General features: G+C 39.7%; 8 protein-coding genes, 1 long non-coding RNA gene and 1 pseudogene across 10 annotated transcripts; 5 read left to right on the top strand and 5 right to left on the bottom strand.

The window, feature by feature from the left end:
• Window positions 1–28191: 28191 nt before the first annotated feature.
• Window positions 28192–55470, bottom strand: LOC134210409 (small ribosomal subunit protein uS12-like; annotated as a pseudogene).
• A 5711-nt stretch (window positions 55471–61181) lies between these two features.
• LOC134210408 (uncharacterized) lies at window positions 61182–62456 on the bottom strand. The gene has a single exon (XM_062686458.1). The coding sequence runs from the start codon at window positions 62454–62456 to the stop codon at window positions 61182–61184; it is 1275 nt and encodes a 424-aa protein (XP_062542442.1).
• A 44450-nt stretch (window positions 62457–106906) lies between these two features.
• LOC134213681 (CUGBP Elav-like family member 1) lies at window positions 106907–602397 on the top strand. 2 transcript variants are annotated; one of them, XM_062692950.1, is made up of 9 exons: window positions 106907–107473; window positions 136675–137102; window positions 194860–194942; window positions 222289–222337; window positions 522566–522744; window positions 531501–531804; window positions 557267–557434; window positions 582843–582992; window positions 583137–602397. In XM_062692950.1, the coding sequence occupies exons 1-9, from the start codon at window positions 107373–107375 to the stop codon at window positions 583406–583408; spliced, it is 1734 nt and encodes a 577-aa protein (XP_062548934.1). In that variant the 5' UTR covers window positions 106907–107372; the 3' UTR covers window positions 583409–602397. The 2 variants fall into 2 exon arrangements, with proteins under 2 accessions (XP_062548934.1, XP_062548935.1); XM_062692951.1 differs by lacking the exons at window positions 106907–107473; window positions 136675–137102; window positions 194860–194942; window positions 222289–222337 and adding an exon at window positions 365466–365602.
• An 11377-nt stretch (window positions 602398–613774) lies between these two features.
• Window positions 613775–614929, bottom strand: LOC134210407 (uncharacterized). The gene has a single exon (XM_062686457.1). The coding sequence runs from the start codon at window positions 614927–614929 to the stop codon at window positions 613775–613777; it is 1155 nt and encodes a 384-aa protein (XP_062542441.1).
• Window positions 614930–615024: 95 nt separating this feature from the next.
• On the bottom strand, window positions 615025–618278 carry LOC134210406 (uncharacterized). Its single transcript, XM_062686456.1, has 2 exons — window positions 616613–618278; window positions 615025–616535 (listed from the first exon to the last, which is right to left on the bottom strand). Exons 1-2 carry the CDS (start codon window positions 618276–618278, stop codon window positions 615025–615027), a joined length of 3177 nt encoding a protein of 1058 aa, XP_062542440.1.
• A 64828-nt stretch (window positions 618279–683106) lies between these two features.
• LOC134218119 (cullin-1-like) lies at window positions 683107–685551 on the top strand. The gene has a single exon (XM_062696985.1). The coding sequence runs from the start codon at window positions 683181–683183 to the stop codon at window positions 685461–685463; it is 2283 nt and encodes a 760-aa protein (XP_062552969.1). The 5' UTR covers window positions 683107–683180; the 3' UTR covers window positions 685464–685551.
• Window positions 685552–695979: 10428 nt separating this feature from the next.
• Window positions 695980–699975, top strand: LOC134210405 (putative uncharacterized protein DDB_G0290521). The gene is made up of 3 exons (XM_062686455.1): window positions 695980–696006; window positions 696201–696575; window positions 699562–699975. The coding sequence occupies exons 1-3, from the start codon at window positions 695980–695982 to the stop codon at window positions 699973–699975; spliced, it is 816 nt and encodes a 271-aa protein (XP_062542439.1).
• Window positions 699976–716948: 16973 nt separating this feature from the next.
• On the bottom strand, window positions 716949–717500 carry LOC134210404 (uncharacterized). The gene has a single exon (XM_062686454.1). The coding sequence runs from the start codon at window positions 717498–717500 to the stop codon at window positions 716949–716951; it is 552 nt and encodes a 183-aa protein (XP_062542438.1).
• Window positions 717501–832819: 115319 nt separating this feature from the next.
• Window positions 832820–833373, top strand: LOC134218117 (uncharacterized). The gene is made up of 3 exons (XR_009981260.1): window positions 832820–833030; window positions 833116–833228; window positions 833290–833373. It is a non-coding gene; the product is annotated as an uncharacterized LOC134218117 (long non-coding RNA).
• Window positions 833374–883092: 49719 nt separating this feature from the next.
• Window positions 883093–886479, top strand: LOC134210403 (uncharacterized). Its single transcript, XM_062686452.1, has one exon. The coding sequence runs from the start codon at window positions 883093–883095 to the stop codon at window positions 886477–886479; it is 3387 nt and encodes a 1128-aa protein (XP_062542436.1).
• The last annotated feature ends 4109 nt before the right edge of the window (window positions 886480–890588 follow it).

The raw sequence follows: 890588 nt of genomic DNA, 5'->3' as shown, positions 1-890588 counted from the left end.
AAATTGATGAAGCTCGTTCTCGTGCACTTTGGATTTGGCCGGCGAGGAAAGCGGCGACGGTGAGGAAACATCATTTCGAGTACAGTAGCAATTGCTTTCCGTTGGCTTGGAACTGATGGGAATTTTGGGTCAGTGATGGTTTGTGATTTTCTCGTTTTCTCTCGTCGTCTCGTCGCCCAATCTCGTTCAACCCGTTTGGCATGAAATCGGGACGGCGGGGGACGTTTATTCAGTTTTATTCAAATGATCCTTTTCAGCTTCTTTTTTTTCGGAAGTCCTTTTTTTCGTCGTCCGATTCTCGCAACAGCGACAACCGAGCTGAGAACAAAAGGATTAAACTTTTGTGATGGACCGTCTGGGTATCGGGACAAGGGAACGAACCTAAAAATAGCCTCCATGAAAAGTCAGCCAGAGCAGAATGACCACACAGTAATTACAGAGTGCTTTTATTGAAAATTGGAACAATAAAGATAAGCAAACAATGAGGACGGGTCCGATGAGAAATCTAGATTGGAGAGGAGATTGTTTTTTTTTTTGTTTCTCGAATGATCCGAAAATTGGTAAAGTGATTTGAATAACGACAGGAAATGGTGGGTTAATGGGAAAATTGAATAATTGACCACGGGACGGTTTTGTTCTTCAAGCAAGAGTAATTTCCGTTATTTCGTTTTTTAGCTCCAACTGGAACAAGGCCATCAGAATGTTGGATTTTTCATAGGAAGTTTCAGTAGGTCTCGCTCCAATAGGCCTGGGTTCAATTCCTGTCGGTTCCGATGGCTTTTTCCAAAGCCAATAATGGCTGGTCACTCGATCCCTTTAATAGCAAATGAAAGCAATGACATATCGTATCCATGATAAATTCTCTGAAAATGATAGCTGGTCAACTATTGTAAGAGGATCCGTACTTACATTATCGAAACTATGTTGGTCTTTTCGTTACGGCCATTCGGCATAATGGTCACCAATCACCAATTTTGTAACTCGTGCAAAATATTTGCAATTCTTCTTAATTATTGTCGCTTTTACATCAGATATGTTGCTATTTAAAAAGTTGTGTGTTTGAAGAGTCTAGTTAAAATTTTGCCCGGATTGTGACAATGGTGGATGTGATAACTTCTTTAAAAGTAGGCGTTTGCCCGCAATAAGGCAAAGTTGGATTGGATCTCTTTTCAAAAGTAAAAGTGATTCCTTTTATGGAAATAGAAGTTTGTCCAGAATACGGCAAAAGTAGATGTGATAGATGTGTAGGCGTTTTCCTGGAATAAGGTGCTGAATTTAATCCCGGGCGTTACCCCGGGGTAAGGCAGTGGTGGATTCAATTCCTTCTTTGAAAGTAGGCGTTTGTTCGGATTGGAACAATCTTAGATTTAATCCAATTTTCAAAAGTAGGTGCTTGTCTGTAATCAAGCAAGGGGAATCAAGATTATTTTCTGGATGTAGGCGTTTTTCTGGAATAAGTCAATGACTGATATGTTCCCTTTCTCGGAAGTAGTTCTGCCGCTTCGTTTGTTCGAAAAATGTCTATCATCAGTCTTAATCTATAAGAACATATCCTTTGTTCTTTATACATATTTGTTCTTGATATTTAAAATATATTTCGGTGCAAATTTTTGATATTGTTGCTTGTTATTTTATCTAGGAACCCATTTGTTTATATCAATCAAGTTCATATCATGTTTTTTTATTCTGTTCATGGCTTCTGTCCGGGAATATACCCACTTCTTGCAGTTGCGGTAAAAAATTATGGCAAATGTCCGTTATGCTAAATGACCGTTATACCAAATGGCCTCGTTTGCCTTCTTCCAGGAAAATGCATCCCTCAATAAATAGATCATATCTCGCGTGATTTTCGAAAACGTCGTAAGTCCAAAAGAGAGGCTCCCTTTGTTTACTTTCTCTTTCGATTATTACAAAACCATACTAACATTTACATTGGATTTTCAAGCACCGATCTGAAGAAAATAGCTTTGTCTAGTGTGCTGAGGTGAAAATATTGCAACAAATTTTAAACTAGCCTAGATATTAGCAAAAAAAGCGTAATGAAAGAGAGTCTCTCATTTGGACTTACGACGTTTTCAAAAATCACGCGAGATATCTTCTCTTGCCATAAACCAAGCACATGCCTTGATCGAAAGGAGGGGTCATATTGTCTCGGGTCATATTGCGGGAAAATACATCCCTTAAAGAAGGGATCTTATCTCACCTTGCCTTAAATCAAGTAAATGTCTTAATCGTAAGAAGGAGTCATATCTTTTTGGCTTTCTGACGGGTAAATGTATTCTTTTAAAAAAGGAATCACACATTCCTTTGCCTTAAATCGAGCAAATGCTTGAATTGAAAGAAGGAGGCATATTTTTTCTTGCCTTTTGCCGGGAAAATGCCAGTGTTGGGAAATTCAAATTCTCAAATCTCATCCACGATTCAAATCAAGCGCGAGGCAAACCTCACCCGACTCATGGCTCCGGGAACCGTTCATGATTCAACTCGCGATTCGCATCATTGGGTGATTCTTGCTTCTTTGTTAAATTCATCGGAATAACTTTTTTGCTTAAAACAATGGATCATAAATCCATACGTAAACATAAAATACGCTTCGATTGGGTTATGACACTTTTTGGAGCGAAATCATTTTTCGGTGTATGAGCGAAACGATGCGGTTCTGCGTGAAAAACTCATGCTCGATGCTCTCCATGCAAAATCGGAAGCGAGTCAGCTCGCGCATGAGTCTTCGGTGAGTGAGATTTGATCATGATTCTACCAACACTGACCTACCCTTGCCTTGAAGCGAGCTGTCAACGCAGAAATCGGCAAGTTGGCAACCCTGTCAATCGCCCCAATAGAAGCAGTACCGCAAAATGTCGAAGCGGCGCGATCAGAATGACAGCTGCATCGAACGGAAATACACACGGAAGAAATAAACTACCCAAAAGTGAGTTCAATTCACTCAACCTCGAACATCCGTACGGGAAGCCAAAATTGAGTAAATGGGGTCGAAGAAGTTTGCCTTTACTCTCATGTTAAAATAGTACCCAACGGAAAATTTATTTACCCAAATGGAGGTTTATTTCACTCAATTTCGACCTCAGGTAATAAAACTCAAAATTAGCTTCCCGTATTGAACTGGCGTCGTTGGATTGTTTCGCTCTTTTGTTTTTAACAACAGAAGAAAGAGTGGATGAAAGAGAAAAGAAAAAATAACTCAAAAGTAAGTTTAAAAAAACTCAACGCTGGGTACTTTTATTCTTCCGTGCAATGTCAACTCAGATGACAGAAGGGCAAACGTGTAACAAATTTCGGTTTGATCGTATGATCAGTGCTCATGTGTTACGGTTCGCAGTGCAGCACAGTAAAGTGTAAGAAAAGTTTAGTAGATAGTTGAAGGAAAGAATTTGTGAACAAGTCAGGATAGGATTAAAATATTGAAATAAAATAAAGAAAGAAAAAAGGTTGCGTGATGAATAGTGCGTTTGGCACCTGAATCTAGGGTGAGTGCCAATTTGAGGTTAGCTAGGTGTTAGTATCTAACGTTGTTTTACACAGATCCGCATCCAGTTTGTCCGTTGATTCCCTCTGAACCTGTGAAAAGAAACCTGAAAAAGAGAAGGGTAAATTATTAAACAAATTACTTAACTAAAATTATTAAAAATTTGCATTGCTAGGTTAATAGTTACCTGACAGAAATATAGAACTGCGATTGAGATTAGGGCATTTGAAGGGTGAATGAACTACAGTCACACCGAAATTTAAGTGCTATTGATCTAAATCCAAGTGTTTGAACTAATAAAAACCCAGATTAATCCACCTAGCGGCGATTCTATCATTTTGCATGTTTTTGCATTAATTGCTATGCATTACCACCATCCTTGAAAAATTTTTTTTTTCGATTTTCATTTTTTTTTCCCAGGGTCCCCAATGACAATGATTTTTCAATAATTCCGAAATGGATTGTCCGATCAGGCCAATTTTCAATAGCAAACAATGGGACCGCATTCCCCGTTGAATGCAACTTGTTGCGAGTAAATCGGGTAATGCCAAGTTCCAAAAAATGTGTCTACAAAATTTGTACACATACACACACACACACATATATATATACATACACACAAACAGACATCACCTCAATTCGCCGAGCTGAGTCGATTGATATATAACACTATGGGTCTCCGAGCCTCCGAGGACTTCCCTGGTAAACCGGCGGAATAGTCAAATTGTGCGGCTTGCCAGCGATCAGATCACGCAGAGGACATGGTCCAGTGCGACCGATGTGATGAATGGATGCACTATACGTGCGGCGGAGTAAACGAAAGCATCGTCGATCGACCGTGGGCGTGTGGCAAGTGTAATGCTCGACAAGGCGAAGACACAGTTTCGATAAGTAGCGGATTAAGTCGTGCCAGTTCTTCATCCGAGTTCTCCATTTGTTTGAAGCAGTTGGAGGAGCGGCAACAATTGGAACGCACTCGGTTGGATCTGGAGCTGCAACGTCGGCACATCGATGAGCGCCAGAAGCTCGTCGACAGCGCACTCGGTGGAGAGGAGTCAAAAATCCAAAACAGGGACGGTTCATCCAGCAATCCGATCAACCCGAAAGCATCGTCCTCATCGAACAGACGATCCACAACAAAGCCGCCTTGCGACGCTATGTCAGCGCCGACCGTTTATCAATCAACATCGTCCACCAACACACTTACGCCTGCGGGACCTGTTATGGTCTCTATCCCTCTCGCAGCACTAGAACCGGACACAGTTAAAGCGTTGCGCGGAAAGAAGGACTCACAAGCAGCTCTTCTGGAGCTCAGAAACCGGGTTGAGCTGTGCGAAAACCAGCGCGCCAGCCCAACATCTGAACAGCTGACTTTCCTACAAAACCAACTTGAATTGTGCCGGAAGCTACTGGAAGACTTTCAGACTGACGCCGGGTCAGCGCCGAAACCTTTTTCGCGCAATCCAGCGATGTTACAGCCACCAAGTATATCGAATAGTATGCCCCGCATGGAGCTGCCGACAGTGCACTTCGAAGACGAACGGAACCAGATTTACTGTGAAGGTGGAGCAGTGGGAGGCACTATCCAACCGAAGCCCAAAGGGTCGTGGAAAAACTCGGTAAGCCAAGCTGGCTGGCCTTTGGTAAGTGAAGCAATTCCATCGTCAGAGATGCGACCGAATCACACTGAACCCCCAGGTAAGCGTCAAGCCTTAAACAAATTCGTAGGATATACAAATGACATCTCCTCCTACAACCGCCCCACGACCAATAATCAAACTACCCGAGAGCAGCTGCGTTCGAACGCGCGCCCGGGAGAATCTTGTATGCCTCCTTTAATGTCCCACGAGCAGCAGCGAGATTCACTCGCTCGAACGAACTCCAACCGAAATTAAAACGGGTAACCCCTCTTCCTGTTCATATGAAGAATCTCTGCCCCATCGTCAATCAGTCAGTATTGCGCAAAACCAATCTATTTCCCAGTCATATCCAATGCGCCCCACACAGCAACAGCTTGCAGCAAGACAGTCCCTGGCTAAGGAGCTTCCACGGTTCACCGGCGATCCAGCTGAATGGCCAATCTTCATTGCGAACTACCGCTATACAACCGAAGCCTGTGGTTTTTCCGATGGAGAGAATATGCTTCGACTACAACGCTGTCTCACAGGACCTGCGCTAGAGACGGTGCGTAGTCGACTGGTTTTACCAGCGGCAGTGCCGCAGGTGATTGAAACTCTGCGAATGAGATTTGGACGTCCAGAACTTCTGATAAATGCTTTGCTACGTAAGGTGCGAGATGTCCCGGCTCCAAAGTCCGACCGACTAGATCAACTGATCGATTTCGGGATGGCAGTACAAGCTCTATGTGACCACATTGAAGCTGCGAATGAACGCGCTCATCTTGCCAATCCGGCGCTGCTGCAAGAACTTGTCGCGAAACTCCCTGCTGATCAGCGAATGATGTGGGCCGGTTACAAGCGAGGATTCCAACACGTCGATTTGAAGATCTTCGGAGACTACATGGCATCGGTGGTACGAGATGCAACCAGCGTGGTAACCTTTGAACCAGAATCTAAACGAATCAACGCCCGTGACCGTCCGAAGAGCAAAGGATTCATCAACTCCCATGCGGGAGAAACTAGCCACGATTCATCGCGCGATCCGAAGGAGCATGCGAAGCAATTTGAATGCAGCCACTGTACCAAGAGTGGACATCGCATCCGCGATTGCAACGCGTTCAAACAGCTGAAAGTTGACGACCGCTGGAGACGAATTCGTTCGTTGAGTCTTTGCCAGAACTGTTTATTCAGTCATGGACGTCGTGCGTGTCGAATTAGAAAAATCTGCGACGTTACACACTTCGAGGCCGGGGCCTTCCGTGCAGATGGCAGAAAACCACCCCCATCGTCATTTGACTTCTTCGGCGTTCTTTCGAATTATTCCAGTGACTTTGCACGGAGCAAACGTTTCGATAAATACATTCGCCTTTCTCGACGAGGGCTCAGACTTGACGTTGGTAGAAAGTGATCTGGCATCTTCACTCGGTGTGAAGGGTACACCTCTTCCCCTATGCCTCCGATGGACTGGCAATACGTCACGCGTAGAGAAGGGTTCGAACCAGATCACGATCGAAATTACCGGGATGGACCAGGAGAAGCGGTATAAGCTGATAAATGCAAGAACCGTCAGCAATCTCGGACTGCCTAGTCAGAGTTTCGAGGTAGAAGAAGCGATAAAAACGTTCTCACACTTGAGAGGCCTTCCGATCACTAGCTACAAGAATGCAGTTCTTGCTACGAAACACTTCATCAGTCAGTAAAAGACTTCTTCGCAATCGAAGCGATAGGTACCGCACCGGTGGAACTACCACGGACCCTCGAGGATGAACGAGCGCTTTCCATAATGGAAGCTACAACTTGTCGGAAGGAAAATCGCTTTGAAACAGGGCTAATTTGGAAGGCGGATGATATTGAATTCCCAGACAGCTACTTCATGGCGGTGCGTCGGCTAGAGTGCCTAGAACGCCGAATGGATCGTGACCCGACACTAAAGGAAAATCTTCACCGACAAATTACCGAATACGAAACGCAAGCAGAGATGGAAGCTGCCGACCCTAGAAGAGTGTGGTACCTACCAGTTGGTGCAGTGATTAACCACAAGAAACCGGGAAAGATTCGCATAATCTGGGATGCCGCGGCAAAAGTCGACGGAGTATCGCTGAACAGCGCGCTCCTTAAAGGGCCAGACCAACTCACATCGCTTCCGGCAATTCTCTTTCGTTTTCGTCGATATGCGGTGGCGATTAGCTCGGATATCCAGGAGATGTTCCATCAGATTCAGATTCGTGATGAAGATAAAAATTCACAGCGTTTCCTGTGGCGCGCCCAGACATCCGAGGAGCCAACGATCTACTTGATGGATGTAGCTACCTTCGGAAGTACCTGCTCGCCAGCATCAGCGCAATTCGTCAAGAACAGAAATGCTGAACAGCATCACGATCTCTATCCAGAAGCAGCATCGGCGATCATCCAGGATCACTACGTGGACGATTACCTAGCGAGTTTCGGCTCGGAGGAAGAGGCAGCGAAAGTGGCGAGCGAGATACGCCACGTACACGACAACGGAGGATTCAAGCTACATAACTGGCGATCAAACAGTAGCAAGGTACTGGAGCAGCTGGGGGAAGTACAGCATGAATCAGATAAGCAATTATGCGTAGTCGACGGAGAGAGTTCCGAGAGGGTTCTTGGGATGTTGTGGAGTCCCACAACCGACGAGCTGAGATTTTCTACACAAATGAGCGATGAGGTGCAAGGGTTGATTCGCACAGCCACCCGACCCACAAAGCGACAAGTATTACGGTGCGTCATGACTCTTTTTGACCCCTTGGGTCTGCTCTCACCGTTTATTATCCATGGGAAGGTTCTTATACAAGACCTATGGCGGGTAGGCACTGCGTGGGATGAACAAATTAGTGACGTCGTATACTTAAAGTGGCAACGGTGGATCCAAATGATCGAGTACATTTCGACCGTGCGGATTCCCAGATGCTACTTTCCTCAAGCCAATAAGGAGACCTACAAGAGATCCGAATACCATGTCTTTGTCGACGCTAGCGAAGTTGCCTACTCTTGTGCGATATACTTACGTACGGTGGACAAAGACAGAGACCCTAAATGCTGTCTGATCGCCGCTAAATCTAAGGTTGCCCCGCTAAAACCATGGTCGATCCCCAGACTGGAACTGCAAGCGTGCGTGTTAGGTACACGGTGGTCGGAGTTCATCAAAGAAAATCATGGGATCCCGATTTCTAGGGTAGTTTTCTGGACGGACTCCAGAACGGCATTGTCGTGGATCAATCATTTAGAGTGAACGAGATATTAGAATACACTGCGGCCAGTGACTGGCGGTGGGTACCGTCAAAGGGCAATCCAGCGGATGAGGCAACGAAATGGGGAAGCGGCCCATACTTCAACCACGAGAGCAAGTGGTTTCAGGGTTCAAGATTTCTATGGCTACCAGAAAGCGAATGGCCACATCCAGCAGATTCAACAACGGCTACTACCGAAGAGATGCGTGCTTCAGTCTTGCACCACTGCTCTTATACGCTAACAATCGACTTCGATCGGTTCTCCTCTTGGAATCGGTTGCAAAGAGCAACAGCGTACGCTTTGCGGTTCATACACAATACGGCTAAGAAGCAGCCGAGATATGTCGGACAGCTACAACAGCCCGAACTCCACGCAGCGGAAATAGCGATCTTCAAACCGTTCATCTGAAGGAGAAGTAGAAAGACGAATGAAGAATGAAGAAGGAAAAATAAATAATGAATAAGGAAGAAGGAAACACGAAGAAGCAAGAAAGAAGAAGGAAAGACAAAAATAAAATATTGTAATCAGAAAGGAGACGTATCAATGTTGATTGATTTTGATTTAAAAATATGAATTTAATTCCAACAACATTATTTTGTGGAAGCGTTCGATTATGTTCTACATTCGTCAAGATCAATCGTGCCCTGTTTCCTGACAGCATTTAATCCTCGCTGAAATGGCACATAAAAAAGTAATACTTTTCCAAAGCCCCAATTTCTTTCATCCTTTTGGCGGCTTCAAGCTTCATTAAAAAGTAAGCAACATCAATTTTGATGTGTGTCTTTCCCGTTTTCTTTGTCTTAGAAGGAAGGAAGAAACATCATCGCCATCATCGTCAGCTGTTGCGTGTGACATTGCTCTGCGGTAAAACAGTGCATCAAAATATTGTATGCACGGCAAAGCGGCCGTGAAGTTCCTCCGCGTTCCTTTTTCCTATGATGGTCATTTCCGTGTTTGTTTATTATCAAAAATAGGTTTCAAATTTATTTGCAAAGCGTATTCAATGATGATGCTATTAGCTTACAAATTATAATTTGTATTATCTCTATTGGGAAAAAAAATTGCCCTTTTTCTACTGAAATTGTACGCAAACAAATTGGATACACTGTCTCGTGTGTGCCCGCAAGTCGCAACATCAAGCGCGTCATTTTCGATGACAATCATCCTTCATGCCGGGTGCTTGCCGTCGTCAAACGAGGTTCACTGCATCACATATTCATCTGACGTGACCCAATTCGCGCTCCCATTCGGGAACAGAATTCAAAGCCCCCATGCATGCGCCGAGAGTCACATGCGGAAGAAATGGAACTAGGTACAGCGATAACGAAAGGCTTTTTCCGCTTCCTTTCAACTGTTGCTGCACATTAGATATCTCTTTTCAATTTTCCTCAAACCACATTTCGTTTTTCCAGTAACGACGACAGCACGGCGCTTATCGCGATTTTCCTTCAATTCAGTCGTCTGTCGCTTCTTGATACGAATATGTGTAGATGTTTATACCACAATTATCGTAGGAAGGAAGGCATTTGCAGAAGTAGGACCTTAAATTATCAAATTGATGATGATAGAGCCTACGCCATCTAATAAATTTAAATCCTTCTTGAACCTATTGTCGGCATATTTGTAACATTTGCAATTATGTTGATTATGTGTTCAGTTCATCATTCGTCACCACAAAATTTACTACCTCCAGTTTACCATCGATTAGTAGAATAAAATTTCAAATTTCGCCTGCGTTAAGTAAACGCTAAGTATTTTAACCATAGAACATTTATAGACTGCAATGAAAATCATCAAGCATGCAAACGTTTTAAGTATCGCATGGTGGAAGTATCATGACAATTTTTTAGATACCACTTCGTAATATGCCTGGACTGAATTCCCAAGTATGGACCAGTCTTGATCTGATATCCGAAGCCTTTCAAAAAAATATAAATTCAGGTACCTAGTAATATTCTTTTCTAGAAAACATTCCAAATAATGAAAAGGGAGAATTTACTGAAGCTCGTTTCGCTTTACTTCGACTCACCGAGACGGAACGAGCGATATACTTCAACGAAATAAAAAGCACACAGGAACTGCACAGTTTACGATACACATCTACGCCTATAAACCGGATGAAAGAAAAACATTTTCAACGGCATAAATAAGAGCAAACACAGTCGCTTTGCGATGATTCGTTCCATGACATTTGTTGCTGCTTACCAGAGAGCAAGAGCAAGAGCCTTCAATGAGATTCCGCCGCAGATTAGTTTGAAGTCATTTTCCCCATGCGAGGCGGCGTCTGAACAGGAAAAACTGGGAGACCCGGGAATTCAACGGGGATTAAAAGCAGAGGAGAGTTGATTTCTTGTTGATTCCGTCGTTTTTCTTGTCCCAATTCAAGTGATAAACCATCGAAGTATTTTAAACTTTATTTTCACTTACAAGAGATCAAACCATTTCGTACAAATACAACAAAATATGTAAGTCAAACTTTAGTTTAGTATTCCAACTTATTGTCAAAATTTTGCTTTCATTATTACCGAACAAGTGGATACATATTTGACAATAAATCGGGATATTAAACTAAAGATGCCAATCAAGTTTTCTGTACACGAACTACTGCATCGTAGTCATCGGCTATTAAAGGCACGGTCGAACCAACAAGGAATAATTCATCTTCTCTGTTACAATTTTAAGGTTCCCCCAAACACAGCGATTCTGTCGCCGTTAGTATGGAAGCGTAAATAGAACATTGCCTGTAGCGACCCAACGATAGGATCGCGGCGACTAGTTGTCGCCGTCGCGGCGATGTAATCGCTTATGTCTGGGGGAGCCTTTAAACCACCAGAATTTTCGTGCAATTCCCTGTGGGCTCAAATAGAACAAAATCCAGATAGCCACACTATCGAGATTCGATATAAATCAATTACTAAGTGGCTGAATCTCTCACTTGCCACATCTACCAAGCTGGACGCAAAAACAACGAACGACAACGACCGTCGTCGTTGATTGCTCTTCAATAGATGGGCACTGGGGGACGCACACACAACACAAGTGGATCGGTTTTCACGCGCGATACTCTTCCACGGCCGTCGTCGTCGTCGTGGTGCATGTGCGGATCTGTGGAGAGGATCTACACTGAAACGAAAAACTCACCACATGGAAGTCGATCCGCAACTGGATTTGAATTCCCAAGCATTCTCCTCGGAGGCAATAAATTTCACTATTGTTTGGACCGGCCGGCCGCCAACGTCGGTCGTCGTCGTCATTGTCTTTTTCTCACAAAACAATATTGGAGCTCTCCAACACAGAAGTTAGTGGTCAACAGATTACAGAACGGATCCGTTCGGGTTTCTGTCCAACGGACGGATCAAATGATAGGGATTTAGAGTCACACTTTTGAGCCTAATTGGAATTAAATGATGGATTGCGTTCATGGGAGTGTGGTGGGAGATTTATGGGCAGACTTTGGGAGTATGTGTGAAGTTTTGACATAGAATAGTATAGTCGAACAGAGTAGAGTAAAGCAGTGTTATAGTTGATTCTGTGTCTCTTTTAAGACATTCATCACAAGAAATTGAAATTGGTCACCTGCATCGACCAGGATTAAAGTAGGCATTGCGTTGCATTGAAAGTGATTTATTCACTTAGAACTACACAAAGTTATCATTTACCTAGGTAGGGGGAAAGACGGCTTTGGCAGGTTTTGTTCTATTATTGGCAGGGGGGTTTTTGTCGACCAAATTTTATGAAATTTGGCCACAATATTCTTTGATATGCAAAGAATGTTCAGGCCAAATTTGAGCCTAGACAGTCATAAAAAACCCCCCTGTCAATAATAGAACAAAACCTGCCAAAGCCGTCATTCCCCCTATGTAATTTTATTTGTAAATATGATTTCAATTAAACTAAATAATTTCACAGCTTAGGTCAGTGGTGTTTAAGAAACTGAGCACTGAGGGCCAAATTAAAATGTCAAGTCGCCCACAAATGTGGCACTATTCCAGTTTCGGAAAAGGGACTAGTTATAATAATTTCTTTATTTCATAAATCAGAGAATATGAAAAGACTAAATTTGAGTTATTCAATCTTTTGTTTACAGGCGGCACCAGTGATCTGGTAATGGTGGAGCACCAGTATTTTTGGCGTAATTGATTCATTTATAATTTGGCGTCAGTAGTAAGAACTAAGAACTAAAGACTTGAGCCTTATAAATCTGCAGGACCGGATGGAATAATTCCAGCAATGCTTCAAAACGGCGAAGCAGTGCTGATTCCGCCGTTAATTGAGATTTTCAAGGCAAGTCTAATACTCAATTATATTCAATCTTCATGGAGGCAAGTAAAAGTTAACTATATACCGAGATAAGACGCATCTTCTGTTGAAAACTATGGAAAAGGTGTTGAGTGATTATATTAACTCAAATGACATGATTAAACATCCACTGTCTAAGTTCCACTTTGGTTACCAGTCCGGTAAGTCAACAATTACTGCACTTCATACAGTGGTATAAAAGTGGAAAAAGCACTTTGTTCTTTCTTGGATATTGAAGGAGCTTTCGATAACGCTTCTTATTCGTCGATGGATCGTGCCTTGAAGAAAAGAAACTTCGACACGAATATTATCAAATGGATTCACACCATGCTTGCAAAAAGATAAATCTCTTCAGAGCTGGGAAGTTCGTCTCTTACAGTATGGGCAACAAAAGGTTGCCCTCAAGGAGGGGTCCTCTCACCACTAATGTGGTCCTTAGTTGTAGACGATCTTCTAGGAAGCTTAGAAGAAAAAGGTTTCGATGTTGTAGGCTTTGCTGATGATATTGTCATCATAGTGAGGGGGAAATTCGACAATATCATTTCTGAAAGAATGCCATGGGCTCTAAATTTTACCCAATCATGGTGTATTCAGGAAGGCCTTAGCATTAATCCGTCAAAAATTGTAATTGTAACATTCACTAGAAAAAGGAAACTTGATCTTAAAGCTCTAAAGCTTGGAGGACTAGAAATTCAGCTTAGTGAACAGGTCAAATACCTGGGAGCCATTCTGGATTCTAAACTAAACTGGAATACTCATATTGAGTGTGCGATCGGAAAGGCAGCTAGTGCCTTCTGGATATGCTCTAAAACATTTGGAAGAAAATGGGGCTTAAGACCAAAAATGATAAAGTGGATCTATACTTCCATTATTCGTCCAAAACTGACATATGCTGCTCTTGTCTGGTGACCAAAAACAAAAGAGGCTACTGCACAGAAGAAGCTGACAAAACTGCAAAGGTTAGTGTCCATTGCTATAACGGGCGATGCGTAGCACCCCTTCAAAATCTTTAGATGCAATTCCTAATCTGCTACCATTGTATGAGTTCGTGCAGTTAGAAGCGGAAAAGAATATGCAAAACCTTAAACGATTGAAGTTATTCAAGTCAGGCGATTTAGTGGCCCACTTGAGTATTTCACAAAATTTTCAATATGGGCCAGTGATGAATATGAATGAAGACTGGATGAAACCTGTGGAGAACTATGACATTCCTTACAACATATATGAACCATCACGTATGGTTTGGGATGTCGGAGGTCCCACTGTTCGAGACGGTTCCATAAAATTCTACACAGATGGCTCAAAAATAGGAACAAAAACGGGTGCATGAATCTTCGGCCCTGGGATAGCGATCTCAGTGGCAATGGGAAACTATCTAACGGAGCTCCAAGCGGAGATTTTTGCTATAATGAAATGTGCTAATATCTGTGTAGAAAGGAAATATAGATATGCAAATATTTGCCGCTCAAAGCGCACAAGCCCAAGTCCTGGTGTTAGGTGGGACGCCAAACAGCCCTGACACGACGGCCCTCCGACGAGACAGGAGGTTTGCGCAGGCCCAATAAGCCGCCTTTAAAAACAACTATTACGAACGACATAGAAGATAATACGACTCGATACAATCGGCAACGACCTAGGCGACGAATAAAGGATCACGATTGGAAGCTTGGAACATGGAACTGCAAGTCGCTAGGCTTCGCAGGTTGCGATAGGATAATCTACGATGAATTACATCCCCGCAACTTCGACGTCGTGGCGCTGCAGGAAATCTGCTGGACAGGACAGAAAGTGTGGAAAAGCGGGCATCGAGCGGCTACCTTCTACCAAAGCTGTGGCACCACCAACGAGCTGGGAACCGGCTTCATAGTGCTGGGAAAGATGCGCCAACGCGTGATTGGATGGTAGCCAATCAACGCAAGGATGTAGAAGCTGTGGATAAATACCGTTTCTTCAACTATAGCATCATCAACGTGCACTGCCCACACGAAGGGAGATCCGACGACGAGAAAGAAGCGTTCTATGCGCAGCTGGAGCAGACATACGATGGATGCCCACTGCGGGACGTCAAAATCGTCATCGGTGACATGAACGCTCAGGTAGGAAGGGAGGAAATGTATAGACCGCTCATCGGACCGGATAGTCTGCATACCGTATCGAACGACAACGGCCAACGATGCATAAACTTCGCAGCCTCCCGCGGAATGGTAGTCCGAAGCACTTTCTTCCCCCGTAAGAATATCCACAAGGCCACATGGAAATCACCTAATCAAGTAACGGAAAACCAAATCGACCACGTTCTAATCGACGGTAAATTCTTCTCCGACATCACGAACGTACGCACTTACCGCAGTGCGAATATTGAATCCGACCACTACCTCGTCGCAGTATGTCTGTGCTCAAAACTCTCGGCGGTGATCAACACGCGTAGGATTCGTCCGCCGCGGCTAAACATTGGGCGGCTACAAGACGGTAGACTAGCCCAAGACTACGCGCAGCAGCTGGAAGTGGCACTCCCAACGGAAGATCAGCTAGGCGCAGCATCTCTTGAAGATGGCTGGAGAGATATTCGATCCGCCATTGGAAGCACCGCAACCGCTGCACTAGGCACGGTGGCTCCGGATCAGAGAAACGACTGGTATGACGGCGAATGCGAGCAGTTAGGGGCGCGGAACAGACAAAACTCGATTTTCCGGAGGAAAAAGCGCCAGCAGGAAGATAGAGACCGTGAAGAGACGGAGGAACTGTACCGCTCTAATAACGCTAATAAGTTGAATCGTTCACGTAAGGGCCACGTGCCACAGCCCGATATGTGTAAGGACATAAACGGAAATCTTCCTACGTATGAGCGTGATCGAAAGGTGGCAGCAGCACTACGAAGAACACCTGAATGGCGATGTGGTAGACTACGTTGGCGGTATGGTAACGCACCTGGGAGAATGCGCGCAGGACATACGACTTCTGGTTCCGAATCTCCAAGAAATCCGGAAGGAGATCGGCTGAAAAACAACAAAGCCCCTGCAATTGACCAACTACCAGGAGAGCTGTTAATCACGGTGGGAAGCACTGGCTAGATCGCTGCACTGGGTGATTACCAAGATTTGGGAGGATGAGGTTCTGCCGCAGGAGTGGATGGAAGGTGTCGTGTGTCCCATCTACAAAAAGGGCGATAAGCTGGATTGTAGCAACTACCGCGCAATCACATTGCTGAACGCCGCCTACAAGGTACTCTCCCAAATTTTATGCCGTCGACTAACACCAATTGCAAGAGAGTTCGTGGGGCAGTACCAGGCGGGATTTATGGGTGAACGCTCTACCACAGACCAGGTGTTCGCCATACGTCAGGTATTGCAGAAATGCCGCGAATACAACGTGCCCACACATAATCTATTTATCGACTTCAAAGCCGCATATGATACAATCGATCGGGACCAGCTATAGCAGCTAATGCACGAAAACGGATTTCCGAATAAACTGATACGGTTGATCAAGGCGACGATGGATCGGGTGATGTGCGTAGTTCGAGTTTCAGGGGCATTCTCGAGTCCCTTCGAAACCCGTAGAGGGTTACGGCAAGGTGATGGTCTTTCGTGTCTGCTATTCAACATCGCTTTGGAGGGAGTAATACGAAGGGCAGGGATTGACACGAGTGGTACGATTTTCACGAAGTCCGTCCAGTTACACGAGACACGAGACGAGACCTGGACGATGCTCGTGGAGGACCAACGCGCACAGGGAGTTTTCGAAAGGAAAGTGTTGCGTACCATCTATGGTGCGTTGCAGATGGCGGACGGTACGTGGAGGAGGCGAATAAACCACGAGTTGCATTAGCTGTTGGGAGAACCATCCATCGTTCACACCGCGAAAATCGGAAGACTGCGGTGGACCTGGCACGTTGCCAGAATGTCGGACAGTAATCCGGTGAAAATGGTTCTCTACAACGATCCAGCGGGAACAAGAAGGCGAGGTGCACAGCGGGCAAGGTGGATCGATCAGGTGGAGGACGACTTGCGGACCCTCCGCAGACTGCGTGGTTGGCGAAGTGCAGCCATGAACCGAGCTGAATGGAGAAGTCTTTTATGTGCAGCACAGGCCACTCCGGCCTTAGTCTGATGATAAATAAAATATTTGTATTTTCACAGAAGCGGCACTCAAAGCGTTGAGTAGCTTTAAATGTACGTCAAAACTTGTCTGGGACTGCATTCTTTCATTGCGAAAGGTGTGCCAAGAGAACTCCGTAAATCTGTACTGGGTTCCAGGACACTGTGGCATTGGAGGTAATGAAAAGGCAAACGAGCTTGCGAAACGAGGTTTAAATACACAGTTTATTGGCCCAGAACCTTTCTGCGGTATATCATACTGTACCATAAAAATGGAATTAAAATCCTGGGAAGCACAAAAGTGTGCTCAATCAAAGAGATTATAATTCCCAATGTTAAAGTTACCGAAAAGCTCTTAGCGCTCAGCAAGAGAGCTCTATACACCTTTACTGGCCTAATAACCGGATACTGTCCGAGCAGATATCACTTAAAAAATAATTAAATCTCCGGATGAATTTTGAATTGTTTTATTGAAAGCAAGAGGAAGTTCGGAAGGAATATCCGGATGAATTTTCAAAGGCCTCTTCGGGGGATTTTCCGAAGGAATCCTAGAGGAAAGACAGAAGGAGTTAATGGCGTAATTTTCTAAATTATTCCTGGAGGGATTACCAGGAGTCGAAAACAAATTCTGAAGAATTTTGTAAATAAATTATTGAAGAAATTTCAGAATGAATTCTCAAAATTTCCAAAACAAAACCTTAAAGATTTTGCAAACAGCATTTCAAAAGAAATTCCAAGATTTATCCAAAAATTCTTTCTGAAATAACCTTAACAAATTTTAAGAAATTTTTTTTTTCAGGGCATGGAAAATATTCGATTTGGATGGTCACGTGCCCATCGTGCCGTTTAGCTCCGTCAGTACATTTGTTTATAAAACTACAAGGCCAATTTTTCATTATTCTCAGTTTTTCATCCGACTAAATGGCAAGATATTTATATTTCAAAAATTGTTATATTTCTTGGCCATTTAAATAAAACTGCCCATGGTCGCATAAAGCCTGTCCACGTTAAATTTCGGACACTTGGACAATGTCTATGTGATTTGTCACCGTTTCATCAATTTGAACTAGAGCTAAAACATGCCAAAAGCGTCACATGCAGTGTAAAGATTTATCTATTATTAAAATGGATCGTGATAGTGGTTAGTGATTTTTTTTTAAATTCCCTTTAGAAGATTGGTGTCTACACACCAAAAATATGAATACTACAGGTGACGCATTTCAATAAAAAAGACACAAAACCACTTGACATAAACTGAATCGTATATTTTTCAATGTCAGATTATTTAAAATTACATGCCACGGAAGCTAAACACAGCAACCGGTGCAACGCACCTAACCGCACAAGCAGTCGATGATTTGATGCAGTGAATTACTTGTTCAGTTCCAATCCTGGAACCTGTTTTACTAGGTTTTACTTCGATCACCCCTCCTTCAAGGAACTGAAATAGCTGAATGGTACCCGAGCAGCACAAATCAAACGTAACTGGTCACAGCAACCTTATTGTGACTGAATCTGGTCATATAAAAGTTACAGTAATTTATGTGGAACATGTGTGCTGCTAGGGTAGCGTGTTGGGCTCTCACTCAATTCTCGTTCTAATCCATTTTTTTTGTCAATAAATTAAAATACCACCTAATTTTACGTCAAAAGTGACGCTCGTATATGTCAGTGTCACAGCACCTAAAATTACATGATTATTTTTAGGTGTGTAAGATTTAACGTGGACAAGCTTTAGTAGTGCCTTTCTCGTGCATTAGATTGGCTAAAAAAGCGAACCATTTCGTAAACGCCGGACCGGGTATCAGATGTTCCAATGCAAAAGGCCGCAATCAGTAAAATAATGGATGAGCACGTTTCATGCTAAATTTTCCATAAGAATTTTCCATTTCTCAGAAACTGCAGTTCCCGGAAAATGTAAGTATCGCAATTTTGAGCTGTGGAATGCTCGTATTTGATGAAAATACAGTCGACTCTCTACATCTAGATAAACTCCCTATCTCGATATCTCACTATCTCGATATCTTCTGGTCATATTTTGTTCAGGACTCTCTCTCCCTATGTCGATATATTCAAATTTCTAGGCTACTAGACCACCTTGCGACAATAACAAACACATTTGAAACAAGAAATGACATTTGTGTTGTTGTCGTTTTTCATAGCAACTAGCTTTTTATCGATCTAGTACTCATATCAACTTTCCATCCATCCCTCGATCTCTCCTTATCTCGATGGTCCCTCCAATATCGAGATGTGGAAAGGCGACTGTATACGGAAGAAATAAACTACCCAATAGTGAGTTTAATTCACCCAACCTCGAACATCCGTACGGGAAGCCAAAATTGAGTAAGTAGGGCCGAAGTAGTTTGCCTTTACTCCCATGTTAAAAAAGTACCCAACGGAAAATTTATTGACCCAAATTTAAGTTTAATTCACTCAATTTCGACCTCAGGTAATAAAACTCAAAATTGGCTTCCCGTATTGAACTGGCGTCGTTGGATTGTTTGGCTCTTTTGTTTTTGACAACAAAAGAAAGAGTGGATGAAAGAGAAGAGAAAAAATAACTCAAAAGTAAGTTTAAAAATACTCATTTTTGGGTACTTTTTTTCTCCCGTGTAGGTACTTCGAATTGTCCGAGCTCCGAGATGTAAATTTTCCGAGCTGCGTGGTTCAAATTGTTCGGTTTCTAAGAAAATTCACATTGCATTCTGTTACGAATTATAATTCTACGTGTTTCCAGAAAATCGCGACCCACATAGAAATTGTTGAATAAATTGTCCGTGTTCCGATTAGGAATTCGATGCGTTCCGACAAGAAAAAATCATGAAATTCATGAATATTCATGAAATTAAAACCTTTCGTTACGATTTGCGAAAATTCTTTTGGAATTTTTGGAATCTATCTCTCTTGACACTTGAGGAGCTCCAGTTTTCTATTTGTCTGAAATGGCTGTTGTTCTACTGTGGAAGCACAAATGCTATAAAATTGTGAAGCTCACAGAGCTCCGTGATTTCGATGAAGGCAATTTATTGTACCACCCATAAAAAAATCTACTCTCCCGCTTATTTATTTGGCCGCAACGTAAAATAAGCGCCAGATAGTCGCCCAAGAAAAAGCATACCAGCCGGAAAAAATCAACTTTGATGAAACCGTCTAAGACGAATTAAGTACTGTCCATTTAATTCCACCAGTTAATCAGATTAACTGGTGGAATTAAATGGACAGTACTTAATTCGTCTTAGACGGTTTAATACATTCCACTAAACGAGCTTAATATATTTTCCCCAACTTTGATGTTTTTGAAAACTCAGTGTCAAGTCGAGTCAAGTACGAGACACTGAAGACGACCTTACTGTTGAGGTCGAAATACGTATCTGTCAAGGTACAATTCAGTGGTGGAATTAAATGGGATTGTACAAACTCGTCTTATGACAAGTGAAGACATTCCACTAAAAAGCTCAAAATAATTTTCTTAACAAAAAAAAATATTTATGTGCTTCTTTTTTATTTTATATCAAGTTCAACACACCCAATCGTATAATATTCTATAAAATAGAGGTTACTTTATTCTTAATACTATTTTTAAATGTCTCTTGTTTTATTAATAGCTCCGTTTGACGCGGTAATGACTCTTTCTCTGCTCAATTAAACCCACCTGTACCAGTTCCTCCAAACAACCTGCAATAAATCGCAAGACCGAGTAGGGCAATCATTGTAATTATTACAAATCCTTCTCGGTGTTTACCTCTTTCTATGCGCTTCGTGATAGCCATAAACAATGAAATTGCTTCATCCAGCGGCTGCTTCCTCAATCATCCTCAATCGACAGGACGGTGTAGGTGCAAGCCCCCATTTCCCGAGTCCGGCCAGCCAGGCCCTTTGTGTCACGCTAAACATCTTCCACCAGCAGCCCCAAACAGCAGCCAGAGCGGTGTCACCCGATTCGATGCACAAATGTCTAAAAGACCGAACCGCCGCCCGGGAAGGGCGGAAATGGATTTTCCATTCCATTCGGAGCGGTTTCCACTGCATTTCATCTCGGGCACACCGCACTGTGACAGCGCACCCAAACGAGCACAGTCGGAGAAAAATCATTTACAACTTAATTGCACTTGTAAATTATGCATATTTTATTATTCAAGGTAGGTACGAGCGATGCTTTCGCATCTCGCTTTCACCTTTGCTTGCTTGGTTAGTTGTTGGTTGGTTGTCGGTTGGGGAAGATTCCGGGAACGAGCCAAAAGGTTTCCCTCGGTAATGACTAGGTCTTGGTCCATTATTTATCTGTTGCCAGGCGCAACAAATCCCCCATCCAACGTCGTATTTTTACATGCAACGCTGTGAATGAAAAATATCCATAAGAGGTTCATAATTTTCTTGCAATGTTTTCACACAAATTTTTACTATAAAAAAGCTACATTGAAAAATTATTCAAAAATAGTTCAATCAAACGCATCAAGAATCAATACATCTTATCATTACAGACACTTTTTTGTCATTTTTCAACTCTGAAAAATTATTTTTCATCACAGTTGAGAACCCTTGCTTAAAGGTAAAATACTCACCAAAGCAAGTGCTAGACGGTGGACGCTGCTGCTGCCTCGCTGGCTGGATCTCCCCTATTAGAATGCAACAGGACACAAATTGCGATATGAAAGAGCTCATAATTACCTTGGTCCAGAAGGGGAGACCAATGAAATGCGACCATGCACTTCGCCCGCCCTGAATGCAAATGAGAGGATTCGCCTTTCAATAGGTTTCCGGATACTTTTTCCTCACTTATGCTTCTTTTTTACATTTGCTATTTAAAAGGAAAATCTGCACAAAAATCATACGTTTTTCCACCAGCAGAGCGGAAATGATAAGAACAAAAAGCAGCTCCCCGAGCTGAAACGGGGCTCAATTTCCGGTGCAAAGCGTTCGCCGGTTTATTACAGTCCCCGTTTGCTCGACCGTCAACAGCCACGGATTGCTCCCCTCCCGGTGTGTGAGCTGACACAACGCCAATTGAAGCCAATGGCCCTGAACGTGCCCCGATTCCCGAGCCAACTCGGGAAAGCAATCCATCTTTCAAGCGTCTTGGTTTACGTTTGCATAATTTTCAATTATTGTCGCGTTCGAAACGCCTGTTCTGTTGCACCGCCCGCCACCGTGATGCTAACGAGGACTTGGCTCGCTCGATCCCGTTATGGAGGAATTTCTGGAATGGGCATGGAAGAATGTCATAAAATGTAGGGAGGGTGATCCTTATGGGAGCATATTTCATTTCATAAATCCCGTAAACGTAATGGAGCGGAAAGATTTAATTTTTTTTGCTCAGTATGCTTTAAATTTAAAACTGTAGCACGTTTATACAGATTTTGCAAATTCTTATACAGAATTGGGAAAATATCTGGTATTCGATGGTTAGGTGTAGGTATAGAAAATAAAAATCAAAACCCTGCAGAAACATAAATTCTTGAAATAGAGATAATCATCACGTCCGGATCATATTTCCTGTCGTGGCGTGGTGAAAAAACCAAAGCCACTTGATGACTTTAACCATCCACACACAGCTAGAGGCGTGCGCCGCTGCAACATAAAAAGCAATAGTTAATTTTTCTAGCCGTAGAAATTCCCTGTGATCAGCATGGAATAGAGGTAAAAACAATTACGTTGAATTATAAATTAATTTTCTGTGTTATTTAGAAGACGTTTCAGTTCATCACCTTGTAGCTTAACAGATACGTGAGGTTGAAATCTGTAGTATGATCGTCTTCAAAGTCTCGTACTTGGCTAGACTTTGACTTCGAGAAGGCCACCGCCAACAATTTCTGTACCGGTGCCCACTTTTACGACTATAAGTACCACGGGCAGGAGTAACCCATAAAACAGTCAAACGGCGCACATATCTCGTGAATCAAGTCGAAAATCAATTACCTGCCTTGTAAATCGGACAGCTCTCGATGGTCAAGTACCCGCCTTTGAAATAAGGACTAACGCAGCGAAGTCTTTTCCAACAAACTGTGTTCTGTACCATCATCGCCTCACATCGTTGGTCTTCGAGGTGATTACCCAGGCCGGGGCTGTCAGCAGTGTGCCTAATTAGAAATTGAAATTCATTTCACCACATTCTTGGCCAACACGGACCGGGTGGTTCGGGTCGGAAAACGGAATTGGAATAACTACCAGTCAGTGGTCACAGTCAGTGGAAGAAATGGTCAATTGGTTGAATGGAGAGCAAGAAAGTGAGTGCAACCGTAGTTAGACAAACAGCGCACGTAGGAATCGTAGGCCCATAAGTCTATGACTTTCACTTTGGCACCTCATTGGGAAAATACATGATCCGAGAAGGATGATAGGCTGCTCGTACCTAACGATTTCAAAGGAAAATAAATGTCGAAAACCGGACGAATAGCCCAAAAACAAAAGGTGTGCAAGTATTTCGTGAAAAGTGGAATGTTTTTTCATCTTGCCATTAATATTTATTTCATTTAGGGGTTGCGTTCCGTTTGAGGGCAGTGGCGATGATTGGCTAATTAATTGTAAACGATTTATTACTGAGGTAGCTTTCTGAATTCTGATAAACACAATTTTGTTTTGATTGAATGTTTGCGTAAAATACATATTACCGACATCTTCCTTGAAAAGTTCAGATGAGCTGAATTATGACTTTTTGCATCCATGATAAACCGGATATTTACTGATACGGCTTCAAAAGAAGGTTCCCGCTAGATGCTCGCTTCTCAACACTTTCTGCTCTGCCAAAGAAAACTACAAAATCAAGCCTTTTCTCGAAGGACGGATGATCGATTTACATTTGGTGAGATCAAACCAGTATTACTTCATTTTCTTTTTCGTTATCCTTTCAATTGCAGCTGTATATGTCTTATTCTGGTTTTACACAAAATCATATATGCAATATCTGTCTAGATTCTCCCCTACTCCCTTTGACTTCATTACATATTTCATTCTTATATTTTCATTTAATATATCTAGAAATGTGTTCACTATAATTGCTATATCTTTCATATTAATTGCATCTAATATATAACTGGAAACAACTCCAAGACCCAACGAACTTCGTCTTGCCTAAAAGTGATTTATTCTTTGATGTATTTTACATTTGCAATTTTCTTGCCATACACCAAATTCTCGAGTTATGAAGAAATTTGCATTTAATTTGTATGGGAGCCCTTCTTTCCAAAGGAGAGAGGGGTCTCGAACCATTTACGAACCTAACCCGGCCCCAAACACTCTAAATACAATTTTTTACGCCGATCGGTTCAGTAGTTTCCGAGTCTATAAGGGTATATATATATATTTGCCACTTCATGATTATTTGGCTGTGATTCGAAATCGACCTCATTGATTATATACCACATTACCGTAAAAGAGTTACGAGATCTTGCTAAATCGGAAACATGAGCCCTTACTTCTGTGGCTTACTGAAATCTACCGGTGATTTATTTTTCAATTTACGAGAAGTTTTTAAACGGATACTGAGCTTGTTCATTTATATACATTTTAATTAAGATGGTACTTCAGATGGTAAAGGTGTCTTGAAAAAAGTATATTTCGATGTCAAAAAGTATATTTCGATGCAGGGTTCGTACTTTTCCGTTTGATGAGACGAAATCATGCAATTTTCTGGTCGATGGACAATGTTCCGTAGTTTGTGGTGAAAAACATCTTTGACTATCTCCTCTTTTCTTTAGAATGAACGTGGGAGATAGACGATAATCAGCTTTCTTGATGATATTTTTTTCTTTTTTTAATTTTTACTCCTCACTCACTTTTCGCGAAAATTTTTGGTAAGCAATTTCAATAAATTGTGTTTTGACGGGAGTAGTTAAAAAAAACGATTTCAAGGATGGGAAACATGGAGATGCTGTAAGTAAAAATATGGTATAATTTTATCGTCAATGAGTTTTCGCTTGATTTTCATCGCTTTTGTTTCTTTTTCTCGTTCCAGAGAGCGAGTAATGGCGCTTAAGCCTAGGCCTATATGTACACTGATGTACATAAGTATTCGTCATGTTTTCATAGTAATCTATCTTAATTTATGCGAATACTTTTGCCCATCAATGTATAAGCCAGGGCACTAGACTAAAAACTGTGTCCCATCCCAAGACGTCGAGGACCCAAGGAGTGTACATTAATCTTCTTAGCAAAGTCACTCCCAACGATTCGTCAATCATATTTCCCCCTGAATGTGAAACGGTTGGTACGGCTGTCCCCGTTTCTTCCTTTCGTAAATTCAAAACTCTTCGTTGATCATGTTATTTATTACTAAATAATCTGATTGCCGGAGAGTTATGGATTGTCTCCCAAATTCAAGCCTGCATGGTGGGCCTGGCCGTTTCAATACTTGTGTCATATTTGTGATATGCTGCAAATATTGATGCAGACAAGAAAATGCTCGGAAATACAACCGACATTTCCAGGATGCTTTTCAATACTGGCTGTGCATGTGCTAAGACAAGACAAGATGAGCTGAATTATGACTTTTTGAACTAAAAATTCTCGACAGATGAGGCAAACTAACTGACTGCCACTCATAACTGGTCACAAGTCATCAACGGTCTTCACCGCTGCTAGTGGTTAAAATGTAATTCCAGCTTGAGCAACTTCCCCGTCCTCGCTTCTTCGAATTAAAGTAAAACTGCACCGCCTGAAACATGCCATAAAGGGTCACCGGTGCAGTTATTATCCGTCAGTCCGAAACACAAACCCTTGATTGTCAGCCATCAGCCGGAACGACTTCTGCCGGAAGACCTGACTTTTATCCGTCACTTCTTCAGACTTACTACAAGTCAATGAGTGTGTGGGCGGAAGGCGGCGGTGTGCCCCGGGTTGAGCAAAAGAGGTAAAACTTTCTGACCGACAACGATGACGACGGCGGCGGCCGTCGGAGGAGGAAACGTTCCTTCGGGAAAGCTGGAAGCCAAAATAACCGGCTATGGGGCAAGGCACATACACACATACACATATTCATTCAACATCTCCGACAGGAGAAGAACACGGAACAAGTTTTCCATTTAATGTAAGCTATAAACGAATAATTGCATTTTGCGGTGATCCACTAAGAACACAACACCGATCTTGGCTTCCATGGGATGAACCGGAATGCAGTTGATACACTTCAATTCGTATTTGAACATGCTGGGAAGTGGGAATGCTGCTTCATCATTTTCCTTTCGGATTCCGGAGAAGGAAGGAACGAGCAATTTATGGTTTGCGTTCTGATTATGATATGAATAGTGGGCGTCAATAGCAATCTAAATTTCCATGAGACATGATGAGTTTTGTTGATAGACAAAACACATATTGGGGTATAGGCATAGAAACTCATATAAAATTCAAAGGTAACCTAATGGAAATCTTCAGTCGCTATTCCAAAAACAATATTATTGAAATTATCTCAACATTTACTCAATCTTATCGGTATTGTCCTCTATTGCATTTGATTGATAAATATTTTTGCAAAATGGTGAAATTAAATGGATCAGTACATGACAAATGATCCTTTATCATTATAGGCCTCAAGACTTCACATAAAATGTTTCGAATGAACTAAGATTACTACATGGGACCAAAACCTAGCTCGTTGCGCTTTGCGCTCTATCTCCGTTTGTCTAACCATTCTGCTTACAAACTAACATTTTGCGTAGGGGGCTGGGGGTAATATGGACACCTTAAGGAATCACGAATCTTAATTTTAAAGCACTAGGATGTCTATTTAGTGTAAAACAATCGGATTTTGTGATTTTTATGACAATAAAATCAGGATGAAAAATCCCAGTTCAAAAGTATGCGGTTGAAATGGACATAATTAGGGGCTGTGCATATACCACGTGGAAAGTTTCGGGGAAGGCGGGTATGGCAAATGTCACGGTCCATAATTTTTTTTGAAAATTTATATGAACGAATGTCCACGAATGGTATCAAAACTGACCAAAACCTGTCTACGTGGTATATGGACAGCCCTTTGTTTAGTTCAGCGGTACTCAACCTTTTTCTGGGAAGGTACCCTTCGAACTTTTGCATTTATTGAACCCCCTATTTTTTCAATGTAAATACAAAAACGAACCGGAGAGTTAGTCTGAAATTTTCAGATCTTTTTCATTTTCTCTTCAGACTTTGTGGACTTTTGGAGCCTTCCGAGAGCCTTTTTGAAATGAGGCTTCTGAGGAGGCTTTCTAGCCTCATGAAAGGAAGCTTCCGAGTCTTTTAAAAGGAGGCTTCTGAGCGTCTTGAAAGGACGCATTTCAGCCTCTTGAAATGATGTTTCTTAGCATGTGGGGGCTCCTGAGCCTTTTGAAACGATCTCCCGAGTCTCTTGAAACGAAGCTTCCGAGCGTTTTTAAAGGGGCTTTCCTGGAAAGGAGACTTCCGAGCCTTTTTTCAAAAAGGCTCCCGAACGTCCTAAATGTAGGCCTCTTTTTGCCTCTTGAAAGAACGCCTCTCAGCCTCTTGAAAGACGAATTCCAAGCCTTTTGGAGGGAGGCTTTTGATCCTCTTAAGAGTAGGCTTCCGAGCCTCGTGTGAGAAGGCCTCCGAGCTTTGTGTAAGGAGCGTCTTAGAAAGACGCATTTCGGCCTCTTGAATGATGCTTCTCAGCCTCTTGAAATATAAATTCCGAGCTTCTTAAAGGGAGGCTTCCGATCCTCTTAGGGATTGTTGTGCTCAGTACTGGAATAAGTCGTGATCGTCATAAGACAGAGAGCAAAATGCCATTTTCTATTTCAGGCGACCAAATGAAAGAATCGTGGGTTCTTTGATCAATTTCGCATGAAAGGTAGTCATGAAAGGATGTTGTGCTTTATTTTAAAATTAAAATTTCTAAATTATTTTAATCTTTACTAATATTAGCTGATTGTCCACATTCCCGTTATATCTTCTTTTTGGCGTTATGGTGTCATGGTAGTAAGGAAAAAGAGTTCAAAATGTAACGGTAAATGCTTCAAATCAAGATACGATTTTCAAACGATTCTTAATCGCTGGCGAATTTTTATCACTTGATTATTTAAAAGTAAGATCGCGGGTGAGATTGATCATCCTCGATGTTTTGAAAATTTGATTTTCCCATCCCTGCTCTTATGAGGAGGATTCCAAGCCTCTTAAGATTCTGAGCGTCTTGAAAAAACGTGTTTCAGGCTCTTTGAACGAGTTCTCGAGCCTCTTAAAAGAAGGCTTTTGAGCGTCTTAAAAGGACGCTTTTCAGCCTTTTGAGCCTACGGAGCCTCATTAAAAGGAGCTTCGCAGCCTTTTGAAAAAAGGCTCTTGGAAGATGGCTTTGAAATCTCTTATTTCCGTTGGTTCTAATCATCACATAAAAGAGTGTATGGATTTTTCTTAACTTTTTTACAGTTACACATTACTTAAAACACTATATTTTAAAGTAATATAATCCACAGCGCATCCGAGAGTACCTCCAACGGATTTGTTTTTTCCTCTTTTACGATCGTGAACGTTCCTTCTTCTCCTTGCACTGAGCCAACAGCGAAACGTTGGCCACCTACTTTACCTTGAAGCGAACTCTGGGAATGTCACCGATGGGCGGCGAGGTACGAAGGCGGTGATTTTATTGTCGTTCTTGATGACCTGCAGTCGGACACACTTACTGATGGATAAGTTCGGCTGCTTGCCTTCGACGCCAACCTTTCCGAGCACGATTCCCTTGGCGTGAAAGGCTCTGGCGAACGAGTATGACTTCCAGCGAATGCCTATATAAGCCTTCGTGTAGTCCTTGTCGGAACATCGCTGGTCTCGGCGGTAACGGATGTGCTTCCGAGCGGTACGGATTCCACGTGGTTTACCGATACTGTGTAAAGGCGTCTGAACCGAACGAACACTTGAATAGAAAAAAGTCCTCTTGGAAGGAGGCTTACGAGCTACTTAGAAGAAGGCTTCCGAGACACATAGAATGAGCATTTCAAGACTCTTGCAGTGAAGCTACCAAACTTCTCGGAAATAGGCTTTATATCTCTCAAATTTTCTTTGGAATTGTAATGCATCCGCCATTACGCATTCTTGTCCGAGGTACCCCCTGGGGCCAGCAAAGGTACCTCTAGGGGTACATGTACCCCAGGTTGAGAACCGCTGGTTTAGTTGATGAATTGCTTCAATAATTATCCAACATTTTCTTGATAATTTTATAATTGATATACTTACAATGATTTCAATAAAAAAGCACGTTACATTAATAAAAATCACTTAAAAATGCCATTGACCTAAACAAAACTCGGAAGTTCGAATTTACTAATAAATGCTTGGCGTTTTCGGAGGTAAACAATACAAAATTTCCATAATAAAATTTCTTAGCTCAGCTCAACTTTTTCGGTGAAAAAATGTATGTACCGTCATCTGGGGGGAAGATGATCATTTTTAAGACAAAACATGCAATAACAATGTGTGTTTACATTTTGAATCGAAACAAATATTTTCAAATCATGTACTGCTATACGTTGCAAAAATAAACAACTTTAGTTTTCTGAAATGCGTTCGCATTTATCGCATTATCACACATCTTTTGAGTAATCTAGTTTGGGGTGAAGTTTATCAAGACTGCTCTACTAAAATCATTATGACCTAGCCGTCAAAATACACTAGGTTATTTGTATGAATGTAGAATTTACTACGTAAAGAAGTCTACGAAGTCAATATTTGAAAAGAAAATAGTGTCATTTATGACTATCTCTCTCTTTCTTCCACGAAATACACTTTCATGATTATAATCGAAAAACTCGGATTTTCTACCTAGCGGTAACATTACATGAACGAATAATATTGTTGACTACCGTTTCATAAAAAATAGGCACTTTGACTGACATATCAAATGATCATCTTCGCCTTAATGATCATCTTCCCCCCATATGACGTTACTTCATATGGTCCATATTACCCACACCAGAACGTTTCCAATTTCTCAAAAAATCCTCAAAAATCGAATTTTTAGATAAATCATCAATTCAATTCGTACACACTAAGTTTGAGATTCTCGAGGATCATGCAGATTAGTTTCGCCAATTTCTATTTTGAAATACTGCACATCAAAAATTATATCACCATGCCATTTCCTCACGAATCTTCTTTTTAAGTGCACCCTCCCGCGCAACACATATGCGTTGTGTAGGCCTCTGCGGCTTATATGCAACTGAATTCGGTTACACTTTTAAGTTGTAGCAACCAAATCGGCCCGAATTGTGCTGCTGATGGGGTTGGCCTACCAACTTTCTGACGGCTCACATGTCGCCTAGGTTACGCACCACGTGCCAACTACCATGCCATCGCGCAACGCACACGATGAACGTCCTCTGCTCGATGGGATCCCTCCTAGCTACTAGTTTCCCTTGTCGAGGTTCCCGCGCACCTTTTGTCACTAAAACTATCATTTAAACTATTTCGCAAAATTATGCTTCAACAAGCTTCAATTGGCCATAATTTATGCATTATGTTGTAGTGGATGTTTGATTTCATCATCAACATCATTTTGACACTTGTAGTACCGGTACTTTGGTTGCCAGGTCGAAGTAACCTAGATGTTAGTCACGCGAACAGGAACGACATTACGACAATCTTAAACTTTTGGATCAACTGTGTAATCTGAATAGGGCACTGCACGGACTGCTTTGTCTCTTTCTCGCTGCAAAGAAATTAGAAAACAACAATGCCAGTAAACGTCAAAAGTTATGAGGAATGAAAGAGAAAGAGATTTTTCCGTGCAGTGCCCTATAACTTGGCCGTTTGACACTTATAGTACCGGTACCTTGGCTGCTAGATCAGTAGATGCATAAGTATTAGATTGCTAATGTCGTTCCTGTTCGCGTGACTAACATCTAGGTCACTTTGATCTGGCAGCCAAAGTACCGGTACTACAAGTGTCAAGCCAATGTTGATGATGAAACAAAACATGTACTACAGCATGATGCATAATAAACGGCCAAGTTAGGCTTGTGGAAGCATATTTTGGCAAAATGCTTTTAATGACTACAGCGCCACTAGCGTTCTAGTACTTATGCTTCTACTGATAGATCCAAGCAAACTAGATGTTGGTCACGTGTACAGGTATAAGGACGTTAGGCATGAGTATGTTAGGCATAAAGGATGTTGAGCATAAAATGCCCCAAAAATAGCCCACGACATAAAGAAGGTATTATGCCTAACGTCCTTGTGCCTAACGTCATGAATCCATCAATCTCATATTTTTGCATCAACACATTTCTTGAAGGAGTTTTCATAAGAAGTTCTGAAGGATTTCCTGAAGAAATTCCCAAACATATTTCCGGAACATTTCCCTAAGAAGTTTTCTTGAGTTACTTTAAAACAGGTGAAATAAAATTCTAAGAAATTTCCGGAAGAATTCTTAACCAATTTTCCAAATAAATTCCTAAAAAAAAATTCAGAAGAATATCTGAAGAAATCTGCAATGTATTTTATAAAGGTATTTCCGAGAGATTTTCACAAGACATTTTCGAACAAACACATAAAGGAATTCCCAAAAAAAAATATAAAGGAATCGCCAACTACATCTCTAAAGGAATTTCCGGAACAATTCCTTGAGATGTTTTCTAAAATTTTGGCAAAGAAATTAAACCCTGGAGGAAGTTCTGAAGCAATTCTTGAAATCCGGAGGATTTTCAGATGGAATCTATGGAGAAATTTTCAAAGGAGGAATTTAGATTTAATGGCTGAAGCAATTTCTGGGTAAACTTGCGATGCAATTCCTGGAGGTATTTCTTAAGTAATTTACAACATTGTTTTTGTGAAGCCTCCAAAACATTCTTTAATAAAATATTTTTCGCAATATTTACTTTTTTGGTTTGATTATTTTGCTGCTAAAATATATTGTATAGCACGTTTGTTTTTTCCTGGAAATTAATGTAAAACACTTGGAAAAAACCTGGAAAAATCAGGAAATTTTGTTTTTACAGATGATTAGACACCCTGTTTAAAGTATTGAGCAAATTCTTCGAATCTAGCCGTGCTAACGAACCAACTTGAACACATTTTTCGTGAAAGCTTCTTTTATGTCCAATCCTGATTGAACGGTGGCCGGAGTAATCAATTGGCCAGTCATCTCGCTCAGCTGCATCGAAGAAAAAACTATTTACTAATCAGTAATCGGCTTTCCTTTATGGGCTTACCGATGCGCGAGCCTCTCTTCCGGTGAGTCTTTATCCGGGACTTGTCCGTCAAAAAGTTCGTTCTGCGGCAGATCGTGTTCGCACTGTAATACCGGGACGATACCACACGGTCCGTTTGGGCTGTTTAGCAGAAAACACATTTGGCCACAGGGGACACTTTTTAGCATGGCTCCTTTGTTCTTACCCAATCTGTTTCTGTTTCCTCAACGAGTGGGCCCGGCTGGCATTTGGAATGCATCTTTTGCTAGTCCCGTCCCCGTGGGTTAACTTCATGCACTTCGATGTGCCGCTTGTGCCAATTTAAGGTGGCAATAATTCGATGGCTATAGTGAGATTTATTCGGCGAATAATACAATCGATGGAGAAGCACTATTGTTGGCTGCGAGTTTTTGCGGGTGAAACATCAGGTATCAGGTATCAGAACGTCGGCTCTGGCGGCACGTTCCCCTACCATGGGAGATTTGTGCCTCGCCTCTAACAGCCTTCATCATCATTTACCCGCAAGATCATGATAGAAAAAGAACTGATAAGAACTGAAAATATTGCAATTATGTTACACTCAAACTTGTTAAAGATTATTCAACGTGATAACGTCTATTTTGATAAAATTCAATCAATGCATGGGCTATATTAGACATGCTTCTATTCCATATTGGTTCCATAGAGGTTCTGCAAGGAGTATTGTGTAAAATAAAATAGATCAATTGTAAGTTTTGTATTTAGTTTCATTTAATTCAACATTGATGATTACATCAGTTTGGAGTATATAACTTTTGTTATATCTTTTTGGGTAAATTTTTATATAAACTTTAGATAATGAATAATGTATCTTATTTTTTGTTTTTCAATTATTTCGACCGACTTTCCGTCGATGGACAAAACAACAGCTTGCTTACCATTTTCGGGTGGGAGGATGCGTGCAACCTTCCAATACTTTGTGTTCAAGTTAGGATTTAATCTAGATATCATATTCAAAATTGTTGCGTGAGCGTTTTTGTTCAATCTAGGAACTAATGGTAAAGATAGAATAGCTCTTCGTGATACCGGTAAAGTTGTGAAAGGTACAATTTCAAAGAATGGAACAGATTTCTTTGCTTTGATAGAACTTAGAGACGATCTCAGCCATCGTATGCTGAAGTCGTTCACAGCAGCAAACCAGCCTATGCCTTGAACATGGCCAAAGCCCGAAAAGACCGGTTGGTTGCTCTCCTGTGGGATGTTTTGTTGGAGAGATACTAATTCCAAGGACAACTGTTCAAAAAACTGATCATCTACATCACCATCTGGGCGCTTTATCATAAGTTTCAACGAATCGACTGTATTCAGCTTTGCTCTTTTCTCGTTGTTCGATGCAGGAGAAATGGCGGTCCTCTTTATTGACTCTTCTAACGAGGTAGTGGATAGACCTTCCGAGCGTTTCTCATCTTGAGAAAATAGCAGTAAAACTTCATCCATCTTCTATATAAGTTAAAAAAAAATTATATATATATATATATCGAGTAATTAAATTTATTTGAAAGTTGGCATGAAAATGCAACGAAATTCAACTTACGTGATAATATTCGACGAATATATCGTCCGATTCACTTAGGGAACTTGTGGTGCGTAAGAACGGTAAGCTAGAACTGTTTCAGTATTGCAGATATTTACTATTTATTGATTACAGTCATACGATTTGACTGTGAAGTATGTTCGGAATACACATGTGTATGATATAAAATACACTACAGTTACATTACACTACTACTGAAATCTTATAGATTCACACATACGAAGCATACATTTTAAGAAGATATGCATGTATTACAGAAATTACATTTCTAAAGACCTTCATGATGACACTTTTTAATCCAGAAAAAAATGACCATGCGCCAGAATTAAACTCCTTCGTTAAACCTATGTGACGAATAGATCGAAAAGATTATTTTTCATCCATTATACACATCACTTTAACGAAACAATTTAATATATAGCACAAAAGAGTCATATCTGAATTTACGATCAAATCCAACAACGCCCTTCTTAAATACATCTATAATTTTAACTACCCGAGTTAAAATAGTATATAACTAGGAGACCCATATCAAATGATTAATTTATGAATAATTTGTTCAGACTAGATTTGCACTAAAAAAACTCTGAAACAATTTTATAGAAAACAAATTTTGTGACAATCTGGAAACCATGTTATTATTTGGTAATCGTTTTCACCATAATACACAAAATGTGAATAATGGATCACATTTCGCGCATTTAGTGCATACGTATTGAATTTGATTCGAACCGGGTTGGCAACAGAATCTGGTAGAAGAGCATACATGAAAGATTGTTCATGCACACTATTTAAAATACCTCAGGTTAAAACTTCACAGTTTGTGCGCTTGCTATAAAAGCCACAGTATATTATGCCTGGTAGTGATTTTATTTCAAATCACAGAACAGAAGTATGTGTTGTTCAAGACATATGAAAAGCGATATGCAATAGTGACGACACATCATAAACACAAATCAATTGTTATAACTGAAAAGTATGGCGACGATTGGTAATAAACCAACCATCAATAATATGATATTTTACGTTATAGATCCATTATTTGGTAGTTTTTAGCTTCTTTAATATATTTTATAAGGTACTTATCTTTCCTGTATGGATCGAGTCTCTGCTTTCCATTATGTACATTCGTAACTGCACCAACGTTCGGTTTATTTATCAGTACATGCATTCATACATGATTCTCTTTATGAAACACTCAGAATTTAACACTTTATACACATTATTTCTTAATAAAACACAAGAAGCGCATTATCGAACATCACAAGGAGTAAATAGCAATCCAATGACTGTGAATTTAACAATTTTTGAAATCTTAGAACACCGCAAATAAACAATAATTCAAGACAAAATTTTCAAAACGACTTATCTGCTTTTGTAAACAAAGATTCAAACGACGATTTGACGATTCTGATAGCTCTCCCACGCAAACCACCACCATCAATAGGTAGGGGAAGGATTCCGCTACCTGTTGATGGTGTTGGTTTGCGTGGGAGGGCTATCAGATTCGTCAAATCGCCGTTTGAATCTTTGTTTACAAAAGCAGATAAGTCGTTTTGAAAATTTTGTCTTGAATTGTAGTCACGATTTTACACACGTCTTGCCAAATTGGTACCACAGTGGTCGATGTGCCGCTTGTGCCAATTTAAGGTGGCAATAATTCGATGGCTATAGTGAGATTTATTCGGCGAATAATACAATCGATGGAGAAGCACTATCGTTGGCTGCGAGTTTTTGCGGGTGAAACATACTCACGAGATGTATTTTTGACGTTTGGACACGTTTTGCCTGACCGAATGGAAGAGAAGACTGCGTACGTCGTGTAAAGGTAATGGAAAGGCGGATGTTTACGATCGCTGTACCGTTTCCTCTCATCAACCAGTGGGCAAACTTTACAATAGTTGATCTAAACTCCTCCTTCTGACCAACCTAAGTGCTTAAATCTCCTTGGATGATTTTTACGTCGCGGCCTGGGCAGTTGTTGTGAAGCGATCAAATGTTGCCCAAACCTCCTAAAACGTCAGCCAAGGTCAGCCGTCGACAATAGGAAAACGTGTACCGCTCCGCGTATACCGTTATTTACCAACCAAAACGAGAGAGTTGGTTAGGCACGAATGAACTCTAGTCGTATTTTTGATGATGCCGTCGTATTTTTTAGCTTAGCTTAGCTGTGACCAAGATGAATACAGTACTAGGTGCTTCAATCTGCCAAGTTTGTGGAATAGATGAAGACGGGGGTGAAAAATTCATTTTCAGTGCAAAACGGCTGGCTCTCCCATACTAAAATCCAAGATGGCTGAATCGTGAATTTGGTAGATTGGAACAGCTAGTGGTGTATGTATTCATCTTGGCTGTGACTGACGACACATATCTATGGTTGCTACTCTGCGATTGAACAGAATCAGTGAATCATAATCATTCTCAGTGTGCAAGTTTCAGTGACTCAAATTTTCAAAAATGATCAATAACCGCGTCGGACACGTCCTTGTAGTCAGCTAGGAAGAGTCAAGGAATATTAGTAGGTGATTGTTGCTTTTGAAGACCGTGTTTACCTCTGCGTCTCCACAAAAACCACAAGAAGGATTATCAGTTAATCGATAGGTGTCGTTGGATCTGGATTCACTTTGATAAGCAATACGACCGTGCAATTCTTGTTACACAATGATTTTAACTAACCATGATTCAGCTGTACAAAGTCGAACAAACTAACTACCTAACTACCGAGCAGGAAAACGATCAAGCGCATATCGATTGATATACTTCTCGACCGCACAAAGTGCAACGATAACAGATCCTTCAACTATGAACCGAGCATGGACACCAATGACCATGGATGCCCGGTAGCATATGCAAACTGTGGGGGATCGCGTTTTGGACGTCCGAACCGACGCGTAGCATTCTGTTCATACTTTCCCGATGGCTACTACAAGCTATAGAAGATCGCACTTGTTTCGACCGGAGCAAAGCGCAATACAAGCGCATGATCCACACAGTATAAAAATGTTACAGCATATATGACGTTTTTTTTTTTTTTTTTTTTTATTGTCTTTATTAATGAGGTTTTCGGATATATGATGTAACAAAAAGGCTCCGTCCGATTCGACTCATTTTTCCATCACTTTTTAAAATTACAGGTCGTCGCTACTATGGAGCTTGTATTCCATATTGCATACAAGAAAAGTTGGATGTAAAATTAGACGCTATTGAACACAAAAATGAGCGTTTAAATATTTCCATATCGTGTAATTTTCAGAATTTTTAACTGTGCACTGATTATGAAGTAAATGTTTGATAAGTAAATAAACACACACACTGTACTTACCATCTCGATGGATACTCTGTTTGACGCCGTCGTAATTTTTGTATAGTAAGTGAGTATCATATTATCGTTTAACTAAAGCGGGTTGAGATCCGAGAATCAGAATTTGGTTCATATCTCACACTGAAAATGAAATCATACGAACCAATAGGGACAAAATATTCAGAATTGTATTGGAAATTGCGCGTCGAATGCGTCATTATTATCATCAGTGCTTCCGGAGTGTTGGCGATGGACGTTGATAATGCTATAACTATAATAAAGTTGTAGAAGCGGCTTTGATCCATAACCTGTACATAGTGCACATTCTCTTATCGATCGACCACCAACCGATCGCACCTCTCTGCATATTGCCCATCATTGCCCAATAAATGCTTTTCGTGTGGGTTGTCTTAGCTCTGGTAGATGGTATGATTACTTAATGCGAAACCGAATTCGCGGTCCTTCAGCACATCGGCGACTATGCGTGTGCTCCCGATGAAGTTGAGAGATTTGCAGTTCCACGAGCCAAGTTTCCAGTCGCTTATTCCGTTTCGCTGAGGTCTTTGTCGATACTTGCGGACCGTATTCTCAAGTTGATTGATCGTTGATGGGTTTTTTAAAGGCTGGCTTGCGGGCCTAACACCAACCCTCTGAATTTTCAGAGGAACGTATATTTTTTGCATTTAAACTTCTAGAGGTTTCAGTTTATAGTAAACCAAGTTGCACATAGCGTATAACACAAAGGATGCTGAAGAATTTTGCTGAAGAAGGTACGTTTCTGGAACGTCCACAATAAAAGTTATAACGTTTCAAAGATTGATTGTTCTAACCATATGCTAAACAAAATCGCTTATTCTGCCAGCACTGCCGAAATACGTAGACCAATAATTTAACTAATTGCTATTTCAAAATTATTGATCTTATAGGGCTTTGCAGCTAATGAGAGTTATTCGGAATCATTTTACAAAGCAAAAATTCCGACAAGAAGGAAGATGGAGTTTGCTCTCTGACAACCATAGGTTGTCCGGGTAGAGCTGGAATAAACATTGATTTCTTACACATGGTTTGAACAATCAATTTTCAAAGCGTAGTAACGTCAGTAGCAGTCACGACAGAATATCATCACCATCGGTGATCGCCTTCAGTGAGAGTTCTATCTTAACGATTGTACGGGAAAACTTACTGCATGGGTCCTACGATTGGGTCCTTTTCAGGTACATTGTATATGTACTAGCCTACGTCGGTTGACGAAATAAAAGAAGGAATCGTCGGAGGGAAACGCTACAAAAATGTACTCGCATAGGTGGCAAACTTTGGCGTCAGGCAATTATAATCTTATCTCCAGATTTTGTTGTAAATATTGAAAAGGCGCATTATTGAAAATAAATCGGCTCTTTCAGACTTACAATTTTAATCAAGAGAAGGCTTAACGAGAGGAATGTTCTTCAAAGTGCGAACCATAATCGCTTTGCGGCGGTAGAAAATTGCCGTCGGCAGCAGACTAACATGTGAAAACAAAAACCATCCATTACCGCCGCCTTTGCGTACAACCTGACTGGGCTGCACCTTTGAGATTTTGATACTCATATGACTATGACTAAATGGTAGAGGTTCTGCCAAGCCGCACCAAGCGTCTTTTCGAGTGACTTATGATATTTTGTTCGCAAAAGGAAAACGCAAATGATTCCTTGTTAATTAATACGTACATTATTGTTGTACAATATCCTCAATTATGGCGTTGAGGGGTATACTCCGTTAGGCATAAGTACGTTAGGCATAATGAACGTTAGACATAACGGACGTTACGCATAATGGACGTTAGGCATAAAATGACCCAAAGAACAGAATATGACATAAAGAAGGCAGAATTATGCAAATCTCCACTCGCATGATCCAAACAACCTACCAAGTTATCATAACCGCTGCAAGCTATATCCAGGGCTTTATTTATTTCCGACCTTCTACAATCAAGAATTGATTCCTCCTATTTGCTCTCTCTTTTGAACCTAAATGCGCCCCGTCGACAGCTTAGGTTCAGTTCTTTTTTGTTCCTCCAGGGTGCTCGTACAAATTATGGACATAACGAGACATTCACTGGTATGAGCCTTATCTTCAATCGATGTGCTACTGAATTTGACTTTCACCTCTCTCGTCCCAATCTTCAGAAAAAGTTTTGCCGCATACTTTCCGCTTCTAACACAAACACCCTTTGATAGATAGTTAGTGAGGATAGAAATTAAGTATTCTTTAATTGTAAAATTGCAATAGTCTTAAGAAATATTGTATCTGTTGGAATTGTAATTTATGTTCATATAAAAGAAGAGGGGGTTTTGCGCCCGCTTGAGGGAGGGGTTTTGCTCTACTCAAGCGGGCTTTTCCCTGCTCCAAATAAAGAATAAATAATAAAAATCGTCCATTATGCCAATCGTCCATTAAGCCTAACGTACGTATGCCTAACGACCTTATGCTTGACGTATTTATGCCTAACGTCGCGGACCCGGCATTGAGCGATGTACTATGCAAAAAGTTTGGAAATTTTTCGATTTGGCAGAATCTCGGCCAAATTTGGTCATAAATGAGTTACTGAAACCAATTCAAAGTAGAGTAATTTCTTTGAAAAACGGCCAACCTCCACACATGGGTCTTAACTTAATGCACCAGAAACAACAAACCGTCTGTTTGGTGTGGCGTTGTAAAAGCGAATTCGACTGTATCTGATTCTTCTTACACTGTTCGTGCCATCGATATGAATGACTTGCGACTATTCAGTAAATGAAATCCTTTTTTATGAGTTGTTGATAGTTTTGTTTCTTGTAAACCCGAGCGGTATACAAAAATTGCAGCAATTCCGATTCAGTTTCGCTTTGGATATTATATCGTGTTTTCAAAGTTCCATCCATTAATCTGTAGCATTATCGTTGCTCTTTTCTTCTGGCCACCTTTCTTCCAGAAATCAGTTAAGGATTCCGGGGCATTATGTACAGTGAACTTCAGTGAACTGTTTCTTTTTAATGGTACATTCATACCCATCCATCTTCAGGTTCTCCCAATTACATTCGAGTATTTCGACAAAACTGTTTTCATATTGACTGGGCCCATAACCAGATTCAAATCAGAACGTGAATAAAAACAAAGTTTTCCATTAGCAGAATGCGGTCTTCTCGTCATCAATGCTTACACCCAACCGGTGATTGTTAGATTTTCTAACAATTCTGTATAAGAACATACCAAAACATGTATAATAGGGTGGTTCAAAAAATCGATTTTGCTCCACAGTGCTCATCTGATTCTTTATCATGTTCTGAGTGTCCTCTGAAAATTTGAGCTCATTTGGATTAAAACTGATTTAGCACAAGCGATTTCAAGTTTGCATGCAAATTAGTATGGGGAAATTTATTTTTTCATTATACTGTTGATGACGCTTCCCCATTAAGCGCAGGTGAAAAGAAAACCTACATAGCTAAAAAGAATATTCAACATCTTTCACTCAGTGAAAACTGCATCTTAATTGATCGTTCCAATAATTAGTAATCGAATTTAATCTATACCATAGTTTTCTGGAGCTAATTGCATAACTCCTCAACAGGCAACATTGCTGCTCGTGGCGCGAAAGATAGCACACACAAATTCAGGCTACTATGTTGCACTGCACATTTCAGTGATGCCCTCAAAGAAGTTTAACGATCATGACTAAAGATTCGCAACCTGTATTAAAATCGATTATTAATTACTGGGGCGATCAATCAACATGCGGTTTTCGTTGGGTGAAAGCTGTTGAGTATTCCTTTTAGCTATGTAGGTTTTCTTTTAACCTGCGCTTAATGCGGAAGCGTCATTTACAGTATACGGACAAAATAAATATCCCCATACCAATTTGCATGCAAACTTGAAATCGCTTGTGCTAAATCAGTTTTAATCCAAATGAGCTCAAATTTTCAGAGGACACTCATAACATGGTAAAGAATCAGATGAGCACTGTGGAGCAAAATCGATTTTTTGAACCACCCTAATGTATAAGAACTGGGCATATTCGAAAATGCTAGATTCTTATATAAATATTGTATTAGACCTTACAGTTTTGCAAGCTTACAAGTTTGTGAACTTACATTTTTGTATAAGAATCTAACTATTTCGCATATGTCCAGTTTTTATAGAGGTTTCGGAAGGTTCCCGAGCGAAGCTTGAGAGCAAATCGATAACTTGTTTTGGTGTTGTAAAATCGCCGAGTATGATTGCTCTATTTAATATCTTTTTGGTCGTTTTAACAGTTAAAATAACAAAACGTATAGCAAAAAAATCTTACAGTGACATCGAATCGAAAGCTAATCCTGCTATCGATGAGAGCAAATCGAAAACTAATTTTGATATTGGTTCCGATAACAAAATAAATACACAGTTTGATGTCAGATCATACAATTTAGAAATCAACAGCAAAATGAGATCAAAATATGTAATCAGTTATGATGAATTATATTTGCAAAACAAATTATCATTTCAATTTGATATCAATATCAAAACATGTTTTGTATGTGCTCTCATTATGTTTTCAGACTTTGCTCGGGTTTTTATACAGAATTGTGAGAAAATCTAAAATCTAAGTAATACCACAATTTGTAAAATGATGCAAAAGTTGCTATTTTTCGTTAACAGTTGTTCGGTTCAATTATTTTGAAGGCATAATTTCATCGGTCAAATTATAACTTTACTGTCAGTATTTTTTTACCAACTGAGAAATAATAGTTTGTGGAACAAGTTGCAAAAAGATGAATTTTTTAGCACGAGTCGTACGTTTATCGAACGAGGTTTGCCGAGTTGAATAAATACTACGAGTGCTAAAAATCGAGTCTTGCAACGAGTTGCACACGTTTTTTTTTTGCAATGACGAAAAATGGACTTTAATATGAAAAATGTGTGCCAATGTGGGGCCCTCCTGCGGTAAGACGCGCGGCTACAAAGCAAGACCATGCTGAGGGTGGCTGGGTTCGATTCCCGGTGACGCTCTAGGCAATTTTCGGATTGGAAATTGTTTCGACTTCCCTGGGCATAAAAGTATCATCGTGTTAGCCTCATGATATACGAATGCAAAAATGGTAACCTGGCTTAGAAACCTCGCAGTTAATAACTGTGGAAGTGCTTAATGAACACTAAGCTGCGAGGCGGCTCTGTCCCAGTGTGGGGCTGGGGATGTAATGCCAATAAGAAGAAGAAGAAGAAGAAGAAGTGTACCAAATACTTGTCTAATGTACTTGTCTAATTTCTTCCAGAATTTACTCCACATGATCATTCTTGCCAATAAATTATGTTGCTGCAGAGATTCCATGTTGCCGTGCCACATTGCATAGTTCAATAAACCGTGAAGCAATAGATGTACTTGCTTTTGAAAATGTTTGATGTCAGGTCCTGGTGGATGTGGGAATTTGCAATGTTGGTTAAATTCAATTCCAGCAATCGGCATTCGCAAAAATTATGGAAGTCTTGTGTTTAAATTTAATTGTAAAGAATCTTTGGTATATCCTAAACAGTCGTCATCTGCTATTAGCAGTCAAGCAGTCTGCCTGATAAGCAAATTCCGATTGAATATGAGAATTATTTCAAGGAAAATGCCCTGATAAATCATAATGAATGTTGCCATATTTGCAAAAAAAATGTACGTGTCACATGTCCCACTCCCGAAAACATATTCCCAGTTCCTGCTGGAAATAATCAATCTCCAGCTTTTCGCTACTTGTATGGCCGCACCGAAGACGTGCATCATCACTCAAACGCCGATTACAATTATTCACCATTCGTACGATTGCATAAATTACACCTATTCAAATAAATGTATGAATTATGCTTCCAACCGCTTACACATGCCACTCTGCTATTCAAACGGAGTACAACCACGTTTCACTTGGTTCTGAGCAAAGGGAAAAAACGTCTTCCACATACATCCATATGCTCCTCGGTACCAGCAACAGCGTATTACACATCGCGCATCAAAAAGGTGAAATATGTTGAACGTGATGTATTATCAAGAGTAGAGCGGGAAACGGTGGTAGGCTGCTGTAGAGTGGATGACCAATTTGTTGCGGTAGCAAGTACTAGATTTCTTGATTATTTGCGAAATGAAATGTAAATATCAACAAAGGCAGTTTTTTAATGAAATGATTAATCACACACTCTATTCAACTTATTATCTAAAAATAATGCAAAGGTGCCACTGTTACATTCTATTTAATTTTCAATTTAATTCATGTACAAATTCCATTATTTTTGAACTAATGTAACACGTCGAACACATACCCAATTAAGACTTCTACCCTACATAGTTCCGGCGTGCTTCCTCCTCAACCACATTGGAAGCGTGCGAAGTCGGTTCAACGCACGATTTCGCTATAATATTTAATGAACTCGGAGACGATGGTGACAAAGATGAATTCGAACCGAACCGAACCGGAAGACGCTTGCCGGAACCGAGGAAAGCGGACGGTTTTCCGGGACTATAGGTACTCTGTGTTGTGTGTGCCCACGCGGAACCGAGCATCACACACCGCACCGGTATGGATCAGCGAAACGGGTAATAAAACTTGCCATATATTACTGTCGTAAAATTGATTTATCGGAATCGGAGCATTAAAATCGCATTCCCGGTGTAGCGACGGTCTTTGGATGTTTATTAAAATATCGCTTTTCGAACGGTGATGGATAGGATAAATTGACACCCTTCTCGGATGCTTATCTCCCGGGCGAAGATTTATGGATGTTTCTGTTGCACTAACCTTGAATTCGGGGGGCAGGAAATTGGATTTCGCTTGCGGCAAGATCCGCCTGCAAAGACAATCCCCTGTTCCGGAAATTCGAAAAACTCGTTAACCATCCGATTACAGGCTGTTAGATTTTATCAATCCAAAGCCGGTGAAATTTTCCATCCGTACTGCCGTCTGGGATGCGTCTATTACGTGACAAGAATCTCAGTTGCCGCCCATACCTTCCGGGAGGACACACGACAGCCATTCACAACGCTGAACGCCCTTCGCAAAAAAAGGGTCTTCCATGGCTTGGTTATTTCTGCCAACTAATCCTTTTTAAACGACCCCGAAAACCCCGGAAGCGATTATCCCACCCGACTATTACTGCCATACGTGACATTTCTGACGGGGAAACGCATCGCCGGATGCCCCGGAGCTACTCGTGTGTTGGGACTGGGTGTCGTCGTCCTTCGCCCTTTTGTTTCGAATTTTTGTCGCCCGAAATCATAAGTGTCCGAGTGCTACGTACCTACCTACATAAATGCCATACGCCAAGCCGATCCGGTTTGCTTCAATGCGACAGAACCTTAATTCCAGCTGAAACTTTTTTTTTTCTGTAGCCGGTCGTGGTATTAATCATAATTCGACACAGGTTTTCGGGATTACGATCACGTTCCGTTCTATCTTTTCGCCGGTATCGCATTCTTTTCCGAGAAGAGGACGGCAAAACTCCTCCCTACCGTAATCGATAGATGAAATACATCACCAAGGTGGAATTCGATTAAACAGGCTGTCGCTATTGTGACGTGATCAAATCTTACTTTTGACGTTTTAAAATGCGCAATAAATATATTGGCAAATTCAAGCTGCACTTAATAAGATTTATGTGTCCTTGTTTTACTATTCTGCAAGAGCTCACATAACAACACGGAGAGGTAGTTTTATGTATTTTACGACCAGGCTGGCTTAGCTCTTCTGGAAAGCTGATTAGAACACGATTTTTTCGGAGTTGTTTGATGTTTGCTAATGTATGAAATAAATGATTCGCTTTGGTACTCCGTTCGAATTGACACTTTTGATACTGAGCGTTAACTAAATAATTTCAAATTGCGTTTAACGTTTAAATACCACTCATGGAACTAAACTACCATGTGTCTCCATTGATTAATGGTGACTTTAACATAGTCATATTATCTACACTTATTTCAATTTCCGATTCTAGCCTACCAGTTTCTCAAACATAGAGGCCGTGGACTAATTACGTCAGCAATTTTTCTGGGTTTTTCGACCCCCCGATTTTTTTCATACAAATGATTTTTTAATTATATGGTGCGTAAAAGAGACAGACCTGCCTCTCCCCATGAGTACTTACAAAATATGTGATGTTCATAATGGATCAATCGCCGCGAAATGTCTGGTGGGGATTCTCATCGATTTGTTTTCGGCGAAAAATGACAAAACAAAACTTTGCCAGACTATCCGGACGTTTCGGTCGATTTACTGGCCTTCGACCATCTTCTGCGGACAAATCTTCCAGTCACTTATTTTCTAACAGACAGCCATTACTACTGTCCCCACCATTACGTAATATGTGTACAGCCCCTTGTAGTGCTGTTAGGTATCATGAATTGTCATACACTGATAGTAATCTCGTGGTAAATGAACCAATAGATAGCTTTACCATGCCATAAAGTAGTAATGTTGATACCAAGATATTCTTAAGACCACTATGTTTCAGTCGACCATGCTATCATGAAGACAATCGGACAACTATACCATCAACCATAGTAGGGTCAACCACAAACTATGTCAAGTCATTTTATAGTTAAAACAACCTCCGCAGAAAATCAACATAGAAAGCAGTTCACTTCAAGCACTTCGTTGCAATTGTAAATCATTCGGTAAGTGGCTTCTTATTAAAAGATTATTATTTTTGGTTTGAGCATATTCCGCTATGCAAGAACCGTTCGAAAACGTAGTGTTTGATATTTTAAATAATGTCCTAATACAGGATTTGGCGACGCTGCTGGTCCCGATGTTTGTTACTGATAAAGCTACCGGACTCTGGAGAACCGAAACAAATCTGCAAAAATGTAATGCCTAAGTATACTTCTGTAGGACCAAGACCTCATCTATAGTCAATACAAAATCGATAACATAATCCCTTCAATCGACTTTTTTTTTTGCCAGAAACATCAAAAAACGAGCACGTAGCAATTGAAAAGTATCCCCATTTGGAGCCGGAACAAACCGATGCATACCAACATGTGGAATAAACAAGCACACAAACCGATGCATACCAACATGTGGAATAAACAAGCACAAGCATTGTTTCTTTCAGTGTAGGAACTTGCAGAATTGTGGATAAAGATGCATAGGGTACCAAATAGAGTATAAGGAAATTAGCTTTAGGAGATTCATTTTTCACGACATATTATGGGGAAAAACTTTGATATGACGGATTCCACGCAGAATGACACATCAACCAAACATGATGGTAGTTTATTTGATTGAAATTTGTCATACATTTTCGGTGTAGTAGATAGACCATTTTCCACTATTTTAAAAAAATCGAACCTCGAGTCATTTATCAAAAGGCCGTATGTGTTTTCGAGCAAATTAATTTAAAAAATTATAACTCGGCAACCGTTCATTGTACGAAAAAACTGTCTGAGAATGAATTGTAGAGGGCTTAAAGGAATTTATGGAGAACATATTATACTAGTAAAAAAATTATTTTATCTTTAAAAAATCGATAATTAATGTGTCGATGTGTGTTAATGTGTCGTTAATTAATGAGTTGAACTTAATTTATAAATAAAAAAAAACACAATTGTAAAGAAAAAGAAAGATAATGTAAAAATAGAAATATCTCGAAATCCCACATTTATTTTTTCACCAAACTTTTACCGCAAAAACTTGACTTCAAAACAATATTTTAACTACACCAGATCGATGGAGAAGTTAAAAATAAAAACCCTTAATAATCCACCAAGCGGTAATGGTGCATTTCTGATGGTTACAAGAAAAGCACATAAGAGAGGTCAAAATTGCAGTTTAGGCAGATATATTCAGTTTGCGTTCATTTGAATGCATTGCAGCAGGTTTTGAAAAAAAAAATCGATTTTGAATTTTTTTTCAAGGACCCTTGGGAAAAATGGGCCAATACCGTGGGGCATCGAAATACGTACACTTAAGCACCTTAGTATATGAAAAAGTCATTAGAAAATAGGAATCGAATGTAAATAAAACATTTGTCATCAACACAGGAGCATGAAGGCTTCTACTTTTGAACTGTTTCACATTTACTCATTAAAAACTACGAAAAACATGATAAAATAATGAATTAAATCAACTACTCCTGACTCGAAATCCGTCCACCGTTGACGGATTTCGAATCAAAGGATCAAAATCCGTACAGCTATTTTTTAACTAACTAAATTGAAACAGTCTGATTGACTTAACTACCACTGTAAATAGTTCGATACGCACCTTGAGAAGCGATCCCTTCGATTTGTATTCCGCTGATCTTATGTAATGATTCGCAATAAGCAATAAAAACACAGTTACTTTTGGTGCAATTATGCTCTACCCGAAAACAAAATGGCGGCACAAACTCCGCGTTTGGTGGGTGGAGATTTGTTTTTGATTTTTGTAGTTTTAATTTTAAAGCCTTCTTTCCAATTCTGTGTCTTAAAAGCTTACTGCCAAGAATCTGAACAGGATAAGATTAATTATTTCTACATTTATTACCTTTAACCCCCTTTAATTTATTGATATCTCATGAGATGGACGGATTTCGGTGCTGTACGGATTTCGGTCCCGCACGGTATTCATTAGCAAAAAAATAGGAAAAAAAATTGTCACCGAATTTCAAAACAACGACATTGCTCACAAGTTTCATTATCCCAAAATATGACCCAATGCAAAGTCTGAGCTTAATTGGACATGATTTAGCGGTGTCTAAAATTCATCAAAGTTTTGAAATTTTTATCCATGAAAATTTTCCCAAGGGACCAAAGGAAAAGTCGAAAATCGAATTTTTGGTTTTGATGCCAAATGACTTAAGGTGGTTAAACAACAAAGCCGCAAATCGGCCATCTTGGAAACCACGTGCTTTTTCTAGTGATTTTTCAAGAACACGAATTGAGAGAACCACAACGCCCATGGGGATGAAACATCCGTAGATCGCTTGCTTACTCATGCTAAAAAATCGACTTTAATTTCAGCATTGTACGAAAATTATTACGCTACATTTGAACTTTTGATAATAGGAGTAGAAAATTTGAAATTCACCACATGGCTTGATTGTATAATCACCTTAAAAATGCATGAAACGTCGAGATCTGATGCTATTTCAGCAAATTTTTTTTTTTTAAATCGGTTTTTACTCTTAGAACATTTTTGAGACTTTCAATTCAAAATTTTGAAAGCAAGATTTTGAACACCCCTAAATCATGTCTGATGGAGCTCAGATTTTGAATAAGGGCATATTTTAGGGCTTAGAAAATGTTTACGTAACGTCCGGTTTCTAAATTCGATGAAAAATTGTTTTCACCATAAGATATTTTTTCAAAGTCCAAAAACAGTCGATTTTTTTCAAAAAAATATTCTCAAAATTTCATGCATTTTGAGTCCTTTGGCATCAAAAAACAAAAACAAAATTTAACCCTTGTGAGAAAAAAAAAGTTTTGATTAATTTTGAGCACCCCTAAATCATGTTCGATTTAGCTCAACTTTTGCAAAGGGGAATACTCTTGGCTACGAAAACCTTTGCGTATCGTCCGATGTTAAAGTTCGATGAAAAAAAATCCCAAAAAAGTTCCAAAAATGTCCTAAGTAGGGTTTGCAGAAATCGCTCTCAATAGATAACGAACAACGATAAAAGAGAGGCAAAAACTGTTCCGAATCATAACAAGCCATGATAACAAATTTATCAAACCTGTATATAAGTGCGAAAAAACAGAATCGAATAGGAAGCCCCCACGGAAAAATGGTGATTCTCGCTTTGTTTTCGCTTATTTCGTGTTGGTTACTGCACTGTAGCTGTAGCTGTGTAGAACAAGTTGAAATGCATCATCAGAGCCAGTGCTCCCCGCATTTGGAGCTTTCTAAAAGAAATTTATCATGAGGTATAGCCTCCCGAATCATTTCTCTATCATGACAGCTTGCCAAAAAAAAAAATTTCTCGCGGTATGCTATATATTGTATATGTATACAAAGATGATAAGTGAGAATTATTGAATCATTCTCTTTAGGATTCAATCTCTGGTCCTAACAGAAAAATTCGATTTTTTTCATTTTTTTTTAAATTACATCAGATCTCGAAGTTTCATGCATTTCTAAGTCATTTGGCATCAAAAACAAAAAATCGATTTTCGACTTTTCCTTGGGAAAATTTTCATGGGTAGAAATTTCAAAACTTTGATGAATTTTAGGCACCCCTAAATCATGTCCGATTGAGCTCAAATTTTGCATGGGGTCATATTTTGGGGTAATGAAACTTGTGAGCAATGTCGTTTTTTGAAATTCGAAAATGTTATTTTCATTGGCACCCTACTATATACGCGGCTTATTTCGTCACTGTTATAGAAATCACGCAAAAGTGACAAAGTTTCTTCGGCTAAAGACGGCCTGTCTAGATTTCTTCCTGGTGTTGTCATTATGCCCTTAACCTCCTGTAGTTTGTTTTGGCCCGATCGAATTATGAAGTAATATTTGATATGTTGACCAACTTCTAGATAAAGTTGTGAGAATGTGATACTTTTCATTATTATCATGAGTTTCCAGAAACTTTTCTTTGAACTTCTAAATGATTTCATTGTCGTTTGAAGTAGGCCGTGCTTCTTATCAATTCCACACTGGGTGCTTCAACAGACTGCAATGACTCTCAAAATTAATAAAAATATTTCTGAAACTCGATTTATGCATATGCACAACATGTCACAGATTTAGATCGAAAAATGCATTGGAGAGTAACCACTCCCTTCGGTGGGTATGATCCCACGAAACCAGTACGCTGTATAGGTGCTTCCCCTACTAAGCTACGAAGGAGTTACATTTTCATTTTCAAGAGACCAAATGAAAATGTAACGGGCTCCCGGTCACCTGTCACATTACAAGCACTCATGATGGGAATGTTGCTTTGTTTTGAATTCCAAATGCAAATAAAGATGACTAGTCGATAAAATGATTATAATGCTCCTAATTTTTGCGTTAGAAGTACCATTAATGAAGAAGAAACAGCTTGTTTATCATGAAATAAAAGTCCGTGAAAATTTTGCGGAATTCCTCTCATTGTTTATATTTTCTATGAAATTGGGTGAGAGTAAAATGTAAATATCGCGTAACCTCACTCAATGAAAATGAAAATCTAAGTACTGCTCACAAGTATTATTTGTACAATGCTAACCAAGTAGGATGAGTATTTAGTATTGTCTGGGTCTACACACTTGCTTCATCAGCAGCTGCGCTTGATGAAGTAGGGACGACCAACTGACAAAACCTCACACAACCCTACATGGAATCGCTGATCTATATAAATGTTTCAATTTTTTTTTCTATTTTCTACAATTTCGTAGTTTTTTGGATTTTTTTTTTCATACTGAAGAGCAAATCGCTCACTTTTCATTTTAAGGAGCTATATCAGTTTGCTCTTTCGAGACAACATGTTTTTTTTTTGATTGGCTCATCTAAGACAATGATTTTTCGAAGCCCAATCGAAGAATTTCGAATTTCAATGAAGAATTAGAAATTTTCCATAAAAATGAAATTGCCAATAAAGAAATCAGGGTATAAGCAATGAATAAATATAAAATTCCCACAAATAATGCAAAGGTTTCATAAACTATTTAAAATTTTCCATAAAACAAAAAATTGCAGAAATTGCAATTGTAAAAGAAGAATTTTCCATAACAAAATCGAAATAATTCACAGAAAAAAAAAATGAATGTTACTCAAGGACAAGCATCTTGGAATTCAAAACAAAATTCACTCGCGTTTTCACTCAATATGAAAGCATCGCACAACTCTAATTTTTTCTTATTCCACGCATACTGCGACGCAGCGAAAATGAAATAATAAAAACAAAAGTTGTCCGCTGCCTCCGTATTGAGTGGTGTGCCCTTGAAAACGAGAGTAGTTTAATTTTGGATTCTGTTATGCTTGTCTTTAAATAAAATAATATAAGCAATAAATTAATTGTAATCGACAAAACTTTCCACAAAATATTTTTTTTTCATGAAAAATTCAAAATTTTCCACAAAATAACCAATCTATAAAAAATATAAAAAAGTAAATTTGATGAAATTTTCCATGAACTTGAAACGCTTTTGAAGAAAGGGTCATCTATGGAAAAATGCCTTATTTACTACTTTTTATATTGCGTTATAGAAATTTTCTTTTTTTTTATTGCTCTCTATTGATTTTTTCGTGTAAAGTTTTTTTTTTGTGGGAAAAAATTGTTTTGTGTATAAATTTGTAATTGTTTTTTGCTCAATGATTTATTTATTAAATTTTTTCAATAAATTTTTTCGTGAAACATTTTGATTTTTTATAGAAAATTTTTCTTTTATAATTGCAATTTTTGCAATTGTGCTAATTTACTTTTGTTTTGTGGAAAAAAATTTATTGTTTATGGAAATTTTGATTTATTTGGGCTGAACCGACAAAAGTTTTTATCTCTATATATAAAAATGAATTTACATTACCTTTGAGGCATATTAATAACGAACGGATGAACCGATTTGCAAGATTTACTTATTAATCGATTCGTCTTAGGATCAGCTGTGTATAAATACAAAGAAAAGATAAAGCATATCGCTGTGAAAGTAGAACAAATGTGAAAATACTACGTTTCCATGAGTTTTGAACAAAACTATCCAGCTCGAACTTAAATCAATCTAGAGGGCGACGCTGCAATTTAGTTAATTGACTGTTATGTCAAAAAAAATAACCCAGGCAAGATCGGGCAGTTTTGACTAGCTCGAAATATTTCTAGATTCATTGAAAAAGTTTTATACCTATAAATCCGAAACTGGATGTAAAGACAAATTCGGTTTTGCTGCTTTTACAATCTACCAAGGCCGAAAGAAATTCCTAAAAAAAATGTAATACTAATTTTTTGCTCATACCAATATTTCTTCATTGGCGATTTCCCCGAATTTTTTACTGAAAATTTATTTTTTTTTAAGGGAGTTTATAGTTGAGTCATTGAAGAAATGTAAAACGAATAAAATAAAAAAGATAAACAAACAAATAGTGATCAAGGAGGGACGAACTGTGCACCTCTATGACTTTGTTTACTTGGGAGACAGAAAGTTGGTGTTTTCGACAAAATTGAAATTGATATTGGAATCAGAGCATAAAATATTCATCTTCATGAAGCAACTTCGGTCCGAATTTTGACAAACATCGCATGAATATTCAAAACATAGAATGACATAGTCAGACGACTACTCCACAAACTCATTAATTCGACTGTCACTGAGTGTGCTTACTATGTGCAGAAAAAACATAATTATCATTGTTTATGTTGATGTTTACCGTTGAAAGTGTCTCGCGGATGAAAATCGGACTCAGTTCTATGTGATACATTACTTTACTCATTTGAACCGTGTTTAGATTTCAGATAATTTATCAATTTGTAAAATGTGCATAAATATTCAATGACTAATATTCAACTGAATATTGACAGTCCAGAGCCGACTATGAATGTGTCTGGAAGTGAGCAAGTGAAGAAAGGTGGAGTTCACCAAAAAAATTCGATTGTTTTACACTCTGATTGGAATACAAATATTTTTAAAAATGTGACACCAAACCCCTCCCCATTGGATTGTTTTGCACGAAAATAACAACTTGAGAGAGGCAACAATAAAATTTTAGAAAAGTTTTGTAAATTTTCAATAAAATCGTTACCAAATTCAAAGAGTTTTATTAGATTCAATTTATTTCAATATTTATTTTTTTCTTCAACTTTTCTAAGACCGATAGATCATATTTTTATTTAAATACTAACTCTATGAACCCGGGTTGAAAAGTAAATTATGCAATGCAAATGTTTTATTGCAGCACCAAGCATTGAGGTAGCACTACCTATATGGCCGGTTTGGCGAATTGGAGTGCTTATTGGTTTCTTGTGGTGTGTACACTGTGATCGGTTTCTCAAAAGGGTGATTTCTCAATGTATTCCAAATTTGTTGAAAATCGATTAAAAGGCTCCAATTTCAAAATGTTCCTGCTATCTGCCTTCGTTCCTAATCCTTTTTAATCGTTTACTAAGGATAAATAATATGTGTTCCAAATTTGGTTGAAATCATTCCAGGTGTGTAGAAGCTACACTGAATTATTCGTACTTATAGCCATCCCAACAGAATAAGAGCATGTTTGTACGGAATTGGGTTGAAATCGGCCCAGAGGTTCAGAAGTTACGCAGATTTTATAATTTTCTTTGTAATACCCCTACCTATACACCCTCTCCCTTTCCAAAATTATCCTCCCATATAATTGTCTTCTCATAGTTGATATGTGTACTTTTTTTTCTGTCGACCTTTTATCTCTTCGATCTTTCGTCCTTTCGACCTTTTGACCTAGTTATTTTTTTCCAACCATCTTTTCCGTCAACCTTCTGTCATTCCATATGACCTTTTGTCCTTCGATCTTTAGTCCTTCGACCTTTTGACCTTCGACCTATTGACCTTTGACTTTTTAACATAGATTCACTGAAACAGAAACGTGGCTGAACTAAAGCCTGTCCATGATAAATCTCGGGCACCCATCTGATATGCGATTTTTTTAAACAATCCCTTCTGAATGTTTACAGTACAAAACTCTTGAGCGGATTTGGATAAAAGAACTTACAGATACGCAAATGTGATTCATTCGGCCATCGTAATAACGTTTTTCGACATTATAAAAATATGAAAGTCATACACACTCAGTTTTTATTTCAGCAACTCAGTAAGAATTCGCACAGCCGAGTACTCAGCAAAACAATCTGATATCCCGGCAAAATAATTTGCTGATTTTCAGAAAATTTGACAGAAATCTCAGGGAAAAACAAGTTTGCTGGGACTCAGCTGTGCGATTCTCGGTAAAAGATTAACAATTTGCTGAGATCCCGGTAAAAAAAAATGAGTGTGTACCTTCACTCACGTGGTCACTTGACCGATCGTTTTACTGACTAACGTTTTCTGGTTAACTTATGCGTTCTTCAATTTCCACGATGTAGATAAGGTGGTATGTCGAGGCGAAGAAAAACCACGGATTAAAAAAGCTACTCTATATTCAACTTGCAGTTTGATTAGAAAATTATTTAAAGCTTTTTAAGTCGATAACAAAACACTGAAAAACGAAAAGAAACGAAAAACGAAACAAAACTAGAGAACGAAAAACGTATCTGTTGATACAAAGTTAATATAGTGGAAGTAAATGGAATAGTGAAGTATTTTAATCTTGTAAAGTTCTTTATTGGAATGCTTCAGGTTATAAACACGGTACTTAAATCGCAGTATAAAATATCTAATAAACTTCCCTAAAAATAATTTCTATTCCGCCAATTCAGTAATTATTTCAAATAGGTAGAAGAAAAAGCCTATCTTGGTGGTATGCCCTTATATTGCGATTAACTCTCCAAATAATAACTTGCATATGCACTGCACACGTTTGCGAATGCACAAATTGATATGCAATTTGCGAAAAAGAATCCACGTGTCTTGGAGGGACTCGACCAACTCCAAGATACAGTCAAGATATTTACCACAAAAAAACTATTATGGCCGAGTTGCCGAAAATATGCAATTAATTGCCTCCAAATAAACTACTGAAATGCCTTTGATTAGACGAAATTACTTACTTAAATTAATAATGATTAATGCTTCCCTTGAGCCTCTTTTGCTGTAGTTCTAACTTATGGTTACTGATACTTTTCTCAAAGTTGGTTTCTTCTACAAAGTCATCTGTAATTATGTGAGAAAACATCTCATGCTAATACAACTTTTCGTCTATTCTTAATATAAAACAATACCTTTGCTAATTACAAACTACTTCAAAAATTCCAGAATCCATCAACTTCTTAGGGAATCTCAGTCCTCTCCCCGGTCTTGTCAAAATCAGTTCACCTAAAAGACCACTCGACAAATTGCCTTTCCTCCTCCCACCCAATCATTCATCCCTCAGCTGGGTCGTAATACTCACTTCGGTCCGCAGCCGCAGCACAACCGTAACTGGATCCGAGTATCCGAGTTCCTTCCCCCCATCTCCAAACCACTGCAAATCAACTGCCCAGGTGGAGTAGCTTTAAAACAATTTCCGCTTCGCATTTTCCACTTGCTTCAAATTGAATTTCCCCACCCGTAGTCTTCTGCATCCTTCAATCAAAACCAACAAGAAGGGTACGGCAATAGGCATAGAAGGCACTCCTTCGTCGTCAAGCGTGCTTCCGCAGGTTCGCGAACTTGTCTTTCAGATTCAACAACGTCGGGTAATCTAAAGCCGCGCGAGCTCTCCATTCCTTTTGTGTGTTTCTACTGCTGCTGTTGTTGTTGCTAGTGCTGAAGGACAGCCCGCACGCTCAAAGCTCGCTCGTCCTTGTTGCCGACCTGGAAAAGGATCCACTCGAGAAATTGTTTCTCAAGACGCACAGCATCAGCCTGCCGGCTGCTCCCCTTTCGAGAACTCTCGCCTCGCTCTCAGCAGCTGAGTCGCGGCGACGGCCCAGTCAATCAGTTTGTGTCGGTTTACCTACCGGAGGAGGAAATGAGATACTGATTGCTTTCATGTTCTTGGATTATCTCACTGTCGGTCTGAGGATGCGGTACAAGTTGGCCTTGTTACCAAACATTCATATGTACGTGTTACATGCTGCGATGGTTTAGGTTGTGGAGGATGCGGTCGTGCACGTGACATGAATACCGATGAAGAAGCGGAGAGGTCCTCGACGGCATTGTGTACGTACGTTCGATGGCGAAACGTGAAGGAAACCCTTCAGGATGCTGTCAGTTGTCGTCATTGTCATCATCGTGATCGTTGACGATTCATGGAATACGAATGCGAGTCCACAGCTTCCGGCATACGCCCGGCAGGCAGCAACAATTCTGGACAGAATTTACGATTGACATGTCGATCTCGGCCGATGACGGCCGATCTCCTTTCCCAGTTTCCAATCAAGGTGGCGACGTGCGACAGAAGAGGAGTCTCCTCCGAACGAACGAACTGAATCCACTTTCCATCCCCTGTCGGAAAGTGCGGGATCATAAACGCTGGAAAACGGCGATGTAAGGGAAAAATCGATTTTTATTGAATATAAAACGCCAATCCACCAACGGCCAATATTCGAGGGAGCGAAGAGGTGCCTCCTTCATCAGTGGCGCGCGATGCATGATTTCTTACGGTTTGCAATTTTACTTCCTTGGCCTTGTCGACGGTTGAATGGTTCGTTGGATAAAAGCTCTGAAAAAGATTCTTTCCTTTTCTCTGTGATTCTGTTGCTGTTGAAAAAAAAAGTTCGCGGCTATCTTTCCAAGGAAAAAAAAATGGTATTGAAGATGGTTACAGTCTCAGACTACGATGATGAGTCAATATTCTGTTCCTGAATGGAGAGACTCAGAAAATTGAACTTCGTGGGAAGAAGTTAGTTGGTACGTTAACATTTCATGCATATTCATTGGTCGGGATTCTATTATTTCCATTTGTTTCCGATTTCTGTCTAACTTGTTGATTCAAGAAGTTAAGTTAGTTCATGTTTAGAAAAATTATGATAAACATTTTTTTCATTCATTGTGTTTTTGTGTTGTGCTTTCTAAGAACAATAATATTAGCGATATCAAAATTTTTTTTCTATCATCTTTAAGTTTTTTAAGAGCAAACATTCTTAAACCCTAACTCAAAAATTAGCAGTTGTCGTCACGTAAAAGTGTAATTTATCTTCCAAAACAAAACAAATGTTAATGCAACTTCTATAGAAGATTCAAAGTGCCACTCTATTCCACCCTCTTTGTATCCTGAAAATTCTCACAATCCGGATATTCTCTTCCCTTGTTACTTCAGCGTGATTCGCAGCATTGCGCCCGGTATCGGAAGGTATGAACCGGAAGGCTTTCATTAAAAAATGAGATAATTCAATAAGTTTATCGTTTCTGTTATCTGAACCAAGTCGCACCATAGAACCCGATCCCCATTCCGTAATCCATGGGAGGGGGTGTGTGTATGTGTGGCCGTTCAAGTGGTTCGATTTCATTCAATTTGCTCCGGCAGGCTGTCGCTCCGTCATCATCGTCTTTCGATGGGGGTCGGTATTTTACAGGAAGCTTGGAATCAGTTTCCGTTCACTTCGGTGCTTCTTTCTTTGCCCTTTTCGTCACGAAAGGAGGCTTTTAGCCGATTCCGGATTCCACCGTTGTCGGATCCCGACCAATCCATTCGGTTGGAGATTTTAATACTTTCCGCTTGAGTGTTGAATCTTTTACGAGCCTCTCGGGCTGTCGATGTCGTTCGCCTTTTGGTGAAGATTGCATCTCACCATGGAAGAGCACCAATGGCTTTTCTCTGTCCGTGGTTCGAGGAGGAGAGGAGACTGAAAAATGGCAGCATAAAGCCATCGTAAATAATTCCGTAATAAAAGTCAATTAAAGTAAGCTATTAATTATTGTCGGACAACAGCTGAGGCTTCGGATGGGACATCCGACCAACGACCGATGGATTTGGTGGCTGGGAAGCTCTTTAGTGGGAGCAACCAGAACGATGATGGGGACACTGGCGGGGCCTGGGGAGGTGAATGAACGACGACCATCAATCTGTCTGCTCCAGTCAGGAAAACCGGATCAAAGTCCCCATGGGGCTTGAGCTATGTTCCTTTAGGAGGGTTGTAATGCGGAGCTGTTGGCTGTGATATGGGATTCTGGTTTTATGATCAAAGTTTAATGACGAACTCTTCAGTAAAATTTAGTTTCTTTATCATGAAATCTAACAATGTCGTTTTTCTTGTTCTCTATTTTCAGGTACGTGTTCTATTTCAATGTGGTGGAATGACAGCGTATAGCTTGTAAGTTTTGATGTAAAGAGCAGGCATTGAAAACGTGAGTGAAGCGGACGAGCATTGATCTAATTCAATCATAGCATCCTACGCCAGTGAGTGAACAGCCTCAGCCTCAGATGGATATCAACCAACGATTATGAGCGATCGTTACTGCGTAAACAACGAGCATCAGAGTTCGCCAAGCCAAACTTGGTATGGTATCCAGGGAATCTACGACTGCATTTGTGTTACGCTTTCTCTACTAGAATAAAACCAAAACACATCAGGAGTTCTGCTTTATTCACTCTGCTTTCAAGTTGCTGGGATGGAGGAGAGAAAGTATCAAAGCCTCCCATGCAGTGTGTCAGAGTTTCATTCTCATAGCGGACTTAATTTTCCTAATATCTGAAAACATTTTTCTAGCAGCGTGTGGTAACAACACTCATTTTTAGGATACCAAGTGATTTGCCTCGCTCAGTTGTCTCCCATTGGTGAGCGATGAAGATCTTTAAACATCGAATCAACGAACGCCAAATTTCAACGATCTACAAATCATCAGCGATTAGGCCGCAGTAGAGCATAAAGTTGGCATGAATTTAGCCGATTTTTACTCACGATCTGATTTTTTTCAATGCCTGGTAAAGAGTGACATTTTCCATTAAGAAAGGGTGAAAGAGCAAACCACAAAATGACCACCATGGGTACGGTTTCCAGAGCACAAAAACTTATCAAAAACTAACAGCAATTGAATCCAGAATCATCGAAACATAATTAAGGGTTGCAGAACTACATCAAAAAGAATATACAGACGCATAATATTCTCACAATCATGACATGTGTTATAAATAATCATATTTCAACTTGAAAAAGGACGATCAAAACATGATACTAGAAATGACCCTCACCAAGAACTCTAAACCAGTTAACAAGATGACGCTTAACTTTGGAGTCTCACTTACACCGAAAATAACAAAAATGCTGCGATATCCTATTCAGCTCTACTCGCTCAGGAAGTACCTAATACATTGCTTTAGTTCATTTCTCGCTCAGGAAACTTGAGACAAAATGTAAACAAAAAAATCCTATGAGACATGTTTGCTCCGGAAACAATGAAAACCCTAAGGGAACATTCAATCATAATAAAAAAACCTTGGAGTCCTCAAATACCTCAGAGTACATCTCGACATTTACTTAACATTTTCATTCAAAATCGCCAAACCATTTCATTGAAAATTTCAAACTAACTAATTGAATAAAGAATCTTTATGAATTTCAAAAACTTCAAATGCGTTTTTTTAAATTTCAACAGAAAAAAATCGAACTGTAAAAAGTCACCAGAAAAAAAAAATCAAATGAAAATCTGCGAAATTTTATGAAAACTCATCAGAAATATTTCATCAATATGTGCATTGTTTTTAGACTAAAATCTTCGTAAAAATTCCAAAAACTTTCTCGAGGATGAAAACGATGTTATCAAATATCAATAAAATAATGAAAAAAACACAGCACACATTTTCTATCAAAAATTGGATATATTTCTTTGTTTCTTGATTGTGTCTATACGGATATGAGCAAGGCATTTGATGTTGTTGGAATTCTTCTTCTTATTGGCATTACATCCCCACACTGGGACAGAGCCGCCTCGCAGCTTATTGTTCATTAAGCACTTCCACAGTTATAAACTGCGAGGTTTCTAAGCCGGGTTACCATTTTTGCATTCGTATATCATGAGGCTAGCACGATGATACTTTTATGCCCAGGGAAGTCGAGACAATTTCCAATCCGAAAATTGCCTAGACCGGCACCGGGAATCGAACCCAGCCACCCTCAGCATGGTCTTGCTTTGTAGTCGCGCGTCTCACCGCACGGCTAAGGAGGGCCTACGTAGGGATACATAGCATAATGCGTGTAATAGTCGATTTTGATATCAGAGGAATTGTGTTCGAATGGATCAAAACATATCTGTTGAGCAGAATTCAATATGTAAAAGTGTTCAACAATACATCGTCTCCCTACAATGTTAATTCAGGAGACCCATAAGGTAGTACCGTGCTGTGCCCTTATTCCAATCAGCGCCTAATTCCGTTCACGCAAGACAAAATGATAAATAATAAAGAATTTTCGTCTAAAAACAACAGAAAAATATTCTTGTATTTGTTTATGGTTATGCATGCATGAAATGAAATAAAAACCAGCGTCATTTTTAACGATTAATAGTGAAAAATTAAACAAAATTTGTTGGTCGTCACTACGAGCGCCATTTTTTATTACCCCCTTGCTAAGAACGTCTGTTATAATATTTAAGCATTTTTAAGTGAACATTTGCCATGGATTTCAAACACAGCAGCATAACAAGACAAAACAGGTAACATTATAACATATTACCAATTTGTTGCCTGCGTTTTCCCGATAGAAAATGCTAAAAAGTGAAAAATATCTTGACCGGAATAAGGGTACATCTAAATTTACTCGTTCCTTATTCCGTTCATTGGGGTTGGAGGATGTACACCGAAAATTCTGTGTTTGGGAATATAATCTATGAGCAAGAAAAGGTACATCGTACATGAAGCCATATGAATGGTGAGCATTTGAAATTCTATCCCGCAAGCAGGCATACCGAAAGGAATTCCGTGAACGACTCTACTCGAAAAATAATATGGGACCTTCTTCAACTCGAAAATACAGTTTTTTCAGTTAATGATTTAATGATGATTTATAAAATGAATCTTGGACAATGTTAAGAAAGGGTTTCCGGAGAATACGGACAGTTTTAAACAGCACAATCCATAATTGCGGCGTTCTTGTTTAAAAGCTTTATCCGGAAATTTCTTGGCGACTTTCTATAAAAAAAAACACTGCCCTCTCTGAGCTGCAAATAAGGTTATGTTTTACCGAAATCCGTGAATACTTCGTAGAAGTAGGGTTATCCGGTACTTTAAAGAACCGGAACTTTAAAGAATATTCAATTTGAACGAAACAGTGGTACAAACAATTCCAAACAAACAGAGACATTGTTTTGGAAGGTTCAGATCAGAATTAAAGGCCAGGCTCTAGTCAAAATTACGTTGAGGATAAGGTGTCTGCATCTGTCCTTTTCTGTGGTACCTAATGCAACTGGGCAGCTAGCATCAATATCCATGTTGAATATATCTCGAATGGTAAGTGAAACAAACGAAAAAAAACAGTCAACTTGGCTATACTAAGGAAATATCATTCATTGTATTTTAAATTTGGAAGGAAATTAAATTTTAAGGAGATTGCGACTGGTAGAATGGATATTTTGACGTTGGCTTTCTCAGTCTAATTTAATTAAGACGGCTAGTTTGGCATAGCCCGACGTTTCGGTCCCGTGTATTGGACCTTTTTCAAGGGATAACTAGAAACATTAAACATTTTATAACATGGAAACATTAACATGAACATTTGTTTAAACATACGCTGTCGGCCGACTCTCGTTACATACGGAATGAATGTCTTAACTGGGTAGTTGGAGCTTCTTGTAGTTGCCTAATATTACATTTTTAAAATTGACGATCATCAGAACATTACTTAGCATTATACAAACATGTGAAGAAACTTACATTACACATTTGATATTAAAAATTAATTAAAAGACAATATTCACTGCACATAGACACAACGCATACACAACTTGACGGTACTAAACGGTAGGTTTAAAAAATTGAAGACAGATGGAGTTATATCCATCATGGCGATTGTTGGGTTTGGCCGATGGTATCAGTGATAGTATTACGGGTAGTATGGCGGGATTGTTTTCTACACATAAGTGTTGTCTTCACTGTGTGTAGAATACCAGCGTATGTGGTGTTGAGATTGTCAACGTCTGTACGATAATTTACCGTATGTGGCGTGTTTTGGATGTGGCACATCTCTAACACTGGCAAGGCAGTTGGTCGTAATGTGCGATCAACTGTTTTGGTGGCTTCTAGATCAAACGTGTGTTCTGTGTCTATCATGTGTTGTACAAGGGCTGTGTTTGCTTGTATTACATCAAGATTGAGTGTGTTCGTTTGTGTCTCTACTAGTTTGTTTACATTTGACCTATGCCCACTCAGCCTCTTTTTTAATTGATTCGTGGTCATGCCTATATACACATTATCGCAATCTATGCATGGTATGCTGTATATTACGTTATGCTGGTCTAACGGCGAAACCGGGTCTTTTACCGGCTTTAAGAGTGTTTTGATGTTCTGTGTTGTTCTCGTTGCTATTTTTATGAGTGGAAAATCTCTTCTAAGGATGGCTATAATCGATGGTGTTAGAATTTGGATATTGGGTATTGATCTGTATGTTAATGTTGAGGGTGCATTCTGTGCTGGAGATTCACGGATCGGGTGGATCGGCGGTGTTGTTGTTTGGATTGTCGATGACGGTGCTGTGGCTGGTGGTGGTACTTGCAGTGGTGGCGGTTGGTCTTGAGGTTCAGTTGGTGTTGGCGCTGGCAGTGGTGGTGATGATGTTGGCAGTGGGTGGTGACCATGATGTTGTTGTCCTGTGATGAGTTCTGTTTTGATTCTGTTCATCAGTCTGTTGATTAGTGCGGATGGGTAGTCGTTGCGTCGTAGGTTTTGGAAAATCACATGCTTCTGTTGTTCTATAGGTGTATCTGTTGTTAGTTGCATTACTCGTTTGATGAAATTGGAAGCAACATTCAATTTCATGTTGGTCGGATGGAAGGAGTTGTAGTTGAGCAAGCGTCCAGATGATATTGGTTTCGAATACCAAACAGTTCGGAGGGTGTGATCTTCTTTGCGGATGATTAGTGTGTCGAGGAACGGAAGTTTTCCGTCTTTTTCGATTTCCATCGTGAACTGTAGGTGTTGGTTGAATTGGTTGAAGATATTCAAAGTATGTTCTACTAGTGGTTTTGGTAGAACGAGGAATAAATCGTCTACGTATTTCTTCAACACCGGAATTGTGAAGTTCAGTTTTGTGATCACCGTATCTAGCAGGTCCTCCATAACGTAGTCGGCTAGAATAGGTGACAGTGGACTTCCATGGCAGTCCCAAAAGTCTGTTGATAGTACTTGTCTCTAAACATGAAGTAGCTGTTATTTAGACATAGTTCAACCATTTCCAAAAACAGATCTAGGTTTATATCTGTTGCCTTTTGATGTCTGTCCATCGGAAGATTATGTTGCGTATCACAAGTTCCTTCGGTATGTTAGTGAATAAAGACACTACATCGAAGGAAACTAGGACATGCTCGGGTGGGATAGTGATTGTGGTGATTTTAAACCTACCGTTTAGTACCGTCATGTTGTGTATGCGTTGTGTCTATGTGCAGTGAATATTGTCTTTTAATTAATATTTAATATCAAATGTTTAATGTAAGTTTCTTCACATGTTTGTATAATGCTAAGTAATGTTCTGATGATCGTCAATTTTAAAAATGTAATATTAGGCAACTACAAGAAGCTCCAACTACCCAGTTAAGACATTCATTCCGTATGTAACGAGAGTCGGCCGACAGCGTATGTTTAAACAAATGTTCATGTTAATGTTTCCATGTTATAAAATGTTTAATGTTTCTAGTTATCCCTTGAAAAAGGTCCAATACACGGGACCGAAACGTCGGGCTATGCCAAACTAGCCGTCTTAATTAAATTAGACTGAGAAAGCCAACGTCAAAATATTAAATTTTAAGCTTTTTATTTGCAATATTATAATAAATAAAAAGGCGGAATTAGTAACGATGCCATTTCAGATGATTGGAATTAGGACCACATAATTGGTCAATTTTGTTTTCACTAGTAGACTCCACTAGTAGAATGCATCCCAACATATTTTATTTACAATTGTATAAAGAAAATGACACTATGTAGCGAAGCTGCAGCTTCAAAATACTAAACGACTTTTTTCTAGAGCTTTTAGACATAGCGCATTGTCTTAGGTGAACGGATTAAGGTCACAGCACGGTATTTGAGCTAAACTATCGTCATGTTATGATCAACGCGATAGTGCTGATTTATGCCGACGACGTGAAAATGTTTATGTATGTGAAAATCCTCACTGTCGTCCGATTTTCGCGGTGTGAACGATGGATGGTTCTCCAGCAGCTCATGCAACTCGTGGTTCATTCGCCTCTTCCACGTACCGTCCGCCATTTGTACCCCACCATAGATGGTACGCAGCACTTTCCTTTCGAAAACTCCAAGTGCGCGTTGGTCCTCCACGAGCATCGTCCAGGTCTCGTGTCCGTAGAGGACTACTGGTCTAATGAGCGTTTTGTAGATCGTCAGTTTGGTACGGCGGCGAACTCTATTCGATCGGAGCGTCTTGCGGAGTCCAAAGTACGTACGATTTCCAGCCACTATGCGTCTCCGAATTTCTCTGCTGGTATCATTTTCGGCAGTCACCAGTGAGCCCAAGTACACAAATTCTTCAACCACCTCGCTTTCGTCACAAACTCGCGGTGGGTGCTTCACATTGTCTTCTCTTGAACCTCTTCCTATCATGTACTTCGTCTTGAACGTATTGATGACTAGTCCGATCCGCTTGGCTTCTCTCTTCAGTCTGATGTAGGCTTCCTCCATCTTCTCAAAGTTACGTGCCATAATATCTATGTCGTCGGCGAAGCCAAATAGCTGGACGGACTTATTGAAAATTGTACCACTCGTGTTAATCCTTGCTCTTCGTATTACCCCTTCCAAAGCGATGTTGAATAGCAGACACGAAAGACCAACACCTTGCCGTAACCCTCTGCGGGTTTCGAAGGGACTCGAGAATGCCCCTGAAACTCGAACTACGCACATCACCCGATCCATCGTCGCTTTGATCAACCGTGTCAGTTTATCCGGAAATCTGTGTTCGTGTATTAGCTGCCATAGCTGGTCCCGATCGATTGTATCATATGCGGCTTTGAAGTCGATGAATAGATGATGTGTGGGCACGTTGTATTCGCGGCATTTCTGCAGTACTTGGCGAATGGCGAACACCTGGTCCGTGGTGGAGCGTTCGCCCATAAAACCCGCCTGGTACTGCCCCCCGAACTCTCTTGCAATTGGTGCTAGTCGACGTCATAAAATTTGAGAGAGTACCTTGTAGGCGGCGTTCAGCAATGTGATTGCGCGGTAGTTGCTACGATGCAGCTTATCGCCCTTTTTATAGATGGGACACACGACACCTTGCATCCACTCCTGCGGCAAAAATTCCTTCTCCCAAATCTTGGTAATGACCCAGTGCAGCGCTCTAGCCAGTGTCTCACCACCGTGTTTAAATAGCTCTCCTGGTAGTTTGGTCAACCCCAGGGCCTTTGTTGTTCTTCAGCCGGCCAATCTCCTCCTGGATTTCCTGAAGTTCCGGAGCCGGTAAAATTATGTCCTGCACGCGTTCTCCCAGGTCCATCACCATACCGCCATCTTCGTCTGCCACATCGCCATTCAGGTGTTCTTCGTAGTGCTGCCGCCACCTTTGGATCACCTCACGCTCGTTCGTGAGAAGGCTCCCGTTTATGTCCTTACACATATCAGGTTGCGGCACGTGGCCCTTACGTGAACGGTCAACTTCTCAAAGAACTTTCGTGTAATATTAGCGGAGTACAGTTGCTCCGTCTCTTCACGGTCTCGATCTTCCTGCTGACACTTTTTCCTCCGGAAAATCGAGTTTTGTCTGTTCCGCGCCCGTTTATATCGTGCCTCGTTCGCCCTCGTGCGGTGTTGCAGCAATATCGCCCATGCTGCATTCTTCTCTTCCACTAACTGCTAACATTCGCCGTCATACCAACCGTTTCTCTGATCCAGGGGCACCGTGCCAAGTGCAATGGTTGCGGTGCCAACAATGGCGGATCGGATATCTCTCCAGCTATCTTCAAGAGACACTGCGCCTAGCTGCTCTTCAGTTGGGAGTGCCACTTCCAGCTGCTGCGCGTATTCTTGGGCTAGTCTACCGTCTTGTAGCCGCCCAACCTCGTCTCCTGTCTCGTCGGAGGGCCGTCGTGTCAGGGCTGTTTAGCGTCCCACCTAACACCAGGACTTGGGCTTGAGCGCTTTGAGCGGCACACAGTCGCTTTGGTGGAGCCTACTTGCGGATACATGCAGCTTTTTATAGGAATTTAACAGGGCCCACTGTCAAACCCCACCACATGTTAGGCAAGCCCTACAACTCACAGATGGCCTGGAGAGGGATCGTCAAGCCCTTGGACATAGTCCCTGCTGCCCTTAACCCTTTTCCCCTACATATGTTACATACATGACTTGTCTAAGCTCATGATCCCTTTCTCAATGAAGTGCTAGACGGCACACTACTTGCCTTTTCCCGATCAAGAACCTGTTCAGAACATCCACTCAGGGGGTGTGTTCTCCTTTAGAATTAAAAAAAAAATTGTGCTGATTTAAGTTTTTTTTTTATAAGATGATGTATCAATCTAAAATGAGGTAGACTTGGGGAAGATTCAACACAGGAGTCTAATGGAGAGTACTATCTCAGACAATACTTCAGGATGAACAAAAATGCTACTACAATAACAATAACAAAAAAATTCGTGGAAGCAAGCTTGGGTTCTTTCTTGCCAAAGAACGCCCAACCCAAATTTTAAAAATTTAATATAATAAAAAGGGCAAGGAGTTCTGCTCGCTACACAAATATTAAAATGTCCTTATCGCTCTGAATGTTGCTGACCAAACAAATTAGCCTTTTCCACTTCGGAGAAAAAATTATAATAAAATAATTATAAAATTAAATAAAATTAATTAATTGTCTCAACGAAAATTACGCGCCTGATAGTCGTTTAAGAAAAGCATACCTCTAGAAAAAAAAGTCATATAAAGATATCCCGAGCAGCAGGGATGCCAGACATACAGACTAAAACTATATTTGACCCCGGGAGTTCTGCTACGTTCCAGAAGGGGACGTGTTTAAGCCCCAAGCTGCTGCCAACGGCAGCTTCCGGGGTGGGCACACATAACCTCTTTTCTCCCGGGTCCCAGGGCGTTGTTTGCGGTGAGTTTTCGGTGGGGTGGTCCTTATAAACATTAAGTTGATTTATACCTTTTAAACTTTTTATTCGGTGGCTGCGGGTGACGGTGACGGCGTTCAAAAACTTCGCTGGCGCAATACTAGCGGGGAGGTGGCAACGGTGGGCAACCAATGAACGCACAGCTGAGCGGTGGTCGGGCAGTGGCCTGCTGACGGCGGGAACGTTGAAGCAGCGACGGCGATGGGCTGAGCTTTGCAATGAATTATAGGCAGTGGCTGATTTTCTACCCGCCGCTGTCACATCCAGGCGCTATATTATATGCGCAAAATAGCCAGCATGAGTTAACCGCCAGAAATTTGTATGGCGAAAGACACCTAATGCGGGTTTTCTCAAAATTATGAACTTTTCATGAAAAACTATTTGGTACCGGTTATGAAGGATGGTGTTCGCTACTACGCCTACCAAATATTTTTTCGATTAAGTTGCTTAATTTTGAGAAATCGAACCTTAGATGCCTTTCGCCATACTGATTTCAGAAAGTTAACTCCTAGTGTACCGCTGTAAGCACGCTCAAAGCAGGCGATTCATTGTTGAATGGCGGCTGGATGACGCTAGACTGGTGGTCGGTCGAAAATCTGTGCTAGCGAAGAATGGCTTCAATCGAGGATGGCGTCAATCGAAGCGAGCTTTGCACTAGTGCACCGTTGTTGGCCGGACGAAAGTCGCTGGCGGCGTAGAATGGCTTCCGGGAAGCAAACGGCGGCTTGAGGCCTAACGATGGGGTTGATCCTACGGGCGAACGACTTAGGTAAGGAAGAGGTGTCGTAGCGCAGCGGGGTGGTGTGACGTTTCACCACGTTTCACGCAACGAGCTTGACAGCGACTGTAGGGCGGCCGATAGTTGGGCCAAGGACCGCGGAGGCAATAAATGGCTTGGAGGGCGGTTCGTTAGCAACCGGCTGGTGGTTTACCGATGAACAACGACGGTGTGAGGTGGCTTGGTTGGCGGCGAATGTCGAGGGACGATGGCGTACTAAGGCTTGGACGATGTATTTTGGCGGGAGTCGATCAACGGCGACTTTAAAAGCGTCCTAACGGTCGCCTTGAAAATAATTTCCACTGCACGGTACAGGTGTGTACTGTCACGGTTGCAAATTTCGGAATACGGTTGCACATTTCGTAAATTTTCCGGATATATCCACGAGGAATCGACGTTGCTTCCCACAAATACACGACCGCACCATCGTTCGATCGTCACCGCAGCCAAACGAGCGAATTTTGAAATGCCCGTTGATTCCTATCTGAACAAAATTATACCGTACAACCCAACACAAATTAACAAAATAGTTTCCATTCGGTAACAAGACATTTGGTCTTGCATACAGACATTATACAGACTTTTGATTGACGTTACAGCCTGTAACAGACATTCATTTTTTCAAAACTTTGGGCTTTCACACAGTTGGGCTATCCAATTAAACCATTTTGGGTTTTCAAACAAAATAGCTATGGGAATTTCATACGGAATTCTATAAGGTTCTATAAGTCCATTTTGGATTTCCAAGCTTCTGAACAAGATTCGTTTTGGGTTCCAAATAGAATCCTTTTAGAATTCCAAACGGAGAGATTCTTTGATTCCTTTCGGACACCTAAAAAGATTCCGTTCAGAAGCCCAAAGTTAATCCACTCGGAAGCCTAAAATATTTCCATTGGGGTGCCCAGAAATATCCTTCGTAAGGATTTCCATACAGAATTATGTGAACTTCCAAACATAATGCTTTTGGGTTTACTATTGTCAGATTTTCTGGATGTGTTACACTGCGCGGCTTTTGTAATGTTCCCAAATAGATACTTGCACAAATGAACCGTTTGTTTGAGAAACTGCATATGTAACATTTTTGGCCAAAATGAGATTTTTATATATTCTGAATCCTTGTCCAAAAATACGTATTCTGGCAAAAAACACAAAAAAAAAATTTGTTCAGGATTGTATGAAATTTTTTCCGTTTGTTTGAGAAAATACATATGTCCACGTACTTTGAAGAGCAATTGTGGAGTACTGCTTACATTTTTTGCACTGAAAGTGCCCCAGGGTGTTAAGTTTTGCCAAAAACTATTGATCTGTATCGAAGAAATCGAAAGATTCGGTGCAAATTTGTTCAAAAACAGTTTTCTGTTGTTTTCTCGGAATAGTGTAAAATGGACTTATGCAGTTTCTCAAACAAATGATTCAAATATTCACGCAGCAAATCTCTGTCGAAAGATACGGCCGGACTAAACGATACACCGCAATTTTAATCACCCATAAAAATCAAGTAAACAGGGTGCAAAAAGCGCGGGGGTACCTTCCTGAAGGGTACGCCGCGTGCAATTATGAGAAAAACAGACAATAACGGAATCCCTTCGAGGTTCTGTGCGAAATTAGTTTTCGAAAGGCTTTCGAAAGGAACAACTCTGGGCTTCCCAAAGAAATCCTTTTGGACTTTCTAACGGAATTCTGAATTCCGAATGAAATACTTTTGGTCTTCCTTTTGGATCTTCGAAAAAAAAAATACTACGATTGGAGCGTTCTGGGTTTCTGAACTGAATCTTTTTCTGCTTCTCGACAAGGAATCGATTAGAATACTTATGGGATCTCCTACCGTAGCCCTAAAAGGATTTTGTTCGGAAGCGCAAAGGCATCGATTCGAAAACTCAGAAGAGCTCCTTCCAAAGCCAAAAAAATCGTTCAGAAAACCAAAATAATTCGGTTCGTAAAGCCTAATATGCCCTTTCTCTGGGTTTCCGAACGAAACTCTTTTGGATTCTGGAATGCATTCTATTATATTTCTGAACGAAATTATTTTTTGCTTCCAGAATAGAATTCTTATGGGTTTCTGAAAGTAACCTTTTTGAGCTTCTGAATGAAATTATTTTGCCTAAAAAAATTTCGAAAGACCAAAGGATCTCCGTTTGTAAACCCAAAAGATGTCCGTTCCGTTCTTTAGCTTTCCAAACGGATTTATTCCTTTTGTGCCCCTCCTCCGAACCAAACTCTTTTGGACCTCCTTACGGGTTTTTGTTTAGAAAATTGCGTAAATACAGTCGCCTCTCCACATCTCGATATTGAAGGGACCATCGAGATAGGGAGAGATCGAGGAATGGAATGAAAATTGAAATGGGTACTAGATCCAAAAAAGCTCGTTGCTATGAAAAACGACAACAAAACAAATGTCGTTTCCTGTTGTTGATGTGTTTGTTATTGTCCAAAGATGGTCTAGTAGCCTTAAAAGCTGACCATATCGACATGAGGAGAGTAAATCCTAAACAAAATATGATCAGAACCCGTCGGGATAGAGAGATATCGAGATAGGGAGGTTATCGAGATGTAGAAAGCCCAAATGTATGTAGATTGAAGGGACTTTGGAAAACATCGCCATAGGGAGAGATATCGAGATATAGAACATCGAGATGTGGAGAGTCGACTGTATTATCAATTTATGCTAAATGTAACAACATTCAACATACATTATGATTAGAACATTATTCAGAGCTTTTTTTATTGGAGTATATTCACTTATCATAAGACTTGCTTGCCATTTTCCAATAGCTTTAAGAATATGTATTTCGACCTCAAGAGCAATTTTACTTGTCTTCAGTATCTCGTACTTGACTTGACTAGGCCTTACACCGACTATTTGATTATTGAAATCTCGATATTCTACGTTGTAAATAAAGTGCATGTTTTATGCATAATTTTCTAATTCCTGTACCCTACTCCATACAGACAAATAGAGACATTTTTAGACTTATAAAAATTGTATATGGCATCCCTGACGAGCACGAGAAATTAACTCATTAATGCCTTATTCTGTTATTGATACCATACCCTGTTTGATTTGCACTAGCCTTGCATAAGAGGTAAAATACCAAAAATTAATATGCACAATACTTCAGGCATAACATACTCTGTTTTACAATACCAGCCCTGGTAGCGGGTCATTTTTTAGTGACTTGGTCACTTTTTTCGAGCAAGTCACTAAAACGTCTCTTTTTTCGACTTCAAATCACTAAAGTCACTTTTTCTCGCAAAAAGTCACTATTTTCTACTATTTTGAAACTATTGACTAATATTTTTGAATGAAGCTTTATGTATCCATCGGATGATTTTTGGCGGATTTTCATGGCGGAAATGAAATTACGGATCTTGGGAAAATGATTGCTCTGAAACTTCGTCAGCCATTTTACTCGCTCTTATTGGCATTTCACCAGTAGCTAATTGAAGGTGTTTTACGTTAGAATTTATAAATTGGTATATGGTCATGCAAGCAGAAGACCTACCTATTTGGACTTTTTTAACTATCAGGCCTTTCACAGTAAGGGAAGGTTTGGAGACTTGATTCCTTGAGAGACTTGACCCCTTGGGAGACTTGGCGGTATTTTCTAATAAATCCTCTAGACAAATGATCGTTATATGGCGAGTTGTTTTTTGGATTGACAATCTTGTTTACTCTATTACTTAATGTGTTTTGTCCCTCCTGAAGATTTTTTTAGTGGCCACAAAGAATTTGAACAACTCCTCCCAACAATGACCAAATGCTATCATTTTTTACAGCACAAAGCCATAAGTATGCTAAATTGTCTGCACTGATAAAAATTCCTGCATTCCATTACAGTTTAAAGATATTTGGATTTTTAGTTGTTGTCCCAATATGAGGAGACTTGATCTCTCATTAGTCACACATAAAATTGGCGAGAAAATTCAAGAAAATATAAATTGTGCTAAAGCAGATAATTTTTTTGTAGATATAGATGTAATGAAGGGTTTGCTCGAAAAAAATATTTATTGAGTAGATATCATTTAAAGGGGATTTGAAGATTGATGCGCTGTCGAATTTTGAAGATTGCATGCGCTGTCGAATTCCATAGCAAAAATCATTCATGAATACGCACAGCAAGTCGAAAAGTCTGCGTTTTTATATTATTTAAATATTTGAAAGTTCAGAGTGCACTTTTCTACTTTCATTAAAGCAAGTTCTTAGAGAAGGAACAATACCCTTAGAATATTTTCAAATTCGACTTTTGACAGCACTCCAAAAGATTAATTATGTATCAATAACAACAACAGTTACAGACTATCATACACCCGTGAAGTTAAATTATACATTTCATGGAGAATAACAGAAAAATCTTTCATCACAAACCTTGTGCTTAGAATCATAGGGCCGTACTGCATTAATTCGTTGCTCTTCGTCGATGTTATCTTTTTATCAATGTAGCTAATTGCGGTAGTTTGCCCAAGATTGTATGGTTTGGTGTGATAAAGGATGATTGTATCTTGCACCAGACGCAACAAACACGGTTGTAACTTTGGAAACAGTTGAGTTATTAACGAAACAAATCGATTAAGAGAAAACGATTAACATCCAGATGGTTCTCAGCGCGTGATATTTTGGTAAAATAAAGATATTTATTTTTAAATCGAAATAATGATATTTGCATCTATGATTATACTGCAATCGAATTGAGGGGAGGTGCATTAAATATGTAAGGGATTCCCAAAGTAATTTTGCTGCAAGAACATGAGAAAATAAAAGCCGTTTTTTCTTCCCAACATCCACTTCGATGAATATTTTAGAATTCTCCAAAATATATTATGATGATAATTTATACATTTTAATTGGCATAAATGTAAAAGATTTTTTTTGATCTTGTTATATTTGTTAGCTATTGTTAACTTTTGAATCTGAAGTCGAGCCCGATGGTCCTGCATTATAAGCAGGAGGTCGAGCGTTTAATCCCAGGCTCGTTGTTTCGTTTTAATTTCGTTTTCTACCAAAACGATCCGTACTGTCTTTCGCACTTTCGTCTAGCAGGACTACTCATAATTTTGAGTAATCCTGCTTTTAGTAAAGTTCCCGTGGGATAAAAAAAGAGCGGCCAATACTATTTTACTTAGTAACCAGTGTTGGTAAAATCATTCATAAAACTCAATCATTGAGCGCTCCTGCAAGAATTAACTCTTTTGCGATTTTAAAATAATGCATCACGTCTGAGTTTTTCATGCTAAAACGGATCATTTCACTCATTTCCCAAAAAAAATCATTCTGCTCTAAAAAGTATTTATAATCAATTTGGGGGCAATTTATTGCTTACACGCGCAAGAGTATCCATTGTTCTATGTGCTGAACGTTAATTTACTGTTATTTTACCAAGGAGAACAAAAGAAAACCTACGATGATTGAAATGGATGATTCAACTCAGCCATGATTTTTAGGTGCTGAGTTGGGTGCGTTTCAACTCGCGAGTGATTTGAATCGTTTATGAGTTTTGAGATTTTGAGTTTTTCCCAACACTGTTAGTAACTGAGTAGATAAAAGTTAAGCCCTCAGTACACTGTTTGTCATGATGAAAAATATTTGTCAAGTTTATCCGGATATCTGTCAGACTGACCAGAAATCTACATGGATACCAGGCTGACTTGACAAATATTTGTCATTATGACAAACAGTGTACTGATAGCTTTAGCTTGCACGATTTTCATTTCTCTTCTGGATTCGTTATGAGAGAGTGGTGAGTGAAAGATGTTCTCCGCCACAAATTACGAAAAAAACATTCTTCTTCAACCCCAAAAACACTTGAATTCGTCTCATCGAACTTGAAACTGAAACTAAAAGTCACTATTTGGTCACTTTTTCTGCAACTGAAAGTCACTATTTGGTCCCTTTTTTCGTCAGCTTTGGTCACTAAAGTCACTATTTTGAGTGGCATTGGTCGCTACCAGCCCTGCAATACCAATCGTATCACAAATTATTATTTGTTTGGTTGTTTGGTATTGAAATACCTAAGCATGTTATGTCTATAGTATTTTGCATATTAAATTTTGGTATTATTTTTTACCTTTTATGAAAGGCTAGTTCATACCAATTTCTGTTATGGAGGTCGTCACTCCTGCTCGGGATATAAAGCTTTGATATTTTTGAAAAATTAGCAGCCACGTAGTGGATTCTGGCGGTGAATGCTTGGATAGCACGTTCTATGTGTACTGTGAATAAATTTTACACATCTATCAGAGCCTTAGAAAATGATCACGGAAGTTGTCATTTGCTGCAAGGAACAATGTTATGAAGAAAAATAAAATAATTATTATTGTCTTTGTCTCTGGACAGCCCTCGGCTGCATCGTCTCTGACGTTGAAGTTCTTACTGCAAAGTATTTCTCGCTCCGGTTTCGTCTATCAAAATTTGAATGAAAAAACCTTTGGTGTCCTTCTCGTTACGAAGAAAAATGTTGCGAATTCAGTATTTCAGAATTCGTGATGTACAATAGTTTGAGTGGAGTACTTCTGCATCACTAGAATTATTTGTTTCCCTGAAGATAGCTTCATTTCGTCTGCGTTTTTGAGTATTTTCTTAAGAATGTAAAAAATGCCATTTATGCACAGAACAAGCAGAAGTGGGCAAAGTGAGAGCTCTGAGACACACCAGATGGGACAGAATCATTTATTTTCCATGAGATATATATGTGTCGAGCCAAATCCAAAGTGTAGATTCTATTGCTATTTTTTGAAATTTGGAGATTGGCAGTGTGTGTGAAAACTGTCGTTGTTTATTGCATTGAAAATAAATGATACAAATACTAGACAATAGAAGTTTTTGAAAAGTGTTTTAAAAAGCTGTGCAATTTTCTTGTAATTTTAACTTGCTGACAGATTTTGGTCTTCGATTCAAAATTTTAATATGTATGATAAAATAGTATCATTCGGGTTCTCAAAATTATTCGCTAAAACCCTGACCAAGTTAGAACTTATTTGGATAATTCTGGATTGAATTTTATATTTTTTTTGAGGATAAGTTATTTCTTAAGAGTATTCTAGCTCCACAAGCTGTACGTTTTAGAGGTATTTAATAATAAAAATACGATTTATGTTTCTGATTTTTCTTTTTTTTATCAACGAAATGTGCAGTCCAATGCTGACTCATCTAGAGCTTCTGGTTACATGCTCCACTTAAATTATTCAAATAGTGCAATGAAAAGAATAATAAAATACTAAATTGAATGAGATATTCGATTATCATTTTACTCACTTCAAGTCCTATCTCAACAGGTTCGGATAGCATCAACGGCTTTTCATTTTATGTACCTTCTTTCGGTAGTGCCACTAATAATGCATTTCTTTTCTCAGTAAAAAAAAAGAATAAACTACACATCATTCTATTCGTTCCACCTATTCCAAGCCAAGATGAAAGATTTCAACCGAAGCAAATCACTAGCGCTATACTCTTGTCTGCTTGCCTGGCGAATGTCAGCAGAGATAGTACATCTTCATTCTGGTCAATCTAGTCGAAAAGCTTCTCTTACAGATCGCCAAAAATGAACCGAACAACTTCAGCGAGTCAGGCGTCTTCAGGATGAAGCTCTCTTGGGAAAATCGCCACCAGCAAAAAAAACGGCATCTTTCTTGCATCGCCCAGGATGGATGACAAGCCGGAGAAGATCGGAGTGTTGTGCTTTGACTTTGCCCCGTTCGTTCGCCAGCCAGCGTCGCCGTCAGGGTGGCAAAAGGTCGATTCACTGATGGGTCGACCTCGTGTGGCTGGTTTTGGTGCCGCATGACTTGCTCGGTGGGGTTTTGTTCTCCTAATTTGGCCATTTCTATGCTTGCTTCTTCCATACTGCGAAACTGGTGGACTCTGTTTTCTCACAAATTGAGACAGAACCATCATCAAGTGAAGTCTACTGCGAAGAAAACATTCCACCGTTTTGCTTCCGCTCGGAACGGAAAAGTGCTTCTCGAAGCAGCCCTCGATGATGTTTTTATTCGATGCTGTTCTGACGAAAGTAGGTATTCCGTTGGGCGTGTGGTTACTTTGGGGAGGAAACTACTCTTCAGAATGTACTCAAACTAAAGTTGATGTAGGAAAAGTTCATAGAAATTTATTCATACTGTAAGTTCTCATCGTGACTCAATTGCAAATAAATTGAAATAAACATACACAGCTTGTTCTGGAAATAAGCGCTTGCATCCGAGAATCCACTATAATAATGGTTGCTTGTCACTAATTTTTATGCCATTTCCATGTACGAAACCCTCTAATGCCATTGTCTTTTCGGGATGTGCTCTGCCAATGCCGCCAGTAGTGTGGAAGGACACAGACGAGCGCACATACATACACACAGTTGCGCGATAGTTCAGTACCAGCTGTCGCCGGATTATGATTTATGTAGGCTACTAGTGTCTGGTCAACAGCCCCATCTCTTCGTGTATAATTTCACTTTTTCGGAGTGCTGGTCTCCCATGGGCAGCTCTAGTCGGGGGACAAAATAGCTTCACCCCGAATTCTACGAATTCTAGAAATTTCAATATTCGATTACATAGTTTCCACTTCTCAGAGAATTGTTATCCAAAGTCTGATAAGGCAGAAACGTTTATTTTAACCACAATTGTAAGAGTATCATACTGCCGTTCTACGCATAATTGTCCCATGTACATAGGAAATACCAGCAAACATGGGACAAATATACGTATGACGGCAGCATACTTTACGGTAGAAAACAGAGATGTTCTATACAACATATTAAGCAATGTTTATTGAGTCGTCAAAATATACAGCAAATTTTTTTTTAATTTCAAACTCTCCCTCCCCCCATATCATTTGATCTAGGCACAACCGCGGTTGTTTTTCTCCAGGATACTGACTGGTAAGTAGCAATCGTTTGGTTTATGCATTTTCCGTCGTCGACCGACCCAGCGACGACGGTCTGTGTTCTGGCTGGTCCAATAGCCGAGACGTGCGTCTGCTGGTGTTGGCCCTGTACTGATCCAAAAATTCCAGACCCAAATCTGCCCACCGGGCTCGGTCGGTGTGGGGGCATAGATAGATAGTGGCGGCAAAAACGCCGGCCAGCAGTAAACCGACCGAGCTTGGAAAAATTTGCGGAAATCGTGTCTGGAGCGGATGCTGGCTGCTGGCTGCTGGTCGGATGCCCGCCTGCTACCAGGAAAACTGATGGCGATAACCGCAGGCGACCTTTCTCCGTGCTGCGACATCAGTTGGGCCCTCCCGTTTCGTACACGGAGAACGGAGCGGAAACGAAAATAGTTCATTGTACTTGATTCTACTAGTGCTGGGCCCTTGAGGCTGAGGCAACAACGGAATGGGTAGGAAGGATTAATGTTCTACAAATGGGGCTAAAACGATCGCTATCCGGGGCTGTGGTCTGTGTCCATTTTGAGGGTTATCAGAATTAGAAAGAGACATTGCAAAGCAAGTGATTATTCGATAATTCTTTCATGCAATTTGATGGATATTGTTGCACACGTTCAATAAAATCGAGATTAGCTTTGATGAATAATAAAAAATCTTAAAATTTAAACATTATAGATAAATTGAATAAATTGAACAAAATTGAAAAAATCGAATTGAATAAAAATAACAAACTCAACAAATTGGACAAATTGGGAAAAATAGACAAATTTGACACTAATTGAAGAAAAATTAGAAACAAATTTAAAATAAATTGAAAACAGAATGTCTTCGTTGGAGAAAAATTTCAGAAAAAATGACAATGTGAAATAAAGACGAATTTGGAGACAAATTGGAGACAAATTGGGAACAAATTTGTTAACAAATTGAATACAAATTGGAGACACGTTGAAAGGCAAATTTGAAACAAATTTAAGAAAAATTGGAGACAAATTTGAGAAACATTAGAGACAGATTGGAAACATTTTGGAGACAAATTAAAAACAAATTGGGAACAAATTGGAGACAAATTGGAGACAAAATTGAGATAAAATGGAGACAAATTGGAAATAAATTGGAGAAAAATTTGGAGACAAAATTGAGACAAATTGGAAACAATTCGGTGACAAATTTGAAGGCAAATTTGAGACAAATTGGAAGCGAATTGGAGACAAATTTGAGAAAAATCGTAGATATAATAGAGGCAGATTAGAGACGGATTGGAAACAATTTGGAGTCAAATTTAAGACAAATTAGATACAAATTTGAATCAAATTGGAGACCAATTTGAGAAAAAATTAAGACAGATAAGAGACAAAATGGATACAAATCTAGGATTTATTGGACAAATATTCGAATAATTGGAGACAAATTAAAGACAAATTGGAGGCAAATTGGAGAGGAATTAGAAGACAAATTTGAGAAAAATGGGAGATTTTGCCTCTATAAAGAATTTGTTTCCAAAAATTAGAAACAGATCTAAGACAAATTAGAGACAAATTGGAGACAAAACTGAGACATATTTGAGATAAATTTGAGACAGTTTGGAGACAAATTGGAAACAAATATTGGAAAAAAAATTAAACAAATTGGAGACAAGTTTGAATCAAATTTGAAACAAATCGGGGACAAATTGCAGATAAATTGGAGAAAAATTAAGAATGAACTAGAGACAAATAGGAGACAAAATGGAGATAAATTACAATTTGGAAACAAATTGCAGATGAAAACAAGTTCGAGACAAATTGGAAAAAAATTGGAGACAAAATTGAGACAAATTGGATACAAATCGGTGACAAATTTTGAGACAAGTTTGAGACAAATTGGAAGCAAATTGGAGACAAATTTGTGAAAAATCGGAGACATATTAGAGGCAGATTAGAGACGGCTTGGAAACAATTTGGAGTCAAATTTGAGACAAATCTTGGACTTATTGGAGACAAATCTTCGAATAGTTGGAGACAATTTGAGGACAACTAGGAGACTAATTTGGAGACAAATTTGAGAAAAATTGGAGATATTTTCTCTAAAAAGCTTTGATGAAAAATAAGAAAAATCTTACAATTTAATCATTTGAGAAAAATTGCATAAATTGAACAAATTGAGACAAATTGGAAATAAATTGGAGACAAATATTTGGTATAATTGGACAAATATGAGACAAATTGAAGACGAGATCGAAGTAAGCTTTGCGCGCGGTTGGTTGTATTTGATTTTCTGACAGCGAATTTTTGTTTTTGATTTCGTAAAGTTTTTATTTCGGCTGGTGATTTTTCCGATTTAAGGTTTCTTGATCTTCCGGATAGGTATACCGCAACGTGCGCGAGTGTTTTGATGATAAAAGTGCGGATCTCTGATTTATTCTAAAAAATATACGTGCAAAAAAGTGTATAATGTGGAAAATTATCCCATGAAGAGTCATTTCCAATTATTTCGAAATGGTTTGATTTGGAAAGATTGTTTCATTATGTTTCAAGAGCTGCAATGCTAGCACTTTCTAACTCCCGGATTAAATCTGACGGTAAAAATATTTCTTTCATAACATCACTGACAGCCAGTGGGGTTAGTTTGTACACGCACGCAATATGAGACAAAATGAAGGCAAATTGAAGACAATTTGGAGACAAATTAAAGATAAAATGGAGACAAATTGAAGAAAAATTTGAGACAAATAGAAGACAAAACGGAGACAAATTGGAGACAAATTTGAAACAAAATGGAGACAAAGAGGAGACAAAGGGGAGACAAGATGAAATCAAATTTTGGACAAATTGGAGAATTAATGGACACATATTAAAGGCACATTGGAGACAAATTGCAGAAAATTGAAGACCAACTGGAGACAAATTTGGGACAAAACAGATTGAAGACAAATTGGAAACAAATTTTAAGAAAAATGATTGGAAACAGTTTGGAAACAGTTTGGAGACAAATTGGGGACGAATTGCAAACAAATTGGAGATAAATTGAAGACAAATTGATGGCAAATTTTAAACATTTGGGAGCAAATTGAAGATTAATTGAAGAAAAAATGTAGAAAATTGAGAACAAATTGGAGATTAGTTGAACAAATTAGGCAAATTTTACAAACTGGATACAAATTAAGCAAATAGGAAAATTTTAAGACAAATTGAAAATAATTTGGGGACAAATTGAAGACAAAATAGAGTCAAGGACGGCCTTACAATTGAGGATATAAATTGGGTGCAAATCGGAGATGAATTCGGAGACAAATTGGAGACAAATTAGAGACAAATTGAAGACAAATTTGAGAAAAATTGTCGACAGAATGGAGACAGACTGGAAACTTTTTGGAGAAAAATATATTAAGCTCTTTCAGTAGAATGTATTCAACCGTCTAAGTCGAGTCAAGTACGAGACACTGAAGACGAACACACAGTTGTGGTCGAAATACGCATCTGCAAAGATATCGAAAATAATTGGTGGAATTAAATGGAGAGTACTTAATTCGTCTTAGACGGTTGAACTTTTTGGAGACAAATAAAAAGACATTAGAGACAGATTGTTGAGAGGCTGGAGACAAAATGAAGACAAATTAGAGACAAAATTGAGAGAAAAGGAAGACAAATTTCAGACAGATTCGAGACCAATTGGAAACAAATTGGAGTAAAATTGAAAACAAATGGAAGATAAATTGAAGACAAATTGGAGACAAATTGGAGACAAAATGGAGACAATTTTTTTAAAAATCGGAGACAAATTTGGAGACAATTTGAAGACAAGTTAGAGACAAAACGGAAGCAAATATGAGACAAATTTGAGAAAATCGGAGACAAATTAGAAACAGATAGTAAACAAATCGGAGTCGCGTTTGAGACATATTGGAGACAAGTTAGAGACAAATTAGAGACAAATTTGAAAGTTTAAGACTAATTTGAGCAAGAATGGAGACAGATTAGAAACAAAATGGAGACCAATCTTGAACTAATTGGAGACAAAATGGAGATAAATTATGGAAGAATTTGAAGACAAATTAGAGACAAATTGGAAACAGATTTAAGACAAATTGGAGAGATATTGGAGACAAATTGGAGAAAAATTGAAGACGATTGGAGACAAAATGGAGAAAATATGGAGACAAGTTGGAGACAAATTGTAGAAAACATTATTACAAAATAAAAACTAATTTGGAGGCAAATTGAAGGCAAATTGGAGACAAATTCAGAAACAAATTGATGACAAATTTTAGACAAAATTACAGATACATTGGAGACAAATAGGAGACAAATTTGAGTCAAATTGGAGACAGATTGGAAACATTTTGGAGACAAATTTAAAAACAAATTGTAGACAGATTGGAGACAGACTGGAGACAAACTGGAGACAAATTGGAAACAAAGTGGAGACAAAATTGAGACAAAATGGAGACAATTTGGAAATAAATTGGAGTAAAATCGGAGACAAATTGGAAGCAAATTTGAGACAAATTGGATACAAATTTGAGACAAATTTGTGAAAAATGGGAGACAGATTAAAGACCGATTGGAAACAAATTGGAGTAAAATTGAAAAAAAAATGGAAATATACACATTGGAGACAAATTCAGGACAAATTTGTGTCAAATTGGAGACAGATTGGAAACATTTTGGAGACAAATTAAAAACAAATTGGAGACAGATTGGAGACAGACTGAAGACAAATTGAAGACAAATTAGAGACAAATTGGAGACAAATTGGAAACAAATTGAAGACAAATTGGAGACAAAATTGAGACAAAATGGAGACAAATTGGAGACAAATTGGAGACAAATTGGAGACAAATTGGAGACAAATTGGAGACAAAATGGAGACAAATTGGAAATAAATTGGAGTAAAATCGGAGACAAATTGGAAGCAAATTTGAGTCAAATTGGAGACAAATTTGTTAAAAATGGGAGAAAGATTAAAAACCGATTGGAAAATAAATTGGAGTAAAATTGAAAACAAATTGGAAACAATTTGGAGGCAGATTGAAAACAAATTAGGGACAGATTGGAGACAAATTGAAGATAAATTGAAGGCAATTGGAAGCAAATTTGAGACAAATTTAAGAAAAATCGGAGACAGATAAGAGACAGATCGGAAACAAATTGTAGCAAATTTTAGATAAAAATGAGAAAAATGTAGACTGATAAGAAATAAAATAAAGACAAATCTTAGACTAATTGGATACATATTATACAAAAGATAATAAGATACCATACAAAATGGAGACAAATCTTTGGACAAATTTGAGGCAAATTAGAAACGAATTGGAAACAAAATTGAGACATATTTGAAACATATTTGAGATAAATTAGAGACAAATTGAAAACAAATTGTAGATAAATTTGTATCAAATATGGAACATATTGGAGACAAATTGGAATTAAATATTGGAGAAAAATGAAGCCAAATTGAAGACAAATTTGAGTCAAATTGGTTATAAATTGTCAATAAATTGGAAACAAGAATCAAATAAAATACAAATTGGAGACTAATCGGGGATCAATTGACAAAATCCAGACAAGTTGGAGACAAATTGGAAACTAATTGGAAATGAATTGTAGACTAATTCAAGACAAATTAAAGAAAAAAAATATGCATTTGAAGACATTGGAGGCAAATTGTTGACAAATTTGAGACACATTGAAGATAAATTTAAAAAAATTGGAAACAAATTGGAGATAAATTGAAGACATCAGCCATCAGACAAGCCATCAGAACCCGAGTACCAACCTCCACCGCGGTTAGCTCTTTGTTGCAAATCGAATATTTTTCGAATGCTTGATTCGCCCACTTTTTTTTTTTATTTCATTATCGTAGTTTTTTATCGATTATAAGTTCATTTTTTTTTTCTTCTTTATTAAAAAGGGTTTCAGCCCTTGGCTGGTTCACTTCTGCCATTATAAGATCGACGCTTCATCACAATTAAATCGCGATATGCATTTTTTTTGCCGTGAAGCGTTACGGAGCCGAAATCAAGTTTAACAATTCATTTCTTAAATCTTAAACATAATGTTAGTTTTGGGGAACCGAAAAACTCGCGGTTTGGTCGAGGTTAGGGAATACAATAATATAGTAGGAAAGGAAAGGAATTTAGGGTACTTAAGTAATAAGGTTGTTGATGTTCACATAGTTGTCAATCTTGGCGATGTTTCACATCTGTAACGGGACAAACATTTTTTGGGAGACAACAATGAGAGGCAGACAATCGAAAGGGGTTAACGACAGACATTGAAATGGATAACAAGAGGAAGACATTCGATATGGGGTTAGACAGACAAGGAGTAATTCTCGCTGAAACCGGGCCACTATTTGCACGAGGTTCTTAAAAATGCCTAATTTTATATTCATTCGAAAGCTATCGGCGAGTATATTAAGGATCCGAGTTAAATCCTTCCGAAAGATGAATCAATCGTTAGTTATACACGAAATCATATTAATGGACTCCTCGATTTTTGTCAATTCTTAACACATCAAAACTGTCATAACACCAACATTTCTCAACCAATAATAGACATCAACATATCGTTGAAAAAGAGGTAAAGTGTATCCTCAATTTTCATTAATAAAAATATAATCAGCCATATTTAATTTGGTCACCATCTTGAATTTCTTTTTAAAAACTATTTTTCCGCCAGGTTCGCAACCACCGATTTTGAATATTAATACATCGATGGGAAGCTTAGCTTATATTGTGCATTGTGTCTAAAAATCTCAGATGTATGTTTTTTCTATCAAAAGTTATGTACGATTCATCAAATTATTTTTTGTCCAACGAACATTATTTTTATGGTTCATATGATACTACTACGCCAGTTTCTTGATTTCATTCACTATTCTAAGTCAAAAATGTTTCGAAAATAAAAACCATATCTACAACAGTATTTTATTTGAAGCATTCAAAAGTTTTGAGCATAACGGAGCCGTATTCAAGTTATTGTATTAAATAATTCAAGAATTTTGGTATTGGTAAATCGTACATAACTTTTGATAGAAAAAACATACACCTAAGATTTTCGGACACAATACACAATATAAGCTAAGCTTTCCATCGATGTATTAATATTCTAAATTGGTGGTTGCAAACCTGGCGGAAAAATAGTTTTCAAAAAGAAATCCAAGATGGCGGCCAAATTTAATAGGACTGCTTATGTTTTCATTATCGCAAATTGAGGATACTTTCTTCCTCTTTCCAAAGATATGCTGATCTCTATGATCGGTTCAGAAATGTTGGAGTTATGACAGTTTTGGTGAGTCAAGAATTCACAAAAATCAAGGTCCATTAAAATGATTTCGTGTATAACTAATGAGGGGTTCAACTTTCTGAAGAATTTAACTCAGATCCTTTATATACTCGCCAAAAGCTTTCGAAAGTATATAAATTTAGGCATTTTAAGAACCTCGTACAAATAGTGGCCCGGTTTCAGCGAGAATTACTCCAAAGGGATGGGCAGACTAAGATCACAAGGGACATGTATTCGAGATCAAGGCCCGCCAACACTTCCCTAATAGGCTTTGGTTCACTTGTCATAAGACGAGTTTGTACAATCCCATTGAATTCCACCACTTAATTGTATCTTGACAGATACGTATTTCAACCTCAACAATAAAGCCGTCTTCAGTGTCTCGTACTTCTTGACTCGACTCAAGTACGTGACACTGAAGACGGCCTTACTGATGAGGTCGACATATGTATCTGTCCAGATACAATTAAGTGGTGGAATTCAATGGGGTTGTACAAACTCGTCTTATGACAATTGAATACATTCCACTAAAAAGCTCAAAATAATTTTCTTAAGGCTTTGGTTGTTTTCCTCGGACCCGGAGATGTTCAGTTAATGCAGATCTGGGGCCGCGATTCTCCTCGCACGCCCATACGAGAGATTGCTTTCCGAGAGTCCCACTCTGAAAAGATGTGCGTTTAAAGTGTAGTGATTGGACATTAGACGACACATGGTTCGAATGAAGTCTCGTCCTATATTCATTGTTTTGAACCATGGACGCTTCGACACCTGCGGGCGAATTGAGTACAGTCATCTACCCAGCTCCCTTCGCGATTTGCATTATAGCATAGTTTTTTACGTTTATTTCTTTGTTCACTTCTGTCCCAAATGACCTATTCGACCAAACGACTTTTTCTGCCATTTTCAGCCAAATGGCATTTTTGGTTAAATAACCTGTTCGGCCAAATGGCACTTTCAGCCAAACCAGTTGGCACTTTCAGCTGATAATCATTTCAACCAATTGTTCCGTTCGGCCAAATGGAGCACTGTTATATGGGTTTCGGCCTAACGCGTTATCCGCCCAAATAGCATTCAGCCAATAAACTTTCGGGTGGATCTTTTTCGACCAAACCCAACAAATGATGCACGATTATGATCACAACAAGCCAGGAAATATTGAGTATAATTGAATATGAAAACCATTCGATTTTTTCAACATGAGAATACCGCACGTCCTGCCAAAATCGAATCAAGAGCTTGGCCCTATACAACCCAAATTTTTGTTTTCGCTCAAAATCGATATTTTGCTTCCGAGCAATTAAAATTTTTCATTAATTTCAACTTTTTATTTTTTGAGTTTTTCATCCAATGAATTAATTTTTTGAATCCATTTTAATGAAATATGTTTATTTCGAGTTTGAAAATTCTCATTCAATGCTGACTTATTTTTTTTTTTAGGGTTATTTTTTTATTTTTTGTGTGAGAAGTTGGAAAAATATTTTAGAGTGTGTCATTCACTACTTCAAGCCTTCTATTGAATAAGGTTAGTTGTGGAAAAATGCTGTTGAGGCCGTAGCCGTGCTGAATTATCGGTTTTGAAGGAGGTTTCTTCGCCACTGTGTGGTATTCAAAAGCGGATAGTGATGGCACACTTATTTTCAGGAAACTTTTTATTCCAGCCTTTCACCCTTTGCACTAGTCCTTTAGAGTAACATTCGATCTGAATTCACTTTGGTCACAAAGTGTAGTTAGAGATAACACGGAGTTTATACGGAAGATTGCTTCAACAACGCCCTCGAGATTTGGTTTACGTAGAGGGTATCGACTTTAGGAGAGAACAGACCATACTAAATTCGACTTGTACAGCAACACAATCGATGACTTTTCTGAACAGTCTCAACCCACACATATTGATCTCTAGAATAGATAATACAACTCTCTCCCGTTAACCCGTTATCAACTACAGTAATAATGATGTTTGCCGTGAGCGTAGCCAAATTTACATACTAACGAAGAGCTATCAATGTATACTACTCCTACAAATATTTTACTCTTCAAAGAAAGAACAAAATATTACTCAATTTTCATTATTTTTTATAAGTGTATAGGATTTTGATAGTTAACTTTATACTACACTTAAAAATGCATTCCAGTTTATATTATTGATCGACTTCAAAAACTTTTCAAAATCTGAACAGCTGAAAATTACAAAAAATATTCGAAATACCCGTTCAAAGGCGGTCTAATGCTATAGAGGGTTAAAGAAAACAGGCTTTAATAAAATTTTGAGTTCTATAAGGACTTAATATGAAATAATACTCACGACTTTACTAGATTTCTTACAATTTTTTTAAAGAACTCTTAAGAACAATCAAAGACAATCACAGCCTTTCGGGAAATCGTACTGTCTTTCTGCAATTCCTATCTTTGCCAAGAAGATTAATATATGGGATGGTTTGCCATGCCTGAAAGAATATTCGTACGCATTTTCCAATCAAGTAGAGCAAGCATACGCAAATATAAGCATAAACAATAGTGTCGGGTGAACGTGCAAATTCAATTAATAATCAATAATGCTCTGTTGTGCTCGTTTCCCATATTTGATTATTATTATTACAGGTGCAAAAAACATAATCTCTTTAATAAAGAAGAGGTAATCAAATTAGCGAATCACATGCAGCAAGACCACTTATAACCAGCTATCACAGTCTTGAACGAAGTAGGTCAGCCCGACTGCTGCAATTCATCTCTCCGAAAGCCCGAGGCAAACGGCTTGAATCGTTTTGTTAAATGCATCATCTCAAAAACCCGGAACCGGAAGAAGCTCATTTCCAGGTTTCTTTCCCATCGGCACAGTTTCCATTCGCCGCCTATCTTCATCGCCCAGCATCGCCGAAGCACATTGACAGTCGTCTAGCGGTGCTACCCCCGTGACATAAAAACCCAGAGTGCAAATGTGAAGAGCGAGGAACGAGCGTTCGTTTGGCATCTCCTTTTCGCCGGGATTTCCCATCTGCGAAGGCCCGCTGGAAAAATAAAATAATTGAAACGAAAAACTATATCTCATTTCCGGCTCCGTTGTCGTCGTTTCCCGGAACGATCGACTCAACCGGCGGCGGCGGCGGCGAGTGGTTGTGTGAAAAAGTGAAAAGTGCCAACTCGGTATGGAACCGGCAAGCTACCTTCCCCCCGTTGGTGATGCCAAAAGGTTAAAAACACAATCCAAGAGGGCAAACAATGACATATGATACATTTCTTTGCACGCAGTTCTCCGGATAAGATGATGCACCGAGAAAAGGGAGGGGAAGTGGGGGATCAGGCCGAAGATTACGGACCCGGAAGAGAAGCAAATTCCGGAATAGTGTTCAGTTGTTCTCATCCTTTTCTCTATAACCTGCACTGTGGGCCGTAGGACGAAGTTTTGAGATCAACAATCGAAGGTCATTTAATTCCATTGATCTTGGACATAAAAGGCGGGGTTGGTTTTCATTCAGGATAAGCGCGTCCAAGTCTGATTCTAAAATTTTCTCATCAATTCAAGTAAGGGCGTCATTGTTTTGTCCGCTTTGGCAGTTCGTACCAATCTCGACTGAAATCACAACTATTAGTCATCAAGTAATTTTCAATCCCGACCCACAGTGCACACCCTGTGTCGTCATGGAGGAATAGTGCGATGTGGCGAACTACCAGCGTCTATTGCTTGCTGGTGGTGCGGTGGTGAAGATAAAAAATCCTTTTTATACGTTTTCCAGCTCATAACTGTCAGAAAATTGCTTACCCTCTTGAAACGAAATACCGGATCCGGTTGTTGGTTGTTGTTGGTTGAAGGAAAGCAGCGCGGCGGCGGCAGTGGTGGTGGCGGATGTGTGAGCGAGCAATTCTGTTCGCGCGCCAGGCCAGATCCTTTATTTCCCCCGAAAGGATGTTTATCGCACCCTTTAGCTTCTGTATTCAGCGCGCGAGGATTGCGAAGAAAGTTGCTCGGCGACGGATGCCTGCCGTCTTGGAACTGGGAGCAGCAGCGTAAGATAAGATATGGGATGAAAGGGAGTAGACAAAAGTTTCACATTTCATCTCGGGGTTCATCACATCACAGCTCTCGGTAGAAAATATCTTCCGTATTATTGTTGGCATCGTTTGATGTTATAGGTTTATATTTTTCGTGTTGAGATGAGTCAAAGTTGATACAGATGCTGGGATGTAGAAAAAGTTGCGTCATGCAAATTGTATCTTGAGTACATCTGAAAGAAGATTTTGGATTTTGTGATGTAATTACACGCAAAAGTATCTCCTGGGTGAAGTTATTAATTCATATAAATTGTATTATGGCATAGACCACACAAAAAGTCTTTAGAACGATATTCCACATTACGAAAGAGTCTATTGGATGGGTAACACAATCCCTTTTAAAAGCCATACTGGAAATGTTTAATATAAGCGAACTGTTCGACTCTTCATCTCAATAGTTCCCATGTTTATTCTATCAAAAACAAAGCAATAAGAAGAAATTTGATTGGTTTCTTATATTTGTGATTTTTTTAGCTGTAAGCATGCATGTTAGCAGATTGGTGCTGTATTTCTTTGGTTTCCGATGACATATTTACAAAATATTTACAAATAATTTCTCTGGGGTTTTTTTTCCAAGGTGCTCACAAAAAAAAATAAAACATCATAATTTTCGATAGTTGTAACATGTAATAAAACAAATCCTCAGAAGCTTCTCTAGGTTTTATTGAAAAAGTTTAATTTCCAATCTTTTTTTTAAAATACTTATTCATTTCATTAGATTTTGTCATATGAACTTCATGCTGTGCTTAGCGAAAAAATTAAGTGTTTTTATCAGTTATCAAATGCAGATTAGGTACATCACCGTGATATGAGCAAATATTGTTTAATTTAAACTGAATAAATAATCGACCGTGTTATTGCTACTAGCAATAGCCTACTGCTCATTTGAGAGCAATAATGAAATTTAAATACTTCCAATTATAACAATTAATTGTTACACAAGCCTCCTGGAGCTGGAATACAAAACTAAATGCACTAGCATTTTCAAGGGCACCCTTTCAATACGAAAGCAACGCAGCATGCGTGAAATAATAAAAAAAAATGACAGTTGTTCGTTGCTTCCGTTTTGAGTGGGGTGCCCTTGAAAACGCGAGTGCATTTGATTTTGGATTCTGGGAGGTTTGCTGTTAAGGTCACTCCTGATGGAGTCCAGTTTTTAAGTTGCTCGCGTTTTTAAGGGCACACCATTCGATACGGAAGCAACGCACAGCTGTCATTTTTGTTTTTCAGCTTTGCTGCGTCGCAGCATGCGTGAAAAAATAAAAGTGACAGTTGTGCGTTGCTTCCGTATCGAATGGTGTGCCCTTGAGGACGCGAGTAGTTTGAAGATTGGATTCCATCAGGAGTGACCTTAAGGTAACCTGATTAATCCTGTCGAAGTAGCTTCAAGTTGTTTGGTGTCGTCCATTCAACCATTCTAACCCACACATTTCGAATCTGTTTGTCAACCTACTTCGAGTCGTTCGCAACAGATTGGAAGTTGAAAAAGCTGTTAGTTTGAGAGGAAACATAAAAACATTATGGTCCAAAGAACAGAATCTGCACTTGAAAAGGCTCGAAGTAACTTGTCAGCTCTTTGTTAACAATAAAACTCGAGCAAGTTGGAGTGACTTTAAGTTACTGCAAGCGAAGTCATTAGAGAGCACTATTGTGTAATGCAACTGTGTTCTGTTTCAAACTTTTTACTCACACGCACGTCTGCAATCACAATATAGAAACACTTTTTCAACCATTTGTCGACACTAACCGCACATCATACATTCATACACTTCGCATCATCGGGCTAAATGATTCCCTCTTGTTCGCCGGTAGTAGTAGGTCATACGATTCCCCGTCCGGTCGTCGGATCAATCCGAGAAAAACGAAACGAACAAATCCCCTTCTTCCGAGCGAAAGGAAGACGAACGGACGGCCTTCTGGAAGTGCACCACATTCCAGCAAACACTGTCAATTGTCAATGAATAATGCATAGTTTTCCCCCATTTCCTCCTCCCGGGGAGCAGTGCGGGCGTTAGGAGGAAAATTTCAAAGAATCTTCCGACGGGATTGAATTTCAAAAACCCGTCAGCATTGTAGTGAGTGGCTGACGAGCGAGCGCACCGAACGAGCCAACAAGCTGGGGGGATCCGCAAGCTATAAAAGCGATAAAAATTTATAGATTCTTATACAGCGACACTTATCGTCATCCACATACCGATTGGAGAGAGAGAGTGGGTCAAATGGCGAACAAGCTCTTACAGCATTTTATGGGTGTCTGTGTCGATGGCCACACTTATATCGACCCTTAACTGTGTGGTTCTTTGGCAAAAACATCACGGTTCGAGACTTTTATGCTGGTTCTTATTCGAAAAATATTCCGTTTTCATTCCGTACAATCAAATCTGTAACTTAGTATTTATTACCTCATAACTGTTACTATTCTTGTAAAGTAGATGTAGTCTATAGAGTCACGTTGTTTACGAAGTTAGTATTAGATGTGCTTATATTTAGTTTTAATTTTTTACTCATCTCCAAACAATATCAATAAAAAGTCATATCTTTTAAGCCACTGTCCCGGGTTAGAAACCAATAAATTATCTTTTATTTCAACTCAACGCATAACAAGTGAAATAAATCTATTGATAGTAAAACTTGAGAATCAAATGTAGTTTTTAATTTGTAGTTTTATGGACGCAAGATGATACTTTTAAAAGAATGCCAATCAATTTTCTCATAAAAAATCAATGCATCATTTTAATCCTTTGGGAACTTTTTTCCAATTTTTGCAAAATTCAATCCAACTTAATGGAGATGGAGGCGCATGGTATTCGAAATGCGCAGTAAGGAATTATTTGAAATCAAGAAAACTAATGTAAAAATATCAGTCAACTTCCTTTACAACAGGATTGCAAAGTCTCAAATTGCTTCAAGTCTTTCGATAAATCTTCACATTTGAATATAAATAAACCAGCAATGAACTATGAAAGTTATTGCATTAAATGAAACTTAGATAAACTTTTTTGGTTTTTATTTGACGGGAAATCCTTATTGCAAGTGATAATAATGAAACTCGAATACATTTTGTAATTTAAAAAAAAACTAGAAATTTAATAGCAATCAATCGCTACCTAAGGTTTATCGACCCCTCAGCGTCCTCCAACAAAAACCCGTAAACAAAATAGTGAAACCCCCTCCAACGGTCGTAAAACATCGAAGCAATGCAGAAATAACGACCACGGCTAGCCCTAAAAATTATGACCTCGGACCGCATACTTCCGCCGCGGGATACTCGCGCTAACGCTCTACTCTACTGGTGCATTTCCCTATCTGCTTGCAAATATACATACAGCATCCGTAACTGGGCGCTTTTCCGTCTGCTGCGCGCTGCAATGACTAAACAACCCAGGAAGCCGTTTGCTTCATGCGCCAGGAGGGTGGATGCACATTTAATGGATACAAAAAATATCAAAATCTTGCAAACTTTTACCAATATGTTAAAATTTTATACAGTTTCTGTAGGTTTCTGTAGCTGTACAGCTTGGCAGCCCTTACTTTGCACCGTTAAATGTGCAAAAACGATTCATAAAAAAATGAAAAACGATCCGTAAATAACATCTGAATGTTCCATAAATCCATAAATCCATAAAATAGTTCGGGAGATTCCATAAAGAATAATTTTATGATCCATAAATCTTTGAAAAATTATCCATAAAAACTATATTTTGATCCATAAAATTTCAAATTTGCGCAATTTTTATCCTGATGATGATCCATAATTTCAGTAAGGTGATCCATAATTTTATCCATAGTATTAATTGATCCACACATTTTTTTAAATCATTAATTTATGGATCATATCACCAAAACTATGGATCATTTGAACAAAGTTATGGATCGAATAACCAGAATTATGGATCATATGACTAAAATTATGGATCATCATCACGATAAAAAATGCGCAAATTTGAAGTTTTATGGATCAAAATATAGTTTTTTATGGATCATTTGTCATACGTTCATGGGAAAATAGCAAGAATTCTATTGTTTTTCTTGACCATGTTAATGGAACTTATTCCTCTATTAATTGCTAAATTTTAGCTTATTTATGGATCGAAAAATTATTCTTTATGGAATCTCCTGAACTATTTTATGGAATCATAGTAGCGTTTTATGGAACATTCAGATGCTATTTATGGATCGTTTTCCATTTTTATGGGTCCGTCTTTATTGTTTATACACAGAGAAACAGACGTCTCACTTAGAACAAAATGCAATCAAAATCATCGTCACAAAAACATTGTCGCCCAATGCTAAAATCACGATGAGTGGCCAAGCGGCAAGCAGATGGCGGTAGTGCGTAAACGTTAAACACAAGCAAAATCGATGGAAGCGCCATCGGTGGCCGATTGACCACCTACAAAAAATTAAATCAACCGTTAAAAAGGTAAACGATGGAACATGTATTGAGTGAGACGTCTGTTTATCTGTGGTTTATATGCAAAAGTATGTTTTGCCGTACCGCTTTATTTCAATGATCTTTTCTTGGTACCGTTTCGATTCGAAACCCGAATAGACTTCTCTTGCAGTTATATGAAATATTTCATTGAAATGTTTCAAACTTTTTTTTTTAACTATTGACCGAAGAAAAAGTCAGTATGTTTTGATAGTTTCAATCAGGAAATAAAAACTACCATATACTCTCCATTTAATTCCACCAATTATTTTCGATATCTTTGCAGATACGTATTTCGACCACAACTGTGTGGTCGTCTTCAGTAAAAAAATACGTGTCTGCAAAGATATCGAAAATAATTGGTGGAATTAAATGGAGAGTACTTAATTCGTCTTAGACGGTTGAATACATTCCACTAAAAGAGCTTAATATATATTTTTCTGACTACCATGTACATTATCTCTCAGATCTTCATTTTAAGTTTCGAACGGAGCCAATGAATCCCTTGAACTACTTATTAATTACATATTATTCAGCAATCCACATTCATATACACAGTCAAGATATAGGACAAAAACACTCAAAATAGTGTAATTTATGTGCTTTAAAAAGCTTTGTAGTCATCATAATGTATCTTTGGTCAGAAACCAACTGTTGGAAACTCATTTTTTCTAGGCTTGGATAATAGTTTACCAAGATATGTAGAAATTTTGGCTATCTGGCTATCTTAATACCATTAAACGATTAGCGTTTTACTCTGCCCGACGTTTCGTAGTTTATAGTAGTTTACCAAGATAATTTTGCTGAGATCCCGGTAATTAATTGTTCAAGTTTTGCACTAAAATGGTAAGAATCACATACCAAGTTATCATATTATCTATCTTCTTCTCTTATATATAAAAATGAAATGGTCTGTGTTCGTATCCGCATAACTCGAAAACGGTTGGATGGATTTTTTTCATTTTTTCAGCAGAAACATTCGTTATAGTTTCCGACGGGTTTATATGATATTTCTTAATGCGAAAATTACGAGTAAAGTTGAGCAAATCGTGAAAAACTAAAATTGTGATTCCTATGCAAACTTTGCATGGGCAGTTCGGAATGCACATTCTCGCCTACTATGCAGGACAACGTCTGCCGGGTCAACTAGTCTATATAATAAAAATGAAATGGTCTGTGTTCGTATCCGCATAACTCGAAAACGGCTCGATGGATTTTCTTCATTTCTTCAGCAAAAATGTTCGTTATCGTTTCCGACGGGTTTATATAATATTTCCTCATGTGAAAATCACAAGTAAAGTTGAGTAGATTGTAAAAAACTAAAGTAAAGATTCGTATGGGATTTTCGCATATGCAGTTCACAACGCGCATTTTCGCCTACTATGCAGGACAACGTCTGCCGGGTCGACTAGTTGTTCAATAAAAATGACATTCCATTCTGAAAGATGGGGGTATGTAAAAAATAGAATGATGGTGATGGTTTGGTGATGGTTTGCGTGGGAATGCTATTAGATTGGACGAATCGACGTTTGAATCTTTGTTTACAAAATCACATACGTCCTTTTGAATAAGTACCCGAGATATGGTTGAATGTTGAATGTGCTGTTGCTGAAGCTCCAGTCGACCCGGAACAACCAAGTGAATTAGTAACCCACAACGCCACCAGAGGCAATCACCAGTGAGAAGGATACGATGAGATTCGGGCTGTGGATCCCATATCCAAGTGAAGCTTTGGGAAATACTGGTGTATAAATGTATGCGAGCTTCTATGAATCATGACCTGAATGTCAAGCGTGGACCTAATTATCGGCCGCCGATGGCTGTTGGAATAAGAAGTTGCATATCATTAAGTATAATTTTAATCTTAAGTCTATTTTCCTTCATTATATTTGGTCTTATCATGATACGCGCATATGCAATCGGTCGTTAGAGAGACCATCCTTATTGTTGTGTTGATTTTGGTACTAGAATCACATATTGTTACTGACGCCTATCGGGCTTTAGTCTCATTCATTCTAAAAGTGATTTTTGCATATTAATAATTAGCTCTTCCATCATATGGTCAAGAAATATAATTCAACTCCATTCACCTCATACATTGGACCTATATAAATTGAACTTTCAAAATTGATCCTTAAAACTAGGGATTGAACTTATTATATGGAATTCCGAAAAGTATTGTATGGCGGACTTCTAGCTCTTTGACTCTACAACTTTGTCTAAGGGTACATTGCTTTGTGTCTAATGTTTGCAGGGCGAAGCGCTGGTATCGCGTAATATACTAAATGATAATAAGTGTTATTACGGTACCGTTCAGACATAACTTTGTTGTCACATATTTCATGTGTATCTTTTGGTGAGAAAATTCCATTATATATTTTTGCCAAATTTTATTGAAACTATATGATCATAAACTATAAAAAAAACACCATCAGGGCACCCGATTGAAGCGATTTGGATAGGAAGAGTGGAATCGCCAACTTCCTATTGTTAACATCTCGTGGATAAAGGCCATCTATTGGGTCAATCTGGGAAACGAGGGCTAGATTATATTGTTGTATGTACGAACTTTCTTCTGGAAGGAGATTCTCAATTCATCCCGTGGATTCGCATAAGTGTCTCTGCTTATGGAACCACCTCACCCATTTTTGGCCCTTCATACAGGAGTTTGATGAAATATAAACAATAATATAATCATGATCAAATCGTTTGTCAGATATGTCCAGTGCTATCGGCAGGTGCCTTGCTACAATAGATAGTAGTATCATCATCATCATCATCATGTAAAAAATAGAATGAATTATAAAATAAAGTGTGGCGAATTACGCTTCTAGGTTCAACTTAATTCGAGTCAAGTACGAGACACTGAACACAGCCTCACAGACGAAGTCGAAATACGTATCTGTAAAGATAAAAAACGCAGTGAAATTAAATGGAAAGTAGTATACTCATCTTAGACAGTTAAATACATTCCACCAAAAGAGCTTGAAGTATTTTTTCTGAAGAATATTTGGCTGACTCCTGACAAAAACAAAGCTACAGGATAAACTTTCACTTCTCGGTAATCTGGATCGATTAGTGCAGAAGGAAAAGGAGACTATAGTAATGAAATATAACGCACATACGTTCAAGCATGTTTGACAAACGGCTTTGGAATATTTCGTCGATTTTTTCCTCTTCATCAATGTGAGTTTCGACTTTTATAGTCGTTTCGTCGAATGATAACCTAAAACAAAAGATATTTTAGTACTAGATAAAGATTGTCGCTGTCGTCGCTGTCCGGAACATCTTTTGCTGGCGAGGATAGGGGAGCTAAATGTCAAAGAAGGAAAATCCATACGATTTGACAGCTTGCTACCCAACATGTTCCGGACAGCAGAACAAAGGGAACCGAAGCGACAATCTTTATCTAGTAACTAAAATATCTTTTCCTAAAACCTACATGAAAATAGCGAGGTGAGGTGGCTATAGTGAGCGCATCCTATTATATTTAATATTCTGGATTCGAATCCCGCTTTGGTCATACCATTTTTATAATTGTTCTGCAATAATTCTTGATTCGATGAGTGAGAGGGAAAAGTGATGAAACGAAAAAGGAATTTCATCTAATAGACACGATTTTCGTTTATTTTCCGAAGCTAGCTCCACAGAAAATATTGGTGGATAAATGATGATCTTCATTATAAACAACGAAACCAGATTCTCACTTGTCATGAAAAACGCTTGCTTTGGCTCCATAGAAACGAAAAGTCGAAACTTTGGTTATGGTTTGGTTTGGTAATGGAGCCTCAGCTCTACAAAATTTGCATGACGTTGCATGGAAAACTCGCACTTGAAGTTATGATGGTTACCATTACACAGCTCGCCAGTGACGTCGGAACTTCCAGAGCAGTGATAGCAAATATATTCGCTTAGGCGCTTTGCTTCGCTTCTTACCAGGTTGGCAGAATTTGTCCTCACGTGGAATAGACATTTTGATGACTCTTCGCAGCACTCGAGAAAGACACAACGCTTCTTGAGGACGTAGATGGTATTGTCTTTTGTGGGATGGTTGCTTCTCACTCTTTTCGAGTATCCTTGCCCAGGACTCCAAACGCGAGGTTGTTAACGAATCTAACATAGATTCCATCCAGCTCATCTTCGAGCAAAACCAACGCATATCATCGATAATTTCTCGCACATCGGATTTTCTCGGCTCATCCATTAGAACTCCAGCAGCCTTTGTATATGAAATGAATATCCACGATGATCCTTTTATTCCCGAATCGATCATCGTGAATTTTTCATGCGTGCATGTGCATAGGAAAAAACGAGATACTTGGACAATTCCTTCGACAAGAAGACACGCCTCGTTGTAGTGGATTTCGGGGAAAGGGTTGTTTGGCTGAATGTCACTTGGCCGAACAAACCATTAGGCCGAAAACCCATATTGACATTTTCCGAATAGGAAATTTTGCCGAATAGGTTATTTGGCCGAACAGATCATTTGGCTGAATAGATCATTTGATCGAACATGTCATTTAGCCGAACAGGTCAGTCGAAAAGTGAGGAATGAGGTGTGAAAAGTGAGACATCTTACTTCTCACTACTTATTTCCCACTTCTCACTGTGAAAAGTGAGTATTGCGAAGTGAGACGTTCACTTTTAACTTCTCACTTAGGTCGGTCGACCAAATGTGTCATTTGACGTCTCACATCTCACTTCTCGCTGTGAAAAGTGAGAAATGGGAAGTTAGAAGCGATGAGTGAGAAGAAAGGTGTCTCCCTTCTCATTTTGCTCTTCTCATTTTACGCAGTGAGAAGTGATAAGTCAGAAATAAGAAATGAGAAGCGAGACGTCTCACTTCTCACTCTTCATCTCATACTTCTCACTGTAAAAAGTGAGTAGTGCGAAGTGAGTAGTGCGCCGTTCGACTTCTTCCCAGTGGGTCACAAGGTGTCTCCCTTCTCATTTTGCTCTTCTTATATTACGCAGTGAGAAGTGATAAGTGAGAAATAAGGAGTGAGAAGTGTGAAGTGAGAAGTGAGACGCCTCAGTTCCCAGTTCGCATTACTAACTTTTTACTTTTTACTTTTCACCTCTAATTTCTCACTTATCACCTCTCACTGCGTAAAGTGAGAAAAGCAAAATGAGGATGGAGATGCTACTCATCTCATTCATCACTTTTAGCTTCCTATTTCTCACTTTCACAGTGAAAAGTGAGATGTTAGACGTCAAATGACATATTCGGCTGAATGACCTGTTCGGCCAAAAGAACTATTCGGCCAAATGGCTTATTCGCCCAAATGACCTTTGGCTTAATGGTCTGTTCGGCCAAACAACTTTCGACCTAGTGGCCTTCGGCCGGTGACGTGGCTGTCATGCACCAAACACAATACACATTTGCGCTTGGAATTGAAATGTTTCAGAAGGGATTGAAATTATGGGATTGGAATTTGACAAATGATTTATATCCAGTTTTGTAATATTGGCTATTAAAGTGAGCTTAGGCAGAGAACCACACGGGGAGTCTCAAAATAATAATCGAAGCAGTCATCGCAGACTGAAAAGATATTACATTGAGTACTTTCCTCAAGGAATCCAGACCCAGAAGAGCTCGCGTTTTCAAGGGCACGTCATTTAATACGGAAGCAACGCATAGCTGCCATTTTTATTATTTCTACTTTGCTGCGTCGCAGCATGCGAGTACTTTTAATTTTGGATTCCGTGAGGAGTGCCCTTAACGTAAAACAGTCCTGAATCCAAATAAATTATACCTCGCACCAATCTCGATAAATAAACAACGAATAACTGTCATATTTTTATTTTGCCTTTGCTGCGTCGCAACAAGCGCAGGATAAAAACATGAGAGCTGCTCGTTTCTTCAATATCAATAGTGGTGCCCTTGAAAACGCGAGGTGAGACAAAATTGTATTCCATAAAGTTGCATTGCATTGCGATGCGTTGTAGCTAGGGTGGTCTAACCAGTTATATCGAAACCGGTATTGCCGGCCAATTTTGAGTACCAAAAATACCGGTTTTAGAGAAGGAAAATAACGGTATTTTCGGTATTTCAAACTTTGCTATTGGTATAAAAAATCTCGAATAGTTTTCAGTTAAGCTAAAGATTCACCGAGCCACAAGCACTTACAAAAATTGAATGCGCGCATGAATAACATTTGCACAAGTAAGCATCATTGACAACGTTCAGGCTACCGCAAAATTCGATCATCATCGTCATTAATCATACGTGTTGCTCCATTCTTTCAGCCATATGTCAAATTTTTCTTCTATGAAATTGTTAAAACGGTAAGTGCCGTAGTAGTTTTCTACCGGAGATCACTTATCCGGGCGAAAAATAATTTTTTTTTTTTGTATTGCGTTTATTTGTAAGGCTCATTCGCCATTGGGCATAACGGAGCCGAAATTATTTTTTTACATTTTTACCATTTTAATCTGAGTCTTTAAAACTAGGCTAGGTTGGGAAACCGATATACTCGCGGTTGAGTTAAGGTTAGGGACTACATTTTTTTTCAATAGGATGGAAAGGGAGTCGTGAGAATTTATGGTGGTGTTGTTGTAGAGAAAGGATAAGGATAAGGATTTTTTTGGAAATGATACTACGACGAGATTTTGATAGTTGAATAGGAGATACAATGGACGTGGTGTGAGCTATAATCAAACTCTAACATCAATGCGCTTCAAGTACAAATAAATAAGTTGCATGTAATCGATATCAAGGCATGCCAGCACCTCTCTAATGGGCTTCTGCCGTCTTCCTCGGACTCGGAGAGTGTCAGTCAGCTCAGATCTTACTTCACGATGTTCGTCACATTCCCACACGACATGGTCAATATCCTGATAGCCGTTGCCACAAACACATAGATTGCTTTCTGAAAGCCCAATACGGAAAGTGTGCGCGTTTAGTACATAATGATTGGACATCAGGCGACACATGACGCGAATGAAATCGCGACCCATGTTCAACCCTTTGAACCACGGTTTCTTCGATACCTGTGGGAAAATTGAATGTAGCCATCTACCCATCTGCCCATTCCTCCATTTTTTTTTGCCAACTTGTCAAGGTCTCTTGGCGTGCCAATGCGAAAAATTCATAAAAGGCGATTTGTCGCTCGTAAATATCGCCTCGTAGAGCACCAGTCTTAGCCAAGAAGTCCGCTTTCTCATTACCCAAAATTGAGCAATGCGAAGGGACCCAGGCCAATGTGATGGTGTAGGAGCGTTTCGATAAAGCTCTCAAGCCTTCCCTAATCCTAGTCAGGAGATACGCTGAGTGCTTAGTTGGCTTCACAGACTGAATGGCTTCCAGAGAGCTTAGACTGTCAGTGAAGATAAAGTAGTGGTCGGGTGAAAGAGAGGCAATATACTCTATTGTATAGTGTATGGCAGCAAGCTCTGCGATGTATACAGAACAAGGTTCCTGGAGCTTGAATGAGGCGCTATGAAATGTGTTATGAACTCCGAAACCAGTGGAACCATTCATTTTAGATCCGTCTGTGAAAAATCTTCTATCTTCGTTAGAGTACCCATACTTGCTTGAAAACAAAGAAGGTATCAACAACGCCCGATGGTACTCAGGTATACCATGGAGCTCTTGCTTCATGGATTTATCAAAAACTACATCAGAACCGACGAAGTTCGAGAAGTTATCGCGATTTGTAACTACCGTAGATGGGCGCACATCCAGCGTCATGTACCAGTAGTAAATACTCATGAAACGGGTTTGAGGATTTTGTTCTAACAGCTTCTCGAAATTTTCAATGATCAATGAGTTGCGATTTTCACATCGAATGAGGAACCGGAGCGAAAGTTCCGCGAAACGATCTGTCAAAGGAAGTACTCCTGCAAGTACCTCTAGACTCATCGTGTGAGTCGAGTTCATACAACCTAATACGATGCGAAGACACCGGTACTGAATACGTTGAATTTTCAACATGTGAGTCTTTGCCGCGGATTGAAAACAAAAACTACCGTATTCTAAAACTGACAGGATGGTTGACCGGTACAACCGAAGCAAATCTTCCGGATGGGCTCCCCACCATGTACCTGTTATTGTTCGCATAAAGTTGATTCGCTGCTGACATTTTTGTGTCAGATATACAATGTGTTTTCCAAATGTACATTTTGAATCGAACCACACCCCAAGATATTTGGAAGACATGCTATGAGAGATCGTTTTACCCATCAGCTGAAGCGGAAACTTTGCTGGCTTATGCTTTTTTGAAAAGACGACCATCTCAGTTTTCTCTGGAGAGAAATCGATACCAAGTGTCAAAGCCCAGTTCGACAAATTATCCATAGTATTTTGTAACGGCTCTTGCAGTTCAGATGCGGTTGATCCCGAAACGGAAACAACGCAATCATCCGCAAGCTGTTTTAAAGTGCAATTTTCCATGAGACATGCATCAATGTCTCTGACGTAAAAATTATAAAGTAGGGGGCTCAAACATGAGCCCTGCGGGAGACCCATGTAGCTAATTCGTAAGGTTGTCAAGTCACCAAGAGAGAAATTCATATGCTTCTCTGACAACAAATTGTACAAGAAGTTGTTTAAAGTCGGCGAAAGTCCACACGCGTGTAGCTTGTCAGATAAGACGTCAACACAAACTGAGTCAAAAGCACCCTTAATATCCAAAAATACAGAACCCATCTGCTTTTTATGGGCGAAGGTAAGTTGAATCTCCGAAGAAAGCAGCGCAAGGCAGTCGTTCGTTCCTTTCCCCCTACGAAAACCAAACTGTGTATCTGACAATAGATTATTTGATTCAACCCAGCTATCCAACCGTAAAAGAATCATCTTCTCGAAAAGCTTACGTAGACACGACAGCATTGCGATAGGACGGTACGAGTTATAATCGGACGCAGGTTTACCCGGCTTTTGGATGGCTATCACTCTCACTTGCCTCCAATCATCCGGAACAATATTATCCTCCAGGAATCGATTGTACATGTTCAAAACGCGCCTCTTCGCGCCGTCTGGGAGGTTTTTAAGCAAATTGAACTTAATTCTATCCATCCCTGGGGCGGAATTGTTGCATGATAATAGAGCAATTGAGAATTCGGCCATCAAAAAGGGTCGGTCCATATCGTCTCTGTGAGCTAAAGTATCACGACAGGTTTGCTTAACTGGTACCGAATCCGGACAAACTTTCTTAGCAAAATCAAAGATCCACCGCGGAGAATTTTCACGATCTTCGTTAACCGACGATGGGTTACGCATCCTCCTGCCAACATTCCATAGGGTTCTCATTGAAGTTTCTCGCGACAATCCTTCGACAAAGCTGCGCCAATAATCGCGTTTTTTCGACTTAACCAGCTTTTTAAACTGGGATTCAAAATCAATATACCGTTTAAAAAGATCGACCAAACCTTGCTTTCGAAAGTCCTTGAACGCGATGGATTTCTTGCGATACAGAATTGTACACTCATTATCCCACCACGGACTGGGAGGTTTTTTACGAACCGAACTGCCAGGCACTGGGAAACGTTGTGCCTGAAGCGCGCTGTTAAGAATTAGTTCTGATAGAAATTGGTATTCTTCACGCGGTGGAAGCACCTTGACATGTTGTTCACCATCACAAATCGCCTCCGCATATTTGCTCCAGTCGATGTGTTTCGTAAGGTCATATGCAATGTTGACTAGGGGATTCTGGTATGTTCCATTGGACATTGAAATTTCGATTGGCAAATGATCACTGCCATGGGGATCTTGGATCACCTTCCATGTACAGTCCAACGATAATGAACTCGAACAAATTGAAAGATCTAAGCGACTATCTTTGGCTGGAGGTGCCACTCTTGTAACTTCTCCGGTATTTAAAATAGTCATATTGAAGTCATCACAGATGTCATATATCATGGATGAGCGGTTATCGTCGTAAAGTTCTCCCCAGCCTGTTCCATGGGAGTTGAAATCACCCAACAGCAACCGTGGCTCGGGCATAACCGAGCAAATATTCGAAAGATCTCTATGAGGTATCGCAGTTTTTGGTGGGAGATATACAGAGGCTATACTAAATTCTTTTCCTCGAACAGTCATTTGACATGCGACAGCTTCGATGCCTGACATTGGCGCAAGATCGATTCGGTAAAACGAGTGGTGCTTCCTTATTCCTAAAAGTACTCCTCCATAATGGTTTGCACGATCCCGGCGGATGATGTTAAAATCAGGGAAAAGAAGGTTCACGTCAGAAGTTAGCCATGTTTCGCTTAACGCAAATACATCACATTGTAATTTATTGACTAAAAATTTGAAAATATCTAGCTTTGGAAGAAGACTTCGACAGTTCCATTGTAGAACCGAAATCGTATTAGCTTTGTTGACTGAATCAGCCATCGAAGGATACGATTGTTTCGAGGATGGGCATTTTAGAAGCCAGCTGCTTCAAAAGCGGAAGGGAGGGAGGATTGAATTGACTAAGTTTTTCATTGAATCTGAGGGCTAAAAAAGTTGAGAATGAAATCAACGATGCCAGAAAATGTGAACATTGGAGCGCTCTGTGCTTGCTCAGGACGTTCTGGGTGCTCATTTTCTGGCTGCCATATCGGGAAAACTGCAGTATCCGGGATTTTATTTACATTCCGAAGAGGCGGAAAGTCTCTAGTCTCGCGGAGGTTGAACCCCGGAGATGAACGTTTTGAGGCATTTGCTCCTGTTTCAGAATTGGGCATGTTGTGTTGGGGATTATTCCGAGGCAGCTTTCAGGCTTTTTGACGGTTTCTGGCTTTGCTTCACCCGCTTCCTCGTCGAACCTTTGAAAGTAAATGGAATCCCTTCGTCAACGTCAGAATCAGAGCCCTGATCGTCGATTGGTAGATTAGAGAAGATGTTAGATGACTCGATAGAAGAAGCGGCCTTCTTCAACATTTCGGCATAACTACGCCGAGAACGCTGTTGCAAAGATCGCTTATGGGTTTCTCGTCGCTGTATATACGTTGGACATGCGTCGAGCGCATGCGGGGAGTCTCCGTTGCAGTATACACATTTCGGCGGTGTTTTGCACGCGCCGTCAGAATGTCTTTCGCCACACGATGAGCAACGTGGTTTGTTGCAGCAGTATTGAGCCGTATGACCCAACTGCTTGCAATTGGTGCAATTCATCATCTTCGGTACATACAACCGAATTGGTAGTCGAAGTTTCCCAATGACAACGAAATCCGGAAGCGCTGATCCAGAGAAAGTCACACAAAATGAGTCGGAAAGTGAAAAAACCTTTTTCTCCCCCTCTCGCAGCACTGAATGCATCTGCCTGCAGTCCAGTATCTGTACAGGAGGAAGAGAGGGATTCTTGAAGCATCCGAAGCCCTGCTTGATTTCATCACAGGTCAGACTCCCTTCGGTGACTACTCCCGAGATTTCGACCTCATTTGAGGGTAAATAAACGCGATACTCAAGTGTGAAGAGCTCACAGGTGACAATCTCATTTGCTTGTTTACGGTCTGAAACAGTAACCCGAAGCTTACTTGTACCAACCGTGTCAATACGGATCAGCGACGAAAATCGCTTCGCCAGATCCTTGCTGATCTGACTTGTATTCAATTTTTTCCCTTCAGGTCGAAAAAGACAACAAAAGGCCCGCCAGAGTTCGGCAGGTAAGCCTTCGGGCGGGGGGTCGTAGATGAAGATTTCGTTTGTGATGTATTATGAGAGGTCACCGGAGGGGTGAGGGAAAAGTTGCTCACGTCCATTGATTGTTCATTTGAATTACCCAACAATAAATACTCAGATAGGGAGCGCGACGGGCCCCCGCCGAAATTATCGTCACTCATTGCCGGTGGTAGCACACCACAACGGCACACCAGGAAGAAACGTTTAAAATGGGAGAGGAGAGTAACTAAAACTAGCAAAAATTTACTACCTATTCAACTATTAACTTTAGTGATGTGGGAAGCGGTACAAGGAGGGAAACAAGGAAGGGTGTATTTTATATTTATTCTTATCTTCTGTAGTCTTTGCTGTGTCTGCAACCGGTCGACTCAATCTGTGTACGCGCAGGAAACCAACACCAATGCCGCACACTTCACTGTATGATTGCGTTCACGTTCGGTTCGATCTAATGCCGATAGTTGATGCGGAGCGCACGCATTTGGCCCGGTGGCGCGGGGCGCGGGGCGCGTGATATGATGCCGATGGATCACGTGGCTGTTTCGGTAACGATGTAGCAGAAATTCGTTTGATGGAAACTAATTGACTTCGTCAAATAGAACCACTTCCAGGGAGCCTGGGTTTATAGCACTTCACTTCGGAAAACCTCACTAGGAAAAAAAACGATTCAAACCCGGAGCGCAAGACAAAACCGACCGTCTCGCGCGGTAGCTCGACAAGGAATGAGAAAAATAATTGATCAGACATGATTTTGGCATTTTCTTCAAGACATCCATCTTTGATTAAGCTAGTGGACGAGATCATGAAGCGTCTAATCATTCGTGCATCAGAGCAGAATGCATAGGCATCGACCACACCTGACAACCGGTGCATAGAAGATACCTCTATGGACGATTTATCTGGTTTATCGGTAAAAAAAACATCTAGTAAAGAGACTGCGATTACGTTGACGCCAAGATCCTTGCAAGCAATTCATAAAGGATTCTACTACTATGAATCTAAAGGGATTAAGAGCAAGTACTTGAGACTTCGATTGAACCACAGAGAGCATTCTCTGCAGCTGGCAACATTGTCAACAAAATCCGATGCGGATTGAGAGATGAATTGCTCAGTATGTTATGTCAACTTAAATTTTACTTTGCCCGGCTTAACAACTAATGGTTTTTACATTTGAAGTTTATCAATAAATATTGTTTTTCACTCAAAAGTTCAAACCAAAGGTTTTTTATTTCTGAAATTTTCACAAATACCGGTTTTTTACCGGTATTGACTCCACTAAATACCGAATACCGGTATTTGTCAAAAATGCCCAATACCGACCACCCTAGTTGTAACGGAGTATTTCGTAGATTGCATACTGATAAACTGTCATGTATATTGTATATCCTTTTACTTTCTTACCCCAATGGCTTATGGGTTATAGGATTCCGTAAAGTTCGTTCTTAAAATATTAAAATCACATCATTTACCTACCATTTTTACCGCTTTATTTGTGTGATTTTTTATTTAGTAATAAGTTCTTCACTTACCTACTCATTAACAAATGTTGCTTCCTCTGAGATGTGTCCAGACCGTGGACTCCACGGTCTGTCACCCAACCAGCGCGCGGATGGCAGATTTTAACACAGTTCAAATCAGTAACACAGTAAAATCTGCAGAATCTGTATACAATTTTGGCAAATACAGTTTCGAAAGAGCAGTGAGAAAGACTAAATAATCCCATTTATTATTATAGTAGTGAAGTAAATCGTTTTATGACAAGTAAACACATTTCAATAAAATATCTCTGAATAATTTTGAATTCTTAGTAAATTTTTCAATTGATTCTTTGTGCAGATAAACCGGAAAAGATAAGAAAATTCAACAAGTTGTAAAATGCAAGAACATTATTTAGCTCTTTTTTAGTGAAATGTTTTTACTGTAATAAGACGAGTTTAGCACTATTCCATTTAATTGTAGTGGTGCAATTAAATGGATTGTGCTAAACTCGTCTTATGACAGTGTAAAATGCAGCTATTCCCAACAAGCAAATGAACCTATGATTTTCAATAAGTCGAGTTCAACAAGCTAGCACAGATGATGAAATAGCAGTACATTCAATTAAATGTTTTGTGTATTTTCATACTGCCGATGGGTGCATGAAATGAAGAACGATTTACAAAATATTTTTGAACATAATCAACGTTTATCTTTTCTACATTTTCCTTCAAAGTCTTCTCCACTATTGTTACGCCAACCCTAGCCAAATAGTAGATGCTGCACCCCTCGGAGCAAAAAATGCAACAACTTCAACCTACATAAAATATTAAACTGACCACTTTTATGGCCTACTGTGGGGCTCTTGCCAACATCGGCACCAGCCAACTGTTAGCGTCCGGCAAACTAAAACGGCGTGGTTTATCAGAGAGCTCTTTGTTTTTATTATTCGACACTTTCGGTGGCTGCCACCGGCGGCCGCCACGCAACGTGTTATATGTATGTGGATATGCATTCTTTTCTTGTAGTTCGCAGAAAATCCATAAAGCTTACCCTTCAAGGGTCGATATCGACTTATGGAGGAAAAATAATGCCATGTTACAATATTTTCCAGGTAACCATGGTGTTTCAACGGATTACCAAAGTGCTTTCTTTCAGCTCTCAATATGTTCATGAGCCAATATCAAATAATGTACGAAAACCGTAGTCCATGTGTATTTTTTCGGAGAGTAAGCGTAATTAAAATTTAAGGCCATTTTCTTTCCAACCAATTTATTTTGAGACTTTCATAGCTCGCAGACAGGTTCTTACAATTGATATCAAAATTCGATTATCTGTCAAGAAGCTAACCAAAATGATAAAATTAACAGCAATAATTCAAACTGGGGTTTCTCACCTGTAAAGGCATTATAAGGCTCGAATTGCATCTCTCGAATTGAATATCTGTACGCCAGAGATTATTTTTTGTAAGCCAAAAATAAACATGAATTTATCATCATCGCATATGTATCTGGCTTAGTAATTGAATGTATTACTGGAGAACAAAATTTTACTGGGTCAGTTTTGTTTACGAAATTGAAGAACACCAAATTTTATGGACTGTTAAAAACGTTCCTCCGATTTAACCATACCGAATTACCTTAGAAACCACATGGGAATAGCACACGGATGTAAATCCAATCAAACATCAACTTAATATAAAAAGTCCCACGTCCTTCCATATGCCATCTTCGCTACCTTCGTTTTTGATGTGAAACTTTAATGCGATATCGTCTGAAATGACCGTCAGGTAGGTACCCAAACGGGACAATACTGCTCGAAAACCTGCCGCCGACCTTGACATCAGATTCCGAGTATCGCAGATAATAAAACAAATAGGGGATCAAATCCAATAACAACTGACCACACACTGGCGCACCTTCTTCGGTTTGTGGCTGTATTGTTTCCTACCCAATCTAAGCCCCATTGTCCCGCCGGTCGATCTCATTTCGTTTTTATCGGTTGTTCGAGACAGTAACCCTTGTTTTACCATCCGTTTTTTCTATCTTCGACCCTCGTGTTCGCTGTGTATCCACCCTCGCGTCGCGTTCGAAAAGTGATTGCATCTCTCCATTGTGTGAATTCCAGTTTTTCTTTTTTTTTTATTTCTGGGCGTTACTATTATACAGTTTTCTTGAAGTATATTACTTCTTTCGATAGTTTCCTTTGATTCTAAGGAAACGCCAGTGTTTGAAAGTGTGACGCGGAATTTCGACCGTCGGTTTATTGCTAATCGCACGTGATTCGGTTTGAGAAGTGTTAAGTTTTTTTTCTCGGCATTTTTACGGGTTTTTCTACGGTTGAAAAACGAAAATTTTATTCTATTGTGCCCGAAAGTTTTGTGATTTGAATTCCAAGAAAGTTTTACGCCCTTCCCCCCGCCCAAGGCCACCCCACCGCAGTTGAGATGAAGTTGCTTTCAACGTACCAGAACAACCGTCACCGGTTCTTCAACCCTTTTAGCCAGCAGCAACAGCACACCGCAATCGATGCCGAGCTAAACGAAATGTGAGTAACCGACGCCATTTTGTTTTGAATAGAAAAAAAAGCCACTGTGACAGCCCTGTGGAATGTGGTGGCATAAAAATTAAATTAGGGGGAGACGTCACAAAGGGCACTCATGGCCAATGTTTTTACTTGAATCGAAATTGAAATTGACCTTACACATGCGGTTGTAATACTCTTATTTGTCAATATTCGCTGTTTTCAAAGAATAATTATTGAAAACTATTGATCGAACTCCAAACATTAATTCAGATGTTGGAGTTTTAATACTAACATATTGCATATACCTTCTCTTATTTGAAATTGCGCGCGCTACTTGACACAGCTCGACGCTAATGGGATAATTTTCGAGGTCAGGAAGCAAACTGCAGGAGTCGCAGTTATGCAAACTAACTGTTGGCCACGGCGACGCGACGAGTGAATTGTTTTTAAGCGTAGTTATAATACAACACCACAAACAAGGGAGAATGTATTTCACACCAACAAGTAGGATGGAAGTGAACCCAAATTTGTGATTCGGTATGATAGGAAGAGAGTTTATGAATTAGATCTTCTTGGGCAGTCAGCTACTGTTACGGAGTCCAGCTTTCATTACTCAGTGGTATTCGAACCAACTAACTTAAGTTTTTCTACCACGCAACAAATCTTCAGATACTAACCATGTATTGAAAATCGAATAAGATAGTTGGAATACAACTGAGTAATTACCAATACAAAACATGTTCAAATAGTAAAATACAATCATTAATCTGGGTAAAAGAATCCTATAATCGAACAAATGTTAGTGAAAACACATGAATCTAGAAATACACATAATCTATGTATAAAATAAAGTGACCTGATATCCCGGATCATGCGGGACAGTCCTGAATTCAACCTTCTTGTTGCGCAACGTCCCGCATTCCATGTTGAATCTGTAGTCTGGATGCCTAGAAAAATTGTTACAGCTCCGATTATAATTAGAATATGAAAAGGAGCTGAAATCTTACGAATCAGAATCATTTGAAAAAAGGAATAAGTGTAGAGAATGTGGAAATATTTAAGATCTGTATGAATCAAAATATCGGAATATATTCTGAAAAGTTTATCGACCAAAATCAGAAGGAAATGTTTGGTTTGTTTTCAAACCTAAATTTCTAAAAAATCATTTTAATAGATTTGATCAAACAATGATGACTAGTCGATAAATGATTGTTTTATTTTCAAGTTCGTTTATTTGGTAGGCTCAGGCGTACTTAAAATGATTGTTCTTGATTTTCAAATTGAAAGTAGTTATAAGCAGAGACAGCGTATTTACAATAGTTTGTCACACTTTCATGACATAAAAATCTCTGGAAATATGGTGATAATTCCTTTCATTGTTTATGTTTTCCCAGATAGTGAAAGGGAGCTTTATGGAAATATTGCGTGATTTCTCCCAATAAAAAATAAATTTTCAGCACTGATATGGATTATTTTCTATACACCTAACTATCGAAGTGCCCTCTCTAGGGGCGAAAGAACATGGTTTTCCACCTCTCTGATTAATGCAATCTTTTCTACTTCAATAAATTTTTCAAACAAAAACGAACATATAATTTTTCAAATTTTATTCGAGAGGCTCAGGCGTGTATAACACTTTACGGAGCCACGATATAGATATGTCAATTTCGACACACACAATCTGTCACAAATATGTTTTTCCTTCAATTATTTTTGGAAATCTGCAATAACTCTCTTCGTATTTCAAATCCTAGTCTTTGGGAAACGATTTCACCAGTGGGCTTATTTTTTTAGCGAATTTCGCTAAATGACGACATTCAAAATAAATCTTAATTTTTTACCGTTTATTGTCCGAAGATGACTGATATTTGTGAGTTTGATGATGACTGAAAATTGTTATTCGATAAACGATGGCTCATGTGTGTATGTGTATTACATGATACTAGACACGTAATCCGGCATCAGGTGTGGAAGATTGTATTAAGTTTTATGAAAATAAATGGTATGTAGATTAGACCTCTTCATGTTATCAAGAAATATCAAAAATTCAACCGGTCAGTCCAGAATCTCAATTCTTATGCTAAAGTTAGCTTCCCGTAAAATTTTCAGGTAATGCGGATAAAATTTCGGGTGGCTCAAGTCGATTTAGTGTTTTTGGGCCATTTTCAATTTTGAAAAAAATCTAACCAGAGATATAAAAGTGATTTTCAAGCTTTTAAGTGCATAGAAACACTGTTTCCCCTAAAAGTCGTTGTTCTACAAAATTCTTGAGTGTATTACAAATCATTGCTAATTTATAATATTATTATTCCTCTGTTTTCCCTGGACATTTGAGTAATATAATTGCCAATGTGCGATTTACCGTTAAAATCTTAAAAATCAGAAGCTGAACATTTGTCATAAATTTACACGTTAGGATTTCGTCAAACAAGTTGTTCGAACAAAAAAGCTTTGATTTCACTTGTTACTATGACGCACTCGATGGTAAAAGCATAAAGACATATGGTGCAATGAACTAAATTTGGAAGTCGTTTGTTATAAGCAGCAAATATCATCAAAAACCAATGCGTCTTTGTTCGAATAACTTGTTTGAAGAAATCCTAACGTGTAAATTTATGACAAATGTTCAGCTTCTGTTTGTTAAGAATTTAACGGTGAATCGCACGTTGGCAATATTACCTAAATGTCCACGGTAAAAAGAGGAATAATAATATTATAAATTATCAATGATTTGTAATACACTCAAGAATTTTGTAGAACAACGACTTTTAGGGGAAACAGTGTTTCTATGCACTTAAAAGCTTGAAAATCACTTTTACATGGTCAAAACGTAAACGGAACGAATCGCAATGTTCACAAGACTTGTAGAGCACACCAAAAGCTTCCGTTTAGAGGTTGTTGCGATGATTTTTAGCATTTATATCTCTGGTTAGATTTTTTTCAACATTGAAAATGGCCCAAAAACACTAAATCGACTTGAGCCACCTCGAAATTTTACCCGAATTAGCTGAAAATTTGACAGAAGGCTTATTTTAGCATAAGAATTGTAATTCTGTGCTGACCGGTTGAATTTTTGAAACTTTTTGAAAACATTTAATGTAGATATTTTTATTTCAATTTGATATCAATTGCAAGTGTTTCACCAAAAAAAATACGCATATTCTTTTCTAATAATGTCTGCTTTTTGACAACAACCCACGTGATCTTCATTAGAGAGATTTGCAGCCAGATATTTCATTAAACTCCTGTATGAAGGGCCAAAATGGGTGGGGTGGTTCCATAAGCAAAGACACTTATGCGAATCCACGGGAGGAATAGAGAATCTTCTTCCAGAAGAAAGTTCGTACACACAATAATATAATCTAACCCTCGTTTCCCTTGAGAATTCATTGTTGTCATGGGCAGATAACAAAGCAATAAATTAGCGTTGATAACGGAATATAAGGAAAGACAAAAGCGGTTTAATCTAAAAAAGTTAAAAATGGTCTCCATTAGCAGCAGCGCTAAAACGCACGTAAACCATTTTTTCTCGAATTTGAGCAAAAAAAGATTTGGACTCATTTTTTTTAAAGCGAAATGCAAAAGCAGATTATTTGTTGCTTCAATATGATAAAAATCGGCTTTCAGAGTGTAATCTCTATATTATAGAAAGCAATTTATGATGCACAGAATATATAATATAATAATAATAACTTTCTGTTCCTAATTGTGTGCGCGGAATGGATAATTGGTTGCTTCAGACAGAATTGGAACAAAAACAGTGGCCTGTATTTCAGTTATTTATTATTGAATTCAAGATCTTTTTTTATACAAATGTAGCGTTTTCTTCATGCTTTTAAGAAAAAAGACGGATGAAATTGTTCGTCACGGTTTCGAAGAAGTTCTCAAATTTTTCCTGTAACACGGCTAATTAGGCGGCGCACACCTTCTTCGTCCATCGTTTTAGCTATCTTATTCCAACAGGTCTTCATCTGATTGATGTCTTTGACAACCTTTCCCTTTGCCTTGAGTCTCCTCTTCATGATTGCCCAGTATTTCTCAATAGGGCGAAACTAGGGGCAATTGGGTGGGTTAAGGTTTTTTGGAACAACCTGGACCCTTTTCTCTGCATACCATTCTTGAACGACTTTGCTGTAATGACAGCTTGCCAAATCTGGCCAAAATATTACGAGATGGTCGTGGGATCGAATGAACGGCAAAATTCGTTTTGACGACACTCTTTTGGTATAGTTCCGACGTCATTGTCTTATTTGTAACGAAAACTTTCGTTTTTTGCCACAGCTGCAAATGTCCTGCCAAATCATGAATTTTCGTGCAAATTTGTCGGCAAAAACAAATTTAAATTTGGCTGGAACATCCCCCCGAGCCGTTGCCAAGTAAAATTTTTGACCTGGGATTTGCCCGAAGTCAGCCTTGACTTAGGTTTCATCGTCCATCAGAAGACACTTGTCGAACTGGGTCAGCACCTGGTCGTATAGCTTCCGAGCACGGATTTTGGACACACTATTCTTCACCTGTCATAAGACGAGTTTGAACAGTCCCATTGAATTCCACCACTTAATTGTATCCTGACAGATACGTATTTCGACCTCAACAGTAAGGCCGTCTTCAGTGTCTTGTACTTGACTCGACTATTCGACTATTCGACACTATTCTTTTTTATGGTCCGATTTGGCTGTTTGCTCGATACGACTTGATTCCTTCCCGGAGTCGAGTTCTCCTCACGGTACTATGGGCAGCACCGAAATTTCCGACAGATTGGGATTCCTCTTAATCGTCTTCAAAATCTTACCACGCAGTTTCCGGTCGACAGTTCCACTCCGACGATTGGCTTGAGGCTTCCGAATCGTCGTCAATGTTTCCTTATACCGTTTGATAACGCGCCATACGGTATTTCTGGGCAATTTCAGCTGTTTGATGCAGACCACAATGGATTTTCCAAATGATTGTGCACAATTTTTCCCCTTTTTTTGGCTTCCCTGTTGATTGTTTACAAAGTACAGTCGATTTGCGGAATGTCAAAAATACATACGTGAAGCTGACAAAATTCCCGACACGTGGGCGCCAAGAACTTCCAAATCCGTCCACCAGGAGCGCCACAATATGAGCAAAAGTTTGTTCCAATTCTAAATGAAGCAAGCTTTAGGTACAATAATAAGTTTGTCAATCGAAGCTGGACGTAGCAACTGTTTTGGCAAGGAAACATATTTCAAACTGCTGAAATAAAACAATAAGAACAAAAAAAAATGCGAAGATAAATTATCCGGAGAGAGACAAGGGATATCTGCTACTTGGCCACTGAACAGCTCCAGTGAGCGTTTTTTAATACTTCGAGGTAACTAATCTAAATGTGTATATCACGTGACTAGCACGAAAAATTTTCCCTGAAAAATCGACATAATTCCCGAATCGGAGATTTCCTAGGTTGGACTGGCATTTCCACATTTGAGAAAATAGAACTTTGGGCAATATTAGCATTTATGTAGGACTGGTCTTATTATTCGTGTTTGATTACATGTATTTTCATTCCGTATAAATATCCGATTGGTCGGAATAAAAAATTGCCTTTTCATCAATGGCGAACTTTAGTAAACATGGCAAAACAGTGACTTGACCATTGACATAAACACAATAACCGATCTGGAAAGTTGTCTCAACGGGAAAATAGATAGTCGAAATCAACTTGTGGTGATAGCGAGAAATCAGATAATGGACTTCAAAATTTAATAAGACCTTTATACACATACATCATGCACACATACACGTACGTACAGGCATCATCTAAATTCATCGTAGCTGAGTCAATTGAGTTTGAGCGTTTGGGTCTAATTCACCAGGTCTTATATTAAAGTTCGTTTTGGAGCAGACGTTTTTTCGTATACTTAGCGGATACTTAGAACGGTAAAACGTTGAAGACAGATACACTTTAGGGAACATAAATAATACTAAAAACGTACAAAAGTAGTGAAATATTTGTATAAATTTCCAGAACATTTTCATGAGACAAAAAATTACCCAAACTGAGTTTTTATTATTGTGCGCAGAATTAGGAACATTGTGCGCAGAATATGGAACATTTCAAAATATGTGCCCAGAATTAGGAACCATATGGCAATTTACAAATCGATTAATAATATATGTTCTTGGTCAATTTAATGAAAATTTTCATGATTCATAGTTACACATCTACTACATAAAGATATTAATAATTCATATTGTTTTCTCGATAACAATGATTTTTTTTTTCAAAATTTCCTTAAATGCGCAGAATATCGTACCTCCACGGTACGTAATTTAAATCCTTTCGAATTTTCATGTAAAATTGTTCTGAATTAGCATTGGAAATTCTCCCAAAATTTCCATAGGAAGGAAAGTTTCTTCTGAAACTGATCGGGAGATTCTTCTGAAATTGGAAATTGTTCTGACATTTTTAAGTTTGGAATTAGCGGCTTTTCAGTCTCTTTATGCTTTATGCGCTTAGCCAGAGACGCTGCATGTTTAAATCCCTGAGGAAGGCCAAGACCAAGGGCCGAAACGTAGGAAATTAAACCATTTTTGTGAGACTGAAAAGCCACTAATTCCAAAGTTATCAGATGACACAGTCGTTTTTCAAGTTAGACGTCTTTTTTGTTCATTTCTTTTTTCCCATTGTCTTTCTTCCCTTTTCCTGTTATCTTATTTCTTCTCCATTTTTCTTTTCTTTTTCTTATTTTTCCTTTCCACTTTTTACTATTTTTTCTCCTTTATCGTTTTCCTTTCCTCTTTCCTTTGAATTTTTCTGTCTACCTTTTCCTACGGTCAAACCTTTATGTCCTACGACTCGATATCGATTCATGGAAGCCATTTATGCCAATATAAAAACATATTTTCTCGGTTAATATGATGGTCCCTTCATAAAACTTGCTGTGGATTTTTTTTATTCCACATCTCTTTTTTTCCACGAGCCATAAGTTTTCCGTTTTTCCTGTTTTTTTTTTCCTAATTTTCCTTCTTTCTTCCTCCTTCATATTCTCTTTTTCCTGCTTCCTTTTCTCTTTTTTTCTTTTATATTCATCTCCCTTTCCTGCTTCCCTTTTCTTCTCTTTCCTTTTCCTTCTTCTCTTCCCCTTTTTCTTGTTTTTCCATTTTCCCGTTTGGGAAGATCCATTAATTACGTAACGCAAAAATTTGGCATTTTAAACCCCCCTCCCCCCCATGTGGCACTTTTTTATAAACTTCTGAAAACTTGGTATGGTATCGACAAACTTTTTCCAACCCCCCTCCCACCTCTAACCGTTACGTAATTTAAGGGCGCTCCATTTTCTGTTTTTCTCTTTCTCCGTTTTCCTTTTACTATTTCCATTTTCCCTTTCCCTTTTACCTTTTTTCATTTTACTTTTTACTTTTTGTTTCCTATTGCTTTTTCATTTCTTTATTCTTTCTTTTTTTTCTCATTTTTACTCTTCTATTCATTCTTCCTTTTCTTTTTTGTTTTTTCCTTTTCCTCCTTCTTACTTTTTCTCGATACACTTTTCCTTTTTCTATTTTCCTTTTTCTTTGTACTTCAACTTTTTTCCTCTTTATTTTTCCTTTTTCCTTCTTCTTTTTTTGTATCTTCCTTCTTCTGTTTTAACCTCTTTTAATACTTTCATACTTCTTTTTTCTTCATTCTTCATCTGTCTTTAACTGTTCTTTAACTTCATCCTGTTTTTACTCACTTTTTTTCCTTTCTTTTTTCCTCTTTTTTCTTATTTTATGCTCGTTCTCTATTGGTCCTCAATCATTTTTTCTACATTTTCATTTCCCTACTCTAGCTCTATTCTTCATTCTGCTTTCCTTCTAATTCTTTATACAGTAATATCCCCATTTTATCACCCCTGGTGAATTTTGGGGTGATAAAATAGGAAATGTGACAAAATCGGATTTATTTTGTTTTTAATTCAGTGCTCAGAAATGATTAATAATAAACCAGTTATATTTTCTTTTCTTCTTTAGAAAGTTATATTTTCTTTTCTTCTTTCAGCTTTCAGAACAATAAACATCCCATATCCGACTTCATACCTCTCACTTCTCACTTCTCATTTTTCAATGTACACTTCTCACTTTCCATTACTCACTTTCCACCTCTCATATGTCGCCTTTCATTTCTCTCTTCTCATATCTCATTTATCTTTTTGCTCTGCCCACTGCTGACTTCTAACTTCTCACACACCAATGCCTATTTCACATAGGGACTCGACCACTTATTACGAGAACACTTTTGGGGAGAAGGAAGTCTGCCGTTTTCATACGCAGCATATGAATAAAGAATCAATTTTATGAAAGAAATCTTACATGGGGAAGGGGGGTTAAAAACCCAGAAGAATCTCTCACGTAGAGCGTCTTATTTCTTCTCATTTATCACTTCTCACTCACTATGAGAAGGATAGGGTGGAGAAGAGAAAGGCAAATGGATAGTGAGGGGATTTTTTTTATTGTTTAGCCTAAACGCCTTACGACATCTGTTGTTATTGTTTATTACGACTTGCAACATTCAAAATATAGAAAGCAACACGGGAAATCAATCAAAGGCAAAATTTAATTTAATGTTAAAATGTCTTCGAATATTGAAAGATAGTTGAAATAGTAAATGCTTAAAAATATTGTCAAAATAGAAGGAGCCCGTATCATGAGACCTCTTCGTCCCAACAAGGTCAGCTGACGATTTTTCCTCCTAAACTCCATACCCTTTGTCACCAACTGGTATACGAAAATTATCATTCTTCGACGCTCAATGAGCGATCTGAAAAAAAAATCCATTGACACTTTGATCAGTTCTCCACTTTGAAAAAAAAAACATGAAAATCTTCGATCTGGAATGTCTTTATGTCTATATGTATGTCCCTTTTTTAGTCGGTTATGAAACGATATTATTCACCAAGTTTTGGGTCCGACTGGCTGGTAACAAAAAAGCATTCACGAATTTGTGAAATGTGGTGTATTTTGAGTCACGTTTTGGAAGCAAAATTCACATTTTCTGGAATGTTCTGCAAAACGTGACGGGTGTTCTCGAATCTGTGACTTTAATAACGGTGTATTTTTGCTGGTTCATAAATTCAGGAACGTTTTTTTTGCGTTTCATAATTGGGTAATCGAATTTTGACTACTATAACTGGCCACCTGGCCTAAGCCCCGCATAAAGGACTTCAACGTGGATAACTATTCTTCCTATCGTACCTGATGTTCTCCATTCTACCTCACTTTAGACCAATTTTCATTACCCGACAAAATTTAAAGATTATTTCATTGTGTTATATTTGGTATTAGGTATTTGTATTTTTGTCTGCGGAGATCCCTTGATTGGACCTGCTATCAGCTCCTCTCTCTGCCAGTGGCTTCTTAGCACTGGCATTATCATTGACTAGTGAAGAGCTGAAACCATTGTTTTTGACCAACGTTCTTCACAGTAAATAAAGTAATCTTCTTTATATACATAAAAATGAATTCATGTCTGTCTGGCCGGGGAAGGGTCTTACGATGGTTCGAGACCCCTCCTCCTTTTTGAAAGGGGGGCTTTCATACAAATTGACCATTAATTTCTTCATAACTCAAAAATTAATCAAGCAAATGAAAAAAAAATCTTGCATGTGGGGGTTTTGGAAATGAAGATATATTTCTGTGGTGGTGCGAAACTCCTCCCCGTTCTGGAAAGGAGGTCTTCTTTACAAATGGAACAGAAATTTCTGCATAACTCGAGAACTAATCAGAGAATAAATCAATTTTAGACGAAACGAAGTTTGTCAGGTCTACTAGCTAGGTTTACTAGCAGTAAAATATAAAAATTTAATTCTAAATCTAAAGGATTGTTCTGTTCTCGAGACTTTTGTACCCTGAGAAATGTATATCGTGGTCTTTTTTCTCAAAGACCTTCTATTCTCACCAGTCCTAGAAATCTGAATCTGCATTCGTGCAAACACCTCAACTATGAAGATGTTCTGAGGCTTCACCTTCCCTTTTATAGAAATGACAAATGTCCGGATCCGATATGCAGAATGATGGTAAAGGAATCGTCTATCTGGCGTGCGTCGGGGGTCGTTAGTCATGAAGATAAAGCATTTCATACAATGAGCAACCTAATATGGAACACTAAACTGATTGGATATTTTTTTCAATCTATCAAACCGATCTACGATAAATAAGTCATTACACGGTGATTTTTTTTGCTTTATTATTTCACGGTGATTAGAAATACAAGGAATTACTCATCCAACTGGAGTTGTAACAAAAAACGATTGCCTTAGACTGGGATTCGAAAAAAAAGTTCCGCCTCTTAAGAACCCATCCAAATTCCTCCATTCACTGTGCCGAAAATCTCATTTTGCTCAGTTTCAGGTTCCATAACTAAGTTGTTCTCTTTCGGTCGGTACAGCTTTTTCAGGAAGGAGTCAAAAAAAAAGTTCCTTTTACAACTTTTTTTCTCCTCCTGTTTTTCTGCTCCGTTTCTCGCCTCTACTCCCGAAGTCCCGAGTCCTATTCAACCAACCGACCTATTATCGTGACCGCTCTGTTGCACATTTCTGGACTTCACCGTCTTTCCCGGGTCCCGTCTCTTCCCGACAGCAGCCAGCGCTCGGATTCAACTGCGAGAACGTGCAGAGAAATGAAACCTTTCATCCGGCATTTTAATCTCATCCCCTGTTTCGTAACTCAACGAGCGAAATATAGAGGACGAGGTAAAAAAAAATTATAACAGAAACTTAAACCCACGCGTCCGAACTTTAAGCCAAGGATATGCACTCTGGTGGAAAACTGCTTTTTCTCTGCGGTGAATATAGCGAGAGCCGGCGCGCACGGGAGCTATGTCAGAAGTTTACACAAAGTTTACGTTTTTTTTTTCTTTCCTGCCAGCTGGCTGGCTGACTGACTGGCGGCCGCACTTCCTGTTCTACTTACCTCGACACTTGAGCCGCTTGCTCTTGGTTTTCTTCCGAGGGCTAACCAACTTCTTGACAGTAACGCTCTCGAGGACTCGACTTCTCCACTGAACGGGAAGGGCGGGTGGCATTGCATCAGCAGTGACAGGGCTGGCGGGTTCTGTTTGACCGATACTGAGGTAACTGAGGAGGAAAATAGTGCTAGAATGTTTGTTCATTCCGATCCCGACGATTTAATCCGGTGCCTTTCAGCTGGGTTTATGGGGTTACCTGTTTCGAGGTGAAGATAGACCGCTTTTCTGGTGAAGTGCGGTTTTATTGAATAGTGAAGAAAGTATTGAAATTGGATCCTTTAACATTATTGAGGCACATCGCATGACAGATGAATTTGAAGCTTTTATCACTCCAGCACACTTTTAAATAATAATGCCCTAATTTTTCATTGGTTTCCTACAATGCGTTGAAAAGCATCGTAGCTGCAATAGCTCGCTTCGTATCTCTCTTTCTATCCAACCCACCGTGACCTACACAACATCACAATTGCATTAGATATAGAGCAGCTTATTTTGTGTCCGATGAAAACATCCTACTTCCTATTTCCGTTTCCTGCAAGAGAAGAGGTTGTCTTTTCCCTTGAAATGTTATTAATTAGTTTCATTTCTGCTCGCAGAATCATCTCGACAGATTGCGGAACGGTTTGCGGATTCACCCCCAGAGGCATATTTTCTTCTGCGGCGATATCGTTTTTGTTATCGCAAGACTTGTTGGTTGTGAAGAAATATAACCGACATCATAACTGTCAGACAGGGATTGCAATCACGCGAGAAAATGATCTACAGTCATAGTTTTTTTTTTGTGGCCAGCTAGTCCAGTCGAAGTTTCGTAAATGAATCCAATTAGAAGGACCATTCATATCTACAAAAATAATTCCCTCAATCTTGGAGAATTTCTGGAAAAAAATCGGAAAAATAGTCAAAATAGTAATTTGCATTACTTTGGGATTAAGATTCAAACAAAATTAAAAAGTAATTATTAGAAGATTTCTTCAAGCTCCTTTGTTGCCTTTCCTTCTTTTGTTTGCATTGCATCCTTTATAAAGCACTTACTCAGTGGTTAACTCCGAAATTCCTAAGCCGAGATTATTATTGATATTATTTAAATATATTTTTTGGAATATCCATATAAACTCTTTGGACAATCCACGGGAAGCTCTTTCGAAACGCCACAGAAAATTCTTTGTTCTTTTTTTCAGAAATCCAGAGGAACATTCTTTAGAGTTTTCGAATGGAAATTCTTTGGAATTTCCGGAAGCAAATTCTTTGAAACTTCCGGAGGAAATTTTTTCGGAATTACTGGAGAAATTTTTTTCGGAAATTCCGAAGGGTCATTTTGTGAAATTTCGGAAGGAAATTTTTCGGAATTTGCGCAGGGAAATTCTCCAGAAGGGAAATTCTTCGGAACTTCCGCAGGGAAACTCTAACTTCCGCAGGGAAATTCTTCGAAACTTCCGCATGGAAATTTTTCAGAATTTCCGCAAGGAAATTCTTCGGAATTTCCGCAGGGAAATTCTTCGGAATTTTCGCAGGGAAATTCTTCGGAACTTCGCAGGGAAATTCTTCGAAATTTCCGAAGGGAAATTCTTTGGAATGTGCACAGGAAAATTCTTCGCGATTTCCGCAGGGAAATTCTTCGGAATTTCCGCAACGCAATTCTTCGGAATTTCCGTAGGGAAATTCTTCGGATTTTCCGTATGGAAATTCTTCGGATTTTCTGTAGGGAAATTCTTCGGAATTTCCATAGGGAAATTCTTCGGAATTTTCGCAGGGAAATTCTTCGGAATTTCCGCAGGGAAATTCTTCGGAATTTCCGCAGGGAAATTCTTCGGAATTTCCGCAGGGAAATTCTTCGGAATTTCCGCAGGGAAATTCTTCGGAATTTCCGCAGGGAAATTCTTCGGAATTTCCGCAGGGAAATTCTTCGGAATTTCCACAGGGAAATTCTTCGGAATTTCCGTGGTGAAATTCTTTGAAATTGCGCAGGGAAATTCTTCGGAATTCTTCGCAATTTCCGCAGGGTAATTCTTCGGAATTTCCGCAGAGAAATTCTTCGCAATTTCCGCATGGAAATTCTTCGTAATTTCCGCAGGAAAATTCTACGGAATTTCCGCATGGTAATTCTTCGGAATTTCCACAGGGAAATTCTTCGGAATTTCCACAGGGAAATTCTTCGGAATTTCCACAGGGAAATTCTTCGGAATTTCCGAAGGGAAATTCTTCGGAATTTCCGTAGGGTAATTCTTCGGAATTTCCGTAGAGAAATTCTTCGGAATTTCCGTAGAGAAATTCTTCGGAATTTTTGTAGGGAAATTCTTAGGAATTTCCGTAGGGAAATTCCTCGGAGTTTCCGTAGGGAAATTCTTCGGAATTTCCATAGCGAAATTCTTCGGAATTTCCGTAGGGAAATTCTTCGGAATTTACGTAGGGAAATTCTTCGGAATTTCGGAATTTCCGATGGGAAATTCTTGGAATTTCAGCAGGAACATTTTTCGGAATTTAAGCAGGGAAACTCTTTGAAATTTCCTCAGGAAAATTCTTCGGAATTTCCGCAGGGAAATTCTTCGGAATTTCCGCAGGGAAATTATTCGGAATTTCCGCAGGGAAATTCTTCGGAATTTCCGCAGGGAAATTCTTTGGAATTTCCGTAGTGAAATTTTTCAGAATTTCTGCAAGGAAATTCTTCGGTATTTCGGAATTTCCGATGGGAAATTCTTGGAATTTCAGCAGGAAAATTGTTCGGAATTTCAGCAGGGAAACTCTGAAATTTCCGCAGGGAAATTCTTCGGAATTTCCGCAGGGAAATTCTTCGAAATTTCCGCAGGAAAATTCTTCGGAATTTCCGCAGGAAATTCTTCGGATTTTCCGCAGGAAATTCTTCGAATTTCCGCAGGGAAATTCTTCGAATTTCCGCAGGAAATTCTTCGAATTTCCGCAGGAAATTCTTCGGAATTTCGCAGGAAATTCTTCGGAATTTCCACAGGAAATTCTTCGAATTTCCGCAGGAAATTCTTCGGAATTTCCGCAGGAAATTCTTCGGAATTTCCGCAGGAAATTCTTCGGAATTTCCGCAGGAAATTCTTCGAATTTCCGCAGGAAATTCTTCGGAATTTCCGCAGGAAATTCTTCAAATTGCAGATTTCCGCAGGGAAATTCTTCGAATTTCCGCAGGGAAATTCTTCGGAATTTCCGCAGGAAATTGTCGGAATTTCCGCAGGGAAATTGTCGGAATTTCCGCAGGAAATTCTTTGAATTTCCGCAGGAAATTCTTCGGAATTTCCGCAGGGAAATTCTTCGGAATTTCCGCAGGAAATTCTTCGGAATTTCCGCAGGAAATTCTTCGAATTCCGCAGGAAATTCTTCGAATTTCCGCAGGGAAATTCTTCGAATTTCCGCAGGAAATTCTTCGAATTTCCGCAGGAAATTCTTCGAATTTCCGCAGGAAATTCTTCGAATTTCCGCAGGAAATTCTTCGGAATTTCCGCAGGAAATTCTTCGAATTTCCGCAGGAAATTCTTCGAATTTCCGCAGGAAATTCTTCGGAATTCCGCAGGAAATTCTTCGGAATTTCCGCAGGAAATTCTTCGAATTTCCGCAGGAAATTCTTCGGAATTTCCGCAGGGAAATTCTTCGAATTTCCGCAGGAAATTCTTCGAATTTCCGCAGGAAACTCTTCGGAATTTCAGGAAATTCTTCGGAATTCTCGCAGGGAAATTCTTCGGAATTCTTCGCAATTTTCGCAGGGAAATTCTTCGGAATTTCCGCAGGGAAATTCTTCGAAATTTCCGCAGGGAAATTCTTCGGAATTTCCGCAGGGAAATTCTTCGGAATTTCCGCAGGGAAATTCTTCGGAATTTTCGCAGGGAAATTATTCGGAATTTTCGCAGGGAAATTCTTCGAATTTCCGAAAGGGAAATTTTTCGGAATTTCCGAAAGGGAAATTCTTCAGAATTCCCGAAAGGGAATTTCTTCGGAATTTCCGCAGGAAATTCTTCGGAATTCCGCAGGAAATTCTTCGAATTTCCGCAGGAAATTCTTCGGAATTTCCGCAGGAAATTCTTCGGAATTTCCGCAGGGAAATTCTTCGAATTTCCGCAGGAAATTCTTCGGAATTTCCGCAGGAAATTCTTCGGAATTTCCGCAGGAAATTCTTCGAATTCCGCAGGAAATTCTTCGAATTTCCGCAGGAAATTCTTCGAATTTCCGCAGGAAATTCTTCGGAATTTCCGCAGGAAATTCTTCGGAATTTCCGCAGGAAATTCTTCGGAATTTCCGCAGGAAATTCTTCGGAATTTCCGCAGGAAATTCTTCGAATTTCCGCAGGAAATTCTTCGAATTTCCGCAGGAAATTCTTCGGAATTTCCGCAGGAAATTCTTCGGAATTTCCGCAGGAAATTCTTCGAATTTCCGCAGGAAATTCTTCGAATTTCCGCAGGAAATTCTTCGGAATTTACGCAAGGAGATTCTTCATAATTTCCGCAGGGAAATTCTTCAGAATTTCTGCAGGGAAATTCTTCGGAATTTCCGCAGGAAATTTCTTCGGAATTTCCGAAGGGAACTTCGGAATTTCCGCAGGGAAATTCTTCGGAATTTCCGCAGAGAAATTCTTCGGAATTTCCGCAGGGAAATTCTTCGGAATTTCCGCAGGGAAATTCTTCGGAATTTCCGCAGGGAAATTCTTCGGAATGTTCGCAGGGAAATTCTTCGGAATTATCAATTTCTCACTACTGACAACCACCTACGTCAAAAGATGACTTCCAATATTTGATTGATGACTCAATCAACATTTTAAGGTGAGTTAAAAAAAAGAAGGCTAAGACTTGAATGGAGAGCAATTAAGCTTCAGCAATATGTCATTTCAAAGATATGATGTAAGTACTCACAAAAAATGCTTCAAATAAAATTTGAAATCGAGTTTTGAAAGACCGTAACACGTAAATTTTCTCATTACAACAGACAATTTTTTTTCTTTTTTTTTTTTTTGCTGCAAATCCCAAATAAATTTCCAAGATTTCAACTGATCAAAACACTACCAAGACACGTTTCCAATTAGCACAGCGAGCAAATGGAAACATTCCTTGAATTCACTTGGCCACCCAATCCAGTTTTATTTTTTTCGGTGAATTCAGTAAAGCCTAAAAGTAGGAAAAGCTCCAGAGAAACTTTTTGCATTTCTATTTGTTGTTTCAGTGAAATTTCAGCTTTTTTTTTCTTTTTTCCATGATCCCCTTCCGTCATCGGCATCGTCGTCGTCGCAGCCGTCGTCAAAAAGCAAGCAATGAGAAAAGTTTATAATTAGCCGTGTGCGCGCAAATTTGCACAACATGAATAGTAATTAATCGATGATGGGTGCCGATGAGGGAAAACTTTCGGATCCCAGTTTCGAGCGGTTAGAGGTGCAATTAGCGTGTATTTACTTGGGGAGAACTAACTGCTTGTGCGGAGTGCAGCTTAGAGCCGGTTTTATCGAATAGGAAAAGCTTCCACACGTGCAAAGTCAGGATTGTCATCTAATTCTAGTATTAATGATTGATTGATACAGATACAGATAACACAATTTTGTCGTCAATTTTGTTAATTAAGCTAAAACTTAAAGAAAATACTTATTTAAGAACGCAAATTTGCTCTTCACTTCTTTCCCCATTAGTTTCCAATCGATCAACTTCCCTGCACTAGTTTTCCAGCAGGGAAAACTCCGTCATGCACCGTAATAATCATAACGCTTCAATAGATACATCGAACCGCCTAAATAATGCCGCACATAAAGGCAAGCACTCCATCCGTCCAGGCCGGAACCCATTCAGCGCCAGAGCAAATCAGAGCAGTCTGCTTCCCTCCAATAATCGAAAAGGAGGAACAAAAACCCTCCGGGAGCAGAAAAATTAGATTCAATTATTTCCGATATTGCATTTAGGTGCACCGATCCGTGGTGAATTTAATGAACTCTCAGCGACGACGGAGGCCAAGAAGTCGAGAAAACGGCCTCGAATTTTCCCCGGCTGGTGGCCGCTCGTCTCATCTCGCTCGCTCGTTGTTGTTAGTCGCCCGAGCAGAGGATGGCGACAAAAGGGAAACTTGTTTTGTCATTTGGTTACAATCGTTATTGTTTCACGGATATCCAAACCACGATGCTACTGTGTTCTTCATGATAACTAGAAAATAGATAATAAAGGTTTTTTTTAAATAATTGATCGTACGGAAACACGGAAAAACTTGCAAGAAATAATCAAAAAGAAATTCAGCATAAGAATTCGTCCTAAATACGCTTTCAATTATATAATTTTGACAGCTTACCCCTTTCGGGTATCTTACCGTTAGTTGCCCGGCATCAGGCATCGTCCCGCGTGAAAGTAGTGAAGAACAGCAGCAGTAAACATAATCAGAAGGATTCCTTCTCGCAACCCACTCGCTCTTTTACCCGCCCATTCATCCATTCGTTGACGGTGTCGTCGGCGTTGGCTTCTCGCTCGCCCCTCCGGGGGAAACACAGGACTTGTGTACAATCTCGTTAGAGCGCATCGAATTCGAGTGCGATGTTATCGAAATAATGATATAGAAAAATCAACCTTCCCATCCGGCCTGGCAGCCAGCATCGTCGGAGTCGGCACGGCGACGACGGGGAACGACGATTCTCATTTTCCACCTTGAGGCAATGCCCTCAACAGCAAAAATCAAATCAAATCTTGTGCAACGCCATTACGCGTGGCGCAACCCTGGAACAAGTGGAACGTGTAGTGTTTTACGAGGGGATCGATACTTGAGGCAAACGACAACACTAGGCGATTCTCAGATTTACGCTTATTGGATTGCTTTGCCAAAGTGGAGCGGATTTGTCAGTAATCAGGGAAATGTTTCGGAATTTTGTTGATTAGAGCAGATTTTTCTAGTTTATGACATGTCAGGGAAAATCTAAATATTTTGATTTTTTTTTTCTTCGAATATCTACGCAGGAGAAAACCAATACTACACTATTCTGGACGTACATGGATCTTTTCCAACAAGTTCGCCCTAAATGTATAGCATCATTTCACTAAATCAGATGAACATGACATAATGCAGTACAATTTGAATACATTCAAGCTATAATATCAATTGAATTTACTAGCTGTTTTTGGAATCCTTCAAGTGCATTAGGGTAAAATGCCCAATAGTGGACCCCCTAGTAGCGGAATTTAGCTCTTTCTGTCATAAGGAGAAGAAATTTTCAACATATCAATTCTGTTTGATATCTAATAACAAGTTCTGCATCTCCTCTTCACGATACATACACTCAAATACACGACGTTATTAGTTAAAATTAACATTTTAATTTCTGACCGAATTCGCCTATGATTAGTCTCCTATGATTACATGCATTGGAAATGCTATGGAAAGTAAAATTAGATGATATTTTAAAATTCTGTAAAAAATAAACACGAGAGTGTCCACTATAGGAATATTTTGGGGGGTCCATAATAGGGAAGCAGAACGTCCCGAGAAGGAACATGAAAATCAAATGAAGTGTCGACTATAGGGAACCTATTTCCTATTATGGACCCCCAGGGGGTCTACTATAGGGCGAATTCAGTCAGACTTTAAAATGTTAATTTCAACGAATAACGTCGTGTATTTGAGTGTTTTATGTATGTATCGTGAAGAGGAGATGTAGAACTTGTTATTAGTTATCAAGCAGAATTGATATGTTGAAAATTTTTACTCCTTATGACAGGAAGAGCTAAATTCCGCTACTAGGGGGTCCACTATTGGGCATTTTACCCTATGTGTATTCAATATTTACCGAAAATTTTGGTAGCAAATTTACAAAAACTTGGCATGTACAACTCTGTGAAGTTTTAATACAACAAATGTAAGCTATTATACAGATACTCTTTAAAAATAATACAAAATTGTGAGATTTAAATACAACGATTGTATTAAAATCTTCCAAAATTGTATATGCCAAATTATTATACCGTTTCTATAAGGATCATATGCAGAACTATATTAAAATCTGCCCTCCGTTGGGTGGATGTAGCTATCGCTTCCATTGGCATAATAATTTGCCCAATTAAATTGGCTTAATTTGTTTTCATTTGGCTTTCCCATTTTCTCAACTTCAGCCTAATTACCCAATCTAGCCCGATTAACCAATCTAACGGATTTTCTTGACCAATTTCACTTATTTGTAAGGGTTTTCCCAATTTGTCAATTTTCAGAATTCCCTGCCTGCCAATTTGAGCCAATTTGCCTCTCTATTTGCCAAATTTGTGCTTTTTATCCAATTCACTCGTTTTGCCCATTTTGTCAAATTCGTCCAACTTGTCCAATTATCAATAATGCCGGATTTTTCTAACCAGCCCGATGATCACCAAAAATTTCCATTCGAGACCAAAGTGGTTATTTGCTCAAAGGAAAGCCATCCCGGTTCCTAAAAAATCAGAATTTCCCCAATTCACTTAATTTAACGTATTTGTTCGAAGCTCCCATTTCATCAATTACGGTCACACGTTTAAGCTGAATAATTTTGCCAGATTTTCCTGACCATCTGTTGGGTTCGTCCGATCTAACAAATCTAAGTATTCGGTATTCCCAATTCGATTTTGACGATTTTGCATCGCTTGTTTTAAATGTTTTTGCTAATTTCCATGCAATTTGACCTATGAGTAATGTGCAGTTGTTCTTGAACGTTGAAAATTTTTCACGGCGGTCTCTTCATTGGGCAAAAACTAATAGAAGGTAAATAAATAACACTAAAACTGGCAGAACAATCACGCATCGATTTAAAAAAAGTCATATTGCCGTTTCTACTCAAATGAAGGCTGATGAAATGAAAATAAATATTGAAAATTCGTGTTCTTGGTGTAAGGTACCCCGGGGCAAATGAAAATCTGGGTTAAGTGGGTACTATGGCTGCCGATGAATCGATAAACGTTTTTGATGGTAACAGTTTTCTAGAAAGATGAAGCAGAACTATCAACGAATTCATCTGACACAAAAGTATTTGTAATCAAAAACATTTGACGCACCGTACTAATGATATTGCTTGATCATGGCTTCAAACTACCAGGGAAATTTTGTTAAGAAAATTATTTTGAGCTTTTTAGTGGAATGTCTTCACTTGTCATAAGACGAGTTTGTGCAATCCCATTGAATTCCACCACTTAATTGTATCTTGACAGATACGTATTTCGACCTCAACAGTGAGGCCGTCTTCCGTGTCTCGTACTTGACTTTTTTTAACAGTTTACATTTTAAACGTGATTCATTGACTATAAAAATATTTTTTAAATTTTAATCCACTATATGACCGTCCTCAACAGACGTAGGGTGGAGGAAGAATCGTTCATTCTGTACCTGCTCAGTCCACCTCGGTCGCTGCGCTCGACGCCGTTTTGTACCTGCTAGACTGAAAGCGAACACCATCTGTGCTGAGGTGCTGACCAGCATTCTCGCTACATGACCTGCCCATCGTACCCTTCTGGCTTTATCTACCTTCTGGATGCTGGGTTAGCCGTAGAGCTGGTCGAGCTCGTTATTAATATTTCGCCGCCACACACCATCTTCTTGGCGCCACCAAAGATGGTCTTAAGCGCCCGCCTCTCGAATACTCCGAGTGCTTGCAAGTTCTTTTCGAGCATGGTCCAAGTTTCATGTCCTTAGAGGTCTACCGATCCTATAAGCGTTTTGTATATGACACATTTGGTGCGGTCGTAAAGTTTTTTTGACGCATTTTGACGACTTCCATAGATAATGCACCTTCGTATTTCACGACTAACATTATTTAGCAAGGATCCAAGGTAGACGAATTCATCGACCACCTCGAAAATATCCCCGTCTATCGTAACAACCCAGGTAGCACCTGTCACGTTCTGTTTCGCCCACAAGCATGCACTTTGTCTTCGATGCATTCACTACCATACCAACTTTTGTTGCTTCACGTTTGCAAATGTTCGGCCGACAATGTTCATGTCATCCGCGAAACAAATAAATTGGCTAGATATGTTGAAAATCGTACCCCGGCTGTTACACCCGCCTCTCTGCATGACACCTTCTAGCGCATTATTCGACAACAGGCGCGATTCGAATGAACTAGAGTTTTTGGTCGAAATCCATTTTAGCATTCGTATGTCATGAGGCTAACACGATGATACTTTTGTACCAAAAAGTCGAGTTAATTTTGAATAAGCCATTGATCCAGTGCTGCAGAACGTTACATCGATGTACGACTAGCTTCTTGAGCCATTAAACCATATTAACACTCTTATTTTTTTCGTCGAGATCTCAGCACTTTTTGTTTATTTTCCCGAGGTGTGCACCGCCGAGTTTCAGCAAAAATGATTTTTGCCGAGATCTCAGTAAAAGTGACGTTTCGATTGCTGAGATACAGTAAATATTTTGCTTAGAATCAGTACAGTAATAAACGAAATTTCCGGCCGAAGTTCAGGTCTGAAATAGAATACCGACCGCAAGTCCATTATAACACCACGTTGGACCTATCTGACCACATCCACCCACCCACCCCCATCCCCCAGTGGCCCCAGTTATGTGTTACGTATCGGATAGCAAGGCTACATTGGTTCCACGGATAACAAACCTATATTGATTCCACGACCTACTACTGCAGCAGCTGTTGGGCTGCCTCACAGTCATTTAAGTTCAACTGTGTTACTTGCAAGCTTGAGCCCGTCCAACGGCCGGACTAGCTTGCCCACCGATGGTTTTTTTTTGCTTACGCCATCGACGCAGATCAAGAACCACGGGCGGCATGACAATTATGGGCTTTGTGGCCTTCGGCACCACACCTCCGATAGAGCCTACTACGGTCGAATCCCTTGCAAGTATATGACTAATGAACGTAGTAGACCAGAAGTCGTTGGTGTGTGATCACCTTACATACCATCAATCCTACCTTCAACATGGTCTTATTCAGCAACTTCTTGGCTGCCGCCAAACGTATCTGGCGGGCACACAGAAATGCTCATTACCTGCGTGCCCGCATAACTTTTTCTTAAACCAATAGCTGTGTTCTGGATCTCAACTCCTCACTAATCTTTCAATGTATCGACCAGATCTTCATCCAAACCCTTACATTGGATGACTTCAACTGGGAATAGGGCTCCCACATGAATCACATCAACCAGCCCCTTTACAGTAAAGTTTTTAAACGCAGAGCTCTTCTGAACAGGATCCCGAAAATCATCTTGCCCTTCTGCATTCTATGGATGCAGTTGACATCTTCTACTTGACCAGGTAGTATTTGCTCTCCTCCATGGCCTCCTTTGCCGTCTGTTTTACGGCTCTCTTTGTTTTCCTTTTCGCCTATTTAGGGATAACATTTCTCAGTTTCTCACCAGGGACGGTTGTTCTCCCGATGAACTTTAGTCGGGGGGACTGCTACCTTAACGTTTTTGGGGCGGCAACCTGCAACCAAATCGAACAATAATAATCAAATCAATAAGGAGGCATATCTCACGTTCAGCCTCCTTACTAGACATTAGCAGAGCCACTGCAACTAGGTCGCAGAGAATTAGCACGGCGAGTTTGAGATTCTTGCTGAAGGTCTGCCGGCCTCCCATAAACGACATGATTATGTCCGTAGTTTCCGTAACCAAGTCAATATTTGAGTGCTCCCCCTCTCTGCATGGCTGGCCAGCATGTTTTTATGAGCTCAATCAGAGTGGCACCTCCTCTGACCTACCATTTTCTTCTCGGTAGACTCGAGGCAGACTTTGCTAGCACATTTTTTCTAAGGGACATCTTACTATGATTGTGAAGAAGATCAAATTAAAAGATCTTTCCGGTCGCCAAAACGTGGGAGATAATTCCAACTGACTCGATCCGTAAATTTTACAATATTCTGTACAATGCTCTAGAAATCGAGAATGAGGATGATGTACCACTGTCAGTCGTAAGAAGCACGCTGAGAAGCATTGATGGGAAGGTAGCATACCGACACTATGCCAGTGACAACACAAAGCAGTCAATATCAACGTAGGAAGAAGCATCACAATCTGCGAATTTTGGAAGTGTAAACAAATATGTAAACATGTCAGAACAACCAGCCCTCAATGGGTTTGTTATGGTAATCTGCCTAATTAGTTCTCGCTGCGTCACATGCGTACTAATATCATGGACATCGTAATTAACAAACAGCAGTAAAATGGCTTCAGTGCAGAAAAAATGTTTGTGAATTGGTTTGTGAATTGGTTTGTGAATTGTTATGAGCTTGAGTTCTACTTTCATGAATAAAGAACGGTAATCTGGTATAAGCTGATATTAAATTTCGGTTTATATCTATTTATACATCATCAAAAGAATACTGATTACAGTAATATTCTAAGATTAAAAACAGATAAGAAAAAAATGAAGAACATGAAAAAAAAGGAAACAGATAAGCAAACAAAGAACCGAACATAAGAAAACCAATTTGAAAAAAAATAGTGAGAAAGGTTGGAACACCCTGTTGGATGAATAACATTGATTTAAGATTAAAATTCTTTTATAAAAAAGATTGAAAATTGGAAACAATCGGGGAAAAGAATTTGCTTCGATATAACGTAACGAAAATAAAAATTGAGTTACGTTATATCGAGGTATGACTGTACTGGTTTATGTTATAATTTGTGTCCTAAACAGAGCTATATTCATTCGGAAAGTGAATAAAGATTTGCTTATCCTTTCCACCTAAAACATTTGGTAGAAAAATGAGTTAATGGAATGCAATAACACTCAATCGGCTGTTTCCTTGTTTTCATATCTTCTAACATTTTAATCCTTTTCTTGTGGCAAAGACAAAAGTCCAACAAGCAACTAACCTCCATCCATGATCTGAAAACACTGCGACTCAGAAATAATATGAAAATTATACCTATATGAACATTATACCTATCTTCAAATTAGTTGCGTTCGACAGTGTGAAGCGTAATAGGTCCCACTTGCCCCGTTTGAAGGGGTAAGTGGGTCCTACAGGTAAATTTATTTCTGTCACTACCAATATTTTTTGTAATTAAATAAATGGCTTCCAACACGTCTACACTTCAACAATGGAAGCATATAATGATGTATCCGTGGTTAGAGTTCTAAATACCCTGATTTCTAAGTATCAATTTTGCCGAACTAGCGTGTTTTAGGTCCCACTTGCCCCGGGGTACCTAATAAAAAGCGAGCCAACGGATAAAATTCAATTTTTTTTTATATCAGTGTCGAATCAGAATGAGAAGTGAGAAATGTGAAAGTTGGAAATAAAAAGTGAGAGATAATGGGTTGAGATATGAGAAGAGGGAAGTGTGAAGCGGAAATCACTTCTTCTCACTCCGGTTTAGTTATATACCATTTTCCACTTCCCAGCTTTCGTTTCTCATATGCCACATGGAAAAGGGCAGAAGGCTACTTGGCTGAAAGCTGTTTGACCGAATATGTTATTAGGCGGAGCAATCCGTTATGCAGGAACAAAAATTGCAGATTTCGCTCGGTAAACGTAAGGCATAAAAATTACAACAAACCATGAAAACAAGTATGTATATCGTGACCTGATATAAGCACGTGAAAGCAAAATCTGTGAAGCAGCCCCTACCGGCAAGCTGCGATAAAACGCTTCGTTCTTGCTCAAATGCCATTGTGGACCATATTTGTTTCGCCCAATTGTGTAAAAACAAGTTAAAACTTTTTCTTTAAATTTTGACCACATTTCAGGAGTTCACACAGAGAGGATAATTATGAGAGTTTCTCATTGCTCTCTGGATTCAACCGGTAGAATTCGGTAAAAAATGTCGTTTGGTTTAACAGATCATATGACTGAAAGCGTTATTTGGCTGGGCAGATAAATGTTGTCAGGAGATGAGGACAATGTGAAGTGATTAATGATAATGAGAAATGAGTGAGAAATGAGAAGAGAAACGTCTCACATTCCACTTTTTATTTCTTACTCCTTATTTCATACTTTTCACTTTTCATAGTGAGAAGTAAAAAATGAGAAGTGAGATGTGTCATTTCTCACTTCTCACATAGCATTCATTTGTTTTTCAAATTCAATTTTTAAATTTAATTTTTACTTCTCTTATCACTCATTTTTCACTGTGAGAAATGAAAGATAAGGAGTAAAATGTGAGAGCTCTCACTATTTCTCATTTCTCACTGGTTACTAGTCACGTCTAACAATTGAGGAATGAAAAGTGAGATTTTTCATTTCGCACTTCTCAATTTCTATTTCTCACTTCTCACAGACTATAGAACTGAGAAGTGAGAAATAAGAAGTAGGAAATGAAATTTGAGAAGTGAGATGTGAGACATTTTACTTCAATATTATTATTCTCGTTCTCACGACCCCGTAGCGCTGGGTAGACACCTTTCCGTGGTGTGTTACGGTGTAAGATCTACCTCGGTCACATTGTCAGCTACAGGCAAATCCTGACCCAACGAATACCTTCCCCAATACCCTACTCCGTGATACTTATGAGGGTGTCGCTGAGTCGGTGGCCTCTCGTTAAGTAAGTACCACACCAACACTTCCTTCCCCTCCCAAGTTACGGTGAAGATGGGCGTGGCCAGGAGTAGTAATCCTCATGCTTTTGAGATTTTTATCCTAGATTGAAATCAAAGGCCACACCCACCTTGATTTCTGATAGCAATCTGAATAAGGATTTCAAAAGAAAAACATGAGTATCATTAGTGCCCAATCTATGAAGTACACCGTAACTATGCTATGCTATGCTATTATTATTTCTCGTTCTCACGCCTGGATTTTTCACTTCTCGTTTCACTCTTCTCACTTTACATTTTCCGTTTTTCCCAATGAGAATTGAAAAATAAAGAGTAAAAAGCAACACGTCTCATTTCTTAATTCTTACTCCTCGTTTCTCACTTCTCACTCCTCGTTTCTCACTTTTCACTCCTCGTTTTTAACCTCTCACTTTTCATTTCTCCCTTTTCGCTTTTCATGGCAACAAGTGAAAAGTGAGAAATGAGGAATAAGAAGTGAGAATTTAGATGTCTCACTTTTTACTTTTTATTTCTTATTTCTCCTTTCTCATTTATCACTTCTCTTTCATCTACTTCTTGCTTCACACTTCACATTTATCATTAATCACTTCACTTTTTTCGCATCACTATTGTTTGTCCAAACGACATTTACGGCCGTATGACCTGTTCAGAAAACGACATTTACGGTCGTATGATCCGTTTGGCCAAATAACCCTTTCCGCCAAACGCCTTTTTCAGCCAAACGCCATGTTCGACCAAATGAGCTGTTCGGCCGAAAGACTTATTCGACCAAATGACCAGCTCGGCCGTACGACATTTTCGACCGGTTGTCCCTTCCAGCTTTATAACCATTTCTACCAAACTTCAATACGGCCAGATTGAATTCGACTAGAAAACTTTCAACCAAACTACCCTTTTCTGTCACTTCATGCTTTTCATATCGAATCTTATGTCAATTGCATCTTATTCCTTTTTATTTTTTCTTTGTTTTTTTTCTCACTTCCAATACTTACATTTCAAATCTTACTTAGGACTCACTATTTCTCAATTTTCACATTTAGCTTCTTGCGCCTTCCTTCTCGATTCATGTTACATTTTTTTTTACTTCTAGCCTTTTTCTTTTTTCTTTACTCCTCACGTTCCATTCTCAATTCTCACTTATCATTCACTATTTTTTAAGCCTTTGTTTCTGTTTTTTAACTTCTCATTTTTTTATTTTGTTATCTCATCTAACATGTTGCTTCCCACTTCTCACTTTTCCAATTTACTTTTAACCTTTCATATCTCCCTTCTTAATTTATAATTTACACTTCTCATCTTTTCGTTCCCACTTTACTCATATAATATTTGTTTTCTCATTTTTTACATACCATTCCCCATTCTAACTCGCCATTTAACCCTCTAACACCCAAGACCGCCTTTAGACGGGGTATTTTGATTTTTTTTTGTTGTTTTCCAATTGTTCAGATATAGTTTATGATGTCGATGAATAATGTAAACTTCAATACATGTTTAAGGCTCAAGCACTCTAAATGATTTACCATCGGAGGTGTGTCGTCTATCGCTTTCCGTCCTTCGAAATTGGGATAGTACAACACCAGGCAATATCACAAACACTAATTCAGAAACTACGGATTTATAAAGGAGTTTCTTCCTTCTTAAACATGAATTAAAGGTAATTTTCAAAATTCTAAACACACCCAGGTTTTTTTTACACGGTTTGGTTTTAGTCGTTTAAGACCTTCAGCATTAATGAAACAATGAGTTAACCCCACGAAAAAATTCAGAAAAAATCAAAGAAAATTCAGGGGGTATTTAGAAAGCTGTGAAAATTCATGTTACCCGAGAAATTAATGAATTCCAACCGTGTAAAAAAAACCTGGGTGCATTTATAAAAATATTGAAAATTGAGTAATATTTTGTTCCTCCGTGTTTTCGCTCTTATACCTTTGAACAGTTAAAGATTTGTTGTTTAGTATTTTTCCATAACTAATCTTGTTCAATAGGGATATCTATTCGCTTTTCTCCGGTCGAGACAAGTGCGATCTTCCATAGTTCGCAGTAGCCATCGGGCAAGTAAGTACAGAGTGCTGCGCTGCGGGTAGTTTTGGTTGCTCAAAACGTGGTCCTCCACAGTTTGCATATGCACGGTTTGCATGCACGGTGAGGAGTGTTCATGCTCGGTTCATAGACACTTCGAACGAACTGGTAACGTTGTGCTTTGTGTGATCGAGAAGTAAATCAGTTGATACGCGTTTGATCGTGTTCCTGCTCGGTGAGCAGGTAGTTAGATTCCTCTGCTTTGTGCAGCCGAATCATAGTTAGTTGACATTGTGTAAAAAAAAATGGCAGGGTCACATCGCTGACCAGAGGGACTCAAAGATGCCAACCAACTAACTGATAATCATTCCTGTGGTTTTTGTGGAGACGCAGAGGTAAACACGGTGTTAAAATAGCAAAAATCACCTACTACAGTCAACTATATTCATCTCGATATAAAAGGAGCCATCGGGATAGAGAGAGATCGAAGAATGGAAGTAGAATTGAAATGGCTACTAGATTGAAAAATGCTCGTTGCTATGAAAAACCTGAGATGAGATAAGACATCTCACTGTCCTTTTTTGAAACCATCTGCCTGTCAGAAAGACCAATTGGGCGATTTGACAGACGCCGGCAAGCGAAGCGTTACTTTATTTTGCATGTGGGTACTTTGTTATTGATAGTCGGGGATTTTTCAACTTCAGATTAGAAAGGAAGAAGTCAACATGAACACACTTTTCCATTGCTCATTTGAACGCGAGATGGAATTAAAAAATTGTTTTCATTATTCTGACTATGCAACAATTGAGGAATACAGCTCAACTGCCCAAAATTATAATGATGTATTATTCCCTAATTTTACGATTAGCAACAGTCGTCAATCGGTCTTTGATTGTAAGCCTTAATCACCAGTTATTGAGGTCCAGACTTATTTGAAGTTAATGCATCAATGTGAACAAAACCAATGTAAACTGTAAAACGCCATGTACTTCAGCATATGTTCTTGCTGTAACTCATACAATGACAAGCAAACTACACAATGCAATAAAAAGACTTAATTTACTTTCGTTCTGTCTAAGACACTAATAGCTTCGTCTCCCTTCGGAGCAGGGCCCAGACAAATTCCGACGAAAGTAATTTGAATAATTTCTTTCTCCGTATCATCATCCACCTACAGTACGGTGGATGTTGGAACGGCACTAACTGGCAGATATAAGTGTAACTGTGACCGGTTTCCATGGGATGCCATGGTTTCTCTCTCCTTGGAGGGACGTCTTCGTTTCTATCGTTCCTCAAAAGGTAGACGCTTAATTGAATCCAGGGAAATTTAATTTCAAAGAAGGTTTCCTTTCCCCCCATTTCATTAGATAGTGCGTTTCTCGTTTTACCTACCGACACGGAGCTGAGAAGGGACCATAATTACGCAATGGTGCGCTGTAATCCCTTCCCGTTGACATGGTTTTCACACGGAGTAATTGACGCTGGAGGATGTTGTATTGTATCCAGTTTATCTTTCAAGGAGATTTATCGGTAATTGGATTGATTGACTTGAGTTCTATTTCTAATGTAGGATAATTGACGCTGAGTATCGGATTTCATTTGAGCAAAACAAGAGTTCGGATTCTAATGTCGTTTATTTTCCGATTGGTTCAATCAAGTTGAGTCTTGTGCTTGTGAACCTAATTGGTTGACGATCTATGGATGGAATAATGGATGATACTTAACAGTTTTGATTTTACTCGGAATTAACCATTTTCATTTTCTTGCCTCTACTCCGCAGTGCCCTCATGAATATGAACAATAACAACAGCAGCACCGCCAACAACAACCTCAGCCCCGCCAGCAACAATAACAATCATACCACGCTGAACAACAACAACCCCAATGTGATAAACCAGAACAACCCGAGCATCATCAGCGGCAGCCTCAGCAGTAGTAACAGTAGCGTCAACCAGATCCTGGACGGCAGCTTGCAGCAGCTGATAGCGTCCCCCCGGAAGTCCCCGCCCGGCTACGGTGTCGTGAGCGGCGACGAGGACGGCGGGGACGAGATCATCCGGGATCAGCCGGATCCGGACTATATCAAGATGTTCGTCGGGCAGGTCCCGCGTTCGATGGACGAACAGCAGCTGAAGGAGATGTTCGAGGAGTTCGGCCGGGTGCACCAGATCAACGTTCTGCGGGACAAAACGTCCGGGCTGAGTAAAGGTGAGTGCCATTGACGTTTTTTTCGATTCCGGGCGATGAAACGGGAAAAATGTACTGTTTCGAGTGCAAGTGGTATGGAAAACGACGAGGAAAAACAATTGAGCCGGCGACGTCAACAGTAACGCTTTCAATAAATTTAATTGACCAGAAAGAACGAGTTCGATCCGTTGGCTGTCGTTCATTGTCGTTCCGTCGGAGGTCAAGAGTCCATTTGAAATCGTGGTGGGAATGAGCACCACGATTTTAGCTATTCATGGCCATGAGCTTTGTTGGTGTTTGGAAACGTCGTCATCGTTGCCGCGCGCGTCAACGGTGATGACGATGTGGGACCATTCTTTTTCACTTTGGGCGAACTCTTCAAAATAATGCTCTACCGCCGGATAGACGACACGAATGCACTCAAGTTGTTGAACAACGACAATGGAATGGTGCCATGTGTGGTCTATTGCTTGTTGGTCTCTGCAATCTATGCATGGTGATGAAGGCGGTGAAGAGATAGACGATAGACAGATGATGATGTATGACGGTTTCGATCAATTTCAGCCACATCTTGCTCAATGGTTTCTGAATGAATCTGTTTTCCAAATTATCGTTTTAAGATTTTAAAGACTTATATTGATTAATGGGATTAAATGATTAAATGATCAATGGGATTTTAAAATCAAATCAATCAATAATTTTAATTGTCCTTCTCTTTTTGTCGCATGGAAAATCTACCCAGTATCAGATAAAATGAATGTTTACCCATTTTTGGGTAAACACCCTTTTTGTTTAACACTGGGTAAAATTTCCATGCGACGAAAGATTTCTTAGCTTGATTGAATGTAGACTTCGTAGTTTCTAGTCGTGATTGGCCGAGAAACAACGAAGCACAGTCTGAAATTAGAATTAGAGCAGATAGAAAACATATTTTGATTTTGACATCAAATTGAATTCAAAATAATGTCATGATAAATTGTTTTTTTTTTTTCTTGACAATGTGTTGAGGAAAAAAAGTTTATCAAAAAATTGATCAGTTTTTGGCGTGAAAAAGTAATTGGTTCTTCCCATCATCACATAACATATGCTCCATCCAAGCCAAACCCTCAGTTTCGTTTCTCATAATCTAACTTTTTAACTTCTTAACGATGTCCGTATTGAGAGACATGTGGTTGGCATATTCAACCTCAATTTGAGGTATAATGTGGTGGTAGCACAAAAAGTGCTCTGATCCATCAACCTTCCACAACTGCAAGGGTCTTACTATTGGAGTTATCAGTTGATTCGTCAATAAAAATTGAAAAATCATAGCGCTCCATTTGCTCCACCATCGTTCTGCGTCGAGGCAATCACCGAGTCAATCATTGACGCGGTTTTTTCATGTCTTTAAGAGACTTGCAGTCCTTGGCTGGCACTCGTGTCTGGTACTCGACGCGATTTTCGTTCTCCCCAATGACAATTTTTCAAGCTACTTGGGTTCGACGGCTAGGCTTTGCAGCACTTAGGCAAGTTCATCAACTGCTGCAAACGCAACGTTGTGTTTCAACGCCCATGTGCAAAATTTAAGCTCAGCCTTACTGGCCTTATCTAGGGAAGGACTCTAACCGGTTTTTGGACTTTGATTCCAGTGGCATATCAAATTTTTAAGAGCCTTCCGGTGCCGCTTGTGATGAGTGGTAAAATGGAAAGGACTTTTCTCTAGGCAAATTTTGCAATATGCAAAATACGGGTCGCTTTTGTATGTCTCGAAACATTATCGGATCAACGCGCTTTGATGAAAAATGTATGTTCTGTCTCGACCCGACCAGTGGATAGTAACAGCTTTATATCAGAACCTGTTATTCTGTTACAGCAGTTTTTTATAACTGAGGTTGTTATAAAACATGTACCATTAGTAGTTAAAATAACAAAAATTGTAACAAAATCTCTTCTAGTTTTAACAAAAATATTACTAAATATGTTATTAATTAAACAAAAATATAACTCAATGTGTTACATGAAAAGGGGTGAAAATAGCTTATACTATAACAAATTATGTTATTGAAAAGATTATGAATATCCATAATGTAGGCAATTAACATTGTCCAGATGGTTCAACTTTGAATGTAAGTTCAAGTTATACTGAAGCTGGTACCTTCGTTTTTTTTCAATTCCTATCTACCAGAAATGTAGGCAATTTTTTTTTCGGTGAAAATGAACATAACACATTATGTTATAATCATGTTATGACGATCATGAAATTTTCTTTCCGCCATCTTTGACAGAGAATTTAAAACAAAATTATTGCAAGTTTTGTTATTTGTAACACATATTGATATATTTGTGATACAATTTTGTTATGACTAACTTGTCGGGGATTCTCCTTGGGTTTTCCAAATGGAAACACAGTCATCGAGGTGTCCATTTTACTTTTTTCTCTAAAACAGTAATACAGAATTATAAATCAATATAGTGAGCCTACATTACCGTCAGCTTGTGTTGCTATTGTGTTGCTTCAGACGAAACGCTCACGTTCCTGGCTGTGGACTTTGACGGAACAGCAAACACTTTTTCACCCTTGAAGAAGTACCGTGGAGGACTGAAATCCGTACAGCACCGGAATCCGTCCATTCTTGAGATATCAATGAATTAAAGGGAAGATAATAAGAAACTATTTATCTTATCCTGTTCAGATACTTGATAGGAAGCATTGATAGGGCATTGAAATGGAAAGCAGGCTTTAAAATTAAACCAATAAAAATCAAAAAGAAATCGTCACCTACCAAACGCGGAGGTTTTGCCGCCATTTTTTGCGGGTAGAGCATAATTGTGCCAAAGGTAACTATGTCTCAATTTCTAATTGCGAATCATTACATAAGATAAGCGAATTCCAGCTTTCCACGCTCACCATAATGGCGGATGCTATCAAATTTTGACAAGAACTGCTTCTCGACACTGAACTAGAATTCCCATAAAAGCAAACGTTCGCACCGTTGAATAAAAAAAAATGTCAATAGTGATTTTGTCCTTCCTTCGCGGATCCTTTTGGCAAAAAGTGCGCACCTTAGAGCATACTTTAAACTCATTTTGCTGACTTCCTATTTTATTGATTAATTGGAGCCTCCGAAAAATAGTGTCTGAAATAAGATAAAAATTGATAAATGTTTCAATGATTTAAAAAGATATTTAAAATTTTTGCTCAAAACCTTTTGTTGATAAGAAAATAAACAAACCAATGTATGACATTGGTAAAGGGGATATGAACGTTTGCTTTGAAGGGAATTTCAGTTCAGTGTCGGGAAGCTATTATTGTCAAAAAATTTATAGTATCCGCCATTATGGTGAGCGTGGAAGCTGAATACAAATCGAAAGGGATTGTTTCTGGTGCGTATTGAATTATCTACAGTGGTATTTTAGTCAATCAGACTGCTTCAATTTAAATATTTAGTTGGAAAATAGCTGCACGGATTTTGATCCTTTGATTCGAAATACAGTCGACTCTCTACATCTCGATGTTCTATATCTCGATAGCTCTCCCGATGTCGATGGTTTCCTCAGTCCCTTCAATCTACATACATTTGGGCTTTCTACATCTCTTTTCACTCTCCCTATGTCGATATGTTCAAATTTTTAGGCTACTAGACCATCTTTGGACAATAACAAACACGTCAAGAACAGGAAACGACAGTTGTTTTGTTGCCGTTTTTCATAGCAACGAGCTTTTTTTTGGATCTAGTACCCAATTCAACTTTCCTTCCATTACTCGATCTCTCTCCCTGCATAGAAAAATATCAAACATGAATTTTTCCACTAATCGTTTTTCGATTATACATTTTATGATTGGATTATTTATGGTATCGAAGTAAAATATACACCAATTGTACCATGAATAATTTTGATGATAGCCTTTACAATTTATGGAATTTGGATGATACGCTGAACGGGTCGTTAAGTATCGTTACCATTCAAAAACGACCTTTTTTGCGAACACTAAATTGCTGTAATCATTGAATAATCATATAATTTTATCATGCATTTAATGATTCTATGAATAATAATCGTATGATCGAAATTTGATTATGAATAGTTAGACATTTTTAATCTGTATCATAAAATCATAAAAGCGCTATTACTTGAAGAATTATCATTCCATGAATAGAAACTAAATAATATTACCGATTCCATGAATGGTTCATTTCTATTCGGGCTTATCTTGATGATCCCTTGAATATCGAGATGTGGAGAGGCGACTGTAGTTGATTTAATTCATTATTCTATCATGTTTTTCGTATTTTTTAATATGTAAAAGTGAAACACTTCAAAAGCAGAAGCCTTCATGCTCCCATGTCATTTACAAACGTATTATTTGCATTCGATTCCTATTTTCTAGTGACTTTTTCATAAACTAAGGTGCTTAAGTGTACGGATTTTGATGCCCCACGGTACGCTTCTGGCGTGCTTTTATCCATTTTCAAGTCAAGTTTTCGACCGAGAAGTTTAAAAAAAAATATGGCGTTCAATCATAGATGCTGGTGACATGACAGTAGTCTGTTTTGGTTACAATTTTTAACACAATTGTCAAGGTACATTTAACGGATGAAGGTATGTAAAGATAAATTAACTTAAGATGTGAGTTCAATATACTTTATACTGATGTGAACACCACATCAAAATTTACTCAAAATTTGGGCTTTGGAAAATAGCTTTCTGAATTTTTTTTTAATTTAAAAGGGTTCGAAAAAAAAATTCTAAGAATTTTTACGTGAATTTTGAAATCTAAGCGTTTACCCTGAACATTTATTACGCGATTTTTCCACATTTTTTTATATCGGTTTCGGGATCTAACCAGTTTCCCATGAGAATTTTGATATTTGTTCGTTTTCTTTGAAAAAAAAATACGCGATTTCTTTTTCTCATCGGCTAAGGGCTCTAATGTGTTTATGTTGAGGATCATCTTTTACCCATCAATTTATTTTCTATAGAATAAGCCTTGGAAGATAAACGAAAATCTTGTCTATTAGATGAAATTCCTTTTCGTTTGATCACTTTTCGATAAAATAATCGCAGAACAATTACAAAATTGTGTGGTCGCGCCGGGTATCGAACCCAGAATAGTAACAATAATATCCGTAGGGATACGCATACTCTAGCCACACCACCACGCTATCTATATGAAAGCATTAGTGCTGTCCAATGAGCAGCTCGAAGTAGCTCGAAGTTGTTCCCGTCCTGCTCGTTCTTGTTTGTCAACAAATGGGCATGAGCAGGACAGGGAGAAACTTCGAGCTACTTCAAGCTCTCATTGGACAGCACTATTAAGTTAGTTGCTTCACATAACCTACTACCATTTGCGATTTCTCCACGAAAATTTTCGTGAGGGAGCATCTTGTGCTCCTGAGATTGAGTGAGCATTACGAACCCTGTGTATGATATTAAAAACGAAGAGAGCTGCATCGTGTGATGCTTCGTGGAAAAAGCCATCAGAGTTTTTTTTTTCATCATAGTCATCATTATCTCGAGTGAGTGAAAATAACATAAATTTAAGTTGGAGAAATTTAGTCGTGGGTTGAAAATTAACACGGCAGTAAAGGCAAAGTAACTCACTGATTTTTTTTGCCTTTTACATACTTTTGTCTTCTTCTACGCAATGACGGATTTGAGTGAAAGGAACCCAAAAGTGACTTGTTTTGCGGTTCCGAGTGGATTCATACATCTCGTAATTGTTTTAAAATCTAAGATATCTTAAAAATCTGTGTTTTGGACAAAACTCTGTTATTCTCTACATGCAAAGTCTTGGTTATACATTGACCGCGCGAAACCAGGCCCGTGCTAGTCTGTCATTTTTAACGTAGCCAACACCAACACAATATAACGTACGTCAAAATTGGTAAATTTCTACAGGGAAATCTTCCTAAAAGAAATTCTGAGAAATTCCATAAAGAATCCGGTGAAACTTTAATCAAAGACTCAGTAGAGAATTCAGAGGAAACTTGTTACACTCTCTCGTTGAATTCTTCCTTGAATTCCTTTGGTAATTCTTCTAGAAATATCTTTTGACATTCTATTGAATAATATATTTGGACATTTCTAGATTGCTTTGAGAATAGGTCGTATGTGCAAAAGAGAGATTCGCTTTGTTCACGCTCTCTTTCGTTAATAGATCGGCAAGTTTAGCATTTTCTACTACATTTTCACTTTAGCACGCTAGACAAAGTTATTGTCTTTAGATATCTGCCAAAAAATCCAACATAAATTTGTGTATAGCTTTGTAATAATCGAAAGAGAATGTAACCGAAGAGAGGCTCTCTTTTGCACATACGACCTATTCTCAAAGCACTCTAGATTTGGGATTTTCTCTATGAGTTTCTCCAAAAAATCGTTCTGTAATCCTTTCTGAAATTCCTCCTGAAGTTCCTCCAGGAGTTGGAGTGCGGTATTTTCAGCGATTTCTTCGGAAAATCCTCCAGGAATCCTACGAATTCCTCTAGCAGTTCTTCCAGGAATATTTCCGGAAGTTCCCCCAGAATTTCCTCCGGAAGCTCCTCCAGAGTTCCCCCCGGAATTTCGCCCATGAATTCCTTCGCAAGTTTCTCCAGGAATCCCTCTGAGATATTCTCTAAGAATGCCTCTGGGAGTATAGTCTAAAATTTTACTGGTATTTCATCCAGGTTTTCTTTCAGAAATTTCTGCATTGCCTAAAAATTACCTAAAAAATTTCCTCCAAGAATTCATCCAGAACATCTTTAAGAATTCCTCCAGAAATTTCTTCAGGAATTCCACCAGTAATTCCTCAGGAATATGCTTCAGAAATTCATCAGGAAAGTCCCTCTGGAATTCATCCTGAAGTTTCTACAGGAATTCCTTCTTAAGTTCCTCCAGGAATTCCTCCTAAAATTTCTCCAGAAGTTCCTTCAGAAATTTGTTCGAACGTCTCTTCAGTAAATCCTTTGGATGTTCCAACAGGAAATACTCCGAAAATTCCTTCAGGAGTCTGTCAGCAGTTTCTTCAGGAATTGCTCTGAAAGTTCCACCCGGAATTCATTCGGAAGCTGCTCCAGAAATTCCTCCAGAAGTTCCTTCAGAAACTCTATATGAATAAACTCAAGTATTTTATGGTAAATTTTGAATCCCAACAGGGAATTCTTCTAAAAAAAATTCGGAAGAATCCCACGTGGAAATTTAGTTTAAAAAAAAACAGGTGAAATTATTTCATAATTTTAATATTGAAGTCATTTGAAAACGTTTTTACTCGACTGTGAAGACATTTGAGAATATCACCTGGCATCTCTGCACGGTGCCCAGGACATGATGGCTATTTCCAAGTTAAGGGAGTTAGAATGGGATGTCTATTGACGGAAAATAAAGTGAGGTTAAGAACGAAGGATCATCATTCGATAAATCTATGATTAACACGTCCTCTGCAATTTTTCTTTTGAAACAAATGAAAGAAAATGCTATAACATGAAAATCCCATTTAGATTCATGCAGTTTATGTGATAAAAGAGCGTAAATATTGATTCCCGTTTTGAAATTTATTGAAACCTAACCTCACTTATTGCACAATAGCCCGCACAAAACGGAACTAAACACGCGGATCCGCGTCCGATACGAAACACGTTCAATTACGAACTCGATGTATATGCGTGTAGACTGTAGAGGCTTTAAAAAAAATGTGCACGGTTAGAAAAAAAGTACCTAATATTAGGTACTTTTCACTCAAATCGGGGGTTCAGTGTGAGAACCCAAAATTAAGTAATTTTCTGTTGAAATTAAGTAAAATTCACTTAATATTAGGTAAAATATACTTAATCTATATACATAAAAATGAATTTCTGTCTGTCTGAACCTTATAGACTCCGAAACTACTGAACCGATCGGCGTGAAAATTTGTATGCAGAGGTTTTTGGGGCCGGGGAAGGTTCTTAAGATGGTTCGAGACCCCTCCCTCCTTTGGAAAGAGGGGCCCCCATACAAATGAAATAGAAATTTCTGCATAACTTGAGAACTAATCAGAGAATAAATCAATTTTAGGCAAAACGAAGTTTGTCGGGTCTGCTAGTTTTAAATAAAAACCAGCCAAAAGTTAGGTAAATTACACTCAACGTTTGTAAACATGAGATTACTCAACGTTGGGTTCCCACACTTTAATGCCCTTGTTGAGTGGTTTTGCTCTTCATTTTATGACAACAAAGGGAAGAGGGAGGGAGATGCAAGAGAAAAAAAGTACCTAAAATTAGGTACTCTTTTCTAACCGTGTGGATTCGTTGGGAAATTGACCTAAAACAAATGAAAAAAATAGTCAAACATTTGAATTTCATTATAGCAGGTGTGTTTATATCTCGAAGACACCGGAACGTAAGCTCCGCGAGTTCGTTGCACTTGCCATCTCTTTACGAGGTGCCGGAGAAAATGATTTTTATTTAATTTATATTGCCTTCGGGTTGTTGGAAAAAGTTATACCCGAGCGAGCGAGATGGAATGGAAAGCAACCAGAAGAAGATTCAAAGAAGCTTGCCCTTCGTCTGCCGGCCTTCTGTGGTGTTGGTGGACCGGAAGTGGCTCCGGCTCGGGCAGAACAGCCGGAAGGGAAATCATTTTTACTGTTTTTACTCGCCTCGGTTACAACAATGTGTCCGAAAAAGATTGTTTGAACTTGTGCCTTCCCTTTTTCACACCTTGCACCGGCACCCAAGGGCAACTTGGCTGGGAGTTGTTAGGACGGTCCGGACCACGAGACAAACTTTGTTCTTTTGTGTTCGTTGGACTGAAGGAAAATCTCTTTAAAATTATAACGTTCTAATATAAAGGGAAAATTTCCAAATTAAAGTGTCACTCCACAGAAGAAGCATTCTGCACGTTCCTTCCAACGTGGTGATGTTGAACGTTGAAGACTGCGCGCGGTCAACGGACGGGATGGGGTCACAAAAATGACACAATGTTTATTCTGGCAGTGAGGCGCCGCCGATGCGTTCATCCTATAGTTAGGAGCGAACCGAACAGAAGGACCGCATACAAATGAAAGTCCAACACGTTTTAAAATTGATGATGATGATGGCCGGCCACATCAGAGACCGCCCAATCCGGGGCCATCGAATCGAAATGGTGTCGCAGCTGAGAACGGTTCAACGCGCACGACAGAGCGAATATTCACAATCTTTTGCCTCTAGGGATTCCCTAGTTGGGACACGTCGTCGTCGACAATGACGACGACGACGACGGCGACGTGTACGGTCCAGAAAAATGAGTAATGGATTGGAAATCAACGGTCATCCAAGCAAAGCGCATTCATTGGATTGGCATTGGCCATAACGGAACGAAAGCTGCTGGCTGCCACGTTTTTGTGGATGGAAAACGGCGTGTGGGTGCGCAGTGGATCATCGCGCGTAGATTCACTTTTCATCGAAAACTGCCGCCGCCGCTGTCGTTGAATACAGAGAGGACGTGTGCTCTCCCGCTGTCGATATGTTGCATAACCAAAGGCGAGAAATAGATGCAGAATGAAGGGAAAAAATGGAAACGTTTTCCACAGAATGATATTGCGTTAGGGCATACACATCGACACATTTCGATTATTCTGATTTGGAAAAGCGTTGTGTGCCTTCAGCTGATCCGAATGATAGTTATTGATGCCAGCAGTTGAAACGCTTCACCATTGTCGGGATGACACAGTTATTAAAGTTTTATTTCTAATTTCAAATTGACAAAAACAATTTACATTTCTTCTATAATGTCAAAAATGGACTAGCAAAAAAACGAATTTGCGACATTGTATTAACACTTGATCAACAGATATTTTTTTCATTGTCATTAACTTGACTTCAAATAGGAGAACTACTCACATTTGTTTATTTTAAGATCAAGCAGTTTGTCTTTGTGTCAGAAAATTAATATAAGTTATGAATGGTTATTGGTTATGGAAGTGATTTCATACTTCCATATCAAATTCACCTTTATTCTGTTTCCTGGAAGGCAAACTAATTATAAAACCTACTTTTATTCAATGGAGTAAACAAAACGCTAAGCTGTAAGCTACTTTGGAACCCACTCCAGCAATCCCTTCTAGCTTTCTAATTAGCTACCCTTGAAACTGTGTACGTAAATCCCAATGACTTATTTTTAGGCCTATATCTTTACGTCAACATCAGTTCAAATGAAATTATGATTATGGAGCGTACACCCCTCCGACCTCGAGGTTTCCACTTGACTTTTGACTGCCCCCCGCTATCGCATTTTTAATCTCACCAGACATGAATCGTATTTGATTGAGCTCGAATCATCACAACCTTCCAAATCTATTCCTTCATCTGTTGAAAAACGCTACCCCGCCTGGGAGCAAAGAAAATGTATTCAAATCAGAAATTAAATCAATCTAAGCCCATCGTAAATCTCACGGTTCCTTTCCATGCTTTTTCTTTTCTCTCTGGAGCTAGCTGCAAGGGATTTCCACCTCGGCCCGCATCCACCCCCACCCGACCACTCGTCGACACTCATCCGCAAGGATTTAGCAAACAAACCGAGGAAAAGCGGAATCATCCTAATCACGACTTACGGCGGTGGGACGGCGGGCGCCCAAATCCACGCTGCCGGAAGATTACAGCGAAGGATTACCAATTGGTTCCACTTTTACTGTTTTTGCTTCGTTCTGCTCTCCACATTTAGACAGTCGAAAGGACAGAGCATTGAACATTGAACAAACGGCGGCGGTGGTGGGAAACGCGAAAATTTGAAGTTCAAAGAAAATCGATGGATGTCGTTTTGATGATGAGACACTTTTACAACTCGTTGCCCCACTCAATTTGGATGTCATGCAAACAGAACGGAAAATTAGAGTGTGCCAATCGAATCGTTTTTCCGAAGCATGTTTACAACGACATAGGATACAAATTTTATTCGGATTCCTAGTGAAAGTTTTTACAAATTATAGAAATGTATTGCGATTCCATTGCAAAGAACTCCTGAGCCCTGTGTGAGGGAGAAAATATTTAGTTTTTAGCAGTGGGTTTAAGACTGTTTAATGATTTAAGACTGTTTTAGTGTTCATTCAGAAACGACATTCTTGCTAAGTGCCCGTCTCACAATTAGACCTGTGCGCCGGTCGTATAATCGGCGGCGGCGGCGTGGACTTTTGCCCCGGCGGCGGGCCGTTGGCTTTTATCGGCGGCGGCGGCGGCGGCGTGAACCGGCGTGGATGAAAAAACCAATGGCTGAACAAATCGATTTCAATGCGGATTTTTTTATTCACAAGGTACACATTACCCGTATACAAAATCGACTTCTATTAAAATTGCAATTTTATACGCTTTCCGATCCGATCATCAAACAGCACATTCAATAGTGCTGATGACACACATTCAAGTTTTTTTTTAGGATTTTTTTTTAGTAAAATCATACAACATTCCTGCTGGAATTCATTCGGAAATTTATTGCGGAATGGAATAGTTTCCGATGATATTCCTAAAAGAATTTCCGAAAGAATTCCTTGAAGAATTTTCGAAGGGATTCCTCAAAGACTTTCCGAAAAATTTCCTGAAGTAATGTACGAAATTGTTTTTCAAGGCATTTCTAGCAAATTTCCAAATTTATGGAGCCGAAGGAATTTCCGAAGAAAAATCAGAAGAAACCTAATAAGGAAATTTCGAAGAAATCCCTACAGACATTTTCAAAAGAATTCCTAAAAGAATTTCCGAATGCATCCCAATGGCAATTTTTGAAGCAGTTTTCAAATAGAAATCTAAAGGAGTTTTGAATGAATTTCTTCTGCCTGAGCCTACCAAATAAACGAACTTGAAAAAAAAAAATTCTGAAGAGATCCCCGAATAAAGTTAAAATAAATTCAGAATGTTGTTAAGGAATTCCAGAGAGAAAGGGCCAACAAAAAATGCCTAAAGTTACCGAACATCTAAGGATTACCCTAAGAATTTCTAAAGGAAATGCTTAAAGTAGTTCTGGAAGAATTCCTATGGAAATTTCTGAAAAAATATCAAGAAGCTTGCTAAGGAACCCCTAGAGGAAATTCTAATACATTTCCGAAGTAATTTATATAAGAAATCCGATGGAATGCCTAAAAGAATCTTCCAAAGGTATTCCTAAATTAATTTCCGATGAAATTTCTGAGCAAATTTCCAAAGCCTATAGAAATTTCTAAAGAAACTCGTAAATTAATTCCAGAAGGAATTTTTGGAGGAATTATATAACAATTTTTTAAGGAACTTCTAAAACATTTTCTGTAGTTATTTCAAAAGAAATTTGCGAAGTATTTTCGGACAGTATATCTGAAGGAAATTTCAAAAAAAATCTGAAGGATTTTACGAAGCAATTCCTGATGAAATTTGCTAAGGAATTCCTGAAGCAATTCCAAAGGAAACTCATAAAGAATTCTTGTAGGAGGTTTTTAAAAAATTCCTGAGGGAAGTTTTGGAATAGTTCTTAGAAACCCTTCTTTGTATTTAATTTTTGAAGGAATATTTTGAGAAATTCCGACATTTATTTAATCTCTTGATTGATTTTCAGATTTTCCGAAGAAATCTGTAAAGGAGCTTCTGAACGAAGTCTCGACGGAATGTCCAAAAGAATTTTTGGAGAATTCTAAGATTGTCGGAAGTAACTTCAGGAATTGTTTTGAAAATTCGGATAAGCTTTCAGGAACTTGTTCAGGAATTCTTAAGGAATTTCCTAGAATTTCGTCCTATAACTTTGCAAGGAATTCCAAAAGAGTTCTCAGAAAAAAAATTGTAGGTATTTTATCAAGAATAACGAATTTCCCAATGTTTTCCTATACAAATTTTTAAAGGAATTCGTGGAGGAAATTCCGAACTAATTCCTAAGGGAAATTAAAAAAAAAAACCCGAAAGAATTTCCGAAAGACTTTCTAGGATAGTTTTTGTAGAGCTCCTTGAGGCAATTTCCGAGGGAATTACCGGACGAATCTTCAAAAGAATTTCTGGGGAAAATTGCGGATAGATTAATGGAAAAAATCCGAAGGAATTTCTGGAGAAATCTAGGAATTACATCAGAAATGCCAGTAGGTGTTTCCTCTGAAGCTGTATTGGGAATTTCTTCGTAAATGATTTTGAGAATTCCTCCCTAAATTTCTTCAGAAATTGTTTTATGGATTCCTCTGAAAATTCCTTGGCTGTTTCTTTTGGAAAGTCTTTTAGAAATACCTTCAAACTTTTTGAGCAGTTCTTTTTTATCTAGGGGGGTCTACAGAAGCCTTGCTTTAAAAAGAATTGTTGAAAAAAAAAACCGAATGTATTGTTGAAAGATTTTCGGAATGAACTCATAAAGGCATTTACGAATGAATTTCTGTAGGAAGTTCTGAAAGAATTCCCGGAGAATGTTTTAAGAGAATTGGTGAGAGAAGCTCCGTAGAAATTCTTTGGGGTAAATTTTAAAGGAATTCCTTTCGCAATATCTTGAAATTTTTTTCACGGGGTTCATATAATAATTGCCAAAGAAATTTCAAAAGGTTGTATTTCAGAAGAATTTCTTAAAGAAATTTCCAAAGGTATTGCTTTAAAAAATTTCCTAAACAATTTTTGGAGAATCTACCAACGGAATTCCTTAAGAAATTCTTTAAGGAGTCTCCGAAGGAATTCCCAACGAAATTTCCGTAGGAACTCCTGCAAACATTTTCGTATGCATTCCTTAAAAAAATTCGAATAAAATTTGTAAAGGATTTTCTAAAGAAATCGGTAATGAAAATTCTGAAGGAATCTTGGGAGAAATTTCGTTAGAAATTTTCAAAGAAATACATAAAGAAATTTCCGAAAAAATTCCTGAAGCAATTTTCTAAGGTTTTTTGAAGGAAGCTTTTCGGAACTAAATAAGTTACTAAATACTAAGCGGCGAGGCGACAACATCCCAGCTCTGGGTTACAGTAGCAGTTGATAAGAAAAGAAGTGGTTTTGTCAATCATAATCAAAAATTGATTTCCAAATTAAAATTAGTTACTCGTGAAAAAACTGGAAAAACATTCACAGAAAAGATTTAATAACTTTGCTGAGTTTTGCCAATTAAGTCATCTGTCATATTAGCCCAAATCTAAAAACAAATTAAACTGGCGTGATTGATTTCAATAAATAAAAAAGTAAATACTGTCAAGATAATGACTGTGCTACTAAACTTGATATTCCTGAACTGCAATGATTTGCCTACACCAATGCTATGAAAATTGTTTAGGTGCCTGACTGAATGAGGTCCTGGCTTCCCTAGTAGCACACATGTTATAGGTTACATCAACTCATATGTGACCAGATTTGGTCACAATCAAGTTGCTGCAACCATTTTTGTCTGACTTGTGTTACTCGGGTTAGATGAATCCCAACAATCAGTTAAACAATTTCATTATAAATTCATCGGACTTTCCACAAAAAAAAGCTTCGGAACTTGGGAAATATTTTTGAAGCTCCTAATGAAAATATTTACGCAACATTTCACCGATTTTTCACGCAAATTGCGTGGCATTTCCAAAGGACATTCAATGTCATCTTAACGGAATTTCTACATGAATTTATGCTTAATTTCATTTCCTTAACGCATGAGTCGGGAATGTTGCGGGACTGATTTGTGTATAAGATGCCAAACGTATTTCTCGGCAAAACTGACCCACTGAACTATTGTAATAGTCACTCATGGTCTCAAATTCTATTTCCAACTAAAAAAAGAAGACTGATTTCAATGAGATTGAGAATGAGTAAGTACAAGTATTCCTAGTACAGAAGTACACAAGTCGCAAGTGGCTGCACAGCACGGAAATTTTGTTGACGGATTTTGTTCTTATGCGTTTTCAAAAGGTTGGTGCTTACAGGACTTCAAAACGGGAAAACACAAATTCCGTACTCTAGATACATGAGAGATACAAAACCTCCCAGACGTCGCGAAGAGGCGCTTATAGAACCTATTCAATAAATTCTTGGAAATGAATATTGTTCCAGATGATTGGAGGGAGGTGCGAGTCAAAGCCATTCAAAAGCCTGGAAAGCCCGCGCCCGATTGTAATTCGTATCGTCCTATCGCGATGCTATCGTGTCTTCGGAAGTTGTTGGAGAAGATGCTTCTCCGTCGGCTCGATGAATGGGTTGAGACAAAAGATATTTTAGTTACTAGATAAAGATTGTCGCTGTCGTCGCTGTCCGGAACATCTTTTGCTGGCGAGGATATGGGAGCTAAATGTCAAAGAAGGAAAATTCATACGATTTGACAGCTTGGTACCCAACATGTTCCGGACAGCAGAACAAAGGGAACCGAAGCGACAATCTTTATCTAGTAACTAAAATATCTTTTGTTGAGACAAATGGTTTGTTGTCAGATACACAGTGTGGTTTCCGTAGAGGCAAAAGAACCATCGACTGTCTTGCGTTTGCTTATTCCAGAAATCCAACTTACCTTCTCTCAAAAAGAGCAAATAAGTATTTTTTGGACATTAAGGGAGATTTTGAATCAGTTTCTCCACTTGTCATAAGACGAGTTTGTAGAATCCCATTTAATTCCACCATTTAATTGTACTTTGACAGATACGTATTTCGACCTCAACAGTAAGCTCGTCTTCAGTGTCTCGTACTTGACTTGACTTTGAATCAGTTTACGATTCATGGAATATCTGATTCCCATTGTTCGATTGTGATACCTAGAATATTATTATAACAAGTATGGGCATGTCAACGTGGACACTGGTTTCGGTGTATACAACAATTTTCATAGCACCTGAGTTCAGTGCGTGTTGGCTCTTGTTTCGGACGGCAGAACGATCGCGCGATTTTCCGAAATTTTGTGTTTTGCATTGCGCGGCCGGTAATAACGTTAATTAGTTCAGTGCGTGTTGGCTCTTGTTTCGGAGGGCAGAACGATCGCGCGATTTGCCCAAATTTTGTGTTTTGTTTTTCTCTTAGGACGGTTCGTAAGTAAATTGATGAATATATTTTATTATTTTTACAGCATATACTGTTATTGACAAACGCTCTATATTGTCGAATAGAGCTCCCTATTATTCACCTTTCCCACTAACACAAATCTCCTTCCCGAGACATCTATGAAGGTAGTATGGGTTCCCTGCATCTTCACTAGTAGATGTTGAACTAACATTCCTTCCCTTCCTTCCGTGATTGTAAGGACGTGGCCAGGTATACAACTGCTACTGTATAGGAAAAGGTACTAATCCCAAGTACCAATTTGCGACAATATACAGTAGATTGCTCAATTCAAGCTCTGTCTGGTAGGGGGGCGGGTGTCGCGGGAGGGGGTTCTCTTCGTCGACTTTCCCTCATTTGAATGGAGGTGACAGGCGGGGGGTTTCTTTGCGGTTTATCACCTCAGAATGCAAGTTCGCATTGTTTTCTTTCGTTCTGAGGTGATAAACCGCAGAGAGATCTGCTGCTTGTCACTTTTGTTTAGGGGAGGGGAAGTCGACGGGGAGAGTCCTCTCTTGCGACATTCGCCCTTATTCCGGGTGGAGCTTGAATTGAGCATTGTATAGCCACCCACGATTTGTACAATCACATATGCTATGCTATGCTATGCTGCTATGCTACAACAATTTTCATAGCACCTCCTTTAAATTACAGAAGCCATATTCAGTATACATTGCTGAATTAGCAGCTATATACTAAGCATTGGGGCCCTCCTTAGCCGTGCGGTAAGATACGCGACTGACTACAAAGCAAGACCATGCTGAGGGTGGCTGGGTTCGATTCCCGGTGCCGGTCTAGACAATTTTCGGATTGGAAATTGTCTCGACTTCCCTGGGCATAAAAGTATCATCGTGTTAGCCTCATGATATACGAATGCAGAAATGGTAACTTGGCTTAGAAACCTCGCAGTTAATAACTGTGGAAGTGCTTAATGAACACTAAGCTGCGAGGCGGCAATGTCCCAGTGGGGGATGTAATGCCAATGAAGAAGAAGAAGAAGAAGAAGAAGAAGATACTAAGCATTGGAGTATATTGCAACACTTCCTGCCGAGCACTTCTTCATCTTCACCGACAGTTTAAGTTTTCTGGAGGCTGTTCGGTCGATGAAGCACTCAGCATATCTCCTAAGGGGGATACGGAAAGCATTTAGTGCTTTATCGAAACGCTCCTACACCATCACCATGGCATGGGTCCCTTCTCATTGCTCAATTCTGGGCAATGAGAAAGCGGACTCCCTGGCTAAGGTGGGCGCTATGGAAGGCAATATTTACGAGCGACAAATTGCCTTTGATGAATTTTTCGCAATAGTTCGTCACGAGACTTTAATCAGTTGGCAACGAAAATGGAAAAATGGAGATATGGGTAGATGGCAGCATTCTAATCTCCCGTATGTATCGAAGAGACCATGGTTCAAAGGTTTGAACGTGGGACGTGATTTCATTCGAACCATGTGTCGCCTAATGTCTAATCACTACTTGCTGAATTCACATACGCTTCGGATAGGGCTTGCGGAAAGCAATCTCTGTGTCTGCGACGACTATCAGGATATTTAGCACGTCGTGTGGGGGTGCGTCGAGCATCGTGGAACTAGGTCTGAGGCTGCAACTCTTCGGGTCCGAGAAAAACAGATAAAACCCGTTGGGGAAGTGTTGGTGGGTCTCGAGTCAGCCGCGTGTACGTCGGTTACCTAAACTAACTTTAGTTATAAGAAGATTAGCAGAAATTGTAAAATGGATTGTACAAAACAAATCCGGCTCCGTAACATCAAAAGGCAAATGAGCCTTCCAAATGAACGCAAGATTTAAAAAAAAAGGTACATGGGAGCTGAAAACTGGCTATAAATTTTCTGGTACTGATCTCAGGATTTGGTCGCAACATTGGATTCCATAAGAAACCGACATGTATTCCCAACGGACTGTTGAGCTTCTCTGCTTCTCTGAAACGGAATTTCTGTCGTGCTTCAATTGGCTACATTGTATATTATTCTGATTGGAATGGAATAGAATAATATTTCAATCCTTGGTCGAATTCACTTGGCCGAACAAACCATTAGGCCGAAACCCATCTAGACGAAAGTCATTTGGCCGAATACGAAAATTAGACTATATTTAACTACTGTAAAAAGTGAGAAGTGAGAAATGAGAAGTGAGAAATGAGGAGTGAAAAGTGACACGTTCATCTTCTCTCTCCTCATTTCTCACTGAAACAAGTAAGAAGCGCGAAATCAGTAGTAAGACTTCTCACTACTCACTTCGCGCTTCTCACTTTTTACAGTGAGAAATGAGAAATGATGAGTGTGAAGTAAGACATCTCACTTCTCACTGTGAGACGTCTCACTTCTCACTTCACACTTCTCACTTTTTACAGTTAGAAATGAGAAATGGGGTTTGAAAAGTGAGACGTCTCGCTACTCACTCCGCGCTTCTCACTCTTTACAGTGAGACGTCTCACTTCTCACTCCTCATTTCTCACTTCTCACAGTAACAAATGAGAAGTGAGAAGTTAGTAGTGAGACGTCTCATTTCCCATTTCGCACTACTCTCGTTTCACAGTGAGAAGTTGGAAATAAGCAGAGAGAAGTGAGACGTCTCACTTTTCAAACCCCATTTCTCACTTTTTAAGTGACCTATTTGGTCAAATGTCCTATTCGGCCAAATGTCCTATTATGTTTCCTATTCGGTCAAATGTCCTTTTCGGCCAAATGTCCTATTTTGCCAACTGTCCTATTCGGCCAAATTAACTATTTGGCAAAATATATTTCGGCCTGATGGTCGGTTCGGCCAAATAATATTCTGCAAGGAAAGCCAGGAAACTGCAAAGGAGAACATAAAATTCTACAGAGAAACGATTGCGCTAAGTACAAAAGTAGTCAATCTGGGTCTGCTTCTGGATTGTAATCTCAAATTAAAAGAACAAGTCAATCGGTTCACCATGAATGTGCACAAAACCTTGCGCACTTTCAGCCGCTTTGGATCTTTTCTGACCCAACCAGTCCGACTCAAGCTAGTGCAAGCGATCATAATCCCTAAGTTCACATATTGTGACAAAGTGTATCACCCTGGACTTACCGCCGCCTCAAAGGAGCAGCTATACAGGTGTTTAAGTCGTCCATCCGATTTCTATTTAAGACGAGGAGATTCGAAAAACCGGCGCAGGTCCGGAACGCGATTCTGAGACATGATGCACCGGATAACTACAGACAGCGGATGTGCTGTTTCCTCTATAAAGCCTGGAACAAGAGAGCCCCGGAGTACAACCTTGAGCAGCTGCAGCGGGGTCAGATGGAGTGGTCCAGAACATATCTGATGCCGCGAAATACGACGAGTACGAGACGAAGTGTTCTGGTCCATGGAGTCCTCCTCGTCTGGAATCATAAGAAAAACCTAATGACCATCGAGGTGCTCTAGAAAAAGCTCAAATTAAATTGAATTAAATCGTCATCGAGACGAGCCAGCCTTGGGCTGAAAGTCTCTTTAATAAAGATAAGTATATATAAGTATGGGGCCCTCCTTAGCCGTGCGGTAAGATGCGCGGCTATAAAGCAAGACCATGCTGAGGGTGGCTGGGTTCGATTCCCGGTGCCGGTCTAGACAATTTTCGGATTGGAAATTGTCTCGACTTCCCTGGGCATAAAAGTATCATCGTGTTAGCCTCATGATATACGAATGCAGAAATGGTAACTTGGCTTAGAAACCTCGCAGTTAATAACTGTGGAAGTGCTGAATGAACACTAAGCTGCGAGGCGGCAATGTCCCAGTGGGGGATGTAATGCCAATGAAGAAGAAGAAGATATAAAAAAAATTAAGTCAGATGTTATTAGATTAACTTTTCCTTTGTTTTGCATTATTAAATTGTCTTTCTTGACCCGATATAAAGGTAGATGAAAGGTCCACAATTAGTTAATAAATTACAATTACAATTACAAGAAACATTTTGAAAATTGGCCTAGGAATGCAATGGCTGAGATATTCACGTTCAAAGTCTATCATATTTTCGTAACTCCGATTTTCGCAATCGTAAAGGTATAGATAATACAATAAAATCTAACGAGTAACAGGGTTGAATCAATCAAGAGGTACTATTCAAAGCATAGAGTAGAGTGGGGCAAGAGTACGCACTTAGTTTTCAATCGATCATGTGGCCCTTATGAAGCAAGCTTCTGCATATCAAATCAATGTTGATGATTCATATACTCTTCCTATATGTTGCTCAGGGAAAAAAATATTGAAATTATTGAGATTCGTTTTAGTAGAACCCTTATTGCAAGACAAGTGAAAAACGCACTCTTACCCCACCGGTGGGGTAAGAGTGCGCATTTATCCAATCATGTGCTTTAAGTATATACAAATAAGAGTTAATAACATTTAATTACTGTTTAATGAACATATATTAGGGAATATTTAAAGATTACGCAACTCTTAAAAGTGGAGGGGGTCCTAGAAATGTACACTTTCATACGAAAATCCATTTTTTTATATACTAAAAACTACAGAGGTAAAAATATAGAAGGTTTCGCGTGGCGTAAACAAAGGGATTTTCCTCAAAGAAAGTCCACCAATCACGTAACGTAAAATTTGGTTACTTCCTCCCCCCTCTTACACTTTTTGAATGAGTGAATGTATGTATAAAAAATTATATGGATCGTCATACATATCGTTCCTGCGTACTTTTACCCCACAGTCCCAAAATTTATTCAAGTAATGGTTTTGACTTCTTGGAAAACCAACCGGATTGGTGTTCTGCACCATTAAGTACTCCATACAATAGGTTATCGAAATGGTATAATGTTCACCTGATTGAACGTATATATGGTAATGAAATACTAGTTGCAAAAACACAATTATTTTTAGCAAAATGACCAAAAAATTATCTAACTCCATATCTCCTTTGTTGTTTATTGAAATCGTTCACAATTACACATCATAATAGTTGGTCAGAATACCTGTCAAACTGATGCAGTGCTGCTAGTTTATCTTTTTTTATTACTTCAAAAAATCGAAAACGTACTCTTACCCCACGCGCACTCTTTCCCCACTCTACTCTAATAGCACCGTCACGTGAACAAATCAATATGTATTCTACTAATAGAGTCGCTTACCAAAGTGACACCAATAGATTACCATTCCAAATAATCTATTTTTTTTACTTTGGCGCTCAATTTCTCGTAGTAGTGGTTGTCGAAAAATTGCTTTCCTAACCCCAAATTAATTTATCATTTTATTGACTTTGAATTAATCTTTCCGTCCCTGACAGAGGGGCGACAACGGATTTTTTTCATATGGAGTTTGGCAAGTATGACAGTACCCTCTTATTTGGCGCATAAATTTATACTCCAATGTCAAATTGCTCATATACTATCATAAATGATGGTGGTATTTGTAAAAAAATGTATTGTTTACCTTTTTTACAAGAGAGAGTGGTGTCGAAAGCACATACTAAATTAAAGTAAAAAATGTAGTGTTTACACTTTATTCCTTACGCGAAATATGCAGATAAATAATTATGATGGTAGAAGAAACACTGTGCTGAGCAGAAACAGTTGTTTCTTGCATTATCCAAACTTTGTGCGTTTAAGAACATTCTCACTCACTGAAGTGTTTATTTTTCATAGACTACGGCGTAGTGTTAGTGCCGCCGGCATTCGCTCGATTGGAGGCAACAAATATTGTCAGTGTAGCACCAAGTTAGAACTCGAAAGTCGGGACTTCCGAACCGAACTTTCTTCCGAAGTTTTATCTGTTAAACTAATTGATGCTTTGTTTAGCGCATCTTTAGGCGAATCTAACGCACTGCTTCCGAAGTTGGGAAAGTTGCTGTATCTGGAGAAAAATTCGACTTCGACTAAAAAGCGTTCTAACTTTTTTCCGGATAGACAATATTTGACAGCTTAGCACCCGCCTGGTCCCTGGCGTCTGTTTTTAAGTGCAACCAAACATTAAAACAGCTGTAGAAACCATTCCTTCGCAACAAGTTGCATTTTATCCGGATGAAACCTTATTTTGGGTTTTAACGTAAACTACGTCCAAGGGGAAGACTCGGATACAGGGTTTAAAACAAAAATTTTCAAACTCGAGACCGTCACGAAATTAGGAGAGATTTCAAACGATAATAGCGTCTTTATCTTTCGATGGGTTTTGGAATTTTTCTCATCAATCGATTCCGAAATTCTTCAGCCACTTGCCAGTTCCATCGATACTATTGATAATCAACGTTAGACTATCGAAGATGTTATTTCTTCCCAAAACCGGTAAAAAAATCAGAATTAAACAGTTCTGTTTTTTTGTAATTGTCCTGTTCATACATTCCCAAAACGGGTATGGTAACATATAAGTTACGGGCCTATTGGTCTACTACTTCAATTTCCCTGTGTATAAAAAGACCCGTGTTTCGTGTGCGCGCGTCATTTTCATTCAGGATTCAACCGAGAGCGGACCAGGGCGTCCAGAAGCGGTCCCAGCGACAACGGCTATGGCAGCAGTGATGGTGTGCCGCAGAAAAAAAAATCGCTACGATCCTTCACGTCCGTGTACCAATCAGCATCGGAGGTGATCGTCGGCGGATCTGACAATCGACGGCGTCTGTAGCGGTGAACCATCGAATGGCGGTCGCGCGGTCGAATGGTTGCTGTTAGTGAGGCACATAATTTAAAATAAATCGGTTCTTTTCAGGACCATCATTATATTTGGAAAGAAGGTAAAGTTGAGATGATTTTTCCAAAGTGCAAACGCTAGTGACTTGCAAATTCTCCAGTGAAATTTTTTCGCGTGATTCTGTGTTCGGTTATGTGCTGTCAGTGATTCAAAATGCGCATTGTTGAGAAGAGTAACAAGTGAAAGTTGATTCTAAAGAAACTTTCTGGCGTCAGTGTCGGTCTGAGCAGCGGCCGTTGGTGGGTGCTTGCTGCAGTGATTGGAAATGAAATCGGTTCCGAAATGAATCAATAAATGAGTAAAACAACGTATTCCATATTTATTTCATGTGTAAAATTACATTCAGACGCTTTTCCACTGTCGCTAGGTGCTTTTCCACAACTACTGCGGGGGAGCTACTTCATCCGGTAACACTTCAAAAGAATAAAAATGCTATCATATTCATTGGCTAACCTGTCGGCTAATGGTTGAACGTTTCCAAATACCGTTTCAATATTCCGGTAAATCCTCGGCTCAGTTTAATCCACATCAGCACCATTAAATATTAATGCAAGACAAAATCTTAAAATATCTGCAACAAATAAACTTTATGTTATTATCAACTTCTTCAAGCTTTACCAGTACTTAACTTCGGTACTTTTCCGACACTTGTTTTGGCACGAACAAATTAAATTTAAGGTTTAAGACGAGGTTTAAAGATTAGTTTTTTTGTGACCTGCACAAATCACAAGCCAACTGGTAAGAAAAAATGGCTGCGTTTCTATAAACACCCAAGAATACTATTCACCCCTTATTGTTACTGGACAAGGTTTTCAAAATGGGGTAATTAAACTCTTTTTGTAATTGAAAAAATGCCCATATATACCATATATACCCGTTCGGCCGAAACTTATTCAATCAAAAACCATTTGTCCAAAGGCCACTTGGTTGAATATCGCGTTTGGGCGAAAACGGTTTGGCCGAAAATGTCATTTGGCCAAAGAGAATATACGGCCGAAAGGGAAACATTTTCGACCAAATGACCTTTTGACTCGACTCGAGTCAAGTACGAGACACTGAAGACGACCTTACTGTTGAGGTCGAAATACGTATCTGTTAAGGTACAATTAAGTGGTGCAATTAAATGGGATTGCACAAACTCGTCTTACGACAAGTGAATAATATCCATTTGAAACCACTATACAGTACATAATCAAACTCAGAATCTAGCTACAAAATTTCACTGGCCACACATTTGATAAGTCACAGTACAGTCTTTTCGATTATAATGGTGGTCCTGTAAAGAACCGATTAATTTTCAATGATATCACCAACCACTCAATAGGTTGAATCCTTTGAGCCAAATATGATCTGAGAGCTGCTTCCCGACCAGTCACTCCTGCAAACATCATCGATTCGAACAAATTTCACGAGTGCTGGTACCTGCCCGACCGCTGATGATTCGCAGCTCTATCATCAATAACCGCCAATAAAGCCACTACCATGACATTGCCACGCCGAATTTTCTGTAGCAACCGCGCCGACGATCACTGTATCGATGATTTACCGTTAAACGGCAAGCAAGACTTCCGGAACGGTACCCACGCCGATGGAACCAATGACAAAATGACGCGCGCGCTTTCTTGTATTAACCATAAGCCCCGCCCCTTTGGTGAGTAACCATAAGCCCCCCCCCCCCCCCTTTGGCAAACGATATGGGTGCACATTTTGATTACGCATTTCCACATTCGCTGTTAGGGCGGGGCTAACAACCGACCGGTTTCTTTTTCTTGATGCATTTCACGCGCGCGCTTCATTTCGTTCGAGATTTCAAGAAGGTCGGTCGACGGCATTCGGTAGCGGTTCTAACCGCAGCAGATAACAGCGACATTACTGGTAGTCATGGATGGTGGAGCCTCGAATTTTCGGATAGCGATCGAGCCAGTGCTTCTCAATGGAAGCAGCTCCAGAATCAATCGCAAGGTTAAAATTATTAGGAGGTTGCTTATAGTGATTAAGGAAGCACATTAAGGAGAGTAAATAAGTTCTTGACACAACCAACATTATACTCGGAAGAAAGTAAAATACATTGTACTGTGACTTTAGCAAATTCGTGGCCAGTAATACTTGCAAGATTCTGAGTTTTCGATCCTTTTCATAATCCGAACGAACTTTTCAAAGTACAAACAATAATCACTTGGCGCGCATAGGAGCGAGGCGCTACAATACATTTATTCGCATGGTAAAGAACTGAAGAAAATATAATGGCGCTAGTATCGGTTCGAGCGGCGGCCATAAGCAAGGGTTGACAAGGGTTGGCTGTCGTCCGCAAAAAGTGCAATTGGCCCGCAAGATTCTGACTTTGGTTTGGTTGCTCTTAGTAATTGGATATGCATATTATTCAAAATAAATTGTTTCTTTTCAGAAGCACAATTTTATATATGAGAAAGTCGAAAGTGACTTTTGAAAGTGAATTTTCGTCAAAGTACCAAACATAATCACTAGGTGACGCTAGAAAATTTGCGTTGTTTATTCGTATGAATAGTGTCTGTAGCGTTTAACAACCTAATATTTACATGAAGCTAGAATTATCATTGCACCAAAAGGATTTGCGTAGTTTACGTCGGGCGGTCGTGTCTTGTACACAACCCTTCTGAATTTTGGTAATTAAGAAATGGCCATTCTGTAGGGCTCCCAGATGGTGGCTGATGTGGCCCGTTTGAGCCCGATTTGCCCAGGAACCCTAAAACTATCATTCCCATTATTGTTTTGTTAAATAATAAAGTTTAAGATGCACACGACCTGTTTTGACTTAAATTTGTAATTCTGAAATGATTCTGGAACCGTACTGAGAATTAACTCGGAACCAATATAAATCGAAAATTGGGATACATCCGGATGGAATGCAAGATGTTGTGAAGAAATCGGTAATTGTTCTTTACTGAAGAAAACAGACGTCAGGGACGAAAAGGTTGAGGAAACTCCAAATAATATTCAGTGAGAATCGGCTTGAAGTTCGAAGAACACTGTTTATTGCTTGAATCCAACTTTTATAATGTACGAATGCATGTATGGAAATTTGGCTCAGCTACCATGCGGCTCCATTTGTTGCATACGACATGAGAAAGTACGTTTCAATAAAAATAAATTTGACAGAACTCACTTGGTCCACCCTAATTCTGGCAGCCTATAGGAGTTTGATCATTTTCCGCGTTTTTTTAATGAACCGAATCGTTGCTTTGTGGGGTTCGAGCATCCTTCAAGGTTCAATGCAAAAATCGATGACTTGGTTTGTTTTCCTCCTCCTAAGCTCTAAAGTTAGTACACTTTCCAAGGCCCAAAGCGATATTCCATCAAGGCAACGTGGAAGACACCACCACCTACCACGCCTTCATTGATTGTGTGATCAAACCAAAGTATACGGAGCGGATTGCAGGTTCCTCCGTCACTCGGTTTTGAAAAAGGGGGCCACCACCGAGCAAGGGAACGTTGATCAAAGTAACTAGCATTGGTGGAACATCGAATGGGGAAGAATCAACTGTAGTAAAACGCTGAGTAGGCCAAAAGAAAAGCGAACCATCTTGATTCAATTTTCCCAGCTGGAAATTTAAAATTGCAGACATCCACTCCTACCAACAAGTAGGCGGGGGAGGGGAACTTAAAATGGAGGAAGATCCAAAGGTGCACCATCACGATGACAGAGTAGGCTTTTGTGCTCCCTTTTTGTTATTTTTCCCGCTGTTCGCATATCCGCATTAGGGTCATGCGGCTGAGTCTTCGGATAAGATGGGATTAAATGATGAAAAAGAGCCTTTTATTTGGGAACGCAGCAACAGGAACATATGGTCCTCCGTCCGCATAAGATGAAGCGATTACGGTTGAAAGAAGATTTCCAGGAAGATTTTTAACGGCCATGTTTAGATTTTGAGAAAAGTAAAACAATCTGACTCAGTGAGGAGGGCCTACAATCGGGTCCCATCTGTGCCAACTCTGCAGTTGAGGTAGGTAAAGATATTTGCCAACCCAGGTTTAAATGTAATTAAAATTCACTTTGCGATGCAGAAACTTCTTATCAACCAACTGGAACCAGAAAGTGGCCGACATTAGAGAGCCATAACGTTTGCCATTATTAGTGTGCTATAGGGCCAGGGCATGTGCTGCCACACAGAGTGGGAGAATATTCTAAACTTTCTTCATTTTGCAGCATCAGCCACGTACCCAGCTACCGACGGTGCTGCACAAAATACGGACACACTTCTTCTGGGCAAGTCCGAAAAATTTATGGTCCCTCCTCAGGTGTAAAGAATAAATTTTATTACTCTGACACAATCGTTGCCATCGTTCTACGGAGTGGAAGGTTTGTTGGGCTTCATTTCTTTCGTGGCAGCGTAAAAGGGCATTTGGCTTCTAGAGCAGGTTCCCCAGATGCACCAAAAACTTTTGAAAATATGCTAAAGCCTGTCCACGTTCAGTTTTAGAATAGGTACTTAGTTGGTGTTCAACTAATTGAATGATTGATTTTAAGACACGTGACCGCTATTATAAAACGTAAGAAACTGAATAAAACTTCACGAAATAAAGTGAAGGTAATCAGCCGTCATACATGGAACTTACCATAAAGCTAAAATACGTATCTTTAAAGTTAGAAAGTGAGAAAATGGAAAGTACCAACTTGCCTTGTCAAGGTATTCTAATAAAAATAGTTTTTCTTTCAACGATTCATGACAAATGGCCCAACGAGAAACGCCAAATATTTAAAAACTTATTCCCTCATAACTCACTCTGTGATATCAAGAGCAAGATAGCTCTATTAACGTATGTATTTTCATCATATTTTAAACACTTCACCCAGAGCTGGGACGCATCTATTTCCAGCAACATCGTAGCACCAAACCAAGCCTTCCCACAGAGATCTGGCCGGCCAAAGTCAAACCTCGAGAGCAAGCACACATGACAAAGTGGAAAAGATTATCATTGTCACACAGAAGCTCACCTTTTGCGTTCCTTCCCGTTCTGTTCAGTCCCAGTGGCTCGTATTCTTGCGAACTGGTTCCGGATCCAGTTCCACTTTCCACCTTGGCGTGCGTGGCACCAGCCGAGCAGGAGGGATTAAATTAAATGCTCAACCGTACTATCTTATCTCATGCCGCCGTTGTTGCTTGCTCGATTCAGTTCGTAACCGCACCGCATCCGACTATGGCCCACCAGGGAAATGCTTGCCTCCTTTCGCTTCAAACTTCCCAGACAACGACGGAAGTTAACACTGCCATTCCGATACGTTCCATTTGAATTTTTTCCAACCACCCAAACCAGGTACATAACTACAAGAATTCGTACTACAACTAACTAATCTACCCCAATTTTCCTCTAATGCCCCATGAATATCACTTGCTCAAATCCTCACTGGCTTGGCAGGCGTTCGAATCGGCCTAATCCACTTGTGTGCGTGTTCAGGTTCTAAATTTGTTCCGAATCAATAGAGAGGGCCGAATTCAAGGAAGTGGATTATAGTGACCATTTTATTTGTAAATTCCAGAATGAGGAACCTAATCCAATGTTTAAACTGTTAACATTACAGAGGATCTCCTTGAAATGGTTTTCTAAGATTCTCTCGCCGGTTAAAATTCGACCCTGCAAATAAGCCCGCTGGATTCAGCCCCCGGCAAACTGTCCCCGAGGGAAATTTTACTTTCGCACCTTGTTCTTCAGCCCGGTTGTTGTGCCCATTCCGCCGCCGCCGCCCATATCCGTCCGTCGCACTCCGATTGTCGCTCCGTGCATAAATTTGCAGCGAATATGAATATTAAACAGTCCAGCTTTGCGGGGCACCTGGCGAGGCAGTTCCCGCCTGGAACATTTATTGGAACTACCATCCGGGCAAACTACGCACACTTAACACACTCACACCGTATCACTATTATTAATTATACAAATTGTATTGACCGTTGTGCAAATAATATAATTAATTTCGTACCAGATCCCAGCACAGTGCCAACCGCCAAATGCTGCTCGCTCCCAGTTTGGATGCGCGAAAACGATAGCCCTTCCAATTATGGGCGTTCGGTTGGTTCGGTCCATGGGATAGAATCGGAGGCAGATGAGTAATATTCAAATTATGTTTAAATTCCAATTGACAATGCCAAAATTTATGGTAATTGCTTTATTATGCTTGCTATCACAGTTACAGAATAGCTTTGAACTTCGGCTCGACTTGGTGAGTGAGGTCCGGGTCAGCTTCCGTTCCGTTTTCGGTGGTGCGGTTCCGGCTGGAATTCGGAGAAAGGTTAGCGGTTAGAGGTGGAGCAAGATGTCACAAGTGCGTGCGAATGGGTGTCATGGGATTGTAATTGCACAATATGAGGTGTTAGTGACGGTAATAGACGGAGGATTATGGAAATTTCAGGACTGGATTAAAGTACTTGTAGAGCACTTAAAGTTGTTTAATGTTTTCTACACCTTGCTTCGCTAGATAGATTAGAGTTGAATACTGTTATGGTTCTTCATCTCATAGCTCCCATATTCATAGTGAAGCAATTTCATTTGTTGTCACAAATTATGATTTTTTTCAGCATGTTAGAAAAAATTATCGACAAAAAGGATGTATTATATCTATTTTTGAAGATGACGTAGAACTTCAAGAATTTACATAACTTCTCCTTCTCCACATTTCCAAAATTCACGACCAAACCAAACCAGCCAAACCGCACCAAGCAGTTTTTTGACTGACTTGTGATATTTTGTTTGTAAATAGAAAACGAAAATCATTTCTTTTCATATTGTTTGTCGAATAATTGTTTGTCAAATGAATTTCCGCTAGAAAAACGAATGAATTTCCGCTGAAAATTCGAATGAATTTCCGCTGGAAATTCGAATGAATTTCCGCTGGAAATTCGAATGAATTTCCTCTGGAAATTCGAATGAATTTCCTCTGGAAATTCGAATGAATTTCCTCTGGAAATTCGAATGAATTTCCTCTGGAAATTCGAATGAATTTCCTCTGGAAATTCGAATGAATTTCCTCTGGAAATTCGAATGAATTTCCTCTGGAAATTCGAATGAATTTCCTCTGGAAATTTGAATGGATTTCCCCTGGAAATTCGAATGAATTTCCCCTGGAAATTCGAATGAATTTCCCCTGGACATTCGAATGAATTTCTTGAATTTATACTTTTTTGAACGCGTAATAACATGCCATAAACACAGAGTAAAATTTGGACGAAAACTTCCAGCATTACCTTCAAAATGTATAGCCTTGCTTCGACCATTTACGCTCTAAAAAGTCCCGACAAATGTAAGTACGTGAAAGGTCCCAGATGGCCAAAACCATGATGAAACCCAATGAACACGTTCATAGTTTGTCATTTTCGTCTGGCTGTCTGACTGGCATGCCTCTGCATTTTACCTTACGTACCGTCTCCTGAGTCCTGATGGCTTCGCTCCTGCACACATTCCCAGTCTGCTAAATGGATAAACTTTTCCTTCTGACCTGCCCCCATCCCGCTCAATGGCAACGCCTTCGAGCGTATTTCTGCACCTCCCCAGTCTGTAGGATGTAGCAATCGAACCCCAAGCCATGCCATTCCCTGCAGATACCAACACCGTGGCGCGTTGGGGTCGGGCGCAAAGATATTGGAACATCACTTTTATTTGTGCTGACTCCAACATCGTCATCATCATCATCAGCATCAGGAAAAGTCAACCCGAACGAAAAACCGTCGTCACTGTCATTGTCATCCTTTGCCGGTGGTATAGTCGTTCGAACAGCTGCAGCATCCTGCGGGAACACACGACCGACGGATGGATGCATCGTCATCAGACTTCAGTCTTCGGTACTGCCGCCGCCGACTGCGGGACGGAACATCGAACCTCATCCTCCTACGCGTTGATATAAATGTACCCAGCCGCAGTTGAAGTTCTATCGTTTATTGTTAAAGGAATAAAAACGGATTTTCATCAGCGTTCGTCACTTTGCGCGCTGCTGCTTTGTTAGGTTGAAAATTGAGTGAGATTTGCTCTGCCAGAAGTACGGTGCGGACTGACACAGACCCGGTTCCATGATGAAGGACAACTTTTATAACTATAACTGGAGAGCTGGTGTAGTGATCATGACAGTCAACTTCAGTTTCACTTTTACTTTTTAACTTATTGTAGCATTGATATTGACTTTTCGGAAAAGTTAACTCACTTCGGTGCAGTCAGGGATACGTTTATCGGGAGGACTGACAGTTTGATTTTCACAATCTGTTAGAGACTTGATGAACTGTACTACTCTGTTGTATAAAGATTATTTCAATTTCGAACTTTTCTTACAAATCGATAGTTGCCATGTTATCGATTAATAGAACAAAAACAGTTTTTTAACAAATTTCCAGAGGAAATCTTTCGATTTCGATACAGATCCATAGTTCATTCAATTTCAGAGGAAATTCATTCAATTTCAGTGAAATTCATTCAGTTTCCAAATTCATTCAATTTCCTGAGGAAATTCATTCAATTCAAACGAAATTTTTTCATACAATTCCAGAGGAAATTCATTCGTATTTTTGCCAGAATATTTTTGGACAATTCAGAATATCCAGAGAAACTCATTCGAGGAAAATTCATTCGTTTCTCAAACAAACGGTTCATTTCAATTTCGAACTTTTCTTACAAATCGATAGTTGCCATTCAATTATCAGATTCAATTTCAGAGGAAATTCATTCAATTTCCAGAGAAATTCATTCCAATTTCCAGAGGAAATTCATTCAATTTCCAGAGGAAATTCATTCGAATTTCCAGAGGAAATTCATTCGAATTTCAGAGGAAATTCATTCGAATTTCCAGAGGAAATTCATTCGAATTTCCAGAGGAAATTCATTCAATTTCCAGAGGAAATTCATTCGAATTTCCAGAGGAAATTCATTCGAATTTCCAGAGGAAATTCATTCGAATTTCCAGAGGAAATTCATTCGAATTTCCAGAGGAAATTCATTCAAATTTCCAGAGGAAATTCATTCAAATTTCCAGAGGAAATTCATTCGAATTTCCAGAGGAAATTCATTCGAATTTCCAGAGGAAATTCATTCGAATTTCCAGAAATTCATTCGAATTTCCAGAGGAAATTCATTCGAATTTCCAGAGGAAATTCATTCGAATTTCCAGAGGAAATTCATTCGAATTTCCCAGAGGAAATTCATTCGAATTTCCAGAGGAAATTCATTCGAATTTCCAGAGGAAATTCATTCAAATTTCCAGAGGAAATTCATTCGAATTCCAGAGGAAATTCATCTGATTTCCAGAGGAAATTCATTCGAATTTCCAGAGGAAATTCATTCGAATTTCCAGAGGAAATTCATTCAAATTTCCAGAGGAAATTCATTCAAATTTCCAGAGGAAATTCATTCAAATTTCCAGAGGAAATTCATTCGAACATTCAGAGGAAATTCATTCGAATTTCCAGAGGAAATTCATTCGAATTTCCAGAGGAAATTCATTCGAATTTCCAGAGGAAATTCATTCGAATTTCCAGAGGAAATTCATTCGAATTTCCAGAGGAAATTCATTCGAATTTCCAGAGGAAAAATTCAATACCAGAGGAAATTCATTCGAATTTCCAGAGGAAATTCATTCGAATTTCCAGAGGAAATTCATTCGAATTTCCAGAGGAAATTCATTCAAATTTCCAGAGGAAATTCATTCGAATTTCCAGAGGAAATTCATTCGAATTTCCAGAGGAAATTCATTCGAATTTCCAGAGGAAATTCATTCGAATTTCCAGAGGAAATTCATTCGAATTTCCAGAGGAAATTAATTCGAATTTCCAGAGGAAATTCATTCGAATTTCCAGAGGAAATTCATTCGAATTTCCAGAGGAAATTCATTCGAATTTCCAGAGGAAATTCATTCGAATTTCCAGAGGAAATTCATTCGAATTTCCAGAGGAAATTCATTCGAATTTCCAGAGGAAATTCATTCGAATTTCCAGAGGAAATTCATTCGAATTTCCAGAGGAAATTCATTCGAATTTCCAGAGGAAATTCATTCGAATTTCCAGAGGAAATTCATTAAAATTCCAGAGGAAATTCATTCGAATTTCCAGAGGAAATTCATTCGAATTTCCAGAGGAAATTCATTCGAATTTCCAGAGGAAATTCATCTGAATTTCCAGAGGAAATTCATTCGAATTTCCAGAGAAATTCATTCGAATTTCCAGAGGAAATTCATTCAATTTCCAGAGGAAATTCATTCGAATTTCCAGAGGAAATTCATTCCAATTTCCAGAGGAAATTCATTCGAATTTCCAGAGGAAATTCATTCGAATTCAGAGGAAATTCATTCGAATTTCCAGAGGAAATTCATTCAATTTCCAGAGGAAATTCATTCGAATTTCCAGAGGAAATTCATTCGAATTTCCAGAGGAAATTCATCTGAATTTCCAGAGGAAATTCATTCGAATTTCCAGAGGAAATTCATTCTGAATTTCCAGAGGAAATTCATTCAATTTCCAGAGGAAATTCATTCGAATTTCCAGAGGAAATTCATTCAATTTCCAGAGGAAATTCATTCGAATTCCAGAGGAAATTCATCCGAATTTCCAGAGGAAATTCATCCGAATTTTCAGAGGAAATTCATCCGAATTTCCAGAGGAAATTCATCCGAATTTCCAGAGGAAATTCATCCAAATTTCCAGAGGAAATTCATCTGAATTTCCAGAGGAAATTCATTCGAATTTCCAGAGGAAATTCATTCGAATTTCCAGAGGAAATTCATTCGAATTTCCAGAGGAAATTCATTCGAATTTCCAGAGGAAATTCATTCGAATTTCCAGAGGAAATTCATTCGAATTTCCAGAGGAAATTCATTCGAATTTCCAGAGGAAATTCATTCGAATTTCCAGAGGAAATTCATTCGAATTTCCAGAGGAAATTCATTCGAATTTCCAGAGGAAATTCATTCGAATTTCCAGAGGAAATTCATCTGAATTTCCAGAGGAAATTCATCCGAATTTCCAGAGGAAATTCATCCGAATTTCCAGAGGAAATTCATCCGAATTTCCAGAGGAAAATCATTCGCATTTCCAGAGGAAACTAATTCTAATTTCAGAGGAAATTCATTCGAATTTCCAGAGGAAATTCATTCGAATTTCCAGAGGAAATTCATTCGAATTTCCAGAGGAAATTCATTCAATTCAGAAATTCATTCCAATTTCAGAGGAAATTCATTCAATTTCAGAGGAAATTCATTCGAATTTCAGAGGAAATTCATTCGAATTTCCAGAGGAAATTCATTCAATTTCCAGAGGAAATTCATCTGAATTTCCAGAGGAAATTCATTCGAATTCAGAGGAAATTCATTCATCAATTCAGAAATTCATTCAATTTCAAGAAATTCATGAATTTCAGAGGAAATTCATTCCAATTTCAGAGAAATTCATTCAATTTCCAGAGGAAATTCATTCGAATTTCAGAGGAAATTCATTCAATTTCCAGAGGAAATTCATTCGAATTCAGAGGAAATTCATTCGAATTTCCAGAGGAAATTCATTCGAATTTCCAGAGGAAATTCATTCGAATTTCCAGAGGAAATTCATTCGAATTTCCAGAGGAAATTCATTCAATTTCAGAAATTCATCTGAATTTCCAGAGGAAATTAATTAATTTCTGAGGAAATTCATTGAATTTCAGAGGAAATTCATTCCAATTTCAGAGGAAATTCATTCGAATTTCCAGAGGAAATTCATTCGAATTTCCAGAGAAATTCATTCGAATTTCAGAGGAAATTCATTCAATTTCCAGAGGAAATTCATTCGAATTTCCAGAGGAAATTCATTCGAATTTCCAGAGGAAATTCATTCGAATTTCCAGAGGAAATTCATTCGAATTTCCAGAGGGAATTCATTCGAATTTCCAGAGGAAATTCATTCGAATTTCCAGAGGAAATTCATTTGATCTCAGAGAACATTCCTCATTCGAATCCAGATGAAAATCTTTCGAATTTACAGAGGAAGTTCCTTCGAATTTCCAGAGGAAATTCCTTAGAATTTCCAGAGGAAATTCCTTCGAATTTCCAGAGGAAATTCATTCGAATTTCCAGAGGAAATTCATCGAATTTCCAGAGGAAATTCATTCGAATTTCCAGAGGAAATTCATTCGATTCGAATTTCCAGAGGAAAATTCAGAAATTCCAATTTCAGAGGAAATTCATCTGAATTTCCAGAGGAAATTCATTCCAATTCAGAGGAAATTCATTCGAATTTCCAGAGGAAATTCATTCGAATTTCCAGAGAATTCATTCAATTTCAGAGGAAATTCATTCGAATTTCCAGAGGAAATTCATTCCAATTTCCAGAGGAAATTCATTGAATTTCCAGAGGAAATTCATCTGAATTTCCAGAGGAAATTCATCTGAATTTCCAGAGGAAATTCATTCGAATTTCCAGAGGAAATTCATTCGAATTTCCAGAGGAAATTCATTTCCAATTTCCAGAGGAAATTCATTCGAAATTTCCAGAGAAATTTCCTCTGAAATCAATTTCCAGAGGAAATTCATTCGAATTTCCAGAGGAATGAATTCTCTGGAATTCTCCAGAGTGAAATTATCTGAATTCATCCAGAGAAATTCCTCTGGAATTCAGAGGAAATTCATTCGAATTTCCAGAGGAAATTCATTCTGAATTTCCAGAGGAAATTCATTCGAATTTCCAGAGGATAATTTCCTCTGGAATTTTCAGAGAAATTCATCTGAAATTTCCAGAGGATTCATTCGAATTTCCAGAGGAAATTCATCTGAAATTCTAGGAATGAATTCCTCTGAAATTGAATGAATTCCCAGGGAAATTCATTCGAATTTCCTCTGGAAATTCATTCGAATTTCCTCTGGAAATTCATCTGAATTTAGGAAATTCATTCGAATTTCCCAGGGAAATTCATTCGAATTCCCAGGGAAATTCATTCAAATTTCAGAGGAATTCGAATGAATTTCAGAGGAAATTGAATGAATTTCCAGAGGAAATTCATTCGAATTTCCAGAGGAAATTCATTCGAATTTCGAGGAAGTTCATTCTGAATTCCCAGGAAATTCATTCGAATTCTAGGAAATTCATTCGAATTCCAGGGATATTCATTCGAATTTCCAGGAAATTCATTTGAATTTCCAGGGGAAATTCATCCGAATTTCCAGGGGAAATTCATTCGAATTTCCAGGGGAAATTCATTCGAATTTCCAGGGGAAATTCATTCGAATTTCCAGGGGAAATTCATTCGAATTTCCAGGGGAAATTCATTCGAATTTCCAGGTGAAATTCATTCGAATTTCCAGGGGAAATTCATTCGATTTTCAAGAGGAAATTCTTTTGATTTTCCAGAAGAAATGATTTTATTTTCCAAAAGAAATTCATTTATTTTCTTAAACGAGTTTCATGTGGAGGAAGCAAAGACTAATTAGTCTTTAAAGGAAGTTCACCCTAAGAAATTTCTTTCGGATTTCCAGAAGAATTTATTTTAAATTTTTAATGGAAATTTATTCTAAGAAATTATTTCCATATCATCAGAAAAGAATCAATAGATAAAAATAAAAGTTCACTTAATATGCCCAATTTTCAACAGACATAAGCAGATTTGCTAAATATTTTATATATTATTTTATAAAATTTTAGACGTAAAAATTAATTATGGAAGAAGCATTTTTAATAAAGAAATTTTTCTTTGAATATATAACTAGCGAAAGTAACCCAGCTTTGCCCGGGTGTTGCAAATGTCACAATGAATTATTGGCAGCAACGCACTCTAGATCAATTTTTAGCTTTTGTTTTGTTTTTCTCAACAGCTGACCCAAAATTGTGTTCTAATGAATTTTTTTACATTTCCCCGATAAATTCACCAAACCTTGCGAATCTCAAAACGAATCGATTAGGGGAAAAATCTTGCAATTCGGTCAACCCGTTTGCGAGTTAAATCGTCAGGAAGGAAATCTCAACTCATTTTTATTATATAGAAGATTTCAAAAAATTTTCCACTGTATGAATATGTTTTTCCACTTTCCACAAAAAAAAACATCTAATAGCAATTAGAAATGAGGCAATTTGAAAAAAAAAACAATAAATTTGTTTAATTTTTCCATGAACAATGAACGCATATGAAGAATGCAATCTATCGAAAAATTGCCCAGTTTTATTCCTTTTTTTATATTTTTCCATGGAAATTTCCATATTTTTTTATTTCTCTTCATTGTATTCGATTTTAAAAGAGAAATTATTTTGTATTTCATGCAGAAAATCATTCCCAATTTCATGCAAAAATTCATTTAATTTTTTTTTCATTTTACATAGAGCAATCTTTTAACTAATGGTCTGAATGTTTTGCAAGTCTAAACCACATTTTGATTTTTTTTAATTCCACGGTTTTTTTTTTTCAAAATATCACAGGAAACCTTAACAAACCTTGAACATCATTATGATTTTCCATTTGACATGCCAGTTATTATCCACATACAGCTCTTTGGAGGTTTTGTGTTTATGTCCATGCTTTGTATAACTCTATTTTTATTATTTTTTTATTCAAAAAGTTTATTTGACGTGAATCTCCATAACTTATTTTCGGGCAAATGAAATGTAATATTATGGAAGGTCAATTCAAATTTAAGACAGTAAACAGTATCGTAACAACTGCTCTTTTGATGGTATGTTTTATACTCATCCGGCCAGTTTAAAAAAAGAAGTGATCACTTCCCCGCACACCATCTTTTCCATTCAAATGTTCTATTAAAGATGGCAGCAACAAAAACATTAAAAATTCCCCTTAACTAACATGACTCCGGGCGATTTAATTCGAATCTAATGAAATTTATATTTTATTGTCGAGCGTGTCGGACATGGCCTCTGCCACACCACCGCACCCCGCCGCCAGTCGATTATCAGCACGAAACGTTGTGAACGACCGAAGGGGGTCGGGGCTGGAGGATTGCAAGAATTGTCTGCACAATAGTTTTGCGTTTGTTCCGTTTAAGTAAATGGCGTGGCGTTCCCGGGGATATACGTTCAATTTATTAGTGTGGCCATAAAATTCAATTCCGAACCTGAAATGGCATGTGCTTTGCGTCCGAACGGATCTTCCCCTCTGCATAAACCCACATGCTCACAAGCTCAAATGGCAGTAAAATTTTAGTGCGCTTTTGGTGCAAAAGTTGTTTCCCGAAGGTGGATTGGTTAGTTTTCCTTCTATTCTGGAACACGGGGAGAGTTTTGAGCGGAAGTTGGAGGGCAAGTTTTGCATCTTTTTACGATTGAGAAAGTTTAAAGTAGTGTCATAGAGGAAGCGGTAGCGTGGCTTCATTTCTGGTGGGTAAAATTGTTCTCAGTTGAACCATTTATTGCGAGAGGGAGGGAAAAGTATCTGGATAAGTTTAAAACTGGAGAACTATATGATTGCATTAGTTTGTGACACCATAGAAAATTGAGACCTTCTAGTCGGATTTCTTAAAAGTGTAGTTTATTTTTTCATCATATTCAAAAATCTAAAAAATAAATTGATGCTTTCATTAAGGTGTTTTAGACTTTAAGGAACAATAAAAAATCACCCGCTCAAGATGTTGTTTGCATCTAAAATTTCGAAATCGTTTTACACATGTGAAATATTAAACTGATTTCGCTATCAACATTGCATGTTCAAGAAAACTAATTTTCATCCTCTATTCACGTCTTCTATCTCTGTAACCCACCCAAACTAAACGCAACAGCTTTCCCGGGCACGGCCGTTTATCGAATCTCCGCCGTTCGTTAAATCAACACTTCATCATTTAAATTATTACATCACGATTGGAGCGCAATCAAATTAGGAAAGAACGTGCACGTGCTCGGCATAACTTTCCGGTAGCTTCCCCGGAATTCCATTCCGCCGAACCTGTCTGCCGGGGAAACACGCACCATCCATTCTGCTCCCATTCCGACCATCACCTACCGCTATGAAGCGTGCATAAATCATTTCCGTCGATTCCGGGAGCCCATCAGCAGCGCCAAGTCGATACAAAGATGATGAAGCATTCCTCTTGAACGGCATATTTCAGTTTTTGATTAGCCCTCAGAGAATTTCAATAAAGACTTCCCCTCCCACACGGGCGTTGCGCTATTTCACTAACGATTTTAGCAATGTGGAGGCGTTTCACGGATGGTCCATTCCAAGCGTTTCGGCATTAGCCAATGATTTGGAAATTCCTATCCCCACTAAATCACCGCCAACGCCAATAATCGAGTTGAAGCCCTACTAAGTATAATTACATTTTCCATGAGCGAGAATAGCCAACCTTTATCTTAATCACGATTCGACTCGCTCTGCCTGCGAAAGGGTCCTGAACCTGACCCGAGATCAGATCACCAGAAGGACTAATTGAAAAATGTAGCAAAATTAATTTACTCCTCTCGAGCTCCAAAGGCTATCAGGATAATGGCCACATCGGCATTCGCTTGGTTCGCGTGTCCGCTACACATTTGCTCAGGTCAGTGGATGCCCGTGATGAGCTGTGCCACAGTGCTCTAAAGCAAATAATTAAAAAAAAACCTTGGGCCATTTCTGCAGCTCCTATCTACCGACGAGTATCGAGGAGGAACTCTCGGTAGCCAGTGAACCAGGAAATAAAAATGGCGCCCATCAGAAGGCTCACAACCATCCATCGAACTGACCACATACCTGCCCTGGATTTCGATTCACTGGCTGCACGTTCCCAATGAATGTGGCTTTCGTTATTTGTTTATCTTTCTGAGTCTCTCTACCCCCAATTGGCGTGGGAGCGGGTCTGTGTACAATGTGCAAAGTGGCGATGGCAAACGCCACCACCATCGATCCAGGTATAGGAAAATAGCAATCTACACACTACCAGGCGTTATGAAAAACTTACGACGGAACGGTCAGTATCAGTACACAAGAGTAAAAAAAGCAATATTAATCCCCCTTGTGGGACAATTCAGTAGAGTTATTTACCGAATGGAAATGATGTGATAAATTTATGACTTTATAAAAAATCACAATAATAAAGTAAAAAAAAAACGAATGGAAGTGAAATCAACGGTGATACGTCACACCGTTCACGACGTCGATAATACCGGGATGAGCAGCTGAAATACCTTAAACCTATATCTTAACCCGGTTCGTCATGAAATAAAGTAATTTCCTAACTTTCGTTGGAAATTCGAATGATCTTTGGTTGGAAGTTCTAATGAATTTCCGTTATAAACATTAATGAATTTCCGCTGGAAATTCCAATGAATCGGGATCGAACCGCTGCCTTCTGCGTGCAAAACAAATGCTCTACCAGCTGAGCTATACCCCCAGGTAATTATTGCTTAAAGCATAAATCACTCAGGCTGAAATGCACGAATGAATTTCCGTAGAAAATTCGAATGAGTTTCCGTTAGAAAATCGAATGAATTACCAATGGTAAATTGAATGAACTTCCGTTAGAAATTTGAATAAATTCCCGTTGGAAATTTCAAATAAATTTCCGTTGGAAATGCGAATGAATTTCCATTGGATATTTGAATGAATTTCCGTTGGATATTTGAATGAAGTTCCGTTGGACATTCGAATTCATTTCCGTTGCAAATTCGAATGAATTTCCGTTAGAAATTCGAACGAATTTCCATTTGAAATTCAAATGAATATACGTTGGAAATCCGAATGGAAACTAGAATGAATTCTCGTTAGAAATTCGAATGAATCTCTGTTGGAAATTCGAATGACACTCCGTTGCAAATTCGAATGAATTTCCGTTGGAAATTCAACTTAATATCTGTTGGAAATTCGAATGAATTTCCGATAGAAGTTCAAATGAATTTCCAAAGGAAATTCGAATGAATTTCCGTTGGAAATTCGAATGAAATTCCGTTGGAAATTCGAATGAATTTCCGTTGGAAATTCGAATGAATTTCCGTTGGAAATCCGAATGAATTTCCGTTGGAAATTCGAATGAATTTCCGTTGGAAATTCGAATAAGTTCCATTTGAATTTCTTCGAAATTTCGAATGAATTTCCGTTGGAAATTTGAAAGAGTTTCCGTTGGAAATTCGAATGAATTTCCGTTGGAATTGCGAATGAATTTCCGTTGGAAATTCGAATGAATATTCGTTGGAAATTCGAATGAGTTTCCGTTTCAATTTCTTTGAAATTTCGAATAAATTTCCGTTGGGAATTCGAATGAATTTCCGTTGGAAATTCGAATGAATCTCAGTTGGAAACTAAAAATGAATTTCCGTTGGAAATTCGAATGATTTTCCGTTGGAAATTCGAATGATTTTTCGTTGAAAATTCGAATGATTTTCCGTTGGAAGTTCGAATGAATTTCCGTTGGAAATTCGGATGAATTTCCGTTGGAAATTCGAATGAATCTCCTTTGGAAATTCGAATGAATTTTTTTTTGGAAATTCGAATGAATTTCCGTTGAAAATTCGAATGAATTTCCGTTTGAAATTCGAAAGTTCGAAAGATTTTTCGTTGGAAATTCAGATGAATTTCCGTTGGAAATTTGGATGAACTTCCGTTGGAAATTCGAATGAATTTATGTTGGAAATTCGAATGAATTTCCGTTGGAAATTCGAATGAATTTCTCTTGGAAATTCGAATGAATTTCCGATGGAAATTCGAATGAATTTCCGATGGAAGTTCGAATGAATTTCCGATGAAAATTTGAATGAATTTCCGATGGAAATTCGAATGAATTTCCGATGCAAATTTGAATGAACTTCCTATGGAAATTATTCCAATGAATTTCCGATAAAAATTCGAATGAATTTCCCTTGAAAATTCGAATAAATTTTTGTTGGAAACTCGAATGAACTTCCTTTAGAAATTCGAATGAACTTCCTTTAGAAATTCGAATGAATTTCCGTTGGAAATTCGAATTAATTTCCGTTGGAAATTCGAATGAATTTCCGTTGGAAATTCGAATGAATTTCCGTTGGAAATTCGAATATATTTCCGTTGGAAATTCGAATATATTTCCGTTGGAAATTCGAATGAATTTCCGTTGGAAATTCGAATGAATTTTCGTTGGAAAATCGAATGAATTTCCGTTGGAAATTCGAATGAATTTCCGTTGGAAATTCGAATGAATTTCCGTTGGAAATTCGAATGAATTTCCGTTGGAAATTCGAATTAATTTCCGTTGGAAATTCGAATGAATATTCGTTGGAAATTCGAATGAATTTCTCTTGGAAATTCGATTGAATATTCGTTGGAAATTCGAATGAATTTCCCTTGGAAATTCATATCAATTTCCCTTGGTAATTCAAATGATTTTCCCTTGGAAATTCGAATGACTTTCCTTTGGAAATGCGAATGAATTTTCGTTGAAAATGCGAATGATTTTCCGTTGGATATTCAAAAGAATTTCCTTTGGCAAATCAAATGAATTTCCCTTGAAAATTCGAATGAATTTCCGTTGGAAATTCGAACGAATTTCCGTTGGAAGTTCGAACGACTTTCCGTTGGAAATGCGAATGAATTTTCGATGAAAATGCGGATGAATTTCCGTTGGATATGCAAAAGAATTTCCTTTGGCAAATCAAATGAATTTCCTTTGGAAATTCGAATTAATTTCCGTTGGAAATTTGAATGAATTTCCGTTGGAAATTCGAATGAATTTTTGTTGTCAATGCGAATAAATTTCTGTTGGTATTTCCAATGACTTTTCGTTGGAAATTCAAAAGAATTTTGAAATTTGAATAAATTTCTGTTCCGAATCTGAATGAATTTCCGTTGGAAATTCGAATTAATTTCATTTGGATTTTCGAATAAATTTCCGTTGGAAATTCGAATGAATTTCCGTTGGAAATGCGAATGCCATTGAATTTCTGTTGCAAATTCAAAAGAATTTCCTTTTGCAATTCAAATGAATTTCCTTTGGAAATTTTAATGATTTTTATGGAACTTCGAATGATTTTGTATGGAAATTCGAATGATTTTGTAGGGAAATTCGAATGCATTTCCGTTGGAAATTCAAATGAATTTCCGTTGGAAATTCAAATGAATTTCCGTTGGAAATTTGAATGAATTTCCGTTGGAAATTCGAATGAATTTCCGTTGGAAATTCGAATGAATTTCCGTTAGAAATTCGAATGAAATTCCGTTGGAAATTCGAATGAATTTCCGTTGGAAATTCGAATGAATTTCCGTTGGAAATTCGAATGAATTTCCGTTGGAAAATCGAAAGAATTTCCGTAGGAAATTCAAATGAAATTCCGTTGGAAATTAGAATGAATTTCCGTTGGAAATTCGAATAAATCTGCGTTGGAAATTCGAATGAATCTGCGTTGGAAATTCGAATGAATTTGCGTTGGAAATTCGAATGAATTTCCGTTGGAAATTCGAATGAATTTCCTTTGAATTGAATGAATTTCCGTTGGAAATTGAATGATTTTGTATGGAAATTGAATGAATTTCGTTGAAATTCAAATGAATTTCCGTCGGAAATTGAATGAATTTCCGTTGGAAATTTGAATGAATTTCCGTTGGAAATTCGAATGAATTTCCGTTGGAAATTGAATGAATTTCCGTTGAAATTGAATGAATTTCCGTTGAAATTGAATGAATTTCCATTGAAATTGAATGAATTTCGTTGAAATTCGAATGAATTTCCGTTGAAATTGAATGAATTTCCGTTGGAAATTGAATGAATTTCCGTTGAAATTGAATGAATTTCCGTTGGAAATTGAATGAATTTCCGTTGAAATTGAATGAATTTCCGTTGAAATTGAATGAATTTCCGTTGGAAATTGAATGAATTTCGTTGGAAATTGAATGAATTTCCGTTGGAAATTGAATGAATTTCCGTTGGAAATTGAATGAATTTCCGTTGGAAATTCGAATGAATTTCCGTTGGAAATTGAATGAATTTCCGTTGGAAATTGAATGAATTTCCGTTGAAATTCGAATGAATTTCCGTTGGAAATTGAAATGAATTTCCGTTGAAATTCGAATGAATTTCCGTTGGAAATTCGAATGAATTTCCGTTAGAAATTTGAATGAATTTCCGTTGAAATTGAATGAATTTCCGTTGAAATTGAATGAATTTCCGTTGAAATTTGAATGAATTTCCGTTGGAAATTGAATGAATTTCCGTTGAAATTCGAATGAATTTCCGTTGAAATTGAATGAATTTCCGTTGAAATTCGAATGAATTTCCGTTGAAATTCGAATGAATTTCCGTTGGAATTCGAATGAATTTCCGTTGAAATTCGAATGAATTTCCGTTGGAAATTGAATGAATTTCCGTTGAAATTGAATGAATTTCCGTTGAAATTCGAATGAATTTCTGTTGAAATTGAATGAATTTCCGTTGAAATTCGAATGAATTTCCGTTGAAATTGAATGAATTTCCTTTGAAATTGAATGAATTTCCGTTGAAATTGAAATGAATTTCCGTTGAAATTGAATGAATTTCCGTTGGAAATTGAATGAATTTCCGTTGAAATTGAATGAATTTCCGTTGAAATTGTGATGAATTTCCGTTGGAAATTCGAATGAACATCCGTTGGAAATTCGAATGAATTTCCGTTGGAAATTCGAATGAATTTCCGTTGGAAATTCGAATGAATTTCCGTAGGATATTCGATTGCTAAGGTGATTATTCCTCCAACAATAAAACTATTGGAAATGGCAAAAGGACCATCAGCCGGATCTAAGGTAATGTCAGGAACGCAATACTGCTGCTGTTGGTTGCATCGGTAGGTTACGAATAATGGAAAGCCGAACTGCAGTCAACTCGGTGAAAAGATGTATGAGGAAAATCGATGTGATGGCCTCAAAATATGTTTTCTATCGGCTGCGATTGGGAGGGGACACAAACCGGACAGCAGAGGGACGAAGGATACAGAGCCCAGTTGTGCTTTGTAACGACTGTTTGACGAGTTTTCCACTTGCTTGTCGGGTCAATTATCTGCGCTAAAAAATGTATACCCTGTTCCGGACCTTTTCGTTGCAGACTATGTAGTTCATGATGACAGGGCTTAGTAAATTGCCATTTGAAACTCGTTAGTAATTTCCTTTGTAAAGGTATGACCTTTTTCTGCATTAAACTTTCAAAGTAACCGGTCATGTAGCTGGAGTTCAAATTCCAATTAGAGTGTCACTTATGCAAAAACATTACACTTGGCTTACCAGCGCGCCACTTTCGTCTGCATGTTCTTCGAACAAAATCAATTATTAAAGTTGGTTATAGCCTCAAAGGTAAGAATGAATGGAATTGTTGCCATCGCCATCAGGGATATCGTTGCTGTCCCTTCCAAAAGGACTCGTAGTGTTTCCTTCCACAAGTTCAGTTTTCCGGAGCGAGTGATGGATTCAATAATTACGTGATGAAATCGACTTACCCCGCTGCTTTACCTTCGTCAAGCATCGAATAACCGGATATTGCTGTACGTGTACCCATGAGCCGCCCGTCTTGCTTGCGTGATTTAATACGGCTACGGGCGGCGTAGCATTCGTTCTGAGATTTTAATAGCAATCCACGAGGATCCACTTGATGTTGGTACTTAGAAACCGAGATGTATTCTCCACTTAACATCGTCCGATACCAATGCCGTTGTAGAAGGGAGAAATATCATATCGATTATGATGTTGTTACCGAGTGCAGTCTGAACCTTGCCTCAAAACTCCGAACAAGAATCATAATCCGCATACCTTTTCTTAAAAATGTCTAGTGAAATGAATGAATTCCATATTACGTTTTATGAATCTCGGTCTCGAACGTGGACGTATAATCAGAAAGTCGTTAATGAGTCAAAGAACTCTCTCAGATGATTTTGGATGCATCACAGTAACAGCATGTAACCTCCACTTAAAGTATGTTTCAAACATTATCGTACCAAATTTTAAATAATCAAATTTGAAAATAAATGTTCCAACATCATCAACAACAAATCCCATTTACCTGAAAATGGAAATCTCCCTGAATATCGATCCCGATAACTCCCAAAACTCAGTCTGTTATCAAATCCCACTCAACCACCAGCCACCCGAAAAACCCATGAACCGAAAAGCAATCTCAACGAACGAGGATTACGCAGACGGTCAACGGAATATACCGTCCCGTGTCGAAGTAAGAATTAATCCTTCGTCGAACAGATTAGTCGCTTAATTAGCCACAAAGCATCGGGCACCAGGACGCTGACATTTGGCTCCGACCGAACGGAGGGCCGTCCCGTTTGCGCCCGTTCAGCACGAAGAAGTCCATATTTGTAGTCGGTGCAAACCGTATACGAAGCAACAACCCCTGCCTGGTTGTTCGAGTCCATCCGGTGAGGTACCTACTTGCGATAAGAGACAAGAAAATTGTAACGGACAGTCCGGTAGCTCATCCACATCCTTTCTCTCTGCATGTGGATGCTTTTGTTTTCACCATCGCTTGGTTACACAAAGTACACAACAGAGCCAGCAGGTTTACGACATACCACAACACACCCTGCTATTGGAAATGTATATCCTTTCGGTTTTCCCGACAGCACGACGCATTCTCGTCTGATCAAAAAGGAATAAAGGTTTCTCTGTATCAGTTCGATTGGGCTATATACAGCAACAACGTGAGGAACTCTTTCGTTCGACCGTATAGAGAGGAATCAAGGGATTTGGCTTGTCTTTTCGCATCAGTCTGCTGGGGTGTGAAGTTCCGAGGGTTTCCACCCAAGCCGAAGAAGGAGTCGTCCAAAGTGAAAAGACAATAGTTTCACTACGATAATGCTCCGAGATTCCAAAGTGGATTTCGAGCCTCGAAATCCATCTCGGGCTCAGAATCGGCAGCAGGGATTGGTTCGGATGGATCTAATTGAGCCACTATCGTTCTCCTGGACATGATGGTGATGGCTCTGCTGGTTCGACGTCGATATTTGTCACATGCAGAGACCATTGTTTGTCTCTGCTGGGGCGGTCGAAAGAAAAATAAATATGATGATGTTGATTCTGATTGGGAAAATAAATGACTTTCGAATGATAATAATTGCAGGGACGGGGATCGACAGTCCGTATGTGCACACACTCCGAATCCAGAACAACGCACACACATTCATTGAGTGAGATAAATTGGATGGAAAATGGATTGCTAACGATATCATTAAAAGTTTCAGTCCGTTTTTCTGAACGAAATGTGATGAGCTTTTGATCTGTGGCTTCATCATGTGGTGAAAAATGGACTGATCCGAGGACAAACGAGGGAACCATTGAGATTATCTTCCTCATGGGGTTGAGTGGTTTCGGACTGGGGATTTGGTTAATGCCATCTGGGTATCGCATTTGAATGGACTGTTAGCCACGTGGGACTTCCGGTGTCCTTTTCGAAGGTAAGGGACCATAATGTGCCATTCTCCACGCTCGGTTAGTTTTTACGGCTACCGAGAAAACTGGTTTCGAAAGAATCCATTCAATATTTGATACCGGAACACCTTGACAGAAAAACTATAACGAACGACAAAACTTTTCCTGAAACCGAACGAGAGACCGCAGGGTTACCTTTGGGAATCATTTATAATTACCTTCTTGGAAGCTAGTGCTGCTTTGGGCATCAATTATTTACCTCAAGCCTCAATTATTCTCTTCAGTCACGGATGTGGTGCAGTGTTCTTTGTCATGGTTTCCGAAGCTGCCAAACGGCTGATGGCCACCACAGCCACCAGGACGCCCGGGGCATATTCGTTCATGCTTGTGGTTGAATAATTCAAACTTATTGACGTGCACCGTTCCGGATGTTCCGTTCTAATGGCAAACAACGTCGAAATTATTTTTCGAGAGAATGCCCGGGAAGACGTTGCGGTGGAGGCAAGTTCCTACGAAAAGACAGCAATTTTCTTCCGCAGGTTCATCGCACGGCATGGTTGCACCGACGAAGGAAAGTTCGATTTCATGTGTTCTGCAGCGGGGTTTATAAGTTATTCATAGGTTGGCAGTTGCATTGTCTGTCATTTTTCCTTAGAACGTTGAAAGGGCAATTTCCTACCTCTTGGGGAAGTTCAAATCATCACTAACGATCGTATATGAAAGAGAAATACCTTGCTACTGTAGGAAATTATATTTTGGAACCGAGCATGTTTTTTTTTATTATGTACACTAAACATTTAAGCGATATGCACATTCCACACAAACTTTTATCTGAGAAAAAAAAACTGAAAATGCAGCCGCACATAAAATACAGAAAAGCTTTCAAGTTTGATGTTTGATGTTTTTCCTCTATCATTGATACTCGGTGTAGAAAGCATTTAAACTCAAATTATTTTCATTTAAGTCCTCCAAAGAATTTCTAATAGAAATTTTAATAAATAACAAGTCCTTTAAAGTAACACATGCGGTGCCTATCCCTATCTTGATATTAACAGGATAAGCAGATATTGGGGAATGGGAATTGGGGAACCATTTCGAAAAAAGTTCGTTGCTAAGAAAATGTTTGACGTGATCGTTATTGTCCAAAGATGGTATCATAGCTTTTAAATTTGAACACATCAACAAAGAAAAACAGCATCCTGAACAAAATAATGCTGTTACAGAAAAAATAAATTTTTATCTTTTATAGAAAATTTCACGAAACAATTTCCGTTTGACATACAAATCAATATCCGTTGGAAATGAAAATGATCTTCCGTTGGAAATTCAAATTATACTCCGTTGGAATTGCGAATGAATTTTCGTAAAAAAATCGATTTTTTTTTTTGTAATTCAGATAATTCTTCGTTGGAAGCTCGAATGAATTTCCGTTGGGAATTGGAATGAAATTCGATTGGAAATTAAAAAAATGAATTTCGGTTGTAAATTTGGATAAATTTTCGATAAAAATTTGAATGAACTACAGTTAAAAATTCGAAAAAATTACTACCCTGAAAATTCGAATAAACTTTCGTGGAAAATTCGAATAAGTTTTCTTTGGAAATTTAAATGATTTTCCGTCGGAAATTTGAACGAAATTCTGTTGAAAATTTAGATGAATTCGTTAAAAATTCGAATGAACTCCTATTGGTGAATCGGACTAATTTACGTTGGAACATCTAATGGATTTTCGCTGAAAGCTGCAATGAATTTCAATTGGAAACTCAGATGAATTTCCGTTGGAAATTCGAATTCCTTTCCGTCAAAAATTTTAATGAATTTTATTTGGAAATTCGAATGATTCTCCGTTGGTAATTCGAATGAGTTTCAGTTGTAAAGTCGATTGAATTTTGGTTGTAAATTCGAATGAACGTCCTATGGAAATTCGAATGAATTTCCGTTGGAAATTCGAATGAATTTCCGTTGGAAATTCGAATAAATTTCCGTTGGAAATTAAAAAGGATTTCCGTTGGAAATTCGAATGAATTTCAGTTGGAAATTCGAATGAGTTTCAGTTGGAAATTCGAATGAGTTTCAGTTGGAAATTCGAATGAATTTCCGTTGGAAATTCGAATGAATTTCCGTTGAGAATTCGAATGAATTTCCGTTGGAAGTTCGAATGAATTTCCGTTGGAAATTCGAATGAACTTCCTTTGGAAATTCGAATGAATTTCCGTTGGAGATTCGAATGAATTTCCGTTGGAAATTCGAATGATTTTCCGTTGGAAATTCGAATGAATTTCCGTTGGAAATTCGAATGAATTTCCGTTGGAAATTCGAATGAATTCCGTTGGAAATTCGAATGAATTTCCGTTGGAAATTCGAATGAGTTTCCGTTGGAAATTCGAATGAATTTCCGTTGGAAATTCGAATGAATTTCCGTTGGAAATTCGAATGAATTTCCGTAGGAAATTCAAATGAATTTTCGTTGGAAATTCAAATGAATTTCCGTTGGAAATTCAAATGAATTTCCGTTGGAAATTCAAGTGAATTTCCGTTGGAAATTCAGGTGGATTTCCGTTGGAAATTCAAATGAATTTCCGTTGGAAATTCAAATGAATTTCCGTTGAAATTCGAATGAATTTCCGTTGAAATTCGAATGAATTTCCGTTGGAAATTCGAATGATTTTCCGTTGGAAATTCGAATGAATTTTGGTTGTAAATTCGAATGAACGTCCTTTGGAAATTCCAATGAATTCCCTTTGGAAATTCGAATGAATTTTCGTTGGAAATTCGAATGAATTCCCATTGGAAATTCGAATGAATTTTCGTTGGAAATTCGAATGAATTTCCGTGGAAAACTGAATGAGTTTCCGTTGGAAATTTGAATAAACTTCCGTTGGAAATTCGAATGAATTTCCGTTGGGATATCAAATGAATTTCCGTTGGAAATTCGAATGAATTTGCATTGGAAATTCGAATGAATTTTCGTTGGAAATTCTAATGAATTTCCGTTGGAAATTAAAATGAATTTCCGTTTGAACTTCGAATGAATTTCCGTTGGAAATTCGAATGAATTTCCGTTGGAAATTCGAATGAATTTCCGTTAGAAATTCGAATGAATTTCCGTTGGAAATTCGAATGAATTTCCGTTAGAAATTCGAATGAATTTCCGTTGGAAATTCGAATGAATTTCCGTTGGAAATTCGAATGAATTTCCGTTAGAAATTGGAATGAATTTCCGTTGGAAATTCGAATGAATTTCCGTTGGAAATTCGAATGAATTTCCTTTGGAAATTCGATTGAATTTCCGTTGGAAATTCGAATGAATTTCCGTTGAAATTCGAATGAATTTCCGTTGAAATTCGAATGAATTTCCGTTGGAAATTCGAATGATTTTCCGTTGGAAATTCGAATGAATTTTGGTTGTAAATTCGAATGAATTTTGGTTGTAAATTCGAATGAACGTCCCTTGGAAATTCCAATGAATTCCCTTTTAAATTCGAATGAATTTTCGTTGGAAATTCGAATGAATTCCCATTGGAAATTCGAATGAATTTTCGTTGGAAATTCGAATGAATTTCCGTGGAAAACTGAATGAGTTTCCGTTGGAAATTTGAATAAACTTCCGTTGGAAATTCGAATGAATTTCCGTTGGGATATCAAATGAATTTCCGTTGGAAATTCGAATGAATTTGCATTGGAAATTCGAATGAATTTTCGTTGGAAATTCTAATGAATTTCCGTTGGAAATTAAAATGAATTTCCGTTTGAACTTCGAATGAATTTCCGTTGGAAATTCGGATGAATTTCCGTTGGAAATTCTAATGAATTTCCGTTGGAAATTCGAATGAATTTCCGTTGGAAATTCGAATGAATTTCCGTTGGAAAATCGAATGAATTTCCGTTGGAAATTCGAATGAATTTCCGTTAGAAATTCGAATGAATTTCCGTTAGAAATTGGAATGAATTTCCGTTGGAAATTCAAATGAATTTCCGTTGGAAATTCGAATGAATTTCCGTTGGAAATTCGAATGAATTTCCGTTGGAAATTCGAATGAATTTCCGTTGGAAATTCGAATGAATTTCCGTTGGAAATTCGAATGAATTTTCGTTTGGAAATTGAATGAATTTCCGTTGGAAATTGAATGAATTTCCGTTGAAATTGAATGAATTTCCGTTGGAAATTCGAATGAATTTCCGTTGGAAATTCGAATGAATTTCCGTTGGAAATTCGAATGAATTTCCGTTGGAAATTAGAATGAATTTCCGTTGGAAATTCGAATGAATTTCCCGTGGAAATTCGAATGAATTTCCCGTGGAAATTCGAATGAATTTCCGTTGGAAATTCGAATGTATTTCCGTTGGAAATTCGAATTGATTTCCGTTGGAAATTCGAATGAATTTCCGTTGGAATTTCGAATGAATTTCCGTTGAGAATTCGAATGATTTTCCGTTGGGAAATCGAATGAATTTCCGTTGGAAATTCGAATGATTTTCCGTTGGGAATTCGAATGAATTTCCGTTGGAAATTCGAATGAATTTCCGTTGAAAATTCGAATGAATTTCCTTTGGAAATTCGTTTGATTTTCCGTTGGAAATTCGAATGAATTTCCGTTGGAAATTCGAATGAATTTCCGTTGGAAATTCGAATGAATTTCCGTTGGAAATTCGAATGAATTTCCGTTGGAAATTCGAATGAATTTCCGTTGAAATTGAATGAATTTCCGTTGGAAATTCGAATGAATTTCCGTTGGAAATTCGAATGAATTTCCGTTGGAAATTCGAATGAATTTCCGTTGGAAATTCGAATGAATATCCGTTGGAAATTCGAATGAATTTCCGTTGGAAATTTGAATGAATTTCCGTTGGAAATTCGAATGAATTCCCGTTGGAAATTCGAATGAATTTCCGTTGGAATTTCGAATGAATTTCCGTTGGAAATTCGAATGAATTTCCGTTGGAAACTCGAATGAATTTCTTTTGGAAATTCGAATGAATTTCCGTTGGAAATTCGAATGAGTTTTCGTTGGAAATTCGAAAGAATTTCCGTTGAATATTCGAACGAATTTCCGTTGGAAATTTGAATGAATTTCCGTTGGAAATTTAAATGAATTTCCGTTGGAAATTCGAATGAATTTCCGTTGGAAATTCGAATGAATTTCTGTTGGAAATTCGAATTAATTTCCGTGGAAATTCGAATTAATTTCCGTTGGATAATATGAATTTTCTTTGGAAATTCGAATGAATTTTCGTTGGAAATTCGAATGAATTTCCGTTGGAAATTCGAATGAATTTCCGTTGGAAATTCGAATGAATTTCCGTTGGAAATTCGAATGAATTTCCGTTGAAAATTCTAATGAATTTTCGTTGGAAATTCGAATGAATTTCCGTTGGAAATTCGAATTGATTTCCGTTGGAATTTCAAATGAATTTCCGTTGGAATTTTGAATGAATTTTCTTTGGAAATTCGAATGAATTTCCGTTGGAAATTCGAATGAATTTCCGTTGGAAATTCGAATGAATTTCCGTTGGAAATTCGAATGAATTTCCGTTGGAAATTCAAATGAATTTCCGTTGGAAATTCGAATGAATTTCCGTTGGAAATTCGAATGAATTTCCGTTGGAAATTCGAATGAATTTCCGTTGGAAATTCGAATGAATATCCGTTGGAAATTCGAATGAATTTCCGTTGGAAATTTGAATGAATTTCCTTTGGAAATTCGAATGAATTCCCGTTGGAAATTCGAATGAATTTCCGTTGGAATTTCGAATGAATTTCCGTTGGAAATTCGAATGAATTTCCGTTGGAAACTCTAATGAATTTCTGTTGGAAATTCGAATGAATTTCCGTTGGAAATTCGAATGAGTTTTCGTTGGAAATTCGAAAGAATTTCCGTTGAATATTCGAACGAATTTCCGTTGGAAATTTGAATGAATTTCCGTTGGAAATTTGAATGAATTTCCGTTGGAAATTCGAATGAATTTCCGTTGGAAATTCGAATGAATTTCCGTTGGAAATTCGAATGAATTTCCGTTGGAAATTCGAATTAATTTCCGTGGAAATTCGAATGAATTTCCGTTGGAAATTCGAATGAATTTTCTTTGGAAATTCGAATGAATTTTCGTTGGAAATTCGAATGAATTTCCGTTGGAAATTCGAATGAATTTCCGTTGGAAATTCGAATGAATTTCCGTTGAAAATTCTAATGAATTTTCGTTGGAAATTCGAATGAATTTCCGTTGGAAATTCGAATTGATTTCCGTTGGAATTTCAAATGAATTTCCGTTGGAATTTCGAATGAATTTCCGTTGGAATTTTGAATGAATTTTCTTTGGAAATTCGAATGAATTTCCGTTGGAAATTCGAATGAATTTCCGTTGGAAATTCGAATGAATTTTCGTTGGAAATTCGAATTGATTTTAGTTGGAAATTCAAATGAATTTCCGTTGGAAATTCGAATGAATTTCCGTTGGAATTTCGAATGAATTTCCGTTGGAATTTCGAATGAATTTCCGTTGGAATTTCAAATGAATTTCCGTTGCACTTTCGAATGAATTTCCGTTCGAATTCGGAGTAAATTTCTGTTGGTAATTCCAATGAATTTGCGTTGGAAATTCAAATGAATTTCCGTTTGAAATTCAAATGAATTTCCTCTGGAAATCCGAAAGAACTTCAGTTGTAAATTCCGTTGGTAATTCGAATGAATTTCCGTAGGTAATTCAAATGAATTTCCGTTGGAAACTCGAATGAATTTCTGTTGGAAATTCGAATGAATTTCTGTTGGAAATTCGAATGAATTTCTGTTGGAAATTCGAATGAATTTCCGTTGGAATTTCGAATATATTTCTGTTCGAATTTCGTATGAATTTCCGTTGAACTTTCGAATGAATTTTTGTTGGAATTCGGAGTGAATTTCCGTTGGTAATTCCAATGAATTTGCGTTGGAGATTCTTTCGAATTTCAGTTGGAAATTCGAATGATTTTCGGTTGGAAATTCTAATGAATTTCCTTTCGAAATTCGAATGAATTTCCTTTCGAAGTTCGAATGAATTTCCTTTCGAAATTCGAATGAACTTTCGCTGGAAAGTGTAATTATTTTCCGTTGGAAATTCGATTGAATTTCAAATTGGAATGAATTTCGGTTGGAAATTCGAATGAATTTCCGTTGGGAATTCAAATGATTTTTTTTTGGGAATTCAAGTGAATTTCTGTTGACTAGTCGATTGCATTCCGGTTAGAAATTCAAAAGAATTTCCGTAGGGGGCCATCCACAAAGTACGTCACGCTCTTAGGGGGGAGGGGGGGTTCCGAGAAACGTGACGACTCATACAAAAATTTGAGAGGTTTAATACAAAAAGTGTGACGAGGGGGGGAGGGGGGGTTGAAAATCGTCATTTTTTGCGTGACGTACTTTATGGATCTTCCCTAGGAAATTAGAATCAATTTTTGTTGGAAAATCGAATGAATTTTGGTTGGAAATTAGAATGAATTTTGTTCGGGATTTCAAATGATTTTCCTTGCGAAATTTAAATTAATTTTCGGTGGAAATTTGAATAAATTTCCATTAAATATTCGAATAAATTTTCCTTCTATACGATAAAAAATCTTTGATATAGGGGCCGTACACTAATTACGTAAGCAACTTTTCTGGGTTTTATAAAATTCCCTCCCCCCATGTAAGATTTTTCCCATACAAATCATTTTTTATTCAGAAAAATATATTAAGCTCGTTTAGTGGAATGTATTAAACCGTCTAAGACGAATTAAGTACTGTCCATTTAATTCCACCAGTTAATTGTCGTTATCTTTGCAGATATATCATAACTGTGGTCAAATTAGATGTCTTGTAATTGACTCGACTAAGTCGAGTCAAGTACAAGACACTGAAGACGACCACACAGTTGTGGTCGAAATACGTATCTGCAAAGATAACGACAATTAACTGGTGGAATTAAATGGACAGTACTTAATTCGTCTTAGACGGTTCATTTTTTATTTATATGGAATCTAAGAAAATGTTAAGCACCATCCCCCCTAAGTGCCTACGTAATTAGTGCGGCCCCATGGGAAAAACAAATGTAGAAATTTGATTCCACGTGAGTTGGAAATTGATAATTCAAGTGAAATATTCAAATATTCGTCGCAAATCGAGACAAATTTATGAAAAATGAATTCTGTCATTAAAAGAAAAAGTAGAATCATGAAAAAAATTTCAAAGCGAGGTATGGAATGCAGCTTTCAAAATAATTTTCAAAATTTCAAAATAAAATTTATTTATAAATAATTTATAGCATGAGGTTAGAATTTTGATTATCTACATTATACATATATTAATTTGGTTGTTAGTGACAATGAAGTTTTTTCTTGAAATGATTCCGGAGATGGTACTACTTTTAATCTTAATTGAATTTCTAATCCCGCCCAATAAATCATTTTCATAAAAATATCTGTTTGTAATTTTTAAAATTATTTTCAATTCCATTGGCTATACCTTGCCGTGTTAAATTTCAGTGATTCTACTTTTCCTCTGATGACAGCGTTCATCCACTTCTCCTCGCGTATGATTGGAACTATTTGAACGCCTTTACATTATGCTTGCGATAATTACCAAACAAAATGTCCCAATTATCTTGCACAACACTGAATAATAATCAGCCGTTTAATTCACTCCTGATTAGTCCAATACAATAGAAAATAAAATTGGGATTGCCAACTATTGTTTTTCGTCTAGACATCACTGCGCCGGTGTGAATCGTTTCACTTTTACGAAACACCTACCTGGGAATCGTAATGTTTCTTGATACTATTCTTGATCGATACTATTGTTCAGCACAAAATGCTCGAACAACATAACTAAATAACTAAATAAATACTACCTCTCTACACAATAATGTCTAGCCACATCGTGCTGCCTACATTTAAGTTCCTTTTTCAATTTGTAAATAATTCGTAATCGATAGGAAAAACGTTTAATGCGTTGGCGTTATCATGTTATTTATAATTCTCCTAATTCTAAAAAGCGATACTGATAATTTTTGAAAGTCTGCAGAAGTAAAGTAACTAATTAATCTGTCTATACATTGTCGTAGCACGTTTATAATTTTATTTACGTCGCATTGTTTAGCGTTCAGAGAGAATGAGAATGAGGAATGAGAAATTAAAATAAATGAGAGATTGGAAGAAATATTCTTTATGCCGGAGTGACTTGTAGTTTACCGAAAAAGCAATCGCTGTGACTGTTATTAGTGCTGAACCTCGTTAATGTTAACCCATATAAAGCCTTTTAAAACGTTATAGAGCAGAGATAACTTTTGTTAAACAGAAGTAAACCCTCAATGAAAAATTACAAAGCCCACAAAATTCAGGGAAAGTTGCTTCCAGTAATAAATATCAATTATTCAATGCGTTTATACGCATGTTAAGTCGAAAATGATGTAAGAAACCAAAAAAAAGGTTATAAACTACATACAAAGATTGTCGCTTCGGTTCCCTTCGTTCTGCTGTCTGAAACATGGGGTACAGAGCAGTCAAATCGTATGAATTTTTTTCTTCCTCCCTATCGACAGCGACAATCATTCTCTGAAGTAAAATTATTTAATTTTTTTATGAAAATCCAGATAAAATCCTTGTGAGGAATCAAATGATAATTTTTCTCGTCAAGTCGAGTAAAGTACGAGACACTGAAGACGACCTTACTGTTGAGGTCGAAATATGTATCTGTCAAGGTACAATTAAGTGGTGGAATTAAATGGGATGGTACAAACTCGTCGTATGACAAGTGAATATTTCTCCGTCAATATCATTTTTCCAAAGCAATATAATTTTATCGCATCTATTCACGTTCAAATCAAAAACAAAAAATCAAATTTGTTTCGCAGTATGAACCAGAATAGAAATCGGCCCATTTTCAGCAATGAATCCATTTACAAACTGTCATCAGCCAGGAGGGACCGGCAATAAAACCTGAATTCTAAGTCGAACAAACCAATAATCATACGGTCTCAATCCGGTGAAGCCCCGCGGCGGACTTCCTGCTGTCAAGATAAAATCTTTGTAATTTCCGGTCCGTCCCGATTCGAGTTCTTTACGACAAAACCTACATCCCTCGTCAATCACGGCAGCTTCATCAACATCATCGCTTTCCGTGCTGTCCACTACAGAGGGGGGTGCCATTCAACATTGCCGTAGTCCTTATTGAAAAATGACAAAACAGTTCCGTTACTGTTTGCCAAGGCAGAATATGCTATGATGTCACGCTGAGCTCTGTGTGGACAAAAGGGATCCCAACCATGTTGACAGGAAGTGCATGCTGGGGACACACTTCACTCGGCTCACCTCCTACCTGGGGTCCGGTGCTTTACCTGCGGAATTCGCAGAAAATGTATTAAAAAATAGATAGTAATTCACTCACCGGAAGCAGGAATATAGCACTGCCATGTCCAGATATCCACGTGCTCTCTCGTGTAAGTGTGCACTTGTCACTATTTGAAGACATCATAATCCATCATCTGTCCGCACTGGTCACGTTCCACTATGTGGGTCGCACACAACTCCGGGGGGAAAAGTGTAAGGATTAGCCTCGCCGGCAGACACAAAGGATCGATTTTTTCCCATCTATCATTACTCTTCTAAATGTAGATGTTGGTTTGTATCTGGGCCGCAATATTGTCGCCTGATGGGCAGTAATGAGTGTTCTTGTTCTATTATTTGTACAGCGACGACGATAATAATGATGATGAGCCCTGAGCTGGAAAACAACAATTCGCTCAATTATTCATTGTTGGATTTGTGTCCCTTTTTTTCTGCGTTCTAATGTTTCCCTCCTTTGTCGTTAGTCCTAATGTGAAAACTTTGTTGTGCTCTTCTTCGCGGATATCATCGGAATCGAATCAATGTGCAATCGAGGGATACAAACCCACACTATCGAACGAAACATTTATTATCCGTTGTGTGTCGTGTGTGCAATGCTTTATCGTGCTTTTTCTTCTTTGTTTTCGTCTTCTTTGCAGGGTGCTGTTTTGTGACGTTTTACACGAGAAAAGCGGCCCTCAAGGCCCAGGATGCGCTGCACAACATCAAGACGCTTGTGGGGGTAAGTTTTTCTGTCCTGGGGGTGTGTTTGAGTCTCTTTACTTTGTATGAGTTTACGTTTAGATGTTGATACTAATAGAATTTATTCAAAGTTATTTTTAATTCAAAAATTTCTTGACTACTGTCAAAGAAAATTTTATAACGACATAAAAACAAACAAAATTTTCCTGAACAGACCAGTTGTTAATAATTAAATATCCATACTCATACAACAATTTCTTTTTAAATTGTATTTCGCCCTCCCTCTGGTTTTATAAATAAAAAATGTCAACTTGAAATTTATAATAAAATTATTTAACTTGAAATCTGAAACTCTGTTTATTCTTTTATTGAAATACTTTTTACCGGTATTAATTGTTGTTCATTCGAGTTTCCCGAGAAAATTCATTCGAATTTCCCGAGGAAATTCATTCGAATTTCTCGAGGAAATTCATTCGAAATTCCTGAGGAAATTCATTCGAAATTCCCGAGGAAATTCATTCGAATTTCCCGAGAAAATTCATTAGAATTTCCCGAGGAAATTCATTCAAATTACCCGAGGAAATTCATTCGAATTTCCCGTGGAAATTCATTCGAATTTCCCATGGAAATTCATTCGAATTTCCAGTGGAAATTCATTCGAATTTTCCGTGGAAATTCATTCGAATTTTCCGTGGAAATTCATTCGAATTTCCCGTGGAAATTCATTTGAATTTCCCGAGGAAATTCATTTGAATTTCCCGAGGAAATTCATTCGAATTTAATGAGGAAATTCATTCGAAATTCCCGAGGAAATTCATTCGAATTTCCCGTGGAAATTCATTCGAATTTCCCAAGGAAATTCATTAAAATTTCCCGTGGAAATTCATTCAAATTTCCCGTGGAAATTCATTTGAATTCCCCAAGGAAATTCATTCGAATTTCCCAAGGAAATTCATTCGAATTTCCCAAGGAAATTCATTCGAATTTCCCAAGGAAATTCATTCGAATTTCCCAAGAAATTCATTCATTTCAAGGAAATTCATTCGAATTTCATGGAAATTCATTCCGAATTTCCCTGAAATTCATTCAATTTCCCAGGAAATTCATTCAATTTCCCAAGGAAATTCATTCGAATTTCCCAAGGAAATTCATTCGAATTTCCCAAGGAAATTCATTCCCAAGGAAATCCGTTCGAATATCCCAAGGAAATTCATTCGAATTTGCCAAGGAAATTCATTCGAATTTCCCAAGGAAATTCATTCGAATTTCAAGGAAATTCATTCGAATATCCCCAGGAAATTATTCGAATTTCCCAAGGAAATTCATTCGAATTTCCCAAGGAAATTCATTCGAATTTCCCAAGGAAATTCATTCGAATTTCCCAAGGAAATTCATTCGAATTTCCCAAGGAAATTCATTCGAATTTCCCAAGGAAATTCATTCGAATTTCCCAAGGAAATTCATTCGAATTTCCCAAGGAAATTCATTCGAATATCCTAAGGAAATTTATTCGAATTTCCCAAGGAAATTCATTCGAATTTCCCAAGAAAATTCATTCGAATTTTCCAAGGAAATTCATTCGAATTTCCCGAGGAAATTCATTCGAGTTTCCCGAAGAAATTCATTCGAATTTCCCGAAGAAATTCATTCGAATCTCCTGAGAAAATTCATTCGAATTTTGAATGAATTTCCTCAGGAAATTCGAATGAATTTCCTCAGGAAATTCGAATGAATTTCCTCTGGAAATTCGAATGAATTTCCTCGGGAAATTCGAATGAATTTCCTCGGGAAATTCGAATGAATTTCCTCGGGAAATTCGAATGAATTTCCTCGGGAAATTCGAATGAATTTCCTTGAGAAATTCGAATGAATTTCCTTGAAATTGAATGAATTTCCTTGGGAAATTCGAATGAATTTCCTCGAGAATTCGAATGAATTTCCTCGGGGAATTGAAATGAATTTCCTCGAAATTCGAATGAATTTCCTCGGAATTCGAATGAATTTCCTCGAATTGAATGAATTTCCTCGAAATTCGAATGAATTTCCTCGAAATTCGAATGAATTTCTCAGGAAATTCGAATGAATTTCCTCGAAATTGGAATGAATTTCCTGGGAAATTCAGAATGAATTTCCTCGAAATTGGAATGAATTTCCTCGAAATTCAGATGAATTTCCTCGAAATTCGAATGAATTTCCTCGAGGAAATTCGAATGAAATTCCTCAGGAAATTCGAATGAATTTCCTCTGAGAATTCAGATGAATTTCCTCTGAAATTGAATGAATTTCCTCTGAAATTGAATGAATTTCCTCGGGAAATTGAATGAATTTCCTCGAAATTCGAATGAATTTCCTCAGGAAATTCGAATGAATTTCCTCGAATTGAAAGAATTTCCTCGAAAGAGAATTCGGAAATTGAAAGAATTTCCTCGAAATTCGAATGAATTTCCTCGAAATTGAATGAATTTCCTCGGGAAATTCGAATGAATTTCCTCGAAAATTCGAATGAATTTCTCAGGAAATTCGAATGAATTTCCTCGGGAAATTCGAATGAATTTCCTCGAAATTGAATGAATTTCTCGGGAAATTCGATTGAATTTCCTCGGGAAATTCGAATGAATTTCCTCGAAATTCGAATGAATTTCCTCGGAAATTGAATGAATTTCCTACAGGAAATTCGAATGAATTTCCTCAGGAAATTCGAATGAATTTCCTCAGGAAATTCGAATGAATTTCCTCGGGAAATTGAATGAATTTCCTCGGGAAATTCGAATGAATTTCCTCGAAATTCGAATGAATTTCCTGGGAAATTGGAATGAATTTCTCGGAAATTCGAATGAATTTCCTCAGGAAATTCGAATGAATTTCCTCGAAATTCGAATGAATTTCCTCGAAATTCGAATGAATTTCTCGAAATTCGGAATGAATTTCTCGGAAATTCGAATGAATTTCCTCGAAATTCGAATGAATTTCCTCAGGAAATTGAATGAATTTCTCGGAAATTGAATGAATTTCCTCGAAATTGAATGAATTTCCTCGAAATTGGAATGAATTTCGAATGAATGAATTCCTCGAAATTGAATGAATTTCCTCGAAATTGGAATGAATTCCTCGAAATTGGAATGAATTTCCTCGAAATTGAATGAATTTCTCGAAATTCGAATGAATTTCCTCGGGAAATTCGAATGAATTTCTCGAAATTGAATGAATTTCTCGGAAATTGAATGAATTCGAATTCAGGAATGAATTTCGAAATTGAATGAATTTCCTCGGGAAATTGGAATGAATTTCTCAGGAAATTGAATGAATTTCCTCGGAAATTCGAATGAATTTCCTCGAAATTTGAATGAATTCCTCAGGAAATTCGAATGAATTTCCTCGAAATTCGAATGAATTTCTCGAAATTGGAATGAATTTCTCGAAATTCGAATGAATTTCCTCGAAATTGGAATGAATTTCCTCAGGAAATTCGAATGAATTTCCTCGAAATTCGAATGAATTTCCTCAGGAAATTCGAATGAATTTCCTCAGGAAATTCGAATGAATTTCTCAGAAATTCGAATGAATTTCCTCAGGAAATTGAATGAATTTCCTCAGGAAATTCGAATGAATTTCCTCGGGAAATTCGAATGAATTTCCTCGAAATTCGAATGAATTTCTCAGGAAATTCGAATGAATTTCCTCAGGAAATTGAATGAATTTCTCGGGAAATTGGAATGAATTTCCTCGGGAAATTGAATGAATTTCCTCGGAAATTCGAATGAATTTCCTCGGAAATTCGAATGAATTTCCTCAGGAAATTCGAATGAATTTCCTCAGGAAATTGAATGAATTTCCTCAGGAAATTCGAATGAATTTCTCAGGAAATTCGAATGAATTTCCTTGGGAAATTCGAATGAATTTCTGGAAATTCAGATGAATTTCCTTGGGAAATTCGAATGAATTTCCTTGGGAAATTGAATGAATTTCCTGGGAAATTCGAATGAATTTCCTTGGAAATTCGAATGAATTTCCTTGGGAAATTCGAATGAATTTCCTTGGGAAATTCGAATGAATTTCCTTGGGAAATTCGAATGAATTTCTCAGGAAATTGAGATGAATTTCCTTGGAAATTGAATGAATTTCCTCGGAAATTCGAATGAATTTCTCAGGAAATTCGAATGAATTTCCTCAGGAAATTCGAATGAATTTCCTCGAAATTCGAATGAATTTCCTCAGGAAATTGAATGAATTTCCTCGAAATTGAATGAATTTCCTCGGAAATTCGAATGAATTTCCTCGAAATTCGAATGAATTTCCTCGAAATTGGAATGAATTCTCGAAATTCGAATGAATTTCCTCAGGAAATTGAATGAATTTCCTCAGGAAATTCGAATGAATTTCCTCGAAATTCGAATGAATTTCCTCGAAATTGAATGAATTTCCTCGGGAAATTGAATGAATTTCTCGAAATTCGAATGAATTTCCTCGAAATTCAGATGAATTTCGAAATTGAGATGAATTTCTCGAAATTCGAATGAATTTCCTCGAAATTCGAATGAATTTCCTCGAAATTCGAATGAATTTCCTCGGGAAATTCAGATGAATTTCTCGAAATTCGAATGAATTTCCTCAGGAAATTCGAATGAATTTCCTCAGGAAATTCGAATGAATTTCCTCAGGAAATTCGAATGAATTTCCTCAGGAAATTGGAATGAATTTCCCCGTGAAATTCGAATGAATTTCTTCGGGAAATTCAAATGATTTTCCTTTGGCAATTCGAATGAATTGCTTCGGGAAATTCGAGTGAACTTTCTCGGGAAATGCGAATGAATTTCCTCGGGAAATTCGAGTTACCTTCCTCGGAAAATTCGAGTGAATTTCTTCGGGAAATTCGAGCGAACTTCTTCGGGAAATTCGAGTGAATTCACTTGGAAAATTCGAATAAATTTTCTCGGGAAATTCGAATGAATTTCCTTGGGAAATTTGAATGAATTTCCTTGAGAAATTCGAATGAATTTCCTTGGGAAATTCGAATGAATTTCCTTGGGAAATTCGAATGAATTTCCTCGGGAAATTCGAATGAATTTCCTCGGGAAATTCGAATGAATTTCCTCGGGAAATTCGAATGAATTTCCTCTGGAAATTCGAATGAAATTCCTCGGGAAATTCGAATGAATTTCATCGGGAAATTCGAATGAACTTCTTCGGGAAATTCGAATGAATTTCCTCGGGAAATTCGAATAAATTTACTCTGGAAATTCGAATGAAATTCCTCGGGAAATTCGAATGAATTTCCTCGGGAAATACGAATGAACTTCCTCAGGAAATTCGAATGAATTTCCTCGGGAAATTCGTATGAATTTCCTCGGGAAATTCGAATGAATTTCTTTGGGAAGTTCGAATGAATTTCTACGGGAGGTTCGAATGAATTTCCTCGGGAAATTCGAATGAATTTCCTCGGGAAATTCGAATAAATTTTTCGGGGAAATTCGAATGAAGGAGGACATCCATTCAGGTTTCCGAGGAAATTCATTTGAAATTCTCGAGCAAATTTATTTAAATTTCCCAAGGAAGTTCATTCGAATTTCCCGAGGAAAATTATTCGAACTTTCCTAAGAAATCCACTCTAATTTCACGATGGAAATTATTCAAATTTTTCGATAAATTCATTTGAATTTCCTGAGCAAGGTCGGTTACGTTCAACAAGTTACGAATAAATTTTCTCGGGAAATACCAATGAGAAAGAAAATTCGATAGAATTCCCTTGGAAGATTCGATTGAATTTCCTCTAGAAATAGGAATGGAAACCTTCAGAAAATTCTAATGAATTTAGTAAAAAAAAATCACGAATGATTTTTCGAATTTGGATTTTTTTTTTTCGAGCTGTTCCTTTAGATATTTGAATGGATGTACTCCAGAAATCGAAAAGAATTTGAAAATCTTGAGTAATTTAAATTTCTACGGGATTTTTTCCGAATGTGCCCTAAAGTTAAGAAGAAGAATTTATAAAGTCCAACGACGTAAAATAAAGGCGTATTCGTTTCAGTTTCGCAAACATCTGTCTTGCATGCGCTTATTTAATTTGCTCGCCAAATCAGAACATAGATACTTCTTTGTGTCGCTCGACATCGTTCCCCGATTGATTGGAAGAAGCATTCAATAATTCAAGATTATCGATTTTTATATCATCACTCAATAAATATTGTAGCCGTTCGTTAATTTTTTACATCGCCGACGCTGATGGGACAACCTAATATGCAGCCCAACTCTTTCGCGGGGAGCTCACTTGATTATCTTTTGTACATTCTTACCCAACTCTTGCTTAACGATCGGTTCTAAAATGACAACTTTGTTGCCGTCGGAGAGCCTCACTGCTACTGGTGCTAAAAGCACTCCGTGTCCGTATCTGCAAAAGCAACCCATAACCGGTGAGAAGAAAGCTCGTCGAAATGGTTTCTAAGTGTGCAACAAAAGGGCCAACAACGACCGTTGGAACATCACGCGACTTGATCCGTTTTTTTTTTTCATTTTGCTGCGAGGTACCATCGCGTCGTTCTTTCGGCCCAGGTGCGCGCCCAACCGAAGCTGAGGTGTAGTTGAACCTTGCGCGGTTGACGGGGCATAAAGAAACATATTTCATGTCATTATTAAACAGCAAATATTGAAAAGTTTTCCTCCTGCCACCGTCACCACACTGGATGCCGCCCAACTTCTTCTGCCTTGGTATCAGAAGTAAAAATATCAAACATTTCCTGTGGTGGTGGGGAGGAGATTGTTTACTCTTGTTTTTCCCGCTTCACTTTGATATTTTCTCCGGCTCAACGCTTCCAACACGAGAGCGACTCGATGTATTGATCCTTTTCGACAAATATCATTCCCCTTCTCTGTCAGTCAGTCCCGTTTTCAATCTAGTCGTTTACTGGAGCCTGGCGGATAGAAAACTGTCCTATTTGGTGATATGACTTTTTAAAACAACCTCAAAACTGTTGCATTTTTTAATTTTGTAAACTTTTAAAAAGTTCTCTTCTAGCATGTGGTCGTTTTGGACGTCCCATCATTATATCCGCCAGACTATAGTTAGGCGACTAAAGTTTTTCACATCTCGCGAGCTTTTCCACAGTGCGGATATGACTCTGCGCGTTGTCTGCTATTTTCCAAACGCTGCTGCCAGCTCCAGATCAATCGAAATGTATGTCCTATAGGAAGACAGACAGCGACTACAACTCAAACATCACAGAGCCTGCCACTGCTCCACACAGTTCACTTTGTTTCATCAGGCAGCCCAGAGTGTATGTATTCTATATTAAAAATTTCTCGTTCGTCCTCGTCCTTTGTCGCTCCCGGTGATGGAGGCTCGTTTTGGTCCTAATGAATATGATCTTCAACATGTGTTACAGCCGCAGTAGAGGCAGTGCTTGTCGTGAAGAGAATTGAGGGAAAATGGATATTAAAGTTATCAATGTTCATAGAGGATCTTGCCCTTTCTTAAAATTAAGCTTCTATAAGTAGGAGGGCGTGGTGACGTAAAATATACGATGTTCGAAAAGTTCTGGTGCGTCATGCTCAGATGATAGGGAATCTATCTGTGTTGAGCTCAGTTTATAATTAAAAAAACACACTAATTAAGTTAAAATGATAGGGAATGGCATTGGAGCATTTCCATAGAACAATGAAACTTTCTGAAAAATATTTAGAGGTTCCGACCGATCACTATTCGAAAAATTAGCATATTAGACTATTTTGAAACCCTTCTTGAAGCTCAAAGAGGGAAATAAAATTTTATTAACAAATGGCGAAAAGGCTCAAAAACTTACTCAGCAGTTCGAGAGTGCTCATAATTTTAGTCTAGGTCTCACTAGTCCAATTGAGGATCAGGTTACACGGAGCTTTGAAGACATTCTCAATCAAGAGAATGTTTTTGACCCTTCGTTGGGAACTAATTTGGATGAAGTGAGATCTATTACCAGAAAATTAAAAAATATGAAAGCCCCGGGTGATTATGGTATTTTCATACATACTTATCGAAAAAGTTTCTGAGAGCTCTTTATTCATTTTGGTTAATTTATTCAACAAATGTTTTCAATTGGTATACTTCCCAGATAAATGGAAAAACGCCAAAGTTGTTCCAATTTTGAAGCCGGCCAAAAATCCAGCTAAGGCTTCTAGTTATCGCCCAATCAGTTTGCTTTCTTCAATAAGCAAACTGTTTGAAACGATTATTTAAAATAGAATGATGGTTCATATTAATGACAATTCTATTTTTGCTGATGAGCAATTTGGTTTTCGCCATGGGCATTCAACCACCCATCAGTTATTAAGAGTTAACAATTCAATTCGGCTCAACAAATCTGAAGGTTATTCGACTGGAGTTGCTCTTCTTGATATAGAGAAAGCATTTGACAGTAATTGGCATGAAGGTTTGATTGTAAAATTGATGAATTTTAATTTTCCTATGTACATCATTAAACTGATGTAAACTATCAGAATTCCAAATCCGATTGATTACCTGTAACGGCTGGTGTCCCCCAAGGCAGCATACTGGGGCCCATATTGTATAACATTTTTACTTCTGACTTACCTGATTTACCACCTGGGTGTCAAAAATCTTTGTTTGCAGATGACACGGGCCTTTCAGCCAAAGGGCGAAGCCTTCGTGTCATCTGTAGTAGATTGCAAAAAAGTTTGGATATTTTCTCCACTTACTTGCGAAAATAGAAAATTTCCCAGAATGCTTTCAAAACTCAGCTTATAATTTTCCCACATAATATTCCTATTACTATATATTGTGCAGAAAATTTGATTCGAAAAATACGTTTATGTAGTATTAGTCTGTCGTAAAAATACGTCAGTAGTATTAGTTTGTCGTAAAGCACGGTGAAGAGTAAGACTAGAACTCTTACAGAAGACTTGAAAACTACATTACGTGAAAAAATCTGCTTCCGATTCTACCTGCTCACAATCGATGAAAATACTGAATGTAAAAAATCAAGTTTACCTACGCGAGAAAACTTAACCACCACTCAAATTATGTTGACAGAAATGAAATCAGAATACGGAGATTTGCTGTGTTATTGCGCAGTTGTTGAGAGATTTTTTTCTCTTTGCAAAGCCAATGCCCAATATGCTTGTTCCTGAATGGGTGAGTGGCATAGACTTCATAGTAGATGTCACAAAATATCTCAACGACTTGAACATAAAGTTGTAAATCAGGGATTAACACGTCGAACTTTTATTATCCAACATGCAAACTACTGAGACAAAATTGATACAATTTGACACAATCGATTGTCGAGAACTAATACATTTATCTAATCGAAAAAAGTCAAAGCCTTTCATTGCAATGAATTATTGGCAGTGGCTGATTTTCTACCCGCCGCAGCCACATCCAGGCACTATAGTATATGCACAAAATAGCCAGCAAGAGTTAGCCGCCAGAAATTTGTATGGCGAAACGCGGGTTTTCTCAAAATAAGGAACTTTTCATGAAAAACTATTTGGTACCGGTTATGTAGGATGGTGTCCGCTACTATTATTATTTATTCAGACTAAGGCCGAAGTGGCCTGTGCGGTATATAAGAGTCTTCTCCATTCGGCTCGGTCCATGGCTACACGTCGCCAACCACGCAGTTTACGGAGGGTCCGCAAGTCATCTTCCACCTGATCGATCCACCTTGCCCGCTGCGCACCTCGCCTTCTTGTGCCCGTCAGATCGTTGTCGAGAACCATTTTCACCGGGTTACTGTCCGACATTCTGGCTACGTGCCCGGCCCATCGCAGTCGTCCGATTTTCGCGGTGTGAACGATGGATGGTTCTCCCAACAGCTGATGCAATTCGTGGTTCATTCGCCTCCTCCACGTACCGTCCGCCATCTGCACCCCACCATAGATGGTACGCAGCACTTTCCTTTCGAAAACTCCAAGTGCGCGTTGGTCCTCCACGAGCATCGTCCAGGTCTCGTGTCCGTAGAGGACTACCGGTCTAATTAGCGTTTTGTAGATTGTCAGTTTGGTACGGCGGCGAACTCTATTCGATCGGAGCGTCTTGCGGAGTCCAAAGTACGTACGATTTCCAGCCACTATGCGTCTCCGAATATCTCTGCTGGTGTCATTTTCGGCAGTCACCAGTGAGCCCAAGTACACAAATTCTTCTACCACCTCGATTTCGTCACCACCGATGCAAACTCGCGGTGGGTGGCTCACATTGTCTTCTCTTGAACCTCTGCCTATCATGTACTTCGTCTTCGACGTGTTGATGACTAGTCCGATCCGCTTAGCTTCCCTCTTCAGTCTGATGTAGGCTTCCTCCATCTTCTCAAAGTTACGTGCCATAATATCTATGTCGTCGGCGAAACCAAATAGCTGGACGGACTTATTGAAAATTGTACCACTCGTGTTAATCCCTGCTCTTCGAATTACCCCTTCCAAAGCGATGTTGAATAGCAAACACGAAAGATCATCACCTTGCCGTAACCCTCTGCGGGTTTCGAAGGGACTCGAGAATGCCCCTGAAACTCGAACTACGCACATCACCCGATCCATCGTCGCTTTGATCAACCGTGTCAGTTTATCCGGAAAACCGTGTTCGTGCATTAGCTGCCATAGCTGGTCCCGATCGATTGTATCATATGCGGCTTTGAAGTCGATGAATAGATGATGTGTGGGCACGTTGTATTCGCGGCATTTCTGCAGTACTTGGCGAATGGCGAACACCTGGTCCGTGGTGGAGCGTTCTCCCATAAAACCCGCCTGGTACTGCCCCACGAACTCCCTTGCAGTTGGTGCTAGTCGACGGCATATAATTTGGGAGAGTACCTTGTAGGCGGCATTCAGCAATGTGATTGCGCGGTAGTTGCTACAATCCAGCTTATCGTCCTTTTTGTAGATGGGACACACGACACCTTCCATCCACTCCTGCGGCAAAACTTCCTCCTCCAAAATCTTGGTAATGACCCAGTGCAGCGCTCTAGCCAGTGCCTCACCACCGTGTTTAAATAGCTCTCCTGGTAGTTGGTCAACCCCAGGGGCTTTGTTGTTCTTCAGCCGGCCAATCTCCTCCTGGATTTCCTGGAGATCCGGAGCCGGTAGAATTATGTCCTGCGCGCGTTCTCCCAGGTCCATCACCATACCGCCATCTTCGTCTGCCACATCGCCATTCAGGTGTTCTTCGTAGTGCTGCCGCCACCTTTGGATCACCTCACGCTCGTTCGTAAGAAGGTTCCCGTTTATGTCCTTACACATATCAGGCTGTGGCATGTGGCCCTTACGTGAACGGTTCAACTTCTCATAGAACTTTCGTGTGTTATTAGCGCGGTACAGTTGCTCCGTTTCTTCACGGTCTCGATCTTCCTGTGTCCGCTACTACGCCTACCAAATATTTTTTCGATTAAAGTGCTTAATTTGGAGAAATCGGACCTTAGATGCCTTTCGCCATACTGATTTCAGAAAGTTAACTCCTAGTGTGCCGCTGTAAGCACGCTCAAAGCAGTCGATTCATTAATGAATGAAAAACAAAACCACCCGCCGCCGCTGCCAGCATGACGATGCCAACGAATGAATTATTGGCAGTGGCTGATTTTCTACCTGCCGCTGCCACATCCAGGCGCTATAGTATATGCGCAAAATAGCCAGCATGAGTTAATCGCCAGAAATTTGTATGGCGAAAGACATCTAACGCGGTTTTTCACAAAATTAGAAACTTTTCATGAAAAACTATTTGGTACCGGTTATGAAGAATGGTGTCCGCTACTACGCCTACCAAATATGTTTTCGATTAAGGTGCTTAATTTTGTGCAATCGAACCTTAGATGCCTTTCGTCATACTGATTTCAGAAAGTTAACTCCTAGTGTGCCGCTGTAAGCACGCTCAAAGCAGGCGATTCATTGAGATTCTCACGTCCGAATGTGTGAGTGGCGATAAAAGGAAAACAAACACTCCAAGATGGTGCAACTCAGCAAAGATTGGGTAAAAATGAGTATATTTCCATATATTTTTTGACTCTTTTGAAATCATTGTGATGACCCGATCATTTTTGAGGTTATAAGCAGAAGGAAAACAAACATGTTTTTACACATGACGAATTGAACATTAGTGTGCGAGCGTTAAACGTCACTCATCTCTATATGCGCAAACATGCAACATGCAACAATGGATCGCTTTCATATTCATTAATTATTGTAGATCCAGTTGAAAACCGAACTGAGCTCTCGCGACAATCGCATTTTCTCCCATTTCCAAATGTCGCAACTGGCGCACGACTATGGCGAAGATGCGCACTACTCGCGATTCAGTTGCGACATCCGGAAACGGGAGAAATGCGATTGTCGCGAGAGCTCAGTTCGGTTTTCAACTGGATCTACAATATTGAGGCCAATGCACTATCCGGCAATGTAAGTGTGAAATTAGAGAAAAGTTGTCGGTTATAAACAGGTGACAATTCCTGTTAACGTAATGCTAATGTCCTGTTAGTATTCTCAGACAGTGTATGTGAGAGAGAGAGAGAGAGAGAGAGAGAGAGAGAGAGAGAGAGAGAGAGAGAGAGAGAGAGAGAGAGAGAGAGAGAGAGAGAGAGAGAGAGAAAGAGAGAAAGAGAAAGAGAGAGAGAAAGAGAGAGAGAGAAAGAGAGAGAGAGAGAGAGAGAGAGAGAGAGAGAGAGAGAGAGAGAGAGAGAGAGAGAAAGAGAGAGAGAGAGAGAGAGAGAGAGAGAGAGAGAGAGAGAGAGAGAGAGAGAGAGAGAGAGAGAGAGAGAGAGAGAGAGAGAGAGAGATAGAGAGAGAGACGATTAATTTGTTTACTAATATTTGCTACTAATTGCAGTACCAAGCTCTGACAAATGATAATTTTCGTAAAAAACGCTTATAACATGCTTGAAAATGAAGCTAGCAACCATATTATAAAACCAAAAGACGCGCAATTCAAAGACCGTGAATCGATGCTTTGACAGTTTTTGAAAAAGTAGAAGCTGGAAGATTAATTAAAAAAATACATTTCACGAAATTAGTCACAATGATAACTAACACCAAAAATAGATCTTTTCTTGTAGATACTTTCGCCTGATGACGCAAAAACCTTAGCGAGTTATCGAATTATGTCGTGAAATTTGACGAATCCGACCATTGTGCGCTGTCGCCACCGACGATTTTTGGACCCGCGCTCACTTCTACTGCCGTTTTACGCATAATTGTCCCATGCAGTCTAGGACAATTGTGATTTAAATACAGTAATATCCCGATTTTTTCACCCCCCTGGTGAATTTTGGGGTGATAAAACAGGGTTTGTTAAAAAAATGGAAAAAAAATCAACTTTTTAGTTCATTCCATAAATATGACACAAATATGACAAAACAAACAAACAAACAAGCATCATCAGATCCGGTGCCCCCCGCAATTGGGGCCTATTAAAAGAAATTTATCATGGGTTGTAGCCCCCCGAATCAGTTCATTATCGTAACAGCTACCGAAAAACGTCTCTCACAGTATGCTACCTATCGAGATAAGTGAGTGATAAGTGACATGATAAGTGAGAGATTTTTTCATTCTCCTTTGGATTTAAACCCTGACAGAAATTCTCGCTTAACTTTTCAAAAGGACCTAAGTAACATTTTTTTCATGAATTAATTTGAATAGCGCAATCAACATAACAACATGAAAGCTATTGATTGCGCTATTCAAATTAATTCATGAAAAAAATGTTACTTAGGTCCTCTTGAAAAGTTAAGCGAAAATTCATCAAGTCTGTTCGCTATTTTTTGAGAACAAAGTTCCTCAAAAACGTTTACTGATGTGAATAATAGATAGTTGACCTCCAATGCAAAAAAGAACTGACATCTAAATTTCAGAAAGACACATCTTTCGTAAGCTACATATCTGTGTGAACAATTTGTATCAACTTTTGGCCAAAATGAGATTTTTATTTGCACTGGAAGTACCCCAGGGTGTTGAGTTTTGACAAAAATTATTGATCTGTTTCAAAGAAATCGAAAAATTCGGAGTAAAATTGTTCTTTTTAGTTTTTTGTTGTTTTCTCGAAATTGTGCAAAATGGATAGGCTAGGTGTACCAGTTGTGGCTATAGCACCAGTTGTCGCACTAATGCTTTATATACCAAATGGCCAATCAAATCACCGCAAACCAAGTTCATATCGATAAAGCATATTCATATGATACGATAAAACCTTTGATCTCCTCCAAAACAAGCAAAGCATAATTGTAAAAATTGATTTTGCTTAATTTTTGACGTCCTTTGCACCAGTTGTCGCACTAGTGGTCCCTATTTGACCAGTCCCATAAGAAAACAATGGGATTGGCCAAATAAGGAACCAAAATTAAGAATAGTGCCACAACTGGTGCATACGCTTCTATTATGGATTAATCAATTTTGATGATTATAACAAATTTTATTGTGGTTTTCACAGCTGTTCTAAGGAGCAGGAACTAAAACCTTTCGCTTGATATATAAAGTACACCCACATGTCTTTTACTTATTTTTTAAAAAATAGTTGTTCTTATGTATGGCGTCAATTGGTACACCGACCCTATATCTAGGAACTTTTTTCAAATGGGCCTAATTGATTCTGACTTTCATTTTTGGAACAGCGATTGTGCTCTAAATTCAAACTATTTTGGTCCACTAATGCACCCAACATAAATAATAGATTGCGATCTATCTGGTAGTAACGTCAGTTGAACGAAATATGCTGACAGAAAACTAATAGACAGAATATGAGTCGTTTCAAATTTCAAGGTCAAATACAGTTACGCCTATTTGAAAAAAGTTCCTAGATATAGAGTTTATCAAACAAATGATTTAATTCTAATCAAAAATCATTAAAAAAGTTTTAATAATTGTGTATTTTTAATTGCAAAACCTTGTCTCTTTCTTAATATGCGAAGCGATAAGTAAACTAAAGCCTCCACAACAATATGTATTAAGGGCTGCGGAACAAAAGATAAAACGGACAAAACGTCGAATGAACAAATTAAAAAAAAACTTCAATGCAGTCTTCCTGATCCAAACAAACTGATGAATAATATGTTAAGAATATGCTTCTGAACTAAAATCTAGGATCTAAAGGTTCGGAAGCCTCTGTTTAAGAGGCATGGAAGTTTTTTTTCAGACAAACCTCGGTTGCTTCGTTGCAAGAGGATTGAAAGCATCCTTCCACGCTTCTTGGAAGTCTTCTTTCAAAAAGTTCGGAAGGCTCCTTTCAAGAGACTCGGAAAGTTTTTTGTTCAAAAAGCTCGGAAAGCTCCTTTCGAGAGGCTCGGAAGGTTAATTTCAAAAGGCTCAGAAAGCTTCTTCCAAGAGGCTCGGAAGCCTTTTCCAACAGGCTCGGAAGTCTGCTTTCAAAAGGCTTGGAAGCCTCCTTTCAAGAGGCTCGGAAGCCTTCTTTCAAGAGACTCGGAAGATGCCTTTTAAAAAGCTCGGAAAGCTCCTATCAAGAGGCTCGGATGGCTTCTTCCAAGAGGCTTGTAAGCCTCTTTTTAGAAGGCTCATAAGTCTCATTTCAACTAGTTCGAAATCCTCGTTTCAAGAAGCTCGGATTTCTTCTTTCAACAGGCTTGGAAGCATTTTTTTCTAGAGTCTCAGTTTCTCGAAAGCTGCCATTCAAGAGGCTCAGAAGCTTCTTATTATGAAAAGCGGAAGCTTACTTTTAAGATGGGGTACCTCGATTGATGCAAAAGTTCGAAGGGGTACGAAAGGGTTGAGAACCATTGTTCTAACGCAATTAAATCATGTTTAGTTTTTTTTAAGAAAATTATTTTGAGCTTTTTAGTGGAATTTCTTCACTTGTCATAAGACGAGTTTGTACAAGTACAAGTCGAGTCAATAACGAAACACTGAAGACGGCTTACTGTTGAGATCGAAATACGTATCTGTCAAGATACAATTAAGTGGTGGATTTCAATAGGTTTCGTTTTTATTTAAAACAGTTTTAGCCATTCTGTATGACATTCTGAGAAAAAATATATTTTACTTTGGTTAATTTGAAAATGTATAAATAAAATATTGTCAAATTGAACAAAGTGGTGATATTTGCAAACCAATGGAAGCCTATAGGCATAAGCTAATAACTTGTTTAGAAATTTAATTTATTTCATCTTTCAGAAAATAAAAAAAATTGTTGGGTGTTGATTTTATGCCGTTTATAAAAAAGTGGTTGGTTGTCGGCACCCAAAAAAAAAAACATTTCAAACGGAACAATATTAACTAATGGCGTTAATAAGTTTTGGTTTTTAACATCAAATTTGGGGTATTAGATTGTGAAAAAATATGTCAGAAAAATGTGTTCTATCGAATGAATAAAAAAGATCAACATGTACTTAAAAATTAAAAACCCCATTAAGCTTTCGAAAATTGTGATTTTTGCTCACAACGCACATAGGAGTACGCAGTGTAAAATCGTGACCAAAACTATGTTAATCACTTTGTCGTCTGTAAATGTATTCAATTAATAGCAAAGCGTATTCATTTTTGTTTTTGTGCTCTTTGTATTGATCTCTTAGTGAAGTATGACCACTGACGGCGTCAGTTATTGTTATTTGATAGAGCACCACTTGGCACAAGAACGCTTCCTTTAAGAACTACAGCGTGCTTGCGATAAGTGGTGCCAACTATAGGCACCATAGATTTCATAGACGAGCTGAGGCGAAGGCGAGTGTAGCCAAACGAGCATGACGTCACAAATCCAATCCAAACGGTTAGAAAAAAGTACCTAATATTAGGTACTTTTCACTCAAATCGGAAGTTCAGTGTGAGAGCCCAAAATTAAGTAATTTTTTCTTGAAATTAAGTTGAATTCACTTAATATTAAATAAAATATACTTAATGTTAGATAGAAATTAACCAAAAGTTAGGTAAATTTCACTCAACTTTTGTAAACATGAGATTACTTAACGTTGGGTTCCCACACTTTAATGCCCTTGTTGAGTGGTTTTGCTCTTCATTTTATGACAACAAAGGGAAGAGGGAGGGAGATGCAAGAGAACAAAAAGTACCTAAAATTAGGTACTTTTTTCTAACCGTGCAAGCAATGGAGCATGTGACGTCAAATTCGCGTAGTACACTGTGAAAAAACGGAAAAACACACTAAATCGAAATGACTCAACCGTGCCTCCGCTCGTCTATGGAACCTATAGTGTCTATAGTGCCAACCTCTGACCCCGCCAATGAGTATGATTTTTATGTAAATATTTTGTATTTAATTATTGCTTACTAAATTTTGAGAAATATGTACTTTGTTCGTTCACTTCGACTAAATAAATTTGTCATCGGATAATGTTAAAATCCCTGGATAATGCATTTATATTACATCAATGGAGCAGTTTAAATAAATACTAGGTGCTTTACTTCTTAACAACCTTTTACTTGTAAGTCTATAATTTCCATTTATGTGAACTTTGTCGTTCAATATCATAAATTTTTTTTTCGGTCTACCAAACTTAGCAAACTTCACTTATTTAAAAATAAAACCAATCACGATTGCGTCAGGATGCGTGAAATGTTTTTCATGGAGCTTATTAAGGAAACTCCAATCTTTCCAGCGCTGACATATTTGTTGTTTGATCGGGTATGGAACCTAATCAAAAGTTTTATTTTGTAAAACATATTGTTGTTGAAAAGGTTAAAAAGAAGCTAGCAATTAATATCATCATTATGGATCACCTGAAAACAATTTCAGATCGAATCACGCTTGAAAACTCATTATTGGTACCTATATTGATATTCATCTTAGAAATCATTAAAAATCCAGAAAAACACGATGAAACGTAAACATTTTTTCATAGACCATTGCAATAAAACTGGCATGTAAATTAAGGTGAGGTTTTGGCAGTCAGCATTGCGTACAAGTAATCAATATAGTTTCAAAAATCCCATGGCAAATTAGTATTATTGTTTGAAAGTACAAAAGCGAAAAATAATATGGAAATATAGGAAAATTTTGTTTTTGATTTTTGGCCAGGATTTGGGCTGAAATACTCCTCAGTTCGTGCTTATACAGCGCATACATGACATATGTCAAAATGTCCATATCTGTTATCTGTCAAAATTTATGTCGGGGTGCGGACACCCGACCAGTGCCGGCAACTGACCACCTTCCCCTATCGAATATTTTCTGGCCCACCAACAAGTGCTCATTCATTTTGTCGAATACCATTTGAACGATAGAATCATTTGGCCGAATGCCGTTTGGCCGAATTGTTAAAATTTGTTTCCTTATTAAGTAAAGTGAGAAGTGAGTTGTTCGAAGTGAAAAATGATAATTGTGAAGTAAGAAATGAGATATTCGAAGTGAGCAGTGAGGACTGAGGAGAGTAGTGGGAATTGAGAAAAAAGAAGTGAGATGTGATAGTAGCGAAGTGAGAAGTAGGAAGTGAGTAATGAGGGAAACAAAAGCAAGAGGGGAGAAGTGAGGGACGATAATTAGGAAGTGAGAAGTGAGATGTTAAGTCACTTCACACTTCTCACCTCAATTTGTAAATTCACTTCCTACTTCTCACGTCCCATTTCTAATGAGATGTGTGGCATGTTTTATTCTTCACTCCTCGCGGTCACTACTTACTTCTTATTACAAACTTTTCATTAATCGACTATTCGGCCAAATGGCTTTTAGCTTGACATCGTGTATATCGTGCATGTGAACTGATTCTGACAACATCGAGTTAGCGAGGTGAAAATGCATTAGAAAATTACTTCGACTTAGAGAATATTGAGTAAGGGAGGTTTCGACTTACGGAGGAGTCGCAGTATTTTAGATTCAAGGGACTTTGAATTTCGTCGAGTAAAGAAAAATATCGAGTTACAGAACATTGCATTGAGTACAGAACAGTTGTCGATTACTAATTATTTGGGCGATAAATCAACATGCGGTTTCGCTGGGTGAAAGCTGTTGAGTATTCCTTTCAGCTATGTAGGTTTTCTTTTAACCTGCACTGAATGGGGAAGCGTCATTGACAGTATAATGAAAAAAATAATTTCCCCATAGGGGCCGTCCAGAAACCACGTGGTCATATATGGGGGGAGGAGGGGTTTGGAAAAAAACCACGATAAATCACATGGGGGGAGGGGGGGTGTTGCTCTCGAACCACGTGGTTTTTTTTACACGAAAAACTTTTGGTGAATAACAATAAAAAATACAAATCATTAAAATTCAATGATTTAATCATTAAACGCAAAGCGCATCTAAGGGCCGATGCCCACGTAGCGTCTTTTCAACTCAGCGTTAAAAAGACGTAGGTGTGCATCGAGAAAAATCGATAACGCAACGTCGGTCGCAACGCCGATGCATATTTGCATTATTTGACCATCTTAGCCTAAGATCCTATTTCCATACAAAAATAAACGAAAAAACAGGTTGCGATTCAGTCTCAATTTCCACAAAAAAAAATTGAAAGGAAAAATGGAAAAATATTTTTAAAAAATCCGCCGCAAATGGTTTTTGGCATCACGCCGCCGACACTTTTGCATCAGCGGACTGCAGCTACAATTTTGAAAAATGTTTATGTTTTTACAATAATCCAAGAAAAAGTCGTAAGAAGAAAAATTCAAAAGAATTTCTTATGGATATCCAGAAAAAATCAAGTAAAAAAAATTCCTGTAAAAACTTTGACATTACTTCATATAATCCTGATAAAGTGCTGGCATTCAGAATTTTTTTGAACAATTCTCTCTGAAAAATTTTGCTTGGAAATTTCGCTACAAATTGATAATGAAAAAAAAATAAAAATACAAACAAAACATCTCCAGCGTAGATTCCGAATAAATTTCCTTAAAACTCCGAAAACAATTCCATGTGAATTCTGTCTGAAAATTAAAAACAGTCCCGTGGAAGTTACATATCATTTCTGGTGGAAAAACATTCTAATGTATTTCTTCGACAAGTTCTTCCAAAATGCTAATAGAATATACTAAGTTGAAAAGCAAACTAACTTCCAGTTGGAATATGGTGCCAATGCCACATGAAACACTTTGATATTTTCGTTGATTTTTTTTTTTTCAGTTTTGGAATTTAGAAATAATTTTTTTTTTCGGAATACTTTTTTACGCTCTTTGTGAATTCTATCACTTTTTTTTAACTTTCCAAGAATTTTTTTATTCGAGGCATTATTTAGAATTTCCACGGAAATTCTTTGGAATTCTCAAGGTTCATGTATTTTTAATTTTAACCAGAAATCATTTCAAAATTTCTTCGGGAATTCATTCATCTTCGGGATGTCATTTTGATTTCTTTGTAGGTTCAGCTAACCATTGCTTTAATTCTTTACCATGCAAAGATGTACAGGAAATGTTTTAGAAAATTTAAGGATTTTTCACATCAGAAAATCTTTAAAATTTTGATTTAATTTTTTAAGGAATTCCTACTGGAAATGCTTCAAAAGTACAACCTTTACAAGTACTACAAAAGTACATTTTTTTCGTTAGTTCCACTTGTAAAAACATCGGAATTTCCTCGGGAAATTCATTCTTGCCTACGCAATGCGGTCGGGTCTGAGCTTGACGACCGACTAGCAAATAGCTTACACAACCTCACTTGATCAGTACCGTTGCTGATGAAGAATGTGTATAGCCGCCAGACATTCTAAATACTCACGCTCCTCTAATGTGGACGTGTACAATACACATGTGGAAGTATTGGCTTGATAAATGGATTGCGAGTGATTTGACTATGCGTCCAACTTGGGAATCTCGAGCTCGTTCAGTAGCCGCTAGGTTGCGAAGGCCGACGGAGGTCCTTCGTAGCTTAGTTGATTAAAGCACCAGTCTAGCGTACTGTAGGGTCATGGGTTCGAGTCCCATCGAAGGGAAAGTGGTTACCTCCAATACATTTTCCAAATCAATATCTTCCACATAACGTACATATTCACATATGAGTTTTCATAACATTGTAAATTAACGTCCAAGTCGGGTGGTTTAATCCCCGGAAATAGGTAATTACCTTTGATTGAACCCCCTCATTATTGGTGTTTCAGATGAAAAAATAGAAATTTTCCATAATAAAATAGGAAATTGCCAATAAAGAACAATAATACACACAATAATAATAAATTAGCACTTGTTAAAGCAAAAATTGCAATTATGAAATAAGAATTTTCCATAAAGAAATCAGAAAGAAAAAGAAAAAAATAATAATTAAAAATCATAGGGATATTTTGGAAAATTTCTAAATCATTATAAATTTTTCTCGAAATTTTTATAAGATATTCGCGAGTCTACATTTTTTTGTATCCTCCTAATGCATTGAAGGTGTGCGAGTTCTAGATATACTAATAGGGGGATGGCTTTGGCAGGTTTTGTTCTATTATTGGCAGGAAGGTTTTTTATGACTGATTGTCCTCAAATTTGGCCTAAACATTCTTTGCGTATCAAAGAATATTGTGGCTAAATTTCATAAAATTTGGTCGACAAAAACCTCCCTGACAATAAATAATAGAACAAAACCTGCCAAAGCCGTCTTTTCCCCTACCTGATACACATTACAACATGATAACATCATCAAAATTTTCGACTTCATGAAAATTTATAATTTCCATGCTGGGTTTAGTTTTATTTTTAATCAATTAAAATTGTCCATCTTCAAAATTGATCGGATTAACCATATGTTTTAATTACATAAGGTTTTTTTTTAAATTTTTGTGCTTAAAAAAAACCACGTGGTCATGGGGGGGGGGAGGTGGGGTCTGCCAAATGACCACGATAAGCCACATGGGGGGAGGGGGGGGTTGAAAATCTTCAAAAATATGACCACGTGGTTTCTGGATGGCCCCATACTAATTTGCATGCAAATTTGAAACGGCTTGTGCTAAATCAGCTTTAATCCAAATGAGCTAAAATTTATTTTCAGAGGACACTCAGAACATGATAAAGAACCAGATGAACACTGTGGAGCAAAATCGATTTTTTGAACCACCCTAATGTGCATTGTGTAGCCTAGCTTGAAGAGAGCTTCATTGGCGAACTTAATAGTACTTATTGCAAATAACAATTGCAATTGGCATACATGCATTTTTATGAATATTAGTTTCAACTGATATTTGATGAAAATCCCATCCTAATGGTTTGTTACTCATTTTTTAATAAGAGCAGGAGGGGAATGTGAGGGTAACATCTAAGTTGCGAAATGAGTAAGTTACCATTAGTGTCTGTTTGGTTGGCAGATACCATAATCTCCCGTATAACGAATGATTTCATGAGCATCAGATCAGCCAACAGTAGGCCATGACTCAGGCTCTTTCTTTTCTCAAGCAGTCAACGGGTGCGGATGTTAATAAGCCCATACAAATGAACTCTTGACCGCACAAACCTGAATATATATTCCGATACTTTTTGGCAACACCCTTTAATTACTTGTGGTTGTCCTCAGTCCCTGTAACACAAAATCTTCTCTATGTATAAAAATGAGTTTGCTCTTCCTGTGAGGCAATATAACTCACTAACGGATGGACCGATTTGGAAGATTTCCTCACTAATCGAATCCAACTGTGTTTATAAATATGAAAAGATAGAACTTTTTGCAAAAAAGTTAACAAATGTGAAAATACTTACGTTTTAATGAGTTCTTGAAAACTATCGAACTCGTACTGAAATCGATCTAGCTAGAGGGCGACGCTGCAATCAACTAAAGGATTGACAGTTAGGTCCGGGCAGGTTTGTCTAGTAATATTGTGCCTTGCAACAAAATGACAACTTTACCACCACGTGGCGGCTAAATCTTCAAAAATATCAAAGTAGCTTTTTTCTTCAGGGAATATTGTTCTTAGGCTTCTTATTTTTCCTTGGAATTGAGCGGAGGAGTAGATTTTTTTTATGCGCGGTAAAATATATTCTTTACAAATAAGCATGTTAGTCCGTCTAACTCAACTGCACCAGCAATATCATCCCGGGCTCGTGCTGAAAACCGGTTAAGCGATTCTAAGTACTAACTAACTTTCTCTCTTACAAAGACGGAAACGGAAATCCTACTTTTCACTGCATTGGTTCACCGTCCGTGTGCTTCCTGGCTTCCTTCCTTACCTTTAAGACTGTATGATTCGCTCATTAACCATCCGCCACGTTATGCAACTTGAGGCTATGCTCCACTCACTGCAACGCGCTCTTTTCCTGATTCCATTTGCTCGTATGCATAAAGTTTCCCGTGTGGGTGTGCTTGTGTTCCTCTATTGTGTTAATATTTTGCCACACACGTACACACACGAGGCAAAGGCACACTTTAAACTATTAATTAAAGTTTCAAACACACTTAGTGGGCTGACTGAAGCCCGTCGAGCTAACCGGGTCTGTCGGGGGACTTGGGAGCTGTTGACTTCCACAGCCAGCAGCACGACCAAGATGGTGCCGCTCACAATCGATTATTCCCTTCACGAAATAATAGCCCTGTGTGTGTGAGTAAACGGTGGTCCACATCCGGGTGGGAGGGTCGGTTATGCAGCGACACAGAACGCCCGACGGGCCGGATCAGGTGTACGGTTGGAAAATTTTATGTGAAAGTTGACACATTAAGCCCGGGCGTACTGAGCGGCAGCAGTAAATATAAATGACTGCAATTTAAAAACCGACAGCCTCACGAGGTTCATTATTGCACATAGGAACGTCGACATCAACAGCACAGCCAGCCAGCCAGCTATCCTGGCCGAAGGGAGCCCGCAAGGATGAGGACAATTTCGCTTCATTCTTGGACACATACCTGATGCATGGCATCGACGATGATGACGATGCTCCGGCAGCAAGCGAGCTTGAAAATGGTTTAAACGTACCTTTGGGTGTAATGAAGTGCTGTTTCCCCCATACAGTAGCTGCCAGTTCGGATCTTCCAGTTGTGGTGAGACGATAATAATGATGATGGCGACGATGTCATTGATGTTAAGTCGTCTATCGAGATGAGAATCCCATTTTGTGCCTGTGGTACCGATGGCAAATCGGTTATGGCAGATTACTTAATCTACGTTCAGCAGAGCCGGCAGAGCAAAGTTCAAATGTAGTGAACCGATAGGACAATGTTCATAATGGAGGGCAACCACCGATTCCATTAGTTGAACCATCCTTAAATTGAAAACTTCCCTTGAATGAGTAAATTATAGTGCTTGGGAAATTCGAGACAGAATGACAAAGTCGCGCACGAGTCCAGCATGCTCCATCGCCGATAACGACGTCATGCGGTCAAATGCAATTCCATAAACATTTTTCCTGCCATCGCGAACGGCTCGCATACACTCGAGGGCATGGATAGACGCCCAACTGCGCTTGTTGGGGGTTTGATATGTGTCAAGGCATAACTATCGATTCGAAGGTGAAACGCTCAATTGCAATATCACCATCACAGTCCATTGTCCCTATATGTCCGACTTTGACACCACATGCTGACTACGCCCGTCGCATTCCTCGTTTCTGGATCACCATCACGAAGTCTCCGCCATGCGTCTGCGAGTTGCTTTGTGTTTGCTCATCCTGCTCATGTCGGAAGCTACATGACCATCAGCCATCGGAGACCAATCCCGACGTGGAGAATTGCGAGGAAACCTTTACATTCCGCCTGTTAATAGTACATAATAAACACATTATTATTAAATAATTGAGTTTGCGATGCGAGCATGTGCGATATTCACGCAGTTTCGCGCCTTGCATACCAACATTGGCGAATCGTAACGTGTCGAAGTCTATACGTTCAGTCTCGCGTTTCTTGTCCCTATGGAGCCTTGGAGCTCGGGCATGTAATATTCAACATATTTGATATGCTTTCAACCTTTCGACCAAGCATCCATTCAATAAATATGTAAACCCTGTGCCCGCAACTGGTAACCGATCATTGATTCCGCAGCTTAAATCGCATTTTTAAATGCCAATATTACACGGACTCATCAGGAGATACATTTTCCTCGTGAGATTCGATTACAACCCAATAATCAAGGAACGTGCTTCAATACCGCAAAACGGTCACGTCTTCCGTGCAGCGATATGTAACTGTCAACTGTCTGTTGGTTCCTTTCGCCGATTCCATTCCACGGGGATTCATTTCCCGGTAAGCCGAACCAATGACCAAACACATACACATATTGGCACACGGTTTTCTCTGTTCAACCGGAAAATCGCTACCGTCCTGTCGATTGGCAATACGCAATAGCCCTTTCAAATTGTGCGGTCCCTCCGTGAAGGCCAGTTCCATTGACCGGGAAATCTGGAACGTTTGTGCCTCTACTATTGCAGCCCTTTGATTGCGACGTGCAAGCATGGGCTCATGAATGTTTGCCAGGTCCACACACGCACGCACAACTCCTGCCAGGTGGGCAGCGTGAGACAACAATCGGAATGAGTAAATTCAATAACAACCAGGAGAAATGATTGCTTCCGTGTGAAAATCTAACAATCTCCAGTGGGCATCCAGCGCTACCGAGAAAACCGATCGAGGAATTGGGAAGCTTTAATTAAAAGAAATATTTGCTGCTGTGCACTCCCAAATTTGTTTCAGTATGAAGGTGCAGAGTTTGCAAATGGAACGAATATTCGATTAACGCCAAACTATGACAAAAGACAAACCGATTGTCATTTTATATTTATATTTTTTTCCCGAAAATTTTCGCGCGCAAAAACTATTTTTAATTCATTATTTTTGATTAACCTGTATCCTTGAATAATCTTATTAATAAATTTATCTAACAAGATAAAATTCCGGACGTGAGAGCAAAATTAGCAAAATAGGGACACCAACTTGATTTGGACCCCTCCACATTTTGGACCCTCCTGGCGACATTTTCTTAATATCCTAAATAAAATCAATGCCGCTACAAATTCCCTAAACTATTTAATGAAATCAGTTTGCTCAAGAAGCCAAACGTTACAATGCGTTACGCTTCATAGCATACATCACTTCAAATCTCAGAGGGTACCAATGCAAACTCTAACTTAACCTCACTTATTTTGACAGTTCACAGAGCTTGTTTACAAGGTGTTAGAAGAAAAATCGATGAAGGGAAGATTAAAATTCATATTTTTAGTTTAAAATTGCTGTGATCCGAATATTTTATTCTTTACATTCAGCATGAAATCAATCGCAAAGAACATCTACATGCGAAAAAATTACGAAACAATTTGACATTTGTGGAGGTCAACTACACCCACCGTCGAGCATTTTGATCAATGTGGTATATAAAAGGGCTTGAATTCACTTAATCAGCACCTTATTTTATGCCACGTAGGTCAGAATGCTCGGAGCGGTGGGTGCAGTTGACCTCCAGAAATGTAAAATCAAAGACTAACCCGCAGGCAAGGCGGCCATTACCGCTCGCGGGAAACTGGATACAATTACAATTGTAGTTATTGTTGATATTGCGAATTTAGAACGCGGCAAACTGCTCATTGATGCATGCCATTCGAAAGAAAAGATTTTGCTTCGGCTTATATCCAGTTTTCCACGAGCGGTAATGGCCGCCGGCCTGCCTACGGGTTAGTCTTTGATTTGACATTTGTGGAGGGGGGACCTCCTTAGCCGTGCGGTAAGGCGCGCGGCTACAAAGCAAGACCATGCTGAGGGTGGCTGGGTTCGATTCCCAGTGCCGGTCTAGGCAATTTTCGGATTGGAAATTGTCTCGACTTCCCTAGGCATAAAAGTATCATCATGTTACCATCATGATATACAAATGCACAAATGGTAACCTGGCTTAGAAACCTCGCAGTTAATAACTGTGGAAGTGCTTAATGAACACTAAGCTGCGAGGCGGCTCTGTCCCAGTGTGGGGATGTAATGCCAATAAGAAGAAGAAGGAGGTAAACTGCACCCACCACCGCTCCGAGCATTTTGACCAATGCGGAATATAAGAAGGTGCTGATTAAGTAAATTCAAGACTAACCCGCAGGCAGGCTGGTGGCCAATACCGCTCGTGGAAAACTGGATTGACTAAATTGGGGGTGTCCAAAATGTGTTACACTGTCCAACGCGAAGAATATTTTCATTTCAGAAAGTTGCAATTCTCAGCGATTTATAAACATTTGACTCAATTGATTTGAGATTCATGTCAAATTTCTATTTCATGAATAAGGCTTCCATCTATAAAAAGGTGTGATTTTCGTTTTTATCAAACTTGTCATTTGGTATAAGATATAAACATATAATGCGGTAAAAATTTCCTCTAGGGGTCTAAAATTGGAAAATGTTCCCAAAAATTTAGTCAAATGACGTGGAAGATGTTTTCTAACTCTACATTAGAATAGTTAACATTTGAAACCATTGAAAACAAAAACATCAAAGCATAACAGCTGTTTGTTTGTGGTATTACTGCGCAATGGTTTCTTCATTTTCTGATGGGAAATTTTTACTTTTGAAACGCCTAGTCAACTGAATATTCAAGCTCAAACGGCAAGAGCCTCCCACATATCTATAAAGCTCTAATTTAGTAATTGTTTGTTGTTTCAATCTTTTCCAGATGCACCATCCGATCCAGATGAAACCTGCCGATAGTGAAAACAGAAACGGTAAGTGTTTGCTGTATGTAATATTTATTCGATAATTTCGATTGAAGACTAAGTACACAACTACAACATATAGGCATCTCAATGACTGAAACACAATCCGAAAATTAAAATATATTTAAAATAACACAAAGAATTAAAATATGTTCGAATCCAATTTTCAAGATATTTATTTTGCTTACACGGTAAAAAATATACACGTCCATGCGAACTGTTCTGCATTTGAATATGCACTACTTTGGAATCAAATCAATATCAATAGCTGAGCTTGTCGCATTCAAAGACCACCACTTCCATTTGACGTGCACAATGTTTTGAATTTAAAACAACAAAATAAAAAAATAAAATTACCTCAGCTCAGATTTGAATAGCATACCTTTGCTTGAAAGTCCTCCGTCTTACCATGACTCCATCTCACACTTCGAAATACCTCTTGAAATAAGCAGAACAGATGAAAGAACTGTCATCTATTTTTAGAACAACACCAATATCGCTCCACTCTTAAATCAATAGCCTTGAACCTGTGAATTCAATAGCATAGCACTTTCAATTCTAGTGGAGACATTATTGGTGCTGATCGAAGTGCTAATCATTTCAACATCCAGTGAGTAGCACTTTGATCAACAGTGTTGATGTTATGGAATTGTCTGCATTCAACACACTCGTGAAAGGTGTGACACCACTTCAAAATCAAAGGAATATCATTTTCAATAATAGTGATTTTAAAGTTGATCATTCAATAGATGGAACAGTTAAATTGAGCGTGTTGATTTTTTACCGTGTAGAACCAAGAAAAATTTCACTCAGCGTTCAATTAGGGTCTTGCCGACATTTCTCACCAACACGAACGCACGGTTCATGGTTGCAAACAAACTGAATAAAAATGTGAGTGAAATGTGCGTGTGCGTACACGTAGAGGTGTGCGCCGCCGCGCCACGTCGCCGCCGCCGACAGTTTTTGGCACGCCGCCGCCGCCGACATTTTTGCATCGGCGCGCCGCCGTTTAAAATTTGTCACGCCGGTGATGGGTGATGGTTCGATGGTTATTTCCCCATCGTGGTTAAAATTTTACCTTGAAGCCGACCCATTTGAGTTTTGACAGATTGGTAGCTATTTGAAACAAAATAGATTTGGCGCCAATTTTCTCGCTAACAAAGTTTAACTATCGAATTATCAAATCTATACTTCGGAACAGAATTAGTTTTAATCACGTAAAAATAACCATTGAACTGTAAAATTTTAACTAAAAGTTGAACGAATCGGTGGAATGGTTCACAGCCTTAGAAATCTACTGCAAAATGGGATCTAATTATGCACGGTAAAAAATATACACGTCCATGCGAACTGTTCTGCATTTGAATATGCACTACTTTGGAAACAAATCAATATCAATAGCTGAGCTTGTCGCATTCAAAGACCACCACTTCCATTTGACGTGCACAATGTTTTGAATTTAAAACAACAAAATAAAAAATAAAATTACCTCAGCTCAGATTTGAATAGCATACCTTTGCTTGAAAGTCCTCCGTCTTACCATGACTCCATCTCACACTTCGAAATACCTCTTGAAATAAGCAGAACAGATGAAAGAACTGTCATCTATTTTTAGAACAACACCAATATCGCTCCACTCTTAAATCAATAGCCTTGAACCTGTGAATTCAATAGCATAGCACTTTCAATTCTAGTGGAGACATTATTGGTGCTGATCGAAGTGCTAATCATTTCAACATCCAGTGAGTAGCACTTTGATCAACAGTGTTGATGTTATGGAATTGTCTGTATTCAACACACTCGTGAAAGGTGTGACACCACTTCAAAATCAAAGGAATATCATTTTCAATAATAGTGATTTTAAAGTTGATCATTCAATAGATGGAACAGTTAAATTGAGCGTGTTGATTTTTTACCGTGTGGGATCAATCATGATGATTCATATTCGAAAACAAATTATGTATAGAGATGTCGCAAATTAATCGATTACTTCGATTAATCGATTCATCGTTGTGATAATCGATTAATTTTGAATCGATTATTACCCAACGATTAATCGATTCAATAATCGAGAGGAATCGTGAGTAATCGATTAGTTACTAATCGATTAATCAGAATTTTACGACATCATAAGGATGTCGAAAATTAATTGATTATTTCGATTAATCGATTCATCGTTGTGATAATCGATTAATTTTGAATCGATTACTATACAATGATTAATCGATTCAATAATCGGAAAGAATCAAGAGTAATCGATTAGTAACTAATCGATTAATCGGGATTTTACGACATCTCTAATTATGTATCAATTTGATGTCAAAATCAAAATATGCTATTTGGCCGGGAATGTCATTTGGTCGAATAGTTCCTTTGGCTGAAAAAATCGGCTGGCCCAATAGCTTTATAGCCGAATATGCTCTTTGGTCGAAAGTGTTGTTCGGCTGAATTAATCATTTTGGATATTTTCAAAACATTAACGGGAGAATATTTTGTTCTTCGCCTCAAAAAGATGAATGTATTCCCGAATAAAAAATACAGCAGAATAACAATACAATTTATTGTAACACTACTATTAATAACATTAAATTGGCAATAGATTATATTGTAAATGAAATCATAGAAATACATTAGAATGCATTGTTATGAACCATTTATTCAAATGTAAATGAAGTTTTCGCAATATAATGTACGGGTTGTTAAGCATCGTAACTATACAAAATCTGAGATTTTTCCATACATTTTTTTTCGTCACACGATAGAGTGTATGGTTAATATATTGTTGAAATATCCGAACAAAACTGTTCAAAATACAATGGATTGTATTGTATTTGTATAGTAAGACAATACGATTTTTAATTTCTCAGTTGTGACAACTTTACTGTTTAACAATGCAATTCAAAGGGAAAAAATGCATATTTGGCGCTATGAGGCACATATTGTTATATAGTCTATACGCAATGTAAAGAAACGTTTCAAAAGTTATCAATGTATGAATCTAATGTACGAAAATGTTTAAAAACAATTGCAAGTATTGTTATATTAGAGAAATATGTTGATTTATTGTATCCTCAGTGTTGATACAATCTGTGCAACTATCAAGAAACAATGTATCCTATTGTACACCGTACATTGTATTGTAATTCAATTGTTTACACTATTGAACCAATAGTACATTTTTATCCGGGCTACCACGGGCTCCAGAAGAAACTGCGGTGAAAACCCGGCTCTCCGCATGACACCTTCTAGCGCAATGTTGAACAACAGGCTCGAAAGTCCATCACCTTGTCTTAGTTCTCGGCGCGATTCGAACGAACTGGAGTGTTCGCCCGAAATCTTCACACAGTTTTGCACACCATCCACCGTTGCTTTGATCAGTCTGGTAAGCTTCCCAGGGAAGCTGTTCTCGTCCATAATTTTCCATAGCTCTACGCGGTCTATACTGTCGTATGCCGCCTTGAAATCAACGAACAGATGGTGCGTTGGGACCTGGTATTCACGGCATTTTTGAAGGATTTGCCGTACAGTAAAGATCTGGTCCGTTGTCGAGCGGCCGTCAACGAAGCCGGCTTGATAACTTCCCACGAACTCGTTTCCTAATGGTGACAGACGACAGAAGATGATCTGGGATATCACTTTGTAGGCGGCATTAAGGATGGTGATCGCTCGAAAGTTCTCACACTCCAGATTGTCGCCTTTCTTGTAGATGGGGCATATAACCCCTTCCTTCCACTCCTCCGGCAGCTGTTCGGTTTCCCAGATTCTGACTATCAGTTTGTGCAGGCAAGTGGCCAGCTTTTCCAGGGCCATCTTGATGAGCTCAGCTCCGATACCATCCTTACCAGCTGCTTTATTGGTCTTTAGCTGTTGGATGGCATCCTTAACTTCCCTCAAGGTGGGGGTTGGTTGGCTTCCATTGTCCGCTGAACTGACGTAGTCATCTCCTCCGCTGCCTTGACTTTCACTGCCTGTACTCTCAGTGCCATTCAAATGTTCCTCGTAGTGCTGCTTCCACCTTTCGATCACCACACGTTCGACCGTCAAGATGCTCCCATCCTTATCCCGGCACATTTCGGCTCGCGGCACGAAGCCTTTGCGGGATGCGTTGAGCTTCTGATAGAACTTGCGTGTATCTTGAGAACGGCACAGCTGTTCCATCTCCTCGCACTCCGCTTATTCTCAACGGCGTTTCTTCTCCTGAAAAAGACGGGTCTGCTGTCTCCACTTCCGTCTATAACGTTCCACGTTCTGCCGGGTACCTTGCTGCAGCGCGACCGCCCGCGCTGCGTCCTTCTCCTCCAGAATCTGTCTGCACTCTTCGTCGAACCAATCGTTCCTTCGACTTCGACCCATATACCCGACGTTGTTCTCCGCTGCGTCGTTAATGGCTGCGTTGACTGTATTCCAGCAGTCCTCAAGAGGGGCCCCATCGATCTTACCCTCTTCCGGCAACACTGCCTCGAGATGCTGCACGTATGCAGTGGCGACATCAGGTTGCTTGTGTCATGTACAAGACGCTAATAAGACCGGTTGTCCTCTACGGACATGAAACATGGACAATGCTCGAAGAGGGCTCGCAAGCACTCGGAGTATTCGAAAGACGGGTGCTTAGGACCATCTTTGGCGGTGTGCAAGAAGACGGTGTGTGGCGGCGAAGAATGCTCGCCCAGTATCCAAAAGGTAGCTAAAGCCGGAAGGGTACGATGGGCAGGGCATGTTGCCTGAATGCCGAACAGCAACCCTGCAAAGATGGTGTTCGCTTCCGATCCGGCAGGTACGAGACGACGTGAAGCTCAGCGAGCGAGGTGGGCAGACCAGGTACAAAACGACTTGGCGAACGTGGGGCGTATTCGAGGATGAAGAGATGCGGCCTCGAACCGTGTATTGTGGCGTCAAATTGTTGATTCAGTGTTATCTGTTTAGATGTAGACTAAATAAATGAAAAAAATAAATTGTACTCAAATCTAGGTAAATAGGATTTTACCATTTTCGGATCTGACAAAGGGAAAAAATGCATATTTGGCGCTATGAGGCACATATTGTTATATAGTCTATACGCAATGTAAAGAAACGTTTCAAAAGTTATCAATGTATGAATCTAATGTACGAAAACGTTTAAAAAACAATTGCAAGTATTGTTATATTAGAGAAATATGTTGATTTATTGTATCCTCAGTGTTGATACAATCTGTGCAACTATCAAGAAACAATGTATCCTATTGTACACCGTACATTGTATTGTAATTCAATTGTTTACACTATTGAACCAATAGTACATTTTTATCCGGGTTTTCTTAGAAAATTCTTCAAGTTTTTCCAGAATATTCATTTGGATTTTTTTTTATTTTCCACGGGAAATACTTTCAAGTTTCGAGAACTCTTTGGAATTTGGTACCAAGAGTAGCTCTTAGGATAAACCAAGGAAAATTGTTTGGAATTTACATAGAATCTCTTCAGAGTTGTTTAAAATTCCCACAGGAATATAAAATATTCGGAATATCCACCGAAAATTCTTTTTTAATTTTCTGTTCAGTATTCTTTAGAAAATTGTGACTGGTAAAAGGGACGCTTTAACGTTGACTTTGTCAATCTAGATTATTCAAGACGGTTAGTTTTTTTTATCCTTTTAAAGAGTGACATTTTTGCAGGGAGAAGTTCATCACTAGACGGCTAGTTTGGCATAGCCAACTTTAAAACAACGGGAAAATGCTCGTATTTTTTGAGGATTTTTTTGGGTTTCTTCAGAAAATTCTTTTTATTTTCGATAAGAAATTCTTGGGAAATTCCATTGACCGAGAGCGACAGACGTCCGAACTGGTAATTTGGCCGAAAGAGTCGTCTGGCCGAAACCATCGTTGGCCAAAAATGTCGTTTAGCCGAAATGGGTTTTTTGACAGAATGGTATTTTTTGACAGAATACGGCCAAATATCAATGACTGAACCTCGGACTGGACGGGTATATGGTCAGAAATTGCCAATCGTTTGACAAAACAGACTTTTTGTCAATTGACCATTGAACAAAATTCCGTAGCCTCTCTATTTTCAAGTCGATACTGGCCCTTAGGCCAAAAGATATCTAGCCAAATAGCAAAGTTAAACGTTTATTGGAAACTGTTATTAGGTCAAAACTGGTTTGACCAAAAATGTAGATTGGCTGAAAGCAAAAGGAAAATTTGGCCGGACTTGTAAAAAGTTGTTTGCCCTAGCAGGTCATTTGGCTAAAAATGCCGTTCGGCTGAAAAAATCGTTTGACCAAATATGGATCATTTGACTAAAAATGCCGTTTGGTAAGAATTGTCATTTGGTAGAAAAAGCCGTCTGGCCCAAAAATGTCCTTTCTGCAACCTTCTTTGAAAAGTGTCGTTCGGCGCAATTGACCATTTTCCCAAAAAGACGATCAAACGAATAGGTTATTTGACAGATAATTCCGTTTGGCCGGAAGGGTTGTTTTGAAAAAAAGACATTTTCAGGTCAAATGACTATTCCTACCAAACGGCATTTTCGGTTAAATGATCTATTCGATTAAATGATTTTTTCGGCCAAATTAACAGTTCGGCTGAATGTCTGTTTTTGTTGTATATCGCTTTCGGTCAAAGTACATTTTTGGTCAAAGCATTTTCGACCTGATAACAGTTTCGGATAAACGCTCAGTTCGGCTTAATGGGATTTGGGTAGATGACTTTTGACTTAAAGGTCAGTATCGACTTGAAAAGTAGAGGTTACGAAATTTCGTTCAACGGTCGTTTGACGAAAAGGCCTTTTCAACGTAAATGTCATTAGGCCGAACGGATGGATATTTTTGACTAAATTACCCGTTCATTTTTGTGAGATTTTTCGGCTATGCAGTCTGATTCATTAGATCAAATTTAAAAATTTTGTCCAACGTTTCGACATCGGTGTCTTCTTCAGAGGAACAATTTTGATTGCTCTTTGTTAAGTATGATGGGTGTTCAACTTGAAATTTCCCGTTCAGTTATTGATATTTGGCCGTATGACCTGTTGGCCCAAACAATATTTTCGGCCAAATGACCCATGCTGTCAACCGACCATTTCGGCCAAACGGTATTTTCGGGCTGATGAGCTATTCGACCAAACGACTTTTTTAAGCAATTTAGCAAAGCGACAGACGTCAGACGATGTCAGATGCAATAGAAGTGCACCTGATTGTGCAGCGCAATGCAGATCATCGATATTGACATCATTTTGAAGTTTAGCTGTCCGATAACTGCAAAACTGATGTAACTATCGAATTGCAGTTAAAAGCATTGCAGTTGAATGACTTTCAGTTATCGAACGTCTACTATACAAAGAATTTTCGGTAGAAATCTAATAATTTTGAACAATTTGCCGTTGAAATCCAAAGATTTTTTTATTGAAATCTACATTTGGAACAATCCTCCGCGGGAATTCTTAAGAAGTCTCCGTTAAACTTACGGAGAACTTCTCGTGAAAATTCCAGAGAATTTTCCTTGAAAACTCCTTACAGCCTCCCGCGGAAATTCTAAGGAATTTAATGCTTTATCGTTGGCCATGCCAAACTAGCCGTCTTAATTATTCTAGACTGAGAAAGTCAACGTTACAACAGTCATTCTACCAGCCGTACTTTCTTGCAATTGTGAATATAAGTTTGGAAGAATACTCAACAGAAACTTTCCGTGAATTTCCAAAGATTTTCCTGTAGAAGTGAAGAACAATTTTTCGAGAAAATTCTGAAGTTTCTCATGTAAACTGCGATGAATTTTCTTATGATATTCCAAACAATCTTATTTGGGAATTCCAAAGATTTCTCGGAACTTCAAAGTACTTCCCGTGGAAAATTCAAAAATAATTTCCAAATTTTGAAAAAACCTATAGAATTAGTTCATTTCATTTTTCAAGCGAAATTCAAAAGATTCTTCCTTTAATGTGTAATAAGCGTAATAAGCGTAATAAGAAAATCGCCACGCCGATTTACGCCGCCGCCGCCGCTGGCTAAAATGGCTTTCGGCGTGACGTCGAAAACGCCGCCGCCGCCGACCAAAATTCTGACAAACGCCGCCGCCGACGAATATCGGACCGGCGCACACCTCTACGTACACGCTCGCAGAAAGCCTAATGTACACTAGACTGATTCAAATTTTGACTTTTTTGCTCCCCTATGCTTAAACGATGGCATTTGCCATTTTAATAATCGTCCTAATTTTTTAGCTAATTTTTTGCTCATTTTAGTAATTTGACTGAGCACAAGCAGTTTGAAGCTTGTATGAAAATTACTATGAAAACATTAACTTTAGTGAAAAACCGTACCCCATCATTGCCCAGTTCTAAAAATGTATGAATACGTTAGCAACATAGAAAACAAGGGAAAATATCGTCGTTGTTGCTAAACGATTTGATGCTGGCACCAAAAGTTTTTAGGGAAATATTTCATATGCACTAGCGCCGCCAACCAGTTGAAATCCAAACTAAACTGACCTCCATCACAATGGTTTTGATGATGAGTACCCGAACAATTTTTCAGCAGACGGCAGATTTTTTATTTATGGGTTACTTTATATTTCCTTGCGATGGTTTGGCAACGGTTGGAGCGGGTCGCCAAATTTGACAACTCGCTATTCACCGAAGGTTGCGTTTACATTTCCCAAACCCGTTTACCAACGAGCGGTGCGAGTTCGCGTCATGATAGAGGTTGCTATTTTGGCTTTATTTACGCACTGGTGGGGATCGTCTAACTGGAAGTAAATAGTCCATCAAAGTGTTGCTATTTGCATTGAAACTTTTCGTTTAGTCTTTGAAAACATTGACAGCGACTGGTTCCCCGATAGACTATCTGTACATGTTATTCATTCATACATAAATAATATTGTCAAAACTTGTATTTCGACACTGTTGTTTCGTAAGGGCGAATGTCGCAAACGTAAAAAATGCCTTTTCCTGCTGATTCCTTAACAACTAGGAACGCTCGAAGCTATCAACCACTTGGAACTGGTGGGGCTCCGCGCATTCTACCGAACGGAAGCGGAAAATACCGCCAGAAGTCTCTAATCTTCTTGAAATCAGCAGAAGAAGTCAATGTTTACGTTTGCGACTTTCGCCCTTATAAAACAACAATGTCGATTTGACAATAAAAAAATCTTCTAAAAGCTCTATTTTTTGACTCACACAACAAATCGGTATACTAATATTCGAAGACTCTCCCCTTGTCGCCGATTCTGGTGCTGAATGCTCGGCGCGGAAACCCAAAGATGGGTACAGTAGCCGTTCGATAACTGCAAAATGTTTATTTTTCAGTTGACGAATGCCGTTCGATAACTGCAACGCATTCTAGACGTCAAACGGTTGACAATTGACGTCAGATGCAATAAAAGTGCATCTAAATGTGCCACGCAATGCAGCTGTCGATGAGTCTGACATCAGTTTGAATTTTAGCGGTCCGATAACTACAAAACTGTTGCAACTATCGATTTGCAGTTAAAAAGCATTGCAGTTAAATGACTTGCAGTTATCGAACGTCTACTGTACAATTTTGGGATTTTTGCGCTATGGGTCTGTTCAAATATTATGTAACGCGAAAAACGTTGTTTTTAAGAACTCCCCACCCCCTCGTAACAATCTGTAACCAAATCTAGAACTACCCCCACCCCTACGCGTAACGCGTATCAAACACATTTTTTTAAATCTTGTTTTTGGTAGAATTTGAAACACGATACAATAATTTTTTTTTGTATATTTTATGTTATTTTGACAACAACTATTTTTTGAAAAATTTAAATATTTTTTCTCAATTGTTACGCGTAACAATTTCTCGAAGGACCCTCACCTCACGTAACAAATCGTAACAAAAATAAAACAACCTCCCATCCCCTATTGCGTTACGTAATATTTCAACAGACCCTATACACTCGGTATCTCACTGAGCGAGTCCGACAGTATTTTTAAGCAGACCCCACACGACGGAAAATGTTTGACAAACTCTTGATTATTGAAGAAAAAGATTGATGGTGTGAGTGCGAACCCAAAATATTGAAGTAAATATTGAGGGAAATCAGAAAAGTTTGATCAAGATTTTTTTATGTACAGGTTTTCCGACTTCGTCAGTAGATGGGAATAAACAGCGCGGGGGGGAAACATACATTTTCAGTGCAAAACGTAAACAAACGAGCATAAATTGCATACAAAAATCCAAGATGGCTGAGTTGGGGATATTGACAAGTCGGATAACCTGCACGGTTAGAAAAAAGTACCTAATTTTAGGTACTTTTTTTCTCTTGCATCTCCCTCACTCTTCCTTTTGTTGTCATAAAATGAAGAACAAAACCAGTCAACAAGGGCATTAAAGTGTGGGAACCCAACGTTAAGTAATCTCATGTTTACAAAATTTGAGTGAAATTTACCTAACTTTTGGTTAGTTTCTATTTAAAATTAAGTATATTTTACTTAATATTAAGTGAATTTTATTTAATTTTGAAAAAAAATTACTTAATTTTGGGTTCCCACACTGAACCCCCGATTTGAGTGAAAAGTACCTAATATTAAGTACTTTTTTCTAACCGTGTGTACATAAAAAAATCTTGAGTTTGATATTTCTTTCAATATTTCCCCTCATCTCCCCCCGCAGTTTGCCCACAGGAGTCGATGACGGTTGAGTGTGTGCGTGTTTTGTGCGTTATACCGCTATTTCATTCGTATTAGTTCAAGAAAAAATAGAGTTTTTCTTCAGCTACGGCCATGCCGGAAGAATATTGTAGAAAAGTTTGATGAAAAGTTTGACGAAAAAAGTATTCGGTTTGACGAAGCCGCGCTGCTGCCATCTAGTAGAGACGGACGTGTGCGTGAAATCACTGTATTTCAACATGGTGAAGATAGGAAATATATTTTAAAATGCTTATAAAATGTTTTAAAAACTAATTTACTAAAAGATTTTAAATACGTAGTATTAGAATTTTGGAAAACTACATGTTTGGCTACTTATCAATACATGTTTTTTTAATCAAAATAATTCGGCTTTAATATTGCTAATCTGAAAGTAAATTAAATTTCTAACTCGAAAAAAAATCTAACTATTTCCGGCTAAAATGCGTTTTAATGGTTTAACAAGAGTTTTAAAATTCACGTCCTGTATGCCTTGCCGGGTGAAATAAAAAAGCATCACCCAACCCCCATTTTGTTTTCTCACTGCCGTCAAGGCGAATTGTCAATATATGCCTCGTGTGGGGTCTGCTTTACACGGCGGGTAGCCTTGAAATATTTCATCTCAAGCCTGCATGCATGCTTTTGTCATTCGGTGAAAGAGTCCAAACCCCTTGCTGAAAATTATGTTGTCAAACAAAAAAATAACCGCCATCCAGTTTGTGATGCCGATGCGTGTCTTCCGTTTCTGCGTTTTTCGTTGTGATTTGTGAAAAATTAGGAAAAGTTTGTGCTTGATCTTGATCACATTTGTTTTGTCAGATTGTAAAAACGATTGTGGAGTAAAATTTAAAACAGTGTTGTGCTCGGTTTGTTAATATTAAGGTGGAAAAATGTGCGACTTCGGATTCACCGTCGATGCGATCATCCGGCGCTCTCGCCGCTATTATCTCAACGCAGGTGGGTGGTCCATTTCCGGAATCCGGATTCCTAACAATTTCTCCAACACTTCCGATATAATATGTATGCCATTGTTCCAGGTGAGTGGTAAATTGAATGGGACACTAATCCAAAGCGAAAGGAACATAAATTCCAAGTCGGACAGTGCTGAATCCGAGCGTGACGTGTAATAAGCAACAGAAGTCATGAATCGAAGGGTGGCCTCGGCTGGCAATTAGAAAAATGCTTCTTCTGTTTTCCAACCGGATAAGATAGTCCTCGAAAACGCGTTCAAAACAGATGCTCATGCTCCGTTAGTCTATCCTTACACTTGACGGCAAACGATGAAGCGAAGCTCCCGACGAGGATTAGAGGCGTGTCCGCCGATAAGACCCGTCAGTTCGCATAAATTTAGATGCTTTCCTGTTCCCGTCTTGCTATCGTTACACTACGAGGGTGACCGTTTGAGGTGGGATTTCGACGGTCAAAGCGCCAGTAGGAAACTGGAACAATCTCAAAATGCCCCTTAATGAGATTAGCTGGGACTTGTGTCAGTGTTGGGTTCGCGTCTGTTATTTCTTTTCCTTTGGTACGACCTTTGACTGAGCCGGCGGAGAAGACGCCAGGGGTTTGGCGTAGCCTGGACAGTTTTATTTGATTTCAAATGAATTAACGCCGGGTAAATTTGGGTTTATGTGGCCCGGGATTCGAGAGGCGACTACTTTTAGATAAGCCTCGTGGACTGGTTTGACCTATTTTTGTACATTTTTTTTCGGGTGGCCGATAATCGCAAAATACCACCGTGAGGGACGTTCGATGACACATTTATCACGCTTTTGACATGTCCTCTCGGTGTTGTATCATGAGAACGATAAAGTGCACAAAATCCGACATGGGATATTTCTAAACAAAAAATTGTTCTCCCCGTACGCGGGATCCCGCTATGGAAATCGACATTGGTCGGTTGCGGTTCCGCTGCACAAATATCTTGCCGGAGAGGTGGTGGGGTATTCCAGGAGGGAGCTCGTTCGAGCGCACAATGGCATAAAATTGAAAATATGTATCGTTCCGCTTCCGTCCGTTGCCGGCTTCTTGTCCGGTTGGATGGTGACTCCTGCTGGCTAAAAACCAACTAACGTTGGGCAGGAAAAGCGGTGTGGGACTGTGGTTGCGAGAAATCCTATCAAAATATGACATATTTTCCGAAGCAAATTCCAGTTTTTTCTTCCTGTTTGCGAAATATGATGCTTTTAGTTGATGGTGTCGGTCCTCAACAACACTCCGTCATAAACGATGGACGACGACATGAGTTTCTATTTTCTAATATAAAAAACGACATTATTCACTGCGATGCGATGCGATCGGCTCGTAGTATGTTGGATGTCTGTTGAGTGGGAAACGGAACTCGGAAGCATGGAGTGTTTTCTAAGAAGGCACAACATCACTTGTTGTAAATGATGGTTGGAAATCGTTGGCGTGGTGTTTATGATTGTAAATTGATTCGGTTACTTCATTTTGCACCATAATATCAAATCATTGGGCTTAGCAAAAAATAAATTTCCTCGAAATTTATCTGAAATTCATTTTAACTTTAATTGGATTTAGATTTGAAGTCGAGCAGTGTTTCAAGAGCATCATTCTATTCTCAGATTTAACACAGCATGCATTGAGTTCATCCTTATTTTTGGGATTTTTACAAATCTCAATTTTTATAAATCTTAGCATGCAAGATTGATTCTGGGATTTAATCATAGTGATTCAATCTCTGCGTTTGTGCATGTACCTGTCAATCTAAGAAAAGGAACAGGTACATGGGGAAACAGCGTGCTCCTGTGTGTGTGTGTGTGTGTGTACAAACTAACCCCCACTGTCTGGCAGTGATGTTATGGAAGAAAGCTGTCTGTTAAAACAGTCAGATTTAATCCGGGAGTTAGAAAGTGCTAGCTCTACTGCAGCTCCAGTGACCCATTTCAGAGTGCCTGGTATTTCATGTCCACTCCGAGGTCACTATCACTAACAGTAAGCCCCGCATAAATACATTCAGATATCAAATGGATATATGCAATATATTTACACTTCCGAGATCAAGATTTAGGGTAAAGTGCCCAATAGTGGACCCCCAACCAATAGTGGACCCTCCAGACATTTTTTCATTATTACAGCACAATGGAAATATTTTGCTATGAAATTCCATCGGGAGAACCTACCTTACAGTCCTATGATTTGATTACGTGCATTGAAAATGCTCTGGAAAGTAAAATTAGTTGATTTTTTACAATTCTATAAAAAATAAACACGAGAGTGTCCATTATAGGAATATTTTGGGGGGTCCATAATAGGGAAGAAGAACGTCCCGAAACGAAACATGAAAATCAAATGAAGTGTCGACTATAGGAAAGCAATTTCCTATTATGGACCCCCAGGGGGTCTACTATAGGGCAAATTTAGTCCAACTTTAGAATGTTAATTTCAAAGAATAACGTCGAGTATTTGAGTGTTTTATGTATGTATCGTGAAGAGGAGATGCAGAGCTTGATGTTAGATATGACGCAAAATTAATATTTTGACAATTTCCACTTCTTATGCCAGGAAGAGCAAAATTTCGCTACTAGGGGGTCCACTATTGGGCATTTTACCCTATATCCATGATACATCATAAATATACATCGTTGAACTCAGACCGTATTTAGTGAAATCAGTTTTTATATATATATTTATAAGTATGGAACGGACTCACCATATTTGAAACTTTCCAATCCATCGTTTGTGCCTGACCTTTTTGATCCAACCATAATCATTCTCTATAATCTTGAAGACTAAATCGTCTCAAATATATATTAGTTATGTTATGTGCATGAGTTATGAGTATGTTTTTATTTAGATTTTTTTTTAATATTATTCCCTCAATGGAGTCCATTAATGCATTTGTAATGAATTAATGGGGAAACAGCGTGCTCCTCAACCTTTAATCTCTAGATAAAATTTGATAATGCCTGATCAACAACAAAGAGCTTTCATTAGCTTGTTCTAATCAACAATCCAATAATAGTTTCGAAAATGCCACGTTGAATTTGGTTATATTTATACATCAACAGAAATTCACCAATGTAAGGTTTCATCTTACAACATTTGAATAGGTATCATAATTTATGTGGATCTTACAATACATTGGAAAATATAGATTCAACATATCGATATAGAAGATTTTGATATCGATGAACCTAAACGGATCTTACGAAGGGTCCAACCAATAGTTAAACCTGCTTTTCTTTTTATGGCCGTACAGTCTTACATAAGGTATAGAATAAATGTCAAACCGACTTGAAGTATCTTCGTTTGTTTCCAACCAGATAATAAAGATATTATTTAGGTATTTTGATAAATTTAATTTATTTCATAATAAAGAAATCATGAGGAATAGCAATTGGGAGTTCGACACAATTTCAGAGTATTTTAAAAAATGGTGTCCTTTTGATGATGCTGACAGCTGTTTTTGATGCAGGGGTATGTTGCCAAACTGTTCAACGACATTGCTGTTTTCAGAACCGCACTCGCTCAAGGGCTTTAGTTTTTTGATTGGCTGGAGATTAGAGATTCTTCTATATAAAGCTCAAACCAACAGCCGTCGAATTTGGCCTATAAATTCTACAGCACGAATTGAGTTATAACACTGTAAGTGGATGCGGCTTGTGCCTATTTTGAAAAGGAAAAAATAATTTATAAAAAATGAAGATTAGATGAAGTGGAAGAAACGTATCAAACTTACAACTCGACAAGGCCATAGGTAGAACAACAATGACATTCAAATCACACAGAAGACTAGATTTCTCACAGATAAGGCCAGCAGGCCTGGTAGCGAGTCACTTTTTAGTGACTTGGTCACTTTTTTCGGGTCGGTCACTAAAAAGTATCTTTTTTCGATCTCAAGTCACTAAAGTCACTTTTTCTCGGAAAAAGTCACTATTTTTAACTATTTTGAAACTTTTGACTATGTGTCGTTAGGATCATCGTCGTGGAATGCGAAAAAATATTAAAAATTTTGAAACTTCATCGGAGGATGATTTGTTTATGCCGGATATGAAATGACGGATTTAGAAAAAAATATCACTCAGTACTTTTTGACCCGAAAGCTGTTCGGAACTTCTTCGTGACTTCGTGACTTGAGATTCGCTGTGAATCTCGGTGTACTACAAAACCCCTTCATTTTGTATCACAGTTTATGATTGGGTACATATAGTAATGCAAGCAAGATGGGCACAGCAGACTGAGAATCTAAATATATTCACAAAGCCAATAGCAGACTATGCTGTTTTTGAAATCTCTTTTAAAAACTATTGAACTCTACACTTTATAAATTGAACTGTTGAATATTAAGATTCAACTTTCTATTTTTGATACACTGCCGTGAATAGCATATTTGTCCCATATGAATAGGAAACCCAGCAAAGATGGGACAGATATGCGATTCACGGCAGTACATTTCCTGTTGTTTCGGAAAACTATTAGTTAGCGTGGGCTTCCTCTTATGCTCATTAAAATATTAATTTTTTAATCAAAATGGAGGAATTGCCATCTCTGCTTGATACTGCAATGGACTTTTGGATGGCATCTTCTACGTACACAGTTAATTTTTTTACTGGAATCTTTGCAATTTGTTAAATTTTTATCTAGATTCGCACAGCCGAGCCCCAGCAAGAGCTGCAAAAAATAAAAATAAGTGTGTAAGGGATCCCCCATAGAAAGATTATTTTTCATAATGTTTCGTAAGAAGCGAAATAAACGGTCTCTCGACATCTGATCCGATAAATTCTTAAGAATTTTGCAAAATATATCCCGATGACAACTTAGACATTTGAAGCTGCATAATGTTTGGATAATCCATCCAGAAAAATAGTGAATGTGTTGGTTCGTAGCTCAAACTTCTTATTTAGGCTTTTTAAAGTCCCAATCCTTTTTTAAAGGTTTCAAAATTATTTTTGTGTTTCAACTTTATGAACTTTGTGTTTCGAAATAAATCTATGTCTTAAAATTCATTAAATAAATTTCTATCATGAAAAAGTGCAATTTTCACACACAAGCAAAGATTTTACGAATAAGTTTGAATTCATATTAAATATTATTGCATATTATTCTATATGACTTGCCTATAAGTAGAGCTATCCCAGTAATAAAAAGAATAAAATAAAACAAACTCGATAAGAAAATTATTTTGAGCTTTTTAGTGGAATGTTTTCACCTTTCATAAGACGAGTTTAAACAATCCCATTGAATTCCACCACTTAATTGTATCCTGACAGATACGTATTTCGACCTCAACAGTAAGGCCGTCTTCAGTGTCTCGTACTTGAGTCGAGTCAAGTACGAGACACTGAAGACGGCCTTACTGTTGAGGTCGAAATACGTATCTGTCAGGATACAATTAAGTGGTGGAATTCAATGGGATTGTTTAAACTCGTCTTATGAAAGGTGAAAACAAACTCATCAGATTTCACTTGTTATAAGACGAATTATTCCATTCCATCACTTTGAAATTTTTGATCAGTGTCTCATACTTGAATCGACTTTAGAAACTAAAGACGTCTTTACCAGTGAGGCGTTCCCATAATAGTGAATCCCATAAGAAACCAATGCACTATGGTCCAGGATACAGATTTACGCGGAAAGATGAATTTTACGCCAAAAAATGTTGTTCTACAAAATTGTTCGAAATAGTAAGGCCATCATTATGATTCTACCAAAAAATAGGGTGGCCCATCATATAAAAAAAATAGGAAATATTTTTTTTATTTCTCAGAATATTGACATGTTATGTTCTACAAAGTTGTAGCGCAGCTTATTCCAATCAATTTTGCTAAAAAACTTTTTCTGTAGCTTTTGAGTTGGTTGATTTAGAGCAATTTTACCTAATTGGATTAGGGTGTACCTCAAAAAACAGTATTTTTGCCTTTCTCGTATACAAAGTATACGTAAAGGCTATATGTTCGCTCCAAAAACGAACTTTTTATAGGAGTCCCGGAGACCCATAGTGTTATATACCGATCGACTCAACTCGACGAATTGAAGTGATGTCTGTGTGTATGTGTGTGTGTATGTGTGTGTGTATGTGTGTGTGTATGTGTGTGCGCAAAATAATCTCACTCATTTTTCAGCCACTTATCATTAACCGATTTGCTCGCAACAAGTTGCATTCGACGCGGAATCTTGTCCCATTGTTTCGTATTGAAAATTGGCCGAATCGGACTATGGGCTTCGGAGTTATGGCCAAAATATATTTTTTTACAACAAAAATTCTCACTCACTTTTTAGACACTTACTCTTAGCTGATTTACTCGCAACATTCATTCAACAGCATTCAACGCAGAATCATGTCCCATTGTTTCGTATTAAAAATTGGACAGATCGGACTATGGGTTTCGAAGTTATGGCCAAAATCCACTTTTTCACATGAGAAACACGTACAAAATTCTCACTCATTTTTTAGGCACTTATGCTTAACCGATTTGCTCGCAACAAGTTGCATTCGAGGCGGAATCTTGTCCCATTGTTTCGTATTGAAAATTGGCCCAATCGGACTATGGGATTCTGAATTATGGCCAAAATATATTTTTTTTATAAGAAAAATTCTCACTCACTAGGCACTCACTCTTAGCTGATTTACTCGCATCGGAGTAACTTTACAATCGGACTATGGGTTTCGAAGTTATGGCCAAAATTCATTTTTGCCTTTCTCGTATACAAAGTATACGTAAAGGCTATATGTTCGCTCCAAAAATGAACTTTTTATAGGAGGCCCGGAGACCCATAGTGTTATATACCAATCGACTCAGTTCGACGAATTGAGGTGATGTCTGTGTGTTTATGTGTGTGTATGTGGGTGTGTGTCTGTTCACAAAAAATGTCACTCATTTTTCAGGCACTTATCCTTAACCGATTTTCCGCAACAGATTGCATTCGACGCACAATCCTATCCCATTGTTTCCTGTTGAAAATTGGCCAGATCGGACTATGGGCTCGGAAGTTATGGTCAAAATACATTTTTCAATAGAAAAATCGCGAAAAAATGTCACTCATTTTTAGGCACTTATCCTAACCGATTTGCTCGCAACAAGTTGCATTTGACGCGGAATCGTGTACCATTGTTTCGTATTGAAAATTGGCTCAATCGGTCTATGGGCTTCCAAATTATGGCCAAAATACATTTTTTTACAAGAAAAGTTCTCACTCACTTTTTACACAGATAACAGACATCCAGGCTAGAACAAATTTTACTCAAAAAGCTGTGTAAATCAAAGTACATTAGAATACTGACTGTGGCAATACGTCGTTTGGTGGCGCTAGGTGTCATTCATGGCGTCATGCGTACTAGCTGTCATATTTCATCAAACAAACATTGCGCGCCAAAATGATACCAAACATGCCTCTTCCAGCAGTTGATGTTTATTTTTCATGCACTATGGAACCAACAAGGTGAAAAAACAAACTCTGCAAAACGCATTTTCGTACCTTCAAACAACCTTATTCAATTGCCAAGTAAAGTTTCTGCTACTAATGCCACTTCTCATATTGTTTAATAAATAAATGCTTTTAATAGTATTTTCAGACTGCGATTAGTTAAAATTGTTAACTACTGTCAAAGAGAGATAGTGTTCCAAATAATTGTTTACTGCCGGAAATGCTAATTATATTCTTACTTATACACAACCTGAATTGAATAACTAAACGGGACATGAAAAATTGAAGAATCATGAATATACTTGAGTACAAAGTATGGCCTTTTCATCCTTTTAGTGCTTCGCAGCTGGCTGTTACGATGACTGTGGCCTAATGGAAAGGATGGTAAAGATTCAGAAGAAGTAACAACAATGAAAATACAAACAAAGGCGGTAGCTGCTGTTCACAAAGTTTGGCAAAGTTTAACGAAACATCTCAGGGAACATCTATAAATTTCATAACGCTTAGAGGGGTGGCCTGAAGTGTGAAAATTTATACAAAAATTCTAGATACCTAATTCATATACAAAATGTAACATAGAGAGAGGAGGTGTCATACATGATCGTTTTGGCGTTACGTAATTAATGGACCTTCCCTCATCACAAAACGAACTATGCGCTCCATGATGGCAGAGAAATCGCTTGCGTAGTGTGAGAAAGAAACACCACATATGGAATTGAAAACAGAGTGAGGAGGAGGATCTGTTATTTATGTCTATGGTCTATTTTGACAGCTTCTTGACGAGAGAAATTATGCGATGCCAGCGCCTCCACGTGATTGCCACTTGTGTTGCGTTTCAAAATGTCCGTTAAATTCCTTACATACGATTGAGAACGGACTTGTATGTCTGTTCTCTGTGCTTTTTAGGCTCTTACTCTTAGCCGAAACACATACAAAATTCTCACTCATTTTTCAAGCACTTCTCTTTAACGGATTTACTCGTAGCAAGTTGCATTCATTCGGAATCTTGTTCCATTGTTTCGAATTGAAAATTTGCGGAATCGGACTATGGGATTTGGAATTATGTCCAAATTACATTTTTTTTTACAAAAAAAATCTCACTCATTTTTAGGAACTAACCTTTAGCCGATTTACTCGCAACAAGCTGCATTCGACGCAGATTTCGGTCCCATTGTTTTCTATCTAAAATTGACCGGATCGGACTATGGGCTCAGAAGTTATGGCCAAAATACTTTTTTTTTCATGCAAAAGTGCTTAGAAATTACTCACTTGAAAAAAAACGAGAAAGGCACCATCACCGCTAGGTGGATTAATCTGGGTTTTTTATTATAGATTTTTCGAAAAAATCGTCTTCAGGTGACTTTTAGAGCTCAAAAAAATGCAACTTTTTATTGATCAATATTAGGGCTTCCATTCCCGGAAACGATTTCCCGGGAAATCATATTTCCCGGGATTCCCGATTCCCGGGATTTATCCCAGTCAACACAAAATCGTATATGATGCAATATAAGATGCTAAAGTGGAGGCGATATACATACATAATGTATGGGGAAGTACGTATATCGCCTCCACTTTAGCATCTTATACGACATCATATACGATCTTGTGTTGACTGGGATGTATCAGTTTCCCGAATTTCCCGGGAAATGAACAACATACTAAAATATTTTGTAATAATTGTCTTATTTTTTTTTAATTTAATGATAACGGATTTTGGGGTATCAATTACATTTTTTTTACTAGCATCATCTCACTATTTATTTCACTTTTGAAGTTTAAGAAGTTTAAGTTACAACTGAAAATGTTACAGAATCATACGGTGCATTCCAACACGTGTTGAAGAGAGGCGAGACAAAGAACCAGTTTGTATCTATCGTTCGTTTATTCAGTAGGTTCAAACGTCGGTAAGCGTTGGGAAGTCGAATTGAAAATTTAGTGTCTGTGGTGAAACAACAGATCTATCAATGTTCGCAAATACTGAGGCAATAGCAGTGACCGCTTCGGCAAGTTTGTCCTATTATTGTAAAAGGTTTTTTAAGACCTTCAATCCTTTTTGATTCAATTCTCAAACAGACTCATACACTGGTGGAAATAAGTATAAAGACAAGCTCGGTTTCCATACAAAATGGCCATATTGGGAAGTCAATATCTCGATTCTTAGCGATTCGATTGAGCTGATTTTTTGCCAACAAGCCTAAAATGACTTGAATTTTTATTCAATGATAGTTACATTTATGCATATATTCTGGTTATACGCGATTCTGTTGGAAATAATTATAAAGACAGTTCCGTTGTATGGAGCTCCATATAAAAAAGTGGTGTCTTTATAATTATTTCCAGATTTTGAGGTCAAAATCAACAGAGATGTGTAAAATTTACTCAAAGATCGAAAGTTCAAGTTAAAAACAGGTGCCTAGTAAAATTTCAGCCAAATCGAATCGCTACGAATCGACATATCGATCCTCAATCATGATGAAAATGTATGAAAATCATGCTTGTCTTTATACTTATTTCCGGGTATATTCCGCAAAATCGTTTGTATTTTGAGATATTTCTGAAATATTTCATTTGAATATTTTATAATATTGGTGAGCTAATAGATCTTGATGGAAAAACAGATTTTATGTCTTTAGTATGCGATCATTACAACTGTCTTACAACAAATACTCGCTAAACTTTTGCAATTTGATGCGTTTTAGATGCTGTTCGGCATTTCAAGCAAAGTTTGACTGAAAAAAATGTTATAGTCAGGATTATTAATGTACGACAATTAAACACTCGCCTGACAGCTCTTTTTTATTTCCAATGGAAGAATTCTCATTTCAAATATTTCATCTGCTTTAAATACAAAACGTGTTCAAGTGGACGTTAATGAATGAAAATGGTTTATCCTTCAAAGTTGACCAGAAGATTCTATGCACTAAAAAAGTCGTCGAGTATAAGAATAGTTCATGTTAGGAATATTTTATATTTTATATATAAAAAAGCGGATACAACCTGAAAAAGTTTTTTTTTTAATATGGAGAAGTAGCACATAGTGGAGCTCATAAGGACACTGCAGATCTTACTCTTGATCCAGAGCAGATGCTGATACTTATGACATGGCGAACGTTTTGTAGAAGGAGTAAACGCTTTTTGAACTGAACAAAATCTTTCTCAGGCTTTCAACAACTCTTTTATCATTTGAGGACAAAATAGCAAGCCTCCCTGATGTCGAATGTATATTTTCAAAACCATATTTTACGACAAAATTTAAACTACGATTTTATAAAAGACAGGAAACTACGATTTTGATTTAGTTTCGAGAGTTTTTTTTATTTCCCGGGATCCCGGGAAATCCCGGGAAATTATTATTTCATTTCCCGTTTCCCGGGAAGTTGATTCCCGGGAAAAATGGAAGCCCTAGTCAATATCTTTTTCCGATAAAAAGTTATAATCGTTTTTCTGTCAAAATTACATTTTTTTCATAAGTTGATATCTCCGGTTAGGGCAGACAAAAAAATATATTTACACTGAATTTGAAAGAGAAATTAATATGCTTTATTATGTCAAAAAATTGGAGATATGTTATTTTTTTATCTCAAGTTTCATCAATTTTACTAAAATCATGTTTTTTCAAATAAATTATTATAACTCGACAACGGAAGAAGATACAGACGATATTCTTATAGCAAAACACGCGTTTTAAAAAGCTTCAAAAGTCTTCAGAAGGTGACATACGTGAAAAATAAAAAATGAAATGAGCAGATCATAAATATTGTTTTTTAAGGGACACCCTAATCCTGGTAAGTAAAACTACTCTAAACAAGTGAGCTTGAGAGCTACATAAAAAGTTCATATAGCAAAGTTGATTGGAAAAAGCTGCGCTTCAACTTCGTATAACATTTTATGTCAATGTTCCGCAAAATAAAAAAAATAAAAATTTCACATTTTTATAAAATGGCCCTCCCTATTTTTCGGTAACTCTATAATAAGGGCCCAAGTATCCAGAACAACTTTGTAGAACAAACTTTGTTTCTTAAAAGTATGCTTCAGACCGAAAATGAATATTTTCTCGTAAATCTTGCAATACGATGATAATGATAAAACTTATAAAAAGTGTTAAAGCTGTAGATTTTTTAGTTTTCATTTATCACGAATGTCATGTTCTAAAGACTTCTGGGGCTTTTCAAGACGCGTGTTTTGCTAAAAGAATATCGTCTGTATCTTCTTCCGTTGTCGAGTTATAATAATTTATTTGATAAAACATGATTTTAGTAAAATTGATAAAACTTGAGATAAAAAATAACATATCCCCAATTTTTTGACATAATAAAGAATATTAATTTCTCTTTCAAATGTCGTGTAAATAAATTTTTTTGGTCTGCCCTAACCGGAGATATCAACTTATGAAAAAAATGTAATTTTGACAGAAAAACGATTATAACTTTTGATCGGAAAAAGATATTGAGCATATTTACCCATCAAAAGTTGCATTTTTTTTTAGCTCTAAAAGTCACCTGAAGACGACTTTTTCGAAAAATCTAAAATAAAAAAAGTAGATCAAAAATACTGTTTTTTTAAGGTACACCCTAATCCAATTAGGTAAAATTGCTCTAAATCAGCCAACTTAAGAGCCACAGAAAATTTTTTTTTTAGCGAAATTGATTGGAATAAGCTACGTTACAACTTTGTAGAACATAACATGTCAATATTCCGAGAAATAAAAAAAAAATTTCTATTTTTTTGTTATATGATGGGCCACTCTATTTTTCGGTAGAACCATTATGATGGCCTTACTATTTCGAACAATTTTGTAGAACAACAGTTTTCTCTAAAAAATATAGTTTTGGAGTAAAATGCATCTTTCCGCGTAAATCTGTATCCTGGACCATAGTGCAATGGGATTCACTATTATAGGAACAGAAGTTTGCTAGTACCACTACTACTTGTCCATGTACCAGTTAATGGAGAAAGCGATTTTGAAACGAAAAGAATATTTTGAAGTACCGTCAACTGGGGGGAAGATGATCATTGAGGTGAAGATGATCATTTGATGTGTCAGTCAAAAGTGCCAATTTTTTTTATGAAACGGTAGTCAACAATATTCTCCGTTCAAGTAATGTTACCGCTAGGTAGAAATCCGAGTTTTTCGATTATAATCATGAAAATGTATTTTGTGGAAGAAAGAGAGAGAGATAGTCATAAATGACGCTATTTTCGTTTCAAATATTGACTTCGTAGACTTCTTTACGTAGTAAATTCAAGATTCATACAAATAACCTAGTGTATTTTGACTACTAGGTCATAATGATTTTAGTAGAGCTGTCTTGATCAACTTCACCCCAAACCAGATTACTAAAAAAATGTGTGATAATTTAATTTATTTTAATAAATGCGAACGCATTTCAGAAAACTAAAGTTGTTGATTATTGCAACGTATAGCAGTACATGTTTTGAAAATATTTGTTTCGATTTAAAATGTAAACACACATTGCTATTGCATGTTTTATCTTAAAAATGATCATCTTCCCCCCAGTTGACGGTATCACAATATTTTCCAGTAAAGTAGAGAAGAGCAGCTTTCTGCCAATATATTTACATCACAGGAAATATATTCCTATCAATTGTTATGAATTAAACAATTTAGACCTGTAACTATTACCGGTGCACCGACCCTACATATTCACATCTCAGTTTTCAGAACATAGTAAATTAATGTTCAAGTCGGGTGGTTTAATACCCGGAACATAGGCAATTAACTTTTATTGAACTTCATATAAAAGTCACTGCAAAAGAAATTGAAAGTCACTATTTGGTCACTTTTTCTGCAGCTGAAAGTCACTATTTGGTCACTTTTTTGAGTGGCATTGATCGCTACCAGCCCTGGGCCAGAGGACAAGGATTTAATCCCTGGATTCAATCATCCCTTGGTATTTTATAGAAAACCAATGCTTGCCAGGATTGAGATCAATTGCGGGAGTAAGATTGGTTTCGATTTCATTTTTTAAATCCCAGCAGCTCCTAGAGTGGGATTTTTTGAAGACTGAAGTCGAGTTAAAATTCAATCCAAGTCTAACCAAATTCTGTTAGTTTTTACTTATTTACCATACTAACTTGAAAGATATCGAATCCAATCAAAATAGCAATGTAAGGCCGATACAAATATTTAAAATCCATTTTGTCTCCCCCTCTCGGATTTTTTCCAAAAAAGTAATATTTTCAGGGGGCAACAAAATAAAATTCGGATAATTTTCAAAACATTCTTCAACAAATCCGAGGAGTTTTTTGATTTATTTCACAGACACAGATGAAGTCAAAATCCCCTGTTATGCGATCATTATTAATATAGGAGCATGTTGTTGACGGAAGACGACATGCTCAATAGTGAATCGTTAATTGCGTTAATTGTTAAACAAATATCAAACTACGAGACGAGCCAGCCTTGGGCTGAAAGTCTCGATAATAAAGACAATATGTATATGACAATATATATATATTAGGGTGGCTCAAAAAACACTTTTTCAAATTTTTTGATGGGCCGCCCTCTTATTCGGTTCTATTTGATGCCCTGATGCTCTGGACAAAATTTCAGCCAAATCGGTCAACGTTTGGGCGGTGCTAAACTCGTTGGAAGTTTATATGAAAAAATGTATGCAGAAATATCCAAAAACAGTGATTTGCAGTTAGACGGTACAATTTACGATCAAGAACCATGATACTTATTCAGTTCCTGTAGAATTAAATACAGAATGTTATGCTGAAAACCGCGAGAAGATTAGAGTTTTTTGGGCAAAGATATAAGCATTTTACTGGAGTGTTGTAGGGGTGAATTTATTTCTTTTCAAAGGTAAAAGAAACGAAATTTGCTCAAACCCCACTTCATAGGAATGCTAATAACTTAGCCGGGCAAACTCTAATCTTCTCACGGTTTTCTGCATAGCATTCTGTATTAAATTTTTCAAGATCTGAGTGAGTATCATAGTTCTTCATCGTAAGTTGTGCCGTCCAACTGCAATTCACTGTTTTGGGATGTTTCTGCATACATTTTTGCATATAAACTTCCAACGAGTTTAGCACTGCCCAAATGTTGACCGATTTGGCTGAAATTTTGTCCAGAGCATCAGGGCATCAAATAGAATCGAATAAGAGGGCGGCCCATCAAAAAAATTGAAAAAAGTTTTTCCCATACTAATTTGAGCCACCCTAATATATATATATACATCCAACCGGATTACACTTTTTGTCGACATTGATATAATCATCCTTATTTGGGACATCGCAGTTTAATATATCCAACAGATTTCGAAACCCTATAAAAATAATTACATAAATGAAGTGTTAACGGCTGTTTGAAAGTCATTGTTTGAAACATGAATCAAAACGGTATTACAATTTCAGTTATCGTTTCCTTGTCCGTTGAAATGCAAAATACTTATCAGAGTTGTAATCAATTATTCTTCTGTCGGTAAATTTATATCAGTGCCATATTGTTTCTGCATACTTAGATCAATGATCGCATTTTCCTGTAAAATTTTTAAAACATGGTTGGCAGCGTCGATACATCTTTGCCTGGCGTATTGCTGAGCTCCATAATTGTCGGTCTTGGGCCCAGCTTTTCCAAGTCTTTTTGAATGGAAAACGTTGAGAATAATTTTATGGATGTGGGAATGATCGTTTTGCACAGTACCAAACTCCATAGGTATTGCCGGCATGGGATCGATGAGTAGAAGCCTTCAGGAATTCCTCCGGAAGTTCTTTCAGGAATTCCTTCGGAAGTTCTTTCAGGAATTCCTCCGGAAGTTCTTTCAGGAATTCCTCCGGAAGTTCTTTCAGGAATTCCTCCGGAAGTTCCTCTGGAAGTTCCTCCAGGAATTCCTCCGGAAGTTCCTCCAGGAATTCCTCCGGAAGTTCCTCCAGGAATTCCTCCGGAAGTTCCTCCAGGAATTCCTCCGGAAGTTCCTCCAGGAATTCCTCCGGAAGTTCCTCCAGGAATTCCTCCGGAAGTTCCTCCAGGAATTCCTCCGGAAGTTCCTCCAGGAATTCCTCCGGAAGTTCCTCCAGGAATTCCTCCGGAAGTTCCTCCAGGAATTCCTCCGGAAGTTCCTCCAGGAATTCCTCCGGAAGTTCCTCCAGGAATTCCTCCGGAAGTTCCTCCAGGAATTCCTCCGGAAGTTCCTCCGGAAGTTCCTCCAGGAATTCCTCCGGAAGTTCCTCCAGGAATACCTCCGGAAGTTCCTCCAGGAATTCCTCCGGAAGTTCCTCCAGGAATTCCTCCGGAAGTTCCTCCAGGAATTCCTCCGGAAGTTCCTCCAGGAATTCCTCCGGAAGTTCCTCCAGGAATTCCTCCGGAAGTTCCTCCAAGAATTCTTCCGAAAGTTCTGTCAAGAATTCCTCCGGAAGTTCCTCCAGGAATTTCTCCTGAAGTTCTTCCAGGAATTCCTCCGGAAGTTCCTTCAGGAAATTCTCCTCAGTTTCTTAAGAAACTCCTCCAAAAATGCATTCGAAAATTATTCGAGGATTTTTTCCGGAAGCTCTGAACTCAAGAATGAATTGGAGTACCACAAGAACTCTGGGAATGTAGTGATTTATATATAGTGGAAAAATCATGTCCTATGGGGATTCTACAACTAACACACAAGCTCAGGAACCTATGAATCACTCTGTTGGTGTTGTAAACCTCTAAGTTCTGAACTCCTGAATTTTGGGAATGTGGATTTTTTTTATATACTGTTGTAATGATGTTCCATGGGGCTTCTCCAACTAACACACAAGCTTGGGAACCAATCAATCATTCTGTTGATCTTGTAGACCTCCGAAATCTAAACTAAGAATGGTTTGGAGTACCGTTGATGTTCTGATAACACTGTGATTTGCAGAACTGTTGCAACAGTTTTTGTACTAATAGTATTTGTGAACACATCTCTTATATAATAAACACTTACACATTATTGCCCAAACATACCCCCCCCCCAAACGAACAGTTTTATCTATGGTCAATAAATATTGTACTCGTTAGTTAAAAGACAGATACAAAATTCATCATAATCAATCAAATTTGCGCCGAATATAACTTTTGCTTTGCATTATCGTAAAGGTTCATCATTGAATAGGACGCACTGTGAAAACGACAACTACGCAGACGTTTCAGTAAACACACTTGCCATTTATTTATAGGCTGCGCGGTTAGGTACATTGTCCTGTTAGAGATCCGGCGATCCTCTGCTCGCATAGAGCTGTGCGCCGCCGCCGCCACCATTTTTGACCGGCGCGCCGCTGCCATTTTTTTTACCGCGCCGTCGGTGAGTTTTGGGCGCGCCGTTGAAAAAAATTAAGTGCCGTAGCCTGGGGATAGTTTTGGGAGTTCATCCCCCTCACCCAATTTGTTAGAAGAAAAATTCCGTTCAAACCCTTATACATTTGAAAAATTTCGGCTGCGCCGCTGAAAATATCATGCACACTCAAACCTTATTTTTTATGTAACTTTGAGAATGCGAAAAGAATTTCTGTTATGATTTCTTGTTTTTCTTTTAATGATCGTAGAATTCTTTTCAATATGTTACATAGCAATCCAAAGACCCTAATTAAATTAATTAATTAAATATGTTATTGCCAGGTTCGTTTCAAGTCTTCCAATAATTTCCTGGAGTTAAGGCTTTCAGATCTCGACGAGTAAACTAATATTTTACGGTTTATATATCAATACTCCTAGCGATTCATGAATCAAATTGAACGTTCAATATTCAACATGTTACAGGTAACCCAGAATCCCGCGACCTTAAGGTCTATACGGGTAATGAAAGATCTATTAGCTCCTTTTTGAAATAAAACATGCTCTGTTTGCTCCTTCTGGAAATGAACATACTGCAAGTGACGTTTTGGATCAAATAGCATTTGACTTCTTGTTTAAGGCTTATCCAATTTGGTTATATGGATCATATAGAGCAAGATCCAATTTTGGAACGATCTAACAGCCAATAGGGCGTATAGTCAAGGGAATTCTCGGAAGACCTGGAGTAGAATAATGTTTGAGGGTATATCCAATTTGGTTCTATTGAATACAAAGCGCATTATCCATTTTGAAAAAGAGATAACAGCCGTTTGGATAGGCGTGCAGACCTTCATGCCTAAACTCCAGTGAATTTTTGGATGAACTGTAATGGAAAAGTTGTTGAACTTGTTTATGTGAAATTTACTCAAAGCAATAGACTTTTTCTATTTAAATTATGGAATTTCATTTTGATTTTTTTGTGGAAAGTCCAATTCAATTCTATGGACCACAGTCAGCATAAACGCACAAAAAAAAGCTCTCAAGAAGCTCAAAGCCTATACTTCAGGCAATTCTGGGATGCATATTTTTTCTATATCGGTAAGGATGAGTCTTTTCTAATTATTATAAAAATTGGAAAACGATCCGTTGCCCTTAATAGTTGACTTGCTCAAGAGTAGCTTAGAAAATGAAAAGATTCTGGATCATTGCATTTGAACGATGTGGGACACAAAGTCAAGGAGAAACATAATTTTGAGTTGCTTAATCGAACTCAATACAGAAGTCCCTCCCCTCTCCATCAACAAAATTTTCTCGCTATGCCACTAATTTGCCAGATGTGCTATCATATTTAAAGAAATATAATTTTGAAACTGATGACAGACACGATGTAATGTGCTATCAAATGGTTCATTCAATTCTAGATTTGGCATTCGTTTTTTGATTATTCAAAACATAGAATGCCCTACTAAGTTTTCTTTTTCATAGACTCACTCATTTTATAACCACTGACTATGATAACTGCGTACCAAAAAACATAATAAGTCTTGATTGTACTGATATTTTCCGCTAAAAGTGCCTCTCAGTTGATCGTTGGTATTATGTCTACGTGTGCTTTTATTTAAATCATCAAAAATATGTTCAGCTTTACGGTTATTTTATAATTGGGAAAATGTAAATAAAAACTTACAGACCCATATTCATTCGATAATTGACAGCGCAGAGCCGAATATGAATATGTTTAGAAGTGAAGTGACAAAGAAGACCGATAGGCTTCAGGAAAAATAGGGTAAATGACCCAATAGTGGAGGAACTAAGCACTTCCCCTCACTGTTTTAGCTCTTAAAACTGATACATATTTTGTTTCGCTTACCTTGTGAGTGTATTCAAAAGCTTTTGGACTTACTTTTTTTGCAGTCGGGAAACCATCGCAACAATATTTCTAATTGTGCTCTAAAATTAAACCACCAATTATTGGTACAGTGTTCCAATAGTTGCGGTATTTTTTTAATTTGTGTTCCTATAGTTGCGAATCCCATTGTAGACTACTGCGATAATTTCGTAGATTTGACATAACATGGACTACCGCAACTATTGGTACACCCACAACCATCGGATCAATTACTCTAATCGATTATTTAAAGCTCTGATCAGCATAGGATTTCTGGCAATGACAAAACCATCATTAAGCCATTTCACACATAGCTAGACATATTTCTGAGCATCTTTTTACATAACTGGTATCAAACCAGGAAATCCCCCAGGCACATGAAAAAGTTTTTCTTCCAAAACTCTGGAAAATTCATTTATTTATTTATTTATTTATATCCTCCGTTAAGAATTTTGGACTCCTTAATTCTGAGAAAATCTCCTCCCAGAAATTATGCAAACTTCATTCTTCAGCAATTCTGGGAAACTCGTATTTCAAGAATACAGGGTTATACTTTCTCTAGAATTTCTTGAGAATTCTTACCCTGATCATTTATCATACTCTACAACGACTTTTTGTAGCATACTTTCGAGGCACAAATTAACAGAAAAACTGGAGATTGATATGTTCTGTTCAATTTTATTGATGTGTTACTTATGAGCATATTTTATCCCATGTTTGTCCGTATAATAATTAGATTGAGGTTACATTGTTATTCTTATAGTCATTGAGACATCAGAAATTAAAAAGAAGTAATAATTTTTTTCCCTAAGAATTTCTTCTTCAGAAATTCTCGTAAATACTCATTTAGGAATTTTGCCCCTCCAAAGGTCAGGGCATTTCATCTCGCACGAATTTCGAGGAATCCCTCTTCCAGAAATTAAGATGAATTCACCCTTAAGGAATTTGTAGGAATTTATCCTCCGAGGATCCAGGCGAATTATTCATCCCATCCCAAAAAAATCTAGATTATTCTCTCTCTAATAACTCTGGGAATTTCTCCCTCACGAATTATGAGGAAATCTTTTCCTATGAATTATAGGAAATTTCTTCTCCTTGTATTCTGGGGAATTCTATAAATAGGACTTCTAAAAAGTTCCTTCTGCTAGAATTCCAGTGAAATTGTAAGAGAAGAGATGTTTATACTCCCAGTTTTTTAAATTCCCTCCAAAGATTTATATGAATCTATGAATCTTAGGGTTTTCCTTGTCCAGAATCTCTGAGGAATGAATAATACGTGTCCCAGAATTTCTGTACGGGAAACTCCTGGAAAATTTCCATCATCTGATCTGTTTTGTTGGCATTACATCCCCCATTTGAAAATTTCCGTATCACAGCTTGGTGTTCATCAAGCACTTCTACAATTTTTATCTGCTAGGTTTCTAAGAAGATTCACTATTTCTGCATTTCTGTGCCATAACACCAACACGATGATGCTCATATGTATAGGGAAAAACTTACACTGTACCATGAAATGGATCCAGTCACCTTCTACATGGCCTAGCTTTGTGGCCGGCAGACTAAGGAAGGCATCATTCAGGATTTTTGATAGTATTTTCACTAGGAATTAAGAAAGAACCCTTCCAGACGAACTATTAAATAAATTCATAAAGAAATTTCAAGAAGAATTCCTGAAGAGAAAGTTAAGAAATTCCTAAAGTAATTTTCAAAGGAATCATGGATGTATTTTCTTATTGTATTCCTGAAGGATTATTTAACAGCGTTAGCATTGAGCATTGCATTAGCATTGATCAGTTCGCACAAATTCGTAGGTGGTACAAGCCAAGACTATTGTATGAGAGTAGCATCACTTCCATCCGTTACCACAGATATTTATTTGGAACTAATTATTATCTCTTATATGGAAGCAATGCACTCTCCAATAGTCGAGATATGTCCTGGCCACGTCCTTGCGACTGCTGAGGAAAGGGAAGGGTGGTTTGTTGGACACCTACTTAAGAAAGATGCAGAGAACTCTACGACCTCTCATAGATGCCACGGGAGGATTTGGGTTTCTGTGGAAAGTTATAACAGTAGGAATCGTTTTGATAGAACGTGAAACACAGAAAGAACCAAGATAAAAATACAAAGTAGGAAAGGGACGAGCCTGGAATTGAACCCATGACCTCCTGTTTATAAGGCAGAAGCGGTAAACATTAGACCACAGAGCTCCTCTGAAGAATTATTTAACAGCGTTCAATATAAATTATGCTTATTGCCAATAATGCACGAGACATGAAAATAATATTCCAAAAAAAGTATTGCTCGTCAACACCGTAGAAATGATAATTTTGAATCGCGCCGATCCAAGCCACCGCCGCCGCCGCCGCCGCCGAGAAAGACCGCGGCGTGGCGCCGGCTAAGCCGCCGCCGCCGTAAGAATATTGCGTTCACGCCGCCGCCGGTTCAAAGTGGATCGGCGCACAGGTCTATAGCTCGCAATAGATGGGTGGTCAATAGACGACGCAATCCTTCTGACTGGGTACTTGTACGGTCATGGGGAGCAGAATCGCGCATCTCCTGTGTTCCCCTCGGCTCCAATATGAACTGTGCAGTGATAACTTCATTCTTCACTTCGTGGACAATTATTGATATATTGATATTGACAATTTGTTAAACTATCCGCAGACCTTAATGTCATTTTTATTCGCCACTGCATCTATTTATCAAGGAGTTCTTCAAACTGTTTTGGGTAGGATTCTAGGAGCTCTCTCGAGAATCAGTTTGGCAAAAGCGAGTTCTTAAGGATTCTAGTCCTCTGGGTTTCTAAATAGTTAACGCAATTTAAGTTTTTGCCTTTCAAGATTATCATTAATGAAATTGTGATTTACGTGTGACTCGCGGTTTTGTTTTTGAAGTCGCGGATTTCATTTTATTGATCGTGGATTTCGCGGAACTTTAAATTAAGATTGAGGCCCCGTTAAACGCTTTGTTGTTTATGTATATCATCAAGATCTGAACTCAAGGAAAGTTATCAAAATCTCACAAAAAAAAATCCTCCATATGTATACTTTTTCATGGTTTGCATCCGTTTTTAAAGCAGTATGTTTTAAATGTATGTTGAAACACGACGAAAAAAAATGTATTGAAACGATTAACATCCAAGTCTCCTCATACAGACATTAGGATTCAACCATTTCTTTTTCACGCTTTTAAATTGTTGTGAGTACTTTCAATAATTTTTGTCAGTTATATCCCCTCCCCATCATTTTTCGGTTAAAATTTTCAATTAGTAGAACATTAAAAAACATTCAGGAAACATTTCATGATTTACTAATACATTCTTCAGCAAAACCAATATGTTTTGCCTTTCTCGTATACTAAGTATACGGTAAAGGCTATATGATCGCTCCAAAAACAAACTTTTTATAGAAGGCCCGGAGACCCATAGTGTTATATACCGATCGACTCAGCTCGACGAATTGAGGTGATGTCTGTGTGTATGTGTGTGTGTGTGTGTGTGTGTGTGTGTGTGTATGTGTGTGTGTCTGTGCGCACCCCACCCAAAAAAAAATGTCACTCATGTTTCAGGTACTTATCCTTAACCGATTTACTCGCAACTCTACCATTGTTTCCTATTGAAAATTGGTCAGATCGGACTATGGGCTCGGAAGTTATGGCCAAAATACCATTTTTTTTTATTAAAAAAATGAGTAAAAAAATGTCACTCATTTTTCAGGCACTTATGCTTAACCGATTTACTCGCAACATGTTGCACTCGACGCAGAATACTCTCCCATTGTTTCCTATTGAAAATTGGCCAGATCAGACTATGGGCTCAAAAGTAATGGCCAAAATACTATTTTTATAATGCACGAGAAAGGTACCATCACCGCTAGGTGGATTAATCAGGGTTTTTTATGAAAAAATCGCTAAAAAAATGTCACTCATTTTTCAGGCACTTTTCCTCAACCGATTTGCTCGCATTTGCATTCGACGCAGAATGTCTCATATTTTCTTATTGAAAATTAGCCAGATCAGACTATGGGTTTAGATGTTATGGTCAAATTACTATTCATTGTGAAAAAGAGTTCAAAAAAGTCTAGCTCACTTTCTTAGCACTTATACTTCATCTATTCCCCAAGCAACACAATTTCAACAAATCTGGTTGCAGTCACCATATTGTGACTGAATCCGGTCATATATGAGTTACTGTGATTGATGTGCAATATGTGTGCTTCTCAGGTCGCTCGCAACAGATTACATTCGACGCAGAATCTTGTCCCATTGTTTCCTATAGAAACTTGGCCGGATCGTACAATTGGGTCAAAAGTTATGGCGAAAATACTAATTTGACAACTACTAAATAAAATGCCATTTTTTGCTCTTATGCTCATCCGATTTGTTTGCAACAAATTGCGTTCGGCGAGATTTTTTTTTATGCATATAAACAAATATGAAAAATAAGACCAATCCACATATTGGTGTTATTTGAGATTTTTCCAAACCTTTTGAACGAACGAGAAAGGCACCATCACCGCTAGGTGGATTAATCTGGGTTTTTTTTTATATTTTTGATATTTATTTTCTATTTTCCACCCCCTTCAACACTCGAAGCATTACGACATAATTTTTATCAAATGTTTGTAACAGTCTAAAACAGATTTGTTGGAAGCTTCGACATAGACATAGGGAACTGCACGGACGAGCTTTATCTCTTTCTCTTTGCATAGAAATTAGAGAACAACAAGGCCACTAAATATCAAAATTGACATGGCCTTATTGTTTTCTTACTTTCATTGAGAAAAAAGTGAACGAAATTCGTTAGTGCACTGCTCTATAGGCACTAAAACACTACCTTCGTGAATTGCCAAAGACAAACTATGTACATGTTTTTATGGGCGGACACTTTTCTCGATACAAAATCTCTTTCGAGTAGGCGTGGCTTGGTTTTCATTCGCTTAAAAATAGAACTAATCTACCATCCCGCCTATGTATTGACATTTAAACTGATCTAACTCAACAAACGCCGATTCCCCCATTGAAACTGACAACGAATTCCGAGAATTTGTAAATATCTAAGCAAAACGACAATCGACAAATCAAGCTCTAACTGGAATAAGGACGTTGTTCGCAACACAGTTTATTTTCTTATTTTTTCTCTTGAGATAATGTGATTTTGTATAGATTTTGTTTGCGTGTAACCATATTTGTCACTTTCTTGAAAATAAAGAGAATCGACCGGAGGAAGTGTCTCCTGTGACTTACGCCTTAATTCTTGCTAAAGCTTGGAATTTTCGCCAAACAACTAAATCAAGACGAAAATAAACACTCTGTCACCGGATTATTTTGTCTCTTTATTGCCTTCAGTAATAGCTTATTGTCGGCTTATTCTTCATGACACTACGCCTCTGCTGAATCACAGATTGTCTCTCAAACTGCCACGGTTTGATCGACATCTACATAAATTTACGTGCAGATAATTGGGATGATCCTCCACCACCCGCCAGAACGTCATTCTCGCATTTTTCACTTTGCTGAGCAGACTTGCCGGCCATCAACCCTCTTATTGTATTCAACTGTACTGTACTGAATATTTAGTAGGTCGTCAGTGCCGCACATTCGCGCCAAATCTCTCTCCGAGGGTAATAAATTATTCGCTACTTAAGATTTTTGAATGATTGCCGCCGCATATTCCTCGAAATCCAATGCAGCACCGCAATCCCGCGACGACAGCCGTCTAAAAGCGGCTGACAATTAAAGTTATCTTTAATTTCCGTCGGTGCAATTTAGGATGTAAACGTCGGTATTAATTGTCACTTCGTGCGACACATGGGGGGTTAACGCGGGGACGACCTTGGGTCTGTACGGACGAAGGAAAAGTTGAAACTCTCTCGTTCCCCGCCGCAGCATCCATCTACTAGCAGATGTGACAGATTTATCGAGTGTGAAATTTTCCCATTTTCGGCGGTACGAACCGCAGTTCCTTCGTTTGTTAGAGCGGCACGGTGGCCTTGCGCCCCAACAAGAGACGAACTGCAGGCGATTCACTCGAAAGCCGCCATTGTTCGTTGTGTTCGGTTCGAATGAGATGCAGTTTTCCTTGAGACGAGAATTTTCCCAGTTGCAATCGAATGGCTGTCGGTCGGTCGGTTGGTTGTGGCTCGAAAAAGGAAAAAATAAAAGGGAAAATACGACGTTCATGGCGAGAGCTGGTTCGCTCGCATCGAGAATGCAGTCGCTTCAGCCTTACTTCGGAACTGTCATCGACGCTTTCGGCGAAGATTTAATTTTGCATGACGCTTTAAATAGATGCGATTGCAAGTGAGATTTGTGCCGCTGCTGTTGCTACTGCTCTGTACCTACTCGTTCCAATAGTAAATGCCATCCTGTGCCCGTCTCAAGCATGGTGTCGATGGGTTATGTGGTTGGAACGATGGCAGGGTGGATGAATGAAGCAGGTCTAGCGTGAAGGAAAGTGTCGTTTTGCATCTTCATTTGCAGCTGCTCTTAGGACTGGGGAAGATACGAGAGCCGAATGGAAATGAATGACACATGAATCAGATCAGAACTTAATTTTGCATTGAATATTCTTAGACTAAATGGAAGCAAAATTCAATCCGAATGCAACTTGTAATAGTCATTTAAGAAATAATAAACAAACAATACTTGAATCCAAAATCAATCGCAACTCAATCATAATATAAAACACTGTCAAATGAAAATGCAATCCAAATTCAATCCTAATCCAATCCAAACCCAACTCCTATTCAAACAATCCAATCCAATTTATTCCAAATTGAATCCTATCCAGCTTTAATCCAAATATAATCCTAACCCAATTTAAAACCAATTGAACTACAACGCAAATCCAAATACAATTCCAATCAAATTGCAATCCCAATTCCAATCCAAATCCAATCCAAACCCAATTCAAATCCAATCCAAATCCAATGCAAATCTAATCCAAATCCAATTCAGATACATTCCAATTCCAATCCAAATCCAATTCAAATCCAATCCAATTCCAATCCAATTCAAATCCAATCCAAATCCAATCCAAATCAAATCCAAATCCAATCCAAATCCAATGCAAATCCAATCCAAATCCAATCCAAATCCAATTTAAATCCAATCCAAATCCAATGCAATTCCAATGCAATTCCAATCCAAATCCAAATCCAATCCAATTCCAATCCAAATCCATTCCAAATCCAATCCAAATATAATCCAAATCCAATCCAAATCCAATTCAAACCAACCAAACCAATCCAAACCAACCAAACCAATCCAAATCCAATCCAAACCAATTCAAACCAATCCAAATACAATTCCAATCCAATTCCAACCAATTCCAACCAAACCAATCCAAATACAATCCAAATACAACCAAACCAATCCAAATCCAATGCAAACCAATCCAAACCAATCCAAACCAATTCAAACCAATCCAATTCCAATCCAAATTCAAATCAAATCCAATTCAAATCCAATCCAATTCCAATCCAAATCCAATCCAAATCCAATCCAAATTCAATCCAAATCCAATCCAAATCCAATCCAAATCCAAATCCAATTCAAATCCAATCCAAATCCAAATCTAATCCAAATCCAATTCAAATCCAATCCAAATCAAAATCCAATCCAATTCCAATCCAAATCCAATCCGATTCCAATCCAAATCCAATCAAAATCCAATCCAAATCCAATTCAAATTCAATTCAAATCCAATCCAAATCCAATTCCAATCCAAATCCAATCCAAATACAATCCAAATCCAATCCAAATCAAATCCAAATCCAATCCAAATCCAATTCTAATCCTGTTCCAATCCAAATCCAATCCAATTCCAATCTATTTCCAATCCAATTCCAATCCAATTCCAATCCAATTCCAATCCAATTCCAATCCAATTCCAATCCAAATCCAATCCAAATCCAATCCAAATCCAATCCAATCCAAATCCAATCCAACCAACCAAACCAATCCAAACCAATCCAAACCAATCCAAACCAATCCAAACCAATCCAAACCAATCCAAACCAATCCAAACCAATCCAAACCCAAGCCAAAGTCAATCCAAATCCAATCCAAATCCAATCCAAATCCAATCCAAATCCAATCCAAATCCAATCCAAATCCAATCCAAATCCAATTCCAATCCATTTCCAATCCAATTCCAATCCAATTCCAATCCAAATCCAATCCAAATCCAAATCCAATTCAAATCCAATCCAATTCCTATCCAATTCCAATCCAAATCCAATCCAAATCCAATCCAAATCCAATCCAAATTCAATCCAAATCCAATCCAAATCCAAATCTAATCCTAATCTAATCCAAATCCAATCCAAATCCAATTCAAATCCAATCCAAATCATAATTCAATCGAACTCCAATCCGATTCCAATCCAAATCCAATCCAAATCCAATCCAAATCCAATACAAATCCAATACAAATCCAATCCTAATCCAATCCAAATCCAATCCAAATTCAATCCAAATCCAATCCAAATCCAATCCAAATCCAATCCAAATCCAATCCAATCCAAATCCAATCCAAATACAATTCAAATTCCAATTCAAATCCAATTCAAATTCCAATTCAAATCCTAATCCAATTAAAATCCAAATCCAATTCGAATCCAATCCAAATCCAATCCAAATCCGATCCAAATCCAATCCAAATCCAATCCAAATCCAATGCAACCAATCCAAACCAATGAAAACCAATGAAAACCAACGCAAACCAATCCAAACCAATCCAAACCAATCCAAACCAATCCAAACCAATCTAAACCAATCCAAACCAATCCAAACCAATCCAAACCAATCCAAACCAATCCAAACCAATCCAAACCAATCCAAACCAATCCAAACCAATCCAAACCAATCCAAACCAATCCAAACCAATCCAACCAATCCAAACCAATCCAAACCAATTCCAACCATTTCCAACCAATTCCAACCAATTCCAATCCAAACCAATCCAACCAAACCAATTCAAACCAATCCAATTCCTCATCCAATTCCAACCAAACCAATCCAACCAATCCAAATTCAATCCAACCAATCCAAACCAAATCTAATCCTAATCTAATCCAAACCAATCCAAACCAATTCAAACCAATCCAAATCAAAATTCAATCCAACCCAATCCGATTCCAATCCAAACCAATCAAATCCAATCCAAATCGAATTCAAACCAACCAAACCAATCCAACCAATCTAAACCAATTCCAATCGAATTCCAACCAAATACAATCCAAACCAATCCAAATACAATCCAAACCAATCCAAACCAATCCAAATCGAACCAAACCAATTCCAACCAATTCCCCATCCAATTCCAACCAAACCAATTCAAACCAATCCAAATACAATCCAAACCAATCCAAACCAATCCAATCCAAATCCAACCAAATTCCAACCAAACCAAACACAACCAAACCAATCCAACCAGTCCCCAATCCAACCAAACCAATCCAAACCAATCCAAACCAAACCGAATTCAATCCAAACCAACCAAACCAATCCAAACCAATCCAAACCAATCCAAACCAAACCAATTCAAACCAATCCAATCCAAACCAATTCAAACCAATCCAAATCCAACCAAACCTAATCCAATTAAAACCAAACCAATTCGAACCAATCCAAACCAATCCAAACCAATCCAAACCAATGCAAACCAATCCAAACCAAACCAACCAAACCAATCCAAATCCAATCCAAATCCAATCCAAATCCAATCCAAATCCAATCCAAATCCAATCCAAATCCAATCCAAATCCAATCCAAATGCAAACCAAATCCAATCCTAATCCAATCAAAATTCAATCCAATTCCAGTCCAATTCCAATCCAAATCCAATTCCAATCCAATTCCAATCCAATTCCTATCCAATTCCAATCCAAATCGAATCCAAATTCAATCCAAATCCAATCCAAATCCAAATCTAATCCAAATCCAATTCAAATCCAATCCAAATCCAATTCAAATCCAATCCCAATCAAAATTCAATCCAATTCCAATCCGATTCCAATCCAAATCCAATCAAAATCCAATCCAAATCGAATTCAAATTCAATTCAAATCCAATCCAAATCCAATCTAAATCCAATTCCAATCGAATTCCAATCCAAATACAATCCAAATCCAATTCAAATACAATCCAAATACAATCCAAATCAAATCCAAAAACAATCCAGATCCAATCCAAATCCAATCCAAATCGAATCCAAATCCAATTCCAATCCAATTCCAATCCAATTCCTATCCAATTCCAATCCAAATCCAATTCAAATCCAATCCAAATCCAATCCAAATCCAATCCAAATCCAATCCAAATCCAATCCAAATCCAATCCAAACCAATCCAAACCAATCCAAACCAATCCAAACCAATCCAAACCAATCCAAACCAATCCAAACCAATCCAAACCAATCCAAATCCAATCCAAATCCAATCCAAATCCAATCCAAATCCAATCCAAATCCAATCCAAATCCAATCCAAATCCAATCCAAATCCAATCCAAATCCAATCCAATCCAAATCCAATTCAAATTCCAATTCAAATCCAAATACAATCCAAATCCAATCCAAATCCAGTCTCAATCCAATTCAAATCCAATCCAAAACCAATCCAAATCCGAATTCAATCCAAATCCAATCCAAATCCAAATCCAATCCAAATCCAATTCAAATCCAATCCCAAACCAATCCAAATCCAAATCCGAATTCAATCCAAATCCAATCCAAAGCCAATCCAAATCCAATCCAAATCCAAATCCAATCCAAATCCAATTCAAATCCAATCCAAATCCAATCCAAATTCAATCCAAATCCAATCCAAATCCAATCTCAATCCAGTTCAAATCCAATTCAAATCCAATCCAAATCCAATTCCAATCCAATTCCAATCCAAATCCAATCCAAATCCAATTCAAATTCAATCTTCTTCTTCTTCTTCATTGGTATTACATCCCCACACTGGGACATTGCCGCCTCGCAGCTTAGTGTTCATTAAGCACTTACACAGTTATTAACTGCGAGGTTTCTAAGCCAGGATACCATTTCTGCATTCGTATATCATGAGGCTAACACGATGATACTTTTATGCCCAGGGTAGTCGAGACAATTTTCAATCCGAAAAGTGCCTAGACCGGCACTGAATCGAACCAGTTATTTCAGCATGGTCTTGCTTTGTAGCCGCAAGACCATGCTGAGGGTGGCTGGGTTAGATTCCCGATTCGGATCCAAATCCAATCCAAATCCAATCTCAATCCAGCCCAAATCCAATTCAAATCCAATCCAAATCCAAAATCAATCCAATTCCAATCCGATTCCAATCCAAATCCAATCAAAATCCAATCCAAATCGAATTCAAATTCAATTCAAATCCAATCTAAATCCAATTCCAATCGAATTCCAATCCAAATACAATCCAAATCCAATTCAAATACAATCCAAATCCAATCCAAATACAATCCAAATCAAATCCAAAAACAATCCAGATCCAATCCAAATTCAATCCAAATCGAATCCAAATCCAATTCCAATCCAATTCCTATCCAATTCCAATCCAAATCCAATTCAAATCCAATCCAAATCCAATCCAAATACAATCCAAATCCAATCCAAATCCAATCCAAATCCAATCCAAATCCAATCCAAATCCAATCCAAATCCAATCCAAATCCAATCCAAAACAATCCAATCCAAACCAATCCAAATCCAACTCAAATTCCAATTCAAATCCAAATATAATCCAAATACAATCCAAATCCAATCCAAATCCAATCCAAATCCAAATCCGAATTCAATCCAAATCCAATCCAAATCCAATCCAAATCCGAATTCAATCCAAATCCAATCCAAATCCAATCCAAATCCAAATCCAATCCAAATCCTATCCAAATCCAATCCAAATCCAATCCAAATCCAAATCCAATACAAATCCAAATCCAATCCAAATCCAATCCAAATCCAAATACAATCCAAATCCAATCCAAATCCAATCCAAATTCAATCCAAATCCAATCCAAATCCAAATCTAATCCTAATCTAATCCAAATCCAATCCAAATCCAATTCAAATCCAATCCAAATCAAAATTCAATCCAATTCCAATCCGATTCCAATCCAAATCCAATCAAAATCCAATCCAAATCGAATTCAAATTCAATTCAAATCCAATCCAAATCCAATCTAAATCCAATTCCAATCGAATTCCAATCCAAATACAATCCAAATCCAATTCAAATACAATCCAAATCCAATCCAAATACAATCCAAATCAAATCCAAAAACAATCCAGATCCAATCCAAATCCAATCCAAATCGAATCCAAATCCAATTCCAATCCAATTCCTATCCAATTCCAATCCAAATCCAATTCAAATCCAATTCAAATCCAATTCAAATACAATCCAAATCCAATCCAAATACAATCCAAATCAAATCCAAAAACAATCCAGATCCAATCCAAATCCAATCCAAATCGAATCCAAATCCAATTCCAATCCAATTCCCATCCAATTCCAATCCAAATCCAATTCAAATCCAATCCAAATCCAATCCAAATCCAATCCAAATACAATCCAAATCCAATCCAAATCCAATCCAAATCCAATCCAAATCCAATCCAAATCCAAATACAATCCAAATCCAATCCAAATCCAGTCTCAATCCAAGTCAAATCCAATCCAAATCCAATCCAAATCCAAATCCGAATTCAATCCAAATCCAATCCAAATCCAATCCAAATCCAATCCAAATCCAATCCAAATCCAAATCCAATTCAAATCCAATCCAATCCAAATCCAATTCAAATCCAATTCAAATTCCAATTCAAATCCTAATCCAATTAAAATCCAAATCCAATTCGAATCCAATCCAAATCCAATTCAAATCCAATCCAAATCCAATGCAAATCCAATCCAAATCCAAATCCAATCCAAATCCAATCCAAATCCAATCCAAATCCAATCCAATTCCAATCCAATTCCAGTCCAAATCCTATCCAAATCTGTTCCAAATGCAATCCAAATCAAATCCAAATCCAATTCAAATCCAATTCAAATCCAATCCAAATCCAATCCAATTCCAATCCAATTCCAATCCAATTCCAATCCAAATCCAATCCAAATCCTATCCAAATCCAATCCAAATCCAATTCAAATCCAATCAAGATCCAGTCCAAATCCAATCCAAATCCAATTCAAATCCAATCCAAATCCAGTCCAAATCCAATTCAAATCCAATTCAAATCCAATCCAAATCCAATCCAATTCCAATCCAATTCCAATCCAAATCCAATCCAATTCCAATCCAATTCTAATCCAAATCCTATACAAATCCAATCCAAATCCAATTCAAATCCAATCCAAATCCAATTCAAATCCAATCCAATTCCAATCCAAATCCAATCCAATTCCATTCCAAATTGAATCCAATTCCAATCGAAATTGAATCCAAATCCAATACAAATCTAATCCAAATCCAATTCAAATCCAATCCAATTCCAATCAAAATCCAATCCAAATCCAATCCAAATCCAACCCAAATCCAATCCAATTCCAATCCAATTCCAATCCAATTCCAGTCCAAATCCAATCCAAATCCAATCCAAATCCAATTCAAATCCAATCCAATTCCAATCCAATTCCAATCCAATTCCAATCCAAATCCAATCCAATTCCAATCCAAATTCAATCCAAATCCAATCCAAATCGTATTCAAGTCATATTTATATTTAATCCAATTCAGTTTTATTCCAAATCTAAAACAAATCCACTCCAAATCAAATCCACTGTTAATCCAATCCTTATGCAAATGCAATCCATTCTTGTTCCAATTTTAATGCAATATAAAACTTATTCATACTCAATCCAAATTCAATCCGATTCAGCTTTAATTCATATCAATATCTTATTGAAATTTCATTCAAATTAATTGCAATCAAACTTATTTTCGTTTCTAAGAATTTTTCTTTTGACCGGGTACTTCAACTCGGTAACTGCATAATCTTTACTTTGGCACTCTACTAGAACGGGGATCTGTGCGGCCAATGAATTGAAATCGATGCCATTTCATGGTTCGCTTTAATCAATTTAAATTCGTCCCATTCCTCGCGCCCACTTGTACCGATATTCATGAAATGGTACGCTGCTTTGTCTTTCCCAACGCATTTTTTCTACTTTCGGGAGAGCTCCGTCGAGTGGCGACAATCAACACAGATTCCTTCCACCAGAAGTGGTGCTGATCGAGAAATGAATAATTTTAACGGCACTTTAACGCACCACCGGTCGTTGTTCGTCGCAAGTGCGTATCTTTTCGGTTTATGTTGTTTTGGCATTCCTACGTACCCCCGTATCTACAGTTGGATGGAATGAAAACCGTTGTGATAATGGTCTCAAACTTCCTACCTTTCGCCATTCAGCAGGTCACTGGATGCGGTTCCGGTGCGATATTGACCGACGATGGCCAGCGGAAATGTGTGTCGCCTTTGTTTGCTCATGTACTTTCTATTTAGAGGGCGAAGAACGTTCGTTTGCTTCTTCCCTTTTTCGGTGTGGTCGTTGTCGTCGTCGCATTTTGGAATTGTTTACGTTTGTCCAGCAAGTGTTCCGCGCTGCCAGTACGGCACGGAACGAACTTCATGGCCATAATGTTGCTTTGCTGCGCGGTTGCGTGTCCCGTAACTCATAACGACAAAGACCACCGACCGTCCTCGCTGGAGCTAGGAGTAGACAAACAAACATGATAATAATTTGTTGTCCAACCGCTAATTCATTTCGTCGAAACATAAAAAAGTGGACACCGGTGCGGCACTGGCGCGTTCCGGAGTTATCGCTTTTGGTATTTGCTTCGGTGACTCAGCTATGAAACATCTATAAACTGGAAGAGAGAAGTTAATATCCGCTCGACATTTCAATATTTCATACACTGGTTCTATAAGCTATGATCCCTGGACGGTCCGAGTAGTACAGACTACAGAGAGACCGAAACTGAATTTGAAATTTTAATTTCTTATTCTTTATGAGTGCATTTTACAGCAGCAAAAAATGATGAAGGTACCGCACGGACGAAGCTGACTTCAATCTGCACTCATAAACAAATGTCCCAGGCGCTTTCCGTCCAGCGGGTCCAGCGAACCCTGGCGAATTTGCCTTCCTCCAGCAGCAGCAGCAGGTTCCGAAATGGCACACCGCGGCGGCACGAGGCAAAGAGAAAGTGTAATGGCGTTGACAACTTGCAACCCGAGGGCAACATTTTTATGGCACCGTCTGTCCGCTGCTTTCGTCCGACATCGTCGTCGTGGCGTTGGAGTTGTGCGCGCTTTTAGCGGTTGATTCCTTTGTAACCCCGGCGGCCAAACATCGCGCACCGGCAAGTGGTTCTCCGTTATGACAAAGGACGACGCGTGACCATCGTCGCTGATCCCGACGCCCATCAGCCAGCCACCAGACAGCTAGCAACTATGGCATGACCAGCAGCAGTAGCGGCAGCTGCGGAACCAGTTTGTGGCGTATGTTGGGGCTTTTTCTGGCGCGGACAATGGTAGCGGTAAAAGCAAAAATTGTTTATATTCCGTTCACGTTCATAAATTGTCTCTGCGTGGCACGGCACTTGTTCCGGTGTAGGCGGCGACAGGAGAATGGGAAGTGCCATGTCCCGGTTTTACTATGCTGGTGGAGTAGAAACTGAAAAATGTAGCAGACAGTAACTTCCACGCCCTTTGATGCCTGGGTTGGTTTAGTAGAATTAAATTACTGGATTCGCGTATGTTTTACAGCTGAATTGGATATGTAAACAGATAACACATGCAGAGTAGATCAATTATTCAACCTTATCAAAAAACACAATTGGCAAAAAGTAAACAGCTAAATTTGTCACTTAATTTCAAATTGGCTACCTGAAATAGTAGCATTATTTTATAAATTTATTAACATGTTAAAAATGAGAATTTAAAATAATATGATTTTCAACAATTTAATAAATTATGACTTTAACTTTTGAGGAGATTTCGAGTATTTCCTAGAGTAATTCATTGAAGAAATTATAAAATTTAAAAAAATGGTCAGATTTTGTCAAAATCATAAACATTGTTGAATTTTTCAGGAATTACATAAGAATTATTCAGGAAAAAAATTGTATCTTTTCAAAAAAAGTTCTGTCATTTATTTCTTAATGTTTAATACCTGATATATCATCTTCAAGACTAATCTAATGAAAATGACGATCATAATTGAAGGTTAAGTGCAAACTGTTAAACTGTACTACACTCGACAAACTTTATAATTAGCAGATAAACAACTTCCATCCAGTTCACGCGGAAATGAGTTATACTAAGCGGCTGTCGTCAACCAGAACATCGACGTCAATGAGTTGTGAAAGACGCCCAGTGCGGGAGCAAAATGAATCGTGTTGGAAAACTACTCCGAACTTGATACCGCTGAAGTAGTATCGCGTACATACTTGCCGTCCGTGCTTCCGCCAATTAACCCCACTGTCAACCGACAGCACCGCAGCACCGATCTCTCCCGAGTCCCGCAGAGATGAACTTCGAGAGTAACCCAATGATTAAATTTCACTTTCCGTTTCTAATTAACCGCGTCAACTATGACAACGACGACGACGACCAAGACGAGTGCTGTTACACATGAGAATCTTCCGGGCAACCAACCAAGATTATGTCACCGTTGATCGAGCCGAAAAACCACATCTGAAGTTTAGAAGAGCGTTTCTACACAGGCATCTCGAGTGGGTTCTATTTTAATTCTTGAAATTTGAAAATGTTGGAGAATTAAAATGGAATCAAGTTAAGATATCGGTGTTGCTCGGAAGCGTAGAATCACTTAATTATTTCGAAAAAAAAGTTGATAAATATTCTTCTTCACTTCAGATCTCGTTATACAGCAGTTTCGCAGCCGGATACGTTAATGTGGTTTTCTAATACAGCGTTGCTTCTATGAACGATTTTGAAAATCGACATTGCTGGCTCCAAAACGGATTATCAGACGCATTTTTGCTATGCTTAATTGAATCTCAACAGACTACAAATAAACTCCATAAAGATAGGCAATATTCATGACTGGAGTAGTTCTCGGAATGATGTGATGATACATAAATCTCAATACTAGTGATCGGGGACACCAAGAAGTGGGAATCTCCCTGCAATAAACAAACGAGAAACGGCACATCATCGCGAAACGCAAACTATACACATAGTGGCGAGGATGATGACGAGAGAACACTACCGACCGGGAGACGACGGAATGAATGTTTACTTTGCAATTTTTAAATGGATAAACAGAACTACCAGCCACTTAGTCGGCTACCAGTCAGCCGTATCGAGTCGTCGCAGTTCGGTGGATTTTTTTTTTCTTCTGTCGCTTTCATCCGAGAAGGAGCGATACTTCGATGAGCAGTCAGTCAGTGGCTGCATGATTCGGAATGTGCTAAATATTGACTGACGAAGCGATGATGGAGTCGTTCAGACTTGGACTTGAAGGAGTGAATTAATGTTGATTTGTTCTGAATGTGGAATTTTAAAACGATTTGGTTTTGGTTGGACGGATTATTTTCCTTTGGTAGCATCCCTAGGATCACCCTTGACCTCCATTACTTGGCTCAAATCCATGCCATCTTATTTAAGTTATTTAATGATGGTCGAGTCATTGCTACTGGGTTAGTCACTATCGTGGGGGCATGGCATTCCTTTTCTTTACAAAAACCCCGTATATGACATTTATTTTTATCAGATGCTAGTCAAAAAAACCCTGATTAATCCACCTAGCGGTGATGGTGCCTTTCTCGTGTATTATAAAAATAGTATTTTGGCCATTACTTTTGAGCCCATAGTCCGATCTGGCCAATTTTCAATAGGAAACAATGGGAGAGTATTCTGCGTCGAGTGCAACATGTTGCGAGTAAATCGGTTAAGGATAAGTGCCTGAAAAATGAGTGACGTTTTTTACTCATTTTTTTAATAAAAAAAAGTGGTATTTTGGCCATAACTTCCGAGCCCATAGTCCGATCAGACCAATTTTCAATAGGAAACAATGGTAGACTATCCTGCGTCGAATGCAACTTGTTGCGAGTAAATCGGTTAAGGATAAGTACCTGAAAAATGAGTGACATTTTTTTTTGGGTGGGGTGCGCACAGACACACACACACACACACACACACACACACACACACACACACACACACACACACACACACACACACACACACACACACACACACACACACACACACACACACACACACACACACACACACACACACACACACACATACACACAGACATCACCTCAATTCGTCGAGCTGAGTCGATCGGTATATAACACTATGGGTCTCCGGGCCTTCTATAAAAAGTTTGTTTTTTGAGCGATCATATAGCCTTTACCGTATACTTAGTATACGAGAAAGGCAAAAAGTATTTTGGCCATAACTTCCGATCCCATAGTCCGATCTGGCCAATTTTCAATAGGAAACAATGAGACACAATTCTGCGTTGAATGCAACTTGTTGCGAGGAAATCGGTTGAGGATAAGTGCCCGAAAAATGAGTGACACTTTTTTACGCGATTATTTCGTAAAAAAAGTATTTTGGCCATAATTTCCGATCCCATAGTCCGATCTGGCCAATTTTCAATAGGAAACAATGGGACACAATTCTGCGTTGAATGCAACTTGTTGCGAGGAAATCGGTTGAGGATAAGTGCCCGAAAAATGAGTGACACTTTTGCTACATTTTGGTACGTGGGTGCGCACAGACGCACACACATACACACACACACACACACATACACACAGACATCACCTCATTTCGTCGAACTGAGTCGATCGGTATATAACACTATGGGTCTCCGGGTCTCCTATAAAAAGTTTGTTTTTGGAGTGATCATATAGCCTTTACCGTATACTTAGTATACGAGAAAGGCAAAAAACATTTCATGGTTATCGGTACATACTAGCAGATAACAATTCTTTATATTGTAATCGTACAAAATATCCACTCAAACAATCAAATCTAATCTAATTTAATTTTTGTGTTCTGTTCAAAGATTTTCAAAAAAATGTTGTTTTTTGAATATTTGAGTGGATTCTTTTCTTATTCGTTTTTGTTTTCAAAATATTTTGGACTTCCAAAATGGTCGCAATTTGAATATGACTTCCAGATCTTTTCAAATTTTTATTGTTTTTTTTATCCGAGAAGTCTCAGGAGCTTATAAACCTTTAAGAGAGAATCGATTTGCAGCATATTCTTAAAAGCAAACAACATTTTCTCTGGAATCTAAGATATTCTGTGGATTGTATTGGAAACTAAATTTTAAAACATCTTTATAGTTCAGTAATTCTTTTATTATAAATTCTCCTGGAAAACCTAAAATCCGGTCAAAATCCAAAATTAGAATTAGTTCAGCGTTTCCTAACTCTTTAAAGTTCTAACTACCTATCTATCTATGATTATCATACACATCGTACTGTCTGGATCAAAACCATATTCATGGAGTCATATTCCAGTTTGGTCGTCCTTGGGCCGCCAATGACCAGTCTCGTTGATTCTGTTTAACAGCCTGCCGACGTCTACATTTTTGTATACTTGGTACAACTCGTGATGCATGTGTCTGCGCCATTCACCATTTTCCACTACTCCGCCAAGTATTGATCGCAGTATTTTCCACTCCGAGAATTCGATAGTCTGCATTTATTAACGTTCATGCTCTATACAGGACCACTGGACGAATAAACGATATGTACAAAGCTAGTTTTGTCAGTGCCTGTATTGCAGCTTACAGACACGGTCAAAACTAGGTTTTAGCTTTATGTTGAAAAGCAGATTTCAGAGCGCATCGCTCTGCTTCAATCCATCTAACGTCACAAACGAATCGAGTGTCTCACCAGATATTCTCTTGCTTGATTCGAAAACATGTAGCATCGCACGAATCAGCCTAATAAGCTTTGCTGGAAAGCATTGTTCTAGTATTATATGTCACAGTTCGTTCCGTATCATTAAGTTGTCGCTGCCTTGAAATCTACAAAAAGATGATGAGTCCTAGTGGATTACGACTGTGAAATTTGTAACTTAATTTTCGGATTGGCTTTCAGTCACGGGTAATAGCGTTGACAGTTTTACTTCATCGCCGACGTTTCGATCCGGGATGGGATCTTCTTCAGGGCTCGATGGCAGTCAATTTGTTAATTACCGCTACTTTCTTACGGAGATTTGTCCTGTTCGGTCTCATGAATAATGTTTCTGGCCTCATTGAAAAAAATATAGATCACTTTTCGAATTTGTTCACTATCTTTTGTCACACAATATAGTGGGTGTTTTGCAGCCGGAGGATGGGCGATTAATCCGGGCTTCCGAGCCTCTTAAAGGGAGGCTTCCGAGCCTCTTGAAAGGAGGCTTCCGAGCCTCTTGAAAGGAGGCTTCCGAGCCTCTTGAAAGGAGGCTTCCGAGCCTCTTGAAAGGAGGCTTCCGAGCCTCTTGAAAGGAGGCTTCCGAGCCTCTTGAAAGGAGGCTTCTGAGCCTCTTGAAAGGAGGCTTCTGAGCCTCTTGAAAGAGGCTTCCGAGCTCTTGAAAGGAGGCTCTGAGCCTCTTGAAAGGAGGCTTCTGAGCCTCTTGAAAGGAGGCTTCTGAGCCTCTTGAAAGGAGGCCTGAGCCTCTTGAAAGGAGGCTTCTGAGCCTCTTGAAAGGAGGCTTCTGAGCCTCTTGAAAGGAGGCTCTGAGCCTCTTGAAAGGAGGCTTCTGAGCCTCTTGAAAGGAGGCTTCTGAGCCTCTTGAAAGGAGGCTCTGAGCCTCTTGAAAGGAGGCTCTGAGCCTCTTGAAAGGAGGCTCTGAGCCTCTTGAAAGGAGGCTCTGAGCCTCTTGAAAGGAGGCTTCTGAGCCTCTTGAAAGGAGGCTTCTGAGCCTCTTGAAAGGAGGCTCTGAGCCTCTTGAAAGGAGGCTTCTGAGTCTCTTGAAAGGAGGCCTGAGTCTCTTGAAAGGAGGCTTCCTGAGTCTCTTGAAAGGAGGCTTCTGAGTCTCTTGAAAGGAGGCTTCTGAGTCTCTTGAAAGGAGGCTTCTGAGCCTCTTGAAAGGAGGCTTCTGAGCCTCTTGAAAGGAGGCTCTGAGCCTCTTGAAAGGAGGCTTCTGAGCCTCTTGAAAGGAGGCTTCTGAGCCTCTTGAAAGGAGGCCTGAGCCTCTTGAAAGGAGGCTCTGAGCCTCTTGAAAGGAGGCTTCTGAGCCTCTTGAAAGGAGGCTTCTGAGCCTCTTGAAAGGAGGCTTCTGAGCCTCTTGAAAGGAGGCTCTGAGCCTCTTGAAAGGAGGCTTCTGAGCCTCTTGAAAGGAGGCTCTGAGCCTCTTGAAAGGAGGCTTCTGAGCCTCTTGAAAGGAGGCTCTGAGCCTCTTGAAAGGAGGCCTGAGCCTCTTGAAAGGAGGCTTCTGAGCCTCTTGAAAGGAGGCCTGAGCCTCTTGAAAGGAGGCTTCCTGAGCCTCTTGAAAGGAGGCTTGAGCCTCTTGAAAGGAGGCTTCTGAGCCTCTTGAAAGGAGGCTTCTGAGCCTCTTGAAAGGAGGCTTCTGAGCCTCTTGAAAGGAGGCTCTGAGCCTCTTGAAAGGAGGCTTCTGAGCCTCTTGAAAGGAGGCTTCCTGAGCCTCTTGAAAGGAGGCTCTGAGCCTCTTGAAAGGAGGCCTGAGCCTCTTGAAAGGAGGCTTCTGAGCCTCTTGAAAGAAGGCCTGAGCCTCTTGAAAGAAGGCTCTGAGCCTCTTGAAAGGAGGCTTCTGAGCCTCTTGAAAGGAGGCTCTGGAGCCTCTTGAAAGGAGGCTTCCTGAGCCTCTTGAAAGGAGGCTTTGAGCCTCTTGAAAGGAGGCCTGAGCCTCTGAAAGGAGGCTCTGAGCCTCTTGAAGGAGGCTCTGAGCCTCTTGAAAGGAGGCTTCTGAGCCTCTTGAAAGGAGGCTTCTGAGCCTCTTGAAAGGAGGCTTCTGAGCCTCTTGAAAGGAGGCTTGAGCCTCTTGAAAGGAGGCTTCTGAGCCTCTTGAAAGGAGGCTTCTGAGCCTCTTGAAAGGAGGCTCTGAGCCTCTTGAAAGGAGGCTTCTGAGCCTCTTGAAAGGAGGCTTCTGAGCCTCTTGAAAGGAGGCTTCTGAGCCTCTTGAAAGGAGGCTTCTGAGCCTCTTGAAAGGAGGCTTCTGAGCCTCTTGAAAGGAGGCTGGAGCCTCTTGAAAGGAGGCTCTGAGCCTCTTGAAAGGAGGCTTCCTGAGCCTCTTGAAAGGAGGCTTCTGAGCCTCTTGAAAGGAGGCTTCTGAGCCTCTTGAAAGGAGGCCTGAGCCTCTTGAAAGGAGGCTTCTGAGCCTCTTGAAAGGAGGCTTCCTGAGCCTCTTGAAAGGAGGCCTGAGCCTCTTGAAAGGAGGCTTCTGAGCCTCTTGAAAGGAGGCTCTGAGCCTCTTGAAAGGAGGCTTCTGAGCCTCTTGAAAGGAGGCTTCCTGAGCCTCTTGAAAGGAGGAGGCTTCTGAGTCTCTTGAAAGGAGGCTTCTGAGCCTCTTGAAAGGAGGCTTCTGAGTCTCTTGAAAGGAGGCTTCTGAGCTCTTGAAAGGAGGCTTCTGAGCCTCTTGAAAGGAGGCTTCTGAGCCTCTTGAAAGGAGGCTTCTGAGCCTCTTGAAAGGAGGCTTGAGCCTCTTGAAAGGAGGCTCTGAGCCTCTTGAAAGGAGGCTTCTGAGCCTCTTGAAAGGAGGCTTCTGAGCCTCTTGAAAGGAGGCCTGAGCCTCTTGAAAGGAGGCTTCTGAGCCTCTTGAAAGGAGGCTTCTGAGCCTCTTGAAAGGAGGCTCTGAGCCTCTTGAAAGGAGGCTTCTGAGCCTCTTGAAAGGAGGCTTCTGAGCCTCTTGAAAGGAGGCTTCTGAGCCTCTTGAAAGGAGGCTCTGAGCCTCTTGAAAGGAGGCTTCCTGAGCCTCTTGAAAGGAGGCCTGAGCCTCTTGAAAGGAGGCTTCTGAGCCTCTTGAAAGGAGGCCTGAGCCTCTTGAAAGGAGGCCTGAGCCTCTTGAAAGGAGGCTTCTGAGCCTCTTGAAAGGAGGCTTCCTGAGCCTCTTGAAAGGAGGCTCTGAGCCTCTTGAAAGGAGGCCTGAGCCTCTTGAAAGGAGGCTTCCTGAGCCTCTTGAAAGGAGGCTTCTGAGCCTCTTGAAAGGAGGCTTCTGAGCCTCTTGAAAGGAGGCCCTGAGCCTCTTGAAAGGAGGCCTGAGCCTCTTGAAAGGAGGCTTCCTGAGCCTCTTGAAAGGAGGCTCTGAGCCTCTTGAAAGGAGGCCTGAGCCTCTTGAAAGGAGGCTTCTGAGCCTCTTGAAAGGAGGCTTCTGAGCCTCTTGAAAGGAGGCTCTGAGCCTCTTGAAAGGAGGCCTGAGCCTCTTGAAAGGAGGCCTGAGCCTCTTGAAAGGAGGCTCTGAGAGCCTCTTGAAAGGAGGCCTGAGCCTCTTGAAAGGAGGCTCTGAGCCTCTTGAAAGGAGGCTCTGAGGCCTCTTGAAAGGGAGGCTTCTGAGCCTCTTGAAAGGAGGCTGGAGCCTCTTGAAAGGAGGCTCTGAGCCTCTTGAAAGGAGGCTTCCTGAGCCTCTTGAAAGGAGGCCTGAGCCTCTTGAAAGGAGGCCTGGAGCCTCTTGAAAGGAGGCTTCTGAGCCTCTTGAAAGGAGGCCTGAGCCTCTTGAAAGGAGGCTCTGAGCCTCTTGAAAGGAGGCTTCCTGAGCTCTTGAAAGGAGGCTTCCTGAGCCTCTTGAAAGGAGGCTTCCTGAGCCTCTTGAAAGGAGGCCTGAGCCTCTTGAAAGGAGGCTGAGGCCTCTTGAAGGAGGCTTCCAGGCCTCTTGAAAGGAGGCCTGAGCCTCTTGAAGGAGGCTTCTGAGCCTCTTGAAAGGAGGCTTGAGCTCTCTTGAAAGGAGGCTTCTGAGCCTCTTGAAAGGAGGCTCTGAGCCTCTTGAAAGGAGGCTTCCTGAGCCTCTTGAAAGGAGGCTTCTGAGCCTCTTGAAAGGAGGCTCGAGCCTCTTGAAAGGAGGCCTGAGCCTCTTGAAAGGAGGCTTCTGAGCCTCTTGAAAGGAGGCTCTGAGCCTCTTGAAAGGAGGCTTCTGAGCCTCTTGAAAGGAGGCTCTGAGCCTCTTGAAAGGAGGCTCTGAGCCTCTTGAAAGGAGGCTTCTGAGCCTCTTGAAAGGAGGCTTCTGAGCCTCTTGAAAGGAGGCTTCTGAGCCTCTTGAAAGGAGGCTCTGAGCCTCTTGAAAGGAGGCTTGAGCCTCTTGAAGGAGGCCTGAGCCTCTTGAAAGGAGGCTTCTGAGCCTCTTGAAAGGAGGCTCTGAGCCCTCTTGAAAGGAGGCTTCTGAGCCTCTTGAAAGGAGGCTTCCTGAGCCTCTTGAAAGGAGGCTTCTGAGCTCTTGAAAGGAGGCTCTGAGCCTCTTGAAAGGAGGCCTGAGCCTCTTGAAAGGAGGCTTCCTGAGCCTCTTGAAAGGAGGCCTGAGCCTCTTGAAAGGAGGCTTCCGAGCCTCTTGAAAGGAGGCTTCCGAGCCTCTTGAAAGGAGGCTTCCGAGCCTCTTGAAAGGAGGCTTCCGAGCCTCTTGAAAGGAGGCTTCCGAGCCTCTTGAAAGGAGGCTTCCGAGTCTCTTGAAACGAGGCTTCCGAGTCTCTTGAAACGAGGCTGCCGAACCTCTTGAAGGAGGCTTCCAATCCTCCAGCCTCTTGAAAGAAGGCACCCAAGCATCTTGAAAAGAGGCATTCAAGCCTCTTGAAAGGAGGCATCCAAGCCTCTTGAAAGGAATAATCCAAGCCTCTTGAAAGGAGGCATCCAAGCCTCTTGAAAGGAGGCATCCAAGCCCCTTGAAAGAAGGCATCCAAGCTTCCGAGCCTCTTGAAAGGAGGCTTCCGAGCCTCTCGAAAGGAGGTTTCCGAGCCTCTTGAAAGGAGGCTTCCGAGCCTCTTGAAGGAGGCTTCCGAGTCTCTTGAAACGAGGCTGCCGAGCCTCTTGAAAGGAGGCTTCCAATCCTCCAATCCTCCAGCCTCTTGAAAGGAGGCATCCAAGCCTCTTGAAAGGAGGCATCCAAGCCTCTTGAAAGGAGGCATCCAAGCCTCTTGAAAAGAGGCATCCAAGCCTCTTGAAAGGAGGCATCCAAGCCTCTTGAAAGGAAGCATCCAAGCCTCTTAAAAGGAGGCATCCAAGCCTCTTGAAAGGAGGCTTCCAATTCTCTTGAAAGGAGGCTTCCAAGCCTCTTGAAAGGAGGCTTCCAAGCCTCTTGAAAGGAGGCTCCCAAGCATCTTGAATTGAGACTTCCGAGCCTCTTGAAAGGAGGCTTCCGAGTCTCTTGAAACGGGGCTTCCGAGTCTCTTGAAACGAGGGTTCCAATCCTCTTAAAAGGAGGCTTTCAAGCCTCTTGAAAGGATGCTTCCGAGCCTCTTGAAACGAGGCTTTCGAGTCTCTTGTAAGGACGCTGCCAAGCCTATTGAAAGGAGGCTTCTGAGCCTTTTGAAAGGAGGCTTACGAGCCTCTTGAAAGCAGACTTCCGTGGCTCTTGTAAGGAGGCTTCCGAGCCTCTTGTAAGGACGCTTCCGAGCCTCTTGAAAGGAGGCTTCCGAGCCTCTTGAAAGGAGGTTTCCGAGCTTCTTGAAAGGAGACTTCCGATTTAACGATTGTCTTGCATATTATGTACAATACAAAATTTTGTAATAAAAAATGACACAATTATCAAAACTTTATAGATTAGTTTTAATTGGAATGGTAATACATTCGCCATTGTGCATTTTTATCCGACGTGCCCCCTGAGGCCAGCGAAGGTACCCCCAGGGGTACATGTACATGAGAACCGCTGTCTTATATCAATCAAGTCCACATCATGTGTTGTTATTCTGTTCATGGCTTCTGCCCGGGAAGCAACATGTCACCTACGCTTCGGAAGGTTTCTAAGGCCATGACATTTCGGCATTTTGGCATTTCGTTGCTTCTGTATTCATAAATAAAATGCTCGATCGATATTCCTTTGTAAGCTACTCGTCTGGAGACTTTTGAACCGTTTGTAGATTTGTGAAATGATTTCGCACAAGATAGATTGTAAGAAAGGCAATCTTTAAATCGCCAATAAGCATGTTCCCTTGACGTAGGCAAACGGGCATTTATTGAGTAGCCAACCTTTTCAGGGTCGAGGCCATTTGTTTTCCGGATAAGGTCGGAGAGGGAAAGCAGCACTTTCGTGCCAGATTGTTCATGTACCAAAAAGGTCACGATCGTACACGAAGGGGGGATTTCCAGCAGACTTCCAGGGGGAACTTCCAGATGAGAAAGATTGGTTTGGCTTCCTTCAGAAAGATTGGTTGGCAACCCTCCACACTCCAGAGGGATACTTGAAGGAAATATTCTAGGATCCCTTGGAGGAATCTCCGGATGAACTTCTGGAGGAACTCCTAGAGGAATTACCGAAGAAACTTCTGGTTGAATTTTCAGAGGAACTTCGGACTTCTACAGAGATTCCTGTAAAAAATTTAAAGGAACTCCTGAGGTAATCTCTAAATGGGGTGAACCTTCGGAGCGATAACTAGATGAAGCTCTGAAGAAATCCGGAGGAATCTCCACTGGTATATCTGCGGTAATTCTTGAAGGAATACCTGGATAAACAACCGGGCGAACTTTTAGGTGAGTCTCTGTAGGTACTTTCGGAAAAATTGCTGGTGGAACACCCGAGGGATGCCCGTAGGAAATCCTGGAAGAACTTTTGGAAATATTATTTCTGGGTAAGCTCCAGATGAACTCCTGGAAGAATTTTCTTAAGGAATCCAACACCCAATCCATCGTTATTACGGTTCGTGGAACCGTCATGTCCCCCTTACAAAGATTTTGGATACATTTGTTGCCGCACGAAGCCCTACTACCCGTTCCCCATGCAATGCTTTATCTGCTGGGGCCATACGAGTAGCAGGTGCCAGGTTAAACAGTCAATTTGCGGCAAATGTTCTAGGACGCATACCAAGACTGAGGACTACAGTTGTCAACAGGAAAAATTCTGCTACAAATGTTAAAGTAGTGTACATGTACTATCTGATCAATCGTGCCTTTTATACAAGGTGGAATTCGAAATCCAGCACATTAAAATTGATCAAGGATTGTGATATCTAACGGCGGAACGAGCCCTCGAAGCCCGAACTTACCCTACAGCATACGTCAACGTGACTCAGGCCATGCTACAATAATTTGTGTTACATGACCGTCATACATGCAACACGTGACCATCAACAGATTTACAGTTCAAGACAGTACATTTTAATCCACTGGAGGCTTCCAAGCCTTATTATTATAATCTTTATTAAAGAGGTTTTTAGCCCAAGGCTAGTTCACCTCCGAAAAAACTTCCAAGCCTCTTTAAAGAAGGCATCCAAGCATCTTGAAAGGAGGCATCCAAGCACCTTGAAAGGAGGCATCCAAGCTTCCGAGCCTCTTGAAAGGAGGCTTCCGAGTCTCTCGAAAGGAGGTTTCCCTGCCTCTTGAAAGGAGGTTTCCGAGCCTCTTGAAAGGAGGCTTCCGAGTCTCTTGAAACGAGGCTGTCGAGCCACTTGAAAGGAGGCTTCGAATCCTCCAATTCTCCAGCCTGTTGAAAGGAAGCTTCCAAGCCTCTGAAAGTAGGCATCCAAGCTTCCGAGCATCTTGAAAGGAGGCTTCCGAGGCTCTCGAAAGGAGGTTTCCGAACCTCTTGAAAGGCGGCTTCCAATCTTCTCGAAGCCCGAACTTACCCTACAGCATACGTCAACGTGACTCAGGCCGAAAATGAGGAGAAATTCATTCAGTTGAATAGCCGAATTTATCAACTGAAAGCCCAACTTGAAGAAAAGGACAGGATTATTGACGAATTTCGTGAGGATCTTTTGAATCAAAACCACCTTCTTTAAATAGAACCAGCGATACTACATTGTCTAAGGAACTTCGTACATTAGTCGATACGCTATCTGCCCAAATCGTAGCTTTGACCCAATATGATTAGCTGACTCTAGCGAAACCTTACCGGACTCAAGCCCCAACAAGAACATCATTCTCACATCACGGTTCGTTAGAAAACGGCAAAGTAGCGCGCAATGTCTTGGATCCGATTCTCCATCTCCTGTTGAGACACCCGCCTTGAAACCTCCAAAGCGCCAGAATAGTCATATTACTGGTAACGACTCAAATCAAGTTCAAAAAAGGTCATCCTGCTTCCCGTTATCATCGTCATCGTTTGACCCTAACGTTGTTGCCTGAGTAGCCTGCCTGCCAGTCTGGACTGGACCGATACTTATGACCGATTCTCCACCATGAATTTGCCATCATCGCTAGTAGTTAAGCTTAGCTTAGACTGACTGTACATATCAATGGTTGCTACTCCTAGTAGCTAGTAGTTAAGGATAATTACTTATTGCCGCTTTATGTAAGAAATCAGACTTGAACAAAATGTTAAACCATTACACTAACATCAATCCCTTTACTATCGTTCCTTTTTCTTTTTTTTCTTTCTAATGTTTACCTAACACAATATGATAGGGAAGAGGACAAACAAACGAAGAGAAGAGAGAGAAAGAAAAAATATATCTGTCTTGTGGAATACATAATTTTAAAATGAGTATTTTCGGTTCAGTAGATCGTTCATACGCTCCTCTAGCAGATAGTAGCGAAATTCATTATCCAACAAGGTTGCCCATAGATTTAAAATAGACTTGCGCCAAACAAAAAAAGCTTCAATGCCCAATGTAGCTATGTTCATGTTTTTAGTTAGCAATGTTTTCAAGTGTTAAAATAGAATATAATCAATGTGAAATTGCGTGACCCCTTCGGTTGGGCACGAAAGGAAGATTCAATTAACATCCTTTTTCTCTCTATGGAAATTAATGATACTTTACCAATTTCTAGTAATTCCGAAGATGGTTTCTGTCAAATTATGTTATGCTATCCGTGCTGATCTACGCTAGCGAAACATGGTGTGTATCAGTGGAGAACACCCAACAGAACAGAAATCCTGGAAAAAAACAGTAAAATCGAAAATTTTATGGAAAAAAACAGAATTTTGTATTGTTTGCGATACATAACCACTAGAGTGGGGCGTCATGGTCATTTTTTCAAATCAATGGTTTTTTTAAGCCATTCTGGGTCCTGAACAACTGTGCAGAATTTGGGACCGATTGGTTGCTTCCTCGCTTTCCGCATCGCGTTTGAAGTTTGTATGGAAATTAGTATGGGAGAACGCATATTTTTGCATTTCTACTACTAGAGGTTTCAGTTCATCGCAAACCATGTGGCACATTACGTTAAAGTATAACCCAAAGGATGCCGAAAAACTTTGCTGAAGAAGGCACGTTGCTGGAACGTCCACGAAAAAAGATATAACGCTTCGAAGATTGAGTGTTCAAACCATATGCAAAAAATCATTTATTCTGCCAGCACTGCCGAACTACATGGAGCAATAATTTAACTGTGTGTTATTTCAAAATTATTGATTTTATAGGACTTTGGAGCTAATGGGAGATATTTAGAATGATTTCACAAAGTAAAAATTCCGACTAGAAGGAAAATGGGGCTTGCCCTCTGACAATTACAGGGTGTCCGGTAGTGCTGGCAGAAACATTGATTTCTTGCATATGGTTTTAACAATCAATTTTCGAAACGTAATAACATTTTTTGTAGGCCTTCCAGCTGCGTACCTTCTTCGGCAAAGTCTTTCGGCATTTTCCAGGCTATATGCTAACGTATTGAGTCACGTGATTGATGATAAATTGAAGCCGCTAAGAGCAAAAATGTAAAAAAGTACGTTTTCCCATACTAATTTCTATGTAAAATTAAAACGCGATGCGGCACGCGAGGCTGCAACCAATCGAGCCCATATTTTGCACAGTTGATTGGGGTCCCAAAACGATTCAGGAAAACCTTGATCTCACTTGATCGGACGAAGTTTGCGTTTTTCCATACAACTGCGCCCCACTCTAATAACCACTCTTATAATCTATTGCGAAAACTTTAATTACAATTCGTTGCAGTTCTGCTGTTATGTTGACATTATAATTTATTCTGATCTTATTGTTTTCAATAATGTTACATTACGATATATTGTATTTTATTCATATGTTTTATTCGTCTTTCCATTGGTGTTAATATTACTGCATAATGAAGAAAAGATAGCTATACAAGCAACTAGGCCCACAAACGGAGACACTCCCTTATATTATAGGCATAGCGCTATAACAAAAAAATCGTGAGTGAAGTTCACATTATAAGCACCTTTCAGCAAAATCTTGTAATATAGCTGTATCACAATTAGCTATATATTTAGCTGCAAATGCATAACAATGTACCAGCTAGTGAATAATTCACCATCAGCTATTCCAGAGAACTCCCAATAACAAGATTACTGCTGAGCTACTCACTTTAATGTCGCGCTGCTTGGTATGTAGACAGTGTTTGTGAAATTTAGTAACCCTCGTCGTGACATCCAGTGTGAGTGAATGAGTTCGGGTGCTCCACACCTCTTCATTTCCCAACAAGCTCTGCTCGCAGCTGAACCTGAACGCTGCTCGGTGACACATTTGAGGCACACAATCACAGTCAGTCAGTCGGTTGGTCGGTGGCTGAATCTGAACCACCACCAGCAGTGACTGTCACGTAGCGAGCGCGCGGATTCCTCTCTGCTGCTGCTGCTGCTGGCTGGGCGCAATAAGTAGGTTTATGAACGCAAAAGCCGCCTAATCCAGTTGGTATTCGTTTTTGAAGCGACTGCGATTGTGCCGGCAACAACAACAAACAGCAGCAGCGACGTTGTTGATTCCTGCCCGTTTGCTGTTTGGTTGGTTTGTTTTGCATAATGTGCCCCGGCACTGGGTTAACGCATGTATGAGAGCGTGAGGCGGAGTCGCCAGGGTATGTGCGTGCGTACGAGTAAAAGTACATTTTGTATGTGATTCTTGTGCAAGATCGGTTTGTTGACGGGAACTCGTGAACGTTATTGACACGTGCCTGCTGTAAAAGCTGGGATGACAGTTTGCTGATTGAATTTTAGTCAGTCAGCTTCTTGGAAACTCGAAAAGGAAAAGGTCGCCGCAACTCTAAATAACAGTTTGAATATGAGAGCTTCTGAGAAATATCATGTCATCAATTTTCTTCAGATTTCCAGTCTGTTCAAATGAGTCACAACTTCTTACCTCTATCTGTCCACGCCAGAGCCGGTGCTAATTGGTTCAGTTGAAACCGTTACTCGCTCGATCTGTCAACTTTGACGGTCCACCGTCGACGCCGAAGGGCCAACAGGCGGGAGAAAATGTGTTAACACATGCTGATGAAAAATCACTTAGCACAATTTCTCTGCTAGCACCGTCCTCGGCGTCGCCGTCATTTAGGTCGGTCAAGCAACTAAAAGGCGATCGAGCGACGACCTTACAGACTAATCCGCCCGTCAGGTGTACAAACAAATCCGCACTTCTACTAGTAGAAAGATGTAACCAAATCTCTTCGCTTCTTGATTACTTGAGCTTAGGTACTTACACTATACATATCTGTGCCAGCGAAGCAGAAATTAACCATTCAGCCAGACCCATCAATCATTTCGCTTATTTTCCCGGTGCCGTGTGTCTTAAGTAGCTTCGGTTGGGTTTGCCGTTCGCCACCAAGTTGCACAGATTCCTGCGCCCGGATTTGCACAGCTGCTCTCGGGAGCGCCATGTGTCCCCGTGACGCAGAACATGTAAAACATTCACGGCGACAGTTTGTTTGGGTTCCTGAGGTGCGGGGCGGCGGAGGTGAGGACTCCTCTGGAACCGTGCCAACCGCGGCGGTGCCAGAGAAACGGCGGCGGTTTTAAACGGTTTGGCATCATAAAATATGGCAAGATTCGTCTATCCGCGTGCGTATGTTTGTCTGAGAGAGGGAATAGATGTACGAACTTCTGCATAGGGCGGGAGGTTGGACCAGATTCTCATCGTTGTCGTCATAGGTTTTAGAGGTTGTGTTGATCATAAATCTTTTTAGGGTTCCGAATGTGTTTTTATGACCGTGAAATGAGACTCAACTCGTTGGAGTAATTTATGATGAACTAATTTATTGGGGAGTGGAGATGCTGTTATGTTGGTTATCTGTTCAATTATCAAATGCCATATCATGATCATTAGCTTCTTTATAATATTTATTAGGGAACACATATATGATTCTGGGCCCTCTTTAGCCGTGCGGTACGACGCGCGGCTACAAAGCAAGACCATGCTGAGGGTGGCTGGGTTCGATTCCCGGTGCCGGTCTAGGCAATTTTCGGATTGGAAATTGTCTCGACTTCCCTGGGCATAAAAGTATCATCGTGCTAGCCTCATGATATACGAATGCAACAATGGTAACCTGGCTTAGAAACCTCGCAGTTAATAACTGTGGAAGTGCTTAATGAACACTAAGCTGCGAGGCGGCTCTGTCCCAGTGTGGGGATGTAATGCCAATAAGAAGAAGAAGAAGAAGAAGAAGATATATGATTCTAGTTCAAATGTTTGTGTTTTTTGGTGTTTGATTACATGACAAAAATAAGAGACAAAGCATTTCGGACTTCATTCCTTTATTCTCGAGTATTTTCTTGTTCAATGAGTTACAACACAATAAACTAATGATTTCTTATTTTTTTATATTTTCATTACAGGTATGTACATTTTCGTGTGATGCAAAACCAATGGGCTGAACTGATCGAATTTAGTAAGTGTCTGAGCGAAAGATCATGTCAATAGGACAATACCACAGTTATCACTAATGTTCTGACAGATTAAAGATCTAATCTACTTCTAGTCAGTTTTTAAAATTACTTTCCTTGCAATTATTTCGATTTTGTTTGAATACTATGATCTCAATAGATGTCGTTTGAATAAGTTTTATTATAACATTGTTCTGGGAGTTTTTGTCTGAATGTATTTTATTATGAGGTTTTTTGTAAGCTAAAAAATTCTATGCATTTATAAATTTAATGATTGAAAATTCTCTATTTTCATTAAAAAAAATATAGCCTCTACTCGTAGTTAGAGTACAAGAAAGACAAAAAGTTAGGAAGCTGAGCTTAGACGTTCTGAAAATCGTAGCACTTATTTTGAAAATCACTTTTCAATTTTTAACAATTTAACATGAATTTCATTAATTATTGTATATTATTCGGCAACTCGACCGAACGAAAATCATTTTTTGTTGTTAAATATCTTGGCTGTGTATATGCAAAGCACATGTTTCGAGATGGACAAATTGATATGAAATTTGCGAAAAAGAATCCACGTGTCTTGTAGGGACTGGAATCCTGGAATTTTAGACTCGATTATCCGGAGTAATTTTTTCTTCGATTTTTTTTACTTTTATTTTTTTTTATTTCAATATTATAATATACAATAAGATTATTTTAACAATATGGGCCGTATCTAGGTTGTAGAAGGGGGGTTGAAAAAGGGGTTGTTTTGTATATTGAAATTTGACTGTAGGCTTGTATATCAAATTCATGAATTCAAATGAATATAAAACAGTTATATTCATACAAAATATGATTAGGGTAGAGAACCATTTGGGCAGCACCCCCTATTCCCGTCAGCAACGTTCATTACTCGAGTGCATTACAACCGAATTACTTGTTTTTTAGTACATGGTTAGTTTCTGTTGATATCTAATGATGTACAAAAAATCAAGCCAATTGGTTGGAACGCGGTCGAGTTATTAACGTTGCGGACGGGAATAGGGGGTGCTGCCCAAATGGTCCCGCTCCCTATTTGAAGAAACATAAAAGTAGCTGGAATGGGATAGACTGAAGTAGGGGTGTTCTATGTATTTAATCTTAATTCCATGAATCAATTATTTTCTCTAGAACATGTCGCTTCAAGAAGTTTTCCATTGTTCCATGCAATTACTGGATCGATTGTCAATAAAGCTGTGGTGACATTTTTTTTTCAGATTTGCCATTTATATCAATCCAATGTGGTTCCAAACCTGATTAAGCAGTCGCTCATTCGACAGATGAGAACGTAACCTTGCAACCAAAGAACGATGTTTTTGGTTCCATAACAAGGATTGCAGAATTCGCTCTTAATTGATAATTAACGACAATAGACGAGAATCATAAGACTTCTTCGATCATGACAAAACAAATTGCTCGTCACCTGATACAAATGCGAAAAAGTGGCAGAGACGTTGAGATACGTCTACGTTTACAAATGGAGGTTATCTAAAGAAATTTAACTTGCTGAATTTCCATCATTTTCGTAACGCAAAAATCGATAATTTTCAACCCCCTTCCCCCATCCCACCCGTCACACTTTTCATATCAATCATCTTAAAATTGTGTATGGATTGTCACACTTATGTAATTTATGGACGTTCCATTTAGGTAAGCAGAGTTTAGGTTTAGTTAACTGTTATCAACATCAGCAAAACCAAACTCTCTTCTGCTACCAGAAGAAATCTTCCAAATTTTCTTGAATTTTTTAACATTAATTAACAATTTCCATTGGAAGATCATCCCATTTTCCAGGGAAAATTCCTCTTATTTCATATGCAGAAATTCTTGTAAATATTTTGTATGAATTTCCACTGGCATGGCAGTGTACTGGAGTGTGGGACTCTCACCCACTAAACCCTCCTTTCCCTCCGGATTTCTATTAGTATTAGTCAAACGACATATTAGGCCAAATAACTTTCATCCTTAGTCAAACGACATATTAGGCCAAATAACTTTCATCTTTACCAACTAACAATTTTAGCTTTATAAGCTATAGAGGACTATTTTTGGTCATAAAAGCATTTTATTCACCTCCAATGTTTTTTGGGTTGTGACCTTCGGCGAAATGGCTTTCTATCAAAAGACTCCATTCCATTCAAAAATTCTATTTCTACGCTTTTTTTTCTATTGTTTTGAGAAATTGTTTTGAATTATGAAGGAATTGGCATTCGCCGAAGTTCTATCTAATTCTGTACTGCGGACTGGTGCGAAGTGAGATGAGAGTATTGAGGAGTGAGAAATGTGAAGTGAAAGGTGCAGAAGAAGTAACAAGTAAGACGGTTGTGTGAGTGGTGATAACTGGGAAATGAGACTTGAGAAGAAAGTGAGAATTGAGAAGTGATAAGTTAGACTTGAGTTGAGAAGTGAGACAGAAGAAATAATGAAGAAAAAAAAGGACGAATAAGAAGGAAAAGGAAGGAATGAAGAAAGAAGAAGGAGAAAGTAAGAAAAATGAAGGAATAAGTAGGAACAATGATGAATGCCAATTTTTTCCAAGTAATCTACTATTTTATGGTTACATGTGGCACAAAATTTTATTCACTTTCATATAGCATCGAGTATTCGAGAATGTTTCGAATATTTATCAAGTTTTATGAATTTTTACTTCCTGTTGTTCTGAGGATTTTGCACAACATGTTTTTTATCTATTTCTCAAAAAATTTCATAAATATTTCTACATAATCCATACGATCTGTTTTTAGCACTAATTTAAAAGGTATTATGGATTAAAAAAAATGCGATCGGACGAGAATTGGAACAATTTCAAATTAACAGCGTCTAGCCTCAAAAATCATTAAAAATTATTTCGAGCTCTCGTTTTGACTAATGCAACCAGTTTTTTACTTTTTGGAGCAATGTGATCTGTGTCATTAGTGTCCAGATCAAATTCCAAGCTATACCGTATCTGGAAATCGTCTGATTCTAAAGCCATATTCGTACTCATGAAGATTATTTCATTTTCGAAATAATTTTTGAGGTTTTTATGAAGTTTGCAGGTCATTGAAACCGTTTTTAACCAGATCTTGTCGTTAATGCGACAAGACAGACATTTTTATGTAGTTGTATTGACAATTATATTGATTTAACAGTTAAAAGTTTTTTTCTAGGTAATTTACCAAAAAACACGTTCCAAAAATAACTCATTTTGTGCAAAATATATTTTTTGGTCAAAAATCAAACCGCTATTTTTTTTTTAATTTTCAGCGAAAAATTTGGAACTAATATATCACGCGAAAGAGTAGGAGTAATCAATTAGAGGGATTAACATTTTCATGAAATATCAAACGCTATTCCAATTGCCGACTATTTCTTAGTGTATTTATAATTATCCGAACGGTCTATAAGGATTGATCATTTCTTATTCCTTACTTCTCATTTCTCAGTTTTCATTTACTACTACTCGCTTCTCACTTCTCATTTCCCACAACTTACTTTTTATTTCTGATTTATAATTTCTCACTTCTCACATACTTACACATACTCACACAACTTTTACTTACAACTCACATGTTACTTTTCACATCTCGCTTCTCATCTCTAACTTCTTACTTACGAATCTCATTTTATTTTCACATATAGCTTCTTATCTCTAACTTATAACTTCTCACATACTCACTAGTTACTTCTCATTTTTCACTTCTTACTTTTCACCTCACACTTTTCCCTTCACACTGTTTACTTCTCACCTCTTATTTGTCACAATTTCTCACTTCTTATTGCTTATGTGAAGCAATAAATTAGACATGTCTCATTTCTCACTTTTCACTTCACACTTCGCGTAGTTAGAAACTTATTCCTCATTTCTAACTTTCCACTGCTGACAGTCTGAGAGAAATGTTTTCAACTACAGTGTCGATCCGATTTTGTCTACCCCCGATTTTGTTTATCCCGATTTGATCAGGTGTCGATGTTGTCACGTTTTTTAACCGATTTTGGCACCCCAAGAAATTTTTATTTTTGTAAACAATACCGCTAACAATGCCAGGAGTAGTAATCCTCATGCTTTTGTTATTTTTGTTTAAGACTGGAATCAAGGACCACTCCCCTTCTTGATTTCTGATAGCATTCTAGATAAGGATCTCAAAAGTAAAACATGAGTATCACTAGTGTCCAATCTACGAATTACACCGTAACAATGCTAATGCTAATGCTAACAATACCGCTAACAATGATTTTCATGAAATAACTTTCACCGCATGTGGTTTAAAATAAATAACTAGCGAAAGAAACCCAGCTTTGCCCGGATGTTACAAATGCCACAATGAACTATTTGTTGCACCGCATTCTAGGTCATTTTCCGTGCGTTTGTTTTGTATTCCTCAACAGCTGATCGAAAACCGTATTTTAATTATTTTTTACATTTCCCCGTAAAATTCACCTACTTTTTGTATATACAAACCTTACTGATCCCAAAACGAATCGATTAGGGAGGAAATTTTGCAAATCGGTCAACCTGTTCGTGAGTTGAATCGTCAGGAAGGAAACCTAAACTCATTTTTATTTATATGGATTTCTGAGTACCTCAAAGCATTTTTTAAGCCTTTCCGACAAGAAATAACAGGTACCGTTCACGAATTTTACCTTTCCAAGACATAAAGTAAAAATTTTTCGATTTTTTCACATTCCCTATTTTATTAATATATTTATTATATTAATTCACTAAGGGGCGATAAATTCAGAATATAGTCTGACACCCTTTAAAACACTTCTCTTCATTGATGCAAGACGGTTCTCTATGAAACCATAAGAAAATTCATTACTGCGTGGTGTGTTACGGTGTAAGATCTATCACGGTCACATTGTCAACTACAGGCAAATCCTAACCCAACGAATATCTTTCCAATATCCAACTCCGTGGTACTTATGAGGGTGTCGCTGAGTCGTAGGCTTCTCATTAACCCTTATGTTACCTTTTTCGTTTTCAAGTGATTTTTTTTAGGGTTCTAAACATCGCAGGAAATTGAAACTCCGTGACAGCTTCAAACTCGGCAAAATTTAGGTTTGGGTGGTATTAAAATGAAAATCCAGTAGGGGGGGGGGCTTGGAGAGGGGATTCTGAATATTTTTACTCCGTAACGTACCGACAGGGTACTGTTCTGGGAGCATGCTTTTATAAGCTGATGAGCCTTCAAGAAGGTTTGCCATCGAAACGGTAGACCAGCAAAATTGATTAAAAATAGTTGGGCAGGTAGATTTTACCTCTCTTACTCGATATCTTCAATATCGAATAAGGACGAGCCCGCATTGAGCTAAGCTTCCACGAAAATCTGTTTCGTTCTTGTGGGAAAAAACATGTTTCTGAAACAATTGCTTGGATTATTTAAATCTATGTTGCCAGGGTCCCTAGTTATCCTTGTAGGATTACCAATCCACAGATGCCATATTCGATTCTCGATCGATTGGGATGCTTTCGATTGGGAAATGTGCTCAACTCTCTGGGCATAGTATATCCACATAGTTAAGCATTTTATCGGCCCAGAAAAGCTTTCAATTGATTTACTGTGGATATACTAATAGAATTGTTGAAAAGTAGGTTCCAATTGTCATGTAAATGCATTGGAGAAAAAGAAGATAGCCAAGGTTTCTTCTAAATGAGGGCCTAACGGAAACCTGTTATAAATGACCGGTTCGTTGTCAAACCATCGAATGTCCTAATTCCACATAAGATCATGCTTCCGAAACAATTCCATGAATTTTGATACCCATATTGCCAGGCTTTCTTCAGAAAGAGTTTGTGGCCACTTAAGGCCCCACAAGAACCTGTTTTCGGAATAACCGTTCAGGGATTAAATAATAATAATAAATTTCCAACAAAGTTCATCAGTAGGCACAAGAAATCTTTATTTGGTTGACTATTTATACAAACTTTGGTACTTGGCCCAGTAAATCCGGAATTCCGATAACTAGGCAATACGAATCAGTTTTATGTAACATGTATCGAATAGCTGGTAAGCTCCTGAATCCGTAGCAAGCAAAATCGTCAAAATCGGTGAAAAAGTGACAATGTTATGATCATTTTAAGTCCATGGGTACCCGGGTACCCTGTCGATAACGTAAGTACTACATCAACACCTCCCAAGTTACGGTGAAGATGGGCGTGACCAGGAGTTGTAATCCTCATGATTTTGTGATTTTTGTCCTAGATTGAAATCAAGGATCACACCCACTTTGATTTCTGATTACTATCAGAATGGAGATTTGAAAAGAAAAACGTACATCGTAAAAAAAAAGTACATCGTAACTATGCTATGCTACTTAGGAAATTCACTTTAAAATCCGCCTAAAAGTTCTATATATTTGAGAAAAGTTATCTTTCAACCGACAATGTTATAAAGGTCCCATGTGGCTTTGAACACTTGTGCACATGCTAGCTGCACAAATCTTAATATTAACTTTTTAAAAAGCATTTACAATCTCGTTGAGTTTGATCATAAAATCTAAGAAAAACGTTAGTATATATATTTTTTATACATTTAAAACTTAGTATAAGAGATCGACTATGATGATGATTCTTTGGGGTAATGGCTTTCTATCTATTTATGCTTTAAACGGGTTTTACGTTTTTATTCTACCTTTATCAGGGTTTGCAAAAATCGCTTTTAATAGATAACGAACAACGATAAAAGAGAGGCAAAAACTGTTCCGAATCATAACAAGCCATGATAATAAATTTTTTGCAATTCCTGATCATAATAATTGGTTTACAGTTGTCATTTGAGTGATAAAACGGCCTACTTTTCCATACCAACAGAATGGGTGCTTTAATAATCATTATGCAACTCAAATGGGTTGCATAATATTCATTATAGCACTCATTTGGGTGCTATAATGAAAAACCTACATTGGGACAGTAGTTACATGACTACATTTAACTGAATTAGTTTGGGTGAGTGTTAAAATAGTGTTCTCTAAGCGTCTCGTAATAAATGAAATGGTTTGTTAGACATAACATCACAATTTTTCAAAGGCAATTGCATCCATCGCTTCATAGTTTTTCAAGCTATGCAATTTGGCACGATAAGATGGAATCTTATTGTTCTCTGCCGCAACATAATTTATTGGCATGAATGATCATGTGGAGTAAATTCGATTGTACAATTTTGGTATAGATTTATCATATTAAAGCCCATTTTTCGTCATTGCAAAAAATAGCGTGTGCAACTCGTTGCAAAATTCGATTTTTTCAGCACTCGTAGTATTTATTCAACTCGGCAAGCCTCGTTGGATAAACGTACAACTCGTGCTGAAAAAATCATCTTTTTGCAACTAGTTGCACAAACTACTATATCAAACTTGTCTACAAGTGCGAAAAAACAAAATCGGACAGGCAGCCCCCACAGAAAAATGGTGATTCTCGCTTTGTTTTCGCTCATTTCATGTTGGTTACTGCACAGCTGTGTAGAACAAGTTGAAAATGCATAATCAGAGCTCCCCGTATTTGGAGCTTTCTAAAATACATTTATCATTGGGTATAGCCTCCCGAATCAGTTCTCTATCACGACAGCTTGCGAAAAAAGTCTCTCGCGGTATGTGTATACAGAGATGATAAGGGGCTGTCCACAAACCACGTAGACTGAAATTTCACTTTTTCAAACCCCCCCCTCCCCCCTAGTAGACTTTCGTAGACTTTTCCGAAACCCCTCCCCCACCCCCTTAAAGTCTACGTAGACTTTTTCCAAATTTTACAAAATATCATATGTGATTGGACAATCGAAATTAAATTTAACTGCTCCTGAAACCAAACCTCCTAGTCAATTAATTCAATTTCTGTTGAATTCAATTCCTCCTTTTCCAACACTTTTGCATCGGTACGCCACTGCTTAAAATCTGTCACACATCTGACCTACAATTCTTCACGCCGGTTCAAATTTATATAAAACCGAAGAATTTTCAGAATTTCCGTGAAAAGTTAACATTATTTTCCGAGATAATTTTAAGTTTAAATGGACATTCCGAAATATTTCCCGTGGAATTTTGGAATGGTTTCCTACGTTCTTGCTTGCAGATTTGGAGCAATTTCCTGAGGATTTTTTTTAAATCCGATGGACATTCAAAGACTTTTCCGAATAATTTGCGGTGGAAATTATAGAGAATTTTCAGTTGAAATTTTGGTGAATTTCTCGTAAAAATTTCGAATAATTTTTCATGAAAATTACAAAAGCTTTCTTACAAAAATGGCAAACATTTTTTTTACGGAAACTCAAAGAGTTTTTGGTGGGATATTCAAATAATTTCTCGTGAAAATTTTCCATCGATCATTCCAAAGAATTCGCATTAGTACTCCCGAAGAAATTGCCCTTAAATATACGAAGAAGTTCCCATGGAAATTTCGAAGAATTTCGCTTATATATCTGAAGAATTCCTCGCGAATATTCCGAAGAATTTCCGAAATTAAAAACAAATTCCCGGGAACCTCCCAGAAAATCTTCAGTGAAGGGTTTCTCGCGGAAATTTCGAAAATTATAAAGAATCACGACGAAAATTTAAAAAAAATTAGCAATAAAATCCAAATGGAAATTTTGAAATTTTCTCGAAAGTTTTTATAGAATACTCCGTAGAATTTTCCTGCTCAGCACAGAAGAATTTTCATAGAAATATCCATACAGTTTTAAGCCGTAGTTCAGACTATTACTTCAGTGAAATTCATTAGATTATTTCGATAAAGTCTTGCAATTTTTTTGGGAAAATCCTAAAAAAATCGAACAAGTGAACTTTGCACATAGCTTCTGCATAAATTGTTTTCCAAAAAATAAATAAAAAAGTCTACGTAGACTTTTGGTATATCCCCCCGTCCCCCTTCGTAGACCAACGTAGACTTTTTCGAAACCCCTCCCTCCCCCTCAAGAGTCCACGTGATTTATGGACAGCCCCTAAGTGAGAGACTTGTTCATTAGGGTGGCTCAAATTAGTATGGAAAAAACTTTTTTCAATTATTTTGATGGGCCGCCCTCTTATTCGGTTCTATTTGATGCCCTGATGCTCTGGACAAAATTTCAGCCAAATTAGTTAACGTTTGGGCGGTGCTAAACTCGTTGGAAGTATATTGAGGCCCCATATTATGTACGTTTGTCCAGATATCAACTTAGAATTAGTTAATTAACTATTTGATAAAGTTCAGGGATTGAATCCTAAAGAGAATGAACAGATGTTTCATGTTGAATGTTTTGTTATGAATGTTTTTAGATGTTTCTGCATACATTTTTGCATATAAACTTCCAACGAGTTTAGCACCGCCCTAACGTTGACCGATTTGGCTGAAATTTTGTCCAGAGCATCAGGGAATCAAATAGAACCGAATAAGATGGCGGCCCATCAAAAAATTTGAAAAAGTGTTTTTTGAGCCACCCTAATTGTTCATTCTCTTTAGGATTCAATCCCTGAACTTTATCAAATAGTTAATTAACTAATTCTAAGTTGATATCTGGACAAACGTACATAATATGGGGCCTCAACGTCGATATAAAACGTAAAACTGGATTTTGGGCATGAGTAGACTGAAAGCCAATGCCTCGAAAAGTTATTAAAACAAGAAACAACATTAGGGCACCAGTAAAAGTTTCACGGAAAAGTTCTATACTAGGTCAACATATAGACGAGGAACCGAAAAGAATAAATTTGGGCTGTCACGCCCTTTTCAAAAATTGGTCAAGAATACTGTTGAGTTTCGTTCATCGTGCTTAACCCATTCTAGCTATAACTGCTTCCGAAAAATAGTGTAACAGGACATTTAGAATGAGTATAAACCATTTCATGAAAGGGTATGGATAGATCTTTTTGAAGGGTTATTCCATATATGGAAATCGACGTACCTCCGTTCAATTTTTCTATTTTATCACAACACCCAACCAGCGACTGTTAGATTTTCTAACAATTATTCTTTATAAGAACCTACCAAAACCTGCAATATAACTGGGCATATGCGCAATTGTTAGATTCTCATTCAAAAAAACTGAACAATTTCGATGCTGAAGCTTTGTTGAGATTCTCAAAAAAAATGCGAAACGAGTGAAGTGTGTTGTGTTTTCACTTTGTGAATAACTATATTTTCGTTTTATTTTAAAAGTTGAAAACGTCGCATAAAATCAAACTCAACTTCTTGGTTCCAACCGTCTTAATCCATCATGGGTATTTAAGATTTTCATAATTTATTTCATTGGTACTTTCACAGATTAATTTAAATTTAAATAAAAACGGGAATGTACTATTCTCGTTTGATCTGCAACTTGTGAAGCTACCCTACGCTCCTGACATGGTACACTACAAAGAGACTACATAAATCACGACGTTCGTGACTGACGGCTGCCTGGCCTGCTGAATGCGATCTTGACTGCACCCACTCCTACGACGCTACATTGTCCGACGATCGCGCTCACTCTCGCTCAGCTCGTTGAGTTACCGACAGTCTGTGGCAGTCTCTGCTGGCTGACTGTGCTGCGCACGTTGTACACTTGAAGAAATGTTGACACAAAATGCGAATTAGCTCAAAATGTTAGTAAACGGTATTTATTCAATTGTTTCCGACAATACATTTTGATAATTATATAAAGACTTCGCGACTTCATTTCAAATATTTATTTATGCAAAGCGCAATATTCTATGCTTAGTCAAGTTTGCGTGTTGCATAAAACAGTGGTCGGCAAAACAAAGCTTTAAACATTGCCCGTGTTGCATTTCTGACAAAAAGTTATACAGTGATAAATGATAATCGTCATTTTGCGCTTCTTCTACGTTGGATTTAATAATAAGCATGTTTGTGTCGACTTCTACCACAAATTCATGTCAACAAAGATAAAACTTGAGCCAATACCGTTCCACAAGCCACTCACGGCTGTTCAACCACGTATCAATGGTTTGGGTTTTGTCGCGCTACACCACCACCAATACATCGCTCGATCACTAACCTACAGCAGTGTAGTTGTAAGTTTTAAAAACTGCATTGCAAATAGCAAAACACAACCTGAGCTAATGCAATTAAACTGCCTGGTGCAGTATACAGCGCCGACGATTCACTGTGATTAGGCGATAAGTGGCTCACCACCACCAATAGTTGGGGATGGATCGCCTCTGATGTTCAAGATCTAATGCGTCACTCTCGAACCAATTATATACGAGCAGATTCTCGTGTGGTCAACTGAATCGCCTCCATACACAAGTGTCAAGCAAATTAAGCATGCAAATCAGCCAGGGTACTGTTACAACTCTGGAAATGCACAATCACACGTTGCTTACGTCATTTGTTTAGCTTTTTTTCCTCACTATAATTTCTCATATTGACTTCCCCACGCAACATTATGCAAATCACTTATTCGCTGCTTGTGCGAGCATACATGGGGCTGGAAGCTCAATTTTTTTCCAGCTGTATTCCAGCATATACTGACTGTTTAGTTATTCACAACTATATGACGGGGGTTTTCTTCTTTTTGCTACACCACACCCATCTTCAGTCAGTCAGTCAGGCTGGGAAGTTACCACAATATCCGCGTTTGTGCTTCGAGTCATCGGTGTCGGCCGAAGGAGACACATCCGAATATCTATCACCTTATGATGAAAAGCGCGTTTTTCGATCCCCTTGAGGTGCGGTATTGACAATCTTATGATTCGTTGAAAGGTTTTTTTTGGATTTGTAGTGATAAGCGAGATTTTTAAATTTCAGTTTTGGTTAGACTACTCAACAAGTAACAAAAATCATAAGGACGTAGATCTGTCCGATCAATTTATTTGATAAAAGTAGCATACGCAATAATCAATTCGTTGATTTAAGAAAAGAAAGGTAAACCAAGTCAAAAAGAAATACAAATCGCTCTAATCTACCAATCCGATTCTTCCTCCACGAACGCCCGAATTGTCCCGCGTGTATGCGAGTCGCTTGAATAGTTTCGCTTCTCCTTCGGATACTCATCCGTCACTGGATTTCCTCCGGTAACCATTATTCTGGAAAGATTCTCGCATAAAAAGCCTTAGCCTTTGGTCGTCAACGCGTTTGTCACCGTTGGCTGTTGTCACTATCGAGCGGCGGCAGTTCATCATATCGCACGCTGAGGCGCTGTTATGTAGTCAGCGCGGAGCAGGGATCGAAGGTGAGGTGTTTCAGCGACGACGACGACGCATTTCATGGAATGTCGATGCACCAATACCAGCATAGATCACCTGAATTGTTGATTGTTCTCTGACTGAGGTTGGGAATCTCAATGGGTTGGTTCTATCTTGAACCGATGCGTGAATCACTCCGGTCATGTCACGTTTTGTCATGCGTCGTTGTTGGTTTGTATAATTCCGGCTACTGTCCTCCCAGTCAGTATTAGGTTGTTGGTATCGGAGATCTGCTGCTTTGGTGAACACGAGTGTTACGATCATAGCCGAGATCAGTCCAACGAGATTAGATGTGATTTGAATTTCAATCCGTTTAAGAAAGCAATGCGATCGAAAGGAGAATCGGTGTTTTGTGTAGAAGTATGGTTGAATTTTGGATAGTAATAAAATTTAAGGTCAGGGACTTGATGTAACCTACGTCTTGGAATTTAATGCAATAGTTGATTTCGATCTTGAATTTTAAGTTTGGCGTTGTTTTAAGACCGTTTCGTTGAACGGGTTCATAAACCATTCCAACAAAAGAAGTTGGTAAAGGAGAAATTTTACGATTAGCGCAAATTCTATATGTTCCGCACTGAAACTCAAAGTGTCACTGGAGATATATAAGCTTCCACACTGATATTCTTCCCTCCCCCTTCATGCGGGAGTTTTTTTTTCTTTGTCTGTCATATAGAGCTCGGACCTAGTTGATCCATCTCGCAAATTCATGCGGGAGTTTGGCAGAAGGAAAGTCATGAGATTTATACCATCACAATTATTGCCCTCCGCTCGCTTTCAAATCGACTTCAATAAAAAACATTCTTCATGCCTGCCGTATCCCAACGGAACTATCAAATCTCGCGTGATTTTTGAAAACGAAAAAGTCCAAAAGAGAGGCTTTCTTTGTTTACTTCCTCTTTTGATTATTACGAAGCCATACTAACATTTACATCGATTTTTTTCACATAGATCTGAATAAAATAGCGTTGCTTGGCGTGTTGAGGTGGAAATATTGCAATAAGTGCATAACTAGCTTTGATATTAGTGAAAGAGAGCGTAATGAAAGAGAGTTTCTCATTTGGACATACGACGTTTTCAAAAATGATGCTAGAAATCTATACTTTCGCCTCTAATTCTATCATTAACATGTACGTCTAAGTTTTGCAGATGATACACCCGATTCTTTTTTTTACACGGGGGATGCGTTCCGTGTAAAAAAAGTTTTCAGTTCAAAATTCGAAAAACCGTGTAAAAAAAGTTTTATGATTTATAGACGAATCATGCAAAATGGAACAACTTTGCAAACATTTTGTATGAGATTTTTTTACACGGCCGTGTAAAAACAGAATCGGGTGTATAAGGAAAAGGAAATGTAAGGAAGGATGAAAGAATATAGGAGGGATGAAAAAATAAGTAGGAAGAAAGAAGAAAACATAAAAAGGAAAATAGAAAAGATACAAAGAAGGATGAAGAAAAAAAAATGGATAAAAAAGAAAGTAAAAAGAAAAAGAATTAAGAATAATTTATAAGAAAATAAAAAAAATTACGTATAAAAGAGGAAAAAAGATATAGGAGGTAGGAAATGAAAAACCCAGATTAATCCACCTAGCGGTGATGGCGCCTTTCTCGCGCAAAAAGGTAATAAATGTAGCCTTTACGCTTACACCTCGATGATGTACAAGAAAGGCAAAACAGTTACACCGTCTAATGTTATGATAGAAAATTCACACTAGTAGACGACAGATGGCGCTGCCAAAAGTTTCTCGAATTTCCTGTGTTCGAATTTTGACTTTCGGACAATTTCATAGTACTATGAAACTGAACGAAGAGCATACTTACGCCTAAATGCGTGCAATACGAGTATCTTTATAGTACGATGAAACTCTTAATGGGAGCAAGCCACGGATAAACTTCAAAAATATTCATAGATGCAAGGCATTTTTCATAACACATTATTGTTCTATGCGACTATGTCTCATCACTATTTTAATATTATCTTTTTTATACGATTTGCAATTATTATGAAATTCAATAGTGATCAACAGCGTTTTAGTCTCTGTCGGATGCAACTTGTTGCAAGAAAATCGGTTAAGAGTTACTATGTGAAAAATTGGCTAATGTTTTTTATAGCATTTTGTGCACACACATACACACACACATACACACACGGACAGACAGACATTTGTTCAGCTCGTCGAGCTGAATCGATTGGTATATAATACTATGGGTCTCTGGAGCTCTTATCAAAAGTTCGTTTTCGGAGTGAAATGATAGCCTTTCGGTACAACTTTGTTGTACGAGAAAGGCAAAAAGAAATTTGGAAGAAGGAACACAGGCAACGAAAAAGCAAGATGGATTAACTTATTATTTTCAATGTTCATTTCCCTCTTCTTACTGAGGACTACTACTCACTACTCATTTCTCACTCTTTATATAGCCAGGGTTCAGCCAAACCGAACTAAGAGACTTTTTGACTGACTTGTCTTGTTTTGTTTGCAAAAAGAAAACGAACATCGGAAATGAATCGGCGCGCCGCCGTATGAAAATTCACCACGCCGCCGAATATTTTTTACCACCCCGATGTCTATGAAATGCAGTAGGTTAAGGCTGAATATAATTTTTACTGCCAAGTTTTTCAGCCAAGTTCATATAACAATTATTTATTCAAAATTTTGCAGCATTTATTCTCATTTCCGATAAAGTCTATAAACCGAAATAATTGGATGGCGACCTACTCACAAATGCTACTATCATGAAGCTAAAAAAGTGCGAAAAAAAGGGAGAAAATATCTATATCCCTTGCTGATGAACATACCGTTAAAACTTATACTTTGAGCACTTAAATACTTTCTGAGACAAATGAACGATACACACGCCATTATCAATGGATGTGGATATCCATATCCATTCAAATACAATTTAATTCGGAACGTTGCGGCACGATTCCCGGGTGATATTCTTTCTTCTTGAAAAAGGATAGTCGATATTGAAGAGACGAGGTAACTCCTGAAGAATTCTTGAAGTCATTTATGAAGATTTCTCAGCATATGTTTCTAGCAAAATTTCTTCTGGAAACACTGGTGGATATTTTGGAAAAGCAGACGTGAAAATTTCTGAAGGAATTCCCAAGTGAATTTTTGAAGGAATTTCCGTGGGATATTCTTGAAGAATTTTCGAGATGTTTTCTCAAAAATTCTTGAAGTAATTCTTGAAGAAAGTTCGAAAGGAATACTTTAAGAGGAATTCACGAGGAATTTTCTAGAGTAATTCCTACTAGTAAAATTTCTGGATTCATGAGAATTTTTTAATAGAATTTCGGAGAATTTTTCGGAAGAATGCCTTGAAAAACTTCCGAATTTATTTCTGGAGGAACTTTAGAAGAAATTCCCAGAGGAACTCCCCGAAACTTTCGCAGGAATTCTTTGAGGAACTTTCGGTGGACTTCATGGAGAAACTTTCGGAGGACTTACTGGATTTACTTCCTGAGGATTTCATGAAAGAACGTTTTCCTTCCTCCTGAAGAAGACATTTTTGGAGGAATTTCCAAAGAAATTACTAGAAGAATTGCCGGAGGAATTACTGGAGAAACTTTCGAGTCAAGTACGACACACTGAAGACGACCTTACTGTTGAGGTCGAAATACGTATCTATCAAGGTACAATCAAGTGGTGGAGTTATATGGGAAGGTACAAGTGAAGACATTCCACTTAAAAGCTCAAAATAATTTTCCTTACAATACTGGAAGAACTTTTGAGGAAATTTTCTGTGGAATTCCTGAAGAAGTTTTCGAAAATGTATCATGCATATATCAAGAAAAATGGTTCACGCTGATCTACGCTGCCGCCGCGGATTACCGCCAGCCGCCGCTGGCTGAAAATGATTTATCACGCCTCAACCGTTGCACAGGCGTGATAACCGTTGCCACAGCCTGATATGTGCAAGGACATAAACGGGAACCTTCTTACGAACGAGCGTGAGGTGATCCAAAGGTGGCAGCAGCACTACGAAGAGCACCTGAATGGCGATGTGGCAGACGAAGATGGTGGTATGGTGATGGACCTAGGGGAACGCGCGCAGGACATAATTCTACCGGCCCCGGATCTCCAGGAAATCCAGGAGGAGATTGGCCGGCTGAAGAACAACAAAGCCCCTGGGGTTCACCAACTACCAGGAGAGCTATTTAAACACGGTGGTGAGGCACTGAGCGCTGCACTGGGTCATTACCAAGATTTGGGAGGAGGAAGTTTTGCCGCAGGAGTGGATGGAAGGTGTCGTGTGTCCCATCTACAAAAAGGGCGATAAGCTGGATTGTAGCAACTACCGCGCAATCACATTGCTGAACGCCGCCTACAAGGTACTCTCCCAAATTTTATGCCGTCGACTAGCACCAATTGCAAGGGAGTTCGTGGGGCAGTACCAGGCGGGTTCTATGGGCGAACGCTCCACCACGGACCAGGTGTTCGCCATTCGCCAAGTACTGCAGAAGTGCCGCGAATACAACGTGCTCACACATCATCTATTCATCGACTTCAAAGCCGCATATGATACATTATCTTAACCGATTCAATACGGATGACCCAAGACGAAAATCTGCTGTCAAAAATCAGTTTTAAGAGATAGAGGCTTGCTTTCTTCAGCAAAAATATTCAAAATTAACTGTTCCATCCAGGAAAAGTATTGCACAGGTCAAGTTACGGGCACTACGATGATCTAGAGCATCTAAACTATCCTTGAATTGTTATTTTTATGTTCTTAAGAATCAACGCCATACTTTACCATATTCTTGTTAAATAATTGAAATTGAAACGCTTAATGATAAAATCCTGCGCCTGCCCAGTGGTATAACAGATCTTTTTTCAATATCTACGATACTTCAAACCATCCTTGAATTATTGAAATCATCGAATTTCAAATCGATCAACAAGAAGATTTACGATGTCCTCACTATTTTTATGAGTTGTAATAGCTCCACAGTACCTCGTTACACCATTACAGACACATTACATACTTCACTCGACATCTACGACACTCCAAACTATACTTGAGTATAAATCTTAATATTCAAATCGATTAACAAGAAGATCTTTGATGTCACCATTATTTTTATGAATTGGAAGAGCTCCACGGTTCCTCGTAACACAATCCAAGATATACTACATACTTCGCTCGACATCTACGACTCTCTAAACTATCCTTGAGTACAGATCTCAATATTCAAATCGATCAAGATGAAGATCTTTGATGTCCCTACTAGTTTTATGAGTTGGAATAGCTCCACGGGACTTCGTTACACCATTAAAGACAAACCATAGAATTCGTTCGACAACTACGACACCCCAAACTATCTTTGAGTACTAGACCTAAATATTCAAATCGTTCAACATGAAGATCATTGATGTCCTCACTGAGTTAAAATTGCTCCACGGTACCTCGTAACACCATTTTAGACACATTATAGAATTCGTTGAATTTCTACGACACTCCAAACTGTCTTTGAGCTAAGATCCTAATATTCAAATGGATCAACAAGAAGATCTTTGATGTTCCTACTATTTTTATGAGTTGGAATAGCTCCATGGTGCGTCGTTACACCATTACAGACACACTACATACTTTGCTCGACAACTACGACTTTCCAAACTATCCTTGAGTACAGATCTTAATATTCAAATCGACCTACATGAAGATCCTCGATGTCCCTACTAGTTTTATGAGTTGGAATAACTCCACGGGACTTCAATACAGTAATACCGACAAACTACAGAATTTGTTAAATATCTACAAAACTGTCCTTGAGTACAGATCCTAATATTCAAAACTAAGAATGTTGCGATTTGTGTATACTGGTGTAATGATGTACCATGTTCCGTGGGGTTGCTTCAACTATCACACAAGCTCATTACCCTATGAATCTCTCTGTTGGTAAAAAGACTATTATTCGTCAGACTATTATAACTGGTTAATAGTGGAAGTAAATGGAAGAATAATAGTCTTTTAACCTTGTAGCATTGCCCCTAAGACGCTCTAAAATAATTAATCACTCTCTGTTGGTGTTGTAAACCTCCAATATCTGAACTCAAGAATAGTTGGGAGTATCATAGCTATTCTGGGAATGCTGAGCGGGCTTGGTAGTCATATGGCTACTGCTTCTGCCTCATACGCAGGAGGTCGTGGGTTCAATCCCAGGTCCGTTCCATTCTCCTACTTTGTATCTTTCTCTTTATTTCTCAAGTTCTAGCAATCTCTATAACTGGAAATGGACTTCCATACCGTTTCCATTACTATTCCTATACATTCAACTTGAGTATTCTAACAGTAATCTGCTAGAATTGGAAATGAACTATAGAGCTCGTTTCCTACATCCAATTAGAAATTCCATCAGTTACCTTCTCCTATCTATCACATTGGCAGCTCGTTAACCAAGACGGACCTCTGCCTCTCCAACCTAACCCAGAAATTCCAACAAATTTCGCATGAACTCGAATGAACTCGTGGCAAGTGCAGAGGTATATTCGGCTTGCAGTGGGCGAGTGATTGCATCATCATTTCCTCCCCCTTCCCTACATTGACTTGCATTCTGACGTGGCAGGCGCCAGTATGACCTAAAAAATGAGATCACCAGTACTTGTACATTGGAGATGTGTGCTAGTCCCAAGCAAACATCTGTTGGTTCCCTGTGCAAGAACAGCTGATCTGGTCATAATGGAGTAGCGACTACGAGCAGTTAATCAAGCTCAAGCTCATAGCTATTCTGGGAATGCTGATTTTTTATATACTGATGCAATGATGTCCCATGGGGCTTCTCCAACTAACACACAAGCTCGGGAACCTATGAATTACTCTGTTGATCTTGTAGAACTCCAAGATCTGAACTCAAGAATAATTTGGAGTACCGTTGATGTTCTGGTAACACTACGATTTGATAAAAATAGTTTAATTATGTCTAAAGTACCATTGCTAACTTCATATTAGGATTGATGTCCCGTAAAACGCATTGTTGTTTATGTAGATCATCAAGATCTGAACTCAAGAAAGGTTGGGAAACCCTAAAAGATTAAAAAAAAAAAATTTCCCCCCATATTTCTACTTTTTTATGGTTTGCATCCGTTTTTGAGGCAGTATGTCCAAAATTTAGGTTGAAACGAGACGAAAAAAAAAAATCCGTATTGAATCGGTAATATCGAGTAAGAGCTCATTATATTTTGCTCAAGTAGCATGACAAATCATGATAACTTCGATCATAACATACTCTTATTGAAAGATAAAATAACCAGCAACACTGTATGCAAGATCTTTTGCAAGTTTGCATTTTTTAATTGTCAACTTTCTGCTTCTTCTCCTACATGCACCATCAGATCACCAATTGGCAACTTGATCTTGCATAAAGAAAAGGAAACATAGAGGACATTGAAAAAAAGCACGGTGAAATAAACGAATTTTTGAAGTTCTTAAAAAAATCTAAAAGCAATTTATTTTTTAAGGACTTTTTTTTATACTGTTTACATGTAACGCGTAAGTAAGCCTTGCGAATAGCGAATTCATGTCTCGAAAATAATAATACTTCAACTACCCTGTATAGACTAACGATGGCATTTTGATTATCTGAATGTATTATAGACTTTTAAATATATTTTAGTTATGTTGTTGCATAAAGCATTTTATAAAATGTGATTATGAATAATGCTAACATAATATTATGTGTTAAAAATATTTTCCGATGTTCAAAATACATCATTTACCTTAAGTAGCCCTACCTCAACGGTGATTTATCAACAGTCGAAGGTGTACAAACAAAACATTCCAAACTAATCAAAATAATCTCTCGTTCGCTCACTCTCTCAGGTTTTTTTTTCGCGTCGCTCAGTCTAATGATTGAATGCGCGCCCGCACCTTTGAGTGACTGGCTCATCTGCATCAGCCTGCCGCACCGCCGCCGTATGCTGTAGATAGTTGCACATGTCGCGCAACATCCGATCGTCGCGCGCGCGGTTTAGATTGACGCTCGCTCGCTGGGCGCTCCACGCGACTCTATGTGCCGCGATTTGCGACTGAGGGGTTCGTCATTGTTCATTACGTCTATGAAATATTAGTTGTGCTGTGTTTTGTTTCAAACGAGGATCGGATCGGTCGAACGCGCGCACGCCTTTCTGTGTACTCTCTCCCGTGCTGTGTGCTGTGCGGTCGCCGCGGGTTTTTGTTGTGTTCTGTTTCTTCGTGTCGCGCGTGCACCATCGCCGTCGCCGTTGTCCATCCGCGCACCTCCACGACGACGACGACGTCCATCAGTAGTAGCTGTTTTAGTTTCGTGATCCGTGTCCTCGTTGTAGTCGTCGTTGTTGAATAAAAAAAAGTTCTGTTTGTTGTGCAGTTTTTGTTTTTTTTTCTGCTCGCTGTCGGTGAAGGAAAAAACTTTGACGTGACGTTGGAAAATTATGAATCGAGCGTCGTCGGCGTCGTCGTGTTTCGAAGAAGTTCAGCACTTCAAGTCGGAGCCCGGAGCTGACAGTTGTATTCTATCGTCGATACCGTTGCCGTCGTCGTCGTCTGTAACCGCGTCGTCGTTGACGTTACGGCCGTTGTCGTCACCTGTCTTGCACCAAGTGGCCAAGTGAGTGATCATTCCGAGCTCTGGAGCCTGGAGCGATTATATAAAGATGCTGGTGGGGATCCAGCTCTGGGATCATCTGGCGCGGGCTTTTGAGCATGTCGCGCAATTGAAGGGAAAACGAAGTGAACCTCGCCGAGGTGCTTTTTGATGTGTAGTGCTGCAGCACGCTGATAGGCGTTCGATAACAACAAAGTGTTTAGCACCACCCCTTTGTTGTACCGGTCGGTGTTTCGAAAGAAGCTCTCCTACGAGTGTGAAGTGATTGGTCACGTTTTCTTACGGTTGGCGACGATTGGGATTCGAGTGTGCTAGTTTTGCTGCGCCCAGTGCTACGATCGATACTGTGAAATGGATGTCCCCCCGATGGGAACGAATGTGAAAATATGTTCGAGGAATGAAAAATTAGCGAAAACGGACATAACTGTCCATTGAAGTGGCGGACGTGGGCATTAATCTTGCTGCGTAGCGGCGTGTTCGAATGTGGCTCGAGAAAAACTCAACGGCGGAGGTCGTCGCGATTCCGGCGATGTCCACTGGGGTAGATTTTTGTTTTCCATTCCCGTAGTGTTTTGGATATGCATTTTGGAGATTAGATTTTTTGAGCTATTGGAGCTCTAAACGGACCATAATTTTCAAACCTGATTCCTACAATAACAAAATTATTTGAATTTTAATGTCGGTCAACCTTAAAATCATCTGAAGTTCAAACAAATAGTGTTGAAACTTTTACAGTTTTATTGAAACATACATTCTTCATTCATCCACTACTGTTTGTAAAAAAATCATAATTCATTTGAAGTTGAACATTCGGATGCATAGATATCAGCGAGCCAGAAAGCATTTTCCAAACCCACGATGTTTTGTTCAACGAAAACATGTGTCTGCTCCAGTGTGCCGCTACGCAGCCTATTCCAAAGTGTTTCGAGAAAAACTCTGTGAAGGACGACGCGAACTCGACGCCGAACTGAAAAGTGGAAAATCCATCGGAAAAATAAGCCACTTGACGACGACGGGGCAAAGCAAAAAAAAATCTGTTCGTCCGCTGCCGGCGACCGAGCGAGCGGAATGTGTTCTTCGTTCATTTGGCGTCATTGTGCGGGAAGAAAATTTACGATGATGGATTCAGTGAACCCGTTGTCGTTGTCGTCGTCGGCGGCAGCGGACGGTTTGAACCTTCTACAGAAGCAGAAACAGATGTCGTCATCTTTAAATCCGCAATCCGGAGTGGATCGGCACACAATTTCACGCATCATTTCCACGATTATGGTCGCCGTTGTTTTCCATCGGTTTCCCACTTGAATGTGAAAAAGAAGAGACAACTAGAACTTGTGATATACGAACAGGACGCGTGCACACATAATCTGAAATGGATGGATATGGTTGAACTAATGCGGCAATGCTCTCGCCGCACGATGAGATATTACAGAATTCAGCCCTTACCCATGGCAGAGGAAAGCCAAACCAAGATGTAATGTCAATGCTCCATAACTTCCCTCTTACTCTGTTTACTCTTCCTGTATTATTAAAACCTGTAGATCGCTTCCGAAAAAGAAACATCTATGTTGTGGCTAATCCCAGTGCGGCAAAGACGTCATTTCCCCCAAAACAAACGAACCAAAAAACTTGCCCAGATTCCTAAATCTTGTTGTATAACTCTTGTCTCTAATTTGTCATCTTTTTTCCGCTTCATCTCACGCCGTCGTACAACATGCAACATCCGCCTCCCGACTGTTTGACCTGTTTCCCAAGATAGGAAAATCCTTTACTACACCACTTTGTTTTTCCACTCATCAGTTTTCTTTCGTGTTTTTTTTTCACTCTACTTCGTTGTCGTCGTTGACTCTTGTTGTCAATATCATCATCACCATTTCGAAAGCAGTAGCAACGGCCCAAGTCAGATGTGGAAGGTCGCCCCGTCTAGTTATCCCGGAGACTACTGCTCATAGGAGACTAATTTGTTGCTCGACCTAACCTCGATTTGCTTCGCACCGGGGTCCAGGGGCATGGCACGACCAACATCTCTAGACGGTCGGGCCATCTCTCCCGGGGAATACTTTTGTACTCTTGTTGAATAAGAGATATCGGTGCGATGATTGATCCTTCCAGTCCCAACCAAGGTACCTCTACGTTCAACAGGAGAGACAGACAGTGTGTATGCGGTTCGGGCAATGGGTTGTGGGAAATGAATTTTATGCTTCTTGTAGGGGCTTTTTGTTTTCCGTTGCGTCGTGGAGATGCACCACTTGATGGAAGATGTGAATGGGAGGCCATCTATCATTCCTAGCGGACGCAGAGGATTTCTTTATGATGGGTACTGAGATTGGAAGTTGTTGAACGAACCGATGGTGTTGGCTGGAATAGCACATGCGTTTTTACTGGAATAAGAAATGACAATAGATAATAGGAATTTAATGCATGATATTATGAAAAAGACATCATTGGGACCCAAATGTTTTGCCTTTCTCGTACAACTAAGTTGTACCGAAAGGCTATCATTTCACTCCGAAAACGAACTTTTTATAGAAGCCTCTGAGACCCATAGTTTCATATACCAATCGACTCAGCTCGACGATCTGAGCACATGTCTGTCTGTCCGTGTGTATGTATGTGTGTATGTGTGTGTATGTGTGTGCACAAAAGCTATTAAAAACATTAGACAACTTTTCGTATAGTAATCCTTAACCGATTTTCTCGCAACAAGTTTCATTCGACAGGGGACAAAGCCTTGTTGATCACTATTGAATTTCATAACGTTGTGAAGAAAATGGTACATCGAGCGATATAAATCCCATATAAGGTTGGTGTCTTAACTAAATGCGAGAAAGGCGCCACCAACGCTAGGTGGATTAATCTGAGTTCTTATATGAAATCTCGTTATTTGGCCATTGATTATTCAAGTATTGTGGATTCTACCATGGAATACCATATGATATGTTAGTTATTTATTGAAAATGGTATTCTTACATCTTTAGTTTTATTATTCAGTTTCTCCGAATTCCTATTTTAAATCCCTGGTTTTTAATTTAGATTAGCTGTTTTCTATTTCGGAATATTTGAAATTCATTTTATAGTCTACGGATTTCAATCTGGAATGAACTATTTTGGAATCTTTGGATTCCATTTGAGAATCTTTGGATTCCATTTGGGAATCTTTGGATTCCATTTTGGAATCTTTGCATTCCACTTTGGAGTCTTTGGATTACACCACTTTAGAGTCTTTGGATTACACCACTTTGGAGTCTTTGAATTACACCACTTTGGAATCTTTGGATTCCATTTTGGAATCTTTGGATTCCATTTTGGAATCTTTGGATTCCATTTTGGAATCTTTGGATTCCATTTTGGAATCTTTGGATTCCATTTTGGAATCTTTGGATTCCATTTTGGAATCTTTGGATTCCATTTTGGAATCTTTGGGTTCCATTTTGGAATCTGTGGGTTCTATTTTGGAAGCTTTGGATTCCATTTTGGGAACTTTGGATTCATTTGGAATCTGTGTTCCATTTTGGAATCTTTGGATTCCATTTTGGAATCTTTGGATTCCATTTTGGAATCTTTGGATTCCATTTTAGAATGGAATTCCAATTTTGGAATTCCATTTTGGAATCCTTGGATTCCATTTTGAAATGGAATTCCAATTTTGGAATTCCATTTTGGAATCCTTGGATTCCATTTTGGAATCCTTTGATTCCATTTTGGAATCCTTTGATTCCATTTTGGAATCCTTTGATTCCATTTTGGAATTCTTGGATTCCATTTTGGAATCCTTGGATTCCATTTTGGAATCCTTGGATTCCATTTTGGAATCCTTGGATTCCATTTTGGAATCCTTGGATTCCATTTTGGAATCCTTGGATTCCATTTTGGAATCCTTGGATTCCATTTTGGAATCCTTGGATTCCATTTTGGAATCCTTGGATTCCATTTTGGAATCCTTGGATTCCATTTTGGAATCCTTGGATTCCATTTTGGAATCCTTGGATTCCATTTTGGAATCCTTGGATTCCATTTTGGAATCCTTGGATTCCATTTTGGAATCCTTGGATTCCATTTTGGAATCCTTGGATTCCGTTTTGGAATCCTTGGATTCCATTTTGGAATCCTTGGATTCCATTTTGGAATAGTTGGATTCCATTTTGGAATTCTTGGATTCCATTTTAGAATCTATGGATTCCATTTTGCAAGCTTTGGATTCTATTTTGGAATCTTTGGATTCTATTTTGGAATCTTTGGATTCCATTGTGGAATCTTTGGATTCCATTGTGGAATCTTTGGATTCCATTCTGGAATTTTTGGATTCCATTCTGGAATCTTTGGTTTCCATTCTGGAATCTTTGGATTCCATTCTGGAATCTTTGGATTCCATTCTGGAATCTTTGGATTCCATTCTGGAATCTTTGGATTCCATTCTGGAATCTTTGGATTCCATTCTGGAATCTTTGGATTCCATTCTGGAATCTTTGGATTCCATTCTGGAATCTTTGGATTCCATTCTGGAATCTTTGGATTCCATTCTGGAATCTTTGGATTCCATTCTGGAATATTTGGATTCCATTTTGGAATCTTTGGATTCCATTTTGGAATCTTTGGATTCCATTTTGGAATCTTTGGATTCCATTTTGGAATCTTCGGTTTCCATTTTGGAATCTTTGGATTCCATTTTGAAATCTTTGGATTTCATTTTTCCATTTTGAAATCATTGGATTTGATTTTGAAATCTTTGGATTCCATTTTGGAACCTTTGGAATCCTTTGATTCAATTTTGGAATCTTTGGATTCCATTTCGGAATCTTTGGATTCCATTTCGGAATCTTTGGATTCCATCGCGGGATCTTTGGATTCCATCGCGGAATCTTTGGATTCCATTTCGGAATCTTTGGATTCCATATCGGAATCTTTGGATTCCATTTCGGAATCTTTGGATTCCATTTCGGAATCTTTGGATTCCATTTCGGAATCTTTGGATTCCATTTCGGAATCTTTGGATTCCATTTCGGAATCTTTGGATTCCATTTCGGAATCTTTGGATTCCATTTCGGAATCTTTGGATTCCATTTCGGAATCTTTGGATTCCATTTCGGAATCTTTGGATTCCATTTCGGAATCTTTGGATTCCATTTTGGAATCTTTCCATTCCGAATCTCCGGATTCCATTTTGGAATCTCCGGATTCCATTTTGGAATCTTCTGTTCCCATTTTGGAATCTTCGGATTTAATTTGGAATCTTCGAATTCCGTTTTGAATCTCCGGATTCCATTTTGGAACCTCCGGAGTCCAGATACCGTTTTGGAATATGCGGATTCTATTTTGGAATATTCGGATTCCATTTAGAAATAGGATTATATTTTGGAATCTGCGAATTCTATTTTGGTTCTTTTTTGGAACCTCCGGATTTCAAATGGGATTTTTTGGAATTATTTTCAAAATCTTCGGATTGCAATTTATAGTCCCCGAACATCCATATTTTGAGGTCATTAGGCCGAAAAAAGCGAGAAATGAGAAATAAAGAATGAGAAAAATAAAAAATAAAGAAATTTCATACTTCCTTTCTTTCTTTTCTTTACTGTCTTCTGCCTTCCTTCTTCCTTAATACTTCTTTTTTCCTTCTTCCTATTTTCTATTTCTTTCTAACTCATATCTTCTTTCTCTATTCTATCTTTTTTCCTATTTCCTACCTTTTTATTTCTTTTTTTATAGCTTCTTCCTTCTTCTTTCTTTTTACAGTCGCGATTCGCTGGTTGGGCCACGACCTCGGCCCAACTAACGAATTCGGTTTTTTAGTTGGACCAACTGACAGCCATTTGAACACGTGTATTTCGACTTGAACATCACAAATGATGTTCAGTGACGCCCAATCCCGTTTTCCGTATTTACATTGATTTTTGACGTACGGTTGCTTTTTAGTTGGGCCATGGCCCAACCAGCGGAGGCCCAACTAAAAAGTGACCCAAGTATTAAGATCCCAACCAGCGAATCCCGACTGTATTCATTTTTTTTTCATTTTTGCTTTTTCTTTTTTCTTATCTTAATTCAGTTTTATTCTTTCTTTTTTTCTCTTTCTGCCTTCTTTTTTTCAATCCGTCATTTTCTTTCTTCCTATTTTATTATTTGTTCTTTTTTTTCCTTCCTTTATTTTTTTCTTTCTTTATTTTCCGTTTTTTTTTTGTTTTTTCGTCTTTTTATGCTTTCTTCATTTTTCTTCTTCTTTTTTCTTTGTTGCTATTTTCTTACTTTTCATTTCCCACTTCTTATTTCTCACTTATCTTTCAACTTGATGACCATTTGGTCTATTGATCATTCTTGTATGGAGCATTAAAAAATGTAAGCATGAGCATAAAAAAAAGCTGATTTTTCAGAAAAAAAATTTCACTCCGCCTAAATTTCTCTACTGAAAAATCCTTTATTTTTTATAAAATTTTATAACATTTGAAACTCGCCTGTTCTTCATTTCTACTTTCTCATGTCCATTACTTCATTCTATCAATGATTTAAAGTTGTGCTTCGAAGCGCAGATCCACAAAACATTCCCCATCAATCTAACAGAACATCGGTCCTCCTGTTTTTGCCTACAGATCCGCGAAATTATGTCCCCATATAAATCGTCACAAGATCACGCGTCATAACATTCATTCAACAAGTCACCGCCGTCGGTGACTGCGGAGTTGTGTTTGCTGATCGCAGCTGGACGATGCCGCCTCGCCCCAAATCCAATCCATCATTCGAGCCGGGAGGGGGCGCTTAGGAATCTGAAAATCACACTCAAAAGAGTCGAGCCGCGTCCGCCGCTATTAAGCTAAGCCACGGCCGACATCGGGCTTTGGCGCAGCATAAAAATCAAAACATAAGTTTTACGTCTGTTTTATCGCTCTTCCGTGTGTTTGTTGTGCGGCTTGATTCAACTCACTCGAGACTGTCTTTCGCCCGTTATTAGGTTATGTGCGACTGACGATGCATTGCCCTCCCCCCTGCAGCCCTTCGATTAACCGCGCCCACGCTGACGCGCCGAAGACGCCGCCACCGTCGCCTCTGTTCACCACTTCGGCCGGCACGGGTCTCATATTTATTCCCTGCTAAGCCACTCTTCGTGATAGCGCATTCATTTGATGCAAAGTTTTGACAATCGCGTATGAATGCCGTTGACATCGCCCAGTGGCGTCCGTTGTACGAAATTGTGGCATAATCTCGAGATTTCATTACATTTTTTCACATGATGAATTTTGAGAAAATAGAATATTCCGATTGAAGTTTTATTGTCTATTACAAAACACTTGACACTCGATATTAACGTCGAAGAAACAGTGGTCTGGCGCCACTGTGCATCGTACTCGTTGCCTTCGTCAGCAAGAGATATTATATCATCCAAATCACGGACCAACCACGAACTGAATTGCGCCGCGCCATACTGCCGGGCATCTGCCGGCGGCAGCAGTTACATTCCAACAAATTAGATTATCGAGCTTCAAATATTCTGCTTGAAAAGGCACGCTTTTCTCTCTTGTCGTCGTTGGACAGAAAAATTGAGGCAACTTTTGCGCTTCCGAAATGGGTATATTATGGAGGCGAATAGTAGCTGCGGCAGTGGCGACGTCGATGACGACCACGATGAGCCTGACGTGCCATGTTTTAGTGCAAAGTGAGGGAAGCTTATCTTTGTTCAAGTAATACGAACAGGTATGCCAGTCAGTAGATTACTTTAGTCACTAGAGTAGTTGGCAAACAATTGAGCTCAGTGTTTGGCAACTAAAGAGTAGTATTTCGATCTTGTGCTATTAAATCATAGCCATAGCATTTCAAACTTCTTTTTTCTTTGTTCTAACTTTCTTTAAAATGCTTTTAAAACTATTTTTGTTGTAAAAACTGGTGAGATCGTTCTATTTAATTTTAGACTTTTATTTTGCATGTAATGAGCAAAATATGTTTTGTTTTTGATCGAGTATCGGTTATAGTTTTTGTTTTCAATATAGCTGCATACTATTTCTTAACTAAAACTAAAAGCCGAGAACCACTGATCATCGAACAAAAGGAAAAGTGAGTGCGATACGGGACGTAAAATTTGCTGCACCAGTACGCAGCGTTGCTATTTTCCCCGACTAGATAAAGGTACCCCCACAATAGGCCTGGAAATTGTGTGTGAAATTTCCATTCAAAGTAACCCCGGCAAATAATGGAACACTGGGTCACCGTGATTGCGACAGAGGTCATAATTGCTTACGATTGCGTAGCCGTCACCGCCGACGGCAACGACGTTCGATGCGCGTAACTCAAGCGAGCCCTTTTTTGCCGAAGAGATTTGTAAAATCTCTCGGTTCGACAGCGACGACGATGACGACGACAACGACTCTATTCAATGCAATTCGTGTTGGCACCACCAGAGCGACGCCGCCGCCGGTCCAGCCCCGCATCTTGGCGTACGTATGTATGTAAATTGTTTTGAGGCGGAATGAAATGCTAAGCCAACTTACCAACTCTAAACGCAGGGCAGGGCACGTTTTCACTTTTTATGTCGTCTTTTTCGCGTGCGTCCTCGCCGACCCTTCTTCAGCGAGACCCCCAAAAGCAACGCAACGACGACGATTGCCCCAACCGGCGACAATTTCAATTGTTTGGCGTTTTAGAGAAGCGTTACGAAGAGCGAGCACTGAATTCGGTTGCTTCAGTGTGATGACAACTTTGACAACGGGCGAGCAGATGATGATGGAACACGTCGTATCACCAGAAGAAAACGAAGAAAATGACGACCGAATTTAAGTGAGCATATTTTACTTCTTAGACAAGGGTGCGATATGATAAAATAGATTTTTGTTTTCCACCAATTTGGGGAAGTTGATTTCTTCACAATTGTTGGTTTGGTTCCTGTGATCCTCATGTAGGTATTGATTTATCAAAATTCTTAAGCCTGAATTTTGCATTTTCATAAATCTAAAACAGATTCTAACATTTGCGTTCCTCCTCTAATTTTGGACGAACCATAGACATTCTAAAAATGATTCCACCCTATTGAACAAAGCTCACACGCAGTACCCGGTCGAGATTTGTTTGGTTGGGGGTGGCGTCGTCGTCGTCGCTATCGGATTTGCCGTTTTCTAAATGGATCTTGATTTTTGAAGCGAGCGCAAACTGCTGAAATAAGGAGACGGATGGAATGGCAGAAACGTGATCCGTTTTAGCAATAATCGGTCTAATTTTGTGGCCTTGGCCAGCGAACGCCCCGGGCAAATGCTATGCTAATGCGCCCCGCACTCGCTCTGCTGTTGGCTTTTCTAATTTTTCGATTGGGAATGTGGTGAGGGGGAGCACAAAAAAAAAACAAAGTCAACGATGGTACCCGCATTTGCTTTCCTTTTTGACACGTTGTGGGATGTGAATGGGTGGGGGAAATTGGTGCTGAACAATTTTTTTTTGGAATAAATCTTTATGTCCGATAGAGTGATAAGTCTGAGTACAAAAATACAAACCAATGATTTGGTTTTTACCTAGGATGTTTTTAATACCTTTGACTATTGAAAGTTGTCTACGATCAATTTTTTTGATCGACTTTTTTTTACAAAATTAAACAGTTTTGGGATAATTCTTGCTATGCTTAAAAAGTATTTTACGCTGTAGGAACGTTTCAACCATTTGCCCCCACGGTAAGAGCACGCTAATGCTAATATTGCTGCCGTATTTGCAATTTTCCGAAAAGCAGCTTTGCGTACAAAGTACACGACGATGACGGTGATTTTATGAATGCACGATTCGAACGGAATGTATAATATTTACAAAAGCATGCGAAGAAGTGGGTTGATTAATTGAGAAAACTCAACAAGGATGATTCGAATGTTGTTTGGGTAGCTTCTCTTCCGAAAGAAAATCAACTTGTGCGAACGTGATCCATAGGATTTGGTGAACTCTAGATGACTTATGATTTTTTCTTGTTTTAATACATTGGGACTTTTCTTTTGCAATTTTTGTGGAGTTTGTATTTTACTGTTTTATTATTTTATTTTATTTTTTATTTTATTTTTTTTCAGAATGCTGAAGTTTTTTTTAAGAATGTTTCGCGATAGATTTATCTCAATTTAAGAAGACGAAAATCTACTTGACAAAGACAATTTTTAAAATCATTACGTAACGCATACTTGTGGTGAATTATGGCTCCAGAAAAAAATGAACTTATCGCTGAAGACAGCGTTATCCTCATTGAAATAAAGAACAATTCGTAAAAAATGTTTGTTATCGCGGCGGAATTTGGGAGACCGTTCTAGTGATAGGGTTCGTTCTTGCACTGCACTGATTTATTAGACACGGATTTAAGTTAGCTTACTACGAAACGAGGCAAAGTTTATTTGACGAGAGAAATACAGCGATGTTCACTGTCCGATAATTTATTGTTCACTAGTTTGTTTCTGGTTTGCATATAGCAATATATGGGAATTCAGTATAAAGGGTATGTACATAATCGAGATCGTTTTCTTCTTGCTAGCAGACGGCTAGTGACAAGGGAGACAGATTGATTACTGCACTGTGGCAAAACGAGACCAATAGAACTATTAGTAATTCGATACAAAGGGGAATATGGTACAAGAAGTTATTTCTGTGCTTAACTCTAGTGTGGCTCCAACATATGCCGGCCCCTGTTGAAAGATCGATCCTTTCAACCGCAATATTGCACACTACCGATAATGCTGAGATTGTCGATAGAGAAGTAACCGTTGGCACTCGCTGATTCACTGCTTCACGAAACCGCTGGTTAACCGGGTCGCTCAGGACAGTCCGTCATGGCGATGACATCCTTCACTGCAGGAAATAACGTCGTCGAAGTTTTCGTTGCGGCCCACTCGAACGTCGATCAGGTTGTGTAGAGGTTCACCTCGAAGTCATCAGGTTGGGCATACTCAATGGTAACCCATCGTAGCAGCCGTCGAAGCGCCGCACATGCCGGAGTACAAACATTCCATTATTTTTTTGAAAATTCATTATACATTAATACTTACAGGGTTCGGAGGCACTAGGGCCTCCGAATGTTGCGCAGTACTTAGAGTACTGCGATGGAAGAACCAACCGGGTTGTGGCTAGGTCTGCTCGGATAATGGTTGGCTTACTGGGAGTACGCAAATCTTGGTGATTGCGCGCCGATATTCTCCGCCTGCTGTTCGGACGTCTACGACCCGGATGTTGCCATCGTCTCCGCGAACTATGTTCGAGATCCTTCCGTACTTCCACTTAAGCGGCGGAAGACCATCTTCCTTTAGAAGCACCATCGTTCCAATGTTAACGTTGTCCCGAATGCGTGTCCACTTGGTTCGTGGATGGAGGCCAGACAGGTAATCTGCTGCCCACCGTTTCCAGATTCGCCGGAGAAGTTCTTGATTCTGCTGGTAGCGATCCAATCGATTTCGTGGGACATCCGAGAGGTCTGGTTCGGGGAAGCAAGTGAGCGGACGGTGAACGAGGAAGTGTCCCGGAGTGAGAACTTCTAGGTCGTTCGGGTCGGAAGAGAGTGGCGTCAGCGGCCGCGAGTTTAAGCAGGCTTCGATGCGTGCTAGCAGAGTGACGAATTCGTCCTGAGAGAGGACCGAGTTCCCGACGGTTCGACGGAAGTGATTCTTAAAGGACTTAACTGCCGCCTCCCACAGACCACCGAAGTTTGGACTGCGGGGCGGTATGAACTTGAAGTTTATGCCTTCGTCCGCACATTGATGGACTATTCCATCCTGGTGCTGTTGCGAACGAAACTGTTTGCCCAATTCCTTTAATTCCTTTGCGGCTCCTCGGAAGTTTGTTGCGTTATCACACTCTATGAGACTTGGCTTTCCTCTTCGAGCGATGAACCGATGCAACGCTGCCTTGAACGCCGAAGTGGAGAGGTCATAGACCAGCTCCATATGTACTGCCTTGGTGACAAGGCAGATGAAAATGGCTACGAAACATTTTATTGGAGGTGCCTTCTTAGCCTTGCGGTACTGAAAAGGTCCACAGAGATCTACTCCTGTGTTGAGGAACGGCAATGACGGTGTTACTCTTTCAAGAGGCAAGTCCCCCATCAGCTGATCTAGATTACGAGGACGGCAGCGAAAGCAGCTTACGCAGGAGTGCACAACACTTCGTGCCAAATCCCGAAGACGAAGAGGCCAAAATTTTTCCCGGACGCATGCCGCAAGAAGTTGAGGTCCAGCGTGCAGGTTCTTCAGATGGTAGTACGAAACAATAGAAATCGTTAGAGGGTGTCGAGCTGGCAGAATAATTGGGTGTTTCCTGTCGTTGGAGATAGCCGCATGTCTCAGGCGGCCTTGAAGTCGTAGAATCCCATCAACGAGAATCGGGGCGAGGTTCCGTAGTTTCGAGTTCGTTTCAACTTGACCGTGTGTAGCTACTGCAGCGATGTCTTTAGCGAAAACTTCGTTTTGTGCTAGTCGAACCAGGTTGTTGGAAGCTTCCATGAGCTCCAACGTTTGAAGAAAACCTGACCGTCGATCTGTGCGGTTACTTGGCTTGCTGTTGTGACTGAAGCGACGAAGTAGAGCAACGATACGAACGAGTGCCGGAAATGACGATCGAATCGTGAAGATTTCGCTTGGTTGGTGCACCTGTACCGGCAGTGATACTGTTCTCTCTTCAAGTAGTTCGTGCGGCAAGTCGAATGAGGTTTGTGGAGTTAGAGGTGGCCAAAAGCGCGATGGTTGACTAAGCCATGGTGGGCCATTCCACCACGATGTGCTCTCTTGAAGCTGATCTGGATACATGCCGCGAGAAATGATATCTGCAGGATTTTCAACTCCTGGGACATGCGCCCAAACACCGTCGGCGGTGAGATGTTGCACCTCGGAGACTCGATTTGCGATGAAAGTTTTCCACCGCGATGGAGTCGAACGAAGCCAGTGGAGGGTGATCATTGAATCTGTCCAAAAAATGGCCTTGACTTTCAACGCTGTACTTGTTTGAACCTTGTAGTACAAATGGCTCAGGAGAAGGGCTGATGAGAGCTCAAGACGTGGTAAACAGATGCGCTTCTGCCTTTTGGAATCGCCGATAGGGGCCACCTTGGATTTGGCAGCCAGCAATCGAACGGCGATCATTCCGTCTGTCGAAACTGTGCGTATATAGATGCAGGCTCCATACGCCTTCTCCGAGGCATCGCAGAAACCATGCACTTCAGTGGACACGAGAACTGATGCAGGCATCGCCCATCTAGGAATGCTAATCGCCGATAGCCCATCTAAACTGTTACGGAACTCCAACCAGTGATGTTGTCCGGCTTCGTCTAACGGGTCGTCCCAATTCCTCATAGCTCGCCAGAGAGCCTGAACGAAAAGTTTAGCGAGCACCACAACTGGGCCGATGAGACCGAGAGGATCGTAGAGACGAGCCGTATCCGATAGAACGATTCGTCGAGAAATTGGCCCTTCATTGGACCATTTGGGAACAGAGTATCGAAACACGTCGTCCACCGGTTGCCATTGGAGCCCCAATGTTTTGATTGGAGCGGAAGACGAGTCCAGCGAAAATGTAGTTCGTTCATCGCGTAGCTCTGCTGGTATGTGGGCGGTAATTGCTGGAGAATTCGATGTCCATTTACGCAAGCTCATGCCGGCCGACTGCATCAATTGTAGAAGCTGCTGGCAGAGTTCTACACCTTCGTCCACATCGTCGACACCGGTCAACATGTCGTCCATGTAAAAATCCTTTGCTAAGGTGAACGCAGCGAGGGGATATTCTTCCGACCCATCCTTGGACAACTGCTGGAGGCACTTGGTTGCCAAATATGGGGCAGAAGCGGTGCCGTACGTGACTGTTGTCAGCTCAAAGGTACGAAGAGGCTGGTCCGGCGAGCTACGCCAGAGAATCCGCTGTAGTGGATAATCAGCAGAGTGGACTCGAATTTGCCGAAACATTTTCTCGATGTCAGCAATAATAACGAAGCGATGCATCCGAAACCGCAGAATGATTGCTAACAGGTCATCTTGAATGACTGGACCTACCATTAGTACTTGGTTCAGCGAGATCCCACTATCAGTAGAACACGAAGCGTCAAAGACTACTCGAAGCTTCGTGGTTGTACTGTCTGCTTTCTCCACGCCGTGATGCGGGAGATAGTATGAAATACCACTAGCAGAAATTTCTTCATCGACAACTTCTCGCATATGGTTCAATTTATGATATTCTTCGATAAAAGCCGAGTATGCTTCCATCAGTTTGGGGTTGGCTTGCAGGCGACGTTCGAGAGCGAGAAATCTTCGAGTAGCAATCTCCTTTGAACTTCCCAATAGGTTTAGCATCGACGAACGTTTGGGAAGAGTGACTACGAAGCGACCTGATTCATCACGAGAGACGTTACTGGAGAAATGTTCTTCGCATGCGGTTTCCTCCAACGAAAAGGTACCTTTGTTCCAGCAAGATTCAATTTCCCAAAAGCGAGCAAGCTGGGCGTCGAGAGATTCAGCACTGGTTACATGAGCAAGTTTCGGAGTGTGCTCAGTTGTACGGTTGGAGCCTGCCCTACCGGAGGCCACCCATCCAAGCACGGTGTTTTGCAGGACAGGTTTTTCTGGTCCGAGTTTCAAGAATCCTTCGAGAAGCAGGTCATAGTACATTTCCATACCGATGAGGAGATCGATGGGTCCAGGCTTGTGGAACTGAGGGTCAGCTAAAGCGATATTCGATGGGATGTTCCACGCTGACGTGTCGATGCACCTGGCTGGCAACTCACGTGTAATTTTCTTTAGGATGTGACATTGTACATCAGTGACGAAATCCGAGCAACGCGAACCCATACGAATAGGAACAGCATGGTACGAAACTACGAGGGAGTTACCTACGCCACCGATCTCTTGGCGATCAGAATAGCGGCGTAACTGGAGTTTCTGGACAAGATTTTCCGTAACCAAGCTTAGCTGTGAAGCGGGATCGAGTAATGCTCGGGCACAATGCGTGTCCGTGTGAATCGAAGATCTTGACGATGGCGGTTTGTAGCAGTACAGTAGCTGGAACAGTTCGAAAACTTCCGACGAGGGTGGTGGAAATGAGGCTTGTGGCATTGGCTGATGGCGATTGGGATTCTGCTGTCGATGATTGACGAGGCTGTGTTGGTTGCATTGACGAATTCGATGCCGAAGGTTGCGAAACAACAGTAGAATTGATTGGCTTTAATAGAGTGGACGAACGGTCTTGCGACTGATGTAGCATTGTGTGATGTTTCTGGCCGCATACTCTGCAAGCACCGGATGTGCAATTTCTTACTAGGTGGGAGGAGGAGAAGCAGTTGATACACAAACCTTTCTTTTTCACCTGCTCGAAACGTTGGACGACCGAAAGTTTCTGGAATGCTTCACACTTGAATGGAGAATGAGGAGACGTAGAGCAGAACGGGCAAGAACTTGGCGATGAGCTAGTAGTAGTAACTGTGTGGACTGTATTTATTTTCGACTTCTGTGACCGGTACGACTCCGGTTTGGGTGTATCTAACAAGCGTGGTTTCGACGGAGTCAGCGATTGGAGCACCGTTAGATGGGTACGAAGAAACTTGGTGACGTCTTCCTATTTAGGAACCTCTGTCGATTTGTGGTACGTTTCCCACAAACCATGTGCGCCAGCAACACGCTCCAGTCTTTCGATGGAACGCCCATCTTGTCGATCATACACAGGTTCCGTTCATAATCATCGACAAGATGCATAAGCGACTCATAACACTCCCTTTTGAGGGGCTCAATCGAAAATAGAGCATCAATCAACGTTCTGACGACTAACTTTTTGTTGTCGAATCGCTTCTCTAGTAGGTTCCAGGCGACTGGATAATTTGCAGCAGTGTGCTCGACGGATTCGACCACCTTCCTAGCATCTTTGGAAAGGGAAGCAACGAGATACGACAATTTATCGATAGGCGAAAGTTGGGGATTGGAGTCAATTAGGGACTTAAACGTGTCACGAAACGTTATCCACTCCGATACGCACCCAGAAAACGTGGGAAGTTTTACTTCAGGGAGCTTTATACGAGAATAAGGGTGATTGAATAGGTTTCCTGCATCACTGGTAGTAGCAGGAACTATCGATTGTGGTGTGGTAGATTTACGATATTCACTAGTGAGAAAACTATGAACCCGTACAAAATCATTTTCGAACCCCTGACGAATTAGACGATTAGCTTCTTCTGCAATCTTTGCATCCTCTTCATCCGTATCTTTCTTATCGGTATCTTCGCCGAACAATTCGATCTGTAAACGATTTGCCTGAAAATCGGCATATAATACTTCCGCTCGTTGCTTCCATCCCTCAAGCTGTCCTACATCGCGCTCGACATTAAAATTCTCTACGAAACGCTTTATGTTGGTCATGGTGTCCAAATGAAACCGCTCTTGGCGGGAAAGTGTCCTCAAACTAGGCGACATTTTCCACACACGCAGCCAAAAATTTATCAATATTAGCTCGACTCAACTCCTCACCAGCTTGCTACAGAGAAAAACTCGATCAGGATGAAAGCAAGCGAAGCCCTTTTGATGCTATGAATAATCTTCCAACGGGACCAATTCAATTCAATTGTACCATCGAGGTACCAGAAAGCATCTACTCACAATTGTTTTCTGCTGACCTTTTTTGACCGTCGTCCTATTGTACCTTTAGGCAGCACAAAGCAACCCAAGCCAAGCCAAACCAGCGTGCCTAGCTCTCACGATGAGGACGGCGCTATTGTACATGTACCTACGATCCACAGGAACAGCAGCAGCTTTGATCACTAACGAGATCGAAATATCAAACGATCTTTCGCGCACTGTTTGCTCTAAGCAGAATATTGTTGCAATTGCACCCTCAGTCCATGCGTTTGATCACTTATCACTGTTCAACGTCACGGCAGTGTACGGGTAGTTTGTCACTTTATGCACTTGTAGTCCCAGTCCGTAAATCACTAGTTGCGTCATTTAACCCTGTGACGAATGTTCACTTTTCGACATACACCAAACCGCGAATAGAATTGTCCGAACAATCACCGTTTCTTTATTCACTAAACGGTTGATCCGGTCGACCAGGACCAAAATGTTATCGCGGCGGAATTTGGGAGACCGTTCTAGTGATAGGGTTCGTTCTTTCACTGCACTGATTTATTAGACACGGATTTAAGTTAGCTTACTACGAAACGAGGCAAAGTTTATTTGACGAGAGAAATACAGCGATGTTCACTGTCCGATAATTTATTGTTCACTAGTTTGTTTCTGGTTTGCATATAGCAATATATGGGAATTCAGTATAAAGGGTATGTACATAATCGAGATCGTTTTCTTCTTGCTAGCAGACGGCTAGTGACAAGGGAGACAGATTGATTACTGCACTGTGGCAAAACGAGACCAATAGAACTATTAGTAATTCGATACAAAGGGGAATATGGTACAAGAAGTTATTTCTGTGCTTAACTCTAGTGTGGCTCCAACAATGTTTTTTAAAGGAATGTTCTCCTAATACTTTATCCTTTACAAACGGATATGGATATTTCCATTAAGTTCGTCACAAGGGTGGGGGGAGTCGGTCTTGAAAAACGCAATGATTCATACTTTAAGAACTCAATAGTGCAGCAGAATAGGATTTTGTAGGATTATTTGTGCATGTAGTGGATATTTTTTGTAACTTTAGTTTGTTTGCCTTTGGTACATTGATATTTCACTCTTAAGAAAATCTCAGTATTGCGAACGAATTTTCTTCCGCAACCGATGCAACGATGTAATTAATGACGAAATATTGATCAAAATGAGGATAACAAAGTTGCATTAATTTGTTTTCTATGCTTGCGATGCACGTATGGAATTGGGTGATATACCAAAAAAGGTTGCCAAACTTTTAAAATTTGCAATTGTAAATAATTAAAAAACAATATTTTGATATGGATATGAAGCGTTGACTCTTCCTTGATCGAATGGTCCAAGAAAATTTAAAATCTATCGAGAAATGGCTGAGATATGAATGTTCAAAGTCTATCATATTTTGGCGATGTTTTTTTTTAATTTTTTTTTATTTTATTATTTGCTGTAACAATGCTGAGGTAGTGAGAAGGCTGGAAGAATGCAATACCTGTTGGAGCAAAAAGTTGGATTTTTTTTTTATATTTTTATTAAGGAGACTTTCAGCCCTTGGCTGGCTCGTCTCCGACAAGCAAAAAGGTACCTTTGTTGTACCTCGGACGAAAATGCGTAATGGCGGATGTATTACAATTACAATGAAAACTTATTGATACATCTTTGATAATTGTGTAATTTTTTATTCCAAAATATTGTATTTTACATTGATGATTTTACTTGATGACGATCGGTATATCAAGGCCTTTTGAATCCTGCACACCACAACAGTGTTTGAGAGACTGTGGGACAAAAGATCAGGCTCGAAAGCCTCCTTTCAAGAGGCTCGAAAGCCTCCTTTCAAGAGGCTCGAAAGCCTCCTTTCAAGAGGCTCGAAAGCCTCCTTTCAAGAGGCTCGAAAGCCTCCTTTCAAGAGGCTCGAAAGCCTCCTTTCAAGAGGCTCGGAAGCCTCCTTTCAAGAGGCTCGAAAGCCTCCTTTCAAGAGGCTCGAAAGCCTCCTTTCAAGAGGCTCGTAAGCCTCCTTTCAAGAGACTCGTAAGCCTCCTTTCAAGAGGCTCGTAAGCCTCCTTTCAAGAGGCTCGAAAGCCTTCTTTCAAGAGGCTCGAAAGCCTCCTTTCAAGAGACTCGAAAGCCTCCTTTCAAGAGACTCGAAAGCCTCCTTTCAAAAGGCTTGGAAGCCTCCTATCAAGAGGCTTGGAAGCCTCCTATCAAGAGGCTCGAAAGCCTCCTTTCAAGAGGCTCGAAAGCCTCCTTTCAAGAGGCTCGAAAGCCTCCTTTCAAAAGGGCTAGGAAGCCTCCTTTCAAGAGGGCTAGGAAGCCTCCTTTCAAAAGGCTCGAAAGCTTCCTTTCAAGCCTTCGAAAGCCTACTTTCAAGAGGCTCGAAAGCCTCCTTTCAAGAGGCTCGAAAGCCTCCTTTCGAGAGGCTCGAAAGCCTCCTTTCAAGAGGCTCGAAAGCCTCCTTTCAAGTGGCTTGAAAGCCTCCTTTCAAGAGGCTCGAAAGCTTCCTTTCAAGAGGCTCGAAAGCTTCCTTTCAAGAGGCTCGAAAGCTTCCTTTCAAGAGGCTCGAAAGTCTCCTTTCAAGAGGCTCGAAAGCCTCCTTTCAAGAGGCTCGAAAGCCTCCTTTCAAGAGGCTCGAAAGCCTCCTTTCAAGAGGCTCGAAAGCCTCCTTTCAAGAGGCTCGAAAGCCTCCTTTCAAGAGGCTCGAAAGCCTCCTTTCAAGAGGCTCGAAAGCCTCCTTTCAAGAGGCTCGAATGCCTCCTTTTAAGAGGCTCGAATGCCTCCTTTCAAGAGGCTCGAAAACCTCCTTTCAAGAGTCTCGAAAGTCTCCTTTCAAGAGGCTCGAAAGCCTCCTTTCAAGAGGCTCGAAAGCCTCCTTTCAAGAGGCTCGAAAGCCTCCTTTCAAGAGGCTATTAAGCCTGCTTTCAAGAGGGCCAGGAAATTTCCTTTCAAGAGGGCTAGGAAGCCTACTTTCAAGAGGCTCAAAAGCCTCCTTTCAAGAGGGCTAGGAAGCCTACTTTCAAGAGGCTCAAAAGCCTCCTTTCAAGAGGCTAGGAAGCCTCCTTCCACTTGTCAATTCTTCTCAGTTCTCATTTCGCACTTTACTCACCAAGTTATGAGGGAAGATCCATAAAGCATGCCACGCAAAAATTTGGCCATTCTCAATACCCTCCCCCTCGTCAACATTTTTTTTGTTTTAAACCTCCAAAATTTTTGTTTTGAACGTCACGCTTTTTGGAAGCCCTTCCCCCCTAAAAGCATGACGTACCTTGTGGTTAGCACCTTAGTTAGGCACCTAACTATTCGGCCAAATGATTCTTCAGGCCTATTTTCATTAAGCATTCAAAGCTCCGACATTTACCCGAAAAAATAGCTGTTTGGGATTTTTTTTCGTGTTTTAGCAATTGTTTTCTATCAAGCACGTACTGATCTGGCCCGTGCTTCTTCACGTACATTATACATTTTCAATTGCAAACCAACTTAATTTGATTTATTGAATATCCATCAACACATGCGCGTGTACAGACCTCGATCAGCTTATGGTATTCGTCGGAAGGTTTGTCTATCTAAAAGCGCCATCACCGAGCACGCGGTTCACACCACACCGACCAAAGAAACCATACGTCTTCCCATATATCCAAACACGTGTCCGAAGCTCTCCTAATCACGAGATAACTACCCACATAATCTGACACCGGGCTCGGAGCAAACGGAGCGCAGCGCAGCACATTGCTATTGCTTCCTGTCCGGCCAAACCACGCGCGTTCCACTACCCGGAGTGGACGTTGATTGATTGATTTCTTCGAGTCAAGCTTCCTTGCGAAGAAGACCTACAAAGGGTCTCGCACACTCGGCGGAAGAAAATGACTTTCCTACATTTGTCACCCGGCTGCTGCACCTCGTGGGATCGCAGCATCACACTATACTGGTGCAGCCACCGTGCTTAGACGTATGGAGTTGCTGTTGGTTGGTGGCGAGATTTCGAAGGCTCGAGTGCAATTTTCCAGCTATCTCAGTTTCACAGACAATTCTCCAGGAGCTTCCTCGAACCTCGTCGATTTGCGGCTTTAAATACAGCAGTCAGTGTGGGTTGGTGTGTTGGTACACGGAACGTAATGTTTGTGTGCCGGTATTAAGTGCCTCCACGAGTAAGTGCGCTCGGTTTGTGTTGTCATCATTGTAAGCAACTAATTACGGCGCTCCAAGTTCGCCCTCCTCCTCCATCGTCGTCATCATCGTTGTCAGCTCTTCGTGCATCGTGTCGCATTTACAAGGCGCAACGAACGAGGCTTAACCCATTCGTCTCATTTTATTACCGTCAGCTTTGCGAGTGAAATTACGCGATTAGACGATGACTCTCCTTGGCCGTGTAGTCGCTCGTTTGCGCGATGTCTATGGGTTTGTGTCTCGTTTTCAACCCTTCTTTTATCCAACGACGGTGCAAACCGAGCAACAGATAATGTTTCTATAGCGCCGTCGTTGTCAGAGATGAAAGTACCTTCGAAACCAAAAGCCGAAAGAGTAAATTGCGGTCAGCAGTTGAACCGGACGGGAAAAAGTGCAACAAACATACACCAAACTGCAAAAAGCAAAAGAAAATCACGACAGGCAAGATAAGAGTTGGCGGGTGGTCGCAGGAGGTGGCGTGCAGCGAAGGGGATGCCACCCGTGTCACCTTATCTTACGGTGTGCAGTCGGATAGGACAGCCTTTCTCAAACTCGAAATAATATTCATTTAACTTTTTTGTTATTGGCAGAAACTTAACAATATTTACACCAACGTTATTCAGGTAATTCAGACCTTAAAAAATTAGGGCAAATTTTTTCTAGTTCATAAAATATTTAGATTAGCTTAACTGTTTAAAAAATCGGTTGCACATCCCTGACATGTTTGCAGTTGACTAGCAAACAGCACAGAGAGTGAAGCCAAGATTGTGGAAGCGCAGCGATTCTTTATGGTCAACAGATTGGTCTACCTGTTGCCAAAACAAACTTCTGCTGGGGAGATATTATCAGTATCCTCGTTGAACAACATCATCGTTTCAAGTGGTACGTGTCTCTATTCTGTGTGAATTATGGCTCTGGGTTGCCGGCGGGCGCAATTGATTATGCAAAACTCGCTGCCGCAGTGCATTCGTTCATCTCAATCAGCCACAATTAAGCACGGAACTAAATACCCGTCGCGATAACGTGCGCAACGTCCGCATCTCCAAGCAGATTCCAGCTCCGACATTAAGGTCAACTATTCTAAATCGTTTCACCGCCTTGTCCGACCTCAGCATAGCTAATTAGCTGCAGGGTAGGCTGAAATCGAACCACTAATTAAGTCATAATTCATATCGGGATATATTCGTCGGCGATTTCCCACTTGCGACACCTGCCAAGTGCATCACCGTGTGCGATGTGGAAAACTGCAACACATCCGAAGTGCGGCCGCCAGCATCTACCGAGTGCCAACATATTGGCGGCCGCGTTTCCAAATCTATTATCTCGAAAGCGAAACGAACTGGAAAGCAATAAAGTGCGATTAGTGCCCCGATTGTGACGATGGAGAACAATGGCCTCCGAAGGGCTCAACCGAGTTGTACTAAACCCCATTATCCCCCCATCTTTGCGGCTCGTCAACACCTTCTTTTAACGTCGTGAGACGAGCTGATCGGATCATAAATTTTCCGATATTGCAGCAAGTGCCTCGCGAGAGATACAATGCGCCTCTGTTCCTCCCACCGACTGTTCTCCGCTTTAGGGGGGTAGGAGGGTGACATCGAAACCGATAATTATATCCTTTGCCAGCTGGCACGGCACAACTACTCGATAAATAGTTGCCAGAACGCGTCATCACATCATTAGGCAGCGGAGTTTATGGCGAAACTATCGGAACGTGATTTCGCCAGAGCACAGTTAAATGTTCCTTTGTTCGCGAGAGAATCCGCAGTTCCGAAACCGAGCGGGGCTATAATCTATGCTGCCGGATCTACTGACGGGACCGAGTTGCTCGGTGTCGGTCAATGAGGTATTCAACTAACGGGGAAGTGGTTGCAAATATGGAAGTGTCGTCATTTTTTTTTGGGGTTTCATCGACCATTGTGCCTTTTGTTTGCGAACGGATAGTTGGAAACAGTTATGTAACAAGTTTTCAAACGTTATTACGGGTCATGTTTGCTATCTTTATATGCAAAGTGGACATATTCTACAAATTCATTTACACGAATGTCGGTTTATTTTCGCGAGTGTGAAACAATAAGTTTAATCAAGAAACAAAATCATACAATTTGTTGATATTGCGTTTCATTGGAATCATTTCCTTTAGAAATTTGAAAGGATGTGTCGTGAATATCCCGAATGTTTTGTCGTGATTATTCGGATGAATTTTCCATGAATAGAAAAAAATCCTTTCACTTCGGGAGAATTTGCTGTTTGAATGTCGATAAATTTAGCTTGGAAATTCAGATTTACCTTTACCTTTTATTTTAATTTACCTTTTAACTCGTAAAAACTTGGAAAAAAATAAGGAGAAATTAAAATTCAGAGAATTTTTTTTCCAAATTCGTTAAATTTTTCTGTAAAATTATGGAGAACTTTCCTCGGAAATTCGGAAGACTTACTTCGGAAAATTCTGCAAAATTTATCTTGAGCAGGGATTGAATCCTAAAGAGAAAGAACAAGTCTCTCACTTATCATCTTTGTATACATATACGATATGTAGCATACCGCGAGAGACTTTTTTTGCAAGCTGTCATGATAGAGAACTGATTCGGGATGCTATACCCCATGATAAATTTCTTTTAGAAAGCTCCAAATGCGGGGAGCACTGGCTCTGATGATGCATTTCAACTTGTTCTATACAGCTGTGCAGTAACCAACACGAAAGGAGCGAAAACAAAGCGAGAATCACCATTTTTCTGTGGGGGCTGCCTATCCGATTCTGTTTTTTCGCACTTGTATACAAGTTTGATAAATTTGTTATCATGGCTTGTTATGATTCGGAACAGTTTTTGCCTCTCTTTTATCGTTGTTCGTTATCTATTGAGAGCGATTTCTGCAAACCCTGATTCGTGGATTTTTTTATCTATGCAAACATAATGTTTTTAAGGTCACTCCTGACGGAATCCAAGTTTCAAAGTGCTCGCGTTTTCGGGGGCACACCACTCGATAACATTTGTTTTTCATTAATTAATTTGCATAGCGCAATCAACAGAACAACATGAAAGCTATTGATTGTTGTAGTCAAATTAATTCATGACAAAAATGTTACTTAGGTCCTTTTTTTCTCTTTCAATTCGGAGAAAAAATACTTTTTATCCTTGAGAAATTCGAATCTGTAGATTTTTTTTTTCAATGCGGAAATATGTTTCCTTCTCAATTCTGGAAAATTTCCATTTTTCGAAAGAACTTCATATTTCAATTAACAAACAATCCTTTTTCCTTAACAGAACCCGCGCGATTCTGCAACATATCGCTAGCGATGTTTTTTTTTTGTATTGTTAAAAATACAACAGCGCGTGTGCTCGACTGTTATGAATTTCCTTTTTCATTTTGGGAGAATTCTCTTCCAATTCGAAGAATTTTCTTTTAAATTCGAATGAATTTCCCTTTTGGTTATGTTTTGGAAAGAAATCCTTTTCGATTCAGTAGAATTTTTCTTGACAATTCGTAAGAATTTCTTCCTTAAAAATCGGGAAAATTTTCAAATTTGATTCTGAAGAATTTTCTTTTTCAAATCAGTAAAAACTCTTAATATAATAATCTCTATTAACAAGATATTCGGCCCTTCTTGGCCGGTTCATCGCGTAGTAAAAACTCTTTTAAATCACTTGTCTTTTAAATCCTTAAGACATTTCGAAATTGAAAGTAGGGGGAATGACGGCTTTGCCAGGATTTGTTCTATTATTGTCAGGGTTTTTTTTCATGACTACTCAAATTTGTCCTAAACATTCTTTGCATATCAAAGAATATTGTGGCCAAATTTCATAAAATTCGGTGGACAAAAACCCCCCTGCCAAAATAGAACAAAACCTGCCAAAGCCGTCTTTTTCCCTATTTACATTTGAAATTTGAACCAATTTTCTATTTCGATGTAGGGTATCTGTTCCTATATCAATAACAATAAGGCAATGCGCATATGAAATGCATTGATTTCTCACCCAATAACCAAGAAACATGAGAATAATTATGCTCAGCTCATGTAATTTATAATTGAAAACAATTTGGTAACTTCAAAAATAAAATTTTCATCACATTATAGAAGTATTTTACTAAAAAACATCATCACCGCCACGCACCTATTTCAATAACATTCAAAAACAGTTAATCCTATGCCTGTACCTATATCAATAATGCTGTTTCTAACATAAAATACGCACACTATTATGTGTGTGTGTATACGTAACGATATGATTGCAGTGATGCCGAATCCTTCGATAATTTGTATTTGAGTTGAAATATAATTACAAAATTGCTGTTTTTGTTGCAGTTTTCCTTCTTATCAGTTCAATTTTGTGTTTGTCATAATTTATCTTTTCGATATAATTTATTTTACAAATATAAGAGTTGAATTTCACAGTGAAAGTTCATTCAAGCGCTTTGAAATAATAATCTAGGTCGGCTACCCTTGAGAGTACTGCAAGCTATGTAAACAATTTGGAATACGGACAAGGATAATTTAGGCGTTGTTCGAAATAAACCTATATCAAACTATAGGAAATCGCGTTGGTTTTCAAAATATAATTACATTCATAGTGAAAATGTGATGTGCTTTATGGGCTGTGAAGCTTGTTTTAGCTTGAAATTGAGTGGAAAACAACAGCGTCAAAACAGATAAATCTGCTAGTAGCAATCGAGCAGTGCATCAAACCATCAGTTCAGAGGTAGGAAAATGAAAATAAAAGTGCTTTATAATTTTATCTTTTAATAATTTGATTCTTGTGAATTGAAACATTACTTAAACAAAATATTGAATTATATTCCAAACATTCAAGAATGTGTTCCATCCATTATTATGTACATGCGATGTGAGAAATTGTAAATAAATTGATTTTTTATTTGGTTTATCGACGGTTGGGATTAATATACGGGCTGTTATTAATATGGGAACAGATACCCTAGTAAAATTTCTTTTTCCAATGCAGAAGAATTTTCCTTTTCAAATGCGGAAAAAAAAATCCCTTTTCAATTCGGAACACTTTCCCTTTATCGTAAGCATTTCATTTTACAATCAGCAACCGCGTAGTCCTGCAACGTATCGCGATTGATATTTTTTCGTTGTTGTTGTAAAAAATACAATAGCGTGCGTGCCCGACTGTTAAAAACTTCCTGTTTAAATATGGAAGAATTCCCTTTTTTAATTTGGAAAATTTTCCCTTGAAAATCTTTTTTCAATTCTGAAGAATTTTTCTTTTTAATTGAGAATGATTCCGCTTTTTAATTCTGAAGAATTTCTCTTTTTTACTCGGGAGATTTTCCCTTTTTTCAATTCGAAAGAATTTTTTTTTTCAATTCTGAATTTTTTCCCTTTTAAATTACAATCAATTTTTTCAATTCAAAAGAATTTGCTACTTCAGTTTTGATAATATTCGCTTTTATAGAATTTGTGGACGAATATTGCTTTCAGATTCAGTGGATTTTTTATTTTCAATTCGGAAGTATTTCCATTTCAAATTATAAAGACATTTTTTTTTTCAATCAATAAAAAATTCCTTCCAAATGTGCGTAGTCCGTAAGGCAAGCGATATTTTGTTTGTTTGGACTGGTTCCAAAAGAATTACCCTTTTCAACTCGAAAGACTTTTTTTTCCATTCTGAAGATTTTGCCTTTTTTCAAATTCGGAAGAATTTCCCCTTTTAAATTCGGAACAATTTTCCTTTTAAATTTGGAAGAATTTCTCTTTTCAAATCGATTTTTTTTTTCAATTCAAATGAAATTCACTGTTATAGAAATTCTGGTAAAAAATTTCTTTCAGATACGGTAGAATTGTTTTTTATATTCGCAAAAAAATCCTCTTTGAAATCTGGGAAATTTTTTGAATCTAATACGGTAAAACCCCTTTTGAATCCTAAAGAAATTATATTTGCAATTTGGAAGAACTTCCCTTTTCAATTCAGAAGAGATTTCCTTTTCAATTCGAATGTTTTTTTGGAAAAATTCCTTTTACAACTCGGAAGAATTTCCTCTTTTGAATTTGGGAAAATTTCCTTTTTTAATTCTGAAAAATTTCTTTTTTCAATTCGGAAAAAACCCCTTTTAAATTTTCAAGAAATTCGCTTTTCAGAAAAAAAAAACCTTTTCAATTAGGAAGAATTTCCCTCTTAAATCGGAAAAATTTTGCATAATAATTTTCCTTTTCAAAATTTTGTCTTTTCAATTCAAAATAATTTGCTTTTTCAATTAGGAAGAATTTCTCTTTTGATTTCGGATGAATTTATCTTTTCAATTCGGATGGGGTGAAAATGAGCTTTTAAAATGCATATTTCAGGCGTTCCTCAACTGACTTGTATTTTTTTTTAGAAGACCCGGATATGCTCCTAGATTATGACTAATGACGGAGTGGGCGAATTTTATGTCGCTGAGTCGGGGGCCTCTCGTTAAGTAAGTACTACATCAACACTTCCTTCCCCTCCCAAGTTACGGTGAAGATGGGCGTGGCCAGGAGTAGTAATCCTCATGCTTTTGTGATTTTTATCCTAGATTGGAATCAAGGACTACACCCACCTTGATTTCTGATAGCAATCTGAATAAGGATTTCAAAAGAAAAACATGAGTATCACTAGTGTCCAATCTACGAAGTACACCGTAACTATGCTATGCTAATGACGGAGTGGGCGAATTTTATGTTTCAAGAATTTTCCGAATTTCTTCGGAAGCTCTTCCAAAAACACCTGCGAAAGTTCCTCCATGAATTTCTCCGGAGCTGCTACAGGAATTCCTCCGGAAGTTCCTCCAAGAATTCCTCCAGAAGTTCCTTCATGAATTCTTTTGGAAGCTCCTTCATGAAATCCTCCGAAAGTTGCTCTGGAAACACATCCAGAAATACTATAGAAGCTGTTCCATGGATCCTTCCGGAAGCTCCTTGATTAATTCCTTCGATAGTTTCTCCAGGAGTTCCTCTGGAATTTCTTTTGGAATTTCCCCCAGGAATTCCATCGAATGTTTCTCCAATAATTCCTCCAGAAGCTCCTACAAGAATGGAGGCTTCACAAAAAATCTTCCGGAAGTTCCTTGAAAAATTTCTACGGAAATTCCTACAGAAATTCTTTCGGAAATTTCTACAGGAATTCCTCCGGATGTTCCTACAGGAATTCCTCCGTAAGTTCCTTCAAAAATTCCTCCGAAAGTTCCTACAGGAATTCCTCCGGAAGTTCCTACAAGGATTCCTCTGGAAGTTCTTACAGGGATTCCTCCGGAAATTCCTACAGGGATTCCTCCGGAAGTTCCTACAGGGATTCCCCCCGGAAGCTTGTATAAGAATTCCCCCCGGAAGTTCCTACAGGAATTGCTCCGAAAATTCATACAGGAATTCCTTCGGAAGTTTGTATAGGAATTCCTCTGGAGTTTCCTACAGGAATTCCTCCGGAAGTTCCCTCAGGACTTCCTCCGAAAGTTTCTATAAGAATTCTTCCGGAAGTTTTTACAGGTATTTCTCCGGATGTTTCTAAGAGGATTCCTCCGGAAATTCCTACAAGGATTCCTCCGGAAGTTCCTACAGGAATTACTACGGAAGTTCCCACTGGAATTTCTCTAGATGTTCTCAAGAGGATTCCCCCGGAAGTTCCTACAGGGATTTCTCCGGATGTTTCTAGGAGGATTCCTCCGAAAATTCCTACAAGGATTCCTCCGGAAGTTCCTACAGGAATTACTCCGGAAGTTCCCACTGGGATTTCTCCGGAATTTCCTACAGGTATTCCTCCGGAAGTTTCTATAGGAATTCATCTGAAAGTTCCTACAGGAATTCCTCCGAAAGTTCCCCCAGGAATTCCTCCGGAAGTTTCTATAAGAATTCCTCTGGAAATTCCTACAGGAATTCCTCTGGAAGTTCCTACAGGAATTCCTCTGGAATTTTCTGTAGGAATTCCTCTGGAAGTTCCTACAGGAATTTCTCTGGAAGTTCCTACAGGAATTCCTCCGGAAGTTTCTACAGGAATTCCTCTGGGAGTTCCTACACGAATTCCTCCGTGAGTTTTTCCAGGAGTTCCTCCGAAAGATTCTACTGGAATTCCTCCGAAAGCTCCTTTGGAAATTCCTACAGAATTCCCCCGAAAGTTACTACCGGAATTCCTACGGAAGTTTCTCCAGATTTTTTTCCTACGGAAGTTTCTCCAGATGTAGTTTTATCAACTTATAAAAAAGGGTCAACGATAAAAAGGAATATTAATATAGAACTGATGGTGATGGAGCCTATCAATTAATTGAAAATAAAACAATCGTTCAGAAATTCCTCAAAATTCACCACACACCCAGCCCTCGAGAGTTTTTAGATTTCATTAGGAAATTTCTGGTGGAGTTTTCGAAGAAAATCAATAAGCAATATCTGGTTTGAATCCCTGGTTAATTTTTTGGATAAATTCTTGAATGGATGTTTGATGTAGTATATGAATTACCCAATGGAGGAGTTCTCCAAAACAAAAATCATGAAAAGTTGTTGAAAAAAATCAAGAGTTTAAAGTATTTCCAAAGGAAGTTCATGAGAAGCTTCTAAAATCTCGTTGAATTTCAAAACGAATTTTATAAACAAGTCTAAAATAATTGTAGATTGCATAGCAATATTAAAGGATTCCTAGTAGAAAATTCCGAAGGTGTTCTTGAAGAAATTTCTTGAATTCCTGTAGAACAATTACTAAAATAAACTAATTAATGATTTTGTGTGTGTTACTTCTACGTGAAGTTAAACGATTTACAATGATATGGAAATGCTAATATCATCTTCCAAACTTCCTTCCAAAGGGCAAATATTGCCCTCCGCTCGCTTTCAAATCGACTTCTATAAAAAACATTCTTTCATGCCTGCCGTATCCTAACGACGGAACTATCAATTCTATACTTTCGCCTCTAATTCTATCATGAACATGTACGTCTAAGTTTGGAAGATGATATTAGTATTTCCATATAACACAAATAAAGATAAAAAAAAAAATCGGTTGAAAGACGGCAGAGTTATTAGCTCATACTTCCTGACCACTTTTCGTGACGGTCTCAGACTTGAATCTATAGGATGGACGTAATCCTACGTCAAAAAACTTTTGTGTATTTTCGGCAAAAACTAAACACAGTTAAAAAAATGTGAGAAACCCTACTGCTTCAATAGTCTTTTAATAGCCATCGGCGTGGTAAAAATTAATCGGCGACGTGGTCAATTATCATATGGCTGCTCGCCGATTCATTTTGACGGCAGTGGCGCACAGGTCTGTTGATTATTACCAACTGCATCTCAAGCCTGTGCTGTTAAAATTCTCAATTTTTGTGATTGGTCAATTCTGGGATGTATATCGAACATTCTAACGAGTCTGGGGATTATCCACCCTTCTGGAACGGGCTATAAGAGAGAATATCTTGGCTAAATTGATGATGGCTAAATTGCAACAAAAATGCGACACATCATATGTCCAGTGTTGGGAAAAACTCAAAAATTTTAAACTTATGAACGATTCGAATCAAACGTGAGTGGAAACTCAGCACTTAAAAACTTTAAAAGCGAATAATCGTAGGCTTGCGATACATCATATGTCATTGTTTCGCGACCACAAGTTTCAAAGAAACATCTGTATCATTATATTTTACTGAACTGTGTGGACTAACCCATGGCATAGCTCATGGAAACGCCGTGCAAAGAAGAAAAAAACTTTCGATTTCATTGCTGAAGTGACTGTACAGCCGAAAAATCCCCAGTGCCCAGTGGCGGGAAATAGAAAATAACTTCCGGGAATTTAAGTGACCTAAGCTGGCCATCATCGCATGATCTTAAGGCTACCGGAATCTTTTCGGTCGAACAGTTTTGCAAAATAAAAACAAATATTGCTTGCGTCAATTATCCTGCATATGTTGCCCATTTCCATACATCGAAATAACTCGTGAGGTTTCTGTTATCGCTTGTTTTGCATGCGCATTGGTAAACTTTTGATGCATTTATCACACTCTAATCGATTATTTATTCAAGCCATTGCGAACCATCAGTCACTTATTCCTCGTTTCGATGGACAAACATCTTTCTACAGTGATTCATTACTTGAATTTGCATTTCACCTTGTTTTGGCAGTGGGGCTTTATCCGTTCAAGTGGATGCAACAGACTATTGGGTAAATAAACCCCAAACCCGCTTCCGAAATGACGATTTCATCTTCAACAAACTGCCAAACCGCCACAACGGAAATGGGTTAACTATATGCGCGCTTCGGAATTTTTCTTTCGCTCACCGACGGGACAGTAACTAACACTAACCGGAAGATGATGAACAAACCAGCTCCCTCAAACTCCCGCACCTCTGGGCAAACATTACTCAGCACTCAGCAGTTAGTTGGTTGCGAAACCTGGGGGCTCCGACGACAATGCTATCGGAAAGGAGTTAATTACCCGATGGAATGACATCAATAAAACCAATCATCGTTGTACGAACGACGACAATGATGACGATGTTCGATGGGCCCACCCACCCGTCAGCCGAACCACGACGGATTGGTAATGAAGCAAACACGAAAATGCTTCCTCCGCCCGGGTCCCATTGCCAAAACCGCACCGCGCGCTCTAAGCCGACCACAATCGAGCAAGCACTCTTCTGCGCCCGTACTCTGTGGGTTGACATAAATCATCGAATGGTGAAACGATGATCGTTTTACCAAAAGGCAAGAATCGTGCGCATCATCGTCAGCCAGTAGTTAGATGGTTGCATCTACTATGCATGCACCCATTCTAGTTTATGATCGATGCATTATCCGCCAGAATCGGTCCGGGTGGCAACGACGACAGTTGATGCGATTGTACTGTGTCGGCTGTGTACGATTCATAAAATTTATGAGCCGTGCACTGCCATAGTTCGAGATGCGGATGATCCAATTCTTTGCACCTTGAAAGATAGTGTCCATCGTTGTAATTGGAGTGGGTTTTCTTTTAGTGCGTCACGTATTTGAAAAGTGTTATTTTTTTTTCATTGTGCCATTTGATATTTAGACGAAAAAATGCAAAGCCCGCAATACAGCACTCTAAAACATGCAGCTACAGACAGCAGAATGTAGACATTTTTTTGTACTGCGCAGATACAGGTCATCGATTCTGCAAGGAATTTTTAAATAATTACACAAATTAGGTATCATTTTTATTGAAAAATATCAACTTTTTAATAAGTCATAAGCTTGATGAAATATTTGACAATGTGGATTGACCTTAGAAATGAATTCGTGATTTCTATCCCCGAAAATTGCACAAGCCGTCTAATTTGGGTGCACCATGGGACCGCATGTCGTCGATGGGGTTGTGGATGTAAACGAATTAGTGACTGTCTTGGTTTTGCCATTTGCCAATCCAGCGCGGTTGTCATTGTCGGTCTCGTCCCGCCATCACGTCGGTGTCGTCGTCTGCTGGATGTCACCCCGTAATGCAACGTCGATTTGCATTTAGTGGCCACTTCCGTTCGTTCGGTCACCATCCGTCCCGGTCGTCTGTCATCCAGCCGGATAGTGCGGTTCCGGGCTTACCCGAGTCCCGCTGACAGTTATGAATTATGGACGATAGGCTGGGGAAGTGGAAGCCCATAACTATTCCAGCCTGGCAGTGAAAAGCGGAGTTAGTCCAGATGAGAGATTAGCGTAATAGTTGTAAATATATGACGGGCTTCGATATGACTTTGTCTCACTACAACTGAACTGGCGATGGCACTTACTGGTTTTGTCAATGTCGTTTGCCTTTAGTGGGTTAATTACACCGCTCCGATTTAGTTTTCCACCGGCTCATCTCGTTCTGAATATAGGCCACAGATAAATGACTAATGTTTGCAAAAAACGGTGCGGTGGTGGAATCAGGAAGATTACGACAAAACCACCAGCATCAACATCCGAGTACCAACGAAATTGACACCTGTTTCCGCTGCTGCTGCTGGTTGCTGGCAGTAAAGCAAAACGAGATGCGTATGGCGACCGGTGGATCGTTTTCACTATTCCGCATTTGTTTATTACCCTCCTTGACTCTGCGTGAATTTCACTTTTTCGAATAGCACAAACTCGTTCTGCGTCGTCCCGCATACGCACCCGCCGCCGCGGATGCGACTCATCTACGACCGATTGTACATATGGCCCCGGACGGTTCGTAAGTAGCATGATCTCGGTGAATACCGGTTGTAGGATAGCGTAATAGACGCCAACGGACGACGCTACTGGCTGCTGTCTTCTATGTACTTATCGCGCGCTGTTTTTACTCCCTTTCAAAGCTGAGTAGGAAGCCGTGCGTGGTTTCCTCTTTTAATGGAATACAGCAGACGACCCGGGCAATGATGATTGCGTTTGGAGAGTGTATGGAGATGATGCTGCCGGTGAATGCGGTAAAAAGTGGCCCTCTTCAGCGTACATATTTACCACTTCGGCAAGGGAAGCACCTGCCTACATTTCCTCATGTGTGTATGGGTGTGCGTTGTCATCACGGTTGAGACCCCTTTTGGTGATTAATATGGAATACCGTTTGAAGAGGAAAGGTAATTTCGGTGTATTGATCTAACACCAGGTGCCAACGGAGCTCATTATTGGAATGCGGTATTGCGCTGTGATTCCTAAGCCTATGATCAGTGGTGTTCGAAGATGAAGTTTCATTACCTTTATGTGTTAGCTTTCTTATTTGATCATAAGCCTTCACGGAAACTCAGTTCAAAATATGATTGTCGCGCGTCGTTATATGAGTTTTTGCTTAGTATTAATTTTCATTAGGATAGGGATCTCATTACTGGAACAAACTCAGAAATCAATTATAGCAACAATTATAGCCTGCGAGGAGTAGCTATCCCATTACAAATGCGATGACCGTGGAGCTATTTTTGTTTTAGAATAGAAGGAAATTTAACGTTTGTGATTTCGAATATGATTCTTTTTTATGTGGATTTTCTATATACACGCGAACGATTGGTTTTATTGTTATACTGTAATAACTTTTCATAGGAGAAGGTCGCCTAAATTAACAAAGGGATTTTGTTTACATTCTCATGCGAAATTTGAAGGTTTTCTTTTGTTGCTTATTCCAACTTATCAGGTATCATAATGTCGACTCTAAGGGCACGTTCCCTCAAAAGTTTGGGAAAGGGGCACTTGAAGAGGGCATACAACACATAACCGAACAAGAGCTTATAGCTTCTTACCACAGCTGGTTATGAACATCAGATTTAGAGATGAGCAAAACTTCGGTCACTTATTTAATGAAACAAATCTGAATCATTAGAGTAGTAAAAAAAAACAAAATTACTAAGGATTTTTCAAACCAATTCCTGGAGGATCTTCCGAAGAAATGTCTGGATCAATTTTCAAAGGATTTTCAAAAGGAATTACTAAAGGAGTGTCCATAAGAATTATTAGCGTAATTTTCAAAATTATTCCTGGAGGTAGAGGTGTGCGCCGCCGCGCCACGCCGCCGCCGCCGACAGTTTTTGGCACGCCGCCGCCGCCGACATTTTTGCATCGGCGCGCCGCCGTTTAAAATTTGTCACGCCGCTGATCTATAATTTTCCACGCCGATTAAAATTTTCAGTGGAAACTCCTAAGATTCATTGGATTTTCCGTATAAGCTCACCGTAAAAACTAAGCGTGAAAATTGCGAAGGAGTTCCCGTTGAAATAAAAAAAAATCTGTTTGAAATTGAATATTTGAACAGGAAAGAGTTGTTCGGCAGAAAGTCACAAGGCCGAAAGTTGTTAGGCCGAATCGTTTAACCGAAAAGACCCGAGCAAAGCTTAAGATCAAATCGATAACTTGTTTTAATGTTGGAAAATCATCAATTCTTCATCTTCTTATTGGCATTACATCCCCACACTGGGACAGAGCCGCCTCGCAGCTTAGTGTTCATTAAGCACTTCCACAGTTATTAACTGCGAGGTTTCTAAGCCAAGTTACCATTTTTGCATTCGTATATCATGAGGCTAACACGTATATCATGAGCATACTTTTATGCCCAGGGAAGTCGAGACAAATTTCCAATCCGAAAATTGTCTAGACCGGCACCGGGAATCGAACCCAGCCACTCTCAGCATGGTCTTGCTTTGTAGCCGCACGACAGGGCCCGAAACAAATACGTCAATTATCTTTACTTAATTTGATACCTTTTTGGTTGTTCTAACGGTTCATCTTACTATCTTACTGTGCAATGACATCAGACCAATAACCAATTTCTGCTGTCGATGAGAGCAAATCGAAAACTAAATTTGATATTGGTTTCCGATAGTAAAATAAGTACACAGTTTGATGTGTACTGATGAAAATGCCCTCTTCGGGTGAAAAAGTCGTTTGACCGAATATACCTCATCATCATTTGACAAAAAATGCTGTTTGGTAAAAAAATGCCATTTGGCCCTTAGATGTCCTTTCTGCAACCTTCTTTGAAAAGTGTCGTTCGGCTGAATTGATCATTTTGCCAAAAAAAAACGTTTATCCGAATAGGTCATTTGACAGATAATGCCGTTCGGCCAGAAGGGTTGTTTTGCAGAAAGGACATGTTCGGGCCAAATTACCATTCCTACCAAACGACATTTTCGGTCAAATGATCTATTCAGTTAAACGATTTTTTCGGCCAAATTACCAGTTCGGCTGTATGTCCATTTCGGCTGTATGTCGTTTTCGATAGAAAAAATAGGGTTAAGTGCCCAATAGTGGACCCCAACCAAAAGTGGACCCTTCAGCCATTTTTGCATTATAATAGCACAATGTAAACATTTTTCTATGAAATTCCATCGGGAGAACCTACCTTACAATCCTATGATTTGAATACATGCATTGGAAATGCTACGTAAAATAAAATTAAATGTTTTTTTTACAATTCTATAAAAAATAAACACGAGAGTGTCCATTATAGGAATATTTTGGGGGATCCATAATAGGGAAGAAGAACGTCCCGAAACGAAACATGAAAATCAAATGAAGTGTCGACTATATAGGAAAGAAATTTCCTATTATTGACCCCTACTATATGGCGAATTCAGTCAGACTTTAAAATGTTAATTTCAAAAAATAAACGTCGTGTATTTGAGTGTTTTATGTATATATCGTGAAGATAAAATGCAGAACTTGTTATTAGATATCAAGCAGAATTAATATGTTGAAAATTTCTACTCCTTATGACAGGAAGAGCAAAATTCCGCTACTAGGGGGTATTTTACCCTACATTTTTGGTCAAACCATTTTTGACCTGATAACAGTTTCGAAAAAACGTTCAATTCGGCTTACTGGGATTTGGTTAGCTGACTTTTGGCTTAAATGCCAGTATCGACTTCAAAGTAGAGAGGTTACAAAATTCCGTTCAACAGTCGTTTGACAAAAGGCATTTTCAACGTAAATGTCATTAGGCCAAACGGATGGATATTTTAGACTTAATTACCCATTCAGTTATTGACATTTGACCGTATGACCTGTTGGCCTAAACGATATTTTTGGACAAATTACCCATTCTGTCAAACGACCATATCGGCCAGTTCGGACATACGGCTTTCAGCCAATGGAGTTTCCCAAGAATTTCTTACGGACAATACACTAGTCGTTCGATAACTGCAACATGACGCATTCTAGACGTCAAACAATTGTTAGACGTCGTCAAAATAGAAGTGCATCTGATTGTTCACCGCTATGCAGCTATCATCGACTTTGATATAGTTTTGAAGTTCAACTGTTCGATAACTGCAAAACTGATGTAACTTTCGAAATGCAGTTAAAAGCATTGCAGTTATATGACTTTCAACTATCGAACTGTACAAAGAATTTCCCGTAGAATTCCAATAAGTTCGAACATTTTTTCGTTGAATTATATTGAACAATTCTCCGCGGAAATTCTAAAGAAGTTTCCGTTAAACTTACGAAGAATTTCTCTTGAATGTTCCAGAGATTTCTCGAAAACTCCTTAGAGTCTCCCGCGGAAATTTTTAAGGATTGACTGTTTTATCGTTGGCCATGCCAAACTTGCCGTCTTTATTATTATAGACTGAGAAAGGTGACGGTAAAACACCCATTCAACCAGCCCCACTCTACTACAATTATCAATAATGTTCTGTGCAAATTTGGAAGAATACTCAACAGAAACTCAACAAGAACTTTTCATAAATTTCCGCAGTTTTTCCTGTAGAAGAACATTTTTTTGTGAAAATTTTGAAGTTTCTCATGTAAATTGCGGCAAATTTTCTGCTGAAATTCCAAACAAGTTTATTTGGGAATTCAAGAGAGCCTCTCCTGGTAATTCCAAACATTTCTCGAAACTACAAACAATCCTAAAATATTTTCCAAATTTTGGTTTTTCTCCAGATTTTTCTTGAGAAGTTCATTAGATTTTTCATGCGAAAATCAAAACATTCTTCTTTTAATGTCTTGGAAATATTCCGAATAAATGCAAAAAAACATCTTCGAAAAACGTAATGGAAAGTCGCCACGCCGATTCACGCCGCCGCCGCCGCCGGGTAAAATGGCTTTCGGCGTGACGCCGAAAACGCCGCCGCCGCCGACCAAAATTCTGACAAACGCCGCCGCCGACGAATATTGGATCGGCGCACACCTCTACCTGGAGGATTTTCAAAAGGAATTTCAGGAGAATAAACTGAAAGATTTTTGAAAAAAAAAATCTAAAGGAATTTGTGAAGGATTTCGGCAAAAGAGATTTTCGAAGGAATTTCGAATGGATTTTTCAAAGGTATTCTCGAGAAAAAAATCTAAAAGAATTTCTCAGAGGGATTCCAAAATAAATTTCTGATAGATTTCTATGGAAATAGAAAAAAAACTTCCAAAGGATCAAAGGAATTTCTTGAAGATTTGCTAAAATAAATTGTCTAGGAGTTTCCGAAGAAGTTACTGGTTGAATTTCCAATAAAATACCTAGAACAATTTCCTTAAAGAATTCCAGAAATAATTTCCGAATAAATTCCTAAAGTTATTTATTAAACTTTCCAAAGCAATTCCTATACGAATTTCCCAAGGAATCTAAAGAAAATTTTCGAATGAGTTCCTGAAAAATAATCCAAGACAATTTTGGAAGAATTGACTGACGACTCATATCCGTGATGGACCAGACTCAGTGAAATTGCAAGTGAATCAACTGAATGATTGAATTGCATTCATATATTCATATGATCAATAAAGGCGCTCGTGGCGCTATAACCATAAAACAATATTTTGCCAAAATATGCTTCTAAAAGCTTAGCTTTTAGGTCGTTATTGTCCATCATATTGTAGGTATCATCACCAAGATTGATTTGACACTACCGGTACCGGTACTTTGGTCCTCACAAACTGAACGTTGGCCACGACATTAGCTCATACTTTTGCATCAACTGTATTTCCGATCGAATTTCTAAAGGAATTTTCAAGGAGTTTCCAAAGAAATTTCTTAAAACATTTCCGAGGGAATAGTTAAAGGGATTTCTAAAAGATTTTATGAAGGAATTCCCAAATGATTTTCTGGAGGAATTTTCGTAAGAAATTCTAAAGTGATTCCCAAATAGATTTTCGGAACAATTCCTCAAGAAGTTTTCTAAAGTTTCGTTAAAGAAATTACTGAATTAAAATCCAAAGGAATTCCTAAAGATTTTTTTTTGAATTCCTAAAATAAATTTCCGAAGAAAACTCCAAAGTATTTACGGAGATATTTCCGACAGATTTTCTCAGGAAATTGTTGAGGGAGCCCCCAAAGGAATTTCCAAAGAAATTCGTAAAGGAATTGCCAATGGCATCTCTAAAGGAATTTTCATTCCCGCAGGTATTCCGTGAAATGTTTTCTAAAGTTTTTGTAAAGATATTTCCGAATGAAATTCTGAAGGAAGTTCCGAAGGAATTCCTGAAGGAAATACCGAAGTAATTTTCAGAATTCCCCTTTTTAGAAAAAAATCTGAATTTTCGAAGGAAATTCTGAAGAAATTTTTGATTGAATGGCTGAAGCAATTTCGGGATGAACTTGCGAAGGAATTCCTAGAGAAATTTCTTAAGTAATTTACGCGAAAAAATAATGTGAGGCCAGCAATAATTTCTTTTGTAAAACGTGTTTATTTTGCTGCAAAAATCTATATATGGCACGTTTGTTTTTAGCTGGAAATTTATGTAAAGCTTATTTACTTGATGGGCTACAGCTCTTCGATGAACCTACGCCAAATGGAGTATCCTTCTCCACTGGGCTCGATCCTGGGCCAATCGCTTCCAGTCGCCCTGAACATTGAGCGCCCTCAGGTCCTCTTCAACTGCAAAAAGCCATCGTGTACGCGGCCTTCCACGAAGCCTGCGGCCTCTTCCGGGTTCTCTACTAAATATTATCTTCGCTTGACGTTCTTCCGACATACGAACAACGTGACCAGCCCACCGTAGTCTGCCGTGTTGTATAAACTTAATAATATCTAGCCCTTTAAACACCTGGTACAGTTCGTGATTCATGCGACGCCGCCAGATACCGTTCTCCTGTTTACCGCCGAGTATTGTCCGTAGCACCTTACACTCAAACACTCCGAGGGCTCTCCGATCAGCCTCTTTTAACGTCCATGTCTCATGGCCGTATAAAGCCACCGGAAGAGATTGACTTAGGATAGGATATTGGTTTAGTTACAAAGGATAATTTATCTGGATTCACTTCGGGTAATGCAATCTATGATCGCGACAAAATTCAATCTTGAACAAGCTTCTTTTGACCTCGGTCAGAAAATTTCACAAGTAACAAATTTAAGTGAACTATGTGTTCTAACTTCAGATGTAATCATAAATAGTTCGCAAAAGATTAGACTTAAACAAAAACACTCGCGTAAAGTGCCATGGGTAGATGATTATGTTCTCGAGCAAATTCGCATAAGAGAACAGCTTTATCGAAGAACTTTAGAGTGGCCCAATAATGCTCAAATTAAAGCAAACTATTGTAGACAGAAAAATTATGTTACCAAGGTAACAAGATATAAACAAAAAACAATGCTATAGAATATTAATAGAAAATAATCGTGAAAATATTAGAAAAGTATGGAACATTATGAACGAAATAGTATTTAATAAAAAAACAAATGTCAAAAGTTCACTTACGAAAATCATAATCGGAGACACCACTGTAACAGATACGACTAAAATATGCAATGTATTTAATGAATATTTTATAAACATACCATGTCAACTACAAAATGCGCTATTATGTGAATATAATAACCGACCACGAGTTTGTACTTTATCCAGTAGTTCATCCAGATCGATTATGATGCTGCCAGCCTCGAACAACGAAATAGGGAATTATGTACAAGAAATCAAAACATCAAGTTCCGCTGGCATAGATATGATTCCCACAAAATTTTTGAAACAAAATATTGATGTTATTCTTCCGATGCTAACTACCTTTATCAACCGCTCAATAGTAGAAGGAGCGTTCCCAGACCAATTGAAAAGGGCACGAGTAACACCAATTCACAAAAAAGGATGCAAATCTAGTGTTGAAAACTATAGACCTATTTCTATACTCTCTAATATGTCTAAGCCGTTTGAAAAACTGATTCATAAGAGACTGCTTGATTTCTTCACTCATAATAATGTGATCAATAGCAATCAATTCGGTTTTCAGCCTCGTTCTAACACCACAAGTGCGGTAGTCAGCTTAGTTAATGAGATCCAAACGAACATAGATAGAAGAAAAATTTGTTCAGCAATTTTCATTGATGTATCGAAGGCTTTTGATTGTGTCCCGCATGATATGCTGTTGTTAAAACTGAACAGATACGGAATAAGAGGAAATGCATATAACCTGATCGAATCATACATGAAAAACAGAACACAAATAGTTCAGTTAGAAGGCGTTACTAGTTCGGAAAACAGAATATGTCATGGAGTACCTCAAGGCTGCATATTAGGTCCGCTTTTGTTTATTATCTATATTAACGATATGTTTCGTGTTCCATTAAAAGGTTCGCTTAAAATGTACGCAGATGATTCTGTTCTTGTCTATAATGCAGAGAGTTTAGATCGATTATTTGATGATATGCAGCATGACCTGAATCTTTTGAAGATTTGGTTTTACAATAACGGGCTTACTACGAACGCTGCAAAATCAAAGTACATGATCTCTTCAAGCACGGATCGTTTTAGTACTATAAATTACAATCTGTTCCTAGGAACTAATGAAGTAGAAAGAATTCTTGTTCACACTTATTTAGGATTAATATTGCAGCAAAATTTGAAATGGAATAGCCATGTTGAAAGCATTAATTCTAAAATAGTTAAATTTCTTGGAATGTTGCGTAGAACTAGCTACATGTTACCATCAAAAGAAAGAAAATCATTGTATTTCGCACATGTTCACTCGCAGATAACGTACATGAGTATCATCTGGCAAAATGCTCCTACTTATGTTATTAACAGAATAATTGTAACTCTAAACAAATTTATGCGAGTAATTTTTTGGGAGCAATACAACAATCCCGATACAAGAACAATTGATCTTTACATCAATAATAACATGATGAACTACAAACAAATTAAGTTATATGAAGCAATATTGTTTGTTTATAAAGTAAAAAAAAATCTAATTAAAAATAATTTGAATTTGCAACGTAGCCGTGACTACTACAGCTATCAAACGCGTTCGATTGATAATCTACGCATATTGGCGCCAAGAACCAACTATCTACGTTTAGGATGTATGCACAGCGCGATTTCAAACTACAACAACTTACCTACAAATATTTCCAAGGTCACACCACTCTTTAGATTTAAAATGCTCTTAAAGTGTATATTTTTGAGCACATAGTATAAAAACCGCCGTTGGCTTTGAATGCAAAAAATCCGTCAATGAAAGGCCTCAATATCAGTCACTTCTGACTGTCGGAGGTCTGTTGTATTTGTATATGCATAGTAATTGGGAATTCGTGAATTGCAAAAATGAAATTATGTTAAGTTAAGAAATAATATTGTACTGATTGTTTCATGGGGTTTTTATGCCTTGGCTTTTCCCCTTCCCAAAAAATATTAAAATAAATAAATAAATAAATAAATAATAAATATGATCTCACTGCAACGTTTTCCATCTCACTGAAAATATATTCATCCCATCGCAAAAAAAAAAAAGCACAAATCGAGTCGCTTCCTTTAGCTAACAAACGTGTTCACTGGTGAAAAAATCACAAAAATAAGAAACAAAACAAATTCCTTTCATTGCTTTGTTTTTGATGGGATGGAAATAGGAGCTATGGGATGAAGTGCCGAGCCGTTCCCCTACGTTCCTCTCTGTCGAACCGGTGTACTAACCTCAAATACGACCAAATGGAAGCGGACAATTCTTTCCAAGAAAAAATCTTCGGAATTTCCGTACAAAATTCCTTGGAATTCGCACGGAACGAGCTCGGTAGTCTAGTGGCTACTGCTTCTGCCTTATAAGCAGGAGGTTTTGGATTCAATTCCAGGCTTGTCCATTTCCGAATTTGTATTTCTATCTTAGATCTTTCTGTGTTTCACGTTCTACCAAAGGGATTCCTACTGTTATAACCTTCCACACAATCCCAAAACCTCCCGTAGCACCTATTAAAGGTCGTAGAGTTCTCTGCATATTTCTTAAGTAGGTGTCCAACAAACCATCTTTCCCCTTCCTCAGCATTCGCAAAGACGTGGCCAGGACAGATCTCGACTATTGGAGAGTGCATTACTTCCATCTAAGAGATTGTGGTTAGTCCCAAATCAATATCTGTGGTAACGAATGAAAAGTGATGCTACTTTCTTACAATAGTCTTGGCTCGTACCACCTACGAATTTGTGAGAATTGCTCAATGATAATACTATTGCTAAAATTCCTTGGAATTTGCACGGGATTTATTTTTTAATTCTTTGGAATTTTCACTAAACTCCTTCAGAATTTCTTCGTATTAAGTTTTCATAGAAACTGTTCGGTATTTAAACAGATTTTTTTCAGGGACTTTGAAAGATTTCTTTCAGATTTGTCTGGGAAATTCTTTGTATGTCCATGAGAAATTCTTCGGAAGTTCAACGAGCAATTGTCAAAAAAGGAAAGAGTCGATTGGTCGAAAGTAATTCTGAGAAAAGCCATTTGATCGATTGCAACTTGATTGATCAAAAAAGGCGCCGGCTTGGTCCTTGAAGTCAGTTAGGAAGATGAAAGGAATATTAGTAGGTGGTTTTTGCTATTTGAAGACCGTGTTTACCTCTGCGTCTCCACAAAAACCACAGGAAGGATTTTTAGTTAGTCGGTAGTCATCTTTAGATTTGGATTCACTCTGATAAGTGATGCGATCGTGCCATTTTTTACACAATGATTTTAACTAACTATGATTCGGCCGCACAAAGCAGAACTAACTAACTACCTGCACATCGAGCAGGAAAGCGATCAAACGTATATCAATTGATATACTTCTCGACCGCACAAAGCCCGATCGAAACAACGCGCAGCTATGGAAGTTCACACTTGTCTCGAGCAAAGCGCAATACAAGCGCATGATCCACCGAATATAAAATAGATATTTTGTGTTCTCTTTACGCCGATGGTTACTGCTAACTATTCTGCCCGAACGAGTCATACAACAATTTCGGCAATATGAACTATTCGGCCAAATAATTTTATTTAGATGTCATATATTTCGGCCAAATGATTCTTGTTACCAAACGACCCTTTCGGCCAAACGACTAAAAATAGTTTGTCCCAACACATAATTTGGTCGAAAATGTCATATGCCTTAATAGTTACCGAAATGATCATTTGTCAGAAATGGCCATTTAGTCGTAAATGTCCTTTCTATCAAACGACCATTTTATCCAAACTGCATTTTCGTCCAAATGACCTATTCTACCAAATGGCTTTTTCGGCAAAATTACCAGTTCGGCCGAACGACATTTGACCGTTTTTCCTTTTTTCCAAATAACATGTTCGGCCAAATGGCCCTTTCTGCCAAACCACCATTTCGCACAAACGACTTTTTTTAGCCAAATGACCTGTTCGGCCGAACGACATTTATCCATTTCTATCTGTGTTTGTGTTCATTATCGTCAAACATTTGTAGACCGTCTTAGCTAATTTGCAATAGTATTTATTATCTAATTTTAATAATAACTTTTTACCGTTTATGTGAGAAAAAATGTTTATTAAGCATAGATTTGGCCATTGTTACATCAATTATGCCGCAATAAGAGTTATAGCACAGACAAACAGACGTAAAAGCCTGAATATTTTTCTGAAAAATCATTCGTTCAACTCTACCACCATCTTGCGAGCATGTTACATTAAATAATGTTTCGTATGACATTGTCACCAGAAGGCGCTGGAGTTAAAAGTCAAACTCGAAGGAATACGACGGTAGCGCCACTAGTTTATTAGAGAGATTTGCAGCCCTAGGCTGGCTCATCTCTTGTAGCTTAAAGTTTTGAAAATACATTTCATTTTATAATTTTGTTCTATTTATTCATCGGACCAGAGCGGTACCGTGTTCAATTTGTTACTAGGAGGTTATAAGCGGCCCAGAGGGGTGCCGCGGCAATTTTTTATTCTAAGAGATAGAAAAACTTTCAGGTTTTAAACGAAATGTTGGAGTTTCCAAGGCAGGAGTCGAGGTGTATTGCAGGGTCGGTTGTTCTGTTGGGGGTTCCGTTTGTGTTCCGTGATTCAGAGAGTACTCAGTGTTCATTGCAGGGGTCTTCATGGTGTTGTTGGCTTCAGATCTTATTAAAAAGTCGGCAGTCTTTCAGGAAGTTGATGAGCAACTGTTCGCTAACTCGGTCGTTTTGCAGGGCAGTTGCAGCATTAGCAATGTCGTATGTTCTTCGCGGCTCGTAGTAGAGTGGGCAGGCGTTGAGGATGTGGCAGACTGTGTTTCTGCAATTGCAGATCGTGCAATGTTGGTGGAAATCACCGGGCCCGAAGTTATGCGTAATTTTTGTGTGACCGGTACGCATCCGAGAGAGTACCACCTGCTCACGCGGGTTTGGTACATCCTCACCGGGGAGGGTGGATTCTTTGACCATTCTACAGAGGTTGCGCTGGTTTTTCCACTCACCTGCCCATGCTGAGGCAATTTGCCGCCTGATCCATTGCTTGGCGTCAGCGGCTGGTACGCATCGGACGAGGAAGGGGCTGCTTCGTCCAGTGTTGGCCAGAATGTCGGCATTCTCGTTGCCTTGTATACCCGAGTGACCGGGTACCCATATCAGAGTAATGTTGGTACCTAGGATCTCTTGGATGGCCTGAACATATGGATGGCGGTTGGTGTCCGAATTAAGCGCAGAGAGTACGCTCGCTGAGTCAGTGACGACGAGGGTGGGCCTGTCAGTAGATAGGGCAGCAGCACGAAAGATCGCAGCAGCCTCCGCCGAGAAAACGGAGCTTATATCCGGCAGACGGTGTGATTCAGATGTACCATCGCTGGACTCGATACCTAGACCGACCTTACCTGCGGCTTTTGATCCGTCGGTGTACCGGATTGTGGATTCCCTAGCAGCATACAAGTTCCACATAGGTTACCGCAACTCATGTGTGACCAAATTCAGTCACAATTAAGTTGCTGCAACATTTTTTGTCTGATTTGTGTTTCTCGGGTTCCGAGTACTTCTCGTTGATCCGCTGCTTGAAGAGGCCTTGTGCAAGTTGTTTGTTGGGTCCTTTGCGTAGCTGCACCTTCAGGGAGAGGTCGATTTTCGGCTTGGCTGTGTCCCAGCTTCTAGCTCCGAGACGATGCAGGCCGGCGATTTTCGGTATTGGTAATTGGCACGTTGTTTGGAAGATTTCGTTGGCGCGGTCGAGGATACTGCAATGTTCGTCTGGTTTGGAAGGTCTGGTTTTTTCGAGGAAACTTACCGCTTTGGTGCATAGTGCTGATGTGGCCATAAAACGGAAAGGCATCACGCCAGCTTCAGCACATGCTGTGTCCGCTGGAGTCGACGGTAGAAGTCCAGAAACTAGTCTTATTGATCGGTTGTATACCGGAGCAAGGGACTTGATGAGTTCTGGGAAGTTCCAGGATGTCAGTTCTATGCCGTAGGTGAGACGGCTGTTGATGACCGCGTTGGCGACGCGAGATTAGGTTGATCATGTTGATCCGGGCTTTGCAGGCATTGCGGGTGTTTTCAAAGTGCTTTTTAAAAGTGAGCCGGCGGTCGACCGTGACTCCGAGTAGCTTCCCGCAATTACGCGTCGGGACAATGCTTCCTTCGAGGATGATGGGTTGGTTCGGGAGCCGATGATTGGTCTCGCAAATATGGACCCTTACACATTTGTTGGCGGCCATTTGGTAGCCGGCTGTGCGGGCCCATTTCGCCACTTTGCTGACGGCCGCCTGGGCCTTCCTCCTTACGAGTTTCGGGTGCTTACCTGTGGCGATCAGCAGGATATCGTCTGCGTAAACGAGTATGTAAATTCCTTCGGGCAGGTCGGAGAAGACCTCTTCCATGGCCACTAAGAACAGGGTTACGGCGATGACGGAGCCTTGGGGGACCCCGGTCTCCTCCTTGCCACTAGTTGTGAATCGCGCAAGCAATCATTCAAATTGATCCGTAATTTCGGTAATTTCTCTAGTGTTACGTATGTTTGTCTGTGGTTTTAGCAAGACATCATTTTGTTCAGAATGCCATTTTTGGCATAATCTGTTCTATGATAATGTATGTGAAATCATTTTTTGAAGAGGATGATCTGGTATGTAGAAATTAAGGTTTTCTAGTATTTACGGAAAAAAGAGTGCAGAGGGCAGGGCTAGATGTGTCCAGCCTAACTTTTAACAATAAAAATTGTTCTTGAACCTGATTGCATCTTTCAATTGGTTTCAGGTTAAAAGTCGACGTTCTGTATGCTAATCTGTGTTTTCTTGCAAATAAAATGGAATTGCACTTTTAAATATTCAGATCTAATAAATTTTCGGCACAACACGTGGAAAAACTGATGACTTCCTGTTAAAGTACATATTAGTAGTTGTCAGGGATTGAATCCTAAAGAGAAAGAGCAAGTCTCTCACTTATCATCTCTGTATACATATACGATATGTAGCATACCGCGAGAAACTTTTTTCGCAAGCTGTCATGATAGCGAACTGATTCGGGATGTTATACCCCATGATAAATTTTTCTTAGAAAGCTCCTAATGTGGGGAGCACTGGCTCTAATGACGCATTTCAACTTGTTCTACACAGCTGTGCAGTAACCAACACGAAAGGAGCGAAAATCACCATTTTTCTGTGGGGGCTGCCTATCCGACTCTGTTTTTTCGCACTTGTATACAAGTTTGATACATTTGTTATCATGGCTTGTTATGATTCGGAACAGTTTTTGCCTCTCTTTTATCGTTGTTCGTTATCCATTGAGAGCGATTTCTGCAAACCCTGGTAGTAGTTGATCTCCTTTTCTCAAAACCGTGTTGATGATTTGTAATAAAGTTTTTAATCTGTGAGAATACATTGTCTTTTATTTATTGACTTGAAACGCTTAGGTATGCTTGATAGTATGGCTACACCGTGGTAATTATTTATATTGGCCATTCGACATTTTCGGCTAAATAAATTTCAGGTCAAACAACTTTTTGCCTTGTAACCTCCTGTAATGGATATCTGTTGAATGGCCCTTCTCAGTTTATTTTCCAATGTTTCTCGAAGTAGCTCGAAATTCGTATATTTTTTTTTCAATTTTTATGGAAGAAATTTCCATGGAAGAATTTCCTCAGGCAATTCTCCGATATGGACACTTAAATTCTTTGGAATTCTCTTTGGATTTAAACGTACAATTCTTCGGAACTTTCATCCACAATAACAATTTTTATTTATATTAAATTTTGACTCAATGTTCGATTGGCCCAAGATGGCTGCTTTTGCATATCTCAATATAAGATCTCAATAAGAAGTGTTGACGGAAAGGAGTCTCAGCGGGATGTTTGGGTGGATATCACTCGGGAAGTTGCGCCGATGCCGGAATATTCCAAAGCTTCCACGATGTGCAACGTTGTAGTATCAACGGCTTCATCCAAGTCGAATATAGTTTCCATGAATGGTAGATATCTACCAAGAACTACCAACTACCAAGAAATTTTGTTGATCGAAACTCTGTATAAAGTCTCCAAATGGTTGAAAAAGGATTTCCAAAAACGCAAGATCTGCGAATTCGCCATTTCTCGTGACTGATTCTGTTGGAGTAGAGAGTCATGTCTAACAACTCTGCTCTAGCAGATGGTTAAGTAAACCAAGATCGGTACTACTTAATCCGCGGATCCTCTCAGTTTGATATCCAGTTATAGCTCATACATCTCTGGTTGTTAGTTCAGAGATAATTGTGGCAACGATAGCGTTGTTAACAAGTACACATGCACGTGGCATTGGTCAAGAGTATGCCATTCCACTACTGAAAGCAGCAAAAACCACTAGATTACCTAGGTAGAAGTTTCTCTGCGAAAATAGGGGCCCTGTACCAAATCCACCAGGTTTTTATTATTTTGCATAAGTCTACAAAGATTAATTGGTTCTGTTCTTTTATACTGAAGATTGATTTGAGCTATCCTAACTGTAACCATTGCGAATTAGATTGATACAGTCCGTAATGTCAGCACTAATAGGAACAGCAACGATTAAATCAAACCGGTATCGTATTAAGAACGTCAAAGACGAAACACAGAGTACACTCATTTGACTTAAAATTAACTTCCTACTTACTGATTAATGAAACCTGTTAAGAAAATTATTTTGACTTTTTTAGTGGAATGTCTTCACTTGTCATAAGACGAGTTTGTATCATCCCATTTTTTAAGTCGAGTCAAGTACGAGACACTGAAGACGACCTTACTGTTAAGGTAGAAATACGTATCTGTCAAGGTACAATAAGTGGTGGAATTAAATGGGATGGTACAAATTGGTCTTATGACAAGTAATGAAACCTGAGTTTCCGATGTGTAACTCTCGAGTAACTCACAGGAAACTCTTTAGTTAAGAGATATGCAAACATAAAAAATAGCAGTAGTGAATCCTCGCAGTTGGTAATTGTGGAACCTGCTAGGCGGAAATACCCCAGTTGTGGAATGCGACGTCAGGATTTTATTTAATTGTGTAGATTTTGATGTATAAAAGCTGCAAATCCGTAAATCTCTCGATTATTCCGATTTGACCTTTGCATAAAGCTTCTACAAACAAACATCAACTTGTTTTGCACTTATATCCAACACAAGACGAATTGTTCGATAGCTACCATCATTTACCGAGCGGGATTATAAACTATGGGTCACAATGACCTTTAACTAATAACCATCATGCTGCAACATATGACCCCCAAGCTGCATGGAAAAAACACTGCATCTTCCTTTGAAGGCAGCATATGAACAAATTTTCCCTCCCACTCTGTTGGTGGTGGTTCCCATGACGAACGATCGATCCGATACCATCCCACCCGGACTGCCGCCGCTCCTCGTATAAAACATGCAAACAAAGGTGAATTTCGCAACGGCAAAAGGGAGAAGATGAACTATCTGAAGCTTCTGGCCCGAAGGCTGTGTTATGTTGTCTACTAGCTCCGATCTGTTTTCCTCGCATCTTCCCTCCTGCAGCGATCGAGCAGGAGGAAAGACGGCCGGGGAGTCACGGTAGAAAAATGTGTACAGATAAATAAAAATAAATGAAATCGCAATCAATGCTGCTCGTTTGCTTTTCAGACCCGACGGAAGACCATGGCGAGGACGACGACGACGATGTCGTCGTCTGATGCCGGAGACCGGTGAAAAATTATACAAAAATTGATTGAATTTTTGCTCGATGCTGCTGCTACTGAATTTCCGGGACAAATGAAAAAACAATCTGTGGAAGTCTATTGGAGCGATTGACTGGTATGGGGGAGGGGAGGCGGAAGGCGGAAGGCGGACCAAACAGATCAGCCTAGGGAGACACCAGGAAGCACGGCTGGAGCGATTATAAAAGTTATGTCAAGAATAATAAATAACAAACATAAGCTCAAAGGAGAGAAAGCAAGCAAAGGAATTTGAAGATCCACATCCAAGCTGTGGCACTGGCTGCTCCGTTGATGATGATGCCGTTCTGGTGATGTACCAACTATACTGCTTGAATCACTCACAGATGCTTTCCCTGTGCATATGATGGAGATTTGCACAGCGGGTTTGGGTCTTAATTTCGCCATTTTTCCGTATATAAAATAATATCATGGTTGGAACCATCAATTCTGGGAATATTTGAAAATGATCAAGTAAAATTATTATTAGTGGCACTGACTCAAATTATTTTGAGCAAAGTTATTGCCAAAGCGATTACCCACAGTACCATTCTACAGCATAGACTCATCACCAGCATCGTCAGAAGCAAGTTTGGAAAAACTATAGAAATACATCACATATGATGGTGATGCATCTTTCATGCACTTTCCCTCTTTTGCTCTTTCGCCTCTCGCGCCCGTCGGTTTTCTATCCCCATTATTGGTGCATCACGTCTGTATGTCGGTGTATTTAGCATTGGCACGACAGAGCTACTAGGGAAAACAGCTTTGAAAGAGTGCTTCTACTTGCTGCTGCCGACTTGTATTGTACGCTTGGGATAGAGCTCTTGCTCTGTAGGTACTTTGAACCGGTTTTTCCCTCGCTGACGAAGAGACGAACGGCGACGAGCTACAAACAGGGCGGAAGGCCCCCCTCCCGGTCAGAAGAAGTCGGCTAAAGAGAGTGAAAATGCAACAAGTTTTCGTCTTTTCTCGGTGCCGTCTATTTGACACAGATATTCTACTGATGGGACGAAGATGGCTGGGAAAATTGCATTGGGGAGGCTGCAAGCAGCTGGGTTAAAGCGTCGAGCGACAGAAGAGGTGAACGTGTTTGCCGTGCGACAAATGTCGCTTGTCGCGTAAGGGATGTTGCATGTCGATCGACACTGCAGACTCTGATGTTGTTCGACTATAAACGAGCGCGCGCGGGTGGCACAAACGGATGTTAAGAAATCCTAGGCAAGCGTGTGACTAAGTCTGGTTAGATACGATTAAAATATATTTAAGTTACTAGATAAAGATTGTCGCTTCGGTTCCCTTTTTTCTGCTGTCCGGAACATGTTGGGTACCAAGCTGTCAAATCGTATGGATTTTCCTTCTTTGACATTTAGCACCCCTATCCTCGCCAGCAAAAGATATTGCGGACAGCGACGACAGCGACAATCTTTATCTAGTAACTAAAATATCTTTTATACGATTATTCTACAAGTCCGCAAGATTATAATTTATATGTTTGTAAGCGAGAACGAGCTTGTAAGAACAATTAGGTTCCGAATCGACTCTGCAATATGGACAAACGGACGATCTCTGGCTTGATATAACCATGTCCCACACTCAAGTATTTCAGTGTCAAGAGATTTTGAAAAGGAGGGGTTTCTTCTAATGAAATTAAATCTTTGAATATCGAAACATTTCATCTGAGCCTTTATCAATCCAATCCAAGTTGTAGAAGATGATGAAACTTTCGTAGTAAAGAAGAAAGTCGTTATTAACGGCCATTGCGACAAAGGGGGTACAGATAAACATCAATGATATGTGGCATGTCCCTGACCTGAGAGACAATCTGATGTCCTTAGAACTATTGTCGTGTGCTTGGATTTGGCAATCAATTTATTGTACCAACACATATAAAGAGCAGTTTGTGCGAAATAATTCTTAGCGTGGATCTTCTAGCAGTACTGTAGGTTCTTCCAAATTCCCACGGAAATTTCTACAAAAATTCTGCTGGATTTTGGCTTAGTTTAACTTAGATTGACTATATATTATACAGGTTGTTACTCCGTGATTCATCAGAACTAGTGTAAATTGCTCTGCGATCCAAGTGATGATTCAAGGATTCACAACGTATTCTTTGAGTGCACATTTCAGCAGTACTCGAAAAGTTCTTACAGTCAATTAGGAAAGGAATTCAATGTTGGTTTATTGTATATTTATTGGAGAAATATTATTTTTCAAAAATCAGTACCTTTGAAACACCTGCCACACGAAAGTATATGGTCTCCTCTTTCATATCGTGGGATCTAGAACAATTTAAATTTTTTCACTATTTTTGGTGCAAACTCCATAAAAATCTCAAATGATTGAATGAAATGATCTCAAATCGATTTCCACCAAATGTATGAAAAAATGACCCCCGATAGAACATCTACGTGAAAGAGGAAAGCCTATACTATCATGTTGTGGATGTTTAAGAGATACTGATTTTTTTTTGTAAATAACCCTCTTCGGACAAAGACACCGTGATCGATTTTCAAAGACGAGTCTTACACTCGTAGGCAAAATAAAGTGTCCATCTCATTTTTTTTTTAAATATCTCTCATTTATTTGGTACAAATTGAAGTAAACACAATGCAATCTTGTCTTCTATATTGATTTAAGGTTTCATTTACAGAATACTAATGAAATAGAAAAACAAAAAAAAACAAAAGGTTCCTCTTCAAAAATCGATGTTTTCGTTGTTTCCATCGGAGAGCCCCTCAATTGTTTATGTTTTGATATTTTGACATGTTTTGAAGTCAATGGCTTGACCCGTTGCATTGATCGAAATTTTCAATCTCACCGAGTTTTCGCTAGGCAGCACAATCTAAACAAGCAGCGATTGGGAAAATTCTTGAAAAGTACTTTAGAGTAGAACTTTAAAATCAGTGTTAGATCGTCATGGTAAAGGCAGGAAGCGCAAAACGGATGCACAAACTTACGCCAAGATCATGCGTGAAGAAATCGTAACCGCGAGATCCAGGAAACCCTTCAACTACAAGTTTCTTGTCGAACTGATCATCGCCGTCGCGTGGCACACAGAGGATTCTAACATCAACATCCTGCGGGGGTACTTGATACAGATGGGCCATGAAAATAAAGTTACAATTCAACAGGATGAAGACCCGAAGCATACTGTCAAGAAGAGCAAGTTTTATTTGCAGTTTTATCAGATCAAAAATGTCAATTGGCCATCACAAAGAATTTTTGGGCGATTCTCGATGGTTGATAAAACTGATGTTACCGATAAAATATATTGTTTTGCCCTGGAACGTTGGTTTGGGAAATGGATTGTGAGTGCTTCGACTATGCGTCCGATATGGGAATCTCGGGCTCATTCAGTAGCCGCTAAGTTGCGAAGGCCGACATAGGTCCTCGTAGCTTATTTGGTTTAAAAGCACCAGTCTAGCGTACTGAGGGTCGTGGGTTCGAATCCCATCGAAGGAAAGTGTTTACATCCAATACATTCTTCAAATCTAAATCTTCCACATATTGTACATATTCATATCGGAGTTTTTCAGAACATTGTAAATTCTTCGGGAAATTTATCCGAAATTCCTTTGAATTTCCTCAAGAAAATTTCCGAATTTCCTCACAAAGTTCTTCCGAATCTCCTTGGGGAATTCTTTTCCCCTGGATTTTTTTTTTAAATTTTCCTCTGTAAATCATTTCGAATTTCCTTAGAATTTTTTTTTCGATTTTCCTCGGAATTTGTTTTAGAATTATCTCAGAAAATCTTTCTAAATCCCTTCGAATTTACTCAGGAAATTTTTCTGAATTTTCTCGAGAATTTCTTTTGAATTTTCTTGGGAAATTCTTTAAAAAAATTCTTGGATAGTTTTGCTGAATTTCCTCGACATTTTTTTTATAATTTTCTTCGAGATTTTTTTTTTTGGTTTTCCTCGGAAAATTATTTTGAATTTGCTTACAAAACTCTTATGAATTATTCGAGAATTTTTTCTCAAGAAATTCCTTCAAAGCTCCTTTTTCCCATGAATTTATTCGGGAAATTCTTTCAAATTCATCAAACAAATCTTTTAAATTTTTTCGTAAAACTTCTGAACTTCCTCGGAAAACTCTTTCCAATTTTCTTGGAAAATTCATCCAAATTTCCTCAGGATTTTTTTTTAATTTTTTTTTGACAATTTTTCTGAAAATTTCGTAAATTTTGAAAATTTCTGGAAATTTCTCAAAATTTACTTTACCATTAATTACGTAACATTACGTAAAATTGGCCATTTTCAACCCCCTCCCCCCTATGTCACACTTTTGTATGAATCATTTACAAATTTTGTATGGATTGTCACATTTCAAGCAACCTTCGCCCCCCCTCTAAGCGTTACGTAATTTATGGAAATTCCTCTGATTTTTTAAGGGGATTTCTTTCGATTTTTTTCGGGATTTTTTTTATTTGCTCAGAAAATTCTTCATTTTCTCAAGAATTTCTTTTCCAAGTTCGTTTATTTGGTAGGCTCAGGCGTGTATAACACTTTACGGAGCCATGGTTCTTTGTGATATATGTATACAAATAATATCATCTTACTTTTTAGTTAGTAATAGAGAATTCATCTTAACATCTTAAGTCATTTCTTTCATTTTCCTCGGTAAATTTTCTCGAAAAATTCTTTCGAATTTTATTCGAAAAATTCTATTGAATTTTTTCGGGAAGTTTTTCCGAATTTCTTCGGGATTTTTTTTTCAATTTTCCCCGCAATTTTTTTTTTTTTTTTGAATTTCCATCAAAAATTGTTTTTTAATCATTTAAGAAATTTTACTGAATTTCTTTGAAAAAATTTCACAAACTTTCTTGGCAAATTCTTTCTAATTTTCTCGAGAAGTTCTATCTAATTTCTTCGGGAAATTCTTCAGAACTTCTCAAGTAAAGTCCTCCACACTTCCTCGGAAAATTTCTTCGAATTTGTCGAGATTTTTTTCCAAATTTGCACTGGGAATTCTTTCTTTTTTTTTTGGGATTGCTTTTAGATTGGACAAACCAAGCATCCGAAAGATATTCAATTTGCAAAACAGAGCCAACCGCGGTGGAGGTTGGTACTCGGATTCTGATGGCTTTTCCGCAAACGTGACCTTTAAGTGGTCTTGTTGTGTAGGGGTTATCACGCCTATCTAAAGAGTAGGAGGTTGAGGGTTCAAGTCCCTCCAAATTCTTTTGAATTTCATCAAGAAATTGATTGGATTTGTTTTTGGAAATTCTTTTGAAAAATTTGATAATTCTTCCGAATTTTCTCGGTAAATCCTTAAAATAGGCAAAAAAAAAATCTTTGGGAAATTCTACCGATTTTATTTCTCGAAAATCTCGAGAAATTCTTCCCTATTTCTTCAAGAAATTCTTTTGAATTTTGCTCGTGAAATTATTCTGAACTTCCACGGAAATCTTTTCAATTTTTCTTGGAAAATTCTTTCGAATTTCTTCTGGAAAGTGTTCCAAATTTCCACGAAATTTTCATTACTTTCTTCGGTATTTCTTTCTATTTTATTCAGGAAATTCTACTAATCTTCTTCGGGAAGTTCTTTCGAAATTTCTCGGAAAATTCCTTCGAACTTACTCGGGCAATTCCTTCGAATTTCTTCAGAAAACTTCTTCAAATTTTCTGGGAATCATTTTTTAAAAATTTCATTGAGATTTCCAATTTTCCTCAAGAATAATTTCCAGCTTTCCTCAGAACTTTTTTCGTATTTTTCTCTGACAATTATTCCGAATTTTCTCGTGAAGCTCTCCCAAATTTCTCCGTGTAGTTTTTCCGTATTTCCTCGGGAAGCTATCCCAATTTTTTCGAGAAATTCTTATGATTTTCTTGGGAAAATTTTCTTCCAAGTTTTCTTGGAAAATTATTTTTAATTTTGGATTTTTTTCCAGAATTTCTTATGGAAATTCCTTCCAAATTCCTCTGGAAATTTAACCGTTGACATTTTTCTAATGTACGTGAGATTTTTTTTGTATTTTATTCGTAAATTTCCATGGGAATTCTTCCGAATTTCTTCAAGAGATTCTTTTGAATACAATTTAGAGAAATTCTTCTAAATTTTCTTGGGAATTTCCAATAGAAATTTCTTCAAGAAATTTTCTCCGAAACTCGCCGGGTATCTCTTTCAAATTTTTTCGGGAATTTTTCCTGAATTTCTATAATTTTGTTTTCCAAATTTCCTCGGACAATTCCATCGAATTTCCTCCGAATTTTGTTTTAATTTTTCTGGGAAGTGTTCTCGGAAAATTGTTCTGAATTTCCTAGGAAAATTCATTCCATTTTCCCTGTTTTTCCTCCTTTCTTCTGAATTTCTCGGAATTTTTTATGCTTTTCCTTGGGATTTTTTTTACGATTTTACGCTGCCAATTCTTCCGAATTTCCTCAAAAATTCTGTCGAACTTTCCCGTGAAATTCCTCGGATTTTCGAATGATTTTTTTTTAGAATTTTTCTCAGTAAATTCTTCCGATTTTTTTCAAGAAGATCTTTCAAAATACTCTTTTCAATTTTCCTCGAGAAATTCGTCCGGTTTTCTTCGGAAATTCATTTGAATTTTTTTTCAACTTTTCTTCGGAAGATTCTTTTAATGTTTTCCCGTGATGTTCTTCTGATTTTCCTCGGGAGATTTTTTTCGAATTTTGCACGTAAAATTATTCCGAATTTCCACGATAAAAACTATTGAATTTCCTCCGAATATCTTTGGGGAATTCTTCCGGTCTTTAATCTTTTTGCCTTTCTCGTACACCAAGGTGTAACGAAAAGGCTATATACTCAGTTCCAAGACGATTTTGTGATATAAGGTTCGGAGACGCACAGTGTTATATACCAATCGACTAAGCTCGATGAATTGAGATGATGTCTGTCTGTGTGTATGTGTGTGCGTGTGTGTATGTATGTGCGCAAAATAAAACTCACTCATATTTTAGGCACTTATCTTGATCCGATTTATTTGCAATAATTTGCATTCGACGGGGAATCCTGTCTCATTGTCATTAAAAATTGGTCAGATCGGACTATGGGATTAAAAGTTATGGCCAAAATACGATTTATATACAAAAAAAAAACACGCTAAAAAATTTTTACTCAATTTTTTTTAGTATATCTAATGTACGAGAAAGACACAGACATAGCTAATTGGATGAATCAAGGTGTTTTAAATAGATGTTCATTTCCGATACACTTAGTTCAATGCCGATACTCATAGTAGGGTGAAAGAAACATAAAACAAAGTTGCAAAAGGAATAGATAAATACCGGAAATTGGCTTATAAATACCCATTGGTATTAGCTTCTAATGGATCAGCTTCTCGCAAGAGCGAATATCGTTAAATTAAAAATACATCTGTGTACTAAATGGAATGGTGTGGGCTCAAGTCCTCAATTCGATTTTTTTTTTCGAACTGAACCAGGCAATGCAGCGTGTAGGAGAGTATTCAATCGAACGCTTATCGACCATCAGCGCAATACTTATCACGATCATTTATCGATGATGGCAGGAGTGTATATTTTGATCCAAAATCCGATGACGAACCTCTACGGATCAACCCCAGATTAACTATTCAAGAGGTGGAATTATCAAGTCGTAATCTGCCTTAGACACGGAAACACTTGAATAAATAATTTTGTGGATTTTGTAATAAAATTTATTGCTCTATTTGCTTCCGATAAGATTATTCATATCAGATTAATTTGAAAACACACTATAATAATAAGAAAGAAGGGGGCTTGAGCCTTTAGAAATACATTTGTGACGTTATATAAACACCATATAAACGTTATATAAACACAAATTACCAGTATGTCTAAGAATCATGACTATGAGCCTATCCCGCTCATGTGCCGATCGTACATTTGAAGATCAACAGCTCAAGGATCTTTCCAACCTTTTTTAAATAAGGTTCACAGCGTTTTTTGACTTTTGAATGTCATAGCATAAGCATTGCTGCTGAACAGCCATCTTCCCGTCTAAAAATATCTCTCACAGGAATTCCATCAAGTGCCTTCAACAACTCGGTTCTCGTCTTCGATTCGCCAAGAATTTCGGACGACTGCTCTCGACAACAACAACATTTCCAATGCGCCATCGCACCCAGGCTTATAATTAGCATCCTCGCGATCGATTGTAGTCTGCAAATCAATTCTTCTTCTCTCGACTGTTTTTTTTTTTCAAGACATCACCGTTTCACACTTCCTCCACTCATCCCAGCATCAGTGTTTCTACTTTTAGTGTGTATGCGCTATATTGGTTCATGTTCATGTGTTTCTATTTGTTTAAAATAGTTGCTAAATGATCTTTTTGCCTAACATGTCGTATGCTCTGAACACTCTCAAATGTGCTAACCAAAACTCCGTCGTCGTCACTGAATCATGTGTCGTAAGATCCACCCTTTTCCGCTACCACCATTCCACACCAAACACGGTGTTTCCTGATGACGAAATTCATGATCGAAATTGTTTGTACCCCTGAGATTTTTATTCAGTGTCCTTTCACACTGCAAATCATAATTGTTTATATTTTGATTTCGAGACTATGCTATTTATTGCAACAACGCGTTCTACTGCAGACCTACCAAGGCTTCAGTTAAACCAAATTTCCTCTAATAATACCTTAGGTCAAAATTAAACTTGTATTCCAACAATTTCGATCACAAATTTGTTCCTCCGGAAGCAGTGTGGCCCCCACCAGCCAGATCGATCGATCAACAGCTCGGACTCGACCAATCAGCGCCCGTTCACATTTAGGCTATAATTAGGTGCCAATCGGCTACCAGCCAGTAGGTAACGGCGCTGATCCTTCGATTATCGAGCAGATATCGCCGAGAGATCTTCATATCGATTGCCGTTCGTCCGCCGTGCGAGCTTTACCCATCATCCATCCATTTCGGTACTCATTATGTGTTGCACTGTTGTCCGTGTCGTGTAATTCGTTTGTTTCGTGGCCAAAACTCACCGCAAACTTCCTTCTTCTGGCTGTGTCCTCTCTTGTGTGTGTGTTGCCTAGGATTTTACAGTTTCGTGTGCATTGCTACTAAACTCTGATTTATGTGTGTTTCCCAGGCAGGAAAAAGTGCAATAATCGTTAATGCGATAATCGTTAATCTGTTGGCATATCTATCACTATTAGAGCGTATGTGTTTGTGTAATTATTTATGTGTACGTGCTTGCATTGTTGTATTGTTGATCCTAAAACAATTTTCCCGGGCGAGAAGAGCTATTGAAACGACACGAGGAAATTCGCTGTTCACTGACCGCGTGTCCTTTTTCATCCCCACTATTCTATAGGCAGCCTCGGTAGAACGCAGCAGAGTGTGGGGGTCTCCCGATTGCGCCCGTGTGCCTGCCCCCTGCACGATATGCAATGAGAGCTTAAAGATAGCAATCGGTGTGTGATATTGAAAATTGATTCACGTAATGTAAATTTAAATAGCGTTGTGATAATTTATGAAACGCACAGTCCAAGCGGCAGCAGCAGTAGCAGACGGGGGTGCAACATAAATTGAAACAATTTGTATCTGTTGTCTCTCTGTATGTGTGTTGAAAATTGATCTGAAGGTGCACGAGGGGCGAGAGAAGATCAAACAAAGGCAGCCCTGTGCGGTTCGGTTTTAATAATACGCTGTTAATTAACAAAAATTTCCAATGGTGCATATAATTATAATGGCATAAATCAATGTGCGGTGTTATTCTGTATCTGTGTTGTGTTTCTACGTAAACGGAAAAGTGGCAAGGAAATTTAATCGCGTACTGCATAAATTTCCAACCGCAAATCATCCGGAAAGGAGCGAAATCAACGGCTGGCAAAAGCAGGAAAGAAGCCAAGCGCTGTGATATTCTCGAATCAGAAATAAAATCATTTGATGATTAATGAGTATATGTTTATCGGAGGCTGGCGAGATTTATGCTGATCTACATGTGCTATTAGTGTCTGTGTAATTTTATCCGTTCGTTACATAATTAAATTCTCTTCCTCCTTCCTGCGTAAAATCTGAATCGAAACAAAAAAAAATATGTTCCATGTTTGATTATTGAATCGAATGCGCATCGAACAATCATCGCCGGAAAACCAAATAATTAACCAACCGACACAACAACCGAACGTCGTGGTGCAACGTTCCATCATAAATATTTCGCCAATTAAATCCTTCCGCTTCTGCCTTCTGTTGGCCCAAACGATGAAAAGCCGTACCAAGTCGCCGGGAAGTCCGGGATCGAATGGCTCGACGGGCCTTTCCAGTCCGGGTCCGATATGTCCCCTGCGGGGTCTTGGTGGCTCCGGCGGTGGTGGCGGCGGGGCAGCCAACAGCGAGGACTCCAAGGCGTACCCGTCGATCAGTGCGGCCTACTGGCTGCCGGCCCCGACACCGACACCCTACCATGTGCCAGGTTAGTTCTGTTCTTTTTTTTTTGTTTTCTCACTAGAATCTGTTAACTTTTCAAAGGACCTAAGTAACATTTTTTATGAATTAATTTGAATAGCGCAACCAACAGAACAACATGAAAGCTATTGATTGCAGTATTCAAATTATTTCATGAAAAAAATGTTACTTAGGTCCTTTTGAAAAGTTAAGCGAGAAATGTTTGCAGGATGTAATTTATTTTATCAAAAAGTTTGAATGTTAGGGATTAGAATATTCGACATAAATGGGATAATGCTGAATAAGAAAGGATAAACTTGTTTCAGTTTTATAAATTTTTCAAATAAATGATATTTTTCTTATAAAAATAAGCTGTAGCTACAAGGCAACTTGTAATTTTCCTTACATTTTTAAAGCGCACAAAGATGCAGTTTAAAAACACGGGGTATCAAAGAATACAGCGTTACACCACGCGACTACCAAATTAAAAACCCAATTTAATTCACCTAGTAGTGATATTGCCTTTCTCGCATTTAGCCAAGACATCAACCGTATATGGAACTAATATTGTTCGATGTACCATTTTCTTAATAACTTCTAAACGCAATGGTCGATCGTTACCAAATTAAATAATGATCAACTAGATACTAGAACTTGACCTGCCCTCTGTCGAATGCAATATTTCGAGAAAATCGGTTAAAGATTACTATATGAAAAAAATTGTTGAATGTTTTTCTTAGCTTTTGTGCACACACATACACACAGACAGACAGAAATGTGCTCAGCTCGTCGAGCTGAGTCGATTGGTATATAACACTATGGGTCTCCGAGACTAATATAAAAAGTGCGTATTCGGACTGAAATGATCGTTCGGTACAATTTGTTGTACGAGAAAAGCAAAAAAAACTAAATGGGTGACTATCTCGCCGTTATCTTTACTTGCGATTCATTGTAAACGATCGAGTTGATTCTTAAATACAGTATACCAATACTGTATTTAAGAATCAACTCGATCGTTTACATAAATTTTTTACATAAACAAAATGAATAATTACACTTGTCATAAGACGAGCTTGTACAATCCCATTGAATTCCACCACTTAATTGTATCTTGACAGATACGTATATCGACTTCAACAGTAAGGCCGTCTTCAGTGTCTCGTACTTGACTCGACTTAGTCGTCGTCGAGTCAAGTACGAGACACTGAAGACGGCCTTACTTACATATCTGTCAAGGTACAATTAAGTGGTGGAACTAAATGGGATGATACGAACTCGTCTTATGACAAATCAACTACTTGTATTGGTAGGGTGGCTGTGCCAGTAATAGTGGTGTACCAGTAATAGTGAAAACTCGATTTTCACTGAATTTAGTGCATTTTGATTTCTAAAAATTACTTCATAGCATAGCGCTTGCTGAAAATAGGTGAATGTGTGCGAAAAAGATTTCAAATTTTCCGGGGAAATATCGAAAAACATAATTTTTCCTTAAATTTTTGGCTCCCTTGCACCAATAATAGTGAGGCGTTCCTATAATAGTGAATCCCGTAAGAAACCAATGAGATTCACTATTATAGGAACAGAAGTTAGCTAGTACCACTATTACTTGTCCATGTACCTAATAATGGAGGAAGCGATTTTGAAAAGAAAACAGTATTTTGAAGTATCAACAATATTTTTCCTGAAAACTAGAGGAGAGCAGCTTTCTGCCAATATATTTACATCACAGGAAATATATTCCTATCATTTGTTATGATTTAAACAATTTAGACCTGTCACTAATACCACTATTACCGGTACACCGACCCTATGTATTTGTTATGTCCCATAAATGCTATTTTCGTTGGCATTAGAAAAACGGGCTTGGTGGCCATGTGACTATGACCCCACCCAAGTCTGAAAACATAATGAGTGCATGTGGAAAACATATTTTGATTGTGACAGCAAATTGAAATCATAATTTGTTATCAAGTATGAAGTATCATGATTGATTACACATTTTGATCTCATTTTGCTGTAAATTTTCGATTTGATGTCACAGTCAGATTTTTCTGCTATACATTTTGTTATTTTAACCGACCAAAAAGATATCAAATTAAGTAATCATATTCGGCGATTTCACAACATCAAAACGGGCAAGTAACCAAAAGTTCCTTTAAGAGTACGTTTTTCGCTTAATCAGCTTCACTGAGCTGCTTAAGCGAAAAACGTACTCTTAAAGGAACTTTTGGTTACTTGGGACTACTGGCTCATATGCAGAAGGTCGTAGGTTCAATTCCAGGCCGGTTCCATTCCTCCTACTTTGTTTCTTATATATGTCTCATGTTCTTGCAATCGCTAGAAATGTGGAAACGGATTTCATACCGTTTTCATATTCTATCCTATTGCCCACGACTAGACATTTCTAGCAGTAACTGTTAGAATTAAGAATGAGCGAAAAGACTCGTTGCCGGCATCTAATTACCTTATAGTAGGGTAATACCGGTATTACCGACCAATTTGGGGTACCGAAAATACCGGTATTAGAGACGGGAAATACCGGTATTTTCGGTATTTCAAATTTTGCTGACAGTATTAAAAATCTCGAATATTCATTGTGCAAAAACAATAACTTATACGTGTTGATTCATTCTCTTAGCCATCTGCCAAATTGCAAATGATTTTTTTCTTTGATGAAAACTGTTTACATCGTCGAGAATTTTACCGCAATATATGAAATTGTGGAAAAGGTGCGTGACGTAGTAGTTCTTTTCCGGAGATCACCTGTAAAAAACGATTTTCTGCAAAAATATGTCCGTTCTGAATTCGAAAAAGAATTTGAATTAGTGGCTGATGCCAATGCACGCTGGAATAGAATGTTATCTATGCTCAAACGGATTTATGAGTTGAAACTTTAATTCAAATTCATCTTCAGTTATGATTGTTGGCGATTGGTGAAATAATTTAAGTCTTTGAACCTCTGCTGTGGAACTACTCTGCTGTGAGTTCTGTACTCTATGTGAAGCCGACGTAGCGCTCCAATTTATGTTGGAATAATTATCAAATCAAGCCACAGAAACTTCCGCTACTTATTCGATGCTTTTAAGGAATGAATCCAAGAAAGAAGATCAGAATACGCCGATCTTTTTGCTTTTTTGAATAATTCTGCCGTGAAGCAATTGATCAGAAACGATTTTGACACTGATTTTCGACGGTTTTGATAAGATTCGTCCTACTTCGGTTAACCCATAGACGGCATTCTCAGCAGTTTGCAACATTGCCAATAAAATCCAATACATACTGGGAGATGAATCGTTTAGTATGTAATGTCTAATAAAGTTTCGCTTTGCCCAGCTCAACAAGCAATGATTTTAACATTTAAAGTTTGTCAACAAATATTGTTTTTCATCCAAAAGTCCCAATCAAAAATTTTTCTTTCAATACCTGAAATTTTCACAAAACCCGGTATTATACCGGTATTACCGGTATTGACGCCACCAAATACCGAATACCGGTATTTGTCAAAAATGGCCAATACCGACCACCCTACCTTATAGCAATCATTCATTACTAACACATTGGCAACCTGTTATCCAAACCTCTGCCATAGAACCTAACCCCCAGGTTCCAAAAAAATTCTTCAGGAACTCGTGGCGCGTGCAGAGTTGTTCTTGGTTTGCAGTGGGCGTGCGAATGCATCATTAATTCCTTCTCATCCCCGATTTACCGCGAGGACGTAGCCAGTGCCGTTATTGACCATTTTAAATACTAGAGCTTTCGGATCCAAATCAAATCGCATGCATCCATCCATTGGTTCTCGGTGCAATTTCGGTTGTTTTGGTTAATCGCAACGTAGTGACTACGAAATGTACGGTCATTATGCCCATGTTCATGTAAATGCTACTTTCGTTGACATTGGGAAGGCATGAAAATGATAGAAAAAGTGAGAAAACGAGCAAATTAAACTCTATTTGGAATAAGGGCGAATGTCGCAAAAAAGCGTAATGTCTATTGGTTTCTCCTTTTACAAAAAAAGTGACAAGCAAAGGATCTGCTTGCATTGTAAAAAGAAAGGGTTGTTTTATGTATTTTGTTACGTGGATAAAGTAGGTCGAGGATATGTTCTGATAAATTTAGGCTGATGGTGAACATTTTTTCGGAAGGGCGGACAAACCAAACGGCACAACTAGTTCCGAAGAAGTAATGACATCCACCGATGCCTGATGCCGGAAAACACCTAATTTTTTAAGAAAGGATCAAACTCACCATTGCCTTGATCCGGGAAAACTTTCAAGGAATGGATCACATCCACAATTGTCTTACCCCGACAAACGCCTACTTTCAAAGAAGGAATCACATATCCATTTTTCTTAGTTCGGGAAAGTGTCTTCTTTTAAAGAAGGGATCACATGTACTATTGCCTTATTTCTGGCAAACACCTGCTTTTATAGAAAGAATCACATCCCTCATTGCCTTATTCCGGGAAAAAGCCTAGTTTTAAAAAATGGATCAGAATCACCATTGCCTTATTCCAGGGAAACGCCTTCAGCCAAATAACGAATCTCGTCTACCATTGTCTTATACCGGGTGAACTCTTTCTTCCAAAAAAGGAATTACATTTACCTTTACCTTATTCCTACGCCTACTTTTATGGAAGGGATCCAACCCATCATTGCCTTAATCAGAGAAAATGCTCAAGTTCAAAGAAGGGATCATAGCCACCAATGACGGGCAAACGATTACTTAAAAAGAAAGGATCACATAGGGGGAATGACGGCTATGGCAGGTTTTGTTCTATTATTGTCAGGGGGGGTTTTCTATAACTAATTATGCTCAAATTTGGCCTAAACATGCTTTACATATCAAATTTGGTCAAAAAAAAACCCGCCTGACAATAATAGAACAAAACCTGCCAAAGCCGTCATTTCCCCAACCGCATTCCACGCAAACGCCTATTTTTTAACCCTCAAACTTCCGGGACAAATCTTGACAACTTAAAACAGCTCGTTCTCGGTTAATTTTCAACTAAATTGCAAACGGTTTCAACTGTGATCCAGAGGAATAGTAGTTCCAGAAAGCAGTTGGGTATAATACTTAGGATGGCCCTCCCTTTTTTAGAGGGGAGAGTTTTGGAGTGTGGCATAAGCCATTTTGCCACATTTTGCCATTTTGAGCCATTTTGAGCAAATTTTCAGTATTTTGAATTTTTTTACGTCATAACAGATATTACAGTATAAGGTCAATGTGAATGGTTGACAACAATAGCCAAATAGACATAAATTGGCCTCCGGACGACCACCGAACAGGTTTCGGAAACCCGAAATACCGGTATGAAAGGTCAACCTAGAATCACGGAATATATCGGTCTTCAGACATCTCAAACTTCTCAGAATCTCACAAGTAGCTTCGAAAACGCCATAGTTTATTGCTATGGCCATTCAATGGCCATGGAACAGGTTCCGAAAACCCGGAATTTCCGGTGAAAAAGGCCAACATAAAATTAGGCTTCTGACGCCTTATAGTTCTCAGAATCTCATGTGTAAGTTAGAAAACGACTTAGATTCTTAGTAGGGTAAAACTGGCCTTTCAACTGGCCCGAATTTTTTGGTACAAAAGGCCAACTTGAATTACAAACAAATCAGTCTTACGATACCTCAAAATTCTCAAAATTTCATGAGTAACTAAGAAAATGACATAGTTTCTTGGTAGGGTAAAACTGGCTGTGGGAAGACCACGGAAAAGGTTTCGGAAACCCGGAATCTCCGGTACAAAAGGCCAACATAAAAATACAATACAAATTAGTCTTCCGACACCTTAAACTTCACAGAGTATTATAAGTAATTTAGAAAACGTCTTAGTTCCTTGGTAGAGTAAAACTGGCCATGTGATCACCACGGAATAGGTTCCAGAAGCCCGTAATATGCAGTACAAAAGGCCATCATTGAACCACGAAATTAAGCGGTCTTCTGACACTTCAAACATCTCAGAATCTCATGAGTAATTTTGAAAACGTCATCATTTCTTGGTAGGTTAGACTATCGGAATGGGACTCCGGATCTTGTTCCGTGGCAATAAAACTGCCAGTATTTCTCTAAAAGAGCACTTAGGCATTTTCTTGATTACTCAGGAAATTCTCAGAAGTTCAAGGTGTCGGAAGACTGATATTTACTGATATTCTATGTAGGTCTTTTTCACTGGAAATACTGGCTTTCCGGAACCTGTTCCGTGGCCATCGCATGTCCATTTCTACCCTACAAATAATTAACGATTTTTTTTTCTAGAATAACGGTCTTGGTGGACATATGGCTACCGCTTCTGCCTCATACGCAGGAGGTCGTGGGTTCAATCCCAGGCCCGTTCCATTCTTCCTACTTTGTATCTTTTCATATATTTCTCATGTTATAGCAATCGCTAGAACTGGAATTGGGCTTTCATACCGTTTCCATCTTCTATCCCTATACCTACAACTTGATTAGTTCTAGCAGGTTACTGTTAGAATTCGAAATGAGCGAAAAAGTTCGTTTCGGCATCCAATTAGAATACTACACCACCCTTTCTTAACTATCACATTGGCAACCCGTTAACCAAGACGAACCTCTGCCATAAAACCTTAACTCCAAGATTCCAATAAAATTCCACAGGAACTCGTGGCTTGCAGTGGACGAGTGACTGCATCATCATCAATTCCTTCCCATCCCCGATGACCGTGAGGACGTGGCCAGCGCCGTTATCGACTATCCAAAATACTAGAGCTTTCGGACTGTGCACATTGAGGTTGGAGAGCAAATCCCATGCTTCCATCCATTGGTTCCCTGTGCAATTGCGATTGTTCTGGTCGATCACGGAGTAGCAACTACGAAATGCACGGTCATCATAAAAAAAAAAAAAAAATACTCATTAAATTATGAAAAGTTTGAGGGGTCGATTGATTGATTTATTTTGTAGTTCTATGTAGACCTTTTCCTGTAACGTTGGATAGATCACTTTTACCAAGTGTCTTACGGGGAAAGATCTACCAAACCGAGTCCCCTAGCAGCACACAAATTACTAATAGGTTACTGCAACTCATATGTGACTGGATTCAGTCACAATCAAGTTGCTGCAACCATTTTCGTCTGACTTGTGCTGCTCGGGTCCTAGCATAATCCATTTTTCGAGCTAGGGCTGTAAGTTGTAGTTAAGGATTACGCTACCTATAACTTATCTGAAGTATAACTAACTTAACTTAACCTTGCACATGATGGAAATTCTTATTGCTTGACAAAGTTTTTGCCTTTCTCGTACAACAAAAATGAACTTTTGATAGAAGGCCCGGAGACCCATAGTGTTATGTACCGATCGACTCAGTTCGACGAACCGAGGTGATGTCTGTATGTGCGTATGCATGTGTGTGTGTATGTGTACAAATTTTGTAGACCCACTTTTTAGAACTTAGCATTACCCTTAGCTTTTTAGAACTTAGCAACAAGTTGCATTGACGGGAAATGCGGTCCCATTATTTGTTATTGAAAATTGGCCCGATCGGACATTGCATTTTGGAATTATTGAAAAATCATTGTTTTTTCCCAATGGTCCCCCAATGGTGGAAAAAAAATTCAAAATCGAAAAAAAAATCAAGGATGGTGGCAATGCATAGTTATTAGTGCAAAAACATGCATGTTTTAATATCTGTCATATCTATAATATGCTGCAAATATGATTGTTGACAAGAAAATGCTCGGAAATATAACCGAAATACAATATAAACATTTCCAGGATGCTTTTTAATACTGGCTGTGCATGTGCTAAGATAAGACAACAAACCTAATTTAATAAAAGTTTATGATGATGAAAGATATACTCTAAGATTATTTTTAACTTGTTACATATGTTCCAAAACTTTGAAAATTCCAACGGGTAACTTTCATTTTCAAATTCAATATTTTTTTTTGATGAATAGAACACTGAAAAAAGAAAATAATATCCTAGAAATCTAACATGTAAAATTGAATCAATTGTGCATCGTATGTTCTGATTGCCCAGAATGTGCTTAAATCTATTTTCGAAAACAAAATAATGTGAACATTATGCTCTAAGAAGACAGAACCACACTAGACTAGCATACAATGCACTTTGGGTCTGTCAGAAACTTACGCAAGCATTTCAATAAAGAGAAAAATTACGAAAATTTTGCAATTAAGAAAAAATTAAATTGTTATTAGGTGCTAATGTAGTATTAGTACATTGATCAAGTGCCAGTTGACACTAATTACATATCAACGAAGCGCACAATTTCAGTGTGACTGTTGATCAAAGCATTTCACATAACATATTGTTGGTAATTTAATATATTTACTTCAAAGTTTCGTTACAAATTATCAGTTGACTGACTTTCGATATAAAAATTGCTGGTCAGAACACACCGAATTAAAGTTCAAAAACTATTTTTTCCACGTAAAATAAAAACCGGGAAAATTTGACAAAATTTATCGGGAAAAGCGGGAAAAACCGGGAATTTGAAAATCGAATTTCAGTGGCCACCCTGAGTACATATGTATTGCTAAATCCCAGGTGTGGTGCTCTACTGGTGATATTGTAGAAGCGGCTAGGTCTCCGATACTTGGTTAAATAACAGTATTACTGTTATGTTTCCTCAAGAAAGGATTGATTTCTTATTTATAAGGGGGCGCCTTCAATGAGATTGCTCTCTGTGAAGGGTCCAGATAGGTTATCATGATCCTCTTGATAGAACAAAACAAGAACTGTACCGAAACCGATACTGCATTGCTTATCAATAGTATTGGATATACATATCTAACAGCTGGTCAAAGCGGTACACCCGAAAAAAAAATTATCGTTTTCTAGATTACTCTTGAGATTCTGAAAAGTTTAAAGTGTTTGATTTTTTTGTAGTTCTTCGTTGGTCTTAAGTACCAGAGCAGTAAGGTGTAAGGTTAGGTAAAGTAAGGTAAGGTGTGTCGGAAGACTGACCTGTTTTATAGCTCTATATGTTGGCCTTTTGTATCGTGAATTCTGGGTTACGTGGTCATCACAGGCCCAGTTTTACCCTATCAAGAAACTAAGTTTTCTAAATTACTCATGAAATTCTGAATTGACTTAAATATCGGAAGCCTGATTTGTTTTGTAGTTTTATGTTGGCCTTTTGTACCGGGAATTCCGGATTTCCGGAACCAGTTCCGTGGCCATCGAATTTCCAGTTTTACCCTACCAAGAAACTATGGCGTTTTCTAAGTTACTGATTCTGAGAAGTTTGAGTGTGTATACTTGAACATGATTTAATTCAACGATTATCTCTAAAAATCCTATTTCTTAAAAATACCAATCTCGAACTCTAAATTCTCTAATAAAGAATGTCTTTTCATGACAATTTAACACAATTACATACGCGTCTAAGAACACTAATATATTAATAATTCTATCAGAATTATTTCCTGTTTCCATGAGGACTAAGGACTAGAAACTGCATATGTAAATTTTTTGGCCAAAATGAGATTTTTATATACATGTGCCCCAGTGCCCCAGGGTGTTGAGTTTCGCAAAAAAAAACTATAGGTCTGTATCGAAGGAATTGAATGATTCGGTGTCAATTTGTTCAGAAACTATCTGCATGAATTGATCACCATCCATGAAATTTCAAAAATATTTCATTTTTGGTAGTTTTCAAACCGTTTATAAAGAAAAATTTGAAGACGAGTTTAAAAACTCAAAAAAGATACCCTTTTAAAGTATCCAATCAAAGCTACTATCACGAATCCTTTTGATCTGTAATTTTTGTTCTTGTTACTACTCATTTTTTCTGAAACATATCTCTTCTGGTAGACTTTGGGTCGACGCATGACATTACTAAACGCTACACAAAAATAGAGTCTCTCACTAGTACTAGATAATAAAGCAATCATTATATCATCTTTGTACAAATTTCTTTGACCCCCTCAATCACGGCCGCATTCCCTCGGCCAGCATAAAGACGGAACCATTCCACTACAGAACAGAAAAAAACAACCACAGCTGGCAGGCGCACGGGAATACGGAAAATGAACCCATCATCGTCGTCATCGCAAGCAGCCGAGCAGCGGCGAACGAACGGATAAGAGTGAAATGAAGATGATCAAGTCCCCAGCCACCCCCCTCAGAGCCCTGTCCGGCCAACCAGCCAGTTTTGTCTTCTTTCTGCTGGTCCCTAGGAGCTAAATTGAATTATGAAATTGAGAACGAGATAAAAGATTTATGGATGATGATTCGATTGGGTTCTTGACCGCAAGACAGACGGTCGTCGTCGTTCTGAGTCGTTGCCGCGTCGAACAGTGGCACCAAAGGTGACGAAATTTTTTTCAAAAATCGACGATCACTCATTTCTTAGTTGTTTTCATTGGGTCAGACATTTGAGCTGTGGATACAAATTTGTCAGAAAATCAAACTTGTGTTGAATATTTTCAAATTTAAAGACCACTTTGCGTCGCCATGTGGCTCGCGGTTGATATACATTCTGTAATATTTGAAGCAGTTGTGAAGAATGATGAACAATCTTGTGGGTTCGCTGTTTTTGTTTCCATCCCGTAAAGTGGAACGCTGCCCGCCCATTTAAGATGGAACCTGCTCAACCCTAAACTAATTTTAAAAGAGCATTACAAAACGAATGAAATTAACTGCACACTAAACAGCTTTACAATTTAAGTTTTGACTATTAAAAAAGTTAGTCTCCTCTCTCTCCCTTCGCAGTTGGTGGAAGATTTTTCTTGTTACCCTTTTGCTATCCGAGAGATGCTTCCAAGTGCATAGAGGTGGAAAAAGAAGCTGCATTCCTTTGGGAGTACCTTCCACTTTTTTTTTGTTGCTCTACCTTCCATGTTTAGCGAAGTGCGGCGAACCTCTTGCTGGTGGAAATGTGGCAGAAAGTCATAAAACCAGCTTCTTCCTGTTTCCCAACCAGAATGGAATGGTTTTGTCAGTTGGCGCTAGAGTAACCATTTCCCAGGGTTAGTTTTCTGCCTTGCTTCGTATTGGGCTGGACACCCTAACTCAGGTTTAGTTCAGATGCACTCGCAAAGTTTGAGCAGAAGTTCATCTTGCGCAAACAAACTGTTTATGGTTGCAGGAACTGCAGGAGCGCGTGTTCTGCATCCGAGTTCACCAAGAAATCGCAAGTCTACTTTGTCCAGGATCTCTATATATTTTGTTAATTCTTTCTTTCCTTCCGCTTTACTAGAGGACAATCTTAGCTCTGCAGCAGTGATATCCCCAAGAAGCTGTTGTTGACATTGCTTGGGAAAGTTCTCTTTACTTCTTCCTTTCTCGGAAGCATCTTCCCGCTTACATATGCAAAGTCGTTTCCGGCTTTTGTCACGCGATTCCATATCTCCATGCAGCGTAGAGACCAAAATTAAACTCCCGGGCTAAGGTTTATGCTCATAGTTATCACACATAGGACGTTGTGGGCTGCAGATTGGAGCGACACCGTCGGTTCGAAGTGCAAGTATAGGAATGTACGGGACCCGGAACCCCCACAGGGAGGGCACCGAATTAGGTGCCTCTCGTTTCCATGCTCGTGGCAAGCACTGCACTGGAAGACGCCGAGCATATTATTCGCATAAAGTTTGATACTCCGGAGGTGTCTGTGTGGATGTGTGCTCTATGTGTAGCCAAGACAGTCCGATAGTTGGGTAAGATCCGATATTGGCTTACGCGAATGGGATTGTTGCGCCGGCTTCGTCTTCATCGTCTTTACGGGCGCGGGAAACGTTCCAGTACGAGCGTCCCTCCCGGGTGTGGTGGAGTAGAATTCGGTAGAAAAATGTTCATTGTTGTGGGTAAAAGTTTTCTTCATCGAGTTGACATTTGGTCACATGTAAACCATTCTTGTGTCCTGTGACAACGTTGGACGGCGCTATTACTGTTGACAGAGATAGTTGGATATATGAACTTTTAGCCAAACAGACATTCTTTGGCAAACTACCCGCTGCTGTTTGTTGGCTGTTGGCGATAGGAAGCAGTTGACTTCAATGAGGTCAGAAGAATTATTGTAGTTTGTGAAGAATAAACAGCGAGTTGTTGCGATGTGAGGAAATTGTTAGGAAATTCCCGTTTTTTGTTGTTGTTAGATGTGGTGGTTTGCCAACCTTGTTGGAAGTGGGCGACTGGATGTATATTTATGGGCGGGAAGAAACTTTTAACCCAAATGCAGAGCGGAATTTTAGAATTACTGGCACTCTGGTGATGTACACAGAAATTGTTTGTGTTTGGGAAAATTGATCTCTCAAGCTCGTCTTATCTTTATCTCGTCGATGAACAACATGCGATGGGATTCTGCCACAATGAAGATTTATGTGGATAACACAATTATTTCATTTGAATTTAAGAACGAGAAATTCCTATTTTTTCTATCATTTGATCTATTTGAAGAAGTAATCGCGGATGAAATGTAATTTTACCAAACGATTCAATAATCAAACATATTCCAATATTTGAATGTTGTGTCTAAATATAAAAATATCATTTTGAATTCATGATTAACAACCATTATATTATTCAGTTACTTTTATTTGCAAATTGCTTTTTAAATGATGGAAATGTAGAATACATTACGCACATGATCAAACATTCCATTCGGTTTATTTTAAAACTTTCTCCACTAGACTGGAATCATCGAACGGCGCAAACAAATTCCTGCAATCTTCCCTCAGGCTACCAACCAACATTTCCAATGAATACAAAGGTCAACCATCCATGCAGTGCACAAACCACAATAAATGATATGATTCTTTTACAACGAGGAAAATGAAAATGCTCTTTTCTCCCACTCCTGCCATGAAGGACCACTACTGACAATCATAGGAAAGCAAGGCTCATCTTCCATCCAGCAGCTAAAAAAAACAACATCACTGAATGCAGTTGAAGCCTTGTTGCACCACACGTCCACCGATTGCCATCCCTCCCCCCTTTTACCAGCGGTGCGTCGTCATCCGCCATTATCATTATCATAACAATGGAGAAAAATTCTTACGCTAATGGCTGATGTTTCCTCCGCAGCAGCCGAGCATAGCTTCATCTTCTTGTGCGGCTGTGTCACAACCAGCAGCACTTTCCTTCAAGGGTCTTACTGTAATGAAAACTAAGAAGCCTCCCCCTGGCGTTCCATCCAACCGTCGCCATCGTTCGTGGTAGTGCAGTGCAGTGGTGGGAGTGCGAGTGGGGTCGCTCGCAACCAATTGACATCTCTTCATTGTCTCCCGTCGGCCAGGGTGCGGCAGCAGCCGAGTAGAAGCAAAGTTTGTGCTGTGGCTTCACTCCTTTGTCCCTGCTGCTGAACTCCGACCGGCAGCCAGGAGAAGTAATGGAAATTCAATTTCATTCCATTACCAGTAGCCACAACCCACAGAATAACACCGAGTCTGCCTGCTACCACTCCCTGTTAGATTTCCTCTGGGGAGCAACCACTCATCGAAGTGACTATCGATTTCGTTACACTGGTTGGCTTCTGTAGTTGCACTGTTTTGCCCCTAATTAGTATGCTTTACTTGCCCAGAATGACACTTTTTGCTGCAGCGAGATTTTTTTTTTCTGTTAGGAACGTCGCGTCGTTCGCCCGCATCGCTCCCTTTTGGGAGTGACACTTTAATCAAGAGTTGCATCTTTCATAGTTTGCCTCGCTGGTGACAGGCTGCGCAGTTTAATACTTACACTTTTACAGCAGCAGCAGCAGCAGCAGCAGCTCAAGTAGCAGTCGTCTTTGTTCTGCGAGCGAAGGAAATGCAAAAAGATGCGGTGCGGCGGGAAACCTTTCAACGGAATGACCCTTAACTACAGTTTAATGAAAATGATTTTTCCTCCTGCTCCTCCTGCAATTGTTTTATTTGCACTCGGTGTGGGATGGGATGGTTATTGCTGAGAAGGGAAAAAATCCCTCATCTTTTCATTTCTGCGGAACGGAACGACCGATGTGGTAGGAAGGGCACGGTGTGGCGCGTAGTATGAATACCGAATTAATTTTTCATCCTCGCAACAAGTGGGGCGTGAGGCAAAACTATGAACAATCAGCGAATCAACTAACCAACTGAGACAGAGAGCAAAAAAAGGCGAAACACTTGAAGTGCGATTGCAATGTTTCGCAGGGTTGCTCAAACTTCGAATCCGACAGATCTCAGTTGAAAACATGTCAAATTCAATGCGTTTCAAATTGTCTCCGAGAAATGCTGGGCCTAAATTGATGATTAGCCGGTAAAGGCTAACGAGCTATGAGGATGAATCCACATAGTTTATTTACCAAAATTTATTGAGCTATTGTCGTCTGCTCGGGTATAAATAATCAATTCATTCCTAACACATTGTCAACCTGTTAACCAAGACGAACCTCTGTCATAGATCCGTATCCCCACATTCCAGTAAAATTCCGCAGGAACTCGTAGCAAGTGCAGATGTATACTTGGCTTGCAGTGGATGAGTGTCTGCATCATCATTTCCTCCCCATCCTCGATTACTGTGAGGATGAGGCCGGCGCCGTAATTGACAATTGAAAAGTATAGAGTTCTCGGACAATGTTGACTCCTATGCTACATCCATTTCTCTGTGCAATTAAGATTGTCCTGGTCAATCACGGAGTAGCAGCTACGAAATGTGCGGTCATCAAGCTCAAGCTCTTTGCTGTGTTTCTCGAGATATACATTCAGCGACCTATCGACTAACGAAATTCATAACTGGCACCTTATTCTTCGACTGATTATTTCTCCAATAGTGTTTCTTTTACGCAGTTACCTTTCCCAGTATTCAAGCTTCGATGGGTGTTTGGTCTACATACCGGCCTTCCGATCCTAACATCCATAGTTGGAACCCAGTCTGTCGCACTTTACTTTTTTTTTAATTGAAATTTATTATTCAGAAGGCATTCCGATTCCTTGTGGCAAATTTCCATAACGCGTTTGATTGAAAATTATTTTACTCAGTGTTGTTTGGCAACTGCAAGTTTATACAAAATAAGTCTACAACTTTTTTTGCTATGAAGTACAGTCCAGTGTAAGAAGTAATAAAGTTATGAATTCAAGTAAATAACAGGCGGATAGATCCACCTTTGTAGAAAAAAATATCGGTCGTGTTCAATGTTTGCCTAAACACATTTCCTCAAGAATCTGTCGAACAGTTGTGGGCTAGAAATTACTTTGTAGGGAAATTTTACTCGAATTTCGGAATTTCGAAGAAGCGAATCCAAAACTTTCGCCACTTTCATATGATTGGCAGTTCAAAATGAAACACGAATAGACTACTTCTAATTTCTGCTGTAAAAAAGGTAAACTATTTTTTTGCAATTGGGCAGACGTCATTTTGTTTTCATGACAATCCACTTTGTGGTGTTGTGTCTCACAGAGCGGCAATAAAACTGAACGTTCAATTGATAAACATAAATTATACAATTAATTAACATAAATTGATAAAACAAGTATCAAAAACTCCTCATTAAAGTCTGGTCAAAGTCTCATCAAACGTTCTGGGACATGCATTCAATACCGTTGAATGCATTTCTAAAAAAAACATTCAATGAATTTTTCGTGAGTTTTGAAATTAAAATTATTGTTTTTATATGAGTGATCATTTGCACCAAATTGGATATGAACTGAATGCATGTTCTATTCCAGACCTTAAGATCGATAACGAAAAATCTGTTGGCTCTTTAGAAATGAAACATGCTCTAAGAGATCATTTGAATCAAACAGGAATTGGTTTTTTTTATGCTTATCCAATTAGGTTCTTGATCACAAAGGGCTTGATCAAACAGGAAAGATCAAATTACCATTAAGGCGAATAGTCCAAAAAATTGTTAGAAAACCTAGGATTTCCAAAACCTAGGGCATATCCAATTTGATTCTTTGGATTATTAACATTAATTCTTTGAGGCTAACAGCTCTTGCGGAGCTTATGGAATATACTTCATGGAATTTTTGGAACAATTGTTGTAGACATATCTATAGTGAACTCTCTCTCTCTTACTCGGTATCGAAGGGACCATTGAATTAGGTATCGGGAGGTATCGAGATAGGAAACACATTTATATTTGGACGAGTATTTAAACGTTTCATTATTAAGTGAAGTGAGAAGTTAGATGTTCGAAATGAATAGTGAATAGCAAGAACCGAGAAGTGAGTATTGAGTGGTGCGATGCAGTAGCATGTAAGTTGTAGAAAGTGAGAAGTGATAGTTGTGTGACAGGTAGGATTTGAGTATAGTGACATAAACGTAGTGCGAAATGAGAAAAAGTAATTGGGAAGTGAGAAGCGAGAAGTTGAGTAGTGTAAAATGAGTGGAGAGATAAAAGAAAGACGACGGAAGAAGAAAAAAGGAAAGAGAAAGAATCTCGCATTTTATTTCTCGTCACTTCTCACTTCTTTTTAATGCCAGCTACTCACATCTCACTCCTTACTTCTCAATACACACTTCTCATTTTTTTTTCACGCATCTCGCTTCTTACCTCCCTCTTCCCACTACTCTAATTTCATTCCATACTTCTCACTTCTCACTATTAATTTCTTATTTCGCACTTCTCATTTCTCATTTCGCACTTCTTATTTCTCATTTCTTATTTTTCACTTTTCAGTTTTCCCTTGTCGATTTTAACTTTTTATACCTCACTTCTGACTTTTTATTTCTCACTTATCACATTTCACTTTTAACTTCTAACTTTTCACTTCTCATTCACTTCTCTACTTCGCACGTCGAATTTCTCACTTCTAACTTCTCATTTCTTACTTCCCACTTACTTTACTACTTTTCACATCTACAGGCCTGGTAGCGGGTCACTTTTTAGTGACTTGGTCAGTTTTTAGGGTCAGTCACTAAAAAGTCTCTTTTTTCGAGCCCAAGTCAATAAAAAATGGAGTAAAAAGTCACTATTTTCAACTATTTAGACCCTAAATCCAGGGAATTGTTTTGGACATCATCGTAGAATGGAAAATACACAATAAAAAAAATAAAACTTTAAGTAGCAGTCGAATAATATTTTGCTCAAATTAAACGGCCTTTGTAGCCTAAATGTTGCTCTTAACGTCTTCGTGGCTCCAAAGGTCTACTGACACTTGGCCGACACTCTGCCTCGATGTTCTTATTAGCTTTAAACAGTGATTAACTGAAAGGGTTGTCTATCACTGTTCATGGTTTTGTACATTTGTGATATAAGTACACAGGATTCTGTTTTTACACGTTTCACATTTTATATCTTGAATTAAATGATGTGATGATAAAATTCTATTTAAAAAATAAGATGTGTGAACTTTGATATCAAAATACCCAGCTTGGCAAAACTCCTCGAACTTGCTATAGTTAAATAAAATTATAAATGATTAAGCTTGTAGCCTGATTAGGCTATTAAGGTTTAACACAGTAGAATTTCGTTATCGTACAAAACTCTTGGAATCTATAAAGAAAATAATTTTATTACATATTATCCTTAAAACGTATTTCCAAGTGTCTGATACAGCAGTCATTCGCGATTTGAGTTTAATTTTATTTTAGACGCATTTTAGTAGAGTGTTCGGCTAATTGGTGGACATCTGCATCGAGTTTTCAAACACTAAAATTGACGCTTGTCAGAACGTCGCTATTAGCGAATGGCATTTGCTAGTTAGGATAAGGTTTTTTATTTATTTAACAGCTGAGAGAAAATCCAAGAAATTACCTCATGAGTTACCTCAGAACTCCAAGAAGTAGTCCATTATATAAAGAATTTCAGTTTCATTAATAATGAATATTTGGCGACCTAATTTATTCTTTTAACAATTTATTTTAGGGTCTCAAGTTTATTTTAGGGTCTCAAGCATTTTCATAAAAGCGATGGTTTCGTGCAATATTGGCAAAAATTTCTATTTTTTGAGAGATCGCTGCAATGCATTCAAATGAATGCAAACAAACGTGAATTGATGGATATAATGGAATCTATTTTCCGGAAGTTTAGACCTCTCTTATTTGTTTTTCATATAATGCGCGAGAAAGACATCAACATCGCTAGGTAGATTAATCTTTTTTTACGCAAGTGATTGGTGTTCCTCGTTAGAAAATCGCAGAAATAAAGTAGAATTTAATCTGCGTGTATAAACGACTCTGCCGAGAATTTTAGGTAATGTGACCAGACCGGACGCTGCATTTTTCAACTTCGTTTTATAAATTTATTACAATTCATACAGCCTTACAAATATTTTTCCAATTTTTTTGGGCCAAAATCTATGCGAAATGCACTTTCGGAGGATTCATTTTCAAGCCAGTGACATAATCCAGATAGGCGTCCCGCGTTTCGCAGGACGCTTGCTGGTCACATTAATTTTAGGAAACATTGAAGCTTGCGAAAAAAAACTGACTACAGTGTAATTAAGAACTTTTTTTTCAAAAGGTATAAATTTAAAAAATGACAAATTCTTATAAAGAGGGCTAAACTTCTCAATAGTTTTGTTACTTTTTCGTGAAGTAAAAGTCACTTTTTGGTCACTTTTTCTGCAATTCAAAGTCACTATTTGGTCTCTTTTGTCGTCAGCGTTGGTCACTAAAGTCACTATTTTTATCGGCATTGATCGATTCCAGCCCTGTGATCATCTAACTTCTCACTTCCCATTTCACAATTCACACTTCAAATTTATCACTTCTCACTTTTCACTTTTCACTTCTCTCTATGTATTCCTCACTTATGATTTTTGACTTTTCGCTTCTAACTTCTCACTTATTATTTCTTATATCTCTCTTCTGATTGCTCATTTCTCACTTATCAATTTCCACTTCTAACTTCTAACTTTTCACTTCTTATTTTTCACTTTTCACTTATGAGTTTTCACTTCTCATTACTCACTCGAAGTGCGAACGATTTTTTCGCTTCTAACGTCTCATTTCTCACTTCCCACTACTCGCTTCTCACTTCCCACTACTCGCTTCTCACTTCTTACTTCGCACTTTTCATTTCTTATATCTCATTTCTCACTTTTCACTTCTCACTGTTACTTCGCACTTCTCATTTCTCACTTCCCACCAGGTTTGACAAAACTTCTCAAATTCGCTAGATTTAAATAAAATTATCATCAGCAAAATGCTGCTTTCGCATCATCACGAATGAGGGGAAGCGTTAATGAAGCAGAGGCCTAATCAAACAGAATGAGAAAGACCGAAGCAAAAACACAAGCGAGTGTGGCGTTGCTCGGGTGGAAGAGCATTCATTAAGCCTCCGGAGCGAGCGACGGTATGTGGCGAAAATCGTTGAGGCTGTTTCACGTGTGAGTGACGCACCACAATAAAAAGATGAAAGTTCGGGTTAGATGATGCTCATTTTTGTAAGCTTTGATGCTAAGATCTGCTCCTCAAAAAAAACTCTGACTCTTGCTCATTTTCCACTCTGCGAGGAGTTTATGGCAAGCTTGCTTCCCACCACTCACTTCGCACTTCTCACTTCTTACTTAACACTTACTTTAACAACTTTTTACTTCACTCTTCGAATTTCTCACTTCTCATTTCCACTTTTCATTTTGAATTTCTCATTTCCCCTTTTCATTTCGCACCTCTCACTTTAAACTTCTTACATCTCACATCTGACTTCTCATGTCTCACTTATCACTTTTCACTTCTAACTTCTGACTTTTCACTTCTCATTACTCACTTCGCACTTCAAATTTTGCACCACTTATTTCTTACTTCCCACTTTTCATTTCTCATTTCTTACTTCGTACTTCTCATCTCTCACTTTTAACTTTTCACTTCTCACGTCTAACTTTTCATTTCTCACTTCTCATTTCTAATATCAAGTAAGGAAGATATCGACTTACGGAGGGAACGCAGTATGCTTGATTCAAGGAATTTTTGAATTTCATCTAGTAGATAAAAATATCGAGTTACAGAACATCGAGTTATGGGGAGTATTCTTTTTTCTTTGGATCACAAAGGCATCAATATTTGGTTTAAAGTTATTAGAGGCCTACGATTATGCATGTAAACCTTAAGTCATGCGCTCCAGGTTTATACCCCATGTAATTTTTGGTTGGCCTACAATGGAACAGTTGGTTATAAGAATTAAACAAAGCATGGACCATTTTTGGATAAAGAAAATAGACCTTCAGCTACGCATGTAAACCCAAGGTCTATCCTTCAAAAAAATTTTCGATGATGTGGTAAAAGGTACAGCTATTGGATGCGTATCAAACTTTGATTAATAGATCAAATAGGGATATACTCCAGGGAGTTCTTGGATACGGAGCAGTTATTGAAGGCGTATCCAAATTTGTTCTATGGATAATAAAGAACATGAACCATTTTTGGAAATAGATAACAGCCCTTTGGTTACGCATGTAGACCTCAAGGCCAATACTTCATGACCTAACCTAACGATTTACAAATGTTTTCACATTATTGATTACACGTTATTAGAGACAGATTGGTTAAAAACAGAATGGTGTCTCAAATAAACAAATACTTTATTTCAAAATCTCAATTACACCGGTTTAAAAAAATATATCTTCGAATGACTGCTGCCGCTTGAAGGATAATAATATGAAGTCTTCGTGCTTCGTTGCCGTCATGACAATTTGGTACTTATCGTAAACACGATCAAACCGCGCACTAAGTTTCTTTCCGGTTCCCTCAAGAATATGAACAAATTTCGATTAGCTACTGAACCACCTCATACGACATATAAAAATGCATTAACTTGAAAGACAAGTCCAGCGGAATCATTCAAGTTGTGGTAAGGGCAAGAAGCGATAGTTAAATAATTGGTATGAGCCCGTATTACGACCGATTCACATAAAACTTTCCGGAATGGGATGTCATCGTGTTGATGCTGTGGAATTTCAGAACAAAACTCGTTCATAATTATCTACACGAAGTCGGAAATTCTACATATTTTAGGGAAAATTATCCAAATAATCCAAAGCAAGTTCTTGGAGAGGAATCAATTCCCTCCGAATATTTAAAAATTTGATTTTTGATAACACCTCGGAAAATCGATTGTGCTTAGCTCAGTTTAGCTTGATTGACTGTACATATCGTAGAGAAACAAAAAATATGCACAGCTCATCAATTGAATAGTCTTATTGGGACTTGAAAGTTATTCTCTCTATAGGTACATGCTTCGGAGTTTCTTTAATTCATGACCAATAACGATGCCGGCCACGTACTCACAGTCAATTAGGATAACGGGAGGAAAATAAGTTCGACACTCATTGCTACAAGAGACCGGAGAATCCTCTGCATCTCCATGAGCGCACTGGGAAGGAATAATTATTTCTTTCGAACGACGTCATATTCATGATGGTACAAAGACGAAAACGCAATGTGTGTCTAACATATTTCAATGATTCGGTATCTTAACCATTTCGCGACGACAAAAACACGCACTTTACTGACTTGCTTATTATGAACCTCAAAGTTACGACTTTCAGAATTAATCCAGGGTCTTGGGGCAATTATTAGTGCAAAATTGACGAATCTTCCTCGAATTTCCTACTCCTAATAGTTTGTTTTCTTTTTCACGCAAATTACTAAACCGTCTAAGACGAATTAAGTACTGTCCATTTAATTCCACCAGTTAATTCTCGTTATCTTTGCAGATACGTATTTCGACCACAACTGTGTGGTCGTCTTCAGTGTCTCGTACTTGACTCGACTTAGTACGAGACACTGAAGACGACCACACAGTTGTGGTCGAAATACGTATCTGCAAAGATAACGAAAATTAACTGGTGGAATTAAATGGACAGTACTTAATTCGTCTTAGACGGTTTAATACATTCCACTAAAAGAGCTTAATATATTTTTCTGCAAATTACTATTTTTATCATTATTTTGCAAATTTTTATCATCTTTGAATTGAGACCATCATCATTTAGAGTTGTTTCCCCGATCAAGAATGCATAACAAAATTATAACAAGGGGAGTTATTTATTTCAGAAAAATAATGTAACAAAATGTGTTATAAAATTGGCTGGTTAGTTGTTAAAATAACAAAAATTTTATCAAAATTCCCTCTAGCCGTAACATAATTATATCAGGGGTTGTTACCTTCATTTCAACATTATAACAACCGTTGATATGATTATGAGGTGCATAAATCTACTTTCATGGTAATTGCCTACATCACGTATAAAAATGTGGCACGCTACAACGCCGGATTTCCATCCATAATGTAGGCAATTAATTTTGTACTAGCTATTAACATCGAATATTGATTCAAGTTATACTGGAGGTGATTACCTCCGCTTTTTTCCAATATCAAAAAATGTAGGCAATTATTTTGTGTAAATATACATAACTAATGTTGTTATAATTTTGATATGAAATAAAACTGGCCGAAGACACATTTTTATCGAATTATCTAATTATAACATACGTTGTTTTAAATAACAACCATTGATAGAATTGAGTTATAATTTTGTTATGTATACCTGATCGGGTCTGTGGGTTATTTGTTGCACCAAAACTCATTTCTTTTCTCGAAGCATCTGGCATAAAACTTTGATGCGAATGATTCAAATATTCGATTGTATTATGAAATTCTTCGAAATTTTGGAATGCATGTATTTATCAATATTTATCCAGTGAAGTTTTCGTGAGACTTTCGTTTCGTAACTAGGTAACGTTTCCCTTAATTGGATTGGTACTCAATGTTTTGACATGGTTCTACCACCAGTACCATATATTGAGATCTCCAAGCAGTAAATACAATTCGATCCTATAAATCCGAATTTTGATTTTCGTTACAACATTTCATAGATTTTTTTTCTCAGAATTTCCACAATTTGAGAACATCTGTATCGCAGATAAATGAGAACAAAATGCAGTCCTTTGTTCCGCTACTCTTTTTCTTCGACGCCGACATGGAACGGAATAAATTCCCAGATCTTTATGGTTGCTCAGTAGCTTGAATGAAGACACGACGAAGGTACCAGCAGCTGTGATGAATGATCTACTTTGTAAAGCTTATCCTATCACAACAGGAGCTGTGTGTTTGCAGAAATTGTTTATGTGGCATCTCGATTTGTTATGAACTGAATCAAAAGAACACGCAAAACTAATTGCACTTATTTATCTACAATTTTCAAGATAAACATGAATATTGCTCCGTCTCCGCTCGTAAAGAGTTGTTCAAACAGGTAAACAACCCTTAACCCTCCCCAGAACTATAAACATACACAACCTTGTACTAAACTGGAGACGATTGCCCAAAGTCACGCAGTAGACGCTTCCGAGGAAAACACGCTATTGCTCCTAATTCTAATTGATGCGTGTTTTCCCCCTACTCCAAGTCTTCTTTCCCACCCCCCCACTCACTCATCGGCTTTAGCACACTTAACTGCTCGAGGATGCCTTTGCCACCTACCGCATGTTGCCTTTATCAACGACCTGACCTGTCTGTGTGTGTCGTGTAGAAGACCAACCGCGTTGACTCGGCGAGAGAGCAACTGACTGACTTCCCTATGCCCGGTGTTCTGCGTACAAACACTCTAAGCTAATAGCCATACAAATTGAGTGGGCAGGTACCTCAAAACAAACAATTCCGGCTCTATAGGGCTCGGCTTCGGCTTACGCCGAAAATGTGATGACAGATCTGATATCTCCATGCTAAGACGCACTGATGAGGGGTTAGCCGCCGAACGAGACCGATAATGAAGATATTAGTTCTTGAATCAAATGTGTGCCAGGTGGGAACTATTCAACGAAGAAAGCTTCTGATTAGGGAACAATACTGCCGGTGAAAGTTGCACAGCGCATTCATCTAGGAAATGATGTGGCATGGGCTCTCGTTTCATTCTGTGTGTCTTGAAAGGGCAAGGAGATGATTCATCATCTTCGTTAGTTGTCAAGGTTAACCGTGTCGGTTTTGTTGTCATCATCCTCACCGGTGATGTTGGTCTCATTTTACCCCGTAGAGTGAATCGATGGTTCTGTATGGCAGGTGCAGCGAAAACTAACGATGCAGTTTAGTTGCACTCTGGCACGTGACTAATGGATTCTGTTCGGTTGAGTTGAAACTGATATGAGAAATGTCGTGGCTGTTTCAAAGTGTCGACATCGTTGAATTTGAGAGTGTTAAAATATATTCATTGAGATCTCAAACAGAGCAAACTTGTATTTTGACTAAACTTTTTCAACAAATCCGAAGATTGGTAGAAAAATCTCTTTCAGTTTTTTATTCTCCTAAAGAACGTGTTTTTTTTCTATTCCTGGAGTTATCTGCCTCTAATGTTATTTACAAACATTATCACTATCCTTGTATATTGCTATATACCAGCTAAGAATCATAAAATATTGAAGGTATCAGTCTTAGCTTTCTACTGTAATCCGTAAAATATGTTCTAAATTTGATTTGCTCGAATGAATTATTTTCTGGGGAAATTAGAGAATCCCTGGAAATCTGAAGACAAAATGCAAAAGAACCGCCAAGGCATCCTAAATTTTCATAAAATTTCTTGTGGAATCTGAACTAAATAGTCCGTCATTTTTTACAAGATTCATCAGAAACAAATTCTTTCACAAATCTGCTTTTTATTGAACTTGAATTAGGTTTCTCCTAATTTTGAAGAAGAATTCACAAAAAATGTGAAACAAACTTCTACTATAATTTAATATCGGATTCGTTTTCCTCAAGATGTACAAGAAACGATTTCACCGAGAATCTGGATAAACTTCTTTAAATTATCCACGTATTAATCACAATTGATGACTGATCCATAAACTCTTGGCAAATAACTCAAAGGAATGTTATCGACAATTGAGCTTCAATCGTGCACCCACAAACAAGCACCTACTCCAACCATCTAACCTTCAAATCATCACAATCCGGCGGTGATCATTTGCCGGTGTTCTAAGGCCGCTGCAAGTCATCATCGCCGGCGAACGTGTCTCCAATTCAAACAGGCTGCTACGTGACATGTTTATTAGCAGTCCGCCAATATATCATCTCATCTGGCTGGCGCTGGAAACGGTGTAAATTAGTGCTACCTTGGCGGCGTAGTTGATGACGACGTCGTCATTCGTCGAAGTCATCGTCGTCGTCGTCGTCGTTACTTGACCGTTTCGAATCGCTCTGCCCCGGTTCGGATTCCGATAAACTGGTAGCAGCATGTAAGGGTTTTGTATACTGCAACCGATTCAGCACGCTTCAACGGGGACCAAACAACGATTCAAAGGGAACGCTTAATCTTGATAACCGGTGGGAGGGGCTTTTTTGTTGGCTAACTTCCGTTTTGCCTCCAGCAACGAATTGGGTCGAACATTTTTCTCCGGCTTTCCTATTCCGGTCACGTTCGTTGCAGTGCCCAAAAGGCTTCAAGTGTCGCTCAATTTTGTCCATCGGAAAACAGGCTGTAAATGTTGGTCGGCTTAGGTACCTACACGGGTTGAGAGCCTATTAGCAAACGCTATTTGCCGGAGTCGTTATCACTTCTTCGCCAAAGTTTCGTAAGCGATTTCTGTTCAAACGAGCAACAACCTAACATGTGAGCGAAATATGATTGCCTTACAACGCGACTCATGGGGCGCAATTGTTGTTTGGTTCAGCTCTCTATCGGAATGGGAATGGGATCGTTCGTCAAGCTGATTTTCCACATCTAGTTACTACAAACATGTGTACTGCAGTGTTTTATCGGGGCAGGGGTTCGTACATTCGAACAAAAGCTAAATATATCAATTTCACACCTTATTAATAATTGTTTTTCTCTGTGTTTCCGTCTTTTTTTTACAGGTAAGTGAGACTGGACTTTTTCATCGTCGAACGAAACGTGAACGAGCGGATGACAGCGGGTGACGAGTTGATTGGTTTGTTAGAATTGTGCTTTTTTAGCAGACGGTCGTTTGGACATCGGGTAATGATGTAATTGTGAGTTATAAAAATGATAAATAAGCATTTCTCATGTGGATTTGAGAACTTAGATTTCTAGCTATTTCTACAATCGTTAGAGGGTTTTGGAAGACCCTTCTTTATAACAAACGAGTAATCGCCAGACAATAATAGAAATAAAGGCTGGAACAAGGTTAAATTCACTCCGCAATCGTCGTTTGAAGCTGTTATGTTCTCAGTAGATAAATTGATACATTTGATAACATTGAAAGTGTATTTAGTCGAATGTTTGCGAAAGATGAAGCCAAAAATAAGATTTTCGTAATTCTGACAACCGATTTTGGTTTCCTTATATTATTTTTCGCAAAAAATTACCATTGATGACTGTTTTCTAACCTGATACTGTCAGACTTAATACTGTCTTAGACTCTCGAAAATGCATAGTCATTTTTGGAAGAATTACGATTGTCTGCAGAGCGTTGTCTGTAGTTTGCTAGTAGCAGTTTCTAAAACAGTTACGAGAAGCGAATGCAAACCCAAAAAAAAATTGAGATGCAATTTTTCAAGGATTTTTTTTAAGGGGATTTGAAGAATATACATAAGGAAAATCGGATGAAATTAAAGAAGAAAATTTGGACGATTTTCCCAAAAAGATTGGGATAAATTGGTCCAGAAATTTGAGACAATTTTTTGCATTTTTCGATGGAATTCGGACAATTCTTCCAAACAAAATCGAATGAATTTGGATTATTTTCCCCAGGAGATTGGAAAAAGTTCTCGAGTAAATTTTTATGAACTTCATATAAATTAGGATGAACTTCTCTAAGAAATTCAAATGAATTTCTTGTGTAAATTCGTATGATTTTCCCGAACAAATGTGAATAAATTCCGCAAAGTAATTCGCATGAATTTCCTGAGCAGTTAGGATGAATTCCGAGGAAATTTGGATGAGTTCACGGAAATTTGTTCGGTTCGGATGAATTTTTCAAAGAAGTTCGAATGATTTTTTTAAGGAAATTCGTATCAATTTCCCAAAAGAAATTCGAATATTTTCAAGGATTTTGAAATGAATTTTCAGGGTAAATTCAAAAATTTTCCCATAGAAATTCGATGAATTCCAATCCGAAGAAATTCGGATTAATTTCCGACAAAAATTTAGAAATGAATTTCCTGCAAAATCCATAATAATTTTCCTGCAAAAATTCTGAATGAGTTTCCAAAGAAAATTCGAATAAATTTTCTAAGGATATTCGGATGAATTTCCCAAGGAAATTCAGATGTATTTCCCAAGCAAATTCTAATGAATTTCCCAAGCAAATTCTTATGAATTTCCCAAGGAAATTCGAATGAATTTTCCAAGGAAATTCGGATGAATTTCCCAAGGAAATTTGGATGAATTTCCCAAGCAAATTGAATGAATTTCCCAAGGAAATTGGAATGAATTTCCCAAGAAATTGGAATGAATTTCAAGGAAATTCGAATGAATTTCCAAGGAAATTCGAATGAATTTCCCAAGGAATTCGAATGAATTTCCCAAGGAAATTCGAATGAATTTCCCAAGGAAATTCGAATGAATTTCCCAAGGAAATTCGAATGAATTTCCCAAGGAAATTCGAATGAATTTCCCAAGGAAATTCGAATGAATTTCCCAAGGAAATTCGAATGAATTTCCCAAGGAAATTCGAATGAATTTCCTAAGAAAATTCGAATGAATTTCCCAAGGAAATTCGAATGAATTTCCCAAGGAAATTCGGATGAATTTCCCAAGGAAATTCGAATGAATTTCCCAAGGAAATTCGAATGAATTTCCCAAGGAAATTGGAATGAATTTCCCAAGGAAATTCGAATGAATTTCCCAAGGAAATTCGGATGAATTTCAAAAGGAAATTCGGATGAATTTGCCAAGGAAATTCGGATGAATTTGCCAAGGAAATTCGGATGAATTTGCCAAGGAAATTCGGATGAATTTCCCAAGAAAATTCGGATGAATTTCCCAAGGAAATTCGGATAAATTTCCCAAGGAAATTCGGATGAATTTCCCAAGGAAATTCGGATGAATTTCCCAAGGAAATTCGGATGAATTTCCCAAGGAAATTCGGATAAATTTCCCAAGGAAATTCGGATGATTTTCCCAAGGAAATTCGGATGAATTTCCCAAGGAAATTCGGATGAATTTCCCAAGGAAATTCGGATAAATTTCCCAAGGAAATTCGGTTGAATTTCTCAAGGAAATTCGGATGAGTTTCCCAAGGAAATTTGGATGAATTTCCTAAGGAAATTTGGATGAATTTTCTAAGGAAATTTGGTTGAATTTTCTAAGGAAATTTGGATGAATTTTCTAAGGAAATTTGGATGAATTTCCCAAGGAAATTCGAATAAATTTCAAGGAAATTCAATGAATTTCCCAAGGAAATTGAATGAATTTCCCAAGGAAATTGAATGAATTTCCCAAGGTAATTTGAATGAATTTTCCAAGGAAATTGAATGAATTTCCCAAGGAAATTCGAATGAATTTCCCAAGAAAAATTTGGATGAATTTCCCAAGGAAATTCGAATGAATTTCCCAAGGAAATTCGAATGAATTTCCCAAGGAAATTGAATGAATTTCCCAAGGAAATTGAAATGAATTTCAAGGAAATTCGAATGAATTTCCCAAGGAAATTCGAATGAATTTCCCAAGGAAATTGAATGAATTTCCCAAGGAAATTCGAATGAATTTCCCAAGGAAATTCGAATGAATTTCCCAAGGAAATTGAATGAATTTCCCAAGGAAATTGAATGAATTTCCCAAGGAAATTGAATGAATTTCCCAAGGAAATTGAATGAATTTCCAAGGAAATTCGAATGAATTTCCCAAGGAAATTGAATGAATTTCCCAAGGAAATTCGAATGAATTTCCCAAGGAAATTGAATGAATTTCCCAAGGACATTCGAAATGAATTTCCCAAGGACATTCGAATGAATTTCCAAGGAAATTCGAATGAATTTCCCAAGGAAATTCGAATGAATTTCCCAAGGAAATTGAATGAATTTCCAAGGAAATTGAATGAATTTCCAAGGAAATTCGAATGAATTTCCCAAGGAAATTCGAATGAATTTCCCAAGGAAATTGAATGAATTTCCCAAGGAAATTCGAATGAATTTCCCAAGGAAATTCGAATGAATTTCCCAAGGAAATTCGAATGAATTTCCCAAGGAAATTCGAATGAATTTCCAAGGATATTCGAATGAATTTCCCAAGGAATTCGAATGAATTTCCCAAGGAAATTAAATGAATTTCCAAGGAAATTGAATGAATTTCCCAAGGAAATTCGAATGAATTTCCCAAGGAAATTGAAATGAATTTCCCAAGGAAATTCGAATGAATTTCCCAAGGAAATTGAATGAATTTCCCAGGAAATTCGAATGAATTTCCCAAGGAAATTCGAATGAATTTCCAAGGAAATTGAATGAATTTCCTGAGGAAATTCGAATGAATTTCCCAAGGAAATTCGAAGGAATTTCCCAAGAAAATTCAAAGGAATTTTCTAAGGAAATTTGAATGAATTTCCCAAAGAAATTCGAATGAATTTTCCAAGGAAATTCGAATGAATTTCCCAAGGAAATTCGAATGAATTTCCCAAGGAAATTCGAATGAATTTCCCAAGGAAATTCGAATGAATTTCCCAAGGAAATTCGAATGATTTTCCCAAGGAAATTCGAATGAATTTGGATTATTTTCCCCAGGAGGTTGGAAGAAGTTCACGAGTAAATTTTTATGAACTTCATATAAATTAGGATGAACTTCCCTAAGAAATTCAAATGAATTTCTTGTGTAAATTCGTATGATTTTCCCGAACAAATGTGAATAAATTCCACAAAGTAATTCGCATGAATTTCCTGAGCAGTTAGGATGAATTCCGAGGAAATTTGGATGAGTTCACGGAAATTTGTTCGGTTCGGATGAATTTTTCAAAGAAGTTCGAATGATTTTTTTAAGGAAATTCGTATCAATTTCCCAAAGAAATTCGAATATTTTTCGCAAGGATTTTGAAATGAATTTTCAGGGTAAATTCAAAAATTTTCCCATAGAAATTCGATGAATTCCAATCCGAAGAAATTCGGATTAATTTCCGACAAAAATTTAGAATGAATTTCCCCGCAAAAATCCATAATAATTTTCCTGCAAAAATTCTGAATGAGTTTCCAAAGAAAATTCGAATAAATTTTCTAAGGATATTCGGATGAATTTCCCAAGGAAATTCGGATGAATTTCCCAAGCAAATTCTAACGAATTTCCCAAGGAAACTCTTATGAATTTCCCAAGGAAACTCTTATGAATTTCCCAAGGAAATTCGGATGAATTTCCCAAGGAAATTCGGATGAATTTCCCAAGGAAATTCGAATGAATTTCCCAAGGAAATTCGAATGAATTTCCCAAGGAAATTGGAATGAATTTCCCAAGGAAATTGGAATGAATTTCCCAAGGAAATTCGAATGAATTTCCCAAGGAAATTCGAATGAATTTCCCAAGGAAATTCGAATGAATTTCCCAAGGAAATTCGAATGAATTTCCCAAGGAAATTGGAATGAATTTCCCAAGGAAATTGGAATGAATTTCCCAAGGAAATTCGAATGAATTTCCCAAGGAAATTGAATGAATTTCCCAAGGAAATTCGAATGAATTTCCTAAGAAAATTGAATGAATTTCCCAAGGAAATTCGAATGAATTTCCCAAGGAAATTCGGATGAATTTCCCAAGGAAATTGAATGAATTTCCCAAGGAAATTGGAATGAATTTCCCAAGGAATTGGAATGAATTTCCCAAGGAAATACGAATGAATTTCCCAAGGAAATTGAAAGAATTTCCCAAGGAAATTCGGATGAATTTCAAAAGGAAATTCGGATGAATTTGCCAAGGAAATTCGGATGAATTTGCCAAGGAAATTCGGATGAATTTGCCAAGGAAATTCGGATGAATTTGCCAAGGAAATTCGGATGAATTTCCCAAGAAAATTCGGATGAATTTCCCAAGGAAATTCGGATAAATTTCCCAAGGAAATTCGGATGAATTTCCCAAGGAAATTCGGATGAATTTCCCAAGGAAATTCGGATGAATTTCCCAAGGAAATTCGGATAAATTTCCCAAGGAAATTCGGATGATTTTCCCAAGGAAATTCGGATGAATTTCCCAAGGAAATTCGGATGAATTTCCCAAGGAAATTCGGATGAATTTCCCAAGGAAATTCGGATAAATTTCCCAAGGAAATTCGGTTGAATTTCTCAAGGAAATTCTGATGAGTTTCCCAAGGAAATTTGGATGAATTTCCTAAGGAAATTTGGATGAATTTTCTAAGGAAATTTGGTTGAATTTTCTAAGGAAATTTGGATGAATTTTCTAAGGAAATTTGGATGAATTTCCCAAGGAAATTCGAATAAATTTCTCAAGGAAATTCGAATGAATTTCCCAAGGAAATTCGAATGAATTTCCCAAGGAAATTCGAATGAATTTCCCAAGGTAATTTGAATGAATTTTCCAAGGAAATTCTAATGAATTTCCCAAGAAAAATCGAATGAATTTCCCAAGGAAATTCGAATGAATTTCCCAAGGAAATTCGAATGAATTTCCCAAGGAAATTCGAATGAATTTTCCAAGGAAATTCGAATGAATTTCCCAAGGAAATTCGAATGAATTTCCCAAGAAAATTCGAATGAATTTCCCAAGGAAATTCGAATGAATTTCCCAAGGAAATTCGAATGAATTTCCCAAGGAAATTAGAATGAATTTCCAAGGAAATTGAATGAATTTCCCAAGGAAATTCGAATGAATTTCCCAAGGAAATTCGAATGAATTTCCCAAGGAAATTCGAATGAATTTCCCAAGGAAATTCGAATGAATTTCCAAGGAAATTCGAATGAATTTCCCAAGGAAATTCGAATGAATTTCAAGGAAATTGAATGAATTTCCCAAGGAAATTGGAATGAATTTCCCAAGGAAATTCGAATGAATTTCCCAAGGAAATTGAATGAATTTCCAAGGAAATTCGAATGAATTTCCCAAGAAATTCGAATGAATTTCCCAAGGAATTCGAATGAATTTCCAAGGAAATTCGAATGAATTTCCCAAGGAAATTCGAATGAATTTCCCAAGGAAATTGAAATGAATTTCCCAAGGAAATTGAATGAATTTCCCAAGGAAATTGAATGAATTTCCCAAGGAAATTCGAATGAATTTCCTGTTGAAATTCGAATGAATTTCCCAAGGAAATTCGAATGAATCTCCCAAGGAAATCCGAATGAATTTCCCGAGGAAATTGAATGAATTTCCAAGGAATTGAATGAATTTCCCAAGGAAATTCGAATGAATTTCCCAAGGAAATTCGAATGAATTTCCCAAGGAAATTCGAATGACTTTCCCAAAGAAATTCGAATGAATTTCCCAAAGAAATTCGAATGAATTTCCCAAGGAAATTCGAATGAATTTCCAAAGAAAGTCGAATGAATTTCCAAGGAAATTCGAATGAATTTCCTCAAGAAATTCGAATAAATTTCCCAAAAAAATGAATGAATTTCCCAAGGAAATTGAATGAATTTCCAAGGAAATTGAATGAATTTCCCAAAGAAATTGACTGAATTTCCCAAGGAAATTCAAATGAATTTCCCAAGGAAATTCAAATGAATTTCCGTAGAAAATTCGGATGAATATTCCAAGGAAATTTTAATCAATTTCCCAAGGAAATTCGAATGAATTTCCCAAGGAAATTCGAATGAATTTCCCAAGGAAATTCGAATGAATTTCCCAAGGAAATACGAATGAATTTCCCAAGGAAATTCGAATGAATTTCCTCTGGAAATTCGAATGAATTTCCTCTGGAAATTTGAATAAATTTCCCCTGGAAATTCGAATGAATTTCCCAAGGAAATTTAGATGAATTTCCCAAGGAAATTTGAATGAATTTCCCAAGGAAGTTAGAATGAATTTCCCAAGGAAATTCGAATGAATTTCCCAAGGAAATTCGAATGAATTTCCCAAGGAAATTCGAATGAATTTCCCCTGGAAATTCGAATGAATTTCCCCTGGAAATTCGAATGAATTTCCCCTGGAAATTCGAATGAATTTCCCCTGGAAATTCGAATGAATTTCCCAGGAAATTCAAATGAATTTCCCAGAAATTCGAATGAATTTCCCAGGAAATTCGAATGAATTACCCCAGGAAATTCGAATGAATTTCCCAGGAAATTGAATGAATTTCCCCAGGAAATTCGAATGAATTTCCCAGGAAATTGAATGAATTTCCCAGGAAATTGAATGAATTTCCCACGAAATTCGAATGAATTTCCCCAGGAAAATCGAATGAATTTCCCCAGGAAATTCGAATGAATTTCCCCAGGAAATTCGAATGAATTTCCCCAGGAAGTTCAAATGAATTTCCCATGGACATTCGAATGAATTTCCCATGGACATTCGAATGAATTTTCCAAGAAAATTCGAATGAATTTCCCATGGAAATTCGAATGAATTTCCCATGGAAATTCAAAAGAATTTCTCAAGGAAATTCGAATGAATTTCCCAAGAAAATTCGATTGAATTTCCCAAGGAAATTCGAATGAATTTCCCAAGGAAATTCGAATGAATTTTCCAAGGAAATTCGAATGAATTTCCCAAGGAAATTCGAATGAATTTCCCCAGGAAATTCGAATGAATTTCCCCAGGAAATTCGAATGAATTTCCCCAGGAAATTCGAATGAATTTCCCCAGGAAATTCGAATGAATTTCCCCAGGAGATTCGAATGAATTTCCCCAGGAAACTCGAATGAATTTCCCCAGGAGATTCGAATGAATTTCCCCAGGAAATTCGAATGAATTTCCCCAGGAAATTCGAATGAATTTCCCCAGGAAATTCGAATGAATTTTCCAGGAAATTCGAATGAATTTCTCAGGAAATTCGAATGAATTTCCCAGGAAATTCGAATGAATTTCCCCAGAAAATTCGAATGAATTTCCCCAGGAAATTCGAATGAATTTCCCCAGGAAATTCGAATGAATTTCCCCAGGAAATTCGAATGAATTTCCCCAGGAAGTTCGAATGAATTTCCCCAGGAAGTTCAAATGAATTTCCCATGGACATTCGAATGAATTTCCCATGGACATTCGAATGAATTTCCCAAGAAAATTCGAATGAATTTCCCATGGAAATTCTAATGAATTTCCCATGGAAATTCGAATGAATTTCCCATGGAAATTCAAAAGAATTTCTCAAGGAAATTCGAATGAATTTCCCAAGAAAATTCGAATGAATTTCCCAAGGAAATTCGAATGAATTTCCCAAGGAAATTCGAATGAATTTTCCAAGGAAATTCGAATGAATTTTCCAAGGAAATTCGAATGAATTTTCCAAGGAAATTCGAATGAATTTCCCAAGGAAATTCGAATGAATTTCCCCAGGAAATTCGAATGAATTTCCCCAGGAAATTCGAATGAATTTCCCCAGGAAATTCGAATGAATTTCAGGAAATTGGAAATGAATTTCCCCAGGAAATTCGAATGAATTTCCCAGGAATTGGAATGAATTTCCCCAGGAAATTGAAATGAATTTCCCAGGAAATTGAATGAATTTCCCAGGAAATTCAAATGAATTTCCCCAAGAAATTTGAATGAATTCCCCCAGGAAATTTGAATGAATTTCCCCAGGAAATTTTAATGAATTTCCCCAGGAAATTTGAATGAATTTCCCCAGGAAATTCGAATGAATTTCCCCAGGAAATTCGAATGAATTTCCCCAGGAAATTCGAATGAATTTCCCCAGGAAATTCGAATGAATTTCCCCAGGAAATTCGAATGAATTTTCCAAGGAAATTCGAATGAATTTTCCAAGGAAATTCGAATGAATTTCCCAAGGAAATTCGAATGAATTTCCCCAGGAAATTCGAATGAAATTTCCCTGGAAATTCAAATGAATTTCCCCTGGAAATTCGAGTGAATTTCCTCTGGAAATTCGAATGAATTTCCCAAGGAAATTCGAATAAATTTCCCCTGGAAATTCGAATAAATTTCCCCTGGAAATTCGAATGGATTTTCCCTTGGAAATTCGAATGAATTTCCTTCGGAAATTCGAATGATTTTCCCCTAGAGATTCGATTGATTTTCCCCTGGAAATTCGAATGAATTTCCCCTGGAAATACGAATGAATTTTCCAAGCAAATTGGGATGAATTTCCCAAGGGAATTCAATTGAATTTCCCAAAGAAATTTGAATGAATTTCCCATGGAAGTGCGAATGAATTTCCCAAGGAAATTCGAATGAATTTCCCAAGGAAACTCGGACTGAATTTCCCAAGGAAACTTTTGATGAATTTCCCAAAGAAATTCAGATGAGTTTCCCATAGAAATTCGGATGAATTTCCCGAAAATATATGAATGAATTTCAAGAAAATTCGAATTTCAAATAAATTCGGATGAATTTTTCAAGAAAATTCAGATGAATTTTCCAGGGGAATCCGGATGAATTTCCCAAGGTTTTGAATCGGATGGATTTCTCAAATATATTCGGATAAATTTTCTAATTCTAATTTCGAATTCCCCAAGAAAATTGAGATGAATAATCCAAGGAAACTTTAGACTGAATTTCCCAAAGAAACTTCGGATGAATTTCCCAAAGAAATTCAGATGAGTTTCCCATAGAAATTCGGATGAATTTCCCAAGGAAATTCAGATGAATTTCCCGAAAATGTTTGAATGAATTTCAAGAAAATTCGGATGAATTTTTCAGGAAAATTCAAATGAATTTTCCTGGGGAATTCGAATGAATTTCTCAAGGAAATTCGGATGAATTTCCAAAAGAAATTCGGATGAATTTCCCAAGATAATTGGGCTGAATTTGTTAAGAAAATCCGGATAAATTTCCCATTTCGCGTGGTAATAAGAATGAATTTTCCATTTCGCGTGGTAATAAGAATGAATTTCTCGATGGAATTCGATTTTCCCAGAAAATCAGTTTTATTATGTCGGGAAAATTTGGATGGGAATGATAATTATATTCACGACCCTCTTGAAAAGCTCACTGGACGTCGTCGACAGTTGACTCCCACAGCAGTTTCAGTCTTAACAGTTTTTCAAATACTGCTCGATTCTTCTCTTGCAGATTATGTATAGTGTTCACTCAATGTTTTTTCAATCTGGGTTCACGACATTACGTAGACGTAGACTCCGCTTAAGCACATTAGTCACGCTTATAATATCGTTCCGTTTAAAGCAGTAATAAACCTGATATCAACACCATGCAAACATAATACAAAGGAAGTGTCGTGTCGTGACTCACAGAACAGATCACTACTGTGCATGTTTTGCGAAATCATTTAATATAAAACCCACATGAAAATCCAAATTGGGTACTCTACGGTGGACTCGAGTGTTCGGAATACCACAACGTGACGACCAACAGCACCTAAGAACGTCTTTTTGTATAACTTTATTACAAGTTTTGAAATATGACGCGTGACAAGATGAGTTTTAAAAAGTAATTCAGTGTGGTGTCCCAGCTCAAAATAATAAAATAAAATAAAGCTACCTCCGCGTATTTCCTGGAACCATGGGGCCCATTTCGATTCTGATGAATCAGGAGGTGAATCATTGAAATCATTTAAAATATTTTGCCAAACTGAATTTATGTTTTGAATTCAGTACTGTTTTGTTTTAAAGATTACGCAACAGATGATTCCTTCAGAGCTAGATTGTCATTTCAACACTAATCCAATCTGATCTTCTTCGATGCTATGTTTGTCAATCGAGCAACCGCACGAGTCGAATGGAAAGTCAACAAAAGTTGATCCCAACTCACGGTGGTGTGGTGAACCGCGGCGACCTTCTTCGCGGCGCATCGCCTAATCAAACTAACCTTCCGCAATTTCTGACGTCTCCGTCAGACAGATCACACGGCGAGACACGGTGCATGCACCCTCCACCCATTCATATTCAGCTTCAGCAAACACACTTTGAGTTGGTATTTCACAAACAGCTCTAGCCGAGCGCCGTCGAAGTTCGCGACTCTCCTCCACACGAGCGAAGCGAACTTTGATTAATTAAAAGCAAATAAGTTACAAGCAACGTCACGTAAACATCGGATAGCACCAAAAGGATGCCCCAACTTGAGAAGTTACATTCCGAATAGATGGCGGCAGTGAACCATCATTCATTGCTTCTGCTAGTCGCAACTCCTTAGTGTTAAAGACTTTGCTTCGCATCGGTTCTCGGCAGTCGAGTTCAGAGAACCGAATTTAGATTGTGGTTTTAATTATAAAACTGACTGGAAGCAGCAGGCGTGTACAGAATTCACGGAATTCGGGGAAAACCTCAAAATTGTTATAACATTTTCTTTAACTGGAGCGAATCGAGTGTCTTGCGCTGGGAAGTATGATGAGGGGAAAGACGAGCGGAACTAGCAGTAGATTCCTGGTTAAATGTTTACAATCAGATTACGCGGTATGCCGGCTCGCGCCATTCGATAGTGGAAGCTCTCGTCATGTCCCGGGAGGGACGTGCTGGTTGTTGTACATGTGCTGCATTTGTTTGTTCTTCTCGTTAGAGAAAGAGAAAGCTTTTCGCGGCGACGAGCCGGGACTCGGATTGTGGGGCGTCAAGCGGAGGGGTTTGAAATACCAAAGGCAAATATTTTCAAAGTTTATTTGAAACAAAAATTTGCGCCTTGTTGCGCTGCAGTCGGTGTTTCTGAATTACAGCATTAGCATAGCGAGCCGGGTTGGTTTCCATTTGGTGAGTAAGTAACTGTGCAAATATGCGGTGCTTGAGTTAGTTTCTCAAGTTGTAATCTTCGCTATCGGTGGGGTTTGGTTGAATGTATGGCGAAGGAGTTGGGTGAAGGAAGTTAAAGTTAAGAGAAATTAGACGTGAGTACTATTGATAATGTTTTCCTTTGGAGAGAATGAAAAAAAAACTTTTGTTTTCTTTTATCTTTATTATAGAGATTTGCAGCCCTATGCTGGTTCATCTCTGGGACAAAAATAAAATTAAAAAATACACAAATAGACCCAATCTACAAAATATTGCATTAAAATGAATTTCATGACGTTCATATTCGTTTAGAGTTTGTACACTTGAGCTTTAACTATACATATCACATGCAGAAAGACATTTACCCATGGATGGTATAAGATATTTTTGATTGTCCATGCTTTTCAGTAAACCTTTGTTGTGGAAAAGGGAAGTCCGTAAATTTCTCCCCTAAAACGAAATCACCATAACTTATCTCCAGTATTACGCATTGCTGTGGTCGTAAATAAATTCTCCTAATCTGTTTATGGTTAGGAAGTAATGGAGTTGGTCTTAATCCAGAGCACAAAATTTAAAATTAAATCTAATTTTGAGGCGACCTACATAAGACATTGATATAGAGACTATAGAGTTCCGACACCAGCTACACTTCCGACACTCTAAAACAGATGCTCTTGTGGTTTTTCCACATTCAGCACATTCCAACCGGAAGCAGTTGTTCACATGGTCGAAATCCCCGCCTTGCATTCTTCAACCGACACTATCCCATACCGGTCCCGCTTCCACAATCATTAGCATTTTATAATTGAATTAAAACTATTTATGGCACAAACCACTCGACACTTCCGGACGCGATGGCCACTCCAACAACTGTAGGCCGACACGAGGACGCCGCCGGGACGAGAAATTTATACGAAACAATTTTTAATCATCCCTCCCTGTCCTCCACTCAAAACCTCTTCCCCGGCAAAGGTACCCTCACTTGGCCAAAGTACAATTTCCGTAAATTTGCCATCGGTCAGCAGAACCTAATGAGATGAAAAGCAAACCGTGTAGGTACCACACCTTTGTACATCACTTCCATGCTACTATGCGGGCTACTCTTTCACTCCGAGGGGGTGGCAACGTGCGAAACGCTTTGCACCCCGGAAATGAATTGTTTAATTTCCATGATTCGGAAAACCACAACCTCAATCGTTGCTGCCGTCGTCGTCGACGAATTTGACCGCTGGCGCTGTTGCGGCCCTTTCCCAGGCCGTCCATCACCTACTCGCAATGGCCGTCGGTGATGAGCGTTCCGTGCTCATGTGTACCGGTCCGAGCGAGCGGCCCCCGGGTCATCATCCGTGGAGAAAATAATCGGAATCGACGGCCCAGGTTTCGAGCTTTGACCTGGCCTTCGCGCCACCATAGAGACTGCTCGTCATTATTATTCATCCCTCATAAAACCCCATTTACCCACATATGACGACACCCGGCCGAGGGCGACTTGGTGGGAAGAGGTGGACTGGGCGTTTGCGTTACGGCAGCAGGCTCATCTGAATCTACGGGCACGCACTCATAGAAGGTAATAATTTAAAAAAGTTTCGAAAAACAACGGAACTCGCAAAATTTGTCTGTACACAGTGTTCCATTGCGGATGAGTTTCTGTACATTTTTTTATATGTTGCAGCACTTAAACAGTTTATTTGCTTAGGATTGTAGCCCTGACTGCGCCCATGGTCAAAGAGATGAAAGCACCGTGATTTTTGCATCCCGAATTGAACGAAATTTAAGCGAACACGTAAAAAAAATCCCGTCCACATATGCTACCCCATCTTTGGAGTCGAAACCGTGAAACATCAAAATGGGGCTTGGATCTGTCAGAAACAGTTCGTCGTTCGTCGTCGGGAGGAAAAGCACGCCTGCCGAAAGGTATGCAACGAGCTGTGCGGTATGGGTACATATTTGCGGAGGATTATGCTCTGCGAATTTCAAACGAACGCGAGCGCTTAAGTAGACGCGGAACGGATTTGGATTTGTGCGCGTGGGTCCGTTTGTGTGGGAAAAGGTTTAATTTCTGGTAATCGGCGGATTCTCAGCGATTTGTTAATTGTGCTGTGATCTGGGAAGAGGGAAACTTTGCTGATTGTGGTTTTGGTGCTTTTGAATGCGCTACGTACATTGTGGGAACGTTCACATATTCAGTTAGCTTACATTTGCGTTGAATAAATATGGTAGGGATTATAAGTAAACTTTATGAATGTGGTATTTGGTTCAGACAAAGCCTTTCTACAGTTTGCGTCTACCAAACATTATCAAATTATTAGGCCTAAAATAAATGAGTCACGATTGATTAAATGGATGAAATATTTTCAAAAGGTTTAAGATTTGTGCCAAGACTATTTAAAATGCGAAAACCTTTAAAGTTTATCTGTCCCCTCATCCAAGAACAATTTCACGATCATCGGTGAATATGTCGAATCGCTTGGCTTATATCAAACGTGGTCTCCTGCTTTTCTGGTTGGCAGCTACAATCAAGGTCCACATCAAAGGCCCTTTTCATACAAGGGTACAACTGTTCGTTGACTCACTGGTAGTAGAGGTGTGCACCGCCGCTCCACGCTACTAACATCGACAGTTTTTTAGTTCGCCGCCGCCGAAGTGTTTGCAGAAAGGTCATTTTCGGATCAAATGCCAAACAACCAGTCGAGTCAAGTACGAGACACTGAAGAGGACCTTACTGTTGAGGTCAAAATACGTATCTGTCAAAGGTATAACAAATTAATCGAATTGTACAAACTCGTCTTATGACAAGTAACGATTTCTACCAAACGACATTTTCGGCTAAATGATTTATTCGGCAAAACCATATTTTTTTGTTCGATCATTTCAGCCGAACGACAGTTTCGGCTTAAAGGCCTACTAGGGCAAACATCTTTCTTTGCCAAATTATGAGCTCGGCCGAATGCCACTTTCGGCTGTATGGCCGCTGTTGACCAAATTATATTTTCGGACAAAAGTTCAATTCCGGCAAATGGAATTCGACTTAACGTGTTTTTCGGCTCAGCGGCGTTTCGCTGCATGATTTTCGGTCAGACATCAGGATGGCCCATTTGGCCGAATAAACCATTAGACCAAAACCAATCTGTCCGAAAATGTCATTTAGTCGAAAAGGACATACGGCCCCAAATGTCGTTCAGACGAACTGATCATTTGGCCGAAAAAGTCGTTCAACTGAAACGGCCGTCTGGCTGAAAAGCCATTTGGTCGTATGATCCATTCGGTTAAATGGCCCTTTCTGTCTGAAGACCATAACGATCAAACGGCGATTTCGGCCTGATGACTTATTCGGTCAAACGACCTTTTTTTTCCGTCCGGCTTTCCGTCGAATAATTTTCGGCCAAACGACCTTTTCGTATTGTTTTGTTTTAGTAATTTTCCTCCGAATTTTCAAAGAATTTCCTATGGGAAAAACAAAGAATTTCCCCTAGATTTTCAACAAATCCGTTAAAAATTGACAAATTGAATGTTAAAGTTTCGAATAAGTTCAGTGGAAATTTCGTGAAATTCCTCGTAGAAATTTTGAACAGATTTTCATACACGCAAAGGAATCTTGTACGATCGAAACAATTATTTGCCTTTTTGCCTTTCTCGTACAACAAAGTTGTACCGAAAGGCTATCATTTCACTCTGAAAACGAACTTTTCACAGGAACAACTGATAGTAAAGTTTCTTATACCATTCAACTCAGTTTGATGAATCGAGGTGATGTCTGTGTGTGTGTATGTATGTGTGTGTGTATGTTTGTGTGTCTGTATGGTCACTTTTTCTACCTCAAAAACTAACACGATTTTCATGCACTTCGCCTAAACTGATTTTATCGCAACAAGTTGCATTTCGCAGAGCCACTCTTCTTATTACATGCTATTTAATTTGATCAAGATTCATCAATGCATTCGCAGCTGACAAGGAAAATGGTTTAGGCAGTTTTCCATTTTTCCCCATATAATCGGGACTACGAGCATTGAGCAGCTACCATGCTATAATATAAATTACGTTCGCTCGATGGGTTAGAATCCTCGCTACGGCAATATCGATAACGCTAACGCAACGAGCAAAGATTTTCAAAGCTTGCAATGTGGAACGTGTTGAACACGAAAACGACGAACAACGTACGCGTTTTTAAGTGTAGAGCCGACTCGATGATGTTTATTGCCATTATACTTTATCGGAGCATTCGCACCAACACAGTTGTAAGTTTCATCGCTGGCAACAGAAATTGCACTCGATAACGACACGATTAGCTGCTGGTTCGTACGTTCGTGGCCATGGTGGTGTTTGCGTGTGTTTTGTGTCATACATTGGAAGGGGGTTTCATTGATGCTTCAACATGCTGTTTGGTTTGGGTGGTGTGTGGTAGGATGGGTGATATGGTATGGTGAAGTTTGGGTGATTTCAAGGGCAAATTTGAATATAGTTTTCGTTTTATACATCTCCTTATTTCCATATTATATTATGTATGCGGTTTTGTTTGTCTTTTATTTATATTTAGTAATCGTTCAAATATGGCATCGGGGCCTTGGCGAAGGGGGGTGGGGGTGTCGATCGTTATAACTTGATTATAACATAATGTATTATGCTTATTTTACAGAAAAACAAAATTGCCAACATTTTTGGTAGATAGGAATTGGAAAAAAACGAAGTTACCACCTTCAGTATATCTTGATTTAATCGAGAAAGGCATCGTCACCGCTAGGTGGATTAATTTGAGTTTTTGCATCAAACAACGAGGACATTGTTGTTTCAATCTTCGAATTCGTTGTTTCAACACTGATTCACTGCTTCATTCAAACGAACTTTAGTGTTGTTTCCATTCTGCAGCGTATGAACAATAATTTTATCGACATCCACTTCCTAATACGAGAGAAAATGTATGACAGTAATATCCCGAGTTTATCACCCCCCCTGGTGAATTTTGGGGGGTGATAAAACAGGGTATGTGACAAAATCGGAAAAAAAAATTATTTCCAACTTTTTAATTCAATCCACAAATAAGAATAATTGTATGCCTTGGAAAGGAAAAATAAGTGAACGGTATCCGTCATTTCTTGTCGAAATTGCTTACAGAATCCTTCCCAGGTACTCAGAAGTCATTTATAATAAACTGCAGGCGCTGAGAGTTGAAATGAAAATGAAAATGAAAATGAAATGAAATGAAAATGAAAATCAATGTTGTTTGCGGTATTATTTACGGAAATGAAAAGAATGACTAAAATTTTAAAAAAATTTTGATGTGACAAAATCGGGTCGAAAAACACTGTCTGAATACATTTTAATGCTTTTTGCCTTTATCGTATACTAAGTATACGTAAAGGCTATATGATCACTCCAAACACAAACTTGTGATAGAAGGCTCGGAGACCTATAGTGTTGTATACGAATCTGTGTCAAAAGGCCATATCCAGATAAGTCTGACTTGCGGTTAGCGGCAGAAAAGGTCGAAAGGACAAAAGGTCGAATGTAAAAAAGGTCGAATGTACAAAAGGTCGAATATGTGTCATAACATCGAATGACAAAAGGTCGAAAAGACAAAAACACAAAAAATGAGTAGTGAAAAGTAAGAAGTGAGAATTACTCCCTTCCCTGAGCATAGATAAATGAGAAAAGGAAAGTGAGAAGTGGGAAGTGAGAATTGATAAGTGAGAAATGAGAAGTGAGTAGTTAGTAGTGAGAAATGAGAAATAAAAAGTAACATGTGAGAAGTAAAGAAGGGAGAAATAAGAAATGAGATAAAGATGACAACTGAAAAGGTAGAAAGAAGAAGGAAGATGGAAGAAAGAAAAATTAAAGGAAAACAAAGGAAGAAAGAAGAAAAAAGGGAAAAAGAAGAAAGAAGGAAGAAGCAAGTAACAGAAGAAAGATGGAAGAAGTAAGGAATAATAAAGAAAGAAAGAAATAAGAAAGAAGGAAAAAAGAAAAAAGAGAAAGGAAGTTAGAAAAAAAGAAGGAAGAAAGAAAGAGAGGAGAAAGAAAGAAGGAAAACAGAAGGAAGAACGAAAGAAGAAAAAAGGAAAAGTGAAGCAAAGAAGGCAAAAAGAAGGAAGAAAGATAAAAAGAAGGCAGAAAAAACAGGAAGGAAAAAGGAAGAAAGAAGAAAGAGAGAGGAAAGAATTAAGAAAAGCGGAAACAGGAAGGAAAAAAGAAGAAAGAAGGAAGAAAGTAGGAAGAATGAAGGAAAAAGGATGGAAGAAAAATAAAAAAGTAAACAAATAAGGAAGAAAGAAGGTGAAAAGAAAAAAAATAAAGGGAGAAAGAAGAAATAAATGATGAAGAAATAACGAAAGAAATTAGAAGGAAAGCAGAAGAATAAATGAAGAAGAAGGAGATAAGACACAATGAAGAAATCATCTAGAAAGACGGAGGAAAGTGTGTCGGAGGAAACAAAAACAAAGATAGTAAGAAGAAGCAAGCAACAGGGAATGAAGAAAGAAAAATAGAGGAAATAAATAACAAAGAAGTTAGAAATAAGGAAAAAAGGAAGGAAGAAGAAAGAAGGGAGGAAAAAATAAAGAAGAAGGAAAGACGGAAGAAAGAAGGAATAAAGACGGAGGAAAGAAAGAAGGAAGAAGACACAAGGAAACAAAACAAAGATAGAAAGAAGATGCAAGTAAAAGGGAAGGAAGAAAGATAGATAAAGGAAATAAAGAACAAAGAAGGAAGAAATAAGAAAAAAAGAAGGAAAAAGGAAGGAAGATGAAAGAAGAGAGGAAAAAAGATAAAAGGAGGAAAGATGGAAGAAAGAAAGAAGAAAGACGTAAGAAAGAAAGAAGGAAGAAAAACAGGAAATAAGAAGTAAGAAAGAAAGAAGGTAGAAAGAAGAAAAAAATAGAGAAGAAAGAAGGAAAAAAGGAAGAAAGAAAACAGAAAGAAGGAAGAAAACCAGGTAACAAGAAAGAAAAGAAACAGGAAACGAGGCGAAAAAGGAAAAAAAAGAAGAAAGAAGGAAAAAAGTATGCAAAAAGAAGGAAAAAGAAGGAAGAAAGACGTAAGAAAGGCGGAAGAAAGAATTGAGGATGTAAGAAGGTGGAAAAAAGGAAGAAAGAAGAAGGAAAAAGGAAAAAAAATAGAAGAAAGAAGGAAGAAAGAAGTTAGAAAAAAGACAGTAAAATATGGAAGGAAAAAGGAAGAAAAAAGCAAGAAATAAGAAAGAAGCAAGGATAATGGAAGGAAGTAAACATATGAATTAAGAAGGAAGAACGAGGAAGGAAAATAAAGAAGAAAGGTAATAGAATTTAAGAGGGAGAAAAAATAAGAACGAAGCACCTTTCTTCCTTTCGACCTTTTGACGCTGTTTTTTGTTTCGACCTTTTGTCCCTTCGACCTTTTGACCCTTCGACCTTTTGTCCTTTCGAGCTTTTGACCTTCGACCTTTTGTCCTACAGCCCTCTCTTTTACTCGATATTGAAGGTACCATCGAGTTCAGGAGGTATCGAGATAGAAAGCACATTTATATTTGGCCGAATGCAGTTTGACCGAATAGATCAAATTTGTTTCCGTATTAAGTGAAGTGAGAAGTTAGGTATTTGACCTGAGTACAGAGTGGTGAGAAATGAGTACTTCGAAACGGAAGTGAGTATTGAATAGTGAGGTGAGTGCAGTAACACGTGAGTAGTAGAAAGTGAGAAATGAGTTATGAGAAGTGAGATGTGACAGTTGCGAAGTGAGAAGAAGGATGTGGGCAGCGTTATGGAAATATCGGAACATCGTGCCACTCAGGTGCACCAATTGCAGTCAGACAACGTGGACGACCCAAACTGCTAGATCAGCAGTTTGTACATTATAAAAACTCATGAACGCGTGGCGCGTTCTCTTTCCTTTGGCGGCTTTGGACAATCACCGGTGGTGCTGTATTGTGTTAGTATTATTAATAAAAGTGTTTTAGAGTTACTGAGTCTTTTTTAAAAAGTGAATCCATATCACGATTCCCATAAGTCAGAATTAAATAGAAGTAAGGGATGAGCAGTGAAAGGTGATAATTGGGTAATGGGAAGCGAGATGTTGAGTAGTAAGAAATGAGTGAAGAGATATTGGACAGAAACACAGAAGAAAGACAATAGAAGAAAGAGGAAAACCCAGAATAATCTACCTAGCGGGGATGGTGCCTTTCTCGTGTATTAGAAAACAAGAAATCACATAAAGACTAAAGAGTAACTAGAAAAGCCATAAGAGAGGTCAAAATTACACTTTACGAAGATAGATTCAGTTATTTCCATCAATTCACATATTTTTGCGTTCATTTTAATGCATTGCAGTAGTTTAAAAAATCGATTTTGAAGAACAAAAATTCCAATGGGGGACCCTTGGGAAAAATGAAGAAAAAACAATGTTGGGCCAATTTTCAATAGCGAAAAATTAGGAAAGATTTTGCGTCAAATGCAATGCAAGCAAATAGGATAAGGCTATGTACAAAAAAGGGTAACTCACATTTTTTGTGCACACACATACATACATACACACATACAGACATCACCTTACTTCGTCGAGCTGAGTCGATTGGTATATAACACAATGGGTCTACGAGCCTTCTATCCAAAGTTAGGTTTTGGGGTGATCCTATAGGCTTTACGTATACTTAGTATACGCGAAAGGCAAAAAGAAATAAAGAGAAAGAATATTGTTTCTTACTTCTCGTTGCTCGGTTCTCACTTCTCACTTTTTACTACTCTTTTCTCAAAACTTCCTTCTTACTCCACATTTCTCACTACTTACTTCATACTTCTCTCTTCTCACCTCCCTCTTCCCACTATTCACTTTTCACTTCGCACTTCTCATTTCTCACTATTCATTTGACACTTATCACTATGCACATCTCACTTCTCATTTCTCACTTTTCATTTTTCACTTCTCATTTATAACTTCTTATATCTCACTTGGCATCACTTATTACCTTTCACTTCTCAGTACTACTTCGCACTACAAATTTCTCTCTTCTTACTTCTCACTTCTCATTTCTCAGTTCCCACTACTCACATCCAAATTCAAATTTTTCATTGCTCACTTTTGACTTTTCATTTCTCGCTTCTCACTATTTATTTCTCACTTCTCGCTTATCACTTTCCACTTCTAACTTCTTACTATATTGTGCATGTAATTGTTTCAGACAACATCGAGTTAGCGAGGTAGGAATGCGTTGGAAAATTACTTATCGAGTAAGGTGGATATCGACTTACGGAGGGAACGCAGTATGCTCAGGTCCGTGGCACGACGCCATCTTTTTGTAGCCAACATCTCAGTATAAAATACATGATAGTATGTGTTTTGTTTACAAACATCACATTTGATTTTCATTAGGATACAGAACTGTCAGTATGATATGGTCGCGCAATGTTGGCTGCAAAACAAACCTATTGTGTGAGATAGGGGTGCCACCGGGCTGAGTATGCTAGATTCAATGGACTTTGAAATTTCATCGAGTAAGGAAAAATATAAAGATACAGAATATCGAGTAAGTGGGAGTTCACTGTATCCATTGCCTATTTTAAATTATTTCTGGAAATTTTGTATTTTTTTTATTGAGCAATTGAGGTTTTCAGAAAAAAAATCATTTTTTGAATTTAAATTTTGGTTGTTGGTAAAATTTGTTATGTTTATAGAACTTATGAATTATTTATGGAAATTTGATAATTATTTATTGCTTCTTTTTCCGTAAAAGCGACATTGTTACTTGTGTTGTGACTGGCTTTCAGTTTTTGAAAAGGTAATGAATGTAAAACAATTCAGTTATATTAACTTATTGTAAATGTAAATATGCTGAACTAGCACACAAGGGGGGTTCATAATAGGCACAAGGCACATGTGGGAATGGAACATGTAAATCAAATGGGGGACCTACAGGGGCTAACTAGGGAGTGAGTGCTAGTAATGGACCCCTTAAGGACGGAAATGCGTTTCGTACATAAAACATGCTAAAACATTTATTTTTACTACTAAAATAAGTATTTTAAAATAATGTATCCAGATTGCCTATTATGGCCACCCCGGGACTATAATACGCAACATAGAGTTTGTTTACATACGTATTATGGTCCCCCATTTGATTTACATGTTCCATTTCCACATTTCCTGTTGCCTATTATGGACCCCCCATTGTGTGCTAGTAATGGACCCTCTAACGTATTTACTTTTACAAATTAGTTAATACAACCTAATTTTAATATCCCAAGCCAAAATAATTGCATGGAAGAGCTACCCTGATATTTGAAGCAACTTTATCCAATAGAAATTTGCAGGAAATCGTTGATTCCAGCCTTAACTTTTGGTTTTTGTTAAGGGGGTCCATTATACGCACGGGGTCCATTACAAGAACTCACTCCCTACTTCATTATAGAATGCTGCTTTAGTGGTAAAAATGAATGTTGTTTTTTGGCTAGCTCTATGTACGAAACACGCTGCTGATACCTGTTACTTGTCATCTGGTGCAGCAGAATTACAATTTGTCAAGAGGCTCGCTCTAGAGGAACGACTGAAGTAAATTTTAATCGTTAAGGGGTCCGTTACTAGCACTTTCTCCCTACTTGTTTTCAAGATAGTTAAAATTAAAAGTGAAGTTGTTCTATATTATTCTTCATCGTAGCAGATAATGCTGCAAAACCAATCGAAGGCTCAACTACCTATCAAGCTGTTTGAACTTGACACATTTTCCACCTGCACCAAACAGCATGATCGCCGCCTAGGCAAGTGAGTGGCTTACCCACGCGCACACACAGATGGTGGACTACTAAGATGATGATTCCCTGCAAACTCTTCAATAACTGAGTAGCCTAACAAACCTCGTCAACGATGCAAATGTGTAAAGTAGCTTGGAAGCGCTGTTCTATTGATGCTGCTTCTCCGGCACAGAAGGGTAGTCCCACTAGATATGGCAAAGGCCGGACAAGCCAGATGAGCGTGATTTTTATTTCCAATTAGCTCCGTACCAACCCCCTTCAATTGGACCGGACCGGACCAGTAGGCATGCCCCGTTAAGTGTTTAGTCTGGGCGGGATGTGGGGGTTTTATTGTTGTGATTTGCGGCGCTGGGCTCGGGGGAATGAATCGCAATACACACCATCACCATCACCACAGCGCATGCTGGTCTCGCGCAACGTAACCGATGCTGAGCTGAGTTGCTGGAATCGAATTCGATGATTGTTGTTCGATTCCATAAAAATGCACTTATGTTCGTCGATTGCTCGCGATTGCACAGTTTCGTTTGAACAACTCAGCACGGGCTCTCGGTTGGAATTTAGGGTAAGGTTGACTGAAACAAGTTCTGATTCTAAAAATATTCGAAAATAATTTTTACAAACTAGGACTCAGAATTCTCACTCGGTTGATTAATAGTAATTTTAAAAAAAAAAAATCTTTTATTTAACTAGCTCCCTAAAGCGCCCTACACCGCCCTGTAGAGGACAGGAATGATATAATAACAGTGCTAACGTGACCGACCGCCTTCCCCCCATCGATATCGGAGGCCTGGAGTCTAACAATTTGAACTTCGCCGCACTGTGCAATTGATTTGAGATGACCGGTGCCTCGTGGTAAATATTTGTGGCTGGTATTTTTTCCTCCCTACTTAACCGAGTTCAGCAATGGGGCGATGCTAGAGTTTGTTTTGTTCAACCAACAACGTAAAGAATTGAAATCGGTCGGTGGGCGCGCACGCAGGACCAACCTTGGCCATGCTGCTTGAGTGAGGTTTTACAGCGTGCTCTTTTTTGTATGCACTCGACTGAGTTGCAAATGCACTTGGGCGAAGGCTGTGAATTGCGAAACTTTTTGCCCATACCGCTGACTGCACGATACTCATTTGAGCGGTGATCGATCGATCGACTATCATTGGTCAGCAATTATTTGCTGCATTTAATGGTTCTGAAGTGGTTTGTGTGCTCATGAATTGTTCTGTTCATTAAAGGTTCGAAACGTGAGAACAGGTTGATCGGCATTGTGTGTATGACGTTTTGCTATGAGGCTACAAACGTGTTGATTGCATTTATGAATGGTACTAATTTCAAGCTTTCTTTGTAGTAATCAGCAGTCTATGATTTGCTGTTATCATGTGAAGTTAACATTTTGGCCCATTAGAATTAGATTTTATTATTAAATTTATGCATCTATCATTTTTTTCCCCAATTTCATCATTTGGAAAACATGTTTGAATTAAGTTTGAACGGTGGCAAAAAAAATGAAAAATTTATGTCATCATCCCGAGATTTCCATCGGATTCGTAAACAAACATCATTCAAGGCATCCGCCGAAAGAGTCAACAAATTATTGCATCAAAGTATAAACGAAAACAGATGGGCGCAGTCATACGACGACGGACGGTTGGCCTGTGGTCTGGTCTGGCATGGCGCTGGACAGCAGCACTTGATTTTTTATTGACGGACGCAAACCCATTGCCGATGCGCCGCGTGCCACCGGGCAGCCGGCTGGCTGTTTCGCCCTTAGGCCCCCGGCTAAGCACTGCCGCACGAGAGGTTATAAAAATGCGTTAGTCTCACTCGCAAACTTCAAAACCAGCCCAATAAAGTGCACTACTACTCCCCCGATCCCGGGTTCGTCTGCCGTTCGCGCTTCTGCTGATGCAATCGGTTTCAACGCAGAGCACAAAGTACACATATTTGTTTTTCGCTGAACAAATAAATTGGAAAATGTTGCTTGCCAATCTGCTTGCTTCCAGTTGGTCGATTACGATACACTCAAAGGAATTGACGTATGAAAATAGTATAAAGTGTTACAGCGACATTTCTATGACGATGAATTTCACATTTTGCTTTTATGACATCATCGAAAAAAGAATTAGGTATATTTTATAGGGCGAATCCGCACTAAAATCGTTAAGATCGCTTACGTGTGTCTAATTTTCCATAATTCATAAGCATCACCTCTGAAACCCATGCGAAACCCATTGCCAGTGTGTTGAGAAACACAGAGCGTGAGAGGAAAAGGCATATCGAATTAAGCTTGAACCGATGACGGTGACGAAAAAATGCTGCGTGAGCTTGCGTGGCTACTTGCGAGTGTGCTGATTGCATATTTACGGGAGTGCAACCATGAGGAGAGGCAGGGAAAAAGTCTAATCGAAAAAAAAATACTGCACTCGAACCGTGTGTCGAATCACATAACTATTTAGAACTAGCAATTATTAAATTATTCCATTGCTGTGTCGTTCATTTTTTTTTTGCTACGCCTGAAATGGTCGAGTATCGGTCTAATGGCCTGGAATAGCTGAATGGAATGCTCGTATATGAGGGTGGTTGGTTGTGCGTAGTGACATGCGAAAGAGACCTGAAATCGGTTCTGTTGGCTTATGTGGGTCATATAGGCAAACTGATAGATAGTGCGGATCGTTTAGTTGAATTTGCAAAGTGGATTTTTCGAGTATGGAAATAGAATGTGAAAATATGGTTGTCGCATAAAGCACATGAACTGTAAGCTATAACCAATTGATAAAGATAATTAAAGGAATGCAGCAATTCAACTAGCATACGTTAAGTAATTCCAATTTTCGAGCTATTTTATAATCTTTATCTTATCTTTCAAAACGATAGCTCACCATTATTTCCTTCCACATACAGTTCCATCAAATGTAATTAGTAACGGAAAGTTTTACTTTCGATCCAGTCTAAGATCTTTTTGAGTGCGATTAATCTCGACTCTCTAATTGAAATAGTCATCCCAAATCAGCCCCGTTCTTGCAATAGGATATCGATATAGAATATCGATATTGGAGTTCGATTATAATGACAAACATCTGAACATTTTTGCCAGCACTAAAACAGAATAAATTTTTGCATTATTTCGTTGGCGTGAATCGACGTAGCGATTTCAATTGCAGTCGTTTCTTAAAGATTTTTTTTCGGGATATTTTCAAGACATTAACGAGAGAACTTCCTCAGGAAATTTGTCTAAATTTTCCCAAAATATTCATTTGGTTTTTTTTTCGGGAACGGTAAATTCTTTGGAATTTCCAAGAGAAGCTTGGAAGGAAGGTAGTTCGGAAGTTACAAAGAAAATTCTATTAAATTACCAGAGGAAAATTATTTGTATTGTTCATAAGATTTTTTTAAATTTCTCGGTAAATTGTTCAACAAGGGGGAGAGGTTTGTTTGGCCGAAAATCATTCTAATCTAATCTAATCAAACACTAACGCAGCCAGTACAAGCCAGTACAGCCAGTTTGTTTGGCCGAAAATCATTCGACATAAAACCATTTGGCGAAATGCCACTTGGTCGAATAGCAGGGTAATCCAAAAGCCACTCAACCGAATTCCATTTGGCCAAATTGAACGTTTAACTGAAACGGTTATTAGATCAAAAACATACAAAAGTGACATAGGGGAACTGTTCCGTTTTCCATCTCACATCGCGAAACAAAGAAATATGGCACCAGTTTCGTTGCTTCTTTTTGCTAACATGCGTGCTCACTGCTGAAAAAATCACAAAAATATGAAACAAATCAAATTCTTTTTCATTGCTTCGTTTTCCGATGAAAATTTGAGCTATGAGATGAAGTCCAGGATCAGTAACCCTACGTTCGAAAGGGGCATACGGCCGATCTGGCCGAGAAATGTGTTTGACTCAACATATGGTCGTTTGGCAGAAAGGGACATTTCGGCCAAATTACATTTTTAGTCAAACGGTGCTTTCTGCCAAACGACAATTTCGTCTAAACGGCATTTTTGGCCAAAAAACCTGTTCGGCCGTATAACATTTTTGTCCAGATGGGCTTCGTTTGGCCTAATGGTTTGTTCTACTTAATTAATGACATATTCGGCAAAACAATTTTCTGTCAATCTGCCTTTCCCGTCGTTTGGCCGAAAAATTAATCGCCCCAAGTCTAACAGGTCATTTGGTCGAAATGGCCGTTTGGCCAAATGGCCATTTAGCCGACAAAGTCGTCGAAAGGGTCATGTCCGCATAGTTGAGACTTGTTTCCTTGTGAAATGACGAATTCGTTTTTAAAAAGTTCCAACCTATTTGCTGTCAAAACATTATATTTAATTATCTCAGGTTGGAACTAGTTCCGTACTAGCTGTCGGGTTGTTTCATAGTTTACCAATACACCAATACAACTGAACTTCAACTGTCAAGTGCATATGGGCGGTACTGGGTATAATCTGAGAGGTGGAATAAACAAGCAGGGTAAAAACAAAACTGTCAATGTGGGTATTTTTTGTTTAGTTTTAAATAAATCAAACCGGTGCTGCCGTCTATAATTAGTACAGAAATACCTTCAAAATTTGTTTGGGAAGTCCTTCAGAATTTAATTCAGGATTTTCCCCACGGATTTTATCCAAAATTAAGTCCATCTGGGGTTACTGCTCCTGAACTTCATCTCATAGCTCCGATATTAAATCAAAAATCGCTTCTGAAACCCGAACATAAAATCCTTTTAAATACTGTCAGAAAAGTATTTTTGAGGAATGACGTAGCATTGTTTTTCCTGGAATGGTATCCAGAATTTCTCATGAAATCAATCTTCTGTATTTTTCAGGAATTCCTTCCAGTATAGAATTCCACCTGAAATGTGGACGGAAAATTATCGGCCTTCGAGAATTAATTTGGAATTTGTTCGAAAATTCTCCCATTGATTGGTTGAGGAGCTCTTTCAATAATTCTTTTGAGAGTTCTACCAAAAAAAATCATACAAGAATTCTTCAAAAAAAATCTTCGTGATTTTTTTCAGGATAACCTCCGGAAAATTGGAGATATTTTTATCAAAATCTCGTAGGGTAACGATGGTATTTTGGACATCTGAATATATTTTGGACTTTTGGCTATATTTTGTTTATTTTGTTACATAAATGTGGTTATAAATGTGATTATGAAAGAGGCCAAAGAGACACATGATTCCTATTTATTTAAAGAAAGCTAAGTCGAAAAACACGCAAAATATAACCAAAAGTCCAAAATATATTCAGATGTCCAAAATACATCATTTACCCTATGCATTCCTTGGCGAATTTTTCCAGTGATTCCTTCGTGAAAACTTTCAGGCATGCCTTTATAAATTCCTCCAGGAATGCATTTGGGAATTCTACCATTAATTTCGGGGAATTGCTGTCGGTATTCTTCTAGATATAGCTTTGGTCACTCTTCCAGTACTCCCTGCAGAAATTTCTTCAAAAATTCCTTAAGAAATATCTTTGGAAAATCCTTCAATAATTTCTCCAGAAGTTTCTCCAGCAAACATTCAAGAAATTCCTTCAAAAATACCTCTGGAAATTCTTCCTGCGTTTTTATATCAATTCCTCTTGGAATTCATTTATCCGGGCTTGGTAGTCATATGGCTACTGCTTCTGCCTTATATGCAGGAGGTCGTGGGTTCAATCCCAGGTTCGTTCCATTATCCTACTTTGTATCTTTCTCTATATTTCTCATGTTCTAGCAATCGCTAGAACTGGAAATGGACTTCCATACCGTTTCCATTACTATTCATATACCTTCAACTTGAGTATTCTAGCAGTAATCTGCTAGAATTGAAAATGAACTATAAAAAAAAGCGTTTCCTACATCTAATCAGTTGCTTTCTCCTATCTATCACATTGGCAGCTCGTTAACCAAGACGGACCTCTGCCTCTTGAACCTAACCCAAAAATTCCAACAAATTCCGCATGAACTCGTGGCAAGTGCAGAGGTATATTCGGCTTGCAATGGGCGAATAATTGCATCAACATTTCCTCCCTCTTCCCCGCATTGACTTACATTCTTGGCAGGCGCCAGTATGACTTAACAAATGAGATCACCAGTACTTGTACATTGAAGATGTGTGCACCCAACCAGGAGATGGCAGATTTTAATACAGTTCTGCATAAGAACCTTACAGAAACTGTATAATAATTGGGCATATACAATTCTGTAAGCTTTTTATACAAATATTGTAATAAAATAATACAGATTTGTATTATTTTAATACAATATTTGTATAAAAAGCTTACAGAATTGTATATGCCCAGATTTTATACAATAATTGTCAGATTTGTTTTTGGGTGTGCTAGTCCCAAGCAAACATCTGTTGGTTCCCTGTGCAAGAACAGCTGATCTGGTCATAATGGAGTAGCAACTACGAGCAGTCAATCAAGGTCAAGCTCAAGCAATTCCTCTTGGAATTTATCCAGTGATTTCGCCATGAATTCCTCCGAAAATTGCTCTGAGGATTGCTTCGAGATGATTTTTCTCAGTTTTAAAAATGAATTCTACGTAAGTTTGTGTATTTAAAATTGAGAAGTTAGGGTCTATCCACAAAGTACGTCACGCCTCTAGGAAGGAGGGGGGTTCTGAGCAGCTTGGCAGCTTGGTTGAAAATCGTCATTTTTTACGTGTCGTATTTTATCAAACAGTAAGAAGTAAGAAGCGAGAAGTGATAAATAAGAAGTGAGTGCGTGGAAAATGAGGAGTGGAAAGTGAGTAGTAAGAGGTGAGTAGTGAAAAAAAGAAAAGTGCGATATGTGAAATAAAAAGTTAACAGTTATAAATGAGGAGTAAGGGACAGGGTTGAAATATGTAAATGTCAATGCAATGAAAAATATGGATCTCAGCATATTCTCCGGTCAAACTCATCGCCACCGTCGTGAGTGCGACTGTAGGGCAGCCAAAAAATCATTCCAGCACCAACCATTCAATTCCAACACAAGTCGCTCTGACTGGCTGTTCAGTTCGTGCGTTACCGCTTGAATGGGAGTGGCCCATTTAAATTTATTTCATGTTCGTGGTGCACTGGGTGATGTGAGTTCTGTTGTTTACTCCTCTCCCTCTTCGGGAATGTGAGATCGATTTCAAGGAAGGAAGAAAATAAAAAAAATAAATAAAACGGATTCACCTTCATCCAGTGCTGCCGAATATTTGCAAGCATGTTAAGGGATGAAAATTGATATGAGATAGGAGGGAATTGAGAATTATGAGGTGGGAGCTAAGATGTAATCAGTTGATAGTGAGAAATAAAAAGCGAGAGGTGAGACCCGAGATATGATAATTGGGAAGTGACAAACGAGAATCATGGATTAAAATGGGAGACAGATCGAAAAAAGATGGAGAAAAAATAAAAAAATAAGAAAATTTTGGCATCCGTCTTCACGTACAGATTACTACGATCCTAAATGACAAAGGAAGAAGAAATAATGAAGAAAAAACCCAGATTAATCCACCTAGCAGTGATGATGCCTTTCTCGTGCATTATAAAATATATTGAAAAAATCACATTAGAAAGGTCAAAAAAGCTCTTTGGGGGAATAGATCACATTTTTTCGATCATTTTTAATATTTTTGCCTTGCCACCATTCAAAAAAAATTGTTCTTTGAATTTTCAAGGGGGACCTTTGGGGAAAAACAATGATTTTTCAATAATTTCGAAAAGCAATGATCGGGCCCATTTCCAATAGCAAACAATTCCCCGTCGAATGCAACTTGTTGCGAGTAAATCGGATAATTCTAAGTTCTAAAAAGTGTGCCTACAAAATTTGTACACATACACAAAAAAACAGACGTCACCTCAGTTTGTCGAGCTGAGTCGATCGGTATATAACACTATGGGTCTCCGGGCCTTCTATCAAGTTTTTTTTTTAGCAATCGTATAGCCTTTCGGTACAACTTTGTTGTACGAGAAAGGAAAAAATGCATATGTTACAAATATGCGATCGTGCGATAGTACAATGATTAGCGATAGTAAAAACAATGATTAGCGCAACGGCGCGTTTTGAAAAATACATATGGATTAAAATTCGATATGTTTCCAACTTTCCTGATTCCCACGTAGTGTTTTTTCACCAATGTAATATTAAAGTTCAATAATACTAGTTGTATGTCATACATTGATTTTGCATCCCTTTGTGTAATAATTGTACAAGTACATTTGTGAAAATGAAACCAACAATTCACATAAATATAAATGAAAAAAGCCGCATAATATGGAAATAAGGAGGTGTATGAAATCACCCATATGCCCAAACTACATCATCATTCCACCCAAACCAACCAAACCACCCAAACCAAAAAGCAGTGGCTAACTGCACGCCTCTTCTTTCCTTCCAAAGCATGAAACAAAATGGCAGCAAACGTAACGAGCGCACGAGAAAGCATGTACGTAGGTATGCGATTTTATTTCCAACGATGAAACTTTTACAGCTGTGTTGATGCGAGCGGATGAAGTCATCGGCTTCGGGTCTCTAGCGCGTGTGTGTTCGTCCATTAGTTTTCGTGTTCCACATTTGAAGCTTTGGAAAACTTTGCTTGAGAGGTTAGCATCATCAATAAAGCACGAAAGAAGCAACACAAACATTCATGCTGTCAGTTATATACACGGTGCGAAATTCATTCACCGCAAGCAGAAATGCTACACCCTTAATTTGTTTTACTTAATATTGTGCGGTTACTTGCTAAGTTTTTTTTTAAACTTTATTAAAGTGTTATTTTAATCTCCAGATTATGTTCAACACCGTACTTGCTAAATGGACACGGTCGGTTAAAGTAGCTGTTCCTTAAATAGTTCGTTAAAGTAGTCGCTAGATTATTCGCTGTGGGTTTGAGCGAGACAGAGTATATGTAAAAAAAAATTAACCAGCAATCTGCGGTGTATTGTTCGAAATGAACGTTTATCAGCAATGGACTTTCTGCTTAATCGATTTAAAAAAATTAAAAGTCGATTTGCAAAAAAACGCCCTTTTCGATTTGGACGAAATTTTGTCTCAAGATAGGTGATTATGTTCCCTACCAACCGTCCATACATCGCAAGCTGGGCACTTTGAAGGGAAAAAAAATGTCTTCACTTGTCAGACGAGTTTGTACCTTCCCATTTAATTCCACCACTTGTCCAGATATCCAGATCAACGCGCCGCAATTGTTTCCCAAGCGATTTCAATCCCGATTCGGTTCATTTCCATCTAGTCAACCGAATGACCCTTAAAATTCTAAAATATTTACTAATGCGCATCCCGCTTTCCCGAACGAAACATTCGGCTGGATCGCTTCACTTCAGGAGAACCGCCCCGGTCGGTGTGTAGAGGCCGATGGTGGTGTAACTTCATTATCGTAATTTACATGGCAATAACAATAACATTATCTATTAGCATGGATTTGAATTTTCATTTGTGGATAAATAAACAAACAAGTTCCTGGAAACTATCGCCGCCACTATTGTTTCGCTTCTGCTACCCAATCGTCCTGGATTGACGATTAAGTGAGTGAGTGCGTGCGGATCCGAAACACGGTCGGTGTGCGGTGGGTGGGATGGCTCGCTGTTTGCCTTTCGGCTTGATGCTTGACTGACTGACTGACAAACTCTCTGCAGGAAGTGCCGCGTCGCTCCTGCAGTGCTATCCAAATGAATGTATGCTCACTCGCACATGGGGAGTGATTGTGGATGGTGCCAAAACATCTATTATAGAACATCGCATAGTTATGGGGAGTGTGCAGGTACGTATGTAAATCGAGATGACGACCATGACGACGGCGACGGCGGTAGTGATGATGATGATTGTAGATATCCGGATGCTCTTTTCGGTGGGGCGAATGATATGCCTGCTGTTGTTACATGTATTCAGTTTTGGAAACAATGCGTATGGGAATGAACCATGGCAAGTGTATGTTGTGTTGTTTTTTTCACCACTTGGAAAGGGGTGAAATTACAGAATGAGATCCTTTCTATGCGGTTTAGTTGGAAGGGAGGGAGGGTGGAGAATGATTTCACAGTCTGCTGAATTTGTTTGGAAGGTGGTATATGAAGTGTTATTTATGGGAGTGGATATTGTTTATTGCTGTTTCGCGATGGTTGTTGTAAGCATAGTTGAAATGTTTGTTTCAAAAATATTGCGATTTGAAGCCACAAATGAGCATCCTCTCATATAATAAATTAACAATTAAAATACCCTCAAATACCAAATGCAAATTTTCTGCACACTATTCTTCGCTCATGTACACGTGGATAATAAAAGCTTTTGTAAAATCCTGATTGGTCAGTTTATTTGGTTTGGTTAATAAAACCGAAGCGGTAATATTGTAGTTTGGACAGATTTCGAAACTCATCTATCTATCTAGCATTGTTTGTTCGTGAGTGTACTTTTTCTATGCTCTGCCATGATTTTGAAATTCTATTGCTCTACCGATTGGCATTCCAACGTCTTTCCTCGGAAGATAACTACTGACTTACATCAAAATGATTGAAAATAAATGTTTCTTATTCTCTTGTTAACTATCTGCTTAGTCTTTCCTTTATGGCCTTATTTATGGAGGCTCACCACCTTGCATATTCCATCGTTTTTTTCTCAGTTGACCTATAATATGTGACAGAAACATGCAATTCCTTTATGTTTGTCATGTAACTAATGACCGTTTCCACATTCGCTTTCCGATTATAATCATGCCACCTAACAAACAATTTCCTATTGAATCTAAATTAATTTCCAGCCTAATTCGCAATAACAATATGCCAGCGATTCTGAAGCGCACAACTGCCGGCTCCCGTACCCGGTGCTTCATCCTAATGGCACTTACCTCTCGCTTCGATTCGCTTTCCAACCTGCAGAATCTAAACCTCGCTAAATGTGTGCGCTAGAACTGGTGAAACGTGACGTAATCGAAACCCGATTCGCCTATATTTGAGTGCTCATTTATATTTATTTATTTTATATCACTATGAGCTGCCTCGTTTGTCGCATACCCTAACCCAGGCCAGATTAGAACAACCGTTTCCAATTCACCCATGCATCGCTTGGGCCTAGACGTCGCGTCGGAACGCGAAATGCGTTTTGTTCTGGAGCCCACTTGAACTAGGGTGTTGCGAAAAATCTTAACGTCGTGGCGTTTGATGCTTGACGTACAAATAATTCTCAGATTCCGTTTGCACCTCTGCGAAACAAAGCGTTCATGATTATCTTCGGACCATTTCATGCCATCGTGCGGTTCGCATTGTTGAAAATCGGTTCCCCCAAATTGCACCGGGTGTGATAATTCGCTTTTTCCAGGAACGTGCCTCTGTTTTTCGTACACCCTAACCGTCTCCTACCTTACTCAGCATTCCACCGGCACCGATACCATCGACCGGCGACGTTTCATGGATTAAGCAAACAGCGCTGCTCGCTGCGCGACAAACAACTATTTAGCCCCCGCCGCATCCCCCTGCGGTGTGGTGCCCCCCAACTGGAAGCAATTGTGCGAAACACAGTTCTCAGCCGATTGAAAATCGCAGTTTAAATGATCGGGAGCTCTGACGATTATTGGGTTTCGGAGTAACCGATCACATCACCACATACATTTGCACAATGTGGGAATAAACGCGCTGCCCGCTCATATTCTATAGTCAAACGAGCGCGCACTATCGATCGTTGCATAAATGTCGTCACCTGGGAGATGAACGGTTCGAATGAAGGAAAAAAATGATTATTTTCGCTTCACTTTTATGGTCATCCAGTATAAGCGGGGCAGTTTGACAATTTTATTAGGTTATAAAAAATCCAATCGAACTTCTATGGGTTACTCCCTCGCAGCATTCGCAGTGCAGTGTAGAATCCAGAGACAACATAAAAATAAAAATAAACATGGGTTTGGGAGGCAGTATGTCACCGATTTTCGATTAAAGTCTACAGCAGAAGCGTTGCTTTATGGGTCAAATGGCGTAGCTGTTTACAGGTTTTTTTTTTTTTGCAGTATGCATAGCTCTATTTAGTCAATTGATACTCAGTAGTAGATTTTTATTTGAATTTTTCTCAACGTAAAATAAGTCGCATATCGTATTCAGAGTTTTAAGTATTGTATATTACTAATAATTTGCTTGTAATGAACGGTGTTGAACTTAGTCTGTAGATTAAAAAAACGCCTTAATAAAGATAAAAAAAACTTGTAATGCATTTATGTCAAGCGGTTTAGAATTGAAAATGTTTTCTTATTTTGCTACGGATGTAATCAGCATGCCATCGGACAATTACATTCCACTACTCCAATTCAAAACTTTAATAAATTATTGTTTTAACCGGAGTCATCTTTTCTATACAACAAACGTGGATTTTCGCGTTTATGGCGAATTTCACGGATTTGTCGCCGATTTGCTCTTCAGGTCACGAAAATCGCGATTCCTTTAAATGTTGTCGCGAAAATCTTGGATATATGTTTACACTTGCTCGAAAATAGCGATTTTAGAATTTTCTAAAACTGATTGGGTTAATTCAAAATGCCAATGTTTTGCCTTTCTCGTACACCAAGGTCTAACGAAAAGGTTATATATTCACTTCCAAGACGATTTTGTGATAGAAGGTCCGGAGACCCATAGTGTTATACAGTGAACTCTCCCTTACTCGATATTGAAGGGACCATCGAGTTAGGGAGCTATCGAGATAGGGAACATATTTATATTTGGCCGAATGCCTTTTAGCCGAACAGTTAAAATGTTTTTTTTTTATTAAATGAAGTGAGAAGAGAAATGTTCGAAGTGAATGTTGAACAGCCGGAACTGAGAAGTGAGAAATGAGATTTTTTAAATGAGCACAGAGTATTGAGAAGTGAGTACTGAGAAACGGAAGTAAGTATTGAGTAGTGAGATGTGTGCAGTAACATGTGAGTAGTGGAAAGTGAAAAATGAGAAGTGAGAAGAAAGTGATGAGAAGTGAGTTGCGATAGTTGCGATGTGACAAGAGGAATGTGAGTAGTGAGAAAAAACAGAAGAAATTGAAGAGAAGGAGAGAGGATTATTATGAGGTGAGAAGCGAGATGTTAAGTAGTGAGAAGTGAGTGGAAAAATATAATACAGGAGAAGGAAGACAGAAGAAGGAAGAGAAAAAAAGAAAGAAGGAAACAGAAAGAATATCGTTTTTCACTTCTTATTACTCCCTTCTCACAACATAGTTCTCACTCCTAATTTATCACTTTTCACTTCTCGCTACTTACTTCTTACTTCTCTCTTCGCACATTTTGCTTCTCATCTCCCTTTTCTCACTACTCACGTCTCACTTTGCACTTCTCACTATTAATTTCTCACCTCTCACTTCGCACATCTAATTTCTCACAACTCATTTTTCACTTCTTACTTCTCACTAATAACTTCTTATATCTCACTTCTGACTCATTTCTCACTCATCACTTTTCACTTCTAACTTATCAGGTCTCACTTTTCCCTTCTTACTTTTCACTTCTCACTATTCGCTTCGATCTTCGTACTTTTAACTTCTCACTTCTCACTTCTCATTTCTCACTTCCCACTACTCACCTCTCACTTCTTACTTCTGACTTCTCACTTTACTCTTCCGCTTCGAATTTCTCACTTCTCACTTTTAACTTTTCATTTCTCACTTCTCACATCTAACTTCTTACTTCGCACATATAACTTCTCATTTTTTACTTTTCCCTTCTCACATATAACTTCTTATATCTCACTTCTGACTTTCCATTTCTCACTTCTCGCTTCATTCATACTTTTCACTTCTCATAACTCTCCCCGCTCCAAATTTCTCACTTCTCACTTTGTATTTTTCACTTCCCATTACTTATTTCTCACTTCTTACTTCAAACTTCTCACTTCTCATTTCTCACTTCTCATTTCTCACTTCTCATTTCTCAATTCTCATTTCTCCACATCTCATTTCTCACTTCCCACTTTCCATCTCTCACTTCTAACATTTCCTCTCTCACTTCTCATATATCACGTCTCATATCTCACTTCTTATTCTTCACTTCTATCTTCACTCTTATTTCTCATATCTCATTTCTCACTTCTCGCTTATCACTTTTCACTCCTAACTACGTCGTGCATGTATTGTTTCTGACAACATCGAGTTAGCGAGGTGAAAATGCTTTGGAAAATTACTTCGACTTAGGGAATATTGAGTAAGGGAGATATCGACTTACGGAGGGAGCGCAATATGCTAGATTCAAGGGACTTTGAATTTCATAGAGTTAGAGAAAATATCGAGATACAGAATATCGAGTTAGGGAGAGTTCACTGTATACCAATCGACTCAGTTCGACGAATCGAGATGATGTCTGTCTGTCTGTATGTATGTGCGTGTGTGTATGTATGCGTGCAAAATAAAACTCACTCATCTTTTAGGCACTTATCATGATCGGATTTGTTAGCAATAAGTTGAATTCGACGGGGAATATTGTCCCATTGTTTCCTATTGAAAATTGGCCAGATCGGAAAAATGTTCCTCACCATAACCAAAAAAATGCTCGCTTAATATTTCTAAAATACCTCAGTAAAAATTTAGAAAAAGTCAAGTTTTCTACTACAATCAACTGCTGTTTGGAAAGTTTTACAGATTCAATAAATCTTCATGAATTTGGTTGGAAAATTGCCTGGAGACTTTATTCAAGATGTTGATTGATGGATGGGTGGCCTATGTCCTATGTCCTCAATTTAATCGCTAGAAATCGAGATTTTTGTCCTCAAACATGGCCATTTTGTATGAAAATCAGCGAATGCCTTATAATTATTTCTGGGGTTGTATATTCATTTTATCGATTGGTCATCATTATTTGCACAGACCTATTTTTTTCCTGTTCGGATGGACCACTGCGACCAGTTTTTAGATCTATTGTAGCGTTACCCGTATCCTTAGTGTATGAGTGCATGTCGAATTACTCTATTACTATTGAGTAGCAATGCAGTATCGGTTTCGATACAGTTCTTGTGTTGAAACAAAAAATCCCTCTGTTTTGGCTTTTCTGGTCATAGAATTTATAAAGCGGAGTGATTCTACAACATCCGACGTTTCGACCCTTGGTTTGGGCCTTCTTCAGGGTTCTTTTTCTGTTTTGTTTTCTCAAGAGCATAATGACAAGGTACCACTTAGACCCTTCTCAGAGAGCAATCCCATTGAAGGCGCGCCCCTTGGCAATAGGAAATCAATCCTTGCACAGACCTATTGAAACTATTTAGAAATTTAGATTTCAAAACAAAGTAACATTGCTATCATGAGTGCTTGTAATGTGACAGCTGACCGGGGGCGGCAAAACTGCATCCGTTTTTCTTATTTTTATCGGTAAAAAAAAATCGCCGTAAAGTATCAAATTTGACGGTGACCAAAACCCATTGAAAAAAACATAACAATTTCTGTAACAAAGAGTTCAAATAGAAAACTTATAAATTGTGTAAATTAGTCTCGAATCTCGAGCTCGTTCGGTAGCGACTAGGTTGCGAAGGCCGACGGAGGTCCTTCGTAGCTTAGTTGGTTAAAGCACCAGTCTAGCGTACTGTAGGGTCATGGGTTCGAGTCCCGTCGAAGGGAAAGTGGTTACCTCCAATACATTTTCCAAATCAATATCTTCCATATAACGTACATATTCACATATGAGTTTCATAACATTGTAAATTAACGTCCAAGTCGGGTGGTTTAATCCCCGGAAATAGGCAATTAACTTTGATTGAACGGAAGATTTATGTCAGAAACTGGACAAATGAGAAATGTTGCGTGCGCCAGATATATTTTCAAACATATCGGCGGACAGATTGGATTTTCCTTCTAAAGAATTAGCCACCGAATGTATCTCTAAGCGACATATCAGCGGAATATCGCTTCGATCACATTCGTTTTAGATAGCTTCTTGTGAACGAAGGTTGTTATGGTTTTCTAACGTACGAGCTCGAAAATAAAGTAACGAGACTTGCGAACAATATTACGAATAAACATCTCCCACTACTATTCTCTTTCTAACGAACCTGGTTGATGCAATTCATTTTCATGCCGCACTCTTTTCTTGCGGGGAATTTCGGTGAGCTATTACAAAACTTGTAGCGGAGTTTGGGGCAAGTGTGCCATAGGGGCAAGTGAGCCACCCGGCATTTATTCAATAAAATATGTATTAAACGACCCAGCCGGTACACAGCTAGATTCGATCGTATTACCAGACATAGGTGTGGAATTTTGAATAGAATTGTCAAATCTCCACTTTTTTATGATCAATTTTATAATGAGCATCAAAATTGCGTGCAATTTTATAATATTCCAGCCAATTCAAATAAGTTGTCAGATTACATACAAACAAAATATCGAGAAAGTGTATATTGCAGTGTGGAATTGAATGAAAGAGTATTTGTTTCTAGCGATGACTTAGTCAAAAAAAAAAAAATTTTTTTTCCGGAAAAAAAAGTTAATTTATGAAAATTGTTTATGTTGGGGCAAGAGTGCCACCTACTATGTTCGTTATTTTTCTCGAGAGTTAAGCTGTCAAAAACGTAAACGTAGTTGTTGTGTTCACAGTAAAGCAGGATGGTGCGTAAATACCAGCGAATTTCGTCCCGAAAAAGTTGGCCAGCGGCCAGAATGGAAGCGAAAGTGCGGTCCGTGACCGAAAACGGTAGTTCGGTGAAATGAGCTGCTGAAGAACACAAAGCTCCAAGGAAGACTCTTGCCAAGTACCTGAAGCTCAACGAGAACACTCCCGGCGCCAGCTTGGAGATGAGTTTGGGTTGTTTCGAGCATGTTTTCAATGCGCGGCAGGAGGAGGAATTTGAGCTAGCGGAGCGCAGCAACGCCAGCAACATAAACCATCCGTTCAACCGAGACACCGAACCGGTTGAACACTGGCCGGTTGGGATTAGTTTTATGGCTTCCGAACCAGGCACCAGGAACTTTCTCTCAGGATTGTAGAACCCACGTCAGCTGCTCGCCTTCAAGGATTCAATCGAGTTGCTGTTGAAATTTTTTTCGGTCTCCTTAAGAAAACAAAAAGCCCACAAAAGTTCCAAGCAGAATATTCAATGTGGACGAAACATCAATTTGCACGGTAAGAATAAAAACACGGTTGATTATATATTTTTACTTAATTTATGCTTCTATGAACCACAAACCAAGAAATCACGGGTTCTGGCGCTGCGAGGAAAAAAGAAAGTTGGCGGAATAACATCAGCGGAACACGGAATCATGGCAACGGCCTGCTTGACCATGTCAGCGAGCGGAATTTTCGTCCCACCGATGCTACTTTTTGCAAGAGCTCGAATGACGGAAGGCTTGAAGAAGGGCGCCCCATCGGAAACATTATTCCATTGCAACAAAAGTGGATGGATGACGGGTTTTGACTTCGACAAATATTTCGATCACTTCCTAAAATATACTCGACCAACTGAATCGTGCCCGATATTGTTGCTGCTTGATGGTCACAGCTCACATACCAAAAACATTGTGTTTTTGGAAAAGCCAAGTCGGAACCACGTGACTGTTATCAGCTTCCCGCCGCACTGTAGTCACCGGATGCAACCCGTTGGACGTAACCTTTATGGGGCCATTAAAGACACATCTCTCCAGGGCAATCGACGAATACCTTAAGGAAAATCCAGGCAAGGTCGTTGCCGTAAATGAGCTGAGTGAACTTTTTGGAAAGACTTACATTAAAACATGCAACGCAACAATCGCAATTAACGGATTTGCCAAGACGGGATTGGTTTCCCGGAACAGGCAAGTGTTCAGTGACGATCTTTTTGCACCTGCTGATGTTACCGACATCGACCTTTCATGCAGCAACCCGATTAACGTCAACGGCACATCAACTGGAGATGGCGTCGAAGCTTGCGGATCGCCTGACAAAGAAAACGACGAAAACCTGATGGAACTCAGCAGTTATGAACCTGTGGATTCGGTTGCTGCAGTTGATGATAAAGAAAACTGTCCGCCTGGAACCTCGAGTGCTTCATACGAAGGATTTGCAGTTTCTCCAGAGGCCATACATCCGCTACCCAAGACACGAACCCGGAAGGTGACCCGAAAGAGGAAAGAAAAGGCAACAGTGCTCACATCAAGCCCGTACCGTACGGCTTTGAAGGAGTCCCAGGCATCGAAGGATATAGAAACTATCAAGAAAGCCTACAACAGACATCAGAAACCCAATACAAAGCAATCTACGAAGCGCAAACGTGTAGTTGATGACGACTCACTTGAAGATTTCTTATGTGATCTGTGCGGCAAATGTTTCCTTCTATCTGAGCATGGTAAGGGGTGGAACAAGTGTGGTGCAGGTGCATGCCATGCTTGGTTTCACGAATGTTACAAAGATGAATGTCCAACGTGTACCCACTAATCGGCAATGATCCGAAGGTGACTTGACTTTTCTTTAAAACTAGTATGAACTTTGTAGTCATGAAATGATTGTTTTGTTATCGTTGAAGTTGCTTTTGTTTTGTTTTGCTTTTTTGAATAAAAAGACGAAATCAAGAAAACCATTAATTATATTTCAATCTCATGACACGCTATTCACTACATAATGATTCTCCATTTGAAAGGTGGACAATTTTTCCATGCAGAAACCAGAATCGTAAACTTACAGGGTTCACAGATTCAACCGCTGAACGTTGTAAAATGAAGGAAATTGTCAATTCTCCCTGCCATGTCACACTTTTTGTATGAGAGCTCAAAAAACAGTGGTATTGACCATCACGTTTCCTCGCTCCTTATGCGTGACATGATTTATGGACGATCCCAAACGACCATTTTTTACGTTGCTCAATATTTGAATGACACTTTTGTAATGTAACGAAAATAGTTGTATCAAAAATATTTATTGCAAAATTTGGTACGTACAATAAATCCTTTTTTCCAAAGTCACACCCAATAACGGTTAACTTAAAAATGTATGAAAATGCTTCCTTTTGGATACCTCTAGCATGTACCAGTGCCATACCTGCTAAAATATTAATTTTTCCTTTAAATTCTTTGATATTATCTAGGTGGCCGTCTTGCTCCATATGGGTGGCACTCTTGCCCCGTAGCCCAAAAAACTCGTTATTTATAACCATTTTTAAAACCATTTTTCAGAAATAGCTTTTTTGCATTTTTTTTTCTGGGACTCAATCATTAGTGAAAATATAAGTGTAAATTGGTATTGAAACCATATCCAAGTTTTAACAAAGAGTTTTTCAAAAGTTACTGAACAAAGTGCTTAAGGCGGCACACTTGCCCCAAATTCCGCTATGCCAGCAACAAGATTCGAACCGAGAACATCAATAAAAATGGCGTAAGAATACTTTCACTCTAGTCACACCATCGCATCTATTACTTCTATGGGTTAGTTTGTTTCTTTTATAAAGACTCCTACTCTCGTTATGGCATTGTTGAATGTTGAAGGCACGAAAATGATGAAAAACCAAGCAAATCAACTGCTTACGGCTCGTGAAGTTAAGCTAAACATTTACTAAACGAAAATCTACATAAGTGAGCATCAATTGCGCGTGTGATTGAGTGAGAATCACAAATTCTGCTCAAGGCGTATTCTCAAGTTCCACAATAATTAATCAACACTACATACACTCCCGGCCAAAAGTTTAGGTTCACCCTTGAGAAATATAGGCAAAAGCTTTTGGCCGTATTTTCGCCATCTTACATCCACTTTCGGGTATTGTTAGCTCAATACAAAGAATATGAGTAGATCTTACATCGTAGGTAATTTAAAGTAACAACTTTCATTTTAGATACAGATACAGATACACATTTTTCTTAAATTTATGTCGTAAAAATATGTTGATTTTTCTCAAAATTGAGCCCAAAAAATTTCGAAATAAAAAGTGGAACGGAATTCAATTTAATTTGCATGGTATGCAATATGCATCGGCCGGATGGCGAAAATACGGCCAAAAACTTTTGCCTATATTTTTCGAGGGTGAACCCAAACTTTTGGCCGGGGGTGTATAACGTTTTTGGCCCACAGATGGCATTATCAGTGGAAATATAGAGAACCCTCAATAATGCCATTTCATAGTTTGAATTATCACGCGAAATCGTTAAAACTCGAGGTAAAAGAATTAGGTATAAAATATGCTTGATAACTTAACGCTTGACTTTTTTAAAGAAGCAGTTATAAATCTATCTCTACAAAACGATGTATTATTGATGAAGTATTGATTAATTTGCGTCATAATCCAATGTTACATTACATCCTGGGCTAACATTACCTCCCGTGACCCTACTTGCAAGTTTCTTGAGAGATTTCAAAAGCAACTCACGCGTCACCTGTGGGACACCCTTCGCAATGTTACTTTTATGTTATTTTGACCCTCATGCGTCAAAGCATGATAAAACCCGTATCAACATTTTTATTACGTAAGCATTTTTTTTTGGGTAAGATTTTTTTCATGTAAGATTTATTCCATACAATCTATTTTTTTTTTGTTTATATGGAATGTAAGAAAATGGCAGATTCCCTCCGCCCATAAGTGCTTACGTAATAAGTGTACGGCCCGGTATTGTAAATAACAATGATTAAATTGAATCTTAATTGTCCAGTATTGCCGCTCTCAATTGAACACCTTTCATAAATCCATATTGAAGGGAAGGAAACATTTAGATATGTATCAAAAATTCCTTAGAATGCTTTTCAAAGCGATGTTTTTAATTATGGCAGATTTTTCATGATCCAGTGTCGCGTCATAAAACTCATGACGGTTTCACTGTATAGGCAAATATTTTTATGTTTATACGATAGTGAAAAATCTTTCTCAAACCCTAATTGGTCTTAATCTGAGACTAAACTTGCAAAATTAGATTTCTTTTTTCTTTTGTTTTGACTCTTGTTTTTCTCTTCATTTCAGTTGGCGTTAGTTTTTCAATCTGAGAGAGTGCTTCCAACATCTATTCGAGTTGGTGCGAAATGCGTCATAACACTCGTCTTAGCAAACTTCTTTGGTCTATGCCTACATCTTTTTGTTCACACCGTTTGATTTTTTTGTCGGAGTCTGATCCGGATTCTGTTGGTGTAGACTAGATAAACGCACCACAGTTTCGTTTTGAAATATGGCAAAAATATCTTCACCTTGTGTTAGGGAAATGAAGCGTTTATTGTTTCCCCGTTTGATGATGACGATTTGAAAAGTCGTTTTCTTTCCAAACACACACGCTATTTTTATCCCCCCCACATCCCTCATAACTCCAGATTATTTCGCAATTACAGGCAAATATTTCAACAGCAAACTGAAACGCTCTGAGTCAGCATCAGCCTTATGCACAAAACCAATCAAACAAAGCTTCTTATTGAGGCAGCAAATTTTATAGGAAAATAGTTTTCCGGTTGCATCTCTTTCAGACTCGTGTCGTCTGCAGAATGACATAATTCATCCCTTCTGTGCTCTTTTGGCATCCAATGTTTTTTCTTCTCTTTCTTCAATGAAAACTCCATTCTTTGATTCCCATCTGTGCTGCTTTTGTGGTGCAGCGCAAAGAATAGATCGTTGTTGAATGGTGCGAGCATTTGTTTGAGCAAGGAAAAACAAGCAAGCACTTTCCCTTCGGTGCTGTACGAAATCCATGTGAAGAAAATTGCTGCGCTTTTCATCTGCGACAGAACTCATTTTTTGTACGGCAATGCTTTTCTGTGATCCGTGAATAGATGAAAATGAAGAGGATCGCGGGAGAGGACCGGTCCGGGAGGCACTTTTAATTTGCAGCAAAAAGCAACGGGTTATGACTCCTCTTGAAATGGGATTGATTTTCCTCCCAACATCGCATCGGATTGGAAAAAGATGCTCAGCAGCTACCGGCAAGTAACGTGTAAAACCAGAGAGCACAGAAGAATAAATCATTTGTCCTAGTAGCGAGGTTGCAGCAGCGACTGACCGCAGCAGCTTCCAACCTTCATCATCATCCGCGGCGGAATCTGATTTCAGAACATCTGTTGGCATCACTTTTTCATCTCTTTCCTCCCTCATGCTGTTTCCTGTTAGAGCTGGCGCTAGCCCCCGAGGGTCAGTTTGCTCATCTTTCACTTGCCCGGCTGGCTTCCAGCACACACACACTGCTCGTCGCTGTAGTGCACTGACTGGTGGAGATCGTAAAAGTGCATCATCGTGGGTTGTAAAACAACCACTTGAACACATCATTCGTACGTCCGGGCTCTGGCTAGCCAGCGGCAGCAGCAGCGGCGGTGATGCATCGCGCAGTCAAGTGGGAAAAAGGGAAAAGCATAAATAACTAAATGCTTTCCTTCGTCTTCGGATGGGACCGTCGGTTCCGTAGTCGGATGTAGGAGATATCACTGAGGAAGGAAAACGTAAATAAATGATTGCCTTGATTGTTGTTGGGCAGAGTTTTCCAATGCTCGAATGGAGAAGTTATTGAGAAATTAAATATTTAATTATAGATTAAAGAACTCCGGTTTTAAGTGAATATTATTCTTCTAAGATTCTAAACAGATGTTTTTACGATTATTCAACACTCTTCGAAGAGTGTTCTATTTGAGCAAATCCAACAGAAATCCAATTCAAAACATATTCAAACCCAATCCAAATTCTATTAAAATCCAATCAAAGTTCAATCGTAACTCAGTTCAAATCCAATCTAAATTAAATCCGAATGCAGTTCAAATGCAATTAAAATTTATACTAAATCACTCTGAATTCTGAATCTACCCTATTTTTATCCTAAAAAAAAATCCAATTCAAATATAATCTAAACGAAATTCTACTTTTTCTTCTTCCGTGGCTTCTGTGGCTACATGCGAATTGGAACTTGGCCTGCTTTTCAACTTAGTTATTAATTGAAAGCTTTTCTATGCCTGCCATTGCATGAGCATGTATCTTATGTGGTATACAATGGATACACTATGCCCAGGGAGTCGAGAATGTTTCCCACCCGGAAACATTCTAGACCGGACCGAGAATCGAACTCGCCATCTCCGGATTGGCAATCTTACGCAAGACTCACTGGAGATCAAAAATCAAATTCTAATCCAAATCCGAACCATATCCAATCCAAATCGAAGCAAGCAAACACGATCCTGTTCCGATTCTAATCCAATTAAAATTCAATCCAAACTCGAACCCAAATCCAACTCCATTCCACTCCAAATCGAACCTAAATTCATTCCTAATCAAATCCAGTCTAATTTTAACCCAAACCCAATTGAATTTATTTTTGAATCAATTGTTGCCTTCAATAATTTTGTAACTTAAAAACTAGAAGCAAAGTGCAAAATAACTATTTTTTGACATGGTCGGCTGGAAATGTTGTAGGGTGACAGCTGACAGCCAATCCCCTTTTGAATCATTTATATATTTTCTGAGCAATTTCGCTGGATATTGTTCGTCACAAAGAAGGATAGTGTGTGGACAGCATGATGAGCTAAGCGCCAGCAACTAATTTAATAGCGACATGGCGTGCCATCAATTGGAAGTCCTCGGCTTGACAAATTGGAGCCTATCGTCAAGAAACCGAAAACGATTAGTTCTGCGATGAAACACTCATCAACTCGTTTTCCTAGACAGTTGTTAATAGAGCTTTAGCCAGTAGAGCGTAAACTGAAGTTTCCCACGAATTCGCGTGTTTCGACTAAATTATGCACTCCGATAGCTACCTCCGAGCATACTAATTATTTATTTACAATCTCAAAGTCGATCAGTATTCTGCCCTTGATTGCTTCCGAAGTGCATCCGGATGTTCTGATTTCGTTGCTGCACGCAAACTGCTTCACTAATCAATCAATTTGCTCAGCTGTCTAAGCGCTGCTCCCGGAACAAAGAGAACCAGCGCAGCACAAATTCGCTAAGTATGCGATAAAAGTCTTTCCTAAACTAAACTCCCGGAAAACTTTTCGTCTTCTCGAGCGGGATTCATCCCGACACCATCCAGAGCCAACGCAACGCCATCAGACAAAAGAAATAGTTTCTCGCCTGGAATAAACCAACCAGCAAACTTGTTTTGTTTAACTAAAGGATCAAGGGGGCTCTGTTGTTTCGGATTTCCCACTATTCCAGCAAGGATTGGAAGTGCGGGAAGTCTGCGTTGCGGTGGTGCGGGTAATCCCATTTCCCCAAACTGCAAACAAACAAATACATTTAGTTAATTCATTCCATCATCGTATCAGCAAACACTTGCCACTCCGGTCGATGCAGCAAGGTTCAAGATGCCTCTCCTCTTAATGATGATGATGATGATACGGCAATCGAAATACCTTCGAGTGCTCCAAACAAGCAGCCCAACCATCCGAACATCATCTTCATCATCGATATCAATCTCGAGTGCGTAGTTAAAGTGTGTGCATGTACGAACGAGCGTGCGGCCTTGTGATGAGATTCCCTCAATTGCATTACAGCTGCTGCAGTCCCCTCTGGCAGCACTTCATTCACAGTCGCAGTCAATTTAATGATCTATCTTAAACCGGGATAACGCATTGAAATGTTCGACGTAATCCACTGTCCGCCACTAAGCACTAACCAAGCTGACTGATACGTTGCGTTGGTTGATTGTGAACTGGCTTATGAGCACCCAACCCCTGCGATGGCGAGTCCTCCGAATAGATGACGGTTGGGGTTGAACCGCCGACACATGAGATGCATTTTAGTTTCATTTGTCGGTTCGAATAGATTTCCATCAACATCAGTTGCCCTTGCCATTGCCGCCGCACACACGAGCAGCGCAGATACGCTGCACCCTTTTCGAAGTCGCACTTGTCGGCCCACAGACTGACTGCTGCTGGGGCTGATTAATTGGATAAAGTGCTTTGTTTAGGCCGATGTGTGTATTACCGCTCATGATGATGGTAATTATGTTGAGTGGAGTTTTCTGGTAATTTATTGTGATTTCTGGTGAATTGAAGTCATTTTGTATCAAAATTATTCTTGCAATAAAATGACAAGAACTTTTCGGTCCCGAAGGGTGGAGTCCCGAAATCCTTACTCAATTTTTTATCTTGTTTTAGTCCCGATTATAATTTTCCTTGAATTTACAATTTTATTCAACATAATTCTACTAAATGTCAATTCCTTTCCAACTCAATGCAGATGTTCTATTTCAAATCCATTATAATTCCCTTTGTATACATTTTATATCAATTCCATTTCCACTACAATTCGTTTCCATTTCCAGTCCACGTAAACGTTAATCGAAATTCGAAAAAAAATCTATAATCACAATTCTATTTTTGGAATTGGAATGGAATTGGAATGGAATTGGAATGGAATTGGAATGGAATTGGAATGGAATTGGAATGGAATTGGAATGGAATTGGAATGGAATTGGAATGGAATTGGAATGGAATTGGAATGGAATTGGAATGGAATTGGAATGGAATTGGAATGGAATTGGAATGGAATTGGAATGGAATTGGAATGGAATTGGAATGGAATTGGAATGGAATTGGAATGGAATTGGAATGGAATTGGAATGGAATTGGAATGGAATTGGAATGGAATTGGAATGGAATTGGAATGGAATTGGAATGGAATTGGAATGGAATTGGAATGGAATTGGAATGGAATTGGAATGGAATTGGAATGGAATTGGAATGGAATTGGAATGGAATTGGAATGGAATTGGAATGGAATTGGAATGGAATTGGAATGGAATTGGAATGGAATTGGAATGGAATTGGAATGGAATTGGAATGGAATTGGAATGGAATTGGAATGGAATTGGAATGGAATTGGAATGGAATTGGAATGGAATTGGAATGGAATTGGAATGGAATTGGAATGGAATTGGAATGGAATTGGAATGGAATTGGAATGGAATTCGAATGGAATTCGAATGGAATTCGAATGGAATTGGAATGGAAATGGAATGGAGTTGGAATGGAATTGGAATGGAATTGGAACGGATTTGGAATGGAATTGGAATTCCTCCGAAAGGTCATCCAGGAATTGCTCCGGAAGTTCCCCCGTAATTCCTGCGGAAGTTTCTCCAGGAATTTCTCTGGAAGTTCCTCCAGGAATTTTTCTGGAAGTTCCTCCAGGGATTCATGCGGAAAATCCTCCAGGAATTCCTTCCGAAGTTCTTTCAGGAATTCATCCGAAAGTTCCTTCACGAATTTCTCCGGAAAATCCTCCAGGGATTCCTCCGGTAGTTCCTCCAGAAATTCCTCCGGAAATTTCTCCAAATATTCCTCCGAAAATTCCTCCAGAAATTTCTCCGGAAGTTCCTACAGGAATTCCTCCGGAAATTTCTCCAGAAATTCCTTCGAAAGTTCCTCCAGGAATTGCTCCGGAAATTCCTCCAGGAATTCCTCCGAGTGTTTCTCCAGGAGTTTCTTACGAAGTTGCTATAGAAGTTTCTCCAGGAACTCCTCCGAAAGTTCTCCCAGGAATTCCCCCGAATATCCTCCAAGAATTCCTCCAGAAGTTCCTCCAGGAATTCCTCTGGAAGTTCCTCCACGAATTTCTCCGGAAGTTCCTCCAGGATTTTTTCCGGAAGTTCCTCCAGGAATTTCTCCGGAAGTTCCTCCAGGAATTCCTCCGGAAGTCCTCCAGGAATTCCTCCGGAAGTTCCTCCAGGAATTCCCTCAGAAGTTCCTCCAGGAATTCCTCCGAGTGATCCTCCAGGAGTTCCTCACGTAGTTCATCCAGGAGTTCCTTACGAAGTTGCTCCGGATTTTTCTGTAGGAACTCTTCCGGAAGTTCTTCCAGGAATTCCCCCGAAGATCCTTCAAGAATTCCTCCGAAAGTTCTTCCAGGAATTCCTCCGGAAGTTCCTCTAAGCAATAAATCCAGAAGTTCCTCCAGGAATTTTTCTGAAAGTTCCTCCAACAATTCTTCTGAAAGTTCCTCCACGTCCAGGAATTCTTCCGGAAGTTCCTCCAGGAATTCTTCCGTAAGGTCCTCCAGGAATTCCTCCGAAAATTCCCACAGAATTCCTCCTGAAGTTCCTCCAGAAATTCCTCCGTAAGTTCCTCCAGATCACTCAAACGTCAACTGTAAACCAGGTATTATAAGCAGGAATTGCAAAAAATAAAATAAGTGCAAAACTTTACCATAGGAGTACGCTGCCGTATGAAGGAAAAGATCCTTGGCTCAGAAGCTTCCCATTCCGCGAATCTTCGGGCAAACCAGATTTCGGGAAATTGGAGGATACTGCCAACGATTCCTACAGAAAATGAAGAGACGAACAGTCATGCGGCGGATTTCTGCGTTTGAAATGCAAATGAACATCTGATGAAACAAACAGCCCTCTTATAGGAACCATCTCAAACTAGACGACCTGCTGTTCCCCATTACCGCACTGCTTCAATATCGGATGTAGTCCAGGGCATATTCGGCAACAAGTCATCTATTCAAGTAAGATCCATCCAATTTATTATCTAGAATTCATTATCTCCGCTAATCGGAGATAATAATTGCTTTTCGATTATTATTCTTCATATTTATTGCTCTTTTTGTGTATAAGCGCTGTTAACTGAAGGTTCATGTATGTGACAGTGTGTAAATAATAGATTCGATGTCCATATTGCTGTTGCCTTAAAAACTGACAAACTGAATCGGTTACCGATGCACATACAGTCTGCGTCTTGACTTCACAACTGTATATTATTTGTCAGAATATACCTGGAACATCGCCACGTTTAATCGCAATTGAAAACGTTTGCCCTGAAGATGTTCGAAACCTATTTGTAATTAGGTTTTGTCATTTTGTGGCTTATTAAAATCTCCTCTCGATTTTTTTCAACGCTGTTTTAGAACGGATACCAAACTTCTTTTATATACATATTTGTTAAGATGGTAAAATTGTCTCAAGTACAATGATATATCCCAAAAAGTATATTTCTTTGCAGTGTTCGTACAAGACTAGAATGTGCTAAGACAAGACTAGACAAGACAACGAAATATCACTACTTTTTTGAAAAGTGAATATTATCAATATGATTGAGATTTTTGACAATTGTAATATGGCATCAGCTAGGAGATCGTAGTGTGCTGTGCGCGAAGATAGACGTCTTTTTTTCTAAGTCATTTTTTTCGCATTGCAACCATATCAGCCATTTGTATACTTACTAACTAACATTTGGTAGCTAAAGCAAACCAGAAGAAGATTTATTATAAATTCAATAGTGTTTCATTGGAAGTGTGGTGTTTGTGAACGAATGATCATGGAGAATAAGTGAACACCCTTATTCGCGGAAGTATTTTTTTATATAAAAATGTAGTTTGGTTTACTTTATATTAGTGCATTAATTTGTATAATGTTCTGGAAGCATGTGAATTGTATTGAACCTCTAGTTTTTATCTGTAATAGCGTGGCATAATTTATAATTTTTTCTCTTAATTGTTATACCATTTGCTGTTTGCCTCTCCCATAACAAAGAACTGTTTCACTTCAAAAATGTTTTTTTTGGCGACGCGGCTCAAGATGTTTGCACGGGGAATAGGTGATACGTTTGGTTCCCTGCAATTAGAAACTCAGAAGATATTCGCATTTGGAAAACTAGAATTTTTTTAATGAAAAGTTGCATTCTACAAGAAACAGTACGCGGTTGACAACTTTTGAACTTAATTAAGTTCAACCATTTCATTAGCAAGTTACAGTTACAGTTCCATTGGTTGACCGAATAGCAAACGTTGATGTCTTGCCCGATATAAAAAAAGTGGTATGAATTTCGATCATTCAACTTTTTGTCTTTCGAAGTATGGGCTAAGCGAATACTCATACTCATTTCCTAAACTGATATTTCTTTATAATTAGTAGTACAGTGATCAATTCTTTCTAAATAATCAACAGTAGATTTTCGAAAATTGTGGCATATCGTATCGGTTATTCATAAGCCTACCAAAAGAGTGCTTTATGTGCAAATGTATTAACATTATTTCCGCAATCCCTTTTTCTCAAGTTCGTTTATTTGGTAGGCTCAGGGGTTTATAACACTTTACGGAGCCACGTTTCTTTGTGATATGTATAATCATTATTAATTAAGCGAGAGAGGGATAGAAGCGGGCGTACTCGTGGTGACTCGAGGTTAGACTAACATTTTTTATTTCTTTGATGAATGGGGCTTGGGATTTGGGATAAGAGAATTACAACAGCTCATCCGGGCATTTGGCGTCAGGGACGGTGTGGTGTGTTACACAATCCCTGAGTCCAACATCAACAATTCTTTCTCACATGAGGGTAAGGGGATGACGGACATACCCAAATAAAGTGCGGTGTAGAGTTAGTTTTTCTTTATTATCATTTTCTGATCGTTTTTATCTTAGATTTAAATCATAGATAACATGAAATTTTGGTGTCACTAGTGTTCAGCCCGCGTAGTATTGCATGAAAAGGCTAATGACAATAACAAAGGCAAACATACGCAACTGTGATGAATTTAGCGTTTAAGATTCATTCCATAATTTCTTTGACATTTCACACTAGCACTTTCTTCCGACATTGTTGTATTAAACTTTATTATGTGCAGCATATGAATACGTAGAGTAATTGTTCGATGGATTTTTAAGAAAAATTTTTTACCTGTTACGTCTGTTTCTCTGTGATAATAATTTCTGTATATATTTAACATAAATTGACAGTTCGCCACAATTATCGATACACAGTTTTTACAACAAACTTTCAAAACAAGTATCAAAACCTCCAGTAAAGATACTAATACTAACAATGAATCAAAATCTGCTCATTTTTGATACATTTCGCATTTAAAACCATTGAACAGTTTGTCAATTATGGTGACGGCGATTATTAGGTATTAAATATCTGATTTATTTCATTAAGGTTGCATGGATCGCATCACTTACCAAGGTGAATCCAGAGCCATGCAATTATTTACCTCGACCCACTTATGAAAATCCCTCCTGTGACAACTGTGGAGATGCAGAGGTGTTCTCGGTCTCTAGTAGCAACAGATGTCACACCAATAATCCTTCCTTTCCCAGATGACCGTAAGGACGTGGCCGGCGCCGTTATTGATCCTATAATGTCTTGAGCTCTCAATCTGTGCACATTGAGGTTGGATAGCTAATCCCAAGCCCCAACTATTGGTTCCCTGTGCAATTTTGATTGTTCTGATCAATCACGGAGTAGCAACTACGAATTGTACGGTCATCAAGCTCAAGCTCAAGCTCAAATTCCTCCGTAAGTTCCTCCAGGCATTCCTCCGGAAGTTCTTCCATTCCTGAAGTCCTCCGGAAGTTCCTCCAGGAATTCCTCCGGAAGTTCCTCCAGGAATTCCTCCGGAAGTTCCTCCAGGAATTCCTCCGGAAGTTCCTCCAGGAATTACTCCGGAAGTTCCTACAGGAATTCCTCCGGAAGTTCCTCCAGGAATTCCTCCGGAAGTTCCTCCAGGAATTCCTCCGGAAGTTCCTCCAGGAATTCCTCCGGAAGTTCCTCCAGGAATTCCTCCGGAAGTTCCTCCAGGAATTCCTCCGGAAGTTCCTCCAGGAATTCCTCCGGAAGTTCCTCCAGGAATTCCTCCGGAAGTTCCTCCAGGAATTCCTCCGGAAGTTCCTCCAGGAATTCCTCCGGAAGTTCCTCCAGGAATTCCTCCGGAAGTTCCTCCAGGAATTCCTCCGGAAGTTCCTCCAGGAATTCCTCCGGAAGTTCCTCCAGGAATTCCTCCGGAAGTTCCTCCAGGAATTCCTCCGAAAGTTCCTCCAGGAATTCCTTCGGAAGTTCCTCCAGGAATTCCCCCGGAAGTTCCTCCAGGAATTCCTCCGGAAGTTCCTCCAGGAATTCCTCCGGAAGTTCCTCCAGGAATTCCTCCGGAAGTTCCTCCAGGAATTGCTCCGGAAGTTCCTCCAGGAATTGCTCCGGAAGTTCCTCCAGGAATTGCTCCGGAAGTTCCTCCAGGAATTGCTCCGGAAGTTCCTCCAGGAATTCCTCCGACGGCCTTACTGTTGAGGTCGAAATACGTATCTGTCAAGATACAATTAAGTGGTGGAATTCAATGGGATTGTTTAAACTCGTCTTATGACAGGGGATTCCTCCGGAAGTTCCTCCAGGAATTCCCCCGGAAGTTTCCTCCAGAAATTCCTCCGGAAGTTCCTCCAGGAATTCCTCCGGAAGTTCCTCCAGGAATTCCCTCGGAAGTTTCTCCAGGTATTCCCCCGGAAGTTCCTCCAGGAATTCCCCCGGAAGTTCCTCCAGGAATTCCCCCGGAAGTTCCTCCAGGAATGATTTTTTTTTCGGAAGTTCCTCCAGGAATTCCTCTAGAAGTTCCTCCAGGAATTCCTCTGGAAGCTCCTCCAGGAAATCCTCCGGAAGTTCCTCCAGGAATTCCTCCGGAAGTTCTTCCAGGAATTCCTTCGGAGTTCTTTAAGGAATTCCTTCGGAAGAAATTGGAGTGGAATTAGAAAAGAATTAGAATTAAATTGGAATAGAATGGAATTGGTATGGAGTAGGAATGCGATTGGACGGAATTGGAATTGAATTAGAATTGAATTGGAAAGAAATTGAAATAGAATTGGAATGGAACTGGTATGGAATTTAAGTGGAATTAGAATGTAATTGAAATGGAGTTGAAATAGGATTGTAATTGAATTGGATTGGAATTAGTTAGAATGGAGTTTGGATATAAATTGGAATGGAATAAAAATGTAATTAGAAGGTATTTATCTTGGGATTGGAATGCATTTTCAATTTCATTTAAATTCTTTTGCAGGCCTAGTAATTGTGTATTTTGGGCTGATGTAAAATAAACAATGTTGTTTGCTCATTATTGCACTCGCAGGAGTCTTGTTGTGTTTCCACTACAGTTATTTGTTCATACGTTTCCAACCAATATTTCACAAACTCATTACATCCAGTGCCATCTCTGTGAGCCTTTTGCAAACATAATTTTCTCGCACTTCGCTAATTTTGCATTTCAGCCTCGCGAAGTTGTTACACGTTGTTACGCCGACTTCAAATCCATCCATCAACCGACATGTATTGAAGTACCCACTCCTCCTGGTAAACATTTTACAACCGAGCAGCAGCTTGCTTGTTGTTCGCAAGCAGCGCGAGCTTAGTACATACTTTGTTTGCGAAAACAGAACGCGCTTACGTGATGTATTACCGTTGGGCTAGTGGTTCTTCCTTTTCTGTTTCCAGTGGAATTTGGCCTTCCTCTCAACTTTGCATTCTTCTGAGTATGCTCATTGTTCACAAATTGAAAGCTTAAGTTTGAATATCTTGAGGAAATTCCCTAGCTCTGAAGATTCTTCTTGTTACTTGATAAGATTCAGTGTGCACACACTCGGCCAACTGTAAGCCCAAGTTAGGATTGGCAAATGGTACAGGACGGTGGCTCCATCGACGAAGGTACTCGCCTCTTAGCAAACAAGTATTAATTATACAACACTGATTTTCCATTAGAATTCCACCATCATCTCGGGCGCGAACGCTGATGGATTGCGTACGCCGTGAAACAAATTTGACATTCCTGGAGTAGGGAAATCTAATTCCTTAAATTTTTCGCACGCTGCTGCCACTGTTTTCATTCCACTTCAGCGCAGCTATACAAAGTAAACACTAATTGACGTGACATTCGCCTCCTCCCCAGCAGCACGCGCTCTCGTAGACCGTAAATCTCTTGATTTTAGAGCCGTAGCACCGGTCGACCCGAAACGGCAGACGTAAATTTAATTTGTTTATAATTTAGGCGGCATTTTACGATATACCTGGCGCGTCAATTTTCCAGTATGGAGGCCAGCTCACGTAACGCCACTCACCGGGCGGTGTGCTTCGGCACCTTGAATCATAAAAATGCTCACAAATTTATGTTGACAAGTTCTGATATCGGAAACACCTAGCGCTGCAGTAAATTGTGCGATTCAATGTTCGCCAAACGCACCAGGTTTATGTTTCATTAATTTCCCTTGGAAGAATTCAGATGATTTTTATATACCAGAGACGGTTCACAGGAAACTGATAAAACGGAGCCAATGTAGCTGCAAACGACTTCCATTGCTGTGACAGTCGACATCCTTGGTATTTTTAATTATACGAAATAACATCTAAACCTGAACCATGACCAAGGATTCTTTCTTCCTTTTGGGAAAACCGATTCTGAAATGTAACCAAAATATCCCGACAGTAAGAAAACAAGCGTTTACGGGAAGATATGAAGTTCGCCATCGGGTGACCTCCTTTGTCAGCAGAAGGGAAAATGCACAAATGTTGACATACACCGAATTCCCCCTCTTTTTATTTTGCTGTTACAAAGGAAAGTCATTCCGTGGCACATAGAGAATAAAGATGCTAGTGAAAAGTCCACACTATTCGTTTTTTGTTTGCTTTCCAGTGGCTTGTGATATGGAATTTCGCTTAGTCATATCATTTGCAAAATGGAGCAGAATCGATTGTTCACGTAGCCATTGAAGCAAATAATGCTGCAAATGCATTGTTTGTGCTATTCTTTTCTGTTTCACCTATTGTGCAAAAATCTAATAATTTATTTCTTTTCTCTTTCATTGCAGGTAAGCATAATGCAGTCAGCATAAAATCCACGTATGTAAAAGTTGAGATTCAGCCTCAAAAAGTTCAAGGTCGAGTTGCTATTTTCCATATCAACCATGAAAACACAAACCGTGACCCCATTCTCCATAATTTCCACAAAAAATAATCCTAGCCCAGTCAAAAATTATGAATCTCGAAATGGAATTGAAATCCAGAAAAAAAAACTCATTTCTGGTAATTACAAACTTTTTCCTCTGCCAGATGAGTTCGAATTGCAACATTTCTGATGCATGATTATGATTCCAGCAGCAGCAGTAGCAGCTGGTCATAACGACAACGAGTGCACCACCGTGCACCGAAATCACGTAATTTCGAATCCCGGCCTCATCGTCGTCGACATCGTTCGAATTTGTGGCAGAAAGTTGCACGCAACAACTCCAATGCGGAAATATCCTCCCAAACCGCCTCCGGTGCACTGACGACGAAATCCGACCAGCAAGGGTTGGGAAGTTGTACTTTGTACATGTATGAAATAATATTTTTAATGTCACACTGACTGTGTGACTGCGCTTGGCTTTTTTTCCTGATGGTTCAACTTTAAGCAAAATGTGTGTTTCACAACGAAACACGCTTGGCCTCTTCTTGCATACCACCTGATGATGGAAGGGAAATCGGAAATGCTAGTCAGGTAAAGTTGTTCTTTGCCCTATGGATTTCGAATGTTAAAATAGAGTCGGTCATCAAACTTTTTTTCGAGTTTCCATCGAAGTATTGACGATTGTTATGAAGAAATGCTATTTTTTTTCTTATGAAAACATCAACATAAATTAGTTGTGTTTTAGAATAAAAGGGAACTATTCTAAACAAAACTTTTCCATTCTTAAATTGGAAATAAAATTCTCAACAACTACTTACTTTTCTCACCCGCACAGAAAAAAATCATAATAAAATCTGTCGTCATTCCACAACTTTGTCACGATATAGGCAGCATTTTCAATCAAGGCCCACACGACCACATGTGGCTCACCATTTTTCGCTCTTTTTCCGCCATCGCCGACTGAAAGTTGAGAAATTATTTTCCAGCGTAACTCTGCCATCGACGATAGGTTTGTTTTTCGGCGAATTTGCTTCCAGAGTAGTGAAAAGGAGGGGCGGGAGTAGTAGTAGAGCGAAAGAAAAAAAAATCCCCATTCAACCAGATTTGACGAGCGACAAAAACTGCGAACTGCCATCGGCTTTGAAAAGTGCAGTCATAACGTCGATTTGAACGAAACGAACTTTTAGTGTCGCCCAGTGCGCGCGCTTTTCGGGCTCCAGAAGGTGGAACACATGACAAAACTACATGATGGTGTGGTGCTTTGCTATCGGTACTTTGTATGTTGGTTGCATTTGCGGATTACTTTTCGGCAGCAGCATCCAAATGGGACATGGGATGCGATGTGGCTCGGCTATACGTTTTGTTGATTGAAGTTTAAACGATGTTATTTTTTTATTTTTGATGAAATAAGTATTATTGAATTTAAATTCAATGGATCGAAGGTTTCGTCTTCTTTGTAACAGTTGGTTTACTTTTGGGCTCAAGTTTAGTTTGTCGTTACAGAGCCGAAACCACTTTTTCTTTATTATGTTTATTAGGCTTAGCGGTTTCAATAAAACTCAACAAATAAACAAACTATTTTTCGGGTGTGTTGTTGCACCAGAAGTTTAGCCGGAGTCCGCTGCTTCGCTGGCGGATAAGTCGTAGCATCCTTAATTGCTATCGCCACCCCCTTCAATGAACTTCGATGAAGTCCGAGGTTTCAGGCGATAACTGCTTGTTTTCGTTGCCAGAGACAACGCCGTATCATGTACACTGTATTTACTTTTCTGGCTTCTTCCGCTTTGGCTGAGGACAAGAACCCCTCCGTTAGTATGATGCTTTTCTACTGTCCAGTGACGGCCGTCAACTCAAGTTCATGATAAAACTTCCGGAAGAAATTCCAAAGAAACATTTGGTGAAAAATCTTAAAGAAACTTCCGGGAAACTCACGAAGGAATTCCTGTAGGAACTTCCGGAGATATGTTCTGAGAAAGTTCCGGAGGAATTCTTGGAGGAACTTACGGAGGAATTCCTCTAGGAAATCTCTTGAAAATTTCTGAAAGGACTACCGGAGAAATTTCTGAATAAACTTCTGGAGGAATTCTTGAATTCCTTCAGCAATTCAAGAATTCCTCCAGAAGTTAATTCAGAAATTTCAGAAACTTCCGGAAGAATTCATGGAGAAGCTTCCGGAAGAATTCCTGAGAAATTCCTGGAGGAACTTACGGACGAATTGCTGGAGGAATTTACGAAGAAATTGCTGGAGGAACTTCCGGAAGAATTTCTGGAGGAACTCTTGGAGAAATTCATAGCTTAAATTTTGGAACAATTCCTGGAAGAAATTCATAGATAAACTTTCGGAGCAATTCCTGGAGGAAATTCTAGAAGAATTCTTGGAGGAAATTCTAGAAGAATTTCTAGAGGAATTGCTGGAGGAACTTCCGGAGGAATTCCTGGAGGAACTTCCGGAGGAATTCCTGGTGGAACTCCCGGAGGAATTCCTTGAGGAACTTTCGGAGGAACTTCCGGAGGAATTCCTGATGGAACTTCCGGAGGAATTCCTTGAGGAACTTCCGGAGGAATTTCTGGAGGAGCTTCCGGAAGAATTCCTGGAGGAACTTCCGGAAGAATTCTTGGAAGAACTTCCAGAAGAATTCCTGGAGGAACTTCCGGAGGAACTCCTGGAGGAACTTCCGGAGGAATTCCTGGAGGAGCTTCCATAGGAATTCCTGGAGGAACTTCCGGAAGAATTCCTGGAGGAACTTCCGGAAGAATTCCTTGAGAAACTTCCGGAGGAATTCCTGGAGGAATTTCCGGAGGAGTTTCTGGAGGAACGTCCGAGGAACTTCCGGAGGAATTCCTGTAGCAATTTCCGGAGAATTCCTGGAGGAACTTCCAGAAGAATTCCTGGAGGAACTTCCGGAAGAATTCCTGGAGGAACTTCCAGAAGAATTCCTGGAGGAACTTCCGGAGGAATTCTTGGAGGAACTTCCGGAGGAATTCCTGGAGGAACTTCCGGAACAATTCCTGGAGGAACTTCCGGAACAATTCCTGGAAGAACTTCCAGAGGAGTTTCTGGAGGAACGTCCGGAGGAGTTTCTGGAGGAATGTCTGGAGAAGTTCTTGGAAGAAATTCCGGGGGAATTCCTGACGGAATTTTAACTTCCAGAGGAATTCCTGACGGAATTTTAACTTCCGGAGGAATTCCTGACGGAACTTCCGGAGGAATTCCTGACGGAACTTCCGGAGGAATTCCTGACGGAACTTCCGGAGGAATTCCTGAAGGAACTTCCGGAGGAATTCCTGAAGGAACTTCCGGAGGAATTCCTGAAGGAACTTCCGGAGGAATTCCTGAAGGAACTTCCGGAGGAATTCCTGAAGGAACTTCCGGAGGAATTCCTGAAGGAACTTCCGAAGGAATTCCTGAAGGAACTTCCGAAGGAATTCCTGAAGGAACTTCCGAAGGAATTCCTGACGGAACTTCCGGAGGAATTCCTGATGGAACTTCCGAAGGAATTCCTGATGGAACTTCCGAAGGAATTCCTGACGGAACTTCCGAAGGAATTCCTGACGGAACTTCCGAAGGAATTCCTGACGGAACTTCCGAAGGAATACCTGACGGATCTTCCGAAGGAATTCCTGACGGAACTTCCGAAGGAATTCCCGACGGAACTTCTGGAGAAATTCCTAACGGAGCTTCCGGAGGAATTCCTGCCGGAACTTCCGGAGGAATTCCTGACGGAACTTCCGGAGGAATTCCTGACGGAACTTCCGGAGGAATTCCTGACGGAACTTCCGGAGGAATTCCTGACGGAACTTCCTGAGGAATTCCTGACGGAACTTCCGGAGGAATTCCTGACGGAACTTCCGGAGGAATTCCTGACGGAACTTCCGGAGGAATTCCTGACGGAACTTCCGGAGGAATTCCTGACGGAACTTCCGGAGGAATTCCTGACGGAACTTCCGGAGGAATTCCTGACGGAACTTCCGGAGGAATTCCTGACGGAACTTCCGGAGGAATTCCTGACGGAACTTCCGGAGGAATTCCTGACGGAACTTCCGGAGGAATTCCTGACGGAACTTCCGGAGGAATTCCTGACGGAACTTCCGGAGGAATTCCTGACGGAACTTCCGGAGGAATTCCTGACGGAACTTCCGGAGGAATTCCTGACGGAACTTCCGGAGGAATTCCTGACGGAACTTCCGGAGGAATTCCTGACGGAACTTCCGGAGGAATTCCTGACGGAACTTATGGAGGAATTCCTGATGGAACTTACGGAGGAATTCCTGATGGAACTTCCGAAGGAATTCGTGACGGAACTTCCGGAGAATTTCTTGACGGAACTTCCGGAGGACATCCTGACGGAACTTCCGGAGGAATTCCTGACGGAACTTCCGGAGGAATTCCTGATGGAACTTTCGGAGGAATTCCTGACGGAATTTTCGGAGGAATTCCTGACGGAACTTTCGGAGGAATTCCTGACGAAACATACGGGGAACTCCTGACGGAACTTACGGGGTAACTCCTGACGGAACTTACCGATGAATTCCTGACGGAACTTATGGAGGAATTCCTGAAGGAACTTACGGAGGAACTCCTGACGGAACTTATCGATGAATTCCTGACGGAACTTATGGAGGAATTCCTGACGCAACTCACTGGAACTTAACTCCTGGAGGAACTTCCGAATGATTTCTGGAGGAACTTCCGTAGGAATTCCTGGAGGATCTTGCGATGCGATTCCTGAAGAAACTTCCGGAAGAAATTTTTGAGGATCATCCGGTGGAATTTCTGGAGGATCCTCCGGAGTAATTTTTTGTGGAACTAATTTTTTGTGGAGTAATTTTTTGCCGACCCACTAAGTGTGTGAAGTGAGAAATGGATAATGAAAAATGAGAAGTGACAAATGATATGTTCGAAGTGGGTAAACAGAAGTGAGAAGCAGTAACCAGTGAAAGGGAGAAGTGAATAGTGACAAGTTAGAAGTGAGCGATGATGTAGGTAGGTGGAAGATGAAAAGTAAGCAGTCAGTAGTGAGAATTGAGAGATTACAATTGAGAAGTGAGAAGTGAGTGATGAGGAAAAAGGAAGAATGGAGAAATTATAAGGAGGAAATAAGACGGAAGAGGAAGACGAAATAAGAAAAAAAATAGGAATGAAGAATTAAGAAGAAGGGTAAAAGGTTGAAAGAAGAAAAGATAATTGGAGAATGAAATAGGAAGAAGGAAGTAGGAAGGTAAAATAAAGAATATAGAATATGAATGATGAATTAGAATAGGGAATAAGTAAGAATGAGGAAGGAAGTAGGAGACAGCAAAATAACATTTCCATGAAGAATTAGAAATTGATGAATATTTGTTTTGTGGAAAATTTTGTAATTGTTTATTGCTAATATTGAATGATTAATGGAAATTTTGTATTTTTTTCCGGATGCGAGGTGAACCGTCCCAGAGCCGAAAACCACATTAATAAAGATAATAATAATAATATTTTTTTCAATAAAAAAATTGATTTCTTTATGGAAAATTCTTCTCTTATAATTGCAATTTTTGCCTTTGAAAGCGCTAATTTATTTTTGTTTTGCGGTAAGTTTTAAATTGTTTATGGATATTTTGCATTATTTGTGGAAAGTTTATGTTTCTATTTCTTGCTCATACACTGATTTCTTTTTATTGGCAATTTTCTAATTCCTTCCCCAATTTTAGGGGAAATTTTTATCTTAGTTGAAGTAGGAAGATAGATGTAGTAATAAGAAATAACGAAAAACGAAGAAGGAAAAAAAGAAAGAAGAGCAAAAAAAGGATGAAGGAAGGAATAAGTATTAATTTCTTAATTTTTATATCTCCCATTTTACATCGCATATCTCACTTCTCACATTTCACTAATTATTTCTGATTTCTCATTTTCAACTTTTCACTCCTCCCTTCTTTGAACTAAATTATCTACCCGGTGTAAAGCAAAGGGGAAAGATAATGCCTTCTTTAAAATAACGCGTCTGCCCGATATGAGGCGAAATAGGGGGTAATGCCTTCATCAAATGAACACGTGAAAGAGGTTAATAAAGGTTTAAACAACAAAGCGTCTGCCCGTAACAAAGCAAGACTGGACACTGAAGGTGGCTGGGTTCGATTCCGGTCTAGGATTTTTTTTTCGACTTCCCTGGGCATAAACGTTTTTATCGGGTTGATCTCATGACATACAAATGCCAAAGACAACATGGCTCAGAAACCTCACAGTAAATTGTGCACAGTAAAAGTGCAAAATAAATAATAGGCTGTGATTCGGCAATATCCCAGTGGAGTATGACATGTCAATAGGAAGAAGAAGAAGCCGATATTCTGAATCATGCTAATCTGAGAAAATTTCAATGTGATCTATTTTACACCATGCTTATCTGAAAAAACGCCAATTTGCTGAATGCAACATTCTACATTCTGCATTCTGCGAAAAGGTACAATCCACTAAATATTATCCCGCGAAATGTTCAACCGCGAAATTGATTTCGGCGCAATGGTTTTCGGTGAAAAGTTATACAATCAAAGGGAAAAATGTCATATTTCTCACTTGTCGCTTCGCAATTCATACTACTCACTTACTTGTCACACTTGCAACCTGTTTTTTCAGATATTCGATCAAACGGCCAAACACTAAAAATTTATTCCAAACAAAATTTTGATCCCTTTTTTTTTACACCCTTTGAAGATGAGACGATTATCGCCACCTTATTTGTGATCCACAAATTACAAATTTATGACACTTAATATTTTTAGAAAAAGGATGAACTCCACCATCAAACAACCTTTTTGTCGGAAGGAATGCAAATGTATGCAAAGTACTAGTCATTAAAAACTCCCAACCCACTTCAATTCTGAATTGGATAGCGCGTTCGGAGAAATTCGCGAAAGTCATTGCATTGGAGACAGAGTAAATTGTCTCAACCACTCATCCAAATCTGCAACACAATTTACGTCGATTGTCCTCTTAGTACCTACCTACACAAAACCTGAGCACGACAACGACGATGAATGACGATTCCCTCTTCCTCGCTCGCTCTGACGACGAGACACGGTGTGCGCGCTGCCGACTAACTTTCAATTAACCCGGCAGCTGTTAATCCTCCATTATTAAACAATCATCATAATCAGATTATTGTTGTCACAGCTGCGCACTCTCTCTCCCTCTCACTGCCAGTCAGGGCCTTGGCCTGCTGATGCGGCATCTTCGCCGGCTTGTATATTGCTGCTGCTGCTGCCGCCGCTCATGGATGGTGTAGTGGTGGAAGCTTCAGCGAACTGACTTTGCCGATGTCCTTCCGGCCCGGTTGGTATTCTCTCTGACTAGGCTAGGCAGGATGAGATACAACCGTCCAAACGACAGCGACGCCGACCAAGGCAAAATGCCAGTGTAGAAGAAATAATTGAATGAGGTAGACATAACTTCAACATTCTGGTGCTCCTTTTGCACTCTTGTTTCTATCTTGGTCCTTGCATTGCTCTCTCCGTATAGTCGCTATCGTAGATCATATCGGCGGACATCGTCACCATCATCATCATCGTCAGCGTAATTTGCTATTTCTATCTACTGCCGTTATCGGTTGGGGATCAGCGCGTCGACAATTTCCCACCACCTAACGAATTGAATCTCTGGTGTCGAATTCTAGGGCAAGCAAACTATAGATGAGCAAACGAATCAGCAAAAGTACACTTCTAAATTATTGGACGACTGGGCCAGCTGCCCCCTTTCTAGCCATTTTCCGCACTCTCTGAATCCGATTCTATGTGATTTTCGTTTTCAAGGGTGCTCTTTCTGATTTGGATTTTCCTCTTTTAGGGATTTGCGTCAAGTGGTTTTGTTCGGATTGGTGGGAAAACGCCCACCCCCAAGAACGGCAACAACAACAACAGCTTGCGCTGCATAATTTAACCATTATGAAATTTATTTGATTTTCCCCTCGGGGACTTGCGAAGCTCCTTTTATGTTGTCATCGTCACGCGATTCTAATCTCTCTCCGACTGTGCAAACCTTTTTTTTCCTCCGCCTTTATCTATTGCCGAAATGTACCCAAGGCGACTGTTTTCGAGAAGAGAGATCAGAGGGCAAAAATGAAGAGTCTGTAGTACTGCTTCAATTTACATATGAAAGCCGCAGAGTTGTGCCGAGTGTCGAGTGGAAAATGGAGTCATTGTGTGCTCGCAATATGCGAAAACGAGGAAGAAGAGATGATGACGATGACGCATAAATAGCTGATATTTTCCGTGAGTGGATTTTTCGCATGACATGCAAAAAAAGGAATGGAGACACTCATCGGAAGTGAGAATTTTTGGGCATGTATTGTGGAAGTATCAGTACGCAAGGGATGGAAATTTGTGACTATCCTCCCACTTGAATCAAGCATAATTAGTGGTCGAAATAAGGTTGCCAGTTTCATCAAAATAATATTTTTTTTCCAATAGTTCGATAATCGAGATAAAGCTAAAAAACATTACAAAAGAATACTAATCATAGTCACTTTATGATATAGCATATCAAATCCATATTTTGTAAAAAATGGGACAAACAAACATATCTGTAAATTTGTAAATCAAGGTAAAATTTTGAAAAAAGAAAATTAATTCCACAGGCATAATCAATATTTATGAATCTTCTGTCTCTGATATCTTCAGATAATTTTGTTTAAATTTGTAGACATCTTTGAGTGTCCCATTTCTATCAAATACACAATGAAAATGAAAATGTGTCAAATACCCGGTAGAAACCATGAACCATAAGACATCTATATGGATAATGCGAAGGACACAAGAGTCCAGCCGCAACCCGACTCAATCAAACAGCACAAACATCACACACTAGTATTGTGCTCTGCCGTTGTTCATCACCATGAATTACCTCAGAAAACAACAAACCAAAACGGAGATGGTTGCAACGAACCGGACAAGAATGGAAATGGAAAATCCATTCTCTCCGTCCGAACCAGACTGCAACAACGACGAGGTGTGTGTGCAATACAAAGTGCTCTGTGGTGTTACTTCAGCCACAGTCAGAAGCACTCCGGCAGATCCCAGATCCATTTCAAGCTTTGATTGTTGTTTCCTTCGGGCTGTGCCCTCACCGTTTGCCAGTTTCATCAAGGCAAAGTACATTTTCCAACCCCCCTCAAACGTCATCATTCATCGTACATTTATTCAGCATGCAATGCAATTGTCTCAGAACGCATCCACATCTTGCTGCCGTCATCATTCGTTTTCCATGTGTCTCGACTACGGTCCGTATTAGGAGAAGAAAACTTGCCGCCTCTTTGGCCTTTGGGAAGTGAAACGAATCACAAAGGGAATGATGCGAAATTGATTATATTAAATATGAAAAGGCAAACTGAGCGCAACAGGTTAGCACTCCATGAGTCTGGTTATCAGATGCAGGCGAATGGGGTGGAGAGGTTCGGTTTATCCTGGGTGTTTTCTTTCAATTATGCTTGCCTGGTTACACTTATAGATCCTGAAGAAGGGGACATTATGATCGTACGGACACCTTCTATAAGCTGACACGCAACATTTCGTTCGGACATGCACTTTCTGTCCAATTCTTCTTCATGGAATAGCACTTATCCTGGATCATGGCGCATCTTCAACATAGTGTTTTGAACACTTTCAGTAAAGTTTAATTGACATGAAAAGCGAACTCTAAATCGGCCTTACTACATTTTCTGCTCCCTTACTCACTTGTGGCTTCAACAATGACATTGTTTGAATTAATTGTCGAGTTTAAAATAAAACTTGAGTAGTAGCAACAGAAACGTAAATAATATCTTTTCTCTGGAAAGAGACTGTAAATGTTGTGTAGTGTGTTGTTGCTGGCATGTACGCATTATTAAATAATCAAGACAACAATAGAATTGTTAAGGATCATGAGCAGTAAAAGTGTGTCAAAAGGATTACTCACCATTATTGCGTCAGAGACAGAGTCTGAGGAATGTAATGAATGTAGGGGAAACTGGGGTAATATGCACCCCCGGGGCAAAATGACCCTTTGACGTTTTTGAGGACATTTTCAGCAATTTTTCGAGAGTATTTGATACAGTACATGTAGTTCGGATCTCGAACTACCAGTCCAGCTGTAAACATTCTTGAAAATATGTCTGAAACATTGCCAAAAATGCCAAAAGGTCGTTTTGCCCCGGGGGTGCATTTTACCCCAGTTTACCCTCAATTTTATTTCTGTATTGGTACCTTCTTCTAGTAATGTTATGTACAGTGATTGAGTAAAATAACAGCAAGGAGGTTTTTCCAATAATTAACTTCCTTTTGCGATTTGCAAATTCTTCAAAAATTAAAAAAAAATATCAATAATCGACATCCATCTCTTCCACCACCTTAGTGATAAACTTTGTGTAAACATAAAAATCACGTTAATAAAGAATAAAAAAAAATCTTCCACCACCTTCGGAGATTATTCCAAAACTCCATCATTCTGATCGATTGCACCTGGAGACTCTTTTTAAAATTTTTAAATTGATTAATTCTTTTTGAGTTCTTCGTTTAGATTTCCTTCAAGAAATTCGATCGAATGTCGTTTGGGATCCAGTCTTAATCCGGTTTTGTCACTCCCCGTGTTCGACCCGATTTTGTAACCCATTTTTTTTTAAATTTCGGTCGTTTTTTTGTTGTAAATACCGCAAACAACAATGATTTTCATGAAATAACTTTCACCACCTGTGGGTTATTATGAAATATTTCTGTGTACCTGTCAAGAATTTTGTAAGACTCTTCCACAAAAAATTACGGGTTCCGGTTACGTATTTTGCCTTTTCAAGGCATATTTGTCAAACAAATGAAAAAATTGAAAATAAAACAAAACCAATTTTGTCACATTTTCTAATTCGACACCCCAAAATTCACTGTATATTACTGTATACGTTAAAATTTCATTTGGGATGTTTGTTCGATTTTCTAGGAGAATTCGCTCGAATTTCTTTATGAAACGCGTGAGAATTGCCATTCAAACTTCCTCGAAAAAGTCGAACAGATTGAAAGGAATGAACTTGAGCGATGCAACCAACAGCGGCCTTAGCGCCACTCTCTGACAGAAGAGACCACTGAGGCTTGTTAAATTTCCCGGCTGAGACCCTATCTAAGGGCGGTTAATAGAAAGCTCAAACACACACGCGATCAATAACACCATCCCAAACGTAGTTAAATCCTCAAGAGTTCTTCATCAATGAACCCGAACCTTCAATGAGAGAGCAAGGATAGAATTTGTGGAGTGTTTAAATAGACGACTAAATAAAAAACCTCAAATGACGATCGGGTTTCGTTATCAAACAAAGCCAATAGGAACTTTCAGTATGGTACATTCTACGTGTATTCAATTTTGCTTTCTACGTTAGGCCTAAGCTTTTATTCATAAAAGTCCCTATGGTGACGTCACTCCTATCGGTTTAGATCTTATAGACTAGACAATATTTTTAAAAAATAACGGTCTGACCTTGTTTCTGGTACCAGTAGATTTCTGCGGAGGGTCGGGATTCCGCGATTCCGCAGATGCAGCTCGGTGGCGACGATGGATCGAAATTTATGCGCTGAATACTCGGTCGTTACCCCTATTGCAACGCTTCACCTGTTGCGGTCATTCGACCCCTTCGGTGGTTTTCAACACAAGGTGGCAGCACGTGTCTTTCGATGACGTAGAATGCGACTAGGGTCGGTGTAATGAGGCGATTCGCAGAGGTGGCGAACGGTTGATGATGACGCAGTTGTTGGTAACTAGATGACGCGATGCCACACCGCACGGTTGCGACGTTTCGTCTGCACGATTTTTCCAATGGCGGTCTTACTGGGCGGATGCAACGTCACGCTAGCCGCTCGAGCACTAGAGTGTGCCAAAAAAGGTTTTCCGCTCACTACTGCACACAAGATTGGGTGGTCGCCGATTTTCTGAACCAAAGAAAAAACCCACGTTGAAAGGCGGGTTTTGTGTACCTGTTCAACGATTGATTAGTCTCTAATCATGCTTTGTCCAATACGACTACTATTCTTACCTGTTCTGGTTCTACTATCGGGCGCGAACCGAGAATAGTAAGCGTAATAACCGACTTAAAATTTGCCCTAAAGTAAGCAAAGCTATTAGGATCTATTTAACAATTGGCTATTCGAAAACCAACCATATGCGGCAATATTTCCTTCGCAATAATCCGCTATTTAGCTTGCCGTAGGAAATAGCTCTTAATTTTCACTTTTTAGGGCACAATGTCTAGCTTTAGGTCACAAGGCATTGTTTCACCCGATTTTCCAACACAATTACCTTCAAACACAACTTTTTGAAGAACGCATTTTCTCATCCTTGCCATTTCACTTCGCACATAAGGTTCTTCTATGTTGTCTCTTTCTGCCTATATTAAAAATTTCCAATAGAAACTTATTATAGTGGAGGACAGTTTTTAACATTTTTGGAGCTAGAGTTATGAGATCCGAAGCATGGAGCTCAAAACGATACTCAATTAGAAGCGCCCATTGATTCCTCTATCCCATCCGCCGCCAGATGGTACCAAAACCGTTTTGGAAGCTTTTTACTCGTGATGTTCAGATATTTGGTCAAAATGCACCAACGAGGAAGATAAAATCGTTACAGGATTACTTTGGGAAATTCGTTTATAATTCCCGTTCCTTCTTGCAGATTTCCTCATTTCAATCTCTTTGGGCGATTCTTTCAAATTTCCCTGAGAATTCCGTTCAAAAGTTCGTTCGTTTTTCCTTTGCGAAATTTGTTCGCATTTCCTTCGCGAATTTCGTTCGAATTTTCTTTGGAAGATTCGTTAGAACTTGTTTGAGATGCTCGAAACTTTTTAATTGCAAAATTCGTTACTCGATCGAATTTCAATTGAGAATTTTTGGAAAATTCTTAAAAATTTACTTTGGGAAATTTGTTCTGTTTTTTTTTTCTGGGAAATTCGTTCGTACATTCTTTGGTAAATTCATTCGAATTTCGTTTGAGATATTCATTTTTTTATTGGGAAATTCGTTTGATTTTTTTTATGACATTTTTTATGAATTACAGAATATCGAGTTAGCTAGAGTTCACTGTATTCCTTCGAGAATGATGTACAAGACACCGAGGCGGCCTTACTGGTAAGGTCAAAATATTTCAAATTTTCTTTGTAAAATTTGCTATTTTCCCTTCTGAAATTCAATCAAACATCCCATTGTGATTTTTTTTTAAATTCGTTCCAGCTTCCTTGGAAAGTTCGATTGAATTTTTTGGAACATTCGTTCAAATTAATTTGGAAAATTGGTTAAAATTTTCTTTGGAGAATTCGTTCATGTGTTCCTCGGAAATTTTTTCGATATTCGTTCGTTCGAATTTCGTTTGAGATATTCGTTCGATTTTTTTAATAATAAGTTTATTATTCCTTGGGAAATCCGTTTATACAAGTTCCTCAGGAATTTCGTTTGAATTTTTAAGAGAAATTCGTTCAAATTTCTTTGCAAATTTATTTTGGGATATTCGTTCAAAGTTCGCTCGAGCTTGATTGGAAGATGTGTTCAAGTTTCTTAGAGGAATTCGCTCGATTTTTTATAATTCACTCAAACTACTTTTGGGAAATATGTACGATTTATTTGGTCGAATTTCCTTGGGAAATTCTTTTCAACTTGTGAAATCAGTTTGATTTTTGTTTGGAAAATTTGTTCGAATTTTCTCTACGCAATGCTTGATTCTTTTTCAGAAATCCTTTCTAATTTTCTTTGGAAATTCCTTCAAATTTCCTTAAGCTATTCTTTCATATTTATTTAGGAAAATCGTTTGAAATTCCTTTGGGAAATGCGTTCGAATATTTTTGGGAAATCTGTTCATAATACATTTGAAAATCTGTTTAAAATTTACTTGGGTTATTCGTTAGAACTTTTTTGGGAAATTTGATCAAATATCCTTTGTCGAATTCGTTCGAATTTCCTTTGGGAAATGCGCTCGACTTTGTTTTGGGAAATTTGTTCTAAACTCTCAAAATCTTTGGGACATTCATATCAATTTCTTTGGGAAATTTGTTCGTATTTCTTTTGAGTTTTTTTATTAGCTGTTTCATCATAAATCCGTTCAAATTTCTTACTCTTTCTAACGTCTTTTGTACTTAAGATTTTTTTAAAGATTTTGTTAGAATTTCTCTCGAATTTCCTAAATTTTGTTGGGATTTTTTTTTCGAATTTCGTTTGAAACTTTCATTTACAATTTTTTCCTCTTATCTTCAGAAATTATTCGAGTTCCGTTGGTAAACTCTTTCTTCGGAAAATTCGTTCTAATTTTCTAGTCTTTCTACCGTCTTTTGTACTTCTTTGGATTTTTTAAAGTTTTTGTTAGAATTTTCCTCGAATTTTGTTGTGAATTTTCCTAAATTTTGTTGAGATTTTTTTTTATTTCGTTCGAACTTTCATTTTAAATTTTTTTTCCGCTTTTCTTGAGAAATTCTTTCGAGTTTCGTTGGTAAACTCTTTCGGATAGCTTTAATTCTCTCGGATTTCTTTGGAAATTTGTTCTGAAGTATCGTTTCGTTCGAGTTTTCTTTGGGAAATTGTTTCGAACTTCTATTGTGAAATTGGTTCCAATTTCCTCCAAAAAAATTCTTTGAAAAATTCTTTAAAATTTTCTTCGGAAACTTGATTAATTTTCTTGGTAAATCCGTTAGAATCTTTTGGGAATGGATTCAAATTTCTTTGGCAAATTTATTTAAATTTTCTTGGTAATTTTTTTCTTTCTTCGTTCTTTTTTCTTGGGAAGATCATTCAAATTTCTTTTGGGAAGTTGTTAAAAATTCATTGGATGTATTTTGTTATCGTACATTTTCCTCTTGGTTCATTACGTGAAAGATTGTAGCCGATAGCTTTTAAGATGAATCGCGTTTGAATCCAATTTCAAAACTACATATGCTCACAAGCCAAACGACAGGCAACAGTGCAAGGCAGTTTTTCATCTTTGATCAGTGTCAGCATACACGAAAAAATGATTTCCAGATGTACTGATTGCCTAAAACTTGATATATCGGGACTGATTTGCGATTTGGGCGTAACCATAGTCTTGAACATGGAAACGAGAAGCAAGATATGTCAGAAGAAATACTGGCTTAGGGCAGATTATACGGCGTTTTGACGGTGCGTTAAAAACAGGCTATGCAAAAGTGAGTTGTGTACCAACCGCAAGAGTGCGTGGAGAAAAACGCTTAACTTAACATCTTTACAAAGGAAATAATAAGAAATCGACACTGCGCCGCTCATTTTTGCCAAATAGTTTTGAAATAAAATTCAGAAATATCACATTTTTATTTTAAACAAATTCGTCACTGGAACTTTTTTTCACAAGTTATCTACAATTGTCGGGTACTTATTAGAAAGACGTATGTGATTTTGTAAACAAACATTCAAACGCCAATTTGTCCAATTTGTCGCAAACCATCACTACAGACAGTTAGGGGAAGCCTTCGGCTCCCATTTGTTTTTTTTTGTTTGCGTAGTAGTGCCATCAGATTGGATAAATCGAAGTTTGCATCTTTGTTTACAAAATTTCTCTAAAGCTGATATTGGCGACACGATAACTGAATTAGTGTAGATAATGGAATATGTATAATACGTGCTTAGTTTTTCGAATGTAATGTCTTAAGTCGGAGCCTAAGAAGAACAAAATTTGTTATTGAATATGACATGCCCCCAATTTTTATCTCTAATGTTCTAGTTTTAACCACTGATCACGGAAGACTCATATTTTTCATGATGTTTTAATGTCTAAGAATCGTCCCCTGTATCAATAATCACATACTACTTGTTCAGGTGAGCCAAAATGAGAAATATCAACGAAAGTGCCCGGCTTCCGAAACGTCCGGGAATTCGATACAAAACGGTACTTATGAGAGTGTCGCTTAGTCAGTGTCCGCTTGCTAAGTTCCATCTTCTCCCTAGTTACAGTACGAATCTTGGCGTGCCGTGGCCAGTAGTAGCAATCATCATGACTTTGTTATTTTTGTCATGATTTTCATGATTTCTGAAAACATTCTAGATAATAATTTTAAAAGGAAAACATGAGGACCATTAGCTTCCAATCTACGTACTACTGTGGCTTACTTACTGATTATGCACTTCATACAAAAGTCACTGTTTGGTCACTTTTATTGCAAGTGAAAGTCACAATTTGGTCACTTTTTTCGTCATCATTGGTCACTAGAGTCACTATTTTGAACGGCATTCATCGCTATGTTTAGTTTTGTATTTGTTCACTTCAGTCACAGTTGATTGTCTATTTTCCGGATATAAACAACCCGGACCTTAACTCGCTGAATAGGTGCTTTGTTGGCAAATGAATAGGTACATCGGCCTTCGCAGTTCATCCGATACTGATGAATCCAAAAAAACAACCCAACCCATGGTGTAAAATATGTTCTTTCCTGGCGATGTTTAAGTAAATAAATGTTAATGGAAAATTTGTCCAATCTAAGCTAATCTGATTATATTTATAACCCTTAAGCTTTATAAGCTTCTACGTTAAATCGAGTGCTCAGAGGAACAACATGTGTAATGCCCTGAAAATCTCCTCAATAACTCGAAAGATACACTGCTATGGAACATTACAATCCTAATTTAAATCTGCTGTCTCCTGAATTGTACAAAATTAATGCCGACATTTTAAATCCCATTTCCATAATGAAAAGCTCGTTTCCCGAGACATTAGACTACATCACCGACCGTCATCATCATAGTTCCCATCATCATCAACTTCGCCGCCGTAGTCACCGTCGCTCACATACAATCACTGATCTAGCCGTCTCATTCAACCATTCATTCAGGACTCCCCCCGTCAAAACTGTGCACTTGTTGGATAATAGTATCAGGACTCTGGCAGCACTCTTTCGCCTGGAGTAACCGCGATAACGAAGTGCATGATGCACATATAAAACGATGCATTACACACACGCTCTGCATGCTGCTGGAGGGGGGCCTGACTGCGCTTACCTCACGATGAGGAACAGGGAACCCGGTTATGGTGTGGCGGCTCGGTGACTGCACCCGACCGAGCATATTGTATATGCTAATGGGAAAAACAATAATGTAGGTAAAATTGAAAAATTTGTTCGTTGCCTTCCAAATGCATGAGCTGAGAGCATCATCACGGGACGACCATCCAGGATCCAACACAGCGCACAGCAACAAGGAGAGAGCGGAGGACTGAAAGGCTGGAGCAAGGTTGATTTGAAAGTCAATTTTGCCACCGCGTTTTAATTTTTCATATTGCAACTGCAACTTCCCGTGCTGGGCTTCCTGCCAGGGCAGTGGACAAGTTATGTGGGGAATTATGCCACCACCGGAGAAAAACTTGAAGCCAGCAGGTCGAAACACTTCATGAAGGCGAAGCCGGCTGGAACCCAGCTCCATATTAGTGCAGCAGTTGTCGCTCTATATACAGGGAGCCAACAGGAACTATTCAACTTGGCAGCTGTTGTAAATATTGTGAGGATGAACAAAAAATCTTAAATTTATTAAAGTATGGCGAAAGTGACCTTATTTGCCCAATATTTCTTAAAACGAGGGGAAGCTTTTACGGACACAAGAGCTGAACAAGGGCCTTGTTTTGTCATAGACCTATTATTATGATGTACGAACAAAATTGAATTATCAAAAAATGGCATCGGATTCCTCGTATTGTGTAAAATTTCAAACTTGGAGTTGGTTGGACAGACCGCTTGAATACTGCATACAAATACGGTGTTTACAAAATGAATTGATTAGTGAAATACAGACAAAGATGATTTTCATAGGTTGTCAGTGATTATTCCCGATAGTTGAGTGAGGAACATTTCTACGTATGCACTATTCAATCTAAGGCTGCGTAATTTTCCCAATCATCTATTAAAAAGCAAGTCCTTCGCTACATTAATTGAAACAATGAAATGAACAGATCAACCGATTTCATTGAAGCAGAAAACCATTAAATAAGTGTCACCTTCAAAATTCAAATCACCGTCATAATTCAATGCGCCATACCATTTTCGATCCGACCAACTTGGGAAGACTAAAAGCGAAGACGGCAGCAATTAAAAACGTGCAGCTATTCAAACTGTTGTAGTGGTGACAATTAATCAACAGGTCGTTAATTTCGTACCACTCTGCAAGACGGTGGCAGTAACTGTTTAATGTTTTTCAAATGATAATGAGCGAAAAAGATGTAATATTTTAATCATTGATTTCCAATATTCTTCTTCAAATTTGAAAGATTTATAATCATTTTCATTGTTTTTTTAACGCCGAAACATGTCCGCAGGAACGATGAAATTCAAATTTTTAATACAATTGATTTGAGAGGAATAACTCCAATTGCCGGTGCTGTCTCCATTATCATTATTATTGCTGTTATTGTCGCACCGAAAGTACAAACTGTCGACAAACCAAAAAATAAAAAATTACACATTTGCAAATAATAACGTTAAAATGTGCCACGATAAGATCGTTTGCGACGCGCGGTGTTTGTGCAATGCACGCGTGCTTCTTCGGATTGGAGTCCCCTCCACCGACCGTCATCAGCAGGACGAGGCAAGGGAAGGATTGGCCAGCTCGAGGCAAGAGGCGCTGCAGCGCGCGCTGGTGCATTATGACAATTTGGCGCTGCTGACTGGAGGGCTTTTCCATCGGTAATACTCACAACGACGACCGACGACGACGGTGCGAATGTTTGATGAATCGCTGCCGTCGAAATTCCGATCACGTTTCACCTGTCAATGTCCGTTCGTTCCTTTCTTACGGTTCCCTGCTGTAACCGCACTAAGTACCTCTGCACTGCATCAAGAAAAAATAAACTGTGGAAATCTAGTTGGTCAAAAAAATTGCTATTCAACCCATTTTTAACTTCAATTCCACAATACAAATTTGACAGGGGTATTAGGGTAAAGTGCCCAATAGTGGACCTCCAACCAATAGTGGACCTTCCAGCCATTTTTGCATTATTGCAGCACAATGTCAACATGTTGTTATGAAATTCTATCGGGAGAACCTACCTTATAGTCCTATGATTTGATTACATGCATTGGATATCCTATGGAAAGTAAAATTAGATGATTTTTTACAATTCTATAAATAATAAACACTAGAGCGTCCATTATAGGAATATTTTGCGGGGTCCATAATAGGGAAGAAGAACGTCCCGAAACGGGACATGAAAATCAAATGAAGTTGTCGACTATAGGGAAGCAATTTCCTATTATGGACCCCCAGCGGGTCTACTATAGGGCGAATTCAGTTAGACTTAAAAATGTTGATTTCAACGAATAACGTCGTGTATTTGGGTGTTTTATGCATGTATTGTGAAGAGGGGATGCAGAGCTTGTTGTTAGATATCAAGCAGAATTAATATGTTGAAAATTTCTACTCCTTATGACAAGAAGAGCAAAATTTTGCTACTAGGGGGTCCAGTATTGGGCATTTTACCCTAAATAGAAAAGAACAAATTTGTTCTTCAGACTTGTGTATTCGCCAAAAACCTCATCTAGAATACCGGGTTCAAATAGCAAAGATTGAAAACATATCCATTGACTAACGAAATTGTCTTCCTTAGAGGATTATTCAACCATGAAAATAAATATGACCATCTTCTTGTAGAAACATTTCCAATAGTGACACCTTGGGACGCAATAATAATGATAATACGTACTGCAACTCTTGTACTGATGCGCTGCATCAGCTTTTTCAAGCAAGACAAAAGACTGGCATCGCGCGTCCGGGTGGTGGTGGTGGTGGTGCTGTCAAAAATTTGTATCCCCGCCCCCAAGTGGAATCAATGATGGATCTGTCGCCATTCAAGTGGAAGTGACAATTGTCGTTCGTTCCAAATGTGACGGTCCCGCGGACAAATGCAGTGTGGAGGGAAGTTGATCGTCTGGAATTTTGGGATGCGCATCATCCTCGGTAACGGGAAACGGCAGTATTGGCACCCTCGGGGATCCGTCGGAGGCGACCTATTATTCAGTTGTGATGTGGCAATGCGAGGGAAACGGGAAGCGCGCGGTCCGTGCTTTTGCATAAAAATTTGCATCATTATTATGCCCTTACGTGTGTCCTGCACTGAAAGATGGTAATATGAATAAGAATGTCGTGCCATATTTGCAGTTGAGTATACCACCCAACTAGTGCACACTTTTCTTTCCTATTCGTTATCTATGTCAGAGGAGACGACGATGACAAGGCGTTCCGGAACAGCAGGACAACTGTTCCCTGGAAACGGCCATGGCTGTGCTGCCCCAACTGTAAGAAAGCATTTCATTCTCCCAAGGATCCAAGGAGGTCATCCCAGCGACAACCCAGCGTCCTGCTGTAACTTTGCAAAATAGCACATAAGTGTGGAATTACATGCGCTTTGTCGCGACGAGAATGCAGATATGCAGTTAATGCATCTAAGGTACTCGTGTCGTTTGGCACCGAGCGATCGTCCGTCGTCGGCATGGCATGTGTCACCTCGAGCGGGTGTCGGAGCGATGCGAATAATGACGATGGAAGGATAATAATAGTAACGTCTCGATTTACCTGCAACACAATGCATCATTGCTGGGAATTGCAGGTTGGAAGGACGACGGTGCGATAATGGGATTGTGTTGGAAAAGGTGAAAATTGAGACGATAGAGATGATATGGTATAGTGTGTCAATTAGGGAACGCTGTAAAAAACACTCAATTGTCTTAAGATAGTCTTGTCCTAAGCTAACAGTAAAAAAACCCTGGTTAATCCACCTAGCAGTAATGGTGTGTTTGTCGTGTATTACAAATAAATTGTATTTTCGCGATCCAGCCAATTTTCAAGAGGAAACTATGGGACAGGATTCCCCGTCGATTGCAACTTGTTTTGGGCCAAAAAATGAGTTTTTCCGCGCTCATCACATAGACAGACATGACCACAATTCACAGAGTTGATATGAAAGTCGTCCTATCGGATTCGAGGCGACCTTTGTACAATTTTGTATCATTCATTTATTTTGATTTTGTTTTGCGTGTCTTTTCATAGTTGCTAGCTTTAATTAACGAGCGACATAATTAACCAAAACTTTTTTGGACAATACTGGGGGCACCCGTAGCCAAATGGTGGCATGCGCTTTCGATTTGCAGCACTACGTTAGTATAGGTGAAACTCTAAAATCAAAACATTCTCACCAATAACCCGTACTGGAGAAAATAACCGAAAGCAGCAGATAGAATATCCGATGCTTGCGATTAGGTTGCTAAATTTTTTTGTAAAAACAGGTTAATCCACTCAGCGGTTAAGTTTAATTCGCAAATTACATAACGCCAAACTCAACCCACACCAAGCCTCTAGTAATGCTTCATGTATGGTAGGGTCCTGAAATTTATAAAGTCCTTAACGCTCAGACAAGTACTTTCCCGCAACCTAAAACGTCATGTAGTTTGTAAATGGGCCCTCATGATGCTTTTCTCGAATCACGATATAATCGCTTTCATTCGCAGAACATACCAAAAATAATTGCCTACCTTACGGCCTCCAAACACGATTCAAGCAAAAGCGATTCAAGCATCAACCTTTCGTGGTTCGATACACCATTTTCTTCATAATTTCGCAAATAAATTATTCAATTAGTGTAAGAATATTTAGTTTTATCATCTTTCGCACGAATCAATTTCTCATTTAATAATGGAAAGATACAATGGATCGTATGTTTCATTAGATAAACTTTCAACGTCATTTCATGGGAATAATTTCAAGTCAAATTACTTGACAAATACCTTCATCATAATTTAGATTTATTATTGTTTGCAAAAAGTATTTTGATCTGTAAAATGATACCGAAAAAGCATTTTCTCAACTTGGGAAGTTGAAACACGTGAGAGTTTTGAGAGGATTCACAACAGCTGATCGATATAGAGAGGAGTGGAATCAAACGCACGTACCAATCATGAAACTTCAATGCAGGCAGAGTTAAAAACAAGCATCCAATAATTGTATTTATGAATAATTGTGTAATAATATCAGGCAGGGACACGGCAGATATTTCCGTCCATCGTCGTAGGGGCTAAAACCAACGAAAGCAACGTACATTTGCTAGAACTCCACTATAGCACACTGAGGAAAATGGACGTACGATTTTCAATAAAACGCCTTATGAAAATTTGCCACAAGGAATCGGTATGAATTTCAACATGTCGCCTTATGAATGATGATTTTCATTTAAAAAAAAGTGAAGTGCGGTAGACTGGGTTCGAACCAAGGACGTCGGGATCGGGAGGCCAGTATGTATACCACACGCCCATCGACGCTTGGGTATTCGAGGAGGTAACTGCGTATAAGAAGCACTGTTGATGGAATAATCAGTCGAATATTCATAAGGCGCCAGTTATGAATTTCGATAGTTCAGTTCGCTGGGTGCAGAACGTTTCTCCTGAGCTTACGATTTGGTACGTATGAGTTTTACAAAAAAAGCGTCTCTTTTATTGGTTTTCGAGACTATGACGAACAGACGAAAATACCTGCCGTGTCCCTAGTTGGCACGGTTATAACTGTTTATGCACAGTACAATGCAAGGAATTGCCTTGAATAAGTTTTACAATTGGCTTTCTTCAGTAGTGCGTTATGCATCATCCCCACCTAAAGCATTGTTTACGTTTTGGAAAAAAAAATCTTTGAGAGTATCGCGAGAGCGAGAGCAACAGAACTGCCATGGTTTCACCTAGCAGTAAATCTCAAAGTTATGCGGCAGCCAATAATTAACGTATGAAATTTGTTTGAAGGCACAACATGAGGGCTAGAACATGTAGCCTTTTTGCAATTGCAGTTTTTAGTACAGTTTTCATTTTTCTAAACTTCTTCACTTGCAAATATGGTGAATATTTGGGAAATAAATGATTCATATAATAGTATTTTCGGTAGCATGTCCTTGGTAAGCGTGCTATTGGGAGAATCTGAAACGCACTCTGACAATCAATGTGGTAGTATTTTACATGCAACCAATTATAATTCACGCTCAATAAGATGATTTAATTTTCTCTGTTTGTTTGCATGCTGCCTTTATTCAACGCAAGCAAAATGACTGGTACTATAAACAGCAACCCATCTTTATCTCTCGTATGTTCGAAATCAACAATCACTCATCCCAAGTGGGCTGAAAAATTATCCACTTGATAGGGACAAGGATGCCGACATTTTCTCTCGAGACTTTCGCTGGTTTTAATGAGATATTCATCGGACATTCATCGTCGTTTTTTGCTATTGGGCGTCAAAACCAAATATAAGCAAGCCGGCTGGTGGAATAATTCTGGTTGGAAATGCAATATATGAAGATTTATAACGATAAATGTGCTCAACCGTAGCATAATGGGCCAAGGTTTGAGCCGTTACCCCTATAAGCGTTTTTTTCATTTAAGGTTGTTAGACAATAAAGCCACAAATCGGCCATCTTGGAAACCACGTGCTTTTTCTACTGATTTTTCAAGAACACGAATTGAGAAAACCACAACGCCCATGAAGATGAAACATCAGTAGATCGTTTGATTACTTATGCTAAGCAATCGACTTTAATTTCAGCATTGTATGAACATTGTTACGTTAGATTCGAACTTTTGATAATCGGAGTAGAAAACCGTGTGGTGAATTTAAAACTCACCACATGGCTTGATTGTATAATCACCTTAAATATTTTTTTCCTTGAGCATTCTACTGCAGTTAGTTGCAAATATTAGCAAAAACTTTCAATCGTATGATAAAACAATCGATTCAGGCCCCTCTAATCCATGATAGCCCATTTGTCCACTTTTATTCACTTTTGTTTGACGATCATTTTAGTTTTAGTAATTTAGCAATTCCATGCTAAACACAAATTCCAGCACTCGGATTTTCGCTATATTTAATAGAATATTGTTCCGTTTCGTAAATAAATAAACGCACACGCTAACTTTCACCTACTTAGTGACGGATTGAATTACCCTCTCTTTCTTTCCCACGGAAATTTTACTCAATTTCTGTCAAAAGCAGGACTAATCAAAACTATGAGTAATCCTGCTTTTGGCGGAAATTAAGTAACATTTCCGTGAAAAAAAGAGACAGTTTCCAAACGAGCCGTCCATACGCCATACGGCTTGATAAGGATTCCAAACAACTGAAGCAAATTCCAAATGATACCGCACTAACGAGCAGTAAAGTGATTTGAAACACAAAGGATCTTGAAATTCAGTGGAAATTTTGAACATGAATCCGAGCTGACGATTCGCTTTATCAATAGTACCTAGTAGATTAGTGACGGCTGTAGGTAAAACTATCATCCAACATAATACCGAGATCTCTGATGTGGTCGACACGTTGCACAGTGGTGCGTTTGGCTAAAATCGTGAACTTTTTATTTTACCACTTCAGGGTGTTATTTTTTGGCATCGGTGTCTTTGGGAATAAATTTTAGAAAAATATGGCGCATCGAATGACGAAAAGTTGTAGTTCCAATTTTTGCCACAGGTGGCGCTGCAAAATGTAACTTCTTTAATAAACGATTTTTAAATATGGTGTCTTTGGCAAAGTTGAAGTGTAATTTATTATGAATTTTATTGCTGAAGACACCGAGTGTCCATCTATCATCGTTTTTGAAATACGGGCGTTTTTTATGGACAGACCCTAAAAAAAACAGTATTTAAAGATATTTTCGAAACTAACAGTTTCAGGTCAATACAATGTTCTACAAAAATGTATATATAATCAGAATAGACCACTTTCTGGAAGAAACCATGGATGTTTTTTGCAAACATGACTTGTTATAGGCGATTTAGGTTCGAAAATAGTGATATTTGAAGACTTCATATGCAACAGAGGGGCAAATTGGGGCAAGGAAATCCCCACAGGATTTAAAATATCTGGTCTGTAGTTTCATATGGATATAATTATGTCTGTCTCCACGTGTATCCAAACAAGTATTTATAAATTTCATAAATCGACATTTTCAACTGATATTTATATAATAATTGAGATTTCACCACACTGCATACCACGCTGTTGAATGTTAATGTAAAAAGAAGTGCAGCGTGAAGCTGGTTTTCTGTTCTCTTCATCCAATCATTTCACAAAATGCAAATCTGACGTCATACGCTCCTAGAGATGTCGTAAAATCCCGAATAATCGATTAGTAACTAATCGATTACTCTTTATTCTTATTGAATCGATTCATCGCTGGGTAATAATCGATTTAAAATTAATCGATTATCACAACGATGAATCGATTAATCGAAGTAATCGAATAATTTGCTTCATCTCTATAACGCTAAGCGAGAGAATGAATGGGTTGACACCTTAACATTATACACTTAACAATGAATCCCAAGCAGTTTCGGTTTTCTACACACCAACTGCCAGCATTCAGGTGCTATCATATATATACATTTCAATTAATCGATTATTCGTTGAGATAACATAATTATTTTGAATCGATTACTTACCAACGGTTAATCGATTCAATAATCGACAAGAATCGAGAATAATTGATGAGTTACTAATAGATTAATCGGGAATTAACGACATCTCTAAGAAGTCGCAAATTAATCGATTAATCGATTCATCGTTGTGATAATTGATTAATTTTAAATCGCTTACTACCCAACGATGGATCGATTCAATAATCGACAAGAATAAAGAGTAATCGATTAGTTACTAATCGATTATTCGGGATTTTACGACATCTCTAGGAGCGTATGACGTCAGATTTGCATTTTGTGAAATGATTGGATGAAGAGAACAGAAAACCAGCTTCACGCTGCACTTCTTTTTACATTAACATTCAACAGCGTGGTGTGCAGTGTGGTGAAATCTCAATTATTATATAAATATAAGTTGAAAATGTCGATTTATGAAATTTATAAATACTTGTTTGGATACACGTGGAGACAGACATAATTATATGCATATGAAACTACAGACCAGATATTTTAAATCCTGTGGGATTTCTTGCCCTAATTTGCCCCTCTGTTGCATATGAAGTCTTCAAATATCACTATTTTCGAACCTAAATCGCCGATAACAAGTCATGTTTGCAAAAAACATCCCTGGTTTCTTCCAGAAAGTGGTCTATTCTGATTATATATACATTTTTGTAGAACATTGTATTGACCTGAAACTGTTAGTTTCGAAAATATCTTTAAATACTGTTTTTTTTAGGGTCTGTCCATAAAAAACGCCCGTATTTCAAAAACGATGATAGATGGACACTCGGTGTCTTCAGCAATAAAATTCATAATAAATTACACTTCAACTTTGCCAAAGACACCATATTTAAAAATCGTTTATTAAAGAAGTTACATTTTGCAGCGCCACCTGTGGCAAAAATTGGAACTACAACTTTTCGTCATTCGATGCGCCATATTTTTCTAAAATTTATTCCCAAAGACACCGATGCCAAAAAATAACACCCTGAAGTGGTAAAATAAAAAGTTCACGATTTTAGCCAAACGCACCACTGTGCGTTGTAGAGTAGTTCCTGCAATATTATAATCGAAGATCATGGTACATATCTACAGTGCGACGGAAGCTTATTACGTTGCATTTATTTATTTTATTTATTTGTCCACCGTCATTAACATATAATTGTTGCACAGAATGTAACTTAAAGTAGTAACCTTAACCTATTTTTGAAAGTAGTCTTACTAATATTAAAATCGAATCTGCCGCTCACGTCATTAAAATGTCTGCAGCAACTAAGCAGTGGTGATGGCAAGAACCATCGTGTTTCAATCTTTGAAGACATCCAAAAGTGTTATTCTAGGCAGTCCGCCAGGTTTCGAACAACGAGGTATATTTTAAGTTGGTCCGAAAACAACAACAGCCAAAATAAGGAGTATTCGTTTCATGAATATTTAAAGACCAAAAATATAATAAAATAGACATTTTTTTTTTCCTCGTTTGTCGGATGAAGATCACTGCGTCCAGATTTTAGGACTATTGTGATATACCCTTTTACTGTGAAATACGCAAGTTATCTCAGTAACATGTTTGTCACTGAGATACCTTGGTATCGACTGAACTCAAGACCATCTATTATTGATGAATGGAGATCCTGAGTTACAGTATGTGACTCCCCCATTCTGGCGAGACTAGCTTTATGAAGCCAACCACGTCCTTGGGGGATAAGATCCATATGTCAGCAGGCCCTAAAAGGGCTTGCTGAGAACTTTGAACCTACGTTGGGTGAGTGCACTGCAATAGCAGAGGATGTGTTCTGATGTTTCTCTCTCCTCGTCACAGAAGCGGCAATTTGAGGTTTGGATTGCTCTGATCTTTTGTAGATGGTATCTGCAGGGGCAGTGTCCAGTTATTAGACCGGTGTAGATGTTGAGATCCCTTTGTTGAGACCTAATAGTTGTTGGGTTTTCTTGGGGTTAATCGTTACGAGCCTTTTGGATTGGCTCGTATGGGGAAGTGCATTCCAGTTTGATGTGATTTGATTGACCATATATTTGTTCAGTTCCATTTTTACAGAGCAGTCTGAGATCCCGCAGAAGGGCTCAGGGCCAATGAACCTTTCATTAGATCCATTCCTGGCTAGCTCATCAGCAATCTCGTTTCCTCTAGACCCGTATGTCCTGGGATCCAATATAGGTAGACTCGATTGCGTATGGATAAGTTTTTCAAAGCCAGAATGCATTCCCACACTAGCTTTGAGTTACAAGTGTAGTTATTAAGCGACTTATGTTGCTTGGCTGTCAGAGAAAATACATATTTTTGCAAATCTATACTTTCTCCTCAGGCATAATAACACGCATTCTAATATTGCATATATTTCCGCCTGAAATACTGTGGGCCAATGTCCTAAGTGGACAGAAATTTTGTTGTAGGGCCATAGATTCCGGATCCTGTCAGATTATTCATTTTCGAACCATCTGTGAAGAAATTTATAGAGCCTGTTGGAACGTTGGGTCCACCTCCTTCCCACTCCTGGCGGGAAGGAATGAACACATCGTAAGGTAAGTCATAATTGACTACCGTTTCCATCCAGTCACTACAAATTCCTATTGCGGGATTTATGGCAAATTCATTTAATATGCTGAGGTGACCCGTAAGGTCTCCTGACAGCAGTGTTTTGTTCTCTTTAACCTTAGAGCACTTTTTCCGCTTCCAGCTTTATGAATTGATCTAACTGGGGCAGGTGAAGCATTGCGTCTAGGGCCAAAGTGGGTGTACTACGAACTGCACCAGTGATGGCTATGCAAGCGGTGCGTTGGATTTTGTTGAGCTTAGCCCTTGCAGCAGCCTCATTAGTTTTAGGCCACCAGACAAGGGAAGCGTAAGTTGTCCTGGGACGGACAATGGTTTTATATATCCACATGATCATACTTGGTTTTAGGCCCCATCTTTTACCAAGGGTTTTTGAACAAACCCAAAGCGTATTGAGACCTTTCTGCACAACTGATTGGAGATGAGAGTTCCAATTAAGCTTTGCGTCGAGTATGACACCTAGATATTTTACTTCACTTGAATAAACTAATTGTGTTTGATTCAAGAAAAGGGGTTTCAGTTGTACCTTTCTCCGTTTGGTGAAAGGGATAATGGAAGTTTTTGTAGGATTTATGCCTAGTTGATACTTTTGACACCAGGAAAAAGTGTGATTTAGGGCAGATTGCATTCTTTCCACGATAACACTTTCGAATTTGCCTCGTACAATAATGACAACGTCATCAGCATATCCAACCACTTCGAAGCCTCTTCTCTCTAAGCTGGCTAGAAGCTCATCCACCACCAGTGACCACAACAAAGGAGAAAGCACTCCGCCTTGCGGACATCCCCTTGTTGCTTTAACAGTGATGTATGAACCGCTAAGCTCAGAGGAGATTTTCCGATTAGCTAGCATAGCATGTACCCAGGTAACAATGCATGGGTCGAATTTTCTCCTCAACATTGCTGACCCTATAGACGAATAAGAAGCGTTATCGAATGCGCCCTCAATATCAAGAAATGCTACAAGAGCAATTTCTTTTGCATTAAGTGTTTTTTCGATTTTTTGAACTACCGTATGTAGTGCCGAGATCGTAGATTTTCCACTTTGATAAGCGAATTGGTTTTTTGACAAAGGCATTGCTTTCATAAATTTGTGATTTATGTACTCGCATAGTACCTTTTCCATAATTTTGAGCATTACAGAGGATAAACTTATCGGCCTGAATGCCGATTTTGTTGGTTTGTTGGTTTTATCTCTCTTGCCTGCCTTCGGAATGAAGACAGCCCGGATTTGACGCCAATCGTTAGGTATGTGCCCCAAAATCAGACTCGCCTTAAAAATCTCAACCAAGGGTGGAACCAGTGTTTTCTCCTCTTTTTGGATCAACGCTGGAAATATTCCATCCATGCCAGGAGATTTAAATGGCTCGAAAGATCTCACAGCCCTCTCAACCCTGGCCCGAGTGAAAGCTTCCTTTGCAACCTTTATTGCGTCTTTTTTAGACCCAGAAACCCATGATTGGATCTCTTGTGGATCTGAGACAGCAATTCCAGTGCCTTGGTCGCCGATGCTCGACTCAGGGATTGAATCAGTGAAGTTGATCTTTAACAATTCGCTCAGTGTATCGCTAGGCTCTACAGTGAGCGAACCATCCGTCTTTCGGAGGCTACCCACACCATTGGAGTGGTCTTTTGAAAGAGTTTTTGGAGTCTGGCCACTACGGGTGTATTCTCTATGCTTTCACACATTAGAATCCACGATTTCCGTTTGGCTGACCTTATTTCTTTGTTGTAGTTCGTCAGGGCCTTTCTGTATAGGCTCCAATCGCCGGTTCGCTTAGCACGGTTGAACTCCCTACGCGCAGTTTTCCTAAGCTTCTCAAGAGTTTTATTCCACCATGGAACGTCTCTACTCGAACTAGTTGATTTAGTTGGACAGCTCTCTTGGTAGGCGTTAAGGATTTTGTTTTTAATGGATTTGGACGCATCTTCCAATAAGGCAAAGACAAAGGTGCTGTTTGAACGAGATGGCGCCAAAACATTTAAAGTAAAATAAATTTCCTTGTATGGACAAATCATCCGTTCTCATTAACTACGCATCGCATCAATATGAAACCTAGGTCAAAAAGCAACAAATAATTTTTAGATTTTTTGTTCCCACGACTTGTTTTACAGTTCTAAACAATTAAAGAGATTTCATTGTACCTCCATACTAAATTCTAGCTGTATACTTTCAATTTTTTCAAGACTGTTCTCAACCTCGTGTGTGTGGAAGCAACATTGAAAGCTTACGATATCGAACAGCAGATGTCACTAGTGTATATGCAATATTACATTGACACAAACACACAGCAACACCACCTGTCGCCTGATAATGGAAATATTGCAATTATACCATCAGGTGTAGTGGCTGTTGTTAAAATATTTAGGAAGGGCCTCAAGCGGATTTTTTGCTAGAATGCAACTGACGATCTCCTATTGTGTTATGGACTTGATGTGACTTTCTATGATGTACTCTTCGGATCGTAGGATAGCTGAGTAGGATTCCCAATCAGTTTTCTTAGGATCTTTAAACGTTTTTTCCATCGTTAGACCCCCTTCCCATTCGAAGATGATGTGTTTATGGTCTGACATTGATATTTCTTCAGAAACATGCCAGTTTTTTATTTTATCAGAGATAGACCGACTACATAGAGTCAAGTCCAAGACTTCCTGACGAATGGAGTTTTCAAACGTGGGCTTGTCACCAACATTACAAATGTCAATGTTCTTGGAAGAGAGAAACTGTAACAGGTACTCACCTCTGGTGTTTATATTGGTACTTCCCCATACGGTGTGATGTGCATTTGCGTCGCACCCTATGACGAAGGGATGTTGTGTCGGTGGCTGTAGGCTACGAGCGCAGCTATTTCTGGAGGAGGGATTTCGTCCACGTCACCTGGGAAGTATGCCGAGACCACCAAGATCTCTCTACTCCCTCTGGCGGAAGGTACCTCCATCCTGACCGCTACGATGTCCCTTTTATGAATTCTGAAATTGGAAAGTATTTACAGTTGTTATGTAATAAAATAGCCGCTCTAGGAGAAAGCTGGCTGTCATCATATACCAACTTACATGAGTGTTGTGGAATACCTTGTATTCTGGATTTATTGACCCATGGCTCTTGAATGAGGGCCACGGTTAAATTCTCTTTGGTGAACCTCCGACAGAGCACACCCGTGGCGCTCTCAGCATGGTGGAGGTTCACTTGCAGAACTTTAGTCGCCATTTCCGGGGTTCCGCTTTTTCCGGACGACGACTGTCCGGCTTTGGATGTTGCGGATCATCAGGATGTCGTTTGGTATTACAGTCTGGGTTTTCTCTTCCCTGTAGCAACCTGGCTCACAGTTTCGCCTCTGTGGTCAAACTGTCGCTTTTTGCACCCCTTTGCCCTGTTTAGATATCTTTGGTTTGGTACCACTAGAGCAGGGGGTCGCATGTAAGCTTCGAGCTTTTCCTTTAGAGGCGGACAGACTAGCCTTTATGGTGCTTTTGGGGTGAGATTTACTAACCTCGCCTGAACCGGAGGCTTCCTCAGATTTCTCTTGGGTCGGCCTTCCAGTTAGCTGAACCTCGCTCGAACAGGAGGCCTCCTCAGATTGCTCTTGGGTCGGCCTTCCAGTCGGATTGGCGGTAGCGGCAGTCGGTTGATCTGTAATCTTCCTTAGTTGGATTTCACCAAATCGGTAGTTGAGGGTGTATTTGGACTTCTTCAACTTTTCCATCGACGCACCCTCTACTGTGAAGATCCATTCAACATGAATATCTTTCAGAATGGATCGTTTCACAATACGCCAATTAGTTGTTGTGATGTCATTTTGGCTTTCTATGAGAGCCTTTATTCGGTCGTCATCATAGCTGGAGCTTTGTGGGAAGAATGCTCGGATCATCTCTGGACGTGGAATCGCCACTTCGTCCATTGCCATCAGCTCTGCACCTTCCCAGGGTTTCATGGATGGGGATATTCTCTTTAACCACTCAGCAGTCTCTTGATCCTTACAGATTAGAACCATGTAACCGGACTTGTAGATGAGGTTGTTGAATTTGGGTTTTATTGGCTCGTTTCGCTGTTGAACTACTCTGAGCAGGAGTGCTTCTTGTAGAAGGTCTAGCTGGGCTGTAGTGAGTTGGACGGTGGGAAAGTCTTTGGGTATTATCCCGACCTTCACGCTTTTGGCCATATCACTGTAGCTGATACCAGCTGTTTTCCTCATGGGTGGGTTTTGTTGTCCAGACACATTTTTCTGAGGCGCGCGGTTTGAGGACTGTTGGGCGCGCTCTCTCGGATCCAGATGGTGCTTCACCCTTTTTTGTTTGGGGTCCTCTGTGGCGGATTTGTCCAGGTCGTTTCTCGAGCGTTTTGAGGAAGTGGGCTCGCTCTCCTTATTCAGGATTATGGACAAGGCCTCATTCCGGTCTTTTCCCTTCTCCTGGAGAGTTCTAAGCTGCTTCCTCTGCGAGCGTGTGAGTGTGGGGATTTTCTTTCTCGGAGCATCCTTGGCTTCCGTAGAACCCTTGTTATCTTCGGATCCTTTGCTACTTGCTAAAGATTTTGGGGGTTGATGATGATCCTTATACCATCATCTTCGTTATCTTCCATGTCCAACAGGTTGGAGTCGGTCGATGAGGGGTTGTAGATCTGGATCAGCTTTGTCGAAACATGTGCTGCTCCGGGAGATAGGCGTTGAGGGCAGGATATTTCCATCTTCTCCTGCGAACTACTGAGTAGCTGGTCTTCGGTAAGGCCAAGCTGACTCAGAGTATTCTCCACTTCGCTCTCACACGACTGAGAGAGGCAGTCGTCACCTTGAGGGTTGTTTGTAGAATTTGTACTCATTTTGGTCCCACGAGTAGCTAGGAAATAAATGTCCGCTGCACCAGTGCCCCGCCGTAGTGCAGTAAGGGCTGCTTACTGGGGTGTTCGCCCTGGTGCACCCCAGGCTCCGTTCGCGGTTGAGCATGTTTAGAACCCCCTCAACCATTCAGCCCTCGGCACGGGTCGCATGACACCTTGGCATTGGGGTTTATCCATTTTTGCTTTACACGATGGCCATGAATAACAGCCATCGCAACCTTCCTCCTTTACCAGGGCTTAGGACCTGTAGCTCAAGTTCTCAATAGTTTCACAATCTTTCGGACATGCAACTACAGCGAACCATCATTGCTAGCGGAGTAGTCATTACTATATACTCTTTCGACATCCGGCTGACAAGAGTTGCATAAATTATAAACACATAAACAACATATGCAATGGGTTGTCAGCTTGAGGCAAACGTCCATGACCTACCAAACTCGACCCAACCACCAACTCCGTAGATCTTATGAGATCTCTCGCGAAGTAAATTCTGCATCAACATTTCCTTCCCTATTCCTAGTTACGGTAAAGATGGCCGTGACCTGGCGTAGTAATCCTCATGCTTTTGCCATTTTAATCTTAGATTGAAATCAAGGATTACTCCCCATCTTGATTTCTGATATCAATCTGGATAATGATTTCAAAAAAAAAACTGGAGTATCACTAATATCCAATCTGCAAAGCAGAGTTGCTGTAGTAGTAGACGAAGTGATAGGTTGAATAGTGTGCACAAAACCAAAGCCAAAACATTGGAGCATTTTTTCAACACGGCCGCAGGAATTTCGCTCGGGCCAACAGAGAATGAAGGTTTGAATTATTAATAGCCGAAACAACCATATAAGTCTTAACGTTAAAAACGTCGATGCCGATGGTGCCGTCAGGTACATCACTTATTGCACGTAAAATGTCAGCTTGAGTCGGTGAAGCAGTAGAGAAAACGGACGAAAAGTGCTCAGAAAAAAGGTTGCTTTTGCCTTCAGCATTCAATGCAACGTCGTTGTCCAGGAATAGTCTTGCAGTGAGAAATGAAAATCGAGAAGAAGAAAGTTAGAAGTTAGAAATAAGATGTGAGAAATAAGAAGTGAGTAGTGAGAATTTCGAAAAGAGATATGAGAAGTGCAAAGTGATAAATGAGTAGTTAGCAGTAAGAAGTGAGATGAGAGAATTGAAAATGGTGAATTTCCTTAAATCTTCTTTTTTCTCCCTTTTCCCCTTCTATCGTTCTCCTTTGCCTATTTCCTTCTTTCCTCTTCCTTATTCCCTTTTCCTTCTACTTTTTCCCTTCCTTTTCCTTTATCCTTTTCCTTATTTCTTCTTCTTTCTTCCCCCTTCCTTCTACTCTTTTCTGTTATCATCTTTCTTTCTCCTTCTATCTTCCTTATCCCTTCTTTCTCTTTTCTTTTTTCGGTTTTTTCTTCGTCCATTTTCCTTCTTATTTCTTCCTACTTTATTCGTGTTTTTGTTCCTTCTTGCTTCTTCCCCTTTCCTTCTTCTTTCTTCTTTCTGTCTTATATCTCACAACTCACTTAACAGCATCTCGCTCCTCACATCTATCATTCCTAACCGGTTCTCACCGGTTGCTTCTGTTTCCCACACTACTAATTTCTTACTTTTCACTTCGCAAGTATCGCATCTCACTTCTTACTCCTCATTTCTCACTTACTACTACTCACTTCTCATTTGCTACTGCACACAACTCTCTACTAAGCACTCACTTCGATTTTTCAGTACTCACTTCACACTACCTCACTTAGAACATCTATTTTCTCACTTCTCAGTTTTATCACTTCAAACAATCAAACGGCATTCAGCCAAATTGAGTTCGGCCAAATTACACTTTCTTCCAAAAATTAACCTTTCGCCAAAATTGCATTCGGCCAAATGATCTTAAATCATATTTCTACATGCTATGAAAAGTATTTCATATTTTGGGAAAAAATATAAATGCCTTCACTATCTCGATACCTTCCTAACTCGACAGTCCTTCCAAACTCTGCACTGCACAAGCAAATGATAGAAAATTCGACGTTGATATTAGGTGTGAATTTTTAAAGAAATTTTTGTCACTCCGTTATCCTGGCTGATGAATTTCCTCGAATGGGGCGAAGGTATACTAGACTTGCCTTGTCTTACAGCCTAGCTTTAAGCGTCTTTGCTTGCTCTCTGAAACGAAATGCTCTCAACAATTGTAGCATCTAGCTACAAAAACTTTGTATGACAGGACTTATACTAGCATACCATAAGAACAATTTGAATACTTGTCGTAAGACGAGTTTGCACAATTCCATTTAATTCCACCACTTAATTGTACCTTCAACAGATGCGTATTTCGACCTCAACAAAAAGGCCGTCTTCGGTGTCTCGTACTTGACTCGACTTACACTATTTATTCTAGGCGTTGGTACTAAAAGTTGTTGAAATTTACACGAAAATAATGCATTAAGGGAATGCCCAAAAGAGCGTGAATTTAAACGATATCAGGGATCGTAATTCTCACTCATTCTCACGAGCTTATTTTCGCCGAAAAATCGGTTTGCGGTGTTGCGAGATAACCATTTCTTCCTCACAGCCAGTGCCAGTTCTTTCTTCCTTTTCGTGCCATCACCAATTGCAAAAAAGAGTAGCCTTCATGGAACAAACAACCTAATCCCTGCATGCAGTCGATGTGGTGGTTGGATATAGTGACCGCCATGCTATTTTTGTTGATGTTCTAGGTTCGAATTCCGTTGCGGTCATAAAATTTTTGTAATTGCTTAACGAAAAAATTCGCGAAAAGTGAGTGAAAAAAGGAATTCATCAAGTATGCACGATTTTTGCTTATCTTCTAGGTTCGCTCTAGAGAAAAGACGGGTGAGAGATCTTTTTCACTACAAACTCCGAAAAAAATGCTCCTCCGACCCGAAATTCGCGAAAAATACGAACCCTGAACGATATTATCACCTGAATGTATGCAATTTATATTGCATTATGTCACTCTTTATACGAATAAGTGTCATAATGCTATAGAAATTGCATACAGTTAGGGCGAATTTGTTGGAAAAGTTTCATGTACGCTGAGAAGAGTGTAATTTTATTTTTTACGCGCTGATTACCCTAATAAAAAAAAACCCAAAAGAATTACAATATTACAATACTCGATTTTCCGATCGAGCATATGGCTCATAGGAACCGATTTACGTTCAGATTTTATCATGTCCTGAAATAAAATTTTCTCACCATACTTCCGAATCGCATTACAAGCTCCTCCGATGCACTTATCTTCCATTTTTGCCATACCATTCGTGCAAGGTCTGTTAGCGCTTTTCAGAAAACCCGTGACCCGAGGATTATGGAGGTTGTCTGGTTGTTTTTGGAATACTGAAGGGCCAGTCTGCTAATGTATGCGTCGAATCTGAATCTAAAAAAAAAATCTGGCTGTCTCTACCAATTTTGGTTCAGAAATAATAACTACCAAACAATATAAAAACTTTGAGCATGTTTGGGTTAAATCTAACATTTCAGGAGAAACCCATGTTTACTCTCAGTGTATTTTCCACCGGAACATGCGCAAACAACATCTTATGAAAGCTTTTCCAAAACTTCAGAAGAAATTTTATCGGAACTTCCATCTCAAGTCAAAGTACATATTTACGGAGATTTTAATCAACTGACTTTATTCCAGATTTAGAGAACGATAAAATTCTACTTCCAGTCGCTGGTGAAATTGAAACACTTATGTTTATATTTGATTGAACTGCTAGATAGAACTGTTACCTCGATCTCCTACTAACGAATATTCAAGAAGATTTCTGTATGTCTGAATCAATGAATCCCTTATGGAAAAACGAAACATTCCACACGGCAAAGGAATACTCTTTGTTCGTTCATGAGTATCAAAAACCCAGCGAACTATGACAAAACAACATAAGACATAAGCTAAGTAGATTTAACTGGAAGAAAATTTTAGAGAATGAAAGTAATATTAAAACTTTTCCCGTAACACGGTAGATCACTTTGACGTAGTGTGTTGCGGTGTAAGATCTACTAAACAGAGCCCTAGCCTAATCCATTTTTCTAGCTAGGGCAATAAGTTGTGGTAATTAAGGATTCATCGTATTTAGTCCTCGCTACCAACAGCAGTCTCAGAAATAAAACATAATTAATGTTACCTTGCAGACAGTTGAAAGACTCGAATTCCTCTTGTTTGAGGCTAAATTGTATGCAGCGGAAACAACTTTTCAAGCAATTAGTTAAAAAACCTCGGTACCCGGTCCTAGGCTGAACTGACTGCTGGAAAAATCGTGTTAGGGTTTAAATACGTACTAACTCTTCTTGAAGTGGTGAACAATGGTAGTGAGAGGAACACACGGAAGTTCTCATTACTGAACAAATTCTCTTGCTTGAAATGGTCTTGTAGACAGAGCTAAATCCTGGTTTTCATTGTTTCACTGGTGATATTCTAGAAGCAAGACAAGGATGTGGCTAGGGCTCCGATGCATGGCCAAAAACAGTATTACTGTTCTGTTTTCTCAAGACAGGATTGATTTCATATTGATAAGGGGCGCGCCTTCAATGGGATTGCTCTCTATGAAGGGTCTAAATAGCGGGACCTTGTCATGGTGGTCTTGAGAAAACAAAACAACAACTGTATCGAAACCGATACTGCATTGCTTCTCAATAGCACTGGAGTAATTCGACATGCACTTAAACATTAAGGATACGGGTAACGCTACAATAGATCTAATAATTGGTCGCAGTGGCACACCCGAACAGGAAAAAAAAAAATATTAAAACTTCCGTGATGTCTTCTATAACATCACTTTTGATATTATTCGAGGTATTATACGAGGTTCCAAAAAAGAAGAAAACAACGGAGTGGAAATTCAAGATATCCAATTTGGTACAATAGGCAGAGAAAAAAAATTAAAGAATCGCAAGCAATTACACAAAACTTACAAACTAGACAATACGAATGAAAATTTGGAAAAATATTTAGACATCTGCGATCAATTAAAACTAGCAATTGATGCAGCGTTTAAAGAGCACAACACTTAAACAGAAAACGAAATATAGTCATGCCCACAGAACTTCTTCAATTACGTAAAATCAAAATTAAAAACAATTTTCCGTCATTCTTGTATTTAGATGAACGCGTCGGTAATTGCTCGGAAGAGATCTGTAATTTTTTTTGGAGATTTCTTCCCAGAAATATACACCACCTTTTCGGTACAAGATCACGATCTTGATTTTTTTGCGCCTATCGCAGAATTCGCTAAGGATATCGGTGTTAATCAGATCATGGTAAACGATAATCTAATCGCTTTAAAAAAATTAGATGCATCTAAAGGCCCTAGTCCTGACGGTATTCCAAAGATATTTATGAAGTCTGTCTAAATAGCTGATGGCATCTTTGTTTTGGCTCTTCAGAGTGTTATTGGAATCCGGAAATTGTCCCAGGGTATGGAAAAGCTCCTATCTTGTGCCCATCTTCAAATCAAGCAAACTTTTTGAACCTATTATCAATGAAAAATGTTTTAAACAACTTAAAAACAGAATTACGAATAAGCAGCATGGATCATGGTCGCTCTACCGCTAAAAAATTAATATGACTATTTTTTTTTTTCTTTTCTTACTGACTATTTTTTTTTCTTTTCTCTTGTCAGTAATTTTAATATAAACGCAAATATTCAACCAAAACAATATAAACAACAACCAAAAATTTCCATACTTCATAAGTATGTACATATTTAGATTGGAGAACATTAAAGCTATCCGCTGCTTATTTCTAGACACGTAAATCAATGTTAAAGCATTGATTTTTCTTTCCTCTCCTGGATTTTGTTCTCATAGTGGGAAGAACAGACTCCCAAATATCATAAAAGCTAATGCATATGAATTACGGCGCATTGCGAAAAAGAAATCTTGCGTTCCTATCGTGCGGATGGCAAATAAAAACTAACGCGTACTTTCGTTCATTTCTCCACTTCGACTCCACCAACATAACAGCGCCATCGACTTTTCCGCTTTATCCTCCTGCTAGTGTGTAGTGTTCCGCAGAGGAGACACCGCATCTCCTCTCATGCTTTGGCATAATTTTGCCATAAATTTCAATATCGAGTCCCGCTCTTTCGTTCGCCCTGTAGAAGCACTTTGCCTACGAGCGAGGTGCGGATCGGCCGTCATGCGAGAAGGGGACCCTCTAAATACGTTTCGTTGTTGTCATAGACACATGGTTCAGATCGTCCTGTACGCTGAGTGGTTTCAGGAAGCCATCATCGTCGGAATGCTGCCGCGGATGTGTTCATCTACGAACGTGTCTATCGGGCCTAATAACTCACTTTTTCAATAATTTGGGCAAAATATCATACATTTTTGGATACGTGAGCTACTCGATGATATTCAATAACCTTTTAACTCGCTTTAAAAAAAATCATGGCCAGTATTTCGATTCTGAACCAACATTTGATACTTCCACCTTTCCCAAGCCTAAGAACAACACCACGAAGATAAATATGAAATGGATCCTCCCGCTTTTCCCCTTAGCAGTAAAGCAAATACTCCAATCCAGAATGATGAACGCCACCTCATTGTGGCAACAAAAAGGACGACCATTGTTGGGGAGAAAGCTGCCAACATAAAAAATAGACCTCAGTCGCGCGGTGACGTCTACGTCCTCCAGCCAGCCAGCCAGCCAGCAGCCGTAGGTTGTTAGCACGCGCGGGTGGGATGTTTGTTGTCGCGGGATGAATTTATCGCCTCGCTTTCTGGAACGGGACGTAATGTTTTGGTGTTGCTTTTCCACAAAAGAACCAGAAATATCTGCATTTTGTAGGAAGCTGGTGTGGCGCGGAAGAGGTCGTCGAGAATCCAAAAAAGAGGATCTCCAGCGTTTAATTTATGATTCGGGAAGAATGTTGATAATTTAGAACCAGACTGTCAACTGACGAGTTACCGATAGAAATTTCGAACCGTTCCCATTAGTTAAATATGTATTTGTTTAATGCAAAAAATGAAAAGCTGACAAAGATTTCATAAATGTACTGTGAAACATCACTTAAATATCCTTCTTTACTTTGAAAAACGAATAAAATGGAGCAAATTTCTAAAATTTAAAACAAAAAAAAATGGCGAAGTCCATTTTACATGCAGAACGGCTGATGTAATTATTCCAAACAGTCAGTATTATTGTAACGAAAGCACTTCCTTTTTCCCGATTATGAACTGTTCTCACCTTACGTACTTTGCGATTGCTTCTCAAACAGATTCAGCGTGTCGGCGCTGATGCTTTCTTCGGTAAGCAAGCGCGTGGCTTGCTGGTAGTCATAAAAGGAAAATGACTTTTTAATTGGCACAATTCGTGCGGAAGAAGGACAACCCCCCGAAAGAGCTGTGCCTGTTTTGCGAACAAGTTCAGTCTGCCAAGTTCAAGCCTATGGATCCGACGGAGCTACTGGGTTGAACAAATTCGATTGAACAAAATCCACATCTGAATCTGACGGAGCGTACAGCGTGCTGTAAAAGGTTAAGTGGATGATGCTAATTAAATTCGAGCATTTCGCATGTCGTTTCCATTATGAAAATTTTCCTTTTTTTCTGTTCGAGAGTTGTTTTCGTTGAATTCTAGCTGCAACTTTTTGTTAATGTAGGATAATTAAGTCTCTCATATGTATTCGCTATTGGAAGGGTACCGAGTTAAAGAGGAAATATTTTGAAATTAGTTTTATAAAAAACGGATAACACATGATTTTCATTGAGTTGGAGAACACATCGAGCATGGTGTGGAGAGTGATATAGTTTTGCATATATTTCGAATCATGCTTTTTAGTGCTTGAAATTATAATAAAAACGATTTAATCTAACGCTCCTATTTTCATTTTATCTCGAGTCGAACGATGCAAAAAGTGGATAACCATGCGCATCCATAATCTGCTGTTACGATGTGTAGATTGATATCGCTCCTAGTCCCAGTTTGGTTTTGACGATCAAAGTTCCTGTGAGTTGTGGCCCACTGAATGCCCAGTTCAAATTTGAGGAATGTATTGTTTAGAAAACTTCTTTGTCAATAAATGAAAACTATGTTTGTGATTGATGTGGTCTGTGCCTAAATTCGTCTTTATGATTTACCTAAAGACGTATTTGTGTTTCCCGATAAAAGTCAATATCAAAGAACGCTTTCAATTTAGATCTCTCTATCTGATAACTAATTCAAACAGAAAACCATATAACTATGTGACCTACATTACAAGAAACCAATTCAATCCAAACTCAATTATTCAAATTGATATTCATCCAATTTGTTTTCTCTATCCTTTTCAGGTAAGCTGCAACCATCCATACATACATTCAAGGGTGAACCCGTGAGTGAGTAGACCCTCCTCATCGATTGATTTTCCACTCATGCAGTTAAAATACTTGGAATCCGTCCAAAAGCACAACAGTTTAACTTCATCGTCGCCAATATCATCCACTCATCAGCTAAATGGTCTCTGTCCGTAGTCCGTACCAGAGTAGATTTTAGAAGCAGCACCAACGAGAGGAAAAAAAAGATACCAGATCAAATGGAGCAAAAACTCCATCACTCAACGTTAGTGCCCCATTTATTGCTGCCGCCGGTCCGGACAAATCACCCGGTCTTCCCCGGAATTGCATTCGAGAATCATCGGGATGGCTATGCAATATTCCTATTTGGGAACCCGCACAAGTTTTCTACTCGGGAGCACATACGTGCAGCACCCAATTGCTAACGAAAAGCATGAAAACTTCACCAACACTGCAGACCATGTCGTCCCTACTACTAGAATCGTCGTGGTTCGGGGGGGTTAGAGATGACGACCAGTGATTAGCATTTGGTGCGCGCATCTGCCCGGTGCCTCACTCGGGAAGCGTAAACGTGACCCCCCGAATCGACGCGACGACGTATACGGAGCGGTTGGTTCAAGAGTCGGAAAACGAATTGCTGCACAAAACTCGTTTCATTAATGATGATGATTTGTTTTGGCACTTTTTCGTCCATTTGACTCGAATCCAGTTGGGATTGTGTTCTGCAAGGGATCGGCCTGGCACCGGGAATGTTGCTAACTAGCTTGCTGCAGCACCGGGCACACCCGGTGCGCGCTAATTTTCTGCAATTGCTGTTTAAATGTTATTGCAATGAGGTGATGCTTTTTCTCCCGTCCAATCGTCCGTGGGTACGGATGTGATGCTATTGGCTTTCAGAGCATAGCCAAGGGCTGGTTGCGGATTTTTTATACGAATTTGATACATTATTTTTTTTTTTTTTTTTGAATAAAATATTGGGCTTTTGCAGTGCAACTTGTTCCCCAGTTATGAGACAATTTAGTATTATCTTTTATTTCAACCACATAGTAATGCTTACAGACACGTATTTCGACCTCAACAGTGATTCCGTTTTCAATGTCTGGTATTTTACTTAACCTAAGGAACTTCCTGTCAAAATTTGGAAGAAATTCAAAATAATTTCCCGTGTAAGTCTGAACCTCTTGGAATTTAAAGCAATGTCTCATCGAATCAATTTCTCATGTTTAAAATTTTTCCGTTTTTCAAGATTTGAAAAAATAGCGGAGCAGTTTTCCGTGAAGATTCGAAGAAATTTCTGTACAAATTTAAAACGATTTCCAATGAAAGTTGGAAATCACTTTTGTGGGAAATTCGATACAATTTTTTGTGGAAATTTGAAGAACTTTCTAATGGAAAGATTTATGAAAAAAAAATTCCGTGGTTCTCTCGTAGAAGTTCAAAGCAACTTCCCGTTGAAACTCGAAGCAATTTCTTTTGGAAAGTCGATGCAATTTCCAGTAGAAATTAGAAAAAAAATCCCGTAAAGTTCGAAGTAATTTCTCGTGGAAACTAGAAACAATTTCACTTCTAAACTCAAAGCAATTTTTGTGGAATTTCGAAGCAATTATCCGTGGCTTAGCATTTTCCCGTGGATATTTGAAGCAACTTCCTGTGAAAATTCTATGCAATTCCCGTGGATTTTACAGCAATTTTTGTGCAAATTTGACAAGTTAGGAACAAAAGGTCGAAAGGACAAAAGGTAGAAATAGAAATAGACATGAAGCCGAAAGGGAGAGAATCAATCTCGCATACTACAAGTTTTATTAATGTCTTAAATCAACAATATATACAGAACTATTTATACATTCATTGTATTGTTTCATAGTAATTATTCCTTCTTTGGTAATTGCTCATTCTTTAAACACAGACAGAAAGACATCACACATTGAACATTTACTCATGAAATTCGTCATGGGACACACCCTTACGACATCTGATGTTTTTATCAAATTGGGCATCCCAAGTAACAAATTTATTGCCGCTGGGTTTTATTTGAATTTTAATAAGGTTTTATTGTGGGACTAATTGAAGCCTTTTGTTTTATGATGGTCATACACAATGCTGACGAAGAAAGGTTTTATATCACTCTTGAGTTATCTATAAAACCCTAATAAACCCTGTTTTAAAACTGACCCAACAAATAATTTAACTTATCATAAGTCGAGTCAAGTACGGGACACTGAAGACGGCCTTACTGTTGAGGTCGAAATACGTATCTGTCAAGGTACAATTAAGTGGTGGAATTAAATGGGATGGTACAAAACTCGTCTTAGGGCCCATCCACAAAGTACGTCACGCTCCTAGGGGGGGGGCTCCTAAAAAACTCAAAATAATTTTCTTAACCAAATAATTTAAGCTGAATAAGCTTTCAAATGCGCCTCAAAACCAATTTTGCTCACTGCTTTACAACTATACCCAAACGCGACTGGATCATTTTCCCATGTTGAATTTGGAATACAGTGTTGCTGTATAACTTTATGTGTGAAATATGCAATAAGACGCTTAAAGAGTTGTCATATTTTAAGCGACGTAATGAGCTGAGTTTCTGATGTAATAAAGCTGCTTCTCATTTCCCGAACCAAAACTAAATTAAGCCTAAAAGCGACAGCTCAAAAATAAAAAAAATCTCCCGGTCATAAAAATCGCCGGTGCTTTCGAATAAGACCAACAAGACGTTTGTCATAAATAATTCGATGTGTGTCAAAAGTATTCATGTTCACATTTAAGTTTAATTTGATTTCAAATTGGGAATGAGACGCAATTGATTTGATTGTGTCTTTTTATGAAAATATTTCGAAGTGATGCGATGAAGATCCGTGAAAATATATGCACGAGGATTTCGGGTTTCTATGAGAAGTAAAGAAGGGAAGATTTTTTTCCTTTTTTTTCACTTGCACATTTCACATTATTGGGGCACATGACCCCGTAGATGAATCGAAAGCTTCCATTTCCATAGATTTGACATAACTGTCAGTAGGAAGAAAAAGTGTTTCTCGTCTCAGCCACTAGGCTGCATATTATAGCACCGAAAGCCATCTTTTGCCGGGTAATAATGACAAAGTTTTATAACAAGTTTAAAACGGTCATGAAGTAACCAAGGTGAGTTATTGAGAGTTATTATCAATAACGATTGAATAGATTATTTATTAGTGGAAATTAATCATTTCTGGAGTATTTTCTCAGAAGCATGCTTACTTCATTCCATATTAGAGACAAAATTGGGAAATTATTTAATTTTCCGTTTTTAGGTAAATATTTGATAATTTAGTAGCGCGTTGATTTTTAGCTTCTACAAACCCAATATGAACGATAAATCTGATTGGGGGTTGCTTTTTTATTACATAAACTACTTAAAAAATACTAAATTTTCATTATCTCACAGGTGCAATAAGAAGCATTATTTTCCCCACATCAGTCATGCAGAACTGTTTGCTATCTATCGATATTATGGAAACAAAGAGGATGGAACGACAATAACAATAATAGAAAATATGGAATTAAAACTGTTTAATTGTTACTCTTATGATGGTCACGATAACCTCCTATAGAGTATTAACAAATTATATACAATGTTTTATAGCAGTTTCATCACTACTCTTATTATGGTTTTATTAACTTCTTCTAGAGTGGTCCATTTAGCCGGAAGGCTATCTTACACTGAGGAAAATGGACGTACGATTTTCTATAAAACGCCTTATGGAAATTTGCCACAAGGAATCGGTATGAATTTCAATATGTTGCCTTATGAATGATGATTTTCTTAACAAAAAAAGTGAAGTGCAGCAGACTGGGTTCGAACCATGGATCGGGATGCCGGTATGTATACCAGACGCCCATCGACGCTTGGGTATTCGAGGAGGTAACTGCGTATAAGAAGCACTGTTGATGGAATAATCAGTCGAATATTCATAAGGCGCCAGTTATGAATTTCGATAGTTCAGTTCGCTGAGTGTAAAGATGTTATGAAGAGGTTTTGGTGAAGCTCTTAGTTTTATTAGTCATGAACTGGTCATGAAAACCTCTTATAGAGCTTAATAAATCTTAAAATGTTACTTGGGATACCATGAACCAGATGGCGGTAGTAAGCAAACGTCAAACTCGAACAAATTCGATGCGCGTGCCACGAGTGATAGATTGCTGAACTAAAGATATTTTCAATTGACCAGTAAATCAGTGAACGATGTGAATTTCACAAATGTTATGTCGATTAATCTGTGCTTCAACTTTGATTGATGAGAAAGTTAAATGCAGTTCACAAATTCCGTTGGAATACACCCAACTTATTATCAATTTGTTTTAGATCGACGTTTTTGTCTCTTTCGACCTTCTGCACCTTTCGACCTTTTGTCATAGATTCAAATTCGAAGAAATTTCCCGTGGAAATAGATGCATTTTCGTGGCACATTCAAAGTAATTTTTCGGGGAAATTCCATGCAATGCAATAAAGTTTTTGCTAAAATTTGCTTCCCGTGGAAATTTAGTTGTCAGGCCTTTTCGACGATTGTGCCGATTCGAATAAAACTATCACTTCAGATTTCGAGTAGTGACACGTGAGAACTAAGTAGTGAGAAGTGTGAAATGGTAAGTGAGAGATGATAGTTGAGAAGTGAGAAGTTAAAAGTGAAAAGTGAGAAGTGAAAAAAGAGAAGTGGGAAGGGAGAAATGAGAAGTGATCGGAGAACTTAAAACTTAGAACTGGAAACTGAGAATAGAGAACTGAGAACCGAGAACTAGATGAGCTGAGAACTGAGAAATAAGAAGTGGGAACCGAAATGTGAAGTAAGAGAAAAGTGAGGAAATAATTCTTATTCCTTCTTTCTTCTTTTTTCTTCGTTCGGCCATGTTCTATCTTTTTCGTTATTCCTTCTTTCTTTATGGTTATTCTTATTCTTTTCTTCCTTTTCATTTTCTTATTTTGTACCTTCGCTCCTCTTTCTTCTTCTTTCTTCCTTCTTTTTTTCTTTCTTCTACCTACATCCTTCTTTTTTTTCTTTCTACCTTTCTCCCTTCTTTCTTCTTCCTTATTCCTCATTCCTCATTCTTCGTTCTTTTTATCTTTCTTCTTCCTAATTAATTATTCCTTCTTTCTTTTTCTTTTTCTTCTTTCCTTTTATTATTTTTCCTACTTAATTCTTTCTTTATTCCTCCTTCGTTCTTCTTTTATATTTTTTCTTTTATCTTTTCTTTTCCTTCGATTTTCTTTTCGCCTTTTTCGTACAGCAAAGTTGTACCGAAAGGATATCATTTCACTCCAAAATCGAACTTTTTATAGAAGTCTCGGAGACCCATCAGAGATGCATCTGAACACGAGAACGCGTGTTCGTGTTCAAAACGTTCTGAACACTGCACACTGTTCAAGAGCACTGACCTAACTTAGCAACTTGTATCCTAGGAAAACAAATTCAAACGACGGCATGCAACACATTTTTCGGCTAGTAACGGAACACGTGGGAATCTAACGGATAGAAATCAAGCATGCTCGTATGTTTTTGCATAGTTTCAAATCTAAGGAATCTTAGTTACCATGATCGTTTTGCTTGCGTACCAACCCAGTGCACACTGAACTGTGTTCAGAGTTCAAAACTAAGAACACCAAGGCACGCTCTTGGCTCATGTTCTGTTCAGGATGCATCTCTGAGACCCATGATGTTGTATACCAATCGACTCGGCTCGTCGAGCTGAACAAATGTCTGTATGTCCGTGTGTATGTGTGTGTGCACACGAAAACCGAAAAACATTAGCCACTGTTTCATATAGTAATTCTTAACCGATTTTCTCGCAACAAGTTGCATTCGACAGGGGACAAAGCCTTGTTGATCACTATTGAATTTGATAACGATCGACCATTGCGTTTAAAAGTTATTAAAAAATGGAATCGAAGGTTGGTGTCTTGGCTAAATGTGAGAAAGGCAGTATAACCACTTGGTGAATTAAGTTGGTTTTTCTTTCCTCCTTTTACCACCTCTTCCATCTCCCTCCTTCCTTCCTTCTTCTTTGTTATTCATTCTTTCTTTCTACTTTCTCCTTACTTTTTCTTGTTCCTTCTTTTTTATCTTCGATCTCACTTATTTTTCTTTGTTTATCCTTTATTCCCACCTCTCCCGTCGTATGTATGTCTTACCATTTATCACTTCTCACCTATCACATTTCACCAATAACTTCATACTTCTCATTCTTCTTTGCTAACTTGTCAATTCTTACGTCTTACTTCTCACTACTTCAAACATCTCGTATTTCATTTCTCACTTTTTACTTCGATCATCTCGTTTCTCACTTCTCATTTTGTACATGACACTTCTCACTTCACACACTTGATAAGGAAACATATTTTAACTATTCGACCAAGCGGCATTCGGCCAAATGACCCTAAAACGGAACTTAAATATAAGAAATAAGAAATTTAAAGCAATTTCCCGTGAAAATGCAAAGCAGTTTCCCGTGGAAATTTCCGACAATTTTTCGTGGAAAATCTAAGTAATTTTACGTGTAAATTTTAAGGAATCTCTTGAGAAAACTCAATTTTTGTAGAAATTCGAAGCAATTATTGTGGATATTCAAAGCAATTTCTTGTAAAAATTCTAAACAGTTTCTCATGTGCTTTTGAAGCAATTTCCGGGGGTAATGCGCTACAATCTCCCGTGAATATTTAACGAAATTTCCCGAACAAACTCATGACATTTTTTTTTGTCTGGAAATTTGAAGCAATTTCCCGAGAGAAGGTGAAGTAATTTGCTATCAAAATTCGATAGTTTTTACGAAGATTCTCGACAGTTTTGGTAAAATTTCAAATCTCATCAGCGAATCAAATCAAATTCCATAAAAATTAGATAATCGCTGATGATTCGATTTGCAACATTGCATGATTTTTACGTGTTATTAATTGGCGAATGCATTGAATAACCTTTTCTCGCCTAAAACAATGGATAATAAATCCATATGTTGACAAAAGAAACCACGATCGTATTTGACACTTTTTGGATCCATAGAAAAGCACTGTACACAATTTGTTGGTAGAAGATGGAAATTTAAGGGATTTTGGCCTTTGGTGGGGGTCAATGAATGGTGAGGGCCGGGTGAAATAATAAGACAGCCTGACACTTTGGGATTTGGGACCCCAAAGGCCAAAATCTCTTAAATTTCCAACTTCTACCAAGAAAATGTGTATAGTGCCATTCTATGGATCTATAAGAAAGAGGAGACACAACAATATTTGAAACATAAAAAGACGAAAAATATAAAAATTATGTATTGTTATAGATATTGGGGCAAAACAAGCTCAATAACTACATACAGAAGTGTCCCATGTCTATTAAACATCACTCACTGAATTCCTTGGAAAAATCCTTTTCGAATAAGTCCTTAATCTCTTATGTGAGTCGTCCGTGAAAAAGTTATCCTATTTTGTATAAAAAAGTATATTTAATGAACCTTTTGGTTTTGGCCCCAAAATCCCCTATAATTCAATATTTTTAATGAAGTACATAAATATTCGTTATTTTAATAGTATCATAGGCAAATATCAATTTAATTAATATAACTACATCATTCCCTTGATCAGAATCATAGAGTTAAATTATTTCATAGGGGAATTTGGGCAAAAAGGTAGAAAAAAGAGTATCTCCCATTACCTCCTATCTATGATCACATTAAGACTCATATAATATGCCTATTCTGGTCTAGCTGTGGTGTCCGGTACAGTTTGGAAATGCTTGGCATCGGTGCTATTCGAATGTTTTGAAAAATCGTTTTTCACTCAATAAATAACCAAATAAAACATTTGCGAAATTATTTACTTCATTAGTTTTTATTCGGCAAACATTTATCAGTATCTGTTCAACACTTTGGGACAATAATAATAACAATTATCTGTAAATATTATCATTTTTTTTACAGAATACTAAAAATTTCACATAAAATGCACTTCGGTGCTTATTTGACCCCGAAATTCCTTAAATTTCCTGATTTTTCTAGCAAAATACACTTAGTGCCCTTCTGTGGTTCCACAGTGAAGAGATAAACACAATTTTAGAACAATGTCTTAAAGATAAAATGACAAACAATATAAAAACTCATGATATGTGGGACATTGGGGCAAAAGGAGCTCAATAACTGCATACAGAATTGCTCCACGTCCATGAAATAGCACTAACTGAATTCGTTGGAAAATTCTTTTTTGAATAAGCCCTTGATCTTTTCTGTAGGTTGTTCGTAACGGAAGTTATCAATTTTTTCCACCTTTGACATCGGATTTCCCCAGTGTGCAATGGTAGGTGTGATCCGTTCTTAAAAAAAATAGGCGTTTGTCCGAAATAAGGTTTCAGTGGATGTTTTTGCTTCTTAAGAAATATATGTTTGCCCGGAATAAGGTTATTGTGGATTTTGATCCCATCTTCTCTTCTAAATTAGTCATTGCTTCCAAATGTGAAATCTGCCTTGGTTTAATAAAATGATGAAGTATCAATGAGAAAACACAATTACCCTGTTGATCAATTGGTTTTATCATTTTTCGATTGTAATGCAATTTGGCGTAGTACGTTAAGGATTGATAATTTTTGAAAAAAGTATTGAATTTTGCTGATTTACACGTTCCTAGTGTTTTGCTATTTAGCCAAAATCATTTTTGGAGCGCGTTATCCAGCTTTCCATGATCGGTGATGGCGCCTTGTGAGTGTGGTAAATCGTCCACTGTACTTCTCGACAAATCTGGCAGTTGTCTTAATTCTGTTGCTGGGCGAGGGGAAGGGAAGAAAGCCCTTTTCGACAATGCCAAGCGAGAAGATAATGCCTTCTTTAAATGATTGTGTCTCCCAGCCCAGGTATAAGGCGAAGGTAGAAGATACTTTCTTTGAATGAACTCATCTGCGGGTATAGTGAATACAACTCCTTCTATCAAAGAAAGAATTTGCCGTCATAAGTTTAAAGAATATAGGGTGCGGGACCCTTTGGGGTACACTGGACATCACTAGATATCGACAGAAAAATCCATGTACAAAAAATCAAGCCATTTGGTTGGAACGCGGTCGAGTTATCAAGGTTGCGGACGGGAATAGGGGTGCTGCCCAAATGGTTCTCTACCCTATAATTCATTCCATTCAGTTTGTTTTTACTGAAAAGTAGCTAATTTCTTCTTAAGTAGAACGTATTTGTCCAGAATTATAATTACACAAGATTCAATTTGCCACCGAAGTCTTTGCAACATGTTTCAAAAAATCCTAAATAATTCAAAGAAAAATCACATGCTAATTAATATTCGTTAAACATTTAGGATGAATGCGAAATTGAGAAAATGTTAATCGTATAAAAACATAAACCAGTGTACCTGAAAGTAGGAGTTAGTCTTGCGAGCAACGCCGTAGGATTGCTAATTCGGAAATGGTGAGTTCGATTCTCGGTTCGGTTTAGGATGTTTTCGGGTGGGATTGAAACATTTCAATCCTCTCCTTTTCCTCAAATTGGGTAAATGTAATAAGCGTACATTTTTTTATATCTGGATTGCGGGTTCTTGTTATAGAATCGGATATTTAACAGCATTTTCCCAGGAAAGAATGTGGAATTTCAAGAGGAAATGGAGAAATGTCACGCAAAAAAATTAAAACATATGGATTCTGGATTACACTGCTAGCATGATGTTGTTCTTCGTTTGAAATCTATCTGAGGCTCCGTTGGTCTCTGCCAGCCCTGCCGACCGGTGAAAAAGCTTGCCCGTTCGTTAGCGAACTTTGCGAATTGCATACGATTAGGGGTAGCGTACTGGCAGCAAATAGCATTCAATTAACGGAATTAATAGGCACCGTTCGTTTGTTTTTATTTTTTTTGTCTACGGAATGTGACTGATCGGTTCGTTAGGGTTTCAAATGGAATTCTCCGACATGTTGACACGGATCCGCACCCCGATCCAATACACACCGGGACCGACACCCTAATCTGCTTCTGATGGGATCATATCATCTCTCGTTAGTTAATTCACATAATTACAAACGATACTGGAAAAGCACAAACATAGGATCCAACTCGACTCTCCCGACAGACAGGCAGCACTCATAACTCGAAAAATAAATATTTTCCTACAATGTTAGTATTTGTCAGGATTCCACTGCTGCTGCTGCTACTGGAACCGTTCTTTCGCTCTTGTTCCCTTCCCCGCAAACAACGGGTCCCAAATTGTAACCCAGCAAACGGCACACATATCATTTTGCCATTGTTTGTGTACCTTGTGCCGCTGTATCCCACCCACACACTGCTCCCCGCAAACCCCCACGGTCAATACTGTGTGGAAGGAAGTTCCTGTGTGGGTTCGGTGCGGGATGCAATCGTGGAGAGTGAATGTGGGAGCAGCGACGACACAAGGCACTGCACACTCGAGTTTGCCTTTCCCGTGTTCTGTGCATTGTTCGGGCGAGAACGCCACGAGATACGCTACTGGTTGTGCTGCATGTTACTATTCTGTTGTTGTGTGAAAAATATGTTTACGCGTTTTGGCGTTTTGTTGCCAAACACTCGGTGGATGCTGCAGTCAGGCTTGGCGGAACGATTCTAGCGCGTAAACGTATAGCCTAGGTGTTCAACTAGCTGCTTCAGAATATGTGTGTAGATATTGCAGACCGAGTCATTCAACCGGAGGGAATATGTTCAACTTGTGTTTGTTTGACATGAGAGGGGTTTATCCGCTTTTCTTCCCGTCGGGGACTGGTGGGACGTGGTTGTATTGCGAGGGGATCGTGGATGCGAACGAATACCATTCCAAGTTTCACCTAAAAATTCTTATAGTATGTCAAGTTACAATTAAAATCGTCGTTCGACAATCATCGTAACGATAAATATTTTCCATTTTAAAAATTATTCAATAATTCTGCTGCTTATGATCGAATGCGATGTTCTTCTAAAATCCATAGAACGACCCCCCGCCGCCGGATAAACCCGCGTTCCTTTCGACCTCCACCGTTGTTATATATTTGATGTGTTGTTTGCCCATTCATTGCACCATTGTGTCAAATGATTCTCTGCCTTCGGGCGTACCGGAACACAAACATACGCACAAAGCACCTACTTCTTTATCCGCACTCAAATACCGCACTGCTCGTCGTCGAATTGATGCAGTAACAGCTGCACAGTGGAGTAGATCCAATAGAGGAAAAACGGATACCAATCCTTCAGGCTCCTGTTCGAGTTGAAACATTATGTCATTTTTACGGTTTTCCCGGAAACATATACTCATTGGAAATGGATGGTATAGAGTTGGTTGTGGTGTCGCAATGTTTTAACGAATCATTATCGTTATGATGGCAAATCGGGATGGAAGCATAAAATGTGCAACCATAGACAGGCAGATACTACAAGCGTGGTTACAATATCCAATTTCTCATTATCGGTGATATTCATTTCAATATTTTTTTTATAAAAAAAACATTGCGAAATTTTTAAAGCCAAACGGAGTGTTGGCTTACAATTTTGTTTAGAATTTATTATTCCGAAAATCTCTATTCAACGAGATACGTATTGTTTCATTTTTTGGCATGGGTGTTCATAAAGTAAACTTCAATTAATCAAGTCAAATTGTCACATATCCATACCAATTGTTGTTTTAATTTTTCATTTGACTTGACACGTTTCATACCAGGTTTTTTTTCAAATGGAAGTATCAATTTGTTTGCACCCTGACAAAAGACAATCGAACAGCACATCATTCGATCACGTTGCAAACAAGCAAAAACACGCGACAATGATTTCCACGGTTAGACAGACAAGCAGAATTATTATCCCAGTCCCGGTCCCAGGGCCATGCATACTCTATCGTACCCAATTTGCCAGGATTCGATAATTGATAGCTGGCTGTCGAACCCCTTTTGTGAAGATATGCAGCAGCATAAAATGTGCTTCTCAAATGTGAATTTTGCCAGTCGGTCGGTATCATATCGGTTGCAGAACTGGTAGTGGCTCATTATCGCCTGCTCCGGAACCGTAAACCTCGCTCATTATTTGCAGAATAATAGTGCGTTCGTTACCTGCGTGGCGTTGTATGTATTGTTCGCTTTACACACGTTGCACAATTCTATCAGTTCCGGGTGGGCCCTTTCCTTTCTCTCCTCTCGAATGATGGTTCGGTTTTGATTTCAACAATTCCTGGAGGCTAACCGTTGTTGTAATGCACCATGCAGAGAACAATGAGACACACTAACTACACACGGGCTTTGTTCTGCAAGTTGCGTTGGTGATGAGTGGCGTCTCCATGGTTCCTTTTAAGAGTAGATCAACCATGGCTGGATTTGTAGTCGGATGAAGTATTACAACCAATAGAAGTCAGCCAGTGGCTAACAACTAATCCTTTTCATTGTTGCATGTACATACGTATGTAATTACGTTCATGTTAAGATAGTTTGAAGGGATCTGGTTCGTTATATTCGAAACAGGAAAGGGTTTTGTTTGGGTTTCCACCAAATTGGGATTCAGTTAATTCTGGGAAATGATAAAACATGCTCTGTCCATTCATTATTATTTAGACATACATATTTCGCCTAGGAGGAAACACAAACTCTAATTTGACCTATTAGTTTGTCGATTACAATTTCTCAAGTTTATGTCCTTTTGTTCTCAAAGGATTGCAATTTTTTGAACGAATTTGTTTTGGTAATGAAACGGGATAAAAAATCATACCATTTTATTTTCAACCCTTAATTCCCATACATATTTAGGAATCTCTCGAATAGTATCCCTTATTCTGATTCTGTCACTTTCACTCAAAACCTTAAAAAGATTTATACCCCTAGATGTCAGGGCAATTTGAGAACGAATTCAAGTGTTGTTTTTCTTATCATCTCGGTTTCATTGTCGTGCCTTTAAAATAGCTCAGATGATAAGTTGATCTTAAAGAAGTAGACACCGCAAGACCGTAAACAGTGGACCGCAGATCAAAAAAGTTGGCTAGGAACTTTTTCAGAATCTCAATTTTTCTTAACGTAAACTAACATTCATCTTGGCAAAACGGAGTATTCGAATGTCCTCTTTGGGTTTCCACTCGAACTGGTTCGAGGTTGGCCACCTAAAGGTGACCATATTCACTTGGAATTAGTTACTCTGCATGAGTTCTAGTCTAGAGATGGTCGGGTTTCACATTTTGTAAACCCGAACCCGACCCGAACCCGATTTAGAAATTCCTTCCAAACCCGGACCCGACCCGAACCCGGAATGAAAAATCTTATCAAACCCGAACCCGATCCGTACCCGACATTTTTTGCAGTCTTAAACCCGAGCTGGACCCGAACTAATTTTTAGGCGTAAAACGGATATTTATATTTCTCGGATTTTATATTTCTCTTTACACCCAAAAGGGTATATAGGCCCAAACAACGAGCAAGCCTTAAAATTACCAGAAACGAATAAAAAAATATTCAGTACTTTATTTCTCAAACTCGTACCCGACATTTTATCATCTCACAAACCCGTACCCGACCCGAACCCGACATTGTTCTAATTTTTCAAACCCGAACCCGTCGGAACCGGCCCCATGTTGGCCACCTGAAGTTGATCAAACACACTTAAAAGTATACGACATGAGCTTCTTTTGCTTTTTTAAGTGATTTCAAGACATTTGGGCATTCAAACGGCTCCAATATATATCTATTTTAGAAGAGTCCACTTCAGGTCTCTACCGGAACCGATATCAAGCAGCCATGTACCCGAATCCAACTGCTGGGTCCTAGAAATCTCAAATATAACATATGTTTGCATTTAGATTCACCATTCATAGCTCACAAGTTCCAATACTCACGCTTCCACGGGTCTTCCGATGACAATTGACCGCCAGCTAAGGGTTGCGTACTTAGCTGGTAGTGCAGCCTGGGCACTGTTGTCCTTCTGACATCAGCTAGAGTGAGAGGGTGCGTCCTGTGGGGTCTGCCTAGGATGTGGTGGGGTTCGACAGTGGGCTCTGTTGAACTTCTATAAAAAGCTGCATGTGTCCCAAGCAGGCCCTATCAAAGCGACCGTGTGCCGCTCAAAGCGCACTAGCCTAGTCCTGGTGTTGGGTGGGACTTTAAACAAATTTGAGCGTCTGTCCACCAAGGAGGTGCGGCTCCAACAGCGTCTGTTCTGGCATCCAGCGGCTGAGTATGAAATGCTATTCCCCGGAAGCTATACCTAAGATGGCAGCCCCATCCCGGTGGATAGGGAACCTTGGGCCAACAACCTACTGTTCCTGAAACATCAATTTGTTCGAGAATCCGATAATGAAAGAATACGGACTGATTTTACGGCGACGACTCTTAGCGCGAAACAACGGACACGAATAGGAACATGGAACGTTTTAACCCTAGCCCAGCAGGGTAAATTGGCACAACTTGCCAATGAGGCACGCCGCATGAAGCTTGAGATCCTGGGACTGAGTGAAGTCCGTTGGCCAAACTTTGGAGAACACAGAACGCCGTCGGGACAAGTTCTGCTATACTCTGGTTTACGAGGTGAACACGCTCCCCGGCAACGCGGAGTTGGCATCCTACTAAGCGCTCAGGCACACTCTGCGCTTATGAAGTGGGAACCTATAAGTGAAAGGATAATCGTTGCCAGATTTAGAACACGGGTCCGAAACCTTACTATAATCCAATGTTATGCGCCAACCGATGCTGCCGATCTGCAAGACAAAGAGAACTTTTACAGTCAACTCAATGCCGTCGTAGATAGAATTCCGAAGGGTGATATCAAGATCTGTTTGGGCGACTTCAATGCGAAGATCTGATCCGACAACTCGAACCATGAGCGCATTATGGGACGCCATGGTCTCGGAGAAATGAGCGAAAACGGAGAGCTGTTCGCAGAATATTGTGGTAATAACGACATGGTGATCGGGGGATCGCTCTTCCCTCATCGACCGGTTCACAAGGTCACGTGGGTCTCCGTGACGGCTTTACAGAAATTCAAATCGACCACATCTGCATCAGCCGAAAATGGAAACGGAGCCTTCTTGATGTACGGAATAAACGTAGTGCCGATATCGCGTCTGATCATCACCTCCTCATCGGCGAAATACGCCTGCGCATTGCCCGGATTCGTCGGCAGGAGGAAAAAATTGGACGACGATTCAACACACGCCGACTGGAAGATGCCACGGTGAAACGGTCCTTCGTTGAAGAACTGGAGACGCGTGCTGCAGATATTCCGGAAGGTGGCAGCGTGGAAGACCAATGGACCGCCATCAAGAATGCCTTCATCGCCACCAGCGAGAACAATCTGGGCGAACTACGCACCCAGAGAAAACAATGGATCACCGATGAGACCTGGAGGAAAATAGAGGAGCGAAGAGAAGCCAAAGTCGCGATAGAGCGATCAAAAACCAGAGGAGCCAAAGTTCTAGCCCGCCAACGATACGCGGCTCTTGAGAAGGATGTAAAACGCTCATGTCGACGGGACAAGCGAGCGTGGGCAGACTCTCTGGCCGACGAAGGAGAGAGAGCCGCCGCAACCGGGGACATTCGCCTCCTCTACGATATCTCACGACGCTTAAGCGGGGCGAAGATGAATGCAACGATGCCTGTGAAAGACGCGAATGATCAGTTATTGACCGACCCAACTGACCAGCTGAAACGCTGGTTCGAGCACTTCGAACAACTTTTTCAAGTGCCAGCCAGGCCATCACCACCTCGGCATGATCTGCCCAGGATCCGACGTATAACACGCGTCAATACCGAAGCTCCATCACTGCTAGAGATTCAAACAGCCATCCAAAGCATGAAATCGAATAAAGCCCCAGGGGTCGACCGCTTATCAGCCGAGATGCTCAAAGCTGACCCCATGACATCCGCTCAACTACTGCATCGTTTATTTCATAATATCTGGGACACCGCAACTTTCCCGGTCGACTGGATGCAAGGTATCTTAGTAATGGTGCCCAAAAAGGGTGACCTGACTGTATGCGATAACTGGCGAGGCATTATGTTGCTGTGTACCGTTCTCAAAGTTCTGTGCAAAATTATCCTAGCCCGGATTCAGGAGAAGATCGATGCGACTCTCCGGCGGCAGCAAGCCGGATTCCGTGCCGGAAGATCCTGTGTGGACCATATTGTCACGCTCCGCATCATTCTGGAGCAGGTCAACGAATTCCAAGAGTCCCTTTACTTGGTATTCATTGACTACGAAAAAGCTTTCGACCGTCTCAATCACGAGAATATGTGGGGCGCCCTGAGACGCAAGGGAGTTCCTGAGAAAATCATCGGCCTCATCGAGGCCTTTTCGTGTAGAGTGCTGCACAATGGGGTCCTGTCCGACCCTATCCGGGTCGTAGCTGGTGTGAGGCAAGGATGTATCCTATCACCGTTACTGTTCCTCATCGTAATCGATGAGATTCTGGTAGGTGCGATTGACCGTGAACCAAACCGCGGGCTGTTATGGCAGCCTATAACCATGGAGCATCTAAACGACTTCGAATTGGCTGATGACGTTGCACTCCTCGCGCAACGGCGCTCTGATATGCAGAGTAAGCTCAACGACCTTGCCGAGCGCTCCTCTTCGGCAGGTTTAGTCATCAACGTCAACAAAACCAAATCGTTGGATGTAAACACGGCGACTCCTTCCAGTTTCACAGTAGCCGGGCAACCAGTGGAGAATGTTGAAAGCTTCCAATATCTTGGTAGCCAAATGGCGTCGGACGGCGGTACCAAGATCGACATAGGCGCACGGATCAAGAAAGCAAGGGCTGCCTTTGCGAGTTTAAGAAATATCTGGAAAAACAGGCAGATAAGTGTACGCACCAAAATACGAATTTTCAACTCTAACGTGAAATCTGTGCTGTTATACGCTAGCGAAACATGGTGTGTATCAGTGGAGAACACTCAACGGCTGCAGGTGTTCATTAACAGATGCCTGCGGTATATAATTCGGGCCTGGTGGCCTCACAACTGGATCTCAAACAATGAGCTCCATCGTCGTTGTCACCAGAGGCCGATAGCAACAGAAATTCGGGATCGGAAGTGGGGCTGGGTCGGCCACACTCTACGTAGGGGCAGAAACGAAATCTGTAAACAAGCATTAGACTGGAACCCAGCGGGACATCGCAGCAGAGGCAGACCCAGAGGCTCATGGCGGCGAAGCCTCAATAAAGAAATAAAAGAAGTCGACCGAAATCTAACCTGGTAACAGGTTAAAGCGATAGCCGGGCAACGCTCAGGATGGAGATCTTTCAAGTCGGCCCTTTGCACCACCGGAGGTGTACAGGATCCGTAAGTAATTCATAGATTTTCCATGAGCAAAATCATTTCGTCCTCAAACCTTTTTCCTGAAAATATGTTAAATTAGGGGAAGTGCACCGGTTTTGGCCAACTTAGTGCCTAATTTGGCCAACCCTGAAAAATACATATTTTTCCAAAATAATCGATCAGTTAAAAGCAGTGTTGAAGGATGAGGGATATGTCTCTTGTTGGAACTAATAAAAACCTTGCGAATTGGTTTATGTTTGGAGTTATTCGCAAAATTGGCCAAATTAGGAACATGGTCAAAACCGGTACAGTTCCCTATATTAAAAATATATAAAATCGGTTGATCATTGACGAAATGAGAGCAAATTGAAAAATAAATTTCAGTCGTTTTCGTCTGCTGGTATCGTGAAGGTTAAAATACGTTTTTCTAGCATTCTGCAAGGTCCGTTCTATGTAATTCAAGCTTTGCTCTATAAATCAGAAGCATAGATTCATTTTTTCAAAGCACGCAAACCAATTTTCCATGAAAATACTTACTTTCAAAAATTTAACATTTCACAATCGTATTTAGACAGTAAAGGCTTTATTCTAAAAAAAATAGCTGACAATCTAAATTCCCTAGAAAATACGTACTTTGGTAAATGGAACCCCGTTCTGAACCGTACGTGCTACAATAAGTATGAAAACATATCTATATTCAGCCAAAACAAATCTATTGAGTAGGGTAAAGGATGTATTTTGGATCACCCTTACGGGGGCTCTTATTTTGCACCAAGAGCAATTTGCACTCAGTGGTCCAAAATATGAGCCGCCGAACTGGTGGTCCAAAATACCTCCCTTACCCTACGTTGAAAATGTTTTATGAGAGTAAAACACTGTCGATTAGTATAATGATATGATATTATTTTTAGATGTAAGACAGATGTTAGTTCATACGCTAGATGAAAATCACATGACCAACTAAATTGATCATAATAAAAAGGAATCAAATCTTGAAATACCCTGATAAAAAAAATCCTAACTTGCATTGTTCGTAATTCAAGCTTATGATAGAAGAATGTACAAATATTTATACGTAAGTTATTTATAGATATTAGGCCGTTACAAATATTTAATTACCATTTTGTCCTACTGGTCTCCGAAAGGTCAAGGAAGGGGGGGGGGGGAGATAATAAAACATAAATATTAAAATAAAAAAATCAAAAAAACTCCTCGGATTTGTTGAAGAATGTTTTGAAAATCCTCAAAATTATCCGAATTTTATTTTGTTGCCCCCTCAAAATAAAATTTTTTGGCAAAAAAATCAGAGGGGGGGGGGGGTAGACAAAATAGTTTTTAAATATTTGTATCGGCCTTATTTGAGCAATGAAAATTTAAGTTTCCATCCACACCTTTTTCTAGGACATCTCTTTGATGCGCGTTTTGCATTAAACCAAATATGTAAAAACTGCTCGAAATCATTCGCAAATGAACAGCATCGACGTTGATTTCAGTTTCAAAACAATGGTTATCAAATTAATTTCAAATGACTAGACCTATCGGTCGATTTATAATAGCACGTTCAGATTGTATTAGTCGTATCCAGAAACGGACGATACTGATGTTTCGCCTTATTATAGTCGTGAGAATGCAACTCTAAAACAAATCACGTTAAAATGAAGCATTTTGAACGTTCAGTTTTTGTTTTAGAATATGACTAAAATGTACACCAAAAATCCAATTTCTAACCCAGGAAAACACATCGCAGTCATTTTTTACGCGGGGATACCTATCGTGTTAACTAAACCAGCGTAAAAAAACGCGTAAAAAACGACTTAATCAATAATCGATTTGCTCGTGGTGTTCCCGTGTTGAAGACTTTTTGAAGAACTCGCGTTTTAATTCAAGTTTTTCCTTTACAGTAGGCCGGACGGGTTTTTATCTTATTCCGTCCACACATTCCTTCATTATATGAAGAGGTCTTCCTCATCATTGCTTTATTGTGGGCAAATGTCTACTTCTAAAGAAGGAATGACATTCACTTTTTCTTCTCCCATGGTTCTACATTCCAACTAGAACTTGGTCTGCTTTTCAACTTATTGTTCTATTCGTTGGATACTTTTTAACATGGGAGTAAAGGCAAACTACTTCGACCTCATTTATTCAAATTTGGCTTCCCGTACAGAAGTTCGAAATTAGGTGGATTGAACTCACTTTTGCGTAGTTTAGTTTTCTCGTATACGCCTTTGCTTCGAAGGAAACCTGGAGACTCCTGACTTACTAGACGAACTGACATTCAACGACTAATTTCCAGCCAACTACTGTTTGTAAACAAGGGACCGCATATAGCATTTCCGTATTCCGTGAAAGGAGGTGTCATATCGGCAGCAAAATAAAATTTCCACAAAGAATAAGAAATTTAAGAAAAAAAAATATAGGAAGTTACCAATAACATTATTTACCTTACATTATTTCTAATGGTAAGAGCAGTTAATAAATATAAAATTTTCACAAATAATGCAAAAATTGTATAAACAATTGAGAATTTTCCACAAAACAAAAATAAATTAGCATTTCTAAAAGCAAAAACTGCCATTGAAAAAGAAGAATTTTTCATAAAGAAATTAAAATGTTTCACGGAAAAAAATACTAAATTTCCATAAAAAACAGCAATAAACAATAAAATTTTCCACAAAATAAAATTGTTTTCCCCCAAAATAATCAATAAAGAAAAAATAAAAAATTCAGACCCGATTCGATTTTGGCAACATTCGGCTTTGGCAACAACCATTCGATTTTGGCAACACATTCGTTTTTTTATTTTTTTATATTGCTTATAAACCACGTAAATATCGTAATCCTCGTAAAAAAATTGGTTAGAGCCCTAAACCGACGAAGAAAAATGTAAATATACCACGTATTTTTTTTTCATGATAAACGCCTAAATATTGAAATTTTCGTAAAAGAAATTGGTTAGAATTTTTTTTTAAACCGCTCAAAATTTTTATTAGTGTAAACGTTTGTATTTCAAAATTCGCGTAAAAAAGGGTCACAGTGTGTCTAGCGTCACAAAAGGTGAAAAAATGTTGAAGTATCATGAGAAAACAAAAACCATTCGATATTGGCAACGTTCGATTTTTGCAACATAAATGTTCCGCACGTGTTGCCAAAGTCGAATGGGGTCTGTATGAAAATTTCCATTAAAAAATTCAAAAAAGCTATAAAATTGATACAATATTCCATGAACTTTAAACGCTTTTAAAGAAAGAGTCATCTATGGAAAAATGCGCAGTTTTATTGCTTTTTAATATTTCTTCATGGAAATTTTCATATTTTTGCTTGCTCTTTATTGCTTTTGGTGGAAAGTTTTTAATTCTTTGTGGAAAAAATATATTCATTTAGTAGAAAATTTTGTAATTGTTGATTGCTGATTTTTTTAATGGAAATTTTGTAACACATTTTGATTTCTGTATGGAAAATTCTTCTTCTCTAATTGCAATTTTTGCTTTTAAAAGCGCTAATTTATTTTTGTTTTGTGAAAAACTCACAATTGTTTATGGAAATTTTGCATTATTTGTGGAAATTGTATAGTTATTTATAGCTCATAACCTGATTTCTTTATGGACAATTTCCTATTTTTATAGAAAATTTCTAATTTTTTAGGGTGCGTTTTTATTTTAGTCGCGTCATATCCCTCATAAGCTTATTCCATCTCTTTTGGCAAGGGCCTATTTAAAAAAAATCAATCGTGGCATTATTACGAGAAGATGCACTCTATAAAAACCCAACCTAGCGTTGGTGGCGCTTTTCTCGCGCATTAATAAAATGAGAAAAACATATAAGAGGGGTCAAATTTGCACTTTAGGGGATAGGTTTAACTTTTTCCTTCAATTTAGTCTACCTATTTGCGGTCATTTGAGTGCATTAAAGCGGTTTCTGTAGAATTTTTTTTTTTCGATTTTAACATTTTTTTCCAAGGGGGGGGACCCTTGGCAAAAGATTGTTTTTTTTTTAATAACTCTGAAACGCAATCGCCGATCGAACCAATTTTCAATAGGAAACAACTAGACCGCAATCCGCGTCGATTGCAACTTGTTTCGAGCAAATTGGATAATGCTAAGTACCAAAAAGTATGTCTCACATTTTTGTACACACACATACAGACATCATTCGTCGAACTGAGTCGATTGGTATATAACACTATGGGTCTCTTAGCCTTCTATCAAAAGTTCTGTTTTGGAGTGATCCTACAAAAAGGCGTGATTTACTAAAAGGCAAAAAGGAATCACATTCATCGTTTCCTTATTCCGGGAAAACTCCTACTTCTAAAGAAACGTTATGAACTTATTAAAAAATCACGATAATAAAGTCTTAAAAAAATCTTCCAAATAATCAAACGTCTGCTTCTCAAAAAAGGGGTAGACCCTAATCAGGGCAGCTGATTGATTTTGAAGATAGAATGATATTCATATTGCTCCAGGCTGAAGCATTAGCTTTCTTGAAACCTAAAGAAACTGCAGAAAGTGCTTTTGTTGTTTGCAGTTCTGCTTCAAAAGATATGCAACCGTTTTCTATTGCTTTGAAGGAGAAAATTCGATCTCTTTATTTTAGTGTTGAACTTAATTAATGTACAATTAAAGAAAACATGTTAATAAAGTGATAATAAAAAAGATCTCTTTATTATTTGGATTACAATACATGATCTTTTTAGAACTTGCAGTGCTTTCGATGGCTACCATAACAAAAACAACACCGTGTGGTGAAATTATTTCGAAAGGAGAAACAGGCATCTTGAGCGAGCCGATTATATTCGGAATCTCCACAGAAACACTTAAAGGATGGAAGGCTGATAAGTTTTTGCTGAAACCGGAGAAACTTAAAGGTGCCGTTATTTCATCAAATTAGTCTTCGAATGAGTTAAATTCTAGGAAATTGCATTCAAGGATACTGAATTAGTGAAATGTTATATTATTCCATTCGATGAATTTGCATTTAGGGAAACTACATTCGGATAACTGGGTTTTGGAAGATTATCGTACAATCGTTCTTTGGTGTATTTTATGCCTAACGTCCATTATGTCTATCTTCCATTTTGCCTAAGTATTTGTGGTTGGCGTACTTTTGTATACAATTCTGAAAAGTCTTAATAATAAATTCAAGCTTGTTAAAAAAAATAATACAAATTTGTAAGATCTCAATACAATGATTGTACTAAAATCTAAAAATGCAGAAACAAAACAAACAAAAAGTAGGGAAGACCAATTTTCTCATTTAAATTCTTAAAATAAAACAAATAACAAACTCTAGAGATTTATTAAATTAGAAAAAAAATAGAAACAATCACCGCCTCGGCTTAGCAGTTCTAAGCATTGTATAGTTACTTCATAGTCCTTTTTTTGTTTGCCAGTAATCAGTATTCGGATTAAAACAAGTTTCTCAACTGCTGGTCGCACACGACGGTAAAATCAATGTTTCGTGATCCCAGATTAAAACCAAATCTCCTAAATCATTGATAACCAAACCGAACGAAGCCCAAAGAAGTGCATGATATCCGGATAGATTACTACAGTAGTTTTTGATATCGTAATGACTTCGACGTTCGTACATATAGCTCGGTCCCATCTAACAAGCTCGTCTTTTGCCTTGTGTCCGTACATCATATGTCTGCTCTGCCCCGTAACCTGCCGGAATTATAACCATCCTAATCTACCCGGGGCCTGCTCTATCAGCAGTTGCCTCTATCGGCAACCGGAAGTTACTTGCCTAACTCGGTCAGCCGCCACCCATCCATCCTTCCATCCACCACCGGTCGAGCCCACCCATTTATTGGCGTTGGCCGTTGCGTTGTAAACATCTATAAATAAAGTATCGCATAACATTGGGCTTGGCTCCGCAAAACCCACACCGGATTATCAGTAAACGAGCGTATGCATTGCATACCATTTCTGGCCGGACGATGATGGTCCTGAGTCCCGAATGCATCTCTCCGAAAGGAAAACATCCCAACGGGCGGGCGGACACCCTCGCTCGACTCGACGCCCCCACACATGCGGAAGGAACTGCGTCCCGGGACCATACTTAGGGTCGGTGGTTGCTTTCCTCGTGGCGTTGATGCATGATTTAGTTCAGCAGAGATAGTTGAAAATGTGGTCCGGGGCCGGGGTGGTGGTTCTTAGCAAAGCACTCCACCGAGTAGGTACATATTTTGTTGCACTTTTGATATGTGCATTGCCGTTGGTTGGGGTGCATTCGATATCGGATCAGGAAGCTATGGGGCCACAAAACCGCATCATAGCCTTGCAGTTTGTTTTCTCTCGGTAAGTAGCTTTCAGTTCGGTTCGGGTTGTTCTTTGTGTGCGAGTCTGACTGCTGCTGATGGTAATTTGCCATGCCATGTGTGCTTTACAAAAGCGAGGGGGAAGCCAGGATTATATCGGAATTACGCATCGGGAAATTTCCGTTGCTAACTGAGTGGTACTCGATGTATGCAATGCTTCGCAAAACACTTAGTTTGGCAGAGTTTTCAGTAGCACAAACCTCGAACTGCACCACATTTGCAACTATTCCATTATTCAATTGCTTCCACCGAGTACAACGTATGTATGATTCGCGTTTTCTAAAATAAAACTCTTCCTGCCACCACTCACTCAACTATCATCAACCTCAACAGCTTTTTCCAGCTCGCTAATTGCCAATTAGTAGCGCATTAAAAGTTTACTTCCCATTTGCCTTTTTCGATGTCGGCGGCTGCTCGACTTCTGTTGCAAAACTCACACTCTGTTGCCGCTATTTTGATGTAGTGTTCCAGTGGCATTCCAAAATTGTGCACTTGCCTCCTTGTTACTTACCTCTGCTGCCATTCATTACTCCACATATCTAAACAGTAGCGTTAATTCCTCTTGCCACACATCCGCATCCTGAATGACAGGAAAACGAGAAGAACCATTTATGCTGTGTAAGAGTGCAAGAATGAATGCTACTTCGGCGTTGAAGGCGAAGACCAGACCTACGGCTCAGAGTCAGTCATTTTCTAATGCTCCGGCCCTGACTCCGACACAAACAGATCTCGTCATGTTGGGGCACTACACAATAGAAAGAGAGCCAAAATGATTGCGGTCCACATGGGTGGCTCCAGAGATCAGGAAAATGAGGGAAATCGAAAAATTGTTTGTCATATAAAAATTAAAAGCATAGTGGAGAATGATTCTAAAACATTTTGAAAATGTAAACCAAACACCAGGAATTTATTCACCCCAATATGCTAACGCCCATGTGAAATGGTAAAAATTGCACCTGAACCTGTGTGTGACGTCGTGTAGTTTTATTCTTTGTGGTCGCTGCAGCAGCCGCAGCAACTGCAACTCTTCTTTCAAGATTCCATTTAGCCGGTACTCCACGGCTCGGGTGTGGGATGACGGCTAAATGTGAATGGGTGCTTTACCCATCCGTACTGTAGGTTCCATCTTCTCCCAATTTCGCCGGGTTTGTGTGTAACGTCTAACGACGAGAAGATGGGATTAAAAGGCATCGCACATGAATGCATCCTCAGAATGTGTCGGGGAAAATGTGGAGACGGAGGTCCATGCCTGTGAGGTGGTGAGGAAATTTGACGGTAGAATCCCCGGATGCATTCCGGCTCCTTGAGCTGTTTTGCAACGAGAGCGGTACGGAATCCGTCGCCCTCCTATCGGGATGAGTGCTGGTAAATGCGAAGCGGTAAGTAGTTAAATGTCGTCATATTTGCTGCTCTCTGAGTTGAGTCCCAGAGATAGGATGGAAGCCACGAAAATGGGTTTCTTCCTGTGCGATTATGTCTCTTGTGTCATTGACAATCTGCTGCTGTTTTTGATGGTACCCATGGTTATGAAGATCGTTCATACACTGGTTACTATTCTGTGTTTGGTGTTTACCCCTATAGTAGGATGCTAACCGTCACTCAACAAAAATCACTCAAGGCTTCTCAATTTAACTAATTACTCATTTCGGTTAATTTATAATTGTTGCGAGTGAACAAATTCCAGTTTCATTATTTTTTTCGTTACGGAGAGGAGAGAAAGTAACATTCGCAACGTTGAATAATCCGGAGTGGCATAAAGAAATATTCTAAATTTATTAGTAACACAGATAAAAAGACACGTTTTTATAACTTCTTGCAAGAGAACTTTCAAATACTTCAAGAATGACGCTAGTAGGGATCGTAGGTGATCATGAGTATACTCGAGACTTTACGTTACGCTGGTATCTTGCGTCTGAAAAGTAATTCTACATGCAGCCGAGATAAAAGTTTGAACGTGAACATGTGTCTTAGTATTCCACCACATCCCCAGAATTTTCTCCGCAGCGATCTCTCAGTCCTCTCAGCAGTCCAAGTTCCTTCCACGCTTTTCAGAATTCGACAACCAATCTACGTAGTGCTGTTCCTTGATATAACGAACTGCTCGCGAAAACTTGTCTTGGAGCCTGTCTGCATTGGCGTTCTTCACAAACTGCACGCAGCTGGGAGAACAGGTTGCTCTCTTGCATCTCGTACATGTCAGCTTGACGACGGCGATCGCCATCTCTCCACTCCACAGGATCTTCTGACTATGTTGACCTTCCTACCTAACCAACATTTCACAAATGTCCGCCACGACAGCAATCTTGTGCTGGCGATATCCGTAAAGCACCGCCAGCAATGATGTCAACTAATCAGGTCCGGGAACAAAAACGAATTTAACGATACTCCCCCTACAATCGCTGCAGCAGTTTAGACGATTCTAATCTCTCCGGATTTGTTGGGATTAGTTACCGAGAATATTGGCAGATATCAATCTCGTGGATGCTTTATTGTTGCTTCAACAGGATTTAGCTTTCTCAAATATCGTTTCTGCAAATATTCCTTTATCTTGACCCGTAACGTGTCTGCCAGCTGTAGATCACGATCCATTATCTTCTCCAAATTTACCAATCGCCGTGCCACTACTGTCGGGTAACGTTGCGTTATCGAACCGCCACAGTACTGTTCAATGAATGAACTGAGTGAAAATTGTCGACCCCAATCAAGATCCTAGAAGAAACTTCTTCGTATGAGTCGTCTTCGTCGGCAGGTCGTCTTAGTAAGGGTAATGCGGTAATGCGAAGAGAGTTAAGACATTGCGGTTGTCTGTGGTAGAAGGGTCAAGCTCTGAACGGTGTAAACCTTTATCGCTGGCTCGTTCCATGTTCCACACCGGCAATCATTGATACAATCATCGACTTCTCCTCGTAACACTGTTCCTTCGGTGTTTATTCATCCAGCAGACTCTGTTCCATAAACAAAGAAGAAGAGCCGCCATCCAGGAAGGTGCATGTTTTCAATTATACTCCCCGGTCATACACAGTAACAAGAACGTATCTTAATAACACTTGGCTGTTTGTGGCGATGCATATAGTAGCTTTGCCTTGTTGTCTCGATGTTGCCGATCTCTGCCGAATGTGTGAGAACAGTGCAGAGAGAACATATGCATTTATCATGCAACAATTGATTATGCATATAGCTACATTAATTTTTACAGCATTGCGTCCAAACCTGACAAACTCCGAAATGCTTCCGAAGACACTACCTGCCTTGCTTCATTCTCTAATCACTGAGCAACGACCAATTTGTAACCTTGCTTACAAACAACACATTCTCAAACTGCATAGATCTTGAATCTGGCTTTGACATCATTCCCGATTCCGATTCTGCCGTTTCACTGTGTACATTTATAAACTCATTACTCCGACTTTGTTGCTTGGCCCTTGAAACTGCGTTGATCGATAGTAGTGTTACCAAGCTAGCCGCTTCTACTAACTGCCCACAGCCAGTCTCCAAAATATGACAGCGTTACCTTCAACAGCGCCTGCCGCTCCTTCACCCATTAAAGTTTTACTGATACCGGTAGCCTGTCTACCAGTTCCTGCAACAACGATACGTTGTAGAGATATACTTCAAGACCATTAGCTACGATCGTAGCACAGATGTTTTGCACCGCTAATCCGTAGTCCAGTGGTTCTGAACCTTTTTTTTAGAGGTACTTCTTCAAACTTTTGTACTTTTTGAGGTACCCCCTATTTTTTCGCTGAAAATAAATATAAATAAACGTAACTCATAAGATATATGAAAAACGGACCCGAAAACAAGCGGCTCTCTAAAACGGTTGTTCTGTGAAAGAACTTTTGGAGGCTTGCGAGAGCCTCTTGAAATGATGCTTCTGAGCCTCTTAAAAGGAGGCTTCTGAGCATCTAGAAAGGACGCCCTCTTGAAACTGAGCTTCCGAGCCTTTTGGAAGATGGCTTCCGAGTTTCCCGATCCTCTTGAAAGGATGCTTCAAGCCTTTTGAAACGAGCTCCCGAGCCTTTTGAAATGAAGGTTCCGAGCTCCTTGGCAAGAAGGTTCCGAACCTTTTAAAAGGATGCTCCCAAGCCTGTTAAAAGAAGGCTTCTGAGCGTCTTGAAAGAACGCTTTTCAGCGAATTCCGGGAGGAAGGAAGTCTTCCGATCCTCTTAAGAGGAGACTTTCGAGCCTCTTGAAATGAGTCTTCCGAGCCTATTAAAAAAAAACTTTGAAGTCTCTTGGAGGGAGGCTTCCGAACCTCTTACAAGGAGGCTTTCGGGTCTTTTAAAAGTAGTCTTCTGAGCGTATTAAAAAGACGCTTCTCAGCCTCTTGAAAGGATGCTTCTCAGCCTCTTGAAAGAAGGCTTTCAAGCTTCTTGAAACATGGCTCCTGAGACAGGAGATTTCGGAGCCTCTTGGAAAAAGGCTTACGAGCTACTTAGAGGGAGGCATCCGAAACATAGTGATGAACTTTATTTATAATTTAAAAATCACTTTAAATAAAGAAATAAAAAAAACATCCGAAACACTTGGAAGGAGCCTTTCAAGCCTTTCGCAACGAAGCGACTGAGCTTTTCGGAAGAGGCCTTCATAACGAGTAGATTACATTGAAGATTTTCAAACTTTATTCATAGACGTTTTTCTTTTTGGTTTTTTGTCCCACAGCCCTTATACACTGGGCTGGTTGGGTGTCAGGCCATTTGGCCGAATGTGTGAGAAATGAGAAGTGAGTAATGAGAAGTAGGAGGTTCCTTTTTCCTACATTATTCTTCCTCCTTCTTCATTTCTTCTTCTTTATCTTCCTCTTTTTTTCTTCTTCCTTCATTCTTCCTCCTTCGTTTTCTTTATTTCTTTTCCTTATTCCTTGATTCTTTTCTTCTTCCTCCTTCTTTCTTCTTTATTTATCCTTCATTCAGAAATGATCTTGCTTCGTATTGCTTGCTATCGCTATCTCACTTATCTCTTCTCACTTATGATACAGTGAACTCTCCCTTACTCTATATTGAAGGGACCATCGAGTTAGGGAGGTTAGGGAACACATTTATATTTGGCCGAATGCCGTTTAGCCGAACAGTAAAATTTTTTTTATTAATTGAAGTGAGAAGAGAGATGTTTGAAGTGAATGTTGAACAGCTAGAAACGAGATTTTTTAAATGAGTACAGAGTAGTGGTAGTGAGAACTGAGAAAAGGAAATGAGTATTGAGTAGTGAGATATGTGCAGTTACATGTGAGTGGTAAAAAGTGAGAAATGAGAAGTGAGAAGCAAGTGGTGAGAAGTGAGTTATGATAGTTGCGAAGTGACAAGAAGAATGTGAGCAGTGAGAAAAACAGAAGCAATGGGTGAGAAGGAGAGAGGATAATTATAAGGTGAGAAGCGAGATGTTAAGTAGTTAGAAGTGGAGAGATATAAGACAGGAGAAGGAAGGGAAAAAAGGAAGAAGGAAACAGAAAGAATATCGTTTTTCACTTCTTGTTCCTCGGTCCTCACTTCTCACTTCTTAAAGGGTGTACGGAATCAAATTGCACCACTTTCAAAAGTCGATAACATTTCACCTACTGGGCTGATTACAACGAAATTTTGTGAAAGACGGCTTCAGCATGTGTTACTCACACTGCGTGAATTTCAGTAAGAAACTTTCGAAAATACAGCCGAAGGAACAGGACGTGTGAAAATAAATCTTGCGCATACACCTCCATATTCCACATCTTATAAAAAGATGTTAGTAATCCAATTTTTTGCCTTTGACCCCGATATCACCAGAATTGCGGCAGATTGAAAGATACTGGTCTGGAATGAAAACACGAGCTTCGGAAGCCTCCAAAATTGATTATTACGGAACATAAAATGTTAATTTGGCCTTTCGCGTCAACATTTCGTATTGGTTTCTAACTCCAACGTTAACATTTTCGTTTATCCGACTAATTGTCGCTTCTATAGTAAACAACCAAAATCAAAAAAATAAGAAAAGCGCTGAAATCTAATTTTGGACTGATATTTGTCAGATTTTGAGAGAGCATTAATCTCATTGTTCAGGCCGGTTCACACTGCAGCACTTTTTTTATTTTTTGTTTTCTTTTTTTGTAATAGTTAGAAGCGTAAAAAAATATGGTTTCTTTGGGAAAGTTGACTTTAATTAAGTTAAATAATCGACTGCGACAATAAAATTAGTTAATTTTTTTGTTGGGATAGATTGCAGGATGAAAAATGTTAGTCAGGGACATGTACAAAATCTTATGAGTTCATTTAAGAAAAAAGTTTCAGTATTTGGATGTATTTAAGAATTACAGTGAAACAGTGATACATAGTCAAAGCTTCTATATTGTATTTCAGTCCCTAAAAATTGCATGACAATCGGTTGATAGACTAATTTTTGGCGAGTAGTTCAAAGTGGTGCAATTTGATTCCTTACACCCTTTATTACTCCCTTTTCACAACTTACTTCTCACTCCTAATTCTCACTTTTCACTTCTCACTACCTACTTCTTACTTCTCTATTCGCACATTTCGCTTCTCATCTTCCTTTTACCACTACTCACGTCTCACTTCTTACTTCTCACTTATAACTTCTTATATCTTACTTCTGACTTCTCATTTCTCATTCATCACTTATCACTTCTCACTTTTTCTTTCTTACTTTTCGCTTCTCACTATTCGCTTCGATCTTCATACTTTTAACTTCTCACTTCTCACTTCCCACTACTCACCTCTCACTTCTTACTTCTCATTTCTCACTCTACACTTCTCGCTTCGAATTTCTTTACTGCTCGCTTTTAATTCTTCATTTCTCACTATTAATTTCTCACTTCTCACTTCGCACATCTCACTTCTGACTTCGCACATATAACTTCTCATTTTTTACTTTTCACTTCTCACATATAACTTCTTATATCTCACTTCTGACTTTCCATTTCTCACTTATCATATGATTCACTTCTAACTTTTCACTTCTCACTTCTCCCTTCATACTTTTCACTTCTCATAACTCTTTTCGCACTCCAAATTTCTTACTTCTCACTTTGTATTTTTTACTTCCCACTACTTATTTTACAATCCTTACTTCAAACTTCTCACTTCTCACTTTCCATCTCTTACTTTTAATTTCTCACTTCTAACTTTTCTTCTCTCACTTCTCATATATCACTTCTTATTCTTCACTTCTAACTTCTTATTTCTCATATCTCAATTCTCACTTCTCGCTTATCATTTTTCACTTCTAACAACGTCGTGCATGTACTGTTTCGGACAACATCGAGTTAGCGAGGTGGACATGTTTGGGAAAATTACTTCGACTTAGGGAATATTGAGTAAGGGAGATATCGACTTACGGAGAGAGCGCAATATGCTAGATTCAAGGTATATTGAATTTCATCGAGTTAGAGAAAATATCGAGTTAGGGAGAGTTCAATGTATCTCAGTTCTTACCAATAACTTCACACTACTCATTTCTCATATGTCACTTCTCCCTTATCCTGCCTTGATACCTTTCAGGCATCAGAAAATGATTTAAAAGAAATCATAACTTCTTCAATCCATGACCTAGTTTGCTGATTCAGACATCAAACGAACCGGTTAGGTTCTTAGTTTTTATATGTGGGATATCATTCTGCAAGCCTTGAAACTCATCCTAGGGCATATCAAACTTCATGATGTTACAAATCATGAACAATGGAATATACTCCTCGGCATGTAGGGAACTTGTTTTTTTCCGGAGAAGTGACCACTTTTATCGGATTTCCAAAACCCATCTTTTGACGTATCAAACTTCATGATTCCGCAAAAGATGTTCAATAGATTATATTTGAAGGTTCTTTGGTGGTTATGGACAAGCTCCGTGGCATGACTGGAGCCTAGTTTTATGGCAGTATTTTTTTTCTTCTGGAATGCCCATTTCCTTGAATTATTTGGCATTTATATACTGATCTTTTAGGAAAATTGGATTTAAACAGGTCAAAAGGTGGGCTTCGAAATATAAATAAGAAGAAATGATTCTTGTACAACGAAATAGTGATAAATTTTCCAAAGGATCAGGCTTTCAGTCGGAAAATGTTTAATTAAAGATGTATTCCCATGCGTTGCACGATGTGTTGTGGAGGAACTCAGAAGTATTTCAATTTAAGCTTCATCGGCGTTTTGACAGTATTTTGCAAAATTATGATGATTGATACGTTATTGCAAAAATACATCACAAAGTGGATACTATCTAGAGAAAACCAGCTTCCCAAAATGACCCAATTACTTCAAATCATGCTCTATTGAAGATGTTTTAAAAAATCATGAAGTTTTAAACGTCGTAAGATTCTGGTAAACTAAAAAGTGGCCACTTTACCAAAAGATCAGATTCTCAGCATGCTGCAAGTGCCTTCAGTTATGCATTATTGATCATGCTTTGAAAAACGTCACAAGATCGGTTTCGGAACACATCAACAAGTGGCCACTTCCCCGGAGGAACCAGGTTTCCGGCATGCCGCTGAGCATGTCCATACCCATGCAAGTTCCTTCAAATATACTCTATTGTTCATGATTTGTGAAATCATGAAGTTTGATATGTCGCAAGACGGGTTTCAGGACCCATCAAAAAGTGACCACTTCCCCGATGTACCCAGGCTCCCAGCATGCCACGGAGCATGACCAACCCATCCCAATGCTTCCAGAGAAACTCTAATAGTCATGATTTGTGAAATCATGAAGTTTGATATGCCCCAGAACGAGTTTCAAGGCTTGAAGAATCTGTTCCTTCATCCAAAAAAAGATACTCCACTAGACCCCGGGATTATTCCGGAACCATGTGGGCAATATCATTTTTCCTCCCAGATATAAAAACTAGGAACCTAACTGGTTTGTTTAATGGCTTTATTAGAAAACTCGGTCAAGAATTGAAAAAATATGATTTAAACAAATGCCAACTATATGTACGGTCAAACGGCATTCGGCCAAATGACCCCAAATCGCTCTGGTTGGGGTCGGTAGGTTTCAGTCTTCGATTTACTGGTCGCCATGCATATTATGTAGAATGCAAAGTTTTCGAATAAAAGATTATCAGCACTTTATCAGTAAGTTTTCATCCGCCATTACGAATTTTTGTCCGTGGTACTCCTGAGGCCAGGCCTGACACACACTGTAATCAAGCTGAAGACATCGTCTCGAACTGTCAAAGTCCCTTAGGATCGCCATAATGTCGACCGTCTATAAAATGCATCGCAACAAATAATACCTTTTCGGAGGTTTTTTCTCTTGTTTCGATGGTGAAAGAACAAAAATTTGCGAACATAATCCTAATCATCATAATCATTTACAATGCACACTACAGGATCCTACGTCTGAAATATTTTGACACAAGCTATAAAAGTTTTTACTGTGCCCTGCCTGCTACATAAATTGCACTCCTTTCCAGTCGCAAAATTACTCAACTTTCTCGAATTCACTAATATTACCTCACCCCGCGTAAATCCGTTTTTCTGTCCGCCCACCGCACTGTGAATCCGATTCGGGATGTGCAACATTGAGGCTGCAGCGAAAGTTACAGAAAAATAAGGGCTCATTCAAGAATTGCGTTGGTGTGTTATTCTGGAAATTCTAACACGTAATATCTGGACCATCCCTGATGTAATCCTTGTTTTCGACCCGACCAGGTTGGCAGCTCCACTGCATCCCGGCTGCTGCAGCCCAATCCAGGGGGAACAAGGGGAGCTACAAGTGTTTACAGGGATTCCTGGTCGGTGTGTGCCAATGGCAGCCGGTCGGTGCATGCATGTATCGTCGTCGGATTACCAGGATAGCTTCGCTTCGTTATCACTCGTCTTCCTCTTCGTCAGTAGTGCCTCCACTACTGTCCCTCCAACGAAATGGCGAGGAGGAGGTGGTAGTGGCTGAAACCAACGACCATCACAGGAGCGAGGGCGAAAAATGTGATCTCTCAAGAGCTTTAGAAGCTTTTCACTGTAGAAGTCGGTCCTTGAGCTGAACGAGGCTGGTGATAGTCTCCAGTTGCATGGAAAGGGTTTCCTGATTTTAGCAGAAGCAAACACGGCTCCCGGCATGGGTTTCGATTCTTAATAAGAATCTAATCCGGTGGATGCGGAGCGAGGCGCGAACGGAGGATGGGTGCGGAACGGCTCTCTATACAATGGTAATCCCGAGGCTTCCTCTTTCAAATCCAGTGTGGAGTGTATGTTGTTAATGAAAATCGGAATATGTTGGCAGTGGATCGAAAGGAACTTTTGCTTCTGGTGAGGTCATGTCGTTTGTTGCTCCGAACACAATACAACAATATTCTCCCGTGTGGTGGTAGAAATAAGATGGGTGACACAGAGCGGTAAAAGACTTCCACAATTCCAATATAGAAAATGCTGCCATGCCAGTTTTACGTCCATCTGGTTGTAAAGGCATGGAGATGGTTTGTAATACTTTGCATGAGCATAGAGACGGGCTAAATGGAACAAATCGATGGGCATTTTTGGATTTGAACTTTTACTTGCAGGAAATCGGCTTTCGTTCGAGAATATTTTACTTCTGCCGAGACTGTAAAGTGAAATAGAGGAGGGAAGTTTGAAAAGAACAATAAGCTCTCAACCAATTAGGAAGAATCGGGCTTTGGTAGTTTAACAAGCACAACAGTCCATGCAAACTGATCTCCTCTAATGTTGGATTGTTTTGTTTTCTATTCTCTCCTTTCCAGAACGAAAACTGTTTGTGGGAATGCTTAGTAAAAAGTACAACGAGAACGATGTGAGGCATCTGTTCTCCGGCCATGGTTCGATCGAGGAGTGTACGGTGCTGCGAGATCCATCCGGACAGAGCAAAGGCTGCGCTTTCGTCACGTTCAACAGCAAACAGGCGGCCATCGGGGCTATAAAGGTAAGTTAATTCACCGGACATCGGATATATATAATTTAGGACAAAAGCAATGACATATCTGCGGCCAAAGTGAACATTTACGAACTTTGATTTCTAAAAAACTTCATATAGTAAATCCGTTCAGCTACCATCATCAGTCTCCACCTAATTGTAACTCAAGCGTAGCTGTTGACAACCAAATTACAATAATTCATGAAGGAATAGAATTAGCAAGCAAGCGAATTGACTACGATTAGCACCTCTAAGCAATCCATTGGATTTGCGATTCAAATCAGCTCAATTTGGATCGAATTTTACGAGCCCAGTCAACGAAACGCCCCATAAACAATTTCCCATCCCACCACCATAGTTCCAGGAGCAGACTAATAAATAATTTCCCAATTCGATACACAAAGCTCTGGCTAAGCACCCCGACCAGCCGGTCAGTTCTAATTAGTGGCAGTCAGTGAGTGGTCAGATTTCCGACTATCCTTCCCCACGCTGATTCATTGGATGGAAACGGAAGAGATTACTGTTAATTGACTCAAGTACCCGTCCGACTTCCGCTTGTTTGATCATTTACCTTCGCCGTCCCGCCATGCCACTTCATAATTTCATCTAATAAAATATCCCCATAACTATAGAGAAAAGTGCAACCCCTGGCAAGGCAATAGTTTCAGCTCCCCTTTTACCATGATTCTCCATTCTTTGGTCTGGCTGAGGTCCTCTCCACCCAGGGCAGGAGGTTCGCGCGTACAACCAGCGAACAGCGCGCGAAAAAAAAAGAACCAAATGAAAGCCAGAGCTGTCGACTTGATTTATGGTCGTCGGGCTCTTTCCCTCGCTATCCACGCGAATCGAAAGTGTGTTTGTGCGTCGTTGTTCGAACCCTAACACGTGCACATGGTTTGTTTTATTGGGGGAGGAAAAATAATATTTATTTATCGTTTTTCCTCCTCACGCCCTCTCGTGCTTCGCTCAGTTTGGTAGCTACCAAGCGCTGTTGTCCTATCTCCGATTCAGCGGGTCTCGTGCTGGGTGCTAAATTGTGCTTGCTGGAAGCATCGTGGTTACCATTTTAGTTTTCAGCGCTTTTCGGTTTGTAATGATGATTTAGTGGGAAAACAAGACACTGGACTACGAATATGTTTTTGACTGGCAATAGATTTTTTTTTCTTGGAATGCTTTCGAGCACATGAAGAATGAATGAATTTGTTAACAGCGAATTAGCAGCTTTTACTACAGTATCGAGCCGATTCTGCCACCCCAAAAATATATTTTAGCCGTTCATTTTATTTTTATTAATACCGCAATCAACTGCGGTTTATTATTAATCATTTCTGAGTACCTGTCAAGAATTTTGTAAGCCTTTTGGACAAGAAATAATTTAGCTTTCCCAAGGCATAAACTTATTCATATTTGTGAAACAAATAAAAAAATGGACATAATTTTTTTTTCGATTTTGTCACATTTTCTGATATACTAAATGTCTAAATGCTGAACCTGTAGATCAGCGGTTCTCAACCTTTTTCTTAAGAGCTACCCCTTCAAACTTTTACATTCATTAAGGTACCCCTTATTTTTTTCACTGTGAATGAAAATAAGCATGATTCATGGCTCTCCAAAAGCTTGTGTGAAATGTTACTATTCCGTGATACTTTCCAATTCAAATTTAGTATATACTGGATTCCTATAGGACTTTGAAGACTTTTGGAAGCTTCGAGCCTTTTGAAAGTAAATCCACGCCTCTTGAAAGGCGCCTTCCGAGCCTCTTGAAAAAAAGCTTCCGTGCCTTATAACTAAGCATGAGCATTTTAAAAGGACATTTCTTAGCTCCTTGAAAACTTGAAAGGAGGCTTCCGAGCCTCTTGAAAGGAGGCTTCCGAGCCTCTTGAAAGGAGGCTTCCGAGCCTCTTGAAAGGAGGCTTCCGAGCCTCTTGAAAGGAGGCTACCGAGCCTCTTGAAAGGAGGCTTCCGAGCCTCTTGAAAGGAGGCTTGGAGGCCTCTTGAAAGGAGGCTTCTGAGCCTCTTGAAAGGGAGGCTTCTGAGCTCTTGAAAGGAGGCTTCTGAGCTCTCTTGAAAGGAGGCTTCTGAGCCTCTTGAAAGGAGGCTTCTGAGCCTCTTGAAAGGAGGCTGAGCCTCTTGAAAGGAGGCTTCTGAGCCTCTTGAAAGGAGGCTTCTGAGCCTCTTGAAAGGAGGCTTGAGCCTCTTGAAAGGAGGCTTCTGAGCTCTCTTGAAAGGAGGCTTCTGAGCCTCTTGAAAGGAGGCTTCTGAGCCTCTTGAAAGGAGGCCTGAGCCTCTTGAAAGGAGGCTCTGAGCCTCTTGAAAGGAGGCTTCTGAGCCTTTTGAAAGGAGGCTTCTGAGCCTCTTGAAAGGAGGCTTGAGCCTCTTGAAAGGAGGCTTCTGAGCCTCTTGAAAGGAGGCTTCTGAGCCTCTTGAAAGGAGGCTCTGAGCCTCTTGAAAGGAGACTCTGAGGCCTCTTGAAAGGAGACTCTGAGCCTCTTGAAAGGAGACTCTGAGCCTCTTGAAAGGAGGCTTCTGAGGCCTCTTGAAAGGAGGCTTCTGAGCCTCTTGAAAGGAGGCTCTGAGCCTCTTGAAAGGAGGCTTCTGAGCCTCTTGAAAGGAGGCTTCTGAGCCTCTTGAAAGGAGGCTTCTGAGCTTTGAAAGGAGGCTTCTGAGCCTCTTGAAAGGAGGCTCTGAGGCCTCTTGAAAGGAGGCTTCCTGAGCCTCTTGAAAGGAGGCTTCTGAGCCTCTTGAAAGGAGGCTTCTGAGCCTCTTGAAAGGAGGCTTCTGAGCCTCTTGAAAGGAGGCTTCTGAGCCTCTTGAAAGGAGGCTTGAGCCTCTTGAAAGGAGGCTTCTGAGCCTCTTGAAAGGAGGCTCTGAGCTCTTGAAAGGAGGCTTCCTGAGCCTCTTGAAAGGAGGCTTCTGAGCCTCTTGAAAGGAGGCTTGAGCCTCTTGAAAGGAGGCTTCTGAGCCTCTTGAAAGGAGGCTTCTGAGCCTCTTGAAAGGAGGCTTCTGAGCCTCTTGAAAGGAGGCTTCTGAGCCTCTTGAAAGGAGGCCTGAGCCTCTTGAAAGGAGGCTTCTGAACCTCTTGAAAGGAGGCTTCTGAGCCTCTTGAAAGGAGGCTTCTGAGCCTTTTGAAAGGAGGCTTCTGAGCCTCTTGAAAGGAGGCTCTGAGCCTCTTGAAAGGAGACTTCCGAGCCTCTTGAAAGGAGACTCTGAGCCTCTTGAAAGGAGACTTCTGAGCCTCTTGAAAGGAGGCTTCTGAGCCTCTTGAAAGGAGGCCTGAGCCTCTTGAAAGGAGGCTTCTGAGCCTCTTGAAAGGAGGCTTCCTGAGCCTCTTGAAAGGAGGCTTCTGAGCCTCTTGAAAGGAGGCTTCTGAGCCTCTTGAAAGGAGGCTGGAGCCTCTTGAAAGGAGGCTCTGAGCCTCTTGAAAGGAGGCTTCTGAGCCTCTTGAAAGGAGGCCTGAGCCTCTTGAAAGGAGGCTTCTGAGCCTCTTGAAAGGAGGCTGGAGCCTCTTGAAAGGAGGCTTCTGAGCCTCTTGAAAGGAGGCTTCTGAGCCTCTTGAAAGGAGGCCTGAGCCTCTTGAAAGGAGGCTTCCTGAGCCTCTTGAAAGGAGGCCTGAGCCTCTTGAAAGGAGGCTTCTGAGCCTCTTGAAAGGAGGCCTGAGCCTCTTGAAAGGAGGCTTCCTGAGCCTTTTGAAAGGAGGCTTCTGAGCCTCTTGAAAGGAGGCTTCCGAGCCTCTTGAAAGGAGGCTTCCGAGCCTCTTGAAAGGAGGCTTCCGAGCCTCTTGAAAGGAGGCTTCCGAGCCTCTTGAAAGGAGGCTTCCGAGCCTCTTGAATGGAGGCTTCCGAGCCTCTTGAAAGGAGGCTTCCGAACCACTTGAAAAGAGTCTCTTGGCGTTCTTCACCTTTTATATTTTGTCCCACAGTCCTGGTGGTGTAATTTGCAGAATTCAACGGGCATTGATATATTGATCACCATGTCAAAAATCATACAATTATCAAAACTTTATTAAAATGTTTTTATTGGAATTGTAATACATCAGCCATTACGCATTTTTGCCTAAAGTACCCCCAGGGGTACATGTACCCCAGGTTGAGAATCGCTGCTGGAGATAACTACAACTGAGTACATAGTTCAATATCTTGCACTTGATGCAGTGTAGTATGTTTTTCGTTTTCTTAGTTTCAATATTTGTTCAGCTTTCACTGCGATGTTTGCAAAGAAGGATGAAACCCATGGAATTAATTAGGAAAATACAAATCAAAACGAATTCTTTTTAAATCCAATCAAAATCCACTTCGAATACAATGCAGCCTATCCAATCATTTTTCTAATCTATTCATACTTCAAACCGTTCCAAGCAAAAAGTGATGTGAATCTTAATAAATCCTAATTAAATCTAAAACCAAAACTAAAAAACTAATTAAAATTAAAAAATCAAACTCAATTTCATTTCCATTCCAAATAAAATGCAATCCAAATCCAATCCATGCCAAAACCAATCCATATCAAATCTAATCCAAATCCAATCTAAATGCAATCCAAATCAAATCTAAATGCCCAAATCCAATCCATCTAAATCCAAATTTATTCAATTCCAACCCAATCCAAATGCAATCCAGATCCAATCCAAATCCAATTTAAATCCAACCCAAATCCAATGAATTCCAATCCAAATACAATCCAAATCTATTTCAAATCCATTCCAATACCAAACAAATCGATTCCAAATTCAATTCAATTTAAATCCAAATGTAGTCCTAATTTAATTCAAATCAAGCCAAATTTAATCCTATACAAATACCAATCCGTCAGTAATCCAATTTAAATCGAAATCCAATCCAGGTATAACTTAATTTAATTCAAAACCAATCCAAATCCAATTGAAATCCGTTCAAAATCCAATACAGATCTTATCCGAATTCAATCAAAATCCAATCCAAGCTCAATCCAAATTTAATCCAAATCCTATCCAATTGCAATCCAATTTTAATCCACATTCAATTCAAATCCAATCCAACCCAATCCAATTCGAATTCAGTTCTATCCTAATACTAATCCAAAAGTGATCCAATTCTTCTTTCTCTATAAATTCCAGCTGGAACTTGGCCTGCTTTTTAACTTAGTATTCTATTAGCATTTCCTTATTTATTAATTGAAAGCTGTTCTATGCTTTTTTCCAAATCCAAAGGAATTCTAATCAAATTCGATTTCAATGCAATTTAAATCCACCCCAAATAGCGTAATTCGCCAAATGTTTAACGGCTAATTTTCTCGTCTATTGTTGAACGCACGTGCCTGCCTTATGGGTGTTCAACATAAGGCCGTTCAACATTGGGTGATTTCCTTTAATCCTAATCCTTTTCGAATATTTTTTTTTATTCCAAATATAATACAAATTATTTCTTGTATTCCAAATTCAGTAAACATTCATGCAAAATCTATTACGTGGCAATCCCATTCCAATTCAGATCCTTCAAAATTCATAATCAAATTTTTTTTAATAGCTTATCATATCCAATCAAATAGCAATCCAATTGAACTATATTTTTTATTGAATTCAGAATTGCCAAATCATATGATTTGATTGACATAAATGCTGATAAACTGTACGCATTGCACGTCTTTTATTCATTTTATTTCTATTTTAGGGACATTCATAAATGAAAAACTCAAAGGGTTTGGTTCAGCGGTCACCATTTATCCTTCCAACTGCTTGCAACGCACTGCACAAACCCTTTCTGGTTAATATTTCCGCACCAGCCGAAGCGTGGCAATTTAGACGCCCATTGTTATTGTAGTTGAGTTCATAAATTTTATTGCTACCTCGAATGAATATAAAAATGTTTCTACCGACGACGACTGTCACTACGGACTCGGGGAAAACTGAGTGCAGATGGCGGGAAAACTGCCGACGAGACGGCGTCCCTCCAGCACCCCTCCCCCGCCGCGCGCAACATCATTGTGCAATTTTGGGAAAATTGATTTCACTAATTGAAAAAGAGTGCTGCTGCCTATCGTCGTTGTCGTCGTCGGTCGTTGTAGTCCGCGCGCCGCTCGCTTCCTCGTTCGGAGGAAGCGTTTAATTTCGAGACGGGGCAAATTAAGAGTAAATTGAAAATGGCTGATCCGCCGGTACAGTTACTGCTGCCTGCCTGCCGCCACACCCAAATGGTTCCGTTCGGCTGGCGGGTTTTTGTTAGAGCCGACAGGCAGAGGCTAGTCGAGTGATACGAAGAGGGCTGTTGTTATTGTTGTGGGATGATATCAATTTTAATTGATATGTTTGCATATTTTTTCCTACTGGCAGCGAAGGGCGAAAATTCACGCCCCGTGAGTAATTAAATGATAATCTGGGTGCTTAAATTAAGGATATTGAAAATCCGTGCCCTGGGCGACTTTTGGGCATGTCCTTTTTGTCGAGGGTTGTGTGTAAGCCGAGGGTTATGACAGCGTTTATAATTATTGCAATGTTTCGTGATGCATTGCTGCCATGGTAGCCGGCGGTAATGCAGGACGGACTCGATTATTTCTTATCCGATTATTAATAGAAAACGACCCGATTATTTTGAATGAAAATTATATATCTTGTTTGAATCTTCTACTTCAAATGGCATATGATATTGACTAATTTCGTAAAATTTTTCTAAAATTTTTTTTTTTTCGGTTTATTGTCTTAATAAACACCTCAAAAAGAGATCTGGCGAAACACCACTCATATGTATAGTTATTTGTTCTAAACAAACATATCAGATTTTTTAGCTAATCATCTTTTAAATTGTTAATGAGTGGATGAAGGTTATGAGCGGGTTCAAAACGAACGTTAGAAGAGCTTGAACGAAAAATTATAGTTCGAATTGGTCAGATAAAAGTCAATTTTAATTTGGATTGGATTCAATGACATCCAACTGTGAATTCCGACAATCAAACATGAAAGACTCCTCGAGCGCACACTTCTGCATAATCTTTCATCTTCAAAGCAATTTGTAACCTCGTGTTAATGATTACATTTCCATAAAAATAAAAATTACATTTCCTCGAATCGACTGTGAATATATTTGCGATCCTTGGCAACTACTTGACTCTCTCACTTCATGGAAGAAAACGGCAATAACGAATAATCATAATAAACGATACCGCCCTTGGCAACCTCTACAATAGCAAACAGCAAACACCAATAAAAAATAATAACAATCATTCCTCCACTTCACATGGACTGGATGGCGGCGACAACGTGTCGAGTTTTCCTCCCGTGGATGTCCTCAAAGTCGTCGTGCGCATCGATTTGGCGGGTGTAAATCGACACTTTTCTTCGTGTTTAGACTTTTCGAGCTCCACTGCATTCGTGCTTACACCATTATCGCAAACCGCTGCAAACAACAACCCACCGGTACCGATTTGGTTACCAACCACCCAACCGAACCCAAAAGCCATAAACGATTTTCATTGTTATTGATGTTTTGCATATCGTTATGGGGAAATGGTTTCCCTCTCCTGATGCTGTGGAGTGGGAGTGAAATTCGATTTAAATATGCTACCGAACGAATTCGGATATGCTTTCAGAGAAGTCTCCCGGGCGACCACCGTCGACGGACTGTTTCTTTTTGTAGCCATTGCTGGACCAACACAGTCGTCAACAATCGAAAGAATAAAAATCTTCAGAATCGCTGAAATAATGAGTCTGGTGATTATTTTTCTGTTGCTCGACATCATCATTGGGACGACAATGGGATTCAAAAGTGGTGCCGTGAAGTCGCTCGTTATGGCTGTTTCAATGGGATTTGGCTATTTCGTAAATGAGCTTTTCTCCGATAAATGTTTACTAATACCACAATATGGTGTCGAATGAATTTATAATGATTTTATCACAAGTTTTATTCAATTTATCAAAGCCGTTCATGAAAATAAAAAAAAACAACTCAAAATATTTTCAAACACTTCAATTAGATGGAGTTACATACGTTATCAAAACTTCCAAAATGACAAAATCAAGATTCGGTAATTCTGAAAACTAATTTAGAATTCGAAATTCTTCTAAACTTCACCTTATTTAAACTTCTTTAGATATCTCTTTTCAACTTATTTATGCTAATTTTAAAATCAATATCAAACACCAGAAAACTCTGAAGACTACTTTCCGGTTCAAATATCACTTCCACCCCATCGCACCATCTATCGATGGAGTGTTTCACTGTTGGGTTTATTGTCCGCGGCAACCTAACTAAATGGTGATCGTTCGTGGTCTCATCGGCGGTTGCGGTGGAAGTGATAACAGCCAAGCCATCTTCACGTGGTGAAAAGTTTCCATCGGCAAAGTGCCACCCAAGGGAGTGCTTTTTTCGTAGCTTTGAGCTACCACCTCCTTTTAGCGCCAGACGACAAGAAAAATAAACACCCGGCCTCGCCTAACCAACCGGAGCCATCGCTAACGGCAGCGACGATTATAAGGAACTCCGGCGGTAACAGCCATTATCATTACCGAACCGACCGCGTCTGAGCGTGAAATTAACACGTAGTCGCTTGTTTTGTGCCTAAGTAAAGAGCAAACCCAAATCGTCGGGTGATGTCATGGGTGTTTTGCCTCCCGGATAGTGACAAAACTTGGCCAATAACGGTTACGTTCCCTACTTTCGTGGAAGGTGCGTTCGTTATGTTTCATAGGGTTGTTAAAATAGAACGAAAAATTAAAATTGTTTCAATTGTTTAGATTGCCATCAGTTGATAGATGCACTTATCAGATGTTTAATCTCGCCTTTTTAATTCTATTTCAGGCGCTACACCAAATTAAAACCATGGAGGGGTGCTCTGCCCCGCTGGTGGTTAAGTTTGCCGACACGCAAAAGGACAAGGACGCCAAACGGATGCAGCAGATGCAGTCGAACCTGTGGAACATTGCCGGCATCAACCAGCCGATCACGCAATCGGTGACGCCTCTGACCGCGCCGGCCACCGGTCACCATCCGAACCCACCGCAGCAGCAGACGCCATTCCTGGCGGCGGATGCCATCTCGCCGGCGTCGCTGACGTTGCTGCAGCAGCTCCAAGCGGTGGCCCAGCAGCAGCAGTTTTTGCAGGGTAAGTTTGTTGGGATTGTAACTTAGATATCCCCCCGGAGGAACTGCACACTGAAAAACTTCCACAGATTTTGCGACTGAAGGACAGAAAACTGAAATGAAGACTGGTTGGGTGAATAGTGTTTTAACAAGTTTCCAAGCTACCGCAATGGCAATGTGAGACTCCTCCAGCCGTGACTGGCCTTACCCACTGAACTATCCTTTGGCTCCAATTCCCTCTGGTTCTAACTTCAAGTACTAGCATGATCCGAATAATTATTACTTCCGGGAGATATGCTGTACTTAATGCACTCTTTTCAACATAACCCGCTTAACAATACCTCTCTTCCAGGTTCTTCTTTCCTTTTTTTCCTTTCGAGTCTTGTGGCTCGTTCGTCCGCAAATCGTCTTCCACCTGATCGATCCAACTTGCTCGCTGCGCACATCGCCTTCTTGTTTCCGTCGGATCGTTGTCGAGAACCATTTTCACCGGTCGTTCGATTTTCGCGACGTGAACGATGGATGGCTCTCCTTACAACTGATTCGCGTCCTCCATGTACCGTCCGCCATCTGTACCCCACCATAGATGGTACGCAGCACTTTGTTTTCGAAAAGGACCAAGTGCGCGTTGGTCCTCCACGAGCATCGTCCAGGTCTCGTGTCCGTAGAGGACTACCGGTCTAATGAGCGTTTTGTAGATAGTCAGTTTGGTACGACAGCGAGCTCTAAACGATCCAAAGTACGTACGATTTCCTGCCACGATGCGTCTACGAATTTGTCGCCTAGGTCCTTGCCTTGTGGCTTATTGGGCCTGCGCAAAGCTTCTGTCTCGTGGGAGGGCCGTCGTGTCAGCTCCTAACACTAGGACTTGGGCTTCTGCGCTTGTCGCATGCAACAAATACAATACTTAAATTAAGTAGCTGAGCAATTTAAAACTAAATAATTTAAAATACATTTAAAAGTGGATAGTGATAGACTTTAAAATGCTATAAAGTAAAAAAAAGTTAAAAAAAAATTGCTCTGAAAGTAAAAGCTAGCCGAAATAACACATGACAAAAACCATCAATTACGGTAAGAGGTTAATCGTGTCTTCCACGGTGAGGAATCCCAAAATCCCAAACTTAGCGCTGTTACCCAATACGATAACAATAAATATCGACATTGCTTGAATCGCTCTTATCCTGTGAGACTCCGCATGAAGTACCCATAAGGCGGACTACCAAGGTAAATAGTCATCTATTTGGGTATTCCGTCTTCATTCATCACTAACGCGACGTTTCAACCCAACCCAATATCAGAGAGCCAGTGGAAGTGCACGAGCTCGAGCGGTTAGTTTCTGGCAAAACAGTCATCACAATTTGAAAAATAAAACACTTGAACAGTTCTGATATGACTTGCTTACTCCAAGTCCAAAATCCAACTCTCTTCTTTATTTACAAAAACGTTATTTATAATTACTGGCTATTGTTTACAATTTTTCTCTCATTTTCAATAATGTTGCAGAATGTTGCATGCTACCTACATTTACTCTCATGTGACATTCTGCTCCGAGAGCATTCGTACTCTCTAAATAAACAATTATTTAACAATTGAGTCAGCTACTATTTCTAGGCCAGCTTATTCGCCAAGTTTTGCTTATACTTAAATATCCGTTGTTTATTTTCAACAGCGGTTGCTATTTGATAAACATAAATGGACAGGTTCCAACCTGTCCAATCTTTCCTTTTGTTCGTTTATATGACATACTTTAAATATAGAAGAAAAATGATGATTGTTGCATGGCGTTTAGGGTCGCTACATCTCTTCCAACCCACTGAGCTTGAAATTAGAATTGTAAATTATCATTTCAAGTGGATAGTTGATGGTTTCGTTTCAAAACTTTACGGTTCTCCTGAAGCTATAGTTCAAACATATTCATGAAATATTCAAAAGTTGTCCTCTGATCATTAAAAAATACAAATTTTCAAGCAGTGTATTTCTTTGAAATTCCTTGATACTATTTTCGTGCAATTTTCTGATTCCTCAAATTAATTTTGCTATAACTTTTTTTTAAAATATTTTCGCTTAATCCCTCTACACATATACTTCCTCGAGAGTGTCTTACCTGATGATGCCCTCTTAACTCGCCTAGCGTCTGCTTGCTGATGCTCGTTTCTTCATTATATCTCGTGTAGATCACTTGGTCGGTTTCAGATTCCGAGTGCAGGGTATACTCCTGGTATGTTGCTTGGTTGTTTGAACTTGTAACGTAATATTGGATCTCCGTGGTGAAGTTTTTGATATATGATGTCTATCGTTTGCTGGGTGCGTAAAATTTGATCGTACCGTTCACTAGTAATAATTTGACGTGCCATCTCCGAATGTATATGTTGCTTTCCTCTGGTTGTAGTTCATGAATTTACTGCTTGCCTTATAGCAAAATGTGTAGCTATTATAGTGTATCTCCAATAGTTTTCAGTTGATTCTCCGTTGATACGTAAGTTGTGGTGAATTGCCGTGTATACGCTGCTCAGTTTTGTTGTGAGACATTCGCATCTTTTGTTGTGTGATGCAAATTAGTTGTTATTGATAAAATTTTGCTCGTTTGATAATTCGCCTTGGGTTGATCCTCTTCATAACTTGTCTTCTATCGTGGGAGTTTAGTCTTCATGGTTTTTCTGTTTCTGCTTATCTCGGAGTTATTGTGTTATTTCGCCTGGTTAAATCTTCTTTCATATCGCCTTGTATAATTCACCTTTTCCTAATGTTCCTCCGAAAATTTCTACTCCTGATGTTCCTCCAACGATTTTGTCCAGTTGAATCTGTCTTGATACCCTCACACTTTTTATCTTCAACTTTCCGTATGACCTGTCGTTCTGGTGATACCAATTAACTCTGGTATGTATTTCTCGATACACGATGTCTTCCTTCGTTCGATTCTCGATGTCTTCCTTCGCCATCGGATGTTGTCTGTTCGTCTTCGCTGGATGTTCTTTCGCCCGTTTGCCTCTCGAGTAAGTTATTGTGCACATTTACATTTGGAAAATAATTGTGAACTATTTTACTGTCTTTTACTACTCTACACTGTTTTTGGTTTTTTTTTTTGATTACCGGATAATGATTACATCTTCAGTGCTATGTTACTATTTTTATGAATTTGATTCTACTTATTGGGCCTTGCCTCCTTTTGAATTTATCGTTCGATAATAAAAAAAATAATTGATTGTATTACTTCATCTGATTATGTTATTCTCGCTGAATTATCCCCCGTGAAAAAAAATTGAGTTGAAGCAAAGAATGTATTCTGCAGGTTTTTGTACAGATATATCTAAAGATAATATAATTTTCTGCGAAATACTTTCTGCCACATATTCCATATTATACCTTATTGGTTTTTTGTTTAGGTTGGCCTTGATGGTTAATTGCTGCAACTGCTCCCCTCCACCGTTTCTGGCTTTTGGCGTGTTTCTGAAATGAGACTTAGACCTCGTGTTTAGTTTATATTTCATATTTAGGCGATAATTTAACATAAAGCATATTTGAACAAAAAGCAAAATTCTCAGATTATTATTTTTGGTTAATTTAACAGTAACTCAGCTTGTTTGTAATACCTCGATACTTATAATAATATCAACCATTTCCAAATTCTCTTTCTTTTCACGAGTCTTACTATAGTAATTTAAAAAATGTTATTTAGTATAACCATGATTACCTTTTCATTTATTTGTTTTACCTTTTTTTTTTAATTTCAATTCTCAAATTTTTCAATTGTCTAATGCCCTTTTTTTTAAATTCAATTTGATATTGATTTTCCCTAGATTTCACTTAGATTCGCTCCACTTTGAATTTTTTCATCCCCATTTTATCCACATTGTCTCTTCTCACATATTTCATGATTTTCGTTTTGTTCATTTTCTCAGTCACTATTTGTTACATATTCAATCAATCATTCATACAACAAGTGCCATATTCACACATTCCGAGGACGTCTCCTCTTGTCCATTCAAATAACTGTTCACCTTCATACTATCAAGCACTCAAACAAAATTTTTCATTTGTTGTCATACTCTGTCACATATTCCTTCTTAATGATATGTTTAATACAAGAGATTCCATCGCGCAAATCTCTCTCGGTACCCAAAACTAGTTTCTCATACTCATATTAATTAGTTTTAAAAAAATCACTTTCATATATCGTTCTTCTAGAATCATATTTTTACATTTCCGTTATACTTACAAACTTTATGAATTTCCATCGATTATAATTTATTCGGCTTCTTCCATATTACATATATATTTTTTTTTTAACTTTACTTGTTGTCTTCTCATACCTGTATTCAACTTCTAGTTCCTCATAATTCTTTTTTTTTTTTAGCATATGTCTACCATATAATAATTTTGATATTTATATTACCTGATTTATCTTCAAGTTGATCTCATATTCTTACATATATTATTATCTGTTTCATTCTGGATGGCCATCCATTATCTTTTTAAAATGCTTTCTCACTTATCATCAGTTGTAAATACGTTTGTAATAAATCATTCTGTTTAAATTACTGTTTTATCTTTGCATTTTAATTTTTCTCGCAACGAATCAATTAAACTTTTCATAGAAATTCTTTTCCCATACCATTTTATATTTCAGCTGTTCAACAATATATATTTTATATCCCATTACATGTTACCTTTTTATTTTTCCTTATTATCCCTCTTTCATATTTTCCCATAGTTGTTCTGTTTTAGACCCCAGCAGGTTACCCATTTTCATCCGTATTGGATTTATCATTATTTTTTTTGTGTTCTCCCATAATGCCCCTGTTTTAGACCCCAGCGGGTGTCCCATTTATATTCTCGTTCGTGTTAATGTTTTGTATTTTCCCATAATTTTCCCCATAGATTTTACAAGCTTTAATAGAAGTAATAGTTGATTCGTGTTACACAGCTTTCAAGAAATGCTGTTGTTATACTTGTAAATTTAGGTTCGTTAAATTTAAATAATAATGCGTTGACTATACTGTTTATGCTAGTTACCTTCTTCATCCGTACATATAATATACGCCTTAAAAATGAAAACGTATAAATCATTTCATTCTTTGTACTTATTTCAGTTGAATTTATTGACTATTTTGTATACTATTTGAATGAATGTTTTTTTTTCATCATGCTTGCTAATATTTTAGTTTGTCTATAATTATAATAGTTATGCGCTTAACTAGATTTCATATTGTTTTAAATTTATTATATTTATATAATTTCATTAATTCACTTGTTCTAATATTTCCGTGCAATTGTTCATGAAAGTTGTTTTCTACAAGGCTGCAATCCAGTTTTTGATCTAAATTTTCGAACCCATAAATTTCCTCGGATGGTTCATCTACCATAGCCTTTGATGTAAAAACTTCTGCCATTTTTCTGTTAAGTTTGGCAAGGTCGTCATTCACAATAGTATTCGCAAAGTATTCTTCTTCGTCTGTGTATATATCATCTGGATCTGGTTTCTCTGGTTCTTCTTCATCTTCATCAACATGTTTCTTTAAACTGTCTTGGTCTTCAATATCCCTTAAGACGTAGTCTACTATGTTCCATCGTATTCGATTATTTTCCATATATGGCTTCTTAGCCTCTGCATTAGTTTTGAAAATTCCAATTTTAAAATTATCTTCGATGGCATGAACGTGTTTTTTTGATAAAATTCGCTCCAATTATTGCTGGGACGGTTAGATTTTTAACCACATAAAATTTTGTGGGAAATATTTTTCTCTCCAATCTTCAAATGTATCCAAATAGATCCTATTGATAAAATCGAATTTTTAGTCACTCCTTGAACTGTCATTTGATCTTTCGTATTAATGGATTTTGCCCCTACTCTGATTGCTCTTTTGGCGCTGATTATATTCATTTGAGCCCCAGTGTCTAAAAGATATTTTGTTAATTCGTTTGGATTTTCAAGTGTGGCAAGCTCCAAACAGAATCGATGATCGTAGGTAAATTCTATGGGGTGTCTAATACCTTCATTTTTCATTTCGTCTAATTCCTGGTTTTCTTGAACCTTAAGCGAATAATTGTCTTCGAGTTGGTTGATTTGTTCCTGTTTGTCATAATTATTTTCTGCAAAACAATTTAAATCCGTATGTTGTTTCATATAAGTATCCTTAGAAAAATGATCTGTATCAATAGTTTGATTATTTGTTCGACATCTTTTGTCAATAATATGTTCAGCTTCTTTAAATGCAAAATCTTCGTTATCTGTTGTCTCTGTTTGACAAGCCATGTCACTAAATAATACGTGATTCCGATGACTTGTGTTTCCTTCACTGATTTTTCCAGCTAATGAGTTGACGCCATTTATTCTCCTTTTTGATTTATTTTTAGTAGTGTTCACAATAATATCTGGTTTGCGCAAAATGATATACGCAAATTGCTGATCAATATATAATGTATGTTGCTTAAGAAATTCTGCTCCTATAATTCCCGGTACACATAATTCTTTTATTAAATGGAATTTAATTTTATATTGCGAATTCCCCATTATCACGTTTATTTCTACTGATCCTAATGTTAACGTTTGCGTTGAATTGAATCCAGTCATATTCAATTTGTCGGACAAATTTACTTCAGTTTGCCCCATATTAGCAGCTACGTCCCATCTCATTAAGTTACAACAAGCACCAGTATCTATCAAAAACTTCATTTTACGATTGGGATTGCCCATTGCTTTGAGGGCCAATAAAAATTGATTATCGCTCGTACGTATAATTGGCACCCTTTCATGTGCCGGAATACAAATATTAAGCTTGTGCATACCTGTAGAGGAGTTTTCTTCCATCTTATTTGAATGTGCATTATTGGAATTTTCCCTATAAACTTTAAATTTATTGTTATTATTATCCACATTATTATATTTAGCAATATTAGTGTTATAGCGTCTAATTGGTTTATTATCTATTTGTCGGAGTGTTCGGACGCGATATTCGAAACCCCCATTGATCAGTTTTTTTGTTTCGTGTTAGATGTAGTCCTTTGAACATATGCGTGTGAAAAATCATTTTGACATTCTTCACCATTCAAGTTTTTTCTATGTCCCTCGTTAGAGATTTGATTGAGATTGTCTTCCATAGCCTTGTTCAATATTTCCACTCTTACGTTGATCTCTTCAATTTCATTTCTATCATCCCACTCGTTTTTTAACCAGATAAGTAAATCTGGAAATGATTTTTCTCTCTGGAATATTCCTGCATGGGCAAGATCCTTGTTTCGAAGTCCCCCTAAGAAGTGTTTTCGCAAAGATGATAACCCAAACGGCCCTTCATTTTCTATCCATTTATACAATTCTTCTCCTCTCGCTTTATATTCATCAAACGTTTCGTTTGGTTTCTGTAAAAGTGTTTCAATATCTTTCATGAGAGCACTAATGCTTTTCTGAAACTTAAATTCTCGTTGTAAATTAGCTTTCACTTCTGTCCAAGTAGGGGCAATTAAATTCGAAATTTTTCGAAGAGCCTTACCTTTCAATTTCATCCATATAACATTCAATAGCGGAGTTTGATCGTGTCCTTCTAATTGAGATGCAAATAATTCCAATTGTAAAATGAATGGTTCCAGCTCTTCTGGATTTCCATCATATACGGGTATACATTGAGGTGCTGTTATTTGTGAAAACTCCATTTTTCCTTCCGTTTTGTACCGAACTTTCACCAAAGTATTTAATCAAGAATCAATTAATTGTGACATTGAGGTGTTAAATTGAATAAACTTGTTTATAAGAACACAAATCCTGCGAACGCATATTGCTGGCAATTACTGTACTGCTGTTGCATACATTATTTCATTCAAATCAAAAGCTCCCGTACGTAGACGTGTAATCATATCCAATGCATTGCATTGGAAACGCGCCCATTACCGTGCGCCTATCTGCTCGTCCGCGGTTTGGACGACTAATTGCCGACGCATCAAAATGTACTCAGTCCGTTCGCGGGTCGTTCGTTCAGTTCGTTCGCGGGTCGTATTGAAAAAAGTGCCGAGAGAGTTACCGAAAAAAGTGTGTCATCCAGTGTCCAGTGTAGAACATCGTCGTGGAAGGTAAATATATAGTGATAATTAATTTATTGTAGGTGAACATATGTGAATGCCATGGGTATCTTAATTTTAGTTTTCACCGGAAAATCCATCAAGACGTCTTCGAGTTATGCGAAAACGAACAGAGACCGTTTAATCGTGGACAAATTCTAGTGCTTTACCGCAGTGTTTCCTGTTGTGCGGTAACCAAGTATCGGTGATAGGTGAGTATAACACCTCTGTATCGTGTAAATAATTTCACCTTTCAATTTTAGTCCTGGACTTAATACCAACTTTAATTCGGATACTCGGATACTTAGTAGTAAATAATTTGTTGAGGATACTTGTATTATGGTATTTATAAATAAAAATGTTTTATTATTACATGTAAATGCTTCGAAAAGCCCGAAATTCATGTACTCACTTATACCACATTTTTTTACTGCTCCGATGCTCCAGGGAAGTTAATTAATTTGTCCGAGTTTTTTGTTCATTATGGCTGATTTTTTTTGTCCTTTTTCGCACATTTAAAGTTTTTATTCTGATGTGCACAATCATAGTTTTTTTTCACTTTTTACACATTCTGGATGTGAATTTAATTTCACTAAGTGTCTTTTGAACTTTTTCACTTTGAAATTCAACCATTCTGTCTTCTCGATTTTTTTATAACTACTAGACAGTTCGAAACGGCGTTTCCATTGCCAAATTTTAGCGGTTACCGCTGTCACCATTTGCACGAACTCGAGCGGTTAGTTTCTGGCAAAACAGTCATCACAATTTGAAAAATAAAACACTTGAACAGTTCTGATATGACTTGCTTACTCCAAGTCCAAAATCCAACTCTCTTCTTTATTTACAAAAACGTTATTTATAATTACTGGCTATTGTTTACAATTTTTCTCTCATTTTCAATAATGTTGCAGAATGTTGCATGCTACCTACATTTACTCTCATGTGACATTCTGCTCCGAGAGCATTCGTACTCTCTAAATAAACAATTATTTAACAATTGAGTCAGCTACTATTTCTAGGCCAGCTTATTCGCCAAGTTTTGCTTATACTTAAATATCCGTTGTTTATTTTCAACAGCGGTTGCTATTTGATAAACATAAATGGACAGGTTCCAACCTGTCCAATCTTTCCTTTTGTTCGTTTATATGACATACTTTAAATATAGAAGAAAAATGATGATTGTTGCATGGCGTTTAGGGTCGCTACAGAAGATCCGGGGCGAAAGCGAAAAGAGAGAGAAGGAAAGTATGGGAAAACGGAGAGGACAAAAAACAGGGAAGCTCGTTGGTGGACGTTGAAAAGGACGGACACAGCAGATCGCGAAGGGTGTAAATGCGGAGAAAGTGAACCCCCCCACCCTTTCCTAGCTGGGAAAATCGAGAAGCATCCGACCAAACCTGGACGATTACCCTCCATCCGTCCACGACCAAGGAAGGGAGATATTGTGCAATCCAGGCTGTGTTCGCGTGTGCTTCGTACTGTGTAATCAAGCCACCTCTAGCTGATTTCCCAACGTGTCATCCTGTTCACGAGCCTGCCAGGGAATTCAGCTCTTCCCACAAGCGTATTCACCGGCTATAGTAACGGTCGGAGATTTCGGCACCACCTAGCGAATCACCTTGATAGCGGTGAACCCAGTAACCCCTCGCCCATTACAAGGTCCATTCCGGCTACAGCAGCCCGTTTATCGTTTCCGGCCATGGAATCCATCTGCCGATACATCGTTCCCGGCATGGGACCAAGTCAAGCTCCTGCCGACCCTTCAAACTATCCCAAATTCGAACCCCACCCGAAACGGACACCGAAAGTCTTGTCACCAGACCACTCGCCCGTCGAATTTCCGGAAGCAGAAATCGGCCGCAACAATACTAATCATCAAACCTTGAACTAACCACTAAATCAAAACAAAAATACACTTTTTAAAATAAATAAGTAAAATGAACTTCGTTCGTAAATTAATTACACGTTTTCCCTGGCATGCAATTGCGTCGATAACCTTGTTGTATTGTCCACCCTTGGTCGTCGAACCCTGAGCATCTCAAGCAGTTAGCGCTCAACTTCCGTACAGAGCAGTCGCGTCTGTTTAGTGGAAGCCACACGCAGGCTATTTCGATATTTTTTCTTCAAGTTTACGGTGCTTTTAGTTTCTCGCTTTTCTCGCTACACCGCGATTAGCAGTGCGGGTGCCTCCGCGATGAGTGTACGTCGCGAAAACACGTTCCGTATCGATTACGCGATTACGAAAAAGTCATCTTTCGAAGAACTACACGATTTCGTAGCATCCACATTAGGGCTCCATTATGAGCAGGTGGTCCGTCTTCAGCCAAGCAGAGCACTCGGGTGTGCTTTCGTGAAGGTTACCGACTTTGAGCTGGCTCGTAGCATTGTGTCAGAACACGACAACAAACACGAGACCGAGGTAGAGGGGAAAATCTACAAGCTTCGGATTACACTTGAAGATGGTGCAGTCGAGGTGAAGCTCACCGATCTCTCCGAAGACATAAACAACAATCAAATCACTGAGTTCCTGAGCGCATACGGAGAAGTTCTCTGATCACCGAACAAGTTTGGGATAGCAAGTATCGCTTCGCAGGCCTTCCGACTGGTGCTCGGATAGTGCGAATGGTGGTAAAGCGTAACATTACCATCGATGGTCAGACCACAAATGTGTCCTATTTTGGGCAACTTCAAACTTGTCGTTACTGCTCCGAGTTCATTCATAATGGAATTTCTTGTGTGCAGAACAAGAAGCTGCTTGTGCAAAAAACGTATGCCAATGTGACGAAGGAAACAGAAACCGAGCAAATCAACCCAAGACCCAAATTGACGAAACAGAGGCCAACTTTCGCAAAACGGCCCGAAGCCCAGTGAGGCAAGTCAGCAGAGAGGAAACCAGACCGCAAAGAAACCGGTAAACACGATCGCTATAACGAAACCGCCCGCAGTGAGTGCTACCGATCCACTGTCGGTTGCTATCACACCTATGAAAACAAACCATCTCGAACAGAGCATCACTCACGGTGCCTTGGCTAAAATGTGAAAATACAGTGCGCATCTTAGGAGTTACCTTTTCCAATTCCATACGTCTCATGAACAAACTGAACTGGGATGCTCTTGTCGGGAAATTTACCTCCATTCCTTCCGCACACTCACACTGCACCAAAAGGTGGTCCTATTAAACGTGTTCATCACATCCAAAATTTGGTATCTGGCGTCATTGCTTGCTCCAGCAGCCGTGCATGTGGCAAAAATTACTGCGACGACGGGAACGTCCATCTGGAGAGGCATCACAGCAAGAGTGCCAATGATTCAACTGGCGCGTAAAATTGAATCTGGTGGCTTAAATATCCAATTGCCACTACTCAAATGCCGCTCTCTACTGATTAGCCGTCACATTCGTGAAATCGATTCCATCCCTTTCTATAAAACTTACGTTACCCAAGCAAATCATAATCCACCCGCAGACTGCCCTTGTCTGAAGCTGATTCTCACGCTGTTTTGTTTGTTCCCTCCGCAAATTCAGCAAAACCCATCCGTCGATGCTATCCACAATTTTTTTATCAGCCAAACAGAAGTACCAAAAATTATGCGTGAACATCCAACAGCAAACTGGACACAAATTTGGAAGAACATAGCAAGCAGACAGTTAACTCCAGCTCAACGAAATACCCTGTATCTATTAATTAACGGAAAGCTGGAACATCCAAAGTTGATGTACCGAATGAATAGAGCCGACGGACAAAACTGCCAGAACTGCAATGATCCGTGTGAAACACTGGAGCATAAACTTTGCGCTTGCGTACGCGTCGAGGCTGCGTGGAGGTTACTACAACAGAAGACTGCCCATTTGAACCGAGACCGACTGCAAGCAGAAGATTTGTTTAAACCGGAGCTACAACGAATAGAGCAAAGGAATAGAATTAAAATTTTGAAAATGTTTGCCAATTATGTCACCTTTATTATTAAAAGTAATATTGTTATCGACATTGCTACACTAGATTTTGAAATTGATATTGATGTTTAAATAATTATGCTGTATAATTACTGTTTTAAAACATCGAGGAAATAAACTAATTTTACAAAAAAAAGCTTGGAGAGCTAATTTGGGACATGCGGACGTCCACAGCACAGGCGTATAGACAATGGCAGTTTCAGCGCATAACATCGATCCATAAAACTGTCCAAAAAGGGAAATTTTTCAGAGTGGAGGATTTCTCTGTTCGGAGCTGAGGATTTCCGCAATAAACTGATGAACTAAACTGCAATGACAATAATAAAATCGCAGTCAAACAGAGGAATACAGATGCCAGCACGTATCGTATCCCTACTACATAGGAGCTGGTCAATTGGTATTAAAATAAGGAAACGTTGTTAGCGCAGTCGAGGAGAAAACCCGGTACTGACTTTGTTGAGATTAGAGTTGAGAAAGATCAGGGAGGTTCGCACTCCTCCTTGAGCGGGACTTACAGTCAGGTTGGGATGCTCGGAAGGTCCAAGCTGGTATCTACCCTTTTTTTTCTTGGGTGCCCCCTGGTTTACAGGTGCCCTTACTGCACTCGTTGGTTTTGTTCAAGACGCCACCACCGCTGCAGATTCAACATAATCTGTTGAGATGCTGTGTTCACCGCATTCCATATAGCTTCCACCCGGCACATCCTCTCGACGCTCGACACTAACAAGCAGCATGGCATTGCGTTCTACCTCGAATCGCCGACTTTACCTCACCTACACATTCAGAACACTCCGCAGAATCTGCGAAGCCAAACCTGTGTAGGAATTTTTTAAAGCAACCATGTTCAGACAACACCTGTGTTAGGTGGAAGTTGACTTGACCATGCTTCCTATCAACCCAGTTGGGCACATCCGGAATTAGTCTGTGGGTCCAACGACCTTTGACTGCGGTGTCCCATGCTCTCTGCCATTTGAGCAACGAAGCTGCTCTCTTGACCCGTCGCACTTGCACCGAGTTCCTTTCGTTGTAGCACTCCACATCTTCCTCTAGGAGTATGTCAATCGGCATCATCCCAGCTATAACGCACACCGCCTCATATGATATGGTGCGATATGCGCTCGCGACACGTAGGCACATCAGCCGGTGTACTCTGATCAGTTTCTTTACATTGTACTCGGCCTTTAGTGCTACGGCCCATGCCGGCACGCCATAACGGATGATAGACAATGCTACGCCAGCTATCAGCCTACGCACTTGACTATGCACCGCCGATCTGTTGGACATCATTCGTGATAAGGATTTTATCGCCAATGAAGCCCGCTGACATGCATAATCGACGTGGCTCGTAAAATTGAACTTATCGTCGATCATCACGCCCAGATGCTTAAGAGACCTCACAGAGTTAACTGTGCAGGTCCCTACTCTTATCCTCGCTTGCTGCAGCCCATGGCGGTTATGCACCATCACGACTTCCGTCTTGTGGTGTGCAAGGGACAACCGCCTCGAGTTGAGCCATTCCTCCCCTCTGCCAATCGCGTATGAAGCCTTCAGTCTGACTTCGTCGGGAGTGTCTCCTGTTACCTCTAGCATTACGTCATCCGCGAAGCCTTCAATCTTCACACCGGCCGGGAGACTTAAGCGTAATACTCCATCGTACATAATATTCCACAGAACCGCTCCGAGGATCTATCCCTGTGAAACACCCGCAGACACTACGATCGACTTTTTTCCGTGTTGTATATCAGCACCCTGTTCTGAAAATAACTTTTCAGTATCCTGCAGAGGTAATCCGGAACTCTCAATCGGTGCAGGGAGTCAGCAATTGCTGCTCAGCTAGCATTATTATTAAACGCGTTTTTTACATCAAGTGTAATCAATGCGCAATACCTAATACCTCTTCTGTTTAAACCTCTCGCTATCTTGGCCGTATCCGTTACCGATCGAATTGCTTCGATGGTAGAACGGCCCTTACGGAAACCATACTGGTTGCTGGATAAGCCACCAGCACACTCTGTATATGCCGACAATCTATTCAGGATGACCCTCTCTAGCAGCTTCCCAGCTGTGTCGAGTAGGCAAATTGGTCTGTATGCCGAAGGGTCCCCCGGCTGTTTGCCAGGGTTCGGTAATAGCATCAATTTCTGCCGTTTCCATCGATCTGGGAAGTTTCCTTCGTCCATGCACCTTTGGAGACAGCTCCTGAACATATCTGGATTGGGAGTGACTTTAACTAAATAGCGATCGTTAGAGGTGTTATTTTGGTAGTGGTTCGGTGTTGGATGTCTCTGGTTGCGGAGAAAAGAAAACGTCCTTACATGGGGATATCTTGGACATGCTGGCGTTTTCATGTTGCGCGATCTGGGAAGCGCGTAGAACGATGGAAGATTTGCCGCAGGTGGCATCGACAGCTGTCCCGTTGCCTCGTTCTGATGGTCGGTCGGTCGGACGAAACGTTCTGGATCCTTAGGGTTTGGACTTCGAGCCATAGGGACTCCAGCTCCGAGCAAGATTTTTTTATGTACAGGTTATCCGACTTCGTCAGTAGATGGGAATAACCAGCGCGGGGGGGAAACATACATTTTCAGTGCAAAACGTAAACAAACGAGCATAAATTCCATACAAAAATCCAAGATGGCTGAGTTGGGGATATTGACAAGTCGGATAACTTGTACATAAAAAAATCTTGGCTCCGAGCGCATGGCTCTCATAACAGAGTAGAAACATCGTCTGCTACGAGTGTCGACAGAATCGCTGGGGCTGATACAAATTGACTGAATGCTAAATATTCAAAACTGAAATACCAAGAAGATTACAAGACCGATACACTTGAAGATCTGAAAAAAGAATGGTAAAGGGCTGGAAGGTAGAAACATGCTGAACACGGAAGAAATGTAATATTCGTTCGCCTGTATAGAAATCTAATTTTGGTTCTAAATTTTTCATCAATTCTAAACGCACTTTTCCGCTTGTAAACCAATAACCTTCAATAACGGCCGAGGAAAAAATATCATCGACCCGCTCTCTGTGTGTTCACGTGATATAACTAATTCCCTTTCGCTCGCTACTCTAACTCTGTTTTCCTGTTTTTATCATTCTTGGAAGCATTATACCAAAAATTTTCCGATACCACTTTCGGCTGATTGTGTCGTCCCGTTCGTGAACCTTTTTTCCCTGTTTTTTTCATCCGCGCTCTCCGCTATCACGTTGGCTCGCCAAAACGGAATATACCCACCGGGTCGACCGACCCACGCACACGACGACGGTGCACGGTATTTTCGGCGGTTGCTGGTTGATGGCAGAAGGACACGCTTTAATGGGCGAATCGTGCTTGGACATTGAGCCCCACTCGGTTCCTCGCCCGCCCAAGCGCGCCGCTTGTTTGTTTGGGTTAGTTAAGTCCGCTCGCTCGCAGGGGGTACGCGACACCGTTTTACTCACTCTCGGAGGGCTTTCTGGCTGGAAGGTAGCCTTCTAATTGAATCACGAAAAAGTGATTAGACTTTTAGATAACGAAGAAACCATTACTGCGCTCTCGTGTTGGCTCCGTTACTTTGTGGCGGGGGCTAACAGGACAATTTGATAAAGAAAGCATAATTTCAAATGTATCCGTTTTTCCCGTGATAACGTATCGCAGAATTCTTGTAATTCTTTTAATTGAAAGTATGTTTCCATTAACAATTTTGCAATGGTGGGTCATTAACATTTTAAATGAACTCACATATGAAAACGGATTTTGCATCTTATAAACACAGTCTGTACTTAAAAAGGTTAGTTAACAAGTTGCAATATATAAAACAAGCCATCTTGAATATAATTAATTTCTAAACGAATGAGGTCTTAAGGATTATGGATGGCAACCTCGTACGTGTTTAGTTGTTAGATGGAGTTGGCAAGAAGTCGCGTATCACTCCACCACCTCTCAAAGCAATCTTATCGTAAAGTAACCTCCGTTTCGTTTATCGAAAGGCACCAAGGGCCAAATTAATTAGTTGAAATTACGGTCGGACGTCATTTCCGAATCCCAGGTTTGAGTTTGGTGGTTTTACAGTACGGTCGTTTTCAACGAATCTTAAAACGCATTTCACTCGCGGAAATTAGGAATGAAGCAACAATTAAGTGCACTCCGTTTTCGGTTGAACGTGGGTTGCTTTCATTAGCGGCGTTGATTCAATTTTCGTGTAATTTCGGTAATGCTAATGGGATTCCCCCGTGCGGGTCGTTACTTCCCGAGAAAAGTGTGGCTTAATGGTAGTGATTTTTCAATTAGATTGAAAAGCAAAGATCTGTATACACTGACCTGAATAAAGGCATCCCTTTTTGTTTTTTTCCATAGCATTTTTTTTATAAATTGATTTGGCAGAAGCTCTAATAACGGTAAATTATTCAAACCTATTTACCTCAAAAGCTAAACAAAAAATTGGAAGTACATAAACGAATTTAATTTAACATATGCAAGCAATAGTAGCATTACTTTCTTCATTGGAATATGGATTTCGCCCTGTAACATTGTTGAACTTGTTTAATCCGTATTACTAGTTTACTAATTGAATATGAATTAAGTATTACCACTGTTCCACTTCTTTCTTGATGAAAGCGCATGTCCCTTCACATATGCGGGTGTCAATTATTTCGGTCCGGTCAATTATTTCGAATATCGGCGCAGCGAAAAGCGGTGGGTGGCTTTGTTGACTTCTTTCACTACAAGGGCAGTTCATTGAGAGGTTGTTGGAAGTCTTTTTACGGCGGTCCTGTCTATTGACATTTCGAAGATTTGTGTTTCGACGAGGGAATGCGCTGCAAACAATGGCACCAACTTCGTTGGAGTTGCAGAACATTGGAGAAGAATGCAATGAAAACTTCACGAACGCGAGAACGAGATGGAATTTCAATACTAACGCAGGTTCACGCATGGGAGACTGTGGCAAAGATTGGTGCGGTCGGTGAAAGAAACTTTGAACGACTCCACTTTCGGATGAGGTTCTGGAGATAGTGTGGGGTGAAGCAGAAGGAGATAATAATTCAAGACCATTAACATTCGTGTCGAAGGAAAGCACGGACCCGGAAGCATTGACTCCGACAATTTTCTGCCTGGGTATCCATTGCGTGAAAGATACGAGAGAGTTCCCCCTTGGGAATGAAGCAGCAGCGTTAGGGAACCAATATGAGAGGTCGAAATTCCTTGCTGACAAGCTATGGAAATGCTGGGTGAAGGAGTGTTTGCCATCAATGACCTCAAGAGCTATGTGGAGAGAAGAGCAAGGTAGAGTGCACGTAGGTGCTCAGGTGCACATGCGGATAAGGCGACTAGAAGAAATTGGATCCGGGAAGTACTAGAGAAAGTTTTCAAGGAAGCGTCAATTGGAGGGTCAAGCTGGCGGCAAATTGTACAGGCCGTGTCCAAAATCGCGGTGTCTGAGATAGGAGACGGAATATCTGCTTACGATTTAGAGAATTGCCAAGGGGCCGTACACTAATTACGTAAGATTTTTCTCATACAAATCAATTTTTATTTATATGGAGCGTAAGAAAACAGGTGACCCCCTCCCCCCATAAGTGCTAATTAGTGTGCCACCCCCAAGTTAAATCGTAAGACATCGGTTTGTCGATATTCAGGAGGAGATTTCTGCGTCAGACGGCCGGTAGTCGGCCGAAGACGAGCACATCATCAACGAAGATGGCAAATGCAGTTGGTCGAAGCAGCGGCCCGAACCTGAAAATCCAGAACGCCCACGGGATCATGAGGGTTCCGAGGAGGAGGTTTTCTTCGACTGGGTTGATAAACACGAACAGCCCGAGCAAACGGAAGCGACAGGACGAAACCAAAATCGAAGCACCGAAACGAAACCAAACGCGGTTGGAAGACTACGTCGTCAACGTGGCGCTGCTGGCACAGGAGGAGCCAGCGACCTACGACGAAGCAGTATCCGGATCGGAGCAAGGCTTATGGAAGGGTATCCGGTCATAGCAAGGCTTATGGAAGGAAGCGTAGATCGACGAGTACCGATCGCTGGTTGAAAACCGAACGTGGAAACTTGTTGAACTGTCCGCTGGTCGCACCCCAATCAGATGCAAGGGGTGTATAAGAAGACGCACGATAGTGTCGGCAATGTTCCACGGTTTAAGGCACGGCTAGCCGCGAGGGGCTTCTGGTAGAGATGCGGAGTCCATTACGACGCCGTCTTTGCCCCAGTGTTGACTCAGACAACTTTAAGGATTCTCCTAGCTGTCGCCGGACAAACGAAGATGCAAGTCCACCACCTCGACGCGACGTGAAGTGCGCCGCTCGACCACGGATACTACCGCAGCCGGGTGAACAATCGACCATTGGAATCGAATGAGCGCTTCTTTAAATCGCGGTAAATACTAGGTCGGATATAGCCGCAAGTGTGTCAATCTTAAGCAGGCAGATCAGCAGCCCTACGGAGACCAACTGGATCGAATTGAAACTTGTCATGCGGTACATGTTGTATACCGGAGCGGTCATCCGTTGGACCGGAAGTCAAATTCCTGCTATCAGTTTCAACTTGGGAAGGCTACAATTTGCTGGGCAACAAAGGCGTAGCCACAGGGGGCAGGGGGTGGAAAGATTGAACGGGTACTGAAATGAATTCTCTTAAACATGTGCGCTTTACGATCCAATCATATTCAGAAATGGGTGGTGGTAATTTAAATGATTCCCAACAATTTATTAGGGTATCCAGGATTCTTAATATATGAAAGTTCAAAACAACTCGAAACATTCCGGGCTCAAGAATTCTCTTTGAAAAGTTTGTATTCTGTTTAAAATTGTGAAACTCAATAATAACATTAATACTATATTCAGTATTGTGGATTTTTTTAATTGTTACCAGATTCTTTTGAGGGTCTTTATATTTTTCACCATTTCTAGAATGTATAGTTTTTGAAATCATAACATATTTTTTTGTGATGCTCGTTCTTTATGGCATTACGCACGTCGGTTTTGAAAATATTTAAGTTTAGTGCGTTGACGCTGACGAAAATCAAACAAACAACCAAGTAAAAACAAATATCGAGATATCGACACCTAAATTTTCATTGATAAGATTTTCAATATTTATTACCAATGGTTCATTAAAAAAAATTGAAACAAATTTGAAGTGAATCAAAACGTGGTATTTATCTGGTCATCAGATCAGAAGATCCGTACAAAATTTATAATCCAACCTAATTTTAAATCTTATCTAGTGGTTTTCTTAAGACTTTATAGGTGTTCGGTAAGAAATTCATGAATCGCTTTTTTAATTTTATCTACTTTGTCGTTTCCTCATTTTCTCCTTGAAGATTTCATATACTGGATCTTGATGTGATATTTTCTTTTTCTCTACCTCCCCTACAAAATAAAATGTTTCTTCCAGAAATCCTTCTAGAGGCTTCCCCGGGAACTTTATAAATTCCTCTGGAAAATTATCCACAAATTCCTCTGAAAATCGTTCAAAAATCCTTCTCGTGTAATTGTAATTCTCCCAAAAACATATTTAGAAACCCCTCACTATTTTTTTCAGGAACTTCATGAGGAAATTCCTTGAAGATTTATTTTCTTCTCTCCTAGTTTTACTTCGAGACATTTCTTCGGCTATCCTTCCAGAAAAATCTTCGACATTTTTGTTCAGGAATACATTCGAGAGTTCCTTCAAGAATACATACGGAATTTCCTCCCATAATTCCTCCAGAAGTTTCTTCAGAAATTTATGAAGGAAATCCTCCGATTTCGCTCCATAATTTCCCTTTTAAATCTATAATAAGTTCCTTTGAAAGATTTTCTAAGAACTTCCCGGGGATAATTTCCAGGATTTTTTCGGGAATACCTCTAAAAATTATGTAGCGAAATCCTCTAGGATTTCATTCTGGTATTCTTGTCGCAATTACTTCAGAATATCCTTCAAGAATTCCTCTAAAAATTTCTTTAGGAATTTCTCCAGGAATTCGAACAAGTATTTCCCCGCAAATTCTTCCAGGTATTTTTCCGGGAATTTTTCTGAATTATTTCCGGAATTCACTCGGAATTTACTCCAGAATTTTATTCAGAAATTAATTTAATAGTTCCTCCAGGAATTTTCTCAGAACAAACCACTGGGAATTCATCCGGTAATTTCGTCAGCAATTCATCTGGGAATACTTTCAGGATTTCATCTGAGAATTTCTCTTCTAATTCCTCCTGGTATTTTTCCTAGAATTCCTTCAGATATTTCTCCGGAAATTCATTCAGGAACTTCTCCAATAATTATTTCAGGACTTCCTTGTGGGAATTCCTCCGGAAGTGCTTGTGGCAGTTCCTCCGAGAGCTCCTCCAAGAGTTTTTTCCAATTCAACTCCGGCTTTCTTAAGCAAATTATCTACAAATTCCTCCAGAAGTTCCTCCGAGAATTTCTCTGGGAGTTCCTCCGGGAGGTCCGCTAAGAATTCTTTCAGGAGTTCCTCCTGGAATTCTTAAAGAAGTTCATTTGGAAGTTCATCCGGGAGTTCTTACGAGAGTTCCCCCTGGAATTCCTCCAGGATTTTCTCCGCCAATTCTTTCTGTAGTTCTTCAAGAAAATACTTCTCAGTTCCTCCGAGAATGCCTCTGAAAAATTTATCTGATAATTCCCCCGGAAATTTCTCTGAAAGTTCCTCCGGGAGTACCTCCTCCTGCCAGTGAAACTCCCGGAAGAATTCTCGTAGAAACTGCCCGTGGATATTCCGGAAGAATTCCCGGAAGAAGCATTCCTATAGGACCTCCCGGAGGTACTCCCAGAGAAACCCAAATGGTTTCCTGAAAGAAAGCCTGAATGATTTCCTGGAAGAGCTACTGGTGGAACTCCCTGAGAAATTTGTAGAGGAACACCCGGAGGAATTTATGAAGAAACTCCCGGGAGAATTTTCAGAGGAACCCCCGGAGTAACTGCCAGTGAAACTACCAGAAGAATTCTCAAAAATAATCTTGGCGAATTCATCGTAGATATACATCTCGTCTAGCTGAAACCTTTGTAGTGATATGTAGCTGGATTAGCATCATCATCAGAGGACATCCCGGAGAAATCCCTGAGGAGTTCCCAGAGAAATTCTCGGAGGAGCTTCTGGAGGAAGTTTTTTATAAATTCCTGGAGAAACCTAAATGAATTCCAGAAAGAAAGCCTGAATGAAACCCTGGAGGAAATTTTGGAGAAATTCAGATGAAGCATGGTATTTTATTTATTGATTTGTACTTTTAAATTCTTTTGTGTAGTCTACAAATGTTTGAGAATCGCGCGCGAAGACAGGTATAAATGACTTTTTACGATTTTATAATCAATACTTGAAACATTTGGAACTGTTTGAAGGACACTATGAAAAGTAGTGAGCTCTCAGATAGAACGCGATTTTATCGAGACTTTTGGTATCTACGGAGAGGTAACACAAGTTTTGAATTTTTTCGAGTAAATTAAATTGATTGGTACTAGCGAGAATAGTTTGAGTACGCGCTTCTTGACGAAACTTTTGGCATCATGCGAGAGGTATCACAAGTTCATCATCATCATCATCAAGCCCTGTAGGAACTGCCGATAGAACTACCGGAACAATTCTCGGAGGAAATCCTGGAGGAATTCTTGGAGGAACTGTCGGTTGAACTCCGGATTTCCGAAGAAACTTCTGGAGCATCTCCCAGTGGAAATCTTAAAGTTTCCACTGAAATTCTTTCACGATCTCTTCGATACTTAATCTAGGAATTCCTCCGAAAATTCCATTTATAATTTCATTTTCAGCATGATTTCTGTATAAATTGGATGGAATTGGTGGAATTCCTAAAGAAATTCTTTGAATTTTCCACAAGAAATCATTCGAAACTTTCACGGAAATTATATGGAATTTACACAAGAAATTCGAAGATTTTTCGTGGCATTCTCAGGAATGTTTACTGGAATATTCTTAAGAAATTCCACGGTACAGTTTTTCAGAAATTTTTATGAGAAAAAGCACGAAAGAATTATTTGAAGAATTCCCTGTGGAACTTATGAAGGAGTTCGTGGAGGATTTCTTAGAGTGAATAATTGTGGAATTCCCGGCGAAATTTATGGTGAAATTCCTGAAGACATTGCCGAAGAAGTTGCTGGAGACATTCCTAAAGAATCCCTGATAAAATTCCCGATAGAATGCCTGGAGCAATTATCGAAGGAATTCCTGGAGTAAGCTTGCATATTGTTTTTTCTGCATATTTTATAATATTATTTCAGAGAGGATTTGTTAAAAATTAAGCTGTATGCTTCTCGTTTTCTAAAACTTATGGAAGAATGCAGGATTTTTATAATAATTCTTATAGTCGATTATATATTCTTTCTGAATACTAAGTTCGTAAATAATTTTCTCACCTTATTTAAAAATATCTGTTTAATAAATTATCCATTTTTAAATCCATTATTGTTGCGTTTAGCACAACGCGAACGTTGCATTGTGGGCGTGAATGCGTCACGTTCAATGGCGTTGCGTTTTAGTACAAAACGCTAACTTCAACGCCCAGTGCGACACGGCGTGCAAGGCGCTGTTGTGATCCAGTCTTTACTGTTGGTTGAGGATTTGGTTTCAAAGTTTTTGGAACTTAAAAGGAAATAGTGTCGATCACCAATATTGTTTTTATAAAACAACTGAAAAAATAACAATTTAGAAGACCTCAAACAGTTGCTTCCCCCCCCCTTCTACTCGAAATCCTGGCTACGCCCATGCTGGGCAAGTTGAAAGCAAACGAGTTGAGGCCTAATATGTCGGAGACGTGCAGTGAGTTAGTCTGGTCGAGACCACTGCTGGAGGAAATAGAGGAAGAACAACAGAAGCCAACCACCATTCTGAAGGAGAATCGTTCGTGCATCGTTTTTGTAGAGACGGAACGCAAATCAAGAAGGTCTTTGCATATCGACACTAGGCTGCACTTTTATGGCACAAATCTCCCAAATTGAGGCGCACGAGCCCCTGGAGCTGACGTTCTAATAGGTTGCCCTACACGAAAAACCTGGTCGATAAAGGTGTGGTGACTCTGGAATATTGTTCGACGGAGTAGATGACCGCGGACATCCTAACAAAACTAGCGCGGTAAAGCAGCAGCGATTCATGGAAGCAATGCGGCTGGTGCCTATGGCCGGACTAATACGGATCCGTGACGTCGAGGAGGAGTGTCAGCTGTAAAGTGGGTGCAACGGCGTCTCTGCACCGCATTGCTGGCAACAACATTTTATTTTTACAAGTAACATCATTTCAGTCTGTACCTAATTCGAGCGAAATAAAGATAAACAAAAGTATCGGTCCCGCGTGTGTTATTTTTTTTCCTTCTTCGCCAAATCACATTGTCCGGAGTGTTCCGGTATTTCGTCGGTCGGTCCACTCTGTTGTCTCACAGAACCTGGGATTGAGCCCGCCACCTCCTACGTATGAGACAGGAGCAATAGCCGTATGACTACCAAGCCCGTCTTTAAGATTGGTTGCCGAAACTCATGTGATTTAGTTGTGGCAACCTTTTTTTATTAGAATGTGTAACTTAGCAATCAATCTACACCCAGATTTTTTAACGCGGTTGGATTTCATTAATTTCTTGGTTAGCCTGAACAAATTTCACAGATTTTTAAATATCATCTGTTTTTTCTGTGATTTTTCTTTGTAAGGTTAACTCATTGTTTCATTGACACTAAAGATCTAAATCGACTGAATGCAAACCGTGTTAAATGGGTGAATTTTGTTCGAATCCGAATTCAAGTACATATTGCGAACCTTTAAAAACTTGAAGCGTGTTTTTTTTTTTAAATTAAGGTTGATGACCTACATAATGTTGGTTAAAAAATAATCATAATAGGTATCAATCTTTCTGAACCGCAGTTGCACGTTTCTACTCCAAATATCCTACGCCATAAATACCAGTTGCAAAAATGTGTCTTTCTTTATTATCTAGAAAATCCCACCAAAAATTATTTCACTTATTACAGCCACATCCGCTCGCTATTCGTTCGTTCACTCTAATCACCCGTGGCGTGAACTGACCAAGCAACCAACCACCCAAATGGCGGCGTAATCCGGCCTCTAAACCCATGCCGTGCCAAACTGCGGAACAAATTGCCCTTTGGAAACAAAAAAGCCATTACTCACCACGCTATTAATTGTGTAACCGGGCTTGGACAAACTTTTCCTCATTCTGGCGATCGCTCTCTCTCTCTCTCTGTCTCGGGGGAAGCAAATGTTCTGAATCTCCGGTTCAGCCCCCCTGCTATTCCCTTTCGTCACGAAGAAAGTTCTAGCACGCTGCACGCATTGAGCCTAAATGGGAATTAGGAATGATTTACTACCATTATAAACCGTCCGTCAGAGCTGATTTTTTCGCATTTTCTTGGTGGTGGCGGCTCCTGAGAAAAGCTGCTGGCCACCGGGGGAAGCCACTACCGACCGCTCGCTGGCACTGCTGCTGCTTGCTGGTGACAAATTACACATCGGTCAATCGTTTGCGAGCCGGCTCGTAAATAGTCTCTCCACCCCCCGATTTGCCCCTGCTGTCAGTCCCCACTATTACACAATACCTACCGCTACCGAACCGACTACTCATACCGTAGTCAGTGGTTCTTGACGTGCCAAGAGTAGGAAGCAACGTTGTCACGCATCGCTTTTTTCTTCGACGCCGTCCGTCGTTTGGAAAATTGCTACTCTCAAAAGAGTCACTGGGTTTGCCTGTTTTCTTGTGCGGCAGCTCCCGATCGAAGGACAGTAGTTTGTTGGTAACAAATGTTGTTGTCTGATAACTGAATTTTGTGATGGCTCGTGAATTCGCTCTCGGACTAGTTTTAATCATTTAAAAAAAAGAGTAACTGAAATAAATAAACAATTGTTCAGAACAGTTCGTCCGTAGTTATTTGAACTGAGCAGATGCTGAATTTAAAAGCTAAATTAATTGATTATCTCACTTGGTTTGCAATGTCTTTCAATTGAATTCAATTGAAAGTACATTCAAAGCTGCAGTGATAAAACAGTTGTTGGTTTGTGCAGTTTGAAGATGACCTTTGCTCCATATTGGCAACATTTTCAAGGTTAGGTTTGTATAACAATTCTCAATTTAATCATTGTGTCACTAGAATTAGCACAACATGCCCCGTATCTGTATCATGATGTTACCCGCACTTGCTCGGAGTATCCTTTTCTGTTTTGACCTGGGGGTGCTAGCGTTGCGTACAATTCGTCCTGGGACAGGCTGTTATTCTGATGAAGATGAATGAACCAGTAGAAAACGGAACAAACAAGCTCTTATGTCGGGCCTAACCGGGCCACGTTGCGGTGGTCATCCTCAATCACACTTCAGGGCCAGCATAGAGACACACAAACACACGAACACACATTCCCGGGAGTCAAAATTGGCCAGCAATTTATCTTATTTATTTACGCACCGGCCTCAGAGATGCCAGATTGTCCAGCGCGCCGCAGTCGGAGCAAAACCCTGATCTAACAAAGCGCGTTCTGTTTGTTCCTCTCTTGCTTCTTCCAGGTCTCGGTGCCCAGACTGATACGACGACGGCAGCAGCCGCGGCCGGACTGTTGAGCCCGCTGTCGATGCAGAACCTGGTGACGCTGGCGGCCATGACGCAACCGTCCCTGCAGGCTGCCGCCGCCCAAACGCCCACCGCGGCCATTACCAACGCAGCGACCTCACTGTGTAAGTACCCACTTCTGTGCTGTATTTGGTTTGTTTGTTCGGACTGTTGTCCTTTGTTGGGCGTCCTCAAAAGGATTCTTTCATTTGAGGCTAACTTTCTCTTCTGAAGGATTTCTCTGTCTGACATTGAGTGCGTCTTTTGTAAAAGGAAATGATTCTTACCAGTTTTCCACTTGAGATGAAATTTCGATTTCATCGTCTGTTTTCAAGAGTTCATCATGAGGCTTAAATCGATATATTGAATTTGCTTGGGCCTTTCAAGGTATTTAATAACAGTAGCTTCATTCTGAAACTAATGTTCCACGTCATTATTTATCAGCAGTAAGTAAAACGATGAAATAATTATGGACATTGCTATTCAGTAAAAATAGGTCGGATTATTTGATTTTAGCTCCTTAATACTTCTTGTTCCACATGAAAAAAATCAAATCAGCACACCGTTTTTGAATGGATGATAGAATCCTACTTTGGTTGAGATTATCGAGTCCACAGATTAACGAGATTCGGATGAGCGGTAGCATAATGTTTTGAAATCATTAGATCGGAGTCAGAATAAAAACAAACAACATTTTTATATCTTCGTCAGAACTTAGGCTCGTTGAAATCGAAAACCTGTGAAATATCAATTTTCAATTTCAACTTTATCCACCCGATCCATTTACAAATCGAACACATTTATCAAAAATTTTGCCAACTGTCACATTCCGCCACCTGGAATCCACGCAGCATCCTAAATTATTCGGGAAATTTAATATCCGTAAATACCTTTCCGCTCAACAATAACAGCGACCGAAACAACGCCCAACAATGCCGTATTGTCCTTGGCAAACGACCGATAGAAAAGGCATTCTTTGTCCCCCCTTCCACCCGAATCTTCGTCTTCCTGGGAATCGTTGTCGCTCACTTTCATGATAATTTCCAAACAATAAATGGGCCCCTCAACTGCCAACTTCTAAATGGACTCTGGGAGGGGACTGAGGGCGGCAGGCTTTATGAAATCATTTCCTCCGCTGAGCACGGGAAATTAAAATCATCACTCTCGACTCCATCATCCCCGTCTCCGGGAACCTTTACAGGACGGGGGGGCGGAGCGGAGGAGGCGACGTCGTCATCAGCTTGTTTGCTAGTTGTTTGCCGACGAGTGTCAGTCACTCGGTGCACGACTTGGGTCGAAACTTTCACCGAAAAACGGAAACGGGGCTCCTTTTCTGCATCGTGTCGTGCCGGTGTCCTCTTCAGCGAGCCGAGTCAGCGTGGTGGCCCATTAAAACAAGTCGTAAAAGTTATAAAAGATGAACGATTTCATTTTTATCTGTTTTATGACTTTTTCACCTGTCCCGTTCCATTTCCGGGATTTTCTTACGTCGCTTTTCTATATGACAACCGACCCGCAAAAGGACGAGCCAAGGTGTCCGGCAGCCCCCTTTAATGTGTTCATCAAACGAATCGAACGAAATACATTTTCGTGGATTTGGATGTAATGCAATTAATGCGAAAGCAATCGGAACTTCTCAGTAGTTAGTGGCACATTTTAACACGTCAATTAGGCCATATTATTTTTTCACACAATGTCACAGACTAGCCTCCTCCAGAATAGTGCCTTGCTGTGCCAATGAGACCCACTGCTGTTCATATTGACGTGCGCGCTGACTGCGCTGTACACGATTGTGTTAGCTTTCTTCGTTTCTTGTCATAAAGCGGTAAAAGTTGGATCCGAGAGCCACCACGTGTTGAAGTAATAAACGTTTTATAGTCATGAAACGATGCAATCGCGCTTTTTCTTGCACAGCAGCAGTGTGAAGTTTGCTGCTTTTGTTTTCCTAGATAAAAACGACTTTTCCCGAGCACGCGACAATTTTTCTCAGACGAAAAAAGGCAAGAAAGGAAACAATTGTTCTGTATCAGTCAAGCAATAGCGAAAGTCTTATCTTGTGTCAAACTCCGTTGTCACAGTTGAAAGGGTCTGCTTTTGTTCAACATTTTCTTATTTCGAATCGGAATATCTGATATACAAACTAAAGCTAAATCAATTCGAAAACGAGATTTAATATTGATAAAGACATTTATTCAACCCGTTCTTATATTATTTACAACAGTTTTAAATGTTACTCGAGAGTTGCCGTCTAGCGGCTTATCCCTTTCTCGGTTGATAATATTTTCATTGAATTAAATCCTTACTCCTGCTTCGACTGACGGCAGAGTTTTATCTCAAATGTCGCCAACCCACAACATCGTCTGATGTCGGTAGTATCGTCGACTATTGTACGCCAAATGGCAGTGGGTTCGCTCTTGTGGAATGTCATCTCTTTGAGACAAGTTTCTATACTCAGCGGCGATATCATCGCAGTCTGCCAGTCGACTGAATCAGGTGGTGATGGGATGGCGCTATCTGTTTCTGTCTGTTTGGATAACTCTTAATTTATAAGTCACTTATCTTGGCTAACCCTGTTTGCCGTTGTTTTGCGGTGTTTGTTCATGAGGTAGCTCTAGAATCACTTTTGTCTAAAGAACGGTATGTTGCTCCATAAAACGTTTTGTTAGTTTAAATAATCTTTGCTTTTTTTTAAACTCTTACTGAAATGTTTTCACCTAACCTAATCGAAATGAGTAGAAATATGATGCAGAAGATATTGCTACCAAAGAGAAATCAAGGATCCAGTAATCAGTAGTCAACTTGATGTTGATAATACACCGAAGAAACCTTAATGCTGTCATAAATAAGATATGAATAGCAGCATTTCAACGGCAGCTCACACCATAAGTACCTTATCAGAAACCTCGTACAGATATACGAAAAAAATTCTAGCCACATAGCCCAATACTTTTGTATTTATTGCTTGATAGAGAAGAATGCAAATGATTTTTGATTTTTTATTCCTATGAAAAAAAGTTATGTAGTATATTGATGAAAGTAGAAATTAAATCTACTAATATCGAACACATGGAGATAAAAGAAGCATGGGGCACAACCCGGATGTTACAAGTAAAGGTGCTAATATTATCAATTTCAAATAGCAAAATAAAACGAAATTGTCCTTAGACGTTATTTGTATCTTTTGTATTTCCGCGTAAAGATTTTCTTAATTTCCAATGAATTCCCGCAAAAACTCATAACAAGAGAATTTGATTTTGATTCCCCTCCTAATTTCTTTTGGAAATTCCTCTAAATTTGCCCGGGACGATCCTGCAAATTTCCTCCAAATGTAGGTATTTTTTTCTTAGTAGTATCATCAGGAAAATCTCTCGAATTTCCTCGGGAAATTCACCCAAAAGCCGTCTAGAAACTCTTCTGAAATCCAATATTTATTCAAAAGAATTCCTCAGAAAATTTCCCAAACTTCTTGTTCCAAGTTCATCCAAATTTCTTCTGCAAATTCCTCCGAAAATTTGTAACAAATTCCTGAGGAAATTCCGAAGAATTTTCCAAGTAGATTCTGAAGAATTTCCCGAGGAAATTCCGAAGGATTTCCCGAGAAAATTCCAAAGAATTTCCCAAGGAAATTCCGAAGAATTTCCCGAGGAAATTCCGAAGAATTTCCCGAGGAAATTCCGAAGAAATTCCCGAGGAAATTCCGAAGAATTTCCCGAAAAAATTCCGAAGAATTTCCCGAGGAAATTCCGAAGAATTACCCGAGAAAATTCCGAAGAATTTCCCGAGGAAGTTCCTCCGAGCATCTGTAATAAATTCCCGAGGAAATTCGGAAGAATTTTCCGAAGAGATTCTTAAAAATTTTCCGAGGAAATTCCGACGTATTTCCCGAGGAAATTCCGAAGAATTTCCCGAGGAAATTCCGAAGAATTTCCCTAAGAAATTCCGAATAATTTCCCAAGGAAATTCCGAAGAATTTTCCAAGGAAATTCCGAAGACTTTCCCAAGGAAATTTCAAAGAACTTCCCAAGGAAATTTCGAAGAACTTCCCAAGGAAATTCCGAAGAATTTCCCAAGGAAATTCCGAAGAATTTCCCAAGGAAATTCCGTAGAATTTCCCGAGTAAATCCCGAAGAGTTTCCCGAGGAAATCCCGAAGGTTTTCCCGAGAAAGTTCCTCCGAATATTTGTAATAAATTCCCGAGGAAATTCGGAAGAATTTTCCGAAGAGATTCTTAAGAACTTCCCGAGGAAATTCCGACATATTTCCCGGGAAATTCCGAAGAATTTACCGAATAAATTCCGAAGAATTTCCCGAGGAAATTGCGAAGAATTTCCCGAGGAAATTCCGTAGAATTTCACGAGGAAATTCCGAAGAATTTCCCGAGTAAATCCCGAAGAGTTTCCCGAGGAAATCCCGAAGGATTTCCCGAGAAAGTTCCTCCGAATATTTGTAATAAATTCCCGAGGAAATTCGGAAGAATTTTCCGAAGAGATTCTTAAGAATTTCCCGAGGAAATTCTGACATATTTCCCGGGAAATTCCGAAGAATTTCCCGAGGAAATTGCGAAGAATTTCCCGAGGAAATTCCGTAGAATTTCACGAGGAAGTTCCGAAGAATTTCCCGAGGAAATTCCGAAGAATTTCCCGAGGAAATTCCGAAGAATTTCCCGAGGAAATTCCGAAGAATTTCCCGAGGAAATTCCGAAGAATTTTCCGAGGAAATTCCGAAGAATTTCCCGAGGAAATTCCGAAGGATTTCCCGAGGAAATTTCGAAGACTTTCCCGAGGAAATTCCGAAGACTTTCCCAAGGAAATTCCGAAGAATTTCCCGAGGAAATTCCGAAGAATTTCCCGAGGAAATTCCGAAGAATTTCCCGAGGAAATTCCGAAGAATTTCCCGAGGAAATTCCGAAGAATTTCCCGAGGAAATTCTGAAGAATTTCCCGAGGAAATTCTGAAGAATTTCCCGAGGAAATTCCGAAGAATTTCCCGAGGAAATTCCGAAGAATTTCCCGAGGAATTCCGAAGAATTTCCCAAGGAAATTTCGAAGAATTTCTCAAGGAAATTCCGAAGAATTTCCCAAGGAAATTTCGAAGAATTTCTCAAGGAAATTCCGAAGAATTTCCCAAGGAAATTCCCTCGAATTTTCTTGGGAAATTTCTCTGAATTTCCTTGGGAAATTCCACCGAATTTCCTTAGGAAATTCCTCCGAATTTTCTCCTTTTGAAATTACCCCGAATTTCCTCGGGAAACTTCCTCGAATTTCTTCGGAAATTTCTCTTCAATTTTCTCGGAAAATTCCCTCAATTTCCTCGAGAAACTCCCCCCAATTTCCTCAGGAAATTCCCCTAATTCCCTCGGGCAATTCCCCCGAATTTCAAAATTTCCTCCTTCAGAAATTCCCCCGAATTTCCTCGGGAAACTCCCCCGAATTCTCTCGGTAATTTCCCTTCAATTTTCTCGGAAAATTCCATCAATTTCCCCCGATTTCCTCGAGAAATTCCCCCCAATTTCCTCAGGAAATTCTCCCAATTTCCTCAGGAAATTCCCCCGAATTTCCTCTCTAAATTCTTCCAATATTCCTCGGGAAATTCCTCGGAAAATTCATCTGAATCTCCGAATTCCCTCCTCCTGAAATTCCCCAAAATTTCTTCGGGAAACTCCTCCGAATTTCCTCGGCAATTTCCCTTTAATTTTCTCGGGAAATTCCCTCAATTTCCTCGAGTAATACCCCCCATTTCCTCAGGAAATTCCCCTAATTTCCTCGGAATTTCCTCGGGAAATTTCCCCGAATTTCCTCGGAAAATTCTCCCGAATTTCCTCTGGAATATCCCTCGAATTTCCTCGGGAAATTCCCCCGGAAATGCTTCCGAATTCCCTCGAGAAATTCCCTCGAATTTCCTCGGGAAACTCCCCCGATTTTCCTCGGGAATTTCCCTTCATTTTTTTGGGGAAATTTCCCCAATTTCGTCGGGAAATTCCCCCAAATTTCCTCCAGAAATTCCCCCAAATTTCTTTGGGAAACTCCTCCCCTAATTTTCTCGGGAAATTTCCCTGAATTTTTTTGGGAAATTCCCCCGAACTTTCATGGAAAATTTCTCCGAATTTCCTCCTCGGGAAATTCCCCCAAATTTGATCGGGAAATTCCCCCGAATTTGATCGGGAAATTCCCCCGAATTCCTTCGGGTAATTCCCCCGAATTCCCTCGGGAAATTCCCCCGAATTTCCTCGGGAAATTCCCCCGAATTTCCTCGGGAGATTCCCCCGAATTTCCTCCGGAGATTCCCCCGAATTTCCTCCGGAGATTCCCCCGAATTTCGTTGGGAAATTCCTCCGAATTTCCTCGGGAAATTCACCTGAATTTCCTCGGGAAATTCCCCCGAATTTCCTCGGGAGATTCCCCCGAATTTCCTCCGAATTTTCTCGGGAAATTCCACCGAATTTGCTCGGGAAATTCCCTCGAATTTCCTCGAATCCGAGTTTCCTCGGGAAATGCTTTCGAATTCCCTCGAGAAATTCCCCCGAATTTCCGCGGGAAACTCCCCCGATTTTCCTCGGGAATTTCCCTTTAATTTTTTCGGGAAATTTCCCCAATTTCGTCGGGAAATTCCCCCAAATTTTCTCCAGAAATTCCACCAAATTTCCTCGAGAAATTCCCACAAATTTCTTTGGGAAACTCCCCTCCCCTAATTTTCTCGGGAAATTTCCCTGAAATTTTTTTAGGAAATTCCCCCGAACTTTCATGGGAAATTTCTCCGAATTTCCTCGGGAAATTTCTCCGACTTTCCTCGGGAAATTTCTCCGAATTTCCTCGGGAAATTCTCCCGAATTTGATCGGGAAATTCCCCCGAATTTGACCGGGAAATACCCCCGAATTTCCTCGGGAAATTCCCCTGAATTTCCTCGGGGAATTCCCCTGAATTTCTTCGGGAAATTCCCCTGAATTTCCTCGGGAAATTCCCTCGAATTTCCTCGGGAAATTCCCCCGAATTTCTTCGGTAACTTCCCCCAAATTTTCTTGGGAAATTCCCCCGAATTTCCTCGGGAAATTCCCCCGAATTTCCTCGGGAAATTCCCCCCGAATTTCCTCGGGAAATTCCCCCGAATTTTCGTTGGGAAATTTCCTTGAATTTCTTTGGGAATTTCCACCGAATTTCCTCGGGAATTTCCACCGAATTTCCTCGGGAATTTCCACCGAATTTCCTCTGGAAATTACTCTGAATTTCCTCCAAATTTCTTCGGAAAATCCACCCGAATTTCCTCGGCTAATTCCCCCCAAATTTCCTCGGGAAGTTCCTCGAATTTCCTCTAGAAATTTCTCTGAATTTCCTTGGGAAATTCTTAAAAAATTGCTCTCTGGAAATTTTCCCAAGTTTCCTTTGGATATTCCCCTGAATTTCCTCGGAAAATTCCACCGAATTTCCTCTGGAAATTTTTCTAAATTCCCCCGAATTTCCTCGGGAAATCGATTTTTTTTCGGAAAATCCCCCCAAATTTCCTCGGAAAATTCCTCCAAATTTTTTTTCGGAAAATTCCCCCGAATTTCCTTGGAAAATTCCCCGGAATTTCCTTGGAAAATTCCCTCGAATTTCCTTGGAAAATTCCCCCGAATTTCCTCGAAAAAATCCCCCGAATTTTCTCGAGAATATCCACCGAATTTCCTCGGCTAATTCCCTCTGGAAATTCTCCCGAGTTTCCTCTGGATATTCCCGCGAATTTCAACCGAATTTCCTCGGGAATTTTTTTTTTAGAAAGCTCCTCAATTATTTCGGCAAAGTTCCTCAATTTATTTTCTTGGGAAATTCTTCCGAATTTTCTAGGAACAAGTGTACACCATTAGGAACGCGAGTACGAAAACAACTCTTTTTCATATCTAATCACAATCTATTCAATTTAAGACAACACAACAGTATTCAGGATTTTTTACAGCTTTAGTGGTGTTTGCAAACATTCTTGTCGAATATGAAGCCTTACCAACATAAATATCACCTCACTAAATTACATCTCCATTCACCAAACCGAATCTCTTTCTCTTCCTCTTTCGATATGTGTGTTTCCTCCGGCTGCTGTATCACCCAAAACCCATCTATCAACCAAACGACAATCTCTTCGAAACTTCGAAATACCAAAAAACAAAAAAAATAACACCCATGCTCAACACCCCAAAATCCGAACGCCACAACAGGTCTCTTAGGGAAGACAGCAGCGACATCTGCCTCAGGTGAGCCTCACAAACGATTTTCCTTACTCTGTTTTTTTTTCCTCTGCTGCCAAGAGATAGCACTCCTATATCGGTTGAACCATTTTTGCTTGGAAACATCTGCAATGTTGGCTGCGCTCCCCGCCTCGCTCGTTGTGTTTAATTTTGCTGTTATCGTTTGTTGTCTCCACCACTTTTGTTAGCGCACCGAGCCGGTCGGGGTCCGGTCCGTGTGGTGCGGTGAAACCAAACCCTCGCACACCTACCGCACCGGGCGGGCGCCGTCAGCTTCGGATGTTGATGGAAGTACGGCAAAGTGCAGTTTTAATTCTATTTTGATGTTGTTTGAGCCTTAACCACCATCATCGTCCTGTTTTTGTATTCATCTCAGCAGTGTAGTGGGATTGTATTTGCGTTGGGTTTTAAACAGAAAATGTAGAAGAAAAAAAACATCGAGCAACATGTTTGTGTCTTGCTTTCTGCATCACACAGCCCTTACCCAATAACCCAAGTACCTTACCCGCCCGTGGTGCCTGTTTTTTTGTCTCCTTTCTCAACTTTCTATTGTTTCTATGGCAGTTTGTACTACTCGTTGATTTACTCGGTTGTTTTTAATCTTCTCACTTTTTTTCGTAATCTACCCACAGACAAACAGACATAACACATTGAACATTTACTCATCAAATTCATCGTATTTCAAACACTAACGACATCTGTTGATTTCAGTTAGTTGGGCAAATCATGAACCAGATGGCGGTAGTGAGCAAACGTCAAACTCGAGCAAAAACGATGCGCGCGCCACGAGTGATCGATTGGCCAACTAATGATTATTTGAATTGACCAGGAAATCAGTGAACGATGGAAATTTGACGAGTGTTATGTCTGTTTGTCAGTGATCTACCTGTCTGGACTACTGTTGCATCCTTTGTTCATTCTTTTTTTAGGATTTTCATTAGTGGTTTAATCATTAACTCAAGGAAACCTGCTCTTGCATGTTTTTCACACTTTTCTTCAGATTGTCGTAATTGATTGCATGCGGTTTTAAATGTTTTAAATGTTTGATAATTATTGCATGAACTAACCAACCAACTTAACAAACAAATTAGCATGATTGAGTTAAGTCTATTTTTCAGGGACTGTTTTTATGAATAATAATATTTTTTGTCATTCAAGATTATTTTTACTTTGTCTCTCTCTTTGACATTCAAGATTATTTTTACAAAAGGGGATGGTAATTTGGTACCATTTAGTGATTCCGTCGGTGCAGAAGGGATCCTCATTATCCACTATCAGCTCAAAGAGGTGCGATTTACAAGGATGTCTTCGCTGCATAAGATAAAACCAATCCGCAGATAGCGGTTGCAATACTTTTCTGGCTTCTTCAGTAGAAGCTTCGTTTGTCATATTCTCCAAGAATATTAAACTTCAGTTAACACTGTATTTCTAACAGAAATTTAATGTTAATGTGACATCAATAATAACAATAAATACAAATGACAATACAAATACCTAAGATAACGATGCTCCTACGAATGTATCCCTTACTTAACTCGTTTGCTAATTGGGATCTGCCATAAATTTATTACACCAGCGGATAAACCCTGGTGCGGTTCAGTGCATCAGTGACACAGCAAAAATGACATGAACCGTCGTTCATACATTCATTTATTATTAACCATTTTTATAACCTCTGCGAACCACACCAGATATGTACAAAAAAAAGTTGGAACACTCCGATAAAAAACCATTTCCATCTCATTCCTGCTGGAATTTCGCAATTTCATTGAACAAATGAATGTTGGTGTTCCAGTGTGGTGGGCGGTTGAGAAGAAAAAAAAGTGCCCTGACCACCCGCGTGTCCTCCGCGACTGACCAAGGTCCTGGGTCCAGCGAACAACTGTATGACACACTGCGATCCGCAATAATTATCATCATAATTACATTTTTAATAATTATGAATTTATAACGTTTCTCCCGTCGCGCTCGTCCGTTGTCATGGTATGGCAGGGGTGGTCATCCGGCGTTTTTTTTATTTTGGTTTCGGTTCGGGGTACATCTACATAATTGCCCTGGTTGGTTACCATCATCGTGGTTCCGGCACACCAGCAGCCACGATTTATGTTTGCTTCCATAGGGCAAGCACCCTCGAACCGTGCATAGTAATTCTTTCCAATGATGAGTTGTCATTAATTTTTGCTCAAATTTTAGATTAGCTGACCACTAAAAACAAGTGTTTATGAATTATTGTATTTACAATTTCTATCCCAAATATTGTTAATCTCCGATTCACTTAAATGTAAGCAATAACAAAAAACACAAAACGGAAACAAACAACGCTAAGTGATCTATTATTCCACCCCGCGAGTTGCTACTAAAAATGAAACATTTCCTAATTACCGGACCGCTGCTGCTGGGTACTCTAATTTGGAGGTTTTCTCCGGTGGCACTGCCAATTATTTATAACACCAACTGCCGGATTACTCCCCGAACCAGACACATCATACGAAAGTCGTAGGTCCACTCCGGCGTAGGTAATTTCCACTGAAATTCCAACTATTAACTGCCAAATGTGGCCGGACTCTGCTCCGGCGGCTAGGCACGTACTATCAGCACCAACACGGCGCTGGAAAAGGGTGACATTCGGGCCCACCCGAAACAGTTGCTCGCGGGGAGCCGTTATTGCGGCAAATACAGAGCCGACGGAATTGTTTCATATAAAAATTTAATTACTGTGCGGTTGCGACCTGCCCTTTTCGGGTGGGCTGACAGGAACTTATAGCCACATGCTGTCGCGAGTTGCTACCGGCTACCGCGACCAGTCAGTGGGTGTAGATGGAAAAAGGACATCACATCCCAGAAATAAAGTCAGTTGCTACTCTCCCGGCCTGGTTCCAATGCACAGCTCTCTTCCTCGTATCAGTAGAGGTTGTAACATAATTATGGCTTTTTCCAGCAGCAACAGCACCAGCTAGGAATTGTTTTCATAATTTCCCGGAGACGGGGCATCCGCGCTTGGAATTGCCTTCTAACAGTGAGTGCTTGAGTGCGCGCACAGGCACAACGAAGACCACATTAACTGAGCAGTGACCCATTTCCGTCCGCTATGAACTTTCCGGTTCCTGTGCTGTGAGGGGGAAGGAAGGCACCGCAAATAATATCATCTACCTGCCGAGAATGATGCACACAAACAACAACGGAACGGAGGGTAGAAATCATTTCTGGGATTTTATTGCATTTTTTTTTACCGCGGTTAATGTGGTGAACGTGGTGTGCCTTCGAGGCAGAACGCGATTGTTGTGGCAGAGGATGTTTGAAACGTTGTAGATCCGATGCCCACGTCCCAGCGGTTTTTTTTCGCGCGATGCAAAAGTCCACGCAAATTATGAAATAGTTAGCAACAAATGGGATGGGGCACCGGAGGACCCCATTTGATACTGGGTAAGTTCCTCTATCTATGCGTGGGTGCGGCGTTAAAACGCAGCGTATGTGTATCGACCCTAATAATTCACTCCAACTAGGAAAATAGAATGGAGGTTCGAAGAAAAGTAAACTTTATAAAAGTTGTAATGTTTATATAATTCGGAGTATCGATACGAATTCGTCTCATAAATTTGTGAAAACATTCCTCTAAACGGCGCTCTGAAGGTCAATCGCGACAGAGTACAAAAATTGATGTTATCCCCAGCTCGCGTTTTTGATGCCATAAAGGTTAATTATTAGGTGGTGGCTGGCCCAATTATTACTTCCGGTCTTTTACTATACTTAGTATAGTAATAGTCAAGCATTCGTTCTACATATTACTAATATGGAGAATTATAGTATAGTAATAGTCAAGCATTCGTTCTACATATTACTAATATGGAGAATTGTTATAGAATTTAAAAAGAAAACGAATGCTAAGACCAAGTGCCACTGGATGACTCCAAACGGGCTAGTATAATGTGGGGTAGTCAGGCTTTAACTAAATTAGCTAATAGTATAACTTATTTTGCCACGCACCAATTTCAGTATAATTTGTTTCTACGAATCAAATTCCTAGAAGTTAGGTTTTCAGCATTACTTAGCGCAAGAGAGGGTTTAAACTCTGCGTTAAACTGAATTTTATTCGCCGATTCGGGGCGTTGTCATGAGTGGTCAGCACTCATGGAACACATTGTTTAACGCGAATGTCAGCCGGGTTCGATCAAAAGTGTAAGATTTAGTGTAATTAGTTTAATTATTTTTATTTTTAGGCATCAAACGTTAGGAGCATGTTTTCAGCGTCGCACAGCCCAGGAGAGGGTGTAAGCTCACAACGGTATAGTGTAGGCCGTCCTCGATTGGGGTCCTGTGGGTCGCATTTAGTGGCTGTGCTCGGGGCAGTTATGTGTTGAAAGCGGTTTCGGAGCAGTTAGGATTGAGTTTTAATATAAACAGATGTAGGATTGAACAAAGTTATAACCTTTAAGGTTCATATTGTGGAGACTATTGACAGCCAAAGCGTTGAGGATAAGCTTTTAGTTAGCAACTGAATTAATTTATCCGATTTGGAATCCTAGATTGAATAGTAGGTATATATGGACAATAATAGAAACTATATACAGTTATCATTTTATTAAGTATTGAGGATATGTTTTTGGTTAAGTTGAGTATCAGGTGGGCATGTGTGATATCCATTAATAAGACAGAATTATTAGAACTGTATTTTTGTCTTTGTAGTAAGATTAATTACTTACTAATGTTTTGCGGGCCGGCGAGTGAAAGCGGCCCAATTCTTTATCTACCTCTTTCCAGACGACCAGTGATGAAGAAAATCTTATTGTTCCGGTATCAGCAGTGGTATTCATATTCATAACAACCACCGTCAATACAGGAAGTCTGTGTTCACAACGTGATTACTTCAAGGACAATCCCAACATCTTCTGTGAATTGCAGATAAGTATTGCGTTTATATTTTAATTGCACTGAGCTCGTTCTAATCTGATCGATGAATGAATTTACTTGTCACTAATCAATATCATTAGTAAATTTAAATATGGCCGTAGATTAGAAAAGCAAGTGCATATATTTCTATTTTATGGCAACATATCACAACGAAACGGACCCTTGGGAGCCTTAAGTAAGATCTCGGTCCGGTTGCATCTAAGGAGATCTTAGTGCAGTGCACACCGGACGTGTTGCCCAGTAGACGTATCGCTCAGTGGTATTTAAATACAACGCAGATAGGCTATGGTCAGAGGGTGCGTTGATATTACAAGATATTACAAGATTACAAGATTACATAAAGGTTAATTATTAGGCGATCCGAAGATCATTTTTCATGTGTGATATGGAGCAAAGATGAAAAACTGTTTTCACTGTTGCCAGTCGCTTGCTTTTTGAGATTTAAATTCAATGTGTACATTAGAAGGAACTTTCCATGGATATTCAAAGGATCTTTGTCCATGGTTTTTCCATGGAAATTCAAATGAATTTTCCGTGAAAATTCAACGAAATCCCAATGTGAATCCAGAATAATTTTGAAACTCAAAGAAATTTTCTGTGAAAATTCGAGGAATTTTTTTAATGAAACGCCTGAAGAGTGATCTCTTAGAGAATATCCATAAATTACGTAACGCTTAGAGGGGATCGGGTTGCCTGAGGTGAGGCGATCGTTACCAAACTTTCAGATGCTTCATACAAAAAGTGTGACATGGACATGGGGGAGGGTGGTTTGAATATGGCCAAATTTTGCGTTACGTTGGATCTTTCCTCCTAGAATACGTAAGATCCAGGTTTCCTTGTTTTTTTTTATAAAAGAATTTCCTAACAACCTCCTGATTTGAAGATGAAACTTTTCTTCTAATTATGAAGGAATAAAAAAAATGCACTTGCAGTTGCACTGAACCACAAATGATGGTTTCCACGCAGAATGACGCATCGACCAAACTTGATTGCCCGTATGGCCGAAAGTCTTTCTTCGAATGCCACTTGGCAGAATAACACGTTAAGCCAAGAAAAATTCCATTTGGCTGATTTGAACGTTTGGCCGAAACGGTTATCCCATAGATGTTGGGGTCAGAACAAACTAGTTCAGAATTTATGGTTCCAATGTTCTACAGAAATGGTTCACAAAAGCATAGAAAAATTACTCTCGTATGAGAACATTAGGGTCATTAGGCCGAACGGTGATTAGGCCGAATAGCCATTAGGCCTAATGAGAAGTGGGGAGTGAGAAGTGAGTAGTGCGAAGTGAGGAAGAAGAAAGAACGAAAAAGGAGGAAGAAGGAATAAGTAGGAAGGAAGAATAAAGAAAGTAGAAGGAAAAGGGGAGAAGAAAGAAGGAAGAAGGAAGAAAAAATAAAGAGGAAAAAAGAAGGAATAAGGAAAAAGTAAGAAGAAAGAAGGTGGAAGAAAGAAGGTAAAAGGCTGAGGAAGGAGGAAGAAAGAAGAAGGAGGAAATAAGAAAGAAGGAGGAAAGGATAAAGAATAAGGAAGAAAGAAGATGGTAGAAGGAAGAAGAAAGAAGAAAGATGAAGAAATAAGGAAGACGGAATAAGGAAAAAGTAAGAAAGAAGAAAGAATAAGGGAGAAAGAAGAAGGAAGAAGGTAGAAGGAAGAAGGGAAAATGTTGAGGGAAGGAACAAGATAGAAGAAAAAAGAAGGAAGAAAAAGGAAGAAGGAAGAGGGGGGAAGTAAGAAGAAAGAAGGAAGACGGAGATAATAAAAAAAGGGAACACAGAAGAAAGGAGAAGGGAGAAAGAAGAAAGATGAAGGAAGAAAGCAGAAGAAAAAAGGAAGACGGAAGAAGGCTGTGGGAAGGAGGAAGAATGGAGAAGGAAAAAAGAAGAAGGAAGAAGGTAGAAAGGAGAAAAAAAGCGAAGAAGGAAAAATTAAAAAAAATGCAGGAGAAAGAAAGAAGAAATAATTGGAAAGGAAGAAGAAAAAAGGAAGAAGCAAGAAGAAAGAAAGAAAAAGAAAGAAGAATGAAGGAAGAAAGAAGAAAAAAGAAGAAGAAAGGGGAAAGAAGAATGGTGGGAAAAAGAAGAAAGAGGAAGAAGAAAGAAGGAAGAGGAAAAAGGGAGAACAAAGAAATAAGAATGTAGAAGGAAAGAAGTATGAAGAAGAAAGAAGGAAGAGGAATGCAGAAAAAAGAATAAATAAATAACAAAGAAGGAAAAGCGAAAAAGAAAAAAAGGAAAAAAAAATAGATAGAAGAAGGGAGAAGGAATTCATTCGTCTCATTTTTCACTTTTTGTTTCTTTTTGCTCATTCGGCCTAATGGCCATTCCGCCTAATGACCTCCGGCCAAATGGCCTGACATCATTTCTGTACTATACCTTCAACTTTACTATTTTAGCAATAGCTGCTAGAATTGGAAATGAACTAAAAAAAAAGCTCGTTTCCTATATCCAATTAGAAATTCCATCAGTTAATTTCTTCTACCTATAACATTGGCAGCTCGTTAGCCAAGACGAACCTCTGCCTCTCGAACCTAACCCAAAAATTCCAATGAATGCCGTATGAACTGGTGGCAAGTGCAAAGGTATATTCCTCTTGCAGTGGGCGAGTGATTGCATCATCATTTCCTCCCCTTCCCTACATTGACTTGCATTCTGACGGGGAAGGCGCCTAACAAATGAGATCACCAGTACTGGTACATTGAAGATGAGTGCTAGTCCCAAGCAAACATCTGTTGATTCTCTGTGCAAGTCATAATGTCATAATGATAATAATGAAGTAGCAACTACGGGAAGTCAAAAGTTAGAGGCGTCAAAAAATATGGGTTCTTTTGGAAAGTTAACCTTAAATAAAATAAAGAATCGATCGAGCAAATAGAAAATTTCGACGGCAAAGGTCAATTTTGTTCACATTCTACTTGATTATATGGCATCTGCATTGCATTGGATAATAGCTCTTTGAGTTTCATTCCGTCCGACCTAATCCAGAACTCCAGAAAAATATTAGCAGAAAAGTGTAACAAGAAAGTCTTCCTTCTGACACTGTTCGGTAAACTTAAAAATGTTCGATGCCGTTGCGGAATTATTATATAACTTATCAAATCTATGAAATTATTGAAAAGTACATAATAATTAATTTCGCCTAAATCATTTTTCGTGCTGCTGTTTTCGTTATATGTTTGACGGATGACCCATTCGGCCGAATATTTTTTTCGGCCAAATGGCAAATGACGCAATGCCTTTGCTATATGGATCATATGGCCAAAAATGTCGACCCATGCTGCCAAATGGCCCTTTCTGCCAGACGACCGTTTCGTTCAAACGAATTTTTTGGCCACATGAACTGTTCTACCGAACATCGTTTTCAATCGTATGTCCATTTTGGACAAATGACATTTTGGTAAAATTGCTCGCCCAAATGGATTTCGGCATAATCAAATGATATATTCGCCCAAAGTTGTTTTTTCGGCTATTGAATTGGTTTTAAACATAAAAATTCGATTTCAACTGGTCTCGAATTTTGGAGTTCAACTGGATCCTTCGCAATTTCCATGAGAACTTCTTGAGTATCCACAAGAGTTGTTTTAAATTTGCATGACTATTTTTTGGGAAGTTTTCCGGAATATACACTTAAATTCTTGTTTACAAAGGATCAATCGCCGCGAAATTGCTGGTGGGGATTCTCATCGATTTGTTTTCGGCGAAAAATGACAAAACAAAACTTTGCCAGACTGTCCGGACGTTTTGGTCGATTTACTGGCCTTCGACCATCTTCTGCGGACACTAAAAATCACATATATTGTTAAAAAACACATTAAATTTTACAAAATAAAAACATACAAAAAACATTTCCGGTACAGGTTTATCACAGCACACTATAGAAGAGGGACACATTTTTGACTTTGAAAAAACCAGAATACTTGACAAAATAAGTAAAAATAATACCAGACTGACTGTAGAAACATTTTACATTAAGATTAAAGGAGACGAAAATGTAGTAAATAAGCAAAAAGACTCAGCAAATTTTAAAAATGCGTACAACTCTATTATTAGCAAACTTAGAACTAATACCAATAGCAGTTAGAATGTAAAGATTGTACTTTGTTTGTGTGTGTCAATAGTTAGTAGTAATGGCTGTCTGTTAGAAAATAAGTGACTGGAAGATTGTATGTTTTTATTTTGTAAAATTTAATGTGCTTTTTAACAATATATGTGATTTTTAGTGTCCGCAGAAGATGGTCGAAGGCCAGTAAATCGACTGAAACGTCCGGACAGTCTGGCAAAGTTTTGTTTTGTCATTTTTCGCCGAAAACAAATCGATGAGAATCCCCACCAACTTAAATTCTTCCAAATCTCCACGGAAATTTATTCAGGATTTCAAGAGGAATATTTTTAGAATTTTGAAGGAAATTCTTTAGATTTCAATTAGAAGTTCATTGGAAGTTCTTCTTAGTATTTACGGAATATTTTGGGGATGTCAATCGGCATATTCTGCGTATATATTGTTAAGAAAAGGACCAATCCATTTTAACTACTTAACCCCTTGACCGAATTGCAGCACAATTGGCACACATATGCTCTATCCTATCCTAAGCAGTGCAGTGTGAGTTGTGCGAAAAATCAGAGGGTCTATTGTCGTTGCAGAAGCAAACCCGCCTCAATACGACGAGTAATGGACACTATTCAAGTCCTATCGGCAGCCGAATCTTTTTTCGCAACATCTCATAAAAACAATTTCCATGGCAAACTTAACTAGGGTAAGACGGTATAATACGCCCCACCTGGCCAAAACGCCTCCCTTTGATTTCTAGAAGACTATAACTAATTAAGGGTCAAAATCAGTTGGTACCTATAAGTATTTGTAAACCCATCATACTATGTGAAAGTGGAAGTATTTTTGTATTACACAATGAAAATAATAGCAAAATACAAAAAGTTACAGTTTTGATGTAACTTTTCATGTTTGTTTGCTCAACATTCTGGAGCGACTCTGGCATACTGTCCGCAAAACTTGCACTGGAACACTCAGTTGGGCAACAAAATAACTTTTCTCAGTGGTTAATATGATATAAAATTGCTTCCATCTTCAAAAATGTAACTATTTTCGAAAACAAGTTTCACTGGCCAAAACGCCCCAGTGTATGCAGGACGATATGCCCTTACCAACTGGACACAAGCGCAGCGAGCCTGCAGCGAGTTGCTTCCAAATTGTATGGAAAATATTGAAATGTAATTCACAGCTGCTTGAATGGACCTATGTTGTTTTTTTATGATCAAGCGCATAAGGATTTGAGCCTTTTTATTGTGGGATTGATAAAATACTAATGAAGGGCTATTAAACGTCTTTGGTTGAGGTGGGGCAGGCACTTTTTAAAATTCATTTTTTCACGACTTTTCAAAAAAGCTTTATTACGTGTTATATGTAATATTTTAACATGACTACTCACGGGCAATGCATTTGCGACTTCCTGGACTCACAAGTTATAAATGAAGAAAAATACACAGTTTTTTTTATTGTCTTTATTAGGGAGACTTTCAGCCCGCAGTCAGCTGCTTTCGACAAAGTAAATCATGCCATTACAATCGTCAGACTGGACAAGTTGGGAGTCAGCGGTCATCATCTCGAGTGGTTTCATTCCTACCAAATTGACCGCGAACTGATGGCACGGACTAGAGAGCAGTACAAAGATGTTAATCAATGAGTATCCCGAAAGTCTTCAAATAGTTTGAAAACAAAACCGAGTTGCTAATTAGCTTTTACGATGATGTCGTTACAGTGTGGCTTGAATGTCATGTCTTGATCCAGTGGGACCCCTAAATCTTTAATCCGATTCAGTCTTTCGAGGATAGTGTGTGTGTTTCCGATGAAAGGTAATAACATTACATATTTGAATACAAAGCGTCAAAAGATTATCAGAACACCAGTTTGACATTCTATCCACACGCGATTGTAGTTCTCCACAGTCCTCGATGCTGTTAATAGGTAATAATATTTTTTTACAACATCCGCATAGAGCAAAAGGTTACCAGTAGGTAGAAGTCGAGAGAGTTCGTTGATAAACAGCGTGAGGAGGTCCCAGATTACTTCCTTGATGTACACTAGAACAGCGGTTCTCAACCTGGGGTACATGTACCCCTGGGGGTACCTTCGCTGGACCTAAGGGGTACCTCGGACAAAAATGCGTAATGGCGGACGTATTACAATTCCAATCAAAACTCATTGATAAAGTTTTGATAATTGCGTATTTTCTATTTAAAAAATTTATTTTGTTCATGATATGCAATGCGATCAATAAATCACAATTGAATCCTGCCTTCCACAACCAAGACAATGTTTGAAGGGCTGCGGAACAATAGATTTAAACGAACAAAATGAATTTTTTACACTAAACCTCGATTGCTTCGTTGCCAGAGGATTAGAAGAACCTTCTACACTTCTCGGAAGCCTTCTTCCAAGCAACTCGAAGGCCTCCTTTCAGGAGGCTCGGAAGTCTCCTTTCAAGAGGCTCGGAAGCCGCCTTCCAAGAGGCTCGGAAGTCTCCTTCCAAGAGGCTCGGAAACCCCCTTCCAAGAGGCTCGAAAGCCTCCTTCCAAGAGGCTCGTAAGCCTCCTTCCAAGAGGCTCGGAAGCCTCCTTCCAAGAGGCTCGGAAGCCGCCTTCCAAGAGGCTCGGAAGCCTCCTTCCAAGAGGCTCGGAAGCCTCCTTCCAAGAGGCCCGGAAGCCTCCATCCAAGAGGCTCGGAAGCTTCCTTCCAAAAGGCTCGGAAGCGTCCTTCTAAAAGGATTGGAAGCCTCCTTCCAAGAGGCTCGGAAGCCTCCTTCCAAGAGGCTGGGAAGCCTCCTTACAAGAGGCTGGGAAGCCTTCTTCCAAAAGGCTGGGAAGCCTCCTTCCAAGAGGCTGGGAAGCCTCTGTTACGGTTTATTTTAACTTACCTGTAAGTGACAAATGTCTGCATGGAATTGTGTATGTTCTAATGCTGCTGTGTTGTGCTTGGGCCTGAAGATAGGCAATTAAAATTATAAATAGAGGAATTCCCAGACACAGACTTTATATTGCTGGTGCCCAAATAGGATCTGAATCCTACACCAAATAGAGCTATGTATATAACGGGCTGTTGTAGACAAAATGCAAAACGCAATGAAACCACATTTGCGGGATTTGACTGATGGACCAAAATCTTATAAGGAAACCTCGTCACATCTCGCAATGGGCAACACATTGGACGTTTCTCTCGGGGCACAGAGAGATCGTCGATCATTCTAATTTGTTGAATGTATTGTAAACTGTTTATATTTGTATGTATGTAAAATAATTTTAATGTAATATGGCTCGTAATATGTTACGGTTTATTTTATCTTGCATATTAGTGACAAATGTTTGAGTGGATTTGTGTATGTCCCACTCTTGAATGTTCTGTGTTTGGGCCTGAAGATAGGCAATTAAAATTATAGATAGAGGAATTCCCAGACACAGACTTGATATTGCTGGTGCCACATGGCACAAATTAATTAAGGGTGCCCAAATAGGATCGGAATCCTACACCAAATAGAGCTATGAATACAACTACTTGGCTGTTGTAGACAAAATGCAAAACGCAATGAAAACACATTTGCGGGATTTGACTGATGGACCAAAATCTTATAAGGAAACCTCGTCACATCTCGCAATGGGCAACACATTGGACGTTTCTCTCGGGGCACAGAGAGAACGTCGATCATTTTAATTTGTTGAATGTATTGTAAACTGTTTATTTTTAATGTTTGTAAAAATGATTTTATTGTAATACCTCCTTCCAAGAGGCTGGGAAGCCTCCTTCCAAGAGGCTCGGAAGCCTCCTTCCAAGAGGCTCGGAAGCCTCCTTCCAAGAGGCTCGGAAGCCTCCTTCCAAGAGGCTCGGAAGCCTCCTTCCAAGAGGCTCGGAAGCCTCCTTCCAAGAGGCTCGGAAGCCTCCTTCCAAGAGGCTCGGAAGCCTCCTTCCAAGAGGCTGGGAAGCCTCCTTCCAAGAGGCTGGGAAGCCTCCTTCCAAGAGGCTGGGAAGCCTCCTTCCAAGAGGCTGGGAAGCCTCCTTCCAAGAGGCTGGGAAGCCTCCTTCCAAGAGGCTGGGAAGCCTCCTTCCAAGAGGCTCGGAAGTCTACTTTCAAGTGGTTTGGAATCCTCCTGTCAAGTGGTTTGGAATCCTCCTTTCAAGAGGCTTGGAAGCATACTATCAAGAAGCTCAGAAGCGTCCTTTCAAGATGCAAAGGAAGCTTCCTTTTAAGTGGCTTGAAAACCATATTCAAGAGGCTCGGAGGCCTTTCTAAAAGAGGCTCAGAAGCCTCTAATAAAGAAGCGCGGAAGCCTACTTTAAAGGGATTCAAAAGCTGAAAGGAGCTTCTCTTCAATAAGCTCGGAATTATGTTTCCAAGAGGATTAGAAGCTTGCTTTTGAGAGGGTGTACCTCAATTAATACAAAAGTTTGAAGGGGTACCTCTCAAGAAAAAGGTTGAGAACCGCTGATGTAGTACATTAAGGAGAGGCCCCCGGCTCAGCGACATAAGTACCAGGGAGTTTTATATTGGAGAAGGTATTCGTTGGGCCAGGGTTTGCCTGTAGCTGACAATGTGACCGTGGTAGATCTTACACCGTAACACACAACGAAATGTGTCTACTCAGCATTACGGGGGCTTTTGGGAACTCCATTGAGCTTAGTTAAGCCATTAAACAAAAAAAAATCATCGACCAATGCGGAGCTACTATCAGAGAAAACAGATTGAAGGTTACATGCAGAAACCCGTCTTCCGATGCAACACGTGGGCTTCGTGGCCGTGCGGTTAGCGACATCAATCGTCTAGACGCATGTGCTGTGGAGTGTGGGTTCGATTCCCGCCCCAGTAAGGAGAAAACTTTTCGTAAAGCGAAAAGTTCTCCACTGGTCCACTGGGTGTTGTGTGAATGTCCTGTCCGTTGTCTAATGCTAGATGTTAAGTGTTCAGTCTGTGCGACCTCTGGTCGAAGACGGTGACCCTGTCTTTTATAACACATTCCAGACTCGGTTGATTTTAGTCTCCTACCTGCAAGACGAAGTCATTGAAGTTCAGGTTGGAACTAACAAAGTTCAGGTGATTCTACATATGCAATTTATATTGCAACGTCGATCTGGAGGTAGACACATTACTCCTATGCTAACTATTCGATCTAAAGAAGTGAGCCAGCCCAGGGCTGAAAACCTCTAAAATAGAGACAAAAAAAACTAAAAACTAGAAATTTTAATCTATTACCGCTTCAATGGTGTGCTTGTTAATGCTGTCATATCCTCCCTCGCGATACTTTGTACTGTTAGCTGCACTTCGATCTGTACGGTAAACAGCAAACTTAGGATCGAATAGCTGTACGTTAAAGATTCGTAGAACTCAAACGAATAGTTTATAAGTTTATTTTAACGTCTTCTTATGACAACGGTTTACTATGAACAAAGTACCAATGAAACATAACAACGATGGTTGCCATGTCGTCGGAATCGCATTGCTAGGAGCAATTATAAGATGATTGGTTGCTATTTCAACAATAGCTCAATAGTCACATTCACTAGCAGCCAGAAATAAGGAGTCCACCATAGCACAAAGCCCGCGCACATTCTGGTAGCTGAGTTGGAATCGGGGTTGGAAGCAGTGTCTAATGGGTGGATGGATATGTACTACTTTTCGTGAAAGAAGGTGTCAACTAACTAATATTATACACTGCAAGGAACAAAAATTGAGCGTGTTCACTATATGAAAGACTTAGTTATTTGGATGAGCAACTAACCTGAGCATCATAATTCTTATGTCGTCTATAAGGCATCCAGAGCTCTTGGAGTCAGTCTGCGAGTCGAATCTATTCAGGGTTGGTTTCTTTGAATCGAATCTATTTAGCGTCAACGCTACAAAGGCTACCTTGCAACGATATTATAACCGAGCGGCTGATGTATACTATAAATTAATACATAAATTAGTCGAGCTTCGTCGGCTCTGCGGAATAATTTGATTGGGATTGAGCTATGTCCTTTTCTTTACACTTTGGCATTAAAGAAACGCGAAAAGATTGCAAGAAACGTGGTGGCGAACAACCATTATTGTATAGGGGAAAGTGGGGCAAGAGTGCCATATGGGGCAAGGATTATGACTTAAGTGAGCATTATATTCATATTATTTTTACGAGGAATTGCTAATAATAATGAAAAAGGGCTATACAACTGTGACAACTTCACTTGTTCTTGAAATATCAATTTAAGGATGGTTTAGCTGTAATTCGAATTTTCTTATAATTTTGTAGTTACATAATTTAAGGTTTGAAGCCAAAATTATTAATTTTTCAGCGCACACTGATATTTACCAAGGCTTTTATAAAACTATTGCCTATAGACATTAATAATTTGAAAGATTTACCAAGATGCCAACTGTATTACGAACAATGTCATCTCCAGAATTAAGAGTCGGCTAACTGAAACACAGATGATTTAAACAACGAATATGGTTTTAATCGTAAAAATTAGCTTTAGACGAATTCAGATATTGCCGTAGAGCCACAGGTACATCAAACCACAGAGAAATAGACGTCTCACTTAGAACAAAATGCAATCAAAATCATCGTCACGAAAACAAACACAAACAAAATCGATGAAAGCGCCATCGGTGGCCGATTGACCACCTACAAAAAGTTAAATAAACCATCGAAAAGGTGTACGATGGAACATATGTTGAGTGAGACGTCTGTTTCTCTGTGATCGAACCATATTAACGCTATATAAGGTTGGTGTCTTGGCTAAATGCGAGAAAGGCAGTATCACCAATCGGTGAATTAAGTTGGGTTTTTAAAACCAGTTTATAAGATACTGAAACGTCATCAATCGATGTTTATTAATACTTATGTCAAAAACAGGTCATCGGAAAGGTGTTTCATGGACGAATCAGCAGATTCAAAGGAGTTCCACAATTTTACAAAAGTTGCCGCTTAGGGTGGCCAACTTGCCCCACTTTCCCCTAAGTAAGAAGTAAGTAGTGACTGCAAGATTCGTTCACAGAGGATGGTCGAAAGCCAGTGACGACCGAAACGTCTGGACAGTTTGGTAAATTAATATTTTGTCTTTACTCGCCGAAAATTAGCGATGGAAATCTCAAACCATGACTTATGCCGGTAGATCCATCATGAGCTCACTTTAATTCTCCGAATTCGTTTGAGCTTCAAAGCTCAGCCAACACAATTAAATCAAATTAATCTTTTCGAAACAAAACAAGTTCTAACAATATTTAAATAGTTGTATGTATTAATATGGGCTTGTTTACCAGTGTCTTGTTGATGGAAAAGTAAAATTCAGAAGGCCTAGGGCCAGTATACAGATGGCCTCGTTCTCGTAAATTGTAATCAAATTGGATAGCCTACCTGTGTACACAACTCTTCTCAGTCAGGCCCTTTTCGCTTCAGTATATCAGAATAATTGAATGCGTGGACGTATGACACCTACCCGCCGTACGTGATGTAAATAAGTAATCAAATGATTGTGATAATATAATAAATAAAACCAAATTAAATTCATTTCCATCACGACCGACATATCTCACCCATCAACATGGTCATCATCATCCATCTGGTTGTTGTTGATGCTGCTGCTGCTGCTGCTGCTCTTGTCAGCACTACACTGGCCAATCTTCGCGGTTTCAGCCCACAAACAACATCAACAGCAACAGCCAGCAGCGTGGTTCGAATTTCGCTTCCAATGAAGGATGGACACCGAAAACCCGCGAAAACCAATGCCAATCAGGGTCGTCACCCACTGCAGCTGCCCTGGCCTGGGGTGCATTACACCCGCGTATCAGTGTCCGTATGTTGGCAACTGATGCTGCTTCCTCGAAACGAAATAAAAAAACCAGCATCGCCACCAACCGCATATGATTTACCAGCTGGAAAATATTTTATAGAATTAATATTACGGAACAAAAAAATACACAGCAACATCTGGCCGCGGGAGGATCCGATGGCATCCCTGGCGATCAACGGTCATGTACCTGCGGTTTACTGTCTCTACGCCGCCCGATGGCCAGCTGTAGGTCACCGGACGAGTATCGATGGGGTGGTAGAAATGGTCCTCGTGATGATTAAATTCATAGCTACCAATCTCCGATATGTACGAATGTATTTGTGATTTGGGTTTCGGCGATTTGCACGCCAACGCGCTTGTAATAGATGTACGAATATCCAGTAGCAACTTTTTCAATTGGAATTCAATTGAACCTGGAATTCTTTCTTTGTGTGATACAAATTCTGCATGCTCGTTGATCGCATAGTTTTTTTTTTGTAAAATCGCTGCATGGCTTTCGCTGCCAACTTCCGCCAATAAGCAATGTAACGAAAACCACTCCAAATCCCATTCTAATTACTCTTCGTCTGATTCGACTTTTACAGGGACCGCAGGAACCGATGCCACCACTCTGACGCCGTACGCCGCCCTGCCCCAGTTTGGCTCGGCGGCAGCAGCAGCATTCACCACAACGCCTTTACCCAATCCTACGATGGCACAGGCAGTGGCCGCGGCCGCTGGAAAGCAGATCGAAGGTAAGTCAGGTTGTCTATCCGTATACGTTGAAAATGAATCTGGTATTGGGAATTTCAATAGACTGAATCAAATAACACAAAAGTTTCAAGGCAACAGGCGGACACTCATTAACGAATAACAATTGTCTCCATCTACGCTCGCAGGTCCCGAGGGGTGCAACCTCTTCATCTACCACCTGCCGCAGGAGTTCACCGATACCGACCTGGCGTCGACGTTCCTCCCGTTCGGCAACGTGGTGTCCGCCAAGGTGTTCATCGACAAGCAAACCAACCTGTCCAAGTGCTTCGGCTTCGTGTCGTTCGACAATGTGGCCTCGGCGCAGGCCGCCATCCAGGCGATGCACGGTTTCCAGATCGGCACCAAGCGGCTGAAAGTGCAGCTGAAGCGCTCGAAGGACGCATCCAAGCCGTACTAGAGCCGGGGCCAGAAAAAGTGTGAGGCAGGAATTCTCAGCGCCAGTCGCGAAAATCAGGAGAAAGTACTATTTTTTTTATAGCGGAAGGACCGGTGTGGAGCGCAAATTGTGCCGAAGGGGAGCAGCTTCTACGTTCGTTCGTCGTTCTGTTCGTAACTTGTCTTGTTCTACGATAAAGAGAGGAAAGGAACGTTATATGTAATTGTTTCACGATTAGCTTATTTTACATCAGACAGCACACATTGCAAGGCGAGTAAGGGAGGATGAAAGATCTATCGCTCGAGGGTGACCCCTCGGACACAAAAAGACAAACAAGACAGACAAGTGGACAAGGTTGTGTATGGAACGTTTTCAATGTCCTGTTTCCGGATTCAATTGATGGCCGTTTTCCTGTTTTTTATCTTTTTCCTTTTCGGTTAACGTTATTTTTCGTTACTTGTTTTATTGAATGGAGAATACCAAAAATTCCAACTACACAAAAACAAACATACTAAAAATGGTAGAATCAACGCAAAAATGTTAGAAGAAAGCACAAAGCAAATGTAGAAAAGGAAGAAAAAGGTAACACCGTGTTCGTAGGACGGATTTTGTTGAGTAGTTTATTTTTCATTCACGTTCTATATTTTTTACTTACAATTATTATTATATTATTATAATTATTTCACCGTCATGTAGAAAAGAGAGAATCGTAGATTTAGAGCCTGACGGCTGGAAAGTGCGCTGAGCGGAGTCGCGTCCCTTGGGAAGTTTTACTGTTTAATACACTCGGTGTTCGGTATTCGGCAGATCACGCAGAATGTTACAAAGTGCAAATTTTTGATATATAGATGTTTTATAATCAAAGTGAGTGCAATTCCTACGGGGACCGATGTCTGCGCGCGGAACCTTTCCAGGGAGAAACCAAAGGCTAGTAGTCAGCTTTTGTTTTGTTGATTGATGCTTATTTTTACCAACCCCAAGTGAACTAGAATTCGTTTTATACCCTACACCCCTACACGTTGTAATAGTAGTAGCAGCTATCAGTAGCCTGAAAAAAAGTGAATTAATTGTTAAACTCTTTGTACCAATCATATTTTTTACGTTTAAGCCAAACTATCCCAAGTGAACTCCATATTTTGAATTTGAGTTACGTTATTTTGTTTTTCTCTATACCCAGTTGTGCAGCAAGAGTAACGTTTAATAATTTATTTTCGTACATTGATCAACACGCGGAACATTAAAAATCTATTAATTAGTAGTTACACGTATATGCATTGGTTAAGTGAAACAAATGCAAATGATAAAAAAAAGCCAGTGGGACTTAGTTGTTAACGTGTAGAGCCAATTACCAATCGAACCGTTTGAAAGCGCACCGCGTGATAAAACAAGAAAAAGAGACAGCTAGACCAAATGTGTTACTAGTGAAAGGTTATGTATACATGTAACTATTTATGTATAATCAGATTAAATGTCACTCATTCATTATTCATTTCCCAGCATCAGCGCACCATTATTAATTCTATTAAAATCTGAAATTGCTATCAATTTAGTTCCATGGTCCGCCGACACCCAACGGAATCGGATTTAGGTGTTCGAACGTGGCACGAAGAACTATGACAACCACTTTGCATGTGGACCGGCTATTGATTGTGCTTTCCGGGAGGAATCGACGAGGGGATTGGCAGTTGTGAAGAGGGTGAATTAGAGTTCTTAATCGGCATGTTGCTCAAATACTGGCAATAACTGATCCACAAAACTTTTATAACAATGCGAACCGTTCATACTTTATTACAATCATACTAACAATTTAATGAAATTATAGAACAATTTCTTACCAAGCTTTGTTAGCGATTTTATAATGTGTGTATAAGGGACCCCCTGGACAAAGACCCAAATTTAACGCTGCTATCAACGGTTTCCTGTAAACTTCCTTCGAATAAAATTACTTTACATACCACGATAGTATTTCCTAACATTTTGTTTGGATTGGGAAACTGAAATTTAGTAATATTATCTATTTTGTAAATGTAAACACGCTAATGGGTCCATTACACACATAGGAGTCCATAGTAGGCATAAGGAACATGTAAATTAAAAGGAGGTCAATTGTAGACACGTAAACAAACGCGACATTGCTATGCATTCCTTGGCAAATTCTTCCAAGAATTCCTCAGTGAAATCTTTCAGGCATTCCTTCATGTTTTTTTCCAGGAATTCATTCGGGAATTCTTTCTTGAATTCCTTTGGTAGTTTCTGCTAGGAATATCTTTAGGAATTCATCTCGAAATTCCTCCGGAATTCTTTCTAAAGTTCCTCCATGAATTGTTCCTAAAGCTCCTTCGTAAAGTTTTTCCAATAATTCCCCGGAAGACTCCAAGAATGGAAATATACCCTGGAATTCCTCTGGCAGGCCTGATAGCGAGTCACTTTTTAGTGACTTGGTCACTTTTTTCGGGCAAGTCACTAAAAAGTCTCTATTTTCGACCTCAAGTCACTAAAGTCACTTTTTCTCGCAAAAAGTCACTATTTTCAACTATTTTGAAACTATTTGACTATTTTTGAATGAAGCTTTATATATAAGTCGAATGATGCTTTGTTCATGAAATGAAATGACGGATCTTGAAAAAATGATCGCTCTGAAACTTCACCAGCCATTTTACTCGTTGCTCTTATTGGCATTTCACCAGTAGCTAATTGACCTTTACTCAATCGATTCTTTATTTTATTAAAAGTTAACTTTCCCAAAAAACCTATATTTTTGACGCCTCCAAGTATTTTTAAAATTTAAAACAAAACATTAAAAAAGTGCTGTTTTTCGAGACTGGGCTAACATCCGCACGATTTTGAACGAACAGCGGGTGAATTTTACTGTCCGGCTCACACGTGCAGCTTTTTTTTTAACTTTTGTTTTCGATTTTTAAAATAGTGAGACGCTTGAGAGAGAGTTGAAAGAGAGAGAAAGTTGACATTAAATAAGCCAAAGAATCGATTGAGACAATAAAACGAGATGCAATTTTTGACGGGAAAGGATATAGATATTATATAAAGGGGATAGCGTTTTCCAAATTTTGAAGATTACATGCGCTGAGTTACATCGAAAATGAGAAAAGTGGATTAAGTCTGCCTAGTCTCCCCTATCAATTGCACTATTGGCGGTTCAGATTAATCTTTTCAATTTTAGATATTCTGCCATGGTGCTTCAGGGAAACTAATAGTTGATGAAAGGCTTGTTATTTAACGCATACCTAAAACAAACATGCTTATCAGTTTTTTATAACAGCAAATTGTTTTTATATTGTTTTTTGTATCACGAGGTCTTAGAATCATAGGGGCGTAACTGGATCAACCCATTGCTCTTCGTCGATGTTTTCTTTTTATCATTGTAGCGAATTGGGTCCTAAAGCCCTACCTTGTTTATGGTTGCAAACGATAGTGCATCGGTCAAGAATACTTGAACCGATGTTTTTAAAATTCTGGTCTAAATCAGTAAAAATGATATTTTTGTGTTTGAGCCATTTTAAGGCAAATTTTGGGCTGTGCAACTTTTGTTGCTGAAAAGGCAACATTTCAGAACGAATGAATCATCCCAAAACGTCAGATCCATATATTAACTGTCAAAGGTTGCGTCGAGTGCCCTGCGGTGTTTTGCTAGTACGTTTGAATCATATTATTCCGTACGTCAAACAAGACCGAAAATGTCGAGGAAGCATTTTCCATTTATTTTTAAATTTCAAATTAAACATTGTTCATTTCGATTTTTGAGTCGAAAAAATAACTGACGCGTTCAGGATGATTAACTTCATCTTTCCCTGAAAGAAAATCAAATATCGATTCTTCATTTTAGGACCCAATTGCGGTAGTTTGCCCAAGATTTAATGGTTTGGTCTTTGGTGGGATAAAGGATGATGGTATCTTGCACCAGACGCAACAATCACGGTTGTAACTGTTGAGTTATTAACGAAGTTTTGGTTCTCACCGCGTGAAATTTTGTTAAAATAAAAATATTTATTTTCTCATCGAAATAATGATATTTGCATTTATGATTGTACTGCAATCGAATTGAAAGGCTATACATTAAATATGTAAGGGATCCCCTGTAAGACCATTAGAAAATAAAAGCCGTTTTCCCTCCCAACATCCACTTTGATCGATATTTTGTAATTTTTCCATATATATTGTGATGATAATTTATACATTTGAAATAGCATAAATGTAAAAGATTTCAATCGCGATTTTTTTTAGATTTTGTTAGATTCGTTATATTTTGATAACTTTAGAATTTGAAGACGAGCCCGACGGTCCTGTATTATAACTAGGAGGTCGAGCGTTCAATCCCAGGTTCGTTGTAACTGAATTTTCATATTTTCGTTTCGTTTTCTGCGCAAACGATCCGTACTTATGTTACTTTCGCACTAAAAATTCCAAATCTGCATCTTTCTTAAGTAGGTGTTCAGCTAATCCAGTGATCGTAATTTTCACTCATCCTCACGAAAAGAGAATGTTCGTTCACGCAGATTTTTGCCTAGAAATCATTTTTATGGGAAGAAAAACAGGTCTTATGGATAGATAACAATGTTTCGCTCACTTCCAGTGGCGCAAACATTTGATTTGCTCGCATGACTACACAAAAGTACGCGTGCACTAATTTCGTATCTCTTCGGAGTGCGTTATGAGAGAGTGGTGAGTGAATGATGGTTTCCACCACAAATTACGTCTCATCGAAATTGAAACAGAAACTGAAAGTCACTATTTGGTCACTTTTTCTGCAACTGAAAGTAACTATTTGGTCCGTTTTTTCGTCAGCTTTGGTCACTAAAGCCACTATTTTCAGCGGCATTGGTCGCTACCAGTCCTGCATTTTCTCCAAAAAATCTTTCGGAAGTTCCTCCAGCAATACCTCTGAAAGTTCTTCCTCCAAGAATTCATCTAGTAGCTCTTCCAGAACTGACGGAACTTCAGGAAGAATCCAAGCAGTACTTCTGAAGAAATTTAGGAGACATTTCCGGAGAAAAATCCCTTTAAGAAGGATTTCCGTAGGAACACCTGACGGAGCTTCCGAAGGAATTTCTGAACGTACTCTCAGTGGAATTCCTAAAGAAATTTTCGGAAGAATTCCTAAAGGAACTCTAGGAGGTAATTTTGTGAGTATTCCTGGCGAAATTTTCCCAGAAATTCTTGAAGGAATTTCCAGAGGAATACCGTCAAACGGGGTGACTTGCAACACTTGCGTTTTCCACAAGTTTTTGTTTTTTTTAAATTTTCCCCCAGCGGAGGAACAGCTGATACACGATAGTTTTATTTTTCAAAAACTGTAGATTCAGTTTTTAAACATTTTTTCAAAACTAGCATTGATTTTATGTTACCGAATTCCTTTACCATGCCACGAAACTACAAGAAACCTGCAGAAAATCGCATGTATGCTAATTTTTCAAAGGAAACTTTGATGAAGACAGCGGTAGATGTTTAAAATAAAAACAAATTGTTTATCCGGGAAGTCGCTTGGCGGTACGATTTGTCCGCAACTATAATTTCACATTATCTTGATACAGAAACAGTAAAACTAAGACTTACGGTGGTCGAATGGTTTTGAATCCCCAAGAAGATCCAACATTGGTGGCTGGTTTGCTGCTTGCTGCGGTGTGGCAAATACCTTTTTAAAAAAATTATCTTGACATAATCGTGGCGGGGAAAGAAAGGAGAACCGTTTTAAAAACAATTATCCAGGGAATGACTGATGGTGCACGCCATTCTTAAACCGACATATATCACTTTCAAACCGATAACCGATTAAAAAAAAGCGAAATGAGGGGCCCCTGATCCTCTAAGTAAGGCCTCTGCATTGACAGTGGTGAAGAATGACCCAGGATGAAAAATTACTATAATTAAGTTGTTCTAAAACATGTTACGATTGAATTCGATGAAGTGTTGCAAGTCACCCCGCAGTAAGGGTGGCTTGCAACACCCATCATTTTGATATTATTTTCATATTTTTATTATTGTTGTATATCTGATTATATGTCTAATCATTAATATTAAGTCACATTAAAAGTATCATATACTAGAATGAATAAATCTTTTTAATTCAGAATTATTGAGAGAGAAACTTGAAAAGTGTCACCCCGTGTGACGGTACCTGAAGGAACTTTCGGTGGAATTCCTGATGGAACATTCTGATAAATCCCTGAAGGAATTTTCAAAGGAATTCCTTAAGGAACTTTCGAAGAATCTTACGGGCGAATACATGGATTACCGCATGAAACCGTGTAGGGAGGAAGAAAATGCTGGATAAATTACTGCAAGTATTTCCGTAAAAACTACTGCTAAAATTTGCGGATGATTTCTTTGAGGAATTTCTGGAAGAATTCCCTGGGAAAAAATCGGAAAAATACTGGAGGAACTTCGAAAGAATTTGCTGGTTGGAATTCTTTTTTTATTTATTCGTTTATGTAGAGGCTCACTCGTCGTATAAGAGCTTAACAGAGCCGAGATTCCCGCCCATGGTGTCTGTAGAGCACCATTAAATTTTGCACCTTCTAACCTTCATCAAATTATTTTAACAACCAAAAGCAATATCTGGCACATCTTTATGGTTCCAGTAGACAGCAAATATAATCAATTTTGAGTACAAATAGTTAAACTATTAAAATCTCAGTGTTTTTTTTTTTTCAACAATTCGACGAATGGCAGTCCCCAGTCGACGTCTATAGGTATGAACTAGGGTGGTCTAACCGGTAATACCGGTATTACCGGCCAATTTTGAGTACCGGAAATACCGGTTTTAGAGACGGAAAATACCGGTATTTCCGGTATTTCAAATTTCGCTGTTGGTATAAAAATCTCGAATAATAGTTTTCAGTTAAGCTAAAAATTCACCGCTAAAAATGCCGTAATAGTTCTCTTCCGGTGATAACATGTGAAAAATGATTTGCTGCAAAAATATGTCTGTTCTCGATTCGGAAAAAAAACTTGTATTGGTGACTGACACCAAGTCACGCTAGAATAGCATGTTATCCATGCTCGAACGGTTCTACGAGTTTCAGGGGGCTCTTCAAACGACTTTGATCGGTTTGAAGCTGCAATCCAAACTTATCTTCCATGATTTTTGTTTTCGCTAGGTGAAATAATTCAAGCCCTCGAACATGTTCAAGCTGCTGTGGAACTACTCTGCCGACGTGGCATTTATCAAGTTAAGCCACAGAAATAGCCGCCGTTGGGATGCTCTCAAAGAACGAATGCAAGAGACGATCAGAAATAATTGATTTTGACATTTTCTTCAAGACATCCATCTTTGATTAAGGACAAGATCTTGAAGCGTCTAATGATTCATGCATCAGAGCAGAATGCATAGGCATGTGGACGATTTTTCTGGTTTATCGGTAAAAGAACAACTCATTAAGAGACCGTAGCAGAGCAAAATACTTTGCTGGTGGCAATTACCTTGACGGCAGCATCCTTGCAAGCAAATCATAAAGATTTCTCCTACTATGAATCTAAAGCGATTGAAGGCAAGTACTTGAGACTGATTTTCGACGCTCTTGGAACCATTCCTCCAACTTCGATTGAACCAGAGAAAGCAGCTGGAAACATTGTCAACAAAATCCGATGCGGATTGGGAAATTAATTGCTCAGTATGTTATGTCTATTTAAATTTCACTTCGTCCAGCTCAACCAGCAATGGTTTTACCTTGGGTTTTTACACTTGAAGTATATTAATAAATATTGTTTTTCGCCCAAAAGTTTTTATTTCTGAAATTTTCACAAATACCGGTTTTTACCGATATTACCGGTATTGACTCCATCAAATATCGAATACCGGTATTTGTCAAAAATGGCCAATACCGACCACCCTAGTATGAACTGGCTATGAACTCGAAATTTTCTTACTTTAGAGCAGTTGATGGTTCATTTAGTGGATTTAATTCACAAACTGGTTTAGTCGTTGTTTTATCTTCTAAGAATTTTTACAAACATGCCTCGTTTCTCAAGAAACATTTATTTCAAAAGCCTTCCGTGAATTCCTACAAAAGTTCCATCAAAGTTTCTCCAATTTCATGAAACGCGATATTGCGGAGAAGAAACCTATTCTGTTTGTTGTCTTCAACGCCGAGCACTGATTTAAAAATCGTTTCATTGTTTTGTTGTTGTAGAAACAAAATTGCTTGAATTCTAAATGCCACGCCACCCGGACCGCCCACCCACCTCCCCCTACATCCGGCCCTGGTGTACTGTGACGATCTACTTCGCGGTCAGTCATCTGCCCGCATTACGTCATCAGGTTACCGCACTCTGTTTATCGCCCGACCCGCGACGCAAATGCCTCTGCTGGAGGGCCATTCAGTGCGATCGTGCTGCTGGATGGGGTCTCTTCGTCGGGGTCGTCGAGCTCAGTTTTCCGTCCAGCTTCAGTTTCGCACTAGCGATTGCCGATTCTTGATCGCGGTCAGTCCGTTCCGCTCCGATAGCCGCTTCCTATGACGGCGTCTGAACACTCGCAAACCGTTTCTCTTCCCTAACACAGGATGTTCCGCTACCAGCGTCTCCCGAGCCAGTCAAAGATAACTCGCTCCTGCGGAGTTATTGGGTGCACATGAGCGCTTTTCGCATGGCGATAGGGTGTGCACGTCGGTCGGAGTGCTCATGATGGTAATAAGACTCTGTTGATGCAACAGCAATGCTAATTTATTTTTCCCGAGATTTCATCAAACAAACTCACCCTTCGAGACCTTTTCATGATAATTTGCGTACCACGAAGAAATTGTAAGTTTGGAGATGCGTTTCCACTGGAATGGCTATTTAAGGCAGCTGTTTCGATATTTAATCTGGACGGAACGATCTATAAAATTAATCGTTGGTTGATTGACACGAGGGAATGAAGATTCGATATTCTGCAGTTATTATAGGATGTGACTAAATTCACCTTCTAGAATGTTTTCTCAGCACTGGCAGAAATTCAGAAAAAAATATCAAGGATGTCAAATGATTTCATATTTTTAATACCTCGATGAACTTTTAGATTTCCTGAAGTTAACCAAAGTTTAAAAATCTTACATCAGATCCTCTAATTTAATTGACATTGATGCAGATATCTGGATAGAGGCAATGACTAACTTTGAACATATGTAATATAACGCGAACTTATAGAATCATTGTCAATACGCAGAGCTGTTAACAGGTCACTTTTTACTTTTTCTTCCAGTCAACAGGTTTGTCTTTCTGTCTACGGCGAAAACCAAGTCATTTTACGTATTTTTTGCATTTTTGACATCGGAGTGGTAAATAATTTGATATATTAATGTGACTACCAACTCATAAACCATAAACTCTGCTATAGTGATGCAGAAATATTTAGCAGAGCGTTCAATTCAGTAAAATGCTACATTTAGACAAGGCAAGTGAATTGAGCAAGTCGCTTGAATCGAACGCGAACTGAACGTGTACACCTTAATTCAATTCACTTGAACGAAAAGAAAGTTGAACATGTTCAACTTTTGGCAAGTCAATTGAATTCAACTGAGTTGTTCAATTCACTTGCCCTGTCAAAACGTAGCATTATTCATTGAATGAAAAGAACAACTACATCAAACAAATTATGCTACGTTTTGACAGGGCAAGTGAATTGAACAACTCAGTTGAATTCAATTGACTTGCCAAAAGTTGAACATGTTCAACTTTCTTTTCGTTCAAATGAATTGAATTAAGGTGTTTACACGTTCAGTTCGCGTTCAATTCAAGCGACTTGCTCAATTCACTTGCCTTGTCTAAACGTAGCATTAATATCAGATTTTGCTATTCAATTAGCTTTAACATCAGCATTGGGAAATTCGCACAATTTCGTAGGTAAGCCTGGATTATTGCATGAGGGTAGCATTACTTTAATCCGTTGAGACAGATATTGAGTTAGAAATCATTCACGTTCAATCACGTGAAACACAGAAAGAACTAAGACAGAGGTTCAAAGTAGTAAAAGGACGAGCTTGGAAGCCTTTAAGCCTTTTCCTGCGGCCCGCGAAGGATTTCTGAGAATACACTACATGTGGCCCATTGATAAGCATTATATGACAGGAAAAGCTTTTTATCATTTCAAATATTTCGTTATACTTGGGAGCCTGTCAATTTCATATCATTATGATGTTGAAGCATGATATAGATGTTATGTAGATCGACAGCAGATAGATTTAGATGGGATTTAATAGTAGCAAGTCGCAGATTTAATGGAACTAAAGGTTGAACTACAGGTAAATGGTAAAGGTAAAAATAATGTTATACACTGCTCCGTAATAAGAATGCTTTTATTTTTCAAAATAGGTTTTAGGTTTTAGCGAAATTGAGCTGAATTTTTTCTGGGTTTTTACTCCCTGAAAATACGTTGACTATCAACTATGGATTCTGTTCGAAATATTATTCGAATTCTGAAATTCGCTGATACAGATTCTGTTAAAAACCTTCAAACGGATTCTATTCAAAATTTAAAACGGATTATGTTCAGAATCTTAATCGGACTCTATTCAAAATTTCAAACGAACTCCGAAAGGATACTGCTCCGAATCTCGATCGAAATTCTGTTCAGAATCACGAACGGATACTTTTTAGAATTGCTATCGGATTCTGTTTGAAATTCCGAACGGATTCTGTACAGAGTCCCAAGCGGATTCTTTTCAGAATCTCAAACGGACTCTGTTCAAAATTCCGCATTCCAGGCGGATTCTGTTTAGAATCTCGAATGAATTTTGTTCAGAATCTCGAGCGGATGCTGCTAAGAATCCCATATGGGATTTTTCTCAGAACCCTTCGTTATTTGCTACGACAAGTTATAGTTATAGCACAATAAACGTCAACTATAAAAAACATGAGATCGAAATTACAGAATCGATCGACATATGATCATATGGAAAACCGCTTAAAATATGTTCTGCCAACTGAGCCATATTTTGGTGAAGTTTCGTGTAAAGTCCTCTACTGCAAAAAGTGTACTAAAGACTAGAAGTCAGCTACGGTGATAAAACCTGTAGAACGAAATGTCCTCACAAGTACATATTTTATTTGAAAAAGATTCACAGGAATAAAATATTTAGTACAAATATACAATATTTTGTAATATGCAATATGGACTGAAAAACAAATATTGCAAATATACTGCCCCGCTTCAACAGCTCAAATTCTCTGTGCGGCCCTTGATAGTAAGCTTGCTGGGGACCACTGGACTAAAGACATCATTATTCATTACCGTCATTAGTGTTGAGGTCGAAGTACGTATACTTGTAAAGATTACAAATAAATAATTCATGCCAAGTGAAGACATTCCACTAAATAAGAACACAATTATCATTTTATCGGTTTTGTTGAATAATGTTTTGGCAATTCATAATTTTTGTGGAATTTATTACTCCTTCAAATTGACATTTTCGGCCAAGAGGGAGACATAATTTTTGAAAATAATTTGTATCGACCTTATTAACTTAATATAAAAGTCAGTTTTTTTCACTGCAAATAAAATTAAAAGTCACTATTTAATCCCTTTTTCAACAGTGTTGGTCACTAAAGTCACTATTTTGAACGGCATTGACCGCTACCAGCCCTGGTAACACAAAATTGGGACATTTTAGACCCCCTCACTTTCCCTCGTAACATTTTTGCCTTTCTCGTATACAAATTATACGTAAAGGCTATATGTTCGCTCCAAAAACAAACTTTTTATAGGAGGCTCGGAGACCCATAGTGTTATATACCGATCAACTCAGCTCGACGAATCGAGGTGATGTCTGTGTGTGTGTATGTGCGTGTGTATGTGTGTGTATGTGTGTGTATGTGCGCAAAAAGTCTAGCCCACTTTTCAGGCACATAGCCCTGACCGATTTGCTCGCAACAAGTTGCATTTGACGCAGAAACCTGTCCCATTGTTTCCTATTGACAATTGGCCGGATCGGACTATGGGCTCAGAAGTTATGGTCAAAATACTTTTTCTCTCAAAAAAGCGCGTAAAAATTTATAGCTCACTTTTTTAGCACTTACCCTCAACCAATTTCCTCGCAACAGGTTGCATTCGACGCAAAAACATGTCCCATTTTTTCCTATTGAAAATTGGCCAGATCGGACTATGGGCTCGGTAGATATGCCCAAAATATATTTTTTCATACCAAAAGTGCGTAGAAATTACTCACTCGAAAAAAAACGAGAAAGGCACCATCACCGCTAGGTGGATTAATCTGGGTTTTTATTAAATGATTTAAATTATTTGTATGAACCGCAACGCTCGAATTGACCACCTCCCTCCCTCCCTGCCTCAACAGCGCTACGTAATTTGTGAACAGTTCCTATCTATTTAGGTCAGCTATGATTTTCTTCTTTCTTCTAATACTTGTGACACATATATGATACCAATATCACTGTACAGCATAAAATCATATGTCTGTCACCCAAAATCACGCTGGTATCACGATAGCACGATGATTTCCGTACCCTGCCCTTCGACCGTTGTATTGTACGAAACAGAACATAATTTGTTGTTTGAAATGTCAAATACGCCGTTTGACATATGAAATAAAAACAAACATTTGCAAGCTGACTGAGTAAAAATCGTTTTTCTGCAATTCCGGGTGATATTTTTCGCAACATTGGCAAAATAATCATTCGTAAGCCCATTATTTGCTACAATTGGGTTGTTTAGAGGTATATATGTTTTTACATATTCAGAATCTGCATAAAAAACTGAGCCTAAGCCCAGGAACAATTTTTATTTTGCATTTTAAATTTATATGGGACTAAAAAATTGTTCTTATGCTGCATGGGCCAACTGTCATTCTATTGATTGAAATGGCTTATTGTTTACTGTATAAAAATGTAAATAAAAAGTTTACAAACAAAATAAAAATTTGTTGGAGATCAGCAAAGCATGCTCTTTATGTTAGACCAGCGGTTCTCAACCTGGGGTACATGTACCCCTGGGGGTACCTTCGCTGGTCCCAGTGGGTACCTCGGACAAAAATACGTAATGGCGGACGTATTACAATGAGGGACCGACTGTTTACTTCGATGATATTTACTTCCAGGGTGCAGCAGCCGTACAAATTGTAGATAACAACCTTCCGTGCGCCATGTTTACGGTACTCGTCACTGAGTAACAATACCGGCGTTTCTATCTGTGTTGTTAAATCTGCTACTCTATGTTTTGAGATTTCTCACAATTTTCACCATGAGCTCATGGAAGAATGGTAGTTGGAAATAATAAAATGTATGGGAAAATCAGGTATTTTGCAAATTTATGGAAAATGGTGGTGTTTTAGAAGAAAGTAGTGATAAGGGATGAAGTATGAGGTGGAAAGATTATCTCCTGCACTTATTGCACTGATTAGTAGTCTAATAGTGATGAAATTTCGATTTCACTACCACTGAAAAAACGCCATCTCTTGCATTAATCGTTTTGACTGGTACCTTATTACAATCGAAACTTATTCTAAGCATTCACCCAGACAGCTCGAAGGCCTTCTTCCAAGATGTTCAGAAGCCTTCTTTCGAGAGGCTTGGAAGCATCCTTTCAAGATGCTTGGAAAACTCCCTTCAAGAGGTTTGGTAGCCTCCTTTCAAGAGGCCTGCAAGCCTTTTTTCAAGAGACCCGGAAACCTCGCTTTGAGATACCCGGAATCCTCTTTCCAATAGGCTCGGAAGCCTCCTTTTAAAAAGGTCGGAAGCCTTCTTTCAAAAAGTTCGGAAGACTCCTTTCAAGAGGCTCGAAAGATTCTTTTCAAAAGGCTCAGATAACAACTTTCAAGAGGCCGGAAGCCTTGTTTTAAGATGCCCGGAGGTCTACTTTCAAGAGGCTCGGAAGTCGCCTTTTAAAAGAGTCGGAAGACTTCTTTCAAAAAGCTCGGATAGCTCCTTTTAAGGGGCTCGGGAAGCTATTTTTAAGAGTCTCGGAAGACTCCTTATGAGAGGCCTGGAAGCCTCGCTTCAAGAGACCGGAATTCTCAAAAGCCTCAGAAGCCTTCTTTCAAGAGACTCGAAAAGTTCTTTTCAAGTGGCTCGGAAGCCCATTTTCAAGAGGCTCGGAAGCCTGTTTACAGTAAGCTCAGAAGCCTCTCTCCAATAGACTCGGAAGCATTTTTTCAAGAGGTCTGAAAGCCGTATTCTAAGAAGCCTGTAAGCCTGCTTTCAAGAGGCTGAGAAGCTTCTTTTCAACAGACTGGGAAGCCTCTTTTCAAGAGGCCGGAATCCTTGTTTTAAGACGCCCGGAAGTCTACTTTCAAGAGGCTCAGAAGCCGCCTTTTAAAAGGGTTGGAAGCTTTTTTTCAAAAAGCTCGGATGGCTCCTTTCAAGAGGCTGCGGAAGCTTCTTTCAATAGGCTCGGAACCCTCTTTTTAACAGGCTCGGAAGTCTATTTTCAAGAGGCTCGGAAGCTTATTTTCAAGAGGCTCGAAAGCCTATATTCAAGTGGCTTGGAAGCCTATTTTCAATAGCCTCGTCTTCCAACAAACCCAGAAGCCTGCTTTCAAGAGGCTGGGAAGCTTCTTTTCAAGAGGCCGGAAGCCTTGTTTTAAGGCGCCCGCAAGTCTACTTTCAAGAGGCTCGGAAGCCGCCTTTTAAAAGGGTAAGAAGCCTTCTTTCAAAAAGCTCGACTCCTTTCAAGAAGCTCGGGAAGCTCCTTTCAAGAGGCTTGGAAGCCTCCTTTCAAGAGGCTTGTAAGCCTCCTTTTAACAGGCTCGGAAGCCTATTTTCAAGAGGCTCGCAAGCCTATTTTAAGAAGGCTCGCAAGCCTATTTCCAAGAAGCTCGGAAGCTTATTTTCAAGAGGCTCGAAAGCCTACTTTCAAGTGGCTCGGAAGCCTATTTTCAAGAGGCTCGGAAGCCTCCTTTCAAGAGGCTCAGAAGCCTCCCTCCAATAGGCTTGGAAGCATACTTTCAAGAGGCTCAGAAGCGTCCTTTCGAGATGCAAAGGAAGCCTCCTTTTAAGTGGCTCGAAAGCCGCCGTGCAAGAGGCTCGAAAGCTATTCAAGAGGCTCAGAAGCCTCTTATCAAGGTGCGGAAGCCTACTTTTAAGAGATTCAAGGGCTTGGAATTGTCCTTTCAAGAGACCTGGAAGCCTACTTTCAGGAGGGGTACCTCAATTAATGCAATAGTTTGAAGGGGTACCTCTCAAGAAAAAGGTTGAGAACCGCTGTGTTAGACTATAAAAAACATGTTTCATATTTTTCTCTCCTGAACAACCCAATTACGCTCTGAAGATGTCTTTCTTCCGGGAAGACCGTCACTTTTGCATGATATTCAATGGTTTGAGTTCTGTATCGTGTGATTTCGAACATTTTGTGCAAGGATCCCATGGGTTTTGATTGGAATGAGGTTTGGGGATTGGGAAGAACGCGGGATCTTTGATTTTCCATTAGTCAGCATCTACTTTTTTAGATGGGTAGAATGTTTTTTACCGTTGTTTTGGACAAATTTGAAATTTGATCTATGAGCCAATTGAACGGTGCTGGCTTTATTTTTCAAAATGTCCAAATGAGTTAAACGATCAGTGCCGTTTGCACTGAAATCACCCCAAACCATAGAACAGAGTGACTAACGTCCGCAGAAATAATTGCCCTGCGGAATATTTACAAGAACTCGCATATTTCTGCTAAAATACCTGTACGAAGAATTGGAAAACTATTATGTTTTCATATCGATGAATGACGCGAATTCACAATTTATTAAAAAAAATATGGGTAAATATTGTGTAATACTCATAAAAACTATAGTAACAGTTTAAGATTTCTATACATTTTGATGAAACATATAGTTTTGGAAAGCGGTAGAAACAGCTGACAAAAAGATACAACGGTGCTGGAAAGAAAAGATGTGTGTCATCTTGTTACTGTACGCGTACAGCGTGATACGAAAATCATTGTGCGGAAATCATATGTCTGTCGATAGTATAAAAGGAACCTCGAATACAGAGCACAGAATTGAGGAATATTGGAACCAGTTTATGTTATTATTGTGCCTTGCAGCAAAATGCCAACTTTCGTTACCATTTTCCAAGGCTCTCGTAGTTGTGTAAAATTTATCCGCAGTATAAAAAGCACGTGCTATCAAAGCATTTATCGCCATAATCCACAACGTGGCGACCAACATTTCAAACAAATCAAAGTAGCTTGTTTGTATGGTTTCTTTAGGCAACTATCTGCACTGCACTGTATCACATGGCAACGCCGATGTCCAGCAAAGATTTTCTACGTATTGAGATCTTTCGGAAACGATGATCTTATCCCCCTTCCAAGAGAACTATTTAGTAGTATCAAAAGTTAGGCAAAATTTGATTGTATTGCAAAATACTAATTTCGCCCCTTAGGGATATGGCAACACTAATAAACAGTCTCCGTTTAAAAATAATATGGGACTGATAAAGTTTTGATATGATCTGATTTTGTTAACGATTTCCAGCGAAAGATTTTTGCTCTAATTCCTATCATAAGACAAGTATTGTATTAACTCGTTTCATGACAGGTGAAGACATTTTACTGAAGAGGTTCGAAGAACGGTTTTATTTTAATCGCTCTTATTGCTGCGGAAAACTTCGCGGTCATCCAATTCACCGTTTTGCGGATCAACAAAATATTGACGAACAATATTGCCAACGGTGCCCAACTCTATTCCTAACCCTACCATAAATCAATGGAATGAGTGCGTGCTGACCACTATGTCGCTTAATCCATTTAGAGAACTACAACACCCTGTTTGTGTGTTCCAAACAGAATTTCCCTTTCGGTGGACTCTACGGATGGGTGCGAGGTAATCCAGTGACAATGGATCCACCCCCTTCCACCTGAAAAGCTAGTGTAATAATTATTGTAATTACAAATAGCGGCGGCCATAATTAGCTGAAGTAACAATACGCACCTAAACACCCCCTGAGGCAGGCCACCATTGTTTCCATTGCATTGTCAGCCCATCCGGTGCTGCTTGTTGGAGGTGTCAAAAAAGACTTGGATCCCCACTCAACGCACGTATCGACAATCTGGAAATCGAATCCATTCTCGGGAGCATGTGTTACCACGCGAACACAAAGGAAGCAACCCCCATCCCCTTTTCACTGTGTCAGGCAGTTCAAAGCGAAACACCACGCGTCTCCATGGTTCGTTCTTCCCACCTTCGCCCAAGCAACCCACATCGGCGGGGGTGCCCGGTGGAGACGCATCATATTCCAAAGCTCCCGGACTTCAAACGGACCTGGCTTTGTTGTTCGACCGGTTTGAACTGTCGGAGTTCCATGGAAGTTGGTCCCACGCGCTAATTGCAAAATTATATCCTGCGAAACGCGCAAATAAATAATTGGAATCGAACCATTTCCAGCGGCGTTGTGTCGGGTGGTTGTTAATTTGAACAGCGTCTACCGCCACCGACTGGCACTATCAGATCAGAGCCTTAGTTTGGAGCCCAACCAACCAACATCGCGCCGCGTTGATTATGATGAATTATTAAATTACTAAACTCCCGCAACAATACGCGCGAGCTGTTTTTATGCCAGCTGGCTGTGGCGGGAAAGTTTTCCGAAATGTTCGAACGGAAGATTTGTTGGTTTGCGAAAATTTTCAGTGTCTCATTCACTGTGCGCCATTGAAATATAATACGTTTGGTTAATTCAATCAACCGCTTATGAAGATTTGCTAACAGCTATCGCGTTTATAATTAGTTACAATTCCCGGAAAGCAGATTCAATAATGTGTAAAAGTGTGTATTCAACAGAGCACTACAATTGGATTGGAACTTAGGGCAGACCTCGGTACATAGTTACAAGCCGAGTGCATGGGTTGTTTAGTTGGATTTCAATAGTTTTCTGTTCTGTTAGTTTATTTTACGTATTTGTCTAGATTTAATTACACACATCGTAGAACACTTTCAGTTGTTCCGTTCGCTGCTTGTTCTTTTGTAAATATTATTCGTTTTGTTTCTTTTAAGTGTTCTTATTTATTGAACTAATTAAACATGCTTTCGTTTATTGTGTTTCTGTTTTCAGTCAGTTTGTATTTTATAGCAAATGCTTTTCTGTTTTCTCATCCATTTTCACTTTAATTTAGTAGGGTTTTAAGTTTTACGTTTTTATTTTAAACCAGTAATCGAGAAGAAGACATAAACCGTTTTTCTCGATTATTTTTTCTTTTCAACAATAAACTATCAACCAACAATCAGTCCAATAAGTAGGTAAATGATTAAATCACTAAGCGTTTCAAGGTGTGCTGTAATTCCGTTTTGTTGTTATGAAATACTTATAGAAACGTATGTACTATGCTGTACTGTACACTCAGCTTCGACCTGGTGTCCTTCGGAAACATTCAATTATTTGTCGTCGGTTGGAGGGTGAGCAGAAGAAATATTGGTTTCGAATGAAGAATGTGTTGAACATTAAATTAATGGAGCTATATGTATTAAAAGCATTGAAAAGTAGGCTGACTAATGACTATTGAAAGTAAGCCGATTTTGTAATGAAAAATTGTCTGTACTACAACATTTGAGTCCAATTTTCTTTTTTTTTTCAATTAATGTTCATAAAATTGAGGCCACCCGAAAATAAAACCATCTATATTAGTTAATGTAAAATTATTCAGAGGGATTTTCATCAAATTATAACATTAATCAGCTATTTTATTTATAAACAATGCTTCTGTTCACCCAAATAACCGAAATAAGAGAAGCGAAATGATGAAACAAACCTATACAGAAACAAAAATTACGACTGAATAATATTAGTAGAAAGAAGCCAGCAAACAGAAAACAATCTACTAGAAAAAAACATAAAATAAAAAAATGGAAAACAAAGAAAACCGCGAAAAAAATGAGGAAATTATGTGAATCATTATTTGTAGTTAAATCAAATGCCTGATACTGTGAGAAACATACAAAAATGAAATAAAAGTAAGGGACAGAAAAAAGGGATTTAAGAAGTACTAAGTAAGAAGTAAGAAAAGAAGATAGAAAAACCAACAAACTAGGCTTAGTAACACCCGGACACAGACACACAACACAAGCACACACCGTTTTGTACCATGTAAAAAATGTAAAGTAGAGAGAGAAACGTGAAACACAGATCAGCAGCGCTACTAACACGGAAGCCACGATATCCCGGATTCATATCGGTAAACAATCAGCTAGGAATCACCTTCGTTCGTATTTTTCGTACACCCACACACACACACACTAGACACAATGTAGTGAACCCATCAATTCAGAATTCTGCAGAAAATTCCACCTCTTTGTGTGTAGTGAGGAATCAAAAACAAAACCAAACCATCTTTCAAGTGAAAACCGAGCAAATGTCGTAGATCCATTTTATTGTTATTCTAAGTTAAACGAAAAAAAAAATCAAAAACCTTAGTTCATAGATGGTAGTGTGTAAATTTGATTCCCGTGATTCTGCAACGCTGCGAACGCGAAACAAAAATGAGTAAAATTCTAGTGAAAATCAAAAAAATATATACGATCCTTTTCGATCCCCGTCAGACCCTCGTCGAAAACAATAAAAAGCGCGGATAAGGAAAAAGGGGAAACATTTCCCGAATTTGTCGTGGGAAGATGTTTTCGTTTTTGTACATTTGTTTTTGTTTTCCTGTGTACCTTTCAGAGCGCAGGAGACGGGCCAGTTCTTTTCGCGCGCTCTCGATGATAAAAAAATAAGGTGTGGAAGGAGGCAGTCGGAATCACACAAATTTGCTAAATGTGCCAGTTTTAAGAAACCAAATAATAATGAGACGGTAATTCAGTTGGTAGGAGACGCGAATTTCGGTGAGCGAAATTCGAGAACAAACACGCGAGAGTAGCTTTTTTCATTCGTGGGGCGGGAACTGGATGTGTAAAGTTAAGGTCGTTGGAAATCCAAATCAGTGAAAATATGTGAATAAGAGGATAAGAAAGAAAAAAAATGTCTATAAGATGGTAAAAATTAAGGGAAAACTTAACTATATATTATATACACTAGGTACTTATATATTGATATATATTATATACAAAGAGGAGAAGAGGAAGGCGAAACACGCGTTCTGTTTTATGTTCATCATGAAGAACAGAGAGTCACAATCTTCATCGTTTTTAGTCATTTATTTTGTTTCAACATTCTGTTCTCAAATTTCTTGTAAACGGAGAACTAAAATTCTTTGTTCAATTTCGTTATCATCATCAGTAGATAAACCAATGAATCTAAAATGTAATTTGTCAACAATCTGTATTTTGTTTATATCATCAAACAAAACAATCAACAATTGTTTGAGTCCGTACCGTTTCTGTTTTTCCTTGTCAATTTGATAAATAAAATTTTGAAGTCATAAATCTGTCGCCTAGACTTATTCAAATTATCCGAACAGTCCATTATTGTTAATCCCATTTCAGACAGATACTTCCGGATGAGTTTTCCAGTCCTTACAAACACATAAAAAATAGATACATATTAGAGTGGGGCGCAGTTGTATGGAAAAACGCAAACTTCGTCCGATCAAGTGAGATCACGGTTTTTCTGAATCGTTTTAGGACCCCAATCAACTGTGCAAAATATGGGCTCGATTGGTTGTGACCTCGCATGCCGCATCGCGTTTTAAAATTACATAGAGATTAGCCAACCAATCGGTCCCAAATTCTGCACAGTTGCTCAGGACCCAGAATGGCTTCGAAAAACCATTGATTTGAAAAACCCTGTCCATGGATAAGGGGCTTGACGTTGATATTTCAAGTGTCTTAAAAAGATTTTTATTTTATTTTTATTTTTGTTAAACCGTCTAAGACGAATTAAGTACTGTCCATTTAATTCCACTAGTTAATTTTCGTAATCTTTGCAGATACGTATTTCGACCACAACTGTGTGGTCGTCTTCAGTGTCTTGTACTTGACTCGACTTGTACAAGACACTGAAGACGACCACACAGTTGTGGTCGAAATACGTATCTGCAAAGATTACGAAAATTAACTAGTGGAATTAAATGGACAGTACTTAATTCGTCTTAGACGGTTTAATACATTCCACTAAAAGAGCTTAATATATTTTTCTCCTTTATTTTTGTTGTTTAATAGAGTGCTTTTTTCAAACAAAGGTTAAGTTCAACACTAAATTAAAAAAATAAGATATTTTTCCATTTTTTTATATCTCCTTCACAAGAATATCGTTATTTTAATGGTAATGGTTTGAAAATAAGCTCCGTAGAGAAACTTTTATCACATCTTACTTAAATAAGGTCAACAGTTATACCAAACACTTGAGGTACCATGCCTCCAAGTTAACTAATGGTTAGTGTCGCACGATCTAACAACAACTGCCTATTGGTAAATTTGGAGGTGCCGGCAGGGCTCAGTAGGGGTCTAACTAACATAACTCTAATACTAACAAGACCCTGAAACAAACGCTTATCCAAATAGCATACATCTATTTATACTTGTAGTAGTAGCTAACAATAATTAATTTTGTACCCGTATAGCTGAAGTAGAATTTTAGTAGTGAAAAGTAGAATTTGTAGATTTACTAATTTGGCATTGGAGATAGTGAATGTATCTATTATATCTTCTCGATAATCTTTTTATTTTAGTCTCTCTAGCTGCATGGATCAACGCAAAAAACTGTTTCTCTCTTCCTTCTATTAGGTTAGTTAGAAAAATTAGCGGATATATAGGGGACATGACTTAGTGTTTCTCGTATTAAGACAAATTCGCTGACCTTTACCTTATAATAAAATAAATGACCGATAGTAAAATAAATGACTGAAATTTAATGATATCAAATAAATAATAAAAAACGAAAATAAATACATGACCATCGGTGGACAGAAAGACAAGAGACAGAGTTCTGTTTAGAATAGTTAATTGAGACCATTGCACTCACAAGATAGAGAATAACTAGTACCACTATTATTGCTACAAGACTAATAACTTGACCACTTACGGAAATGAGGATAGACCATATGATGCGTTTACCACTATTATATTGAATATTGTATACCCTGAATCTGAATAACTGAATTTTAGACCTCATTATTTTAATAAATAATAAAGGTTTGAATATTAGAAAAGGGAATAGAACTTGACCAAAAAAAGCAATTACGGAACAACTGGACAGAAATTTTGTATAATGATCACTATTAGACTACTGAAACTTTAACATATGACATTACTGTGACTGATAGGATACAATTAACTCAACGACGTATTGACAAACATCCGATACTCAACCGTGTTAAAATAAGGGAAGCTCTTCAATGTGTCCATCTATTACAATAGTACTTAAATTAATCTATTTTGAAACTACCCTACCAGAATGATATCATTACATCTTTATTCGAAATTGTTACTTGGAAATGGCAACAGTACCACCCGTTGTCAACATAGACTACTATTAGGTATTGAATGTCGGCTCCAAGTAACTAATAATTAAATTTACATGTTAACTACTTATTCAGAAAACATCTATGTACATGTTGAGCTTCCATTATTTGTTCGGTTTATAATTGACAGACTGTAGATAGAAAGAATAATGTATCGGTATGATCACAATACAAACCCAGGCCGCAGTGACCTAGTGAGCAACATAGCTTGAGTCGTCTGCTAGTATTGTGTATCACATGGAGAGCCCAGCCGAGATACCAGTCTATTAAGACTACAACTGGTCAACTCTCGAAAAAAAAAAGAAAAAAAAGAAAAACCATTGATTTGAAAAAATGACCATGACGCCCCACTCTATTACATATACAAAAAATCCTTTAACCCTTATGCGGCAAATAAAAAAAACACTCGGATGGCTGACAGGGTACCATATTTTCATAACTTTAACAATTTCAACCGATTTAGATAATTTTGGCCGTTTATTGGCCCATATACTTTTTGTCCACTGATAAGGTTATCCAAGAAATCTTCGAAGTACCCGACCAGTTAGTCTTAACAAAATTGTATCACATTTATATCAATATGTGTTACAAATAACAAAACTTGCAATATTTTTGTTTTAAATTCTCTGTCAAAGATGTTGGAAAGAAAATTTCATGATCGTCATAATATGATTATAACATAATGTGTTATGTTTATTTTCAGCGAAAAAAAAAATTGCCTACATTTCTGGTAGATAGGAATTATTAAAAAAAAACGAAGGTACCGTAATCCGGGGGAACATTGATCAGCGGGGTAACATTGATCAGTTGAACCATTTTCAAAAGATGAATAAAGTATTACTTTCTGTTATTACGATTACTTATTATGAATTAGGTATTTTAATCTTGACTAAATTTGCTACCGAATAATATAATCTCCACTAGAATTTGCATTTAATTTTTGCCATAGTTTGAAAAATAAAATCAACATCATTTTGTTAACTCACAGTAAGCTGCCAAAAAAGCACTCAAAACAAGCATAATAACAAAAAAATTGAGATCGTACCTACAATTGGGTGATAAGTAATCTTATTTTCTTTGTTTATCCATATTATTTTTGTTTCAAATTTTTGATTTTTATTGTTGAAAAACCAGATAATTCACCTAGCGGTCATGATGCCTTACTCGAAACAATCAATACGCTTCGCCTCAGTATAAGGATTTCAAAAGTAATTGCCTACCTTAAGGCGTTTACAAACGCTTGCTTTATAGACGTAACAAAGTGAAATGATTGATGATCAAAGTTACCCCAAATTGGAAATTCGAAAAACTAGACAAAACAGATTTTTAAAACAATTTTATAATTATCAAATAATCAAGAACAATAGCCTCAAACGTTCTACACGTAGCAGTACTCGTTTTAAAAATATGAAAAAAGCAATCATTTAATTTACGGAGGAAATATTTACAAAACATTGAAAAAATTGATCAATGATACCCCGGATTACGGTACCAGCTTCAGCATAACTTGAGCTTACATTCAAAGTTGAACCATCTGGACAATGTTAATTGCCTACATTATGGATATTCATAATCTTTTCAATATCATAGTTTGTTATAGTATAAGCTATTTTCACCCCTTTTCATGTAACACATTGAGTTATATTTTTGTTTAATTAATAACATATTTAGTAATATTTTTGTTAAAACTAGAAGAGATTTTGTTACAATTTTTGTTATTTTAACTACTAATGGTACATGTTTTATAACAACCTCAGTTATAAAAAACTGCTGTAACAGAATAACAGGTTCTGATATAAAGCTGTTACTATCCACTGGTCGGGTAAGGCTGAAGAATCAACACGAGTAATCAATGATCTTTCAACCTGTTTCAAATATGCTACATGCTCTTGCGGTCGTTAGAATAGAAGGGGGTCACATTCTATGTTATGGGTTATCAAAAAAAATCCCTGGGTAAGGCCTTAGTCATCCAAGAAATCATTGGAATAAAGCCTCAAGATCTACCCGAGTAACCAAAGGTCTATCGTCCAAATTTAAATACGGTACATGCTCTTGGTGGTATTTAGCATAGAATGCGTTCACAGTATATGTTCCGGGTCATCCAAGAAAACTCTGGAATTAGGCCACGCGTAACCAGAGATCTATCGACTGGTTTCAAAAGTGATACATGCTCTTGTGAGAGTGAGGTATATTGCATATTTGGTATTACACATCCAGTGTGTATTGATGACAGTTTTGGAACTATATTCGGCCGTCATTGATCAGTGAATAGTAGGCCATGAGTTGCCCCCCTCTTCAATCTAGCTACCGTCGTCGGGGGTGACAATGGGTCAAAAGGGGGTAAGAATGGGTCACTGTTTCAACTACTTAGAATGAAAAATATATAAAGCTCTTTTAGTGGAATGTATTCAACCGTCTAAGACGAATTAAGTACTCTCCATTTAATTCCACCAGTTAATTTTCGTTATCTTTGCAGTACGAGACACTGAAGACGACCACACAGTTGTGGTCGAAATACGTATCTGCAAAGATAACGAAAATTAACTGGTGGAATTAAATGGAGAGTACTTAATTCGTCTTAGATGGTTACTTAGAATGCATGAAGTATAGATTGAATGTATCTGAGGGCAAGAAAACTGAAATATATGAAATATAAAAGACCTTTTTGAATGTTTGGACAGTTCATGTTTAGGTCGTGAGTACAAAACGCGGAGTGTTCTATACGATTGTGCTGTGTGTAGCCAAGGCTACTGATAAACCCACTTCCCTGCTGTTCGGTTGAACAATAGGCGATATACAAAATCGGAAAATAATCAGAGAACAGAAAAATGGAGGAAGCACGTGCGAATTCCATGAGAATATATTTTGGACCAGGGAAAAAGGAACCAACTGACCATGAGGTTTTCCATTTCATGAAAGTGAAGATGAGTTTGAGTCTGGCAAATCTTCTTTCGATGTACAAAGACCCAAAGGAGAACTGCGTATACATTAAGTTCAAGACAGAAGAGCATCTTAAGTCGGTGTTACTAGGACTACCATCCACTATGGACTTCGACTACAGCAAGTACGAGTCCACGAGAATTACGTTCTCAGCTGCGTCTACAGTATTCAGGTACGTCCGTATTTTCAATCTCCCACCTGAGATCGATGATAGATAGATATCTTCAGTGCTATCAAAGTACGGAATTATCAAGAGAATTGTGTGGCGTTGGACAGGCCTATAAACATGAACAAGTCTAATATACTGTTCTTCAGTCACATGACAGATCGTAGCAGCAATCGCATGCAAGAGACACATTCGCGGTCAGTCAATTCTTCCTTCATCACGAGGTCAGTCGCGAGTGCAAGCAATGTAAACATGATGGGTGATTCGTATGTGCGATGTTGAATTGCACATTTGGCGATCCTGCCAGGAGTGTGAGCTGGCGTTGCGTGGAATCACCCATCATGTTGTGTAAAGATGTGTACTTAGCAGTTTTGAAACGAACTTCACGGGAAGCCGAAAAGAGGTTGGAGCGGCGAAGCTTTTTGTTTTGCATAGGTAAGGAGTAATGGTTTCGTTATATTTGTGTGGATGCCGCTCTCGGGCTGGGAGCCGCGGACTCGAGAGATTCTAATTTTCAAAATGTTTTGCTACAGACCCGCAACTCTCCTCTCAGTGCACACATTGCGATTTTTTCACGTGGAATTGTCATTGTGTTGTTTTTTAATTAGTTACAACTATTTCTTCGATTTTCCGCATTGCATAAGTGATTGCGCCTAATTAATTCATACCGTTCACTTATTGAGTTTTGTTGGTAGTTAACTATAAGATATTTTATGAGACGTATAGCGGCAGCCCGATTATTTACATTTAAGGTTTTGTTTTTATATGATTCTGCTTGAACATTCCGGTAGATCCGAACACAAAATGATGTTTGTGACGTTTTACTTTTTATTAATGTTTTCTTCAGCATTTTATGCCTAGAATGTAATGACATGAATAATCTAGCAGCAAACAGGCAAGACTGACATTTCTAACAGAAAACAAAGAAATGCTTTGTAAACAATGATATTGTCAGTTTCGCTGGTAACAAAACGCGCCGATCACTTTTTAAGCACCTTTAAAATCGTCGCCAATATCATTATTTTCAATCTGTGGTAGTTCAAAGCCAAATTATGAAAATATGCATGAAAAACAGTACTAAATTTCGGGAAATAATGTGATTATTGAAATCAAACAATTTTGTTCACAGTTGATCTGACAGATCTTATGGCCATTTTTGCTGGCGACGATTTGCTTTGCGACGATTTCAAATCGTCGCGGCCGATAAGGTGGGAAATTGATAATAATGATAAAAACCTCAATAGTATGAGTTTGTTTTCAGGTGTACTCTCTTAACTTAAGAATTCACATATCTATGCGAAGAATACTTTTTTACAGCTTAATATGGAGATTTTCTGACAATGATTTTTTATGCCGTTGGGTGCTGTTCTTGGACATTTGAAAAACATCGGATGTTTGGGACGTTTATGTGCTGGCATTTTATGGTTCATACTCTTTGATTGGTATGTAAAACAGAGTAACTTTCGTAAGGCTTTCTTTAGATTAGTTAAATAGAGTAGTAGACTTGGTAGTAGAAGAGTAGAGTAGGATTTGTTTGTTGATGGATTATTCCAAGTGTGCGATGGGTGAAATATGATTAGCTTCGGAGCAAGGCGATATATGAACCGGTTTTAGTAAAGCTTTTTAAATTAAAGTATGATTATCAATACACACACAATAAAATTATTGATAAAATTGAAAGTACCGTTGAAAAAGTATAGGAATGATTTTCAGTAAGACGAATGAAAATTTGAAATTTACTTATGAGGAAGAGTGGTTCCATAAATTACTATTTACAAGTTCCATTTTCAAAACTATGTGTTATAATCAATGTTGTTGTTTTCAGAATTTTCTTCTTGATTGCAATAGTTGAATTTACCGAAAATATGCAATCGCAATGCTTCTTGTATCGGAGTGTAGTGAAATCGAATGATACTGTGACCTAAAATATCTGCAATGCCGCGTGGATTAGATGTATTGTGCTTAGAAAGTAATATTTCGATTAGGTGAATTTTGTTGGTGGCCTGTGTTGCCAAAAATTCGTAAAAGTACTTTTTGAATGTTGTTGATCTTCCTGTTGAAAAATTTAAGGATGTAAGTTCAGCGAGGAGTTCAATAAAGAGAGTTTTATTGTTTTAGTTAAGCGTGAAAAGACACCCGCGTTCAAGTGTTTTTTCCTCTGCGTTGGTGGGACGCCCGCAAGAAAAATGGTGTTATTGTGGATCGGAATGATCACAATTCAGCGTGGTGGGACGCCCGCATTCAGTAGATTCTTCCTCTGCGTTGGTGGGACGCCCGCAAGAAGAATGGTGTTATTGTGGATCGGAATGATCACAATTCAGCGTGGTGGGACGCCCGCATTCAGTAGATTCTTCCTCTGCGTTGGTGGGTCACCAACTCTGAGAACTCTGTAGTAGAACTTCTGGCAGGCAAGATTTCAATTTCCCCACAATGGTAAAACGTCCATAAGAATTAAGATTTTATCGTGGATTCATAAGGTGCTCGTGTAGATTGATTGCATTGAGAAAAGATATCCGCCTATAGTTAAGAACAGTTTATCGATACTATTCCGGATCGGTTTCTAGTTTTTGTTGCTGGTTGTTTGCCGTTTATAGTTTCATATTGAAATAGACGTGTGCTCAAAGAAAGTAAAGGTAGTATTAGTACTGATGATTTTTACTAGAAGCAAAAAAGGGTTATTAAAAATGGTGTTTCCATTGCAAGTTACCACTGCACGGGAATGTCTTGAGAATGCTTTTCCATATTTAGTTGGGCAACCATAATGATGGTTTATTCATAGTGTTTTTCGATTACGAAATTAGACGCTCGCTGTACAATAATGCACCGAAAGTGATCGTTTGTTTCAAGATGCCTTTTTATCATTGTGAGAGAGTATTCCCATCATTAATAATATGTCGGTAAAGTTATTTTTTTCTTTAAACATATGTCGAATTCGTTTTTAAAAAGTTCCAACCTAGGTTGGAACCAGTTCCAACCTAAGTGCTGTCAAAGTGTTTTTTTATTCGCTCAGGTTGGAACTAGGTTCGCACTAGTTCCAACCCCAAAGCAGTCGGATTCGCACTGTATTGCTCCACAGTTTCGCACCAGGTTCACCAATACAACTGCACTTCAACTGTCAAAACCATATGGGTGGAATAAACAAGCCGAAGGGAAATACAAACCAGAGTAAAAACGAAACTGTTTGTGCATTTAATAAAAAATGCGCATCGAAAGCCGTTTTACGGAAATTTTTTATTCCCTATGATATTTGTCAACATTTGCATTATATTTAAATTCCCTTAGGATTTTTTTCAGTAATCCCAGGATAATTTGTTTTAAACGGAAATATTATATTGCAATTTGTTCTAAAATTCCACCATTAATTATTTATTTAAGTAGTTCTTCAAAAAATCATACGAAAATTCTTCAAAGTATTCTTATAATTCGTTCAGGTATTCCTCCTTGAAGTCTTGTATGCATTCTATTGCGAATTCTTCCCAGAATGCATTAGAGCAATATTTCAGGTATTCCTTCATAATATCTTTCCACAAGTTCATCTGGAAATTCCTCCAAGAGTTCCTACGAAATTTCTTCCAAGAATTTCTCTGGAAGTTCCTCCAGGAATTTCTCCGGAACTTTCTCCAGAAGTTCCTCCGGAAGTCCCTCCAGAAATTTCATCGGAAGTTCTTTCAGAAATTCCTCCGGAAATTTTCCCCGAAATTCCATCAGGAATTCCTTCGGATGTTCCTCCAATAATTTTCCCGGATGTTCTTTCGGAAGCTCTTCCAGGAATTGCTTCGAAAGCTCCTCCACGAATTTCTCCGGAGGTATTTCTGGAGGGACTTCCTGAGAAATTTCGGGAGGGACTTCCGAAGGAATTTTTGGAGGGACTTCTGGAGGTATTCCTGGAGGAACTTTCGGAGGAACTTCTAGAGAAACTTTCGGAATGAATTTCTGGAGGAACCACCGGAGGAATTCTTGGAGCAACAGCTGGAGCAATTCCTGGAGGACCTTCCGGAGGAATTCCTGGAGGAATTTATGGTGGAACTTCCGGATGGATTTCTGGAGGAACTTCCGAAGGAATTCCTGGCGGTACTTCTGGAGGAACTCCTAAATGAATTTGATTAGGATTTCATGAATGAATTTCCAAATGATTTACTGAAGGAACTTCCGGAACAAGTTTTGAAGTATTTTTGGGAGGAATTCCTGAAGGAATGTTCCAAAGATTTTCTGAAGGAACTTTCGAAGGAAATTTTTAAGGAACTTCGAAACTTTCCTAACGAACTCCCGAGCTCCGAACGTAACTTGAGGAAGAAGAGGAACTTCTGAATAGATTCCTGAAGAAATTTCCGAAGGAATACCTGAAGAAACATCCAGAGAAATTCCGGAAAGAAACTCCGAGCAAATGCCTGCAAGAACTTGCGGAGGAATTCCTGCAGAAGCGAAAAGGAATAGAGAATCTGGGGTAGATATATCCATCCAAAAGTAAATTTCGTAATTGGCGAAAATCAGAGCGCGTACTTGATCATTTTTATCATGATCTGATTCGTTGTGGCCCACAAACTGCCACTGCACTGGTAAAGACCGGTATGGTGTCGATCATATGTTTCGAATCAAAACAAACAGGATGCCACGCACACCACCATATCAAATGACAGATGGAACTGAAAACGTTTTTTTATTCAGGGTTCGGGTTGGCACTGACCCAGGTTTAAAAACGAATTCGACAATAGATGCCAGTGTTTCTTCGGAACTCAGCGGTCAAATCAAAAACTCGGTGGACTGTAATTTCTATCACGTCTGTATTTCGCAAAAAACCGTTTACAAGTGAATTTTCTCTACAACACAGTTGTCAGATTCTAATAAGCGTCCCAGTGTAAACAATATGCACACTCAAACAAAATGAGATACACACTGAGAAAATAATTTAAGCAAATTAACGGTATCTTTAACATTCACCCCCCGGAGCCGGATGGCTCTACTCATCTTCGTCACGTATAGGTAAAATCGCAACTTGGGTGGTCGGTCTCAGATAAACGCCGCTCTTCGTCCTTACAGCTACAACGCGAATGACCCCGTCCTTACCGGGGTGTACTTCCACAATTCTTCCCAACTTCCATGTTTGTGGTGGCACGTTTTCCTCTTTCAGTAGCACAAGTCCTACGCGTAGCGGCTCAGAACCCTTATACCACTTCCCTCGTTTCTGTAGTCCGGTAATATATTCACGGGACCACCTGCGCCAAAACGACTCCTTTCTTTGCTGGATTAACTGATATCTGGTGAGCGTATGTTGCTTCAAGTCAATGTAGGACGGCTCAGCTATCAGTTCTCGACCAACCAAAAAATGCCCGGGGCTGAGTGCCCTAAAATCGGTTGGATTATTGCTCTGCTCAACCAGTGGCCGGGAATTGAGTATAGCTTCTATTTGAACTAGTAGCGTACACATTTCTTCATATGTTAAATAGGCCTCCTTCAGCGTTCTGTACATATGTGTCTTCATCGCCTTTACCCCGGCCTCCCATAAACCTCCTTGGTGGGGAGCCCTGGGCGGCATAAAATGCCAGTTTATTCCTCTTGGTTGACAGAAGGTTGCCACCTTTTCCTCCAGAATCTGCGACTTCAACAAATGCAAAAACTCTTGAAGCTCCCGTTTAGCTCCAATAAAATTGGAGCCATTGTCTGAATAGATATCGGATACGTTTCCGCGTCGCCCAACAAATCGTTGCAACGCTCCAAGAAATCCTTCGGTGGTCATCGAGTTCACCAATTCTAAGTGAATAGCCTTGGTGCACATACAAACAAAAAGACAAACATATGCCTTCGTCGGAGCCTTTGATCGTCCTTGTTTGATTAAGAACGGCCCAGCGTAGTCCACACCTGTTCTTTCGAATGGCGGTGCTATGGTCACACGGGCACTGGGCAAATCTCCCATAAACTGTTGTACGTCCTTGGGGTTTACACGGAAACATCTTACACATTTTCTAAGCACACGATTGATGGTGCGCTTAGCATTGACTGGCCAGAACTGTTCTCTTATCTTTGCCAACAAGCCATTCTGTCCGACATGTAGTTGCTCCCGATGTAGAGTTTCGATAATGATGTTCGTGAAGTGATGATTTTCAGGTATTATCATTGGATGTTTCTGATCTCTCGGCAGATCAGAGTAATGAATCCGTCCGCCGACCCTCAACAATCGCTCTTCTTCGTCGAAAATCGGATTAAGATTCGTCAACTTTCCTTGACACGTTCACCACGTTGAATTCTGCTTATCTCGTTTCGATACACAATTCTTTGCACAACGCGCACCATGCAATAAACAGAATCACGGTAGTCGAGCAAACCAATACTTCCGGATCTTTTCTTCTTATCTGATTTATTCGCTCGACAATTGAAGATAAATCGACACACATATGCAAATATTCTTTGCAGCTTCCTGAAGCTGCTACACGCCAAAATTTCTTCGTATGGGTTATTTGTTTCATCTTTAACCACAGCTACTCCAGCAACAACACTGTTTTCAACACACTGTTCCTCATAATCTCCGACCTCTGTGGACAGCGCATCGTACGGAACACGAAGGAAATCGGGTCCATTCCACCATAACTCACTGCACATTAGTTCATTCGGTTGCACTCCACGCGAAATTAGATCGGCGGGATTTTCCTTCGTGTTTACATACTTCCACTCGGAGTCTGGGTTCAAATTCTGTATCTCAGTGATACGATTTTTTACAAATATTGACTGTTCGGGTTTCACTCTTTTCAACCAACAAATCACTATTTTCGAGTCCGACCATAGAACAATTCGATTGATATCGACGTCTAAGGTTTCGCGCACTGTTTTAATCTGTCTGGATAACAAAACGGCCGCACAAAGCTCCAACCTTGGAACTGTCATTTCCGCCGGCATTGCTCCATCCTTCTCCTTCCTTTCTGATTCCTTAAGCGGGGCTACTCGTGATTTACCACAAAGCAACCTCACTTCTCCAACGCCGTCAGCAGTTATGCTCTTCAGATACACACAACAGCCGTACGCTTTAGTTGATGCGTCCGAAAATCCATGTAGTTCGAACGTTATTGGATTATCCACTGTCACAAGCCTTGGTATCTTCATATTGTTTACACTACATAATTCCGTTCTCAGTTTACTCCAAACCACAAACTCTTCGTCCGGAATCGGGTCATCCCAATCCACATTTTTCCGCCAAAGCTGTTGTAGCACTATCTTGGCTAGCACTACGATTGGTCCCAAAACGCCGAGGGGATCGAACAATCTTGCAATCTCGGACAATACTTCACGCTTTGTCGGAATACCCATGTCCGTCATCGGTTTGACACGAAACATAAAGTGATCGGTAACAGGGTCCCACAAAAGTCCTAGCGTCTTTATAACTCCGTTTACTTCATTGTCTTCGAAGCTGAGATGTTTCTCACGATCCTCAATTGGCACTCCTTCCAGTAACTGCGGATTATTAGCGCACCACTTATGTAGCTTAAATCCTCCCTTGTTCAATAACTTCTGCAATTCTTCTCGCAATTGCTTCGCTTTTTCCAGTGTGTCAGCACCAGAAAGTGCGTCGTCAACGTAGAACGCCTTCGTAAGTACCGCGCTTGCTTCAGGAAATCTTTCACCTTCATCTTCGGCCAACTGAAGAAGACAGCGAGTTGCTAGAAAGCCTGCCGGGCCAATACCGTACGTCACCGTTAATAGTTGTCTCCTCTCCACAAACATCTCTGGTACTTCGTGTCGTTTTCATTTACCATTACTTGTCTATACATACGCTGAACATCCGCAGTAAAAACGTATTTATACAAACGCCAATTCAAAATTATATCAAATAGTGGTTTCTGTACTGTTGGAGCATCCATTAAGATATCATTCAATGACACATCGTTGGTTGTTTTTGCGGACGCGTCAAAAACCACCCGCAACTTAGTCGTTGAACTATCGGGCTTTAGTACGCAATGGTGTGGCAAGTAATATCCTTCTCCCAGCTTAGCTTCATCAGCATCCAAAACTCTTGCATGGCCCAAATCTATGTACTCATTCACGAAATCCGAGTACATTTTCTTTACTTCAGGGCACTTCTCCAGTCTTTTCTCTAGAGCCTTGAATCTCTTCTCCGCTTGGTCTCTCGAATTCCCTAGTCTATTTGCATCTTCCTTGAATGGAAGCTGCACGATATATCTACCGTCCTTTCCTCTGGTATACGAAGCCCGGAAATGTCTTTCGCAAGCATCATTCAAGGGTTCGGTCATTTGGTCGTCAATCATCCAAAAACGTTCCAGTAACAAACTCAGATGATCGTCCCTCCTATCGTTAACTTCCGCCTGGCAAATCTTGACGCTGGATACACCTCGATCAGCATTAAAAGATCCAGCCACCAGCCATCCCAGCAAACTTTCCTGCAGCAATGGAAGTTCGTCGGACATCCTAATTTTCCCTGCTTGCATCAGCTCATAGAAAACATCTGCTCCAATAAGCATGTCCACGCGACTGGAGCGGAAGAACCCTGGATCTGCCAACTGAAGCTCATCTGGTATCGGCCAATTTGAAGTGTCCAACTGCATTCCTGGTAGTGCTCCTGTCACGCGTGGTACTATCAAGAAGTCCAAGGAGAGTACACAGTCCGAAGCTCTAGACCTTACGGTAGCGTTGACTCTGAATTTCACTGTCATTCGAGTTCCGTTCACACCAACTACTGGTATGTCTACGCTTTCCTTGCGTAAACGCAGTAAATCACTTATTCTTTGGGATACAAAATTCGCCATTGCTCCAGAGTCCAGTAATGCACGACATCTTTGTGGCACACCGCTACTATCGAAGACATCAACGATCGCTGTCGCCAATAACACCTGCTTCTGTACTGCATTCTGCAACACTGGAACCGCACACGTTGCTACAATTCTCGGTGATTCCTTCGTCGCTGCCGTACCAACAGCAGCCTGCTTCGCCGATGTATCACCTATTGCCGTCTCCACCTTCTCTGGTTTTTCGTCGATATGCATTAGGGGATGGTGTCTCTTCTGACATTCACACAACCTGCTGGTATCCATCTTGCAGTTGGCTGTTCGGTGTCCTCTCTTCAAGCATCCAAAACAAAGACCACACTGCTTTGCTTTCGCATAGCGACTGCTTACGCTCATCTTCTTGAAAGCCTCACATGCTTCCACTAGGTGATCGTTGTCACAAACCGGGCACTTGCTTTGCTGTACTGAAGCTACATGCGCCTTGACCGGAGCAGCAGCAGGAACACCACTCCTAGCAGAACTGACATTTCCTCCTCTTGACTTCCCCGACATCATAGAATCCTCACATCTTTCCAACATATAACAATGATTTCTCAGAAAATCCACTGTATCCGCGTATACCGGAAGGTCACCATGATCTACTGTGGCTTCCCATGCCTTTCTGGTATCAGGATCTAATTTCGATATCAGCAAGTTGACAACAATAGCTTCAGACAACTTCAGCTTGCACATCCTTGCGTTGATTGGCTGCCACCCAATCACGCGTTGGCGCATCGTTCCCAGCACTATGAAGCCGGTTCCCAGCTCGTTGGTGGTGCCACAGCTTTGGTAGAAGGTAGCCGCTCGATGCCCGCTTTTCCACACTTTCTGTCCTGTCCAGCAGATTTCCTGCAGCGCTACGACATCGAAGTTGCGGGGATGTAATTCATCGTAGATTATCCGGTCGCAACCTGCGAAGCCTAGCGACTTGCAGTTCCATGTTCCAAGCTTCCAATCGTGATCCTTTATTCGTTGCCTAGGTCGTTGCCGATTGTATCGAGTCGTATTATCTTCTATGTCGTTCGTAATAGTTGTTCTTAAAGGCGGCTTATTGGGCCTGCGCAAACCTCCTGTCTCGTCGGAGGGCCGTCGTGGCAGGGCTGTTTAGCGTCCCACCTAACACCAGGACTTGGGCTTGTGCGCTTTGAGCGGCACACGGTCGCTTTGGCGGAACCTACTTACGGATGCATGTAGCTTTTTATAGAGGTTTAACAGGGCCCACTGTCAAACCCCACCACATCCTAGGCAGGCACCACAACTCGCAGATGGCCTGGGGAGGGATCGTCAAGCCCTTGGACATAGTCCCTGCTGCCCCGCCTTCTGGAATGCTCTGGAACCCGTTAACCGACGAGCTAAGCTTTTCCATCCAGATGAGCGAAAAAGTGCAATCGCTGATCCGCACCAACACGCGCCCGACGAAGAGATAGGTATTGCGATGTGTGATGACATTGTTCGATTCGCCATTTGTCATCTATATGGCGACCTATGGCGAGAAGGTACAGGATGGGATGATCAAATTAGAGACACGGTCTGCGTCAAATGGCAGAGATGGATGAGATGAGAATGATTGAATTCATCACCGATATACGACTCACGAGATGCTACTTTCACAAGGCATTAGTGGTGCTGTAGTCATTATATGTCTTTTGTTGAAATATGCTTTATTAAGCCAAATTTGAAAGTAATCAATTCAAAATGAATTGATTAATCATAATTTTATAATATTCACAATTGGTATAACACTATGGATCTCCGGCTTTTGGAGTGATCCTATAACCTTTACGCATACTTAGAATACGATGAAGTGGAAAGTTAATCAAAAATCCTAAGCCAAATGACATGACTGTCCACTGACACCGCACGTCAAGGAGCGATTTGAATTTTAATTGCCCACACTTTGTTTAAAGTTTCATGATTGGAAGCAATGCTCAAACCCGACAGACAATCAACAGTGAAGGCGTTTGTTTGATATTGAAACTATCTATTATTCTTCAATTAGCAGAACCGAACAGAGCGAGACCTTAATTTGCATAATCGCTAAATTAGTAGCAAACACTTTCTTTTAGCCTCCACTGCCATCATCGTCTGGGTCGTCGTCGTCGTCTTGCAAGCATTTACACAGACTTTATTTTTTGCTCCTCCTTCCCGGAGAACGACTTGGCTCATGGCTGCCACTCTTTGATCTTTCTTTCCCGCATCGTTCTCGTTTGCAGACATAGTTCCAGACCTAGCCTGGTGCCAATAAACAGCAAATCCTCCAGTTAAGGACTTATTGCCAACATCGAAACGCCTCCTGTCCGGATCCGCCCCCACCGCTCATCCTCTGCCCTCTAATGCTATTTAAGAAAACTAACCTTCGCATAATTTGTCTCGAAAGTTTTATTAAATTATCTAATTGCTTTTTCCGTTTGCATTCCCAGTCGGACTGTGTGGACCTGCTGGAATCCTCCCAAGCAAGGGTGGTCGACAATTTTCCCTCCGGACCAGAGTCGAGTCACCGGATTTGCCTGTTTTAATCTTCTTAGCTCTTACACAACATTGCGGAGAAGCTGCCAACCCAGCCCGGAAGGCAGCCAAGCTATATGGATCCGATATGTATGTGATGCAGCCACTTCTACACGACTTTCGTTGAGTGGCATAGCAACTTGAGCGGTTTCTTCTGGCCGGACCCGACTAACTAAGTTTCACCCAACTAAGGAGGGCCAAGGCCCAAGGGGAATGCAGTGGACCGAGTGAGTCTCTTATTTTTCGACAAAAGTCGTCTGACTCTTGTCATCTGCATATGTGGACGAACACGAACACAGCTACGTACAGTCGTGCATGGCCGCCGCTGCTGTACAACTTCCTTGCATAAACATCTTTTGTGCTTTGGTTCCGGTTTTCTTACGCCATCGGGTCGGAAGAAACTTCATTTTCCGTCTTCATCTTCCGCTTATGATGGTCTCTCTGCTGGTGTAAGAAAGAAAAAAAAAGCTCAGGAACACTTCATTTGCGAATGTGACTTTGACGCTTTCCTCCGGACGTGCTGGGAATAAATTATGAAAGTTGCATGGACGGATGTTTAGAGGGTTGCATAATTGTCTTAAGATGTGTTAGATTGACTTATAATGGATATCTCGGAATACAATGAATATGAACATATTTCAATTGAAAAACACTTCATATTTGATACCTTTTGAATTTGAATACATTACATCCTCAGCATAAAAAGAACTAAATTTATCCTGTTCACATCCAAGTGAAAATAAAAATAAAGACTAATACAAATTCAATCAAAATTGTGGTTTCAATGAACAAAAAACCCAGATTAATCCACCTAGCGGTGATGGTGCCTTTCTCGACCTTCGTAAAATGTGTGTGCTTGAAAAAAGATGAGCTAGTGGCTAGGAGTAAAAAAGACAAATTTCTTTGTCCGTTCTATGAAAATCAGATTATTTATGGCAGAGATATTGTAGATCCAGTTGAAAACCGAAAATCATATTTTGTCCCATTTCCGGATGTCGTAACTGCATCGCGAGTGGTGCCCGACTATGGCACAGTTGCGCACTACTCGCGATGCAGTTGCAACATCCGGAAATGCGAGAAAATGCGATTTCGCGGGACCTCGGTTCGGTTTTCAGCTTGATCTACAATATGCTAATAAGAATTTCGACATTTTTGGTTCCTTTTCCAATCTTTTTGACGTACATAACCCTGTTTTATTTCACCCAGTCATATATTTTAAGGATATCACTTGTGGATGTTAGTTGAACTGAAGCTCCGACTACACAAAAAGAAAACGAAAATGTCATTCCCATCACGCGAGCGGAGGGCAATATTTGTTATGATATAAATCTCATGACCGTCTTTCTGCCAAACTCCCGTATGAAGTGGGAGAGACAGAGACATCATCTCAGTTCGTCGAGCTGAATCGATTGGTATATAACTCTCCAGGCCTTCTGTAAAAGTTTGGTTTTTGGAGCGAACATACAGCCTTTTCGTATAAAAAGGCTAAAATGGTGTTTCGGCCATAACTTCCGATCCCATAGTCCGACCTGTCCAATTTTCAATAGGAAACAATGGGACAGGATTCTGCGTCGAATGCAACTTGTTGCGTGTGAATCGATTAAGGTTAGGTGTCCGAAAAATAGGTGACATTTTTTGTGATTTTTATGAAAAAAGGTATTTTGGTCATAGCTTCCGATCCCATAGTCCGACCTGTCCAATTTTCAATGGGAAACAATGGGAAAGGATTCTGCGTCGAATGCAATTTGTTGCGAGCAAATCGGTTGAGAATAAGTGCCTGAAAAATGAGTGACATTTCTTACGCAATATTTTCGTATGAATTTGTATTTTGCCCATAACTCTCGATCCCATAGTCCGATATGGCCAATTTTCAATAGGAAACAACGGGACAGGATTCTACGTCGAATGCAACATGTTTTGAGCAAATCGGTTGAGGATAAGTGCCCGAAAAATGAGTGACATTTTTTACGCGATTTTTTCGTAGGATTTTGTATTTTGGCCATAACTTACGATCCCATAGTTCGATCTGGCCAATTTAAAAAAGGAGACAGTGGGACAGGATTTTGCGTCGAATGCAACTTGAGGCGAGCAAATAGGTTGAGGATAAGTGCCCGAAAAATGAGTGACATTTTTTACACGATTTTTTCGTATGATTTTGTGTTTTGGCCATAACTTTTGATCCCATAGTCCGATCTGGCCAATTTCAAATAGGAAATAATAAGACAGGATTCTGCGTCGAATGCAACTTGATGCGAGCAAATCGGTTTAGGATAAGTGCCCGAAAAATGAGTGACATTTTTTACGCGATTTTTTCGTAGGATTTTGTATTTTGGCCATAACTTTCGATCCCATAGTCCGATTTGGCCAATTTCAAATAGGAAACAATGGGACAGGATTCTGCGTCGAATGCAACTTGTTGCGAGCAAATCGGTTGAGGATAAGTGTCCGAAAAATGAGTGACATTTTTTACGCGATTTTTTCGTATGACTTTGTATTTTGGCCATAACTCTCGATCCCATAGTCCGATCTGGCCAATTTCAAATAGGAAACAATGGGACAGGATTCTGCGTCGAATGCAACTTGTTGCGAGCAAATCGGTTGAGGATAAGTGCCCGACAAATGAGAGACATTTTGTTGAGTAGTTTTGCGCACACACACACACACACACACACACATACACACACACACACACACACACACACACACACACACACACACACACACACACACACACACACACACACACACACACACACACACAGACATCACCTCAATTCGTCGAACTGAGTCGATTGGTATATAACACTATGGGTCTCCGGGCCTTCTATAAAAAGTTTGTTTTTGGAGCGATCATATAGCCTTTACCGTATACTTAGTATACGAGAAAGGCAAAAAGACTCAAGTTTCTAGAAGAGATTATTTGACGTTATGGCTTTCAGTCTTCTTATGCTCAAAAACGGGTTTTACGTTTTTATCCGACGTTTCGGTTACAATATATGTAACCGAAACGTCAGATAAAAACCCAAAACCCGTTTTTGAGCATAAGAATACTGAAAGCCATTACCTCAAGTAAACTTGAAAGCTTTATTCAAATTTTAAGATATTAAATGCGAAGCAGTGTAAGGGACAAAGGTTTTCGAGATAATAGACCGCAAAGTTTCACAAAAGTTTTTTGATTTTCTGTGGTTCAATCAAAGTGTATTGCCTTTTATCGGTAAGCCAACATGGACATCAAATACAATGTTTGACGCACAGCATGTGAAAGATTAAATTCAAAAAATGTTTCAAAATATGTTGTAATTACGATTTATGATCAATTGAATTCGCTACAAAAAGTTGGGCAAAAAATGTGTATTTGTGCTTGGTGCGTTAATGAACTACGAAGGACCTCTGCAACTTAGAGACTAAATCAGCGTCGTTTATTTAATTGCAATCATGCGTGCTCACGTGCTCACTTTACTGCGTCATTGCTGAACCCTAATAATTGTGAAAACAGAAAACTGCAATTCGAAAAAGTAAACGAACCAAAAGCCATTGCATTGCACTTCGTTAGCAAGATTTACAATTTCCCTAACACTTTCCCACCCTTTCGCTCGTATTGCTGCTGTCGTTAACAAACTGTACTAAACCGGAAGTTTTCCAACCCTCTTTTTCAAGAACATTATCCTACCGCAAAAGATGCACAACGGTGGAAAAAACTGAAACTTTTGGTTTCAGTGAAGAAAAAGTCAATCCAGAAAATCTTGTAAACCTTTGCCCTTCTCCATTCCCCCCTCGTAATTGGTTTTGCACATTGTGGAGGAGAATGGAATAGAATGCATCGAATGGGATGAATAAAATTACGCCAGCGATTTCACATCGCAGTCGCTTGTCGAATTTACGCACTGATTGCAATAAATTTCAGCCGTAAAATAGTTGTCGGTTGACTTCCAACGCTTACAAATAGAATCGAAGAGCGTCAAGAAAATATTATAATACTAGCAGACCCGACGAAACAGAAATTTCTGTTTTATTTGTATGATAGCCCCCCCCCCTTTTCAGAAGGGGAAGGGGTTTCGGACCACACCAGAAATACAGGGGTTAGGCAAAATGATTGAGATAGGCAAAATTTAGCCCAAATTCAAATCTTTATAACTTTTTTGAAAAATTGATGAAATTGGACAAAACCATTCGAAGGCAAATTTAGCCAAGATTTAGGAACATGCATGGTCACGAATACTAGCCATCGGACACCGGAGATGTTCCAGATTTTAGGAGGCCATGTCAAAAACACATTTTTTCTGCCGCTCGTATTTTTGAGCGGTTTGAAGTTACACCGATGAACACTATTTTCCTAGAAACTAGATCTTATAGAAAATTGAATGCGGGCGGTTGCGCTAAGATCCGTTGAAAAACATCCGAGATATGGCCATTTCAGTAAACCTGTTTCCGGATACTATGGTCAATTAAGTATATCCTTCCAATCACGTTTATATTATCCGGTACCATATCAATATTGGTATCAAACTTTAAGATTTTTCATGGAGATGCTTCAGGAAGCATGTTCAGGACGATCAGTTGCCCTGACCGCTCTGTAGTAGGTTCCAGGGGCCCCGGGGGAAGTGACCAATTTGAAAAACGTTCAGAACCCTATCAATATGGGTATCAAACTTCAAGATTTTTCATGGAGATGCTTCAGGAAGCATATTCAGGACGATCAATTGCCCTGACCGCTCTGTAGTAGGTTCCAGGGGCCCCGGGGGAAGTGACCAATTTGAAAAACGTTCAGAACCCTATCAATATGGGTATCAAACTTCAAGATTTTTCATGGAGATGCTTCAGGAAGCATGTTCAGGACGATCAGTTGCCCTGACCGCTCTGTAGTAGGTTCCAGGGGCCCCGGGGGAAGTAGCCAATTTGAAAAACGTTCAGAACCCTAACAATATGGGTATCAAACTTCAAGATTTTTCATGGAGATGCTTCAGGAAGCATGTTCAGGACGATCAGTTGCCCTGACCGCTCTGTAGTAGGTTCCAGGGGCCCCGGGGGAAGTGACCAATTTGAAAAACGTTCAGAACCCTATCAATATGGGTATCAAACTTCAAGATTTTTCATGGAGATGCTTCAGGAAGCATATTCAGGACGATCAATTGCCCTGACCGCTCTGTAGTAGGTTCCAGGTGCCCGGAGGAAGTGGCCAATTTGAAAAACGTTCAGAACCCTATCAATATGGGTATCAAACTTCAAGATTTTTCATGGAGATGCTTCAGGAAGCATGTTCAGGACGATCAGTTGCCCTGACCGCTCTGTAGTAGGTTCCAGGGGCCCCGGGGGAAGTAGCCAATTTGAAAAACGTTCAGAACCCTAACAATATGGGTATCAAACTTCAAGATTTTTCATGGAGATGCTTCAGGAAGCATGTTCAGGACGATCAGTTGCCCTGACCGCTCTGTAGTAGGTTCCAGGGGCCCCGGGGGAAGTGACCAATTTGAAAAACGTTCAGAACCCTATCAATATGGGTATCAAACTTCAAGATTTTTCATGGAGATGCTTCAGGAAGCATGTTCAGGACGATCAGTTGCCCTGACCGCTCTGTAGTAGGTTCCAGGGGCCCCGGGGGAAGTGACCAATTTGAAAAACGTTCAGAACCCTATCAATATGGGTATCAAACTTCAAGATTTTTCATGGAGATGCTTCAGGAAGCATATTCAGGACGATCAATTGCCCTGACCGCTCTGTAGTAGGTTCCAGGGGCCCCGGGGGAAGTGACCAATTTGAAAAACGTTCAGAACCCTATCAATATGGGTATCAAACTTCAAGATTTTTATGGAGATGCTTCAGGAAGCATATTCAGGACGATCAGTTGCCCTGACCGCTCTGTAGTAGGTTCCAGGGGCCCCGGGGGAAGTGACCAATTTGAAAACCTTCAGAACCCTTCAATATGGGTATCAAACTCCAAGATTTTTCATGGAGATGCTTCAGGAAGCATGTTCAGGACGATCAGTTGCCCTGACCACTCTGTAGTAGGTTCCAGGTGCCCCGGGGGAAGTGGCCAATTTGAAAAACGTTCAGAACCATATCAATATGGGTATCAAACTTCAAGATTTTTTGAATGGATACTTTCAAATGCATTTTAGAACCAGCAGCTGTCATGACCACTCTGCTGTAGGTTTCAGGTGTCCAGGGGAAGTGGCCAATTTGCAAAATGTTCGAAACCATATCAAAATGTGAATCAAGGTTCAAGGTTTTTCATGAAGATGCTTCTGGACTTTTCTGTCGAATAGAGTTCGCCGCCGCACGAAGTTGACCATCTACAAAACGCTCATTAGGCTGGTCGGCCTCTATGGCCACGAAAGGTGGACTCAAATTGGCCACTTCCCCCGGGGCACCTGGAACCTACTACATAGTGGTTAGGGCAACTGATCGTCCTGAATATGCTTCCTGGAGCATCTCCATGAAAAATCTTGAAGTTCGATAGCCATATTGATAGGGTTCTGAACGTTTTTCAAATTGGCCACTTCCCCCAGGGCACCTGGAACCTACTACAGAGTGGTCAGGGCAACTGATCGTCCTGAATATGCTTCCTGAAGCATCTCCATGAAAAATCATGAAGTTTGATACCCATATTGATAAGGTTCTGAACGTTTTTAATATTGGCCACTTCCTCGGGGTACCTGGAACCTACTACAGAGCGGTCAGGGTAACTGATCGTCCTGAATATGCTTCCTGACGCATCTCCATGAAAAATCATGAAGTTTGATACCCATATTGATGGGGTTCTGAATGTTTTTCAAATTGGCCACTACTCCCGGGGCACCTGGAACCTATTACAGAGTGGTCAGGGCAACTGATCGTCTTGAATATGCTTCCTGAAGCATCTCCATGGAAAATCTTAAAGTTTGATACCAATATTGATATGGTACCGGATAATATAAACGTTATTGGAAGGACATACATAATTGACCATAGTATCCGGAAACAGGTTTACTGAAATAGCCATATCTCGGATGTTTTTCAACGGATCTTGGCGCAACCGCCCGCATTCAATTTTCAATAAGATCTAGTTTCTAGGAAAATAGTGTTCATCGATGTAACTTCAAACCACACAAAAATACGAGCGGCAGAAAAAATGTGTTTTTGACATGGCCTCCGAAAATCTGGAACATCTCCGATGTCCGGTGGCCAGTATTCGTGACCATGCATGTTCCTAAATCATGACTAAATTTGCTGTCGAATGCTTCCGGTTTTGTCCAATTTCATCAATTTTTCAAAAAGTTTTAAGGATTTGAATTTGGCCTATATCAATCATTTTGCCTTTCTGTATATCTCCTCTTCCCTTCCAAAAACACCACATGCCAGATTTGGTTCCATTTGCTTGATTAATTCAAGAGTTATAAGGAAATTAGTGTTTCATTTGTATGGGAGCCCCCTTTTCCAAAGCGGTACGCCGATCGGTTCAGTAGTTTCCGAGTCAGACAGACAGAAATTCATTTTTATAGATAATCTTTTCCGATCCTCGATAATTTTTTTATTTTGGCCGAATACCGTTCGGCCGAATGCCTTTTAGCCGAAGGCCACTAAGTCGAAAGTTATTTGTCCGAACAGACCATTAGGCTGAAAGTCATTTGGCCGAATAGACATTTGACCGACTAGAATTTTTGCTTGACTCAAGTGGTGGAATTAAATGGGATGGTACAAACTCGTCTTACAAATGAAGACATCCATTCTTAACAAAACAGAATTTTTGGCCGAATAGGACATTTGGCCGATTAGAACAATTGGTCGAGCAGGAAATTTGGCCAAATATATCTCCCCCCTTTCCGATTTTTTTGCCCAATAATAATATTTTAATGAGGCAACAAAAAAAGGCTTTTTGCCTTTCTTGTACAACAAAGTTGTACCATTTTCAGAAGAAAAATTTTTTTCTGGGCTGACCGGTTAAATTTTCGATACTTTTTGAATACATGAAGAGGTCTAATGCGTATGTATGTGTGTGTGTGTGTGTGTGTGTGTGTGTGTGTGTGTGTGTGTGTGTGTGTGTGTGTGTGTGTGTGTGTGTGTGTGTGTGTGTATAAATTTTGTAGACACACTTTTTGGAACTTAGCACTGTTCCAACTACTCGCAGGTTCCATTCGACGGGGAATCTTGTCCCATTGTTTGCTATTGAAAATTGGCCAGATCGGACTATGGGATCAGAAGTTATGGCCAAAAAACTTTTTTTATGCCCAAAACACACTAAAAAATCATTTATATTTTTTTTGTATTTTAGCACGAGAAAGGCATCAACACCGCAAGGTGGATTAGTCAAGGTTTTTATTTTAATATTAAATAATAATTACTGTTTTCTATACTATGGTTTTATGTTTTTATTATATTTACATATTATATTTTTACTATTACTTTTCATTACCCCGAACCCCTCCCCACCCACTTTGACCGTTCGGATGTCAGTACGACATTTTTATTAAATATTTTTATCGGCTTCAAAGTAATGTTTCAATAATTTTCAACTTTTTAAAAAGTATAGACACAGACGTAACACTGCACTATGGAGAATCAGGTGACCGAAAATAAAAATATCGACTTTGTCCGACTCGTAGTTCAAGTTGACCTACTAAATGCTAATCAGCACTCTAAGTCATATGGTTATCAAGATTTAGGCATCAGAAAAACCAGACTTCTTGAAAAATAAATGCATTATTCGACTGCCAATATCTTCGGGTTCAGTAGCTTTTTTCAACTCTTTAAGCATCCCCAACCTCTTTAGTGCATCAAAATTTTGGTGATGTTTTTTGCTCTAATTCGTTCAATTTTTGACCGATTTTTGATGACAGGAGCCAGAAATTATCATAGTTTCAGGGGATCGATCGATTGGACATGTCGGTCCACCGGTTCCGGATTTATACGGAATCCCAGTGGGGTCTGTCGGGTGGCCATTTAGGACATTTTTGACTTTTATGTTTGTTATTCGTACCAATATCGTCTTTTTATACCCGTATCGTGAAGAAAACTTATTTGCGATGCTTCTGAACGAATTTGGAAGCATGATGGCCACACTGGAACCGGTTCCGGGGCTCTAACTGGGGACATATATCAGAATACTTCGAAATGTATCATGAGGCATATCAATCATCGGCATTTTTTTGGGAAGGTTATTTTGAAACTAATTTTAGATTTATACTATCAATTTTGATCCTTTTGATCCAGTTGATCCAAACATCCCGGGACACCTGGAACCAATTCCGTATACCCTGTGGAAGACTTGAATACGATTTTAGAAAGGAACATAGCATGCGACATCTTCTTCTTCTTCTTCGTTGGCATTGCATCCCCCACTGGGACATAGCCGCCTCGCAGCTTAGTGTTCATTAAGCACTTCCACAGTTATTAACTGCGAGGTTTCTAAGCCAAGTTACCATTTCTGCATTCGTATATCATGAGGCTAACACGATGATACTTTTATGCCCAGGGAAGTCGAGACAATTTCCAATCCGAAAATTGTCTAGACCGGCACCGGGAATCGAACCCAGCCACCCTCAGCATGGTCTTGCTTTGTAGCCGCGCATCTTACCGCACGGCTAAGGAGGGCCCCTAGCATGCGACATATCAAACTTTATGATTCACCATGACAAAAATGTAGGATAACATTTTTTAGATCTTGATTCAACTTCTGGCCACTTCCGGGAAAATCAGGATGTCGAAGGAAGTGGCTTTGAAGTTTGTTTCATAAGTTGAAGTTCGTTACCAAAGCTGCTAGTTGTACGCACATTTCGACTTTTTGAAATCAGATGGAGAAGAAAAACAATCATAGGTTTGCCTCTAATATAATTTTGAACCTTATTGGTCAGGTTTCGGGCACCCGGAACCAGTTCCGGAATAGACCTGTACGCCGATTGCAATTTAATTGGCGGTGGCGTGATGAATATTTTTGTGTTAGCGGTGGCGGCGTGACGGCGTCTTACCATTGGTGAACGGAGGAAGCGGTGCGAAATTTACTGCATCATTTCGTTCGGAAGTTCCTTCAGGAATTCCACCCGAAGTTCCTTTAGAAATTCCTCCGAAAGTTCTTTCAGAAATTCCTCCGGAAGTTTTTTCAGAAATTCCTCCTGAAGTTCCTTCAGAAATTTCTCTGCAAGCTCCTTCAGCAATTCCTCCAGAAGTTCCTTCAGCAACTCCTCCGGAAGTTCCTTCAGGAATTCCTCCGGAAAATCCTTCAGAAATTCTTGTTGAAGCTTTTTCAGGAATTACTCGGGAATTTCCTCAAGGAATTCGTCCAGAAGTTTTTTATTTTTCTTTCAGTAATTCATCCGAAAGTTCATTCAGCAAATTCTCCGGAAGTTCTTTAGGCAATTTCTACGGAAGTTCTACAACAGCTACTCCGGAAGTTACTTCAGGGATTCCTGAGCAATTTCTGAAGGAACATTCGAAGGAATTCCTGAAGGAACTGCCAGATAAACTCCTTAAGGAATTTCCGGAGAAATTCTGGAAGGAACTCCCGTAGGAGTTTTTGCAGGAACTTCCGGAGAAATTGCTGAAGGAATTTCAGGAGGAATTGTTGAAGGAATTCCAGGAGGAATTGCTCAAGGATTTTCCGAAGAAATTTCTATAAAAAAAATTTGGAGAAGTTTCTGCAGGAACTTTCGGAGGAAATCACGGAGGAAGTTCCAAAGGTATTCCTGAAGAAACTTCCTACGAAATAATGAAGAAACTTCCTAAGGAATTCCTGAAGAAACTTCCTAAGGAATTCCTGAATGGACTTTCTAAGGAATTCCTAAAGGAACTCCTGAAGGAAATTCCGGAGGAATTGCTGAAGAAACTTCCGAAGGAATTCTTAAAATTCCTTAAGTAACTTCCGGAGGAAATTCTGAAGTAACTTCCAGATAAATTCCTTAAAGGACTTCCGGGGGAATTTCTGAAGGATTTTTCGGAGGAATTGCTGAAGGAACTTCCGGAAAAATTCTAGAAAAAAAACGTCCGGAGCAATTCCTGAAGGAACTTCCGGAGGAATTTATGAATGTTCTTCCGAAGTAATTCCGGAACAAACTTCCGTAAGAATTCCTGGGTGAACTTCCGGAGAAATTCTTGGAGGAACTTCCGGAGGAATTGCTGGAGGAACTTCCGGAGGAATTGCTGGAAGAACTTCCGGAGGAACTTCCGGAGGAATTCCTGGAGGAACCTCCTGGAGGAATTCCTGGAGGAATTCCTGGAGGAGCTTCTGGAGGAATTCCTGGAGGAACTTCCAGAGGAATTCCTGGAGGTGCTTCCGAAGGAATTCCTGGAGGAACTTCCAGAAGAATTCCTGGAGGAACTTCCGGAGGAATTCCTGGATGAACTTCCGGAGGAATTCCTGGATGAACTTCCGGAGGAATTCCTGGATGAACTTCCGGAGGAATTCCTGGAGGAACTTCCAGAGGAATTCCTGGAGGAACTTCCGGAGGAATTCCTGGAGGAACTTCCGAAGGAATTCCTGGAGGAACTTCCGATAGAATTCCTGGAGGAACTTCTGAAGGAATTCCTGGAGGAATTTCCGTAGGAATTCCTGGAGAAACTTCCGGGGGAATTCCTGGAGGAACATCTGAAGGAATTCCTGGAGGAACTTCTGAAGGAATTCCTGGAGGAACTTCCGTGTGTCCCATCTACAAAAAGTGCGATAAGCTGGATTGTAGCAACTACCGCGCAATCACATTGCTGAACGCCGCCTACAAGGTACTCTCCCAAATTGTATGCCGTCGACTAGCACCAATTGCAAGGGAGTTTGTGGGGCAGTATCAGGCGGGTTTTATGGGCGAACGCTCCACCACGGACCAGGTGTTCGCCATTCGCCAAGTACTGCAGAAATGCCGCGAATACAACGTGCCCACACATCATCTATTCATCGACTTCAAAGCCGCATATGATACAATCGATCGGGACCAGCTATGGCAGCTAATGCACGAACACAGATTTCCGGATAAACTGACACGGTTGATCAAAGCGACGATGGATCGGGTGATGTGCGTAGTTCGAGTTTCAGGGGCATTCTCGAGTCCCTTCGAAACCCGCAGAGGGTTACGGCAAGGTGATGGTCTTTCGTGTCTGCTATTCAACATCGCTTCGGAAGGGGTAATTCGAAGAGCAGAGATTAACACGAGTGGTACAATTTTCAATAAGTCCGTCCAGCTATTTGGCTTCGCTGACGACATAGATATTGTGGCGCGTAACTTTGAGAAGATGGAGGAAGCCTACATCAGACTGAAGAGGGAAGCCAAGCGGATCGGACTAGTCATCAACACGTCGAAGACGAAATACATGATAGGAAGAGGTTCAAGAGAAGACAATGTGAGCCACCCATCGCGAGTTTGCATCGGTGGTGACGAAATCGAGTTGTTAGAAGAATTTGTGTACTTGGGCTCACTGGTGACTGCCGAAAATGATACCAGCAGAGAAATTCGGAGACGCATAGTGGCTGGAAATCGTACGTACTTTGAACTCCGCAAGATCGAATAGAGTTCACCGCCGTACCAAACTGACAATCTACAAAACGCTCATTACACCGGTAGTCCTCTACGGACACGAGACGATATCGTGCTGGTCGAAGAATTCGTGTACTTGGGCTCACTGATGACTGCTGAAAATGATACCAGCAGAGAAATTCGGAGCCGCATCATGGCAGGAAGTCGTACGTACTTTGGACTCCGCAAGACTCTCCAATCGATCTCCCAAAAATCTTTAGACTAGGTAGTGCTCTACGAACACGAGACCTGGACGATTCTCGTGGAGGACCGACGCGCACTTGGATTTTTTGAAAGGAAAGTGCTGTGTACCATCTACGGCGGAGTGCAGATGGTGGACGGTACGTGAAGGAGGCGAATGAATCACGAGTTGCATCAATTGTTCACACCGCAAAAATCGGACGATTGTCGAATAGTAATCCGGCGAAAATGGTCCTCGACAACAATCCGACGACAAGAAGGCGAGGAGCACAGCGAGCAAGGTGGATCGATCAGGCGGAGGACGACTTACGGACCCTCCGTAGACTGCGTGGTTGGCGACGTGCAACCATGGACCGAGCTGAATGGAGAAGACTCTTATGTACTGCACAGGCCAGTCCGGCCTTAGTCTGAGAAAATAACATAACAATTGATTATTGAAATTATTCGATATTATATTGTCGTAAGCCTCGAAAAACTACAGCGGTGCGTTTCGGACTACATCACCCTCTCATGCCCAAACAGCAGCGCAGTTGATCCTTGGACTATGTTTTCGCACCGAGTAAGGAAGAGTGCTGTTTTGTTTCAAACTCATGACGCGACGCGACCGGTCAGACGACTTTAGACAACGACGACAACAACGTCTGGCTGTGGTGGCCAAGGCAATAAAAAAGGTCACCGCCCGACCATCATGGTCCCATGCCGATTGCTGCCGGAAAAGTCGTCGTTGGTTTCTTGCAATCCGATTCCTGCTGGAAGTTGTTGGGAGTTTTCTTCCCTTGGTTGCGATTTTATGCATTGCTTCGGGGGGTTGAGGCAGGGTGTGTCGTATTCCAGCCGAAAACGGCTGAATGGAATCCGCCGTTGAAGAGCGGTGCGACTGTTCGTTTTAAAATTCGACAACAAACTGCCGGTGCAATCTTCGTCGTTGCTACTCAACCCGATGGCGCGACCAACACCATCTCATACTGCGGTGGCAGCAATGCGCTAGCATTGCCATACCCCGCCGCGCAACCTCTCCCAGCCCCTCACAAGCTACCGATTCATTGGCACACGCTTAAATGAAGCAAAGTTCGTCAGAAAATTCAATATGTTGCTCTCCATACTCTCAAATACTCAATCATGCACAGATTCTTTCACGATAGAGATCAGTATTAGCGCATATGCAAAATTGAGAATTCGAATCAAGTCTAATGTAAAACTTGCCACATTGTACGGTAAGTTGGGGCACGTGAAATATGTGATTTCACGATTGGTATATTTGATTGCTTATGTTTAATGTACAATCCGCAATAGCAGAATCAATTCATAGTCTAGAATCACTTATACAAACTAAAATCATTAGCCGCTTGCTCTGAATACTACATCTTTCTCCTTCCCTACTCTTTCAACTTTGTAAGAATATGATTTCAATTTTATAAATATTTCATTATAATGAAAAATCATACCTAAATTGCTTCAAAATAAATTAAAACAATTCATAATATTGTAATACCATCAACATCTAATGCAAAGAAGAACAAACTTGATATGTTAAGTACTGTCATATTTTTGCTTAAAACTAATTAAGATTGTGGGTCACATTTTAATTTTTTTTTTCTTCGGAATTCTACTTGCTCTTGCACAATTCGTAATACACAAAAAATGCCTCGGAGTCCTGCTCGGTACTCGCAAAGAGCAATCCTCTATAGAACTTGCAAACGTAGTCCTACGTCAACATTCTTTGGAGTTCTACTCACGTAATCCTACGTCCTTCTATAGAATACTCAGACGAACATGTCTTGGAGTTGCATCGAAGTCCTGCTCTGCATTCGCAAAGTATACTCTTCTATAGAATACACAAACGATGTCCTACCTCAAAATGCCTTGGAGTTCTACTCGCTCCGGAATAACCAAAAATGCTTTGAAGTCCTTCGCATTCGCAAAGTGTATTCTTCCATAGAATACACAGACGTATTCCTACGTCAAAATGCCTCGGATTTTTACTCGCTCCGGAATGAACAGAAAATGGAATAAACGAATTTTTTCTCGGAGTCGTGCTCTGTATTCGCAGAGTGTGGTTTTCTATAGAATACCCAGACGTAGTCCTACGTCAATATGCTTCGGCGTTCTACTCGCTTCAGAATAAACACGAAAATGCCTCGAAGGTCGGCTCGCATTCACAAAGTGTACTACACATAATACACAGACGTAGTCCAGCGTCAACATGTCTCGAAGTTCTACTCGCTTCGAAAAAGAAACAAAAAATGTCACGGGATCGTGCCATGCATTCGCAAAGTGTACTCCTCTTTAGAATACCCAGATGCAGTCCTACGTCAAAATTTCTCTGATGTTTACCCGCTCCGGAATGAAGACAAAATGCCTTGGAGTCCTGCTTTGCATTTTCAAAGTGTACTCTTCTTTTGAATACACAGACGAAGCCCTACTCCAACATGCCTCAGAGTTCTACTCGCTCCGGAATAAACACGAGAATGCCTCGGAGTCCTTCACATTTGCAAAGTGTACTCCTCTATAGAATACACAGCCGTAGTCCTACGTCTACGGAATGAACACAAAATGTCTTGGAATCCTGCTTCGCATTTGCAAAGTGGTCACAGACGTAGTTGACGTCAACATGCCTCGGAGTTCTACTCGCATTCACAAAATAAAATGCCTCGGATTCTTACTCGCTCCGGAATGAACAGAAAATGGAATAAACAAAAATTTTCTCGGAGTCGTGCTCTGTATTCGCAGAGTGTGGTCCTCTATAGAATACCCAGACGTAGTCCTACGTCAACATGCCTCGGAGTTCTGCTCACTCCGGAATAAACAAAAATGCCTCGGAGTGCTTCACATTCACAAAGTGTACTCTTGTATAGAACACACAGACGTAGTCCTACGTCAATATGCTTCGGCGTTCTACTCGCTTCAGAATAAACACGAAAATGCCTCGAAGGTCGGCTCGCATTCACAAAGTGTACTACACATAATACCCAGACGTAGTCCTACGTCAACATGCCTCGGAGTTCTGCTCACTCCGGAATAAACAAAAATGCCTCGTAGTGCTTCACATTCACAAAGTGTACTCTTGTATAGAACACACAGACGTAGTCCTACGTCAATATGCTTCGGCGTTCTACTCGCTTCAGAATAAACACGAAAATGCCTCGAAGGTCGGCTCGCATTCACAAAATAAAATGCCTCGGAGTCCATTTGCAAAATGTATTCCTTCATAGAAGCCACAGACGTAATCCTACGTCCTCCTATAGAATACCCAGACGAACATGTCTTGGAGTTGCATCGGAGTCCTGCTCTGCATTCGCAAAGTATACTCTTCTATAGAATACACAAACGATGTCCTACCTCAAAATGCCTTGGAGTTCTACTCGCTCCGGAATAACCAAAAATGCTTTGGAGTCCTTCGCATTCGCAAAGTGTATTCTTCCATAGAATACACAGACGTATTCCTACGTCAAAATACCTCGGATTTTTACTCGCTCCGGAATGAACAGAAAATGGCATAAACGAATTTTTCTCGGAGTCGTGCTCTGTATTCGCAGAGTGTGGCCCTCTATAGAATACCCAGACGTAGTCCTACGTCAATATGCTTCGGCGTTCTACTCGCTTCAGAATAAACACGAAAATGCCTCGAAGGTCGGCTCGCATTCACAAAGTGTACTACACATAATACACAGACGTAGTCCAGCGTCAACATGTCTCGAAGTTCTACTCGCTTCGAAAAAGAAACAAAAAATGTCACGGGATCGTGCCATCGTTCGCAAAGTGTACTCCTCTTTAGAATACCCAGATGCAGTCCTACGTCAAAATGTCTCTGATGTTTACCCGCTCCGGAATGAAGACAAAATGCCTTGGAGTCCTGCTTTGCATTTTCAAAGTGTACTCTTCTTTTGAATACACAGACGAAGCCCTACTCCAACATGCCTCAGAGTTCTACTCGCTCCGGAATAAACACGAGAATGCCTCGGAGTCCTTCACATTTGCAAAGTGTACTCCTCTATAGAATACACAGCCGTAGTCCTACGTCTACGGAATGAACACAAAATGTCTTGGAATCCTGCTTCGCATTTGCAAAGTGTTCACAGACGTAGTTGACGTCAACATGCCTCGGAGTTCTACTCGCATTCACAAAATAAAATGCCTCGGATTCTTACTCGCTTCGGAAAGAACAGAAAATGGAATAAACAAAATTTTTCTCGGAGTCGTGCTCTGTATTCGCAGAGTGTGGTCCTCTATAGAATACCCAGACGTAGTCCTACGTCAACATGCCTCGGAGTTCTGCTCACTTCGGAATAAACAAAATGCCTCGGAGTGCTTCACATTCACAAAGTGTACTCTTGTATAGAACACACAGACGTAGTCCTACGTCAATATGCTTCGGCGTTCTACTCGCTTCAGAATAAACACGAAAATGCCTCGAAGGTCGGCTCGCATTCACAAAATAAAATGCCTCGGAGACCTGCTCGCTCCGGAATAAACAAAAAATACCTCGGAAACCCGCTTGTTCAGGAATAAAAAAAATGCCTCGGAAACCTGCTCGTTCCGGAATAAACAAAAAAATGCCTCGGAGACCTGCTCGCTCCGGAAAAAACAAAAAATGCCTCGGAAACCTGCTCGTTCCGGAATAAACAAAAAAAATGCCTCGGAGACCTGCTCGCTCCGGAAAAAACAAAAAAATGCCTCGGAAACCTGCTCGTTCCGGAATAAACAAAAAAAAAATGCCTCGGAGACCTGCTCGCTCCGGAATAAACAAAAAAAAATGCCTCGGAGACCTGCTCGCTCCGGTATCTTTTATTCGATCCTCGGGAGACCTGCTCGCTCCGGGATCATGTTTTAAAACACTCGAAGACCTGCTCGCTTCGGTTTTTTTTCTATGATTTCGGAGACCTGCTCGCTCCGAAATCCACAACATAAAATGAGAGCATACTTACCATTTAGTAACTAGCACATTAATGGATGTGGCAAGCACCATTTTCATGCGCTAGTTACAAAAATAAAAGCAAACACTATTTCTACCGACTGCGACATGTCGTATTCCAGCCGAAAACGGCTGAATGGAATCCGCCGTTGAAGAGCGGTGCGACTGTTCGTTTTAAAATTCGACAACAAACTGCCGGTGCAATCTTCGTCGTTGCTACTCAACCCGATGGCGCGACCAACACCATCTCATACTGCGGTGGCAGCAATGCGCTAGCATTGCCATACCCCGCCGCGCAACCTCTCCCAGCCCCTCACAAGCTACCGATTCATTGGCACACGCTTAAATGAAGCAAAGTTCGTCAGAAAATTCAATATGTTGTTCTCCATACTCTCAAATACTCAATCATGCACAGATTCTTTCACGATAGAGATCAGTATTAGCGCATATGCAAAATTGAGAATTCGAATCAAGTCTAATGTAAAACTTGCCACATTGTACGGTAAATTGGGGCACGTGAAATATGTGATTTCACGATTGGTATATTTGATTGCTTATGTTTAATGTACAATCCGCAATAGCAGAATCAATTCATAGTCTAGAATCACTTATACAAACTAAAATCATTAGCCGCTTGCTCTGAATACTACAGGGTGGTTGTTCGAAGAAAAGCGCCAACTGCAATTTGCGACTAATGAATTGGTCTTGCAAGTTTATCCGTTTTTTTTACTGCTTTGGCTTTAAATGTCGCCTTCGTAGAGGCGAAATAGCGAAGAGAGAAATATGCAGTAGCTTTTTATTATTGCAATGCAAATTAATAGCCCAATGAAGCAGAGTCTGCATCTGCTTTACATCGATGTTTTACAGGACTTACAGAGGTTTAATTTAATTTATTAACTTGTGGGAAGTCTTAGCTATCTCTTATTTGTAAAATGTCTTTAAAATTCATACGAATCGAATGGTTGTTCACGACTCAATCAAAAGGATTGATTTTCTTGGTTGGAGCACAAATCACGACTGACATCTTCCTCCACCAAGTATTATTCAGCCGGTGACTGTCGAATGGCACGTTGCTATCCTTACTGAAAACACCGACCCTATTTTTCAATACGATCACAACCCTTTTCATCCCGCACTCGGCTTCCCTTCTACAACATAAATTTCCATCTGGGAAAGCGTTTTTATTTTCCATTTGAGTCCTGCTTGCGCGATAGTTAGCGAGAGCGAACCGGAATCGCTCGGAATCCCTAGATGAGAGCATGCCTCAGTGTAGTGAAAGAAATAACCAACTCACCTTGGACAAGAAACCTTGATCTATTGAGGACTCTCAATCATGCTCCGCACCTCATCGCCTTTGCCTCCTTAGCAAATCCCGTTTCTGCTCCAGCGGAGTAGTTTGTACGTGTTGTCGGAAAGAGTCATTTTTGATGCATGACGGGAACTGTGGGATGTTTTAAAATAATTCAAGAATTAAATTGTTTCAATTTATGTTTGAACTGTCTTCAAAATAGGAAAGTGAGAAATGATAGATTGATTGTTTTTCATGCATCACCGAATGGTGTATCTTGCTTTCGTTTATCGTCCCATAGTGCATCCTGTTTGACGACCGAGTGTTTTAAGGGAAAAGTGGGGAAAATGACTTGCAAGTGCTTCCTGTTTTTCATTTTCCGTTCTCGTCGTTTCGAGTGCAGTGGCTACAGAGCTTCAAGTGAACAACAGATGAATAGAATAGGACACGAAAGACGCGGGTCTGCTGCGCACGTACAAAAGGTGTAATTCTTTTTTATGCGAGAAAGCAGAAGCAATCTGATCTTTTCGTGTTTCAGATAGTTCACCAACATTTATCAAACACTGAAATGATAGGAAGTAAGAAAAGCGAAAAAAATGATGTGATCGTATTAACAGGAAAAAAGCAATACACTCCGTCAAGTTATTTTAAGACCACTCAACATTATTCGTGTTTGGCGGAAAATAAGTATATCTTTTTGGTCTACCCTATCGAATTACGTTTGTATTGGTGCCAAGAGATGAATGGACGTGTACAAATAAAATTTTATTATTCATTCAGTGTTTATTCCAACATAAACGTATTTCCCGGTGTCAAGTTAGTTTAAGACCACTTGATTTTTTCGTGAGTTTCGCGTGTTAAAGGAGTTTTCGAGCATCATGTCGAAAGGAAAATCACTTACAGAGAATGAGAAAGGGGCCATCCAGAAACCACGTGGTCATATTTTTGAAGATTTTCAACCCCCCTCCCCCCATGTGGTCTATCGTGGTCATTTGGCAGACCCCCCCCCCCTCTGACCACGTGTTTATTTTTCAAGTCCAAAAATTAAAAAAAAAAACCCTATGTAACTAAAACATATGGTTAATCCGATCAATTTCAACTGATTCAAAATCAAACTAAGCCCAGCATGGTAATTATAAATTTTCATAAATTCGAAAATGTTGATGATGTTATCGTGTTGTAATGTGTATCACGTATTAGGATATCTAGAACTCACATACCTTCGATGCATCAGGAGGATACAAAAAAATGCGGACTCGCGAATATGTTTCAAACATTTCGAGAATAATTTGTAATGGTTTAGAAATTTTCCAAAATATCTTCATATTTTTTAATTTCTTCATTGGTGATTTTTTTAAATACATAATTGCAATTCTGCTATTTGCCTTTACAAGTGCTAATTTATTATTGTTTTGTGGAAAATTTTCATCTGTTTATGGAAATTTTGTATTATTTGTAGTAAGGTACCCGGGGAAAGTGAAAATACGGGGTAAGTGATAGTACCGCTGCCGATTAATCGGTGAACGTTTTGAATGGTAACAATGTTCTAGAAAGAGGAGCAGAATTATCAACGAATTCGCCTGACACAAAAAAAAATAGAATCAAAACCATTTGCGGCACCATACTAATGGTATTGTTTAATCATGACTTTAAACTACTGGCAAAATCTATTACTTTTATTTTAATTCAATGAATTTCCAAAAAAATAGTCGTTTCTAAATTCACCATTGATGTGGAAAGTGAATATTTTGAGCAATTAAATAATTGTGTGACATCGAAAACGATTTAAAAGTTTTGATTAAAGCCGAAATCTGAAATTTTCACTTGCCCATAAGTTTTAACATACATGGGGCAAGTGGGACATATTTGAAAAACATTTTCGATAGAGCCATTTTACCTGTTTTTAGATTATTTTCTAGTGAAAAATAACTTCGACACTAATATATCATCCATGTGAATCAAATGCAGTTGATATAGTTGGTTTCGTTGTTAAGAAGTATTGTACAGTTGATTTACCAAATGTGTATTTTACTTTCTGGAAATTATCTTCCTCATGGAAAAGAGCAATGGTTATAGCTATGCTAAATTTTCCGTTTACAGTACAAGTGTGTTTTGTTATTTTTAAACATCGCATCAGATTAACAGATTTTCAGATAAATAAATTGCTTAAGACATAAATTGGCCATTGGTTCTATTACAAATTTACAACACTGCGCATCGCCTGAATAAAAACGTTCCTTTTGAAGTTCTAATTTATGTAATAATTTGTGTTCTAAACAGAGAAACATTCATTCGAAAAGTGAACAAAGATTTGCTCATCTCTTCCATCTAACATATTTGGTAAGAAAGTAAGCTAATGGAAAGCCAGACAAAAGCCAATTAAACAGTAAACTGGCTGTTGTCTTGTTTTTATATTTGCTAACATTGTAATCCCTTTCTTTTTGCCAAAAACAAAATTCTGACAAGCAATAAACCTCCATCCATGGTCGGAAATACTACCTCAGAAATTACATGAACATTATATCTGCATTCTTCAAATTAGTTTCGTTCGACAGTATATAGCAGAATATGTCCCACTTGCCCCGTTTGAAGGGGTAAGTGCGTTTCACAGGTAAATTTATTTATGTCACTACCAATATTTTTGTAACTGAATAAATGGCTTACAACACGTCTACACTTCAACAACGGAAGCATATAATGATGTATCCGTGGTTAGTGTCCTGAAATACCCTGTTTTCTAAATATGCGTTAACGATTTTGCTGAACTAGCGTTTTTTTAGGTCCCACTTGCCCCGGGGTACCTTAAATCTATGTTTATTTAATACTTATACCCTGATTTATTTATTGGCAATTTCCTATTCTATTATGGAAAATTTCTATTTTTTCTCTAATAAATAGATTTTCAATCTAGAGCTGGCTCATCTCTTAAAATTTCTAATTCTTCATTGAAATTTTATTTTGATATTGACTCGTGGAATCCAATGATGCCATACTAAAAATATTTTCTCGGTCACTCTGTTGTCTCTTGAATAATTTCCCAAGGAACTTCTATTCCACATCTCGAATATGCTTCAGTCAATGGTCCTTTCATAAGCGACTCATAGAGGAATGAATGTATTATAGATCAATTATCATTGTGGAGTTCGGATCATTCGATTTATCCAATTAACCAAATTATGAATGATGTATGATATAATATCCCATTAGGTCCATTGGGTTGATATGACAATTATTATTTATACAAGCTACTACAGGCTTTTTAGTTAAGAAAATTATTTTGAGCTTTTTAATGGAATGTCTTTACTTGTCATAAGACGAGTTTGTACCTTCCCATTTAATTCCACCACTTGATTGTACCTTGACAGATACGTATTTCGACCTCAACAGTAAGGTCGTCTTCAGTGTTTCGTACTGACTCGACTTTAGGTATACAAAACTTTTAGGTTTTAAAAAACGTCCTGGAAGTCGTAATGTTTGAACTACTTGATCATTCAAGTCCGTGAACCCAGTGCTTCTAAGGCCCTACAAAATAAGTTTGCGAACAAACCTCATAGTCATTGTGCAACTTGATGTTGACTCAAGATAATTAAATAAATAAAAAATAAATTTAATAAATTTTGGGTATCTTGTCTCTTGGATCTCATGTTAATGGAAATAAGGATCATATGCTTATTGCAGCGGATTGGGACATGAGGATGAGGATGATGATGACATTGCAAATGTCTTGATTGATCACCCGAGAAGTCGTGGGCTGAACTTGAGAGCATTTTGGAGTACCTTGAGCATTAGAGTGATTCAAATTTTGACTTTTTTGCTCCCCTATGCTTAAACGATTGCATTTGCCATTTTGATAATCCTCCTGAATTTTTAGCAAATTTGGATGTAATTTGATTGTGCACACGTCATTTGATGTTTGTATGCAAATTACTGTGAAAATTGACCCTTATGTGAAAGATCCTCCCGTGAGGTTGCCCATGAACTGTTTAATGGTAATCAACACGTTGACTACATAGAATACTTCTTAAGATTAAAGGCAGTTGTTGTTGCGAAGCGATTTGTCGCTTGAAAGTCAAGTTACAAAAGAAACGAAAATGCTCATTATTGATATTGATGTTATTCTTTTACGTGTTAAATTAAAATTCCCACGATTCAGTATTTTCTTAATATCTTTTCTTGCAAGCATCAAAACGTTTCGCAACAAAGACGATCCGCTACCTTGTTAAATTTCCTATGTTGTCGATGTAATCATATATTTTTGAAGCTTAATGGGAAGAGTTGGGAACGGCTTTTCACAAAAGTTACTGTTTTCATAGTGATTTTCATGAAAATTTGGGAGGATCATTAAAATGGAAAATGTAATCATTTAAGCATCGGGGAGCCAAAAAATCAAAATTTGAATCACTCTATTGAGCATCTCGTATTCCTGAATATTAATCACTGGCTTAACGTTCAGGATGATCCATCTTATCTGAGTGTTCAGAATGATTCAAACATTTCAACTTCATTTGCATGCTCTTAGAATCGAAATCTTCCCAAGGTTTCGGATATCTGAGTTTTCAGGGTCAGTCAAATTTGAGCTCCCATATTTTTTTCTGTAAAGCCAATATCTAGATGAAAAAATTTACTGAAGAAAATGGTGGCCTAGCTCTCTTTTGTGATTCAATAGACAATCTAAAATGCTGGGCATATATGATCCATCCGTCCTGAAAGGGTTGAGATTTGTTTTGGAATTCAAATTCAATCGTTATTATAACACTATTTTGTAACCTAGATTGTTTTAGGAATTGGAGTGTTTTTTCTGGAACACTGTCACTTTTTTTCATATTGCAGGAATCTAGAATTTAGAATTTCATGTTGATTTTTTAAATACAAGCTTCTCTATGTCATAACCTTTTTTATACGCACTAGTAGAATTTTGTGCATTATTGATCGAAAAATTTAATAATGCACCTAAATGTTCTAATACGGTGCATTATTAAATTTTTCGATCAATTATCCTAATTATTCAATATCATAAAAACTAGACTTCTTAATCCTAAATTATTGCCTACATTTATTGCTTGGATTAATTTTAAATTCCAAGATCTTCCTAATTTTCAAGAATAATTATTCTGGAGTTGCAAGGGAAACCCTTCAGAATATTGAGAAGAAATTCTTCGGAGTCTCCACGGAAAAATCTTCAGTATTTCAACGACTTTTTTTTTCGAAATTCTGTGGAAGAGTTCCGAAAAATGTTCGGTAGAAATTTTGAAGAACTTGAAGAATCCGTAGAAGGATCCGAAATAATATCATCAAATTCCGAAGAATTTCCAGTATAAATTAGAAAAAAATCCAGCTTACTTTTTTTACAGAATCTCTAAAGATTTTTTTCAAAATGCTGGGCATCTTTAATAAATCTTCAAAGGAAATTCTTTTAAATTTCCAATGGAAATTTTTTTCGTTTTTCAAAAGAAATTCTTAGAAAATTTCAGCAGTTTTTTTAATTTCCAAAAGAAATTATTCGTAATATGCCAAAATATTTCCGATGGAAATTCCTAAGATATTCCAGTAGAAAATCGAAAAAAGTTTATCTGAAACACCAAGCAAAATTTTCCAGAGAAAATTGTTCAAAAAACATTCTGAATGCTAGCACTTTATCAGGATTGTATGAAGTAAGGTCGAAGTTTTTACAGGAAATTTATTTACTGGATTTTTCCTGAATATCCACAAGAAATTCTTTTGAAGATTTTTCTTAGATTATTGTAAAAGCATGAACAGTTTTCAAAATTGTTGCTGCAGTCCGTTGATGCAAAAGTGTCGGCGGCGTGATGCCAAAAACCATCTCCGGCGAAATTTAAAAAAAATATTTTTTCATTTTTCTTTCCCAATTTTTTTTTTTGTGGAAATGGAGACTGAATCGCAACTTTTTTTTTCGTTTATTTTTTTATGGAAATAGGATCTAAGGCTAAGTTGGTCAAATAACGCAGATATGCATCGGCGTTGCGACCGACGCTGCGTTACCGGTTTTTCTCGATGCACACCTACGTCTTTTAAACGCTGAGTTGAAAAGACGGTACGTGGGCATCGGCCCTAAGATGCGCTTTGCGTTTAATGATTAAATCATTAAATTTTAATGATTTGTATTTTTCACACCGCTATTGTTATTCACCAAAAGTTTTTCGTGTAAAAAAAACCACGTGATTCGAGAGCAACACCCCCCCTCCCCCCATGTGGCTTATCGTGGTCATTTTCCAACCCCCCCCCCCTCCCCCCATATATGACCACGTGGTTTCTGGACGGCCCCAAAGGTAAAGTTGAAGCATTTCATCAAGAGAAGGTCGGCATAAGGGAGATAGCTCATCGTATTGGTCGATCACATCAAGTAGTACAAAACTACTTGAAGAACCCCGCATGATATGGTAAAAAATTGAAGAAACCTCGCAAATCAAAACTTTCCGGACGGGATAAACGGGAGATTGTCAGAACTGCTTCGAATTCTTCGAAATCGCTTATGCAGATTAAGCAGGAATTGAACTTAGGCGTTACCCGAGAGGCTATTTGTCAGGTTCTGGTCAAAAGTCCGTTTATAAAAAGGGCCAAAAAGGTGAAAGCTCCTAACCTCACCCCTTCCCATATCGAGCGGCGTTTGCACTTTGCAAAAACCAATATGAATCGCCAGTGGAACATGATAAGTTGATAGCAGTCCTTGTTATTCAGAGATATATTTTAAGCTACAAAAGTGTAATTGAAATATAAAGCTCTAATAGTGTTTTGTGATTATTTAGATGATTTTCAGTGATGAAAAAAAGTTTAACCTGGACGGCCCTGACGGTTTCAACGGATATTGGCGTGATTTGAGGAAGGAAGAGCAATACTTCACGACCCGGAACTTCGGTGGGGGATCCTGTATGGTATGGGCGGGATTCTGTGAATCTCACGCAGAAAAAACTACGTTAAGAACAAACATATTCTAGGTAAATCCAAACATAAATTCAGTTTGTTCTGGCATCAAATATAAATATGTTTGGATCAAACATATTGTTGCATTTGAAGCGAACGAAAACTTTTTTTGAATCAAATGTGCGTTTCAATTTGTTTCAACCAGCTAAGGTTCTGTCTCATTTGGAGAATTAAACTTAAAAGTGACAGTTCGAAAATTAAAAAATCACCCCGTTATAAGAATGGCTGGTGCTACCCAGCAATTCCAATAGGACATCGATGGAAAATGATTCGATATCTGTCAAAAGTAATCTTGCTCTGCGAGCAGGGTTATTTGGTAATTATTGAAATGTCACTTTTAAGTTTAATTTCAGTTTAATTATCCAATTGAGACAGACCCTAAATGTTTGAAGCAAACATGGATATTATTGTTTTGGTTCGACCACTCATAATATTTTGATATCAATTCTACCAATTTTCATATTCTGGTAGCATTTGACTACCAGATTTCACAATTCCAAACGTTCATATTTCATTTACTTACCTTTCTGTACCTGAAAAACATCCTTATCATTAATTTGGAAGCAAGAAAACATCTGCTTCTACTCTTGCTTCTACTGCTCTGCTGCTGCCGATCGGATCCGATCCGAACTCGAGTGTATATTTACTTTTGCAAGAGCGAGCGAGGGGCTGCCCACTAGTGAATGTATAAAACAAACAGGGATTTAATTTGGTTTTAAAAATAAATATGTTTGATTCAAACATATTACCATTTTGGAAATAAACATGTATATTTTTGAAGCAAATGGATGAAATTTGTATCCGTGCTGGGAAACTGGATCTTGCTTTCACTTCTTTCAAAATGATCAGCAAGGACTACATCCAGGTGTTGGAAACACGTCTGCTGCCATTTATGCGTAGATTCCGATGCAAAAAGTTTGTTTTCCAGCAAGACAATGCAGCAATCCATACCAGCAAAGAGACGAAGCAGTGGATGAAAGATCGCAAAATCGATCTCCTTGACTGGCCAGCTCGCTCCCCGGATTTAAATCCAGTCAAAAACCTTTGGGGAATCCTGGTGCGTAGAATTTATGCAGAAGGAAAGCAGTACACCTCTGTTGATGAGCTAAAATCTGCTATGTTAGAGGCCTGGGGAAATATTGAGAAAAGCGTTCTACAAAACTTAGTATCCAGTATGCCAAACCGAATGTTCCAAGTTATTAACAGAAACGGTAAAGCAACTGATTATTAACATGTTGAATTTCAAATGTTTAAATATTTTACCGCCTCTGCTCGAACAATATGGGGCCCTCCTTAGCCGTGCGGTAAGACGCGCGGCTACAAAGCAAGACCATGCTGAGGGTGGCTGGGTTCGATTCCCGGTGCCGGTCTAGGCCATTTTCGGATTGGAAACTGTCTCGACTTCCCTGGGCATAAAAGTATCATCGTGTTAGCCTCATGATATACGAATGCAAAAATGGTAACCTGGCTTAGAAACCTCGCAGTTAATAACTGTGGAAGTGCTTAATGAACACTAAGCAGCGAGGCGGCTCTGTCCCAGTATGGGGATGTAATGCCAATTAGAAGAAGAAGAAGAAGCTCGAACAATATCTCAGGTGGTCCTAAGTTAAATTGACAGCACCAATAAACAAATATCATCCAAAACTTTGCATTTGTCTATAATTATTATTTAATACAGTTAAGAATGATGTACATATGAAATATTAACTGATCCATTCGTTGTTTATTTAAAACTGATTAAATATTGAAGATTTTTTCTCAAAATATGGGTGGTCTTAAGCTAACTTGACAGAGTGTATGTAAGTCCAACTAAGGATGTCTAAAAACATGAATCTATCACTTGAAAAAAAAAGAAGAATATTGGAATAATTGGTTATGAAATTTGCGAAAAAGAATCCACGTGTCTTGGAGAGACTTGAACCCTCAACTTCCTACTCCTACGAAAAACCTTCATGGTGAAATTCCGAACCATTTTCTGAAAAATTTGGAAATATTTCCGGAGGGAATCTAGAATAACTTATGTCGAGTAATATCGATTAATTTTTGAATGAAAGAACTAGAATTTTGTTGGACAATTTCTTTGATACTTCGTGTTTTGTCTGTTCATCTTTGGTAATTCTAGTTCTTTAAGATAAATGTTTAACGGAAGATAGTACCCTTTATTTTACATATTAGGTTTAGGGAGGCACTGTTTTCTATTTAAAATTGGATAATCTAGCTACTATCTACACATCTGCATACATAAATATTAAGTAAGTAACGGACCCTGAAACTTTCTTAGTGCCCAACAAAGCGTTCTTAAAGCGTTTTGATCCTGGCCAGACGGGCGCTCGTCTTCTGGGAGAAATGTTGAGGATCATCCTCAGAAACTTGTTTTGAATTCGTTGCAGTTTTACATGATGAGTTTTTACGCAGCTCCAGATCAGCATGCCGCATTCAATCTACAGCTCTTCGATGAACCTACGCCGAATGGAGTATCCTTCTTCACTGGACTCGATCCTGGGCTAATCGCTTCCAGTCTCCCTGAACATTGAGCGTCCGGGTTCTCTACTAAATATTATCTTCGCTTGACGTTCTTCCGGCATACGAACAACGTGACCAGCCCACCGTAGTCTGCCGTGTTGTATAAGCTTAATAATATCCAGCCCTTTATACACCTGGTACAACTCGTGATTCATGCGTTCTCCTGTTTACCGCCGAGTATTGTCCGCAGCACCTTACGCTCAAACACTCCGAAAGCTTTCCGATCAGCCTCCTTAAACGTCCATGTTTCATGGTCATATAAAGCCACCGGAAGAATCAGAGTAGGATATACGTCGCGAATTTTGTATTCGTTTGCAGACTACTCGACAAAGTCGAGTCAAGTACGAGACACTGAAGACGACCAAACAGTTGTGGTCGAAATACGTATCTGCAAAGATATCAAAATAATTGGTGGAATTAAATGGAGAGTACTAGAGGCGCATGAATACATTCCACTAAAAAGAGCTTAAAATATTTAGTCTGAGACTACGGGACTTAAGTTGGTTACAAAGTCCGTAATAAGTCCTATTTACAGCTAAAATGTTCCAAGATACACAAGTTGTTCTACCACTTAAAATTTTTCACTTTTTTGCCTTTCTCGTACAACGAAAGTTGTACCGAAAGGCTATCATTTCACTCCGAAAACGAACTTTTTATAGAAGCCTCTGAGACCCATAGTGTTATATACCAATCGACTCCGTGTGTATGTATGTGTGTATGTGTGTGTATGTGTGTGTGTATGTGTGTGCTCAAAAGCTATAAAAAACATTAGACAACTTTTCGTATAGTAATCCTTAACCGATTTTCTCGCAACAAGTTTTATTCGACAGGGGACAAAGCCTTGTTGATCACTATTGAATTTGATAACGATCGGCCATTGCGTTTAAAAGTTATGAAAAAAATGGTACATTGGACCATATAAACTCATATGAGGTTGGTGTCTTCACTAAATGCGAGAAAGGCACCACAAACGCTAGGTGGATTAATCTGGGTTTTTTTTCTTTTTTTTCACCATCCAGCACTTTTTCGCTACCACCACCACTAATGAACGCCAGCGTCCATGTACTTCGTTTTGCTGGTATTGATCGTAAGTTCAATGATCGCTGTCTCCCTCTGATAGCCTCTTCCACGGCACGGCGATCAATCCCGATAATATCGTTATCGTCCGCAAATCCCAGGAGCATATGCGATCTTGTGATAATGGTACCGCTTCTTTGCACACCAGCTCTCCTAATCGCTCCCTCGAGCGCTATATTGAACAGTAGATTTGAGAGTCCATCACCCTGCTTTAATGCATCTAAGGTAACAAATGACCTCGATATTTCATTCGCAACCCCTACACTGAATTTCGATCCGTCCAACGTTAAACGAATCAGCTGTATCAGTTTCGCCGGAAAGCCATGTTCAAGCATAATTTGCCATAATTCATTCCGTTTCACTGAATCGTATGCCGCCTTGAAATCAATAAACAGATGATGTGTCTGCAAGTTGTACTCCATTTGACAACATTTATCAAGGATTTATCTCAGGGTTAACATTTGATCCGTTGTTAATCGACTCTTACGAAAACCTGCTTGATATTCGCCGACGAAGGACTCCTCAAGTGGTCTCAATCTGTTGAAGAGAATAAGAGAATTTTGTACGCCAAATTAAGAAGGGTTATTTCTCGGTAACACTAGTCAACAGTGTTTTACTCCCTTCAACCATTCTCAGTGTACTTGAAAGATTTTTCTTCGCTGAATTCAGTCATGTATTCAGATATTTTGTAACACGTCCAGTTTTTGAGAAAAATGGGTTTAAATTCACAAAACTACGTATTCTTATGGGAATTTGGTTTCTCTGTTCTGTAAAGCTGGTTTTCGGTTTATACTTTGAGAAAGAGGTTTGCATTATAGGGGAAACTGGACACACATGATCCCCGGGGACACATGTTCCCCCCCTGTTTTCTCAAAAACTAATCACCTTTTTATACCAGTTATATGTGCAAACGGATCCATTAGATAGATTATTGAATCTAAGTAACATTTGATATTAGTTACTTTATGTATATGGGTTTTAGAGAGGTTTTATTATTTAAGCATTCTCAATCCTTTTTTTCTTCAAAGGAGAAAAGTTTAATAACTTTGGATATGTCCAACCAAAACGTACCAAATTTTTACTGGACAAAGTTTTATTATTGTAGAATTGAATAAATTCTTTCAATTAACTATTGCTTATTTTCCATTGAATACAAAAAAACAAAACAAGATAAATACTCAACATGGACACACTTGATCCCCCACAGTTTGGACACACTTGATCCCGATATTGCATATATTAAGGCGTTTGTTGTATACCGTCGCATATTATTGTATTGTATGTAACTAATTGATCTGTTGTTGTTGAATTTTCTAGTTAAACAGTATAAATAAATTTTATTTCTCTTTAATTTTGTCAATCAGACGATACACGCGGAATTTGAATTTCTCAATAGCCTTATTTCATTAACCAGAACAAAGTGTAGTTTAACATACTTAGTTTTGATTCGTTTTATTAAATGCATTTTAACATTATTTTCAATGAAAAAGATTATAAACTAAGCTTTGAAAATACTCAACAAATCAAAAGGCTTAAAATTAGTATTGTTCGATCAGGTATTAAATTATTTTCGTTTGAACTAGGAGAAGTTTGCTTACAATCACTATTTATTTGTAAACCTGCTTAGAGAATTTTGAATAATAGGCTCATTCAACAACTTTTGGTCAGTCGTCGTCAGAGAAATTGCATTTGTGTAGTAATAACACGCACTACAAAAATGATGATGTGTGACAGTACCAAATTATAATGCGTGACAGTACCATATCAATGTATGAAGTCACCATCCTGGTATGATCACGGTTGTGGTATTGGTAGTAGTCTGGCGATCTCGATGTATCACAGTCTTTTTTATTGGTCCCAAAACAGGTACTCAAGGATATTTACCATTGGCCATGGTATTTGCAGTGTGGCCAATTTTCAGAGATATAATAGAAAAATTAGATTCTAAAATTACAAAGATATATTTATGTATCGATCAATCATTTTTGGTATCATAACTGTATCAATCACAAGGAGAGATCCTCTTGGGAACATCATATTTGTCGTGATATGACCACTGTCTTTTAGTGGAGTGAATGGTTTGCAGATAAATCAACATCATCATGCCAATTTTGTTGCTATAGCAGACATTCTATCTGTCACTATTATTCTATTCGAGAACCAAAATACTTGCCTTGCTTAATACCGACAATATTTCATTTTCGCACGACTGCTATTACGACAGACTATGAAGAATTGTTAGGGTTTGAGGCTAGATCAATTTGACCTTTCATTAGACTTGGAAGAACCTAGACATGTTCTGCTTATAAAGGGATCAATTTCCCCCTATATGGGGATCAAGTCTCCCGCAAGTTTTGAAAAAGCCAAATTTTCTATCTATCGGCAAAATCGACTTTTTGATAACTTTCATGAACAAACAATTGCTTCCAATGACGTTTTTGAATAGCTAATTAAATTCTTTATCAAGTCCATCAAGAAGCGTGCAAATCTGTGCATGTTTCATCGAGAAATATCCTAAACAAAAAGTGGGGATCATGTGTGTCCAGTTTCCCCTATAGAAGAAATGGTACAAGATCTAAGTAAGTTGTTGAATCTTATTTGACACGTTCATTTGTTGTGAAAAACGGAATTAATTTTACAAAAGTACGTATTTTCAAAGAAATTTGAAAAACGGAATTAAATTCACAAAAGTACGTCTTTTCATAGGAATTGGGTTCTCTCCTCTGCAAAGCTGAATTTCGGCTCCTCACTTTTAGAATAAAGTTTGAATTTTGTAGAATGGGCCTTGTGGAATGCATTTGGGTTTGTGGATTTCATTTGGCACGTTCAATTGTTGTGAAAAACGGAATTGAATTCACAAAAGTACGTCTTTTCATAGCAATTTGGTTTCTCTCCTCTGCAAAGCTGAATTTCGGCTTCTCACTTTTAGAATAAAGTTTGAATTTGGTGAAATGGGTCTTGTAGAATGCATGTGGCTTGTTGGATTTCATTTGGCACGTTCATTTTTTGTGAAAAACGGAATTGAATTCACAAAAGTACGTATTTTCTTAGAAATTTGCTTTCACTCCTCTGCAAAACGGAATTTCGGCTCCTCACTTTCAGAATAAAGTTTGAATTTTGTAGAATGGGCCTTGTAGAATACATGTGGGTTGTTGGATTTCATTTGGCACGTACAGTTGTTGTGAAAAACGGAATTAAATTCAATTAAAATAATCCGTGTTCCCGCTTATGTTTTGTTCAGTAACATGGGTGGAGGACCAAACGGTTGCAAACAGAGCAATGGAATTATTTCCGGCTTTGAAAACCTATGTACGGGCTGTAAAAACACAAAGCGAGAAAAAGGTCAAAGAATCGAATCAAGATTTCAAGCGAAGCTTTCCGGCTGTAATGAAATCGAAAGTGTTCGAGACAGTTGCAGAGGCCATTGCTGATACATTCTTTGAGGCTTAGCTTAAGTTTTTCATCACTGCAGCTGGGAGGTTTTAGCCACTTCTCAAGAGCTTCCAGTCTGAAGTTTCGATGGCCCCTTTTCTGTACGTTGACCTTACAGAGCTTCTCAGATTCACGATGAGCAAAGCAATGAAACCGGAAGCGATGAAGGCCAGATATAATGCGCTTATTGAAATATCCCTTGACGATGATAACGTCCTGTCAGCTCCGAAAGTTGACATCGGATTTAGCACAAAAGCTGCATTAAAGTCACTTGAAAATAAGAACAAGGAAAAAATCCAGAACAGAGATTTGTGCAATTGTGATGACAAAAATCTCACGACTTTCCTTCTGCCAAACTCCCGTATGAAGAGGGAAGGAAGAGTATCAGTGTGGATGCTGATATCTCTCCACTTCCAAAAGAAAGGTGGTTTAATTTGCTCATATACCATCGTGTGCGGAAAAGGTTTCTATCGACGAGTGCAATAGTCTATAACAGCGGTTCTCAACCTGGGGTACATGTACCCCTGGGGGTACCTTCGCTGGCCCTAGGGGGTACCTTGGACCAAAATGCGTAATGGCGGATGTGTAAAAATTTCAATAAAAACTTTTTGATAAAGTTCTGATAATTTTTGATTCTAAGACTTTGTATTGTAGATAATACCCGGGTAGAATCCGAGATATTGATAACAAAAAATGATATTAACTTGTTTGTAATAAGAGTAAAAATAACAAGCGAAAATAACAAAAATTTGCACCGAAATATCATAAAAATATCAGATTTTGCTATTAACAAGAACAAACTAATAGCTCAAGATATTGATAAGTTTTTGTTAATGGCAAAATCTGATATTTTTATGATATTTCGGTGCAAATTTTTGTTATTTTCGCTTGTTATTTTTACTCTTATTTCAAGCAAGTTAATATCATGTTTTGTTATCAATATCACGTTTTACTGTTCATTGGCCATTATCGTCTACCCGGGTATGCATGGCGTTCAGTAAATCGATGACTTTTGAACCCTGCTTTTCCCAAGCGGCACAGTGTATAAATAGCTGTGAGACAAAAGATGAAAGGCACAAAACGTCGAATAAACAAATTTTAAAAATCTTCAATGCGATCTATCTGATCGAGACAAAATGTTGAATAATATGTAAAGAATATATTTCTGAACTAAAATCAAGTACCTAAAGACGAAAGCCTCCATTTGAGAGACATGAAGGCTTTTTTCTGAAAAGCTCAGTAACTTCGTTGCAAAAAGTTTGGAAGACTTCTTTTAAGAGACTTGGAAGTCTTTTTTCAAGAGGCTTGGGAGCCTCCTTTCAGAAGACTTGGAAGCCTCTTTTCACGAGGCTTAGGAGCCTCCTTTCAAAAGGCTTGGAAGCCTGCCTCTCTTCAAGGAGCTCGGAAGCCACCTTGCTAGAGGCTCGGTTGCCTCTTTTCAAGAGGCTCGGAAGCTTCCTTTCAGGAAGCTCAGAATTCTTCTTTCAAAAGGCTTGGAGGTCTCCTTTCAAGCGGCTCGAAAGCATCCCTTTAAAAGGCTCGTAAACCTAGAAAGCCTACTTTCAAGAGGCTTTAAAACTTGGACTTTGGTGCCTCTGTTACGGTTTATTTTATCTTACCTGTAAGTGACAAATGTTTGAGTGGATTTGTGTATGTTCCATTCCTGAATGTTCTGTGTTTGGGCCTGAAGATAGGCAAATGCTATAGGCAAAAAATGCTCAGAAGCCTCCTTTTAAGAGGCTTAGAATTCTTCTTTCAAGAGGCTTGGAAACCGCGTTTCAAGAGGTTCCGAACATCCTTTCAAGAAGCTCGTAAGCTCACTTTCAAAAGGCTCGCAAGGCTACTTTCAAGAGGCTTAGAACTCTTCTTTCAAGAGGCTCGCAAGCCTTCTTTCAAAAAGCTCGGAAGCCTACTTTAAAGAAGCTTGGAAGCTTCCTTTCAAGAGGCTTGGGAGTGTCCCCTCAAGAGACTTTGAAGCATATTTTAAAGAAGCTCAGATGCCTCCTTTTAAGAGGTTTGGAAGCCATCTTTTGAGAGGCTCGGAAGTCTCTTTTCAAAAGACTCGGAAGTCGGCTTTCAAGGCTCGGAAAGCTCCTTTCAAGAGGCTCGAAAACCTTCTTTGGAGAGGTTCGGAAGCCTTGTTTCAAGACGCACGGAAGACTCCTTTTAAGAGGCTCGTAAGTCTCCTTTCAAGAGGCTCGGAAGCTTCCTTTCTAGAGGCTATGAATTCTTCTTTCAAGAGGCTTGGAAGTCTCCTTTTAAAAGGCTCGGAAACCTTCTTTCAAAAGGCTCGGAAGCCTACTTTCAAGAGGCTTGGGAGTCTCCCTACAAGATACTTGGAAGCCTCCTTTAAAGATGCTCAGGCGCCACCTTTTAAGAGGCTCGAAATTCTTCTTTCAAGAGGCTCGATAGTCTGCTTTCAAGCTGCTCGGAAAGTTCTTTCCAAGAGGCTCGGTAACCTTCTTTCAAGACGCTTAGAAGCCTTGTTCCAAGAAGCTCGGAAACCTTTTTTTAAGAGGCTCTGAAGTCTCTTTTCAGGAGGCTCGAAAGCCTACTTTCAAAAGGTTCGGAAGCCTTCTTTCAAGAGTTTCGGAATTATTCTTTCGAGTGGCTTGAAAACCTCCTTTCAAGGGGCTGAGAAGCGTCCTTTCAACATGCTCAGAAGCCTCTTTTGAGAGCCTCGGAAAGCTCCAAAAGTCCTCAAAGTATTGTGGGAAGCTTGATGTATGAACGTAATTTGAATTGAAAAGTTTTACGGAATAACGAATATTTCAGACAACTTTTTGGAGAACCATATATCCTGTTAGTTTTCAGGTCCGTTTTGCATATATCTTGAGAGCTACGCTTATTTTTATTTACGAAAAAATATAGGGGGTACCTCATTGAATGAAAAAGTTTGAAGGGGTACCACTAAGGAAAAAGGTTGAGAACCGCTGGTCTATAACAATATAGTAATTTAAATAATAGAATTTTTTGTCTATCTATTTCAAGTAGGGGTAATGACGGCTTTGGCAGGTTTTGTTCTATTATTGGCAGGGGGGTTTTTTATGACTGATTATGCTCAAATTTGGCCCAAACATTCTTTGCATATCAAAGAATATTGTGACCAAATTTCATAAAATTCGGTTGACAAATACCCCCCTGCCAATAATAGAACAAAACCTGCCAAAGCCGTCTGTTCCCCTATATATATTATGTTAGGATATATTTGGAAATGTCAGACAGAATTTAGTGTCCACCTTGAATTCCCCTTAAACTTCAACAAAGTTAGTTGTTTTGTAGCTGTGCCGTATACGACTGCTGAGCTTTGATTAGCTTCAGTTGTGGCTCCAAAATCATATTCTGACCAACGCCCTGCTTGGGAACTTTCTGTCGAGCAATCTGTAAATATTTTCATACTCATTAGCACTCGTCAGTGAATCCCAAAAAAGATACTAACTTTACCTGGCTTGTAGGCGTGTTTTGAATCTCGATATCCGATTTTTTTTCTGACCCTTCCCCATCCTCGGTCACTTCATGAGCTGCCTCCTGAACGGCTATAGCATTTCTCGATGAACTACTAATAGCAACACCATCTGAAAATGAAATGTGTCAGAGCAGAAAATTTTCATTTTTTTTTCTTCTCTAATTAAAAGGTTTTTATAATTGACATTAAGTTACGCACTATGATAAATTTCATTTGTACTTACAAGAACATTTGGTCACGCTGGGGTTGTCGATTCCTCACCTATTGTCAAGTAGCGGTTATGTGTGCTATTGCCAGTTGGTTGTCAAGTTCAGACCCGACCGCATTGCGTCAAGGGCCCCGTACGTCTGTCACTGACATAAAAGTTCGTGTAGAGTAGAGTGGGGCAAGAGTACGCACTTAATTTTCAATCGATCATGTGGCCCTTATGAAGCAAGCTTCTGCATATCAAATCAGTGTCGATGATTCATATAGTCTTCCTTTATGTTACCCAGTGGATAAAATATTGAAATTATTGAGATTCGTTTTAGTAGAAACCTTATTGCAAGACAAGTGAAAAACGCACTCTTACCCCACCGGTGGGGTAAAAGTGCGCATCGGGTGGGGTAAGAGTACGCATTTATCCAATCATGTGCTTTAAGTATATATTAACACAAATAAGAGTTAATAACATTTAATTGATGTTTAATGAGCATATATTAGGGAATGTTTAAAGATTATGTAACTCTTAAAGGGGGAGGGGGTGCACTTTTATTCGAAAAACCATTGTTTTTTATATATACAAAAAACTACAGAGGTAAAAATATATATCAGGTGTCACGTGGCGTATACAAAGGCATTTTCCTAAAAGAAAGTCCACCAATCACGTAACGTAAAATTTGGCTATTTCATCACCCCTCCCGCCCTATCTTACACTATTTGTATGAAGCCTCTAAAAATTATATGGATCGTCACACATCTCACAACCCTTCCCAGCTAAACGTTGCGTAATTATGAATGTTTCTTTTAATTAAATGAAATTATCATTTAGATGAAATTGTGTTTTCGTACTATGTTTAGGTGTACAACAAGTTCTAATACAATTTCATTATTTCGCTTCAGTGCTTTGTTCGATAAGTCCTTTCTAACACCGAATTACTTCAACTTATCCTAAAAACTTGTGATAATTTCAAATTCTGTCCCTTTTTTCTTAGTTGTGGATCTTTACGCTTTGGAAGAAGTCTAATGGGCCAAACACAATTGATACGTTTGCGTGCGTTTTGACAGTTTTGCCATGGGAAAACTGTCAAAACGCACGCAAACGTATCAATTGTGTTTGGCCCAATTTCGGCCGGAGATACGGGTTTGACATCATAACTTGAAGATTCATATGCGTACTCTTGCCCCACCGGTTCCTGCGTACTTTTACCCCACAGTTCCAAAAAATCATCCAAGTAATGGATGTGAAATCTGGGAAAACCAACCGGATTGGTGTTCTGTACCATAAAGTACTCTATACAATAGGTTATCGAAATGGTATAATGTTCACCTGATTGAACGTATATATGGTAATGAAATACTAGTTGCGGAAATCCAATTATTTTTAGCAAAATGACCAAAAAGTTATCTAACTCCATATCTCCCTTGTTGTTTATTCAAATCGTTTACAATTACACATGATAATAGTTGGCCAGAATACCTGTCAAACTGATGCGGTGCTGCTAGTTTATCTTTTTTTATTACTTCAAAAAATCGAAAACGTACTCTTACCCCACGCGCACTCTTGCCCCACTCTACTCTACTCTGCATCGAAGCTTAGGGCCGGTATTAGAGGGTGCACACGTTAATCTTATTCGGTTAGTCATTGCATATCTATATTCGGTTAGTTACTGCAAATAAATTATTTTTCGAGTCGCAATAATCAAGCAGGTATCTCAAGCATACCACATCGTTACATTGTTGCATGATTGAGCGTTTGGTTTTGATGAAATGTCGAAAACAAAAGTGTGGAGAACTTTTTTTAACACTGTTGTTAACATTTTAGAACCAAATCCAGATATCGCACATATCGGGGTAGGGCTTCACTGTTCCGCCTTCTCCTCTTGCATTAAGTAGGTAAGAGCACGCAACTCAAGCTCAGTTCAATCAAAGTTAATTGCATATTTTTCGGGTATTAGGCTTTCTGCGAGCGTGTACGCACACGCACATTTCACTCACACTTTTACTCAGTTTGTTTGCAACCACGAGCAGCTGTCACGGCAAAATCAAATGGGATTGTTTGCAACCACAAACCGTGCGTTCGTGTTAGTGAGAAATGTCGGCGAGACCCTAATTAGCCACCCGACATGGTCATTAATTTACAATGTTCTGAAAAACTCCATTGTGAATAAGTACATAATAGTGGAAGATTTCGGTTTGAAAAATGTATCGGGGGTAACCACTTTCCAATACAGCCAATACCCTAAAAATAGGCAATTAACTTTGATTGAACTGAACCAGTTACACAATTAACTTCTTCAAATCTGCAAAGTAACTGCTGAGAATTATCGTCTCTGACATCACCTGACAAAAGGTATTCAAGAATACCCGTCCCGTACAGAATGATTCCTATTCCTCCAGTAGTTTATTCGGCTTGCGTGTTCTTTGAAATACTCGAAGTCCACATCAACCTAGAAGCAAGGAAATATCTACTATATATTATCCGATTAACAGCTACAATAAAATATTTACCAGTAAATAATCGGCTGCGTCAGGATACCGAAGCCACTCAGACAATACTGTTGATTTTTTTTATATCCTTATCGAGTTAAATAGATTTCAATCGCACTTGAATCGACTGCTTCCATTGGCTCAACACTTGATGACCGAGTGCACAATTGTTTCACAGACAAATTTTGCTTGACTCCAACGTCGCTAATCTTCGAATTTCGATTAAAAAACATCTACAATAATGACTATTGTGTAATATAATGCCTAAACAATGAGTCTGTGTGTCTTATAGTTTACTATTTCAATAGACAATTACATCTAACACTATTCCTGTTTAATGAGGCAACTTGAATGTATATACTTAACCCTTATGCGGCCAACAAAAAAAAACACACGTGGATGGCCGACAGGGTACCCGTGTTCCCATAAATTGATATTCTCATAACTTCAACAATTTTCAACCGATTTGGATAATTTAGACAGTTTTGGAAACAGAAACTCATATACTTTTTGCCCATTGTCAAGGTTTACAGCTTATGCCTATGGTTATTCAAGAAATCTTTGAAGTAAGGCTTAAGAGTCTACACGCGTAACCAAAGGCCATTCAACCAGTTTCAAATATGCTACAAACTCTTTGCGCTTCTTAGAATTGAAGGTGTTCACAGTATATGCTTCGGGTAATGCAAAAGTCACTGAAATGAGGTCTTAATCATCCGAGAAATCTCTGGAGTAAAGCCTAAAGATCTACTCGCGTAACCAAAGGCCTATTATGCAAATTCAAATACGGTACATGTTCTTTGTGGTACTTAGCATAGAATGCGTTCACAGTATATGCTCAGAGTCATCCAAGAAATCTCTGGAGTAAGGCCTTAAAGTCTACACTCGTAACCATGGGTCTATGGACTTGTCTCAAAAGTGGTACATGCTCTTTGCGCATCTTGAAACCAAATGTGATCACTACATATGTTCTGCGCTATCGAAGAAATCTCTCGGATAAGTCCTCTGGCGCCTTCATTGCATATGTTCATGGTCATCCAAGAAAACCCTGGAAAATGTCTTCAGGTCTACACGCGTAACCAGAGATCTATCAGATTGTTTCAAAACTGGAACATATAATAGAACGCTTTTATTGCATATTAGGGTGGCTCAAAAAACACTTTTTCAAAAATTTTGATGGGCCGCCCTCTTATTCGGTTCTATTTGATGCCCTGATGCTCTGGACAAAATTTCAGCCAAATCGGTCAACGTTTGTGCGGTGCTAAACTCGTCGGAAGTTTATATGGAAAAATGTATGCAGAAACATCAACAGTGATTTGCAGTTGGACGGTACAATTTACGATAAAGAACAATGATACTCATTCAGTTCTTTTAGAATTAAATACAGAATGTAATGCTGAAAACCGCGAGAAGATTAGAGTTTATTAGGCAAAGATATTAGCATTTTACTGGAGTGTTGTAGGGGTGAATTTATTTCTTTTCAAAGGTAAAAGAAACGAAATTTGCTCAAACCCCACTACAGAGAAATGCTAATATCTTAGCCGGGCAAACTCTAATCTTCTCGCGGTTTTCTGCATAACATTCTGTATTAAATTCTTCAAGTTCTGGATGAGTATCATAGTGTTTCTTCCTAAGTTGTTCCGTCCAACTGCAATTCACTGTTTTTGGATGTTTCTGCATACATTTTTGCATATAAACTTCCAACGATTCATTCCGTGCCGATAGTTCGAACGAGCCAGACGTGTGTGCTGTGTCTCATCGCGGGTGTTGTTCGGTAGTGCGAGTCTATTGTGTGGTGCCTACCTACGGATCCAAGGCGATCACTGTCGGCGAGCGAAGTAGCTGCTTCTGGCGACGCCAGTAAAGCAGGCTATTGTTTCTGCTGCTACCTACAGCAGCAGCACAGATAAGTGGCAGATTTTGTTTTATTGTTCTCCTTTTTGGAGCGGGACTGATTGAAATCAAATGAATTAGTTTTTTTTCTTATTTTTTTCTGATTTGCTAATAGTTTTAAGTTAGTATAAGACAGAATTGTCCTTCCACCTCTCGGGGTGAGAATGGAAGCAGAGACTATGGGAGGCGGTGAGCCACCAAAAGAGGTTCGCACACGGTTTTACCAGGCATCTTCGCCTGGCCCTTGGGTTGTTTACTTTCGGCAGAAAGCGAAAAGCCTAGATTTTCTCGGCATCAAACGAGACTTGACGCGTCGTTTTACGAAGCTTGAATTCAATCAAATCAACAGAAACAAGCTACGCATCACCGCACCTACATACCAGGTGGCGAATGAAATTGCTGGCGACAGGGCGTACAATATTGAATATTTAGTTTATGTCCCCTCGGGGGAGGTCGAAATTGAAGGTGTGATCAACGCAGCGAGCTTAACTTGCAAGGATGTGCTTGCAGGGAAAGGTCGCTGCAATGCCCTGCAATCTACCGTGGATATCCTGGACTGCAAGGAATTGCATTCAGCAACCACAGTAGATGGTTAAAAGGTATATGCTAAGTCAGGCTCGCTTCGGGTGACGTTCGCCGGTTCGATGCTCCCAAAATATGTAGATATCGAGAATATGTTGTTTCCGGTGCGTTTGTTTGTACCAAGGGTATTTAATTGTACCAACTGCAAACAATTAGGTCACACTGCCGAGTTTTGTGACAACAAACCACTTTGTGGTAAATGTTTCCAAAGACATCGGGAGGATACCTGCCAGCAACAAGCCACAAAATGTGCTTATTGTGGTTTGGATCCTGCCCATGGTTTGCAAGATTGCCCGGTGTACAAACGACGCACCCAAAAAGTGAAGCGCTCGTTGGTACAGCGCTCCAAGCAGTCTTATGCGGAAATGGTTAAAGCGCAAGACACATCCGCCACTGCCACCGCAAAGACTGCTTTTTCAGCTGCCGTTCAAGTAAGTGACTATTATGATTCCATCTCCATTGATGAATCGGACTCTGACGCAGCCGATATGGATGATTCTTTGGAGGTACACGCGCCCGAAAAGAGGAAGCAACCGTCTTCCCCCGGATAGCGCCGAAAGAAAACAAAAGTCATCCATAAAGGCTTGGCAAAATCTGAAGGTAATGGGGGATTATTTAAAATCCCGAAGCAACCAGATCCCTGCTGCTCTAAGACATTCCCGCCATTGCCTAAAACCGATGTTCCAAGAAACATCCGGCTAGGATTATCAATGAAAAGGAAAATGCTACTCGCACTTCCAAACAAAGAATCTCGTCCAAGCGAGGATTGATATCCTTTAAGGACCTCGTGGACCGCTTTTTGAATCTTTTCAATATTCCGGATTCATTGAGGCCAATCATTGACCTCTTTATTCCAACAGTAGAAAGTTATCTGAAGCAATTGACTGTTTCATGGCCCCTTCTTGCAGAAATTGTATCTTTCGATGGATAATACGGCCATACAAGATACAATCACTGTGCTGCAGTGGAACTGTCATAGTCTAAAAAATAAATTGGACGTGTTCAAGTTTTTGATTCGCAATTCCGATTGTGATGTATTTGCTCTCTGTGAAACATGGCTTTCTTCTGAAGATGAAATCAACTTCCACGATTTTAACATTATTCGCCAAGATCGGGATGATCATTATGGTGGCGTTCTTTGGGGATCAAAAATGCTACTCCTTCTACAGAATTCCCATTCCGACTGTTCCCGGCTTAGAAATCGTCGCTTGCCAAGTAAATGTGAAGAATAAAGATCTTTGCATAGCTTCAGTGTACATTCCTCCAAATGCCTCTATTAATCGTCGACATTTTTGGAGCGCAGTCTCCCTCCTATCATCTCCAGTATTGATATTGGGTGATATGAACGTACATGGTATTGGATGGGGCGAAACGTATGACGATTATAGAGCGCCTATTTTCTATGATTTGTGTGACGATTTCAACTTGAATATTTTGAACACAGGTGAAGTAACTCGAATAGGACCAAATGGTCAACAAAGCCGTATTGATCTGTTTGTATGTTCTAATTCACTATCGTTAGATTGCACGTGGAAGGTTATCCAAGATCCCACGGTAGTGACCATATGCCGATAGCCACCACCATTAAAAGCGGCTATCAAGAATCTGAGCCAGTTAATGTTCCTTTCGATCTCACGAAGAACATTGACTGGCAAAAATTTGCATCGGCGGTAACAATTGGTATTGAATCAACTGATATTCTTCCGCCACTGGATGAGTATCGATTCCTTACCGAATTGATTCATAAAAGCGCACTGGAAGCTCAGAAACGACGCGTTCCAAGTACATCTGTCATAAGAAGACCAGCCACTCCTGGATGGGATGATGAATGTACTAAGTTGTATTCTGAGAAATCTGATGCCTTCAAGGCCTTTCGCAAACACGGAAGGTCCGAGCTTTTGAAGAGTATTTGAGGCTTGAAAGAAAGCTCAAAAATCTTCTCAAGGCAAAAAAACGTAGCTACTGGCGACGTTTTGTCGAGGGACTATCACGAGAAACCTCAATGACAACACTTTGGAAAACGGCCCGCAACATGCGGAACCGCATTTCCACCAATGAGAGTGAAGAATACTCCAATCGATGGATATTCAACTTCGCAAAAAAGGTCTGTCCAGATTCCGTACCAGCAGAACCGCTATTTCGAGAATCAGTCACTGATCCCGGTTCTTTGGGTGGACCATTCACAATGCTGGAACTTTCTATGTCTCTTCTTTCATCGAATAACTCTGCTCCGGGATGCGATAACATCAAATTCAATCTTCTTAAAAATCTCCCAGATATCGCAAAAAGACGGTTACTTGACCTGTACAACTGTTTCATGGAGTACAACATCGTACCACCAGAATGGCGACAGGTCAAAGTAATAGCTATTCAAAAGCCTGGGAAACCAGCGTCTAATCACAATTCATACCGACCGATTGCCATGCTATCATGCATGAGAAAATTATTGGAGAAAATGATCCTTTCAAGAGTCGACCATTGGGTCGAAGAAAATGCATTGCTTTCAAATACTCAGTTTGGATTTCGAAAAGGGAAAGGAACAAACGATTGTCTAGCGTTGCTTTCTTCAGATATACAACTAGCCTTTGCGCACAAGGAGCAATTGGCTTCAGTATTCTTGGACATTAAGGGCGCTTTTGATTCAGTTTCCATAGAAGTACTGTCAGACAATCTGCACAGTTGTGGATTACCCGTTATTTTGAATAATTTCTTGTACAATTTGTTGTCAGAAAAACAAATGAATTTCACACTCGGCACTCTGACAACTTCCAGAAATAGCTACATGGGCCTTCCCCAAGGATCATGTTTAAGTCCCTTGCTTTATAATTTCTATGTTAAAGATATTGACAATTGTTTGGAAGGACAATGCACGCTCAGACAACTTGCAGATGATGCCGTGGTCTCTCTAAGAGGTCCAAGTGCAGCTGTCTTGCAAGGACCATTGCAAAGTACCCTAGATAATCTGACTGTTTGGGCCAGACATTTGGGGATCGAGTTTTCACCGCAAAAAACTCAGTTGGTTGTGTTTACTAAGAAGCGGTACCCTGCTCAACTGAAACTAAAGCTGTTGAATGATGACATGATTCTAAATGCACCTGGAGACTTCATATTGAGTATTTGATAGAGAAATGCCGGAAAAGGATCCATTTTCTACGTTCTATCTCCGGAACATGGTGGGGTGCCGGAAGACCTCATCAAACTCTATAGAACGACTATTCTCTCTGTTTTAGAGTACGGCTCCTTCTGCTTCCTCTCAGCAGCTGATTGCCACCTTATCAAATTGGAACGAATTCAATATCGTTGTTTGCGTATTGCCCTTGGCTGTATGCATTCAACGCATAACATGAGCCTGGAGGTGCTTGCTGGAGTCACTCCTTTAAAGCATCGTTACTGGGAGCTCTCACTAAGAATACTTATCAAATGTGGAACAAGTAACACACTTGTCTTACACAACTTCGATAATATGCTTGAACTGGTTCATCGGTCAAGATTCTTAAGAGTTTATCTCAACTACATATCGTCAGATCTTTGTCTTCCATGTTATACTCCTCGAGTTGACTTCACCAATGACAGTTTCTCAATTGAATACGATCTGTCCATGAAACACGCTATTCAAGGAATACCAGATCATCTTCGAAATCTTTCAATTCCTCCATTTTTTCTGAAAAATATGAACATGTCAATTGCAACAACAGATATTTCACTGATGGTTCTCGCATTAACGGATCCACTGGCTTTGGTGTTTTCAATGTAACTTCAACCACCTTCCGAAAACTTCAGGAACCGTGTTCGGTTTATGTTGCTGAGCTGGCAGCAATTAACTTCGCTTTGGGGATAATTTCCAATCAGCCCGTAGACCATTATTTCATCTTCTCGGATAGTCTTAGTTCCATCGAGGCACTCCGGTCGATGAAACCTGTTACACGCATCTTACTTTCTTACAAACATAAGAGAGCAGATGCGTGTTTTGGTCGAAAGATCATTCAAGATTACCTTTGTTTGGGTCCCTTCTCACTGCTCAATCTACGGCAATGAGAAGGCAGACTCGCTGGCAAAGGTGGGCGCACAGGAAGGTGAGGTTTATGATAGACAATTCTCGAGCAACGAGTTTTTCCCATTAGTCCGTCAGAGTACTCTTCAAAGTTGGCAAAGAAATTGGACACACAACGAACTTGGACGGTGGCTATTTTCTATAGTTCCAAAAGTTTCTGGGCGAGCGTGGTTCAGAGGTGAGGACTTAAGTCGAGGCTTCATTCGCGTGATGTCGAGACTTATGTCCAATCACTATTCACTAAACGCACATCTGTACAGAATAAACCTTGTCGATAGCAACTTATGTAGGTGCGGAGCCGGTTATGATGACATCGATCACGTAGTTTGGTTCTGCTCGGAAAACGACGTCTCCAGAGAGCAATTATTGGATACCCTAGTGGCCCGAGGTAAACAACCCTTCCAGGAGATAAGAGGTGTTTTGGGGGATCGTGATGTGGTCTATATGCAAGCCATTTATAGTTTTCTTTGTTCCTCTGACATAAAAGTCTAATACTTTTGTTTTTTTCTTTTCTTCAAAGTTTTTTTTATTTAGTCTCTGTCTTTCTGTCCTGTAGAGCGCCGTAGCTCTGGCCGTCGGGAAGATGCTCCCATTCGAACCATTCTTCGAGCACGACGACACACCACATCGTCCCCGACGCCAAATGACCGGATGAGCTGCTGAAATTCCTTGATTATGATGATTCCCTGATTCCCGAATCCTAATCCCCGTCCATCCTTAAACATTGTAAACCTAACCTCGAGTCACCACGAGTACGTTGGCTTATTTCCCTCTCTTACTAATTTAATAATAAGATTATGTCGATTGTACATATCTCAAAGAAACGTGGCTCCGTAAAGTGTTATACACGCCTGAGCCTACCAAATAAACGAAATTGGAAAAAAAAAAAACTTCCAACGAGTTTAGCACCGCCCAAACGTTGACCGATTTGGCTGAAATTTTGTCCAGAGCATCAGGGCATCAAATAGAACCGAATAAGAGGGCGGCCCATCAAAAAAATTGAAAAAAGTTTTTCTCATACTAATTTGAGCCACCCTATTGCATATGTTTATGGCCACCCAAGAAAACCCTGGAAAAGGCTTTAAGATCTACATGCGTAACCAAAGATCTATCAGATTTTTTCAAAAGTGTTACATGCCCTTTGTGGTACATAGAATAGATTGCGTCCATTGCATAGGATCATGGTCATCCAAGAAAACCCTGGAATAGGCCTTTAAATCTGCATGGGTACCCAGAGATCTTTTGGCTTGTTTCAAAAGTGGTACATGCCCTTTGTGGTACATAGAATAGAATACGTCCATTGCATATGTTTATGGTCTTCCAAGAAAATGCTAGAATAGGCCTCAGGATCTTCACACGTAACCAGATACCTTTCGGATTGTTTCAAAAGTGGCATATGCCCTTTGTGGTACATAGAATATACCGCTTTCATTGCATATGTTCATGGGTATCCAAGAGAACACTTGAACAATCCTCAAGAACTTCACGCGTAACCAGAGTTCTTTCGACATGTATAACGAATAGTTATACATGCCTACAAGTACTTGCCTTTAATGGTACGTAGAATAGAATGCACCCATTTCAAATGTTCATGGTCATCCAAGAAAACCCTGAAGTAAGGCATTAGGATCAACACCAGAGATATATCAGACTGTTTTAAATTTGGTACATGTCTTTGGGGCTCATGAATAAAATGCGTTCATGGCATATGCTAATGGTCATCCTAGAAATTTATGGAGTAAGACTTCTAGGCTTACACGAATATCTAGAGGGTCTTTAAGGTCACTCCTTATGGAATCCAAGTTTCAAAGTGCTCGCGTTTTCGGGAGCACACCACTCGTTACGGAAGCAACGCACAACTGTCATTTTTATTATTTCACGCATGCTGCGACGCAGCAAAGCTAAATCAACAAAAAATGACAGTTGTGCACCGCCTCCGTATCGATTGGTGTGCCCCCGAAAACGCGAGCACTTTGAAACTTGGATTCCGTGAGGAGTGTCCTTAATCTAATTTTAATATGGTACATGATCTTTGCTATATTAGCCTGTTTTTTCCCTCACGTTCTCGGCGTGAAGTTGTATCGTTCCAATTTATTTACATTTTGCGTTTCCAAAGAATAGACAACTTCATATTAGTGATATGAATGAAGTTTGTATACTACCTGGAACCAACAACAACAAGGCAACAATATAAACTTTCGTGGAGGTGAACTAGCCTTGGGCTAAAAACCTCTTCAATAAAGATTATAATAATAATAATAATAATAATAATAATAATAAGACAACAATAACTACTTGGAATGCTAATATATCAAGATGAGGTTTCACATCTTGTTTATTCGGTTTATTCTTCAATAACTGCCCAGAGCTAATGACAACAACTTGAACTACTTGAAATGTAAACATATACCATATACCGTTCGTAGGTTGATCTGCATATCATTCCTATATGGAGTTCATAGACTACCTAGTACCATGGAAAAAACAAAAACTATAGCAGACGTTCGATAACTGCAAGTCATTTAGTCAAGTCAAGTAGCATATTATGAATCATTTATGAGTACCTGTTAATAAGTTTGTAAATCTTTTCGACAATAAAATACCGATTCCATTCACGTATTTTGCCTTTCCCATTACGGAGCCCACGACAATGAAAACAACTACTTAAAAAGCAAACATATACCAAGCAGCGGTCAAACAACTTGTTTATTTTCAAATAACTGCCTCCATTAAGGAGGTTGATCCATCGACCTTGACTCTATTTCATAGACATAGAGCTCAAGACAACAACAAGAACTACTTGGAATACAAACGTATACCAAGATGGGGTCACAAATCTCGTTGTCCTCCGCAGCTTAGCGGGTACTGATGAAACCAAATTCACAGCACCGGGCATGTAGCCGAACTCTCGCAATACATTCTCAGAACTAACTCTCTCATATATGTTTTTGTACAATTCCAACCAAGTAGGATGAGTATTTAGTATTATCTGGCTCCTACACACTTGCTTCATCACCAACGGCGCTCGATGAAGTAGGGTTGTGTGAGATTGTGCCAGTTTGTTGTCAGATCCCAACCCGACCACATAACCGAAGAGAGATCGCCTTTCGAGTTAAGTACATTCAAAGTTAAATGCCTATGTTCCGAGTATTGAGCCACCCGGAGTGGAAATTAATTACCATGTCTTAAACTCGATTACGCATATGCACAACATGTGATAGATTAAGTTCGGAAAAGGTATTGGAGGAAAACCGCTACCTTCCGTCCCTCCCAGTTGTTCTTCAATAACTGCATCCGTTACGGAGGTTGATCCACCGACCATGACTCTATGGAGTTCGTAGACTACCTGGAGCCCACGACAACAACAAGAACTACTTGAAATACAAACATATACCAAGGAAGAGTCACGCAACTTGTTTATTCTTCGATAACTGCCTCCATTATGGAGATTGATCCGAAGATCTTGACTGTATGGAGTTCGTAGACTACCTGGAGCTCAACAACAAGAACTACATGGAATACAAACAAATACCAAGAAGGGGTCACAAAACTTGTTTATTCTTCAATAACTGCCTCCATTACGAAGATTGATCCACAGACCTTGACTCTATGGAGTTCGTAGACTACCTGGAACCAATGACAACAAGAAATACTTAGTATACAAACAAATACCATGAAGGCGCCACACAACTTGTTTATTCTTTAATAGCTGCCTCCGTTACCAAGGTCGAACCCCATACCTTGATCTATGGAGTTCGTAGACTACCTGGAGTCCTCGACAACAACAAGAATTACTTGGAATACACACATATACCAAGAAGGGGTCACGCAACTTGTTTATTCTTCGATAACTGCCTCCATTACGGAGATTGATCCGAAGATCTTGACTGTATGGAGCTTGTAGACTGCCTGGAACTCACGACAACAACAAGAACTACATGATATACAAACATATACCAAGAAGCAGTCACGCAACTTGTTTATTCTTCGATAAACGCCTCCATTACGGAGATTGATCCGAAGACCTTGACTGTATGTTGTTTGTAGACTACCTGGAACTCACGACAACAACAAGAACTACGTGAAAAACAAACATATGCCAAGAAGAGGTCACAAAACATGTTTATTCTTCAATAATTGCCTCCATTACGGAGGTTGATCCTCCGACCTTGAATCTATGAAGTTCGTAGACTACCTAGAACCCACGACAACAACCAGAACTTCTTGGAATACAAACATATGCCAAGAAGGGGTCACACAACTTGTTTATTCTTCGATAACTGCATCCATTACGGAGATTGATTCGAAGACCTTGACTGTGTGGAGTTCGTAGACAACCTGGAACTCACGACAACAACAGGAACTACATGGAATACAAACATATACCAAGAAGGGGTCATGCAACATGTTTATTCTCCGATAACTGCCTCCATCACGGAGATTGATCCGAAGACCTTGACTCTATGGAGTTCGTTGACTACCTGGAACTCACGACAACAACAAGAACTACATGAAAAACAGATATATATCAAGAAGGGGTCACACAACTTGTTTATTCTTCATTAGGGTAAATCCATTAATTACGTAACGCAAAAAATGGACATGTTCAACCCCCCTCCCCCCCTATGTCACACTTTTTGTATGAAACATCTAAAAAAAATGTATGGATCGTCACACTTTGCTCAACCCCCCTCCCCCCTCTAAGCGTTACGTAATTTGTGGATGCTCCCTTAACTGCCTTTATTACGGAGGTTGATCCACAGACCTTGAATTTATGGAGTTTGTAGACTACCTGGAACCAATGACAACAACAAGAATTACTTGGAATACAAACAAATACCAAGAAGGGGTCACACAACTTGTTTATTCTTCAATAACTTCCTCCGTTACTGAGGTTGATCCACAGATCTTGGTTCTATGGAGTTCCTAGACTACCTGGAGCCCACGACAACAACAAGAACTACTTAGAATACACACATATACCAAGAAGGGGTCACGCAACTTCTTTATTCTTCGTTAACTGCCTCCATTACGGAGATTGATCCAAAAACCTTGACTGTATGGAGTTCGTAGACTACCTGGAATCAATGACAGCAACAAGAACTACTTGGAATGCAAACATGTTTTAAGAAAAGGTCATTGGATGACTCGGAACATATACTGTGAAAGCATTATATGCTAAACACCATAAAGAGCATGTACCGTTTTTGAATTTACACGATAGACCTTTGGTTACGTTAGCAGATCATAAGATCTTATTCTAGGGATTTTTTGGATGACTTAGGCCTTACTCCAGGGGTTTTTGGAGACCCAGAATATATACTGTGAACACCGACTATTCTAAGAAGCGCAATGAGCATGTAATATATTTGAAAATGGTTGATAGTCCTTCGGTTACGTGTGTAGACTCTTAAGCCTTACTTCAGAGATTTCTTGTATAACCATGACAAAAGCTATAAACCTTGACAATGGGCAAAAAGTACATGGGTTTCTGTTTCCAAAACTGTCAAAATTATCAAAATCGGTTGAAAATTGTTAATGTTATGAAAATATCAAATTATGGGAACACGGGTACCCTGTCGGCCATCCACGTAGTAAAAAAAATCAGATGCCCCTCCTCACGTCCCTCCTCGCTGTATCAACGTGATTTTCTCACAGATGCTACATTTTATGGAGTTCTTAGATGTCACCGAGTTTCAGCTTTCAGCTATAAAAATTCATTGAAATATCACCACTTGAATTTGAAAAAGGAACACGGGTACCCCGTCGGCCGCATAAGGGTTAAGGACAATCCTCACGGAATCCAAAACTAAATGCACTCGCGTTTTCAATACGGAAGCAACGCACAACTGTCATTTTTATTATTTTGGCTTTGCTGCCTCGCATAATAATAATGGCGTTGTGCGTTGCTTCTGTATTGAGTGATGTGCCCTTGAAAACGCGAGTGCATTTAGTTTCGGAAGAAGAAAGAAGGAGAAAAGATTATGTTAGAAAGGAGATAGAAGATAGAAATAAAGAAGAGAGGAAAGAATATTGAAGAAGGAGCCTATGTAATATTCAGCCAAACGACATTCTGCCAAATGGCCTTATATCAAGTAGGAAATAAAGACAAACCGGTACAGCCACCATATTGAGAAACCGATCCCAATGTACACACCAAGTTGCATCTAAGTGCAAATAATTTACCTTTCAATCCCGAGCAGTACATAAAGCTAGAATAATTTAGAAATAAACAACAACTTTCATCAAACACTCCAAATCCATCCCTGTTCACCAACTAAACGAATAGCTCCGTGGGTTGTAAACAGCATATCTAATAATGGAACAGCTCACCACCACTGGACATCAAATAAACTGAGGAAGCACTGCATTGAATTGATCATCACTTATACGCTGCTGGGAAGCCTAGGCACAAAATTTACAAAACATTAACCATGAAGGGGTTGACCATCAACTGGAAACCAGCCTACCACCAGGACTCTACAAAGTTCTATTTCGTAATAAAACACGACGTTCTGAAGGACGTGCCCGCTGAGGTGTACTAATTTCCCGAAGTGCGTTTCTCCTCCACTCTGTAGGTTCGGTGAATAAAGCCTAGTTCGGAGCACATCAGGACCTTTTTGCCATCCAGCGTACACTTTTGCAATCATGCACGTGAGATTATGAAGTTTAGGGCGAAGCTCGGCGGCTGCCATACAGTGATTCAGATTCCGGGGTGGCTTCCTTTGGAGATAATTAAATCGATATAAATTTAAACAGGCGCTATGCAAGCGTGCAGGCTCATTCGAACCCAAAGGCATTTCTTCCAACCAATCGAATTCCCTCGTCCCAACGAGCACTGCTAATGGGCCCTCTAGCATGTGCGTTTGTGCTCAATGAGGGTGAAAATTAACAAGGCATAAATAATCTCCTCCCTCGCTGCACGGATGAAGACGGACCCCAAAAATAGCGAAACAACAAGCCGACTCGCCGGTAATATCCCGAACCCGAACGCCGCATTTGCATGTGTATAGTAGCCCCAGTCAGGCTTCATTTGGAAGCTACAAAAGTGATTTGAAAGTTTGATGGGAGATTTATTCCGGCCATTCGTTCGCCGGCTGGGACGCCCGGCTGACGGTAATGTGATAGATTGTGTAGCGGCTAATGGACTAGACAGGCCAGTGAACCGCAGGACAATCAACTTGGTCGTGCACGGCAAGAGGACGGGACTTGTAATCCTTTGGAATTGTGTTATAGTTGAATGGAGATGGGATTATTAAGTATTAGAGTTTCGGTCGGCCCGGAGGAATGAGTATTTCCATTTGGAATCCGATCTGGACGCCATGGTAATATTTTTGGCTCACGTTGTATAAGAAACTTGTTCAGATTTCTCTGGTATCTTCAGTCAATCTAGTTTCTATATACAACCTAATATAATAATGAAATAGATTTTCTTCATTCATTCGGCAAAAATGTTCATTATAATTTCACGAGTAAACCCTTGAGCAAACTTGAGAAAATCGTTAGAAACTAGTTCAGTTAAGGTTTACCAACAAATTGTTGAATTCCAACCGCGTAAAAAATCCGCAACATTTAAGCCTAACTACAATACTTCTGTTGAGTAGTTTTGATAATCATTTTCTGGCAATAAGTGAAAGATGGAGTGAAATACAGTAAAATAATACTTAAAATTAAGATATTTTTTAAACAGAATATGTACTAGAGTCATGATTTAGAGGATGCTTCGCGTATTTCAATAATTACGGAAATGGCAGTTGCTCATAGCTTTTTTATAGGTTCTTGAGAGGTTTTGTGAGTAATCCTTTTGCTATTCAAGAAAAAAGTTGTTCAAACTAGTCGTCTTTCCACTCGGTTAGGCTCTCATCGCCTTGTAAATGGAAGACAATTGTTACTCTATGTAGGGGAAGATGAGGAGACTTGATCCCCTTCTTTTACCGAGAACCTAAGTAGTTTTGTTCTAGCGTATTTTTAGTACAGATCCTCTAGATAAATGATCATTATGTAGTGACAAATTATTCAGATTGACAACCGTACTAATTGTACAGGACGGTTTGTGTGTTTGGATCCTCCTATAGATCTTTTTAGTGGCCACGCAACATTTAAATATCTTCACCTAACATTGGCCAACAAAGCCATAAGTATTCAAAATGTTCTGTACTGATAAAAATGTCAACATTCATCAACAATTTTAGAATATTTAGATTTTAAACTGTTAACTTAATATGGGGACACTTGATCCCTAATTAGTCACCCCAGTCACCAATACAAAAATTTAACGAAAAAAAAATTGAAATCGTTTCTCAATTGTCTAATTTCTTGTAGATTTGACAAATTTGATGAACAAATGGCTCAAAAAAATACCTATTTAGTAGTTATCAGGAAAATGGGACCACATATACCCTGATTGCATGCACTATCCAATTACATAACAAAATTTCTTTATGAATACCCACAACAAGTAAAAAAATCTATACGTTTTGGTCGAAAATATTGAAAAAATCAGATATCACCATTCTACTTTTATCAAACTGTTCATGAAGAGGGATTAGTTCCCCCCGAATATATTCAAATTTAATTTTGACAGCACTTCAAAAACATGATTGTGTGACAATAACAACAGCAATTAACAGACTTTCGAACATCGCTAAAGTTGACTCATAGAGTCTGTGCGAAAACCGTGTAAATTTATTTGTTTTTGGAAGTGATACATCGGAAGCGAGAAAAGATGATCAAGTCTCCCCTACAACTGCTGGTGTTTTGCTCGTGTATTGCCCCTTCAATACGATCCTCATTGCTTGTATAAGAGCTGACTAATTTTGACGTAGGACTTACGTCTCTCTGTACTATCTAGTATTTTGCGCTGGGCGTGAGTTCACTCTATTTTGACATTTAAGAGGTGAAAACATTGGAACTCATCAAGTGAGCCATGATTTGGAGATACACCCAAAAGCAAACAAACAGCGTCATTATTCTTTATCGAAATTTGAGGCTTGATATAAATATTCAAACTATCTATTAATATTGATATATTATTTACTTGTTTTCTTGCATAATTTCATATGTTTCAGAGAAAAGAAGAATGAAAGATTTAGTAAATGGAGAGGTATCATCTTTACATTGGGATGTTTTACGTGTAGAGTTTAAATAATAAATACTTGAAATATTTTTAGTACTTTGAAAGGCGCATTTACCCGGTAATAGCCGTGAATTCTGCACGCCGCAATGGCATGTTCTTAAACAAATTATAGAGAGAAATAAAAAAATGGTTGACCTGTCAATAGTTTTTTTCATCCCATTCATCCCGATGACATACTTACGCGCGTGCGTGAACGCGTCCAAGACAAAAAATCTCTTGCTGATATTCTGATTTACGAGTGCTTTTACGCGTTACGCATCGCTCGACGTCAATATGTCATCGCCCTAAGCCACAGCTCCCTATATCCAGAAAGTTAAAATTCGGACCTCGCTGCTCCATCATCTCTTTGTTGAAGTTTTCTTGTAAAGCTAGGTTCACGTTTGGCCCATCCATGAAAAATTGAATTACTTCTTTTATCATGCGGAGTTTGGACGAAAAACAATCTTTCAATCATTTCAAAAGATCTTGCGCTCGTGTCGATGTCAAGAACACAGATCCCAAATATCTGCTCGTGACACTCTGAGTTTCTTGGTTCCAAAACCGTATTAGGCATACGTCGAGTTGCTGACGTTGGAAAACTTTATTGAGCGTTTCGTCGAAACCAAGAACAAATTCAAAAGCTTTCTCCATCATATTAAAAAAAATGGAGTCAAACCTTGGGTAATCAAATATCCTATCCTATAAGCTTCGAAACTATTTCGCTATCCGGAAACATCAGGGGAAACAAACAGACATCTTCTCCGGCACCTCGATATGATTTGTGCGCCATGACAGTTTGCATAGCCCACACAATTTCAGCTGAAGTAACTTTGTCGCTAAAAAGGTATTTGCTTATCAAACCTGATCCACTTGCAGCGTTGCCGTTACTCTGCGTAGCTATATTGCTGGAATAAGAAGGATTAATTGCTGTCAAGGTGTTTGCCGATTTGTCTGAAATAAATATTCAGGGGGTTCATGAGTATGTGGGAATCAATATACATATTACAGTAGTAGGCATGTTAGGCTGGGAATGGGGTAAGAAACCCTATATCGGAAGTATCGCAACGTCCCTAGTCCATCCTGCTCCTTAATACACTTTCATTTCCACCGTTCAACAAATCTTCGAAGTGCTCCTTCCACCTGGCTGACACCATAGTATTGCTATAAATTTTCAATATGTATGTTGTTACACTAACAAAAATTGATAAAATATATTCTACCTGAACTTTCTAACTTTTAACGGGAAAGAATTTTAAGCGCAAAAGAATTTCGTTAGGAAGTCCATTAGAATTCAGTTCGGAACCCCAAAAGAATTCGGTTCGGATGAGAAGCAAAAACAAAAAAAAATACATTTCGGAAAGCAAAAAAACGGAGCCCGTCTTTTGGTTTTACAAACGGAGATCTTTTGATCTTCAGTACGGAACTTCTTTGCGCTTCTGAGCGGAACTATTATGGGTTTTCGACCCGAATCCTTCTGCGCTTCCTGTTCCTGTTCGGTATCCCCTGTACAGAGGCAGACTAAAATTCCGTTCAGAATTCCCATAAGGACTCGGAAGTTCAAAAGTATTTCTTTCGAAAGCCCAAACGTATTACGTTCGGGAGTCCAAAATAATTTTGTCCAGAACCCCAACAAGATTCCGTAAGGAATTCCAAAAGAATTTCATCCGGGAGCCCAAAGAGTTCTGTTTTGTAAGCCCAAAAGAGTTCCGTTCGGAAGTCCAAAGAACGGAACAGACTTGTTTTGGGCTTACAAACAAAGATCTTTTGGTCTTCTAAACGGAACTTATTTGTGCTTTCCAAAGGCTTCTGGGTTTTCGAACCGATTCCTCTCGCTCTTGCAAACAAAATCTTTCAGGGCTTCCCTGATTTCGTTTGGAATCCCAGAAGGATTCTGTTCGGAACCCCCTTTTCCAGAAGCAGGAAAAGATTCCGTTCAGAAGCCCAGGAGTTTCCAATCGGAAGTAAAAACTATTCCTTTCGAAAGTTTAAAAATCGTTCGGAAGCCCAAGAGAATTCACAGAAAAAATAATGAAAATTAATCAGCGCGTAAAAAATACAGACGCGGAAAATTACACTATTCTGAACATACATGAATGTTTCCATAAATTTCGCCCTAAATGTATGCAATTTGTATAGCATAATGCCACTTAATCGAATAAATAGTGACATAATGCAATACAAATTGCATACATTCAAGCGAAACGCTCCATCTGGCATTCCCTTTAGGGACGATTCAAATATGACGTCCATTACTTTTTGAGATTTCTAGACAAATGTCACGCTTTTTTGTATACCTTGTATATGCAGTGTCACAAAATCTTAGACCCCCTCCCCCCTTAAAACCTGTGACATCATTCTTGAACGACCCCTTATGTGCATTACTTTCGTGTAAATTTCAATAACTTTTTCTATCTGTGTGGTTTCGAAACCACAAAAGAATTTCGTTAAGAAACTCAAAGGAATTCGGTTTGTAAACCTAGACCGAAACGGACGTCTTTAAGGTTTGCGAATGGAAATGGAATAAGGAATGGAATATTTTTTGGCTTCCGAAAGTAATCAAAGAAGGAACTTTGGAATTCCAAAAAGATTCTATTCGAAATCCAAAAATAATTCCGTTCAGAATAATCCAGAATCATTTATTGTATTGCAGCGGCACGGAAAGTGACCGCTGCAAGAATTCTTCTACAGCGGTTTGTCTTCTCGTGATGTTTTGGCCAGTAATGAAGCGGGAGCTTAAGAAAAGTGGAAAAAGTGGAAAAAAAGCTCGGGACGCAACTCAGATGACTAAACTGTGGAACAAATGTGCCAAGGAAGTTGACTCCGGAGGTGTGCAACTTTTGATGAGAGGAATAAAGAAGAAGGTGCGAATTTTCACTAGAAACAAGAAGAAATTATTGGTATCAATATTTTTTCTTTAAAGTACAGTGAATTACCCTTGTTTTGATGTATTAACCTTATTTGTACGTCAATCCGTTACCGAGATACAGATGATTTTAGTATCCCGGATTCTAAATGGACATAGCTTTATAGGACTTCGTACGAAAAACCAAAAAGGTTTCGTTTGAAACCCCGAAATAGTTCAGTTTTTGAAGGCCCAAAGTTTTTAAAAACGACAAATGTCCGTGAAAGTCTCCAACTTCAATGAAAAATCTGTATAATGTCAGTAATCTGCATGCAGGACAAAATGTCTGTATAAATACAGACATGCCTGTATATCTGGCATCCCTGGTACTGATGAAACCAAATTCCCAGTTCAATCAAAGGTAATTGCCTATTTCCGGGGATTAAACCACCCGACTTGGACGTTAATTTACAATGTTATGAAAACTCATATGTGAATATGTACGTTATGTGGAAGATATCGATTTGGAAAATGTATTGGAGGTAACCACTTTCCCTTCGATGGGACTCGAACCCGTGACCCAATACATTTTCCAAATCAATATCTTCCACATAACGTACATACAGTGTTGCCACTTATTTTTCGAACCTCACCTTCATTTTCAGGCGTAAAAATCTTTTTCATCTTTATTTGTGAGCAAAAATTCTTGATAAAATCTTTATGTAATTAAGGCTGAAGCGCATGCCATCCGTTCGTCATTTTGCCCGTCAAATTTGACATTTTTCCCGTGCATAAACTGTCAAATTCGACGGGTTGATTGGCAAAAGGGTCTTTGTGCTCCAGGTTTAAACTTGAATAGCTGAAATATTCACTTTTTTAAATATACAAATGTTTTTAAATCTGTTGGGTTTTTTAGAAGCAGTTAGATATTTGTAATGAGAGTATATTTTGAAACGAGTTTCGAGGTATTTTTGTACCATCCCATTTATTGCAAATCAAGGTGATCAAAAGTTATAAACCTTTCAGGTTTGTAGTGTGAATATTTTGACTTTTTGCATTTTGAATTGAATTGCAACGTTAAAGCCATCTTGGCAACTCCTTTCTTTTTAACATAACAATTTTTAACGCAAAATAGCATTAATCGTGCTGGTATACCATATATATATTAAGTCGGTTACTAACCAAAGTTATTCGGCCAAAACAGCCTTTTGACAGCTGCTGCTGAATGAGGGATGAGATGAAAAATGTTGATGAACTTTTTTAATAATGGATTAATGGAAATGCAGCTTTCCTTCTCGCCATTTGCCGCCCAGCGATGTCTCCCAACTTTTCGTCGTAAGCCGATACGATCTGATTAGTTTTGCAAAGAGTTGCACCCCTGAGCTCCCGCAAAAGGAAACTTCTTCAGGGTCGAACTGAGGCTGGTAATGTTCTCCAAATTATTTGGATCGATGAGTTAAGCTGTCTTAAGAACGGAATCATTCAAGAGTTTGATTATTTTTTTCACCAGCTCCACATAGAAATTACATGCGAAAGAATAGAAAGTTTCCTTCAGCGGTTAATAAAGAGATCCTGCCAGATTATATGCCGCTAGCCCTACGTATGTCTTCATTTTCTCGCGAAGATGTTGTTCAAAGTTTTGAAAGCCATTGTCTATGATATTTTTAAGAAATTCATCTTTCTAAATGTTGGAAAGGATAATCAGATAAAGCGATTTAATTTCACTGTACATGTTCGTATACTCAGGGCTTTCCGATTGGAAAATACGACAATATCAATATTTTGCATTAAAACATCATGAGGAGATCAATTTATGCTATTATAAGAGATCAGTATCATGTGCCATTAATTTGTTCTTATCCATAGCATATCTTGATATTTAAATGAAATTTCGGTGCAAATTTTTGATATTGTTGCCTGTTCTTTTATCTCTTATATCAATCAAGTCTATATAATGTTTTTTTATTCTGTTCATGACTTCTACCCGGGATGGGATCGTTGAGGTGACGAAGGTGGCGCTGGGCAGTTCAATAATTGTCACAGTTCGAATAGAACGTAAAGTACATGATTAGCTTTGAAAAACGATCAACATTCCGTTTGACTACTGAGTCAAGTTATAGCCATCTTGTAGCTAATGGATTTTACTGAGTGATAACTGCCTTATCGGATATCGGATTGAAGTATCGGCCAGAAATGAGAAAAAAACCGAACACTAAAATTCAAAATGCACAAAAATCTTTAAAAATCTTATTTCCTCAAAAAAAATCTTTAATCTTTATATAAAGATATCTTTATCAAAAAATATTAAAAAATCTTTATAAATAAGATAAATCTTTATATGTGGCAACACTGCGTACATATTCACATATGAGTTTTCATAACATTGTAAATTAACGTCCCAGTCGGGTGGTTTAATCCCCGGAAATAGGCAATTACCTTTGATTGAACTGAACTTGAGTTGCGTGCTCTTGCCTACGCAATGCGGTCGGGTCTGCGTCTGAGCTTGACGACCGACTGGCAAATAGCTTACACAACCTCACTTGATCAGTACCGTTGCTGATGAAGAATGTGTATAGCCGCCAGAGATTCTAAATACTCACGCTCCTCTAATGTGAACGTGTACAATACACCCGATTCTGTTTTTACACGGATTTTTTTTTACACGGCCGTGTAAAAAAAATCCCATACAAAATTTTTGCAAAGTTGTCCCATTTTGCATGATTCGTCGAGAAATCATAAAACTTTTTTTACACGGATTTTCGAATTTTGAACTGAAAACTTTTTTTACACGGAACGCATCCCCCGTGTAAAAAAAGAATCGGGTGTACACATGTGGAAGTATTGGCTTGAGAAATGGATTGCGAGTGATTTGACTACGCGTCCAATTTGGGAATCTTGAGCTCGTTCAGTAGCCGCTAGGTTGCGAAGGCCGACGGAGGTCCTTCGTAGCTTAGTTGGTTAAAGCACCAGTCTAGCGTACTGTAGGGTCATGGGTTCGAGTCCCATCGAAGGGAAAGTGGTTACCTCCAATACATTTTCCAAATCAATATCTTCCACATAACGTACATATTCACATATGAGTTTTCATAACATTGTAAATTCCCAGTACTAGACATGTAGCCGAACTCTCGCAATCTTCTTTCAGAACTAACTTCCTCTCATGTGTTGTTTGTACAATGCCGACCACGATTATCAGCGCGACAATACTAATGGCGATATGTTTACCATTGCATTGCAAGCGCAGTATTGGAAGCAAAACATATTTTTTTTTAGGTTCTATGTGACACAGTAAACTAAGGTGCGTAGCAATTTTAAATGACGAATCTTAATCGAAAAAACCCAGACCACAATAGGGGACTCATAGGAAAAACCACGATTGAGCTTGAGCTTGAGCTTGATTGACTGCTCGTAGTTGCTACTCCATTATGACCAGATCAGCTGTTCTTGCACAGGGAACCAACAGATGTTTGCTTGGGACTAGCACACATCTTCAATGTACAAGTACTGGTGATCTCATTTGTTAGGTCATACTGGCGCCTGCCACGTCAGAATGCAAGTCAATGTAGGGAAGGGGGAGGAAATGGTGATGCAATCACTCGCCCACTGCAAGCCGAATATACCTCTGCACTTGCCACGAGTTTATGTGGAATTTGTTGGAATTTCTGGGTTAGGTTGGAGACCCTGCCTCTTGGTTAACGAGCTGCCAATGTGATAGATAGGAGAAGGTAACTGATGGAATTTCTAATTGGATGTCGGAAACGAGCTCTATAGTTCATTTCCAATTCTAGCAGATTACTGTTAGAATACTCAAGTTGAAGGTATAGGAATAGTAATGGAAACGGTATTGAAGTCCATTTCCAGTTCTAGCGATTGCTAGAACATGAGAAATAAAGAGAAAGATAAAAAGTAGGAGAATGGAACGGACCTGGGATTGAAACCATGACCTCCTGCGTATGAGGCAGAAGCAGTAGCCATATGACTACCAAGCCCGCCTCAAAACAAGAGAGATCACGCACTGAACTGATTAATTTTATTGCCGGCCGCGCAACGCAGAACACGATAATTCGGCCGACCGCGCGATCGTTCTGCTGTCCGAAACATGAGAGATCACGCACAGAACTCACAATAGGGGACTCATGGGAAAAACCACGATTTCGTCTAAACTTCAAAACTCCAATAAATAAGAAAGGCATAGATTTTTTCTATGTAAATTCCTACATAACCCAACACAAAAGATTCAGAGTTTTTTTTTAAAGGAATTACACCTGAAAACTCGATAATTACGATCAGTTCGTCAAAAACAGTTCTCAAACTGACATTGCAAACGATTTCTTGCTCAGGATCTTCTGGATTGTTACTAGCAAATATATATAGCCGGTACATTGAAGCTATTGATGAACACAAAAACGCATACAATGTTGTTGGTAATACATATACAGTCAAACCTCCATGAGTCGATATTGAAGGGACCATCGACTCATGGAAATATCGAGATGTAGAATAGAAAATCCTTGAAAAGCTCTTTGGAGGGACCATCACAGCAACCCAGAACATATTTTTTAGTATGCAATAATTTGCTTCCATGAGTCGATATCGAGTCATAGAACATCGACTCATGGAGGTTTGACTGTAGTTGCCATTGCTTAACATATAAAGGTTAATGCAATGTAATGGTAATGTAATGTTATAGAAAACGGATGACTATAACAGTATTCAGCAAGTCGAGTCAAGTACGAGACACTGAAGACGGCCTTACTTTTGAGGTCGAAATACGTATCTGTCACGATAAAATTAAGTGGTGGACTGTATTAACTCGTCTTATGACAAGTGAGTATTCAGCAGGCAAACATGGAATATCTATATACATAAAAATGAATTTCTGTCTGTCTGACCCTTATAGATTCGGAAACTACTGATCCGATCGACGTGAAAATTTGTATGCAGAAATTTTTAGGGCCGGGTAAGGTTCTTAAGATGGTTCGAAAACTCTCCCCTTTTTGGAAAAGGGGACCCCCCATACAAATGAATCATAAATTTCTGCATAACTCGAGAACTAATCAGAGACTAAATCAATTCAATGCGAAACGAAGTTCGTCGGGTCTGCTAGTTACTAAATATATTTAAGATTAAATAAAATGACACGAGATTACGAAAATATAGAAAACAACAAGAAAAAAAATATGGGATAAAAAATCTCGCTGATAGCTGGTATGAAACCCAAACGAAGCAAAATAATTTTGCCCTGAAACGCAAAGGCCAATATTAGAAACAAATTTGAAAAAGCTATCAAACAATTCGTTTTGATATTTTAATGTTCTATGGTTTTGTGTAGTTCGCCTCTTACTTACTGTTTTGATTCTACCTGTGCCTTTCGGCTATGAAGAATCGTATGTGATTCGTTATTGGTACTGACTTATTTCTCGCCATTGATATCAACTGTCTGTATAACAGGTATAAGACATCAGTTCCACACTGTCTTAGTTGGGTACCTACCGCTGCTATATAATAACGCAGCAAACAGTAGATCCATTCAGTGCAGCTTGCTCCAATACAGTGCGAATAGCTTTCTCTTGTAATTCATCTATTTTAGTGCTATATAGTTCATCAATTCACCATGAATCAAGTATCGTACCAGAAAGTGGCCTCGGAAGATATGTGGGTCGTTCTGGAGCCTGGTGTGCAACAGATCTTCCAACGGCAGCCATTAATCCCGAACCATTACATACAGCTTTATAGTCACATTTACAACTGCTCGCTTACTCCAGTGGCAACCGGCCTGACCAGTGAGAGAAAAATAGCGGCTTGTCGCATTGGTAAAACGTTGTACTGCCATTTGAAAACTTTCATCGAACGCTATTTGAACGATCTTCAAGTGAAAGGCTCAGAACTAATGAATGAGGAAATTTTGAGCTACTACGTGAATCAATGGGAAGAGTACCAGTTCTCCAGCAAAGTGTTACACAATTTGTTCTCCTATCTCAATCGATATTGGGTGAGGCGTGAGTGGGATGATTGTCGCAAGGATGTTTACGAAATCTACGATCTGGCGCTGTTGTCGTGGAGCACAAGTATGCTGAATCAGATGAATAAGCAGGTTTCCAAATCTATTTTGGAATTAATCGAAAAGGAGCGGAACGGCCAAGCAATCAACTCTCGCTTGATATCGGGTGTGATCGGTTGCTACGTCGAGATGGGGATGGACATACGAGAACCTGGATCAATTAAAAGGAACCTATCTGTGTACGAAGAAAGCTTTGAGAGGTGTTTCCTGGAAGAAACCGAAATATACTACAGCCGTGAAAGTGTGAAATTTTTGAGAGAGTATCCCGTTACTGAATACATTAAACGTGTAGAAATGCGCATTAGTGAAGAGTATAAACGGGTACAATTGTACTTACACGAAAGTACCCAGGATCAGCTGATTAAAACTTGTGAGAAAGCTCTTATTCATAACCACATGGATCTGCTTGGCAATGAGTTTCGCAACATGCTGGCTGCTAACAAAGTGTCTGATTTGCGTCGTATGTACTCTCTGATAGCGCACCTTCCGGAGTGTGTGTCAGAATTAACAGCTGCCCTGGAGAACTACATTCACAATCAGGGCAAAGCTGCTTTAGCCAACTGTGTACAAGTGGCGTTGACTGATCCTAAAGTTTACGTTCAAACCGTCCTGGAAATTTATAAGAAGTACTCAGCGCTGATTCATTCGGTTTTTAATAATGACGGACGATATAAAGCGGCGATGGGAAAGGCATGTGGAAATTTCATCAATCGAAATGCTATTACAGAGGTCAGTAAGAATCCCGTCATTTGCGCAGAAATGTTGGCTAAGTATTGTGATTCGCTGCTGAAGAAGTCTTGCAAGAAACAAGTGGAAATAGATCTGGAGGAGACGTTCAATGATACAATGACTGTCTTCAGACATATCGAAGACAAAGATGTATTTCAAAAGATCTACACCAAGCTGCTGGCCAAGCGTCTTTGCTTGCAGTCGTCCGAAAGCGATGACGCTGAGGCATCGATGATTTCCAAATTGAAAGAGAATTGTGGATACGAATACACCAGAAAACTTCAAGGGATGTTTCAAGACATTGAAATTTCAAAAGGCCTCAACAAGAAATACAATCAATATTTAAAAGAATTGTGTGATGCAACTGGCCAGAAAAATGGAAATGGCACTGACTTCAATGTGCTGGTACTTTCGTATGGAAAATGGCAGTTTAGCCAAGCTTCTCCGTTTTCGATTCCGACTGAAATTGAGCCTTGTATCCAGGGATTTACTAGCTTCTATGCCAAACAGTACTCCGGACGAAAGCTCAACTGGATGTTCAACATGAGTCGCGGTGAGCTGGTAACTAATTGCTTCCGGGCACGATACACCCTTCAGGCCAGTACATACCAGATTGCAGTTTTATTGCAATTTAATGAACAAACGTGCTGGACAGTTCAACAACTGCGCGAAAATACTGACATCGATCAAGGAATTCTTGTCCAAATACTGCAGATTCTGATCAAAACAAAATTACTCCTAACTCAGGAAGACGATGTCGAACTCCAAGCAACCACCACAGTGGAGCTGAACACTGGATTCAAGAGCAAAAAGCTGCGACTTAACATCAATCAGCCGCTCAAGACGGAGCAGAAGGTGGACAGGGAAGTGACAGAGAAAATCATCGAACAAGATCGCATGATCATGATACAGGCAGCGGTCGTGAGGATTATGAAAATGCGCAAATCGTTGAATCACTCGCAGCTGGTCGGAGAAGTCTTGACCCAACTGTCGACGCGTTTCAGGCCCAAGGTTCAGGCAGTGAAGAAATGCATCCAGCTGCTGATAGAGAAGGAATACATCGAACGTCAGAAGGGACAAAATGAGGTGTACAATTATTTAGCGTGATATTTCTGATAGCATTTTCTTTAGTAAACTTACACACATAAAACTTATAAAATAAATGAATGCCGAAAAAATAAATTAATATTATCAAAACTAATCCGGAATTGTTTCGTTCTTTCATGGATTGCGATCAAATCCACTTGAATCCCCTTAAGACCATCTTGAATTGGAGTATCCATAAATGGTAAGCAAACAATCGACAAGTAGATGATTTGCCATGCAGAATTTAAAGGAATTCCAGAACAAATTCGAAGAAATTTCCTGTGGAATGCAGAAAAAAAATCGGAAGAAATTAGAAGGTATTTTCCAGAAGAGATGCGAAGAAATTCGGTAAAATTTTCGTATGTGAGCGTCCCACGACGTATAATTATGGTGCTTTTGATCCATTACACTATGCCGGCTTCACATCAACGCAGAAGAAGAAATTCTTGTATACGGGCGTCTCACCTATCATGACATCCGATCCTTAATTACGCTATCCTTTCTGCAGGCTTCCCACCAACGTGGAGGGAGATTCTCTTCTATGCGGATGCTCTACCACGATGAATTTTATTCCAACCGATCCATATTTTTACAATTCCTCTTGCGGATGTCTCATCAACGCAAAGATAAGAATCTCTTGTATGCGAGCGTCCCATCACGCTGATTCATCTCCAATTACACTACACTTCTTGTGGACGAGAGAGAAACCATTAGAAACTTTTGCATGTCGGCGAAATGATTAGAAGACTGTCTGAGCTGTGCAGTGAGAAATGTTTCTATTATTTATTCATTTTATTCTTCCCGGTACTGTGTAATCAGGTATCCGAAGTTCAAATCTTTGTGTCCGAAATATGAATCCAATTGCTGATCAAGGGTTCAATCAAACAGAAGCCGGACATTTTTATAAATTGCAATCATTCTTCGCAATATCTCGCGCGTATTAAATACTTAAGTAGTTCATAGATAAATATGTACAATACTTAGTGCTGCAATGGTGATTTGTACCTTGTGATTTGAAATGTAAGTTGACAGACTGATTGTATATCGTGGCATTTTTGGTAGCCCCAATTTCAATCTTTTCTTACTCGTGAAGCGAGTATTTCCACCACTGCACGGTGGAGTAGCTAGAACAAATGGCTGGCCAAAAACCCTTTCTCGTTTTTCAAACTTTTGCATGGTATTACATTTTTAGAATATTCTTCAATATTATCGCCATTATGTGTCATTGAAATTTTTACGTTGGTTCCTTATTAGTATTATTGACAACCTATCAAAAATCATGTTAATTTGATGTTTTTTAGCGTGCCGTAAGACAAAGATCAGTTACCACTGCTGACTAATCTAAACAACACATATAATGTTAGGTTTATAGTACACAAAACATCATTTATAGACTGCCCTAGGACCTCCATGAGTTGAAATGAATTATATTTTACATTAAGATATTTTTTCATAAACATAGATAACATGGAGTTTTTGACATTTTTTAGCAAACTTCATTATTAAAAAAGAAGAAGTACTCCCTCATATTCCGCTACGAGATTGAATATTATTACTGAGATTAAATATCATCCGCACTCGTCCGCAAACGAATTGAGCATGAGCATGAGCATGAGCATTATGACCGCACAATTCGTAGTTGCTACTCCGTGATTGACTAGAACTTGCGAAATTGTACAGAGAACACAATAAATGGGGCTTGGGACTAGCTACCCATTCTCAATGTACACGTTTCGGGAGCTCAAATATCTAAAGTCAATAACGGCGCCGGCCACGTCCTTACGGTCATATAGGAAGGGAGGATTGTTAGTCCGACTCTCGTTGCTACTAGAGACCGAGAACACCTCTGCATCTCCACGATTGTCTTGGGATAGGATATCGTTTTAGTTACAAAGGATAATTCATCTGGATTCACTTCGGTAAGTGATGCGATCTATGGGATGGGAAATAACACTCTCGCTGTCTGAAACTTTCACTTTCTGATTTATTCACTCACCCGCGCAAAGCAGAACAAAATTACGACGACCGGCCGATCGTTTTGCCTTCCGCACAAAGCAAAACTAAACTTCGACGACTGGCTGATCCGCTTACTGGAGAAACACGACCGGATAAGAAACAAACTAACACTTTCTGATTTATTTACTCACCCGCACAAAGCAAAACTAAACTTTGACGACCGGTCGATCCGCTGACTCGAAACAAGAGCCAACACGCACTGAACTAATTAACTTTACTACCGGCCGCGCAATGCAAAACACAAAATCTCGGCAAATCGCGCGATCGTTCGGCCGTCCGAAACAAGAGCCAACACGCACTCCATCCGCACTCGTCCGCAAACGAATTTGCGAGTAACTTCAAAATAGGTTGTTTTCATATTTTCCGCCATTGTTTTCAACAGTATATAGGCAAAAAAATTCCGCAGATAACTTTTTCTGGTTTTCCAGGCATTTGACACATAGGATTGAACAAAATAGTAACATACTCTGTTTTGTTGTTATTCATTCGTTCATTAGGTAGGCTCAAATGCTGTAGGACGTTACGGAGCCGATTAAAAAAAAACTTTTTAATGCAATTTTGTAACCTAACGCTCAAATTATAATGTTAGTTTGGGTCATCTGCTGCTCATTTAAATCTCTACAAAGCATGGCGCATGGTCCATTATCTTTCATCTCATTCCCACTAACCAATCTCATGAAAAATCAAAATATCAATTGTATTGAATTTGGCGATTGCATTGACAACAGATATGGAAATATCGATATAACTTAATACATCATAGTTGAAAGAAAGCATCATAGCAAAGAAATAAAATGGGGTAGGGGATAAAATGGACAAGTGCCACTTCAAGCTAAATAGAAACAATTCGAATAAGCAGTCTACTTGGTCTTAAGTGAAGTAACCACTTGAGGCAACCATGTACATAGGACCAAAACAGGAAATAGAATGAAACATTTCCTCTCCAAAAATAATCGATCCTATGTTTTGTAAGATGAAGATGATTTAAGCAAAAAGTTCATGAACGACCCATAAGGGTTCAAAAACAATAGCCAGACTTTTGTTTAATCAATTTCAAAGTTTCCGATGCAACTGATGTTATGCGTGAGTAATCAGTGTTGATTGTACGTTCTGTGTAGCTTTCGCTGCCAAAAATATAATAAACTTGTGAAATGGAAGCGGAAAATCTAATGTTTTTTTTTTATTCGATTAATGTTTACCTTTCTGTAATAGGACCTTATCAAATGCTACGCGAGATTTTTTATTTTTCGCGTTTCCCTCGCGAATTAAGGACAAAAGTGAAAAAAATGAACTGTCATGGAGCTGTCGCTTCTGTATCAGTTTATAATTTAATTTTTGAATATATCAAGAAAGGTAATTTATCACTGGTAGGCGAATTTGCACCTTAAAAAAGTTCGAAAATCGTTTGTTACTATGTTTTTGTATCATAAATGCAAAACCTACCAGAAAACGCCGAAATATATAATTATGGCCAGGATTTTGGGCTTTTCGCCTTTCTCGTATACTAAGTATACGGTAAAGGCTATATGATCGCTCCAAAAACAAACTTTTTATAGAAGGCCCGGAGACCTATAGTGTTATATACCAATCGACTCAGTTCGACGAATTGAGGTGATATGTGTGTGTGTGTGTGTGTGTGTGTGTGTGTGTGTGTGTGTGTGTGTGTGTGTGTGTGTGTGTGTGTTTTTTTTTTTCTTCCTAAACAATGGAGGGGGAATCTGCTCAACAGACATCCTGGGTTGACCAGGAAGTGCGGGGTTAGGGATCACCGAGGGAGGCAGGACTACATTCCCGACCCGCTAAACCGTTTCCATGGCCGCCAAGCCCATAGTCCCTTCGGTACAACCAGAAAGTAATGCTTCAAAGGGGGGCCAGTGCACAACGCACCCTCGAGGTTAGCTGCGTGGCCTTGCAGCACCGAACATCGTAACTCGCTTTTCTAGAAGAACACCATGGTATCGTGCCAGCCCGTTGCCGGCTTTCCAGGTGGCCTTACCACGCCCTATGTCCTCGGAAGGTGGGAAGGGTCGACTTCGCGCCTGCTTCCCTCTGCACGACTGGTATCAAGAATGATGATGATGCCGCGTGCACCCCAAATCGACCTTTACCACATATTGCACCTTTACCACATATTTAACCGATTTGCTCACAACAAATTGCATTCGACGTAGAATCCTGTCTCCTTGTTTCCAATTGAAAATTGGCCATATCGGACTATGGGATCGAAAATTATACCATTTTTTATGGAAAAATCGTTAAAAAAATGTCACTCATTTTCCAGGCACTTTTCCTTAACCGATTTGCTCGCATTAAATTGCATTCGAGGCAGAATGTCTCATATTTTCTTATTGAAAATTGGCCAGATCGGACTATGGGCTTAGAAGTTATGGTCAAATTACTATTTATTGTGAAAAAGAGTTCAAAAAAGCCTAGCTCACTTTTTTAGCACTTAGACTTCATCTATTCCCCAATCAACACAAGTTCAACAAATCTGCGTGCAGTAACCATATTGTGACTGAATCCGGTCATATATAAGTTACTGTGATTGATGTGCAATATGTGTGCTTCTCAGGTCGCTCGCAACAGATTGCATTCGACGCAGAATCTTGACCCATTGTTTCCTATAGAAACTTGGCCAGATCGTACAATTGGGTCAAAAGTTATGGCGAAAATACTAATTTTAAAACTACAAAATAAAATGCCATTTTTTGCTCTTATGCTCATGGACGTGCGCATGTTCGTGCTTGCTAGGGCCGATCGATTGTTATCAAGGGCAATGCTCTTTCTAATATTGCGATCAAGCCTATGTAGATTAGACCTCTTCATGTTTTCAAAAAGTATCAATAATTCAACCGGTCAGCCCGAAATCACAATTTGTATGCTAAAATAAGTCTCCTGTCAAATTTTCAGCTAATTCCGATAAAATTTCGAGGTGGCTCAAGTCAATTTAGTGTTTTTGGGCTATTTTCAATTTTGGAAAACGAAATTTTGTTCAAATCAAGAAGTCTGTTTCGCAATTTATCCAAAAATATTCCGAACTATTGGTTTTCCATCTCTGAAGACAGCACAAATCTAAAACTAGCTGATGTTGAAGAAAGGTCCTCCCTCATCCAGGATATACGAATTAAAACTTGGTGAGAGAATTCCATTATACATGATATATATATATATATATATATATATATATATATATATATATATATATATATATATATATATATATATAAATATTTCCCAAATTATATGACCACTGACAAAAAAAAAAAAACCATCAGGGCACCCGATTGAAGCGATTTGGATAGGAAGAGTGGAATCGCCAACTTCCTATTGTTAACATCTCGTGGATAAAGGGCGGGCTCTTCTCCCCATCTATTGGGTCAATCTGGGAAACGAGGGCTAGATTATAATTTTGTGTGTACGAACTTTCTTCTGGAAGGAGATTCTCCATTCATCCCGTGGATTCGCATAAGTGTCTTTGCTTATGGAACCACCCCACCCATTTTTGGCCCTTCATACAGGAGTTTGATGAAATACATACAATAGTATAATCATGATCAAATCGTTTGTCAGATATGGCCAGTGCTATCGGCAGGTGCCTTGCTACAATAGATGGTAGTATCATCATCATCATCATCATCATCATTTTCAATTTTGGAAAAAATCTTACAAGAGATATAAACGTCGTAAACTATCACAACAACATCTATACGGAAGCTTTGGGTGTGCTCTACAAGTCTTGTGAACATTGCGATTCGTTCCGTTCACGTTTTGTCTATGTTAAAATGATTTTCAAGCTTTTAAGTGCATAAAAATACTGTTTCCCCCAAAAGTCGTTGATCTACAAAATTCTTGAGTTTATGTCAAATTATTGCTAATTTATTATATTATTATTCCTCTTTTTTCCCTGAAAAACTTTAACATGGACAAAACGTGAACGGAACGAATCGCAATGTTCACAAGACTTGTAGAGCACACGCAAAGCTTCCGTATAGAGGTTGTTGCGATAGTTTTCGACGTTTATATCTCTTGTTAGATTTTTTCCAAAATTGAAAATAGCCCGAAAACACTAAATCGACTTGAGCCACCTCGAAATTTTATCCGAATTAGCTGAAAATTTGACAGGAGACTTATTTTAGCATGTGAATTGTGATTCTGGGCTGACCGGTTGAATTTTTGATACTTTTTGAAAACATGAAGAGGTCTAATGTAGATGCTCAAACATGTTCAGCGTCAGAATTATTGAGGAGAGGTGATGTTTTGAAAACCTGTAAATTTATTCAAACACGCATGCACCCACACAAAAACACACACACATTCACAAATATACACAAATACATACATACACTGATGGACATGAGTATTCGTCATGTTTTCATAGTAAACTCTATTAAAACACGACGAATGCTTTTGTCTATCAGTGTACAGATATAAACACACATACACACTCATATACAGGGGATGGACAAAATAATTAGGATAGGCAAATTTTGGGTAAAATTAGATGTGTTGTAACTACCTGAATTATCATCCGATTTTGACAATTCAGGCATGCCTGAACTAGAAAATTAATGCAGTTTGACGGTATGTCCATGGAACCGACTATGGCCACCGGATTCCGGAGATATTCCGGGTTTTTCGGAGGTAGGTTCAAAACCGTAAATTTGAGGTGGATATTAGGAGAAGTTGTAGTTGAAAATTGAATAATATTAGTAACCACAAATGAAGTAGGGCTCTTGCTGATTGGAACCATATATTGAGATTTGGAATCGGACCAGAATCAAGTGAGATATGGCCATTTCTTTAAAATCGGTTCCGATCGATACTTATCAAAGGGGTCAGGCCACAACTTCATTTGAATCTCGCTTTTTGATAGATCGGCCACTATGATTTTATTCTAGAAGGGCTCTTAGGTGTCCAGAATGAAAAACCAATTGAATAAATCCTGGAGTCGCTGGGATGTCCCCGGGGAACCTGTGAATGGGGACATTTAAGTTTTAGCACCAAAATCAGTCATTCGACGGCTCGTTTTTCATGGTTTTCGATCAGGAAGCGATGTTTGAATATAAAATGGTCAATTGTCGGCTCTGACCGATACCAGGATCTACGGATGGGCCCCGAGGAACCTGTGGAAGGGGACATTTTAGTTTTTACTCCAAAATCAATCATTCGACAGCTCTTCTTTAATATGAGCAAAGTATTAATATAAAATTGACCATTGATGACTCTGACCGCTCTCAGGACCTACAGATTCCCCCCGGAAAACCAGTGGAAAAGAACATTTAAGTTGCAGCACCAAAACCAATATCTCGACGGCTTTTTTTTCGTGATTTTTGATCAGAAAGTGAAGTATGAGTATAAATTGGACCATTAATGGATCTGACCGCTTCCAGGACTTCCCAAGTAACACGGTTTGTTGTATGAGTGTAAAAGCATATAGTATGTTATGTTTTTTATGAAAAACTGCTTTGATTACTTTCACACGACCCAAACAGCGCAAAAATTATCGATATTTTCAACATCTTTCAGTTGCAACCTTCACGTTCAAAGAAATAAATTTTATACAAAAAATGAATGAAAACAAGCATGCAAGCAATGATGAACACCATTTCAATAATATGTATTAATAAACATATACAAACTGAATAAATAGATCAAATTTGTTTTGATTTGTTTTTGTTTCGAAACATTATATGCGGCTCATGTTTCACTGGCTAACTTTTCATTTTACTTCTCCTAAATTCATGCGCAATTGATTGAAAAAAAATATAACTATGCCAAAGCATGATTTTGAAATTGATATGTTAACAAATTCTCGAATTTGCAAAAGAATAACATTATGGCGAGTTGTCGATAAACAACAGGGTCGATGAAGAACGTTCATAACATTGATCTTGAAAGATGTTGAAACTACGTTAAACTTCTATCATTGTGGTATATATTCTGACGAAACAAATGTCAAAAAATGAACATGTTATGACATTGTTCGTAAAATCTTCCTGTAGACATGTTTTATGTTGTGAGAATGTAAAACGAAACATCTCAAAAAACCAAACAAATGTCAAAAATCAACATGTTATCAGAATGTAGTATGAAACTTCTTCTCTGATCAAATTGCTGTATGTTTTGCAAAAACCTTATCATAGCTTTCCTTGAACATAACATGTTTTGTATTTCATTTTCCCGACCTTTATTCAACATCATTATTAGATCTTCGTTAATAATGATGTTTTCGGTGTTACTTGGGTTACGGTCAGAGCCGTCAATGGTCCATATCTTGTTCATACTTCACATTCTGATTGAAATCCATGAAAAACGAGCCGTCCGATGATTGGTTTTTGTGCTAAAACTAAAATGTCCCCTTCAACAGGTTCCCCGGGGCCAATCCGTAGATCCTGGAAGCGGTCAGAGCCATCAATGGACCATTTTATATTCATACTTCGCTTCCTGATCGAAAACCATGAAAAAATAACCGTCGAATGACTGATTTTGGTGGTAAAACTAAAATGTCCCCTTCAACAGGTTCCCCGGGGCCAATCCGATGATCCTGGAAGCGGTCAGAGCCACCAAAGGACCATTTTATATTCAAACTTCGCTTCCTGATCGAAAACCATGAAAAAAGATTCGAATGATTTTGGTGCTAAAACTAAAATGTCCCCATTCACAGGTTCCCCGGGGACATCCCAGCGAGTCCAGGATCCGTTTATTCAATTGGGTTCCATTCTGGACACATTAGAGCCCTTCTAGAATAAAATCATACTGGCCGATCTATCAATAAGCGAGATTCAAATGAAGTTGTGGCCTGACCCCTTTGATAAGTATCGATCGGAACCGATTTTAAAGAAATGGCCATATCTCACTTGATTCTGGTCCGATTCAAGATCTAAATATATGGTTCCAATAAGCAAGAGCCCTACTTCATTTGTGGTTACTAATATTATTCAATTTTTAACTACAACTTCTCCTAATATCCACCTCAAATTTACAGTTTTGAACCTACCTCCGAAAAACCGGAATATCTCCGGAGTCCGGTGGCCATAGTCGGTTCCATGGACATACCGTCAAACTGCATTAATTTTCTAGTTCAGGCATGCCTGAATTGTCAAAATCGGATGATAACTCAGGTAGTTACAACACATCTAATTTTACCTAAAATTTGCCTATCCTAATCAGGCATTGCAATATCATCTGAGCACATGATATCATCTTTGCTTGTGCAAAGATATTATCCCTAATCAAAGAGCACTCTGGAAAGATATTATCATTTGAGCATTTGATGATGATCCTGATAGCCAGCGCGGTTCGGGGTTTGTTCACGTTGCGAGGGCGTTGCTACAACAAGAGCAGTGAAAAAACTTTTCCCCATGGTGAAAATTGCACTTTGTTTACTGAGCAGATAGATAACTAAGATCGATATCCCTGCATATCATCAGTATCTTTGCTCAGAAGATCGAATGATGGGATAAATTGCAATGCCTGATCCTAATTATGTTGTCCATCCCCTGTACACACATACAGACATACATCATACATAAACACGCACACGATTTTTATTATATATTAGGTACATATATTATTGGAAACGTTTGGTACGGGAGGTCCACGTTTTCTTCCTTTCCCCTCGATTCCAAGCTATTAAGTGACCTTAGGTATTCCTGAAGTCGCTCAATATCCAGGAGTCATCTCTGCGGTACATACTGCGTAGTTGGCCTGGCCATATGAAAAGAAAAATGACGGAATTCAGAAACCGTCATTTTCCAGGATGCTTTCAAGTATTGGCTACGCAAGTATGAGATTAGATTAGATTAGATTATGCTCATCCGATTTGTTTGCAACAAATTGCGTTTGGCGAGAATTTTTTTTATGCATATAAACAAATATGAAAAATAAGACCAATCCACATATTGGTGTTATTTTAGATTTTTCCAAACCTTTTAAACGAACGAGAAAGGCACCATCACCGCTAGGTGGATTAATCTGGTTTTTTTTACAAGGGAGAATGCATTTACACACTAACCCAGCACACGTGCATTGTAGTTGCCAAACTACCACACGGAAGTGTACTGGAGTGTCGGACTCGACCGTACCGGTAATACCGACTAAACTCCCTTGGGCTCCGCCATCGTTTCCCCCAGGAACTATCTCCCAGTACTACTTCTGGGGGATGGCAGTACTTAACGTACTCGCTCATTCTCGCTCACACAGGCACCCGTCCCATGCGAGTCCTACTTGGGTGCTCACTCTATCGCACCCTCAAACACACCCTACATACTCTGTTGCACCTCTGTCATGCCGTGTGGGTCTGACTTGTGTGCCCACCCTTCTCATGCCATGTGGGTCTGACTTGTATGCCCACCTTTATCATACCATGTGAGTCTGCTCACCTCTTTCATTCAGTTCGTGCTGACACATACTACTCTAGTCATTCGACCTAACACTCGCTCTGGCATCCCTTGTAGGACATTTCGCTTAGGTTCCCACTTCTGACATACCATGTGAATCTGACTCACCTCGTTCATGCCATATGAGACTAGCTCAACTCAAACATACCGTATGAGACTGATTTGTATGCTCATTCCTTTCGTACCGTGTGAGACTGACTTGGATGCTCACCCACACCCCTCTGCCACGCCGCGATTTTGGTCTAGTTACCCCTTAGTGCAATGGTCCCTATCCCAGTTCCAGTTCCAATCCCAGTCTCAATCCTAGTCCCAGTTTCACACCCAGTTGCAGTCTCAAATCTAGCTCAAGTCCTGCTCCAGTCTCAGTTCCAGTCTTAGTCCCAGTCCCATTCCCACTCCCAGTCCCAGTCTCAGTCCCAGTCCCAGTTCCAATCCTAGTCCAAGTTCCAGTCACAGTCTAGTCCGAGTCAATCCCAGTCGCAATCTCACTCCCAGTTGCAGTCTCAATCCCAGTTCCAGTCCCGGTCCCAGTTCCAGTTTCAATTCCAGTCCCAGTTTCACTCCCAGTTGCAGTATCAAATCTAGCTCAAGTCTCAGCTCCAGTCTCAGTTCCAGTCTTAATCCCAGTCCCATTCCAACTCCCAGTCCTAGACTCAGTCCCAGTCCCAGTCGCAGTCTCATTCCCAGTACCAATCCTAGTCCGAGTTCCAGTCACAGTGTAGTTCAAGCTCTAGATCAATACCAGTCGCAGACTCAATCTTAGCTCAAGTCTCAGTCACAATCCCAGCCCCAATCTCACCTTGCCCGCTGCGCACCTCGCCTTCTTGTGCTCGTCGGATCGTTGTCGAGAACCATTTTCACCGGGTTACTGTCCGACATTCTGGCTACGTGCCCGGCCCATCGCAGTCGTCCGATTTTCGCGGTGTGAACGATGGATGGTTCTCCCAACAGCTGATGCAATTCGTGGTTCATTCGCCTCCTCCACGTACCGTCCGCCATCTGCACCCCACCATAGATGGTACGCAGCACTTTCCTTTCGAAAACTCCAAGTGCGCGTTGGTCCTCCACGAGCATCGTCCAGGTCTCGTGTCCGTAGAGGACTACCGGTCTAATTAGCGTTTTGTAGATTGTCAGTTTGGTACGGCGGCGAACTCTATTCGATCGGAGCGTCTTGCGGAGTCCAAAGTACGTACGATTTCCAGCCACTATGCGTCTCCGAATTTCTCTGCTGGTGTCATTTTCGGCAGTCACCAGTGAGCCCAAGTACACAAATTCTTCTACCACCTCGATTTCGTCACCACCGATGCAAACTTGCGGTGGGTGGCTCACATTGTCTTCTCTTGAACCTCTTCCGTGTTAATCCCTGCTCTTCGTATTACCCCTTCCAAAGCGATGTTGAATAGCAAACACGAAAGACCATCACCTTGCCGTAACCCTCTGCGGGGTTCGAAGGGACTCGAGAATGCCCCTGAAACTCGAACTACGCACATCACCCGATCCATCGTCGCTTTGATCAACCGTGTCAGTTTATCCGGAAAACCGTGTTCGTGCATTAGCTGCCATAGCTGGTCCCGATCGATTGTATCATATGCGGCTTTGAAGTCGATGAATAGATGATGTGTGGGCACGTTGTATTCGCGGCATTTCTGCAGTACTTGGCGAATGGCGAACACCTGGTCCGTGATGGAGCGTTCGCCCATAAAACCCGCCTGGTACTGCCCCACGAACTCCCTTGCAGTTGGTGCTAGTCGACGGCATAAAATTTGGGAGAGTACCTTGTAGGCGGCGTTCAGCAATGTGATTGCGCGGTAGTTGCTACAATCCAGCTTATCGCCCTTTTTGTAGATGGGACTCACGACACCTTCCATCCACTCGTGCGGCAAAACTTCCTCCTCCCAAATCTTGGTAATGACCCAGTGCAGCGCTCTAGCCAGTGCCTCACCACCGTGTTTAAATAGCTCTCCTGGTAGTTGGTCAACCCCAGGGGCTTGGGCCTGGATTTCCTGGAGATCCGGAGCCGGTAGAATTATGTCCTGCGCGCGTTCTCCCAGGTCCATCACCATACCGCCATCTTCGTCTGCCACATCGCCATTCAGGTGTTCTTCGTAGTGCTGCCGCCACCTTTGGATCACCTCACGCTCGTTCGTAAGAAGGTTCCCGTTTATGTCCTTACACATATCAGGCTGTGGCACGTGGCCCTTACGTGAACGGTTTAACTTCTCATAGAGCTTTCGTGTGTTATTAGCGCGGTACAGTTGCTCCGTTTCTTCACGGTCTCGATCTTCCTGCTGGCGCTTTTTCCTCCGGAAAATCGAGTTTTGTCTGTTCCGCGCCTGTTTATGTCGTGCCTCGTTCGCCCTCGTGCGGTGTTGCAGCAATCTCGCCCATGCTGCATTCTTCTCTTCCACTAACTGCTCACATTCGCCGTCATACCAGTCGTTTCTCTGATCCGGGGGCACCGTTCCAAGTGCAGCGGTTGCGGTGCTACCAATGGCGGATCGAATATCTCTCCAGCCATCTTCAAGAGACGCTGCGCCTAGCTGCTCTTCCGTTGGAAGTGGTTCCAGCTGCTGCGCGTATTCTTGGGCTAGTCTACCATCTTGTAGCCGCCCAATGTTAAGCCGCGGCGTCCGACTTCGACGCGTGTTGTACACCGTCGAGAGTTTTGAGCGCAGGCATACTGCAACGAGGTAGTGGTCGGATTCAATATTCGCACTGCGGTAAGTGCGGACGTTCGTGATGTAGGAGAAGAATTTACCGTCGATTAGAACGTGGTCGATTTGGTTTTCCGTTGCAGTAACTAACCGAATATAATCGCTTTAACGATTGCGCCCTAACACCGGTTCTAAGCTTCGATGCAGAGTACACGAGCTTTGTTCGCCAGTGACAGGCGTATGCGGCCCTTGGGAGGTCGTCAGTTGCATACTAGCAAAAATTCCGCTTGAGGCCCTTTCAAAACATTTTAACAACAGCCACTACACCTGATGGTATAATTGCAATATTTCCAATGACAGGCGACAGGTGGTGTTGCTGCGTGTTTGTATCAATGTAATATTGCATATACACTAGTGACATCTGCTGTTCGATATCGTAAGCCTTCAATGTTCCTTCCACACACACGAAGTGGAGAACAGTCTTGAAGAAATGAATCAGATACGGTGGTTGGTTTCCTACTCGCCGCTGCCATATCCAGGCGCTAACGTATATGTAAAAATAGCCGGCAAGAGTCAACCACCTGAAGTTTGTATGGCGAAAGACATCTAACGCGGGTTTTCTCAACAGTAGGAACTTTTCACGAAAAACTATTTGGTACCAGTTATGTAGGCAAGTGTCCGCTACTACGCCTACCAAATATTTTTTCGATTATGGTGCTTATTTTCGATATTCTAAACATTAGATGATTTTCAAAAGTTAACTCCTAGTGTGCCGCTGTAAGCACGCTCAAAGCAGGCGATTCATTGAAAGTATACAGCTGGAATTTAGTATGGAGGTACAATGAAATCTCTTTTATTGTTTAGAACTGTAAAACATGTCGTGGGTACACAAAATCTGAAAATTATTTGTTGCTTTTTGACCTAGCTTTCATATTGATGCGATGCGTGGTTGATGAGAACGGATGATTTGTCCATACAAGGAAATTCATTTTACTTTAAATGTTGTGGCGCCATCTCGTTCAAACAGCACCTTTGTCTTTGCCTTATAAGGCGCGCCTGGAAGATCAGCAAGGCACGCGCCACCAAACCAAGCTGGCCATTCGCACCTTCCACGTTAAACTGAAAGGGTTGCCCGACGCCACCGATTCGCTTCGTCAGCACCGTGACGCTTTATCATCTAATCGGATCACCGCTCACCGCACCACCAGGCCACCTCAAGCCACCTTCGAAGCCGTCGTCCGCTACCACGTGCCAACGGCAAAACCTCCAAACCGTCAACGAAATCGCCTCCGGCGGCCACACGCCATCAACACGCTACACAGCCAGCATCGTCGAAAATCGCCACCGACCATTGAAGCCGCCTGCCACCGCCCTCCATCTCCACCTCCATCTCCAACTCCGCCGTCGTCGCTGCCGCCATCCGGTCTTCTGAGCCGCAGTACAAGGAATTCTTTTTGCCACTAGGACAAATAAAAGTATTGGGTGCATAAGTAAAAACTTTAAAGATAGGTTTCCGCATTCCGAAAGCTTCCCCAGCGTTAATACCCCCTGAGACCCGGAGCCAAAAGAGGTCTTGCGTACCCTCCCCGGAGGCTGCCGTTGGCTCTAGACCAGCAGCCTGGGGTTTTATGCCGATTTCCCTCTGAAATCGAGCCCAGCGGTTCCGGGGTCGGAAAGAGGTCTTATAAATGGTTTTTAAGATTGTTATGAAACTGAAAATATTACTTGGGTTTTGGCAAGGCTTGGGGAGCTCTCAAGTCCGCTTTTACGCGTTTTAGCGTTTACAGTTGGGGTTTGCCTTCATCGAAGAGGGGTCGTCATGTATCCTTGGAACAATGAAGCCACTAACTCTGCAGTGGATTGGAAATATCAAGCGAATTTTATTAAAAACATAAGCTGCAGCTGTCAAGTACGAGACACTGATGACGGCTACACAGTGGAGGTCGAAATGCGTATTTGCAGAGATAACAAAACGTGGTGGAATTAAATGGAAGGTACTAAGCTCGTCTTAGACAGTTGAAGATATTCCATTTAAAGAGCTTGTTAAAAGTTTCCTTGTTAAAAGTTAGGCTAGAATCAAAATGGCAAACCAATGATGCAAATTGTTTTTTTATATTAAAAAATGTGTATGCAAAATTTCAGGGAAAATATGAAATACAAAAATAAATCGACCATCGATTTCACAGAGAATTTCACCTAATAGGGCTTCTTACCCCATTCCCGGCCTAACATGCGTACGACTGCATTATTTAATTGATATTTATGACAGGAAGCAACTTCTGCTGAATTTTGTGGTCTGTATAATACTGCATTGGGGTTCACTTCTGCTTAAAAAATAGCTATTCGAGCTAAATATCGTTCAAAAAAGCTTTTATTTGATTTAAATTAACGAGGTACAGCACTAATTTCAGTCATAGCGATTTAATTTCCGGCCCACTTTAAAACCGGTTCCCGGCCTAAGCAAAATTTCGCTCAATCTCTCAACATTTTACTCTCATTCTCTCTCGGGACGGTAGAAAAAGCGACGTAAACAAAAATATTCACGTTCCACGACAACAAGATGCCAGATGGTATCATTCATAATCATTTTTATTTGGTTGAGAAGATATATTTACTCATCCAAATTTCTTCCAAATACTTAAAAACAATACTTTTTCCACCTTTTGAAATCGAGAGAATTATAAATAACATGATAGCGTCAACGTATTAGACAATTTTCCTATTAAAGATGGAGGATTATTTTCATAATTTTGGCCTTTTGGCAGCACGGTGCGGCTAGAAGTTCTTGGGCCGAGGTGAATTTTTGTTCGGTTTGAGAATACATTTTAAAATGTATTCTAATATGTTTAAATAAGTTCTAGTGAAACGAATAAATAGAAATAATTGAAGTGCTTGTGTTTAGAATTATGGTGTGGTGATTAACAGCTTCAAGCAATGGTTGTATCGAGCTCTGTGATGATTTTCTGGTAGGTGTTTATTCGATGATACCGTTTTGTAAAAGTGGAAAGATTCACTCCGGCTCAGTGGTGTGGCATCGGAGAGCGAATTTTGAAATCTACATTTTCGTTTTCTACAATTGGATCAATTAGGAGTAAAAAAAGTGATTGAAAAATATTGAGTATTGTGAAAAATAAATGGGAGATTTTTAAAAATTATCAATCATTAACCTACGGCATCCAAACAGTATAAATCATTAGTTTTCTGTGCAGTGAGCCGGGAACCGGGTCCATAGGCCCAAGTAGTGATTTACCCTATAGTCGAAAAGGCAAACCATAGCACTAATAATTACCTGGCGAATCAAGTACGAGATACTGAAAACGTTATTACTGTTGAGGTATTAATATTTCTGTATTTAGAATAATCTCGTGCTACTCGTGCTGCTTTTAGTATTTGTTCTGAATAAATAAAAATAATTATTTTCTAGTATATTATTCTTTATCTAAATTGTGTGTCTGCTTTTCAAGTGGGGCTTACATCATCCTACTCACTAAATTCACCCAATACCATTTCCTACTCACCAGTTCCAAGGAGAAAATGCGATTTTGTCACGTTAGACATGGCTCAATCTTGTATTATTTCATAGTGTTTCCATTTCATTGTTATCGCCACCCTCTTCATTCCTATCAAACAATCACATTTCATACGAAATCTATCGTCCTCCGTGCTTCATTTCACCAAACCCACTGACAAGTCTGTTCCTAGCCAGAGAGCACAACAAACAGACTGCTATTTTCGTAGCCCTGCGAGCCACTCAGATTGCCTGATTTAATACCGAGTAAAGTCGATAAAACATGTCGCACGAATTAGATTACGGCAGTTGGCTTCTCACCCATGTTTCCGCCGCTTCCAAACCGTCCGAGTCCAAACCCAAGCTTAAGTTGTCAATGCAATGAGGAAAAATCCCCCCCAACCACAATCATTGAATCCGAACACAATTTCCGAGATGCTCTTCGACTTTCACCTAATCGAACGAAACAAGATCTGGCACCTGATTCGGCACACCGTCCTACGATCCGCCCGAACGGGTCGCAGTAAAACGAAACCAGTTCACATCCGGCCGGAACTAAAATTACTTGTGACCAAAACAGTTCGATTGAGTTTTCACCTAGTTTTAATTCGATTGGGAAACCGCACCGGTGTCTGTCGCTCACTGGCGGCGCACGTTTCACGGACGAAATACCCAACGAGCATTGGAGAGGCCCCGGCAAATGTAACCCAACCGAGCTAACTTCGTTATCCCAAAATCGAGAGTTATTCAGGCGGCGTGTGATGAGGGTTGCTGCCGCCCTCCCTTACCGAAAGGAGATAAGTTCAAGTTGATTGGCAAACGACAAAGTTTCGTCCTTATCTAAGCAAATTTCGCGCGGAAAACAAGAGGATTGAATTAGTGATAGGATTTAATCAGTTTCGGTTATCTCGGTGAGGTTGCGGTGCGGTTAGATTGGATGCTAGTTTTCCCTTTGCACTCACAAGTCGAGTGGATAATTGCGTTTTGGATGTGACCTTATGGATACGGAACTGGCGAATTATTGCGTAGGAGGAGCGTTGAACGAGAGCAGGATGATCAAACAAATTGCAATACCATGCAATTGGTGGAACAGCAGCAAAATTCTAGAAGTATTGTTTTTTTTTTTAAACCTCAGGGAAACCACGAATTTTTGTATTTTCAAAGGGACATGATATTTCGATATTTCATCACAGTAAATCGTACAACAAGGGCACCAGAATCCGACGGAGACATTTTTCCTAGATTTGAGGCTACCTTCAAAGACAGATTATATTTCACGTCACCGTTAAAAATATTCGAATTGGCATTAAGGTCTAGTAAGCAAATAATTAATATTAAGCGTCTTAGGGGAAAATGTTACAAGGTATATTCCGAATATAGCGGAAGTAAATGGAAGTTTGAAGTATTTTAACCTTGTGTCTAGTAAGCAGATTCTGCTCTACAAGCTACATATTTCATGTAGAACAATAAGGGGAAAAGCGGCACCAGGTAACGAAAACACACTGACAAACTGAAGTATAGCATCGTATCACACGCTGGAATCCGATTCAATCCATGCAGCCGGTGAACATCATCAGGACGAATGGTGGCATTCCTGGCGCGATGTCTCCTTTCTGCAACAGGACACGTGACGTCACCCTATAACAGGAAATTAATAGCATTCCTTACGGCTATATGCTGCTGATGTTGGTAAGAAAGAGTGCGAAGGAGTTAAAGGATTTATTCTCGATGCATTGTGAGCATCCCGGTTTTTTTTTCATGACTTGATGCCAACGACAACGACTATGGAAACGACGATGAACGCTGTATCCTTATTTTATGGGCCGTTTTTCCTCTATCATTGGATTGTCGTGATCCCCTCCGAGGTGCACAGTGGCAAATATCCATAAAACTCACACTGGCTGAAAATTTTATTCAATATGGTAAGATTAAATAATCAAAATAAAAAAAAAGTGGCTGATAGAATAGGCGATTGCCAATCAACGTAAAGTTTTCGTTCTGCCTCCGACCACTGCGTAAAGAAACGAACGCGCACTAAAATGGCTTATAAAGTGTAATAAAAAGCGTTCCGAGGGATTTGCAGCAAATATGCATAAAATGTGTCGTCTTGGCATAACGGCCGACAATCATTTTATTGGGCAGCGTAATTGCATCAACTTTTTATCGAGCTGCCACGTCGAACGATTCGAGAGAAAATATTCGTTCAAGTCCGCTACGATATCTGCAACCGATGTTCACGCCCCAGAGACTACGATTGAATCATCAGCCGGCTGCTACTTCTTCCGGATTGATTACACTCGGACGTATGTACGTCCTATACTGAATGAACGCGCTGCTCGGTTCTATTCCGAGGTCGTTAGCCGGGGCTCATTAGTGGCCGTGTATTCCTCACGAACCGTTCTAGCTGCAACTGTTTCCTCCATGACAGAGCTCCATAGATGATGATGAAAGTCTGCACCTGATGCAATATTTCCAAACGTACGATGAGTGTAATGAGATAAAACAGGGCGCTGAAATTGATCACGGAATCATAGACTAGCAACATGGGCTGGACAAGTGCATTTCTGGTGCTCTCATGGGGCGGACTTCGCAGCGCAGTATAGCTTATAAACCGTTCTTTACATAACTATACCAAACACAAGTTACACCCACACACCACGAAAAATGTATATTTAGTAAATTGTCTAATCGAAAGGCATGATTGAAAATCTATAAAAAGTGATTTTATATAAATCCTATAGTACCATGCAAACTCAAACCTCGGACGCTTAAGCACTCGCGCGAACCTTCTGCCTTCTCCTTCTACCTTATTTCTTCTTCCTTCTCCTTTCTTCTTTCATCCATTTTCTTCCTTCTTTCTCCCGTCTTCCTTCATTCTTCTTCTTTCTTTCTTCTTCCTTCTTCCTTCTTCTTTCTTCCTTCTTCCTTGTTCTTTCTTCCTTCTTCCATCTTCCTTCTTTCTTCTTCCTTCTTTCTTCTTCCTTCTTAGTTCTTCTTCCTTTTTCCTTTTTTCTTCTTCCGTTCTCCGTTCTCCTTCCGTTCCGTTAGTCCTCACTTCGCACTACTCACTTCTCACTCCCCAGTTCTCATTCGACCTAATGATTGTTCGGCCTAATGAGTATTCGGCATAATGGCCTTCGGCCTAATGATGGTTTAGATTGAATCTGCGTCACTGGGAGTGAGACTTCTACTGGGATTGAGTCTAGAGCTGGGACTAGATTGTGACTGGAACTCGGACTGGCACTGGGACTGGGCCTGGGACTGGGACTAAGACTGGAGCTGGAATATGAGCTAGATTTGAGACTGCAACTGGGAGTGAAATTGCGACTGGGATTGTGACTGGAATTAGGACTCAATCTGAGAATGAGGCCGAGATTGAGACTTCAGTTTGGATTGAGGCTGGTATAAGGAATCGCACTGGCATTGAAATTGAGACTGAGGCTGGGATTGGGCTTGGTACCATGAGTAGGACTGAAATTGGATTGGAACACGAACTGTGATTAGACCTAAAATTGATTCTAAAATTGGGATTAAAATTTTCAATAATTATTATAATCGAAAATAATAATTAATAACAATTGTAAATTAGATCAACAAACGTACATAACACAAAGCCCTCATTATTATCTGCTTTAATTAGAACCTATTTTTGTTGTAATTATAGGAACATAATGGACGTTATCGTCATAACCTGCTTATTACTCATGATGGCTTATTAATTATTCTGATTATGTGACTATCAGTTATCAACATTCATACACATATGTTGACTCACTGACATATGCATTCACTTTTGATTGGAAAGTAATTATTCCTCCATGACACATTGTTATAATATCGTTTATCAGCAACGTCTGCCGCTGACGATGGTTTAATCGTATCTCAGTCCATATATAACAAGTTCATGTTCCATTTCACAATTGAAATGTATTGCAGCAAAACACACTTTTTTTTCGTTCTCCACCATTAGCTCTATGCAATACTTGAATCATGTTGGCTGTCGCCGGCATAATATACAACTTTTAATCCACTTCGTTCCTCTGTTCCATAGTCGGTAATTTTGTTGGATTCATTCAGTATCAAATAACGCAAATAACGCACAATGACATAAATTAGAATTTCCCAAACGTCTACTGATCACGATCCACTTTTAGATGTTTTTTGGTTTTTCCTCGATTTTTGGAACGGCTATGTGTGCTCTCATTTTAAACTATTTCGATCAAATGCTGTGCTGTGGTGAATAAAAATTATTAGATTTCATTCTTCATGACGAGTTTATTTGTGGACGCAGTAGCGCCCGTGGCAAGTGTTTTTTTTTTCAATCAAAACTTTCAACGTCTGTTGTCTGTGATTTTTTACATCAAATGGTGTGTCTAGTTGTCTAAGATTGCCACTGGTTTTGTTTTCTGCATCTGATAGTAAAAAAGAATTGAAGTGTCAAATATTTTATATTTTTTATTGAGAATTTACTAGCGTGCTGCGTCTGGTTTGCTAGTCACCGGACAGACAAACAGGGCTATTATATGTATGATGATGATGATGATGATAGTTTATTTGTGGACGCAGTAGCGCCCGTGGCAAGTGTTTTTTTTTCAATCAAAATTTTCAACGTCTGTTGTCTGTGATTTTTTTCATCAAATACTGTGTCTGGTTTTCTAAGGTAGTCACTGGTTTTGTTTTCTGATGCATCTGATAGTATTGGCCCTGACGAAAGCGTGAAAACAAAATGGGGGACGGGTGATGCTTTTTTATTTCACCAGGCAAGGGATATACACCGAAAAAATTCTTTATATTGATAATATTTGTCGCACACATAAATTTTTGCAATTTGGCGACCCAAATATATGCAATTTGTACCCACACATAAATTCAATAACTGCATATTAGAGACCACACATACATTTTATTTGATTATAGATTATATTTGTACTTCGCGTGGAGAGTGGTTATGTGTGCACTAATTAGAATCATGAATTAAATTAATGGATTTTTGCCAATAAAAATGTGTGGATTTTTTGTAGTGTAGGACGTCAGTTTTAAAATGCTTATTAAGGTCACTCCTGGCGGAATCCAAGATTAAAAGTGCTCGCGTTTTCGGGGGCACACCACTAGATTCAGAGGCGACGCAAAACTGTCATTTTTGATGATTTAGCTTTGCTGCGTCGCAGCATGCGTGGAATAATAAAAATGACAGTTGTGCGTTGCTTCCGTATCGAGTGGTGTGCCCCTAAAAACGCGAGCACTTTGAAACTTGGATTCCGTCAGGAGTGACCTTAAAGCGTTAAAACACATTTTAACCGAAAATAGATCATTATTTTGGGTTAGAAATTTAATTTACTTTTATTGATAACACAAAAGTTGAATTATTTTGATTAAAAAACATGTGTAGACAAGGAGCCTAACATTTAGTCAAAATTCTAACTCTATTTAAAAGTTTTCAATATAACACTGTTAATAACATTTTAAAAGCATTTTAAAATATGCTTCCTATACTTCACCATGTTGAAAAACAGTGATTTCACGCACACGTCCGTCACCGCTAGATGGCTGCGTCAAAGCGAATAAAAAATAATTAAAGTGTTAAATATTTTATTTTGACGTAAACTACGTCTAAGGGGAAGACTCGGATACAGGAAGACAAATGAAAATTTCCAAATTCGAGACCGTCACGAAATCATGTAAGATTTTGAACTTGAATAGCGCCTTTATCTTCCGAAGGATTTTTGAGATTTATATATCAATCGACTCGGAAATTCTCTACCAATTTGTCAATTATATTGAAACTTTGGGTTATGAACGTTAAAACAGGGTATCGGATCATTTAGGCAGCACCCTCTTTTCTTGTCCGCAAGAGTCTCGATTCGGCCGTCGCCGTTCAGTGCGGTTGGCTTTTGGACTCTGCTTTTTGTGCGGTGTTTCGCACAAAAAGTAGAACAATGGAGCCGGACCAGTGACCGCGGTCGAAACAAAGGTAACAAAAATGCGTAATGTAGTGCATGGTGTATAAAAAGTGATGCAGATAGGGGCATATTTGTGCAGGCATGAGACGATCAATTCTTATCAATGCCAGAGCCCTTGCTAGTAATGCAATCATCGCAATGTAATTGCACAAACATGTTTATATTAAAAAATGACTTTGGAAAAATGTTGCACATTTTTTTTTTTGCAAACTGAAAACTAATAAGGCCGTTACCCTTATTTATTAAAAATTATGGTCTACGCAAGGTCAAGGTCTACTGGTCTCCGCAAAGTCAAGAGGGAGGGGGTAATCTTCTTCTTCTTCTACTGAATCGAGCGGCGTGAAAATTTGAATGCAGAGGTTTTTGGGGCCGGGGAAGGTTCTTAAGATTGTTCGAGACCCCTCTCCTCTTTGAAACCTGGCTCCTATACAAATACAAACTTCAATTTCATCATAACTCGAGATCAAGCAAATGGAACCAAATCTGGCGTGTGGAGATTTTGGAAGGGAAGATATGTTTCTGTGGTGTTTTGCAACGCCTCCCTTTTCTGGAAAGGGGGGCTCCCATACAAATGAACCAAAAATTTCTGCATAACTCGAGAACTAATCAGAGAATAAATCGATTTTAGGCGAAACAAAGTTCGTCGGGTCTGCTAGTAAAAGATAAATATTAAAATGGAAAAAAAATAATAAAAAAAAACTCCTCGGATTTGTTAATGAAAGTTCTCAAAATTCACCGGAAATTTTTTAATGTCCCTCAGATTGTTATTTTTGAGCAAAACAATCTGAGGGGGGGGGGGAGACACATTTTATAAAAATATTTTTATCGGCCTTATAATATTTTGTCCAATTAAATGCGCGCCTGAATCAGAAGGATTTAACTTTGATTCAGGAAGTGTGAATGCACTTAAGATATTTTTATAATACATGGGTGCAATCATGCGGTACTTATTGTACACGACAAAAGCTTTGGAACGCATACGTTCTTGAAACGGGCTATATGAGTTACAATAGAGTTATCACCTTCTCGATCCCTGATTCAAAAGTCTTGCAATTATATTGATAAAATGGTTGCACGAATATTTTATCCATAGTGACACTCAGTGTTGGTAGAATTATACTCAAATCTGAATCATCGAAATTTCATGCACGAGCTAACTCGCCTGCGATTCTGTAGGGGGAGCATCGCGCTTGAGTTTCACGGCCAGAATCGCATCGCTTCGCTCACTCACCGAAAAATGACTTCGTTCTAAAAAGCGTCAAAACGCAATCGAGGCATATGTTTTGTTTATATATGCAATTATTGGCCATTGTTTTAGACGAAAAACAGATAATTCAATGCATTCAACAATGAAGAACACGTAAATATCATGCAATGATGCAAATTGCGATTCAAATCATGAACAAATCTCTGGGCCATGATTCTGATGGGATTTTACTCACGCATGGTTTGAATCGCCGATGAGATTTGAGATTTTGAGATTTTACCAACACTGGTGACACTGCCAGATAGTGGGAGTTAGATTGTAATAACACACATACCCTCTTTTCCCGTCCTCAACGTTTACTACTCACGCGCATCACAACCAAATTAATTGGGTTTTGGTACATGATAGACATTTTATGATTTCTAGTGATGCACGAAAAACAAGATATGCCTATGATTGGAATGTTTCTGAATAATAAATGTTGCAAACGGAAAAGAGGATGCTCCCCTAGGGCTTCTTCTATTGAAATATATGAAATATCAAATGCTTCAAAACCCAAATGTAGGCAATTCGTATCCAAGAAAGGCATCATTACCACTGAGGAATAAATTTGGGTTTTCATAGTAAATTTTTTAAACAATTGTCGTATCCAACAAATTTCATATCTTAAGATACGTTAGTTTTGTTCGAAACCAGTGAAATAAGTAATCAAATGACTTTTCTAAAAATATTCATGCATGATGGCACTACAATCCTCAATGAACAAAACTGCCTTACGTAGTTTACGTTGGGCGGTTGTGTCTTGTACATAACCCTTCTGATTTTTTTGTGAGAATTACCCCACGTGCGGCGTCTGGTTGGCTAGTCACCGGACAAACAGGGCTATTATATTTATGATGATGGTATCATCAGATTAGGCTGGATAAATGAGGTGTTACTAATATTTAGCTAATCAACTATTTCCAGCCTCATCCGACCAGAACAGATTCAAAGCCTAGTTTGAGCAACGCTGACATGGAAACAATCGTCATAGGTTTGTTATTGTTACGACAGCCTGTTAGAATCAGGTTCACGCGGGAGGCCTCTTCATATAAATAAAATTTTAATTACTGTCGCTTTGTTTCACTGAATCCCGCCGCATCGCTCAAATGGAAGTTGTAATATTTTCCAAACCAAAGCAATAAATTTCTTCCACCACACAAACCGCTGCCCTTGCGTTTCCTGTTTGTCGAGGAAACTCGTCCGTTGGTTTGTTTCAAGTTGAATGTTTTCACTGCCATCGAAAAATAACCATCTATTAAAAACGCTTGGTTTGGTGGGATGGCTAAAATTGTCTGGTAGATAGGACAAGATTAATTAATAGAGTAATAACACCAACATTTTTATTTTTATGCACGGGTAACGTGAGGTAATGTTGGCCTTGGATGTAACGTTGGCTCATCATACAGAATACATCGTTTTGTAGAGATATTTATAACTGCCTTTTTTTAAAAAAAAGTGTATCAAGCTTATTTGAGTTACATTACGCGAGATTCGTAGATTTCTTCACCTGATAAATGAAATAAACTTGCGTAGAAAATCACTTTGACTCGGAATTTAGTAGCCGCTTAACTATTCTCACACATTAGATGAACAGATAACAATTACACTGTCTTAGCGTTCATATTAAATTAACAATTTTCAATAGTATAGCGACACGATTAACAAAAACTTTTTTGGACAATATTTGAAGCACTCATTGGCAAAATACATCTCACGATTTTCGTTTGAAGTATCACATAACAATTACCTACTTTATGATTTTTACAAACGATAACCCTATATACATGCAAACACGAATAGTTTTAGTTAGTCGTTGTTAAATAATTATGACTGTTGACCCATTGCATTTTTTTTTTTAATTTCTGAGTGCAAACAATGCATATTTGGCTAATTTTTTGAAGAACAATTTTATTGGATGTCCTTAGATCGTTCAGAAACAGCTTGCAAACCATTCTCCCTCTGATTTTTTGATATCACATAGCGTAGAATTATAAAATATTGCTTGAACTAATGAATGTGGATATAACAAACAATGCGTTTTAATTTTCAAGGCTGCAACGTCTATCATGGCTCCAAACAATGTAAATATTTTTATTTTAAAAATGTGAATTATCGTAAATTGAATTTAACATTCACTTGGTGATTTGCTCTTACATATCTAATATGATGCATACAAATAACAAGAGTTAGAAATCGCATAATCGATACTGGAGTTCGATCTTTGCCTTATGGACATATGGTGTGCCATTTCCCAAATGAAGCTATCATTCCAAGTAGCTTACATTCTAGTTGCATCTATTGCAGCTAGGGAAAAGAGTTTCCCAATTTTGTCGAGTGCATTAATACTTGATGGGGAGGATTTTCGCTCGCCACTTTCGGTCTTCGTTGCATCGGATGAACGGATTCCATTAGTAGGATTAACAAAGTTTCCGGCTGTGAATGTGCAGTTACTCGTGGATTAGCTGCTTGCAGCATACTAATGCGCAAGACGTTAGTTTCGATATTTATTTCATACTCTGAATTCAGCTCAATTCGGAAGAAAAACGCTAACTCCTATTGACATTGCATTCAATCGAATCCACAATCGGAAAATCATGAATATACATCGCTGTATTTATCGCATACTCGAGTTCGATTGTTTTCTGAAGCAATGAGAGTTTTCGTTCGACCAATTTTTAAATTATTCAAATTACTCCCAAGGCGAAAGGCGCACCGACCCGGCGAAAAAATCATGCTGACCCGCGCACGAGCCAAACAGTCAAAAGGTTCATTTTTATTCGAATGGCGTGGCCTCTTGGTGCAGCTTCAACCTCATGCTGCTCGAACGCACACCGCAGAGCGCGTTCCAATGTGGAATCAAATTCAATGATTCGCCTGAATTGGAATGGATAATTTTTGGCTTTACGGTTCTCACTTTCCAATTCGAAGCGGAATCGATTCTAAAATTGTAATTCCGAATAACATTGTGGATTCAATGGTAAGTTCGAGGGTTGATGCTCATGCTACCCAATGGCCGCCCGGCGATGATGGAAATGGAAATAAATTCTGGGTTTGCGAAACAAGGATGTTTTAAGTGAATTTAAATTTTGAACTAGGATCGGTGTAAGCAAAGTAGCATGATTCGAGTTTATATTGATCAGCGGTAGCGTAGAAATTATATTCTTTAAAAGCTGTTCAAGTTCAGCTGCTGCCTAGCTGACAGATTTCATCGGCATCATTGTTGGCCCTTTGTTCTTATACGTGCTCTTGCTGATCCTGTTCAATGTTGATTTTCCTGCGTAACATTTATTCCTTTCTCAACTATTCTGCTGCAGAGTACGTCACTGCCTTCAAAGCTCAAATGAAAGGGTTGGACAGCCAGCTAGGACGACCCTTGTTTGCTTGATGCTGGCTGACTTTGAGCTGTAACAACAAGTAGGTAACACTTTGCTCGGAATAGAAAAAGTGTTGCCACGTTTGTATACACATTTAGCTCGGTAGCAATATTAAGGAACTGTTGAGAAAATTATTTTGAGCTTTTTAGTGGAAAGTACGTAGAAAACTACGTTTATAATGCATTGTTGATCGAATAATCATTTGATTCACCACCTTATATGTATTTCGTTAAACCGCTGTAAAGGTCTGTAGGAAGTCACATAGAATGTTATGGTTCATTATAACAATGTTAAACTTCGATACCAGAAATGTAACGCTTGCACTCGTAGGGAAGTTTCAACTTATTCATAAGAGGTCCTAAATTGTAAAATTCGTGTGGAAACCATCACGGTCACCACCAGATTTATGATGCCAACACTGACCGAGGCGAGGAAACTGTGCGCTTACCATGAGCAAAAAAGATTTTCTTTTATCCAACCCCGGCGCACCAGGATGATGTCCTCGGAAAGCAAATTGTTTGAACATGGTTCATTTTTTCCTTCGATTCTGAGAATCGAGAACGGGGGGTGCATTTTTCCAATCACTTTGAGTGGGGCTTTATGCGAGTGAATGAGTTTGAAAGTGAATGGCAACTGGCGTTGATGTTCGGAAGCAAACGGTTCGAACTCTTGTGTAAAGTGTGCGCGTTGTTGTCAAAGTAGGCACAGAAAACGGTGAAACAGAGCAAAAAGAAACTATTGAAGGGCCATTGTTTTAGAGGCAAGCAAGCGTTGGATGGTGATGTGACAACGTGCTCACCTGAGGGCTGCTGCTGTTTGGTACCTTGTTTAGTAGAAATATCGTCTTCTGTAGGAAGGTTTATCAAATTTTGAACATGAGCCTTTCGTTTAATGAAAACTGACATCCAATACCCAGCAAGCATCATTTCGTAATCTTGAGTTTATCTCCATGCATTCATGACACTACGCTCTTTTCTAGCTGCTCGAATAAATACAGTTAAACCTCCATGAGTCGATGTTCTATGACTCGATTACGACTCATAGAAGCACATTATTATATATTAAAAAATATTTTCTGGGTTACTACGATGGTCCCTTCAAACAGCATCACAAGGTTTGTGTATTCCACATCTCGATATTTCCTTGAGTCCATGGTCCCTTCAATATCGACTCATGGAGGTTTTACTGTAATACCATAAACATATCATTAATTCTATTGTTAAATCACCATTGCTAACTTAAGAGCGACCATTTATTACAATGTAATTTTGACAATAAAACCACATTGGAAGTTATGGGTTTGCACTATTGAATGTATTGTATATGGGACTTTTACATTTGATGTATTTTTACAATAAAATTTTCGAAAAAATTTCATACAAAATTCAGACCAAAACAATAGCTTTTAATGTTCTTCTATGGGATGATTTTTATGGCCGTAACAATAAAGAAATATTGTATTTCTATTGTTTTTTGTTTACTTTATTGTTTTACAATAAAAATACGTTAGCAGATATAATTACATTGCATAAGACGAGTTAATTCTATACCATTCAATTTCACTACTTTATTACTTTGCAGATATGTATTCGAACATTAACATAAAGATCGAAAACTAATGAAACAAATGAAATTTTGTACAAGCTTCTGCTAATAATAGAGAAACCTTAGGTTTTTTAGGCTTTTAATAGAAAAACCTAACTCTTTTCATGTATAATGAAGATTTCTAGTATTGAGATACCTCGTTTCAGTTTAATTTTTGAGATTTTATTTTGTTATATTTTGAATTAAAATAAATTTGAAAAAAAGATTAATATTTACCTACTAGGAATTTAAATGAAACTAAACTAAAATTAATGCACAAAAATGTCGAGTCAAGCCTTACAGTTGAGTATCGTATAAAGATTACAAAGTGGTTGAATTAAATGGAACTGTATGAACTGTGTAGTGGAAACATTCCACTATAAAATTTTAAAAGATTCTCTGCTCAAAAATGGTCGTTTGGAAGTCTGCGCACCAATTTGTAGATTGTGTGATGGATTCCACCTACGCACAGAGGGATGGTTCCATTTCTTGAATCATTTTTGTTGAAAACGAGGTTGAACATTCACCATCGTCAGTTGCTGTTTGGGAGTTGAAGTGGAAATGAAATTACTATTTTATCTCTTTCAAACGGGAAAAGCAACTTACTTCATTGTCAGCTTCTCACTGGATACTCTGGAAGAACTTGGGCAAATACTGATTATTCGGGACAAGAGGGTCCTGCAATCCCAAGTACAGTCGCCTCTCTACATCTCGATATTGGAGGGACCATCGATGCATCGTGATAAGGAGAGATCGAGGAATGGGAGGAAAATTGAAATGGGTACTAGATTGAAAAAAGCTCGACGACAACGACAACAAAACAAATGCCATAGCTTGTTGTTCATGCGTTTGTTATTGTCCAAAAATGGTCTAGTAGCCTTTGAAATACGAATATATCGAAAATCCTGAACAAAATATGACCAGAACGCATCGAGATAGAGAGATATCTAGCTAGGGAGGGGCTGTCCATAAACCACGTAGACTACGAAGGGGGACCCCCCTGTATACCAAAAGTCTACGTAGACTTTTTAATTCAATGTTTTTTAAAAGCGATTTATACAGCAGCTTCGTGCGAAGTTCACTTGTTTGATTTTTTACGATGTTCCGTTTTTTTTTGCAAGACTTACCGAAATAATCTATTGCATTTCTCCTTAAAAAATTTATGAATTTTTACTAAAGTAAAAGTCTGAGCTACGGCTTAAAACTATCATGGATTTCACCAGGAAATTCTTCTGTGTTGAGCAGGAAAATTCTCCAAAATAGGTATTGTATAAAAACTTTCGATTTTTTTTCAAAATCTTCACTTGGATTTTACTGCAGATTCTACTGGAATTTGGTTTGATTTTCGGCAGGAACTTCTTTGCAAACTATGGAAATTATGTCGTACTTCAACGGATTTTTTTTTGAATTTACAAAGGAAGCATTTTGGAATATCCAAGAAAAAGTCATTGAAATGCCCAAAAGATATTCTTTGAAACTTTTAAAGGGAATTCTTCGAAATTTCCACGAGAAACCCTTCAGAATGGAAATTTTCTGGGTCCCCGAAATTTTTTGCTTAATTTCGGATTTTTCGGAATTTTCAAGAGCAAAATTAAGCCGTTACTAATATTTAGTTGACCAACTACCAGGAGAGCTATTTAAACACGGTTGTGAGGCAGTGGCTAGAGCGCTGCACTGGATCATTACCAAGATTTGGGAGGAAGAAATTTTTGCCGCAGGAGTGGATGGAAGGTGTCGTGTGTCCCATCTACAAAAAGGGCGATAAGCTAGATTGTAGCAACTACCGCGCAATCACATTGCTGAACGCCGCCTACAAGGTACTCTCCCAAATTTCATGCCGTCGACTAGCACCAACTGCAAGAGAGTTCGTGGGGCAGTACCAGGCGGGTTTTATGGGCGAACGCTCCACCACGGACCAGGTGTTCGCCATTCGCCAAGTACTGCAGAAATGCCGCGAATACAACGTGCCCACATCATCTATTCATCGACTTCAAAGCCGCATATGATACAATCGATCGGGACCAGCTATGGCAGCTAATGCACGAACACGGTTTTCCGGTTAAACTGACACGGTTGGTCAAAGCGACGATGGATCGGGTGATGTGCGTAGTTCGAGTTTCAGGGGCATTCTAGAGTCCCTTCGAAACCCGCAGTGGGTTACGGCAAGGTGATGGTCTTTCGTGTCTGCTATTCAACATCGCTTTGGAAGGGGTAATACGAAGAGCAGGGATTAACACGAGTGGTACCATTTTCAATAAGTCCGTCCAGCTATTTGGCTTCGCCGACGACATAGATATTGTATAGCACTTAGTGGCGGAATCCTCTCCTCCTTGAGGACGACGATGGACCCGACGGCTATGTTGTCGAGTGCTTTAGTCCAGCGGTAGCGAGTTTGTAGAGTGGCTAGGTACTCGTTATGCCACCTATACCAGAAATGTCCCGCAAGTTGCTGGACCCTCCGGTAACGAGAGAGTCGATTTTCTGGAACTTGCTGACAGGAACTCGTTCAGCGGTCTGCCGATAAGGAAGTGCCCAGGAGTGTGAGCAAGTTCTTCGGATGGATTGTCGGGAAGCGGCGTAAGAGGACGCCTCAATCTGCACGAGTGCCGTGGTGAGTTCAGACTCTGTAAGGTTTGCGTTACCAAGGATTTTCCGAAGCAGGGTCTTGACGGACTTCACACAAGCTTCCCAGATTCCACCGAACGATGGTGATCGTGGTGGAATAAAATGGAATTGGATTCCATCATCTCCACAATCGCGTGCTACAGATTCCTTGTGCTGCTGCGTCTTGCACCAACAAAGTTGGTCGCGTTGTCACAATAGATGTGCGCCGGTTTGCCTCTCCGACCGGTGAATCGCCGGAGACTAGCTATAAATGCCTGAGTGGTGAGACTGGAAACGAGGTCGAGATGTGCAGCTTTTGTGGCGAGGCAGACGTACACTACGATGTACGCTTTTGCAAACGATGAGTTTCTGCTTCGGATGGACGGGCGTACGTATAATGGACCTGCCAGGTCGATACCGACGTTTTCAAACGGGTACGCCTGGTTGACGCGCACAGGAGGAAGCTGGCCCATCAGCTGTTCGAGTGGCTTCGGTCGAGCACGGACGCACGTTACGCAACGGTGGACGATTTGTCGAACCAAGTTCCGGCCGCCAAGAGGCCAGTATTTTTGACGGATTGACGAAAGTAGTAGGCCAGGACCTGCATGAAGTGTCTTGTGGTGTTCTTTGGTAACAATGAGCTCGGTCAGCCGATGCTTAGCTGGAAGTACGATCGGATGCTTTTTATCGATTTTTTTTTGATCCGTCATTTTTTCTACTTCTAGTTTTCAATACTTTTCTAATCTGTGTTCTATTTAATTACTGAAGAGAAAGCAGTTTTTTACGATGTCTGTGATGATGATCAGTGTATATTCTTCAACCCTCGCTTCAACCCAAATCCAACGTCCACCCGAGGTCTGCTGATGCTGTTCCAGTGAAGCAAAATTTGAAAACTACCGACGATGCTCAAGTGTTTTGCGAAGATGACTCAAACCTGCCCAATGATTGAAGCGTTCCTCTTCCAAACGATGCATCCACGGTGGTCAAGAGTCATTCTAAGCCGATTGATTCCCGTCCGCGAAACGGAAGCTGTGCAGGAATCTAACGGAACTTCGGTGAGCTCTTTCCGATTTGTTTTATTCATGGTCGTTTTACATTTTACACACCCGCCATTTTTCAACTCCTCTGTTCCGAGTACTCAATGGATGATAGTTCTATTACAATTCAAAAGCATTCCCAAGGATGTGGCCAGTTGGGCAGAAAAATCACGTGCGTATTATTGTAAAATCTCCTTTTGCGCCCAAAACGGGGAAACGCAAACCAAATCAAAGCGTTAAAAGAGAGAGAGCGTTACTTAGTTTACGCTTCATCTGGCTTCTGCAAAGTACAATATAAAGAAATCATGCTTGATATTTCCCATTTGATTTAATTGAACTTTCGGGAGTTTTCACGAATTTTTCTTGTTTGCCCAGAATTTCCGGAATAGATACCATTCTATCTTATAAATCTTAAGGGAGAAAGTTAGAAGATATTGGTTAACCAAAGAAAATTATATAAACCAGTCGACTCAGCAAGTCGAGTTGTTATAAATAAGTTCCTGGGCAATCAAAATTCGGAATTTTTCTGATTCGTGGTTGTTGTTAGATGATTCAAAAAAGTGTATTTTTGAAATAGGTGTGGTGTGCAGTTTTCTTGTTTTTGTTTTGATAGATTGCAGATCGAGAAAATACGCAGCTGAGGTAAGTAAATGTGATATGTTTTTATCATCTTACAGGTGTTTTTTCGTTTTGGTTTCCTTTTTCTCGTTCCAGAGGACGAGTAATGGCGCTTGAACCTAGGCTTATATGTACACTGGTGGACATAAGTATTCGTCATGTTTTTATAGTAATTTTAATAAATTCATACGAATATTTTGTACATCGGTGTACAAGCCAGGGCACTAGACTAAAAACTGTGTCCCATCCCAAGACGTTGAGGATTCAAGGAGTGAACATTAATCATCTTAGCTAATTCACTCCCAACGATTCAACAACCATCAATAATGTAAACAGAGCGGTTGGTACGAGATGTCCCCGTTCTATGACTTAATTGTGAAATCAAGTTAAGAATTGATTCTCACAGGTATTTTCAACAACGCTGCACAGTAGGCCTGGCCGCTTTTATGTTTGAACTACATTTATGATGTGCTTTAAACATAAATAATGACAAGAAAAGTGATAGATGTAGTCGAGTTTATCACTTTCCAGGATTCTTTCACGAACTGGCTGTGTATGTGTAGACTAGACTAGAGTAGACTAGGTATATGAGCATTGTGCAACCGGCCGCCGTGACGAATTATGCCATCCACTAATTCTGGACACAGGAACCTTCACAAGTGGCGACTGGTTTTGGGGAAGGGAACTGGTGGTTTTGGGTAATTGCTTTAGGTAAAATGCTCGTGGAGCGTAGTATCTACTGTCAAATTTCTGTCGCTCACCTTTCAAATCAATAGGAGCCTCCTCCGTAGACAATGCCTCCATCTTGACAGCCACCTGGTGAAACTCGTCGTAGAAACGCTCCAGCTTCTCTGCCCATGCCTCTACCTGTTCCTTCTGGATCTCTTCTTTTTTGAAGCTTTTCACGTAATGCTCCAACAGCGCTACGGAATCCACTACATTTTGCTTCTTCTGTTGCCACTCATCCATGGTCTTCGCTTCTGAAGCCATTTTTTTTTTTATCAAGGTGAATCGCGTTGGAGCCCAATTTCAAATCTACATAGCACTTTTGAGGGCACATAACTTGAAAAGTAAACGACAGACAAAAGCAAAAAGTAGTTTTTCACTTTTGCTCACTTGCAGCATACATGAAAAAATGGTTTCCAGATGTGCTAACCGCCTAAATATTCACATTTGTGCGAGCAAAAACGCGAGGTGAGAGATAGCACGGCCATTGTGGCTGCCATTTTTGGACGCCGCCGTAACTCACCTCAAACTGAGGCGAGGTTGCTTTGTTCTTCTTTCTGAACACTTTACACAACGGCAAACAAACGCGCGCGTAGAATAGGAGATTCTTGGTGGGAAACGAGAAATCAATCCGATTGATTATCCGATGACCAGGCTTGGCATTTGCTCGCACAATGAGCTCAATGAGCAAAAAAAAAGTTCATCAAAAGTGAGCAACAACATTTCACGGATAAGATCAAAACATACAAAAAAGATGCTCTTCGTTGTGGGAAAAATGAGGAGCGGCTCTCTTTGAGAGAAACCGTTCGTCTCAATGAGCCTCTTTGAGGAGCATCATTTTTGTTGTTCTTTCCAACTGAACGTACAGTTAAATGAAAGCACACTTCTGTCATACTATCGATACCCGCACAACAGTCTTACACATTCGTACTTTTATGAGACCAGCATAAGAATAGGGACCGTGTATAGCATCCATTAACGGGTAGAAATGAACACCATTCTATCTTTACATTATTTATTTACTGCTTCTAAGCAACAGGCAGCTTGATGTAGGCAATTTAACATTTATCTGGTTAGCAATTACAATTTGAAGTGCAAAGAGATTATTGACGAAATTATCTTATACTAGACGAACTGTCCGATCTCTCTAGGGTTTTATTTTTGATCTGTCAATCATTTAATTGATTGAGGCGTCGCACTCTAGATCGATTTCAGTTTCGAGTTTGATGGCTTTCTTCAGAACTTATTAATCCGTTGCATTTAGACAACTTCCCAACTTTCCCCAGCAAGTTGATCAACTATTAGTATGTACAAATACAGTTGATCCCAAGACGAATCGATTACTGAGAGAATCTTGTAAATTGGTCCACTCGTTCGTGATTTATATTGCCTCAAAGGAAATGCAAACTCATTTTTGTATATAGAGACTAGTTGAACGTACCCGAGCTTGCTCGGGGTTGTATTATTTTGCATTCCTGTCAATTGTTGTGTTCATTGCAGCGCCGCACTCTAGATCATTTTATGTGCGATCGCATTGGGTTTTCTCCCAACTGGCCATAATATTGTATTTATACAGTTTTCCAGCTCCCCCCACCAGATTTGCAAACTTTTTGAATACACAGCGGAGCCCAAGCCGAATCGATTGTTGAGGAAATCTTGCAAATCGGTCTTATTAAACCGCATAACCCCAGTGTATACCATTTTGACCGATAAATACAAGATTTGGTCGACTGCTTCAATTTTGATTAAAATATACTAAGCTGTTTCAAGAGAATGTCTTCAACGTGTAAAAATAAAATGAAGCAGTCCTTAACCCGCATTATGACAGTGATTGAATTGTTTTCTAAACAAACACGATAAATACAATTACCTACTGGCTACCCTTTAGATTAGCCAACTAATTATCATAAATTTATTCGCCACCACCAATTCCGTCCTTCGAGAAAAGAGGCTCAAAGATACTCAATGAGCAACTTTTTCCTCACCTCATTGAGCCAAATCATTTAGTTATCATTGAGAAATGAATGTCGGAGCAACCCGAAAGAGCAAAGATTCGTGTGTCGAGAGCAGTGAGCATTTTTTTTTTCTCCTGATTTGCTCTGAGGAGCATTCCATCCCTGCCGATGACTAAGGTCAATCACCACCGAAACCTTTTTATGATATTCTTGCTAATGTTTTAGCTTCTTTAAAGCTACATACAGGACACTTTTATTCACCGAGGGTCCAAAAAATCCGATTGAAGGACCAAATTTATGTATAGCACTTAACCACTCTTCTTGCTGTGGACTTAATTGTGAAAAAAATGCTTTCCAATAAAGCCTAATCAAGTATCCCAGAAACTAAATCAATTCCAGACACTAATCACTGGTTCACCACAATGCCATACAGAGAGTTATTATACGGTACTTTCGGAAATTCACATCAGCGATAACAAAACGGGTACATTAGATCACGACGGTTTACGCTATTCTAATCTGGTTTTATTGGTTGGTACATATATACATATATTGAGAAATTTTGACCTACACAGTGGGCAAAGTGTGGCTTTAAGTTTGTAATTAGGAATTTCATTTGATACATATTGTATAATTTTAATGTAAAGTTTCAAACAGATATTATGGCACGTAACTTTGAGAAGATGGAGGAAGCCTACATCAGACTGAAGAGGGAAGCTAAGCGGATCGGACTAGTCATCAACACGTCGAAGACAAAGTACATGATAGGAAGAGGTTCAAGAGACGACAATGTGAGCCACCCACCGCGAGTTTGCATCGGTGGTGACGAAATCGAGGTGGTGGAAGAATTTGTGTACTTGGGCTCACTGGTGACTGCCGAAAATGACACCAGCAGAGAATTTCGAAGACGCATAGTGGCTGGAAATCGTACGTACTTTGGACTCCACAAGCCGCTCCGATCGAATAGAGTTCGCCGCCGTACCAAACTGACAATCTACAAAACGCTCATTAGACCGGTAGTCCTCTACGGACACGAGACCTGGACGATGCTCGTGGAGGACCAACGCGCACTTGGAGTTTTCGAAAGGAAAGTTCTGCGTACCATCTATGGTGGGGTGCAGATGGCGGACGGTACGTGGAGGAGACGAATGAACCACGAGTTGTATCAGCTGTTGAGAGAACCATCCATCGTTCACACCGCGAAAATCGGACGACTGCGGTGGGCCGGGCACGTAGCCAGAATGTCGGACAGTAACCCGGTGAAAATGGTTCTCGACAACGATCCGACGGGCACAAGAAGGCGAGGTGCGCAGCGGGCAAGGTGGATCGATCAGGTGGAAGATGACTTGCGGACCCTCCGTAGACTGCGTGGTTGGCGACGTGTAGCCATGGACCGAGCCGAATGGAGAAGACTCTTATATACCGCACAGGCCACTTCGGCCTTAGTCTGATTAAATAATAGTAATTATAATATATAACAAGTACAAAGACGAGTATAAAGACGAAGAGATGTAATATAAAACATTAATTTATATCTTATATATAAAAATGAAATGGTCTGTGTTCGTATCCGCATAACTCGAAAACGGCTCGATGGATTTTTTTCATTTCTTCAGCAGAAACATTCGTTACAGTTTCCGACGGGTTTATATGATATTTCCTCATGCGAAAATCACGGGAAAAGTTGAGAAAATAGTGAAAAACTAAAATTATGATTTGTATGGGAATTTCGCATGGGCAGTTCACAACGCTCTTCATCGCCTACTATGCAGGACAACGTCTGCCGGGTCACCTAGTGGGAGATAAAAATTGTCATGTAAGAAAAAACGATGAACTTATTAATTATTTAATCCCGATCATTCCTTTGTCAGCGAATACAACACATATTCCATTTGTGATGCTTTATCGCTTGATTGAAATATTATCATCTTTTTTATGATATGACTTTTTTCTACATTATGGAGCTTCTAAACACGGTTTTAACTATATTTAAATAACTCAATCATAACAACTATATAGCATGTTTTAAATATGGTATTAACCACGGATGCAGGTTAATATTGAACGTAGTTACAACATCTAAATTTTAACTTTCGAGAAGATTTCCAGGTTTTGTAAGACTTAGATAAGAATCCTGTGATACTGATTTCAGTGATGGCAGTGATGCTGGAACGAAAAGTGCAATGAGTTTTGCGTTCATACAGCAATTAGTTTTATCTAAATAACATTTCCCACGAGCGTCGGATCACTTTGCGGTCTTCGAAAGAAAGTTTGCTGGTAAAATTTCCAAGGATATCTAGTTGGATCTATTTATCGTTAGAGAATGATGGGACACCTTGGCGATTTTTTCATTGTAAAGGTAAATTTTTCCATAAATAGTAAATCCTACGGAAAATTTAAATTGCCGGCACTAAAATATAGTTTCACCGACTGATTTGAAATTTCGTACAGGCATTATAGGACCTAAGAGGCTTGCAAGAATCATGATGGAATTTTGTCCCACCCTAGTGATCATACAACTTCGTTGTACGAAAAAGACAAAACAACAAGGCCGCTTACTCAAAATTGGCGTTGTTCTCTAACTTCCATGAAGAACGAAAGAGAAAAAGATTCGTTCGTGCAGTCTTCCAACAATGCGTCTTTTAAATCACTAACATCAATTAAATGTTGGTCCGAACCTTGAATTAAAATTTCACTTGATTGCGCTCCTGCTGTCCGACGCCATTTCTGCAATCAACTTGAGCGCAGCTGCTGTCGACAACCGTCACTCGATGATTTACTTTCTAGGGGAGGAGGCCCCTAAACGCCCTTTTGGGTATTTTCTCATATTTACCGTGTTTGAGATGGCCGTAACAAAACAAAATCTAAAATTATGTAGGTTGGGCGAAAAAAGTATCAAAATATTAGATAAGAAGGAAGGAAAAATCGAAACTTTACTCATTAAATTACACAATGTACTACGCGTCTCCATGCATTGTCCATACCATGAAATTTCATGACAACACTTCCCACGGCCATGTTTAGCTCTTGTGTTAGTTGTTTGACAGGCTGAGGCATTTCACTGAATGGTAGTACAGCAAAACCTTTTTTATGCGATCTTAATGGGATTGTACTTGGAAAAATGTCTACACTGGAACCAAAAACAAATTTGTCTAGGACTTTTAAAATTGTCCGACATGATAGCCGTTATGCAAGAGGTCATAAATAGTTGGTCCAGTTATCCAAGAATTTCCTGGAGTAAACAGCTTTAGTTCTACACTAGTGAACAAAGGTTTGTAGTGCCAATTTAAATATGGTACCCGCTGCTTGTGGTACGGAAAAAAGGTATTGTGGACATTGACATGTTATAACAAAATTATAACAACATTAGTTATGTTTATTTTTTCCGAAATTGCCTACATTTTTTTGTACTCAGATATCGGGAAAAAATCGGAGGGACCACCTTCAGTATAACTTTAACCACGTTCAATATACATAGCTAGAACAAAGTTAATTGCCTACATTATGGATAAGAGAACCGGATTTTTATCCGTATTGTAGGCAATTACCTTTGATGTAGATTTTTGTAACGCATAATCACTAGAAATACTAGAATAAGAGATAGGCGAAGACGCCATCTTGTTTCCAATCGAACCGTCAAAAGCGGTTCCATTTCGACTTTTTGCATCCATAAGAAGCAAGCAAAAAGTTCAAGTGTTGCCAGTCTTATTTCCACGATGTCATGCATTTTCATACGTTGCCATTCCGACAGTTCTTCACTCCGCCGGTCTCTGGTTATAGGGTTGCTAATAATCACTATATCAATGTTTGTTTTAATGTTGACATAAAGGTATCAGCCTCTGTTAAAATTTTGTTTTGGCTAGAGGGGTTTTTGTTATATTTTTGACGTAAACTACGTCTAAGGGGAAGACTCGGATACAGGGTGACAAATGAAAATTTCCAAATTCGAGACCGTCACGAAATCATGTAAGATTTTGAACTTGAATAGCGCCTTTATCTTCCGATGGATTTTTGAGATTTATATATCAATCGACTCGGAAATTCTCTACCAATTTGTCAATTATATTGGAACTTTGGGTTATGAACGTTAAAAAAGGGTATCGGATCATTTTGGCAGCACCCTCTTTTCTTGTCCGCAAGAGTCTCGATTCGGCCGTCGCCGTTCAGTGCGGTTGGCTTTTGGACTCTGCTTTTTGTGCGGTGTTTCGCACAAAAAGTAGAACAATGGAGCCGGACCAGTGACCGCGGTCGAAACAAAGGTAACAAAAATGCGTAATGTAGTGCATGGTGTATAAAAAGTGATGCAGATAGGGGCATATTTGTGCAGGCATGAGACGATCAATTCTTATCAATGCCAGAGCCCTTGCTAGTAATGCAATCATCGCAATGTAATTGCACAAACATGTTTATATTAAAAAGTGACTTTGGAAAAATGTTGCACATTTTTTTTTTGCAAACTGAAAACTAATAAGGCCGTTACCCTTATTTATTAAAAATTATGGTCTACGCAAGGTCACGGTCTACTGGTCTCCGCAAAGTCAAGAGGGAGGGGGTAATCTTCTTCTTCTTCTACTGAATCGAGCGGCGTGAAAATTTGAATGCAGAGGTTTTTGGGGCCGGGGAAGGTTCTTAAGATTGTTCGAGACCCCTCTCCTCTTTGAAACCTGGCTCCTATACAAATACAAACTTCAATTTCATCATAACTCGAGATCAAGCAAATGGAACCAAATCTGGCGTGTGGAGATTTGGAAGGGAAGATATGTTTCTGTGGTGTTTTGCAACGCCTCCCTTTTCTGGAAAGGGGGGCTCCCATACAAATGAACCAAAAATTTCTGCATAACTCGAGAACTAATCAGAGAATAAATCGATTTTAGGCGAAACAAAGTTCGTCGGGTCTGCTAGTAAAAGATAAATATTAAAATGGAAAAAAAATAATAAAAAAAAACTCCTCGGATTTGTTAAAGAATGTTTTGAAAGTTCTCAAAATTCACCGGAAATTTTTTAATGTCCCTCAGATTGTTATTTTTGAGCAAAACAATCTGAGGGGGGGGGGGGGGGTGAGGAGACACATTTTATAAAAATATTTTTATCGGCCTTATAATATTTTGTCCAATTAAATGCGCGCCTGAATCAGAAGGATTTAACTTTGATTCAGGAAGTGTGAATGCACGTAAGATATTTTTATAATACATGGGTGCAATCATGCGGTACTTATTGTACACGACAAAAGCTTTGGAACGCATACGTTCTTGAAACGGGCTATATGAGTTACAATAGAGTTATCACCTTCTCGATCCCCGATTCAAAAGTCTTGCAATTATATTGATAAAATGGTTGCACGAATATTTTATCCATAGTGACACTCAGTGTTGGTAGAATTATACTCAAATCTGAATCATCGAAATTTCATGCACGAGCTAACTCGCCTGCGATTCTGTAGGGGGAGCATCGCGCTTGAGTTTCACGGCCAGAATCGCATCGCTTCGCTCACTCACCGAAAAATGACTTCCTTCTAAAAAGCGTCAAAACGCAATCGAGGCATATGTTTTGTTTATATATGCAATTATTGGCCATTGTTTTAGACGAAAAACAGATTATTCAATGCATTCAACAATGAAGAACACGTAAATATCATGCAATGATGCAAATTGCGATTCAAATCATGAACAAATCTCTGGGCCATGATTCTGATGGGATTTTACTCACGCATGGTTTGAATCGCCGATGAGATTTGAGATTTTGAGATTTTACCAACACTGGTGACACTGCCAGATAGTGGGAGTTAGATTGTAATAACACACATACCCTCTTTTCCCGTCCTCAACGTTTACTACTCACGCGCATCACAACCAAATTAATTGGGTTTTGGTACATGATAGACATTTTATGATTTCTAGTGATGCACGAAAAACAAGATATGCCTATGATTGGAATGTTTCTGAATAATAAATGTTGCAAACGGAAAAGAGGATGCTCCCCTAGGGCTTCTTCTATTGAAATATATGAAATATCAAATGCTTCAAAACCCAAATGTAGGCAATTCGTATCCAAGAAAGGCATCATTACCACTGAGGAATAAATTTGGGTTTTCATAGTAAATTTTTTAAACAATTGTCGTATCCAACAAATTTCATATCTTAAGATACGTTAGTTTTGTTCGAAACCAGTGAAATAAGTAATCAAATGACTTTTCTAAAAATATTCATGCATGATGGCACTACAATCCTCAATGAACAAAACTGCCTTACGTAGTTTACGTTGGGCGGTTGTGTCTTGTACATAACCCTTCTGATTTTTTTGTTATTTTAACAACTAACCAGCCAAATTTATAAAAAAAATTATTACATTATGGCTCTGAAATAAATAACTTTCCTTATTATAGTTTTGTTATGCATTCCTGATCGGGCATGTCTTTTACAATCCCCATAGTGTTTTAGATGATGAAGCTTGTTGATACGTTTGTCAAATGTTTCGTAAAATATGTCGTATGATTAGGCGTACATGCGCATCAAGCCATATTAGCATATCTTCAGATACAACAGGAGACAACAAAATTCTCGTTGTTTTAATCAAGTGATCGACCATGATCATGAGCTTGCAGCCCTATGGTACAGTATGACCAAACAAGAATGGGTATGACCTCAGTCGCAAGAAATTTTACGTTTGTTTTATTTTTGTCATCTTGCCATTTCTTTAGTGATATTAACCATAGGGTGATTCTTTCGGTCAGCATATCCATAGTCGAAGTTTTTGATTCGGTTATTAATAATTCTTTTGTGAATTCATGTTCCTGAGAGTATAGTAATTTAATACATGAATAATAGTTAGTGGAATGACTCCTTCGGCAAGATCATGCATCGGATCTTATGTCCAATTATTCGTGATGTGATGATTTCCGAGCTTTTTCAGCGTATCCACTGGGCTTCAAACCACATTCAGATGGCCTATCCGTACCGTTTGTGAATTATCTTCATATCATTCAAGCATTCTCAGCAGATTTTTTTACCTAGACACTTCCGAAACATGAGGCACGCGGTTGTACAAATCCGACAGAAAAAAGTTGCACTTGGGCTTAGTAGACCGAATACATCATGAACAGCCAATGCACAGTGGTTCGCTCCAGAACAAAGGTTGGCCAAAACCTCAAAATGTCCCTAAAAATATCTCTTATGTTTGTATTATGGTATTTTTATGGTTTTTATCACATACAGACTTGAACGTGGGTGTTGGAAGCACTAATTTGGCAATATACAGCCGTTTTAGGCATCTCTGTGAATAGTAAATACTTTCATTTTACTGCTAAGTTCGGATTTTGAAAACAGATTGCACAATGGTCCCAGAGTCGAATCTAGCAAGACAAAAATGTTTGCGCCAAAACTATTAGTTTTAGATATATAGTGTCTTTGGGAAAAAAAAATTCATATTTTTTGACGATTTTTTTCCATGTAGTGAAATTAGGGTGGTACCTATATTTCAGAAGTTCATAATATCAACTTTTTAATTTTTCGGTAAAGACTTGTGCAATGTTCCACAAAGTTGTAGAGCAATTAATTTTGAGCAACTTTGCCGAAGAAACTATTTTTCTATCACTTATGGTTCACAAGTTATGAGCTTTTTAATAAATACGTTAGGGCGGTCCCTAAAAATCGGTATTCTTCACATAACTTTTTATACATTCATTTCTCGCATAAACTTTGTTCCGAGCACTTTTAGGACTTTTGAAGACGCACATTTTTGTTAAAGAACCATGGAGCTATCTCTTATAACAAAAAAGTTATTCGAGTTTTTGTATGAAAAACATGTTTTTTCATATGCGTATATTTCAAAATGGAGCAAACCGATTTCCAATCTATTGGTTCTATTCGAAAGCTCACACTTTTCTGCGTTTATGGTGGGAAAACTGAGAGAGCGTTTTTTGTTTAAAGCGTTTTATTTCATTTTGAAAAAAATATGTTTTTAATCGAAAAACGGCTATAACTTGATAAATAAACGGAATAGGTCCATGGGTCTTCAACAAAAAGATGTGTCTTTAGAAGTTCTAAATGTGGTCCATACAAAGTATCCCTCAGAAATCAATACATAAAAATATATTTAAAAAAACGGTTTACGTAAGGAAATAAACGTTAGATCGATCAAAGTAGGCTGAACTAGAGAGTGCATTTTCTCGGTTCACCGGTTCATTCATACTGAATGTTTACATACGCGTTGAGACTGCCATGTCTTTTGTGTGCCATGCTAAACATCAAACAGAAAATCAGGCTACTATGCATATTAATGGTAGTAGCTTGGTTTTCTGTTGGATATGTAGCGTTGAAAATACGTCACTTTTGAAGTATAGCCTTTGGTACAAGCCTATCTTGATTAGATTAGATTTTTTTTTGGTATCACCAGTGGGAGAAAACGAAGATGACCAGTGGTTAGCTACTGAAATGTTTTTATTACTATTACGTTAAAATCAAATCTTCACATTTGGCCGCCTCGTGGTGCATCCTAGCGGTGAATGCTTGGATAGCACGTGCTATTTGTACTGCGGAGAAATTTTTCACATCTATGAGAGCTTTGGAAAATTATCACGAAAGTTGTAGTTTTTGTTGCAGGGTACAATAACGTAAAAAAAAAATCATACGCTCTGTCGACCAGCCTACTTTGATCTAACTAACGTTTATTTCCTTACGAAAACCGTTTTTTATAAATATATTTTTATGTATTGATTTTTGAGGGATACTTTGTATGGACCACATTTAGAACTTCTAAAGGCACATCTTTTTGTTGAAGACCCATGGACCTATCTCGTTTATTTATCAAGTTATAGCCGTTTTTCGATTAAAAACATATTTTTTTTCAAAATGAAGTAAAACGTTTTAAACAAAAAACGCTCTCTCAGTTTTCTCACCATAAACGCAGAAAAGTGCGAGCTTTCGAATAGAACCAATAGATTGGAAATCGGTTTGCTCCATTTTGAAATATACGCATATAAAAAAAACATGTTTTTCATACAAAAACTCGAATAACTTTTTTCTTATAAGAGATAGCTCCATGGTTCTTTAACAAAAATGTGCGTCTTCAAAAGTCCTAAAAGTGCTCGGAACAAAGTTTATGCGAGAAATTAATGTGTGAAAAGTTATGTGAAGAATACCGATTTTTAGGGACCGCCCTAACGTATTTATTAAAAAGCTCTTAACTTGCGAACCATAAGAGATAGAAAAATGGTTTCTTCGGCAAAGTTGCTCAAAATTAATTGCTCTACAACTTTGTGGAACATTGCACAAGTCTTTACCGAAAAATTAAAAAGTTGATATTATGAACTTCTGAAATATAGGTACCACCCTAATTTCACTACATGGAAAAAAATCGTCAAAAAATATGAAATTTTTTTCCCAAAGACACTATATATGTAAAACTAATAGTTTTGGTGCAAACATTTTTGTCTTGCTAGATTCGACTCTGGGACCATTGTGGATTGTTTCGCACCAAAGATGATCTCACTTGCCATAAAACTAGTTAATACTATTCCATTTAATTCCATTACTTGATCGTTACTTCACAGTTACGTATTTCGACTTCAACAGTAAGGCCGTTATTGGTTTTCTTACTTGACTCAAGTGGTGGAATTAAATGGGATAGTACAAACTCGTCTTTTGAAAAGTGAAAAAAAGCTATAAATAATGTTCGTATCTAAAGACTTGTTTGCTAAATACTGGCAGTGCATGTGCTAAGACAAATAATTTTATTTGGAACATCCACAATTATGGCATATTTTTAAAAAAAGTTGTATTTGAAAAGAATCAATTAATTTGAATGACAAACGAACAACTTTTATTACAACTGTGTACTTACATTTGTATTCTTCATAATCTTGACTCGAAACAGGATTTTCCTTTTCCTTCCTTGGAGAAAGTTTTGAAAATAAGAAACCTTGTGTGTGATATCTTCTAGTCGTTTGGAAAGAAAACTCTCCAATTATTTCACTTAAAACAGCAATAAAAATATTCAATTAAAAGTATATGAATGATTCCATCATTGAATAACTATGCTACGAGATCATTTCATTTTTCAGCTTTCATTTCATGCTTTCATTACATGTTTTATATATTAAATAATTATATCGAACGTTTCAGCTTCAATCTAATAATTTAAAAACCCAGATTAATCCACCTAGCGGTGATGGCGCCTTTCTCGCGGAAAAAGGTAATAAATATAGCCTTTACGCTTACACCTCGATGACGTCCAAGAAAGGCGAAACAGTTACACCGTCTAATGTTATGCTAGAAAATTTACACTAGTAGACGACAGATGGTTCTGCCAAAAGTTTCTCGAATTTCCTATGTTCAAATTTTGACTTTCGGACAATTTCATAGTACTATGAAACTCAACGAAGAGCATACTTACGCCTAAATGCGTGCAACACGAGCATCTTCATAGTACGATGAAACTCTTAATGGAAGCAAGCCACGGATAAACTGTAAAAATATTCATAGATGCAAGGCATTTTTGTTCTATGTGACTATGTCTCATCACTATTTTAATATTGTCTATTTTTTGCAATTTGCAATTATTATGAAATTCAATAGTGATCAACAGCGTTTTAGACTCTATCGGATGCAACTTGTTGCAAGAAAATCGATTAAGAGTTTCTATGTGAAAATTTGGCTAATGTTTTTTATGGCATTTTGTGCACACATACACGCACACACATACACACACACACACACTTACACACGGACAGACAGACATTTGTTCAGCTCATCGAGCTGAGTCGAATGGTATATAACACTATGGGTCTCCGGGACTTCTATCAAAAGTTCGAATTTGGAGTGAAATGATAGCCTTTCGGTACAACTTAGTTGTACGAGAAAGGCAAAAAAGGGCATTTTTAAGGTTCTTGTGAACAAAAAATACGCATTTGTAAGGTTTCAGGTAGAAACAGACCAAAAAATACTATGCACATTTCAAACTAAAACGTTAAAAAAACAGCTTATCGCAACTTTTCGCAAAACAAATTAGTGATGAATGGAAAGCTATTGCTTTAAGCTTTGTAATGAGCATAGAATTATTACGGGCACTCAACGGCGCCTATACTTTTGGAGCAGTTCAATCTAAAAATTGTGAGTATTTAAACTAATTTTGTATTCAAAGTTAACTAAAATTGAGTTCTGTCACCAATATTTGACATAGACATACTATTTAAGATCCCGACAATGCAGTCTTGAAATAATATTGGGGTTTGCGATGTAATTGAAGCCGTACGATGCTGATCTGAACGCCTTGTCAAACAGCGTTTTTATTCGAAAATCCACATTTATGTTCAATTCAAAATTATGTAACAAAGTCAAAACTCAACAGAACTACTTCAAATTTTGAATTTGAATCACGTAAGTATTCTATAAAATGAGGAAAATATAATTCTGACGGAAATACGAATTTCGATTTTTGAGGTTTTGGCTGCTCTCGAACCATTGTGCAATGTGTTCCCCACAAAAATGGTAAAGACAGCACACAATTCAAAAGATTCAGGCGTTGCCTACCTCCATTTCGTCTTGATACACCACCAACCTGATAGCATTGAGAAACGTTTAAAATATGACTCGTGTAGATGTCCGGTCTTAAGCGATCGTTTGTTTACGTTTACGTTTGTTCGTCTTACTTATATACGTTCCGTTAAAATTTCGAAGTTAAGTTTGTTAATCCGTGTTATAAACTTCAAATTCACGCGGAACCTATATTGTAACTGTCGTTTCATCAGTGCAGTGTGAAATTTGCGCTAATAGTGTCGCCGTTGCTGTTAAATTGCGATTTTATCATCAATTTACGCGCCTCTCTACCGTGAACAACACAAACCACAATGGAGAAGAAACAATGCAGTGAATGCCTGCACGACATCAACGATCTCGAGCCTCTGTGTTGTGGCGTTTGTGTTGTTTGCGATGGCTTTTTTTCACATTAACCAGCAATGTTGCGGGCTTAATATTCGTAACCTGAAGGAACCATTATCGGCTGGCAAGATAATGTTCATTTGCCACTCTTGCCGTGCCGAATTAAATGGTCGGTCTATCCAATGGATTTTGCGGAAAAAGCCAACAAAATAAATCCCCCCCCCGCTCTCTTCGTTGCCCGGGCAGATGCAACAGTTACATGATGCTGTAGCTGAATTGACTAAAAAGGTTGACAATTTTTCTGTTAGACCTGAACGAAATCAATCAGTTAGTGTTACCCCAGTGTGGCCTAGACTGAGTGCCAAACGCCGTCGAGAAGACCGACCTGATGTTAATGCAAAAATTGCGAATGGAACTAAAACAATTGATCTGAGTGATCTTTCGGTTCCCTCCATCTCTCCTACTGCGCCCCCGGTGAGATTTTGGCTGTATATCTCTCGCCTAAATCCACTTATCACAGATAATGATGTACAAAATATTGTTTCGCGCTGTTTGGACACAATGGACTCGATTGATGTGGTGCGTTTGGTTCCCAAAGGAAAGGATTCAGCTAGTCTGACCTTCGTATCCTTCAAGATCGGATTGGACCCTAGCATGAAAGACATTGCGCTTGATCCTGCCTCTTGGCCAGCCGGGTTACAGTTTCGTGAATTTGTCGATCTGGCAAAAAACTAAGCCGTAACATCATCACAGCAGCTTTCACTTTCGCCGCAACATCGATGGATCTGGGACAACCTGAATCACGCATTAAGGAAGCCCCTGATCCTCACGACACAGTCGTGCCTACCGTGCCTACCTTCGTCGTCGTCCCAGTCCTGAAGTCGGTGATGGTAGAAGGGGCTTCCAGCATCAAACTGCAGGCAAGTATGGCTGTGTTTTTGGACTTACTGTACCTGATTATGCTTCACCTACTAACAGCACATGTCTGCCGACGATTGCCGCCACGTCATCTGATCCCCCGATTGCTGCTACGTCATCTGATCCGGGACAACCTCCAACAAGCATTATGGAAGCTTCCGAGCCTGTCGACACAGTCGCGCCTTCCTTCGTCAACATCTGCCATCTTCAACGTCCCGGCCCTGTGGTTGATTATGGTGTCGGAAGCTTCCAACCTCCTATGTTAGGCGGGTATGACAGTGACATTGAACTTCCGATACCTGAACAATCGTTGATTTCCAGCCCACCGGTTCCCTGTTTGGATGACCGCCGTATATATTATCAAAACGTTCGAGGATTGAGGACGAAAATCGACCCGTTTTTCCTGGCTGTCTCGGAGGCCGAATACGATCTGATCGTACTCACCGAAACCTGGCTGGACGATCGTATCAACTCCGTACAACTTTTTGGACCGCAGTATACTGTATTGTAACTGATCGGTCACCTTTGAATAGCAACAAATCGCGTGGCGGCGGAGTGCTGATCGCCGTATCGACTAGATTAACCAGCTACGTCTCTACCGCTGCTTTCTCCAATCTACTTGAGCAACTCTGGATTGTCGTAGAAATTCCACATCACACTCTCAGTGTCGGCGTAATCTACCTGCCTCCAGATCGGAAACATGACCTTACGATAATCAATGAAATTGTAAACTCATTAGAGTCAATCTCGGCCCGTTTAAGCCACCGCTCTCCCGCTCTCTTATTTGGCGATTTTAATCAGGCAGGTTTGCGATGGTGCTTTACTGACAGCGGTTCGACCTTCGTTGATTCGATGCTATCGCATATGCCCGATGCCTGCTGCTCTCTTTTGGACGGATTTGACATTCACGGGTTCACTCAAGTCAACAAATGTCTAAACCGAAACGGACGTTTACTGGACTTAGTTTTGGCGAATGATTCAGCTTTACCGTGTACTACTGTTTCTTTGCCGGTCGAGCCTTTAATTGACCTAGATGCCGATCACCCTGCTCTCTCCGTAATATTCAGCTTACCCACTCCGATCGTTTTTACGCCGCTATCCGAAAGCTACTCTTTGAACTTTCGGCGAGCCGATTACATCGCGCTAAATAACTTGCTAGCTAACATGGATTGGCGCTTCCTCGAATCGCCCCTTGATATCAACGATGCAGTGGACTTTTTCTACAATGCGATAGAGGATGCCATACTCCAGACTGTCCCACTACGTCGTCCCCCACAAAAGCCACCGTGGTCTAATGCACACTTACGTGCGTTAAAGCGGCAGCGCTCTGCTGCTCTCCGAAAATACATTCGCCTCATTGCCTCGCTCGTGTTCAGCACATCAAGGATCTTGGTGTGCTCTTGGATAGCGGTCTTACTTTCAGGATGCACTATAACGATATGATCGCCAGAGCTAATCGACAACTAGGCTTTATCTTCAAAATTGCAGATGAGTTTCGAGACCCACTTTGCCTCAGATCTCTATACTGTTCTCTTGTGCGATCTATACTAGAATCTGGCGTGATCATATGGTGCCCTTTCCAAACAACTTGGATTGCCAGAATTGAAGCCGTTCAAAAAAAGTTCGTTAGATACGCTCTTCGTTTTCTCAGATGGCGTGTCGCATCAAACCTTCCACCGTATGAACACCGTTGTCGGCTCTTGAACATTGAACCGCTCGAAGAGAGACGAAAAGTTGCACAAGTTGTATTCGCCGGAAAACTGCTTTCAGGTTACATCGACTGTCCGGCATTGCTGGCACAGCTGAACATGTATGCACCTGAGAGAATGCTTCGTCAACGCGACTTCCTGTTCTTGGAACAACGACACAGAAACTATGCCCTGTATGAGCCGATTCGATTTATTTGCCGTCGCTTCAACGAGTTTTATCATGTTTTCGATTTCCATTTATCAACTGACGCACTACGACAGCGATTACTTGACATTTACCGTATTGTTTATCGTGACTAATTAGTTTGATTTTAAATCAAGTTTTATTCATTGAGACTATTTTTGTCAGCTGAATTAGAATACACAAATAAACAAATAAACAAATAAACAAATAAACAAATAAACAAGGAGTCTCATTTTTAGTTTCACCTTGGACAAGTTTCTATTCTGAGGCTCACGAAATATTTACTTTAAAGTGTCGATTATGGGTAGAAATGTGAATGATTCGGATACTGTTACCGTTTTAGCAATCCCCTTAACATGAAGGATTTTCCACGCACTTTGAAATCGATTCTGGAATTTCCACCGCTAGGTTTTCAAGAAAAGCCTTTCGTCGCGGATATATTTTCACATTTTTGAACAAATTAATACGTTGAGGAATTGTCGAACCATGGCACCGTTAACATCAAGTTGATTTTCCTTTTGAAAAACAATCTGGTTCTACTCTCCCAGCACGTATTTGGCAACTTGCCAAACTTGTTAAGAAAATTATTTTGAGCTTTTTAGTGGAATGTCTTCACTTGTCATAAGACGAGTTTGTACAATCCCATTTAATTCCACCACTTAATTGTACCTTGACAGATACGTATTTCGACCTCAACAGTAAGGCCGTCTTCAGTGTCTCGTACTTGACTCGACTTGCCAAACAATATTCTCACAAATATTCACCGTGTCTGAAACTTTGCTCTGTGGTAGACCAACATCGGCAGATAACGTAAGTCGAAACAGTCATTTTTTATTTCCTCCAATGTTAATACAGTTGGAGTTTCTTCTCCCTTATCAAGAATTTCTTCGGGGAGGTTGATGTGGAGCAGCTTCGTACTTATAATCCGGTAGGCCACAGCTTTTAGGGTGGTCACCTTTCATGTGCCTTATCAAACTAGAAAAATTGTGGATCGAAACTGACATTGAGCGGAAGCGCAAAAAAAAAACAAAAATTCCCACATTGGGGATTTGCCAGTCTACAGCCCTTTTACATAACCTAGCACGGACAGCCGGCAGAACAAAAATTTAATTGCAATGTCCGTCATTTTAGTAGTTAAAATTACTGCAAAAAAAAAATAGAATAAGAAAAAATTACTTACGGAAAAATTATTCCACCCCTACATACATCAACGTCCATCAGGTTGCAAACTATGTTTTCCATTTTTGGTCGAAATAGATCGCACAAATTTAATTAAACACTACGATAAATTAAAAGTCAATGTACACACAAGCTTCATACTAGTTTCCATTGGAAAAATATTTACTTGAGCTGTTGGTTAATTTTATAATCTTCTATATAATAAAAATGAAATGGTCTGTGTTCGTATCCGCATAACTCGAAAACGGTTTGATAGATTTTCTTCATTCTTTCAGCAGATATTTTCGTTATCTTTTCCGACGGGTTTATATGATATTTTTTATGCGAAAATCACGGGTAAGATGGAGTAAATCGTGAAAAACTAAAATTAAGAATCATATGGAAATTTCGCATGGGAAGTTCACAACGTGCGTTTTCGCCTACAATGCAGGACAACGTCTGCCGGGTCGACTAGTACTTATAATACTTTTGATGGCAACTCGGTAAAGTTAGCTTGTTTACCAGAATTTGTAAACAGAATTACCGAGCAGCGAAAGTCTGGTTAAGTGTGCCCGTGGCCAACGGAGTATTAAAAATCTAAACGCTCACAAAACCAGAACAGTGAAGACAAGTTTCAGGAATATGTCTTTATTGTGTTATGGATTATTCAAGTTTGATTGAGTTTTTTTTTATTCAAAGAATGGGATTAAATTTATATGCTTCGATTGTGTTATTTGCTTGAAAAGATACACATCGAGTGCTACTCTTGCCGTACCAGCAAACAGCAGGAAACGAAAGAAAGTTTAATTTCATCAAAAGTCGAAAGTAATTTTCAGCTCACCGCCCTCCTCATCACATTTGCCACATTTCTTTTACCGTCTTCTCGTTTGCAAATGTACTACAACGTCATCAGATGCGGCAACACAACATTTCCCTGCACATTCGCCGATATTTTTCATTAAACTTTTTTCCCGCTTGAATTAACTTTTGCCCAGCCGTTCCGATTCCGCCCGTTTCCTTCCAACCCCCGCCGCGCGAAAATCTGGTCGACTTGGTAAAGGTACGTACTCTACTCCGATCTTACTTCCTTTACAAACGTTTTCGTCTTGTAAACTATTTCCCTTCTTTTTAAAGTCGAGTATGACACCGAACAGTGAACGGTGAGGGCGGATAAAATCTGACACAAACACACGAACCATCAGCAGATTCCAGCGAGGGCATCAAGAGAGAAAAATTGCATGCGAATCCAACATCAAGTCCCATCCAATCATTTCTTTATTCTTCAGCGGAGTCAAGAAGGAAAAACTTTTTCTCCCCTGGTGGCCTCCGACTGCAACGCAGAACTGGAGCCAAGTTCGCCGTCTTACTGACTGACTGACTTCCACCTCTCTCGGTACCACGGCCCCAAACTGTGCTGGATGTGACTCTGAGGTGGAAAGTGAAAAATTTGAATCTTTCGGTGAATCTCGTTCCGGAGACCCTGCCCTGACTCCCCGGCGCTCGTTGCCTGCTCGTGATTGTTGGTTCGTCCTCAACGAGTTATGGAGTTAACTTTTTGCCCGACGTTGCTTTCTTGAGTTTAACTAACGAAAAGTTGCTGTCACCTTAATGTTGGAACAGTTTTGCGTTAATATTATGGTTGACACTAATGAAGGAACAACTTATCTTCTTGAGCGGGGACAGTCGACGATGATTGCAAGGTGAAATGTTCGTGTGTGAAGCGCAGAGAGAAGCAATAATGATACAGTTTGCAAATTAGTGGAGCTTCTTTGACAGAAGACGAACATGTTTAACTTAATTTGGAGAGTAGTTTTTCTATTGATGTATACCAAGGGATCGCTTCGTAAATTTTCGTTATAATGGTTTAATAAATTCAGTTGGATGTATGAATAGGCTGAATAGACATAACCTTTGGGATCGTATAGCATGCATTTATATCAATCGAAATAAATATATATTATGAAGAATCTCGAACTCATCAATATCTATAAAAATAGCATGGTGGAAAATAAATCAAATAAATTTCTAATAGAATATAATTTGTATTGTGTGATAAAAATGTTTCAAATAAAATGACACCTGAAGCATTATGATCCATTAGTATGCTTCTCACATATTTCAGTTTTCGCTTCGCATAATCTGCGGTTTGTTGCCGTCAATCACGGTTGCATCGCACATATGACGATTGAAACAAAAGTCGTACTGAAGATCTAATCATGTTTACTCAGCACGAAATCTTTTCTGTAGTGAGAAATCAGCAAAAGCATCACCATTGAAAGATAGTCACGTACGTGATTTCGCTGTGCGGGATATTTCCGATATCTGATTCGCGTACCACGTTGTCGTTGTAGTTAACATTCGGTTGTGCAGCTTACAGGAGTCATGCACGGATGGTATCATTTGATTTTCACTGGGACCATAATCGTGGTGCAATGTATGATCATCTTTATGAGTGGTTTTCATCTATTTCTAGTTCAATCTAATCGAAGTTCATGACCATATTTATGTTAGAATTTTCTACAGAATTTACTACAGAAGAAATTCGAAGGAATTGTTCATGAATATTCGGAAATGTTTGCTGTGTACACGCAAAAAAAAGCGTTCCCGAATTCGTGAACCAGCAAAAATACACCGTGTTTCAATTCATGGATTTGGGTACACCAGTAACGTTTTTCAGAACGTTCCAGAAAACGTGACTGTTGTTCACGAAAAAATACACCGTGAACTTGTTAGTTCACGAATTCGTGAACGTTTTTTTTTTGCGTGTAAGTTCAAAAGAATTTGTCTTATAAATTCGGAGGAAAATTCCATAGACATTTGAAGTAATTTTGAAAAAAAAAAGAAAAACGATGAGAACGAACATGAGCATGAGCATGAGCATGAGCATTATGACCGCACAATTCGTAGTTGCTACTCCGTGATTGACTGAACTTGCGAAATTGCACAGAGAACACAATGAATGGGGCTTAGGATTAGCTACCCATTCTCAATGTACACGTTTCGGGAGCTCAAATATTTAAAGTCAATAACGGCGCCGGCCACGTCCTTACGGTCATATAGGAATGGAAGGATTGTTAGTCCGACTCTCGTTGCTACTAGAGACCGAGTATACCTCTGCATCTCCACGATTGTCTTGGGATAGGATATCGTCTTAGATACAAAGGATAATTTATCTGGATTCACTTTGGTAAGCGATGCGACCTATGGGATGGGAAATGACACTAATACGAGTTAAAAGTTAAAAAACATGCACGCCCGGTGGCATATGAAAGCTAAGGAGATTCTCGTTTTGGACGACCGCACGGAAGCGCAGCACTCTGTACTCACTTGTTCGATGGCTACAGCAAACTATTGAAAAACTCGCTTTTTTCGACCGCGCGCGACATGCGCATGAGCCACCGAACACAAGACAGATACTTTATTTCTTTCCCGACGACTAAAACACGCACTGCACTTACTTGTTTGATAGCTACTCTTATTACCGGCCGCGCAATGCAGAACAAATATTTCGGCCGATCGCGCGATCGTTCTGCAGTCCGAAACAAGAGAAATCTCGCACTGAACTGATTTTGACGTAAACTACGTCTAAGGGGAAGACTCAGATACAAATGAAAATTTTCAAATTCGAGACCGTCACGAAATTATGTAAGATTTCAAACGTGAATAGCTCCTTTATCTTTCAATGGATTTTCAAGATTTTATTATCAATCGAATCGGAAACTCTCCAGCAATTTTTTAAGCCCATTGGAACTATTGATTATCGACTTAAAAACATTGAAAATTCCAATTCTTTACCAACCCAGTAAATATTCAGAGTTTCGTTACGACTGCCGACTGCGGTTGGTTCTTGCGCTCTACTTTTGTGCGGTGATTCGCACAAAAAGTACTACAATAGAACCAGAGCAATGACCGCGGTCGGAGCAAAAAAGTAGTGTTTATGAAAAAGTGCTACAGATGCTGGACATGTTCATGCAAGCAAGAGGTGATTATTAAAATTGATAATCAACTTAATACAAGGTTATCTTACTATTTAGGCAGCACCCTTTAAAATAACACTTCAAAAGCATTTAATCGACATTTAATAGGCAATTAACTATGAGATGCATTAATCACTCTAAGTCGAATAACAGTCGGAGAAAGGCATCATCACCACTGCGGAATAATAAATTTGGCGTTTTAAATGAAAATTTTAAATTGTCATATCAAACACAACCGACCGTGCGCAAGGCTTGTTCGAAACATAAATGGATTGGTGTGCGATCGAACATGATTTGCGGAAAAACTTCACATTACACGCGGCAAAACGTTTACCAAAACGAACCTCGCTACCTCCCGACCCCATATATCCAACATCCCATTGGTTGTAATTTGAATAATCATGCACGCCCGGTTTGAAGTTTGTATGAGAATTACTATGCAAAATGTATTTTTTTTTTGATAAACCGTATTGCAACGTTGCTCATTCATATCTAAAAATATATGAGTACGTTAGCAATAAAGAAAATTTAGCAAGTGAATGAATCGTCTTTGCGAAACAATTTGCTGCTTGCAAGAAAAATTATTAAGGAAATACCTACTAAATCGTGGGGAATTCAATTGAGCACGTAAAACAACAACACGCAAAACAAAAAGTTGTGACATTCTTTGCATTAATCATTTTGTATCAAATCTCGCATGCAAACCACTCACAGGATGTTATACTTGTTACGTCAACTCATTGCATTAAATCGGTTTATTTGGTTTCGACCAACACATCTAAACGACTCTCTTTAGCTCCTCCAGCAACAAATATATGCATCGTGTACATCAGCATAGCTTCGACTCACACAATCTTCCCGACTCCGTTCAACTTGATGGTGGACAAGGACGCAGAGCCAATTCCATTTTCATCGCCCTTTGCTATCTCTATTACCCTTCTACTTCATTCACATAGTATAGAACGAGGATTATAATAGTCTTCTATCACTGCTTCTGTCAGCTAGTGTATAGCCCAGATGGCAAGCGCGTCAGCCGGATAGCGCTAGGCTTGGTGGACGGCATAGGTTCAATTCTCGATTTCGGTCAAATTTTTTCGTAAGCAAATAAGGTTGGCGAAGTATGTGTAAAGAATTCGTTCCTTGGATTCGTTCGACGGAAGTTTAAAAATAGATTCTATGTAGACACTAACACAAACCTAGTTCCTTTTTCTCGTGACCAGATATCTAATGCAATGGCTTGCTATATTGACTTAATGCAATCTGTGCATGGGCCTCAGCCTCATGCAATCTGTGCATGGAATTCATGCACGATTGTCATAAAATCATGCATTCTCTGGTTGGGTGAACCGTCTTACAGATTTTGAAATATTCTACGAACTCTTCGGGTTGATTATATTTAGGAGGAGATCCTCAAGTTATGGTCACATAAGCCATTTAACAACAAAAAACTCTTAACTATCCGGATTATGTTTCTTTTTATACCTTACTAGCAGAACGTACCCTGCGTTGCTCGGGTTTTTAAGTTTAACGTTCGATATGTCATTTTCTGCGTTGATTGCGACGCCGCACTCTAGATAATTTTTCGAGCGATCGCATTAGGTTTTCTCCAAACTCGCCCTAGTATTGTATTTTGACAATTTTCCCAACTTTTCCTTTAAAATTTACTAACCTTTTGCATTTAGAAACACAGCTGATCCCAATACGAATCGATTAGTGAGGAAATCTCGCAAATCGGTCATCCTCTTCATGAGTTGATTGTTTCATACAAACTATATTTGATGATTCATACAAACTATATTTGATCATTTGAACACGTTTTTCGACGATGAATTTTGGTGAAAAAAATCACAGTTCAGAAAAATGTCTCCTAGTACCGGACACTATAGTGCAATATACTGCATCATGTTCAAATGTGACTAAGTTCCTGTTACATGAGTAAAGACATCATTCAGAATAGTAATATTTTTCACGTGCTTCAAGTTGTAAATACTAAAAAATTGTTAGTGGATCTTATTTGACTCTTCAGCTAATTTTGTTACATCCTAATCCAAATTCCCACCTTTTCAGTGTCCTCTTCAATTTTTGTTTTCGCTAATTTCTGTGGCTTTCTCTGCAAGAAGAAACAATTGAATTGAAGTAAGTGTAACAACTTTAAATTATGTACAAAGTTTATCACATGAAGATTTGATATTGCTTGCCGTTAGAAGCCTTTTCAATAGCTTCCTTTTGTACTTAATAAAATGAAGGAGGGACCTCTGCAAGTAGTGTAGTTTTAAGCAGTGTCCGGTATTGGGAGGTGTCCGGCGCTGGAGGATCTCCCTCCAAATAGTTAATGATCCGCCCCACGAAACGAAATCCGCCTCACGGGGTGATTTCTATAGTAATTTCCATACAAACTTCAAACTGCTCGTACTCAGTTAAATTATAACCAATTCAATTGAAAATTTAGGAGGTTCATCAAAACAGTAAATGATAAGAAAATTATTTTGAGCTTTTTAGTGGAATGTTTTCACCTGTCATAAGACGAGTTTATACCATCCCATTGAATTCCACCACTTGACAGATGTTTGACCTCAACAGATGTCTGTACTTGACTCGACTTGAAGTCGAGTCAAGTACGAGACACTGAAGACGGCCTTACTGTTGAGGTCGAAATACGTATCTGTCAAGATACAATTAAGTGGTGGAATTCAATGGGATGGTATAAACTCGTCTTATGACAGGTGAAACAGTAAATGCTATCGTTCAAGCATAGGGGAGCGCAAAAGTCAAAATTTCAATCACTCTAGGCTCTAACCAAAATAATTATCTTATGATCTGTTTTACGTAGTTTACGTCGGGCGGTCGTATCTTGTATATAACCCTTCTGATTTTTATTACCGGCCGCGCAACGCAGAACAAATATTTCGGCCGATCGCGTCATCGTTCTGCAGTCCGAAACAAGAGAAATCACGCACTGAACTGATTTTTATTACCGGCCGCGCAATGCAGAACCAATATTTCGGCCGATCGCGCGATCGTTCTGCAGTCCGAAACAAGAGAAATCGCGTACTTGGAATTTTAATTATTTTTCATTTATTTCAGTGAGAAGTCTAAAGGAAATTCTTGCAAACTTCCAAAATAAATACTTCCAAATTTTCAAGGAAATCTACCCCGAATTTAGATAGCACTGAATCAGCAATTTGATGTCACAATACACGGTTCGAGGCCACATCTCTCCAACCTCGATGGTGCCCCACGCTCGCCAATTCGTTCTATACCTGGTCAGCCCACCTCGCTCGCTGCGCTTCTTGAAATAAAGAGCGCTTCTAGAAATAGAGATGGTCGGGTTTCGGGTTTTCAAATTTAGAACAATGTCGGGTTCGGGTCGGGTACGGGCTTGTGAGATGATAAACTGTCGGGTCTGGGTCGGGTACGAGTTTAAAAAATAAAGTATTGCATATTTTTCTATTCTTTTAGGCTTGTTCGTTGTTCGGGCATATACCCCTTTAGGCGTAAAGAGAAATATAAATTATCTAGTTTGAGTTTTCTAAAAAAAAATTAGTTAGTATTAGGAAAATTGGTCTATATACCGAAGAGTCTCCCGGTTATAGTACCAATTTCTGGGAAGTTTCCTTCGTCCAGACATTTTTGGAGGCAGCTCTCAAACATATCAGGATCAGCAAGAATGGCGTGTTTAAGGACCAGGTTTGGAATTCCATTGGAATTCTTTGTTAGTCGCTAACGGTACCACGTCGACTGACTCGTACGGTTTAACGGGCTGGTTCGATGATTCATGTTTCGTAAACAACCTTTCGGCAATTCTGGCTAACATCTTCGGGGATTTCTCAGGAGGCATGTTGTTGGTCCTAGCCATCATCATCCTGTATGCACCGACTCTATGACACTACCCATAATTCCATTACCCATAATGCCATTACCCCGAAGGCCACTACCCCGAATGCCATTACCCCGAATGAGTCATTACCCCGAATGGGACACTACCTCGAATGAGCTATTTCCCCGAAAAGGTCCTTATTTCAAGTTTATACTTTATTTTGGTGAAAAAAATGTTACTCAATAAAAGTTTATTCAGAATTCATATCAATCAACAATACTTGCTCTTCACCTGGAACTGTTTCAACGCAGTCTAGAACTAAGTTTCCAATTTTCCGCGAGCGGTAATGGCCACCAACTTGCATGTGTTTCAGATTTGACGATTGAGAAGGTCAACTGCATCCAATGCGGTTAACTGCGGTCCACGTCAACAAGGCTACAAGCGCAACAAGGTTGAAGTTGCTTCTTGGTCGCTATAGTAAAAGCACCAGTTTCCGGATGAAGCGTGATCCAATTCTTAGAATCTACGATTGAATAAGTTAGTCTGATTGAGTGAGTAAGAGAGAGTGAGTGAGTAGGAGTGAGTGAGTGAGTAAAAGTGAGTAAGCAATGAGTAATAGTGAGTGAGCGAATGAGTAAGAGTGAATGAGTGAGTCAGAGTGACTGAGTGGAGCGTATGAGTAATAGAGAGTGATTGAGTAACTGAGTAACCGAGCGAATGGGTAAGAGTGAGTGATTGAGTAAGATCGAGTGAGTGAGTAAGAGTGAGTGAGTAAGTAAGAGTGAGTGAGTGAGTTAGAGTGAGTAAGTGAGTAAGAGCGAGTGAACGAATGAGTAAGAGTAAGTGAGTGAGTAAGAGGGAGTGAGTAATAGAGAGTGAGTGAGTGAGTAAGAGTGAGTGAGTGAGTGAGTAATAGAGAGTGAGTGAGTAACAGATTGAATGAACGAGTAAGAGCGATTAAGTAAGTAAGAATGAGCTTGTGAGTGAAAGTGAGTGAGTGATCAAGAGTGAGTGAGTAAGTGGAAGTGAGTAAGTGAGTAAGAATAAGTGCATGAGTAAAAGTGAGTGAGTGAGCGAGTTAGAGTAAATAAGTGGAAAGAATGAGCGAGTAAGAGTGAGAGAGCAAACAAGAGTGAACTAGTAAGTAAGAGTAAGTGAGTGAATAAGAGAGAGTGAGTGATTACGAGCAAGGGTTTACATATCTGCCCCTCTCATTCTTTATAGAAACGCGAAGAATGCAAAGCATGCTGCGAAAAGTTGACCAAGTTTTGACAAGAACATGCTTTATTATTGTATTCATTTTCATTATCGATTTCAACTCGTTGGATTAAAGGAATATGATTAATTTATGGTCCAGTTATTGTTCTCTGCATGTATCTTGTAAAAAAATTTAGAAATTTTAATTTAAAACAAAGCGTCACATCCTTTCATGACTGCTTTTCTGGCAAAATTGTTCAAAGAACCCACGATTTTTTCATTTGGTCGTCAGATAAAGAAAAAGTCATTATCTCCTCTGTATATCTTGTATAGGGAAAAAAGATTAATTTAAAGAAGTCATTATCTCCTCTTATCGCCTTATACCGGGCAAGCGCATAAAGAAGGAATTATATCCTCTTTGTGCCTGGTGCCGAGCAAACGCGTACATTTAAAGAAGGTATCATCTTCTCTGTTCGCCTTATACCGGGCAAACGCGTTCATTCGAAGAAAGCATTATCTCCTCTGCAAACACGTCCTTTTGAAAGAGACATTATCACCTCCTTACTATATTTCCTGGTAATAATGGGGTGGAATTTAAGTTAATTAGATGATAAGAATGAGTGTTAATTAGATGACAAGAAATAGGGCTGCAAAATGGTGGGTTGACATCAAGGAAGGAGCGCCCAACAGAGCTCTGGTCCCCACAAGTCCCTATCTCACGCTTCCACGGGTCGTCCGATGACAAAAGACCGCCAGCTAAGGGGTGTGTACTTAGCTGGTAGTGCAGCCTGGGCACTGTTGTCCTTCTGACATCAGCTAGAGTGAGAAGGTACGCCTCGAGCGTCTGTTCACCACGTCTGCCTGGTATCCAGCGGCTGATTAACGAAATGCTGTATCGCGTCAGCTATACCTAAGGTGGCAGCCCCGTCATCGCGATGTAGGTAACGCGACCCCGGTAAGGTAGCTTACTGAAGCCTCTCAAATACCACGAAAAATGGAGATAGAAGAAAAAGAGAACGTTATTTTTGGCAACCGACCCGGCAACGAAATAAGGACTATGATTGGAAACTCGGTACCTGGAATGTCAGGACCCTAAATGAACCTGGACGAGTGAGCCTTCTGGCTCGTGAACTGCAGAAAGTGAACGTGGCTGCTATTCAAGAAGTCCGATGGCCTAGATCCGGAGAACGTGAATTCCGAGCCGTGGACCCCACGACCAATACTGCATTCAAGTATAACACCTATCACAGCGGCGGTGAAAAAGCAGAGCATGGAGTTGGTTTCGTAGTGATGGGCAAGCAGATGAAGCGAGTGATGCAGTGGAAACCCATTAGCGAACGAATCTGTGTGTTGAGGATACGGGGCAAATTTTTCAATTACAGCCTAATCAACGTTTACGCACCGACAAACAATAAATCCAACGACGTGAAGGACACGTTTAATGAATGTCTTGATAAAGCCTATGGAGAGTGCCCAAAGCATGACGTGAAAATTGTTATCGGAGACGCTAACGCTCAGGTCGGTAGAGAGGACTTTTTCCGTCCCATAATCGGTAGGGAGAGCCTTCACTCCGCTACCAATGACAACGGCCTACGGCTAGTAAATTTCGCTGCTGCCAGAGGGATGGCCATCAATAGCACCTACTTTGCACGAAAGAACACCCGAAAGCACACCTGGAGACACCCAAATGGTGAAACTTGCAACCAGATAGACCATGTTCTGGTGGACGGGCGCCATTTCTCGGATGTTATCGATGTGCGGACATTCAGAGGTCTGAACATTGACTCTGATCACTACCTCGTTGTCAGTAAAATTCGATCACGGTTGTCAACTGTATCGAACGAAAGATCACAGCGAACGATGCGTTACAATATCCAGCGATTGTCGGCGGAAGGAGTATCGGCTGAGTACCGCCAGAAGCTCGACGAACGGATAAGTGCAATCAACGTTAGCGACAACATCAACGATCTATGGGAGTCGATCCATGGAGCGGTGAGCACAACAGCACGAGAAGTGGTAGGCACTGCACAGAGGCGACTTAGGACGGGTTGGTTCGATGTGGAGTGTCAGAGAGTGACAGACGAGAAGAACGTTGCCAGAAGCCGGATGTTGGTGTCAGGTACCCGATCGAATAGAGATCGGTACAAGGAAGCAAGAGCAGCCGAAAAACGAACCCACCGCAGGAGGAAAAAAGAGTACGAAGAACAAGTTATTAGTGAGGCGCAGGAAAAAATGGATCAGAACGATATGCGGAGGTTTTATGAGTCTGTCAATGGCGTGCGGAGAAAGACAGCGCCATCTCCCGTCATGTGCAACGACCAACAAGGGAATTCGCTGACAGATAAAACTGAAGTGGCTGCCAGGTGGAAGCAACACTTCGAGACTTTTTTGAATGGAGGAATCGGTGAACAGAATAAATATTAGCGACGATGGACATGCTGTGGAGTCACCTACACTAGATGAGGTTAAAAAGCTGTTAAAGAGCTGAAAACAATAAGGCTGCGGGGAAGGACCAGCTCCCGGCTGAACTTCTCAAACATGGCAGTGAGCAGCTTTCTGCAGCCTTATTATGTCGAAAATATGAGAAAACGAGGAAATGCCTGTTAGCTGGTTGGACGGCCTCATTTGCCCCCTCTTTAAGAAAGGGCACAGACTGGAGTGCGCCAATTACCGAGGAATAACCCTCCTTAATTTGGCGTACAAAATTATGTCCCGTATTCTGTTCAACATATTGAGACCGCTTGGAGAGTCCTTCGTCGGCGAATACCAAGCAGGTTTTCGTGAGGGCCGATCAACGACGGATCAAATGTTTACCCTGAGACAAATCCTTGATAAATTCCGGGAGTACAACTTGCAGACACATCATCTGTTTATTGATTTCAAGGCGGCGTACGATTCAGTGAAACGGAATGAATTATGGCAAATTATGCTTGAACATGGTTTTCCGGTGAAACTGATACGGCTGATTCGTATAACGTTGGACGGATCGAAATCAAGTGTAAGGGTTGCAGATGAAATATCGACGTCATTTGTTACCTTAGATGGATTAAAGCAGGGTGATGCACTCTCGAACCTACTGTTCAATATAGCGCTCGAGGGAGCGATTAGGAGAGCTGGTGTGCCAAGAAGCGGTACCATTATCACAAAATCGCATATGCTCCTGGGATTTGCGGACGATATCGATATTATCGGAATTGATCGCCGTGCCGTGGAAGAGGCTTTTGCGCCTTTTAAGAGGGAGACAGCGAGGATTGGACTCACGATCAATACCAGCAAAACGAAGTACATGGTCGCTGGCAATCAACGTGGGTTCATTAGTGGTGTTCGTAGCGAAATGGTGCTGGATGGTGAAAAATTTGAAGTGGTAGAAGAATTTGTGTATCTTGGAACATTAGTGACGTGCGATAATGATGTTATCCGCGAGGTGAAAAGGCGTATTGCAGCTGCAAATAGGGCTTATTACGGACTTCGTAACCAGCTTAAGTCCCGTAGTCTGCAAACGAAAACAAAACTCGCGCTGTATACTACTCTGATTCTTCCGATGGCTTTATACGGCCATGAGACATGGACGTTAAAGGAGGCTGATCGGAGAGCTCTCGGAGTGTTTGAGCGTAAGGTGCTGCGGACAATACTCGGCGGTAAACAGGAGAATGGTATCTGGCGGCGTTGCATGAATCACGAATTGTACCAGGTGTATAAAGGGCTGGATATTATTAAGCTTATACAACACGGCAGACTACGGTGGGCTGGTCACGTTGTTCGTATGCCGGAAGAACGTCAAGCGAAGATAATATTTAGTAGAGAACCCGGAAGAGGCCGCAGGCTTCGTGGAAGGCCGCGTACACGATGGCTTTTTGCAGTTGAAGAGCACCTGAGGGCGCTCAATGTTCAGGGCGACTGGAAGCGATTGGCCCAGGATCGAGTCCAGTGGAGAAGGATACTCCATTCGGCGTAGGTTCATCGAAGAGCTGTAGCCCATCAAGTATCAAGTAAGATGATAAATCAACGTTGTTAGTTAAATAGTTGGTTAAATCTTCAATGCGTTTTTCCAATTAACTCTAACTATTTTTTCTTCTTTGCAAATATTGTCGTTTTGGATTCATCGATATCTGTGAGTGTGAAAAATGATACTGGAAAACCACAGATTCCAAATGTTTTAGGGGTACTGGATTTCGGAGTAGTGTCCCATTCGGGGTAATGGTCTTCGGGGTACTGTCCCATTCGGGGTAGTGGCGCGAATTCCATTATATATATTTACCAAATTATGTTGAAACTATATGATTATATGCCATAAAAAAAACCATCAGGGCGCCCGATTGAAGCGATTTGGGTAGGAAGAGTGGAATCACCAACTTCCTACTGTTAACATCTCGTGGATAAAGGGCGGGCTCTTCTCCCCATCTATTGGGTCAATCTGGGAAACGGGGGCTAGATTATAATATTATATGTACGAACTTTCTTCTGGAAGGAGATTCTCTATTCATCCCGTGGATTCGCATAAGTGTCTCTGCTTATGGAACCACCCCACCCATTTTTGGCCCTTCATACAGGAGTCTGATGAAATACAAACAGTAGTATAATCATGATCGAATCGTTTGTCAGATATGGCCAGTGCTATCGGCAGGTGCCTTGCTACAATAGATGGTAGTATCATCATCATCATCATCATCACTGTCCCATTCGGGGTAGTGGCCTTCGGGGTAATGGCATTCGGGGTACAGGCATTCGGGGTACTGGGGTGGAGCCGTATGCACCCCCTCAGGGCTGGATTTAGCCGTAAGGGATGCCCGGGGTCGACAGTATGTGTGGGCCTCAAATTATACAAAAATGGTTGGTTTTTGTACATAAGATTCGTAGGGCCCGGCCCCCCGGGCCCCCTCAAATCTGGCCTTGCGTCCCCCAATGGAGTGTCATTTGCAATCCTGCACAGTTGTTCGAAGCAGGGTCTCTTACTACATTTTAATCTCGTAGTTCAAAGCACTGCTCGCTGTCTGGAACACCCGGCGTCTGTAGACCCTTTCAGCGTCGATTCTAGCACGTCGCAACCTTTTTTTTAGCTTGAAGACAGGTTCTAGGAAGATTTGCGATCGTGGTTGACCACTAGTCACTGGTTGTCCGGAAATCCGTTTTCGTGCATAAGCTGCCATAGTTGGTTCCGATCTATTGTATGATGTATCACAACAACTTCTTTGGAGATTTAAGAAGTTTTTTTTTCATTTTCATGTGAAGAATTGTAACGAAAAATTTATTAGAGATTCCACGGACAAATCTTTGATATTTCCATAGAAAATTCTCTAGAATATCCATGGAATATTCGTCGAAATTATCACGGAAAATTCTTCAAATTTGCAAGGGAATTTTTCAAGAATTTGTCAGTAATGTGTGTACTTGGCTTTAAGTGTATGTAGGAGCGTCATATTCCAACCCGATGCGAAACACGCGTTTAAAATGATAAACAATTTTGTATTACATTCACGCATAACGATGATGGGTCAAATAGGGGTGAGAATGGGTCACTGTTTCAACTTTCAACTATTTAGAATGCTTGAAGAATAGGTTATTCAGAGGCTTATCAAACTGCTTCGATCAACAAATCAAAGTGCGATGATTATATTCGCACATTTGTTTTTTTCGCCATCGAAACAAGAGGAAAACCCTCCGAAAATGTACAATACCTTATGAGTTATGACACATTCTGCACGCGTTCGCCATCATAGCGGCCGAAAGAACTTTCGAGGCGAAGTCGCCTACACATATCATGTGTATGTAAGACAGTACACAGCGACTGTACATGTTTCACACAAAATTCTCACACATTATTTCAAGGCGTCGCTGTGGTGTGTGAAAATTATGCATGCAACGTGTACTTGACTTTCAGCTGACATGGAAACAGTTGAAAGACTGGAGCTGGCGAAAACAGTTAACCGGCACGTTGGATCTCTGGAGTATCAAGGCATCCAAGCCGACGCGATGTAGGCTCTATTTACTGCTGACAAAGATCGTAATGGCACGATTGGACGACCAGACGCTTCAGCTGTGGGAACGGACCTAGGAGTACCGAAAACTGCCGGACTTCGCAGAAACTATGAAGTTCCTGCAGAGTGAGTGCCAGCTTTTGGAAAGGTTGCAGAATCGACAACAACTGGCTATGGTAAAGGAAGGAAATCCCAAGCCGTCCGTGAAGCTATTAAACCAGAAAGCACACGCAGCGACCCCTACGACCAAATATCAGTTTTGTCGCGTGTGCAACGAGGAACAACGTTACTACGAGTGCCCTACGTTAAACAAATAGACACAGGTGAAAGAGCTGAACCGGTGATACAACTGCATTCAATCCGGCAACCGATCCAATGCGTGCCCATCGCACAAGACAAGTGTCAACCCAAGCATGAGGAATCCAAACAGGCACCGGAGAAGTCTATCCCACCGGTGCAGAAGATAAGCACGGTTCCAACAGTGCAGCCAGAATGGCCAGCTCAACCATCTGTTCGACCATCATCAAGCTCCGTCGTTCCAAACAATCAACCGTTGGAGCCCAAAACGGTGTTGCTCATGATAGCTTTCGTATTCCTGAGGGACCTCTGCAGCAGGAAGATACCGTGCCACGTGCTTCTCGACTCTGGCTCTCAGGTGAGTTTTATTTGAAAAGCGTCGAGTGCCTGGTGATTCCTACGGTGACAGGAGTCATCCCCACAACTCAATCGGATGTGTCGAAATGGCCACTACCAACCGGCATTTTCTTGTCGACCCCAAGTTCAACAAGCCCAAAATGATATGCTACTTGGCATATCCTACTTCCTGCTTTTGCTAAAATCGGAAAGAATCCAATTACTGGAGACGCTGGAGACGTCGAAGATAAAGAAAACGATCAGTAGTGCTACATCGCCATCCCCGCTGATGGACAATCGAGAACTGGCTCTTCGTTGATTTCTATCACTCGAGCGACGAATGAAGACAGACCCTACCATGAAGATCCAATACCTCAAGTTTATTGACGACTACGGAGCCCTTGGGCACTGCCGTGAGATCAAGGAGGAATTCGACGGCCCGAACAAGATCTGCTGCTGCATGCCCCACCATGCTGTTCTGCCGCCATCTAGTTCCAGCACAAAACTCCGTGTGGTCTGCGTCAGCGATGGTCTCAACATCCGACACAGCTCTCTACCAAGCCCTTATAGTGGGAGCCTGCGATATTTCAGTCATCCTCATTCGTTTCCGGAAGCATGCACTTTGTTGTGAACAGCATCAGGATATCCAGACGCGTCGTAAGCCCGAACTACATACATCGCCGACGAGATACATGGATTCTCGGACGCATCGTAACTGGCCTACGGAGCGGCGGTTTATTTTCGCTGCATTTTCTCCGACAGAACTGCAAGTCTCCATTTCCTTTGCAGTAAAACAAAGGTTGCTCCTGTGTGTTGCCGCAGCTCTGGTAGATGGTATGATTACCTCTAAACGTTCGCACTATTGATCCCTTCAAACAAACCTCCTGCAGCGCTACGATGCCGAACCCACGGTCCTTGAGCACATCGGCGCGTATGCGTGTGCTCCCGATGAAGTTGAGAGATTTGCAGTTCCACGAACTGAGTTTCCAATCGCTAGTCCCTTTTCGTCGCAGTGGTCTTCGCCTTCTTAAGCTGGCTTCCAGGACCTGACTACAAAGCAATTAAATGATAGTGTTGGTTGAGGAAAGAGATCTGATCGGAAGATGGGCAGAACCATCAACGTGTACCCTGGAACGAGCCGTCAACGTTAGTATAGGTGGAATAGTCTACCGACGAGCAGTGTCCAAACTTTTTATTTTGCTGAAGATAACTACAACAATGATTTCACGGCATTTGTGAAGGATCTAGATCACAGTAGAGATCTGATCCGTTGTTTAGCGGTCGTCAACGAAACCGGCTTGATACTTTTCCACGAACTAAATTACTATTAGACAGTGGAAGATGATCTGGGAACTGGGATATTACTTTATCGGCAGCACCCACCTGGATCGCTCGAAAGTTCTCACACTCCAGATTATCACCTTTCTTGTAGATGACCCCTTCTTTCCACTTCTCCGGTAGCTATTTATTGGCGCACAATTTTGATTAGACCCCATCGCTAGCACTTGGACGATGATCGGCAGGCCCTAACATGGAGCACAGACGCTTGATCAGATTTGCACCCACTTAGAGGAGCTTTATCTTTTTTCGTCATTTCACAATTCAAAAATGATTTTTTGAATTTGACTGGGTTTGATCAGTGTGATACCTTCCAACACAATGGGATGGCGCACGAGAACAACATAGTACATACACACCCCCGTCGAATCAGAGACTTCCAAAACTCCAATCGAATTCCAAAACTGATACTCGGTCGGTCACCAACGGAACACGTCGAAGGTTGATTGATTGCGTGCCTAACGAGGAGAAAAGCTCGTTACAGAAGGAAAGTTTTAATTAGAATATACCACGAGGTGGTTTTCGTTGCTCAGCTACAAGTCCTGCAGTAAGAGTGGCTATGGCGTGGAAGAGAATCAAACACCATGCTCAGTTCGTTTCCAGCACGTCAGAGTTGTGGGAAAGTAAACGAAACAACACTCAGGATTCTAGCGAAAGTGGCGTATTAGCACATAACATGACACGAAGTGATAATTTATGGCATTGATTGGGCGAGACGCATCGTTAGCTCTATGTTGTGTGTCATCTGCTTGATTCATAAGCCGTGAGATCGTGATAAATGTGACACTTCGACAACATAATGGACATGGCAACAAAATGGGCAATGTAAGAGTAAGGAATAAACGAAAATCGTTGATATCTCAAATAAGAACGTTGAATCACTCTTCTTTAACACGAATCTGGGATACTCTTGACAATCAAAGATTTTCTATGATGCCAAAAACTGGAAGTTCCACATAAACCCCCTGACAGACACCCCTGTGGGAATTTAAATTTGTGGCAAATTAGTGGCGACGGTCGAAAGCGGAAGCATCAGGTGCGCCAAACCGTCCAAAAAATGTTCTCTTCATCGCGATGAGCTTGCTGGTTTGCCGTCTTCGCGTGCTTCAACGAGGAACTGTGCTATTATTAAGCCCTCGCAATGAGGTGTGAGAACGGCATTAAATCATACTTGATTAACATTGTCGTGGCAGCGAGCAGGAGCTGGCGCAGAAGCTTTCCTAGCAAGTGGGAGCCACACTCTGCTCAACTCCGTACAAAATATACCATGCTGCAGGCGGTAAAAGTTGTTACATATGATGATGATAGTCAGATTGGAGCTTATTACGGTTGAAGTAAAGAGCTCTGGATGATGAACTGGGATACGGTGAACTATCATGTTTGAGAAATGAAACATGAGCTGTAACATGTGGTAACTAATTGAAGTGCTGGAAGGAGATGAATGAAGTCATTTTGGAATCATCTGGCGCACCTTAGTCTCGCAAGAAAGTTGTTCTTAAATAAGGCAAGGCCGAACATCTGCGAATACTTTTGCGTTAAGTGTATTTGATGCACAAATTAGTTTCTCAACAAAACATTTTTTGAAAAGTTACTAAACTTCTCCGCCATTTATTACCGCATTCTCGTCTCCATCAATCAGTTTGAATAAATAATGGGCTCCGCTTACACCTCATCAAGAAACTTTCTCCAGCAGGATGCTAGTTGATTCGGACAAAGACTTATTCCAAGTTTCAAAACAGCAACGAAAGAAACTCCGGAAAACTGGCATCAATCAACCAAAAATTAATTAATATCTCTCTCAGTGGCGTACATCTGAATGGTTGAAATAAAATTTTACCGAATAATCGTTATAAGAAGGATCCTAATTAGACACTGCTAGACGAAGATGATACTTTCATTTGGTTTAGCCTTTGCAGATAACAAAGGAACTTTGCAGTCATCAAGTACCTATCGACCATTTGATTTGGGGCTGGATTTGGATTGGATTTGGATTGGATTTGGATTTGGATTGGATTTGGATTGGATTTGGATTGGATTTGGATTGGATTTGGATTGGATTTGGATTGGATTTGGATTGGATTTGGATTGGATTTGGATTGGATTTGGATTGGATTTGGATTGGATTTGGATTGGGTTTGGATTGGATTTGGATTGGGTTTGGATTGGATTTGGATTGGATTTGGATTGGATTTGGATTGGATTTGGATTGGATTTGGATTGGATTTGGATTGGATTTGGATTGAATTTGGATTGGATTTGGATTGGATTTGGATTGGATTTGGATTGGATTTGGATTGGATTTGGATTGGATTTGGATTGGATTTGGATTGGATTTGGATTGGATTTGGATTGGATTTGGATTCGTTTGGATTGGTTTGGATTGGTTTGGTTGGTTTGGATTGGTTTGGTTGGTTTGGATTGGTTTGGATTGGTTTGGATTGGTTTGGTTGGTTTGGATTGGTTTGGTTGGTTTGGATTGGTTTGGATTGGTTTGGATTGGTTTGGATTGGTTTGGATTGGTTTGGATTGGTTTGGATTGGTTTGGTTGGTTTGGATTGGTTTGGATTGGTTTGGTTGGTTTGGTTGGTTTGGATTGGTTTGGTTGGTTTGGTTGGTTTGGATTGGTTTGGATTGGTTTGGATTGGTTTGGATTGGTTTGGGATTGGTTTGGATTGGTTTGGATTGGTTTGGATTGGTTTGGTTGGTTTGGATTGGTTTGGATTGGTTTGGTTGGTTTGGATTGGTTTGGATTGGTTTGGTTGGTTTGGATTGGTTTGGATTGGTTTGGTTGGTTTGGATTGGTTTGGATTGGTTTGGATTGGTTTGGTTGGTTTGGATTGGTTTGGTTGGTTTGGATTGGTTTGGATTGGTTTGGTTGGTTTGGTTGGTTTGGATTGGTTTGGATTGGTTTGGATTGGTTTGGATTGGTTTGGTTGGTTTGGATTGGTTTGGTTGGTTTGGATTGGTTTGGTTGGTTTGGATTGGTTTGGATTGGTTTGGATTGGTTTGGATTGGTTTGGTTGGTTTGGATTGGTTTGGATTGGTTTGGATTGGTTTGGATTGGTTTGGGTTGGTTTGGATTGGTTTGGTTGGTTTGGTTGGTTTGGATTGGTTTGGATTGGTTTGGATTGGTTTGGGATTGGTTTGGGATTGGTTTGGATTGGTTTGGATTGGTTTGGATTGGTTTGGATTGGTTTGGATTGGTTTGGTTGGTTTGGATTGGTTTGGATTGGTTTGGATTGGTTTGGATTGGTTTGGATTGGTTTGGATTGGTTTGGTTGGTTTGGATTGGTTTGGATTGGTTTGGATTGGATTTGGATTGGTTTGGTTGGTTTGGTTGGTTTGGATTGGTTTGGATTGGTTTGGATTGGTTTGGATTGGTTTGGATTGGTTTGGATTGGTTTGGTTGGTTTGGATTGGTTTGGATTGGTTTGGATTGGTTTGGATTGGTTTGGTTGGTTTGGATTGGTTTGGATTGGTTTGGATTGGTTTGGATTGGTTTGGATTGGTTTGGTTGGTTTGGATTGGACTTGGATTGGTTTGGATTGGTTTGGATTGGTTTGGATTGGTTTGGATTGGTTTGGATTGGTTTGGTTTGGTTTGGTTGGTTTGGATTGGTTTGGATTGGTTTGGATTGGTTTGGATTGGTTTGGATTGGTTTGGTTTGGTTGGTTTGGATTGGTTTGGATTGGTTTGGTTGGTTTGGATTGGTTTGGATTGGTTTGGTTGGTTTGGATTGGTTTGGATTTGGTTTGGATTGGTTTGGTTGGTTTGGATTGGTTTGGTTTGGATTGGTTTGGATTGGTTTGGTTGGTTTGGATTGGTTTGGATTGGTTTGGTTGGTTTGGATTGGTTTGGATTGGTTTGGTTGGTTTGGATTGGTTTGGTTGGTTTGGATTGGTTTGGATTGGTTTGGTTGGTTTGGATTGGTTTGGATTGGTTTGGATTGGTTTGGTTGGTTTGGATTGGTTTGGATTGGTTTGGATTGGTTTGGATTGGTTTGGTTGGTTTGGATTGGTTTGGATTGGTTTGGTTGGTTTGGATTGGTTTGGATTGGTTTGGATTGGTTTGGTTGGTTTGGATTGGTTTGGTTGGTTTGGTTGGTTTGGATTGGTTTGGATTGGTTTGGTTGGTTTGGATTGGTTTGGTTGGTTTGGATTGGTTTGGATTGGTTTGGATTGGTTTGGTTGGTTTGGATTGGTTTGGTTGGTTTGGATTGGTTTGGATTGGTTTGGTTGGTTTGGATTGGTTTGGATTGGTTTGGATTGGTTTGGATTGGTTTGGATTGGTTTGGTTGGTTTGGATTGGTTTGGATTGGTTTGGATTGGTTTGGTTGGTTTGGATTGGATTTGGATTGGTTTGGATTGGTTTGGATTGGTTTGGATTGGTTTGGATTGGTTTGGATTGGTTTGGATTGGTTTGGATTGGTTTGGTTGGTTTGGATTGGTTTGGATTGGTTTGGTTGGTTTGGATTGGTTTGGTTGGTTTGGATTGGTTTGGATTGGTTTGGTTGGTTTGGATTGGTTTGGTTGGTTTGGATTGGTTTGGATTGGTTTGGTTGGTTTGGTTGGTTTGGATTTGGATTGGTTTGGATTGGTTTGGATTGGTTTGGTTGGTTTGGTTGGTTTGGATTGGTTTGGATTGGTTTGGTTGGTTTGGATTGGTTTGGTTGGTTTGGTTGGTTTGGATTGGTTTGGATTGGTTTGGATTGGTTTGGTTGGTTTGGATTGGTTTGGATTGGTTTGGTTGGTTTGGATTGGTTTGGATTGGTTTGGATTGGTTTGGTTGGTTTGGATTGGTTTGGTTGGTTTGGATTGGTTTGGATTGGTTTGGATTGGTTTGGTTGGTTTGGATTGGTTTGGATTGGTTTGGATTGGTTTGGATTGGTTTGGTTGGTTTGGATTGGTTTGGTTGGTTTGGATTGGTTTGGTTGGATTTGGATTGGTTGGATTGGTTTGGATTGGTTTGGATTGGTTTGGTTGGTTTGGATTGGTTTGGATTGGTTTGGATTGGTTTGGATTGGTTTGGTTGGTTTGGATTGGTTTGGATTGGTTTGGATTGGTTTGGTTGGTTTGGATTGGTTTGGTTGGTTTGGATTGGTTTGGATTGGTTTATGTTGGTTTGGATTGGTTTGGATTGGTTTGGATTGGTTTGGATTGGTTTGGATTGGTTTGGATTGGTTTGGTTGGTTTGGATTGGTTGGATTGGTTTGGTTGGATTGGTTTGGATTGGTTTGGATTGGTTTGGTTGGTTTGGATTGGTTTGGATTGGTTTGGATTGGTTTGGTTGGTTTGGTTGGTTTGGATTGGTTTGGATTGGTTTGGTTGGTTTGGATTGGATTTGGATTGGTTTGGATTGGTTTGGATTGGTTTGGATTGGTTTGGATTGGTTTGGATTGGTTTGGATTGGTTTGGATTGGTTTGGTTGGTTTGGATTGGTTTGGATTGGTTTGGATTGGTTTGGATTGGTTTGGATTGGTTTGGATTGGTTTGGATTGGTTTGGTTGGTTTGGTTGGTTTGGATTGGATTTGGATTGGTTTGGATTGGTTTGGATTGGTTTGGATTGGTTTGGTTGGTTTGGTTGGTTTGGATTGGTTGGATTGGTTTGGTTGGTTTGGATTGGTTTGGATTGGTTTGGATTGGTTTGGATTGGTTTGGATTGGTTTGGATTGGTTGGATTGGTTTGGATTGGTTTGGTTGGTTTGGATTGGTTTGGATTGAATGTGGATTGGTTTGGTTGGTTTGGTTGGTTTGGATTGGTTTGGATTGGTTTGGATTGGTTTGGATTGGTTTGGTTGGTTTGGATTGGTTTGGATTGGTTTGGATTGGTTTGGTTGGTTTGGATTGGTTTGGATTGGTTTGGATTGGTTTGGTTGGTTTGGATTGGTTTGGATTGGTTTGGATTGGTTTGGATTGGTTTGGATTGGTTTGGATTGGTTTGGATTGGTTTGGATTGGTTTGGTTGGTTTGGTTGGTTTGGATTGGTTTGGTTGGTTTGGATTGGTTTGGTTGGTTTGGATTGGTTTGGATTGGTTTGGATTGGTTTGGTTGGTTTGGATTGGTTTGGATTGGTTTGGTTGGTTTGGATTGGTTTGGTTGGTTTGGATTGGTTTGGATTGGTTTGGATTGGTTTGGTTGGTTTGGTTGGTTTGGATTGGTTTGGATTGGTTTGGATTGGTTTGGATTGGTTTGGATTGGTTTGGATTGGTTTGGATTGGTTTGGTTGGTTTGGATTGGTTTGGTTGGTTTGGATTGGTTTGGATTGGTTTGGATTGGTTTGGATTGGTTTGGATTGGTTGGTTTGGTTGGTTTGGATTGGTTTGGTTGGTTTGGATTGGTTTGGATTGGTTTGGATTGGTTTGGATTGGTTTGGTTGGTTTGGTTGGTTTGGATTGGTTTGGATTGGTTTGGATTGGTTTGGTTGGTTTGGATTGGTTTGGTTGGTTTGGATTGGTTTGGTTGGTTTGGATTGGTTTGGATTGGTTTGGTTGGTTTGGATTGGTTTGGATTGGTTTGGATTGGTTTGGTTGGTTTGGTTGGTTTGGATTGGTTTGGATTGGTTTGGATTGGTTTGGTTGGTTTGGATTGGTTTGGTTGGTTTGGATTGGTTTGGTTGGTTTGGATTGGTTTGGTTGGTTTGGATTGGTTTGGATTGGTTTGGATTGGTTTGGATTGGTTTGGATTGGATTTGGATTGGTTTGGATTGGTTTGGTTGGTTTGGATTGGTTTGGTTGGTTTGGTTGGTTTGGATTGGTTTGGATTGGTTTGGATTGGTTTGGATTGGTTTGGATTGGTTTGGATTGGTTTGGATTGGTTTGGATTGGTTGGATTGGTTTGGATTGGTTTGGATTGGTTTGGATTGGTTTGGATTGGTTTGGTTGGTTTGGTTGGTTTGGATTGGTTTGGTTGGTTTGGTTGGTTTGGTTGGTTTGGATTGGTTTGGATTGGTTTGGATTGGTTTGGTTGGTTTGGTTGGTTTGGATTGGTTTGGTTGGTTTGGATTGGTTTGGTTGGTTTGGATTGGTTTGGATTGGTTTGGTTGGTTTGGTTGGTTTGGATTGGTTTGGTTGGTTTGGATTGGTTTGGATTGGTTTGGATTGGTTTGGTTGGTTTGGATTGGTTTGGATTGGTTTGGATTGGTTTGGTTGGTTTGGATTGGTTTGGATTGGTTTGGATTGGTTTGGATTGGTTTGGTTGGTTTGGTTGGTTTGGATTGGTTTGGATTGGTTTGGTTGGTTTGGATTGGTTTGGTTTGGTTTGGTTGGTTTGGATTGGTTTGGATTGGTTTGGATTGGTTTGGTTGGTTTGGATTGGTTTGGTTGGTTTGGATTGGTTTGGATTGGTTTGGTTGGTTTGGATTGGTTTGGTTGGTTTGGATTGGTTTGGATTGGTTTGGATTGGTTTGGTTGGTTTGGATTGGTTTGGATTGGTTTGGATTGGTTTGGATTGGTTTGGTTGGTTTGGTTGGTTTGGATTGGTTTGGTTGGTTTGGATTGGTTTGGATTGGTTTGGATTGGTTTGGTTGGTTTGGATTGGTTTGGTTGGTTTGGATTGGTTTGGATTGGTTTGGATTGGTTTGGTTGGTTTGGATTGGTTTGGTTGGTTTGGATTGGTTTGGATTGGTTTGGATTGGTTTGGTTGGTTTGGATTGGTTTGGATTGGTTTGGATTGGTTTGGATTGGTTTGGATTGGTTTGGATTGGTTTGGTTGGTTTGGATTGGTTTGGTTGGTTTGGATTGGTTTGGTTGGTTTGGATTGGTTTGGATTGGTTTGGTTGGTTTGGATTGGTTTGGATTGGTTTGGTTGGTTTGGTTGGTTTGGATTGGTTTGGATTGGTTTGGTTGGTTTGGATTGGATTTGGATTGGTTTGGATTGGTTTGGTTGGTTTGGATTGGATTTGGTTGGTTTGGATTGGTTTGGTTGGTTTGGTTGGTTTGGATTGGTTTGGTTGGTTTGGATTGGTTTGGATTGGTTTGGATTGGTTTGGATTGGTTTGGATTGGTTTGGATTGGTTTGGTTGGTTTGGATTGGTTTGGTTGGTTTGGATTGGTTTGGATTGGTTTGGTTGGTTTGGTTGGTTTGGATTGGTTTGGATTGGTTTGGATTGGTTTGGATTGGTTTGGATTGGTTTGGATTGGTTTGGTTGGTTTGGATTGGTTTGGATTGGTTTGGATTGGTTTGGTTGGTTTGGTTGGTTTGGATTGGTTTGGTTGGTTTGGATTGGTTTGGATTGGTTTGGATTGGTTTGGATTGGTTTGGTTGGATTTGGATTGGTTTGGATTGGTTTGGTTGGTTTGGTTGGTTTGGATTGGTTTGGATTGGTTTGGATTGGTTTGGTTGGTTTGGATTGGTTTGGTTGGTTTGGATTGGTTTGGATTGGTTTGGATTGGTTTGGTTGGTTTGGATTGGTTTGGATTGGTTTGGATTGGTTTGGATTGGTTTGGTTGGTTTGGTTGGTTTGGATTGGTTTGGATTGGTTTGGATTGGTTTGGATTGGTTGGATTGGATTGGTTTGGATTGGTTTGGATTGGTTTGGATTGGTTTGGATTGGTTTGGATTGGTTTGGTTGGATTTGGATTGGTTTGGATTGGTTTGGATTGGTTTGGATTGGTTTGGATTGGTTTGGATTGGTTATGTTGGATTTGGACTGGTTTGGATTGGGTGAATTTGGATTAAATTGGTTTGGATGGGATTTGGATTGGTTTGGTTTGGATTGGTTGGATTGGATTGGTTTGGATTGGTTTGGATTGGTTTGGATTGGTTTGGATTGGTTTGGATTGGTTTGGTTGGTTTGGATTGGTTTGGATTGGTTTGGATTGGTTTGGATTGGTTTGGTTGGTTTGGATTGGTTTGGTTGGTTTGGATTGGTTTGGATTGGTTTGGATTGGTTTGGTTGGTTTGGATTGGTTTGGATTGGTTTGGATTGGTTTGGTTGGTTTGGATTGGTTTGGATTGGTTTGGTTGGTTTGGATTGGTTTGGATTGGTTTGGATTGGTTTGGATTGGTTGGATTGGTTTGGATTGGTTTGGATTGGTTTGGATTGGTTTGGATTGGTTTGGATTGGATTTGGATTGGATTTGGATTGGTTTGGATTGGTTTGGATTGGTTTGGATTGGTTTGGATTGGTTTGGATTGGTTTGGATTGGTTTGGTTGGTTTGGTTGGTTTGGTTGGTTTGGATTGGTTTGGATTGGTTTGGATTGGTTTGGATTGGTTTGGATTGGTTTGGATTGGTTTGGATTGGTTTGGATTGGTTTGGTTGGTTTGGATTGGTTTGGTTGGTTTGGATTGGTTTGGATTGGTTTGGATTGGTTTGGATTGGTTTGGATTGGTTTGGATTGGTTTGGATTGGATTTGGATTGGATTTGGATTGGATTTGGATTGGATTTGGATTGGATTTGGATTGGATTTGGATTGGATTTGGATTGGATTTGGATTGGATTTGGATTGGATTTGGATTGGATTTGGATTGGATTTGGATTGGATTGAATTTGGATTAAATTGGATTTGGATGGGATTGGATTTAATTTTGATTCGGCTCGAGTTTGGATTGGATTTTATTTGGATTTTGTTTGGAATTGGAATGGTTTTTGATTGTATTTGGTTTGGCTTTTGATTTTATTTGGATTTTATTTGCATGCTCTACGTCAATCAGCTTTTCTCAGATGCTAGCAAGTTTTCCATTATTTTAATTTCCAATAAAAAATCATCAATCGCATCGAAGAAATCAAACTGTTATTAAACATTGAATTCTAATTGCATACCAAGAATCTGTTCTGTTCGTTACTTTCGCAATTCAGTCTGTTTCTGCCCCGGAGGATCTAATCACTTACAACTGTGGGCGTGACGATAGATACCAGAATTGTGACCCCGCTTCCCTCACCCACAACGTCATCACCAACACCGTGCTCCAAGAAGTAGATGTCGGAATCTTTCTGCCGCCTGTCACCAGCCGAGAAATGTCTCACTTCGGGTGGCACCAGGATCATTGCTGCCCCATTAGCCAAACAGTTACCCCCGTAGCCATTCAGTTGCCTTCGTTATCCGTTCTGAAAACAACCTGCTCTGAATTATCTCTGCAAGGGTGTTCCCTTAGGGGTGGCAATCGGACTGACGGTTGGACAGTTTATTTTGCTTGCTGACACTGCAAATAGAAATCTGCTCCAATAAATTGTGCTTGGGCCTTTTTCCGACCAACCGAGAGCCAAGCACCGGCGAGACTGTTATTGAAAGTGATGGCCACTTTCCTCGGAGATATCCATTACATGGCTGCATAAATCTCGGTGCAATGAATTTGAATCGGTGCACTCGTACGAGAGAAGACACGTTTCCCATTGAATAAATGTCTCGTTAATCATGTTCAACGTGATGAATTATGTGAGAATCCCCTCCTGACAGTGGACAATGCATAACCTCAGCACGGTATTGATTTGTCACGTCTCTGGAAGGCAATCAAAGTTGATGTGAGGAAATTTATTACGAAACAACAATCCGATCGGAAATCTACCACTCGGTAGTAGGAGTTTGAGCTGCCCAGTAATTCCAATTTTGCATCGACATTCCATCCGCGGGATTAGAGCATCCCAGCTAAACCAAAAATCTGATTTCAATCTGCCCGAGGAGAGGTGATTGGATTTATATTTTGTAGACCCCGCCCGACGCCCCTTCGCGGAAGCTCGCAAAAACTATCGATCCCTCGGGGACCTGCAACAGCGTGGATTACCGCATTGATTTGATTCGAGTTACAAGCTGCGCCAGTCGCGTTCTGCTCGAAAATCACGGCACGTGGGTCGCGTGCCATTGCTGTCGGGGCAAATGGGTTTTTCGTTTGAACTGAAATATAGACGCACCGTAGTTGAATCCCAAATATCGAAGAAATAAATTCCGTAATCATCGTTGAAAGGTAGGAAATTCATCCAGAGCAACCATTTTGAAAAAAGTCAGAAAAAGTTTGAAATCTCAGAAAAATATAATAAGCTCTTTTAGTGGAATGTATTCAACCGTCTAAGACGAATTAAGTACTCTCCATTTAATTCCACCAATTATTTTCGAGATCTTTGCAGATACGTATTTCGACCACAACTGTGTGGTCGTCTTCACTGTCTCGTACTGAAGACGACCACACAGTTGTGGTCGAAATACGTATCTGCAAAGATATCGAAAATAATTGGTGGAATTAAATGGAGAGTACTTAATTCGTCTTAGACGGTTTTTTGGAATCTCACAAATCGAACATTATCATGAGTAGTTTACATAACTACCAATTCCAACCTATATCTCGCTGAACAATGGAATTGATTGACCAAGCAGACGATGCCACGACTGGGTATGTGGTGGGGGTGGTGACGAGATCAAGTCCATACCTACGGCCATCTAACTGATCCCAAATACTCCCGAACCGTGCAGTTGGTCGCGTTACATTGCACGTTGTAGTTGGATGTCACGGGAGAGGGGATCTAAACCGCATGTGCTTGGTCACAAGAATACATCCCGCCAGTCTGTTTCGTCAACGATTGCAATTCCGTGCGACTACTTGATTTAATGTATAACGTGAGTGATTATATTTATTCGGTCGCTTTCGTTGGTCAGAAGGTGTTTAGTGTTGCATTGGTAACAACTATGAAAATATTTCAGAACCTTAACAAACATTTAGAAGCACTTTAAACATTTTATTATTTCATCTGAAAGAATGCACTGATGATGTATATCGATAGTTTACTCGAATAAAAGTTTTAAAATTTAGAATGCGCATAATAATAATAGCCGTAAGCAGTAGATTTAAAAATGAAATCTGTACTATTTCATAAATTTGAACAAATAGCTCTGGTCACGAGTAGGTGTGTAAACTCGTTATCACTTTTTGTTATCTTTCTTAGCTAAATTCGTTTGGGGCAGGCGACAGTAGCCATCGAGCAAATAAGTACAATGCGTGTTTTAGTCGTCGCGAAAATAAAAAAAAATATGTATTTGGTGTTCGGTGGCTCATGCGTACGTATTGTGCTTTGATCCGGTCGAAACAGACATCGCGTCAGACATCGCCACTTCTATTGTGGCGCCAAAAAAGAACTGCCCAACAAACATTGGCTGCTGCTGAAAAAGAGCTTGTTTCGTGGCAAATAAGCTTCTTCAGCTGAAAAAATAGCTTGTTCAGCTTAAATTGTTTGTTGGGTGCACGACAGTTCCTGGTCTCCAGATAAATTAAAATTCCGCATCCTCTACCGACAAATAGAGGGGGCGATTATACACAAAGTTGTGAAAAAACGTTCTATGCTAAGACAATGTAACAATAAAACGGGACTTAGCTGACACCTTGATAAAGGTACAATATATGTAACCGAAACGTCGAATAAAAACGTTAAACCCGTTTTTAAGCATTAGAAGACCATAACCCCTAATATTTTACAAGATAAAGATTGTCGTTTCGGTTCGCCTTGTTCTGCTGTCCAAAACATGTTGTATATAGTTTTTTCAGTGATAAACTTAATAATAATTAGAAAATCACTTTAATAAAATTAAAAAAATATTGGGTTCAGAACTCTCAAATCGTATGAATTTTGCTTAGCCTTATCCTCGTCAGCAAAAGATGCGACAATCTTCAACTAAAATATTGTTTATCCACAACTTCTTATTAACTACATTGCTGAGAATACTCGGTACACCATGTTCAGTAGACCTCCACAAACGCCCAATCAGAAATTATCCCACAGGTAAGTTGACATTATTTTTCAACACATCTGAATTTTGAAGAGTAAATAGCATAACTTTGGAAGTTAATTGCAAAAGCCGCTTGTTTCAGAAACCGAGATATTCTAAAAAATGTTGGCCAAAATAATACTTCGAGATATTCTAAAACTTTGCTGACAAAATCTCAACATTTCCACATTCACAACAGATACTGAGGCACAATAACTATACGGGATTCGCTCTCAGTCCTCTGCGAGAAAAGTCTATCTATCAAATTCCGTAAACGTATCTCATCTGAAACTTTTATTCTTGGTCAACTGCTGCAGCGCTACTGTATTTATGGATTACGATCCAATTTAGGCAAATTGAAATACAGCTGCTTAATTTTTCATTGAATTGCGGTACTTAATTCAGAGTTTTTATGCATGTTTATGCAAAGTAGAAACATAATTCAAATTTTCTAGAAATATGTTTTAACTTTTAGGCATTTCTCCATATTTATATTTTATTCCAAATACTGTTACGTCGGTACCGTAAATACCGGTTTTCATTGGTATATGGCTTCGGTATTTTCAATTTCAAAAATCGCAGGTATTCTGGTATTTTCGGTTCCTGTACTACCGATACCACAACCCTAGTGTGTGTATGTGGTGTGCGTGTGGTTTGGGTATGTGTGTGCGCGTTTGTGTGTTTTTTACATGGGTTGAAGGCCATCAAAAATCACAGACATGTGAGCATCCACACTATGCTCGAAGGCGAACAGGGGTGGGCTCCTGCCCGACCTGCCAAGAATGTGCCTCCCGGAAACATAGAAGGTATAATCCGGGTCCCTTATCCTCCTTGCCTTGATCCCCCTGGGACCACGGGATGCTGCGACTACTTCTCGGGTGAGGTGAGGTGGGTTTTGTGGGATTTGCTCATGCACTTCTTCTAAATTTCCAGCCCCTAGCTTAGGCTAGTTCACCGACTGGCTGGCTGAGATCATCTTCCTGAGATCCAATCCTCATGACTCCCCCGGCGTTGAGGGTGGTCAACCAGTTCCGATGAAGGAAACTTCCGCACTGATGGTGCCCCGCCTACCGGCGGCTAACGCAGGGGACACTTTCGCGCATTGCGCTGACATCCTCGTCGGGTGGTCCGTCAGTTCCGGTGGCGGATGACGTCCACACTGGCGGTGCCCTACATACCCGAAGCGCTTCCTTCTTCTTTCTTCAACAGGTTGGCTATTCGAGTGCTAAGGTCGGTCCGACGATTCCGGTTGGCAGAAGACTTGGCGACGACTCGAGGCTAAATACTGCTTACTGTCCTGGATTTTCCCCTGAGACTACGCTTATTCGCTGGTCGCTTATAGAATCTACGCTGCAGTATCCGGCAGTATTTGCGTCACGACTCACTCCAAAAAAAAAATGAATCTTACATGTGACGTATTCTCTACAGCTAGTAAATATTTGATGACCTAATTGAAAATATGGTTGGAATTTACATCACGCATCATGCACTTTTTTAAATTCCTTTATCAACATATCATTTGCTACCGACCGTTTAACTTCTTGTCTCGAAAGACGGAAGTTTACATGATGTGTAAAACGAAAATGTAAAGGAGAAGCATCATCTCACTCAGTCTAACCTTGAATGTTTTCGGTAGCACACGTCGGTTCGAGTACATTTTTTCAAAGTTACTGCGTTTGTTTTGAAAGAGACATATTATGTTTTATCGAATTGTGGTTTGAAGCGCGGTTTAGTATCGAACATTCGCGAGTGACAAAATATTCATCGTTTTGTAAGAAATTCTGCCGCGGCTGACCGGTGGTGTACAAAAAAAATTATCCTCGCCTCGCCCGCTCGCTGGTTAAATTTCATGTGGAATAAATACCGATTCAATTCAATTCCTCGATATGACGGCGGTGTACAAAAAATGGTGTCGGATCGTATTTCGATGGCAAACTGACTAGTTCCTTAGTTAAACGTGAAGAATGTAAGGTTCTGAATCATATTATTTGTTTATTCGAGAATGATAAGTTGTGGCTGGTGGTGGATTTGATTAAACTCGTCGTCAGTGAACGAAGATGGGCCAACATTTGGTCATACAAATGCGAATGCAATGCAGACCAAATTAACAAAAATTCAAGAGTAATTTGGACATTTGATGTCGTGAACCATAGAACATAAAAACACTCGTTCGTCCTTACCATCAGCCGGAACACACTTTTCAGCTTTTCCCGGTTCCACTTGGTTTGCAGTGCATTTCCCAAACAGGAACCCCATACCGCAGTATCGATGACGAAAACCTGCAAGCAGATGCCTCGTGCTGCTTCTCCGCAGATTGTCGAATATACAGTTTGATTTTCGTAAATCAGTATCGACGGTGGATGCAATTCGAACAGTGCTCGGTCCCCGACGGTGGATGCAATTCGAACAGTGGGTGTTCCCTAGGGATCCATTCTCGGTCCTACTCTTTGGAACAGGATGTATGCCGGAGTGTTGATTTTGCTGCTACCCAGGGTTGTGAAAATCGTGGATTTTGTGGAGGACGTGTAACGACGTGTGGTGATAGGCGAGACAGTTGAAGAAATGGAGGTGTTGGTGACGGAGACTATAAGCATGATCGAGCGCAAGATGAACGGAGTTAAGCTGCAGATAGCAGGTATGAAGCCCCAGGGAACACCCGCTGTAACGCGCATCAATTTATGCCCTTCGTTCGTGTTGTACGTCAGAACTCTACGCTGAAAATAAATTTTCGAGCACTGTTCGAATTTCATCCACCGTCATACTGCTTTACGAAATTCAAACTGCATATTCGACAATCCGCGTTCTCTGTACATTTCGTCAGCCTATTGAGGTTGATCCTCGCAAGGAGCTTCCCGAGCGTACCTAACAGGCACACATTTCTGGAAAATTGCCTTCGTCCAGGCAATTTTGCAGCGCCTGTCCGGGTATGCCAAGATTGCAGCTTTTAACGCAACGTTCGGTATTCCATCCGGACCGCGGTTTTTCTTCGCTTGCAGGCGTTTCGTAACTTCTGCAAGCTCGCTATTGGACAGTTGGTCACTTGTCGATCTACGGGGCTTGCTTCTTCTTCTTCGCAGTACGGTGTTGGTGGCCACATGGTCGGATCATGTGTCGGGAAAAGACCCCTTCCCCCTGGGTAGGTTTTGAGCTGCTTGCAGAAGTGGCCTGCTAAAGGGTAAAAACAAAAAGTTAGCTGGGCAAATAAATCATAAATTCTGGCAGACGGTGTTCGCCGTCTGGCGCATAAGCTGGAATTAGAAGGACCTTAGCAGGGACCCCCTTACAAATGCCGATTGCATCTCGGTTCTAGTTTTCGTGGCATTGTAGCAATCCGTTACCATCCTTCTTGTCAATTCGGCCGCATCAATGATCTCGGTACTGCTGTCCGGTCGATGTGCCTCAACGAATAGGTCTTTGTTGAAGGCTTTCGTTTTCCACCTCCGTTCACTGGTTATCCTTATTCGAGTTGCACCAGGGTTTCCTCGCTAATTCTCCAGTCCATGCCGTCAACAAAGGACTGCAGAACGTGATGTCGATGAAGTAATCCATCCCATCTCTCCGAAATGTACTCACGGAGCCTACATTGCACAATCGTACATCTAGCTTCGCTAGAGCTTCCTACAGGATATATCCTGTTGTGTTAATCACTTGTCTGACCTATTCCACGGCCCAAGCATTGAGGTCACCTCCTTCGTCCGATCAGCTTGTCGATTAACTGATCGAATATCTGGCTGAACTGCTCCACGGTCCACCTTGGAGGTGCATAGGAGCTGCATGTGAAGACGCCGTTGATCTTGGCGAAGCCTTCGCATGACCTCTCCACCACTTCTTGAATAGGGAATTTGCCTATAACTTGTATCGCAACCATACTCTTTCTATCGGTCACCCAGTTGCCGTTATCAGGGGGAACTCTATACGGTTCTGCAATTATCGCGACATCGCACTTCGTTTCTTATGTAGACTGCCATTACAGTTGATGTGCGGTTTCACAATTATTCAGATTAATCTGAATTATCTCCATTACTGCTGGCCTGCGATTTCCCACTTGTAGGCTGGGCATTTGTAGCAACCTGTCGTAATTTCCGTCCTCTGTAGTGCAAAGCATACACTTCGCTCTTTGCATGCAGTCTCTCGCAAAATGACCTGTTTCCCCACATTGCCAGCACTTTACAAGCTCCTGCCCAATGTCGAAAGCCCAAACAATTGAAGCATCTCTCCGCGGATTTGTTCACTTCTGGGGCGGCTTTCAATGGGCATTTCGATCATCCAACCGTCAGCTTGCCAACTTCCAGTGCCTTATGAGCAGCGGTTACTGGCAGACGAATCGTCGCTGTCTGTGTGCCTCCGTACGCTTTCCTAATTTGGATCGATATTTGCACCTGCGTAATCGAGCTATGAACCGATTATACATCTTTAGCTCGAAGAGCATCTTTTTGGTTTGTGTGCGCCTGGTCCTTATCACGTTTTCGCCCCATTCCCTCAACTCAGGATCTTCTCTAACTTACCTGTAGTGTGTGTGTTTTTTGAAAACAAAAAATCTCTCTAACTTTTAAGTGAATTATCAATTTCGCTTCAATGGCGGTTTTGGCGTCTATGGTAGCAGCATGGGACCCTCCTTAGCCGTGCGGTAAGACGCGTGGCTACAAAGCAAGACCATGCTGAGTATAGATAGTGGAATATATAGATGAGCGAAGATAAATCCACTGTATCCAAACGAACTGTCAAACGTGTCTCCAAACAAGCATGACGTCACGATTTCAATGGAAACGTTAAGGGCTGTGACGTCATATGCGCTTGTGCACGAACAAAAACATCGACTCAGCCATGCTTTCGCTCATCTATAGATTCTACTATCTATAATGCTGAGGGTGGCAAGGTTCGATTGCAGTTAATAACTGTGGAAGTGCTTCATGAACACTAAGCTGCGAGGCGGCTCTGTCCCAGTGTGGGGATGTAATGCCAATAAGAAGAAGAAGAAGGTAGCAGCAGCAGTGCGTCATTTACGGTCGAGATTTCACGGGGCATGTACCAGCCGGCGTCCGTAGCAACGAATCGTCGGATTGCGGTCGAATGGTACAATTCAAATTAATCGGTCCCTTGGCAGGACCTCCATGCAGAAGAGAATTTGTTTTGCCGAAAATAGCTTAGCTTGATTGACTGTACTTATCGTAGTTGCTAGTCGTGATTGGCCGAGAAACAACAAACAATGCACAGCTCACCAATTGAATAGTTTTCTCGGGACTAGAAAGCTATTCTCACTGTACATGCTTCGGAGTTTCTTTAATTCAAGGCCAAAAACACTGCCGGCCACGTCCTCACAGTCAATTAGGATAAGGGAGGAAAATTAGTTCGACACTCATTGCTACAAGAGACCGAGGAATCCTCTGCATCTCCATGAGCGCACTGGAAAGGAATAGTATGTTAGTTAGGAAGGAAATAAACTGGAAATCGCCTTGGTAAGCGACTAATTATTTCATTTGAACGACGCCATGTTCATGATGATACAAAAACGGAAATCAATGCGTGTCTTACGTATTTTCCCGAAGACTGATTCGATATCTTAACTACTTCGCGACGACTAAAACACGTACTGCATAACGCTTGCTCGATAGCTACTCCGAAAAAACGCGCACTGAGCTGATTAACTTTATTACCGACCGCACATTGCAGAACACAATTTTCAAAAACAAAAAAGGAAGTGTAATATACTTTTCGTGTGAAGGGAATAGAGGGAGAAAAGCGAGGCAGACAAGGTTTGACCGTTGAAGCGACAGGCAGCAAAGTGGTGATTCTGAGAACCTGAATAAAGTGAACCGTGAAACTAAAGTTAAGGAAGTGTAATTATTTAATGTGAAAGAGTGACCACTATAGATACCGTGAGAGACGTTTTTCGGTAGCTGTTTCGATAATGAACTGATTGAGTGCGTGTTAGCTCTTGTTTCGGACGGCCGTACGATCGCGCGATTTGCCGAAATTTTGTGTTTTGCATTGCGCGGGCGGTAGTAAAGTTAATTAGTTCAGTGCGTGTTGGCTCTTGTTTCGGACGGCCGTACGATCGCGCGATTTGCCGAAATTTTGAGATTTGCATTGCGCGGCCGGTAGTAAAGTTAATTAGTTCAGTGCGTGTCGGCTCTTGTTTCGAGTCAGCGGATCGACCGGTCGTCAAAGTTTAGTTTTGCTTTGTGTGGGTGAGTAAATAAATCAGAAACTGAAAGTTTATTTCTTGTCCGGTCGTGTTTCTCCAGTCAGCGGATCGGCCGGTCATCGAAGTTTAGTTTTGCTTTGTGCGGAAGGCAAAACGATCGGCCGGTCGCCGTAATTTTGCTCAGATTTGCGCGGGTGAGTAAATGAATCAGAAAGTGAAAGTTTGTTTCTTGTCCGGCCGTGTTTCTCCAGTCCGCGGATCGACCGGTCGTCAAAGTTTAGTTTTGCTTTGTGCGGGTGAGTAAATAAATCAGAAAGTGAAAGTTTGTTTCTTACCCGGTCGTGTTTCTCCAGTAAGCGGATCGGCCGGTCGTCGAAGTTTAGTTTTGCTTTGTGCGGAAGGCAAAACGATCGGCCGGTCGTCGTAATTTTGTTCTGGTTTGCGCGGGTGAGTGAATAAATCAGAAAGTGAAAGTTTCGGACAGCGAGAGTGTTATTTCCCATCCCATAGATCGTAACTAAAACGATATCCTATCCCAAGACAATCGTGGAGATGCAGAGGTGTTCTCGGTCTCTAGTAGCAACGAGAGTCGGACTAACAATCCTCCCCTTCCTATATGACCGTAAGGACGTGGCCGGCGCCGTTATTGACTTTAGATATTGAGCTCCCGAAACGTGTACATTGAGAATGGGTAGCTAGTCCCAAGCCCCATTTATTGTGTTCTCTGTGCAATTTCGCAAGTTCTAGTCAATCACGGAGTAGCAACTACGAATTGTGCGGTCATAATGCTCATGCTCATGCTCAGCTGTTTCGATAATGAACTGATTCGGGGGGCTACAACCCATGATAAATTTCTTTCAATAAGCCTCAATTGCGGAGGCCACCGGTTCTGATGATGCATTTCAATTTGTTTTACACAGCTGTAAAAAAACACATAAAATGAGCGAGAACAAAGCGTTTTATCAAACCCCCTCGGTGGGGACCGTCTATTCGAATCAGTTTTTCCAACTTGTATCCAAGTGCGATAGTTTTGTTTTCATGGCTTGTTATGATTCCAAGAAGTTTAAGCCTTTTTGCCTTTCTCGTACAACTAAGTTGTACCGAAAGGCTATCATTTCACTCCAAAATCGAACTTTTGATAGAAGTCCCGGAGACCCATAGTGTTTTATACCATTCGACTCAGCTCGATGAGCTGAACAAATGTCTGTCTGTCCGTGTGTGCGTGTGTGTGTGTATGTGTGTGCGTGTGTGTGTGCACAAAATGCCATAAAAAACATTAGCCAAATTTTCACATAGAAACTCTTAATCGATTTTCTTGCAACAAGTTGCATCCGACAGAGACTAAAACGCTGTTGATCACTATTGAATTTCATAATAATTGCAAATTACAAAAAATAGATAATATTAAAATAGTGATGAGACATAGTCACATAGAACAATAATGTGTTATGAAAAATGCCTTGCATCTACGAATATTTTATCCGTGGCTTCCCATTAAGAGTTTCATCGTACTATAAAGATGCTCGTGTTGCACGCATTTAGGCGTAAGTATGCTCTTCGTTCAGTTTCATAGTACTATGTACATAGTACTAAATTGTCCGAAAGTCAAAATTCGAACATAGGAAATTCGAGAAACTTTTGGCAGCGCCATCTGTCGTCTACTAGTGTAAATTTTCTATCATAACATTAGACGGTGTAACTGTTTTGCCTTTCTTGTACATCATCGAGGTGTAAGCGTAAAGGCTACATTAATTACCTTTTTACGCGAGAAAGGCGCCATCACCGCTAGGTGGATTAATCTGGGTTTTTATCTTCGTTCGTTATCTTCTTCTTCTTCGATAGCTCTGCATTCCAACTGGAACTTGACCTAGCAGCTGCTTTTCATTAGCATTTCCTCAGATATTAATTGAAAGCTTTTCTATGCCCGCCATTACATGAGTATGTATCTTGTGTGGCAAGTACAATGGATACACTATGCCCAGGGAGTCGAGAAAGTTTCCAACCCGAAAACATCCTAGACCGGACCGAGAATCGAACTCGCCATCTCCGGATTGACAATTCTATGCCTTTGTTCGCACCTTTGTTGTACTGTTTGTTATCTATTGAGAGAGATTTCTGCAATCCCTGATCGCAACTTTCAATTTGAAAAAAAAAAAAAACGTCTCAAATCTTCCGTTAAAAAGGGGGATTGTGGAAGGAAGCAATATACGCTTCTTGATGTGCCTTCACAACCACTTACAGCAACCAAAAGATTATCTGATTCTGAAAAGAAAATTTCACTTCCTACCGATGAACAGCTGCAGAGTCTACCGCGGCCAATACATTTTCTAAGGCAAACTTCGCCGTCGGTCAGCACCTTTGGGATCGCCAACTTTTTTTTATATTACATAGATCAATAGCAAATAAAGTTAGTCCGAAAAAAGCTCCATAATTTTCTCATAACTGCGGGTCTTTCCCAACACTATGAAATATAAATTGCGTAGCTGTTTCAGGCAACTTTGTAAATTCGCTGGATTTCAACGAATCACATTCAAACTCGAAAGATACGGCAGGAGTTATAATTTCGGGATGAATTCTTCATCAGCATCGAGAACGCACATCGCCGCGAACACGAAGATAGAGGAAAGTATCGTTCAACGGAATGGCTACCACTCAGTCTTGTTCTGTGTAGAGGAAAGTATACGACGGTAAGCAGCTTCAAGGTTCAACATGTCTCTAGTCCCTTTGGTAATGAGTTTGGTTAGCATTTCAAATTAAGCAAATATATTTTTCCGTTAACCCTTGTCTTTGAAGCTAATTAAATGAAATAGAAGTGGCTTACAAATATGGAAATTGTACAGAAGTCTCTTTTAGTTTTAGAATAAAACAGGATTTGATATTTTTTTCTTAAACTGACTTAACTGACAGTACTCTGAAATTTGACTTACAAATATGCAATAAGCTTTTAAAGCTTAAACGTGTATTGCACTTTAGCTCAAGAAACAATTTATATTAAATCTAAGACAGATGTTGTCTCATTGTTGTCTTATCCCCTCCATTCAGCAGCCATTTATTTCTTGTTCATGGTTCGTGTGATGACTTGTATTCTGAGTTAATCTGCAACAGTTTCCCAGTCGATAGACAGGGCGATACGCGAGGAGCAATGTTTATAAATTCTTAATTTTGATTTAACACTTTCTTCCTTTCGTCTTCTAGGATTTTGCGTTCGCGCGTGCACCACAGGTTTGCAAGCTCTGAATATTTAAATTGAGTTTCACGCTGCTCTTCAGGGCAAAACTTTATGCCGTATAGCCTTCATCACCATCGGAAGCGATGAAACGGTCCAATGTAGCTAATGTTACAAAATCTTTAAGATGAACGACGACTCAGATGGAAAATCGAATTTACCCTCTGCAAACAAATCATAACTTTTCAAATTAGAAACCTTTCATTTTGAAAAACAAATTTGCCTTCGCCATAAATATCCGTCGACCGATCGATTCGTTGCCGGTTCATTCTCGCGTTCGGTTCCACTGGAGCGCAACTTTTGCGGAAAACAAGCGCCACATTTCGCTTACATGGGAGTGTGGAGACCCTTTTTGCTTGCCGCTCAAGAAGGGTATAGAAACCATACGAGAAATCCGCTCTGCAAAACTCTTTGGGTCCGAGGAACGAATTGGGACCAATCTCACCATAGGTGGTTCGGATTTTGAGATATATTTCCGATTTGTCGTACGGTAAAGTTCTTTACTTTCACGGATAAAAAGTTGAACTGAAAGACTATTGCTTCACTACAAAAGTTTCATACTATGCGAATCAATTGGACGAATAGAAAAGATATGTGCATTTTGGCGTAGGAATTTTACTGTGTGATTCAATTTCCATATGCTAATCATTTATAACTGAACAAGTTGTCAGAAAAAATTCAGTTAGTTGCTGCGTAAAGAAATACAAAAATGTGTGTTTACTTAAAGATAGATGTCTTGGAAAGTTAAGAGGAAGGTTGTATCATCATTAAGTAGATACATCCGAATCCTGATATCTCCATGATGAGGGTTTGCTAACAGAACATGTTACCGCAAGCTGCCATGTATATTAGGGTGAAGCTACTTTTCAAACGAATTGAGGAAACAAGAGTTTGCAGCTTTACTTTAGTTATATAATCACTGTCTATCAAATATTGCTTGTTATGGATTTTTGTAAAAACACTTATTATAAGGATGAAACGTCACTCTGATCCACATCAAGTACAACGATGATGACGGTGAGTGTTGCGTCCCAGAAAAAAAAACCCGGAAGTCTGAAGGAAAAAGAAATATTGACAGCCATTTCGCCGGCAAACATTAATCTTCCCACACTTCGTGACCTGTAGCCTGGCGGCTTCTTCTCGGCGCCAAGCACATTCCAATATCCAATCGTACCCCACATTTGTTTTTACCACCCCCTGCGGTAGTAAAGGATATAACCCGCCACTCACTTAACATTTTACAGCATCCGTGACCGTTTGATTGAGACCGCGATTAAAGTTTATAACCCATCAACTCGTTATTTCAACTTTTGTATAAAAATGGCGGTTATCCTTAGCAGCTGAAGAAGGGTACGCAGTTAGTGCCAGCGCTTTTCCGCCCTGACTGACAAGAGGAGTTTCAAGTCATAAATCTCTTCGACATGGATTTTCACTCGTTCGAACGAAAGAGGTCGTTGGCTGCGTGACATTGGCAGCGGAAAAGCAGACGGCTGATATTGACTGGTTTTGAGTAAGCGAAATAGTTGATTCCATGGTTAACCAAACTGATTTTGGGTTTCCTTTGGATAAGATTGGAACGAATGTTTCGAAATTCGTTTTCGTCATTTCATTAGTACCTACTCCCTGTTGCTCTTATCGGCGAAAGCATAATAAGTTATATTGCGCCCGCTGACGCACCAGCACTCCCGGCACTGTTGGAATTTTTCTTCTACCATTCCTTCTCCCTACTTCTCAACTAGCACATGTTACGTTATGTAAATCGGATTAATGTTTTAAAATTTAGGGAAAGAGGATTATCATTATGCAGCGTATTACGTTTAATTCTCCATAATCTTTATATATACGAAGCAACGCAACGCAGACTTCCCAGCTCTGGACACGATTAAAGTAATGCGGGGTGGAAAAGTTTTCCCATATATCCTCGTTCGCTGTATTAGTTAATGGATTGCTCATTTTTCATTGTTGTTCAACTCCTCGGACATTAATTGGCCATACTACTTGTTTACTTACTCAATCTGGCATTAAATTGTTCGATTTGTTTCATCTTACTTTAACTTATCAATAACAGAGCAGGTACCGCGCCAAAATCTGGCTTGTTTCTGCGTTTTAATTTTGCCATGAAATAATCAAAACAGCTAGTGAGGATCTCCGACTAGGTACTCTGATAAGCTAAACGAAAACTGAACCCTTGGCCAACGATCTGTTCGTGATGATAATCCTAATGACTTCCGAACATCATTATCAACGGCAGATATTGAAACAAAAATCCAATGGAAACATAGTGCCAAAAAGAAAAATAAGAAACACAAGTTCCTCTTAGTGCTAGCGGAAGCTCTGGAAAAATCCGATCCCATGGAACACGGCAAATGCGAATGGTTAATCCCTTCTTAGCTGTTGGTTGGCAGGGATTGTCGGATGGTCGGTGAGTAACAATAGTGCAATAGTCCTCGATTTAGAAGTACACAAGGAAATAGCGCTGGGGAAACTTATCTCCCGGCCGGGGGGAGGGAATAAACCCCGCCGTTGCACTAATTACAGTTGGGTTCTTATTTTTTTCTGCCCGCTGCACCTTATTTTCGCTTGGCAAAGTGCTCGCAGTCGCAGTAAGAGCGGTGGCTGTAGGCGCTAATGAGATTCGCTTCCGGATGCAATCTGCCGGATTATGGAACCGCAACTTTTTACTGTTGAGCGGCACCGCTCGGAGCCTCAAGTTAGTGGTTTTCCTGGGTAGGATTTAAAGTTGAGCGAAAATGGGCGCCGGGGATAATTAAAGATTAGCAGGATTTTTGCTTTTTGGTTTTGGGGCTTTGCCGGTCGGCATGTTGTCGATTCAAATTGTGATGAAACCACTCTCATCGCTCGTGTGCTGTTGAAAATAATGATTAATACTGGTTTATATGTCGGTGCCACGTGGTGGAAAACGGACTTAAAAATGGTTTGCAAATATTTGTGCACAAGGTTTTTTTTTTAATTTCTTTGCCTAATGGAAATAAAATTCTCGACTTAATGTGCATATTTGTTGAAATTATTTTAATCGTGTTAGCATGTTTGATGTTTGTTATAAACTCCCCTAAATTTAAATTTAAATTCCTCAATTTAAATTTTCGCACCGCTGATCAAGCGCTAGATTCAAAGGCGACCATTTTATTGACTAAGTCGAATTTGATCTAATATCTACTAGGTTGGATGCCTTTTTTTATAGCGTTACAAGTGAACAAGTTGTACAAACTTCTGTGGTTATATTTTCTAATTACTGTTTGTTGTGAGAAGCCATAAAACCTATTATTTATCAGGGTCAGGGTCTTTTCCGAGCTGATGCATGCATTTTATATTTTTCAACTTTCTTACCCCAATTGATTATGGATTTCCATTTGCGATTTAATGGCAATCCAATTGAGGGTTCGAAATGATAAAGCATAAAAGCTACCATTGCTGGCCACACCCATATTCGCCGTTACTAGGGAAGTGAAGGAGATGATCAGGGTTTGCAGAAATCGCTCCCAATAGATAACGAACAACGATAAAAGAGAGGCAAAAACTGTTCCGAATCATAACAAGCCATGATAACAAATTTAACAAACTTGTATACAAGTGCGAAAAAACAGAATCGGATAGGCAGCCCCCACAGAAAAATGGTGATTCTCGCTTTGTTTTCGCTCATTTCGTGTTGGTTACTGCTCAGCTGTTTAGAACAAGTTGAAATGCATCATCAGAGCGAGTGCTCCCCGCATTCGGAGCTTTCTATATGAAATTTATTTTATTGTGGGCAGCAGGGACTATGTCCAAGGGCTTGACGATCCCTCCCCAGGCCATCTGCGAGTTGTGGCGCCTGCCTAGGATGTGGTGGGGTTTGACAGTGGGCCCTGTTAAACCTCTAAAAAAGCTGCATGTATCCGCAAGTAGGCTCCGCCAAAGCGACCGTGTGCCAGAGATGTTCATCTCCTCAGTGTGGTGAAAAGAAATTTTAACACGTACGTCCCCAACCCCCATTTTACGACAAAATTCAAAATTCAAAACCATGCAGCTCAGCCAATTTCTAACGGATTTTCAAGCAATCTTCTGGAATCGATCACAAAATTCCTATAGTTTTAGGAACCGACGTCAATTTTTGTCCAATGGCCATGGTTTTGGATATATTCCGGGGAGTACTGGGGTTACCTCCCTCCCGGAAAAAATAGTCACTGGCAGATCGGCTTCGAAATCCATCGTGCGACATGTCAAACTTCATGATTTTGCAAAACAAGTACACTGGAGTACATTTCGGCAATTTTCGATCGAATTGGCCACCCTCCGGGTACTTCCAGGGCCTGGTTCCCTTGGGGAAGTGGCCAATTTTCATTCAATCTTGGAACCCATCTTGCGACACATCAAACTTCATGATTTTGTAAAACAAGTACACTGGAGTACATTTAGGCGATTTTCGATCGAATTGGCCACCCTCCGGGTACTTCCAGGTCCTGGTTCCCTTGGGAAAGTGGCCAGTTTTCGTTCAATCTTGGAACCCATCTTGCGACATGTCAAACTTCATGATTTTGCAAAACAAGTACACTGGAGGACATTTCGGCAATTTTCGATCGAATTGGCCACCCTCCGGGTACTTCCAGGGCCTGGTTCCCTTGGGGAAGTGGCCAATTTTCGTTCAATCTTGGAACCCATCTTGCGACATGTCAAACTTCATGATTTTGCAAAACAAGTACACTGGAGTACATTTTGGCGATTTTCGATCGAATTGGCCACCCTCCGGGTACTTCCAGGGCCTGGTTCCCTTGGGGAAGTGGCCAATTTTCATTCGCTCTTGGAACCCATCTTGCGACATGTCAAACTTCATGATTTTGCAAAACAAGTACACTGGAGTACATTTCGGCGATTTTAGATCGAATTGGCCACCCTCCGGGTACTTCCAGGTCCTGGTTCCCTTGGGAAAGTGGCCAGTTTTCGTTCAATCTTGGAACCCATCTTGCGACACATCAAACTTCATGATTTTGTAAAACAAGTACACTGGAGTACATTTAGGCGATTTTCGATCGAATTGGCCACCCTCCGGGTACTTCCAGGTCCTGGTTCCCTTGGGAAAGTGGCCAGTTTTCGTTCAATCTTGGAACCCATCTTGCGACATGTCAAACTTCATGATTTTGCAAAACAAGTACACTGGAGGACATTTCGGCAATTTTCGATCGAATTGGCCACCCTCCGGGTACTTCCAGGGCCTGGTTCCCTTGGGGAAGTGGCCAATTTTCGTTCAATCTTGGAACCCATCTTGCGACATGTCAAACTTCATGATTTTGCAAAACAAGTACACTGGAGTACATTTCGGCGATTTTCGATTGAATTGGCCAGTTCCTCCAGGAATTCTTCCGGAAGTTCCTACAGGAATTCTTCCGGAAGTTCCTCCAGGAATTCCTCCGGAAGTTCCTCCAGGAATTCCTCCGGAAGTTCCTCCAGGAATTCCTCCGGAAGTTCCTCCAGGAATTCTTCCGGAAGCTCCTCCAGGAATTCCTCCGGAAGTTCCTCCAGGAATTCTTCCGGAAGTTCCTCCAGGAATTCCTCCGGAAGTTCCTCCAGGAATTCCCCCGGAAGTTCCTCCAGGAATTCCTCCGGAAGTTCCTCCAGGAATTCCTCCGGAAGTTCCTCCAGGAATTCCTCCGGAAGTTCCTCCAGGAATTCCTCCGGAAGTTCCTCCAGGAATTCCTCCGGAAGTTCCTCCAGGAATTCCTCCGGAAGTTCCTCCAGGAATTCCTCCGGAAGTTCCTCCAGGAATTCCTCCGGAAGTTCCTCCAGGAATTCCTCCGGAAGTTCCTCCAGGAATTCCTCCAGAAGTTACTCCAGGAATTCCTCCGGCAGTTCCTCCAGGAATTATTCCGGAAGTTCCTCCAGGAATTCCTCCGGAAGTTCCTCTAGGAATTATTCCGGAAGTTCCTCTAGGAAATCCTCCAGAAATTCCTGGAATTCCAGGTCGCCAATTCCAGTTTTACGGAGGAATTCCTGGAGGAACTTTCGGAGAAATTTCTGGAGGAACTTCCATAGAAAATCTGGAGGAACTTCCGGAAGAGTTCATGGAGAAACTTCTGGAGGAATTCCTGGAGAAACTTCTGGAGGAACTTCCGGAGGAATTCCTGGAGAAACTTCCAGATAAATTCCTGGAGGAATTCCTGAAGGAACTTCCAGGCGAAATCCGGGAGGAGTTTCTGGAGGAACTTCCCAGAGGCACTTACGGAGGAATGTCCAAAGGAATTTCTTGACGATCTTTTAAAAAATCTAGTGGAGGAACTTCTGGAAAAATTCCTTGACGAACTTTTGAAGAAATTTTGGCGCTTGAAACTGATTCACGCCGATCCACGCCACCGTTGATCACCAACGGCGTTGCGCCGCCGCCGCTGCCTGAAAATGATCTATCACGCCACTGCCGGTAAAATTTCAATCAGCGCACAGGCCTACCTGGAAGTACCCGGATAGTGGTCAATTCGATCTAAAATCGCCGAAATGTCCTCCAGTGTACTTGTTTTGCAAAATCATGAAGTTTGATATGTCGCAAGATGGGTTCCAAGAGCGAATGAAAATTGGCCACTTCCCCAAGGGAACCAGGCCCTGGAAGTACCCGGAGGGTGGCCAATTCGATCGAAAATTGCCGAAATGTCCTCCAGTGTACTTGTTTTGCAAAATCATGAAGTTTGATATGTCGCAAGATGGGTTCCAAGAGCGAATGAAAATTGGCCACTTCCCCAAGGGAACCAGGCCCTGGAAGTACCCGGAGGGTGGCCAATTCGATCTAAAATCGCCGTTATGTACTCCAGTGTACTTAATTTGCAAAATCATGAAGTTTGACATGTCGCAAGATTGGCCACTTCCCCAAGGGAACCTGGCCCTGGAAGTACCCGGATAGTGGTCAATTCGATCTAAAATCGCCGAAATGTACTCCAGTGTACTTGTTTTGCAAAATCATGAAGTTTGATATGTCGCAAGATGGGTTCCAAGAGCGAATGAAAATTGGCCACTTCCCCAAGGGAACCAGGCCTTGGAAGTACCCGGAGGGTGGCCAATTCGATCGAAAATCGCCGAAATGTCCTCCAGTGTACTTGTTTTGCAAAATCATGAAGTTTGATATGTCGCAAGATGGGTTCCAAGAGCGAATGAAAATTGGCCACTTCCCCAAAGGAACCAGGCCCTGGAAGTACCCGGAGGGAGGCCAATTCGATCGAAAATCGCCGAAATGTACTCCAGTGTACTTAATTTGCAAAATCATGAAGTTTGACATGTCGCAAGATGGGTTCCAAGATTGAACGAAAATTGGCCACTTCCCCAAGGGAACCAGGCCCTGGAAGTACCCGGAGGGTGGCCAATTCGATCGAAAATCGCCGAAATGTCCTCCAGTGTACTTGTTTTGCAAAATCATGAAGTTTGATATGTCGCAAGATGGGTTCCAAGAGCGAATGAAAATTGGCCACTTCCCCAAGGGAACCAGGCCCTGGAAGTACCCGGAGGGTGGCCAATTCGATCGAAAATCGCCGAAATGTACTCCAGTGTACTTAATTTGCAAAATCATGAAGTTTGACATGTCGCAAGATGGGTTCCAAGATTGAACGAAAATTGGCCACTTCCCCAAGGGAACCAGGCCCTGGAAGTACCCGGAGGGTGGCCAATTCGATCGAAAATCGCCGAAATGTACTCCAGTGTACTTGTTTTGCAAAATCATGAAGTTTGACATGTCGCACGATGGATTTCGAAGCCGATCTGCCAGTGACCATTTTTTCCGAGAGGGAGGTAACCCCAGTACTCCCCGGAATATATCCGGAACCATGGCCATTGCACAAAAATTGACCTCGGTTCCTAAAACTATAGGAATTTTGTGATCGATTCCAGAAGATTGCTTGAAAATCCGTTAGAAATTGGCGGAGCTGCATGGTTTTGAATTTTGAGTTTTGTCGTAAAATGGGGGTTGGGGACGTACGTGTTAATACACTCACACGCACCGTTGCATTTGAACGGGAGCGCGCCTCTTATGCAACGTACACACCAGTCAAGCAGTTTGACGAACATTGACTCCGCCCCCAAGAAAACGCTTCGGTTTCTGCTTTGTTTGAACGTGTGTGAAGTTGTTCGAACAACCATTTGACAGTTGGCGGCTCGGTTGGAAAAAATTAAAACGGTTTGATTTTGGTTTGAGTTGTCGGGGGTGGAGTCAAGGTTAGCCGAACATGTTTGAGCATTTGTAGTGAAGTTGAACAAACCCCCATATATTTTTTGACGGTTGGTGCTCAAGTTGGCGCTTCGGTTGTTCGTGTGTGATACTGTTGGTCGAATAAATTGATTGTTCGTGCCGCAGTTGGTAAAACTTGATGGATGTTCGAATAAACGAGAGGTGGAGTCAATGTTGGTCAAACTGCTTGACCGTGTGTACGTTCCATTTCGTTTGAATTCACCACAGCTTTGGAGAAGTGTGTGATAAAAGAAGATCGAACAAAATGAACCGAGCGCACAATCAACAGCAGAACAGTGCAGTGTGGAAAAAGGGCCCTAAAACCCACTGCAGTTAGAGATGTCGCAAATTAATCGATTACTTCGATTAATCGATTCATCGTTCTGATAATCGATTAATTTTGAATCGATTATTACCAAACGATTAATCGATTCATTAATCGACAAGGATCGAGAGTAATCGATTAGTTACTAATCGAATAATCAGGATTTTACGACATCATAAGGATGTCGCCATTTAATTGATTACCTCGATTGATCGATTCATCGTTTTGATAATCGATTAATTTTGAATCGATTACTATCCAACGATTAATCGATTCAATAATCGACAAGGATCGAGAGTAATCGATTAGTTACTAATCGATTAATCGGAATTTTACGACATCTCTAACTGCAGTGAGCGCTGATAAATACGCAGCCGCGCGCACGGCCGTGTATACGCGCCGGTGGCATTTCTGTGTGAATATTACTGCTGAGCTGATAGAATTAACCGAGCAGTTCGTACCGAATTTTTTAGGAAATAATTTTGAATGTTCTTAAGTCTTTTGTTTTTCAGCTTAATCCATTTGCATGTAAAGCATTATGATTGCCCTAATGAATTATTTTCTTACACGGCACTTTTTCGGTCATACGAAAAATCTAATTTTACTGAAAATTTACAACTGCCGAAACTGCCGTATAATGCAAGGCAAGTGGGTTGGACAAGACGCTTGAATTGAACTCGAATTAAACGTCTAAACACCTCCATTCAACTGACTTGAACGAAAAGCATTGCAAAAGGAGCATCGTGGAATAAAAACCGAGTTTAAACAAATGTATTTATGATCCCCTTCGATGCAGGGTACTGCAGAGAGCATGCACGCTATGTTGACTGGACAATTAGTGGACATCAAACCTAAGAGGAGTGTACTAAAGCGCAAAGGCCTGCCGAGAATATTAATCATTTTCCCACATACATATTAAGAATTTGGAAATTACAATGAATAGTAAAATTCACGTAAATTTCACTAGTATCACCAACCACATAGAAAATTAATCTATTTTACGATTCTTGCGACTCCATACTCGATTTTTCCAGTTTTCAGGCCACGCACAACATTTTTGTTGAATCCCAAGCATCTGAGCAAGGGTCATAGTGCCTTTCGTATCACGACCAAGTTTTCTCGAATTTAGCTAATAAATATGGGGTAAATTGATTTGATGTTACATTTTGGGTAAATTATTTTAATTTTGGAATACTTCCAAAAAAATCATTGTCCATGTTAAATTATGTATGCAACAAACTTCACCGCATTTGAATAACAATCCTTCTGTAATTTATGATATTGAATTTGGAAACTAAAAACTCGCTTGAGAAATCACACCAAGTCACCCAATAAAAAAAGCCAAAAATGGCAATGTAGGGTATCAGCCGGTATTCCCAACATGGTATTGCGCTACATATTTAAGTTCCAATGCAAGTAGCTGTAACATAAATTCTCGAGTGGGCACAACGAAGGAGTACAGAGTACAGAGGAATTTTGGCAAAAAAATGTTGCTATTTTTAGTTTTTCAGCCGGTGCCGGGAATACCACCCGCAACCCCATATTTTTTATCAAATCTCTTCGAAGCCTACGGAAATTCCATATATGTACAGTGGCCTCGAATACCTACAGGGTGGAATTGTGTTTGATAATCACAACATAGGATTCATTACTTCTAGTGATATTTTTAAAGGCATTTTTAAGGTAAGGTTCCATTTACGCATTGGGGGCCGTACACACATTACCCTGATAAATCCACCTAGGGGCAATGGTGCCTTTCTCGTATATTATAATAATAGTATTTCGGCCATAACTTTTGAACCCATAGTATGTATTTGGATTGAATAAAGAGACCCCATTCGATTTTGGCAACACGTTCGGAAAATTTATGTTGCCAAAATCGAATGATTTTTGTTTTCTTATGATACTTCAACATTTCTTCACTTTTTGTGACGCTACACACATTGTGACCCTTCTTAACGCTAATTTAGAAATCTTAACGTTTAAGTAAAAAAAAATCACGCTTTTTTTTCTTAAATTGTTTTTTTTTCGGTTTCGGGGCCTAATCAATTTCTTTTACGAAAATTTCGACATTTAGGCGATTATCTTAAAAAAAACTTAAGCGATTTTTTCGCCTTTTTTTACGTCGGTTTTTGGGTCTAACCAATTTGTTTTAAGAGGGTTACGATATTTACGTGGTTTATAAGCAATATCAAAAATAAAAAGTAAACTGTCTTGCCAAAATCGAATGGGGTCTGTATTGGTTTTTCGGGGCTTCCTTAGCCGTGCACTGAGATGCGCGGGTACAAAGCAAGACCATGCTGAAGGTGGCTGGGTTTGATTTCCGGTCCGGTCTAGGAAATTTTTGGGTATCGGGCATAAAAGTATCATCGTGTTAGCCTCATGCAAACGAATGCAAAAATTGTAATTTGGTAATCCCAGTGGCAGTAAGGGGTCGTACACTAATTACATAAACATTTTTTCTGGGTTTTTCGAACCCCTCCTCCCTTCATATAAGATTTTTCACACTTAAACTATTTTTCGTTTATACGGAGCGTAAGAAAATGACAGATCCCCCTCCCCTTTAAGTGCTTATGTAATAAGTGTACGGCCCTAATGCCAATAAGAAGAAGAAGATGATATTGGCTTTTCGCTACTTCTTGGTATACGAGAAAGCAAAACAGTTGCTCAGTCTAGGCTAGATAAGTTAAAATTCGTCATAAATACTATACTTCATGATAGGCCAGAGCTTACTAATTTTCTAGGGTTCAGGGTCTCCAGTAGCATTGCGAGCACAAGCGTAGGATTGGCAATCCGGAGATGGCGAGTTCTATTCTCGGTCCGGTCTAGGACGGTTTCAGGTTGGACACCCTGGGCATAGTGTATCCTTATACTTACCACACAAGATACATACTCATGCAATGGCGGGCATAGAAAGCTTTCAATTAATAACTGAGGAAATGCTAATAAAATACTAATTTGAAAAGTAGGCCAAATTTCAGTTGGAGTGAAGAGCCATTGAAGAAGAAAAAAAAGGTTCCTGATAATCTCTCAGGTAATAAAAATTACGAACACTTTGAATTTAGTAATACTTTTTGTTGACCGCACGAAACATTACACAATTCGAAGAAAAATTAGGTGGTATTAAAAAGTTGTAGGAATTGCTGTAACCCGAGGAATTTTATTGAAGCCGATACTGAATAAAAGGCGTGTGCCTTTGGGAGATGGCGTAAACCAGGAATATACATAGCGAAACTTTAATCTAAAGTAGCCTCGAATATAAGAAATATGTATCTGCATAGTAGGAGTGCTTCATTTCTTGTCAATAGGAATGGAGTGAGGGGTCTCCAGTTAGCCGCGAGCAAAGGCATAGGATTGCCAATCCGGAGATAACGAGCTCGATTCTCGGTCCGGTCTAGCATGTTTTCGGGTGGGAAACATTCGCGACTCCCAGGGCCTAGTGTATGCATTAAACATGCCATAAAAGGATAACCAATAGTAAAGTTAACGTTGTCCACTGTATCCGCATGATGATGGAGAGTGTTCTTAACTTTATAATGCACTGGCTCAATTAACTTGTAATCTCTGATGAATTGAATAATATCTACATTTCATTTTTTGGGGTATCCAGTTAGCTTTGCGAGAAAAGGCGTAGGATTGCCAATCTTGAAATGACAAGGCCGATTCTCGGTCCGGCCTAGGATATTTTCAGAAGACATGACAACAATATGTCTTTATTAAGGTGATTATACAATCAAGCCATGTGGTGAATTTCAAATTCACCACACGGTTTTCTACTCCTATTATCAAAAGTTCAAATCTAGCGAAATAATGTTCGTACAATGCTGAAATTAAAGTCGATTGTTTAGCATGAGTAAACAAACGATCTACGGATGTTTCATCCCCATGGGCGTTGTGGTTCTCTCAATTCGTGCTCTTGAAAAATCACTAGAAAAAGCACGTGGTTTCCAAGATGGCCGATTTGTGGGCTTTGTTGTATAACCACCTTAAAGAAACTTGCAGCCCTTAGGCCTTGGCTGACTCGTCACTGGATAGCATGAAACATTCTCGGCTCCTTGGGCACAGTGTTTCCATTGTAATTGCCACACAATATTCATGCAGTTGGCGGGCAAAGAAAAGCATTTAATTAAAAACTGGAAATGCTAATAAAACACTAAGTTGAAAAGCATACCAAGTTCTGGTTGAAATATAGAACCATAGAAGAGGAATAAGATAAGTAACAGCTACATTTATTCGATGAAAACGATAGTTTGACTGAATGTATCAATTTTAACATTATTCTTCTATTCATCCAGCGTCTGACCATCTATGGAGTAAAGCTTAAATATTCATTATAATGAAATTAACACTCGAGCACGCGTGATGTTGTATTTTGTAAATTTTAAGGCTCCCCCAGACCTAAGCGATTTCATCACCGCGACGGCGACAAGTAGTCGCCGCGATTCTATCGCTGGGTCGCTGCAGGTAATGTTCTATTTACGCTTCCATACCAACGGCGACCGAATCGCTGTCGCCAAGCGATAGAATCGCGTCGCGACTGTCGCGTCGCGTGTGTTTAGGGGAACCTTTATGAAAAAATCATCGCTCGTGGTACACAGCACGAGCGAGCCTGCATGAGCGTTTCAGGATCGAGAACGTAACGGTTAAAATAAATCATTCGATCTCTACCACATCGCACCAATTTACTGCTGCGATCCTGAAAGAGCACACACTGGCGTGTACACGGCAGTGAATACGCAGCCGAGCGCGTGTGAGCGTTTTTCTAAGCACAAGTTTGGTACACATGCACTGTAGCATGCTGGCCCCTACACTCACCGGCATTCGGTAAACTCACCAGCGAAAGAAAGAGTGGGTCGCATAAAGTGTGGTGAGTATTGTTTGTAGGCTCAATTTTTTGCATTTCAAGACTAAATTTTCAAAACGTCGTATGTAACATATTGGTTAAAGCGAGAAATTCCTACCGAAAGCTCTAATCAGTATTTTTAATTCCTATTTAATAACCGAATCATGATCTTTCTTGGAAATATGATAATAATTTCTATCAGACAAGCACCTAACTCTATGCTTTTAAAGATTTCAAAAAAGTTCCCCCAAAAACGAATTTTGATACAAAATAAATTATTCGACTACCCAGCGCTACAAATAGAAATACGTCCTTCTCTTAAGTCAGTCTTCACGCTTCCACGTTACTTTCGTCGCAAGAATTACGTCAGTTTTAAATGCGTCATGCAACATTCGTCGAAAGCGTTACGTCGTGTTATTATACATTATGCTGCTTTCGTCAAGTCGGTTATGACATTCGAACGGATGTCAAGTTACTTAAGTCATCGAGTTACGTCGTTGCATTACCTGGCATAGCTGATAGGACATAAACAAAGCGTATTTTTCATAAAATAAACAGTTTATTAGTTACTAGTATAGTTACTATTTCTTTATTCATTTTAAACAAAATATTATGATGCTGAGCTACAGTACGTACGTGTATTTTCGAAAAAGTCAAGGTAGGTTGGATTTTATTTGAAATGAAACAAGTTTGATCAAAACATTCATAATTACAGCTGTCGTTGATTTTAATAAAATCGATGGTCTTCCGTTTCGGCCGCGAATAGAAATCATATTTGGAACGTACTGGATAGATGCAATGAAGCGGTATTCGCGACTTAGGCACAGGCTTGCAGGAATCTTAGAAACGAATAGTAAAAATTATTAAGCCAAACAGTATATTTGTTAGGCGATATAAGTTACCATTTTTCCGAGTCAAAGAATACTGATGCCAGGGTGGCCAGATTATATTTTGATAAATCGGTAGCTTGACTGTAGAAAAGTCGGTAGTTATCGGTAGGCCGGAAAAAGTACCAAATCATATGAAAATGTATATTTGAAGCGCATTTAGCCTCATGTTGAATAATTTCATATAACCTCTTTCAAATTATCTTACAATATTGAAAAGCTCATTATTGGAGCCCTAGTTTATTGCTTATAATGTACTTTCACTATCAGATGTAAAATCAGTCAGGGTTTCGACTTTTCATTTAAATGAGACCAAAGCAAGCGTTTTTCGGTCCAAGTGAGAATCTTTTTTTCGTTGTTTATGTTGAGGATCATCTTAAACCCATCAATCTTTTCTCCAGAATTAGCCTGGGAAGGTAAACGAAAATCTTGCCTGTTAGATAAAAATCCTTTTTCGTTTCCTCACTTTTACCTCTCACTCACTTTTCGCGAGAATTATCGCAGAACAATTACAAAATTGTATGGCCGCGCCGGGATTCGAACCCAGAATAGTAACAATAATAACTGTGGGGATGCGCTTACTCTAGCCACACTACCACGCTATATGTATGAAAGCGTTAAGTTATTTGTTCCACATAAGCTACTACCATTTGCATTTATGGTGCCACGAAAAGACTCGAATATGAAAGAAAAAGAACAAACCAACGTTTGGCGGCAATCGAAGTGAGCGAAAAATGGTTATAACTCTCCAGCCTGTTTTTCTTTCCCGAAAAGCGATTTCTCCCCGAAAATTTTCGTGATCCTGTGCTCCTGAGATTGAGTGAGCATTATGAATTCTGATCAGTAGTGATTGTCTTACAAAGTCGCACAGTAATTAAGTACAGAATAATATAAGACTTCGTGACGAAGTTCGTGGTTTGCCCATCAGTGTTCTTTTCATGTTTAAAATCTATTTCAATATATTTATTGCCTATGTTGCTGTTCAGAAAAATTCCACATTTGTAAAGTGGAATGGTCGACAATCAGACCAATCCCTTTTACATATGTGGAAGTTTTCTTAGCACCGGCATTTGCAACCAAATAAATCTTCGGATTTATTTGAGGTTCGAATCCGCAGAAAATAGAACTACGCGGTATGATAGCTTCAAAGATTTGAATCTCAACTGATATAAGATGAATCTAAAATAACTGAGAATGCACGTTTCTCAGATTCAAAATCAATATCGCAGAACAATCTGAATGACTGCTGATTTAGTTATCATCCAACTTCAGATTAGCCTTGTAACATTGTATGTTCCCGACGAAAGGAGACCCCTATCAAATGTGATTCTAAATATGCAGACTAGAATATGCCTTTTTGATGATGAAAAGCCATCAGCTATTCTATTAATAATCCTGCATACTAGTGAAAATGAATATTTTACGAAATTCGTTGCTCATGAAAGGATGCTATTTCGAACCACCGTAGAATAATCAGAGAAATCTCTTCTCCTGAATACAAGAATAGTTATATCATCACATTTGGATTTGGTTGAGAAATACCACACTTGTTTCTACGCTACGAAATCTCCATATTTTTTTAAATAAACTCGGAAAACAATTAGAGTAAATTCAGCAGTGATTCAAATCGTTCGGGGCTGTCAGTTTGAATATGAATCTGAAACATTCGTTTTCCCAGTAGCTGTTCTAGATTCATTTTTTATACCAGTCATATGTCAAAAAAATAAAACTGGTATAACGCTCCGTTCTATTTTCTGCAGATTTGAACCACGATTGAATCACGAGATTCAAATATTTTTCTATTGTTTTGGTGTATGAATGCGTCATTTTATCTACGGATCAATCTACTTTGCAATTACGGCATTTTTCTTGGCAGCAACATAATGATTTCATTTAATTGATAATTTGAAAAACATAGATGGAACACTGCTGGGAAAACCAGAGAGCTTATTCTATTTTGCTCCGGATTCAAACTAGAATAGTGGTCGAAAATTTAGAATGAAACTGAATCACTACTGATTTCACTCTTAGATTGAGATTTGAAGAAAACCTAAATTGCAAAAAAAAGCAGGCAAACCTTCTTTAGTTCCAAAAAAAATTCATAAAAGTTAGTGGAAAGTTTCGTATAAAAATGCTCGTGACATTACTGTTAATTATTAAGCAAACCTGCTAAAGATATTTTGGAGTAATAGATGCGGATAATCATCAAATCTCCTGTATCAAAGTGCAGTAATATTGAAAGTGACACGAAATTGGATTTGATGCAAAATGTTATTATAATGCTACGTTTAGACAAGGCAAGTGAATTGAGCAAGTCGCTTAAATCGAACGCGAACTGAACGTGTAAACACCTTAATTCAATTCACTTGAATGAAAAGAAAGTTGAACATGTTCAACTTTTGGCAAGTCAATTGAATTCAACTGAGTTGTTCAATTCACTTGCCCTGTCAAAACGTAGCATAACAGACATGACAAAATTGAGGTATATGCGGCACACTGGATATTCAAGTATTCTGATATTAAATTGCCTGTGAATTAATTAAAATCATTTAAATCGTTGATGAGAAAGATGTTGACCGTGCTTTTGATTAGCGGGTTGAAAATCGGTAGTTCTCGGTAGGAATTTTGAAAAATCTGTAGTTTTCGTTCTTTCGTCTGTGAATCGGTAGGTGAGTCAAAAATCGGTAGGACTACCGAGAAATCGGTAGGTCTGGCCACCCTGACTGATGCGATCCGGTTGTGTCATTGTTTGATGTATAGGATGAATTTCATGGCTGCATTTCCGAAACATCAGTCAGCTCGTAACACACGTGATACGTATCCAGGTTCCGTGATAGACACACACCGGCCTCCATCGGCGTATTCTGTGCAGGATGCTGTGGATCGAATGTTCGGGCGTAATTTTTCGGATTCTCCAAATTGAAAACTAATCGACTCGGTTTACAGTGGCGTTGACTGGCCAATGTTTACGTTAACCGGATGCTTTTTTGTGCGCTCGATTGTGCAAGGTGATCCATATTCAGGCACTGTATAAAAGCATGGTGCAGCTCATCTGGTTCATTGGTATGTAAAGGGTATCTATAGTTATGTAAGCTGTAGAAGTGAATAAAATGTTATTATAAACATGTAATTCGTCATTACTCATAATGCTTAGGGTCGATTTCTTCACCTCCGCTTAGTGCTTAAACCAAGTTTAAGCGTATGGGTAAGCACCGCTTAAAAGTTAAGCGGAGGTGAAGAAATTGGCCCTTAGAATCACAATTTCCTTCAGCAAAAGGATGCTTATTTTATTTGGAGGTAGATTGGATGCGAACGCAATGCCTATAGTATAGTATAGTGCATGGTTTCCCAAACTGTGGGTCCCGACCCCCAGGGGGGTCGCGAGCTGATTGTTGGTGGGTTGCGTAGAACAAATATTAATTGCAGCTCGAATGCCGACCTTTTGATCATTTTTTTTTTTCAGGGAAATAATGTCAAGTTCAAACCGCATTTTGTTTTAAATATTCATCACCACGCTATTTTAAAAAACATTTGTGCCTGAAAGCTGTCCCCTTAATGAAGTAAAATAAAAACGCTAACTTTTTGACAAACAATATCATGTTCGTCATTTTTTGCATTTGCACATGTAAGGTAACGTGAATATTTTTTATGTGGAAGAAGCCGAAACAGATGACATTCTGATTCAATTAATGCTTAATACTACTTGGTAAAATGCATTTTTCCATAGGTGGGTCGCGAGACATGTAGAATTTTGCTAGGTGGGTCGCATACCCAAAAGTATGGGAAGCTCTGGTATAGTGTATACAAGAGACGAGTGCTGATGAGAACCGGATGTATCGACGGATTTGGCGCAAGCTGTTCGTAGATTTAGCAACCGTGGAAAGTTTTTCTCACTGTGACTGGTCCGCATCAGTTTGCGGCGTGTGAAATCTTCTTCTTCATTGGAATTACATCCCACACTGGGACATTGCCGCCTAGCAGCTTAGTGTTCATTAAGTTCTTCCACAGTTTTTAACAAAAATTTCTTAGACCACACCGAAAATAGAACCCAGCCACCCTCAGCATGGTCTTGCTTTGTAGCCGCGCATCTTACCGCACGACTAAGGAGGTCCCGAGCATGTGAAATGCTGGGATTGAATTGTGCTGGATTTTCAAGACATTTTGTGATGTGGGTGATTATTTTTGCTTTATTTTCGGGATTTAGTTTCTTTTTGTTCAGAATAATCTAAAAAATAATAATTTATTTCAAATCAATTTAATTTTATTACTGACATCATTGTTATTTTAATTCTCACATGGCAGAGGAAGTTTTTGAACAAGCATGAGGTAATAATCTTTCCAATTCTAATAGTCTGAGAATAAACGGAATAAACACCAAGATAAATAACATATTATCGTCAACATTTACGCCCATGCAGTTACGGCTGCTTTCTATTTAAGTAAAATACTCCGTGGTTGGCAACAGGTGACTATGATTCAAATTTAGGTAAGACCTCTATCCAAATGATTGTGTTGGATGTCTGATAATTGGATAGTATTCACGAGCTGTTTCCACGTAACAAAAATCCAGTAACAAAAGGATTCACTCTTGATACCAGCAGGTGCCGTAGTATTCTGCGTATTAGGTATTTTCCGTAACATTCTTGGTTGCTGCAGGGACCTAAACTGATTTGCGTCTCAGCAGACTTCGTAGCGACGGTCCTTTAGATTGAGTGGCATCCTTTCCCAAAATACATCTATATGTATAGCTACAATGAAGTGATGGAATTAAATATAATAATTCCCCTTTTATGTAAAAAAGACTTACATACAAAGACTTAGGTACAGCGGCTATGGATACGCCGAGCTTTTGTATTCCGTTGGGACAGAGTTCCGAGAACGAGAGAGCAAACAAGGGTCCTGTTGCATATCTGAGTCGTAGTCTCCTGCTGCTGGAGTTCCTTGGAAGCTCAATTGCGATGTGGAATAATACGTTTCTCCATTACCTAGAGGATTTTTTGCAATAGAACAATCAATATCACTTTTCTTAATCAACAAGGATATATTTACTTACCATTATTTGTAATTTATTTATTGTCATAACGGAAGCCTATAGGTTACCCCATATTTTAGGTCAAGGAAGATTATTAGGAAGGAAGTAATTTAATTGATTGTGATTCTAGTCCATGAGAAAAGTTACCAATTTTCTAAAGTTGTTTTTCTATCGGAGTCATAAGAAATATAGTTTTTTTTCAGCCATATTAGGAAAGTCACCATTCTAATAATATGGGTAAAACTGACCGATTTTCTTGGTAGAGTTTACTCATAATATGAATAAATCATGGAATCACCCGAATATGGGTGAAAAAAATACCTATAAATAGATAAAAATGATCTAATCGTGATACGAACTGTTCGACTTAACAAATTTTCATCAAGTTTCGTCAAATTTTGCGACTTACGACGTTGTGTTTACTTTTGACGAAACCGTCAAGCGTCATGAGTGTTACATCAGTCCTTCACTTACAAAACGACTAATGTAGCGAATGTTCAATTTATTACAGTTTGCTACTTCAGTCATTTTTGCGTTTCAAAATCTAGAGCAGGTTTAATAAATATATTAGATTTTTTCCATTGGTACACATTGAGGAGTATAAAAGGCATCATTCTGTGGAAAAATCTCATTTTTGTTTATAATGTTACTTACGACGTTTTGAAAATTTATTCTTGATTTCTCATGCGCTACAGTGCAAACACTGTGGTGAAATGCCATCTCTGCTTGATATAAGAATGGACAAAAATCCAAAAAACAAACATCCCAAAACGGCTGAAAGCTGGTATAATAAGCAAGGGTTACCATACCAAGTATTGAATCCCCAAGGAACAATTGCTGTTTGAAGAAATGTCTCTTACAGCTACGCTATTCAGCTGTATATTTAATTATGATTGACTTATTGCATTTGATACTACTATACCAACCTTGTTCGCGCAAAAATGGGGAATCTATTCAACAACAGTAGTTCTATAAGCATGTTGAAATAAATGTTTATGCCTTGCCTCGATTGTTCAACTGCAAAAACAATAAAAGAGCAACAACAACATTAATTCTATGCTTGTTACTTCAAAGCTTATTACCCGAACTAATAAAGCGTTTGTTCAATGTTTTACAAATAAGGCTGTTTGATATACTGTTGTTTGTGTAATATAGAAGATTGGAGGAAGCTATTATTCAACATTAGTCTAAGAAATAACGTTGGTTTTGGTGGCTATAATACATCTCAATTGTTGTAAGGAATATCTCAAATAAAGCTTATTACAAGATTCCACAACAAGCATTTTTTTTATAAAAATGTCAAAAGAGGACTAATTCGTACGTATAATTTTTATCTTGATATTATTTTATGGCTTTCATGAACTATCGATTTTTCAACTAATTAATTTATAGAACTGTGACTTGTTTTTTACATCAACTAGCCATTACTACAGTTATCACAATCTCGAAAGAAGTGAGGCTCGAACACAGGACCCTTCGATTGACATCCGTCTGCTCTTCCGCTGCTCCATGCAAGGTCATATAAATCGACCATGTTAAATGTAGTTATAAATTATTCAATACCAAATTGATCAATTGACATTGCATAAACAACATTTGAACATGTTTATTAAATAGAATGTATATGACAACAATATTGTTGAAAACGTTTGCACAGCAACGTTTGTACAAATTCAGATAAGCATCGAAGTTGCCCCGACTGCAGTTTAAGAAGTTGAATAATGAATTCTGAAACAACCTACTTCCAATAGTCAATCCGTGCATCTATTGCCCATCACTTCGTTTTAATTTTCGGTGATATGTACCACTCTTTTTGAACTTTTCGAAAGATTTATACATTTTCACAAAAAATCAATGCACAGTGACATCCGCACAGCCAGATACGACATAAAATTGATGTTGTCAACAATGATGAATCAACAGCAATTATGTTGTGTTAAACAACATTTGAAAGAACATCACTACAAATAAATAAGTAAGTTATTTTAACAGTTATCATACAGTAAACTTATTTCACAATTAATCAACATGTTTGGTTCAAAGGTTTACAATCTAATATAAGACACATTACTTCATTGAATTGTACAACTTCGTCAGCGCTGTTGAATAAAAAATTCTAACAAATGTTATTAAGCATCACATAAGCATGTTATTCAATATCAACTTGATTACACAAAATAGGATTTATTTTGATGGAATAAAATATATTTACAGGAAGGGAAATTTTACGGCAACATTTGATAAACTTTTATTCGATGCTTTATTTAAATAACAACAAAACAGGAAACTAAAGCAGTGATTTCAATCAGTATAACGTTTATTAAACAACTTCTTAAACATGCTTTATTGTTCAACTACCATCGCTTCTATACAACAGTTGTTCAACAAGCTTGTTGATTTATGGCTCTGAATTGTTACTTGGGTTCTTATATTGCTTTCCATTTTGAAAATTACGTTAACAATGCTAATACTGTACGAATTTGAATTTGAACGAATATTGACAAATGTTTAAAAGTTAAATCATTTCCAGTGAACTAAAAACATTTTTTGCAAAAATAAACTACATGCATTCACACTCACATTTCATACTATAATTAGGGTCGGTGTACCAATTGTCGCCATACATAAGAACAACTATTTAATAAAAAAAATAAGTAAAAGTCATGTGGGTGGTCTTTATATATCAAGCGAAAGGTTTTACTTCCTGCTCCTTAGAACAGCTGTGAAAACCTCAATAAAATTTGTTATTATCCTTAAAATTGATTAATCCATAATAGGAACGCATGCACCAGTTGTGGCACTTTTCTTAATTTTGGTTCTTTATTTGGCAAATCCCATTGTTTTCTTATGGGACTGGCCAAATAGGGACCACTAGTGCGACAACTGGTGCGAGAGACGTCAAAAAATAAGCAAAATCAATTTTTACAATTATGTTTTGCTTGTTTTGGAGGAAATCAAAGGTGTTATCGTGTCATATGAATATGCTTTATCGATATGAACTTGGTTTGCGGTGATTTGTTTGGTCATTTGGCATATAAAGCACTAGTGCGACAACTGGTGCTATAGCCAAGACATATCCTATACGTAAATAAAGTTTTATAAAATCTACATGTGTGCTGCATATCGAAAAGGAAAGATTTATTAGGTGGTGTACGAATTCGAACTTGAATCACTGTAGGTTGGATATTGGCTTGACAGGGCATAAAAGTGATATACCCAATACTTAATATACCGATAACAGACAATTTACGAATTTTACCCCTGACCAAATTAGTCCGAATAAGTTAACCCTTTAAATCATAACCAAAGAAATAGGTTTATGTTTCTTTAACAAGGTTATGGGCCCAGGGATGTAATCGAAGGTATCAAAGTCATTCGATATTTGGAAGGTGGTTCCCGAATAGAATGGTATTATACGACTATTTTTCTAGCTATCATTTTTTGAGTATTGAAAATTAAAGTAGAATTGTTTATGGAATCATTCGAAATACCGTACGTTAATCATACCATGTATGATATTTACGATAGGCTTTATAATATTCTGATTTTGGATGATACATTGAATGGGTTGTTAAGTATCGTTACCATTCAAAAACATCAACTTTTTCATATATTTTTGCGAGGAAATTTTACCATGAATCATTAGTTTATCTTCATTTTTTGTTTCTAGTGATTATTTGGGTTATGATAATATTTGACAAAAACTTTAACTCGTTTGATTTTTCCCAACGATTGTGTATTTGATTTGAATTAAACGCTGTACGATAATCGTTCAATTATATGATTATTGCATTACAATACGTATAATATTATTTCACCTAATACCGTACGGGTAATATTCACAGTCGGGGTTTTTTTTCAGTTCATAAATAAGCCAACACTAAAAATTTAGTATTATATATTTTATTTATTATTTTATATTGCCTTTTAGCATTTTTCTTCTTCTTATTTTCCAAGAACGATTGCCATATATATATTTAAATTCTTGGAAGAATATGCTCTTTTGTTAGCTTCTTTTGATTTAAAAAAAATATTTCAGCTGGTCCTCCAATATAATTTAATAACATTTTATGTACCGATGTTTAGTCAATAGTTTTGCCTGCGAATTATACAAAAAACAAAAGGTTAATTCATTTAGTGGTGATGGTTCGTTTCTTACGGCCTATGATTTATAAGTATCAGGGTGCTAACCCGTAAGACACAAGACAGGGATTTTATATATTTGGGATAGCGCTGCAAATCCGGATTCAATATAAATGGCAAATGATAGCAAACCAATAGTTGAACGCTGGTTGGAAGTTTATTGCAATTGGTTGTGATGCAATATGGGATCATCGGATACATTGTGCTGAGGGCTTAGTGTATCTATCAGAGTTCTGGCATCCTGAAACGGTCTGTTTTAATACCGTTCTGTTATCGGGTCAACATAAGATCTTAATATTTTACTTTTCGCACACCACATATATTAAAGAAGGTCCATCAAAGAGATTCTTACCTTCGCAGGCATATCCTCGCAGTTCCGCTGAATCCGCTGCAAGATCCGCTAGCGCAGTTACCACAAACCTAGTTGGCGATTAAAAATAGATTTACTTCCCGATTTGATATAAAGTTTTCACCTCGGTTTTCACTTACATGCATTTTAATCCTTTTTTATTATCCAGTTGTTCTTTTGCGTTCACTATTAGTTTTTTACCGCTAACTTTTAAAACAAACAAAAATATGACCGTTGGCTCAAGTCGAACAACTGCCGCTGACAGAAATGTGTTTATTGCACTAAAAATAAAACAAACTGAACCCTGCAGTCGTGTGTAAATAACAACCCAGATCATATCATTAATAATTCTTTTACAACTGATTATTTTTCATTTCTCATTCTAGTAATCATTATTACAACATGTATAATCCGACAATAATATTGTATGATCAGGTCGGTAAATGTATTAATCATATAATTTCATATATATCATACAGCCAATAATGATCAAACGTGGAATAGAAAACGTATAATATTAACCGTTCGGCCAACGATTTATTTCTATGCGGGTTAGCCTACAGAAAATGTTTTCTTTTCGTCTATAGGCTGTTGGGTTACAACTGCTGTTTGTTGGAGAGCCGTGACGTCGGACGGAGAGACCCACGCCAGCACTTCAAGAAGATCGGATAACTTTGAAAGGGGAACCTTTAAGCGAGCCCTGCCGTTTCAAACTATTTTCTCATCGCAGCCAAACAACACCTTCGACGGAGATGAAGCAAACTTTGCCGCATGGATGTGGCGAGTAGAATATCATCTGGCAAGGATGGACCTCACACATTCGCTGTTGCGCATATCACTCGAAGAAGACTATGCTACCGATGTTCCCGGCGAAAACACAGCTGCAGCAGAGGTACGGAAGGCTAAACTGAAAAAGCGAATTGAAGATGACGCGAAGGCTTTGGGTCAAATAGTAATGATGATCAATAATTGCCTATATTTGGGGTATTGGCCACCCGACATGGGCATTAAATCACAATGTTCTTTTTTGGCGTAAACTACATCTAAGGGAAAGACTCGGATACAGGGTGTAAAATGAAAATTTCAAAATTGGGGACCGTCACGAAATCATGTAAGATTTGTAACATTAATGGGTCCTTTATCTTTCAATGGATTTTAAAGATTTACATATCAATTGATTCGCAAACGATTTGAAACTTTTGAGTATCAACGCTGAACTTGAAAATTTTAGTTCTTTCATGCGTCATGCATCTCCTATGCAGCGCGTTCCAATCCTTGGTAATTGCCTACTTTTCGGGTTATATCAATTTGTTGAACTAGGGTGTATGAATGGCGTGCCCCAGCTGCTAGACAATGGGGTCCCTACTCCCTCACATAGTGGGAGATGCTGCTAAATAAGTCTAGTAGTGTAAGTAGGATAGATCCTTCCCTTCTATATAGAACGGAATAATTGGTTCAGTGTAGGCTACTAAAGAGGCTGCACTCATAACAAAGAGACGAAGTGTCAAAATTGGAACAGCGCATTTGCTGTCAAATCAGTTGTTCCAATCGAGCACAAGGTTGTTAAAGGTAGGAGTATTGCGTCTCTTTGTTTTTCCAGGCTCGTTATAGGCTACTATATTTGGTTTTATGTAGTTTACGTCAACCGGTCGTATCTTGTAATACAACCCCAACAATTTTTTTTAAATACCTTGGCTGTACATATGCACAGCACTCGTTTCGGAATGGACGAACTGATATGAAATTTTTGAAAAACAATCCACGTGTCTTGGAGGGACTCGAATCCTCAACCTCCTACTCTTTCGACAGCCGTGATAACCCTTTCACAACAGGACCACTTAAAGGTCACGTTTGCGAAAAAGCCATCAGAATCCGAATACCAACCTCCACCGCGGTTAGCTTTTTTTTTTGCAAATTGAAGCCAACAATCGAGTTCACCACAGTTGTGCCGCTAGCCGAAACAAAAACCCGTCGGTGTAAAGCAAGGCAACATAAAAAGTTTGGAAGTACCGTTCGGCTCCACCTCATAAAAGCGACATTTACGTCGAGTGAGGAGTCAGCTGGTCATCAAAAGGCACTTTGGCATCCGTCGAGGATTTCAACCGGTTTGATTGTATGATAATCCCCAGAAGACCATTCGCCAGAAAACCAACCACCAGAATGACAATCGCCAGAAAACCGCTTACCAGAGAGTACCTTTTCCAAGAAAATCGTTTGCCAGAAAGTGCCATCCCTCAGAAAACCAAACGCCAGAATGCAGCATTCGACAGAATACATTTTGCCAGAATGACGATTCCCAGATTTTTTTTATTCAGGGTAAATAATTAATTTTATTCGTTCAATTAGTAATTTCATTTAGAATTACATTTGCGGTCGGTCGCCATTATTATGACTTCTTGCGAGATAGTATCAAAGCCAATCCTTGAATATGTTCATGTAGATTAATCCAGTGGTTCTTGACAAAATTGTTCGATTTAATCTTTCATTCTTCTTTCTCAACTGGTTACTATAACGGCTGAGGTGAACGTGCCCCTGGAGCCGACGTTCTGATACTATAACGGCTTGACGTTATTGCTCCTTGTAAAAACCTCAAATACTCTGCTGATCAGGCCTGTTCTTCCTCCTTAAAAGCTTTAACAATCGCATAAAATTTTTGATCACCACCTTCCTTAAACAGTGCTTTAAATTTGTTATGAAATCCTTCTATTGAGTTTGTGGTACACGGTGATTTTCGGACCGACCAAAACTCCGGAGGGAATCGAGGACCTGTTTCCTTAATTTTTGAACCCAAACGAAATTCCTAATATGTGAAAAAAGGACGCATGGATAGCTGATTTTTTTTACTAGTTTCAAGCCCTTGGAAACTTCTTTGGGTTTCAAAAAAGCTAATGCTTCGGTTTGGTGGAACGCTTTTTGAAGTTCCAAGTTTTTTAAATACTCCCCTCGCAATCGAAAATCTTGTACTTTTTTTCCACCAGTTTTTGGCTAGGTGGAAAAAATCATCCCTTTTGAACTGATTTAGGGAAAACCATATTCACGGCGGAAATTGCTCCATGTTCAAAATCCGTTAAAATCACTGGTGGATTGCTAAAGCAACTTTACATACTTGTTTACTTTTGCTAGGGAGCAGAAAATTAACATAAGGCACGAATTTAGGGGTGGCCACTACTAATCGACCCATGAATGGGAAAAGAATGACGGAATCTTTTTGGCGTGGAAGAGAATGTGCCATCAAGAATAACGCTTTCCAATCTATTCAATTTTCTTAAATTGTCAATGAATCGCCTGCTTTGAGCGTGCTTACAGTGGCACACTAGGAGTTAACTTTTGAAAATCAGTATGGCGAAAGGCATCTAATGTTTAATATATCGAAAATACGCACCTTAATCGAAAAAATATTTGGTAGGTGTAGTAGCGGACACCTTCCTACATAACTAATACCAAATAGTTTTTCGTGAAAAGTTCCTACTGTTGAGAAAACCCGCGTTAGATGTCTTTCGCCATACAAACTTCAGGTGGTTAACTCTTGCCGGCTATTTTTACATATACGTTAGCGCCTGGATACGGCAGTGGCGGGTAGGAATCATTAGCCGTGTTTCTTCCAACTCGAAATTCAGTACCAATTTCGTCGCCTCTTTTCGTTAACATGCGTGCTCACTGCTGAAAAAAAAATGAATATCGGAGCCATGAGATGATAAGAAAAATCAGTTCACGCATTTAAACATATTTATTTATCATGATCTGATTAGTCAAGGCCAACGCACTGCCAGTGCACTGGATGTCCTGAGATGGAACTGAAAATGTTTTTTTATTCAGGGTTCGGGTTGGCACTGACCCAGGTTTAAAAACGAATTCGACATTAGTGAAGGTGCCCAAAAAGGGTGACCTGACTGTATGGGGGAAGCGTCGTTTGGTCGAAACCCATTCGGCCGAAAGCCATTTGGCCGAACGCTACTAGGCCGAAAGTTGTTTGGCCGAATATACCATTCAGCCGAACAGACTATTAGGACGAAATAGTCATTTGGCCGAAAGAGTCATTAGGCTGAAAGTCAATTGGCCGAATGAGTTATTTGGCCGGAAGGGTCGTTTGGCCGAAAGGGTCATTTGGCTGAAGGGGTTATTAGGCCCAAAAGGGTCGTTTGGCCGAAAGGGTCGATTGGCCGAAAGGGTCATTTGACCGAAAATGTCGTTTGGCCGAAAGGGCCATTAGGCCGAAAGGGTCGTTTGGCCGAATAGGTCATTTGAAAAGTGGGAAATTAGGAGTAAGAAAAGGCTTCTCAGTTATCATTCCTCATTTCTCACTTCTCACTGTAAAAAATGTGGAGCGCGACGTGAGTAACGAGACGTCTCACTTCACGCTTCTCACTTTTGACAGCGAGAAGTGAGAAATTAGGAGTGAGAAGTGTCTTACTTCTCACTCCTCATCTGTCACTTTTTACTGTAAAAAGTGCGTAGTGGGTAGTGAGACATCCCGAGACGAGATGTCTCACTTCTCGCTCCTCATTTGTCACTTTTCACTGTGAAAATTGAGAAGTGCGAAGTGGGTAGTGAGACATCTCGAGACGTCTCATTTCTCACTCCTCATTACTCACTTCTCACTGTGAAAAGTGAGTAGTGCGAAGTGGATGGTGAAACGTGTCACTACTCATTTCGCGCTTCTCACCTTTTACAGTGAGAGAAAAGAAAAATGAAGAGTGAGAATTGAGACGTTTCTCTTCTCATTCCTAATTTCTCACTTTTCAAATGACCTATTCGGAAAAAAGACCATTTCGACCAAACGACCGTATCGGCCAACCGATCTTATCGGCCAAACGACCCTTTCGGCCAAATGACCCTTTCGGCCAAACGACCCTTTCGCACAAACAACCTTTTCAGCCAAACGACCCACACGGCCAAATAACCCTTTCGGCTAAACGACCATTTCGGCCAGATGAGTTTCGGTCTAATGGTTCATTCGGCCTAGTAGCATTCAGCAAAATGGCCTTCGGCCGAATGGGTTTCCGCCAAACGACCCTTTACCGACTGTATGCGATAGCTGGCGAGGCATTATGTTGCTGTGTACCGTTCTCAAAGTTCTATGCAAAGTTATACTAGCCCGGATTCAGGAGAAAATCGATGCGACTCTCCGGTGGCAAAAGGCCGGATTCCGTGCCGGAAGCTCCTGTGTGGACCATATTGTCACGCTTCGTATCATTCTGCAGCAGGTTAATGAATTCTAAGAGTCCCTTTACTTGGTATTCATTGACTACTAAAAAGCTTTAGATCGTCTCAATCACGAGAATATGTGGGGCGCCCTGAGACGCAAGGTCGTTCCTGAGAAAATCATCGGCCTCATCGAGGCATAATATGAAGCATTCTCGTATAGAGTGCTGCACAATGGAATCTTGGCCGAACCTATCCGTATCGTAGCTGGTGTATTCGATCACCGTTACTGTTCCTCATCGTATTCGACGAGATTTTGGTAGGTGCGATTGACCGTGAACCAAATCGCGGGCTGCTATGGCAGTCTATAACCATGGAGCACCTAAACGACTTCGAATTGGTTGATGACGTTGCACTCCGTGCCCTGATATGCAGAGTAAGCTCACAACCTTGCCGAGCGCTCCTCTTCGGCAGGTTTAGTCATCAACAAAACCAAATCGTTGGATGTAAACACAGTGACCTCTTCTAGTTTCACAGTAGCCGGGCAATCAGTGGAGAATGTTGAAAGTTTCCAATATCTTGACGTCAAATGGCATCAGACGACGGAACCAAGATCGACATAGACGCACGGATCAAGAAAGCAAGGGCTGCCTTTACGAGTTTAAGAAGTATCTGGAAAAACAGGCAGATAAGTGAACGCACCAAAATACGAATTTTCAACTCTAACGTGAAATATGTGCTGTTAAATGCTAGCCAAACATGGTGTGTGTCAGTGGAGAACAAACGACTGCAGGTGTTCATCAACATCTGCCTGCGGTATATAATTCGGGCCTGATGGCCTCATAATTGGATCTCAAACAGCGAGCTCCATCGTCGTTGTCACCAGAGGCCGATAGCAACAAAAATTCGGGATCTGAAGTGGGGCTGGGTCGGCCACACTCTACGTAGGGGCGAACATTAAATCTGTAAACCAGCATTCGACTGGAACCCAGCGGGACATCGCAGCAGAGGGAGACCCAGAGGCTCATGGCGGCGAAGCCTCAATAAAGAAATAAAAGAAGTCGACCAAAATCTAACCTGGCAACAGGTTAAAACAATAGCTGGACATCGCTCAGGAGGGAGATCTTTCATGTCGGCTCATTACACCACCGGAGGTGTACAGGACCCATAAGTATGTAAGTAAAATGCCAAGGTCTTCTAGAAAGCATAACAAATAAGGGGCATTTGGATAAAACGAGGTCTTGCAGCTTCGTGCAGTGAGCTTAACCACCTTTGCACGATTCCTCAGAAGGTTTTACGATTTGTGGCAAAATTTCAGCGCAATCCGCCGATACCGAACTGAGATGTTGAATTTATTCACGTTATGGACATTTTTTTCCCATTGTGCGATGCATCGACATTTTGAGCATTTATGTTAAATTTCAAATTTTGAACAAAGTTTACAAAATGAGAATCTGATATTCCATGTAAGTAAAGGACTTTTCAATAGCTCTCTTTTGTACTACATATGATAATGGAGGGACCGCTGCAAGTGCCGTTTTGAGAAGTGTCCGGCATTGGGAGGAGTTCGGCACTGAGAGATCTTCCCCTACATTTGAGTGCTGCTGAAACATGCACTACGAGGACGACAGGTGGGGTGGTAAATCGCAACATCTATTCACTTGGATCGCTAATCTAAGCTAAGGAATTCTTCAATCATCATAATTAAGTTTGTATTACATTAAGGACAAATGCATATTTCTGATCGGCACTCGTAGGATATGCTCATGATATCAATGTCAGCATTTTACCTCATGTATGAGATAGATACTCTGAACAATTTCTCTATCTCCTGCAAAGGTAGAGCTCTAGTAAGCGATGTTAACTAGATGTCGAAAATTATTGCTCCGAACCATCATTGTCGCAGTTGGATGATGTTCGTGAATCGTCATAGCAAGAAATATTCACCGAAGCATTTCTCATTGCCTTTAACCGACAACAGCGGTATGTCGGTTGAAGAGACACAGCTCTGAATACCACACACTTGAAGGCTATATCTTGGTCAGTGTGTTTGGATGCTCGAATGGATCGAATTGGATGAAATTAATTACCAAACCCGACTAAGCCAGATGCGGAAAGTGAACCATCACGATGAGCATCAATATATGGGTGGCATTGTGGGAGAATGCTCTCGAGATGTTTTGACCTGGATGGATATATTGCCCTGATTCGTGGGTGGGCCGGAAAGCACTTGACGAAACAACGCAGAGAGCGATGATGATCAGCCCCTTCATGAAATGGGAATACTTTTCAAATGAACGAGTAATTGATGGAAATTGCTGCGGGAACAATTTGGCTGGTAATATATTAATCTGCTTAAATTGAATACGCTTCAGCTGATCATAGGCTTTTGCGGATACACTTTGGGAGAAGCAGATTGATACTGTTGCTAGCGGAATTGATTTTCAATTTAAAATCATTAAAAATTGTGGTTCACTTTTAAAAAAATCATGTTCGGATCGAAACATCAATGAGATTTATAATTTCAGCAGGGGGATAGGAATTGGAAATAAATGAAACCCGTTAATGACCAGTGAACTGTGATACTGCTGTATCTATTTTTTGTTATTCTAGAATTGAACAAGAAGTCATTCTATATTTGTTTTTAAAACTAATTTACATTGAGTTGGAAATCAAACGTTGACGACTCAATATGAAATTTTGGCTATGGGATTGGTACTGAAGCACAACAACGTCCTTTCAATACAACAGCAGTGTACCAGAATCATGCCAACGAAGTTCCTCCATCTTAGTCGTTCCCCAATAGGGTCTAATGTTTCATCTCCGCTCTCAAGACGATAATCCATATTCTAAAGTATCCTCTTCCGCTTTTTGCCACCATGAAGTTGTACAAGTTTTCGTCGTACCGAAGTAAGTTTATCTCATACGCAGTGGTCGTCCCACTCCTGGTCGGGATTGTGGCCATGATGGGAAGCGAACAAGGGGGCATCTTTTCTTTATTGCCAACAGCGCTGTGCAACGCGCTACCCGGGCCAAGAAAGTCCACTCTGTTGGGACAGAGAGCGGAAGAATTAAATTAATGCATTATTGCAGTTTGTTGTTCTTGGGCTCCATTCCCGGCATTTGTACCGCCATCATCGTCAGTGAATTATACTGCCGCCCTGCTCATACTCGAAGTCAGGAGGCTATAACTGCGACTGGATGTGGGGTCAAGCTGCAAAGTGAACTTTCAGTCAGTTTTAGCGGGAAGTGGCAAAAAGTTGCCATTTTCTGCCACTTTGCGCCGTACTCTATGTTAGTAGTTTGGCAAACTTATGGAAGTGCTTAGGGCTCTAAGCTCGGATCATGTTGCACTGTCGGAGGAAGGCAGATGCGGTTGTAGTCGCTGCTCATTATTGCTTCCGCGTGCGCTTATGGGAGCAGTTAAGTTTATGGTTATTGCGACTTACAGCTCTGGTTTGAGCTTATGGTTTAATCTGAGGATGATTGTCGAGGCAAGTAGAATGGTGTTGATAAGCGAATGCTATGAAGAGAGCTGAAGGATTTATTTTAAAATTTTCTATGGTTAGCTTAGCATTAGCATTGTTACGGTGATACGTTCTAGTGATACTCATGTTTTACTTTTGAGATCCTTATCTAGTATGCTATCAGAAATCAAGAAGGGGAGTGGTCCTTGATTCCAGTCTTAAACAAAAATAACAAAAGCATGAGGATTACTACTCCTGGCTGCGCCCATTTTCACCGTAACTAGGAAGAGGAAGGAAGTGTTGATGTAGTACTTACTTAACGAGAGGCCACCGACTTAGTGACACCCTCATAAGTACCACGGAGTTGGATAATGGGGAAGGTATTCGTTGGGTCAGGATTTGCCTGTAGCTGGCAATGTAACCATGGTAGCGACCGTGTGCCAAAGCGCACTAGCCTAGTCCCGGTGTTGGGTGATCCAACTGACCGTCTTTTTAGGAATCCAGCGGGTGAGTGTGAAATGCGATTCTCTGGAAGCTATGTATATTGACGACGGTGTTTTTTCGGCTCTTTCAGTGTTTATGACAAGTTAAAACGGGTTTTGCAACGAAGGGGAGAAGGGTGAATCCGAGAATGCCGGTAAAAGACGCGGCAGGTCAGCTACTCACAGGTCCAACTGATCTGCTGAAACGTTGGTTCGAGCGTTAACTCCGAATCTCCTTCATTACATTTCCGCAGATATGTTCAAAGATGACCCCATGCTTTCTGCGCAAATGTTGCATTAACTATTCTGAAATTTCTGGCAAACCTTTTCTAGCCGGCTGGATTCAGGGTGAAGGTTCCAAAAAGGGGATCTAACTATTAGCGACAATTGGTGGGACATCATGTTACTGTCCATTGTTCTCAAAGTTCTGTGCAATGTTATCCTACATCGGATACAGGAGAAAATAGACAAAAATGCCCGTTTCATTTCGCCTCATCCCCGATGTATGGTGTTCGGGGGGCCGATAGGAGTACTAAGCTTCGTAGAACAATCCGGCATCCTTCAAGAAGCCAAAAATTGCTGCTATTGCAGCTTTATCATCTGCCAGTGCGTCCCGAATACTACCCGGTATCCTGTAAAGATTTCACATAAAGTGCTCTATGCTGTTTTCGGTTTCGTAGAGATCACAACGGGACCGGAACGGGCCTCCACCGAAGTTGTGGGAGACCCTTGTGTGGCCGGTCCGGAGCCTCTATATCACCTGTTGTTCGTTTTGAGTAGCTGGGTCGTTCCAGTAGCCGATTGATCCTTTAACTTTCCTCATTAAGAGTCCGCTGCTATGGATCAGGACTGGCCGGCGACGCTCTTCGTCTATTTCTTAACGTCGGCCAGCGAGGGAATCGAATTCCTTAATGCCGCAGTGGCCGGGGATCCAGGCGAAGATGGTACCGGGGATCATACCTGAAAGGATTCCCTGGATCCAGGGGTGTTTCGGAGTCTCACTTTGAACGGCGGAGTCACTTGCGGAGTCCGTGAAGACCACGATTAGTTTGTTCGCCGGGAGGGTGGCCGCGACAAAAACGGCGGTGGCTTCGGCGGAAAACATATTGCACTGGTGAGATAGGCTGTCCGATTTGGCCAGATTAGTTCCACAGACTCCAAAGCCAACTCTTCGGCTGGAGACGGATCCGTCGGTATACCGAATTTCACTATTTCGAATCTCTCTATTCCGGTCGGCCTCGCCGAGGAGAGGGATCCTGTCATTACCTGAGGTGGTAGCAGTAAAAGAGGTGGCTTTGCGACAGATGGTCATCAAAATCAGACGTCGGCAGAGATGTCCATCTCCTCAGTGTGGTGAAAAGAAATTTTAATACACTCACACGCACCGTTGCATTTGAACGGGAGCGTACCTCTTACGTTTGAATTCACCACAGCTTTGGAGAAGTGTGTGATAAAAGAAGATCGAGCAAAATGAACCGAGCGCACAATCCACTGCAGAGCAGTGCAGTGTGGAAAAAGGGCCCTAAAACGCACTGCAGTGAGCGCTGATAAATACGCAGCCGCGCGCACGGCCGTGTATACGCGTCGGTGGCATTTCTGTGTGAATATTACTGCTGAGCTAATAGAATTAACCGAGCAGTTCGTAGCGAATTTTTTTAAGGAAATAATATTGAATGTTCTTAAGTCTTTTGTTTTTCAGCTTAATCCATTTGCATGTAAAGCATTATGATTGCCCTAATGAATTATTTTCTCACACAGCACTTTTTCGGTCATACGAAAAATCTAATTTTACTGAAAATTTACAAATTCTATGACTGCCGTATAATGCAAGGCAAGTGGGTTGGACAAGACGCTTGAATTGAACTCGAATTGAACGTCTAAACACCTCCATTCAACTCACTTGAACGAAAAGCATCGTGGAGCATCGTGGAATAAAAACCGAGTTTTAACAAATGTATTCATGATCCCCTTCGATGCAGAGTACTGCAGAGAGCATGCACGCTACGTTGACTGGACAATTAGTGGACACCAAACCTTAGAGGAGTGTACTAAAGCGCAAAGGCCTGCCGAGAATATTAATCATTTTCCCACATACATATTAAGAATTTGGAAATTACAATGAATAGTAAAATTCACTTAAATTTCACTAGTATCACTAACCACATAGAAAATTAATCTATTTTACGATTCTTGCGACTGACATACTGCGACTCCATACTCGATTTTTCCAGTTTTCAGGCCTCACACAACATTTTTGTTGAATCCCAAGCATCTGAGCAAGGGTCATAGTGCCTTTCGTATCACGACCAAGTTTTCTCGAATTTAGCTAATAAATTTGGGGTAAATTGGTTCGGTGTTACATTTTGGGTAAATTATTTTAATTTTGGAATACTTAAAAAAAAAAAAATTGTCCTTGTTAAATTATGTATGCAACAAACTTCACTGCATTTGAATAACAATCCTTCTGTAACTTATGATATTGAATTTGGAAACTAAAAACTCGCTTGAGAAATCACATCAAGTCACCCAATAAAAAGCCAAAAATGGCAATGTAGGGTAGAGTGATTCAAATTTTGACTTTTTTGCCCCCCAATGCTTAAACGATTACATTTGCCTTTTTATTAACCCACCTAAATTTTAAGGTAATTTGGATGTAAATTGAGTGAGCACACGCGGTTTGAAGTTTGTATGAAAATTGCTATGAAAACAGTAACTTTCATGGAAAACCGTTCCCCAACGCTTCGCTTTAAGCTCTAAAAATATATGGGTACATCGACAACATAAGACATTTTACAAGGAAACAGGCTGTCTTTGTTGCGAAACGATTTGATGCTCACGAGAAAAGTTATTAAGGAAATACTGAATCGTTGGAAATTCAATTTAACACGTAAAAGAATAACATCAATATCAATAATGAGCATTTTTGTTTTCTTCATAACTTTGCTTCCAAAAAAAAAATCGCTTCGCAACAACAAGTGCCTTTCAGCTTGAGAAGCATTCTGTATAGGCAATGTGTTGATCATATTTAAATAGTTCATGGGCCACCTCACGGAACGGTCTTACACATAAGGGTCAGTTTTCACAGTAATTTCCATACAATCTTCAAATGACGTGTGCACAGTCAAGTTACATCCAAAATTGCTAAAAATTTAGAAGGATTATCAAAATGGTAAATGAAATCGTTTAAGCATCGGGGGGCAAAAAAGTTAAAATTTGAATCACTCTAATGTAGGGTATTAGCCGGTATTCCGAACATGGTACAATTGCGCTACATATTTAAGTTCCAATGCAAGTAGCTGTAACATAAATTCTCGAGTGGGCACAACGAAGGAGTACAGAGTACAGAGGAGTTTTGGCAAAAAAATGTTGCTATTTTTAGTTTTTCAGCCGGTGCCGGGAATACCACCCGCAACCCCATATTTTTTATCAAATCTCTTCGAAGCCTACGGAAATTCCATATATGTACAGTGGCCTCGAATACCTACAGGGTGGAATTGTGTTTGATAATCACAACATAGGGTTCATTACTTCTAGTGATATTTTTAAAGGCATTTTTAAGGTAAGCTTCCATTTACGCATTGGGGGCCGTACACAAATTACGTAAGCATTTTTCTGGGTTTTTCAACCCCCTCCCCCCATACAAATATTTTTTTTATTTATATGGAACGTAAGAAAATGGCTAAGTGGTAGCCATATGACCAAAAAATCCCAACCATTTAAGTTACGACTGCGTTTTTATTCCAAAAACAAATGGGTGAAATTAAATTTAAAACCCTGATAAGTCCACCTAGGGGTAATGGTGCCTTTCTCGTATATTATAATAATAGTATTTCGGCCATAACTTTTGAACCCATAGTCTGTACTTGGATTGAATAAACAGACCCCATTCGATTTTGCCAACACGTTCGGAAAATGTATGTTGCCAAAATTGAATGATTTTTGTTTTCATATGATACTTCAACATTTCTTCACTTTTTGTGACGCTACACACATTGTGACCCTTCTTAACGCTAATTCAGAAATCTTAACGTTTAAACAAACAAAAATTCACGTTTTTTTTCTTAAATTGTTTTTTGTCGGTTTCGGGGTCTATTCAATTTCTTTTACGAAAATTTCGACATTTAGGCGATTATCTTTAAAAAAAAACTTAAGCGATTTTTTGCCTTTTTTTACGTCGGTTTTTGGGTCTAACCAATTTGTTTTAAGAGGGTTACGATATTTACGTGCACGCAAAAAAAAGCGTTCCCGAATTCGTGAACCAGCAAAAATACACCGTGATTTGATTCATGGATTCGGGAACACCAGTCACGTTTTCCAGAACGTTCCAGAAAACGTGACTGTATTCCCGAATCCGTGACTGTTGTTCCCGAAAAAATACACCGTGAACTCGTTAGTTCACGAATTCATGAATTCACGAATTCATGCTTTTTTTGCGTGTGGTTTATAAGCAATATCAAAAATATAAAAAAAATGTCTTGCCAAAATCGAATGGGGTCTGTATTGGTTTTTCGGGGCTTCCTTAGCCGTGCACTGAGATGCGCGGGTACAAAGCAAGACCATGCTGAAGGTGGCTGGGTTTGATTTCCGGTCCGGTCTAGGAAATTTTTGGGTATCGGACATAAAAGTATCATCGTGTTAGCCTCATGCAAACGAATGCAAAAATTGTAATTTGGTAATCCCAGTGGCAGTAAGGGGTCGTACACTAATTACATAAACATTTTTTCTGGGTTTTTCGAACCCCTCCTCCCTTCATATAAGATTTTTCCCACTTAAATGATTTTTCGTTTATACGGAGCGTAAGAAAATGACAGATCCCCCTCCTCTTTAAGTGTACAGCCCTAATGCCAATAAGAAGAAGATGATATTGGCTTTTCGCTACTTCTTGGTATACGAGAAAGCAAACCAGTTGCTCAGTCTAAGCTAGATAAGTTATAATTCGTCATAAATACTATACTTCATGATAGGCCAGAGCTTACTAATTTTCTAGGGTTCAGGGTCTCCAGTAGCATTGCGAGCAAAGGCGTAGGATTGGCAATCCGGAGATGGCGAATTCGATTCTCGGTCCGGTCTAGGATGTTTTCAGGTTTGACACCCTGGGCATAGTGTATCCTTATACTTACCACACAAGATACATACTCATGCAATGGCGGGCATAGAAAGCTTTCAATTAATAACTGAGGAAATGCTAATAAAATACTAATTTGAAAAGTGGGCCAAGTTCCAGTTGGAATGTAGAGCCATTGAGGAAGAAGAAGAAGAAGAAGAAGAAGGGTCCAGATAATCTCTCAGGTAATAAAAATTACGAACACTTTGAATTTAATAATACTTTTTGTTGACCGCACGAAACAATACACAATTCGAAGAAAAAATAGGTGGTATTAAAAAATTGTAGGAATTGCTAACCCGAGAAATTTTATTGAAGCCGATACTGAATAAAAGGCGTGTGCCTTTGGGAGATGGCGTAAACCAGGAATATACATAGCGAAACTTTAATCTAAAGTAGCCTCGAATATAAGAAATATGTATCTGAATAAAAGGAGTGCTTCATTTCTTGCGAAGACCACTTTATCAAGAAGACTGGCAGCTCTGGTATTTTTCCATACAAGCGGCCAACTTCATTGCCGGCAGAGCCTTTTCTGAGTTGAAGTGGTAGCTTGTTATCTGTGTGGTAGTGATCTTAGCTAGCTGAAGTAAATGAGTTCTAATAAAGGTGCGGAGGAAGTCGATGTCTGCTAGTGTTAGTTAACTGTCAACAAATAACTTTTAGGGTAAACAGTGGAGACGATTAGAATTCTACTCTAAATTGCTTCGACACTGACAGATACAATACTTGCGATCTCTCTCGCAATATGCCAAACATTTTGTCACGAAGCGTGTATACAAACTATTTTCGCAAATCGCCAGTACCAATCAATTTACATTGGCCATCCACGATTATGCCCTTCAGATAATTTCCTAGCTTCTGGCTATTAGTCAACCAGCACCACGAACCCTCGCCGCTTGGATCAGCGGGTTACAAAATTTCTCTTTAATGTTTATTTTGCTGAAGGTCTACCAACACAAGCAAACGTCGATAGACCCCGCACCTTTATTATTTGCAATGGAATATAGCTGTCAACCCACAAAACAAACCACACGGAATCACAAATCAGCTCAGTTTTGTGCAGGCAGAAACATTTCTCGTAAAACTGAGTTACTTAGCTTTATATGCTTTAAACATATTTCTTTGGGGTCTTATTTGCGTTCTTATCTGTTTGTCTACAAAATAAAGTGTTGTGATTAAAAAACGAATTTTAACCTATTGGAACCTTTGAAACGTCAAAAACTTAAAAGCGATAAAACGATTTTTTTGCCTAGGAAAATTATTAATCTGTCTAAATTCTGGCTGGCTTGCCAAGGTAACATAATCACGGCTAGTGAACCAACATTCTCAATATTTTCCGTTCTTTCTATGTATTAACATCTATTTTTGTTATCTTTTATCTGAATTTTCTCAATAAATTATTGGTTGGTTGGTTGGTAATGGCTGGTTTCCTACTTGCCGCTGCCAGCATCCAGGCGCTAACGTATATGTGCAAACAGCCAGCATGAGTTAACCACCGGATATTTGTATGGGGAAAATCGTCTAATGGAACGTACACACGGTCAAGCAGTTCGACCAACATTGACTCCACCTCCCGTTTATTCAAACATTCATCAATTTTTATCAACACCGACACGAACAATCAACTTATTCGACCAACAATATCACACACGAACGACCGAAGCACCAACTCGAGCACCAACCATCAAAAAATATATGGGGGTTTGTGCAACTTCACTACAAATGCTCAAACATGTTCGGCGAACCTTGACTCCACCCCCGACAACTCAAACCAAAATCAAACCGTTTTAATTTTTCCCAACCGAGCCGCCAACTGTCAAATGGTTGTTCGAACAACTTCACACACGTTCCAACAAAGCAGCAACCGAAGCGTTTTCTTGGGGGTGGAGTCAATGTTCGTCGAACTGCTTGACTGGTGTGTACGTAGCATAACGCTGGTTTTCTCAAAGTTAGGAACTTTCCAAGGAAAACTATTTGGTACTAGTTATGTACATGCCCGTTTCAAATCACTCAGAGACAGAGTGAAATTGTATCGACATCTCTTTTTTGACGTAGAACTACGTCTGTCTTTTCTATATTGGGGTACACTTTACGATTGCAAAAAATCGAAAAACGTCACGAAAATATGATAGACTTTGTTCGTTAATATCTCAGCCGTTTCTCGATAGATTTTAAATTTTCTTGGACCATTCGATCAAGGAAGAGTCAACGCTTTATTCCCGATGTACACTGAAGTCGTTTTCTACGCGGTTTATTTTTACACGAATTGCTTTTTACGCATTGTTTTCACTAGAATTTCGGGATAAACGCGGTTCATTGAGACATATTTTGGAATATTTGCGGTTTATTACATTGTTTCAGTTTACGCGGCCCATATCCTCCGCGTAAAAGCTGACTCCAGTGTGTTACAATATTTATGTATGATTATTTACTACTGAACACTTGCTAACAGTTTAGCAATCGGTTTTAGTGAATCAGTCATTCTCGTAAGTGCATCGCAAGCTTCTTCTTACATGGCACTACATTCCAACTGCAACTTGACCTGCTTTTCATCTTAGTGATCCTGTAGCATTAGGAAAATAAGTTTAAAAGTAGCATTTACCAATGCAATGCTTCGAATCGAGATACAATTATCGAACGACTTTTACTCTCTAGCGAGTTTTTATCAATTGATAATTTGGATATGTGATCGCTTGAGAGTATTGTTCGTCATCGATTATTCGAAAAAAAAAAAAATTTATCATCCTTTTCAAATTTTGGTCTAAAAATTATATACATCACCAGGGTTCGTAATGCTCACTCAATCTCAGCAGACAATCACGAAAACTGCCACGTAGTTCTACGTCACCTTTGCGTACAACCCGATTGGGCTGCACCTTTAAGTTTTTTCTGACGGAAATCTTACTAATTTTTCGTAAAAAGTAGAACTGTCAAATTTTAACTAAAAGTTAAACGAATCGGTAGAATAGTTCACAGCCTAAGCCTACCACATATTTTTTTTGTTGAAGGTGCTTTATTTTGAACCTTAGATGCCTTTCGCCATACTGATTTCAGAAAGTTTACTCCTAGTGTGCCGCTGTAGGCACGCACAAAAAGGGTGATTCATTTTCTACTATGTCTAGGATAGCATAATTTTTTCGAACTTTTGGCTTTTTAGGTAAGGTAATAATAAAAATAAGAAAAATCTAAAGAGTAAATTCTTTCAAATCAAATCATGAACACAGTCCGCAGTCGAGATGTGAAGGAAATCAATAGGTCCGTACGGAAATTGACATAGAGTGTGGAACTTTCATCAATTCAAGACCAAATTCCGAATATTATTCGGCTTAAAGTTATGCTGATCTCATAAAATTGATATACGTTTAATCTCAGTGTACTTCTCGAGTTTTTTTTAAACATAATTTAAATGTGGTTTTCATATATTTTGATTGAACGTGTAACTGACTATACATGTGTCAATTCACTCACACAAACAAACATAGTACCACCTCGGCTCACCGACAGCGCTGCTAACAGTGTCGCCCGATTTCAGACTGTGTTGCCAGTCTTCTTGATAACGTGGTCTTCGTTTCTTGTCAATAGGAATGGAGTGAGGGGGCTCCAGTTAGCGAGCAAAGGTATAGGATTGCCAATCCGGAGATAACGAGCTCGATTCTCGGTCCGGTCTAGGATGTTTTCGGGTGGGAAACATTCGCGACTCCCTGGGCCTAGTGTATGCATTGAACATGCCATAAGAGGATAACCAATAGTAAAGTTAACGTTGTCCACTGTATCCGCATGGTGATGGAGAGTGTTCTTATCTTTATAATACATTGGTTCAATTAACTTGTAATATCTGATGAATTCAATAATATCTACATTTAATTTTTTTTTGGTATCCAGTTAGCTTTGCGAGAAAAGGTGTAGGATCGCCAATCTTGAAATGACAAGGCCGATTCTCGGTCCGGCCTAGGATGTTTTCAGAAGACATGACAACAATATGTCTTTATTAAAGCAACTTGCAGCCCTTAGGCCTTGGCTGACTCGTCACTGGATAGCGTGAAACATTCTCGGCTCCTTGGGCACAGTGTTCCCATTGTACTTGCCACACAATATTCATGCAGTTGGCGGGCAAAGAAAAGCATTTAATTAATAACTGTGGAAATGCTAATAAAACACTAAGTTGAAAAGCATACCAAGTTCTGGTTGAAATGTAGAACCATTGAAGAAGAATAAGATAAGTAACAGCTACATTTGTTTGATGAAAACGATAGTTTGACTGAATGTATCCATTTTAACATTATTCTTCTATTCATCCAGCGTCTGACCATCTATGGAGTAGAGCTTAAATATTCATTATATTGAAATTAACACTCGAGCACGCGTGATGTTGTATTTTGTACTACATTTATGAAAAAATCATCGCTCGTGGTACACAGCACGAGCGAGCCCGCATGAGCGTTTCAGGATCGATAACGTCTTAAGTAGAGTTTCCATCCCGGGACATCCCGGGACAAAAAATCCCGGGATTTAGGAAAATTCGGGATTTCCCGATTCCCGGGATATTATTTTTGAAATCCCGAAAATCCCGGGATACCCGGGACATAAAATACTGTTTCATTTTCAGTTCGCAAACAGTGTAAATTTTTCTTCTTACAAAAGTTATTTCTTTTGAACGCGAAACCCAACTTAGGTGATAAACTCATATCATATTTTTATACCTCCCATCAGACATGATTTTTTTTCAAGTTCGTTTATTTGGTAGGCTCATGCATGTATACGGAGCCAAGGTTATTTGTGATGCACAATCGATATCATCTTGTTATTAAATTAGTAAGAGAGGAGCAGACATGAAAATATCGGGGATAGTTAATAGAACACCTTCACAAATTCACAAACACCGATTCTCTGTCTATTTTTTTTTGCTGCTGACCAGCTCCTGACCAAAGCTTCGCTTGGACTCCTATCCTACTGACCAACTAGCAAGCTACCGAAAGTTCGAACCTCCCACTAAATTCTGCACGGCGCTATTCGTGACTTTCGCAGCCAATGCATGATCCCACGATGTCACGAGACTTATGCGCCCGATCCATGGATCCCGGAAGGCGATTACATTTCTGTAGATAATCCATTGACACTATGCTTAAGATCCGAAATCTTCCTGGACCATAATTTGTTCCAGGGTTGTTAATCGATGAATCATCGTCGTTAATTTAACGCCAACTTCGATAACGATAACGGTTGTACGATGATGTTTCGTTGACGATAAAGTGAGCGTTGATTTAATGTTATCGTTATCGGGTACTCGTTGATTTATCGATAATTATGGAGTTAACTGTAACGTATACTATAGTTAAAAATACAAATATTCTCAAGTTGGTTTTACAAAACCTATTTGAAGCATTGCATCAGTAAATAATCTGAGAATATTTTTAATGTCTTAACTGTTTAATTTAGTATGATTAACAAAACTTCTATTTTGAAGATGCAAAACACCCAGTTAAACGAGTATTTTATGACCAACAGTGAGGACAAAATTCCATCGGCCTAACCAAATCATACTGAATAGGGGTCGAGGTTAGTTCACCAATTATTCATTGAGCGTATTTTTACTCGGTGCTAAAATGCAGTAATGCAGGTCGCTGCATCAAATATTGTTTTAGAGCTTTCTAAAATATGAACTTTACCCCTGAACATTGAATAAAATCGTTTTTAAATAAAAAAAAAATAAGCTTTCTAAGGAAACATCAAAAAATCCCGGGATCCCGGGATTTCCCGGGTTATACGAAAAAGTTTATCCCGAATCTCGCGACAACGAAAATGGCCGGGAAATGGAAACTCTAGTCTTAAGGTGATTATACGATAGAGCCAGAAATCGGCCATTTTGTAAACCACGTGCTTTTCCAATATTTTTTTCAAGAGCACGAGATGAAAAAACCATAACGCGTATGGGGCTGAAATAATGGTAGATCGGTTGCTTAGTTATGCTGAACAATCATAATTTGAGTTTCGGCACTGTACGAAAACTATTACGCCAGATTTGGGCCTTTGGAAATGTATGTAGATAAACGAGTGGTGAATTTGAAATTCACCACGGGCTTCATTCTATAATCACCTTAACGGTTAAAATAAATCATTCGATCTCTACCACATCGCACCAATTTACTGCTGCGATCCTGAAAGAGCACACACTGGCGTGTAGGGTAAAACGTCCTATCGTTGTGGTATGCCCTAATGTTGCGGTAGTGTTAAAGTACTCCATTTTGGATATAATACCATTAAAAACAATTGTGGGTACGCTAAAACTCTTCGGATTAACGACTAGAACAGCTTTTGTTTGACAAAATTCCGTTCAAAATGATGAAAAATCAACATTTTTCGTTAAAAATTTGAATCCTTTGAGCCTATTATTGCGGTAGTGCTAAGGTCCTATTGTTGCGGTATCGCTCCCCATAAGAATTACATGCAATACCGCAACAATAGGACTGACCTTCAAAAAATATCGCAACGATAGGCAACTTCGTCCTATTATTGCGGTAGTTTGTTTTTATTGTGATGAAACCAAAACAACATTAGTATAGCACAATTGACGTAATATTTACGAAACTATAGTTAACGAGCATCCTATTCAACTACTACAATGTGGAAATCGACAAACAGGTAATTTTTGAAGAATTTTTGTAATCAATTCGGTTTTGACACGGTGCTTAACCCCTCCATAATAGGTCGTTTTACCCTACACGGCAGTGAATACGCAGCCGAGCGCGTGCGAGCGTTTTTCTAAGCACAAGTTTGGTACACATGCACTGTAGCATGCAGGCACCAACACTCACCGGCGTTCGGTAAACTCACCAGCGAAAGAAAGAGCGGGTCGCATAAAATGTGGTGAGTATTGTTTGTAGGCTCAATTTTTTGCATTTCTCATGCGCTACAGTGCAAACACTATGGTGAAATGCCATCTCTGGACGTCGGTAAGGAAGGATGCCGGCATCAACGCAGGCAGCTTCAGCGGGAGTCCACGGAAGTAGAGCGGAGGCCAACCAGAGTTAGCTGTCAAAAACATGCGAGAGTGTGTCGATGAGGTTCCGGTAAACAGAACTAGTTAGCTCTAGGCCGTAAAACAAGCGGCTGTCGACGGTTACTCGTCCGATGCTGTGCCGCCAATGAGCACTTGGAAGGTTCATCGGGTGAGGAAGTTTTTTTTACGAAAACAAGCATGTTGCCTGTGATTATTCCGATGCGTTCCCGTTGCACTTGGCATGCGCATGGGCCCACTCACCTGCTGAAAAAGGCTGGTTCATTAGGCAGCATGTGTGCTTATTCCGCGGGAATAAGGCTAGTGTTGAGTTGTAGACTACGAGTAGCGATAGTCCTCGGAAGTTCGGCTGGGTACTAGGAAGCTTCTATCACACACTTAATTTTTTTTTACCGGGACCTCAGCAAAATGTTGATCTTTTACCGAGATTCGCACAGCCGTGCTCCAGCAAACATGTTTTTTTTTTTCGAGATTTCTGTCAAAATGGCTGAAAATCAGCAAATATTTTGCCGAAAATCAGCTAACAAACGTCATTTATGCTGAAATATCTGTTTTTTATTTTGCTGGCGCACGGCTGTGCGGATTTTTGCCGAGCTGCACAAATAAAAACTAAGTGTGCAGGGAGGCGCTGTAGTCACCGAGAACATTGGCAACTTGTGCAGGGTCAGAAATTGTGTGGTTGCTCTGGTCGAGGTGGATGGGAATTGCCCTCGATTTTCCACTAATTGCATTTACCCGCCCCGAATGTTCGGTGGAGGTCTGGGACCGGTTGATGTCGTCGAAGAAATCCTCCCATTGCATGGACTTCGCCTCCCTGATGATTATCTTACATTGTCGGTGCTTATCCTTATAAGACTCCAGGGGTCAGGTCTAAGGGAGTGGTCGCTGTTGAGCCTCCTTAGAGCACGTAAGGCCTTGCGTCTGGCACCTTAGTGCTCCACGGCCAGGACGGCCGCTGGGTTGGGATAGCTCGTTGGGCGGCGGCAAGAATCGTGCCGCTGAACTCGGTGAGCGACTAGGGGGGTTGGTCCGCGCAGGCAGACGACATAGCGCGCTCGTACTCCTCCCAATCCTCTCCACCATATAGAGCGCCCGTTGAAGAAGGTCGGGACCCATCGTTAAGAGTACCGAGGTCACCTTCCAGGAATGCTTCGGCTAAAACGGAGTCTCCTGGGTTGGACCTTGACCCTCCCCACATGGGATGGTGGGTGTTCATATCCCCAAATAGAAGCAGGGGGAGAAGAGTTTTCTTACATTAGTCTTTACGGAGGGGAAAGCGCCGCAGGGGATGTAGACGTCGGGGGACAAAATCGCGATCCGAGAATGTCAACTGGGTTTCGCTTGCTTCCCGCGAGGTCCACCGGAAAAACAGCAGCTTGGAACTTTGCGCTTGACAAGCTTGCAGGGGGATAATGCGTCTCTCTTCCGTCTAACCAATGATGTCCGAGGTTGTTCCCCAGTTCCGGTGTGAGAATGACGTCCGCACTGTAGGGTCCGGACTATCAAAGGATCTGGACAAGCTCTTCTTATATTCTTCGTCCACTGGATGCCGCGGTCGGTTTGGTCGTTCCGGTTGGGTCTTGGCGTCCAGTCTACCGGCGCCCCGACGGTCCAGGGCCTCACACTGAGTTTCTTCATCATCAGCCTTTACCATGCGCCGGGGTCGATCCAAAGGTTCCGGTTGGTATATACCTTCCGGTCCAATGATACCTCTGCTACCTGGATCGAACGTCGGCTCGTTGGTGTTGGTGGTGTTTGGGCTTTGTGGCACGTTGGAGGCTAATGCGTTAGAGTTGAATGTCCCAATTACTTAGCGGTAGAACCACTTTTCTGGGAACTAGGTTCGTCAGTGATATCTGGCGATGTACTGGCGATCCTCCTTTTCCAGCAATCCTGAAGCCAGAAGTTTGAGGAGGTATCCGCACTTTGGCGACACTGGTGAGTGTCGAATTGGCAGTACGTTCTGAAGTTGCCGATCATTTCGGTGTAATCTTGTCTGAATTTACTCTCTCCTTGATGGGAAGGGGTGAGAGGAAGACAGGGTCAGGCTTCAAGAGATTTCAAAGTCATTCTGGGAGTCAGAGTTGGTCAAGGTCTGAGGGGTTGGTTCAACGGTGGCGAAGGAGTTGCTATGGGCGGGTTTCTCAATGGGAATGAGTTTGTCGTCCATCGAGTCTTGTTCATCAGCTCCGGTTGGTTGGGGAGTGGGTGCTGTTAGAAGGAGCTGGCTATCAATGATTTTATCGAGCTTGTTCTGTAGCTCAGCGTTCCTTCGGAGGATTTTCTCCATCATGGCTTCCAGTTTACGAATCCTCTCGTCTTTTTCAGCGAGGGCGGCAAGGAGTGTAGCGACTGTCGGTTGGTCTGATCCACTCGACTGTGAGCGCTCTTCAGACACCCTCCGCGTAGATTTCCTCTTGGAGGTTTGACCTACGTTGACGACCTCGGTGAAGGATGGTTCTCCACTATTTTCCAGCTGCAGGATGCGTCGAGCTGCGGGGTAGGTAACAGTCCCGGTCGACCTTTATCCGCTGGATATCGTTTTCCATTCTATACGCCGGGCAGGCTCTACTTCTGTGAGAGTGCTGGCAACTGCTACACTTGGAGCAAAATGAGACAAGTCGCACCTTTTGTCCTCTGCTATCGGCGTTTGAGGCTTTACATCGAGTCTCAGTGTGTCCGAAGTCCCAGCAGTTGAAGTACTGCATGGGAGATGGATAGTATGGTCCAGATGGGTACTTCAAGAAACCGAAATAGATGTACTCCGGTCTTGAGGTCCCGCTGAACGTTACTGTTACTGGTAAGGATGCTCCGTTAACTCCTTCAAGCCGATGCACCATTAAACTAACCCCTCTCGTTTCGCGGATCCATATATGTCGGAAGCGTCCGACCAGTGTAACTCCCATCTATATTTCTGTGTAGTTTTTGGGTACGAGAGGGGAGGTCACCTCCCGGGGAAAACAGGAAAAGAACCTGATTTTAAAGTCTTGTAATTTAAAGACTGTGTGAGCTACGACCCTAGAACTGACACTAGGGGATAGCTTCGGATTTTTGGAATCACTTTTGGGGGGAAGGTAAGGGTTTTTGGGGAAAAACTGTGGAGAAAGATGGAATTGTCCCCAGAGAAAAAAGAGGAAGGGGGGCAGGGGGTGGTAACGAGTTCCAGATTCTTGCATAACGAAGCTTTAGGTTAGGTAAGGATGTATTCTATTTCCGCAACTGTTTCTCATCATAATCGACGAAATTATGTGGATACGCTTGACCGTGTTCCAAATCAAACTCTGGCAGCCTATTACTATGGAGCATCTAAACGACTCCGCTTTGGCTGATGATATTGCTTTACTAACGCAACGGCGCTCTGACATGCAGAGTAAGCCGAACGCTCCTCTACGGCGGGTCTCACCTTCAACGTCAACAAGACCAAATCGTTGGATGTCAATACGAACGACCCTTCCACCTTCACGGCAGCCGGGCAAGCAGTGGAGAAGGCCGAAAGCCTTCAATATCTTGGCAGCCAGTTAGCGTTGGACGGTGGAACCAAGATCGACAGAGAAACACGGATCAAGAAGGCTAGGGCTGCTTTTGTAAGTTTACTAAATATATGGAGATCCAATTAGATTAGTCAACGCACGATATTCCGAATATGCTAATAATATACTCTAACGTGGAATCTGTGTTGTTTTACGCCAGTGAAACTTGGTGTGCATCAGTGGAGTTGATGAATACTGCAAGTATTCATCAACCGATGTCTACGTTTTATAATTCGGGCCTGGTGGTCTCACAACTGGATCTCGAAAGCTCAGATCCACTCAGGATGCCATCAAAAATCGATACCACCCGAAATTCGAGAGCGTAAATGGAGGTGGCTCAGCCATACATTACGAAATAGTGGAGCAGAAATCTGCAAGCAAGCGGTGGACTGGAATCCGCCAGGACATCGCAGCAGAGTCTCAGAACACATGAGTGAGTGAGTGAGAAATGCGTGATGTCAAAAAAAATTAATGGCGGCGTACATCTCTAGCCGTCATTTTATAAGTAGGTACATCATTGACTGTCTGTAAACTAACTCAGCACAGTTAGCGAATTGTTACTTCGCTCACACACATAGGTATATTTGTGCCCCGGCTTTCTCGGCTGAATTCGAATTAATTTGTAATGTAATAATCATGATATAACACATTCTTTCTACTTCTACCACCTCGTGCACACACAGTGAGCTCGACGTCTCGTTCTAAGCTCAACAGAGCTGCCCCAGTTATCTCACTTGCTGAAGTAAGTTTCGACAGCGGACACAGTTCCAGCGCCAGCACCGGAACCTGACGTTTGCCGGACAGAGAATCGCATGGAAATACACTTGATCTAATTTGCCTAATGTCAAGTTTGTTGGCTAGGATTATGCCCTGCATATGCCGGGAAGCAGTGCCCTTCAGAGTCGAGTGTGTAGCGAAGAGCATGGCTTGTTGCATACGCAATTTAATCGTTGCGTAGAGTCTACGAGAGCTCGAGTGCGCTTCGGTTCTGGAATAACTCAACAGCAGCAGCAGCAACAACAACAGAGGGTACTTATGCAAATAGGTTATGTCTCCACCGGAAATGGACGACTGTGGAAATCCGAGGCTCTGTCGGAACAGTCAAAGCAGCCCCATAATTAATTACCGCATGTGTTGAATACTTGAAAATGCTTCCTCTCTGCGAGCGACAAACTGGGAAACAGAACGAATGGCCGTTTGCTTTTCGACACATTCCGAAGCGATGCCGTTTCAAGGGTTGTCTGAAACAGGTAGAGAAAAAGTCCTTTTCTGAAAAATAAAAGCATGTTTATGAGTAATGCACTTAATGTGGCACTATCAAAGCTTTCGAATGTACATTCAAAAGGTTTAAAATCTGACATGCTCTAAGAAAAATTCTTGCTACGCCACTGTACTTTTCGGCACATTTGGAGACAATTTACTGACTGCGTCGTTTCAGAATCTGTTGGTGACAAACCAGGCGCCATGATTTGCACCTCTGCGTTCGAGTATTTGTGCCTCTGCTCGACTGAGTACCGTTTTGTAATGGCCCTTGGCAGGCAGGCCGCTGGAACCGATGATATCAATTAATTATCTTTCGTACGCCTACGCTTGCCTTCCCAAATTAGTTCAATCCCAACCGAAAAGCGAATAATCGAGTAGATAGGCCTACCCCACGAGTCAATTACCGAAATCTGAACCCCTGAGCCGCCACGGTATGGGTCGGTTATCGGTGGGCCATCAATTTGATTAATTTTGGCTCTTCCCAAGCCGAGACAGGTGTCATCGCAGCGAGACGAGTCGCGTTCGACGTGTTGATGAACCCTTTATCTACTTTGGGCCAGAAAAAGGACAGTCCCAGTGTTCCGATGGCGGAAAATGAGATTGGATGAATGTCGAATTAACTCACCCCGGATGGAATAAACCAATCAGACAAGCGTCGTCGGCCGGTGCACCCAGACAGACGTGCTTGCATAGTGTTAAATGATGGATGATTTTAATTTCCATCAATATTTCAGTAAACATCGAACATGAGAGCAAAGTGCTCATATTGCATCTGACGTTTTGTTTAAAAATGACAAACAGAGGAATTTATTAAATGAATCGATATCAGCCGAAAATGTCAGTTTGATAAGGAACAATAAGTCGGTTCAAATATCTAAGATGAAATAGATTCAAGCATGTTTTAGTTGATTGGTTTACGATTTGGTTTCTGCTATCGTTTTGCACCACAACATGCCAGGGTCGTCAATAATCCATTTTATAATCATACTTTGCCTCTTGATCGAAAATCTTGGAAAAGAGCCGTCGTGACTGATTTTGGTGTTAAAATTGAAACGTTCATTTCTACAGGTTCTCTTGGGATCCGATACCAGGATCCGTCTTTTGAATTGGTTTTTCCTTCTTGACACATTAGAAGCCTTCTGGATAATTTTGTTTTCCGAAATTGATTTAAAATAGTTCCCGTGCATCAATATTCATATTTTTTTTGGATTCAGGCTCAGTTTTTATAATAGACTCAAGATAAGTAATAATCTTAATACCCCTTTCAAAACCCATTTGTTTTTATGAATGCATTGAACAGTACTGGGCACGGACTATCTGAACCGTAAACAATCAAACAGCCAAGATTGCAAATAGCAAATATTTACCCACCATCCGGGTTGGCATTTTTTACCCTGCTGCGTGTTGTTTGCACAAAATGAATCGAAAATGAAACCCCTGCTGATGTCCTAGATTGACTTGTTACGATGACGAGAGTGGACTTCAGCAGGGCATCGCCAACAACGACGATAACAACCAACGTCGAGTGGAGCCTTCTGACGGTCAGTCTATCATCAATCAAAATGATGTCCCGTAATGAAGCAGCAAGCTGCCTAAAAAATGGGAACATTTTCGTTCCTGGCATGGATAGATTTCCAGTTGAACCGTCAAGTCTACAGGATTTTTCTGACACTGGTTGGTGACTATCATTGTTTACCTAAGCTGTCAGGAATTTAATCGGATTCATGAATCTACAAAAAGAGGATGTCTTTGTGAGTAAGTGATCCTAAGTTCAATTTTATAATCAGGTCCCATCACTCAAAGATGCCATCAATAACTTTCGATTAAGGTACACTGGGGGAAGTGGAAAAGGAAAAATCGATAGTTCATGTTTGAATTAGTGTAAAACCCGTTTAAATTAAAGTCACTAGATATAAAGTCTGGCGGAGTGAAAATCATTAGATTTGGCAACCCAGAAAAATCTCGTTATATTTTGGCAACCCTTGAAAAAGTTCAAGCTGGTGCACGGTTATTGACTTTTGCAAGTTACTTTCACGAAGTAAACAAACTTTTCAAAAATTGTATTCGCGAAAAATAAAATGAGGTGTTTTTATAAAAACTGTTCGAACTCTTCTAAGTGCCAGATGAAAAATGTTGCCTTCTTCCGCTTTCCGAAGGCTAGTGCTATTAAAAACAAATGGGTTACATTTTGTGAGATTTCCGCTGCTGATTTAGTCCCGGAAAACGCCAGGTTATGTAGTGTAAGTTTAACTGCGACGTACCACTTCTACTTTAGTTTCACCAATATCTTCATTTGGTCTTGCAGCTACACTTCGAAGAGCGTACATTATATTTGTCCCCAGCAGGCAAAATTTTGAAAACCAAAACGGCAATTCCTGTATTCAAGAATGTTGCTCAACTATCAAATCCCGGACCGAGCTCCAGACAACTAGAAGCTGAAAATTGTATCCCTGTCGTACAGGACTCCGACAAAGAAAACATTGATCCGGCTGGAATTCAGTTTATGCACATGGAGTTTTTGGACGAAGCTTTCCTACATCCTGAGGGGCTGGCCGGTGTTGAAATGGCGAAAGAGCTGGTAACTGTTCCGAAATGTGGAACCTGTATCAAAAATTCAAGGTACGAAATCATTTTTGAAGTTAAATTATGAACTAATTAGAACTGTTTTTTAGTTTCGATGAGGAGAATCGGAAGTTAAAAAGAAAGCTGGACAATGCAGAAGCTTCGATGACCAAAGACCAGTTTCATATGTTGACTAACAATGTGAAAAGAGTCAAACGATGGTCAGACCAGAGTATTACCGAAGGTCTTCAATGCAAGTTCTCGTGTGGGTCAACCGCGTACGAATTGGAAAGAAAAAAACGGTTCTTACCAAGCGGACGTACACTACGTGAACGTCTTCAAGCTATTCATTTCGAGAGCGGCATACTTGAAGAAATATTTGTTTTATTATCCCATAAAGTGCCAAGTATGCAAGAAGGTGACAAAAACTGTGCGGTAATTTTCGATGAAATGGCGATTCAGCCAGGTATCAACTATTGCAACAACCTGAAAAAGTTTGTCGGTAGCAATACGCTTCCCAACCATGTAAGCATATGCGGTATTTCGAAAAATTTCGTTTCAGGTGGTTCGAAGCGAAATTCCGCGAAATTTCGCGGAATTTAAGCATGGCGAAATCAGATTTCTTGATTTCGTTTCGTTTCGTAAAATTACAAAAATTACGTTAGAAAAAACAAGCTTATAACGAAATTTAACGGAATTCCGCGGAATTTCGAAACAAATTTAGACTTAAGCCATACTGTCTCGTACGACCGTGAATTATCAAAAATTTTGGCTGCACCGCTGAAAAAAATCATAAAAGTATTGTTTTACAAATTGTTCTATTAAAACCTAGTACATAATCCCATTCTGAGTCGACAAATACGTATTTAGTTTTCTTCTATAAAACGTCTTCGGTGTTTTGCTAGAAATGTCCAACAGAAACGAAAAATATCTTCTATCCTATTTTATTCAAAAGTGATCCGACTCAGAGTGTAAATGTAATTAAAGCTATGTCCATTTAGAATCCAGAATAGTAAAACCATCTGTATCTCGGTAACGGATTGACGGTACAAATAAGGTTAATACATCAAAACAAGGGTAATTCACTGTACTTTAAGGAAAAAATATTGATACAAATCAATTCTTCTGGTTTCTAGTGAAAATTCGCACCTTCTTCTTTATTCCTCTCATACAAAAGTTGCACACCTCCGGAGTCAACTTCCTTGGCACATTTGTTCCACATTTTGGTCATCTGAGTCGCGTCCCGAGCTTTTTTCTTTTTTTTTTTCTAATTTTATTTGCTAATTATCTAATACATGCATTCATCTCTTAGACTAGGTGTTCCGTGTTTTCTTAACACTATCATCCTTATTTGCTATGTTATATTCTTTTTAGTTATTATTAATACATTTCAATTGCCTCTGGCAGTTAGAATTTTTCCTCTGGTTGAATTGAACCATGTAGGAATTACAATGTTTTCAACTTAAACTAAACTTAACCTATTTTATACTAAGGGTACAAGGAGTTAATCGTTGCAATAGAAGATTGCAACGATTTTTGTCTAAAATTGGAAATTATTTTGTTGGACATTTGTTGCAATGTCTCAATATTAGAAATTCTATGAAGTTCATTGGTACTATACCACGGAGGCAACTTCAGAATCATTTTCAGAATTTTATTTTGAATCCTCTGAAGCAGGGTTACTGAAAATCGCATCAATGGCATTGGGATATTGAATAGTATAATATCCCGCAGAACAATCTTCAAATAGAATGTTGCCGTTGGAATTGCTTTGAGCATTATTCCATGAACGGTGTTTGGCCAATTACGAAGAATTTTGATTTGTTGCGAGTCAGAATTTGAAGATCAGCTTTCAACAAATTCTTTTGCTGCCCATTGCATTGAAAAGGCAAATAGGCTGCAATGAAGGAAAATTGACCAAAATTTGTTTCAACAGAAACTCCCAAGGTTTCAAAAACTTTGGTTTCAAACGAAGAAAATAATTTATGTTTGATACGTCTATTAATGACAATGGCGACCCCACCACAGGCGCTGTCAAGGCGATCATTTCTGTAGATAAAATAATTTGGATCTCTTTTAATGGAGAGTCCTGGTTTTAAATAGGTTTCTGTTATAATGGCAATATGCACATTATGAACTGTTAGGAAGTTGAATAATTCATCTTCCTTACCCTTTAGAGAGCGGGCATTCCAATTTAGAACTTTCACACAATTATTTTGATCCATTGAAACGGAGTCCGATAACAATTTTTTGTGTGTACTTTATACCAACCTGAACAGCTTCAGGAATGGTATTTGCTTTGAACATTGCATCAATCATGTGATGCAATTGTTCAGTTAAAAAATCAAAATCGGAAGCAGTCATGCTACCTGAATCGGCAACATGACCGTTATTTTCCGTTGGGACATGGGTATAAACCTCATGTTGAGAAGAGAAATTTTGTCTACCAGCAGCGATGTTTGCATACGTAGGTACATTGGAAAAATTGGAATTTACTGAAGTGCTTGCTACCCGTTGACGAGCGGCAAAATTTGTTTGGGAATTGTGGTGGGTATGAATTGCTCGACCGGTAACTGGTTTCGAAATTCGAGCGTCTGAAAAATGTCTACCCGTCGAATCTGGGATCCGATTGGAATTTCCCGTCATCAACTTTGCACGGGAATTCAAAACTTTTGTGCGTGGAGGGCATTCCCAGAAATTTGATTTATGATTGCCCCCACAATTTGCACATTTAAATTTATTGGAATCTTCTCTCACAGGACATGCGTCCTTGGCGTGAGAGGTTCCACCACAAATCATGCATTTAGCATCCATGTGACAATGTTTGGTTCCATGACCCCACTTTTGGCACTTACGGCACTGAGTGATGTTTTGAAAATTTCCCCCAGGCCTGCGGAAATGTTCCTATGTAACACGGACATGAGACATAATACAGGCCTTTTCCAAACTTTTCATATTATTTAGTTCACTTTTGTTAAAATGAACTAAATAAAATTTTTGAGAAATGCCCCTCTGGGAAGTACCAGAGTGGGATTTCTTTTTCATCTTAATTACTTGGACTGGTGAAAATCCAAGTAATTGAGAAATGTCTATTTTAATCTCATCCAGTGATTTATCATCACTGGGGAGACCTTTCAAGACGACTTTGAATAATCGCTCAGTTTTGTCGTCGTATGTGAAGAATTTATGGCGCTTCTCAGTTAAATACTGAAGAAGACGTTTGCGATCGTCAAAGGATCCCGGCAAAACGCGGCAGTCACCCTTCCTAGCAATCTGAAATGAAACCTTGATCCCCTGAAGGTTACTCAAAATCTCATTTCGGAAGCCAGAAAACTCGGCAACAGATACCACAATTGGCGGAATCCTTTTCTTTTTCGCATGAATCGAATCACCTGGGCTAGAGTTATATTCGATTTGCTCAATTTCATCATTTATCAAATCGAACTGATGACTCAGTTCGATTGGAGAAGAATTATTTCCGATATTAGAGTTAGAAGGAATATCTGAATTCTCCAGCTTCCTTCTATTTTTTCCGCGCTTTGGCAGGACGGTCTTGAAACCTTGTTTCTTTGAAGGAAGTGGAGAATTCAGAGACTCCCCCTTCCTCTTGTTTTTGTTAATACTCATTGCTGAGCGTGGAGACGTGACCTTCTAAGAGGTTTTTTCCCAGAACGGTGTCCCTGCAGGATTACCACCGCTTGTAGGAATTCTACTTCCGCAAGCGGGTCCAACGTAAAACAAAGGCACGGGTCCTTGCAAAGATCGTAACGGGATCAGTGGGTACAAATAGCGCTAAGAAGCACCGTTGAAATTAAAATAGCTTCGGGTAGTATTAAAAACTTCCTTCCGCAAAGAGAGAAAGAACCGCACAGCACGAAAGCACGTCCCGAGCTGTTTTTCCACTTTACTCAAGCTTCCGCGTCATTACTGCCCAAAATCGATGGGCCGGAGCTGTGGGCAGTTGCGTGGATTTATGTTTTTATCGATGAAATCTTCGTTATTATCGCGGTACCGCTGGATGACTTCCCGGCTGTAGTAGCAACTCGCCAAATCTGGCCAAAACTTCACGGGACCTTGCCAAAACCATCTGATTTTTTTGCAAGTATGTTCAAAAATCAAACTTAAACTTCGTAGGAACTACTCATCGTGCCATCGCCATGAAGAATTTTTGACTAAGAAGCTGTCCGAAATCCATTTTGACGTAGGTTCCATCGTCGATGAGCAGGATTATCAACGTGGATGTGCAGATTTTTTCCCTCCTTTCGACTTCCATCTGGAATAATTTTTGACTCGCTGCACGAAACATCGTAAAATTTATACCACAGCAAGTGGGCGCCTAGGTAGACAAACCGCTGTAAAATAATTCCTGTAGCGGTCCTTTTCCGTGCCGCTGCTATACAATAAATGATTCCGGGTTCTAAATGGACATAGCTTTATATATGAATCAGATCAGTACAACTTTGTCAATGCACGGTTACTGGCTAAAACCCATTAATGGGTAAAAAAGTATACATTTTTTGATGATCTATGAAACTGTCTAAAAAGGGGTAATTTTAAAAGTTGTTCAATGGGTAAAAAAATACCCATGTTCAAAATTAGAAAGAAGTTTAAAAATGTGCATTTTTTTACCCATTAATGGGTGAAAAAATAGTTGCGAATATTTTCAAATTGTTTTTCTGTTTTCTCCCGGTTGAAAAATTCAATCAATGAGCCCTCGTATGGACGTAAGTAAACTACTTTAATTTTATTTATCTAATATTAACTATACTAATGATAAAACCATATAAAACTGCTCAATTATACTCATAGGTCATCGAAAGTATGGAGTTCCAGAGGAAAATAGTTCCTTCCAGGCTGTCTCAGGTTTTTGCCAGCCTGAACCAAAATCACAACAGGTTTCCGATTTCACAACAGGTGTAACAGTAAGTATTTGAAATAAATCATTAGAATTATGCTTTAAACTGGTTGATGAATCTGAACTAGGAACGCGCGACCGGCAGAAAACGCGGATCATCGTCCGGAGACAAACCATCGCAATCATGGACAAGATTATCACCTGTCATAAGCATCCGGACTCGGATCAAGCCTGAAGCAGTCATCACAACTTTTGGATTTTTAATAGTGACTTAACTTGTTTGTGCTCTTATATTAACAAGAAGATTAATAAAAATGTTTTTTACTGATTTTTAATTTTACTGCAAAAAATCCGCAAAATTCCGAAATTCCGGTGGTAAAATTCATTCTGAAAAAATGGGTATTTATTTACCCATTATGCAAAGAAACAGTTTTGGCATGATGGGTAAAATTATACCCATCTTTTGACAGAAAGTCGATTTACCCATTAATGAGTAAACCGGTTTTACTCATTAAATGAGTAGTGGCGGTTTTGCCGAAAATGGGTACCATAGTACCCATTAATGGGTTCTAGCCAGTTACCGTGTGAGGCAAAGTCGTGGCGTGAATGCCCTAATGAAGTATTTTTAGAGTGCCTCTTTTTTTTAAAGGCCAACTTCTTCGCCGCTTATGCCTCAAACCAGGTTTAAGGTGATTATAGAATGAAGCCCGTGGTGAATTTCAAATTCACCACTCGTTTATCTACATACATTTCCAAAGGCCCAAATCTGGCGTAATAGTTTTCGTACAGTGCCGAAACTCAAATTATGATTGTTCAGCATAACTAAGCAACCGATCTACCATTATTTCAGCCCCATACGCGTTATGGTTTTTTCATCTCGTGCTCTTGAAAAAAATATTGGAAAAGCACGTGGTTTACAAAATGGCCGATTTCTGGCTCTATCGTATAATCACCTTAAGCACATGACTAAACACTGCTTAAAAGTTAAAGGGCCTAAGGAAAACATTAAACGAAGTACATGATTTTGCGTTGGATTGATTTGAGACACGGTTTTTGTCTTCGACTTTTCAAAATAACTTCGTTTACAATAAATTTTTAGTCGCTTGCCAAAATGGCTTCAAATGAATTACCTTTTCAACAAAGATTCCTTTCACGTGGCGCTCACGGGGATGCCAAGGACTTCCTCTTATAATCTTATAATAATGAGTTTCAAACTAATTTTCCTCTCCTTATCCAAAATTGACTGTAAGGGCGTGGCCGGCTCATACTGTCCATAGCAGCTGTTTCTTACACTCAATTGAAATCGGTTGAGGAGGAAAATTTGGCAACAATTTTTGCATGCCTCATATGAACAAAGTTAGTCGAGTTGATTGTATATAAGACTATATTTTTCTTGATTAATGACTTGCAAGGGAAGTCAGATTCGATGGATACGGGGAATTGACTGATATCTTATTGTTATTAGCTGGTTATGAAACAACTTCTCGCAAGGGCAGCTGTTGTATAATAATACGTCCGTGTACTTAATGAAATGGGTGGGTTCAAGTCCCACCGGCAGCTGAATCTTTCTTCGCAATATCTCGTGAAAAACACCTCTAATGGCAAACTTAACTATGAGTATCAAAATTGAACATCTTTTCCAAAAAAATATAAGACTCCTTTGGAAAAAATTTGAGTTTGAAGGGAAATGATATCCCTTTGTTACAAGTTTTTGTTGGAGTCAGTAAAAATTATTTCTTCTTACCTGGCAAACTACAGTCGTAAAAGCTTAGCGATCACATTTTTGAAACGGCAGCAAAATAAAATTTACAAAAAAATTAGAAATTTTCCATAAACAATTAGGAAATTGCCAATAAAGAAATCAAAGTATGAGCAATAAATAAATATGAAATTTCCACAAGTAAAACAAAAATTCCATACACAATTAAGAACTAAGCACAAAATAAAAATAAATAAGCACTTTTAAAAGCAAAAATAGCAATTATAAAAGAAGAATTTTCCATAAATAAATGAAAATGTTCCACGAAAAAAATACAAAATTTCCATAACCAAATCAATATTAGCAATAGGGTGGGTGTACCAATTGTCGCCATACATAAGAACAACTATTTTTTTTAAATAAGTAAAAGGCATTTGGGTGAACTTTATATATCAAGTGAAAGGTTTTACTTCCTGCTCCTTAGAACAGCTGTGAAAAACACAATAAAATTTGTTGTTATCCTCAAAATTAATTAATTCATAATAGGAACGCATGCACCAGTTGTGGCACTATTCTTAATTTTGGTTCCTTATTTGGCAAATCCCATTGTTTTCTTATGGGATTGGCCAAATAGGGACCACTAGTGCGACAACTGGTGCAAAGGACGTCAAAAATTAAGCAAAATCAATTTTTACAATTATGCTTTGCTTGTTTTGGAGGAGATCAAAGGTGTTATCGTATCATATGAATATGCTTTATCGATATGAACTTGGTTTGCGGTGATTTGATTGGCCATTTGGCATATAAAGCACTAGTGCGACAACTGGTGCTATAGCCACAACTGGTACGCCTAGCCTAGACAATTACAAAATTTTCCACAAAATAAATATTTTTTTTCCTTAAAAAATTTAAAAAAAATCCAACAAATAATCTATAAAGAGCAATAAAAAAAAGGAAATTTCCATAAAAAAATACAAGAAAGCAATAAAGCTGATAAAATTTTACATGAACTTTAAACGCTTTTAAAGAAGGGGTCATCTATGGAAAAAAAGCACAGTTTGATTGCTTTTTTATATTTCTGTATGATTTTTGCCTTTCTCGTATACTAAGTATACGTAAAGGCTATATGTTCACTCCAAAAACAAACTTTTTATAGAAGGCTCGGAGACCCATAGTGTTATATACCAATCGACTTAGCTCGACGAATTGAGGTGATGTCTGTGTGTGTGTGCGTGTGTGTGTGTGTATGTGTGTGTGTATGTGCGCACCAAAAGAGCAAAAAGTTTAGCTCACTTTTTTTGCACTTACCCTCAACCAATTTAATCGCAACAAGTTGCATTCGACGCAGTATACTGTCCCATTGTTTCCTATTGAAAATTGGCCGGATCGGACTATGGGCTTGGAAGTTATGGCCAAAATACTTTTCCTCATAAAAAAGCGCGTAAAAAAGTCTAGCTCACTTTTAATGCACTTACCCTAAACGGATTCCCTCACAACAGGCTGCATTCGACGCAGTATCTTACTCCATTGTTTCCTATTGAAAAGTGGACGGATCGGACAATGGGTTTGGTAGTTATGGCCAAAATACTTTTTCTCATAAAAAAGCGCGTGAAAAAGTCTAGCTCATTTTTAATGCACTTACCCTAAACGGATTCCCTCCCGACGCAGTATACTGCCCCATTGTTTCCTATTGAAAATTGGACGGATCGGACAATGGGCTTGGTAGTTATGGCCAAAATACTATTTTTTTACCGCACGAGAAAGGCATCATCACCGCTAGGTGGATTAATCTGGGTTTTTTTTTTAATTTTTTATTGCTCTGTATTGATCATTTTGTGGAAAAAAAATTTTTTTTATGGAAAAAAATATATTTATTTTGTGCAAAATTTTGTAATTTTTTATTGCTAATATTGATTTATTTAATGGAAATTTTGAATTTTTTTTCGTGGAGGGTTTTTTTTTTTTGGAAAATTTTTCCTTTATAATTGAAATTTTTGCTTTTAAAAGTGCTTATTTATTTTTGTTTTGTGGAAAAATTTTAATTGTTTGAGGAATTTTGTTTTATTTGTGGAAATTTTATATTTATTTTTTGCTCATACCCTGATTTCTTTATTGGCAATTTTCTATTTATTATGGGAGTTTTCTAATTGTTTAGGGGGAGTATTTATTTTAGTCTTTTTGAAACACAATTTAAAAGACATATCTTTGTGCATTTTAGAAAGGTGCAGAGGATTCGTCTAGCGAGCAAATGTATGCTATAAACAATTCTCTATATGCGTATATTCTGGTTTTGATTTAGATCAATACCATAAAATCACGCTGATAAATGAATATGACGTATGCTTCAACATAATCACATAAGTCTTAAATGAAATAAGGTTTTGAATAGTATTTTAATCAAAATATAAAAAAAAATCTCACAATTCCTATAATATTATATACAAATTTATTGATATAAAGCTGAACTGATATAAAACTGATCAGATTCGGGAGCACCCACTCCAGGGCGAATTCCTTTGAAAGCGGCACAAATGCTGGGGTATTGCCTTATCGCCGATGGTAAACGGGAACACGGCGATTTATCACAGACTGCTTCTTCTGACTTTGAGTTATTTGACTTTGACAAAATGAAATCAGAATGGCGTACATAATGTAAAATCAATTCAATAAAAATTCCGCGGAAAAAAAATAAAATTTCGTTTCGTTTCGAAAAATTTCGAATTAAATGGACGTTGATTTCGTATCGTTTCGAAGTTTCGAAAGTAAATATATATTTCGTTTCGTTTCATTTCGAATCAACACAGACATTTTAAATTTCGTTTCGTTTCGTTTCGTTAGGAAAACGTGTCTTATCGCATACCCTTACAACCATGACGGGACAGCTAATCATGTAATGGTATTTATGCTGGTAGGACTTCGAGCACGGTGGAAGCAACTAGTTGCATACTACTATACAGGGGATTCAATCGATAGTGGCTGTTTGAAATCCATTTTGTTCGATATTATTCGGAAAACAGAATCCACCGGACTTCGCGTACAGGCAGCAATAAGTGACTGCGGAGGTAGATCAATTTCTAGCTATTTAGTAATTAAGATTGTAATTTATGTTACGATTTTATTTTCAGGCAATAATAAAAAGTTCTGGAATGATTGTGGAATCCAACATACCAGGGATAAGGTGCTTCACAATAAACCAATTGAACACCCCTGTGATCAATCTCGAACACTCGAAATCATGCCTGACAGTGTGCACGTGGCCAAAAGCATGATCCAAGGATGGATTGCAAACGGTACAATCCAGATTGACCAAAACACCATGGAAGTTAATGGACTTCATACACCCGTCGCTGATATAACTCATCTGAGAGAGCTTGTTTTGTACGAGAAAGCTTGTGATCTTCGAATGGCATGTGGACTGACTCTAGAAGACGTGGATTTTTCGAAAAAAACTTCCAATTTCGAGAAGATGAAAGTTAAGAGCTCTACGAAATATGTTAATCATGGCGTAGCAGCGGCACTTCGAATGTTCGGAGCAGAAACTGGAAGAAAAGATGTTTTAACAACAGCTTTTCTGATAGATCAGATAGCCACCTGGTTCACATACATGACATCACGTTCAATCAAGCTGGCGTTCAGTCGGAAGAATGAAAAAGCTCATCAGAAAGCAATATCTTTCTTGATTTCGTTCCGATCAATTATCTTCAATTGCAAAGTGGGCTCGAAAGGCTGGAGTAAACCGTGGCAATCCGCGGTAGTAATGGCTACAGACAGCATGATAAGAATCCAAGATTATATGTTGCGTTACGAGGGATTCGATTTTTTCGTTGGCGGTCGCTTGACGCAGGATTCTGTGGAAAATGTATTTTCCCAGCTTCGTAGCCGCCAAATTCGACCAAACGCTTTGCAGGTCAAGGACAGTTTGAAGCTGTTGACAGTGTCACAATATCTCAACGATATAGAAACGGCTTCATATGATTGGGACGAAAGCAGTTGGTTACTGGAATTTTCGAAAAATTATGTTCTAAGCTCAACCAATGACGCAGTAGAACGTCGAAGAGAACATGATGTGGATGTGTCAAAGGTACCAGTCAGCTTCGGTGATTGCGATGCACAAAATGAAGACGCAATTATAGAGGAATATGATGCGCTTTGCAACCGTTCTTCTGAGCAGAATGTCATATACTATCTTTCAGGAATGGTTATGCAGAAGATAGCACAACGTTCTCAAGTGTGTGCAGAATGCGTGAAAAGTTGCATTGCAAGTGTAATCCCACCGGATGATGTTACTTTTTTCACCAAGCTCAAAGATTTTACGGGTAGTGCATTGACGTATGTAAATATGGAAACCTACAATTTCTTCATAGAACTGGAAGAAATATTCAAAAAGAACATTGAGCAGCTGAAAGTATCCAATAAGGATCTAGATAAAACGTTGTTTGACCTTATGTCGGGTGTACCTGCTGCTCATATGCCAAAATGTCATGCGATTCGTGATAAAATCATCAAGAAGTATATTCTCTTCCGTTTGCGAACAAGTCGGGTCAATATTCCTCGTGAGAAACGCCATGACAGCAAATCCATGGCATTCTAAATTCCTTTATTTAATTAATGATTGTAAATCGTTTCAATACAAAAATGTGTACCTTACTGGTTAATAAATTTTATTAAAATCAAATGATGATAAAATCGTTGAATCTTTTATATGGACAACACTAGATATAAATCCAAATGTCCGTTTTCGCAAAAAAAAATCAATAATAGTGAGTGATATCCTTGACCATATCCGAGACTTCACGAAATAAACCCATTATGCATTTAGATTATGTTCTGGAATGATATTAACTTCATGGAGATCATGTTCTTTAAACTTTTAGTTTTTCTTATCTTTTTTATGATCTTCCAATAAATTTATTATTACTATCTCAATACTCCCCACGAATTCAAGCTCACTTGAAGCTTCATGTTCGATTGGATCCCGCGAATGACAGTTCGATTGGTGACCTGTCAGTGTATTCGCCAGACTTTATATCTAGTGACTTTAGTTTAAATGATCTAAATGCGTTCAGTCAAAATGGGCTATCAAAAACAGTCAATTTTGCACAAACTGTGTGGTAATTTATACCATTTTGGTCGCTTGAAATTTGTGGAAAAAGATTTAAAAATAAGGAGTTGTTTTTCCACTTAACCCAGTAGGATGGGGTAAGTGGAAAACCCATGTTACCTTAATCTTCAATTGTGATGAGTAGTTACATATAACTAAAATCAAAACGATAATTGCTCTTTTGCTATCTTTTGTGGAATAATTTCATTACCTTAACGGAATAGATCCTCAAGGAATTCTCGTAATAGCTAGGGGAGGGCTGGTTTTGCCTTCGCGAACACTAAGTGTACGCAAAATCTATATGTTCGCCCCAAAGATGAACTTTTCAAAGGAAAAATAGGACTTACAGGATTATACACTAATCAACTTAGTTTAACGAATTAAGATGATGTCTGTATGTGCGTACTTGTATGTATGTGTGTGCGCAAAGCACGTACAAAATTATCAGCTATTCTTAAGCACTTATCCTTAACCAGTTTGTTCGCAAAAAAATGCATTCAACGGCGAAACTTGTTATGAATAATAATTAATGTGAATTATAGAATATATTTACCAGTCAGCGTTATTTTTAACTTTTCTATACATTTTTTTTCATATGTAAAACATGTTAAAGGCATCAATATCGATAGGTGGATTAATCAGGTATTTTCTCATTTATATTAGTCCAATGACCACTGGAATCACAATGATAACAAAGAAGGAACATATTAGGATTCACAGCTATCGAAATAAACCCTGGAGGGAAGAAAAAAACTGCGTAATTAGAGCATTATCCACTTTCCCCGCAGTGTTTGATACCAGGGGTAAGTGTAAAATCTTTGAATTTGTTTGATCTTTGTTGTTTGAATTTGTTTTCATGGTACAAACCACTACAAATTGAATGGGATTAGTTTAATTTTATTGTAATAGTAACCTGTGATATAAATTCACTTGAAAAAGGGACAATTGGTGCAAATAAGAATTGATTTTATGAATGCAAAAATCAACTTTTCGCGAAACCTAAAATTACAGTTCAAGCGTTAACCGTGTTAGTGTATGTATTATACAAATTTCAACATAGTATTCATTCTTGCATAATGTTATCTTCTTCTTCTTCGTTGGCATTACATCCCCCACTGGGACATTGCCGCCTCGCAGCTTAGTGTTCATTAAGCACTTCCACAGTTATTAACTGCGAGGTTTCTAAGCCAAGTTACCATTTCTGCATTCGTATATCATGAGGCTAACACGATGATACTTTTATGCCCAGGTAAGTCGAGACAATTTCCAATCCGAAAATTGTCTAGACCGGCACCGGGAATCGAACCCAGCCACCCTCAGCATGGTCTTGCTTTGTAGCCGCGCATCTTACCGCACGGCTAAGGAGGGCCCCATTGCATAATGTTATGATGTGGTAAAAACTGTAAAGTATGTACAATTCCAATTTTTCAAGTCGATTTTTACACTTACCCCCTTTTTTCCACTTCCCCCAGTGTACCTTATATTAGTCATTGGCTCTTAAAAAATAAAAAAAAGTCTACATACAATATCTTTGATTCCCAATTTGGTTCTTATCCGCAAAATTCAAACTACTCATGTATTTGTATATTTTGTGACAAATGCGGTTGTAACTAATGTACAGTACGTGAATGGATAGTTTTCCCATCAATTCAGAAATGGAACACACTCTTTTCAAGGGTCCCTTTAATCTAATCGCAGCATTTTGATACTTACCTCTTATTGAAACATGCCCAACTTGAATATCATCATCATCATCATCATCATCATCATCATCATCATCATCATCATCATCATCATCATCATCATCATCATCATCATCATCATCATCATCATCATCATCATCATCATCATCATCATCATCATCATCATACCAGTACCAGGCGGGTTTCATGGGCACTCCGCCACGGATTGCAGAAATGCCGCGAATACAACGTGCCCACACATCGTGTATTCATCGACTTCAACGTCGCATATGAAACAATCGATCAAGACCAGCTATGGCAGCTAATGCACGAACACGGATTTCCGGATAAACTTACACGCTTGATCAAGGCGACCATGGATCGGGTGATGTGCGTAGTTCGAGTTTCAGGGGCATTCTCGAGTCCCGTTGAAATGCGCAGAGGGTTGCGGCAGGGTGATGGTCGGATGACCGTTGAAAAACAGTTTCGCTCAGATAGATATTTTATTTCAACCAAACTCCACCGCAGTTAAATAAATGTCTATGATACGTTTCGGCTATGCAGTCTCAGTAATTAAACGATAATTTTGATTTTATCCCAACGTTTCGACCACTTTTCGGGTCTTCTTCAGGGGAACTGTAATTATGTTTTAGTATTAGGCTGGGTATTACAATTTATGTTTAAACTTACAGTCGGTGTTATCGTTTTACGTTTGGTTTTGGTTGAACAAAAAATTGTAAGTGTCAAGTTTTTGGTGTACATCAGTCTAAAAAGTTAATTCAAAACATGGATCATGGTCAACTAACAAATTACTAAACAACATCATAAACTAACAAACATACATTAAAGTCCGTAGGGCTCCAAATTAAACTTGTTATTTTTGTTTTGTGGGCACCGTATAGTTTTAGCACTTTAACTGTGAAATTGAAAATGGGGGATTATAGCGTTTTATTTGCGTTGAAGCTTTTCGCCAATAGAGTGAAGCACGGCTGCGTATGTTGAGCTTAGGTTACCAACGTCAGTGCGATGATTTACCGTATTGGGTGTGTTAGTGATATGACACATCTCCATGAAAGGGAGTGTGTGTGGTTTGTAGGTTCTATCTATTATTTGTGTGTTACTTAAGTCAAATCTGTGGTTGTTATCTATACAATGTTCTATTAATGCTGTTTTCTCACGCAATGAGAGAATTTCTGTGTCAATGTTCGTATGTCCTAAATCTAACAGGTATTCTAATTTATTAATACATATGTTTTATGTCCATACAATCTTGTTTTTAGTTTGTTTTGTGTCATTCCAACATACGATTGAGGGCAATCGTTGCATGGAATTTTGTATATAACTTTGCTTTGCTCTGTATTGTCTATCGGGTCTTTTACTCTAGTGTTTTTTTTTTTTTCTTGAGCAAGGGTAAACGGAAATCTGCAACCAGACACCTGAGGAGGTACTCAGGTAGTGTGGGGATGGGTATGTCATGTAACTCTTACCCGACCCACTAAAACCAAAACCCTTTCGCCAGTCCGTACCCCCGGCCCGCAATTAAGCAATACATCAGGGGGGGACTATTGAGAACGCTCACGCCTATGCTAACGCACTTGACGTCAATACACACAACATCGACTTCAAGGGTGGCTACCTCACCACCCGTCGATCGCAAGCTATGATAGTAACCTAACGGTCCGTATCATAATCTCACGTTGGAGACGAGCACCCCGACAACAACCACCGCGCGTGAACCGCAATGACCTCTATATGTACATACTGAGGTCCCCGCAGCCCACCCGCGACATGTTGGTTGTCGGGGTGGGCAAAGTGTTCACTGCATCACAGGTGCCCTTACTGCACACGTTGGTTTTGTTCAAGACGCCACCACCGCTGCAGTTTCGACATAATCTGTTGAGATGCTGTGTTCACCGCATTCCATATAGCTTCCTCCCGGCACATCCTCTCGACGAGGTTGTCCGGGGTTGTATCCATACCACTAATAAGCAGCATGGCATTGCGTTCTATCTCGAATCGCGGGCATGCGAACATCACATGCTCTGCCGATTCTACCTCACCTACACATTCAGGACACTCCGCAGAATCTGCGAAGCCAAACCTGTGTAGGAATTTCTTAAAGCAGCCATGTTCAGACAACACCTGTGTTAGGTGGAAGTTGACTTCACCATGCTTCCTATCAACCCAGTTGGACACATCTGGAATCAGTCTGTGGGTCCAACGACCTTTGACTGCGGTGTCCCATGCTCTTTGCCATTTAAGCAACGAAGCTGCTCTCTTGACACGTCGCACTTGCACCGAGTCCCTTTCGTTGTAGCACTCCACATCCTCCTCTAAGAGTATGTCGATCGGCATCATTCCAGCTATAACGCACACCGCCTCATATGATATGGTGCGATATGCGCTCGCGACACGTAAACACATCAGCCGGTGTACTCTGATCAATTTCTTTACATTGTACTTGGCTTTTAGTGCTACGGCCCCGGCACGCCATAACGGATGATAGACAATGCTACGCCAGCTATCAGCATACGCACTTGACTATGCACCACCGATCTGTTGGACATCATTCGTGATAAAGATTTTATCGCCAATGAAGCCCGCTGACATGCATAATCGACGTGGCTCGTAAAATTGAGCTTATTATCGATCATCACGCCCAGATGCTTGAGAGACCTCACGGAGTTAACTGTGCAGTAGGGTGGTTCAAAAAATCGATTTTGCTCCACAGTGCTCATCTGATTCTTCACCATGTTCTGAGTGTCCTCTGAAAATTTGAGCTCATTTGGATTAAAACTGATTTAGCACAAGCCGTTTCAAGTTTGCATGCAAATTAGTATGGGGAAATTTATTTTTTCATTATACTGTTAATGACGCTTCCCCATTAAGCGCAGGTTAAAAGAAAACCTACATAGCTAAGAGGAATACTCAACAGCTTTCACCCAACGAAAATCGCATGTTGATTAATCGCCCCAATAATTAGTAATCGATTTTAAGACAGGTTGCGAATCTTTAGTCATGATCGTTAAACTTCTTTGAGGGCATCACTGAAATGTGCAGTGCAACATAGTAGCCTGAATTTGTGTGTGCTATCTTTCGCGCCACGAGCAGCAATGTTGCCTGCTTATGGGTTAAGCAATTAGCTCCAGAAAACCACGGTATAGATTAAATTCGATTACTAATTCTTGGGGCGATTAATCAACATGCGATTTTCGTTGGGTGAAAGCTGTTGAGTATTCCTTTTTGCTATGTAGGTTTTCTTTTAACCTGTGCTTAATGGGGAAGCGTCATTAACAGTATAATGAAAAAATAAATTTCCCCATACTAATTTGCATGCAAACTTGAAACGGCTTGTGCTAAATCAGTTTTAATCCAAATGAGCTCGAATTTTCAGAGGACATTCAGAACATGGTGAAGAATCAGATGAGCACTGTGGAGCAAAATCGATTTTTTGAACCACCCTACTGTGCAGGTCCCTACTCTTATTCTCGCCTGTTGCAACCCATGACGGTTATGCACTACCACGACTTCCGTCTTGTGATGTGCAAGGGACAACCGCCTCGAGTTGAGCCATTCCTCCACTCTGCCAATCGCGTATGAAGCCTTCAGTTCGACTTCGTCGAGAGTGTCTCCTGTTACCTCTAGCATTACGTCATCCGCGAAGCCTTCTATTTTCACACCGGCCGGGAGACTTAGGCGTAATACTCCATCGTACATAATGTTCCACAGAACCGGTCCAAGGATCGATCCCTGTGGAACACCCGCGGACACTACGATCGACTTTTGACCAGCATCAGTGTCGTATAACAGCACCCTATTCTGAAAATAGCTTTTCAGTATCCTGCACAGGTAATCCGGAACTCTCAATCGGTGCAGGGAGTCAGCAATTGCTGCCCAGCTAGCATTGTTAAACGCGTTTTTTACATCAAGTGTAATCAACGCGCAGTACCTAATACCTCTTCTGTTTAAACCTCTCGCTATCTTGGCCGTATCTGTTACCGCTCGAATTGCTTCGATGGTAGAACGGCCCTTACGGAAGCCATACTGGTTGCTGGATAAGCCACCAGCACACTCTGTATAAGCCGACAATCTATTCAGAATGACCCTCTCTAGCAGCTTTCCAGCTGTGTCGAGTAGGCAAATTGGTCTGTATGCCCAAGGATCCCGGCTGTTTGCCAGGCTTCGGCACCAATTTCTGCCGTTTCCATCGATCTGGGAAGTTTCCTTCATCCATGCATCTCTGGAGGCAGCTCCTGAACATATCTGGATTGGCAAGAATGGCGTGTTTAAGGGCCAGGTTTGGAATACCGTCCGGGCCTGGCGCCTTATTGAGCTTAAGTTTTCTTGCGGCTACGATAAGCTCTTCGTTAGTCACTAGCGGTACCACGTCAACTGACTCGTACGAAGTAGCGGGCCAGTTCGATGATTCATGCCTCGGAAACAACCCGTCGACTATTTTGGCCAACATCCCCGGAGATTTCTCAGATGGCGTGGTATTGGTCCTAGCCATCACCATCCTGAATGCATCTCCCCATGGATTGTCGTTTGCCATCCTGCACAGCCGCTCGAAGCAGGCTCTCTTACTACATTTGATCTCGTAGTTCAGAGCTCTGCTCGCTGTCTGGAACACCCTGCGTCTCTCGACCTTATCAGCGTCTGTTCTGGCACGTCGCAGCCTTCTCTTTGCTCGAAGACAGGTTCTACGAAGATCTGCAATTGTGTCAGTCCACCAGTACACAGGTTGCCGGTTTCCGGGAGGTTTGGTCCTCCTAGGCATCGTCACATCGCATGCACGGGTTAGTACATCGATTAACTCGTCGCCACTTAATCCCGTTGTTCGCGTCTCCCATCGTAGTGATTCCTCCAAGAGTTCTAGGTTGAACTGCGAGGTGCGCCATCCTAGATCGGCTTTGCCGATCCGCCTTGTGGTTGCTACGGGGGTATACCGGATCATAAAACGAATTTCCTGATGATCGCTGGAGGTATGCCCCTCATGAACCTCCCATTCTGGGTCCACCGTCCATCCCGCGCTGCAGAAGGTCACATCGATGCATGAATCACCGTTCGGTCCCCTGAACGTTGGCACTTGGCCTTCATTCAACAGGACTACGTTCAATACCGCTAGCGACTCTAGCAGGGTATGACCTCTGGCGTTTGTGGACCGGGATCCCCAGTCCACTGCCCACGCATTGAAGTCGCCTGCTACAACTAACGGTTTTAAGCCAGTTAGTTTTGCTGCAAGAATATCTACTACCCTAGTAAACTGCACTATACTCCACCTGGGAGGACAGTAGCAGCTACAAAAGTAAACACCGTTTACCTTTGCTATAACGAAACCCTCATCTTCAGGTGATGATACTATCTCCTGGATGGGATTTCGCCCGCAAGTCCAGATGGCCACCATCTGAGACTTATCCGCAATCCAACTACCGTTACCGGCAGGGATGCGGTATGGATCGGACAGCAAAGCTACATCAGCTTTACACTCAGTAACCGACTGTTGTAGCAGCAATTGAGCCGCCTTGCAGTGGTTCAGATTCAGCTGTGTTACCTGCGTGTCTGGATCCTTCTAGAGGCCGGACAAGCCTGGACACCGGTGAGGTGTCTGTTGTCTGTACCCGGGGGACAGATCAGACACCTTGGTGCAGCCTGACAGGTGCGAGCTTGGTGGCCTTCAGCTCCGCACCTACGGCATAGCTTACTGCGATCAGGTCCTTTACAGTCATAAGACTTATGACCGTTGCCAAGACACCTGAAACAGGTCTGAAGCGGTTGGCTTATACTTAGCGGACATACCGACCAACCCACTTTCAGTTTAGCCTTATCCATTACCTTTTGGCCTCAGCCTGAGGTACTTGGAATGAGGCAACCTGCATTCCTCATGAAGCTTTGAGTAACCGAACCGTAGATTCCTGGATCTCGACATTGCACTGATCTCTCAGTGCGTCGACCAGGTCTCTAGCCTCGGTTACTTCATCCAGGCCCTTGCACTGGATGTTCGAAACTGGACATAGGGCTCTTACTTGAACCCCATCGCCCAGGACTTCCTCCGTCAACTTTTTGTACTCAGTACTCTTCTGAGCAGCATCCCGCTTCAAGACGAGAATCATCTCGCCTCTCCGCGTCCTTCGGATGCAGTTGACATCCTCTCCTAGGCCAGCGAGTTTGTCATTAACTCTCATGGCCTTCAAGACTTCGGCGTAGCTCTTGTCGTCAGTACTGACGATAATCGCCTCGCCTCTGTCTTTACGCTTACCACTGACATTGGAAGGCGCACCCGTCTCCTTCTGGGCTCTACCCTTCTTAACAGTGGCGCGTATCGCTCCGCCTGCCGCTTTCTCTGCGGCCTGCTGCCGTTGCCTTCTCGCCTTCTTGGGATTCACGACCTCCCTCCACGGTAGATCTTCCTCCCGGCGAGCTTCAGTGGTCCTCGATGGTGGAGGCACTGGGTTCACCGGCTTGGAATGGCCATCCTTCTGCTCGACCTTCTTCCTTTTCTCTGGCTTCGGGGCTGCGGACTTCTCGACAGCTGCTTTCAGGTTCGCCTCCTGCGTAACCTTACTCAGCTTCGGGGTCGCCCCTGTTACAGCCATTCTTGCGGAGTTCTTCGACCTGGCTCTCCGCCAGTCGTTTGCCCTCGGACAGGAGACGAATTTTCGATTCTGCCTCCTCTTTGTCCTTATCCGCCTGCTTCCGCTCCTTGACAAGTTTGCGGAGCTCTCTCTCCGCACTCTTGCTGGCCTCTAGTAGGGACCTCCACTCCGATTTGGCCTCAACTACTAGGGCACAGAGTGCCTGCACAGCAAGTTTCAGATCCTTGCTGTACTTAAACCGGTTGTCTAGGAACGACATAATCACGTCGGATACCTCCGTGACTACCTCCATCGTGTGACCACCGCGTTCTTCGTGGTTCGCCATCACAGATTTGATGACGCGGGTCAGGGTGGGGCCGTCCATCTTTACTTCAACCGGCACCTCCTCAGACCCTCCACGGGCTTCTCCATCGCCTTCCCCCGGCGATCTTTGGGGAGACCTTTCAAGGCCGCTACGTCTGGTGAAAGGGTTCTCCTTACCACCATTCGCCTCACCTGCATCCCTTGTGTATTGTGTTGTTAGAATTCATCGCTGTTGGGTCCCCCTTGCGGCTGCTGTCGAATCCTGCTGGTGTAGTCGCCTTCGCGATCCCATGGTTATCTATACATACCTTGCGGCATGCAGGGAGGCCATGCGAGGGTTGACACTTTCGTGTTCAGAGCCAGATCAGCGCTAGTCAGGGAAAAGCATCTGAGCCTACTCCCATTCAGCTGCCAGCTGAGCGACAGGATTGTACCGCGTGCTACAAGGCCCGCCACGGTTTTAAGGGACGGAAGACAGCCTGGCCATTAGCCCATTCGCCGTTTCAGGTCGGTGTCACCCGGCCTTACTAAGAGAATAGAATAACCAGACTACCAGCCCTCGCGTTCACAATATCTCAATATCCAAAAACAAGACCAATAACATGCAACCAGTATACCATAATCAGGATCTTACTGGGATCAATCCTGATGTGCCAATGGCACTCCCTGGGCTTGTGCTTTTGAAGCGGCACACAGTCGCTTTGATAGAGTCTGCTTACGGGCACTTGTGGTTTTTTGGGAGGGATTTTAGCAGAGCCCACTGCTAAATCCCACCACGCCCTAGGCAGTTCTCCCTGACTCACAGACAGCTGGGGAGGGGTCGTCAAGCCCTTGGACATGGTCCCTGCTGCCCCCCACTCTAGTGTGATAGTCTCTTACTGTTTTATATTGTCTGCATGTTATTATGGTGTCGGCGTAGTCGTGGGAGAGGATTTGGGAGATTCGTTCAGACAAACCATAAACATATGGTATGGAACGGTACTGTTTCTGTTGTTCTTCGTTTGTTGTCATTTCAGGTTCGACGCAATCAGGATCTGTTCGCTGCTCCGTGGGATTCTGCCGGTTTTCTTCGTCTCCTGGGTTTCCTGAGTCTTCTGCTAGGATGTGACTGGAACTTGTTGGATCATTGTCTGCGTCTGGGACAGTTGGCGAGGACATCGGTGGTGATGATTCGGTGATCGATGCTCCCTGATGTTGCCTGGTGTTTCTTCGAGTCGCATACAAATTGAACAGTCTGTTTACCAGTGTCCGAGGTGTTGTTGGTGACGTGCTGTATGATGATCGATTTTATTGTCCCATAGCTCCAATTGGTGGACAATGAGCTGACGCGATGAATGAAATTGTTTGCGACATTAAGTTTGTATTTTGGGAGATGGAAGGAATACCAATTCAGCATTCTCCCAGAAGCAATTTCTTTTGTGTACCATTCAGTCGTTAATGTTTGGTCATAGTTTCTTATCACCTTCGTGTCTTCGTATCACCGCAGCATACAGGATATTGTGCCAAAGATGTGTCAACATTCCAGTCAAGCAATCGTCGATCGGTTCATTGATAGACAGGACATAGCATTTCGAAAACATCTGTATGCGAAGAACAAATCAACTTCCATCAAGCTTCGAAGAATCATCGATGAACCAATGAAACAACGAAATAATGAAATTGTATTAGGACTTGTTATACACCTAAACATAGTACGAAAACACAATTTCATCTAAATGATAATTTCATCTAATTAAAAGAAACATTCATAAATTACGCAACGTTTAGCTGGGAGGGGTTGTGAGATGTTTGACGATTCATATAATTTTTAGAGGATTCATACAAATAGTGTAAGATAGGGGGGAGGGGTGATGAAATAGCCAAATTTTACGTTACGTGATTGGTGGACTTTCTTTAAAGAAAATGCCTTTGTATACGCCACGCGAAACATGATATATATTTTTACCTCTGTAGTTTTTTGTATATATAAAAAAAGATGGTTTTTCGTATGAAAGTGCACATTTTTAGGACCCCCTCCCCTTTTAAGAGTTACGTAATCTTTAAACATTCCCTAATATATGCTCATTAAACATCAATTAAATGTTATTAACTCTTATTTGTGTTAATATATACTTAAAGCACATGATTGGATAAATGCGTACTCTTACCCCACTCGATGCGCACATTTACCCCACCGGTGGGGTAAGAGTGCGTTTTTCACTTGTCTTGCAATAAGGGTTCTACTAAAACGAATCTCAATAATTTCAATATTTTTTCCACTGGGTAACATAAAGGAAGACTATATGAATCATCGACACTGATTTGATATGCAGAAGTTTGCTTCATAAGGGCCACATGATCGATTGAAAACTAAGTGCGTACTCTTGCCCCACTCTATTCTAATGTACTGATTCAATAATAATATATTATTCATTTTGTTTTGGGGTGCATTGTAAAAATTGAAAAATCGGGGCAAAAAATGATCTTGTTATTGGTGCGTCTGAGCAGCTGGCAACAACGGTTGAGGATGTAAACATAAACAACCAGCATCGTGAAAACATAATTCATAAATATTCACCTAAACCAAAGAAAAACTGATGCTTTTCTGACAAATTCCATCAGTTAATCCCATACTTAGACCGTATTGATTAATACTGCTTCTAAATTGGGGTGAATTCTTCCGAATGCGTGCAATGTTTACTGTCGTCGGATGTTAACAAAAAATGAATCCCACGTGTATGCTTACTGAATTGGTATTGGAAGTTTCCACCACTACAAATCCATGGTTGATGATTTTTATAACACAATCACATAGCAATTTGAGTGTCACAACGTCGACGATTTTCATTTAATTTTGAATATGTTTTTTTAGATTACTGTAACATGTCTACAGTAAATAAACTACAGATGTACTAGGTTCTCCATATTGTCCTGGGGTTTTGATATTTTGGTCTTCCGGGTAAACTACACCTAATATGAAGTCGAAGTTAACTGATTATGTCCATATAGGCTCACAGAGTACCATATTGTGGTCGTTTACAGGAATTCTCCACGAAGGTTTTGAATTGTTGAAGCACAAAGTTAGTACTATAAGCGGCAACGAGTTAGACCGTGGCATCATATTGGAGATGAGCGTAGATGAGTCTTTCTTTTTTCAATTTCGTTTATTTGGTAGGCTCAGGCGTGTATAACACTTTACGGACCCACTTTTCTTTGAGATATGTACAATCGACATAATCTTATTATTAAATTAGTAAGAGAGGGAAATAAGCCAACGTATTCGTGGTGACTCAAGGTTAGGTTTACAATGTTTAAGGATGGACGGGAATTAGGATTCGGGAATCAGGGAATCATCAAAATCAAGGAATTTCAGCAGCTCATCCGGTCATTTGGCGTCAGTGACGATGTGGTGTGTCGTCGTGCTCGAAGAATGGTTCGAATGGGAGCATCTTCCGGACGGCCAGAGCTACGGCGCTCTACGGGACAGACAGACAGAGACAAAACAAAAAAAACCCAGATTAATCCACCTAGCGGTGATGGTGCCTTTCTCGACCTTCGTAAAATCCCGAATAGAAATAAATGGTACGCCGAATGGTTGATATTATTGGCATTCCATTCCTCTTGTAATCATTTTAAACTGTATGATACTTGTACAATTATATGATTGACAGAAATAAAACCACGATCATATATAATAATTTGCAGATTATACATGTTATAATGAGGATTACCTGATATCATATTATTGTATACGTATCTCACCATAAATAATTTAGATATTCACCAACACAGAAATGAAGTTGTTTCTTTTTCAGTGTGATAGTGACAATCGCATCGGCAACAGATCCAACCGCCATTCAAGTTTTTTTTTTCGAAGTCAATGGCGATGTGCATTGTGTTTGTGTGAAAGAAAACCTAAAATTAAACGGATTATAATGCATGTAAGTATAAATTATATTATACAAACCATGAATAATATATATTTATTGTTTATTTCCAGAAATATCAACCTCATACCGGGAAACAGTACGCCATTGCGCAAGCGGATGTGGTTGAGCAGCGAAAAAACGCTTGCGAAGGTGAGAATAGTTTATGATGGGCTTAATAACCATTTTATTTCTAATTATTCCATGGGCATGCTTATCAAGAAATCGGGGCATGAAAAATGCACATCCAGGACTGATTTCAAGCTGTTATTCATTGTTTTCTTTGATTTCTTACAGGAACATGCAGCACCATCGAAATCTGCGAAGAGGCACTGATGATAATAACATAATTGCAATATAATATAAGATGGTAAATAAAATATAAATAAAACTTGTTTGATGATCATTTATTTATTATAAACTGAGAAAACACCTTCCTAACTATCATATCCAGTATCGTAGTTCGTAGAATAACATTATACATCCTATAATACGGTTAGCATATAATTAAATAATCATTACACGCTTTTCAATCTGGATTAAACACTGAATAATTAGTTGGTCCAGAATTCGTTTACGAAATCTCATACTACTAATCTTTTTTGTTAAAATCGATTATACTCCGAATCATTGCAAGAAAAAGAAATGATTATAAACTAATGATATCTGGTAAAATCGCCCAATAAAAATATATGGAAAAATTGGCCTTTTTGAATGGTAACGATACTTAACGACCCATTGAGTGTATCATCTAAAATCAAATTATTTTAGACGCTATCATAAATATTATTCGTAGTATAATTATTGTTTGATACTTTTTATGATTCCATTAAAAATTCCATTACAATTCGCTGTAATCAAAAAACGATAACTAGAAAAATAGATGTATAATACCATTCTATTCGGGATGTGTGTGCTTGAAAAAAGATGAGCTAGTGGCTAGGAGTAAAAAAGAAAAATTTCTTTGTATGTTCTATGAAAATCAGATTATTTATGGCAAAGATATTGTAGATCCAGTTGAAAACCGAAAATCATATTTTGTCCCATTTCTGGATGTCGCAACTGCATCGCGAGTGGTGCCCGACTATGGCACAGTTGCGCACTACTCGCGATGCAGTTGCAACATCCGGAAATGCGAGAAAATGCGATTTCGCGGGACCTCGGTTCGGTTTTCAGCTTGATCTACAATATGCTAATAAGAATTTCGACATTTTTGTTTCCTTTTCCAATCTTTTTGACGTACATAACCCTGGTTTATATCACCCAGTCATATATTTTAAGAATATCACTTTTGGATGTTAGTTGAACTGAAGCTCCGACTACACAAAAATAAAACGAAGATGTCATTCCCATCACGCGAGCGGAGGGCAATATTTGTTATGATATAAATCTCATGACCGTCTTTCTGCCAAACTCCCGTATGAAGTGGAGAGACAGAGACATCATCTCAGTTCGTCGAGCTGAATCGATTGGTATATAACACTATGGGTCTCCAGGCCTTCTGTAAAAGTTTGGTTTTGGAGCGAACATACAGCCTTTTCGTATAAAAGGCTAAAATGATGTTTCGGCCATAACTTTTGATCCCATAGTCCGATCCAGCCAATTTTCAAAAGGAAACAATGGGACAGGATTCTGCGTCAAATGCAACTTGTTGCGTGTGAATCGATTAAGGTTAGGTGTCCGAAAAATAGGTGACATTTTTTGTGATTTTTACGAAAAAAGGTATTTTGGTCATAACTTCCGATCCCATAGTCCGACCTGTCCAATTTTCAATAGGAAACAATGGGAAAGGATTTTGCGTCGAATGCATTTTGTTGCGAGCAAATCGGTTGAGAATAAGTGCCTGAAAAATGAGTGACATTTCTTACGCAATATTTTCGTATGAATTTGTATTTTGGCCATAACTCTCGATCCCATAGTCCGATCTGGCCAATTTCAAATAGGAAATAATGGGACAGGATTCTGCGTCGAATGCAGCTTGTTGCGAGCAAATCGGTTGAGGATAAGTGTCCGAAAATGAGTGACATTTTTTACGCGATTTTTTTGTATGAATTTGTATTTTGGCCATAACTTTCGATCCCATAGTCCGATCTGGCCAATTTTAAATAGGAAACAATGGGACAGGATTCTGCGTCGAATGCAACTTGTTGCGAGCAAATCGGTTGAGGATAAGTGCCCGAAAAATGAGTGACATTTTTTACACGATTTTTTCGTATGATTTTGTGTTTTGGTCATAACTTTTGATCCCATAGTCCGATCTGACCAATTTTAAATAGGAAACAATGGGACAGGATTCTGCGTCGAATGAAACCTGTTGCGAGCAAATCGGTTGAGGATAAGTGCCCGAAAAATGAGTGACATTTTTTACGCGATTTTTTCGTAGGATTTTGTATTTTGGCCATAACTTTCGACCCCATAGTCCGATCTGGCCAATTTCAAATAGGAAACAATGGGACAGGATTCTGCGTCGAATGCAACTTGTTGCGAGCAAATCGGTTGAGGATAAGTGTCCGAAAAATGAGTGACATTTTGTTGATTAGTTTTGCGCACACACACACACACACACACACACACACACATACACACACACATACACACACACACACACACACACACAGACATCACCTCGATTCGTCGAACTGAGTCGATTGGTATATAACACTATGGGTCTCCGGGCCTTCTATAAAAAGTTTGTTTTTGGAGCGATCATATAGCCTTTACCGTATACTTAGTATACGAGAAAGGCAAAAACTTTGAAGAAAAGAAAAAAACCCAGATTAATCCACCTAGCGGTGATGATGCCTTTCTCGTGCGGTAAGAAATAGTATTTTAAACATAACTACCAAGCCTATTGTCCGATCCGTCCAATTTTCAATAGAAAACAATGGGGCAGTATACTGCGTCAAATGCAGCCTGTTGTGAGGGAATCCGTTCAGGGTAAGTGTATTGAAAATGAGCTAGACTTTTTTACGCGCTTTTTTATTAGAAAAAGTATTTTGGCCATAACTACCAAACCCATTGTCCGATCCGTCCAATTTTCAATAGGCAACAATGGAGGAAGATACTGCGTCGAATGCAGCCTGTTGTGAGGGAATCCGTTTAGGGTAAGTGCATTAAAAGTGAGCTAGACTTTTTTACGCGCTGTTTTATTAGGAAAAGTATTTTGGCCCTAACTTCCAAGCCCATAGTCCGATCCGGCCGATTTTCAATAGGAAACAATGGGGCAGTATGGGGCGTTGAATGCTACCTGTTGCGAGTTGAGGGTAAGTGAAAAAAAAGTGAGCTAAACTTTTTGCTCTTTTGGTGCGCACATACACACACACATACACACACACAGACATAACCTCAATTCGTCGAGCTGAGTCTATTGGTATATAACACTATGGGTCTCCGAGCCTTCTATAAAAAGTTTGTTTTTGGAGTGAACATATAGCCTTTACGTATACTTAGTATACGAGAAAGGCAAAAAGTGAGCGAGACTTTTTTACGCGCTTTTTTATGAGACAAAGTATTTTGGCCATAACTCCCAAGCCCATAGTCCGATCCGGCCAATTTTCAATAGGAAACAATGGGGCAGAATATTGCGTCAAATGCAACCTGTTGCGAAGAAATCGGTCAAGGGTAAGTTAAAAAAAAGTGAGCAAGACTTTTTACGCGCTTTTTTATGAGAAAAAGTATTTTGGCCATAACTTCCAAGCCCATAGTCCGATCCGGCCAATTTTCAATAGGAAACAATGGGGCAGAATACTGCGTCAAATGCAACCTGTTGCGAAGAAATCGGTCAAGGGTAAGTATAAAAAAAGTGAGCAAGACTTTTTTACGCGCTTTTTTATGAGACAAAGTATTTTGGCCATAACTCCCAAGCCCATAGTCCGATCCGGCCAATTTTCAATAGGAAACAATGGGGCAGAATACTGCGTCAAATGCAACCTGTTGCGAAGAAATCGGTCAAGGGCAAGTACAAAAAAAATGAGCGAGACTTTTTTACGCGCTTTTTTATGAGAAAAAGTATTTTGGCCATAACTCCCAAGCCCATAGTCCGATGCGGCCAATTTTCAATAGGAAACAATGGGGCAGAATACTGCGTCAAATGCAACCTGTTGCGAAGAAATCGGTCAAGGGTAAGTACAAAAAAATTGAGCGAGACTTTTTTACGCGCTTTTTTATGAGAAAAAGTATTTTGGCCATAACTCCCAAGCCCATAGTCCGATTCGACCAATTTTCAATAGGAAACAATGGGGCAGAATACTGCGTCAAATGCAACCTGTTGCGAAGAAATCGGTCAAGGGTAAGTACAAAAAAAGTGAGCGAGACTTTTTAACGCGCTTTTTTATGAGAAAAAGTATTTTGGCCATAACTTCCAAGCCCATAGTCCGATCCGGCCAATTTTCAATAGGAAACAATGGGGCAGAATACTGCGTCAAATGCAACCTGTTGCGAAGAAATCGGTCAAGGGTAAGTATAAAAAAAGTGAGCGAGACTTTTTTACGCGCTTTTTTATGAGACAAAGTATTTTGGCCATAACTCCCAAGCCCATAGTCCGATCCGGCCAATTTTCAATAGGAAACAATGGGGCAGAATACTGCATCAAATGCAACCTGTTGCGAAGAAATCGGTCAAGGGTAAGTACAAAAAAAATGAGCGAGACTTTTTTACGCGCTTTTTTATGAGACAAAGTATTTTGGCCATAACTCCCAAGCCCATAGTCCGATCCGGCCAATTTTCAATAGGAAACAATGGGGCAGAATACTGCATCAAATGCAACCTGTTGCGAAGAAATCGGTCAAGGGTAAGTACAAAAAAAATGAGCGAGACTTTTTTACGCGCTTTTTTATGAGAAAAAGTATTTTGGCCATAACTCCCAAGCCCATAGTCCGATGCGGCCAATTTTCAATAGGAAACAATGGGGCAGAATACTGCGTCAAATGCAACCTGTTGAGAAGAAATTGGTCAAGGGTAAGTACAAAAAAATTGAGCGAGACTTTTTTACGCGCTTTTTTATGAGAAAAAGTATTTTGGCCATAACTCCCAAGCCCATAGTCCGATTCGACCAATTTTCAATAGGAAACAATGGGGCAGAATACTGCGTCAAATGCAACCTGTTGCGAAGAAATCAATCAAGGGTAAGTACAAAAAAGTGAGCGAGACTTTTTTACGCGCTTTTTTATGAGAAAAAGTATTTTGGCCATAACTTCCAAGCCCATAGTCCGATCCGGCCAATTTTCAATAGGAAACAATGGGGCAGAATACTGCGTCAAATGCAACCTGTTGCGAAGAAATCGGTCAAGGGTAAGTACAAAAAAAGTGAGCGAGACTTTTTAACGCGCTTTTTATGAGAAAAAGTATTTTGGCCATAACTCCCAAGCCCATAGTCCGATTCGACCAATTTTCAATAGGAAACAATGGGGCAGAATACTGCGTCAAATGCAACCTGTTGCGAAGAAATCGGTCAAGGGTAAGTATAAAAAAAGTGAGCGAGACTTTTTAACGCGCTTTTTATGAGAAAAAGTATTTTGGCCATAACTCCCAAGCCCATAGTCCGATCCGGCCAATTTTCAATAGGAAACAATGGGGCAGAATACTGCGTCAAATGCAACCTGTTGCGAAGAAATCGGTCAAGGGTAAGTTAAAAAAAAGTGAGCAAGACTTTTTACGCGCTTTTTTATGAGAAAAAGTATTTTGGCCATAACTTCCAAGCCCATAGTCCGATCCGGCCAATTTTCAATAGGAAACAATGGGGCAGAATACTGCGTCAAATGCAACCTGTTGCGAAGAAATCGGTCAAGGGTAAGTATAAAAAAAGTGAGCGAGACTTTTTTACGCGCTTTTTTATGAGACAAAGTATTTTGGCCATAACTCCCAAGCCCATAGTCCGATCCGGCCAATTTTCAATAGGAAACAATGGGGCAGAATACTGCGTCAAATGCAACCTGTTGCGAGGAAATCGGTCAATGGGAAGTTGAAAAAAAGTGAGCGAGACTTTTTTACGCGCTTTTTTATGAGAAAAAGTATTTTGGCCATAACTTCCAAGCCCATAGTCCGATCCGGCCAATTTTCAATAGGAAACAATGGGGCAGAATACTGCGTCAAATGCAACCTGTTGCGAGGAAATTGGTCAAGGGAAAGTTAAAAAAAAAGTGAGCGAGACTTTTTTACGCGCTTTTTTATGAGAAAAAGTATTTTGGCCATAACTCCCAAGTCCATAGTCCGATCCGGCCAATTTTCAATAGGAAACAATGGGGCAGAATACTGCGTCAAATGCAACCTGTTGCGAAGAAATCGGTCAAGGGTAAGTATAAAAAAAGTGAGCGAGACTTTTTTACGCGCTTTTTTATGAGACAAAGTATTTTGGCCATAACTCCCAAGCCCATAGTCCGATCCGGCCAATTTTCAATAGGAAACAATGGGGCAGAATACTGCGTCAAATGCAACCTGTTGCGAAGAAATCGGTCAAGGGTAAGTACAAAAAAAATGAGCGAGACTTTTTTACGCGCTTTTTATGAGAAAAAGTATTTTGGCCATAACTCCCAAGCCCATAGTCCGATTCGACCAATTTTCAATAGGAAACAATGGGGCAGAATACTGCGTCAAATGCAACCTGTTGCGAAGAAATCAGTCAAGGTAAGTACAAAAAAAGTGAGCGAGACTTTTTAACGCGCTTTTTTATGAGAAAAAGTATTTTGGCCATAACTTCCAAGCCCATAGTCCGATCCGGCCAATTTTCAATAGGAAACAATGGGGCAGAATACTGCGTCAAATGCAACCTGTTGCGAAGAAATCGGTAAAGGGTAAGTATAAAAAAAGTGAGCGAGACTTTTTTACGCGCTTTTTTATGAGACAAAGTATTTTGGCCATAACTCCCAAGCCCATAGTCCGATCCGGCCAATTTCAATAGGAAACAATGGGGCAGAATACTGCGTCAAATGCAACCTATTGCGAAGAAATCAGTCAAGGGTAAGTATAAAAAAGTGAGCGAGACTTTTTACGCGCTTTTTTATGGGAACGAAGTATTCCGGCCATAACTCCCAAGCCCATAGCCCGGTCCGGCCAATTTTCAATAGGAAACAATGGGGCAGAATACTGCGTCAAATGCAACCTGTTGCGAAGAAATCGGTCAAGGGTAAGTACAAAAAAATGAGCGAGACTTTTTAACGCGCTTTTTATGAGAAAAAGTATTTTGGCCATAACTCCCAAGCCCATAGTCCGATTCGACCAATTTTCAATAGGAAACAATGGGGCAGGATACTGCGTCAAATGCAACCTGTTGCGAAGAAATCGGTCAAGGGTAAGTACAAAATTAGGGAGCGAGACTTTTTCACGCGCTTTTTATGAGAAAAAGTATTTTGGCCATAACTTCCAAGCCCATAGTCCGATCCGGCCAATTTTCAATAGGAAACAATGGGGCAGAATACTGCGTCAAATGCAACCTGTTGCGAAGAAATCGGTCAAGGGTAAGTATAAAAAAAGTGAGCGAGACTTTTTTACGCGCTTTTTTATGAGACAAAGTATTTTGGCCATAACTCCCAAGCCCATAGTCCGATCCGGCCAATTTCCAATAGGAAACAATGGGGCAGAATACTGCGTCAAATGCAACCTGTTGCGAAGAAATCGGTCAAGGGTAAGTACAAAAAAATTGAGCGAGACTTTTTTACGCGCTTTTTTATGAGAAAAAGTATTTTGGCCATAACTCCCAAGCCCATAGTCCGATTCGACCAATTTTCAATAGGAAACAATGGGGCAGAATACTGCGTCAAATGCAACCTGTTGCGAAGAAATCGGTCAAGGGTAAGTATAAAAAAAGTGAGCGAGACTTTTTTACGCGCTTTTTTATGAGACAAAGTATTTTGGCCATAACTCCCAAGCCCATAGTCCGATCCGGCCAATTTCCAATAGGAAACAATGGGGCAGAATACTGCGTCAAATGCAACCTGTTGCGAAGAAATCGGTCAAGGGTAAGTATAAAAAAAGTGAGCGAGACTTTTTTACGCGCTTTTTTATGAGACAAAGTATTTTGGCCATAACTCCCAAGCCCATAGTCCGATCCGGCCAATTTTCAATAGGAAACAATGGGGCAGAATACTGCGTCAAATGCAACCTGTTGCGAAGAAATCGGTCAAGGGTAAGTACAAAAAAAATGAGCGAGACTTTTTTACGCGCTTTTTATGAGAAAAAGTATTTTGGCCATAACTCCCAAGCCCATAGTCCGATTCGACCAATTTTCAATAGGAAACAATGGGGCAGAATACTGCGTCAAATGCAACCTGTTGCGAAGAAATCGGTCAAGGGTAAGTACAAAAAAAGTGAGCGAGACTTTTTTACGCGCTTTTTTATGAGAAAAAGTATTTTGGCCATAACTTCCAAGTCCACAGTCCGATCCGGCCAATTTTCAATAAGAAATAATGGGGTAGAATACTGCGTCAAATGCAACCTGTTGCGAAGAAATCGGTTAAGAGGAAGTACAAAAAAGTGAGCGAGACTTTTTTACGCGCTTTTTTATGAGATAAAGTATTTTGGCCATAACTCCTAAGCCCATAATCCAATCCGGCCAATTTTCAATAGGAAACAATGGGGCAGAATACTGCGTCAAATGCAACCTGTTGCGAAGAAATCGGTCAAGGGTAAGTACAAAAAAATTGAGCGAGACTTTTTTACGCGCTTTTTTATGAGAAAAAGTATTTTGGCCATAACTCCCAAGCCCATAGTCCGATTCGACCAATTTTCAATAGGAAACAATGGGGCAGAATACTGCGTCAAATGCAACCTGTTGCGAAGAAATCGGTCAAGGGTAAGTATAAAAAAAGTGAGCGAGACTTTTTTACGCGCTTTTTTATGAGACAAAGTATTTTGGCCATAACTCCCAAGCCCATAGTCCGATCCGGCCAATTTTCAATAGGAAACAATGGGGCAGAATACTGCGTCAAATGCAACCTGTTGCGAAGAAATCGGTCAAGGGTAAGTTAAAAAAAAGTGAGCAAGACTTTTTACGCGCTTTTTTATGAGAAAAAGTATTTTGGCCATAACTCCCAAGCCCATAGTCCGATCCGGCCAATTTTCAATAGGAAACAATGGGGCAGAATACTGCGTCAAATGCAATCTGTTGCGAAGAAATCGGTCAAGGGTAAGTACAAAAAAAGTGAGCGAGACTTTTTTACGCGCTTTTTTATGAGAAAAAGTATTTTGGCCATAACTCCCAAGCCCATAGTCCGATCCGGCCAATTTTCAATAGGAAACAATGGGGCAGAATACTGCGTCAAATGCAACCTGTTGCGAAGAAATCGGTCAAGGGTAAGTACAAAAAAAATGAGCGAGACTTTTTTACGCGCTTTTTATGAGAAAAAGTATTTTGGCCATAACTCCCAAGCCCATAGTCCGATCCGGCCAATTTTCAATAGGAAACAATGGGGAAGTATACTGCGTCGAATGCAACCTGTTGTGAAATCAGTCAAGGGTAAGTACAAAAATAGTGAGCGAGACTTTTTAACGCGCTTTTTTATGAGAAAAAGTATTTTGGCCATAACTTCCAAGCCCATAGTCCGATCCGGCCAATTTTCAATAGGAAACAATGGGGCAGAATACTGCGTCAAATGCAACCTGTTGCGAAGAAATCGGTCAAGGGTAAGTATAAAAAAAGTGAGCGAGACTTTTTTACGCGCTTTTTTATGAGACAAAGTATTTTGGCCATAACTCCCAAGCCCATAGTCCGATCCGGCCAATTTCCAATAGGAAACAATGGGGCAGAATACTGCGTCAAATGCAACCTGTTGCGAAGAAATCGGTCAAGGGTAAGTACAAAAAAATTGAGCGAGACTTTTTTACGCGCTTTTTATGAGAAAAAAGTATTTTGGCCATAACTCCCAAGCCCATAGTCCGATTCGACCAATTTTCAATAGGAAACAATGGGGCAGAATACTGCGTCAAATGCAACCTGTTGCGAAGAAATCGGTCAAGGGTAAGTATAAAAAAAGTGAGCGAGACTTTTTTACGCGCTTTTTTATGAGACAAAGTATTTTGGCCATAACTCCCAAGCCCATAGTCCGATCCGGCCAATTTTCAATAGGAAACAATGGGGCAGAATACTGCGTCAAATGCAACCTGTTGCGAAGAAATCGGTCAAGGGTAAGTACAAAAAAAATGAGCGAGACTTTTTTACGCGCTTTTTTATGAGAAAAAGTATTTTGGCCATAACTCCCAAGCCCATAGTCCGATGCGGCCAATTTTCAATAGGAAATAATGGGGCAGAATACTGCGTCAAATGCAACCTGTTGCGAAGAAATCGGTCAAGGGTAAGTACAAAAAAATTGAGCGAGACTTTTTCACGCGCTTTTTTATGAGAAAAAGTATTTTGGCCATAACTCCCAAGCCCATAGTCCGATTCGACCAATTTTCAATAGGAAACAATGGGGCAGAATACTGCGTCAAATGCAACCTGTTGCGAAGAAATCGGTCAAGGGTAAGTACAAAAAAAGTGAGCGAGACTTTTTAACGCGCTTTTTTATGAGAAAAAGTATTTTGGCCATAACTCCCAAGCCCATAGTCCGATCCGGCCAATTTTCAATAGGAAACAATGGGGTAGAATACTGCGTCAAATGCAACCTGTTGCGAAAAAATCGGTCAAAGGTAAGTACAAAAAAAGTGAGCGAGACTTTTTGCTTTTTTGGTGCGCACATACACACACACATACACACACACACACACACGCACACACACACAGACATCACCTCAATTCGTCGAGCTGAGTCGATTGGTATATAACACTATGGGTCTCCGAGCCTTCTATAAAAAGTTTGTTTTTGGAGTGAACATATAGCCTTTACGTATACTTAGTATACGAGAAAGGCAAAACAAAAGTATTAGACTTTTATGTCAGAGGAACAAAGAAAACTATAAATGGCTTGCATATAGACTACATCACGATCCCCCAAAACACCTCTTATCTCCTGGAAGGGTTGTTTACCTCGGGCCACTAGGGTATCCAATAATTGCTCTCTGGAGACGTCGTTTTCCGAGCAGAACCAAACTACATGATCGATGTCATCATAACCGGCTCCGCACCTACATAAGTTGCTATCGACAAGGTTTATTCTGTACAGATGTGCGTTTAGTGAATAGTGATTAGACATAAGTCTCGACATCACGCGAATGAAGCCTCGACTTAAGTCCTCACCTCTGAACCACGCTCGTCCAGAAACTTTTGGAACTATAGAAAATAGCCACCGTCCAAGTTCGTTGTGTGTTTGCCAGCGAGTCTGCCTTCTCATTACGGTAGATTGAGCAGTGAGAAGGGACCCAGCTGCTGAGAGGAAGCAGAAGGAGCCGTACTCTAAAACAGAGAGAATAGTCGTTCTATATAGTTTGATGAGGTCTTCCGTGTGAGCACCCCACCATGTTCCGGAGATAGAACGTAGAAAATGGATCCTTTTCCGGCATTTCTCTATCAAATACTCAATATGAAGTCTTCAGGTGCATTTAGAATCAAACACGACCCCAATGTATTTAGAAGATAAAGATTGGTTGATGTCATCATTCAACAGCTTTAGTTTCAGTTGAGCATGGTACCGTAAACACAACCAACTGAGTTTTTTGAGGTGAAAACTCGATCCCCAAATGTCTGGCCCAAACAGTCAGATTATCTAGGGTACTTTGCAATGGTCCTTGCAAGACAGCTGCACTTGGACCTCTTAGAGAGACCACGGCATCATCTGCAAGTTGTCTGAGCGTGCATGGAAGGACACCAAACAATTGTCAATATCTTTAACATAGAAATTATAAAGCAAGGGACTTAAACATGAACCTTGGGGAAGACCCATGTAGCTATTTCTGGAAGTTGTCAGAGTGTGAAGTTCATTTGTTTTTCTGACAACAAATTGTACAAGAAATTATTCAAAATAACAGGCAATCCATTACTGTGCAGATTGTCTGACAGTACTTCTATGGAAACTGACTCAAAAGCGCCCTTAATATCCAAGAATACTGAAGCCAATTGCTCCTTGTGCGCAAAGACCAGCTGTATATCTGAAGAGAGCAACGCTAGACAATCATTTGTTCCTTTACCTTTACGAAATCCAAACTGAGTATTTGAGAGTAATGCATTTTGTTCAACCCAATAGTCGATTCTTGGAAGGATCATTTTTTCCAATAATTTTCTCATGCATGAAAGCATGGCAATCGGTCGGTATGTCGGTTGTCATTAAGGTTTCTCGTGATAGTCCCTCGACAAAACGTCGCCAGTAGCTACGTTTTTTTGCCTTGAGAAGATTTTTGAGCTTTCTTTCGAGCTTAAAATACTCTTCAAAAAGCTCGGACCTTCCGTGTTTACGGAAGGCCTTGAAGGCATCAGATTTCTCAGAATACAACTAAGTACATTCATCATCCCATCCAGGAGTGGCTGGTCTTCTTATGACAGATGTACTTGGAACGCGTCGTTTCTGAGCTTCCAGTGCGCTTTTATGAATCAATTCGGTAAGGAATCGATACTCATCCAGTAGTGGCGGAAGAATATCAGTTGATTCAATATCAATTTTCACCGCCGATGCAAATTTTTGCCAGTCAATGTTCTTCGTGAGATCGAAAGGAACATTAACTGGCTCAGATTCTTGATAGTGATTTTTAATCGTGGTGACTATTGGCATAGGTCACTACCATGGGGATCTTGAATAACCTTCCACGTGCAATCTAATGATAGTGAATTTGAACATAAAGACAGATCATTACGGCTTTGTTGACCATTTGGTCCTATTCGAATTATTTCACCTGTGTTCAAAATATTCAAATTGAAATCGTCACACAAATCATAGAAAATAGGCGCTCTATAATCGTCATACGTTTCGCCCCATCCAATACCATGTGCGTTCATATCACCCAATATCAATACTGGAGATGATAGAAGGGAGACTGCGCTCCAAAGCTGTCGACGATTAAGAGATGCGTTTGGTGGAATATAAACTGAAGCTATGCAAAGGTCTTTATTCTTTACATTTACTTGGCAAGCGACGATTTCTAAGCCATTAACAACCGGAATAGGAATTCTGTAGAAGGAGTAGCATTTTTTGATCCCCAAAAGAACGCCACCATAGTGGTCATCCCGATCTTGGCGAATAATGTTAAAATCGTGGAAGTTGATTTCATCTTCAGAAGAATGCCATGTTTTACAGAGAGCAAATACATCACAATCGGAATTGCGAATCAAAAACTTGAACACGCCCAATTTATTTTTTAGACTATGACAGTTCCACTGCAGCACAGTGATTGTATCTTGTATGGCCGTATTATCCATTGAAAGAAGCAATTTCTGCAAGAAGGGGCCATGAAACAGTCAATTGCTTCAGATAACTTTCCACTGTTGGAATAAAGAGGTCAATGATTGGCCTCAATGAATCCGGAATATTGAAAAGATTCAAAAAGCGGTCCACGAGGTCCTTAAAGGATATCAATCCTCGCTTGGACGAGATTCTCTTTTCGGAAGCGCGAGTAGCATTTTCCTTTTCATTGATAATCCTAGCCGGATGTTTCTTAGGAACATCGGTTTTAGGCAATGGCGGGAATGTCTTAGAGCACCAAGGATCTGCAGTGAAGACTGGTTGCTTCGGGATTTTAAATAATCCCCCATTACCTTCAGATTTTGCCAAGCCTTTATGGATAACTTTTGTTTTCTTTCGGCGCGATCCCGGGGAAGACGGTTGCTTCCTCTTTTCTGGCGCGTGTACCTCCGAAGAATCATCCATATCGGCTGCGTCAGAGTCCGATTCATCAATGGAGATGGAATCATAATAGTCACTTACTTGAACGGCAGCTGAAAAAGCAGTCTTTGTGCGGTGGCAGTGGCGGATGTGTCTTGCGCTTTAACCATTTCCGCATAAGATTGCTTGGAGCGCTGTACCAACGAGCGCTTCACTTTTTGGGTGCGTCTTTTGTACACCGGGCAATCTTGCAAACCATGGGCAGGATCCAAACCACAATAAGCACATTTTGTGGCTTGTTGCTGGCAGGTATCCTCCCGATGTCTTTGGAAACATTTACCACAAAGTGTTTTGTTGTCACAAAACTCGGCAGTGTGACCTAATTGTTTGCAGTTGGTACAATTAAATACCCTTGGTACACACAAACGCACCGGAAACAACATATTCTCGATATCTACATATTTTGGGAGCATCGAACCGGCGAACGTCACCCGAAGCGAGCCTGACTTAGCATATACCTTTTTACCGTCTACTGTGGTTGCTGAATGCCTCAATGAATCCGGATATCCACGGCAGTCTAGGATATCCACGGTAGATTGCAGGGCATTCTTTAAGCGACCTTTTCGTGCAAGTACATCCTTGCAAGTTAAGCTCGCTGCGTTGATCACACCTTCTTTTTCGACCTCCCGCGAGGGGACATAAACTAAATATTCAATATTGTACGCCCTGTTGCCAGCAATTTCATTCGCCACCTGGTATGTAGGTGCGGTGATGCGTAGCTTGTTTCTATTGATTTGATTGAATTCAAGCTTCGTAAAACGACGCGTCAAGTCTCGTTTGATGCCGAGAAAATCTAGGCTTTTCGCTTTCTGCCGAAAGTAAACAACCCAAGGGCCAGGCGAAGATGCCTGGTAAAACCGTGTGCGAACCTCCTTTGGTGGCTCATCACCTCCCACAGTCTCTGCTTCCATTCTCACCCCGAGAGGTGGAAGGACAATTTTGTCGTATACTAACTTAAAAAAACTATCAGCGAATCAGAAAAAGAACAATAAATCAAAATCTGCCACTTATCTGCGCTGCTGCTGTAGGTAGCAGCAGAAACAATAGCCTGCTTCACTGGCGTCGCCAGAAGTAGCTACTTCCTCTTGCCGACAGTGATCGCCTTGGATCCGTAGGTAAGATACGCACCACACAATAGCACTCGCACTACCGAACACAATCCGCGATGAGACACAGCACACACGTCTGGCTCGTTCGAACTATCGGCACGGAATCAGCGTAGATGAGTCTGTAGCATAATGTTGTGCAAACAATAGAAAGTAATTTGGAACTATAACCATGTCACCAAGTGTTTGCCTTGGTGTTTATGCTAGCTGGCATCCATGTGCGTTGGAAGCAAATTGTTGCCTATGAATTCACTGGAAATTCTATTCCTAGGGCTGTCTGAAAAGCATAGTTAACGAAATAATTTGTAAGGCAGAAAGTATCGGACACTTTGTAACCTCGGATTGTGCCGCGTCAAACAAAACTATGTGGCACGATTACGGAGTGAGCACGAAGAAGGCCACTATTCAAAACGATTTATTCATCGATCATTTCAATGCTGATCTAGTGCATATTCTTAAAAATGCTGTCAACGGCTGGATTTCTAATGCAACCATCACACTTTCTCCCTGGTGCATAGAGGAAAAGGAACTGACATATAATGAAGTTAATAGAAACCACCTCACGCTGCTTGTGAAGAGCGAACAAAAGCAAAAACTTAAAATGGCACCTGTCATAAGACGAGTTTGAACAATCCCATTGAATTCCACCACTTAATTGTATCCTGACAGATACGTATTTCGACCTCAACAGTAAGGCCGTCTTCAGTGTCTTATACTTGACTCGACTCGACTAAGTCGAGTCAAGTACAAGACACTGAAGACGGCCTTACTGTTGAGGTCGAAATACGTATCTGTCAGGATACAATTAAGTGGTGGAATTCAATGGGATTGTTCAAACTCGTCTTATGACAGGTGAAAACATTCCACTAAAAAGCTCAAAATAATTTTCTTATTAAAATGGCAGCTAAACTAGAGGAAACGGATGTCGATATCGAGAACCTTAAAACTTCTAACGTTGACAAAATGAAAGTAAGCAATTCCACGAAATATTGCAATTAGTCCGTTACAGCTGCTTTAATGGTTCAATCTGAAAATGTTGGTCAGGGGCATCTCAAAGCTACATTTTTGTCTTTTGAGATTATTCAAGCAAATTCCATATTCGGCTTACTCTTAGAATTCGTGACAGCCAGATTCCGGCTCGGCTTGAAATACACATTTTTTGTATCCGTTTCTCCTTCCCGGGTTGTTATCATTATTTGGGACAAGCATCTACATCAAAAGTAATTGCCTACATTACATATAGACATTCGGTACGCTACAAATGACGAATTGTTATCCATAATATAGGCAATTAACTTTGTTTCAGCTTTTCTTGAACGTGGTTTAAGTTACAATGAAGGTGGTTCCCTTCGATTTCCTCAAAAATGTTAACTTGTCAAAGATTAATTTTTATCGAATTATTTAATTATTACACACGTTGTTAAACATTACAACCATTGATATAAAAGTGTTATTATTTTGTTATGCATTCCTGATCGGGCACTGTTGCAAGTAACACCAAACGGGTAGTCAGGAGAGTTTATTACATTTTCTGAAGTTTTATTGTTCAATACAACTTTTTATACGCAGTTTTGTTCATTAATACTTATTGTCTCGAAATGTAGAAGTTTTGACTTTTAAGTACAAACCGTCTGAGTAGTAACTGCCTACGATCGCATATTAGTCCCATATGAAAAAACATCAAATGGAAAAAATAAGTAACAAACATAAAGCATACTTGTCCCATCTTGCAAATGATCGCAAATGGCAGATTACACTGGGCTGGACATGTGGTGCGTATGCCGGAAGAGAGACCAGCAAAAGTTATGTTTAGCAGAGAGTCTGGAAGAGGACGTCGGCTTCGGGGTAGACCCCACACTCGCTGGCTCTGTGCAATCTAGGAAAATACGCGTGCGGCCGGCGTTCTGGGAGTCTGGCGATTGGCGGCCCAAGAACGAGCGACCTGAAATAAGATTACATTCGGATTTGCTCCGGACAACCTGGACCTGGACGACCATCATAGGATAGATTTTTTCTGAACTGGAAATTCTTCGAAAAAATTCTACGAATGCGAAAACTGTGAACTCTGGTTTGAATCTTCTCAGTTGGGGAAGTACGGAAATATTCACTGAGGTCACCGCTATGGAAGTGGTTATTCGGCTGCGAGTTGGTAATGTTGAGATGTGATGATATTAAAGGATAAGAATAAGTGCACAGAGGAAATCGTGTTGACCTGAACCTAATTTTTGTCTTCATACTTATTTGCCTTGCTCATACATTAATGAACTACTGATTGGAAGCCCGTTAAAGTCATGTACTTATCGATTCAGCTCAGTGCACTGAGCTGATGTTCGATTGTGTACAAGTTTTGGAGTCTCAAACATGCATTCAACCGCTTTTGCTGGCAACAAGTTGCATTCGACGAATTTCTTTCAAAAATTGCGTCACAAACTTATTGCAGAATCACTGTATCTTTATCAAGAGGGTCCGAGATAAGAGCGGATTTGCATATAAATTATTTCATAATATTCGAGAAAGGTACTTATATTCCTACGTGAATACATCTGTTTTTTCTCTTTCCATCCCAGATCAAATCTCGTCAGGTACATACACGTGTTTCTCGGCACCTTGAGCGAAGCGAGCAATAAGAATTCGTTATTTTGATTGATTGATTTGGCTAAGAGCCCATTCCAGGCCAGCCCATCGATTGATGTTCCTCGGAAGAGGATAGAAATCGGAACAAGAGAAGCTACGCGCGAATAGACGAGAATGCTTACCACGTGGATAAAACGATGAGCTCCGACTCTGAACCGACGACCGACATCACAAAAGCCAAATTGAGATTAATGGGCTGAGCTTTGAAGAGAAGGCCTCCAAACGACTATTAGGGATCGCCGGGATATTGCATGCCTATATAAGCGCCATTTCTTGCTCCATGCCCGCCGCTAGACGATGTTTCAAATCGAGATGATTTATCTGTCCGACGAGCATAATCGCGTGCGTCTCTCGTACCGATTGAAACATCATGCGTCTCCATCGCCACCAGTCTCGTTCACGTCGACTCCATTCCGTAGTCGTACTACGGACGATTTCCACACAGTTTTCGCCCTGCTCGTTTCCTGCCCATTACATTCGAGCCGGATCAGCGTTATCCTGAAGTGGCAATCAACAAGCCGGCCTACATCGTAAACCTGAACCGAAATCTTACCGGTGGCGGATTGGAGAATCATCATCCGCCCTTTCAAATGCGCGGGCGGCGAAGAAGACGGCGGGATCGATTATCATAAAGGAAACTCTCGCACAATCGCATTTTCCAATAGGTTAAACGCCGATAAATTGAGCCTTCCGCTCCGGCTTGATGCTGTACCGCGAACGAAACCATCAGCTGAAAGCGGATTGGCGCTGGGATATCGACTGCTGGCTAATCAGATTTCGGTAACGGCGGTAAAGTGGAGGGTACGTTTGTGGCCAGACCGTGGTGGTATAGAAGCGGTTCAGCACCAGAAAGAAAAGTGAAAGGAAGTCAGTGCAAGTCGCTAGCTGATGTGGGACGAATAGATGCCAGCGTGTTACAATCAGGTGCAAAAATGGAGCGGCGTGTTTTTTTTTTCTGGATTGAGTGTACTCTCGAAGACGACGAGTACGTGCTGAATAATTTATGGCAAGGATTTGGACTTGAGGCTGCGTTTTTCTGTACGGATCTTAAAACAATAGAATCAATCACAATTCAATCGACTATGATTCCGATAATGGCTCAATCGCGCTGGGTGTATGAAAATGTACCATTAGGATTTTTTGTTCGAAGAAAACGAAGTTTTACTATTTGATTATTTCGTTCTATTATTTCGAAAGAATTTTTTTGTTCGAATGGTTTGTAAGTTCAATGAAAAACGTATGTTAACGACGAGTAACATATCTACTTCTTATTCGCTTGCAAAACATGATCCTTTCTTTTCCGTTTAAAAAACATATTAAATGGGGCTCTTGCGTACATTGTGATACATTTATATAATGTTTTGGATTTACGCAATACGTATCTCGTAGGTAAAAATTATCGTATCGAAAATTCAGTTTTGGAGTAGTTCTACAGCCTTCGCGTATACTACACAAGAAAGACAAAAGTCGTAAAAGTTTTAAATAATGTTATTTAATTATTAAAAACCCAGATTAATCCACCTAGCGGCGATGACGCCTTTCTCGTGCATCGTAAAATGTACCGAAAAAATCACATAAGAAAGGTCAAAAAAGCACCTTATGGGAATGAATCGCATATTATCTATCATTTTGCATTCTTGATTTTTTTTTTCAAATTCAGATACACGCCCAATTGATTATGCAATAGCGGGGCTTGTCGGTATAGTGCGTTTAAAAGTTGAAAGAAATCTATGCATTAGAGCCTTTTATTAATCTTATATATAAAAATGAAATGGTCTGTGTTCGTATCCGCATAACTCGAAAACGGCTGGATAGATTTTCTTCATTCCTTCAGCTTATACCTATGTTTATTTTGGTTTCCGACGGGTTTATATAATATTTGCTCTTGAGAAAATTACGAGTAAAGTTCAGTAAATCGTGAAAAACTGAAATGAAGATTCGTATGGAAATTTGGCATGGAAATATTCGCCTACTATGCAGGACAACGTCTGCCGGGTCGACTAGTAACTCCATACAAACTGAAAAAGAAAAAGTTGGAAAGCGGGCCAGATTCCTGAAGGGCACAATTTATATAAAAGAAGAAGACTTATAAGTCAGCACATTTAGTATTACTGTGAGCCGTAAATTTTAATTTATATCATCTTCTTCCATCCCCTGTTACTTCCTCAAATCATATTCGGTTTCTCAAGACCTCATTGTATTTCGTTGTATCAGTGGGAGGCAGAGCTTTTATTGTCTATGACTCCGCCATCATCTCGAAAGCATTTTCAAAACGAAAAGACCAACTTCTTCTTATCGCATGTCGAGTTTGTTTGTGTTGATCATTGCGCCTTGGCTAAATATTTCATTTACGACTCACCTGGATGGAATCCTTGTTCTAATTGAAGTGCCACGAGGAGGGAGAAGGGTGGAGAAATAATAATTAACAATGGCTCCAGCAGGTACAAAAGCGGCAGGAATTTAATAAGCTTGCAACCTTATCCGGCAAATGCATTTCATCAAAAACGACAGGAAGTATGTTGCTGTCTTTTGTGCTGCATCCGCTTCGGTTAACAGTGAAGTGAGTCTCCTTCCACGGGAATCCGAAGAATTCGTTATGAATTTAATTAAGAGCTTGCTAATTAAATTCGAGTCACGATTGCATTGCACTGTCACTTATTATTCATTTGATCAATTTCAACAAAGCGGACTGATGATGGGCCCGTAATTCAAATGCAAACAATAAGGACATTCTGTGGAAAACAATTCTCCTAATCGAATTTCAACCCCTTTCAGGTGCAGCGCCGGGGCGAAACATTTCCGGTGGAGTTTCTCTATTATTGCAAAACTTTTCGCTAATAAATCTTACCGGGATGGATGAAAACCCGTTGAGTCATCTGTGAGCGTTGAACTGAGTCTACCTGCCGGGATTTTCCCGCGAGGTCGATTCATTCTTGTATAAACAAAACTACCGGTTGGACGGTGAAAATCTTTTAGTTTTACCTTTTTTTTCGAACTTAGTAGACGCACAGATGTACACCAGTGGTGTTGCATTGTGGGCAGAAATCGAAATTGAAATGCAGATTCCACACAAGATAAAAAATTCTTTTGGGAAAACTATATCTTTGGCAGGTATTTCATTATTACTATTTTGTCAGTGGGATTCTTTAACCCTTTCAATTTTATTATTTATATATAAAAATGTGGTCTAGTTTGGGTAATCTGGCACGGCAAATGCGGGGTAAAGCGTACCATTCGTACCCATCTCGCGGTCCTTAGCCTCTTACCCAGCAACTCGTATCCCTACCTCCCCGCGGTGCTGGCCGGGATACGAGCAACCTTAGGGAAGATCGGGTAACCAACCCCGGTGGGAACTATGATCGTATGCTGACAGGGAAGGGGGGGTTTGCTCCTCTCCGGAGGTGCAAATCTTATTGAACGTCTGTTCTCCATGTCAGGATCAGCTCACAACAGCGTCTGTTCTCCATGTTAGGGGCGGCTGATCATCGTCCGAGTGCCAGCGAGGGACTCTAAGTGAAACTGTGCACTATGATCCGCCGGAAATAAGGAGGAATGATCCTCCGGAAGTTTAGGGGGTTTGGTGTCAGGCCCTGCAAGCCAGCCAAAAAAAACTCACGCAACGAACAATCAACAAGAGAGTACGGACCGGAACCATCAGCGAAGACCACTGCGGCGAAAAGGGACTAGCGATTGGAAACTCGGTTCGTGGAACTGCAAATCTCTCAACTTCATCGGGAGCACACGCATACTCGCCGATGTGCTCAAGGAACGTGGATTCGGCATCGTAGCACTGCAGGAGGTTTGTTGGAAGGGATCAATGGTGCGACCGTTTAGAGATAACCATACCATCTACAAGAGCTGCGGAAACACTCAAGAGCTGGGAACAGCTTTCATGGTGATGGGCGATATGCAAAGGCACGTGATCGGGTTGTGGCCGATCAATGAAAGAATGTGCAGGTTGAGGATCAAAGGCCGGATCTTCAACTTCACCATAATCAACGTCCATAACCCACACTCCGGAAGCACTGGAACGTAAGTACGACAGAATATGGTCATTCGCAGCCAACACAGCCTCCCGTATCGGTACACCTTGAGATCACCACTGACTGCAGACAGAATCACAAATCGACCAATCACTGATTGATGGACGGCCCTTCTCCGAGTGCAGAGTGTGCAGAAAGATTCAGACAGATTCTGGAGGAGTAGGACGCAGCGCGAGCGGTCGCGCTGCAGCAAGGTACCCGGCAGAACGTGGAACGTTAAAGATGGAAGCGGAGACAGCAGAACCGCCTTTTTCAGGAGAAGTAACGCCGCCTGAATGAGTGGAGTGCGAAGAGATGGAACAGCTGTGCCGTTCTCAAGAAGCTCAATGCATCCCAGAAAAACTTCGTGCCGCGAGCCGAAATGTGCCGGGATAAGGATGGGAGCATCTTGACGGACGAACGTGTGGCGATCGAAAGGTGGAAGCAGCACTACGAGGAACATTTTAATGTCGCTGAGAGCACAGGCAGTGAAAGTTAAGACAGCGGAGGAGATGCCTACGTCAGTTCAGCGGACGATGGAAGCCAACCAGCTCCCACCGTGATGCATTCCAACAGCTAAAGACCAATAAAGCAGCTGGTAAGGATGGCATCGGAGCCGAGCTCAAAGGCGACAAGCTGGAGTGTGAGAACTTTCGAGCGACCACCATCCTTAATGCCGCCTACAAAGTGATATCCCGGATCATCTTCCGACGTCTGTCACCATTAGTGAATGAGTTCGTGGTGTTATCAAGCCGGCTTCGTTGACGGCCGCTCGACAACGGACCAGATCTTTACTGTACGGCAAATCCTTCAAAAATTCCGTGAATACTAGGTCCCAACCATTGATTTCAAGAGGGCATACGACAGCAGAGAAATTCTCCGTGGTTGAAGTAATTGAGTCAAGTACGAGATACTAAAGACGGCCTCACAGTTGAGGTTCAAATATGTATCTGTAATGATAACAAAACGTAGTGGAATTAAATGGAATAAGTACTAAACTTATCTTAGAGAGTTGAGTTCGTCAATGTAAACAATCATCATCTTCTTCTTCTTCATTTGCATTACTTTCCCCACTGGGACATTGCCGCCTCGCAGCTTAGTGTTCATTAAGCACTTCCACAGTTATCAACTTCGAGGTTTCTAAGTTAAGTTACCATTTCTGCATTTATATACATATCATGAGGCTAACACGATTATCATCAGAAAGGCATTAATCAGTCAGTCTCGAAATCAATGACGAAATCATCGAGATCCGAAGCAAGCAAGCAAGCAAGACAAGAAGGGTAACAAGAGTTTGCAAACTACGAATCACCGGTCTCCATCGCCTGGGGCCAAATAGCAGACCTCATTGTCAAGAACTGCCTTAGAAAGGGCGGTACACCGACGGATCCAAGACCGAAGGCAAAGTCGGAATAGGAATAGTATCTGGTGGGAATGTAGCCCTATCGTTCCGCCTATCGGACTTGTGCACTGTTTTCTCGGCCGAAGCTGCGGCAATTTTCCGAGCAGTTGTGGATCCAAGGACTGGCCACGCCCTAATTGTTACGGACTCCGCCGGTGTGTTACGTAATCAACGACACTCAACAGATTGAGTGGGATGATGATAAAGCTCGAAGCTGTCAATATTTTTAGGCGACAATTCTGTTCCCAAAATACTATAAAAACATTCTTACAAAATGACAAACTTCTTTTTGAGGCTTTTGCTTATATACCAAACAAACCATTCAAATGCCCTATACCCGGGTTTACCCCCTTGAAAGGATGCGCTTCTGCCATTTCAGACCAATCAACTAGAAGGATTTTCTTTCCATTTGGTGTTGTTGATTTTCCCCCTAACTTGCCAGGTCTTTTCACCATCGTCGGTAAAACAAATAGTTCTCATTCATTTCCGATCCATGCCGGTGCCGAATGGAAAAGTTTTCTCTTCATTTACATTGAATGCATCGAATGCACCTGCCCGCTTGTTTGCATTCCGCCAAATGGAAGGAGATGCAATTGCAGATCCATCGTTTCTCATTTTTCCTTTTTTTTCACTGCAACAAGACGGCTTGTATCACAACTTTCAAAGTTTTTTGTTTCGATTCGCGAATCGACCCCCAGATGGGGCTTGATTTCCTTTTTAATTACAACTTATTTGCATCTTTTGCTCGTTGGGAAATTTATTCAATGAGAAAAGCAGGATCGCTAAAATTTCCATCAGATTAATGGCGAATTCGCAAATCAATTGATTTGGTTTAAGTTTAAAGTAGAGTAAACGATTCTTGCTTATGCACTCCACACCTTCGACTACATTCGTAGCATTTCCACCAACAAACAACATTGTCATAACGAACGTACGCTGGGGCATGCGGTTCAAAAAAAACCTGAAGCACTGAGCCAAACGCACATATTGCACCTATTATAATGGTTTATGCCACTCGTTTATAACAATAAATATGTTGTTTGACACTGAGGGCCATATACGTCCTCCCCGCGTGTCAGGGGGCCATCAAATGCACGCACTCCACGAACTCAATTCCGATCTGGAAGCGATGGAGCACTCGAAATATGTTGGTAAAAAAACAAAATTTCGTTAGTGGGAGAGCAAAAAGTGAGGTGAGGGTCGCTTTTTTAGCACGCCGCCATGTGTTGTTGGGCGGTGATTCGATGCCGCAAGTGCACCAAACTAGAGCTATTACAGTTCCTGGAGGTGCGCGTTCGGCAAGCGATATCTACATATGCCGAAAATGTGAACCATTATATGGTTTGGTTGGTTTTGGATGGGATGTTTGTCGCCCTCAACGAGACAGTCTGCCATGAACACAAATTTACGAGCACCAACCTGACGACAAGCGATCGGGAGAAGCTTTATTGATGTTGTAATTTGGTTATTGCTTTATATGATATTTTATGTTTAATAACAATTCAGTTAATAAAGATGCATTTTTGTAAGTGAAATCCAATACGGTAGATGGTAGATGTGAAAGTTTTCGTGAGGAACGTTCATGAACTACGTCAAACTTGGTAGACAGATAATTATATTTAGAAAACCGTTCATGGCATTGTAGTGGAACAAATAAATTTTTTATTGAAAACATTTAAATGTTTAAAGGATATGAAAAACACAATAATTTCAAAATAGCTTTAAAACGGACTAAATTGACGCCTGATGTGCACAACCACTTTTAAACTTTCCTAAAACACATTAAGCGACAGAGCTCCTGCCGAAGCCCCATATGGGCAATCGTTCCCCGTGTCAAAAGATCTTCATGCATAAATCCATCAACCAAGCATCTTCTCACGAAGAAGAAACAATCGTTCCTCGTGGAAAATTCCCACAAGCGAACGTTTTTCAACCAGCAGCGAAGACGTTGAGCGACAGGATGCATTTTGCTTGTTTGCCTCGTGCCACCAGCCAGCTTCAAGGGAGGCAACGTCGGCCAAAGGACTGCCGCCACCAAGAAAGCTTTCGCGCGAAACGATGCACCTAAAAACATCCTGCCAATCACACTCGTAGGGCTCGCAAAGAGGAAGACCCACTCTGCAACGGTGGCGTTCTTATCCTCTCCAATTTCCGGTCTCGAGGATTGCCACTCGCCGACCGCCCGCCGTCCGTCTGGTACGATGTTTTTCCCGAGAGTCAAAAGGAAGCAGACATAAATTGAATTTCTAGCTCCAGCGCATCGGAATTGTAACATTTTATTCGAACTGTTGTAGTGCGAGTGGGGTACCTTGTTGTGTGATCCACCGGCTGACTGACTGACTGACTGACTAGAGAATGCTCTTCGCTCCTGTTTCAACTCCGAGGAAGGTCCGCAATAACGCAACCGACGCGTCATTCAATTGAGTTGCATTTTTCCGACCTGCACAAACCTGACGACCGAACGGCGCGTTTCGCTTCCCTGGAAAAGGACAAGGGCTGGGGCAATCAGGGGAATGCAAATATTCAATTACGAACAAAAGAGACGGACAGCGATAGCTTATTTCACGCTTATTTACGGGTTGAAATTTAATTTCCAAACAATTTTGAAACGCAACTCGTCTCATTACTCCCTTTTACTCGACATAGATAGCCGCATCATCTGGTGAACTTCAGGGTTCAAGGCGGACAAAAATAAAAACCAGATTTCTTTCCTTAAATTGAAACATATTTATTAGAAGCTTTATATGGATTGGGAGGTGGGAGGGTCCATATTTAGGAGCGGAAAAGAATCTTTGCTTAACTATTCGAAGTATTACTTTTTGATCCTAAAATAACCTGAAAATACTTGAGGCCAATGTTTAAAAAGAGAAAAGGTGCCGATTGGCCGCCTTTTTGCATCAGCATTTCCCATAGTGGACCTGCAGGTGCAGTGTGGCTATGTTCGATGCCACAATGCGCGATGGCGTGCGAGGCGTTCGGTGGTGCGACTTCCGTTCACGTGCTGCTGTGCTTTCATGTCTTGGGAATTTGCATTCGCATGTTGTTTGTCGGACGGGGCGGGTATTCTTCGGAGGAAAACGCTGGAAAATGGGAACAAATCGTGCTGGGCCCGTGAAGAGCATCGCGCCCGGTTTTGATTGACTGACGGATCGCCTGCCTTGGCGTCCTTGCCGTCATCGTTGCGTTGGTTGGTTGGCTGGTTGAAGAATCGTGTGGAAAAATGGTTGTCAAAATCAATTTCACTATTGTTTCGCTTATTGCTTCATTTGTTTAGGCTAGATGTCTGATGGGGTATTTCTGGGTTGTTGATAGGGCAAAATTATGTCATCCAGTACTTGAGGTGTATTTATGGTTTGGGTCTGTTCAAATATTACGTAACGCGAAAAACGTTGTTTTAAGGAACCCCCCACCCCCTCGTAACAAGCTGTAACAAAATTTAGAACTACCCCCATCCCTATGCGTAACGCGTAACAAATACTTTTATTTTAAATCTTGTTTTTGGTAGAATTTGTACCGCGATACAATGAATTATTATTTTTTGTGTATTTCATGCTATTTTGAAGACTATTTTTTGAAAAATTTAAATGTTTTTTCTCAGTTGTTACGCGTAACAATTTCTCAAAGAACCCCCACCCCTATATTTTGCGTAACAAATCGTAACAAAAATAAAACAACCCCCCACCCCCTATTGCGTTACGTAATATTTGAACAGACCCTTTAAGTGTGTTTTTATTAAAATTTATACCACTGCTGCTGGGGAATTATTTTAATTTCACAATTTAATTTGCGGTTCTATTTGCTCTTTGTTGAAGAAAGTTTTTAAGGTTCAAATGTCATACATCAAATTGTCTTCTTTTTCTTGCTGTTCGCATTATTTTTATTGCGGAGAGCCTCTCATTCATTTAGATGTGAAGTACGCAAATATTTCAAAAGACTTCAAATTTCATATTTCTTATAGACAAAAAAACAAGACTCCTGAAAAATTTTCAACTAGTTCGGATAAAATTTCAAGGTGGCTCAAGTCGATTTAGTGTTTTTGGGTTTTTTTCAATTTTGAAAAAAATCTAACAAGAGATATAAACGCCAAAACTCATCGCAACAACCTCTGAACGGAAGCTATTGGTGTGCTCTCCAAGTCTTGTGAACATTGCGATTTGTTTCGTTCACGTTTTGATCATGTTAAAGAGATTTTCAAGTTTTTAAGTGCATAAAAACCCCTAGAAGTCGTTGTCCCCTAGAAGTCGCTGATCTAAAAAAATCTTTAATTTATTACAAATCATTGCTAATTTATTATATTATTATTCTTCTTTTTTCCCTGGACTTTTTTGTAATATAATTGCCAATGTGCGATTTACCGTTAAATTCTTAAGAATCAAAAGCTAGACATTTGTCATAAATTTACACGTTAGGAATTCTTCAAACAAGTTACTCGAACAAAGAAGCTTTGATTTGATGATGATGATGATGATGATGATGATGGTCCCGCCACATACCCCTACAAAGGTTTGAGCTAGACGATTTATCTTTAAGATAATTAATTGAATTTAATTTTTCAACAATTTAATCAGATTTGCAAAACAAAACAAAAACGATCTGATTACCATCACAGATATAAATTTCATAACTTTCCATTACTATCCAGCAGTAATCTTATGTAGTACCGAATTCTGGAATTACTATTTAGCAAAAATAATAAATGTAAAAAACTGTTTAATTCATCTACAGATTCTCATAAGTATCAGTAGTGATGCTTCGAGTTCATAAAAATGCAAAACTACCTCTCGCACAGATTTCAAAAGTTCCACCACTTGTTACTACCATGCCCTCTATGGTAGAAGCATACAAACATATTGTAACGGCGGTACAAAACGCAAAGGTTGTAGATTAGAGTCACTGAGATGTAAGTACGATCTTTATGACTATCAAAAACACAAAATCTAAAATGAGATTATATTTTAGCTTTAAAGCATTGTTTGCCAAATATAATAAGGAAACTGCTAAAAGGATCGTGGCCGTTTGATTTGCGTTTTGTACCGCCGTTACATTCTTTAAAGATCTCAAATCGCGCCCTCGAAGAGGACCAGAATAAGATGGTTCTTACGACTCGAGCAGCGGCGAAAGCAAACGCCGAAAGGCCTCAGCCTATTTGTGAAACATGCAAAAATCCCAACCACGTAACAGATATGGTAGCTTGCGAGCGTTGTAGTCGTTGGTACCATCGAGCGTGTGTGGAGGCCCGATCAAGAATGCATAACAAAATTATAACAAGGGGAGTTATTTATTTCAGGAAAATCTTGTAACAAAATGTTTTATAAATTTTGCTGGTTAGTTGTTAAAATAACAAAAATTATATCAAAAATTTTGGGGTTGTATACAGGACACGACCGCTCGACGTAAACTGCGTAAAACCATATATAGTACACTGAACCAATTATTCCGCTCTATATAGAAGAGAAGGAACCATCCCACCTTCACTACTACCCATCTTTAGCAGCATCTCCCACTCTGTGAGGGAGTAGTGACCCCACTGTCTAGCAGCTGGGCCACCCCAATTCAATAATTGATAATACCCTAAAAGTAGGCAATTACCATGGATTGGAACGCGCTGCATAGGGAATGCATGATGCATGAAAGAACTAAAATTTTCAATAGTTTAGCGTTGATAATCAAAAGTTTCAATACTACTGGAAAATTGGTGGAGAGTTTGCGAATCGATTAATATATAAATCTTTAAAATCCATTGAAAGATGAAGGACCTATTAACGTTACAAATCTTACATGATTTCGTGACGGTCCCAAATTTTGAAATTTTCATTTTACACCCTGTATCCGAGTCTTCCCCTTAGACGTAGTTTACGTCAAAATACCTCTAGCCGTAACATGATTAAAACAGAGGTTGATACCTTCATATCAACATTATAACAAGCGTTGATATGATTTTTCTGTACAAAAGGGTAATTGCCTACTTCACGGATAGAAATCTGGTACCCTACCACGACGCATTTCCATCCATAATGTAGGCAATTAACTTTGTTTCAGCTATGTATTAATATCGAGCGGGTTCAAGTTATACTGAAGGTGATTACCTCCGATTTTTGTTTCCAATGTCTACAAAAAATGTAGGCAATTATTTTGTGAAAATATTCATAACTAATGTTGTTATAATTATGATATGAAATTAAACTGGCCGAAGACACATTTTTATCGAATTATCTAATTATAACACACGTTGTTTTAAATAACAACAATTGATAAAATTTAGTTATAATTTTGTTATGCATTCCTGATCGGGGGTGGCTGAGAGTTTCACTGGTAAGTGGACGTGCAAGGATTGTGTCATGGAGGTAATCATCAGTGGCGATTCGATTTCTGGACGAACTAGTAGCACATCACTATCGACCAGAGTTCAACTGCAGTTGATGCGACTCGAAGAGGAAAAAAAGGCTCAAGAGAAACTAATCCTTGAGCAACAGGAACAGGAACGTGTTCGGCAAGAAAAGGCACTGGCGGCGAAAGCCGCTCTCGACAGAAAATATCTCGACGAGAAATATGCTTTGCTTATATCTCAGGCCGAGGTTGACGAGGTGGCAAGTCACCGAAGTCGTCGGAGTCGTATAACCCGTGAAAGTCGCAATAGCAATGTTCAGGAGTGGATTCAGCATATGGACGAAGCAGCTGGGGTAAACCCAATGCCGGAAAATGTAGACGACATCTTTCCACCGATTTCAATTGGTGTAGGACTGAACGTGCCGTGTGGACTGTGGAGGAATGCTAACTAGGTATACCGGCGCAAAGCCTAAGCAAGCATCGAATAAAGTGCACGATGGAGCCCAAACTTCTCACCCCAAGCCTGCGAATGAATTGGTGGTCGAAAATATGTGTACGGAAGGTACATCTTCTATGGCTGGAATGAAAGATCCGGTTACAGCATCTACACCGATTCGATCTAGTGATATAGTTCCACGGCCAGTGGTGCAAAGCGTACAACAATCACTATCGTTGAATGTGCAGCCGATATATACACAACCAGTATATGCACAGCCAGTGTTTGTTCAACCGATACAGTCGCAACCTACGCTATCAAAGCTGGTTCCGCGACCGCCTCTACCCACCTTTTTGTTCCCAGAGCCAATAACAATGTCCAAGCCATCGACGTCTCAAGCAAATGCCTCTATTCCATCACAATCGTTTCTAGTATCGAAGACAGGTAGACCAATAACGTCTAGCTTTGAATTGCCTTTGTCCGCCAGGCAAGTGGTGCCTAAGGAACTCCCAATTTTTAATGGGAATCCTGAAGAATGGCCACTTTTTGTGAGCAGCTTCCACAACTCGACTGTAATGTGTGGATACTCGCAGTCAGAAAATCTGACGAGACTCCAGAGATGCCTTAAAGGCAAAGCATTGGAGGCTGTTCGGAGTAATCTGCTGCTACCGACATCGGTCCCGAAAGTTATGGAAACTCTGGGGACATTATTCGGGAGCCCAGAGCGGCTAGTTCAGTCGCTGCTCAACAAAGTACGCAGCGTTCCAACTCCAAAAGCAGACACGCTTGAAACGCTGGTCAACTTTGGTCTCGTGGTCCAAAATCTTGTTGGTCATCTTATAGCCGCTAGCCAGCAACCTCATCTGACCAATCCAACCCTGCTACAAGAGCTGGTGGATAAATTGCCACCAAATCTCCGGTTGGACTGGGCTGGTTGTACAAGAAGAATGTCCGACCTGTTGATTTGGGAACGTTTTCCGAATATATGAGTGTTATCGCTTCGGCCGCGAGTGATGTAGCGCACTTCAGCGATTTCGACGGAGCTCGCACTGGGGGAAGTGAGAAGCAGCGAAAGGAGAAGGCTTTCGTAAATGCACATGTATCTGCTGAACCGCGGAGATTCGAACAGCAAGGAAAGAAAGCAGAAAATCAGGAGAAACCTTGCTACATCTGTCAGAGCTTGAAGCACCGAATCAAGGACTGTCATAAGTTCAGGTCTTTAAACTTCAGTGATCGGTTGAAAGCGGTTGAATCGCACCAACTATGTTCGATCTGTCTCGTTCCTCATGGAAGATGGTCCTGCAAGTCGACGCGCACCTGTGGAGTCGGTGATTGTACTAAAAAACACCATCCGTCTCTTCATCCGAGTCAGCAGACTACGAGTAAACCGTCTTCCAACGAAAGCACCGGAGCTCGGCCGAAATCAGACGCCGTAGTCAATGTTCACCGTCGTATTAGAAGTGCAACAATATTCCGTATAATCCCGGTGGTTTTGTACGGTAGAGAAGCTCAGGTATCCACGTTTGCCTTCCTTGACGAAGGTTCCTCGTCCACCCTCATCGAAAAAGAAGTCGCAGATCAATTGAACCTTGGCGGTGAGCTACAGCCGCTATGTTTGACGTGGACGGCGAAGGTTTCGCGCCATGAAAAAGACTCCAGAATGGTCAGCCTGAAGATTTCAGGGCCAGAAAACATCAAAAGTTTGTCATTGACCGGCGTAAGCACCGTTCGCCAGCTGGACCTTCCGGTACAGTCGCTGAAATATGGAGAATTATCTCAACATTTTCCTTATTTGGCTGGGTTACCGGTGAAAAGCTACCAAAATGCCGTTCCTAAAATCCTGATAGGGTTGGACAACATCAAACTATCATTGCCTCTCAAGACACGTGAAGGATGGCCAAGCGGACCGGTGGCAGCAAAAACGAGGTTGGGATGGACCGTTTTCGGTAGTATCGGTAACTCAAAAAAGATTTCAACATCTCCAGTTTTGCACATCTGCAGAAGTGTACAAGATGAGAAACTTCACGACCTTGTAAAGGGATATTTCGCGGTGGAGAACCTGGCAGTTTCCGTAACGGGTGGGCCAGAAGCGGAAGATGATCGACGAGCGAAAGAAATTCTGCGACGAACGACGGTTAAGAGGGCCGATGGCCACTATGAAACGGGATTGTTATGGCGAAGTGATGCGGTGGAGTTGCCGTCTAGTTACGGTATGGCAGAGCGACGACTTATCTGTCTAGAGCGAAAATTGCGAAAATATCCTGAATTGCAAGCGAATCTGAAAAAACAAATTTCTAAATATCAGAGCAAAGGCTACGCTCACAAAGCCACGTCCCAGGAGTTGCAAGAAAGTGATCCGAGCCGCACATGGTATCTCCCGCTCGGGGTTGTTACGAACCCACGAAAACCCGGAAAGATACGTATCATCTGGGATGCAGCTGCCAAATCAAATGGTGTGTCCCTAAACGACATGCTGTTAAAGGGACCGGACCTTCTTTCGTCATTACCAGCTATATTGTGTCGCTTTCGACAGCGGCAAGTCGCGATCGCAGGTGACATCCGTGAGATGTATCACCAGCTGAAAATCAGAAAGGAAGATCGACAAGTTCAACGTTTTTTGTACAGAAGTGACCCAGCCAACGAGCCTGAAGTGTTTGTGATGGACGTGGCTATCTTTGGATCGACTTGTTCACCGTGCTCAGCGAACTTCGTGAAAAATATGAATGCGATGAAGTGGAAGGATCATTATCCGGAGGCGGCAACGGCGGTTGTAGAAAACCACTATGTGGACGACTACCTGGATAGTCGCGACACAGCAGAGGAAATGGCGAAGCTAGCATCAGAGGTCCGAAGTGTGCAAGCAGCAGCTGGATTTGAACTTCGAAATTGGCGATCAAACTCGAAGAAAGTTTTGCAGGTCCTAGGAGAGAATATGGCAGAATCACCGAAGGATTTCAGCGTCGACAAGGAGAGACAAGTGGAACGCGTTCTGGGTATGGTATGGTTGCCGAACGAAGACATTTTCGTGTATTCCGTTACTTTACCGAATGAACTTGAGCGATCAACGTCAACAAAAATCTTCACAACAAAGCGAAGCATTTTGAGATTTGTTATGAGCATTTTCGACCCGCTTGGCCTAATCTCGAACCTACTGATTCACGGGAAGACAATTATCCAGGATTTGTGGAGAGCCCAAGTTGGATGGGATGATCCTATTCCAGCAGACATCTTGGAGCAGTGGGAACGATGGGTTGCCCACCTCTCCAAGTTAAATCAAGTTCAGATTCCTCGCTGCTATTTTCCCAATTACCAACTGGGCACGCTGCATACATTGCAGCTCCATGTATTCGTAGATGCAAGCGAGTTGGCCTTTGCCTGTGTTGCCTACGTCCGAGTCGTCGACCAAGGACAGCCACGATGTTCGCTAGTGGCCTCGAAAGCAAAAGTTGCTCCATTGAAGCCTTTGTCAATTCCAAGGATGGAGCTTCAAGCGGCGGTAATTGGATGTCGGCTAGCAAAGTCTATCGCAGAATATCACACTCTTCCGATTACACAGAGATTCCTCTGGAGTGATTCAAGAACAGTTTTATCGTGGATCAACTCTGATGCACGCAAATATCGCCAATATGTTGCAGTACGGATTGGTGAAATTCTGGAGGAAACTCAGTCCGAGGAGTGGCGATGGATACCCACCAAGCTTAAAGTCGTGGATGAGGCCACTAAATGGGGAAAAGGACCCTTGTTGCAGCCAGATGGGCGTTGGTTTACCGGACCAGATTTCCTCTACAAGGCGGAGAATGAGTGGCCCCAAGAGCGAGTGTCTATAAACACCGAAGAAGAACTTCGTGCTATCCACGTACATCATGTGCAGTTCATGCAGCCATTTCTTGATATTGATAGATTCTCTAAGTGGGAGCGAATGCTTCGGGCAACGGCATATGTATACTCGTTTGTAGATCGTTGCGGGAAATTAAGAAAACAAAAAGCCAAGATGACTGGATGTATACTGTTGCAAGAGGATTTTGTTCGATCTGAGAGAGCGCTATGGAGACTTGCGCAGGCGCAAGGATTCGCGGAAGAGATTGTGATACTGAAGAAAAATAAAACGTCAAATGGAGAACGGCTAAGACTCGAGACAGACAGCAGAATCAGACATCTATCACCATTCTTGGATGAGTTCGGCGTGATACGTATGGAAGGTAGGACAGAAGCATCTCCCCTGGCAGCGTACGATGCAAAATATCCAGTAATCCTGCCGAAAAATCATCACGTGACTGAACTTTTAGTGGACTGGTGTCACAGACGTTATGGACACCAAAACGGCGAAACTGTGGTCAATGAGCTCCGCCAGCGTGCAAAGAACCAAATTTGAAAGTCGTTTGTTTTAAGCATTAAATAATAATAAATTAAGCATTAAATAATAATAAATTAATATATATATAATTAATATTAAATAATAATAAATTAGCAATGATTTGTAATAAATTAAAGATTTTTTTAGAACAACGACTTCTAGGGGACATAGTGTTTTTATGCACTGAAGAGGTCTAATATGCATGGATAAACTCGAATATACTGATGAGATTAAATTATGGCATATGTTATTCCTATAAGAGGGTCAAGCGAAGCTTGACGCAGTGCTAGTCAATGATCCGCTAGCACGTTCAGAAGGAACGGGGTCGAGTCATGGATTGACGTAACGCTTGTCAGTCCTGGTCTGGCACCAGACTTGGACCGGAGGATGGATGACGGTTACACCCATAGTGATCATCTAGAAATTTGCTTCAGGATCGACTAATGTCTGAGGTCCGGTCCCTGTCAGCTCCGTGGGTGGAGGATCAATCAGTTCGACAGCAAAGTTTTCACTGCTGCACTGGGCAGTTATTGACCGACCCAACTGACCAGCTGAAACGCTGGTTCGAGCACTTCGAACAACTTTTTCAAGTGCCAGCCAGGCCATCACCACCTCGGCATGATCTGCCTAGGACCCGACGTATAACTCGCGTCAATACCGAAGCTCCATCACTGTTAGAGATTCAAACAGCCATCCAAAGCATGAAATCGAATAAAGCCCCAGGGGTCGACCGCATATCAGCCGAGATGCTCAAAGCTGACCCCATGACTTCCGCTCAACTACTGCATCGTTTATTTCGTAATATCTGGGACACTGCAACTTTCCCGGTCGACTGGATGCAAGGTATCTTAGTGAAGGTGCCCAAAAAGGGTGACCTGACTGTATGCGATAACTGGCGAGGCATTATGTTGGTGTGTACCGTTCTCAAAGTTCTATGCAAAATTATCCTAGCACGCATTCAGGAGAAGATGGATGCGACTCTTCGGCGGCAGCAGGCCGGATTCCGGCAACGGCTGGAGGTGTTCATTAACAGATGCCTGCGGTATATAATTCGGGCCTGGTGGCCTCACAACTGGATCTCAAACAACGAGCTCCATCGTCGTTGTCACCAGAGGCCGATAGCAACAGAAATTCGGGATCGGAAGTGGGGTTGGGTCGGCCACACTCTACGTAGGGGCGGAAACGAAATCTGTAAACAAGCATTAGACTGGAACCCAGCGGGACATCGCAGCAGAGGCAGATCCAGAGGCTCATGGCGGCGAAGCCTCAATAAAGAAATAAAAGAAGTCGACCGAATTCTAACCTGGAAACAGGATATCGGGATATCGAGGATGATGTCGAACAGTGTGTGCCAGTAAACGTATGCTACTGGCAGGCGTTGCCTTATCTATTCTTAGGTACGGTGGCCCATCCTGGGCGAGAGCTCTGAGGGTAGTTGATGATGATGATGGTCCAGCCACATACCCCTACAAAGGTTTGAGCTAGACGATTTATCTTTAAGATAATTAATTGTATTTAATTTTTGAACAATTTAATCAGATTTGCAAAACAAAACAAAAACGATCTGATTACCATCACAGATATAAATTTCATAACTTTCCATTACTATCCAGCAAAAATAATCAATGTTAAAAAACTGTTTATTTTATCTGCAGATTCTCATAAGTATTAATAGTGATGCTTCGAGTTCATAAAAATGCAAAACTTGTGTAACCAGTTACCTGCGGAAGCTGGAGAGCATGATGTGTCTCGGAGTGACATTTGCCTACCACACGATATCACATGATCAAAGATGTCAAGAAGCATTCTTGCCATCTTTGACATGATGCAGCCAGCGTGATAGCGAGTAAGATGCCAGTCGGCTGGTCATCCGGGAAGACGAGACATGTTTCGAGCTACGTGAACGCATCTGGGTGACTTCGGTTGCCAGATCACAGCGCAAGTGGGATAACTCTTCTACAGATAGGTGGACCCACCGGCTGATACCTAACATATCGAGCTGGGTGGAGAGACCACATGGGGATGTTCACTGGTCATGGCTGCTTCCGGCAGTACCTCCACAGGTTTGGGCACTCAGAGGCCGTCTGCCCTGACTGCCCAGGTGTTGATGAAACTGCAGAGCATATACTGTTCATATGTCCTCGTTTCGACGTCGAAAGAAGAGCTATGCTAGACGATTGCGGTCGGGATACAACCCCGGATACCCTTATTCAGAGGATGTGCCAAGCGGTGGAGAAGTGGAACGCAGTTTCGACTGCAACCACTCAGATTGCCTGCAGCTTGCAGAGAACCTGGCGCGCCGAGCAGCAGTCGACAAGCATGACTAACTTGTGATTGGTTAGTTAGAGCGAAAACAGGCTGAGCGCGGGGAAGTGAGTGAGAGGTTTGCACATGTCGAGGTAAGAGTGTCCCAGCGGGAGGCAACCGCAGTCGCCTCCACGAGGCATGGCAGCAGAGTGTTCGCATTGGTGTTAGTATGGACTGCATCGTAGGGTCGTAGCGTAGAACTGTTGGTACCTATCGCTATCGACACCTCGAGGCATGACAGAGGTGAGTAGAGTGAGCACCCAGTCTCCAGTGCCACCCAGTCAGTCTCGCGTGGCATGTTAGAGGTGAGCACCCAAGTCAGACTCGCATGGCATGTCAGAAGTGAGAACCTAAGTAAGTCCCACATGGTGTGTCAGAGCGTGTGTCAGGAGGAGTGGCAGGGTGTGCTAGAGTGAGCACCCAAATAAGTCGCAGATCTGTATGCAGCGTGAATCAGGTGGTAGGGTGAGCATCCAAGTTAGTCTCACATGGTGCGTGAAGGGTGAGCCCAAGATGAATACACAGCTAGGTGTTCCAATCTGCCAAATTCACGATTCAGCCATCTTGGATTTTAGTATGAGAGAGCCAGCCGGTTTGTTTATGTTTTGCACCGAAAATGAATTTTTCACCCCCGCCTTCTTCTCGTCCATAAATTGGGCAGATTGAAACACCTAGCTGTGTATTCATCTTGGGTGAGCCCAAGTTAGGCTCACATGGTATGTCAGTGGTGAGCATCCAAGTAAGACTCACTTGGTGCGTCAGAAAGAGTGTCAGGGTGTGTTAGAGAGAGCACCCAAGTAAGACTCATACGGGATGAGTACCTGTGTGAACGTGAATGAGCGAGTACATTGAGTACCGCCTATCCCCCAAAAGTAATGCTGGGAGGCAGTTCCTGGGGGAACCAGGGTATTAGTAGAGAGGGTAACTCAAGTAACCTTCTGTTGTTTGGGTGGGTTTAGTGGGTCTGGCGGGCTGGCCTTCTGCCTTCCCCCTTAACCCCACTTTCTGAGTGATAATTTCAGGTGTCTGTATGCAGATTTGCCTTCATCCATCTATAAAAAAAGACCATAATGTCCAAACAACATTCTCCAACAAGATAACGATGTGGACCAGAAGGACGTGCGTATAATTCCGGTTGTTATCTCAGCAGCAACCAGAATCATCCTAAAATCTCTTCTGAGATCCTTAGGCGAGCTGGACCTATCTCATAACCTCTATAGCATCCAAATTTTCGGTTATGTCGTCTGATCGATTAGAACAATTTTTTTTAATTTTGTTTTTAATAAGACTACGGAAAAAGTTTGACAAACTCTTGATTATTGAAGAAAAAGATTGATAGTGAAAGTGCGAGCCCAAAATATTGATGTAGTATTGATGGAAATCAGAAAAGTTTGATGTTCTTTACAATATTTTTTTAATGTGTTGACAATATTTCTCTCGCCTGGGGTCTGCTTACCAGAACGCCGAACATATTGTCAGATTTTCTGGATATGATACACTGCGCGGCGTTTGTAATGTTCCCAAATGGGTACTTGCACAAAACTTCACGCGGCGAATGACTGTCGAAAGGTACGGCCGCGACAAACGATACACCGCAATGCTATTCATCCATAAGAATCAAGTAAACGGGGTGCAGAAAGCGCGGCGGTACCTTTCATGAAAGGTTCGCCGCGTGCAATTTTGAGAAAATCAGGCAATAATATCACAAGAAAGATACAAGAATGATACACACTCTAATATTCATCTACTCATCAGCCCTGCCGTCCTTCTTAGTCACACTTGGTCGACAACTAAGAAGCTTTGCCCAAATCCAAAAATTT

This window comes from Armigeres subalbatus, chromosome 2 (assembly GCF_024139115.2).
Source record: "Armigeres subalbatus isolate Guangzhou_Male chromosome 2, GZ_Asu_2, whole genome shotgun sequence".
Lineage (NCBI taxonomy): Eukaryota > Metazoa > Arthropoda > Insecta > Diptera > Culicidae > Armigeres > Armigeres subalbatus.
This window is presented reverse-complemented; position numbering and strand designations above follow the sequence as displayed.

Bases quoted from the DNA above. Each gene is read 5' to 3' on its own strand.
- LOC134210408 (XM_062686458.1), bottom strand. From the start codon at position 62,456: ATGGAGGACCTGCTAGATACGGTGATCACAAAACTGAACTTCACAATT.
- LOC134213681 (XM_062692950.1), top strand. From the start codon at position 107,373: ATGAAGTTGCTTTCAACGTACCAGAACAACCGTCACCGGTTCTTCAAC. The intron at 531,805-557,266 runs GTAAGTTTGTTG...TGCTTCTTCCAG, and splicing joins GCAGCAGCAGTTTTTGCAGG to GTCTCGGTGCCCAGACTGAT. The intron at 557,435-582,842 runs GTAAGTACCCAC...CGACTTTTACAG, and splicing joins CAACGCAGCGACCTCACTGT to GGACCGCAGGAACCGATGCC.
- LOC134210407 (XM_062686457.1), bottom strand. From the start codon at position 614,929: ATGATAATACCTGAAAATCATCACTTCACGAACATCATTATCGAAACT.
- LOC134210406 (XM_062686456.1), bottom strand. From the start codon at position 618,278: ATGTGCAAGCTGAAGTTGTCTGAAGCTATTGTTGTCAACTTGCTGATA. The intron at 616,536-616,612 runs GTTTGTATAAAT...AACGACACGAAG, and splicing joins TGATATAATTTTGAATTGGC to TACCAGAGATGTTTGTGGAG.
- LOC134218119 (XM_062696985.1), top strand. From the start codon at position 683,181: ATGAATCAAGTATCGTACCAGAAAGTGGCCTCGGAAGATATGTGGGTC.
- LOC134210405 (XM_062686455.1), top strand. From the start codon at position 695,980: ATGAGACTAGCTCAACTCAAACATACC. The intron at 696,007-696,200 runs GTATGAGACTGA...TCTCAAATCTAG, and splicing joins TAGCTCAACTCAAACATACC to CTCAAGTCCTGCTCCAGTCT. The intron at 696,576-699,561 runs GTAGTTCAAGCT...TTGCCTTATAAG, and splicing joins GTCCGAGTTCCAGTCACAGT to GCGCGCCTGGAAGATCAGCA.
- LOC134210404 (XM_062686454.1), bottom strand. From the start codon at position 717,500: ATGACGGATCAAAAAAAAATCGATAAAAAGCATCCGATCGTACTTCCA.
- LOC134210403 (XM_062686452.1), top strand. From the start codon at position 883,093: ATGAGTGTTATCGCTTCGGCCGCGAGTGATGTAGCGCACTTCAGCGAT.